The sequence below is a fragment of the Vulpes vulpes genome, chromosome 6, assembly GCF_048418805.1.
Source record: "Vulpes vulpes isolate BD-2025 chromosome 6, VulVul3, whole genome shotgun sequence".
In the NCBI taxonomy this organism is placed as follows: Eukaryota; Metazoa; Chordata; class Mammalia; order Carnivora; family Canidae; genus Vulpes; species Vulpes vulpes.
In genome coordinates, this window is record NC_132785.1 from 55,624,809 (window position 1) to 56,687,015 (window position 1,062,207).

A 1,062,207-nucleotide genomic window follows, 5' to 3' on the forward strand; every position below is an offset into this window, starting at 1 on the left:
CTAGGGTTCGAAAAGATTTTAGAAACCTTTTAGGTTGGCTCATGTTTGTTTGCGATTGTCTATTCTTGCATCCTGCATAAGAATCCCATAAGATCTTATGATTTTGATAGAGTTGTGACATCAAGTGAACTAAACAGCACCGATTCAGAGTAATAGACTCATTCTCTCATCCGTCCATCCATCCATCCAGCAAATAGGCATTGAATGACCACTATCTGTCAGTTTCTGTACCACTGGTTTCCAGAGGCAGAAGGGTAAATAAGTCAAGGGCTTTGTGTATGGGATACTTACAGTCTAGCTGTGGAATTCCACATGTAAATTTTTAATTCAGATACCACAGGATATTTGTTAAAAGATGCGTGCTTATAAAATGCTATGGAAATGCAGAGGAGAGGATAATTTCTTCTGCTTGACATAGTTGAGGAAAACCAGAAGAGGTGGCATTGGAGTTAAGAAAGCTAAGAGGATGGGTAGGCGTTCATGAGTTAGAGCAAGGAGAAAAGGGAATGGTATTTCAGACAAAAGGAAGAGGTAAAAATACACCGTGAATTCACAGAATAATCATGCTGTGTAAAGGTACGTGGGAAGGTAGAAATGAGATCTCTCCTTAACCTGAGGGTTTGCTGATCATCCCTGTTGCTGTGATTTTGTGTGTCCGAATACTACATGCCCCATTGCAGCTTTTTGGGTTTGAGCAGGAAGCAGTACTCATTCTTAGAATTGAGAGGTATGTTATGTAAACAGCTACAGGCAGCCTTCACAACAACCTTGTTTTCTTTGACTTAGGTAAACAGGAATCAAATCCTGACACACTATCAAAAACCAAAAAAGCCAGCCGGCAATAATCACACTCATCACATACAGAGCATTTTTATCATTTTACCTTTAAAAAGAATAAAGAATAAAAAGTGACACAATTCCTAAGTAGATACTCTTGACAGTGAGATATGTTACATGTCCCATCTTCCCTTTATAACCCACCAGAAACCCTATCTTTAGTTAGTGTTTGAATTCCGATTTTCACAAATCCTGTAGAAAGTGTTCATCTATCCCACTCGACATTGAGCTTAAAAGTTTAAGTCAACGGTAAAGTCATGAGAATTTTTTTTTTAGAAAATGCATTTAGCAAAATGTAGACAGCCCCTCATAGAGCGAAAGAAGTTTCAAGTGCTTGACCTTAAGAGAAGTTGTGAAACACAGGATGGCTTTTAAAGACAAGTAGCAAATTTCAAAACATGAATAAGGTCTCAGAACATTTCTGGAAGACATACTAGTACACTTGAGAGCCATTTGCATCCTTTTTTTTTTTTTTTAAGATTTTATTTATTTATTCATGAGAGACACACACACACACAGAGAAAGTTACAGGCACAGGCAGAGGGAGAAGCAGGCTCCATGCAGGGAGCCCAATGTGGGACTCGATCCCTGGTCCCCAGGATCACGCCAAGCCCCCCGGGCTGCCCTATTTGCATCTTATTTTTGTGTTTGCATTTTCTCTATGAAAATATACTTGGCAAAGTGCCTGCAGAATGGTACGTGGGGAGAATAATTAAAACCATTTCCTGTCAGCCTTTCCTTCACTTAACTTAGATGCTCATTCAAAGTAGACCCAGTCCTTTTGCTGTGGGACTTTTGCAAAGGTCAGGGTTCTGCTCCACCATACTTTTTATTTAAATTGAGCCACATGTTTATTGCTATATCTTCCTTCCAACTTTTAAAAGCCCCAAGGATTCCCAACGTTCTTTAAAGGGTCAGTTTCTTGGGGCATGTGGGTGGATCAGTGGATGAAGCCTCTGCCTTCTGCTCAGGTGCCGATCCCTGCCGATCCCTGCCGGGGGTGGGGGGTGGGGGGTGGGGAGGTGTTCCTGGGATCCAGCCCTGCATGGAGCTCCCTGCTCAGCGGGGAGTCTGCTTCTCCCTCTCCCACTCCCTTTTCCCCCTGCTTGTACTATCTCTGTCAAATTGATAGATAAAATTGCAAACAAACAGAAAGAAAGAAAGAAAGAAAGAAAGAAAGAAAGAAAGAAAGAAAAAGGCTTAATCTTTTGGTTCCTCCACTGGCATAAAAACTTTACATTTGTAAGACAATCATAGGGCTTTACCAAAAATCACATGTGCCAGTTTGTTATTCCTTCTTTTAAATGCCATTTTCAAGGAGTGCAATAAAAGTGGCAAGGGAAATAGGGTAGCCGGGAGATTTTCAAAAGAAACAAAAAATTAAGAGATGTGCAAGCACCACCCTAACCACAGAGGCCCAGGCTAGAATGCTTCCCCCACAAAGCAGTCTTACGTAGGAAGAATCTGTAGGATTACCTCAGTTCTCTGCTTTCTTCAAATAGGACCTTCTTTTTGTCCTGCCTGTTGTTAGCTGTGGTCTTTTCCTAAATCCCTCTTTTTCATTTTCTTGTGAAAGCAACTGTGTGTAACTTCACATCTGTCCCCCAGATATGTCCATCATCGCTCCCCAGATTGCAGTGGGCCAGTCTTATAGCACAAGGTGGGAATTGCGCTCACAGCCTTCTTCAGTGTAAACATTTTTGCTAGTTTGCTAGAAAAGGGCCTGCGGTGTTTCCATCAGTCTTCCCTGATCCTATGTTCTGATAAAAAATGGGGGCTTGGGGCAGCTGGGTGGCTCAGTGATTGAGCGTCTGTCTTCAGCTCAGGTCATGATCCTGGGGTCCTGGCATCGAGTCCCACATGGGACTCCCCACAGGGATCTTGCTTCTCCCTCTGCCTATGTCTCTGCCTCTCTCTGTGTCTCTCACGAATAAATACATAAAATCTTTGAAAAAAATGGAAGCTTTCTCTCTGTCCATTTGTTTATATCAGAAGGTTCTTATGGGCTGATATCCTCTTGGTTAGTTTTATATAGAGGCTAACTACTTAGGCACTTCCAGGATAGCAATTATTTTGTTTTAATTTTACTGGTGAACAAGACTTGCTGTGCTTAATCCAAGCTTAACATTTTTCTTGGGTTGCTCTAAGTGAATTTTAAGACACGCATTTATTAGCTCCTTGCAGTAAGCTGGAAAACAACCTTTGCGTAAAATCACCTTTTCCCCACTTACACATAATTGTTTGCCCTTCGGATTTTCACAGAAATACAACAGTTTTCAACTCCGGTGCTGGTGCTTTTTGATCTAATTTGTACTTGATTTGAAAACAGCGAATGACAAAGGAGGATTTGACAAACCAACATCATTACTGCCTCCCATCAGAAATCTCATTTAGGAAAGATTTCAAATGTTTAAAAGACATTCATTCTGTCATAATGGAAAAGATCTGATACCAAAGTAGGCATTTAAACAAAAGAGGTTAGAAAGTTTTAAAAGTGAGAAAGTCTGAGAAATAGGCCTAAAAAGTATCATTCTGGGAAGAGTACTTCGCGAGAGACCGCCAATGAGCTTCTATTGACGTTTCTTTGATATTCAGTTTCATTCCAAGAAAAGGAACTCTCACACTAGCTTGTCATGGGCTGGCTACCATTTTGCTTGTCATTACCATTTTGTCACCCACAATTTGTTCTTCACTGTCACCTCTTTTTTTTTTTTTTTTTTGTCACCACAGCTGAGTTTATTTTCCTTATTGACTTCTTAGGTTATTCTTTCTCCAAAGTATTATTTTTCATTCATCTGGGATGGATTTCATTTTCTTAGATTGACTTGGTCATCTTACACTGGAGACCAACAGGAGGAGCTTTGAACTATCTGAGGTGAGCTACATTGTTCTATTCTCATGTACAACTTTTCTCCATGTTCCATAACTATTATTTTTGTCTTATTGCCCTTGAGGTCCATTTTATTCTCTTAGTTGATCTGTGGGTGAACAACTCTACTACTTTTCTAGTACAAGCATTGCCTACAGCTCTTATGTCATTTCTTGAATGTCACCTAGCAATAACATGGTGTAAGATGGTGTGACGTGAGAGTCACACTAATGAATGTTGAGTAGCTGGGAAGGAAAATAGGTCATCAAGTTAGCTCAACTTTCCTGAAACCTAGGAATCATAAATCCTCCAGAGAGAAACTCAAGAGTAGAAAAATTTCAGGCATCCCACGCTTTATGGCAAAGAGGTTGAAAACTGAAGAGATGTTTGTCTGGGGGCAGTTTTACTGAAGTTACTCAAGCACCAGAGCTGGACCTTGATTGGCAGACTTTGGAAATCTCCTTTTACCTGACTTAAGTCACCATGTACTTAGACATAAAGACTGATGATTACTCATTGGTATTCCAATGTGTTGGCCAGAAGGGCAATTTTAACTTCTGAAATCCCAGTGACCATTTTTCTTATGTCCTTTAATATATGTAACTAATGATCAAGTATACCAACATTTGGAAGCAAAAGTGACATTTGAGGGGAAAAAAGGCAGATGACCTAAAAGAAAGAGGTAAATGTAGATAATACATAAATGTCTCATTTCCCTGTAGACTTGTAAGTGGTTGTAGTACACTTGTACTGGAAAGGTGGATGGCTGCACACTCCTGCAAAAACTCAGCTCCCAGGGAGCATGCCATGTATACCAGCTTCTTTGTTTTAAAAAGTTGTACTAAGGTTGGACCAATGAAGGCATTGCTTCTTCTTCATTACTTTCAATCTGAATATAATTTGGCTTCAGTTCATCTTTCTAATCTTTACTAAACAAATGGGCAATAACTATTTTATTCCGTAGTTGTAAGCCTTCACAACAAAGATAGAGGTATGTACAATGTAAGATAATGCCACAAAAAGACTATTTGAGTAAGTTATCAATGTGACTAGGTATATTGTGACCTGTTCCTTCACAAGATAGGGGTTGCAGTTAAAAAAAATTAAAATCCTGCAACAAATCTGGTGATAATTAAAAATAAGTAATTTTTTAATCATTTCTTTTTACTCATATTTTACAATTTTTTGAAAAATTTGAGGCATATTAAATGTTAAAGCATATCTAAAACAGTGCAATTAAAATACAAAGAGAGCAAAGTTAAAGTAACAAAGAGAAATGAATTATACCTTAATACTACTTTTCAACAGCAAACTTACGTTTAATTTCTAGAAAGTACATATATATATATATATATATATATATATATTTTAAAGATTTCCTTTATTTACTCATGAGAGACACAGAGAGAGAAAGGCAGAGACATAGGCAGAGGGAGAAGCAGGCTCCATGTAGGGAGCCCGATGTGGGACTTGATCCCGGATCCCAAGATCACGCTCTGAGTCAAAGGCAGATGTTCAACTGCTGAGCCACCCAGGCGTCCCTAGAAAGTATATTTTAAAGACAGGAATAGACTGTGTTAGATTACATCAGAGTTTGTCTTTGTCAGATGAAAGGCCAAAAAAGAAAAAAGAAAAGAAAAGAAAAGGAGGGAAACAACCAAAAAAAAAAAAAAATACACACAACCAAGTAGTGAAACAAATTTTTTAAAACATTTTAATTTACCTAATTTTACAAAGAATGCTTCGTATATGAATCCTAACAAAAACAGATAGTTTATATTTTGCAGTATCATTTCTATCGTTTTGCAGGCTAATCTCTCGCCTAGGTCAAACCCCATTAATGATCCACTCTTTAAGTATCATGTTTCTCTCCTTCAAAGTACTTAGCAGAGTTATAATTTGTTCATGATCATTTTCTGTATCTTGCATACACTAAATGTAAATTTGATGAGAGTAGAGGCCAAATACACTTTTGTTCAACATTGTGTTTTGGACACAAGGCTGGCATAAGGCAGTACTCAGTAAAGATTTGTTGAATGAGTGAATTTTTCTGATGGAAGTTTTTCTATACCATCTCTTCAAATCTCAGGACATTATACTAAATTTCAACTTGTGTAAAGAACTTTCTCTAAGAGAGAGAAGATAATATAATCTAGTTTTGGTTCTGATGGTATCATTATTCAGGAATATGGCTTAGAAAATCAGGAGGAACCGGTAAATCACATGCCCCTTAGATTGTCTCTTCAATTACTGGGTATCTCTGGCAAATTCTCGCAGATACTGGCCTATAGGAATTTAGGAATTTATAGTTACATTTTCTGAAAACAAAATGCTTGAACTGTAACTCATTAAAGAAAAATCAATGCCGACATTAAAATGGAACAGTGCACATTTTTTTCTGTAAGGATTCCAAGATCGGGACTGCCTGCTTGCCTAGATGGAGAGCTATGTACAGTGCGGTGTACAGATTGGGGATAGGGCCTCAGAGGCAGTAGATGGTAAATTCGAGCATCATCCTGCCTCTTAATCTGTGAGACGTTGGGCAGAATTTCCTGCTTAAGACACAGGTTCATTAATTATAGGTGAAACAGTGACACCCAAAACTTCTCAGAATCATAGAGATATGTGACAATGCATGAAAAGTGTCCAGCACATAGTAAGGTAATAAATAGAGTTTTGTTGTTGTTTTGTTGTTTTCTAAAGTCAGTGTCTTTTGGAGGTCATCTAGGTAATCAAGCTGACTGATGTCATTCAGCTTCACCAAAGGTACAACTAATGCATCTGGAACAGGATGACTTCTGGGGTCAATAATATATGAATGACAGTTTCCAGAAGTTTCCACAAGACTGTGACATACTAGAGCTCAATCAATAGTTGCTAAATTAAGAATGAATGAATAAATCAATAAATTTGGATCTGAAATCTCCTGATTTTCTTTTACCCTGGCTGGCCTAAAACTCTGAAGCTGACAAATGGAATTCAGTTTACCTTTTACAGCATTTGTCTCCATCTATGGGCTTAAATTTTGAAGTCTGGGTTTTTGAGTAGCCTTGAAGATTAGTGAATTTACAAGTATTTTAAAAGCCAAATGTATCTTGTCTTTTTGCTATTGTATAGCACTTCTTAAAACAGTCTCTCTATGTGACCAGGCTACAGTAACATACCATAAGGTTTATTTGCCCCCAAATTAAGTATTTAATGGAAAGAAAAATATTATTTATTTTCACAGCAAATTTTCTGGTAAATCTTTCTATTCCTGGAAGCTAGCAGGTATTCAGTGAATTTGGGGAATAAATGAATGAGTGCCTTCTATTTAACTTCATTTAGAGTCAACCTTAATTTTATTAGAGTCTAGGTGTCCCTAACTGTATAATTGCTTCAGTTACTAAAACTGGAATATCCAAAATTTCTTTTATGAAAAATCTATGTTTCATTGAGAGGTAAACAATTCTCTTTTTGTTTGGGAAACAGATTTAGATTTTAATAACCAGCACTCTCCCATCTGCTCCGACTATGAATTGTACATACAATTTATCATCATGACAGGATGATGCCAGGTTAGAATCACTGAGTAGGAACAGTGTCTGGGGTCTACTCTCTTCTGAAAAAAATCACTGGGCCTTTTGTCACTCAGTGCAGATCATGTAGGGAGTTTGGAGAACCACATCATGATAAAAAGAAGAGCAGGTACTCCAGATACATCTCAGAAGCACTATGCCTATTTTAGAAAAAGATACAGCTAAATGTTAAATAATGCAATTATTCCAGTATATCAATTCTTAAATCTTTAAGAAATGTTCCTCGTAATGTATAAATAGCTCAAACAAATGAAAAATAATCCAAGCTGAAGATATTAAAGTCTTTGTATAAAAAGATATCTAGGGGGAAACAAAAGAGCGTCTGCACCATGATTTCCAAATCTTTGAAAAGAGACACAGATTGTTGGAAATAGTTTTGAGTTTTAGATACTGTTCAACAGCAAACTTACGTTTAATTTCTAGAAAGTATATATATATATATATATATATATATATATATATATATATATATTTTCATGACATGAAAAAAATAGGAGAGCCTGAGTAGGCCTTTCTTAAAGTTGATGACTTTGTACCTTTAAGAAAAATAGACTGGAATCATCCCAGGAACATTAGGTGTTTTGAAAATCTCCTCAGGACTTGGGAGTATAGGAAACCATCCTGCTGTGCTCACACCTGCAATTGTTACCATTTGCTTACTAATGCTGATAAAATACGAGCTGCATTGTTGTTATATATATTTTTAAAATCTACTTTGTTTAAATCTTGTAAAAGACTGTGAGCACCAGCACAGAGACAAAGAAAATTTGAACAGCTCCTTCATAGATGACTACAGGGGCTCTGGGGTTTATGCAACAATTCCCCTGTCAGTCTCCTAAGCGTGAAATCTGCTCTTATAAGTATGATCACCTCTAGGCATAATTTTGATTTTTAAGTCCAGTTTCTGCAACTTAAAGGCTCAGGATAAGATGGCAGAGTCTGGTCACTCAACCCTTGCACCGCTCCTGAAAGTACATCTGTACACCTCAGCCTCCGGATAGGATGGCAAGCCCAAATCCAGATGCTGGCTGCTGTAAGGTGAGATGAGCGTGTCAGCAGTTACAGAGTAGTCGCCCTGGTTTGTGAACATGGCTCATGGGCCTGTCTTGCCAACCATGTCTTTCCTTACTCCCTTCCAAATGAGAGCCAGAGCCCCAGATCAGAAGGTAGTGTAGTGCAGTGGTCAGCAGGTCACTCCTAGAGTTGTTCTGGGTTTCAACTGGAGCTCTGCCTCTCTGGGCCGAAATGACCTCATCCAACAGTGGGTGCCTCGTGGGGTTTGGGCTTATTGATGGAGTGCATGTTTGAAAAGCTGCTGGAATGCGCTGAGTGTGCAGGGTGAGTGTTACCTTGGGCTCTGGGCCTTGTGTATTCTGGAGGAGATTCACAGAGGGGCATCCTGAGACTCAAAGAAGGGGAGTGGTTTGTTGCCATCATGCTGGCCTAGTCTGGGTGGGGGCCCAGGGCTCTCAGCTACTGTCCTCAGTTAGCCCTCTACTCTCACTATTTTTCTTTCTTTCTTAAGTTTTAACCTTCCATGGCTCCTGGGTGGCTCAGCGGTTGAGCAGACTCTGCCTTCAGCTTGGGTCTTGATCCCAAGGTTCTGGGATTGAGTCCTACATGGGGCTCCCCGCAGGGAGCCTGCTTTCCCTCTGCCTCTCTCTCTGTGTCTCTCATGAATAAATAAATAAAATCTTTTTAAAAAAAGTTTTAACCTTCCTTACTATTAGTGCAGAAAACAGAAACTAATTTTCAAGGAGAATTTGCTTTTTAATTCCAGGACACATCCACACGAGCAAGATATTATTTATTTTAAAGATAAAGGTTAGCAGACAGGTCACAGTATATATTTTATTTTCCAGCCACAGGTTTTTATTAGCATAAAGTCATTATCAAGGCTTTTTATACTCAGGCCTAGAATGTGTGCGAGTCATTACCTGATGCACGATGCCGTAAGCACCAGACCTGAGCCTTCCTGGTAGAGGTGTTGCAGGAGAAAGCTTACTTACGCCCATAGACCTAAATGAGGACACCTCCTCATAAGCTTTTTTTTTTTTTTTTTAAGATTTATTTATTTATTCGTGAGAGACACAGAGAGAGGCAGAGACACAGGCAGAGGGAGAAGCAGGCTCCCTGCAGGGAGCCCGACGCGGGGCTCGATCCCGGGACTCCAGGGTCACGCCCCGGGCCGAAGCAGACGCCCCCCGGCTGGGCCCCCGGGCGCCCGTCAGACGTTTCGGACGCGTTCCCTGTGGTTTTCTACAGAACAGCAGCAATGCAGGCGTCATCCGGGCAGCTGCAGGTTAGCAGGAAGCACGTTGGTCCGCATTTGCCGTGTCCAAGTCTGTCCGCGCCCCGGACACGAAGGGAATCGCAATAAATCTGCCCGCGTCTCCTCACTCCTCCGTCCGTCCGTCGGCCGCGCCGCGGTTCCTCTTCCTACCCGCGGGCAAGCGCCGCCGAAAGCGTCCAGGGCGGTCTCCGCCGAGCAAGCGATCCCCGCGGACGGAGTGTGCCTGGACTTCGACGGAGTCCAGGGGGGATCAGACGTGCGGGACGCTGGGTGGATTCTTGGCCGCGCTCCCCAACTGAAGCTCCGTTGTTTTCCCGGCAGTATCTGTTTCTGGGGGGCGGGGTGGGGCCGACGGCGATGATGCGGAGGCGCGGGCCGGGGCGCCGGGCCCCCCCAGGCTGCGGCCTCGGAAGCCCAGGGCTGTGGGGCCGCGGGCCTCGGAAGACCTCGGGACGTGCGGGACCCGGCGACGTGCTGGACCAGGCGACGTGCGGGACCCTGCGACGTGAGGGACGCCGTGACGTGCGGGACCCTGGACGTGAGGGACCCTGCGATGTGAGGGGCCTCGCGACATGAGGGACCCGGCGACGTGAGGGACCCGGCGACATGAGGGACCCGGCGACGTGAGGGACCCCGTGACGTGAGGGACCCCGCGACATGAGGGACCCGGCGACGTGAGGGACCCGGCGACGTGAGGGACCCCATGACGTGCAGGACCCCGTGACGTGCGGGACCCGGCGACGTGCTGGACCAGGCGACGTACGGGACCCGGAGACGTGAGGGACCCCATGACGTGCAGGACCCCGTGACGTGCGGGACCCGGCGACGTGCTGGACCAGGCGACGTGCAGGACCCTGCGACGTGAGGGACGCCGTGACGTGCGGGACCCTGGACGTGAGGGACCCTGCGATGTGAGGGGCCTCGCGACATGAGGGACCCGGCGACGTGAGGGACCCGGCGACATGAGGGACCCGGCGACGTGAGGGACCCGGCGACGTGAGAGACGCCGTGACGTGCGGGACCCTGGACGTGAGGGACCCTGCGATGTGAGGGGCCTCGCGACATGAGGGACCCGGCGACGTGAGGGACCCGGCGACATGAGGGACCCGGCGACGTGAGGGACCCGGTGACGTGAGGGACCCCGCGACATGAGGGACCCCGTGACGTGAGGGACCCGGCGACGTGAGGGACCCGGCGACGTGAGGGACCCCGTGACGTGAGGGACCCGGCGACGTGAGGGACCCGGCGACGTGCGGGACCCGGCGACGTGAGGGACCCCGTGACGTGAGGGACCCGGCGACGTGAGGGACCCGGCGACGTGAGGGACCCGGCGATGTGAGGGACCCAGCGACGTGAGGGACCCCGTGACGTGAGGGACCCGGCGACATGAGGGACCCGGCGACATGAGGGACCCGGCGACGTGAGGGACCCGGCGACGTGAGGGACCCGGCGATGTGAGGGACCCAGCGACATGAGGGACCCCGTGACGTGAGGGACCCGGCGACATGAGGGACCCGGCGACGTGCGGGACCCGGCGACGTGAGGGACCCCGTGACGTGAGGGACCCTGGACGTGAGGGACCCTGCGATGTGAGGGGCCTCGCGACATGAGGGACCCGGCGACGTGCGGGCCCCGGCGAGGTGCTGGCGGTTGTGGCGACGGGGCGAGTGTGTCAGGACACGGCGCTGCCAGAAAAGCCAAGGGCTGGGCTCGCGGCTCCCAGGCAGGAGGAGGGCCCGAACACTGGCCGCTCGCTCTCTCCCGGGAAGGGAAGCCAGCACCCTCCCGCGTTCACCCCGGAACAGGCTTCGTTTCATTCCCGGGGACAAGGACTGAAATTCCAGCAGGGGCAAGACGACTTTGTGATGCGGAGCCGGAGGAGCTCCCCACAGAGTGGCTCTCAGCCGGGTGGTTCACCCACGCGGGAGCCCCCAGGGCAGGCCGTTCGCCTGGTGCCGCTGGGTCTGCTCTGACGCCTCTGTGGACCGGAAGTCCTTAAGATTAAAGATTGTATTTTTATGGGCTCACGCTTGCCTACTCCAAGCTTTTAACCGAATAGAATGCAACCAGAAGCCAAATTCTAGAAGGCCCGGTAACAACCATTTATGTGCGTGTCAGGATGAAAAATAGGAGGAAGTCAAGGTGCAGTCACAGAGGCAAGAAGCACTAAGGAGCACCAGCGAATGGATCGGGATGTTGGGAATAAAAGTATTCCTGTCTTGACGTAGAATTTTCCCGACTGGGGTTGCTGTTGCGTGCATAATTAAAACAAACTTGACCAAGAACTGTTGGATGGGTCTCTCACTAGGCCATGAACTAGTGAGAGATTTCATCTTACTCTCCCTCCGCCTGTCCCAAGGGACCTTTAATTCCCACCCCCACCCCCCCTCCAAACAATATCTTGGCAAGCGCACACAACTAAATATTTGAAGAAAATAAAACCTCACGTGAGTGCAGGAGTGAGAGGCCCTTTGTACTGGCTCCACGGGCTTGAGGTTGTGGCTGATTCTGCAAGTGTTTCAATGGAACACATTTTGAAAATCCAGTTGCTCCGTACAAATTTGATGAGTGGCTTCTAGTTCTCCTTTTCATGTGCACACCCCTTGGGCTCATATTTTCACACATACTGGTGAAGGTAAATTCAAAATAGCCGACAAGGTGCCATGTATGACCAAATTGTATTTGAAAAATGCTTTTTTAGATTTTCAGAAGAAATAGTGTTAATACAACAGGAAACTGGTGTTTATTGCCCGTGCCTATTGGGGTTTTGTTTTGTTTTTGTTTTTAAAAGTTTTATTTATTTATTCATGAGAGATACAGAGAGAGGCAGAGACACAGGCAGAGGGAGAAGCAGGCTCCCTGCGGGGAACCTGATGCAGGACTCAATCCCAGGACCACGGGATCACAACCTGAGCCAAAGGCAGATGCTCAAACACTGAGCCACTCAGGCATCCCCATGCCTATTGTTTTTATACTGGTTTTAAAACTCATAACCTTGCATAGACGTTTTTAGAAATGACTGGAGTTTTTGGCATTTTGGGTGCATGTGGGTGCATGCGTATGCAGAGATGTTCACTTCAACAAAAGGTGACACTGTATCAACATGGTACATGAAGAACGTTCTGAAACAAGTGATTTCTTCCTAATTCTTTGTTAAACTTTGATGAACTCAATACCCACTTAATCCCTTCTCTTCAGATCGAGTCACAAAAAATAGTAAAATAGTCCTTCATGTGGTAAATAATTTACGTGACCAATTTCTTGATTATCAATAAAGCAACTGCTTATTAATACCGGAGAGTAATCATGGAATTTAATGTTCATCTGAAAACTACGAGGCGAAAAGTTTGGCGTGATTTTAAAAAAAATGATTTCTAAGAGGAATAGCAACAACAGCTTTGCATGCTGGGAGGACCAAAACACCTAGAAATTAAGAAAAAAATTAGTTGGCATGTATTCAACATAGAACATTTTTTTCAAAAAGGCAGAGAAAAATGCAAAGAAGAAAAGCACAGTTGGCCGTGGCCTCATCTGTTGCTAGGCACTGTTGACATTTCAGTTTGCCTGATTTCAGCCCCTTTTCTGTGTGTCTGTCTTTGGGTAGCTCTGTATTAACCTCCCAAGGCCGGTATTCTGCAAGAAGGGATCCTGTTGTGTCATTTGCTTTTACACACTATCACTGGAATCTTGTCCGATCTCATTGTTTTTTTCACAACTGACATTATACTTTATTTAACTGACCCTCAGCTGTTGGCCATAGGGTTAGGTTTCTCCGCAGCAGGTACTGTGGATGGGGGGGTTGCCGTAATGCTGACCCTGGGCTCCCCCCGTGGCTGTGGCTTGGGCAGGGAGGCAGGCATTGAGGGCAATGCATCTGTGGGCCTCTCCTCAGAGGGAACTCCCTCACGCTCCCCACCCAGTATTTCTGCCTGGAGCTCTTCTTTATAGACCCCTCTCCTCTGCTCTCCTATTAGAGGGCATCACATTGCTCAAGGGATTTGGGACCGCACATTATTGTAAAAAAAAAAAAACCCACAAAACTGAACAGTTGTCTTGGAGGTTCCCTTTGGATCATGTGTATTTTTTCAGACACAGGAGATTACTTGTATCCATTTTAGGTGCATGGCTTCAATTCTGGAATACGAAAATAGATCGTCCTTGTGCAGATTTCCTCGGACACCCTGAAGGCAGCTTCCTTCCAGCTCGTAAAAGCCAATTCTGCACTTATCTGACAGGGCTAAGAATGCTTGCTTTCCTGTTATTTTCCTCCTTTTTGTCTTTATATAGATAATATTTTGTAAACAAAAGGTGGACATTTTATTGCCAGGGTCTGAGAAATCCAGTTGGTCAGAACAGGAGACATGATCACGTGACGGTGTGATGGGACAGGGCACTTGCTCCCTGGAGACACACTTTGCAGGTGGATGCTCTCTCTGGGTTCTGGAGGGGGGTGCTTTCTCTGAGCTCTCTCTGGCTCTGCAGCGGGGTGCACTCTCTGGATCCACCTTTGTCTTGATAACGTTGAAAGGGAAGGTTCTTACAGTTCACACACATAACTAAGGAAATGTGAACAGTGTCCACGGCAAGCCACGGCAAGCTACGAACCCTGGAGATTTTTGGAGCCTCATGCATAGACGTTTGCCTGATTGTCCTCTGTGTCAACTGAAGAAGAAGAACAGGGAAGCGATGTTGAAGGAATCATTCTCCTAATGTATACTTTCTATTCTTCTTCACACCTCCTGGTATATACTTTCTATTCTTTACATCATGTTTTATTTTGTGTTTTGCTTTGAGAAGGACAGAACGAGCGATCACTTGTTACTTTTAGTTACTTCCCCATGATTCTTCTTCAAAGCCTTGCTCATGAGCAGACTGGTGACAGACGCAGGAAGAAAGCAAAGCTCCTGGCAGCCTAGGCTCTGAAGACCACTCCTGTGATATCTGTCGCCACACCAATTGAGTTCTCACAGGTATTAATATGTACATGTGCTCAGTGCCAGAAACCTGCATATCTACACCCAGGATCTGAGACTGTTGCCAGGGCCTAGAAAGAAAGAAAGAAAGAAAGAAAGAAAGAAAGAAAGAAAGAAAGAAAGAAAGAAAAAGAAGCAAGCCTGTTGATAAAAGGCATGCAGAATTCTGTTCACCTAAATGTAGTAAATTAAAATAAACTAGAGTGATCACAAACAAACAAACAAACTATGCAAACTGATTAAACTTGTAACACCCACCCTCCCAGCAGCTTTGATTGACCCTTAATAGCTAAGCTCGTCCATTTGCTTTTAAGGCCCACGTTGCCACCACAGGAGAATCACCCAAGAGCCCCGGCGTGGCAGCTTTCGCAGATAAGTGCAGGGAGCATGCGGAAGCCTGAGGAATCTAATGACCAAGCAGCTGTTTACACACCCCCACTTCTGAGCTGCCGACCACCCCGGTAGGCTCTGCTCAAAGCCCCTCTCCTTCTCCCCTTCACCCTGCTTGCTGTCCACAGAATAGAAGCCAGGAGTGTACTCGTTTCTGGGACTTCCAGAAGCAGATGCTGCATTTGCCTCCTGGAGCAGGAGCCAGATGGGTGCTGAACGCTGCTGGCTTTCAGGAGGGTGTCCATTCAGGGACTGTCATTGCTGCTACGCCTTTTATATCTCCAGCCACCAGGTAGTCCTCTTTACTTCCAGCCACTGTCAGCACAGACAAGTGTTGTGCTTGGAATGCAGAGGCTGACAAATCCTACTTGCATCCATACATTTATATCCATACAAAGAGACTTAAATAGGGTAACCAAAAAAGTTTAATTGGATTTTATCTGCTCATGGTTAAAACTAACCAGGACATCCACACAGACTCAGAGAGAGACTAATGGTAAAGATTTGTTTTGTTTGGTAAAGATTTTATATGTGTACAATACACAAATGTGTATGAATAGGGTATCCATGCATACCTATGTATGTACATAGCATATCCATGAAAGAGAAGATTTAAAACTTAGACTTGTTTTTGTAACAAATTGCTAACCTCTTTTTAAAAAAAGATTTATTGTATTTATTTGAAAGAGAGAGAGCATGAGTACGGGGAAGGGGCAGAGGGAGAGAGAGAAGCAGACTCCCCACTGAGCAGGGAGCCCGACATCAGGACTCAATCCCAGGACCCCGGGATCATGACTTGAGCTGAAGGCAGACGCTTCACCAACTGAGCTACCCAGGCGCCCCTTGCTAACCTCTTTATATGGTAGTTACATTGCCCATAGGAAGAGTTAGAAATCATTTCTTTATTGCAAACAATGAAAAGTGTTCGTGAAAAGTGTGCAACAGAATGTTAGAGCACTACACTGACACTATATAACACTAACATTCTGTAGCACTAACATTATATAACATTCTGTTAGAGCAACAGGTGTCAATGCTGTGCCTATGGACTCACAGGACAGGTCTGTGGGGGACACGGTTGCCCTCAGACACGCTGACCTTGCCTGCCCCTCCTCCCTGTGTACTCATCTTGGGGATCCCCCCTGAGCATGGCTGCAGGACTGTGGCTGCCCTTGGAGGAGCCCGGGTGCAGAAGCCCATGAGCCACTCTTTGCAAGTTCCTTCCTCGCTCCAGCCTTTGAGGTTTGCGTCCAGACTCACTACTCAGACCTGCTGTCTCATCTTCCAGATTTTTCGCTCCTCACCTGGCCAACTCTTTCCTGGGACTCAGTCAGAGGTCCTTTCCTCTCCCTGCCCCTTGGGCCACATTCCTCCTTTGATTTAGGTGAGGCAACTTCCTGATGTCCCCACCAAAGAGCTTTGAGGCTTTTCGACAGGTCTTACTGGTCTGCCATTCTGTGAGCCAGCGGATGGCAGCTGCTGCTCCCTCCATTGCTAGTGTGCCCACAGCAACGGCTGGGCCTCCACACAGCTGTGCAATCTGGAAGGGAGATACTGGTGGGGATGTCACAAAGACAGAATCTAGAGGAGGAAGTGTGCACCCTTCTGGAGGAAGCCAGCACTGGTTGTGTGGTGGGTGCTGAAGTACACTTCTCAGGTCCTTCCTTTTGAAACCAAGATGCTGCTCCATCCACCCCCCAACCCTGCCTCTGCTTCCCAAACTCTCCCTTTCCAAGGGTGGCCTTCTCCTGTCATGGTGACAAACATTTATGACAGAAAAATGAACAATTGAAGAGCATCCCTCATGGTGTTGGAGGACAGAAGTCCGGGATCCCCTGAAGGCACTGGAGTAGATGCCTTCTTTGTGTCATCCAGCTTCTGGTGGCCCCAGGAGCTCCTTGGTTTGTGGCTACACTGCTCCAATCTCTCTTCATCCTCCCATGGCCTTCTTTTCTTCCCATATCTTCCTCTGTGTGTCTCTTGTAAGCACACTTCTTATTGGACTTAGGGCACACTCACATAATTCAGAATGATCTCATCTCCAGATCCATCACTTGATTGCATCTGAAAAGACTCTTTTTCCAAATAAGTTCATCGTTTTCAGGGTTTAGGATATGGTCGTATCTCTAGGAGGTGCACACAAGCTTGTGTGCTAAGGCTAAGGTCACTGCATGGGGTCTTCCCCCCAACACTAGGGAATTGCGTTGACTGAGACTGTACCCCGATGGCAGGCAGGCCCAACCTAGTGACTGGTCCAGGGTGGGGGATAGAAAGGCCAGTTTCCTTGCGTCAGTTGGTGACAAGTCTGAAGGATCTGCTCAGCTCCGGAGCTCTCCATGGCCCAGGCTGGGGTCTCCACTGTAACTGCCCCCAGCACCCCATCCCTCCATTAACGCCTCCCTCCAGCACTTGTACCAGCCGTGGTCCAGAGGGCATACTCCTGGGAAGCCACTGCCTCCATTTCAACTGTCTGCTTTCTGCTGAACCCAATCCATGACATGGAGAAATTTATCAAGGCTAAAAATTTGTTGAAAATCTCATTTATTCTGTTCAATCATCTTCTTGGATTCAGCAAATATATGCTTCATGCACATTGGTGATATTGTTAAATAAAAATTAATATGAAAACAGTTTCTACCTCTTTAGAGATTTTATTTCATTCTTTTCCACGTGGGGGTTCCCAAAACTGTCACATGAGCACTATCTATAAAGCAGTGTGAATGGTAGTAATGGACTACCATGGTAGTAATGTTGTTTCATACAGATTTTTTTTTTTTTAATGTGGCTACTATTGGCTTATTTCTGGAGTGGTGTGGTGTGTAGGGTAGAAGGATACAGTCCACTGGCATATATCATTCTTTCATCCATAGATTTAAAAAAAAGTGCTTCCCAAACTAAATTTATTTTATTGATGAACAACCCAGGTTCTTGGGGGCCGTGTGACTTGGGTTCCAATCCTGGCTCATATGTCGACTTGGTCATTTGTAGCTTTCCTGGGCTTTGACCTCTTCTCTGTAACATGAAGGTAATGAGAGTTGACACGGGGCTGCCTGAGATAGAAGGGGCCACACAGGGGACCCTTTAGCTGGGTGCTGGCATGCAGGCGGTGCTACTACAGAGCAGCTACTGTTACCCCTAGGTCCCCGCCCTCCTCCCCGGGTGCTTGTGATGCTGACCTGTTGAGGATAGTCCTCACTGAGGTTCCCCAGGAGGAAATGAGTCAGCTTCAAATCCCAGTGTAGCTCTAGTGTAGGGTGGATTATAGAAGGTGGTGAACTTGCTATTCTATCCTTTAGTCTCCGGGGATCATTAGGACTGGTCTTTGGCCCAAGAAAAGAGTTTCAATTGGTGTGCTGTTCAGTACACAAAGGTGAAGCTCCCTGTGGACTGCCCAGGTCCCTCAGGTTATAAAACCAAAGCTGCCTGATTGGAAAGAAGTTGGCTTGGCCCCCAGGTCCCCTCTCCTGTGGTGGGTTGTGTGGCTGCTAGGAAAGCAGATGGCCAAGCCCACAGGGTTGAGGTGACAACATTTGTGTGGGATGCCAGGGAGCAAAAGGGCTGCTGGTTAACCTGCCTCCCTGGGCAGAGGGTGTATCTCCAACATCAAGCTTCTGGGTACTATGTTTGATCCACAACAGGTCAGTCTTCTAAATCTTATCTCTTTTCTGCTCAAGTCTATCTTAATTTAAACAAATAATTACCAAATCTCCTCTTTCCTGTGTGTAATTGTGGGATAGTTTAAGCTTCTGATATAAAACTAATCCATATTCAATAGAATGAGAACTATGAACACATGTAACTGTATGCCCTGGATAATTTTCTCAGATACTTTGTTGACTTTTTGAGCTCTCTTTTTGAAAAATAATGATAAAGTAAAGGGTACAAGTTTTAAACATTCAGCATGATGGACTTTTATAAATATCCACATTCATGTCACCAACACACAGATGAAGATACACCAGGATGATCATATTCAGCTTAGGAGCCTCCATCTGACCCTCCTACTCAACACCTCTCCATCAGGGCATTCATGATTCTGACCCTTCCCATCTTTCATGCTGATCCTTGAGGGCTAATTACATGTTATCACTGAACTCTTTAATATACACTATCTATTACAATTAATTATAATTTATTTTTTAAGGTTTATTTATTTTAGGGAGAGATTATGAGCTTGCACAGGTGGGAGAGGGGCAGAGGGAGAGAGGGAAGAGAGAGATTCTCAAGCAGAGTCCACACTGAGCATGGAGCCTGATACAGGGCTCTGTCTCAGACCCTAAGATCATGACCTGAGCCGAATCAAGGTTGATGATTAACCCACTGAGGTACCCAGGTGCTACTACAATTAATTATAATAATTTTAAAACAAACCTCTATGAAATGGTCAAGAGAAAGAGCATATAAGGCCCATCTTCAACTGCAGATTTGCTACTTGCTCTGTGGATTTGGGTAAGTAACTGATATTAAATAAAAAAGCTAATAGAAAGTGAAAGCTAGACAGCAAATTCATTGAAGGTAGTCAGAAGGATTATTTTCTGGATATGATCTTCCTTGTATATATGGGGTCTTGAATGCCATGATGAGTCAGAAGGTATTTAGGGCCTATAATAAGATTATGATTGTGGTACCTAATACCAGCACTGTGCCAGATGTTAACCCTCACGTGTTACCTTCCTGACTCAACACAACACTCTTCCAGAGGGCACTTCCTCACTATCTTACAGGGGAAGAAGTAGAAACACAGAATCACTAAATAATTTGTCCACGATTGCAGAGCTAGTACCTGAGGCATCCTGGATTCTAACCCATAGCTTGTACTCCTGAGCACGGCACTACTTTCTTTTCTTTTCTATGTCATTTCAAAATAGATAAACATATCAGATGATTGAAGAAAAATACAGATACTCAATGAAAGTTGAAATACATATTCTTTAGCCTAAATTGATTTTTCATTTCGTCCTATCCATTGACATCTGGATTCAAAGAAGCTATTTATTAGCTGATTCATAAGCATACCTTTTAGCCTTCCTGATAAATGTCAAGCAGGTAAGAATCCTAGAAATAGAAGATGTAAGTTAACATCTCAGGATTAAGGCTACAGTTACCATCAAGCAGGCCCACAGAACTTAGGGAATCTCGGTGGGCTGTATCCCCAAGAGATCATCCCAGAAATCTGAGAGGCAGCTGATACAAAGATGATCTGACAGGGGTATAGATGGAGGCTCATGAAAGATGGTGTTTCCTGGCCAGTGCCTTGGGTAATGCCAAGATGTAGTGCTAAGTCAACTCCATCACTTTTCTATATGGCAGGGTCTAACCATTGTCACCCGTGTCCTTTTGTTTTGTTTTGTCACCCATGTCCTTTTGACTTATGACTTTGTCTTTGTTTCCCATGGAACTGGATCTCTCTCTGGACCTGGATATCTTACCATCTAAACACAAACACCGTGGCTTCTAAGTAGCCATTCATGTATCTTCTCAATTTTCAGGACCAGATATGAACGTTTCACAAGTGTAGACCTTGCCCCTCAAATGATTCTCCTCAAATGAAACTTTTCTCAACAAATGATTCAAGTGTGTTGGGGATGAGGATGAGGGCCCCTCATCCTTCTCCAAGAATGTCGAAGCAAATCAGAAATAGTAGGAAGCCAAATCTCCACTGAGTTATCCATTTATACGTAATGCCCATTTCAACTAAAGCTTCTGAAATCATGCTGGCCACTTACTGAGGATCAATTACCCAACTTGCTGTGTGTTAATTACTCCTGTGGCTCTGATTTATGCTGCAAAGGTTCAGATTTAGAGGAGAGCACGCCAGAGTCAGAGCAATAAACACAGCTCCAGCTGCTTCTTTTATTTTATTTTTCTAATCAATGGAATACTTCTGCTGCTCCAAACTGAATGCATCCTCCACCCCCAAATTCATATGCTAACGTTCTCAACCTCCAACGGTGATAGATGGTGTTAGTACATGGGAACTTTGAGACATGCTTAAGTCATGAGGGTAGAGCTTCCTAAAGAATATCAGTACCTTTTAAAGACCCCACAGTGCTACCCAGACCCTTTCCTCCCACCATATGAGGTCACAGTGAGAGGTCCATATGAGACCCAGGAGTGAGCCATCACCCTCCATGCTGACCCTGATCCTGGACTTCCAGCCTTCAGAACCCTGGGAAGTAAATTTCTGTTGTTTATGAGCTACTCAGTCTGTGGTATTTTTTTGTAGTGGTCCTGACCAGGACATGAATCATACTTAGGAAGTGATAAAGCACGGTATGTGCGTTACAGGCATATAATACCAGAATTCAGGGAGGGTCAAGATCAAGGACAATGTAGAATTTGAGTTTGTCTTTGGAGAATGAGCAGGATCTGTTGAAGAATAAAAGAAGCGGTCATCTATTTTGGTGTGAAGACACATGAACACAGGTGGGGGCCTGGTTTTTGTTCAGAAGAACGAGGCTAACTCAAAAGAGAGAGAGAGAGAGAGAGAAAGAGAGAGAGAGAGGGAGGGAGGGAGGGAGAGGGAGGAAGCTTTACTATGGGGATTTACTTTGGATGAAGTTGGATTTGTAGTTTGAGGGTAAATTATAAAAGGACTGAGATTTTTAATGTCAGATAAACACAGAAATGTTGAGGTTCAGGATGAAGGACTGGCTTTATGAAGGAGACCTTGCAGTATAGTTTGTGTGGATCAGCCACATGGCAAAGGCTTTAGGCAGAGGTCTCTTTGAAAACTGAAATACCAAGGAATAATAAATGTTAAGGAAGCAATCAAATAGAAGGATGAGTGAGACGGAGCCCAAGATGCTAAGTCTCTGAATTGAGAATGTTAGTGACAAAAGGAAGAAATAAGAACAGGAAGCTGAATGGCTTGAAAGGTGGTGAATTTATGCATTAATTTTGACATCCATGTTGGCACATGCTGTCTGCATGTCCTCTGGGATGAGAAAATTGGCAGCAAAGTTACAGATGCCATGGCATTTTGAAGAGGACAGTTAGCTGGGGGAAGGGGCATAGGCTCCAAACTTCTGCAAGAAAGCAAAGAAAGGCCTCCCTTAATTCAATGATTGCCTTGGGTTCCAATCATCATGAACCACAAGGTGAGGACCACAGATTCCTTCTCTCAAATGATCACGAGGGGAAATGACACTGTCAGAGTTGTAATGAGGTGGTGAGTGCTTTCACAGCAAGCTCTGGAGGGAGAAGAGATGAGGGGAGCCTGGCAGTGCCTGAGTAAGTGTTGGCAAAGGAGACTGCTAGAGGGACAGGCTCGCAGGGAGGCAACCCACAAGTTGGGTTGTAGTGGTTCTAGGACACATTTTAAGAGGAGAGGATGACAGACGCAATGATTAAAGTTAAAAAAAAAAAAAACAGCTTCTTGATCTTCCAAACAAATTAATTCCTAAGAATTAGTGGCTAGGTAATGGGGATGTGAAGCTAAAGAATTAGTAGGGGTTTGTATGCTATACAAACAATTTTAGATTTCTTTTTTAAAAGATTTTATTTATTTATTTATTTATTCATGAGGGACACAGAGAGGCAGAGACACAGGCAGAGGGAGAAGCAGACTCCCCATGGGGAAGCCCGATGTGGGACTCCATCCCAGGGCCCTGGGATCATGCCCTGAGCCAAAGGCAGATGCTCAACCGCTGAGCCAACCAGGTGCTCCAGGATTTTAGATTCAATCTGTAGGTGATGAGGAAGCATGGAAAAATCTCAGCCCAGGGGGTGATTTAATCCTCCCTAGGTTCTAGAACGATCAACGTGGTATTGGCATAGGTGATGCATTGGATGAGGCATTACGTCAGGAATCTCATGTAGTTAACTCCCAGAAACAAATGAGATGATTTGAGCTAAAAAGTTGAGGAAGGACAGGAGGGGTGGAATTGTAAGTATACTCATGGCGTAGGATGGAGAGAATTGACGTCTGCTTGATGTGAGGGTTCAGAGAGAGCTCGCGGGTCTAGCATCACTCAGCGCATGGGTCATCGGGCTCTGTGATGCGGTGAGACAAGGCACAGAGAAACCGCAAGTTGAAGGGACTAAAGTCAATGTGGGGACTTCATGAGTTCAGTGGGGGGGCATGTTGACTTTGAGGTGGGCTATGGGCAATGTTCATGGTCCCCCCAGATTCATAGGCTGAAATCTAATGTGATTGTATGTGCAGTCAGGGCCTCTGGTCGGTGATCAGGTCATGAATGGGATTAGTGCCCTTGTAAAACAGACCCCAGAGAGTGCCCCCCTCCCTTCTGCCGTGTGAACCGGAAAGGGGCTCTCACCAGACACCGAATCCCTCACTCCAGACCTGAGGGAAACAGATGCTTGTCCTTAAGCCACTCAGTCTACGGTAGCCTTTGGACACAAGGTGTCAAGCCGGAGGTGTCTGGAAGGCAAGTCTTTCTGTTGGTCTGGAGCTCAGAAGACACGTCCGACTGGAGATGACATCTGCAAAGTCATCAGCACAGAGGTGATTGGCAGGACCTGCGGGAATCTCCTTGTGCGACACGGAGCCTGAGAGGCCAGGAGGGCTGAGTGGAGTTGTGGGGGTGGGGGGGGGGGGCGGCAGTTCTGCTGCTGGCACAGGACCATCCTCCTTGATTATAGCCCCTAGCCCCGCGGCCCTAGAGGGACACACTCACGTTAGATGTATGCATTATTTCCTGTTTGCTTCTTTTGTTTGTTTCTAATAGAACCGCCAATTTATATAATTGGAACCAGAGTAACGTCGGGAGGAATGTATCCTCATGAGTCCATGTCAGCCTTTTCACTGCATCCTCTTTGGGTACCGGCCAGTCTCACAGATTTGGTGAAAGCTGGTCTCATCCCTTCGGGGGCTGATGGTGTCACCAGGTGGGAGTTTTGCTGCGAAGTGAAGGGAGAGCCCTCTGGGAGCGAGAAAGGAGAGAGCTATTTGAGTGCTCATCATGCCAGATACTTTACATTCCTTGTCACTCAGCACCTACAGCTCCACGTGAAGTGGGTGTTGCTCTCCCAGCTTTCAGACGAGAACAACCGGCTCGCTGTGTCATTGGACATCACACAGTTGGTAAAGATGGGAGCTGGATCGTCTTCCAGAATTGCCCCTTGCCCTTTCAGACTACATTTCCTATCTTCTCCCTTTCTTCAAACCTTCACCCTATGAGTCTTACCCGAACTCAAGTGTGTCCCATAACCCTTTTCCAGGTCAGAGAGTTTGGGCACATCCAGGGTGGGATTTAGAGTGAGCACAGGCACTGGTGTCCACACCCAAGGTTATGACGTAGGATGGGACCTAGGGTCCTTGGGGAGGACTGCTGGGTGTTCTTCTAGACACTGGCCACCCTGCAAGGTCAGGCCTGATCCTCAAGCCTTTCCTTCCTGACGTGTGGGTTCATGTTCTAGATGCAGAATCAGAACCTTTTAGATCTGGAAGGAATCACTCACTTTTATTTTTTATTTTTCTAAAGATTTTATCTATTAACTTATCATGAGGGACACAGAGAGAAAGGCAGAAACATAAACAGAGGGAAAAGCAGGCTCCTTACAGGGAGCCCGATGCAGGACTCGATCCCTGGACCTTGGGATCATGCCCTGAGCCAAAGGTGGACGCTCAACCACTGAGCCACCCAGGCGTCCCAGGAAAAAAGATGTATTTACTTGGGGCACCTGGGTGGCTCAATTGGTTAAGCATCCAGCTCTTGATTTCACTCAGGTCATGTTCTCTAGGGTTGTGAGATCAAGACCTGTCTTGAGATTCTCTCCCTCTGCTCCTCCCTCCCACCCAGACTGCATGCACTCGCTCTCTCTCTCTCTCTCTCTCTCTCTCTCTCTCTCTCCTCCCCCACCAAAAAAGTATTCATTGAAAAAGATAATACATATCAACATACCCATGGAGCAACATCTAAATGTACAAAAGGAAATATGGTGAGAAGTAATTGTTGGCTTTATCCCTGCTAAGTTAGGTGTCCATATATTTCAGGCTAATAAATCAGTTTGGACTTTCTTTTTCCTTTTCTGGCTGTGACTTAGATCCTTACCTCATTTATTTTTACTCTTTATCGTGGTGAATATAAATAATGCAGTATCTTCTCTCTGGCTTTAGGCTTTACAGCATTTTAGCTATATAATATTAAATTATATTATATATTATATAAAATATTAAATACTTAAATTTAGTATTTTATTTTCTATTTACGATATAACATCAACAATTAACTATTAAGCTATCTTAGCTCTATGATATTTTCTAGAGCCTATGGTTTTTTACCTCTTTTGTTATCAATAGTCATTTAAGGTTGGAAACCTTTAAAATCTTAAGTGGATAGATTTTATAAATGTCATCCTTTAAAAACACTTTATGTTATATTATGATAAGAAAATACTGTTTTATGGCACTGACCCTGCTGCTGAGGCACCTTGGAATTCCAGATATTTTGGACACAACAGGATTAGTGATAAGCAGTGGGTGCCAGCCCTGCACTCAGTTGGGATGGGCTGGTACTTTTCTCTACCATGAAGCAAGGGATTAAGAGGTAACTGCTTAATGACACTTAAGACTTGCTTAATTCAGGAAATGGCAAATTTTGTAACATTGTAAGTTTACTACCTTTGTAACAGACCAAAAGATAAATATTGTTTTTCATTGACCTTACAGTGACAATGTGTCACCCACATTATTGAGAACACCCACATGTGTTCTCAAATTTGTTATTTAGGCTTTCAATTTCCTTCCTTTGCTGATTTGTGAAGTCCAGCAACATCACTGGGGTATGTCCTGTTGTTGACTGTTGTCTTTTGTTTCTGTTACTGTTTCGTTCTAAGACATATGCCATTTCAGTAAGTCTTTTTGAACTACGGAAGGTTCATGGAGTCTCCTTTCTTCGGAGTTGGGCACTAATTATTCATATGTTGGATTTCCTTTGTCTTGCGTTACCCATGATTAATTACCATTTTCTCTCTAATTCTTTTGATACTTAGTTCATTTGCATTTCACCTTCCTGGCCTTTGTTAGGTTTCTATAAGATGTCTGTTTTCTCTTTTGCTACCTCCACTATGCTCTTTGTCTCTGAGATAGTGTTTTATTAATTTCCCACTTATTTCCTGAACCCTGCTAGCTCAAGTTTCAACTTTTCCTGTCTTCCTGGCAGATCTTCCCTGAATTTTTATATTACCACATGGAACTTTTGCTTTAGAGAAGCAATTTCCTGATCTGGTTTTATGTGATTGATTTTTTTTTTTTTTTTTTGAGCGTGTATATGGCTAGATATTGGGTCATACTTTTATATCTGCTTGTGTCATTGTCCTCTGATAAGCGTTATTTTGCTTTCTTCTTTTTTTCTTAAAGCTGTGTGGTTGTGTACCATCTCCTCCTCCACCCCTTCTCCTCTCTTCTCTTCTTAGCTGTTTTTGCCTTTGGATGTGATGAGTTCCAGGCTAGCAAGAATCCTTCTTATAAAATAGGATTGTGTGAGTGTTCTTGTTCCTTCACCAGAGTCAGGGGCTGAAGGTCTGCCCACAGTGCAGACTCTTTCCTATGCTCTGCCTCAACTGCACAGGGCTTCCTAAAAATGTGGCATGTGTGATACCCCCTTGGCCTGGGCTAGCTCCCCCACATATCCACAAATCCCAGCAACTCTGACCACAAGCCCCTTCCTATGCTCTATATCAGGGTGTGAATGTGGTGGTTTCTGGGAAAAATGAGTATTTTCTTGACTGAGTCTGAGATCTGTAACTACAGAGATTGTCTCTTTATATTTACTCCCCCTCACCCTCACCCTAATTTGACCTTCACTGGGTTTAGCAGCTTTTTCTCACATATGACTGATTTTTCAGGTGTTTTATTTTTCTATAAAAATGGAATGTGCGTTTTTTCCATAATCCTTCTAGTTACTCTGTGTGGTTATGGCAAGAGAATGGGAAAATATTGTCTTGTTGTTTGTCTTGCAAATTGGAAGTGAAAACGGGCCTTAAATCAATTAATTAACAAGCCTTATGTTACATATTAAGAGATAAGAAGTATGAATTGGACATTCTTCTTAATAATCACTCAATTTATTAATGTGGCCGAGAAGCACACTATGAATACAAGAATAACCCAATAAAAGACAACAGGAGATGGCTTCCTAAAGAGATAATGAGATTTTGGGAATTTGGACAAAGGGAAAATCGTGGGGGTTGTAGTGGTCATGTTAAAAAGTGACTCCCAGTTTTCAAGCTTCTCTGCTCCAGAACGGCTTCCAGCAGCCAGACTCTTGCCAGGCTCTTCCCCACCTCTGATCCCGGCTCTCCCTCCATGGCTTCCCTGCAGATGGTGAAAGACAATCCCCCTTTGAGGGAAAGGGGTAGAGCAATGCATTGTCATGAAGGGTTTCCCAAACAGCACCAGCCCCCAACAATCACCTGGGAAGGTCATTACAGTGGAGTCAGGATCCGCAAAGACCGGGACCTGTGCTTTCCACCAGGGCCCTTCAGAATGTGAGCACGCAGGCAATTTTGGAAATCTCTAGAGTGGTGCACACAGCACTCTGCTGGATGGTGAAGGGGGGCTGTGCTCGGCTCCTGCAGTGGCCACTAACTAGGTGTAGGGTTTGGATGCGTTTCAATGTATCTGAGCCTCAGATTTCCTGTCCATAAAAGGAGAGAACCGGGCCTGATGGCCTCAAGCTCTTCCAAATTTAATATTCCACGATTCTCTAAAATGCACAGAGCTGATATAAAACTCTATAAGTCTCTTATAAAATGGCCAGAGAAAGAGGAGAAGTGGGAGCAGGAGACTAAGGGAGGAAATAAGAGGGTGTCCCCCTCACACACAAAAGGTTTGGAAATGAAGCCTTTTCTCCTGCTATGTTTGAAACAGGAGCAGAGCTTAAATTGGACCAAAGTTCAGCAAGTTTCCAGTTTTTTGTGATGGCTTTGGCCTAGGAGTGGAAGAGGCACCTACGATTTGTCTGATTTGTATTGACTATTCATTTCTAGAACATTAACTTTCTCAAAAGAAACCCTAAAGCAGCAGCCAGATATTTTCTCTTTTCCTGGAGCATGTGAAAACATTGGTTTCCACCTAAGTGAGAGCCTGAGCCCCCTGTGGGTTGCTTTTTGGTAAGAATGGCCATTTTCTTACTTTAGATGTTTGATTGACAGGTCCCTGCTAAGGAGGGAAAATGAATCTCAGAGACAGGCTTAAGAAAAACTGGTTTTCCTGCTCTCTCTGGACTTTGGTTGCTCCAGGTGCTACAGGGAAAACAAATTTCTCCACTGGTCTCATCCCAAATAATGGTATTATTAAGATCCCCAAGCACATCCGATATTACTCTTCTTGCGCCCGGGGAGTGCCATTCATTTACTGATGCAGCCACCGCAGAGGGACCACATCTTGCTTTGTTGGAGGGACCCGAGTGCCCCTAATATTTTTATTTGTAGAGACACAGAGTATACTTGAAAGCGGGGAAGGCAGGGAGACGTGGAGAAGCAAACAGCCCAGGGTCTGGCTGCCGATAGCCTCTCTTCTTCACTTGGAAAGTCGGTGGGTTGATCGACTTGTGATCCGGATGCTTGTTCCCACTCCTCTCCGCCCAGGACTGTGAGGCCCGCGCCCGCCAGGCGCTGCTGACTTTCCGAGACACACTCAGACACACTCGGAAGGTGGTGATTAGGATGTGGATGCTAATTGGCCTGTTGCACCACATTTTCCTTGGAAATGTAACCGACTTGCAATTTTCAATGCCCATGGGGGACCGGAGGAGCTTGCATAAAACTTCCTGCTTTTCTGAATGGTTTCCAAGTTTTTCTGCATCAAAAGTGGACTAATCCTGAAAGCAGGGGCTGGCGGGAGGTGGGTGAGATCTCAGTGGGTGCAGGTGAGGCACATGTAAGAGCTCATGGAGAGGCTGGAGAGGGCCCAGCTGCTCAGCCTCCGTGGTGTCGTGCGAGATGTTTGAGGACTCAGGTCAGGACAGACTGGAAGAGGCCCTACTTGCAAGGAAATCTCACTTCTGGAAAACTCAGTCTTCTGCAAGGGCTATGAGCCTTCTCCAGATGAGTGCAGGGAGCAGACACAATCACTGCCACCAAACCAGTTGTGTTTTATCACAAGCGGAGAGTCCTCTGCCTCCCTGGACCCTGGCTTTCAAAGAGATGGATAGCCAGCCACGGGGGCAAACTGGAAGCAGGGAGAAAAACCAGGTGCCTGAGAAAAGCATTCGGAGCCTGACATTGGTTACGGTAGGAGAAAGAGTCGTAAGTTGGAAAACCTTGTGGGGGAAGACAACATCCCAGCACAGAGAGGTCACTGGGCATGCACAGCCTGAGAGAAACGACCTCCAGGTTGTCCAGATTGACTCCATCACTTCATGATTGCTCTCCCAGACCAGGGGGTCCTGGAGCCCCATCCAGGGAGGCCTGGCTCTGGGGCAGGGCCTTTGGCACTCTTGGGGTTCTGCATGTTGTTATGCTGGTGCCCCAACACTGTCTGGCTTCCGTGACTCCTGCTCCCCTACCAGCATCCGTGAGAGTGTCCACTTCAACCCAGCCCCTTTGATTGCTTCTTTGACATTGTTTACACTGTCTCCATGATTGCTAGCTCTTGCCTCTGGATGCCTTCCTCTGTCTTCCCTTCCTCCTGGCCTGTCCCTACGGGCAGCCCTGACCCCACCCCAGGGGCCTCCGCTCACCAGGATGTTTGAACAAGCAGACCCCAACATGAGCAGGCGGTAAAATGTGGAAGGATGGGTATTAATGACACTGCTTTTACCAGCAGTTACAGACTCAGAGCTTCAAATAAAGTGCAAAAGCAGAGATCTCCTTTCCTCCTATCCTGCCACCGGGCGCTGGGCCTTCACTGGCCTCTGCAGGTTTACTAGAGGGAGCCTAAGATGGTGGGAATGAGTCAGAGTGGTGAGGTGGACCTGAGTTCGAGTCCCAGTTCTGCCCCTGAGCTGCTGTCTATTCTGGCAAATGCTATTACCTCTCTGGGCCCAGTATTCCCATCCGTTGATGGTAAGCATGGGAAGTAACATGCTAATAATAATGCCATTTGGGGAGTTTGTCTTGAGGGAAGGTTGTGCTTAGTGCGTTGTAGGCTCTTGAAAATGTAATTTATCATTAATTCAGTCTTCAAATATCTGAGCTCCTCCCTTGTGCCGGGAGCTCTTATAGTCACCAAGGATGCAAGAATGAACAGCAAGATTTCCTTGCTACCACCTTCCTTTTTTCCCAAATACCTGCCCCCTTCTGCTGTCCTCATGTGGAAGCAGTGGTGGTAATGCCATCCTCTCTCTAAGAATCCCTCCTGCCCTTACGTTTTGGCCATTCCAGCTGTAGTAAACTGTGTGCTGAAGGAAGCCCTCACTTGGCACCCCTTAGCATGTCCTTTTTCAGGATTACACAATGCTGTCAGGGAGCCTCTCTGTCTCTATCTCTTTCTGTACACCTGCTCTTCATCTAATTCTCTCTTTCTTACACACACACACACACACACACACACACACACACACACCACCTCCCTACTGACTGGGTCAAACCCATGCTCCCCAGTGGAGCTTAAACCCTTCTGGGGCCTCTCCTGAGGTCCCTACATGCATTCCCTCCAACAGCTGGGAAACACATTTCCCACAGCCAAGCCCCAGTCTGGACTTCCTTCCACTCAGCAGACGACCCTACTCCTTGGGTTTCTAATAAAATTTTCTCACCGAATGATCCAGGGTCTCAATTTAATCAGGATCCTATAAAGACCCCTGTGCTGCTAAAATCTATGATTAGATGCATTTCATTTGTTATAAAGTTCCCAAACTCCCTTTCTGCCATATCTCTAATCTCAAGATTTGCGTTGCAGGTGCACTCCAACCATTTCTTCCTCTAAGGTGCCTGGCAAGGGCGGTTGCCTGTTGAGGGGAATCCTGCTCCCTGAGCTCCCCACCTTGGTCCTCTTGAGCTTTCCCTCCGCCCTGCTCCATCCATCGTTCTCCCCCCTAGTTTGTCTACATTTTTCCTGTCTTTGTTGACACAATCAAACATTATCATAAGCCTCCCTTTATTTTACCTTGCTACACGAATATACTCCTATTCTAATTTTTTTCCTTTAAGGATGTACACAAACTTCTTGAAATGTGTTTTCCAGCAAATATATTTTATCAATGAATACATAATTAGTAAAAATACATATTTGTATACAAAATATATAAGGTAACAGATATATTTGATTAAGCAAATGACAAAATATTTTGCTAATATCAATTTCCTTAGTATTTTCTTAATCCCTGTTTTCTACCTTCATCATCTTAATAAAATATCTTTACCCCAGACTGTAAACTCTAAACTGTAAAACCCAATGGCATTTTTAAGGATTTCTTTGGTAGGTTTTTCTCCCACTGACCTTCTTATCCACATGTGACCACTGATCGATGGTAAATGAAAACATCTCCCTAGGATGGTTTTGTCACATTCTTGGTCCAACCCAGAGACTGGCAAACTTTTTCTGTAAAGGGCCGGATAGTAAATATTTTCAGCTTTGAGGACCATATGGTTATTGTCGAAACTACTCAACTCTGCCCTGTAGCAGGAAAGCAGCCAGAGACGGTATGTAAACAAGTTGGCATGGCTGTGCTCTCATAAAACTGTTTGCACACACAGACAAGGGCCTCCAGCCTTGTGGTCTGCAGACCCTGCTTCTTTCCGGATTCTAGCTCATTCCTGGGGACCCTTCTGTACATCTACTTTACCATTTGTGATAAACTGAACAAAGGCACTGCAAAAGATAGCCACATCCTAATCTCTGGGTCCTGCAAATGCTTCTTTATTCGGTTAAGAGAAAGAGAGAAAGACAGGTCTATGCAGATGTGATTAAAGATCGTGAGGTGGGGAGGTTTTTCTGAATTCTCTAGGTAGATCCTAAGTGCAGGCACAGTTATCCTTATGAGAGAGAGGCTGAGGGACGTTTGATGACAAGTGCACACAGAGGAGGGGGCAATGTGGCCCCGGAGGTAAAGTCTCCATTTATTTTTTTTATTTTTTAAAGATTTTTATTTATTTATCCATGAGAGACACAGAGAGAGAGGGAGGCAGAGACACAGGCAGAGGGAGAAGCAGGCTCCCTGCAGGGAGCCCCATGCCGGTAAAGTCTCCATTTATGTGCCTTCAAAACAAGGAGGCCAGTGGCCACCAGAAGCCAGAGGGGGCGAGAGGCAGAGTCTGCTGCTCCTTGCTCGTAGGCCCAGAAGGCTCGGATTGAACGTCTGGCCTCCAGAACTGTAACAGAATGCATTTCTGTTGTTTGAAGCCACTAGGTCTGTGGTGGTTTTTATAGCATCGCTAGGGAATGAACAGGCTCTGGCCGCTGATTGACCCTTACCTCAGGTTCAGAGCATCTTCCTCCTTTGCACCTCCTGCCCTGCGGTCATACCCTCCCATACCTTTCTTCTTCATTTTCAATGACCGAACTCCCAAACATGCCCTCACATTATTGCAGACTTCAGTTTCTGACTCATACTTTTCTATCCTGCGTCCAGGCATTTGTCCTGCTCCTTTAATACCCATGAGGGGGACGCCTGGGTGGCTCAGGGGTTGAGTGTCTGCCTTCAGCTCAGGACGTGATCCCGGGGTCCTGGGATCGAGTTCCGCGTCGGGGTCCCCACAGGGAGTGTGCTTCTCCCTCTGCCTATGTCTCTGCCTCTCTCTGTGTCTCTCATGAATAAATAAATACAATCTTTAAATAAAGAAACAAACAAAAAATACCCATGAGGGTATCCAGTCTAAGACCTAGCGTCCAACCTCCCTGATCAGTGTGGCTCCAAGGAAGGTTTGCCCCACCTCACCAATCCCATATCCCCAGCTTAATTGTCTGTTATGGACTGAATATTTGTGTCCTGCCCCTCCACGGATTTATATATAGAAATACTAACCCCAATGTATTGGAGAAATCCTAACCCCAGGATTAGGAGGTGAGGCCTTTGGGGGTGATTAGGTCATGAGGGGGAACCCTCCTGAATGGGATAAGTACCTTGTCCCTCTTGTCCTTTCTATCCTTTGAGGACATACCAGAACTGTGAGAAATAAAGTTCTGTTGTCTGTAAGCCTCCCAGTCTATGGGCTATCTGTTATAGCAGCTGAAAGGACTAAGAAACAGGATTACCCCACATGGGGACTATGCAATACAGAGAAATCATTCTCAACACACACTTCCTGAGATCAACTCACGTGTCGGCCTTTTCATTCCTCTTTCAGGGAAGTGCTTTCCCTTCTTGGACCTACATCTGTTGTATGCTTCTGAAAGGCAACACAGGACACCTGGGTGGCTCAGTGGTTGAGTGTCTGCTTTTGGCTCAGGTCGTGATCCTGGGGTTCTGGGCTGGAGTTCCGCATGGGGCTCCCAGAGGGAATCTGCTTATCCCTCTGCCTATGTGTCTGCCTCTCTCTAAATAAATAAATCTTTAAAAAAAAAAGAAAGGCAACATAAATGAGATGTCCTGGTATTAAACTCTTACTCATTGTGGGAACTAGGGCAAATTACCTAATGTCTCTGCACCTCCATTTCCTTGTCTTTAATCCTGCAAGGGTGTAATAACAGTTGTGACAATGAAATGAGGTAACACATATAAAAAGCTCAGGACAGGACGTGGCCTGTGGTTAATGCTGCATATGTCTTAGCTGTTATTATGATATAATCAAAGAATCTTGGGTGTGAAAAGTGCTAGATCCAGCCTTGCTGCATCTGAGATCTCCTATAACATTCCTGTTAAATATTCATACAACTTCTTCGATGCTCCGAGTGAAAGGAGACTCGGCACCTTCACAGGTAATTCATTCTCTCATTGGAGAGTTCTGGATATTATAATGCTCGCCTTCATCTTAAGGAAACCTCCCATCTTCCTGAAATAGTTCTTCATTATTCCTAGAAAGGCTTCTTGGGGCCATTTGAATAAGTCTATTTCCCCTTCCAACAGAGAGCCTTTTTAATATTTGAAGATAACCAGGATGCCTGTTTCCCCTTCATATTATATTCTCCTATGAGCTAAACAACCGCATATCTCTAACTGGTCCCCCTATGATGTGGCTTAGGTCCCCTGACTACACTTGTGGACCTGGAAGGTCATATAAGCTGTCTTTTCTCTAGCAAGATCCCATTATCCTTACAACAAATGGATTAGAAACAACTGCTTATGTTGCATAACAGCAGGGAACAGGGAAATTCTTTTTTTAGCTCTTTGGAAATCCTAGTTCATGTGCAAGAACAATAATTTTCTCTTTATCCAATGTCATTCAGGAGGAAACCATTCTACATTTGAGATTTTTCCAAATAATTTAATATTAACCTTCTAAGTAGCAACTTTTTTTTTTTTTTTTTAGTAACCATTCATCATGCTAGTGTGATTTGAATACCTCCTAAATTCTAAAATCTTATGGTAGGTGCTATCAGTGCCTCAGAATTATAGAAGACATAGTCCTTACCTCCTGGCAGCTAAAAAAAACTGAATCGGCATTCTGTTTCTTTATGAATCATCATAGAGCTTGGCAGGAGTGATCCATGTCAGTTGGAGAAACCAGAAAATACACCCCAGGTTTAGAAGAGGGGAGACCATTTCCCCATCAAAGGGGCAGAGAGAACGGCCCTCCAAAATATTCTGATAGGTGGAAATGTAAAATATAATGGGAAAGGAAAAATGGCATTGGAGTGGTCGAGGACAGATGTGTCCAAGAAATGAAGGAGAGTAAAGTCAAGTCGAGAAATTGAGAAATAGCATGTGTCCATTGAATAGTAAAAGTTAAAGTGCACCTGTTATGATCCAGGTCTTCCTTGTATTGGGGGTGCAATGTTGGGTGAGTGCAACCTGGCTTTAGGTCTGACAGTGCTTATAGACTATTGGGACAAGGAGGAAGAACACAAATATTGCACAAATAAATTCGTCATACTTCTGCTGATACAGTGAAGGAGAAATACAAGCTGCTTTGAGAATGGATAGCAGCAAGTCCTTCAGAGTCAGGGAAGGCTTCCTGAGGTCACCATCTAATCTGGGAGGTAGTAGGAATAAGCTGGGTGCTAGAGGAAGGCGAGGATGGAGAAACATGGCAAACACCAGGAATCTCATGAATAACATCCCGGAGGCAGGAAAGAGCACATCTTATTGGAGGAACATGACTCCAGAAGAGCATTCAGAGGGTAAAGAGGCAAAAAGCAGGCTAAGGGTGGGGCATCAGATTTTGGATGTTCATCCTAAAGGCAGTAGAATTGACACACTCTAAGCAGGAGCTGTCAGAATCAGATTTGCATTAAAAAAAATGTTGTATGGTCAAAAAGTTGGAGGGGTAGTATAGATTTGCCATCAGAGTAGATGAGCTTGCCTAGGGAATGAGTGTTGTACCAGGAGTGGAGAAAAATAAACTTAAAACTCTAATGTTTGAAAGTCAGAGGATGGAAGAGCAGCTAAATATGGAGCTCTTGGGAGACCTGGGACCATAGAGCACCATGAACCTAATCAAGATCAAGATGTAATTTGGGCATTTCTTTCCAACCCATATATATCCTTCCCAACAAAGGTATTTGAGACCCATGAAACTAAAAATCACCTCTCCATGTCCTAAAACCCTTGATATTTCTTTTTGCTTTCCTTCCTAAGGAAATAAGACTCTTATTACTAGTACCAGAAATATGTTGTTTTTTTTCTTTACGAACCTGTCATTTCTATAGACTACAAGATCCTAATATCAGAATCTATTTCTTATTCCTTCTTGAATCACCAAAGCACCTAACAGAGAGATTTGCACACAATGAGTACTTTTTTTTACATAATAAAAGAATGATCTAATTTGTGCAAAATGAAGATAAATTGAAGTTATGATCAAGAAGGATGGCTGAGGAGACAGACCACACATGAGGTACGGAAGTACTGCAGTGGGGCTTTGGGAAGCAAAGATTAATGGCAGGACAAGTAAGAGGAAGAGATGGCTTTCTAAGAGAAATTAATAGGGTTAGTTGATCTCATCCCATTGTATGGTTTAAACACTTTTGTATACTGATGATTCCTTTATTTACATATCCAGATTTTGCCTCTCCTTTGAGCTCCAAATTCATATTTTCAACTATGGTGAAATATAGTTTCACCCTATTGTGGACTTGGTGCATCCACATGATTCTCCCATCCTGGGCTCCATTCTCCCTCTAGTCTTCCTCAGACTTCCTCTACTGGCATCACAACCATCACTTGCTTGGGAATCATATTTGGTTTTGGACTTTCTCTCATCTCGACTTCCCTGGCCCATCCCTTCCTACCTGGCCCCATGTAGAGCCCATAAGCGAATCTGGCTCTATATTAAATTATATTCTAAAGTGAACTTTTGTCATCACCTCCCACACCAGCTGTCTTTGTCTTGTCATCTTTCATCTGGAACAACTCAGAAGCCTCTTGATGGAGTGCCTTTTCTTTTGTGGCTCTTGTCTTTCTGTAACCCATTTTACAAACAGCAGCCAGTGCTTTTCTACAAATGTAAGAGTATAGCACCCCACTGCTGTTTGCCACCTTACGTAGACAAAACCTACCTTGCCTACTTCATCCAACTGGGTTTTGATATCCCTCTCTCTGGCTGGCCCTTCTCAGTTGTGGTTCTTTGAGAAAACTAGCCATAGCACCCTAAGTATGCATTATGCATGATGGCCTTTCTCTGGGGCATCCAGGATGGTACCAAACTTGAGAGAGAGCTGAGAAAGGGATGCCTGGGTGGCTCAGCAGTTGGGCACCTGCCTCTGGCTCAGATTATGGTCCTGGCATCCAGGATCGAGTCCCGCATTGGGCTCCCTGAGAGGAGCCTGCTTTTCCCTCTGCCTATGTTTCTGCGCCACCGCCGCCCCCCCCCCCCCCCCCGTGTGTGTGTCTCTCATGAATAAATAAATAGGTCTTTAAATTTTTTTTTTAAAAGAGAGCTGAGAAAATGCTCACTCAGGTCATTTCCCACAGGGCTTAATTCTCTTGGCAATTCTGGTGGAGAAAGCCTTCTGGACTTGCAGACACAGAGATGTTCTTGTCGCTTCAACACCAATACCCGCCTCTAGGCCTTTGTACTTGCTCTTCCCTTTGCCAGGATTTTGCTTTTCCTAGAACCTTCAAGGGCTGGCTCCTTGCCATCATCGAGACTCAGCTCAGAAGTTTCATAAGTGAAAATGTTGTTTCCCAAAAAGGCCACCCAGACCTTTAGATGGTAGCTCCATCTGCCTAGTCTTCTCCATCCATAGCCCTCACGAATTAGTCTGTGAACATAATCATTTTTTGTTTCTGTAACTAGAAGATTTAAAAATTATAGCATAGATCAGATGTGCACAAATGTAGCCTTCTACATTTCTCTCTAATAGAATGCTGTGCCTTAATTCTGCATCTGTCATAGATGCCACCACCACCCATAAGTCCAATTACATGTAATGAAGTTACAGTTCACCTCCATCAATTCTGATCTTGATGTCAATGTCAGTCTTTCCTTTTGCCTCTGTTTGTCCCTCTTGATTCCTCCGTCTGAAATGGCCTTTGGAGCTCATACCTTTAGGACAAACTGTCAGAAGGCCTCTTATCTATGTCTTGCTGAGGGAGACCACTGCACGTGGTCTTTGAGCCTCACCTCTGTGTATTAGCTGCAGTTACCTGTTGTCCTTGTTGTAACCCATGGTCATCAGAAACACATTTCTTGAAATCTTCTCTGAATGTACAATTTGTCTCTTCCAGTTTGCTAGTCTTCTCTGGTTTCCATCCTTCCTTTCTTGGGAAGCCCAGGGGTGCTCTAATGCTACTTTGGCAGGGAAAGTGCCTGGGATGGATGTAGCTGTGCTGGTGGGCTGGTCGACCAGCCCCACGGTCCTTGGATCTCTTATACCCATCGGGATAGGCTAGCTTATGATGTAGTAACAGGTGACTCCCAAAGATCAGTGGCTGAAAGAAGTACTGGTTCGTTTTTGCTCATGTAACATATTCTACAAGCACCAACTGGACTTTGCTTCTGATACCTCCAGGACCAAGGAGATGTAGCAACTGGCATCTCCCACATGACACGACGCATTGCCATTCACATTTGATCAACCATGGCAAACCACATGGCCATTCTTATCTTTTAGGGTGGGGCAAATACAATCCCACTGCAGGCCCAGGAAGAAACCTGAGGAGGAGTGCTAATTACTAATGACCTACTCAGCTGTCTTGCTTGACGCTTCCCTTGTCGTACCTTCACAGCAGTGGCTCATAAGCTGAAGTGTGCATCGGGTTCACTGGAGGACTCCATAGACACAGTGCTGAGCCACACCACAGAGTTTCTCATTCGGTAGGTCTGAGGTGGGGCCTCCATCTGCATTTCACAGGTGCAGGTGATGGTCTTGGTAGGGGAGCATCTTGGTTAGAGCCTCTACTCTAGCATTCAGAAGCTCTGTTGGTTGAGGCCTCTTTAAGGGGATGCAGCTGCCCAGAACTCCATCCTGAAAGTAAATACATCCCTGCGATGCCTTTAAGAAACCCAGGATTTCCCTTAGAGCTCCCATGATCCTGGCACCTCCCACCACATGCTGGCATTCAGGGGACAAAGTGCTGGTCTACTTTCCATGTCCAGGCAGTAGACCTTAGTCACATCCAATTTTCTCTCCAATACACTTTAAAAAAAATTAAATATTGACAATTAGTTTCTATTCTACAAAGTACACATACCGAGGCTTGATTCTCTTTGCTGGTGATCTTGAAGAGATTTAGACAGCAACTGACATCTCTTTCAACCCTTTCCACAGTCCTGCCCTGATTTTAATGTGAAGGTTTTATGTAAGTTAATGACTATTTTTAAAAGTACACTATATTTCAAGGAGAAAACACAGTTTATTACTGCGAAGTACATACAACTCAAGTTAGGGTGGGAAAAAATTCTATAAGGAACTTATGTTAATCATTTTTTTTAAAAAAAGTGATGATGTTTGAAAGGGTTTTTGTGAATTATCAACATAGGCACCATAATTCATTTGTAGCACAGAGAAAGGTTTTGCTAAGGTGAACATTTGCCCAAGCTTTCCTGAATGCCACGTGATTGGAATGTGCTTCGGTGAGCTGCGGCTCTATCACAAGTACCATTGGACACATTCGAGTTGGGATGTGGAAGCACAGTGTTTGTGAGGGTAGCTCTATTTCATCAGAGTAGGATCCCCCTCCCATGAATCATAATACCCCGAAATGCCAGGCTATTTCTGCAACATTTGGTGAAGCCAGTTGATATTTTTAAATAGATGTTTATCACCTCTCAGCTCAATCCCATAAACACGCTTTGCCTCCATTCAGGCTGGGGTGCAGAGACTCACCTGAGGATTCCATGACAAAATTTTCCTTTTAAGAATGTTAATCTATTCTTCACCATTAAGACACAATGTTCTTTATTTTTATAATAGCTTTTGTTTCTCATTATGCAATGATACATATTCATCATGGAAAGTTCAGAAAACATAAGAAAGGCAAAAATCCACCTTTAAATCTATCACTGAGCAATACTGCTAATATATTAGTTTATATTCTTTTGTTTTCTTTCTACTAAACATGTTTCTAGAAAAGGCAAAATGGTAATTTATATAGTTAGGTAACCTACTTTATTTTAAGACCAATACATTGGCAACTTATCCCCCTGAATCATTAAATACTATTCTATACAAATAATCACTGCACTGAATTCTATTTCAATAAATATTTTGAATTTTATTGAAAAGACAATGCATGAGACTTATTTAAGTCACTAACTGGGAAAGCACTTTCTGGGTGACTCATGATTTGAAGTGCAGGCCATGTGATAAATTAATGGTCATATCAGGATTTTTAAATCCTTTTGCTCTCACTAGTCGTCATATCCACCAAAATATTTTGTAGTAGTAACTTCCTGTAACAAGTAGCTACAAGAATTTAATGCAGAATCACATACCTAAGATATGCAGAAAGTTTGAGATAGGTCTAAGCACCAAATGACTTTCTCAATACTTGCATTCTTAAAAGTGTTACAGTACTATGGGACAAAAGACATCTCAAAGAGCACTCCATTTACTCTAACCCGTTCGCTTTAATCCATATTCCTTAATTTGAAGCATCAGTGTCCATGTATCTTCACAGATTTTGTCTCTGTTTTTTTAATATCTTTAAAGAAGATCTTACAGTTCTGTTGGTATGGTTTAGTACCCTCTACTATCTACTGAGTGTGTTGTATCTCATATGTCACTGAAATCCCTCCTGCTGTATGTTAACTATCTTTCCCCTTCCTTCTTAATGTGGAGGAAGAACAGCTGGTCACTAATTCTCTCTTTCAAAAGGCTTCTCACTTGTCCAAGAGTATAACTTGCAGAGTAGAACAGACATCCAGTTGGGTTTCCATGCATTCCAGCTGAGATGACTGTCAACTTGTCAGACACATGACACCTTAGGTATCGGGATCATTTCCATTGAATATTTATTTTCCTCACTGGGTGTATGGCACTCTAAACAAAGTGTTTGCTGTGAAAGTGATCTTTAGATTCAGTGAGACCAGTGTCACTTAACATGCTATCTAAGTCTTAATTGTAGTCCATTTGACACCACTGAAAGTGACAAAATGAAACCATTTAGAAGTGCCGACTTGCCCTTCTGTGTTTACTCAGCACAGGAGGACTAATTGTGGTGTTGACAACCCATGGTTTTTACTTCACTGACTCATCCTGTGTTCATTCGAAAGGTTCATTAGAGTTTTCATGATGCCATTGTTTATCCTTCCATGTTTTTAGGTGGAATGAGTACCTTAACTTTATCTTGTTTGAATGCTTTAACCTTACTGAAAGAATTGGTGTTGGCTTACTTACCTGTCACCTTTTTACCTCCAAGGGAGGAAAATCCTTTGTCTAGGACACATGCAAGCACTTCCCCTCATACTCTCAGAATACCATTAGCTGCCATATTAGAGTGAATAGAGCATAAATCACATTTCTGTTCTTGGCATCTCACTACAGTTCATTTCCACCATCCTGTTATTGGATTTAGAGTGACTTTTATAAGTTTAGGAAATAACTATCTGTTCTAATTTGCAAAGTGAATCTTTTTCCTCCTATTATTTTGTATCCCACTCCTATTTAAGCTGTTAATAAATACATGAATTAATAACAATTGACATTATAGAGTCTCTCTATGTGCCAGACATAATTAAAAATGTTTCCACAGATAAACTCAACTAATTCAATTCCCTTTTCTTAAAAAAAAAAAAAAATTCATTGAGGTGGAGACTGTTCTTATCCCTTCTTTATAGATAAGGAAAGTCTTTACTTAGAATAAATAACTTGTCCAAAGGTACACAATCATTGAACACAACATTATGTTCATTTCTTAAAATAGGGATATACTTGAAAAATGAAAATCTTTAGGGGGACTTGGAAAAGTCAAGGCCTAGATGAGATAGTTGAGAAAATGATCAAGACAAAGGGCTCCCCTCTCTGCCCTGGAGAGAAAAAGATTTCCCTGGGCTGGTGGAATGGCCATGGGGAAGGTCATGAGGTAAGAGCAGGATGTTCTGCAACCTGTTTCCCCTTCCCTGGGGAGTTTTGGGGAAGGGCAAAGCTCAAGGCAGACAGGAACAAAGAAATGGACTCAAAGATCCCAGTCTCACATAGCATAGAAATAAAAGGAAGATTCTCAGGAAATTCAGGATTCACAGGAGACAGAGCTGAGAGCTGAGCTGTTTCGTGGCCCAACATGGACTAACAGTCCACAATCAGAGCCACGGACATCTCAGCAGATACTTGCAGAGACAGGTGACCCAGAGATCCTTAAACCTTCCCCAGGGCTCTCCACCACATAGCTCCCCAGAACTTAGACCCAATCCAGGAAACATGACATCAACAGTGGTTAAGTTCTATTGTCCTAGTGGAGTGCTGGCTTAAAATGAGAAATCAGGGGAGGTGCATTTCTTGCACACCTGATACTACAAATGTTGGAGAGCTGACCTGAATATATCTGATGCATTCATGTATAATGTTGCCACTATTGAAGAACCATTGTTTACAAACAAACTTACTTTGCTTTCTTCTGTAGAGGAGAAAAACTTTTCCTCTACCCTCTTAGTCTGAAATTAGTCCTAACCAGGACAGATGCACAGGACAAAAGCACACACACATATTTAATATTTAATATGTGACGTGGGAGGCTTCATAAGGAAGTGAAGACACGAAGAAAGAGTTAAACATGTTTCTATACTAAGTTTGAGGAAGAGTGGGAAGTCCTGGAAAGGTATGATAGATTAAGGAATATTAGGTAAAGGTGATAAACTGGGGGAAACTTGACAGGTTCTGTTGGCTCAGATTTTTTGTGGCATCCCTCCATCTTGAAGATAGGATGCTCTTTCCTCTGGGTATGATGAGGGCACCTCTCACACAAGGGTCCTATGACCTGTACTAGAGAAGGGGCAGACAGAGTCCATTTCTCAAAGTCCTTCAGCTCAGAATATTCAATATTCCAAGGTGCCATATTTTGGGGTAACGTGTTCTAAACCCCCTCACTTCTCTTCCATAATAATGGCATGATGATTTTATGATTGGCTAACTGATTTGTAATACTATGTGCTGTTTGTGTAATTAATTGCTAATCAGGAGTATTAGCTGTGAAGCCAGTTCAGAGAATCTGCATGACTAGTAACATTTGGGAAGCCACCCTTAAAAATCCTATCATAGCACATAGAGTTGGCATACTCAAATAAAGCTCAAATGATAAACTGTGCTGTCAGAAATTATGTCAGTGGTTGTCCTGAGTTGTGGGGAGGAGAGAGACTGGAAAGGTGGGTGTGAGAGTGTCTACAAACTGATTGTTATGGGCTGAATTGTGTCCCTCCAAAAGATATGTTGAAGCCCTAAGCCCCAGTACCTGGGAGTGTGACCTGATTTGGAAATAAGAGTTTTTGCCAATGTAATCAGGTTTAGACTCATCATTGGAGTGACCTCATAAGAAGAGAAGAGGACACACAGGGAGGACGCCATGGGAAGATAGAAGCAAAGACCAGAGGGATGCATTGACAAGCCAAGGAACCCCAAGGATTGCCAGCTGTCCCTCCAGCTAAGGGGCAGGCCCAGAACAGACAGCTTCCAGAAGGAACCAACTCTGCTAACAGGTTGATTTGGGACATCTAGCTTCTAGAACTGCAAGACAACAAACTTGCTGGCACTTGTTTCCACAGCTGGCCACATTCTGTTCTTACTCTGAGCGCTGCTTAGATGAGAATTTTCCATTTGCAAAAGCTCAGACAGTTTTAGGAGCTGTGTGCTCTTCTCTCATGTACACTACTCCAGCAAAAAAAGCAAAAATATATATCCCAAAGCATGTGCTTGGATGGTATGGAGGGAAAGGCTCTTTTTGTGTTCAGTTGAAGGAAAGAATTTCTTTTCTTTTCTTTTTTTTTTTAAGGAAAGAATTTCATGGCTCTGTTGCCCCTTCCTGGATGTGCTTTGGAGGAAACCACATGGGAAAATGATAAATTGATAAAAGAAGATGATAAAATAGAAGCTCACAGAGGAACCTGGTGTAACCAAGAGGGCTCACATCACCACCAAGGAGGGCCCCTCTTTAGAAGATGAATACAAGAAAACAATAGTTTGCAAATTTAAAGGAAATTTGATTTCTCTTTTAAGAGCTTATCTGTTCACGTGACCAACACTTTAAGGTCAGCTCTAATTACAGCTAGTTCTTTGCCAGATCCTTCCTTAATGAGGCTCTTCACACTCCTATTAGCTGCTGGCTTTGTTTCCTGAGACGTGCCCCTGGTTTGTCATGGAAGCTTCCACACATACAAGACAAGGGGAATGGAGAAGCCAGAGCTGCAGGGAGCCTCTCCAGGCCCTGGAAACACTTGGTAACTTTCCTTAGAACTGTCACTGTATTAACTTCTAACCCATTAAACTCGCTTACAGGATAGCTCTAGTCAATGAAGCAGGAGATGGCCTTTTCTTGGCCTCTCCACTTCCAATTCCAGCAAAATGAATGAAACACAAAAAGTTCACAGGGGAAGCGGCTGGGGAGGCAGTGTTGGGAGCTGGTGTGGGGAAGAGCTTTTAACTTGTCTTAACATTACTGTCCCTTCCCATTTCAACTTTTAACTGCTCATTAGCTCCTTAAAGTTTGCTCATCCATCCATCAAAAAGAAGAAGAAAAAAAGCAAATGATGTGTGAAGAGATCTTCTAGGTGTTGCTAGGTCTAGAATGTCATCTCCTAAATTTGTCTAAATATGATTACATTCTTATCGGGATAGAAGGGCTCTTTTCCATGAACAGTTAATAGTCATTTGTGGTTTTTAAAAGCACTTATGTATGAAATTGCTTTAGAAGTGTTTGAAATCATTTCTGTTTCTGAACAAAAGGAAGGGGTAACTACCCCAACATGTTGCAGGGTCGGCCTTTACAAATGACAAAGTGTGCTTAGGATTAGTTTTTAATGATTGCACAAAGTAAAGATGTCACAGATCATGAGATACCGCCCACCCAGTCTCACAGAACTTTTCCCTGGAATGTGTCGTGTTAATTCTGTGTATGGCCCAAGAGCCAAGTACTGAATAAAGGAACCAGAGCTTTGATTACAAATAATACAAGTTTATTGGTCACAAGAATTTGTGTCTGTTTACTAAATTTATACATAGGACCCTGCTCAGATCTTTGCAAACTCATTTCTAGTAACTTCCAAAAAAAGAATCTGATTCTTTAGAGGGAAATGGGTGATACTGATTAGAAAGATTTCCTTCAACTGACTTAATAGACTCAAAGTGAAGAAAAGTGTCAGTACTGCAGGATCCAAATGGAACTAGCATTCAGTCTACATCAAAAGTGCCATTCATTCATTCATTCATTCATTCATTCATTATTTCTTTCAGATAACCATCAACAAGGACAGTAGTATAAAAAATGTGAAAGATTAAGTTTTCACATCAAAATATCAATAGTCCTGTAGGAGATATAAACATAAGTTTAAAGCAATTTGAATATTTACTTATACACACTTCAAAACAGAACATGAAGCTATTGTAGCTTATTAATAATTGTTGAGATAGTGGAGGTATAAATAAAATCTTCAAAAGCCCCAGGTGGATGCATTTACTCATCATTGTAGAGACAAGGACATTCTCCAATGTTTCAATCTGAGCACTATCTGGACTCAGTGTTACCAGCCACAGAAAAAGAAGGTTGGACTGCTAGATAATCTCTTTACACCATTTTCCCCACTGACATGACTTCTATCCTGATTATTTTGTGGAGAATGAGAACAGATCTAGTATTGACACTGAAGCAGCACTGCTTGCTCACGTATCTTTAGGACAGCATCATTTTTTAGAACAATAACCATCTTTCACATAGATCATCTATTTTCAGAAATAGTCAACTGACAGGTGAGGGCCAGGGCCACTTATTACCGGACTAGCAAGACTCCAAATCTAAGTTGGACTTAGATTTTATTTTATTCTTTTAAAGATTTTATTTATTTATTTGAGAGAGAGAGTGAGCATGAACAGGGGGAGGGGCAGATGGAGAGGGAGAAACAGACTCCCCACTGAGCAAGGAGCCCAATGTGGGCCTCAATCCCAGGATCCTGGTATCATGACCTGAGCTGAAGGCAGATGCTTAACCGACTAAGCCACCTGGGTGCCCCAATATCAAAGTGTAGATACAACCACAAGCTTAATTCAGCAGGGCAAACATGGTTCGAACTATGTGCCAAGTACCATGCTGAGTGCTGGGACTTTAAAGCCAAAGGACCCAGTTGCTTGATCTCAATGAGATCTAATATCCTGTGCAAGCAGTTCTCCCTCCCCACATTAGCATTGTTGCATGTATCTAGCTAGCTACTTACCTGCAGTCCTCCCTGGAGCAGAGCGATGATATTGCTTGAATGTGTGAGTGAATATAGGACGGAAACCTGGCCCCTGTTTCAGAGCCATTCAGAATCTACCAGAAGAGACAAGCACATGTGCAACAATGACAGTGCCAAACCCAGTACGTCAGTGGCCATACAACATGTGACAACAACATGTCACTCGAGTCCAGAGATGGATTAATTAATTCTGACTCCAGGAGCAGACTGGACATGGAGAGGAAGGGTGTTTAGTGCAAATGGGGAAAAGAAAACCTTTTATGTAGAAAATTATGGTAAGCAGATGCCTCCCTGCCTAAATAATTACTCTAGAAACTTTTGAAAGTGTGTAGTCCTCCACCCCCTCTCAGCTGCCACATGGTCGTGGCCACCCTTTCGAGCAAGCAGAGTAACTTTGTGTGCACATTGTGTTCCTGAGTTTACAGAAGGTCTAATTCGTTCACGTGCTCCAAATGTCTCTTCTGTTGGTTCGCTACAGCAGCTTCCTTTCCTAAGGAGAGGCACGACATTCCCTCTGTGAAAGTCCCATCTCCAGGCTGCCCACTCAGAGCATGGTCCCTACAGAGCTCCAGAAGGATTTTCCATATGTAGCCTACAAGTGCTCAGGTATTGAGCTCACCTTGAGAGCACCTGCAGCCTGAGCTTGAGAGGAAAAAAGGAGGGAGATTCAGTATCAGATACAAACACTTGAGGATGCTAAGGTAGGAAGAAAGGTCCCGGTGGAGGAGGACGTTCCGGGGAGATGAAAGCAGAGCAAACCTCCCCTCTTTTAAAATGTCTGCAGTAACTCTGATCCCAACCCTAGTGGCATTTGAAGATCCTCATTGGAAGCTGTAAACTCTGTTTAAATCCCAGCCCAGTATGTTCTTTGTCTTTCTTTTCTCTCTACCGAAATTGTTCAGCCTTCTTTTCCCCCTAATTTACTAATTCTTGAGAAATTGAGGTTTCCAGAGAGATCCATCTCAGGACAGCTGATGACACTATTTACACTAGACAACTTTTCTTTGCAAGAAAAGAAAAAGAAAGAAAGAGAAGAAAGAAAGAAAGAAAGAAAGAAAGAAAGAAAGAAGAAAGAAAGAAAGAAAGAAAAGAAAGAAAAAAAGAAAAGAAAAGAAAGAAAGAAGAAAGAAAGAAAGAAGAAAGAAAGAAAGAAAGAAAGAAAGAAAGAAAGAAAGAAAGAAAGAAAGAAAGAAAGAAAGAAAGTTTAAATATTGTTTTGTGTCTTCTCTTTCCTCTGTATTTTCCTCTGCAAGATATCAGCAGGTAGCTGTTGCTTTGGGAAAGTTTGCGGGAGGAATTTCTGCAGAGCTAGAAAGTAAAGATGTGCTCTCCTGGAGCCTGGGTTTCTCTCTTGCAGAAAGAAAGCACATGCAGGGATTGTACCTGAGGGGCTTTTGCATGGACTGAGTGCCCAAGTAGAGAAAGAGCTGGTTCTGGGTTTAGAAAGGGGAAGGGGTCCTGGGTCTCCCCATCCCACCCAAACAGGAACCTGCCAGTGCAGATGCATCAGAGCCTCAGAACCTGCAAGGCCCATGTGGGAACTTCTGGAATCATCTCCACAGCTCTGGAGATGGAGGGTGATGCCGTCATATTTGAGATTACATTTCCCATAAGTCTGGAAACATGGGGCACAGAGAGCCAGAGAGGCTGACTTCCAGAAAATAAGGAACATTTCCTGCACACTTCATCCTGTTGGCCAAAAGGCATTCTTTCTACAATTATGTTATACTTACTGTTTTATGTAAAACACCCTGAGTTGATGTAAAACACGCTGAGGACTGCAGCTACGTAGCTAGCCAGCTCTATGCAGCCATGATAAGTCAATTTCCAATTTACCAGTTTATAAAAATTATAAACATGATCATCAACTGATTTTTAACTGAAGCCCTATTGTTGTGGGAAGTAGAATTTTATATAGATGCCAATACATGTCTATCTCTCCTTATTATTTAATGTATTTTGTATCTAACAATGTTAATTTATAGTTTTTTAAAAAGATTTTATTTATTCATTCATGAGAGACACAGAGAAAGAGAGAGAGAGAGAGAGGCAGAGACATAGGCAGAGGGAGAAGCAGGCTCAGGCTCCGTGCAGGGAGCCCCATGTGGGACTCGGTCTGGGGACTCAGGATCACGCCCTGAGCTGAAGGCAGATGCTCAATTGCTGAGCCACCCACACGTCCCTAATTTGTAGTTTTTAATAGAGCAACAAGGGAAATAACCCAAAATCTTTTTAATTTTATAGAATGTTATAATAGAGTGTTTTGTAGAATGTTATAATTTTAAAATGTAAGAATTTCATTTGAAATTTTTCTTTAGTCTATTTTATATTTGGACAATAGGGCATTTTATAACAAGAGCATGGTACCTACAAGTGCTTCTCAAACTTTTTTTCTGCCAAACGACTGATCTAATTAATGAAGGGACATGCCAGATGCTCTCCAACGTGGCTTATTAGAATGTACAGTGGCGCTAATTTTGGGAGTGATTTGGCAACATTTATAGACATCCTAGAATTATTCATAGCTTTTGACTCAGAAATCCCATTTCTAGGTATTTTTGCTAAGGAAATAATTACAGAAATATGCCACAATGAATAGAAAGAGTGCTTCGCTGAGTGAAGTTTTAAAAAAAACAACATTTAAGATTGTGAAGAATGTTAATGTCCAAAGTAAGGTACTGGCCAAATAAGAATAATCTGTCATATAATGCAGGGCTCTGCAGCCATTAAAAGTCATATGCATATAAATTGCATATCCTTTGTATATTTTCAGGATACACCCAGGTACTCAAACACACAAAGTATTCTTTCACTACCAGATCTATCTCACTTGTATATGGCTATATATTTAGATTTTCTTTTTGGGATGACCAATCACTACTCTTAAATGAAGAAAACTACTACCAGTAAAATTAATCAGGACCACAAATTTAAAAAGAAGAAAGATATGAATATAGATCACTACATTTTTTTTTGTTCAATAGAAAGAAAAATATCTTAAAAGAATAGTGATTACCATGTATCAGCCAAAGTTGTCTCTCTTGCTTACGGTTTAGTAACAGACTTTACTCTCAATATGTATACTTTTATTTTAGTCTTAAGTAGACTATGTTTTAGAGCAGTTTTAGATATACTAAAAAATTAGGGAGACAGTACAGAGAGCTTTTATAGATCTTCCACAGCTTTCTGCTATTGCTAACACCCTAAATTTGTTATGATTAATTATTTCTATTGGAAGTCCTCAGCTTCTCTAGAGTTCCTGAGCATTGGCCTGGCATCCTTTTTTTTTTTTTTTTTTTTTTTTTTCAGAATCTCACATAGTAGCCAGGGTAGGATGTTATCAACCGATGGTGCAGTGGGCTTGGGGAGGGCTCAGCATCCTACAGGGCAATAAAGTGAATTCCAGATTGCTGACTTCTTGTTTTTATTTCAGATATTTTCCCTGGTTTGTTATTTTCATGATATGTTGACTTGTAAGTATAATAATTTGAATTAATATCATCTTATAATCTTTTTAAATTTCTTTTACTGAACCTATGCATTTAGAAAGTTCTATTCTACCAGCGTATCAGACAATTCTTCATTTATAGTTTGTATTTGTTTTTTGTTTGTTTGTTCATTGTTTTACATTTAAGATGCCTAAGATTTTGTTTTAACGGGTGGTGCAAGGTGAGGATCGAGATGTATCCTCCTTCCTTAAGGGGTTGGCCAATTTCCTCAGCATCAACCACTGAAGAAAGACCTTAGGATCCCAAGACATGGCCTTACCTAACTTGGCATCACAAACATCTACACCTACTGTGACATCTGGTCCATAGTAGCTGCTCAATGAATTCTCTGTTGGGTAAACGGATACTTCCTGAACCTGTCCCTGTCCCCTCTCCATGCTGTTTGGTCACATCTTACAGACAACATATGTGCTTTTAATAAGGAGTTCTTTTGGACATGCATCTCCTGGTTGGTGGTGCATAATGACAATGATTAGTAAGGAAAGAATTGATATTCTGTAAAGCGGCCAGATGCTGGGAATGAATACCTCTCATCAGAGCCTCACTCAGGCCCCTTCCAGTGGGAATGGCTTCTCAGGCAAAGACGTCGGGAGTACTTGTGACTCGCCGGTGTCTGTCCTCCACAGCAGCTCTTGTGTGTCCCTTGGGGGCTGTCCTAGTGGGGGTACTACTTCTACCACTCATCCCGCCTAACAACACTTGTCCATCACCTATTGTTGTTCTCTGTTCTGGGAAGAAAATGTTTTTATATCTTATAATTTAGGGCATCTTCGCAGAGCATTTAAGAGTCAGATCCATCCACTCCGTGCCTGGCACTGTTCCAAGTGCCTGATACTCACTGATTATTTGGTGCTCCTAGGAGGTATGCACTGTCTGAATCCTCTCTTTACAGAGGACGAATTGGAGGCATACAGAGGTAACTGACTTTCCTAAGTCCAACAGCAAATGGTGACAGAAACCAGGACTACAACGCAGGCCCCTCTGGCTCCAAAGGCCGAAATCTGAGTGAGCTGCTATGCCCTGTTGGGCACCACAAATACTGCTACTTAGCTGTCTTGAAGGTGTAGTGGGGCTCCCTGTGCAAGATCCCTGGTGAGCATGGGGGAGACATTGGCTCTGTAATAGAAAGTGATCCCCCCTTGCTCATTGAGCTCACTTCTGTAGAGATGCAGATATTCAGATGGTCACTTCCTACCCAGGGGCACAAGTAACAGGTAAGCAAGAATTACAGGAGGTGGGGACCACATAGCAGAGCCTCAGTCAGATCTGGAAGGTAAGGAAAGGCATCCGAGGGGCGGGGAGGGGGGGACATTATTTGTATCCACTATTAATTGAGGGGGAAAATGCCCCAATAAAAAACTCTCTCTTCTCCCCATTCCAATCTCAGAGATTATTTTCTCCCAACAACCTCTGTGGGTTTTCTTCCTCTTTCTCCATCCATTTCAGCTCCCCTGCCTGTCATCTTTTCTGGAATTCTTTCTGGGGAACAGAATGTACACAAAGACACGATCATAGATATCTATCCATCCATCTCACAAACTGGTGGGTGAGGAAGCACCCAGATGAGGGTTGGTTTGCTCACACCCTGTGCTCTAAGGAGTGGTAATGAGGCAGGAAGAAGGGTCAACATTTCAGAAGCATTGAGACTCTTTATGTCTTAGATGATGATAACCTTGAATCAGTTTCTCTAGAGTCAGTTTGGATGGGTCTCATCACGATTTTCCAAAGGCAGCCCCAAATGGGCTTTGCTCTGTTTTCCACAGAAGTCCCAGGTAAACATATGTCCACACACCTGATGTGATAGCCTCCTGACTCTCTGTGATGTTTGCAGAATGTAACACATTACACTGAGACAGACTTTATGGGCTCTTTAGTTCCACCACCTGACCATAAAGACTTCCTTTTATAGAAAGGTGTTTTTTCTTGTTTTCTTATTTTCTCTTAAATAAATATCCTGTGATATGAAGCCTACCACAAATCAAAGCAGCCATTTTGACTGTTGAGCACCTAAAATTTTCTAAATGTCTCGGCTTATATTGACCTGAAGTCTACTTGTAATTGCAATTTCCAACATCTGTCCTTGTTCTGTCCTTGGGGGGAAGTGGGGGAAGCATTTGTTTTTTCTGCAAATTCAGACAATATCATGGTTTCTCTTTATTCTTTGGATGAAATAATGCCCATTGTTGAGGGTCTCCTTTATATGTTCCAGGAGGCAAGTTGTGCTAACTACAATAACTAAGGATTCAGTTTTATCTTTTAATCTATTTGGTTTATTTTAGTCATGTTGTTACCTAGAAACTTTTGAGTGATCTTGACAAAGTTAAGCATATAACATTATAAATTATTTTTAAAAAGAGGATTACACAAAACAGTTAAGAATTAAACAAAACATGTGCATGAGAAATGCATTTTTACTGTTGCTTTATATAAGTTGTGTTCATTTATATTTAACCAATATAAAAATAATATCCTGGAAAATGAAAAAGGTTTGAATAATGAGATCAAATATAACCTCACTAATGCAATTCAAAAAGAATCTCTTATAAACATATTTATTTTTCTGATGCATTTATAAATGTAAAAAATGATACATCCTTGAGAGATGAAGATATCTTATTTGCTTTGAAGCTCATTTTATTAAACAATAAGAAATAACAATGGTAAATACATTTTCAAGTAGCACTTACACTTCAGCATGATTTTTATATTACCCCTCTAGGTTAAGATATACTTTTTAAAACTGTGTAAATTTAAGAATCTTTTGTAAGAAAATTGTTTTATAGTTTGATATAAAACATTTCACTGTAACATATGTTTCCATGATAACATTTCAAATTAGGAAAGTGAACAGAAAATTGCCATTAAGATAAAACCTCTTACACAACTGTGGAAACATTCACTTGGATTTAGGGAAAGGCCAATTTAATGCTCTGACAGTAACATACCCCCATGTCCATCTACCCATTCTCCAAAAAGGCTGTGATATTGCTTTTATTTGGTTCTTATTACTCTGTTTTCAGATTTTCCCATTCATTCAAATGTGGAGTGTGGTGTAATTGTGGACAGTTTATGTGTTGTAGTCTCTGCTCTAATCTCTGGGGATTTTCATGTGAGTGTTTAATGATATGCTGAAGATATGCTATTGAATTCAAAGAACATGGCTAGTTCTCAGAAATATTAATTTGACTCAAATAACCCCCCACCTCCAGGTTATGGTTGGTTTTTTACTTAGGAAAATCCTAAGTGAGTTTAATTCACTCATAGTTTGAAAGTTCAGCTTTTTAAGCCAGAGCTTTTCCACTCATGTGCAAAGCAGAGCCGTACTCTTAAATTTAACCCTTTTGTCAGCTAAAATAATGTAGACTATGCAGTTTGAAATAAATGATTATTTCAAAGCACTTTAAGTGATCATTCATCAAACGTGTACATTTTATCTTTTCAACTTGGTACATTAAATAAAATGACATTTTATCCTCATTTTACAAAATAATATTATTGTAGCATCTGTTGGATACATGGTTTGGCTCTCAGAGACTTTTTGGTCTTGAGTCAAACTCTGTGTCTTCTTAAGTATCTGTATTGTCACGGTCCTTTTGTTTTGCTGTTCAAGAAGAAAATTAAGATGTTTGACATCATTTATTCGGGAAATAAGTACCCAAATGTGTTTCACAAGACAAATGAAGGATGTAACTTCTGCCCCACTGGTTTGAAAATCCAAAATCTTCTTTGCAAATAGAGTCATTCATTGGGTACAACTGGATCAAAAAGTAGCAAGTTTTGTCTAAGTCTTTAGCCCTACACCTCCCCGGGCGTCTCCCAGATTAACTCTGTTGTGCCTGGATTAACCTCTCAGAATCCTGGTATTGTTTCTCTTCATTACATTCATCCCCATGTCTCCTGTTGTTCTTGCTTTTCATTAGAGGGAATAAACAGTAGCAGGTTTAGCCATGATAAGCTTCTCCAGCTTGGAGTATCTATTTGAGCTTCATATTTGACGCTTGTTTCCCCTTTCAGTGTAAACATTTCACTTTGAATCCAATAACCTTGTCAATAGAAATCGTTAACGTTGAAGTGCAGAAGACTGTGTGAGCAAATACCAGTGAAGTCTCATTAGTTGTACAAAACCTAAAGCGAGAGATGACAGTTTTGCAACTGAATTAATGGTCTGTTGACCCATTTTGCTGTAAACAAATTGGAAAGGGTATTGGCATAGGAGAACCATATCTGTTTTAATATGATGAATTTAAAACGAGTACAGTGTGTCCCTGAAGCCTCTCAACAGACAGTTATTCATAATACACTCTATTCTTTCATTTTCTACCAAATCTTTTAAACAGATTGGAATATTACATGCATTTAATATAAATTTGTTGGCAGCGCACTGGATTAAAAGAGACACAGTAAACATAACTTCATGCTGGCTATGGATAGAAATAATTCCATTGTGATCTCTAGTTATTGTTTCAGCTAAAACGGCTATTCCTGACCTTGCCCCAAAGGAAATTTGACATTGATTAGAAAGGCCATGAGCATAGGCCTCTCAACTAAATCCTGGGGAAGGATGAGAGTGATGTTATTTTTCTTAGAGATGGCACGACAAAGAATCAATACTGGGAACATTCTATGATGTCATAATTTGATTTACTAGCTGACCTGCCCGCCAGCCAATGACTGATTAAGATCCAAGAGAGCCTCACTGGGCTCATCAGACAAGGCTTGCTCTTCTATTTACATATGAATTTAATCTCAACATAAGCTTAGAACCCCCCAAAGATTAGTAAGCCTGTCATGATTAAGTGAAAATACTTACAAAGCTGAAATCTTGAGGTCACAGATTATCTATGATTTTCCATAGTTTAGTGACCTTTCCTGTCCATTCTTCCGATAACAGTGCAGAAAGCCCAGGGTTTTTACTTCAGCTCTGAAAGTAATTCTCAAATGCAAATCTACAGTTAGGTGCAAAAAAAAGAAGGGCTCAGAAGGCTTGCTGGGAAAGAGAGACAGTTCTTACAGTTCTTTGTATTGACGGGCAATCCAAAAGAAAAGAGGTGCTCCTATGTTCTTTTCCCCAGTACACGAAGCAAATTTATCTATTTGTGAATTTTGACTTCGCCACATATCTTATCAAAAAGAACTTTCAGTGCTTGAGGCTAGGGTATAACCAGCTACACAATTTGGCAGTCCGGGTACCTTTTGTTGAAATATCCCTCAACAATTCAAGATGGCAGCAGCAGAGCATTAAACCAAGCTCAGGGCCATTCGAGGAGCAGAGCCTACAGGACAACCCAGATCAAAGGCCCCTGATGCGAGGCCTGGATGGGGCAAGAATCTTTAAATTAATGAGTGGTGTTTGCTTAGGGGACTGAGGAATGCCTGATTCTCACTTCAAATCCTAGTGTCCCTGGCTTAGGAGGCTCCCAGGGAGTTTCAGGCATAAGTAAGAACAGGAGAAAAATAAGACTGGACGCACAACCTTGTGTTGGAGGGACTTGTGCAGGAAATCTGCAGAGTGCTTTGGCAAACAAGACTGGAGTAGGCAGCCGAACTTCAAGTCTCAGTGTCCTCCTCATTGCGGGGAGCCCAAATCCAGTTTTTTTTTTAATTTTTTTTAAATTTTTATTTATTTATGATAGTCACACACAGAGAGAGAGAGGCAGAGACATAGGCAGAGGGAGAAGCAGGCTCCATGCACTGGGAGCCTGATGTGGGATTCGATCCCGGGTCTCCAGGATCGCACCCTGGGCCAAAGGCAAGCGCCAAACCACTGCGCCACCCAGGGATCCCCCAAATCCAGTTTTGGACTCTCACTCTTCTCCTTAAAGCTGACTTATTCTGGGGGAGGGGAGAAGCTGTGGAAAGAATCCAAACCCAAACAACTGAATGTAAAGACAGAGAGAGACAGCAAAACAGCCTTTGGCTTGGGAGGGACCCTCAGTTCAGTGAGCCATTTTGGCCAAAGAGAAGCAAGAAAAAGCCAAAAAAGATACCCCATTTATGAGTGTGGTGTTTGGATGTGCAGCAGCCTCACTCATGATGCAAAGGGTCATGGGCTGTGACCCAGCGGATCCACTAACACCTCTGGACAGGGAGGGCGGGTAGAGGTGACATGGATGGGAGGGCCTCCTCTGGCCTCTTTTAAACACAATAAAGAAAAAATAGAAAGAAAATGTCATTTCTATTAAGCATTGTTCCAATCAAAGGCTACTTAACTCTCTTCATTCTATGAAAATAGCCAATGTTCTCTGAAGAAACTATAAAAATAAATAAAAACAAAAGGCAACAATAATAATAAAAAAGACAAACCAAATTAAATCTCCCATTGTCTCACAAGTCAAATATAAGTGATGCTAACATTTTGGGATATATCTAATCTTATCTTTGTTCTCTGCATTTAAGATACTACATGCAAGTTAGTAAAAATTGGCATTATGCTATAGGTAGCCTACTCCTTTGGTTAGTGGTATATCGTGAGTGTGTTTCCATGCTACCAAATACTTCTATCTTTACTTTAAATGGCTACCAGTGTCTTTTTATGAGTACTTCCTTAAATATTTTGTCTAAATATTTAAGTTGTTTATTACCTTTATCTACTATAAATGAGGGGGCAGGAATGTCCTCGTACATATAGCTTTCCAACATTTCTGGTTATCTCCATAGATTAGATTCCTAAAAGTAAAACTACTGTATTAGAGGGTATGCATATTTTAAAGACTTTTCCTACAGTAGTGAGTGACATGGCAGTTTACAATTCCACCAGCCAGGTTATAGACTGCTGCCCTGGCCGGTGCTAGGCATGGGCTTCTGTTTCAATTTTTGCCAGTCTGTTACGTGAAACTGTTACCTTTTAATTTCCATTTCATTAAAAAAAAATTCTTGGTGAGGTTGTTCCCCTTCAGCAATTCTAGGGCAATATGCATAAAAAACAAATTCTCTTTTGATTTTTAAAATCATCTTTATTATAAGGATGCCTACATTTAAGGAAAAAAATTGAACCCACTGAGTTTCTGAAATAACAAAATGTTTTCATTTCAAGAAGTTCAGTCACATGTCAAATTACAGATTTTTTTAAAGAATACATCTGGGCTTTGATTGCAAAATGTATTTAGAGAGCATAAGATATAGAATAAAAGTATGGTTGTAGGCTGAATTGAAACTGGGAGTTCATTTGGCATGAAAGTGTAGATGAAAATCTGGAAATTAAGCCCAGCATGATCAATGTCGAAAATATACATTGAACACGTATTCAAGTAAATTAGGTTAGGAAATATATAAAAACGTTAATCACATTAGCAGCCCTGAATATCTATAAACATTCAATTAAACCTAAATTAAAAGTGATGAACTAGTTCAAATATGTTACCCACAAATAAATATGTTTAATGCAAATGCACCTGTCACCTCATTATTTAAATTGAAGAAAAGAGAGATTTAGTAGACACCTGGTAGAGCTCCTCCCTGACTCTTGACATTAGTCTTCTCCTGGTCACGACCCTGAAAAACGAATTCTTTCTCTTTCCTCTTGAAGTTGCCTAAATAGCATTTTTTCAACCAGTCTTTCAAATTTTAGCATCTCTTGGAAGACTGATGCATAGGAAAATTGATGCATATTCCAGCTTGAGCACCTTCCTTTTTTAGCACACAGAGTGCCATGAAGAGGTGACATCCAATGGCAGAGGTGTTGACCATCTCACCTGTGCGTCTCACTCAGAGGGTCGCCAAGACACCACATGCAGCACGCACCAACTTTTGAGCAGTGTCCACTATGCTTTCCTTTTTCTTTGAGTGGATGCTTCGAAGAGTCCGGGAGATGTGAGGGGTTCGGGATTTTCTGCTCTCATTGTTATGATCTAAGGTTTCTATCTACAGGGACTGACATGTGAGGTAAGGGAGGGTGTTCCTAAGTGAGTCATGAAGATAAACACTTGTGAAACGTAAGGGTCAACCACTGGAAGGAAAGTCAGCTATCATCACTACTTAGATTTTTTATTGACCAGGGGCACTGTTCAACAGCATAGGTCTTATGAAGGGACCTGAGATCCAAACAGGAGGGATTTTCTTTTTCTTTTGGTACTCAAATAGGATAAACAAAATATTTTAAGCACTGTCTTGGAAATGCTCTTTGTAACAGTCTTCTCTGTGTGTGCCTGTGGCCATAAAAATATTTGCACGTTGTATCACATTGGCAGAGATAAAATATGTTGAATGGCTACTTTTAGGAAGGCCTACTTCTCTTTGCAAGACAGTTGGAGACCAGGGAGGATGTAGGTGTGAAGGGTCTGCACAGTGTTGGCTTCCTAGTGACCACAGGACAATCTGAGTGGAATTGGGGATGTTTGTGCATAGAACAAAGGCTCAAGTCATGCTGCTAAGAGTTGGAGTTGTGAAGAGGAGACACAGTGAAACACTATTATTGAGAACACTTTGGCCACCAGCTAGCCCATCATTTCTTTCCTCATTGTGATATTCAGACCAAGTTGCAAATGTGTGCGGCTACATATTGCTTTCCTTTCCTCCAGCTGACCATTGCTTCCTAGAAGAAAATCTTGAAGGAATCAAGGCTGGGAAGACAACATAATCATGTCTGACATAAACATTTAGACATAAACATAATGTCTAATTTCAGGCTGATGATCCCTAGTCCTTCTTCAAACCCTGCAACTGTTTCCATTTCTCTTTGGAAACGTTAATATCCTTGCTTGGCATGTCAAGAAGTTGTAGAAAGAACAGTTCTAATTAATTAGTAGCATTTTGCACTATAAAGAAATCTCCAAGGAGAATGTTTAACTTATTACCTTTGTGAAAAACAAAGCTATGAATTATAGATTATAATTATTTTCATGTGATTTATTTCTGAAGATTTTAAAGATCTATTTGCTTTGGGCCTCTTTATCCACAAAAAAATAAAGATAAAATTAAGATATTTTTATTAAGTTACTAAATATAGAACTTTATGATTTAACTATATAGATAAATATATAGTTATATATAACATATATTATATATATAGTTCTAGTGCAGAGTTTTAAAAATCATATGTTACTTCTTATTTTTGTACATAGGTACACACAATGCTTTTGAGTTAGAATTATGAAGAAGTATGGTCCAGTTTTCCTAATGCAAGAATGCTACTCAAAAGCACCCTTGGGTGGTGGGTTTAAAGGTCATTAAAAGTTGAAGTTTGGGGGCACCTGGGTGCTTAGTTGGTTAAGCTCCTGTCTTCAGCTCAGGTCATGATCTCAAGGTCCTAGAGTCGAGCCTCACATCAGGCACCCTGCTCAGTAGGAAAATCTGCTTGTCCCTCTGTCTGTACCTCCAACTCGTGCTCTCTCTCTCTCTTTCATATAAAAAGTAAAATCTAAAAGACAAAAAAAAAAAAAAAGACTTGAGATTTGGCTTATACCACTCACTTGGAGAAGCCTCCTTTTGGAATAAACAGAGCAAGATGGCCACCCAGAAGACAGCCCATAGCTTGTGACCATGAAGGAGGTTCCCCCAAGTTTGAAACTACCTAAGCCAAACAAGCAATGAATACATTTCTACACTACTAAAGGCTAAGATAAAAAGCAGTTAATTTAAAAGAAAAAATGGTTCATTATAGGAAGTGAGCATTCAACTACCCCTACTCACTCTTGAAAATACCTGTATCATCTACTTATTAGCTATCATCTATCTGTCTATCTATCTATCTATCCACCTAAACACATGCACATGTATGTAGATAGGTACATAGACATATGTTTACACATCTTTTCTATATGTATGCATAGTATGTCTCAGTGCATAGGTATATAGCTATATATTTATATACCTCGGTATATAGGGATGTCTAGGAGATTTTAATTGCTATTGTCAAGGATAAAACACCCATTGTATACATTGTTCCATCTCAAAAACTTGTCGCTTTTGAATGTCTGCAACTGAGGCCAACCTCCCACAGTGAATCTTCCAGACAGGAAAAGAGCAAGGATATGTTTGGCGCATGGAGATACGTAGATATGTAGATACAGACAGAGATGCAGACAATATAGAGACATACCCTTCTTTCTTCCATTTCATTCAGAACCCTGAAGAAGGGAGAGGTAAATAATCACTGTAGAAATACAGACCTGGGAGACTTTAGAATGGAAAATGAAGTCAGAGCTGGTTAATAGGTATATCACGCTGGAAAATTCTGCCCCCACACAGAGGAATTGGCAAGGTTGAAAGTGCATACTGTGCATTTTGGGGACAAGGCAGTGCATCTGAGTCAACAGGAATGTGACTGGTCTCCGTGATAGTATTGGGGTGTGAACCCAACTCTGTCAGTGGAATGACCTTGAGCGATTCCCCTATGTACTTACGCCCCAGGTTCCTTAACTCTACAATGTGGAGTGTTACCCGATACATATAAGGGCTACAACAGTGCCTGGTACACAGTAAGCACTCAGTGAAAGCTAATTGTTATTTATATGGAGGGGAGAATATGGGTAATGCTTGGGGATCCTCCCTCACCCTCCTGCCTGATTTCTAAATTAAATGTGAGCCAGCTTGCTGGAAAAAGTTTAGTTTAGTTTTTTTTTTTTAATTTAATTTAATTTAATTTAATTTAATTTTATTTTATTTTATTTTATTTATTTTCTTTTATTTAAGATTTCATTTATTTATTTGACAGAGAGACAGAGAGAGAGAGAAAACACAAGCAGAGGGAGCAGCAGAGGGAGAGGGAGAAGCAGGCTCTCTGCTGGTCAGGGAGCCCGATGTGGGGCTCCATCCCAGGACTCCGGGATCATGACCTGAGAAGAAGGCAGTCGCTTCACAGACTGAGCCACCCAGGTACACCTAGTTTACATTTTTTAAAGATTCTCCAAAATACTTTTGTTCTCAGTTTTTCTTATACATCACAAGAGCTAAAATTCTTTGATTCTAGTTTAAATGACTCAGTCTTAGAGACATTATAGAACACACAATATCTGGAAAAATGAATTATTTAACCCAATCCTGACCTAAAGACTCATTTCTGCACCAGGTATGGCTCATTCCAGGGGAACAGAAGGGCTCAGCCCACAGAGCAGGGAGCCACATATCCACCAGTGCCACCCTCTCTCTTATTAGTCACGTTATATTTGGGCAGTTGACCTAATCCGTACCTCTCAGTTTTCTTATCAGTGTAATATGGGGAAAAGAGCATCTACTTCATAAAATTATGAGAATTTCTCTACTACTACTAGAAAAGTAACAGACTACCTTAAAACATATTCCATAAATGTTAGCCATTATTGTGCATAAGATTAGAAAATATTTGTTCATTTTCCTTTCTCTAAATTCAATATTAAGGTACTACACTGAAGTTATTGATCTTTATTTTTATTTTTTAAAATATTTTATTTATTTATTCATGAGAGACACAGAGAGGCAGAGATAGGAAGAAGGAGAGGCAGGCTCCCTGTGGATGCCCCAGCACCCTGGGATCACGACCTGAGCTGAAGGCAGATGCTCAACCATTGAGCCACCAGGTGCTCTAAAGTTACTGATTTTTAAAGTATTCATTAACAATCTGAAATTGTTTTTGTAGCTTACATTTGGCCTCCTGAGGGAGAGATACTTTAGACTACTTCATCTTTATATGTCTTTGCATTGCCCCTCAGCAAGGCAGAGAGTTCCTAAGAGCAGGGCCTTCATTTCCCTCTATTTGTATGACTTCCTTAACTGTCATTGATAGAAAACCCTCCAAGGTTAAGGGCTTTGTCTATGCCTCTATAACTTCCCAGAGAGGCTATTGGTGCCCTATAGGCTGTAGATGATTGCTTTATTTTATTTACTGGTTGAATTAGATAATTAGGCTATATATTTGAATGGCCCACACCAAATGGTTTACTATCCCATCTGTGCAGAGGTAATGTTAAATTGAAGAGAAACATATATTTTGGGTGTTTAGTTAACTGGAGTCACAGCAATGTATAATCACCCTCACTAGGAAATCTTTGATTACTTGGACAACTCTAAGGAAATATATAACATATTATAGATTGATTATTCCTATCTCCTATATTTCTGTTGCTTTTACATACAGATCATTAGGCAGAAATAGCTCTTGTTTCAGACCTATGTAAATCTTTCAATGGGAAGCCAAGGCAGTCTGGTTTAAAATGTTACACTACTATATTTAATGGGATTACCTTCTAGTGTATGAAGTGAGAAATAAATTATTTGGGGAAATCTAATCAATGATGCTATAAAAATTAATTGCAAAAGACTGGGCTCATTTAACTTTTGTTCTATAAAAATGGTCAATTAAAAATATGGTTAGAGCTAGTGTGGGTAAATTTGTCAATAATTGTCAGGCAGTATATATAATACGGACTTTCAAAGAACTAAAGGAAACTTGTTTGGGTTTATTTTCACAGGAAACAGACAAGTGTGAAATCTTTTTACCTAAAGATAATCTAAATTAGTATTTTTTTGCCAGATAGCTTTTGTATTTTTTTTCCTCAAGATTTATTGTGAAAATGTTACAATACAGCAAAATGGAAGGCTTTTCTACACAAACATCCATATATTTGCCACCTGGATTCTAGCATTAACAATGAACTAAAGTTTCTTTATCACGTGTCCTACCCATTTTTCCATTCCTGTATCCAGCAATTAATCATCATATGTTCCTGGTGTATTTCAAAGTACCTTACAGATAATATAATTCTTCCTAAATACCTATGCAGTGCATCATGATTTTGAATACTTACTTATATTCTTTTGGTGTAAGATTTACACCTAATGAAAAGTGTACATTCTCTGAATTTTGGCAAATGCTTACAACCCAATGCTCTCTCAAGACACAGAGCAAATTAAGAGTCAGACCCTGAACCCACTGTTGCCAGCCAGGTGCCCTGTCCTCTTAACTTTCTCAAAACACAATTTATAAGGTGAGTACAATTATTATCATCATTTTGCAAATGAAACAATCACGAAAATGCTGTGGACACACAGGCAGTAAGTGATAAAGCCAAAGTCTGACCCCAGTAATTTCATTCCAAAATTCACACTTCTAGTACATGATAGAGTAGTGGCAAAACAAGTCTGCAGAAATGTCTAGGGGGTAGATCCCAGGTGCCCTGTAAACCAGTTTAAGGGATTTAAGATCTATCTTATGTGAGGAGCCTTCTAAATTATTCATTTCTCTGTTTGCTATGCAAAGTTTGAAAATAAGGAAGTGACAACAGTCAGATCTGTGCTCTAAAGCCATGGCCACTTTCCCAGTTGTGTGGAGAGGGGCAGAAAACTCTAAGTTCAGTGGAACTTTAACCATGATAGCTTCATGCAATTATTCAGCCAATATTTATTGAGCACCTACTATGTGCAAGAGGGTATTCCAGGAACTGGAAACTCAGCACTGAAGAGAAAGGCATCCCTCATGGAGCTTACATTTTAGTGGTTAGAGAAACATGATAAACAAATGAACAAATACATAGTCTGCCAGGTGGAAAAAAATATCTGAAGAATAATAAAATGATAACAGAGAAATGGGTTTTGGGGGGGCATGAGGAACAGTTAAGATTGTATTGAAGGAGTATTGGATGAGGATTGTATTGAGTAAGCAAGATGTTTGGAGAGTCTTCCATCTAGAGTAATAGCGCGTGCAAAGGTCCTGAGTGGGGACTGTGTGTGGCATGTCGGAAGAACAGATCAGGAAGAGAGGGTAGGAGAGGTTGCTCTCAATATGTGGCCTTGAAAACACGTATGTATCCATTCTAGAGTAGTTGCTGCTAACACCAGAGGACGGTTTATGGCCTGATCCTGTCTGGGGGCTACTGTCAGGGAGATGAAGAAAAGATGCCTGGATATTTCTGCTTGTGTAAATTGGGCTTTTCCCCCTCTCTTGGTGTTGTTAAGATTAAATGATGTGTGGTAGAGGTGCCTGGGGGCTCAGTCTGTTAAATGGCCCACTCTCAATTTTGACTCAGGCTCATGAGATCGAGCCCAGAGTCTAGAGTTGGACTTAGTGCTTAGTGCTCAGTGAGAGAGTCTGCTTGGGATTCTCTCTCTCCTCTCCCTCTGCCTCTCCCCTTCCCTCTCTTAAACAAACAGAACAAACAAACATAAATAATGAGCAGTAGGATTAGGAGACTTTATCACTCTTGTCAACTATGTATTTATGATCCTCCTATTCGTTTTTAGCACTACGTTATACCCTTGTTTCTTTGCTCTTTTTGAGAACACGTTGCACGTCAGGAATGAATCTATTGAAATAAAGCCACCTCTGTGTCCCACCATGGTATCTTTTTTTTTTTACAGTGTTGACTTATATTTGCAAACGTGCATTTGCCAGTTCCTGGTTGCTTTAGTGCTTTGCCTTCTTCGTTTCTGGTTACAAACAGGGCTACATGAGCTTCTCCAACAAATGGAAGAAAGACCCTCACCAGGAACTGCTCTTTTCAGGGACTCTGCTGTCCTTATCAAATAGCTCTTAGACTTTGCATGGACTTTGTCTTGTACTGATAATCCTAGAAAGAACTTTCTGGTTGATATTTCTGGAGATTTGAATTTCAGCAATTGATTACAAAATTCACTTTAGGACCTGCAGTCCATCCTGGGATCTAACTTCTGGAATACTTTTAAGGGGAAGATTTTGCAGCCAATGGAGCTGTCCATCAAAGGGAACACACCTGCCATGTCCCTGGAAAGCATGTGGATGAGTTTGAGTGCTTGGGTAGATGCCCCCAAGCACAAGAATAGCGTTAAACATGTCCTTATATATTCAAAGTGAGTATTTGGTTATATCACACGGTATTGCAGTTTTTGTGGGTAATATATTCAAATCACTTCATTTCCCTCCCTCTTCCTCAGATTCTGCTTTTTCTATTGAAGTAAACATTAGGCACTATTTCTGGTTTTTCTCTAAGCTAATTTTTAAATAAAAGAAAAATACTCCGTGGCCAGTCTTCACAGCTAAGGCATGAGGATACCACCTCCCATTTGGTTTACCCATGTCATTATCAGATAGGTTTGTATGCCTTGTACTGTGCTGCCAGGTGGTGCAAAGAACTTTCTGGGAGAGATGATAGCCTCCAGATTTAGTAGTTGAATCTCTCTGGTCTTCCATGTGATGACCCTGATACCTAGTGGCTTTAAAGGGGACACAGCTCAGAGAGAAAACAGGTAGTTATCCTTTTGGGCCGAAAAGATGGCAAAGTATCTTCTCTAATTATGGTCTTTTCCTCTGAGCTGACCCACAGAAAACTTCCAGTGTGAGCCTGCTCTCTCATATTCCATTTGGAGCACAAATGGCCCCTCTCCCACCCTGCCGCTTCCCTCTGGGCTCTCTTCCTCGCTTGCACATCTACCTTCTGCTGGAAGCGACGGCTTGAAACCCCACCATCTGTTTCTGTCAGGGAGCTCACATCCTGGGCCTGCGGAGGCAAGGCGCCTGGGCTCAGGTGTGGGCTGGGTCTGGGGCCCGCAGCCTGGACATGTTCTGGAACGGAGTGCCACAGAGCGGGCTGCACTTGAGCCGGCTTAGAGCAGTGCACAGACAGAGCTCAGCAGCTGGTCAGTGCTTTTCTTCTGGAACTTATGGATTAACCCAGAAGAAATTAGTTAAATGCTCCACTGGCCTCCTGGGGCCCCTTGTCTTGAGACAGAACATAGGGCTTCTAAGGGGCCTAACTCTGAGCACAGTACCTCAATGTCCCTATGCTCCTGGGGAGCCTCCCTGGGGGCTTTCTGATAAGTGAGGAGGTCCCCACAGCGACAGCTCTGGCAGGGACTGGGAAAGAGGCCCAAAAGGGACAAGAGCTCCCATTGCTCAGGCCCTGTGTCTCTTCATTAAAATCCACTGGGAGAGGAAGAAAGGATCCTGTATTTTTAAAGGTCCCTGTTGCTCCAGCTTTCAACATGGAGCAGAGGCCCAGGAAAACATGAGCTTTCATACTCCTTCCTTTTCTTGGCCTGTTTTCTCCTCTTTTTTTCAGATCCTTTCTCAGCAGACTTCCGTCACCCGGCTCCAGGAGGACAAAGTGGACTCCATGTAGCCTCCCACATGCTGTTTTTCCTTCCACAGAACTTAACCCACACTTATGGGTGGGACACAAAAAGACAGATTTGCTTAGCAGCAGAGGAACTGATTCCAAAACCCAGATGTCCGTCTTTCTAGAGATTTTAAGGTTTGAGTTTAATGCGCTGTAATTTATTTCAATTAAATATGTATTCTAAAAAATCTTTTTTTAATAGATTTTATTTATTTATTCATGAAAGACACACAGAGAAAGAGGCGCAGAGAGATAGGCAGAGGGAGAAGCAGGGACCTACTGTGGGACTTGATCCTAGGACCCAGGGATCCTACTCTGAGCCAAAGGCAGCTACCCAACCACTGAGCCACCCAGGTGTGCCCCTAAAAAATCTTATTTTTGTATCCGCAATTGACTAAAACTTGATGTCATGAATGCAGAGAAGACTTTCTTTTTCATTTCTTATTAAACACCACGTTTGTATATAATTTCAATTAAAAAAACAGATGGCAATGTTTAGAAATAAGGGTAATTTATTATTATGCTTTTCCTCCTTCTATTTCTAGAATCTACATTTTATTTCCCAATCCACATTTCGATCAGAGTGTGTTGAAACAGCAATTAAAAAAATAGGTAATTCTCCCATTGTACATCTTATTTGTAGTCTGGATAAGTTATGTCATATCCTGTGTTTGACGATGTTCCTTACACTAGTATTTTTTTTCTCTTAAAAAAATGCTTTTTTCCAGAACAGTAGCCTGCTTTCCAGCATGATCTGATCCTGACCTCTTCCTCCATCTGCTTTTCTTAGGCACATTGCCCTTCATCTCAGTGCACCTCTGTACAGCTTTCCCACACCCAGCCATTCATCACTCAACAACAAATATCTTGGGAACACCAATTGAAAAAAAAGAGTTAGATCCTGGAGCTTTCTGCCTCATGTTGTTGTTGTTGTTTTTTAATAAAGGTATTATTTATTTATTTAGTATATAAAGGGAGCACGAGCAGGGGAAGCAGCAAGCAGAGGGAGAGGGAGAAGCAGGCTTCCTGATGAGCAGGGAGCCCCATGTAGGGCTCTATCCTGGAACCACAGGATCATGACCTGAGCTGAAAGCAGATGCTTCACTGGCTGAGTCACCCAGATGCCCCTTGTATTTTAATTGAGTTCCAATAAAAACTATTTAGAGACCACTTTGATAATTCTGCTTAAACAAAAAAGTAAGCCCCATCACAAAAATAAATTAAAAAGAACAGCATTTGAGGAAAGAAGTTATTTGCCTACCTTTACTGGGCTCCATCATCTCAGAATCTCAGAAAGCACCTGTCTGCTCTCAGAGTGGCCCTGGGGTTCACTCCAACCCACACTGGCCATGAGCCTGGTGTACCATGTTGGAAGCTTTAGGAAACTGCTCTGTGCACACGACTGCTCTGGAAGCATCCTGGTCCAGGAGAAAAATGAGCATCACAGGGGAAAAGGAGGAAAATTTATTTTTGTGCTTCGGACATATTTTTGTTCAATAAGGTATGTTAATACCTCGTGAAGAAGGATAGCAACTCTAAAGAGAGAGTCCTGAAAATATCTTCTCAAAAAAAAATCTATCCTGCTATTGTCTTGGAATGTAAAGACAAGATTAGTTTCTTCTTTTCATACTATATGTGGATTACAGAATGAGCCTTTGCTGTTGTTTTTATTGTTATTACAATTAAGTGGAAGGATTTAGAGAATCCTCTCACTTGTGAGCATTTCCAAATACTTTTCTGCATTATGTTTTGGCCAAAGCTATTCCAGCCCTTTGCTTAAGCATTAATTCTCACATATTAATATACTAAATTCTCACAGCAAGTCCAGGAGATGCTAATTTGCTTCTAAGATCAATAAAAGTACACACATAGAATTAAAGTGGAGAAATGATGATGAACAAGGTTCCTCAAATGAAGACCTGATTGTCTCATTTCCCGCAGGACTCTGCCCTCGTTCCCCTCTGCCTTCAACAGAGCACAGGTCAGTCGGTTAGTTGGGGATTCAGACCTCCACCTGTGACCTCTGCCCTGAATCTGGTCCCTGCAGCTTCATTCCGTCATGAAGATTGACTTTCTTTCTCTTCATCTCTTGAAAGGAAATTTTATTCATCATCCAAGATTAAGGTTTCTGAGAACTATCCTGATAGTGTCAAAATGAATATTTCCGTTCATCAGGCTTTCAGAGCCATTATTAGTTCCTCTGCTATGAATATGATGACAATTAGTCTTGTATTACAGAACACCACAAGTACTGCCACCTTCTCCAAGAAACTCCTGATTCCTTGAAGACCACACTCCCTGTGTATAGAATTGAAATAGCTAGTATTTCTCAAATGTGTATGCATGCTGCCCTATTCATAGATGTTTTCCAATGTTAATCTGTATCATGACCGTGTCATAAAATATTAATGAGCTCTAACTTTCTTTCCGACACGTACAAATAAACACCTACCCAAATATCAAGTTACCCAGAGTTTTTGGCATCAAAAGAAATGTTGCATATTAACTTAAAATACATATAAAACTACCCTGGAAATTATAAAGCGCAATGCTTAAACTATGCTCAAGCTAACTAGTATTAAACAGAGAGCTTAAAGTATTGACCTACCCTCCCACCCCCATCACAGCTACTTCTCTCTCTTCTCCAGCCATAGAAATCATTTTATTTTATGAACTTTTACAAACAGTTCTCCTTTACTTCATGGGTTAGCGTTCTTTCTGAGGTCCTGAGAGGCCAGCCTCCTGGAGGGGCAGACAAACACTGTAGACTCTCCTGGGATAAGACACCTGCTCTGGTCAGTCTGCTTCGAGGCTGTGAAGCAAAGCCAGCTCTTGTGTCCAAATCTTCAGGCTGGCTCTGCAAGGGCCTGGCTCCTGGCTCGCCCTTCAGATTAACCTGAGACCAAGGAAGACCTAATGCCTTCCTTTTTCCTAAGGATGCTGGTCTTCTTCATCCTGAAGACGTGGAGGATTACTGGACAGTTCTGGATGTATCCCAGGATTGTGAATACTTGCAGTTTCAAGGCATACTGTGGTACTTTAAAAACATGTCCACAAAACCTTTGGCACTCTTCATACAAAAGGACCACTCTTCTTCTACTTGGATATGGGTCTGACTTAGAACTTTGATTTTATGGGTCTGACTTAGAACTTTTGATCCACGCAGGATGTAGCAGAAATGGTGGCGAGTAACTTCTAAGGCTGGGTCATATAAGTATCACTTCTGCCTTGATCCATCTTTTGGGTCAATAGCCAGCTCTCAAGGGTAACCTCTCAGCTCTTGGAGAAGCTATTACAGCATGGAACTGAGATTTCTTGCCAACAGCCAGCACCTGTGTGCCAGGCACGTGAGAATGCCATCGCGGGGGGCAGACCCACCAGCCCCAGTCAAGCACTGTCTGTCATCTTGAGTCTGATCATGGGAGAGACTCTGGCTGAGCTGAACCAGAACTTCTGAGCCACAGAGAATATATGGTAAGAGACAATCCTTTTTATTGTTAGCCCACTAAGTTTTGGGGCAGTTTGTCATCTAGTTGTGTTTAACTAATACGGAATGTGTTATCTGGAGGTGGGGTACTGCCATAACGAAACACTTAAATGTAGGCTTGGATCTGGAATCGCTCAGGCAGTGGGGAGGATCGCCTGGACTCTACTTGCTGCTTGTAGAAAAGATGCACTAGAGGAAGTTCTGGAATCATCAAGGAGACAGGAATTGCTGTTTAGAAAACCCCAGACTCTCTATCAAATGATGCCAATGTTAAAAATGGCTCTAGGGCAAAAATGAAATCCAGAGCATAGCCAAGGAAGCATGATGTGAAGAAGTAGCCAAGGGTGTGGCTATAAACTCCTTTGCTAAGACTGCAGAAATACTTAATCCATACCTGAGTGGACCATTCAGAAAATGAAGTTTCCAGAAATCTTAAAAAAGGTTGTCTCTTACCAGTCTCAGAGAAAGTCCAGGGTAGAGAAAGGTTTATCTCGAAGATATTTGTGGTTATGGCTTTTGTCTAAAGGAGTGAATGCTTGCAGGGATCATAGGAAGCCCATAACATTTTTGAAGAATTTTATTGGCACAAACATTGCTTACTTGAACTATGAGGAACAGAAAGAGTAGCATCAAAAAAAGACCTCTAGAACCACGAAATTTCTGAGAAAACTATTCAGCTGAAAACATGAACTACTTTTTGTGGAGAAGAAAGAATAATTCAGAGGAAAAGCAAGTGGTTGTTGGGCAGAGCCACAAACTGTGAGTGGAGATTATTCCCAGACCTTGACTATTCATCGAGGAACTGTCAACATGTGCCCTGCTAGATTTCAAAATCGCCATGGACTAGTGTCTCCTGTGTGTTCTCTGTTCTACCATTTTTAAAAGGGGTGGGGTGTACCCTGGGTGCCTAAGTTTTTCTCATCATCACGTATTGGTATGTGGCACAGAGGAATTGTCTCTTCAGTTGGCAGGTCTTCAGATAGGGAGGAGCTGTAGTCAAGCAAGCACATTTAAAGAGGTTTGTGGCAGAGCTTTACTTGGGTGCCGAGATCTCTAACATGAGTCTCAGTTGCTGCCGTAATAATGAGATTTGGGGAGTATAGGAGAAAGTGTCTATGTTTTGCCTGTGGGGTAAAAGTTAATAATTAGTCGTTAAAGTTCATACTCTGGTGGTTTTAAATATTTATTTATTTTTAAGAGAGAGAGAGAGAGAGAGAGAGAGAGCGCACATGTATAGAAGTAGGGGGAGCTGCAGAGGGAGAAAAGGAGAAGGAATCTCCCTGCTGAGCGCAGAGCCTCTCACGGGGCTCTCACCACCCCGAGATCATGACCTGAGCCACAATCAAGAGTCTTATGCTTAACTGACTGAGCCACCGAAGCACCCCTCTGGTGATTCCGTAATACATTCCTGAGATGGGGATCCCTGTGGACCAACTTGGGAGCGGACTATTACAGTGAGATGATAAGTGGTTGTTCCTTATTCTACTAAGTTTAGCCATAATTTATCATGCAACAATAGATAGCTCATATACAAACTGACATGAATATTTTTGCTTATTGCTGATGATTCTGAATTAGAGGTGCTGTTGCTTCCTGCCTCCTCTGTCCATGGAGAACCGGGAGCTGGCATAGACCAGAAGACCACACACTGGCTCCCGTTTAAGTAAAACGTGCTAGTTGGAGAGGTGTACCAGGCACTTCAGAATCTCTGAATTGGTTTGACATCCTTGCAACTGGTGCTGGGGCATAAATCATGTCAGTTTGTTGGCCAGTTTATCTGTTTTCTAATTTTGTAAACTTCAGATTTTTCGGTTTAACCCACATTTCAATCTTGGGTTCCGAAGCCCTTGTATCCCTTTTGGTAAACAAATGTCATATGCTTTCAGAATAAGCCTTTCACACCATGTCTTTTTAGATATAAAAGTTACTGACTGTGCTTCCTACCCAAGCTTTTTTCAGAACATTGTAATGTTTATCAGCCTCCCCAGACACAAGTGTAGAAAGGAGAAGATCAGAGCAATACAGCAAGTTGTTTCCAACAAGGTGGAAAATTCATCTGAAATGACAGAAATCCTGTGTAATGACAAATCTCTGAGGATTCATGTGTCACAGCAAACTAGCTGATCGGTATGTGCAATTGAGCTATAGCTTAATATCAATACTTACACTCCTGTTTGAATTGAAAATGAGGCAATTAAAAGTTCCTAAATTCCTTGTTTTGAATTGCTTCTGGTCCCCTTGGGTTTACCATAGCCCAGTTTAGTGCCGCTTATTTTGAGAAGCCCTGTCTTGCAAATTTGAAAGTTCATAGACTCTATTTTGAAACAGGCTTCATTCCCGAAATAGATTTTACTTTATTATTTTCCACTCCCTCTGGGATGTCTTGATAAAAATGGCAAAACCCAAAGACTTCCTGAAGGCTAATCTTTTTTCTGGGTCATATGATTCTCTTCAGTTTTCATCTGGAGAGGGTTTGCTGATAACAGGTTCGGCTGTCAGTGAACTGGAGAAAATCCTGTTGCTTTAGCATTAACAATGAGTAGGATGCCAGCCCGGTGTGGTTGGTTATTTGCTTAACACAATAGATGTTGGGACAGAGTGGACTTGCAGGAGTCAAAGAGACCATGTGGGAAAATCCGTATTACTGCCACTGAGTCTAAAAGCACCTTTGAATGCAGAAATGCTGACGAGACTGTAGCAAACAGTTTGGTCAACTTTAATTCATGTCCCAAGATTAGATTGGATTAGAAAGATCCTATGAAGAAATGGTTAAATATTGCTATCAGCAGGGATCTGCAGACCAAAAGGGGGAGAAAAAGAGAGGAGTCAGTGAAATGAAACCCGAGAAACACAAAACAATATGCAATTAATAATAGCTGTCTCAGAGGCAGGTTCGTTACAAGGGGGAAGCCACCAAAGAACAAGCAATAAAAGAAGTTGCTGAAGTCCTCAAACTCATTACTCACATGCATCATGAAGTGTAAAACAGACAGTGATTAGGTGACAGAGATAGTCTATCTTCTGATATTTTAGGCTTTTGGCTCTGTTGGCTAAACAGTTTCCAAGTGGATATGAATGGAGTTGAACCTGGTGTGTCTGAGTTACCGGCCAGACATAACCCCTCAGATATGGCTGGAACTGATCACAGCCTTCTAGCATGCAGGCTTGCTGCCCATGAAGGCTTATGAGGTTGTGGGGTCAACAGCAAGACCTGGGCTAGGAGACAGGAAGCTGAGATTCTGGGCTGCCTGACCAACTGGGGATGAGTGGATTTAATGCTGTGGGCCCCAATTTCCTGTAGACGAAATGCAAGGCTCAGCTCATCACCTGTCTGCTTCACAAGGATGTTGAGAAGGAATCAAAGGTAATTGCACACACATGTGCACACACTGTCACGCTCACATACAAATACACACATACATACACGGGAGAGCACAGTGGAATCCTCCCCCCCCCAGCTTTTATGTTACCACTCCAGTCAACGAAGGGGAATTTGATGGAGGCCCCGCAGCCACAGGGCTCAGGCAGAAAGCCACTCCTCAGGAGGAGGGGTGGGTGGGTGGGTGGAGAGGATGGCACACTAGAGTTGATCCAAATGAAAACAAGCATCATAAATTCTAATACTTAAGGGAAATAACTATTATCGCCTTCATTATTCAAATGATACCATGATGTCATCATGTCCCACAACATCCCTTGCCTTCAGGTGGGTGGATAGAAAGGATGTCTCCTGACTCTGAGTTAGGTGTTAGGACTCCAAACCACGTGGGAGTAGTTATCATCCTAAAACCTGGGGGAAAGAGGAGGAGAGTAGAAGTGGGGCCTGGTGACCCCTGCAATCCATGCATGACTTTCCTTGGAATATAATTCCTGGGGGACACTTGGGATTGAGCAACGAGAAGACTGGCCCACTGCACGCAGGGCTCCGATCACTTAGCATCATGATCATTGCACAGCCCATGTGCTTGCATTCTTGCCTACAGTGAAAACCAGTTAATTCATGGTGGAAATGAAGCGTAAGTTCTAGGTACAATAATCTGGAGGCAACTGATCCTTTGTTTTCTAACCAGGGAACTCAGTCATAGATGTCTCTGGTTACGCCAGGAATGAAGAGTATGCTGGAACAGCATGAATCTTTCTGTGTGGTTCTTTTTTAAAAATTTTTTTTTATTATTATTTATTTATGATAGTTACAGAGAGAGAGAGAGAGAGGCAGAGACACAGGCAGAGGGAGAAGCAGGCTCCATGCACCGGGAGCCCGATGTGGGATTCGATCCCGGGTCTCCAGGATCGCGCCCTGGGCCAAAGGCAGACGCCGAACCGCTGCACCACCCAGGGATCCCTTTCTGTGTGGTTCTAAAACAGGTTTCTCAACCTTGGACCTACTGACAGTTGGGTCAGGTAGAGGTTTGCAGTGGGCTGTGCCGTGTATGGCAGGGTGATTAGCAGCACCCCTGGCCTCTACCTGCTAGATGCCAGTGGCACACAGCTTTCTCCCCCAGGAGAAGGACAACACACATAGTCCAATGTCCCTGGCCTATGTGATGACTCCTATTGGAGAACCATTGCTGTAAAAACATCTCACCAAACCAACCCATGGATGGCTGATCACTTCGGGTATATTTGTTTAGCACTTGGAAGAGCCCAAGTCTTGTATGCAGATTCTATATTAGTAAAAGGTCAATAGCATATTAGACTATTTTTAAAGCAATTTTAAATGTGTATATGCTTCAAATACTAATGTGTTTTTGAAATTGAAAAGACTGTTGCTTTCTTATTAATAGACTCTTTTATATTTTAATCAATAAGCAGGGCCATCCACTTATTGTATTACTCTCTTTTTAATTCTGCTTGCTTTATTCCAAATAAGATTCTGAAAATAGAGTATCAAGAAATACAATAATACAATATAAAATCAAATGTGTTAAAATGTAACAGCTGCAGTTTTTCCTTCAAACTTTATGTATCTGAGGGGTTTTGTTTTTTATCACCATGCTAGCCAGATGCCTTTTTTAAAGAAACAAATAAAAAAAATAGGTTTCCAGTCTCCGTACACCTTCAACAATAGGAATGTATCTAACACATGTATGCACCTGTAATGGTTGATTTTATATGTCAACATAACAAGGCCAACGGAGGCCCAGATAGCTGGGTGAATATTATTTCTGAGTGTGTCTGGGAGGGTATTTCCAGGAGAACTTAGCATTTGAACTGGTGCACTGAGTAAAGCAGACTGTCCTCATCAAGTGGGTAGGAATCATGATCCCATCCACTGAGAGACCCAACAGAACAAAAGGATGGAGGGAGGTTAGATTCACTCTGCCTCACTGCTTAGCTGGGGCATCAGTCTTGCCCTGCCCTCAGCACTCCTGCTTCTCAGGCTGGAATGTATACCATCTCAAAGCTCTCAGGCCCTAGGACTGAGCACTGTCTTTCCCATGTCACCAGCTAGCAGGCACCAGATGGTGGGATTTCTCAGCTTCTGTAATGGCATAAGCCAACGCCATATAATAAATATACAAATATAAATATGTGAATATACATATAGATGGATGTGTGCAATCTCTCTCTCTTTCCGTATATCTGTGTCTATGTCTCTATATCTCATTGGCTCTGTTTCTGGGATAGTGCTAGTATGGCATGAGTATGTACATGTGTTTAGTGGGTTGAATATTGTCCCCTCAAAATTCATGTCCACTTTTAACTTCAGAATGAGACTTTACTTGAAAAGAGAGTTTTTGCAGATGTAATGAAGTCAAGGATCTGAAAGTGAGATCATCCTGGATTTAGGTGGATCCTAAATTCAATGACTCCTTATAAAAAGAGGAGAGGTCACAGAGAAGCCATGTGAAGAGGGAGGCAAAGACAGGAGGGATGTGTCTATAGGCCAACGCATGCCGAGGATTGACTGCAACCCCTAGAAGCTGGAGAGAGACATGGGATAAACCCTCCTTCAGAGCCTCCAGAAGGAACCATCCCTTTGGCACCCTAATTTCAGACTTCTGACTTCTGAATTGGAGAGAATAGCTTTCTGTTCTTTTCAGCTATCCGATGTGTGGCAATTTGTTACAACAGCTCTAGGAAACGAAGTCATTGTGTATGTTGGCATGGGTCATCGTCTTAGTCAAGGCTGCTGAGACAGAATACCGTTGACTGAGGGACTTACGAACAACACACGTTCATTTCGCACAGTTCTGGAGGCTGCATGGTCATAGATCGAGGGGTCTGCACATTGGGTGTCTGGTGAGTCTCTGTTGTTTGCAGATGGCTGCCTTCTCATTGTATCCTCACATGGCAGAGAAAGAGATCACCTCTCTTGTCTCTTCTTATAAAGGCACTGCTCCCATTCATGATGGCCCCCCTGTCATGATCTAATCACCCCCAGAGACCTTACCTCCTAATATCATCACATTGGGAATTTTGAGTTCAATCATACAAATCTTGAGGGGACATAACCATTGAGTCTATTGCAGTCATATTACCATGAATTCCTGAGAAATTCACTGATTCCCCACATCCTTGCTCAGGCCTGGGTGGATTTCTATTTTGGCTAACCCATCGGTAAGCAGAGTGTAATGGAATATTCTACACAGAGAAGGGATAGAGTACTTTGCTAAACATTAGGAAACATGGAAATGTCTTCTAACTGCATAGATGTCTGGTTATTTTTGAAGATACTATAGGAAAACCACATTGGGAAGGTCATTGTCTCTCACTTCAAAGGGTTCAGTAGATTCAATTAACACAGATGACAAGCAAGGATTTAATCATCAAGACTTGCATGATGTATTCTGCTCCAGAAATGCAATAATTGGTGAGGGAAATCCAGTTCGCTGAGTTACAAGGCCTCCAGAAGCTTTGTCCCAAAAGGAAGACAGATATGCTTTTGAAGTTCTATAATTGTGGGATATACGGAAGACTGACCAACAAAAGTAACCCACGCCTAATGGTGAAGACCTGAAAATAAAGAAGGAAGATTATAAAAGCAACTCAGAGCAGTTGGACCTGGAGTTGATGAAGAGGCAGCAATGTCTAGCACAAAACTCGGGATCTTTGGGGTCAGATAGAGCTGCCCTGGATATTTTCTGCTTTGTCTTCGCTCTGGGCTACTGACATGAAATCATTAAACTGCGGGTTTCAAGTCTACAGGAAAGCATGCTCTGTGGGCTGCTTGTCAGACTTGGCCCATAATGGGCACTCATTTTGGAAGAGCCAAGGACATTTGGGGTGGTTCCTGCTGAATAACCCTCTTCACCCATTTTGCAAGTGAGGAAAATAAATCAGGAAAAATCATGAAATTCTGCTCAGCCACCATCTTTAAATTGATTGCTTACAAGGCTCAGATGTGCAAAGTGAGATGCGCTCTCCTCCAGTAATCCCAAGCTGACTCTGCATTAGAAAGAGCATTTATGAAAATCCCAGCTGGCTGTCTGCCTTTTGAGGGACTCATTTTTGGTTAAGAGAATTTGGAGAAAAAGTCACAGATTTCTAATTTGTAAAGTAATACCCTCCCTTTTAAAGCATTTGTGATTTTCAGAAAATGGAATTTAATGTTTCTATGTTTATCTTTTCAACAACTAGATATTTAAGCATTAGTTACAATGATGAAATGTGAAATTATAACTTACTGCCATATTAAAATGTTCAAGCATTGAAAGAAAGTTCCAAGAGGATAAATAGAAAGTGAAATAAATGAAAGGTCTTTGACTGCCCTATGCTCTATTGCTATTGAAGAGAACCCAGCTTCAAAGCAGAATCACCTTAACATTTTTGAGGGACGTATATTTGTTTTTAAAGCTTAGACTTCAATGGATCTACAGAAAACCCAGCCAACATTTTAAAACATGACAGCCATAGTACAAATATCAACATACCGTGAGTCAAATTAGATTAAATTGTATTATCTGACTCTTTTGTCAATAAAAATACATTGCAATATCTGTGCTAGCTGGTACATGTAAGATCAAGCAATGTCAACGTAATTGTGATAAAACAAAATTTTTCAAATAAGATGCCCTGGGTGTCTTTGAAAAAAATGTTTTAAGAACCAAATTGCTTATATTTAGTGCAAAGTTTATTTTTGATGAGTACACGCATCTTGAATACGAAAGGAAGGTCCGTCAAGGAAACAGACGTGCTGCTGAAATTCACAGGGGGAAAATCTGAGTTCATTTCTCTTCTCTTTCCCCCTATTAAAAAAAGAATAACGTTTTCTTAACTAGCTTATTTTTGGCACACAAAGAATACTCAGTTTCTTTTCTTTTCATTCTGTTCATTGACAGGACCTCCAGGTAAAAGAAATGTTTTTAATAAAATATATTCCCTCACCCAGTATGGAGTGGAGGTAGCTGAGCAGGGATAAAGATGTTAGTGCTGGCTCCTCTGAGACATATAAGATGTTCACTTTAATCTATTTGATTGTCCCTGAATTGCTGATTGCTGTTCTTTTCTCTCCAAGGCACAAAAGGGAAGCTTAATATATTTATATATGTACACACGCAGAATATACAGCCTGTATTAGGCATGCTCATTTGCTTTCTTTTTTATCTCTCTCTGGTTCTGCCTTTCTTCTCACTGTGAGCTGAAAAATGGAAGCAATTTGCTGGAGCATTCCTAAAGTTCTCCTACCCAGCATCCTGAATTTGATAATTACTGTGATATTTCACCCACGCCAGCAGAGATGAGTGAAAACTCTTAGTGGCCTGCGTGGGGGTGCTGATATGCTGACGTGCCACGGGCAGCAACCCACAAACATTTGTGTCCCGTTTCTCCTCGTGCACAGAGGAGCTGTTCCTGCAGCCATGCAGGGGTCCGTGGGTCTGGTCACGCGATTCCCCATTTCCTCTGAGCCTGGGACGCTAGCGGTCATTGCTGCAATGGCTCTTCAGCTGAAGTGAGTATCTTGGGCAATAACCCTCCCCTGCTCTGTATAGAAGTCCACACTGCGTATAAAGACGCCTGGTTCCTGTTATAAAAATTAAGTATTTAAATAAACCATCAGTTTTAGAATAACAAGTTTTTCTGTGGATTTTTTTACCCCAATATTACAGTTAAAGCTTTGTATTTCTTTGAGCAGGATCTGAACTGATGGTTGCGTGGGAATTCCACAGTGTTTCTCACGCTTGCCCAGACCTAGGGCCATTCAATAGCTCTCATTACATGCCTTTCCCCAGGACAGATTTATTTCCTTCCACCTTCCGGATGGATGATTCCCTTTGCTGTTTAATTATGACATTGACAACTTCCCCCAATTGTATTTTACTTTGTGGATCAATCACTGTCCCATTGTCCTGCGATTGCACATAAATATATTTAATCAAAAAAGATTGGATTACCTCTCCATTATTTGTAGTGTTGATTACATGAAAGGTAGACTCAAAGGCAGCAGAGCAAGGCGATGTGTGTTTGTCAGCAACCCCCAACTTAAGTCACTCTCCAAATCTGCTTTTCTGGCTCCTGGCATTTTGATATGCTTTGTGTTTCTAGGACTCAAGACAGTTCTGGATGCATTCATCCGTGATTGCATGTTGCATATTCTTTGGTCACATAACAATGACCTGACAGTACTATATTTATATATATATATATATATATATATATATATATATATATGCAGATTATATATATATATACTTTATATAGTGTATATATAATATATATATAAACTTTTTTTCTTCTTGACAGAAATTATAAAAACATGAAGCCCTAGGCTCGCCTGCGCTTTCAAGTCATTTGCACCAGTTTGATGTCTGATAGTTTCATTCATTGATCTGGTCCATGACAGGCACCTTGGTGGGATAAAGAAGACAATGATGAGATGAATAAGGCATTGCTTCAAGGAGTTCCAAGTCTGATAGCGGACAAGCAGATATAACCCTGCACCACCCGCTTGTTTGGTAGGAAGCTTCTTGTCCTGCTCGGAGCTCATCAGGCCCCAGTAGGCTTGAGGGAATACTCAAGTGGCCCCTTTCTGCATGTGCTCTCACAGCATCTTCCCTTCCTGTTCTGATCTGCAGACTGGATGCATTGGGCTCAGGTGTTGGAGGAAGCCCTGAGATGACAGACCTAACACAATGAGGACATTTATTTCCACTTCCACGTGTGGGGGCCTCCTGGTGTTGGCCTGGTGGCCATTTGCAACGAGCAGAAGATAGAAAGAGCAGCTCAAGTGTGCAAACGCCCCACTGGGGACACCTATGTATTACTGCACTTCAGACCTTGCTCAGATTGGGAATATCGCGTTAAAAGTATCAGTCAGAGGGGTACCTGGGGAACTCAGTCAGTTAAGCGTCTGCCTTCAGCTCAGGTCATGATCCCAGGGTCCTAGGATCGAGCCCCACATGGAGCCCCACATTGGGGTGGGAGCCTGCTTCTCCCTCTCCCTCTGCCTGCCACTCCCCCTACTAATGCTCTCTATCTTTCTCTGTCAAATAAAAAAAAATACCAATAAGAGATTTAAGAGACTACATAAACACATATATACACATGTTTTTATAATGTGAATGGGATAAAAACGATGTGATTCGCAAAGAATATTTTATGTGTCTCTTTTATAATTTACTAGCATTATAGGCAGCATCAGCTTGTGTACATAAAGTTAGGTATCATGTACGGCATATAGTATTTAATTCACTAAGTTTCGTTCTTTAAATTGATTTAAACTAGGTTTTATTGACATTAGGTTTCTACAATTTTATTTTCTCTTTATCTGTCTTTAATTTCATTTTTACAAATGAACTTCAGCTTTAGGGTAAACTTCCATTCTTACTCTTGTCTTTCTCAGACTCCAGTTAATAAAGCAGAGAACATTGCCAAAACAAGGGGTTCCGTGCCCCAGGCAAAGAAGTGGGACACACACGTGGACATATATTAGATGTAATGGGATACCAGAGATCGTGCGTGGGCTTGTGGTAAAGCACATACGATGCCAAACTTACTTTGTCCATTTCCTGGCTGTGTGGTCTGAGGGGTTCACTGACCATGCTGGTGGTGAATTCCTTCATCTCTACAGAAGTATAGCCAAGCCTCCTTCAATATTCACTGTGAGGCTTAAACCACATTCATAGACAAAATGCACGCAGTACATCAGAGTAATATACACACTCACCTGTTCATGGCTACAAATGCAACTGATAACTAGCAGTGGTGAACGTTTTCAAGGCTTGTGGTACTTATTAGCAGATTTTTCTCCAGCAACACTACATTCCCAAAGAGCCATGTGCCGGGTTTTTCCATACGCCTGTCAACGTTGGGTAGTGTTCTGTTCGATAAGCGATTGGATTGAAAAGACACGTGTATGTAAATGTTGTATTTTGAATTCTCTTGATTAGTAAGTTGAGCATTATAACTGAACAAAACCGATTCCATGGTCCTTTGAATGCTTTTACAACTTACCATTGGTTCTTCCCCATTATTCCATTATGGCATTCATCTCTTTCTTAAAGATGGTTTTTTTAAGAAATACTTATTATACATTAAAATCATTGAACCTTGGGATCCCTGGATGGCTTAGTGGTTTGGTGCCTGCCTTTGGCCCAGAGCGTGATCCTGGAATCCCGGGATCAAGTCCCACATTGGACTCCTTGCATGGAGCCTCCTTCTCCCTCTGCCTGTGTCTCTGCCTCTTTCTCTCTGTCTCTCATGAATAAACAAATAAAAATCTTAAAATAAAATAAAATAAAATAAAATCATTAAACTTTTATCTGTCTTCCACATTGCAAAATATTTCCTGTTTGTTGCTATTGTTGTTCGTATTCAGAGTTTTAATAACTTGGTTTTTCCCTCACAGAAGCTTTTATTTTTTATGAAGTCAAGTATGTTGGACTTTATTTCATGGCCCTCTTTCCCTAAAATTATGAGACCTTCCCTCACCACAAGATTTTAGAGGAGATTTTTCTGGTGTTTTGTTGTCAAAACATCCAGTTACTTTCAGGCTCTGCTTTCTCTGCCTTGTTTTAACTTCTGGAATATTCATGCTGACCAAGCCTTCCTCTTTTGAATTCCAGATGTCGTGTATCTCTTAGAAATTCTTCAAAATTTCTAGTCCAATGATAGGCCTATGCTCTGCTTTGAGAGTGCTGCAAATTTTTTTCTTTTGTATTTTTCTATGCCTTCTATCATTGCCATGGGATTTGAAGAAAGATTTGAGCCTTACCATAGGCTCAGTTTGCCATCTGATTAACAGAGGTCAGGACTCCTTAAATAATAGATATTTCAAAATGCTGGTTGAGTAGGAAAATGGACACATGTAGGAGTTGTGGATTTTATGAGTGCTCCAAAGGAATTAAATAAATTCATTTCTTTCCATTTGTAGCTTTGGAATGGCTTAATGGAGCCTTACAAATCTGGATTCTTCTTTAAAAATAAAACAAACTTAATAAATACTTAGAAGATGAAGGCAATATTACAGGTTTTCAGTTGGGAAATATAAACTTTCATTTAGTACTTAAAATAATAGTTGGTTTTTTTTGTTGTTGTTTTGTTTTTTACAAAGTATGTTAGTTCTCTACTTCAGCCCCTACTGAAAGTAGTTAACCGCCTACCAAAATGCTTCTGTCATGTGCTTTCAATATTAACTGGCTTAATCACTCTACAGCTCATAGTCAGAGGGTTTATAGACCAAGCTGAGCAATTTCTTCTTTTACTCTTACTGCAGATCCAATGGTGTCACACCCTGCCTCGCCCTTTGCTGGCCTCCTTTTGCTCTTACTGTAACTATAATCCCTGAACTTGGCCTGTGGGAGCCCTTGGGAGGCAATCTTTGCCTATTTCTTCTGGCTTTCAAAGCACCCTACACATGAGGCTTCTCTATGTTCTTCTGACTCCTTCTGCCTTAAAACCTTCAAGCACGTGGGTCTCTACACCTGCCATGTTTTCTCCCCAATGTTGAGCTTCATCTAGATAACACCATCTAGACACCGTCCTTCGCATCTCATGAGTCTTTCCCGGGGAGCTCCTCGGGGCAACCTTACCATATGCTGCTGGGTCATGCTAGACAGCTCTGTACTCCCCACCATGCATTTCCCCCTCTGCCTCCACAGCAATTATCAAGAACATACCCCCTGGCAGCAGAAAACATTCAATACTGTATTTTCAGCCTCTCAAGAACCATGCCTAGCAGGTCATTAAATACTGTTGGGATGAGTCAGATAACTTAGTGGTTGGGGAGTTGTCTGTAAGTGACCATGTGTGCACTGCGTTTGAGAGTACAGGAGGTGAGTATGGTAATAACCAAATAAATGTGTGTTTGTCCACCAGAAGCACCCAACCAGGCCTCCTGTCTGGTTCAGTAGTCGTCAGGAAATCCTCTCGTCCCCGTATGCAAAGCGCTCCTCTTCCTCTCCAGGAAGACTTTCCCTGGAATGTTCCATATGTCCCAACACATGAACATGAAAGTGAACAATGTAAAGTTGGTTTTTTCCTGCTGAATTTGTGCCCATGTTAACATCTTCACTTTGGTAGTAACATATTTAAGTAACATATTTAAGACACTTGCTTTTTTTTTTTTTCTTTCTTTCTTTCTTTTCTTATCATGTAACTTCTTTAGAAAATCTTCAAACTCACAGATGGCATGTCTGGTCAATCCTCCTGACTGCCCTGTGACATGGTGACACGACCTCTCTTTTTTCTTTCTGTGTAATGTGAACAGCTCACAAGGTAAGCCGGAGAAAAACAGATTTCTAAACTGTTATGAGTGACTTAGTCTTCTATGGGGAATTGACTCGTAATGTGGGTCAGCCCTCTAAAGAGGAGCTGTCTTTATACATTTTCTTCCCCATGTTTGCCCAAGTATTACATGCATCAATGTGAGGCATGTCATGAAATCTCCTACCTTGTTCTCCTTCTCTCTTTTAAAAAATAGGATGCTACAGTCATTGTAATGATAATCCAGTGGTGTGCTAGAGTCCACGTAGACCTGCTCCAAGAGCTAATTGTTATCTTTTTAGGTACTTGAGGGCCTGTGGATGCTATGTTGGTAGTTCCACATCACCCATGGCAGGAATCTCACCACAAAAATAAGCAAATGTTGCAAACTCTGGCTCGGCTAACCCCCTCTGGAGAGCCAGTTGTGAGGCCTTTACCAGCACAACATGAAGGATGCATGAAACACTGGGCCTGCCCTCTGCAGGCCTCTGTGCTTCCATCTCATGTTCCCAAGAAGCCATGCGAGGATGCGCCTAGTTCTTTGCCCAAATGTATGCTATTCCAGCTAAGTTTGCACTTCAGCTGTGTCTCTCAATTTCTGGTGACCTGGGAACCGAAATTCTTTCTTGAATGTGTATTTGTAATACCCTGAAGAATCATAACAAACCTGATTTTTATTAAAAATGAGCAAAGAAACCCAAGGGAAGCTTCAGAAGGTCTTTGGAACTATGTGGCTTTGGTCCCAAGTCTGGTTCTGGCGTTTCCCAAGTGTGAGTGTGGCCTGGAGCTAGTGACCTAAATTCTTTGTGCCTTAGTTATCTCATCTGTTAAATGAGCTTAAGATGGCTTATCTTTTTGGACTTTGCAAGGATTAAATGAAATTATAGTTATGTTATATGTATGAATATAGATATAATTACATGCATGGGAGTTAGAACAGTGTCCAGCACAGAGTGATCAGTAAAAATTAATGAGTATTATTCTTTTTCTATCAAAATTATTTTAGACTCACAGAAGAGTCACAAAGAGAGTATAGAGAATACCTAGGTGCCTGTTAGTTTTTCTCATGCTCAATATTTTTGGAACTGAGAAACAAACACTGCTATGAACTGATTGGCAAGACCTTCTGGCAGTTTCCCCACTCAGGTCCTTCTGACTCCAGAGGGGCACCTGTGGGCACATCTACCCTGCCTGCTCTGGTGTGTTCCATGCTCGGGCTTGGCTAGGAGGAAGGTAACTGGCTGGCTTCACCAAGACCAGGACGGAGTGCGAGGCTTGGGATGAAACACAAGTGAGGAGGGGTGTAGAAGATGCCTCCCATGCGTGGAAAAGTGGTTTCCTCTGGCCTACAAACATATATTAGTGTACCAGGCCCTGATCAGAGATGAGGTGGCAAGAAGTTGTGCTAGGAAACCTCAGTGAGCAGTTCCATCCTTCAGAAATAGCCACAAAAGAGTGCTTTGCAGACCACGGTTGTCAGCAACAATGTCATGAGCGTCAGCATCTGGGAGTGAAGGGAAGGCTTGCAACCTTTCTTCCCTGGGGAGGCGAGTTTGGTGAGTTGCCACCACACAAGTGGGCAAGTTGGCCTTCTCCAGTGTTCCATGGCTATGCAAACCTGCTCAGTAAGTAAGCCCTTTGATTGCTCAGGCACAAGGGACAGAAGTCATGTTACCAGGGAAATCTTTAGCAAATGTGTTATAGAATCTATGTGCAACTGCAAAGGACAATAATGTGCGTATTTTGGGCAATAACGTGTCATATACATTATTGAGAAGAAAAACATAATTATCTTTGTATCGATTTTTTGGTTCATAATTTGCTCTCAACACAATCTAAATCCATCTGGCTGTACTTTAACTTTCTAGTTACTTGAAAATACACCAAGATGGCACCAGCTCAGTCAGTGGCCCTGAGATTGGCTATTCCAGTGGTTTGCTGAGTTCCATTGTCTTTCCCCCCTGCAATTAGGTAAGTAAAAAACACTCCCATTTAAATGCTGGTGGACAGATTCATACATATTAGCTTCTGGACACCACGATAATTAAGATGCCATCTGCGTGTTTGTGCGATTTGCACACAGAAAAGCCTGGAATTATCTGCTCTTCAAGCTAACAAAAAGAGCAGGTTAGACACACTGAACCCAAAACTCAACATCGATGTTTAAAATGAACAAAACATTTTGGTAAATGTGAGCTGTCCTATGTCCAGTTCAGTCTGAACTCACACCTACTACATGCTTTCAAGGAGGAGGAAAGGGGTCTATTTTGGTCTGGATGGAATTTCTTTAATGTCCTGGAAGAAGGGGTGTAAGTGAATTATTTAGAGGAGGAATAAAAATACCAGGAGAGGGACACCTGGGTGGCTCAGTGGTTGGACATTCGCCTTTGGCTTAGGTCACGATCCCAGGGTACTGGAATCGAGTCTCACATTGGGCTCCCTGCAGAGAGGGAGCCTGCTTCTCCTTCGGCCTATGTCTCTCTGCCTCCCTCTTTATGTCTTTCATGAATAAATCAATAATATCTTCAAAAAAAAAATACCAAGAGAAAGGCTTCCACAGTCATTGTGGGAGCGTGAGGTCCATGCTAGTGCTGCATGGGAAAGTTTTACAGCCTGTAAAGTGTTCAGCACAAAATCAAACGGAATAACGTTCATTTTCTTGGCTCCACACATACACAGACACTTGTACACACACACATGTGTACACATTGCCCACGAGTTTGGGCGCATGGAAGCCCAGAGGGAGGGTCAAACAGGTAAAACAAGAATTTCATAGCTTCAGTACGTTCTCAGGTACAAGATTTCTGGCCACATTCTGTAGCTCTTGCAAGGGTGAGAATGCCTGCAGAAGATTCCAAGAAACACATGAACATGAGAACTTTGACTCCTTCTCTATCTCCAAATGTCCCATCCTGTCCAGGATTCCCTCCATCACTATTCAGAACAAGGATCCCTTTTGTCCTGCCTGCCATCATCCCCTTACAAGCTCCCCAATTAAAAGTGAAAAATCGGACTTCAGTTGTGGAAAGTTCCAGCTTCTAAAGAAGATAAACTGGAACGAAAGGCCCTTTTGTTCATTTTTCTTTTCTCTGGGAAAGCTACCTTTAAGGTTGCAAGAATATAGCATGCAATTATTCTAAAAGGATAGGCTTTGAGTTTTTAATTCATTTTCATCTTCCTTGTATTATGAAAGCTATACTTCTTTTTAAGGCTTTCAGGCTACCAGCTTAATTTTCATATTGATTCATTCGGGGACAAAACAAAACTTTGTATAAACTGAATGGAAAATGACTCTTTTGTGGTGAAGAATCCGTGCTTGCATTTAATTATAATGCATGGAAGTGTTCCTTCCTAATTAAACATTTAAATGAAGAGGGAATATAAATAGAAATTTTAAAAAGCGGGTGAGCACGACATAGTTCATCCATCCCAAGATGAAGGTCCTCATCAGATCTTATTTTTTTCCCATACTCAAAACTGATGTGATTGTCCGGGTTTTTAAAAGTGTGTCTGCACATTATGGGGGGAGGGGGAATTTGTCAGTGCATACGATAATTATTACATTAGCGATATTCTTCACTTACACAGGCTGATGAGGGAGGAGCCTCAAAGTGCTTTATTATCTAATTAAACCTCACAACATGCTGCAATGTTATTAATGCATAAAGTGAAAGCCAGTACAGTTGAGAGTCTGCCTTTATTGTATAAGATGGGAGAAGGGATGAGAATATAAATTTGAGTTTGGAAAGAGAGCACAGTTCAGCCCTGGACCACCCAGTTGCCTCCTATCTCAGGAATCACACATTTCCGTTTATTAGAAGATTTGGGCAAAACGTAAAAGTCTGTTTATGTACAGATTTTTCACATCTATAAAATGAAAGGTAACAGCCTTATCTTATTGAGTCATTTTGCAGATTGTTACTACGAGATTTTATTTCTCTCTTTGGTTGCATTCTACTTTTATTCCCAACCACTCTTGGCCAGAGGGTGATTCTCTGCCTCTGGTTATCAGCGCAATATATGCTTTGCTGTCCACATATTTTTATTTTCTAGCAAAGTCACTCAGTATGGAAGATCTGAGAGTTTGTACGATCTCAGCATGTGGTTTCACGCCCATCCTCCGATCTGTTGTAGAACCTCATATTATGTATGTAGTAGGTATCGCACAGATATTTACTTAAAGAAGCGAAAAGCCTTCTCCAGAAGCATTTACACTCTCCATAGCTAAGAATTTGGCAGAAAATCATCAATAGAATAGCAATATGGAAATATAATCTGCAGAAACATACCCAGAACCCACAGAACACGATAAAGTCCAGAAAATTCATATGCACATATAAGAATTGAGTGTCTGTAACAGTTAACCTCTCTTGTTTAATAAAATCTCAGATGCTTATAATAATAAGTGATGTAGGAAAGATGTTGGAGTTGGAAGCTGATGGCCAAGAGAGAATTCTTGAGACATCTTTGGTGCAAAAGGATGGTTTTATTACAGCAGGGGGACAGGACCCGTGGGCAGAAAATGCTGCACGGGAATCATGAGGGGTGGACAGTAAAATACTTTCAAGTTGGGAGGGGGTTATGGAAAGTGTAAGTCTTTCTCTCTTTTTTAAAGATTTTTTTTTTTTTTAATTTGACAGAGCATAAGAGCATAAGCAGGGGAAGCAGGAGAGGGAGGGGGAGAAAGCAGGCTCCCTGCTGAGCAGGGAGTTGATGGATGCAGAGCTCAATCCTAGGACCCTGGGATCATGGGATCATGACCTGAGCCAAAGGCAGATGCTTCAGTGACTGAGCCACCCAGGTCCCCCCCAATAAGCATTTCTTACTGCTCATGAATCTACAAGCCAACCTTGTTGAAGTTTGGCTGGTTGTAAACTGGTTCAAAACAACCTAGGCTGAGGACCGTGGCTCTTCTCTACATGGTCTCTTGGACCAGCTGATCCAGGTGTGTTTAGAGAGAGAGCAGAAGCCCGCATGGCCACTTGAGATAGGCACATCATCACTACAGCCACCTTCTTCTGGCCAAAGTGACAAGGCCAGCCCAGACGAATGATGGAGAACCTGCAGTTGCTGATGCAGGTGCAGGACAAAGTTGTAGGGAGACCACTAATTCGAAGATCCTAGGTAATCAGTCCACCACTGCCTGTGACTGTCCCATTGGCATTTCAAGTCACTGCGGAGAGAGGCATTTGTCCAGTGGAAACAAGTAAACATTAGACCCAAAGAAATAAAATTCTCTGGGTAATGGAAAAGAGAGAACGTATCTTTATAAACTTGAGATGGAGAAGGCCTTTCTTAAGTCAGATACCAATGTTGGGATTTACACTGGAAAAGATAAAGAGTTGTGACATAGAAAGTTAAAGCTTCTGTAAAAAATAGATGATCCTATAAAATTAGTAGCTTTACTATTTAACAATACATAACAGCATAAAAAGGTGTTAAAAGACAAACTTTAAAATTGGCAAAAATATATGCAAAATATATCATAAAATAATACCTTTCACCCCTTCAATCAATTTCTTAATCAAAAAAAATTTTTTGAAAAGACTACCAACAGGGCTCCTGGGTGGCTCAGCTGGTTGAGTGCTTGCCTTTGGCTCAGGTCCTGGGATCCTGGGATGGAGTCCCACGTCGGGGGTGGGGGTGGGGGGGCTCTTTGCTCAGCAGGGTGTCTGCTTCTCCCTCTCCCTCTGCCCCCACACTTGCTTGTGAGAGTGCATGGACTCTCTCTCTCTCTCTCTCTCAAAAATAAATAAATCTTTTTTTTAAAAAAAACAACCATCCTCAGAGACAAAAATATTTTGGTTATGAGGAGGAAATATGAAAGAAGAAACATCAATTGGCAATTAACAGGTGAAAAGAGAAATGATCATAATAACAAGACTTAAAGTTTTAACCACTGCATTGCTAGAATGTGAATAGTCACTCTTAGGCACTGACCCTTTGGGAATGTGAATTAAAACAGACTTTTCATCTATAAATCATACAGATACAGGGATATTACTTCATTAATGCCTGGAATATTATAATGAGTTAAACTTTATTTTTGTATTAGCTTTATCCTTTGTTTGCTTAACCATTACACTATTTCTATACTCTGCTTTACAAATGGCAAAGCAAAAGTAAATTAAACTTTTTCCGAAATGGTGATTCTAAGTTGTATCTGTAACTAATGTGCCTGCTCTTGGAGATTTTCAGTGCCTTGTAAAATGCACTTGAACTTTTCAGCCTGTTTCATCTGCAAAATTAAAAAAATTAAAAATCTTGCAAAATTAAGATTAAATTAAAATCTTTTCAAAATTAAATCTGCAAAATTAAAAAAAAAAATCTTGCTTTCTCCTCTGAAAGTTGAAAGTGAGTTAATTTGCCCAAATTAGTGAAATCTGATAATCTTCTGAGCTAGGTGGTTATATATGAGTAGCAGTTGGCCATGTATTGATCCAGACATAGATGGATAAAAATTAATACATCCCTCTAATAATGGTTCTTTTTTTTTGAGAGCTGCATTTCAGACACAGTGTCTGATAATTAGCAATTACTCAGTAACTTTTGATAGACTACTTGTTTTATTCATTGATCACCTAACTTAATTCTGACTCCTTAGGTTTCATAACCCTCCCTTTTATAGGAGACAACTAAAACTCAGAAATCCAACATCTGCCAGTTGTCACCCACACAGGAAAGGGAGGACTTCACCCAGAGTGTGCTCCTCTATGGTTTATGTTTGCAGCCTGGTGCAGAGACTGAACTGAAACACCCTCAACCGAGGTTGCCCCTGTTTCCACGTGCTCCTTGTGATAGACATAGGAACTCAGAAGTTGCAAACTGACACATAACACATTTTTAATACAATGAAATGTAATAAAATGTTTGCACTCTCTTTTCAGAAGTCAGTGACTAGCTTGATGTTTTTTACAAAGCCATCATCTATTTAGGTTACAAGGTTACTAGGGGGCATGTTCAAATTGTTAAATGAAAGAAATTTTTGTACAAGTGTCAAGTACAGCTTTCCCTAGGCTTTCCCGAAGCAACCTATTGAAATGAAAAAGCAGGAATAAAGTGACTTTTCCCATCATGCAGACATATTTAAGTGGTTATCTGAGCTGTTGTGAAATACCCAGACCCTCACATGATGGCACAGCTGCTTGTGACACTCTGTCAAATCAGAAAGCATAGTTGCTGCATGCTTGCGAGGATGCCTGAAGTCACTGGGTTGTTTATTGTTTCTTTGATTTCCTTCCTAATACATCTGAGGATGGTTCTCCAGGTCTGCTTTCTGTGTTGGGTGGTTTCTTTATCGTCCGCACCAAACTGGTGGCAGGACCCTTTGATGATGGTGAGAGAGATCTCAAGGTGCAGCAATCTTTTCTCTGAGTAGAAATCATTGCAGGGCTTTCTCTGTGAGCATTTCTCCAAGTAAATGAATGACAGCTGCATGAGCCTTTTCTTATTTCTTTTTTTTTTTTTTTTCCTTTCTTTGCATTGAGAGGTCCCTGTTTACTCTGGAGAGATCTTCTTCGGAAGAGACATCGGGGGACGTTTCATTGTTAAATCCACCGAGTAGTACTGTGTTTAGGTACATGTAGTGATTTTTAAAATACCGATTTCACTTTGCTTCTTTGTTTAAGTGGAAATGTGATTACTCAAAGGCTCGGTCATGCGGCAGTCACAAATAATATAGTTATTTATTTTCCAAAGCTCAGTGTAGTAGGGTATCAAAGTAGTTTATAATCACCCAAATATCCTTTCTGAGACTTCCCTGCTAGGAGGGCTGAAATGTTTTCATTAAGAGGAAGGGATTTATTCATCCGTAAATCTGTTTCTAGGTAGTGAAACATCTGATCATTTGCATAAATAACCACTAAAGAAATGTAAACGACAAAGGAGGATTTCATTATCATAAACCTCTCAGGCTACCTGAAGGGTTTGGAATGAAGGCGGATCTGGTTTCGAGCACCCTCTCACCTTCACAAGACAATTATCTGAGGCACTTCTGGGGAGAGAAAGAACCCTACCATGCTTCTTGGCCCTGGTCCTCACATACTAACTAGCTGGGTCCTCACAATGCCATCGAACGGCTCCTCTTGACTATTTGTATATTAAATATCCATCTGCAAAATCCTCCTGTGTCTCCTCGTGCATGCGGGCGGGCATGAGGTTGCTCTGAGCACATTTCCTGAATTACTCCTGGAAAACCAGTGATTACAACAGGACCAGACTAATCAGAAAGCTCTCCCTGCAGCACGCTACATTTTGCAAATCACTAGCGCACAGATTTCAATTTGCTCACATCATGAAAAAGGAAACTCGTGTGGATTTAAAAGGGAGGATGTCGGATCGAGGATGGCCGCGCCGCCTGATGCGGAACATTAGCCCCCGAGGGCTGAAACGGAGAAGGCATCCCCTTTCAGCGCGGGGTACCCAGGCGCAAGGTGTTTAGCAAACACAGAATTTTCCAAGGGTAGGGTCCTGCGGCCGATTAGCGTGCTAGGATTTCACCCTCGGGCTCTGCCACTAGGTCCGCTCGGGTTTCAAGGGCTGGGGCCGACCTGCTTCTGGAGATTAGTTCATTTAGCAGGGACCCTGGCCCTTCTCAGCCCCTGTGCTGAGCGTGTGCGCGCGCGGAGGTGCATGCACGCCCGGGGAGCTGGCACCGCGCACCCGAGCCCAGCCCCGCTCTCGCATCGAATTTCCAAGAATCCCCCCTCCCAGCCTCTTATTCTGGCTTGGGCGGGGGCGGGGGGGGGCTTGCCCCGCGCCGCAGTGGTCTCCGACTGCTCCCCCCCCCCCCCCCCCCCCCCCCCCGGCCCCCTTCATCTCAGCCTCAGCAGCGGTACTGCGACATCTAAGAAAAACCAATGGGAGAAAGAAGGCGCTTCCATCCTGGCTAAAGCAGAGAAAGCACACAGCCGTGCTAGGTCTCCCACTGGAAGGGAGGCTGAAACAAACTGAAACGCTCAAAAAGCCGTGTGTTTTTAGCCAGAAAATTAGATCTGGTTTTCGGCAAAATTCTCATTTAATTCCGTTGTTTCTGGTCGTTCATAAGTGTTCGTTTCCGGGGTTTTTTTCACTGTGTGCAGTGACCAGTGTGGGGAGGTTTTATGGTTTTATGTGGGACATCTGGTACATTCATAAGAAAAAAAAATGTATCATGGAAAATGGTCACAACCTCTTACTTAACCTTCTGTTCTCTAACTCTCTTGAAAATAAGAAGTGGGGGGATCCCTGGGTGGCGCAGCGGTTTAGCGCCTGCCTTTGGCCCAAGGCACGATCCTGGAGACCCGGGATCGAATCCCACGTCGGGCTCCTGGTGCATGGAGCCTGCTTCTCCCTCTGCCTGTGTCTCTGCCTCTCTCTCTCTCTGTGACTATCATAAATAAATAAAAAATTAAAAAAAGAAAAAAAGAAAAGAAGAAGTGATATTTAATAACATTTTGAGATTTATGGCATTTTAACAATGTTCATTATTTATTTGACTCAAAATACTAGCACTAATAGAAAACATTTCCTGGGTCTAAATATGAGACCTCGCATAAGTTTCTTATGCATATTATCTCATTAAATTCTTCCATCAACTGTATGATGTAGGTTGGATTATTGTCCATATCTTGTCAAAAAATATGAAGCCTAATGTTTTCTTTCTTTCTTTTTTTTTTTTTTTAAATTCTTACTTGTTGGTCCTTTTATTTCTGAAAATGGGTTGCTGGATCACAAAGTGTGTAGAGTTTTCCCTTTATTAGATTACAGATGTTCACACTCTCACAAGTCATGTAGAAAGATGTCTATTTCCCACATCCTGTGTTTTTTATTTTATTTTTTATTATTTTAAATTTTAATTCCGGTTTATTAACATTCAGTATCGTATTCATTTCAGGTGTACAATGTAGTGATTTAATACTTCCATACATCAGCCGGTACTCCTCATGACAGGTGCCCTCCTTCATCCCCATCACCTATCTCACCCATCCCCCTCCTGCCTCCCCTCTGGTGACCAGCAGTGTGTTCTCCATGGTTAAGAGTCTGTTTCTTGGTTTGCCTTCTTCTGTCTTTTTTCCCCCTTTGCTTGTTTGTTTTGTTTCTTAAATTCCACACATTAGTGAAATCATATGGTATTTGTCTTTCTCAGATTTATTTCACTTAGCATTATACTCTCTAGCTCCATCCATGTCATCACAAATGGCAAGATCTCATTCCTTTTTATGGTTGAGTAATACTGCACTATATATACAAAATATTCCCACATACATAATATTCCATTATATTTTGAGTAATATTTATATACTACATACTCTTTATCCATTCATCTACAGTGGACACGTGGGTTGCTTCCATATCTTGGCTACTATAAATAATTCTATAATGAACATAGGAGTGCATGTGTCCCTTTGAATTAGTGTTTTTGTATTTTGGGTAAATACCAAACGGGGTGATTATTGGGTAGTTCCATTTTTAGCATTTTGAGGACCCTCCATACTGTCTTCCACAGTGGCTGCCCCACTATGAATTCCCACCAACAGTGCACAAGGGTTCTTTCTTCTCCGCATGCTCATCAAAACTTGTTTCTTGTATTGTCAATTTTAGCCATTCTGACAGGTATGAGATGATATGTCATTATAGAGGCCTAAAGAGTTTGAACAACTTCTCCAGTCTTCCAGCCAGCAGTGCTGGAGCTGGGCAGCATCAGTGTGGCACCAGTCCACATGTGATGGTACAATGCTGCCCAATAGTTGCAAAAGTAAAATAGTAGTAGAAAAAGGGTGTGTGCCTAGCAAGTTGTCTAGCCACCTAAAATTCCGTATGGTGTGGTTTGGTGTTATGGGGTAGGGTGTAGTAATGGTTAGAAATCATGTTATTAGCAAACATAACATATGTTATGTATTTTTATGGTCATCAGGTAGTACAGTGCTGTTCAGTAGAACTTTCCATGGGAACATTCTGCACCTGCCCTGTCCACACTTGGCTAGTAGCAATGGGATTGAGCAGTGTGGGGACCGATTTTACAGAAGTGTAGAATTTTAATTACCTTTCTGTTTTATAACTCTTTAGAGTGGAAGTTGCAGAAAACTGATAACGGAAATGATTCTTGTCCAGAGCAAAGCAAATGAATTTTATCCAGTGCATTAACTGATTTTTGTACCTTGCTGAAAAAATGACCCCAAACACTGCATTTTATCTCCCCATTGGATATTAGTCAGTTTATTGTTTGCTTATAAATTAATTTCAGCACTCCTGACTGGCTCTGTCGATGTCTATTCTTTAAATTCATTTTTGAACTGATTTTAACATCTGGCTGGTTCCCATTGTTATAAATGAGATAAATAAAACCTTTACGTGTATTCATTTTATGTTTACATGAAAATGATGATTTTACCTTGAAAAATCAAGGGTTTTCACCTGCTTGTGTCCTAATAATGCTTTTATTCCAGCTCATTTGTCAGGGGAAAGGGGACATTTTTTCAATGTAACCTGTGTTTGTGGTTTCTTCTGTTACCATACCTGTTTTTCACTTGGGGGGAGGTGTAGTAGGAAATTACTTGATGTGGTTATTGCAGGGTTGAGGAATAGTATCAGGGAACAACATAAAGCAAAGAAATAAATTCTAAGCTTGGTGTATGAGCCAGGCATTTCTCCTCATTCTAAAAACCTGCCTTCGTGGATTAGAGATTACGAGACTTTAACTACAATGTTGCTGCTCATTTTGTTGGTTAATATTTCACTGCCATAAGAATAGAACAACGTGCGTCTTGAGTTTGTTCATGATATCCAGCTAGAACTTGAGAGTATTACTGGATGGTGTGGCATGACACATGGAAGCACAGGGAATGTGGGTCCATGGTCAGAGGAGAAAATGCTGATCACAAAGCTCATATTTTCCTTTGGCCTCCCATTTCTAGGCAGGTTGGACACATAAATATAAATAGAGTTGCACCTTAGGAAAATTGCTTGAGAATTGGAAACAGGGATATTGTGCCTATCTAGAAAAAACTAGAGTTGAATTATGCCTTAAGAATTCCAAGAGTGGAGTGAAAGTGTGAGAAATGGCAAAAGCTTTAAAATAATTGACACAACAGGTATCCAACCCATGTTCCACATAGCTGACAAGGTATCATGAACCATAACCCTTATCAGTCTCTGCCTGGAATGGTTTTGGGAACTGGAACTAGTAACCTGATGTGAGCTTAACAACAGCAGTTAAGGTGGAAGAAGTACTGGCTTTATGTGTACCACACACTGCTGATACTCATTAACATGCCCCCAAAGTCTGTGCATAGAAATGAATGAATTCCAGGTTAGCTAAAATCAGCTATATGAAAGTTTTACTAGAATTTTCCACCACCTGTTGCTATGAGAAACCTAATGCCCGCTCAAACAGACATCATTAAAACAGAGATACCCGAGTATGTTAAAAGGAAGAAGGAGAGAAAAAGAAGAGGCATCTTGACAAAACAGATTATCACCTAATTATTAAAATAGGCACTATACTAACATTATAGGGAAGGAAGAAGTGTTCACCAAAGAGTGTTGAGTGAAAAACTAGAACACAATTCTTGTGGATACGGTGACCACTAAAGATATGAAACTAATATATTTCTATGGGTTAAAAGTCACAAGAAAACACAAAAGGCTTATTTCTTTTAACTTATTTTTTTTCTCTATTATCATCCTTTAAACGTGATTTAACAACACATTATTTATCTTTGAAAACAAAGTGGAAAGAGAAAAAAAAGCGGGAGAGAAAAGATGAAAAGGAGGCACTGAAAGAATCAAGGGAGACAAAGGGATGGGCAGAAAGCTTCGATTAGAAATGAAAAGTCAGAGTCCACAGAGCCTCTGCTCCTTTGAAGGCACAGCAGCAAGTGTGCAGGGCCCAGTGCCTGGGACCCGGGGAGGTCTGCCCGGCCAAACCCAAGGGGTCTGACAGATGTTCTGGGGTTTGTTCTCCCCTCATACCAGCGGTGACACAAAATTCTTTTTGCCTCATGCAGGGAAAGGGAATTTGTGCTTCTTAGGTCATCTCTGTCTTAAGAAATTAGATTGTCAGAGCAGACAACTCTGTTGGCGCGCTATTCACGGGCCAAATCATCGTAGGCGAAGGAGGGCAAGGCGGGCTGAGGGCAAGAGCTGAGACTCCTTCCTATTGAAGAAGTTTCAGCAAACTTAACTCTATCGGCAGTGAGATAGCAAAGTTCTCCCTTGTGATGTTTCTGAACACAATCAGAAAAAGGTGTTAGACAAACATAGGCCAACAGGGAGACGCTTACTGCGTTTTTGATGCAGGAGACGACAGCCAGAGAAGAATACACCCCGAAGATTGTCGATGAGGGTGACTTAAGCAGACAGATACGCACATGTGCAGCTCCCTCCAGAACACTTGGGAAGAACTACAGATTATTTATATGACAGTTTACAATGCAATATTTATGGTTCTTAAATACAACTCTCTTATTACTGATTTGGATTCCAGCTTGGCAGAGCTAGTAATTTTTTTATGCTTCCTTAGGGCAGTAGTCAAAACTCTAATCCACATAACCCTTGCAGTTTGCATGACAGTGTTTTGCAAGTTGTAGATGTTCAATCGGGGAGCCATGTAGTGGAAAGATGACTTTGCAGTCAGAAGTTCAGCGCTAAGCTCAGCCCCCACCCATTTATGACTTTGGGTGCGTTCCTTACTCACTCTAACACTCACCTGAGTGTCTCCAACATTCACCTGAGTGTCCAACACACAGCAGGACCATAGCAGGACTTATCCTATGGAGGCGTTTTGATAGTGGGGTATTTGAGTGGGACTCTCGCTTAACATTTGGCAGTCCAATTTGAATGATCATGTATTAGACACATGTATCTAGAACCTGGTATCAATAAACTGAATGGAACAAAATATGACTAGACATTATTAGAAGAAATAGGAATTCCTTTTTTGCCTCTATAGATAAACAGAAAAATAATATTCAGCAAGAATATGGGGAGCCCACACTTAAGAAATTGGGCTACGAAATTAACATGAGTTATCTCATTTAACCCCCATACCAGCTTTGGGGGAAAAGTGCTACTGTCATCTCCTTTTGCCAGGATCTGAACTGATGAGATAAAGTGCCCAAAGAGACACATCAGTAAGAAAGTGGAAGGATTCTAGAATTAAGACTCCAACTATCTTAGTGTAGATGCCAAGATTTAACAACAACAACAAAAAAGACTCTGGAATTATACAGGGAAGAGATATTACGTGCCTGCATTAATCACACACAACCCTATACTTGAAAATGGAGAAATGATGTTGTTCTAGAAGAATGCATCTATGCAGCACACTGATAGTGGGTTAGATCACGTAAGGAGAGCACTCTAGAGTACAAATAAAGGGGTTGGCAAGAGGCGGGGAAAGAAGATGATTCAACATTGGAAACAAAAGAGAGTGACCAGGAGGCCAACTTGGCAGTGAGTCTCCAGCAATGCAGTAGGATACCGGGTTCCACAATTTGATCAAGGTGCTATGTTCAGAGCTGTGCCAAGCGTCTAGGAAACCACAAAAATAGTGCTGACCCATGAGGAAGGCAGTGCTACTGCCCGTAGGCATGAAAAGCCTCCAGACTCTGGACAGAGAGTGCTCTGTGGAGGAGGCACCCTGACAAGAGGACCTGTCTTCTGTTGAGGAAGATGAGGTGAGAATGTAGGGAGGTAGCTGGAGCGGAGGTAGTCTGACGCCATTCCCTTCCTTTCCGCCAGTCTGGCTGTACTCCCTATTGGCTGAGCCCAGCTGGGAATATGGAGTCTGAGGAAATAATGCACACAGATCAACCAGATGGGACAAAGGGAAGATATCCATAGACAGGTCATGAAAAGTTTCATTGGGATGTGAAAGAATTGGGTTCTTCTTTAAGTGATTGAAAGTCATTAGAAGTTTTAGGAGAGATGGCTCATTAGCACCGTATCCCAATGGGCACATCCAGCTAGTATGCTTTGTGGCCAGCTAACTAGCTTCCCTTGTTCTGATTCAATGGACTGTGATTTTGAAAATGATGGAATTAAGGTGTGCAAAACTGGAAGGAGTGTGCATGAAGGATGCTAATGCAGTGATTAGCAAGATGGGAGCCTGAACAAGAGTAGTGTTGATGGGAATGTGAAGGAGAGAAAGAGCTTGACTAACATTTTGGAAATAGGATATGGATGTTGAGGTGGATAGGTCAAGGATGGGTCTATTGCTTGAAAGTATGAGTAGATAGCTCTATCAACAAATGCGATAGAGAAGACAGGCTTAGGAGGAGGTTTAGTGATAAATATGAACAATTTGATAAATTGAAATTTGTAAAGTATGATTAGAGTCTTATATAAATTTAAAGTCGTCTTGATCTTAATCAACATCAAGACTCATGATTCTACTTCAAATCCATTCGTGATCTGGTCTTTATCTTTGCCATTACAATGGCACCTAAAATCACAGACTTTGAAGAATATTATAGGTATCATAAAATTTTTGTCTCATCCCCTCCCCCACATTCAATCCATATACCATAGTTTTTGGTTGAAGAGTAGTTCAAATTTGATTGCAAAGGCTTGACTACAGATCATCTTAACTAAATCACAAAATAATATATTTAAATTTATTTTATCCAAATAAACTTAAAACATTAATAGTCTGACACTCCTGAATTTTTCTCCTTTTTGGAACTGTTATTATGAGTGGCCTTAGGCAAGCTACTTCTTACTCAGTTTCAATAATACATAGCCACTTACAGTGTTACAAACGAGTTTTCACAAAACACTCCCCTATAGGCAAAATGAAAAAATAATACTTTGCAAAATTGAGGTCATAGGTATTAATTATTTCAGGTTCTAAGCAGAGATGCAGCAGACATTTTGTTTCTAGGACAGGATGTTTGCTGCAATGCTTTGTTCTCCCATGTAATTATAGATCACTTAAAAAGTGTATTTAAAAATATGACTTTATGCTTAAATCTTCTAAATAACATGTTCAAAGGATAACAATTTAATTATGGAAACATAATTTTCTTTATTATTATATTCTCTTATATAAATACTGGATTATGAGTGCCTTAGATTCACACATGAAGATAACTATTCAACATTCATTCTTGCATTGCTCTACTGATTTCTTGTGATTCTATCAGTTAATAAAATAATATTTCATTTGCAAGGCATACTCTTTAGAGTTTCTTTCTTTCTTGGCACCAGGTTGGTCATTTCAATGGCTGTCATATCTATTAAATCACCCAGTGTTTACAGTTAAGATGACTTTCCAGTCTTGGGTATTTTAGGACATTATTAGCTGACTCATATAATGTTGCTTAAAAAAATATTTAAAATCCTCACTAATTAGTACCATTTGTGCAGAATCAATTTCTTAACAGAGTGATTTTCTTTCTTTCTTTCTTTTTTTTTTAACTATACAGAAGCAAATGCATTACCAAATAAACAGACAAAACCTAGATAAATGGAAGGACCTTCTTGCCTTAAATTCAGCCATTATTGCAACGATTTGAGGACCTGGTACTTATTTTGTGTTTGTGGGCTCACAGTCCCCTTCTCCTAGGATTGCCTTTTTTGATACCAGTGCTGCTTTGGTGGTATAGTGGGACTCAGAGAAAAGCTCTGAAATGTGTTGACTCCAAACTTCTGGCGAGAAATCCCTTAATTGGATGTTTACCGCAATTACCCCAAATAGAACTTAACATATTCTTGTGAGTTTTAGGGGCTTTAAGCCCTTCCTAGGGCCTGGCAAAATCCTTCCAAAAGCTCTTGCTTCCTGTCCTGTCTTATCTTGTCACTCAGTAACACGGTGTGGGGGAACAACATGGATCACAGCACATGATGATCCTGAGAAATGGACTTTTTCCCTAATTAGTGAGATTTTATGTAGTTGCTCTGCTAATATCCACTCTCCAGTTTTTTTCTGCAGGTAGTTGAAGAGTAGGATTTTTGCCCAATTGCTTTAGAGTATGGCCATCAGAAAAGGAAAGACTACAGTGCCTTGAATTATTCACATACAATTCAGATATTTTTCTGGCAAACGATGTAGTACATAGGAAAGTATAGAAGACAGTCATTTCCTTATCGCCATGATTCAGAAGCCACAGCCTGGTCATTGATGGCATATTCTGGCCAGTTTGTTTGCCTGGAAAAATATAGCTCTTTTCCTCTTGTGAAGCTACACTTTGTGATCACGAAACATAAGGAGTTCCAGCTTCTAGACAATTCTACCTTTTGTATAGGGGAATGAGCTTCAAAGGTATAATCAAGCTTACCTTTAAGTCTACTGTTAAAGAACTTTACTAGAAAAGAACAAAACAAAAAGAAATGAAACACACATCCTACCAAAACAGCCATAAGCTTTAAACATGCTGTCTTTAGGGTTTAGAAGGAGACGGGGTTAGGAGGCTCATTTACTTCCAACATAGTTGGAAGACTGTCAGGTGCAAACCAAGAAGTGGGTCCTCACTGACAACCAAATCTGCTGGGACCTTGATCCTGGGCTTCCAGCCTCCAGAACCATTAGAGATAATTGTCTGTCACTGAAGCCCCCAGTCTATGGTATTTTGTTACAGCAGCCTGAGCTGACTGCATAACAATCCACTCGAAAAATTTTATCTACTTGAAAAGAAACTTAAGCATGGTTTTTAAGCTAGACCTGCTGGATTAAGGTGGCTGGGACTTGTCCTCCATTTACTTCTGTTGTGATATAGTTTATTCTCACCCTGGATTAGCATGAAGAACTACAATAATTGAAAAGTCAATTATGTATCTTTTAATGAAAAGTTTAGACAGTTTGAGGAGGGAGATACTCCTGCTACAGCAGCTCAACAGCTGCCATTGGCAGTGACTTTGCCATCCTCTGGATTTGAAGGAAGTGAGAGCCAGAGACAGAAGGTGAAATCTGATATGCACATCCTCCAAACTACTCAGGGCAATTGATTTTTGCAGAAGTACTCTGTGCTTCTTTGCATTTTGATTTTACTGTCAACTAATTAATCTAAGAAGGGAATGGAAGGTCAGAAGAAGCAAAGTTAAGAGTCTTTGAGTTCAAGGAACTGTGATGGACCACCCAGATCCTGTCCATGCCCAAAGGAAAGAATACTTGGACTGTGACCTCTGGGATCCCTCCCTGCCCAACCCTCAAGGCGTGAGAAAGACAAAGTTAATTGGCTGAAGTTTCTATATCCTCCTGGCACTCGCTTTCACCTCCCTCTATGCTCCCTGTCCCCACCTCCCCCGCTCCAAATTAGAACAAGTCAGTTTGTGGACTTCCATTCAAGAGATGCCAAAATTCCTGATCAAGCTTAGTCTGCACTATTTTTTTTTAAAGCACTGCAATTTTAAGGCCGACTTTATTGGTGACTCTCTTTAAAGGGCCAGAAAACAGTAGAAGAGCAGTTGAACTTGAAGAAGAATTCTTGAGCTTCCAGGTTCATGACATTCTTGGGACTAAGGAGATCCTTAGTTGGAAGAAGGGGGGAGGAAGGGCTATTGCTGTGCTCTATTTTCAGAATCGGCTCTTTGCCGACTTCAAAAGCCAATTAGAAAAAAACCGGAGTAGACTTCCAGTCATGCCGCTTTAATTTCAGGCTGTTTTTAATTCCAGGAGAATGAAAAATCTCTATTTGGTAATTTCCTTTCTTGCTCAAGGTTTGTACTTTTAAAAGGTTTTTCCTTCTTATCAGCTTGGCTACTGTCACAGCTATTGTAACCCAAATGTTGACAAAAAGTAAAAAAAAAAAACAAAACAAAAAACCCCCCCAAAAAACAAAAAACAAAACAAAACAAAACAAACAAAAAAAAAACTCCCCCAAACCCACCGCAACAAAACACCAAAACCTCTCCAAAACAAAACCACCAAAACAAATAAAAAAAGGTTTCTGTTTGGCATGTTGCCTTGGAAAGGGTGTAGTCCTGGTGACAAAGAGTGCAGCAGGTCCCAGGAGTCTCAAGGGAGGTTGGAATGGATAGAACCCACGGCAATCTTCGTGCAAAATAAATCACCTGCAGATAATCCAAAATGTTTTCAAAGGACCTGCTATACCCGTAGGTCCTTATGGGCCAGGAAGATTGAATTATTTACTCACGACTGTTGAAAACTTTTACTTCAAACATTTTTAAGGTATTCTTCAGGCATCCACCAATACGTGACCGGGTGACATCAGCCAGCACGGGCTTACATCATCCACGACCTCGAGGACCATCCCTCGTAGTCTCATGGTGTATCTTACAGAACTGGAAATAGAGTCAAGAAAAAGCTTAGTCAGATATCCAGCTTGCTTTTCCTGTGACACAAAATTTATTCTGGGGACTCATGACCTTTGCCTACTGTTACTATAGCATTCCTGCGTGCGTCGGGAACCATGCTGGGCTCTGACAGTATGGACCAACAGGTTACCCCCCCCTTCTTGCAGGGTCTACAAGAGCAGAGACAGGTAAGAAGGTGACCAGGTAGGGAGGACCCACACAGAAAGGCAGGGACCACAGAGCGAGCCCTGTGTGCAGGCACAGCTGGGTGAGAACAGGGGGCAGAGCTGGTCCCGACTGTCAAGTTGCTCAGAGAAGATGTGAAGGGACCCATGTTTTCCCTGAAATAATCTGAATGGCAGTGAGGAGTGAAAGCAAACTCCCAAAGTTTTCCCATCGCCGCAACTGCAACCATTCAGACTCACCAAAGAATATGTGAATTCTCGGGGCATCTGGATGGTGCAGTGGGTTGAACATTTGACTCTTGATTTTGGCTCAGGTCATGATCTGCTCTGGTCAGGCTCTGCACTCAGCAGGGAGTCTGCTTGAGATTCTCTCCCCTGTTCCTCTGTCCCATACCCCCCAGGGCTTTCTCTCTCTCTCTCTCTCAAATAAATAAATAAAATCTAAAAAAAAAAGCATATGTCAATTCTTATATTTCAACTTGAAAGTAGAGGGGGAATTTGTATTCTCTTCTATATATTACACAAGACCACACAGAATTGTTAGCTTGACAGCTCAAACACACATACGGAGTGGTACTTTCAGAGTGCAGGCATCTGGGTAGAAGGCTTTGCGGGATTTGCCCCCTGTATCTTGTTCTGCTGTTTCCTATGACTGTGGCACTGCCGTGCTGGGCGGTGGGCATGGGTGGTGGCACCAGAGACCCACAGGCTGTGTGGGAGATGAGACTGGGGTGTCCCCGCAGGGAGCTGAGCTGGGCTGCAGTGGGGACAGAGCAGGGGTGCGGCATCTCTCTGGGCTGGCAGCTCTAACGATGCTGGAAGTGAGAGGATGGAAGGCCTGGAGGGGTGGGAGCAGGAATATACCCTCCTTACACCTGAGAATCTTGTTCCAGGGCAAGTCTGCAGATGGCCCGCAGAGCTAGAAGCCGGGGTCCCAGGCTCCATCAGGAGATGAAAGACAAAAGGTGAGAGGTAGCATAAGGAAGAGGGGAGCTATTCGAGACTTTTTTAAGGGTTGGAAGCAAAAAGACTTGCTAAATAATTAGAAATGGGAGCTCAGGAGAGGAGTCCAGGACCACAGCAGCAATCGCTTACCTTTACTTGGAGCTGGCTGGCGTCCAGGTCCTGCCCTAAGCACCCCCTCGAGTTGTTTCACTAAGTGCATATTAGAAATCTCTGTCAAGGGCAGCCCAGGTGGCTCAGTGGTTTAGCGCTGTCTTCAGCCCAGGGCGTGATCCTAGCAGACCCTGGATCGAGTCCCACGTCGGGCTCCCTGCATGGACCCTGCTTCTCCCTCTGCCTGTGTCTCTCATGAATGAATAAGTAAATAAGCAAAATATTTTTTTTTAAAGAAATCTCTGTCAAGCCGATTTCCCAAGATGAAGAATGAGGCTCTCAAAGAGGTTGTGTCACTTGCCAAAGGTCACCGAGTCTGTCAGTGATTGGTCCCAGAGATGGACCCAGGTTTAAAAGGCCGGGAACTCCTGGAGCCATTCATTGAAACTGAAGAAGAATCACAAGAGAATCTGGCAGTTATTGAGTGTTTACTATAGTGTCAGGCAGTACTGAAGGCCCTTTCAGAAACTAACTAACTTAATTCTCCCAATAACTCTGTGACAGTGTATTATTATTATTTTCCCCATTTTATAGATGAAGAAACTAAGGCACAGAGAGACTAGGTACTTTGGCCAAGATCACACAGCTTGTAAAGTAGAAGAGTCAAAATTTGAATGGGGGCAATCTGGCTCTAGAGCATATGCTTTTTTTTTTTAAGATTTATTTATTTATTTTAGAGAGAGAGAACATGAGAGAGAGAGTATGCAGTAGGGAGGTGCAGAGGGAAAGGGACAAAGAGATTCCTTAAGCTGACTCTCCACTGAGCATAGAGACTAATGTAGGTCTAAGTCTCACAAACCATGAGATCATGACCTGAGCCAAAACCTAGAGCCAAGTGCTTGACTGACAGCGCCACCCAGGCGCCCCTAGAGCCCCTGCTTTTAAAGACTTCATGGTATCAGAAGCTTAGAAATGTGGAAGGGACTTGCCCATATCCCAAGAGCGAGGTCCTCTAGAGAGTTGGATTTAACTGGTTGGAACTTAGAATAGTGATCTGGTCTAGGGATGTGCATTTGGGAGTCATTGCCTTACAGCTGAATTCAGGATCTGGGAGGAATGTGGGACCACCCACACATTACAGCTGCACATACTTCAGTGACTGAACAATCATACCCACGACTTTGGGGCTCCGTAAAGCTCCTCCAGCTGGCAGAGCACCACCTGAGTGCCCGCCCGTCCACAGCATGACGCCCTCCTGGCCCTGCTCTCTCTCAGAGAGGTTGTCTCTGTCGCCATTGATGTATTAATCTCATAAACAGGAATATTTGTTTACATGCAGAAACGTAGCATACTTGAGTCTTGGGAATACATTTATTTTTGTCACAATTTTTTTTGTCTACCCCCCAGTTTTGTTTATTTGTTTGTTTGTAGATGGAAAATCATAATATCTTGCTCTCCGAGGCTGGGTGTTTCACGGGTTTTCCATCAGAGTGAAATGAAGAACTGAGGCAATTAATTACATAATTAAGGGGAAAATATCATTTGAGATAGTGCAATAGTGGTGGGAAGAGTAATTATTTTCAATATTAAATTATCTCTCAAGTTGTCTCAATTCTCCAGGCGGTGACTACACTCATAGCAGGGATGTGATCACTGCGAACAAAATGTAGCCTTCTGCTGAGATGGGTGTACAGCGATGACAATGGGATCCACAGAAATTCTTTCCAGAAGCCAGCTTTTTTTCTCAGGAGGGAGGATTCCAGAATAAGTTGAAAATAACAAAAATACCATCAGGGGATGCTTCTGAAGTTTAAAGGTCAACCTTTGCTACTCTTTGGGTCCTCGGTGAATGCTTCTAAACAATTCCAGAATCATTAGTTAGGAAGTTACAAATTCAGTGAAACAGTTATTTAGTTTATGAGAAACTGAATCTGGTAAATCAACGGAATCTCATTCAGTTTTCTTTCTCTCATGGCATCATTTAAATTGTTTTTTAGAATGTAGAAGCATTCTGAACGGAAGTGAGAAACTCAGAATTGGATGTCGTATTTTAAAGCAGCCCCTCAAGCCTTTGTCTTACTTGTTTTTGCTCCCTTAATGTTTAGGATAGATGTTATTATGCTCACAGTGAAGAAGAGACACTGAGTTTCTGACCGTTGAGGGGACTTTCTCAAGGTCCTTCAGCCTTCAGGGACACAGACAAGATTTCAAGCAAAGTCTTCAATGAGAAATCCAACTTTCTTTACTGTCTCACAGATTCTGTCTAGATAAACACTCCCTAAATCACAGCCCACACTTGATAATACGTTTTCTACTTTTAGTTGTTGGTGATTTAGTAGCACAAGAGGGAAATTGTTAACATGATGGCAATTTGTTAACTGCTAAGACAAATGCCTTGTGTTCGTACCCACGGAGCTCACAGTACTTCTAAAAATAAGCACCATCTTAACTCTGAGGATTTACCCTGTGCTCAGGCTTTGGGGGAAGCCAGTCAACAGTGACAGAAGAGAAAGGACCATTTTTATTTCGGTCTGTCATTTCAATCAGAGAGCTCACTAACCTTTCCTGGAGGACGCTACTGCTATTAAGGAAAAATAGGTTTCCGGGATGGCAACAACACACCCCAAGTGACATGCCACGCCCGTGACCAGGCAAGGACCAACCTTCCAGACTCCGGATGCTCTTCTTGGCAGATGAGCTTATACCAGAAGGGCTCAGCCCTTTATGTCTGTTTTGCTGTCATCCTTAATAGGTGTCCACATTTGATTTTTTCTTTTCTTTTTCCCCGTGAGAGAGTACATAACAAAACACAGAAATCCAAAAGAAAGATGCATCTCTGCTAAGCCAACTCAGCCTTCAACCAACATCCATTGAAGAGTAGAATTAGTATTGCCAGACATGTCAGTGAATGCATCACTAAGGAAGTGCAATGCGACTCATAACATGTGACGATATTCACTGTGTCCTTTCCACGGCACAAAGCCATGTGCTGAAAAATCATGGAGGGAAACATAGAAGTGTATCTGGTGATGATGTCCATGTGATAGTTGAAGACTTTGTTGTGATTGAGAAAAACAGGTGGCCTTCCCGATTCATTTAGCTAATTGAAAACTCTTCTATTTTCTGCTTAACAAACTCTTCATTGCCTGAACCATGACTCTTGTCTGCTCTTATTTTTAAATTCCTTTCACGGCGGATTCTTTCTCCAAGATGAGAGCTCGTTGGCTCTTCTGTCATAGATTTGTGCACATGTCATCACAATTGTGACAGACATTCATGAATGTCTCTTCTGTGGTGGGAAAATGTAAAATGAATCAGCATTCAGGAAATTTTTTTCAGAAAGTCTGATTTTCCTGAATCTGTGATAATGATGTGTTTGCATAGCAGATTGGGAATAGACGATGTAGATTTTATTGCAGACAGGGCCAGGGAAATGAGCCGAACACGACTCTCATGCACTGATTTGTATGAGGTAAAGCATGATGTGGATGGTAACAGACTCAAAGATTCATTGTCACTTTTCTGAAAAGTTTGGGTAGGTGTTTTATGTACACACACACACACACATACACACAGTTGTGTAACTGAATCCACATTTGCTCAAATGTGAGCAGACAGGTTATTTCATACATTCATTATGTTTTCCCTACTAAAGTCATATTATAAAATCTGCCAGAAAAAACATGATTGTTATGTTGGTTCCCAAATCAAAAATGTTCTGGCTTTGCCATATCTCAAGACTGTTAAAAATATTTTAAAATCATGTAAACAATCCCAAGTTCCCTGGGAATGACCACTGGGAAATACTCAGCACACTTGGCTATTTTAGATCTTGCCCATCTACACTGTGTCTATTTCTACTTCCAAAAGCATGCTCCTTGTTTCTCTTTTATTAAAGAGAGCTAGGATTACTTTTGAGGAGACTCCCATAGAAAAAAGTGCTGTGCCTTTTATTTTAAAAAGTTCATCACTTCTTAAGTGAAGAAAATCACATGACTGCTGCTGGCCATACTAATTTGGGCTGCATTGAAGTGTAAGCTAAAACCTAAAACCTTGTCTCCAACCCTGAAGACCATTAGCAGACACAAACAAGTGGTGGCTTATGTGTATTTGTGTTCAATCCAGTGCTAGTTGTCTGTTTACAAAATATTCTTGGTTCCTTAAAACGACTTCCTGGAGCCTTCACACTGGGGTCGGGTTTCGGGTTTCGTAGCCAGCACACACAATGCCCTGGAATTTCAAAAGTCCTGGATTACCCACTCAGCCAAGCAAAGGGTGTGAGCGAAAACAAAGTAGAAAGAAAAAGGATTTCAACAAGAATCCTTTTGAGTTGTCTGTGCCTAGAACTTCCCTGAAGGACTGCTAGATGGACTTCATTCTTCAGGGAGGCCAAAGGTCACATTCTTCGTGTGTGTGTGTGTGTGTGTGTGTGTGTGTGTGTGTGTGTGTGTGTAAATTGGTTACTGAAGGCTTGACCTCCTCACTAGTTTCAGAACTGACTTTTATTTTCCATGGGTTTGTGGAAGACAGGCTGTCCACGGACAGGGTTTGGCTGGGATATGACTTGGAGTCTTCAATGGCCTGCCTTTGCCTTCCCTTGCCAACTGCAGGTGGAAATCACTGGATCATGCTCACATCTCATGCATCAAGGCAGCAATATGGCCATTTTCCTTAGTGATACAAAAATAACCAGCAGCAAAACTAAAGCCTAAGTATGTAAAAGTGGTCTTGTCTCTGGGAAACAGAGTTACGGGAGGAGGGTGGATCAGGGAAAGACTGTGTCTCTTTGTTTGTTTGTTTTTGTTTTTTTTTTTTGACTGTGTCTTTTTGGAAGCCCTGAAAGTAACTGCTTTTTGTGTTTATTATTGAAGACATTATATGTGTGACATCCATTAAAAATGAATCTATTTGAAATGTAAAAATTTGGATTTGTTTCTTTCAAAAGTTCTCACATGTCTTGTTCCTTTTTATCAAATATAATATCATTTTCACCTGTAATTTTTATGCCCCGATTAAGGTATTTTCCCCATGAATAAATGTTTGTATCTGGGCCCCCAGGGATTAGAAAAAAGGTCAAAAGCACTTTGTTATGATATGTTTTGTAGCAACACAGTAGTTGAATGAAGGGGAAAAGGGAGTCTGTGATAAGAAACAATGGAAAATGCTGAGCTTTTTTCATGAGTTTTTTTCAACTACTATAGAAAGAATTCACAACAGCCTAATAAAATTATTGCAATGTATTTTCTCCCAGTTTTATTTTCTCTTTAAAGCACTGTATCATTCTTTGGCCATATCTATGATATGTCATAAACCTGATTAAAGAGCATGCACTTGGATTCATACAGACCCTCCACTTGGTTCTATAAGTTCTTTCCACCTACACCTTTCCTAAAGGGCATTTCACACTAGCACCTGCCCCAACGGGGTGGGCATAAGAATTACATGGATGATTTATTTAAAGGGCTTCACACAGAATAAGCACGCAATACATTTTTTATTATTGATACGAAAAGCAAGTAATTCAGGATGCCTGTGTGGCTTAGTAGTTGAGGGTCTGCATTTGGCTCAGGTTGTGATCCCGGGGTCCTGGAATTGAGCCCTGCATTGGGCTTCCCTCAGAGAGCCTGCTCCCTCTGCATGTGTCTCTGACTCTCTCTCCATGTCTCTCATGAATAAATAAGTGAACTTTAAAAAAAAAAGAAAGTAATTTAATAATGAAGTTGGACAGACAAGAACTACACAAAACACATGGAATTACCATTATGTGGAGCAGGTACATTTTGCCAGATTGCCTGGTGTCACTGGGCATAACACCCTATGGGTGCCCAATGGAGAAAGCATCCCCATCCGTGGGTGAAACCTACCAAAGCACAAAAAGGTTCAGCATGAATCCAAATAACTTCATAAAACAATTGTGGCCTGCTTTCTAGTCTTACAGCCATAATTTTATCTGCTTACAAAATGGGGCCTACATAGCACTTGCCCAAATCCATATTTACCAAACCATTGAAAAATTATGTCCCTAAAGACAAGACCTTCCAGTAACTAGGACTCAAGGGAAGATTACTTTCTCTCTAACTTCTTTTTTCCTTCTGGTTTCGCAGATCAGCCCTGTGTTCTCTGGGGTTAGAAGACAGCAAGGAAAGGAAAATTGCCTCCTGTGGATCTGCTGTGCCTTCTGTTGAACCGGTTCACCACTTGGCTGTCCTCTCTTCCACCTCGGGCAAAACCACATGATGCTTCCCCATGTGTTCTCTGACAGGCTTCAGAGGACTGGGGCTCAGGGTGAGGTGCACAGCGGCAGTGACTGTCTCTGTGTCACACAAGCACACACTCATGCACATGTAGGCACACTCGTGCACATAAGCATGTTTGCTTTTAACAATAAGATGCATGTGTGTTGGTACTCCACCTGGAAATGCAAAGTCTAATTTTAGCCTTTTTTGACTTTGCCTTTAGGTTTTCCAGTAATAGAAGTCCCGTGTATCTGTTTATTAGAAGAAAACAAGTGCAAATAGAAAGTCGGAGGACAGGCCAGTGGGCCGTGGTTCAGGGAAGTGTAGGTCACTCACATATTTCTTGGGGCTTCTTTAATTGCAGAAACATTTGGTCCGAATAAGTCTGTGGTCGAAAATCGATTGCATCTTTACCTGATTACTTCTCTATGGTGCTTTAAGAATCTGAGTATCTAATCAGTAACAGAAACACTTCACATGTAAAAACAAAGTATTCCTACTACTTCACAAGAGCTGATTTCCAGTCAGGTTGTGTCCAAGTGGGGGGGTTGGTGCTGCCACCTGTCACCTTGCCCCTGTCCTGCCCTCGGCTGTCATTGTCTTTTCCTGCTCTCTTCCCAAGTTTTCAGGCTTTCTTGAGCTCTCACCACACCAGTCCTTAAGCCAGGAGTTCTCATTAGCCACTGCCTAATACCTTGGATGTACAGAGAGGAGACAAGAAGCTTTAATTTCATTCTCAATGTGACCAACTGCATTATTTGCAAGGGTTCAATGCAACGTGAAAATCTGAGGTCCCAGGATGGGTAGAGAAGTCACTCTCTCCTTTCTCAGGACTTCTGAAGGTCCCAGAGAATGACTTGGTACTCCTCGGTTGTCCTCATCCGACATACGCCTGTGTCCGGCATCCATGTGCGAGGAGCGTCAACTCTAATACTCTTCCCTCCAAAGCCAACAGAGGCTACCAGGTGCAGCAGAATTAAGTGCAAATCATAGGATAGTAGCAAAGAATGAAGATATAGAGCAGCTAGCCTCTCATAAGTCCAGTATCACTGTACTTGATATCAATTGATCATATCCATGTGAAGGGACCATGAAACAGGCCAATATTTTCCTGGCTATGAATTAGTAGTCTCTTTCCAGAGACACACTTTCTTCTGAGGAGAGTCCCTTATTTCCAATTTCTTTTCAATCCTGTTTAGCTTATCAAGTGTTTGACTTGAATATTTGATTAAGTAATCCTACACCCCATGTGGGACTCGAACTCAAGACTCCAAGATCAAGAGTCACATGCTCTTCCAACTGAGCCAGCCAAGGTCTCCTTGACTTGAATATTTGAGTCATATGGTGCCCCACGGTGTAAAGAAGGTTCCAAATAAATAAATAAATAAATAAATAAATAAGGTTCCTCTTCAATCCAGGACAGACAAGCTCATAAGACATTAAGCTGTGCTGTGGGAGGATAGTCATGACACAGAGGGAGGCAGGAAGGCTGTCCCTCTGAGACCAGGGATTGGTGGGGAAAGAGAAATTGGAGAGGATAGTGAAGCGGTCAATACTCTGCTCTGGTTTTCTCTTTCAAGATGTCAGCTCGGGACTTAGTTTAGCTGGGTAAGGAAAGGCTTAGAAGAAAAGGGGCTTCTGCTGCCTTCCTGACTTAGGGCTTGGGAATTGCTTCGACATCTTGGCCCCAGCGTAGATACCATCCAGGTCAAAGTAGACAACACCACAGAAGTAGGTTGCATGAGTTGTTCAGGGCTGCCATGACAAAGTACCACAGATTGTGTGGCTTAAAATAACACACACTTATTGTCTCATGGTCTAGAAGTCTGAAATAAAAGTATTTGTAGGAACATACTGTCTTGAGAACCTCTAGGAGTTAACTTTTCCTTGCCTCTTCTAGCTTCTAGTATTTTCTGACAATCCTCAGAGTTCCTTGACTTGTAGGTGTGTCACTCCGATCTCTGCCTCCATTGTCACCAGAGCCTTCTCTTTTATCATAAGGACATCAGTCATATTTGATTAAGGCCTATCCTACTCTAGCATAACTTCATCTTAGCCTAATTCTATCTGCAACAACCTTATTTACAAATAAGGTCCCATTCTGAGGTACTAGGGGTTAGGACTTCAACATATTGTTTTTGGAAAGGATACAATTCACAGAAATTAAGATTTGCTGTGTCAGTTTTGATTCCTATGTGGTAGACAGGGGGTAAAGGAAGTCCCAAAATTCCTTAATATAAGACTCAGGAGATAGCTGAACCTTGCCAAAGACCATTTACATTAAGAGATGAGTTCACCCTTCCGAAAAGACTATGGGAAGGCTTCTTGACAAGGCATGGTCTATGCGAGGCATCTGTGACGGGTGAGAACTATGGTAAGATTCAGGTGCTCAGAGAAGGTATAGGTTCTGGTGGTGAGGGAGACCAGACTTCATGCTAAACTACTGTAGCTTTCAATGCCAGATAGATAGGGACATCCCTCTGGAGACTAGAGGAGGCAAAGAACACCAATCCCAAGGATCTTGGCTCTTACCCTGCACCAAGAGATCCTATTAGTGCTCCAGCCTACCCAAAACTAAAGGGCTTAAAAGTAGATAAGGGACTGTTTCAACCATTGGATTGGATTGGATTCAAGGTCACTTCATAGACTTCAGGTTTACAATTACAAAATGGTACCGTGTCTATGTAGCTATCAGTCATCTGGTCAACTTATACTACCCTATGTGAGACAGTGAAGGGCACTTGCAGGTGGGTTAGGGCATGTCTTATACCTCCTGGGTGTATGCATTCACTCTTCTCTGCCTTTATAGGTCCATGAATTGAAAGGCTGAGAAACACAATTACAGTGTCTCCCGGAAACCAGGATTGATGAGAAGGCATCCAGAGCTCTGGCACAACCAAGACTGATGTTCTTACAGGAATTTCTTCTATGTAATATGTAGACTTACGGGTGTGAAAGTAGAATATAGCCAAGAGGGAAAGAAAGGAATGGTGATCAGAGAAGGTTGATCTGTGTGGACTTGAAGAAGGAAGGCTGAGCTGAAATGCTAACCAGGCAGCAGAGTGGTGGTCAGTAAAGTTGAGAGAAGGATCAGCAAACATATTGTTATGGGGCTAAATATTCCTACTGTGTAGACCCTGTGCTTAGGGAAGGTTAGGTCCTGTGCAACTGAACTGGACCATGCTCCATGATGATCCACATTCTCTGCACCAAGAACCAAGAACTGAAAATGTCCCAAAGGAGTTAAGATAGAAGCTCTAATAACTTTGATCCTCCATTAGTGGGAAAACCCAGCTTAATTGGCTGAGTCACAACTCATTAATATTCTTTAAATTTATCATATTTATTTTATTAGAATTTTAAAAATATCACAAATGTACTGCAATGTAATTATAGGCTGAATTTAAAAGTTTTAAATCCGACATTTCAGCTCCTCTTTCTTTTTCGTTTGTGAATACGTGCTTTATACACATCACCCACTATCTGTTAAGAAGCAGATAAAGAAGCATTTCCTGGTGATCTATTTCCCCAACATTCTTAGGAATAACCTCAGAAATTTTAACCTTGAAGAAAAATTGCGAAAACCTACAAGTGTCTTTAAATTGCAACTTGAAACAGAAAGCGTTTTGTATCCTTAAATACAGCATTTTCTGCCATGTGTGCCTCCTGGGTAGGGTTAGTCTCTGCACACATTGTTATGGAAATATTTCCTTTCCCTCACATTTTATTCTTAGTTATGTTCTTTTTGTTCAAACGTTTAAATTTGAGCTAGATTGGGGAAGAAGAGAATTATTATTTCTGACAAATGTTATTTAGAAAGAATGATTTCTTTTTTCCCAAGTATATGTAGGAAGTAAATTTATTTTTAAAAAAGGCACAAAGGCACCTCAGGCTTAGCAAATAAAAATATTTAAATATTTAAACATCTATTTATAGTTTATTATTTAAATGTACTTATTCCCCTGAATATCCTAGAGAGATAAGGAATGTTTATTTGCCCAGGAGGAGATATCCACAGGCGATATGTACATTCAGAACCGGGTTTAAAAATGCTTTTTTCAGAGTGATCCGAGGATCTTTTGCTACAGTATCACCTGAGATGCTTATTAAATATGCAGATTCCTGGTCTTCTATACAAGCTGCACAATTAGAACCTTGGGAATAGAACCAGAAAACACACGTTAAAAATAAACCCAAACAACCCAAACCTCCTCTCTTTCTGCCTCCAGTACATTCTAATGCAGGAGTTAGCCATAATTTTATGGAAAGGACTAAAGAGTAAATATTTTGGGGTTTAGTGGACCACACTCTCTCTGCTGCAACTCCTAACTCCATTATTGTAGCACAGAAATGGATAGAGACATTCTATAAACCATTGAGATGGCTGAGTTCCTATAAAACTTTGCTCATGTCCATTTCCTTTTGATTTCATAAATGTCCAGTGTCATGAAATATCATTCTTCTTTTGACTTTTAAAAAACAATTTAAAAAAAGCAACAACCATTCTTAGCTCTGGTGCTCCACACTGCAGTTTGCTAACCCTTAAAGTTTGAGGGTGGTTTTACCCAAAATGATGGTGAATGATGTAAATGATATATAAGTATTTGTCCCGAGCGCAAGATAGTTATGGTATCTTCTACTTCAGAGAGAAGAGCACCTTGGTTCTTTCTGTGTAGTCACACTACATTTTTAGCAAAAGGCTAATAACTTCAACTAATCATTTGTATGTGTTCAGTTCTAACAGCTCTTATGAATGAATAGCAATATTTTCTTAACCTATATACCAAACACATTAAAATAAGTGACTACTGTCTCATGTCTTATGCCTTTTTAAGCAGAGGGTAAAAGAAAGTAATACCATGATTGTGGGCTGATGATCTGGACCAATCCATTCTTGTGTTGTCACAGGAGTAGTGAAGGGGCACTATTCCACACTAACACTTTTTGCTCTTTTCTGCTACTATCACTTCAAAAGACTATAACAAACCATTGTCCTCTGGATTCGTGTGTAACAAGATGGCTTATTGAGAAGCGCCTGCGTGGCTCAGTTGGTTAAGCATCTGCCTTCGGCTCAGGTCATGATCCCAGGGTCCTGGGATCCAGTCCCGTGTTGGGCTTACTGCTCAGTGGGGAGTCTGCTTCTTCCTCTCCTTCTGCCTCTCCCTTCATTAGTGCTTTCTCTCTCTCTCTCTTATAAGTGGATAAAATATTAAAAAAAAAGATGACTCAATGAGATACTAATTTTCCCCGTTTCTTTCTTTTTCCCACCTGCAAAGAGAAAAACCTCATTGATGTTTCTATTATGAAACCTGAAGCAAAAGTTACCTGTAGACACCCAATCCTGGTCTTATATTCTAAAACCTTTGTTTACTAAGAGGATGATGTTGGTTTGTTCTAGACAGAAGGGGAAAGGAGATACTGTTCTTGCACGGAGAAGAAACCAAAGCAAAGTGGGATGAGAGATTTGCAGAAATGGAAAGGTGAGTTCATTTGGACCACCATCTCTTCTCCCTTGTAGGATGCAGGGAAAGGGGATAATCTGGAAGAGAATGGATATACTGAGCATCTCAAGAGGATGACCTTACCACCAACCCTGACCCAAATCCCAGAACCTAAGCTTGACCCCAAAGAGATGGCCAAAGAATCCTGCTGCATTAGACAATGAGCGTATCACTGGTGACCAGACTGAACAGATGGCCAGAAGAATGCTTGGACTGTACAAACCTTCATCTTCATACAAATCTGGAAGCAGATAGTGATAGAGCATCACCACCTTGGTGAAATCTAGGAGTTAGATTTAATAATATTGGAATAAAATTCATCTTAACAAGTATTTATCAGTTGAGTAGAATTTAGATTTTGTTTATCTACTTGTGACAATTTTTTTGACATAAATCATATCTGCATCATTAATTCCATATCGGCAATCTCAGAAATTTCAGCAATAATAATCAATTTGAGTAGGGGGATTTATTTCAGTTACTGTGAGAAAAGACAACATTTATGCAACAAGGCTTAATAATATGAACAACCCAGAATAAGAAAATAGATTCTGATCTGATTCTAATATTTCTATGATATTAAGTGCCACTATGAGGTACAACTGGGAAAAGGAAGAGTAGATAGTTGACAGTTCAGTAGGGATAATGATCTCTTAGCAATGAAGGTACTATACAAGATTCCTGCATAGGTGAAGCACAGGTGAAGTTGAATGAATGGTAAATTATTTAAGAAATAGTTGGACCACCGGACTTTTCATCCATTTCGGTTTATTAAATTAGCAATTGCTAATGTTTGACTGAGGAGATTAAATTTTCTCACAGAGATCAGCTAAGGCAAGGATGAGGTTGCTGGTGTAATAGGTAAATGATACTCATGCTGTTACTCTTTAGTCTTCTCTACAGAGCACACCTTCCAAACTTCCTTTGCCACTTTGTAATTACAATGTCATAAAGAATTCATCAATACTTTTGCATGTGAACAGGTTTATAGATACATGGGAAAGGCATTGTTCCATCAGCAGACAATGCGTGAGTAATATGGGAGAGGGTGTCCAATGGTGACCCATGTCCTCTGTAGCTCAGTCAAGCTGCCAAGCTCTAGACTTATTTCCTCTCTTATTGTCTGTGTGATCATTGCCACATAAACAAACCATTTAATTTCTTGGGTCTTCAGATTTTGTCATTTGTACATGCAATATTAACCATATCACCGGTTTCTGAATCTAGCTTATCAGGATCACCTAGGTCTTAAAAAACAGTTTCTCCTGTCTCATTTCCCAAAATTCTTGTTCAGTGTGCAGTGATGAATGATCCTTACCTAAGGAGTGGTCTGGGAGGTAAGCATGTGACTCTTGATTTCTGCTCAGTCATGATATGGAGCCCCAAGTCAGGCTCCACTAAGATTCTCTCTCTCCATCCCCCTCTGGCCCTCCCCCTAGCTCATGCTTTCTCTCTCTCTCTCTCTCTCTCTCTCTCTCTCTCTTTAAGATTTTGTTTATTTATTCATCAGAGGCAGAGAGAGAGGCAGAGACGTAGGCAGAGGGAAAAGCAGACTCAATCCTAGGACCCCAAGAACACAACCTGAGCCAAAGGCAGATGCTCAACCACTGAGTCACCCAGGTGCCCTGCCCTCGTAGTTTCTTTAAAAAAAAAGAAAAAAGAAAAGAAAGAAAAGAAAAAGTGGCCTGGCCTTTGCTCTCTGATACTGAGATGTGATTTCTAGGCACCTGGAGTATCCTGCCTGATAGGCACATCCTTGTCTGCCTGGGACATTGGCCACTGGACAGTCTGACAATGTGCTTATGATGGGTACCTTGGTGGGCAAGCAATATTAATTTTGACTTTTGGAGGAGCTGGAGAAAAAAGGCATTAGCCCAAACCTCCAGGAGGGGCAAGCAGTGTGTGATGGGGTCCTCACAAAAACCCGGGACCCTAGAAGTCTGGGTGAGCTTCCCCAGTAGACTTATAATGAAGGGGCAGTGATGTGTCCTGATTCCATCCTCTAGCCTTCTTCCTCTGACTGTTCTAGTTCACATCCTTTGCCTGCAAAAAAAAAAAAAAAAAAAAAAAAGTGACCATGAGTGTAGCCTCAGTGAGTTCTATGAGTCTTTTTAGTGAGTTATTGAACCCAGGGGTGAGTGTGGAGATCCTTGAATTTGTAGTCAGCTGATGACAACAAAGGTGGTTCCTGCACTTGCTGCTGATGCCTGAGGTAGTGGCAGTTGCGTGGGGACTGTTTTCTCAGACGTTGAGGTCATCCTCTCATTGCATTTAGTACATTTGAAAGGAGTTAGAAACTGTTAAAAAGAATTTGAAGGACACTACTAGACTATATTATATTGAGGCCTTTGCAGATCTAGACTTTATTTCTAGACTTTGGCTTATGCACTTGCATAGTATTTGATCTCAAGGGCAGAAAGTCGAGTGATCCCGATGCTCCTTACTTCATGGATCACTACTATTCTTGGGTTTGTTGTAATTCTCCATTTCACTGATTTACCCTCCTATGTATTTTCTTTGTTTCCACCTCTTTCCTTTGAATTATCCTCTTGTTCTTTTTTTTCAACTTCTTAAATTGCTTAGCTTATTTATTTTCCAACTTTCTTGCTCGCCAAGTAATTCATCACAAGCTACATGCTGTTTTGAATGCATTGCACACATTTTGACATGTAGAATTCTACTGTTCAGCTTAAATATTCCACAATTTCTCATGTAATTTATTCTTTAACTCCAAACTCCTCTAGTAATAATCTCTTGTATTCATGTATGTGGAACTTTGTTTAGTCTTTTTGTTGTTGTTGCTATTGATTTCCAATTTTGCTAAACTTAAAATCAGAGATCTTGGGTCCTTGTTGCCTAAATGTATTATGTCATTAAAAATAGCAAAATGGTGATTTTGTGATTCTCATTCCTTCTGCATTTATTAGCTGGAAATCTTCCGTAGGAAAGACATGTCCCTCAGTAGCCATTTTCTTACCCTGAAATAGAACTAGCAAAAATAATTCAGAATGGATATTTGATTTTCTTACCTTTATCAGTTTTCAGAATCATGGGCTAGCATCCTAGCAACCTCCAGTGGTGACCAACCTGTGTATTTTAATACCAAGATCTTGTGCACATAAATATGCTGGAAGCATCTCCATTTGTTATCAGGACTCTTTTTCATGTTCCAGTTTCTCCCTTTATGGCCAACAGAAGCATCTTAGGTGAGTTCCTGTGTCCTTTTAGTAGATTTGTTAGTCCTTGATAACTTCCTTACTTTTTGGCATAACAAAAATTTATGCCAGAAAGATACAAATGTATGAACTTTCCACCACAGACCTGGCATCAGCTGTAGGTCTATGTGCCCAGGCTCCTTTCATGGGAATTATTTTGGGAGAGCACAGGTGAGGGCCAGCAGGGCTCGTAGGTTCCTGGCTCCTAGTCTGGAACATATATACGGTTTGTAAAACCAGGCATATCATAAAACTGTGGTGATATTTCCAATTTAAATGCAATATTACTATTTTATGTTATTTGCTCAGAAATTTACTTCTTTCCTTCTCCCAGAGATAACCAGCTTATTATTTATCCTTACATTGTTTCTTTTTTTTTTTTATGATAGTCACACACAGAGAGAAAGAGGCAGAGACACAGGCAGAAGGAGAAGCAGGCTCCATGCACCGGGAGCCTGATGTGGGATTCGATCCCGGGTCTCCAGGATCACGCCCTGGGCCAAAGGCAGGCGCTAAACCGCTGCGCCACCCAGGGATCCCCCTTACATTGTTTCTTTTGAAAAAGTATATATTGCCTTCCCTCTTACTTACTGAAGAGTTTGTAAAAAGTAATCACTGTCAGAGCACCTGGATGGCTCAGTTGGTTAAGTGTCTGCCTTGAGCTCAGGGTCCTGAGATCCAGCCCCGGGTCAGGCAGGAGTCTGCTTTGCCCTCTCCCTCTGCCCTTCCCCCTGCTCATGCATACCTATTCTCTCTCTCCCTCTCTCAAATAAATAAAATTAAAAAAAAAATGTTACCCCTGTCTCTACTTTGCCTCTTTCATTAACAATATAGCCTAGAGATCTTTCACTCTCTAGAGCTCCTCTGTAGTGCTTGTTATACTCGGTCACATGCTTCCCATCTTGGGGATGTGTTAAGTTTTTCAACGTTCTGTTAGTGGTCACCTGGGTTGTCTCCAGTATGTTGCTATGAGACATAAATGCTGAAAAGGTACCCTGTGTGAATTTCATTTTGTATTTTTGTCACTGTGTCTTTGAGATAGATTTTTAAGGAGTAGGACTGCTGGGTCAGAGTTAATTCATCTAGAGCTTTTCTATAAAGAGACAAATCCTTTTCCAAAGCGTTGAATGATTTTGCATTGCCACCCACAGCATACAAGCAAGCACATTTCCCTGTGGTCTCACTAATAAAATACATTGCCAAATATTCAGATTTTTACGGGGCTTATAAATAATGTACAGTATCTCAGTGAAGTGTAATATACTTTCTTTTCCCTACGAGCAAGACTAATTAACTTTTTTGAGTTATCTCTTTCTTCTTAAATTTTGTTAGTTGTTTCTTTATATTATGTGAGGCAATGTTTTCAGGCCAATAAATGTTTATAAAATAATATCCTAAGATATGTTATTTTATTATTCAATGTCAGCTATGACATTTTTGCTTTGAGTTTTATTTTTCATGATATTAAAGTCGCTGTCTTGGCTTTCTTATGGCTTACCTCTGTCTGGTTATATCTTTCTTGATCCCTTGATTTACAATCCTCCTGGATCCTTTGGTTTTTAACTGTGTCTCTTCTAGACAACAAATTGTTCAATCTGTTATATTGGAGGATCCCGAGTCTGAGAATGTCTTGATCACAGAATGAAAGTATTCCTGTAAGTCTTATAGCCAGATTTACTATGGCATTTTTTGTGTTTTTTTTTAACCATATATTTAATTTTTTCTCCTTTTCTGTTCTTTAATAGATCAATCTTTTCTTCTTTTGGTTTAAAAATTATGTTTTATTTTTGTGCTATGGCAAGCACTCCTTGATTTTTAAGGGCCCATAGTTATTTACATTTTTTTCATGAATTTTTAGACTGTTCATTATCTGTGTCTGTATCCTTAAACAAAACAGAACCAAGCAATTAAAACTGAACTCTAGCCTGGTCTTTTACTTCCAAACTCATCCTTTCTCCTTACCTGCTTTTCTGCCTTTTTCCCTAAATAGCACACAATAGTAAGTTATTTATTCATCTGTAACTACATACATATGAAATATATATATATATCACAGAACCTAAATTTATTTTCCCTTATTTATATTTTTGAAATATTTATTTATTTGAGAGAGAGAGAGAGAGAGAGAGAGAACTTGCACATGAGAAAGAGAGAGAGCACAAGTGGGGAAGAGAGACAGAGGGAGAAGAACAGGCTCCCCACTCAGCAGGGAGCCCAATATGGGACTTGATCCCAGGAACCTGACTGAGATCATGACCTGAGCTGAAAGCAGATGCCTAATGGACTGAGCCACCCAGGCTCCCCCTATTTTCCTTATGTCTGAGTTGTTTCTTTCAGGAAAGTTTTGTCTACTGAAACTTCTGTGGATGCATATGATTGATAAAATAATTCAATGGAAAAATTCTAGTTTCAGTGTTACCAAAACTACTTGCTCCATTGTCTTCTAGCATCTTGTGTTGCTGATGAGAAGTCTGATTGCAGCCTGATTCTAACTTCCTGGTAGGTGATCTGCCTTCTTCTTCTGGAAGCTTTTAACCTGACAGGCAGCAATTACCTGCCCTGGGTTCTGACTGAGGAAGAAAGCCTCACCAAGAAAATGCTCTCCCTCAACATATCCCTGTCACACTCCTTGACCACTTCTGTCTGGGCCACCATTTCCTGCACTCCCCAGAAACAACCACCTTCTCTCTTCTCAGGGCTGTCTCATGGCTTTCATGTCAGTGTCTCACACCACCTGACTTTGCCTCATGTATGTGGATCTCCAAGCTGAGCCTGGGGGAGAGGGCTGGTAGCCCCCCATTTGCTTGACATCGTGACAGGAGCTGAAGCAGCCCCAATTTCTAAGTGAGATTTTTTTATTTGAAACATTTAGCCAGTAGTCCAGTGTGTGCACATGGTTCTAAACTCAACATATATCACTTTATACAACTTCCAAGCTATTTTTATTGTTGTTCCTAATGCTATTACTTGATTCTTTCAATATTCCAAAAATCTACATCTATTTCCTTGACACATGATAATTGCATATTTATAGCATAGACAATCAAGCTTTTGTTGTTACTAAAAATATTTTTTAATCAGTTTGGTTGTTTTCTTTATCATTGTGCCAGATAACAAGCTACATTTTTTAAAAAAGATTTTATTTATTTGTTTGTTTGTTTATTTATTTATTTATTTATTTATTTATTTATTTATTTATTTATTTTGGAGGGGAAGGAGCAAAGGAAGAAGGGAGGGGAAAGAAGCTCAAACAGACTCCCAGTCAAGCATGGAGCCCCATGCAGGGCTCGGTCCTACCACCCTGAGATCATGACCTGAGCTGTAACCAAGAGTCCTGAGCTTAACCACCCAAGCCACTCAGGTACCCCACAAGCTACATTTAATACATTGAATCTGATTTTGAAAAAATTAGAACTTTGGCCATCTGATCTGGGTGTATATTCTTGATTTATTATCAATAAGCAAAGGAAAACCTCTCAGTGGTTTTGGTGAAAGGAGAATTTATTTCCACTTCATCCAGATCACACTGATTCCCCACAGAGCTGTTCATACATTCCCAATCATTTTCTCCAGGCAAGCCTTTGGGCTGGAACATTATGCCCTAAAATTTTTTTAAGTGATGACAGAGATGTCTTGCAAACTGCAAGTCAAAAGAAAGAGTCTGCTGTGACATCCAGCATAGATCCAGAATAGAAAATGTTTGAAGTCACTGATCTTCTACACTCCTTTCCATATGTAGGGAACACAGATGTGAGAGCAAAAGCAGGGAGATTATTACCTATAAATTATCAGGAAGAATTACTAGTTTTTGAAAATTTGATTTAAATATCCCATGTTTTGGACTCCTTTCTTATACTTTCTGTCCATCTGGCTGTCTCAAATCTGAAAAATAATTTTAACAAAAGAGAGCCTAACATGGGAAGGAGAAGCTCCCTGGCAGAGGGAACCATGATCCCTGAGGGAGAAAAGTAGTAAATGGAGTAAGAATACTGGAATCAAAACATCTGTTTGAGAAAACACAGATAATTCAACCATAAGAACAGGGGTATATGTGAAGCAGCCTGGCCACAATGATGAATTTTAACTAGGTCTCTGCAAAAGTAAAACAAATTCTTTGATGAACTTCAAAGTTCTCAACTTTGTATCTATGTGTGTAAGTGTGTGTGCTTATATATATATATATATATATATATATATATATATATATATATACATGCACTACCAAGGCTTTAGTGTACTTTTGACTTCTCTTACTAAATCAGGTTGTGTTGATCACATGCTGACTGAAGGCAGGAAGCTGATCCAGAAGCATCGTGCATGGCCAGCACAGAGTCTAGACTCAGAGATCTGCCAGGACCACTGATACATGGCACACGAAGAGCTCATTACAGAATGTGTGCAGTTCCTACCTTAAATGCAGTGGATGCTCCAGGAGGAATGCTTCATGCTTTGGTATCAAAATTTTGCCGTTATTTAATAGACAGTAATTAATTAAAATTATTGGTTTCATTTTTTGGGTATGTGCTGCCAAAGTGAGCATTTGATTTCATTTTTTGCAAATAGCTTTAGGTGTACAAGTAATACATAATAGCTGTAGAAATCTGGGGGGAAATCCCTGAGAACTCCACAACCAAGAGATAAATGCTGTTTAGGTTTTGTGGACATCATCCCCAATATTTTTTTCTGTATGTTTTATAAATCAGATTATATATATGGAATTCTCTATCCTACTTTTGTTGATTATATATCCGTTTTCCAACTGTACCAATTACTTCATAATATAATTTCCTATGGCTGTGTAATATTCCATTTTATGAATGTGTTGTATTTTACTTTCCCTGATGCCTTTTAATTTTGAGACATTATTGTTTAGGGAGTTTTCACCAAGCATGGGGTTTTAACCAAGAGGGAATAATTAATTTAACCCTTTTTGATATGTCATTTAAATTATTTTGGCTTTTTTGCTTCTTAAAAGGGGGTCAATTATACATGTATGACATCTACTAAGATAGCAAAACCTGCCCAGGAGAAAAGGTTGAAGATGATTATTACAACCAGATGAAATTACTTCAATTACCTTGTTTAACTTTTAACTTAGAGTTCAATTTATTTAAAATTTTTTCAGTATTCCTAGGGCTTGTCTAGAAATGGCCCCACTGTTACATTTTGTTTTACTCTGCTAGAGTGTGTATTTATGTTCATGTGATCATGTATGATTGCCAGGTTTTAAAACTTTGCTTTAAGCTGAAATATTGAAGCTTTTATTTTGAGGACCCAATGATTTATTATCCTTAGAATTTCATTTGAAATACAATTAAGAAATATTGGAAAAGATCATCTATCTTGAGTCATGATGTCCTTCAACATCAATGGCAGATTTTCACTTATAACAGTAACAAAATTAAACAACTATTTTCCCTAATATGTTATGTATACAAAATAAGACCACATTTCTTAGAACACATTCTTTTACTCATGAAAATCTAATCATCCATATACATGTTTTCTGGAAAATACATTGTATCGATCAGGATTCAATCAGAGAAAAGAACCAAAGGGGGGTGGGAGAGAAAGTAGAGAGACACAGATACAGATAAAGGGACAGGTGGAGAGAAAATAGATATTTTTCTTTATTGAAAATACATTTATTGCATTTATTTAATTTATTTCAATGGCTTACACCATTGTGGGAATTATCTAAGTAAGTCTGAGGTCCATAGGATGAAAGTCAGGAAGGGAAGATGATGAGCAGACTGTTATCCATGAGTTTGAGCTAAAGCATGGAGTCATCAGGCTCAGTGAAGCCCTAAACCCTCTTTATTTTTTAGGGGCTTACCTGATAAGGTCAGACCCATCTAGGATAACTTCCCTTTTGATTAACTTAAAGTCAAATCATTGGGGATTCTAATCATATCCACAAAATCCCTAGATTCGTGTTTGTTTGAATGACTGAGGACTGTATTTTAGCCTACCCAATTTGCCATATCAAAAAGCCATCACATATGAGGATAAAATATAGTTGAGTTTTAAAGTCCAATTTTCAATGCTTATTGAAAAAGGTTTGACAGTCTTGTTTTTTTGTTTGTTTTGTAATTTGTTTTGAGCTGAAAGAGTTAACAAAGATGGACAGCGTGACTTTTAACAATTCATTATTTGTCTTCAGTGTGTTGGGTTTGCATGATATGTATAGTTAGAAATACACGAATTTTGTATACTTTTGCTCCATTAGTTATTGACTACAACAGTTCTTCTTTAAGCTTTCAGCCACCATTTGCATTAATATTAATATTTAATACAATTATGGCTAATATTATCCTCTGAATGCTTTTATATAATAATAGCTTTGCATTTATACAATGCTGCTCTTCCAAAGAGCTGTGAGTGCTTTGTCGACAGTGAGCCAAATTTCTTCCCCTGAGTAAGCTATTCTCCATCTACCCCTAGAGAAATATTAACACTTGAGAACAGGACCTTGATTTGTGCTTATAGCAGAAATAAAGTAATCAGTGTTCTTAAAGGATAAGATACTTCTCCAATAGGTCCTGGGAGGATTATTTAGTGTTTTAAGCACTTCACAAAATATCGTATGGAATCGTTCTTTGTTACACTTGTGAAACTGAACACAGAACATTGGACATTGTGAAAGTCAGTATTTTTGAATGATGGATAAGCTGTAGCCAGAACAATCCACTGTTCAGTTCAGTGGGATTTTCCAATGGTTTTAGAAACGAAGTGGGTGTAGTTTGGTTAGGATATCAGCTTTCTTATTATGTACACAAAAGATAATTTTTATAACCAGGAGGAGGAAAGTTCTTGGTTGTAAAGATTGGGATAGCCTAAGTACTTTCTTTTGGCTAGAAAAATAAGGACCATCTATTGTGTTTGGACTAAGATACAATCAGTGAAATGTCCCAGGGGACAATATCATTCTATTAAACAATAAGCCAAGCAGATGATACCATACAGAAAATACTCTGATGAGGGGTCATGAAATCTCCTGTTGGCTTTGTCCCTAAATAACTCTGTAGTATGAGCAAATCACTTAACTTCTGTTAAGTTGTCTGTTTCTTCATTTACATGGTTAGGAATTGATCTAATGACATTGTTCAACCTGTTTGTGTCTAAAACTCCAGGAAAGAGGAGATCAGACATCTTGAGGGTTGCAAAAATTACCTTGTAAAAGGGTACAGGCATTTTTATTTGATATTAGAAACGCTTCAATTTTTTTGTCCTTAAATGCTAAATAATTTCTATACTTTATCAGAGCAAAGACATAGCATCCAATGGACAAATTTACTGTTTATTCTAGACAACATGGTGATTTCAGCTGGTTTTATATATTCTAGTATAATTTAAAAACTTAGTCAAATTATCTTATAGCTTTCAACTTAAAATGATAAGTTTAAAGCAATTGCTTAGCTACATTTAAAAGATTGCAATCTCAGGCTAATCTTGTGGATTCTCTTGGACGCTAAGTCTCTTGAACATTGATTGCAACTACTCTAAATATCAAATACATGGGTTGTTATTCCTAAACTTAACACAAAATCCTCACACTGTGAATTTGATTTATGTCATCAATATACTTAATTCTAAACCTTCCTGGGTTATTTATAGTACCTATTAATCTTTTATGGAAGTGATTTCCTATCCCAAGTAAATTGGGTTATATCATTGACAGGCTGAATTTGTGTATTCAGAGATTCTGGCTGGAGTAGGAGATCTGCAGGGGTAGTCATCCAGGATGACTTTTCTCCCAATTGTGAGAGACAGACAGACAGACAGACAGAGCTTTTCTGGAATGGTTTTGAAGTGGAACTGGGCTGTCAGGGGCAGGGACTACACTTCGACTTGAATCTGCAACATCTCCAAGTCCCAGCCTATGTGAGTCTGCAACATGTCTAGGCTACTTCATCCTGCATGTGGAAGCAACTAATGATGAATGCTAAACAGCATTTACTGTTTGGTGTTATTCTGAATTTCCGACCTACTCACCGCTATTTAGAAGTTACTGAATTTGACTTTGCTCAGCTCATGTGTTTGTATCCATCGATGGCATAGACATAGCTTCTTCATTCATTGTGATGACAGAACAGATTTTTACTATGAAACATACGGTGCCATTTGAACCCAACCCCTTCAGGTAAGGGGGACAAATGTATTAACATGATAGTATTTCCTTCATTATTATTTCTAACCTGGTTTGTTGAGTTTATTATTTTTTGAAGGTTTTATTTATTTATTCATGAGAGACACAGAGAGGCAGAGACACAGGCAGAGGGAGAAGCAGGCTCCCTGTGGGGACTCAGATGTGGGACTCGATCCCATGATACTGGGATCATGCCCTGAGCCAAAGGCAGATGCTCAACCACTGATCTATTCAGGTGCCTCTAGTTTGTTGAGGTTAAAGGATATTCCTAGGAACAAATATAGTAGCTATGAGATACATGGCAGGTCTTGTTTAACTTTCATTAAAGGAAAAACTATTCATTCTGACTTTTATTTCACACTATCGGAGTTGTACGATAAATAGTGATATTTCTTTATTTCTATACCTCAAAGCGTTTGCTCCAGGATCCCTCGGAGCTAACAGAAAGAAGCATTCTAGTGACAATGAAGTGAAATGTGGGCTTTGAAATGGTAAGTTCTGTTGCTTGCAGAGGCCAGCTGGGCAGGCACCTGAGGTAGCTCTCTGGGCTCACTCCCCTGGCTCATCCTATAGATCTGGCCACTTGCTTAAGGGACTGAGTCTTGGGGTCATGAGAGCTGCCCCTGGGCAGTCAGAGGTCCACTGGGAAGGGATCGCTTTACCAAGTTGCCTTCCCTGCAAGCCCAACCCTCTTCTTCCTGCATCTGGGCACTACAAGTCTTCCCTCCTCTTGTGCTAAGGAAGCTGGTATGAGCCTCTTAGCTCCTGGCCTCCAGCTCCCCGAGGAGTCTAGGCTTTTCCAAAAAGTCCGGGCTGGGGAGGCTTCTGAGTTCCTGGAAGCTTCTGTCTTGTCCCTAAAAATCACACACACACACACACACACACACACACACGCACATATACACTCAAGGCAAGGCAACGTAAAGTCCTTACTAACATTTTGGGAGGGAAAGAAAAATAACAATAAGATAAAGAATAAATAGAAATCAGTAAGTCAACAAATTTTCTCGTAACATGTATTTAGAACTATTATCATAAAATATATATTTTATATATTTATGTAACTATAAATATATTTTATATATTTATGTTTCATATATGTTATGAAACATATATTTATGTAACTATGAAATATATTAAATATTTTATGTGCCTTTATTTAAAAAAATTTTTTTTTAAATTTATTTATGATAGTCATATATATAGAGAGAGGCAGAGACAAGGCAGAGATAAAGGCAGAGGGAGAAGCAGGCTCCATGCACCGGGAGCCCGACATGGGATTCGATCCCGGGTCCCCAGGATCACGCCCTGGGCCAAAGGCAGGCGCCAAACCACTGCGCCACCCAGGGATCCCCTATGTGCCTTTATATACACACCATATTTAATCTTTGTTGTGCCTTGTCAAGTAAGGGAAGAAGTTAATAATCCCTGTTCTGCCGATGATAAACCTGGGATGCGAGGAAGTTAAGTTCTTGTCTTATTCTCACAACTTGAAGTATGTATGTCCATGTGCATGTGTTCTCAATGGTGGTCGCACATGAGAACAACAGGGAAGCCAAGATATGACTCCCATGCTCAGGACTTGCCTTAGGTGAATTAAATCCAAGTCTCTGGAAATGGTTTTGCCTTGCTGTCTGCTTTTAGGTTTCCAGATGATCCTTACATGCAAGCAGGGATGAGTATAAGAATTGAACTTAAAACATAGGTTTTTCTCCTTTCAAATGCCCTGTTTTTAATGTCATAGCACAGTAATTGTTTGAATCTGGCTACTGAGGATGTTAATTCTTTCTGGCTCCATGAAGTGGAGGGAAATGTCTTCATCAGGCATTTCTCAGAGCACTCGGCCATCCAAGGAAGGACCAAAGAGGAACTGCCTGGCATCGAGAAGTAGGCAGGGGAAGGGCAGATGTCCGTGCTCCTGGGGGTCCTGCAGATCCACTTCCTTCAGGCTGGCTGCACAAAGTAAGTGCCCCTAAGTGGTGTGGTGTCATGAAGCCTAGGGAATTTCAAGTCTGCAGGCATGAACCCTGCTCGCTGAGCTCCACAGTGTTACCCTGCATCCTGGGTAAGAGGTAAAAGGTCTAAGAAGATGACAACAGAGTTCTCCAAGGACAGAATGGATTATCTAGGGAGGTGGTGAATATCTATTTACAGAAGGTTTATGTATGAGTTGGATGACAACGGGGTATGAACTGACTGATTAATTAATTAAGCAAGTATTGACTAAGTGTTTTCTGCAGGCCAGACACTGTATTTTGCACCGGGGATTCAGTAGAACTATAGCGTGTATCCTGGGCACTAAATTCTAGTTGAGAAAAACAAATTCTGGTGGGGAGAAACTAGTAAATAACAAAATAGTAATATATTTTGTTATATTTAATATAATATTGGTATCCACTTCAACAGAGGGAATTGGCAAGTGCACTTCACTAGGATGATGAATACTGTTCTTTTCAGGACAGCGAGGATTCCAAGTTTCTCTCTGCTATTAGGCTTCTTTGTCATCACCATCATTATTTATATCACCTTTGTCTCACCAGCATCTATGTAGTACATGCGGAGGGATCACAGAGGGAAGAAAAGCAAAGCGATGATTTCTTGCTCTGTGCTTGCTGCATTATTTACAATGCAGGTTTTTAGGGAGGACGGAGATCTATCGTTGCGTGATGAGCGAGCAGCATTCTGTTGTCTGCAAGGCTAGTTTCCTGGCTTCAGGGCTCTAGGCTTTCCATTTGGGTGACTTGATTTCCCTCCTCAGTCAGCTGGGAAAATATATTTAGCAATTCAGTTTGAACTCCTTTAAAATGTACCTGCTTTATCGAGTGAAAGATGAGAATCTTATTTACCCAGGAGAAAGGTCAGATGATTAAGGGAAAAACTATGTAAAATATGAGCTTTCAATCCTTTTGAGGCTTGGTTTTTAAAACTTACGATCTATGCATAATGGTAGAGCCACTTTCACAGAGTATGCGGAAGTTGATGGCTGTAAGGGAGTTCATAACAAAAGTCTTTGTTTATAAAATAGAGATTTGATCAGGAAAGAGGGAAGACTTGGAGGGAATGGTCTCAAAATGAAAAAGAAAGAACCACCAAAAAAGGCAGCGAGTAAAGAAAATCCCTTGAGGCAGTCAGGTGTGAAGGGGTCTTCTAGACTCAGAGATAAAAAGCAGACTGGTTTCTTATTACTTTAATTGCTTCCTGCCTGCTTGGGTCCCTAGTTGAGAGTAGAGTCAGGGGATGGGAAGGAGAGAAAGCACATTCTGGAATGATAAGGACAGGCACACTGAGAGAACTGCCATCTAATTAGCGTGAGTGGCCTTAATTGGAGAGTGGATCTAGGGTGCCCAATGGAGAGAAAATCTTTGGTGGGTGTAAGAAGCCCAGAGTGCCCCGAGAAGACAGGGCGGTCTAATGTCCCTTGAAGGCTGAGGGTCCCTGGAAGCGCTGCAATCCTAATATCCAACTTCACACCTGGTTAGGGGGATACTTTGCAAAGACAGACAGGGATGATGGCTACGTGAAGCTCTATGCTAGAGTGAGCAAAGCCTGGAAAATGGACATCTCACTTGAGCATTTAAAGAAATCAGAGTCTGTAAATGCACTTAATGTAGTTTTCTTTGATTTCTAGCCTATTTAATAATTAGACCATATATATAAGATCAGTGAATAAAGATCTCCACTAGTTGATTTCTTTATCACTCTCTGGTTAAAAGCTTGGTGGTCAGGCCAGTCCAAGGAAGGAAGAAGCATCCCCTGTGCTCATCTAGGGGAGGCCTGTCCTTTGATGAGGGACATTAACTCTCAGAGTTAAAACCACTACCTAAGCTGTAATGTGGCCCTTACCAATGTTGTTTTACAGTGCTAAAAAGCAATTCGGGGAAGAATCTTTTATTCATTCAGCCAATAATTGGGTCTACTGGGGGCCAAGCATTTGCAGAGAACTGAGGGTCGAGAAATGTGGGACACTCTGCCCTTCCGAAGCTCAAGTGTGCAGGAGAAGCCTGTGCAAAGGGCTCAACTCAAGATAGTATTTCAGAAAGAAATGGTTTGGGGTCCAGCCTGAGACACCCGATGGAAGTTATGGGAAGAGGTGTGAGCTGCTTTCCTCACCAAAGTGAATTTATTTACAGATTTTCAGATTTATTTAGTTTTAACGATTTTTAGGGAAAAACTTTTCTCAAGCACATGTGGTAGAAAGAGGGTGAGTTTTACAGCCTCTCCGGGACTCAGATGCGCATTTGACAGGTTGTTTACCTCTTCTGAGCTTCAGGGAGAAGTCCACATCTGGAACACAGAGACAGCTGGCTGCTCTCAGGAGTAGCGGAGGTTAACGCAGGTAAGGCGCACACAGGGCTCGGTTAATAGTTCGCAGCTATGATTATAATGTTGGGGGAGGAGCTCCAGACACACCTCTTGTCCAGCACTTCCCCGTCCCCATCCGGTGATGTGGCTCACTGCTTCGGACCTTGCCACCAGAATGATCCAGCAGAAAGCCTGGATCTCTCGATGGTGCTTCCTGATTTAAACCCTTTCCTGACTGCATCGCCTGAAGACAAAATCTTTCTTCCCCACTTGAAACACAAGGTCGCCCGTGATCCACACTGAGCCACACTTTTCCCGTCTTATCTCCATTTCTTTTCTGCCTGCTTAAAATCTTCTCCTCTACCAAGACCAGACAGTGTGCAGGCCCTGATCACAGGGTGCCATCCCACCACACTTTGCTTCTGTTGGGATGCCCCTTTACCTCCTCTTGCCATAAACAGAGTTTTTATTTACTTTTTTTTTTTTTAACTGCCAAGCATTATGGAAAATCTTCCTGGCCATGACCCTTCCGTGACAACATGTCAATGCCCTGCCTCTAACACATGGAATACCGAGATGTTCCCATGGTCCCTCTCTCTGTCTATACTGCAAACTCCTCACTGACTCATATCTCCAAATCCTAGCCCAGTGCCTGACATGTAGTTGACATTCAGTAATGTCTACTGAAAGGGACCCCACTGCGGGTACCCCCACACACCACACATAACGTTTTGGGGGGTCAGTTTAGCTTAAGGTATATTGTTTCCTTTAAGATAAAGTCCTAAAAATTGCTACCATGTGTTGTTAGCATCGTCGATAATTATAAATCTTGTTTTCAGGCAGTTTATCTCCATTACTGTGTAAGTCAGAATTGATCTGCTCTGTGACATCTTGTGCACCTCAGTCTCCTCTGTGTCCTTCTACTGTCTGCAGTGGCCTGTGTGCTTAGCCAAAGCCACGTTGCCCTCACCTCTTTCCTGGTCCTGTTGAACAACTCTGTGCCTTCTGACACCTTTGACCATTTGCCTTAATTATACTGCATCTATCTTGCGCTTTGCTCTATATTGCTTTGAGGTCCCCTATCTCCAATGTCATCGGTGTCCCCTAATGATATATTCTGGAACCAGTTCAGCGTGTCTGGAATATGCATCTATTCGTCAGAATAACCTGCGCTCATCACCTACACTGTCAGACTAATGGCACTTGGAGATATTTATGGGTCTTTGCAAAGACCACAATGGCTCCTGCTGCATCTGCTGATTGCTCTTCTGATACTAATGTTTGGATGTTGGCTAATTTTCTTAAGCATAATTCTGATAAAATAGTGCTCTTACAGAAAAGTCCTCTCCACAGAGATATCTATTAGCTCCTTCATTCTGCATGATTTCTGGAACCATTTTTCAGACTTTCTAATCTTTGAATCACCTTTGACTTTGAGTTTCCTTGTAGGACATATTTGAAACAAATCATTGTTTGCATGATTATCTTTATGTCGCTGTCTTAAATTTAAATCCCTGACACATGTGATAAGAATTGAAATGACATATGAACAGCATGGGCATGCAATATCACCTCTCACACCCAGATGTAAATGTGAATTGATGCACTGATCATCACCTCCAACCCTCCCATTCGTGTCTGTCACCATTTAGTGAGATGACACACTTTCTGCTCCCGGGTTAATAGGAGGTCCCATCCTTCTCTTGAATACTAGCATTTTCCTGTCATTCCTTTCCTTGTCCTAGGAAAATCTGCATCACTGACACCCCCATTCCCCTCAGGCTTTCTGTTTTATTCATCTGAGCCTTTTCTCATGACCCTTTTTTTCCACGAATATTTTACTTTATCTTGGATCATCACAAAATCTTAGAAAGAAACACTCCACACATTCAGAAGTTGTGCTTATCCAGGGCACTGTAGGTAGAAGTGAGTCTTTTTTGTCTGTGACTTAAAAATACACCAAACCCAGAATCCATCCAGATCGGTCTGCTGGGATCCAAGCTCACCACACTTCTCTTCCTTGTCTTCATCGCTACTTCCCTGTGCCTGGCCTCACCTTCACCCACCTCCCACAGCCCCCTGTGATGCAGACACCTTGTGTCCTCCAACTCTTCTTACCTGGCTATTGTCTGGGGTGATGCTCTGCCCTGCAGACCTCCTCCCCATAGCTGTTGTGTATTGTCGTGCATTTCACATCCCTTGGGGATAGAGCAAGGCATGGCTCTCTCCTCCCTCTTTTGTATGCTGCCTTCAGATCACTGCTCCTCCTTCCCCTGTAAGTAGAAAACGAAGCCACAGCAACAGCAGACCCTGGCTTTTTGAGGCTCAAGACACTTCACATGAATCTCCATCTCTTTCTCCCCATTGCTATCACCTACTTTCTTTCTTCTTCTTCTTCTTTTTTTAATAATTTATTTATTCATGAGAGGCACAGAGAGAGAGAGGCAGAGACACAGGCAGAGGGAGAAGCAGGCTCCATGCAGGGAGCCCGATGTGGGACTCAATCTGGGGTCTCCGGGGTCATGCCCTGGGCTGAAGGTGGCGCTAAACCGCTGGGCCACCGGGGCTGCCCTCTACCTTCTAACCTCAAGAAATGGCATGGCTTCGGCACATGACTTGGAGTCCATTTCTTTCCACAAGGCCTGTCAGCAGCATGCCTGACTCCTGTACCTGAGGGCCCCTGGCTAGCCCTGCTTTTCTTGCCTCATTATTAGTTTGTGTCCTAATCGGACAACAATTTGTTTCCAGTATTTGCTTGCCTGGAAGTTTATAGTTATGTGCCTTTTCCTGAGTAGTCCGAGCTGGACCTTTTGCTTCTGGATCTGCTCCACACTTGTGCCGCTCTCATCCTGGGATTGACTTTACCTGCTTTTGGTCTGGATCCATCGTTGCCTGAATCCCACGGTTTATCCTTTTGTATTTTTTCCTGCCTGCTTTTGGTGGCTCATATTTGTACGGATTTTCAGAAAAGGGTCTATGAGGAGTAAAATTTAGGATCTCTGAATGGTTAGCAAGGTGGCTAGCATCTCACATTTGATTTCTAATTGGAGTCTAAATCATTTTCCGTTAGATTTTAGAGGCATTTCTCCATTTTCTCCTTCTGCCAGTGTTGCTGGCAAGGGATCTGACAGCCATGACATGTTTGTTCATTGATAGGACACCTCTTCCACCCCTTACAGGAGCCCGTGAGACTTTTATCTCTGCTCTTGTGAGAATGCATGACGCTGCATCTCAGCATAGGACTTTTGCATCTATTTTCCTTTATCCTCATTAGATTATTTTGATCTGAAAACAGGTGACCTTTTTTTCAGGTTTGGGGAATTCATTCTCCATTATATCTTGATAATTCCCACTTTTTTTTTCTTTCCCCCATTTGTCATATGCATTATTTGCCTATTAGGCCTCCTGGATTTGTCCTCTATGTTGTGTATGTGCTTTTAGACTTTCCACCTCTGCTATGTCATTCTACATTCTGGTGGATTGCCTGGCTTTTATTTTCTGTCTCTTCCACTGATGAATTTGTTTTCAATTTCACCAATCGTATATAGTTTCCCACCTGTCTTCACTGTGATTTTTTTCATAACATTCTGTTTGAAACAGATTTTTTTCCTCAAATCTAATTTTATCAATAAGAGATTTATTTCTCCTCCTTCTCCTTTTATTCTTTCTTTTTAAAGTTTTCTGTCTTCTCTGTTTTCTTCTTCATCCAGATGAAGTTCCTCCTTGACACCTGCCCTTTTAAGACCAAAAGACTGAAGCCATTAGAAAGGACGAATACCCACCATTTGCTTCAATGTGGATGGACCTGGAGGGCATTATGCTGAGTGAAGTAAGTCAATTGGAGAAGGACAAACATTATATGGTCTCATTCATTTGGGGAATATAAAAAATAGTGAAAGGGAATAAAAGGGAAAGGAGAGAAAATGAGTGGGAAATATCAATGAGGGTGACAGAGCATGAAAGACTCCTAACTCGGGGAAACAAACAAAGGGTAGTGGAAGGGAAGTGGGTGGGGGGATGGGGTGACTGGGTGACGGGCACTGAGGGGGGCACTTGATGGGATGAGCACTGGGTGTTATGCTATATGTTGGCAAATCCAACTCCAATAAAAAAATATACAAAAAAAAAAAAAAAAAAAGACCAAAAGACTGAGTTGCTGGTTGAGGTTTCCTCCACCGTGCTGCCACAAACTCCACCCCCAAGTGCACCCTTCAGTTTCTCCCTGCTGTGGGGACACTGACGGGAGCCCCAGAGAAGTTGGGGTCAGCCTGCCTCCCAACTGGCTTCCCTCCAGCCTGCCGTTGGCTGCAAGCGCACCCTCTCCCAAAAGGAAATGTCACAACTTGGGACTGTCACACCCACATCGTCCCTCCTATTGTTGTGTCAGTGCCCATAAACCCCTGGCTACCTATGCATAGAAGAGCATCAGTGAAAAGAAATATTCACATGGTTCCACCATTTTTAGCCATATTGTCTTTCCCATCCTCCCCATACCTGCTGTCATTCCCTTGTATCGGTACCTCTGGGTGCAGAGGCACAGAAGGGCTTCACTTTCCCTGGGCCCCCTTCACGGGAGAGTGGACTCTGGGCCGTGCCACCTGAGTTCTGTTCCACTTGCCCAGGGACTTGGCTTGGCTTTCCATCTTCCTATAATTCATTGATAATGTACATCTGATAATGACTTCCTTTCCTTTTCTCTTCTTTTTCTTTATAGCCATGGATTTATTTCTTTTTATACTTCTTCTGGACTTTATATACTTCTGATGGACTTTAAGAGAAATGGGAAATGATCCATGCGCTTGGTCCTGCCAACTTGAACTTGCAGCTCTCATATCTAGTTAAAAAATTCATGAATGAAGAATTATTTTTGAGGAATTATGAATTATTAAGCACAACGCTTGAAATTTTCCTCTGCGTCAGCTCACTAACTTCTCATAATGACAGCAGCCTTCCCATTTTCACAAGTGAGGGAATCAAGTTTCAGAGAGGTCTACTCATGGCTCAAGGTTGCACAGCTTTTAAATGGCAGAGCCAATATTTCAACTCAAGCCGTCTGATTCTAAAGTGTGTGTGCTTTTATTTATACTACAGCTGAAAAGAAACTAGCCATCACAGACTTTGGGGAAGGTTGGCAATAATGGAGAAAAATGAACATTTTGTATGCAATCACTTCTGTGAGCTTCAGGGCCTGGATCTCTTTTTACAGCTGGTGTGCAAACATCAACTCTGCACCTGTCCCTGGAAGTTTACATAAACAGGGATTGTAACTTGATGGTCAGAAGTAGAAGCAGTATTTTTGAGAAGCAAAAAACATTTGAGGGCAGAATTAGGATCTCAAATGGTCACAACAAGCATGACTAGAAAAAAAAATCCTATTTAGTCAGAATATGTTACCCAGGGATAGGATTATCAGATTTAGCAAATAAAAATATAGGAGTTAAATCTGAATTTCAGGTAGATTATGAATAATGTCTTAGTATAGATTCATACCACTAAGAAAAATGATTTATTGTTTATCTGAAATTCAAATTTTACTGTGTTTCCTGTGTTTTATCTGGCAGCACTACATAGAAATAAATGCATTTTCATGAATTTCAGCCTTAAAACTTGGTTATACAATTGTAGGATGGGGAACTATGATAGAGGTTCCTGTAAGAAGACTTATTGTTTCGGTGGATTGTAATATCACTGTGAGTCCATAAGGTGGTTAAAAAACAAAACAAAACAAAACAAAACAAAAAAACCCCCAGTAAGATCTGAGGCCAGATTGTTAAAAAAATAGACCCCCTCAGGAAATGTATCTGAAATACGGGCTGAGGGGATCCTGTCCATGAAATCTGGGTTATTTTGTTTAAAATGTAGCTTTCAGGGCCCCTAGAAACCTGAATGTCTAGAAAGAGAGCTTAGAAATGTCCATTTTTAACAACTTCCCTAGGTAATTCTTGGACACAAAAAAGTTTGAGAATGACTTGATCAAGAAAAATGAGATGTCTCATCAGGAGCTGGCCAGGCCACCCCCAGGGGACTCTGTTCTGGGCCCAGTGCTTCATGTCTGGAACACACACCCTGAGAAATGAGGCTGGGTCTGCCCTGATTCTCCACCCGTTTAACAACAGAAGAGCCAGGCCTGTGTAGCCCAGAGGATTCTCAAGAAGACAGGAGAGCTTTGTTCTTTTTTTGTTGTTGTTGTTTGTTTTTGAGAGCTTTGTTCAATCTGATTATAGAAGAACGTTTTGATTTCTGCCCAGTGGGTGCCCAGGAGTTAGAATTAGGATCAGTTCAGAGAAATTATGAGCAAAGCTGGGGTTCCTATAAGGATGGATTATCTGGCCCTTATATTAGGTAAACATAGAGGGGACCTCCTTTTGAGATAGTGACTTCTCCATCATGGGGTATTTTGAAAATGAAGGCTGAGAGTTCGCGAGCATTTCTATTGATGAGCTTTACTTAGAGGCCAGCCAGGGGGTTAACTCTGAGCGAGGGCCAGACACAGCCCTGCCCCTAAATCTCAGGCTCAGTATCGAGAACCCTCATGTTTACGCTGAGTTGTATGAACATAATTAAAATGTTGAAATTGTGTACAAGGTTAAATAACCAGGCTTCTGAATTTTGACCAGAGTGGAAAATGTTGCTGGTGATATGATGGTTTTCAAAATCATGCAGGCCAAGGGAGCCTTGGGCTCTTCCTTTTGGCTATGAGGAGAAATGCGACTGTCTCTAGTGACTGACTGTCGACTGTCGACAGAAGGCTTTCTTTCAAAGGTAGGCCTGTTGGGTCAAACTGTGGAATCTTTTTTTTTTTTTTTCCAGAGTGATATCTTTTTGAAAAGATCAAGTTCAGCTGAGGTGTGAGGAGGGTAGCCAGTCGCAGGGAAGCATGAGGATTTTGCATGACCCTTGGAAATCCCATGACCCTTACCGAATAGTTAAAAATACCTTTTCCTTTAAAATCAAACATGCATAGTCTGGATGGTGACATAGATTTCTTTTACAAGTGTGAATTCTGACATTTGTCCTGAAGTATCTGAGAGTGGTAGCCAAGTTCTACCTTTCAAGTAAAACCCGTGGCCATCCAGCATGCGGGGCGCCCGATGTGAAGTGAATGGAGCTGCGCTGTCTGTCTGCAGAGGGGAAGGACTCAGTGCTACACCTGCTATGTACCTTGAATTCACTGGACATGGCTGCTGCTTAGGAATGAAGTGGTTTTGTTTGTTTTTTTCCTCTGCATAATACAACGAATTTTAAAAAGTAAGCCCACTCAGTCAGATGACTCAAGGTCTTACTCACCAAGGGACAGTGGATTCACGGGAGTCCTGGGCTCTTAGACCCCAGGGAGCCTGTCTTTTTTCTTATTGTGATTATTATAATAGTCTGTGTTGGCCTTTGTCCCTTACTTTGCTTTCCTGAGGAAGAGATTGGAACAAAAATAGTGAGCAATAAGAAATGAAGCCCAGGAGCCCAGGAGCAGGCAGCTGGGGGAGCTCAGGGGGTGACAGGTCACAGAAGAAGGGATGAGAGGTCAGGGCCCAACAGGCCAGCCCAGGATGCATCCAGGCCCCAGTGGAGGCCTGCAGAGGGGAACAGGGAGTGAGAGCTGCTGGGGGTGGCTGTGCTGGGGGTGGAGAGACGCTGAAGGAAGGGTGGGCGGGAGGGGACGAACATCTGGCCTTGGCTCCATAGAGGGAGGACACAGGAGGACCAACGCCTGAGCTCTAAATGAAAGCATTCTATTTTTAATTTCAATGACTCTATTAAAAGATTGGAAGACCCAGAGGGCCAATCTGGAGGTACAGCCTCTTGGGAGGATTGGGGCTCTCTCTGCAATCTTTTGCTGGCCCTCAGAATGTTCTGGTGACTCTGGGCACAGGAAAGGGGATATGAGACCTGTCCCATGGAGCAGGGGAAGGGCAGAGGGGGACAGGACAAGCTCTGTGGGCCCAGCAGGCCCAGCCCTGCCCCAGGCCCCGGGCAGCTAGCCCCCCGCCAGTGCTGAAGGCTCCTGCGCAGAGCAGCCCTGGGCGTGTCTGCTGCCTTGTGGCATCCGGTCGAAATGAAACACGAAGCTGAGGTGAAGAAGCCCATTGCTAGTTTTTTGGTGAGAGACAAAATGGAGTCAGGGTGTGGAGGTGGCTCCCTAGGGGAACGTCACTAAACCCAGCAGTGTTTCTGGGAAGCCTCAGAGTTCTCCTTCCACATTTTGATTCATATTTTGATGCCAGCATTTTGGTTTCTTTGCTCAGAGATTGCTTCACATAAAACTATAGATTTTTTTTTTTTTTTTTTTTGGTCTTGGAGAAGGAATAGGGTTTACCTTTCAGATAAACAGACGGTTTCTGCTGTGATCTATTGCCCTCTGCTGGCCACTTCCATTGTGTTTTCCCAGAGGCTGAGTAAGGTTGGATTAATTTAAACAAATAAATAAATTTGACTTAAAAAGAAACCCAAAAACTCTTTTTAAGCAAACCTAACAAAAAAATCTAGGCTGTTACCACATTTAAAATAATAAATAGAACAAAGGGTGTTATTTCTTAGCCGTGCTATATTCTTCTAAAAGTATAGTGGACATTTTATTTTAGAATAAAACCAGAGTTTGGCTCCCGGGTATTATCTTTCTGTTCTAAAGTACTGAAGACTATTATGTGACTAGTAATTCTCGGGCTAATTTTTATTTACAAAGACTAAGTCATATAAGTTTCCACATATTAGGGCCTGTCAATAATCCACAATGTAGAAAGAGACCGTCTCAGTCCAAAATAAAAGAGTACAATGAATAAGGCAGAGAAATGTCTTTGAAGCCCACACAAAGCTTTGCAAGGCGCATTTGAGAGACAGCTTCTAAATACTAGGTTATGTGGAATCGCTCACGAGCAACAATCACCAAACCACTTCATGCTTTGTAATAATTTAAAACAAATGTTCATAAACTACATAGTAGATTCATGCTTCCCTGTCAAGCAGCCGTGATTGAGTGAGAGTTAGTGGCAAAGTCTGGATTGCAATTAATTGTTTCAAAATCCTCAGCGTATTGCTTTGTCTACTGAGCAACGTTCTGCCCTTAATAGAAATTAGGAGAAAGAATTTGGTGTGTTACACACTTCATTGCCAAACCAAGGTTCAGTGGTGAATTCTAATTAAAGTCGTTTTCTTATTTAAAAAAAAAAAAATCCTAAACTTTAGAGCATCTTTAGAAAGGGAAGCTACGATGGCATAGAAATGAGTTGATCATTGTTTATTTAGCTGAAGTCTGTTTTAGAGCTCGTTATGTTCTGTTGTTTATAATTATTTGGAGTTTTGAAGGATCTCATGTGGCTTTTCCTTGGGTTCTTTAAAAAGAGCTGAGTTGCACACATTTCCATTTGGTTCTGGTTGAGTAAACTTCTTCAGTGTATTGGGGTGTCACATCACTTCCTGGATGAACAGTTGGTTGCTGAGAGCAGGTTTATTTAAAGCAAGAAACTCGTTTAAATAAGTCTTTGGTCACGCTGTCGAGGGGGTTGTTAATGCACCATGAGCAACGACTATACATGCATGGGGACGTTTGTAAAAGACTCTCTGGTTTTCTGATGATGTAGGTCTTAACGAAGTCTTTTTTGTACATCTAAGACTTTATGTTCATTTTATTATACACAGGCTTAATTTGAGTCTGAAAAGGGGAGCTCCGGGGCAGACATAAAATTAACTTCTCTTTCAATGTCCTAACCTTTTGGTTTTAATTTATTCACTTGTCAATCTTATGAATGCCTCATGAACTCCAGCCATTGAGTTCCGTGGCCAATGCTATCTTTCCTGTTTATTATAATATATTGTCCCATTGTTGCTGGCCGTTTGCACTCCGTTAAATTTCCCACACAGCGGACAGGAAACCGTTCCATGGCATCAGACTTCCTTGGATTGATTTTCAGCGAGTCAGGGAGGGACCTGCCCACTTCTGGCCCCAGTAAACGGCCTGTAGGGACACTTCCTTCCAGGCACCCAGAGCAGACGGCCGCCTGGGCAGGCCTCCCCTGCAGTCCCACGCAGCTCCTGGGAAAAGCCTCTTATCAGCACCGAAGATTATGTCATTTCTTTTTACATATGATGTTTATTGTCTTTAGAGCCCGCTCTGTGGGAATGTTCTTTTCAAGGGCGACAATGGGGAACCACAGAACAAACCTGGTGAAATCACTCAGGCCTGGAGCAGCAGGCCTTCCAGGCGCTTTATAATTAGAAAACAAGACGCTCAGCCACAGTACAAATGATGTTTTTACACTCTCTGGCTACTGAATTATTTATTAATAAAAAGCTTTATCACCAGTGCATTATCTGCCATCCTAAAAGTAGTTATAAAAAACACTGAGAACCCATTTGGGATGAACCAGAAGACCTAAAGGGCTCTTTTTTTTTTTAAGTCAATATTTATGTTACTATTTTGAGTTTCACTAAACACTCTAAAGCTTTTCTGGGCAAATGTCAGTGTGTATCCCAGTGAGTTGGGATTTAAGAGACACCTGCCATACATATATTCAGCTCTCAGTTTGAAATACTTTGAAATTCAGCAAGTTGTCTTAGACAACACACATATGGATGTTTGGTATCTTAAAGAAGTAGGTTGTCACAATGGCTGATTTGCTGATGGGTGTACCATCAAATTCCAAGATTTAAATATTTTTCTGTAACTTTGCCTTTTTAGCAACTCATTTGCCTTTCAGGACTAGTTCATTGCAGAAGATAACATACAACATAGTAGACAACTTTCTAAAAATCAGATGTCATCTTTTGAAAATGATGATGTGAATTCATACTCTGAGATCCTGTTCCCTCAGGAGCTCATTCTTACTATTCCCCCCAAGTAGATAAAAAGCTCACCCATGAAGCCAGTTCCACAACAATAGCTGCAATCCCTTGGAGGCACCTACATGTAAAACACACTTTGGGTTTCTTTCATTCTTGCTGCCCATCCCCTCCCCGCCCTCCACCCCACCCCAAAACTGTAGAAGATTTCAGAGGTCAGAGTGGGAAAGAGGTAAAATTTACATGGACTTTACCAAGGGAGCTCCAAAACAGACCAATCTATTGTGGGGGGAGGGGGAGCTCAATTTCAATTTCAGAGTTGTAATTGTTTGGGATGAATCACTTGCCTCTGTGAAAATTGATGGCCAGTTTATAGATGTATTGAATGAATTAATGGTTTTGATCAATTGAAATTTAAATCTTGTTCATTTGCATCAGCAATGGGCTGATGGACACACCAAACATGGTACTTCTAGGATTTGACTGAGTTTCATTAAATCATTTCCAAGGTTTAGATTTAGCTGAATGGGCCAAGTGACAACTGGGTTTTCAGACAAAATAAGTTATAAACATACACATTTGGAAACATACACATACTGATTTGGAAACTGAAAGTCACAGGTATCTTGTGCACAATTGAATCCCATTTACATCTCTGGAACGAGTCATCTGGAAGGAAGGCAAGCTCTTCTTTTTACCACCCTGTTTGTTCAATTGTACTGCTCTCCTTTTTTGGGGGGAAAGCTCTTTTATAGTTAATACATATGAGGAATCAAAACGAGATGACCAGATAATTTAATTTGACATGAATAGCTATAGGGAAATGACCCAAACAGATAGGTTCTGCTTTAGGGTGACATATTGGCAAGTGGAATACATATTGGGGAAATTTTTTATCCCTTTAGTAAAGTGGCTGGTATTATAGTTTAAGGTTTGATCAAATTAATAGTAGAGACAGGAAAGCCATGCAGAAGGTGAGCTACCAGTTTAATTATGGATTTATATTCCTTCTCTAATGGATATACCTGGTGTCATATTTCTTGTGTGTTTTCTTCTTAAACCATAGTTTCAATCTCTTATGGGTCTTGGCTAATATCATGTGTATTAGATCAAAATATTTTTGCTCACAAATTTCCCTACACAGCGATTGAAAAAAAAACCCTCAGGTATAAAGGTACAAACATTATGTCAAACTACTTTTAAGAAAGTGCTCTCATTCTCCTGAGGGCATGCATAGACTAGTGGTTCTCCTTGTGCTCTGACTTGAGAGTCAGAAGTTGATCCAGGGAAGAGTGGGAAACATATTTGTGAGGAAAAACCAGGGTAAGGGAGATAAGCATAGTTAACAAAGTGTTCATTTTGGGGGAGTGATCTAGGAATACTCTAAAATTTCTGGTATGAGTGGTTGGCTTCTTGATAGTACTGATATTTGAGATTGGGAGAATATTAAGAGGCATCAATTTTGGTTAGGAAGTTGAAGAGATCACAGGCCCAGTTTAGGATGTGTTGGATAACACCAATGGCTATCCTGTGGCACATCCAGAAATCTGAACCCCGAGAGTGATGGCTCTGAGCACAGGTAGGGAGAAAGGGACAAGGCAGGGTTGTGAATGTCAGTCTGTACACATCATCAAAATCTTGAGAATACTAAGATCATCCAGAGCAATGAGAGAAAGGAGGCCCGTAGGCCAAGGAAAGAGCCTAGGGAACAACAGTTTTGAGGGTAAGGAGAGAAGGACCTCCACATGAGGTAGAAAAACATTATGTAGAAGAAGGATCATAAGGGAATAGTGTCATAGTCTAACTGTGTCCGTTAATCCTACAATCTTTACACAGGGAGCATTTGTCATGGAATAGTGTCTGTTTATCTGGACACTTCATTAGGAGCTGATAAACTCTGGCAAGGGGAGTGTGGGATTATGAGGCTTGATCCATATACTCTCTACAGATAATTTATATAAATTATATGGTGAGTAGGACTTATCATGGTAGGAATGTTTTTATTTTATATCTATTGGATGGGCTTTGAGATTTTTTTTAATCTAATTGGTTTTGTTAAATGATTCATGAATAAGGCAGCACCCCACAGAGCAAGTAGAGGGGAACTCCCCCTGAGAAAGGTTTTTATGCTTTTTATTTCATACTATTTTTGTTATAGAGGGAACACCCTTCTCAGGGTCCCAGAGGACACAAGAAGGATTGCCACACCATAGCATCATTGTGAATCCTCTCAAAAATGAAAGAAGGAGGCAGGTTACCCCATAAGGGGAGAACATTCATTAGGCGATGTCCACTGAGACTGTGGATGAATTTAGTTTCTTAGGTAGGTTTTTCTCTACCTAAATTGTGAAATGGCTTAAGAATATTTCCAGCAAGGGGCAGAGAAAGCTGTATTTCTAGGAAATAGAGTTTGTTAAAAGTCAAACAGACAAAAAAAAAAAAATCTTCTGATTGAAATCTATCTCTGAAGTTTAAAAAATCCACCATCAGTGCCATAATTAAAAAGAAATACTACTTAATACATTTGTAATTTGGAAAGGAGGCTAAAATTTGGCCAAGGAAAGATCTGAAATACTGAGTGATCGTGGAGACTCAGGGTGATAAGGACTGGAGAGTGCCTAGGAGTTCTAATGAGAAAGATGACTTTGCCACCCTTTGCCAGAGTCATTTCTGTGGAGTTGTGGAGGCAGAGCACAGATGGTAGTTGGTGGAAACATGAACAGGAGATGAGGAAGGGAAGGAAGAGGAGGAAGATGTCACTTTTATCACTTTCAAGCAACTTGGCTGAGAAGGGAACAAAAGCAAAAGGTGGGAGCTCTGAAGCCACAAGGAGTCAGAGTGACTTTATTTTATTTTGTGAAATAAAGAGAGTTGTTTGGAAGCAAGTGGAAGGGTTGGGGGAGGGAGGAAGGGGAGAGATACCAGGAGAGTGTAAGGACACGTGAGCAAGAGAATGGGGACAAGATGAACTTTTTCCCTTCTCAGTCCTCACTACGGGATCTTAATCAGCACAATCCCCACCCTCTGTGACTCTTTTATTGTACTTGTCTCATCTGAGTCCCAAAGGACACCACCACCAGGAGGTCTCCTTCTAATCTATGACTCTTTGGTCTTCACTAACTCCATGAAGGAGATACCTGGGCTTCATGAGTTATAGGGGACTTTCCTGGACCTGTGTCCCCTGACTTTTTCTTGTAATTGCCCTGTAAACCTCCCCCATTCCCTGCCCCACTTCCTTTGGTCCAACCCACTAGGCTGCCAGAACCATTTTTCTAGAACACATTTCATTCTCTTGGTTTAAAATTCTGTAATGATTCTCCATCAACTCCATTTGGATAAACTCCAAACTCCTTAGCTTGCAAGGTGAGACAAGGCACACCACACAGGTGTCCTTGTGAATCTGGTCATCCTTTTCTTTCTATGTATCTAATGTCTGGTCATGCCAACTCGTAGCTCCTTAAACATCTATATGGGTCCTGGAGGGTGTCTGCCTGGGTCCAGCCTCTCATTCACCACTTACAAGTTTTGTAAGCTTGGACAGGTTACTGTCCATGTTTCCAGGCTTTCTTATCTATAAAGTGGGGGCAAGTAGCATTTACTTTATTGGATTGTTAGAAGGACTAAAAAAGCCAATAATTAAAGTCCTTAGAACAGGCTGGGGCTCAGAAGACATGTTCCAGGGCTAGCTGTCATCATCAGTACATTTCTTCACTCCTTTCTCTCTGCCTACACTGTCCTCCCACGGTCCTTCCAATGCAAAATTCCCATCTTTTCAAGATTCAGTTTAAATGCCAACTCTTCTGCCAAGGTTTCCCAAATGTCCTCAAGCATTAGCCTGGTCCCACTTGCTTCCATGTTCTGCTTTTCTGCCTGGTTTTCTGTGAACGTATCAGGAGCCCCCAATAGCCTTGTGCCCAATGGAATGAATCACACGCCTGTCTCCACCAGGGAATGATACAGCTCTTGCAAGAGCAAAGGTCACATTGTATCTGCTGTTGTACTTCCAGAAATTTATAAAAATGTTGTCTTCTCATTAATCTTAATTAAATACAAATATTATCCTTCGATGGCTAATGTGTCTGTGTTTCAGATAGTATTATACAGACAAATCCGAGATCAGACTCAAGATAGAGTTTTCATTTTGCGGGGCCTCTATCCCCATGTTGAAAGAAGAGTTGACAGAGCCACAACAAAACAAACAACACAGTTAATCCTGAAGACTAATAGCACTGTTGTTAAGAGAAAAAAAATGTCGAAATCAGAGAGGTCCATGTCTGAGCCTTCTTAACTTTGATAAAGTGAAAAATGGCACTGTGTCTGGTGTGTACAGGGAATTTAAGAACTGAGCTCATAACTAGGAGTATCTAACTCTAAATGTTCAACTTGGAGAGGTTGAGATGGCCTCCTAAACTGACTTATGGTCACTTATACTTTGGTGATTTCATCTACCTGTCACCTTTTTAACAACCCAACAAATAGACTCTGCTCACCCCAAATATTTCCCTCACCCCAAAACATTAAGGTTTCATATTCACTCTTCGGTGTTCGAAAGAGATATTATGAGCTTGAGTGATAATGCACAGCCACAAAGGGAGCCTTTAAGGGAGTGTGTTAGACCCATGAGGATATCTGCAGCTTTAGGGGTGTTTTCTGTACCATACTTTATAAGGTGGAAAATCATCAGCACAGTGCTTTAAACCTGAAAATACTTACAGAAGTAGACAAAATTGAAACTTCAGAAAGTCACAATTCTCAATAAATATAACAAAAACTTTCAGCACTTATAATTTGTTTGATATTAAGCTGTGAGGGCAGAGTTATCAGGCTGTGGTAAGACCCCCTTGCGGAAGTGTGGTGAACTTGTCAAGTTTGTTGCTAAGTTTCCCTTTAGTTTTATCTGGAATCAGAGTCATCCTGTCTCTTTTCCCACCAGGAGACGTAGCTGGCCTCTCCTGTGGTCACCAGAGCCAACTGTCCCTTCCTGGCTAGACAATTTGCTGGGATTGGCCCCATATATATTTCTAGAAATTACTCTTTGGGTGTCCAACTCTGGTCCCATAAAAATTGTGCAACATTTTATATTCTTACAAGTTTTCCTTGGTTATGACCACTAGTGGTGCTATTAGTAATCTTTATTAATATTTTTACCATTGTTGGGGCACCTAGATGGCTTGGTTAAGCATCTGCCGTTGGCTCAGGTCATGATCTCAGGGTCTTGGGACCGGGCCCCAAGTTGGACTTCCTACTCACAGGGAGTCTGTTTTTCCCTCTGGCCCTCCCTCTGCTTGTGCTCTCTCTCTCTCTCTCTTTCTCTTTCTCTCTCCCTCCCTCCCTCAAATAAATAAATAAAATCTTTAAAAAATATTTCTTATTGTTATTTTATCTAAGGACTATGTTTTGAAAAAAGACAGATCGCTCCAATGAGAAACCCAAACCTTGAGCCTGCTGACCAATTGTTTTTGCAGTTAACTGGATTATGTGTCACACTGTTACCATCAATGCATTAGCAATATTTCCTTACATAACGATAATATTTCCTCTGTCAAATAGAATTCTTTCCAATATAAGTAGCAGGTAAAAACTTGGATTCTGTCATAAGCGATACACTAGGAACAATCATAAACAGTCATAAGTGTAACTGTTTACTTATCACTGGTTAGGTCCATTCAAATAAATGAAAATAAATGTGATTCTGTAAGTGTGTATTTTACCTAGTGGATTATATATCCAGTTAGAGTGACATCACCAAGGTGGCCATGTAGATGGTTCCTAACTTTGCCTCCCCTTCACAGGAACAACTTGAGCAGAATAAAACATGACTGAGAGAATTCTAGAACATAGGGGTGAGCCTGAAGCACCCTAGAGCCCCAGGGACCAAGGCAGATTGTGCTGGAGGGGTTAGAGAGGAGGCTGCTTGTTGATCACATTGCCCCTTCTCCAGGACAGCCCTGCACCACATGGAGTTCTCCCTGAGCTTCTGGTTCCTCCAGCAGCAAAAGAGAGCCAGTGGGGAAAACCAGCCCCTCTCCAGCATTGTGGGGCACACTAGGGGAGCCTGGACTCTGGTCCCCCAGCATGGAGATTACAGGAATCTCAGGGCCCAGCCAGTGGGAATGCACATGGCACTTGGACAGAGAGCCTGTGCTTCCCCTGTCTGCAGACCAAAACTGGCCCTCACCTAACCAGGGAATTCAGTACACACTCAGGCCTGATTCAGGTCCCCAAACAGTGAGCTGTACAGGCTTTGAGTTCTGGCCTGCTATCCTGCCAAGGCATGTGAGCTAATGCATAGGTCTTTGTACTCCTGAGTATAATACCCAGTCCCGACCATCTTGAAAGCCTGACCAGAGAATTCATGCAATCATGGAGCCCATCCTGCAGTCTCACTTGGGTAGAGAACTAAACCAATAGTTCTATCCAACTGTCTTCAACCTGCAGTACACGCTTCCATTCCCATCCTCAGAATTCAAACAGTTGCCTTGCCTCAAATAGACTGTAACAGCAGGCCCCCCTGCCCAAAGACATTACCACCAGAAACACCCAAAACCCCAAAGTGAGCTTATGGGTGAAGAATCTTCTCTGCCAAAGCAAACTTATAAAGTCTGAAAGAAGAGACTCATTACTCAGATGCACAGATACCAATGTAGGAATCAAAGATCATGAAAAGTCAGGTGAATATGACACCACCAAAGGAAACTAATCAAGCTCTAATAACTGACCTTGAGAAAATGATTCATCAATCATCAGACAAAGAAGACAAAGACAAAGACAACCGTCAGACAAAGAATTCAGAAGAAATCTTTTAAGGAAGTTCGGCAAATTACAAAAAAAACAGAGGACTAAATGAAATAGGAAAATAATGCATGAACAAAATAAGAAGCTCAACAAGGAAATAACAACCATTAAACACAACTGTCCTGAGCAACCACTCAAACAGCTGGAAACACTCCTAAACTCATTTTATAAGGCCAGCATTATCATGATATCAAAACCAGAAAAGGGTACTAGAGAATAATAGGCCAATATCCTTGATTAATAGAGAAAAAAAATCCTTAATAAAATACAAGCACACCAAATTTATAGCACATTTAAAGAATCATTCACCATGATCAAGTAGGATTTATCCCTGGGGTAAAATGATGGTCCAACACAAATCAATACACAAATCAATGTGATACATCCCACTAATAGAACAAAATAAAAGAATCTTATAGTCATCTCAATAGATTAAAAAAAAAGCATTTGACAAAATTCATCAGTGATTTATGGTAAAAAGTCTTAACAAATTAGACATGGGAGGAATATTTCTCAACATGATAGAGGCCGTATATGACAAGCCTACAGTTAGCATCATGCTTGATGATGAAAGATTGAAAGCTTTTTCCCTAAGATCAGGAACAAGATAAGGGTGCCTGTTCCCACCACTCATATTCAGTGTAGAATGGGAAGTCGCAGCCAGAGCAATTAGGAAAGAAAAAGAAATAAGAGGTATCATAATTAGAAAGGATGAAGTAAAATTGTCTTTGTTTGCAGGTGACATAATTTATGTAGAGAAAATCCTAAAGACTATTAGGCCAAGCCAACTATCAGATCTAATCCGCAAATTCAGCAAAGTTGCAGGATACAAAAATAATATACAAGAATCAGTAATGTTTCTATGTACTAGTAATAAAATTTCTGAAGAAGAAATAAAGAAATTGATCCCATTTACCATAGTATCAAAAACAACAAAATACTTAGAAGTAAATTTAACTGGAGGTGAAAGATCTCTACACTGAAAATCACAAGATATTAGTGAAAGAAACTGAAGAATATACAAGTAAATGGGAAGGCATTCTGTGTTCATGGACCAGAAGAATTAATATCATTAAAATGCCAATACTACCAAAAGCCATCTATAGATTCAATACACTTCCTATCAAGATTCCAAGGCATATTTTACAAGAGTAGAAAAACACTCCTAAATTCTCTGTGGAATCACAAAAGGCCCCAAATATCCAAAGAAACCTAAAAAGGAAAAAAAATGTGTAGGAGGTAAGACATTTCCTAATTTCAAGCTATAGTATAAAGCTATTGTCATCAAAACAGTATGGTACTGTTATGAAACCAAATATACCAATGGAACAGAATTGGAACTCAAACATATATGGTCAACTGATACTTGACATGGGAGCCAAGAATATTCATTGGAAAAAGGACAATCTCTTCAATAAATGGTGCTGAGACAATTGGCTATTCACATGTAAAAGACTTAAACTGGACCTATATCTTATACCACTCATAAAAATTCAAAATTGACTGAAAATTTAAATGTAAGACCAGAGACCATGAAATTCCTAGAAGAAAACAAAGGAACAAAGATCCTTGTCATGGGTCTTACTAATTTTTTTGATACAACACTTGAAGCACAGCAACAAAATAAAAAATAAATAAGCAGGACTAAATCAAACTAAAAAGCTTCATAGAAAAAGACACCATCAAAAGTGAAAAGACCAACTATGGAATGGGAAAAAAATATTTGTAAACCATGTATCTGATAAAGGGTTAATATTAAAAACTTATAAAGAACTTACACAACTCAATAGAAATAATAATGATAATGATAATCATAATCATAATCATAATTAAAAGGGATACCTGGGTGGCTCAGTCAATTAAGCCTCTGACTTTGGCTCAGGTCATGATCTCAGGGTCCTGGGATTGAGCCTCACATTGGGCTCACCTCTCAAAGGGGAGTCTGCTTCTCCCTCTGCCCCTCCCCCAACTTGTGCATTCTTTCTGTCAAATAAAGAAAATCTTTAAAAAAATAAAAAAATTAATAATAATAATCTAATTAAAAATGGGCAAAGGTCATCAATAGGTATTTCTCTGAAGAAAATATATGAAAGGCCAACAAGTACGCCATTTTAGTGCTCAACATCATTCGTCATTAGGGACATGCAAATTAAAACCTTACTGAGATACCACCTCTCTCCTGTCAGGATGGCTATTATAAAAAAGACAAGAGATAAATATTGCCATGGATGTGGAGAAAAGATAACCCTTGTACATTGCTGGTAGTAATATTAATTGGTGGCATGTAACTTGGTGGAAAACAGTATGGTGGTATCTTAAAAAATTAAAAATAGAGCTACCATATGATCTAGCAATTCCAGTTCTGGACATATATCCACAGGAAAAGAAAACACTAACTCGGGGATCCCTGGATGGCTTAGCGGTTTGACGCCTGCCTTTGGCCCAGGGTGCAATCCTAGAGTCCCGGGATCAAGTTCCGCTTCAGGCTCCCAGCATGGAGCCTACTTTTCCCTCTGCCTGTGTCTCTGCCTCTCTCTCTCTCTCTCTCTCTTTGTGTCTATCATAAATAAATAAATAAATAAATCTTTTTTTTAAAAAAAGAAAACACTAACTCAAAAAGATATATGGGCCCCATGTTCATAGCAGTATTATTTATGATAGCCAGGACATGGAAACCACCTAAGCACCCATCAATGAATGAGTGGGTAAAGGAGTTGTGGTATGTAAATAATGGGATATTATTCAACCATGAAAAATTAGGAAATCCTACCATCTACAACAACATGGATGAAACTTGAGGACACTATGCTAAGTGAAATGTCAAGCAGGGAAAGATAAATACTGTAAGATCTCACTTATACATGGAATCAAAAAAAAAAAAAAAAGCCAAACTCATAAAAAAAGAAAAGAGAGAGAATGATCAGACATTTGGTCACCAAAGGGGGAGAGGAGGCAGGGGCTTTGGGGATGGGGAATTGGAGGAAAGTGACCCAAAGCTACCAACTTCTAGTTATAAAATAAATGAGTGCCAGAGATATAACATTCAACATGATGGCCGTAGCTAACACAGTGTCTTTGCTTTTCTCACAGTAAGTCATGTGGATCAGAGTGCAAATAGGACCCTGGCAACTTTTTCATGGGTAATTCATACCAGAAGCCTTTCTACACCAACCCCTTTGCCTGTGAGTAACTGTATGTCTGTATGTAGGATGTACTCATATAATTACCTCTTCCCAGATCCTGATCAGGGTTAAAATGTAGTTCTTTGAAATAACAGAATGCATCAGTTTCCCCTTCGAGTTATTTTGAAACTTTTTGGGTCATTTGAAAATCTGATGAAACATTTTGGTAGAAAATGTCCATGATTTAGCAGATTTTACCTTCCATATTAGGGATTCCAGGGATCTTGATGTCATCCAGGGGCCCAGGTATCTTCTGTTTTAGAGATGGTATTCGTGTAAATACTTTGTCTCCTGTTAACAGAAAATTGAGGGTTTTTTTTCCTTCTGTCTCTCTTCTGAATTTTGCTCGGAATTCTTCACAATGAACTTTATCTTTGTGTCCAAGGAAATTAATGTAGTTCTCATATTTAATTCCATTTGTGATAAGGAGAAGTATACTTCTCTGAAATGAACAAAGGATAGCTTCTTTCTTTTCTGCCCTTTTTAGGAACATCGGTACAGTTAAGCAATGGCAATATGTGACTGTATCCATACACAGAACAACATGAAAAGGAAGCATTAGTATGACATCATTATAATAGGGTAGATCCAAATTACACGCAATGGGTAGAAGGCTGCATCTTACCAAGGGATAGTCCGACAGCATCATATAAAAGTGTGATCTTTGAGGAGGGTGACAAGATGGAGAATATGGATGGCCTAAGGTGAAGTGCTTTGTCACAGCACTTTGATGGTGGTGGCTTCTCCAGATTTCTCACATACGTTCGTATGGTTCTTTGTACAAATTGGCCACTGTATGGGGAAATGAATAGAGAAGGGACATCATATTAGAAAAGTAGGAGGGATAAACCATAAGGAGGCATGCTCTATATGACGACAACTTGCATTTACACCTGCAAGAACACCAAGGAAGAAAAATGGAATAGAAAAAGTCAGTGAATAGTAGCAACTAATTTCTAGCTAAATAAGTAAGTTCAGCCAATTTCACATGTATAATGGGCCTAATTTGTCTTAGAAGACAGTACTTTGTTCAGCTTCAATTCAAAAGAATGCTGCCTAGCTTCAGTCTAGAAGCTTCACTTTCCCCCAAAAGGGTTAGGTTTTCCATTCAGAAGAATAAATTTCTTATAAAAGTGTCAGACCGAAAAGCATCTCCTATTTGCCGTGAGGCTGCCGAGTCGGAGCTGGCATCCCAGGCTGACCCCATTTCACGCTGCACGCCTGGGGGAGCTTTGGGGAAGGGAAGTTCTTTTGAGATGCTATTGTTCAATCTCATCACACAATCATTTATTCCCCCTCGCACATAGTGAAGCACAGACCTGCACTTAACTATTTAACCAGCCAAGGCTAAAGCAATTAGGCTCATCTTTTTTTGATGTCCTAGAAGAGATGGTTGGATGAATCTCAGCTGCCCTGTGGTGATGGAAATGTAGTTCCAGCTGCCTGCAGATGTTTTTACAGTTGTTCCTTCTTAGTGAAACTCTTCAAACAAATAAAGGTTGGCCTTGCAGCATTTTTTGTTTTGTTTTGTTTTTGTTTTTTAACATTTATCCTCAGACTAGAAATCATGTTAGTTGATTCCACTTAATACTCTCTACTGATTAGCCCATTTCCTTAACTGAGACACTCTAAAACAACGTTACAGATGCAATATCTATTTCTAAAGATTTCTTCTTCTTTTTTTTAAATTACTTTCCAAGTCTTTAAATTTGCTTTTAAATCTCTTCCCTATCTAACCGATTAGTTTCCTTAAAGAATACTCTCCTTCTTAAAATAATTCCTTTTTCTTTCAGGAAGCAACGGAGGGAGTGAAGAGTCCTTGAAATAGTGTGAAGATATTAGCTACATAAAATTAGAAAACAGGAGCTGAGCTATGATTTTAGAAAAGAATTTGTGATATGTGGATATGTGCCAAAAAGGGACCATCACAGGAAGTCAGGTAATTGCAACACTAAGTTACGATTTCCCCTTTGGTATTCGTTTAAGAGAACAATCCCTCTCAATGAAGGACATTGGCTTTCCATTGCCATTTACTAGCTAGTAGTCATTTCTTTCATGCTTAGGGTCAAAGGCTGAGCCAAGTACTCACTCAGAAACATGAGTGAGGTGAGGGTGAGGGAGAGACAGAGAGACACGGGTGGGGAAAGAATCTATTGCTTCGATCTGATCATTAGCAGGGAAAGATCTATCGAAGTTTGCAAAAATGATTTCTTCATCACCTTATGTCACTTTCTGCCTGGAGGATTGGGTGCTACTTTTGATGCAATGGAGAGAAGCTCCTTTTCCTTTAGTTAAATGGAAATAAATGAAGATAAAGATGATGTAGTGAGTAATCCCAGCCCATCCATGAAAAAAATCCACAGAATAAATGCATGGGGAGCTATGGAGAAACAGCCCTGGGGCTCTTCCAAACATGCCCCATGTCTATACATTGGTCGTCTTTGCAACGCTGGGGACAAATCTAGCCAAAGGCAAGTTATCATTCACGGTCATACATTTTTAAAATTTCCTTACCTGAGGATGATTTGATATTGGTTTTGCAATTATCATGGGGCCAGATGTCACGATTTTTGTGAATTTAGCAAAAATGTCCTGAATCTCAGTAATTTTTATATAATTCCCTTTAAAGGAGCCAAGCTAAAATATAAGAAGATACCAAAAGTAGGAACACTGGAACAGGTTATATTCCCTTAATTCTTTTTTAAATTAAAACTCCAGGAATTTGATGGCAATTTCTTGGCACTTTTTCTCAGCAGATAGATATATTTATTCACATTCTGTGGTAGCGCTGCTTTCCAGAAAAATGGAGGAGGGATGAAGAACAATTCAGCCATCAACTCACCTTTCATCTATTCTTAAGAGGTCTATTTAAAAAAAAACCTTTTCGAAACGTTTCCTTATAGTCAAGGAATCTGGAAAATTATTATATTGAATAAGAAAAATCATTTTCCCCTAAAGTCTCCAAGAGAAGCTGGAAGAATGCCCTTGTCATCAGTCAGAAAAGATGTTAAGTAACGGAAGCCGTCTTGTCCTTCATCGTCCGAGGGTTATCTGTCTTCTCACAGGGCTTTTTTCTCAAACCATTGTGAAAAATCCCTTTATACTGTTGTAATTTTACTTTCATCTCCCTCACTAATTGACTATCACATAGTCTCGTATCCAGGAAAGATGATGTCTGCTCCTGAGTTCACAAAAGCCCAGCAAGGTAAGGACACTGCGCCCGTTGCCCCTTGTGAAGGTTGGATATTGTCCTCATCAAGATGATAAGTGTGGGCTGCCTGGGCGGTAGACTGTGCCCTCACCTCACTTCTTATCTTAAATCACTTCCTGTTCCAGAAGATTCTTTTACCTCCCACAGGTGCTGCTCTGAGACCTCCCATCCTGCAGCCTGCCAATCTGGGCAGGGGGATTTTCCTCCCAAAGCAAGTAGTCTTCCAGTTTTGTCTTGAAAAGTCTCCACATGGCTTGGCTGACTCCCTGGGGGTGTGGGTGGTGGCTCTCTCAGTTCTCTCCTTGCTTCCAGGGAGGCCCTGGAATACGGAAGCCACAAAACTAAGGTCTGAACTTTTCTCCTCCTTGCAAGAGCTTGAGTTCTTACGGGTCAGACAACCTGATGTGAAGAAAGGAGGCTGGCTTTAGATGGGAGCTTGCTCACTGCCTCCGAGAGCCGGGGAAGAAAGCTTTAGACACAACAGACTCTGACAGGGAGGTATTACCTGAAGTGGAAAGTAAGTGAGAGGGGATGAAGTGGGAAATTGAGCATAAAAATAAAGGAATGGATGATCAAATTTTTATATCCTGAGAAGCTCTAAATATAGTTTCAAAGTGTTTTAAAGCCACATGGGCCATGCCAGTATATGACAGGGTACTAGAGCGGGGCCTGGCAGGATGTCATAGCCACACACTTCTCATGGCAGTTTTTATGATCCATTAAGGTAGCAAAAATCAGCTGATTTTTGCATGGACATAACGTAGAAAGCATGGATGTTCTGATTAGCCACGCCAAAAGTATCTCTCTACATGCTATGGAAAGGTAGTCTAGCAATAGTACATTTCTGCAGAATCCACAGGGAATCAAGGAGGGGTATGTTTACTTTTATATCGATCTTTAGTCTAACTTAAAACCTAAAATAATAGTATGCTTCTTTTTTATGCATTGCCTATTTTAGGAAATGAATCATGCTTCACGTATGAAGCATATTGGACCCGGTCCATGCTCAGCAACAGGACACAGCTTCTACCACACACAGATGCATTCCCTACTCCTCTCTATCCTTCGTTTTACCTTCCCTGCTTGGGAAGGCTAATTTTATGTGTCATGTTGGCTGGCCATAGTGCCCAGCTATTTAGTTGAGCAGTATTTTGGATGTGTCTCGGAGGGTGTTTTTGGGTGAGATCATCATTTAAACCAATGAACTTGGAGGAAAACAGATTGCCTTTCACAATGTGGATAGGTACTTTGTAATGTTGGTGGGCCTCATCCGATCAGTTGAAGGCCTGAATATAGCAAAAGATTGACCTTCCAGCAAGAAGAAATTTTCCACCCTGATCGCCTTTCAACTTGAACTGCAATATTGGTTCTGCCTTGGGACTCCAGCCTGGTAGCCTACCCTCGAGACTTTGGACTTATCAGCCCTCTTAATAGAGTGAACCAGGTCCTTAAAATAAAATGTAAATATTATATTTTAGAACATAAATAAATAAATATTATAAAGTAAATAAATAAATATTCCATTAGTTCCATTTCTCTGAAGAAACCTGTCTAATATACTCCTCCTCTCTCTGCTTCCCTCTTTTTCCTAACTCCTGTTGCACCCATAAAATACTTTCCATTGACCACAGGTTACAGTGAGAAGAGACTGTCAGACCAAACATTACCTAACCCTACAAGAAAGAATGAAAACCTAAAGTTGAACATGGGACACATCTTTGATTGACACTAAAATCTGTTAAATCTTGTAATACATTGATAGGATACTTTCATATCAATTAATTTCCAAAGGATATTTAAACAATAGAATGTACATTCCATTTCATTTTGTCCTGTTTTAATAATTTTTAAAAGGTAGTTCTCTGAACAGTATATCACTAAAAGGATAATGGAATCACAAAAATATCAAGGTCAATTGTCAGAATTGTATGGTCTAGGGGAAGGGCAGCAGAGCCTCACGGGACCTCTGGTATGTTAGGACAATGTTGTCACTTGCTGGTGGTGTCCCCTCCAGAGTGGTCCTCATCATTCTTCGCTATTTAAGCATTCCTCATCAGCTCCCCTTGTCAGATGGATTAAACTCTAGGATGTGTGGCTGAGCTCACAAAGCTTTTCACCCTCTGAATAAGAGGCCAGTTCCGTCTACCCCTTCTTTCCTGACTCCACCCTGTTTTAACTACCACCAGGTCACTGAACTTCACCAAAGGGTCATGTCAGTCCATGGCTCTGCCTTTGCATTTATTCCTCCATAGGCCTGGTGAAACTTTTCTAGCCCCAGAGACTCTTACCTGCCTTAGCAATCTCAGCACAGCCGTTTCATCCGATCACAGACTTTACCTGAAAGCTGTCATCTACACACATGCCTATCTTGGCACCAGCAGACTCTGAACCCCTTCGAGAAGGTGACCATTGCTTGTAGGTCCTTGTACACAGCAATACCTGGCAATCAGTACATGTTCTCTCCGAGGGTAAAAAAAGAGTATATGTACAACAGGGTTAGCTTGATAATGGTATGAGAAGGAGCTCCTTTAGTACCTTCAAATGTCTCCCACTACATGAGGATAATGGAAAACTTCTCAGCAGAAAAAAGAAGTTACACACAAATAACTGCACTCTTTATTGTGTAGAAAATTTGAAAGCCTTTTTTTTTTTAAAAAGGAATTAGAAGTAGCACCAGAAGAGAGATTAAGAAAACAGAACTGAAAGTATCACTAAGAATGGAGAAACCTGGAGACCTGATCTTACTTCTTATCTTAAAAAGAAGGAAAGAAAGCCCCAGAGTGGAAGGGAACAAGAGAATGTCAGGGAAGCAGGAAGTCTCGAATCTGAAGTCTTGTAAATTCTCTCTTTTAGACAAGGTTTGGAATGACAGGCTTCAAGGCCATTTCAGTGCTAGTATTCCAGGGTAGTTCTCTTTATTTTTTTCACTTCTATTTTATGTTGGGGGGTGGTTAGTTGTCTTTTAGTATCCAAATGCATTTTCTCAATTATGTTTAACTTTAATTTATTACATGGAATACAATAGCTGGATGCTTTTTGAAAAATACTGTGTTGTTAATATAAAGAGTCCTTGATATAGCATAAGAGTTAAAATAGGTTAAGGTAGAATGTTCTTTTTCATGTGACAGTAAATACTTTCTTCTGAGGTGGGAGCAAAATTTTGTTTTGGGGTCCTCACCATTTGTGATAGGTGAAGGCACGCTGTGAGCTGCAGAATGTCACAGATACAACACATGGATCTACCCAGAGCTGCTGGAGAAGCTCGTTTTAGACCAATAGCCTAGAGGTCCTCTTAAAAATATAAATTGGCTGGCGTAGCGGTTCTCATTTCCTTTAGTTAGGGGAATGCTATTTTTTTAATCTTTAAAAAGATTTTATTTATTTATTCATGAGAGAGAGAGAGAGAGAGACAGAGAGAGAGAGAAGCAGAGAAAGAAGCAGGCTCCATGCAGGGAGCCGGATGTAGGACTCAATCCCAGGACTCCAGGATCATGCCCTGGGCCAAAGGCAGGTGCTCAACCACTGAGCCACCCAGGCATCCCCTATTTTTCTTACAAATGGAGTTGGACCCCACTGTCTTTGAAAAAGTATTCTTTGTCCCAGGGAGGTGTGTATGTGAATGTCTGCTCACTCATGAAGGTGCAAAGTGCACAGGTACTTGTGTGTGTGTGTGTGTGTGTGTGTGCTGTGTTTGCACTTACACAGATGCAATGTACACAGATACTTAGGTATATGTGTGCATATGTATGCACTCAAGCAGGTGCAACGCGCACAGGTACTTAGGTGTGTGTGTGTGTGTGTGTGCACACTCATGCAGATGCAAGGCGCACAGGTACTTGGGTGTGTGTGTGTGTACGTGCTTGTGTTTGCACTTACACAGATGCAATGTACACAGGTACTTAGGTATGTGTGTGCATGTGTGTGCACTCAAGCAGGTGCAATGCTCACGGGTGCTTGGGTGTGTGAGTGTGTGCATGTGTGCGTACTCATGCAGGTGCAAGGTGCACAGGTACTTTCTGTTCAGGGGATAATCACGAGATACAGGAGCATCTCTGAGCAACAGCAAGAAAGGATAAAGAGCCCATTCTTTACCCCTGGCCACAGAAGAGACAGACAGTGCTGTAGGCAGCCCTAGACCTATGTGGAATCCAGCGGAAGACCTATGGGCTTTGCTCTGAACTACAAACCACACTAGGGAAATAGTCCCCAGGACACCAGAATTGGATGAATAGTCACCTACTCCCATTCGCCTCGGGGTCTAATCTCCAACGTAAACTCTTCATTGCCTTCAAAGCCATTCCCTCTGCATTCTCCTGTGTCAGTAAAAAACACATTTATCCTCTCAGGCTGTTCAGGCCACAAAAAACTTTAATTTTCCTCTTTCACTTGTAGTTTGCATGCAATTGATCTAGCCTCAAAATACTGCTGCTCTGTTGCTAATTTCAAAGGCTAATTTACCATCATCTTTTCCATGCACGGTTTCAAAGGCGTTTTAATAGGTCCCCCTGCTTCTGTCCTTGTCCACACAGTATGTTCACAACACAGCAACCTGAGCATATCATTCTAATCAAATCCTCCAGCGTCTTCCCATTTCACTCTGAGTAAAAGGCAAAATCTTTACTCTGGCTTTAATGACCGTGTGTGCAGCTCTGCACTCACCCTCTAACAATGTCTTCATCACGATTCTCCTTCATTCTCCTGGCATCATTCACTCAATTTCTAGTTCAATCAGCCTCATTGCTATTCCTTCGACACAGTAAGAAGCCCTACCTCAGGGCCTTTGCATGTGCTCTGCTTTCTGCATGGACACTCATCTCCTAATTAGCTGCTTGTAATATCTCTTACATCTCAGAGGTCTTTGCTCAACTGTATGTTCTGATTATATGTTACATGAATCCTTCCTTGGCAAACTCTATTTAAATCTGTAAACTCTCCTGAATACCTACCTATTCTCTTCTCTTACTTTAGTTTAGTGATGTACTTGATAGTTTACTCCAAAAATATAAACTCTGTAAGGATACAGATTTTTATTTTTTAAAGATTTATTACTATACTTCAGTGTCTGGATTTTTGCCTGGAACTAATACTTATTGAATAAATAATTGTGGGCCAAAATAATGTTTCCATATGCCTTTCTTTATGAGTCATACCTTAAGATGAGGGAAGTTTAAGCTAGAATGGTAGGAAAAATGATAAATTCCCTTTTTTATAGAGATGTTCTGGACATTCCTGGCAAAGAACAAGCAGGTCACAAGGCAACTGAAATTCTGCAGATTGGAATGCTCTATCTTAGATCCAGAGAATTGGTGAATATGGCTGTTTGGTGAGGCTAAAGCAGGCTGGGCTGTGTAGACGAATGGTTAGGCTCAGCATCCTTAGACTCAGGAGGAGGCACACTTGGTGGTGATGATATGGAAACACTTAGGGAAGTTTCAGTTCATCTTGAAAGGGCAATAAGCCCCAGAAAAAGGATCTGCCAACACAACACCCTCAAAGAAGCAAAACTAACTGCAGTATGTCATTTCATGCTGTATATAGTACATTTTAAAGTAGGGAATTTAAGTAAGTTCAATTTGCTTTTTATAAAAAAACGATAAGGACTCTTGAACTCTTATGAAATAGCCAATATTAAAAATATATTTATATATTTAGTCATACAGGGGAGAAAGGGGCCTGGAGGAAGAAGAAAGGAAATATATGGAGGGGGGTGGAAACCAAGGGAAAGAACTTTGAGGGGAGCGCCCCTCTTCCCACCGCCTTATTGTGGTTGACCTTCCTCTGTGCTGGGGAACTGGCATCTCCAGCTTCCTATGGGAGACAACATATACACGACCCATTAACAACCCAAGTTCCAGGTCACTCTAGTGACATTTGATCACTTAGAAAACCATTTTGGTGAGCCTGGGTGGCTCAGTCTGTTAAGTGTCTGACTTCAGCTCAGATCATGATCTCAGGGTCCTGGGATAGAGCCCAGTGTTGGGCTCAACACTCAGCGGGTAGTCTGCTTCTGCTTCTGCCCCTCCCCTTGCTCCTGCTCTCTCTGTTTCTCTCTCTCTCTCTCTCTCTCTCCCAAATAAATAAATAAAACCTTTAAAAAAGAAAAGAAAAGGAAAGGAAAGCATTTTGTACTTTGAAGTAACTCACAAGAAATCCAGCATGTCTGAAACAGGACCTGCCGTCCCTCCATTTAAAAGTGCTACGTCTCCTTTACCTTAATATTGCTTCCTTTGAGGCATAAAATCTCAGCTGTCTTACACATCGCTTTATACTGACTTAATTGTGAAATCTTGTTGAATTTGCTATTAAAAAATATTTTTTTAAATCTCTAATTTTGTACTCCCCCTGCTAGGACTTCATAACTTTGCTGGGTTATTACTACTATAACTTATTACTACAACTGACCTCTGCTTCTAGTCTCTTTCTTTTCCATCCTGGATGTTGCTCTCTGACTTACCTTTCTATGCTAAAAGCTTTCATTCTTTTATGAGCTCTGACTTCCACGTAAGCAGCATACTCACATGCACAAGAATGAATATTCACTCTCCCTTCCCACAATTGTATGCAGAAATAAAGCAAATATTGCCACTTTTTTTTTTTGGTGTGATCATCATTAAAATATTTTAAAAGCATGTGAGTAATGAAATCAACCATTTGGAGATATAAAAAAATGCCATTTAACTGGAAAAATAAATAAATTGACAATTTTGATTTTAAGCATTTTTATTTTTATACGAAATAATTCAAACATACCAAAAAGCAATGAAAATAATATAACAGTTAACCATGTGTCGACCACCCAGAGTTAACAGATGTTAACAGTTTGCTACGTTGGCTTCAGAGTTCTTTTCTTTGTTTTAAAGAAAAAAAAAGTTAGAGATACAGTAACACTGGTGTCCTGTCCATTCTCCTTCTCTTTCTCCCTGGAGGCTGAAATTTTGTATATCATTGCTGTGCAGATGTTTGTATTCCTGGATATTTGTTTATGTTCATAAGCAACGTATATTATTGTCCTGCTTATATTTTTACTTAAAGTATATCACCCTGTATTTGCCCTTATGCACCTTATTTTTTGTCGTCAACATACGTTGATACATGCTGGTATAGTTCATTCAATCGGTTGTCTTACAGAATTCCCATATCTGAATAAACCCGCTTATTTACATATTCCTATTCTGAGGGATAGTGATTTTGTTCCAGCCCTCTCATTATTTCGCTGTTACAAATACTGCTGCAAAAATCCTCCTGAACATCCTTGTGCACATATGGCAGACATTCTAGTGCGAGAATAGAAAGGTTCCTGTCTAGAAGCAGAACCCCTAAACCCCACGTTTAGCTTTACTGGGTCTTACTGGATTGCTCACCCAGTTCTCTGCCAGTTCCGTCCTCCTCACTGCCACACACTGAGCCATTAATAGTTTTTCCAGTCTGATGAATTGAAATAGAATTCATCATTGGTTTAATTTGCATTTCTGAGATTCCTAATGACGTTGCAGGACTATACTCATATGTTTATTGGCTAATCTCATTTTCTTTTCTGTGAATGGCAAAATATTCACAATTTTTGCTCATTTCTTTATTGAGTTGTCCTTTTTTTTTTTAAATTAGCTTGTACCATATTCCATTTTCTAATTTAATTAAGCCGACTTTGTCAATCTTTAGCATTTCATTTATATGTGTATGAGCTTTACTTAAAAGCTATTTAACAACAGTGCCATTATTTTATATTTGCTTTAAAATTTTTTTAGTTTATCTAAAAAACTTTTAAAAAATCCAATGAATTGTGAGTGTATGTGTGTGTGTGTGTGTGTGCGTGCACATGTATTTAAGTGTGTAATTTCATTAGTTTGTGTATGGTCTTTGATCTTAGAATTTATGTTTCTATTGATTTGTAATGCCACATCTATCACATATCCTGTTTCCAGGTCTGGGGGCCTGCCTTTTGATCAAATATATACTAAAATAGTTTTATATATAAATAATTTTAAAATATTCATTTTATATGTGTTTATATCATATTTTATAAGAGAAAAGATTTAAAATGTAATTTCGGGTTTTTCCAGGTCTTAATCTCATGCATTACATAAATTTAAAAAAATATTTATTTATTTATTCATGAGAGACAGAGAGAGAGAGGCAGAGACACAGGTAGAGGGAGAAGTAGGCTCCACGCAGGGAGCCCGATATGGGACTTGATCCCTGGTCTCCAGGATCAGGCCCTGGGCTGAAGGCAGGTGCTAAACCACTGAGCCACACGGGCTGCCCAGCAATATACAAATTTTTAAAAAGCAAGCATATACTACTAAACAGTAACTATACAAATTCTTATTTTATCTAAAAACACACATAATAGAATTTACATTTTTTAACATATTATTTGGAATATAATATTGGCAATTTCACACAAATAATGACTTTATCTACCTCTGACTTTGTTATAGGAAATGATATATTTATAGAATTAATCTAATCCAGGTACAATACCGAAACAAATGCCTTTTGTTGTCTTTTTTTAAGATTTTATTTATTTATTCATGAGAGACACACAGAGAAGGGCAGAGACACATGGTCAGAGGGAGAAGCAGGCTTCTTGTAGGGAGCCAATGCAGGACTCGATCCCAGGACCCCGGGATCATGACTTCAGCCAAAGGCAGAAGCCACTGAGCCACCCAGGTGTCCCACAAATGTCCTTTGAATAGATTTTAAAAAGCCCTTTCTGTCTTCCCAAATTATATGTAGTTTAAAATTGGGAGATAACATAAGTATGATAAATTAATATTAGTGTGAGGACTATTTGCATAATTGTGCAAATGTTTTATTACAGCTGTGTCATAGACAAGCTGGCTAATAGACCAATTCTGGGAAGGCTCCTGGTGCTTTCTGCTCCTTCTTTCACATCAAATATTTTGAAGGAAGTGGTTGAGAGAGACATTACTATAGATGAACATTTGGGCAGAGATATTTACTGCTCCCCAAATATCCATGAGCGCTCCCAAATTTCCGACCCTCTTGGAGTGACATGGGGCCAGGTGACCAGTTCTGGAAACCAGACAATGAGTAGAAGGGCAATGTGTTCACTTCGGAGCCATGCACCCAGGAGCTGGTGAGCAGCACTCCCGCCAGGGCTCCCTGTGGCCACAAACTTTGGGCCACACATTGCAGAGATCCCTTAGGATATTTTACCAGCCTGAATGCCAGAGCCTGGGAAGCTGCTGTTGGAGAGATGCCATTGGATGCACATTACTTCACAGGCCAGGGGGCTTGTCCTGTAAAAGAAATACATTGTTGTGTGTGAAGCACTGATATTCCTGGGGTGCTTGCCAGCACAGCTTTCTGTGCCCATCTCAACCAATAGGAGTGTGCCTCAGACTGACCTTTCTGTTGGGGTGGGTGTGTGGGTTCCATCCACTCACTAAAGGCTTTCAAAAGATTTCTATCAAGAGATGAAGAAATGTAAAATAAGCACATTTCCTTTATGTATTTATTTTTTAACTTTAATTTTTTAATATTTTATTTAAATGCAATTTGCTAACATACAGAATAACACCCAGTGCTCATCTCATCAAGCGCCCTCCTTCATGCTCATCACCAAATGACCCCATCCCACCACCCACCTCCCCTTCTGCAACCCTTTGTTTCCCATAGTCAGAAGTCTCTCATGGTTTGCCTTCCTCTCTGAGTTTTCTTCACTCAGTTTCTCTCCCTTCCCTCTGGTCCCTTTCACTATTTCTTATATTCCATATATGAGTGAGACCATATGATAATTGTCTTTCTTCGATTGACTTATTTCACTCAGCATAATACTCTCCAGTTCCATATCTTCTTTATCCATTCATCTGAAGAAGGAAAATAAACACATTTCTGATGGGCTATTTACATCTTCTGTTCTCAAACTGTGATCCAGCAACACTGACATCACCTGAGTGGGGACTTTAAGAGATTCTCAGGCAGTGCCCAGAGGATGCTCAGAGGGTCTGTGGCTGCACACCAAAAAGTTTAAGAAGCACAGCTTTAGGGGCCCACCTGTAAACATTACTGACTCCCACCGGTGTCTGTGTTCACTCTTTCCTTGCCACCAGTTAGTTCTCATTGAATTGCAAAGGCTAATGAGAAAAGGACAGAGACAGCCTGTGTATGTGAACATTAAATATTTAGCGTGGTGGGCTTCCCTGAGGTCTTGCAGTAGTTCAATCAGGGCAAAGTGGTGGGAGATTTAGGTCCTCATCTGGCCCCTGGTACAATTTAGGTAGAAGTTAGGAGAGGTACATTTAGGAGAACTTGGACCATGGCATTCAGGGTTATATTCCTGGTGCTAAGGGTGACAAATTTTGCAATCTTTGTGCATGTTATGTTACTTTTATTGACTCATTTCCTTTTTATTTATCAATTAGCTGGCAATTTTGACAGGTGTGTTATAGAATTAAGAATAAGGAGTTTATCCATTCTTTGATGTTTATACAGCAACTTTATCCTAGAAATAATTGGTAGCTGTATTTGTTTTCCTAAGGCTGCTGCAATAAATTTCCACAAACTTGGTGACTTAAGATGAAAGAAATGTATTCTCTCACAGTTCTGGGGACTGGAAGCCCCAAGTCACTAACACTGGGCCAATATTGTGGTCTGAGCAGGGCTATGCTCTTTCCAGAAACTCCAAGGAAGAATCTGTTCCTTGCCTCTTCCAGCTTTTGATGGTGACCAGTATTCCTTGGCTTGTGGCTGCATCTTCAAACTTTTCTCTCCTCTGCCTTCATACTACCTTCTTCCCATGCCTCATTTCTATTGGGGTGACACGTGACTGCAACCAAGATAATCCAAGATAACCTCCTTGTTTCAAATTCTCTCTTTAATCATTTCTCCAAACTACCTTCTCCCTTTTTTGTTCTATAAAGTAGTATTTATAGGTTCTGGAAAATAGGACCTGAATATCTTTGAGAGAGGAGGGTGCATGTTCAGCCTGCCATAATAACTTAATAATGAAAATGAGGGGTCACCATTAAAAGTTTGTTTTCTCTCTCTCTCTCTTTAGTATACATACTACTCAAGTTTGAGAAACTCCATTATTATGGGAATAATATTGATTGCACTCTAATTTATATGGCAAATAAGTCATTTACAAAATTTGGCACTTGTGATATTCAGATATAAAAGTGATGGCCCACATGAGTGTTAGGAGCATTTGGAATATGAACAATTGTTTTCAGAGAAGGATCTGATCATATTGTTCCTTCTCTGCTGGCATCCAAAGCCTTTCCCAGCCCATCCCTCACCTACTTTCCTACTTTCACTTTTTCACTGCACTTCTTATCTTCCCCCTCACCTCTCAACCCCTGCGAATGGTAGGGGGCACTTTGCAGGTAAAAACAGGATAATTGTCTGATCTCCAGTTTTAACCAAGGCTCACCACACCCACGGAGGCTCTCAGGGAAGGCTGGGGCAGAGGAGGCGATCAAAACCCAAATCTCCATGGGGATTAGGGGCATGAGCATGACTGGCATGCTTGTCCACATAAGGTTAGGTTGAAAGTCCCCCAGTTATTAAGTGTGGCTGATGTTCTTGATGTGTCCAGAGGAAGAGGAGAATTCTGGTATGAATACCTCAAAGAGAGCTCAGGGGTAGGTCCATGGTTGGGGCAGGACCTGACTTTTATTTATTTTTAGATTTAGTGACATGTTTATCTCTTCTATTTGTATAATTGGTGAATTATTAATTGGTGAACTTTGATAAAATAAGGCATCATATTCATTTTTTGCTTTTTTATCTAGAACCATGGAGGCTAAAATAATTGGTATACAGAAGGAGCACCTTAAATACATCATGAATACCTTTGTTTAGGTCAAAGGCCATTTCACATCAAGCACTTTTCATCAGGAGACTGAGATTTTTCTAGAAAGAGAAACTTCAAACAAAACAAAAAAATTAAACCTGAAAATCAACTAATTATAGGTCCCAGAGGTCCAGCTGAGATTTTTGTTGACAGGAAATTAGGAAGTTTTTGTTCTGTTTTGGTTAAGTTCAAAGACAGCTATTGTAACAACTTTTGGATGCTTCTAGGTCAGTTGTGTGGGAGTCCCTACTGCACGTGAAGTTAACCTCACAGTTTCTCCTCTTAAGTGTGTGATTTTATTCTCGGTGATAAATTGGAATAGAATATAGTCTAATTCTAGAAATTTATTACAGTGGAAAAATAATGCTGCCTAAGAATTATATGGACATTTTAAAATCAAAAGTAATCTAATGCACTTTATGAGGATTAACTCCAGATCCCTGTTATGTGTGTAATTTTGAAAGCTCTTTCCAAATTAATGATTTTCTCATGTCAAATATTCATGGTTCAATTCCACTTCTTTACTGACAGTTGATGGGAAATATAATCAATAATGCACTATTGATTCAGTTGGATCTTAAATAAAGCAATATGATGACTCTAATTCCATCTGTTGGAATATTATTATGTTCCAATTGTTATATTATCATACATCACATAGCTCAAAACCAGACATAAAAATTATTAAATCCTTGAGTGTAACTCCTTCTTGAATTTGAATCCAGGGGCCACTGAATACAAATTCCATTTACTGTGTCTTGTTTATAGGGTCTGACAACTGTTCAGCATGTGGGCAGGACGGGCAGCCATGTGGGAAATGGTGAAGCTAGAAAGATATGCTTTACTGAGAAGGTAGTCTTGTGTATTCCTTTTCTAGGGTTGCTGTGACAAAGTATCACACAACTGGATAGCAGGGATTTATTTTCCTACAATTCTGGAGCCTGGAAGTCTGGATGGGGTGTTGATGGGGTTGGTTCATTATGAGGGCTTTGAGTAGAATCCTCACTTGCCTCTTCCCAGCCTCAGGTGGTGCCATCTCCTTGGTGTTGCAAAGCTGGTTGTCACATCACTCCCATCTCTGCTCTGTCTTTATGTGGCCCTCTCCTGTATCTCTGGGTCTTTGCATGGATGCTTCTCTTTTGTCTCTCTCCTTTTCTTGTAAGGACACTGGTCATCCTGGCTTTGGGATCCACCCTATTCCAGTGGTAAGATCTTATGCTACGTATGTATGTATAAATGGAGTGATACTAAATATACTCCTGTGCGATTTGCCTTTTTTATTTTATAATAAATCTTACAGCCTGGAGGAATAGCATAGCAGTTCTTGAAATGAGCCCTGTGCCACCCTGGATGACATAAGGTGTTTCTGAGGCTATGAAAATTAAACATTTATTTCTGCCAAACAATTGAAGTGGATACTGCCTTTTATCGCTTTCATCTATTTTTAATGTTGAGGATTTCTTAATAAGACTTCACTCAAAAATAAGAGTTTTTTTTTGGAGTGCCTGGGTGGTTCAGTTAGTTGACTGTCTGACTTTTGGTTTTGGTTCAGGTCAAAATCTCAGGGTCATGGGATTGAGCCCCACATTGGTCTGTGCTTACCATGGAGTCTGCTTGCAGATTCTCTCCCTCTCCCTCTGTTTCTCCCCACTGCTCATGCAGGCAAGCTAGTTCTCAGTCTCTCTAAATAAATAAATAAACAGAATCTTTAAGAAATCTAAGAGTTTTATTGCAAAAATGGAAAGTGGAGAAAAATAGAAAGAATTCATTAAAAGGGATTCACCTCAGATTTAACTAGAGTTCCAGAAGAGGCACTGGAGGACTAATGGAAAGCAGTCATGTGCTCTGTGTGCCCAGCACTCTGCCCAGCAGGCAGCTCACACACCTTGGTGGACATTAAATATTGGTGGGACCATCTTACCTCTTAGTTTTGCTCCTCAAAGCCTGGGTCACTTGGCTCTAGGCTCTTTGGAGATGAGCTAGGGTTGGGATTTTGTCAGAGGGATGTGTGGACATGGGGGTGCAGGAAACCAAGGCTTCCAGTGAGACCACTGTTCAGGTGATCACACAGAGAGACTGAACCATGAGGAGAAGGAGGGAAAGCTGAGAGGGTCCAATCCAAGAGGAGAAATGGAGGAATGGGGAGTGTGGAGATTTAGCAGAGAAAGTGGGTAGGAAGGGAGAGAAAACTGACAGAGTAGGAGGTGGTTGGTCAGATGGAGGGTATGATGGAGAAAGGCAGTTCTGGGTGATGAGACAGTGCAGACTCTGGCTGTGGGTGATGGAGAATGAAGCAGAAAGGACATGGAATGGAGGAAGAGGACACAGGCAATATTAGGCAAAAGATGTACTGAAGAGGACTGAGAGGAACAGAATTTCCAGGCGGGGCCAGGGAGAGGAAGAAGATGTAGGGAAGTTCCAGAGCAGCATCTGTGACAGGATGCCACCAAAGTGAAAGCACAGAGAATTGCAGAATGACAGTTTAAATGACTCCTCAGGAGAAAACTAATGAGCAGTGACACCTACATTCTGGGTATCAGGGAGGGATGATAAGGACACAGGACATGGAGTAGCTAGTTGGTTCCTCACGGATTCCCATATAGAGGTTGGCTATTCTATTGGATGTGTCAAGGCCCAGAAAGTAAGGAGTTATGCTCAGACAGCATGCTCATCAGTGCATGTCAGGTACCATGAAGACTAAGATAAGGGACAAGGGAGGCTGCTCTAGGCTGTGAAGGAGCTGTCAGTTGTGGGGTCATGGAGAGGAAGAACCATGTAAGCATCATGTTATAGGCACACATATAGGGGGCTTGGCCCTGACCAGGAAGGCTGCATAGAAGATGTGAGGCTAGTGAGCCCTGACAGATGGATACAATGCAGCTAGAGGAAGGTTGGTGATGGTGCAAGAGTGGAAGGCATTCCAGAAATTTGTAGGGCACAGCAGACTGGAGGCATCTGGGTGGGTGAGAGCAGGAGGCCTGGATATCATAGCTGTGCAGTGGTGGCATCCCTAAATGCTGGGCTGCAGAGTATGGGTAAGTCTTTTGGGCTTGAGCCTTTAAGGTAGAGCTGAATGGGTCCCCCTGAAGTAGTTAAGCAGGAGTCAAATACTGATGAGGCCCTGGCTTCTTGACAAGGACAATGTGCTGTTCTTCAGATAGGCCCTATGATTGCTCTTTGGGGGTCACTGAGAAATTAAAGACTAGTCCTAACAGAGAAGAAGGGACCCATATTGACAGAGCCTATAACACAGTGTTTCAAACAGGGTCTTACAGGCCAATGCCTGGCCATCCACGTGGTTCATTTAGGTTGGTACATGTATATTTCAGTTAGCAACACCAGTGTAATTTGTATGGGAACTCACCATTGTTCTTCCCTGGGGGTGTCAAAGGACAGAGTGTTAGGAAAATCGTAGATGGAAAAGATGAGATAAACTTTTGCCCATCAGGCTATTAACCTGTGGGTGTTTTCATATAGTTTTTCTCATTATCTTTACATTTGGAAGACCCTCCATTATGAATTACTGTCAAGTGACATGTTGAAGGTGTGAGTGTGGATGGAACTTGCCCCCCCCTCATAGATAAAAGAGGATGCCAAGCAGGCCTGAGCCTAGAGAAATAAGGTGTGAAGGATCGTCCCAGTTCCTCCACTCTCACTGAGTTCTGTGGGGAGTGATCGGAACATAGATAAGAAGAAACAGATAGACAATCCGTGTGGACTTCAGGCTTTTGATCATGGATAGCACCTAGCAACTGATTCTGCAATGACTCTAGACATAAACAATGACAGGACCAGGACTGCTTGATAGTTTAAGAAATAATCCATTAAAATGAAGAATTTGAAGACCATTACTAGCATGACCACTGATACTAAAATAAACATGTTTGCCTGAAGTGTTCTGGAGGAGAGAAAGACACTTAAAAATGACCCTGAAGAACTAGAAAGATGATATCACAAAACAGAAAGACCTTTAAAGGAATTGTCTTATGTCCATAGATTGAGAATACATTGATTGGTCTTACATCTTATTTGGGAATCATATTCATAACTCTGAATCTTTTTGATATTTTTTTGCATATTGCAATCTGTTTTCTGGAAATAGTCTCCAAACTGGTGTTAACATAATGAATGAATTTAATTTTTTTTCACTTTTCTATGTGCTCCACATCAATTTTTCTCAAACTATCTGTCATGAGAAGCTGGGTTTTCAAATTTCCAGCTCATTGCAAAACCATGTATTTGTAAACTACAAAAGAAATGAAATACTAGGAAAATGAAAAGAAAAGGTATATAAAATATAAGCCAACTTTTAGATTACTGGATTCAACAGGTGTACAGTCACCCTGTCAAAATGTTCTAGATGTTTCCAAAAGTTTGCTCTTAATTCCAAAGACAGGTAGAAGTTTTGGAGTAGTATCAAAGCACAGAGGCATATATTTAGACACTCTGAGCAAGGGGGTGTCCAGTTCAACCCTGGCATGCCCACCAGGTATCTTCTGGGGAGAGGGGAGAACAGCCCGCTGTCCCCGTTGTGTGAGACCCGCATCCCACCCACTACGTTTCAGGCAAATTATGTGCTAGTCCACTCAACTCTACATTAATTTTGTTGGAATCCTCCTTTTAAAAGCAGTTATAATTAACTGTAAAATAATGAATCTGATCATTTTATTTATTTTTTTGAAATTGATCATTTAAAAATGCCTTTTTATTTCCAAATTTCCATTTTTAAACTGATTTCTTTTTTATTGAACAACTGTTCAAAGTCCAGTTGAAACCCTAGGTCCTTTTTTTCCCCTTCTAATTTATACTTGAAAATTCCTTGATGATCCTTTCTTCATAGATTTCTTGTTGTTCAAGAAGAAAAATATCCTATATCTTTCCCTTTGCTGCTAAATCCCACTGTTTATTACTTCAGTGTTTTTTTGAATTCGAATTCTTTGCCTAGAGGTGATAATTACACCTTTTAGACTATCATTGGTTCACGTAACAAGTGCACAGTCTATTTTGTATGTGGGTCAAATTGAAAATATTAAATAGGACTAGGTCCCAACTGGACCTCTTACAAAATCCCACTTTATTAAGCTATAAAGTTGAAATGGAATTATTCATTGATTAATATTTCAGTGAAATGCCATGATTATGTCTGTGACCGTGTAACTTTATCATGACCTCCAGCCCTAGTTCATATTTACTCAGATTATATGGGAATAAAAGACAATAAACTTTATTAAGGAAGAAATACGAGGCCATTTCTGTCCTCTAATTCACCAGGCTATCAGTATCATAGGAAGAAATTATAAAACTTTGACAACCTTTTGCTTCACGATGGCCTGTGAATTATTATCTAGCACTCTGTGCTCTCCTCGGAGCTTGCAAATTGATTTTTGGATGATTTGTTCTGGTTTTTCCAGGTAAGGAAAATAAGCTGACGCGTATAGTTCCAGGGTCATTGTTCATCCCATTTTTAAATATAGACACTACATTTGCCCTTACATGTCCTCTATTGCTTCACAAGTGTCCTCCACGAGTTCTTACAAATAATAGCTGGTCACCTGATAAATAGTTCAGCTGAGTCCTCTGACATATTAAGCTGTTAGTTCTGTGGATTTGAAAAACTCGATGCTTTTAAAATGTTGGTTTTTTCTTTTTTTAAGTAGAAGGGAGTTAAGATGACACGTCTAACAAGACAAAGGTAAAAAAACTCTTGTTGATGGGAGCCTACTTGTTCTGGTGAAGGAACACTGTCAAGCTTCCATAGGAAAGTATCGTTAAGTGCGATTTCTAATTTTTTCTCATATAAACACAGCATTGTGTTCACAGAGTGACGTGCTAATTTTATGCCCCTTCCCCAATGATGCAAGAAGTGAATGAATAGCACTTGTTCCTCTTACCAAGATTGTAATAGAATTGTAAATCCATATGGCTTATGGAGAAGTCTAGGCCCTTGGCAAGAGTTGACTCAGCCCATCAGACCTAGAACCAATACTTAGGTGCTAGGGAAAGGGACTGTAAGCTCCCTGTGGGCAGACACCATGTTTCTACAGGAGGCTCAGGGCACTTAGTGAATGCTACGTGAGTGCATGGCTGCACAGTGCTGGCCATGAGCTCTGCCAGGGTTGGGCCAGGTGACTCTGATCTTATCTCCTAGAAGGTGCAGGTTCTTTCTAACTTGTGTTAGGATGCTCTCAGACACTTTCCCCCAAATCAACTCTATGTCCTCATTCACTGCGGGGATGGGATTTAGTCCAGAACTCTGCTTAGATTTCCATTAACCTCTCTTCATCACCCTGATGACGGACTTAGACCTTCAGGAAAGCTGTTGCACTGACATGTCATTTCAAGGTGGTTTTCAATCTCTGCAGTGACAAGAACCTAAAGCCCCAGGGGCTTCAGACTTAGTTTTATGCCTCTGTGTCTTCTGGTACCTATTCCTGAGAAATAGATGTCAAATTAGTCATCTGGCAAGCTTGGTGTGCGGGTTAATTTGCTTATAAAATATTTAAGAAAAGAATATCTGTTTCCTGAAGCATCTAGACATTTACATACATAAATCTGGCTTCTTGGAGCAGAGGATTTTACAAGATTCCTCCTAACTCTGCACTTCTGGGAGAAATAGAATGCATGTTTTCTAGGCTTTCCAAACCATCTGGAGTTGTGGGGGCTGGGAAGCAGTATTTACTGAATGAAGCTCTAAATCTCTCTGCTCTAGCCAGCTTTCTTTCCCCTTTCTCACAGCAAAAAGTGAGAGGTGGAGTAGAGGTGAGATATTCATCTTTAATTTAAATACTGAAGATCATTTCTATAATGCCTCTGCCACCCACGTGAGCACATCATTGATAATCTGTTCTTAATTGAATCCCAAAGAGGGACACTTAACACATAGGGATGCATCAGTTATACTGAGGTTCCTAATGATCAGTGGACAGACAGTCCTATATCTAGTATACTTTGACCCCAGCTCTATGTTAGTAGTTGGAGAAAGTTAAGATAACTGTGGTTAATATGCTTTTGTCTTCATGTTCAGAGGCATAAACTCCCTTTCATCAGAGGGAATGAGGAAGTGCATTTGGTCACCATGGGTATTTTAAACTTCATTTGGCCCCACGTGAAAAACAACTGTATTTATTTTGTTACAATGGATGGTCATTCTTGTGCTTAACACTTGGTATCACTGGTTACAATACTTTATATGCATTTTTGATAAAACCATACATAACCATATGCATGGAAATCATGTAATGGTGACTTGGTAGCCTTTTTTACAAAGAATTTCATTGTGGCTATTGGGGAACATACAGACATTGGTTTGTGTCACCAAGGAAATTCAGCTTCAATAAAAAAAAAAAAGAGGAAATGGAAAGGTAGACATTAAGGTAATACCACAGAGAGAGAGAGAGAGAGAGATTGAGAGAGAGAGAAGAGACTTGTTTCATCTTTTACCTAATTGCAAGGGGAAAAAAGGGACACTGGGCATGTCTTGAACTGAAGGTGACCTGGCAGAGACAATTGTTCTATAATTTAATGACCCTCGCATACTTCTATCAAGGTGTCTGAGGCAGTTTTCCTCTTTCATACAAATCTCATGGTAACCTTTGCTCCTCAGTGGTTTAAATCACATTCTTAAGGGATTAAACTGTTATGACAAAAGAGGAATGTTTAGATACTGTGCTTTGCAGCTCAAAATTTGTCAGATTAGAAACGGTGTATTTTATAATCTTCAGATCAAAGAAGTTCTCCATCAAAGCTTTATGTCTACTACAATATTTTCCCAACCTTTGTTGAACCTGAATTGTTTTGGATTATCTCACATCGGGTTCACTGAGTATGCCTAGACTAATGTGGAGGGAAAAGCTTTCTTCCACCTATTTTAAACATTTCACATGCACAGGGCTGGGGAGCTAAGCTCCAGATATTCGTTTACGGAGTAGTATAGCTCGCCTTGACAGTCTTTTTAACTCTAGTTTTATATGAGACGCTTTTTGAGATTAGTATGACAGATAAAACCCTATAGGGCAACCGTTTATCTTCCATTAAGAACACCGCTCACTTTCTTTAACCAGCTGACCGAGTGCTCTGTAAAGAGGCCTTTTTATAGAGTTTTTACATCTCGATGGATTAGGTATCATTACCCCGTTGGAAAAAGAACAGTTCAATTTTCTCAGAAGAATGATTTGTCAGGGCAGAGTGGTTTGTCTTTATCCGACTCTAAATCCAGCAATCATGTTTCCCAAACAGGCACAAAGCAATGATCATTCAAAGTTCAAATTGCCGATTAATTTAGAATCTGCTCCTTGAATTCCTTCATTATTGTACTGCCATGAATCCAGTAAGGCAAGCAGGAGATCAACTTGATAGGATCTGTTATAAATATTTTTGTATGTTAAAGGGAAAAAAAATCGATGCCATCTTTTCCAGAGGAAGTTGTTTTCAAAATCAAATCCATAGACGGATAAAATGTTTTTAAGGAAAACTATAATTAAGATGAAGTGCTATAAAAATTACTTTTTTGATATACGAATCAAAGACACCTTAGTTGCAGAAATAAATGCAGTTGCAGTTTAGTTTTCACATGCTACATCTTTGCTTTCCTTTTCTCATTATATCAAAAAACGAGAATGCAAGGATGTAGCATGTGGAAACTATGCTTCGATTGTATTTATTTCTGCAAGTAACATGTCTCTCTTTCATATATCACAAGGTGTGATGTTCATTGTCAAAGAGGAGCATGACTGATCACTGTATTCCAGGAAAGCAGGACACTATAAATGTGGATGCTGTTTTTGTTTTAGACCATCACCTTTATTGTACAATGTGAGTGTATTTCTCAAATGAGTTAATGAAAAGCAGTTTGGAAGGATGCTGTCCTTAAAATCATTGTTACTCATGGAATTATGTACATCACATGAAATCCACAGGAGAAATTTCTTCTGTTTTTAATATTAGAAAGAGTTGTGGTCCTTTCGAGGAACTGCTTTGTTCATAAATTCAGAGCACGGTAACTCCTGCATCTGCTCATTCTAGAACACTTTGGTCTGGGTTTGTGGTCCGTTTTCAGTGAGGTGCGGGAAATTTATGGCAAGCATTTTGCAGTCTGACTTCACTCCAGATTCCATTGCACTGTTCAATCTTTTATGTCACATTTAGATTTTCATTACCTATATTAATTAATTTTGTTTTGTACATTGCATGCATCTTTGTACTTAACATGGTCTCAGAAACAAGGAAAGGATAACATGTTTTAAATAGAGCTTTTTTGGGGTGTGTGAATAATCCTGTGAAGTCAAAGGCAAAAGTTGAAAATGTCCAGATACATCAGTATGAGTAAAGCATGGAGCTGTGTTGATCTAGAGTGTAATCCAGGAGTCTTCTTTTTGCAAGAGCCGTACATCAACTCATGCCTGGCTGGAGTCCTGGAACAGCCTTGGGGACCTGGCTTTGTCCCTCAAACCAGCTATGCAGGCAGCAATAAGCCTTCCCATACCATGGTCTGTAGTATGAATAGGAGAAGTTTCATGGCATCAGAAAATATCCTTCTTGCTCTTGAGGATCCAGTGCATCACTCACTGAGAGAGAGACTGAGTATGCAAGAACAGAATTTCTATCAACACAATTAATGTTTATGTCAATATAGCATAACTAATTGTAGTTTTACAGAAGTATCTATACCAACATGAGAAGGAGCAGCTGGGATGGTTGAGGACAAAGGAATTGAGGAGCTCTAGGGGAAGTTCTTGGAATCTTAATTTAGGGGTGAAGGACAATAGGGAAACCCTTCATAGGATACTTTTCAGGCCTGGGTGACAAAGCTAGATTTGGTATGTCTGTTTTTTTCTCCAAGTTAGGATCTTTAGAAGGTTCAGTCTATTCAATATGGGAACCTGTTTGTTTGTTTTTAATAACACATGGAAGAGATGTTTAAAATTACAAAATTTAGGAAATAGCAACTTACTAATTTAAAAACTAATGTCCGTAACAACTACTATTTATTGAATAGTATTTTGTTGTTTCTTTCCATTTTATAATCACTGTTACAAGGAAAGGGCAGGGCCCCAGGGTGGGTGCCAGGATACAGGAAGGGGTGGGGCCTCAGGGTAGGTGCCAAGCTGCAGGAAGAGGAGGGGCCCCAGGGTGGGTGCTAGTGTGCAGGAAGGGCAGGCCCCTGCGGTGGGTGCTATCCAGCAGTAGGAGGCCAGGACCCAGGATGGGTGCCATGGTGAGGGAAGAGGGCACTGGCTGAGAGGCAGAGAGAGGACAGAGAGTTTAGGAAACCCAAAATTTAATGGGCAAATGTGAGGAGAAGGACAATGAAGGACCCTGGCAGGCACTTGCTGAGATGAGCAGCAGCGTTAGGGGACTCTGTGGAGGTGGCCAGGACCCTACTCCCAGAAGGAAGACTGAAGCAGTGGGACTTGAACAGAGACAGTGGAATCCACCAAGGGAGTGGTCCTGAGCGATTCAGTGGAGTTTTGAGCTTAAGGGAGAGGGTCAGGTGTTTAGAGAGCTGAGATACTAAGGGTACAGATGGCACAGGACAGTGTCCCTGGGATTGGCTATGTAGGAGGGATGACAGGGTGGGAGAGGAGGGGGAGCAAGGAGGCTAAACTCTGGGAGGGTAAAGCTGAGCTATGCTAGCTGCTGAGATGCACCCCGCCCCCCATGACTGTTTCTAGCCTGGCCCTGAGTGCCCCGCTACCCCCAGCCTCCTTGGCTCCCTGGGGGTGCTCAGCCTGGGGACCACCCTGCAAGCTCCTGCCCCCGCAGCACCACATCAGAAATCTGAACTCATTCCCTCAGATGCTGGTTAGATGGGCTAGTATGCAGAGGGCTCTAATCCAGTTCGATTTGTTAACTGAGTGGACTTCTAGGGTTCCATCATGAGTAAAACAATCCTAAGGAAAATGTGTTTTGGCTTCCAGATAACTTTTTTTGGAACAGAATTATTCATGTCCTGCCTAGTATCCATTCCCCTGTGTACTCCTTATTGAAGATTTTCATTTGTCTGTTCTGGATAAATTACCACCTCAGTTAATTCTCTTTTTTTATTTTTTAATATTTATTCATGAGACACACACACACACACACACACACACACACACACACACACACACACACCACACAGAGGCAGAGACACAGGCAGAGGGAGAAGCAGGCTCCATGCAGGGAGCCTGATGTGGGACTCGATTCTGGGTCTCCAGGATCAGGCCCTGGACTGAAGGTGGTGCTAAACTGCTGAGCCACCCAGGCTGCCCTCACGTCAGTTAATTCGTAATCTTTTTCTGGGGTGGGGTGGGGGGAGCATGTCCTGACTTGAATATTTAACTACAGTTTGCATATACATATAAGAAATGGGGAAGCTAAACCCTAGGAACTGGAAAAATGAAAGAATACAACACATGGGTCGATATATTTACAAAACATGCAAAATCCTTACCGTCTTGGCCTGCATTGATTCTTTTGAGTGTTTTGTTATTGTTCACGGTAGCCTGTTTGCCATTCACTGATAGTGGAGGTAGACTATTCATTCATACATTTTGGGTCCCTTTCTTTTTCCCAGTTTACAAGCATCAGGAGTGAGCTGGAGGACCTTTATGTCCGGTCTGCTGCCTGCAGGTCACAGGGCCGGAGGGGTGTATTTTCCAGCAGAAATGAGAAAACGATGCTCTGCCAGCAGTCACCTGCAGGTCTGGGGAAGAGGCAAAAGGAAGACCCATGGGATCTCAATTGTGAGCTCTTCCCATGTTCCCCGGCATGCTGACGTATCCGCATTTTTACAACTTAGTAATTTTCAAGGTCCCTTGTTCACATTAAAAAAAAATCACATAATATTTAAACTGTTTTTTTTTGCTATTCTTTGGAACATCAGGAAGGCATGGAGCTATGACCCCAGACAAGTGCATGGCATCAGCAATTTCTTCAATTACAAGCCAGGCAGGTAACAGTTTATCTACTTGCCTTGGACACATTTTACACAAACCCAAGAAATTCTGGACAGAAGTGTTCTCTATCATATTTACGTAAGTTCAAAATGATATCACAGCATCTTCTATATTTTGACCCAAGAGTTTTTTTTTTTTTAATGCATTTCAATTTCAGAACATGGCCACATCGATAGAAGGTTGACCCAACCATAGTTGGGTGGATACCTGAGAATGGAAGAGCTTAGGAAATCAAGAGAAATCGAAAGGGTTCTTCCACTAGTTCATGAACTTGGTGCAGTGGGACCTCTACGTTGACATATTTGTGACAGGGAGACAGATCCACCTAACTGGTTCTTGTGCCTTCCATTTTTTTGCTGAGCCTGCTTCTGCTCCATTTTTCTATTTTCCATTGAATCTTTATAGTAGAGTTAGAATTGGCCCAATCAGAGAAAGGAGGATGTCAAAACGTACATTTATGGTCTTTTAATTAATCAAAGGTGAGTATCTATGCTCTGGGAATCCCATTTACTATGGTCAGAGAAGGGAGGAAGCAGATGAAACTTGGAATAGCTGAGAAGCCCTCATCACCAGGATCCCAGCACAGCTATAAGCATGCCCCAGGCACCAGAGAAGCATTCTGACCTTGCAAAGTCTGCATGGCTGGCCCTCCATTCTGCGTACCCCGTGCTGCCCAAATTTCACGGAGTAAGTGGCAGTAGTTAAAGATAGGGATTTATCATGCTTTCTTTTGGGAAAAAGGATTTGGACCGTTGGCCTTTATTTATGCTTCCTCATTTCTTAGACTTGACTTTTTCAAAAAAATTTTTAAATAATGCAATGCATGTTGAATTCTCTTGTTGGTCAGTTGGACTCTATGTATTTCTTGATCCATCTTACAGGAGATCAATCTGGTGTACAATTATAAAGGAAACTCCCAATTCTCTTCTGCAGTACTTTGTTATCTGGATGTGACTCTTAGAAAAATCTGTATGGAAATAACTGATGTAAATGCTCTGAGGGGGAAAAAATTCTTAAATGGCAATTTCTATTCTTGCAACCTACTTTTCCTTGCTATGAAATACGCCCATGGAAAAATCCACATAATTTGGTGGATATACATAGGCAAAAGGCTTTGAATTCACATCTTTTTGTTGGAATTCTGATTTTAAGGTGACATGGAAACTGGGGATGCAATGCTATTTACTTTCTGTATAATGCAGAAGGTCCTAAAATTTTTCACTATTGCTAGTCATCTCTTTAAAGTGTTCGTCATCATTGGGACGCCTGGGTGGCTCAGCGGTTGAGCATTTGCCTTTGGCTCAGCACTTTGATCCCAGCGTCCTGGGATCAAGTCCAGGATTGGGCTCCCCGTGGGGAGTCTGCTTCTCCCTCTGCCTATGTCTCTGCCTCTCTTTCTGTATCTCTCATGAATAGATAAATAAAATCTTTACAAAATAAATAAATAAAAAATTTTAAGGAAAATGAATATATAAATTATCTCAATTTTATACACACGTTAGATGATAGTAGTTGAATATATAGGTCATTTGGATAGTGGCACATGAGCTAATGTGATAAAAGAACTTTGTATATTATAACACACTAAATAAATGTGAGGCACTATTATTATCATTACTGTTTTTAATGATGATCCTACTATTATACATAGTGGATCTATTTCTGCCCACCTTTCAACCACTTTCCCTGTCATACATGATGCAAAAATGAGGCATTTTAATACTTTGTTCGGTACTCAAGATGTGGTTGGTGGACCATCAGTATCGTCAATCCCTGGGTTAGATGTAGTCTCATCCTGGCCCCAGGTGGAGCACCTTTTTACAGCATCTTCAGGTGATTCTTACTCTTAAGAAGCATGGCTTTGACTATAGAGGCTCCTAACAATACTTCAGGTGGCAGTACAGTGGTGCGGGGGGAATCAGTTTTACTTCATCACTTGATCTGTAGCTTTCCCCTGTGAAAAATGAGTTCTTGTTAAAATTCTACTTATAATTTGTAAAGATATCTCCCTGTATAGATAAACGGCAGTTGGCTATTGACCAAATGCCCAAATTGTCATTCTTTAAGCTCCTTATAGCAAGGAGAGAAAGTTGGAGGAGTTTGGGGCTTGGTACTTATGGATGAATCAGATGTCACTGATCTTTTTCCTAATTCACTCCACTGTCTCCCACATCCTGTTTTTCCACCAGCTCCTCCCCCTGGTTGACAGACTAACTCTCACCATGTATCCACTCCAGTGAGATACCTCCTGGCCATCTTCCGTGACCAGCAAAGGAAACAAATACAAATTCCTTGCAATGGCTTTTTATCACTAACCATACTAAGACTTAAAGTAACTATATCTTGTTTCTCTCCTCTTTGTCTACCCACATATGACCCTTCAGAGGCTGCAAAATACAAGAGTGTTTTCCTCTTCTTTGTAATCCTTGCCATGCCCAGACCTTGGCCTGTTGGGAGTGACTGTTTAGAAGCACGTTTGGTGCACTGAATGGAACTTGAGTTCTCAGAAATGTGAACTTGGTTTGGTCCAGAGAACTGAGCATCTGAAAATGCTCAGGCCCACTGTCCTTCCCCCCCACCCCCCGCCCCACCTCCAGCCTGTCTCAAACTTTGCTGTCTCTCCTGGGCACACATCTCTCATATGCAACACACTACAATTCAGTAGTCCAGTTAAGAAGAGATTTCAGTCCAGTGAAACATTTTTACTTTTTATTTCTTTGAAAGCCTCCTTTGGCAGCATTTTACATCTTAATTTCATAGCATTTCATGCCACATTTTACAACTCAAGATTAAATTTTCTGCTCAGCCTTCATAGTCAAACTATTCTCTCTGAACAAAAATAAAATGACTCACTATCCAGAATGTATTTAGCCATGTAAAATAGAAGAATTTAGTCATGTGAGCATTTTAAATCAAAGTGCCTCAGAGGTCTGTGAACACTAGTTACAGAAATTGGGCTATGAGAAAATCTGTAGAAACCCTATATCATTAAAGAAATGCACTGTATTCCTTTCACTTTGGTTTAGCAAGAAGGCCATTTACATCATTGGAACATTTCAACTGAAGTACCTTTTACATCCAAATCAAACATTAGGACTAGTACTGGAATTGTTCCTTTTTTAATGATTTTTTTTCTCTAGTTTTGCTGTAGTTTTATTTGCTCAGTGGAAGAACTTTTAGGTCTAATAATTTTTTGCAAATATTAGTGTTTGATAAAACACAAAAAATCTTTGCTTTGATGTTACCTATAAAAGCATGTCTTGACTTGTTGGACCATAAAAATATTAATGAATTTGTGATTTGCCATATGGATGAAATTCTTTTCACAAAGAAATGAGTTGTAGGAAACAAATGTGACTTGAACATTCTAGAATACTTTCTCCTCTGCTTTAGAAGAGAAGCATACTCATAATCAAGGGAATTTAGAGGACTCTCCTTGAAGTTAGCTGGAGTAAGTTTTCAAAACAATGTTGGGCTCTTCATGCTTGAGTGGCACAAAGATAATTATTTGTCATAGCTGTTTCTGCCTCGGGGAATGATAGAATTAGGGAATTGTATTTTCAAACAGATGCAGTTTATTACTGTTCACATTACTTTCAGCTAAAGTCAGTGTATAACTGAAGGGGAATATTTTGTTTTCTTTCTTTCTTTCTTTCTTTCTTTCTTTCTTTCTTTCTTTCTTTCTTTCTTTTTTTTTCTTTCTTCTTTCTTTCTTTGAAGTTAACAGGTTTACACGCAGTAAATTGTTACACACAACTATACCTTTTTTTTTTTTTAATTTGTCAAATTTCACAATAAGATTAACTCAAACACTTCTTGCTGCAAATGCATGAGCACCTGGTTGGCTCACTCTAGGCCTCTGTGATTGACTGTCATCGTCTCGTCATTTGTGCCACTAACCAAATTTCATTGTATGCCACACTCTTGAGGATACCAGGCCAGTGAAGATTTGCATAATTTTGGTTAGGACCAGTTTCGTCCTAGAGAAATTAACAAATCCTGGGAGAACTGATCATTTTCTAATTCTTGCATGGACCCATTATTCAAGGATGAATGTCTTACCCTTCAAGTTTTAGTTCAAGAGTTCAGATTAGAAATTGGCTATTCACTGCAATTGTGATGGGTAATTTTCTGCCATCTTAAGCTTGAGGAAAAGTCTTCATGTGAGTGAGTTCCTCATCCTCTAGTTATAATGAGGATCAGGTAAGGCACTTTGTCTGACATCATAGTCCTTATCCCTTTTTCTTGAGACTTTCTGGGTTGGCAGCCCATATATTTACTGAGAAGTTCTATGTAGCCATGGTATATACTTAGTATAGGAAATCACAACATCATATAGATGATTATAATCTTGTGCAAATGTTGACAGATGTGATAGCTATGTAATATATGTATTTATGCACCTATTATAAATACAGTTATACACATCTGCATTTGTCTTTATACATATTATGACTTTAACATTATAAATATTTAATGAAACATTTAATCAGACATCTTTGAAGGAAGATATAATGTTATATTGGAAAGGGTGACATTACATCATATATAAACAGTAGTTATTTCCTACACTTAGAACCTAAGAGAGAAAACTCAAAAAAGAATGTGACAAAGAGGTTCATAACATCAAAGCTAATTTATGTTTACTCCTTTATCTAAAAACCAAACAAAACATGCACTTGCTTAATCAAAAACCTTAGACCATGCCAAAATCTAAGGTAAACAAACAGATATAAAAGATCGTTGATCCCAGCTAAGTGATAGCTTTTTGTCATCACGTGATACAATTCTAATTTAATATAATTAGGATACATGAAATATGTACTTTGAGCCCATGGGTATTTAATTCACTGTTAACGTAATTAAGATAATATGTTACCCAACCAAACTCTACCAAAGTGAAAATGTGCTTAAGCCTAGGACTGTGGTTCACAGATCATCCAATGCTTTAGACGTTCTTTGTTTCATTTCCTTATTTACATCTTGGATCCAGACTACGGTGTGAAAAGCAAAAGCCTTATATCTAGCATTTTACCCGGCAGCTTCAGAATGTTCATTACCTGCTATTACTTAAGAACCATTATAAAGCATTGTTTAGATAAGGTGGCCCTGCTATCTGCAAAGCTGACCTTACAATGGAGCTCATTTGATTAAATGACTTTAAGTTGTAGTCAATAAATAATCTTGCTGCTTAGGAAACTATCTCAGGGAGCCCTTGGATGAAAAGCTGTACAAAACAAGTTGTCAAACCTTACTCTCTCTTTGCCTCTCCTCTCTCTCCAGAGCCATATCCTCCTTGTAAAAGGCAAGATTCAAGTTCTCTGCATCTATAATAAAAAAACAAAAACCAGAAAACAACCACAACAACAACCAAAACTTAGGTTTTTAAGTTTGTAAGTGTCTTCCGGTTGGTTTGAGATGTTAATGCAAGGAAAACAATTTGCTAGTCAGTGGAGGTCAAACTTGGACACATATCAGAATTACTGGGCCCCACTCCCTAAAATCTCTGATTCTTTAGGTATGGGTGAGACTTGAGTTTGCACGTCTAGCAGTGTCTAGGTGACACTAATGTGTGGACATTTGGGAATCACTGCTCTTAACTGTTACTTCTGAATTCAGCTTAGAAAGAGTTTTGTATCATGTTTTTAAAACAGTACCGCTATCTTAAAGGAAAGTGTTTTCCTTTTGCCATTCCAGAAAAGAATCACATAAATGCTATTCATGTTTATGATGAATTTTGTTTTGTGATGCTGTTCTGGGTTGCCAGATAGAATATGGAATACCCAGTTAAATTTGACTATAAGAGAAACAGCTAGTGGTTCTTTAGTGTAAGTATATCCCATGGATAATTTTGTTAAATTTGGAAACCCTACATTGAACCATGAAAAGTAAATTCATAGCCTATTTAGTTTGTTCCTTTTTAATTAAGCAAATTACCATTCTAATGGAAAAACAGGTATAGCTTATGACTGCACTAAAGTTTCCATAATTTCTGAAAGTGTAAATAAAATTTTAAGTAATTTTGTATCCTCAATAATAATGCTGTAAGTTTGGGATGCTCATGGTTAGTTAATTATGGGATCTAATTATATTCCTTAAATGCCCTTTTAAAATAGTTACCCCCAAATTAAGGCAAGTGCCACCGTGTTAGATCAGCAAACTGATTTAACTTTGCTGAAAGAGGTTTGGAACGGGATACAGTTTTGTGGAATGAGAATCACAATGGCAATTGTGTAGACTTGGAGCTGTGTACCAGTTATAATCACAAGTCACTGGGGGGCTTCGAGGAAGCTAGGGGTCTCCATTTTCTGACTTGTAAAGAGGATTGCATAGGATCAAGGCTGCACATTTGGTAAATATTAGACTTCAGGAACTCAATGCTGAACTGGGGCTCCTTGATCACAGGCGAGCTGATGGATGACAACCCACGTTACAAAGGTGTTGCCCATGTGGATATCAAATGATGATTGAATAGAGGACCTTGTTTCCTCTTTATGCAGAACTTCTAATAACATTGGTTGGCATTTCAGGAGTTAACCAGCATCAGATCTATGATTTTTTAAATGTATCAAAATTCTGCTTCAAAGCTCATGTTTTTATCTCTCCTCTCATGCAAAAGGACCTTTCTAGTAGTCAGAAATTGATTACAGGGCACTTTGGCAGGCACCCCTGTGCTTCTTATTCATTGAAAAGGGAGTGAGTTATTATTAGAAAGCCAAATGGTGGCTATCATTAGTGAGATTTTGTTAGTACTTTTTACTGCAATATAATCCGTTTAATTGTCTAACACAGCAAAGATGAGAGTTTCCTTGTACTTCCACCTTTCTAGGTAGAGAAAACACACTGTTACTTTTCTTTTGGCACAGAAGCTAGTAATTGAGCCCAGAATCTACTACTGGAAGATATAACTTCTGACTTTTTTCTCTACAATACTTGAGGTTGATGTTGCTCTTATTTTTCCAGAGTGCAAATCTGAGTTGCTCCCAGGTTGAGAAATATTTTCCATGAAGGGCTATGGAAACGAAAGGAAAATGATGTTGACTTTGGTATTTTGGTACTCATACATGAGAAAAAGCTTTTAGGAGATTATTCCTAAAAAAAGAAAATGCCAGCTTTCCAGGATTTTTTAGTAATTCTACTCCAGCCTACCATTTTTACCAGGGGAAAAAAATGCCTCAAGCTTTTTGGATTGAAAGCTAACTTGAGTGTTGTTTTGGAACATCCTTATTGAAGGAATTTTGTCACTGGTTATTGCTGGATATAGGACTGTGTTTGCCAAGCTGCTCAAGTAACACCTTAGCTAAACAAGTGTCCTTGTGTCTTTCAAATATTTTTTAAGAAAACAACCCATCTATTTCTTTGGTTGAAAAAATGGAAATAATTCTTATTGCCAATCCACTCAATAAAGAAAGGTTTGGAGGAAAACGCTTGATGCTTAAGAAGCCAAATTCTCTCTTCCCTTTCTGCCTGAGTACCCTGCGATTTAGTTTCCTAAAGCCACCATCCACCTCAGTCATCACTGGCCTCCAAGTTGCAAATCCAGTGGCCATTTCTGAGTCCCTGTGTCCCTTTCCCCTCAGTAGCATTTGATAGACATGATGTTCTGCCTTCAGATGTTTTCTCTCCTTGGTTTTCATGATGTCACACTGTCAGGGTTTCCTCTTGGCTTTCCAGCTCCTCTGCAGATTTCTCCACCTCCCTGACCTTTACAGCGCTTAAACCTCCCACTTGTCTCCTACCTTTGTGCACCCTGGGGGATGTCAGCCAGATATATGACCTTGACCAGCATCTGGAGGTTGTTTCCCAGATTGATATCTTGAATCCAGACATCTCCCTCTATACCCAACTGCCCAAATATCTTGTTGACATTCCCACTTGACTCTCATACTTGAAAATAGGTAATGGGTCTAAAACCTGACATTTCCTGATATTTGAACCCGCTCTGAACTCATCTCCTTCCAAGCAATGGACTCTATTCTTCTAGTCACTCAGACCAAATGCCATGGCGTCATCCTTGACATTTATTTCCCTCTTTCTCTCTTTTCTCATTCCTTGGGCCATCTCATCTGAAATGTCATCTCAACTCCCATCCTGATATTTCCTATGCATTTTTATTTGTTTGCATTTAGGAGTATCTTTCATCCTATTGCTTGCCTCCCTTCAGGCAAATGAAGTTTTTTCAGAGCAAAGATATTTGTCTGTTTTGTTCACCACTATATCCCTAGACTAGGGGCAATGCCTGATGCAGAGTAGTTGCCAACTAAGTTTATTTGAAAAGTGAATGAATGGACAATAATTATACTGAAGATAGTCTTTACCAAATTTAAGTGAGATTAACACAGTTAAATAGATCCTACTGAAGCAGTAGAGTTATTTCTTTTAGACCCTGATCCTGCAGTGAGAACAAGGGATTGCCAAAGGTGGCAGAATGCAGAAAACAATCATAACAATCAGAGACTGAAAGACTTTACTTCAGGCATCCTTCTCCTTTGTACTCCACCTAGAAATTATTCTGTCTCTTCCCAAACCAGAGAATTCTCTAACATTTCCCACCTACTTGGTGGTCACCATCTTTTTATAACAGGTGGGTTTTTTTTTTTTCAAGAGGACATTAATATTAGGAGAGGTTAGTTTTTCTGGCACTTCAAGGATACATGGAACAGCAATTGGGAGGAAAGAGTGCTGAGATGACAGAAATTCAGTAGGTGAAATTATATAATTTGAAGACAACTTTGAGACAGAAGGCAGACTGAGTACCCTCTGCAATTAACACATCCACCCTTATTAAGGAATTTGGCCAAGTCACAAGACTACTGAGAAATAATAGTCGAACTAAAACAAAAGGAAAGACATTCTAAAGACTGAGGATTTCATGAGTGGCTGATCATTTCTTATGGCTCATTTCACACCTATTTTATTCTTTAGTACTCTGATAACCACACTTCATCATAGTGTTCCAGTATTTTAACTTTCTTGCCATATATGATACTCAGCTCAAAGTCGTACTTCAGGTATAGAGAGAGGCTCTGGAAGTGGATATGTAATTACTATCCTACACACATTCACGAAGAATAACCAAATAAGACTCATTGTTTGGAAGTACTGCCCCCTTTCCTATGCATAGATCACAACAGTTTCAAAAGTTCAGAAAAGATGCATAGAAAAGCTGGGTTGTGAATAGGACCAAAAAGACTTATTGCTAAATTCTGATCTTCACTGACAGCTAGTTAAGTACAGGGCTCATGGCAAGAGCCATATGTGTACAATCTCATTTATCATTCACAATGACCCTTACGACATTGTAAAAATTGGCATGAGTGAAAATATGAAGATAGAGACATTCACAGTGAGTTTGGCAAATAGTGATTAGCTTTAGTTAGCACTAAGAATTTGTTTTTCAAAGTAAGGAAGACCTAGTTTGGAAAGGAAGGTGGATTTACCATGGTATCAGATGCCCTCCACAGCTCATAGTTCTCGGCTGCCCTAGATGTTATTTGGGTCTCTCTTCTGCTAATATTCACAGGGTCTTCTACAGTATAAGGTTTATTTCCAGAGGCACTGTTCTTGGGTAGCACAGCAAATTGTCCCTGGGTTTTAGTAGTAGAGAAAGAGAAGCTACCCAACAAATCTCAAGGGAGGGAGCATTATACTGGTGAAGGGAGGAAATTAACAGTTGATCTATCATTCTTTGTCATAAACCTCAAATCCAACAGTATAATAAAAAATAATATAATCTGGTCTGATGACCTACATATACATGTATGAGAAAAATATATCTTAGGACTAAGTAACTCAACTTTTGGAAGAGTTTTTTGGAAATCCGTGACTTTTTTCTCATCTCTAAAATAAGTCCTATTTCTTCCAATCTTTTCATATATTTATTAGCCATGAGGAACACCTGGGTAGCTCAGTGGTTGAGCGTCTGCTTTTGGCTCAGGGCGTGATCCTGGAGTTCCGGGATCGAGTCCCACATTGGGCTCCCTTCATGGAACCTGCTTCTCCCTCTGCCTATGTCTCTGACTCTCTCTCTGTGTCTCTCATGAATAAATAAATAAAAATCCTAAAAAATATATTAACCATGAGGCATAACAGACATAACTTGTTTCTATCCATCTTTCTATCTCCTTTACTCTTCTTCATCTAAGCCTATCTGCTTTGAAAAACTTAGTGGGGGTTACCCCCCTCTCTCCTTGCCCCCAGGAAATCCAATCAATAGTTTCTTTAGCACTGAAAGAATGTAGCTCACTAGGATCATCAGCACAAAGTCTACTCCTTAAAATAGACTTTTCCTTCCCTGTCTTCTTCCTTCCCCTACCATCCCTACCCTGCCATATTGCCTCATACAGCACTCCACACACAGGAGGTGCTTAACATATGCATTTTGTTGAGTCTTTAGTAACATTTGTGAGGTAGGTTGCTATTATTGCTGCCTGCAGAAGGGAAAAAAATGAGAAGGTGTTTTACAATAATGTGGTGACATCACAAAGTTCACCGATAAATTCTCCCATTGAGACATTTTTAAATTAATGTGTGACCCTTTGCTGGGTATCATTTAGAACACAGCTATAACTTTTGAAGAAAATAAATCACTGAATTGGACAGTGTTTATTGGTCAATGTTCTGTTACTTCCTAAAGTGCTGCTTCTATTTGTGATAAAATTGGCAGCCAGGAGAGATAAAAAGGGTGTTTGAAAGTGCTTTATCCACTTGTCCTAGATGAATTGCAGAAATATAGCATAGATTGCATGAGAAATCCTGTTCTTTAATTTCACCTCGCTGTATTAAAAAACACTATTTACAAATAAGAGTTATCGTTCCTCCAACTCTGTTTATGAAAATATTTCACGATTATGTATTAATGGAAGTCAGCAGTCATTCATGTATTCTTCCCCTGCTTCTCCACAACTGGTCTCTGATGTCTGTAAATTATAAATTTGTCTTTTATTGGTTTTATGTTCCATGTTCTATAATAATCATACCACTGGTTACCCTGCCTTCTCCCAGGTCATGGGTAGCACATCTAAGTTTTATGATAGCTTTCGTTGCACTTGGGGAAAGCTAGGGGGGTGCATCAAATCTCAAGAGATGGAGGGCCAATGAATCCCAACGTAGTTATGAGGCAGGTCAGAGAGATAGTGTCCTGTTGGAACCCCACAAGGTTCTCTGGGATGGTGGGCCTTGACTCATTGCCTTCCACTGTGTTAGATGAACTTGGTCTTGACCACTGATTTTTAGATTCTATTATGCGTATTGGGTTTGGGAGTCCACATGGTATACTCTAAGCAAGGAATTCTAGGAAGCCAACATGTGGGTTGCTTGGTGGTCTGTGCCTTTCTGGCAGGTAGAACCTCTGCATGTTCTTTCTGTTTTCTCCTTTAGTTTTGCCCAGAGGTCAAGATGTTGGCTCATCTTTTTTTTTTTTTTTTATGTTGGCTTATCTATAGGCCTCGGCAGCATCTTGGGTGGTGCGAATCACCTCAGAGAATCTTGCAGGCATCCCATTTCCCAGTAAATCATTCTTCACCCTTTTCATCCCCACCTCACAGAGCTGCTAGGACCAACGAGGCACAAGGAACAAATGCTCTGTGAGGAAATGTTTGGGGATAGAGTGGGAGATGGTATCGGATGGGTTTCTGGAGGCACCAGGGAGGGACTAGAGTTTTCTCTTCCAGTATACATTCAGGGTTTGATACCAAAACACTCTTAAAAAGTATAAATTCAAATACATACAAAATAAATGACGAACTTAATGAATTCCTCCTCTTGGGGGAAAATACAACATGCACATTTCTAAAAGGCGATGTGACCCTCATGCTTTCTAAGTGAAATGGTCTGCGGGCTTCCCTGGACTCTCAGGTCACATAACTTTCCCCTGCACCTCCAGTCTTGCAGATAGGATTTGCTCTTCAGTCTTTGAAAGGTGTAGACTCCTTTCTCCATTTCATTTCAAATCCAGAGCTCTTTTTTCTAAAGTATTAACTGTAAATACTGTTTGATGCCTCTTCTGCTAGAAACAAGTTATTGAGCAAGGTGATGTCCACGTGTGGGGTTCTTGGGTGTGCTGGGAGACGCGTCTCCTGGCCGCCTGTCTAAGTGGCCTGCATTGGGGCTGGTGGCGGGTAGCCCCTGGGGACACCCCACACACCCCTCCTGCTGGACTGAGAGTCCTCCCTTCATGCACTACTCACAACTCACTGCATGGAGTGCTTTCACCGTTTCCTAACCTTATCCAAATGTAATTCCATTCAGCGGCGCGCATAAAGTGGGCGAAGCGCTCTGTGTGGCAAGAAGTAGCCATCGGGGGAAACGTTATTTTGTTGGGCTCAAGCTCAAGCTAAAATGGCTTAGAAGGAAAATTGGTGAGCAACAACAGTTCTCTCCTGTCTTTTGCATAACAGCTGGGAGGAATCAGCTCCTTCTCCGAGCTCAGGCTGCTGCCGGCCAGCTGGCATAGAGCACCACAGAGCAAGAGTGCCAGATCCTTAACAGCTGTATTACTCCGTATCCATCTGTAGCACACACCATCTGCCAAACCCCAGAGTAGGTGGGGAGGGGATCCCTTGCAAAAGATTTTCAAAGCCACAGAGAAAAAGCGTTTTCTCCTATCGTGTACATGCTTTGATCTCATATTCTCAGGCTCTTTTTTACCCCTCCCTCACCCAAGTTGGACACCCCACATCCTTTGGAATTGATGCAAAATGGTAATGGAGCCGTTTACTTGGTCAGCTTCAGGAAATCATTTTTCAGGTAACTTGTAAAGAAACCGAACACCTGTATCCATTTTTTTTTTAAAGGAATCGTGTAATCATTTAATTTGGAAAAACCTCTTATGATGTTTAAAAATCATTATTTATGTCTTAACGTTTCATCATCATGCCACATTCTGAACTTTGAAAAGCATAGACTAAGTACCTTCAGGAAAGATTCCAAGCTTTTCTCCATCTTCGTAATTTTAGAAGTTCATAATCGACAGTTAAGGAACACCATATCCCAGCAAACCCCTCTAGGCCTGTTCTTTCCTTTCCAAGGTCATAGGAGACCGTGAGAATTGAACTGTGGGATGGTCTGAACAGATACTCCATTTTATAAAAGGAGATGCTCATCTAAGTAAATGCGGATTCTAGAATGAAGACTGTTTAGAGTAGTCAATCACTCGCAGAAATTATTTCCTGCTGGAAAAGAGAGGAAAATATTTTCCCACTCTTTTGTGGACATCTCAAAATGCAGATGGCCAGGGGCCAGCAGACATGGGAATGTGGAAAGGCTGCCAGTGTCACTCAGAGATGGCGGAGCCACCCTCTGACCCAGAGCCCAGCCGTGCTGGGCTGGCAGCGGCTTTCACGGGCACGTTTGCGCTGCTGTGACTATCCTTGGTATAGGCCTCATTGCAGTCCTGGGGGAGACAATGGCAAGAGCTAGACCTTCATCGTGCTTTTCTCCCTTATCCACATTTTACTTTGATTCCCGAGTTTTTCCTCCGTTATTGCTAAGAACACTATTCCACATTTACACACCACTGTACTGTGTAACAAGTGCTTATTCATAAAACATTTCATTTAAAGAGACAGATGTTCAGTGCAGAAAATGATGAAGCCCTTTGGAAAGTGACACATGCTGGAACAGACTGGACCTTGTCATTACCATTTGGTGGCATACCTTATTATATTATCCTAAATATAAGCAAGGAGCTGCATGACGTAGTCTTTGCATGGAGTGGTATTCAGAGAGGAGTCCAGTTGTCGAGCAGTAAATAAAAAGGAATTCTGATTTTTACTCTCATTTTTTCAAAGAACAGTAAGGGGAACTCATTTTCTAATTTTCAGCAACAATTTCCATGAACTCTTTTTTCCTCACTTTCCAGTTTTGCTCATTCTCTAGATTCCAGACCACAGAGAATCCTGTGCTAATATCAGAGGTGCGGTGTGTGTGTGTAGGGATATGTAAGACACACATGCAGATGTATCAGAGTGTACACACACATATACAGACATATCTGCTGGACCTGCAGTGATACACGTGAATATACAAGGATGATGCACGCATGAGCATATACACAGCAAGCTTGCATATATGTGCTTCAGTTTAAGCATAGATAAGCATATTATAAAGACTGGAAATAATCTTAGTAATTTATACTTGTTATTTATCTTAGGATGGTGGGATTATAGATCATTTGATGTCCACCTATTCTCCAAAAAGTCTGTAATGAATACATTAAAAACATGCCCCAAATAGCATCATTGCATATGGCAGAGGCAAAGTCTTTGCCTTAGACATGAGTTACCAGACTTCAGGGAATCCAGAAGAATATATTGATCAGTATGGTCAATAGGGGCAGTAGAGCCCCAAATGCCGGAAGTGAGGCTACCACATCTCTCGAGGACATTATGGAATACACAGAGAGTCCACAGTGACAATCTCTGCAACCAGGCTGCTTTTGTCTGCTAGGGCTGCCACAACAAAATATATACTGGATGGCTTCTACAACCATGGTGTAACAATTGTGATTTTAGTTAAGCAACTGTGATTTTTGTCTCCAGTTCTGGAGAATGAAAGTAGAAGGTCAAGGTGTGAGCAAGGTCAGGTTCTGGCATGAGCTCTCCTCCTGGCTTACACACTGCCACTTCCCTGCTGTGTCCTCACAAGGGCAGAGACAGAGATCTCAGGAGAGCTCTCTGGTGTCTCTTTTTGTAAAGGTACTAATCTCATCACGAGGGCTCCACCCTGTGACCTTTCACCTCATCTAACTTTTATTGCCTCCCTAAGACGCCATCTCCAAATACCAACCCATTAGGGGTTAAGGCTTCAGAGTAAGATTTTGGGGATGATACAAGTATTCAGTCCAGAACAGGGGCCATCCATCTTTCTATTTCAGAGGTTTTTCAGGCTTATGAAATACTCAGTAGGAGACATTTAGGGACACACACCTTCATTTCAGTCCCCTAACACGGAGGGGGTTGCATTGCACTGGCCACGTGATCTATGTATAGGTAGCACCAAATGCCCCGCTGGAGTCCCCTGAGGTGAAAGGTAGTATTATTTTGGAAATGGCAGGAAACTCTTCAACCCCATATGTTATTTTCAATTTGGGGCAGATGATAGGAAAAAGAGGCATACACAGAAATTAAAAGAGAAACAAATTCAAAACAGATGTCAGGAAATACTTTGCTCCCCCGAGGAGGAAAAAAATAGATGAGAGGAATATTTAAACGAGGAAGTTTACTGAGCTGAGAAACTGAGATCATCATTTAAAAGCCGGGACCTGGTGAGGCAGGCAGTCGCTGACTTTGCAAGAAGTGTGACCTTCCGTGGATGAAGACAAGCCCAGTGTGCACTGGTCCCATCCCTCAGGCCCCGCTGCCCGAAGACTCTGTCTCTCTTGGGGGCTGTGAAAAGGTGTGCTCAAGTTGTGTTTAGAAGACAAGAAAGACACGTGTTAGCAGGAAACAAATCTGTCCTACAGACGTAGATGGCGGTGCAATTTATTAGGTCAGGAGCCAGTTGTGTCCCTTTGCACCTGCATTTCCACTTTTGATTCCACCACACTGACAGAGTTTTCCAGATGAAGCTCTCGGAGCTGGGTTTCTGAATGACTCTGGGTCAGGTTTGCAGATCCGAATTTCTTGACTGATTATTCTGGGTGAAGCCCTCCTTCAGCTGAGTGTTTCACACGCTGCCATTTCAAGGGTGAGAGAAGTGGCTTGAGAAGCTAAGGGGAAGTGTTGAACCAAGAACATTTGATTATTTTAGACATTCTGGTCCAAGAACGCCAAAAAATTTTAAGCTCCTCAGACACATCATTGTGGGTCCCTTCATCTCTATATCGAGTCACTCCTCAAAATGGCTCAAGACATCACACTGCCTACTAAAGTATATCTACTTATAAGAAACGAGAAATGGGAGATTTTTGATAAAATATGCATGAAAAAGAAAAAAAAAATTCAAGAAAATGTAGTCCCTGATGTGAAGATGTTCACAGTGTAGTGTCAGAGAAGTCATTGGAAAGTCTGAGAAGCACTTGGGACATAGAACAATGGGTCCTGACAAGATGTCCTACAAAATGCTGTCTTCTTTACTGACACGGTCCAAGTTCCTAGTGGGAAACTTGGTGTGTAGTAAATGTTCTTATAACTCATGTTGAAAGAATAGATATTCCATGATATTAGCCTTTGTTCAGATTACTGAAGCAGATTACTTCTGCTTTTCCTTTGTTTTTCCTACAGCCCATTATATTTTGATATAGCTAGCATTGATTTAAATACCTTCCTGGAAGCATTCTAGAACAGATTCCCTGCTTCCACTGCTCCCACCCCACAAAAAATTTGTTGTTCCCTCTCTTGAGCGACCAAGCTCATTTTTTGTACATGCTGTTCTTAACGCAATTATAGTACTGCATTGTGGTGATGTATCTCCTGTGGCACCCTGCCAGAGAAAGTCCCTAACTCTTTGAGATGAGAATGCTCTATAGCACTGCTTATCTTCAAACCTGAGCACATTTTCTAGCATAGAGTTAATAGCCAAACAAAGTTTATTGAACTGAAGTGATTTGGGAAATGCTTTAGCTTGAGCTCACTCAAAAAGAGAGCTTGAGATAAGATCTTGAGTGCAGGTGGTCTGTTTGGGAGATGATTCTAGGAGTGAGGGCATGGGGAAGGAAATAACCAATAAAGGGTGTGTCACTAAAAAGCCAATAAAGAGTTGGTTATCACTGTGAGCAATGGGGCTCCCATCCTCTGGAGACCCTGCTGAAAAATGGCATCACATGGAACCCAGAACTCTCCTCCAAAGGAAGATGGATTGGGGCATTTATCTGCCCATCTCTCCACCCACCAGTAATGGTTATCATGGGGATCCACTCTCCCAACTTCTTTGATGCCCAGACTGGGTGAGCTCTTAAGACTTTAGAGAAATTGCAGAGACAAACAAGCTGAGAGTCACACAGGGCCGACTGTGGAGGGAAACTGTCGGAAAGCAGACATCTGTCCATCCGGCCACAGCTGAAGCCAGAGGTGGGCAGAGGAGGTGTGACATGGAGTATGCCAGTGTCTGTTTAGTCCCCCGTAAGAGCTTGTTGGATGGACAGACTGAGGGATAAGTGAGACAGAAGCTGGGAGGATGTCGTGAGTGGATGGGCAGGTTGTATCTAGCTATCATGCTGTGATGAACATGGAGAGATAGAATTTCCGGATGTGTCTAGTGGTCTTCCTCCCTCCAGGCTGACAGGAACCTCTCTCTGTAGAGGGCCATAGCTTCAGACAAGGCAGATCCACAAGCAGATTTATAACTGCATGTGTGAACTCTACAGGGACAGGAGGAAAAGAGGGCACCTTCCCTCAAAGAACATACAAGGGCATGCTTGCATGTTTTACATTTTCACAGGCTTTATCAGTTCCTGAATTCATAACTATCAGACCCCTAGGACCTCGTGGTAAGTTGTAGAACTAATATAAAAATCTGTGTCATAATGTGTCTAGTATCTTTGAAAACCCTTGGATATTTATTTATTAATCCTAATCACATCCTCACCTTGGACCAGAGTTCACCTTACAGGTAGGAAATGTCTGACACAGAAATGAAGAGATTCATGATTAGTGATGATGAGAAAAATCAATTTCCTGACTTTTAACTTCAACACCATCTACTGAACTCAACAACAGTACTGAGCCAAGCAAGCAAATCTGTGTATATGAGACAAAGTGAGGACACTTGCTGAAGAGGACCAGTGAAAATTTTGACAATAATGGAAACATCTTACAAATTGATGGGTCCTTTGTGGTAGACTCTTATCAGATGATTTCATTTGTAGAATACTTTTGCCCTCAGATTATGTTTGACTTTGGAGTGAGAGGAAACTTGATATTTTACTTGGTAGGGAATTATTAACCTGATTGAGAATTTAAAGATTGGGATTACACAAAAGAGAATGAGTGATATTTGAACAAGAGAGGATTTCAAAGATTTGGAATGCTTTCTAACTAGAGATATAACGCTATGTTTTAAAAAATAAAAGAGGTATGTGTTTTCTGTAAGGAATTTTAAGACCAGGGCATGTCAGCCATCTTCAGGTTAAACTGAAAACAAACAAAAGTTACATTTTTTAAGTAAGAACACATCATATTCTGGAAGTATACTCTACAACAGGGACCCAAGAACGCTATGGCATCGAATCACTTTGTGCTCACAAGTGACACCAACCTAATACTTGAGACATAAGTGAATAAGAAGAATCTATTTATGAACAGGTCGACCAAGAAATAAGGAATCCTAGAGCTAGCAGGTAATTCTGGAAGTTTCTCTATGAGGACATCTTCACAAGCCAGTTGAATGAGAACAGCTTTATTGGCGGGATCCTTCAGCTACATCTGATTAGAACCTCAGTGGTGACCTTCTCATGGCTAAACCCAAGCTGTGCAAATAATGATGCACTAGGTAACTAAGATAAAAGCTATTTAGAAAAGATAAATTCTGTTGTATTAGAATAGAATAGTCAATAATTTATTTGGTCTGAAACACTTTCTGCATATCTGCAGAAGCCAAGTAGCGCTCACCAGGGGCTTGCTATTTATCCTGTTCTTAAGAGAACAACGCCAAGAGAAGAAGATGGTTGTAAAGGAGTATTGAGCTATGCATATGCATATGAAATCAAAATATGAAGTGCAGTGAGGATTCGCTTCCCCACTAAAGGGATGACCCATCCCAGCACCCTTCTGGTTCCAATCTTATATGGGCCAGAGAGGAAAAAAATGAATGATCATTTTAAGGAATGCTGTTTAATTGGGATTAGAAGGCGCACCAGTACTCAAGTTTAATTGCTCATGTGGAATTTAAGACCCTTTCTGTAACATCTTATCAATGGTCTTCAGGTGTGTGCTTGAGTTTCAATAATATTAAAGCATATCATACCTCCTAAAACCATTTATTCTGTTTTGAGATGAGGGATTTCTCTGATAGTTTACAATTCCTTGAGTATTTCTCAGTATACCCCCAGATATTCTTAAAATGTGGTCTCAGGACATTCCAGAAATTAAAGTACAGAGTATTAACTTCTCCATTTAATAAATTGTGCAAGTCTTTTTTAAAATTTTTTTTTAAATTTATTTATGATAGTCACACAAAGAGAGAGAGAGAGAGAGGCAGAGACACAAGCAGGCTCCATGCACCGGGAGCCCGATGTGGGACTCGATCCCGAGACTCCAGGATCGCGCCCTGGGCCAAAGGCAGGCGCCAAACCACTGCGCCACCCAGGGATCCCAAATTGTGCAAGTCTTAATGCAGCTGAAGATCAAACTGCAATCGACCTGGCAGCCAGTTACATTGCCCTGTGGCTTTAGAAAGAGTTTAATCTACCTAGGACCCCACATGGCTCTTTGATGCTACCACTAGGGCACGGATTCTCAATTGTCTCCTTATACAGAGTTTTAAAAATAGAATGCTGTCTCCCAATTTTGAATCCAGTGGGTAATTTAATCAGATTCTAGGTAGAATCCGTGGCCTGCCTATACCTCTTTCTGCCCTCACTAGCCGGTGCATTAAGATCATCCAACTGTAGTTGCCTTTAGGACAGGATATGGTGCCTGCACATCTTCAGAGTGGTGGTCCTCAACTGGGGGGTGATCTTGCCCCCCTGTTGACATTTGGCAATGTCTGAAGACATTTTTGGTTGGCATAAGAGGGGAGGGGGGATAACTGGCATCTAGAGGGTGGAAGCCAGGGTTGTTGCCGACATCCCGCAATGCAAGGCTGGTGTCCACCACAGCGCATCACACAGTCCACAGCCTCAATAGTGCCAAGTTAAAAACCCCTGATGCTAATCATTCTTATTATCAACAGTGTGTGCATTGCTGTATGTGCAAATTCGATTTAGTTCTTGTCCTCAGGGTATTTGTACTCTAAAACAGCTGATTCTGATCAGTGAAGTAGAGAATGTATTGAGAAAGGGCATAAGAATAGACACAAATATATTTGTCCCTGTATTTCACGATGACATTTTTACAAAGAAGAGCTGTGGCCATGTCCTCTGAGAGATTCGGTGTCTGATGTTCTTTAGGTTAGATTCACAGTTAAACCCATATGAGTAAAAATTGTGAATGCAAATGTGAATCTGAAGTGCTGGTTTCTATAATGTGGACTCTAAGGATTATAATTTATATTACTCAAGGGGGTACAGCTCTGATCCTTTTATTAGGTAACATTAATTGTGGCTTTGGAGAGACAAAGCGTTCTGTAAGTCTCTGCCACCCTTTTTTGTCCCCCCTTTAATATAAATTTACCAAATGCAATCTCAAATTTCAGATTGTCTGGCTTTTCTCTCAGCTGCAGTGTGATTTACACCTTAGGTAGTTCCTATAAAAATGAATGCTTTCTGTGTGAACCTTAATTAAATAATTATTCAATGTAATAGATTATCCTGATGGGTTTGTGAAGTAACTTGATGTTCTCTGTCTTTGCCGGTGATACCTATTTTTATCATAGTGTTATTCCTTCAAATTAAAAAATTTCAAGTAAGCTCTTAGATGCATTCATCAATATCTGGCCTACCTCCTCCTCCTCCTCCTCCTCCTCCTCCTCCTCCTCTTCTTCTTCTTCTTCTTCTTCTTCTTTCTTCTTCTTCTTTTCTTTTAAAAAATTATTTGTTTAGTTGAGAGAGAAAGAGCACAAACAGGGGAAGAGGTAGGAGAGGGAGAAGCAGGTTCCCTGCTAAGCAGGGAACCCGATGTGGGGCTTGATTCTAGGACCCTAGGATCATGACCTGAGCTGAAGGCAGACGCTTCCCCGAATGAGCCCCCCAGGTGCCCCTCTTCTAACGCTCTCCTTCCTGCAAGTGTCCACTCCAGCCCCATCACTTACCTCAGACTTGGCTCTCCCTCCATCGTATTAGAGCCGGTGGTTGAGATGCTGAGGTCTAGGACGCTGTGCACTCATCCTGCACCCTGCACCTCGCATAGGGTATTTTGTCCCCATACAGATTAGTTGAGTTCAACACACTCACACTCACTATTTGCAGATCTTTGCTCGTATGGGGAGTATCGAGCCAAACAGACCCAGGGAAGGAGTTCCTTTAATCGGAGCACATACTTGCCTTTTCATGAAATCTCAACCGCTAACATTTATTGAGCATCTACTATGGGCCAGGTGCTACTTCAAGTGCTTTACAGGCAAGAGTTCACCCAGTGCTCCCGACAACGAGGAGGCCATGGCTATCAGCATCCCCACTTTAGAGTTCAGGCACAGGGAGATCTAACAACCTGCCCATCTGCTGGAGGATGGACGCCAGGACTGCAAATTACCCAATGTCTTTGGTCCTGTCCTCAACGTGTTACAGCCTACAAATAAGTCAATAGCAAACCCAGCACATGGTGATAATGAAGAACAGAGGGTGCAAGGACACTCTGGAAGCATAACTCACACTGTGCAGTGCATCAGCCCGGCTAGTGGGAGGCCTGGGGATAAAGATGAGCTCATGAAGAGGTGCAGTGCTCCCGAGGGAATGCCCCCATGTGTCTCAGGTGTGTAAGGATGACAGCATTCTGCACATCATAGTGTGAAGGGGGGATGGAGGAGGATGGAGCTGGCTAGATGACAAGGGCCAGGGTTTACTCCTGAGACATAAAAGTGCTTTGCATTTGACTTGAAGAGCAGAGTGGTGTCATTGTAAGGTGGTGGTTTGTGTCTGGTTTTCCCCTGGTAAGGTTTCAGGCAGAAAAAGGGCATGATCAGGCAGCTGATGACCATGCTTCAGGTCCTGTCTCTTGTATGACACCGATTCAAGACCCTGGAGGAGCCCTATGGATGTATTAAGCATTTTGTTTTCTTTTTGTTAAACAAGATCCAAAAAACTGTTAAGCTTCAGGCTCTGCAGAACCTAGACCAGCTCCTGATCATTATCACTACTCCTGAAAAGAGACTGATAGGCATAATGTTTGTATTTAAGAAAATCATTAAGCTTAACTTTGCATAATACACCATAAATTTCTTTCTGTTCAACCAATTGTTTTCTCAGCTTTTAAAAAACATTCAGTTAAAGAAACCAGCATATGTCTTAGGTATTAAGAGGCGCCAGATATGTCCCGCTGTGCCACATGGTGTCACTCTCATGGTGTCAAGACTGCACAGGTGAGGTAGGAACTTTCCCTCAATTTATCACCAAGAGGCACGGGTCTCTCAGTTAGCCTCACACAAGCAACATGTTTGGGTTGTTACTAGTGTAAAATGTAAACTTCTAAAAGTAGAGCTGCCCAGGTTGGCAGCAGAATATTGGAGGATAAAGATGTGAACTACTTCTCTTACGAATGCACTTGGAAGTTAATCCTTAGAGTTACAGGCTCCCAGATAGGAGCACATGGTGGGAAGAGGCAAGTTTCGTTTGTCAAAAACAAAGTGCCACATATTCCAAGCAGCAGCGCGGACTGTGAAGAATGTTCGTTTGTTGGTTTATTTCAGGCGACGTCTCTGAAGATTGGTTAAACCTACAGCCTATTGTTTGACATTTGCAAGAAGGACGTTGGGTGAAATAGCTCTTTTTGGCCTTTTTGAGCTTCATCAGGCTTTCCTTGAGCTAACTGGTCTGCAAATGAGCAGATGCACCAGCAAAAAAGGAAATAAAAGTCGCTCCCCACGGTGTCTGGGTCTAGTGCTCTGAGGTCGGGGTACAGCCTGCTCCCCTCCACGCGGGCCGGTGGGGTGGCAGGTGTACCGCGGAGGGGCAGCCGGAGACCACCACCTAGATGCCGACCTGCCGGCGAGCTGCCATCACGGAACATCATAGAGCAGACATGCATTTCTCACAGTTCTGGAAGCCGGGGAGTCTGACATGAGGACAGCAGCACGGTGGGGTTCTGGGGGTCCTCTTCCAGGCTCCTACAAGGCGGTCCTCTCAGCTTGTGCTTGGCGGGGGAGGCAGAGCGCTGGTCTCTCCTCCTTACAGGGGCACCGTTTCCTCCGCCTCCCAAGGGTCCCAGCTCCTAATGCCATCCCAAGTTGGGTCGGGCTTCAAATGTGGATCTGGGGGAGACGCAAACTCGCGCCCCATAACAAGAAGCAAGACCTAAAGTAAGACACAAAGCGCCACTGACGTTGGCACTACTTGTTCATCCATAGCATCGCTCCATTTTAATTTACAAGCAATTCTATTGTTTTGATTTCTATTTTTTCTTCTCTAGTTTTCTTTTTCTCCCTCCCTTTCTCCCTCCCTCCCCACTTTTCTCCTCTCCCTCCCTCTTTTTTCCTTTCTCTTCCTTCCTCTCTCTCCCTCCCTCCCTCTCTCCTTCCTTCCTTCCTTCCTTCCTTCCTTCCTTCCCTCCCTCCTTCCTTCTTTCCTTCCTCTTTCATGAAACAGCGTCGTACCACTCAGTTCAGCTGCTGCTGGCATCAACCATGTGTGATGAATGAACTAAAAGTTGCTTTGCTTTTGCTTTTCCTGAGGTTAAACCCATTGATGGCAAATGGGCTGTAGGCAGCCCGTTATCCAACTCTACCCTAGCTTGTAATTTTCTATTTTTAATTTAGAAAAAAAGCCCTCTATGCAGAAAATTAAATATGAATTAGACAATTATTTCCTATTAAAAAGATGAAAGTTTAAGGAATAAAAGAATACCAGCATGTCAAATTAGAAACGAGAGGATATAATGTTTTTAACAAGTGTTGTTTCAGATGTTTAATAGAACAAACCTGGGGATGCATGAGACATAGGGGAGAATAGTCACTGTAGTGCTCATAATTAAACTCTCCAAACAAAAGTTTTTGTTGCATCTTTAAAAACGTGGCCATCAAATATTGTAAAGATTTCTCCTAGAAAACACACATGCATGTTTCTTTATGTAAGGCTGAAATTGGCCAAATACATGCCAAAAAATCTATGAAACTGAAAAAGGGCATTTAAAATCATTTAGTGTACATTAGCACAGGAAGAATGGTAAGACGTCTTGCTCTTTCGATTCCTATATATTTGACAGATTTCTGCACATGTTCTCAGTTATTGATATTGATGGGACAGCTCTTCATTGTAATATGGCAGGTTATTAAATCTCAGGGCCACCCATCATAATTTATGTTGCTATAGTTTGAAATATTGGAATCGAAATTGGTACTTAGGATATTCTTGGACGTGGGGAGGAGAGGAATGGATAGTCCCTTGTTCTCATTGAAAGGATCCCTCTTTCTCTTTCTCCAGTTTAGGGTAGCTTTGGATATACAGGAGCCTGATGGGGCATTTTTGTTTCTTTCGGTCTCCTTCTGTAGACCCCTGGGAAGCTCCTCCTATGCCTTGGCATTATGGAATTTCCAAAGCCTGCTTCACAGAAACAGTTTGTCTTCATGCACTCACCCATCTCTGCTGGCCAACTATTTTATTCACTTCTATGTCATGCTAAAAACAAAACAACCAAAATAAAATAGATCATTAACACTGGCAATACTGCCTTCTTTAAAGAGGTAAAGCTCTTAACTATCCATTGATAAAGCAGCCTTATTTTGTAGGTTTGTGTGACTTTATCTCAGTATAAAAGTATAATTAATAAGCATAATTAACAAATAATGGATGAATAATGAATGACTAAATTGAACAAACTGGCACCAAAATAGCCATTCTCCTGACCACTCTCCATCCCAGATTGCTCCTCCCACTTTTTCCTTTCCAGGTAAGGACAAATCCTTCTTTTCAAAGGCTTAGGGCTAAAACTTTGGAGTTATCTTAGGTCTGCTATTCCTTGCACACCTCAACAGCAAGTCCTGTCAACCTTACCTTCAATGTATGCAGGGCCTGATCACTTTCCACCACTCTGCTCATCCCACACTGGTCCCAGCTGTCATGACCATTGTGGACAATCCACCTCCTCACAGTTTTTCCCTTGGCTTCTACTCCTGACCTCTAGAAAACAGGCTTGGTAGACGATCCTTTCATTATCTAGGAAGATCGAGTCACTCTCTGAGACTTCCTATACCAATTCAAGTGAGAGCCAGAGCCTCTTAAAGTAGCCTACTTCTTCAAGTTCTGCTTCCAGTACCCTATGTCACCTCCCTCACCACTTTCCCCCACCCCCCCACCCCGCCCTCAGCTCTTGCTTATTCCTCTCCTGCTACACCAGCCCCTCCCTATTCTTCTGACACATCAGGCATGTACCCAGCTCTGGGCCTTTCCACTGGCTGCTTTGCACCTGGAATGTTCTTCCCTCGTATACCATTAGGGCTTGCTACTTCACTTCTTCCTGGCTGGTTGATACTCAAATGTCACTTCACTGGGCATATCCTTGACACCCTACTTAAAATGTTCAGCCCTAATATAATACACTACACACACACACACACACACACACACACACAACATATATTGTGTATTTATCTCGTTGTCTGTCTCCCCTGCCCCATCCCGCATTACCCTAGAATGTAAATTCGATGAAAAGGCAAGGATTGGCATGTGTTTTATTGCACTGAGAATGAAGGAAAAAGGTGCCTGGCACCTATATAGAATCTCCCAAAATACAGGTGGAATTTATGATTGACAACAAATAGTTCTAAAATCTGCTCTCAAAATCTTGCATAATCCTATTTTCAATTCCCCACAGATTGGTCCTCTTTACATGACTTACCTTCTCCTGCATCTAGAATGTCCTGTCACCCATCGCTACCTGTCCCTGCTCAGTCCAGCTGCTACTTCTCCCTCAAGCTTTCTAAATGACTCCTGCTGCAAGTGCTTTACTCTCTTCCTGTTTCTGGATATTTGTGTGTCTTGACTTACATGTACATTATATTCCTTCAAAGCAAGGACATATCTTACCCAGTCCTGGTGCATATTATTACTATTTGCTGAAGTAATTCTTGTTGACGGACTAAATGAAGACACTAATGAAAGGAAAAAATGAATGAATGAAACATATTTTGCTTTTTAGCAAATGAGAAGAGTATACAAAATCTGGAAAAAATTATTTATGGGTGTATTAGCAATACCCTGAATACACATTGATGAATTAAGTTGCTGATACTTTTAATCATACACACTTGGGTGCTTTTTCATTTGATTGAACTTCTTTTGGAAGGGATTTTATTGAAAACTTCTATTATCAAAGCTAAGAGTCACATTTTAAAGACGAAACTGCCCTTTTCTTCCTGCCCAAATGATGATTCTTTTTTTTTTTTTTATCGGAAGTTAAATTTTGTATGACTTTTTGTTTTATTATCTTTAATTATCTTCAGATTAAGTAAATTAAACCCAAAGACATTTTCTAAGGAAAGTTAAAACCATCATCACATTGTCCTAAAAGGAAACATTTTCTTACATACTAAGTCAGCTGCTTATTACAAATTTAATTTTTGATAATAATTTAATGACAGGAACTTATGTAACCCATTAGACTATTCCAAAAAAAAATGGAATAGTATTTAAGCTCTTACAATAGCAAAGTTTTTTTTTAAAGATTTCATTTATTTATGACAGAGGAGAGAGAGAGAGAGAGAGAGAGGGGCAGAGACACAGGCAGAGAGAGAAGCGGGCTCCATGCAGGGAGCCTGACATGGGACTCGATCCAGGGTCTCCAGGATCAGGTCCTGGGCCGAAGGCAGTGCTAAACCGCTGGGCTACCCAGGCTGTCCCAATCGCAAAGTTTTTGATGTTCAGTAAAGATTACTATGCAAATTCCAGGCTGGGCAAATTCTCACAGATTTTACAAAGTTAGGTGTATGTGAGTTTGGTGTATGTGTACCAGTGTGCGTTTTACATGTAAAATACTATAAAAATGATACAGCTAAATGGAATCCATCCATTTAAAAAATAAGTAGCTCATATATCAAAATGAGTTCTCACCTCAAAGACAGAAGACATTAGTTCTTCATTTTTACATAACTGCAACTATTTATTGTATGTCAATTTTGTACTAAGTGTTTTGCATGTGTATTTTCTTAATCCTCCCAACATACATGTGAAAAAAGTACTATTATCTTACTTTGCAGTTTAGGAAACAGGCACAAAGAATAAAGGACGATGATGCTGGTAAATATCAGGACCAAGACTACCCAGCTGGGAAAGGCTCACTCACATGGTTCTAATGCTCACATTCTGAAGCTTTGCCAATGAGATCCAGCTCTGTCATTAACTATCTTTGGTACTTGATGAAAGTCACTGGATAGTTATAATGTGAATAGTGCCCAGTGGAATCTTGCAATACAGCTACCATGATCCTCAGTATCTTTACCTATAAACCATGAACAGTAATAATTTTTCTGTTATCTCAGGGTTGATTTGTGATATAGAACTTTTACACAGTTCAATAATTGAAACCAATTTAAATGGCAGTACTATGGTTGCATTTTATTTTTTTTTTTAAGATTTATTTATTTATTTGTGAGGGGACAAGTAGGAAGGGCAGAGGGAGAGGGAGAGAGAGAATCTCAAGCAGATTCCCCATTGAGCTGAGAGCCTGACATCTGACTCAGGGCTTGATCCCATGACCCTGAGATCACGACCTGAGATGAAAACAAGAGTCATTTATTTAACTGACTGAGCCATCCAGGCACCCAGTATAGCTGCCTTTTAAAGACACAAATATAGGAATTCTAGTATTCCAATTTGGATTAACTATTCATTATTATTTTATACAGTTATTCACTATTAGCAATGCAGATACTATTAAACTCAGCTCAAACAACCCTTTCTTGACTGATAATTCCTCTCTTTCCATTGTATTACTTACACACATTGGTTTTTTTCCCACCCTGGACTGTTTGCTTTTTTGAGGGAAGAAAGTGCCTATTTTTCACCATTCTGAGTCTTTCTGGGTTGCTTAGTTCCCACATGCATCTATGTCATCTACTTGGATCTACTTGATCTCAAACTTTTCCTTGATTTATGTTTTCAGAATTTACTTAATTCCTTTAATTTCCAAGTTGACCAACAATAAAGAAACGTCACCCAGCAGCCTGATTTCTACTCCACGCTGTAGCTCTGGTACTTCAGGTTCTTTAAAATTTCTTGGCTACATGCATACAGGTTGATAAATGAATGTTTTACTTGTCTGCTCTTATTGTTCCAGCTTTTACCAACTGTGATTAAAATGGTTATTTGAAATATAGGACTTAACTGTTTGCATTTCAAATGATGGGGATTATTAATAAGATTTCACTTTTATAAATCGATAAGTTTTAACTGCTTTAAGTACATTCACAATATATGGAATTTTTTTTTAGTATTTGGAAGTAACATTACATACCATGGCTTTGAAGAATTCCTGTTGACAAATGGATCCTTTAGATCTGCATAGGATGGTATTTGTTACGTAGCCACCTGGAGTGGAGAGAAGATTTCAACTTCTGAACTCTGTTCCCAGCCCTCGTCTCCACCTCACTGGTGAGGAAGGGCAGGAGGCTCCAGAGCGGCGTGCGGGCTCAGCCCTAGATGGTGGGAAGCCAGGTGCTTTCCCAGCTGTGGCACAGCTGCATGGGCTCTCAACCTCAGCTAATGGGGGAGCATAAGCCATCTTGAAGTAATCATAATTTTACCTTCTTGGAGGAACCTCTGCAGCTGAATTTATACTTGACCTTGGACCAAGTCCTTCTTAATAGCTCTCATGCATGGACAGAGATGGGGTATGCTACAACAAAATTGCAGTGATGATGCTAATCCTCCTCTGCAGCACACCATGTGAAAGGATGTGACTTGTTAAGGTCTATATGAAACCAGGAATGAAAAGCAGAAACTATGTCTAACATTTTTTTGGTCTATTTCTCCATTTTCAACTTAGAAATGATCATTGACTCTTAGACACTTCAACTCATGAGTTGTTAACAGTATATCGCCATTTTCTTCCTTCCTTCCTTCCTTCCTTCCTTCCTTTCTTTCTTTCTTTCTTTCCTTCTTTCTTTCTTTCTTTCTTTCTTTCTTTCTTTCTTTCTTCTTCTTTCTTTCTTCTTTCTTTCTTTTTCTTCTTCTTCTTCTTCTTCTTCTTCTTCTTCTTCTTCTTCTTTTCTTCTTCTTTTCTTCTTCTTCTTTCTTCTTTCTCCTTCTCTTTCTCCTTCTTCTCCTTCTCCTTCTTCTTCTTCTTCTTCTTCTTCTTCTTCTTCTTTTCTTCTTCTTTTCTTCTTCTTCTTTCTTCTTTCTCCTTCTCTTTCTCCTTCTCCTTCTCCTTCTCCTTCTCCTTCTCCTTCTCCTTCTTCTTCTTCTTCTTCTTCTTCTTCTTCTTCTTCTTCTTCTTCTTCTTCTTCTCTTTTTGTTATGTTTTGTTGTAGGAGCTATGGTATCATTGTTTTGGGTAGCATCGTCCTGAGAACCATTCAGCAGTGCCTGCCTACCACGTGTATGGCATTAAAGTGACAGTTCCGGATCTTGTACAGGATAAAGGCGATCCAACACCTGTTTTTCACTTCATAGTCTCTGAGGTCTGTGTTAGTTTAATTGGGAAGCAGTTAATAAATTATTGGAAAGAATTTACCCCTGCTTAGTATTAATAGTCTTTTATCATAGCCCCACAAACTACAAAACAATAAAACAATAATGTCACTCTAATATTTTAAATATAATTTTCAAAATGATAGAATTCACTGACCAACTATATCTGAACATTTTTATCAAGAGACAAAGTGTGGTACTCTTCTCTTGGCTTCTTCTCAATTCATTTTCTGGAGCTTACATCCTTTATAAATGTACATTGAATTGTAACTTGCCTAAGGAATTCCACTGTAGTTAGAGCATGGACTTCAGTGAATGTCCACATAAATAAACGGTAGTGAAGACATACTTTTCATTCTAAATCATGGAATGTTACATACAGAAGTAACTCTATTTAGAACACTAATTCTTGTGTCCAATATAAACTTACGTCCTTTCTACAAAGCACTAAAAAGTAAATGTTAACAGATCAGACAAACACAGCCAGTGAAGTTCATTCATTTAAATACAAAATTTAAAGCCTGTTTAATGTGCTTGATGCATTTGCTTTGGAAAAATGTGTACTGTACTCTATCAAAAAGCTAGGGAAATGGATTTCTCAATACAAATACCAAGTAGAATTCTATAATAAGCAATGCATGAAAGCAAATATAGTTTAACCAGACATAAAAATTAAGAAGGAGATTTTTTTGCTCTAGAGTTTGGAAAAGACACCAATCTGAATTATACATAATTTAGAAAATATATGCTTTCAGCAAACATGGAACACACACATATACAACAAATATGCATATGCATACATGCGCAAACTCGCATGCACACACACAAACACACACATACACACAGCATACACTGACATATCAAAACATGTTAGCACTAAATCAACTCTTGGTCAATAATAAATTGCAAACTATTTTTTCTTTCTCCTGAATTCTGGTATTTTCTATTCCATAAGACCAAGCATATGTTCAGCACATATTAGGGACACTCAATAAATATTTGTTAACTCTGACTTACTTGAATTGAAAGAGTTCAGTTATGTATAGACTCCTGGCTTATGGAAAGCCACTTATATTGGACAGTAGTGGACTGGACTGAGTAAACATTTTTTTTACGGTCAAATTCTCTTACTGTCTTTCCTAGTATGTTTAACACTGACATCAATGCAGGGACAGTGGACAGAATATTCTCAAGTTGTGAAAATGTGCCAGGGTTGGCTCTTAAAATTACACATTTAAGAAACAGAAGCATGTGACTGTTTTGAAATCCTTCGTCTGTTCATATTTGCAGCTATTCTGACATAGTATAGATTTTTCTAGTAAGTCTCTGGTATGGAAAGGAAACAATGCCTAGCTTTCTGAAGTCAGAGGAATTGTTACCTTAGCGGAGAGTGCATCACAGTGCCCAACTTGGGAAAAATTAACCTGAAAAGAGGATAAGCTAAAACAATTCTTAGGATTTTGTTGTGTCAGTTCCCCAATTTGGCCCACATTTCCACAACAGGACGTTTGTAGAACCACCTTTCTCTTTCAAAGCTTTTCTTTTTTATTTTTTTCTCATAGAGGAATACACTACAAAGCGGGCTTCTATTTTTGCTTTTGGGGTTAAACTGGCAGAAGCAAAAGGTCACCAGTTTCCTTAAGTGCAACTCTGTCTGCATGGAAACAAGTCACATGCAGCCTGCCATATCTAAAGTGATCTTTTCCGGGCAGGATGTGGAAGCATGAGGTGTCTCCTCAAGAAAGACCTTCCAAAGTGCCTAATCTAAGGTAAATAATGTTTCAATATTCTCAGGTAGAAGACCCACATTTTTGAAAGCTTTCTTGAGCAAGGAAAAGGTCAGCAAAAATAACCAAAATAAAATGGCAGACCAGATAAGATTATCACTTCACAGACCTAAGAACTGCTTGGGGGTGATGGGAATGTTTGGTCAACAAGCAAGCCATAAAAGGAATCAGGGGTGCACATAGTTTATTGGTGTCATGGAAAGAAAATATTGATCAGACAGGTAATTCCACCTGATAATCTTCAAACACTAGTCAAATAATTGGTGACTGATTTGAAGAGTACAATAGATAATTTTTTAATAATTGCCTTGGTGTGAAAAGAACTCCCTATTTCATTCAGTAGATAGTACTCTGAAGAATGTGAGGAATTATGAGGTCTGATACTCTCTCAAGACAGAATAGGGAGATGTTCAATGGTAGATCTTTCTTTACCTTATTAAACTAACAAACAGATGGAAGAGAAGGGCAAATGTTCAGCCCTTTGCCCATACGCAGATCCCCGCATACACATATGTTACTGTGGACTCATAGACTCTTTCCTCAACTTTGCATTGAGCTTAAAAGAATGGAGAATCTTGATTTGAATCAGAGAGTAGGTATGACTCTACTTGGATTCCAGGTATGGATACTTGGTTTTGTGCAGATGTAGCCCTTTCTGGAACAGAAGTCTTTTCTAAGTCTAGGAAACAAGGAGAGATCAGGGCTTGTGCCTTTCTCTGGGGATGGATCTTACCATCTGGCTCACTGGTTACTATGGACCAGCAAAAGCCTTTTCACAAAAGCTGGGATCAGTATGATTTTAAGCTTGTTTTTTAAAATGAAGCAAATCAATGGTATTGTTTCCCGACTTACAAAGACAGTCCCTTTTCCCTACCATTACATGATTTGCCTGATTTCAGATTCTATTCTGTATTTCCCAGGCACCAAAATACCTTCAGAAAGTCTCCTCTACACAATGTGTCTCTAACCCACTTGCAGTTTATTTTGTGTCCAGAATTTGAGGCAGAGCTGCCAATTCTGTGATAAAAAAAGAAAAAGTGAAAAGAGTTTGTTTTTGCTTCTTTGGTTTAAATTAACATCTGCCATCTTCCTGACCTGAATTCTGACAACACAATTGCTATGAAATATTGGTTTGAACTTAAAACCAGAAATCCTGAATGTAGCTTTCTGCCAAGTAGGTGCTAGTTAGAACCAGCTGCCTGAAACGGAACTGCTGACTGCTTCAAGGTTGCCTGTGATCTGAGCTGGTCGCAGGCAGCGCCTTTTCAAAGGAGAAACTGCCAGTTCAGATACTTCTTCTGGATGGATTAAGATTTATCTATAGCCCAATCAATGTGTTACTTCTCCTCTTGTTTAATTTATCATTGTGTAGATCCCAAACCTAAGCAGAAATAATACACTGTAGCTATATTTAGGAACTTTAAGCAATTATCTTAGGATGTAAGTGGGGGTGGGAAAGTATGTATGTGTGAAAGATGTCAAGGGGAAGAAATGGCATGCCAATAAGTCTGCAGTGGATCATCATGGAACACAGATTTTGGAAAGAGGCTTTAAATTGTGGGTGTCTAATGGAAAGTACAAATCAAAACCAGGCTCAACTCGAACCTCGTATCTTTTTATGCAACAGGTGACCCTAGATCATCAAAGACAATCAAAAGTTTAACTAATAGAAAAAATTCCCTGTGGGTAGAATTGGCCGTGGTCATCTCATTAAGCACACGGTTCTGTTTTCAACATAATTAGTCATCTAATTACTCATCCAAAATTAGTTAGTGCATTCAGATGCCTAATTAATTATAATTTCATTCAAAGTACTCTGTTGGTAATGCTTTTGTTCTCTGTTCCGACAAATCAAATTATTAAGGGACAGATTTGATTTGGAAATTGGTTTGGGTTGAGTCTTATCATAAACATATTAAAATATTAATGAATAAAACAGTGAGAGTATTAATTTCCATAATATAAATAACCCCACAAATGTTAACTATTTCCAAGGAACACTACAAACATCAGAGCCATGAACCTCCTAGAATCTTGGATTGAGTGTGAAGGTGGAAAGATCAAGACTTGAGTTCAAGCACCCCACAGCAGGCCTGCCTGGGAGTGTGTGGGGGCTGTCTGGTCTCTTATGACCCATGGACAATGAACAAACAAACTAGTGAACAGTCCATGGCTAACCAGGTATGATTATTCTAAAAGATAATTTACTCTAGAATGTGGTAGTTCATCCACAACTTTAGTATTTTTCCAGGGATAAATTGTAAACAGCTGTTATTTGGGTCTGATCATGCACCCGTCATTCCTCTAAGGGCTTTGAATTTTAGCTCGCTCATTTAATCCTCACAGCCGGCCTTTGAGGTACAGACTGTTGTTAGCCTCACTTCACAGAGGAGGAAAGGAGGCACAGAGAGGTGGGATCCGTGGCCTGAAGCCACCAGAGGGAAGTAATAAAGAACTGCTCTCTTAGGCAATCAACTCTAATGCAACGTATCCTGAGTTTTGTCTGAGATATGTCATAAAAATAAAACATCTCTGAAAATGAAGATTGATTATGAAAATATTCATGAGGATCTGCTCTCCTCTCTTGTTGGAGCCTATGGTGATGTGCGTGCATGTTCAGGAATGTCAGTGATAAAGGAGCATGCAGATGCCCACTGCCTGCCTCAATGTCATGTGCACTTTCAGGACAGTGCCGCAGAATGCTCTCTTGTTTTTTTCAGAAAATAGCAAGGAGAACGAACGAGGCTTTGAAGGAAAGCGGACTTGGAATGGGGAGTGAAAGCAGAGATCAAGAGAGCTCCAGCTGCATTCAGCAATTGCGAAGAGCAAGACAGGAACGAGGGGGCTGCCTTGGAGATTTCTTACCCGGGATCTGTTCCTCATTGTGGTCCTGGCAAATGTTCCAGTTCCTGGCATATTGGGGGTGCTTTAAAAGTGTGACCTAAGGCTGCCCTTGAATTACCATCTCTGTCTTCTACTCTTCTGCTGGCCAGCGCATCCTAACTGGTTTGTTTGCAGGAGTTCTCTGCTTCATGATCTAGTCAAAAAGAATGCAAACACATGTAAAATATGCTTGTTTCCATGCTGGTAGGTCACTGTGAGGCCAAATAAAAGGTAGCTTGATCTAGTGGCCAGTGCTGGCTAGGAGGCCGGACCTTCTAGCTCCAAGCCTGCTCCCAATTGGCAGGGTAACCCAGGCGAGGCCTCAGATTTTTCTACAACGTCTATTCCTGTCTGCAAGATGAAGGGATTGGTCTTTTTCAGTCTAAAAATGTATGACACGAATGGCCCCACCCAACTTATTTAACTTCATTTGCCTTCTATACATCACAGAAGTAAAAATACAAATAATAATGAATGTACCATAATAATAATAATTATGAATAGTAATAATGGACAGCAGGGGCAAACGTGGGGCAGTAAGTGCAAAGGTGGCTTTGATGATATAAAATGACTCAATGAATATTGCTTTGATGTGGAATATAATATTATCGCATCTAGTTTCCTTTTTCTTCTCATTCAAAATGAGCTTCATGGATGCTTTATGCATAAGAGAAGACCCTCTTGTGAATTGGGGCCATTTCTTTTCTTTTCTTAAAGATTTTATTTATTTATTCATGAGACACACAGAGAGAAAGGCAGAGACACAGGCAGAGGGAGAAGCAGGCTCCCTGTGGGGAGCCCGATGTGGGACTGGATCCCAGGACCCTGGGGTCATGACCTGAGCCAAAGGCAGATGCTCAACCCTGAGCCACTCAGGTGTCCCAGGGGCCATGTCTTTTCTAACTACACTGTAAACTACGTTAAAAAACATCTACTTTTTAAAAAATTGGGCCACTGACTCATCTTTCTATTATGGTTCTGAAAGGAAAAATTTAAACTCCTCAAGGGAAAGAGACAAAGCCAGAGAACCCAATTACCCAGCTGAAACTGTACAAATATCAGCTCGCACACCCAGCCTCAGAACAATAGGTATTGTAATGAATTACCTTCTTCCCCTACAGCCCTCTGTTCCAAAGCCCCCGGTTTGCGATTTTCTCAGAAGGTGGCCCTCCCGTCTGAGCTATAAAGAGGTGATGCATCGCTGCCTTTCCTCATTTGCACCTCCTGACTTTGGTACAAAAATTAAACCATTCATTTTCATTTTTCTCAAGAGTTTCCTGGCCTTAATGGATGTTTTTATGAGAAGAAAGGGAAGAGAGGAGTGAAGGTGGACTATAGGAAGAGACTAGAGGAAATCTGGAAGGGACAAAGTGTCAAAGGATGCTGGCGAGGGGAGAGTCCAAGCAGAAAGCGGGGAGCTGCGAGCCAGAGGAGGGCTGAGCCCCCGTGCTTTGTGCTCATCTTTCTTCATTTGTTACTTTTCTGCATCCCCCCACTCCTCCCTTTCATCTCCGGTCCTCCTCTGTTTCTGATTGTGCCCTTCAGAACTCACCCGAACTAGAAAGACTCCGTGTCTTTCTTCCCAGATCCTCTTTGAACGATGAAATAATATAAGGTCTATGCATAATTGCTGTGTGCTGTTCAAAAAGCATTTTCTTGAAGGGAGCTTTACACTTTATCCGTTTCAGCTATTAATGTGTGTCTAATATGCCTTCATTCCTAATGATTTTGTCACCATGTTGTTAAGTGTCCAGGATCTACATTTGAACTAAGACACTTTAATTATCAAATTAACACAATTTCATGGTTGATATGTTCAATTTCTCACCATTGGACTTTTTAATTTTTTTATTAACTGGCTCCTTTCTGGTCCTTTCCCCCAATCATACAAAGAAGCGAATAATGCCCTTGTTCTATGTTCATGAATACTTTCCATAAATATCCAGAAATTAAGGGTTGCTTAAGAGCACCCATTCTTGCAACAAAGCCTTCCTTGTAGCTTTTCTTTATTGATTTCTAGCCCATCAATGACATTTATTTATTCCCAGGTTAGGAGCTCCAGTTCACTTGGAAATATAAAATTTTCATAGCTTTTTCTACAACTAATTGCTTGAACTCGGTAGTCTCATGTACACAAAGAAAGGAACTTTGCATTAATGAAAAGGGGCATCTAAAACTCTAGCTGACATTTAACTATGAAAAGAAGAAAGATAAGGGGTTATTTTTTTAAAGTTGTCAAACAGAAATGATAGAAGTGAAGGGGTAATGGCTGAATAAAACTGAAAGTAATTACAAGATCCAGAATAATTAATTTCTGAAGCTCTCGGTAGAGCGGATTCATTGTAAAGTACTTTGCAGTTTCTATCATGTATTAAGCAGCCTGAACACATTTGTTCCTACACACTAGGATTGCAATTTGCCCCCTGTGAAATTCAGAGCAGATTCACAGGCAAAGTAACTATAATAACTTTCAAGTTTAGAAATTCATCTTGGTGAGGTCAAACTGGCTGAGTTATTCGCCTGCACTGCCATCTTGTCAAGCATCATTTTTAAATTACTGAGGTGTAACTTATTGAGGTAAAATTCACATACTACAAAATGTACCCTTTTAAGTGTGCAATTCAATGAATTTTAATAAATTTGCATAATTATGCAAACATTACCATAATCCAGATTGAGAACTTTTCCATCACCCCAGGAAGGGAGGTATTCATTTTAGGTCAATCCATCTCCACCCCTTGACCCGGGCGCATCACTGGTCTTTATATATTTTTCTTTATATATTTGCCTTTACAGATATTTTGTGTAAACGGAGTCCAGCAATACATGGTCTTTGCATCTGATTTCTTCCATTTACCATAGTGTTTCTGGAGTTTACCCCTGTTCTGGAAACACCATTTCATTAATCTCAATACAGTTGCAACAGTTCTTTTGACAGATTTTGGCCCAAACTGCAGTTCTTCCTACAAATAGTTTTATGGGAGTTTGCCATATTGTGTGGTGCGTTTCCGTGGTTATAAAGATGAACGAATACCAAGTGATGTTGCGGCACAAAGATAATTTTTTTGCATGATCTAAAGAACCTCACACAGAGTGAGATGTGAGAATAAGTACAACTGCAAGAATGGGTCAGATAGAGGTAGCGAGGTATTATTTAGTGACAAAATGTTTGTTAAAGAAAGCTACTTTGAATGGAGGCATAAAGGCAATGTCTGTGAGAGATACTTAGGATGAAATATTTGCATACTTCAATGTGAAAAAATCAGAAATGGGAATATCTTCATTTGGAGAGTGAAGAGTTAAGATGCATCGGACAAGATTGATCAATAGAAACAAGATGAATACAAATGTTTTCTTAGGTATTCATCAAATTAGATAGTAAGAAAATGTACAAAGGGATTTTTTTCCTAAAGTATTCACAAAATATAGAAGTTTCTATATGAAGAATACCTAGCAAGTGAGTGCCCTCACACTGATTATGAATCTTTAAAATTAAGAGTAAATTCAGTAGAAGTAATTTGTAAAGGGAGAAAAACAGCAAAGATATTAAACATTGATGCACGGCACTGATATTTTTCTGAAGACTTTTCTCAATAAGGTACTATTGTTTTTAATTTTTAAAGTGTAGTTTTTTTAAGATAAGCAATATTTTTCAAAGCATAATTTTCTAGCTACTGAACTCAAATTTAGATATTGATTTCTTTATACAAAATATCTATTTACTAAAAAAGTTTTTTAAAAATCTATTTACTAAGGGTTTTGACTGCCTCAAATCATAGCATACTATAGTATTTTTACACTTGGGATTGTTTCTTGAAAGAAATTCTGGCTCAAATTCAGCAGAAATACATTGACAATCTTAAAATGAATATAAGAAATATTGGGATCTTCCAGCTGACCGAGTTGGGGATACAGTCAGTGTCAGTTGAGCCATATTGGAGCTCAAGCTAAAAGGGAAATGTGAGTCCTTGTATATATGCTTTTATTATTTTTTTAAAATAGATTGTATTTTTAATACTGTTTTAGAATTGCAGAATAATTAAAAACATAGTGCAGCCAGTTCCCATGTACCTCCTTACCCAGTTTCCTGCTATTAATATGTTACATTAGTATGATACATTTGTTATAATTACTGAATCAATATTGGTACATTATTATGAACCAAAGTCCACAGCTTATTCAGATTGTCTTTTTTTTAATATAACACTCTTTTACTGTTCCAGACTTCTATTCAGAATACTATAGAGCATATAACCATCATGTCCCCTTAGATTCCTCTTGGCTGTGATAGTTTCTTAAACTTGTTTTTGATGCCCTTGACAGTTTTGAGGAGTGCTGGCCAGATATTTTTCAGGATGCCCTTTTATTGGAATTTGTCTAATTTTTTGTTTGTTTTTTTTGTTGTTGTTGTTGTTTTTCAAGATCAGACTGGGCTAATGTGTTCTGATGAGGAAGATCACAGAAGTAAAGTCCAACTCTTGTATCATAGCAACGTGATGATATATCAAGCATTAATGATCATGATGATGGCATGTAATGTGATCCGTGTTGATGCCAATATGGATCACATGACTGAGGTAGTGTTTGCCAGGTGTCTTCACCAGAAAGTTACTCCCCTTAACTTTCCATACTGTCCCTTTAGGGAGAAAGTCACTATTTACAGTCCATACTTAAGCAGAAGGGGTTTATGCTCTACCTCCTTAAGGGAAGAATATCTACATAAATTATTTCAAATTATTCTGCATGAGACGTTTATATAGTCTCTCTTTTATTTTATTTATTTATTTATTTATTTATTTATATTAGTAAGATCTCATGGATATTTAGACATTCATTTTATAATTTGAGTTATATTTCAACACTACTGTATATTGTTGCTCAACATGTTCCAGTTTTGGCCATTGAGAGTTCCTTTAGTTGGCTCCTATGTCCCACTGACAGAATGCTTTCAACGTAGATACTTATTTTTGTTAGCCTACCTTGTTTTCCGGCACTGCCAGATCTTATAAGCTCCATCAAATATATCTGCTGCACAGTCCTCAATTCAACTAATTTTCTCTGGAGCCCTGACTTCCTTTCTTGGAGAATGGTATTAGAAACCAAGATCTGGCCATTAGTGTACTTATTGTTACTGGAATGTCCATTGCCTCCAGTCACTGAGCTGAAAGAGCAAAGAAATATATGTATGACCATAATATTTTTAAATGAGAAAGAAAAACTTTTTATGGGAGCTAAGGTAGCTAGTAATCTGAAAATTAATTATTCTATACATATAATATTGTCATTTGTTTTCATGTTAAATTGTGTAAATATTTCAGATTAGCTATTTTCCCCAATACTTCCATTTTGGATACTTTTATTCAGCAGATATTTTTACAATATTTTTTTAATGCATTTTAGGAGAATTCAATTTAGATGCTGCACATTTAGAGCTCTTCTCGGTTCACTTTAATTTGCTATAAATTACTGATTTACCCAATTAAAAATAGGAGTCCATCGAATGATATTTATGCTGAATCAATTTATTTCAAAATACAATGATAAAAGATCACATTTAAGTCTTGAATACCTTTTGAATTCTCACCACTTAATCTGGTTCATCCCTTGCTTTTTAGGAGCAATTTATAATATCTTCCAACTCAGAAGCTTTGTTTTGAATTTTTGAAATTTGCTAAAACTTTCTTAAGTTGACTTTCTTTGGATATTCAACATATTAAATATGAGTAGAGATTTTCAAATGACTTTGAACAAAATTGCAACTAAAGTTCAATATTTCTTTAGGTATGAAATCAATTCTTCAAAGGATCAAACATTTCAAAACCTAACTGATGTTGGGTGGCAGAGTTAACTGCCATGCCAAAAGATTTTTTCTTATCAACATCCTTCAAAAATTTGGAGTTGAGTTTTTGTAAATGTAAAAATACTAAAATATTTGTGATCATTCTATATTTGACAGAATATTGAAATTTATTTGGATGCAATTATGAATTATGTATACACCATAACCAAGCTCTTAGGTATCTTAATTTAGTGAAAGAATTGCTTTACCACAATGCTGTGACCAAAATATATATTATGTGTTGTCATTAAAAGCAAACAAATAAAACAACAACAGAACATATTGTCTTATCTTCAATGTTAAACTTTTCATTTGACTTTATAATAACATTTGTAATCATGTTTCACCTTCAACAGAAACTCCAAGAACCTTCCCCTGATTCTGCGTACTGAGTGAAAACTTAGAAGTCTTATTAGGATTAACTTCTTTCCCCTTTGAAGCACCTGATGGCACTGGTATAAAACTGGTGCTGTTTATTTAACTCCTTGACATATTCTTCCTCCAATGGAGCCAACATATGAAAAGATTTCACTTTTTGCGGATGCACATGAAAATCTGGAATCAAAAAAACATAGTGTGGAGTACCTGGCTGGCTTGGAGAGTGGAACATGTGACTCTTGATCTTGAGTTTGTGAGTTCAAGGTCCATGTTAGGTGTAGAGATTACTAAAAAAAAAATAAAAAATAAAAAATAAAAAATAAAAAATTAAAGAAGTCAGTGAAATTAATTGAAAGAGTCATTGATCTAAATGAAACATCATGCTTTACTGAATAATATGTAAATAAGCAGCTTTCCTAAAGCCGTCAAATAATATTTGGGTCAAGTCTCAAAAATAAAAACTAACTTTAAAAGTAGATACTGGGGCTCTTTCAGAAGCAGTTGGTGACATCATTAGGACCCTCCTCCTCTCCCTCTGTGGATGGTGAACTTTGAAAAACAAGCTAATCCATGCAATTGCATCATCAACATTCTTAGAAAATGGAAACTCAGTGCCATATTTTCATTGAAAATAAATATTTTTTTAGTTTTTAGTTGTCCAAAGTATTTATTGGAAAATAAGGAAAAGCATCATAAAACAATAATAAACAGTTGCATTTTTTTTACTGTAGGCTAAAGAGAGGACAGAGTCCTCTCTATCTGCTCTGTATTATGATGGCTCAGTCCCTATTTCCTACTCATTTTTTCACATCTATACAGGCTAGAGTTTCTCACATTTCCCCTGGAGACAGTTCTCTTGGAGCTCAGTGGCTTCGTGACTCTCACAGCAGAAGGCAATGGCCACTCACAACTGGCTATTGTTTGCATTTGACAAGCTGAAACAGTAGTGCAAGGTACTTCTCTTTTACTCTGGAGACTGGAAGAGTTAGCTGGCCCAATTACCTGAGTTTGAATCCACTTTGTTTTAGCTATCCTGCACTCTCCTTGAAAGGAAAATCAAAGATACATGGTCAGTCTGGTTGTGACCAAATATCTCCTGGCTTATGCACAAGCTTCAGCTATGCGGAATAAGGACCAGGAGCTTCCACTCTTGAGTTTATGGACCATGGGGAACCTGTGGTTGGGCTTCATGGAGATCCCAAAACTGATTCATGGCTTTCATCAATTCTCAAAGAGGCTAACAGCTATTAAGAAAAATTATTTGAAACTTGGAAATTAGGCAAAAAATGGAATTGTATGTATGCTCTTTCCATATCATATTGGGTTATTGTTCATCAAGTTTACCCAATATATATTCAACATGTTTGACTTGGTTGTTTGCTTTATTACTATAGGGTAGGCTCCATGAAGTTACATGTTAATTGTGGATTTTTGTTCAGTAGGAAAAAAATAATCCCAAAAGACTTCATTAGGTTTTTTGCTGTTGTTGTTCTATAGGATTTTAATCAGTTTTCTATTTAACTTATCCCATCTCATTCGAATATCCAACTTTTTAAATGCATCTCCGGAGGATATATCCAAACCTCTCTTCTTCAGATGTTCTTAGATCCAGATTTGTCATCTTCCTGGTTCCCCCACTAATTAAGGAGGTGAATAAAACCCTTGAACACCTTCATTCTATTTGGGTACACAGAAAATATTCTTTTTTTTAATTTTTAAAATTTATTTATGATAGTCATACAGAGAGAGAGAGAGAGAGAGAGGCAGAGACATAGGCAGAGGGAGAAGCAGGCTCCAGGCACCGGGAGCCTGACGTGGGATTCGATCCCGGGTCTCCAGGATCGCGCCCTGGGCCAAAGGCAGGCGCCAAACCGCTGCGCCACCCAGGGATCCCCACAGAAAATATTCTTAACTTTTTGGAAATTATACATTGACAGTCCAAAATATTAAGAACTTCTGGTGTAGAGGGCTATCTGAAAGACACGAGGGGATACATTTCTCATTCATCTCCCTACCCCCATCATGGAGTCTATAAAGCAAGGACAAGGATGTGTCCTAAACATAATTGTTATTTTGTAAAAAAGCAAAGGAAATTGGCTTTTATTCAGGAATCAATGAAAACAGGGATCTCCCTGTATGGTTGGGGCAGTTCTGTAAAACATAACTCCTGAGATCCTCTGATCTCTCAGTCTGTATACTCTTCTGTGGTTATACCAAATTCACAGCTGCAAGTGCCTGTTCTCAAGAAGGAGGTTTTTCAGAATGGGGATCAACAAACAACCCTTCTTTCCATATCCAAAACACGTCTACACACAGAAGAACCGTATCAGGAGTGGAAAGATCAATCATAGGGAAAAATGCATTATCTATGGTGGGCTCAGAGAAACATTCATTGATAATTTTATCCATCCACACATGCACTGATTTATTATTTCATTCAAAAAACTGCTTGTGAGTACTTTCTTCATGTCAGGTGTCAATTGAGGTTCTGGGGTTTCAAGGCAGATGTGGGTAGGGATTAAGCAATTAGTATACAGCTAACATACAGTAAAGTTTCAGGGAATATAATGGGGGCTAGGTGGAGATGATCCTTACCTACACTGTGGAGGAGATGACAATTTGGTGTCTCCTATGGTTGAGTGACAAAAGATGGAAGCATATTGGAGAGACATGGGGAGTACAAATGGAAAGAACATAGCACCTCATCTCATGACTCTGGAAGGATTTGAGTATGAGGGAGGCACAACATTCCAGAGACACGGTGTTGTGAAAGGAAGCATAAGAAGAGTTAGCAGAGGCCAACTCAAAAAGGATTTTGAAGACCATCTTAAATAGTTTTGTTTTGATATTTTCTAAATAGCACTTATAACTAGACTTCAAGTATTACCAAATGGTCAGGCTCTAGGGAAGAACTTTGGGGTATATTTATCCAAAAGAGAAACCTTCCTCAACCTTTATCTTCTGTTTTTTCTTTCTTGAACTTCAAACTTTGATTGGAAACATAGGCACTGATTCAAACTGAAAGCTGGGCAATCTTCCTTCACTCCTAAAATCACTACGTACTGATAGAAATAAAAGTTGGGGCACCTGGGGGGCTCAGTAAGTCAAGCGTCCCACTCTTTATCTCAATTCAGGTCTTAGTGTCTGGATCATGAGTTCAAGCCCCATGTTGGGCTCCATACTGGGTGTGGAGCCTACTTTAAAAAAAGAAAAAGAAAGAAAGAAACAGATGTTAGCTAAATCATGAACTGTTCTGTATGGGAAGTAAAGCAGTAAGTGAGGTAATAGGTTGAGAGAGGGAGGTATTTGGTCTGGACAGAGCAACAGTCTGTACATCTGTACAGCTGAAGGGAAGAGGAGGGTGCCTCCAGGGAAGGATTTTTAGAACACACATTTCAAAAGTTTAAAATGCAATTAAAAAATAATTTAAATAATTTAATTAAAAAAAATAAAAGTTCTTCATTTGTTTCTAAGCAGCAGGAAACAAGTGACCACAGACTTGTTAGGCCACATATAGTAAGGTGCACTCTATAAAGAGCCAAAAAGCACTTTACTTTAGGATAACCCTCCCCCCACCAAAACAACCTTGCAGTAGTGCCTTTGTGCATGTAAAAATATATTTCAATCTATAAATATTTGCCATGTAACCTTTCTTGGTAATAAATCTACTTCCAAGAAATTTATGAAAAGACCAGAGGGTAATTTATTTCATATGAAATTGTGGATTTGTAACTCCAAATGTGTTAGTTTTATGAATCATTTTCTCAGACTATACATTAGTGCAGTTCCCTATTTTTTAATTTTTAATTTTTTAAAAAAAATTTAGTACATATTTGTTTATCAATTGGAAGATTAACTGTGATCGATTTCTTTGGATAGTCTTGTTACCTCATAAGTGAGCCTTTTCTCACTATAAACCCCTTCAGGGGGGATCCCTGGGTGGCGCAGCGGTTTGGCGCCTGCCCTTGGCCCAGGGCGTGATCCTGGAGACCCGGGATCGAATCCCACATCGGGCTCCCGGTGCATGGAGCCTGCTTCTCCCTCTGCCTGTATCTCTGCCTTGTCCCTCTCTCTCTCTCTGTATGACTATCATAAAAATATAATAATAAATTGAAAAGATTCCTTTAAAAAAAAAAATAATAAAACAAAAAAAAAAAAAACCCTTCAGCCTGTCAATGAAAACATTTGCTGTTTTCTGAGCACCCTAAGGAGTGATAACCCGCTTACCAGGGCTGGGTCCACCTGCCCAGCAGGCACTGGTGCAGAGTGGAGAGAAGGAGAAACATTGTGATTTCCCTTAGTTAATTCTCTGATCTACCGGTGTTTCTGTTTAGAACAATCAATCACAACCTAGCTACAGAAAAGAAACTCCAGTGAATTTAAGAACTGAAGTCACCACTGCAAAGACCTAAGGCCATTTTTGTCAAGATTACTTTAGAGTCCCCTGTGTTGGATGCATATCTCAGCTATTTTGGTGGTAAATGGTGGAAGGCTGTGGAGGCCAATCATTTTTACTTAGATTTTACAAGTAATTATTTACATGCAAACATAATGATATGAAATTTCCAAACTGTATTGTGTTTTTCATATAAGCAGGACGAGGCTCCAAATTTTATTGTTTTCTCAATATATATAAATGTAGACATATAAATGTGTTTTATATATAGGTATATATAAATATAAATAAATATGTACATATATAAATATATATATATATATATATATATATATAGAGAGAGAGAGAGAGAGAGAGAGAGAGAGATGAACAGTAGGAACATTGTATAGTCTCGTCAAAAACCTGCAGAGAAAGTAAGGAAAATAAATGTACCTTTTTTTCACTTGTCAGGAAAATATTTTTTCAAGATTACAAAAAAATTGTTGTAAGCTTATTTCTTCTGACATCTTTCAAACATTTAACATAACTTCTTCAGAAACTCCACAACTGAAAAACAAACATGCAAACTCTCCAGAACTATTTTACATTCTTTGAAAAAGAATATAAATTGGAGACAGAAGTATACATGTAATCAAAGAAGAGTCACAGCTCAAGTCTGAACTTAGCCAACAAAGGCAGGTGATCTGGAGAGTTATTCTCATTTGGGAGTCCATTAACAGTCCATAAGTCTTATTCTGGAAGCAGTGACGGTCTGACTAGAAGTTTCAAGCCACAAGCCATAGCAACTTCAGCTCCTGGCAATAAATGTACTTTCAACTTTAAAACATGCTAATTGATAAGCATGAAAATTCTGAGATATTCTTCTCATAAAATAAAGCATAGATCAGCATGAAGGAGTGTTATCAGCTTCTGGCTAGGAATGCTCTGTAAAGTCTTTAGGGAAAAAAAGTTGATAGAAGATCAGCAAAGTTTTCAGGAGTGAAGGCAAAATCTTCCATGTTTTAGGAGTCGAGAGGAGATATTTCAGCCAAAGCAAAGGAATAAAGAGCTCCCATTGTGTTCTAGGAACAAGAGAGCTACAACGATCTGTGCTGGAGAAGACAGGAAAGGTGATTTCATCCCATTGACGAGAAGAAGTGTGTGCTGCCTGCCAGAGGCAGGAGGAATAGTTGCAGTCCTGTTAGGATGTGGTACCCACAGAGCAGCCTGGCAAGGGGTAGGGACCACACCTACAGATGGGAAGGCAGGTCTAACTGCTACTCCAGTTGAGGGCTTGAGTCAAGGGGATGGCAGAAGGGGGTAACAGGCAAGTTGGGCTGACTGGGCCAAAGCAGAGGAAGAGAATAAAGAAGATTGGGTTTGAATGGTCTGAATGTCCTGGTTGCTCATCACTCTGTGGATGCTAAGTGCTAAGGCAGTGCCTGACACAGTGCAGACAATAACTAGGGGTGGGATTAATGAATGGAAGGACAGAGTTGAAGATGACACCAGTATTTTGACCTTACACAACTGATCTCGATAATTCTACCATTTAGAGGGAAAGAGGCTGGGACATGAAGCTGGTTTGAAGATGAATACGATAACTTAACATGCTGAGTTGGAAGTGAAAGTGATTTACCCAAGAGAACGCATGCAGCAAGCAATGCAACTCAGGCAGAAAGGATTTGGTCATCTTCTGTATAAAGACAATAGGGGAATCTTGGGACTGGATGGTACATTCAAAAAAAAGAGAATGGAAGAACAAATTTGGGTTCAAATTTAAAGCCACCACCATTTCAGTTCATACTACACACCAAGCCTTCCTGTAATTATCAGCATAATCTGGTGAGGTGGGCACGAAAATGTCACTCATGGTGGAAGAGCAGCCTGGGCATGAGAAAGATAGCACGGCCTGTTGAGGAGCATGGGGTTTGGGAACTGTAGAACCAAGGGCAGCTATTTGTACTCCAGGGCACAGCAGCCTCAGAATGAGGCCCAAGGGATAGATATTGGAAACTGAGCAGAGTCCACAGTTGTCACTGAGACCCTCCAATGTACTTTGGTTTGGCTGGCTTTGACTTCCAAAGCAAATACAAACCAGACCTTGTCTTATACCTAATCTCACTGCTTGTTCCTTTCCCTACCAAATTATTCTGTTCTGGTTGGAACTCTCTGTGTATTTATAGTCACTAGTTTAGCTATCACATTTCAGTTCAAACATAAGCCATTAAAATGACTTATAAGGTAAAATGTAAATCTTTTCCCAGCAAGCAGTCTATTTATACATTTTTTTTTCTTGAAAATAATTAAGGGCTTATTCATGCTTTTGGATTTCTTTCTCCTGACATGCATTTTTATATCACTATTAGCAAATGGTATCAGACGCAAGATAATCTCCTCTAGCTATCCACAGGAGGAAAGCAAATATGTACCGAATCACACCTAGAGTTACCTACACCTCGGCTTTCTGAAGCTTTTTCTGCCTTACACTTATTTAACAATGAGGTGGATACTGGCCCTGGTGCAGAGCAGGATAGGTACTAAGATTAGCAGAATGGATTGATTAAAGCATTGCATGCCCCTCCCGCCCCCGCCCCACCCATGCAATGACCCATCACTGAAAAGAATCTCAAATGGTCCCTCCAGAGAGGGATGAGGGTCTGAAATCAAGAAGGAAAGAGTGGTTTAAAGGAAGCCTTGGCTAGTTCAGAGCTGGTTCATAAGCTCAAATCACTTCCCCACCCCAAAGATAGAGCCACTCCTGGGCCCAGAAGTGTATTTCTCCATCAACTGAAATTTAAATATCACGGCAACATGTCTTACAAGAGTTTATTGAACTGAGATATATTTCACTCAGATGGAGATGCTGCAGCCTTCCAGAACAGGTTGACTTTTCAAAATGACTTCCTAATTTTCCCCACATTGCTCTCCTTCCCAGATTAAGAACATATTTATGACAGAAAACTGTAATTCATCTTTGAATCCCCACAGCCTGGCACAGAACTTGACAGATACCAAGTACCACAAAATGGTGGATGCATGAAAGAGTCAAAAATCAAGGTGAAGATGTTAAGGTGTCATCCATGTTAGGATGGATGACACTAAAGTCCTGTTTACCTTTCAGGATTCCCAGAGTTTACCTTTTACCCCAAGACAAAGCTCACATGGTCTGGCATTCCTCTCTCTCTCTCTCATCACTAGCTCCCACCACAAACAAAACAAGATGACCAAACGCAACAAAAAGAAGTTAACAGATAAAATTAATCACAGAAAAGAAGAGTCTGACATTTGACTGAATTGATCAGCTGGGCTAAAGAGATTCGGGAAAAGGGCAGAAACAGAACAGTGGGACAGCAGAGGGTACTCTGTAGAGCATGGCTTCAATGTTCCTGCCATGTCATAGCACAAGGTAGTTATCAAAGCAGTGCTTCTCACTCCGTGATCAAGACCCCTGATGGCTGAGAAATCAGTGTATGTGTTGGCGTGGACTTCACAAAGCTTAACAGAAGAGCGATAGCATGAAGTGAGAGGTAAAAGAGGAAAATTCACCAAACTTCTGATATACTTGTGCATGTAGAAATAACTAGGTCGTAATCTCATGAGTTCATGTTAAAAAGGTTGGAAAAATAGTGTATAGAGGGATGCTAAAATAAATTATGCTCTGAGAGGTAGGGGGATTTCATCTTCTCTAGGCCTAAGATACTTTCTCCCTAATTACTCTGGCTGACCATCTCCGAGCTGTGACAAGTCACTACCAGACCTATTCCATAAAATCACCGACTTTGAGTGGCTACAGGCATAGCTTCACCATATAAAAGACACTGCCATCTGTGTGGCATTTTTCAAATACTATAAAGACATTGCTGGTTGCAGAGAAGGTCAGGCTGATTTGATTCTATAACAGAAAAGCCTGTTCGAGAATACGTGAAAAGAAAAGTCCTTTCATTATTTTCTTCCTCCCTTGGCTCTCAGCTGACAGAAGGCTTAGCGCATCTGTTAAGTGCTTCACAGAATAACTTGGAATCAATCACGAGGAGCACACTTATTGTTTGGATGCAAATTTTGACTAGAATGACTTAATAAAAATTTATTGACCTTTGCTGCAAAAAGTGTTCATTAATTATCTATCCTTCGTTTTCTTAGAAGACCCATTTTAACATAGCTTACTCTCTATATATGTTATGTTCATGTTCCATTTAGATTTTATTTTTTTTTAGATTTATTTATTTGAGAGAGAGAAAGAGAGAACGAGTGCTTACATGCATGTGCATGAGTGGGGGGAGGGGCAGAGAGAAAAATTTTCAAGCAGATTCCCCACTGACCCTAGAGCCTTATGGGGCTCGATCTCATGACCCATAAGATCACGACCTGAACCAAAATCAGCAGTTGGGCATTTAACAGACTGAGCCACCCAAGCACCCCACGATTTTGTTATTTATATCACTACTATTTAGTTAGCTTCTGTACATATGTATTTGTTTGTTGATTCACTCACCTTCATTCATCATCACTGAATTTTAACAATGTTCCAGGTTATATGCTAGATGCCAGGGAATGAGAAGACACGGTTCTGCCTTTAGGAAGGTTGTAGCTTAGTTGGGGAGAAAGACAAATAGAAAAGCCAGTGTGATGAGTTTCTTGATAGGGAAATTATTAAAAAATTTTTTAATAAAAATTATTAAGCTCTTATAAAACTATTATTGTGCTCTGGGAATATTGAGGATGGACATTAAGATTGGACCAAGTGTCAAGGAGAGGAATCCTGGAAAAGTGATTCTTGAGATTTTTACAGTTTATCCTGCCTCTATGAGGAATTTGAGATTCCAAATCTTTTGTGTTCATCTTATCATTTCCCTTAGTGGGAAGATAAATGTTATTCTAACAGCTAGGAGCTTTCCTGACTGGCCCCATGTTTTTTTCTAACCTCAACTTCCATTCTCATAAGTGAATTAAATGCCTTACTGAAACTGGTCCATTGATTGCCCCTACATATAGTCTTCCTTGATTTCTAATTAATTATTTCAAACCCCACACCAGAGAAAGTGGAGATCATTAAATATGTCAATTCTTTTCCTTCTTCCCAGCTAAAACTTTTGGTTTTATCCATACCCAATCCAAATTCCATCCCTCTTGCTTCAGGGAAAATACATACTTTCTCCTTCCTCTTACTGACCATCACTCTATGTTCCCTATGAATTTGCCCTCATCTCTCTTTCTGCCTCTTCTCTCTCCTGCTCTCTCTCTGTATTTTACCAGGTGGTTACATCCATTTTGTGGCTTTGATGGCTGCACAATGACTGATGACTCTGAAAGCAATGTCCAGCTAAGACTTTTCACTCCAGACCCCCACCTGCATTTCCAGCTGAGACTGGAACCAGTCCTGCTTTTCAACCTGAAGGAAACAGTATTAATTATATGGAAATAGATTAATCAACTATTATTTGTGCGAGAATAAATGGACCTCAGTGCTAGCTGAGAGGCGAGATCCAGTATATATGCTAAATGGCCTTTCCTATGTCATCTAATCCTCATGACAACTCGATGTGATAGGTATGATTGTTATCTTAATTTTATTTTTTATTTATTATTTTTTAAAAAGATTTTCATTATTTATTTGACAGAGAGAGAGATAGAGAGAGAGAATGCTTGCACAGGCAGGCTAGGAGCAAAAGGGTAGAAGGGGATCAAGTTCTCTGCTGAGCAGGGAGCCTGATGTGGGGCTTGATCCCAGGACCCCAGGATCATGACCTGAGCTGAAGGCAGACATTTAACAGACTGAGCCACCCAGGCAGCCCTGTTATCCTAATTTTAAAGATGACAAACTTTAGAGAGACAAATTAAAATTTTCTCCAGGCCACATACTTCATACTTAGCAGAATTCAGTCACAAACACAGGCCTAATCATAGTCCAAAATCCTTGTTTTTAAACACCTCACTATATTGCTCTCAAATATAAAGACTTTTTTTTTAAGCATTCTTCAGTGATCTGTGTTCATTTCACTAAAACTCCTACGAGTAAATATGCTGTTTATCCTCCAGCTTTGCCAACTAGAGACTAGAATACAAGGAACATGAGGAGGGGCTTAAAAATTAAGTGTGCTCACATAGTGAAGGGCATATCTGGGAATTAAATACAAATTTAACAATGCATATTATAGAGCATAATGAAACAGCACAAACCACAAAAGTAAACTTTAAAAATTTGACTCTAACACCGTTTACATTTTGAATTTCAGTAAATTTTGAAGACTGTCTGTAATATTGATATAAAAATATTTATTTCATAGAATACAGCTTTCCTAAGCTCATATAAAAGCAAGACCTAGTAATTCTTAAAATCGCTAATCAAGAGAGCTTGCTTTTCTTTTTTTTAGTATTATTTTAAAATGAGCATCCTTAGGAACTATTCTTTTTCAGTACATTATGAGCTGAACTCTTTTTTGATTTGTTATCTGTGATGACAAAATGAAATATTACTGCACAAATTCTTTTTTTCCCTAAAATAAGAGTTAACTGCTGAGACAGCTCCCATGAATAGGTAGATAAGACTGGCTTCAAATGACCAAAAGAGGAAAATCAACCTATCAAATGCCTTACAAAGTCAAGCAAAGAGAGATAATTTTGTTCCTGAATAATCATAAGGTCATGGAAAGAAACAATATTAAATTGCTTGCTTACGGACAATCTAGAGGACTGGGTTTTTGTTCTGGTGGATAGATATCTCTGTCCTGATTCCGTGCACTCTCTCACAGGGTCATAAGGAGTCTTATCCCGTGTTGTTGACAAATCAAAAAAAAAAAAAAAAAATCCCTAAAGAAGTAATTCTAAAGGACAAAAAAAAAAAAAAAAAAAAAAAAACAAAACAGGAAGAAGATAAAACGACAAACGTTAAATTTGAACAAACTATTTGGAGGATGGAAGGTAAAGTCAATTATGGAAAAATTTTGGTTATTTTCAAAAACCCAATGCAAAAAAGCATAATTTCTCACAGTTTTCCCCCAGAAGTGATGGGCTTAAACATAGGCAGTACCTAAATATAAGCTTTTGCTAGTATTTGTATTATTTTCATTACTGAAGAAAATGCTATGCAACTTCCCTGATTTAAACCTTCTCCCATTCATTGTTTTCAGAACACTCCAGACAAGTCCTGGCTCATCCTCAGTAGCTTACTGCTTGGAGTCCAGCAAACATCCTGTCTCTGATTGTTGCAGTTAATATTCTAGGTTTAAGCTGAGAGTCTCTGAGTAACTTCTACTCTTGTGTGATTATTCAGATGGCCACAGGCTATGGGCCAACCACTCACAACAAACAGCTTCTGCTGCTTACCGGATGGCACTTGGCACAGAACTAGACATCTAATAGGTTCTTACTAACAATTTTCATTACAGCTTAGTAGGTAACTCTCTGGCTATGTCTATACTGTGCAACCAAATTATCCTTAGGTAAGAGGTCTTGTGCTTTCTCTCTTATTTATTTTTTTTAATTTATTTATGATAGCCACACAGAGAGAGAGAGAGAGGCAGAGACATAGGCAGAGGGAGAAGCAGGCTCCATGCACCGGGAGCCCGACGTGGGATTCGACCCCGGGTCTCCAGGATCGCGAGTCGGGCTCCCGGTGCATGGAGCCTGCTTCTCCCTCTGCCTATGTCTCTGCCTCTCTCTCTCTCTCTCTCTCTCTCTGTGACTATCATAAATAAATAAAAAAATTTAAAAAATTATCTTTAATAATTTTTTATGAATTCATATCCAAAATGTCAGTCATAATACTGATATGCCCTTGAAATCACTACTACTCACCTTTAGAAAATAATACCCACACAGTGGTCATGGTCTGTAGAAAAAATATGAGTCCTCACATATAAAAAATATCCCATACCACCTATGCACGTTAGGCTACTGATTGATCACTTCTGAAAAATCTGATTTACTTGGGAATCTGATCAATGGTGATGAGCCTGTCCTTAAAAAGATTCTCCATTGTATTCCTACACTATTTGTTTTTAAAGCAAGTTCCATGGGGCCAATCAGCTCTTCAAACCATTGTCTTTCGATGCCTTGACTATCAGTTGTGGTTCCCCCAACTAGCTCTTGCTCTTACCGGCCAAGGAGAGCCATCTTCTGAGCAGTTTCTCCTTACTGTGTCAGAGAAAACAAAGTTGACTCTGTTCTGGAGGGATCTCTTTGTAGCCTGCATAGCAACATTGTAACAAAAGCCAATCTTAAAATATGCAGTACTCAGATAATTTCTAGCTAAGAAAGATGAATTCATTTGGAAGTTCAAACTAGCTATGCCATTAGGTGCTGGTACTGTCAATTAGCAGGATTTATTCACATTTAGTTTATCAAACCAAAAATGGTGACTACCATTTATCAAAGCATAACATCTGGAATTTCCAAGACATTCTGTCAGGATAGTTGGTATTATACCTGTTTCATAGATGAAGAGACAGGTTCAAAAAGGTCTAGGCAATTTCCTCAAAATCATAGGAACTTTGTTGAGGTGGGGTTCAATCTGAAGATTGTATTGTTACAGAGGTCAATCCTAGAAAAACACTCCTGATCACTGGACAATATTTGAGGTGTGGCTAGATGGTTATATTAGGTAGAGCTTTCCAGAGAAACAGACTATATATATATATATATATATATATATATACACATATAAATATTATATATACTACTGTCTCTATATAGTACTTATACATACATATATATTAATATTATATATACTACTATGTATATAATATTATATATATTATGAGTATTATGAGTAATATGAGATTATAGGGGTTGACAAGTTCAGAATCTACAGAGTAGGCTAGCAGGCTGAAGACCCAGGGAGGACCTGATGCTGTGATGTTACAGTCTTGCATCCAAAGGCCATCTGGATGCAGAATTCATTTTTCCTGGAGAAGCATAGTCTTTTCTCTTAAGGCCTTTTAACTGATGGGATGAAGCCTACCCACATCATGGAGAGAGTAATCCATTTTACTCAAAGTCTACTGATTTAAATGTTAATCTCATCCAAAAAAATACCTTCATAGTAACTTCTAGATTGGTGTATCACCAAAAACCAGGTACCATAGCCTAGCCAGCCTGACATGGAAAACACCACTACAGTGCACTTCAGGCAGAAATATCAAGAATCTGGCTGGTGATTAACGGTTTCAGAACCTTTCTGAGGTTCTATGGTTTCATGGTGCTCCATAAGAAGCAACATGCAGGTGGTATGAATGTTTATAGCTGAGCCAGGAGACAGGTCCTCAAGGAGTTCACCATCAAATAAGAGAATCAACATGAACACAAAGAAGTCCCAATAAAGATGAAGTTCACAAAGTGACTTTCTTGATTTCTTATAAATAGCTCATGGACATTTGCCAGTGCTTTTTGGTCTTGACCTCTTTCCTGAACCGTGGTGACTGGCCATATTTCAGAATGAGGAAGCCGAGATCAGCAAGGTCAAGATTGTAAGTCAACAAGACTTAGGCTGAACGGAGATGCCCACCCCTTTCCTGCTGTCTTGCTTGCTGCCTTTGCTTTATCAATCCAGTGTGGTGGGGGCAACAGAGTGATTTTGGGCAGGAAATCAGCATTTGCATGTAAGTTGGCCTGGACTTCTAGTGGAATTGCAGAACTGCTTAAATATTCTTGACCAAATAGTAACCCTCTTGTTTCAGATCATGTGCCTTCACATTTCAGGAGGAGAGCATGGGCAGCAGTGCATGAGGAAGGCAGGCCTGGCTATGCCAAGGTCAATTGCACAGGCTACAGGCACAGACATCGCAGCCAGATGACCCTGATGTCCCCGATCTAACCTTGGCCTGGGAGGCTCCCCCAGGAGGACGTTTTCTCCTTGTCTGAGGCCCCTTGTCCGAAACCTACACCTGAGAGTAACACTCACCAGATTTCAAGTGTAAAGTTGCTCACCACAAATACGATCAAATATGCCTCTCTATCCCTGCCTACTACAAAATTATTCTTCCAGGAAATCTCAGTAATGGCTGGAAAATAAATGATCCTCTCTTATTCCTACCCAAATTTATTGTGCCTCCTGGTTTACGGTCTCTTTATCTTGCGAAGTGTCCCAAATCATGATGTGAAGAATGACAACAAAATTTTATTAGTATGACTTTTAATAAACATTCTGAATTTACTTTTAAAGTGAATAAGCCATTAAAAACCAAGCCTATCTTCTGAAAACCAAATCAGCCTCCAGCACCTTAGAGTTTCTCATGTAAAGATAAGATTTTAAAAATCAAGTTACTTAAAAATCTGAACAGAAACTTCACACCTGCAGATCATCTTAGAAATGTGCAAAATGCAGACACATTTTTAACAAATATAGAAATAACATCCACACTTTGGAAATAGAAACTGAGAAACATGAAATCTTACAAACTTGCAATAAACTTTTGAGATGAAGAAATTAAATGGCCCCCAAAAGAACAGATCGGTGACTTTTAATCATTCTAATGCTGAGATGGGAAGACATTTACTATCTTTTCTAACACATTAATTTTTATATGAAGGGCAGCCGGGTGGCCCAGCAGTTTATCTCTGCCTTCGGCCCAGTTGTGATCCTGGAGACCCGGGATCGAGTCCCATGTCAGGCTCCCTGCAGGGAGCCTGCTTTTCCCTCTGCCTGTGTCTCTGCCTCTCTCTCTCTCTGTCTCTCATGAATAAATAAAGAAAATCTTTGAAAAAAAATTTTATATGAAGATATTCAAAAATTACTTGACTGAAAGAACACATTTAAAACAAAGATTTTTTTTTTTTTGCAAGAGGGAGGCTTTGCTTTTGCAAAACTTGAAAGATGAAATTAATGACATTAATTTCATTATTTTACCCCACCATACATTAAGCCACCTCTAACCTACAAAGAGGAGCTTGCCCTCATGGTGACTTTAGAGTAGCAAGCAAGAAATATTTAGAGAGCCATATATGATCAAGCATTAGAAATGTGCTAAAGTGTTTCAACACAGCAGATGTCTAGACAAAGGGCGGACAGTGGGAGCGGCCAGGGGGATATCATGGTAGATTCAAAAGTTTCATAAAGGGAACTAAGTGTGCGTTAAATTTAACATATACAGTTATAGCAACAGATTTCATGTTCATTAGCCTTTTGGCGAATAACAGGTGAAAAAAAAATCACTTTTTCAATTTTTTAGAATTGTTACCTGTAGTCTATGGTTTGCTAATGTTAAGCTAAGAATGGATGCTATGGTCACACAAATAACATTTAAGGAAAGCTATCTGTAATTTTCAGTACTTCCGTCATTATCCATAAACTGAATTTAAATTTAAAAATCCAACCAGTCATCAAGTCCATCTGTTTTTATTCCCCAAGTATGTTTTTGTCTTGCTCGCACATTTCATTCCCACTGCCCTTGCTGTCGTCCACCCAAAGGCTGGCCCCCTGCACAACTCCAGTGGCAGTGTGTGCACCTGCACAGTGAGCGGTTCCATGATGTCCCTCCAGCTACTCGGGCTGGTGACTTGCAAGCCTCTGATTCTCATCCTGGGGCTCTTGCTGCATTTTTATCTGGTCTCCATTCTGGTTGCCCACTCTCCCATTCAAATCTTTCTAAAATGATGCAGTAATTATCTTTTGAAAATGCAAATCTTTTATTTTTTTAAGATTTTATTTATTTATTCATTAAAGACACAGAGAGAGGCAGAGGGAGAAGCAGGCTCCCTGTGGGGAGCCCAATGGGGAGACTTGATCCCAGGACCCTGGAATCACACCCTGAGCCAAAGGTAGAGGCTCAATCACTGAGCCACCAAGGCGCCCCCGAAAATGCAAATCTGGCGCTGTTCCCTTTCCTTAGGCCACTCATTCCTCCCTTCGTTTATTCAGTCATCAAAAACTACCCATCAATTAGTTTTTATAAGAACTACTGTGCTTCTCAAAATAAAATTTAAACTGCATGTCCTAGCTTTTTTACTCCATTTCAACAAATATTGGGTTATTACAAGTAGGAACTTGGGCAGACCCAGCAACACTCAGAGCCTCCTTGATGGGGCCATCCTGTCTATCCAGGCTCCTGGCTGCTCTTCACCTTGGACATTACGTTCTTGCATTCTTGAAGAATCTGCAGAGATTTCTGATAAAATATCAGGCTGTTCTGTGGTTCTCAGCTTTAGTACGTGCTGGTTTTTTTTTTTTTCCCCCTCTTTGAGGTTTCTTTTCTCTTCTTGTCCTTTGAGATCCACAAGAATGCCTACAATGTCAAGCTGCAGGAGGGCAGGGGGTTCTGACTTTTGTTTCCAGGGGTATTCTGGACACCCAGAACAGTGCCTGTCACATGTGATAGGCACTCAATAAGTTATTAGTTGAATGAATGAATGAATGAATGAATGAAGGAGCAAATGAAGGAAGGCCCAGTTCCTATTGCTTCTTCTGGGAAGCCTGGGGAGTTTCTTAAAACAGGCATTCTGTGGCCAGAAGGGGTGAAGCTGGAGAGCCGTTTCAGGGGACACTAGGGGCTTTCCATCCCTGAGTGTTGGGGCTGCTGCCAGGAACTTTCCCAGGAAGACTCTCCTGAGGAATGACCTCTGAAGGAGAAGGGAGTGGGAAACAATAGGAATTAGGGCTCTGGCACGTTGTGCGTGCTCGTCTTCAGATGTGCCAGTCCTGAAAGTATGTTTGCCTCCTATATTCACTTGATTTTCTTCATCCCTGACTCCTGATGAATCTCATGAAACATGCTGTAATGCAAAACTAAATGGAAACACGAGGAAAGCATAAAACCAACCTGTGAGAACCGTGTCAGGAAAAGCTCAAACCTGTGACCAATGAAATTCATGAAAAATGCTGGAGAAAAAAAAAATAGAGTTTTTTTTTTTGTTTGAAACAACAAGAACAAAAAAGGCATAGGCATTTGGGAAGTAATGAGGCAGTGCTGACCAAGGCAAAACTGCAATTTCGATCTGGCTTTAGAGCCGTCCACTCAGAGCATGGTTCCAGACTGCCAAGGGTAGGGCAATTCCCATGGGCAGAGCTCAAAACTCCAGTCTGCTTCACAGAACAAAGATGACAAATCCTATCAGTTTAAAGAAATTCAAATTTTGATGTACATGAGAATTACATTTGAACGCATCAAGTAAATTTGCATCATCTCAGAAAAACTTTACAATTTTTAAAAACATATGGATTATAGAAAGAGGTATTTTTGGTTTTGTTTTTTGACTGGAGAATGGCAAATATTGCAAATCTTCTGGAATTTCCAGAAGCCACACAATTGTAAATTTTGCCCAAAATATGTAATAAATTCTTTTTAGTGGGTTGTCTGTATTTAGAAAAGAATCTTGTGGGCTTACTAAAAACGTGTCATGGCAGACCAGAGCGATTTAAAAAATTTTGTTTGTAGTACCAGGTACATATTTCCCACATGCCCGATGCGGTTGACAGTTACTCTCATATATACCAAAATGTTGAAGGAACAGAAGATACTGGGACTAGCACAGAATGATAACATCAGGATTCCATCTGCTGTCTAATTATTTGAGGACATGGTGGCATTCAGAAGTTCAAAACGCTCCTCTCCTTGGATTCACCTATCTCAAAATGTTTACCAATATCTAAAAATCAAGCCATAAAAGACAAACAAATCTATTTTATGTTGACAAATATATCTGAGAAACATTAAATATACTGTACTGTGTGCACCGTGATGCTTAGAATTTATTTTGGAGTACCTGGGACACGGAATAAAAGCATGTGTTGGGGATTATATCCAACCAACCCTGCTGTGTGACAGAGGATATTTAAGATTTCTGGAAATGGGATCCCTGGGTGGCGCAGCGGTTTAGCGCCTGCCTTTGGCCCAGGACACGATCCTGGAGACCCGGGATCGAATCCCACGTTGGGCTCCCGGTGCATGAAGCCTGCTTCTCCCTCTGCCTGTGTCTCTGCCTCTCTCTCTCTCTCTCTCTCTCTCTCTCTCTCTCTCTGTGTGTGTGTGTGTGACTATCATAAATAAATTAAAAAAAAAGATTTCTGCAAATTTAAAATACTTCCATTACTATATGCTAGGTGAGTATTAGAAAGATTTTTCTTTATCCTATTACATGTTACAAACCGGACTGAGATGTACAGATGAGACCATCTTCATGGCTGTTATGACCAGGATTAGCATTGCCAAACCTTCAAATACCTCTCTCTCTAGGTGGAGCTCAAGTAGATCCTTATGTAAAAATAGGTTTGTCCAGTCCTGTTTTCTGGGTCCATGTCACATGCCACTGCAAACTTTGGTAGGAATGTCATAGAGAGGAAGCTGATGTCTGTAGAAACCACATTCAGATGTACGAATGAGACCCAGTTCTGGAATCGCCTCCTGGGTGAGTATTCACAAATCAATCTGCAACCCCAGCTTCAGACTTCTCATCAGGTTCACTGAGGGGATTGTGTGATATCATAATAAAAAGACTCACATAGTTAGTATCCTCTTTTTATAGGTTTAGAAAGCACTTCCACATGTATTACTGATGTGATACTCACAATGAATACCCGACGGATTATCATAAATCCCTCTTTTTTTTCTTCATAAATCCCTCTTTTACAGGTGAGGTGATGGGCACTCTGGGAATGTGAGGCCTTGCCATGAACCGTGATCCAGCCACTCCCATGTTGTGGCCCCAGGACTGAGGCATGACCACCTGGCAGCCCAAGCCACACTCCAGTCCCTGCTAGACCACTAGTAAACCTGGGTCTTGACAAGGCATGTCACTTCCCAAACCAGCAAGCTCCTTTTTCCGAAAAGAAAGACTCAAGGTGCCTAACATTCCCACCACCAAGTCATGGGATAATTTTATGTCAAAAACCATGTTTTCTTAAAGAATTTCTTTTATTCATCTTGGTACTGGGTGTAATTCTGAAATATCATAGAAGCTACAGAATATCAATACTGACTCACATGTCTTCATTTTTTCCTACCTGAACCCAATTCGAGGGCAGTTTTCTAAGAATGTTTTAAAAAGAATCCCTGGCAGCAGGTTGACTTTCCTGCCCATTTTTACATGACCCTGCTCTTCGAAGTTCTGACCCACATCTTAATTTCCAACTCAAAAAATGTGGTTGTTTCAACAGATGATGGATCTCTCATGTATTTTTTTTCTTTTCAAAAATCTAGTACAATTCTAGAAAAAAAAAAAACAGTGCAGGCTTTTCAGTATGATCTAAAGCAGCAAATCCATCCCTAGGAAGTTCAAATAGCGGCTAGCATCTATAGATACAACTTTAAAATAAACTTAGAAACAGTACTATTTAGACTTTCCATTCTTGGTACATAATACTTTTATTTTAGCAGAGAGAAGGACTGTGAGAACTTTTGAAACAGGTCAGAAGCTTGACTAGCCCCAACTGGAGGGCATTCCCAACACCATATGAGCAGTTTTCAGCAAACACATCTTACAGTTCTTTTTGACTCTCTGGTTTCCACATATGGCGGGTGAGTGGACACGCGTTAAGGAGGCATGTTTACTACCAAAGCCGATGCTGATATAAAGCTACTGACTGGCTTTCCATGTTCATTTTACCTCTGCTACTGGCACAGCCAGAATGACATTCCTTTTCAGCTCTGATATTTTCTTTCCCCTCACCCTCTCTTCTACCCCCAAGGAGGCAGTTCACAGGGATTTTGCACCACTTGCTCGGCTCCCCTCCATCACCCAGAGTGCCCCCCACACTCCAAATTGCACGTCATGCTGTAGAAAAGTTTTTCCCTATGACTCACTCCTTCAGTTTCTGATTTCCAGATTTCATATTTGGTTAGCTGATACCCCAAGACAAACTGCATATGAAGATTCAGTTGGGGCTCTGAAAGAAGCAGCTGGCACAATCACAGGGTTTACTGAGGTTTGTTCAGTAAAGGGACTCTTTGCAGATGGATGGAGAGGCAGGGTTGAGACAGTGTTTGCAGAATGAGAAAGAGTGAAGTGTCCAGGAGCTGGCTATGATGGGAAGCTGTTACCACCCTGGGCCTGAAGAGGTAAAGATATGGAACCATCTTTCTGAAGCCTGGAGAAAGGATCTGAGAGTGGAAACACTAACAAATGAGCCTCTGTGAGAACTAAAATCATGGAAGAGCCTCTAGTCGAGCCCATAAGAAGCCAGAGGACCAAGGAACCCAGGCAATTTAGAGGTCAGGCTCCTGAGACGTGGTGCAGGGCAGAAAGAGGTAAAAGATGATCTTGGCATGGTGGCACATGGAGAATAACAGCTCATTCCAAAAGAAATAATACTGGAGACTGGGAATTGCAATCCAAAGAAAAAATGTTTCTCCTGAAAAAGGAGTTTCAAGCACGGAAAGGACAGTTCACTTTATGACAACACTCATTGGAGCAGGCTGAGGTGATCCCAAAGTTTGCAAAATGCTCCATGGGATGTGTTCAAATCGAAATGTCCTGGCTGATTTCCTGAATTCCTCAATTCATATAGTACTGTGAATTCCCACTGGAAATCCTGGGAAGATAAAGTGATTCACAGGTGATACTGAGATGTGGCCATCATGAATTGTGAGAAACAGCAACTTGTCCTTGAAAACAGACAAGGGAGATCACCAAACATTCTTCCCAAGAGCAATGCCATCTCACTTGAAGAGCTACATAAGATCAAGCTCTGAAGTGTTTGGGTTTCCTCTCACTCAGACCAAATTCTCTTGATTGTCAGGGATTAGGCTGAGCTGGAAGAGACAACGTCATAAATGTGATTTCACTTTGATAACTTTTTTTTAATTTTTAATTTTTAACTTTGATATAATCATTTCCTATAAATAAGTTGCAAGGACAGTGTATGGAAATAGTTTTTCCCTTGAGCTATTTGAGGATATGTTGCCAATGAGCGTCTCATTCTTCCTCAACGCTTTGGCTTGTAGTTCCTGTAAACAAAGACACTCTTCCATGTACAGACCTCAAATGAGGGAAACACCATTCATTATGTATCACCATCCAATCCTCAGACCTCTTTCCAGTTCTTTCTAGCTATCCCCAATATGTCCTTGTACAGCAAAATCTTTTGTCTCAGAACCACACATGCATTTCTTGTTATAATCCTTAGCTCATTGAACCTGGAAGAGTTTCCAATCAATTCCTTGGCTTTTATGATCTTGAATGTTTTGAGGATTACAGACCATTTGTTTTGTAGCACCTCCCTCGACTGGGGTTTGTCTGAAGTTTCTTCATAAATGAATGCAAGTTATATACATTTGTCAGGAATGCCTCAGAAGCAGCTGTGTTCTTCACATTACATCCTTCCTGGTGGAACACATGTTCAATTTGTTGCATTGTTGATGAAGTTAATTTTGATCATTAATTAGATGGTATATGTTGACCTTTCTCCCTCTAAAATGTAATTTTTCCCTTGGTAATTGACAGTTTTTGCTTTGCTTGGAGAGGGGAGTATGGAGTTTTTGAGATCATATGAAAATCTTATTCCTCATCAAACTGTCAATTTATTCATGTAAACACAATATCAGAAGGTACTCAAAGATACTTCCGGGTACAATCTGTTATTGCCATTATTTATTTTAATGCTCAAACTGTCCCAGATTTGACCAGTGGGAGCCTCTTTAGGAAGGCTTCCATGTGTTTTAACATGTTACCACAATTTTTTCTTTAGCACATTTTTTTGCTATCTGGCATAAGATGATCAAAGGTCATTGTGTACTCTCCTTGCCCCTGTCTTGGAATCAACCATTTCTTCCAGAAGGCCTGGCTCCTTGGAGAGGAAAATAATGTTAGAAGCCAAGGTCCAGATACCAGATGTGCTTTTGTGGTGTCACTAACCATGGGTCTTCTTAGTGGACGGAGGTAAGAACTATAGCAAATAAAGACATAAAGTAAGGAATATGTGAGATGAATTTTTTTCACTGTTGGGAGAAGGGAATTATAAAGATACAAACATTTACATCTAAATTATTTCTGTATCTATTTATTCTTACTGAAAGCGATGAGTTCACTCTGATACCTCATTTCTAAAGCAAACACAAAGGATTCTAGTTTTCTTTCTTTTTGTATTTGCGATTCTTCCAACAGTGAGAAATCTGCCTCAGACAACCTTTAAACTATTTCCTTAGATGATCAATTCCCCTTCCTGCAGCCAATCATCCCTTGCTACTACCCTGAGCTATTATTTGAGATTAGCCTCTCTCAAACTATGGCATCCCAGCATGACGAGCCACCACAGGCTGTCCCCTCACATTGCTTAAGCTATAACATTCACCCTGGGCTGGAGCATTTCTTCGTGTGAATGCCATCCCAACTCTGCGTGGACTCAAGCTCCCTACACTGGGCTGCCCTCTTACCAGCTATCCTTCTCACCTCTTTTGGGTCATGACTTTCTGTGCTGGGCTGGGCAGGAGAACTTATAAAAAGCAAAGGTTAAAAGTCAATATTGCAATCAAATTATTAGGCAGGTAAAGGACCACAGCATGCAAATTGTTCTAGATTTTTTTAATTATTATTTTGTTAAATAACCTCTACACCCAGTGTGGGACTTGAACTCACTACCTGGAGATCAAGAGTCACATGTCTGCTCACTGAGCCAGGTGTTTCTAGAACTTTTGCTTTATGCCAGATGATAATCAAATTAAAAATAATTCATGTCACTGTGAACCAAAAGATTCATCACAAAAATCTTCACTTTAGTAAGGGTGGTAGAAACTGTGTCTTCTACATCATTAAGTATTTTGTTGAAAAGTGCATTTTTATCTTCCAGTTTTTACATTTGCCCTATAGCAGCATTGTTACAAAGCAGTGGAAACATCCTACAGTCATGGGGCCATTCCTATTATTGATCTACAAAAACCAACCTTTTGTGAAATGCAAATATTTAAAGTAAAGTTTACATTCAAAGGACTCTTTATAGTTTTATTTCAACAAAATTATTTTTCTCTTTTCAAAATTTCTACCCATAATTAAATGGTGTGCGTTCATTTATCATCCACTTTTATAGTGTGATGTTGAATGCTACATCTAATAATTCATCCTCAAACCCCTGAACTTTAGAAATGTTTCCATCCAAAAGTCTTCCCCCGCCACCCTGTTTTATCTGCCTCTGATCCCAGTCAAATGCTGCTTGAATAATATTAGCAGCAATTAAAAAAAATAGCATCTTTTATTTTCTTTCTCTACTCATTATTCTAAAATAGCCTGCTTCTAAGGATAAAACCTTTAGGGAAAACCCTTTTGCCCCAGTCAGAGAACATATTTTTCAATTTTATCTACTGTGGAGGAAGGGGAGGGGCTCTCACCCCACCCACCATTTGGTCTGCAGCCATAACTCCCAAGTCAGTTCAGCAAGAGGACTGAATAGATCACATTTAGCAACATTTCACAGCATGCTCCATTGTGAACAAAATCCTTGGGAGAAAAAAAAATATTTTTAACAGAAAATTAGATTGATTGTAAGTGTGGTTATAGTATTCTTAAAACATGGAACAGATTTGCTTATATTTTATGGCTGATACACCTGACCAAAAACCCTTCTCCAGCCAGTCTATTTCTATGGATGGTGATGGAGAAGGAGCTGTAGCAGGATGCTGGTGAAAACCAGGGTTCTTCTTCAGTGTGCAGGAAGAACACCTGAACTTTCAGCTTTATTGTTCAGGCAGGAAATCACTCAATTTCCCTGCATTTTATGTTTTCTTTCTTTCCGAATATATAAAGTTATTATTTTATAAAAGGCTATCATACAATCTCACTTTCACAGATGACAAAGGCCTTGGGGGAAGTTAATGTTTTGCTATTATTAACTTATCAAGCAACTGCAGTCCCAAGGCATTCTTTCAGGCAATAAACCATATTCCTTTTGTTATTGGCTCACCCTTTATTTTTATGGCCCATTAACCAGTGCTGAATTAAAATCAAATTTGTATAAATGATATAATGCCGATATAAATAGTATTGCAACCTAGTTAGTCATCTGAATATCCAGTACATTGCAGTGCCAGAATGAGGTTATGAATCAAATACAAGCATAGATCTTACATGATTGATAGTCAAAAATATTCTTTTTTTAAAAATTGGGGGCCAAAAATGGGAGAGAAAATGTTAGATGCCAAACAAGAGAAATTTGGCATAAACTGTAGAACACGTTTAATTTGCACAGCAGAGCAGGAACTTGTGGCTGAATGAAGCCCATGTTCGTGTTGGCGAAAGTACAGTTTCTTGTTTCTTCATGACACCTCACGTTGGCATTTGGATGAACTGAAGTTTTCTGCATGAATTTTTCTACTTTGCAATATGAATGCCATCAAAATATACTAAAGCTTTTCTTTGTAAATCCATTCACCATCCTAGAAAAAATGAAGACTAAACAGAATTTTTAAATGGGAAATTTCTGTGATTCTAATGAGAGGTTTGGAGCTCACTGAACCACGAATTATAATGATTTGATTCTAATTCTCTTCCTCAAATAATAAGCAGCTCTTATTTTTGAGAGAATTTAACTAATTGATTTTCTCCTAAATTAAAGAGGGTGAGTTTCTCAGCTTCTATGTGGCTTTCCACAGAGGTCCCCTCTGGCTGGCCCAACGGTGGCCACTTGACTCTTGGGAGAAGTGGAGAGTATCACTGGAGGCTCACGTAGCCATGCAACAATGTCATTACTAAGCAGGGGACTTTCTCCAGAGTGAGGGGTGGGGTGTTATAAAACCATAGTGCTTCATGCTCCCTGATATTTCTCTCTGAGTGCATAAAAGATGTCATTTCACTGGGTGCTTTTTTTTATTTAAATTCAATTAGCCAACATATAGTACATCATTAGTTCAGATGTAGTGTTCAATAATTTATCAGTTGCATATGACATTTGGTCCTCATCACATCACTTGCCCTCCTCAAAGCCCAACACCCAGTTACCCCATCCCCCGTCCCCCTCCCCTTCCATGACCCTCAGTTTGTTTCCCAGAGTTAAGAGTCTCTGATGGTTTGTCTCCCTCTCTGATTTTTTTTCCCATTCAGTTTTCACGATGTGCTTCTGCAGGAAATTTTACCTAGCACACATTCATTTGGAATGAGATGCTACACCTTGCAAAAGAGGGGAGGTTGTGTGGCAGAAAGAGAGGATCCTTTATTTTTTAAAATATTTTATTTATATATTTGACAGAGAGAGAGCACCAGCAGGGGAGTGGCAGAAGCAGGCTCCTCACTGAGCAGGGAGCTTGACATGTGGCTTGATGCCAGGAACCTGAGATCATGACCTGAGCCCCAGGCAGATGCTTACCCGACTCAGCCACCCAGGTGCCCCAGAAAGAGAGAACAGAGGACTCTTTGAGTCAGAGGAACTCTGCCCCAGTCCTGACTTCACCATTTAATGTACAGGCTCACTGACCTTTTCTGTAAAATGCAGGGGATGCTACGTACCACTGGATTTGATGAGATAGGACAGGGAATGCTGTTTGATGCCTGGACATTATAAACGCTTGAGATAGAGATTACAATTTATTGAATAAAGCAGATATGAAAGCCTCAGATATTTGAATCAGTTGATAGAAAAACCAAACAGTTTATCCAGATTATGTGTTCAGTTTTGCTCAAAATCTAAAACATTGGTTCTCTTTATCCATAATGTGTGTCTTAATCCATCTTCACTTCCCAGTAGTACAGTTACTAGAAGTTCTGCCCTGACCAGCCTATGCTCTCTTATCCACACGGTATCATATTGTGGCCCATTTATCCACATTTCTGTGTGTCTTTGTGTTCTCTGGGACTCTAGAGGACATACATCAGGTACCTGTAATCCACATGCTTTGTTCTGTTCTTAAGGGCAGGGAGCTTGGCTTGTTCATCCTTGTATTCACAGCACCTAGAATAGTTCCAGAAATGGATTAAGCACCTATAAATAGTTGTTAACTAAACAAATGACAGGAATCAATTTTCTAAATGTATATATTTTTTTGCTCAGCCTTCCAAGCCCACCCATTTATATTTTTTAATGTGACAGCTTAGATGAGATATAAATCCTCATACTACACAATCCATCCTTTTAAAGTGTACAATCCAGTTATTTGTGGTATATTCAGAGTTATGCAACCATTGTAATCAATTTAAAAATTTTTCATCACACCCCAGAAGAAACTCGGTACCCACTAGTGGTCCTTTCCCATTTCCCCATACATCCTAACTCTACACAACCACTGACATACATTCTGTTTCTATAAAGGTATCTCTACTGGACAATTCATACAAACCAAATTGTGTTTGAAGAATCTGGCCTCTTTCACTTAGCATCATATTTTCAAGGTTCATCTATATTGTAGCAGATCAACACTTCACTCCTTTTGATGACTGAATAATATTTGATTGTATGGAGTATTACACATTTTGTATATTCATTTACCATTTCATGAAAACTTTGGTTCTTTCTACTTTCTGAATATTTTGAATAATGCTGCTAAAAACATTCATATACATATTTTTGTGTGAATACATATTTTTAATTCTCTCAGTATATACATGGAAGTAGAATTCTTAGGTTGGATAATAACCTTCAGTTTCACATTTTGAGTAATTGCCAAAATGTTTTCCGAGTGGCTGTACCATGTTAAACTTATATAAGCAATGCATGAAGGATTCAATTTCTCCACATCCTCACTGATACTTGGTATTGTCCATCTTTTAGGTTATAACCATCCTAGTAGGTTGATATGATACCTTACTGCAGTTTTGGTTTGCATTTCCCTAAAAACTAATGATTTTGAGTCTTTTCATGTACTTATTGGTCATTTGTATTACCTTTTTTGAAGAAATGTTTATTCAAATACTTGGATTATTTTGTAGTTGTATTGTCGACTTATAAGAATTGTTTGTTTTAGCTGTTGGACCCTTATCAGATTCATGCAAATACTTTCTCCTCTTCTGTGAGTATCTTTTGATATCTTTGATAGTGCCCTTTGGAGCACAAAGGTTTTTATTTTGATGTATCTCTGTATTCCAATTTATCTCTTTTGTCTTTGGTCGCTTGTGCTTTGGTGTCACATTAAAAAAACCATTGCCTAATCCAAGGACACAGAGACTTATACCTGTTTTGTTTCCACTCGATTTTGAGTTAAGTTTTGATATGATGAGAGGTAGGGTCCAACTTCACTCTTTTACATGTGGATATCTAGTTGCTACAGCACCATCTGTGGAAGAGATTTTTCTGTCCCCATTAAAATTTCTGAACACTTTTGTCAAAATCTGATTAATCACAATGTTTAAGGTTATTTTTGGTGTCTCAGTTATATTCCATTGATCTGCAAGCTTACTGGTATGCCAGCACCATGCTGTCTTATTTACTATACTTTGTTAAAATTTTTGAAATTGGGAAGAGTGAGTCTTCTAACTTTTTTTTTTCCTGCTCTCAAGATTCTTTGATATTCTGGGTCCTCCACATTTTCATATGAATTTTAGAATCAGCTTGTCAGTTTCTGCAAAAGTGGTAGTTGGGATTTTGATCCCAGTGTTTTGTTGGACCTACAAATCAATATGAAGAGTATTGTTATCTTAACAATATTGTTTCCCCATCTTCAATTTCTTTCAGTGATATTTTATAGTTTTTAGTGTGTAAGTCTTGCAATTCATTTGATAAATTAACTCCAAGGTTTTATTCTTTGATGCAGTTGACAGTGAATGGAATTGATTTCTTAACTCCATTTTTGGATTGTTCATTTCCAGTGTATAGAAACATAACTGATTTTGCATACTGGTCTTGTATCCTGCAATGTTGATGAACTTTTTTGTTGTCTCTAATAGTTTCTTATGTGGATTCCTTAGAATTTTCTACATCCAGTAGTATGTCATTTAAAAATAGAGATTGTTTTACTTTCTCCTTTGTAATCTAGATATTTTTCTTTTCTTGCCTAACTTCCCTTGCTAGAACCTCCAGTTGATGTTGAATGGAAATAGTAGTTATCTTTGTTTTATTTTTTATTTCATATGGAAAGCTTTTAAGCTTTTACTAGTAAGTATGATTGATATTAGCTATTGGGGTTCCATAGATATAATGTATCAGGCTGAGAAAGTTCTCATCTATTCCCAGTTTGTTGAGTTTTTTTTTTTTTAATCATTAAAGAATGTTGAATTTTGTCCAACACATTTTCTTAATCTACTAAGATCATGTTTTTGGTTTTTTTTTGTTATTTTAGAGAGAGGAAGAGAAAGAAAGTACCTGCACGTGTGTGCATGAGTGTGGAAGAGGGGCAGAGGAAGAGAGAGAGAATTCCAAACAGAACACATTGAGCGTGGAGCAGGGAGGTAGGGGTGGGGTGAGGGGGCTCAATCAGAGGACCCTGAGTTCATGACCTGGCCAAAATTAAGAGCTGACCACTTAACTATATGAGCCACTGAGGTGCCTCTATTCACTCCTCTTCTATTTTTTGGAAAAGTTTGTTGAGAGCTGGTTTTAAATTTTCTTTGAATATTTGATACAACTCAACAGTAAAGCCATCTGAATGAACCTCTGAACCTGAGGTTTTCTTTGTGGGCTGTTTTTTGATTACTTATTTAATCTCTTGTTATTGTTCTTTTCAGATTTTTTTTTAATTTCTTTTTGAGTCAAGTTTGTTAGTTCATTTCTCTCTAGAAATTTATCAAATTCATCTAAGTTATCAAATTTTTGACATAAAATTGTCTGTAGTATCCCCTAGTGGTTCTCATTGTTTCCATAAGATCAGTACCAATTCTTTCTCTTATATTACTGATTCTAGTAGTTTGAGCCTTTTCTCTCTTTTCTTTCTTTTTCTTGAACAGTAGAACTAACGATTGTACACTTTGTTGAACTTTAAAAAAATAACTTCTGGTTTTGTTGACTTTTTTATTGATTTTCTATTTCATTTATTTCTATCCTTATATTTTTTATTTCCTTCCCTTTGCTCACTTTGTGTGTAGTTTGCTCCTCTTTTCCTGATTTCTTCAGTAATGGTTAGGTTATTGATTTATCATCTTTCTTACTTTTTTATATACATCTTTACATACATCTACATTTTTCCCTCTAAGTTCTTTAGCTACATTTCATAAATTTTGGCATTTTGTATTTTTGTTTTAATTCACCTCAAAACAATTTCTAATTTCTTTGACCCACTGGTTATTTAAGACAGTGTCACTTAATTATTACATGTTTGAATTTTTTTTCAGATTTCCTTGTATGATTAATTTCTAATTTGATTCTGTTGTGTTTGGAGATCATAATTTGTCTTGCTTCAATATTTCTTAATTCATTGAGATTTATCTGATGGCCTAACATATGGTGTACCCTGCAACACACACACACACACACACACAGTAATACCAGCCTATGATTTATAAATCCTCACTAAAAATTCAGTTTTAGGGGCAGGCCCAGTGACTCAGTGGTTTAGCGCTGCCTTCGGCCCAGGGTGTGATCCTGGAGATCCTGGATCGAGTCCTGCATCAGGCCCCCTCTGTGGAGCCTGCTTCTCCCTCTGCCTGTGTCTCTGCCTCTCCCTCTCCCTCTCCCTCTCCCTCTCTCTCTCTCTCTCTCTCTCTCTCTCTCTCTGTGTGTCTTTCATGAATAAATAAATAAAATATATTTTTAAAAAGTCAGTTTTAATCAACAACTCTAGAATACATATTCAAGCATTGATGATGATCATTATGGAGAACAGAGTGAAGAATGGAACTTATCTCCAATGAGACTATCTGAAGACAAATAAAAAGAAAGGGTAATGTAAATCAGACCCAGAATTGTGAGATAAGTAGAAACTGTATACTTTCAGAAATAACTGAAGTCTCTGGGTATTAACCAAAGAACTGGGGAACACATAAGAGTTTGTCTTAAACATGTAAGGGACCATCATTTTGTGGTTATGGTTTCCATCCCGAGTATAGTTAGAACCATGAGAGTAAAGTAACTGAGGAGGAGATTACTGGTAGTTAAATATTTACAAAGACAGAAGGGGTAGTAAGCCCCATGTCACTGGAAAGTTCAAATATGGCCTAGGTATACACTTGATTGGGATTTGTGGAGGAGGCTCATACATCACACTAGGTTGGTATTTAAACAAGTTGGTTTCCAGTATTCCCCCCAAACCTGGGAACTTTTGATTCTGTGAGACAGAGTATCAAGAATTATTAAGCTATCGAATGAATTGTGATACTGGCTTTAAGAAGTAAGTTTCAAGGAAGATGAGAGGATCTAAAGCAGCTCTGGGCTGAATAAGGGAGGGAAATATTTGTGGAAGACATGAGAGGATATACAGGATGGAGAGAATGTTTTAAGAAAATCTTCAGAGGAGGAAAAAATTACCAAACACACTCAGAGATCAATTTGACTAAGATGAAGATTCATGTAGTATTGTATAAAAACTGGACTCAGTGAGGAACAGTGTGATACAGCCTATGGGAAGAGAGCAGATTTTGTCAACTCAGAAATGCTTTACAAGTGCCAAGTTTACTCTATTTTCACCTAGAGACTTGAACTGACAGGATGAATGTCAAGAAGCCTGGCAGCAGGTAATGCTCAGGTCTAAGGGGGGCCAAAAGAGTGTGTCCCAGCAGAAGTGGAAAGCTATGAAACCTATTTAAGTTTCCAGAAAATAGGTAACATAAGCAGTAGGCATTAGGGAAAGGACTCTGGCCTTCTAGAGAGACTATTAAGAATAAGAAATGATGTATCCTTGGCAGGTAACCAAGACGTCAACTCAGATCTGACACTATATACCAACAATTTCAAGGAATAAGTCAAAGCCCAGTGACTAGAACTAAGGTACAAGATCAATATCTTGTGGCAACAATAAAGAAGGTGACTTCTTTCTGAGTCTCTGGAATTCTGACTTATGGTTCCTTAAACTTTTTCCCTAATGGGAAAGGCTGGCCTCAGAGCCTGTGTTAGAGCTGAACTGGAAGATGGATGTTCAGGGTGCTTAACCGCAAGCACCAGGAAATAAGGGGAGAAGTAACAGATCTTTCTGACGTAGCATGCCTGCTCTGATCAGTTGATAGCTACTGCCTGGAACACGATGCTGAGAAAGCTTGAGAGCCTGTCATTACTTGGTGTGAAGGAACACCACAGTCCAGTGATGGTGACTTCCCTGGGCATGGTACAGAGATCACCACATGCATCACATGTTCTTTGCTCCTGCACCAGAACATTTCAAATCACACTCAGGAATGAGAGTCAGTATGGCAGATTTTGATTACCAGATGAAAGGATCACAATTTTCTATGAGCACTAAAGGTCCCCACTGGAAGATCATGGCCAGTAGGGATGTGCACTCCTGATGTTGAATTGGATCAACCAAATAGGTTTGTAGAGAAGACACATTGATCAGCATAGCAGTGGTTCTTCAACATCTGTGTGTGTGGCTCTCAGCTTTCACTCTAGTGTGAGAAATGGGATTCCGTGCCTTCATGTTAAATTTTCTGTGCAGTGAATTGTAAAAGCAATTGCCAATAAGAATTATTTCATGTACGCATAATCCCCTGTGCAGCATGCTGCAAATTTATTCATGATCTTCTCCAGCTAATATGAGGAAACTCAGCTGCAGTGCCAAAATGACAGGATGATTTATATATAAAACTGAAATCCACATTAAAATTCCTCTACTTGATCTCCTGCTCTGGAATTTGAAGGGAAGTGCAAGGGACGCTTAAAAACTAACCTTCCTAAGGTGAGATATATAGGTAGGGGATTAGCATCATTACCCATATAGGATGGAATTTGTGTATTTCTTATGAATATATGGGACAAAGGTACTGAAGAAATAACACCAAAAATACTGTGCAAACTTAGTACAAATTATAGAATTTTAATCTGAAGATTAATATATATTAGTATATATATAATATTATACATATATATCCTCTGCAATACGTTTTATAGATGAAGGAAATGAGGCCCAGAAACTATAGAGACTCATCAAAGTTTCCATAACAGAGGGAGAAACATGATTTGATTTAGACCTACCATGTGCAAGGAATTTGTGCTTTTTCCTTTATCATAACATATTTTGTTTTCTCTTTTTTTAGAATACCTTCATTATCCCCAGTAACTAAAACGGAAAATCTCCATTTCTGTTGACCACACTCACTCTTGTTTCTTCCCTTAATCCCTGCTGCTTTCTTTCAGGTATGGGTATCTGCCTACTTTCTGTTGACTTAACATTTTGTATTTGCCTCTGGCTTTTTTTTTTTTTTCATTTTTCTTGAGTTTCTCATATGGACTTCTGTAAAAGTATCCTCATTAGCTTGGTGGTTCTTCTGATTTTTATTCTTTGCTGAGTACCATAAACCATAATCAGATTTAAGTTTATAAGGCACATTTTGTATCACCTTTCCCGGATCAGAAGCTTTCAAAAGCATTCAGTTTCCTACCGATTCAGGTCCAGTGGCTCTATACTCACATTAAAGAATAATACCCCACCACCTAGCCTCAATTCATGATGCACTTACAGGAAAAAAAAATCACTCCTTTTATGTCCTATGACATATTTTATATATATTTAATTTTAATTCTATATATATTTAACATACTGTGTATATATATGTATACACACACACACACACATATACACACGTAACTGTGTGTCAGCTTATAAATTTGGACATATTTACTACATTTTATTTACTCCACTGAATTTCCCAGAGGCTTTACACTCAAAGAGCATAGCTAACCTGTTGACTCTGCACTGGGTTTGTTGACTGCTTCATCATAGGTGCTCAGGCATTTTGTGAGGAAATGAAATTTCCTTCCAAACTTATACATCCCACCAGTTTCTCACACAAGTGTTTTTGTTCCACTCGAAGAACATGTACTGTATGGCCCGTCTTCTCACTCTTCCCCACCAATCTCTTTCTCTTCCTCCCTTTGTGGCTATCCAAACTGGGTTCTTTTCCACCATTTCAGTTCCTACTCATTCTACTCAAGTGCTGTTTTTCTTTACACAGCCTTTCTTAATTATCACAACTGAAAAAGATTTTTCTTGCATCAGACATCCTGTCACTTAAGAATTCCAATACAAGATGCTTAATGATAAGTGACCTAAACGCTTTGTACTATAATTAATTTTTTTTGTGTTTTACTTCCTTGTGGATGACAAGAGTGGTCCTCTCAATATTTGTTTTCCTAGAACAGTTAGTGCCAAATGAAAGAATAAGTACGCAATGCTAGTTCAGGATGGAACACTGACCATATTACTTAATAACAAAAAAGGATCTGAACAACTGTGAAAAGGTAGGGGATCATTAGCAAATCAAAACTCTGAGGAATTTCTGAAAAGCATGAAAACAACTCACATATAGACATAGCATGGTGAGGGATTTCAGACATCCACAGACAGAGAAAAATTCTAAACTTTGTTTTAAAAAGAAATAACAGTGAGTATTAAACGAACACCGGACTTCTTATTAGCAAAATCCAATGTTTGACAACAATGGAGCAACAACCATAATGAAGGAAACCACATTAGCATTCAATCTTGAGGGCAAAATTAGGTGCTTTCCAACATGAAGAGATTCAGGAAGTTTATTTGTCCATGCACATTTTCTTTGACTATAAACAATTTTTAAAAATCTAAGAAGCAAATTCAAATAGAAATATGAAGAAGTAAAGGATAAAAGTTTAAAGAAAAATGGGACTAACTCTCGACTGGGAATAACAGATACATTTTAGAGTGACTTTTTTACTGCTGGTAAAGAAATAATCATTCCAAATTAGAACATGAAGTCTGAGGACTGCAAGAAAATGTCTTGAAGAAGAAAATAGATAGTGTCATCCAAAATGAGTGATTATCTTTTCTGTCGAGAAAAAAAAAAAAGGCAATTACGAAGGTTAAAAAAAAATGAAAATAAATCATGGTTCCCAAAATGAAAGCTTGACATAATTTTTTAACAATTGATGGAGTTTAAAAAGCAGTGCCTTTGAAATATTAAAGTCAAACAAACAATATTCAGGTAATTCCTAAAAAGAGTGAATGCTGACTGATATTCTTAGTTGAGGGATATAATCATGGTAGATTTATGATAGCCATAAGCCATAATTACTTCACCATCGGAAAATGATTTATCACTTTTTGGATAATGACCAACTTTGTAAAGTTTTTGGAAAATTTTATGCTTTATTGTAACCTTTAAGAATTTATACATATTGTTGAGAGGAATTTTTTATTTTACATTTAGCAAGTTCTTCAGTTTTATTTCTTTTTCCAATAAATCTGAGTAAAATCAAACAGTTTGATTAAAATATTAACAGTTTTCTTTTCGTGATTATTCCTTTTTCTATTTTTCCAAGTTTTATAGCATGAGTATATATTATTTTTTAAAATAAAACAATATGTCATTTAAGCAAATAAATGTATTAAAAGTACCAAAGAAATGTTTTAAATGTTATTTACAGTATTGTAACCCAATTCCAGAAAGACCTCAGAACTCTTTTGGTTGGATGAAGAGATGAAGTAGATTTTCAGTCTATTTTGCTGTTTATTTCCTTTACTTATTAAAAATTCAGTAAATCAAATTGTCCTACTTACTTTGTAGAGTTCCATTACTTCCGAGTAAATGTAATTAATATTACTATTAATGTTTAATCCAAAATTATTTTTCCTTTCATTTTAAGAAAAACAGATCTCAGAAGTTTTAATGAAATTCATCAATATTAAATACAAAAAAAAGAAAGAAAAAAGAAAGAAAGAAAGAAAAGAAAGAAAGAAAGAAAGAAAAGAAAGAAGAAAGAAAGAAAGAAAGAAAGAAAGAAAGAGAAAGAAAGAAAGAAAGAAAGAAAGAAAGAAATAAAAAGAAGAAAGAAAGAAAGAAAGAAAGAAAGAAAGAAAGAAAGAAAGAAAGAAAGAAATCTTCCTCCAAAAGTAAGGGAAAGGAGAATCCATTTATCAGGCTATTTTCATTTTATTGATCAAATATCAAGCATTTAAACATAAACCAAGCTACAGAGAAAATGTTCTTATAATAATGAGAAGGAGAAGTCTAGATGTATAAAGGTCAGAGGAGCCTTTATTGGTCAGTGGTAAATGAGAAAGAGAAGATGGTGTGTATATTTGACCCTCTTGTAATTCAGCTGGTGATAGGACCAGACCCAGATATATCCTCCAGTGAGAAGGAGGAGGCTGATGGAACTGGCTAGAGATGAATGGGCCAGAGCTACAGAAATGACTCCTCTCTAGAAAAGTTAGATCCACATTTGAGGGAGGGGAGCAGTAGATCCATGCTCCTGGCTAAAACAGGCAAATGCCAGCTTTGGAGTCAGAGAGGCCTGGGACGAAATCTAGCACTACAATTACACAGCCAAATTTTTTTGACCTCTTCAAGCTTTATTTCTCCCTGTCTTCAAAATGGTGGTAATAATTCTGACTTCCTATTGGCCATGAGGCTGGTCAAGTCTGCACGGTTGACATTTTTGGGATATTAGAGAATCTGTTTTGTACAGCAAGGGAATTGAAGATAGACGGGGGTTCAGAGACAAGTGTTGGTCTGCATAGAACTAGAGTACTGCCAGGATATTCAAGTAGAAAACAATTTGCATGAAATGGATGCACACAGAAAAGGCTGGAAAAAGACTGGACCTTGAACACCAAGGTCCCTGGTTCACTGTAGGCGCACTGACTACTAAATGTGTGGCAAAACTAAGTTGTTTCAGCCTTCAGTTTTCCTGAGGTGAGTCTAGGTCTTGTATTCTCAAAATTCAGTTGAACTAAATTTACAAATAATTCCTCTCAATTGTATATTTGAATGATAGATAACATCTTAAAAATACATTCATATCTGGGTCTCAATTCCTACAATTTTTATTTAATTGGTTTAATGTGTAGCTAGGAATGAGAACCACTAAGCACAATAATTAGTGCCCACAACTAAATGGAGTTGAAAAATTTGGGATTGCAAATTAATTCCCTGATTATAAAAAGATGCTGCCATCCACTTGCTCTTACTCTAGTTCTAGAAATGACTACTCCCTTGGGCTCAATATCAAGTTTTAATTTAATTTGATATAATTTTGATTTTAATATGAATGCATTCTACAGCTTAAAGGCTATGGGATAACTCTTTAAGTTACTCACCATGATAAACTCATGAACAAATCTTGGAATAACCAAGAATACTGGACTACACAAGGCTTCTGGGAAAGTATAATGTGTGACATGACATTAAGATGCAGCCTCATTTGCCAAGTAGTTAAGTGTACTTTATATATGTTTAGACCAAAACATTCTCCCTGGGTGATTCACTTGTCACATGAGGCTCCCCAAAACAGAGTGAGATGATATTAGAGCCTTGTTCATGGATGTTTCACCTTAGTTTTCAAACTAATCAATCAAGATCATTTTTTTCCTACTGACAGTACTCCTGAGGCTAGTGTCTGTGACATTAGCCTATTGCTGTGTATAGATTTATTCTAGTTCCACCTTAACAAATATATACTGATTGATCAATTGACATTGATAGGATATATAAATATTTTTTTTTACTTATTTGTTCTATTCCACTTTCCAGTAAAAAGTGAAGACAAGAGGGCATCTAATGCATAGCCATGGCCCCGTTTCCCTCACCTTCTCTTGCGGGGCTCCAATCTAAGTGGAAGTGGCTCGGGAGTGGCATGTTGGTTCGCCTGTTTAAACACTCCCAAGTCTGTGTGATGTGGTTGCAATCTGTTCGTTACTCATCCTTCCATATGGCCCATTGACAGCTGATAGCAACTTTGCTCATCATTACAGTTGGGGGGTTGACAGATGACACATGTCAGTTGGAAATGGCTCTCTCACACATGATGGACCAATCACCAGGTGAGGTGGGGACAAGATCTCAGCCAACAGATGGCTTGGCCTATCTTGATTAGGCAGTAATTAAACATTTTGGCTAGAAACCTCCTTTTTAAGGTTTTCCTTAAGAAGTTGTCACTCAATCCCATATGCACTGATGTTTTTCATCCCCAAACATTCTTTCACACTGTCATTCAGGCACTTGACAGAAGTTCATGCAAGTACATTTTTAGAGATTCTGATCAAATACCTCCAGCAAATCCAAAGAGAAAACCACTACTGTTTAATACATCACAAAGAAACAATTGAATTATAAATAGCAGCTTTATGTATGTCAGAGATGTCTTTAGCAGAAGACTCATTGCTTCCTTCTAAAAAATGATATTCTAAAAGGCATTTATTTGTCTTACAGCTTTCTTCATGTTCTCACTAATGTTTATATTTTAAAAAGATTGTTCTTTTTCCCAACTGAGTTTCTCCATCTGATTATTTGTGTAGAGAAGTCCCATGTATTTTGGCCAAAGGCATGCTATTTCAGATCAGGTCCTATGAGCTCACTGCAGAACCCCCGCTGATGAGTGAAAGGAACAATTTCATTCCTAATGAAAAGAAGAAGCTTTATCTGGGGTACTCCTCATCTGACTCTTCATCCAGACCCACTTATGGGGACTCTGCTTTATAGTTCTTTTTTTTTTCTCCATTTTATGGAATTTTTCTTGTGATTGATTCCTCTGTTTCACAAAAATAAAAAAGGGTTTTAAAAATACCACATATGGGGATCCCTGGGTGGCGCAGCGGTTTGGCGCCTGCCTTTGGCCCAGGGCGCAATCCTGGAGACCCAGGATCGAATCCCACATCAGGCTCCTGGTGCATGGAGCCTGCTTATGTCTCTGCCTCTCTCTCTCTCTCTCTCTGTGATGATCATAAATAAATAATAAAAAAATTTTTTAAAATAAAAATACCACATATGGGCCAAATGGAGGAATGCAATCATAATTTTAAAAGGTTATAACGTATTTTGATATCAAAATATCAAAAGTGCTCGAAAAGGTAAAGTTCTCTTTATTTCGTTTTCTCTACTAGGAAGGGAACTAACTTTCCCTAAGACCAATGGTAATGTTTTATAAAAATCATGCTGAGTATAGGTTTTCCTAAGGGAATGAAAAAATATCTCTTTGTCTCAGTGAGCAGGCTAGAGAAAAATATGTATTTAAAATAAATTCATATCCATGATTTATTGAAGGAAAAACCTGCCACATATTAAATTATGGTGATCAACATGCTTGCTTTAATCAAACCCTGTGTCTTAGAGGACTCAATTAAATTCAATTCTTTTCTCCCTTGCAGAAAAATTAAGCATATAGGACCATGATCCATAGAAATGTTCTCCTGGAATTATGTTGTATATGTGCTGCTTCTTCACATTCTTACCACCAGTAGCCACACCTCTCACATCTGTGGTGGCTCACAGTTTGTTGATCCCACACACAATGGGATTTTGTGGCTTCCACAGTCATTACCCTGTGCAGCTAAGATATGTAGTATGCGGCTCTCCATCCATGGATCAGGGACAGGACCAGGAAAGATACACCTTCAAAAATCTACATCAGGACCAAGCCAAAAACTACTACTGGAGCCTATTAACTCTGCATTACTGGTACAATTTCTTATCATATTTCTTTTAGAGTTGCCCTCATTCATAATATTGAAGTTCACTCAAGAGTTCTCACCTTTAGTTTGGTTTTAGAAGCCTTTGGGAGTTCATGCATCATGTGTAATCTACATATTTATAATCCACACATTTGAAAATTAAATCATTAGAAGTTATATTAAAAATAATTTATGCTCTGTTAATTTTATCTTCAAATGTTTTTATTTAACAAAATCTCCATTTGTAAGAGTCCCTAGAGTTGGTTTGTCCAAATGATGCTACAAATAAATAATCTAGAAAGATGCTGATTCTTTATGATTCTGTAGCTATTGGCTTTTGTGATGTAATGAAGCCAGTAAAAGCAGATCAAATACAGGTCTAGTACTCTTTTAGTCTTATTGCTGGTATGACTATCTGAATTTGGGTTCTTCCAGGAACAGTGCCTGAGCCAAAGATCTGAGTGCAAGCAATTGATTAGGAAGTGCTCCAGGGTGCCAGGGAAAGCAGAACAGAGGAAAGGACATACAAAAAAAGGGTGGGATTTCAGATGAAGACTCAGACTTCCCAGGATTCTGCGGGAGCTCTGAGAGTGTGTCTAGATTCAAGGCCAAGTACAGGGTGTTTGTATGTCCATTCCAGTCGTTGACCTTGAGCTGCTGGTGGTGGTGGTGGTGGTGAAGAGGACTTCTGACTCTCTTTACCAGTTGGGCAGTAACTGGGTGGCCAAGACCAGTCTGCAGGGGGCTGAACTGAGCCATTAGGGGTCAGTTCACAGAGGCTGGGAGACAGATGCACAGAGCTGGTGCAAGACACGGATTCTGTGTTACCTGGGGAGGGGAGAGTAGACACAAACTCTGCCTGCTTCCTCCGACCTTGGGGAAAATGCTCACACTTTCAGAACACTGGGTTCCTTACCTGTTTGTGTGGATGTGGGGGGTGGGAGAGGAGTTACCTACAGAGATGGCGCTAGTGGAGGATGAAGGGATATAAAATACTGTGTCAAAGTGCTTGGCACATCACCTCCAGTGCACTCATCACTGGTCTGTTGTAACTTTCTCTCCATACTTCCTACATTAACCTGCTTTTTTGCATCATTCCCAGTTGAGGAATATTATTCCATGTTTCTTCTTTTGACAGAAAACACCTCATTTGGCATTTTTATCAACTATCCTACAGGTCAAAACTGCTGAATCCTGCAGTCCTGGAAACAAAGTCCATAGACCCACTAAAATTGTGTGGGAAATGCAGATTGCTTTCTTTTTTTCCTGGGAAAAAAGGCCTGTCTTGTAGTGGCAGGTCAGTGCTGAGCTCAAATTCCAGTGGCCCACTTCTCGCTGAGGGACTTTTACACTATGTGTACCTGTCTTGTTGCCTGGTACAAAGGGAAATGATGTGGTTGGAAGGATTAAATTAGGAGAAAGGACTTGTATGAAACACAGCACACAGCTCATTGAAATTGTGCGTGTGCTACTGTTACCGCTGTTCTTCTTATTGTTACTGTTAACCTCCTCACACCAGTATGTATGTGAAGGGGTCTGTGGCCCCAAAATGTTGGGGAACTACAACGCCAAGGCATCTGTGGCAGCAGGAGAGTTGGTTTGCTGGGCTGTTCTCTAAAAGCCCGGTCTGTATTCCTGCATCTGTACCTCTGCTTCTATGCTCCCTTCCCTGAAGTTTGCTCTCCAAATAACACACTTGCACCCATCCCAGGATCAATTCTCCACCCACCCCCCAGCCCTGGCTCTTCCTCCTCTGCTGTGAGTCCCAATCTCCCAGTTCACTCAGCCAGTCCGTGGTGATCCAGTGCTTCCCAGGCTCCCATCAAGATTCTCAATTCTGTATGTCTCATGCCGCTTAAAAATTAAGCCCTGGAGGAGGAGAGGCCTTCTTTTTAAGACCCAATTCTCTATTCAACAGGATCTCGTCGAACCAGCAAATCCCAAGCATGGGGTAGCGTGGAGTAGACCCTCACGTACTGCGTGTTTAATGCATCATTTTAAGGTAGCTCATCCCTGTTGCCAAAGGAAATATCAAACAAAGAGTGAGTTACTTCCTCACTAACAATGTCCAAGGACATTGAGGTTATGGGTGCCTCCGTGAATGCCTGGCATACAGTAGGTGATCAATCAATATTATTGAGTGGATAAAATAAGTAGTAGAAAAGTTATACTTAAATTACTGTGAGGGGTACCTGGGTGACTCTTGATTTTGGCTCTGGTTATGATCTCAGGGTGGTGAGATGGGGCCCCTCATTGGGCTCTGCACCAGCAGGGAGTCTGTTTGGGTTTCTCTCTCTCTCTCTCTGCCTCTACCCTCCACACCACACGCTCTCTGTCTTTCTCTCTCTCTCTCATTTTTTTCCTCTCTCTCTCTCTCTCTCTCAAATAGATAAGTAGATCTTTAAAAAAAATATTACAAGGGTTTGCATGGGTACTGGCACTGATGAATTTTATGGTATCTTTCCAGTTAAAATGTATTAAGTAAGGGAGGGAGAATATTATTTCCATATAGTCATGGAGAACTTAAAGTATTAAAACAGAGCTGGAAGTAAGAGAACAGACTTTTTCACATGCTACTGTTTTTGAAGCAGCCAAGTGTCACCAGCTACAGCAAGCTTCTGCACGACACTAAAATAACTGTTGCTTTGGGGCTGGTTAATGATACCTCATTACTGATAGAAGATAATGAGATGATAAGGGCAAGATTCATTGACCTTTCAAAGGCTTTTGATTTAGTAAATGACACTGTTGGATAAGCTAATTAATTTTGGCTTTTCTCCTGTAGTGATGGAGGAGTTCTGATCTCATTTGATTAGTAGGAAAAATCAGGGGCTGTTTTAAGGCTATCAGCCTGATTTATTACTCTTCCTATCTGATGGTGCCCAAGGGCTCAATAACTGATTGACTTTATTTTATTTATTTTAAAATTATCTTTCTGATGTTAGCGATAAGTCAAGAATTCACTTACAGAACAATGATAATACCACTTCAAATGATGTTTCCCTTAGTGTCCCAGGACTCGATATGTTTTTGCTTCTGAGTCCTTACCCATGCCAACAAAGAAGATTCTGGAAGATAAGTCTGCTAATGGTGAAAACATTGCTTGGTGACAAACTGCCCCTATACAGGTGAGAGCAAACAAATCGGAATCTAAGGAAAACAGAAAGGCAAGCAGTTTGGTTGAGTTTAGTTGGTAAAAAATTCTACTTAGTTCTCAGTTTTGAGGTAATTTGAGGAATGTTTCTGCAGCTCTATTTCAAAGGCAAAAGCTTGGTGGGTTGTTTTTTTTTTTTTGTTTTTGTTTTTTTTCAGTAAATACTGGTCTGACCTGCTAAACCAAGTCCCACACTGTACTACAGACTACTCCATAATGGGAAAAGATGACTACATATTTTTTAGACTGAGGCATGTATTTAACATTTTTGACACCTACAAAAGCCTGTAATTCTATTCTTCATTGAGTTTGATTTTATTCTTCACTGACTGAAGTTAAATGGAAAGAATGTAAAGCAATCCTCTTTTTAATTGAAACGAGTGTTATTTTTTAGAACTTGTGAGTTTAGATTTATTTCCCTTCAACTTCAAAGACATACCTGTAAATAGTCATTCAAAAAGTGGAACTGCACTCTAATGAGGAAATAAATCATAATTCATAGCTAGAATTTATAGGAGAATGGTACATTGGGCTTCTGATCTCTCTATTATATAATAGAGAACAGCAGAATTAAAAGCCTATTAGCCCTATACATATACCTCATGACCCCAAGCCATCCTTCTAGTCATTGACCCAAATGAGCCAAAAGCATATTTCCATACACAAATGTTCATAGAAAATTATTAGTAATAGCGCAAAACTGGAAACTACACTAACGTCCAGTAACGAATGAATGGATAAAAAAATTGCAGCATATCCATACTACACTATATGACTCAGCCATAAAAAGTCAAATTATCAATAAAAAGTCAAATTATCGATGCATACAACATTGATGGATCTTCAACTAATGGTGATGAATGAAAGAAGCCAGACAATAAAGGAGTATATACTGTATTGTTTCATTTGGATTAAGTTCTTAAAAGTCCAAATTAATCTATAGTGACTGAGAACAGATTAATGATGCCTGATGTCCTGGGGTAGAGAGTGGGCTGGGGATAGTGGGGCAATGGGGAAATGTATGAGTCATAATCGTCCAGAGAAACAGGACCAACAGGATGTGGAGAAAGGGAGTTTTATCTTAAGGACAGATTCCTCTAATTGTGCAGGTGCAAGTCCAAAATCTGGAAGGAAGAGTAGTTGTACAGCTAAAGTCCAAAGGCCTTCTGAAGGCAAAATTCCTTCTCACTTAGGGAGCTCATCTTTTATTTTAAGTTCTTCAAATGATTGGGTGAGTCCCACCCACATAATAGGGGGCAATCTCTTTTACTCTGCATCTACCAATTTAAATGCTACTCATCCAAAAAACACCTTCACAGAAATATCCAGAATAAATTTTACCAAATATCTGGGTACCATTGGACCAGACACGTTAACACAAAATTAAACCATCACAGGGATGGACAAGAGTGAGGATTACCAAGGCCATGAGGGAATGTGGATGGGTTATATATATGTTGATTATCTGAATTACAGTGATAGTTTTTGTGTATATGTAAGTTGAAGTTTGTAAATCTGTATACTTTATATACGTAAAGTCTATTGTATGTCAACCAAATTTCAATAAAGTTCTTAAAAAACAGAATCAAGCTTACTCAAAAGACAGTCACTAAGCAAGCTGGTTCCCACTGGAGAGGGAGAGAGCTCTAAGGTCTCATCTATGTGTCCCTTAAATAACTTCTTTAAAAAATGCTCATCAGCAGAGAAATGAAATGTTGCCTGATGAAGATAATCTGTGCACAATAATAATGGTCCACAGGTTCTACTATTAAAAAATCACATGCTAAAAAATATAAAACAAATAGGGGATACCATACTTTTGACACTCCTCTGGGCATCATGGCAGAATTCACACTTCTTGTATTAACTATTTTCTTTCAATACTGTAGTTTTTAAAAAGAGTCCATTCTTTGGTATGTAGTTGTCTGGTGCTGTGAGATGGATTAGGGCGCATCATACCCTGGCATACAAATCCATGTTGACAGGGGCACTGCGTGCCAATAGAGGGTGACTTCTGGTAAGATAATTAACTTCTAAATGGAATGCACCACTTGTCTTTTCCCACTCCCACCCTCCACCAGTAATTGGCAGATAATTATTTTAGTAGCAAAACAAACCTTCAAATTATACACTCTTTCTTATGGAAAAAAATGAATTAAGTTCATTTCATGGTTGTAAATGCTAATGAGAATTTGAGAAATGTGTTAAATGAAAGTCCAAGAGTAGGTTAATATTATTTAGGTCCAGTAGCCTCAAGGCTTTCTAAAAAGAATGAGCTATTCTTAAGTAAGTAAAGAGAAGCTTTAAAAAAATAACTAAGTTGAATGTTTTAAAGACTTTGTTTTTAAGAGTCTTCTAGTCTTTTCAACATTTAGAGTTGCTATGACTCTATCTTTAGGACCACTAAAATGTGTCTTCTTATGGCTGCTTTTCCTATTGATCATCCTCTCTTATAACCAATGCACTGTGTTGATGCAGGTGAAAATACCCCCGGATTTGCCTCACACAACAGAATAGAGATAGGGAGTCTTTTGGAGGTCACAGGGACTCAGAATCCTCCTTGACACAGCGTTCCGGGAAGCACAATCTCACAGTGACAAGGCAATTGAAACAAATTCATTATCATCAGTGCAAACGGCACAGTAAGTATAGAAAGATCAACTCTAAAGACGCACAGTAGAAACACAGGTAGAAATTTTGTAATCCTACTAAACACCTCATCCCTCTTCCAGCGACACCCCTTTTCTTAGAGGACACATATAGAAAGGCCGTACTCTGTCCAGGTATAGAAAGCTCCTGGTGGAGGCAGGAGGTTGGATTACAGCAAAATATTCTCCTTTTTGGGGCACCTGGGTAACTCAGTGGTTGAGTGTCTGCCTTTGGCTCAGGTCATGATCCTGGGGTCCTGGGATCGAGTCCCATGTCAGGCACCCTACAGGGAACCTGCTTCTCCCTCTACCTATGTGTCTGCCTCTTTGTCTGTCTCTCATGAATAAATAAATCTTTAATAAAATAAATTTTAAAATAAATAAATAAATACCAACAGCAGTCGAATAAGAAATTTGGTAAGTTTACGTTCTGACATGAGGAGGTCTGAAGAATATGGCTTCATTCTTTAACACTGTGAATTTGTCTGTCTTTCCCACCTCATGCCCAGCGTAATTAAGAGTAGATTCTCAGAGAAGACATCATATAGACAAAAACAAACAAAAAGTATTGAAAGCCCTCGAGGAAGAAAACAAAGAGAAATATGAAATTATCCTTTTTAAAATCTTTTAACCTCACTGGGACTCAGCCCCGTGTTTTATCCTAGAAGAGGGAATTAAATTAGATGTTCTCCACAGTCCCTTTCAAGTCTACAATCCTTGGATTTCTGTGATCTTGTGGTTTCATTATTTTTATTTCCAGTTTCAATAAGCAATCTCATCCTTAGCCCGCTGAGAAATTCTTCGCCCACGTCCCCTGCCACAACCCCATGGTCCCTGCACTGAGAAGACCCCTGAGGGACCCCTCACTCCCCGCTGGCTGGGGACCATCCGTGGGTGAGTTGTACCAACAGAGTCTGCAAACAAACATACACACACACGAAGAAGCTTCCTTGTGACATAGCCAAGTGGCTGCAGGTGTTCACTCCCGCCCCCCCACCCCACATACACCGTCAAGGTGGCTGAAACCAGCGGGAGTGGAGAGTGGGAATTAACACAGTGACTGGGAAATGAAAGGCATGTGTGGTGCCATTCTTGGGAATAATGTGATTCTGGAGCAACCAAGACTCGTGGAACAACCTGACATGATAAGACACGTAAGTGCTGCCTGGAGATCCATGCTTGCCAATTAAGTCAGCAATTACAGAAGTTGTTTTCTCCTGTCTGGATGCGAAGTGATCACAGGAGACACATATGGGGCAAAAGCGAAAAAGCTTGTTCAGAAACACAGGCTTTAATTTGAGGGAATCAAACAAGCATTTTTTAAAGTATCCCTGTGCCTGTAGAGATGCAGAGGAAAGGGATGGGAAGCGAATGCCCACCCCCACCACCCTGCCCTTGTTGGCCCTTCCCTCAGAACACACAGAAAACTGAGGTCTCCATCCTACTGTTCTATGTGGGGCAGGAGAAGCAGTGGTCCATACAGGGGTGGTCTCAAGGAACAACCTGAGTGGCCGAGTTCCGTTTCCTTAAGTCCTAGTTATGGTGTTCCCGGAGGAGAGACAAATCTTTCTGGGAGAAATACTGGCTTCTCTGTGTGATCAGGAACTAGAAAGTGGAGGATGGGAGAGCAGGAGAGAACGAGACTCCCCCAGAGAAAGAAACATATTTGCAACCATCAGAGGCCAAGCTCTGCTTTCCCTCCCTCAGCCTGAACCTGTCCCCAAGCACCCCCATCACTTAACCTCCTTCCAGCTCTGCTCTGGCACATGGAAAATAGAAGCAATGGGGTTGATCACTTCTTTTTCTTCTACAAAAGTGTTATGAGGAAATATAAATTATTCATCAAGTACAGAGGTCTTTAAGATTCACAAGTGACTATCGCCTTTGGGGTATGAATGACAGTGCCTCCAGCACCCCCCGGAGAATACTAAAAAAGGATCACAGCCCAGCCTCATAGAACTTTCAGGGGAATCTGACAAAGATACAGTCCCTCGATCCAGAAAAATAACATATCCACATGCACCGAATTCTGTTTATAACTTATAGGAAATATAAAGATCTTGGGTCAAGAATCCTTATCATGGATTATCAGTAAGAAAGTTGGTCTATTTTTCAGAGTTATTTAATAGCTGAACTTGTGTTTAGAGTCAGGCTGAACAAATGGTAGGTTAATCCATGATAAGAACTGACATTTTTAGCGAGGACTGATGGCTGAATCTAGTGAAAAAGCCACTAGCCAGAACAAAGATGCTTGAAATAATCAAAACTTCTTGCAAATTGGCATAATGAAGACTCATCAATGAAGAATTTGGGAAAACTTAATGATAATTACCTTAATGGTAAATATATATAAAAATACACATGAGATGAAAAGTTGTTAATGAAATGTTTTTGTAAATTTTATTATTTCCATAGAACCAAAAGTATGGGGTGCAGATGTGGTTAAAATAAAAGGTTTTTTAAACCACTCTCCCACTGAAGGTGAGCCAAAGGTCAAAATAATATAATCCATGTAAAATGTATGTATTCCAAGAAAAGCAGATTATGTGATGAAGTTGCAATGTGCACAAAGTTAAAGAAAACAAATGTAGAGCATTGGACCTTGAAAATTCCTAAGTTTATTCTTTGATGAAATTCCAGAAACAGTAAAGAGATGGGATCTGGAAGAGGAGAATCCATCAGTTGGGTGGATTTTAGGAATTGTAGAAATACCTTTTAGGAATTGTAGAAAATAGAGAGGAGCTACATTTCTTTGAAAAATACACACACTTTGGTAATTATACAACACAGGATGTACTGCAAGTTATGAATTTTAAAAGCCATAACTTAATGTGATTATTTATTTGGTTTTAATATTATTGTATATTATTTATTAAATTATACATATAATTATAATATATTATATATATAAATTATATATATTATTATATAATATATATACTATAAATTATATAATCAAACTTATGTTTGCTCGTTTTGTATATAAATTATATAATTTATATTATATATATATATATATAATATAAAAACTTTTTTGGGCATGGGCCCAGACAAGATAAGTAGAGGGAGGCCGTAAACCCAGTTAAATATAAATCGCAAGTTCTACAATCAACAAGATGTACATAAAACTGTTAAATAACAACACAAGGCGGCATTTGAGTATTGGCACATCGATTGATTTTAAAAATAGAACAAGAAATGTGAGGGAAGAAAGGGATCAGTGAAGACATATGTGAGGGAAATCACTCTGTAGGAGCTAGGAGTTAAGATAGATTTGAGGTCTGGAGAGGATCTGGACAAGAGTCGGGTTGCTGTCTTTAGTTTTACTGTCGTTAGGGCAAGCTGCAGGAGACTTCACAGCCCAACTCCCAAAATGAGAACTTCAAAGGGAGACCAGGCTGCCCATCCCCCACCCCAAGGCTGCATGGGGAGGTGAGTTGCAAAATGAGGGTGTGCCTGAGACTTTGTCCAATTAATTCCTCAGAAATATTGGCCACCAGGATTGCTTGGTGTCAGGTAGACAAAAAGACAATGCAGTGGCCAAATCTGTCATTTTTATCAAGCTATTATTTTGAAGACGTGCAATTAGAGATCTGCCTCCTTACTGTAGGCTTTGAGGATCCTAATGAGAGCATGGGAGTAGGGTGTTCTGGGGGCAGGAGGGGGAATTATATTTTTCCTCAAGGGAAAAGAATGGTCTTCTCCAGTGGAAATTCTTACACAGTAATTTCCAAGGAAGAAGTGAGGAAAGGAAAAGTTTGTTATTTATTTCTAGAGGTGGGGCTTGCAAGGGAGTGGTTTATGGGATGCATCCCAGAGTACACTCTGGACTTGCCCAAACAATGGCAAACACATAAATGCCATCGGTTATTGAGATGATTTATCTGAACTGAATTCTTTCAAGTGTCAAAATGTTTATTGTTGTTTTTTTTTAAACATAATTTGGATTTGAAACACTGTGTAACATTGGTTTGGATCTTTAATGGCATAAAGTCCCTGCCAACATGGCTGCCAGGGCAGAGACTTATGTTTGCTTGTTTTGTACTTTTTAAAAACCTCTTCTACCTTCTGGTAGACAAAGAAAATCTTTCTTTAGTGTCACTTGCAATTTGAACATTTATAAAAGCAGCCAAAGAAACCAATTATAGCACTGAGGGTGCCTTTCCAACTATGCAATCCCTTGGAGATCCAGAAATGCACTATCGGGCAGCTGGACCCTCCACAGCCTTATGTGTCACTCCTTGAAGAAAGTCGAAGAGATTTCAGTGGCTACAATCTTGGGAATTTATTCTTACTCTTATTTTCCAACCTCTTTTAAGAACACGCTTTCAGATAGGTCTTCATAAGTTCAAAAATACCACTTACCACTTTGAAACAGGAATAAGCAAATAGTAAAAAGAAAGTAACAGAAAGAGCACTTACCTAAGCAAACAGAATAGTCGATGGCAAGCATTTCCATGCTCACTTTCCTCCCCCCTCAAGAATTGGTCAAAAGGAGTTTTTGCATGGGAAGCTAAGCTCTGTCTGCAATGTGGATTCAGACATATCCATTTCAGTACGAAGAGCTAGAACCCATCCACAACTATCTATGTTATGTGAAGCTACTCAACAAAGTGGAGAGAGTCAAGGGGCTCCCTGGACCTCAAGCTGTGGGTGAGGGGTAGAAGGAAAGGTGGAAAGAGAGGTGGTTGTGAGGACCTGTCAGCTGACTGACCTCCAGTCTGGAACGTATGGAGCCTCACCTGGGTCCGGGGTGAGAAAGCTTTCCAGAGAGTGAATCAAGAGAATAGATGTGCTCATGAGATCCCTGAAAGGTACCACAACACACAGAAGCACTGCCTTGTGCCCCGTGGGCAGAATGAAACCAAGCAGGAGGACAGCACCCCATGACCCTCACTGTGCATGCGGGGGGCCAGCCACACATGGGAATGTGGAGCGGAGCATGGGGTGCAGTGCACAGGGTGTAACCCCTAGCCTATTTCTGGAGCGAAGGCACACCAATGGAGGTAGACCTCAAAGATCCAGATAATTTTCACCGGGAAGAGAAAACCCACCACAGTGGCCAGGGGACATCTGATGTGACATCACATTCAATCTCAAATCTCTGCCCAATGCAAAAGTCCTCCAGGCATTGAGACAGTCTCTCAATTCTCCAACTGGGGCTGAGCCAGACATGCTGTTATTGTTTCTCCAGGAGAACATGGGACACTCACATCCTCGATCCAGGCCAAGATTCTGAAGGGGAGGAATGTTTCTCATGTCTCTGATTTCCACTGGATAATAAACCGTTTCAGTTTCATCAAGTTCTGCCAGGAGTAGACTCCCAGGGTTTGAATTCTCCAGCCATCTGGCTTTGGTCAGGTTTTTTAATTTTCCTGAAATTGAGTTTTGTTTGTTTGTTTGTTTGTTTGATCATAGAGCATGGATAAAGTCACTACCTTATCAAATTGCGGGTCATATGATATGTATGTAAAATGCTTCCAACGATGTGGTTGGTGGCACTGGCTGTTAAATTGGAGCCCTCAGCTTGCCCAGGACCTCTGTGCTAATCTTGCTTACACCTCCTGGCCCAACCTCAACCATAACCTAGGCTTGTTTACCCAGACATCTACACCACCAGCCAAGAGATGGCAGCTTAAGAGAAGGGTTAGGATTGCTTAGACTCTGCCCCTTCCAATGCTGTGTTACTGCAAAAGGTAATTTGGGCCTCAGCTGCTTCACTAGTGCACTGGGTAATAACAGTCCCCTTTTTTTTACATGTTATGAAGATTAAATTGGTTACTATAGATAAAATGCTTAAAGCTCCCTTGGTCCATGGTAAGTTCTCAGTGCATTCTGGACCATATTACCTCCACTGAATTTCTGATAGGCATCTTGGTTCTTGCCATGTGCAACCTCTTTCACTGATTCAGTAATTCAACAGTTACAGAGCACCTGTTTGATGCAACTGAGGACATGGTGGTTAAGTAAACAGGTTTTCTTTGGTCGTAGAGCTGACAGAGGCATACAGGAACTAAGTGAAGACACAATGACATCTCAGTTTCCTCATTTCCACCAGGAGACCCCCGGTAGGCTTTGCGGCATAGCTGCATCTCCAGCCTTGTCTCACTCTCAGCCTCTTTCCAGAACTGCTGCAGCCATGCTATTTGTCTCTGTTTCTCAAGTGTCCTGGGCTTGTTCCAGACCCTGAACACACTGCTCTCTCTGCTAGGAGCATCTTTTCCCTTAATTTTCCCGTAATTGTCTCCATCTTGGCATCCAAAGCTCAATCTCAATACCATCTCCTCCAGGAGTCTCCTATAGCTTGATATTGCCCAGTGCCCAACCTCAGTGACCTAGTGCTGCATCTTCCTTCTGTTTTTTTTTTTTCTCTTTCTTGTACTTGCTTACTCTGAAATCATTAATGTTTGCTCCTTTTAAAATTTATTTTAAGGATTTATTTATTTGAGAGAGAGAGAGAGAAAGAGAGAGAGAGAGAGATTAAGAGAGGCAGAGGGGGAAGCAGCCTGTCTGCTGAGTGGGGAGCCTGACACGGGGTTCAATCCCAGGACCCTGGAATCATAACCTGAGCCAAAATCAAGAGTCAGAAGCTCAACCAGCTGAAGCACTCAGGTTCCCCATTTGCTTCTTTCTTGCCTTCTTTCCACCAGAATGAACATTCCATGAAGATAAGGATCTCCATCTGGTATATTTCTTTGTCACCTGCCTGCATAGTAACTGGCGTTGAGAAAATCTCAGGAATATTTACACATAGAGAATAAATTATTTCTCCCATTCCAACTGCCTCCCCCCAGCAAGGCCTAATCAACATGTCTACTTTGTCCAAGTTCCAACTTAAAAGAGAGCTTCACATGGTCACAACTTAGTAGAGGTGACAAAGCTGGCACCTGACACAGTTGGAGCTCCTAGGAGATCTTACTAGTGACACTAATCAGGAAACAAACCAACCAAAGGATAAGAACCAATTTGCCTAAAGCCACCTGGCAAGTCAGCAGCAGAACCAGGATGGGCCGAGTAGGTCTGTCGACCCCCAGTCCAGAGCATACCACTATAAGTGGCCTTGTTAGACCCAGTCCTGAGCAGACACTTGACACCTCCTCAACAATCCACCCAGTCTGCGGCCCCACTGATGGGAACATGGTGGATAACAGCCATGGGTGAGGCCCTGCATTGTCTATGGTCAGTGATGACTGGGGGTAGGGGCTGACCCCAGCTTCTGTGGGGCTGTCATTGTGGACACCAAAATGGCAAACTGAGTTAAGGTGATTAAATGACAAATAAAGCCAAATTTTTACAAACAAACAAATAAACAAAAAGAGAGGCCCTCAAATTCAGACCCTAAATGAGACAACACATTAATTGTGTGTGTTAAGATATTATTAATGAGATAAAATGAAGCTTTGAAGCATAATCTTGTTTGAGCATTTTCTCATTGTAAAATGTAGGTAGCCCCTGCCTTGCCGAATCTCTGAGGGGTCTGCCAATCAGCACTGGTCATGTCTCAAGTACTTTTGAACTCTTTCTTTCTCTAACTGCTGTAAACCCTAGCTCTGCTGTCTATTTTTGAGGATACAGAGATATACTCCTTGTTAGTGGTCATTCCTGAACCATATATTCATACAACAATATAGTCAGATGTCACACATTTAGGTACAAGTAGTGAAGTTTGATTCAGTGCACACAACACAAATTTTTAAATTGTTGCATATGTATATATTATATGTAAATTATATGTGCTATATATAATGTCTATTATATTTTTTACTATTTTAGCTATCTGGTCATTTATCAAATACTACTGAGGTTTTTGTTCTGTGATAAGTGTTATATTAACTGTTAGAGATGGAAAGAAAATGTGAAATGATCTTCAGGAATGTGAAATACAACAGAAGGGATATGTATGAGAAACATGAGATCATATCATATGAGCGTAATGAATAGATAAATATACACAATGATACAGAAATACAGAGAAAACGCAAGTTTCTGCCTGCAGAGTCAGGGAAGGCTCTGTGGGGAGGGTGTAATTTGAACTGAGCCCATGGTAGGAGTTTTCCCAGCAAAGAAGGGAATGGGAGGGTATAAATGGAAATCGTGAGGCATGCATGGCTTGGATGGTGAAGAAGAAATCAACAAGTCTAGGGAACATGGCAGAGACATAGTATGCAATGATGAGCAGAAGCAGATGCCAGAAAAAGAGTAGACTATTGCTGAGTTGAAGGTCCTTGTTGCACTGAGTTTACATTTTTATTCTGGAAAGCCAACACAATATTATAAGCATTGGAGTTGCTTGATCACTCTTTTTTTGAAAGATTATTTTGACAGTGATATGATAAAGCAATTGAACCATGCTTGTTTGGAAGCTGGGACTAAACTATTGTCAGTAAATCCTGATGGAAACTGTTTTAATACTTTAAGGGAAAAATACCAGGGTCACGTAGTGTTAGGGTAAGTGGAATATAGTGCCAAAAATTTAGAACCCATAGGAGAATGCATACCATTTGTTGTTATTTAGAAGTCAGAGATTGAAAATTTTCTAGTTTAGAAGGCTAAGTGACAATGAGATTATTAATTAAGATCCAGAATATAGAAGGAAGACCATGATTTAGGAGGAAGGGAATACATTCCATTCTGTAGTTCTGAGATCCACAAGTAGCTCTGCATATTACAGTTAAATATCAAGATCTAAAAGCAGAAGGGAGTAGGGAAAGTAATTTGTTATTCACGTAGATGATATTTACCAGTATAAATAGAGAGACACTATGCTGGATGGAAAAGAGTCAGATCCAAAATGTGTCAAGATATGCCTAAGTTGTTTTTGTTTTTGTTTTTAGTAAAGATTTTATTTATTTATTTATTTATTTATTTGGGAGTGAGAGAGAGCATGAGTGGGGGGAGAAGCAGACTCCCCACTGAGCAGGGAGCCCAAACAGGTGCAGGCTCAATCCCAGGACCCTGGGATCATGACCTGAGCTCAAGGTAGATGCTTAACCAATTGAACCACCCAGGCACCCCAAGATATGCCTAAGTTTTAAAGAAGGAAGAACTACAAGGGGGTGGGGCATAGAGAAATCAACAGATAAAATGAAATCACTAAACAACCAGCAGCAGAGAAAATATAAAGTGGGAATATCTACAAAAGAGAATGCAAGTCAGTGATGTAATAAAGCAAAGCAATATTAGAATTATTGGGGACCCCAAGGGAGAAGAAAACGAGGGGGGTTCAGCAGGGATATTTGAGCAAATCATAGCTGAGAACTTCTCTAGTCTGGGGAAGGAAACAGGCATTGAAGTACAAAAGGAAGAGAGGACCCCTCCCCAAATCAATAAAAATAGATCAACACCCCGATATATAATGGCGAGGCTTGCAAATTTTAGAGATAAAGAGAAAATCCTGAAAGTAGTTTGACACAAGAACTCCTTAACCTATAGTGGTAGGAACATTAGACTGGCAGTAGACCTATCCACAGAGACCTGGCAGGCCAGAGAGGACTGGCATGATGTATTCAGGGTACTAAATGAGAAAAACATGCTGCCAGGAATATTTTATCCAGCAAGGCTGTCATTCAGAATGGAAGGAGAGATAAAGAGCTTCCAGGATAGACAAAAACTAAATGACTCTGTGACCAATAAACCAACCCTGCAAGAAATATTAAGAGGGATCCTATAAGTGAAGAGAGAGGGAGTCCAAAAGTGACATAGACCAGAAAGAAACAATCATCTACAGAAACAGGGACAATACAATGGCACGAAATGCATATCTTTCATTAGTTACTCTGAGTGTAAATGGGCTAACTGCTCTAAGCAAAAGGCACAGGGTGTCAGATTGGATAAAAGAGCAAGATCCATCCATATGCTGTCTACAAGAGACTCATTTTAGACCTAAAGACACTTCCAGATTGAAAGTGAGGGAATGGAGAACAATTTATCATGTTAATGGACCTTAAAAGAAAGCTGGGGTAATAATCCTCATATCAGACAAGTTAGATTTTAAACCAAAGATTGTAGTAAGGGATGAAGAGGGACACTATATCATACTTAAAAGGCCTATCCAACAAGAAGACTTAACAATTATAAATATTCATGCTCCTAAATTGGGAGCAGCTAATTATATAAATTAATTAATAAGCAAATTAAAGAAGTACATTGATAATAATATAATAATAGTAGGGGATGTCAACATCCCACTCACAGCAATGGGCAGATCTTCTAAGCAGAAGATCAACAAGAAAACAAGGGCTTTGAATAACCTGTGGATCAGATGGACTTCATAGGTATATGCAAAACATTCCACCCTAAAGCAACAGAATACACATTCTTTTTGAATGCACATGGAACATTCTCCGAATAGATCACATGCTAGGTCACGAATCAGGTCTCAACCAATAGCAAATGACTGGGATTATTTCCTGCTTAGTTACAGACCACAATGCTTTGAAACTTGAACTCTATCACAAAAGGAAATTTCTGGGAACTCAAACAGTTGGAGGTTAAAGAGCATCCCACTAAAGATTGAATGGGTCAACCAGGAAATTAAAGAAGAATTTTAAAAATTCATGGAAACAAATGAAAATGAAAATATAATGTTCAAAACCTTTGGGATACACCAAAGGCAGTCCTAAGAGAGAAGTACATAGCAATATAAGTCTCTCTCAAAAAAATTAGAAAACTTTCAAATATGCAAACTAACCTTACACTTGAAGGGGCTGGAGAAAGAACAGCAAATATAACTTAAACCAAGGCCAAGAAGAGAAATATAAACATTAGAGCAGAACTCAATGAAATGGAAACCAGGAGAAGAGTAGAAAAGATCAATGAAACTAGAAGCTGGTTCTTTGAAAAAGTTAATAAGATTGATAAACACCTAGCCAGACTTACCAAAAAGAGAAGGAAAGGACCCAAAATAAAAAATCATCAATGACACCAATAAAATTCAAACAATTTTAAGAATATATTATGAGCAACTATATGCCAACAAAGTAGACAATCTGGAAGAAATGGATGCATTCCTAGAAATTTATAAACAATCAAAACCGAAACAAGAAGAAATAGAAAACCTGAACAGACCAGTAACCAGCAAGGGAATTGAAGCAGTAATCAAAAACTTTCCAAAAAACAAGAGTCCAGGGCCAGATAGCTTCCCAGGGAAATTCTACCAAACATTTAAAGAAGAAATAATATTTCTTCTACTGAAGCTGTTTCAAAAAATAGAAGTAGAAGGAAAACTTTCAAACTCCTTCTATGAGGCCAGAATTACCTTGATCCCAAAACCAGACAAAGACCTCATCAAAAAGGAGAATTAGAGACTAATACCTCTGATGAACATGGATGTCCAAATACTCACCAAGATACTAGTCAATAGTATCCAAGAGTATGTTAAAAGAAATATTCACCATGACCAAGTGGGATTTATTCCTGAGAGGCAAGGGTGGTTCAACATTCATAAATCAATCAATGTGATAGATCACATTAATAAAAGAAAAAACAAGAACCACATGATCCTCGTAATTGATGCAGAAAAAGAATTTGACCAAATACAGCATCCTTTCTTGATTAAAACTCTTCAAAGTGTAGGGATAGAGGGATCATACTTCAATATCATAAAAAGCCATCTGTGAAAAGCCCACATTGAATATCATTCTCAATGGGGGAAAAACTGAGGGCTTTTCCCTAAGGTGAGGAACATGACAGGGATGCCCACTCTCACCGTTTTGTTCAACATAGTACCAGAAGTCCTAGCCTCAGCAATAGACAACAAAAAGAAATAAAAGGCATTCAAATTGGCAAAGAAGAAGTCAAACTCACTCTTTGCAGATGACATGATACTATATGTGGAAACTCAAAAGACTCCATCTCAAAATTGTTAGAACTCATACAGGAATTCAGCAACATGTCAGGATACAGAATCAATACACAGGAATCAGCTGCATTCCTATACACTAACAATGAAACTGAAGAAAGAGAAATTAAGGGATCAATCCCATTTATAATTGCACCAAAACCCATAAGATACTTAGGAATAAACCTAACCAAAGAGGTAAAGGATCTGTACTCTAAAAACTCCAGAACACTTATGAAAGAAATTGAGGAAGACACAAGGGTTAGAAAAACATTCCATGCTCATGAATTAGAAGAATATTGTTAAAATATCTATGATACCCAGAGCAATATACACATTCAATGCAATCCCTACCATCGACATTTTTCACAGAGGTGGAACAAATAATCCTGAAATTTGTATGGAACCAGAAAAGACCCCGAATAGCCAGTGGAATGATGAATAAAAAAAAAAAAAACAAAGTTGATGTCATCACAATGCCTGATGCAAGTGATATTATAGAGGTGTAATCATTACTGGCACAAAAACAGACACATAGACCAATGGAACAGAATAGAGAACCCAGAAATGGACCCTCAACTTTATGGTCAATTAATACTTGACAAAGCAGGAGGAATATGCAATGGGATAAAAGCAGTCTCTTCAATAAACGGTTCTGGGGAAATTGGACAGCCACATGCAGAAAAATGAAACTGGAACATTCTCTTACACCAGACACAAAGATAAATTCAAAATGGATGAAAGACCTCAATGTGAGATAGGAATCCATCAAAAATCCAGGTGAGAACACAGGCAGCAACCTCTTTGACCTAGCTGCAGCAACTTCTTGCAAGACATGTCTCTAAAGGCAAGGGAAACAAAAGCAAAAATGAACTACTGGGACTTCATTAAGATAAAAACTTCTGCAAAACAAAGGAAACAGTCAACAGAACTAAAAGACAACCTACAGAATGGGAGAACATATTTGCAAATGACGTATCAGAGAAAGGGCTAGTATCCAAGATCTATAAAGAACATATCAAACTCAACACCCAAAAAACAAATAATCCAGAATACATGAACAGACATTTCTCCAAAGAAGACATGCAAATGGCCAACAGACACATGAAAAAATGCTCCACATCATTTGTCATCAGGGAAATACAAATCAAAACTGCAATGAGATACCACCTCACACCTGTCAGAAAGGCTAAAATTAACAAGACAGGAAACAACAAATGTTGGAGAGGATGTGGAGAAAGGGGAATACTCTTGCACTGTTAGTGGGAATGCAAGCTGGTGCAGCCACTCTGGAAAACAGTATGGAGGTTCCTCAAGAAGTTAAGAATAGAGCTACCCTCTGACCCAGCAATTGTACTACTGGGTCTTTACCCCAAAAATACAAATGTAGTGATCCAAAGGGGCACCTGAACCCCACTGTTTATAGCAGCAATGTCCACAATGGCCAAACTGTGGAAAGAGCCAATATGTCCATCAACAGATGAATGGATAAAGAAGATGTGGTCTATATACACAGTGGAATATTAGCCATCAGAAAGGATGAATAACTACCATTTATATCAATGTGGATGGAACTGGAGGGTATTTTTTTTTTAACTGGAGGGTATTATGCTGAGTGAAATAAGTCAATCAGAGAAAGACAATTATCATATCATCTCACTTATATGTGAAATATAAGAAATAGTGAAAGGGACCATAAGGGAAGGTGGGGAAACTGAGAGGGGGAAAAATTAAAGAGTAAAACAAACCATGAGAGACTCCTAACTCTGGAAAACAAACTGAGGGTTGAGAAGGGGAGGTGGGTGGGGGGATGGGGCAACTGGGTGATGGGCATGAGGTAGGGCACGTGATGTGATGAGCACTGGGTGTTATACACTACTGATGAATTATTGAACACTATATCTGAAACTAATGATGTACTGTATGTTGGCTAATTGAATTTAAATAAAAAAAGAAAGAAGATTTAGTTAAAAAAAAGAGAATGCAGAAAATAACAAGATCATAGTCATGAACTCGGGGAAACGAACTAGGGGTGGTGGAAGGGGAGGAGGGCGGGTGTTGGAGGGGAATGGGTGACGGGCACTGAGGTGGACACTTGACGGGATGAGCACTGGGTGTTTTTCTGTATGTTGGTAAATTGAACACCAATAAAAATTAATTAAAAAAAAAAGATCATAGTCATGGCGGAGATGTATAATGAAAATACAGAAGCATGTACAAACTTGTGATTTCAATTTTTTTTTTTTTTTTTTTTTTTTTTTTTTTTTATTTTTTTGTGATTTCAATTTTTAAGGTCATTGAGAATGATTTTTTTTCCAGGTCCTGGTTCTTTTTGTTCTCTGATAATTTGGCTTTCTCCAGACTCCCTTCCTGTGCGTCTTCATATTACTTCCACCCCCTTGATAGTACTTAAGAAATATGAATGAGTCATTGTTCCTTTCAATTAAAAAAGAGGCTAGCCTTTAAACTGCATCCGGGAGAGTAAATTGGTAAAAATAATCTTTGCATAAATATTTAGCTATATAAGTTATTATAACAGTATATACATATGGATTCAGGAATTCCAAAGGAAACTATCAGAGATGTACAAAAGATTTGCATATTAGTATAGATATTCACAAGAGGATTGTTTCCATTAACACAAGTCTGCGAAATATCTAACTATAGGCAATAAGGCTAAATAATATAAAATGCATATGCCATGTATGAAGGAAAATTGAATTATGACATAATATGGCAATAGGCAAAATTAAAAAGATTTCAAAACTCCGTGTGTTGTATGATTCAATTAAAAATACTGACCTAGGACACCTGGGTGGCTCACTCAGTTAGGCATCTGCCTTCTACTCAGGTGGTGATACCAGGGTCCTGGGATTGAGCCCCACATGGGACTCTTTGCTTAGCGACAGCCTGCTTCTCCCACTCCCTCTGCCTGCCACTCCCTTGCTTGTGTTCTCTCTCTCTCCCACACTCTGTCAAATAAATAAATAAATAAATAAATAAATAAATAAATAAATAAATAAATAAAATATTTTTTTAAAAAGTGATCTATTCCTAGAATCAAGGTGACACACCACATGTAAAAAACACATAAGTTATCCTATGAGGTTGGGACCTTTCCTTATCTAAAATAAAGATTATGCATCAAGGTTTTAGTGAGAGAATCATGAAGCAAAATCACAGGATGAAATGCAGAAAGGTGAAGGTAGAGAGAATGAATGCCATGGCTGAGAGGGCACAGAAGGGGAGGGGATCTCGCTGTCTGATTAAAAATTGTAGCTTAGTTGTAGGGCTGGATTGGTATCATTGTATCCTGTCTTTAAGCCCATCACTCTGCACTGTAGCTTTCTTTCCCTAAGTCTGTCTTTTACAAGCAGCTGTAAGGTGCCTGGGTGCAGAAGTGTTTTGTATGGAGAGTTCCTGAGACAGTGTAGGGCATAAACCAGAAAATCACCAGATACTCTATGGAAAGATGAATGAAGAGAGGTTAATCTAGGAAAGGAGCAGTGGTACTTCTTCCTGGCAAGAGGGAAAGAGAGAGGAGTCATACTGAAATCAACTTATTCAAGCAGAAAGAGTGGCAACTGAGGGCATTTCTCCAGGGAGGACTCTACATTCCTGTGGGTGGGCGGAAAGGTCATGTACGGGGATCAGGGCACTGGAGGATAGAGACAGAAGTGAAAGATGATCAGCGTGTGTTGGGCTCCAGGATGCTAGTGACTTTAAGGGACAGGAAGATGTCCTCCTGACCTACGTGACTGCTTGGGAAGATGGGTCTGTGAAACAGCAGGGGGTTGATTTTGGCTTTGCTCTGATGAGAATACATCTGCAAAGCTAATGTATTCTAGGGGAGTCTGTGCTATGACCACCCTGAGATGGAAAAATCCTTGAGCAAAGCGTGTTTCCTGGGAAGTGTCTAAGAGGGATATAGTTTTGTGGAATAGTTGTCTCCTACCACTCATATTCACTCACATCATTTGCATGGCTACAGTCTTCTTCTCCTGACATTGACATTCACCTTTATGTGTGTGCTCAGTTACTCGGAATATGGAGTCCTTAGGTGTGTACATCTTCCCTTTTCAAAACAGGATCATGTTAATTGTGACAGCTGGTTTGTTAATGAATGTGGCTGTATTCATTTTTTGGGGGCTGCTATAATAAAATGCCACAAACTGAGTGGCTTCAAGCAACAGAAATTTATTGCCTCACAGTTCTGGAGGTTAAAAGTGTGAAATGGAGGTGCCAGCAGGGTCACGATCCCTTAAGACTCTGGGCAGAATTCTTCCTGCCTCTTCCTAGCTTCTGGGGGGTTTGCTCGCAATCTTTGGTGTTTCTTAGCTTATAGAAGCCTCACCACCACCCCGTCTTCATCTTCACACGGCATTCTCCTTGTGTGCTTATCAGCCTCTGTTTCTAAACTCCCCTTGGCCTACCCTAACAAACTCATTTTAACGGGATCACTTCCATAAAAATCTTATCTCCAAATAAAATTATAATGTGAGGTTCTGGGAGTTAGGACTCCAACATAACTTTTCTGAGGTACACATTTCAAGCCATAGCACTGTTATTCAGGACTCATGGGTTGGCTCAGATATTTTTGAGTTACTCCCAGTCTCGCATGAGAGGCTCTATGAATCTAGCAGAACCTTCACCTTCTAACCTTGGGAGGGACATCTCAGGCAGTAAGCCCTGCATGGTGCTCTGTGCTGTCACTGGTCAGAAGGTTTGTGATCACCTGACACTAGGTGATCGTGTGAAGCTTACTCCAACCTGATTCTGGTTGGTCACGGTGAACCCTGCCACTGTAACAATGCACTGCTTGTCCAAGAAGAAACTTCAGTGGAACATTTCTCAGATTACCAGAAGTAAAGAGCTGGAATCTCACTGCTCATGTAACAGGTTGCTGACCATTTTGTTTGCCATCAAATGTCTGCAAGTGTGGCTGAATTTTGCTGAGATCAATGACCCTCAGAACAAAGGTGACCATAAGACCTGATTTGCCTGCAGTGCCCTGGTTTATACCTGTTCTCCAGGTATAATTACAAATAGCCCTCCACTTCCAATCCCTAAGGGAGCCTGATTTGGTAGCAAGGCTGGGGAAACATCTCTAATCCCAATCTACATCTACAGCATTGGCCGAACATGATGCTGGTGCATTATCCAGTTGTCTTAAATGAAGGCATAACAGGATATCACAAGGATTCTAGTGGATAGAACCCTAAACAGGCATACTGGAGCCATAGCAGAACAATCCTACATCCTCGTTAGCTATGGACATAGAGGAGTTGCCAGCCTGGAAGGGAAACTGGTGTTTGGAGGTGTAGCTGGATGATCAATGCTGCCTTGAAGCCTAGAGGACCCTTCTTCAAGGTAACAGAACTTAACAGCTGCTCTTTTCTCTACCCACGGGGTCGTTGTAATGACAGTTTTCTGACAGCATGGCAAGGCTTCAAGCCCAATTCAATGTAGCACAGTAAACTTTCGATGATTCTGATTCCCATATTTGTCAGTGTCATTTATGTTCATTATAGTGGTTTTAAGAGAAAGTCATTTGAATTATCCTAAGTAGATGATGTACAATGATGCTCAATCAAAATGGAAAGACTGTTATCTTTGGCCTACTTTCAGGTTAACCGACACAGATATCAGTTTAAGCCAATGCAGGTTCCCCAACTGATGAGATGCCCCCCCCCCCACTCGCCCTACCTCTCATGGTATATTTTAACCACATCTGTACTAACTTAGTTCTAATTAATAGTTACGTGGTCTCTGATACTTCATAGGGTAAACAACTACCCTACCCCATTTCTTTTTTTGGTACTGAAGCTTCAACATCATTTATAGTCAATAAACCTATTGACTGACGTGTAGTTGACATCAAATATTTTCCAGGATGAATGTAGGCCTGAGCTTCTGCTCATTCACCTTGAAGTTAAATGCTGGTACCCATTAGCAACCAATACTTGCATGAATTGAACATCGGGCTACTATAGGTTATCCCCCTTGTAGGCAGGCAATAGATGACTTCATGTGTTTTCTTGTGGATGGTCTGTTGTGTGTGACCTTCATGTGCATGACCTCTGAGCTGGCCAGAGGCCTAACATAATAGCTCCCACAGTCTCCACACTTAAAATATGTCTGTCTTCTTCTAGTTTTCATGGGTCTAAAGTACAAACTTGGTAACTTAGGTTCTCATTCCCTGGTTCTCATCAAAGTGTGAATCTGGGTCCAGCTGACCCTGGGGTCCCATCCAATGCTCGTCTCCTTGCCTCAGTTCACTGGTTGTCAGCAGAATGCTGCTCTCCATGGTTGTGGGTCTACAATCTCAGCTCCCGGAGGCTCCCTGCCTCTCTTTGCTGTGTGGTCCTCTCCATACCATTGCAATTTCCTTCTTCACATAGGGCATTTGCTGCTGTTCAGACATTCTCTGGCCTCTGGGTCTCTTTTCAAGTGCTTATCTGATTGGCCAGACACATTCAGATTACTCCATCCTTTGATTAAGTTCAAGTTAACTGATTAGAGACCTTAATGACATCTGCAAATCTCTTTCCCTTTGCCATGTATTCCAAGGTCTTACCCACGGACAAAGAGTTCAGTAATAGACACTGTGTATGTAGATGAGGGGGCAGGAATCTCAGAGGCCATCCAGAGTAAGGGTGACACCCCATGTTCCACTGAAAAGAGTCAAAACTCTTGTACTCAGCCATAAAATGTGCACTGTAATACCTCCACCCATGTACATATCATGAGGATTAAGTGACATAAAACATGCATCAAAGCACCTAGCAACATAGTCAGCCTCAGAGCAGCACAGAACCTACCAGGGACTTAGGGTTTCATATTCTTGCTACGCCAGAATGTAATATATTTTAAGGCCACAACAGTGCCCTGCCTTCTATTCTTCCTCCCAAGGCTATCCAGGTAGATGGATGCCTACATGGAAGATGAAAAGGTACTAGTCATTCCTGTAGACTCAAATAGCATTCCACTCTGTATTGTTGTGCAAAACTTAAGAATGTAAGATTTGGTGGAGCCCTGAGTGGTTCAGGTGGTTAAGCGCCTGCCTTTGGCTCAGGTCATGATCCCGGGGTCCTAGGATGGAGCCCTTCGTTGGGCTCTCTACTCAGTGGGGAATCTGCTTCTCTCCCTCCCTCTACCCCTCCCCCTAGCTCATGCTTTCCCTCTCTCTCAAATAAATAAATAAAATCTTTGAAAAATAAAAGAATGTAAGATTTGGGGGTTGAGAAGGCCACCCAGACATCAAACTCCAAATATATCACAACCAGTAAGGCAGAAGAAATTTCCAATAAGGACAGGCCAGACTGATATCGGGAGCTGGACCTAAAGACTTCTTGTGGGGCCAGACTTTATCTCTACTGTTACCGGATAATGATGAGGTTCTGCAATCTAAGGTGGGGCCTAAAGCTTATGAGCAGTTTATTTAGCAAAAGGTATAGAGATGTTTGGCTATTTTATCAGGCGGTATGCAACATGTGCACACTGGCTATAGATTGGCTTTGTTTGTAGTTTACGAATATTTACTTCCCAAGAGAATTCCCAGGAGAGGTCCTGTCAAACATCATCAGGGCTAGCGATGAAACTATCCAAGTGTCTTATGCAAATGCCTTGATATGGTCCAGGTCCTTGTGGTAAGGAAGGGAGAAAAGATATTCAGAGAATAAAAGAGCATTGTTTCAGAGTCCAGCCAGCTTGCCTCCCCTGGGCCTTGTTCTGTCTCCAGGAATACCTCTAACATCTGTTACACACATCAGCTACATTGCCACAGAGCCCTGGTACTGCTCTTGCATACGTGAGACCACAGGAAACTGGCTTTATTAATTAGGGTGCTTGCCCAATGGAACTATTTGCTTCCATTCATAATTCATTGACATCCTTGCTAAACAAATATTGGGGCATTCACTCATCCCAACCAATTATCTAAAAGAAGCTCATCTATCAGAAAGGTTCATAAACTGAGAGACTAGAGTATAAAAAATTCTAATTAAAGGAAACCTACTTTTAATGGCAAATGTGCCCATTCTCATGCATATGCATTTACTACTTACCAGTATTAGAAATGAGGTGCCAGCTGGGATGACACATTAGAACACAGCAGGCCCTGCCTGGTGGGGCGTGGCTGTTAGGGTGGCATATTCAAAGGCTCGTGTCACCTGTGGACAGTGAACGGCAAAGGTTCTGGGTGTCCACCTGGAGGCATCTTCATTCCTCCTTCTGCACTGGGATTGGGACAGAACCAGCCCGGGGCCCCAGCAGTGTGCCTGCAGGGACTCAACCCCCTGGTCAGTGTCACAGTTGGAAACAAGGGTTCCATGATCTGCTCCCACACCTTGGACACCCAAGCGGCCATGCCGGGTGGCTTTTAACCTTCAGTGACAGTCAGGCAAGGTTGAAAATGACCCGACACACATCCCGGGGCATCAGAGACCAGAGGGTCTCTGCAGATTTCTGCCTTCTCCAGCTCTGAAGGTCTTAAGGGATATCTTTGCAACAGCAAGCCCCTTTTCCTTCTTGCTGCTTTGAATGGCAAATCAGTCGGGCTTCCTCTAGGGCTTGAGTCACCCCCAAGTTACACAAATGATGCATGGAAACAGGCAGTTTCTTGCTCCACTTTCCTTCTCACAGGTTTACGGCAGCCCTCCCACCTGAGGTTGGTGCCTTTGTGGGAATGGAAACAAGATCGTCCTGTTGACCCGATGTAGAGTCTTGGGCAGCCTTCCAAACAGGTTTTCTTTGCCCCATCTCTTTCCTGCTTTTATCCCTACAAAAACACCCTCTTTATCATTATCCTCAAAAATATTATTGAGTCTGGTATAGGGGCATGCACAAATACCTATGCCATAGCCCATGCTGGAAAATGTTTTTAAAAACTTAATTTCCCACCTCACCAAGGCCACCTCTGGCTCCATTGTTTCTTCCCTGGTTGATAAAACATAGTGGCGAAGTCCTGAGAATCTAGAGGGTGTGTTGTTCCTCCCCACTGCCGTATATTTTACCAAACCCGGATGGTGATGGGGAGGATGATGAAATTAAACATCCCATTTTCTAAAAAATGGAATAAAATATCAATGCACGAGTTTTTTGTTTGTTTGTTTGTTTGTTTTAACATTTAACAGGATCCAATAAAACTAACAGCAAGTTACCTTCCGTTTCCTGTTTTGAACAAAGTGTTTTTGAGGCTCTGCAGCCAAATTTTGGGAGGCGGGGGACGATTGCAGCTTTAGAAGTCTGTGAAAATAAATATTGATAGCAATGATTTGAAAAGGCAGCACCATTTTAATGAACTTGTGCAGAGGGTTTTCAGAATAGAGGCTGACATGCAAGCACCAGGTGATTGCCATGATTAGTCTCTTAACTGCTCCATATTGGAAGGTCCCTTTCTTTTTTGCTTCCCATCTCGAACAGCGAAATATGGTCTGCCTGCCACCCACTTGTAACGATGAATGGAAGAACATTTGTTTGGCCCTTGGAAATTTTGTGTAAGATTCATTCTGAATAATGAGTGGTTTTATGTATTTTATTTGTTTAAAAGAATGTAGAATTGAAACCTCACTTTGGGGATTCTTTTCAAGAGTCATACACTGCTGTCCATTGCCAGTCACAATTAACATTAGTGAAGGGATGATTATTGAATCTTTTCTGATGCTCTGTGCTGCTTGGCACAGCAACATTGCATGTCTAAATGACAGAACAGCAGTTCCCTGTTGTAAACTCAAGTGTGCACTGTTACTCTTCATTCTGAGAGCAGCTCTCACATCCTCAGGAGGCTTTTCCTACAGAAAATAACAAATCAAGCCTGTGTGAAGTTGTCAGTCTTCAGAATTTCAAACAGCATCTTCCAAAGAAAGGAATACAACATTAATATTAAGAAGAGGGATTTTTTTTGAGAAATGTATATTTTTGAGAAAATGTCTCTTTCAGATTTAAAAAAGAGATGGCTTACTGCCTCATGATGAGTCATTGCGAGGTGTCCATTGCCTACATAGCATGATTCAAAGTAATGTCGGCAAAATAAAATTATTATAATGATAACATCTTTAACTCATACAACATTCGTTCTGAAGAATATAGAGAGTCACATAATCACATTTACTAGTAAAGCCTCTGAAAGTTAGTGGTATGGTATATTCTAAAAGACAATAATTATAAGAAATGCTATGCAGTGATAAGTTGGCAATAAGCTGAAGGTATATTCATACTTCTCAACTACAAAATGATTTTTCACCAATAATTTATAAGATTTTGGTTTGGAAAGAAGTGATTAGTTTTTCTCTTGTGTCGTCTTCTTTCTTTCCTTCATTCTTTCTTTCTCTTCTTCCATGAACGTTCACTGCGCTTATTTATTCATTCAACAAGCATTTATGGAGCACCACATTTATGCATGTTCCACATTGTACTAGGTCCTGGGATGTAGCAGTCAAAGAGGAAAAATTCTTCTTTTTCTTCTGGCCAGGCACCCTGGGAGCCACTGGCTTTGATGCAGACACAGTCAAGTCCAAGAACCACACCACTCACAACTAGTTATGAAAATAGTACAGAAATGGCATCAAGAAGCCTCCATCACAAAGGAAGTTTGGAACCAAGTTCCTGAGGAACAGTGCTTTGCCAAGAAACACAAGAAGATCCTAAAGGAGATATAAGCCAACACTGCCAAGGCCATGATACATGTGCCAAGGCCATCAGGGCCCTCATCAAGTTCAATGAGGTCAACCCAAGGTCCCAAAGGGTGGCAGCCGCAAGCTCAATTGACTTGCCTATGTCATTCACCCCAAGCTCTGGAAACATGCTCATGCCCATCTTGCCAAGGATCTCAGGCTCTACAGGCCAAAAACCAAGGCCAAGTTTCAAACTAAGGCCCTGGCTGTAGCTGCAAGACCAGCTCAGTCTCCTGAAGATCTCCAGGGCCCCACAAAGGTTCCTGTGTAGGGGCCTCTCTCAGCCAATGTGAGGATGGAAAGACTAGTACAACCCCTGAGCTTCTGTCTGCACGGGGCTGGTGTCCTTCTGTGCTATTTGCACAAATAAACCTGAGACCTTAGCATCTGTTAAAAAAAGGCAAAACTCATATATCTCTGAGCTGGTATTAGAGTTGGTATATATATATATATATATATATATATATATATATAGAGAGAGAGAGAGAGAGAGAGAGAGAGAGAGAGAAGGAGTATTAGATTTTAACAATTGCCCTTGAAGAAAAAATAATCAGGAAAAGGGGTAAGGAGGGCCAATGTGGGAATAATTAACAATGTTATAACTTTAAAATAGAGTGTTCGTAGAGGAAGCCCCTCAGACCATGGAGCCAGGTGCTGGGATAGACACAGGGATGAAGATGGAATGTTAGGCAGGTCTTGGCTGTGGAGAGGCATAGTGGCGAGTGGGAGAGGTGTGACAGAGAATGACTGGCAGATGCACATGGCAGATGCCATGGGTTTGCTCTCTGAAAGCCATTACAACCCCTCTCCCTCCACCTTCCGCTGCCCCGATAGCTGGGAAGGTAAAAATCCTTACCATCCCAGCCTTCTTGCAACTGGTGTAGTCGCATGACCCAGTTCTGGCCAGCAAGGGACAAGCAGAAGCCCCTGAAGAAGGCTTCCCTTTACAAAGAAGAAGACAATCTGCTAGGAGAACATCCATCTCCTTTCCCCTCCTGCCCCCAGGAATGCTGATGTGATGCCTAGAAGCTCCACAGGGAACCTGCGATCCTGAAAATAAGAAATGGAGGCCTTGGGAGAATGAAAAGGCAAGATACCGTGTCCCCATAACATCCCGTGCAGTGACCCACTCTGAACCACAGAGTCCATACTTCTTTTTTGGAAGGAAAAACAACTCATTATTAGCATAATAATAATAATAATAATAATGGTGTTAATTTCAAGGCCTCTCATTAACAATGGCCTAAACAAACGGGAGTCTGTTCTATCGCAGTGAAGCCTTAACAAGGATCTGGGCAAGAAGAAATCAGGAGAAGCTCCTCTTCAGAGAGGACGGCCTGAGGGCTGGGTCCTGGAAATAGCAAAGACTCTGGTAGGTGCAGAACCAGGGAGCACAGCGGGTCATGTCTCCATCCTGTGACCGATGCCATCAATGTACTTCTTTGACAGGGGAGCACTTACTTCTCAGGGGAAGGTGAAATTTATTAGGGATGCCAAGAACTTCTGTTTGTGTGAGTTATAACTATGGACACTTGTGATATAAAGGCTGTACAATTTTAATGTATTTATTTATTAATTATTCTTTAAAAAACAATAATAAAACCATCCTATGTTAAGATAAACAACACCTCTGTATGAAAATAACCATGTTTTCCAATGTGTAAAAAAGTGAGAAGCCTGACATCGTTTTGCATTTTGCAAATCTATTAATGTCTGACTTAACAGAAGACAGCTGTGCTCTCAGATCTGCTTTTGCGTTCAATCTGCTGTAAGCCATTGTTTTGGCTTAGGTATAGGAGAAAAAAATCTAGCCTCACACAAAAATGAAATGTAAGAAGAAAGGAGTACTCTGGCGCCCTTTCAGGTAATTCTGGGTGTTCTTTGATACTTCAGCAAAACTCAACAAGTACTTGTTTTGGAAAGGTCAGGTGAAACATGGAACCCAAAATTCTACCATTGAACTTCCCATGTGTTCTTACTTTAGAAACCTTTGTTCTGGCTTGCACTTTGGGTGGCTATTCTACTGTACACAATTTGATAAATTATGCAGCTAACATATTCATATATGTTATTTTAAAAATCACATTTGTAATTATCCTAACTGATTTCATTAAAGAGTAAAGCGCAGGAAAACCATTAAGCCTACAGTGACAAACACCAGGTGTCCAAAATATTAATTTTTGTTCTAAACTCAACATTTGGCAACAAATCCTGTCAATTGTTTTTCCTTGTGATGATGAATTCACTTTATGCATTTTGGAGAAAATGTCTGCCAGATACTCACATCTGAATAACCAGTCTGTCAGTTTTCTATCAAGTAAAAATATTGTTCCACGAATAAAGGCTGCTAATTCAGCTTACAACTCAAGTGATATCAGGATTCTCGCGGCGAGCCTGCTTCTCCCTCTGCCTATGTCTCTGCCTCTCTCTCTGTGTGTCTCTTATGAATAAATAAAATATTTTTTTAAAATAAATAATGTATTTAAGTGAAATTAGCATTTCTTTGTAAAATTGTATGCTTGTGCTGGTAAAAAAAAATACGTATCTATTAATATAGTTCGGTGCCACTGCCTTGTTTGGTGTTAAGGAATCAGCAGGGTCATTCATCCTTGCTTTTATAGCAGAAGGGCAAATGCTAACACAGTATAAAAGGCAAATAGAATCTTAGTATTATTATAAAAAGTAGTTTTCCTTGCAGCTCAAAAGGTCTTGGGGATTCGCCAAAGCATACAGCATGCTTTGAGAACCACTGCTACAAAACTGTGGCTCTCAGATCAGTGTGCATCAGATTCTTTTTGTTAAAATGCTTGTTAAAATGCAGACTTCTGGGCCCCACCACAAGAGATCCTGACTCAGTGGGTCTGGATGAGCTCAAGAATCTTCATTTCTCTTTTTTCTTCTTCTTCTTCTTTTAAATTTAAATTCAATTAATTAACGTATAATGTATTATTGGTTTCAGAGGTAGAGACCAGTGATTCATTAGTCTCATATGATATCCACGGCTCATTACATCATGTACCTTCCTTAATGTCCATCACCCAGTTACCCCAGAATCTTGATTTCTAACAATTTCTCAGGTGGTGCTGCTGATCTGGAGACCACAACTTGAGAACCAGTTCTGCAGAAGGGAAATTCAGTCCTTTAATACATAATTCCTAAATACACATCTCTTACTTGAATGCTAAGATCCGTATCTGTGCAGGTATAAACATGTCCTACATCCATGTATCATCTGGCATTGCATTTTATACAAAATTAACATTATGTTCATAATTTGGGAATAAAAAGCACCTGGGTTGTATTATTGCTATCAAAATGTCTCTTCAGACTGGCAACTTGGAAGAAGGTAGGATATTATAAATGTACCATGGACATGTTATCAGGGTACCTGATGCACCACTTCTAAAATCAAGAAACTATAATAATCTACGATCATGTTCAAGAACAACATAGCTCCCCCCGCCCCATTGTTTGCTGCAATGTTTCTTGAACCAGAAAGAGGTGACTGCTTGGTTGTGTCTATGTGATCCATAAAAGCATTGTCTTTGAGGAGAAGCTCGTTCAGTGCGACGCTTGGATTTTGCTTCTGGCCTCAGTTTCCAGTGAAAATGAAGGAACCCTTGATCTTATTGTCCCTGTCAAAGAAATCTTACTAAAATAAAGAAGGGCTGCTTATCAAAGTTTAAGAACTGGTCTTCAAGGTTATTGTGTCTAAATAACTTTAAGGTCACTTGAAGCTAAAAAAAAAAAAAGGTTGATGGATGAGGAGCAGTAAGGTAGACAAGTTCTCATTTCAAATATCAAAATAACTCAAAACGTCCACACTTTAATTACTTTTGTCCAACCACATATTTTAGATTCATTGAGTTCAGGAAAGGATGGTTAAACGTCATGAAAAATTGAAAATGTATTTTTATTTCTGCAATGATAAAGTGACATTGCATTTCTCAGTACTCTGCTGTTAGCTGATTTTTCAAAATTTATTGGCATGATATTCCAGTCAGCCCCAATGTCAATCAAACTTATTAAATATTTGTTTTCTGCTAAGGAAAAACAACACGAATGTGAGACATACGAATAATCAAAGTGCGCGAATGAATATTGAAAGAAGCAATTTTTAAGTGGTATCAAGAATGTCACTTTTCATTTCACTTATAAACAATATTCCTTGATCTTTAACACATTTTCTTTTCTCATAGAAGCAATTTTATATTAGAATAGTACAAATGCATTTTTATGTATTGTGGGTAGGCTTTAAGACAGTCATTACACATTTCTGAATTACAGAAAAATTTAAGTATAAAAGTTAATAGTATGCCATCAAAGAAGGAGGATGAATGCTGGGAAGAGAAGATGTTAAATCACACATTTTGGCTGTAATGGGTGAATAATTCTCAGGAAAGAATAATGTCCAAGTTCTTAGGACCAATGAAGGTTTTATTTATCTAAAATTATCACCACCAACATTGACTTTCAGAAAGTCATGGAACTGGAATAGGTCATTCTGGGTACTCTTGCCTGTTGTCAAAGCAAAGGACTAATGTACTTCACATAATCATGACCTGTTACACCACCACACTGGATGTGAAGCTCACTAGGTGGCTAACACCATTCACCCTCAACAGATGTTGGTGTGTATTGCTTTTCACGTGAAATTTTGTGCTAACCCATATATGCTCCCTTATTTTTCCTCTGGAGCATACAGAGGTCGTCCAAGCTGGTAAAATTCTGGTTTTCCCTGAAACGGGGCTTTTATATGGAGAAGCAATCAGAAGGTGTCAGACCCCTTGGTACCATTTTGATGCAGCATCGCCATGTAGACTTAGCCGATGCCCACAAAGTCTCTGTTCATCGGAAAGGCAGACATGTGGGAGACTTCTAATGAAGTGAAAAAAACATATTGAAATATCCCCAAATAACTGCTTGATGGCAGCACCATGAAACAGAATGAATGGACCTAGTTTGCCCCGTTGTCAGTCTCCCATTTCTCTACCTGCTGCTGTTCCTTCTGAGGCTTGAGGGCTTTTGGAGGAGGCAGCATGCAGAGGACACGGAATAACTGCTTGGTGGTAATGGTTTCTCTGGATTAGCTTTGTACTTAACTATCTTTGGAGGATTGCTTTAAAAGCATATGGCTGTGGAGAGGAAAACAAAACAAAACAAAGAATGTCTTCAGGAGGAAAATGTTTGAGAACCGTTGGGTGCATAGAGTGCTGTGTGAAGAGAAGCTCCAGGACTGTACGTGGCTGATCCCCGGCTTCCCAGAAGTTTACACTCCACGTTTATCGCAGCATTTCAGGGGAAAGATTACCCAATAATTTTAAAAATCAATTTCACAAAAAACTTTTAAGTACTTATTTCATACATAAGTGACAGGAAAGGGTTTTTGAGAAATACTCCATTTGTATGTGATTTGGAAAATGTAGCCAAAGTAATTAATTCTGTGAGGAAAGAAGGAGTCAGAGTCGATGCTTAGCATTGAGTAGACCAAAAATACGTCTATGAATTTCACTCTATTTTTTAAAGATTTTATTTATTTATTCATGAGAGACACAGAGAAAATCTATACAAAGCACAGAAAAATGGGAGTCAGAAAACACAAAATTATAGTATTCATTCAACATTTAACAGAGAGAGAGAGATAGGCAAAGACACAGGCAGAGGGAGAAGCAGGCTCCACCCGGGGAGTCCGATGTGGGACTCAATCCCGGGACTCCAGGATCACGCCCTGGGCCAAAGGCAGGTGCTAAACCCCTGAAATTAGGGAGTCCCTAATTTCACTCTATTTGATTAATAGCCATCCATCATATGGTCCAGGGCATAGTACTGAGCTAGAGGTTATGGAGAGCGTGAACCAGCTGAAACAATGGTCTTTTTTTTTTTTTTTAAGATTTTATTTATTTATTTCAGAGAGAGAGAGAGAGTGAGCAAGCATGATGGGGTGAAGGGGCAGAGAGAGAAGACGGCTTTTGTGGGGCTCCATCCCAGGACCCCGGGATCATGACCTGAGTTGAAGGCAGATGTTTAACCAACTGAGCCACTCAGGCGCCCCTGAAACAATAATCTTATCTGATTCGAGTTCAATGAATATTGATCTATAGAAATATGACCCTAGAAACTACAATTAAGGTAAATCCTTAGGAAATAATCTAATGAAAGTTAGCTCGCCTGAGTGACAGTTAACTGCAAATGCTGTATCTCCATCCAAATTGGAAGAGCCGAGGATGGAAATCTTCAGCCTGGAAAGATTAATTGTGATGATCTGTGATAGAATTAGTATATTGGTTGTATGAGAAAAGGTCAGTATCAACCAAAGAGGGAAAATCTATACAAAGCATAGAAAAATGGGAGTCAGAAAACACAAAATTATAGTATCCATTCAACATTTAACAGAAAGAAATCATACATCTCCCATATCTGAATATTCAATCAGTGAAATAACTAGTGTGCTCAGTTTCAAGAACTGCAGAGTCCACTAGGTTTATATATTATCTAGGACAATAATTATTAATACTATTGTACATTTGCTCTGGTGTCCACCTATCCTCAGGTTCCTGAAAACTGCAGAGTGACCCTTATAAATTCTGCACAGTAAGCTCAAGTATTTTTATCTCACTCGTTTAGTCTTATAATGTGAAATACTAGCTTGATCTCTTCTAAGTTTTATCACAGTAAGCTGGTCCACATTTAATCCTTTCTAAGCATACTGACAGAAGCCAAATTTCTAGACATAGACTCAGGCAACCCAAACCTTTTACATGGGGACCCCATTGAACCCTTTACAACCAGTGAAGGCCTAATTTAACAGACAGCTGATCACTATCCTCTTTATCTTAACCATATCAGTAAATTAAATTTTGCTCTGAAGTCACCATTACCAACATCTAATTATGTAACTCCACCCTATAATCTCTGGAACCTAGAATTCATCATGAAGGTGAGCGTGCAGCGCATGGCTACCTGAGATTTGAGTGTTCTTTGTGTGCTCCCACTTCTTGGGCTAGGGTTTGGCATTTTGCCACATTTCCTAGAAACCTGTGTCATTTCAAGTCTCCTCTGTAGTCCTGCTTCAAGGAGAGCAGAGGAAAATATGCACTGAAGGTGATGCCTTGAAGTGTGACTCAGCTGGCGCTCAGGCATGCAGGCTCCGGACAAGTCTTGTGCCGGAGCTCTTTGGTCTCACAACCATCATGTGGCGTCCTGCCCTCATCTGTCCTGTGCAGGTTGAGGTGAGAGGTCACCCCTGACAGCTTGGGTCCTACAGATCTATAGAAGTCATGGCTGAATACGTTGCCTCCACTGTCCTGGCAGGAATAACTTGTTCTGTTCTGTTGCTGGAAGCAGCTGTTGACAACCCACCAACCATGCACTCTTGATGCTCCTTTTGGAGTTGGGGTATTGTATGGGGTAGGTGGTATGCCAGGTTAAGGTGAAATATCTGCTCAGAGAGCTTGGAGATACATCATTTAAGAAGCACAGACTTAATGTATATCAGGGTAGCACAAAACAGATCTCTGCTCCCTGGTCATAGTTGCCAAACCAGTGCCTGTTGCTCTATGCTACATCTGAAGCTCTATCCAGACTCAGTGGTAAAAATGCCCCACTGATTCATCATGTTGGTCATGTGTGTAAAAGGCATTTCTTGAAATATCTTCCAAAGGTAAGCTATTCCTCAGCTTGTTCAAGCCACCACTTTACAACTGGGGAAACAGATTTTTTTTTTAGAGATTTTATTTATTTATTCATGAGAGACCCACACAGAGAGAGAGACAGGCAGAGACACAGGTAGAGAGAGAAGCAAGCTCCCTTCAAGGAGCCTGATGTGGGACTTGATCCCAGACGCCAGGATCATGCCCTGAGCCGAAAGCAGAAGCTCAACTGCTGGGCTCTCCAGGTGTCCCCCTGGAAACAGATTTAAAAAGAAGTGTCTGCAGTCTCCTTTATCTCCCTATAATGAGTCAGAGGGAAAGAACTATTGACTTCCTAACCTTGGGGATGACTGCTATGAAGAATTAAAAAAAAATCACTTCTTACAGGGACTTCTGCAGATCCAGAAGTTCAGCATCTCTGGTGAAGATATGCCATTGTTGTAAAGCCATTAAGCTGTAGTCTGCACCTGAGTCTTAGTGAATGTTTAGGAGAAGAAAGTTTTATGTCTAATTAACTGCTATAATGTTTAATTCAGTTCCTACAGTTTATTAAAAATTACATTGGCAAGACATAAAATGTCAGGGACATTTTTGAAGAACTCCAGTGGTGGGTGGGTAAGTTTCTAATAAAGGGCTTGAATGCTGGGCAGGATGTTGGAATAACTTTCTCACACATCAGATCAGTGTTTCTTAGCTTGGCACTGTTGACATTTTGGACTGGATAGTTCTTTATAGTGAAGGGCTGTCCTGGACATTGTAGGATGTTTAGCAGCATCCCTGGTCTCTACTCACTAGATGCAAGAAGTGTCCATCTCCCCAAGTTGTCAGAACCAAAAATGTTTCCAGACATTGCGACATATCCCTTGGCGGGAAGGGGAGGGGTGATCCCAGTGGAGAGTCACTGATCTAACTACATCAGTAGCTAGAAGCTTATGGGAATTATTAGGGAAGGAAGTACAAGATGAAGGCTTTAAGTGGGATTAATCTGTCATCTCCAGCAGGATAGATTCCTTAGTTAAAGTGTATATTCTATCTGTGCGATATTTTATCACACAGATGGATGCTTTTATTTTTTATTTTATATTATGTTTTAAAGATTTGTTTCAAAATATTTGACTACCCAATATGCATCAGACACCATGAATAGCAGGGCATTGGGAAGTGTGTTGCTGCATATGTGGAGCTGACCATCTATAGGCCATAAGTGAACAATGGCAACAAAGCAGTGATTTAATCTTATAAATCAGCAGAATCCAAATCGCCCGGAAGGCTGGCTCAACCACAGATTGCTGGGTCCCCCTCCAAGGTCTACTGATTCTTCAGCTCTGGATGAGGCCAGAGAGTTTGCATTCTAAGCAGTCCCTGGTGATGCTGCTGCCCAAGGAGCTGTACTCTGAGAACCATGGCTATGGAGCTAGCTGAGATGAGGTCATGACCAGTTGCAATGGAAGTTGGCCTAAAGGGTGAGTGGGATATAGCTAGATGAAAGGGGGGAGGGCACCTCATGGGGAGGAGGGTTTCAGGCACAGGCCTAGAATCCAGAGTCAACATGGCACATAAAAACGTATGTTTTTCACATTTTTAACAGAGAGCTATTATGAAAGCTAGTGACATTATGTCAGTATTATTCATAGATGGACTTTAAGCTCAGCAAACATAAAGCTGTGTTTTATGGACATGAAAATACACACAGGATATTAGGAAGAAACCTGTGTCATAATATTGATCACACTGTAGTTTGTCTTTTTATTTGTATGGTTTCCCAACTGCACTGAGTGTGGACATTGGGTTAGGTTCATTATATCCCAGCCCCCAGCCCAATGCCTGGTACAGGAAAGAGTTTTTATATTCAGGTTGTAACTTGAAAATACTAACACAATCACAATTTCCCAAAATATATCAATATACACCTCTCCTCATTTCCACTTTCCCAACATCGTGGGGATTTTGTCCACAGATGATGTTATAAATTGAAAAGCATGCCAGAAGAGCTTGGATGTATTGAGATGGATGTTAGCTATATTGACTTTCAAACATGTAATGTTAGAAGTGACTTCAGTGATTATCTCGTCCAGAGTCCTCCATGTGACAACTGATAAGCAGGCTCATCAGGTTCAGTGATTTGACACAGAGCACATAAGTAGGTGTAGGAATCCCTGGGATACAAGTCCAGGGCTCCTGAAGGGCAATCACATATTCTTTGTCAACCGGGTCATGTCAGGTGATACAATTAACTGTGTATAATTTGATAAGATATATCAATTACCCCTGGCCTCGAACTCTTAAAAATGTTCTGCAAGGTTAAGCCTGGGTGGCTCTATGGTTGAGCGACTGCCTTTGGCTCAGGTCGTGATCCCAGGGTCCTGGGATCGAGTCCTGCATCGGGCTCCCTTCAGGGAGCCTGCCTCTCCCTCTGCCTGTGTCTCTCCCTCTCTTTCTGTGTCTCTCTCATGAATAAATAAATAAAACCTTTAAAAAAATTCTGCAATTTCTAAGCCAGGCGAAGAAGACAAATCACAGCCTCCATTCTCTGAAAGGCCTCTCCCTGCAGAGCGTTTTCAGGACGGTGGGAGTCAGTATTCTGTTCCTACACTGGACACAATCTTCATCAACCTCATTCTCGTTAGACTGTGGAGTTTCTGATGGCTCCCTTAAATTGTCCTTGCTTCCAAATATTTGATAACTGCCCCGCAACTCCCCAAAAGGTTAATTTTGTAATATTTTGGTTGTGAAAGCCTTCTTTTAAGTGATTGCCATTAAGGGTGTCTCAAACTGTCAGGATAATAATAACACTTTGTACTCATTGAGAGCTTTTCGTCACCAGGGACCACGGTGATTTCCAATGCGCCCTGCAGGACCCTCAGAGTCTCCGGATGCATGGGAAATTCAGCTTCTGTGTCTGAAAGGGAAGCCTTTACACAGACCCTGACCACATTTCGCTTCTTTACTTTCTTAATTTCTAAGTGCAGCGTTTCTGTTAAATCTATCGTGGCATTTTTGCATGTGAATATTAAAACCTGGTACTTTTGAAAATTGGGGAAGTTGTTTTTAACATCCAATCGTATGCTCTGCCTTTAAAATGCAATCATCCTCACATTTCCCATTCCATCTTTGATTATCTTGCTCTTCCAAGCATTATGTGAATTTCTTAAAATGCACTTACGTGAGGCAAATCTTATAAAAGCTCTCTATCAGTGTGTTGTAAAACAATATGGTCCCAAGCGGTGGAAAGGGCCCCGAGAGAACAAAGTCCTTTGCCAGCTCTTCGCTTCATTAAACAGTCTGAAGGGCCCATCTAAAGGGCAAAGCCTTGAATGGTTAGGTTATCACAACGAAAACCTCAGCCCCGAGGAACCTACTTCAGCCAAGAGACCCCTTGGTGCCTGTGTGTAGATGATAAAAAAGAACAAAGCCTCAGCCCATTCAAAGAGGAAGCATTCACCCAGCCGGGCTTCACTGGGAAAGCAGAGTTTAGAATGTGCTTCAAGCACAACAGAATCGAGGAAATGATTTACTCCAGTGTTATTCCAAACCTAGAAATAAAAAAAAATTACTTCCAACATGGGGACTCTGGTTTTGAGAGTAGATGCAGCAAGGTAGTGGTAGGCACAAATGTCACAATCGTGAAGGTGACCTGTTTGATCCAGGTCCGAGGTAGGGATGCGGATAACAGCGTGGGCCTTTGAATAGCAGACTGCATTTCATCCTTGTCTATATCCCTGTGCTTAACAAAATAAATGCTAAGGTGAACAAATGACAGAATCATATACATTAATAATAAATCCTCCTCAGAAAATACATTTCGATAAATATTATAAGCTTTTAGAATTCTACTGATCCAAGAATGCAGTAAAAGAGATAAGCAACCTTTACGGCTCACCCGTGAGGTAGACATTTGACTAGTTCTTTGCCGAGTTAACATAAATCATAAAACCTTTTGATCTTCCCTTGGTAAGATAGAAAGAAAATAAATTACAAATATTTACGCAGTGTCTAATATCACAGGCAGAACGGTTGTAAAACACGGAGACCTACTTAATAAGTAGCAAAATACTAGGAATTTTTTGAACAGAAGGCTTGATACCCATCTCAGCATTGTCCAGTTTCTACAGCAAACAAAACTGATGCTAGACAAGTGGTTTGAATATATAAACAACGAGTTTCTTACTCCTGGGGAAGTTACCCTATTCTTGATACTTATTGTTAACTTAATTAGTAATTTTAATTCTTTAATAATTTTTAAGAACTTTTGTTTATATACAATAATCAGAGTAAGACTGTACGAGTTTCATTAATAAATCCTTCTGATTATTAAGTGTTCTGTAAGTATAGACAGGAGTCAGTCCGTTGCTAGGCATGAAGTCTTTTCTCAATGATGTTTGCTGTCTGGATATAGAATACTGCATTTGAGGGGGAGAAAAGAGTTGTTTCTGAGTCTTGCTCCCACATTAAATCTTCAAAAAGTAAAATTTCTCTATTTTATTTTTTTTGTGGTGGACAGAAGTATTACAAATATAGGTGATACATAAATTGAAATACAAGAAAATAAACAAGTGTTATTTGCTTGCTGTTACACACACCCCCACAATTACCTGGTAAAAGCATTCTACTTAGTGCTAAAACTTCAGTGTACCCACTCTGCACACTTAATTCTCTCCTTTTATTCTTAAAGCTCTCCTGATCCTTTTATATTGTTCCCATTTCAGATGCTCCATATAGCTGAGAGTAAATTGAACTGAAATGGAATTCTTAGTAGGCATAATTTTCTCTACCTTTATAAAGAATTCTAGGCCAAAATCTGATGAGCTGATCTTTTGCTTCTGCCACAGTTAGATAAGCTTAGAATGGATTCATTCATTGTTAGAATAGACAGAGTCTGAGAAAATCAAGCTTCAGCCCCTATTTACATAGATTTCTGTTTCCTTCAAGTCAAAACCCAATTTATAGAAAATATTGTTTGCAAAGTCATAAATTGCAATAATCATTAGAAAGTTTTGTCTGTGATACTTGTTTAAAATCCTGACATTGCCCCTTGTGTCTGTCTTGGGTTTTTGGCTCACCTTTCCTGCACCTTTATGTGCTTTTTTATTGACTCAGAGGTTTCGTGGGATGCTCGCGGGAGCAGGGACACAGCCTTTGGAGTCATCTCATTCAGTAGGTTAGCCAGGCAGAGACTGGCATTCTGCTGTAAGTATATCTAACGCCCCAGAAGCTCAGAAATCCAGCTGGGCTGGGGCTCTTTCTGGTTATGTCTATTTCTCCCAGAGTCTTCCATAGGGGCACCCTCTTTTTATCATCCATTCTGTATAGAGTGGGTTGGGAAAATGTAGAAATGATGTTGAAAACCTGAGCACAAATATCATGAGGTTGTGACAAAGCAATTTACAAGCACAGGGCCTGGCATACACTTGGACACAAATTAATGCTCGCTGAAGGCAATTGGCCGGCTACGCTGCCATTTGGGGTTGCATATTGTTTGCAATTTCATATAACTTATACAATAGGGATCTATTATTTGACCCCTTTTGTTCATCAGAGTGCTATCATAAAATTAATTAAACAAAGGATTAGTTTTGGTTTGGTCAATCAGTCAGTCAATCAATCCTAGCTCATAGAGAATGACCTATGACTTACCTAAACACAGATTCCCAAGCAGACTAAATTTGAAGTGAGGAAAGGTAGAGAACATCCATCAGATTACTTTTATAGACTTTCACTCTTTTTTTCACCACTGGGCTCAATACCTGATTATCACTATTCCACTCTATTTTCCTTAAAGCCAAAGGCATGTGGAATATGACTTATTTCACGGTTTCATTGCAATACATTTAATTCTTATATTTCATTAACAAAATGGCAATAAAATTGACATGAAATTTATGTAGCCAGGCAGAGACAGTGTCTGAGATGTTTGATAGTTTTGTGTCAGCAGATGAAATATGATATTTGACAAAATTCTCCTTATGATATATGACACTTAGATTTGCTGTCACACATTTCATCATCACTAAAACGTGATTTATATTGTATTCTCCTTCATTGAAATAAAGCCTTGAGAAAAATCCCCCTTGCTGTATATCTAGGTCTTTCACCTTATTAATGATCTTTTTATGGCTGAGAAGAGTGACTGCTAATAACTGCTCTATGTAGATTATAATATAGTGATAAATAATTATCTTCTAAGGTTATGTACATGGTGATTTCCTCCCCACTTGAACTTACATGAGGATAAATGTTAGAGTACACAGAGGCAGGATTTCCAGGGCTTTCATGTAGACAATTGGATGATTCCAATCAGATGAAACCCTGCAAAGTCTGCAAAGCCTTTCACTGCCCACTCGACTACCTTCGAGTATCAAAGAACAAATGTTTCTTCCCCATCTTCATGGGGCCATCTCCCTGCTGTTGCCAAAATTCCTTTGTTCAGACACATTACTTGCTGTTTCCAAAATACTGTTACTATTATCCTAGCTGCCTCTGTGCCTGGGAAAGCTTTTTTCAGTTCTTCATCGCATAATGAAATTCTGCTTAATTCCAGTGAAACATTTTTCTCAGAAGCCCTCCTCCACCTTATGCCCAGCACACAAAATTGAGCACTCCTTCATGTGAATTCCTATAGAGATATCTATCTATCTATCTATCTATCTATCTATCTATCTATCTACACATTCAGTAATGTGGTTCACATACATTATTCCTCAGAGCAGACACTTGTCAAGTTTGTAGTCATATCAGCTTACAAAGTGCCTGGCATTAGGCACTCTATAAGTAGTTTGATGAATGTATGAATGACATGGAATGGAAGAATTGTAAAACATATTTTAAAGAAGGAGCTAGTAATATTAGAATTTATTTATAAGACTGGTGCTGGGTTTTAACACGCTTAAATATGCTAGCTGTTTGTTTGCTTCTGGCCACCTAGTACAGCTATACCCATGAACCAGAGAGAGTGCTCTTTTGTGATCTCTTGGTTGTTTTTGGTGTTTCCCATAAAAGTGGGAGTATCATGGGGTTAGAGTCTTTGACTTAACCTTCCCTGTATTCCTGATCTGCACTGTGTGGCACGGAGAAGGTAGGTGCTCTATAAAAATCTGTTGAATGAATGAACACTCAGTCCTGATTAACTGGTGATTCAATGTGTAAATCTAAAACTCCCTTCATCCATCTAAGTATTCCAAACATTTCAGTTATGGTAGGAGGATAGGCATTTTCTTTCCCTGGGAGATCTTCTAGATCAGTTTTCCAGGATATCAGTTTCCCAGTGGCCATCCTGGTGGCCCTTCTCCAGCAGGGTATAACACAAGAATCACTATACAGATCTTCCTCAACTTGCCATAGGTCTACATCCTGAAAAACCTATTGTACGGGTGCCTGTGTGGCTTGGTTCATTAAGTGTCTGACTCCTTTGGTTCAGGTGATGATCTCAGGTTTGTGAGATCCAGTCCTGCATCGGGCTCTGCACTGGGCATGGAGCCTGCTTATGATTCTCTCTTTCCTTCTCCCTCTGCCCCTCTTCCCCTCTAAAAAACATCCACTGTAAGTTGAAAATATCATACATTAAAAATGAATTTAATATACCTAATATGCCAAATACCATAGCTTAGCCTAGCCTGCCTTAAACATGCTCAGAACACTTACATTAGCCTATGGTTGGGCAAAGTCATCTAACACAAAGCCTATGTGATAATAAGAGGTGGAATATCTCATGTAATATATAGAATACTGAAAGTGATGCACAGGTACACAAGGGTTGTCAGCATATCAGTTGTTGACCCTGGTGACCATGTGGCTGAGTGGGCGATGTGCTGCCACTTCCCAGGACTGGGATAGAGGATTGAACCGCATATCGTTGCACTGAGACAAGACCCAAATTCCAAATTTGAATTCAGTTTCTCCTGAATATGTATTACTCTTCGTTGTTGTGAAATCTTGTTGGTTTTGGCAACCTTGATGGATTGTTGTCAAACCATCCTGTTTGGACCTGTCAAACCATCCTGGGGACCATCTGTATACCCAATAGGTAAAAATATTGAATCAGCTCGTCATATTTACATGAAGTACAAATCAAATAATTTTTTAGCAATTGCTAACATTCCCAGGAGACTTTCAGGTACTTGGGGTACAAGAAAACTAAAAACATAATCTTTGCCAGCAACTCCTGGCAGGAAATGCTCTTTATATAATGTCTTAAAAATGTGGATTGCTTTATTTAATAGTATAAAAAACATGAGAATTAGAAAAATCTGGAAATACTTAGAAAATAGTATTATTCCAATATTCAACCTAAAATTTCAACTGATGAACTATTTTGCCACATATCAGAAAATAGTTAGAAAGAATTCACTTTAAATCTCCAGGATGTTTGATTTACTTGACCACATGTTTGAGTATCATATAGACAAGGCAAAATTCTAATTTCAGGATCGCCAAAGCTGGACAGATTTTAATCCCTCTTTTACATCTGAGGGGATAAGACCATGGATATTTATTGAGTGATATGAATATACTAAAAATAACAAATTCACTGTTTCACTTTGTTAGAAGTTATAATCAACTTGGATCTTTTATAACATTCATGGTAATCTAAATTTTGGACTGAGAGAAAATGTGAAAATTTCAGAGATAGAAGTTAACTTTAAAAATACACACCAAAATTGACTATTTAGGAGACACCATGTGATGACTGTTGTCTAAAGGCTAAGTCTCAGTTCCTCTTGGTTAAGTCCCTTTCAGCTACAGACACTCTTTAGCTAGTGGTCCATTCTTCATTGGATGAAGTCTAAAGTTAGTCTCAGCTCATGAGTGTCCTTCCTGGAGTCTCTGCAGAGCCCCTGCACAGTCCCTGTGCATCAAGTTATAATTCTGCCCCAATATTCCCCTGTGTTTGTTTAGTCTGCAGCTGAGTGTCTGTCTTGGTTTCCTGTCTTGTACCATTATTCTCTTCTGAGAATGGAATTCTGCCCTGGATTCCAGCTGACTTGCTTTGGCCCGCCAAGCCCTTCTCCTCAGGGACTGGATTGTTGCCCATCTCCCCAGCCACTCACTGCTTCAAATCCCAAGGTCGTGTCTGGAGGAAAGATCCTGGAGGGGACTCGTAGTATCTTGTTCATCATCTTCTCCATGCCTCCTGTTCATCTACTATCGAGGAGATGACAATTATCTGGTCAATGGATGAAAGAGTGTGTTCAGTCCTTTCCCCCTTTCTCCCTCCATCATATACTCTTTGTCTTACAGTCAGCTTTCTGGAAGGTTCATCCTCATTAACTGTCTCCACTTCTCTGTTGCAAAAGTACTAAGTCTCCTAGAAGTCTTATGCTTAAGATTCCTCTTAAGTGTCCACCTGCCAGATCAGGTTTCTCATATAGAGGGAGAAATGCAGATTGAAATTTATTTTGTGCCGTAACTTAGGAAATTGTGATTTAGACTGCTGGTCACCCTTCTTGGGTCTGGGCTCTTTACCTGTGCCCCCTAATGCCACTTGGCTTATTCATATTTTCCAACTACTTTAGGCTCTCACTCTTGGGATGATAGACAATTATTTTAGGATCTGGATTTGAGGGTGAAGATACAAACCAGTTTTCACAGTGGTTTTTGGGCCTTTTAGGGATCTCTGAAGAAGTAGATACTTCTCCGATCCAAGGACAAACATTAGAGATGAAACAAGGTGGTAAAAAGTTGAGTCGTTTTGTGATAATCTTTGTAGGATCAATATCCTCATTTTAAATATAGGTATTATATAGTTCATCTTAAAAGTTTGGGGATTGACATTTAATAAAATACTAACCCAAATAACTATAAAGTATTATTTAAATTAAGCTATTAAGGGGCACCTAGATGGCTTAGTTGATTAAGCGTCTGCCTTCAGCTCAGGTCATGACCTCAGGGTCCTGGGATCAAGCCCTGCATCTGACTACCTGCCTAGCAGGGAGTCTGCTTCTCCCTCTCCCTCTCCTTCTGCTCCTCCCTCCACTCATGCACATGTTCTCTCTCTCTCTCTCTCTCTCTCTACTAAATAAAATTCTAAAAAAAATAAATTAGGTTAATAATATCAAAAGAGTGTCAGACCTACACATGACACTTAGGAAATTCATTAATTTCATTACAGTTTATAGTTGACCCTTGAACAATGTGGGGGTTAAGGTGTGCAACCCCCATGCAGCCAAAAATCCATGTATTACTTTTGACTCCCCAAACACTTAGCAATTAATAGCTTACTGTTAACCAGAAGCCTTACTGATAATATAGTCGATTAACACATGGGATGTTTTATGTTATGTTTATTTTATACTATCATACACTAAAGTAAACCAAAGAAAATGTTATTAAGAAAATCATTAAAAAGAGAAAGTATATTTATAGTATGAACTGTAAAAAGCCCACCTGTAAGTGAACCCATGCAGTTCAAACTTGTGTGGTTCAAGAGTCACCTATATATTAAGTATGGAATCCAAAATATTCTTATTTAAAAATCTCTAAAAATTTAGTCTGTAGTATGAAATGCTCTTAGAGCAATTGAACTAATGTTAACCATTAATTTTCTGAGACTTTACAACTTTAATTCATGGGCTTGACAATTAGGAAAAAAGAGTTCAAAATTGCCTTATGTTCATTTTGACTTAATCATAGGGTAGAATCCTTTTCCCTTATGTTATTAATTTTAAAATAAAAGTCCTTTTTCTTCAAACGGTAGTAAAGGAAGTTATTTAACATTTTAAAAAATCTTGCTGTCTTCTCCTTTAGCATAAAAGCACCTAGAGTGCAAAAAAAAACAACAACATTGCATTGAATCATAACTAGTTGAGCAGACATATGAGCAAGCTCTGGTTCTTGCTGGTATGTTCTCTCACATTAAGAAATGGACTATCCCATGGCTTCAACTTGACCCTTTATTTTTTCACGTGGACAAGAACTTGAGGTTGATTTATGCCAGGTTATAACTGGGTGTTGACCACCATACCTTTTAAAACAGAGATATATATATTCCAAGAAAATTGGGAAGTGAGAGGCCAGGGAGGCAAATGTTGAGAGGCTGATACATGCCAGGCACCACGGTAGGATGTGCGTGAATCTGTCTCACTTCCAGTTCTATCACAATCCTGAGCAAGAATATTAATTCCCTCATTTTAAATATAATAGAACTGTATCTCAAAGAAATTAAATTAACTGTAACGAGATTAAGTTATAAGTAGCTAATAACAATCTGAGCAGAGGGCTGAACCCAGACCTGTCTGTTCCTACATCAAATGTTCTGCCTACAAGGTTGGTCTCCTACTCATGTCTTATCCTCACAATGTAACCTAAAATCCTAAGATTCCACTCACACTTCTCCACTGAGACAACCTCTCCAAGGACATCAACACCTCTTGCACTCTAAACCAATGGGTCTCCTATCAGTTTATGTTCTCTGGGACTGCTAGGCAGTACAGCATCCTGTTGACCTGACTGCTCCTTCTTCAAACTCTTCCATCTTCAGCTCTTCAGGAAATAGTTTCCCCTCTTTGAAACTCTTATTTCTTGGGCTACACTTTTTGTGACTAACACATTTTTCTGTTTCTAAAGTGGGCATATTCCAGGACTTAACAATGAAATTCACTTTTTTCCCCCTAATTTTTCTCTAGGCAGATCAAGCTCCTAGAATCAGTCATTACATTTGTATAGGTAACTCCATAATATCAACCTGTGATTTATCCACCCAGGTTATCTTTGCCTGGATGCCCTATTCACATAACTGCCACTTGTTTTGACTAGCTAATACAACACTTATTTTTTTTTTTTTTTAATGATAGTTACACAAAGAGAGAGAGAGAGGCAGAGACACAGGCAGAAGGAGAAGCAGGCTCCATGCACCGGGAGCCCGACGTGGGACTCGATCCCGGGTCTCCAGGATCGCGCCCTGGGCCAAAGGCAGGCGCTAAACCGCTGCGCCACCCAGGGATCCCCAACACTTATTTTTTAATGCTTTGAATTTTAATTTCATCATACATAATGCATGATTTCTTGCTGCATACCCCATTATTCTTTATTACTTACATTTGAACCAATTCACACATTTGCAGTACCTACTCAACATTATAAGCATTTAAGTTTGTGATTTCTCAAAAATCAACATTTCAAATGTCTACTCATCTAGCATAGGGGTCAGCAAATTACGGTCCATGGGCCAAATCTGGCCTACCATCTGTTTTTATAAATAAAGTTTTATTTATAAAGTTATGACCACTTGTTTACATGTTGTTTACAGCTACCATTGTGCTATCACAGCAGAATTAAGCAGTGCTGACTGAGACAATATGGCCACAAAAATTTTTACTATCTGGCCTTTTACAGAAAGTGTTTGTCATCCCCAGGTCTTGTTCTGATTCTAATTCCTTAATTTTGAGTTATGGTACTATCATTCTTGCTCTAACTCAGTTAAAATCTCTATGTCATTATGACTTCCTCTTCCATTTCAAATTACAAAAACATTCTGTAAATTTCCTTCTTTTTAAAGTCTCTCACATTCTATTATGTTTGCTTATACTCACCACACTAGTCCATATCATAATTATAAAGATTCTTTGGCTAATTTCCCTACTGCTGCATTTTGCCCCCTTGCTCATCATGTGATATACTCCTTATTAATTTTTCTAACTCCATAAAATATCTTTCCTTCAGAACTCTTATGGAGTCACTCCTAATATGTCTCAGAGTCATCTTATTACATAGTGGTTCATCACAAAAAATGTTACTGATCACTTCTACACACGCCTTAATACCTAAGGTCAGTGGGAGAATAAATAACTTGTCTAAAACTATACATCCTGGCCCAGGCAGACCTGGAATTATAATCCAATTCTCTATGCTGTTCATGGAAACCTCTTTTTACTACTTAGCCTGGTATATGCCCCTGTTTGACTTCAGTGACATCTCCGAAGATTTGTCATGACCTCCTAAATGAAACCTATAGTTCTGCAAAAATGTTTCCACTTCTCACCTTTGCTGGTCAATCTTCATCCTTATTCCTACAGACTATGCCCTATCTCTACTATGTATTCATTGTTAGGCCGCCACACAACACTTGCACCTCTGAGTCTACTACAAGCTTCCTACTTTCTCATGGCTTCTGCTTCCCATGTTGTGAGATCTCTTACTTGCAGCAATGATATAAATATAACCGACTCATTGTTATTTTTGGTCTGCCAAATATAAGTCCTTCTAACCATATTATGAGCCTATTTCTTCATGGAGTTATAAGTGGGGTAGAAGGAGTTGTGAGAGACAATGAAGCCTGAAACCCAAAGCAGGTGTTGGGGTGAAGAAGCTGGGCCTGGAAAGGCTGTGTGTGGGGAAAAGCAAAGCTGACCACTATTAAGTAGGGTGACCAGAAGTCCGCTCCAGTTTCCATCCAGTGAGTGTTCCTATGCACATGGTTTCCAACTTGGTTGACAGGCACACTGGCAGACATGTGTGTGCAGAATGTAGGGTCAGGTGGGACCAGGAGACCCATCCCAGCACCTGGCCTCAGGATGCAATTTCAGGTCAAGTATAGAAGATGGAGCTGATAAGACACAGGTATGGTGGCAAGACACTAGCTCCCAGGGCTTAGAGTCAGGTTAAGATGTTAATTCCAGCAAGGGAAAAGAGAGCTGAATTGAAAATCATTATAAAGGCTGATCCAGGGACACATGGGTGGCTCAGTGGTTGAGTTTCTGCCTTTGGCTCAGGATGTGATCCCGGGGTCCCGGGATGGAGTCCTGCATCGCGCTCCCCACAGGGAGCCTGCTTCTCCCTCTGTCTATGTCTCTGCCTCTCTCTCTCTCTCTGTGTCTCTCATGAATTAATTAAAATCTTTAAATGTCGGTCCAGTGTTCTGGGGAGATGAAGGTGCTAAGGCTATCTGCACAAGGGCGTTTCTCAGGCTCAATGCATAGTGAGACCCGTGGGCACATGGTCCATGAAGACTGACACACAAGCTCTTTGGTCACCTCAGGCTTGTGGATCAGTGGGGCTAAATGTTTTTGCCAAAGCTGAGAGTGTTCCCTGATGAAAGGCTCTGGAGAACACAGGGACTGGTGTCCTCCTGTGAGGCCTCTTTTGATCCCAAGCACTTAGCTCTGTGCTTGACTCACCTCAGCCTCTCAACACATTTGCAGCTGCTACTGAAGAGAATTGCATCTTGAGTTTACTTACCACCTTACAGGAGAGCAATGCATGGAGGACAGGGGCACAGAGATGGAGCAAGAGGGGGGACCAGTGAACAGAGACAGAGAGACAGAGAGGGGACAGTGGGAGACAGAGATGGAGTGACAAATGGCAAATACAGGCAGGAGATGAATTGTCCATGCTCTGGAATTGCCTATGTTGGGGTAAGCCGTGGATGGGAATGCAAATATTTTAACTGTGACAATGAGAGAAAGAGCGAGAAGGGCCACAGAAGAAGATGGTGAAGGACCCCCGAGACCACAGCTACTACAAGTCATCTCCAGCCTGTGGCTCATGTGTGGAGGATGCCTGGGAATGTGGTCACTCACCAATGGAAAAAGAAAGCATTTCTGAGAGGGAAAAAGGATATTCAGGAGGGAGTGGTGGGGTGGAAATCGACCGTCCTTTGAGGGAAGGTGCTAAAGAAATGTTCGCTCAGTGTGCCCGCCCCATCTAATTCCCGGCCCCTTAAAGATGGAACAAGGATGCTGTGGGTAGAAAGTGTGATGTCCTCGTCCATCTGATGCCTTCGATTTAAACAGGCAAATGGCAACACCGAGAGGCTTCCTGTCCTGACTATGGCCACCCACCAGGCACTAGGTGGAGCCAAGAACATGTTTCATCTTATCTTGGCTCCTACACACCTGTTACTTAGCACTCTTCCCTGAGAGAGAAGGGGATGGAACATATGGTCAGACAGGAAAGCAATATCTTTCACCTAAAGAAATGCGCAGCCTTCACGATGCTTCTGCTTAACCAAATAACGGATTGACATTTAAGGTGAGGAAGGTAAAGTCCTGCATGGTTTAAAGTCCTATTTTTAAGGCCACTTTAAGGTCTGTGAATATTTAAATTCCACTGACATTTTCTGAACAAAATGGAACCCAAATTCAGCCCCCATGGAGTCCCTGCCAGCCCTCCCACCCTGCAACCCACTCTGCATAGAGCTCACAAGAGTGTTTATTTGAACTATATTCTTTTATAACAACTGGGATTTATTCCTAGGCCAGCTGATTGAATGCTTTAATTTACAAACGGGTTTCCCAAAGCTCGGCAAAGCTACCAGATGCAAAGAGTGGCCGCATGGCCGTGCTCCGCCTGTTTAATGCAGGCAATATTGTAAACAGCACTCTGGGGGCAGGTTTCAGAAGTGCATTTAATTGCATTTTCCACTTCTCGTGGCAGCAAGGGATTAAGCCGAGATGGAACGTAATGGAACCTGCTCCATCCTGTCACCTTAAAGCAGGAAGAGGAGAGGAATGCACAATGGGGAGCTTGTCAGGAAGAAATGCCATCATCTTATTCGAATAAGTTCATGAATGAGCAAGAGCAAATGCACCAGTTTATAGCTCACGTGTTCTGATGGGCAGTTCACAGTGACGAACATCCAAAGGTAGCTCATGTTTATTAAAAATACCTCCCAAGTCTCAAGACAGAATCTTGATTCCAGAAGTAGATTCTGATATGTATTTTATATGCAGCAGTATTTAAATTATTTACACCATACGGATCCATATAACATAGAACAGGAATGTGGGACCTGGAGAAGCTGATGGGTCCTATTTGCTGACCCCTCCAGGTAATGGGCCCATTGGAACGCTGTTTGGCCTAAGAAGAAACTCTGCCAGGTGAACAAAGGTGAGTCGGGTATTCGTTTGCCTCGCTCCCTCTGGGACCACATCCCCTCAGGACTGCTCTTCTGTCCTGTCCTGAGATTCTGCCTACTGAGTCCTTCTTCATGTGTGCTGAGCGATGCTGTTTTCTTCCATTGTTAATCTCAGAAAGTTTGGATCCCATCTGTAGATTAGACCTCAGGCAGCTTTTTCCAAAATGGGATTCACCATTAACCCTCTGTGTCAGAATCACTTGGATGATTGTTAGGAGTAAAAACTATCAGGTCTCAAACCTTGTGAGTTAGAATCTGAATTTGTCCCCAGGTGCTTATTGCACACAGTAAATTTGAGAGCTGGTGTTACACCAGCATACTAAAGGTCCTATTTAGTCGATTTGTAGGTTGTTATTGGGCCAGTTAGAAATTGTTTCAACAAGAATTGGCAAGTAGTCCCCAAATGGCATAAACTAATGTTTGCGACTTGAATTGGAAGAACATCAGAACTTTCCTGTTTTTCCCCCACAATTTGTCACGAGCATCAGTTCTTGCCAAATACCAGACACTTCAGATTCATCTTCAAAACACATACCGTCTCCCTGTCTAAAACCAAACCAACATCCAAGATACTTAGGGTAAGCTCAAGGCTCTAACAAGCTCCAACCCCCAGCAGCTTAATGCCATGTAGGATGATTTGTCCCTCCCTCAATTTTTCAGAGACACAGCCTTCTTCATATGGTGGCTCTATTGTGCCCTGTGGCTTAGAGTTGGCACGGGATGCTCTGCTTCCAGCAGGCTGATGAGGAACATGAGAAGGGGCAGGTGAACCTTGCAGGGGTCAAGTCCAGAAATGATGAGTATCCTTTAGGCTCACATCCCACTGGACAGAAATCAGAGGAGCCTACTTCACTCAGGGAAGGTTGGGAGATGGGTCTGGATGTGTGCCCACCTGGAGAAAGTCCTGGGGCTTGATGAATCCAGAGGAGACTTTGCCATGTGGAGGATATATTTAGTGTCCATTCCATTCGGTGAGAGGCCTGTCCATTCTGTTCCCTGGCCATCCCCAACCATGGCTCCTGACGTTCATTGTCCTCTGCATTTCTAGATGGGCCAACACTAGCTTCCTTAGAAGTTTAATTTGATCATTAAATGGCATAGCATCTGCAAGGTGCCCAGAAGAGTAGGTGGCACACAATAGGAACTTAATCTCAGTGAATCTCCCTCCCATAATATTTAGTAAATAATAGTACTTTGAAACCAATCATATTATAATTATTTTCTTTGTTTATATGTCATCTTCTAACTTTTTCTACCTAGTAGGAGATTTCTTTGGTTTTTTTTTTTTTAATTTTATTTATTTTTTTTTTACATTTCTAGTGTCTGAGCAAAATGCTTAGCGAAAATTCAGAGATGAAGGCTCTGGGCTAAAATCTAATACCTGCCATGTAGCAGCTGTTCAATATCTCTTAGTCTCAAATCTTCCAACTTTTATACTGGAGATAAGAGCACTTCTTACTTTATGGGGCTATACGAGAAGCAACAAACACAAATGCTTAGCAGAATATCTGGCAAATAATTAACAATAATTTTTTGTTAACATAAATCTTAACTGTACAGTGTGTGGCTGAAAGTTACAAGGGGATGTGTGAGACAGAAAAAGCTGTTGAAAGCAGCACAAGTCAGCACAGCCATTCTGTTCTGAGAAAGCCTCGTGAAATAACTTATAGATGCTAGTGGTAAGTGCAACAACTTACTGGAAGATTTGGAAGTGTGCAAAGGGATGCACACAAATGATATTTTAATTTTATTGGCAAGCCTGGAAATGCTCCTGGTAAGACCATATATGCTCTCGATTTAATTTTTTAAATAGAGAGATGTTACATCCACTTTCTTCTACTGCAAAATTTAACTTCTAGTTAGGAATGAACAAATCTGAACTCTTACATGTTGAAGTGGGGGTGGGAATGATGGGGAAGCTCCCAAAATATGCATGAGTCAGCCATAAACAAAAAGCATCCAATCAGTTCTGTGGGAAACTATATTCCTGATTCATCATCTGGAGCTAAAGTCTAAACACTGGTTAATATTTCATTTAAAACATCAGAAAAAGTATGTAGCAGAGTTGTCAACAAATTAATACACCTTAGTATCAGTTATTTATTAATACTTCAAAGTATATTTGAACTTGCTTAAGCCCGGTTAATAAGAAAACCATCTTTCTTTTTGCTCTTTACAAAATCAAGCATTAACCAGGCATTTCTCATAATAGTATTATGGTACATACTATGTACTTTCATCCTGACACACACAATTCTCTCAATCCTATGTATGCATGACCCCAGCCATACAAGAAGAATAAATTGCTATACGATTCAGTGAGATGTGTGGAGGCTAAGCTCCGGTAACATCTATTTGCTTGCTCTATCAACTCCCCACCCCATTCCACCCAGGGATGATCTGAAATACTGAGAAAAAAAACCTCATGTTAATAGTTAAGATAAGGATGGATGGATGGCTCAGCGGTTGAGCATCTGCCTTCGGCTCAGGGCGTGATCCTGGAGCCTAGGGATGGGTCCCACATTGGGCTCCCTGCATGGAGCTTGCTTCTCCTTCTGCCTCTCTCTTTCTCTCATTCTCTCTCTCTCTCTCTCTCTCTCTCTCTCTCTCTCTCTCTCTCTCTGTGCCTCATGAATAAATAAATAAAATCTTCCCCTAGGAAAGTCAACACCATGGGCCCAGGATGCTCCTTTGTCCTTGCTCTGATAGAGACAGAAGTCTCCAAGGATAAATAGTGCACTGAAAAAGAGACAAGAGGTGCCTAAGAAGATAAAAATTTGTCAAATCTTAAATTGCCAGTCAGGTCAGAAGACTGGGCTTCTGGTCTACTGGATACTCAATATGCATGGTATGAATTAGCAGAGGATGCTAACTAAGCTTCTTCTAGGCCCAGGAGAATATTATAACGAAGAGGTCTGGTCTAAGACATGGGACTAGATAAGCAGTCATAGACTTACAAGGATGACCCACACATCATCTTAGCCTAGTGGGAACAACAATTCTTGAAGCTATGGGATCTCCACACTGCTTCAGGTAGGACCCTACAGCTCCCTCTCAAAACTCTCCCTCTCTCAGCCCCTGGGTGGTTCAGTCAGTTAAGCCTCTGACTCTTGACTTTGGCTCAGGTCATGATCTCAGAGTTGTCATGAGATCGAGCCCTGTATTGGACTCCACACTCAGTGAGGAGTCTGCTTGAAGGTTCTCTCTTCCTCTCCCTCTGCCCCTCCCCCCCCCAAATAAATAAATCTTTTTAAAAAACCTCCCTCTCTCGTTGTCTCATTCTGAACTTCAGCATGCTTCTTCTGAAACTATTCTTCATGTTTAAATATTATGCCTTGGGGCCTGCTTCTGATGTTGCCTACCCGTATGCATTTACAGTGACATCTTGATGACTCCTCAGATACACTGCTGGCCCAAATGTGTCTCAGACCAGCAGCCCAGTTGTTTGGTCAGAGTGTTGATGAATGCCAGAAAGCTGCCTTCATAAGCAAAAAGATTTGTGCAAGTATATGCATGTTGAGTATTTTCAGGATAATTCATACCAACTATCACTTATATCATATACCAGTTGTGTGAGTATACTGTATTTATTTTATTTAATTTTATTATTTTTTAAAAAGATTTTGTTTATTTATTCATGATAGACACAGAGAGAAAGAGAGAGGCAGAGACACAGGCAGAGGGAGAAGCGGGCTCCATGCCAGGAGCCTGACCTGGGACTCGATCCAGGGTCATCAGGATCACACTCTGGGCTGAAGGCAGTGCTAAATCGCTGGGCCACCGGGGCTGCCCTGTATTTATTTTAAAACAACCTACCCAGGACCATGTATAAAGGAGCTAATGCTGAAGAACGTGGTCACTAAAATGAGGCACACCTTGCTTCAAAACCTGGAGCTATGACCACAGAGCTTTAGAAATTGACCTTAGAAAACTTATATAACTCTTATGCTTTGACTTTCTCATTTGTAACAGCTCACAAGTAAGTATAAGCATTGGTGTATTGGAAGGACTAAATACTGTACCCGAAATTTTAATTTCTTACACTACAAGACAGTATAGCAACTGTTAATAGTTATTGCCACTTAGTAAATATTCCAAGGGCTTTTCTAAGTATTTTATGAGCATTTCCCACTTAACCCTCACAATAAACCTATGGGATGAGTATTAACATTACCTTCACTTATCAATGAAGAAGTAAAGGGAGATTGAGTAGTATCTGTACAGCGGAGTGGGCACGTTGCTGTCTGAACAGTTTTGTGTCATGGCCCAGGCTCTATTCACTATGCCAGACACCATTCAACAGTCATGTCTTTCTTTTTTTTTTAAGATTTTATTTATTTATTCATGAGAGACAGAGAGACAGAGAGAGAGAGAGAGGGGGGCACACAGACACAGGCAGAGAGAGAAGCAGGCTCCATGCCGGGAGCCCGATGCGGGACTCGATCCCAGGTCTCCAGGATCATGCCCTGGGCCAAAGGCAGCGCTAAACCACTGACCCACCAGGGCTGCCCCTCAACAGTCATTTCTTGAGTGTGTATGATATTCCAGGTTCTGTTTTAGGTGCCAAAACATAGGAATGAACAAATGGGACACAAATTCTTGCTTTAGGAATGACATTCTGGTAATATTGCAAATCATAAAAATAGCTGACGTTTACTGAACATTTACTATGTATTGGTGCTTTGATAATCTAACGTAGTTTCAAAGTTATTCCTATGATGTAGGTAATATTATTATTCCAGTGTATAAATAAGGAATTTTATTTCGCAATTGCAAGTGTTTTATGAAAGTGAATAGAAGAACAGTAGTAAGAACAGTAAGAAAAAAAAGCACTATGCCTCTGCTTAATTTTTAAACTAAATTGGAGCACTAGAATTAATTGAAATATTGGTTTGGATCAGTTTGGGTTTTGATGACTTTTTATGACTCCTCCAGTAGTTTAGTAAATTAAACGTATTTAACCTAGTCTACTCACTAGCTATTGTTCATTTTGGCTGCAAAACACATTAATATATATTTTCCATTCATGGTTCAATCAAACTGGTATAGGATGTGGCAGGCTTCATTGCCAGGTCACTTTTACTGGATGGGCTTCCTGACATCTATCACTAATTAATTCTCATAATTAATTTTGTTAATTTGTGTTACTTTAAATATTAAATGAAGTAATTCATTTAAAGCCCGGCTTACCTGATGCCTGGTATATATGGTGCTCCATATGTAGTGGTCAGGAAATATCCACTGGGAGAATCTCTAAAAGGCCATTTGGAGAGTGCTTTAGGGGGTCTGGCTTATACAATGAAGGATGGGCACAGGGATCAAAAGAGAATTACTGAAGACCCTCAAAGGCAGTGGGATTTCATGATCCCATGGGGCACTGATGGACAAAGAGAAGTGATTTGGATAACCAACCCAGTGCAGGGGATGAGATGGGGCGGAAGAGGGGTGAAGAGCAGCTCAGCCCCTGTGCCCAAACAAGAGGCAGGTGCAATGGACAAAGTCTGACTCTTCTCACTCACAGGGAAGGATTTGGATATCCTCAGAACGTCAGGGTGCACATTTTTGGGAAAGGACATTTGAGAAGGAGTGGGGCATTTTGATGGCACAGAACAGGAGGCTCTAATTGCAGTTTAGCATCTGAACCCAGTGTCTACTGCCACTGACTCACCGGTAGAACCAGAGAAAGTGAAACAAAGATGAACCTATTCTACGCTTTCCTTCTTTATAGATTGTACCTATTTGTGAGATTCAGAAGCTGGTAGAGTCTTTGGTCTATGGGCCAGTTAAAGTTTCAAAGCAAAGGGAAACCCACTGAGTATCTCTTCAAACACTGGCTCTTGGATGGTACCAAAGTAGGATTTAGAGAGTGATAACAGCATGAAGATCCATGGAGACAGTAGCTTGCACGTAATAGACAAGTATGTAGTGCCTTTACAACATTCTAGATTTGTCAACTGACTTAAAGATAACCTCCTTGAACTTCAGTAGCTACTTTGGTCCTTGGTCACTAATTCATTTCTCACAGGAACCATTCTTTCATTCCCTGGCCCTGATTGTTACAGAGCTCTGTCTGAGCTGACCTGAAATCTGCTTCATTGTAGTTTCCATCCATTGTTCTCGGTTCTGCTAAATTTGACTTGAATTCGGGAGTATCAGTGCCCAAATGGATGAGAGTGCCCCAGATAGTTGCTTACTTGAGAATTTTGCCTTGGGCTCTTCAGGGTCACTTAGAATGTTATTCCTTCTGCATGAATGTGCTCCTCTTGCTGATACATCTTATGTTCAAATTAACCACACATCATTTCCAAGACTTGGGGAGAGTCATGATTCAAATGCACACACAGCCACATTCACCCCTTCAACCAGGTCAGAGCCCAAGCCAACTCCACTATTTTTAGTTTTCCTGAGTACAGGAAACTGTAGGGAAAGTATCTGGTTTACAAAAAACTAAATTTACTTCTTGTTTGGTTTCATTTCACTCAAGTAAGTTTAAGTATCCTTGCTGAGAAATTCAGGAGCTACAAAAACATAGTAATTGCATTTGAAGCGATCTACGTTTTAGAGATAATAAATCAAATATTTGAAATAGACTACAATGCATAGGATTTAATCCATGAAGGATATTGGGAGCTACTCTTTGTCTCTCTAATGATATTTCCATTTAAGAGGAAGAGTAAACCCAACAAGAAACAAGCAGTTCCAGAGCATACAATACTAATTTTACATGTAATTAGAACTAACAATTTCTTTTCATTTATAGAACATACTCTGATGACCTTTGAGGCTGGTGGCAGAATAGGACATTAGCTTATAATTATGCTTTGATTTGCAATGAAAAATTGAAATGACTATTCCTGTCCAAGCTAAAGAGCAGAATGTAGAAGTATGAAGCATGACTGCCCTCTCCTGGTTATATTTGGTCTAACATTTCTAAAAAGGATTTAACAAGAAACCAAATTCTAAAAATCATTTTGCACCCTAGAAACATTCTCCTTTGTGAATTTACATATAATCTATTTTAAAATTATTATTTCATGTGGCTTTTTAAAGTTAAAATGGTGCATAAATCTTTTCAAATCTGGATATAAATTAATGAGCCAGAAAATATAGGAAAAATAATGATTGTTAATATCATGCATTGAGACGTTTTCAAAGAGCACTTCATACATGTTTTCTTATTTAGTCTCACATTATCCCCAGGAGGAGGCAAATTATTACATTTTATTTGTTCAACTTCTTAGGTCTGTTGTGGCAGCTCATAATTGATTTTTCAAATGCAAGTTGTAGATCTCTAATTGCTTTTGTGATTCAATTGCGTTTTTCCATTCTACAAGAGCAGCCAAAGACAGTGCCCAAACACACGTACACAAATGATGATGTCTCATGTAATAACACCAGTCTCCACCCAGAACCAAAGGGACAAATCCACATTCCAAAGAAACATAACTGGTCTAAGGATTTCTACCATTTCACTTTGTCTTGAAAAGGAAAAACTTAGATCAAAAGATGAGATAAGGCACCATTTATTTAATTATGATTTATGATCCACTTAAGCGTTGACACCTGCTCCAAATCAGCGTTGACTTTTAATTTTCTTATCCAGAAGGGAAAATTGCATTTATCCTTTGCTTAAGGACTTGAGAGATTATGGAATGGTTGCTGTACTCTGGTTTATGTCCACCGTTGCACAAAGGAAAACCCAGATGGGGATTTTTGCTTTAGATTTGTGCAAGAAATTTCCAGAGCTTTGTTTATGTTTGTCTTCTGTTCTGTCTTCTGGAAAAGTCCCATTTTTAGGGTCTGCAACCATGCTTGCAGGACATTTCCTGACTATACATTTGGTCATTTCATTAATAAGGTTCACCTGGGGAATGCAGTGACCAAATCTTAAAGCTTTATCCTAATTGTACTGCTAAATAAAAACCAATGGCCTTTTATATGTCTTATTTTATAAAGCCCTAGAGTGTTCTCATGTTAAAGTGTTTTTACAGCAAGTTTGTTTTAGTACTTAAGGACAGAAGTCTAGGGTAAAAATCAAAGTCGATGGTCTTTTACTTCATTGTAGCCTATAGCAACTAACATTTCATTACTGACATGCAGTGAGCTTCCCAAAGGAGGCTTGCACCCACTGATTAAGAAAACCCACAAACACGAAGTGAAAGTCCATTATGAACCAGTTGCTCTGTTGGCAGCATGTATATTGGGTGAACCAAACAGGTATGGCTTTGCTTTCAAAGACCTTAGTTCCAGAGATAGTTACACAGCAGATACAGAGACAAACAAATTTAGGATTGGGATAAGCACTTGAAGGAGAACAGAAGAGCGTTCCAGTGGGGGGAGACGAGCACGGTATTACTGGTGATCAGTGAAGGTGTCTGTACATCTGTGGTAAGTTTCCCATCACAACTCAGATGCCGCTGATTATAGGACACATTGATATTCTATGTTCCACTGGGAAAAAATGTGGCTAATTAAACTATAACCCAAAGCTGTCCTTTAATTAGAATCCCTCTTTATACTTATCAGCAGATATTGTTCTTGACATATTCAGGCATAGATTTTTCAAATCATATGTCACCTTTAAGTGAACATGAAAAAGAGATGTGAGCAAAATAAATTGAAGTAATTTTAAAACTTGCACCTGTTCAGAGTTCAGTTGGGCGTAGTTGGAATGAGAAGCAGGAAGCCCTGGTATTGAAAGTGTCAAGAAACCTGGGTGTCAGCAGAGACATCAGCCCATGGTTATAGAAGGACAGGTGGACAAGAATACATGTGTGGGGGTGATCTGAGCCTTTCTGGCTCTTCCTTCACATCTAAATGCTGGTGGGCCCTAGGGCTCTGGCCTCTTTTAATCTACATTCTGCTCTCTTCTCAGATGATCTTGCTTAGGCCCTTGGCTTTTTTTTTTTTTTTTTTTTTTTTTTTTTTTAATTTCTAACCTGGCCTCTCATTAGGTTACAGACTGGGTGAAATATCCAGAATGTTGGTGAGAGGAATCAGCAGAGGGCAAAGTGGACAGAGACAGTGGGGCGGACAGCCAAGGGAGCCACATCCCCGGGAAAGGTTTAAGGGGCTGGGACCCTGGATGAAGTCTCGCCCCTTTCTTTGGAAAGACAGAGAGAAGTAGGAAATGACTCAGGTGGGGATTTAGATTTGAGATGAGATGATCACAGGCTTTCAGTCTGAAATTTCCTGGTCTCTTGATTGAACATAAGGCAAATTAATAAGCTGAAAATGAGGATTTGTGGGAAGGAGGCTACAGGAGGTTTGAGAATTGAGAAAAGTCATCAAAACATCTTTGTATTATGACTAGAAAACCTGGCATTTTGTTGGACAGTATTGCAAGCCCACTGGAGCCCATGGGTTATATAATCAGTCTGCTTGTGTGGTGGAAAGATCCGGCAACTACTTTCTGTATGGGACAAGCCAGAGATTGTGTAAATTTGTATTTTTCCTGTGTTAGAGTTTGTCTAATTAACATCTTAGGAGAACCATCAAGAGAGTCTGAGCAATTGCAAGGAAATAATTGTGAAAAAATAGTGGACCACACCTTCAGAGCACTTGGTACATGCCAATCTCTTTTTTAACCACTGTGCTTGAATTACCTATTTAGCCCTTAAAATAGTACTGTGAGCCAGAAATGATTATCACTAGCAACGCCATTTTATTGTTGAGGAAACTAAGTTATGAATAGGTTAAATACCTTGCCCGAGGTCATAGCCAGTAATTGGGAAACCCCAGACCAAAACATGGCTGTGTTTGGAAACGCTTGTGTAATGGTTTTTCTAATTGGAATGCTTGCTTAATCCTGTGATTTCAATGAAATGCAATCAAAAATGAGAAAAAGAGGACATTGGTGGATGGAAAGAAAATTATAGGGCTGACAAAGAAGAGGATTTGATAAGATCCTTATTAGCCATTTTAATGATGATTTTTGCCAATGTATGACCAAAAAAATATGACAATAATGTTATACAAAAGGAAAGGATAATCAGATTTAGGTCTTTTACAAAAAGTCATGCTACCACTGTGGATAAGGGACTGAGAACAATCAAGACTGGAGTACAAGTTCCTTAGAAAGTTCTTCCAACAATTCACTAGAAAAGTCAGCATCATCCTAAGGGATTGATTGTTGGAATGAAACACAGTGAACATATAAGAGAAACATTTAAGAGGTAGAATCAATAGGACTTTAGGTTTGTTTGAAGGAGGGACAATGAAGAGTCTCAACTTTCTGGGTTATTTAACTCGGTATTTGAACCATCCACCAAGGTAGAAACAGAAGTTGGAGGACTATAAGTGAGAAGGTTTTTAATTTTGGATATTTTGGGGTTGAGATGCCAAAGGATATCTCAATGGAGAGCTTTTGTTGGGGTTTGTTGGGATTTTGTTGGCACTATGAAGCACATCTGAAATCCAGGTTGGATTTGTTGGTTGTAACTGTCATGGAGAGGATGAATTCATCAAGGGGCACTGTGACAAGGGGGAGGGATTAGGACAGAAACCGGAGATGCACTGGGAAGATGGAGGCAGTAGGAAAGAAAGCAAAAGAGGACAGGCTAAAAGAGGCAGGAGAGCAATCAGAAGAGTTTGCAGTCATGAAAGTGATGAGAGGGAACAGTTCGAGAAGTAGGCAGTGGCCAAGATCTGCAGAAAGGTCAAGGAATATAAAGCTAGAAGTGTCTACTGGATTTATTGACAAGGAAATCATGGTGATCTCATGAGAACCATTATATTGAAGTAAAAGGGGAGATAGTGGATTTTAGGGTAGGGCAGAGTAGGGCAGGAAGGGAAGAGCTAGAGACAGCAAGTATAAACAAGTATTTGAAAAAGTTAGTTGAAGTGGAAGAAAGAGATACAGCTGTTGCTAGTGGGGTCAAGTGTCTATTTTAAGATGGAGGATGAAGAATGCTTAAGTACTGATTAGAAGAATCCAATATAGAAAAAAAAAATCATCAAGTGAGAAAAATCCCTGAAGATATCAGGAGGAGACAGTGTCCTGAGGCAGAAGAAGGGATTGATCTAGGCCGGGACAGACATGTTACCCATTGCAGGCAGAAGACTCCACATGTGGGGGGTGTGTGTGTGTGTGTTTGGGTACAAATGGATAGTCATCACTAGGGACAGAAAGTGAAAATGTCTCCTGTGATGGCTTGTCATTTCTTTGAGAAGGGGAAGGTGAGGTCATTTGCTTAAGCTGAGTAATAAGAAGTCAATGATCTGAGAAGGGAAAAGATAGTTTGAAATAACCAGAGAAGAGCACAGGAGAGAGAAAGCAAAGTTAGCACAGCATGAATGTCTGTTGTCACTGTTAGACCTTCTGTATTTGTAATGGCAGCATCAAACAGCATCACGGTATAGTTGTTTTTCTTCTGGTGCTCTTAGCATCTTGGGTAAAACCATGGAGAAACATGGATCAAGAATGGGATTTTTGACTGGCAAGAGTAATAGAGAATATCTGACTTAAGGGTGTGGGACTAACCAAAAAGAGTGAAACAGGAGACATGGATCATATGTGGCAAATTTAAGACTTTCTGCCACACTTTCCTTTTTTTGAAAGGTCTTTTGTTTCTCTCTGGCCGCAGTCTATTAATTACCTCACCTATGGGGAAATGGTTAGGGTTATTTATATTCCATAGGCCAGATTGTAGGGTTTCCATTTTCTGTATCTGGTCCCTTCAGGGAAGAATACAGCTACATGTTACACCATCGAAGCCAATACAGTAGACTAGGTTTTGTTTTGTTTTGTTTTTTTAAGATTTTTTATTTTTTATTTATTCAGAGAAAGAGGCAGAGACACAGACAGAGGGAGAAGTAGGCTCCATGCAGGGAGCCAGATGTGGGACTCGATCCCGGGTCTCCAGGACCACACCCCAGGCTGCATGTGGCGCTGAACCGCTGCGCCACCGGGGCTGCCCTGTTTTTGTTTTTGTTTTTGTTTTTGCTAAGTCTTACTTACTCTACTGTCAAGAAAGTTCCTGCATCAGCTCCAGATGTATAAAGGTCCTAGGAAGCAATGAGAATCAGGACTAGTCAAGAATTAGGACATGGAGCTGTCATGGGGAGATTTGGTCACATTAAAGTTTGTAGCACTTAGCAAAAGGAATCTCCAAAGGAATGGGAAGACTTTGCTTTGTAGCCAAGCTGGTGCCCTCTCCATGTGGCAAATATTGACAGCTGCCAATATTCTACCATTTAAACAACATTTCCGGGAATTATCCACTTTGCTATAATAGCAAGTTTTTAAATTCAAGAGCAGCTTCTCTCAAGCTGTTTCTGAGTGACTTTTCCCTGCTATCATCTGTTAGTGCCTAGGAAATAGAATTTTTAATATTAATCAAATGTAATTGTTAAGGTGAGCCAGGTGCTGAAAACACATAGAATGCATACCAAAGCCAGACAAAAATGACTTGGGGTTATTCATACTTTTGTAATGTCTCTACTTCCTTTCTCCCCCATTAGCATGGATAATTAACAGTTGATTGAAATTCCAAAGCAGCATTTGTATAAAAACCTGCCCAACTCCTAGAACATGGTAGTGATCACTGTGGTCCCTACTTTGAAAATATCCTCTTAACTAATTTTCTTTATAATCTTTCCAAGATGTGTCCCTTCTGATTTGAGTAACCTGGAATAGAGTGGCCCATTTGGCTCAATCAAATGTATTTTTGGCTCATCATCTCATAACGTAGCACTACAATTGACTTTACTTTCAAAGCAGAAAAATTGCTCTGCCAGCAGTGGCTAATAAGACTATCTCTCTCCACCACTGGGCAGCTAATTATCCTCTAGGTACAACCAAGAACATAAAGGGATGCTCATCATTTTTTATAAACTTGTTTATAAACCGGAGCTTATATATAAATCAGAACTATTTTTTAAATAAAGGAGTTCTTGAACTTACAGAAAAAGAATTGATTATGATCCAAAGTTGATATTAAATGTGTTTGGCTGGAATATTGAAATGTGTTTTCCTGTAGATGCAGTGATATAAATTGTGATTAAGTGTCTCGCATAATAACAACAACAATCATTTATCAACAACCTATTGTTTGTTAAATACCGCCTATGATTTGTGTCCTGCCTACCTCATCAGGGTTTCATTTTTCCACTCTTCCCTGAGTTTTTGTGTTTTATCTATGTCAGAGGTTGGCAAACGTTTTCTGCAGAGATGTGGATAGTACATACTTCAGCCTTTGTGGGCCATTGATTTCTGGCACAACCACTCAAAGCCACCATCATAATGTGGAAGCAGTCACAGAAGTAAGTAAGTGGATAGGACCATGTTCTAATAAAACTTTATGGAAACTGAAATTTGAATTTCCTATCTTCATCTTCACAAAATATTATCTTTTTAAAATATTTTATTTTATGTTATTGTATTGTGGTAAGAAAAAACATGAGATCTAAACATTTTTAACTGTTCAACAAGATAAGAGTGTTCTTAGCTCACTGGCTGTACAGAAAGGGCAGCAGGATTTGGCTCACAGGCCATCACTTGCTTATCTACATGAGTTTTCTTCCAGTTCCTGGAAACTACCAAATTCCTCCACACCATCTCCCCATGTCCAGGTCTTTCCCTCTACCTGGTAGGCTCCATAGTTTTCCACTTTTCCCTTTGTTTTCTCTTCATTGCATCAGACTGCTACATCTTTGGTCCCACACCCTTAAGAGCCCATCTTGATTGCTGTGAAGGAAGTCTACATGAACACCAACATCAGTTCTGCCTTCATTCCCACCCACGGCTTGCCGTCACAGTCCATCCTGTGCTTCAATCTGGAAGAGTTACAACTCTAAAAAAATTACAAACAATAAGGTTAGCCATGTAGTATCTGTCTATACTGCGATAGTCTACATCTCTAAGCTTCTTGAGAAGGTGATTATATTTGTGTTGTTCACAGCTGGATGCCCTGGGCCTGGCATGATGATGTTCACAGAGTAAGTATCTCTATACATGTTTGTGAAATTAGCCACTTAACGCCTCCCGCAACTCTGTGACATAAATATCCCCACTTTACAGACAAATACACTGGGGCTTCAGTAAAATAGATTCTTTTCTGGAGGCCATAAGATTAAAAAGGTCATGTCTGTCTAACTCTGAAGTTCTTGCTATTTCCACCATGCTACTACTACATTAAAATATTATATTTGTACTAAAACACCATACATTTTCATTAAATGATGAAGTCCATCAATTTCATGTAAAAGAGTAGAAATGTCATTGTGCAAAAAGTAAAAATAAGAATTTATTGTTCTATTTCTGTATACTTTAATAAGGATTTTTGTTTATCCTTGAGGCTTGGAGATTTTGGACCAAGTCTGTGCTTAGATATTTGTTTCTTCTCACCAATCCCATATGAAATTCAATGATCTCTCTCAATTTCCAGACAAAATTTTTCCTCTGAGGGAAATTTCTTCTATTATTTGATTAATTGGCTATCTTCTACTCATTACATCTTTTCATAAATTTTTTGAATCTCTCCTTAAAGTCCCCTAGCTTTGCCTTCATGATTTCTATCTTTTCATATATTTTCCTACGATTTGAAAGAATTTTCCCACTTGACCTACTAGATCTCCACAACATTCAGTTTAGTACCTGACTCTTTATTTCAATAATCAGATTTTTAAAAACATCCTCCAAAACATGAGTTGTCTTATGTGCTTTAATATCCTTGAATACTCTCATTTCCTTTTTAAAAAGTCATCATTGAACACTTCCATTTACTCGAATTCACCAAGGAGCTGGTTCTTCCTATGCCCCAGCTGCCAAGGCCTCTTAGACCAACAGTTCTTTGGTACATTAAGTGGCAGAGGTGAACTGCCTCAGCATCTTATGGGTTGGCATGTGATGGAAAGGACAGAATTTTCTGCTCTTGGAGCCTGTAGAGTGGCAGAATGAAAGTGATAAGTGTCCTGTTGAGACTCCAGAAAAATGCTCTTTCCGTTCCCATATATCTTTGCTCTTTCTCCACCCAGATGTTGAGTTCCCCTCATTTCCACAGGGCCAAGGGACAGGCACACTCACATAGCCCACGTGCCCTTTTCCCTGGAGGGAGGAAGGATCACTGAAGTCTAAGGTCCTGCATGGATCTCTGCCCCTCCTCACCCAGCACCCAACACAGGTTCCAGTCTCCCTTCTGCCCCTCAGAGGAAAAATTACCTTCATCATATGAATGTCTTCCTGAAATGTAGAAGAAGCACCTTTATTAAGGCACTTCCTCTTAAGTAGCTCAGTGTTGGAATCTAAGTCACTGATGGTCCTTTATATTATTTTGGATGGAATAATTCTGTACCCAGTGCTGTGAATTTTCTTCTTAGTAAACTGAGTGGTAGATGAAAAATTCAAAACTATATTTTGATAAACTCTGAAAGCACCAATCTGTTAACTCCTAGATTATATCAAGCAATAGGCTGCCCCAGCCCTGCTGCACAACCCTGGTTAGGAGGCAGTCCCCAGTATTGGAGTGCTGGCATAGGAACTAAGGGGCTGCCCTTGTTAAGAAGATTCCAGGCACACTTTTTACCACAGAGCATAGTAAAGTCATCCTATGTCCTTTCTATGGAGAGTCATTCAATTATAAACACTTGTTCAAAAGATTACCATAATTTTATTATTTAAAATCAATCTTTAGAAAAAAGTTAGTTTTTATTAAGAACCAAAACCTTAGTTTCCAGTATTTCTGACCTTATAGATTAGGTGAAGCATTTTTTATATAATGGAGACAATGCACACAATAGCTTGAGCACTTTGCTTTTCAGCTTATAATTTATCTATATGCTTCAGATTCACAGAGAAGTCTTTATAATTTCATAATAACCTTACACTTTTTTGTTTTGTATTCTACTTTCCTGAAATTATTATTTTTATTCAGGTATGATTGACATACAGCATCATATCAGTTTCAGATGAACAACATGGTGACTTGATATTTATATACAAAATGAAATGATCACTAGAATAAATCTGGTTATATTTGCTACATTACTTGTTCTATACATTATATCCCTGTGTATTATTTATTTTATGACTAGAAGACTTTATTTCTCAATCCTCTACACTTATTCATCCCTGAAATTCTTTTTTTTTCTTTATCATAAATTGCTCTGGTAATGCTTCAGTTTTGGTATTGTTTCTGTTTGTTGTTTGAGACTGCTAGCAGCAATATCTACTTGTGTTTACTAGGATTACAACTTCCTTTTGTAAAATAATGCTTTATTACTTAATTATTTATGTAACTCAGAAGATATGCGCTTCAAGGGTAGTCAAATATTTATGACTACAAATATTTATCAACATAAATATGAATTTCAGGGGATAGTCCTTGTGAGTGGCCCATGATATGAGGTAATATTCTCTTAGGTTTTGGTTGCTAAGATTGATTATTTATGTAGAAAACAGTCACCCCATCACTCAGAATGGTATTGACTTATCTGTTTAATGAATATGGACACCAATACATTGTATGACATAACTATCCTGAGTATTTCAGAGTTTTGTGAATATATTGTCATCAATATCTGAAGAAGTAAATTGTCTTTCTATGTATAAAAACAAAACAATAAAAAATGAGCTGTCACACCTAGGTCAATTATTTTATTCCTTCCGAATTAGTTTCCTTACCTGAGAGAAAATAAAAGAGAGCAAAACAATTTTTAAAAACATTTGGAAGCACCTGCCATCCAAAAGTTCATTCCTTTCCTCCTTGTGTTTGTTTATTTCACTTGTAGCTGTTGAGCAAATTATTTTAATTAGGGCACAAGTATGGCTTCTTAAATTGAATTTCAAACGGGTGTAACAGAATTAGAAGTTTGGATTTTAATTACAAAACATCGCCAAACAAAACTCCTTCAGAATGACTCCAAATAAAATGTTTATCGATAGATAATGCCAAATTGGAACGCCTGGGTGGCTCAGCTGGTTAAGCATCCCACTCTTGATTTCTGCTCAGGTTGTGGGATGGAGCCCTGCATTGAGCTCCGAGCTCAGTGGAGAGTCAGCTTTGGATCCTCTCTCACCCTCTCTCCCCTCAGCCCTTCTCCTATGCTTTCTAAATAGATAAATGAAATATTTATAAATAAATAAATAATGCTGTGTTATCAATATTATCCTACCAGTATCAATAAATAATGACAACACTTAACTGCATGCATTTTTAAAGATTCTGTCTTGGAAAAACAAAGACATTAAGAGCTATAAGATTTTTTTCCAGCATTTTTGGCATTTTTGTATAAGTGAGAGCCCATCCAGTTTCCTTCAAGGGGTCATAATTCAGTCAAGGGCAAGGATACTCAAGAAATGGATGGCAATGTATGAAGATGTTTTGATTGTCACAATAATAGGGATGGGGGCACTTCTGGCATCTAGTGGTAGAGACCACGGATACAGATGAACATCCTCCAATGCACAGGACAGCCCTGTGACAAAAAATTATCGATCCCAGAATGTCAGTAGTGCAAAGATTGGAAGTACCTAGAGACATCATTGATGAAGAGGGGCCATAGGGATGCTTTCCTTTGTTACATGAAGTGTTGTTAAGACCACTGATATATCCTCAGGATGGATCTGCAATATAAATTTGTAAAGAAAAAAATCAGGAATCTTGATATCCAGGAAGAAAAACTTACTTTCAGAGTTAACTTGAGCATGGAGAAAAGAACTAGGACTCAAATGATTTTCATAAAGTCAATTTATATTATATGATGATCAGAACAAGGGACTGAGGTTCTAGAATGAACCATCCTCATGTGTAATCCAGTCAGGCAAGTCACTACAGATGATCCAGTTTGATGAAACAAATATGTGTGAGGGAATTATGATTACTCCTTGGACATAAATCTCATTGATGTTGAATATTTGAATAATTAACTGTATCAGTATAAAATGACATTGTTAATGAGAGCTAGTTTGTAGATATTGTTCCTATATATGAACAAGTGATTCTTGTTGAATTCAACAAAATTATAGTTAAGCCTACTGATTAGGTCTTACAGACCAATCAAACAATGCTAATATGCACAGGCGAATGAGAGGGAAAGGGCTGCCAATTCAAATTCTTTTATTAGAAAATTAACACAAAGTGCTTGATCCACTTAGTAATAATGATCAGCATTGATCCTTCAGGCAAATAATATTATTTGTTATGGGTTGAATCATACCCCACAAAAGATTGTTGAAATCCTAACCCCCAGTACCTGTGAATATGACCATTTTTGGCAAGTGGATCTTGGCAAATATAATCAAGTTAGATGAGGTCATTAGGATGGACCCTAATCCATTGTGAGTGATGTCTTTACAAATAGAGACTCAGAAAAAAGAACACCATGTGAAGCCAAAGACACAAATGAGGAAGATGGCCATGTGAAGACAGTGGCAGAGGTTGAAATGAAGCTGTCACAAACCAAGAAACACCTGAGAGGACCAGGAGGCAGGAAGAATTCTCATCTAGAGTTTTCAGAGGCAGCATGGTTCTGCCAACACCTTGATATGCATATTGTGTCCATAATTAGTGCCACTATTTGCCAAAGAAACAACACAGATCAATGTTTATAGCTAAAAAATCTTTCTTATAATCATATGAAATTGTATAGGAGATGAAAAGGCAATGCATATAAATATTTAAATGCCCTTTATAATATTTAATCAGGCTACTTTACTCATTGAACATAAAAGTACACAGGTATCCACATCTATATACACATATATGAAAAACTATTGTGCATAATTTTTTTGGGCTTATTTGGTCTTTTTGGGGAATGCCCTTATAAGGAAATACTGAGCAATATTGACCCATCCAGCCATTATTCAGCAAAGTTTAAAAATATATATGTATTTGGAGATTATTTCCCTCTAATTTTTACATATTTGTAACTTTTGTGTAATTATAATATTTATTAATATAGTAAAAAATGTGAAAATTTTTATTTCATTTTGTTATTTCAACATGCACAAAATCCTATAGGCATGTAACTAAATTGTGCACGCATATTGACATAGTCAATAAAACTTCAAGTTTGATTGAAAACCATTCTGACAGACAAGACCCATGGATTTTTCAGCCATATTCAAGAAGAATATAGTTTTTGTAGCTTTTTTTTTTATAAAAGCAAATGGTTTTGATAGGGTAATGCAGACCAATAACATAAGTTGGTTAATGTTCCCTCCTATTATATTTTCTAAAAGACTTTGTATGGAATGGTATTACTATTTTCTGAAATGTTTGAAAGTTTCTCTAATGAAGCCACCTTGTACTGGAGTTTCTTTTTGAAAGGTTTGGACTGTGAATTCCATTTTCTTTACTAAATACAAGGCTATTTGAGTTATTATTTTCTTCTTGAGTGAGCTTTTGTAGTTTGTGAAACCTTTCAGGGGATTTTTATATTCCTTTTTTTTTTTTTTGAAATTATTGGCAAAAGTTGTTTGTAATATTATCATAGTATCCTTTTAATGTCTGTAGGATCTGTAGTAATAACCCTTTAGTTACTTGTTATATTGATAATTTGCATCCTTTAATTTTTAGATTAGTTTAGCTAGGGTGTTGTAAATGTCAATAACTTCAAAAAGCAAGGTTTTGGATTGGTTACTTTTCTCTATTTTATTTTGCAATCTTGATGATTCCTGTCTTAATCAGTTTGGTTTGCTGTAACAAACTATTATAGCATGAGTGGCTTAAACAACAGAACTTTATTACTCATGGTTCTGGAGGCTACAAAGTCAAGAATTAAGTTACCAGAAGATTTCAATGTCTAGTGAGAGCCTTCTTTCTTATTTGTAATGGCAACCTTCTTGCTGTGTCTTCACATGGCTGGAAGGCATCATTTCTCTAATGTGTCTTCTATAAGGGTAATACTTTCATCACTAAAACTCTACTTTTATGACCTAATTGCATTTTGAAGGTTCCATCTTCAAATACCATAACATTGGGGATTAGGGTTTCAACACATGAATTTTGAGGAGATACAAACATTAAGCGCATAGCAAAAACTCATCTCTCACTCTTAGTATTTTTTTCCTTTCTACATGCTTTGAGTGTACTTTGCCCTTCCTTTTCTACTATCTTGCAGAACTTTAGAATATTTTATTATTTTTTATTTTTTTAAAAAAATTTTAAAAGATTTTATTTATTTATTCATGAGAAACACACAGAGAGAGGCAGAGACACAGGCAGAGGGAGAAGCAGGCTCCATGCAGGGAGCCTGACAGGGACTCGATCCCGGGTGTCCAGGATCATGCCCTGGGCTGAAGGCAGCACTAAACAGTTGAGCCACCCGGGCTGCCCAGAACTTTAGAATATTGATGTTAAATTTTCCTTATTGTCTAATATAAGCATTTGAATTTATGTATATTTGTCTGAAAACTACTTTAGCTATTCCTTACAAATTTTGATATATTGCATTTTTATTACAAATATTTTCTAATTTCCTATGTGATTTCTTTGAATGTGTTTAATTTGTAAATATTTTTAAAAATAAGGGTGCCTGGGTGGCTCAGTTGGTTAAGCATCTGCCTTTGGTTCATGTCATGATCTCTGGTCCTAATACTGAGCCTTGAGTCAGGCTCTCTGCTCAATGGAGAATTTGCCTCTCCCTCTACTCCTTCCCCTGCTCATGCTCTCTCTCTCTCAAATAAATAAATGAATAAAATCTTAAAAAATAAATAAATACATTAATATTAAAAATGATTTCTAAGTATATTAGCCTTTTTTAAAGATATCTTACTATCATTGGCTTTTTATTTAATTCACTTGTGATCATGTAACACATTCTGTATTACTTTAATCCTTGAAAAAATTTAAAGACATGTTTTATAGCCCTGTATATATACTTTTGTTTATACTATTGTTAACTCTATTGTTTGCATTATACTATCAGCACTTGAAAAGAACATATCCTCTACCATAGTAAGTATCAAGAGCATGTACTCTACCACTGTAAGTATCAAGTACAACTAGGTGATTGTTAGTGCTCTGATCTTCTATATCTTTGCTGTTTTTTTGTTCAGTTCTGTCAGTTGCTGAAGGAGAAGTATGAAAGTCTCCTACTATCATAGAATTTCTCACTTTAATTCTATCATTATGGAAACCCCCTTATTTACTTTGGTAATACTGGATTCTCAAAGTCTGTTTTAACTAATATAGCCATTTCAGCTTTCTTACACTTACTGTTTACATAGCATATATTTTTTACAGCTATTTGCTTTCAACCTGGTTGTGGTTTTATATTTAAAAGGTCTCTCTTATAGACAGTTGGGTCTTGTTAGAACCTAGACAGTTGGGTCTGATTAGAACCACTGATTGAATAATCTCTGCCTTTTAATTGGAATATTTAATGTAATTAGTGACATAGTTGGATTTAGGTCTAATATTTTACTATTTACTTTCAGTTTGTCCCTATGTGTTTCATTCCTTTGTTCTCTCTTTTTTGTCTTCTTTGAATATTTTCAGAATTTTAATTTAATTTATATTATCTCCTTAGCTATAACTCTCTGTACTTGTTTATTTATTTATTTTTGTAAATGGGATTACAATATGCATCTTTATCTTTTCACAATACATCTAATAACATTATAAACCCCCTGATGCAATCTTACACTTTATATTTTCAACAGTGACCTTTTAAAAGAAATTAAGAAAAAAATTATTTTTATATTTAGCTCTATATTTACCTTTTCCAATGCTCCCCATTCATTCTGGACAATCCTGATTTCCCACTGCTACCATTTTCCTTAGTCTCAAAAACTTCTCTTAACATTTTTTAGAGTACAGGTCTAGTTTTGATAAATTCTCTGTTTGACTTTAGCTGAAAATGCTCTTGTTTCATCTTAATTATTGAAGGATATTTTCACTAGTTATAGAATTTTTGAGGAAGAAAGTTTACTTTTTCCTTTCAGAATTTTAAAAATGTTGTTCTGGTCCCATAAGTTCTGATGAGGTGCTGACATTCTTTGCTTGATGGTTCTCTGTATATAAAGTGTCGTTTTGCTCTGTCTACTTTCATGATTTTCCTCTTTACTTGAATTTATTTTGCTTTTTCTATTTCTGTTGTTTTTTTATGGTGATGTCCCCAGGCATGGGGCTGGCAACCACTTTTATAATGTAGTCAAAATGAAGATCATCATTAATGGGACAGGCCAAAATCATGTTTTACATGATAGGAAAAATATTTCTGATATTCCTTCAATATAATACTATAAAATGATCAGAAAACACAAATTATGAGACTTTCTAAAAAATAAGTAGCGTATAACTTTTAAAATCATAAAAGTAAGAGACATACTAAGGAACTGTTTCACACTGAAGGCGACAAAAGAAGCATGACAGCTTAATGTAACATGTGATTCTAAATTGGACTATTTTACCCTATAGGTCACTTTTGAGACAATAGGTGAAATTTTGAATAAGATCCAAGAATTAGACAGTGGCAAGTTTCATTATTAGCTTTCTGATTTTGAAGATTGTATTGTAGTTATGAAGAAGAGTGGTTTTTTTTTCATAGGATATACACTTAAAATTTATCAGAGAAGGTAGGACTTCAGGTTGGCAATTTATTCTCAAATGGTTTGGGAAAGGGGGAAAAGTTGATTGGACTGTTCTTGCAACTATACTGCGAGTTTGTGATTGTTTCAGTATAACAAAACATACCACAAAGTTTTTCATAATTAGAAATAAATTGTATTAAAATAATAGAAACCTTAAAAGGGCTAAGTTAGCTAAGAACACCCTCAAATTATTTTAGAAATATCACACCACAAATTATGTAAAACTAGGATATTTGGATTAGTGAACAAGTGACCTGGCTTTCTACTTTTTATTTGATGAAAAAAAGAATTTTAATTCATATATTCAGTAGAGGACAAAAATTTACAATTTTGACTTTGCTATCTAAAATATCAGGCAATGTTTCATTTTCATTAAAATTCTAATATGTCTATATTGTATTATAATAGTTTTATTACATAGTTATGTTTTATAGTGGGCCAGTGAGATTTTGGCATCTCCTTTGGGTATGTACAAGTGATAAGTATCTAAATATTGTGTTCATGGTATTAAGTAACTGATATGTTAGCTATCTGTTAGTTACTGATGTGCTAGGTGGGTAAGGTTACTTTAAATGATTAATTTTATAATGCTAAGGAATATTAAAATACATTGCCATTAACTCTTTTCTAAATCTTACCATACATAATCAAATTACTATTAGCAAAGTCACTGTTCCAAGAAATAGAGATATTCCCATTAAGCAGAAATGAATTAATATTAATCTGGAAATTGAGTTTTGACAGATAATCCCAGATAATCTAAATACAGGTTTATTAGTTTAACCTTTCCAAATGCATTGTTCCTCAACCAGATTTATATTGAACAACTTCCCTATAAGAACAACAAAATATAGATTCTTTAATTTCTAGTGAGTTCTTATTCAGTGTGTTAGCTCACAAATCAGCTTGGGATTTTCATAATAGTCCCATTACCATATTGAATAATGCAAACAACTTGTAATTTCTGCACATAAAACCTGACAGATATTATGAAGATATTTAATTTGGGCTTATCATCAGGAAATAGACTAAAACCCAGCATAGTCTATTATACCCAGAATCTCCATTTTGCTCACACAGACAAATGTATTCATTTTTTAAAAAGATTTTATTTATTTATCTGAGAAAGAGAGAAAGAGAAAAGGAAAGAGCACGAGCAGGGGGGAGGGGGAGAGGGAGAGGGAAAAGCAGATTCCCTGCTGAGCAGGAAGCCTGATATGGGGCTCAATCCCTGGACTCTGAGATCATGACCTGAGCTGAAGGCAGACACTTAACCGACTGAGCCACCCAGGGACCCCAAGACAATTGTACTCATTAATTTTATCTAACCAAAAGTCAGTACAATGCATATTTCTCTTGCCAATTAGTAAAATCAACTACCCAGTGCTTTCCAAAACTGCTTATTATATATTATTTTGGAATATAGAGGCAGGTTTTAAAGATTTCAGAAGTTAGAAGGACCAAGCCTAAGACAATAAAATCCAGAACGTATCTTTTTAAAAAGTGTATATATCATGCTATCTTTGATTCTGAAAATCAAGTAAAAAAAAAATAGATTAAAGAGTCATTTAGAAAAATTAAATACTCTCTTAAAAATAGATTTTTATGACATTATAGGAATTTTTCTGGCCACCCCAACATGTGGAGACTTCAAGAAGAATTTCCAACTTTGTCCACAAATGACCATTGTTGTCATTGAGCTGGATATAGCATTGGGTTTATAATGTGTCAACTTTCAGTTTTATATGTCCTTAGTAATAACATTTATGTTCTCTCTTTTAATATATTTCCCTATGGAGAACAGTGATTTTCACTCTCAGCTTTGAAAGAATGAATCCCAACCACTAAATCATTGGATACAAAGATTATTTGATCACTTGCCAACAATAGGCCAAGAATATAAAGTGAAAAGTATGGCTGCCAGTTCTGTATGCCTGTAGCCTTCACTAAGCTGTAAAGCTGTCAAAATTGAAGATAATGTCTATTACTCATCTTGACCATTGACCTGAACCCTATGGTAGCCTATTTCAATTAATATTGACTAATTTTCTTTGGAATTCCACAGCCTTGTGATATGATCATATTTAATCAACACTGAAAAGCCAGATCTTCATTATAAGACCAGAGATTTGGCAAGTATAAATCTGTGAATAGAAAGTTCTATAAATTCACTGACCTTGAGGACCAAAAGGCATGAATGGAAAAATGGGGATGCTTTCACCAAACAATTTCATTGCAATTCTCCTTTATTTTTGACAATTAAAAATGCAATTTGTTTATATTATTTAAGACTAAAATTGAACTTTAAATAGTCTCATTTACTCTGGACTCTTCCCAGATGAAGGAGAGCAGGGTTATACTAAGTGTTTTGTGAGGGAAGCAGAAAAGCCTGACATTAGAAAAATCACACTTGAGTCCAAACACAGGTGTTCAGTACTTATATGACCTTGACCTGTTTCTGTGGCTCTCTGAGACTTGTACCTCCTCCAAAAATCTAGGATGGAAAACAACTTTTTTGAGATTTGTTGTGAGAACCAAAAATGAATTATGAAAAATGCCTGATCTTGACAGATGATTAAGAAAAGTTATGTCTCCTCTAAGCGTTCTTTGTCTTTTTAACCACTATGCCCGACGTCATTCAATTCCCTCAGAGCTCTAGTCTCCAAAGCTTCAGTCACTGTCATGTTTGGAAAGTGGTTGCAGCTTTCCCACACTGTCCCTTTCATCTGGGTTGCTATGGGCCCAGATGAGGCCTCGGGTTGGGTGGGAGGTCAAGACAAGAAGCCTGGGAATTGGAAGTAGCCACAGGAGAGGTACTCACTAGCTGTTCAAGGAAGCAAAAGGCAAACTCTTAAGCTGAGCTATTGAAATTTTGTAGAACAGGCAGTGTTATCCTAAGTAACATGTATTATGCTGCTGTGAGGCAGTCTCCTAGACCCCTGAAACATTCCTAAATGTGCACAGGTTGTCCATGGTCCCAAATATATTCTTCTTCCAGGATTCTTTATATGATGAATGGCCACACTGGAAAACTGAGATTCCTTTTCATGCATGTCTTTTTTTTTTTTTTTTTTTACTTATCTTTATCACTCGTATTCAGAAAATCATCAAGCCCCACTATTCTACATCATACTATTTCTCAGATCCATTCCTTTTCTTGGTCTCATTCACTGATGCATTTGCTCAGACTCTCATTATTTCCCACCAATGTTATAGTCCCTTACGGCTTTACTTCCCTCGATCTATGCTGTATGCTTTTGCCAAGGGAAAAAATTTAAATGCATGAAGGTCCTTATGCAGTATAATTTTTAAAATAGTCTCTCATGGTTTTTTCTTTGGGGGTCAAATCCAAACTTCTGAGCTGGGTGGCCCCTTGTTTCTCCAACCATGAGACTCTCCCAGTGTGTCTCTCTGAACTGCACACAGTGGTCTCTTCTGCTTTAGTCTTCTGCATGAGACCACATACTCTGTCATTTGCTTGCTAACCTCTTCTTTGGTTATGAGGCCACTTTATCTGTGAAATTTTAACTTTTGCCAGTCAGAGTTGAATGTTCCCATAGTGCTCTAAGTTTACCATCCTATTGGCCTACTCTTCGCATCATCACCCTATGCCCTTCTCCCATACTGGTCCCAGAACTCCCAGAAGACCAAAATTACTTCTTTTATATCAGTTTCTCCAAAGCCTAGCTTAGTCCCAGTGACTGGAGACTTCTCACAAAGTTTTTTTTTTCCAATAAATGATTGAAAGTCATGAATGTGGGCAGTTCATATGTCTGTTTAAAATAAGTTAATAAATGGAAATGTAAGGTATACTTACTCTTCTGAAAATGAAAGGCATTAGAACTTGATTTTAACTTCCAGGGTTTTTTCCACTCTTTGGAAACTTTTTTTTAAGATTTTATTTATTTATTTATTTATTTATTTATTTATTTATTTAGCTAGTTAGTTAGTTAGTTATTTGAGAAAGAGAGCATGAGCAGGGGGAGGAACAGCAGAGGGAGAGGGAGAAGCAGAGATACCTCACTGAGCAGAGAGCCTGATGCAGGGCCAGATCCCTAGACTCTGGGATCACAACCTGAGCCCAAAGCAGAGCTTAAATAACCCAGGTGCTCCACTTTCTGGAAACTTTGATAAAATAAAACAGAAGAAAAGAAATTTATATAATGCTCCTTTGAATACCTCAAGACGTATTTTTATTGCCCAGAAATTTTATTTGTGTTCATCGCATGATTTAAAAAAGGAATGTATTCTCTTCCCCCACATCTTGTTCTTATATGAGCTTGACTGCTGTTTCAGGACAGGTTCCCAATCCTCTTCAGTAGAAAAGCTTAGTCATCAGAAGCTGCTGTCTGGGAGATGCAGTGCCCCCTGCTCTGATGATGAGAGCTGAGTGTACCAGAGACTTTTTGACAGGGGTACAAAAAATATTGTCCCTGAGCTTCATCGTTCCTCCTCTAATGACACAAGAAATAAATTTTCACTTTACACTTACCTCTGAGAAAAACCTGAGGGAGAAATAGATGAATTGATTGGCTGGGTTCACGGGGAAAAGAAAGAAGAAATCTGGTGTTTATCTGTATCTATGAATAAAATTCCATGCTGATTTGATACATTAAATATTCCTGTTCCATTCTGCAGGATTTGGCTGTTATTTGTCATTGTACAGGGTTATAAAATTTGAGATGGATTACTCTTAAAAGAAAGAATCCCTTCACGTATTTTCTTTAGCCCTAGATCTTTCAAAATCGATCCACCCATTTGAAGGTGTAGTGTTACTTACCACTGTATAGTTTGCAGATTATTCAGATAAATACAAAATCAGTGGTGTTGTGGGATGTTGTGGGTGTTGATAAAGAGGGCCAAGCTCTTGTTAAGATGCTACTTCTCCATAAAAAATATAAAAATGGATTTCTCAAGAGTTTAAAAATGTATGCAATACAATTGGATTTCTGTGGAGGTTAAATTTCCATTTCAGTTGAAATACATTTTTTCCAAAATCGAGTTTTGAAAGTAAATTTTCTCTTTTATTATAATATATGTAAATCCAAATGCCTAACCCTGAAAAAGTCAAAGTCACTGTTTGCATCTTTAAATGCGTTCTTGTAAAGGTATTATATTAGTGCTTTTCATATGCTCTCACAGCTTTCCTCTTTTGGAACAGACTATCTCTTTGTAATTGTAATAAAATTAGAGCATCAGAGTTTTCACAAGAAAATTAAAAGGTCTTGGTTGCACAACCAAACATATTCTAAGGATGCTGCATTTAATATATTTCACATCTTTTAATATCATTTAATCCTCTTTCCAATTTTAACAATCAGAGGACAGCCCACATGGTTCAATAATGACATTGACACTAAGAGATCTCATTTCAAAATCCTGAAGTTGAGACAGAGACAAAGAGGCTGAGACAGAGACAGAGAGGAGAGAGGAGAGGGAGGTAGAGATTGGGAAGGAGGAGGAAAGGGCAAAGAAGATCAGAATCAAAGCAGGTACTTAAATCTCTTATAACAACTCGTAACAACATGAGTACTTTGATACACATTGGGGTGAACAGATGAGTAGAGATATTAATTCCAAGCTTTTTACTGAAAGGAGTCTGACTCTGCAAGGTTCCATATGAAATTTGAAGAGATCCAGAAAGCTACAGAAAGACAGCTTCTAAAAAACCACATCAATGAAATAAAAGGTTACATTGTTTTAAAGGGAGAGGCAAACTGCAATACAAAGAAGAGTACCAAATTTTAGACTAATTATGGCAGAATTACGTGAAAATATTTGAAATATAGTTGATTACTTATTTATCACGGTGTACACTTTAGGTACCCCAAACCTTATTTCATTGTATCATATTTCAGAAAAAGATAATCACATTAAATCGAAATGCTTTGGCTCAACTTGATTTTTGTGTAGGGGGTGTAGCAAATGTTTTATGGAGTTTTTCATCAAAATTCAATCATTGTTTAAAGGCTTAGAAACAAATTTTGTTGCTGTTAGATTTCATTTACTGATAACTTTTGTGTGCCCTTTAAATGAAGGGGAAGGAAAATATAGATAGACATATCATTTTTGGTGTTATAATATAATGACATTCTTAACAAGGGCCTCAGTAGGATCCCTGGTTTTATGGCCACATCAGCACCTGGCTTATCCAGAAACATCATGCCTGTGGCTGTTGAGGTTGGGAACAAGACTGTAGCTGGACTGACCATTTTGGGCAACTTCAATCCATATGCTTGGTTCCCTCATCTTCTCCATGGATCGACAAAGTCAGCAGAAATTATTACCTTAGCTGGGCTGCTCCATTTTTTCAAACCATATATAGAAATAGCCAGGAATAAAAAATAAAATAAAAATAAGATACAAAAGAAAGAAGCTAAATAAAGCACTGAAAGCTTCATATTTAACTAGATAATTTTTAAAATCTCAATCAATAGACAATCAAGCCTAACAACATATCTACATAGAGAAATTTGGCCAATTCTATTTAAAGAGGAGTTACTTGGATCAATAACACAATGGTAGTGAGAAGAAAAGCAGAGGCACAATCTAGCTGACCAAAGAAACAAGGCATAAACAAACCTTACCACTGACTTTTATAACTTTTGAAAAATCAGTATTTAATATTTAATATTTTAAGGATCTTAGAATTTGAAATTTGAGAAATAAAGCATTCTTCTAGCTGCTTCTGTACTACATAACAGCTTAGTGAAATTTGCTCATTTTTACATCACTCTTAACCCTTCAGAATTGCCAGCTATTAGTACTTGTTTCTGTTTCTATTTACTTAAAAGTGTATTTGAAGGAACTTAGAAAAAAATGAAAATAACATGTTTGTAAGTCATCCCTATTTTTAATAAATCATATATCATTGATAAATCTATTAAAAATGGAAATATGGCCCATTAAGCTCCAGTGCAAACATTCAGATGCTTATCATGACATAGAAATGAAAAATCGTATCAAGTAAAAGGAAGAAAATAAGGAGAAAAAGTAACAGGGATGTAGTCTTCATTTCAGGCTTTTCCCAATGTCCACATCGAACTTTAACTTTTGCTTGGATGTTCACTTTCTGTTAGGTGTGATGGTCAATAAGAAATGGACATATGTTGAAATTTACTTTTCAAAACAAATGCCCTTCTAGTTAGCTAGCATTTGAACAGCTGGCAGCTTGAGGCAGTCAGTGTGGGAGGGGCTGGAAGTTTTCAGAGAAAGGGTCACCATTTCTATACCCGCTGATCAGCAGCCAATATCCATAGATCAATAGCAATAGTCTGGCTTTCCAGTGAAATTGTAAATGGGAAAACATTTGAATATGTTAGTTTTAGAAATAGGGAGTGGGTCAAATATATGCAAATACATTAAAATATCTAGTAGATACAGAGAAGTGGCAAGATGGGGTAGAAAGACTAGAATTGGGGAAATGAGAAAAGGTCACCCAAGAAACAGAATAAATTATAGAGAACAAACTGATGGGTACCAGAAAAGAGGTGGAGTGGATGCATTAAATAGGTGCCGGGATTAAGAAGTGCACTTGTGATGAGCACAGAATGATATATGGATGTTGAAACACTATGTCATACACTTGAAACTAATAGAACACCATGTTAACCAAGTGGAATTAAAACTAAAACTTAAAAAAAAATTAAATTTTATATCCACAATATTTGCTTCTCTCAAATGTAGGCTGTTCAGATTATAATCATACTTCAGGTCTTTCCATTTAAACTGAGTGCTGGGAATAAATGGTTCTACCAAAAAAAAAAAAAAAAAAAGAATGAAAGAAAATAAAAGAACTCTACATAATCCATTTCTGTAGACTTTATCAAAAACTTTTCAGGCTTCCTGATTTTTTCAGTGTGATTTCTTTCCATGGGAATTATAATATTCTTTTAAGACAAAGAGATAGCAATTCAGTTTAGAACTATATTCATGCAGAATACGTTTAAATTTACTTGTAGTGTTTTTGTTTATGGAATCCAGCGGTGTCAAAGATTTGTACTTAGAAAAAATAAATCCACAAGCAGCTTAAAAACCACTCTGAGCCTGCATCATTATTTCCAGGACCATCTTAGATCAATTCACACTTGCCCATGGGGCCACCTCTCAATTCTTATGTATTTCTTTTACTATTCCTTGTAGAATTGGTGTGGGGGGAGGGGCAGACAATAAGAAACAGAAGCTGTGTACATTAAGTCATTAGAGTTCACTTTAATTCTATAATATATATATATATATATTTTTTTTTAAACTGTCGAAAAGTCATCCATGGTCAGTTTACTAGATTAAAAATGTGAAGTGTGCCTTAAAATATGTTAAGAGAAAAACCAGTCTAATCCCGTGACCCCGAAAGACTGCAGGAGCAGTTCCCGCAAGAAAGCAGTAAATTTCCTTCAAGAACATGTAATCATCACAACTGTAACCAAGGACCCCATTGTGTCTAGGCACATTTATATTATTTGTCTCACTTAAGTGGTCCCCGAGGTGTTTGCACATTATGTGATCTCATGTTCAAATATGTCCTGGCTGCCTTGTGCAGACCATGGCTTTGCCCCTAAGATCCTGTGCTTCTTTTCAGCTGTAAACAAAGAGTTTTAAAAGCACACTGTACTACCACTCTTAGCTGGGGATTTCATCAACATGTTCCCACCGACCTCCTTCTTCTTTATTTCACTGCATTGACCGGAGGAGCAGCTGGGGGTGTAGCAAGACGAAACTTGGCCAGATGTGGCTTAAGGCATTGGAAACCTTTTGTGTTCTTTTAATCATTTTTACCTTTTTAAGTTAAAACCTACACATCTTATATTTATCTTAGAATTTGGAGAAAATAAATTATACTTCCATAGCAGGGGTGAGACCTATGACTCTCACTACGCTACAGAGCCCATGTTTGGAATTCACCCTCAGATGTGGTAGGAGCTCCAGCTTCTGGCTACCAGCCTGTGTGGCTTCAGATGACACAGCAGGCAATTTACGATTTGTAACTTTAAACTGAATGTCTTGTGTCAGGTAAACACAGCCCTGAAGTATGTCAGAATATCTTTCATATTTGGTTTCGTGCCTTGAGTTTTATTCCAAGGCCAAGAGGATTATCTATCTCATTTTATCATTGTACAGAGAATTTCTAGGCTCTGAAGCAGTTTCAAATTTCTTATAAATGTTGTGGAGATACTGCTTTATGCTCCACTTGTTTTTTTCCCCCTTCCCATTTAAAGACTGGTTGTTCACCATCGCTCAGTACCTGCATGAAATATTCATTTTTTTCTAAACATCATTAATGCTTGGGAGATAGAGAAGATTCTGATTACTTAAAAATTATTATTCCTTCACTAATAGAGACAATCTGAGAGTCTGTTTTCTGCATCAAAGTAGGTAGAGTGTTTAAATGAGCATGCTGCTCAAACTTTAGCAAAACAAAAATAGAATTCATTCATTATAATGTTATGTGTGTATTGTCATGGATGGAATAATTTTGTGGTTAAAGTTTTACTTGTAAATGATGTATATACATATACGTTATATGCCTACATATCACTATGAAGGCGTGCTATAGCATTATAGCTTTCCTCCTTATATGTATATTTGCATGTGTATATAATCAAATACCTGTCTGCAATTCTAGTAAAAACAAGATGCACCTTTCATATCTCTGACTGAATACTTCCAGTAGCAAATATAGTTGTTACCTAAAAAAGAACACAAATGGTGTCTCAGACTGATCAATGTTTTAATGCTGTCTGGGTATCAAATGCAATCTCTTGGGCACATGGATCTTTCATTTATTCTTTTTTCCTGGCAAAAATTATGTTCTTATTCATTCATATAAAAATCCATTTTTGTTTTTCTTCCTACCTTCCTTCCTTCTCTCTCTTTCTTGTTTTCCTTTCTTTCCTTGCTGCCTGACTTAAATCTTTTATTTTAATGACTACAGGTTCTAGTACTTAATGGGAACAATTCATTGGTAAGGAACTACATTCCTTTGTCTCTAAAGATGCCATTTAAATGAACAACTTTCACTTACTATATAGTGAGAGAGGGGAACAACATGATCTTTTTTTTTTAAGATTTTATTTATTTATTCATGAGAGACAGAGAGAGAGAGAGAGAGAGAGAGAGGGAGGGAGAGGCAGAGACACAGGCAGAGGGAAAAGCAGGCTCCATGCAGGGAGCCTGACGGGGACTTGATCCCAGGTCTCCTGGATCAGGCCCTGGGCTGAAGGCGGCGCTAAACCGCTGAGCCACCTGGGCTGCCCACAACATGATCTTTTAAATGAAAGAACATTCAGTTTGAAGTCTCACTGAATGTAAACGCTGTAAGGCATGACCTCCAACTCCACTATGTTACTTGACATTTGGTTTTCCAGAATCAAAATCTTCCACAAGCTGGAATTTCTCTATTGCAGAAAAAAAAAAGACAATTTTAAACATGAGGAAGACTGTTCTACACATTTGTGGATGAAATATTATTTTCTTGATTTTCAATTTGCTTTCAGAAATAAAAGTTTCAATATTGTCATTCATTATCTGCTATGCCATGGATATCCACTATGAGAAAAATAAAATGGGATGACAATTACAAAGGTGCAGTGTTGGGGATCCCTGGGTGGCTCAGTGGTTTAGTGCCTGCCTTCAGCCTAGGGTGTGATCCTGGAGTCTCACGATTGAGTCCCCGTCAGGCTCCCTGCATGGAGCTTGCTTCTCCCTTTGCCTGTGTCTCTGCCTCTCTCTCTCTCTCTCTTTCTGTGTGTCTCTCATGAATAAATAAATAAAATCTTAAAAAAAAACCAAAGGTGCAGTGTCTTAATTTTTTTTGTGTGTAGAATTAACATATGTATGTTGATCAAGTGGAAAAACTAAATGACCTGTGGGTGTAGTGAGATTTGCATCTTCAATGGCTGCTTTTTGACTCTGACTAGGAGTCATTGCCTGTTCAGTTCCTTTGGCTGACCCCAGGAAAAGCTGCTTTAGTTCCCTGTGTCAGTGGAAATGTCATAGGGAAGTACTTACACATTTACAGTATTAAATACCAGGCACTGAGATTATTTTCACATAATAAGAATAAACGTATATGGCAAGAAAAGAATCCTACTAGATAGAAGGAGCGACAATCTAATGGTTGACGTGTGGGGTGTAACTCATCCCTGCCCTCTCCCTTCCAGCCCTTCCTCACCTAAATTATAGGTTCACAGCACAATTAAATACTGTGTGCTGTTTCTCCCAACCCTTGAAATTGTTTTCTGGAGGACTTACCTGTCTGGTAAAGTAGTGGTGGTTTTTGGTCTCCTTCTTTTGGCTGCCATCTTCCCCAAACTAAAGCTGAAACATGGCCCAGTGGTATCTTCCAATCCCTCTATATTTGAAAAAAAATTTAACCAGATGCAAAAGATACTAAGAGAAAATGGAACCCTGATTGTCATGGGATACTGTTTTTTTTTTTTTTCAATCATGTTGCCCAGTGCCTAGAAATAATAACTTCTTCCCATGGGAGTGGGTGGAATTTGCATCTGTGTTGATTTGTCATCATCCCAAAGAATGGAAATTCCCATGGCACAAACAAAAGCATGAGGAGCACTGGATAAATGCACTGTGGTGTGGCCTTTGCATGGCAGAGGTAGGGGAAATTCAGAACAAACTTCTTCCTAGCCATATGTCTTAAAGCCCTTAAAGAGGACAATTGAAAAAGAGCTCACCCTAAATCTTTTTTTTATGAGTCAGCACCCATTCACCCTCTAACCACTGCTTCCCTACTTCTGTCATCCCCCAATTCCACAGAAATCTGTGGCCTATCAGTAGATGCCCTTTAAACACATTCATTTCTACGAGTGTTTAACACTCACCACAACTCAGTGCCCCCAGCCCTCTTTCCACCCACTGTGGCCCCAGAAATAGCACTGTATTTCTGTAAATTAAAAATACTGTGACTGTTATATGTGTGTGTGTGCGTGTGTGTGCACATGCACTTGTGAATGTGTGTTAACATTTCCAGGAAAAAAAACATTTTTAAAAAAGGAACAAAAACTGGAGAATTTTGGATTTTTGGTGTTTTTTTTTTTGTATTTGCGCAGACCATTTTAGGATTTTCAGTCTCAACAAAACACTATTAAAATGAAGAATCTAGTAAAATATTTGTGCATGTACTGCTAAACAATTCTAGCAATTTTATTAAGCAATACCTTTATTATTTTTTGAATATTCTTAACAGACTGGAACAAAACATTTTTTTATTCAAAACAAAATATGCATACTGTACGCATGTCGCAGGGTTAAGTATGATGCAGAGATTAAAGTTTGTTTGAACAAAAACAAATGCCAGGGGGAATTTCATAGCTATAAAGTTAATAACTAAATTTTGTTCGCTACGAGGACCTTTTCTATGGTTTTCCTTCATCTCCCAGCTACACAGCAAACATATCTGAAGTGCACTTCCCAAATGTAGTTAGAGTATAGGAAGGAATGTGAAGTGTTTTTTTTTTTTAATCATTTGTTTTGTTTGTTTGTTTGTTTTTTTAAAAACAGCCCTTATGAACTCTTCCTTCCACTGATTCTACTGTAAACTCATAAAAGCCTTTTTTTTTAGAAAGCAAATTCATATACACTCAGCAGGTGAAATGTTCCCACAAAAAGAAAAATACAAACAGAGCGATCTGACTTCTCCTTTTCTCATCAACTATCTAGAGCGTGTTCGAGTGACAAAGTTTTTGCACTTGAATGAAAATGGCTAATCTATTTCTTTTAACAAGTTCTTTTGTGATAATGCAGAATTGCATACACTTTATACCTGGAAAATTTTAAATTATGGGTTGGGGAGATACTGGGGTAAAATTGTACATATTCTGTATACTGCAGGTGTTGGAGCATCTCTACGGCCTCCTCCACAACCACAGAGAGGAGAAAGAAACCCAGATTTGTGTCCTCAGACCCTCTGTTGTCGTTCAAAGGCCCCCACACACCGAGATGTGCACGAAAGCCCGTCTGCAGTCCTGCAGGAGGGGCTTCCAGCCTCGTGCATCCCGACTGGGGTGGGGGCAGCGGGCGGGGGGGCTCGGAGAAGGGGAACGGGAGCAACATAGTTCATGGTGGTTTTCTTTGCTTTTATTTTGTTGTCAACATAAAAATGTGTTGAGTGTCTGATTCCGCCTACCATGGAGAGCACTTGTTTGTTCGGCTAAAAAGGAACCCCTTGTTCTGCTCCCGGTGGGGTGGACCACTGCGGCCCGAGGCCCCGGAGCGCGCGCGCCCGCACTGCGGCTGCACAAACAGAAGCAAGCCACGTTGTCTGCTGGGGGCGGGGGAGGAGGAGGGGGAGGGGGAGGGGGAGGTGGAGGGGAGGTGCTGGGAGGGGAGGGGAGGGGGAGGGGAGGTGCTGGGAGGGGAGGGGAGGGGGAGGGGAGGTGCTGGGAGGGCCGAGGGAGGGGGAGGTGCTGGGAGGGCGGGGGGGGGGGGGGGGGCTGGAGGCAGGAGGGAAGAGTTAGGGGGTTTTTTTTATTTGTATTTTTTGTTGTTTTCTTTTTTTTGTCTTTTTTTATCTTTTATGATTTTTTTTTGTTGTTGTTGTTGTTGTTGTATTTTGCTATACCGTGAGGTCATAGCGATCATTCCTCTAATAGAAACTGACAGGACATAGAGACAGAACTATCTGATGAACACACACAATGACTAGAAATATATATATAGATAGAGAGAAAGAGACAGTGAAGACTCAGTTTACCTCTGAGAAACCATCCCCGAAAATAAATCCTGTAGTAACAAGTGCAAAAAAAATAAAAAATAAAAATAAAAAATTAAAACGAAAGAAAACAAATAAACCCAAACCGAAGGAAAGCAAATAAAACCTCCAAACATTAAAACACAGTGTATAAAATGGTGTGAGAAATTTAAGTCACTTTACAGCCTTTTAGTCAATAAAAAGCTGTGTTTGTGTCCTCGTTTGGATCCAGGCCCATCTTCAGTTTTTCCCTAACGGCCTCCCGGGCAGCGGCGAGAGGGTAAAAACGCCCGGAGGGTGGGCCCGAGCGGGGGCGGGGCGGGGCGGGGCGGGGCGGGGCGGGGCCGAGCTGGGGCCGAGCTGGGGCCGAGCTGGGGCCGAGCTGGGGCCGGAGCTGCGGGCGCCCCGGCGGCCCCGCCCCCGCCCCGCCCCCGCCCCGCCCCCGCCCCCGCCCCCGCGCCCCCGCGCCCCCGCGCCCCCGGGCTACTCGTCGCGCGGCGAGCTCTCGTCCAGCGCCTGCACGCCCCCGAGGCCCAGCGCCGTGCCGTTCTGCGCCGCGGAGGCCGTGAGCACGGTGTGCAGCAGGATCAGCACGAGCACGCACAGCTTGAGTCTGCCGTGGCACAGTCTGCTTGCGGATGACACTGTGGGCGACGTCCTGTGACAGGCGCTGCTGGGCCCCAGCGTCCCCCTGGAGGGCTTGCTCGGGCGCTCTTCTCTCCTGACATCACAGCATTCGGGTTCATCGTTGCTTAGAAAGGTTTCGTAGAGCCCTGGGGACGGGAGGAAGACAGGGTGCGGTTAAGGGGAGGGCCGAGCCGCCGGGAGGAGCTCCCAGCGGGCAGAAGCTGTCACCTCTCTCAGTTCTGAGCCACAACACCTGGCGGGCCGGAGCCCTTCGTAAAGGAGAGGCCGGCGGAGACCATGTGGGCGCATGGTCGGTCGACTGTGCGCAGGCCCGTCTTTGCAAATGCCTCACTGTGCTGCTTCTATTCCTGGAGCTCATACCAGGGGGAAGTTCTGGGTCCTGATGAATGCGGAATCACCCGCTTGGTGCCCAGGGTCGTACCCCCCCCCCCACCCCTTCTGTTCACCAGGAATATGATTAACTGGTGCATCGCCCAAAGCCACAGCTAGTAACTGGTTGTGCTAAGCCAGGCAACCCCCCAAGCACAGCATCACAGCTTCGGGGACCGCCTTCACTGGTCTTCCCACCCTCAGGGGTCCTCGCTCTCCTTCTTGGTGAGTGGGAAGAGCCGCCCAAGCATCCAAGGGGGGGACCCTTTCCTTTGGATTTATTTGGTAAATTATGCTCTGACTCTTCCATTTGCTGTTCTGCTGAAGGATGCCTATCCTGTGCCTGGACACTGCCAGAAGGGTCTCCCCGTCCTTCTAGGAGTTCTGTTTCCAGCCTCCCCGCCTCCAGCACCTGCCTCCCCATGAAAGACTGTCTCCTTTGCTCCCTCTCTCTTTTCTTCCCTCTCCCCCCAATCTCTTCTTTCTCCCCCCTCCTTTCCCCTCTTCCTCTATAATAAGACATTGTTCTCATTTTTAAATTGATTGATGGATATTCTAGAAACTTTCAAAGTGGTAAAAAGAATAAAACGCATGACTACCTCCATCTTTCCAATCTTGTCCCTTGCCCTATTATGTGTAATGTTGTTAAGTAGCTACTTAAACCATTCTGTGTCTTTTTTTTTTTCTTTTCACTGGACAGCCACATTTTCTCAAGAATGGTAGAATAAAGTTTCTACACAAATTGTATTGTGCTATCCTCAAGCCTGAAACTTTCAAAGTGAGGATAGAGTAGTTTTAAATAAGATTTGGTATGTGAAGACCTGGGCTTAGTGCCTAGCATAGAGAAGTCATTTGAAAATGTTCGCTCTTAATAATAATAGCTATTAATAGTGTCTCATTGCCTCCACCTACATAATACAATCTAAAATGTCTTTTCCCATCTCTTCAGACTCCTTGACCTGTGCTTCAGGACATCCTGAGCTACTGGCTCTTCCCAGAACACATGATACTTTCACCACTGCCCAAGACTGCTTTTTGTTCCTGGATTCTTTCCCATCAGTCCACGGACTTTACTCTCATTTATGCTTCAACTCCCCTGAAATTCCCTGTGTGAAGTCTACACTGTGTCCTGGGCTGCAAGTCCATTCTACGTTAGCTCTTCACTGGAGCCACTGTTATCTGTCCTTTTTAGCACACTTGCTAGTTTTATGTCAATTTCCTTATTCATCTGTCACCTTAAAAGGAAGAACTATGTATTTTGGCTTTGTGTTCCCAATACGTAGTAGAATGCCTGAACAAAATAGATCCTCAACAAGCATTTATTACATGAATACACTCGATATATATTTGTTAAAAAAAGAGACTCTATTAAATACAATATTATATACTACAATCTTCAGTTTCTTTTAAAGAAATGACCAAGATATCCTTATAATGATGCTTACAATATTCATTTCTTCTTAGGCATTCAAAGGTAAACTTCACCTTCTCCTAGATAGAATATGGAAAAAAAACTGAATTAATGAGGTCTGCAGCTACGACATTTTTAATGTATGATATTTTCTTTTTTCATATACGATACCTCACTAGTAGGCTAATCATTTATTGAAGTATACGTTTTCCAAAATTATATTCTACAAAGAAGAGAGTTTATAGTTAAGATCATAAGAATAGAAATCTAAAGGTCATTTAGATCAACATTTTAGAATATAACAAGAATATATTTAATGATTTCATCCAAGTAAGAAGCTCTCCCAAACTCAGAAGCTAGTTTGCTGACTAGCAAACTCCATGACTAAAGTCATTTCATAGAGAATAAAGCAGTTCATTCAGGCCAATAAATGTACTCTTCTTCTCGACTGATAAAATTCATACAGTTCCTTTTCCCCTTGTGCATCCTTTTAGTAAGAATTTTTTTCAGGGTTATACATGCATATATATGAATAATCAAACAATTCCACAAGAAATTTTTTTAAATGCCTCCACCTCCCCCATCCCCAATTCTTCCTTCTCAGAGGCAAGTACTTGAACCTCTTTTCGCTGTTTCTGTGTTTAGCTACATTTCTGCAAATAACCTGTTTTATGCTTTTCTTGATTTTTCACTTGTTGTCTTCATAGATTTCCCCCTGGGACACATGACAGCAACATCATCAATACTCATTTTTCAGCTCCTATGCACCCCCGTCCCTGCATGGTAGTCATTCAACAAAATTCTCTTTATTAGGATACGACAAAAAACAGTTCTTAACTCAGACACACAGTCAACTTGAGTTTTCTGTAACTTACAGCTTTGGTTTTCCTAAGATAATAATTATCTTACAGCTTCCTAAGTACTTACTACTTCAACCTCAAGTACTTCCCAGCTGTTCCAGCAAAATAGGGTGTTCTATCTTTTCTCCTGGAGTCTTCTACCATTGGGACCTGTTGTTTTATGCCTGGCGCCCAACCTCCAGCCCGAGTGTCTCAGTGAACGCCCTCGCGGGGGACGCTTGCATCCCCGTTCTCTGGGTTTCCTATTCAGGAATAGCCTACGTGTCCTTTCTCGATTTGGGGGACTGTGGCATCTAGCATCTTCCTAAGGAAAGTCCATTGGAGCAAATATCCAAGACGCTGCATGTCGAAAAATGTGTTTATTCTACCTTGTCTTTAACTGCTTGTTTGGCTAAGCATGGAATTCCAGTTCAGAAATTCTTATCCTTCAGATTTCTGAGCATGACTCCTGCCTTCCTTCATCAGGCCTCTGGGAACTGTCCTGTAATTCTCTGATCTCAACTCTCCTACTTTTATGCCACTTCATCTCTTTGCTCTACTTTCTGGAGGATTCAGGGAGCTTTATCGTATAATGATTTTATTGTGGTTTTTTTCTATCACATTTTAATTTCCGAGAGCTCTTTTATGAACTCTGAATGTTGGATTTCTCTTTGTTTCTTTCTTTGTTTCTTTCTTTCTTTGTTTCTTTCTTTATTCCTTTTTTTTTCTTTCTTTCTCTTTCTTTTTTTGAACTGTTTTCATTTCACAGTTGCAACATATCCTTTTATTGCTGAGATATTTGCAGGGCTTGTATTTTTCATGTTTTATTTCCTCCCTGGATGGGCTCTGTTTTCTCTGAGCCACGTTTTTCTTCTTTGTTTCTTATTTTTTATGTGGGAAGCCTATGCATTCTTGATTGAATGCCCACAGTGAAAAGCATTGCAAATCAGGACACCTAAGGCGGGGTGTGAGTGGCCTGGTGAGGGAACCTGCCTGAACTGTTTAAATGGAAAAACTTGTTCATTTCTTCCCTTTACATTGGTGAGATTTCCTAAAAAATAGCCAGTGTTATCTGTCCAGGAGAACAGAGGCAGTGCTGAGAATCAAATGGGAGAAGATAGCTGGGGTTGGGAGGGTCTCCACCCAGTGTGTATACATTCATTTAACCCACATTTTGGGTCCCTCCCCAAACCTCCCCACCCTAGTGGCACCCAACCCAACAACTCTCTCCAACCATCTCCTAAAAATAGTCCTCCCTGCATAAAGAAATGGGTAAATGCCTTTCTCTGGGGTTGGGGAGAGCAAGTGCTGGGTTGGAGAGGTGGACATGGGCTGTGCAGATCTGATGGCTTCTAAACAGATTTCTACCTTCCACCCTATCCTCACTCTGCTGCTGCCTTCACAGTATGGGCTGCCCTCTGTCCCTGTGTCTGGAGAGTTTGGGATGTGAATCCTGCTTCCTGGTTCCCCTCTGCTGTGTCAGCAAAGGTTTCAACAAACCCTTTACTGGGCACCAGTTTTCGTTCTAGTTTCTAAGAGGTTCTGGTTGTTGTCTCCATTCTTCCATTCTTTCAGATTTATGCCTAAAAATAATTTCTTTCCTGTTGAGTCTGCATAGAAAACATGACTGCACTCTTCTCTGCCCCATTCTACTCTGTTCCATCTCAGATCCACTCCCCTAGCTAGGAATGCTGCTGGCAGGTGGATCCTGCCTCAGTGTTTCCCCAGAAACTATCTCCCAGCCTCTGGGCAGCCACTTCCAGTCATCAGAGCATCTGTGAAAGGCCATCTCAGCTTCGGATACTGACCCCCTGCCCAACCTTCCTTTCCTGACTCTCTCACAGATACACTTTCCCGATGAACCACCTGCATACAGATGCATTTCCTGGGAAGTCTACCCAAAGCATCTAACTCTTCCACATCATTTCAAGGGACCACGAGAACTTATTTCCAAATGAAAATCATTTCTCAAGCAATCATTTCATTGCACAGGTATATAACTGATTGGGATTTCGAAAGGAAAAGAGGAAATTTTCAGTGAATGAAATGTTCTGATACATTTTGCTTACAAAATGCTCTATTTGCAGTCTCTGATGAATCATTAGTTGCTATTTGACATTGAATAATAATAATAGCAATTATTATGCTAGCTTAGAGTACCAACCTCATGAGATTTCTTTGAAAATTAAATAATATACATACATTGCTGAGAAGAGTGCCTGGCAGATAGTAAAATCTCACATAATAATTATTATTCCTATTCTAAGTTGGGATAAATAGTGGAATCAGAATCTATTATGAAAAAAGACTTTAAGGAACATCCAATTCAAATTATTTTACTGTTTCCCATTCATCTGAGCCACTCAATGGGAAAAACCTTATTTTTCATAGCTCAAAACAATTACTCTAGTATGGTCATTATAAATATCGTCTAAGTACAGGAAAGCCAAATATTCTAAGGAAATCCTTAAAATAACCACATATATTCCTTTGTTATCTCAGTAATTTACCTTTTACCATCATATATGAGACTAATTTTTTCAGATATCTGAACAAGTGATATACTTAAAATTTTTCTGAATGCAAAAGTCTCAAAAAAACAGTAAAGTAAAAAGAAGAGAGGAAATCACTCCAAATCTGACTTTGATAGGAGGAAAAAAGAAACAAAAAGAAACTGCTGGAATTGGTTTCCCCAACTTTTTTTTTTGTTTCCCCAACTTTTTAATTAATACAGACACATATATACACACAGAGTGTGCATGTAATTTCTATATTTCACATGGAAAAGTCTATTCAGCATGTGTGACTATACTTTACCATGTTATTCTTTATTTGATTGGGTAGTATTGATTTTAAATGCTGTGTTTGTATTACTAAGTGAGATTGTATATGTAATATGCATATACTATAAATGTGTATTCTATACACATTACTATTGAGTTTTAGTAACTCTAGAGTAATTTATATGGCATGGAATCTATAAAACTTTCTAGCTATAAGGTCTTTCTTTAAGGTAATTTTCATAATTTTAAAATTTCTTTCATGGCTATTAATCTGTCAAGGTTGTTTTGTGACAAGTTTGATCATTCATATTTCTCTAAAAATAGCTTTTTTTATTGAGACTTTTATATTTATCCATGTAGAACTATACATATTTTAAAACTAGTTTTCTAATCCTCTCCTTCATCATTAAACTTTGTTTCATCTTTTTTTGACCCTGGTAAGATTTTCAAGATTTTTTTTGCCCACTTTGTTTTGCATTATCAGGGATATAGCTCTTGAACATTGATATATTCTGTTCGTTAATACATCGATTTCTTAATTATTTTTATCTTTTGGTTGATTTTCATTTATTATTTCCCCTTCTAACTATATTGAATTGAGTGCCACTTTATTCATTTAAATTCATGTTTTTCCTTAATAACTTAGTTACTGATCTAAATTTCCATCTGAGAATAGCTTCAGCCAATTTTCTTATGTTTTAATATGTAGTGATTTTCCATATTCTGTAATTGCAATACCCATTTCCTTTTATATCTAAATGACTTAAAAGAGTGTTTTATGGCTTTTAAATAATGTCACTGATACATTTTCAAAACTATTTTTGTCACTAATTTCAGGTTTTATTTACCTTAATTTCAAGAATGTGGCCTTTAAAAAGTTTTTCCCTAATTGCTTTCTTTGTGGATTTTCTTCATGTTATGTAAAATTATCATCTTTATTATTTTTTACAAATATTAACATTGGTAACAATGCTTAATCTTTATGTTTATATATTTTTTTCTTATTCAGAATGTCATCAACTGAGAAATGTGTCTTCTTCAACCATTTCTGATGATTCTGCTTTATACATTTGGCTATTAAGTCAGTAGGTAAAGAAAATTAATAACTTCATATTTTTCACTTGACATTTACTATTAATCAAGAAAACATGATACTCTTTGTTCTTACAAAGTACATACATATACTTTTTTTTTTTGGTGAAGTTTTGTTGGTTTTGTTCTGTTGTTGTTTTGAACATATGTTGTCCAGTATTAATGTAAACTTCATGCATATTAGCACAGTCATCTGATATATCTTTGTCCATTATTTTAATTTTTCTTGATCTCTATATTTTCTCTGTACTGTGTTCTACCTATAAGAATTTCACAATGATTGAAAAAGGAGAGTTTAATCCACTTACATTTACTGTCAGACTTGTAGTGCTTGATCTTGCTTTTATCATCATATAATAGCATTTCCAAACATTTAAAAATGTTTCTTTACTTTTTTCTATCTTTTTCTATGTAAGCATATTTAAATGCTGTTTTTTCATAATGTGCTAAATGCTTGCTATTGTCAATTCTACTAGACCTTGGCTTTTAGAAAACATACATAGTTGAACCTATTTTTTTTGTAATTCAGGATCACTGATAAATTAACAAAATTTTGTTTCCTTCAACACCTCATTCTGTATGATTTTTGGCTACCATCAGATGTTTTAAACTCAATTATTGTCACATTACTCATTTTATAGCCTGTCTCCTCTTAATTATTAGTAATACCTGCATATTGCTTTATATCGATCTTATTCAGAGATTATGTGGTTGCAATTAACAGAAACTCACAGGAGCTGATTTAGGTGAAAAATTAAAAGGATAAGAACAGATGGTAGGAGTAATAGTGGAAAAATTCAAGCCCTTTTCATGAAATACAAGGTACACCAGGTGACATGAATCACGGGATTGGTCATCAGAAAGGGACATGTCCTCATGTGGTGGAGATGAGCACTGTAATCTCAACTCCCCGCTGCACACCTCGCAGGGGAAGGAAGGCTTGGCTGTCTTTTTATGCATATGCACACACAGGACTTCCTCATCTGGTTCTCTCAGTTCAATGCCATCAGGTTGTGACACAATCCTGGACTTGTTCTGATCATCCTTGCCGGTCCCACCAGCCACGTACTGAAATGAGAGAGAGATGCCTGCAGAGCAGACATGTCCATGGATGCCATCCACTCTTTTTGAGGGACATGAAACGTCAGTGGTCAAATATGGTAGTTTCTCCCTGGAGCTTGTAGGATACCTTCTTCACTCTCAAAATTCAGAAATGTTTTGAATTTAATCTCATTTTAAAAATTTTTCCAGAATGGGAGGAATCACTTTAACCTGCCAATGAGTGTCCTGAAGCTCAGGAAAGATATTTCTCATCGTTTCTTTTATTGTTTCTTTCCTCGGTTTTATGTTTTGTATGTTTTCAACTTATCACATTCCCTGTCACCTTTTCTACATTGTTGGTTTCTGCCTTGGGCCTTGCCCCTACATGCTCATCCCTCCCCTTGGCTTATTCCAATTTCTAGATGGTTGATACTACACATCTATAATGTATTTGCAAATTTTCTTTGTTGCCCTGCAATATTGTCTTTTTTTAACTTAAACCTAGTGTTATGGTTGCCTGCTTCTCAGCCAAATTCCCTTTTTACTCTTCTCCCTTTGTTTTAAAGGTCCTATATGTTCTTGAATTTTATTGAGTAGATGCAGTCTAAAATTACCCTTATAGTAACTTTTCTCAAATATGTGCTCTATCATTCTTCTTCTCAAACTCTGTCTTCCTCCTCCCATGTAAAGTATATTCTAATTAGATTCCATATTTCATTTTCTGTGTGTTAAAGGTTGAATCAAGTCCCCCAAAGAGATATGTTGAAGACCTAGAACCTAGTACTACAGAATGTGACCTGATTTGGAAAGAAGGTCTTAAGAGACTTAATCAAGATGAGGCCACTATGTGATATCTAGTCCAATGTGATCTGTGTCCATAAATTTAAAATAATAAAAAAAAAAAAAGAAATTGGACCCAGAGACAGGCATGGATAGAGGGAAGACTGGAACAGATCAGGGAGAAGGTCATGTGAAGGGGTGAGGCATCTACAAGTCAAGGAAAACAAGAGATTGCTGGCAAACCCAGCAATCTGCTAGGAGTCAAGAGTGGAACAGACAGTCCCTCTCATCCCTCAAAAGGAACCAACCGTATGACACATTCATCTTGGACTTCTAGCCTCCAGAATTGTGAGACATTTTTCTTACAATAGCCCTAGGAAATAATATTCTGTATATTTATCTTTGAACAAAGATATGTTTCCATTTGCCTCCAGAACAGCTGGAGTAGCTTTGTTGTTTATTTAGTTTGACATCTCACTCCCCTGAGGATGCTGTTAGAAGTACAGGAAGGGATTCAGGGCTCTGGCTAACCTTTCCCCAGTTAGTTCTTTTCACCTGCATCTTTTCTGAATCTGCTTTCCTGTGACTACCCACACCTCCTCGGGGCTGCATTTCAGAAGAAGCCCATGTCCTGTCCTGAGGCCCCCTGCACAGCTGTGGAGAATGCCTAGGGTCAGCACTGGCTTCAGAAAATCCAGTGGAACATTGACCAGCTCTCTCTCAACTCTGTAAAGCATTTTCCTCCAAATAAGGACTTGTGGATCACAGATCTCCATGTTTTCCCTCCAACAGCGCTCACACTTTCTCCCTCGAGGGAGAATTGCAAGCAAGTCCCCAGTGTGCTCGAATCTGATCTGATTTCTATTCCTCTTAAAGAAATGGCTCTGTTTTGGGGTGGCTAGGAGGCCCCTTTCTAATGGCCTACAGTTCTCATGTTCCCTTGGTTATTTCACTGGAGTCAGAAGTGGGGAAGTCAGATGCTTCTGTTTACTTTGCCACTTACTGTCTGCTCCTTTTTTTTTTTTTTTTTCCTGAAGAGGAATTGTTAAAGGTCCTAAGGATAAGACTGCATGATAACCTTTTACTTATGCCCACCCAGGAGACTTTAACTGGAATGCATTTTCATCATAAAAAAAATAATGTTTTTGAAATAAATGAGCAATAATGGCAATGAGAAAATTATTACATGAGTATGGAAATAAAAACCCTGGAACAACATAAGGCAATAAAATGGAAAGCAAACAAATACCTTTCTCTTCAATCCTAATCCTGTTCTCCAAGGATAAACACTTCTGATGGATTGTATCTGCTTTTGGTTTGCTTTTGTGTTGGGAATGATTATCTCTGTAACTCTATACAACAAATTCCTTCAGCTATTTCTTAATCCAGTGATTTTTAGACCCACTAAAGAACTCACTACAGTTCTTTCCTCCTCCCCTGATCCCGAAAGGTGGCCAATAATTGTTTTTTTTCTCTAAAACTAGTTTCCTGTGTGTATGTGTTATGTACATTAATTTTGAATATTGAAAGTTAGAAAAAAAAGTGCATCCTGAGAATTCATTTAATCCTATTTCATTACAATACTCTTACTCAACATCATTTACATATTAGGAAAAACAGATTCTCACTTTTTATGCTTCATCAATTCATAAAAATCATGAAAATTTTAGATTCCTTGATATATGACTCATGATTCTCTTGCACATTTTTCCTGAGGTTCTAGCTGCCTTGCATTTTTTCATAGAATCAGAAAAAAATGTTTTAACTTCTTCCCTGTACCACTGACCCATCCAGCCTCATAATCATACCAGTTTCAATGTTCTAATATGAGCAGGATATTTTTGTTGCACATATTATCTCATGAGTGATTTCCACTATACCACCACAAGATCCTACAGTATCCTCTTTCTCAGGCTACTCTTTTGTTTGACTAGAGTAAAACTTTAAATTATGTTCCAGATGGGATGTGTGGAAAGTAAACTTTCAAGAGTATTCATATTTAATTTAAACAAAAAAAACTTCACTCTCACAATGGAAAGACAGTTTGTCAGGTATAGATCCTAGTTCACAATCTTTTTGGTTCTAATAACTTTTGAGGCATCTGTTGGCTGTATCTCAGCATCTAGTGGTGAAGGTTCTAGTTGTATGTGTTTCCTGTTGATGAGTAAAAGCTCACCACACATTCGGCGGTGAAACCAGCACTCATTCATCTACTCACACTCCTGTGGGAAGTCTAGCAAGGCTGATTGGTTTCTCTGGCCTGTGTTCACAAACTAAAATCAAAATGTTGGCAAGGCTGAATTCCTTTCTGGAGATTCTGAGGAGGATTTACTTCTGAGGCCATTAAGTGTATTGGCAGAATTTGGTTTTCTTTACTTGTAGGACTGGGGTCCTGCAGTCCTCACACACTGTTGACAGGGTAACTCTCAGCATCCAGGAGGTGTCTATCCCTGCTTCTTGGCTGGTGGTCCCTTTCTCCACCTTCCAAGCCAGCAATGATCTGTGGGTCCTACTCATTCTCTCTAATCCTCCTTTAGTGTCAACTCTCCTGCCTCTCATACTGTGTCTCTGACTGTCTGTCTTCCTCTGTGGTTTTCAGGGCTCATGTGATCAGAATGGGCCCACCCAGATTATCTAGGATAATCTTCTACTTCAAAGTCCATAACCTCAATCCTATCTGCAAAATCTTTTTTGCCATGCAGTGTGTTCATAGGTTCCAAGGATTGGTCACAGGCATCTTTTTCATTGAGGAAGGCATTACTCAGTCTATCACTCTGCCCTCTGGCTTCCAAAGTTTCACATCCATGCCACATGCAAACCACATCCAAAGATTCCAAATGTCTCCACCCAAAACAGCAGCAACTCAAAGTATGGAAACCTCTAGATCTTAGTTCAAAATCCTCGAATTTCCTGACCCAAATCACCTACATTAGGTATGGATGTGATTCTAAATGTAATCCATCCTGGGGCACAATTTCTCTCCATCTGTGGAGATTGTAGAAAGCAAGTTATCTGCTCCCAGCATCCAATGTTGAGACGCTGAGACAAGCACAGGCTAGGACTTACAGACACTCAGCGTCATAAATGAAGACAATGGCAGGAAAAAACGTCATCGTCCAATTCAGTTTTAAAGGCCAGCACCACAAACTCCATTTGGTTTCCAGGCTTGGGAATAATCCTGTGTGGTTCTCAGCTTCCCCTCTGGGCTCAGAGCTCTGCCCTCTGACCATCCTTCCTCTTTTATGACAAACGGCACGTGTTTACTGCTGAGTAGTTTCATTAGTGTGGCTGGGGGTGTCTGACTCCCTTTCTTCCTTCCATCCTGCCTGTCCCTTCCAGTCCAAGCTGGCAGTGTTTTTGCTGATATCAATTCTTGATAACTATGTGAGACTCTTGTCTGTGTCACAAGGATTCACTCTCTCGACAAGAAGCGCCTCCGCAGATCTTTCCTAGATAATCCCTTTGCTGTTTTTGGCCCCTGCTCAGATGGCTGAGAGGATCTCTGAGTCACACCTGTCACCTCTTCAAAGAGCCTCTGTATAACTGCGTACGTGGAACATTCAGACTTTCTGAGGTGTTGGCATTGGTTGTGCTGCCACACCCTCTGTTCTGTTCTGTTTTGTTTTCTCCAGAGCATGCTTTCCTGACAGGACATTTTTTTATCTCTTGCCATCTTGGAAGACAGAGATTTTCCCAAATTATCAAATCCTGGATTTGTATTGTTTAATGGTTCCCTCAATTTATCTGTCTCTTTTTGCGTTTTATTCTAGACAGCAAGAAAACACCAGGCTACAGATGTAGCCTGAAACACTTTGCTGGGAAATCTTTTCCACCATAGAGCCAACTCCATTGCTTACAATCTCTGCCTTCCATGCTTCTGCAGGATCCCATTCTGATAGGCTTCCTAATACTACATAACATGTTTCCAGTTACCATTAACACCCTCCTCCTCATCTCCCTCTGAGCCCTGGCCAGTGGTCTTTCATGCCACACTTCTACCAACATCCAGTTCAAGGCAATCTGGGATTTTCGTTATCATGCTATTCAAACTTCTCCCAACATCCCCCATGGTCTGGTTCCAAAGCCACTTCCACATTTCCTGGTATTTGTTATGCAGACCCAGACTTCCAGTACCAAGATGTGTGTTGGCTTTCTATTGCTACTGTAAAAACCTGTCACAGACACAGTGGCTTAAAATGGCATCTGTTTCTCACCTCCCAGTTCTGTAGGTCAGAAGCCAGGGCAAGTTTGACTGGCTTCCCCACTTGGGGTTCTGTGAGGCTGAAATATAGGAATTGGCCTTGACTATCCAGGCTGATTCAGGACATTTGCAAAATTTACTCTCTTGTGGTTGTAGATCCCTATTTTCTTGCAGCAGTTGACTAGAGATCTGCTTCTAGAAGCCACCTCATCCCCCTGGCTGGTGGCCTCTTTCCCCATTATGAAATCTAGTAACAGTGGAGTTGAGTCTTTCCCACCTCCCATTTCTCTGATCCTCATGACTCATCCTTCTGGCCCTGCACTTCTCTCTTCTGTGATGACGTTGGGCCCACCTGGTTGACCCAAGACAATCTTCCTGTTTTTTTTCTTTTTAAGATTTATTTATTTATTTATGATAGACATGCATAGAGAGACAGAATGAGGCAGAGACACAGGCAGAGGGAGAAGCAGGCTTCATGCCGGGACCCCACCGCGGGACTCAATCCCGGGACTCCAGGATCGCGCCCTGGGCCAAAGGCAGGCGCTAAACCGCTGAGCCACCCAGGACAATCTTCCTATTTTTAGGAAGATTTAATATGAGCTGGTTAGCAACCTTAATTCCACATGCAGAGTGCTTTCTGTCATGTAATGTCATGTGCCCACGGGCATATTATTGGGGGAGAAGACCAAGGAGTCCCACACCCTGCCTCCACACTAAGTCAGCATCCCTCTCGTTTCACAGGGAGCTTGCTATCTTCAGTGAAACCTTTTTGGATGTTGCATGTATCTGTTGTATTATAAAATCTCAAGAAGATATGTTTGCATATGGTTTCTCTATAGCTTCTTCTGCTGAGCTCCTTGCAACTAAAACCGTATTTTTCTTTCACTCTGGAAAAAGTCCTTCACACATTGCTTTGATAGCCAATCCCGTGTCTGCTTTCACTCTGTGTCCTTTTGTTTTGTTATGTTTTCTCCAAAAAGATTATATTGGGTGGGTCCCAGCCCTTCCATATAACGTTTCCTTCAGGCTGCAGGTCTCTCTGCAGGGCAGCATTCTCCTTGGGTGAGTGAATGGGGATGAAAAGGACAAGCTGAGGTTCCCTTCCCACCACTTCCAGAGGCATTGCTAAGAAGGCTTCCTTGCACCCCTCTCAGGAGCTCATTCAATGTCATTAGAAGGTAGATCCTTGGGTTTTGTGGGCAAACACTGCTGCTGTGTGAGGACGAATCAGTTGGCTCAGTGTCTGCTGAGAGCTTCACTTCATCAGAACGTTTCCGTGTCCTCCTGATCCTGCTATATCCTCAGAACAAGCCACAATCAGTAGAAGGTCCTGATGGAAGAACGATACCCTTCCCCGCTGTGGGGTCTCTTAGAGCCTGCTCCCCAATTCTGGCTGTGTTCTAAAATCTTACAACTGCCTTTGCTCTTCCACAGAAAAAAAAAAATTGTAAGCCTGCATTTTAATAGTGTCCCACTTTGTAAAACAAAACAAAACAAAATGGTTCTGTTGCTTCTACAAATATGTTTCATTTTATAGTTCTTATTTCAATTTTGATAAGATTTAGAGACACATGGGACATAAAATTTTGGCTCCAGCTTGCCAGCTTGGACCATTAGTTACACCCATGGTTTGCAATGCAATGGTTTACCCATTACCAAGATAATTTTTGCCATCATGTAAATCCTTAGTGTTGCAGAACTTAGTGTTTCAATTTTAGTATCTCTTCATTTTATATTGGCTGGAAGAGTAATTTCACGTGAACACAATAGGATTTATTTGGAAATACAAAAAATACAAAATCAATACCAGTATCCAAATTGTGTCCACCTTTTTTTTTTTTTAAGATTTTATTTATTTATTCATGAGAGACACACAGAGAGAGAGGCAGAGACACAGGCAGAGGGAGAAGCAGGCTCCATGCAGGAAGCCTGATGTGGGACTCTATCCTGAGACTCCAGAATCACACCCTGGGCCGAAGGCAGGCTCCAAACCGCTGAGCCACCTGGGGATCCCAGTGTCCACCCTTTTTAAGGTAAAAATAATAGAAATAAGTTATCTCTTGAGAATTTGCTAGTTTTCTAGGGTTCTTTTATAATTGGGCTGGTAAGACAATATTAAATGAGAAGTCAAGCTAAGAAATTTAGAAATCATAATGACCAAATTATAATGACCATCTACGGAAATAAATAGAATCAAATTTGTGAGTATTTGTATATTTATAATTTTTATAGTATCTTTTTTTAAGCAAGGGTAAATTTTAGGTATTTAAGGTATATGTTTGAGTAGTTTTTTGAGGAGAGCAGTGGAGGTGTCTCAGATCACTATGATGAACAAATGCTAGCATGGTCTGGCATCTAATATTAACAACATTATATTACTTTTCTTCTAGTTGACATTTGAGAATAAGGATCACTCCTTCATGCCGTCTTGGTGATCTAAATACCTAGCAGGCTGTTTATCCCCCAAAGAATAATAAGTATTTGTTTGATGAGGGGAAAGACGCAAAGAATAATGTATCTGGAGTTGTAAGAGAGCGTTTCAGTAAGTTGAGTATATTAGATGACAAAGCACAAATACCTGGTTATATAAAGGCCATTCAACATTGAAAGCTAACTCTGCATTAACTAGACTATAAATTGCTCTAAAAACTGAAAATGATGCTAAATGAAATGAAAATCAAAAGCCCACATTAAAATGGCAGAGATATTCTACAGAGAATTCACTCATTCATTAAGGCCATAAACTGAGTCGAGAAATAAATTGGGCATTTGAAAATGTCTTGATAATGGGTCCTAAAGTTTTCCAGGACTGTGCTAGAAAAACAAAGACTGTCTGCAGCCGGAGGGAATATAATCTAAACAGAAATCTGACACACACTGTTAAATATCACATTGCACATTGTTATTTGCCAGAAAATAGTTTAAGTGAGTTCTTAATTTTTAAAAATGTATTATAAGAAAATAGAAAAGCAAAAAAAAAAATGGACAAAGAAGATACATTCTCACCAATTGTATCATTTTAATTTTCTACTCCCTCCCCAATGAATCCCTTGCTGGCGTCCTTGAAGGAGGCTTTATTGGACGGTGTGGAGGAGAGCCATATGGATTCCAGGCTACAGTGCAACTATTTGGGTCTGCACAAAGTCTCAAAACAAGGCAGGGTTCAGGGCCATGGGTACTGTTGGGATAGAAAGACTCATGTTCCTCTTCTTGTTTCTCATAAGTTACCAAGTACCTGGGACTCAAGTGGTGCCTACAAGAGTCATCAGAGAAAGGAATAAAAATCTTAATTCTTTCTCTTTCTTCACTATGAACCAACATTGCTGCGAGATGCTTTCACTTCTCTGGTCACACTGCTGTCACAGATGGGAAGAGTGTTGGAGGAATTTCATGAAGTACATTTCAGAGATTCAGAAAAATTTGTGTAAGTGTGTCATAGGAATTCACATCACAGGAGGATGTGAAAACGTTGGCTCTCTCTCATAGATGTTTCTGTGACTTCGTGCTTAGCACTAGCCAGCTCAGCAGCATTGCCCAAGAAGCCCCATGAAGAAAACTGTATGGTCCTTGTTAAGAACATTACCTATTACTCTCTGTTTCTATTTATTTTTGTTATTTTCCTCTGGGAAATGGCACAGTGGGCCCACTGGTTATAAATCAGTGTCATTGTTTAGTGTATATCCCACAGTCCTTTTTCTAATTTGGAAATCCTTGGTACCTATGAGTCTGTAAAGGAAATATCCTTGCAAACAGGAAACTATATAAATAATTCTAGGGCTGCAGTGTCTCAAACCATGAGTTGTAATTGAAGAGACAGTTTTGCTAATGCTTTGATCCGTCAGTGTTTTTAGAGTACGAACAACATTTCCTGCTTTTCTTTCTAAAAAGAAAACCAGACTTTCTCTGTAATAGAGCCCATATAGAACTAGCCCAACGTCTGTGTACACTCATGCGTGCGCAGACACACGTTAATGGCTTCAAGGCAGGGAAACACCTCATAAGTAGATCCTGACTTCAAAAATAGGCTTTCTTTTCAATGAGCTAGGGGGAAATTATTTTCCCAATTTGATGTACCAGTTTTTGAAACATTAAATGTGAACAAAAACAGTTGTGACTTCAGTCAAAATGTCTTTACTCAAAACAAATGCCAAAACTTAAGTTGGCAATAGTCTGACTCCAAAGAAAAGTCAATATACAAGACAGTTTGTGGACCAGGTAAGAACATTGGTCTCTGTATTTGAGAGTTAATATTAAATTTAACAGGGGCGCCTGGGTGGCTCAGTGGTTGAGTGTCTGCCTTTGGCTTGGGGTGTGGTCCCAGATCCAGGATCAGTCCTGCATCGGGTTCCCTGCAGGGAGCCTGCTTCTCCCTCTGACTGTGTCTCTGCCTCACTGTTGTCTCTCATGAGTAAATAAATAAAATCTTTAAAAAAAATAAAGTAGGGCATTCAAAGGAAAATAAAACAATTTAAGATAACTATTTTCAGAAAGGAATTACAGAAACATTGGAAGCAGGGACATTGGTGGTGGGCAGGTGGGGATTTGGCAGATGGGGGATAGATCCATTTGAAGAAGCTATCACTCATTGATAGAAGGCACGCTTCCATTAAAAATAAGGTTATATCTTATATTCACACATATTTTCCATTAAGTGAAATTCCAGCACGTTGATTGCCAAAGGGAACGTCTCAGGCAGCAACACATTAATTGTTTATTTCCTTAGTTACAATGCCAGGTGGAGCGATGTAATTATGATTCATTTCATCCAATGACATCTTGAATTATTTCTGTTTTGCTTTCTGATTGTCGCCCTCTGGGGTCATTGGTTTACATCTGCCATTGAAGAAACAAGACTCAAGTTTTAACAAAATGCAAAGGAGACTGACAATGGTTGCTAATTAGCCAAAGGAAGCGTTTAAAGTGATAGAGATAAAACATCAGGAAATTCTCCTCCTCCTCCTCCTCCTTTTTTCTTCTTTTTTTGAAAAATAACAGGATTTAACATTTAGTTACAACACTTATTTGAGCGATGGAGAATATCAGTTTGGTAGGAGACCTGTTAACTGAGAAGGTATGAAAAATAATAGTAAGAATGTGTTGCGAAGTAACGCCTCTCAGAGGCAGTACTAATATAAACTAATGTGTGGAGAAATGAGGCTCAGTGGGTCCCCTCTGCTTGACATCTGCACTGTTTGATTAGTGCCGTCTTACCCCATGTGGGTGAAACGGCATCCTTAAAAATTCTGTGTTTCCCACAAGAAACAGGAAAGGAGAAGGTGCATGGCTGATGACAGAAAGAAAGGAAGGAAAAAAGAAAAGATTGTGTATTAAATTAAAAGGAGATGTTATTAGGCAACATAGAAGAGAACTAAAAAGAGCCAATGTAAAAAAGTCCAAATACTATCTAAAGAATTGAAAAGTAATGAAGCATAATTATTTCACTTAGAACAAGGGGGCATATTCCTTATGACAAACTATGCTCACAAACAAGAAGTATAACGCACTGCTGGGGAAATCTATGTTGTCATGAACTTTCTGAGTTTTCAGCAATAAATATCAAAGGTTAAACTTTTGTGTGCCCTTTTACCCACCAAGCCCACTTCAGTGCATTTAGGGAACTAAATCTGAAGTGTGTGGAAATGTGTGCATACATGTTCATAGCAGCATGTCTTCTATAGTCCTGCATTCAGTAAAACACTTAAGTAAGTTACATTATGCTCATATACTGTATTATCACTCAAACATTAAATTATGCTATGGAAGAGTATTTAATAATTCGAAGCCCTATTCATGGTATAAAATGGTATTTTCCTCTTGGTGATAGATGGTGGTTTTTCTTTTCTTACCTCCTTTTTGCTCATGTGGACTCACCAAAACATTTTAAAATGATTAAGCGTATTTTTTTTTCTAGTTAGATTTGTCAAGGAAATGCCTAGTTTCTGTAGTGTAGTTGGCACACCGCTGTGAGCACAGTGTCTGGGATGAGGCTGCCCTGGGTTCTACAGCTCCCTCAGAGAGTCACGCATGCTTCCTTGATCTCCTTGTGGCAGGGGCATGTCTCCAGGTACACCCGCAGTTTAGTTTAGGGAACGTGCCTTTCTCCCCTGAGCAGAGCATAGGGATTTTATTTTAGGAAACAGTCCTCCTCCACTGGATGGATGCAGTGCAGGTGAGGCTGGTAGGCCTCTTTCCCACGCAGGAGGGCCCAGGGGCCACCTGACTGGCCCACACCACTGTGACTGCTCAAGTGTGGTCATGGGACCCTAAGTTAGGGCTATCTACTCCAATGCAGGACTTCTGCAGAAATACTGGGAATGGGGTGGTCTCTTCCAGCTGTGGTTTCTAAACCAAGAGGTTATAAATCTGTCGCTGTTGGTAAACTCAATTAGCAGAGATAAAAGCAGAGCTCAGAGCTGGGGAGAAAAAGCAAAATGAGTGTTGGAGCTAGAAATAGTGATTGATCCACATAAATACTTAATCTCTCCATGTGTACCTATATATAGATCATATATCTATATATCTCACTGTATCTATGTTTGTCTATTACCTATCTATTATCTATCTATCTATCTATCTATCTATCTATCTCTCTATCATCCACCTAATGAATGATATATAAGATGCTCTGAAGTTTATCTCAGGATTTTTCAATTATATAAACAATGAATTCTCATTTTGCTTAAGTAAGTTTCAGTTAAGTTTCTGCCACTTGCAAGAGTCACCAACACATAATGTCCTCATAGAGACATTGTGAGGATTTAATGAGATGGTGTATCTTAAGTGCTCAGCTGAATGTCTTGCCCAGGTCCCCACTCAAGTTTAGTGGCCAGTAGGAGTCCTAGTGGTAGTTGCAATAGTAGTGATAGTGACACAGGAAGGTAGGCTGGAAGCAATGAATTAAATTTTCTTGGATTTTATCTTTGCTTAGGAAATAACCTGTTTAAACTGGGAAAAACTAGTTTGTATCCCCTTCTCATGTCTGTGCATTTGTGATAATAACTTTCTCCATACTTACAAGAAAAATTATGGAGAACTAGTGAATATGCCCTTCCTCCTCTGTACTTTCTTCATACTTTACATATAATAGCACCAGTCCAGCCTTCATTTAATTTATTCACTTCTACAAATGAACATGTGTTTCTTAGGTTATGAACCACATCTATTAATCTTTCTATCACCAGCATCTGGCATAATGCTCGATAGTATGTGTATGCAAAGTGATGTCCCCCAGAGGTATCCACATCTGAATCCCAGAACATGAATATCTGGTTACATGGCAAAAAGGAATTAGGGATGCAGATGGAATTAAGATTGCTCATTAGCCAACCTTAAAACAGGGAGATTATCCAAATGAGACTAATCTAATCACACGAGCTCTTAAAATGGAAAGGGATTCATAGCTTAATTTTTATCACTGCTGTATCCATCCAAATTGTGGGTAAGAGAGATGTGATGGGTGAGCCTTCTCCAGCGTTGCTGACTTTGAGCATGGAGAAGGGGCACCACAAGCCAAGGAATGTGAGTAACTTCTAGAAGCTGGGAGTTATCCTAGCAGACATCCAGCAAGAAAGAGGGACTTGGTCTGACAACAGCAAGGAAATTAATTCTGCCAACATTCAGAATGAACAGGAATTGAATCTTCTTCTCAGGCCTCTAGAAAGAACAAAGCTTTTGGACATCTTGATTTTAGCCTGATGATATCTGTGTCCACATTGTGACCTACAGAACTGTGAGATAATATATTTGCTTTGTTTTAAGCCTCTAAACACTACATTTGTGACAGTTTGTCAGAGCAGTAATAGAAAATTAATGCAATGGGTTTTTAGGAAATTTTTGTTGAATGCATGAAAATGCAAAAAAAAATACCATACTTAGGAAGAAAGGACATAGAACATGCTTTTCAGGAGGTAAAATATGGAGAAGAAAGAATATGATTTTTTAAAAAGATTTATTTATTTGAAAGAGAGAGAGAGAGGCAGAGGGAGAGAGAGAATCTTAAGCAGACTCCATGCCCAGGGTGGTCTCAGGACCCTGAGATCATGACCTGAGCAGAAACCAAGAGTCAGACACCTAACCAACTGAGCCACCCAGCACCCCCAAGAATATAATTTTACATACATTCACCACATTTATCCTTGGACAAATCTCTCTAGCATAGCAAGCATTTTACAATAAAAACCAGAAGAGCTCATGACCCTCTGGAGTCCAGTGTGTGGTAAGAAACTCATAGTAAGAGAAGATCAGCTATGGAAGTTACAAAGTAAAGTCCTGGTGAAAAGGACCAGTGAGTGAGAGCCAATGCTGTGCTAGGCAGGAAGTCAGATGCCGTGGCTTCTTCTGTGGCTTCTCTTATGGCTTCTCCTGTGGCTACCATGGAAACTTGGGAAAGCTTCCTAATTTCCCTACTCTTCAGTGTTCTTATCTCCCAGGTTTAATCATTGAGCTACTGTGTTGGACAAATATGAGTCAAGCAAGGCATTACCTGCTTCTTCACCCTGCAGACACTTCTGAGTGATTACTGAACCAGTTCCCAGTGACACTTCAGCTTTCCCTCAGTCCAAGGGACGGTCCTTGGAGGCAGCGTGAGACCCACCAAGGTGCTGGGTGATAGACGGGGTCTTTTCATCCAGGAGACTTCATGATTTCACACAGGGGGTCCCCTAGTTCCATGATTAGGTTTGCTTCTGTTTGTGCTAATTGATGGAGCTCGTAATTTTTCAATAAATGTAATTTTTCCTAGATGGAAATTTCTTCAAGCTTTTCAAAAGTTATCTCTTTTTGGAAAGAATAACAGCAATGAACATAGATGTAAACCATTCTTTTTCAAAGGATTAAGATTTAGAATTTGAAAGCTGTCCACCAATTTAATAAAACTGTTATATATTTCCTTCCAACGCAAGAGTAGGTTAGAAGTGATTAGAACAATCACATTTTCAAATAGAAGACAATTTATCTAGAGATGGAAAGTTTATTTGGCTCGAGCTTTTCCCTCTCCCCTTTTACAATTGACTTTATTTTTTAGAACAGTTTTAGGTTCACAGCAATATTGAACAGAAAGTACAGAGAGTGGCTAGATTTCTCTAAAACAAAAAGTCTCTAACAGCAGTTATCTGAGATAAAGGGTTTTTGGATCCAGGCTTAAAAATCTGCTAATGGTTGGACCATGAAAATGTGGACACAGCACACACGACGACATTGCAAGCTGTGGTTCTAAACTCCTTCAGAAGATGATCCATGAAATTTACCAAAATAATTTTATTTTACAATTAAAAATGATCTGTAATGGTTAGTGCTCTCTCTTCTTCATTATTACTCTCCCTACATAAGTATTATCCTTTAAATCCTCTCTGCTGAGCTACCTCATTGCCTTTATAATTCCTTTTTATTGCTTCCTCTCCTCTAATCCTCCAGAACTTTTGAAGTACGCAAAATTTGTCTTCATATAAGACTTACACATTATTCTATTCTTGAACAAACAATACTGAATTTGTCTGCTTTACTCCAAAATTGCTAGGCATTGCTTGGGGGCTGCCATGACACCATGCCACAGAGGGAGAGTTTAACAACAGGAATGTCTGTTTTTATGGTTCTGGGCACCAGAAGTCTGAGGTCAGGGTGTTGGTCAGTTGGTTTGAAGACCATCATCTTCCCTGTGCCTCTCCACAGCATCTTCTCTCTATTGTCCAACTTTTCCTATTTTATGAGCCTGTTCTTATGGGACAAACTGTATGCCCTAAAATTGTTATGTTGAAGCCCTAAGCTCCAGTAACTCAAAATGTGGTCCTATTTAGAGATGGATCCTTTAAAGAGGGGTTAATTTTAAAATGAGGTCTTGGAGGGGGAAGGGTTCTAATCTGATGTCCTAATAGAAGGACATTTGGACACATAGAAAGATGCCAGGAGTACATACAAAGGGAAGAAAATGTGAAGACACCACAAAAAGTGGCACAAGCAGTGGCTTTGGTGAAGCCAAACCCACCAGCTCGTTGATTTTGGACTTTCAGCCTCCGGAACTATGAGGAAATTAATATCTGTTGCTTAAACCACCCAGTCGGTGGCATTTTGTTATGGCAGGCCCAGCAAAATCTTATGTACATTAGCCAATATTGGATGAGGGCCCAGGTGAATGACCTTACTTTAACGTGATTATCTCCATAAAGACCCCACTTTCAAATAAGATCACATTTTGAGGACCTGGGGGCTAGGACGTTAACCCATGAATTTAGGGGGCTGAGGACAGAATTATGACATTCAGTTTGGTGGCAAGTGGGGGGCATTTAATATGTAAATCCCATAAGGTGAGATGTCACATCATTTATTACTAGGCTTTTGTAAAATCCCAGTGCTTCCGGCTGCACTGAGTAAGCAAGCTGCAGGAGGATGGTGTGAACTCCATTCAACACGAATTTTCATAATGCATGCGGTGGGGGATGGAACAAGAGGGAACAGATGGCTTTAAAGTGAAATGCTGACTTTCTTTTGTCTCCACAGGGGAAGTGTCTCCACTCCTCAAAGTGCATCTAACTGTCAGCCCCCTTTTGTGTGAGTCCTCATGATGTCGGGAAGAGGAATACAGGCAGAAGGCACCTGCCGGCTCTCAGGACTTCCCGAGGTGAGGGAAGCACCCTCTTTGCTTACAATGGGGACCACCATTGAGCCCTTTGGGCTGTCACCCATTAATTCATCCATTACGTAGTTGCTTACTAAACACTCTATGTCAGGCACTTTTGTTAGCCTTTGGAGACACTTCCAGAAGCAGTGTTAAGTTCTGGCCCCCATTTGGTTCACTGTCAGGTGGGAAGGATGGGCCTGGCCTGTCCCGCATGATGAAGTGCCCTGAAGCACAGCAGGGTTACAAGATGGGGGCACGGGTGCTGTGGGCACAAATACATTCAGCCCCAACGTGGAGTGTCAGGAGCCTCCTAAGAGAATGACAAATACCCAAGGGTTAGCCAAGTGAAAGCATGAAGAAGGGTGTGCCCGGCATGGGGAACACTCATGCTATGCTGGATGGCATTGGGAGGGCTGGACTCCACAGGAGAAGGGATGGCAAGTGAGGCTGGCAGGGCACCATGGGTTACAGGGTCAAATCTAACCCTGTGCAGGAGTTTAGGGACCACCTAAAGGCATGAGGACTTTGAGAAAGGGATGATCCTTGCTCTGAATGGGCCACATGATGAGTTTCTTCCAAATGCTAATCGCCTAGAACCCTCTGATCCAACAAGCCCACCTCCACCTCTTGCTACAGCATCTACCCTACAGATAACCTCACAAGTGGAGGAATGACAAGGCAACAAAAATAGCCCTTGCCAAACTGGATTTAATAACAAATTAGAAATCACCTAAATGCCATCCATTTGGAACGGGTTGGAATTTGATAAATTTCTAGCCAACAACTGTGTTGTCGGTTGGAGTGGGGATAGACTTGGCTTCATTTCCACTCCTCAGTATCTTTCAAACATTGTGCCATGTATGTGCATGTATTACAAATTCACAAATAAGTAAATACAATGTATTTATTTCAAGCCTACGTCATAGCTTCCTTAGTCTCAGTGACATCAGCACAGTCATATGGTTTTACTCCTATTCATGGATACAATGGGCAGCAACTCTATTGTCAAACCAAGAGATGGAATAGCGGTGGGGTGAGTGGGACATGATGCAGTGCACAGGTCTACCCACCGTGCTGGCACAGAGAATGATCACTGTAGGAGAAATGACAGCTAGCGAAAACTAGTGTGGCTTTGTAACCAAATCCTGAAAACTGGCCTTTATTTTTATTTTTTTTTAAAGATTTTATTTATTCATGAGAGACAGACAGAGAGAGAGAGAGAGAGACTGAGAGGCAGAGACACAGGCAGAGGGAGAAGCAGGGTCCATGCAGGGAGCTTGATTCGGGACTCGAACCTGGGACCCCAGGATCAGGCCCTGGGCTGAAGGTGGTGCTAAACCGCTGAGCCACCTGGGCTGCCCAAAACTGGCCTTTACAATGTGGTATATTGGGCAAAGATATTGACTTTATCTACTCATGTGCACGTAATATGAGACCTTGGAAGAGATCAGACTCAACAATCTTTGGCTTTGCACGTTCAAAATAGGACTCTACATTTAATGAGTAAATGATGTCTGTAAGAATTCATGCTGCAGTATGAAATAGACACTATCTCGGGACCATTATTTCTCTTGTGGTTGAAATTATTTTAATTTCCCTTGCAATGTTTGTCTTCAAAGGTGAAAGAGGAAGCTGGACTTTCTGGGGCTTTCTGAGGCCAAATACACAAAGAAAGACTGAATCATGGCAAATGTTCCAACTCAACCCAACAAAGCTTTCTTTCCCCTCTGATGATGAAATGTTCAGTCAGGAGGGAATGCTAATGGAGAGTACCCAGAACCCTACACTCACCAGAGGGAGCAAGTGTCATGGTGAAGCCAGTGTTATCAGACTCCCTGCTTGACTTTGGATGGCATCGACTGGTTAATAAAGAGACAATATGGCACCTTTGGGACTGGAAAGTAGTAGCACCAATAGGGTAATAAAGGCAATAAAATCATTGTCTTAGTATGCCTGGGTGGCTCAGGAGGTTGAACATCTGCCTTCGGCTCAGGGTGTGATTCCGGGGTCCTGGGATCGAGTCCCACATCGGGCTCCCTGCGAGGAGCCTGCTTCTTTGCCTCTGTGTCTCTCTCTCTGTCTCCAATGAATAAATAAATAAAATCTTTTTAAAAATCGTCTTAAATAGCATCCTAGAAGTTTTATTCTCGACTGGGCTCTGTATTTTCAAGCTTTCCTTTAGGGAGGTTAAACATTAATTCCATCAGTTCTGTCTTCCTTAAATTGGATTCACTCCTGTTTTTGGAATTGGCTTTAAAGCTAATTTTAAAGCCATGTTTAAAAACTGATTTTCAATTTTAAAACATATTTCCTTTTATAATTATCTGCATTACTTGTGAAATTTAGCTCTTTTCATTATATGCATATTTAAATTGTATATGTGACTTGTATAAACAAATTACTTATACATATATGGCTATATGTCTGTATACATGTGCATGTGTATACACACATTCAGATAAATCTCCTAAAGCCTAAAAAGGATGCTGTAGACTGTGAAAATTATTTTCTTTTTAAAGTTTTTTTTTTTTTAGGAGTTCTCTTTTTTTTTTTTTTAATTTTTATTTATTTATGATAGTCACAGAGAGAGAGAGAGGCAGAGACATAGGCAGAGGGAGAAGCAGGCTCCATGCACCGGGAGCCTGATGTGGGATTCTATCCCGGGTCTCCAGGATCGCGCCCTGGGCCAAAGGCAAGCGCCAAACCGCTGCGCCACCCAGGGATCCCCTTTTTAAAGATTTTATTTATGTATTTGAGAGACAGAGAGAGCATGAGTCAGGAGAAGGGGCAGAGGGAAAAGGAGAAGCAGACTCCTGGCTGAGCAGGGAGCCCAACACGGGGCTCTAGCCCAGGACCCCAGGATCACGACCTGAGCTGAAGGCAGACATCTACCCTCTGACTGAGCCACTAAGGCACCCCTATGAAAATTATTTTCAAAGAAAATTTTAAAAATTATTTTGAATGATGACTGCATCATGCGTGTGAAAACTGAGTTTCTAAATTCTACTAATTTGAAAAACATGCACATTGACAACATGTTCTAATATTCTTTTTTTAAAAGAGTATTCATTATGACTACCTGATACATCTCATCTGGTAATTCCAAGCCAAACCATCAAAAAAAGAAAAAAGAAAAAAGAAAGAAAAAGAAAAAGAAAAAAAAAAAAAAGACAAACCCCACAAGAGTTTAAAATTGAGAAAAATTGATTCATTTTCCTTTCTAAAGTTTATGCAATGCATTACTTCTTTAGGGGACCCAAACATATGAACAAACACAAAGTAGAGGAAGGTCATTTAGATTGACAATATTATTTACACCAACATTTTAGAGACTTCGGATCTTTGTCGTGACCCTTTGCACTAACACGTGTGCATCTCTGTACGTACGCAACCTAAAAACCTTGCTAACTCATCCAAGTGCATTTCCCAGAGAACAGAGCTTGACAGGTCTCTTTCCTTCAACCAGAAAAAAATGGGCTGGGCAGAGAATACTTATCATACTAATTTTTAATGCAACACGTGGTGTCGTGAAAGAGAACGTGTGTGCTGAAGTGCTGAACACGTGTTACCCAGGCCCCAGCTGTGGTTGGTCCTCTCACCCACAGACCCGTGTCCTCCAGCTGCTATATGGGAAGGAAACAACTGCCTACAGGCTCATCTCAGGATGGATTGACTGGTCATTTCCCCTCGTGCTAGTAAGACAAACACTGATCTACCAGCCAGGGAATGTGGGTCTATTCCTTTTTTCTGGAATAACAGCATTCGTTAAGAGGGTGTATGTGTTGGGGGGGAGGCTCTGTATCATCCTCTGTTAAAGCAACATCAGACCACATGGCTTCTGTAATTCAAGCTGGTTCTAAAACTGGCTGACTCTATAATCTTGTCAGATACCTGCAATGTCTAAAGCAGTTCAGGATTCAGAGCAGCTACAAGGAGGATGTAGATGATTCAGAGACACTGAATTGCAGGCAAACCAGGCACACTACTTCATTAAGTAAGATTTCACCTGTTCTGGGAGATCCGTCTTTGCCCGCCCTTCTTAATGGAAATTCCAGAATTAGCATCGTTCCCTTGCCTTACTGCCTTCACCACTACCATGCCAGTTGTAAGCACTTTTGAATTTAATGCGTCACACAAAGTTCTGGGGAACTTGCATGATGAGGACGTGTATGTCATCCCCCTTCTCACTCTAGAGAAAATCACTGACGTTTTCATTCAACTTCCACCTCGGTTCAGACTAACCATCTCGCCATCCCGGTCCCTGGCACTGCCCCTGGGTGACGGTAGCATTCAGCAGTTCTGGCTTGAGCAAAGGGTGGTTGTCCATCCTGGGTGGTTCAGAGAAGACCAGACATAGCTGGCAGATACAGGAAAGGTCACCTGCCCTGCAAGGTAATGGGCAACTGTGAGCCAATGTCACTCATATCCTCCCTAGGTGGCATCAAAGAGGCCAGCTTTCTGCTTGGTCCATCTGCAGGGCTCACTTACCTGATGAGGCTCAGCCCTTGATGTTCCTCTGGAGTGGCAAGCTCCAAGCTCAACGCGATCCAGGTTGCACCCTTCTTGGGGCTGGTTCCAGGCCTGGTTGCCTCAACTTCCCTTGGTCTAACCCCTTCCAGTTCTCCTGTTCCATCAGGTGGATCATGAAGGACAACTTGAGTTCTCTTAGAATTCCCCCAAACTTTGTCTCAGGGAGCAGGCTTATGAAGGGTTTGATCACTGTTATCGGCAAAGCCAGAACTAGATGAATTTCTCCACATTTCTTCTTGGGATCATTCAGGTATCAAGTATCTTGCTGCCCAAACATGAATGAGCCTGGACTCTTCCTTCTGCTCTGGAATGATGATGGCACTTTGACCTTCTGCAAGTACCATGATGGACCAGAGATGGTCCCCGTTAAACTCCAGATTCTGTGAGCCTCTTGGAGGGACAAGGGCATAGAAACCTTCTAGAGGGTGTGGCTCTCCAAAATTCACATTTGGGGGCATAATCCAGACTCCTAACTGCCATTCGGCGCCTATTCCCTGCATTATCCTTCTGTTCAAGGCAAACCTGAGCTGTTGGGAATATGTTGGAGGGGAATTTGGGAAAGGCAGTCTTGAGGATGAAGACCTGAACTCAGATCTGGATATATGAAGTCAAATAAACTTCAGAAAGCACAATGTTTTAATGGAAGAAGATGTCCCCAATACACAAAGATACTCCATTCTACTTTTTTTTAAAATAACCCAATTTCATATTTCCTTATTCTATTCTAGTCATGCCATCTCCTCTCAAATTTCTCTTGGCCTTATTTTTTATGTATTTATTAGAAGGTAGTTGACAATAAATGTCACTATAAAAAAGTGTCCCTTGGTCATTCTATTCTCAGAACTCCTCTTCCACCACGTTCTAGAAAACAGTGAAATATATTCACACACTGAGGAAAATGCAGAAATTTAAAACAGCATAGGTGTACAAAAGAAAATCTATGGGCAGCTGGTTTTTCCACTAAAACTGTCCTTTAATGGGAAAATCTTTTATATCATTCAAAAAAAAAAAAAGTCTTTATCAGTTCTAGTCATGTCAGAACTGGATTTTGGAGATAATACTTCCCAGTTATGAATGCTTTCATGTGAATTATGAGACATGAGACATTAAGAAAAATTCCTCTCTGATTTGAACAATATGCGTATCAGAGTATTTCCTCCCATCTTCTTCTCCCAGGGGACGTTTCCCCCTCTCGCCAGCAGGGACCACGTCCTGCTGCAGTGGCGCACCGGCGCCACCAGGGGGCGGCCGTCCTCCATCACTTCTAATCAGGCCTGTCACCGTCACCACCAACAGCAGCCCACTGCGTTCCCCCAGAGACAGAAACATAACCCTATTCTTGTCACAGCCCTGGAAAATGAAATGCAGAATTTACACAGATTTCTCAAAATATGTTTTATCTCCGTTGTCAGTAACCCCCAGCAGACCAACTTTACTTTTTTTCTTCCAATAATTTATGAAAAATAGAGCAGCAAATCTTGTCGGCTCTATTTTATCTATCAATCAAATGGCAATTTTCATAATGTTTGTTACCATAGCACCCACAGCCTGTGATCCTCTGCTACTGCTGTTTTCTTAATGTTGGTTCACTGTTACAGGTAAGCAATCAGGGATTCCTCCCGGGGAATCTAGAACAAGGCGGGGGAGGGTGCAGGGGGAAATCCACATAATTACCACAGTGATGGGTTGACATCTAGAATCTACCAGCGACTCCACCCCTGCGCTTTGAAGATGAAAAAACGGAGTTTCTAAAATAGCAGTGCATTATGCAAACTGAGCTCAAGAACAGAACCCACCTTGGAAAGTTTTAGCTCGATAATGCCTAACATCAAAGACAGGTTTCACCCTGACAGCACATCAGAATTTCTGCCCAATTAATTTTTCAAATACTCCTTCAGTAATGTGTCCATTTTATTCTTTAGCAGGAAAACAAACAAACAAACAAACAAACCCAAGAGTGATCTCAGGCAAAGTGTCTTTCCTTTATCTCCTAAAACAGAATCAAAATTAAACATATACGGAGGCCCTCTTCCTGTCATCTACATTTGTGGTTAGAGCATTTGGCCAAGACCTTCTGTAACATCCTTAGTCAAAGACACTGAGTAGCAGTAGACATGTGTTCTCGGATGTTTTGGGTTTTTTTCGTAACTGATGGGCTTACTAAGGATCATAGACACATGAAGTAGCAGGTGATCAAAACATAAAAATTTAAAACATTCAAATTTAGGAGGTGGTTAAGCAATGCAAATGTCATAAACAACGATGCCCTAAACACTAATAACTGTCATCAAAACGGAACCCAAGAGCTGAGATGCCCTTTGTGGGCAGATGACAGGAATCCTGAGTGTCTATAATAGTTAGTAATAATAACACCTATGAGAGGAAGAACTGGGTGTCCTAGAACCCCACCTCCCAAAAAGGCAGGATGCAGATGACTCTAAGGAAAAGCCATCATCACACCACTTGTTTGTTACCATGCAGAAGAACCTTGAACAAAATTGATGCTCCCTCGGACAGCATCTGGCAACAAGCCATATGTAGGAATGTGCTTTTTGAACACTTTTTCTGAGGTTGAATCTAGAGGATATCTCTATTCTTCTGGAATATGTGAATTGGATATATTTCCAATAGTAGGGAAACCTCCATAATTAAGTATGTGGAATTTAAGGACACTCCATCTACTCATTCAATTCTTGATGATAAATGATTATATTTTTCACAATATAGAATGGAAAAAAACTTATTAAATTAAAACAAAAATTACTGAGGCAAGATTAAGACCAACCTATTAGTTAATTTCTTTTCATAAAACTGTGTTTAGTGATTGTCATCCTACCTATTTCAATAAGGAAGAAGTCCAACACCACTCATGAACATGAAAAGTTACTGTGGGCCAGCCTTCCAAGGTGGCCTTAGGTTAACTGAAGCCAAGTGGTAAACTAGCAAAAAAAAATTCCTATTTCTTTCCTATATTTAGTCCAATCCTGCCTGAGTACTGAAGACATTTCGTTCAAAATGAATAAGGCATCTGACATGAGTCACATTCACTCCATCTAAAAGGTGAGTTATTTGGATCTTCATGTCCGTCTGTAAGAGATGAGCTGCCAAAACTTGTGTGACAATGTTGGAGAATAAATACTATACCTACAAAAGTCTTACTCTTGGCTCCATAGCTTTGACCAAGTGGTTCTTGGGAGCTATTCTCTGGGCCAACATCATCCCAGAAGGATGCTGTTCTGGGGTCTTGTTTGGAACCATCCTTAGTGGAGAAAAGCCAGCAAGTGATTGGCATCAGTAGAAACATCTCTCTCATTCAGGTCTAGCAGCAAAATTCAAGGGACCTCTGAAGGGGGAATGATGACTGCTAGTTATCAAGAGAGAGAATTCTTCAAGAAGACCTGGGTCACATCTTAGAAAAGAAGCTCAATCTGAGGATCAGTATTGTTTCTGTCAGAAAATTTTGTAGAACTTCAAGATAAGATGCCTTCAGATTTTATTCTGCACATTTTTAGAAGTTGAGTAATGTTTTATTTTTTTAAGGTTTTATTTATTTATTCATGAGAGACAGAGAGAGAGACAGAGAGAGAGAGAGAGAGAGAGAGATGCAGAGACACAGGCAGAGGGAGAGGCAGGCTCCATGCAGGGAATCTGATGTGGGACTTGATCCTGGGACTCCCAGGACTCCTGGGCCAAAGGCAGGTGCTAAACCGCTGAGCCACCCAGGGATCCTGAGAAGTTCAGTAATGAAAAGAACAGGAGCCGAAGTGAGAGTGGTGAATGAAGAGTTAGGTTCTGGGTATTCAGGGATGGGATTCTCCCGAAAATCTAGGCTCCATGGCATTTTCTCTGGACCCACCCAGTGACACACCTCCCTTTTTCCTGTTTTCTGTAATGATGTAGCCATGGCTATAAAAAAGCTGAATTTTCAAAACTCAAAGACAATTAAGACTATAAGGTAGGAGATAAATACCATTTGACTTCACTTAGATGTGGAATCTGCAAAACCAACCAACCAACCAACCAACCAACCAAAGAAACGAACAAAACCAGAAACAGACCCATAAATACAGAGAATAAACTGATGGTTGCCAGAGGGAAAAGGTGTGAGGGATGAACAAAATGGGTAAAGGGGAGTGGGAGGTACAGACTTCCAATTATAAAATTAATAAGTCACAGGAACAAGGGGTAGAAATATAGCCAGTGATATTGTAATAGGGTTTAGGGTGACAGATGACAGCTACTCTTGTGGTGAGCAGAGCATAACTTATAAACTTGTCAAATCACTGTACTGTACACCTGAAACTAATGTAATGCTAATCAACTATACCCCAGTTAAAAAACATATATGGTGGACTTTCTGCCCATGTTATGTGGAAAAGAGACTGCATCTTATCTTCAGCTTTCTGATGGCCTTGAAAGTGTACAAGGAAGAGGGGTGAATATTCAAACCTATATCAGATCCACACATGCAGATCAAAGACCAGGAACAGGAGAAGAGAAAGACAACCATCCATCCTTCATTTGATGAGAAGGTTTTTGAGGTTGTTGTCTACTTTGAGAACCTGATGAAAACTACTGACCTTCTCTAGGAAAAAAAAAAAAATCGATATGCATGTGAATGAAAAGACAACCTTTACATAAAATCCCACAAGGTTCTCTGAAGTCCTAACATCACAGACAACCTGATTGCCCACAGAGTCAAGAACTGAAGACTTTATCTTGATGACAACTTACGGAAAGTTTTATGTGAATGTCAAGTAAATTAATAGCCTGTGTCTGATTAATTTTGGCTCAAATTCAAAGGGAGATGATACTAATTTATTTCCTTCCTTCTCTCCTCCTTCCTCCCCTCTTTCCTTCCTTCCTCCTTCCCCTTTCATTTTCTCTCCCTCTCTGTCTCTCTCTCTCTCATTCTTGCTCTGTCTTCCCACAAGAGAGGAGCTGAAGAAATGGTTTCTGCATTCAATCAGTGAATAACAAAAATGATTAGTAAATCCATTTACATTCTACAAATCACTTTCTTACATACAATCACTATTGCCTATTGCTGATGTATCTTGTGCTTCTCCCTTATCCAAAATCCTCATAGCAAACGTGCTTAAGGGGTATCTGTTACTACTAATTTACTAATGAGGAGCTACCTGATGGCTGGGAAAGAATGTATTTAATAGCAATAAGACAAAAGCCCATGTCTCGTAGCCTTCACTGAGATGTTCTTCTCACAAGGCTGGGCAGCACAGGAAATAATCATCCAGTTCTTAAAGCATCCAGTTCTTAGGGGAGTAATTTGTTCAACTGTCTCTTGATATCCTATCACTTAGAACAGTATGGCTAACACATAGTTATATGAATACATGAGCTAGAACTAATTTGATAAACTCTCATTTTGAGCATCTCAACATGGTACCCTGTTTTGGGGGTGGTTCATAAAATCTAATACATGAAGGAGCCTTTCATATTTCTTGATGTTTATGGTAGCATTTTATCCTTAAACCTTGAAAATTAACCCTGCCCCAACTGAAGTCATCTAGTGACAAGGACACACATAACACTTTTTGTACTGAGATAATGTAGAGCAACAACTCTGATTATCACATCATCATGGCAAAGTGTCTTATTCTCACTTGTCTACTCACCATTTATTTTTTTAAAAAACAATTTGCTCTTATTCTTTACATATTATTTTTGTCTAAATTATGTAATGCTTGTAAATATCCAGAAATTGAAGGCTGATATTAGTGTTTGGCCCAGTCTGAGTCATTTGCTGAAAGAAGCAAACATTGTTAAGGAGAACTATAAGATAAAATTGTATTGAACCTTTATTGTGCATCTCTAATGCACACATGAATACCTTAGGTAGACAGTTCTTTATGATCTTGATTATTTAAGATAAAGTGATGTAAAACTTCTCAGGAAAATAGTCTAATGTGAAGAAGATGCATAATTTTACTGGCCTTGTCACATCATCTGTTCTTAGGTAATACAAAGATGCACGCAGCATTCTCTAAGTCAGATTTAAGCATATCTCATGATTGCTATAACATTTTCCCCTCAGAATTATTCCTTTGCAAAATTAATGCTTATGGGTCACAGGCACTCTAGACATAATGTGATCTTTCCTAACCAAGTTCTTTCAGGGCATCTCTGAGGAAAGCATGGAAACCTGCCAGGCACATCTTCAAGGTTACATCCATAGAAGGAAACAACAAAGCAAAGCAACGTCACCTAGGGAAGCAAACCACCAGGAGAGGCTGTGTGGCAGACCCTGCCCTGCACTGTACCTGTACAGATGAAACTTGAGAGTCCCCCGTAGATGACTTCATCATTGTCGGGCAATATAAACGGACACCTCGTCTGAACCTCCAAACAGTATTGCTTGCAAGGAATTGTCTTTCTGCAGTTAAACTGAGCGACTTCAAAGTACTGGGAACAGAGCCAGGCTTTGTAGACAATCTGAAAAAGAGAAGAATCAAAAATCGGGAGGGATGACAAGAGTTCTGTCTCTAATACCGGACATGCTGTACTGTGAGAAGCATGCTGTGGTGCCAAGTGGATCATAAGGAAACTCTCATTTCCAGAAAGCTCTTTTACACAATGCCAGCTGCAAGTGATAACAACGTAGCAACGAAAGTCTGCAATAGGGCAAAACGTTATCGAGTGAGCTTCTCGGAGAATGCAAAAGGTAACGTGGCTTTGGAGTTGATGGAACTCGCTTGAAAAACAGTGGAGTTCTTCAGAACCGGAAGCTTCAAAATCCAGTGATACAGAAAGCAAATAACCAGTGTGTGGTCTGTAGGCACTGACTGCAGGGTGCCGGGCGGCGACTCAGTCCTGAATAGGAAATCCCTCTAGCTGGGCTTCCAGGGGACACTAGATGGCGCTGAGTCCTCTGCGAACGGGGCCAACAGGCGGTGCAGACAAAGCCTGCCAGCACCAGCTTCAGCTCCAGAGCCCTAGAACAAGCAGCAGTGGGCATTTACATTTATGACTCACATCAAGTGCATTAAAAACCTCATCGTCCCAAAGCCCGGAAACAACCAGCCTGGTGCAGACCTAACATACCTCGATGTGTTTCGGAGTGAAATCTCATCAAAACCACAATTTGGACCTTTGAGATAGTGTAAGATCCACATGAATATGGGTTAAGAATTTAGTTAATTTGATAAAATGTGAAATGCTTATGACTTCATTTATCTCTTTGTTTTTAATAGATATTTAGGAAAATAAATATGGAACCAATACCTTTTTCTACCATAAGGAATCAAGCTGCACCTAAATCCAAATAAAACAAGGACAAAAATACCCATGTACAGTATAGATCACTATGACTCAGGTCATTCCCAGATTCCAGGCACCGATGGTGGCTGTTTGTCTATTTCCCAGGTTAATAACATTCAGGGAAGATTTTGTGAACTCAGTTTTATCTAGAAACGTGACTGGTTTACAGTTAAACGTACACTACGAGGTCATCAACTTTTGACAGTAAGAGCGAGAACAGCACTTAGTATTTACTAACTTCATACCCTGTTCTAAGCACGTTCTGTACTTTTTCCTCCAGGTAATTCTCTGCACACACTTGGAAGGTAACTATGAGTTGTGCTTTGCATACAAATAATAATTAGGAATGGGAGTAAATGAAAAATCCAGAATTCAAACCCACTCTCCATAGGATTCCAAATCCTGCATTTTCAGAATTATGCTATGTTTAATCTGGAAATATTTTTTAAGAAGAATTTATAAAATCACAAGGGAGTTGAATCAATCTGACATCAGCACCAAATTGCATTTGCCTGGCCAATGTCTGTTTGATGTTGCAATTTTATTCATAACTTTGCATTAGTTTGATCAACATGAAACTAAGCACCTTTGATCAAAGGTGCTTTGGTGGGGGTATAATGGGATGCATGTGAAATTCAGATATAGGCTAAGAGTAATTTATTTTATTTGCTGTCCTCAGTTATTTATTTATGTATTTATGTATCTAATTATTTATTTTAGGTAGGCTCCACGCCCAATGTGGAGCCAAACGGAGGGGCCTGAACTCACGACCCTGAGATCAAGACCTTAACTGCAATCAGGAGTTGGATGTCCAACCGACAGAGCCACCCAAGCACCCCCACCTTGAAAGTAATTTATTTATAAGTGCTTATAACTCTTTAAAACTTGATAGGAAAATATACAAATAATTTGTACTCCCATAGGTCTTTTGAATAGGTCTTTTTTAAAATATTTTTTTTAATTTTTATTTTTTTATTTGTGATAGACATAGAGAGAGAGAGAGAGAGAGGCAGAGATACAGGCAAAGGGAGAAGCAGGCTCCATGCCGGGAGCCCGACTCGGGACTCGATCCCGGGACTCCAGGATGGCGCCCTGAGCCAAAGGCAGGCGCCAAACCTCTGAGCCACCCAGGGATCCCCCGAATAGGTCTTAAGATAATAGCATACATTAGGAAATAATACAATAGCTGAGGGAACCCCTAAGATTTCTTAAATTTCAATGTGGAAACAACAGGCTTAAGTGTGTGAATGTGGGTCATCAGGACAGAAGTGGCAGGTGGGGGGCAGTGCCACCATGCTAGAAGTATGCATTTCAGAAGAAAGAAAAGTGATTGGTTCTTCAGCTGTACTTAGGGGCAGTTGCAGATTGTTTTTCAAAATACCATTGGTACTCGTGCAATCCGACATAATATATAATACGATAGAGGACATTTATGATATAATCTAAGAATGGGATTTCTGTCTTGCAATTCCTGGTTCTTTTTTTTTTTTTAATTTTTATTTATTTATGATAGTCACAGAGAGATAGAGAGAGAGGCAGAGACACAGGCAGAGGGAGAAGCAGGCTCCATGCACCGGGAGCCCGATGTGGGATTCGATCCCAGGTCTCCAGGATCGCGCCCTGGGCCAAAGGCAGGCGCCAAACCGCTGCACCACCCAGGGATCCCTCAATTCCTGGTTCTAATTTCCTTTTGTCGGTTCTATGGGTAGGAGTATGTATACAGTTCCAACAGTAAAGTTCTGTTTTGAGGAATGCTCACATTCTGTGTACTTCTGGGTTGTAAAAAGTAGAGTTACGTCTTTGCTTTTGGGGAATACTGCTCTGTAATTCCAGAAAGTTGCATGTAATGCATGGGCCAGACTGTGCACTGCCTATTCTGCCTCCTACTTTGCTTTTGCACCAATTTTTCAAATGAAAGTGGTTTTTGAACAGCAAGTCGCATCCTGGTCCTGGTAACCCCATCATGGGCAGGACTCTGTCCCCTCTTGTAGACAATGAGGTATCACAGATTGGAGACTGTCCTGAAATATCCACATTCTCTTTGCAATCGGCATCATGCAACTGGAATGGATCCATTTTTATTCTGGTTCCTTAAATGCTATTTCAGCTATATTTCCTTCTCAGATTTTTCACTTAAAGGCCTAGTAAGTAATAAAAGCAGTTTTTATAAATATCAGGTAGTAACTCTGGATGAAAGTGCTCAGGACTCTGGACCTTCCACGGCATAATAACAACCTCTCCGGCCAGGTTTCAACACATCGTCAGTTCTTATGCACTAACTCCAAGACTTTTAAAATGCAATGGAAGATTCCTCATCTGCACCTTAAACATCTTCTAAAATTTTAGTGCTGAGGATTTGATATGTCAGAAAGCAATTAGGGAAAGCTTTTTTTTTTCTTAAAAATTTTATTTATTTATTCATGACAGACACACAGAGAGAGGCAGAGACATAGGCAGAGAGAGAAGCAGGCTCCCTGCAGGAGCCTGATGCAGGACTTGATCCCAGGACCCTGAGATCAGGACCTGAGCCAAAGGGAGATGTTCAACTACTGAGCCACCCAAGTGTCCTAATCAGGGAAAGATTTCTGAGCAGAAAAAGAAAGGTGAGGCCTTTACTGTTGACTTGGAGGGAATGACTGCCATGTACTGAAGCCAAGAGCTTTTTAAATGTGAACTCAGAGGCTAAAGACAAAAGGGAGAGGAGACAGGTACATGATGGTGTGGCATGAAGAGCTTTCTTGCCGGAAGAGATGTACCAGAATAAAACAGGCTATCCTGGGAGATCCTGAGAGCTTGTGCCAATGCACTGTGAGGAGGCTTCTCAGTAGGACAGTGTCAGAAGTGAATGGCTCTGAGATACTTTCTAACACCCTTTTAGACTGTTCTGAGGAAGGGAGTCTGAGAAAGTTGGATGGTTTTCAGTGGCACAAAGCTAAAGAAACCAGATGATTAATTTTTAAAAGTACTAACAGATTTTCAAACAAAAGCACACAATGACAATAAATACAGCTGTCTTTTTTTCATGAAAATTCTACCGTATGAAGAAGGTCAGGAGTCTTATGATGGCTTCACCTTCTCCTCTCAAGAGAAATATTAGGTAATTGCTTTGCTAGGTGTTGCTCAATGGTACAAATGGTTATACGATGCTGAACAATAAATTGAGAAGGAAACAATGCAATGTGTAAGTCCATAAACTCATGGATGAACTACGTTCACCCACACCCCTCCCCGAGGGCAGGGACTCTTGTGTCTGGACAGCAATGTTTGCCAGGTGACCCTGCTCACGAAGGACTTCTCAAAGGATCCCTCCACCTGCGTGCTCACCTCCACTCTGCAAATGACCACTGACTGTACAGAATGTTTGCTTGACAGCTGCCCATCATACAGCTAATAGGGAATATTCTCAAGTTATAGTCTACAAAAGCAACAGACTAAGGGATAAAAATGGCCTAAAGAAGAATGTCATTTTTACCGAATATCAGGATCACGATATTCTCTCTTTTCCCCAAACCATCTTCTCACTTGCTATTTGTTTCCCGGGGAAAACTTCAAGATGTGTTTGGGAAATATTTTACAAATAAAATAACAAGTACAGAGAATTTATAGTAGCAAGCAAATGGAGTTCAGGTCTCCACAGCCAGACTAGCACTGTTCTCACTGGGAACTCTGGCAGCTGGAGCTCCCCTGGGGGATGCGGGAAGTGGTCACCACCTGAACAGGTGTGCATCTCTGGAGTCACTGAGGCAGGGTGTTCCAGATGGAGAGGTCCTGGCAGTGGTCCTGCTGAGCCTTTCATTTTAAAGTGGACATCAGGGCCTCGAATGATCGCAGTTGATGGCAACCTGGCTTCCAGGCTGTTGTTTTAATAATGTGCCATGTTATTTGGAAGGCATCATTCACTCCTAACATCCTTCCCGCCACCCCTCCCGCCCCCAAATCATCTCATTTCAGGACTGCACTTTGGAAGTTTTCCCTTGTAATTGCACACAGTGGGCTGTCATGAGCCACCCCACCTGCCTCCAGGCTGACTTCTGGGTCTTCTCTGCATGCCTATCCCTGGGACACACAGGACTATTTGAAGCTGTGAATAAGGACAGCAAAGAGAGAGGAGAGGAGGGGCAATCCAAGGGAGCCTGGTCTACAGAACTCATCTTGTAACTCACAATGAAGAATGATGTGTCTTAAAGATAATTTTCAGTATTCAGCAGTGTTTGGGGTGTAATGGCACAAGCATGGTTGAGCTGAGAATCCCAAGAGATACAATGGGCGGTCAGGGGATGTTAAGCTATAGGGCTCCAGAAGGGAATGCTTTATGTGGATAGAAGGGTGACCCTAAAACAGTCACAATTTTGTTCCTTAGAAGTTATACATGGTATCCTAAATAATCATGGTCAACAGGATTGCGGTTATAAATGACCATTAGCATCTACCATGTCTGGTTCTTATTACTTCTTTTGGCTCTGGACATTCCATTTGGATATGACTAATCTTGTGAGGAGCCTTCAAAAACATAAGAGTAATATGATTCTAATAGAAACTGGGATTCTCATTTCTTTTAAATATGCTTGCCTTCCTCCCCCAAATCTGTATCAATGATTCAGAGTTAGATAGAGATTTATATTGCAACTATACATTGGCCTGCTGAAAAAAAATATCACGTTGGTTACAATATTTTATCATTTAAGAAAAATGTCAGGTATCGGAAATGGCTGTCATCTTCTACTAGGAGGTTGCTTCCCTATTTCTCCAAGTATTAGCAAGGACGGATTCTTTCTACATTTATAACATGTGTTGATACATTTTATTAGATCCTTCCCTGTTAGCTCTAATGCATTAGTGGCCAAGTTTTGAGTGTGTGAGGGTGAAATAACTGGTTATGTAAGCAATAGTCTGCTATAGCCAGTGCCTCGGGCTAGTGCACTTTGATGCATGCCGCATGCTGTTGCAATTGTAAATGCAGGTAGAAGCAAAATGAATGCTCACGTTCCTGTGTCTGAATGTCGGCTTTCTTTTTTATTTGTGTCTGTGTCTCGTTAAAGCACACTGCACCCAGAAATCAGAAATGCTGATGTATTCTAAGAGGGAAACAAGAAAACAAACCTCTGCCTAATGATGAGCTAAGGCTTCTGCAGAATACATTAAGAGATGGGCAGTGTACTGAGCGCCAGGCTCCTTGATCCTCCAATGTCAGCTCACCTTGTCTTCAGGGCTATGTCTTGGCTCTGTTTCCTAAATAAGATGCAGATGTCTTCGTTTCTGTCTGTGACCCACTTCGGGATCTTGTTATTCACTTGGTCTATTCCCCTGAACTTCAGAACTCCCCTAGCTTCCTGGCGCTGCCCTACATTTTGAAGTCCATCCGAAGCATGCTCACTACCATGCTAGCACTGGGCTCGCTCCACACAGGAAGAGAGGCCGGTCAGTAAAGGGGGTGAGGCCAGCTGGGCCAGTCTGCCAACTGGGGTGCTATTGCGAAGGTCTGTGGATATACATGAGATGCTGCAGATGACAAAAAAAAAAAAAAAAGCCCACTTTATGGAACTTTCATAAATAGAGAACGCTCCATCCTAAACAAGCAGAGAATTTGTCCCTGTCTTCAGAGCTATCCAAGGGATACAAAGCCAGCCTGGTTTCTCTTTCCCCTTTCTTCCTCATTTACACCTGCCTGGCTTTGCCCCCAGTTTGCTTGCCTCAACTTCTTTTCCTTGACTTGGCATCAGCCCCAACCACTCCACAGAGGCTGTTCTTTTTAAGCAACTTGGCCTCTCTGATGATAAACCCAGCTGCTAAAATCGGTTGTTTTCTTATGTGACCTCTTGGCAGTATTGAACGCTACTGATTGAGCTCCTTCTTGCCACATCCGTGGGACTCCAGCTATTCACTCCCTGTTGCATCCCCCGTCTGTGCCAGTGTCTCTGCTGTCACTGCTGTCCCTGGCCATTCCCCCAAAATGTTGGTGTTACTCAGGCTTCTGTTCTAAACTTTCAGGGCAATTATCCAGTCCCATGGTGATTCAGTGGTCATCTGTAAAACAGTGAAGCTAAAATCTTGGTTTGCAAAGTACCTTTCTCTCTCTCTCTCAAGCATCTGGTTGCTCTTGAAATGGTCCCTGACATGTTTCTGTGTCAGTCCTCAATCCTCTTAATCGTTGTGGGTCCCACAGTGGAATTTGGCGTCTTCCCTTCAGGGAGAGTCAAGAGTGAGAAAGCTGGGAGTCACACCTGATGCCTCCTCTTGCTCCCTCCCACAGCTGTTTGACCTCCAAGTCCACCTCCTAAACATCTCTGAGATCTACTCACACCTTCTGATTCCTATCACCACCATCACTCCCCCACCACCCCAGCTGTCACCATCACTAGACTGACACATGGACACATCCACAGACTTCACTGGGTGACTTCAGGCATGGACTCCTCCTCCATGCTGCTCTCCACACTGAGCTTGAGTAATCTTTCCACAATTGATGCGATTATCTCATTGTGCCACTTGAAATCACTCCAGGCCTCTGTACAGTACTCAGGAAGAAGGTGGAACTCCTTAATGGGCCCAGAGTATCGTGACTTTTGCTTGCCTGGCACTGGTGCTCATTTCTCTCTGTGCCCTTCATCACTCTACTCTCTAGCCATGGAGGGAGACCTGTGGGCTCACTAAACCTGCCATGCCTTCGTGGTCCTGCAGCCATGCTCTTCAACCCATTCGACTTGCAGATCCCTTAGCCCAGCTGGTTCCTACCACCCTGTGTGGCCCCATCTGTAAGCCTAATGCACCTCTTCTCAGGAACTGAAATGGACTGTCTCTATAGGTTTGCCCTGAACCCGAAGTTCCTTTCTTGTCTGCCTTCCCTGCTAGGGACACTTGTGCGTTTTTGTGTCTCAGAGCCCTGGGTTGTCCCTTCCTCAGATTTTCATTGGGAATTTATCCCATGGCCCTCAGGTCTTCACAGCTCTGTCTTGTGATGTGGTTAATATGAGCCAGTCCCCCTGGCTCTGGCCCCCTGTACAGAATAGAGGCTCAAACCAGAACCTTGATGAGCTTCCAAGACAGTGAATCCTATGGATCCCTTTGAACTGATTAACTAACTCTTCTATTGGAGGCCAAGGAAATCCTTTAAAAATAAGATTTGGAAAGACTACTTCATGGATTGAACCTCACTCTCCAAACAGCTGGCCGTGTTTAGGTCCTGAGACACAATGGGGATTGGGATACAAGCAGCCAGGGCTCCCACACAAAGGGGTGGCCGGGTGTGGTGGAATGAGCAGGGTTCAGGAAGGCCTGCAGAGCCTCAGAGGGCAGAGCTTATTCTTTACTTGTTTTTAAAAATGGACTTGCTGCTTTGGCCGAGAGTTTGGCTAAAAAGCTCTGGCAGACAGATTACGCTAATGCATGCGTTTCCTGAACTGCTCTATTGTATGCTCAGAAATGAATATAAAGATGCTAGTAGTAGATGAATTAAGCTTACAGTGAACAGCCATCTCAGTGTCAAGAAATATCTCTTTTAAGGATCCACGTTCAGATTTTCATGTTAGTGACAAAGACGCCAGGAGCTCTGCTATGGAAGTTGGAAAGAAAAGCATTTCTTTCATGGAGACTACTTCTCAGTCTCAGCCATGGGTGGGCATGGCTGTAGGAATAGGAAAAAATGAAATTCCTTTTATAGACCATCAACCAGTTAATACCTGGGAATGCGGCAGTATTTCATGTCTCATCATGCTCTAAACACACCATGTATTTAAACTTGGTCTCTACGAACTGCAGTAAAAGTACCAAGGACCTTATTAGAAATTTACAGCTTTAAAAAAGCAGTGAGCAAACACTTCAATATAAATTCAGTTTTGTGTTCCATGCCTTAGGCCAGTTTAGAATGTTGAAAAAGGTTTAAAAGGTGGGAAATCAGCCTTTTGAAGAAAGAGAAGTGAGTCTATAGATAGAAAATCTAAAACCAGTCCTAGGCATATAAAAGGATAATGTATTTACCAAATAAAGAAGGAAAGTGAATGTGGCAATGTGGCAAATTTCCCCTATTCTGTAGGACTCGTGTAGGACTACAGGAGCACTTGATGATTACTTAAAGTAATGAGTGTCATAATCCGGAATCTAGAACATATTTAGAAAATACTAATGTATTTAGTAGAACTATAAGTCATCAGTAAATTCACCAAAAAAATTCAGATGTATTCATTTCTTCATAAGACTAAATAGAATGGAACATACTTTTAATTGTCTCATTTAAACACACACATAAAAAAGGTCTGAAGAAAGTTAATGCATGACTTTGTCATAGTACCCAAAGTAAGATATGGAAAATCTGAAAGAATAAAGTTAGTTATCTATTTTCTAGTTGTTTCTGATACTATTTATAACATTCTATCCTAATAATTTTACATAGTTGTATACATTACAGAACCATAATATAAAATGCTGTGGGTATATATCCAAATTTCCTATCTCCTTGCTGTATTGTCCGGATGTTTCTGAACCAACAATGCACAAGGGCAGCCCTGCTTTACCAGTAGCAGATTCACAAGAGATATCAATTAAAACAATAATCTACCTTTGCTCAAAGAAGGTGCCCTGTCCCTTGGTTGAGTGAGATCTTTCCAGTCTTTATGTTTTCCACAGATGTGAGCACTTCTGATTTTGACATCAGAGTTGATGCACAACAACTAGTGCCAACATCATGTTATCAGTATGGTTTTCTGCTTTATCCGAGAATGTTTGCTAGCAGTGAGGAGCAGGCATGGGGAAAGACGACCACTGCCCTTGTAGACTATGAGCAAACCAGTGCCTTGGGAGAGCAGTAGCCCTTGAAACATGCTATTTATTTAAACCTGATCTGTACTGATTGCCAGCAAAAAGTGCCCATGATCCAATTAGAATTTATAGCTTTAAAAAGTCACAGAGTGAGCACAAAAATACACAAAATTCCAATTAGGATACAGACTTACAGCCTGTTATCATGAAACAGAAGAAGCTAACTGGAGCTTCAAAGGTATCGTTCAATCTATCTGTTAATCCAAAATTATTTCTTGAGAGCTGGCTATGGACCCGACACGAGATAAGTACTCTTGAGAGCAGGGGTGGAAGGCAGGTTAAAAATTTCATTAGAGGACATTTTTCCTGGCATCAAAAATAATGTCATCAAATGAAAGGAGACGAGGCAAGACATGCCAGGTGGCGTGTTCTGATCAGGGCTCTTGCCTTTGGAGAAAGCAGAAGTCACTGATGACCGAAAGAGGGGAGGGTTCTGGACCAGAGGAGGGATAAGTCCTTGAAAGGGAGTGACATGGCTCATCAGAGAGAGGAAGACAGTAGAGGCCGGCATGCCTGTGAAAGAAGCAGAGCAGAGGGCAGGAGGAAGATAGTGGTGAAAGCCGATAACTATTTACTAGGATTGGTTTTCCTGCTGTGTCTTCAATGCATTAGCTATGTGAGAAGAGTGCGATTATTCCAACTTTACAAGTATGAAAAACGAGGCTCAGGAATCACAGCAACTTGGCCAGAGCCGCACAGCAGAAATGAGCAGAGTCGGGCTGAGAATTGGTCACTTTCCCCTGCTCCCATTCATCATCTGACTCTGTTTTATTGCACACCACCCACATCAGGTATAAACAAACACCAACCCCTAGGAGTTTCTGTGAGTTGTTCCTGGGCTGGGAGAAACCCCTCTTCTGGGGGTAAGTTCTGGAGATTCAAACTTTCTCTACACTTCATAATCCACGGCCTATTTCAATAAGACATTTTTCCAACTGCTTTGCAGTTTATCCAAGAGTGAAATATTTTAAGGGCTGCAAAGGATCATGTTTGTGGTCTTATTGACACATGCTTGAAAATCTACCATTGATGACACAAGTAATACTATTGTTAATGAGGAAGGAACCAGAACTATGTCTGGAAAAAAAAAATGCCTCTTGCTAGAACTAACGGCTACCACCAGTCAGGAAGCTTATTTTTCTGGTCCTGGTCCTAAATCCACCCCTTTACCCTACACTGGTCATTTCTCCCATAAACATTTATTCAACTATTATTATACAGAAGTGACATTAAACTGTATACATTTTAAACAATACTTGCTAAAGTTGGTATTATTCACTTGTTCAAAAATTTTTAGCATATTCTGTTACATAAATACTGATTTATAAAGTATACACAAGAACTGTTGTTCTTGTGTACACACACTATAAAACAGACACAAAACATAAGCTATTGCAAAGAATAGTATAGATGATAACTCTGAATAGAATTCTACTATTTTCCGGTCACATTCCAATGGATCATCTTGTGAATGCCCTGAGTGTGTATAGCCCACTTATAAGAAACCTGAAATAGTTAAAAAAGCAATGATAAACTTATTAAGTACTGGAAAAAGTCATGTCAATTGTGAAATTGTGTTGACCAGACATTTAAACTGAGCATTTGCTTGAATTGCACTAGCATATTTTAATGGATTTTATCTAACTGACTACACAAAAAATAAAATCATAATGAGGGCAAGAACCTGCTCTGTCCTTACTCATCAATGAATAATCCACTAGTGGGGGGCTTGGTCTGGGGCAGGACTGGGTTATTTCCTGAATGATAAATGAATTCGTGCATACATAAGAGAGAGGTGAGTCCAAGTGGCATAGGCCAATGAGGTGGTCCTGCTCTATTTAGTAGAATTTATTTTCTTTTTTTCTTTATAATTTTTTTTTTATTTATTTATGATAGTCATACAGAGAGAGAGAGAGAGAGAGGCAGAGACACAGGCAGAGGGAGAAGCAGGCTCCACGCACCGGGAGCTCAATGTGGGATTCGATCCCGGGTCTCCAGGATCGCGCCCTGGGCCAAAGGCAGGCGCCAAACCGCTGCGCCACCCAGGGATCCCAGAATTTATTTTTTTAACCAACACTTAGTTATCACTATTACTAACCCAGAAACTCGATGACATCCGATACTCCTGATGCACTTTTTTGAGGCTAAGCCATAGAAACTGGGCAAATAAATACAATTTTGGATAAGCCATCAGGGTGCTAAATTTAACGAGCACTAATAGTGGTAAAATCTACTATTTCTTTGTTATGATTGGTATTACCTAGCTGACTTAGTTGCTAAGCCTTAAATCTGTGACTGCTAATACTACATTTATTGGCATCTTGTGAAAAGTAAATACTTTGTTGAGTCCAAAGAATATTATAAATAACTCCTCCTTTTGATTCTTAAACGTTTTGAACAATTTTAGAGGGATAACAGAAGATGGAAATATTTCCTTCCTGAATTTGTCTGTTTCTCTAATTCCTCATTAAACACTGAGATTAAGCAAGATGTAGTCCCTTAACATTTTAGGTCATGTAGTTGTTGAAGAAGTCCAAAAATACATGTCTTCGAATGGTGAAGTTGATATAGCTCAAGTAACAGAAATATTCACTCAAGCACAATGGCTTCATAATTCAAAATAAGGCAAACAGTCAAGATAAAAGATAGGGTTTTTTAATTCCTCCCTAAAACATTTCCTAAGACAATTTTTAATTGAGTGTTCTTTTGTCCCATACTTTCCATGATCTGATCCTGTAGGTTAGTGAAATATAAGGCATTTACTCTTCTCCGTGTTGTGTATGTCACAGAGAAAAATCAACCACACTATTCATAGAGTTGAGAATACGAATATAGGTTAATGGACCCTTTCTACTCACCCTGAAAATGTTGTGCTTCAGAACGTAGGAATCTGGGACAAGAAGACATCTTGTTCTCACTTCCACAGATACAGACACAGTACAGTAGTTTTGAGGCAGGTGGACCACTCTTAGTACATATGTCTTGTCTTATCCAGGGATTAGCATCATATTGGAAACATGTTTTTAATACAGAATAATGCCTTGCTTAAGGTAATACAATATTCACTATTACTGAAAACTATAATTAATGGAATTCATTGGAATAATAAAATTGCTAGTAACCATGGGGGGTGCAGCCTCAGAGCAGAGGGTTGATTATTACATATTGTTCCGAATGAAGAGGGCAGCACCATTCAGAGTAAAGCCTGGCAGAAAGTCTATAACTGTATCGGAATATGTCTAAATTAAATTAAGAAAGTACTTTTTCAAACCATTATGTAGACTTCTATCAGAAGATCTGGATATTTAAATTGAAGAATTTTTTGTATTGAGAATGAATGTCCATATGCATCAATAAAACATAAATCATTGCACATACAAATGACATTTCTATATTTGAATATTAGTTGTATATTAGTAGTCCAAAGCAAGGCTGGTTGATAAAAAGCTCACGAAGTTTGTGTCCTGACAATGCCTTAAAACTTAAAACTAGCAGTTAGCTTCCTTAGAGTGTTTTGCTGTGCTGATGACGATAGCCCCTAAAACAATGATTAATCATCTAATAAATTGGTTTTATTTGGTTTCAAATAATAAGGCTTAAAGATCATTTTAAATCAAGAGTAATGATAAAGCTTTGTAGCTTATTGCTGATAGTGATTTTTAATGTGATTTTAATTAATAAATTAATTTTGTAGCTTATTGCTGATAGTGATTTTTAATGTGATTTTAATTAATAAATTAATTTTTAAAAATATTTTATTTATTTATTTGAGAGAGAGAGAAGATGAAGATAGAAGAAGAAGAAGAAGAAGAAGAAGAAGAAGAAGAAGAAGAAGAAGAAAAAGAAGAAGAAGAAGTAGTAGTAGTAGTAGTAGTAGTAGTACAGGGAGGGGCAGGGGCAAAGGGAGAAGCAGACGCCCTGCTTAGCAGGGAGCCCAATGTGGGGCTCAGTCCCAGGACCCTGGGATCATGATCTGAGCCAAAGGTGGATGTTTAAGTGACTAAGCCACCCAGGCGCCCCTAAAATGTGATTTTTAATACACAAACCCCACTTGTTTGACTTGTTTGGTTTTTAGTTATTCACAGTTTATCACTATGTAAGTGAGAGAATCTGTTAACTGATGAATCCACATTCTTTATGTTCTCAGTGGGGGGAAAAAAGCAACAAGAACAAATGGAGATAAAATATAACAACATGGCAAGATCAAAATGGGGAGTTTCAGGTGACAAATAAAACTTAAATGCCGCCAACAATGGAGATGGGGGTGGGGAGAGGACAGTCACGTGTGTAAATGGAATACTTGGAGCCCAACAATGGGCTTGAACTCAGTGACCCTGAGATCGAGATGGGAGCTGAGATCAAGAGTCAGACACTTAACTGACTGAGCCACCCAGGAGCCCCTAGAATACATTTTAAAATACCTATTCTGAAACCCCAACAACGAAGTTAACTTCTCATTCAACTCCATTACACAGAGATACTAAAAAATAAAATAAAATCAAAGGGACATCCTCATCTTATACTTTCACTACATGCACACACACACACACACACACACATTTTCTTTACATTTGGCCAAATATCATTACCACATCAAGGGGAAAAAAACACCACCTGCCTGCTCCCCTTACACTGCAACTAGAGCTGAGCTATTCCTTCCACATTAAAACAAAAGCCAACCAAACAAGAAAACCCAAAACTTTACTTTCCACATCCATGAACACTCCTTACATTTTTTTCCCCTGAGTAGAACTAGGATTCTAATAGTCTTTACGTAATTTAGTACCCTTTGTAAAAGTTTCTCACTTGAAGGTCAGTGAGCTGGGAGGAAAGTGATTTATTGCAGTGAGTGCCTGGGATTTAAACCCATACTACATGCCACTACTGATGTCACCCAGCACCCAGAGGAGAGACCGGAGGGAAGACTCTGAGTAAGTTGTATATTATCAGATGAAGAAATCAGAAAACTCTTGCAAAAATCTAGTTTGGTTTCAGTCATGGGGATAAAAGGTCTGACACAGAGGATGTAGTCAACTATTGGTGACACATGGTAAATGTACTTGTGAGCACAGCATAAGGTTTAGATTTGTCCAATCACTAAGTTGTACATCTGAAACTCAGATAACATTGTGTGTCCACTGTAGTTCAACTAAAAAATAAATAAATAATAAAGAGTTCATAATGTGGGAGACATTGTGCCAGGCAGCTAAAATATATATTTTCTCATTAAATATATATATATATACATATATATGTATATATATATATATATATATATAGAGAGAGAGAGAGAGAGAGTTTGATTTTATTGGTTAAAATTTGTGGTCCTCCCCATTATTTAAAACTAGATTCAGCTAGAAAATGTCTTTTCCATTGTCTATTACATGAGCAAAATAATGTTAATTACATACTTATTGGAATGCATAAAACATTTAGATGGAAATTGCTTCTTTCACAGTGAGAATTAGCCAGTAGCCTGTTTCTTTCACATAGTACTCATGTAAGAAGCCACTCAGCAAGGTTTCTCATTCACTGTGTGTGGAGTAAAGTGAGTGAGTAACAAAATACGAGACCTGAGGCTTGCATTTTGTAGATCTACCATCTAAAAAATGTTAACATCCATTTCATGATTTTTCTTAATCACTATCAATCTGAAACAACAGAATGAAGTTGACAGGTTGAGGAAATCAAAGATGATAGGCAAGAACACATAGCATCTATTATGTGCCAGAAAATGTTGGGAGAAGTATCATATGTAGTAGTTCATTTGATCCTCACAGCAAACCTCTGCAGTAAATAACAATATCTACCTCTTTTCTTGTGGGTATGAAAAATGAGGCCCAGAAAGTTCACATTCCTGCTCGAAGCAACCAAGCTAAGCCAGAAATTAGAACCCAGACTATTTTCAGACCCCAGGGACCCAGGCACTTGGCTGGCTATGTGGCCTCTGCCATTTGGCTACATGGCATCTGTGAAGACTAGATATTTTCTGTTCACTAAGTAGGTGGTTCATTTGTCACTATATATATATATATATATATATATATATATATATATATATGGTATGTAGACATTTCTGTGTTCTGTGTTCTATTATTTCAGGAGATTTCTCTTTGGCAAAATAAAAAGTATAGACTGAACACCTCAACACATCATCAGAGCTGCGTGGGAAATTCCTTGAGGCCTGACACTGTGCATCTGCAATCATTCTCTTCCTGTTTAAGTCAAAGTCCTAATCCTTTTCTACATATCTCCCATCTTGCAATACAGATATTGTGTACTTACATAGACCTTCACTTTTGTGTGCAATTTGCCCCAATATTCTTTGTAGGAAAAAAGCATGGCCATCCTTAGTTACCCCTCAGATGACCACTACAGATACCTCTCAATCCTGCAGTTCTCACTGTTGTGAATCACATGATACCGGCTTTGTGGTTGCCTTAATTTCTCCTTTGACAATGGTAAAGCAGTTTGTCATCTACTGGACTCGTCATTGGGGCAATATTTTTTCTGACACATGTAGAAAGCCCTCCATGTCTAGCACTGTGCCTTGATCATCTATGAAGATTTATTGAATGGGTTTGATTATTGCAAGCTGCTAAAGATTTTCAAGACACAAAATGTGTAAAACTCCTAAGGAAAGTATTTGGTAAACACCATGTCTGTAGAGGGCTTTTAAACATCAAAATGGTGATTACGAATGAATTCAGACCTTCTGATCAACTATTCTCAGTAATTACTTAAAGTTAAAATTCTAGCAAACTGCCTTTCTGAAACATCTTCATTACATCATTCAAGACTGCATAGTACTAGTGATTTTCATGTCTTGATAAACAAGAAAGTAGGTATGGTTAAAACAATCACACACTCCCCCATATATTCCAGTTTTAAAAGATGAGATTGACAATATAGTGAAGAAGAAAACATAATGGAGAAATAGATTCCTTCCCATGAGACAGAGCCACGGGAAGCTGTGAGCCATGGCTTTTATTACTTGGTATACATTGAAGAAGTGCATTTATTTGCACTTAGCTTATTTACTTGAGCTTCCATGGGTAATACCAACCTCATAGGATTGTAGGAAAGATAAAATAATCATATATACGTAAGGAAAGTCAAATCCAATAGGACTTTGCCAATAGTATGTGCTGGCAAAATCCCATATTTCAAAATGTGAGTGCTACACATGCTGGTAGAATAGTGAGTTGTCTATGGACTTTCTCCTTCCACCAACACGTGCTAAGTATGTGAGAAGCATAGACCAGATACACTGGTAAGAGGAATGGTACCATAATCGAACAGTTTGTATTTTGGGCTAATTTAGATGAACAGTGATATCCATGAAGGTGAATCTTAAGCCTAATGGCAGCCCAACCTATCCTAGCCTGTTTGAAAATATGCAATATAGGTAATGAGGCAGCATGGAATTATGAACATAGCTCTTATAATTATATTGAAATGATCTCTTTGTTGCCAGATTGGGAGTCTAATTCAGAGAAATCAGATCATCAAACATCACTTGTGTGATCTTATGCATCTCAAAGGGGGTAGAACGGAGGGAAGAATTCAGTGTCAGGAGAGTAGGGAGAGAAGGGAAAGCAGGCGAGAAAAAGACCATTGAGTCACCGCGGGGAAAAGAGGCCTAGAGGTTAAATGTATACTTCTGTTGGAAAGGCAAAGCAATGGCCTAAGCCATGCAATATGCTCTGTGGTCAAGTTCATCTCAAACATATGCCACCAAGAATTTGGTCCTTTGGAGTCATTTGTATTGTTATTTGGAACAACATCAACACACACAGTAATATAAGGGTAATACACAAGTTGAAGGATTTTGAAGACTCTTGGCTGATGATGTTTCTGCTTGATTCCCTAAAAAAAAAAAAAAAAAAAAAAAAAAAAAAACCTCCATTTTAATTATGATGATTCTCTTCTGAAAAATTGATTATCTTCTGTGGTTCAAGCCAACCCTCTTCTTAGAAGCTATGTCATGTGAATGTTTTATAGTATTTCCTAATGTTGTCTTGCTTTTAGCTTCCAGTATAAAACTATTGGAAGAGCCAGAGATGTGTCAGATGAAATATAAGCCGTCTTTTAGACACAGGTACTCAACTATTTGGAAGTAATAGTAAACCTAGGTGGGCAAATTCATTTTGGATTTCACTTTAAAAAACATTTAATGAGGATATACATCATGGGAAATACATGCTAATCTAACATCAGTACCAATTATGATGATGGGGATGACAGGCTGCTGGAGAAAGACATTCTCTCTCTGAGGAGAGGGAGTTTTCATTCTGTCAGCCCTTGATAAAGACAGAGTGAGGATCATTTCTCATGTTGGGGACTGAGCAACACCTGCAGCATAACTAGGTATTCAAAATCTGTTTGTATTTTAAAAATGCTTTATATAACTGTTATTATGCATCAAAGAATGCCTTTGGCTCAGCTACTAACCTTTGCACGGCATTGTTCAAGAGAGCGGGACGAGGGGTCAACAGGAGATTCAGAGTGCCTGAGAAATCTGGAGGAAAGCCTGTTTACCAAGAGAAAGCAAAGCTTCGACAGAAAAAGCAGCACGACAGACCCACGAACATTTATATTTTTGTTCTTGGTGTTAAATCAATTCCCCTCTCTACACCCTGACTCAGGGAGCAGAGATCATTAAGAACACATTTAAGTGCTTAATTGGGTTTTGAAGGAGGTTTCTCCATTAACATTAATTAAAGTCTCCCTGGGCTCGAGAAAGCTCATTTGCCAGGTAGGGGTTTTCCACGTTCACTTATGTTCTCATTGCTGTCTCAGCGAAACTATTTTTCTTGCCTCGGATTCCAAACTAAGCTTCAAGTGTGTGCAAGAAAAAAGGAAAGGCAGAGGAGCCCTGTGCCATGCTGTGACAGAAGATTTGCCACGTTATAGAGAAGTCTTTTCTCCTAGGATTTTGCCCTTGAGAAGAAAGACCATTTGAATTATTACAAAATAATGTGTGTGAGTTGCTGCTGACTGAGTGCAGTTAACTTGACAAAGAGATGCCACCGTTATCTTTATCAACAGAAGCACTTCTGAATTAAAATTATTATTTCAAGTATATGTTCATCTTAGTAAGTGAAGCCAAAAGAAACTCTTAATATTCAAGCATTTTGATCTGCAAAAATGACACGTTCATATGGTTCAATCTAATAAACTCCAGATTTTGTACTTGGAGAGAAACTATACTTACAAAATGTTCTCACCTTCATCTCTATATGCCCTTGAATTTCAAAAGCATTTCCATATCTATGCACATGGACCAAAAGCACAAAATAAGGTCAGCAACTTTATCTTTGATTGTCTGTTGGGGTGGAAAAGACTTTAAGTATTTTTGTGTGTGAATATATCGGCATTATTGTATTTACTTCCATACCCCATGTCTTCTCTTTGGGTTATTTCCCCCCTTGAATATGTAAGAAACAGTAGAATTAAGTAGGAAAATTATAAACTCCAAGATAATAAATATTTATTGCCTGTCTAGTAGGTATTGTTAGGAACACAAAGAAGACAAGATGTGGAAAAGTGGAAGAAAACCCAAAAAGAGAAGGTAAAAGAGAAAGGCAGCCACCCAGCCAGCCAGGCTGGGCGGTGGAGAACAGGACCCCTGGGGGTGCCTTAGATGTCCACAAGCCAGGGATGGCTGTGGGCTGTTCTAGATTCAAGGGTTTTCAACTTACCAAATGGAAGCTCAGTAGCATGTATCTTGAAATGGAAAATTGGCAAATAGAGGTTTTTTTTTTAAGATTTTATTTATTTATTCATGAGAAAGAGAGACACACACACACACAGAGACAGAGAGACAGAGAGGCAGAAGACACAGGCAGAGGGAGAAGCAGGCTCCATGCAGGGAGCCTGACTTGGGACTCAATCTCGGGTCTCCAGGATCAGGCCCTGGGCCGAAGGCGGCACTAAACCGCTGAGCCACCCGGGCTGCCCGCAAATAGAGTTTTTATAGAAAATGTTTGCCCAGGACAAGGTAAGAAAGGGAAAAGAAGGAATATGAGATCCAAGACCATACACATACCAATGACATACAAACCTTTACACAAAAAGGTTCACATCTCCTCATTTAGTTGCATATTTTTGTCCATGTTATCTCAAATGTCTTCTACAGTAGTAATGATTTTAAATGTTACGTAAGTACAATTCATTAGACAGTAATGTCTTCCAGATGGTGGCTCTTTTAACGGTTCATATAATCCGTGTTTTCCCCCCTATGTTGAGAAGAATTTTGCATATTGGCAGTTGCCTTAATTTCAGACTAGAATTTCCTTTACACAGAAAAGTGCCACATTAAAAAAAAAAAAAATGAACCGTATTTTTCACCTTTTTTTTTTCTCAGCATTGCTATCAATCAACTACAATTTGGCCTTAATGGTAGCTCTTCATTAAAGCCTTTGGACTATAATATACAAAAAAGCAGTTTTTGAGCTGTGCAAAAATTTCTTTGCCCTCAAGAGAAAGCTGTTAATTTTTGTAATTTTGAGTCCCAAACTGATTTGTGCTTTTTTTTTTTTTTTAAGATTTTTATTTATTTATTCATGAGAGACACAGAGGAGAAAGAGAGAGGCAGAGACACAGGCAGAGGGAGGAGTAGGCTCCATGCAGGGAGCCAGACATGGGACTCGATCCCCCGTCTCCAGGATCACGCCCTGGACTGAAGGCAGCGCTAAACCGCTGGGCCACTGGGACTGCCCTGATTTGTGCATTTAAAGAACAACCCCAAACCATATGATAATGGTTTCAAGGTCAAAGAGAAGAACTGAAAATATTAGCTACCCTTCAAAAATCTTTTAAATCTTCTGCTTCACTGGTGACTACACACAGCATCCTTTGCAGCAGAGAAGTTTTGATGTTTCATCTCATGTGAAAGTAGTCCAACATTTTTAAGTAATTTTAATCTATTTCCTTTTATTTTCCAATAATAGAGTTCAAAATGGTTGGGTGTAAAGAAGTATGTCAGGACAACTATGAAAGTTAGGGCACTTAGAATGAGCAAGCTTGATCAAGCACTTTGATCTAAATTTAAACATTTACAATTAAGGCCTGGGAAGAATGGAGAGACAAGGACGTCAGTCCTACAAATCATGGTCATTTCCTTTTTCATAGTCACCATTTACGTAAGCCCTTGGAGATAAAGCCAGGGTAATTAGGTGGGGAAGGGCATGCCCTATTATTCCTGCCTGACATCCACATCAGAGATGAACAAATGAAGAGTTCCAAATAAGGGAAACAATAGAGCTCATCAAGGAGGCTGTCCAATACTGGAAAGACCATCCCCGAGTGTAGTCATCTTGATTATCTAAATCATCTTCGACATCATAGAGAGTAGAAGAGATCTCAACTATGGGAGAACAGGGAAACATAGATGGGATCTCACAGAGGCCTTCCAGCTCTAAGCTTCTATGCTCTTTCACTCAGCACAGACAACAGAGCTAGAAATCAACTGAATGCATCGCCCTAATCACAATCCTTTGAGAAGAGACACAAAGGGGCTCTTCTTCACAATACCGACCAAATTGATAAGCTCAAATTGCTAGATATGTACTTAAAATTTAGGAAATTTCATCATTTTAATAATATTTCTCACTTCACTAGTGACATCGGTGGAAATGATGAGGCTAGATGGAGCACTCAGAGAGAGAGAGTGAGAGAGAGAGAGAGAGCTAAAACCCCATGCAAAAAGACTGTGCATAGCTCCTGGAAAAACTAACAAAAGAGACAATATAAAGAGCCTACATTTTTTTGAGCACTTGCTCCTTTTAAGTTATTGTTCTAGATACTTGGTATGATGAGACTGTCATCATCCAAATAATTCCAGGCATGAGGTACTGTCACAGCTCCATCTTTACAGGTGAAAGAATTGAGACACAGAGAAGTAACCTGCTTAAGATCACATACACAGGTGATTGGAGTTGGAGTAAGACTCAGAGCTCTAACAGACTAGCTTCAGAATCTGCGTTCTTCTTTGCTCAACACACTGCTTCTCTTCTGGAGATTGTTTTAAGTTCAAAGGAAAGCTTTTTGGTTCTATGCCCCTGAGAATTGATATAAAACAATAAACATGGTTAAGCTGAAAAGGGATGTACTGTAATGCTGAAAATTGAGTAATGCAAATGTAAAGACAGAGATTCCTCTCCATGTCTTAGTTTGAAACCTCATCTCAGGAAGATCGAGTGGAGCAGGAAGAGACATAGAAGTAAGTGCCCCCCAGCAAAAGACCACAGCAAGAGGGATGAGAGTCACCTCCAACTAGCAGTAGTAGCTTTTTCTAGGGAGAAAGGATTACAAGTTAGAACAAGAAGCATCTGGAGTTCGCTATAGCAGAAAACAACTTACCACGTAGGAGAAGGCACAGGGGTACAGCATTCACAGCCTAGAGTGTGGGCCCACTAATCCTCAACCCATTTTAATCCTCAGGAGATCTTGAGTGAAAAGACCTTTTTGGGCATTGAAATAGATATCTGAGGGGAAAACATCCCCAACAGACAATCGCAGCCAAAATTTGGGAACAGTAAAAAGGACAAAAATACATGTAAGTGGTTTGCTTACAGACTTACGAAGGCGTATTTCTGTCTGGCTCTGCTGCGTATTACATAAGCAGGTCTTAGGCAGGAAGAGCAGAACAACAATCAATACCAGCTAAATTGAATTCAGTGCCTGAACAACTACATTTACCACACAAGGCCAGAAAAAGAGAGAGAGAGGAAGAGAGAGAGATTTAAATAACACACACACAAAGTGCTGTTTATTCCTAATATAAGTTATCAAATAATGAGGTGAACAATAATTTTCTCCCCTGACATTTAAAAATATTTTATTAATGAAATGTAATTATAGCAACATAGCCTTCATTTTAGAAACAACTTTTGCATCCCACCATGTGCCCAAGGAAAGCAGAATTTCTTCTGTTCCTTTTTCTTGAAAGCTTTTGTCTAAAAATTATTTGCCATTTAAAAGGCATGCTTTTTTAAAAGTCAACAGAAAATTGACTGTGAAGGTATTTCATATGCAAAAATGAGTCAAATAATCATAATTGGAGAGAGTATCATTCATAAAATATGCACAAGGCAGCTAACAAGTCACTTTTAAAAGTTATTCATTCTCAAGCTAAACAAAAAATCATACCCTGATTAAGAATATGTACAGTATATTTGTAAAATGACAAAGAATAAGAGTTTTAGATGTATTATTCTCATATCACATGAATGTATTCTGTTATACATTCCTTTTATTATATTGCTATTCAAATTCCTGCATTACTGTAAAAATTATATGAGAAATAGAACGGCAATAGAAATAAAGAAGTGTGCTGCTGAAAAATCTTTACTTTTGCAATAGTACAAACTGACTATGGTTTCCAGTAATCCGAGTGTCAAACAAGAAATTAACTATTAGGGCCAATGTTCTATTTTAAATAAATCCAGCACCATTCGGTGGAGATTTTTGAATCAACATCTTATTCCAAACACTCTCTACCTTTCTTCCTTATATCTTTAAACAAAGAAAATTTGTATCTGGTGGAACTCAACTGGCAAGGAGGACTTTCCCCAAAGCTTCGGTGAGCCCCATCTTGCTAGGGAAACCGGGTGACTGGCTGTGCCTGCATCTTCAGACATAAGACAACACCACCTGTGTGGCGGAGTCTGTGCCAACTGTGACCTGATTACCCTTTCACAAGAGGGAACGTGTCCTTGAGGTGGCAGGATTTTGTGTTCTCTGCTTTAATGAGGATGCCATTTTTATAAACATCAAAGACAGGCCGGACAGCCAGCCTGGGAGGCCTGAGAGGTTCTGTGAGCCGAACCTGTGCTCAGCAGCGTCCTGGGTCACATGGAAAAGTAGCAGAACAGGCTCCTCCAAGATCATCTGTTCTCCTTCACCGAAGGCTATTTGGCCTTGCCAAGAGCAATCTCAGGTGACTTCGCCCGAGTCTCTACTACTGTTTCCAGGTATAAGCTCAGCTTAAAAAAAAAAGCACAAAAGCTCTGCTACTGCTTTACTTTATAATTTTTAAATGCCTTCCAACATGGTTATTCTTAAAAACTGGTTTATGACTTCTCTATTTTGGGTAATTAGTTTGATTGACACCCAGTATCCCCTCCTTAGACATCAGACAGACTTGATGACATGACAACCCCAATGCTCTGCTTTCTTGAATGCTAACAAGCTATGGTGCTGCTCCCATACCCCACACCTCCTTCCTTTCTGCTTCCTTCATCCTGATGAGCCTCAGAGCCAATTAATCCCATGCAGCTTTCCTCTGAAACAGAGGCTCAAAACTCTCCATAAATAGTCACCTTTTCTTTTTCACATTCTCTTCCTGTAGGGTTTTGTGTTTAACTCCTTTAAGGGATTAACATACCACTATATCATTCATTATTTTATAACTTAGTAGAAATCTTATTACAAATCAATAAAACAGTTAATATTTACTAACAAAGTATACCACCTTCCTACTATTTGAATGATCCCTGAAAGTAGTTTATATATATATGTATATATATAAACTATATAAATATATATAGTTTATATATATATGTATATATATAAACTATATAAATATATATAGTTTATATATATATATATTTTAAAACTATATATATAGTTTTATATATATATACTATATATATATATATAGTTTTATATATATATACTATATATATATATATATAAAGATTTTATTTATTTATTCATGAGAGACACAGAGGGAGAGGCAAAAACATAGGCAGAGGGAGAAGCAGACTCCCTGCAGGGATACTGATGCAGAACTCGATCCCAGGACCCTGGGACCACAACCTGAGTGGAAGGCAGACACTCAACCACTGAGCCCTCCAGGTGCCCCTAGTTGTTACATATTGACTAATAATTCCATCTATTAACATTTTTTGGCTGCCTGAAGAGTAACATAAAAAGAATCCAAGTTTTGGAACACATACTTTTTTAAAAAGTCATTGCATCCAGTAAAATGCAATTTGTTTTTATGACCCAAAGGAACATCATTTTCTTTTTTTTTTTTTTAATTTTTATTTATTTATGATAGTCACACAGAGAGAGAGAGAGGCAGAGACACAGGCAGAGGGAGAAGCAGGCTCCATGCACCAGGAGCCTGACGTGGGATTCGATCCCGGGTCTCCAGGATCGCGCCCTGGGCCAAAGGCAGGCGCCAAACCGCTGCGCCACCCAGGGATCCCAGGAACATCATTTTCAAGAACACTTCTAATCCAATGGTTTTCAAAGAATTATGATAGAATCATATAAACTATAGAGATTGATATTATTCTACTCTGTTCAATTACTGCTTAGTGTGGGTCTACATTTCAAAAGGCATTGGTTATTATTACTGTCTCCCACATTTTGAAGACACGTGAAGGAGTTTTCTGCACTTGTAAATATTATCATGGAGAATGATGTCATTTTACAAAGAGAAAATATTCCAAAAGAGAAAGCATATGACTCATACATGAATTCCTTCAATCACTATCTGCAAACAGTGCTTGGGAGCACTGTGCGGCGGGTACCCATGTCTGCTACCTCCTTTCTCCTCCTCCGAGCTCTGCCCCCATCCCATCTGCTTGGGATAATGGAGAAGACTGGGGATGACGAGGACTGGAGTCCCCAGGGCTTGTTATTGTTCAGTGTTCTCGGTTTCGGGCTGCAGTTTGTACCAGGTCACAGCATTTTGGTCTAGTGTCAGACATGCCATCTGCAAAAGGACACAGAGAAAGGAACGAGACAGGGATAAAGTCCAGTGAAGTATCACCATCTCTCAGGTTGGCAAGGCAGAAAGCCTCCACTTTTTCTGTGGAGAAGTCCGTTTCAAATGTTCCAGGGGAGCTGCATTTGACCAGAGGTCAGTCTCTTTCAATAACGTGCAAGGCTCTTGTCAGGATACAAAAGAAAATGTGGCACAGCCCAGAGATACCAGAACTGCAAACACCAGGGCTAGGCGAATAATATTTTCACTTTGAACACCGGAACACAAACATGAAGCCATGTGTTTCTCAATGTTACCCATCAAATTAGTGAACATACATTGCAAATCTCCTGTCCAATGGTTTAATTAAATTTGACCAATATAATTGGCCAATTACATTCCCGGGACATATTATATAATACTTCTCCCTCTGTTATTTTTCTGTCCTTGATTATTTTATGAGAAATTATTATAAACCCACACAAAATATAGAATTTGTGCATTATAAGTAATTTCAACTAGCAACCGAATTTGAAATCACAGAACTAGAAATATTTAATAATAAGAGGTGGAAATAGGTATAGGGAAAGTTAAACTCTGTAGATTGTGAGTTCTAGAACACACATTTAGACCATAAGTATGCAGAATGTTGAAGTTTTAAGTATGAAGAAAAGTATAAAAATATTTAGAAATATTCCGTGTCCTAACTTTGCTGCAGTCGTCTCAAGTAGATTCCCGGAAGACATACATATGATTAAGAAATAATGACATGCATGATACACACAGACACACACACTCAAACACACACACGTGACAGTAAAATCTCCCATAGGAGACGCACAGGATGAGCAAGTATATTATCTCCAATCGGGAGGATTATAAAACGTCGAGTAATAGTGTAAATAAGTGTACTAATAGTGTAAAATAAGATTTCTTTTCCAGGATAGAGTTGAACTTTGTATAAGAGGAATACTGTCTATTAAGTAAATGTAATTTGTTGCAAGCGTCAAGATTATAAAATAGAGAGCCGGCGTGGTACAATGTGACCTGTCTATGCTTTGAAATCACCACTTACTAACTGTGTGGCCTTAGACGAGTCATTTAGATCCTAAAAACTTATCTTCCTACCAGAATTAAGTGATGGGCACTTTCCATCATGTCCACTCAGTAAATGCCGTTTGAAGGATGAGAAGGACATGGGAGTCATGGCTTTTCTCTAAAATGGACAGCTGGTCGATGTGCCAGTGAGCAGACTGTCCAGGTTGAACACGATGGCCCTGTAGGCACCCTCTTGGTAGGGAATGGCTCCTGCCCCCAAGAAGCGCCAATAACTACCTACTTAGAACTGTAGGAACACATAAGGCCAGATGTGGGCAAGGGCAAGGTGCCTTCATGCCAGGAACTGATTCTGAGCTGAATCTGGGATGATGAGTAGATCTTAGCTCAGGGAATCAAGAAGGAAAGGGCTCTCCAGACAGATGGCACAGGAGCAACAATAAAGAGTCCTAGAACGATGTGCTTTTGCGTGGACAGAATATCAGCAATTTGCTGTCCTTGTAAATTGCAGGGCAGGCAGTGGCAGTGCAACCCAACAATCAGACGGAGAGGCTGAGCTTCTAAGTCCTTGTGAGAAACTTGGACTTGATCATATACCGGAAGATCGGATTTTAAGAAAGGGGGAGCTTTATGAAGAGATGTTTTACTTAGATTATGGCAGCAGCAGTATGGAGGATAGATTTAAGTGGGGCAAGATGCTAGCAAGAGAAACAAGTGACATGCAATATTCACAAGAAGTGATAAAAACCTGAGCTAGGGCAGTGGCATTGCAACGGAAAGGAGGAGATGCATTTGAGAATTTGTGGGATAAATAACACAGGACAAAGTGACTGATAGAACATAGAAGGCAAAAGGAACAACACAACTATTTAAAATTGAGCATTGTGTCAGTTCCCTGGGGTGACTGTAACAAAGGACCACAATCTGGGGGGCTTAACACAACAGAAATTCATTCTTTCACACCTCAGGAGACCGAAGCCCAAGACTCTGTGGAGGTGTTGGCAGAGTCATGGTTTCTGGAAGGCTCTATGGAGACTTCTCCATGTCTCTCTCCCAGCAGCTGGTGTCACTGGCAGCTGTACCCTCCACATTCTGCCTGTCATCACATGGCTTCCAGGGTATGTCTGTGTCCTCCCAAGGCAGCTTCCTCTTCTTCCAAGGCTGCTGGCCATATTGGATTAGGGCCCACCCGAATGACCTTGTCTTAGCTTGAGTATATCTACGAAGACCCAGTTTCCACATACAGCTGCATTCACAAGTGCTTAGGACTTCAACATATATTTTGGGGAGAGGGGACACAGTTCAACCTATAACAAGTACCAAATTCCTAGTTTAGCTAAGTTAGTGCCATTTATTCTAGGAGAGTATTAAAAGCTGGTTTGGGGAGGAAGACTATGAGTTTACACTATTCTAGAACTCAGGAGAGAGACTGGGGTTTAAGATACAAATCTAGGAGCTGTTGACACATGCAGTTATACACATTTTCCCAGGAAGAATGAAGGGAAAGAAGAATAGTAGCACAGGTCTTTGGGAGCAAATTCGTTGTGAAACAAGAGGAAAGCACCCTGGGGGGAATGGTTGGTGGTGAGCAGACAGCCTGGAGGGAGGCATTGTGGAGGCCAAAGGAGTCAGGTGATTTCTAAGTTTCTGAATTCAAGAGCTCTGTTAAGGTAGATCTGGTGAGGAGGTTAATTTTTTTTTCTTTTTTTTTCTTTTTTCTTTTTTTTTGAGGAGGTTAATTTTTGTTACTAGAAATGGAACTTAGGAGTCACTCTAAATCGAAATGGTTTCACAGGCTGAACTGTGTCTCCCCCAAATCCATATGCTGAAGCCATAACTCCCAGCACCTCAGAATGTGACTACGTTTGAAGAGCTCCCTTTAAAGTGGTAATGAAGTTAAAATGAGGTCAACAGGGTAGACCCTAATCCATTAGACAGCTGTCCTTATGAGACAAGGAAATGAGGACACAGAAACACACAGAGGGGAGACCATGTGAAGACATAGGCTAAAGATGGTCAACTAGCATTTGAGAGGAGAGGCCTGACCTTGAGGCCTCACTAACCCTGCCAATACCTTGATCTTGTACTTCAAGTTCTCAGAATTGTGAGAAAATAATTTCTGTTGTTTCAGCCACCGAGTCTGTGGTACGTTGTTATGGCAGCCTTAGCCATACAACCAATACAAATGCTTTCTACAAAAACATTTAATAGAAATAGTGCCTGCAGTAGGTGGAAATTAAGTAATATACTAAAATATCAACCTCAAGATAATGAGATTTCCATTCATTCACACAGTAATTGTTTCTGGGGTTCCAACTGTGCTACATAGTAGGAGAATTGTGCTCTACCTTGATGAAGTCAACAGTATCATAGGAAAACAGGCATTTAACAAGTTATTGACAAGTGTCACACTTATTTTTCAATATTGGGATGAACAATATGGAAACAGGAACGTGGCTGGGTGTTTTCATGCAGTTTCAGTTCTTCCTCCCAACCTTTAGGGGCTGATGGGTTGTGCTTCTGAGCACCTGACCTCCCGGGTTCCCAGGTCAGTGGTGCCATTTACTGTGTCCATGACTTTGGACAGGCTACTTTATTTCTCTCTCAGTCTGCTAAACTATGAAACAGAGATAACAATAATAATGGTGGGACTGTTATTAGATGAAAGGACTTCACCCCTACAGAGAATGTATTTAGTAAGTGCTCATCTATTACCATCTGTGTTAGGACAGGAGAAGGCTGAAATCCACAAAGATGAGGGCTCTTTCCTGAGACACCACGGGGTCTTAACAATCCCAGGTTCTTTCGAAAATACATGACAAGAACAACCTTAGCTGAGGTGGGAATCTGTACTCCATTTCTGTGTCAGAGCACATTTTTAAGAATTCGTGAGGCTATAAATCAGATTTTTTGGGTTAGGGCACAGTTTCAGAATTTAAGGTGTTTATGCTTTATCCAAAGAAGAAATTATTTGTCTAAAGATATCCTTTGCTTCACCTATTTTTTTAGGCTGAATTCAAAAGGAAAGGGAGTGTCAGAAGGCATCATAACATAGGAAATATGTTTCAGAATGGTTAATAGAAAATTGTCTTTCCCAAATCTTCTTCTGCTGGTGAACCACCAGGAGACCATGCCCACCCATGAGGGCAATTCCTGCTCCTCCGGGTGCCGTGGCCAGGGTGCATGGGGCTCCCCGCTGACCCCATCTTGCTTGAATTCATCTCCTTACGCACCATGACTTGTGCTCAACACAGAAATTCTTCATAGACGGCCCTTTATTTCACTAGCTATAAAAACATCAATCTCAATTGATTCAATTAGTGATGAATACATAATCTATGACTCATTAAGTGTGAAACTATAGGTTTTGATCCTCTCAGTAAGAGAGAAAATTTGTTTGTATACATAAACTGAATATTTATTCACAAACAATGGCAGCTTTGTTATGAACCCTTGCAGGGAAGGCACAAACTACAAAAATGCGTGCTTATGATGGCAATAAAGGAGAGCTGATCTACCTTTTACCTTGAAGCTTAAAAATCAACAGAAATGGGGGGCCCTGGGTGGCTCAGTGGTTGAGTGTTTGCCTTTGGCTCAGGTCGTGATCCTGGGGTCCTGGGATCAAGTGCCGCATCAGGCTCTCTGCAGGGATCCTGCTTCTTCCTCTGCCATTGTCTCTGCCTCTCTCTGTGTGTCTCATGAATAAATAAAGTCTTTTAAAATATATATCAACAGAAATGGTAGGAAAAGAAATTTTCAGAGTAACTTTCTGGGGCCAACCTGATTCCCTCAGAGTTTAATTAGAGTATAATGTTGCTCCAATACCATTCCTCCTCTATAGGATCATGTTATATTACCAAACACTCCTGATTTCACTTTTGTTTTTTCCTACTATAGCACAGGAGTAGAGCGCTGTCAGCACAACCAGAAACATAGGCATCATAACCTAACACCCCATGTGAAGACCACCCTCCCAGAAAAGCACCATTGGCGTCCTGGCTGATCATCATCCAGCGACAGTGTCTCCCACACATTGGGATGCGATCATAGAGAACCCCGGAACACTTTAATATTGGTTAGAAATAAACACCTGCCATTTTAGTAAGTGTAGTGAAGCCTACTTGATAAGAACATGAATTCTCTTCATGTAAGCTAGTAAGTAGCTAGTAAGTAGCTCTGCATCCAAGAGCACATTACTGAGCCTGTGCATGCCTCAGTTTCTCCCCAAGCAGTACGTTATGAATGAGACTGAGCTCATTGATTGGCCTTTGGGAGGATTTAATGATTAACATAAGAAAAGTCCTTCACACTGTTTGGCATCCAGTAGGCAACTTATTGTCATGTGGAAAGCCGACACATGTCCCTACTATTACTGAATGTCAGGCCCTATAAAAGTCATGCAATTATTCCAACACTCTGGTTTCTTTGCCTGTAAAATGGGACCATCTACGTCACAGGCATTACTGCCATCAGCAATGTGGAATCCCTAAAAGTGAAGTGCTGTGGAGCCAAGGTGAGCAGGGTTGGCCGGGAGCGGATCCCTCCTTTGTCACTTCTCTGCACACGACTTTCCCTGAGGCCACTGCAGTGAATCCAAACAGGTCCCTTGGCGGGCACACATGGGAGAGCCTGCTGACTCCGGTGGGTCTTGGGGCAACTCTCATCTTCCAATTAGCACTGCTCTTGAAAACCCTCTGAATTCTTAAACCCTTGGACAAACCAGACCATGGAGCCACTCATCCCTTTTTTAAAATTAGTTCAAATTGGCCTTGAGAGTCCATTTCCTGGCTGACACTCCCAGCTCAGAAAAGTAGATAAACACATCTTCAAAGAGGGTCTGGTAGGACCAGTGAATAATCCTCTCGATCAAAGACTTGCCGGCTCTGAGTGAGGAGCTGGCCTTCCTCTGCCCTGCCTCCTCTGCGCACTCCAGCCTGCAGCCCACTGTCCTCACTGTGTCCGCCTTGGAAGCTGCAGAGGACGAGAAGGACCCTTGCTGGGAACGTCCTTCGGTCTCCCTCCTCCCTGCCCTGCTCCAGGGGAGCACGCGGCAGGAGCTGTCAGCCTCTGACGGCCAGATGGAACGGAAAGGAAACATAGACCAATGGTGAGATGTGTTTGGTACTATGACTTCTCTTCTACTTATTCTACAGAATACAGTGGCATCGTGGTTTTGTGGGTTTTTTTTGTTTTTGCCAGTGGCACGTTCCTTTTCTTTCATAATATTTGAACAAGCTATGAATGATATGTTTTGAATTCATTTACATTTATTTTAATTAATGGATTAACGCAGAACTCATAGATGATTCAAAGTTATGGCCACGTGCATGTGATTGGTGTCTCTGTTTACCTGAAGGTCCATTTTGCAGAGTGGCGTTGTTGGAAAAAGACCACAGCAAGAAGATTTGGTTTATAGACTCTGTCACTCTCTAGATGCGAGAGGTAAGCATGTTATAGAGACTCCCTGAATCATCTCCTAAATAAATTGAATGTGTTGGACAGACCACTCTCAGCCATATTCCAGCTTCGGCTCTGTTAGCAAACAGACTGATAATCGCACCTGCCATCAATCACACCTGCAAGGAGCATCTGGAATACCTCCAAGCTGTCCCTTCACTCCATCACCACTGCCAGCCTCAAACAAGCCAGCCTCCCCTTGGCCACCACTTATGTGCTGGCCCCAGGGCAATCCATCCTCACACAGCGGGCAAGGCACCTGACCCAAACCTCATCACTCCCTGCTTTCAAGCCTTTGCTGACCTCTCCCTTCTCACTGCCCTAGCAATCGCTGCTGAGGTCTCGCCTCCAAGACCGCGCTGTGATCTGACCACTGTGTAGCTCTGTGCCATGCTCTTGGTTCCCTCCCTTGAGTCTGCCACTTAGCTCTGTCTCTTCAAGCAAGCTAAGCTCTTTCCGCATTTTCTGTGTTTTTTGTGCTGGAATGCCACCTGCCTTACCCTCCACCTCTCCTTTCTCCCTCTTCAGATCTCTGCTTAAACTCCATTTCCTTAGAGAGACTCCCCCAGACCACTTGACTAGCTTCAGCCCAGCCCCACTCCTCACTCCTATCAGTCCTGGTCACAGCCCGGGTGGTTTCCTGCAGGGCCCTTGTGACAATATGTGCTGGTATGTCTTCCTGTACTTGACTACATTTCCTCATCCAAATCCTGACCCTATATGACTTAGGTATAAGTCTAGGACCACTATCTGTCTTCGTTTATTGCCTGGCATCAAACATAATGCTTAGAACATGCTAGACACTCATTAAATATTTTTTAAAGAAATGAAAATAAATGAATGCGCACATCTGTATGGATAGAGCTAGAGAAAGGCCTTCAGATGTTAAATGCTACCTTCCCTTCCACTCTCTTTATTTCTTATAAAGCTGAATTTTTATTTCTTTTTCCTACAGCATGAGATGAACAGCCAGTGCTGTACGTATAAACAGGGCTGACCGTCAGGGATCAGTAAGCTGAAGGGTATTCTCTGCTGAGGATCCGGAAGGCAGCTGGAAGGGAGAGAAAGAGATGTGATATCTCCATTCGATTCCCACACTGTGGGTTCTGTGAGTCATTCAATTCTGCCAAAGAAAAGCTGTGCGGTTGAAGGTACTTCTCATTTATCCTCTCTTCTCCTCTCCCTCACTATTCCAATCACTGAGGAAAAATACTGGACAGAGCAGTGCCAAAAGCTTCTGAAGTCACAGAAATCAGTCTAGCCTTGTGGACTACAAGAAAGCTGCCCCATGTACTGAACTCATCAATAAAAGGCATATCGAGGACTTCACAACAGTCTGTGTCATCATTCTGTGTCAGGATTTGCAATAGAATTTTCCCTCAACAGGATGCCATTTCAAATCCTGCAATAAATTCCTCCATTGTTCGTCTTGACTCTAGATAATGACATGGCAAAAAGTTGAGCCAGAACAATGTTATGATGTTGATAAAATAAATACCAATTGCTATAGTGATCTTGCTTGGGAAAATATGCTTCTTGTAATTTTCTGATGACCATATATTCAAAGAAACACACCATCTATAGAGTGTGGACTGTCACTCTCAAGAGGTATGTATTGATGCCAAATCCACAATTTATTTATTTAAGTGCTGCACAAGCTTTATGATAATGACCTCACATCTTACCAGAATAGACTCATTTTTCGTCTGAAAGACAAAAAAAAAAAATGTGAAATAAATTTTAGCCTTACTATGACTAATTTGCTTTTCTTCATGGGTGGGTGTGTTCTTTCCTTTGACATAGATTCTCCTTGTCAATGATTAAATGCTGCCAGTGTTTGGGAAGCTTGCCTGATCTAGTTCTTGTATATATTTTGAAGCTTGTCTCTCATTTCTCCCTTCCTTGAATCTGAATGGTCCTGTTTGCACAGCTGACCCAAAGTCCTCAGGGAGGAACTGTTTGTGCCTCATACTGTTCTTATAATGAAAATACTAAAGACAGAAAGACAGTACTTGGGTAGTAGATGGGAAACCAATTACTGAATTATAAAACTATTTCCAAATATAAGCTATTGTAGAAAGTCAAAGAAAGATATATTCAATCTTTGCTCACCAAGGAATAACTGGCTTTCAAATCAGTATTGTTTAATAATAATTTTCTCTAGGAATATATCCTTCCTGTAAAATAAATCCAAAGAGGATCATTTTAGTCATTTTACACACTGATCTACTCATTTTGCTGATTTTCTTCTTCACATCTTTTCTCCTAGAAACGTTTTCAGAAAGAGACTGAAATCATATCAAATAGAAAAAACATTCTGTTTGCCTAACAACCATGCAGACAAAAGTCATATTTTCAATTTTTCCCAAAATAATCCCTTCTCAAACATTTTATTTTTATTTTTAAGGATTTTATTTATTTATTCATGAGAGACACACACACAGAGGCAGAGACACAGAAGGAGAAGCAGGCTCCCTTCAGGGAGCCCGACGTGGGACTCAGTCCCAGGACCCTGGGATCATGATTTGCGCCAAAGGCAAACGCTCAACCACTGAGCCACCCAGGCACCCCTCAACATTTTAAAATAAAGGAATTCTTTCTTGGACATTCAACCTGAATTAAGTCCCTCCCCCAACCTGGATTTCTCTTTTTTAAGTGTGGCTGGTTCCTAAAACCAAATGTCTACACCACTGCTCCTTTTCTCCTGAGGCTTGACTCCACATCCTGAATGGAGCTCCAGCATTTCCTTCTGGAGGAACAAGTATCATGGACATTGCTGCTATAAACATCAGGGTGCAGGTGTCCCGGCGTTTCACTGCATCTGTATCTTTGGGGTAAATCCCCAGCAGTGCAATAGCTGGGTGGGGGTGACTGGGTGATGGGCACTGAGGGAGGCACTTGATGGAATGGGCACTGGGTGTTATTCTATATGTTGGCAAATTGAACACCCAATAAAAAATAAATTAAAAAAAGAAAAATTAATACAAAAAATTTTAAATACAGCAATCTTATATGAAAAAAAAATAAACTGTTAAGAATGTTGTTGTCCCATGTACTTGAATAAGACCCTAGGAAATGCATTACAATAAAATGAACTGTTGACATCTTGCTGTCAGAACCATAAAAAAACAAACAAAAAAACAAACAAACAAACAAAAAAACAAGTATCACCTCACACTCGAACTCAGCTCATATGAATCAGAAGCCATCACCTTCCCCTCACGCTGGCATCTCCTCCCTCTTGCTGCTCCTGAGAATATCCCTCCCTCCACCACGGACTTGTATCTCATTCTGCTCCAAGATCATCTTACTGCTCTGAAACCCTCAGCATTTGCACACTCTACATCTGTGCATTTTTAAAAATTCATGTGAAGACATGCTTCAAATAGTATGGGATATTTTTCTCGCAGATTTTCAGGTATAAGAAGTCCTTATACAAAAACAAAGATAAAAATCATTGTCTTCACTTTTTGAGATCTAGCTTCCCCTGGCTTATCTTCAGTCCCTATCAGAGGGCTACTTTTTTTTTTTTTTTTGTACAGTATACAGTAAATTCTAGTTTATGATATTTAACAACCTATTTTTTAAAAGAAGCAAAACTGGGAGAGTTATAATCCTGCTTGAATATCAAATACTAATGCTTGAAATCCTGTTAGAGGATGTAGAATTTTTTTATTCTTTCATCTTCTTTGCTCTCTTTCAGAGATCAAGTTTGTTGTTTTTTTTTTTAATACCTGTTTTGTTTTTCAGAGCAGGGCGAGATGTCACACAAAATTCTCATGAGGTAAAGGTATATCTTTCAAAAAGACGGTTCAACCATATTTACATATTTTGATGTCTCATGAGTATCTGTTGAAGATTGTAAAATCTGTTAAAAAAACATTTCCCTATTCAGATGGTTTTGCTGGAGTCTTTGACACTAAAAATATGAAAACCAAAGGCTATTTAAACATAAGAAAATTATGGTTTACATTTGCTCTGGGAGAAAACACTACTTTGGAGATTATTCTTTACGATAAATTACCAAACATCATACTTATGTTAGGATGTAGGAAAGAAAAAAGGAGAGCATCTCATCTTTCAAAAGTATTTCCCCAAATCATGATAAACAACTAATTAAATGGTAATTTTCTGGATGACAAAGTACATTTCCAGTACAGTCATTGCACACATTTATGACAATTTCCACTGGAGTCCTTTTTATTGGAGAATTCTAGTTTTCCCATTATGAGACCTATTCATAAGGATTTACTTCTCATCTGTAAAAATTTACTCAGAGTTGCAACTGAACATTTCTTAGCCAGGAAATAAATTCTTCTCATCCAATTTAATTTTTAATTAGTTTGGCCTTTTTATCTCCTTGGATTAACGTGAAGGAGGAAAAGGAAACAGTTGGAAGTGCTAAAGTGAATCCAGATTAATGCCACCCATAATCTACTGGTTGAGACACATAATGGCAAAATATTATGTAAGTCACTCCTAAGCATATGACTCCTTTTTCTTCCTTGATATTGACAGGGGAAATTTTTAAGAGTTAAGAATGAGCAGTCCATTTATCTTGCACTTTTATCTAATGTTATCCATTGAAATAAAGCTCTTGAGAAGATGGTGGCAGACATAATCTGTTGACTTGCATTATCTTGACAGACATGGATAGTCAGTGTTCTTCATGATACGTATACCCCAGAATGAATTTGATTTGCATAAGCCATCAAAGCAATTGAGGAAAAGACAATACCATTTGATTATTTTAAAATAAATTATAATATAAAAGCAACTTTTAAAAATCCTTGGTGAAAAGATGTTTAATATTAAGGCAGGAACAAAAGAGCTGCCTCATATAGTAGGAAAGAAAAGAATATCATTCGCCAAGACCATAAGATACGTGTCCATTAAATCGCACGTACTTGAAAGAACTCTCTACTTCTCCAGGGAGACATGGGGATATTTGTTATTTTGACTGAAAGGAATTTACTAAATTCAATGTAGCAAACAAAAGGTAACGATGATGGAATGAGATCAGAATAGAGGAAGTACAGGGATCTCAAATAACTGAGGGATTTTGAAATCACAGAGGAGGAAACAGATAACAAAGTCCCTCCCTGGGCTCATTCTGGCTGACTTCCAAAACAGAAATGTGCTGAATATCAATCAGTGTATTATTATGCAGCATCTGAAGAGGTCACACCTGGACATTTTGCTCAAGTCTAACACAAGACTGGCTCAGTGAGGAGGTGGGGAAGGATGGAGAAATCGCTAGCCATTATCAAGCATCACGGAGGATACTCGCATTGACAGGAGAACCTTAAGCATCTCAGATGAAAAGGTACCCTGCCAAGTATCTTAACATTATTATTAATATTCCCACCACTTTGCTGAAACAATGAATGGGTGAGGAAAATTATTTAGAAAGTTAAAGGTAAAAAGAGAGCAAGAAAGCAGAAAAATATGGCCCTTCACAAGGGAAGGGGAAAGGCGATTGTCACAAAACAAAAGAACATGCATTAAAAGGAAGAAAGACCCAAGTATTCTGCAGAATCTGGAAAGAAATTCTATGCAGAACTTTTACTGTACAATACCCAGGTGCTCTCTCTTCCAAGAATGTCACACTTAACATTCAGGCTACAACCTATCATTTCCTGCTGAGATCTTGAGAGTTTGGTTATCCAACTGATTATGGCCTACTCTCAGGTATTATGGACAACCACTGAAAGTAATCTATTCAGAAGCTTAAATTCTCACAAAACTTACCCATTCAAAACATTCAAAATCCTCTGTAGCCTAAGGAAAAGCTAACAGTGAAACTTAATAAAGTCTAACTTTTCTAATTTTTTTTCTGTATGTTAATCATCCACTTTGGTAGCCACATACAGCATTTTAAATTTAAATTAATTACAATTAAATAAAATTTAAAATATAGTTGTTGGTGGTGGTGGTTTTTCAGTTGCACTAGCCACATTTCAAGTTCCTGTGATGTGTGGTCATATTGGACGGCAGAGACATAAACATTTTCATCTTTGCAGAACGTTCTAATGGACAAGAATTGTTCTACTAGAGTTCAGTGGGACACTTTGACAAATGGAAACTTTGAATGTACGGGGTGATGGATAGACTTTGATACACAGAATGCCAAAACGATTTCTAAGTGAATGGTGTTCACATGAAGGAATGTGGATGGAGACATTGCAACAAATACAAAGATTAAAAATAAAATTCTGGAAGGTTGATCTAAGATGATAAATAGAAAACACAGATGTGTACCTTGTTTACATGAATGTGCAAACATATTTTTAAAGCAAAATGTGTATCTTTAAAATGGCAGTGACATGTCATGAGTTGGAGCATCTTACTCCCAGAAAAATTTCCTGATTCCAGAATTTGTATCCTTCTCCTTAGCCTGCAGTCTATTCAGAGTAAGAGCACTACTATTATTTAATATCACCTGTACGAAATGACAGAAAATGACCCAGATTGCTATCAAAGCAAAATTTATCTTCTGGGATTTTATTGACAAAGATATAATAGGAAGATAATTGTATTTTCAGTTACAAGCTTACATTTCTGTTTTGTGATGATTTATGGCAAGGAAATTTAGATTAAATACAGTTTGTTGGGAAACTTATCTTCTCACTGGGGAATAAATATAGAGGAATAAAAAAAAAAAAGATTCTGAAAAAAAAAATCACATCCCAAAAGGTCTTTACAATTCAGACAAGTAAAACTGCACAGGAGAATGCTAGGGATGGAGTCTATTCTGATTAATGCTCTTTGTTGAAAGATTTTATTTAGTTATTTGAGAGTTAGTGAGTGAGCGAGTGAGCAAGTGAGAGAGAATGCCTGCACACAAGGGGAGAAGAGGCAGGGGGAGAGGGAGAAGCAGACTATCTGCTGAGCAGGGAGCCCAATGAGGGACTTGATCCCAGAACCCTGGGATCATGACCTGAGCTGAAGACAGACACTTCGCTGGCTGAGCCCCTCAGGAGCCTGACACATCCTGAAGGGTAGTGACTCCTTCGTATGTACTTGTACATACTTGTCATGCACAAATGTTTGCTTTCACTTTTAGATTCAAAAGAGGCAAACAATTTAAGTTTTGAATACAGATGTAAGGATATGGCTGAAACGGTCATTTTTATTAAGCCAGGGATGCACGACACTCTCACTGTATCCCAAGTATCTTCTTGCTCTCCCTTCCTTTTCTGTCCTTTTGTCCTCTCCTTCCCTCCTTCTTAGGATCTATCTTTAAAACAAAACAAAACAAAAAAACATATTGTTGGGATGCCTGGGTAGCTGAGTGGTTGAGCATCTGCCTTCAGCTCAGGTTGTGATCCTGGGGTCCTGGGATCTAGTCCCGCATTGGGCTCCCCACAGGGAGCCTGCTTCTCCCTCTGCCTGTGTCTCTGCCTCTCTCTCTGTGTCTCCTGTGAATAAATAAATAAAATCTTAAAAAAAATAAAATAAATAAAAAACCATATTGTTAATAAGTCATGTTGTCTTGAGCTTCTGTCTAAAAGTTTTTGTTTCATAAAAGTTTTGGTTTGTAAATTATATTTGTTGATTTAATTATAACACTTGATTTTCCTATGGACCCACTACATGTGTGTCAGGTGATCACTTTATAAGTATGCACCTGCTGTAAGGGGCATTCTGGCAGTTATAAATTACTGGTTCTCAACTCCAGATGCTAACTAGTATCCCTTGGGGGAGTTCCAAAATAGAATAATGCTTTGTCCCCTAATCAGAACAACTATAACAGATTCTCTGGGGGTTAGCTGCGGTGCTGGCATTCTCTTCCAAGCTCCCAAGTTAATTCGACTGTGCAGCCAGGGTTCAGAAGTAAGGATGAGACCAATTCTTTACTACCACTGGGAATCTAAATTTGAGTCACGTGTAATGCTGGTTCTACATCAGAAAAAGAAATCATCTATTTATTTAAGGACATATTACCAAGAGAAAATACCACAGAGAAAGTATATGTACATCATTGAAATTAGCTAAAAACTGTTTTCTGATGTTAACCAAATAAAAAGGTATTTGTGTATTCATATCAGAAAAAAAGAGTTCAAAATATGACCCTCTGCAATAGTAACGGGAATTTTCAAATACTTTATTTTTAAAAAAGATTTTATTTATTCATTTGAGATTGAGAGAGAGAGAACATGAGTGTGGGGGGGGGGGAAGAGGGAGAAGCAGATTCCCCACATAGCAACATAGCAGGAAGTCAAATGAGGGGCTTGATCCCAGGACCCTGAGATCATGACCTGAGCTGAAGACAGACGCTTAACTGACTGAGCCACACAGGATCTCCAAGATTTTTCAAATATTTTAAAAACAAAAACAAACAAGGGAGCAGGATAAGAGAATGTCAGAAGGAGGAGGATGTTCAAATCTTCTCTCCCCTGTAACTGCAAGGGCACTGTGGACAGTAGTAACATTCGATGTGGGAGACATGAGATTGGAATGCTACCCATGTTTATTTTCAATAACATCTTGGACTACAGTTTCCGGAGGAGAGAAACAGGCAAAATGCTGCCATTCATTAGTCTGGGCCCATCATCCAGCTGAATTTGTTCTCCAATAAATGCCTCCATTTCGACCTCATTGGAAGGAGCATGTTCAGAAAGCAGCAAACCCAGGAAGTCCTAGAAAGTTCTATTTCTGGCCGATCAAAAAAAAAAAAAAAAAGAAGAAGTCATGGAATTAGAAAGTAATGTAAGACACAGGGCTCATCTTATCTCAATTAAAAAGACACGAATCTGGTAAAAGTGGAAGAGCAAATTGTGCTCCACAGACAGGCCGATGGGACATGCAGCCGGCCCCAATGCAGACTAAGTGTCGCCAGCGACAAGGTGAGTAACTACTGGCAGCCACAGCCAATGGGCGGCGGCCTGGGGATCCGCTGCATCAGAAGAGGTAACAGTACTCTGCTTCAAAGAGATCAGTGATGCTGAGTGAAATGAGTCGATCGGAGAAGGACAAACATTATATGTTCTCATTCATTTGGGGAATATAAATAATAGTGAAAGGGAATAGAAGGGAAGGGAGAAGAAATGGGTAGGAAATATCAGAAAGGGAGACAGGACATGAAGACTCCTAACTCTGGGAAACGAACTAGGGGTGGTGGAAGGGGAGGAGGGCGGGGGGGGGGGGTGAATGGGTGATGGGAACTGAGGGGGGCACTTGATGGGATGAGCACTGGGTGTTATTCTGTATGTTGGCAAATTGAACACCAATAAAAAATGTATTATTAAAAAATAAATAAATAAAAAATAAAATAATTTAAAATGCAAAACGAAAAAAAAAAAAAAAAAACAGATCAGTGACTTGCAGGTAGGAGAGCCCTGGAATTTAATTATGGAAAAGCCAAAGAAGGCAGGGTGTTAACACAATATAAGCTAAAGTGTGTTGGGAGGCTATGTTGACTTATCTGTGGTCCGCTACCAAGAGGGACTTTTTCTTGTCAAGTTTAATTGGGAGTTACATGGTTGGATTTTGAGAGAAAAATGAGACTGTGAATGTCTCTTCAAGAATGGTGTTTAGAATGCGTCGGTTTTCATTTCCTTGAAATCTCTTAATTCTACTATTGTATGGCTTTTCAGAGCCACTACATAGAATTTTTAAAGGCCAGTTTGAACCCATTCATATTTGCTAAGACTTTGAAATGATGTCTTCTATTTTCTTGTTGTACCATTCCCTTCTCCGCTGCTTTTTTCTGTCTCAGATGCTTTCCAAATTATTACCTCCATTTATCAAGTGACCACTTTGTTTTTGGAGCAGTGAAGCACATCTTTTTAGCAACAACGTAGACACCTAGCAGGTTCTTCCTAAATTCATTGGCCCATAAATCAAGAGAGACACCAAGTGATTGATAGCTAGAGCTTCTCCAGATGCAGACCCACTTGGGACTGGCTTGCAGATGTTCCCATCCTCTCTGCAGGAGACCACCCACAACAGCAAACAGACACAAGTTAGTCTCTTTGTGGGGTTCCTAAATTCCACACTGGGGTGGGGGAAGCTGCCTCATCCTACCCCTTTGCAACTCAGAGCTTGTGTTCCCAACATCTCTGATGCTTGTTTGCATGCTGCAATCAGATTGTATCATTCTAACATATGAATTCCACAGCATGGTTTATAAAACGACTTATGGAACACTTCCTCCTTAGCATGGCTCCTGCCAATTTGTATAACCGAATTAGTCACTATCGGGATTATTTCTCTCCAGCCACCCAAGGCTTTGTGCATCTTTCTGAGCATATCTGCGCATTCTTGACTGGGTACCTTTGTGCATGCAATCCTCACTCCTCATCATTGCCTCTCCAGGACCTTCAAATGTCATCCAGTATTCTATTCAAATGACATGTCTCCAGAGGAGCCTTCCCTCTCAATGCCCCACATTGTCTCTGTATTCTTCATCGCTTCTCTCATGCATCATCTTATCGTGTATTCATGTCTTCACTTGTTTACTGTATGGATCTCCCACCAGAATATAAACTTTATGATGGCAAGGGCTCCATCTTGCACAAACCACTGTCTCTATGCCCCAGTGCATCCAGTACTATCTGCAAATGACGGATGTTTAGTCCAGAAGCATTAAATGTGCTTATCTAAACCATAACCACATAGGAGCTTGGCAAGAGTAAGATGAGTAATAATCATTAAATGCCAAGCTCACACAGGCAAAGTGTGGAGCACTTGACATGTTCCAACAATTTGAATAACACATGGTCCTGTGAGGGAGATGTTCTCATTCTTACTTTGTAGAACAGAGAGCAGGAGAATTAACCTGTCAAGGTGACATGGTGACAGAGGAAGAGCCAGGAATTTGAAGTCAGATTTTTCCATCAGAAGCTCACACCATTAACCTTACATGACCCTGAAAAGCATCCTGTGAGAAAAAAAGACTTACACTGGGTATTGGATAGTAAGGAGAAATTACACTGATGAGCTGGAGGGGAGCCATCCACATTACAAGATGGAGATGGGCAAAGTCGTAGAAAAGCCTTAGTAGAAGTTTCTAACACTGCAACCAAAAGGTTGTCAGTGGAGTGAGGGACTGTGATCTCTATAGCCACTACTCCCATTTGTCAGTCACTTGACTTACACTAAGTATGCCACCTCCGGTAAGCAATATGACGCAGCCTACATCACAAGACCTGTCCTTTTACCTCTTAGTTGTCACTGACAGAAATTTTAAAAATTCTTATTGCTGATGTCACCTCCCTAATATGCCTAGAGTTTCTGAAAAATTACACTTCAATCCTGTACAATTCAATCAAGCAAACACTTTCTGGTTGTTATTAACCTATTGGCTTATAGCCCTAAAATATCCAACCCAACAAAAACACACAATAGGAGTTAATACATATCATCTGACCTATGGTAATCTATATTTACTTAATCTTTTCTTTTCCAAATTAGTTTTCTAGTTTATCTGTATTAGCGTATTGCTTTAGAAGTCTAAGATTGCTCAACTGAGGACACATTCAGTTTCTCTTCAGTTTCTCATTTATAGGCATTTCACAAATACTCTGCAATCTTCTACCCCTCAAGGAAGAGGATTATAGGCACCCGGAAAACATCTATTTCACTCATAGACATACAATTCCTATTTTAAAGCAGAAAAAATTGACGATTTTTTAAAAGATTGCTCATCCTCTCCCTGAATGGTGGCATATTGGCAGAAAACACAGTGAACTCTTTTAGCCTTTCCTTCTTGTATTGGCAGAAAGCTTTTGTCTATATTCATTCTTATCAAGAAAGATCTTTCTTTTTCTGTTCATCCCTTTATGTTTTAGTATCCCCTAATAGTGAAATAAGTCCTATCACATTAGAGGATAGGTCAGAATTCAACTTCTCTGCATCAGCAGTGGGTACTGGGCAAGGGAAGACTCACTGGTGGATGAGCCCTTCACTCTCTGAGCGACAGAGTGCTACTCAGCCTTACTGGGTCATTGGCTGACACCTTTGCAAGGTTTGAGAAAGGCAAAGATGACCAACTCTGGATTACAGACATAGAAATCCAACTGCTAAATTAACATTTGGAAGGACAAATCCAAAATTGACAAGAATTCACATTTTCCAAGTTTTTGCCATGTGCCAAGCTCATATAGGATAAATAGCCTCTGATTTAATGCTTACGACAACCTGTAAAGTGGTTCTTACTATTATCACCACGTTATAATGTGAAGCATCCTGAGTCAGTTCCTTAGTTATGCCCATCCAGTAGGTGGCAGAACCAAGATTTATACTCAATATGTCTGCCTTTTAGTCACTTTTCTTTTGTGCCTTCAAATAAAAAGTGGAATCTTACCAACTGATCAACATGTTTGTTGGCCTCTTAATACAGGCAGATATCATCAATATGTTAAGAAATTTGAGAAATAAGTTATTGGCACAGGCAATGTTAACAACATTATTTGACACTGTATGTTCAGTATGAAAATATGCTTATCGGACAAGAATGATATTCCATGGTTTGTGAATCCAGTTCATACTGACTTGGGAAATCCTATTGTTAAATTTCTAAGGATTTTGCAAACTAGTTGTCAAGAACAGACATTATTAAAAGTGAAATTATATAAATTTACAGTTAAATAAATCATATTAGGAAGAGACAAAATATACTCAAAATGTATCACTTCTTACTGTACTGCATTTTACTGTGATCTGTGCTTGAGATTGCTTACATCTAGTCTGTTTGGGTGGTGGAGACACTGCATACTGCATAGTGGTGTGCTACAGTAAATCTTTTTTCAGCTCTGCCTTCAGTGATGTCACATTGTACCTTGAGACCAGCCCTGATGGAAGTTTATAGCACAGAAATAGGTAAACCATGTAAACCCAGCTTGATTTATTGTTGTATTGATTGTCGAATCCTAAGAAATTGATGAAGAAAATGTTTTAATCAAATTAAATTTAAAAGTGCTTCATGGAAGTAGTTGTCACATTTTAAGAGTTGAGGAAATATTCTTCCAGGGTTCAAAAGATATCCACTCAGAAAGGAAATTGCTTTCTTCATAAGATTGACAAATAAGGGAGTTTTAATATACTTTTTGCCCGATCACTTTCTTCTCGTGGTTAATGTAAATAACTAAAAATATCAACCATCATTCAATCTGGGATTACACACTCTTGTCAGTTGCAACCATAGTTTGGCTACTTAGAGAAGAGTTTGCAAAAATAAGCAAAAACATTCTGTGAGAATCAATTGGCTACAAAGAATTTACAAGAGTATTGCATATTTGTGTTTATATAAACTGTGTGCTATGCATCCTTTATATCAGCAAAATGTATAATAAACTTAGATGCATATACTCATGCATATCCTTTGACTCAGTTGTTGACCATTTACCAGTCTGCCCCTAGGGTATGGCAGTAAATAAGACAGTCAAGATCTCACCTCTCATGGAGCACAGAATTGTTTCACTAATGATAGGAAATTCAGAATACTTGATGCATCTAACATATGCTTAATGTCTGGAGAAAATGCCTGTGTGTAAAGAGCTACCATGAATACTCATGAGACTTCAAAATCATCCTTCCCACATTTTTTTTTTTTTTTTTTGGATTTAGATTTAATCGCATATGCTCTGGTAAAAACCACTGGAATGGTTATAAAGAACCTCAGAGCATTACTGAGATGGGTTTTTCTCTTTTGATCTTGAGAAACTGCTCCAGGGAGCTCTCCCATCTGTGAAGAGGCCAGTGACCTATTTCCCACCACTTGATGCCCTGTGGTGGCCAGAGGCGCAGGCAGCCATCTCTGCAGACAAACGTAGCTGAGTGACATGACTATGCAGAAAGCCTGCCCTTGGGGTGATGGCAAGGGTGGGTGATGAAACATTGTAAAGACCCTTCCCTATCGGCTCTGAAAGTCTTTCTTCTATCAGGATTGGAGTAAGAGAAAATTTTAGCTCTAAACAACTTGGGCTTTGCTGGATGCATTTAGCAAGTTACAGAGCTCCTTTTCAGAAGGAAATGTAATTTAGTAGTAATCAGTGGTAAAGGCCACAGCTTCTATACGATATGTATATAATATATACACACATATGCAGTAATATTTAAGTGAATCTAATCTAGTGCATATTGAACTGGAGAAGTTTTTAAGTAAGATGATTTGCTTCCTGCTAGAATATACTTTTGTGAAACAACCTGGCATATCATTTTGGGCAATGGCAAATGACTGCAAAGATGATCTGGTTCGGATCTTAGGCAAAATATATTAAATGATATTAATTATCTATTAAATGATAATAGTTTCTAATGAATTAAAATTGAGTATTACTTTTTATTCTAGGTTTGTATTTTTTAACTTGAGGACACTAAATCAGTGTGTCAGGCAAGATAGACATTGTTTCTGTTTGTTTTGGTTTTACATTGCAAAATCCCACTCCCAATGCCTCCTCAAGCATTTGAAATTCAAGGTAAAACAAAACGTTTCATGTTTCCGTGTGTCATTCTTCCAGCTAAAGAGAGAGCTAATAGCCTCTGAGTTGAAGATCATTATTAGCTTGAAAGACTGGTAAAATCTACCATGGTGAAATTTAATTAGGATACATACAAAGTCCTTTCATAAGTCTAAAACCCAGCTGTGTAAGTACCTGAGGTGTGATTTATCTGCAGCTAATTATGTAAGCTTGACGTGATGTTAGGATGATATGGACACCAAGATGCCAGCTGATTTTGGAGTTCTTGGAGAAGAGGATGTTACCAGGATGAGATATAATACTATAGATTTATTCTTCACTGATGACACCACACAAAGAGTATTGTGTTAAATTCTTGCCCTATATTGACAAAGTGAAAAGCATCCAAAAACAAGGGAACCAGAATAATGAATGACCTATAAAAGGAAATATATTTATGAATAGTTTATGGAATCAAGGCACAGACAGTGAAAGATCTCTAAGTTGCTTTTCAATATTGAAGGATGTTCAAGTTGAAACAGGATTGTGGTTGTCTAATACTAAATTAAAATTTCCAGGTTGCTACTTTCAGGGAGTTAACTTTCAGTTTAAAGGTGAAAGAAGGTGCTCACAGGAAAGCTCTCAGACAGAAAGTACCCTGAGCTCCCTATCTTTAAAAGGATTTAGGCAGAAACTACATGATCATTTCTTTTTATTAGTTTCATCGGTAGAATTCAGTGATTCATCAGTTGCATACAACACCGAGTGCTCATCACATCAAGTGCCTTTCTTAGCAGTCAGGAAAACTAAAAGGCAACCTGTGGAATGGGAGGAGATATTTATACATGTCTTATTATATAAATGGCTAGTATTCAAAATCTATAGAAGATCATTTAATAGAGAAACTTAGGGCCTCAAGATTTGTGATAGAAATAATTTAGTCCCTATCCAAATACCAAGCCTGTAATTCTGTAAAACCCCACTCTCCTGTCAAGACCCAGAGATCATCAGAGCAAGAGAATTGGGTTCTAACCCACATTATGCTAAAAGTTTCCATCAGGAAGCCACAAAAGGAAGTTTGCAAAACAAACACCCATAGAGACTGGGAGAAAGGAACAAAGCAACAGTGAAGCATATGCGGTCAGGTAGTAAAAGTCAATGTTGAGAACCAGGGCTAAAAGGTCGAAGGGAATAAAAAAAAAGGGAACCCAGAATTAAGGGAAAGCAACGAGACGTCCCTGAGTCAACACATACAGAGGTCACAGCTGAGAAAATGACAAAATACAGAGAATAGGGCAGGAACCACTGGATTAAGTTGAGCTCAGAGACTGAACTGTTTCTAGATATACAATTACTTGAGCAAATAAATCCCTTATCATTTAACAAAAAGTAATAAATATACCAGAGGACAAATAGCTTGACCATTGCAGCTTCAAAGTGGAAATTTCAGGGCATAGCTTTATAGGCATAGGGCTTTCCTATTTTTCTCTCCATTTCAACAAAGTATCTGGGCATGAAAATCTATCTAGGTCATATGTATCTTTGCAAAGCATTTCTGGGATCATTTGTCGATAGCTAGATCATTAACTTCTGAAACCCAGATTAATGCTCCCCAGTGTTCAACGTTACATTGCACTTAACTCATTTTGTACTCGCTGTGTCAGATCTAACTTTACATTTTATAAATGAATTTTAAAATGAAACAAAAATGGTGCTTATTTCAATGCACTAATAATGTGACCTAACAATAAATCGCATTTATTAATTTATTTCCTTGTTTACTTACATGCTTAGCACATTAAGGAATAAATAAGATTGAGCAAGCTTCTGCTTATTATAACAAATAAAGCAAGAACATGTGAAAACTGCATATTTCTTTTCAGATAATGCTTATTCTGTACATCAAACCAAAACAGCAGTCCCTTCCATGGGATCTATTTCCCCAGATGAATACATTCATTTCTTTTTTTTTTAATTAAGATTGTATTTATTTATTTGACAGAAAGAGAGAGAGAGAGAGAGAGCGAAATAGAGAGAGAGAGAGAGAGCACAAGCAGGGGGAGCAGCAGGGAGAGGGGGAGGGAGAAGCAGACTCCCTGCTGAGCAGGGAGCTGGATGTAGGGCTCCATCCCAGGACCCTGGGATCACAATCTGAGCCGAAGGCAGATGCTTAGCCAGCTGAGCCACCCAGGTGCCCATATACATTCACTTCTAAAAGTCATTTGATATAGGCACAGAAAACAACTGTTTACCCCAGCAAACCAGAAATTTTAAGTTACGCTAAAATTTTACATTGTGATAGGAATAAGTACTGTTTATAAAACTATATCACTTAGGCTACCTGACTGGGTTGATGCTCTTGACTCACATATATTTCTGATATTATCAGGGCAAAAATACATGACTGTACTGTACTGAGTGGCATAGCCCTGGGCTTACTCCCTCATTCTTGGGCAAGATCATGACATTGTACATAAGTGACTTCAGTATATCACGAAACTCAAAGTGACAAATCACTTTACAATATCTATTACAATTGTACCATTTGCATGTGGTGCTCAGTGTAGAAGTATTGGGCAAAATGAAGAGCATTACAGAGTTGATGCTCATAATGAGATGACACAAAGGTCTTCTGCCAAATGTTTAAGAGCAGGAAAAATGACCTTAAGTGGGTAGCAAAGGAAAAAAAAAAGCCAGGAAGGGCTAGGGTGTCTACCAGGGATTTTAGGAAAGTCCCACATCCTAGAAATCATTATTGGCAGATCAGGATGGCTAGTCACCCTTGGAGGGTTCTTAGTCTAGCAGCTAAACTATATTCTATGCATAAATGTATAGTCTCCCAACAGCCCATAAAAAGACAATAAGGGCACACACACACACACATATACCTACACATATGCAAGTGTATATGTGTGCGTGTGTGTGTGTATATATATATATATATATATATACTTACACACTATACACATATACCAATGTATATATGTTTGTGTACTTACACTTATACACACACCTGCTTCAGTGGACTCACAGCAACCATTCTGTGAATCTTTGCTGGGTTTTTATAGAAAACACATTGGGTCACTCAAGTTCCTGAACATGAAGACTACCACATATTTTTATGGCCTCTATACTCCATTTATTCCCTAATGGTCCATAGGTACCATCCTATTATATCACTTTACTATAAAAATTATTCTAGGTCTTTCCATAGATTGGAACCATGTGGGCAAGGTTTAAGGCCTCCCTTCATGCCTAACTGGTACTCACAGACACCTCACAGCAATAACCAATGTAAATCCATTGAATTAGAAACATAGATGACCATTCCTTATGAAATTCTGGCCAGATTTAACTTGATAATGAAGAGTACATTTGGCAGATTCAGATGCAAAATAAGTTGAAAATAAAATGTGTTTAATTTTTTTCTCCATTCATGATATTGGAACCCCCCAAATGTGAGAAACATACCATTGCTTTTAATGTATTTTAATCCTTATTTTACATAATAACTTAAAAGACTTTTTCAGTTGTGGTGAATTACTGATTTTTTTCATTAACTCTGTTGTCAATTTCTTAATAATTGTTGAGGTCATTTCAGATAAATAATTTAAATGTTGGTTTATAATCATTAGTTTATATACACAAATAATTTGCTTCTCATCACATTTTATTTTTTTAAAGATTGATTTATTTACTCATGAGAGACACACACAGAGAGAGAGAGAGCAAATCAGAATAATAGAGGGAGAAGTAGGCTCCCTACAGAGAGCGCGATGCGGGACTCTATCCCAGGATCTGTGACCACACCCTGAGCGGAAGGCAGATGCTCAACCACTGAGCCATCCAGGCGTCCCTCATTTTAAAGATTAAATTCGTTTAACTGGTTTCTATTAGAAACTCATTGGGGAAGCATATGTTTCTTTGACTAAATTGAAGCAACTACCCCAATTCTGTTTCTAAACCAGTAAGCAAATTCAGATGCAACTAAGGCCTGATCTCACACAAGGGAGGCAACTTACCAGATCGAGTGATGGGAAATATTTGCTTGGTTTGTTTTGCTTTATATCATCACTACTGCTATTGCAAACTTTATACACTCTATCATCAACTAGACTAATGCCGCTTTCTTTTTATTGTTGTTGTTAACACATTAGTCCACGATGCCACTTGCATTTAAAAATATTTTTTACAAAAAAATTTTTTTTTTACAAATACAATTGTAATGTGATTTTAAAAAGGACAAACATGCTGTTTGCAACCACATCTACCTTGACCCAATGTCATGTCCCACTTCCTTCTCTAGAAGGAGCAGCGGTGACTAGTTTGGTGTTCCGGTGACCAGTTATTCAAACTGTTTCTCGATGCATTTGCATTTATATGCACCTGTGTGGCCACTCAGGTGATGTTTGTGCAATAGTCATTTTTAATACATAACTAGAATCACATTGTGTGTTACAATTCTATTGTTGAATTCCATTTTTTGGTTAATGCTGACTTAGAGATTAATGTGATCCTACAATACTCATCTTAATGCCATACGTATATGTCATAATCTAATCTATCATTTCCTCTTTGCTGGGCATTTGGGTAATTTCTGATCTTTCACTCCTTCAAACCCTGTTGCACTTCATAGACTTGCACTTAGGTTTGTGTGCAGTTCACGAAGTATCTTTACAGGAGAAATTCCTTAAAGATTACCTACCAGGTTGGAAAGCATTTTATCTTTAGAGAAATGCTACCAGCATGCCTTTATGAAAACTAGTGTCATCCAGCTTTTTTTTTCTTTCTTTTTTTTTTTTTTTTTTGCCAACTGCTTGATTAAAAAAGTGATTTAATTTTGGTTATATTACCTATTTCTTTGATTATGATGAGATTAAATATATTTTCTGGTGTTGTCCAGTTATTTTTCTTTCATGAACTGCCTGTGCTTTTTCTAACATGCTGTTGAGTTGTTTATCTTTTCCTCAATGATTTGTTGAATTTCTTTATTATTCTCCATCTAGCATTACTGAATTTGGTTATTACTTAACATATCCCTTGATACTCTGTAGTTCACTGCATTTTATTTTAATTCAACTGTTAAATGTCAAAATTCACTTTAAACATCAATCTGAAGGCATGCCATAGACCTGACATTTTCTAAAATGAAACATATTTAGAAAAATTATAACAATTCCTTTGGTCTCTGAATACAAAGTTATTTTTCCCATGATATCTTGGAACTCTTGTCATTTTTTTCCACAAGGGAGAGGTTTAAATATAAGCTAAATAATTTAAGAATTTCTGAAGTATTATTTAAGAAAGAAATCAGCAATTTAGTTTCACTGTAGGGAATTACAAAAATATGAGATGGATAGTATTTGGATTTTCTTTAAAGTGTTGAAAGATCAGTATTTCAGATTCTTTCTGATTTATCCTCTCATACTTCCCGGAAGTAGTGTCAAATGCTATCAACTCTAATCCTAAAAATAGCAAATGAGACAAAGAAAGGTTAAATGTTCTTGCAAAACAATCCAGCAAAAGAGAGAGTGCCAGTGACCCAGGCAAGATAACATACACATCCTATAAGCAAGCTGAAGATACCATATAAATCTACTCTCTTCCCGTGCAAAGTTCTTTTTTGCATGACTCATAGATTTTAAGCAACCTCATGATTTTGTCATGGGTACAAAATACTCATACATATTTTGTGTTTATATTTTATTTAAAATTTAAAAAATTCCCTATTTATCCTCGTGAAATTAAAGAAATCACATTTTTAGTGTGCAAAAGGATACAAGGTTCTTCATTATAAGTTAACATGGCACTTTGCCCACACCAATCCTGGCAAATAGATGCCTACCAAGACAGCTGATAAAAAGGAGTTCACACTGCTGTCCAAACACCTGCTTTCCCTATTGGCATTGATTCCTTCTTACTCAGTTTTTTCCCGTTGCTCTAAGTTTTCCACCCTCTTATGTTTGGACTTCACCTGTTGAAGAGTTTCATAATATGACTCTATAGATCATCTATTTTTGAACTATGAACACAGAAGTGTAGTGTCATGGGAAAAACACATGCCAGAAGTTGACCAACCTCACAGCACACCACACTGCAATTTCTAACTATCCAAAAGGGGGAGAAAAAAGACAGAACATGAGCCATAATTATGCACAAAATCAGCTATATGAATTGTTAACAAAATTCCCCTCTATTGCTCAATGAGAAGCCAGTTTTTCTTCAGGCTAGATTCTAGCACCACGTTAAAGTCTGAACACGGTCCCCTCAGAGAGAGGCATGGCCACGGCATCAGGCTTCTTCCCTTCTGACACGGTGGCTACAGCCTGAGAGCCCAACCGGTTCAACTTTATACACACCTCATTACCTGAACAAGCACTGCTTCAAGGTCTGTTCTGCCTTATTTTATACAAGGGTTATCTGAGCTCCACAAATCAATCATTTCACTGCAGGGCTAATCACTTGTCTCCTCGGCAAGGCTCCATCCACGACACCTTGTTTCTTTCATTTTCCCTCAGAATCCATCAGTGAGTCAATAAATGCTAATTGACCACCTACTTTGCCTCATGCCACATGGAAGGTGCTGGAAATACAGGGTCAACATGGAATTTACAGTCTAGCTGGGACCGCAGATAAATAAGGATTGACAATGAAGGTACAGTTGCGCAAAGCGATGACAAAAGTACAGACGAATAAAGGAGGGAATCAAAGGGATCTGCTTGAATGCTTGCTATGGATTAAAGGGGGGTGGGGCTGGCTTATAAATAGGCCTGTGATGGAACTGTGCTTCTGTGCTTTTTCTAGGGTGGTGGATACACAAACCCACACATACAATGAAATTGTATACAAATAAACACACACACACACACACACACCAATGAGCACAAGTAAACTAGAGAAACATCATAGGATGGATAGATAGCATTATCATCATATTCTTGTTGCGATGTTTTAACTTGGCAAGATAATACCACTGGGGAAGCGAATAAGGGGCACATGGGATCTCTTTGTATTATTTTTACACATAAACAATTACATATTTTTACACGGGAATAGATCAGCATGAAATATTTAGAAAGGGAACACTGTTACTGAGAATGGCATTGAGCATCCCCTCTGCCAGCAGGACTTCTACCCAGAAATTTAAAAATGGTACTAGATTTTTACAACACAACACACAACACAGAATTGTTCTAAGCTGTCCCAATTCCTACAGGTGGCAGTCTTGGAGGGCTAACTCTACAAACACACAACAGTGCTTTTAAAACAACCACCCATGCACATTGCGATGTCCAAGAATGAGTGAGCCACAAGGAGAGCCATGATTTAGTAAGGATGAGACTTTTCACAGAGGTTCTTCATGTCTTCTGTTCATTCACCTATCGGCAGATAACAAGAATGGAACTTTCTACCTCATCAGGCTTTAAAAATCATAGTCATCTTTTAATTCTTCTAAACAAGTTACATGCAGAGTTTTGACCAAATTTTCAATGTGCTGCATACTAAGGATCAAACCAAAGATTAGAAAGGACTGGCTTATTTGGCTGGTGATTATTTTTCTCAAAAACAGGAAATATATCTTGATTTTACATTGATTTAGAATTAAATTTCATTATGATCAATTCAGCATTGGGTTCAAACATTGCCTAGTCACTTGCAGCCAGAGAGATTTTATTTCTGAGTAAGCTCCTGAGTGCACTGTGTCACTTTTATTTTACCAAATCATTTATTGGCTAGGTTGTGTTTCTAAACTTTTCCTTCTGCAAAATATTTACAAAATTGTCAAATACATGCACATACATCCACACAAACACCCATACAGACACACACACACAAACACACATATTCAGACACAGACACAATTATACACACACACACACACACGTATCAGGAATATCTCTTTTAGCAGCTCATTGCTTCAGCTGCATTCCTTTTCCTCAGTCATAAAATATTTTTAAAAGTCTATACTGAGATTGACTTTAAGATAAAGACATTAAAATAAACCATCATTACTCTCATACACATATGTGCATGATATCATCAAATTTTAACTGGGTGAATTCTCTTCCATCTAAAGGGTCACATTCCCTGTCTTTCCTTGTAACTAGATATATATCATGGGATCTAAGTTTTTTCCTCATGAGAAACCAGGCAGGAAATTTGAAATGTCCCTACAGAAACAAGTATGCCTTCTTTGCCTTCATCTTCTTCCAGCTGCTTCGCAGGTGGATGTAATAGCTGGAACCACTAGAGCATCTTTGAACATGAACATCCTGGCAATCATGTGTGGCACAACCACAGGGGCAGCTGAGGTCCCTGCCACCATAAAGCTACCTTCCAGTTCTAATTGCCTATGCCCACTTAATCTGAGAGAGTGATAAATTCCTATTTTGCTTACAGCACTAAGATTAAGGTCTTTGAAACTTGCAGCCCAGCCTAATTGCAAAATGAAACATAAGGACCTGCTAACACCAATGACAGGGGAAAAAAACATTAATTAATGAGTGAAAATAACTTTGTAAATAAATATAATATTTTTCTTTTCAATAGATATAAAGTGCCTTTTTATTTATGCAACTCTGGTTACTAAATTTACTGTAAAGTTTCCACCATTGGACCAGTAAACCAGTCCTACCATACTATTTGATAATAAAAATTATATTGAACAGTTATCCTTTGCCTCTGTATTTTTACTCAATAGACAAGAAAAAAGAAGCCACTGTCACATTTATCTGCCCAAATAGAAAGTGATTATTTCCACATTATATAAAGTTTTTGTTTTCCATCTGAAGGATTGACATATCATGTCATTAAGACAAACATTCAACTTGATTACAAAGGAGAATTGCAAATGTTCAGTTGGGACACCTAACATCTTTATTGTCTTTTGGCTGCAAAGTGATAGTGCCCAGAAGAAAGAAAAATGACATAAGAAAGAAGAATTATGAAAAAGAAGAATGTAAACCAATTTCTAGGGAATTAATCTCCTTTAGCTGGAATCCATAGTGAAAAGCAGGGTCAATCACTGAGAGTGGACAAGGCACTTTCCAAACAGAGGTGCTGAACAGACATCCTGCTGAGTCCCAGGATCACAGATCTCACAGCATAAAGTGAGATTATGCTTCTTAATCCACATAGGTTGAAGTGTCCTATGAATACCTTCAACTGCTTACAAATTTCTGTGGGAGCACTTCCCTGCGTTTTGCTAGGGATAGGAATCATGCTTACTAGCTTCTCAATAGAGTCTGCAATACCAATAAAGTTAATAACTATCACTCTAGTGAGCTCTCCAAAGAAAAAGACCTGAATCTCCAGGGGTCTGACAACCTATTTTATTTTATTTTATTTTTTAATTTTAACCAATCTTTAATTTTCATACAAAATTTTGTACTGATGGAGGCACTTGGATGGCTTAGTCGGTTAAGCATCTGCCTTCCACTCAGGTCATGATCCCAGAGTCCTGGGATCGAGCCCCACATGGGGTTCCCTGCTCAGTGGAGAGCCTGCTTGTCCCTCTCCCTTTGCCTGCCACTCCTCCTTTTTTGTGCCCTCTTTCTCTCTCTCTTTCTCGCTGTCAAATAAATAAATAAAATCTTAAGAAAACAAAATTTTGTACTGGTGAATTTGCGTATTTTTTAAAATAAATATCCACAAAGCTTGTATTGGCCCTTGCTACTGCATGTCATGAATATACCACATCGGGAGTGACAGACTGCATTTCACATACTTAGATAACAACAGAGCCATTCTTTATGGAACTCCTATCACAATGGGTGTATGGTGAATGATTTGGTGACTCTTACACCAGGAAATAAGACAACCCGGCAGAACAAAACCAACAAAAGTTTAGACTAGCCATATTTTTAGGATGCATTACTTCTGGTCCAAATATTATCCTGCCCAATCTCTGGGTTGTGGAAAACAAGTATGATGACTGTGTATTTAGGAAGATGGACCCTGACATCGTAGAGAATCCCTAGGCAAGTAGAAGCATCCTGGCAGGGAGAGTCATTAGAAGGCCACAGCAGTGGATCAGGTGAATTGATAGGGTTTGCTTTATCTGGTTGGCAGGAGAAAAAGCAAGAAGAGAAAAGAGGGGAAGGGTTTGAGAAATATTACGGTGAATAGCATGACAGTGTTCAGTCAGTAGTACTTAAATGCAAGTAATGTGTCTCTCCCATTCCCACAGTAATAATTGTGTTCTATCCTACTGAGATAGGCAAAATTAAGGCATAATCATTAGTTGCCATTTGTGAGACCAATTAAAACACATGTCAATCAGTTTGGTCCACCTCGCAGGCCTGTATGACCCTTTATCTAATTATAAGATAATGCATTAGTACATTTGCTGTATAACAGATAACCCCAAAACTTCATGGCTTCAAATAGTAAATATTTCTTATCTTGCAGTATCTAGGGATCAGGAATCTGAATGGTGCCTAGTTATGCCTCCAGTTCACCACAGCTCAGGTCTAGTGCTGCCTGACAAAAAACAGATTAAATTTGAACATCAGATAAACAATAAGTATGTGTGTGTCAAACTTTGCATGGGACATTCTTATACTGAAAAATCTTATCTTTGATTATGTGAATTTCCAGTTCATCAGGCTTTCCTGTATTTTTTTTTTTGTCCTGTATTTTTATTTGCTAAACCTGAACACATTACTCATTTGGCTGTAGTTAAGATGTGGGTTAGGCCTTCAGTATATTAAGACCAGGCTGAGGCTGAAAGACTGACTTCCAAGCTCACTCATATCGTTTTTGCAGGCTTCAATTTCTAAAGGGCTGTTAATCCAAGGTCCTCAGTTCCTTGACAGCTGTTGGACTAGGGCCTCAGTTCTTTGCTACACCACAGGGACCACTCCACTGGGCTGCTCATAACATGGCATCTGGCTCCCCTTAGCACCAGAGAGTCAAGAGAGAGCCCCAAAGGAAGCTACTGTCTGTTTCTATTCCAATCTCCTAACTATCATCCCATCCTTTCCTCTATGTTCTACTTATTATAGAGAAGACATAAGTCCAGTTCACACTCAAAGGAGGGAATATACAGGGGTATGAGTATCAGGAAACAGAGGTCATGGGGTCTCCTTAGAGGTGATCTACCATGAACATATCCCAAATAAATTAAATTTTCTAAGAAACATGCTCAGAGCATCTTTTAAACATATTTCTCATTTTTTTCCCTTGGGTTATTCCTCTGTCCCCTTAGATCATGTGCAAAGTAAGAAATAATAGGCTAACATGGCCATAATGGATTTAGCACACAACCAGTTAAATGTAAAATCAATGTTGAAGAATTAGAAAAAAAAATGACCTTGAAACTCATACACATAAAATCATAAATTCTGGGTCTAATAAAAGCTATTTTAAGGTCACCTTTCTGCAAGTCTAGTTCAATAAAGAAAAATATTTATATGTCTCCTCTTTTGACAATTATAAAGAAAACCAACATATTCCATTCCAGCTTTCTATAGATTATGACATAAAATTAGGCTTTTTCCCAAACTACATCAAGAGATAAATACATCATTCATAAATTTAAGAAATCTAAATTTATGTGTTGGTGTTTAAAGTTTAAAACATTGTATAATCTGAAAGCTATCTTTAAACTTAGCTAGCCAATTCTTTTTTACTAAAAATATTGATGTCTTTTTTTGAACTTAATGAGTATATTTTAAAGAAATAAATGAAGAAAGAAATGAAGAGAAAAATATAAAAGAATATTCTTCAAGAAACATTTCAAAATTAAATTATCTTTCTTCTAAATAAGTTATAGGAGATACAGAACACTGCATTCACATTATAGGTTTTTTTTCAGTTCTACAAAATTATTTGAGCTTCCTGTAATTTAAAATAACTTTTTTTTTCTACTGTGACTTAGAAATAAGGTATGGTGGATATCAACTAGAAAATTTCCAACTAATTACTTTAAAATTACAAAGTCATTTGTAATGACTAAGAAGCATTATTGAATGCTACAGTTTAAAAAAAATGGCTTAATTATTTATGCAAGTCTCTTCTTTTCTAAACAATTATCCTAGTTATGAATAAAGTCACAATTTCTAGTGTCCACCATACAATGTTAAGAGTTAGATAATAAATATTCTTCTTAATTCTTCTCAATTGTCTTCTCTCAGAAAAGGAAGAATGACATATTCATGTCTACTTTAGGCAATTTCCTTTTAAAACTCAACTACCCAGAAGGGAAGCTTTCTATTTCTTCCCTTGGTCAAGATTTAGCGGTTTTAAGTTGTCTGTGGGCCAAGAAGAGTCATTATCAGTTTCTAAATTTGGATTTTGGCTGTCAGGTTCTCATTAGTGTTGCACTGGAAAATGGCTACTAGAAGTCACTCATTCTACTACTGAAACTGGCTTTTAGAACCAATGCCTACAGGATGTAACTAGGTTTCTTATTTCTGGCTCTCTCCATCTCCCTAACTTTTACTTTGGTCCACACCCACGTCCTATCAACTAATGCCAGGCATTTTTTCTACTGACCTGTAATTTCAAAAGTATCAATGAGAGAGCTTCTGGAAATGATATACTAAACTATATTCTAAATTATAAGCATCAAATCAAAATGACCCTAAGAGAACAAGCAAGTTGGTAAGAGTTTCACAAATGAAATAAATATGATGGTAAGTGTTTTACATAATTTGCCCTTCACCATCATCAGGTAATCCTCCCATGAATCTTTTTAAGTAAATGTTGTTTTTCCCATTTACAGTGTATAATATTTTTGCCATATCATAACTATATTTATGCCTTTAACTTTGGTGATTTAGTAATTGAAGAGAAAATTTGGTCAAAGGCATCTGATGTGTTTCCTTTTATACAATGATTAATGGTGAGTTTCTATAAGATGTTAAAAAATGTGTCACAAAATATCAGTTACCCATTTAATAATAGGTCACATCAATGATCAACTTGTCATTCACGTAAATTTGTGGTTTTGAGTGTATTTAGTAAAGGAAAGAGTCAGTTACGAGGTAGGTTGTTTTATATGTCTTTTATACACCCATTCATTCTCAAAATAGATCTGTACTCAATGTTGAATTTTGCCTTTCCTAAACTCCTGATCTAATGTTAGCCTTACCATTTATCTGCCCAAGCATAGTGCTTGGTCTGTTTGTTTTTTTAATTAGAAACACTCTTAATAAGTCCGTGTTATTTGATAGTTGTTCATGCAGCAAATACATGAAGAAGATGATATAAGACATCAGATAGTAAACTCCCTGGAATTAGGGATTGTGCAGGGCTTTTTTCCTCCTCCTTCTCTCTGACACTGCTTTCATGTTTCCTGACACTCAGTAGCTCCAATAACATGATGAATAAGTGAATGAATAAGTGAACGAGTGGGTGAGTCTATCATGTTTCTCATAATCTAAAATAGAGCAAAAAAAGAATGCCAGATATTCTGAATATATTCGTTTATTTTGGATGCCCAATAAAATAGTTTGTTTATATGAAATAAAACCACTTAACAGTTAATTACTATTGATTTGTTATTGTTCTTTTAAATCTCACAATGATAATACTTTTACCTGATCCTATTAAGCTACAAATGACTGGCTAAGAAGAAGCAGAAGAGTTAACAAAAACCATTAGCTTTTGAATATTTTGAATAATGTTTTCCAGAGCATATAGGAATTTTTTTTTATCTGCTTTACATATTTAGCTAAACTTCCCATGTTATATTAAATTCCCCTTTCAACATTGCAGCAAGGTTACCAGAAAAAGTCCGCAAAAATTGGTGACTGGATTCAAGGTAAATGAAGGTCATCTGTTCTCAAGCGTTCATCTGCCTATTTGTTTTTTTAGGACTTTTTTTTTTTTAAACAAATTATCTGCACTTTCTTAACCTCTCAATTTCTACATCAGCCTCTAACTGGACTGAGATCAAGGCCATCTTGATTTAAGCTGTCAATTTTCTTCTTTTACTCAAAACATTCATCTGCTTTCTACTTCCTACAGACACAATGGGAGAAATGGCTGCCCCATTCCTCACCCATTCCTCAACCCTTTCTTTTTTTTTTCTCAACCCTTTCTAATGTAAATTTTTCCGGAGATGCTCTTGAAATCTCCTCTTCCCAGACCTTGCACCATCAATTATCCTGTTATCACTGTCTTTATTTTTTTTTTATCCCTCTGTCTTTAATCTGTCCATCTCTACCCACTCACCTCTGCCTACAAAATGCTTCCTTGTTCTAAAAAATCCCACCCAATCTTGCTTCTTTGCAACCTGCAGTTTTATCTTTCTTCTGTTTTATCATTAATCCCCACAATCTCCATTTTGTATCTGTTTTTTGTATCACTTGTCCCTGGAAACTATGAGAACTTACATCTCAAACTGAAAAGTCTCACAGCTAGATACCATGTCCTTAGTTTTCCTAATTGGCTTTAAAAAAGCATGTGATCAGAAATAGAATATTGCAGTGTTTTGCATTGATAGTTTGCCACAGCAGAGCTATATATTTGCTTAATTTCACTTAATATTCTCTATGAACTGTTCTATGATGCATGTCCATCTTTTGTATCTCTATACACATGCAAACATAAAGGTCTATGTCTATGTTAGTGTTGTACCCTGACATATATTCATTGGCAAAAATGTTAATTTATTCCAAAAATATCTATTGAGTGCCTGCTGCATGCAAATACTGCTAGGTGCTTTGGGGATATAAGGATGTTTTAGAAAAAAAATTCTGCTCTTAAGGGATTCCCAAAATAACAGGGAACATAAGAAACATACACAAATACCTCTGGTACAAGGTTGACAGTGATATATCCCATAAGAGCTTTACAGAAGAAATGCCATGGGAGTTCTTGAAATAATGAGGTTCTTCCTGTAGCAAGAAGGAGCAGGAAAGGCATCACAGAAAATGTGGAACGTGAGTTGATCCTTTACCATTTGGCATAATTTGAACATGAGGGGAAAAGATTTTAATTACAGGAAATAAAATGAGAAGAGGCAAAGAGAATATTTTAGAGTAACCATGGTCCTGCTATAAGCCCGAGGATACAGAATGAAATAGAATAGAGTGATACAACAAGAAATGATAAAAATGACAGTAGTTAGACCCTTGAGTGATGATGAGGTATCTCTCTTGGTCCAAGTATATGAAGGCAAGGAGTCTAAAACCCTGACTTCCTTAAACCTGACACAGAAGGCTTTCACTCTGTACTGACTGAATTGTCAGCTGAACTGTTGCACCTTAGTTGAAGAAGAGGAAGGGCCCAGGGAAGGGTAGACTCTATCTAGGTGTAACTTTACATACCTAACACTGCTAATTTGACCAGCCCCATCTGAACTCCAAGTTTTCATCATTAACATAGTTTTGTTTTGTTTTGTTTTTTTTTTCTGGCAGGAAGAGGGACAGAGGGAGAGGAAAAGAGAATCTTAAGCAGACTCCATGCCGAGTGTGGAGCCCAATGCGGAGCTCGTTCTCACAATCCTGAGATCATGACTTGAGCTGAAATCAAGAGTCTCATGCTTAACTGACTGAGCCACCCAGGTGCTCCAACACCAATATTCTATCCCAGACAAGACTTTTGAGGTCAGGCTTAACTTATATGGCAAACAATGGAGTAAATAATCATAGCAGTAACTGAGTGTTTGCTACCAATATCATTGGGTTCAGCACTAAGTACTTTAAGAAAATATATAATGCTTTCATTTAAAGACTAGATTAGGGTTACAGCAGAGAGAATGGTCTGGAGAAGATAAATGATAGAGGTAAAATTGGTGAACTTGTTAGCTAATCAGATACTTGATGTGGAGCCTGTTTTCAACCTGGTCCCTAGTGATTCTGGCTTCTCAATGGGATTAATGGGATAAGAAGAGACACCAGATAGTTCTCTCTGTTTCTCTTCATGAAATCACAAAGAGGAGTTCTTATGTACCTTCAGAGAGAGAAAATGCCACCTAGAAGCCAAGAGAAGATACTGCATAATGAAACATACCTAGCTGGCATCTTCATCTTGGACTCACTAGTCTCCAGAACTGAGAAACAAATTTCTGTTGTTTAAGCCACTCAGTATATGGTATTTTGTTATGGCAGCTTGTTAACTAATACAGTAATGGAATAGAAATTTGGGAGCAGAAAGTACAAAAACTGAAATGCAAAATTCCTTAGAGAGGTTCAACAACATATTTGAGCAGACAGAAAAAATAATTGGCTCATTTGAGGATGAGACAATTGAAAGCATCCAGCCCAAGGAGTCAAAAATAAAAGGAATGAAGAAACATGATCAGAGCCTAAAGGATTTATGGGAAATTTTAAAGTTAATCAATATATGCATTATGGGAGTCCCAGAAGGCAAGAAGAGAGAAAAATGACACAGAGAATATTTGAAGACATAATGGCCAAAAATCCCCAAAGTTGTTGACATAAATCAAGCTATACTTCTAAGAAGTTCTAAAAATTCCAAGTAGAATAAACTCAAAGAGATCCACACCAACTTTATAATCAAACTGTGGAAAATCAAAGAAAAATAGAGAATCTCATTCATTGCTGGTGGGAATGTAAAATAGTTCAGCTCTTGTGGAAAAAGTTTGGCAGTTTCCTCTAAAAGTTAATCACAGAATTATCATATATCTCCTAATAAAAGAATTGGAGACAGATAACCAAATTCATGTACACACACATTCGTAGCAGTACTACTGACATTAGCCAAAAGACAGAAAGAGCTCAAATGCCCATGAATTGCTGAATAAACAAATTGGGACACACACACACACACACACACACACACACACACATACATCACACACATATACATACACAATGGAATACTATTTGGTCATAAAAAAGAATGAAATTACTGACACATGTTAAAACATGGATGAACTTTGAAAACATTATTCTAAGGAAAACAAGCCAGACATAAAAGATTACATGTTGTATGATTCATTCTATATAAAATATTCAGAACAGGTATATCTATAGAGACAACACATAGATTGGTAGTTTCCAGGGACAAGGAAAGGAGAGAAACTGATTAATGTATGCAGGGCGTTGCTTTGGAGCAATGATAAGATTTTAGAAGTAGATAGAGGTAGTAGTTGTACAACCTTGTGAATGCAGTAAAATGCTACTGAATTGCTCATTTTAAAATGGTTAATTCTATGTTATATAAATTTCACTTCAATGAATTATTTTAAAAATAGACATACATAGATGATTCATACTCTTAGGAAGGTGTGAAATGATTACCTTGCTGTAGAATTGATAAGAACTGTTAGTAACTAAAAATATATGATAACTATAGTCTTCACTCCATCTCTGCTACAATCCATCAACATATGCTGTTTGGAAAACCATTCTGGTACAAACAGATTCAGACTTTGTCAGTGGAATATTACAGCAAATATAACACTATCGAGTAATCAATCTGGCCCCTTCTATGAGTGTGCATTATAAACACTTTCTAGTTTAGACTTTTCCCTTTCTGCAATAATGTACACAAATCATACATAATACAAGCTAGTATATCATTATGCTTCTCAATTGCTGTCTTAGAAGTTTGGGTTTTTGTTTTGTTAGGGCCCCTCTGATACTCTGAATAGGTCAAACAAAGAGCAAGCAATTCAGATTTCTTCCAGAATTCACAGAGCTTTTCTCAGAGACAGGTTTGTTACATCACATGGAATTCTGATTACCTAACATGAGATTTGTATCCTAACCTAAATGACCTTCTGATGTTTGTTAAAATTGTACAGCTGATTATTAATAAATTTAAGCTTCTGTGTGTTTCTGGTTCTAATAATTTCACCGTGACATACAGACACTTCCAAAGACTTGATCCTTATCTTCTAAGTCTTTCTGTATTAATATTGAATAGTGAAATAACAAATGTAAAATTTTAACAACTAACTCTATGCTTTTATCATAAAATAATCTTATCTAATCAAAATTCATAACTGTTATTAAAAGACTTGATGTCATACCTCAATTGACCAATATAAATCATATTTAATAGCAGACTACTGTTATGTCTTGGTAGGAAAATATATGATCTGAAAATATTTTATGTGTAGATAAAAGAAAACAGTGACACAGTGATACTCTCTTACTCCTGGTATGAGTTCTCTGTTAGCTATTTTTTGAAGTTAGAAAAAATGATAAGTCCATTAGACAAAACAAGCAGTTCGCTCAAAAAGATTCAAAGTATTAAAAGACCATGTGAAATATATGTATGCCCTCATTCTCCTTACAGCAGCTCATTAACTATTAATATGTAAATTATGTTTATCTTCATTCCATCCCCCATTCTCAAGTCTTCCTACTTTCAATTCCCTCTGCTTCAAATACTATTCTTCCCTCCCTCTGCTTCTTAGAGACTTTACTCAAGTGTTCCTGATCACCCTAGCTAAAATAATACCCTCTCATCATACTCTGAAAAACACCATGTGTTTTTCAAAATACTTATCACTAGCATTATGTCATATATTTATGTATTTTTTGTTTATCTACCCATTAAAATACATGCTCCATGAAGTATCAAAGTTTGTCCTATTCACTGCTGAATCCTTACCACTTAGAATAGCATCTGGCACAAAACAGGTGCTTCTTAAATACTCAATGAAAGAGTTGATAAATTCACTGAAACATTGAATTTTCTGTTCTTTTTGTTTTATAATGTAGGTATACATTATAGAGGCGTATCATGGTATACCTTTATAACATATGAATACTATGATATGGCATGCTATGTATGAATACATACACAGACCTATTGGAGGGATGTGTTCAAAACTGTTTACTGATAGTTTAAAGACCAGTGAACTAGAAGATAATCAGATCCAAATTTACTAATCCTTTCAGGGAGTGTAGACATCTGAGTATACACACGCAAATCCATCAGTCTCCATCTGCAGTCATCCAGCTGAGAGCCATTTGGGGATAAAACAGGCTATTTCCTGGATGAATTCGTCACCAGCACTCTACCAGAATAGCTTGGAATATAGATGCTTCAATGACTAAAAGAACATTAAAGAAATATGGCCATCCCATGAGTCACAAAGTGTGAACGAATAGGTATGAAGAATAAATGCATTTAAAACTCAAGCCATTTCTTAGGACTAGCAGTCGCAATAATGAGGTTGTTCAGATGTGGGAGAGTTTGGACCATGATCTTACCCAGGGATGCTCAGAAGAAAAGGGTGGCAGGTAACAGCATATTGGCATTTCCGTGTTCTGACAAGATAATGACAGAATTGTCATATAGTCAGGATGCTTGGACTTCAATAGACTTCATCAATAGAATTCTTTTATTAAGCTTTTGAAACTGCTAAGTAGCACCTTTCTCAGAAACTTCCTCACCACCTCACTTCCTCGTAGCAACAGGAAATTGAAATACATCTGGTTACAAATTATGGTGGTTAATTTCATATCATGAAACCTGTTCTAGTGATTTAAGTAAGCAAGGTATTTCCCTCTTCTCTTAAAAAAAGGATTAATTAAGAAACAAAGTATTTCTGTATCAATATTTTATCTTAAAATGAACCTGCTATAGTTTAAGTAAAGAAATTGATATCAAGGCATGTGCTACTTAAATATATTTACGTACATATCATCTGTAGTTTTTATAGACTGGCATAGATTTCTGAGTTTATCTTCAAATTTGCGCATTATTCAATAGAAGGAAAAATAGACACACTTAACTGACACAATTGGAAGTAGTTACTAATCGAAGGTGTGAGTGTCCTGGAGTCCTCAGTTCAGACTGTGAGGCAAATTTCAGGAACAAGGCTTTTGCTTGTTCCTGGTTGGCTGAGATTTACCCTGAATCAGCTATACTATACTTCTATCATTGCATCACGGTGTCTACTGTGCCATATTTTGTAGCTTAATTATGCTTACTGACTAGTTCAAGTATATAATCAAATATGTAAAATCCTCTCCCCAAATGTATATCTTTATTCTGGAGGCTGATTATCCATTAGCTATACTGATGTGAACAACAAATGACAAACTATATCTGATTTAACATTTTCTAAAACTAAGTTGGGGCACCAGGTGGCTCACTAGTTGAGCGTCTGCCTTTAGCTCAGGTCGTGATCCCAGGCTCCTGGGATCGAGTCCCACATCGGGGCTCCCTGCAGGCAGCCTGCTTTACTCTGTGTCTCTGTCTCTCTCTCTGGATATCTCATTAATAAATAAATTAAATCTTAAAAATAAAATAAAATAAAAGCACTAAGTAATAAGAAATAAAAGTCTGATGTGATTTTTATTGATAAAGGATAACCTGAAGTTACCTTTAAAACCAAAGATTTGGGATCCCTGGGTGGCGCAGCGGTTTGGCGCCTGCCTTTGGCCCAGGGCACGATCCTGGGGACCCGGGATCGAATCCCACGTCGGGCTCCCGGTGCATGGAGCCTGCTTCTCCCTCTACCTGTGTCTCTGCCTGTCTCTCTCTCTCTCTCTGTGTGTGACTATCATAAATTAAAAATAAAAAAAATAAAACCAAAGATTTTCAGTTACTCATCTCTTGGAGATATCTAGAAATTAGGTATCTAGAAAAGTAAGGAAAATATTTTTTCAAAGAAATGCTCTGTTAATCTCAACTAAATATCTCAGATATTTTACTTTCACAATTAATACATTTTCTAAATTGATTTAATTTCCAAATAGAACACAGTCCTGAAACATTTTAACTTCTTACGCAATTCAATACAGAAGGATACTGAAATTTATCAATAAAGCAGTATCTCACTATAGCTACCTTCTCCCTATTGGAGTCTGATTCTTTGAAAAGCATGCATTGATTTTGCTATTTCATGATATTCTATCATAGACTGAAGGCAACCAAACACTTTCCTGGCAGCCTCTAATTCTTATTTTCCTGCTTCCCACTCACTGGCATTGGATTGAGCTTTATCACAATAGCCAGCAAAAAGCTTCTGGAAGAAAAAATTTGACTTATTGCAACCAGTGGCAATTAATAGAGTCATCCCCATTTCGGGCCTGTTTAGTATTCCCATATGCCCTTGTTTAAAAAAAAAAAAAAAAGTGAATTCCTGGGGCTGGCCCATGGAAATTTTGGAGTGGAGCCTGGGAATATGCATTTGTAAGAAGCTCCTGTTTAGAGAAACGTGGCTTTAGTGGGCACAAACCCAAGCAAACCAAAAAATACAAAGCATCTTGCTGGAAAAGCAATTTTGTTTAAAGACTTAGAGGAAAGACCTTTTGATTTTATATAAAAATAAACACAGATATTTTCTGGCACAGGGTGCAAGTTTAGCAGAGAAATTGAGAGGGTGTAAGCTCATCTTAGACTGCCTGACCTACTACCCAGGAAACAGGGTTTCTTCTACCTTCTTTTACTACGAGGTAAGCCAGTGTCTGCCAGGCACTGTCACCAGGTCTGCCGGTGGCTGCTCAGTTGTCCGTCTAGTTAACCCGAGGGATTTCCACTGCCAGTCTCAGCCCACTGGGGGCCTGGCCAGTCTCAGAACATGGGGATGGAGGAAGTGAAGGCGGAAGGTGACACTCCTACCATCAGAGCTCAGATACTGTTTCTTCCTTTTGACTTGCATTATTTTATTTAATCCTGATACTCTTTGTGGGCAATGTTTTCCCATTCATTATAGCTACATTGAGCCTCATGTTACATAACTTGTCCATGGTCACATGGTCATGAGATATCAGATCCAAACTTCAAACTCAGACCTATATCCCATACCAGCTGTAGAACTTTGTAGAAGCTAGGTAATGGTGGTAGCAACAAGCACAATAATAACTAAAATTTGTTGAAAATTTTCTTCATTCCACAGGTATTTATTTAGTGTGTAACATGTGCTGGGTACTCTTCTGAACATTTGCCACGTTCTAACTCATAGAATCCGCACCAATGCTATCTCCCGGACAGGACTACTGGCATCCTCATCTTAAAGATGTGGAAACAGAAACAAGAGTTCGAGAAACATGTCTGAGGTCAGAAAGTTGTCATCCCTGCCCTGTGTCTCTTCAGGCACATCTTTTCAAAGTCTCCCATCCTTGCAAGTGAGTGTCTCGGGCACTGCCCCTGGAAGAGTCCTCACTCAACAATACAACACACCATCTTTTCACCCTCAGTAAGAGACACTGGAGATCCTTCTCACTGCTGTTCTGGCTCTCTTGCTCTGTTGCTTCAAACCTCTCCCAGATTTTTGAAACAGGAGGGGTAGGAGGGAGCAGAGGAGGAGGAGGGAGCAGAGGAGGGGATGGGGAAGAGCAGGAGGGATGGATGCTCAGCAGCAAAACAGACATATGTATTGAATTACTTTGATTTTGAACTACATTATTGTTTTTTTTTTTAAATCAAATGTTATAGTTTTCTTTTAGAACCAAACCCTATGGACATGAAATTCACCCTCATCTGTCAAAATCTGATTATTTAAAGAAGCACTGTTTTAAAAGTTTCTCAAAAGTTCTTACAAAAGTACTGGTTATTTCAGTTCCACTTTGGAAGTAGGTATTTTGAACTCTCAGTGCAAATTCTGAGACAAACTTTGAATTCCTTTAAAATGCAAGAGCTTAAAGAACCAAAGAAAATAGCTTGCCAAAATATATTCTGAAAATTATTAAGCAAAATACCAGGAACACTCAAAACATTTTTTTAAAACATTGCCAATTTGGCTCTATTTCCATTTTTATGTACATTTTCTTATCTAATTTAATAAGACACGAATTAATGAAAGAAACAAAAAATTGCACAATATCATCAAATTAATAACAGTCCCCCAAAACTGTATTTTCTCTGCCAAGAAACACTGCCAATAGAGTCCTTGTAATGCATCCAACTGCATTTTCAGTTGTAATCTATTATAGTGTGGTTTTTTTTTTTTTTCATTTTCTTTGAACATGTCAGAAGAACAACTGGAAGATACCTAGACTTAATGCTATTAAAAAGGAATTACAGTTAGGGGGCACCTGGGTAGCTCAGTTGGTTGGGTACCCAACTTGGTTTCGGCTCAGGTTGTGATCTCAGGGTCATCAGGTTAGGCTCCACGCTGGGTGTGAAGACTGCTTAAAAATCTCTCTCTGCTCCTCCCCACCCTCCTTTCTCTCTTTCTCTAAAAAAAAAAAAAAAAAAAAAAAAAAAAAAAGTTACAGCTAAATTTGTTCATAGTTTAATTTTGTGAGGCTGGCTACCTTTTAGAAGGCTATCTGGTGAATATTCATCAGTGAGACCAGAACTCTGAAAGTAAAATAATATGTTCCTCGAGAGCGATTAAGAGAGGAACCAGACCTAAGATGGAGATGCTTTAGTTGCTAACTTTGTCACTAACATTGCTCCAGAAAAAATCATTTCTGTAAAGCTCTTCAAGTTGGTTTCACCTACACTGAGGAACATCTTAAGAGAAAGCATTTCACTTTAAAGTGATGAGCAAGGCTATCCACTGATACCTGGATTTCACTCTCTTAAGGAATAGGTAGTAAGGATTGGCTTGTCACACAATCTTCTGGATCACAGCATGAGTATAAATGTTAAGGTCTTTACAGGGGGAGATAGGCAATTACCAGGTAAAAAGTAAATAAAGATAGAATCTTAAAGAATGGCAGGAACTGATCAAAACAAGGTGAAGTGATTGGAAGTGTTTGCAGATTAGATTTCAAAGGAGGGTGGAGGTCCTTAGTTCAAGGGCTCTCCTCCAATGTCAAGGACAAGCCACCTCTGCAAATGAGCAGCGGCAGGTGTTAACTCCAGTTCACACTCAGGCAACAGGTGTCTGGGGGAAAGTTAGAAAATTCATGCAGCTTTATTAGCCACCCTTAGACCCACATTCAGCCAGAGTATTATTTTTTCATGGATTATTAGACCTCTAATAGAAAATACAAATGAAATTCATGTTGTGTATCCTCAACCTTCTCAGTCTGTATAATGGGGCTCTTTCCTGTGATTTTATTGTGAATCTCCTCTGGGCTTTATTATAACTGTTGGTTTTCCTTTGTCATTAAATTGGAGGCTCTGTGGGAAAAAGGATCATGTCTTTTCACTGTTCCTACCTCTAGTGTTGAGGACCTGGAAACACAAGATGAATGTTTGTTAATGAATCAATGAACAGGAATGAATGAATGAAAGAATGAATGACTTAATGGCTGCCTTGATAATGAAAAGAAACAGTGTTTTTCTCAATTTCCAGTAAAATCATTGAGGTCTTGTACAGTTCATCTACCCGAGTCTTATTGCCTTGTCCCTAAAATAAAGTATATTGCTGAAATTAATTCTGTGTCTGAAACTTACAGAGGAGGGTATCTGACCTCAGGATATTAAAAGGAGCAGGTAACTTTATCTTTACATTTTACCCAGGGACATAGCCAGAAATCCTCCAAAGGCTAGATTTTGGAAAGTGTAACTCACAAGGAGAAAGGGGGAAAGAAATCAAGGGGTCTCAGAACTTCTATAGAAAGGCAATGGCCACCAGCACAACTGAGGAACACTCTGAAAGCAGTCCAGCCTGGGAGATAAAATCCAAACTGGAATTAAACTTGTTTAGTGCATAATTTCCTACTTTAATAATCAGACTTATTTTTATATTTTGGTAATGACTTTTGAAGTTATGTAACAGATGGCAACATGGAACAGACTTAATGAATTATTGCCGAACGGATTATAGCCACATGGATATGAACTGTGCATACATTAGCAGAAAAACGAGAAACAGGGCACATTTATAAATATCTCCATGGATACACACAGGTCAGACAATGTTATCCAATTCTCTGAGGAATTATTGAACAATTAAAGGGAGCCCTTATTACAGTAAAAGCCATCTGTTATCCACCCAAACATGTCCCCAACTGTAGTCAAAACTTCTATATTTATGCACTGGAGCTTGGGCAAATCTAACAGTTCAGGTTGTGAGTCAAGAAACATATATTTATACACACACACACACACACACACACAGACATATATTTATTTTTTTTCTACTGAAAGAACCTGAAGCTTACAGAGAAATTACAAAAAGAGTATAGAGATTTTTCATATACTATTCACCCAGATTTTCCTAATGATAATGATGCACATAACTGTAGCACAATTCTCAAAAACAGGTAATTCACTTTGGAATAATATTTTTAAATAAATATAATAGCTTATTGACACCTACTAGTTCCCCACCCACCCCTCATCATCCATTTTTTTCTGCCCTAGGATCCAAGCCAGGGCCCCACCCTGGATATTGTTATTATCTGTTCATCCTCTCCTTCTATTGGGGAGGGTTCATTCTTCCCTCATCTTCCATGATCTTGACACTCTGGAGGAGGACCAAGCAGGTTTTCGTAGACTGTCTCTCATTTTGGCTTTGCCTGTTATTTTCTCATGCTGTAGCACAGAAGTGATCTTTTGCCCACCTTTGTCTCAGGCTCCGCTGGGATGTTCCCTGTCCCGCCTGAGAATCAGCTATTTCTCAACAAAACCCTGGTTCTTGTTCTTAGAGAACAGCATCAAGAAAAAGATTACAGCTAAGAACTGGAAATGGAGGAATGTGAGCTGAAAGGGATATATTTACCAAAACACTGTAAAACAAACTTTTTTTTCTCAAAGTCGATACTAACTGTGCTTTCGATTAATAGTGATTAATTCAATAGCAATGAGTACGTTATTAGCTTGTCTGCAGTTTTTACATCTGGATAATTATATAATAGTAGTCTCAGCCCGAGCCTGAAAGATTTAGACCTACAGGTCATGTCAGACAAAGGAACCTGAGCCTCAGCTTCACATGAACCCTAATTTTATTGAGACGGAAAAGATGTGAGGGGAGTATTATTTTCTTACACAGCACAGCAGTGCAGATAGAATGGGGCATGCATGGGTGAGTGCGTGTGCACCTGTGTGCCTCTGTGGTGGAGGGGCAGGGTGGGGGGCAGACCCTGGGATCTCCTATGATGGATAGGAGGCAAGATGATTTCAGCCTAATTTAAAAATATTTGTTATTGGAGGTGATCATTCTCATTCCAGAATAGAAACAGTAACATGAATGTATTCCTGCCAAGTTCTTTGTGAGAGAAAGAAGAGCTGCAAGGTTTGTTATTGTTAACTTTTAAAAAAAATTATTTATTCATGAGACAGAGAGAGGCAGAGACATAGGCAGAGGGAGAAGCAGGCTCCATGCAGGGAGCCTGATGTGAGACCTGATCCCAGGACCCCAGGATCACGATCTGAGCCAAAGGCAGATGCTCAACCACTGAGCCATTCAGGTGCCCCTGCAAGTTTTGTAAAACTAATTCTTGCATTTTTTCACTCTGGAAGTGCCAGGCAGGCCCAGTTGGGCTCAAGGACTCAGAGGATCCTCAGTCAGGCAGCATCCATGTTGCCTATAGCAAGAAAAAGGTATTTCTTAGCTTACATAAGATCCCACCCCTCACAGGAACTTCCAAAATGTTTGCAGGAACTGAAGGTCAGTATGGGGTAATGAGTTCCCCAAATCTAGACAGATACCAACTGAGTCTACTCTTACACTGCCCAGCAAGGATTGGGGATCTGAGCGTTACACTATTAAACACTAGCACTCTAAATAATTAGAAATACTGGTTACCCAAGGTTCCTGCTCTGATCATTATTCATGCCATAGCTCTGCCATGTATCTCCACTTAGTTAGAAAACCAGTAAACATTGATCTAGAAAATTCCAATCCAAGATAATGACATGATAGGAATATATTCCTTACATTTACACCCATGGGCCCAAATTTTAATCATATGTGCTTGTAGTTTCATTAAACAAGGTGAGTTATTTACACTGTTGCTTTAATTAAGTTCATTTGGACAACTAGAATGATTCATATTAATATCTGCATTATTCCTAAGTGACAGGAAATGAATGTACACATATACTTTCTTTATTTTTTACCATATTCAAAGTATTTATACTCGGTTATGATAAAAGATAGAACAATATTATTTTCATCTTAAGTTTTAACTGTAAGCTAAAACTTCATGCTGTTTGAATATTTTAGCAGTTGCCACTTCCTTATTGACACATCATGGAATAAAATATGAAAATATTGCTTCCAAATATCAATGAAAAACAATGCAATTAACTGAATAAATTGACTATTTAAGTGCCTAATATTCATGCTGGTTTACCCTCCACAGGCAGTTTTAAAACATATTAGCTAAAATACGGTTTTAGCAAGAGGAACAGATTAACTTTTTTTTTCTTTCAGATTAACTTTTCAAGTGTTTGTTTGTTTGTTTGTTTGTTTCAATATATCCCCCAAAGCTAGAAGGATAAATATCCAGAGCAGTCAAAATTCAGGTGCAGATTAAAAACCTTAATTCTTAGGCCACAACCTTTCTTACATATTCTTACATCTTTAAGATTAAACTATTACAAAACAGGATGCCAGCATTCAAGGTTTGAGATTTCCCTGAATTCTTCTCCCTTTTAAATACAGTCTGTGGTGTAAATTATTTTCCCCTTGTATACAGACTACCTATGAAATTTAGCAGAGGCTGGTGGGTTTAATGCCTCATCCTGATCCCTACACACATTTTGGTGGTTCTTGGACTTGCATTGCTGTTTCCAGCCTGCAATGTGCGACATTCATCCATGTGTCCCGTCATTTGTGTACTCACTAATTCAAACCTGAGGACCACCAAACACCATGATGTGAAGAATTAAAAAGTGAAAAGGTAAAAACCATACAAGGCGATAAAATGTAAAGCAAATATAAAAATTACTGAAACAAGACACAGCCAGTAACATGAGGCAGTACCTTTGAAATATTGCCCTCCCCCAAAAGTGCTCTAAAGGCAGAGAGCCATACTTCTGCTGTAGATTCGCCTCTGATATGACTTACTGTGTGAATGTGGAAGGGTCACTTAACCACTCGCCTGCATCTGTCCCCACCAAAAGTGAGAACATTATATGGGATTACATTTTTATGAACTTACTGATATATATATAGATATATAGATATACATATATATAAATATATATACCAAGATATATATAGATATCTTGGTACACTTACATAAATATACACAAATATATACATAGTTACTATGTGTATGTATATACATATATATATACACACTTATAGGTATGTACATATATATATACACACACATATACACACTTATATAACTACATCTTGGAATGAAATTATTCCCTACAAGTTATGGTATGACATGATTGTTCTATTGCTCATTTCTGAACTTCTTCGGACCACTATTCTTATAGTTTATACTTAACAGTAGTTATTCTCACATATTTTGTTAAAATAAAATTTACATATAATAACAACAAGCAACACCCTGAGACTGTCATCCTGCCAGTAGTGGCAGACAAGCTTCTAAGAGACCAATGCTATGGCCACAGCCAACCAGAAAAGTTAGGTGGAAAATCTACTCTTGTTTACACCACCAGAGAGTAAGCATGGATGTGAGGATGTGAGGATCCCAGAGCTTAGAAACATGAGCCGCACAGAGGTCGGCCCTTCATTTAAAACGCTTGCTTTCTTGTCTGTTTTTGCCTTGAAGCATTTGCTGAATTATAAACTATGGAATAATGAGCAGAACTGAGCAATAATTGCCAAAAATGGTGCTGCTGGCCAGGTTTGGGCCACAGGCCATGGTTTGCCTCCTTCTGGTCCAGAGCCTCAAAGGATCTTCTCTTTCTTACTGAACCTAATTTATAGAACATACTCCACATCCTCGATAACACTCATGATTTTCCTTTTTTTAAAATTGTTGTTCCTTATTTTATTGCAGGCATCATGGTAGATATGAATTGGGACTTCATGATGGTTTTGATTCACATTTCCCTAATGACTGACAATGTTTTTCATATGCATATAGACCATCTATAAATCTTCAAAGAACTATTTATGTCCCCTGTCCATTTTTGTTTGTCTTTTTGTTGTTGAGTTGTGGGAGATTTTTGTATTCTGGATATTGAATGGTTATCATAAAATTCAAACAAAAACAGCTTGACAAGTTCAAATGACCCAAACCAAGAGAGAAAATTTAACAAACTGTACATGTATGTGTTATGCACTTTTCTGTAGGTATATGATAGAGGTGTGTATATATGTATATACATATATATAAAATAAATCAACTACAGGTGTATAAGTGACAAATAAAAACATTAGGATGTTTGTACCACAAGTGGAATTACCCTGATTTCCTCTTTTCTCCTAATTTGAGACACTTGTTATTAACGATATAGAATCAACATAGCCTGACCCATTTTCAATCTATTTTCTGAAGTTCCCGAAAGCAGTGATACTGCTGGACTCAATATCATTTTCTATCTGTTATTACAAACTCCAAAGTAATGAAGTTTCCTTTTCCAACATGGCCTTTCTGCTACCCAATTACATAACACATTATCGAGCTAATCTTTTCTTGATGTTCCAGATTCATGAGGGATTAGCTGTTCTCTTCAATAAACATTTTCCCTTGTGAGCAACTGAATTTCAAAAAGAGGAACTCAAAATTATGGCAGATAGTATCTTTTAAAAGACTGAGGTTTTTTTTCTTTTTTGGGGGGTAGATCTTCAGGTAGTTAAATTGTCTAAATAGTACTGTATTTTAAGTAACCATATATTAATTTACTTTCTTATTTTATTTTTCACTATCAAGATCCTTTTGAAAATAAGTCAAAACACAGCTTGTTCTTTATAGTTCAGTTTCCCATTCAAGCTTTAGAAATAATTTAGAGATATACCCACAGTTTCTTATGGCCATACACTTTTTTCACCATGTCATTTTATCCTATATAACTCGAGAGATAGTAATAGTGATTGCAACTTTAAAAATCAAATTTGGTTACAGTAACATCTTTAATAATGCAGATATTACACACAGGGGAGCATCCCCCTTCTCTAGTTAGATGTGTTATGCTCATATCTAGCTTCCCTTTTATGTTTCAACTATAACAATTGGTTCCTCAACTTTGAATTTGAGGTACTAATGAACATTAAGATATGAATTTTGAAAATTAAAAATTGAAATTTAGGCCAGAAGTAGAAAAATATATTTTTACATTTAGGAGTCATAAATACAGATGGAGCTGTGAAAAAAAGAAAAAAGACGCATTTGCTGAGACCATGCAGAGAGCAGAGTAATTGCGGTGCCATAAATTTGCACTGCACTTTAAGGAACTTTGAGTGTTCAGAGTGTTGGACACATGTTACCTCAATTGATAGTGACAACAAACCATAGAATTAATTTTAAAAATATGAAGATGCCCATTTTATAGTGAAACAAACTACAGCTTGAGAGATTTAATGGAATCCACTATAAATGCTTAAAATGCAGATCCAAGACTAGAATTCTAATGTTCTCATTCTTGGTCTACCTCCTTAAGAACCTTGAATGATAATTACACTTAGAGGCAGGAGGAAAATCCAATTAAAGAAGACAGAGTGAAACGAGAAAGGAGATCCATAACACGTTAGTAAGCCAAGGGAACCCAGTGTCAATGAGATGGCAGTGATAAGAATGTCAATTGCCAGAGTGAAGTCAGGGCTTTGTCAACTTTGTAGCCTTATGCAAATTTCGTCTCATATTTATCACTATTGTTATTATTCCACGAACATACTAAACACCATTAGGTAATTATGAGTACAGGCTAACTCCTGGAAAATAAATGTAGAAGTCTTCCAAGGTCTTATTGGAGGTCTTTTGTGAATATAAAATGGTAAGAACTCAGATGAAGTCCTTCAGCATGCAGGTGATAACAAGCTATTAAAAGGAATGTGACCAGTGGTTTCCGAACTACAGTTGGTTGAACAAAATTAACCCTCCAATTCAACCCTATGCCACTCCTCCAAGTCATAGCCTTACACTCATCAGCTGGGTGGTCATAAGTCAGCAAACCATCTCCTATAGGTGGGTCTCTACAATGTGTCCAGCACATTGTTTAGGGACCAAACACGCTTTAAAAAAAAAAAAAAAAAAAAAGGCATTTTTTTTTTCCTTTACCATCTTTAGGTGAATTACATTAAGAAAAGCAACATAATAAATCATAAAATCTCATATTCCTCTGTTCCATATCTAGGCAGAATTTCAGAGTAACAATTGTTTGGAGATAAAAATGAAATTAAAAAGCTGGTTGCCTATAGGTTAGTGAGATTTTTAAAACAAATGGCATCATTATATCCATATCTTTCACTTATTTATCCAAATGTTAATTTTATTTATTCCAGACTAAGCTTAAAAATTTCCAGGTTTTTCTAATTTATCCCCTTCTCCTGCTTTAGATATTGATACAAAAGGATATAACTTGTATCCATGAAAATTGGCAACTCTGACACACAGAAGTTGGTAGAAAGAAGGTGCCTGTATCCTTAATGGCATCATTGAGTTGCTGACCAACCCATATTTTCTCCCTGGATACTAAATAGCAATGGAAAAGAACAAGACACTCCTACAAAGAGCAACATAGATGAATCTTACATACTTTACATTGAGCACAAGAAGCCAGGTACAAAAGAAATATATACTGCATATTTCCATACATCTGAAATTTTAGAAAATACTAAAAATAATACAATGTGAAAAATATAAACAGTAGTTGCCTCTGGAGGTTCAGGGCTGACCAGGTGTAATAAGAAAGAAACATTCTAGTAGAGAAAAGATTCAATGCTATGAAAAAGTATAGATGACATTGGTATACACATTTGTCAAAATTGCATCTCTAGGATGTATGCATTTTGAAGTTTGTAATTTTTATCTTAAAAATCATAAAAACAGTAACAAATTAACCAAACAGGAGTGTGGGAAGTGTGAAATAAAAGTGGCAAGATGTTAATAACTGTTGAAGTTGGGTGATGGATGTCTGGGGATTCATTATTCTTATTCCTTCCTATATGTTTAAGATTTTTTCAAAATTACAAATTAAAAAAATTAAAAATGATTACATATTAAATAATTGAAAATTAAATAAAATTTAAAAATTAACAACAATGATTAAAATATTATCTCAAATTAATTATTCATTATACCCAAAAAAGTTTTTGTTCTTTTTCTCAGATTAACTTCCTTGAAAATAAAGAGAAACACTGGATGGGCCAAACATTAAGAACAAACCAAAGAACCCATGCTGAGACCTCTCACATTGACATAAGACGGATATTGGAAGGTGGTTATAGAAATGAATCTCCACTTCCCATCTGTTGCAGACATACCATATAGCAACCGTGGAATCATAGTAACAGTGGAATCATACAGCAACAGTGGAATCATATAGCAACAGCAGAACCTTACAGCAACCCTGAAACTCTATAGCAACAGCAGAATCCAAGTCAAAGCTCACTACCATGGTCCACAGTTGTGTGTATGTGTGAATAATGACAATGGTTTTGGTATCATTTAGTATCAGTGGTGATTTAGTATAAAGGATGAAATCTGGTATTTCAATGATTGGTAAATGCTCAATGTTGCATGGATTATCATTTATAAGTTTTGGAGCTCAGGGAAAAGACTCTGATCATGATCTGTCAACAAGAGTAACCACCACCACCACAAAAGTGAATAACATCTTATTTTCAACCAGTAACTGATTGGAAACACCATCTTACCTGATATTTTTACCATGAGAATTAAGAATTTAAAGAATACTGTGTCTTTGCCATGTTCAACCTCACCTGAAAGCCCTGAGTTGACATTTTTTTCTTAATGACATAATATTGTGTTCATATGTGTGTGTGTTTCCTTGGAAAGCATACACTCCCACCCCTTACCGAAGCCATGCTACATCTGACCTCTTAGTCACTTTAATTATTAACGGCACACCTGGGAGGAGGGGTGGCACCACAGACCACTTGTTCTCAGCCTTTACTGCCTTAAGACTCCTCCTGGGGAGTTTAGAAATGCCAATGCCTTGGCTGAACCCCATTAAATCAGACCCTCTGGGGTGAGCCCCCCAGAGTTGTCAAAGAGCCCCAGATTATACCACCATGTAGCCAAGTTGGAGAAGCAGTAGCTTGGAGCTTTTGTCCTGTTTTGTGCCCATTTGTCCTCACTAATCAGAGAGAATGTTTTGTTTTCTCTTGTTTGCCGTGACAACGAAAATTATTACCTACATTAAGAAAAGGTGTTATTTCTGGAGACAGAGATGGGAGGACAGGACAAAGTGGAAGGCTGTGGTTTAACTGATTCCATTTGGGCACCAACCTCAGGGTAGCAGCCCTGAGGCAGGTAGAATATATTCACTTCAAGAGAGGATCATTTTTGCTAATTAGTTTGATTCATTTGGATTATATTTACATGATTCCTTTTTTTTAATTTAAAGAAAAATCTGCTGGAGTTATGATGGCAAACATTCAATCTGATGACAGAAGATAAGCAGGTAGATGGCTTCAGTCTTAGACGCTCCCACCCCCGACCTCCTCATTCTCTGCAGCACCACAGAGTCCACTCACTCTTGAACCACTGGGAGAATAGATACTCTTTAACGCAAATAGTATGGCTTTATGTCTAATGGCCAAAAAGAAATCTTCCTTCGCTTTATACTAATATTTTCAGTGGACATATAAACTTGCTGTGATTAATGACAATTACTTAGAAGTGATATATTACACTGTAACCTATGATGAAATTTCTAACTATCATTAATGATATTGTGATTGTCTTCTGAGGCACAGCTGGTATTATGAAATATGTCATCTTACATCCTTGGTATAACACTAATGTGGGGGATGTAGTAAATACGGTAATTGTGCTGCTTTAATGCCATTGTTTTTTCTACATGGTATCTTGCTCAGGGAAGCAATGGGAATATCATTAGATTTCTACAACCCACTTCCTCTATTTTTCCCCTACCTTGTATCTGTGCTCTCCTTTGCCATATTTCTTTAAGAGCCATAACCACCATAACCAAAACTGTAAAGAGGAACTGAGAAATATTTGTAACCATATGAAATATCACCACCAATTTCCCATGGATTATCAATAAAGAGACAAGAAGTTTCCAAAAATTACTGAGTGCAAGACATGAAATGATGATTCAGAACAAAGGAAATACCAGCACCCAGTCATTTGATGACTGAGAAAAAATATTCAACATTAGTTGCTTTTATTATATCTATCTATATCTATATCTATATCTATATCTATATCTATATTTTAAAGATTTTATGTATTTATTCATGAGAGACACACAGAGGCAGAGACATAGGCAGAGGGAGAAGCAGACTCCCCATGGGGAGCCCGATGCAGGACTCGATCCCAGGACCCCGGGATCACACCCTGAGCCAAAAGCAGATGCTCAACTACTAAGCCACCCAGGTGCCCCAACATTGATTGATTTTAAATCAAAACCAAAGGTTCTCCATTTTCCAATAGACAGTTACAAAAATAAATAAACAAATCCTACCACAGTTTTGGGGAAACCAGCACTCTCAGATATCATGGGTGAGCGTCAATTGGCATACCTTTTGGGAAAGTGATTTGCAATATGTATTAGGGAATTTTTAATGCTCGTACCTCCAATCTACTACCTCTACTTTTGAAAGTCTCTACTAAAAAAAAAAAATCAATCCCAAATCTGAAAAGTATTTATTAACTAATAGATTTATTGCAAAATTGTTTACAATGGCAAAAATGTGGTGTGGGTGACCCACCAACCGTTTTCCTCAAGCCAATCCTCAATCAAGCATCCCCATACATTCCTTCTCCTCTTCTCTGGAGCCACCAGCCTCTTCAGACTTGAATCCTCCTGCCTTATCTGTCCATTTTTTTAATTCCTCCCCCACCCCAATTTTTTGAGGTGAGAAACTGGATTGACTTCTAATCCAATTTAAGGCATGTAGACTACAGACCAAATGTCTTGTCTACTTATATATGTATCTTTTACAACAGCATTGTTTCAGTAGAAATGGGTCCATCACTTAAATCTCCTCTTTGCTAACCAAGGAGTTCACTATAGTGAGTCATCATCTCATTCAGTTTTGTATCTGCCTAGCCCTTACTGCTTTACCAAACTGTTGATGAGTGAATGAACAGTACAAGCCGGAGCAAAAGGAGCTCTTTGTTCAGAGAAAGGCTTTCTCTGAGTACAGAAGGGGTTAGGAATCATAGACTACAATAAGGTCTCCAGGATGACCAGTTTCCTCACATCCATTGGCTTCTGGAATTCTTGACCACTTAGATGAAAGCCAGAAATACTCCTGCTTCTAAATGCCAAAGAACATGATCACTTTCGCTGGACATTTCTCAAAACTCTGAGAGAAATCCTGAGGCAAGGAAGACTCAGACTTCTCAAGAGAAGGCAGAGTTGATCTGAGTCAGGAAAGCCTGAACTGACGTGTAATGAGATGGTGTCACCCTGATAAGAGGCTAGTACACATGTCTGTAGTAAGAACAGGAAAGACCTGGAAAGATCCTCCTTGCCTAGAAAGGCAAGGAAAGATCTAGAAAATCTATTCGGTTAGGGGGTAATGTTGCTGGAGCTTAGCATGGAGGTTGGTGCTTGGTGTGCAGAAGAATCTGTCCACTTTCTGTGACTACTCCCAGTTCTGGAGCTCAGTTAGCATGTTCTTCACCAGGGCACTGGCCAGAATACAGTCAGAACATACAGTATATTCCTCTTAAAAAGCACACTGCTTCTGTGATGGATGAGGTTATCATATGGCTCACATTCCAGCCTCGTGTTCTTTGTGTTGAAGTGGTTTGCTTTTACAATCTTATCCATTCTCTGAGTTTTACAGTCAACAAGATTCCTCTTAGGTAAGCATAAAGAGCCATTTTATTTCTTCACATTAGAAGCAGAATACCCCGAGAGATTACCTCCAAAACCCCAGATGTCAATCCCTATGGCACTCTGTGTCAGGGGCTCCCAGCTGTGGGGGGGGGGGGGGGGGGGATGTATTTGCAGGGCCAGCTGGTTTTGTGTTTCTGTGAATGTGTTGTGTTTTTGTTTTTGTCTTGCTTTTAATATCTTAATGCTTCAGGTAGTAAGATCTGATTTCCCCTATAATAGTGACAAATAACCAAAACGGATTTTCTTTTCTTCTCACCAGTGATGTTTCTTTATATCGAGGTATCATCATTCATTTCATTTCATCAAATATAAAGGAAAAAGGTAGCTCTTCTGCCAGGAAAAAAAAAATGATGATAACAAAAAAGATCTGGTTTTCTCTTTATGTGAAATATGGAAATATATCCACCCCTCATCATAAGACATGGTGGATAAAACAACACAAATGGATAAAATAACACAAAGGATTAAAAAAAAAGTCTCAATCTGATAAGAAAACTACTCAGTCAGAGCCAGCCAAATATCCTGAATGACGTTATAACACATTTTTCTTTCTACCAAATGAGATCGTTCTTCAGCTGTTCTCATCTCCACTATCCATACTGCTTGTATTATTTTTGCTTGAAGGTACTTCATCTACAATCTAAGTGAAAAAACGAGCTATAAAAGAGGCTCCACACACGCAGATAATTCCTGTTACCTCCCAGCCAGCTTCTGTAAAAGATAAACATGTTTACCACCCAAGCTTAAGCTGTGATTGAAACTGTATGTCAATTTTCAAAGAAGCCTCTGAAAAGTGAAATGGTTGATGTTGCTTCTTTAATCTGAAAACTGTCAGATCTTAAAACACATATCTCAGAACGTATAAGCTTTCTAATTAATAAAACATCTTTATGTGGGATTCCTTGGGTTTGCTGGCCTAGAAGTGAACCCTGAAGCACATTAGCCAAAGAAGAGTTTTTTCGAAATTGAACTCTATTTTATTGTTCATTAAATTAACATGATACTCTTTGAGCAAATCCACCACAATTCAGTTTCCCCAAAAGTGATCCATTAAAAAAAAAGAGTTGGGGGGGGGGGGGGGAGGGCAGGCTCCTGATGGTAAGGTGGTAAAATTCAGATTTTTTAAAAATATTTTATTTATTTATTCATGAGAGACACAGAGAGAGGCAGAGACACAGGCAGAGGGAGAGGCCGGCTCTCCCTGCAGGGAGCCCAATGCAGGACTCTCAATCCCTGGACCCCGGTCACATCTTGAGCCACAGACAGCCATCAACCACTGAGCCACCCAGGTGCCCCAATTCAAACATTTCTAAAAGTGCTCTCTGAATTTAGAAATCATTAAAATAAAATCAAGGAGAATCGGAACAGAAATAAGAACTTCAGCTTCTATGCAACTCAGAGAGAGAAGCCTAAAAGCCACAATTGTAATCCATACAAGACAAAATGCAGAAGTGACAACTGACCTGGCAGAGAAAGAACCGTCCAGGGCCCGCGCTGGAGCTTTCACACAGAGAATTCCGCAATCACGCCAATATTCCCACCCACCATTAAGAGATTACCCAGTTAGCTTTTTAAGTGTCTCACTCCTAATCATTAAAAAAGAAAGAAAGAAAGAAAAAAAAAAAGTGTCACAAGGTATTTGATAAAAACTCCTGACTTAAAAAGACTAGAACCAAAACAAATGAGAAGGGAGAACTTGGGAAAACGGCCATAATACCAACAGCAGAAGAAAATGACTCTACTACAAAAATTATGTTCTCATTGAAATGAAAGGGAAAAAAAAAACTGCATTCATGACAAATGGACTAGAGAAGAAAGACCTCTTCGAAGTTTATAATGTAAAATATAAAGAAATTTAAAATATTCAGCTGATAGTTGAAATAACAAAAAATTTTTCTGATATGTGAAGGATAAAATTAGGAAATCTCCAGGAAGTAACAAAGAAAAAAATAGGGGAGAGAGAGAGAAATGGCCAAGAGCAAGATCAAGAACAGGCATTAAGAAATTGATAAATGAAAGAAATAAAGCTCTCTCCGAAAGAGAGCATAGACAAGAAGGGAAAAGATTTTCTTTTTTCCCTTTTTAAAGATTTTTTTTTATTTATTCAAGAGAGATTCAGAGAGAGAGGCAGAGGGAGAAGCAGGCTTCCTGCGGGGAGCCTGATGCAGGACTCCATTCCAGGATGCCAGGATCACAACCTGAGCTGAAGGCTGATGCTCAGCCACTGAGCCACCCAGGTGTCCCAGGACAAGATTTTCTTAAAAAGTAATGTAAATGTATTTCTCAGCACTTTAAAGGCATGAGTTTCCAGATGGAAAAGACTAATCATAACCACAACCTAAATTAACTCTAAAACAAAATTAGAGCAATGAAAGAAGAAAGTGAAACACCTGCGAGTCACCTGCGAGTATTTATAATTTACGGAGTCTGGCCATCTTCGAAATAACTCTCAGGTCTGCTCCCCTTCTCTCGAGCCCTGCCACCATCACCCCAGTAAGGGCCCTCATCCTTGCTGTCCTAGAACACTTTGATTGCTTTCTAATTAGGCTTTTGGCCTCCAGCTGGCCTAGAATCCACTTTCCTCAGGACCGTCTGCATAATCTGGAAATGCAAATCCTTTCATCTCCTCATTGCCCCAGGTTAATGAACTAGTTCCTTAATGAGACTCTGCATGATGTGCCCGGACTTAGTGCTTTATTTCGCACCCTCTCTGAAGTCTGTCTAGTTACACCCTCTATTAATTCTATAGCAAGACTGGATTTCCACTAGGTCCTGCATGAAGTGATCTTCTTTTCCCTCCCACCTTTATTTCTTTGCACAGGATCTCCCCCTCTTCCCCTTCACCAGGATTTACCCTAATTATCTAGCTTTAATAACATTTTTTTCCTGTGCACCTCCTCCCTGCTCAGTCTAGGTTAGGTATATACTTGATCGGACATTGAGCTTACCCCCTTGGGTTCTTACCGTCTTTTCCTTTGTGTATATTTTCCAATAAACTGCCTACCCCAGAACGGAATCTCTTCATTTTCTATTAGCATCTCCAGTATATAAGCACCATGCAAAATACTTAGTAGTCTCTCAAAAGTATTTGTGGAACAAATGAGAAAAAGCTCATGCAATGGAATGGAATCAAAGCCATACAATGCCGCAAGGTGGAGTGGGGGCAGGTGCAGACCCTGAAAATACTTTTCAATGTTCCTTCATTTTTCCCCATTGCCACGTCACCGCCAATTTTCTCGATGTGGTCATTCCCCTAGATTGCCATACACTCCCCAACAATTAACCGGGCCCTCCCATGACGATTCCTTGCCCTCACCTTAAATGCAGCTTGACCAAAACTAAAAATATGACCCTTCCCTTCAGATTGGCTCCTTGCTTGATGCCCTTTTTGTGTGTCAAAATAGAAAATGTGAAAGACTTCAGGATTTCTCTGCTTTTCATTGGCAAAGTTCCTCATCATAAATCCTTCATGCATTCTGAAAAATGTCTCTTGGGTTTAACCTGCTTCATGGCTCCCCTGGAAGACAAGCTCTTGGCACTGCTTGCTACCCCTCCTGACACCTTCTTCCCATGCCTCTGAGGAACCATACAGACCAACTCTTTTCTTTAGGACACTGGTTTGCACTGAACAGTTTTTTTTTTTTTAATATTTTATTTATTTATTCATGAGAGGCACACACAGAGAGAGGCAGAGACATAGGCAGAGGAAGAAGCAGGCTTCCTGCAGGGAGCCCGATGCGGAACTCCATCCTGGGGTCCCGGGATCATGACCTGAGCCAAAGGCAGATGCTCAACCACTGAGCCACCCAGGTACCCCTGAGCGGTTTTTTACTTAGGAGTTTATGATGCTTTGTGGCATATGTGCCGCTTCCTCCCTGTGACTTGAAAAGCCTTCCATACTCTTACCTCGACTGCCTTCTCTTGGTTACTTTGTCCTGTAACATAAAGTAAAACATACACAGGCAACTTCATGCTGGCATTGAGCAAGTGCAATTTCCAATGTACTTTGTCAGATTTACTTTTGAATAAGTGTTTTCTATTTTAGACACTGAAATTCAGTTCCTCCAGGTCTTCCAAACTTATCAGAACTTAAGGATGAAAAATGTGGCAACTCTTTCCTACGTTCAGCTTAAGTCTCTATTTCTGTTCAGTGTTTTTATTTTTTTATTATTTTTTTATTTTTTTGAGTCTACAGCATCTCTCTTGGCTTAAAATTATTTTTGCTTTTGGTTTCTCCTTCCCAAAGTAGTAGAAATGAGCATAGTCTTTTCCCAATAAAAATGACAAATGAAATGGAAGTTAAAAAGTCTTAAAATCTTATGATTTAAGTTGTAGTTCTCTTTTTTAAAAAAAAATGTACTTGCTTTGCATTTTGCTGATTTATTTGCAACCCGTGACCGCATTTTACATTCTCTGTTGCCAAAGAATAGCGCCTAAATCTTTAATTAAGTCATCACTGCAATTATAACAGAAAGCAAGAAGTGGGAAGTACTGAACATTTTCTAAAGTAAACACCTAAGTTTTTATTTTATTTTTAGAAATGTAAATGAAAACTACTTTCTAGAAAGAGAAAAAAGATTGTGTGATAGATATGGAACTTACCTAACATTATACCTGAAACAGCTAGTGACTAAGACTCTAATTCTGATTTTGCAATCAGAATAATACTTTGTCTTACATTTAGTTTTTTATCACCTATGACAAAACTTTTCAGTAAAACAGAAGATTATTTGAAAGACAAGTGTGATTGTCAATAAGCTAAGAGTCAAGATGATAATGTAACTATTTTCTGGAGTTAGCCAGTCCATGCAAAAAATCCATCACTGAGACAGGAACACTTGCCTAGCTAAGTATATATCTTAATGCATTTCTAACAAATATTCAAGAATGTAGGCACTTGAATAACAGTCATTGGCTTTTAACAAAGCCATTTTTAGGTCCCAGTAAGAAAAAGATTGAGTTTTTATCCATTTTTTTCTATGACTTTGATAACAATTTTATATATTTGCAATGTCAGCAAATTAGAGATCTGAAAACAACAATTCCTGGGAATCATCATTAGGTTCAAAATCAAGATAGCTCCTAAACCCTCTACTCAAAAGCATAAACTTTAATCTTAGTTTGGATAAGATAAGTTACATCATGAACAGAATGGATGGCATTTCTAGTCTGGTTTAAATCTTATCAGTTTTAAGAGTATATTATAAAGTATTTGTTATATGAAATAGTATATAACAGATGCATATTGACAATATGCACAAAATAGCCTAAAAACAGGAAATAATGAATTTATTTTTGAACTCTTAACCAGCAATTACATTAAACCACAATCTCCATGCCTTAAAGAAGATCTGGGATAATTGAGATAAAATAAAGACACCAAAATAAAGCAGATAAATAATATTTTATTTCAGATAAAATAAAGCAGCCAAATATTAATTTTAGAATTTTTTAAATAAAAATGTCACAGAAATTATTTAAGGTAGTCATGGAAAAGAAGCAAAGACTAACAAAAGAGTTGAATAAATAAAAATAAAAGCTGAATTTCTGGAATGAAAAGGTGTTTCACAAGCATGCAAAATCCTATACCACAAGTTAAGAGAACTAACACAAGAAATAATCACTAAAGATTCTAGTACTTTCCTGCTACTGCATAAGAAGCATGCAGATATGTTGTGATAATACTGTGCATAAGAATTCCGCCAGAAAAAAAGTAAAAGAAGCAAATAACTTCTATTAACTTTCATTTCATTTGGAAAATATTTACGTACTAAAGATTTGTTTAGGAGTGACAGTTTTCCAAGGACATATGTGAACTACATCAATGTCGATTAGCACACAATAAACACATCTTTTCGAAGTTTTTCTCCCTCTTATTATCAACAGCAAAACTCATCCTTTAACGAAATAAAAGCTATAATTCACATTTGTATTCTTTTTGCATAGAATCTGTCACTGCTTTCAGAAGGTTCTCCAAGTTACTGAGCTGCTGAATGCATGCAAATTGCAAAAACCCAGATTTATTCTATAGTGAACCATAGCGGGACTATCACTTTTTTAAACCCCAAAAACCTCGGAGGAGAAAGGAAGTATTTATAAAGTATAGCTGTTGAATGGGAATTCAGATTCACATAGGCAAAAATGTCTGTATGCTCTGAGGCAGAGGACGGTAATGGGATCTCACGTGTACTGTCGTGGGAGTAAAAATCGGGCTCCTTCTTGAAGCATAACTTGGAAATATTTATAAACATTTTAAGTGTTCTCACCCTTAGACTTAACAATTCTACTTCTGGTAATTTTCTCACTCAGTGTTCTTACATTTGTAGGCAAAGACTATGTAAAAGGATGCTCATGGCCACACTGTTTATGCAAGCAAAAATATGGGGACAGAGTAAAGGTTCATTACTGGAGAATGCCTTACACAAAATTCATGAAACAGCGACTCAAAGGATTCGATCTGTACAGACTCCTTATGAAGCCATGTCCTCTAGGTACTGCTAAATTACAGAAGCAAGGTGAAGCACCTGTATGTATAGTTGCCCCCATATGTAGGCACATCTCTAAAGAAAATGAATGTATATTTCTAAGACACATTCACCCATACATCTTCATACAGAGACTTACATTTGTCTGGGAGAAGATTAAGCAGCATAGCTCAGGAGCTCAGTTTGCTAATACACCCCGAACCTAATAGCTTCACAAGATGCTAGATGCCAGAGACAGAGGACTGAACAGTGTTGGTCAGAAGATATGAAAGAGAAAGTGCCAAGATACAAGGCTGGACCAACTGTTAAGTAGGCTATTCGTGAATGGTCTCATCAAAAATACCAAAGGGTTTAGATGTTAAAATGATGAGTCACAGGATGCCTGGGTGGCTCAGTGGTTGAGCATCCGCCTTTGGCTCAGGTCGTGATCCTGGGATCCCGGGACCTAGTCCCACATCGTGTTCCCCGCAAGGAGCCTGCTTCTCCCTCTGCCTATGTCTCTGCCTCTCTCTTTGTCTCTCATGAATAAATAAGTAAAATCTTTAAAAACAAATGATGAGTCACAAAGGAATATTGAACTGATGAACATTAAACAGAATGCTATGATGATTCGATTTATATGGTGGAAGATCACTCTGCCAGGAGCATAAAGAATGGATTTAAAGTAAGACCAACATAGGGACGATGAATAAATAATCTGGCAACTGCAGTATCTCACGGAGAGGTGACAAGGACCAGAATTCAAGTACTGGCAGCCAGGATAGAAAGGATAGAACGGATGAAGAAAAAAATTAAAGGGGTAACTAGGTGAAAATCAGTGGTTGGCTACATGTGAGGAGAAAGTGTGATATGCTATGCATTGTTCTTAAAGGTGCATAAATAATATAAATATAGAATAACAAATATTAATTTTAAACCCTCAAAACATCTATGTAAGGTAGGTTCTAAGACAATCGTCCTCCTTGTACAGATGATTAAATAGTAGAATCGTGAGATTCAAATAACTTGTCCAAGGCATGCAGTCAGTGTATGGTGGTCCCAGAATTAGCAACTAAGGCAGCCTCTTGCCACTGTGCGTGCCTTTCCCACCGCACTCTGCCCTCACGCTCACCTGAGGACTCTGAGCTGCTCAGATGATGATGATTCCAGGGTGGTTGAATGGTGAGAAGAGCCACCACCAATCTGAGGCTGGAAATGGAGAAGCTGGATTGAATGGACAGCCCAGGAGGCCAATTTAAAGAGTTTAAATTTAAAGTGTCTGTGACGCATCCAAGTGGAGACATTTAACAGCAGCTCAGAGAAGAGAACAGGGCTCCAGATCTAAATTTCAAACCTCATTGGCAAACATATGGTATATGAAGACATGGGCATAGAAGCACTTTGCCAGGAAAGCAAATCCCAGGACTTTTGGCTTGTTGTGTGTAATGCTATGCAGATACTTCTCTAGGATAAGCCTCTTAAATATGCGCATATAAAATAAACAGACACTGACTGGCAGCAGGAAGACATGGCCGTTTTCAGTCCTTGAAAGTAAATCTGAAAATTCACCGTGAAGGAGAAAAACATCCCAACAGCAACCTTTCCTTTGGAAGTTTTCCCCTGAGTTCTTCTCACCCACCAAACACAAAACCACAAAGAAAACAAACTAATCAAATGAAACTACCTTTTCCTGACCCACCCTGCTGCGGTCAGTGAAACCACAACTCCAAGTGGGCATTTTCCAAATCAATCTTCCCCATTGACTTCACTGTTACTGAGAATCAAGTCCAGGGACCACTGGACCGAAACAGAATTCAATTGTTAATCACACAGGGTCTGGGATGGATAATAAATCATCAGGACTACAAAACAGATCTTGCAACAATCAAGAATTATTTCTACAAGCCTCTCATCACTAATAAATAAATGTTTAATGTTGCAAGAACCATAGGTCCTTTGAGTAAGGAGCCATGGCTTAAATGAACATTTACTAAGCTCTATGTCCTGGGCACGTTGATCTGTGACAGGACAAGCTTACCCGTGTCATCATTATTGATTGCAAAATTTCATCTTACAACGAAAAAGGTTATATCGCACGACCGCTAATGCTCCTTCTGTCTATGAACCTCTGTAAACTTTTATTGATGACATTGTCTCAAGAGAAACTATCTTTCAGAATATTATTTCCTGTGAGTATTTATAAAAAAGATTTCATGTGACTTCATAGGCTATGGATATGGATGTTTAAAACTTGGAGAAATTTACAATATTATTACACACCGGATCTTAAGATAAATAGCGAGGGTTACAGTAGATGAAGCAAGTCTACCGGACATTTATTCAAAAGGTTGGCAAATGTTTTTATTTTTGTTGGTAATGTATTCATTTTAATTTTTCCATCAATATTAAACATTCTAATTATGAGCCTTTAAATTTGAAAAGTGGAGTTTCCAAGATAAATTAATGAGTTGAAGGGAACAGGCTGCCTAAAAGAACAGAACAAGCAATTTTATTTTTCTGAATATTGAGACAAAAATATGAGAACATTGCAAGTGATTGATAATGAGTATTAATCATTTTCCCTGTAGTTTGGGCAATTTTCACTGCTAGAAGAACATCTCGAACTCCACTGGAAACATTAAATCTGCTTTGTGAGTTGAAGAAAAAGCTACACTTAGCAAGTTTGTTCCAAGTGTTTAAATGCTGATTTCAGGAATAATTAGCGAGATGACTTTCTGAGGATCAGGACGTTGGCCAACTTTTTTTCTCTCTGGAAAAGCAGCCCTTTCCATTTTCAGATAACTCTAGATGGTACAAAACTTGTCCTCATCTGGAACTGAACTCTGGTTTCCAGTAATTTCTGTGAATTGCTCCTGGTCCTACATTTGGAATGACACAGGTTTTGTCCACAATTTCTTTAAAACACACCATTTTGGGGGGTTTCCACAGACTTTCCACCTGTTAACACTTTTTAAATTGTACTTCATTGATATCCCTGTTTACAGTATGACTTCCAAAACTTAACGAAAACTCTAACATATTCAACCAATTCAGGTAGCGTGAGAGTTTTCGTCTTTTTTCTCTATTAATAGAGCCTAATGCCCTATTATTATTATTGTTGTTATTATTATAGCCATACCATCTACCCTATTGTTTTACATTGAACTCAGGGTTTTTGTTAAACCAGGTTTCCTTGTCTTGTATTTGTGGAGATTATCCAAAATGTTGTGGAACATTCGCACAATCTCTAAATTTGCTTTGTTATTTCAGTTGGTGGGTCACGCTGATCCAGTCGGTCCTTGTAAGTCCTGTAGTACACTGCACCCTTCAGACTGGTATTTTTCTTCAACAACATTCTCTAGAAGAACACTTGAAACAGCTATAAACTCACCTATGTGCAATGTGAACAAACCTACATATCTATATCTTCACCTAAAAGGTTGTCACAAGGCTTTAATTTGTTGAGTGCCTCTTTGACAACAATAAAGACGTCCCAGAAGATAAATAATCTCTGGCACCAGCTTGGATAAACTAATGGTGGATTCTTGGGATGACTCTTGTTTCTTAAGTAACCACAAACCAATCACTGAATATCAGAAACCAATCTTGGATCATTATTACACTACCTTTCCCCTTCTCTTCCTTGTGTATTTCAGAAAAATATTCCATCTGTAATTTCCTGGAAACTGCATGCTAATCCCTGGCTTCAGGGTAAATACCAAGGAAGATTTTACTAGCACTGACTTCACTTGCTCTTTTCATCTAACGCTGCAATTAGAGCTGGTTCTGTTTTTAAGACACTCATCTTTTCATGAAGAAATTTTTATCACTTCCTCAATACAGCAGATGAGAGGTGGCCAGTGAAGTCCCATCAAGCGATTGCTGGCCCATTGACCCTCACTATCCACAATTGTGGCAGGGTTCAGCTCTGCCTCCCCACAAAGCTGCAAATGCCCTTCGTGCCACACAGCTTCTGAGTCACTTTAAGAGAGCTAGCTCAGTGAGAGAGTATTATGTCCTTAAACCCCAGTGTCTAGTGAACAGCTTTAAAAGCTCTACTCTGATTTCAGGGCACTTAAATGATCTTGCTTCAATTGGGCTTTAATCTTCAGGTTGTCATTTTAGAATTTTTGAGAAAATCCATCCTGCTTCCACATTTCTAGTCTTGCACAGCTCTATTGCTTTTGGGGGATTTGGAGGAAAGGTTATATTATTAGCCTCTGAGTTAGTTTCTGATTTTGCCTTTCCAATAATTTGTTTACTTTGTCCTTGGAGAACTCTTTTAAAAATGTAAGTTTAACTATAGCTTCCTCTGCTTAAAAATCTACCAGTGGCTCCTCGTTGTTCATTGCTCTGCACATCAGATTATAAGAGATGATTACCTATTCCTCCAGTTCATGAGCCTACTAGAGTACTTGTACTATGGTAGGCCTACAGCAAATATTTGTAGAATAAAATACCTAAATTATGAATACATACTCATTATATGTTTCTTTGGTCCTTTGTTTATACTTTTTCCCTAAATTTTTGTTTTAAATTTGAATATATCAGACAGACTGTTAGAATGTATCTCTCCTTTATTTCCTGTATGGATTTTTGTTTGTTTGTTTTCCACCAGTAGGAAAGCTATAGGTGGCTTTAGACAAGATGCGTTTTTATAATTGTCTCAACACTTAGACAAATATTTTCCAGTACTTCTTATTTTTTATGTCATAGGTATCTTTATTTTTTTAAAAGATTTTATTTATTTATTCATGAGAGACACATAGAGAGAGAGAGACAGAGACACAGGCAGAGGGAGAAGCAGGCTCCATGCAGGGAGCCTGATGTGGAACTCAATTCCAGGACTCCAGGATCACGCCCTGGGCCAAAGGCAGGCACTAAACCGCTGAGCCACCCAGGGATCCCTATCTTGTATTTTTAATCAAACATTTATTTCAAAATGTTTATCATTTTAAGACATTTTGCTTTTTGTCCACGACAAGCTTTAAACCCATTCTAACTCTTCCTCCTTCTGGTCAGTATGCTTACCTAAACGCACTAGAGGCAATTTCAAATTTGCATACCTGAGGTCAAATTTGCATATTTAACCTTGTAGTTAGCTTTCTGGTTAGCAGATTAAAGTAGTACAGTTCTATAAAAAAACCAAATAAACAAACAAAAGCTGTTTTAAAACAGTATCAAGATGTCTCTACATATTCAAAAACAAGATTCTGGAAAATCTCTAAATTCGAAGAATGTATCCTTATGTCAGGTAAAACATGGCATAAAGACTTAACTGTCAGTTAATCAAAGTTTTGCATTTCTTCACCACACCATTACATTAACTCATGGTATTTTGTGTATGAGTTTGATGTGCATGTGTGGGTGCATGTACATGTGCGTGTGTGTGTGTGTGTGTGTGTGTGTAAAAGATATATCTGTAATCTCATGAAGCAATGGCCAGATTTCCCTGAAAATTATTTCCACTTTTCAGTAGTTTATGCAACTTCTAAAGAAATCATTATTCATTGCAGATGAGCTAAAACAAAATATATTGATCCAGGACAGTTATGCCAAAGTATGTCCTGTCAATAGCTCAAGGTACATTCTTCAATACCACATAGACCATTTCTACACTTGATATTAACAAAACCTGGATGAATAGAAGTTCTTACTTTAATCCTCTTAAATGATTTATGTTTATTGATGCAAAATGGATTTGCTGAAACAACAGAATCAATTATAAAGATGGCTATCGCAATCCACTCCAACCTGCCAAAGATCCTCTGTTCAATCAAATGTTGAAATTGTCAGTGGAAATGTGGAAGTACTCTGTTAACATGTGACTTATTTTTCATGTTCTCAAATTATTCATGACCCTTAACAAGTACCATATAATTTGAAAAGCATAGTGTGCATATTGTCCTAAAAATGGGATAATAGAATACACTGTAAATAAAAAATAAAAATCAAATATACAAATTACATAATGTAATATAAAGACCTGATTATTGAATGCATCCTGAGTTACCTCTTCAAAATTTTTATATTTTCCAATTTCACATCTATGTCTTAACTCAGTTTCCAGACAATCATGTGAGGCTCATGTCCTGATTTGACCAAAGAAAAGGAATAAATGAAAAATAATGACTGGTCCCAAATCTGCTGGCTAGTTTCAGAGCCGAGAGGAGAAAAAATTCCATTTCTGTCCTTTGACTTCTAATACTTTATCCTATAGTACCTGCTAGTTCTTAAGAAAATATTCTTATTTCTTATCAAATCATTTGATGAGCAGCAAGTCATCAGAAAAGGAAAATATGAAAATTTGAAACAAAGTTTTTAAAAATTTGTGGCAGTAGAGAAAATATGGAAGGCAGAAAAGCTAGGAAGCAGGAAGCAGGAGGTTGGGATTTATTTGAACCCTATCTAAGTAATCCATCATCTGGCAAAATTAGCAAACGGCATTTCTTAACGGCATGTCTGAAGTGAAGTTTAACATAGGTTGGGCTCTGCTACCCAACAAAAACACTTTTGTCCATCCTCCATCAGATAAACAAGATTGTCCAAGCATGGCTGACAGAAAAATGCATTCCTGGACTGCGAGAATATTGCCAACCATAGGCATGAGAGCCTTTACTAATTATTAACGTTTCCTATGTGCAAGGCACTGTGTTATTTACATGCATTATTTCAATTAATTCTTAGAACAGCTCTCTCTTTTGCCTATTTTATAAAAATAAAAATTGAGACTTGGCTAAGTAATTAGCTTATTCTTAGCTAGTGAAGAAGTCTGGATTAGGACTCAGGTTCTCTGTCTCAGACCATATCCAAAGGACCGAGCAATGTAATGGGTATTGTAATGATCATCCTATTACAAGGGGTGTTGAAGATTGTACACTGTCTATAAATGCTGCACAGGAGCTTCAGACCCTGCAGGACTGGGATATGGGGAAGTAGCCAGCATGGAATCTGTGCTCATTCACATGGAGCCCCCTCCTGCCTAGAGCCCTGATCCGGTCTGAATGCAGCCTTAGAGGATTCACCGGCAGGATCCCATCAGGTTAGGCAGATCTTGCCAATGGCACACCTGCTCTGTGGGAAGCCTGCACTGACAGTTTTCGCCACCAAAGAGGGCCAGTCCGGAGAGAATGGGGCTTGAGGGAGCTGGAAGCACAGATAGAATGACTGTCTTAGTGTCACATTGCTAATAAATATTTGCTTTAGAGAGAAATTTGATTCCACTGTACTAGTAGTCTACCGGACAACAAAGTTGCAGGAAAGGAGATCTACAGCTCTTGCCTGTCTCTAAACACCAGAAGCTACAAAACGATCAAGGGAGTCCAACAACTGTCTTAGGCTCATTGGCTGCAGCTCTGCTGGCCACTTGCTTCCCATACCTTATGAAGCTAACTGGAAGAGGGGAGGCAGGAAATGCTGCCTTCTCCTCATCCTGAAGCTGTCCTGCTGTACTCATTTGGAGAGAGATCATTTTATTAAACAAATGCAATATGAATGAGACTGCCATGTCCAAACTATTCTATAATGGGTAATATTCTAATAGGTTGTCATTCACATATTTTAATGCATTTTTTCCTATTATCAGGCTTTTGGTGTAATTACCACTTAATCAAATGTCACTGGGTGTCCTAGATATGGTAATATATCAGGCTTGTGAATAATTTCAGGGTGATGAAACGTGATGATGGCAATACTTTTAAAACTTTCACTGACATTAGCCACCAGACCTCAAACAGATCTCACTGTAGGTGATCATTTCAATTTCTCTTCATTTTGAGTATTTGGGATTGCAAGGCCAGCATTCAAATGGCTAATAATCTCTTCTTAAGTTCCTTGTAGTTGGCCTCAACAGCTATCAGGTTTCTAGGGTGTGGTTATCAGTTGTATGTGACTGGTGACTGTACAGGTTGGGTGGGGACACACCTAGGTCTCTGCCATTCCCTCTTGAGAGTGTGGCTCCCTCCATCCAGCACAGCTCACCCTTCAGAGGTGAGCCTAAGTGACTTTCTCTTTCCTAAATCCCTTGTCAGTCTTTCTTTCTTTCTTAAGGTTTTATTTATTTATTTGACAGAAAGAGAGAGAGCACAAGCAGAGGGAGCAGCAGGCAGAGGGAAAGGGAGAAGCAGGCTCCCCACTGAGCAGGGAGCTCGATGTGGGGCTCGATCCCAGGACCCCGGGATCATGACTTGAGCTGAAGGCAGAGGCTTAACCGACTGAGCCACCCAGGCACCTATCCCTTGTCTTTCTAAACCCCCTTCCCCTCTGACATGCACACACACATGCATCCATACACACATGCACATGCACATGCACTCAGATTTCACTGCTCTATTTTCTTGTATTTTCCTCTTTAGAGTTTCACACTCTACCTCCATTGCTTGGAACACTTCTGGTGCTTAAAACAAACTTTTCTTGAGGTTTATTCAATTGTTTTTTTTTTTTAATAATTATCTAATTTAGATCAACCTAAACTCTAAACCTGATATCAGAAGCCTTCACAGAATGCAGTTTCCTCTGTCAATTAGTTATAATGATCACTTTGACAGGATGGCTTTGCCTCAACCTTTGTTTGCTCTGCTCTCTTCTCCTGTCTCAGGGATGCACCAGTGTTTGGAAGAATAAAATACATTTCTCAATGAAATTCATTTCTAAACGAGGCATAGTGCCTCATAAATATTTTTGCCCAGGTTCTAAGAACACAATTTTCTCATCTCCTTTTTTGTAAAAGATATTACTTGTTTGAGTGAGGAGCCAATGCGGGGCTCAATTCCAGGACTGAAGATGACCTGAGCCAAAGGCAGACACTTAACCAACCAACTGAGCTACTCAGGTGTCCCTCTCAGCTCATTTTTTTAAAGGAGGAAATAGAGGGATAAACTTGTAATCCAAAGTCTAAGCCCTTACATTCACAGGAAGAAATAAATGAGACAGCACACATGGTTTCTGGGCGCATCCACACTGGTTATCTAAGCCATCAGGAATTTACTTCTTTTGCTGAATCTCAAGCAAACGCAATTCCACTGAAGATCAAAAAGAATTTCAGGACAGATACTCTGAGCTAATATGTCTACAAAAATATTGTTAATTAGGTTTTAAATCAGAGACATAACTTAGAGTTTGACACTATAACATCTATATATGAGGCAGAGCTTCTCAGTCGACCTATATTATCAGGATCATGAGATACTTAATATTCAAGACCATAAACATAAAAAGTCTACATTTCTCTAAAATATTGTTTTAAGTATAAAACTGAAAATTAGCCTTATGGAATTTACAAAAGTACATTATAAGAATAAAATCTCAGTAGACATTAAAGTTTTCTCTGGCACAAAAGATTGAATTTTCAATGCAAATAACTCTGCAACATTTTTCTGGAAATCCATGTAGAGATTTAATAGTCAAGTGGTGTGGAAATAATCACACTAGCATTGCTCCTTAGTAAATGCAATCTGATGTCGAGTATCCAGGAAACATCATGTCCTGACCTAGGTAACTGTTTTTCAACAAACCTAATTTTCATCTGCTTAGTAGCTCTCTCCTAAGAAAATCTGACTTGACTCTTTAATTCACTTTTTGAGAGAAAGAAATTGTCCCCATGGGGTTTGTTGCCTAACCCCACCTTTTGAAATTTTAGATCACTTCTTTCCTTTCCCCTTCCATTTCAGGCCTATCATGGACTGGATGTGTCTCCCCCAAATTCATATGTGGAAGACCTCACTCCTATCATAATAGTGTTAAGGGATGGGGCTTTGGAGGGGTGCATGGAGTCATGAGGGTGGGGGCCTCGTGAATGGGAGTAGTGTTTTTATAAGAAGAGACCAGGGTGCATGTCCCCCCCCACTTTCTTCCAATGTGAAGCACAGAAAAAAGGCAGCCATCTGTAAACTCCCCAGGACCTGCCCAGGTGGCACCCTAATCTTGGGCTTCTCACCTCCAGAGCTGTGGGAAATAACTGTCTGTTGTTTAATCCCCCTGGTCTAAAGTATTTTATTAAAGCAACCTCAACTGACCAAGGCAAGGTCCTAAGACTTGGATAAGTGAGGTTGAGGAATGACACATGTGACTTTTGCTTGCAAGGCCTCTTTGGTTCTGGAGAACTCAAGAGGAGCAGCTCTCTGGGAAGTGTCCCAGTACCCACTCCCAGCGCAGCCTCCAGACTCATGCTTCCCACAGGAAGGATGAAGAGAGCTGGAGGATGGGTGCATTGATTAGCTACACTGACCAGAATCAAAAGCAGTCATTTCAAGGCAGTGTGCCCTTGTCAAAATTCTAGTATCTCTGGCTGGAATATGCATTATGGCACCAACCCAGGAGATTTTCAGCCCTTAGAAGAGGAGCTGATCTCTTTATTCTCACTCCAAAGAGGACTAATTTGAGACTCTGTTTACTAGATGACAAAAGGGAAAAGACATTGACAAATATGTGGGTATTTGATATTTAGTATCTATGATATCAACATAATATTTCCATTTTTATCTACATCCTTGATATTCTGATAAAATAGATGAAATTGTAGGGAATAAAATCCTGAATCACACTAATACTCACTTGACTCTCAATTGGGGTGAAAAATACATCAAGGTAACTATGAAAGGAATTGTTTATGTATATGTAAGCCCAAATGAGAAAGTGTCAAATAAAAGGCAATGCATATTTTGGGCTTTAAGTATATTGTGTTTCCACCCTCTTCTCTTGGTTGATCCAGAATTATAGCATGAGGTCTTTTTCATAGATGCAAGTGCTATGCAATTTTTTTCAAGCTGTGGGGCTGTATCACCATGGTTACACAGGGATACTGGAATAAATGTGCTTCCAGCAATAATTGTTTCATATTTGTGTACAAACAGCTGAACTGGATCTTTCAATTTCAAATGTGATAAGTCCAAATTCAAATTCTGTCATGAAGAACATCATAGAATGGCCAAAACAAGAATAAAAATAAGCATTTATGCTCACAAAATCCTTTCAAATACATGAACATGTTTTTTACCAACTTGTCCTTTTGCACCACATCTTTTTCTACTTCCACATCTATCCTTTCTCTAAATTACATAGTGAATCGTTTTAATGGCTGACTAGGGTTGCTATCATATAAATACAGAAATGTAGCATGGCCCCAAACTTACATAAAATATGTAATAATTGCAACAATAGAGAATAGGATGGTAAGAGAACTAAAGAAGAAAATAAAACACTAGTAGTTTCAAATATTCACTTTTTCTAAAGTGTTTCAAATCAAGTTTACATAACAGCAGTAAAACTTCAGTTTTACAAAATTGAACCAGAGTGTCCTACATATTGATTTCAAGTTTTGTTATCATTTAGAGAAAATTCAAACCTAACTTATTTTTCTGATACCTTTCTTAGTAATATATTCTGAAGACTGTAGAACAATTGTTCAATTGCTTGCAGAACTGAGAAACAATTTGTTTGTAAATAACAAAAATGATACAACCATAAAGGCAAAGTTCCTTTGGCATGTGTACATTACCATATTTTCCTCTAGATGACATGAATCAGAGGTGAAACACTATGTCAGCACCTCAATTCACAATTAGAGTTACCAAGTCTCAGAAAAATCAAGTATCTTGTAGTGGTTCACATGCTGAACTAGTAACAGAATCACTACTAAACTCCTGTTCTCCTGATGGATATCCTGGGCTCTTTCTCTAAACTTACATAATTATTCATTAGAAAAAGAAGCAATTTTTTGTAATAGATACAATCTTCTTTCAACTAATTATTAGAAGAAATTATTATGCGTATTTTAAAGAATCATAAAGGGTCAGATATTTAGAAAGAAAATCCAAATGCTCACAAATGTTTTCTCAAAGTATTTCAGTTTCATTTGTCCTTGAATACTAACCCTTAGGAGGAAAAATACATTTCAAAGGACATCAAAATAGTCTATTAAAAAAAAAGGCAAAAATCAGTAAGTATCCTGTCTCTATTGTCAATTTCAAAAGAAAATTATGTGTAAAATATTTCCTTTTCAAAGAAAATTGCCAGTAAATTTAAATTAGATACTAATAAAGGAGCCATTTTAAATTGCATATTAATGGGGATCCCTGGGTGGCTCAGTGGTTTGGTGCCTGCCTTTGATCCAGGGCATGATCCTGGAGTCCTGGGATCAAGTCCCACATCGGGTTCCCTGCACGAAGCCTGCTTCTCCCTCTGTCTGTGTCTGTGTCTGTGTCTCTGTCTCTGTCTCTCTCTCTCTGTGTCTCTCATGAATAAATAAATTAATTTAAAAAATAAATTGCATATTAATGCTTAGTTCCTGGAATTGTCTCTTTGTATATAATCATATTGTGTATGTAAGATGATCTGCTTTTGAATACATAGATTTTGTTAAAATGGCAATAAACAACCTACTTTCAAAAACATTCACTTATTGGTTCCATAACAATTCTGGAATGAGTCTTTCCACCCCATACTGATTGCCCACTTTGCAGAAGAGACAAAACCACTTACATTTAACCACAGTGCCACCTGGCATATAGAGAGAGAATTTAAACATGGAAGGGGGTTAAATCAAAACTGTTTAAATAGTGACAAAAATTCCATAGAGAAGCAGAAGTGGAGAAACATAACTAGAGGGTATCCTTTTCACCTACTGTGACAGATGGCCTCCCTCAGGGCTTAACAGAGGAGCAAAGCTCTTTCATCACCAGAGCTGCAGCTCCAGATCGATGGAATATAGACAGTAACTCTTCCACTCATGGTTACACTGAAGAACAGTAAAGATGGGAGCATATTTCTGCAGAAACTCGTTGCTGAAACAGAATTCCTATCAGCATTTAAAACAATAAAAGAATAATGCAATTCTACACCTAATAACGATTTTAAATAAATTGTGGAAAATGTGAAGTAGTTTAATTACTCATGCTAATATATGTCAAGATCCCACAAATACTAAATTAACAAATACTGAACCATTGCTCCTAGGGGACATAAAGGGTTGGGTTCCTGAGAGCTCCCACTCCCAACATTTTCATCAACTAATCAGTACCCCAACCTTGTTTATGAGTGTTTTTGTTTAAAGAGACCTTATTTGATATATAACAGTGATTTGTCAACATTGAACTCTAACGAACAGCACTGTAGCTTGTGTCAGAATACAGCTTATCTGACAGATGTATTTTCTCTGTAAGGTACATCACAGCTTTCTTGCACTGAGGAACACTAGACAACACTACAGCACTACTCTCAGTGGCTGTTTAAATGGTGAAACCACCAACAAAAAGCATTAAAAAAAGCCCCAAAACATGGCACTACCCAGACTACGAAAACAGTACTTGTTTTTGGTATTAGAGTTAAAGTAAGATGCAGAGTGTTTCCTTGTGTGACCTCAGCTGGGGATGTGCCCACAGGGTAACACAAACTGCTTGCTGCTCTGTGTGTGTGTTCCTGAATAACCATGAAAACATGCAAGTATTGATTTGGGGGTTACAAATAAATTTGTAGGTAAATTCCCAAATACACAATCAATGAACAGTTGAGATTAATAGAATCTGAAAAAACACATAAAATATTCAATACCTGAGATATTTTAAAAGGTCTGCTCCATAAAATGCTTATTAATACACAATATGCTTAAATGCAGAAGAAGGGAAAGTTACAATGGGGGTGATCGGCTCTCCTCCTTTCTTTTCCTGAGAGGACAGTAAATGCTTCCAATCTGTAGGAGGGATTGCTTCTGTTGGTTGGTTTGGGCTGTATTTTCCCTGCTATTCAAGAACCTATTTTGATTTGCAAGTTTCAGAATTCCTCACTGATGAATAATTCAGGGAAAGGATGTATCTTTATTTTTGTATATTTATTTTCTTTTGAGATTCCCTTAAATAAAGGGAATGTATTCTGTTCATTCATGTCACTGTTTCATTCATGAAGTTATGTTTAGAAGTTAAGAAATGCCTCAGCAAATTTCAAAATCTTCATTGTAAAGGAAACTGAACACTATTTAAATATTCTTGTTATATTTTAATTAATGCGATGCCAGATCAAATTCAAGGAAATCAATTTTCAGCAAACCTTTAGGTAATATAGCATTAATATTCTAAGATTTGCATACAGAGATGTCATTATTACCTGGGTAATCTTCTCAAAACAGAAACTCCAGAATGTGTGTCTTTTGAAAAATGCTTCCTTGGTGAATCTGATCATCTGATTTGATCATGCAATTAAGAACATGTGGCCCATAGAACCAACGACCAAGGCTCAACTCCTCAACTGGACCTTCACTTTCCTATTCAGAATCTTTTCCAATGCCTCCTTCATAAGCATCCTGTCAAATGAGCTCTGATTTTCTAGAATGTTCCTTTACATTTCCTTTGATTTACACATTCTTCAGAAGGCTCTGTCCATTCCCTTAGGGGAAGACTTTGAGAGTTCACCAGAGGTAAGATTATGCTTTTAACCTTGAAAAGTGAAAGCAGAGATAAAATGTATTGAAACTACAATTCTTACTAGAAATGGAGTCTTCATTTAACTTTAGGGATATGTGGGGTTTTTTTGTTTGGTTGGTTTTTGTTTGTTGTTGTTTTTTTTCACTTTCTAGAATGGTTCTTTATACAAATTGAAAACAATCACCTCCTTCTTTTGGCAGGGCTGGGTGTAAATAATGAAGCCACCTGAATACACGGCCGGCCTGGGAACAAACTGCTGGGGATGTTTACTAAGTTGTTGAGGCTGTCAGTTTTGTGGTCTTTTGTTTTGCTGGGTGTAATGGAAGGGAATCTTCTTAGCTTCAGGCAGAATTCATGATGAAGAGTTATATTACTGTTTATTATTAATGGTGGTGTTTTGTGGTTTAGGTTTTGAGATGTTGAGAGCTGCTGTCAGAGATGAGGAGCTGAGGAAATCTAAAGAGGTCACTTCCCTGAGTCCTGGTATGTCTCTCCAGTGGCAGAGTCAGCACGAAGTCTGGGGACACCGATTTGGAGAGAACGTTTGCCCAAGTCAGGCGCAAAGGCAGCATCAATGTACTCTCACACAGAGACTGTCTTCTGCTAATGAGAGAGAATAAGATGAGACTCAGTAATTAATATCCATAATCTCATTGTTAATCCCTTGGAAGTTAAAATTGGTGGCTTGCCTATATGAGAATATTAAATTCCTCAAGATTGTATTAAATGACACCTGACAACTTCTGTTGGGCACTGTGACCAAAACAGAAGCTCTCTGATCTCCTGTATTATATGTACTACAGATAAAACTCATGAAGTGTTTTGAAGCTATCACCAATCTTCACCAGTCTTCAGAAAGTCTGGAGGAAGCACATATGAGATCCCTATCAAATCCCACAGAGCAATGACCTTTTCCTTACTTTCATCTACAATTGACTGTCTCCATTTAATTTTCCATCACTTGAAAAATTTAAAATCCCAGCCGTGGGGGCATGTCTGTGACTTCTTCATGGCCATCTCAAAATCTATAGCCATTTACAAATATAATTGATGGCATTTCTTTTCATCTTAAGGAAGTTATACTCATTTTTTTATTCTCCCAATCAACTGTACTACACTTGTGTTTAACCTCATTAATAAAGATGTAACTTCCAGATTTTCACTAGTTCCTTTTTTTTAGTTTTATAAATTGAGACTTTCCAAATTTTAATGAATTAATTCTTTCAGCTGTAGGAAATGCATCTTTCAAAATTAAAGAATCTTTCAAAATTAAACCGCTAAACAAGTGTCCTAGAGAACCACAGGATGGTGAAGAAAAGAATAGGGGAGGGGATGGATCTTTTTGGTAGTCTTCCTTTTTCTTGCATAATTAGTATCTTTTTAGTATCTAAAATCTAGTGGTAAATTCATGAGTGGCAAAATTATGTTCCAGAACCTTCACAGGGCAAATATTAAAATAATGGAATTCTGCATATATTTAATCTGATGGTTGCTACCAGTGTAACAGCCACCAAGGTTGTAAAGTCACTTGTTGAAACCACACAGAGCACAATATAGCTGCTATTTTCTACCTTGTCAGCAAGAAGGGCTGGGGGGTCACATGCTATCAACTAACCAGACCTTAACTTCCTCTTCTGTATTAATATGCTTGAACCTTAATTTCATGTAGCACAAAACTGGGAGGAAAGCCCATTATCAGTAGTAGAAGTAACTGGTTTTGTTTTGTTTTTTAATGAAACTACCCTGAAAGTCATTTGTTATAGAACAAGTTTACATTTTGTTTTCCAACTGCCTGCTTCAAGCAAAACTCCTGAATGGGGGAAAAATAAATTTAAATTTATGATTGGGCTTGGTTTGAAGTGTCTTCAAGTCATTTCATTTCTCGTTAATTTACAGTGACAAGGAGATAAAGATAGAAAAGTAAGAACAACTTTGAAGTGACCTTTCTAATCATTATTAATTAATATGCATAATGATCAATCAAAAGAAAAGAAACCAGCATTATTGTTCTTTTGTCCCAAGTATTAGCTTGTCCTGAAAATAAAATGCTTACTGCTGTTAACTATGAAAGCACATTAGAAGAACAGGGCTTATTCTGGGCATGACACCTATCACGGTGTGGCCTATACCTTGGAAAATGTGTTTTGTTCGATCAGAAAGCCTATATTGGGTCCTTTAGAATGCCAGGTGCTGATGTGTCTATCTCAGACCATAATGCAGTATCAAAGTCAATAATTCTATTATTTCTTTATATTTAATGATAGGGAAATTACTTTGCAGCAGAATAAAATCTACTGCATAAATACTTCGAAGAACTAGAGCCCAGTGGCCCTACCTGCATTGCTTTCAAATGTTCCACTTTCTTTTTAATTTATTGTGTGTCTAATTCTTGAGGGAGTTGAGGTGTATTTGGGGACTTCTCACTTAATTGCTAAAGTTCATTGATGTGTAATATATTTATTTCCTGAGTGCAATTAATACTAATAAAGAGCTGAACTCTTGCTTTTGAATTGGGCTGGATACACCATCCCTCAATGGTCTTGCCTTCTCTACCTTGATCTCATGAAGCCCTTTGATGCAATTGTTATGGCTCTTTCCTCTGTGAAGAGTCAGGGTCTCAGAGCTGAAAGACTTGCACAGAAGAAAGATTGAAGAAAAGTATCCAGGGATTGGGACCATTGATGCACCACAGCTTAGTACAAAGGCTGGGATCAGAGGGTCCAAATATCTATTGTGACTCTGGAGCTCACTGGTTTGATTTTGAAAGAGCTGTTTAATTTCTCTAAGTCCCAATTGTCTTAAGTCCCAATTGTCTTATCTGCGCAGTGAAATATTAAAAATACCTTAGCAGATTTCTGGGGGAAAAATAAATATATATTCCTGCCACCTGTCATGCACATAATAACAACTTAACAAACTGGCTGCAGGTATGGTTATGCTGGGACAATCCAATATTCCACACTGATTTAAAATCCAACATGTAGAGAAGGCCATATTTTATTCATTTTAATATGCATGTATTTACTCATTTTAACATCTCTGAGATGGAGATGTTTCTTAGCTAAAACAACTTCCTAAACTCTATGAAATCAGTATCATCTTTGTCTACTTAATACAGTAATGAATAATCTTTGCTAAAGTTGAGTTTTTACTATGTGCAAAGCACTAAACTCTTTGCATGGGTTATTTGGACTAATTCTTTTAACAGTCCCAATGGGACACAATCCCTTTATACAAGAGGCCAAGGCCATTTTATGTGGTTAGTATTTAGAGACAGAGCTGGAATAGGAAACAGTCAAGTTTGGAGAGAGAGGTAAAACTGGGTTGCCAAGTACCAACTGTGTCACCTTAACAAAGTGTTGAACTTTCCACTTTTCTCACTAGTGAAATAACACAAATAAAGTCACATAGTTGGTGATTAAGGTATGACATCTGGAGCTAGGCTGCATGCCATGGATTACGGGCTTTGTTACTTATTACGTGTGTGACCTTAGCCACTGACTCAACCCCTCAGAGTCTTGATTTTCCCATTTGTAAGATGGAGCTAATAACCAAACAACACATCATGGGTATGTTGTAAGGATTCAGTCAATTCATTTTTGCAAAGCTTCTAGGAAAAGGCCTGTCACTATGCACTAGGTAAGAGTGGTACTACTATTATTATCTAATACAGATGTGAGATTTATGGGAGGGTTTGTTTAGAAATAGCTATTTTATGCAATATTGGGCCTATTTGCCTGTGTCTTTCTTGAAACTTTATGTATAAAACAGACTAACAGGGTCACCTGGGTGGCTCAGCGGTTGAGCATCTGCCTTCGGCTCAGGGTGTGATCCTGGGGTCTGGGGATTGAGTCCTACAACAAGCTCCACATAGGGAGCCTACTTTTCCCTCTGCCTATGTCTCTGCCTCCCTCTCTGTATCTCTCATGGATAAATAAATAAAAATCTTTAAAAAAATAAAATAAAACAGATTAACAAATGGAGTCATATCCTAAGTTCACAAAGTATCGACAAGTGCCCATAATTTAAAATTTCATAATCTATTTCATTTAAAAAACTTCATTTAAAAAACTTATTATTTGTGGTATTGTTATTGTTGTTCTTGGCTTAGAGATTCATGTACTGGGTTTATTTAAAATGTAGCAAATTTCTATTAAGGGCACAGGAGGAAGGCAAAGATGTTAGGTTGTCAAATAATCATGTCTATGTACTTTGATGATGCTTCTCAAATTTAAATGAGCATACAAGTCACCTTGGAGGGGTGGCTGAAATAGAGATTCCTGCCCCGGCCCCATTCTAATTTAGTAAGTCTGAGGTGGGGTCTAAGAAATCTGCATTTTTAACAAGCTGCTGGTGATACTTATGCTGTTGGTCCAACAGAGCACTCTTTGAGAAGCAAAGGCCCAGGATGCCCCAAAAATGTCATTCAAAAATCATATCCCCCCCAGAAAAAATAAAGGGATATATGACTTCTTTAGTGACATCATAGAGTCACTCATGTAAATTTTGGGGAACTAGAGGGTTTAGTGGCATTGGACAAGCCATACCACTTACATTTTTTAACATGAGAAATTCCATACTTTCCTTGCTAATAATGACAGAATATTTCCCAGTTCCAATAAACATCAATTTTAAAGAAGTCATTACTTTCTCCTTCATCTCTCATCAGATCTTGACACTAGCCAGAATGTATTATGCTTTTACAAATAACATAATCAATAGAAATGCGGTTGTACAGATGTGGTTCTTTGAGTGTATGTACACAAACACGTGTATGCATGCACACAAATATGCACACATTTCCTAATTGTGTTCCACTCTTATCTTTTCTCTTAAGAAAAACACCTTCCTCTTCAATTTCTTTATTATATTTCCTATTCATGGTTAATTTTACCTGCCTCTTGAGTCTCGACAATAATAAAAACACAGTTCTTGATTTACCATGTAAAACTGCAGAGAGGAAAATCCCTCCTGCCTAATGTATTTCAAAGACGGCAGGACTTCCTCACCAATCTGTCTTCAGGTATGGCCATTACCACGCCAACATGGTACTCCCTCTTACATTTGTATGTTGTCATATGCACTCTTTTAAGTGCTTCCTGTATATTTTTTCTTTCCTTTTTATTTTATTAAGGTAGAAACTAAAGTGGGAAAGGGTGAAAGCATTTGAGGGAAAAGAGGAATTATTGTATATTTCACTGACAGCAGAATACAGATCTATCGTGTTTGAAGGGTGCCAGCGGCCACGAGGCTGCACACAACTCAGGTGTCTCCTTTATATTCCCACTGTGGCCTTTGGAAGTCTATGTTTTGTGCATTTTCAGTTTTGGTGTTTTAATATTCTCTTTACATCCTGGTTTATTTCCTCATAAATTCAATTTTCATAAAGTCCTTTTTTTAAAAAAAACAAATAGTCTCTATCTCATCACAGACTGCAAAGGGCAGCTCCTGAACCATCACGTCTGTGAGATTTGGACAAGTCACTCAATCACAGCCCTGCAGCCCAGGGAAAGAACTTTAGTGACAGATTTTGGCTCTGCAGAACTCTAGTTGATTTATAGAATGAAAGCTGAAAAGATTTAGGAAAAGTTCTGTTACTGCCCAATTTTTCTTTCTCCTAATATCTTTTTTTCCTGGAACACCCACACATATCCTCCTTTCTGCCAACATGCTAGCGATGGCAGTGATTTCTAACAGACACTTGGTGCTAAGGACAAGAAGGCCTAGACTATATCGATGGTGGAAAAAAAAATGTCTTCAGACCTGGCAAAGACACCTCCAAGGAGGTTACTTTTGCATAAATTCTGAAATATTTAGAACAGGGTTCTTATGTAGAGAGCTGCTTTTCATTTTCAGTGTACTTGAAAAGATATAATACAATAAACACAGTTTATGCCAACTGACCTAAACCCACCAAGTGTGTGTGTGTGTGTGTGTGTGTGTGTGTGTGTGTGCATACGGGGTGTGCGGGGGGAATACGCCAACTTCTTAAATGTATATAATGCATATTAGCTTTATAATCCTCACCACAAACCATGGTTACTATAATCACTATTATTTTATATAGTAAATATAAAATAATATATATATAGTAAAAATAAAATTATATATATATATATATCCTTCATATTGTAAATATACATGTATTTACACAGAGACAAAGACACACAGAGGGAAGGCACCTATACAGCTATAGAGGAAGAGATTAGAGTGATGTGGTTACAAACCATTAATTGCCCAGGATTATGGACAGCGCCCAGAATTTGGGACAGAGCCATGGAATAGGTTCTTCCTCTTAGCACCCAAGAAGGAACAACCCTGATTTCAGACTCTTGGCCTCCCACACTCTGAGAGAATAGATTTCTGTTATTTTAAGCCCCAGTTGTGGTACTTTGTCATGGCAGCCCTAAAAACTCATAGACCACCCATGAGGGAGGGACTGTTATCACCTCCCTCTACAGGGAAGAAAGTGAGGCACTAAGAGAGATAGCCAGCCCAAAGCCCATCTGGAGAGCAGATGAACTGGAATCCAATTGCTTCTGAGTACAAGCTTTTAACCACTCTACTTTACTGCCCACATGAATGATATATGGTGAAGTGTTTTTCACTAAGACTGGGAACTTAGTTGTGTTTCAAGTAAAGTTTTGCTTGCTTGTTAAGATCTGGCTGAAGGCCATCTTCAGACATTGCTATGGATCGATAGTTGTAAGATCCTATCTTCACAGTTCATTTTTTCCCCCTTTTTTGCTTAGAATGCACCATCCAGAAAAATAGTCCCTCTTACAGCAGGCTGGGTTGACAAGGCATGAATCTGCAGAAGAGTCTGTTCAAAGAAGTTAATTGCTCACTTGGGAAAGAAAGTCCATCCCCTAGCCCTGCTCTTGCTGTTTCAATTTCATGGCAGATATTGTAGCCCAATTTTTATGAAGTCTTTCTTTGGGATGCGACATGCTGTATTTTTCAAAACCTTTTTTGTGTTGTTTAACTATAATGGAATAATTTAAATTGTTCTCTTGACTATGGGTAATAGATCCTTTTCTTTAATTTTTAGTTACAACGTATATAAGGATTATATTTTATTGTGGTAAACACACACACACACACACACACGCACACACATAACATAGCCTCTTACAATAAGGACACCAGCCACACTGGACTTAGGGCCCACACTCCTCCAGGATGACTTTACCTTAATTTGATTATGTCTGCAAAGAGCTTCTTTTCGATTAAGGCCACATCCACAGATTCTGGGGGTTGAGACTTCAACACAGCTTTTGGGGTGATTCAACTTAACCCATAATGAATGGTTGTGGAGATTAAATGAGGATTGATATTTTAAAATTCTTAGAGATGTCATCACGTAAACACAGTATGTGCTTGCTAAATAAAATAAAGTATAAATGGCACAAGGTAGATATGTACTTTGGTCTTACAATTGAAAGTAGACAGGGCTATTCCCATTTTTGTAGTCATCTTTAAATGCTTGAGCACAAGCCACACAGAAAGGGAGTTGACAAAAAATTGGTATATTAGGGCATAATTAAAATGTCTAATGATGATGGTTTTTCTCTGAAATTGTTAGTTTTAAGGAGCAAATTTTACACTGTCACAAATTTAGGATTCTGACAAAATTTGAGAAACAATGAAGCCAATTCTGTATTGTAGATTATGTAATTTGGACAACTGCCTATTTTTCTTCCTCCTTGGAATTTGAGGAGGAGGCTCACAATTTTACTAATGAGGTCTTTCAAATTATACTTATATTCAGGAGTTCAGGACTAATCCTGAATTGTCTTAAATCCTTTCCAACTAGGGACCTATAAATTTTTTTTTTTTAATCAGAAAAGAAAATAAAAGGTGAATACAATCCAGCCTGAATCCCACTCACCTTTACGCTAATGAAGTGATCAAGCATAATTTTTCATATTTTTTCATGGAGGAAAGGGCTATAAAAGCCATAATGAGGTCTTGAAAGTGAGTAAATTTCTTTGGTCTTACCAGATTCCTCTCCAAGGAGCTTCTACTGATGGTTGGGCTGTGATACTGCCCGCAGATGTGGGGGCTGCTCACTGTCTTGACTTCTGGGTTCAGCCTGTTTCATTTGCCTGTGGAGTCACCTCATTATTCTATTTTTGACATCAGGGATGCCAGCTCACCCAGGGGACCACCAAACATCTGATACTCTTACCTCAGTACACTTCTTTCTACCTGTTAAATTGAGCATTCTTTGGCACTTGAAATTTCAATTGGACATATCTAAACTCTGTGCCTTCCTAGAAAAGCAAACAATGTCCTGAGTTATGAAACAAGGTGCACAAAATAGTCTGTGTAATTATGACAAGCCCTACAACACGATCTACTTTAAAATTCCATCATCTTTTTCATGGGCAGACTATCCAGCCAAGTCAACTAATGATGAGCATGAAATGCCCGACCCTGAGTCCACGGGCCTGTCCTCATTTCTGAGTTCTTGTTTAATAATACAGAGTGCAAATAGAAAAGTCTGTGTTTGCGTCAAATGAAAATAAAAAGACTTTCTAATTACTAACCATACCTCTAGGAGTGGCTGCAAATATTGTACTTATGCTAATAATAACGTATAAACTTAAACTCCAGCAATGTCTGCTGAGCGTGTTACAGTGATGAGAGCTAATTGTTGGTTGTCCATGAAATGTTCCAAGCTTTTAAGACACACAGGCTTATGACGCAAATGCTATAGCAAGAACACTCCTCACACCGGCAGCTACTCTGCACCAGGCTGGACGTGGTCTGGTCTATCCTTCTTCCTAACAGAGGAATAGCCTGAACATACCTTTTGATTCTAAGTAAGACATGTCAAACACCACTGACATTCTTCCCTAGATACCCATTTCAAAATACTCCAGTTTTTCTTTTGGCTGCATTTATTATTTTTTAAAGGTTTTCATTTATTTATTTGCAGAGAGAGAGCACAAGCAGGGGGAGTAGCAGGCAGAGGGAGAAGAAGAAGCAGGCTCCCCACTGAGCAGGGAGCCCAAAGTGGGGCTCGATCTCAGGACCCCGGGATCTTGACCTAAGCCAAAGGCAGACCCTTAACTAACTGAGCCACCCAGGTGCCCCCTTTTGGCTACATTAAATTATCTCAAAACACTTCTCAGTTGTTGTAACAATTGTGAAACTAGCTTTGAATGTTATTTGTTTTATTAGACTTCTGTAGAAAACAAAAGAGCTTCTCAATATTTGATTGGTTGATTGATTTGCCAGGGGCATTTTCAAAGGAAAATTAATAGTAATGTCATTCGTGCATATTATTGAATCAAATAATTTAATTCTTATAAGTTTGAAATATCAGACTTAAAAAAACCATTTCACTGGCATTAAAAAGGTAAGTTTACTCAAAAGTAACTTTAATACTTCAACAGATATCAATAAATGTCTGCAATCAATAGGGTGAATTTAAAATGCATATAATAAACATGCTTTTCTTAATCATTAATGAGGAATGTTCACTTATTTCATTTGGCGACAAGTCATTTATTTTCAGAAGAAGCAAAGGGAATATGTGTAGGATGATATTTTTAGGTCATTAAAATTATAAGGATAAAAATCAATGAAATCTGATACAATACATTCTTCATATGTTGCTCATTTCCATTCTGCACTTATTACGTCTCCATTTTATTTCAAATGCTAACTCTTCCCGTGTAAGGATTGGAGAGCAAAGATGTTCTGAAGGACTCCTCACCTTTGCAGATAGAAGTATGATGGCACTGGAAACAGGGAGATTGTTTTAGATGATCTGATTGGTCCCAATCTAATCACATGCATCCTTAAAAGTGGAGAACAGTTTTTCATCGGAAACAGAAAAATACAGAGGAAGGAAAAGTCAGAGGAACCCCAGGTGTGAACACAATTGGAGGTGCTATTTCTGGCTCTGAGATGTAGGGCCCACATGTAAGGATTGGAGAGAATCTTCTAGGAAGTAAGGGCAGCCCTCCGCCCACCAGCTGACAGCTAGAGAGGAAATGGGGATCTCTGTCCTACAACTCTGAGGACCTGGATTCTGCTATGCCCTGAGCATGCTTGGTGGGGTATGTGTCCCAGAGCCTCCTGGTAAGAGCCCGTACAAACCTGCATCTCAGGCTCTGAAATCCCACAGCTGAGCCAATGAGGACTTTGGACCCACAGAACCCTTAATGAGATATTTGTGTTCTTTTCTTTTTCTTTTTTAAACATATTTGGGTTTTTTTTTTTTTTAAGTTTTATTTGTGTATTTGAGAGAGAGAGCAAGAGCAAGGAAGAGAGGGAGAAGTAGGCTCCTCGCTGAGCAGGAAACCTCACTTGGGGCAAGATCCCTGGACCCTGAGACCTGAGCTGAAGGCAGACACCTAATGGGCTGAGCCACCCCGGTGCCCCACTTATTTGTATTCTTTTAAGTTGTAAACTTTATGGTGATTTGTTATGATGGCAATAGCCTATCCCGACGTTGGCATGCTCACATACACCAGTAACGGTGCAAGACATACTGATGAGTGCTTGTTGACAATCAGGGATATCATCTATCATCTGTAAACTTTATGGGCATTTATAGTTATACTTTAAACAAGGGAAACAAGTGAAAGTATCTGTTGAGCATCTAGTCTGTGTCAGGCCTCACCCTAAATGCTCAACGTGTGTTGACACTTTTACTTCTCACAACGACCTCATATTAGGGCCCCATTTCCAGCTGAGAGAACCTAGGATCTGAAAATACAAATAGCTTGTTCAAAATTACACAGAAATTGGAACCAGGCTCCCCTTGACATCCAAGCCATCATTCTTTTACTGTCACCTAAAATAAATGTTTAGAACTGTGAAAAATGCGAACTGCATTTGTATTTTATTCACTTGCTGAGCTACCTACTTGCACTCTACCTTCTCCAGATGCAGGAATGAACGGACTGGGTTGCAGGCCTGCGAGGGCTTGGGCAGGGCCGGGAGCAGAGCCGTAGACCGTCCTGCCTGACGTAAGGCAGGTGTCAGGGAGTCCGTGGACTCTGAGGGAGAAGCTGAAAAGGCTCTGTGGAGGAGGGGAAGACAAAGCTGAGAAATCTAGGAGCCACTTGTAGGTGAGGGTCTATTTCCAGAGGTGAGGTGGTTCAGAAAGATTTTGGACACTGAAAATTTGACTGTTTTTTTTTTCCCCCTTGTGGCCCCTTTCTGATGCCCTTGGCTCCTTAGTAATGTCTCCTGGATTTAGAAGTGTCTATGAGAATTGAGTATTGGCATCACATTTGCAAAGACACGGGGACACAACAGAAACTGTGCTGGAGAAAGAAGTTTCCAGAAAGAGAAGATAGGTGAACACAATCACCTACCCTGCTGAGAGCTGCAATCCCAGGATTTCATGGAGGGTTGAGAGGATGAAGGATTTCAGAAGGTTGTAGAATGGAGAACCTCAAACCCATCTTCCTAGCAGGCAAGCCCCAGCAGGCATCTGGGCAATGCTAGCCTTTGCCCTTAGTTTTCCATGCTCCTGCTTAGGGAAGGTGCCACTGTCCTTCTGGGGACAGCAGTGCACAGTGAGGTGACAGGGCTCATAGAAAACAGTGCCTGCCTAATAGGATTGTAAACTCAAGTGTACTGACATATCATCACGGGGATAAACAACTAATTGGATGCCAAAAGGCAGTTCTTGAGGCAGAAGGAGAAAAAAAAAAGAACAGGGAAAGGGGGATAAACTAAGTCACAAGGCGTTCCAAGCAAGGCTATGTATGAGGATCAGTCTCTAATTTCAGTTTGACAAATCCTGGTCTTGGCAACCATTCATTTTGGCATAGCGATGACAGGTTCTAGAATATACTTATTTTACATTTTTTTTTCTAAGGAAGACTCCTGTGCAGAAAATACTGACTAGATATTGGGAAAAGAAAAGATGAAAGATTTTTCACATTGTAGGATATCTGTTTCTCAAGCAAGGTGCATCGGTGCATTTAATCATTAAGATTCCTGGCACCTAAGAATTTCAATGAAAATCTAGGATCAGTGGTATCTCGCCTCTATCTACATAAAGGCCCTCTCTTCTGTAACAAATTACTGTCTCTCGGAAAGCCCGTTCCATGAAGTCCTGGTGGCCCCTGCTTCAGCAGACACACAGCAGATGCAACGCTTCTGAGCAGTCAGCAGGGATGAAAATCTCAGGAACTTCACAGATCTTCTGTGAGGCTGCACAGATGTGCCCACTGCCCCGAAACATGTACTACTGGTTCCTGTCTATAGTTTAGTTTTCAAAGAAAATCTATGTCAGATATTTTAGGCAGGGGGAGTTTAATGAAAATATAGACTCCACTACACCCCAGAGATGCTCAGTTAATTAAGTTTTCAAAATGTCAAGGATCTTTCACAAAATAGGAACTTAGGTCTCTAGGGAGATGAGGGCCACAGTGATTTCCTAAAACTTAGATTCTTTCATATTGCTGTTTATCTACCAAGGAATCTTAAATTGCTTGGAAAAAAATTATGGTTTGGTTAGTCTTTATTGATCCAAAATTAACCCAATAATTTTGCCCTATTCTTCTAGAATGCATCTGTTCTGTCACTGACTTCTTGACTCATCTACCTTCACTGGTTGCCTAGAACTCATGGTCAGGAGAGGTGATACAAACCCACAGATCATGCAATTTACCCCACCAGGGCAAAGATTTAGAATTAAATCACTTTGAGTAGTAACTGGCATCTGCACTTTTAAAAGTTCAAAAAGTTCATGATCACACAAAAGCTGAAAGTAAATAGAACTCTTGCTGAAATAAAATTTAGCTTATTAGCGAGGACCTAAGTCTTGTTACAATTAATTAACTCTTTTTAAAAGTTCTCTGGAGGGACGCCTGGATGGCTCAGGGGTTGAGCATCTGCCTTTGGCTCAGGTCAGGATCTTGGGGTCCTGGGATAGAGTCCTGCATTGGGCTTCCTATGCGGAGCCTGCTTCTCCCTCTGTGTGTGTCTCTGCCTCTCTCTCTGTGTCTCTCATGAATTAATAAATAAAATCTTTAAAAATAAAATAAAATTTCTCTTGTTAGCCACACTGGACAGGGATATGTTCTGTGGTCAAATTCAGCAAGGACCAAAATGAATTTCAATCAGATTGTCGAATTCATTATTATGAGAAATCTTTGTTCACATTTTGAACATCAATGTGAAAAAGAGAGGCCATCCACATAGAATTCACTGATTCTGTTCCTACTCAGGACTTTCCTATGTTACGATCCTATTGTTTAGACAAATTTTTGATGACTACCATATGTCCTACTCAGGTACGCACAGTGAGAGATAAGAAGATGAATCAAAGGTAAAGTGGCCTGAGATCTGATAAAAGAGAAAGGAGATGAATAAGAATACATATAATACAATACAGAAAGCAGAAAATGTTGCGGAATGATGTTGTGGCAGTTCTTCAGAGAGACGGCTTCTGGGATACGTCACAGAGGAAGTAGCTTTGACATGTTTGCACACAGAGATGGAGAGGAAGGGCATCGCCAGTGGATGATTCTTTTCTTTTCTCCCCTGTACTCATTCGATCCTCCAAAAAAATAAATGTTGCCACCCAATTGCTGAGACATAATCTGCAGATGATAATGGGAAGTAATTCTACATTTTTCTTGCAGAGAGCCATGAAATAACATATGGGCATGAATTAGAGCACTTAGTTTAACGGATCATTTCTTGAAGTGTTTTCAAATAAACAGCTCGGCACAGCTCCCTGCTACTTCAGGGGTCACTGTGGCCTGTTATTTGCAGGGATAGTATTAGGGTTAGATAATTGTCCCAGCAGGACATTGGCCTATGCATTTATTATGTTTGCAATAAGTAAAAAAAAAAAAAAAAAAAAAAAGCAAAGGAGGGGCACCTGGGTGGCTCAGTGGTTGAGCATCTGCCTTTGGCTCAGGTCATGATCGCAGGGTCATGGGATTGAGTCCTGCATCAGGCTCCCCGCAGTGATCCTGCTTCCCCTTCTGCCTATGTCTCTGCCTCTCTCTGTGTGTCTCTCATGAATATGAATAAATAAATACACTCTTTAAACAAACAAATAAATAACCTGTTAAGTGGATACACAGTCCCTTCATATACCTCAACTATATAATTCAATCAAATTTATTACCAACTTAATGAAATTATTATTAATTTAATATTATTAATATGATTTTTCCATGGCTTCATCATTTGCTTGCTGTGTTACCTTCAGAAAATGACCTAACTCTTCACTGAACATGAAGGATGGTAACTACCACACAAAGTACGAGAGCTTCAGTGAGGTAAAGATGAGAATTGCTTCCCAGTGCATGGCTCTTTGCAAATGCTGGGAACCAGACTCCCCCCATATGCTGAAACCCCATTATTGTCTGTGCGGTCATGCCAACCACAGTACAAGAGATATGGAAAGCTTATTAAACTACTGGAACAGTAGGCCTCCTTAGAAAGGAGGTTTGGAGAAGAAACTCCCAGAAACATGGCTTTCTAAAGTATCCAAATAATCACAGTGTTGCAAATTAAAAATACAATGTCCTCTGCCAATCCCAGAGAATGAACCATTTGTGTGGCCCCTGCATCATTGAACACACTATATTATGCAAGCAAATTTAGCCCACACCCCTGAACCGAGATCTACGCTAATGTACAAGCTGGAAAACCATGACAATATGCATAATTGAGATGTTGATCTTGATGGGTAACATGTAGGCTTTCTATTCACATACAGGTTCCTCCGGGGTCCGGTGAAAGACAGAATGGCAGAGAGAGAAAGCTTACTTTTGCAGCTTTTTACCAGCATTTCAACCACAAGAGCACGTTCTTAAAGTGTCACTTTGCGTGTTAATTCCTGGTTTTAAAAGATGCTTAAAGTCCTGGATATTCCTGGAGATCCTGAACAACTTCACTGAATTAGCCTATAATCTTACCTTCTGCACTGCTGTCGGGCTGGTCCACTAAGTTCCCCCAAAGAGGCTCTGAATGTTCCCTTCCTGGAATTGTGTGCACTGCTCTCTCATGCTTTCCTCTTCTCCCAGATCAAAGGATTCCCATTTGTCTCTTTCAGTCTCCTTCCTCTTGTGGGGATTGCTTCCTGGACACTGAAACCCACAGTGAACATCTCCCACCTTCCCAGTTGTCCCACTGTCTGGCTGTGTATTGTTCATTGATGTATTTTGCGATTATCCCGACTCTTCTCCTTGACTTCAAAGGTCTGAGTTTGAAAGGGCTTTGCCTTCCCATCCCTCTGTGTTTAGAATGGAATAAATGGGTGATCTAGTTAGATTTAGAGCTAAAAGAGTTGTTGAATAGCTGCTGTGATGTCACTTCATAAAAGACACAAACAGAATATTCCTTTACAAGTGGCCGATTTCATCAATATGGAGAAAGTACTAAGTGGCATATCATAAAAATTACGAAGTTCTACTTGCTAAGAGTTCTTTCCCCTTTTTCTTCCTTCCTCTTTCCATTCCTTCTTGTTTGGTTAATGGCAATATCTCTCCACTTTAGGAATTAAGGAAAAAATTTTGCCACTTCTAGAGTGTCACATTTTATTTATTTTTTAAATTTTGTGTCTCTCTGCCAGTGCAGCCTCCTCACTGTCACCCTGGACTCGCAGGAACCTACCTATTTATTTGACAGAGAGAAAGAGAGCACAAGCAGGGGGAAAGGGAGAAGCCGACACCCGACTGAGCAGGGAGCCTGACTTGGGGCTGGATCCTAGGACCCTGGGATCACGACCTGAGCTGAAGCAGACACTTTACGGACTGAGCCACCCAGGAGCCTCTAGAGTATAACATTTTAATCACTTTCTAAGTGAAGTTGAAATCAAAGTGCCCCTAAGAGCTTCAGAGATTCTATATCCCATCAGAAGAGAGGGTGCTCTCCTGCAACAGTGCAACTGTGGCAGAAAAAAATAAATAAATAAAACTCTGCAGACAACTTAATTTTTTGTGTACACTTTAATGACTAAATTAGTATGCCGCATCAGTTCTGCTCCACTGTCATGATAAAACTTGCTTTTATATAACCTGTAATCATTTTCACTATGGGCACAAGGGAGAAATTGATTTTTAAAGTTGATGACCACGACCATGAATGTGGTTATGCTCTTGCATAGACATGAGAATTTGCAAATGACTTGTAGCAACATGCAAGAGACAAGTTAAAATTAAATGCATGGCAATAGAAATAATTACTTTGATGAAGGCTGCTATGACACTAATAAAGAGAAAATAAAAGTAGATACTTGTATGCATTCACAAGTCAACAGATTGCATTGGAAATGAAATGAATTGGAGCAAAAGGAAGTTTGTGTAAAGTTGTTAGTTATTTGTGATTTGACAGTATATTAGAGTTTAAACTTGATTTAAATTATAATGCAAACCACTGAACTATGATCCTCAGATCCCAAAAGAATTCAGGCACCAAATTGTCTTTCCTCTGTACTTCCATATCAAAAACCCATAGGAATCATCAAATCCATTTGGAACTGAACTGCTAATGAGATATCTCACCCTTTCACATCAGGAACATTGGTGGAGACTTTGTTGTTGTTTACCAAGTTCAGCTGATCTTTTTTTAATTATGAAAAATTTTGTACATTCAGAAAGAAAAGAGAATAACATGAACCCTCAATATTATTATCCAGCTTCAACTTGCACCAAATTATACTTGATCTATATCCCCACCCACACTTTCACACTCTGGATTATTTTGAATACCAGACATTATATTAATGTATTTTATTTAAAAATACTTAAATATACTTTCAGGACATAACTAAATAACATTATCATACCTGAAAACTAAAATAATACCTTCAAAGAATCAAATTTCTCTTACTTCATAATTTTTAATGGGTTGTTCAAATCAGGATGCAACAATTGTAACAGGTTGATATGTCTTTTCTGATCTACAGCTATCTCTCGCCCCCAGCCCCCACCGCTCTTCTCTTCCTATCTCTTCCTCCTCTTTTTCTCTGTCTTTTTTCTTATATATGCTTGGCTAACAACATTTTCTCTTCTTGTAGTTTCCTATAGTCTCAGGTCATGGACTGCATAGCGGTGGTGTTGTGTAATTTTTTCCCCCATGCTTCCTCTAAGTCTATAGGCTTGATCAGTTTCAGGTTCCATTCTTTTCAGCCAAGTCTTTCTTACACACATGGAAATATTTTTGTCTTATGCCAGCAACCAAGAACTTGCTGTCCTTACTTGCCAAATCATGGCCTAGCCTCTTTTCATGAATCCATACTTAGGTAGGTACATAAAAAGTACTTAAACATTAGGTCTAAGTAGGCTGGAGGAATTCAGGCAACATCTGTGAAAGGAAATGACGTTTGGTGTATGCTTCAAAGCCTCTGGTGGAGTCTGCTGCAGAAAGTCTCTGGAAGAACAAGGAAACACGGCTAGCTCGGGAAATTGTAAATAGCAGGTAGTTGGCAATTTGGTTCTGTTGTTCGAGGAGAGTTAAAGACCAGAGATATCTACACAAAGATATGAGGTGCAGTAATAGACATGGAGACCATTGAAAGAGGAGGTGCAAATGGAAAAGATGACATTGCAGAGAGCCTAGATTTCAGAGCCTGGAGGAGGAAGAAGAGTCAAGAGAAGACATAAGGGCTGAGAATGGGAGGTGGTAGAGGGATCACTGAATGGGCCAGAGAGAAACTCTCAAGTCAGAGGAAGTGCAACAGAAGGAAAGGTTTTATAAAGATGCAGAAACAAAGTGGAAAGAGAAAGAATTAATATTTGTTGTGGTCTACACACCTTTATTGGAATCTCACAACAACCAAAGAAGGTAAGTATTGAGATTCCAATTTATAAGTGAGAAAATAAAGTGAAGCAATTAGCAAATGTAGGGGATACCTGGGTGGCTCAGTGGTTGTACATCGCCTTTGGCTCAGGGTGTGATCCCAGGGTTCTGGGATCGAGTCCCGCATCAGACTCCCACAGAAAGTCTACTTCCCCCTCTGCCTATGTCTCTGCCTCTCTCTCTCTCTGTGTCTCTCATGAATAAATAGATACAATCTTTTTTTTTTTTTTAAAGTAGCAAATGTGGTAACATGACCAGGGGTCCTCATTACGTTTTGCTCATCTCTGCTTCCCGGCACACTCTCTCATCTCCTAGGAATGAGACAAGGCCAAATAACTTACTTTGGGGCAACAAAGTGTGAGTAAAAGATGAGATGCCCCTCTGCCTTGAATCATTTAGAAGCCAGTGCAGGATTTTTCATGACCTCTTCTCCTGTCTAAGAAAATCCTGAATGCTTGTTTCAAGATGGCACAGTCATAGGCTGGGGACTGAAAAACAGTGATAAACAGAATTCCCACTGCTGAGCTGCATTACATGAGTACAGAAGGGAGAGTTAAACTCCTGTTTTCTTAAGCTGCCAAATTTTGGAGATGCTCATTACTAGAGCATCATCTATCTTATATTGGTCGATTCAACAAATGACAAAGCTACCCTGAGGGTATGAAAACACTGGGTCAGGTCATGACTTTGGCCATGATATTCGCAAAAATGGGAAAGAGTAGTCCTATTGGTTTTCTAGGGCCTCTGTAACAAAGTACCACCAACAGGGGTAGGGGTGTTAAAACAACAGATATTTATTGCCTTACAGTTCCAGAGGCTGAAAGTCTGAAATTAGGATGTCATCTGAGTCTTTCCCCATCTGAAACCTTGAGGGGAGACTCCTCCTTGGCCTCTTCCAGCTGTTGGTGGTGGAACTTCTCGTGTGCAGCTGCATCACTGTGGTCTCAGCCTCTGCGGGCATGTGATGTCACCTCTGGGAGTGCCTGTGTTCTCATAGTAGTTCCTTCTTACGGTAAGTAGGGGGCCCTACTTACCTCAGAGGAAGATCCACTCTAATGAGTTCATCTGAACTTGATTACACGTGCAAAACCTTTCCAAATAAGATCACTTTCCCAGGTGTTGAGAGTCAGAACTTCAAAATATCTGGTTTGGAGGACAGAAGTCAACCCATAAGAACAGATTTTGGAGGGCTGTGGAGCTCTGATGCACCTGCAAAGCCCCACGCATTTGTCCTGCTTTGTTTTTTTTTTTTTAATAATAAATTTATTTTTTATTGGTGTTCAATTTGCCAACATACAGAATAACACCCAGTGCTCATCCCGTCAAGTGCCCCCCTCAGTGCCCGTCACCCATTCACCCCCACCCCCGCCCTCCTCCCCTTCCACCACACCTAGTTCGTTTCCCAGAGTTAGGAGTCTTCATGTTCTGTCTCCCTTTCTGATATTTCCTACCCATTTCTTCTCCCTTCCCTTCCATTCCCTTTCACTATTATTTACATTCTCCAAATGAATGGACCATATAATGTTTGTCCTTCTCCGATTGATTTATTGCACTCAGCATAATACCTTCAAGTTCCATCCACATTGAAGCAAATGGTGGGTATTTGTCATTTCTAATGGCTGAGTAATATTCCATTGTATACATGAAGTCAGTGGCATTTCTATACACTAACAATGAGACTGAAGAAAGAGAAATTAAGGAGTCAATCCCATTTACAATTGCACCCAAAAGCATAAGATACCTAGGAATAAACCTAACCAAAGAGGTAAAGGATCTATACCCTAAAAACTATAGAACACTTCTGAAAGAAATTGAGGAAGACACAAAGAGATGGAAAAATATTCCATGCTCATGGATTGGCAGAATTAATATTGTGAAAATTTGTCCTGCTTTGAACAACTCTCAAGGGTCCTGACGTGCAATGATGTAATATCATACTGAAGTAAGGACAGAGCACTTGTCACCACTCAGCTCTATGTCTGAACTGTGTAATGCTGTTTTCTTTTCTTCATAAAAAAAAAAAAAACCCTGCTCATCAAAACATACAATGATGGATGCGGTTTTATTGTGGAAGTGATCAGACCAAGTTTGAAAAAGGAGCAGAAATATCTGTAGCTAAAAAAAAAAATTTTTTTTTTTGCTCAAAACAAAACAACCCCCACCCCCCACAACAACAACAACAACAACAACAACAACAACAAAAAACTCCATTGCAAGCCAGAAGTACTTTCCAGGTGTGAAGGCAAACACAAGTTGTTGGCCTTCTGTTTCCCTCTTGCCAAAGAACCCTAAGTATTCCCCAAACTTCAAAATTATTCACTCATAGCTCTTTTTGCTCTAAACTTTTTCTCGGCTCCCTGTACAAAGGATATTCACACCATGAATGTGTAACTCTCAGTTCAATCTTCCTCTGCTTTAGAGAGTTCTCTCGAGAGGTTTTGAGCTGAGGCAACATGGCCAAAGTGGAGAAGCAAAAAATAATAATGGAAGCATCGATACCTCCAGTAGTTCTGGCCTTTTGCTGTTCTGACGGTGCTTCCTAATGTGCTGTGCTACACTCAGGCTGCTGGAAAGGTAGACCTTCTCCTGCAGAGACTTTCTGATTCCTCAAGAGAGTGACCTCTTGTAGCTTCACTGGTGGACTGAGTCCGACAGGCAACTGGACATTTAAATCCAAGCAGAAAGATCCTCCTCTAAAAACAGCACGAACTTTAATAGAGCCTTCTAGCTACGACCTCACTGGCTGGTCAAATAACCCTCACAACCATGCACTAGCATATACTTTTCCCTATTCTCACTTGTCATTCATCATGCTGTCCCCACACACCAAGCACCTGGCTATTTGGCTACAGTGTAACAGGGTCGGAAGTTTTATGAACCCAATTGTGGATATGTTTTGTATTTCCCTGTGTGCTGAATACAACAAAATAAGTTACACAAGGAATGCAGAGGCCATCCTGAAGCACCCAGAGACACATAGAGTGATAATCACTATTTTGATAGAAACAACAAAGTCATTCTTAGCATGTGCTGTGGCTCAATACCAGGAAGCCAGTTGTTGTGAGAGCCTCATACATGAACTTTCCTCGTACTAATGGTTTCTATGAAATCTGGATTTGTAGCTACAGATGTGTGGAGCAGAAAGTGTTCACTGTGCTATGGTTCTAAGACCCCAAAATATCAGGTCATATGCAGAGATTCATTACTCCTAATGATGAGACATAGATTTCAAACATCTAAACTTAAAGGGAGAATTATAACCATTTTGATTTTTATAACATTCTCCATTCTTTCCCTTTTATTCTGTGTCTGCTACTAAGTTCTCTAATGCAAAGCCTGCTCTAAGCTTGCAACCAAAAAGAAGGGGGCATACTGAGATGAGTAAGTTCATTATGAGTAAGTATATCATCAAAAGTTCACAGGCCAGTTTATTTTGGGGGACAAGAAATTCTCATAGTGGTTATAATTTCCCCTTTATTTTATTCCTTCAATGACGCATTGTCAGTATGGCCAATTCCGACCACACACCTTGAACTCTGCCATCTGGCTTTTGCTTTGAGAGATCAAGCTATGGGATAGAAAATCCAAAATAACAGTGGTTTATGCAGTGTAGAAGTTTATAGCTCTGTCAATTAATTATAAGCCATCATGTCTGGTCTGAGGTTTCCACATCAGCTGGGATCCCACCTCTTTTTCCTCTGTTGATCCACTGCCATCAATATACTTTCCACGTCAAGGTATCACCTAAGTGTTGGACCATGCAGACAAAGAAGTAATGGAAGAAATGAAGACATCCCTTTAAGACACTTCCTGAATATTCCATGTCATTCCCATATAAATCCCACTGGCCCAAACTTTGTTATGTGGGGAATGGAGTCTTTATTCTGAGTGTCCCTGGGCATGGACAACCTCTGTGGAAGACAAGAAGGGATGCTGGGAACAACTCAAGGATGACAATGGGGTAGTATAAGTTAGGAAAAGGAAAGAAAAACTACATTTAAGTGGTACATGCTTAAATTTGGTAATTAATTTAAAGAAATCAGTGAAGGATAAGAACAGGTTTACTACATTAATTCCATACTGAGTATGCAATTCAGGAAAGAATTGCAGTGATCAAAGATTGAGTTTAAAGCAAAGCTCTTGGTGAGAGCCATGGCTCGTTCTCTGCCAGAGCACAGGCCTGTGCCTCATCAGCCAGTGCTCCTTAGGTGTGCACAGGTGGCTCAGTCCTGAATGAGACTGGCCTGAATACTGTTCCAGGATTCACATTGTCCTGACTGATTTCAGGCCAAGAAGCTAGAGGACAAAGTCTCAGCCTCAGCTCTGGTGTAGATCATGTTTCCTATTTGTTCAGCATCTCTCCTGGCTTTTGATTTACAAAAGTAAATCAAAGCTGGGGAGAATAAATTGGGAAGGTGGCCTGAATTTTGGTCCACCTAGAGGATATGCACACACAAATCCCGTGGCTTCATTAGGAGCTTCGTGGGCTCACAGGACAAGCTATCTAGGACGTTTCCATAATACCACATCATAATTACGTGCAGAAGTGTACCCAGAGTCACACATGTTCTCACATCCAGTTTTGCACCCCTTTGTGCAAAATCATATGGGATTTCATTTTGATATTCATAACTACCCTAGAGGCAAAGAGGCAAAATATCCTTTGACAAACTACCAAATGTTCGGACAGGCTAAGAAAATTGCTCAAATCAGAATGGGGCTTGGGGCACCTGGTTGGCTCAGCAGTTGAGCATCTGTCTTCTGCTCAGGGTATGATCCTGGGGTCCTGGTATCGAGTCCCACATTGGGATCCCTGTAGGGAGCCCGCTTCTTCCTCTGCCTATGTTTCTGCCTCTCTCTCTGTGTCTCTCATGAATAAATCAATAAAATCTTTTTTAAAAATCAAGATAGGGCTTAAGGAACTCAGGTAAACTATTTCATTCTGCAAAAAAAATACATTCATATCAATAATATTTATTTTAAAAGGATGTCTTTCTGAAGACACTATCTTTGATTTCAGTGCAGCCATTATACTGAGCACCTAGATTCCCTATGAAAGTGCTAATGATGGAGTATTTTCACCCTATGTATATAAAATATGTAGTTCTGTGCAATTATTTTGAGATAAACAGACCCAAATTGGCTTTTCTAACTCATTATAATTATTATAAAAACCTATGAGCTCTTGCATCTAAGCTAAAGGATTATTTTCCTCCATGGAAAGTTGTTAACACAAATATGATGGATTTATTCCCAACCGAAGCCCATGTAAAGGTCTTCATTAGATGGCATGCAATGCCCTTTGTATTAGTTTCTTATGGCAGCCACAGCCAGTCACCACAGACACAGACCTGGTGGCTTAAACCCACAGAAATATATTCTATTATGATTCTGGAGGCCACAAGTCCAAAACCTAGGTGTCAGCAGTGCTGGGCTTCCTCCAGAGGCTCTTAGAGAGATTTTGTTCCTTGCCTTTCCTAGCTTCTGGTGGCAGCAGACAATCCTTGGCATTCCTTGTAGCCACTGTACTCCGATATCTGCCTCTCTTTTTAGGGCATCTCCTCCAGGGCTTCTCTTCTAAGTGTCTCCTATAAGGTCACTTATGAATGGATTTAGGGCTCATCCAGATAATCTAGCATAATCTTTTCATCTCAAGATCTTTAGCTTAATTATATTTATAAAGGTCCTTTTCCCAATATACCCTTTGGGGAGCCCCAGTTCAGCCTAGGGTTGAACTTTTATGGTGAAGTTCCTTTGCACATTTTAATCTCATCTCCTGCCACACCCCCAATGCATTATATTTTGACCTATTTACTCATCACTATCAAATATGCCAACTGTTCACACAGTTTTGTGCATTTGTACCCTCCATTTCTTCTGCATGAAATGTAGCTCCCTTTTTGCTCTACTTGTGGTCTACTCATTATCTGCTCCCAAACTCCCAGTTTTTGCCTCTATGACCCATTGCTCTAAGGGCAGTTCAGGGCTCTTCCTCTGAATTTCCATAGCATGGAATGCATGACCACAGCAGGTCACTCAGGATGTGTTCTGACGCGTTTCCCAAATGTCCTCAACCAGGTGTGGTTCCTCCTCCAGAGAATGTCAAGAGTCATCTTTGGACTTATGTTTCACTATCTGGAATATAATAGTTTTTCCTAGGTACTCTATAATGTTTTTCAAAACCTTTTTCTTATTACAGGTAAATTTAGATTAGTTAAGTAGCATACAAGAAGAAAATTGTAATTGCCTGTTTAAAATTAAGAGGTAAAAACAGGAAATATTTAATGGATGTATATCTTTGCAATATATTTTTTAAAGATTTTATTTATTTATTCATAAGAGACACACACACACACACAGAGAGAGAGAGAGAGAGAGAGAGAGAGAGAGAGGCAGAGACACAGGCAGAGGGAAAAGCAGGCTCCATGCAGGGAGCCCGATGTGGGACTCAATCCCAAAACTCCCAGATCAGACCCTGGGCTGAAGATGGTGCTGAACTGCTGAGCCACCCGGACTGCCCTATCTTTGCAATATTTATACCTTTTGAAGATTTATTTATTCATTTTAGAGAGAGAGAGAGAGCATGCAAGGGCATGATTGTGGGGAGGGGCAGAAGGACAGAACTCCAAGCAGATTCCCCACTAAGCGCAGAGCCAGAGCAGGGCTCTATCTCAGGTTGCTGAGATCATGATCTGAGCCAAAATCAAGAATCAGATGCTTTAACTGGCTGAGCCACTCAGGTGCCCCTATATCTTTTTCATTGTGTGTGTACAAATTTGCATGTATATAAAAAGCCACAGTACATGTTTTGTCCTCCTAAAAGAGTATATTTAATAAATATATGTTGAGTAAATTAATACACTGATGTATTAAAAATTAAGAGCTACCACATACAGAAAGCTAACATAGTCATGAAATAAAAGGTTTGGAGAAATCATTACTTTGGCCCAAACATGATCCTCTGCTTGAGTTACTAAAGATTTGTTTAGAAGATCCTATCAAATGCAGTTTAATTATTATCCAAGCTGTTTATAGTTTTAAAGAATAGGAAGAGATGAAATTCTTCTGGATAGTGGATACTATAAAAGTAGTTTATTCTTAAAAATACCTCTTATTTATGATGTTCTACAATATAATAAAAGACAGGATGTTTTCTCCACGCTTTGAGTTTTAATGCCTTTTCAAAGATGGTCTTAGGGCAAATGTGAGAAGATAGTAATTAAGGCCTTATACATGTCTGGTCCATTCATTTACCAACCCAAAGGAGGAACAGAAAATAAACAAGACAAGCTATCACGAACTTTTATTTTTTATGAATTCATATTAACACGAATTGCCCTGCAGGGGGAAGAGCGATCATGGGAAGCTTGTGGATAGAATGCCATTCTTCAGAAACCTGTAAATTTTATTTTCAAAAAGTCAAATGTCTATTAGCCGGAGGCACAGAAATTTCAAGTCGATGAACTTGACAAAGAATAAAAACCCCAGATTCACTTTCTGCCTTCTAAATTATAGTTTGGGGGAAAGTTAGCTTTGCTGCAAATACTTGTCAGCAATCACCGAGTAATCCCTACCCAGGGCATCCAACCACAGTGAGATGAATGGGCAATGGCCGGGGTGGGGGGGCATCCTTCCTCTACCCCAAATGGTCTGTGTCTGACCCCACTCTGAAAGAAACCGGAGTTTCCTGATTTCTAGAGAGAATTCAAACATGCTTTTGCAAAGGTCTGTGTACTACCTACCCTACATTCTCAAAATGAGGAATCTCGAAGACTTGCGAAGGCTAAGTCAGCGGTGGTGTAAAGCCAATGTCTATCCTTGGTGGTCATAATGAACTCAGATTAATGCTGGCTTCAATGAATCAGATGAGGGCTGTTCTGCATGTAGATCTAAAAGTGACTTCATATGAAAGGGAAAAAATCAAAGCTTTATAATTTTTAATCCATTAAAAGATTTACTTCCTCCTCACTCACCATATTATTTGACTTTAACCAAAACTGTGGCAAAGCATATTGGAAGGTCAAACAGCAAACTTTGAGTTAAGAGATCCAGATTTTAGTTCTTTTTCTGTGAGCCCACATTTTTCCACTGCAGGTGTGTGTAGGGGGGTGCGGGGGGGGGGTTGGAAGCAAGAGTTTTGAGACATCATCACAGGAGAGACCCAAAATATAAACCAGCAATGGTGGTAGTTCATTAGAATAAGCATATTTCATGAGACTGTCCTTAGACCTTTGATTATGAGAAAATCCATTACCCAGAAGTGGTGATTTTGACAAAGACAGCAGTTTGAAGTTAGAAACAGCATAGGGTTGGGATTTTATGAAGGTCTTAATATCCGATTTTAAGTTCTTGTGATTGTACTGACCCTGAGGAATCACAATAAAAAAAAAAAGTAGTAATTGACCCTCCAATCCAGGACATTTTTTGATTGGGTAGAAACAGCAAAAGATAAGAACTTGCAGTGCCAGTCAAAGGAAAAGTGGTGCCTGATGCGTTACCATTTTATTAAGTTTTAGGAGTATTTAAACATATGTCATGAAATAAAAATTGAATCACTTTCCAGACTTCCCTCATCCCAAGACCCTACATGGTTTGAAAATAACCTGTCAAGATGGCCTCTAAGAGCTCGTTCAACCCAAGGATGCTGTGACTGCATCTCTGCTGTTGGATCTGAATAGGGCTCAGGGAGGTGGGGTGGACTCTTGCTCCAGAGCCCTACAAGCTCAGGGGAGCCTCATGTAGCCACAGAGGACAAGTGCTGGGAGAATAAATCCTCACAGATGAACTAAGTGTCTCCTTCTGTCATCTTTCAAATTCCTATAAGCCCTACTGATGCTAAGTTTCTAACAATGGGCTTGTGATTTCAAGGGCCCTGAAACCTCCTTTCGATCAGATCCATCTGGCCGTGTCACGATGCCTGCAATTTCTATTTTAGACACCCTTCCGGGTAAGACAGGCAATGCCTCTGTTGAAACAATAATAACTTGTCAGGGACATCTGACATGCCAGCCATGAACATCCCAGGCAAGCTTAAATATGAATTGTAATTTGCCTGAGCGCAGCCTTTTATTCTCACATTCCACAACTCTTTATTGAGTGCCTATTCCTTGAAAGGCACTATACTTAACCTCTAGACTAATGTCGGCCCTCTAGGAATTTAAAATTTAAGCAAAGAAGAAATACTTGAAATCACCACACTAAAATAAATCATATGATAAGCATTGTGAGACAGTCATAGAAAGAAACACGAATCAGGACAAATGCTTTCAGAGGTGGAGGAAATAATCAAGGAAGATCCTTGATTCTGTGAGACAATGGAAAACAATGTGTGGACATCCATCTATTGATGCTTTCCAAACGAGCCTGGAAGAGCACTAATCTGTGGTCAAAGGGCATTCACACATGGCTGTGGACATTTAATATCAGAGGCCAAGAGGAGCACTGGAGAAAATCTACCTGACATTGTTCAGCTCAGCATTTCTCAAAACTAAGCACCTACTAATGGAACTCACCCACTCTCAGTAACACTCGTGACTAGACTATGAAAGATGTCTGGATTGGACCCTAATTCCTCCACTACTAGTCTCTATTAACTCAATGAAGTCACTTAACCTTTCTGAGTCTTGATTTCCTACTTGTAAACCAGGGATAATAACGCATACTCTGTTTGATTCCTTTAGGATCATCAGTTCCTATAATTATCTGAGTGACATAATCATCGTATGAATAATGACACCTTCATATAAGGTATACAGAACACCTAGGAGAAAACAAGATTCTTGGTAGGGGTTCAAGAAGTGTGGGTTTTCCTGCTCTCTTCCTTGTATTCTTTATTATAGAAGAATAAGGCAGAGGAGGAAAGTAACTTAGTAATGACTGTAAGTGAGCAGCAAATCCAAGACCAGCACCTGGTATTCGGGACAGCCAGCCCAGGGTTCTTGGGAAGGAGAACAGAGGATAATCGGTGATGTGGATTTCCAGCAGGGAAGCAGACCCCAGACCAGGCTGAAGGTCCAGAACCGATTGGATATGAGAAAAAGAATTTGAATCCCGATGTGTAAGAGTCTCAACTTGAGAGTCTCTTTAGGGACTTAATCAAGATTCCAGTGAGAGCTGGCATCCTGACCAAACCTGAATCACTTTGCACTTTGCACTCAATGCAACTCCTACAGCTGCTGAAAGATGGGACCTCTACTGGGTCAGAACTCACTGGTCCAGTGACATTCCTAAACAGGACCAAATAAAAGAGGCTGTCCATATTTCCAGGGCTAACTCCTCTCCCTGTAACAGATATTCCTCATATCCGACCTTTCTAAGCATCAACCTGGTCTTTGAAACAGCCACAAGAGGGCAACACTATCATCTTTTTTTCCTTTCTTTTTCTTTTCTTTTCTCTCTCTCTCTCTCTCTCTTTTTTTTTTTTTTTTTTTTTGAACATGAAGATTTAGTCTGATTCACCACACAGAAGCACAGTTTCGATTCATAAAGGCCAAGGAAATCTGACTGAGCATGGTAAAAGGTTATCAGTCCAAACAACCTATTTAAGGCAGTTTCTATTCATTTAAAAATATTTATGAAAAATAGCACTCGAGGACTAAAGTTTTATTTTTATTATTTTTTAAGGTTGTATTTATTTATTCATGAGAGACACAGAGAAAGAGAGGCAGAGACACAGGCAGAGGGAAAAGCAGGCTCCCTGCAGGGAGCCCAATGTGGGATTCGATCCCGGGACTCCAGAATCATGCCCTTAGCCGCTCAACCACTGAGCCACCCAGGCGTCCCGAGGATCAAAGTTTTAAACATCATACTTATTCTTGAAGATGGAGCATTGTTTTTCCTCTTATCACCTAAAAAACACAGTTAGGATGTTTTCCTCCCAATGGAAATTATTGTTATATTAAAATACTCACTTTTCCAACCTTTCCACTGTTTCTCTAACTAGCATGTTTCCCATGTTATTTTATAACAACTCACGTTCTTTTTTTCAGATTTTATTTATTTATTCATGAGAGACACAGAGAGAGAGAGGCAGAGACACAGGCAGAGGGAGAAGCAGGCCCAATGTGGGACTTGATCCCAGGACCCCGGGATCATGACCTGAGCAGATGCTCAAGCACTGAGGCCCCAGGTGCTCCTCCACATTCTTAATAGTAAATTCTTCCCCACAGAATGTGCAGGTTCCACGGGGGGACAATCCAAGCAAAGGTGCATCCCTGGGAAGAGAACGGCTTCAGGTTGAGTGAAGCGGAAGGGTTTGCATAGGAAAACCGGAAGAACAGAGGACATTGGTGGGTTTTGTAATATATGTTCTTTACAATGATAAAATAACAGTAATTAAGCAGTTTACACTTGAGAAAAGCACTCGGTAATCATCACGGAGTGGCTCACAGAAATACTGAATGAAACGCTAAGAGTTACCCTGATCATTTGGACACAGAAGCTGCTGGGCTTTACCCTAATCTCAGAAGATCAACAAAGAGAATTTGTTGTTTGTGTTTTTTTTCTAATTTATTCTCTCAGATAATTTGACTAACAATCTATTTTGATGAAATGAAAAGGGTCGCCTGATTATTTTTACGTAGGCTTGGCAAAGAGGTACACTTTTGTAACTGAAATGGCACTGTTCACTGAAGGGTAGAATATTTTTTAAAAATCACCTCTGGTAGTCTTTAACTATATACATGATTCAGTTCTGTTTTGTTTAGTTTTACAGGAAAAAAAGTGCAAAAAATATAATTGCATTAACTGATAGAATAAATGTAGTACATTTAATGTTTTAGCAATTATGATTCAAGAAATAAAAATGAGTTAACTATATAAGTGGGATAGACTATAATATCTCATATGTGTGTGTTTAGCTTTCAAGTATGTGGTTTTAAAAATACAATCTTCTTGCCTAATCATATCCATTAAATATGCACAAGCTGCACTTGACATTTCTGTTCGACGAAGCCAATGAAGATAAATTGGAAATTCTTTTTGTATTTTTCATGTTGTCAAAGAGTAAATCTGGAACGTGCTTGGTCACATTCCACAAAAATATTATTATGTATGAAAATTTATATTAAAGAATAAAAAAAAAAAAAACAGGGGCACCTGGGTGGCTCAGTTGGTTAAGCATCTGCCTTTGGCTTAGGTCGTGATCTCAGGATCCTGGGATCAGGCTCCTTGTTCAGTGAAGAGTCTGCTTCTCCCTCTCCCACTGCGTCTCCCCCACCTGCTCATGTTCTCTCTCTCTCTCAAGTAAATAAATAAATAAATAAAATCTTTAAAAAATCTAATTTAAAAAAAGAAAAAAAAACACTCCAGAAAATACCTACCATGTAGGTAATTAGGAAATATCTCATCTTTGTGCTTTCTCCAATTTCAGGGATTGACTGCTTCATGTTGCATATTTCCCATCATCAATTGAGGAAAGGAATAGAACAATAGGAATAGAGCAAATTGATTTTGGCTTCAATTTTCAATTCTTAATAGTTTAATATTCTAATTTCTTAAATCAATATAAGAACTCTATAAAGAAAAGAAAGAACAAAAAAAGTAGCTCCAAGTTGAGGAAAGGATAAACACAAAACATGATTCCCTTATCCTGATAAACATTCACAGCACACAGAAAAGAATGTTCTAGAGACAGCTTGGAAAGGATATATCAAACTGGGATAGGGAATGGACTAGTGGAGCCTGGGAGGAGAGCCAGGCTCTAGGATGATATCAATGATCCTCCCCTAATGTTCACACACTCATGGACATCTCCACCTCTCATAGAAGAACTTTCACTTTCTCTTCTCAATATTTTCTTGTTTTTTTTAAAGACAATTAGCATATATTCATATAAGCATCACAAAAGCAGCAACTTTGCCTACCTTGTCTATCTCTGTATTTCCATGCCTAGAAAAGTAGCTGGCACATAACAGGTTCTAAATAAATGTTTGTTGAATAAACTAAATGAGTAGTTGTTTCAGTTACAGTTGGACCCGTATGAAAACCAGAAGACCTTGCAAATAAAATCAGCCACGTTCCGTCTTCAGGGAGTTGCTGAAGACTGTAATGTAACAGAGTCCACAAATTACATCCAATATTTTAAAAATACCTTAGCTCCTACCTACAATAAATACATCAAATGGTTCAAAACCCCTAGGAAAGAGAGTCCTCTTACCAATGATAGGTCTATAACCCACACCTGCCACATTAGAAAGGAGGATAAAAAGTCACCCATTTTATCATATATGTTCTAGACACAAATGGAGAGAATTGCACAACCAGGAGGATTGATTGCACTGTAAACCCATGGTCACTGACCTCAGCCAGTGTTAAACACCTGGCCATTGTTCTGTGTTTCTCTTGTCAACTCCCTCCTGTTCAGCACAGTGAGAGCCTCCTTCCTCTCCCAGACACTTAATATCAACCAGTGTCTCTGTTTCCCTCCCAGACAATTAAATCATTTTGCCTCCTATTCAGCAAAGAAGACAAAAACTGTAGAAAGCAATTCACACCTGGGCAGTAGCCCATGCATTGTCTTTCCCCAATCTGATGGGAGAGGAGCCTTGCCTTAGGGCCTCCTTAGGACCAGGGGCTTATCAGAAACCAGAGCTGGGACTTTTACCGGTGGTCAGATATGTCCCTCCTCCTGAGGAAGGCTTAGAGGAACCCAGGAGCCTTGGCGGATGCGCAAGTGACAGGTACAAGGGCGAAAAAGAAACACCTCCACGTCTGGCACTTGAAAGCTGCACAGTAACCAGGTCTCCTCCTGAGTCAAAACATCACCCAGCCCTGTGCCTGCATCCCCAAAAGGGATGGTGGAGACTGAACACATGCACTTTGCTTCTTCACTCGACAGGGATCTTCTCGGGGGTCATAGAAACAAAAGGAATTCCAGGGGTTCATGCAGACAAGGAGGAGCCAAGAAAGATGGCAGGGTCTCTCCCCTGACTCAGGGCCCTGGTATAAAATGCCCTGAGAGATAGGTTTCTGTTTATTTTCAAAATAGTCCAGCATATTGGACTAATTTTTTAACAGCAATACATAAATCACTTGTAACTCCAACTCTGAGGACTGGGGGCAGCAAATGGAGACAATGTATGCATGTTCACATTCCTTCCCCAAAACAGCTTTTCTTCTCTCTAGCTGTTCTAGTTTTTATCAGATGTGATTTCTTCACTTAAAATCTGTCTCCTCACTCTTCCTGCTTGTCTTTTGTGGCCACCTCCAAATTTAACCGGAGTGGGAATTCAGAACACAATTACGCTCTAAATTCTGGGCTGCCAGGCACAGGAGTTGCCTGCAAGATCAAAGGTACACCAGTTTTTGTTTTACCTTCTCTGTGATGCTGGAGACAATGACAAAGACAACTTTTTCCCCAAGAGTAAACCAAAAGGTTCTCACAGATTTGTATTGGATTTGTATACTTGAGATATAGAAGGATGAATGGTAATTATTATTATGTATCTGCTCCTTAGCAGGTTAAAAAGCTGCAGATACATTATGTATATATAATGTATATATGCATATATACATATATATTTATTTGTGACAGGGCCAATTTTTATATGTTCAGATTAAACATGTGTGGACACATCTCACCAAGTGCTTTTGAACACTGTGAAATAAAATCCATTTCTAAACTTATCCTGAGAATAAAATTTCTGTGAGGATTGTGACACTTTTTCTAGCCATAAGCGTTATGAGAAATTAGCACAAATTCTGGTTCAGAGTGATAAAACATTGAGTTGAGAATTTAGAAAGCTGGAAATTCACTTGAATTATTGTCAGTGCTATTGTTGAAAAATATAGGTAAGAACAGAACAAAAAATTCATAATTAACCTTATAAGAAATCTTAGGTAACAAGATTTTTCCCCCGATTTTTAATATTGCTGAAAAATAAGATAGAGAGGGATTGAGTCTTTTATTATTATTTTTTTTTAAATTCAGGTTCTTTGAAGAAAAACAAATGATATATTGATTATCTTGAAACATGGGGAAATGAAATCAGGACTTATTATTTTAAATGAAAAATGAAATTAAGATCACATTAATTTAGGATGCTTTTATTCTTTGTAGTTTTTGGCCAAAGTAATGATCACCACTGTGGGTTGATAAGTCACAGCTAATACAACTTGGTATTGTATCATGAAAGAGTAATTGCTTTGCTAGGTAACTCACAGGGCCTCTTCTAAAGAGAAATTATTTTATCTCTATAGACCACCTTGTCTGTTAAAAATTACTTTAAATAGAGTTGGAAGGTACACAGCTCAAAAAAATCACTTTATGTTCTGTTCAGTGATAACCCAGAAATAACCATAGTAGTAGGCTGTTAATTAATTATAGCTTCTCTTATCACCAAGGAAACGGACAAAAACAAATCACAATGACTTCAAAAGTCCTAGTCCCAACCCAGACCTGATTTGGTTATTGCTATAGTAACTCTCCATTAGTTGCTCAAAACAGTCTAGGATTTCTATGTTTGTACAAACCAGAAAGGATAATTTGCTGATATAATGTTTTCCCACACGGAATAGGTTTTCGGAGTGCCTGGAGCGCTCTATGAACGGCAGGTGAAGGGGAGATGCAGCAGAGGCAGTGATGCTCTGTACCCACACGGGGACCATGGGGAGTGCCCGCCTCCTTAGAGGGTGTCCCCACTGTCAGTGCAGCCTCGGCACTGTCACCCTGGACTCGCAGGAACCTCCTCCTCTGATGAACTGCGCCCCAGCCTGAGCACTTTATTTGACACCTGCTCAGAACTAATTAGACCTTCAGACCAATGATAGGCCCTAAGATAACCTATCACCCGTGAGAGAGGAATGATGGACTGAAGAGAACATATGTGCTTTATACTCAACGCTGAAATGTAGTCTTTATGTTTAATCAGTAGGACATGCAGATGCCCCAAATGCCAAGCCAGAGGTGAATAAATGCTCTATTCTAAAAACCACACTTACCTCTGCATTTAATATAGACTCCTTTTAAGTTTCAAGAAAACAAAATTACACATGTGCCAAGAATTTGTGTGTGTGTGTGTGTGTGTGTGTGTGTGCGGCAGATATGGCCCTCTCTCCCCTTTATGATACTGAGAAAGGAACAGATTATTTTATAATTACTATATCAATACATCCAGTACTAATTTGTTATTTCTTTATATGTGGCATTTCTGGGTTGTTCATTGAATATATCTACTGAAATACATGTTTTAAAAAAGCATTAGTATTTTTAATATTCCAGTTCTGCAATTTAAATCAACATAGGCTGAAAAATTCTAACTTTCCCAGCCTTTAGTAGATTTTTGCATACTGGAAAACTATGTTTCTTTTATAGTTGTATTATCTTAACTCTGTTTATTTACTTATATAATAGTGATTACAAAAACCAAAACAACATAAAGCTTCACAAACAAATCATCTTAAAAAAAGAATCTTAGGAAGTTTGACTTGATAGCCTTAACCAATGAAACTTAAAACTTGAGTGGATATTTACATGGAAGAGAGACATGTAAGTATTAATTCAAGGCAGTTCTGGAACATCAAATAGGATGTGAAGTTCCTCCCACATCCTTTTCAGTACAAGAACATGGGTTGTTATTTTGTTGAGGGAGTATTTTCCAGAAACAAAGAAAACAGAGAATATTCCATCTCTGAGGAAAATAGAAAAGTTTGTCAAAAGATGGAGATTAGAAAGTGGATACATGTTAGTAGTACTGGTTTAATCCTATTTCATTATACACATATTTTAATATTTTTTGAGAGAAAGAGAGTGTGTGAGAGAGAGAGCATGAGCAGGAGGAAAGGCAGAGGAAGAGGGAGAGAGAGTAGACTCCCCGCTGAGCAGGAATCCCTACACAGGGCAAGATCTCAGGACCCTGGGATCATAACCTGAGCCAAAGGCAGATGCTTAACTGACTGAGTCACCGAAGAGCCCCAATTATACACATATTTTAAGAAGGTTTTATTATACATGGAAATGAGGCTTGAAGAAGAAAAAGAAGAAGGAGAAAGGGAATCTCAGCCCCTTCTGCCTCTCCATGACCAAGTTCTGAGCAGAAAGGCTGGAGTGAGAGATGCTGAGGACTCCTGAATAGTTTAGGGGGATCTGAGAGTAGGAGATTTTCATAGGTTGTTTCTCAACCAAGTTCCTGCTGATGCACGGGATCCAGCAGGCACAGGACAGCAGGAGGGGTCTTGCCTCTGTTCCTAAAGCTTAGTTCTCTCTGGTCCCTATGCTTCCAGCCTGCAGGAATATCCATCAGCCATCTCTGAAGCATGAGTGCCACTTCGATCCCCATCCTTGAACTCTGCCCCAAATCCATTGCTGCTATTTGAACTGTACCCTCAACTTTACCTCCACTCCCCACCACTGGCTACCGTTCCTCCCCTAGCACTTCCTCTCTCAGAAAATGGCATCACCACTCACAGTATGACACAGGTGAGAAACCACAGGGCTCATCCATGATTTTTCCCTTCTACTTCGCACTGACTCCATTAACAAATTCTTCTGACTCCTCACAGTGGTACCAGCCTAACTCATGCCACCATCCTCCCTTGCTGAGCTTCTGCAATTGCCTCCTCATCCACTTCCTTGTATCTACCCTTCCCATCTAGAGTGTCTTCTGCCCGAAGCAGTCCCAATGACCCATCCAAAATTTTCCTTAATCAGATCATGTTACACTTCATCCCAATACCCTCTAAAGGTTTACCCTGCATTCAGAATGAGGTGCAACCTCCTTCTCAAAGATTGCAAGCCTCTAATAATCTAGACCCTGATTCCTCAACAACCAATTTATCTCTGCCTTGCTGAGTCCCCAGTAGTCACATTGGTCTTCCTGTTGGATTTCAAACATTCCAAATGATTCCATCCTTTCTCAAGGCTATTGCCCATTCTTCTTATCACCTAAAGTTATCTCTACATTTAGATCTTTAAGCAAATGCCAGTTCCTCAAAGAGCTCATCTTTGACCACTGTTCTTAGAATGGCCTCTCCCTCTTCAAATTCAACTTCTTATTTACTTACCCATTTCTTTATATCATAGTGCTCATCAATCTTGAAATTACATTGAATATTTATAGTCTACCTCTCCTATGGAGATATACCTTCTCTAAGGCAGAAATTTTCCTTTTCTTTTTTTTCCAAGTTAAATACTTAGCATTTAAAACAGTGCCTAGAACAAAGCAGAGTACCATAAATAGCTGTTGGGCAAATGAACGAAAACAAAATAATGGTATGCTGCCTCTAGGCATGTGCAGAGCCTCCAATCCTCCCCCCAACAAAGGAAACATTTTCCATCTGGCCAGTCACTGCTTATGATGGAAAAATAAATCAGAAGACTATGCAAATAGTTCATCTAATTCAGAGCCTATCTGAACTCTTATAAATTTTAAAAATGGAACTGTCAAATGAATTACACAAGTGGAATTTTATAACAATTTGAAAAAATAATTTAATGAATAGAACTATAATTTATCAATTGCATTTATATGTTTTGCTAAAAGATGAGTAAATTCATGAGAGTTATGAAGTAGTAATGCCCAATACTACTTCATGTCACTAAAAGACATGCATTTAATAATTTTAATATTGTCAATTTCTATAATTTGCAATGTATGGGTTATAATCTTGTGTTCTTGAGAAAATTAGCTAAGGACATAGGAAGTGAGATATCCATTAGATATGCTGGGTAAACTCAGAACTATTGGTCTATTCGGTTGACCGTTGCTTTAAAAGGTTTTTAGGCTATGTGTTCCTAGAAAAAGGAAGGGGACCATGAATTTGAAATATGATGTTCACTAAAAATGTTCAAATTTATAACATTTTATGTATGAAAGTATGAAACCATTATAAAATGATGACCTAGTTGATATAGACATGGTAGTATACACACGATATGTACACAGCTTATGCATGGTACATGTATATAGTGATATATAAATGATGACTTAAAAGTAAAAATCATATTTTCATAGTTGTATTAACAACCCAGCACAATAAGAGGAGTTTGGCCAAATATTCTTATTGTCTTAGTCCGTTTAGGCTATTCTAACACAATACTATAATGTTCTAAAAGCTGGAGAGTCCAAGACCAAGGCACAGGGAGATTTGGGGTCTGTTTCTCTTCCTGGTTCATAGTTCTTCCTTGTTGTCCTCACATGGTGGAAGGAGTGAGGGAGCTCTGTGGGGTCTCTTTCATGAGAACTAATCCCATTTGTGAGGTCCCCACCTTCATGACCTAAGTACCTCCCAAAGGCCCCACCTCCTGATATCATCGCTTTGGGGTTTAGATGTCAACATATAAATTTTTAGGAGTCATAATGTATGATTTGGAATCCTACAACCCTATCTTTCTTCGTGTGTTTTACTTCTTAACTTTTTATAGTTCTAATTTTGAAATAATTTTAGCCTTACAGAGAGTTGCCAAAACAGTTCCAAGAATTCCAATATAGCCTTCACCCGGCTTCTCCTAATATCATTGTCTTACATAATCATGGTTTAATTATCAGACCTAAGAAATTAACATCAGTGCAATGCTATTAACTAAACAATAACCCTTCTTCTACCACTAGCGTCTTTGTTATGTCACGAAGGGATTCAAGACCTCACAACGCTTTCATTGTTCCACCTCCCAAGTATCCTATGATCTGAGACCATTCTTCTGCCCTTCCTTGTCTTCAGGACCCTGACACTTTTGAGCATACCGGTCAGTGGTTTAGTAGAGCGTCCCTCAGTTTGCCGATGGACACTAAGCACAGTATCAGCTGATTTTGAGTTCAGTGTCTTCTCTCCGACCTGTTTTCCGACATGGTTCATCAGCTTGTGGCTACATGGCTTGTGTTAGCTCTATATTAGGGAATAAACATGGATGTGGAGCAGGTGGCACAGAGCAGGTACATGAAGAAATGATTGCCAGATTCTCAGAGGCAGCAGCCCTAGCTCTCCCAGCTTCAGCTGCCAGTGACAGATGAAAGGCGACACCAGGATTGACACATGGCACATCTCAACTCTTTGCAGGGCTTCCTCAGTCTCTAAATCATGAAGCTCCATCGCTGGGTTCATTTTGAACATTTTGTGACTTCATTAAACGATAAAGATTTCTTGCAGCACAAGTCTGCAAGATGTCTACAGCTTCAAAATAATAACAGCAATTGTTGAGGGTATTATGTGATCCCTGCTACTTAACACACAGCTTTAGGAATAAAATGGCAAAAATCATTTGGTGACCCTCTTCTCCATCTGGTGGTGTTCTACTAACCTGGTTAGGATTTGACATGCTTACTCAATTTACATAAGCCTCCATAGCTGTGTATATAGTCATTCTGCATATTGGACGTTTCAGATTCATTTACATTTGATCTCCTTTTCTCTTAATTCTAAAACTATCAAATTTTGAAGTTCAACATGTTCCAAGATCTACACTTTTCAGAAAAAACGTTTTCAATTTCTTTGTGCATAATAATCAATGTTTATCTCCTTATCATGTTTAAAAATATTTTGTGGGGATAACAATCAGATTTTGGGAATAAAATTTCTATTCCCATGCACTAAAGAAACAGTTTGCCTGACCACATTTGCTCTTTTTTTTCCTGAGGCAATAATAAATCCATGGTATTTAAGTGTAGTCAAGTTTAAGAAATGGGGAAAAAAAGCTTGTGAAAAATGAGTAACTTGTAAAATCAGGAACTAATTCTAAAAGTTACAAATACAGGGGCTGGCTGGCTAGTCAGTGGAGCATAAGACTCTTGATCTTAAAGTTGTGAGTTTGAGCCCGACTTTTGGGTGTAGAGATTTCTTAAAAAATATAAAATCTTTAAAAAATAAGTAAAATAAAAATAAAAATTACAAATAAATTATTTATCTATGTGAAAGATAATTTGGTTGGTTCATTTTTAATGCACACTCAGTGCAGTTAGGTTAGGTATTATTTGCCTTATAAATTCAAGTTAACCACAATTTAACAATTAAAAGCTCTGGGCTTTATAATTTGTTTTTAAAAGCACTGTTTTAAACCAAATGCATCTATAACTCAAATGTTGATGTGCCTCTAGAGAAGACTAGATTTGGCCTCTTGTCTTACTTTTTAGGAAATCTAGGCATTTAGTGCCAGAGCCACTAAACAATTATATTTTTTAAGAAGCAGGGTACTCTTCTGAAATTTTATTTGGAGTGGGAGCAATATGTTATTTCTTTCTCTCCCCTATAATTTATATCCCTTTATAGTGACTGATTTGGACTAATAATTCTTCCCAAATTAGAGGTAAATCCATTATAATTTAAATAAGTGAAATCAAGCAAGGCTTCTTTTTCAATCAGATGTAAGATACTATATGAACCTTTATTTATGAGTATCCTCTATTGATTATTTCCAATCAACTTCCCTCCTTATGAGTTTGATTTTATGAACAACACAACCCGCTGAATCAGAGCCATGAAATAAAAGGTTAAGAAACATGTCTTTATCTACATGATTAAAAAATGAAAATAAGCCACACAAGTACAGAATTTCATATGGAAGCTTTGTTACTGTTTCTTTGTAAGGCATGATGCAACACCTAGTTTACTTCCCAATGGTTCTGCCTTTAGGATTGGGATTCAGGCTGCCTGGGTCTGAATCTCAGCCCCACACATCCCTGTGGGACTTCAGGCAAGAAAAGTATTCCCTGTAAATCTGCTTCTCCATCTGTAGAAAGCAGATGATAATATCCATACCTACCTTATATGGTTATAAAAATTAAATTATATAATCAGAGTAAAGTGGTTAACATAGTTCTGGCACATAGTAAGAAGTAATTAAATGTTAGCTATTATTCCCAACCTTGTTATTTCAGAAATCTCTGAAGTTAACACAAAGAATCGCTCATTTTTTGTATGCTTAGTCGAAAAAAAAGATAAGTCTCTCCCCTTCCCTTGTTTTCTTTTTCTTTTCTAAATCAAGAGTTCCTTTATTTAACTCAAAATATGTCAATGATGAGGAGAGGTGAAACAAACGTTTTTAAGTTCTTGGAAATTAATTGCACTGATAGTATCTTAAAATAACAGGTTTCCTGCTACTTGGAGGACAAGATTCCATTTTGTTCAATAGTTTGCAATCTGTGTATGGCAATTCTTAGAAAACAATGTTAAAGGAGAAAATTCCATATTTCCACATTCTAGTTTCATTGACAGAAAATGCTATTTCATCAAGCAGTTTTAAATTTTGTTCTCAATCATTAATGATATGATATTTAGGTTGAACAGAAATGACCTTTCTTTTAAAAAAAAAAGATTCTATTTATTTATTCATGAGACACACACACACACAGAGAGAGAGAGAGAGAGAGAGAGAGGCAGAGACACAGGCAGAGGGAGAAGAAGGCTCCATGCAGGGAGCCCGACACAGAACTAGATCCCTGGTCTCCAGGATCACACCCTAGGCCAGAGGCAGGCACCAAACCACTGAGCCACCAGGTGTCCCCCCACTTTTTTTTCCTTTTTTTTTCTTTTTAAGATTTTATTTATTCTGAGAGACACAGAGGGAGACAGGCAGAGACTCAGGCAGAGGCAGAAGCAGGCTCTATGTAGGGAGCCCGACGTGGGACTCAATCCCAGGTCTCCAGGATCACGCCCCAGGCCAAAGGTGGCTCTAAACCACTGAGCCACCCAGGCTGCCCCAAATGACCTTTCTTAAATCAATCCAGATACGATATGAAAAAATAATACCTCTTGGAATAGGAACAGTCCATCAGCTCAAAACTGCAGATTAAAACATGGGTCCCACACATAGATACAAATGCCTTTGGTTTTGTCAAAACCAGATAGATACTTTCCTTTTTTTTTTTTTTTTTAGTTTTGAAATAGGGAAAAACTTTCACCTTTAAAGGACATAAAATCACACTTCTCATAAACACTATTGGACAAGAGATTGTTATTCCTTTGCATGTCTTCTCAGGAAGAACATGCTTAGTAAGCTTGGCATTGAGGCTGGCTGGTAAATAGCAGGTCAAAATAGGTATCTTCACTCAAAATATATTTTCTTCAAAACTGAGTTAATGTGATGTTTGGAATTTTCACAAAACAAAGTGTTTAAAAGTGCTATTTATAGACAAAGTCTCCTTGATTGGTTTTCTATAAAGTCAAATTGATACCCTGATTCATGTGGAGCCACTTCTCCATTCTGGGATATGATTGTGTGTGTGATATCTCCTCCTCAGTTTGTGAGCAATTTGCTCTCTACCATCTGGGCTTTTGCACAATTCCTTACACTACTTGAAAAGTCCTTCTGTAATCCTCTCCCGTAGTCCATCCACGCTTCTGTAACCAAGGACCACAGACTGGCTTAGGAGCAACAAAAATTATTTCTCACAGTTGTGGAGGCTGCAAGTCCTGGCTAGTCTGTGGGCACTGAGGGTCTCCTGAGAGCCCTCTTCCTGGTTGAGGATGACAACATCACAGGGTGACCCTCTGCAGGCAGAAGGGTGAGGGAGCTCTCCAAGGTACCCTTTGTGAGGTACCTAATCCTTTTCACAGGGGCTCCACCCTCAAGATCAAACCTCTTTTCCTCCTAAGGCCTTCATGTTGGGGGCTAGGGTTTCACATCTGGATATGGACGACACACACATTTGGTCCGTGGCATTCTCCGAGCTCTTCCTTTCCTACGATGCCACCGAACTGTCACCTGCTCTGAAAAGATTTTCCTGAATCTAATTTTCTCTTGATTTTAAGACCTATACTTAGTCTCTGACCTGGTTTCATGGTAGCTAACTGAGATGGGATCTTTGACAATCATGTGGATTCTGTAAAGGAAGGGAAATGGCTTGATGACCTCAGATTTTTAATATTCTCTCTTTTTTTTAAAAGATTTTATTAACTTATGAGAGAGAGAGACAGAGAGACAGAGAATGAGGGGGGAGTGGCAGAGGGAGATGCTGACTCTCCACTGAGCAGGGAGCCAGAAATGGGACTTGATCTGGGGATGGGAGATCATGAACTGAGCCAAAGGCAGACTCTTAACTGACTGAGCCACCCAGCCGCCCAGAGTTTTAATATTCTAAGGACATCCTGGTGACTCTTGCAGATAAGTGCACAAATTTTTCACAGGCTACTCCCTAGAGGAACCTGAGATTATTCTACTCAAGTGCTGTCACTTGCACCTTGGAAAGCACTTAGTTTCCACACAGCAAGCGTAGAGGTCAAAGGGAAGTAGTGTAAGGTGACAGATGTCCCAGGGAAGGGATAAGAACAAAGTTATCTTTTAAGTCAAAGTGACACATTAAACAGAGAATTGCAAATAGTCTCTTCATGTAGTAGCTGGCACCACGGACCAGTTGGTGATACGTTGATCTGCTCAGTCCATGCATTAGATAAGCCCCCTCCCCGCCCCCATGAGAAAACCACTTGGCCCCCAGCATCTGTAGCTGCTGCACACAAGGGCTACAACGACGGAGGGATGCATCCCTGGGTAGGGCAAATAAAATGCTTCTTTTATATGCCATTCTGGCCATTTCAAATGTCTTCGAGACTTGGGAGAAATATAACAGAAATTAAGTGATTTTTCTGGAAGTGATCCAAATGTAACTTTGAAAACTCAGACATTTCAGAAACCTGTATTACTCCTTGTATGAATTGATTTGTCTCGTTCTGTGACCGCAGGCAGGATGATGTTTGACACAGTTTCCCTCCCAGGTTCAGCCCCCCTCCCCCACTCCAGACACAAGTGAGCAGCAGGTTCTTCCCTGCCTCCAAGAGCTCCAGTTTCCCGAACAAGACATGATTTATCTTCACACCTTTAATGGGCTACAACCTCGACTGATTGGGGTTTGCCACTCGCCTGTCTACTGCTGCCTTGTTCCATCAAAAGCACACCACCAGATTAAAAGGGAGTTTTCTGGGACTCTACAGACAATCTGCTCAGTGTCAGGAAAATGAGCCCCACATCCCCCCTTCCCCCACTCCACGGGCGATACAATTTCCAAGATCAATTCTGATCTGAGGTGAGATTTATGTAATCATGGTGTCAGAGGAGGCCAAACCTTCCCCCCAAACTCACAGAAGTGGAGACTCAGAATGTGTGCAGGAGGGAAGGTGCCAAATTTGCAAGTCTGTGATGGTAACAATTGGTTAGGCAACAGCCCAAATTTTGCATAAAGTTGGCTGAAGTTCATAGGTATTTGCATTTTTAAGCTAAGTCATTCCTCAGCATGATTAAAACAGAAGTCTTGGTGCCCTTCACATGCCGTGGAAGTACCATCACTGACCCTCTCCCCCGGCCATTCTCTCTTTCTCTGCTTGCTTCATCGGAACCCATTTGGAAAGCATTTGGTGCACAAGAACTGAACAGCACCCCCAGCCCTGCCCCACCACACACCTCCTTTCTATATCCTCTCTCTTCTGTTAATGATGATAATACAGAAGCAGCACCAAACCCCATTCTCACCCACTGACTCTGAGAAATAAACAGGTTGCTATCTTTGGTCTAGTTATTAAAGGATCAGAGGTATAATGTAATGCTCCCTATATTCCTCTTACAGCACTTAATCATTCATAACTATAGATCATCTGAAATCCACTCAACACAGATATTTTTTAGCTATGATCTGAAGCAAGAGAAAAACTGTCATATATATTTTATTACCCTGGATGTGTCCACTGAACAGGTACCAAGATACAAAAGCTTAAATACCTTTATTTCTCAAAAATTCTCTGCTAAAAGCTCTATTCCCAAGTACTTTGCAAACTGTAAAGCTTCAGGGGGGAACAAGTAGCTATGCTCACGCATAATTCTGTTATGTTCTCATCCATATGTCTGTCCTAACATCACCTCTTTTTGAATACTTAAGAAATTGGAAAAAAATGCTGTATAATCTGAGAAAGTAAGCATCTCCTAATAAACAAGACCTCGGTACCATGCAAAACAAAGCAGGTATCATTTGACACAAGATTTTACAACCTAAGGGGGAAAGTCTTGCCCTGGATAGAGACACTGCAGGCTGGACATTTAACTCATTTTTTAAAATAAAATGCACTCCATCAAGTAAAATATATTAAGAAGGAATGGTGCCTGCTTCTCCACACCTTCATCTCAGCACACACAGAATGTGAGGAAAAGAAAGAGGCATAGCATCAGAGCCTGTGAGCTGCTGTAATCCAGGAGGCCCCCATGCAAGGGGAGCAAGGTCATTACAATCTATAAGAAAAGATCTCCAGGGGCACCTGGGTGGCTCAGTACGTTAAACATCTGCCTTCAACTCAGATCATGATCCTAGGATCTTGGGATTGAGCCCTGCATCGGGCTCCATACTCAGCAGTAAGCCTGCTTCTCTCTCTACCTCCACCCTTATGCTCTCTCTCTGTCTCTGTCTCTCTCAAATAAATAAATAAAATCCAAAAAAGAAGAAGACATCTCCAGAACAGTCATGCAACAAGAAATGAAAGAATATACCACATATTATATTAAACATTTCTTGTTAATTTTTCTTTAAACTCCTTACAACCATAAATATCTTTAAAACACTGCAGCTCTTATGACACAAGAACATGTCAGCATAATGTAATTCTCTAGCTTCAAGGGACTGATCTGGTCCTAGAGCTGTGTCTTTGCCCAATGGGCCACCCTCTCCCCTCCCGTGGCTATTCAGGCTTCCCCTGATCCTTGACTTTCAGAAGTCAATGAAGCTGCTGGGAGGTGTGACAATGTTTGTAACTTACCACATCACAAGGTTGCTCCCTCTGCAGACAGCCACACTCCAGGTCCCTGTCCAAAATATCTATCACCTTCTCATACTGTTATGGGTTGAGGTCTGTTGCTACATCAAGAAAGATAATGGTAGAGTGCCAACCCCTAGACCTCAGAACGTAACCTTATTTAAAGACAAAGTCTTTACAGAGGTAATCAAGTTAAAACGAGGTGTTTTGGTGGGTCCCAACATGATATGGTTGGTGTCCTTATTTGTTAAAACAGGGAAATTTGGACACAGGCATAGAAGGAAGACAAAGGAGAGATCTAGGGAGAAGATCGTCATGTACAAGCCTAGGAGAGAAGCCTGGAACAGATTCTCTCGTGGCCACAGACAGAACCAATCCTGCTGATACCTCGATTTCAGACTTTACCCTTCAAGACGGAGACTAAATTTCTACTCTTAGAGCCATCCTGATTGTCGTAATTTCTTGCGGTAGCACTAGAAAATGAGCACACACTATCTAATTTATATAGCTATTTATGACTTCATGATTTATGGCGTGCCTGTTCTGCAAATACGCTAACATGTAAGTTCATGACGGCAAGATTTTGCCTGATTTGTTCATTGATCATTTGATGTTTGTAGCTGCTGAGTGCAGTGCCTGGCAGTCAGCTCTGTTCAATTAACACTTACTGAATAAGTGAATTATTTCAAGGGTCAGAATTTATATTTACTTATTTATTTTAAAAGATTTTATTTATTTATTTGACAGAGAGTGCACAAGCAGTGGGAGCGGCAGAAGGAGAAGGAGAAGCAGACTCCTCCTCGCTGAGCAGGGACCCCGATGTGGGGCTGGATCCCAGAACCCTGGGATTATGACTTGAGCCCAAGGGATGTGTTTCACACACTGAGCTACCCAGGCACCTCCAAGGGTCAGAATTTATAATATTCATATGTAATTTGCTGTGACAGTTGGAGCTAGAACCTAAAGAAGGTAGATTTAATGGCCCAATTATTAGTTAATATTGTCCCTCAATGTAACTTGTCAGATGCTGAAACACGAAAATAAGACTCGTGGGTTTGAATTTTTTTTTTTTTTTATGATAGTCAGAGAGAGAGAGGCAGAGACATAGGCAGAGGGAGAAGCAGGCTCCATGCACCGGGAGCCTGACGTGGGATTCGATCCCGGGTCTCCAGGATCGCGCCCTGGGCCAAAGGCAGGCGCCAAACCGCTGCGCCACCCAGGGATCCCAAGGGTTTGAATTTTTTTAAATTATATCTCGACATCTCACAATTTCTAGGTGAAATTCATGGTTGGCTATTGGCTTTTGAACAGAAACTTAATTTGACATTGGACTCTTAAAACTTCTAAATCCTGAATGAATTCAGCATCTTGAAACATAACTAAGATGCAAAACAAACAAAAAGAAAACCACCAGAACAGAAACCAATAAGCAACAGTACTGAAAAACTGATGTTATTAGAATTAGCTTGAGACAAGGCTGACTCGTGGGCATCATTAACTCTCTGAGACCAACCCTAGACAATGCTGTCATTTTACTGACGAGAGAGGGAAAGCACGGGGAAGTTAACTCAATTGTCAGATTTCAGACAAGGCTCTCTTTTAAAGAATGGAAGGAAGGTTGAGATTGCTCACTACGACAATGTATTTTTAGAAAAATGTTAACCATCTATTATGTGCCAGGCACAATAATTAGCCCTGGGGATGAAATGCGGAGGAAGGAACATTGAAGCTGATATAAGCACTCCCTGAGCAGGTAAGATATTTGGGGAGTGTCATCCTAAAGCAACTCTTTCCTTCCCTTTACCACCCGTTGAAATCTATGTGGTAGTTTCTTCCCAGCTCTGCTGGTAGAATCCAGGACAGGTTCCAAGAAGTGTCTCCTTCCCAGATGATAAAACAGTGCTGTAAACACTTAAAGTCAAGTCATGTTCTCAGATCAGGAATTCAAGTGCCCAGTCCAGTGTAATAATAAAGAAATGTCAAATTTTATTTGAAATTCTGATTGCTCCCCTACCTTTTGTCTTGGCTTCTCTCTTTTCTGTGCTCCCTTCTTGCTTAACCCCTGACATCGCACTCTTCAGTTACAGCTGATAGAAGGTGAGTCTTTGTTTCCTGGGCTACTTCTATGGAATCTTTGGGACTCCTCCCCCTCAGTCCCCTGGAGGCCCAGCCCAGAAGAGGCCCACACCACACCCAGGCTAGAGCATCACTGCTCTAGCTGGCTGCCTGTGGTTCTTGTTCTGTCCCCAGGCATCTGCCAACACTTCTAGCTTCTTTGCACTATGTCCTTTGCCCCTTCAGCTGCTCTATTTGACAATATCTAAAGCAATCCTTTGCTTGCTGCCTCCCATACAGGCAGCATGCTAAATACTCATGCATCTTTTGCCCTGTCAAATTCTGATATTCGACAAGTATCAGATAGAGACAGCCCCCTCAAACAATAATTTTTCACGCCTCTGTTTTCAGAAGTGGCTGGCCAGGCTTTTGATGGTCAGATTTTCCAGGGGTGGGGGACACATCACTGTTTCTCTATCTCCTTAAGAATGTGTCTACCGTCTCATTTTGGAAGGTGATATCTATTGTTTTGGGCCTTGGTAGAATCTGGGTGACACAGTTCCATTTAACATCCTGTTTTATCAAGATTGCAAGAAGGATCTCACCAGCATGGAGAGATGAAGATTCCAGGGAGGAGTTATACCCCAGGAGCAGTGGGGGTGGAGAGGGCAAATCATGGCTTGTGTCAGGAGCTTAAAGGATGTCAATGTGTGGCAGAGTGTAACAAAGGCCAGAGGAGGAGAGGAAGGAAGAAATGGAGTGAAGGAGGGAGGGGGAAGGAAGCATGTTGTGAAACCTTGTTATCTGTGTTAACCTGGTAATTCTTTAAAGACATTTAAGATTTGCCCTGATGTTTTACTTACTATAAAGAGTTATATGGGAAAGAATATGCATTAACTTTGGATTTATGTCTTATTCAACTTTCGAAAACTCTAGAATTCCTTTTCAATGTGAGTAATTCTGTTAAGAAGAAGGAGGAAAAAGAAGAGGAAGGAGAAGGGGAAAATAAGTGAAGGAGGTCAACTTCTTACTATTCCACGTCACTGCATTAGTCATTTGGCTTCACGGCAATTCACCCAGATTTTATACATTTTTCAAATTTATCACTACTTGATGTAAGCAGTGATGCTGTAAAAGTCTTTGCCATGAAGCTGGAATGATTAGCTTGGGAGGTGACCCAAAGCCAATGTCTACACTCACTAGGATTGCCTTTCTTCCTGCAAGGGAGATGTTATTTAATTTTCAGTAACTCCATGGATCAATAGGCCCATGGGTTCAATCCCCATTGGGAGAGAAAGAACAGAGATGACAAAGATAAAATAGCTCAAAAAAAAAAAAAAAAACCCTAGGAATTATGTTTATGCTAACCAGCAAACGTTATTGATGATTAAATAAACCACAATATGAGAAAATAATACTGACAGTCGTCTCAGAAATGTCGATGATGGATTCAGCCAAAATGACTTGGCGAGTTTTGGGGTTTTTTGTTATTGTTTTTTTTATTATTGTAAAATCTTACCTGTACTAACGTTGTATATTTTAATTCAAAACTGATAGAAAAAATGATCTGCAAAATATATCTCTATCCAGAATTTTGGGTTTCAGAACTGACAAAGAAATGAAAAGCAGACACTTTCCAAGATACTTGACTAAACCAATAAAAAGGAAAATGCTGCATAATAAATGCCCAGATTGACAGTTGGGAAGATAGTATCAAGGTGGCTAAGATGCATGCAGCTGAAGCCTGGATCAGAGGAACCTGTGGGATAATGTAATAGAAAAATAATGTCACACCAAAGATAACAGACAAATAATGTCATACCAAATATACTTCTCAGATTTTTACTAAGTACTTTAGTAACTTGTGTTACTCCTGTCCCTTAAGCAGTGCACTTACATTATTATTTTAAGGGATGCTCACATGAAGTTATCAATTAAAAATAGTAATCTCTATTTTATTAGACATCATTGGTTCAGTAACTTATTAAAATGATACTGGGAAATATTTCTACAGGTTTCAGACTGAGTCTGGTAGTAAATAACATCTACTGGAGAAGATCTCGGCAACTTAAAATAAATGAAACCTTAAAATAATGGTTTTTGGGAGTCAAAACTGCCCTTGTAAATGTGTAGACTATGTGATATGGCCACATAATACATCATTCAAGATGGAACACTTGAGAGTGAAGTAAGAACCATTAAAGATTATTTAATTAATTTATTTAGAGAGAGAGAGCAGGGGGAGGGGCAGAGGAAGAGGGAGAGAGAGCATCTCATGCCGACTACATGCTGAGCGAGGAGCCTGACACAGGGCCTCATCTCAGAACCCTGAGATCATGACTTGAGCCAAATAAAGAGTTGGACACTTAACTGACTGAGCCACCCAAGTGCTTCAAGGAAGAGCTACTAATATTTAAGCTAAGATAAAGATATAAACTGGCATCATCTGAAGCCCAGGTATACACAAATCTGTCTGATGATCAGGTGGTAAGATTGGTGACACTGAAGAGACTAATATTATGAAAGTGTTTCTTTAAGTCTTTATTTCTGAAATAAAAAAGTTATCTGCAGAGATATTATATATTCTTAGCATTACTGAAACTTCAGGGCAAATTCTGTTATTAGAGGCTTTTATCTATGAAAATATCTAAGATAAATGAGATTTTTATAGGAGAAAAAAACAAAACCGACCGCAGATTAACTGTGGAGCTGAGGGCATCTTCCAGAAATGTGTGGGCCATACTCATGTGGATGTCAGAAAGGGGATCTGGAAGGGACAGTGGGGGCAGAAGGAAAGCAAGAATCAGGGAAGGAGGAAGGAAAGCAAAACACACTCTACCAACATCTCCACCCATTTGCTTATGGCCAGCAAAGTATCAGGGATGATACAAGTAGAGCATACTAATGGGGAGAACCAATTATGTCCTGCTTCATTAAATTGAACGACATATTTTTGAGTTCCTGTTTGTGCTAAGTGCTAAGAGAGAACACAAAAATATAGGGCATAATTTCCCTCGGCCCCAAAGAAATTAATAGACCATCAAGGAGCTACTTCAGAAATGAGAATGTTAATGTTTTCCAAGAAGACCAGCTTTTATAAGACAAGAAGAATTAATTAGTCTAGTTGGTTACCTCTGTGTTTGTGGCAGCCAGTAGTTGGAATGTTATTTTCAGAAACTAAGATAATCTTCTTGATTACACCAAGTGAGTTGATCCCACTGGTCACACTTTAACCTATGGAGGTGGTTGCTGAGTTGACTGATGACTATGCTCACTTGGTCAGCCATGGGGTGACACTAGGAAAGGTCAGGATCTTCCCCACACTGAAGTTTATAACAGCCACGCTGAAGATCTTCAACTGAAGACCACGGTAAACCTCCCGGTAACTATTCAGAGCCTCCCAGGAGATGCAGACAAATCAGAACCCACTCCTGATTCCTTTTGAGGATCCAAGAACTATAGGGCTAAGCCTTTGACATTGTCACCATGAACTCATGGGCATATCTTTCTGAGGTTTACCTCTATGTTATTCCTGCTTCTGCTAGACAGAAAATTTGTAATTTTCTCTGAAACTATACTAGTTTGTTTGCTAGGCTGTCATAACAAAATCCTATAGACAAGTGGCTTAAACCACAGAAATTTATTGTCTCACTCTTCTGGAACCTGGAAATCTGATATCAAGATATTGGCAGGTGTGGTTTCTTCTGAAGCCTCTCTTTAGAGGTGACCATCTATATGGTCTTCACGTGGTCTCTCCTCTGTCTATTTCCAAATTTACTCTTATTATAAGGATGCTTTCATACTGGATTAAGGCCCACTTTAATATCCTCATTTTCACTCAATGAAATTTACAGACCCTACCTCCAAATACAATCACATTCTGAAGTATGGGGTTAAGACTGTCTTAGTCAAATCAGATGATGTAACAAAATACCTTAGACTGAATGGTTTAAACCACAGACATTAATTTTTTCAAAGTTCTGAAGACTGGAAGTTCAAGATCAAGGTGCCAGCAGGTTTGGTGTCTGATGGGATCTCTCTCCTTAGGTTGTTGACGGCAACCTCATTCAGTATATATAGAGAGAACTGGTGCCTCTTCCTCTCCTTATAAGGACACCAGCCCTATCAGATTAGGGCTCCGTCTTTATGACTTCCCTTAACCTTTGTCACCTCCTTGGAGTCTCTATTTCCAAATAGAATCACATGGAAGATTAGGCCTTCAACATATGAATGTGGGAGGACACCATGCAATCTGCAGAACATTTCAAAGTACAAATGGGGAGGGTGGCACAATTCAACCATAATGGAAACATCCTGTTATCAAATAAACTCTCCTATGGTCTCTTCCACATTTAGTTCTGGAAGCACGTGAGGCAGGACATTCAGGGAAGCTTCTCAATATTACTTCTCCAGGAGGCACAGCTGTGCTACCAAGGAGACCATATACAAGGCTCTTTTCAATCAAAAGAACATCTCGATATCCCATTGCAATGCTGAAAGCACTCAAGGAGCTAGACTGATTGTCAGGAGAGCAATGATGGAAAATGATCATTACAGCAAGGACGGCACTGCAAGCTATCATGGAGACAGGTGTCTCAGGTGAGGCCATCGGAATAAAGACATCAGGCACACAGAAAGTATTGTGAAAAGCCCCACCGTGAGCACTGAATGAAAGAACTGAAAAAGAATGCTCCAGTGCCGTTCTTGTTAATTTAAGCTGCATCACATAAAAAAATGTAATGCAGTTATTGTAGTTCCCTCATGGTGTCCTGGGGCTGGTTTCTCAGGATTCTTCCTTGCTCACACCCTCACTTCAGGTCTTCCACAGCGTGTGTGTGTGTGTGTGTGTGTGTGTGAGAGAGAGAGAGAGAGAGAGAGAGAGAGAGAGAGAGAGAGATTACTTCTGGGTGAAAATTATAAAGTAAGAATTATCGATATTAATTGTTTGAATGATATTAATCAGACTGTGAGTTCATATAAATATATATAAAATCAGTTAAGATAAAGGCAGAGACTAAATGAATCAAGGTGGCCCTGGGAAAATATTTGGACAAAAGAACTCTACCCTTTGTGGAAAGGAACACCTGTTACTACAAGTCTGGTTTGTATTGCCCTCAATACCACAAACAGCAGTTGAGGGTATCTAAGCACCCAGCTAGCCATCAGAGTAGGGAAACCACTTAAGAACCACCATTCCTGAAGTCTGCCATTCCAGAGTCCATTCACAAGTGTCTGCTTTTCTTTCTAGCTCCATGCAGTGCCCGTAGTGATTGCCTTCTCCCTATCCTTTATATGTCCCTTCTCTTCTCTAGGCCTAGAGATGCCAAAAAGAGGAAGAATCACTTAGAGATGCTCCAGGATTCAACCTATCATCTGTGTGTTTCTGACATGAAGATAAAACTTCCATGGAATGTCAAGGAACATTGATGAGATCTTGGAGGTGATTTTCCAATTCACTGCACCCACCCAAGCACACTCACTTAGACTGGTATGTCTGCTATTAATTGCATGTATGTGTCAGCCAAAAGAGATGATTCCTAGTCACTCCTATGTAATTGGAGGCAAACCCCCCAGGATTCTACTCTCATCGTGTGCGAGCTGTTCCCCAGTCTGGCAGAGTCTCTGTATGCAAACATTACTTGATATTAACTTTGGCTTCCAACACTTTGATTTTTAGAGCTCCCCAAAGACACAACCTTGGGTTCATCCCTTTGCTCTATATTTGTCAAATAGAATAACCTATTACAGTTTCCAATTTGAGGCCCTAAGGACCTAATCCCTGGCTCTTGTCTATTTAATTAGTGGTCATAGACAGGAGGTGAATCAAAAACTTACTTTGATGTTTAATATTAATATGTCTTCCTAAATATAGAAAATTCCAACATCCTAAAAATGACCCAAGGATTGGCATATAAGGCTAATGATATAAATGATGGCCATTCTGAAAAGTGGTTAAAATTGCGGTGGCTAATATGCTACTACATAATTGATCCTCATATAGATGAACTTGACTGATATTTATTAATTCTCCCTCCACCAGCCTGACAATGTTCCAGAAGCAGAAAAATAATGGGCAATTCATTTTTCACCCTGGTTGTCCTTTTCAAAAAATGAATTTGGTATTTTTTCTCTAAACTTCATGGTAAAGGTTATAATTTCCAACTTTAGAAATCATTTTGAAATAAGTGTGGAATGCTTCTCCTTGCAAAATGATCTTTTCTGCATATTTTCTTGTTATTTTGGCTATCCACAGCAATAACTACAAAAGCTTAACACTGTTAAGATTCAGATTTTTCCCAGTTATCCCATGGATTCAGGAGAGAGAGATTTTACCCTCAACCTTCCCAAAAGAGGGATGGAATCATAAATGTTCGAAGTTGTAACTAATTCATTCATAAAGAAATAAAAAAAAAATCTCAAACAATATAGAAAAAATGGAAAATGTGAATAGTAATGTTTAAGAACATATATGCCCTCTCATGGGTACTTCTCAAAAATGAGTGGAAGTATTTTAAAATGATGGCTTTTTGGGGTAATTCTTCTTTTGTGGAATAAATTAATAGAAGAGTATATTTTGCTAAATTGTAAATTCATTTATTTTTCTTTACTTATTCCTGTCTCAAGTACAAATAATGTCCACACATTATTTATGATAAGCAGACTTGGTCTTTTGATATTGAGTAATTTAATACTCATAAGGATCTGGATGACTGGCTAATCTCTCAACACAAAAGACAATGGTCAGCATATAATTAATACTTAACATATATTTGTTATAAGAAGAAGAGAATGAATTGATAGTTAGGAACACATAAGCAATATTCTTCCAACTTGAAGAGATAAGAGAAACAAATCATTCTCTTTGAATTTTCACCAGTTAGAAAATTGATTCCCTCACTCTTAAATCTGAGCGTTTCTATAAGTGAAGAAGCCTGAATTCAGGGAATGGTAGAAAAGCTTCCATTTTAGAGCAGAATGTCTTGGTGGCAGTGAAAAATGTCTATCTTAATGAGTAGCATAGTAGTAGATTAAAGAAATATAAGTCTTGCAACCAAAATCCCCATGAAAGCCAATACAGCTACGGGTTGCACGTCTGGCATTACCATAAAAGCCTCAGACTCAGTGCCATGGCTAGACATAGGGACCTGCAACAAAAGTTTCAGAATCAGCTCTCTTACTGTCTTATTATTTGTTTAATAGAAGAAAAAATGGAGGTGGGGAGCTATACATAAAATATATATACCTAAGATAGATATGTGTTATGTCATACTCTGAGGAAAGAAATGTTATTCAACCTTTCATATAAACATACATGTATATGTAATTACATGTTACGTGTATATATGCTCTTTTTTATGGAGATACACACATATAAAATAGAAAAATGTACCTGTGTTCGAATGTGCCTGAGAGTGTGTACGTGTGTTTGTGTGCACTTTTGTGTGTATGCACACAGATGTGTGTGCGACTCCATATAAATGAACACTTACTTTGAGATACACAATAAAACACCCACAATATAGTGAGATGCTCAACATTCATGGCTCATATAACCTGCACTGTACCTTCCTAAAACTAAGCCTTCAAAACTAATAGAAAACAAGAGACACACACAAGCGCAAGCACAGACACACATACACACTGACAAAATGCCTGAGGAAGAAAACAGCTTAGGTGATGAAAAAGACAGGTCCCTTCCCCTGTCTGCTCTGTCACAGTGCTCCTCAAAACTCCATGGTCTGGCCGCATCATTACCGTGATACATCCGCCCCGAGTCCCTTGCCTGCAGAACCCTGATTAATTCAAGTTCCCTGGCTTTCCACTCCCTGGAAGAGTTCAGACCCTCCTCAGACCCCACCAACAATCTCAGAGTTTAAAGTACTAGGGAAATTCTGACACATATTACCAAGAGGAAAGGAAGTAGTAGCAGGATGCCCCAAAGCTCAGTTTTGATTTCTATTAAAATGACTTTGATTCTTCCTTTATAGACATGTCATTAAAAAGACCATACAAAAACAACCATTGAAAGCAGGAAAAAACAAGAAGGTATGCAATAATTACATAATTCTGTGTGCCCTACTGTTGCAAAATTAAGTTATTTATATAAAATGATGTTAACTAGAGTCAATGCATAATGATGCTCCTTTTAAAAGACCATAATGTTTTATTTAAACCATTTTACAAGACCATAATGTACAATAAAAATGAGACTAGACTTAAAATTTTGCTAATTGTCTCCATGACATTTGCTTAACACCATATTTATGCCTCTACCTTAGAATTGTGTACTATGTCTTACGCGTGTAATTGTTTAATAAATGATTCACAAATCATCTAATTTCTAGCTTTTCAAACATAATTAGGCATATTAACATATATGAACTTAGCCTATTATCAATTAGTTATGTAAATTGAGGCATGGATTACTCAATGGAGTAGCTAAGTTTTTTTTAATAGTAAACAATTTACTCGGTGGTTATATTTTTTTCTTTATAAGTATGCTTACCTTAGGTAAACCTTAAAAAATTGCATTCACAGAATAAATATCAAAAGGGAGAAGATGGCCTTCAACTATGCTCTTTGGCAGTAGTTCTTGAACTTCAAGCATCAAAGACATCTGGGGACTTGTAATAACATTGATTGCTAACCTCTTAGGAGGTCTGGGTTGGAGCCTGAGAAACTGTTTTTCTAATGAATTTCTGGTTAACAGTGATGCTGCTGGTTTGGGATCCACACTTTGAAAACTGCTTTAGGACAAGGTTAACTTCAAGGATTTTCCAACGCTGAGATTTCAAGGTACAGATCACCAGCAGTTAACGTTTATGAATGGAGAGTAACAATGGCAGGATCGTCAGATGTTCCAAATTAAAAATCAGTTCGTTTCAGTAAGTTTGATTTTTTCCAACCAATTCATGAAATCAAAGTAAAGCTTTAGGAAATTTGTTCTGTTCATAGTGAAACGTGTTATTCTTGTTCTTTTAGATTAAGTTCGCCCATTTTCAATTACAGTGTTTAGGTACAATGTAAAGTTAGCTATAGATCAGATTTTAGAAATGTTTGAACGATTAAAGAACTTTGCAAATTATTCCAAGCATACTATTAGATGTCATTGAACTGAAAGCCTGTAAGTTTTTGCTCTATTTGGTCAAAATAAAGTTGAAATTTGTAATCAAAATATTTGATAAAGCACCAAAACAATTAGCTTTTGATTTTTTATAGTGCTTTTTTCAGCAATTGAAAATAAAGTGTGTAAAAAGGAAAAATAAAACGATAGTTTTATAAAAGCAAGGAAGGAACAGATTAATCTGAACAAAATAATGTGATATGAGTTCAAAGGTATTCAAGATTTAATTTTGATATTCTACCTACAGCCTTGAAATACCTCAACTCATAGGAAGAATTTTTGAAGGAACTCTTAATTTTAACTGGATAAATTATGCTCTGTACCAGAATTACGTGTTATTTGGGACACCTACAGTTTTGAAGAACCAATCCATAAAGCATCTAGTATAATAATAATAAATACACATTGTTAAGTTTGTCACAAACGTATTTTCAAGCAAAGATGGAACGACTTGAAACAAAAAAATTTGATAATATTTGTGCACAAATATTTATCCAATTAAATACAAAGTTATATTGAGAATAAGCTCCAATTAGTAAAATTTCCTCTGAATTTCTCAGATAAAGACTTTTTTCCTAAATTAAAAATAGTATAGCATGATCAGAGTTAATTGGACATGTTGATATTTTCAAATATTGTGAACATAAAACAAGTAAAACAATGCAAAATTCATATTTAATGAAGATTGAAGGCAATAATATTCTTCAAAACTTAAGACCACATTTTAAAAAGCATCCCACTGGAAAATGCCAAAGATATAGTGTTTAGGAGAGATGTAGCCAATGCACCCATTAAAAGTATGTGAAAACCTATCAAGAATAATTATTGTTAGTGGTACTATTTAATGTCTAAATAATTAATATGAGGTTATTAAGGACTATTTTGTTTTAATATAATGGATTTTTTATTTTTAAAGGGAATTTCATTAAAATGATCTTTGTATCTAACTCTTTAATGTCAGCCAATGTAATAAATCAATTTGTTGGTCAATACATACATTTTTTTTAAAGTACGTATTTCAAATATCCTTTTTCACATTCAAAATTGTCTCCAAATGGGCAACAAATCATATGATTGATCTGATTTCACTATACTGCTCTTGTGTTTTTCTAAAACATGTCTTATATCTTTTCTGAATTATCCTATCTTTGAACTTTCATTAAAAAACCCACAAATTTAAATTTGCTTTTCTTAACTTGCCTTAACACAACCAGTTTTACTTTTTATCTTTAGAAGTCTCTTACTATCTTTTGTAATGGCACAGTTTATAAAACAAACCCTTATATATCACTGTGCTCAAAAGTAACTGACTGGGCCAGTTTAGATAAGACCCCACGTAGGTACTTCTTCCCCTCTGAAATTATTTAGCTACCTGATTATTGCAACCCCACGAGATGGGCTCAAGAATGTTGCAGAATAAATGAGGTCTTGATTATGTGTATATTCTGATTTGGTCAACATGTTGAACCCAAGGAACTTTGTATCAACTCTGGGATATTAAAAGGATTTCATTTTCTTGTCCAGCAGTCCACTGATGATTATGGTGTCTCTTTAAAATAAAATCTGAAATATCTTTATCACAACAAATACTGGAGATAAATTAAAGCAAATTATTATTTTGTCAACTGGTTTTTGTATGACAGGCTTTTCTCTGGAGCTGCTCATTTCCATGTCAAAGGAAAAAATATTATGCATCTCTAAAACAAACAGACCACTTTTAAATTATCCTCACCCAACTGAAAGAATTGTCACTTTAAAAGACGATGTTGAGCTTCTTTTTTTGCTGTAATAATTACCAATCAACTCCAATGCCATGTGACTGGAGATACATGATTGCATAATGCGTATAGAAGAGACTAAAGGCAACAAGGATTTTTTTACACAAGCAATTTGACTTTCAATGTAGTGCTTTCTACACTCGATAGGTCTTCTAAACACAACATCTCCAAAGAAACAAGAGCGTTAAATGATACACTGGACCAGATGGATTTCACAGATATCGACAGAACTTTACATCCAAACACAACTGAATACACATTCTTCTCAAGTGCACATGGAATTTTCTCCAGAATAGACCACATACTGGGTCACAAATCAGGTCTTGACCAATACCAAAATATTGGAATTGTCCCCTGCATATTCTCAGACCATAATGCCTTGAAATCAGAGCTAAATCACAAGAAGAAGTTTGGAAGGATTTCAAACACGTGGAGGTTAAGGGCCATCCTGCTAAAAGATGAAAGGGTCAACCAGGAAATTAAGGAAGAATTAAAAAGATTCATGGAAACTAATGAGAATGAAGATACAACCATTCAAAATCTTTGGGATACAGCAAAAGCAGTCCTGAGGGGGAAATACATTGCAATACAAGCAGCCATCCAAAAACTGGAAAGAACTCAAATACACAAGCTAACCTTACACCTAAAGGAGCTAGAGAAAAAAACAGGAAATAGATCCTACACCCAGCAGAAGAAGAGAGTTAATAAAGATTTGAGCAGAACTCAATGAAATCAAGACCAGAAGAACTGTGGAACAGATCAACAAAACCAGGAGTTGGTTCTTTGAAAGAATTAGTAAGATAGATAAACCATTAGCCAGCCTTATTTAAAAAAAAAGAGAGAGAGAGAAGACTCAAATTAATAAAATCATGAATGAGAAAGGAGAGATCACTACCAACACCAAGGAAATACAAACGATTTTAAAAACATATTATGAGCAGCTATAAGCCAATAAATTAGGCAATCTAGAAGAAATGGACTCATTTCTGGAAAACCACAAACTACCAAAACTGGAACTGAAAGAAATAGAAAACCTGAACAGGCCAATAACCAGGGAGGAAATTGAAGCAGTCATCAAAAACCTCCCAAGACACAAAAGTCCAGGGCCAGATGGCTTCCCTGGGGAATTCTATCAAACGTTTAAAGAAGAAACCATACCTATTCTACTAAAGCTGTTTGGAAAGATAGAAAGAGATGGAGTACTTCCAAACTCGTTCTATGAGGCCAGCATCACTTTAATTCCAAAACCGGACATTTTAATTATTCTTGAATTAATTAATTGATTTATTTTAGCATTAAGCTGAATTGTGAGATTACATCCTTATCATTTCTTATAAAATGGTATTTTAATCTCCATTCCTATTGAGGGCAGACATTCACATGGCCCCCAGGGATTCTTACCTTCGTGCCCATGTATACTCCCCTCCTCCTTCAGCCCTTTGCTAGGGCTGGCCTAGCAAAACTGATGGGATGCCCTTTCCATGCTAAGGCCTCATAAGGCAGATATTTCACCCTTACTGACTGACTCTCCCCTTTGCTGGCCTTGATGAAACAAGCAGCAACACTGGAGAGGCCCATGTAGTCAGGAATGGAGCAAAGCCTCCAACCAATAGTTCTTAGTTCAAAATCCCTCAGAACTGGAGTTCTAGGGTACCTGGGTGGCTCAGCAGTTGAGTGTCTGCCTTTGGCTCAAGTCGTGATTTCAGGGTCCTGGGATCGAGTCCCATGTCAGGCTCCCTACAGGGAACCTGCTTCTCCCTCTTCCTATGTCCTTGCCTCTCTCTGTGTATCTCTTGTGAATAAACAAATAAAATCTTAAAAAAAAAAAAAAAAAGAACCAGAGTTCTGCCAACAACCACATGAACTTAGAAATGGATCCTTCCACAGTCGAGGCTTCAGATGAGGCTTTGTCCCTGCCCAAGAGCTTGAATGCAGTCTGGAGGAGCAGAGGAGACAGTTAAGCTGTGCCTGGATTCCTGAGCCATAGACACTGAGATAAGCCAGTGTCGTTGTAAACTGCTATTGCCACAAACATAAAGGCAATTCACTATGCAGCCATAGGTAACTAACACAATACTTGACACTTTATCTAGGTTTTGAGTTACATAAGTCATTAGTGGCTTTTGCTGATAAATACATCAACTAGAGGTATGCTGCAACTACAAGTTCACTAAGGGACACAGAAAAGAATGGGCTTCAAAGCAGGAGCTGAATATGAAATCTGTGTGTTTATGCAAAGTATTTAAATTCCCAAGGCTTCAGTTCCTTGCCTCTAGAAGGGGTTATATCCTTCTTACCTAAGAGGGCTGGCTTGTTGAAGTATATGAGGGGACTGTGTATCAACTTAAACACGTTATTTATTTATTTAAAGATTTTATTTATTTATTCATGAGAGACACAGAGAGAGGCAGAGACACAGGCAGAGGGAGAAGCAGGCTCCCCAAGGGAGCCCAGTGTGGGACTTGATCCCAGGACCCCAGGATCACAACCTGAGCCAAAGGCAGATGCTTGACCACTGAGCCACCCAGGCATCCCCGGGTTATTTAGAATTACCACTATTAGTAGTTCTAAAGATAACACCGTAATCCATGACTTTTAGGATCTTTTCCTTGTTTCTGGCCATTCTGCCACCCCAACTCATCACCATTTCAGCACTATCTATTGCTCCAAGTATCAGACCTCAGCAAAAACTGTATAAGAATTGTCCTGCTAGAGGCCAGAGTTTTGTCAATATCAAGGTGTCTGGTATGGGTACTTCCAGGCCTGATGATTTAGACTTTGAGTTGACTAATTGCAGCTTCTTGGCAAATATAGGGCTAGCACTCCCTATCTGACCCCAACTTCTTCCCACCTTTTCTTTTTCTCTTCTGCCTTTTCCTTCTGTTTCCACAATCCCTTCTGATTTGGATGCATAGAAGGGTGATCATGGAAACAGTTCAATGTTTCTTATTCTTGTACTTAAAGATTATATCAAGCTATTTTTTTATTTTTTCAAGCTATTTTTTTAATCCTCAGTATCTTGCTTTCCCATGTAATGAATGCACTTGCTCTAACAGAGCACATATGCAACCGGTAGAAATCCCACTGAGTAAAGAGCCACTCTGCAGGTGAATCTGGTCTGGAGAAAAAAGCAGCATGTCTGAACTGATTAGACATCCAGGCTACTCAATAACTCTGTTTATTTGGTCTTTAAAATGCATAATTCAACATTTTAAATGTTCTCTGAAGATGAAAAAGAATGCATTTTTCATAGCTTATATGACATGCTGGATGTAATGCTTAAGCAAGTTGCTAAATCAGTCCTGCAAAGCAGGGGGGAAAGTGGTCAGCAGTTTTAATAAATGCTAAACACTGAAGGCAAATTCTTCCACAAGGAAATCCAATACCTTTTCTCCCCTCAAAGATCAAAGAAAAGCAATGATTCACCTCATTCAGGAACGTTATATATATGATTGAAATTATATGCCTCTTCAGTGTTTTTTCCTTTTTATATCTTAAGAGAATCTTATTTTTACTTCCTATTTCCATGATCTTACATTACTTTTTAAAAAATGGTCCTAAGATTGTTTTAGTTTGTGGAAAAGAATAAATGGGTAAAGTACTATTGGATAACATAAAAGTAAGGCTGAAGATTTATCAGTGTTAACTGATGATTTTATCATGCATCAGAGTGCAATCAGTGAAAGTTTTGAAAAGATAAAAGTTTATTTACAGATCTTCTGTAAGACACACACATGAAAATACATCATTATCATGATAAAGATGACCTTAAATCCCATCCTGAAGTATACCTTTTCGGAAGAGATATGAATCCAAAATCATCCTTCCACTCCTGCCCAGGGTGGAATATTTTTCTCCTAATGACAATGTAATTCTGAAAATTTTTCTGACTGAGATTCTGTCAGTGTGCAACTTGCAACTTGGAGGTTAAAACAATTCCTGAAACCTGCATGAACCATTACAGAATGGAGGCACTTCGAGAGTAAATGGCCTTTCAGGTGTCTCAGCAGTCCCATGACAGCTCCCCTGAATTAATGGTAGCTTCAAAAGATTTTCCCAGTGAGACAATATGGCTTAGGTTTGAAAAATAAAAATAAATATGTTTCCAATTAATGGTCATGTAGAGTTTTTTTAAAAAAATTAAGGTTAAATTGACCCAGAGAAAACATATTCTGAAGAATAAACAGTTGCTTCCTAAGAAGGCAGTCATCAAAAGAGCATGCAGTATATGCTCATGAAAACTTAGGGAACGAATTTCATTACTAAATAATACACAGGGATGTCACAGATGAAGCTAGACAGTCAACAAATATTCCAATGCTGCCATATGTACTTTAATAGGAATATAAATTTTCTATGGAACGAATCTTGTGGATTATATATAGCATAGCAAAATAATATTGAGCTGGATAATTACAAGGAGTTTAAAAAGATAATAAAGAAAACCAAAGTGAGTAGACTATCATCTTTATGTTGAAAGAAGTTATCAGGAACAGGAGGGGTGGCTACCAGCTGGGCCCCAAGTGGTAGATATCATATCTTAACTCAATTGAAGAGGTTCTTGAAAAAAGACCTACCACCTAATCACCATTGCAGTGAAATAATGATGATACTAGTCATTGAACATTCTGTCAACAAGTATTGATGGAAAAGATGAGACTCTGGGATAGATGTTGGAGACACAATGATGCTCAAAAGAGAAATGACCCTTCATTGACCTTCTTATGGTCTTAGGAAGAAATTAATCAAGTCACTATATGAATAATGCAAAAAGTGTGAGAAGGAAAGGCCAGGTAGAGGGAAACCTGGGAAAGAGTCTGGGCAATTAGGGAAAATTTTCCTAGAGAACTGCTGCCTGGGCTCCACCATGATTGATGAGCAGAGGTTAATCAGTGAAAAACAATGAGGCTTAGAAGAACAGTGTGTGCCCCATTTCAGGGTGAATGATGACTCGAACACATTCAGGAACTCAAAGAACATCAATGCTAGTGAATTAGACAATGCACGTACTCTATGAGCGTTGCATGCTATCACACATATCCATCACAACAACCAATGAAATCAGTTTTAATACGGTTCTCAGTATGCACATGTGGAAGCCAATGCTTACAGAAAGTTTACACAACTTATCTATAGTTATCCAGAAATTAAATTGCAGATCTTGATCTAATAACATCCATTAGTGTGAATTACATAAAGATACCATACAGCCAGACTGGAGATTTCTACCCACACCCTCATCTGTCCAACACATTGCCTCTTGTAGTGCCCCATTCCTACACATTCTTTCTTCAGAGCAAACCCAACCACTGCCAACAGGCCACCTTTCCCTGTCTATTGATTACCCAGAGTGTAACAGCTTTTTAATTTGGATCATCAGATGCTGGAAATGGGACACACCATAACAGCAGAGAGGAGAAGGGATTTAATAGATGTATATGTGATAATGAAACATATAGATACATTAATTCCTATAAATTCCAAAATACCGGAATTGGAAAGTATACCATCAGCTTTCAAGGGTTCAGTTTTATGAAAATCTATGAAAATACTAGTGTGTGTGTGTGTGTGTGTGTGTGTGTGTGTGTGTGTATTAATGATCTTTGGAGCTTCTTAAGAAGTGGAAAATATTTAAAATATAAGTGGGTTTGAAAGATATGTTTTTTAAGTTGGGGTAGTGGGACCATGAAGATCAACTGTCTTTGGTTCAACACATTAAAATATCTGCAGCATGTGATTCCCATCAATTAAACCCCCTTTTCACTTGGCTTCCAGGATGTCATGTGCTGCTGGTTTCCCCTTATTTCCTTGGACTTTCTGTGGGTCTCCTTTTCTTCCTGGTGATGTGTTCAATATCTCTGAAAATCTTGGGCCTTTGATTTTTCCCATCTTCACTTGCTCACGTTATGATCTCACCCAGGCCAATGGCTTTTGGCTAGAGCCCTTAAAATGTTATCTATGGTCTCATCCTCCTCCCTAATTTGTGCCTCTAGAAGTCTATTTGATATTGCTACTTGGAAGTCTAAGGGAACTTGAAACTGAACATGTCCCAAACTGGACTACTGATTCTCTGCTCCAAATATTTTCCTCCTTCAGTCCTCTGTGTCTTCTTGAACAATCCCAGCCTTTAGATTACTCGGGGGGAAAATAGAAATAAAAATTCACACACCCTTGTTTCTCTCACACTAAACATCCAGTCCACCAGCAAACCTCCACACCTTCCCATATCCACCTTAGTTAGAGCCACCACTGTCTCTCACCTAAAATTCTACTCCTACTTCCTGATAAGTATCCTTGCTCTTTATTTTTGATGTCCTAGAGTAGTACATTTCAGAACTGGGTGGGAGAATGTACTTAGTATATTGCAGTCACTTGGCAAAACAGGAGTAAAGGAATAACTGTAGTGGAATTGGCGATATAAAGTGTGTTGCACGTTGTGAAGGATTATTTCATGAAACTATTATTCATGATATAAACACACATAATATATATATGTATATTTATACTGGGACACAGTGAAAAATGGATTTATAGCAGTGGTTAATGATCTAAACATTTGAAAGATGCTACCCTATAATCTGTTACCCAGAGAATGGCCAGCCTTTCATGAAGCAAGTGTTAACACACCATGGTCCTGTTCAACTCTCCATGCATGGCTTGCACCACTGCAATTCAGAACATGTGTCCTGGTATCCCAAATCGGCACCTTACCTCTCTCCACACTTAACCACTTATATCATTGCCATTCTGCTCCAGGCACACTGACTGCTTGCAGTTCTTGTTAGTTCATGTCAAGCACTCCCCCACCTTTTCACACTTGCTCTTTCTCTTCCGGGAATGTTCTCTCCATATACCATCACGATTTGTCCTCAATCATCAGAGAGATCTCTCCTGTCCACACTACCTAATTAACAGCATACTCCCAACCTTCCTGCCTTCTATCCTTTTGGGTTTTCCTCCTTCATATTCATATCTATACCTGATATTATGATATGCATTTGTTTAGTTGTTTACATTGTGTCACACCCACTAGAATGTCAACCATTAGAGAACAGGAATTTTGTATGTTTTATTCACTGTTGCATCTCAGTGTCTAGAACAAAACATGTTCTTGGCACATAAGGAGAGGTCAACCAGTATTTATGGAATGGATGGATACATTTCAATTCAACCTACCTGACTGCATACCCTGAACTCTTAACTTATGTCAGCTTTCTCACGCATTAGGAAGATTGGAAACAAATTGAAACTGGTTCAAAGAATGATGAGAAGCAATTTATGATTAAAGGTGAAAAGTTGAATTCAAAGTTCAAAAAAAATGATACAGGAAAATGACATATTCAGTGTTGTTTTCATAAAGGAAAGGAACTGAAGTAAACCCTCAATGATGGGAAAGTCAAGATACACAGAGATTACAGTGTTCAGGGAGTGGGTAATGATAAAAATTTAATGATTACCATTTCTAACCTAGCAGCCAATACAATATTCAAAGAGTCTTATTTGTAATGACATATTTTCAGCATTGGCATTGCTAAATATGCAGATTTCCTGTCGTTATATTCTGATTTGCACTATGGGAACTCTCCTTCCCCAAAGTATAAGAATGAAGATGGAAAAGCAAATCTGTATATGATCTACTAAAAGAAATCAACTGACAAATATGATCCACATTGAGACTGAAACATAGCTCTGTCAAGCCAGGGTCACATGAACTCCATTGGGAAGATGTGGGCTCTGCCCAACGGCCCTGGACAATCATTTATGAGGACCTGGCCCTTATGAATTGGAATAGTTGCATTTGGAAAGGCTTGAAGAATCAAACAGACACATGCAAATAACAGCTAAAGCTCTTAAAACACTTGAAAGTTTTTCTGGGTATGGACTAGGGAAACTCTAAATGTCTCAGAAAAAAAAAGTAGAAATACTAAACCAGTCTACATGGCACTTAGGTGAAAACAGCCTGGGATTCTGGGATTTGTGTCAATCAGTTTCAGAATATTTACTTCAGCTGTGCCCCATATTTCTTATTCAAAATCTTAAAGGAGGAGTGGGTGGTGGTGTAAAAGACACAGGGAAAATCATGGCGATTCTGCATCTGTTCTGAAAAAGATCTATGCAGAGCTATAACTTCCACCTCTATTGAATTCATTTGTCCTGTAAGAGATTTTATGTTTTTAAAGATTTTATTTATTTATTTGACATAAAGAGAGAGAGAGCACAAACAGGGGGAGAAGCAGACAGAGAGAGAGGCAGAAGCAGGCTTCCCCCTGAGCAGGGAGCCCAATGTGAGGTTCGATACCAGGACCCTGGGATCATGACCTGAGACAAAGGCAGATGCCCAACTGACTGAGCCACCCAGGGTCCCCTGGAAGAGACTTTAAAACTCAGTTCTGAGATGTTCCAAAGTCACCCAATTTTCAATAACAGTAAGATTTGCAGGTGGGAGGTAGTATAGCAAATTGAGAGTCACAACACTGCCAATAAAAGTGTCGGAAACCAGGCATCCCATTTGTTTGGGTGACATTTTTAGAATGTGAAAGAAATATATATATATTTTTACAACAAAATTACATCTAAGCTTTTAAGACCCTCAGGGTGGTTTGAGAAGTCTCATGAACAAAAGGGGGGAATGTGAAATTCAAGGAAATGTGAGGAGATTCTGGGTTTTCCTATGTGGCAGGGCCCATGATCCATTTCTTCTGGGAATGGTTCATTGTAGTCCTGCCCACAGGGTGAAGATAAACATAAAATCTGAAGTTGACTTGAAATCACTGATTCATTCCTCATTCCTCATTCAGACATTCAGGTGTCCAAGTCTTCCTGTAGGCTACAAGCTGTGCTAGGTGCTGCAGATGAAGTGTGCCAACAGACCATGGTGTTCCCTCCATCACTGCACTTCACTGCAATGAGGACAAGTGATCATAGGATGATGGCAGTCACCAGGAAGAGCAGAGTATTAGGAGCTATAATAAAGGAAGACTAGCTATATTTACTGACCACTTACAGTGAGCTACGGGTGCCCTTCCTCACTCATCCCGCACACAGGTCTACCTTAAGCACTCACTGCTGCATTGACATGGGGTGGGCTTAGGGTTAACTTCCTAGAAGATGTCACTTTGAAATAATGAGAACAGCTAACTAGATAAACGGGACTGGAAAGAAGGGGTCTTTTCAGGCCAAAGGACACCCTGGGAGAAGTCCAGAAAGACAACCACAGAATGCCCACAGGAATTTCCTTTGAAGCACCTCTGCAGATTTGAGGGTGCAGGAGTAGTGGTGTAGAGAAGGGAGAAGCTGGAGCTGAGGCCAGTGAGGTTGGCAAAAGTCTATCTCTCTTTACTATTTTATCCTAAGAACCATGGGAAGCCACGGACACAATCTGATTTGCACTTTTAAAAACCTGACAATCCACAAATTATTAAAATCTGTCCAACGCACACTTTCACAGCTAACTGAGCTGTGACTCCAAGGGACAGAGACTGAAACGCCATAAGGTCCAGATTTCCACACTGGAATGAGTTTCCCAGATGAACCTCAGCTTTCTCTGGAATAACAGCAACAAAAATGGCTCACACTTACTGAAGATTTATTTATACCAAGCACCATGCTGAACATGTCACAAAAATCACCTCATTTAATCTTTAGCATAAGGCTATGGATCAGGTACTATTATTATTTTCATTTAGTGGATAAAAACTTGAATATTAGTGATATTTAAAGATAAGCTCACATTAAATTAAAAAATATATTAGTAAATGATCACTGTTATTGGGTATGAATTACATCTGCTGCCTGCAAGGCAATAGTTTTCCATGTCACCAGAATATCGACCTGATGCTGCCATTGCAGTATTATTAGAGTCCCAGATTGCCAGATATGCTATCTTCACCAGCACAGTAGATTTTCATAAAGGACAGTAGTAGGTTACCACCCGCTCTGTTTCTGTTTTCTGCAGCAAGTCACAATTGCAGAGTGGGTATTGCATTTAATGCACTCTGCATGTCACCATCACATAATGTGATGGCTGCAGCACAGGATAAGACAATTATTCAGTCGAATCTTGCCTCAAGAATATTTATAAAGTGTAATATCAAAAAAAGGCAGACTAGCCCATTAATACATTAATGCAGCACACTGCAAGTGCTCCAGTTCTAGCTGTACCACATGAGAGCATCTGGCCTCAGGAAATTGTCTCAGACAGGAAGGAAGTAATGGACATCATGCTATATTTGAACTTGTAGAATCTTCCTTTGTAATAATAAAAGAAATATGCTTTTGTAGCAGTGTACAGTGTCTACCTATCAAAGTCTAAATTGTCGCTTTGCTTTCCAGCAAAACACCCATTTTTCTCATTAGGGAAATATTATGAGAAGAACTTCCCATTGTGTGTGGTCTATGAAAGCCATGTGAGCTTTTAAAAAACCTAACCTGGGTTTGTTGAATACGTTAACCGCAGTTTTCTTGCCAAAAGGAGGAACATCTTTTCCAGAACCCAGTCAGAAGAGAACGCAAAGAAAAGAGAATAATCCCATTTCCATCTGCCAGAGTGAAAAGAAGTTTTTGGTTTTTATGGGAAATATTTAATGTGTGTTATTGTATAATTTATGTTTATGTATTAATATCATATTTTAGCAAGTGGTTCTGAATACATAAGCTTGAAAAAATAATTAATTACCACCTAATTCTAAGTGCATGCTATTTGCAATGATAAAAAGGTTAAATGACAATAGATTTAAGTCATATTTCCAGTATAAGAAACATAATTTCTATGTCTAAGTATCATCCATTAATAAGGCCTACTTGCATATTACAGGCAAATGAGAGAAAAATGTCAAAACCAAAGTTATCAATCTTCTTAAATTGTCTCTGTACAAATTTTAGAATATATATGTTTAAAAAACAGAAATGATATAATTATGGATACGAGTTCATTGAATTACAGGATAACTGAAAAGGTGAATATCTCATGTTTACTGACAGTTTATTTTTCTCCCTTTGTGAATCAACTCTGTGTATTTTTTAGATAATTTTATTTATTTATTCGTGAGAGACACAGAAAGAGAGGCAGAGACATAGGCAGAGGGAGAAGCAGGCTCCCTGCAGGGACCCCAATGCGGGACTCAATCACAGAACCCTAAGATCATGACCTGAGCCAAAGACAGATGCTCAACCACTGAGCCACCCAAGCATCCCAACTCTGTGTATTTTACTGTTTTTTTCTACTGTGAGGTTTTCCTCGTCATGTTGATCTTATATTAGGAATATATATTATAGATGGAAGGGGGGGATCCCTGGGTGGCCCAGTGGTTTAGTGCCTGCCTTTGGCCCAAGGCGTGATCCTGGAGACCCGGGATCCAGTCCCGCGTCGGGCTCCCGGCGTGGAGCCCGCTTCTCCCTCTGCCTGTGTCTCTGCCTCTCTCTGTCTATCATGAATAAATAAATAAAATCTTAAAAAAAAAAAAAAAGATGGAAGGACTCTCATAGATATTGAAAAAACTTTTTCTCAGGTTTTCGTTTAACTTTCATTTAAATGGGAATTTTGTTATATGGACACATTAAAATGTGTCCAATGCTTTGTTTTAAATGCTTTGTTTATGTAGTTGAAATTATATGTTAAAATAATTTCTTGTAATAATCACATGCTTTAAAAAGTTTCCCCATACTGAACGTTATTTTTAAAGAATCCTCTATGTATATTTATTGTAGTTTCATGATGTCACTTTTTAATATTCAATATTGATAATAATTTGATAAAAGTTATGAAGCCTTCTTCCTCCATGCTTCCTTCATTCCTTTTTTTCTGCCTCTGTCTTTGAATTTTTACTTCAAATGGCTACCCCACCATCCTACCTGCATTTATTAAACAATATTTCTTCATTCATTTGCATTCCATTTATATATATGGTTGTTTTTATGGGGTGTCCATTCTGTCCCTGACTTGCTGCTCATTCCCGTGCCAATTTCATTGTCACTCTAGACTACTTGCTGAAGACATCATGGTCGAAAGTCAACTCCCTGAAGGTTAAACCTGCCAAAGGACTGACTCATTTATTTTTTTTTTCTTTTTTTTTTTTAAATTTTTATTTATTTATGATAGTCACAGAGAGAGAGAGAGAGAGAGGCAGAGACACAGGCAGAGGGAGAAGCAGGCTCCATGCACCGGGAGCCCGACGTGGGATTCGATCCCGGGTCTCCAGGATCGCGCCCTGGGTCAAAGGCAGGCGCCAAACCGCTGCGCCACCCAGGGATCCCAGGACTGACTCATTTAGTACACCAATGCCCCAAACTCTGCTTTGTGGAGAGGGTCCCAGGAGGGTTCTATGGAAGCAGGCCCAGGCACTCTATCTTCAGAAGGGTCTCCACATCCTTCTTTCTCAGACCGGCCCCCTGCATCCCCCAGTCTCCTGACTTTCTAGTTTAATGCTCATTCAGTGCTATGAGTGCTTACTCTTCCATCTTTGTGGAGAGGTTTTCTGGGAGGAGAGATGGTTTTGTTTCTAATTCTATTTCCTCAACAAATGCCAGTGAACCAATTCCTTCCTCATATCTCCTTCTTCTGCCTCTTTGCTCCTGTTCATTCCTCCTTATACAAATCAGAATTATTTTCTGGAGTTGAAAACCAAAAGGGTTTGTAGGATTTAGGCTGAGCATAAATTCAATATAAGTATGAGATTTTAAATTAATCAATGTTTTGTAGCACTGAGCTTCACAGCAAGAAATGTTTCTGCATTGATTCTTTTTCTTTTGTTTGCTCCAAAAGCTATACAGCATTTCTTTTATAGATTCTGGGTATTCCTTGTTAAGTTTCTACCTATGCATTTTATGAGTAATTGTTATTTTTTCAAAATTAAATTTGTAGTCAATTTCTTCCATTATATTCAATAATATGTATATAATTTATTCTATGTATTAATTGCATAGTCTGTTGTCTCGCTGACCTCTATTTTTTTCAACCAGATTTTCATTAAATTACCTTACATTTTCCAAGGTTAAAAATCATATCATCCTTAAATAATAATTTTTTTCTCTCCACTTAAGATGGAAATGTCTTGCTCCCAGTAAACAAGGTTTTTATTATTATTTTTTTTAACATACAGATTAATTTAAATTTTACTTCTCTATCTTGATAACAGATGTTTCTATAAAATTATGTTTATATATGTAAGTGGGTTTGTTTTTGGAAGGAGGCAAGTCTTAAAGTGGAAATCATAAACAGTCAGGCTATTAAAATAATATTTTAAAAATAGACTTATTCTAAAATTTCCTTTTTATCAATAGCTACAGATGATTTTACCCTTGCTCAACATTCTAGACGCAAGTGTTTGATAACTTCAACATATATAAAGATAAAACCAAAATTGTCATTGCAAGATAAAAATTCAAGTGATGAATTAGGATGTTTCACTGCAAATAAAATCCATATGAGCAACATAACAGTCTAGTAATATTTGCATTTTCAGAACAAACTTTGTGGGACATTTTAGTAAGTATAACCCAACATAATTCTTTAAATTTACTTTTGCAAAAAAAAAAATAAATTTACTTTTGCAAACTTATTTTTAAAACATATCATAGATTGATGAACCAAGATATACAAAGTTAACTGATTGTATTACAATTTGTATATAGGAAATACATTTATGAATTTCTCTCTGCCTTGTATATATCCTGTCTTCATAAATAACAAGTGCTAACTTTCTTTTCTTTTTTATCATGAAGATGAGGGACCAGTGAGTTAAAAGTTAAATGATTAACCAAAGAATATATTAACTCTGAGATAGTAAAATTTTATTTGATTTTATTTCCACTTCCAAATGCCCAGCATCCTAAGGAAAAAAAAAATGAGGACCAAAATGAGATATTCTTTTTCTGTGCACAACAGTCTCCTCTGCTTGGAAACAACAGTACATACTGTACTACCTAGATTGAAACAGATTTAGGATTAGCGGTGGGCGAAAACTGGCAAGCTTTCCTTCCCATGAATCTTACTGACAACATAGCAGATTTCATCATTATGAAAGAAAAAAAAAGCCTCAAACTTCCAAAATCAATAGAAAAATAATATATTTGTGACATTCCACCCAAATTAATTACTGTTGCCATAAAAGGACTTCGCTCTGAAATGAGTAAAATTAAATTGTATAATCATGTATGTGGCATCATGGCTTACCTTTCCTCTCGCTGAAAATGCAACCAAATTAGGTCATCCAATTCTGCATTGTACTTCCCATTTAAAATAATCTCTAATATATTCTGAAAGTCATACCAAAATGATGTGTTCCACTAAGACCTGGCAGCTCTTTAAGATTTCCTGGTTCCTCACTACAGCATTGAGAAATGCTCGCTGCACACATGAACTTCTGTGTGGGTGACACACAGAGTCTGACATCTGAGACCCACTTGAGCTTAAAGCTGTCTTCCCAGCCTTTGCAAATACTTCCCACTGACCTCTTCCCATACTCTTCCCTTCTTCCTGCCAGTCTTTACACATTTACGTGTACTATTTCTTATGCTTTCATTGTCTCATCTCAATTTGACTTTATCAACATTCCCTTGAAAGAAGAATCAGTCCTCACTCTTTGCCATGAAGACCTGTTATTGAGCTGTCCTGCCTCTCCAGAACTCTGGTGCCCATCTCACGGTGTTCATGGCTACAGCTGGCTTCCAACATTCACCTGGCCAAGCTGGGGCCCTTTCCTCCCATCCCAGGGGCCATCTATTACAACAACTACCTCATTCACTTGCTTTCTTACGATGGACCTGTGACACAATGCTTTACTTAACTTTTTTTCAAAACACCATTCTTTCTCTCAATTATCCCCCTTCATAATGTAGAATTTATTTTCTGGGACTGGCTGGAAGACATTCCGAATAACCAGTCCCATGATTTCCTCAGTCATCCTGTGTTGGACCACTACCCATTGCCTGTGCTATGGTTCTAATTTCCCAGGGTAAGTTCTTTTCCTATCAGGTATTCCTCCCACTTACATGGAATATCCTTCCCCATCCCTTCCCTTTCAGTCTCTTATGTGTATTTTTTTTAAATTAACAGACACTGTTCTATTAGCTTTAGGTGCATAACATACTGGATTCTATAGTTCTACATGTTACTCACTGCTCACTACGATCAGTGTAGACGTTATCGGTCACCATACAACTTTATTACAACGCTATTGACTACATTCCCCATGCTGTACATTTCATCTCCATGACTTATTTACTCTATAGGTGACAAAAAAGACCACTGCTAATGGCTTAGGTTCTCCCTCTCTCCCTCTCCCTTAGATCACTTACTTCGAAGAAAACCTAGGAGGGAGCTGTATGTTAAGGCCCATGTGAACCTGGAAGCACATCTTTTCCTGGTGGCCCCTTGTGATGACCACAAATCCACAATTCCTGCCTCCAGGGACACCCCAAGCAAGAACCACTCAGCTACACTGGTCCTGAATTCCTGACCCACAGACACTGTGAGATAAAACCTGTTTCTTTTATTCAATTGTTTATTTGTATGCAGCAAGAGATAACAAACAATCTAGTTCTCATACATGTACACCCACTACCACAAAAATAAAGACCATTTATATACACTCTAAAAATGAAACATAAGTGATCTAGAATCGGAATTCTTAACTTTTCCTCAAAGAACTAAAGATTCATTGAACTGCATTATGTTCTGAGTAGATATTTTTTTCTTCACAAGAGTTTATGGTTCTTTCTAATTTTGGTTTGTAGATTTACATATGATTGGTTTAAACATAATTTTCTAATTAAAAAATAATGAAATAGAAGTAGCTACATTAGTTCTAAAAATTTCTAGAATTATAAAACTACATTTGAGAAGTTCTCTAACATAATATCAGCTATTGGGTATATCATCTGTGCCTATATCTAAAATCAGGCAGTTTTCCTGCAGATAGGACATGACTCATGTAATATTGCTATAAAGCTAATCCTGGAATGTACAGAAAAAGATATATAAGTTTTGGATAAGAAGGAATAGCATTAAATACAAACAGAACTGTCTCTTGTAGGAGGCAGCAGACTTCACATCCTAGAGAAGTTTCCAGCATAGATTGAATAACCAGTGGGCAAAGGTATAAGGCATAGGTGGAAGCCCCAAGTGGGTGGTTCACCTTTGAGATCTTCTCCTAGTGAAATAATTAAATGGTGCAAAAATTTTAAGTTCTTTGTTTAGCCCTTTTAAAGCCATTTCTTTCAAAATGTTTAATCAACATGATTTATGAACTATTTCCTTAAAAAAGAGGCAAAATTATAAAATATTGTGAAGATATCAATCATGCTGGCAACTGAAAATAAGCAAATTAATTACTAAAGTATTTCCCTGATTTTCATGTTTTTAAAAATACATAGCTTTTAGGGGCGCCTGGGTGACTTAGTTGGTTAAGTGTCTGCCTTCGGCTCAAGTCATGATCTCAGGGTCCTAGGATTGAGCCCCATGTCCAGCTCCCTGCTCAGCAAGGTGTCTGCTTCTCCCTCCCTCTGCCCCTCACCCCCACTCAGGGTCTCCTCTGCTCTCTCAAATAAATAAATAATCGTGTGTGTGTGTGTGTGTGTGTGTGTGTGTATCTTTCATTGTTATCTGAAAGTTCAATTGTTCTTCAGTGAATTGTAAAAATATTTGAAAAAATCAGACGTCAATTTGCTATGGACTGCCAGGAAGACAATTTACTTACATTTACGTGTCTGGTATTCGTGGGGACCAGCCTCAATTATACTTGCAAAATTGAAAAAATTGAAAAAAACAGTAAAGAAATGAAGTGAGTCTGAATTTATACTCTAGAAAGGCATTTGGCTTCTTACTTTCTATATCCTATTGCTCCTAGGGCACTATAGTTATAAAATTTGATTCAGACATACCACAAAGAGAATTAAAAGAAGAATCCTGGTTCAAATGGATACTGCTTTGAATTACATGCATGCTTTTATAACCAGCAAAGGTAATATTTTTTTCAATTTTAGAAAAAAGCTAAAAAATAACAAATGAATACAATCATTGGACTGTTTTAGAGGCACACTTGTTTTATTTAGCTGGATTCCTTAATATAAATTTCTCAAAAATTGTTAACTTGACACTGTTAATAATGTATTCCTTCTATCCTTGAGAAAAGTTAATTAATAAAGTAATAATGATGTACAAGCGAAAACAAAAAATACATGCTCGAGGTTATTTTTATTACGATGCCAGATACTGTCCAAGTCTAGCTGATAAAACTGAATTCCATCGATGCTCATACACCTGACATGATTCCAAGAGAAGTTATAGCTGATGCATGAGGGCACAGTGGTGATCACCTAAAAGTGATGAGAACTACATAGATGGCTTTCAGTTCAGAAATGATAATGTCTCTTGTGGATTTATAGTGGAACCCATTCCATACTTTATCTAGGGAGAGTCAGCCACATGCATGGGCCTATAGAGCCACGTTTTCATTTCTATGTGCCTTATTTATCATTGGCTAGGGAATATTTTATAACTCCCTACTTTTTGTGTTTTTGTGCATTTCTCCAGGCATGCCATCGAATATTCACCTGATGTTGCGCTATTATTTTTATTTTAGGGGCTGCCTTGACTACATTTACTGAACAATGCAAATAAAAGGTTATAAAGGAGATCTGTGATTGGTTTTTATCTCACCAACATACAGTGCTCAAGTGGCTTGACATGTGGGGGTAAATACCATTCTTTCTCCAAACTGTGCCCCTCTCAGCAGTGCATACTCTCTACTTCAAGAGTGGAAAAAGGAAACCATTTCATATAACCTCATGACAGGTGTTGAAATCTTAAACAGTAGTCTTCTCTGAGCTCTGGTGATTTATAATCTTCCCAAGACAGATTTGTTCTGCAGTTTCTTTGGTGTTTGCTCCACATTTATATCCTGATTCTCCTTGAAAAAACAGAGTTTTTAACTGCTCCAGTGTGAGTTACTTGTCAGCCAGTCATGGTTTTATTTGTTTACTGGGGGTATGTTGTGCTATATAGGTGTATAAAATAACTCCTTAGTAAAATGGCATGATAACTCTGATTCAGAAAACAGCACATTACAAATGAGAGAACAAATTGCTCCAAGAAAATTTTATATTATTCCATAAATATAAAAGAGAAGGATAGACACAATGGTTGTTATGCCCAATGCTATAACGACTCTTCCTTGTGCTCAATTACCCTGATAGATCTCGCACGTGTGGCCCTCAGGAGACTGGCAGAGAGGCTTGGGGAGCAATGTCAGTACCCTTCACTGCAAGCTTGCCCTGTTGATTGAGCAGATCTTCCCCTCTCCTGCAGACACTGGAAGAATGGTCCTGAGCGGTGTAAAAGGTCAGAGGGTTGCTGGTTTTCAGCCCAATCTTCACCAAAGCCCTGACTCACACACATCTTTGGAAAAGGCTAACTGACAATATTGGCTATATAGAAGCAAAGCAACTGGAGCTGTGTTTTCTGAAGGTGACATCAATGAGGCATGGGATTCTGCTTTGGTTTTCTTTTCCCTAAGAAGTAATGGTTCTTTCCATGTCACCATTAGATTCTTACTTGTGAAACATTCCATATTTGCTTTATGGAACTTGATCTCCTTTTAAGGGAAGGGCCACTGTTCCCATTCATCATTGTGGTTGCAATCATTCTTATGAAAATATTTACTAAATTCTTCTCTACACATGACTATGCCCAGCATCATATTAAAAAATTAAACTTGGGGCACCTGGATAGCTCAATGGTTCAGCGTCTGCCTTTAGCTCAGGTCATGATCCTGGGGTCCTGGGATCAAGTCCCACATCGGGCTCCCTACATGGAGCCTGCTTATCCCTCTGCCTCTCATTCTGTGTCTTTCATGAATAAATAAACAAAATCTTTTTAAAAAATTAAGCTAATTTTCCTCCCCATTAGGATTTTACTCTTCAGTACTGGTAACATTGATGTGAAATTATAACTGTCTCTGAGTTTTAGGATATCAACTGTTGTCATGTGTTTTACCTTAGTACATGCTGATGATGAAGAAGAGTGTTAATTAACAAACCAGTCCCCAACAAGACTTTATTTTAAATTAGCCAGAGAGATATTCTACGCACCTGAGTGTCTCATGAAAAAAAGTTTAAAAACCACTGCATGAATATTAATAATTACATTCAATACATCAATGAATGCTAGCAGTGTAGATGGTTCTCCACGTCTTTAAAATCCTGCTTTTTCAACACATCCTTACTGCATATAGATGGCAGGTTGAATATTATAGGCAGAATAATGGCCCCCAAAATGCTCACAACCTAATCCCCCAAACCTGCAAATATATTGTCTTACATGGCAAAAGGAACTTTGCCGATCCATGTAAGTACAGGCTTCTGAGACAGAGAGATGGTTCTGGACTATCTGGATGAACCCAGTGTAACCAAAAGGGTCCTCCACAAGAGAAATATGTGGCTGGGGGAGTTAAGGTCAGATTGGTGTGATAGTTGCCTAGAGACCAGGAACCAAGGAATGCAGGCAGTCCCTGGGACTGCCTACGTGGGAAGGGGAAAGAATGCAACACTTCCAAGAGCCTCCAGAAGTCATGCCATCCTATCAACATCTTGACATTGCCCTAGTGAAGCTTATTTTGGTCTTCTGACCTCCAAGACTGTAAGATAATAAAGTTGTGTTGTTTCAGACCACCATATTAGTGATGATTTGTCACAGCAGTGACAGGAAATTAACACAGTGATTATATACTGACTCTGAAGTATATCAGTTTGTTCACATACACAACACATGTAGATGTGGACACATGGACTCTTGCCTTTGGAGGCATCAACATACTGATGCATTTCTTTTCACTCTCGACTTCACAAGGAAAACCCAATCTGGTACTAGTAACATACTTATTTAAGAGTGGACTCCAACCAGCTGAGTTCAGAAAAATAAGAAAAGATGAGAAGGAACAGATAATTTGGAGCAAAAGTTTCTAAGTCTAGGAAGTCCAAGACATAGTCAGTCCAAGAGCCAGAATCAGTAAAGGAAGCTATTTTTCTGCTGTCTTCTGCAACCCAAGCTGTTGTCACTGGTAGTTAAGGAATATTCCACCTCTGCTGATGGGGGAAACCAGTGCTCCAAACGAGTAGCCTCTCTCAAACAGCAAATATTATTTCAAAAAGAGGACAGCAACTTGAAGAAAATACATTTTTCTTTATTTTATTCTCAAATGACAGAAGGGGAAAACACAAGAGAAAGAAAATGTGCAAATAAATCCTGTATTAAGCTTTCCTGGTATACTCACTATAATTGCTTTTGACGGAAAATCCTATAATATTTTCATATTAAATATTTTCAGCTCAGGTAAAAAATAAAATAAATTTTGGATCCCTAATAACATGTCTAACTTTGAAATTGCTCTGGAAAAGCAATACGTTATTATTATGAATTTAGTTAAGACATATGGATAATTCTGTATATATGCCAAAAGCTTCAGAAGAATTCCATATGCTGAATACAGATCTTCTAATTATTTATTTACAAGTTTTTTTTTTTACTGCAAAGCAAGACTGTATTATATGCTCAGGATGATTTGTTTAATGAATCTCCAGAAAATAATTATTTTTCCTTTTAGAATGTCCCTCAATTTGGGTTTGTCTAATGTTTCATAGAGATTAAATTCAGAGTATGCTTTTGGAAAACCACACTACAATAGTGGTGCTGTGTCCTGCTCTCTACATCATATTAGAGAATGTGTGATATTGACACATCTCATTACTGGTGATGTTCACTTTGATTACTTGGTTAGTGTGAGGTCTTCCAGGTTTCTCCACTGTAAAGTTATTTTTCTCCTTTGCAATTAACAAATATCTCATGGAAAGATACTTTCAGAATATGCAAATGTCTTCTTTTTCATCATACTCTAGGCTACTAGATTTAGCATCCATAGATGCCAATTGTCTGAAATCATTACTACTGGGATGTTTTATAAATAGTGCTATTTCCATCACCCCTTTTGTATGTATTAACTGCAATTCTACTATAATGAAGAAAACACAGCTATTAATACCTTTTATGATTCCTGAGTGATGTCATGGGGCAGGGCTGGAGATACTGGCATTTCTACTTCCAAACATAGTAGTCAAATGTAAAACTCCTTCCACTGCTACAAATCATGAGAGAGGTGCACAAAAGAACAAGAGAAGAGGATAATCCATGTGGAGGAGGATAAGAAAGGGAAGAAAAAGAAAAGGAGGAGTCAGAAGGGGAGTGATGTACTTCCAAGTGATGCCACTTGGAAGATGTACACATTCCAATTTCCCAGTTTAGAATCCTGGGCAGCTTCAAACAAGTCCTAGAGACACATGGGGAGTTATCATCTACTACTCAGACGCAGCTAGCATCCCTGTTCCTATACCTGCTTCTCTCCTCCAAAACATCCTATCCATCTCCTAATTTCAAACTCTTATAATACCTTCTTAATACTTAATATTAGTGTTTATGAAACCCCCTCCATCGCGCACTACAGATAAACCAAAGAAAAATTTTCCTTTAAAGGGAAAAACAAATTTGAAATCACTTCCACTGGACTGAGACCTGCACACGTGTATGCTGCTGGGTTGACAGTACTCACTCATCTCCACCCACTCGATAGGTGGCAATAGGTCTAGTGGCCTTTTCTCTTTTGTCTGGCAGATGCTTTGCCTTGCAGGTAATAGGAGCTCACCTTTACTGGGTGCCCACTACATACCACGGACACATTGTAAAAGACACACTAACCAAAAGACAAATGATGAAGCAAAACTGTTTCAGTCAACCACATGTTGAATCTCCTAGGTAGTAAGAGTCAGAGCAACCTGCCTCCAGGATCCACCACTTCCCAAGGAGAGTGTCTACCAGGGAGAGGCACTCCCTGCAGTATTGTCATCAATTATATAAGAACTCTTTACTACCTATTCACCTACCACATATCCAGAATATCCTAAAAGGGCTAAAAATATCCTTCTCCTATCTTTTTCACTCATAAGAGAGGCAAGTAACAGTTTATGGAGCAGTTATTCATAATCAGCCTGCACTGAACACTCATATCCACCCATTGAGAAGTGTCCCAAGATTATTCCCTCTTTGCAAATAGGCAGTGGCTGAAAGCACTAAAATAATTTCCCAAAGTAACTGATATATTTAGTAGTCAAGCCAGGACTCTATGCCAGACTATCTTATTCCAAAATCTGCTTATAATCATTTTGTTACACTAACTAATAATCATTTTTCCTTGAAGATTTATCAGACATAAAGGATTAATAAACTAGAGACAGAAACCTTCAATCTTCATTGACTCTAGAACCAGAGTCAGACTACCTCAGTAACCCCAATGTAAACACAAACATGTAAACTCACCATAAACTTCTGTTTGCCAGTTTCCTGGGGCTACAGCCTCAGACAAGTAAGTATATGCAGATAATTTATCAAGTTATTTTTAAAGAACACTAAATTATTAATTGAACAGAACCATTTATCTCTGTCAGCATTCATCTAGATTTTAAGAAATACTGTTTCTTTTTTTTTTAATAAATTAATTTTTATTGGTGTTCAATTTACCAACATACAGAAAAACACCCAGTGCTCATCCCGTCAAGTGTCCCCCTCAGTGCCCGTCACCCATTCCCCCCCACCCCCCGCCCTCCTCCCCTTCCACCACCCCTCATTCATTTCCCAGAGTTAGGAGTCTTATGTTCTGTCTCCCTTCCTGATATTTCCCACACATTTCTTCTCCCTTCCCTTATATTCCCTTTCAATATTATTTATATTCCCCAAATGAATGAGAACATATACTGTTTGTCCTTCTTCTTCTTCTACTGCACTCAGCATAATACCCTCCAGTTCCATCCACCTCGAAGCAAATGGTGGGTATTTGTTGTTTCTAATGGCTGAGTAATATTCCATTGTATACATAAACCACATCTTCTTTATCCAAGGAAATACTGTTTCTAACAGAATTGTTTCCCTGCTTCAGATTTCAATTTTTTAAATGCAAGCTTCTATTATAAGATCTCATAAAATAAGAGACACAACAAATGAACTGGTGTAGCTAACTCCTAGATAACTTTCCAAAGTGTATGGAGCTTGTTCAGTCTGTCTGGACAAGCTGCTTTCTCAAACACACGTAGGCAGTCTGACATACCACATGCTTGCAGATTGCTTTTGCACATGATTAACAGAATAGTATTTTAATTTAAGTGATTATTGATGACCTTACAAAGGCCAATTTATCACCTCAACCCACATAAAAAAAATAATGAAGTTGTGTAAAGTAATTGATGTCATTGTTGGAGAGAAGCAGTTAGCATTTCAGATTTTCCTTAGACGTGTGCCATCGATAATACGCCATCTTCCTGTTCAAGCCCCTATTGATCTCAACTTTTGTGATTTCTGTGAAAGCTCACTTGATTTGCAGAACTTCTCCAGGGATTTGTAAAATTTCCCATGTAGCGAGTTATTGACATGTCTCTAAAATGTTCATTTTTAGTGCTTTGTTATTCCACATGAAGAGATGACACCTTGATAGGTCTATATCTCTCTGTTCCTTAGCATTTCCCCTATAAATTGGACACACAAAATATACACCCTTTCACTTGTCAGTTGCAAAGTTCCTCAATCTCCCTGTTGGGTGAGAAAGGGGTATCTATTCTAGAACCTTGCTCTGTTAAGCAGATCAAAACTTCTATGGCAAATAAAAAGTAGTATTGTGCTCCTAATTTTTGCCTCCTGGAAACATTAAGAGAATTGGTTGGAATAAAATGCAAACTAGCCCTTTGAGACAAGAATGCTTTATATCAAAGACAGAGAACTTCAGAGCTATACTAGTGGAAGCAATATGAACAACCACAAATCAAACATGGGTAAACATGTAGATATATTCTTCCTGTTAATGGGTCATTCGTCTTAGACCTGGTGCATTTCCTAAGAGAAAAATGTCATCAGTGAATCTGGCCTAATGTACTGTAAAACCAGTGGCACAATAGCACAGAGAGCATATATTTCTATACAAAGTATAGAAGGAGAAAAAAGAGAATGACTAAGTTAGGACTAACCTATTAGGAAAAGTTTAACCTCCTACTCACTCTGATTTTTACTTACTTATTTTTTAAGAGAACATCTCAGATATCTCTGTACTGGAGACTGCAAGACATTTTCCACTCTTATCTCTTCCTCCATCCTGTCAACCACACATCCTTCTCTTCTTCCTGGAGGGAGTGTGCAAGCCCTCACTCCCAGAAATGAGTATTTCTTTCTTCTGTAGGAGATGTTCCCCCAATGGGTTCTTTCCATCTCATATCTCCTAGCTGTACTCCAATATCCCCTCATATTTCAAGATCACTCCCTCAGAGAAGGCTTCCTTGACATGTCACACCAGGTAAGGACTTCTGTTACATGCTGTTAAAGAATGGGATTTTTTTTCTTGCACCCTCCAAGGTGTCAGTGCTTGGTTACTATCTGTCACCTGTGTTCAGTGGTAAGCTCCAAAAGAACAGGAATTGTTGAATAAATGAATAAATGTGGCATGACATTTTAGAGAGTTTTAGAAACCTACAGACAGAACAGATATTGAAACTTCACCTAAGAGTCACATGAGATTCACATGAGATTTCACCACATCTGAACCTTCATGCTACTCCACCAGTTTTGAAATGCAGGAGAGTGTCTGGGAGGATTTTTTTTTCTTCATATTTTCACAAGGAGTCATTTAATATACAGAAAAAAGAGTAACTTGTAAAGGTCCAATTAGATGTGCTTTTGAGAGAGGTCAGAGTTGTGGTCTCCACACCTGCTTCTATGTAACCAGGCTCTATCCTCAAAATGGCACTGCAGCTTCAGAATTTCTAGATTTTTCCAACCAAGTAAGCACTATCTTCAAAGACACAGACTAAGGATTTTCATCAGATTGCTTCCAAGATTTATTTCTCTTCCTTTACCCCACAACAGCTTGCTTTTTGGAAACACTGGCTCAATGACATCATGCTACCTTGAGTCATAAAATAATTCAGATTTCAGGCTTCTGATATAAGAGAATGAAGTATAATACAGTTATTAAAACTGATCTTTGTAAAGCCTATAAAACTAAGATGATATAGCTAATCTTATTTATATGAAATAATTACTAAGCCCATTATATAACTTAAACAAGTTAGCTGATTACCTCACTTCTTATTATATATTCCAAACGCATACGTAGAGAAAATTAATATGCAAATCTAAAATCATGCAATGATGTATGTTAATGGATAATTTCATTATTTTTAAAATAAGTATGTTGGCTTTTCAAATAGATAAATATACACAGAGGAGGTAGTTAAAATTTCTTTTTTTACTACAAATAATTATTTTATTCCATTTAACATACATGATTATACTATTTGTCTGCTGTTTTTCAGAACAACGTAGATATTTGTGTTTTCTGTTCACTTTTTTATACTTTTACTACACTGCTTCCAAAATTTTTTTTAGTTCCAGAATGTAACATGCAGAGCATTTTGTTTTAAATTTTAAAAAGCACTATGGTATAAGTTGTTAAGAGGTTATCACAGTCATTTTGACTGGGGAATTTTATTTTATTTTTTCAAGAGGCATACTACCTGAAGTATAAACATGCACATTTCTTTGAATTTCACTTCTTAAAAGTTGAAATTCTTAAGAAACGGAAGGAATATCCAGAGAACCAGAGCAGAGTTGTCAGTCCTAGATAATATGTTCTTAAATAGTACTTCAAATCAATCAACTTTGAACAGGAAGAAAGAAAAGAGAGAGAGACAGAGATGAAGTTAGCAAAAATGGAAGAAAAAGAGATTTGAAGAAAGGTCTCTGACATCTTTGTCATCTTTAATTAATATATATATTAATTATATATATAGAGAGAGAGAGAGAGAGAAGAGAGAGATTCAGAAAGAGAGAGGGTGCACTTGTGATTTCTCTTGGGCTTGCTCAAAGCTAGGGTGATTAGGCTTAGGGAACAGGGCTTCCTTTTCAGATCCAATTATGAACTTCCTCTTTCAAGAGGCCTAACAGGAATTGTTCATAAGCTGGCTGAGAGCTCTGTTCCAGGAATAAAAATTCCCCATTAAAGACTATTAAGAATGTGGAAAAAAAAGATAAAGCTATCTCCAAAATTCAGTACACTAAAGGAAAATGTTCTTCCATTCAACAAGCATGTATTTGATTTGAAATATTCCACTGGGTCTATAGGGCAGGCCACCTTACCCAGAGAGAAAGACATTGAGTTATCTAAGGCAGAACGAACTAATTGGCAAAACAGAATTACTGAAGAAACTGGTGAAATGGCTGGAAAGATTTCCTGGAAGAGGGGTGCGTGAACTGACTCCTGAAGAAGTGGGGAGGGTAGTATTGACAAGAGTGGAATCTAACTTGTACATGGTGCCCCCTCTTCTCAGGCTTTTACATCTCTCAGCTCCAGCTGATCCAGCCAAATGAGGTCAGGAATGTGATTATTCCATTTTAGAGATGAAGAAATTGAGGTTCAGAAGTTAGGAGAGTCATTTGGCTGAGATCACACAGCTTCTGCAAATAACCTAACCAGGACCAGAATTTTGGCAATCTGGACCCAGAACCTGGGATCTTCCCCTAGATCTCTGCTTCTCTCCACACTGGAAGTCAGCAGTTGAGAGCTACTGAAGGCTGAATGTCAAAAACCATTTTCTGGATCTCATTCTAATCACTGATTATTTGAGAGGTATTGAAAACGGTATTATTGTTTGGTCTTTTCCAGCTCTGACATTCCGAGGACAGAACCTCTCAGGATGAGAAACAGCCCAAGAAAAGGCACTGAGCCACAAAATAACAGGGACGTTACAAAAGAGAGCAACATGGTGGCATAGTGTTAAATTCTGGATGCTCAAATGTCTGATTAAGTATTTTGGGAAAAAAAATTCAGTGCTTTTGAGGAGGTTCTAAGCTAAATATTTAATTGTTAACTTTTTATGGTGCCCTTTGGTCTCCTATTTTAACAAACTAGGAATATTCTGGTACAACATAACATCTATCTGGCTAATAACAAACCTACATCCTTTTCACTATTTTTAAATAGTGAAATCCTCCCATCTAAGCCCTTAAATAAAATCATCAGACATTTAAAGATCAATTATTCAGCATGAATAAAATACATGCTACAGACCAGGCACTATATTGGGTCCTAATCATATAGCCATAACTTTAAAATGCTTGCAGTATGTATTGTTCAAATCTTTTAAAGAAAGAAATCATAAAGTAGGCAAAATATTTTCCATGTATTTATTATGCTTACTTGCCAAATGTGAATTAGGGTGATTAGTAGAATACCAATTGCTAAAGCAATTGAGGGGGAGTGCAGAGGGCACCTAAAACACCTCCTGAAGATTCTGTTTAGATAATATGACAAAATCAGTGTGGGCTCATAGCACTGTTGGGTTGATTTGCTATTGACAGGAGAACTGTACTCACTAATGTTCATGAATGAAATGATGTCAATGGAGAGAAGAACCTATAGTGGAGGGCACTGTGTTCTCTCCTTCTACCCTTCTTAATGAATATTGTTATTCAATATTTTCAGCACCGCCAAACTGCTAAGAAACATGAGGATAAAGAAAGAATAAAATTTAAAGAAATCAAATGTAAGGAAAATACAGAACAAAAAACCTGAGATAAATTTAACAGAGATAAATGTAAAAACCCTAAATTCAATCTATATCACACATGCATGTACACTTTGGAGACAATTAAAGCAGTTTGATGTACAAAGACTTGGGGATCTTAATGTACCGCAGTTTCATAAGGGCAACATTTGATAAAGCTATTAAAACATATGAAATATCAGGCTGCTTACAGGACGCCTGGGTGGCTCAGCAGTTGAGTATCTGCCTTCAGTTCAGGGCAGGATCCCAGGGTCTGAGATTGAGTCCTACATTGAACACCCTGCGGGGAGCCTGCCTCTCTCTCTGCCTGTGTCTCTGCCTCTCTCTCTCTGTCTCTCTCATGAATAACTAAATAAAATCTTAAAAATATATATATTAGGCTGCTTAACTTCCCTCTAGAAGGGCTGAGAGATTAGATTTGGATTTCCGAATAATAAGACAGATCAATTTCTACAGAATACATTCACAGCAGGCCAAATCAAATGGAGAGAGATTCTGGAATATATTTATTCATTCATTTGTCCATATAGTCAAACAAACTTATTGAAAAGCTATTCCATAACAGTCAGGCAGGTGGAATACAACATTGAGCAAAAAAGCTAATCCAAATACCTAGCATTGGACATACCAAGGCCAGCAGATTTAACAGATGCTGAGTTTCGTATCTAAACCCAGTTCCATCTGACTCCAGGGCGCATACTACTTTTCTCTTCATAATGTGGCCCTCTCTGTGCTGTCCAAGTAACTTTCCCTTCTAGTAGCACTCCTTACTGTCCAGCAACAGGTCCAAGTCTGCCTCTTGGTATGCTTGAAGAGGTCCCAATTGACTCCTGATGTTTCAGTTTACCCATCAGGGTACTCCCTGAACACACAAATGCACACACTGTTCCAGTTTGCATGATGAAGAATTTGGTCACCTTGCTTAGCGCCATGATGCCAATAGTTTCAATGCACAGCATAACCTCAATTGATTAGGTGTTGGTTGATAATAGGAGCCATGTTAAGGAGGTTTGTGTGACAGAGGCTTGTCCCAACTTTGAATAGCACCACCATTCCTTAGCTATGTCCTTAATGGACACAGAAGTGACTGCCTCAAGGCTCTGAAATGCACTCCCAAATATTTATGCCGCCCTGTGTGTGGTTCTCACTCTTTGTGTAATGCCCCCTTCTTCTATCTACCAGATATCCCTAAACAGGGGTTCTGTAAGAAAATTAAGCCCTGACTGCCCCAAGGCAGCCATTGTATGTAATGAATTCACTTCCTTCACATGCATCTAGATGGCAGTGGTTGTATGAATCCTTGAAGGAACTAAGAAAAAGTAATGATTTAAAATACTTTTGGATTTTAATTAGTGGAAAATGTGATTCACTGAGGAACCTCACTTGAGAAAGTGGACCATTCCAAATTCCTTGTTTGAATGACATTTTCAGCATTATATTCCCTATTCTCACAAAGTTCAAGGCTCCTTCATCTTGGCTGCAGGTTAGAATTCTTTGGGAAGCTTTAAAATAATGGTGATGATCAGATGCCATCCCTCTCTATTCCTCTCAAAAAATCAGACTCTCTGGGTTGGGGCTCAGGCATTAGAAGGTGTTAAAAGCTAGCCAAGCATAATCCAAAATGCGTTCAAGGTTAAGGATAACTTCTGTGAATAAATGAAAGTGTGAGGAAGCCAATTGTCAGCTATACCTTAAACATTGACCTCTAGATAGGGTGACATAGATCCAAAATTGCTTGTCTATGTAAATTCACAACTCCCAACAAGACACTTCAACTTCCTTGGGGCCTTTATTCTTCAACTTCCTTGGGGCCTTTATTTTCAAACACCTCTGACCTTAAGCTGTCACTACCTACATTATCCGTTTTCATTTCTTTTTTGGGATTTTAATAATTTGCCCAGCCAAATAATTTCAGATTATGATCAATTTCATTTACTACTTTGGACAACAATAAAGGAATTTATATTCATGAAGGCAAAAATGATATAAATGAGACATTCATTTCTTGCTGTATTCTTAAGTTGCCCATCACAAAGATGCTGCACTTCCTCCCATTGAGCCCAAAAGCCTACTCCCAATCACTGACCCTTCTCTCCAGCCCCCACTCATGTCATCACAATCTTTTCTTTCATCCCCACCTCAAGGTTAGTTTTTATGTTTGATCTTACAGAGAAGTCTGACCAGCCCCTTGTGTTAGCCATGAATAGACATCCACTCCCCACTGTTCTAACTTCACTTCTCAGCAAGTTACGTGTGCATATTCTCAAAAACACTCTGAACCTAAAAATTCTGGCATTAGTAGTTACACCACGAAAAAATGCTCATTTTGTTACAGCTGCCAGGTAAACAAAAAAAGAAAACTGGATTAATTTTATTGTTGTACATTATTGTACATAATTTATAATTTTACAATGCATTTTACATATTGTAATAACTTTAGGCTAGAAAAGAGACTAGTTGCTATATAATGATGACTGATAACTTTCTGAGGTTAGACTACATTTTTCTTCTACAAATAAGATGATCTTAATTTGTCTGATCTACATCTTAACTGGTCACAGATTTGGCTTTTATGGTAATTTGCCCAGCCAATCCCAAATTAATCTGCTGCTAGATTATGGAGGGCAGATTAAGGAGATAATTCTCTTTTTTCTTGGAAGAACACTTTCCATTTATTCAGTTAAAAGATGGTTCATTTTGGGTCATGAAAGAAAGACGATGATCATGGATCACATCCTATCAAAAATTCTTGGAGAAGTGAAAGGGAAATATTTCCCTAGAGATCATTTTCCATTAAGTGTGTAAGGTTACACTCCACGATGTTCTGCTGAAATAGAGAGATACATCTTAAGAAACACAGAAGCAGCCAATTTGCCAGCTGATGTGTGGATGAGCACCAGGAGTGAGCAGATCTCTGTGCTTGGATCTCAAGGCCAACCAGTCTTGTTCACTGAAGACACTATGCCACCAGGGAATGTGAGCAAATTAGCTGTCCATTGAACAAGGAGGGGGTGTTAGAACATCAAGAAAATATCAAGTACCAACGTGTGACATCCCTGCCCTATGAAAATATTAAAATATGAAGTGAATTGGCCAATTGCATATCCAATTTTAGAATTTCAAAATTATGTTACCTTTTGAAGAAGTCTGATTTCAGTGCGGTATAATTCCACTCTCTATTGAGTTGAAAATTATTTTGCCAACATGTAAAGACATCTTGGATCAGTCAATGGACTCTACTGTTTCAATTACCATATTTACAAAATTAGGAATTTTATACCAATTTACTGTAGGTTGATTTTCACTGATACTTAAACTTAACATTCATTTTACTTCTCTCTTAGGAGGTGAAGAGACATGGGATCTTCTCTTCATCTGTGCATAAAGATCCATCATCACAAAGATAATGAAATTCACACTAGCTCTATAGTTGTAAAAGGAGTCCATACAATTCATACAAGGCTGTTTGGTTAGATTTTTCTCTCTGTTCATTTTGCCAGCCTAGCCCTTCTGCACCTTTCTTCCAGTTGGCTCTAGAATCCCAAAATGATTCATGCTTTTCCAAATATGAACAATAATAAGAGCTCACAAACACAAGACCACTTAAGTCATTGGACCTACATCATAGAAGGATAGCAGCATTCAACACTTGAGAACACAGAGCTGGGAAGTGAGACAAATCTTGCTCTGTATTCAAGCTCTGCACTTATTAGCTCTGACTTCGAGGACCTGAAATATCCTTTCCAAGATACATTTTCCCCATTTTCCAAATGAAGAGAGTATTTCATCTCACAGAATTCTTGTTTACTTTCAATAGGATGGTGAATATAAAGGGCTTAGCAGAGGGCCCCAAATATTGAGTGTTCAGTAAATGTGGTTACCATTACCAGTCTTTACAGAAAAGTGAAGACACAGAAATACAACCAACTGCCTGGCGTGCCCTTTCTTCTGGGATATCTTATCTCCATGTTGGCTTCCAGATGATGACGATCATCAAATAGTAGATTTGTGGAAGGATTGGCTGTGTTGACAAGATATTTTCCTTCATGGGGCCCTTACATCAGTTTTATTTCTGGAGGCAGATTTGACACATATCACCATTTATAATTTGTTCTCTGCAAGAAATACATGGATGGGGTGCCTGGGTGTCTCAGTCCGTTAAGCATCTAACACTTGGTTTTGGCTCAGGTCATGATCTCAGGGTTGTAAGATCAAGTACTGCATCAGGCTCATCACTGGATGTGGAGCCTGCTTAAGATTCTCTCTCTCCCTTTCCCTCTGCTCTTCCCCTGCTTGTGCACACTCTCCTTCTTTAAAAAGAAGGAAAGAAAAAGAAAAAAGAAAAAGAGAGACCGAAGAAAAGAAATATGTGGACAAAAAGCCCAAGGTGTCAGAAATTCCAGTCACTTGAAAATAACAAAGCAGACATGTTCTCCTAGTTCTGGCCCTGAAACGGATCATAGAGCTGCTTCATGGGCTTCTGAAAATCTTTCCCAGCTGTGGAGCTAAGATGACATTAAAAATAATAGCATCTGGAGGTTGATTAGAAAAAAAAAAAAATCAAAAGCCAAGTTAGCTCAAAATGATGTTAGTGGATCCATTTGAGATGTTTTCCTTCATTATATTAATAAGTGCATGCAGCAGTTTACCTGCTTTTCTGAGTGACGAATCTATTTGTTTCTTAAATGACTTTTGTGTGATTATATAGGGACATAAAGGTCTATTTCCCATTCAAGAAATGATTACATTTTGTGCTAACTTGCTGACAAATCAAGCAGTTTCAACATAGCTATTAACCTAGCCATTTGCTTCCTGAAGGAAACTGCAATAGTACTGGAGTTTTTCCCCTGCTCAAACAGGCTGATGGTATAATGTGCCCTTAAAGATGGAAAGGAAGGCCATGGTAAGGGGTAACAATCTGATGCCTGAGATGTGGAGGCCTTTACTAAATATTAACATCCTCACTATGTAACTGAAGATAGACGGTGAGATAGAGTGGGGGTGGGGGGTAACATTACATAATCGGAACAATGGTCTGACCAGAACAGCTGCTTCCTTTCTGAGAGCATTGCTTTCAGTGAGCAGGGCCCCAAGGGTCCCAGAAGACCTCCTGCAGCCTCCCCAGCCCCTGGAATCCCTGGTTCCTCCTCGCTATACTCACAGCAGTGTGCTGGTGCTGCAGAACCCCACCGATGCTGTGGAGCCAGGGAGTTTGTGTCACGTACAAACGAAACTGAGTCAGTGGTTCACCTTAAGAGAGCCACCTTTCTAAAACTGCAAGATGAAAACTTCATCTTAGAAGGCAAGAAGTCCCAACAAGAACAGGAAACAAGCAATCCTGCCCAATGAACGTTGTGCATTTATTAACATATTTGTTCTGCCTTTTAGAGTGTCTTCTGGATACATTTTTAAATACTGCTTACATATGTTCTCAGAAATAATACTTGAAGTTACAATTAGGAACTCAGTGTTTTCCAAAGAGAAAATTCGTTTTGTTGAAAAAAAATATTAGGCAAACAATTAAAAAACACCTCCCAAATCTAGAAAAGTTTAAAAAGAGGTAGAATTCACCAGCACATATAAAAGGATAATTAATAGATTGTGACCAAGTGTGGATTATCTTAAACAGTGGGACTGGTTTAGTATTTGGGAATAAATTAATGACATTTACCATATTAGCAAAATAACAAAATCAAACTTGGGATCATTTTAATCAATGCGGAAAAGGCATTTGAAAAAATTCAACACCCATCCATGATAAAAACTGCCAGCAAAGCATAAAAGGGAATTTGCTCTGTCTCCTAAAGAGCACCTATGAAAAGCTACCATCAGAGTTCATGGTGAAATGGTGGATGTCTCCCCTTAAGTGGAGGAGCAAAGAAAAGAACGTGCGCTCTCACTTCTATGCCTATGTTTGCTTTTTAAGACTCTTAACATTGTGCACAAGCAATATGATCTTATACATGCTGTGGCCATTCATTTTTAAAGCATACTGCTATGTTTTTGGTATTTAAGCTCAAAGATGTCAACTATTATTAATGGGTTGAGGAATGAAGAGTTCACATAACCCAAAAGCTAAAATTGCAAATGTCTTTTTTTTAAATTTTACAAATATCTAAACGCTTTTTTCATCTTTAATTATTTATCTATTTATCTTTAAAGATTTTAGTTATTTATTTGTGAGAGAGAGTGCTCACACAAGCAGGAGGGAGGGGCAGAGGGAGAGAGACAAGCAGACTTCCCACCGAATGAAGAACCCAACACAGGGTTCAATCCCAGGACCCTGGGATCATGACCTGAGCCAAAGTCAGACATGTAACCAACTGAGCCACTCAGGTACCCCCAAAATATCTAAATTTATATTAGTTATATTTATTTTTTTATTTTTTTTATATTAGTTATATTTAATGCTCAGTAACCACAGTGCTGGGTGGTTGCTGCCTTAATTCCAACACAGCGTTATGTATTAATTTAGTATCAAGAGCACAAAGACAGAGATCATATTTTTGCCGTATTCTGTTATTCTCATACTGAGCATTTAGAGTAATATTATGCCCATGTGGCTGCCAGAGGAGTGATAACATTTAAAGGAAAATAAATACTGACTCCTTAGACAGAGGACAGTGAGAACATTCCATGTTAACAGGACTCACACTAACAAATCCTCTCTAGTTGTTCCCCTTGTGGCTGGTTTTCATCAGGATTCTGTTCTTGGCTGCCTTCTCATTCCATTGGCCCGAGTCTTTATAGTAGGGAATGACAATATTTCTGAGATATCTAAGGGAAACTTCACTTGCCCTTGGATTGTGATTTTAGAAGAAAAGACAACTAGCATGTCTTCCTTCCCCATTGCAATGCTGCACCACATCTTCTCCAGCTTCTTTTGTTCCTGTGCTGTCTTCCCCTGATCGTCCTGTTCTCTATGTTCATTAATTTCCACATCACTCCAAGTTGGTGGGGAACTCCGCTTTTAGCTGGATGTGGTGAAACCAGTTACTCCACTTCTGGACTATCCTTCCTGGTTTCAGTATTTGTCTCTTGAATCTCTTCTTGAACTTTCATCATGAGACCAGATTTTGCAGCCAAAGTAAATGAGTTTCCCTGGAAAGAGTCTCAGATGCTACTGGGCAGGAAGGAGTGTGGGAGCAAGGGAGAGCGGGGAGAAAGAAAAACAATTTACCTTGGGCACCTGGGCAGTTCAGTGATTGAACATCTGACTTTGCCTCAGGTCATGATCCCGGGGTCCTGAGACTGAATGAATCCCTGCATCAGGCTCCCTGTGGGGAGCCTGCTTCTCCCTCTGTCTATATCTCTTCCTTTCTCTGTATCTCTCATGAATAAATAAATATAATCTAAAACAAACAAACAAACAAACAAACCAATTTACCCTTGACTGTATTATCCTTCCACTGTGCTTGAAATTGCAAAGCAAATTACAGATTGCTGACAATTTAAAAGGAAATTACATGCTCTAATTATATGTATACTTTAATATCTGAACTTTTAAAAACAAATGCTTCCATTTAATATTTCAAAATATCTACTTTATCCATTATCACTGCATTTTATGCAGGATCAGAGAATCATAGAAAGAAGAGATATAAGAGGTTTTCTAGTCCAGTATCCTTTGGTTACAAAGGAGGCTACAGAAATACATTTTGAAGCCCTGAGAGATGCTAACTTCCGTCTCTTCATATATTTGCATTAACACTCTACCTTTGATCAACAACAGTGGAGTATCCTAGCTACCCCAGTTGAGGAAAAGGTTCTGTGGAATATATACATAGGTGAGGACAGTGGACTAGTAAAACATAAATAACATATCAAAATATCAACTGAAAAGAGTTGCTTTAACTAGAGTGTGTTAAAGTTTAGTAGGAGGCATAACTAAGTGAGCTAACAGAAGCTAAAGAATGTGTCACATTACTACATTAAGTCAGCAAGTGTTTATTTAGCACCTACTACATACACCATCCCAAGTGCTGGAGAAGCAGGGGAACACATTTTTGCAAAAGTCAGTGATAGTGTTTGTACTGAGCACTGGAAGGAAGAGCAGAAGGTGGTGTGTTTGATGAGCTACTAGTAAGTCTGGTGTTGAAGTATAAAGTATAAAGGAGAAGTAAACACTCAGAAATCAAGCACTTGTTGACTGTGCATATTTATTGAAATCTATTCTTATTTGTGAGGAAGTTAACGTGGCATCTTGCTTGAAACTGGATTTTAGTCAACTAATGAAATTCCATAAATTTAAAATCTAAAAGTTTAAGCCAATTTCTGTCACCGGACTGAACTTGTTTCATAATTCTTGTACTGTGTTGTTGTTCAAGGAGCTCCTTTAGACACAGTCTTATCTCAATCTCAATCTTTGCAGTTATAATTTTCATTTGGCTGCTATTGCATAAAATTTTAAAAATGTCCCTGTCTTCAACCAAGGTGAGCAGGTCACCAATTGTGATGAGTCATCTGACCTTAGGTAATATTATCTAAAAGGTCCCTTTCCAACTCACCAATTAGTGCTTTTAAAAATTGTGTTGGGGAGTTTGTTGGGACTCTCTTCAAGTATCTGGTTCCATATAATTTGCCATATTGACCAAATTCTGGGAAATTTTGGATAATCAGAGAATCATGGAAGAAGGTCTTCCAGACCATTCTCCATTGAATACCCTTAGTACAAGAGAAGCTCAGAAATAGATCTGAAACTGTATGAAATGTTGACTAATTTCTATCTTTATATATTTTTGCATTAAAATTCTACTACCCTTAGTCAACATCAGTGGAGTGCCCTAGTTACTTCAGATTTAGCTGGAAGTAAACTGAGTGAATCTGTGTTGTAAGCTTCATTCTAAAATATTTATAGAATAAGCAAGACAGTCAAAGCTTTTCCTGGCCATGCCTTTGATCCTATTTACAAGTTACTCATTTTTCTTCAACATGTGCATATCTTTTCTTCCTAAGAGGATTCTTTGGGGGTAGTTTGGAGAAATTGATTTATTTTGCTTAGGGTAATAAAAACATATCTAATACTTGCAAATCATAAATGACTTGCAATTTTCAAAAATAAATGTTTAAGTCATTTCTTTTAGAATATAAGACTAAGACAATCCATCACTTTAAAAAATGTATAGCACTGGTATTAATAAGTTTTTTTTTTCTCTCAATGCACGAGTTAAATTTGTTATAATGTTACAGGAAGGAAGTCTAACACTGGAATGAGCAAAACCACTATCAATTTATTAGGGTCCGTAATTTAATTCTGAAATCTAAACAAACATAACGATAGAAGAGTTCCATTACGTCCAGTGTCTAGGTTCCAAAGGCTAAAAAATCTCTTCCTCTTCTCACTCTCTTACTGCATTTCTTACATGCAAACACAGTCTTACTTTACTTAAGCAGGAGCCTAGGGGCCAGGAGTCTACAAAATGGAGCAAAATAGTGGGTGTACAGTGTTAGATGGTGATGCACTTGCCTGAAGGCACCCACCCATCTAAGTCAACTACCCAGACCCTGTTAACTTTGCTGTGTCAGAATTCATGCCAGGTGCTGCCAGAGTTTCAACTTTTTCCAAAGAAGCTAGAAATTTGGAGTCTTAGATAAAATTTTTGGATTTCTAAAAATATTGTCCACCAATTCAACTTTTTAAAGCACTATGCCAGGCTGTGTGATGGCAGTTAATGTAACCTTGCCATGGTCCTGTTTTCTCATCTATGAAGTGAAATTTTTAATGAGACTTGCTTTAGAGAGGTGTTAGAAATGTTAAGTAAATTTTTAAAAGATTTTATTTATTTATTCATGAGAGGCACAGAAAAAGGCAGAGACATAGGCAAAGGGAGAAGCAGACTCCCTGTGGGCAGCCCAAAGTGGGACTCAATCCCAGGACTCCAGGATCACAACCTGAACTGAAGGCAAGGCAGATGCTCAATGTCTGAGCCACCCAGGTGTCCCTGTTAAGTGAATTTTAACTGCTTAGGATATCTGTTAATATCTAGTAACAGTCACTGTTAACTACTGAATCGGTACTCTTGTATTATTATCATTATCATTAGTATTAGTATTATTACATATGAGACAAAGAGCATGGTTGGAATTGGGCAGTGGCTCTACTTAGTTTGGGGTCAGAAAAGTGAGCAGTATCTTGGGAAGGAATAGATCGTTTTAAAAACTATTAGTCTTTAGACACATTCTATAATTTCATTATTTATTCCTCATGACATTAGTAGATGAGGTAGATATTATTTTCATTTTACCAAAGAGGAACTTGAAGCTTACATAATGCTTCTTATAATCAGGCTTGCATGAATACCGATTCCCTGCTCCACCTGGTGCACATTAATGTCTTCCTCAAAAAAGTTGGAATTTAAGTGAATAAAAGGACCTGATGAACTGGCCATAAACCAGAGATCATGTCTTGGAGATTGGAAATTACAGACTGGTTAAAAGAGCAGCGAATTGAGGCCATAGAGATTGAAGCCAGGCCAGGAGCCTCAGAACCAGGTGCTGGATCTGGACGAGGTGCCAAAAGCTCAAAGGCCACCAGTTTGACAAAATCAGATTTATTTGACTAGCTGCAAGGAGGGAGGTGACTCAAGAACCGTGGACTGCCATTCCATGAGAGTGAAACAGGAAGCATTTTATCTTTTGGTGACGGGGAAGAAGGACTCAAAGGATGATCTAAGGGAAGTGGGATCAATTTTAGATTGGTTGCTGCTTCTGAGTCAGAAAATCAGGAAGCAGTAAAGATTGGGACTGGGTGCCACCATGGAGCTAGAGTAGTTCAACATTTGTATATACCAGTATAGAGGAGAACAGCAAAGTGGGCATGGGGCATTACTGGTAAGAAAGAGGGCATCATTAGGGCAATCCTCAGCTGCTGCAGGACCTTGGGAGACATGGCATTTCCTGTTCACTTTGCAGCTGGATCTAAGTCTGCTATCAACTGGATGCCCTACAGGGCTCTTTGCTTTCCTTTCCAGTCCCTGGGCTTATTTCCATGAGCCTTAGACAGGATTTTACCTTTTCAGGGCTAATAGGAGTGCCGCTGGTGTTAATTACTCACCTGAAGGCTGGTAGAGCCAGAAAGGCCTTACATTCTAGAAGTGGTCTCATAACAGGAACAAACAGAAGCAAGAAGGCAAGTAGCAAGGTGATAGTATGGCCTTTCCACACAATGCGCCGATGATGGTGCATTGGACCATGGCTTGGGTTAGGCCTTCAGCTCTATAGGTCCACATATAGCACTTTTCAGCACATTAAGAGGGAAAGTTTTAGAGTGATTTCATTAAATAAGACAGATGATTAAAACCAAAATGCTGATTTAATATTTTACCCTTGGAAGTAAAACTATCAGATAGCATGATTTCTGCAGGTAGAACCACATGTTGAAACCTCTCATCACTAAAAGGTTGCCTTTAAAACATCAAAGAAGTCAAGTTAGCCTATGAGTACTGGACTATTTATGGTGTCAAGTGAGATCGTCTGGTCAGTTCATCTAGAGCCCAGGCAGGGCACAGACTGTAGACCAGCTTACCTGTTTTGAAGCTCTGGCTCTACTCCCCTGTGACGTTGAATAACTTATTTAAGTTCTCTGTGTCTGGGTTTTCTTATGGGAAGTAGAGATAATAATTTATTTTATAGGGTGGTCAGGGCGATTAAGGGAGTTAATATACGTCAAGTACCTCGTACAAAATCTAGCACACAGTAATAAAAGCAAGCTAGTTGTTCTCCTATTCTAATTATCTGTACTACAATTACAGATTCCTAATTCTGGTCAGCTTCTGTTTCCATCATGTTCTCGTGGATACTGCCAATGTGTTCTCTGCAATTCTCATCTTACTAAGTTTCCTGGCTGACCAAACTTCCTTCTAGTTAACACATTCATTTTTAAAATATGCTGATAATTCCATTTGGTAAAAATAAAGTCTTTTTGGCCTGGATGGCATTTTTGAGAGGCAATTTTGAGACTCTGTGCTCTAATTACATGCTGATGTTATCTGTAATTTAACTATGAATGGGGACCTATGTCTCCAGGTTTCCAGGTTGAAGTGATGATGGGCTGGCCTGAGTAATTTGGGGATGGTTCTGGGTTCAGGCCTGCTTTAAGGAAACCCACCTTCCCATCTACCTGATTTTTTTTTTTCTAGTGGAAATTACCATTGTTTGTTCTGTTTCATTTACATCGAGATGTCAGCTCAGGTCTTTGCATGTTTTTCGACTACTGGGCTTCATTTTGAAGGAAAGAATCACTTACTAAAAGAGGTCCGAAAACCACTGATCAAAAATATATTCCTATGATGTTACATGTAGGTGTATCAAAATGATCTAGTATGTGTGGTCCTGCCTAGATAAAGCTGGGTAAGTGTCCTCTTTTTCCCTAATTATTCTCCATTTCTCTGGTTAGAGAAAGCTACACATGTACAAGGCAATCCCAGAATATGCAGGACAAAAACATTGGTCATCAAATAAGTTTTTGTTTGTTTGTTTTGTTTCATTTTTAAAGATTTTATTTATTTATTCATGAGAGACACAGAGAGAGAGCGAGAGAGGCAGAGGCAGAGGGAGAAGCAGGCTCCCTGCAGGGAGCCTGATGTAGGACTTGATCCCAGTACCCTGGGATCATACCCTGAGCTGAAAGCAGACGCTCAACCACTGAGCCTCTCAGCCATCCCTCAAATATAATTTTAAGGTACGCTTGCTGCTTGGCATTCATGATGTCATTTACAAGAATGTAAAGGTGCACAGTGATGGTGACTGAGCAGATGGGGAAACCAGCATGGGGTGGGGCTCAATGCTTAGGATGGACAGACCCTTCCTCTGAGCTGCTCTAAGCCACCCCAGGCACCTCCTGCAGTCGGCAAAACCACCAGGAGCCCACTGCAGTGCCCAGCACATTGGGCTTGAAAAATCAGGAAACCAAAATGAAGAGATCAGAAACTAGATGTGAAGTCGTTTTCCCACTTGTCTCAGCACTAAAGAGCCCTCATCCACGATATGCAATTCTATTTTCTATTTTTTGGAGGACTAGAAGGAATCAGGTGGCAAATCCTATTGATACCGCAGCCCTAGAAACCTTCCCATCCACACCTCATCCCCTTCCTCCTCCTGCCCCTTGGCCATTTAACTAATCCTTGTCCTCTCTTCACCTGAAGATCTCTCAGGCCTCTTAATAAGTTTCTTTCCACTTTTTAATTTAAAAATTAAGGCATCAAGACACGATCATCTAAGTAGCAATCTCTCCCAATTCCACTGGAGCTCATGATAGTCAGCTGTGGATCGGTATGAAATAATCTCAGGCTCGTTCAGCCGTAAGTCTCTATCCCTGCCTCTTACCACTGTGGGCACTTCTAAACCTGTTTCTCACCTTTTCAGGGAGGGGGTCAGACCTGATTCTCAGGTTGTTGTGAGGACAAGATGATACAGTAAATGCATGTACCACACAGATATTTTAATAAACTCCAAAGAAACTTCATTTATTGCTATATACATTTTAGGAAGATGGCAGGGGGAAAAAAAACAATCATTTTGGTCAAGAGAATGCCAAACAACATGACATCTTGTGAAAATGTTTTAGTGGCTGTCAACTGAGAGGCTGTTCTATGGCAAAAGGCAATTTGGCGTCCTGTCATCATTCTGACTAGCAATGAAGAACCAAGAACACCAGCTAACAGGGTAGCTAACATGCACAGTAATGTAAGTGAGCTTTCCAAAAGTTTGTATATTTGAAACCAGTAAAGCCTCAGGACCAGTATCCCGTATACAAATAAAAAAGTTCAGGGATCCCTGGGTGGCGCAGCGGTTTGGTGCCTGCCTTTGGCCCAGGGCGCGATCCTGGAGACCCAGGATCGAATCCCACGTCGGGCTCCCAGTGCATGGAGCCTGCTTCTCCCTCTGCCTGTGTCTCTGCCTCTCTCTCTCTCTCTCTATCATAAATAAATAAAAATTAAAAAAAATAAAGGTAATATCTAAAAGTTTGAAAAAAAAAACAAATAAAAAAGTTCAGAAACTATAAAATGGACATGAATGAGTCATGATCCAGGGAGAGCTGTTGGTCTCTGGTATGAAGTGAAAAGAGAAGGGTAGAGCCATGACTACATAACCAACCCAAATGATTCCAACTAGGGAAAGTGTCCTCAGTCATGAAAGTAAATAATCCAGGCTTCCAGTTACGGAATTAATAAGTCATGTAAATAAAAGGCACAGCATTGGGACTATAGTCAATGGTACTGTGACAGCCTTGTCCGGTGGATGGTAGTTACCCCCGTGGTGAGCACAGCATGATGAGACATGTAGAGAGGCTGAAATGCTATGTCATACACCTGAAACTAATGTAACATTGCGCCAACTACGCTTCAATTGAAAAAAAAAAAAGTTTAAAAAAATCCTGAATTGAAGCATTCATACTTCTTTTTGAAGCACCTATAATTTTTATTTGGTTGTATTTTATTATGCATGTGCAGACAGAACTGATGAAATTAGTTTTCAGAAATGGGCATTACATTCAAGTGAGCAATATCCTTAAGCTTTTATTCCTTTCCCTTGGCAAGATGCTGCTTGAATGTTTCTTTGAGATCTTTCAAATTTTAATAGCATTATTTCTAATTACTGATAAGCTTTTAAAATCTTAAATTGGGGATGCCTGGATGGCTCAGTGTTTGAGCATCTGTCTTTGGCTCAGGGCGTGATCCCAGAGTCCTGGGATCGAGTCCTACATCAGGCTCCCACAGGGAGCCTGCTTCTCCCTCTGCCTATGTCTCTGCCTCTCTCTCTGTGTCTCTCATCAATAGATAAATAAAATCTTTTTAAAAAAAATCTTAAATTGCTCCATGTGTCAAACAGATGCTCCTTAAATGTTTTCTTTATTTTTTTCTAAAAGTTCTGTAGGGCTCTCATGTTTATCTAGGGTGTCTCCGTGCTGGATGAGCATAGGTAAGATGGCAAACCAAGGGTGTCAACAACAAAGAAAGGCTTATTTTGTAATTATGGCAAGGTAAAATCATAGAAAAATGTGACAATTTCTGTTTTAAGTTTGTTTTCTCATTGAGATGATTTTTAGTTTGGTATCTGCTCTCAGATACCTTACATTGCAGTGCAGAGTGTGTGATGGGAGGGAGCCCTAGGGCTTAAGGTGGAAACCCATTACTGTCATACAAGAGAATGAATATAAGGGTCTAAGCTATCCAGTTGATTTCCCTCACAGTGTTGGGTAGGGTAGTTAAAAGGAAGCAAAGAAATTTAACTATGTATATTAAACTTTTGAGTCATATTAAAATGCTTTAGGGTCACAATTTTTAAAATAACCCAAACATGAAAAACCAAAACAAAATGACAAATCAATGTTGAAACAGTGGCCAAAATTGAACTGAAACAGCAAGCTCACAAGTGCAGATTCCTATGATGCTAAGGACGATATTTTTAAATCCTGTGTTTAAGACTAAAGCATAGGAATGCCTGAGTGGCTCAGCGGTTGAGTGTCTGCCTTTGGCTCAGGGTGTGATCCTGGAGCCCCGGGATCAAGTCCCATGTTGGGCTCCCTGTAGGGAGCCTGCTTCCCCCTCAGCCTAAGTCTCAGCCTCTCTCTGTGTATCTCTCAAAAATGAATAAAGTCTTTTAAAAAAATAAGACTAAAGCATAAAGGCATAATTTATCTGAGTAGTCCCTAAACACAGGCAAGACAGTAAAATAAAGAAGCTTAAAAATAAATTTTTCTGATGTGTAGAATAATTTATAGAAAAAAAATTAGCCTTCCTAATGGTTAAAAGTGTGAGAGAATATGCAGTCAATTTGTTTCAAGAAAGAAAAATTCATTACAACACTGGAAATACCACATATATGAACAGAAGTATTAATGCCTATTTTTAGAAAAATTCTCAGTTATAAATATGTCCAAATATAAAGAACACCTTCTCTTTAAACTAATTTTATGTAGTTGCAATTATATTTAGCTCCCCTTAAAGGTTTTCTAGTCTCGTATTTGCAAGTGGGCATGTCTATAAAATGCCATCTCAGCATATTGTGGTTTGCACAATGGCAGTCAGGGCATAGTAGGTGCACAGAGACTATATTTTAAATAAATACTTGTTAGGAAGTTTATATTAAGTAATTCACTAAAAAAGGACCTAGAGAAATCGTTAGTGACACTTAATTTGTTTTCAAATGTGGTTATTAAAATGTGTTTTGCATAATCCAGTCCTTCTGGTAATATATTTAAATTTGCATCATCCAATTTTATTAGCAACATGAAGCATTTCATCTTTAGTATTCATATTAACCATCCTAACTAATTTTCTTTTTAGTTTTGGTTTCCCTGGAATTATCTTTTCCCATTTTTCCTTGCATATACTTGACTACTTTAATAATGTCTACGATAAAAATTGATTATAAAATCAGGATTCACTTTAGGCATAGAATATCCACCAAAATCTTTTTTTTTTTTTTTAGATCTTATTTATTTATCTGAGAGAGAGAGAGAGTGCATGAGCAAAGAAAGAGTGGCAGAGGGAGAGAGAGAGAAGCAGAGTCCCTGCTGACAGGGATACCTGATACGGGGCTCAATCCCAGGACCCTGAAATCATTCCAGGACCCTGAGATTGTGACCTGAGCAGAAGGCAGATGCTTAATTGACTGAGCCACCCAGGTGCCCCCCACCCCACCGAAATCTTTTGCTAAGAATATTACTGAAAATTTCCTGCTTATCATACTAAGATAAAGATGTTTACTTGGTGCCTTCCTTTAACTGAGCATTTTAACCTAGTCATCTTATGGTATGCAATGCTAACATGGATTTTCATCAATTTGGATTATTTAAAGAGAAAAAAAAATCTAGGTAGAACAGTCTGTGATTTGGTGTCTTCACCCTTTAGTAATTTGATGTGGCCAATTCTATTGCCCACAGATTTCTGGAGACTATTAGCTTTTTGGCGGGGGGGTGGGGGGGGGTGGGAGGGTGGAGTAGCACTATGAACCCAGCAAATCAGAAACCACCTTAACATCCTTATATCTTAGTATACCTACATTCTCCAAATGAAAGAAGAATGTTGGAATGGTGCAGAAAAAAATTACATTAATGAAAAATAAAAGGGAAAAACTAAGGCTTAGAATAAACCTTGACTAAATGCACACGATCATTAAACCTCTTATTTGTTTTCACGGGCCATCCTAGAGCTATGTCTTGATGTTAAAATATATTTATATGGATAGTTCCATTTTGCACAAGACATTGTTCTTCTTAATTATTTACTAAGAAAGAGTAACAGTTTCTATACACGTCTTTTTTTTAAATAAAAGAATTCATTTAAAAAAAAGAATTCATTTTTTAAAGATTTTGTTTATTTTAAAGAGAGAGAAAGGAGAAACAAAGGAAGAGAGACAAACAGACTCTGTGCTGAGTGTGGAGCCCAATACCGGACTAGGTATCAGGACCCTGAGATTATGACTTGAGCTGAAATCAAGAGTCAGATCCCTTGGGGAAGCCCGAGTGGCTCAGCGGTTTAGCACTGCCTTTAGCCTGGGGCGTGATTCAGGAGTCCAGGGATCGAGTCCTGCGTCAGGCTCCCTGCATGGGATCTGCTTCTCCCTCTGCCTGTGTCTCTGTCTCTCTCTGTCTCTCTTTCTGTCTCTCATGAATAAATAAATAAAATCTTAAAAAAAATAAGAGTCAGATGTCTAACCGACTGTACTACCCAGGTGCCCCACAAATATTCATTATGTTTTTCTTTACTGTTTCATTAAGGAAATTTTCAAAAATATGAAAAATAAAATAATAAGATAATTAACCTGCAGCTACCCATTAGCTTCAAAGATTATTAACACTTTGCTGATCTTATTTCATCTATTCCTACACACATGCCTTTTAAACTTTTTATCTGGAAATAATTGTAGATTCACAAGAAGGTGGCAAACAAAAACAAAAAAAAATATACAAAGAAGTTTCATGAACTGTTCATCAAGCTTCCTGCCTAGTACATCTTGCATAATTATAGTTTACTATGAAAACAGAAAACTGACCCACTGATAGGGTTGATCAGTTTTCAGATTTCAACAGTTTTACAAACACATGTGTGTGCATTTGTGTATGTGTGTGCATGCATGCGCATGCTTGTTCTGTGCAATTTTATCACTTGTGTATTTTCATGTAACCACTGCTACATTCAAGTTACAGAACTATTCCAAACTCCATTCTACTAGCTCATTATAGGCATACCAGCACCCTCTGTCTACAATCCCTAATTCCTAGAAACCACAAATCCGTTCTTTGTCTCTATAATTTTGTTATTTCAGCAAATGTTATACAAATGGAATCATACAATATGCAGCCTGTTAAGATTGGTTTTCCCAACTCACTAGACTTCCTTTGAGATCCATCCAAGTAGTTACTTGTATCTACGGTTTGTTATTTTTTATTCCACTCCATGGATAGACCACTTGTGTGTTTAACTATTTACTCACCGAAGGGCATTTGGGTTGTTTTCAGTTTGGGCTGCTTACAAATAGAGGTTTTATTACCACTCATGTAAGTTGTTTGTGTGAACATAAATTTTTCATCTCTCTGAACAATTACTGGGTTTAGTTTTGAAAGAGACCAGCAAACTATTTTCCAGAATAGCTGTGACTTTCTCCAGGTTCACTAGCAGGGTATGAATGATCCCATTTCTCTGCATCCTCACCAGCATTTGGAGTTATCTCTATGTTTTCATTTTAGTCATTCTGATAGATGCATTGGGGTATATCGTGGTGGTTTTGGCTCCATTTCCCCTGGAGCTAATGGTGCTGAGCAGAAAAACTCATCTTTAATTTGAATGACCCCATGTAATTCATCTGTGATTTATTTCTTCAATGGAATCTATCATAATGTTTTAAAAAAATATATGTCATATTTTTATTTGGGACATATTGCTTTTCGTAGCTAAGAGGAATTCCAGTATGTTCTTTTATCTAAATCCATTTAGTACTTTTTATGTTCTTATTTCCCTAAACTTTTGGTGTGTTTACACATTTCTGATTTTAAAGTAAATTCCATTCAATAGAGAAATGTGGAAAAAAAACCGAAGGGAGATAAAGGAATAAGAAAAACACATGCCTAAAATCTCATCCCTCAGAAATAATCCCATATACCCACAGACACACACACATACACACACACACACACACACACATACACAGTTAGAAAATTGGAATTGTACCCTCTATATTTTGCTTCCTACCTTTTTAAAATCTAGTGTATCATGACTTTTTCTCCATCATGGTTATTCTACATCATTATTTTTCTTGGCAGCATAGTATTTCATTTCATAGACATTATTTATGGAAGGAATTCCCATTTTCTCCATATTATAACTACTGTACGGATGGTACTTTTATTCACTTGTCTTTGTAATATTGTATACTTTTTCTAAGGCTAATTTCCCAGAAGAGATATTGTTTCCTCAAGGACTATCTATAATTTATGCTGGTTACTCCCCTCCCACACTATTTGTGTCCTGGTTTGCTTATTCTTACATTGAAATAAAGAGATGGTCAAGAGGATACGCTGACTCTATGGCAAAATCCTCTTCTACATTGTTCTGCAAGCTTATTATTTATGTCCTCCAGATGACAAAAATATAGAACGCCACTAAACAATTGCAAAGTACATTGGTTGTGCAGAGGCATTTATGCATTAAGAAGTCTGGCAATGTCTGCAGTAATCACATGGTCCATTCTGAGCCAGTAGACATATGTTTGCCTTGTGAGAGCAGAAGCAGCGACCTTTTTCCTCACCACTGTACACTTAGCACCTGACATTGCTCGACAAATAGTAGATATAAAATAAATATTTGTCTCATGAACAGAGGAGGCTCTGCATAGGTGTTTGCATTTCATAAATGTGTGTTCAGCCCTTTTGTGAGCCCTTTCATGAACAAGAATGTTTCCCGTAGTCACTTTTCCTGGTTTGCCAAGCTGGTTAAATCAGGAGTGGCCGGGAGCTAAGTCATAAAATAGCAACATTTTGCTTTCCAAGTTTTATTATTACTATTGCTATTATTAGTTACTACTACTATTATTATTATTTCCCTAGAAAGATCGCTGTAAACGCTGGCTGCCCTCTTGCTTCCTTGGTCCTTCCCCTTTAGAATTCACCCAAACTAGACCTGACCACACTTAACTCCCTCTCTCCTCTCTCCACAAAACTTAGCAGTCTCAGTCCAGTCACTCTGGAAAGCTTATTTCTACTGAGTGGCACAATCTCCTAGATATGTTCAAATCTCTGCATTACTAATAAATAGAAAAATCGAGAGCTAACTTTTATGGAGCTTTGGCAAGACACACCATACTGAGCACTTTATAGGTATTGTTTATCCATTGTCTTTCTGAGCTCTCTCAGAGGGTTGTTTCTATTAGTCCCATTTCACAGAGGAAGAAATGAGTCATGGCAGGTAGAAGTAAGTGGCTAAGGGTCACTTACCCATCAAGGCACAGATTTGCGCTGTGTGCGTGTTGAATTCAAGCCCAGGGGTAGCATCCACCATCAACACCACTGCATTTGAAGCCAGCCATCTGGTGTCAGGGCTCCCAGTGATTAAGCTCCACAATAGCCATAGACACTGGAGCACAAGACCCTACCTGACAATTGCAGCCACTGCTGAAGTACAGGGCTGTCTGCACTTGAACTTTCTGGGCTTCACTTGGGAGGGTGTTGGTATGATCTTACTGCAGTCCAGAGCATCTAAAAGGCTTCTGATCCAGCTCTGATTCCTGGGGAACTGATGGCTGTTATTTCAAATACAGGGTCATTTTAACCCTTTGTCTTCTGTTTACCTCCTGCCAACCCCCACCCCCCCGCCCCAGGCTTGAATTTGCTCCCTTTCTTTGACATATAGTGTTCATTAGCTTCTGACTAATGACCCTCAGGCAGCCTTCCTGCTCTGTCCTGAGCTCCATGTCACCCTGTGTCTTGGCCCCACACGACAGGTACCTTGCTCAAACCTGACACCAAGCCGTGTCTTTCAACCAGTGCCCAATCACTATGCGACAATGACTGAAGTGAATTTGACCAAAAAAGGGGAAAAGAAGCATGCAGATATATTAAAGCGATAATTTGATTTTTTAACATTGTTCTTCTCTTTCTGATACTTTATCCTAAGGAGAAATTCCTGTATTTGGAATTTTAGTCACATGGTGTGGTCATCGAAGAGACAATTTCTCATAGTCTGGTAACTTGGACCACTTCATCCTACCCTAGCATAGAGTTGGCTTTGTCCACTAAAGTGGGGAGATAGAGTATTTATATAATAATTACAGGGAAGAATGGGAGGGATAGTGTCCAGGATGTGTCATGGCCCAGATTGGTGGTCATATGCACATGTCCACATTTGTGTTTAGGTACTTTTGTATGCATTACTTTTTTTAAAGAATTTTATTTATTTATTTTAAAGAGAGAGAGAGAGAGAGAGCACAAGCAGGGGAGCAGCAGGGAGAGAGGGAGAAGCAGACTCCCAGAGGAGCAGGGAGCCCAATGCAAAGCTGGATCCCAGGACCCTGGGATCATGATCTGAGCTGGAGCTGTAGGCAGATGCTTAACCAACTGAGTCACCCAGGCTCCCCTTGTATGCATTACTGATTCATTCAATCATTTGAGAAACAACTAATGAGCACCTATAAGTTGCCAGGAGATTTTTTTAGGTGACAAGGGTCCAAAAAACCCCCACACTTGTGTATACAAACAACCCTGGGATTGTTTTTGAAAGTTAAACATCTAAAAGTAGCACAATACACATATACGTTAGGGATTCAAAGGAATAAGGATGCTATGCCCAAATAGGGTTCACACAGGCACTGTCTTTTTCAAGCTAATGTGATAGGAGCCGAAGGGCTCTTCCTGGCCTCTGAATGCCTGCAGAGCCCAGCTGTGCTGTCTGAACATCGCATGGGCTGTGGGCAGGCAGGACCAGAGGATGGGTTGGGTGACATGTGAAAATGGAAGAATTGGTTGGGAAACCTTCATTGTCCCAACTAGCGAAGAAAGACTGACCTAGATCATTGACAATGGAACCATAAGAATGAAATGGATAAAAAGGGAAGAGGTAACATTGCAGAGGGTATATTTGGAGGGTAAAAGAGATAAAGAAATTAAAGTGACTGAGGAGATTTAAGCAAGAATGCCGGTAGGATATAATGAGTTTTCTTTAAAAGTCTGGGAAGATAATGCTCAAGCAGGCTGGTAGAAGTAGGTAAAGAGCAATTGATCCTGTCGTCAAGAGCTTGGGGAGCATGGAGGTCAAGACACCACTCTGCCCCTAGAGCTTAGGAGAGAGATTGGTGCTAGAAATGTAGGTTAGCGAACAAAACTGTGTTTAATAATAATAGCGAACATCCACACAGCTCTTAATATGTGTCAGATGCTATTCTCAGTCTTTTAAATATAGTAACATGGGCCCCCTGGGTAGCTCAGGGGTTGAGCGTCTGCCTTTGGCTCAGCTTGTGATCCTGGGGTCCTGGGATCAAGTCCCACATCGGGCTCTCTGCAGGGAGCCTGCTTCTCCCTCGGCCTGTGTCTCTGCCTCTCTCTGTGAGGCATTATTTATCATGAATAAATAAATAAAATCTTAAAAAAATAAAAAGTAAATATAGCAACTTATTTTATCATCATAACAACCCAAGCGAGAGGTCTCATCAACATTCCACATGTTGCAAACAGGGAAACAGAGGCACACAGAGCTTGGATGCCTTGCTAGGATTCCACAACTAATAAGGGGACAGCGTGGACTGCCTCCGATGACCTCTCTCCTTCACCACCAGGCATCGGCCGATTTGGCCACCTCCCAGGTGTCTGTCCAAGGGAAGCTGGGGATTGAGACATGATGAGGAAAATGACAGGAAGAAGGCACAGGCACTGAGAGTGTGACAGAAATAGTGACACACCTTCCACCATAGGGCCCCCTGGAAGCCAATCCCAGTGCCCTGAACAGGAGACAGAACTTAGAATCGCTCTAAGAGTTACAGTTAAGGTCCAAAGGGCTAGACGACACCATAAAGGCGACCATGTAGCCAGAAGATCTTCAAAACACCGACATCTAAAGGGCTGGGGGAAGTCAACGTGGGAATGAGAACCCCAGAAGAGGAATCATCCCAAGGGAGGTGGGGAAACACGACAGTGCCCATCCCAGAATGGCAGGGACAGGCAGGCCCCAGGTGGAGAAGGTGGCTTCTGGCCAGCGTTGGGGAGGGCAGGAAGACCAAGTGGTGAGGACCAGGAAGAGAATGGGATGCAGGCATCTGAAAGACTTGATGCACCTGAGGATTTTCCCAGAGCTGTTTCTGCAGTGATTTGGGCAGCCAGCTATGAGGGGCTGGAGTACAGGAGCGAGATGACCATACAAGCATGTCACTGAGGCTGCTGCCCAGAGTGATTGGGGGTGTGGGAGCAACGAAGCACCAGACGTGTGCTTAACGTGGGGACAGAGGAACAGGAGGCAGATGGGCCATGTGGAAGGTGTCTTACGGATGCCACGGGCGGATCCCCCAGCCTCTGTGGCCTGCAGCAGCTTCAAATCTGGCATGGAGTAAGGCTCTGCCAACCTCATTAGGCCTCCCTCGTCGTTATAAAGCAATAATTTGCAAGACGACGAAAGAATCCAAATTCATGTTGCCAATACTAAATATTTAACCAATGGAAAATATAGGCTTGGAATGGGCTGTGCAAACCTCAAACGATGAGCTAAATTTTAAACACTTTGTGCCCTGGAGACGATGTTTCAATCCCTGACTGTGCCAGATGGGGCGTGAGTCACAGAACAGGAAATAACACTGGATTTCATATTATTTTGCTTACACAAAGGATGTGGACCTTTGGAAACCAGCTCCCCTGTAGATGAAATGAAAACCCAAAGGGAGGCAATTAGGATGACCGGGCTCTGCTGAGCAGACCGTGCACGGACCGCAGGCTGGCTCAGAGCTCTGACACCAGGGCTGGCAGGAGCCTGCCAGCACGTCAGCAGGCGGAAATGTCTGCTTCTCTTGTGCCAGGATGCAGATGCAGATATAAGGACTCATCCCTGAGATTTATATAACCGTGTAGACTTGTCAGTCGGGGGAGGAAGGCCTGGGATGAGTTAATTAGGTTTTCCTGATCTCCCCTCCTAGTTATTATATTGTGGGTGTCTCAAGATATCTTCTTGAAGCACATTGGCTAGATTAGATGAATTTAAAGCTTTATAATAACATACTGTGTCCAGATCACTTAGGGGTTATAATGCCCAGAACAAACAGCACTTAATAAGCCATGAGTGTGTGAAATAATAGGAGCTTCCGGAATGACAGGGCACAGTGTCTTTTTAAAAATAGGTGCAACAAGAAGCATATTTAAATAAACGCTTGAGAGATCTCGGCCTCATTTTCTCTTTTCCACCAGCACTTTTATTCACTGTCCTCCTCGCTGGTTCTCACTTCTACTTTACACTTGAACAGATCTCTTCCCTTAACCAGGAAAATTAGTCCTCTCTTGACTTCACCTACTCTCCATCGTCGCTGATCAGTTCCTTTCTTTTAACTATCAGACTTCTCAAATAAAGAAATTGTGCATGATTCTTTCCAACCTCCCACCATCTTTGACTTTTGCCAACTCCTAAATGACATTTATCCCCCCAAGGTTCAACAGTTGTACGAGTGGCAAAGGTCAAAAGTCACCTCACTGGCCCAACAGAGTGGACTGCCTTCAGCCTTATCTATTGGATGTGAATTCCAGGGACAGGGCACGGCTCTCACCTTGTCCTGCTTGCTTGCCCTCTGCTTTATCGCTCCCGTGATTTCACACTATTTTCTTCCTTCCTTGATCCCTCTCTCTGTCTGCTCCATCTCCATCCTTCTATCATGCCCTGATACACCTTTTTCCTCTGACCTTCTTGCTGCCCACACCTCGTCCTGCTTCTCCACCCCTCTTCACAGCCCAACTTCACCTTAGTGCCTTAGCTCAGCACACCTCAAGAGTCTCATTCTCAAACCAGCACTGTCGCTCTAGCAGGTGAGACAATGCTGACCCACAGGCCCCACTGGTCTTGCCAATATGCTTGTTTTCACCAGCCAAGACACGCTTAACATTGAAGCGTGGTTTTGAAATGGGGAGGTTTTTACAGTCTGGTTTCTATAGAAAATGTGAACAATCTGGAAATATTTCTGTGTCACAACCAGCTGAATGACATCATTCTGGACAGAACATAATCCCTACACTCACCCCAGAGGTCCCTCCAGGGACTGCCCACCATTCACATGATTTTCCTGGGCCCATAGATCCTTTCTCGAGATCGTGTTGTTACGGTGGTTGTTTGCTAGGAGTTAAATCTTCTTGCCATTAGGCAGATGAAAGAGACTTATGTGTTATTACCAGTATATTAGGGGCTGGCTAGTGAACAATTTTATCACGTTAAATTAAAGTGCAATGGGAGTGTTTTTAATAATCCAGTTTTTGCTTTACTTGGCAATAGAACACATTGTCTCCCAGTTAAATTAAGTACTTAAATGCTAATGTTTAATGAAATTCCAAGTTACAGTGAACACCTCAACAATTCTATGATTGAACATAAATACTACCTTATTTTAAAAAAAGACTTAAAGCACTTCGAGGTTCACAGCAAAGTTGACTAGAAGATAGAGATTTCCCATATAGCTCGTCCCCACACATGTATAGCTTCCCCCACTCTCCACATCTCCTGATCGAATGGCATATTTATTATAACTGATACACTCTGGTGTCACATCATCATCACCCACAGTCCAGAGTTTACATTAGGGCTCACTCTTAGTGTTGTATATTTTATTAGGTGTTGATAGATGTACAATGACACATATCCAATGTTTTGGTATCATGCATAGCACTTTCACTGCCCTAAAAATCCCCTGTGGTTCACCTATTCATCCCTTCTTCCTTCCTAACTCTTAGCAACCACTGATCCTTTTGCTGTCTCCATAGTTATACTTTCTTCTAAATGTCACAGAGTTTGAACCTTCCAGTAGGCAGCCTTTTCAGACTGACTTCTTTCATTTTGTGATATGTATTTAAGGTTTCTCCATGTCTTTTCATGGCTTCATTGCCTTTTTTTTTTTTTTTAGCTCTGAATAATAGTGCATTGTCTGGATATTTATTTAGCACTCACCTACCTGACATCCTGGTTGCTTTCACATTTTGGCAATTCTGAATAAAGCTCCTATAAACATCCATGTCAAGTTTTTGGGTGGACATGAGTTTTTCCAGCTCACCAGATAAATATCCTGGATTGTCTTACCTTATTTTGCAGTGCTCCTTTAAAAAAAAAAAATCTTTCGTTTTCTTTCTTTTTTCTTTCTTTCTTTCTTTCTTTCTTTCTTTCTTTCTTTCTTTCTTTCTTTCTTTCTTTCTTTCTTTCTTCTTTCTTTCACACACACACAGAGAGAGAGAGAGAGAGAGAGAGAGAGAGGCAGAGACAGGCAGAGGGAGAAGCACGCTCCCTACAAGGATCCCAAATCAGGACTCGATCTCAGGACCCCGGGGTTAATGACCTGAGTCAAAGGCAGATGCTTAACCACTGAGCCCCGCAGGTGCCCTTTGCAGTGTTCCCTTTTTTATTGTAGGATTATCAAAATACTAGGTAGTTGGGGAAGGGAGCTGTGAGGATCTTCTTCATTGCTACAGACTATTAACAATCCACATCAGAGGGTAGAAGAATAGCCTAGAATTGGAATTTGTCAAGAGTTAGGACTTTCTTTCTCCTGACACCACTGTGCCTATTTCATTCAGAACTTGAGCACAAGATACTATTTTTCGCTCAAGTGCATTGCATAAAAGTGAAAGCAATGGTCAACACCTACACCACACTATCACTGAGATTTATGTTGCCCATGTCATTTATCATTAACTTTTCAGAATTTGTTTATTATCTGAGTAATCTAACAACTTCAGAATTCTTTGGTTGAGACCAGTTGGAATCACGCAAATAAATCATACCACATCTAAATGAAACTCTCTACTTGGCCTATTCAGTTTAATAAAACATTTAAAGATTCTAAACAGTATTTCCTGTCTCTGCATCAGGCTTTTTTACTCCCTGGTGCACAAATGGGGAAACTCTTCCCACTATGAGGGTTTCCAGAAAGAGTCTTATTTTCAGCGACGGTACAGGTCCTATGACCCTCCGTGTGCACTCCTAGATTTCTTATGGCCTTTATTTCAGAAAAATGAAACAGAACTCATCTATGCTCAGGAGTGGTTTATATGGATGGCACGTGAGAAGTATACGTGAGAAGTCATGTTCATATTTTTTTTTAAAAAAACCTGGTATTTAAAATCAAACAATATCATCTCATTAAAGAAATGAGATTTGATCGATGTGAACTTTCCACAACAGTTGCCATAATATGTTCTCTGTCACCACTAAGCAGCTCTAGAAGTTACTGTCTTCATTTAGTTCAGGACTTTAAAATGATGACATTTATATGGTATCTACTGACTTGAGAGCAAAAGGCAGAAGAACATCAGGTATAAAATAACATACAAAAAGATTCAATGGTCACATCACTGGAAAGAGCCTTTCCTTAATTTTTACAAGAAAGCTGAATAGAACGCTTTAACGGTGAAGAAGTTTATATCCCAACAGTGAATGGTCTGGTTTGAAGTAAAACCTCTACACATTATTGACACAATAATGTGTCCATGGAAGATGAGCACTGGAGGAGACAGTCGAGGATTTGCTCTGAATCCCTCATGTTGCTGGTGAGGAATCTAAGACCTGCCATGGTGAGGTGGCATGCCCATGGTCACCCTGTTAACCAGCCAGAGGCCAGGAAGCATGAGCATTCTCGCTGGACCTGTGAGAAGCACAGCAGGTGAAATCAGGAGACCATAGAAGATCACTGAGATTTTCAGACATGCAGAACTAACACTGGCATTGATATAATTGATGAAATAATATGTTAAGCAAATTTGCTTCTACAAACAATGTGCTGAGGCCCCAGAATTTGTGGTAGGCAGGAGAGAAGCAGGAAGGGATTCTATTCCCTAATTTGAGTACTTACTAGCATAAAACCTCATTAGGAGGATGCTTAATATTTCATTTGCTGAACTGGTAACTCTATCTTTCTAGGCTAAGATAAAACAAAAGCAATATATGTGGTTTTGAACATACTACAATTTACTTATTGTTCAAAGCTTAATGGCCCAATTGAAGATAACATGAACAGATGTAAATAGAAATCTAAGATCATCTTTTAAACAAATGTTCTAATATTTGTTTTGGTTAAGAAAGCCCAACAACAACAACAAAAAAACACTTCCCAAGCATGTTTCCATTGATTTATTTATTTATCTTTGGCAACCTCATTCAAGGTTATTTTCTTTACTTGTGCAAGTGCAGAATCTGATAGTCTTCAGAGATATTTCCAAATGCAAATACAGACGTTGCCTCTCTCTCGCCTGCTCATTTCTGTAGGGTGAATTCTTCCTTACGTCATTCAGGCCACATGGTTTAACTGATAGGCACTCCACAGCACTATCCTTGAGTAATCTCTCATGTGCTATGCTTATCATTTTACTGCTCTCAAAAAACAAAGCGACAGGAAGAAAATAATACAGAGGGAAACATTTTGCATTTATACATTTGTTCATTTGTTTTTTGGTTCAAAAAAAACCCCCATCTACTTAATGCTGATTTCATTCTAGACACAGTATAGACAAAGGAAAGGCATATCCTATGACAGAAGAACAGTTCAGTTTGGTGAGGGAGAGGGAAGATAAATAAGCAACCAGCCCTCACATATGGCACAATGAGCAGTGGAGAATCACTGTGACAAGAGAGATAAGGGGCACTTTATTAGATGGAGGAGACCAGCAAGACCTCTGGGGGAAACAGTACCTGAGCTGGTCTTTACCTAGTAAGAATGAGCACAAAGAAGCAATATATCATTGTGGTTTTGATTTGCATTTCCCTGATGATTTGTGATGTTTATCACCTTTATATACCTGTTGGCCATTTGTAACTGTTAGGATGGCTTTGTCAAAAACAAACAGTAAAATAAAAAGCCAAGACAACAAATGTCAGAGAAGATGTGGGGAAAAAAATGGAACCCTTGTGCACTGTTGTGGTGGAAATGTAAATTAGTGCAACCACTGTGGAAAAACAGCATGCAGATTCCTCAAAAAACTAAAATGGAACTAGCATTGATCCAGAAATTCTACTTTGAGTAGAAGTTCAAAGGAACTGAAATCAGGATCTCAAAGAGATACCTGCACTCCCATATTCATTGTAGTATGATTCGCAATGGCCAAGACATAGAAGCAAACTAAATGTCCACTGACAGATGAATGGATAAAGAAAATATGGTATGGTATCGACATGCAATGGAACATTATTCAGCCTTAAAAAGGAAAGAAATCTTGCCATTTGTGACAACATAGATGAATCTGGAGGTCATTATGCTAAATAAAATAAGTCATTCACAGGACAAATACTGCATGATCCCATTTACAAGATGAATCAAAAATTACCAAAGTTGGGACATCTGGGTGGCTCAGGGGCTGAGTGTCTGCCTTTGGCTCAAGGCGTGATCCTGGGGTCCTGGGATCAATTCCCATATAGGGCTTCCCAAAGTGAGCCTGCTTCTCCCTCTGCTTATGTCTCTGCCTCTCTCTGTGTGTCTCTCATGAATAAATAATAAAATCTTTTTTAAAAAATTACCAAAGTCTTGGAAGTAGAAAGTAGAATGACTGGTACCAGGGGCTGGGGGAAGGACAATACAGAGAGGTGATGGTCAAAGGCTACAAAGTTTTGGCTATACAGGATGAATGAATCCGAGAAATCTACTGTAAAACATAGTGTCTATCATTAACAATACTGTATTGCAATCTTAACATTTTGCTAAGAGTGTAGGTCTTATGTTAGGTGTTCTTACTAGATGGATAGATGATAATTATAGATAGATAGATAGATAGATAGATAGATAGATAGATAGAGATAGATATAAAGGTAGAAGGAAACTTTTGGATGGAAAGGTGTACAGCATAGATCATTCTGATTAATTCACGAATGAACACTTACCTCCAAACTCATCAAAGTGTATATATTAATTATATACAGTTCTTGTATGTCATATATATGTGTTTATACATGTGTATGTGTGCAGACAGGCAGATGACAGCAAGAGAAGAAAAAAAGAAGTTAAAAGAAGCAGTGGGAAAGGCACTCCAGGCAGAAAGAACAGGGTGTGCAAACCCCAAGAGCCTTGGGCTGCCTCACTCTCAGGAGTTGCCAGAGGCACACAGGAAGCACCATCAGAACCTGGACTGACAGAAGGAGAGAAGAAACTATCAAAGAAGGAGCATGCTGTTCGGGGCAGGAAATGCCTGCCAGGTAAAGTCAAATGCCACTATTCCCCAGGGTTGTGATAGAAAAAGGAGCATGTGATAGATCAAGTACAAAGTGAAGTTCAACAGGGAGGCATTTAAAGTTTAAAAAGAACTTCCTTGACCTTCAACATGTTTTTGGAACTAAGGAAAACTGCTTTGATTTATGTACTCTTTTTTTTTAAATAATAAATTTATTTTGTATTGGTGTTCAATTTGCCAACATACAGAATAACACTCAGTGCTCATCCCGTCAGGTGCCCTCCTCAGTGCCCGTTGCCCATTCCCCCCATCCCCTGCCCTCCTCCTCTTCCACCACCCCTAGTTCGTTTCCCAGAGTTAGGAGTCTTCATGTTCTGTCTCCCTTTCTGATATTTCCTACCCATTTCTTCTCCCTTCCCTTCTATTCCCGTTCACTATTATTTATATTCCCCAAATGAATGAGTCCATATAATGTTTGTCCTTCTCCGATTGATTTATGTACTCTTGAAAGGTTTAAATTAAAATTTTCTGAAGAGAATACCAATGGGGCAAAATGGACATATAAAGACAAAGAATAGAAGGTCTAGGACGAAATTTTCATTTTCCACCTATGACAAGTGTTATTTCAATAAAACGAAAGGAGTTACTTAATATTTGTCACCAGCCTAATGATTTTCTTTCACTATCAGACTATTTTTAGAAGCAGTTTAGATACAGCACCAAAACCATAATCCAGGGAAAAAATTGATGTCAGACTACATTAAATTAAAAACTTGTGCTCTGTAAAGACGTGGTCAGAAAACCAGCCACAGACTGGGGAGAATGTATTTCCAAAACACAGGTCTGAAAAGGACTTGTCTCCAAAATATACAAAGAAAACTTAACAATGAAAAAAGAAAGAACCCAATTTAAAAATGGGCAGAAGACCTGAATGGACACTTCACCAGATATGCAGATGGAAAATAAGCATCGGTTACTTTTAAAATAGATCTTTTCACTTTACACCATAGAGCTAATAAATTACACATTGATAAAAACCTTTAAAGTACAATATAAACATAAATAAACAGATGCATTTTGTAAACATGCTATGAAAAAACTTCCTCAGCCATAACATGACACAATAGAGCCAAATACTGACAAATTTTCATACATAATATATTTAAAAGAGATAGTATTTTTTTTTATCAGAGACCACAGTAATATTGTAGTCTTGTACTTCTATGGTGCGTGGCACTTAGTCGCACTAACAGAGTTCAAGAAATAGCCTCATTCCAAGGGTGCAATATGTGAAAGCCATTTGGATCTGTAAGCAGAGTTTTCTTCCTGCTAAAGCAAAAGTAAGTAAAAGTCCCCTATGTAAGAAAATCCTTTCTAGGCTTAACTTTTTTTTTTTTTTTTTTTCACTTTTCTGACATCTTTTCTGTGCATGTGAACTGAAGTCTTGTATTTTGGAACCAAACCAAATGTTTAATTAAAAAGTGAAATGAATATTCCTTTATACCTCGTTTCTTTCATCTCACCCCCAAAGAGGCAAGAGTGGGAGGTGACAAGATGATAAATTAAAAAGCCAGAAGCCCAGGACATCTCCAGGGATTCACAACCTCCACATTTATCCCCAAGAGGCACTGCTATGCATCCCTCAAACCAGGCTCTTCACCTAGAGGGATTATAGATGGGAGCTCAGCAACTGGGGTTAGCAACTCTTTACATAACATCCAATTATTTTTCTAATTTAACACATATCCCCAAAATTCTCAGATTTAGCAGCTACCTCTAATATTATGAACTAACAACTGACATGCAGGGTATTATTCTGTGCTAGGAGTGGGTGTGCTCTATCCCAATATGCTTATTTGTTTCAAGGCCTTTTGTTCGATAAAAGATGTTTCTGGGCATCAAATTCAATTTCTGCAAAAGGCACACAGAATTCTGGGGTTAAGTAAAGCATTGATCTGTTTTGCACCTGGTAAATCTCATGATAGATTTCGACATGGTGCTATCTTTTGCAAGGTGGCAAAAAACTTCATAGTTATTATAGTTGTACTTAGTATATGTACCAGACTGTGTATAATGATAATAAAAAGTTACTGTAGTTTTTTTATTTAAGATTTTATTTATTTATTTATTTATTTATTTATTTATTTATTTATTTAAGACGGGGAGCGGCAGAAGGAGAGGACAAGTAGACTGTGTTGAGTACAAAGCCCAACATGAGATTAAGACCTAAAGTGAAATCAAGAGTCAGCTGCTTAACCTACTGAGCCACTCAGGTGCCCCTTTACCACAGGTTTTTTAAAAGTGATTTTACTTTCTCTCAACTCATATTTCTCAAGGGAAAGTTATTCTAAAATTACTTTTCTTCTAGAGATTCTTCTAGAGGCATCAAAGTTTAGCCTTTAAATGAAAGAACACCTCTGACTAGTGGCAGTATAATCTAATCATGGCTATTAGAAGGAAATATATGACATTAGGGTTGTTTTCAACATAATCCTATTCTCTACAAAGGAATCAATTGGCACATGAGGACACATCTTTTAATATTTAATGTGGGACTTAAAACCACCTTATAAAATATAGAGTATATAAAAATTAGATCTAGTAAAATTAACTTTGAGAAATTATAGTATCATTGAATGGAAAAAATATATTAATGATAAATGTCTTTGTATCAATGAAAACTATCATTACCATAAAGTAGGTAAAACCAGGTGAAATCACACAATGGCTTGTATAAATATTCACATGTAATGTCATTTATGAACTAAAGAGCTACAAAGAAAATTAGACCTGGCCAGCTGAAGAATGTGAGGTTTTAATAAATGCATTAAAAACATTCCTTCACCTCTGTGTCAAACTTCCAAAACCCTGTGTTCTACATGAAAGCACTCTACCTCCTGCCTGAAGGTGAGGTAGACAGAATAAAAAACATGTCATTTTCCTGCATGCATATTTTGTCTTCAACTAGGTCAGAAGCATTTTTTTTTAAATTATACCTGCTTTTTTCTTTCCTTTTATGTACCCATTGCAGTAAGGCTATGCTCCATAAGTTTTCAAAACATGGTTTTTGATGATTCTCTAAAGATGCAGTGAAATACTACATTGAACTGAATGGGAGAAGCAAAGACACGTTCTTCATCCTACTTTTTGCCCTCGGTCTCAGATCCCAGATCCTGCCAATCATCACAAAGACGGCATTTCGAAAAGGCAGCAGGCTAGTCCCATTCATATCTTTAGGAAGTCACTTATCTAACATTAGCTTTGCAAACATTAGCTTTGACTCTTCTCTTTTTAGAGTTTTCATAGAGTTCAAAGGCTTCCAAGGAAGGTGTTTCTCTGTTCACCTAAAAATCATGCATTTTGCCATCATGTGTTCTTGGAGTTAAAGATCCATGCTGAGTTCTTGTGCTTTCTACTGTAACCGTAAATTGGTAAGAATCTTTGAAAGGCTCTCGGAGAATCCAAAAAAATACAAGTACAAAGTTTGGGGGGCACCTGGGTGGCTCAGGGGTGAGCGTCTGCCTTGAGCTCAGGTCGTGATCCCAGGGTCCTGGGATCGAGTCCCACATCAGGCTGCTTGTGGGGAGAGCCTGCTTCTCCCTTTGCCTATGTCTCTGCTTTTCTCTCTGTGTCTCTCATGAATAAATAAAATCTTAAAAACAAAACCAAACAATAGTGTGCAGCAAAGGGTCACTTCAGCAGGCTCATGTGTTCCAAGCCCTGAGCATTCCAGAAAAAAAGACCTGCTTGGGGAGGGCTGGTCTTGGGTGGGCTCTTGGGGCCTAACTTCTCAGTCCTTGGAAGGTCCTGCCTGACCACGGTGACTAGGTGTGTCTGCAGCCCTGGGCCATGCTGTATCAGTTTAACCAGATAGTTTATGATGACAGACAGTGTAACTTACAGTAAAGGCCTTTTTAAATTATCCTCGAGGCCTTTGGGCCCATGATCCCAGTGGTTTGACCTATTCAGAGCTGGAGAGTGAGGAGCAGGAGTCAGTGTCACATGCCTATGAGACAGGCCCTTAATGAAACCCTGCACCCCGAGGCTTGGTGAGCATCCCCGGTTGGCACCCTTCATACATGCTGTCTCTTCACTGCAGAGGGAATGAAGACAATTGGTAAGACTTCACTGGGAGAAGACATCTGGAAACTGGCCCCTGGTTTCTCCTGGTCTTCACCTTATGTACCTTTTCCCTTTGCTGATTATAATTCTGCATCCTTTTGCTGTAAGAAACCATGATCATGAGCACAACTGCTTTTCTGAGTCCTGTGAGACCTACTAGTGAACCCCCAACATGGGTATACACACCATGACAGAAGCACAGATGGAAAGATGGTTCTCCACAGTCAGGAGTGACCTGAGATCGAAGGACATGTGGGGTCTTGAATAAGAAAAAGAAAGGGACTCTCATTTCTGAGTAACTACTCATACTAGAAACAGGGCTTCATGATGTTACATTTATTATTTCATTGGGGCTTCATGGTGCCCTCTGATGTAGAAATTATTGTCTTCATTTTACGAGTGAGGAAAATATATAGATGGAAGGAAAAGATGCAATATTTCACGGTAGGTGGTTTAGACCCCAAAGTCCATGCCTCACCATCCTCAGGGCACTGAAGCATCATCCCATATGATCTGCTAAGGAAATTGTAAATACCTGCGAGATGGTATATGATAGAGTGAGGGGAAAGGAGAGCTAGGCAGGAAAAACATGCACCTCAGAATTTGACTTCACTCTATTGGCAATATGGGTATACTGAGTAAGGTGAGAGAGAGAGAGAGAGATTTGAGGTTTTGTCTTCGAAAAGTTTATGAACTGAGAAGCGTGGACATAAATGCAAAGTACAAAATAAGACAGACATAAAGGTCCCCTAATATCATGCACCCGAAAATAAGGTTTATTTATCATACATGATAGAAATAGTGTCACAAAGGCTCAAAATGGAGGCAGGGTAGCTGTGGAGATCAGAGAGCTCTTATAGGGTAAGGAACACACCATAGAGAAAGTAAAAAGCATGGATCGTATTTTTTTTTTATTTTTTTATTTTTATCTATGATAGTCATCAGAGAGAGAGAGAGAGGCAGAGACACAGGCAGAGGGAGAAGCAGGCTCCATGCACCGGGAGCCCGACGTGGGATTCGATCCCGGGTCTCCAGGATCACGCCCTGGGCCAAAGGCAGGCGCCAAACCGCTGCGCCACCCAGGGATCCCAGCATGGATTGTATTGACACAAGACAAGGGGAAAAAAAAAATACTCCAAAGAGGCAGGAAGAGCAGTTAGTGAACCCTTGCCAAGAACCAGAAACTGTGCTTGTCGCTGGCATAATGAGAAGGAAGGCTTGCTTTCTTCCCTTCGGATGCTAGGAAGCCTGTTGTGGAGAACTTTGGGGTAAACAAATCTCTTCAGTCATAGATCAGTATAAAACAACAGCTAGGGGCAGCCTGGGAGGCTCAGTGGTTTAGTGCCTGCCTTCAGCCCAGAGCCTGATCCTGGAGACCCGGGATCCAGTCCCACGTCGGGCTCCCTGCATGGAGCCTGCTTCTCTCTCTGCCTGTATCTCTGCCTCTCTCTCTCTCTGTCTCTCTCTCTCTCTTTCTCTGTCTCTCAAGAATAAATAAATAAAATCTTAAAAAAAAAAACAAGAGCTAGGACCAAAGGGCTATAAACCTGAGAAACAGGACCACCAGTTGGGCTTAGAAAGACGCAATCCTCCAAGTCTCCAACCCACCTGTCAGACACCCATTCAGGCAGGTGGCTGACTCCGACTCCTCAACTTCCTAAACCATGCTACCTTGGACACATTACCAAATCCCATACTGGCAACTTTGCCCAATTGTAAAATTAGAGATAATTTATTCACCTACTCACATAAGAAACTGGCATATCAAAGGACAATTGCTAAGTGACCAGCTGTTACTCTTATTACTCAGGAAAAGGAAGGAAATTTAAATGTGAAGGACAGTGTATGTTGCTGGGAGGGGGAAGAGTCAAAATGACACTTTGGTGACAAAACAAGGGGGCTGAGAGAAGTATCCCACTGTGAGCTCCAAATGCTTATAAGACTTACTTTGAATCTTTACTTTATGGGAAAACATGCCACAGTTTAAATGTATGCAATATGAAATTTTAAATGAGTGAAATAACTCATTTATGAACGGATCTTCACTTTTCTATAAGGTAGGCCTGTGTTTTATTTTTCACAGAGGATTGACCCTACAGGTCACACTTTGTCCTTTTTATTAAATTTACATTTTGGCATATAAGCTTTACTTTTACCTTTTTTAATTTATGGCACAAAAATCAGAAAGTCTGATTTATTTTTACTTATTATTTTACTGATTTATTATTTACTTATTCCTTCTATCATTAAAATTATCAGGATTTTGGTAATATCATAGAAGTTTTTAACTTGGATTTTTTTAATATAAAAGGAAATGACATGTAGCATCCTGGTTTACTAAATATCTCTTGGTTTAGGGTTTATTAAATATTTGCATATTATTAATATATACCATTAATCAAATGGTATAGTTATTTAGATACCTTTCTGTTTACTCTTTTGGTTCAGCAAAAACCTTAAGGTTTTCCCTTTTTCCTTTGAATCTTTCTGCATCCCTAGCCTGCCCTGTTCAAACTCTTGTTACTCCTATCTTAGCACCTGCCTGGTCCTCTGTGCTCTGTGGAAACCTCTATCACAGAAGACTGAACAAAACAACTCCTAGGCAATCTGTTGGTTCACCAATTGCTTACACTGGCACATCTTCTGTGCTAATGCTCTCCTATATAATGAGTTTTGGCCATTTTCACTAAGTAGAACCAGGAAAGGAATCCTACTCACACCCAAAATAGTGCTGTAGCTATTGATTAGATGGAGCACTGGGGATAAGTTCAGGAATGTGATGTATCCAATAATAAGGGCAAGGTCAGTTGTGGGGAGAGCTAGGGGTAGAAGAGGTTAATGGGGGGGGGGGTGGTCACCAAGAGTCTCAGCATGGGATGAGTGAATAGAGCATGAAACTTCCTGCTTCCTGGAGCCCAACCATCACCTGCCCTTTGTGGCCTAGAGCACATGGACATCTTCTAAAATCTAATTTTGGATCATCTGATCTATTCGACTTTAGGCAGAATCAGGGATGGAGAGAGCTTATTTAATGGTTCAAACGCCTCTTCCTCAAGATAAGAGAGAGAAACAACAACAACAACAAAACAAAACAAAACAAAAAAAAAAAAACACTGAATTAAGCTGGAAATGGGTTTTGAACTGGGAAAAATCTCTTTGTATCATATGGTTTTTTGAAACTTCTTGTAAAGTTGTGTGTATGCGTGTGTTTTTCTTTTCAGGGTGTTTTCTCAGTTTTTCCTCTATTTGGGGGTTGTTTAGGCAATGTGCAGATGGGGTGATGGTGTTGCAATCTGCTCTTGCCTCTTTCAAATTGCTCCACCGACTTCATTCATTCCAAGTTTCTCATGTACTTATGTCCCTGTGATGCTGCACTCAACTGGTGGTGCCTGGCAATCACTTACAGACTTGACTCCATCTCTCACCAAACTTCACATGACAGCTTTGACCACCTTCTCTCTTTTGGCAGTTTTTATTATTCTTTTTATCTATTACTTCAATATGTCCTTTAAACACATGTGTAAGTTTTTTATATATTGTGTAGCATGTGTTCCTGGCCACTTGAATTTACAGAGCAAGCTACATCATTCCACCCTGACATGGAAGTAGATGAGTCCTGGTAACATTTCTATTATGAATAGAAATGAAAAATATCAAGTTAAAATCTGTATAATTTTGGCACCCCTGCATAGATATATACTTTCTTTAGTGAAAGGCTAAGGTCAAAAATATGCCTCTGGTTCTCTAGCAAAACTATTTCTATTCCATATTCTCCCATTTTCTCTGTAAAATAAATTTTAAAATTCCACAATCCACCTACAAAAGGATAGCAGTGTATTCAAGTCCCACTGATTCTTTAATTTCAGTAGCTTGATTTCACAACCAAAGTGAAATCCACAATAAGAATTCCATTACCTTCTTCTAACTCTTATGGTACAATTTTTTTATGGTACAATTTTTTATGATTAATGAAAATAAGAACCAGTTAAAAAGTTTGATGTTCATATTGCATTGAGCAGAGGAATAGCTACATGAGAGCAAATAAGATAATTGAAAAGTCAACTACTTTATCAGTAAAATTTTTAGACAAATTAGCAATCAATATTTTGGAACTATTAAAATCAGTAACTATCAGGCTAAGAGAAGTCATATGATTGTTCCTTATCTCTATCTTGAGTCATGGCGATGCACTGAATTAATGAAAATAAAAAACAAATTGCTGATGTGTTTTACAACTCAAAGAAGAAAAGTGCTAAACATTCTGGTGAGCTGTATAGTGATTTTTGTTTCAATTTAGTACAATCCTAACTTATTAAAATGTAATAATTTTACAGGGAAATGGAGACCACTATCTGAAAAGCTAAATTCCATTCAGCAAATGTTTGCAGGTACCAACAAGAATAGCTGTTCATGTTTCTACACTCATAAACCTTAATATCTGGAGAAGAAGGAGCCAGCAACCCTTGATGCTAGTCCACAGCAGGATGAAATCAGTGCTGAGCATGTGCTGCTCTAAGTCTTCAGAGCCACAACTGTCATGCCAGTTACCAGAGCTTCCTCCACTTGAAATTCTGTGCCTGTTTCCTCACTTTAACACGAGTCATTATAAGAAAAATATGAGAATGAAATGAAACAAGATGTGAACAGGTGTCTATTTTCAGCAGTTGGTTAACTAGATATATATTTTTAAACTGCAGATACAAAACCCCTACAACTTCTGGGGAAAATAAGCACCTAATGAACATCTTTTAATGAGTGAGTGAGCTTATGGAATAGTAAGAGAGGAATCCAATATGTAGACACATAGCTATAATAATGGCTATTATCAAAAATAGAAGAATAACAAGTGTTGACTGAAGAGGTGAAGAAAAGAGAACTCTTGTGCATTATTGGTAGGAATGTAAACTGGTGCAGCTACTGTGAAAATAGTATGGAGATTCCTCAAAAATTTTTAAATAGCCATGCTATATGATCTAGCAATTCCACTACTGAGTATTTACCCACAGAAAATAAAACTCTAATCTGAAAAGATACTTGCATCCCTATGTTCATTATAGCCTTATTTACAATAGCCAAGATATGAAAGCAACCTAAGTGCCCTTCACTAGCTGAATGGATAAGGAAGATGTAACACACACACACACACACACACACACACACACACACACACTGGAATGCCAGTCAGCCACAAAAAAAGAATGGTATTTTGCCATTTTTGACAATGTGGATGGACCAAGAGGGTATTATGCTAAGTGAAACAAGTCAGAGGAAAACAAATACCATGTGATTTCATTCTGTATATGATCTAAAGAGCAAAACTAATGCACGAACGAACAAATAGAAACAGAATCATAAATACAGAAAACAAACTGGTGGTTGCTAGAAGAGAGAGGGTTGGGGTGTGGATGAAATAGACAGGATTAAGAAGGATATGCTTCTAGTTATAAAATAAATAAGGCAAGGAGAAGAAAAGTACAGCATGGGGAATATAGTCCATATTGTAATAATGTTGTATGGTGATGAATGGCAACTATACTTACCGTGGTAGTACACAGCTTTCTGTGTAGAATTGTGGAATCACTATTGTACTCCTGAAACTAATATAGCATTGTATATTGAGGCGCCTGGGTGGCTCAGTTGGTTAAGCATCTGCCTTTTGCTCAGGTCATGATCCTGGGGTCCTGGGATGAGCCCTAGTTGGGAATTCCTGCTCAGTGGGGAGTCTTCTCCTCCCTTTGCCTCTGCCCCTTCCTCTGTTTGTTCTCTCTTTCTCTCTCTCTCTCTCTCTCTCTCTCTCTGTCAAATCAATACAGAAAATCCTTTAAAAATTTTCATGTCAACTACACTTCAGTAAAAAGAAAGAAAGCACTGAGGAATGTATAGCAGTGTTGAATAATTATATTGCACATCTGAAACCAAAATAGCACTGTATGTTTACTTAAATTTAAAAAAAAACAAGAAAGAAAGGGAGAGAGGGAAGGAAGGAGGGAAGAATGAAGGAGGGATGAGATAGGAGCAAAGCACTTTGGAAATAAAGAAGAGGGAAAATACAGAGAGAGAAAATCATTATTTTAGAGGTATATTTGCATGGCATAAGGTCAAAATGCACCTAGTAACATACACAATTAGCAACTGAAGTTAATCTTTGATGATTCTTTAATAAATACACAGAAGTATGATTATAGCTAATAGTACATAAAAGATGGTATGTTTTGTTGAATTTTGAGCACAGTTCCTCAGTACAATTTTTACCAAAAAATATGACCTTGATTTCTCCCAAAGCTCTAAGTTCTTACTTTCACAGATATACTGATTTTTTTAATGTGATTTAAAAATCTCAGTATTTGAAAAACACAGTGATAACAAAGTGTTAATAAGTTCTACTTTAGAATATATATTATCTTACAACCCAGCTACATTTAGTCTTTAAATATATCCTTGGACCGAGAGATAAAAGATTGTATTGTTTATAGATGATCAGGCTCACAGATCATGTTTCAAGCTATATATTTTAAACTTACAAAACAGGCACATGATTTCTGTAAGTCTAACCATAGTAACAAGAAATTCAAAATTACATACTACAGATGTAAAGTGCATTCTTATAGTCAAGATATATTTATGGCATATTTCTTAGAGCATATAAATCAATATCTATGGCTATTTTGGATCTCATAGTAATTATCTTGTAGTAATTATTAAAAAACAAATTATTTTAAAACATGCTGGAATGATTAATTCTTAGCTGGAAGGGTCTAATGAACCCTATCTCAACTTATTTCTATTTTTTTTGCATATACTTATTATTTTGCATATACTTTATTGTTAAGGTACTTATTAAAATACTAAGTATTTTGCATATACTTATTACAGCTATTTCTTTTTTATTGAGGTATAATTGACATAATTTAATATTAGTTTCAGGCATATTGCAAAGTGATCACTAGAGTATATATAGCTAACATTCATCACCATAGTCACAAAATTAGTTTCTTGTGATGAGAACTTTTAAGATCTACTCAGCAAATTTCATGTGTGCAATACCATATTATTAACAATAGTTAATTATTTCTTAACTTACTTCTTTACTGATTGACAGTTCAGGTAAGTAGTATAGGAAAGTTTTGAGTTTTCTTTCTTTTTTTAAAGATTTTATCTATTTATTTGAGACAGAGACAGACAGAGAGAGAGAGAGAGAGATTGAGAGAGAGAGAGAGGCAGAGACACAGGCAGAGGGAGAAGCAGGCTCCATGCAGCGGGAGCCCGACGTGGGACTGGATCCCGGGTCTCCAGGATCACTTTAGGTGAAGGTGGCGCTAAACCGCTAAGCCACTGGGGCTGCCCAAGTTTTGAGTTTTCAATGCTTTAGGTCAATTATTTAAACATACTCATTTTCAAAAGGAAAATGAAACTCTCAAGCAGATAGAAAAGCAAAAAGGCTTTACTGGGATGGAGAAGGTCATAAATATTTGTTAGTAGTAATATGCTATAATATATAATAGTAATATGCTCAGGGAAGTCAGGACATTTTCTTACACTGCTCAGTCATAACCTGTTATGAATAAAACAGAAGTTTATTATACCAAAAATTTCTTTTCTAGAAGCTATCCTTTAGTAATATTTTTATATATGCACATGTATATACATATGCTATATATTCAACTGTGTCCCCCTCAAAAATCTATATGTTGAAGCCCTAACCCCTAATGTGATGGTATACAGAGATGGGGCCTCTGGAAGGCAATTAGGTTTGGATGAGGCCATAGGGTGGTGTCCTCATGTGAGATTAGTGTCCTTAGAAGAACAGACAAGAGTGCTCCCCCTCTCTTTCTCTCTCTCTGTTTCTGCCTCTGCTCTCTCTCTCTCCCTCATCATAGGAAGACACAGCAAGAAGCAGCAGTCTGTAAGCCAGGAAGATGATCTTCAGAATCAAATCTGTCAGCACCTTTATCTCCCAGCCTCCAGAACTGTGAGAGATAAATGTCTCTTGTCTAAGTCCTCCAGTCTATGATATTTCAATATAGCAGCCTAGGCTGACTAAGACAATGTACAAAAACGTTTATTGAAGACTTAGTTCTAAAACTGAGGAAACTGGAAAAACCTAAAAGCCCCTTAACGATCCATTGTGAAATGAATTATTTTACGTACATATCACAGAATATAATGTGGCCATGAAAAATAGAAAGATGAATCTATATGAACATGAAATACTGTTTTTAAAGATTTACTTGAAAGAAAGAGAGAGAGTGAGTGGGGGGAGGAGCAGAGGGAGAGTATCTTTAAGTGAACTGCCCACTGAGCATGGAGTCCCACTTGGGGCTCAGTCATACAACACATAAGATCACGACCTGAGCCGAAACCAAGATTCGGACACTCAACTGACTGAGCCACCCAGGTGCTCCACCCTGCCCATGAAATATTTTTATTAAAAATATTTTATATAATTAGGTTACTTATAAGGCATATATATGTACACAGATATTTATACATCACAAAAGATAACATTAAATTATTAATAACAGTTATTCTGAGTAATCTGAGGGACAACTTTGACTCTATATTTTCTACGTTTTTATATCAACTGAGTGTTTGCAGAGTACATATCGCTTTTGCAATTTGAAATGAAGATGAAAATAAACAGTTTATGACTGAGAAGGAACAATGATTCACAGAGCCAGGAAATGAAGCATGGTAGATGATGGCATTTTGACATTAAGCCACTCTTATGCAAATCTTGCTGATAAAGCTATCCATCCTACCTGGAGATACTGAGAGACAAACCCATGGCTCTCTGGAACTGGTTCTATCCAGAAAGATGGAAGAAAAAATTCTCCTCAGAAAGCCAGGAGGCTCTAGATTGTTCAAGAGGAGAGCAGAAAAGCTGAAGCCCAGGAGACAGACATGGTGATGGATTGCAGCTCTGCACTCTACATACAAATGCAGCTCCTCTACTGAATACAGGAGAAAGATACCACTCTTCTGGTTTGCATACGGCATTTTGATTCCATACATATGTGTTCATTACCACAAAAAAGATCAAATGCCTGATCTTCTCGACAACGGGTTTATTGGGGATTCTTTAGATAAATAAGAATTTACTCTTCAAATCAGTGTTTTTATTTTTTTAATTTTTATTTATTTATGATAGTCACAGAGAGAGAGAGAGAGAGAGAGAGAGAGAGAGGCAGAGACATAGGCAGAGGGAGAAGCAGGCTCCATGCACCGGGAGCCTGACGTGGGATTCGATCCCGGGTCTCCAGGATCGCGCCCTGGGCCAAAGGCAGGCGCCAAACCGCTGCACCACCCAGGGATCCCCAAATCAGTGTTTTTAAAGGTGTCCTTGAAAAGGCAAGTGATAAAGTAATGAAAACAAGTATAATTACAACTTTGTTTTATTTTGGAAACTGCTAAAGAAATTCTCAGGAAATTTATTGTCTCTTTCAGTTCAATTTAGTGGACACAATAAAATTAGAAAATAACAGACTTTGAGGGAGAAATTATTTCCTCACAGGAGCTCTTTACTGAGGATGAACAATGTTCTGTAGAAGCTCACAGAGAAGCACCCATAGCCTTCATCCAGTGCAAAAATACAGTTCTCCCCTTTATTCTTTTTAATAGACAAAGAAGTAGAAATGCATGTAGGACTAACAGGGAAAGCGGCCCAAAACCCTATAAATTGCTGGTCCAGGACTCCTCTGGGGACATGCACATTGGAAAGAGGAGATTCTAGGTCTACAGGCAACCCCATTCTTTTCGGAGACAAATTAGCACTCAGCCCACACATTGATTTTGTGAAAGAAATACCTATTTCAAAAAGGAAGTCTTTTAGGATTAATACAATTACTTTTGGGAGTGGCATCCTCAAGTGACAAAGGAAGTCCTGTCCTTGTAGGCAACAAGCCTCTTGATAACTGAGTTGACATTTTATGGACACAAATGATCTATCCTGAGCTCTGAATTTTGAAATAAGGACCGCTCATCAAAGAGTGATTATAAAAGGTCAGCTATTCTGACCTATTCAGTTATGTGATAGAGAATAAAAAGCTGTAACACAAGTTGAAAATATCTGACATCCCCCACCACCTATTTGACCACATCCCTCATGCATAAAATTATGTAAGAGAAAAATAAGACAAAATAAACTAAATTAAATTTTGGCTGCAAAAGTATATTACTGTCTTTAAAAATATTGATACTAGGCATCCCTGGTGGCTCAGCAGTTTGGCACCTGCCTTTGGCCCAGGGTGCGATCCTGGAGTCCCGGGATCGAGTCCCACGTCGGGCTCCCAGCATGGAGCCTGCTTCTCCCTCCTCCTGTGTCTCTGCCTCTCTCTCTCTCTCTCTCTCTCTCTCTCTCTCTCTCTATGTCTATCATAAATAAATAAATAAATAAATAAATAAATAAATAAATAAATCTTTAAAAAATATTGATACTATTGAATTAATTTTTAGTATATTGTAAGAAAATTGATGATCATTCTGAGTAAGAACTTGAAATTATTTCTTTGATATTTGGACAGAATAATCCCATCCAAAACATTTAATCCTTCATATGGCAGTGACTAAAGTTATCTATAAACTTTTGGTCATTTGGTTAATTCGGTTTAAAACTACATTTCACTTCAGGCACATGGAGTTGGGATTTTTGCATCCAGTCTCATCCGGGTATGATCACAGATTTATGTTAGAATCCCTAAATGGACTCACCTGGTAAAAATTATCTGGCAGCAGAGACAACCACAGAGATCCTCTGCTGAGTCAATTAATACAAGTGTTCCTGTAATGAGCCAAGAGGTATTTAGAAACTCAGGGATCAATTAATTTGTAAGTCAACAAACAATTTAGGAGAGTAACTAGAGTGTTTAAATGGACATTAATTCCTTTAAAAACACAAATCATATTGATGTGACCTTATAAAGTGTTTTCATGTGATACCTGAAGCTCTCAGGAATGGCATTTGTAGTTAGGGAAACTGAGTTAATAAGCAAATCCAAGTCAAATGAAAACCATCTGTGTCTTCTATTTCAATTTCTAACACACACACACGCACGCACACACACATACACACATGAATGCACACGCACAGTTAAATCTTCAATTAACTACCAAGAATTGAGACCTCAAGTCATCCCATAGTTTAATGACCAGGACCAAGATGAAGGCCTTCTACATCAACTGCCTTTATTATTTGTTCCAGCAAATTCTTTCTCAAGGAGATAAAGCTATATATATATAAACCTGTAAATAACTTCATTGTATGCTTCAAGAACTTTCCCCAAACCACCAAACTGCCCAAATAGAATCCTTCTCTATTTAAACCACTGTTCATTTGTAAATCCTGGCTTCAAGACACTTGCCTTTTTGGGTCTACCAGTCCTAAATTACAGTATCATGGCCTTGACTCAATCTCAATCAGATCCCTGCAATGAAAGACTCATTTTAAATCCTTTGAGTCCAGATCTCAAAAGCTCATCAATACCTGTCCATGGGTCTCTCTTCTGAAGCCACTAAAAGACTCTGTCATGCCTTGTCCTACAGTGAAGGTAATGAAAGAAACTTGGCTTGGTCAACATGTTAGTCCAGTGGTTAACCATGATGGTCCCAATGTTCTCCTCCATGAGATGAAGACACAAACACAAGCTTCCTCCTGGTTCTAGGCCTCTGAACTTCTGTTTCCTAGAGCACTCTTTTTTTAAACTTGTAAATATTACAAGTTTTATCCTTTTGAGCTGTAAATCATTGTAAAGCCTCTTGCCACTTCTACAAACCAGGAGTGTCTTCCTGAGAACCTGGGAGCCATCCCCTTGAAATGTAGACTTCAGAGGAGATAGTGTGCCATCTCCTGGTCTCTGTGGTGGGAGAGGGACCTCTCTTCTGCAGGTGCATAACTAGAAGTGGTAACAGTACCTCCTATCATGAAAAATTGACTTTTTTAGGGAAAAGGAGTAAAAACAATCAGCACACTCAGACAGTCAACAATCCCATTCCATACTTAGTTTTGACATAGTGGATTTAGATGGGATGCTGGCTTCTCTTCTTATTACAGCAGCCTTGAATAAATTCATGCTGGCTTTTTTAACCTTAACAGGTACGATTTTTGTTTTGGCATAGTCTTTCAAGTATTTGGTGGTCAAAGCTAATTTTCTCACATGAAAATATACATTTTTAATGCACGACTCAAACATGGTTGGGTTTAATGCAAATGCTTTTTATTTCTAGTTGGACCTCATTTTCTTTTCTTCAGGGAATTCAACAAAATCTAATCAATTCTGCAATTTCATAAATGCATACTTAGAACTTATATAAAACACACATACTTCCAATGAAATTATTTTACAAATGTAATATAAAGCATCACAGTAAAGCACACATATGTGGGCTTATAGGTAATAATATATGCCATTATTTGTTGAATATTTAATAAGTAATGGGCATCACAAAAATCTCCCTGTTATATAAGTATCCTATACAGCTGCATTAAATAGTAAAAATATGCATTTGATTAATCTATAGGATCTTTAGAAACAAATGTGCTTGTTCCAAATGCTAAGATGAAATAATTTCTAACTTTTCATAAAAGTTGCATTTCAAACTTTTCTCTAGAGTTTCATCATGCAGAGTACTTGGCAAACCAGGAGAATTAAAAATTCTTCACATCAAAGTTACTTTTTTATTCAAATGGGTTTCTGAGTGCCAAAGGAATTGTTCACACTGTCAGTTCCAGCCTTCCTTCCATAGAAGATGCTATTCATGTGGGTCCCTTAAACCAAGTAAGGACCAGCCACCCCACTTTGGGTCCATTTCTTCCTTCCCTGCCCAGGCATCTTAAACATTTGACTGTGAAAAGTGGCAATGCAAAATCCTCGAGATGCCCAATGTATAATCAGGATCTGCCTTTGGGAATTTCAAAACTCCTGACATCAGAACAACTGGCTTCTTATGAATAATTTTTCATCCTAATATCCCTGCCTTGTTTTAGTTTTATACTCACATTAAAGAAATACGAAGAGTATATTCATCTCCTGTATCACAAAGAACTTTGATTATTTTAACATATCTGTCAAAGGAGACTCATCCTAATTCTGCCCTCCTCCACACCAGCTTCTTAAATAGTTACATTTGTCCCTGACATATATTCTACACGTATCCATTTTCACCATTGTGGCGTTTTGCTCTTTGGTGACTAGAATTATTAAATAATTAATTTCTAAACTGAATTTGAGTGCTAGATGAGGTTTTTTTGTGAGATCTGCTCTAGGGGAAAGAATTGGAAAGAGGGGTAGAGAACACTTACTAATTAAATAATATCAAGGAGGATATGATGCTCATACCAGTGTCAATCTGTTGTAAAATGATTATTTCAGACATGTGAAGTGAGACCATCATGTATTTGAAAATTGCCAGTAACTTTATTTAAATCAAAGTGGATTTTTTAAGAAAATAAATATTGTGGAAGAACTTAAATCATTTCTGGAAAGTTATACACAATTATTTCCACTCAATTTCTGCCCCCTCCCAGCCTCCTGACCCACCTTTTGTCACTCTGTTTTACTTTCCTGAGAAGTGCTGTGACACCGAGTATGAGATTAAAGCTCTAGAAGATGAGCCATTTACAGAATTTCTGGCTTGAAGGACAGCAGGAAGAGTGTGTGTGTGTGTGTGTGTGTGTGTGTGTGTGTGTGTGTGTGTGCGTGTATGTGTATGTGTTTCAAAAAGTCAATTTTCAGGATCCCTGGGTGGCTCAGCGGTTTGGCGCCTGCCTTCAGCCCAAGGCGTGATCCTGGAGTCCCAGGATCGAGTCCCACATCGGGCTCCCTGCGGGGAGCCTGCCTCTGTCTCTGCCTCTCTCTCTCTCTCTCTCTCTGTATCTCTCATGAATAAATAAATAAAAAATTTTTAAAAAGGATCAATTTTCATAAAGAACCCAAAACAGTAGTGGATGGAGGGGATTACTTTACTCATAATGTAGAGGTGAAAAAGACAAATCAGGTCATTGAGAGCTAACTTCTTTTACCACTCTTAATGTTGGTATCATTTCACTTCACAGCAAGGCTGGCAAAGCTTGGGGCGTGGGGGTTGAGGTGGTAGGGGGGTGCAGTGGAGGGGTCAAGGACAAGGGGCTAGTGAGGCGGAGCTGGAGTTCAAACTGTCAGCTAGGGATGGATACCCGGGTGGCTTAGCGGTTGAGCATGTGCCTTCGGCTCAGATCGTGATCCGGGGACCGGGATCAAGGCCCGCATCGGGCTCCCTGCATGCACCCTGCTTCTCCCTCTGCCTGTGTCTCTGTCTCTTTCTCTCTCTCTGTCTCTCATGAATAAATAAATAAAATATATTTTTTAAAAAATTGGCTGCTGACCTCAGAGACACTCTCTTCGTAACACTAAGTTTGCCTCTCTAGAGGTTAAGCTTACTTATTTACTAGGTAATTCATTAGCTAAGTTGTTCATTAGCTAAATCATCCTAGCATATCTGCCTTGCAGATATTCTGACTCAAATCTGTTCTTCAGAAAGATTCTAAATTGTGCCATGTCGTGGTTCTTTGGGGAGTCTGTAAAACAGTAACACCTGTTTATACTGCAGCCCTACTGTATTTTTTTTGTTCTGGCCTGAAATGAAGTATGTTAGAAGCTGATCAGCAGCAGTTATACAAGTTAAGGTAAACCCCAGGGCAGCCGGGGTGGTTCAGGGGTTTAACGCCGCCTTCAGCCCAGGGGATGATCCCGGAGATCCAGGATCGAGTCCCACATCGGGCCCCCTGCATGGAGCCTACTTCTGTCTTTGCCTCTGTCTTTGCCTGTGTCTCTGCCTCTCTCTCTCTGTGTCTCTCATGAATAAATAAATAAAATTAAAAAAAAAAAAAGAGGTGAACTCCAGAGCTGTAAGTATTCACTAAATATAGGATTGCCATTGAACCTCTAATTTTATTTTTTTTAAAAGATTTTATTTATTTATTCATGAGAGACACAGAGACAGGCAGAGACACAGGCAGAGAGAGAAGCAGGCCCCATGTCGGGAGCCCGATGCGGGACTCGGTCCTGGGACTCCAGGCTCATGCCCTGGGCCGAAGGGAGGTGCTCAACCGCTGAGCCACCCAGGCATCCCAAATCTCTAATTTTAAACAAAATGTACTGATGAAGGTCTTCCAATATCCTTTGGTTAATATATCTACTAATTGTTCTGTTTTATTCAAAATATTCTAAACAGAGAGTGAAAACATTTTGATCCTTTGGTACTGAAGTAACCCTTTTGATGTTCCTTTGACCAAGACCTGAACATGTCGATTCTTCTGAGCAACCAAGGAGGTTCTGCGGCAGCATTTGCTTCTTTGAGCCTGAAGATCTTCTCCTCTATTAACTACATTTAAGCTGATCTGACAAACATATAACCGCTGGATTGATTGCTAAGAGTTTGATTAGCACAATTAGACAGCAATTGCATTATAATGCTTAGGGATTACGAGAAAGTCACTGAAGGAAAGTGTTCATTTCACACAGTTAAATGGATTTCCTATCATGACATTTCTCTCCAGGAGTGGAAATTGCCCATACATAAAATTTCTAATAAATAAAATGCTATCTTTGTCACAATGGTATATCTGAAATGATTTCACAGCACATAAATCTTTCTCGCTTTCCTTTCAAACACTCGTGGAAAAAGAAAACCTAGTGATATTTTCTTTTCTATTAGAAAGAGCTTATTATGTGAAAGCAATCATACTGAACTAACAATTGTTTATTTTACTTCTCCTGGAAGCATGTAAACAGATACACTAAGCTTGACTTTTTTGTTTGTAGTTCACCTAAAAACTGTCTGTTAAGGGCCTGTTATGAAAGATACTGCTTGGGTGGGCAATGCATGAAAAAGAATCCTGTCTCCAGTGGAAGGGTTGTGGGTGAGGAAATGCTAGTGAATACCTGAGGGGGAGAATGTGCAAGGTTCTATGGGACTCAGTGGAAGGATTGTGTGGGTCTAATTAGCAGCATAAGCAATGCTTGTCAAAGATGACGTTTGACGGTGCCAAGAGGATCAGAAGTGTTGACAGGAGTCCTCTGCTCTGTGACACTAATTTTTAAGTGGTGCTAGCTGATCAATAATAGAAATACCAGGAGCTTTAGTGAAAAAAAAAGACCGTTGACTTAGGCCATATAGAAAGTGTTCTATTAGTGTTCTATTATCTGTATTTCTACCATCTGCCTGAAACTGATGATTTCAGCATGGTGGTTAATTTTATATGTCAGTTTGGCTAGGTTCAGGTGTCCAGATAGTTGAGTTCAACACAAGCCTACATGTTGCTGTGAACGTATTTCTTATATGACATTAACACTGGAACCCACAGATATTAGAAAAAGCAGGTGACCCTCCATAATATGGGTGGGCCTTGTTCAATCAATTGAAGGTCTTAAGAAAAAAAAGACTGGGGTACCCCAAAGGAGAGGGAATTATGCTAGCAGAATTTTACCCACAGAGTCAAGATGGCAATATCAACTCTTCCTTGGTTTCCAGCCTGCCTCCTGCCCTGCAGATTTTGGACTTGCAGGGCAAACAATTTTGTGAGCCAATTCCATATATACATAGTGACAGACACACATACTTTACTGGTTCTTCCTCTAGAGAACCCTAAAACAGTCAGGGACTCCAATGAAGACATCACTTTTCAACAAAAGAAGGCCTGTAATATCCTTCTACATCTACAGCAGAGCACAGAACTTAAGAATAGGACAGACAGCATCCAAATAAGGAGAAGGGGATGGAAAAAAAGGGGAGAGACTGCAGCAAGTTTCACTTTAAGTGGGGGGGGGCACATTTTTGCAGCACATAGGAGAAATAAACAGAGCTTTTAAGCAGAATAATTAAGAAAACTTTACACAAGATCAATTTGCAGCAAGAGTGTAGGAATCGGCCTGGAATAATTGTCTTGGGAAAGCAAAGATGCATTGGAACCGCTCCACACGGCAGATGGAGAGTGGTCTACCTGGGAGAGAAACTTCCGGCCTCAGACAGGCAGGGAGAAAACAGACATGAACAAGACCAACCCCACAGCAGTTCCCTGGCCATGGTGCCAAAGTTCAGTACTGAGAGTAATTGAAAAATAGAAGTCACCATGTCCTGCTGCTCCCTCCCCCGACAATTAATACCCTGCCATCCTCCTGGCTGCAGCTTCATGCAACTCTCTGCCCTGCCAGGACCACATGACCCAGCAGTGCTTAGTGTGGGGGTTTTACATCTATTGGTGGGATATTCGGTTTAGTGTCTGCCTCCCAAACGGCACGTGGGCTCCATACAGAAATATGCCACACTGATTCCGTGTTTTTGTTCACCAAGTGTCATGGCAGCACAAGCAAACATTCTCAGGACCTACCAGTGAATGAGGGCATGAATGCACATGTTTCTGTATATGTTATGTATATTACTGAATGCTTTGGCTAACAGATAAAATATAAATCCCATCCCATGTCCCAAATTACTTTGATTCTGAGACAACTTTACCCATTTCTAGAATCTGGTTGTGTAATAAAGTCAATAGCTTATCATATTTTAATTGCCTGTTTTTTTTCATGGTCAGCTACTGGACAGCATATTTGATTTGATGATATGCAGTGTACATTTAAGTCTTCTTCTAATCAGATTTCCACCTGTGACATAGAGAAATCTGATTTATTAAAGCAACTAAGGCAGCAATAAGTAAAGGATATTTTTTTAAAGATTTTATTTATTTATTCATGAGAGACAGAGAGAGAGAGGCAGAGACACAGGCAAGGGAGAAGCAGGCTCCATGCAGGGAGCCCAACATGGGACTCGATCCCAGGTCCCCAGGATCACACCCTGGGCTGAAGGTGGTGCTAAACCGCTGAGCCACCTGGGGCTGCCCTGTAAAGGATATTTCTTACCCAGACACAAATATAGGCCTTTCCAAGGAGAAAACCATAAGACAAAGTAGACTTCAGATTACTTCAGGACTTGCATGATTTTTTAAACCATGCAAATTTTATTCAGAGAGCTTTGAACCAATCATTATTATGATATTAGATAAGAATTAGATTACACGGAAAGGGATTAGAGCATCAACTTGGAACCCAATTTTTTAGAAGATTTTATTTATTTGAGAAAGAGAGAGAGCAGGAGTGAGGGGAGGGGCAGAGGAAAAGAGAGGGGACCGAGAAGCAGACTCTGTACTAAGTGAGGAGCCCAATTCGGGGCTTGATCTCATGACCCTGAGATCATGACCTGAGCCAAAATCAAGAGCCTGACACTTAACCTCCTCAGCCACCAAGGCACCCCTGGAACCTAATTTTTAAACTCTTAAGCTAGTTACATCACAACACTGTAGCACTCACAAGGACTGCAGTTTTATAAATATAAATATATTACACAAACATACAGTTAAAACATCTTTGGAGTTTAGAAAAATATTTTTAAATTATATATATGTATATATAATATATGTTTAAAGTACATATATAAAATCTTGTAAGAGTCTCAAAAAAATCAAAGGAATAGCTATTGGTTTATTATTATTATTATTACTAGTCCCTCTGTTCACAATTTTAAAGGTTAAATGTTTTACCCATAGTCCCCTAGCAAGTAAATGGAAAAGCCAATATTCAATGCAAATTTCCTAAGTCCAAAAATCTCATTTTTTCCCTCAAATCACTATAACACAATGCAGAAAGCCAAAAAAAGAATGAGAAATTCATCATTCATTACAGCTCGCTGACAGTAAAAAGGTAATTGAAATAAAGAAATATGTGTCCAATATCCCTATATATTACAGTACTTCTAGAAAAAGAGAATTATTCATTTTTCCTGAATATTATATATTCAAAATCGAATTGAACTAGTTTTGTGTCCAATTATGACTCTCTTGCTTTATAAACACTTTCTGGAAAATTACTTTGGGGAATGGTCATATTTTCAATCACAAGAACACATTAGATGTCTGAACTTTAAATTATTCTTCAGTATTTTGAAATCCCCACAAGACCTTGGCAAGGAGAACTAGGTTAGCAGGGGCAGAGCGTTCAGTCTGGACTTGGAGGGACCTTCTTCTTGCTCCTTCTCTTTCCTTCTCCCTCATCGAGGTTAAATGAAGAACAAGCAAGGCTCTAACAGGGCTTCTTACTACTCATCTATGGATTCTCTGTGCCAGCCAATCAATACTTGTGAAATGAATGCCCAAAGGAATAAATGTTTCCAGTCTATTCGCAGCTGTGGTTAACGTCCTGCATGCAGGCAATGCGGCCTGCCTAGGAGGCGTTGGGCAAAGGTGAGTAGAGAAGAAATACATGAGGCATTCTGATATCTGCACATGTTTATATATATGATATGTATATAATCAGCATACTGAATGCTTTGGCTAACAGATAATATAAATAATATATAATATAACATAAATATAAATATAAATAATATAAATAATATAATATAAATCCCATCCCATGTCCCAAATTTCTTTGATTCTGAAACAACTTTACAGAATGTGTGAGGCATTCTGGTATCTGCACTGACTTCTAAACAGAAGAAGGTACCATGAGTCCTGCTCTCCTAGGAGCAGCAGGCAGTCCTTATTTTTTGAATCAGAACTCTGCGGATGTGTAAGCAGAGACAGTCCGCAAAGAACCTGGAGTTCATAGCCATGATGATACATTTCTCCTTTGAAGCTTCTTGGAGGGATCACGGTTGTGGAGTGTTTGTCTCTAGAGTTTTCCCAGCGATCAAAGTACTTGACCAGTGGAACGTGATAGTATATCAATTTCTGCTCCAGTTTCTACCCACCCAGGACTCACCAGCCTCATAAATGCTAGTTAACATGCACAGGACTTGAAATGGATCTTCCTTCTCAGCACATCTCAATGGGCAGCTATGATAGTCACAATAAGGAAGTAGGGCTTCAAGGGTAATAATGACATATTATGAAGACTTCACAAGTTGTGTCTGTGCTCCTCTTGGAGATGACGGCGGTGCCTTTCAACGTTGCCTCTCTCAGTGATTGCTAATTAGTAAAAATTAATTAGACCCTTTACTGGCACTTGTGTTAGAGCTGCGGCAGGCTTAGTACTTGGACCCCATTAGTCCCTTCCACATTTCCCAACATTCTAAAGCTCCAGACATCTGCAGTGACAGCAGTCCTCAGGTTCCGTAAACTCAATCCACCAGCGCGAAGCAGCTCATTGCAGGGCAGACTTCTGAGTGAATATCATTACCTTGTAAACAAGTGCTCTACCTTCCTCCCTATTAAGGCAGTGCATTTCCCACATCTCATTTCCTTCACACATTCAGTGATGACGCTGTGAATACTTCAGGGACCGAGCTGCTAGGGGGGCAGGCAGAGGTTGGTTCTCAGTGGCTTCTAAACGGCGGGTATGCAGCAGAGAGTCAAGTCTGAGAGAATTTCCAGTAACTATTTACTGAATGCACAAACGAACAATTGCTTGGAGAGAAAAATAGATGCATCCTCTCACAGCTCCTGGAAACTGTCTTGTGTGATGTTTACCTAAAATTTGATGGAAGTCCAAAACCTTTACTGTACTTTCAGGGTCTTTGGTTGTGGCTCCTCTTCTCAGATCCCAAAACAGTGTGCTCCTCTCCAGGGTAGGATGGGGGGATCCTTGCATGTGCACATGGCCTAACCCAGCCCCCCATCACCTCTTATTGTTCCCTCCAATATACCTACATCCTTGAGGACACACTCCTGAATCCCTAGACCACAACAGGTTTCCCTGTTATCTATGCTCAAAGCACTGAAGATGGTTATGATTCTCTATGAATCTGTGAAATCACTTGTCTAACCTATGTATACCCTCTTTTACCTCCCACACTGCCAAATGCTGCAGCTCCCATGGTTTCATTCCCCAGTGTGTCTCTAGAAGGTCACTCAGTGTCAGGCAAAGGTTTCAATATCCAGAACATGTATTCATTGTTTATCTTGACCAAAATTGCACATGTGCAGGATGACTCTCTCTCTGCTCCATGGGTATTAAGGGGAGCTGAGCTCAGTGGACAGGTGGACCTTTCCACTAGGCCTTGATCTTATACGCACCAGTTAACTAGATGCATCTCGTGATGAGAAACTGCTGAAGAGAAAAAAAGCAAAGCTGGGTCTGGAGTTGTTAAGCCACAGATGAAAGGTAATAGGAGCAGACAGCAATTATGAGGTGAAAGATTATGAGAGGAATTTCCAGTAGATGTACAGTCTCCCTCCATCCTCATGTCTCTAAGAGCAGAGGACAGGCCCAAGGGAGAGAAAAGTTGTTCCTATGTTTGAGATGCTTCCCAGTCTTGTGTGGGCAAGTGGCCTCACTAGCTGGTGACCCACGGAGAGCTGCCCAAAGGTGGCAGGGAAGGTATGCACAGAGGAGTGTTCCTTTCAAATCTCTCATGCCCTCTTTCCAATTTGAATTTTCCTAGGGAGGGAACAAGAAAATGAATGTAGTATTTCCTTCTTCCCTCTCATTCCCTCCTTTTCTCATAAAATATTTCCACTAGTCTTTGGAGACCCCAAGGGGTCAGCTTTTTTTGATCATGTTTTCATAGAGGTAATACTTTTGAGAAATACTATAACTGTCTGAAGAGTAAAATCGACACTAAGGGTGTAAAAAAATATATATCCATAAAGATACTAAATCCTCATTTTATAAAGCCATTTAGCAATGTACAAGGAGAGCTAGCTCTTCTTATATATAAAACAGAAAGTGATGTGGATGCAGAACAGTAACTCCTTGGATGTAGTTAAGCCTGTTGTGTCTGGAAAATGGTCTGAGGTAACAGGTGTTGACGGACCACTGGTTATTTTCACACACAATGTCATAGGAAGTGAGTTAGGACTTAGGAAGTGAGTTTCCAAGTATGTGGATACGTCTTATCCTTTCGGACACTGACTTTATTGTTGATGAGGTGCTTAAAAATAAACAGGGGGCCTTTGTGAAAACATCAGTTGTTTATGATCAGCAGTATGAAACCTTCAGCATGCGCTGATTCGGCACACATTTACACCATGTGGCAGATCCACAGGGTTGGAAATGTATATCCATTTGCTGGTAAGCTCCATGTAACATTTTATGATTTTTCCACAAACTGTCACATTTTTAAAAAGAGTACCATTATTTATATGGGCATCACTCTCTTGGGGTTTACTTTTCAGGTTTATTATGTAAGAACTCATTGCAGCCTGTCAAAATGGTAAATGGTAATATAATGTACCTGAGACACTAATAAAAAAGCTAATTAATCCAAATCATCTCCTGCATATTCTGCAGAGAAACCTTGCAGAATTGCCTACACCCCTAATTTTCCAGGAATAAGGACACCTGTGCACCTACCCCTACTTACTGTTTTACCTCAATAAAATTAAACCACGCATCTTAACATACTCAACTTAAAAAGGCATAAGAGTGAAGGCCTTATGAGTCTAGCAAGACAGTGGATTATAGTTGAAGACATTTGTTTTAAAAATAAAGGCAAAAAGAAATTGTGGCAGAGACCATGTCCTGATTCACTTCATAGCAAAGTGGAACGCCTAACAAATACAGAACCAAATGACAGGATATTTTGTACAGTGCAGGTGGTAAACCAGGACTTGGGACTGCAAGCACTTACAAAGCCTTGAAGAACCCCTTTAGGGTCACATGCGAGTGATTTTGTTGGTCATAAACGATGACAGACATGGCACTAGGTGATTGATTCCAGGTCTGAAACAGAAAGGGAAAAGTGAATGATACCTACAAGAAGACAAGGTTTCCAGAAGAGTCTAGAATCTGCATTTGTAGTTGAATAGATAGCTTTGGAGGGTCAGGGTGCCCTGCCATGTGAGTAAGGGGGAGTGGAAGACCAGCCACCTGGACTGTGCCCACCAGAAGCGCATCCTCGATCCACAGTCCAAAAGGTGCCATGGGAACTAGGGCAGCCCTAGCTTTCTACCCTTGCAAAGACTAAATTAAGGATGCAAGAGGAGAAGGCAGAAATGATCACTGGAATGTGAAAGCCATAAAAATAACCACATCAGAAATGCTGCTAACAAAACTTGCCTGGCTCCCATTCACCCCGTATGTGATTCCTGGTTACCTGATACACACTCCCACTCACTCCTGCCCCCCCAAACACACGTGCTCTCCTTATAACACCCCACAAGTTTGGAGTAAACATGAATGGAGACTTACAGAGCACATTTAATTCATTCTTACAAAGATTGCATAGAAAGGGGAAAAAAAAGAGGAAAAAACCTGAAGATAACAGATAAAATGAGCCAAAGTGAAAACATGGTAGGATCCGTCATTGTAAATGATAAAATAATTATAATATGGAATATGTAATTATTTTATAATCATAATTCTATTATCGCCAGTGTTATCATCCTGATAAACGATGTCTGCGTGCATGTACCCATCAGGGCACTCTGCCCGGCTCCAAATGTATTTTGGCCTCATTTCTACAGGCCTGGCTTAAACGTACCCTGACTTGGAGGATTGATGCATCAGAAATAGTCCCAGATTGATGGTCTAAAAACTGAAATACCTACTCTTGCTTTCACAGGTCTTCTTGTGCTCTTCTCTGAGCCATGGCCTCCCTATATTTCTCATTCTGTAAAACCTCATTTTGTGAAGTGTCCGTCACAGAAGCCTCTGCTGCCTTCCTCCAGGCTGGCTACAATCTCACCACCCCCCACCCTTCCCATATTTCTAGGCCTACAATTCCACAGTATTTTTATAACTGGCTGTTTCTTTGTCCTCTCTCCTGGTTTCCTATCACTCCCTGCTGTCTACCAGGAGGATGTTTTCTTAGATACCAAAGGAAGAAAGCATGACGGAAAAGATTAACTTTGAGGTTCTGCTAATAGATGCACTTCATGGATAGGCAACAATAGATCTTTTGTAGTTTGTTGAGATTCCAAGCTGGTTCAGTCAAAACTCCAGAAAAATCAAGTACACAATTCCATTTTCTTTGAGGGTAAACATCTGCAGCCAAAAGAGACAGCTGTTGATATGACTTCACAGTGATATTAATATGTAGAATAATTATGACAAATGGAGCAATTTGTTATTAAGAACAAGTCTGGCTGAATTAGAATTTATTGCTGGTATTTTAAAAAAAGATGATCCACTATTTTATAATTTTTAGCATTGTTCCAAGGGTTTTCGTGATCAGGATTTTGTTTATGGTTTTATCCTCTCATGATAGCCCTGAGATGCAGGAAAAGATATTATCATTTCCATTTTATGTACAAGGAAAATAGCATTCACAGTGGTAAAGAGATTTCCCTGAGCCGAGGCTCAGGACTGTCACACAAACCAAAAATGGTGATGAATGGACAAACAGGCATTCCCTGGGAACATCTGCACCCAGAAAATGAGCGCAAAAAGAAGTGATGCAAAAGAGTACTTACACTGAGCCTTTTATTTATATTGTGTAAAATTTAAGAAATGGGCAAGTTAGGCTCTCAGGTTGGCCGCCATGTTGTAACCTTTGATTTGGTGTCCCAATGGGTAAATGTAAGAGGTATTGGTGCCTTTAGTCACCCTGCACAAATAATGACTTCAGTGAAATGTAGGGTCAGGAACATTAACAAATAAAGTCATGTAAGTGTTCTGAGGGCTTAGGGGAAGCAAGCAGAGAAAAATAAGACAAAAAACTGTAGAAGAAACTATGGATGAGGCAAAAGACTTATCAGTTGGTTTCATCAGCACTAAACTATTTTGCTTGCTTATAAATAGGTCTAACGATTCATTCTGAAAATGGATATGATTTGAGATCAGTAATAGAAATACTGATAAAAAAGAAGTGTATGTGTTGCCAGGTCAAAAGCATATTCATAGCAGGCCAGCATTTACCCCTTGCCATAGTTGAACTGATGGGGGAAGATAGTGACCACAAGAATCTGGATAGACAGAGTATCTATCTGCTTTGGACAGTTAGAAAGGACAGGTTGTTATCATGCCTAGGGCAGCTAGCATCCACAGGCAGGTAGACAGAATGGTTAGTGGGGGTTATTACTCACTCAGCTCCAAACAGAAATGGCTGGATGTAAAAAGATACTTTCTTAAAAAAAAGGAAACAAGAAACAGAAGAAAAGACATACCCACGATTTCAACTCAGCACCTTGCCTCTGTTTGCATCGTGCTCCACTTCCTCTATCACTAAAAAAGACACTGGTCTTCTTTCAGTTCCTCAAAATCAATATACTGCTTTTCACCACAGGGCCTTTGCACATGCTGTTCTCCTGACCTATTCTGCAGCCTTTGGCCATAGGGACTCCTAACCTTTCCTCAGATATCAGCTCAATACTCCTTCTTCCCAGATAAGTCTTCTCTTAATCAGTGCAATTGCCCTTTATCACACATTCACAAAACCATGCGCTTCCCCTCTGTAACACTTACTGTGGCTGAAATTTTAAATGGTCTGTGAGGACAAAAGCTGAATCTTAATTTTGGATTTTGTCTGTACTAATCATCCCTGACTGGTACAGTAGCTGCAATTTATGTTCTAGTAGAGATGACTTTAAACAACTTCATCCACATTCCCAAGGCCAATTGCTCTTTTGCTGGAGATTCCATATTCCCTTCTTTACACTAAAATTCCCCTCAAAAAGAAAGAAAGAACCTGAATGCATCAGGGTTCCTTAGAAGAGAAGGAACCGTAAGCAACATTTTGAGGTGGGGAGGTTTGTCTATTACACTCCCAGATCCCCCTTCTATAGTTACAGATGATTTGCTCAATCTATCCCATAAAACAGTCCACTTCAAGGGGTTCTGCTAGTTCATGCTTCATTCTCTGGCAAACTGATTCACAATAAGTATAGATAAATCATCATCTTCATCTCTCCTATCTCTTTGCAATATTGGTATTTTAGCACAGACCAAAGACTTAAGCTAAAAGAATGTTTATTCGTGGGATTAGAAACCATTGGTGCACCTTTCCGTACCAAGCAATCAAGATGCATAAACTGCTGGGCTGACCAAGCATTCTGCTCTGACTGAGGGGTCCCCTATCCCAGGAAATGCCTCCTGAGAAGTACACACCTCCAATGTCAGCCCAAAAATCAGCGCTGAGAACAGCACTGTTTTCAACTTTGAGTGGCTATGGTGTAGATGGTTTGCCTTCTGCGGTCACCTCTGCTGGTTTTCCCTGACCATGGATGTTGACGACCGTGACTTGGCTCATGGATTGACCCACCTGCTGCCGTATGAGTCACAGTATTGCAGCTTATGGGCATTGATCATGCATTTTAACAGTCTGTCTGTTTGCCTGTTGCTTAACTATCATACTCCATATCAAGATACTCTGTATCATGTTCTGGATCAAGAACTATCATACTCTAGTTTAATTGTTCAAGGTAATGGATATTGTGGACATGTTTCCTAAGAGTTCACATGAGGTAAAAAATGATTATACAAGCCAGCCTGACCCAGACATCACAGAAAAATAAGGTAAAATGAAGGTGTTATTTTAATGGCAGATGGAAGGACACATGTGACCAGATCAGGGTGGCAAACAATCAGAAGAAAGCATATTTCACAGAATGAGGAAAAGAATTTGGGTTTAGGCATGTGAAAGGGATGTGAAAGTGCATCGGGGGACTGACTCTCCTCATCAGCATGTTTCTAAATCAATCAATCAATCAATATGGGCCAGTTTCTAAATCAATCAAAATATTTTACCGCCCCCAAAGACACTGATACTCAGTCAAACATAGCAGCCACTGCACAAATAGGCACACATATCATATCATTCTCTTGTTGGCCTAATGAGACTAGTGAAGTTACATTTCCTAAATCAGAAGCTACAATCTGCTTTATGGGTGAACAAAAAGAATTTTGACAACACAAATGTTGGCCTTTAGGCTGTAGAGCTGATCTTCCCAGATCCTACTAACAATCATGTTTTGTGTAATGTATCAAATGATATATCCAATGACAGCAATGAAAACGTCAAAAATGGTCTTCCCTAGCTCATGGGTACTTTGATCTGAAAAATGGAGTTTGAAGATGTCATCTTGATTTCTATGAAGATTTAATGAAAGTAAACATAAAACAGACATTGCTGACTATTGCTATATTGTCCCAATGCAAACTAGACATTGCTCACATTGCTCACCTATCTGCACATGTGCAGAAAGCACAAATATAAATTCTGACACACTGCACTCAGCCTATAATCTGTATACTCACTTCCACCCCAAAATTACTTCCGAATGTGATGTATACCTCATATACAACACCGCTAAATGGGGGTGTGGTTTACTACCCTGTGGCATTAAGGCTTTCACATTGAAAGTTCTGGCCACTGTTCAGTTGCCTCAAAATATGTGGAAACACTTAATGAGATTTTTTTGAATTCACAGCTGTGGAAGGAGATCGCACCCATAGACCAGATGGTTATTCATGTTGTCAGCCACAGAAGATGTTAAAATGTCGACCTGCTTGAAAGGTTATACTTTCAAAGTGTGACAATGAAGGATGCCTTTCACTAATTTGAAAGTTCACTGAGAATGAGAAGAGAGAACAAGATGATAGTTCTACAGAAATGTCTATACTGCTCCTCCAAAACAACCTTTGAAGAGTCCAGAGGAAGACTCAAAAGGAATAAACTGACCACACCTGAGTTGTGCAGAGGTCTGCGTAGGCCATGTCAAAAACTCACCAAGACTGCATAAGAATTTTTAAAAAAAAAGGGCAGCCCCGGTGGTGCAGCGGTTTGGCACTGCCTGCAGGCTGGGGTGTGATCCTGGGGACCTGGATCGAGTCCCACGTCGGGCTCCCTGCATGGAGCCTGCTTCTCCCTCTGCCTCTCTCGTCTATGAATAAATAAATAAAATTTTTTAAAAAGTTATCATAAAAGGGAAAACGAATTAAATAGTCCTTTCTCAATTTCTTCACTAAAATTATAACTTATTTGGAAACCAACTTTGATTTCACAAGCTCAAATTATGTTTGTGCTTTGACAGCATGTTTCCTGAGAAAGAGGATGTTTAACTTATGATGACAACCAGTGTGCTTTAGAGTGTTGAAAAATGTCAACCCTTTGGGGACACAGAGAGCCAGTGTGATGAATTTTTAGATGCAGAGGACCTAACTGACAAACAGCTGGATTCCCAAAACAAGCCCATAGGTACAGTGTGGAGGGCCATTTTTGCAAAACTGGAAATGAATTCCTAAAAGTCTAAAACCTGCTGTTGCTAATAGGGAAAACCCTAAGTTGCTCCTGCTCTGAACCCTTTGTTGAGAGGATCGTTAGGTTGAAGTCATCACATGGGATGGACACCAGAAATCAGCCTCATGTGGGTCTGACAAGAACAGAGCTACAACTCAAAGTGAAATTCATGTTTGACTGTATTCAGTTTTACTACCATGCACAAGGAAAGAGGGCTTCAGACACTCCAGAGAAGTATTACTGCACATGGAAACAAACGGTAAAGATACCCTACTGTGCCAGAGAGCAGACAGCAACAGTCAGCATTTTTTATTAAATATAGGTAATATGTGGTTAATTAGTCCTGTTTTTATGTATTTCCTTTCTAAAATGATCACATTTATGAATGTTAGGAATATATAATAATACAGCCTATGAATTTTAAACATCCACTAGGGGGTTTAAGAAAAGTCAGAATAAGTTGCTATACCCAAGAACAAAAATAAATGTTATAAAAATATTGATAATTTCTATTATATATATTTGACTTATCGGTCCTATTTAATTACTATTAATTGACACTGTTAATTCATTCTATTTTATTTATTTATTTATTTGAGAGACGGAGAGAAAGAAGGAGTGCAAGTGGGGAGGGGCAGGGAGAAAGAAGAATTCAAAGCAAACTCCACACTGAGTGCAGAGCCCTTTGAGGGGCTTGATCCCACGACCAGGAGATCATGATCTGAGTCGGACATTTAATACACCGAGCCACCCAGGCACTCTCCCAACCTATTATTTAAATAGCATTTATCTAATAGAAAAGTAAATAACAGAATGTCATTTCAAATAAACACCAATATTTCATAATTTTGTAAAGCAATAACACACAGGCATACCATTGCTGATCATATATAATGTTGTGGTGTTTCTGTATTACCTGCTATGGCTGTATCCTGAGTTGTCTCCCTAGAAAGGTGGGCATTCTGATCACCAAGGTTATATCAGGAAAGTCAGTCTCTCCTCGTAACGTATTTTCCTTCAGTTATATTTTTCCAGATGATTTCATATCCACATCCAATGCTACTCCATCAATAATGGCTTTTATAATCAAAGCACTGAAAATTAATAACCCTCAGCATTCCCCACAGAGCTTTGGATATAACTTCCCTGTAATTTGATTGGTATCATAGACATCTATGGCATGAAAATCTTCTTCATCAAATACAGACAGTCCAGAGTCAGAAGCCAGGTCTCAGGTACCTTCACATGCTTCTAGGGCTTCTCGGTATAGGCCATTAATGATAATGACTGAATTTGTCTCTGTTGCATCTGACAATTGAATAGAACAAAACAACTGGAACTCAATTCAGCAGATCTACCACATGCACGCAGGTAAAGTCAGCAGTTGTAAACCTTACCTGTTCCCTGTTTATCAGAATCTTTGTCCCTGTAAGATCAGATACTGGTTTATAAAATACAACCATGTGGTTTGACTGCTTCCCCCAGGCTCCAACTGCTGTCCAAAAGAACTAAGATGAAGCCAAGCAGATTTAATCTTTTATTTTATTAATTTAGTATTATAGTAGATGGGATATTGATGATCCAAATAAAGGGATGCCACATAAAACCAATCCTGTACACAGAATATGTGTGTAAACAGCCAGAAAGAATGAAAAAGTTGTATTTGGTGATGGTCTTATTCCCACATCAAAACAAAGAAAGCTGGGAAAATATTAGTCACATAGCAAAGAAGTCATGCCGATAAAATGTGTCCGACAGGAGAAAGCCCAAGGAAAGGCTCCTATTGTTGGATGCATGACAGAATAAGTACAGGAGATGAATTCAAGGGCTTGGGAAAGAATTCTGGGAGAATAGGAACAATTGATGTTGGGGAAAATAAGAAAGCCCTGGAGATGTCTCTTTCTGATCATCATTAAAAATGGTTTCAGGTTTCTAAAAGTCAATTGAATTGGGGCAGTGATTTCAGAGGGTAAGCAGATTTTGTGCAGAAAGGGATATGGGAAGATGATGACTAATGATCAAAGGGTAAGATTTATCACTGCAATTTCAAGGAGAGAAAATGTGGGGAAGGAGACCCTAGGAAAACGGTGTGGAGCTGGGTAGTAATTGCAGACCGAAGAGACGCCTTGCAAATGAGACTCTCTCAATCACCAGGGGAAGGAAAATGAAAGGAAATGTACAGATTCTGAGAAAATTAAACAGGAGTTTGATTTTTTATTCATGTTGCTGTCATTATTTTAGCAAGGAAGTCCAAGTTTCTTCAACAAGAGAAATAAAAACTGCAATCCCTGACAATTGCCTACATTAAGATTTAGAAAGGATTTTTTTCAGGTTAAGAAAAAAAATCTTCAGTAGAACACTTAGAAGCAGTTTTCGTGCAGAAACTGAACGAGAATGGACATGTGTAGGAAGAATAATAGTAATGAATTTTTAAATGTTTTTAGGGTTTTGTCATCTATGTCTGTCTGCAGGTACCTATCTATCACGCACACATGTGTACACACACTCCTTCATGGTGCAGTCCTAAGGATGCCTATACTTCAGCAAAGAAAACAGATCAACACACTGACAGGTAAAATGAGATGATGCCTGATTTCTTACTGTCTCAGTTATTTTAGTAAGTAAATTAATGCCAGAAGGGGAAAAAAACTCATATATGGTCACTTTATAAAATTTTATTAATATAGTTCACTTCAAAGACACTTCTTCAAACACTGAAATTATTGTTTCTCAAACATTTTGAGATTTAGAGATCCATAGTATTCACAAACAATTAGACTTAAATCACTGTCTTATAACCAGAGGTCATAATTCAGGTGGAAATTTCTAGGTTACGTGCCTCATGCATAATCTTGATTAAGTCACTGTTTCACACTATTGTAATAATGTGTGATTTTTACAGTATCATTCTAATACTTGAGAACGCTGTAAAAAAAAAAGACCAATATTTACAGACCAAAGGAAAAATATAATCAATTATTTCCTTGTGCCTTGGTTTATTTTTCTTGCTATTCTTAATTTGACATATTCTTCTCTAATTATTCTAAATTTCTTTATGTGTGTGTATTTTCCCTTTTCCTGGAATATAAGTGACTTTGGGACTTTTCTTTCCCTTCATTCTACATATAGTACAATTTTTATTCATTATTTCCAAGTAATATGCTGATAGACAACTCTATTGTTTCTCTGAAGCAACTCATTATCTTTAAAACTCATCCTAACATTTCGTTTAAAAGGTCAGATATAAAAGTAGCATCAAAATTATCTATACCATCAAAACAGATCACACACAGTTTATAGGTCAACCGTATCAATTATTATGTATGAGGTTCGAAGATTATAATGGAGCCTGTCAGCAAGAATATGAGAAGGCTTAACAGTCCAACATACATTAATTCTAAAGTGGACAGAGATAAAAAAAACTGCCCTACTATTTTGTTACTAGTGATTGTAAAAACTTACATCTTAAAACATAATTGTATGTCTAACATCACTTTGCTGCAACTCTCACTTTTCTCATGTGTTCATATATCTATCTATCTATCTATCTATCTATCTATCTATCTATATGTTTATTTATTTATATTTATTTATATATAAATATGTATACTTATATATATTTACATATATATTTTTGTGTATATATATTTACACATTACATATATTTATACATATTTACACATTACATATATACATGTATATACACATGTATATTTTGTCATTTCCATTGTGTCCTCTGCCTTGATGTGAAGATGTCCACTGGGAAGCTGCTGAAATAACAAATATTTTGCACAGTGACTTAATAAACTGAAGTACTTAAGGAGAAACTCCATTTTCAGAATGTCAAACATATCACGTGAACGTGACTGCATGCATTTACCAAGTCAATTTCCTCAGACAATGTTAAGTGTGGGCGTGTGAATTATTTACACTGCACAAGGATGGGAGGAGAGTTCTACTTTTTGTTGAATGTGGTGATTTAAGGAGGATAAATGATATAATGATTTGCCAGAAAATAAGAAAAGGGAATTACTTTTCTTTGCATTCTTCCATCTTATGAAATATATACATTCAGGCATTCCTTTTAATGTGAGTAACTCTGTTTGATGTATAATAGGAACAACTAACAATTTATCTCCAACTGGAAAAAATGGAACTTCTGGAAGGGCATTTCACTGCTCTTCTCATGAACAAATGCAAAAGGATTACGATTTGAGGCTCTCTTCTGAGGAAGCAGTGAGAATCCCTCAAATTTAAAAGGACTGGATAAATTTTTTTGTCATTTGCAGACTGTTAAACCTAGAACAAGATAGATTCTTTCTGGGCCCAAACTATGGGCAAAGCAATCCATTTCTATGATGGAGTCCCTGCCTGATAAGGTCAAGAGTGCAAAGGACACATAATTTTGGATGATGGGTATATTAAGGCTTCCTTCTTATTTAATGTTTTGGAGAGTCTGATGAAGATATGAACATGATAAAAACACTTTGAGAATGTTTTATGTTGATGGTGTGACAATGGGAAAAATACAGTTAATACCACTCTTTGGTTTTCAAGAAAGGCCTTTAAGAGATATTTGAGCACACCAGGCTCCCTTTCATCCCTCCAACACCCACCCCCTTATAGTACATAGTCTAAATCATCCTTATACTTCTCTGAGTTATACCCCTTGGTAGATTTTTATTTAAAGATATATGTTATGGTACAGGTCAGTGGTTATTCATCTAGACAAGTGAGATGCATCAAAGGTATCATCTGAGATCATAAAACAGATGAGAAAAGTGATGACCTTGATGAGATCCCTCCCTTGAGAGACCCCCACCTGCACCATCTGATCACCATCTCTGCAGGTCACCACCCGTGGCTCCAGAGCACCTGATCATAAGCCCATGGCACTCTGGATGCATCTTTACTTAAAAATAAACAAACAAGAACAACTACAAAAAACCCTCCATAAGGTACTACCTGCTTCTTATAACCAAACAATAAATTCTAGAATGTCAGATGATGTCAGATGTTTTTCTAGACAATGAGATGAAAGTGTGAAAGCAGCCACAGGATTACATTGAGATTTCTCTCCTGCATTGGCATTTTTTGTGAAATTTGACTTCCTAAATGCTTTGGGAAAACATAGCTGGACGAATAATGATATTGTCATTTGATGAGTATTTTTTTCCTTTCAAAGAAAGACCTATAAACACGGGATGCAGCTTGCTCGTTTCTCTATTTGTGGAAATAACCACTTCAGGGCCGGCGGGGAGCATGGCCCAGTACATAGCTCGTTCTGAGCCGAGTCTGGCTCCAACTGCGGCTGGCACTTCAGCTGATTGGAGCCTGCAGAAAACTCTAGCAGGGTCAGAGTCCTCGGCTGACTCCTAGCAGCACACTAGTGCTCTCTGACTCCCAAATGCAAACAAGTAAAACCGAACACGGATGCCTCAGGTGGACGCCAACCCGCCAGCTCATCCGTTCAGGTTCCCTGCTGCCCCATCAACCCCGGGAGACATTCACACCTGTGGCCTTAACACTGGCTTTTAACAGAAGACAGATGGGATAAGACAGGACAGGCCTATTTTTTAGCAGACCCTCCAGTGGCTATTCTTGCTCTTTGTAAGTTTTAAAGACAACTGATGTCTTATCAATAAGGCCTAATTAAAAAAAAAAGTCTAATCACATCATTATTCAGTTATGCATTCTCTAATATAAATGTATATATTGCAAAAAAAAATGTATATATTGCTTATAACCTGAAGGTCAAAGTTCTTGATACTGACATTGAAGATTTTTCCAAACACTACCTTTTTTTTTTTTTTTTTCAATTTTATGCTAGGCACTAACCTAACCACAAAACTAATATTTTTATTGTGGACAAATATCTTTTCACTCAGGCCTTTCTCTCTATTTTGCCTTCAAGTCCCATCATAGCATTTGGTGTCATTCTAACTGTCCCTTTCCTGTCATTCCTCTTGTCATCCTGGGCAAAGTTGCTTTGAGCCCTGGAGTCTAGATACCATACCCTCCACATGCGTTTATCCAACAAATAGCAATGCCCACCTACGCCAGGCCCTGCTTTTAGCCCAGGGATCCAGTGTTGAACAAAACAGACAAAAGTCCCTGCCTGTGGAGAGGTTATGCTCCAGCCGGGGAAGCAGACGATCATAGGTACACCACTACGTCTGAGGCAAAACTGCCAGCAGCTGTAAGGACTAAGGAGAATTACCTGCAGAGGGAACAGAGAGGGATTGCAACTCAGAAGAAGCTCAGAGCAGGTGACAGTGAGGGAGCAGAGGCATGCAGGTGAGGGAAGAATGTTCCAGAGAGACAGCACAGCAAGTTGGAAGGCAGTGCAGGGAGAACAGGGTACTTGTGAGGAATGTCGAGGCCGTGGGAGAGGTTAATGTGCAATAAGTGAAGGCAGGAGGCCCCCTCCGAGTATGGCTCGAGGAGTGGATTTCCTCCTCAGTGTGTGCAGAGCTGAATGATATGATTTGATGTCCTGCTGGAAAGGCAGGAGGCTCGCAGTGTAGGCAGGGAGCCGGGGGAGGTGACCCTGGCAGGGGTCCAGAGGGTTCACTAGTACCAGGAAGAAGGTCAAAGCTGGTTAAGGTCTGATTTACAGGGAAGTAGGACAGCAGGTGCACGGATGTTGGACTGGATGTGGGAGTGAAAGAGAAAGCCAGGCATGACTTCCATGTGTGAGACCTGACAACGGGGGCGTGGGGAAGAATCAGAGAATGGTGATAGAAGAGCCAGCTTGTGGGCAGCAGAGGCTAAGAGGTCCTCTGGATCCATATGGAACTTGAGGTGTCTCTGATGTGTCCAGATGGTGACTGCCAAGAGAGATTTTTAGTATGCCTTTGCACGAGTGAGTCTTGGATTTCCAGAGCTAGGCATATAAATTTGGAAAGTTTGACATATCCATGGTATTGGGAGGTTTTTTTTTTTTCAAGTTTAACATCTCACTTGTATATGGAAAACAAATCCCTCACAACATAATGCCTACAGTTAACATACTGCATACTTCATACTTAAAATTCGCTAAGAGGGTAGATATTAATGCTAAGTGTACTTTGGAAGATGATGACTATAACCTATGACGTTGATGGTGGAGATGGTTTCACAGGTGTATATTCACCCCTAACTAATTGAATTGTGTATGTTAAATACGTACAGCTTCTTACATATCAATCATATCTCAATGAAGTGTTTCATAAATATACTAAAATTAAAAATAAAATAGTATATTTTTAAAACTGAGTAGCTTTATGGAGATATAATTCACATAAAATAGAGTTCACCCATTTAAAGTGTACAATTCAACGATTTTTAGTAGGGAGGAAAAGAATACTTAGTTTCTGGGATATTGCTAATTTCTAATTGAATTGGGAGCTCTTTGACAGAGCTACCATGTCCAAAATATATGGCACATTAAGAGGATGCATATGAGAATTCTAAGCTATTTCTCAGGGAAGGAATCATTACTTATATTGTAAATAGAACTTCATAAATAGAATTTTATGTTAAGCTGATACAGTTTAAGCATTTTGTTAGGGATTTCCCAGTTAGCGAGTTTGGGGTATTTGCAGATTTTTAAGCTATAAAAATGGCAGCAAAATGTAGGAGGAAGGTAGACTTTCCTTCAAACTTACTTGCCTTTATTGACTTAGAATGCAGAGCATTTGTTTATAATGGCCACAGAACAGATGCATGCATTTCATGTGCTGGAATTTTTTTTTTTTTTAATGGCTGATGAAAGAAAGTTACATGAGAAACAAGCAATTGAGGTAACCAGAGGTTAACAAAGCTGCTCATACATGTTTAAAAGTACAAGTCACGTCCTTTGGGGGGAAAAATGTCTCCTCAGTATGTATTCATTTTCCAGCCTCTACACAGACAGCTAAGGCAGAAATATTCAAGATAGCGAAGTTTACAGTAGCTGTAAAGTACCCACTTTTTCTGGTGTGGTGAACTGGCTTTGAAATCAGGACTTTGGGTTTGAGGTATCTTAAATTATCTTAGCTTCTTGCTGCTGGGATTCCTTCAAACCATACCTGCTATGTTTATGAAAATATTAGAGAGTATTAGGGAATAATTAGCACTTGTTGCATAGATGATTGCAAAGCCAAATGAAAAGCCTAAGGAAAAGGAAAAAAAAAAAGTGACCTGAGCCGAAATCAAGAGTCCGATGCTCAATTGACCACAGCCACCCAGGCGCCCCTTGGATTTGGGAAACTTTTACATGTCTCTTGTTAGAGCTTGCTATAAACATTTGTCATGAAAATAAGTCTAACATCAGAATAAATCATTATTTGCAAATTACATTTTAACAAAGCTCCAGTAGTTAGCAAACACAGTTAAATATTTGAGATACACGTTTTATTTTTTAATCAGTTTCTCTGTGTCAAACAGAAATTAGTTGAGAATATGCAAAATAAACAAATTCAGCCTACTATTTATGCAGAACTGATTTCTCCTATTTACCATTAGTGTCTGTATTTTGTGGTATTATATCTACATATTACATACTGCATTGTAACCTTGTACACAGATGCATACATACCCACACATAAACATACCAGTCATTCTTGGGGCTCTTATTTCATATTTATCTGACGCAATTGACAACTTTTCACTATTTTAGTGGTTTAACTCCAAGAAATTTAAATAACAATTGAAAGGTAAATTAATAATTAGGGAACCGTTGATTAAATTTACTGGAACCAAATCTTCACTACAAAGATTTTAGGAAAGGACTTTGTGAGAAACAATTTGAAATTGATATACTCGGATTACAACGTGGGGTATTCCTTCAGTTTTGAAATATTCACGCTTCCAAGACCCAATACTGGTGAGGCTTCCTTAAGCCTGGGGCACTTTTCCACAATCACTATTACAAGGTCTGTTCCATTTTTTTTTTTTTCAAAATTTCAACATCTCTTATTAGATGCAGATTCATCTAATCATTTTAGCCACACACACAAAAACAACAACAAAAAAACAGCAGGATAGTAAATACATTAATAAGGAAATTGGAAACAAGTAATCACTAACCAGTTCAAAACATTTCCTTATGACGATCATGAGAAAATAACTTTGAAATAACTTTCCTTTGAAATTCTTAAAAGAACAATTAGTTTAACTAAAACTTAAGCTGGCTATTGCTTTTCCTGGACAAAGTGTGTATCCTTGCATGCTACCTACCCAAAGTTCAAATGCTCTCCCATGTAAGCTGACAACAGAGGGTTTAATCTCATTGCTTTCAGTGGAAAACCAAGATCAGAATCACCACAGAGGTGGATGTGGCTTGGGATCCTGGTATTTTCTAAGCTAACAAAGAAATAATACTAAATTTTATCAAGCACTTAATATTTTTCAGATGCTATGTTACATACTTTCATACCTATTTAATGCAGTTCTTGGGACACCTAGAAGTCTCGGCGGTTGAGCATGTCTGCCTTCGGCTCAGGGAGTGGTCCTGGAGGCCTGGGATCCAGTCCCACATCGGGGTCCCTGCATGGAACCTGCTTCTACCTCTGCCTATGTCTCTGTCTCTCTCTTTCTGTGTCTCTCATGAATAAATAAATAATAAAATATTTTTTAAAAATGTAGTTCTTAACTACCATCCTGTGACATCAATATTGTCATACCCAATTTATAGATGACAAAATGGTTGAGAAAGGGCAGAGTTGCTTCTGGCATCTAGAGACTGTGGTCACTCACAGCCATGCCTTGGCATTCTGCTATTGAACACAAACTATTCCACAGAACCTCAACATGAGCCAAGGCCACTCTGTGACCATGACAGGTCAACAGCACTCTGTAATCACATCTGAACACAGACAAAATGTGGATATTGTTCAGATCAGAGACAGCCTCACACCCCTCCATCTGGGCTCATGAGTAACTCCTACTTTCATACACAGTCCAGTGGAGTTGTCACTCCCGTCTTCCCTTCTAGATAATATTGATTGAGATCTTCTATTATGGAATCCCCACCCTGTCCTGCTTCTGGACAGCCTCCAGAGCAAAGCCCCACTTAAGCCCTTCCGGAATCACCTACCACAAACCTCAATGCCATATGATCGGTCCTTTCTAACATCCACCTGCCAAGATACCCTTGATTCTCCATGGTGCACTCTCCCTTGCTATGCAACAGGTGAGAACCCCCTTCACATTCCCAGCAACAACTTTGACTCTCTTTGATCAATCTCCTGAAAATCAAATGCCAGACCACAAAAAGCATCTGGATAAAGCCAGTGTTTGTGGTTGTTTTCATTTCCTTGTGGAGTTATAGATATCTAAAGGTCATTGCCACTGTAGGCTCCTAACCCCGAGGAGTAAATTTACCTGTAGTAAATTTCTATGACTTAAATATCATTAAGGGAGCTCTTATAAGAGGTATCAAAACAGCACTACTTGAATATACTTCAAACTGGTATGCCTTCCCAAAACAGTATTTGCAAAATCAGCATTTAAAAGAATGCATCACAGTTGGAAGGACTTTGTGAGGACTCAAATGTAAGACAATGCCATCTTGTTTGAAGGATAACTTTAGGGGAAAAAAAATACTCTCCTTGATATTTGGACATTTGAGGTGGTTACTGATTACTGCATGCTTAACATGTATCATTCTTCTATGTGCTCTGTGGCAAAATAACTCCCTTAGCTATTAATCTAGAAAGAAAAAAATATTTTTCAACCTTTTTTATTTTTTATTTTTATTTTATTAAAGATTTTATTTATTCATGAGAGACACACAAACACACACACAGAGAGGCAGAGACACAGGGAGAAGGAGAAGCAGGCTCCATGCAGGGAGCTCGATGTGGGACTTGATCCCAGGTCTCCAGGATCACACCCTGGGCTGCAGGCGGCGCTAAACCGCTGCTCCACCGGGGCTGCCCTGAACCCTTTAAAAAAAAAATCGAACCTACAGAAAAGTTGCCAGAACAATATGTTGTGTGCTACTGTCATGCCATGAATTGTTCTCACTCTCCATCTCCAAGCCCTTTCTGAGACTTCTGTATTTCCCTGCCTCAGAGGAGGTTTGTATTGTAGGGAAAAGCAGTTGTTTAAGACCAGAGCATCCTGGCTCTTTTCCTGTCTGAAATCCGAACTAATTAAGGGTGTATTGCTATTGTAAGGGAGAAGAGAAGTGCCTTTGAAGTATGGTGGTAGAAGTAAGAATAGAAAGCAAAATGATTGCCTCGAGCCTAGGGAAATGGTGAAGATGCACAAGCAGATAAGATCCCAGGTTCTCTTCCTCACACTGGACCCCTGTTCCCGATAGGTAGCAGGTCATCTGGAGGAATGGTCAAAGGTCCAACAAGGCATGCTAAACCAGAAAAAGAATTAGACCAAGCCATTTGGAAGACCCAGGTCATCAGACATAATGAGATGCACTTCAATGGACAGTGGGTGTCTTGCTGGCTCATAGTTTATGATTTGAGGAGCCTCTTCTAATTTTTCCTTCGGCATAAGAATCCTGAGACATGTGAGTGACCACTGGGCCAGTTATAAATGTGGACATCAAACTAACTTCTCTGACTGGATTTAGATAAATGTAAGATGTGTTTTCTTGCATATGTGAATTGATTGAGAGAGATTTACACGTTTCACATGGCAGTGTGAAACCAAGTCATACACATTGTGTTTGTTTGCCAAAGCCTGCCTTTCTTTTCTTGGAGACTTTAAGGAATTTGCTGAAGTTCAAGGAGCAAATAGTTGAGCCCATATTCAAACTCTGGTCTGTCTGATCTAAAGCCTAGAATGTGCCCACTTAATTGTTCACTCCTGTTGTTGAATCACTGGACAGACAACAGGATATAGAGGTTAAAAAAAAAAATAGCAGGCTAAGGAATTACAGAGGTAATTGGTAGGCACTGGACAATGTGATCAGATCTGATCTTTGCTTACCTAACAGGTATTAATCCTGTGCTTCCCATGATAAATAAGAATACAACCTGTCCTCAAATAGCTCCAAGAAGATTCAATAGGCTATGTGACCCACCAGCTATGTGGTTGTAAGCAGGTCACTTAACTCCTCTGAGCAACTCACTCTGAGTTAACTCACTCACAGAATATGAGAAATCATGGACACTCCAAATGGAAGCTTTGTGGACAAAACACACTGCTTCTGTAAAAGTGCACTATTGTTACAAAACCACGCCCAAATGAGAAAATATGACCTGTGCCAACAGTTGAGTGGTGCCTGGTGCCAAAACCTCTGCCCTGACAGCAAAGATGGAAAGGTCAGGCATGGGGCATTGTTTGACAGAAAAGTTAAAGATTCCTGGAATTTTTTTTCTTTGGAGATTCATGCTTAGATAATACTGAGTATCAAATATCAGTATACTGAGCACTTACCATGTGTCATTCACCACGTGAAGCCCTTTACATCAATAAACCCACTTCATCCTTATAGCCAGCTCCACTGGTAGGTACTACCATGATCCCCATGGGCCAGGAGAGGAAACAGAAAAGATTTATGATGAAATCAGTGACATTTGCCCCAAATTAGAGTTTTATAACAACAGATGTTGGGTTTGAAACAACTCTCAGTCACAAAACAATTATGCTCATCTGTTACTATTATTGCTAACAATAAGCAGGTACTATTACACAGAGTGCTGTAACACACCATGGTAACCATGAGTTAGAGATATTTATTCCACTTTTCCCTCAATACCTTCTTCACAGACAGTGAGCCATGCCTCTCGCGTCCCAGGCACTGGGATAGCTGCCCTACCAGGCTCATTTCTGGAGTTGGACTGGAGTGGAAATGGTCTTACTGTACCCATGGCATGAAAACAGATTTCAGGGGAAAAAGAAATAATTCAAAGTGATGGGACAAAGATGGGAGAAAAGGTAACATCACTGTAGAAGGAAACTATCTCAGGCGTTGAGTTGGGTGTGAAAGGGACCAAGGAACCCTCCCAAAGAAGTGAACTGGCTCCTTCAGGCTATGCCCTGTGCGGGAGAGCCACCTTTCCAGGAGGGCCTCCCTCGGCCATTCTGGAAACAAAATGAAAACATTCATTCTGCAGCTAAGTGACTGACATGACCTGCAGTGTTTTCAGGAGAGAAAGGCTGATGTTTGATCCACAAGCAATAAAGAGTTCCCATCCAGCTTTCTAAAATGACAGAAGACAAAGACAACCATGAACAGAGTCTGGGTCTGAGGACACAGAAGGGAAGAAAGAAAGGGCAGACCCCAGAATAAAGACAAGGTGAACCAGCCCACTAACATGGCAGACAAAAGGGTCAAAAAACTGTGCATCCTGTTTGCTGGCTGTTCTATCCACATAAAACATACTGTAGTGAAAAGTAACTGCTATTATGTCAAGAACAGAGGAACTGTCTTTATACAAGCACTGGCCATTGTGTTTTGGGAGCCTGCTTCTCTCTCTGCCTGTGTCTCTGCCTCTCTGTGTGTGTCTCTCATGAATAAATAAATTTTTAAGAATATTAAAAAAAAGCTGTGCTATTTAGTACATACTTTTCAATGCATTGAAAGTAGAATTGAAGAGCTCAGAATGTTTAATAACATAGAGAAAATATAATTAAAAAATCAAAAGAAAAGAAATAAAAAGCAGTAAAACACTGGCAATGTTGGCAAAAGCAACCCTGAATTAACTTCTTCCTCCATAACAATGGGAAATTCTTTCTTAAAGTAGAAAACGAAAGGAAATTACAAGTTAATGTAAGAGAAGTAGTTTGCAGTAAGGCCAGATCATAGCACACACAGAAACAACCCACGAAGCCTGCACGGAATGCAGCTGAGAAGATGAGTTGCCTTGGATCACAAGTCTTAAAAGTTGTGAAGAACTGAGGTATAAAATGACTCTGTCATCTATGAGAAAAAACAGTTGTTTTATTTTGTGTCTCCTGCATAGCCCTGTTATTTTTTATTGTTTAATTTCAATTTCAAGAATTAAATGCTGGCAAAGAAAGGACAGAAGAGAAACAGATTAGATGAGGTCAAAAGTTGCTCCCAAATGATTAAATATAAAGTAGATCATTTTTATGGGGGCCACACATGGATTTGGTTTATTTAGTCGTTTATGCACACTCTATGAGTAAATTCAAACATGGGGATTTGGGGTACCAGGGAGTTGGAGGAGTAAGTGTAGTTTTTGTGGAATTGATGAAATGCAATTTGAGGTGCTCATATATGTATCTGGAAAGAAAGGTGCTCTCTACATTTCTAGGAAATGACGTTAAGGTCTGTGAATCTATCGCAGCTGACAGGTAACAGGAGAATGACAAGCCCCAGGAAGGCCTAAGTGAAATGAATGGTGAATTTAAAATATATATCCTATATTTCAGCAACGCAGAGATACACTTCAGTGGGACATGTCTATGAAAACAGAACAGTAATTCTGTTTCCCAATTAGAGAAAATACTAGACCATTTTCTCAATTTTAAGTTTCTTTCTTCTCCACGTATATATTTTGTTTCACTCACTTATTCATTTAACAGATATTTACTGGTTGCACTGTGTGTCACTTTGCTCATTACTCAGGATACTTCTGGTTACAAAACAAGGTTACCTGTTCTCCTGGAGCTTCCATCCTAGTGGGGATAGACAGAAGATCAATGAAAACATGATAAACGAGGAAATGTATGACATCTGAGAAGTGGTAACTGTTTTAGGGGAAAAAATAAGAAGCAGACCCAGGTAAGGAGCTGGTGAGTGCTGGGGCAGGGGGGCCAGAGAGCAAGTTTCCATAAGTGAATCACAGCCTTGACAGGCTTCAGCTATTACTTTATCCTGAAGGTGAGTGAAAGAGGGTATCTGAGTCAGCCTGAAATTGCACATTTGCTTCTGGGTGCTTTTCAACAGGCATGATGATTTTCAGGTGGAGCATCCTAAATAATAAAGGAGACCATTTCAACATCATGATGATTTATTCAGGAAAGTGAATTTGAAATGGAATTATACCAGACTACAAGGCCAGAGTGATTCATGGGAAACACATAAGTAAAATGGGACTACCACGTGAAGATAAGACCACACTGACCCTTGTGGGGAAACCAAGTGAGATGAGATTGAAAGTCAGACAACAAAGCAAACATACAAATAGACCAGCACCCAGATGATGTGCACTCAAAGCACGGCTTCTGCTGGAAACTGTAATGTGCAGAGCTTACAAAGCATCTCCCAGGGAGCTTTGGTTAATATCGGGTAAAAATCATTAGGCAATGGCTTGTGAACTGTGTTTATAATCAGTCACAGGTACAAATAAAACTTAATTATTGTTCACATGATCTCCAACCAGAATGATAGTATATTTCAGATTCTCAAAAAGAGATGCAAACGTCTTTAGGGCACTGAATTCCAGTTGTGGTGGGTTATTCAACAAATGAAGTCATAGTATGTGGATGATAAAAGAGGACTTTTATATAACACCGTATTAGAGGATGTAGGGAAAGAAAAGAGAACTCCTCATAGAACCCTCATTAAAGTGTGTAACTGTAAGTTATAACTTACAAACACTTTGTGCTATAAGAATTAAGTGGAGTGATGGTTTAGAGGATCATTTTAGGAGGAAACAACATCCAGTGCATGGCTTACCAAGGGATGGCCATTTGCCCATTATTAGAAGGTGATTTAAGTCATTAAAGAGCTGCTGCTTTTTGCTGGAACACAGAAAGTCGCTGAAGGATCCTATTTTAACTCTTTCTTAGTCACAGAAACTGAAGTGTCAAAATATGAATATCTAACACCAAAATATTAAATGAAACTGAATCTACATGAATTAATAAAATGAACTATACTTTCCAGCCCAAGTAATGTTTTCTTCCACTGCAGTTGTCTCCTGACATTACCAAGAGACAGAAGTAGAGAGGAAAGAATTAGCTTGGGGCACGATGTCCAGGCATTATTCAGTTAAAATTAACCACCAGCTAATTCTGGAGATAGCAATCATCTCTAACTAAAGTTAGAGAATGGACATTTTTATAAACGAAGCACTCTGGTTAGATTAAAGTTGCCAATAATATCATGCATTAATTCATATGGAAAGCAGTTTAAAAATTAGAATTCAATGGCCAACAGATATATGAAAAGATGCTCAACATCACTCATCATCAGGGAAATGCAAATTGAACCTACAATGAGATGTCATCTTACACCTGTCAGAATGGTTAAAATCAACAACTCAGGAAGTAACAAGTGTTGGTGAAAATGGAGAAAGGGAACCCTTGTGCACTGTTGCTGGGAATGTAAATTAGCGTAGGTACCATGGAAAACAGTATGGAGGCGTCTCAAAAGATTAAAAATAGAACTATTATGTGATCCAGCAATTCCACTTCTGGGCATTTATCCCCCTCCCCCCCGAATGAAAACACAAATTCAAAAAGATATATGCACCCCTGTGTTCATTACAGCATTATTTACAACAGCTAAGCTATGGAAGCAAATAAAGTGTTTACCAGTAAATGAATGGATAAAGAAGATATATGCACACCACAAAGCGGAATATTACTCAGCCATAAACAGAATGAAATCTTGCCATTTGTGACAACATGGATAAGCCTAGAGAGTAGTAGCTGAGTGAAATGAGTCAGACAGAGGAAGACAAATACCATGTGATGTCACTCATATATAGAATCTAAAAAACAAACAAATAAGACACTCAGGTACAGAGGACAAACTTACGGTTGCCAGACAGGAAGGGAGTGGAGGAATGGGTAAAATAAGTGAGGGGGATTATAAGGTACCAACTTCCAGTTGTAAAATAAATAAGTCATAAGGATGTAAAGTACGGCATGAGGAAAATAGACAAGCATATGGTAATCACTTTGTATGGTGACAGGTGGCAATTAGAACCATTGTGATGACTGTGTGATGTATATATGTGTCAAACCACTACGTTGTACACCAAAACTAATATAATATTGTTTGCCAACTGTGCTTCGATGAGAAAAATAAAATTCAAGAAGTAGAATGAATACTCCAATGATTAGACTTTATTTTTTGATGACTCAGGAAGGTCTTTGGTATAGTCACTAGGAACAGCATCATAAAGGTTTGTACAGGAAGAAAATTATAGGTAATTGAAGTTTATTTGTACCAGCCCAAGTCATACCTTTGAAATTGCTTTTGCAGATCCAGTGAATATAACTGTTTTCAGGCATGTACAGAAGGAAATGTGCATGAAAATAAAAACAATCTGTTGTTAAAGCTGTCAGCTTCATCAGTTTTCACTTAGATAAGGATTCTGTACTCTAAAACCACAATTAAAAGAATGTAAATGAGTTTCAGAACTCCCATGTAATTTACATTTCTTCATTCAACATATTTTCTTCACATTGAATATCCAGAAATAAAATGTTGAAGAGCAAAGATTGTTGCAATAAGAAAGAGGCAGAGATCTGAGACATACCTGGAGAAAACGAGCTCCAAGACTGGGAAAGGTCTTTTGACCTAAATCTGAAATCAGAGAAACAGCTCCCCAAACTGTGTCTTTAGTAACTGCAATAGCTAATAAGCTCCAACATTTATTAGAGCTACCCAGTGCTTGGCACCTGAGTAAGCATTTTACATTCAGTTCATCGTGAATGAACTTTATTCCCTCAATCCTTAATAACTTATCAAACCTTTATTATATGCAAGCCACTGTACACTGTGATTCTCAACAGGGCTACTTCTGTCATTTGCTGAAGCAGCTCTTCACTGTGTGTGACTGCCCCGTGCACTGCAGAGCAATTGGCATCCGTAGCCATAGCTACTGGTAGGGTTCCCCAGTCCTGCCTGACAACCAAATGTGCCTCCCTACACATTTCTAAACACATAGGGTGGGGCAGTACCAACATCCACTGTAAACTCTCACCTGCTGGAGCTAGATGGACAGATCCCTGCCCTCTAGGAGCTGGGCTTGTGACTGCCTGGCCTTGCATATTTAGAAATATGGAGAGGTGTATTAATTCAGCCGGCAATAAGCCCTCCTTATTCCTCCTCCTAGCTAACGCTGGTATGTTGTCCAAGCCACTAATATAAGGACCTTAGATATATTACTCTCTCCCCAAACCCATAGGAGAGTTCCTACTCTAAGCCCCATTTAGGGGGGAGGGCACTGAAGCATAAAGAGGTTGAGTAACTGCTATGAATCTCACAAAAGTCCTATAGGAGGTTCCAAGAGGCAAGCAGTTGCAGAGTCCACTTGTAAGCCATACGGAGCTGATGTTTGAAAAATCTCTCCCAGGACGGCATTTCCCAACACACTAGATCATTTTAATTTACAAGAATTTAAATGCATGTGTGATATTGTGATTCAAAATAAGAAATATATCTTTGGCCTTTGCCCCTGTTTCTGGGACAGAGTTCCTAAAACCCTTGGGATTTCCAAAGTGATGAGAGGGACAAAGGTGTTTTTTGTTATATAATGAAGTGACTTTGGCTCACACATACGGATGGTTATTCATAAAATTAGGAATGGAATTCAGAGCTGTGGTCCTCACCATGGTGTTTGCCCTGGATCACCCACGATGGGATGACTCTGTTGTCGGTGATAGACTTCAATGAAAAGAATGATTCTCAAAGTGGTACAGGTGAGCAGTTCACAGGAGTCTCCATTGCAAAAGCACCCCTGCACACCATTCCACAATAGCAATTTTTATCTATACCACCCCATACCCAGACTCTCTGGAAGAACAGAGTTCTTGCAGAGTTCCAAGGGCCAAGACTGTCTGAGATATGAAAGCTGGAGAAGGAGAGATTGCCTTCTTATGCTTCACATGTGTGTGTTAGGAGGACTAGGGGTTCCTACCAGTGGAAATACGGCAAATCAGAATGATAAATACATTTAAGATGAGAGCAAAATTATTTTTTGTTTAAATTGTATCCCCAGCTTGTTTACAATTTTATCCATTTTTTTCCTGATGATAAAAATAATATCTGATGAAGCCAAGGAAAATCAAAATTAGAAGCAATTATATACTATGCTATGTTATATAGTATAATGTAGGTATATTTTATATTAATAAATGTAAACCTGCAATGGCTATACAGAAGTGCATTCCACAGAATTATCTTCATTTTGACAATTACCAAGCTACAGATGTTGAAGGTTTTTTTTTTTTTCAAATTTTCAGCTATAAAATGAGGCCTTGATTATACATTTTGTTTTGCATTGCTTTTTATTCCAAAAGGTGATACTCCTGGCTCAAAGGGCATGCCATGGAAACCCTGGGTACCATTTGATAACTTGAATTCCATAATTGCATCTAGCTTTAATTTCTATCAATAATGCAAGAGAATTTCTATTCCAACTCTGGGCAGCACTGGGATTTTTTCAAATACAGAAAGTGCCAGGTGTTGTCAGAAAAGTCAGGTACAGAACAACCAACTGACTGGAAACGGATGTCTGTAGTTCATTGAAGAGGCCACAGCAGATTTGCTAAGAAGTCAGAACAGTTAATGCCATTTTTCAAAGAAAAAACTGAGTAAGGGAAGAGAACCAATAGATCCAACTTTCTAGCTCAACAAAATGTCAACATTTGGAGGGTGAGAGAAAGTAGACCTACAGAAAAAAGTCAGACTAAAATAATCAGTAAGTGGTGGAAAATAGGAAGGAAGCAGTAGAACAGTAGGCAAGATAGGTGAGATTTCTTTTTTAGGATACCACATAATAATAATTAGCATTCTATATCCCAAAGCCTCAAAGCACACTGCAGTGTAATGATCAAAATTTTAGAATACCCTTGGTACAGAGAGAGTAAGTCAATAGGAAAACTTGAATAAAAAGGGGTTAGGTCAATGGATGACTCAAAAGTTTACTCAACCTCAGGGATGTCAGGGACTCCAAACCTGAGTTAAGAAAGGGAACGTAGACTCCCTTCCAGGTTACTGTATATGTAATATTTACACATTCCCAGTTTCACATGATTTCCAAAGCCACAGTTCAACAGCTGCAGATTAAAAGCTGTGAATTGAAACATTTCGGTAGCAGACTTAATTTCTGGCAGAAAACAAAGATCTCAGAGACGGAGTGAACTTCTAAGCTTTTAACTTCACCCCACATCTCTGACTTTGTTTTGCGCATGGGGCTTGGGGGAGATTAACCTACAGATGAGTCAGTGAATCCTGAACATTTGAAGAGCCTATGTGAACCCTCTTTTTAAAAGTTTCCACTTAAGTTAGCATATAGCTAAACAGATCTTTTTGTGTGTAAAGTTCCATGAATTTTGACTCGTGTCCATTCATGTAATAACCACCACAATCAGGAGACAGGACGGTCCTTCTACCCCTTAAACTTCCTTCATACTGTTCCTTGAAAGTCACACAGTCCCCTCACCCGTGGCCCCTAGCAAAACACTACTATATTTTCCATCTCTACAGAGCTTTGGCTTTTCCAAAATATAAACAAAACAGAACTGAAATCTTACAGTTTGCAACCTTTCAGGACTAACTTCTCTCTTTCAGCTATGCACCAGAGATGCATCTATGTTGTTGTATCAATATTTCATTGTTTTTAATTGCTGAGTACCATTCCATGGCATGGAAGTACCACAGTTTATTTATTCATCCACTGGAAGGTATTTGAGTCGATTCCAGTTTTTGGTCATTATGAATAGTCTTTATAAACTTATATACAAACTTGTATAAACATATATTTATATTTTTGCCTGGGTAAAATATACATTTGCAGGATGCCTGGTTGGCTCGGTGATTGAGCAACTGCTCTCAGCACAGGGCGTGATCCCGGGGTCCTGGGATGGAGTCCCACACTGGGCTTCCTATGAGGAGACCACTTCTCCCTCTGCCTATGTCTCTGCCTCTCTGTGTGTGTGTCTCATGAATAAATAAATAAAAATATTTAATATATATGTATATATATATTTGCCTGGGTAAAAAAATCAAAGGGTTCCTTTTTTTAAAAAGATTATTTATTTACTTATTTATTTATTTGTTTGAGAGAGAGAGCATAAGACAGACAGAGATCATGAGCAGGGGCGAGGGGTAGAGGAAGCAGCAGATTCTCCGCTGAGTAGTGAGCCTGAAGTGGGACTTGACCTAGGACACTGGGATCATGACCTGAGATGAAAGCAGATGCTTAACCAACTGAGCCACCCAGTCATCCAGATTCTTTTATTTTTATTTTTTTAAGATTTATTTATTGGAGAGAGAGCATTGCGTGCATGTGCATGCAAGGGCACAAGTGGAGGAGCAGCAGAGGGAGAGGGAGAGGATCTTGAGCAGACTCCCTGCCAAGCATAGAGCCAGACTTGAGGTTCGATCCCAGATCCCTAAGATTATGACCTGAGCTGACATCAAGAGTCAGATACTTAACCAACTGAGCCACCCAGGTGCTTTCTTTTGAAAGCATTAGGGTTTCTAGGGCATATGATAAGTGCATAATTAATTTTAAAAGAAACTGACAAGCTTTTCCTGGATGCATCTACTATTTTGTACTTTTTTTTGCTCTATTTTACTTCAACAATATAGGAGAGATCCAGCTGTCTGCATATGCACCAGCACGTGATATTGTGTGTGTGCGTGCATACATACATATGTGCATGCAAGTACATATATACTTAATATTAGTCATTCTGATATGTTGTGCTATCTTATAGTGGGCTTTAATTTGCAATTCCATACGGCTAATAATGTGGAACATCTTGTCATGTGCTATCCATAGATCCTCCTTGCTAGAGTGCCCATACACGTTTTCTTCCCATGTTTTGATGGGGTTTTTGCTTTTCTTACTACTGGTTTTCAGTGTTGTCTACTCTTAATGCAAGATCAGCTTTGCAAATATCGCTCCCCTACCCATTTTTAGTTTCCTTTTACTCTTTAACTGTCATTCATAGGGCAAAAGTTTCAAATGTCTTTTCTTTTTACCTTGTTGCTTTCATTTAGCTTTCTTTCTAGAGATACTTACCCTCTGCCTATACTTTTTTCTTGAGCGTCTGTGTGCTGAGACAAAGTACGTTATTAGCATAATTTGACTGTTTAGCTATACCTAAAACAGTGACTTAGAGCTCATCTCTACTGAGAGTATGACTGAAAGCTTTTGCTGGCAGCAGCTGATGTACCACTTTCTGATGACTTTATCTCTTAACTTTGTTTCAATTGATTGTTTGATGCCATCCATGTATCCCCTAGCAGAGAAAACCAGAGTCCTTGTACAGTGTGGTTATTTGTGCAAATAATTTAATATTCATTATTCATCTCATGCAAGATTTTCCAAGGCAGTACGGTAAGCCTGACAATTTTTGAGGATTGAGTTACATTGCAACTACAAATAAGATTACCGTAGTAGGATAAACAGTGAGAAATTGTTTAGCAAGGGGATCCTAAGAGAGTGATATGAATTGCTATGTTATGGATGTAACTGATATGATTTAGAAGTCAAAACAAAAGAAGACAATCTAAAATTACAGGCCTGGGATTAGTCCTACCAAGAAGTACAGCTCATACCTCTTTTTTAGAGAACATTCAGTGTAAGACCTTCCAAATCAATGGAAATCTATTCAATTTTAGAGATCCTTAATGATTAAGAAATAGCATCTGCTGCTCAGATAAAAATTAGTCAAACACGAGACAGCTTTGAAAGTGTTTGTCTATCAAATGACAATAGGAAATGAAACTGAGGAGTATAGTCTAACCTAGTTATGATCCACCCAATTGATCTGCTGAAGATCCACTGAGGCTCTCAGATACGAGAAAATGAGGACGTTCATGATTCTTCTGAGCCACGTTACTTGCAATGCGCCTTTTGGAGCTTTCTAATTAACCCCAGAGAAATTTCAAACATGATTTTCTGTTGCCATGAGTGTTAAGGAAAAGAAAGTGTCCAGTAGGGCTATGATGTGTTGACGCTTACTTGGAAAATCACAGCTCTTGACCTGCTGTCATGGGGGATCATTTTGATGTGGAGAAGGATGAACAGATTTGTGCTTGATACACTTCCATGTTTAACTTGGCTCCTCTGTGATAAATTGTTAACATTTGCAAGAGGTTCAGAGGACATCTGTGGGAACATGAACAGAGGAACTCTGATGGTCCAGAAAAAAAAATGTTTTGAGAGCTTGCATAGATATGATCCATTTGGGAAGCATAAACCTTTCATTTTTGAACACAAGTATTATTTTTATTTTTATTTTTTATTTTTTATTTATTTTTTTAAATTTATGATAGTCACAGAGAGAGAGAGGCAGAGACACAGGCAGAGGGAGAAGCAGGCTCCATGTACTGGGAGCCCAATGTGGGATTCGATCCCGGGTCTCCAGGATCGCACCCTGGGCCAAAGGCAGGCGCTGAACCGCTGCGCCACCCAGGGATCCCCAAGTATTATTTTTAATAACATTAATGTATGAGCATGAGTGTGCACATGTGTGCATGCATATACACACACGTGTGTTTTACATGGTTGAACATTAACTACCTAAGTTTTGGCCTCAATTGAAAAAATTCTGCACAGCCTAAGCCGGCCTGGATTTTTCCTCTTTAAAAAATAGTATTTCTTATATTTCAGAAGTATTTTGTTTATTACAAATGAATATAAACATAATATACTTTAAAATGAATGAGGTTATTACTAATATAATTGAAAGAACATTGACTAATTAAAAAATGTAAGTGTATATAAAGATAAATATTCTTAAATTACCAGCAAATTATGTGATAAAGATAGCTCAAAATTATTCTCTGCAATTAATCTAGACAATAATACAATAATTTGCATGTTGGTAATAGCAATTAAAAAACATCAACATGTTTTACTGATTAGAAAAGAAGTGTTCACAATGGGCCTAATTTGTTCATTGACATAATGAGGTAAATAGAAACTACATTTATGCTGTAATAAAAATGAGTTTAAGCCACATATTCTGGTTAAGAAAAAGTATAAAAATATATCCTAACAATGTGGCATATCAGTTACTTACAATCTGTATGAAAGCATATGCGTTTTTAATTAAAATCTGTCCAATTAATCAGGGATTCACTACCTGAGTCCCTGGAACATTTGTTTCTTTTTTATCCTATGAAATTATCTGAGGCTTCAAAATCTGCTTTTGACAAACCTCCAGCCTAAGTGTCCAGTTTCAAAGATGCCAGCATCCTGGAGGCATCTGAGGGCATTGTCCTGCTTTCAGGTGTGTGAGCATGAGCTGAGGATGAGCTGGGGTGAAAACGAGAATCCATTCAGCCCTGAGGTATTATTACCCCATAGGATAAGGACAACAGATGACATTCCTTAATGACAAAAGCTGCTGTCAGCAGTTGTTGATGCATCTAGGAAAATCATTTATAGCACTCCTAAAATACAGATTGGATTTTTCAGGGTGTACAGAAAAGAACCCGGCGTTGATCACTTGCAATCAAACTTCTACTTCTGTGTTGTTCAAAATTTGAGGATATAGCGTATTCAAGAAACCAGAGAACAGCTTAATATTTTAATGAATAAAAATGGCATAATACCTTGTATTGTGAACTTCTGTAGACCGGTTGTGTGTGGCCCTTGCCTATACTAACCTTTTCCTCTTCCTGGCTAAGCACTAATTATTTTTCAGATAGACAGTGAATTCTACAGTCCTTTCATCCTAGGTTACCCAGCTCCACCTCTGTTACCCCACAGCGCCCCATCCATTCATTTACATCCCATCATCCCATTCCACTTGTTCAACCAGGGCTACCCAAGAGAGATGGTGGGCAGCCTAAAGTCAGGGACATGGTCTGAATCACGTTCCTCTTCTCAGTGCTTACAGCTCAGCAAGCAGACCACTCCCAATGCTCACATTTGAAAACAGAAATGAATAACAGAAGATGAGACTATAGTTCTGTCATTAACAAGTTGCGTCGCTTTGAGAAGTCACTTAACTCCTTGGCCTTAAAAAGGGTGAGGAGAGGAACACCTCACCTAGGGCTCAGTATGTGAGCATCTGCTTTGGCTCAGTTCGTGATCCGAGAGTCCTGGAATCAAGTACCGCATCAGTCTCCTGCAAGCCTGATGTCTCTGCATCTCTCTCTTTGTCTCTCATGAATAAATAAATAAAATATTTTTTTTAAAAGGTGAGTAGGAATTGAGGAGAGAGTCAGGAAAAGAGAACATTCCAGATAGGGAAAAGGGGATTTGGAAATAGAGAGATAGAAGGGAGTGAGGGATTTCCATGGAATAGTTAAAGATCTAGCAAGTTTGGATGGCCCTCAAGTTTCATGATTTTGACTCTTCATACAATCCCATATTCTCATAGTATAAACACTGAAATCCCTAAAGTAGTGTTCTGTTGCTCTTAATTTGGACTCTCAGATAAAAGGTGCAGAGTGCTGGCTTCCAGATCTTCCAGGATGGCCCCAGGTACTACCAGCCAAACACCTACTAGCTCTGCCCACATTGCATTGATTGCAAGATTCATTTTGTTCAGATCTAGAATCCAGCGCACACAGCCACACGAGAGATGACCAGGCACCACCTGATGGAGAGGATGGGCTCTCACTAGATTCTGACAGTGACAGAACTTGAGAAACCATCTATGGTGCGAGTGTAACAGGCTGGTCTCGGCTTGATATCCCTTCATCTAGTGGCCATGGATTTCAAGGTAGCTTTCATAAAGAAGAAAGAAGCCAAAATCACAAGTGGCCTAACCCAGAAGTCTCACCTATCAAAGAGAAGGAATGACCAATAGCCACGGGTAAAAAGCAAGGGTTCTATTGCCACCCTACAGGCACTTTCCCCCACGGTTCACTCTCCTTCAGCTGCATGGGCACCCTTAGAGCCAGTCCTCCGACATCTGTGACTCCCAGGCTCAGGCCTTTGCCCTGTTCTCTCTAGAGAGCTAGCTCAGTCCCATAGGTACATTCCAGTCACTTGCTCAGAGTGCCTGCTGAGTCTGTGCACAGCAAATTCTCTGCCACTGTAAGACATTCTCCCTTTGTTCTATTCATAGTATATATTCCAATCATTAATTATCCCTGCATGTTTTCCTATGTTCTGCCTGCTGCCCCCACCAGCACAGGAACCATGTAGAACCTGGTGCATAGTGGTGGGTAAGGAATGTTTTTGTGAATGACATAGATGCACATGGGAAGAAGCAGAATCTGACAAATTTCTCTTTTTCAATATTTCTAAAGTTGAAAGAATTGGCTTAAGCTTAAGTGTACTCAACGTGATTATTTTAATATGTCCATAGCATGCACATGTGCATAATATATGCACATGCACACATTAAACACTCCTTCCATTCAAAAATGCCAGGCAGAAATTCTCCCTGTTGGGACAACCGAACAGCTCTGACATGACAAACAGGAGGCAAAACAATATTGCAAATCGCCAAAGCTATTGGGAAAACATAATACCAATTACATTATAATTATATGAACTGGAATCCATCCAGAACACTGAGGCTAATCGTCTATGAAAAGCAGCTGACACCATACAAAGAAAAACAAGCTTTACTAAGTAACAGATGAACTATGAACTGTTTTCCCCCATTCTGTCAGGAAAATTTCAGAAATAATATAGAAGTAGTGTAAATGTCAGGGATGTATCTGGGCCCTGTGCAAAGAATACTCCCTATGTTTATTGCAATTTTTAGTGGCAAAATTCTAATTGTGTGAAAACTCTTAAAGAGACAGAACTCTGTCCCCTGCAGTCTTATGTAAATACCCCCTGCTGAACACTTAAAAATATTTATCCCTTGGCACCTGAGATGTTATCTTAAGGGACATTCCTATGAGAGGAAGTACTGAACCAGAAAGTATGGAGTTTCATATATAGTTTTTATATATTTTTAATGTGCTCCTCTAAAAAGAGGAGCATCAATTTTATCATCAATGTTCCTCATTTATTCTAATTCCAAATTTAGAATGGTACTTTTTAGTTAAATTTACATTGAACATTTGGGGGTTTTATGGTTTGTCTGTTCATATGTATTTTTTTCCATTTTTCTGTCAGTATGCTCATCTTGGTTTGACTTTGACAGCCAGATATTTTGCAAATAATTTTTCCAGTTCTCACTTGCATTTTAATTTAAAGGGGCTTATCTAAAAATAACATTTTAGGAACTGGATTGATTTGCCTAGATGCAGTTGTGCCTGTCCTTTGAATTAAAAAGACATGCCGAACTTTTGGATTTTCTAAAGACTGTTTGTGGACATTTTCCTTTGAGTTTTTCATTCCTTTTATGCTCATGAAGTTCTTCATCATTTTGTCAATGGATATTCTTGTATTTGTTTTCCATGTGATTACGGCATCGTATTTTATAAGTCAACCTTTAATATAGCTGATTTAGTGCACTGATTTAACTTAAAATTTTTTACCTCACATAGTTAGCTAGTAACCCAAAAAGCATTAGCTGAAAAATGTTTTATTTCTTAACTGATTTACAAGTAACTTTATTGTGCACTAAATCATTTTTAAGTGTGCAGGTCTGAATACAGTAGTCAACCAAGAATAAAATGAAAGAGAAACAGGAGAAATTGAACAGAAGTAGAATCTCAAAAACTATAGATGTTCAAGGGCAAATTTTTAAAGTAAAACTGCATCAGAGCCTTTGAAATATTGTGAATTCTCCCAATGTGTAATGTGTTCCTATGCAAGAGTTAGTCTTGAAGAATTCATTAAGAATGTTCAGTGATTTTTATTTTCTTTGAATGAACTGTCATCATGGATTACTTTGCTACTTACCTTTTTAAAAGATTTTATTTATTTGACAGAGAATGAGAGAGACAGTACAAGCAGGGGACCAGCAGAGGGAGAGGAAGAAGCCGACTCCCCGCTGAGCAAGGAGCCTGATGTGGAGCTGGGTCCCAGGACCCTGAGATCATGACCTGAGCTGAAAGCAGATGCTTAACCCCTTGAGCCACCCAGACACTCCACTACTTACTTTCTTAATGAGTCACAAACATTGATAGTATTTCTTTTTTATTACCATGTTTTTCAAAGAAGTGTTTTATCTAGTGGCCTGAATGTGTACATCCTCATCAATAAATTTGGAACTTCTCTTATTAAATATTAAGAGTTCAGTTTCCGTGAAACATCAGATTTTTGGTCTAATCTAGTCGAAACTCACATTTCATAAACTACTGGAAAATTAATCAAAATGCACTTCATGAAGTTACTATATACCTGTATATTCTGACATGAGTTATTCAAAATGTCTGATTATTTCTCATAGATACCATTCGACTTTGATTATTCCCATGTCATATGCCTAGTCCATTTATATGATGAGCCTTGGATGTTAATGAAACTCTCAAGAATTTCAATTTAAAGAAAACATAAATCCCTAAAAAGATAGCAATTTAGAAATTAATTTAGGAATATAATCATATTTTCATGCTGGTTTTTAAGATAAAATTGCAATTATGTTGACCAAAGACAAGAGGTTTGCCCCCTAGATAGGCTCCAAAAATTACATTAATGTTAGAAGAGCTACTAGAAAAACTACATAAAAATGATAGCTACACCATATTTTAAATGATAAGAAAACAAATTAAGTATAAATACTAAGCTGAAACTTAAAATAACATTTAAGAAACTGGATTGCTTTGCCTTGATCCGACTGCTATCTGTCCTTTCAATTAAAACTTTCAATAAAAAAATAATAAAATAAAATAAAACTTTCAGTCATTTTATACATTTGAACTGCATAATGGTAAATTTATGGTTCTAGCACCATTTTTTTTCTTTTTCTTTTTTTAAGGATTTTTTTTTACTTATTTGAAAGCGAGAGAGAGCACAAGCAGGATGAGAAGCAAATGGAGAAACAGACTCCCCATTGGGCAGGGAGCCTGATGCAGGAATCAATCCCAGGACTCTGGGATCACGACCTGGGCCCAAGACAGACACTACACCAACTGAGCCACTTAGATGCTCCTAGCATCGTTTCTTTAATGTGTGTCCAGGAATCTTTTGAACTGGAATTTAGGGAGTATTAGAAAGGTTTTCCTTTGGAAAACAAAACAAAACAAAACAAAACAAGCTCACTGAATACAACGACCTCCCCACTCCTGTGTTGCACGCAGGGGGCTGTAAGGGCATCATCAAAGATCATGGCTTTGGTTAAGGACTTCTTAAAAGTTTAATACCTGTAAAGGAGTGTCTTCATCTGTCACAAGATGGCATGAGGTGAAAGCAGTTCTTCAGATTGTTTGATGACATAAGGATCTGATTTATTGGACAGTAGTGAGGAGAAGGGATAGAGGGATCTACTGTTGCCTGGGGAGAACCAGGGAAGTAAGTATCTGGGAGGCAAAAGGATACAGGAAAAAATTCACAGGAAGGATGGTGGAGATGATGGAATGTGAGAGGGAAGCTAGAGTCGTGGTTTCCAAAGTATGGTCCTTGGACCGGCAATATCAGCATTACTTGGAAACTTGTGATAAACACAAGTGCTCACCTTCCACCAGTCTTACAGACTCAAAAACTCTGTAGTGGGTCCCACCAGGGGATCTTCATGCACTCTTAAGTTGGAAAACCACTGATATGTTTTCCCTCCTCTTCTGATTACTTACCTCGGGGCATTTAGACCTCCAAATGAGCCTTTTTATAGGAGGGCTTTGTATGTAATAGTCACCACAATTTGGAAACTAACTTGAACATGTATTCCCTCTAACATGTGCTCTGTTTTATAACTGAGATGTAACATTTTATTATTCTTTGGCTTCATTATTCTAGCTTGTTTACTTAGGGATTGGGGTACATTTTCAACATTCCACTTGAGAATTTTAGTAGAACTAGAATTCCCTTAACATCTGATTTCTATAATCCAAGGGATGGTTTTACACTTTGCCATCTCAACAGTAGTTTATAGACACATGTCAAAGGTGATATTATTGGGATCCAACATGGAGAGAACCAGCTCAAAAGCTGCAGGACCATCTGTTTTCTACACTGATTGACTTACATTCTAATTAAGTCATTTAATAAATATATCCTTCACTTTTTCTTTTATAGACTATTCCTTTATTTGGCCTTTGAAATGGTCCAAGTCACATGAATATGTGTTTATTACTACAGCTGTTATGACTTTGTGTCTACATTAAAACTGTTGAAGTTGAGATTCAAACCCAGTTCTTCTTCCTGACTCCAAAGCAGGTATTCTTAACTAGCATGATGTATGGGTCTTACTCTACATTACTGAGATGTATACATTTACAAAGTCTTTTTTTTCAAGTTCTTAATGATGGCAATTTTAAGAGTTGTTCTAGTTAATAAGTAGTTTCTTAAAATATCATTAAAAACTAAGAAAACACAAAGAAACAGATAGCGACTAGGTATTGTTAGCCTAATCAGAATTTAAAGTGTTCCTAAGCTATATAATAATTACTGGAGGACAATTTCTAAAAGAATTATTATTCTGTTAGAAATTCCCAGCAGAATGTCACTAAGTCATTCTCTGTCGTGGTTGAGGAATACCCCTTAGACCATTATGCCATTCTCCTTGGGTACAGAATAGACTGGGCTTTACATTGACTCCTGCTCCTTACAGTATGGCTCTAAGATACTGGAAAGGAGTGTAACTCCATGTTCTTCAGCCTCTGTTAAGGCTGGAAATACCCAATATATAAAAAGTATTGTTAAATTTGAAGAAACTGCCTCTCAGTTTTGATTTAAACACTTATCAGTCTACTGCTACATAAGTAACATTTGAAATTCTAATTTCCCTATCATGATCAAAAGATAGTATCCTATAACCTAAAGTTGCATTCTTGATTTTCTAAAATGGATATTTTATTTGTGTAAATATATGCTGACTGGGAGGTAGAAAACACAGATCTTCTAGAGAGGTGAACAATTTGCTTTTGTAAAGAGTAATTGATTGAATGTTCTGGTGTCAATTTCCACAGTGACTGCTGGTCACTGAATTTTAAGAGACTGAATTCATTACAAATAAAAATCATTTAATCTTCTTTCATACTCAGAACACTTTATATAATCTAGTTATCTAGTTTCCAAATTCCTGACAACATAGCAAACATTCATTTCTGGGAGATAGACCTACTCCATGCATATACAATATACACTAAAAATGTTTTGAGATATGCTCAAACTAAAAATCTGAAAATGTACAAGTTTGCACACATGAACTAATTTAGATGATAGGGGATTCTGATTAAGAATCCATGAAAGCCCGTGGCATTCTTTTTATAAAGACAATTCCAATAACACTCCATTAGGATTTCCCCCTGTTAAATTAACTTTACAGACTTCTAATGGATTTCTTAATTAGACTTGTTATTAACAAGAATATTAAATGAATTAAAAACAGTCCTGACAGCCACTTGTAATAAACAAAAAATGAAAAGCAAGATTTATGCTCTTTACTTCCCCCACCCAATCCAAAGCTTTTAATAATCTTACAAATTTATTGCAATTAATTATTCAACTGTCAAGAATATAAAGCTAGTATCATTATATGCATGTTTGAAGAAGGCCTTCTTGTTATTTCAAAATGGAAGCTGATTACTGGAGCTGCTATTCTAGCCTTGCTCTTAAAGGAGCTGCTTACAGTTTGAATGGTCCATTGTCCTGTTATAGCTTCAATATATTAATTTGGTATGTCTATACCTGCAAAAGTATCTTTTCTCCTTCATTTTCTAGATCAAAAGGAGCTTGTAAGCAGAAGAAAGGTATAACTTTTATTCCAGACTCAAGACACCTGAGTGACCAATCTCTTGACATTTAGAGAAAGAGAAAGAGAAATTTATGCCCCCTATTGACCACAATCAAGTCCTGAGCTTCCATTATATATAGCTTTAAACCTCCACTCTGCACTTCATATATATAATTTGAAGCAATAGATGTGTTACAGACAAAAACTAGGTAGAACAAAGATGATCTTATTAAAATGAATGACTCTCCAGCAGAGTCCTTTAGATGGAAAGTATCTTAAAATTTCCACCAATAGCCTATAATAGCAATGACATGACAGCTTTCTGATACAAACATAGAACCGCAGATAAAGGGGAAAATGTTAAGTATTTTCCCAGGATGAAGAAAACCAGTAGACTCTACTTATTTATCAAATCTCTATCCTTGGATGATGGCTTAGCCTCAGTGAGATTTTAAGGCATTGTAGCTGAAAGAACTGTGGTCCACCACTGCACTGTTCCTTTTACCTTAGTACGAAATCAGAAGGATCCCTTGATAACTAAGAATAGGGACAAAACAAAACAAAATAAAATATGATGGCAGAGTTCAGGGATGGCCTTGTATTACCAAGCCTATGTCATTCATCAAGCTTTTAGAGCCAGGCAGCATACATGACCATGAACTCAGTTTCTCTTCCCAGAAGAAGGAAGCCTTACCTGTTCTTTTTATGGCTGCAGTATATAGAATTTTGCTGCCAAAGAAATGAATTAGGAACCCTGCTGCATTAGCAACTAGTATATTATTCAAGACCCAAAGAGCCTGATTTTTCAGTTAATATTTTACATTGGTTTATTAATTCTACACAGCTAAATTACAAATATTTACTTGAATGCAATTACAGATATTAGTGGATACACAGCCATGACTGAGATAGATACAGTGCAGACAAGTCTATGCAACGATTCAACAAACATTCTGTGGGATATACTATGGGTACAATGAGTTTACTCCTCTCTCTGCTCCCAAGAAACTCATAGTTTACTGGGAGAGTCAGAAAAAACAAGAGTTAAAATATAGCATGATAAATGCTCTGCTTTAGGAAAGCACATGTGCTTTCTTCAATACTCACTTGGAGGGTCCGCTTCTAGAAATGATTGGATCTGATCTGTGTTTTGAAAGATGAACAAGGGTTAGCAGAGCAAAGACAGCAGAGGCTGCAGGGAATTCTGCAGCTGAGAGAGAAGGCATAAGCAGCATTTCCTGTAATGAGTGTTGGGGATCCTGTGGTGAGTAGATATCCGGTGTCAGCCTTGGAAATCACCCGGGTCAAGGGCTACAGTAAGCCAATTACTTACCAGAACTAAATATGGTAAAAATGAGCAAAATGAACCAATGTAGATTAAGAAGATGAGCTCTGGAATCAGGTATCAAGGCTTGAATCCCAGGTCATCCACGTTATAGATCTGAGTTCTTGGGTAAGTTACTTAAGCCCTCAGTCATGTAAAGGTTAGTAAGAAAGGCATGCAGAGGGGCGCCTAGGTGGCTCAGTGGGTTGGGCATCTGCCTTTGGCTCAGGTCATGATCCTAGGATCCTGGAGTTGAGCCCCACATTGGGCTCCCCGCTCGGGGAGAGCCTGCTACTGCCTCTCCCTCCGTCTTTCCCCCTGCTTGTGTATTCTCTCTGTCATGTAAACAAATTAAATCTTAAAAAGAGAGAGAGAGAGAGAGATAAATGCAAGCAGAGACTTTGGAGTCATGTTCACCATACTCTGTTGAATAAATGTCATCAACTCAAATGTCTCCATCATCTGCAGAGCCAAACACAGCCTTCCATGGAGGCATTCATAGGGCCACCCCCCACCCCACCCTACCCCCAAACCAGTCCAGAGGAATCAGGGAAAGTTTCTCTGTGCGGGTGACCTAGGAACCTAAATGTGATAGATGTGAATGAGATGCATGCATGTGGAGGCTGCACAGGGCAAGAGAGAATGCAAGACAAAGGAGAGCCTGCTTAGCTTTCTTTGATAGAAACAGCCTTACTATGGAGATGCAAAGTTATGGGAAAGAATTAAAATCACCAAAATTACAAAGCAGGTTGGATTAACCCAATTAATAAATGTGGAAAGGAGATGAAGAGATATTTCTCCAAGGAATATATACACATGGGCAAAGAGCACATACAAAGATGCTTTCCCTTGTTAGTCATCAGGAAAATGCAACCGGAACCCACTGTGAGACACCACCTCGAGTCTGTGAGATGCTAGTATTGAAAAGTCAGATGAAAACCAGCTAAGGACCAGAATGCAGAGAAACCAGGCCCCCAGGTGATGCTGGCAGATGGGAAAATGGCACAGCTTCTTTGAAAAACAGGTCTGCAGTTTTTAGTTGTCCAAACACAGAGTCACCATAGAAGCTGGCAAGTCATCCCCTAGGTATATATGCCAAGGAATTTAGAACAGGTGTGCTAACAAAACTTCATTTATGAATGTTCACAGCCACAGTATTGGCAACTGCCGAGGGGTGAGAGCCACCCAAATAAATGCCCATGGAAAGACGAATGGGAAAACAAGTTACCCTCTATCCATGTGGTAGAATACTATTCATGCATGAAAATGAAGTGCTGACCACTTGTACCAACCATATGGGTGGATCCTGAAATGCCAGCCACAGGAGACTATATGGTTTAGGATTCCTTGTACATAAAATGTCTAGAATAGGATCAATCTATAGACCCAGAAAATAACCCAGTCACAATTACAGCTGACGGGGTGGGTGTGGAAACTGAGGGATAAAGGGGTAAAAACTAAAGGCTACAGGTTTCTCTGTGGTGATGAAACGTTCTAAAGCTAACTGTGCCAAAGCTTGCATACATCTGTGAGTACATTCTAGCCCATTCAACTGTACACTTTAAACAGCTAAATTGTATTGAACTGTCTCTATAAAGCTGAGGTTTTTTTTTTAATAGTTTAATTAGATTTGGTCCAAATGTGTTTTTATCACTTACAAGACCATCAATATCAATATTTCTACCCAAACAAAATCTACTGATTTGTTTGTTTAATGTGTTGGTTTGGTATGAAGCCATAGATATTCATCAGTATACACATGGACTGGAAATAAAATTAAAGCAAAACTGAAGTTATTCCACACGTTTTTGCTAGAATAGGTACTGATGGTTCTACGTTTTTCAAATTTATTAAGAACAAAAGTTGAATTAGGAACTTTAAGCTCTTGTTAGAAAATATACTAAAATATTATAAATTCAGACTTTTAAAATTATGCTATAATTTATCATTCTAATTCAGGTTTTGAAAACATGGGACACCTGGGTGGCTCAGCGGTTAAGTGCCTGCCTTCAGCTCAGGGTGTGATCTTGGAGTCCTGGGATCGAGTCCCACATTGGGTTCCCTGCATGGAGCCTGTTTCTCCCTCTGCCTATGTCTCTGCCTCTCTCTCTCCCTCTGTGTCTCTCATGAATAAACAAATAAACTTAAAAAAAAAAAAAAAGGAAGAAAACATTGGAAGCCATGGCATTCAGATAGCCTATAGTCCCTGATGATTTACATAAGTTGTCTTAATGCCTTTATCTGTCATAGCCAATAATAACCTTGGCAACATCATTGTTATTAAGTTTCTAATCTTTGTGTTCTGGAAATCCCTGGTAATTTACTCAGTTATAGAGATCATTTAAATCATCCACATTCATTCTGATCAAAAACTATTTAACAGACTTCCTGAATATTAGAAGTCAAATTGTCTTTTGAAAAAGCAAAATGCACATTAGAAATATATTTAATTATTGTAAAGCTATAAGATCTATATGGAACAGGGCTATCACTAAGTTCGTATCCTCTGAAATGAGTAACAAACACTATTATTTCTCAGGGTAAATTCTGTTCTTAGATTCAGAATAAATAGTTCCCATACCAGATACCAAACCTGAATAAATATAGCTCAAGGTATGTGTAGCATTGAAACCTGAAATTAATGCTACATCATATGTTATGATTCAATTGCAGCTCACTTTATTTAAAATAGTAACAACCATCAAACAACAACCTCATATTATGAATTCAAGTGCCATAACTCTGCAACGTTATGCAAGCCTACCCCTGGGGAAAATGATCCAAGTAGGCACTGAAACTGGGTATCTGAAAAAGCAGGTATCATTAGATACCATTCAATCATTAGAGAATTTCTGCCTACTAGATATCTTCCTAAAGAAAAATAAAAGTTTCATCGATAAGAAAAGTTTTAGAGCTCTGAACATTTCAGAGGTGCAGAGAAAACTAGAAGTGAAATAGTAAAATATAGAAAAGTTTACAGTGTTAAAATATCTATAGCTGATAAAATATTTTTATTATCTATATATATAGCTGAAATTTTTTTAATCAAGCAGTGAGTGATGTTTCTGGTCTGCGAACAGCAATTAAAAACAATCCAAAAGGCAAAATAAAAAAAAAAGTATCTTGATACTCAAATGTAATACATGCACCCTTTCTGCTAGAATTAGATAGATAATCCAAGTGTGCACACCTGATAACAAGCCACACGCAGAGCAAGTTAAATTATGAAAAATTCTAAACAAACTGTGTAATAGCAATTTGCAAGCATAAAGGAGGTGGGCTGACACATGCTTTCAGATAAGTGGCCTTGAATCTTCAAACACACTCTCTGGGGCATCCAAATAGAATAACATTTTTATTTTCCCAAATCCTTAGTTAGAAAGGCTTGGCATTTAGGATGTTATTTTAATATGCTTTATATTCCCAGTTCAGAGACTTCTTTACTTCAAATGGGCCTACCATAATTGAGAATAGATGCCTTAACTATCCAAAATGAAGAAAAACAGCAATTTTCCTCAAAATTTTCCACTACAATAAACAAAAATGTCTCAAAGGCAAAATAGAAGCATGAGCAATTTCCAAAGTCAGAAATCCACTTTCTTTTAAGCCGTCTTGCTGCTAAACTTAGATTAGCCTAGAGTCTGACAATACATATTTCGACCGAACAGGCCAGAATGACAACATGGGCATTCACCGGCACCAACCACTACACTATCTCTGCTTCTGTCATTGTCCCTGTCTATGTCCCTTTTTCAAGCTCAGATCTAAGGAGGTCACCATTATTAACATCTGCCTTTGGAAGGAGAAGGGGATGGGGAATAGTTCACACAGGAGGGAAGGAAAAGTAAGACATCCATTCATAAACATTTTTGAGCCACTGTGTGCCGTGCCCTGTGTAGGGATCTGGCATAGCTGGAGGTGGACACATGTGGCTCACAATCCACCAGAGGGGACCGGCTTGACACAATTCACTACCACACAGCAAACATGCAATGGCAGACTGTCCTGGGTACTCTGGAGGACAAATACAGTTTGCTATATGTTAGGGGTTAATTGTATCTCCCCAAAAGATAGGTCAAGGTCCTATTCAGTATTTATAAATGTAGCCTTATTTGGAAATAAGATCTTTGCAGACATAGTCAAGTTCAGATGAGGCCATTAGGGTAGAGACACTGCTGGTCTCTGTAAGAAGAGAAAGACACAGAGAGAGGTTCTCAGGAAGGGAAGAAGATACGAAGAAACACAGGGAGAATGTCCTGTGATGACAGACTGGAGTGGTGCATCTAGAAGCCAAGGAATGCCAGGGACCACCAGCAGCACCAGAAGCCAAGAGCAAGGCAAGGAACAGATTCTCCTCTGGAGGCTCCAGAGAGAACTGGGCCCTGCCGAAACCATGATGTCAAGCTTCAGGCCTCCCAGACTGAGAGAAATTTCTGCTGTTTTAAGTGACCCGGCTTGTGGGATTTTGTTCCTGCAGTCTCAGGAAACTAACGGGCTATGGGAGTGTATGGCAGGAAAGCCTGAGCTTACTGCCAGATGGAAGGGGGCCGGGTGTGGGGTCTGGGAAAACATCCCTCCCAAACCAAACTTAAAGCTTGAAGTAGGGTCAGAGTAGCTAATGGGGTGGGGTGGGGTGTAAGGGTGTTTGCAGGCAGCGGCCAGTGTGTCCAGAGGGCTGAGAAGGCAGGATGTCTGATGCATTCTAGTTGAGAGGGGGTGGGTGTGAAGATGCCCCAGACACCCAGGCAGTGTGGGTCGTGGGGCAGGCAGGCAGGGCAAGGTCCTGAAGGCCCTTTGAACTGAGAAAGGAATCTCTGCTCCTTTCAGCTCTAACACCCAGGAATAGATCTAAGGAGGGGCCACAGGTCTTCCCCACTGTCCCAAAGTAGAGTAGAGTTCCTATGAAGCCTTCCCAAGCCGAAATGGTGTAAAGCAAAGAAGCAATCGTCACTAATTTATATGTAAAATATTTTTTTAGAATTCCTAGGCCCCAAAAAGCACCTCCTTTAGGCTTTTCTGATATCTTCGGATACATTTTGCTTAGGGATACACAAAATACACAGTGGTAAAGCCCAGATGCTCAGGGACACGGTGCGGAGTGCCGGCCCTTGCTGCGGGGATGCTGCGCGCTGTGGCCAGGGAAGGCGCTGGAGGGCGCTGCGGTCCCCGCGTGGGCTCTCTGCAAAACTAACCTCAAACACGCTCTGCGTGCACTGAGAATCCTATCTGGGTTTCTTCCCATTAGGGAAAAGAGACTCCTGTAGATCTTGCCTAAAGGTAAAGCGTGGCAAAGAGAACTTCCCGAAAGCAGGAGGTACTTGTATGTCTCATAACTAGTTTGCCTCTGTAGTGTAACTTCTCCCCAGTAGCAAATACCTTTCCAGAAAGAATGATGCTGCATTTTTGTAGGCTTCTGTTCAGCAAATACAAACAAGAGCTTCCTTAACATTGAAGTGATCACGGTCTCTAGGTCAGGCATCTGAGGACACTTTGCTAGCTTTCAGGTGCCTGCCCACAAACAGCCTGAAGCCTCTGGGGCTTCCTTCTTCCAGGGATGCTTGCAAACTCCCACTTGGCCTCTGGCATCCCAGGCGCTGCTGTGCTGGGGAAGGCGGTTCAGATTCACCCTGTCCTACTGCTCCCTTCAGGCCTCAGGTCAGAGGGAAAGTTGCCACTTGAACTTCATGCTCTTAACAGACACCTACTGTGTTTGCCCTGCAGGCAAGAGAAATCAATAGGAAGCACACGCAAGGTGCTGAGTTTTTCAGCCTTCTTCAGAGAGCAGGTTTGCCTACAAAATCTCTTACGTGTTTCCCCTTAGTTGACCTCATGGGTGTTCAGTGTCCAGTATAATGGTCTGAGCTATTTCATTTTAAATTAGGATCAATCCCCCTAAATACGACATTCATTTGTAGATTCATGTTCTATATTGACCTTTTTATCTGCACTTCCAGGGGGCAGAGAGCTCTAGCTGCAACCTCAAGCACTGCAAATACAAATCAAAAATACTTCACTATGAGGCCAGTTTCATTATTTGGTTTCTTTCTTTCTTTCTCTTGGCTAGCTTTCTTCAACCTAACCGTCCAGCCTCTCTATGCCTACAAAAAAAAAAAACCCAAAGTCCATTACCAAATTTTAAAAAATAGACCAACAAAATCCTACTGATAAAGCATATAAATGACCTTCTGTTTTTGTAAAGAATAGAAATGGTGTCATCTATATTAATACAGCTGTAAACAAAGAATAGAAATGTTGTGATAGATGATACCCAAGATGTATGTATATATTTATAAACATATATAAAATATGTCTACAAAAAGGACAGATATATATGTATATCTAGCTACAAGATGTGTGTGTGTACAAACACACACACACACATATATTGCTCTCTTGATATGTGTATGTGCATTGTTTGATGTATCCAAGTAACACTTCCCACAGCACTCAGTATAATCGAGTCCCTAATATATTTGCCCTTTTATTGAATAGTGAAGAACCATGATAGAGGATTTGCAGAAAGACATCCACAGGCCTGATATTCTAAATCCAAGTCAAATGTGAGCTGTGTGATAGTCACTAAGTCACCTCTTCTTTCTTATCATCTTAAGCTCCTCTAATTTGTAAGTCAGGACAATAAATACTTGCTTCATAGTTTTGTTAAGAGAAGTAAATGCAAGTATTTGTGAAGCTCTTTGCTCAGTGCCCAATACTTGGAGAGTATCCAATAAATGGTCATTAATAATAATCATACCTCATAAATAGAATGTATATCATTTATTGCACTTTTGTGGCATTAGAGAGTAATTCACATGTAGAATCATATAGCTTATGTTCATGTGACTGGGAGGGGTGAGGTGGTGAAGTGAGTGTTCCAGTGTTTTCCTCAAAGAGAAATGCTCCACTGAATTGAAATCCAGAAAAGCTGAATTCTGTTATGGAATCCCAGATCCTTTCATTTTATAATATTTATTAAAATAATATAGGGATCCCTGGGTGGCGAAGCGGTTTGGCGCCTGCCTTTGGCCCAGGGCGCGATCCTGGAGACCCGGGATCGAATCCCACGTCGAGCTCCCGGTGCATGGAGCCTGCTTCTCCCTCTGCCTGTGTCTCTGCCTCTCTCTCTATCTCTCTGTGACTATCATAAATAAATAAAAATTTAAAAAAAATTTTTTTAAAAAATAAAATAATATAAATTTCAATTATTTGAAATTTAAGAGAGTCTACAGTAGATACCACCCATGGATTACCAAATTAATTTTTAACAGTAGTTGAGTAATAACACAACTAATGACTCTTCTGTGTTTCCTATTGGTTAGGTACTATGCAAAGTACTTTATGTGCATTTGCTTAATTAATCCTCACTATAACTCTGTGAGGTAGCCTGCTATCATTATCCCTGATTTACAGATGAGGTCATCAAGGCATGATTTGCCAGTGCGACACAAGGTAGCAAATGGCGGGGCCAGTTTTAAATGCAGGCCAGCAGCTCCAGAGCCCCTGCTCCTGACACCTACACCTATGGCCCCTCCCCATAAACGATTCTCAGCATTCAATACTAGGGCCATGTTAGAGCAATTTCATGTAAGGCTAACACAGATTTTAACAAAGTGGTGAATACACACTTGTATTAAATTGGAATGTATTGATCTAGCCTAAAATCCATGAGACCACTAGTAAAACAACAATTGTTTTTAAAAATTGAGATAGAAGAGCTATGTCTGCACGACCACCTACAGTAGGACAAGTGATTACAGAAAAGAAAAGCTCCATTAGGAAAGAAGAAATGAGGCTCCTGTCCTTGCCACTGTTACCATTGTCTAGAAATCCTTGCCCCATCTTGGTGCCAACCTAGTCCTTCCTCCTCCTACACCATCCATCAAGTACTGCACTCCCTTCGAGATATCTCCTAATATCCCTCCGGAAAGTTCTGCAACCCTTCCCTGTCTCTCTTTTAATTCCATGACACACTACATGTAGCACTAATTGTGCTGTGTTGAAACCACTGATGCTCTTCTTGACCATCTGCCTGCAACCTACGAACTAGGTTATTTTCTTATTTTGCATATATTTATAACATATATATTATGTGTTATACATAATATATATAACAAATAATGCATATACTATGCATATATGTGTGTAAATTATGACGTGCAATATGTAATAAATATATCATATGCTTGTTTTCAAGACTCAAAATATGCCTATAGAGTTATTTAATTAAATTAATGCATTGAGCAAATTATGCATTAGCAAATTAAATTATATCAGGAAAACAGATCATTTAATCGAGATACAGATCATTTAATAGAATTTCCTTCTTTACAGAGGAGAATTTAGTGATTTTAAATGCTTCTCTGAAAGATAAGTGAACCATGAGGCTGCAGGCTTATTAACTGGGCTCATGTGTGCATACTGCCTTCTCATAAACAGAGTATCTAGGAAGTGCCTTAGTTCAAAGATAATTTTCTACTCTTGCAGGTACCACAAAAACACTCCTGACATCAGTCTTTCTGAGTTTCAGCCTTACTGCATTGTAGAACATTCTGGGAACTATAGCATATTTATTCATAATGAGTAGTTGTCTCACAAAAGGAAAGAACATATGAAAATGATGGATAATTATCTTATGGTTCTGCATTAGGCATTTCTAGTCTTCAGACGATACTTTAATCTTATAGTTTTTAAAATATGTTTATGGAGATACAGCACATTTTTTGGAATTAAAAAATGTATGTTTTACCAGTGATTTATATATATTCATATATCCAAATATGGTGTGTATTCATATTAAATAAAGTATAAAGGGTATATAACACATTACATCAATTTCCACTCTGAACTTTTCTCTAGCAAACCAGTGAATTAAAACTAGATATTCAATGACCCTCATTTAATTTTGTAAGGTTTAGAAGCTCTATCTCATAAATACATATAGATGAGTTGTCCATAGCATCTATATTCAGTAAGTGAAAATCAACACAGGCAAAGTGAAAGGACGGAAATTTTCTGAGAGAAAAATTCTACCTAGCGGTTAAAAATAAGGTGTGCTTGCTGACCTGCAAAAGCTAGGAACACACTACACAATTTTTTCATAAAACTATTTTATATCATGTAAGAAATCCCACTGTACCTAATGCACTTCATTAAAAAAAAGAAACATTTTTTGTTATCATGCTTTGGGCAATCATCAATAAACATATCCCATGCCAGCCCATAGCTCCATACCCCCTACCTATTACCCATCACTCTTGACAACAGATATGTGGGGAGTTGCAGTATATTAAAAATGTAACTACATTTTTAAGCTAATATTTATAGAGTTTTTATTATTGTAAGTAATTGTAAGAAACCTTTTACAAACATCATCTAATCTTTCAATGAACCTAGCAATTACTTCTGAAGTTAACATTACGGTTTACTACACATTATTTTAATTTTATTTTTACAATGTATGGATAAATTATGATAATTTTCTATTTGTAAGGTCTTAGCTGAACTTTCCTGTCAATAAAACCTCACCACTCAAAATATCCATCAATTTACCTGATGTTTAATAGAAATAGGAGTTAATTAAGCCTCATTAATTTTTTTAAGATTTTATTTATTTATTCATGAGAGACACAGAGAGAGAGGCAGAGACACAGGCAGAGGGAGAAGCAGGCTTCATGCAGGAAGCCCAATGTGGGACTCGATCCCAGGACTCCAGGATCACATCCTGAGCCAAAGGCAGACGCTAAACCACCAAGCCATCCAGGTGTCCCCCTAAGCCTCATTAATTCATGGAAACTTACTGATACACTTAGAACAATAGTAAGTTATGCCAAATAGAGGGTCTTTTGACTCAGATTTAATTATAAGAAGGCCAGCCCTGAATGTCCCAGCCTTGAAGAGTCAACACACTTCCCCCAACCCTGCTCTGTTACTCAAGGTCACATGAATCTTTATCCTAGACTTGATTCGGCCTCAGGTAAAGCAGGTGCACAGAGGAGCCCATGCCTACTTAAAAAGCAGGTTCATGAAGCAACAGAGCCAGGAAGTCACCTGTTCCAGTCTCAGCATCCCCACTCACTTCAGAAGGTCTGCCAAGTACAATGCCTGTTGATCGGCCCCTGCGGGCCTCAGTTTCCCCCTCTGCAGTTGATGATACTCCTGTGGCCTTATGCAGTTGGGCAGATGGGTGCTCCCACTGTGGAAAGCCCCAGGTTCCCTGTAGGGTCTCCTGATGTAAGACGGACAGTCTGCGCTGAGCCCAGAACAAAGTTCAGAGCCAGAGCCAGGCTGTGACATGGTGTAGCTGGAGGTGCCTGAGCTGCTCTTTGCACAAAACTTTGTTTTTAGCTTTCTGTAGATTAACAGTGTCTGTCCTTCTGTCCAGTTGCAGGATGTACGCCAGAAATCTCCGAGAAAAGGCAACAAGGACAAGTTAAAAATACAGATACGTTAAGGTCTGAGTCAGAGGGTCCATTGCTTCAGAGAGTGGGCAAGGAAGGTTCCAGCAGAGCCACCATGTCCTGCACTTAACACAGAGCATCTCTTGCCAAGGGAGGGCTGAGGGAAAGCAGTGCAATTAGTCACTGTGAGACTTTGCAGCTTGGGTACATGGGACAGCCGCCTGCATGGCATGCCCTCATGCCTTGCCTGGGTGGCAGCAGCAGGCCTAAAGATGCTGAGAGAATAAGTTAACATATGGGAGCTGGAGACGAGTTGTCACAGCGAGCCATGGTGCCCGTCAAATTGGATACATTATTTTCACAGGTTTGACTTCAGAATTTGAAATGCACTCTTCCTTTCTAATAGGCTCTGAGCGTGGCTCGCCATCCACATTTGCTGCCCACACTTTCATATTGTCTCTCTCGCTCTCCAGCTGCCACTAAGGCATGATAATAAATATTGCTATTTCTTCGGTGGAGGGAAGGTCTTCCCCTCTGCAGAATGCACAATCAGGCTGGCTCGCAGGGCTGGAGCTCGGCATGTTTGCTGAGAGCATAGAGAATGCTTAGGCAGGGAGAGGGCAGTGCAGGCAGGCAGGAGAACCTGCAAGCTACCTGTGGCCCTCTACTCTGCAGGGAGCATCACAAGGACCCGCCTACCCGGGGCCCTAAAAACAGCGCAGGAGAGCCCGTGAGCCCCGGCTGCCCAGGCAGGCTGGCACTGGAAGCAATTCTCTTTTTCCTAAATATTACAGGTAAAGAAGACAAGGTGAAGTGTAAAACAATCTCTTTAATTTGAGTGATTATTGCAAATCTCTAATTATTCCAGTCAGCAGCAACCAAAATAACGGAATCGATCATTCAGCAGGCTGTTTAATTATATTGTGGTTCACAACCCCTAACCATTAGAATAGGGCTCTGGAACAGGATAATACAAATTTCTTCATGCAAATTATCACTCAAAGTTTATTTTGTGAGTGGAGAAAATGTTTGATTGTAGTAAAACAAATTTGGGAAGCTCTCTAGAAACCCAAATTCACTCTAGATAACAGTCATTAACTTTTCTCTGCTTATTCAAATTGCCTTTATTGTTAATTAGTGTATCATTCACCAGGTAGCCTCCTTAAGAATAATAAAAAAATAATTGTGAATAATTGGGGAGGGTTCTATTTAAATTAGGAAAGAATAGGTTTTATCAAATAATTTTAGAAGAAATTTAGTTCTACCGTCTGTAAGCCGATATGGTTAGATAAAAAATTAGCTAGCAAAATATAACACTAGTCCATCCATGTGGACCTTTTGGATTGTTTTTCTTGTGGCAAAAACCACCTAGTGCAAGATCCAACCTCTTTTTTTTTTTTTTTTTTTTTTTTTTTTTTTTTTTTTTTTTTTTAAGATCCAACCTCTTAACAAAGTTTTAAGTGTATTGTCACTCCAGGCATTATTCAGTACAGCAGATGTCTAGAACCTTTTCATCATGCAGGGCTGAAACTTTATATCTCTTTAACAACAACTCATCTTCCCCAACCACCATTACTCCTCATCCTCCCCCAACCACCATTCTACTTTAGATCTAACTCATGGAAATGGCAGAACCATGCAGTGTTTGTCTTCTTGTGACTGGTTTATTTCCCTTCAATTATCCTTAAACTCTACTCATGTTGTAGCATGTGGTAGGATTTCCTTCTTTTTTAAGGCTAATATTCTATTGTATGGATACACTAATTTTCTATCTCCAGTCACCTCTTGGCAGAGATTCGGGTTGTTTCCAAATCTTGGCTATTGTGAATAATACAGACTTGGCACGGGGGTGCAGATATCCCTTCACAATCCTGATTTTAATCCCTTTGAAAATATATCCACAAGTGGGATTGCTAGATCATATGATAGAGTTAGTTTTGATATTTTTGAGGAATTTACATGTTGTTTTCCACTGTCTACAGCAGCTTACATTCACACCAACAGTTATGAAGGTCTATTTTAATGACTGGGCATGAAAATATGTGTTTAGAATATTGTTTAAATCAAAACAAGTGCCCCAATGTCACCTAAAATAATGTGGTTTAGGAATACTGTTAAATGACCTCTTTACTCAAATTATTACTGAATATTCTCAAACCCTAAATCAATAAAATTCTATCTAAGTCTAGTCTAAGATTGTATTCGATTTTCAAAAAAACAGTAGGATATATTCTTCTCTTGAAAGTTATTCTGGTTTTATAGTTAAACTAAACTTATTTTAGCTGAAGAAAATTCAGTCAAATTCTTACACAAATGAGGTCCTTGGAGACATAAAATAAAAGAGAAAGGGATAGCGGAAGGGAGGTTTGCACTGGCCACAGATGTGGACCGATAATAGTTCTTTTTGCTTATCTTAGAAAATATGCCAAAAATATATTTCTTGTATGTATGTGGAGAAGCCTTAGGAAATATTTGGGTTAAAACATTTTTCTCATTTTTTTTCTTTAACATTAGGACTCAGAGACCTTATAGATACATACTGAATTCTTACCTGTTTTATTGTTCAACCCTTCCTTCTTATTAAGCTCTACTTATCTGCCAGGATTTGACAGAGGGAGGAAGGAGAGCTGGAGGAGGTGAGGAAGGAACTGAGGAGGGGAGGGGAGAAAGAGGAGCAGGGAAGGGCCAGAGGATGTGGGAGGGAGGAGGGGGAAAGAATACTTCAGTAATACACATAAGAGAAGCAAGTACACCCGTGCTACATTATTTGCATAATGCAAATTTCCAGCCTTGGACCTGCACGTATGTGTTGGGTTATGGATTAGTGTACAGCAGTTTATCTTCCCAAAATAGTGATATGGTTTAATTAGATTTTTAAATATTAAAAAAAAAAAAAAAGAAACACCTAAAAAGTTCTTAGATCAAATCTTATGGTCAGGGCCTTGCTTCCTAGTAAGAATAGGTTGGTTTAGTTAGTTGTTTTTTTTGTTTTTGTTTTTTGTTTTTGTTTTTTTCAGATTCTATTTATTTGAGAGAGAGAGAGAGAGAGAGCATGATTTGGGGAGGAGCAGAAGAAGAGGACCCTGAGATCAACAACCTGAGCCAAAATCAAGACGGTTTAGCAACTGAGCCACCCAGGAGCCCTTTGTTAGTATTTTTAAAAGATTGTTCATTTATCCATTTTTTCATTCACCTAAACTGAGTATTGACCACACCAAATTCTTGTAAGCTTGAGGACTACTACCACAAACACAACAAACATGTGAACAAGCACGGTCTGTACAGAGTTCTTATTTAGCTCTTCTAGAAGCATATGGGAGGGTGTAGTGATAATTCCACATACATTCAGCAAAACATGGAAACTTTGGGAAGGCTTGTGGGGGAAGGGTGTTAAATGTCTCCATGCAGCTGGCAGAAGAGGACCAGCCTGGTCTTTACTAGTTATATCTTGTCCTAACTAGTCCTAACCTTCCTGGGGTGTGCAATAAATAAAGCCCCAATTCACACCTCCTCCCCACTTCAAGTTCAACTTGGAATATTTTATTTTTCTTTGCCCCTGTATTCTTTAATTCAGAAAAAGGAACTTGATAGGTTGTTAGTACTTATTTTGATAAAAGTTTTATTTGACTTATGTCTTTGAGTACTTTCATATACATTATTTTTACTGGTTTTCCTAATTTATTAAAAGCAAGCTATTTTTTGTTTAACACCAAGAGAACTTGCTGAAATTGTGCTGGTTATCCAACTACTCTGTACCAAACAGTGACCACGGATGCCTTTCCTCCCTGTGGGGAAGCCCACAAAAATCACACCGGTGTGTTTTGGCTGAGGTACCATACCTGTTCAAATGGTCCTTTCAGCCTAAACATCAACCCAATGGTAGATATTAACAGCTTCACAAATAAATTCATTAGGATTCTAAAACTGAATGCTTACCACTAAGTTGAGGCTAATTCCAGGAGATGTAGAGGTTATCACTATAAGCAATAGTTGCATAAGTCTTATCTTTCCTTCTGAGCATGAAGGTGATTTATCAGAGTTGGGGTCCATTAGAGCCTGGGACTTGAGACACTTCAAACAAGCTCTGTTATATAGGCGGTTGACCCTAACTGTGATTCTCCACATTCCAGATGTTGTCATCATCATCATTGTCAACATCACTGTCATCATCATAATCATCATTATTGTCATTGTCATCATCATTGTCATTGCCATCATTATCATCATTACCAACATCATTGTCATCATAATCTTCATCATTGTCATCGTCATCATCCTCCTCCTCCTCCACTAGATTATAGGCCATGTTTTTTCATCTGGCTTATTTTCATCAGATTTGAGTTCCTATATCTTCCTTGAATTACAGGAAATAATGCATATAAAGGCTTTTTTTTTCATATAAAGGCTTAATACAGATCATGACATACAGTAGTTTCTCAATAAAGCTATCTTTTATTAGCAGTAGTAACATTAATATTATTGTCTAAAAAAACTCCAAGATTTTCTGCAGTTTGAAACATGAATGTTCAATCAATCTTGGTCTAATTTTACTCTAAATTTTTGCTATAGATGATTGCTTACCATGTAAGTTGACTAGATCACTTCTAAGTTCCAGAGCAAAAGAAATGGGTTTGGGCTGATTATAGCAGAAAATAAATACAAAATTGCCTAAAAACTTGGAGGACCAGACTTGGAGAATGAGAAGTAATATGGCCCAAATCATTGCTAAACACTGTGCAAAATGCCCTTCAGAACCAACTGAGGACACTGCTGCCACCATAAGGGACTCTAGATGCTTTGTTCGTGCTGTTGACACGAAATGATGGGGCTGCTCCTGCTCCACTGTTGCCACTATCCCAGGAAATGGATGATGGTGATTCTTCCTTTAATTATTTTGGTTTCTCAGAAGGATGGCCTTTTCAAGATGAAAGAAATCACATTTTGTAGAACAGAACACTCAGGCACAGAAAATTTAAGGCTTTTCCTAAGGCACAAAATCTGTGGTTCCCAAATCCCATTTCAATATACTTTCTACCATACCACACTGTGTAAGAAAATACAAACAACTGAAACATGTGTCTGATGAAGAGAAAAGAGGTTCCACAGTGACTCCAATTTTCTTTATTGTTAAACAGAAACATTTATAATTTCATCAAAAGTGCCTATTCTCAGTGTTACGTTTATGCACTATAGTTGTGGGTTTGTGTATTTGTGGGATGGGTTGTAGTCACAGTGGTTGCTCATATTGGAGAGGTTTGGTATTCAGAAAGAGGAAACACAGCTCAAACCCAAAACACATCCCTACAGAGACACAGAGGTTACTGGCTCCATATCATTGAGAGCCTCCCCTGAGAATCTTCTAAGAAAAAAAAAAAGTTATTTAAGTGTTGATGATGAGTTCAGAGGTAGAAATTAATGGCCCCCAAATACTGCAGAGAATAAGTGGTAAATCTGTGAATAAACAGATGTCCCTTCTTTCCTTTATAGAATTCCAATAAGCTAAATTTGTGTCCAAATACAATATCCCAGATTTCTTAAAAGACATACCAGGGCAGCCCCGGTGGTGCAGCGGTTTAGTGCCGCCTGCAGCCCAGGGTGTGGTCCTGGCGACCCAGCGTCGAGTCCCGCGTCGGGCTCCCTGCACAGAGCCTTCTTCTGCCTGTGCCTCTGCCTCTCTCTCTCTCTGTGTGTCTCTCATGAATAAATAAATAAATCTTTAAGACATACCAATGTGACCACATAAATAAAATAGCAAGAACAACTGTGGTTGCTTATAATTATTTTCATGAGGAGAGCATAACTAAATCACTCCCTATGCTTGCTGCTGGCCTCAACGGTGGTCTGAACTGAAATTTGGTTTGGAGAGGTGGATGTGGTAAGTCAAGCTGCATGCATGGATAGATCTCATGGGGAAGAAGCAAATGCAGGCAACCAGAGAGGATGAATTGTGTCCAAAGTACAGCCTGTGTGTTCAAAAACAAGAAGTAGAGAAGACTTTAGTCAGTGATCCCCAACACCTTGCATAGTATGGATGTGACTGGACAGAGAAAATAGCCCAGGTAAGGAATAATTATTTAATTGCTTAAGGATTGTGATTCATAAAGAGAAAACAAGTTAAAAGTAGCTGACAAAGATACAAAGAGTATCATAAAATGTAAGAATAATTGAAAACAAACCTTTGTGAACAAGAAAAATACATTCAAGAGAAATAAGATGAAATCAAAAGAAAAGTAAATATCCAATACTATATTAATGGTTGTTATCTGAGCTTCCTAGATCCAAAGTAAGGGAACAAACACGTTCAGCTTAGGCAGTCATCATATCCGAAGAGGTGATACACATGGTCCACATGCATTATTAGATAAGTTGCTCGGGCGAGGAAAGCTACTCATCAAAATGGAGATTCTCCTCCTTCTCAGGGACACGAAGGTCATGCAATGCACTATACACTCAGCATAAGATCTATGCAAAAACAAGTAATAAAATCTGTGGGGCTGTAACTTGTATCACTTTTCAGTGTTCACTCATGATAAATTTTAAATTAAAACTAAAATATTGTATAAAAGGGAAAGGACAATAATGATTTAAAATAGAACAATACTAGTGTGAGAAAAGCAGGGGAAGACGAACAATATTGCAGAGAGATAGAATCTGTGGTGATGAGGCTGAAACTGGCTGAGGAGAGCAGGAAGTCACAGTGCTCCAGGGTCTCGTCCAATCACAATAGAGAGTGAAAGCCCATTAAGCAAGGTAAGGAGCATCAGGGAAATGACCACATTACTTGGGATCAGGGGCAGGTAGAGAATGCAGAAACGTAGGTTTGCACGTGTTGTGTTTGAAAGCCAGTAAAAGCTTAGAGCAGTGTTGATCGAATCCACAGGCTTCCTGGAACATGCATTTGGAAGCTCCAAGGGAAAGCTTGAATGAGATAAGGTCAAAAGCGGACGTGGTTATTCAACCCTATGAGAGGAATGAGATTGTGCCATTTATGGCAACATGAATGGACCTCAATGGTGTTATGCCAAGTGAAATAATTCAGACAGAGAAAGATAAATATCATAGGATCTCTCTTGTATGTGGAATCTAAAGCAAAGCAAAACAGAACAAAACATAAGCTCATACATGCAGAGAATAAATTGGTGGCAGGATATGGGGAGAAATGCATGAAGGGGGTTTTGAAGTAAAAGGAAAGAAACAGTAGACTCCAGACATGACAGGAAAGGAGAAAGGTCCTTTGAGGAGACACAGGGTGGGGCTGGGAATGGGAGATGTGGGGATCCAGAGAGCCAGGACAGAGAAATCTCTGAAGAGAAGAAATATTTAAGAATTTGTCTGTTGATTTTCTTTCAAGGATCCTGCAAATAAAAAAGCAAAATAGCTACTGGCATTACAATCTGTATTACTCAGAAGTCCCTCTGCAGCCCAAGATTTAAAATATTTTATGTTTCTTTTAGTACTTTTTTTACTCATTATGTTTTAGTCTTTTAAAGGGTCTGGAGTATAACTGTAATATGGTATGAAGTAGGGTTAGACTTTATATTATTTTAAATGGAGAGCAATTGCCCATGACTATGTGTTTATTAGTGCATTCTTTCTAGTCATGTCTTCATAATAATAAATCCACACACATATACCCCTCTCACACACAGAGATGTCTGCACTCTATGCTCCCCAGTGATAGCGATCTACTGGTGCTCTGCCAAGACCAGTATATTTTTAAATGTTCATATGTTTATATTTGCTAAGGCACAGAAACAACTTTTTAAAAAACATACCGTGAAAGTCCTCACTGGGAACATTTTAAACCCAGGATAAACTCCTCAACATGGTTGAGAAGAAAGTTAATTACTTGTTCTCAACATACCTTTCCCTAACCTGATTTCCTGCCACCTGCTACCAATCCCATGTTTCTATGAGACTATTTCTATTTTTAAAAATACTTCATGCCAATTCCTTATTCTGTGTCATTACATGTGTGTTCTGAATGTTGTACGACTTTGCCAGTTGTTTTGTTTTGTTTTTGCTGAACCACGTGGCAGAAGGTTATTTTTTGATTCAGGTCCATTTACCCCTTAATACACATTTAGGTTCCTATTTCTCAAGAACAAAGATATCCTCTTATGTAACAGTTCAGGTATCACAGTTAGCAGGTACAGCACAGATATCACAGTTTCATCGAATATACATTCCATATTGCAATTGTGACAAACCCAGTGATGACCTAGATGTCCTCTGTGATGTTTCCCCTGCTCTGATAGAAATTCAGTTTGAGATCACATAGTATACTTAGCTGCCATGTCTCTTCAGTCTCCTTTTAACCTGGAACATCTCAATTTTACTCAGTCCTTCATGACATTGATATTTTGAAGACCAAAAGCCAGTTATATGGTGGTGTTTCTCACTTTGGGCAGACGTGAGGCACCCCTCTGAAAAACATGTATCTGTTTCTCAGGGCACTGTATTTGAGGGCAGCCAGTGTCTCTCCGCTCTCTCTGGTGATGCTAATTTTGTATTCCTGGTCAAGGGGTGTGCAGTTGCCATTTTATCCTTTACCCAACATGCCATATGGAGGGAGAAACTCTGAGCACAAGCAAATTCTCTACTCCTTGTCAGATTTTTGGTTTGTGGATTCCTACCTATGATTTTTGAAGATTGCCATCTCTTTGTATGAAACTTTCACAGGTCCCAAAGCACAGCTGATGCTATGCCCTGTGCGTGCCCCTGCTGAAGGACACAGCGCAAGTGTGCACTTACATAATGGTCTCCTCCCTCTACTGACTTTTCAAAGGCAGAGACAACATATTGCCAGCACTTACTTCTCAGGCTTGCAAATTAGTTACATTAGTATTAAGAGACTTGATTTTATTGAAAGAAATCATCCAACGTTTGCCATTTTAATATCTCTAACAGGATACAAAAGGGAGGAGCCCATCTTGTAATCCCTTGGATTTAGACATCTTTAATGAAACCTTATTTGTAGAATCTAACAGTAACTGTTTAATAGACTATCAGAAAATTCAAAACATAGGTTTTGCTATTTGACTTTGCTTTGAGATCTTAGAAATTAAAAAATATTGCCTTTTATTCCTGGGCCCACTGTACCATACAGCTTGAAGACATGTGTGCACTTTCTCAGAATGGTAGAAAACCTATGGAATTAGCGTATTCTGGTATAGACTTAACTTCCATTTCATTCTGTAACACATGCTACTTTGAAGGAGTCTTTAAGCTAGCATCTGTGCAGTTTCATTTCTCGCAGAAATAACGGTCAGAGACGTGTTTGTAATGCGTGTATTCTATCCTTATCTGCCACTCAATTTCTAGCCGCATGACTGTTCTAGAAGATAGGAGGTTGTAAACTTTGCAGTCACTGTACTTGCACAGATTCCTCCCCTGCTGTGCCTCTTCTGCTCTGTATGCATCCGCCACAGCTGCAGCACCCGGCTTGCTGCAGATATCTGATATCACTACAAAAGTTTCCATTTTATTTTCCTCTGAAAAATCAGTTGATAAATGCTAAGGAACTAGTGGGTCTTTCAAACCATAATCTTCTTTGTACAGTCTCCGGGTTTCAGCCTCCAGATGTAAACTTCAGAACCATAATGCCCTTTGTTTCCCAGGCCGTATGAACTCACTCTTCAGATGTTTTTTGACTGCCCTCCGAGCTCCAGGCTGAGGAGGCTACAAGGATAAATTAAATCGGTCCCTGACCTAAAGGATTGCGCAATAATCTGATGGAGCAGCACTGGGTGCTATGAGTTCTTTCTTTTTAAAGAAAATGTTACCTCCCAGCCAACTAGAGTCTTCCTAGTTTCAACATCCAATTCCCGCTCTCTTCCACCTCAGAATTGCCAATGCTGACTTCTGGAATTCTGGAGCTGGGGCCCTACTAAGAGGTCTGATGGGAAGGCTTTCTCAACTCACAATTCAGAGGACTTTTTCTACCGCATACGTTAATGTGAGTGAAAATATGTCTAATGAAGTTTTAACAACATTTATTCAAATTTGATTTTTTTTTAATTTATTGAGCACAAAGTTAGTTTAAGGTCATCACTTGAAGGAGTGAAACCATGAAAGGTGACATGGTCCTTGCCTCAAGGTGACTCTCATGTAAGTATGGAGATGGCAACTTTATGTGAATGCCAGCTGCTGATTAAAATCACAAGCTGTCATCCCAAAATACTCAGTCCTCGCAGATCTGTGCTCTTAAGAGTCAGGCCAGACCATTGCCATCAGTGTTGACAAACATGATCAGTAGTATAGACTTCTGCCCCTGAGAATTCAAGGTTCAAGGACCATAGTCATTTGAAATCTCCATAGAAAAGCAGAATCTCTGGCTCCAGCCAGAACTTGGAAATAAAACCTGCATGATGACAAACTTCTGAGATGTCTCGGATGCACATGAAGATCTGAGAAGCACTAGTGTGGAGGTGTTATTCTTTTATTTACATTTGAAATGGTGACATAAGTTTGCAAAGTCGATTTCATATGAGGAGAGGAGACTGCAGTGGATATTGCAACATATAACTTACCTAGTCCTGTAAAGCCCTCGTGTCCCTTAGCTCGGCCTCTCTTTTCCAAAAGTCTTTGAAGATAGTGCAGTTGCAAGGGAATCAAAAGAAAACACTACCATTCTGGTCACTGGTGACAGCGCCAGCTGTTATGTAATTTTGTTATAAAGCTATTTCCTGCTACTGGAGGGTTTGAAATAACATTTACTTGTGTAATTCTAATTCTATTTGGTTTATCCATCTAGGGCCAAATAAAAAGCATAAATTAATCCACTATGAACATGTCAGGCAGATAACCATTTTAGAATATGAGAGAGAATTAAATGCTATTTACAAATCCTTTATAACCTTATCAAAAAACCCTTCCAAAGATCTCTCAACATCTGTCAGATGGCTCACATTTGACCTGCTGTTGTTCACCAGAGCAGGATTTTGGGACTCTTGCTATCCTGAGCTCACTCTAGAACATGTGGGCCATATTGGGAAAAACGTCCTGCCTGGAAAGCAGCTGTGGTAGGGAAGGAGATGCTGTCCATTCTGACAGAGCTCAGGGTAATGAGACTTCCTCTATTCCTACAACTCAGAGGCTCATCTCTCAAATGTAGAGCTGTAACTAACCAATGGTAAGGTCTTGTCAGCTCTAGAGTCTCATGATTCTAATTTGTTTTTTGTTCAATTTCAAAGGTTTTAGAAATGCACAATGTAACATAAAGTGGTTATGAATGGGGGGAAGACAGGCAGAGAGAGAGACTGATTCTTCAAAACAGTCTTACTTCCTTAATTTGGGAATCTCCATGGAAGAGAAGGCATTGCCAATCACCCTTCAAGTGTGTCCTGGAGGGAATAAGCCATATCCTCTCATCAGTGAGGTTGTTGTACCTGGCCAGGCCTTTCCGAGCTCACCCTGGCTGCTCTTTCTCATCCCCAGGGAAATAGAGTCTAATCCTAGGGTCCAAGCCCCTAGATCTTGGACCTTGATTCTTAGGGAGGCAGAATTCTGTTTCTCTTCAGACTAGCTCAGACAAATATCCCACATGAGAAGCCACCTGAACACCACAAGTTGCTCCTAACAGAGCCTCTAACATCTAACAGAGCCTAACAGAGCCTCTGCACATCTTTCCTCCCTCTCTTCTAGAAAGAATCACTGGCTCTGAATCAGCCTCTACCTTATTGGGCTCTAGGTTTGAAGGGGTGAGCAAAAGGGAACAAGGATTCTCTTTTGGTCAGTTTTTCTCATCCACAGTCCAGCTAGTGGCAGCAGAGTCCCTTTATCCTTCAGATCTAAGACAGTCATTACAATTCTTAGCCCAAACCCCCATACAGGTAAAACTGTTGCAGGGTGTGAAAGAAAAGGATTTGATTTGCTTTTATTGGGAACATTCATGACGACTCACCACAAGAATTTCCACATGTTCCCAAATCTGAGAGAACATTGTAGATATATTTTGGGAACAGGATTATATATAAAAGCATATATATATATATATATATATATATATATATATATATGATTTTAATTTTTATATTGACCAATGCAATGAAACATCAATGCCTACCAAAAAAGATATTTTCCTTGGTTTTCACCTTACATACACAATCATGTTTACATCAGAGAAGAACAGGAAGGTGAAACTGGTTATAGTGAGAGAAAAAAAAAATATCAGGGAATGTGTCATTTAATGAAGTAAGAAAGCAAATGGAAGAGGAAGAGGCAGAAATAAAAAGAAACAGAATAAAGACAACGATACAGATGAATGGTAACTCAAAATACAGGTAGGAAGTAGAGAAAGGTGGGAACAAAGGAAGGTGCAAGAATGTGGGAATGTAGGAAAAGCAGGCATAAAAGTAGTCTATGTCAGAGGGAAAGACAAAAGAGCAGAATCAAAGACAAGCAACCAACATAAAATGAAAATAAATAGTGTCACACTAGAAGAAACAGAAGTCTTAGAGTTTGCCAGAGGAAACCAAAAAAAAAAAAAAAAGGCCCAAAAGAAGAAATTATTGAAATGAAGAGGAATAATACAATAGGAACTCTAGGAATGTGATAAAGAAAATCTGCCAAGAAGGAAGCCATGTTCAAATCAAACAAAAACCGAAACACAAAACAGAATCCCCATTTACAATGCACTAGAGAAGATGTACAAAGATATTTTGGAAAGAAAGCAATCCTGAGAGTTGGCAAATCTCCTCTCTAGGCCTGAAACTGCCACAAATGCATTCTTGAGCACGCTATTATTCTCAGTAGGCATGATATCCTCATCCGTAGCGGGAGACAGTTGTCATGGTGCTACATGATGTGCATGCCTGTGGGTCTCTATCATATCAGGGTGTGGCCTGTGTTTGCTCTCTCTCCTTTCTGTTTTTGTTTTCTGTATTTACATTTTCTTGGGCCTCTGTTTCTTCCAGCCTGAGAGGAGTTGGACTTTTCTCCTTAATCTGATTGTTCTCAAAATTCTCGAGCCTACAGTATCTGTCTAGGTACAATTTTGAATCTCCCTATGAAACTTTGCAGTGTTTTCACTTGTGACCTCCAGCAGCTTCTAACATTTAAATTTTTCTTTAAAACAGAAACAAATGTTTCTCAATCTTAAAAGTCACCTATCATGACTAGTAGGGCTTAACTTTTCAGGTAAAAGATAGTCTCTGTTTCCAAATAGAATCAAAGAATATGCCGGTATGCTAACATATATGAATGGCAACTTACTTCGAAGTAAGCCAAAAGACTCTTTCCTAGCGAGAAACAGTTGTTAAAAGAAAACTTCCAACTGATAGGGAAATTTTTCTCGGCAACATTAAGCTGAGAAATTATTCATTTCCCACCTGAAGTCAAGAATTTCTATAAAAACATTCATCCTATTCATGGCAATGGGGAGGATTTCATGAGAGGCACTTCACAGAAGATATTCGCAATTTTCCTGGCCAGGAGGGATTTTACAGAAGGGTGGAGCAGAGCACATTCTATTGGAAATGAGGCCCACCGGCAGTGTGTCACACACTGCGTATTTGTGCACTAATAAATATGAACCTAAATTGCCTCTATCCCAAAAATAGAGGCGAGGAAGTCTCTGTAGTCACAGCCATGCCTCTCTGCATTTCAATGACAATACGAGGCACAATTGCAGAGGAGCAAGAATGTTTGGAGTTTGAGCTGAGATCACCAGAGGTAATCCAGAGCTGCCTGGTCCAGGGGCAGGGTACCCATCAGCCCACCACAGGTGCTGGGGGAGCCCACCCTCAGAGGCCTCCTGTTTCCTCCCAAGTGGGTGGCTGCCAACGGCAGCCCATAAGGAGTGGATCTCTGGAAGCCTCCAGAGCTTGCTTCCTGCAGAAGTTGTTTCCTTCATTTGTATACACTTGTAACATCTCACAGTCTCATTTGTATATGGTTTCTTCCATTCTTATTTCATGATTGCTCTTGGTCCCTTTTATAACAAATTATTTTGTCATATTTTTTATGATGTCCAATTTTATAGGTCACCATTAGGGAATCTAAAAGAGAGCTGTGTGAACCGAGGGAATTTGACATTTGCCATCAAGATCCATTTACTAAGGGCTGGGAGCCTCAGAGGCTGTGCCCCTGAACGGCTGAGGGCTGGGCAGCTGACCTCAGTGCCGTTATAGTAGTGCATCTTGAATCTTTTTATTTAATGAAATGCAGCAATGTTTTGGTGTATAGCCAGATGCCAAACTTCATTTTCTTTTCTCCTGATTTTTACTTTTTTTTCAACTAAAAGAAAATGACTAAGATATACAAATGTCAAATATTAATGAAATATGTGATGGAGAAAGTAAAAAAGAAAAAAACTCTATACCTCCAAATTAACTATCTTCTACAGTATAATGTAAGTCTCCCAATTTTGTCCATACGTATTTTTAGAATTATTTTTTATAAAACTAGATTATTCGTATATCTATATGTACATATATAAATGTTTGCTTTAAAAATTAAAATGGTCTATGTATTTTGTACATGTATATGCCCACGACAAGTACAGGTTTTCTAATACTTACCAAGATACCTTAGATATTTGATAATAAACTTTAAATTCTGTCAAATTTAGCATGAAAATCCCAGCTAACATTAATATTAAATTCAGCCTTTAAAAAAATAATAGTTATTTGGGGTGCCTGGTTGGCCCAATCAGTTAAGCAGCTTGCCTTTGGCTCAGGTCATGACCTCAGGGTCCTGGAATTAAGCCCTGGGTAGGGTTCCCTGTTCAGCAGAGAGTCTGCTTCTCCCTCTTTTTCTGTCCCTTCCCTCACCCCACTAGTCCTCCCACCCCTACTTATGCTCTCTTGCTCTCTCTCAGATGAATAAACAAAATCTTTAAAAGAATAGTTATAAGGACTCAAAGTCAGAAAATAATTAGAATTTAGTCAAATACACTTTTTTTTTTTTTTTTAAATTAGGCTCCATGCCAAGCATGAAGCCCAATGCAGGGCTTGAACTCACAACCCTGAGATCAAGACCTGAACTGAGATCAAGAGTCTAATGCTTAACCGACTGAGCCCCTTGGTTGCCTCAAGTGTAACACACTTGATTGACTTGACAGTCTACTTGAAATGACACCCACTTTTTCAAAGTTTTCATTCTGAAATAATTACAGATATGCATTAGATTATACAGAACTATGCAGAGAAACTCTTAATATCCTTCTCCCAGCTAACCCCAACTTTAACATCTTACACAAGTAGGGTAAAAACATCAAAAACAAAAAATTGACATTGCTACAATCCATAAACTTACCAAGATTTCACCATTATAGATGCACTTATCTGTGTGTGTGTTTGTGTGTCTATGTGTGTGGTTCTATACAATGTTATTACATATGTAGCTTTGTGTAACCACCACTGCAATCAACATATTCAACTGAAGCATCACCATACACCTCCCTGAAGCTACCACTTCATATCTACATCCACCCCATCCCCTAGTCCTAACTCCTGGTGACCACTAACATATTCTCCATCCCTGCAGCTATGTCAGTTCAGGAACATTGTGTACATGGAATCAGGCAATAACCTGATGGGAGACTGGCTTTTTAACCCACAAAATCTCCTTGAGGTTCATCCAAATTGTGTGTTATCAGTACTTTATTCTTTTTTATTGCTGAGTAATATTTCATTCCATAGGTATATAGCAGGCTGCTTAACCATATACCTATTGAAGGACATTTGGGTAGTCTCCAGTTTTTGGCAGCAGTGAACATTCATGTACAAATTCTTGGCTGAAAATAAATGTTCATTATGTGGGATAAGTGCCCAAGAGTACAATTATTAGATCCTTTGTAAGTCCATTTGTAGCTTTGAGAGGAAGTAGCAAACCACTTCTAGAGTGGCTGTGCCACTTTATACACCTATGAGCAAGGGATGAGCAATGCAGTTCTCCACCCCCTCACCAGCATCTGACGTTGTCAACTGCTTGCTGTTTGGGTGATTCTGAGAAGTACGTAGTGACCTCTCACTGTAACACTAATGCACACATCTCCAGTGGATAATGATGTTGAACATCTTCTCATGGGCTTGTTTACCATCTGTATGTCCTCTTCAGTGAAATAACTGGGAATGTATTTTGCACATTTTTTTAAAAGATTTTATTTATTTATTCATGAGAGACACAGAGAGAGAGGCAGAGACATATGCAGAGAGAGAAGCTGGGTCCTGTGGGCAGCTTGATGTGGGAACCAATTCCAGGACCCCGGGGTCACGACCTGAGCCAAAGGCAGACACTCAATCACTGAGCTGCCCAGGTGCCCTATGTTGCACATTTTTAATTGTTTTCTAATTCTGAGTTTTGAGAGTTCTTTCTATATTCTTAACACAATGCTAATGCACTAAGCATTTTTATCACAAACAGATACGGTATTTTGTCAAATGCCTTTTCTGTGTAAATTAATTGATCATTAGATTTTCCTTCTTAACCTGTTGATATGGAGGATTTACATAGATTGTGTTTCAACTACTGAACTGAACATCATATGTTAATTATACTTCGATAATTTAAAAAATTAAAAGAGAAAAATAAAATTATCTTTATGTATAAAACATGAGAATATCATTGTGGAACCTATTTGACACATTACAAAAAATTCTCAATGCTTCTAAGTAACTTCACATTCCAGCTGTCAATATAAATAGCATTTCAGATTTACCCTAAGATGCTGTGTGAAAATTTATAATTCACTAAAATGATCATTCATATATAATGGGATTTTATATCTTGCACAAATACTTTCAAATGATACTACTAGAATTGTATTTCAAGAAATAATTCTCTAAGTGTCTCCTGCATGTCTGCATATCCTATAAAAAGGTACTGATTCCCTTTTGTCTGGTCTACTTCTCCAAGGAACTTTGTATAGAGAACGGCCTTGGGCGATAGAGATCTGTCTCTATCATGTATCACATTATCTTTCTTGGTCTTTCCAGAGAGCAAAGGGAAGGGATACCTACAACCCATTATAAATGACGTGGTGTCTCTAAGCTCAGGGTTCCCCTCCTGTAATGCAACCCACCAAGTGGGTCAGTGGTACTGGACTCTGTGTTGCCCTATGGGGACAGGGGCTCAGTAACAGGTATAAAGTGACAACAGTCTGCATGTTGCTATTTGGTAATAAATTGCCCTTTGTTCTGACTCAGTATTCCTATGATTTCCAACATATCCATGAAACTGTCAGGCTTTTATAAGCTTGTAGGTAGGGTAAAGTCTTAGGCCCTTCATAGTTCTTGAGCGACATATATCATTAGCTTTACACTGAGTAAACTAATTAGCAAGTAAACATTTTATTCATGAAAGACAGAAGTTATTTTTTAAATCTCTAGGAAAAGATAACTTACAAAATGGCACATTTCTGTCCAGGAATAAAATTCATCATTCATTTTGGTTTTAATGTTATCTTTTTAAAAAAAAAAAATGTTTCCTCTAAAACATGTCAAATTTATCACTCTCCTCAAAGCATATCAGTGATCTCTCCAACCCACTTAAAGAAAAATCCAAAGTGCTACCCATAGCCTAAAAGAGCCTATAGAATCTGGTGTCCTGTTACTTCTCTGAAATCGTCATGAGCTCGCTATGCTTCCCTTTGCTAATTCTGCAGCCACACAATATACATTTCCTTTAGAAAGCCCTTTTCATTTTTCTGCTTGTGCCTCTAGAATTATTCTTGACCTGACAACCACATCAAGAAATAGCCCATGGACCTCCTGTTGAAACAGAATTGTGTCGTGATAATTAGACCAAATAGTTTTACTGTCTTCTCAATGTGGTTCTGCTCAGTTATCTAATTTTTCTTATTTTACTTTTTTTGTGTAGATGTCTCTTTTGCTGTGACCCAAATTTGGCTTTCTTTAGAACTCTTAGCTCGCCAGGGTACAGGGTAGGAGAAATAATTGACTTGGGTAATCAGAACACCCACAGTACTTAGCACATAATTGGTGTCTGAGAAAGGAACTTTCTGCCCCAAATATACCTCTTCTTTTTTTGTCAATGTCTTCTGCTAAAAACTGCAGTTCCCAGTCACTCTTGCATCCAGGTGTGGAAACTAAATTCTGGTCCATGAGGTGTAAATAGAACTTGTAGGTGATGTCCAAGAATGCTGCTTAGAGAGCATTTAGACACACTTCCTTCCTGTTGCCTAGAATGTGGACAGGATGCTTGAGCTTCCACATCAATAAAATGACTTTGAGAACAAAAGTCACTTGTCAGGATGATAGGCCAGATAGATAGAAGACCATAAATGTATGTCACTCAGGTCTTTGATATAACAGCTCTAGATCACTTGCCTCTGAACTTCTATCACATGAGAAACAAATTTCAGTCCTGGTTAAACTAGTGTTATTGTGGAGTTTCCATTTTATGCATCAAGACATGATCCTAAAAGATACAGTGCTCAGAGATTTGACCAAATAGACTAACTCAAATGGCAAACTGGTTACTTTCCATTTTGTCCCCTCATCCTGCACCATTTTCTTCTATCACTTATCATCACGTGACATGGCGAATATGTCATTTGTCATATGTCATATGTCTGTGCCTGGTCTGTTGCTTCCTTCTTCATCCCAACTAGAATGAGAAACTCCAGGAGAACAGAGGCTCTTTCTTGACCTCGGGTCTATTCCTAGTACCAACAAAAACAAGCACTCAAGAAGTTATTTGTTGAATGTATCACTGAATGAATCAATCATTGAATTTTTATACCTGGCCTGGTACTATGGACAAACCAAGAAAAGACGCATTTGATGCTAAAACCATACTTATGTTTTAGAATCACTTACTGGAGATCATGCTTTGCTTTTTCATGTTATAAAGCATACAGATGAAACTTGGTTTACTCCTTGGTAGTAGATCAGTTTCACCAAGTAAAAGGCTCTGTGGCCCTATTATTCTGCAGGCCAGTGGTTGATTCCGCAGCTTGAAACTCCTAAAAGACACACCCAATGCTTCAATCTGCCTATCAATGAACAGCTCCTCTTTAGCCTCTTTAGCTGAGACATTATCTTTGAATTACAAACAGAAGCTTGCCCTCCTAGTACAACAGGGCTGGCAAAGAAAGTGAAACCATCTAGGGCAGGCAGAGAAGTTCTTGCTAACTTGGAAATAGTACAATGACCAATAAATATTCTTACATTAAAGTATCTTGCACTTATATATGTTATATTATAATGCTCTCAGCTACTAAAATTCCTTGATATATGCTATAAAGTTCTTGAGATTTATAAAGGAAGGTTTAACCCTTTTTACTGTACTAAAAGTAAAGAAAATTTGAAACTTACACAGATAAGGCCTACTGTGAAATTCTATGTTCTACTAGCAAAAAAAAAAATTATTTGGATATAGAATAAAAAATTATATATAATAGATTGGAGCCGTAGGGCTTTAATGAGTCTTTGACATCAACAAAATTAGTAAGCAGAGTCCAGGGGTAAAAAGAAAAACATCTTAAACTCAGAGGGACTCCAAGGCCAACACCAGTTGGAATGCACTCATTTTGCATTTGAGAAGATCTAGGAGGAAGAGATGGAGGGAGTAGCCCCAGGCCAATGAAGTCAGGGCAGAGTCAGAACCAGCAAGCCAACCAGGACTCCTACCTGTACATGGCTCCACCCTAGGAACTCCATTAAACAATGTAAATTAGTTCACCAAACACTCTAATGCTCTACCTGGTTCTTTTATACATGCAGGAGAGCAAAATTACATCAAAGCACTAAGGCCAACAGCATAGTGGGAGTCCATAAGGACAGATAATAGTGTTGGGAAATGGCAAGCCATGTTTGTTTCTCCACAGAAATGACTTGTGGCTGTCACCCACAATATGACATTTTCTCTCATGAATGTGGTCTATTTCCTTCACCCTCTCTGCATGCCTCATGGTCCCTTTTCTCTTTCCTTTGGTTAAAGATGGACACCTGACTGCCACTTTCTGCCACCAGCTTGTGTTTGGGGAGAGTTTGTGAAAATGTCAGATTTTTTGTAGTATGAACCAAATCATTGCATATTAAGGTGATAATTTTTTCTCTATCTATAACACAAGCCTTGGACTCTGAATTCTAGTCTGAAAATATGAAGTCACATTTGGAAAGTGGTTACTGACTCCTGATCATTTGATACATTTGATTTCTGACTCCTGATCAAGAGCAAAGGCATAAAACAGCAACAAGCTCAGATGCGATTAGTTCTCTGTCCTGCTCAAATCAGGAAAGTAGAATACAATCTACCGTCTTCATCAACTTTTCATGTAAGAGTGAAAGGTCCACAGGTCTTATCATTGCAGATAATGATTCAGCTCTTGCTGGACCAAAGTTAAATGTACTATGTAGCCACTGAATTAGTAATCTGTACCAATTCACTGACAACCTTCCTTCCTGGTCTAAAATTCCTGATAGTGAAACAGTAATTACCTCAAAGGAGAGAACATTTTTCTTTCTCTATTCTCCTGAGAATTCTTTGCTTCAAAGTTTTAAAGACTTCTACGTATCAGAAACTCTAAAGGGTGAACCAGGTGGGAAAACAATGATGAAAAAATTCATCCTATCTACTCAACCAGGAGACCATAGCCTGGTAGAGGAGGCTAATGTAAAAAGATGATTACCACACAATGTGATACTCTAGGGTAAGACTATGTAAGAAGTCCTGCATGTGGGTCACCTCTATATAGGTCAAAGAAGGGAATGACTCATTGCCCAGTTAATTCAGGGAAGGTTTCACGATCTAGGTCTCACAAAATGGGGTAGGATAAACCAGGCAAAGAATGTGAAAGACCGTTCTAGGAAGAGAAGACAACTGCACGAAAGCAAGGACGGGTGAAATGGCATGCAGTGTGTGACAAATGGCAAAAGATCAGGAGTCTAGAAGGACAGAAGTATAGGAACAAAATATTTTCTAGTTTCAGATGGAGATGGACTTAACAATTGCTCAAAATCTTCAGAATCTTCTGTGGAAAAGAGTTCTCATAAGGGGGGTAAATCATAGCCAACCTTACAGAGACTAGAGGTACACGAACTCTAGCCTGTATCCCTTCTTTATAAGTTTTTATTTAAAATCCTGCATAGTTGACATATAGTGTTATATTAGTTTCAGGTATACAATATAATGATTCACTCTTCCATACATCACCTGGTGCTAATCACGACAGGTGCACTCCTTCATCCCTGTTACCTATGTAACCCAATCCCCCATCCACCTCCCCTCTGGAAACCATCAGTGTGTTCTCTGGTAAGAGTCTTTTCTTGGCTTGTCTCTCTTCCATTTCCCCCCTTTGCTCATTTGTTTTGTCTCTTAAATTCCACATATGAGTGAGATCATAGGGTATTTGTCTTCCTGGACTGATTTATTTCCCTTAACATCATATTCCCTAGCTCTATTCATGTTGTTGCAAATGGTAAGATGTAATTCTTTTTCATAGCTAGATAATATTCCAGGACTGTATCCCTTTTATAAATTACAAGTTAGGCAAAGCTTTCAGAAGAAAAAAGTGCTTAGTATTCTATGTCCTAAGTAATATAAAAGTTTGTTTCTCCCTCACGTGAGAGGCAGGGAGTGGGCAAATCAGGCTGGCATGATGGCTTTGCTTTATGAAGATATTTTAGATTCCAATTTATTTCCATCTTCTAACTCTGTCCTCATCTTGGACATTCTCGTCATTCTCATCTACATTATAGAAGTTGGTCTACCAGCAAACCTAGGTTCCATTTGGGAATGGGAGAGAGTGAACAAGGAGCAATTTAATGAACATATGCAAATCCCACATATCTCTTTTTCACCTCCCATTGGCTAGAACTTGGTCATGTGGCCACACCTAGCTGCAAGGAGAGTGGTATGTGTGTGCTCGTTAACCTCTACTGGCCCAGGATGAAAGGATCAATGAATCTGGGGGGAAAAGCTAACAGTCTGCAATACCCCAAGCTAGTAAAGTGATAATACTTCCAAACAAAGTAATCTGTAATCTGGGAAATATATGTTCATAATTACTTTGCAAAGTCAAGGGGTGTACCATATTGCTTCTCACTCAATTTATTACCTCTCTGATTTAAAGGATTTACTTAAATCTTCTTGCCTCTGTTGTGAAGATCTCCTTATTAGATGATTGGGTGGATTTGTTTGTTTGTTTGTTTGTTTGTTTTTGGCATATTTTCTCTCCCTCAAATTTTTTGTAGCCTCCAATGCTGTATGAACCACAGTGTTCTTAAGACTCTCCCAATTCCATCCCACCAACTTCTTGTTATTCCAGATCTCTTCAAGATCCCCTTCTACTCTCTGCCTTTTCTGGTTCTTCCTCTTCCTTCCTGCCTTGAGCTCAGCTTTTGTCTTTGTCCATTTTGTGAGAAGATATTTGCCTTTTCATCAGTAACATCCCTCTTTTCACTCTCAAGTTTCACTTCTACTACTCTGTCTTTAGATCTAAAATCCCAGACTAAAACTCTCTGATTCTCCATTCATTTAAAATATCTCCTGATAGATTTCACTTTCAGACCTAAATTCCATGGGTCCAAGGCTGATACTATATCTCCTTTCATCCTCCAATTATTGTCTCCTCTTTTACTCCTTTGAGAGTCCATTGTGAGTGGCTAGAACTTAAAATCTGAATCCTTGACCCCTCCACTTATTTGTTTTTATGATCCAATTTGTTCCAATTTGTTAACTGTCTGTTAACAGCCCCTGATTCTTAGCTGAATTTTACTTTCTTAAATAGTCTCTGATCTTTGTACACATTAGAGCCTCAAGCCAAAAACTGGTCTCATCTGGGAGTTTTCCTTTCCCCCATATTCTACATTAATCTATCAGCAAGTCCTGTTCTTTCTACAAGTCCCATACCCCTTTCTTAACTATTATCCCTTTGATACAAGCCATCTTTATATCCTGTCTGAATGACTATAATAACTTACTAATTGGGCATCAAGCTTCCTTGCTGAGACCCCTAGAATCCATATCTTGTCTCCTTTCTATTTCAAAATCAGTATTCATTCAGTATTTACTTTTCTTTTCAAGTACTATGTTCCAGTCTGTCTTCCCTTTGCTCCCTAACACTTTTGCCTGGTTCCTATCCAAGAGTTTTGGACCTGTTTTTCCTCTCCCTTGGAATGCCCTGCCTCCATTCTGGATACAATGGGTCCAGTTTTCATCATTCATGTCCCAACTTCAATGGCACCCCGAGAGGTCTGTCTTGGCTGATGGCTCAAAAGTAGCGTTTCCCCACCCCACATGTTCTTCATGACATGACCCTCTTTCCTTTTCACTCTCTGAAATTATACTATTGTGTATTTGTTCAGTTTTTCTGTGTCTTCTCTTAAAAATATGATTCATGAAAGACGGGGCTTTTTCTTGTTTGTTGCTCTATTTGTTTGGCCTGGAAGCGTGCCTAGCACATAGAAGACAGTCAATTGATATATTTGCCTAATAAATAAAGCTATTTATTAAAACAAACAAGTATTCTTTCTGAGTTTGGAGGTAGAAGCTGAAAACTTTGGGGGATAATGTTTAATGCATAGATTTTTTTCTCCTCTTTCTGAATCATAACTGAACAGTTTAAGAACTGGAGGAAGGAATGCCAGGTTTTGACCAGCAAGGTCTAGCAGCTTGATGGCAACTTAAGAATCAAAGAAAAAGGAGCTGAAGAATAAAAGGAAAGAGAGAGCCACTGTAACAATAGAAGAAAAACTGTCCTTCACTGTGGCTGTCTGAACAGGAGCCAAGAGAGGCTTTTAATGAGCTGGAGACCAGAGAAAAAATGCCCACAACACGGTAAACCCAGATAAGAGCTAAGTAAAAGGCTCTGGCAGGGAAAACCAAGACCTGGAAACGATTTTTTGAAGAAAAATAGAGTTGTTTCTCCTGTTTCGTTTGCACTGTTTGTTCCTTGGAGGCATTTTGATTAGGCCACGGTAAGCTAACCACTGATTCAGGACATTTGTCAGAGGCTGGGTAATGGCTGTGTTATTGTTTCTTTATGATATTACTTGAATGTGAACATGTGGTATTTTTCCATATAGGAAAAAAGTAACCCCATTAAAGGCCAAAAAAAAAGGGGAGCAGGACGAACAGAGCAAAGCTCTGTAACCTGTACCATAACTCATTTCTTATTCAAACCTTTTGAGTTCCCTACTTAGCACTCACCTTAGTTGTTATATACGCCTCAGAAGTTTAATGTAGTATGTGTTTATTGTTTAGAGAGAAGCAATACCAAGATATCAATGAGTTTTCAAACTCAGCTGTCTTGATGATTTAAATAAAAACTAACACCAAAAGCTTGTTTAGTACAAGAAAATTGTGTAATGAGAGAGGGAACTGAACTCTGAGAAAAGTAAGTAGATCATTGTAGTACTAATTAATAAAGCAAAATGAACATATATTCTATGAAGTGTCCAGATAATAGGTGTAACCTTGCAAATAAGTGCTTGAGTCCTGTGGCCTGTTCCCTCATGAGTGATGTGTCACTCTATGTCCAGTCCATACCCATTCAGACCCTCATCAGTTCACATCAAACACATTCCCACTCTGTGTGACTCTCTTCTCACCCATCGTCTTATGTTCGTGATATTGGCCACTGGTCTGGTTCCCACAGATTCCATCTTATGATGATCATTCTCTCATAAGATCTCTTTGGGCACTTACTTCTCCTATGCTATAGGCTTATGGGCTTTCTCCTAGCAGTATTTGTATTTTGGTCTACACTGTCAATAAAGTCTCCTATGCCATACGTTGCTCAGTGCAAAGCCCATCTATGCTACTTACAGATTTTTTTTTAAAGAAATAAGAAAGGTAATTTTGTTGACTGGACAGTGTCCCAAAATTAATATAATGACATGAACACCAAGACATAGGTTTGTTTTTCTTTTTTTTTTTTTAATTTTTATTTATTTATGATGGTCACAGAGAGAGAGAGAGAGAGGCAGAGGAAGAAGCAGGCTCCATACACCGGGAGCCCGACGTGGGATTCGATCTCGGGTCTCCAAGATTGCGCCCTGGGCCAAAGGCAGGCGCCAAACCGCTGCGCCACCCAGGGATCCCCATAGGTTTGTTTTTCAAAGAGTGATTAAGAACAAACTCTGAATAAGCACTAAGAAAGAAACTTAGCACATAAGCGTGGAGAACACGGATTCTGCTCTGCTGATGGGAAAAGAGTGACGCGGAAACACTCAAATTCTGTCCAGAATGGCAAACACAATAATGATGGAAATACAATTGTTCCAGAAGCACTGATAAAGAAGTTCCTCTGTATTTTCAGAGAAGCAGGAAAGGTGTCACAGGCAGCTAACTATTGAATCTGTCCTTAAACTCTGAAAACAAAAAGAGAGGCCTTGTCAAACAGTTCCGGACCAAGAAAAAAATAGAGAAATGTCAGATGTTCAGTATGGTGACCTGTAAGTTGAATAAGCAGGAAGCATAACTGGTTATTGGGTCAAAATGTATAGATTGTTTTAAACATAAACTATAGTTATAAATTATTTCTTAAATTTTAATTTAGGGAAGGATTTAAGGTAAATTTGAAGTTAAACGTATAAAGTTTTTTTGGGGGGTAACCAAACCTATATACCTGTAAACATGGAAAAGTTTATGCTTAAGAACAAATAATTCTAAGAACAATAATTTAATAATGATTTTTCTCCTCTAATGAAAAATCAAAGTTTATGTATGATCCAGACAGTTTCAAATCTTTTATTTGCAATATATATGCAGCCTGACATCTGTCTGCACCTGTTCTCTCACTTTGGTTTTGCTATTGAGAAATCCAGAGCTGTTCTGATTCCTTTTTTTTTTTTTTAAGGTTTATTTTATTTATTTATGATAGACATAGAGAGAGAGAAAGAGAGAGGCAGAGAAGCAGGCTCCATGCCAGGAGCCTGACGCAGGACTCGATCCCCGGACTCCAAGATTGCGCCCTGGGACAAAGGCAGGCGCCAAACCGCTGAGCCACCCAGGGATCCCCCCTGTTCTGATTCCTGATTCTTCATATGTCCCTTCATTTCTCACTCTGGAAGATTTCAGAGCTTTCCTTTCTTCACAATGATCTGAAATTTCCCCATAATACACCTAGGGTGGGAGTATTGCCACCACTTCTTAAACTATTTCATTATGATTTCCTTCTTCTTTCTTTGTCTCTTTTTCTGAGTCATACAGTATTTTGATAAAGAAAGAAATACAGATTCTGATTTTGACAGGTAAAACATTTATATATAGATAGATACATATATATATAATATTTATAAAATATAATATATAGTTCTAAAATATACAACTTATAAAATATAATATTTATAATATAGATGTATTTTTGCAAAACCATTTTAGTGATGTGCATCTTAAATTTTAGGATCTATGGATACATTTTATCAGATGAAAAAGTTTTCAGATAATTTATCAGTATGTTTTATAATACCACAAATGTTTTATTTCAGATCAATTATAAACCATGAAGTATGATTGGTAAGACATACACGATCTCAGTTTCTGAATAATCAATACTTGCTGCCTATTTTTATGTGGCTGGTGATGGTAAAATGCAGTGAGTATCCACTCCTATGATCAGTCTGAGAAGACTACTGCGGCTCTAAGTCTAGCTTCCTATAACAAATACCTCTGAAATCACAAGCTCTTTGCACCCTCAGTTTCTTTGATATTGGAAGTACACTAGGTTAGCACATATGATTTCCAGTCTCTGACCTAAAGGGACTAAGGCTTCTTAATCTAACATCACTAATGAATATTTTAGGGGTAATTAAACTTTCAGAAACTATACACAGAATTTTGTGTGTATATACGTTCTGCAGGGATGCAACTACCTGGCTTTCCTCGAAATTTTGAAGAGTGTGTCCCTAGGTGTTCCTACCCACTGAAATACACCTGATCACTCATGTGGCCCTTTCTCTGCCCATTTCTCTCCTCTCCTCATCACCTTTTCCTTTGACTTCCAGTAAAGAAGATTCCCAGCACATTCCAGCACATTCCAAGCACATTCCTAACTTTCCCTTATTTGTTCAATATCTGTCATAAGGAAGTGTACAGCAACGAGGCCTAAGGGCATATAGGATTTAGGTTATGTTTTCTAAGAGGTCGCTGGTACCTGGCCATCTAGAACCTCTGGTTTTAACTCACAAGATGTTTTTAATTTTTTTTTTAAATTTATTTATGATAGTCACAGAGAAAGAGAGAGAGAGAGAGAGAGAGGCAGAGACATAGGCAGAGGAAGAAGCAGGCTCCATGCACTGGGAGCCTGATGTGGAATTTGATCCCGGGTCTCCAGGATCACGCCCTGGGCCAAAGGCAGGCGCCAAACCGCTGCGCCACCCAGGGACCCCCATCACGAGATGTTTTTAAAGATGAGTAACAACCTATGTCTCTCCAATAAACAATTTTCCTTTTTTGTTCCTGAAAGGAATACTGTATTTGCTTGAATGAATCACACCTAAGGACAAGGGAGTCAGCAAACGAACACAAGATTAATATCACAAACATAAGAAAATTAGACATAAACCAGAGTGATTTAAGAGATTTAACAGAAATTGTGCTTTGGAATGTCAGAGAGTCTATAAAGCTACCACTCATAAGCAAGACACTTACAAAGTACACTCACTTAGCATATTTTAATGCATGGCTGTTTAACGAAATGAGCTATTTGCTTTCAAATCTTGGATTTGAAGAGCTCATTTTTTTGCATTCATTTATCAGTTCATACCTGTATTTAACATCATAAATTAAACCCCAGAGAATCAGTGATCAGTGTGTCAAATACAGGCAATAGTTGGAAGAGGCTTTTAAATTATTGCTTCTTGTGTGAATGTCAAATATCAAAACGGTTCTCATTCTTTATCACTGCAATAAATAATATTAAACCAAATATCAATGAACCACCACATGTTTTCAGCTTGTTTTTACTCCTAACTTGGGATAAAGGGAAAGATTCATTTCTGATAGTAGGTAGGTCTCTCTATTACTTTTTAGCTGCTCAGATGTAACTTCTCTGTATCATGCACCATTTCATCTGAAGCCCACAGGCTGGGTGGCTTTCACATTTCTCCTGACTCCATGCCTGTTTCTTCCACTACACTGTATTCTTGAGATTACTACTACTACTACTACTACTACTACTACTACTACTACTAACTATTACTGCTACTAATACTAGAGCTGTCACTACCATGGCATGTCAGGCTACCATAGTAGCCCATGAGCTACTTACTACGTAGTATAGCAGCTGGCTTCCTTAAATAATTAAAAATAATTTATCCTTACATTTGCCTTGGGAGAGATTTTTTTTCCCATTTTTCAGATGATTAAGAGAGGCTCAGAAAGATAAAGTGAGTGACTATGGACACACAGGTAGAATGTGATAAAATTGCAATTCGGACTTATTCTGGTTTCGGAGACTTAACTTTTCTATTAAGTTAGGCATCAATCTCCTTTCAAAATGGATCCTTCATAATCAGTTGTTGAAACAAATCAAATAAGGCATTTCTTATGTTCCTTCATCTGAAAATGGATACAAATAAATCTGGGAATTGAATTACGAGATCAAACCTTTAACCAAAGGGCAAAACCCATCAGGACCGGCATGGCCAAGGTGAGCAAACAAGATGTCTTTGGTAAAGCCAAGTGCTTACAGACAGAAAGAAATATGCAACTCATCTTGCAAGAAACCTGCAGTTTTACCTTTCAGATAAGGCTGATATTTTTTTTCCCCAGGGGCAAATAAATTGTCAGTTTTCTGAAGAAAATTTCACAAAGGCAAAGGAGAAGACTTCTGCATTTTCTTTTCTTGGAGGAAAAAATGAACTATTGGACAAGATCCTGTGGATGATGTCTTAGCCCAGCATGTAGTTATTTCAGCAGAGCCTTCTGCATATTTGCTCCACTATGGGAAATTACCCATCATTTATCATCACCTACTTCCTGCTTGCTGGGGCCTCACCACCCAGCTGACAGCCTCTGCCATCTGTTCTTGGATCACAGTCAAGGACACTAAATACCTCAGAACAACAAAGCAACGCTCTTTGTGTTTATTTTCTGCCATTGCCACATACCAACCTCATAAACACACTGTATGGGATTTCATTGATTTGATCACTCCTTTCACAAAATCCTTTCTGTTGGGGACAAATATCAATTCTCTGAAATCTCAAGCAAAGTACGTATTTAATTACTTTTGACCATATGTTTGGCACTGGAACATTCACATATGATAGGATTTAAAGGTAATACTCCAAAACATCTAACTTGGAAGCTTAAGCTCTGGAAGAATGCCTGTCACCTCGGCAGGTAACAAAATGTAGTCAAGCAATAGCATTCATCTTACACTTGCTGAGTATAGAAGACTGTGTGTGAAGGAAAGGGAGAAGGGACAGGTAACAAAATGTAGTCAAGCAATAGCATTCATCTTACACTTGCTGAGTATAGAAGACTGTGTGTGAAGGAAAGGGAGAAGGGACAAGGCTCCTGGTGATGATATGGTGTTCTGGAAAGGCGCTAAAGGGAAGAGTAGGTCTGAATTTGCAATCCCAAGGAATCTTAACCTCACTTCCCCCATTTATAAAGTGAGGTGGATAACTATCCAACCAACTTGGAGTTGTTATTAGGAAAGTAAAGCACTAAAACTGTAGTCCTGCCATCCTTTATCCTAATGAGCATCCCAGCAGTCAACGTGGCTTATAGACATGCATTGAGGGGCGTGTGGGTGGCTCAGTGGGTTGAGCATCAGACTCTTCATTTCAGCTCAGGTCATGATCACAGGGTCTTGAGATTCAACTCTGTGTCAGGCTTCACACTCGGTGGGGAATCTGCTTGAGGTTCTCTCTCTCCCTCTCCCTCTGCCTGTCCCCCTGCTTGTACGTGTGCTCTCTCCCTCTCTCTCTCTCTCTCAAATCAATCAGGTCAATCAATCTTTAAAAAAAGACATATGCACCAAAAGTTTGAGTGTCACAGGGACTTTCGGTTCCACACAGCTCTAGTGCTGAATGCAATGGCCCCAACATGCTGCTGGAACATTAATATGTGGGGTCTGTTTCTAACTATTTTGTTAGTTATTTAAATAAATAACTGTATTTAGTTATTTATGGGGGTAGGTTATATAACTGCATTTTAGAAATATAGTTTCAGAGAGCTATCACTCAGAGATGATGCTGTTACTCAGAGCTCTCCTAAGTAGATTTATGCGACAAACAGGTTTACAAAATGTGTTAGAGCAAAGAACATGGACACAGGTAAGGAATATTGTCTGGGGGACCACTCCCAAATCACCAAAACCCTACCATGTTTACCTTCTCCTATTGTCAACATTATGCTTTGGTACCCTTTGGATAAGATCTATGGACAGAGAAGAGAAATGGATGAGATTCAGAGAGAAAGAACAAAAGGCATCACAGTAGAAGGTGAAACAGTAAGGGCCTCACTTTTCCTGTGATTCTTCCGTCATCCTCAGATACTTCCGTGAAGCCATAAATGGGCACAGTTATGGGGGTGTGCATGATAAAAGCTGCTGATGGTTCAAATGCGTCCCCATGGCTCTGAGTTTCAAGAGGGTGGGAGAGGTGTGAAGGAGACCCAGAAATTCCACAGGACTGATGAACCTTTCTACCTGAACTACGACAGAAAAGCATGTTTTTCTCAGCCAGGCATGGATCCTTGAGAAGCAAAAGACTTAAAAACTATGTGGTGCAAAAGCCCAAACTGACCTTTTAGGAAGGTCAGTTACCAACCTACAAGAATCTACAAAATAGACATACTTCTGAGCTATATTTTTCAGCATAATCCTTCCCTATTTCAATGATGCTTTGCTTTTAAATCCCAGGTTCTCTATAAAGAAAGTAAGTTTTCAAATATAAATGTTGCTTTTTCTGATGGCAATTGTTGCCAAAAGCTCAATTCAATCTGCTGCTCCTGGGCAGAGTGGGGTGAGAAGAAAGGAGAGAGGAAGAATGGATAAGGAATAGACATATTATTATAAGGGGATCTGAGACTGTGATGCACATGCACCTGACGTGAGGAGAAGAAGCCAGCCAACAGGCCAGGAAGTTAATGAAACACACCTTGTCTCAGGATGAATGAGGCAAGTGTATGGCTCCTGATCAACCTTCAAGTCGTTAACTTTTATCATTATTGTTTTTTGCATGATTGCTGTCTGTCTTTTTACTTTTACCTGGATTTAGGGGGTGAGTCATGTAGACATGAGTGCAGCCCTGCTAGACCACAAAGCACACAAGTATTCAGACAATCTTTATCCCTTTCTTCCACATCCTCAGACCACACCACCATGCAGTGTGGTAAAGGAATGAATGAACAGGGGTGCCTGAGTGGTGCAGTCTGTTAAGCCTCCAATTCTTGGTGTCGGCTCAGGTTGTGATCTCAGATTTGTAATCTCACGGTCCTGAGACGGAGCCCCACATCCGGCTAGACACTCAGGGCGGAGTCTGCTTCTCTCTCCCTTTCCCTCTGCCCTTCCCCCTACTCTAAAATAGATAAATAAATCTTTTTTTTTTTTTTTTAGAAATAAATGAATGAATGGATGAATGATTGAATGACTTGTAAAAATTTTCCTGCTGACTTTAATAAGACTTTATTCCCAGCAACTTATTTAATTACGCTACAAGGGCTATTTCCACAGTGCCCACATCAAGTGGGCATGTCTTAAATATCCTTCTTTGTTCTCTCACAATGATACTGTCCAAGAGCCTCCAAATGTAGAGTCACAGTGGTAGGCCACTATCAACATACACACATTTAGGCTGAGGTTTAAAGTACAGAGAACCTTAGGAGAAGTGAGCGTCTCAGCTAAGTTCATGGTCCATATCACTTTAGACAATTTTTGTCTCTTGCTTGATACAGTATGACAATGTACAAGGGTATGTTGTAGGTCCTGGGAAGGGTGAGTTGACAAACATGACCATAAGAGCCTAAGATGTCTGGAGACTGTGAGGAAAGTCCTTGATAGCTGGGCCTTGATGCGGGGAAAAAAAGAAAAAAGACAACCCCAAAATAAGTAGGAGTGAAAAAGGAATCTGAGATATGATGGTTTGAGCATAATTGGAGGAGAGAAAGTAGTCATCACAGAACCACTCTGCCTATTACGCTGTTTTGGTATTGATGAATCTTGTTATTTGGGATTGGAAAAGGAATAACATAAATTTCCCTTGAACAATTTCTGTTGTGTACTCTGAGGATTTTTAATTTCTACATCTGCATAATTTTGGCTGCTGCAGAAAAAGTAATGTCTTTTTAATTTTTGTTTTTTTCTGAATGGGGTATACTTGGCACCATGTTGATGGCATTCTGCATGTGTATAAAACTGAATCAATCATATTTTCCAGGAGTCATGAAAAAAGAGAAAGAGAGCCAAATCTTTAAATGCACCAAGAGCAAGTGAACTTCCATAAGTGGCAATATCACAACGTGATGTTATTTTAACAGATTAAGCATTTAAAACTGCTGAAATGATCAACTTAATCAAAGGCTAGGGCACATTTCTGCCCAAAATAATTTAATTATAATCCATTTTAATTGAAAATTTGCTTAAAATATTCAGGACAGAAAATAGCAACCGGTTGGTTACTGCCAAGATATGCTGGACCACAAATTTTTGTTCATGGTTTCTCTGTCTCTTTCTCTCTGTCTCTCTCTTTCTTTTTTTGTGGTAGTGTGTATGATGAATTGCTAAGTCAAGAATCAAATGTCAGTCAGTGAATTACCCAAATTGTTGTTTATCTTGTTGTCTTACCTTTTTCTGCCTTTTAACATTTTAAGAATACTGGCTCCCTAGGAGTAGTTGGAAAATCAAGGTGAGGATAAATTTACACATACTAGCCTTACCACCATTTAATTTTTGGTTACTTTTTCAGGTTGTAAGAGAAGCCAAAAGCAGATTCCAACTGTCTAAATTCTGGTAGCTTTTTACTAAATAGTAGCTGAAATGTTTTTTACTATAAAAAATTCATTTAGAAAAATAATTCCTGATATCTTTTGTGATTTTACAAGTGCACTGAAGCTGGCCGATTTAACTAAGTTTTTGGAAATTTCAAAATTTTATTTTATGAGTTTGCTGTCATATACAAAAATTATCAATGGCCTGAGGATAGATGATCTCTTCAACATTTTCTTTTCCAGGATAGTGAGAGCTAGGGGTTTTGCGCCTAAACATTAAGGTTATTAGAGTACATCTGCTATTACTTAGTTTTTGTGATGTTTAACAAAATACCTCTAAATTCTGTGTAATTAAACTGCAATTGTGAAATGAAACATTAAAGTAAAATATTTATAAAACACAACAATTCATGTATAATTAGATACTGATTAAGGAGGTAGATTATCTAGTAAACTAGTTTCTTCATTGATTGTCTGATTTTGGGCAATTCCCTTGAGGCAGTGATTATCTTACTGTGATTGAACATGCAATATTTGCTTAAATTTATAACATCTAGCAGGATGACCAAACAGATCACATATTTAGAGCAGCTGGATTACCGACACCTCTGCTAAAAGAAGGTCGAGGTCAGCTCTTAGCCACTTCTATTTTTATCAGTTAACAGGCTAATATTCTTTATCTTTTACTTGAACAGAATTAGATCTTTCTACTCCTGTGCTTTGCTGGCAAAAAAGACACTAGAGATACATCAAGATAATAATTATAATAGTCACAAATACTGTATTGACAAATATTCTTATCATGAAAAATACCACCATCATATATTTAGAAAATATTTAATCTTATTTGTCATGTAAAGGTAAATAAAAGGATTTAATATCTTTAATGAACAGTAATAATTTCATGAAAATTACAACATTCGACATCTACTTTATAAAGTGAGAATTTTATTTGCATGATTTTTTTCTTATAGGAAACAGAAATGAGTTTGTTAACCTCTGGATTTCTAAAATATCTTAGACTTGTTTAGGAAAAAAACAGTGGAACATATATTCACAATTAAGACTGTACTGTGTGGTATTTTATTGTCTTAAATATCATGTACTGAACAAATCTGTTCATTGTTTCAAAGAAAATAAAGTTGCTTATATTATAGATTAGTAATTATATAATCTTCATAACTATTATTCATAAGTCTACAAAATCTTTCTGAGGTACAACAGCATACAGTAAAATGGAACCACTTTGTATATTTGGCAATGCCAAGAAATATTTTGAACACAGAAAAAATTGTTATTTAAACTAGGTAGAGTCCTTCTCGGAAGTTAGGAACAAGCTTCAAGCATTGCCAACTAACCTCTTTATCTCTTGATCTGGCTCTCACTTGTGAATTTCTCTAAGCTGTCCTTTGGTAGCAGTAAATGGGTATCATTTTAATTGTCTTATTAAGTAAGAAGTTCAGGCTATGTTTGTCTCGTCATAGCAAGAACTCCCATTGGCCCAGTTACTTTCTTCATGTGTGGTTTTGATAACTCCCTTGCTCATCAGCTACCAATTTTCCACTGCCTCTATCTGCAATATGGCCTTATCTTACAGACACCTGGAAACCCCTGTAGGTTACCTATAGTTGATTGATAACTCTGAAGTCATGCGGTTTGTGTGACTTTTTACAAAGCCTACAATTATAAACTCTGTAACAGAGTTTATAAGAACTGTTATAAAACTTGTTGATAGAGAGAACTTGTAAATGTGAAATGGATAGGTAGGAAAGAAAGAGACCAATCAGTGGACCAAATACCTAATAGGGTGAATAATAATGAGAAATGTAACAGAATTCACATCAGGGGAATTCTATATTTCAAAAGTTCTCAAGTATTTTTTATATAACCAAAATATCTTTCCATAGGCATTCTGGTAGTTATGCTTACCATTGAAAACAGAAAGAAAACTGTCAAGTGAGTGCAAGGAGGGCATGAGTGAGACACAGAGTATAGAAGGAATATTCCAGAAACCTCTTCCTTCCCAAGGCTTAGGTAAATGCAGTGACAAACAAATAAGGATTCTCATTTGAGTGACAAAGTTTAACATCTACTCTGCGATATAATAGGCTTAGGACAGTCAGCATTGTTTCAGACTTTTTCAAAGACTGACAGAAATATTTGAGTACATTGAGAAACTACCTCCCAGACGAATGACTGTATACAAATGTAAAAATTAATTAGAACATTTTTACTTACTTCCACCACATATGTCAGTTAAATGCCAGATGCAACATAAGAAGGAATTCATATTCATTTTATTTTACCTTTTATTACAAGGGAGACTTTACTTCCAAATGACTAAAGTGTAACTAGATTAAGGTTTGATTGATTTTATATCTCTTCCTATTGAGGAAAGAAGAAAGCCACTTTCTTTTCTTCAACCATTTGTGGTTTTAGAATTGCAAATTAACACTTCATTCTGAGAGAAATAAAATAAAATTGTAATAATAAAGCTTCTTGATTGACTCTCGGTATCATTTCAAATATGTAAATTAAACAAATTAAAATATTTGATAAAATAGTTTCTAAAAATTAAACTTAGTCTGTACATTTTCCCCCAACAACGAACCTATATGAAAGAACTATTATTTCTGATGTATTAAAGATAGAGAGGATTCTATAGCTTGTGGAATGGGCAAGTAGAAAATTGACATTTGCCCTATCCTATAATTTCAAGTATTTGCCTAACCAAATGCAGAGATGTCACTTTCTAGTTCTTCTAATCAATGTCTCTTGCAAATCTGCTATACTGTGACCCCATTGTTTTTTGTGCCTCCCCAAAAAGAATATTTTGTATTTGTATGGATATATCCAAACAACAAAAACTTTTTTATTTTTTAGAAAAGGCCAAATGAAAGCATTTTAGCTATTTCTAACCTTTTTAATCTCTCTCTCTCTCTATATATATATAGCTAAAAATAGCTAGAATCTTCCTTAAAGAAGGAATTTAAATTACATTTTGTCTACTCAAACTGTTACATTTACTATCATGCCTATGAATGAAAAGATGCAAGAATGGGAACACTAGTTATCTACAGATATATAAAAATTTCTACTAATAAGCTTGTAATTATCATCATGAAGCTTATATTTTTTCTAGCAAGAAGAATCCATTTAAAAATACTTTAATATATTATCCTATTTTTAATATGTTGTACCACAGTTTCATAAAAAGTATGACTTGTCCTTTGACATTATTTACATCACTACTATTTAAAAATTATTAACATTTAATTCTAAGAAGAAATGGAATAAAATTACCATGACATCTAAAACCAGTAAGATCTACTAACAGAGGAACAACTATAGAGGTGACTGTATTTCATGGCAGAGATAATAGGATGCCTTGCTTTGGTTTGACCAAGGTTTGTCTTGATGTATTTGAAATAAAATTCTATTTAAAAATATATGCAAATGTTTAAGTTAGCATCCTCAGGCTCTGAAAATCAGTAGGTATACAGGCCTAGACAGATATTTCACATATTTCTAAAGAATCTTCTCTGCATAACTTTTGACAGTGTTTGTAGTTACTAGTAAATTCGAAAAAATGTACATAAGAAATGAAAACCTCCAGGATGAAAGCCATCTGTCCTTACATGACATTCATATGTTTTTTTGTGTACTTTTGCCCAAAGCAAAATTTTTAATATTGGCATTTAGAAATACAAGCCCAAAGAAATACAAGCAAGCATTTGTCATTTATAGATATGTAAAAATAGTATTTAGTTAACACTATTGAGGTCTACAGCAAATGTGATTTTTTAATATGCATATAATTCTAAATGTATGAGGCTCACATTAAGAACTAAGCATTAATACCTCCCTAAAAGAATATATATTTGGCTATTTTTCATTAATTATCTAAATAATAGGTTTCAAATAGATACTCTTATCACAGTTAGGATCATTAATTTAATCTAGAAAGTTAAATTTTAAGAACATGTAAAGTTATATACCATATTCTAAAACATCTTATCTTGTGTTTCTTGGCATTTATTATGTTTATGTTACTTTTTAATCCTGAAATTTGTTATAATGCTTAGGACAATATGTATTGAAAACTGTTTACTGATTTCACATAGAATTGGGTCATTATCCTACTATCACTACAACTTCCCATAGACATAAAACAGCTTTTAATAAATTCAACTAGTACATGATGACCCTAAGTGAGAGGTTACAAATGCATAACAACTTTAGAGCTCTGAGGGACCTAAGGCCAAGTTGTCCTTTACAACACTCAATGCCAACTCTGAGATCCAGTGAGAATAAGTGATAGGTTTGGGGAACACACTTCATTTGCTTGAGATCACACATGACACGAATACCCTGAATGACAGTAAAATAACTGTTTAATGTCATCACTATAGATCACAGAAAAAAATCATTTTTGACCAAGGACCAATTTGGATTGTCGCTGGTACATTTCTACCAAAGAAAAAGCAGAAATGAAGAGAAATGGGAAATTGCTTTTGTTTAGAACCTATCATGGCCCAGGTACTCTATCAGGTCTTTTAAAATATATTTAAACTCTACAACAATATATAGGAGGAGTGTGCTGCCAGCTATAGAAGCTCAAGAATACGGAGCTTCAGGCCCCCAGATAGAAAGACAAATTTACATCTAAATAAAACTTTCTTATTCTACAAAATGATGAATGGGGTCTGAATGTTTATGTGTACCCCAAATCCATATATTGAAATCTTAGCCCCCAAAGGTGATGGTATTTGGAGGTAGGAACTTTGGAAGGTTTTAAATCATGAGAGGGGAACCTTCATGAATGAGATTAGTGCCTTCCACCAGATAAGACACAACAAGAAATCTATGAAAGACACCTCTCAACCAACCATGCTGGGACCTTGATCCTGGACTTCCAACCTCCAAGACTGTGAGAAATATATCTGTTTCTAAGCCACCCAGTCTGGGGTATATTGTCACAGCAGCCTGACCAGACCAAAACACTGCATCTCAATCTTGTAGATGATGATCCATTTATCCATCTGTCTTCATAACCAATTTTCTCAAAACTTCCCACCTAACCTTGAAATTGGGCTGAAAATGTGAGTGCAGGCTCTTGGGCCCACTAGCCTACTGAAACAGAAACACTGAATGGATACTCCAGTTTTGATTTTAAGTAATCTCCCTTCTATTTTCCATACTGTTGACCTTGAAACTCACTATGTGGCTTTCCTGACAACACAAAATTTCACTAATTATATTATGCTTTCTTTCCCCCTCCATAGTTCATTCTTTTACCCTTACAAATCCAAGTCCCCTTTTTTGATTCTTCCCTGGTTAGAAGCATGCCAGAAGTAAGATAGGTCTGGCCTTTGCTCACCATCGACTTTTCTCCCTGGAGTGCCAGTGCTGACTCTTCCTCTGAATTCCTCCTAAATGCTGGTTTTCTGTAGGGTTCCATTCTTCCCTTACTCTGCTTTCTCTCTCCTTTCATCTGTGACCCCATACACTCTCTTTATTTTAACTCTCACCTGCACATTGATACTCCCCATGTCACGATCTTCAGACCAGCCCTCTGAGGCTCTGAAATTTGATGTCATATCTATCTGCAAAGCACACACCACATGCGCAATATGTCAATCAGGGATGCAGTAGCCATTCTTTTTTAACTTTCCTTGGGATCATTACAAAGTCAACTGTTCTAGAAATATGAGTCAACTTTGACTCTTTTCCAATCTACCCCTAGTATCCAACTAATTGTCAATTTCTAAATATTTCTACAAGCCAACCCTCCCTTACCATCAAACCCCCGAATCTGGTTCTGTGCTGCCTTCCAGAGAATGTCAGTTCTCCTCTAAACACTCTATCCCCTACTTTACTGCTTGGGAATTAGACATTTAGTAAATATTTGATGGGATAATTTATGACTAGTGAATAAATGAATTATCTGTATGAATTTGAGCAATGAAATACATAGTCATTTTGTGACTTTAAGATTACCAATCTCTATCTTTTTCCTTCTCCTCATTTTTCATACTCTGTAGAAATTGATCAATTGGCATGTTACCTAAATATCCTACATTTATTGCTGTTAAGATGATCTTAAAAATATTTTTTATCCACTAGAGTTTAATTTATGAGAGCCAGAAATAGTGAGAACTACAACAGCCAAAATAATTTCGTATAGCAAATTTTAAAGCAAATTTTTCTATGTAAAAACACGATAGTATTTTAATTACCCAAAATTCAACTATGACAATTATCCTTAAAGTTGGAAAATAAAAGCAAACTAATGTTATTGTTTTTCCTTAAAAAAAATAAGTATTAAAATGGTGCTTCCCCAATGACAACTCTGTTAAAAGTTAGAAAATCTTGGCACAAAATTAGAATGCACTGAATCTTCTGTAAACTCTCAGGCTGGGGGGTTTATTATCTCTTAAAATGCTATGATTTCCAGTGTAAGATGTTCCAGAAGCTTACGAGCCTGGTATCATTTTTACACACATCTGCATGCATGCATGTGCACACACAAACACACATATATACACACACCCACATGCAGGCACATGCATGCACACAGATGCACATATATGCACTCATGCTCACACATACATGCATGTGCCTGTATATATACATATAAACATATATATACAGGCATGTGCACACACATATAGAGGCACACACATGTACACACACATACATACACATTCACACATTCTGTTAGCAAACATTCCAGAACATGAGCTACTCAGGCAGGTACCCGGGTACCTGAAGTGTTCTAGTGTCAACGTAAAGCGAAATGGAAATCTTTCAGCCTTTTTAAAATTAAAACTGCAACTTCATTGTTTTAAAATTGTCATATTGCTCGTAACCAGGGAAAATTTTTCCTTTTAATTAGAGTCCATCAAATCTAGGACAGAATGAGAACATAATATGCCTCTAAGAAAGATTATTCTTATACAGAACATTCTAAACAATGAGAACAAATTCAGGGATCTCCTCCTTGCTTGTCCAGAAATTTTAGTAGATTAAAATTGTTAGAAGGAGGTTTCTCATATTTCCTATTGATCATACTAAAAATAGCCATGGGTGTAGATCACTGCGGGAAGCTTTTCTATTACTGCCTAGCTATTTATGCTTTCCATGGCACACCAATATTACAGACTCTACTTTCCTGACAATCCAAAATAGTTGATACTGAGTTAAGTGCAGTACCACGGCTGATTATATTTCTCTATAAGAAATCACGGATATGTTTCTAATGCATGCTTTCTAATTGCCATTATTTCCAGATAAACACTTTTAAAAGGATAAATGCAAAGCTCTGATTAACATGTCTAGTCTGAGGTGGTCATCAGTTGCATCATCTGTGACCATTAGAAGTGAGTGAGAGAAAATGCAGAACAATTCCACATAACTGGAAAATTAAGACTCAAAGTACTAGACACATTTTCACACAAGGAGGAGGGAAGTCCTACCTTACAGACGCTTGTAGGATCTGCCACCATTGTCTAAAAGTCTGCCCTGAAGGGGCAGTGTACCATTTGGCTTTCTCACTTATTTTTTAGATATTTCTGTGGGCTTCGTTTAGATAGTCAGCCATCAGCCACTGGGGCATCTGGGTGGCTCAGTGGTTGAGCATCTACCTTTGGCTCAGGGCATGATCCTGGGGTCCTGGGATGGAGTTCCGCATCAGGCTCCCCTCAGAGAGCCTGTTTCTCCCTCTGCCTATGTCTCTACCTCTCTCTCTCTGTCTCTCATGAATAAGTAAATAAAATCTTGAAAAAAAATTAAATAAAATAAAACAATAAAATAAAATAAAATAAAATAAAATAAAATAAAATAGTTCAGATAGTCACCACTAGCTACTGAGATGCTAAACAAAATGAATAACATTAAAGACTTTTTGGATGGAGCCTGCTAAATTTCAGCCTGCAAGTGAAAGCCTGTGTTGCTGTGTGTATGTGTGTGTGTGTGTCTGCATGTGTGAGTGTGAGTACACATTTATGTGTGTAAGGAATCAGGCTCTGAGAGCAACAAGAGGAGGAATCTTCATGGAAGAGCTGTAATCGAAGGGAGGGAGCATCTCTGTGAATACAGGGTTGCAGCTGTCCCATGACATTAAGATCTCCCCGAATCTCACCAGGAAAATAACCACGCTATGTCAGATGCTCTAAAGAAGTTTAAGTGCCTTCTCATACAAAAAAGCAATTTTCTTTCCTGTTTCTTGTTTTTTCTCTTTTCCAAATTGGCAGTGGACTCAGTGTTATACTCATCTTAGGAAGGACACCGTGCCTGTTCTTTTAAAAAGCTGAACTTCTGGAAATTATGTCACATCACTTAAAGTAACAGCGATCATTTGCTCTTCTAGGCATGTGACTCTATCGGTCCTGCTTTAATTTGGTATTCATTTGAGATATTTTGATCTATTTCAAAATTGAGATAAACCTTGCACAATATTTTGCACATTTGAAAGGGTTAATTTTCATATTTGCCCTCCTAGAATATGAGACGTGTTCTTGCAGATAAACTGTCCAAGTCAATCTTTGAAAAAACACTACTTATTATTGAAGATACTAGCAGAAAGCAGCATGTTGCTGCCTTAATGCCTCGTGATCTGTGTAACCAACGCACCCTCCGTGTGTGCGCGTGCGCACACACACACACACAGTCGCATGCACACATGGCACTCCTGCAGGTATAGTACAAGGTGAATTAAGGTAAAACTGGTTTAAGTTGGGATGCCTGGGTGGCTCAGTGGTTGAGCATCTGCCTTTGGCTCAGGGTCATGATCCCGGGGTCCTGGGATCGAGTCCTACATTAGGCTCCCCACAGAGAGCCTGCTTCTCCCTCTACCTATGTCTCTGCCTCTCTCTGTGTGTCTCCCCTAAATAGATGAACAAAGTCTTAAAAAAAAAAAGGCAAAACAAAACAAAAACTGGCTTAAGTTATGCTTTTGAGGCAAGATTTAGATAATGTCTACAGAAGATTCTCATCTTCCACATCATTCGTTCCAAAGCCTTTTTTCATATAATAAAGATAGTAAAAATGAATGAATTTTAGTGTGGACATTAAAGTCCAGGGGAGACTATCAATCTCATGCTCATGAAAATTCTTTCTTCCCAGGGCTTTTGTTCTTATAAATAATAGAGGTAACATAAAGGGTATTGAACTGTGCAAATGACTGGCTTCTAGGGGAAAAACATAAAAGCTACAAAGAAAAATAATCAATGTTAGATAGTTCGATAGAATGGTAAAGGGAAGGAGAAACTTATCCTGAGACTAAGCTTATGCACAGTCTGCCTGTGTTTTTTGTTTTTGTTTTGTTTTGTTTTGTTTTTTGATGCAAAAAGCTTTTGCTGCTAATTGGAAAAATAATATATAATTACTTTAAAAAAGCCAATCAGTACAGTAATGAATAAAAGTCAACATAATACATATCCTAATCCCTATTCCTATCACTTAGAATGATAGCTGCCAGTAACATTGTGCTGTCTGTCCACATTATGCTTTATGGACACCTGCGCACACCCCTAATTTTTCATAGATACATAATTTCTATTTTATTTAATTTTTATATCATGGAACCAAGCACTCCTGGTTCTGTGCCTTCATCTTTGGAACAGTTTTGTGTTCTCTTTTCACTGGATTCTCTTATTTTCCAATCTCTAGATATTTAAATAACCCAAGGCTCAGTCTTTAATGTCTATACTCAGCTGTTAGATGATCACAGCCAATCTCCGAGGTTTAAATCAATTTATAGATGGAAGTTGCCAATATATACCTCCAGTCCTGAACTTTCTCCTTGAACACCAGTTTCATTTATTCAGTTGCCAAGACAACATCATTGAATGGAAGCCTGATGTGCATAACAAATTTAATATTTCCAAAACCAAATGTTTTATTCTTCCCCTCCTCAGAATGCTCCCTCCTTAATCTTGTCCATAGGAACAAAAAGGAAAGTCCATTATTCCACTTTCGCTAGCCAGAAATTACAATCTAGGACTCCTCTGACGTCCATGCTTAGGTATTCACTGGCCCTTTCTGCATAAGAACTTCTTCCTCCGCATAATGACAGGGTTTGCTCCCTGACTTAAATCAGGTTCCTGGCCAAATATCACCTTATAAGTGAGCACCCTATCTGACATAGCAGCTTTTTTGCTTCCTACATCACTACTTAGTTACATAGCATATTTTTCTTATTTATCATGATCTGACATAATCTGTCTTCCCTGTTTGCAAAGCCGAATGGTATTTGGGACTTTTTGTTGTTATTACTGTTGACTTGTTTGCTGATTTTTCCTCAAAGACTAGGAGAGTACATGATGTACAATAAATATTTTCTGAATTAAGGAATCAAATAATTTGATTTGTTTTATGGAATCCCATGGTAGAAGTTTGTCACAAATTATCTTATTGATGACCATTTGGATTTTTATAGATTTTCATGATGAAACAACACAAATAGATTGTTAGACATTATTCTCAGAATTTGTGAGAGTATCTCTGAGATATATCTAGAAATAACATTAAGTTGTAGCATATCTAGTATCATCTTTCAAAAATATTGCCAAATTGCTTCTCAAAATAGATATTTCATTTTCACCCCTTCTGGAAGTCTGGTTTCTCATTTTTTTCCATATTCCAGCCAATACTTGTCATTGACATATATTGAAAGTTTTGTAAATCCAATGAAAATGCCATTTTATTATTTTTTACTTTAAATTCATTTCAAAATTATTGTTGAGATTGAACATCATTTTATGTACTCTTGTTTGTTTGTTTTTTGCCACTCCAGTCTTACTTTCATGTCAATTTTAACTAGTATAGTGGAATCAGGAGCTGACAAATTCTAATTATTATAGAGAAATCCAATGAAGAAATATTACTTAGTTTCTTTATTTAAATAAGTTGTGGGCAGCCTGGGTGGCTCAGCAGTTTAGCACTGACTTCAGCCCAGGGCCTGATCCTGGAGACCTGGGATCGAGTCCCATGTCGGGCACCCGGCATGGAGCCTGCTTCTCCCTCTGCCTGTGTCTCTGCTTCTCTCTCTCTCTCTGTGTCTCTCATGAATAAATAAATAAATAAAATATTTATAAATAGATAGATAGATAAATAAATAAATAAATTTTTAAAATGGGGCAGATTAGAGGAATTATACCTGAATACCTACAGGCAGTTGGTTAAGTCCCTGGCTAATTAAATAGATCATAAATATAAATAAATATATATATATATATATATATATACACACACATATATACACATATACCTATATATTTATATATATAATTCTGTACAAATAAGCAAATTTTAAAAACTTTAAACACTTTCCCATTATACAGCCTAACTCCATATGATGTTATTACAGAAGCAAAATTATCACATTGTATAAAATAAAATCACAAAAACTCGAGACCAGTGTTTCAGTAGCTTATCACCTGGTGGTTAATTACAGCAATCAGATTCTTACCTCCAGTTAAGAAGCTGTAGGAAATGCATCTCTCTAGGAAATATTATAGATAAGAGAATCACTATGATATTTGAAGTTGAAGTTTGAAGATTATATGTTACAATGACAATTAAGACAGGCATCCAACAACCAACTTAATTAAGTTTTTTTAGCTAATGTGATAGTCTCTCTTATAATACTTATGAATATGCAACCAGTAGTAAGCAAAGACAGAATAATGTTAACTTGTCAATGCCTCTGTCACATTATTAATTATTTTAGAGGTAGAATGACTTTTTTAAAAAACATTATTTTATTTTTTGAGAGAGAGAGTGCATACACATGGGCAGAGGGAGAGGGAGAGAGAATCCTCAAGCAGCTTCCCCACTGAGCCCAGAGTCCGACATGCGGCTTGATCCCCATGTACTGGTTGCATCTGTGAGGAATTGACAGGGCCAAGAAAATGCAACTTTGGGAGCTTAATTGGTAAGGAATTCTAAACAGAGTTTGGGCTGGGGTAGGGAAAGAGTAAAAAGTAACAAGCGTTGTTTGTATAGTCTTCTTGGTGATACCTCTAGAGATTAGGATGACTCCTTACCTCCTGGGAGAAGGAGGGAATATTTCACCTAGAAGGTTCATTTCCTCCTTTCAGGAGAACAGAAGAGGGCCTTAGTGTCCTTCCACAGTCTGTCTCTTAAGTATTTTTTTATTTAAAATAATCAATATGCTAAAGTAGCACATTTTGGGCAGTCTTTCCTTGGCCTCTAAAATCGATCACCAGTACTTTGAAGAATTCCTGACTGTGAACTCAGTATTTCTTGAATAAAAGGGCAACAGTATGTGTATGCAGGGACTTGAGACATGATTGGAAGTGATGTTAGCTGAGTGCAGAGTGAGAGAAATGTCTGTGCCATTGGGAAATGCTCTGGGCAAAGGCCTTGGAAGACACACTGTGGATGAAAAAACACATATTAAAGATTTTATTTATTTATTCATAGACACAGAGAGAAAGGCAGAGACACAGACAGAGGGAGAAGCAGGCTCCATGCAGGGAGCCTGACATGGGACTCGATCCCAGGTCTCCAGGATCACACCCAGAGCTGCAGGCAGCGCTAAACCGCTGCGCCACAGGGCTGCCCTCCAATATACCTTCTAACACTGTGTCCTTGTGCCTTTCTGGAAAGAATTATTTTAGATCCCCTTGGGCTCTCTTCCTTGATTAACTCCAGTTCAGTTAGCATTCACTTTTTTTACTAATAGGGTTTGAGGGCTGTTAACTAAATTATTATACTGCCTCCTGACTATAATCTCACAAGGTTGTATGAATACCCTAAAAAAAGGCAATGTCTTCATTACACTTTCAAAAGGACTAATGCAGTCCTTCACAACTTCACAACTAGTTTATAGCATTTTCTTTTCCTTAGGCACTATTTTGAAGCTATCAATGAAAAAATAAGACAAAACACACGCGCACACATATATCTACACACAAAAAAATACAACAAAGACAAAGGATAGTCTTTGCCTAGGAAAGGTAGAACCAAAGTTGTTTCTTCACATAGACAGCTCCTTAGCTATGAATCAATCATGCTGTGACTTAAAACCAATGGCCACTTCACCCTATTAGAGTGAAAATACTGAAGCTTTCTTTTCTCTCTTTCTCCCTCCTTTTTTTGATAGCATAAGTTTCTCCTTGTTTCCTTAAACATTTTTTCCTTATAGATCAATAGTATGATCTGGACAATCGCATCAAAGAAAGGTTCAGATGGTTTGATTATTTATTGTAGAAAGGCTTCGGACCTGAATGAGATACACCTGGTTGTGATTCCCAGCTCTGTGACGCAGAAGCTCGAGCAAATCATTTAAACTCCTTTGGTCTTAATGAGCATATGTATTCAATAACAAGATTGGACAAAAAGATCCACAGATCACTCAGTATAATATTCTACAAAACCGTGAGATTTGAATCTGCCACACATTCAAGTCATAAGAGAGAAGGCTTCTTACGAATTATAATTGGAAAAGGTTTGAGAAAGGATTAACTTTTTGGAGAGAGGGTTGAGAAAGGATTTACTTTTTGGAGAGAAAGTATAGCCTGTTACAATGTAAGGTGCATCAGAATAGAGTCATATCAGAGATCTATCTAGATGTGCCTCTGCCATTACTAGCTTAGGGTCTGTGGCCCGGTTACTCAACCTCCCTGAAGTGAAATGGTATTTTCTTAAAAGAATAATGATAAACCTGTTTGTTTATCTCAAATATTTTTTAGGTCGATCAGTTGAGAAATTATAACAACCTAGAATGCAAGTATTTCTATCATTGGTGACACGGCTTATTAATACTTTCTTACTTTCCTTAAATATTATACAACAGATTTCCAATTGTATTCTAGTTTACGTCTAAACATTTGAGAAATATTTAAAGGCTTAACTTAATATTTAGTTTGATTCTGTAAAAGATTGAATTCATTAAATTTTTCCTTGGTATCTGGACTTGCAATTCATATGCTCATATCTGCAAGTTTTCACATCGATCCAGGCATCTCACCCATACCATTCATAGGCTGGCTGGACCAAAAAGGATAAACACACAAAAACACATGATTTCCTATATTTATATTTCATTATAGATTTAACAATATATGCTTATTTCACAACTTGTCTAGGAATTGCACAGCGAATCTTTTCATTCTATAGAATGAGTTAGACCAGAGGTTTTTTCAGAGATATAAAGGGTAGGATAGTATAAGCTGTTGTCCCAATACAGATTCTCTGGTCACAGAACTGTCAGTGAGGAGAAATTTTGGTAAATTCAAAATTCTTCTTGAGATTAAAAAAAAATTACTCCTTAATTGTTTCAAAAAGCAATGTTAAGATTAATCCAAATGATCATTTTTCTTTTTTCTTGAACATGTCTGCAATTTAATAATTAGTTGTGAAATTTCAATGCTATTGAAATGGTATTCTCAAAGCTTTTCTAATTAAAATGCACTTTCTATTCACATTTTCCAGGTGACTTATGGACTCAGGACTCCATTTCCTGTTTGTTCAAAAATCCGTAGAGGCATAAGCTCATATCTCAAGAAGAAAGATTGCCATGTTCTACCCAAAACTGCTCAAATGTAAGAACTTACTCTCAGGTTAATCAGAAACATTAGCCAAATATGAGGGGCTCTTTTTATAATTTTGAAGCAGTAATGAATCACTACTGCTGTTTTTAAAAGACTGAAGTCATAAACCATGTAAATAACACAGTCTGAAATCAATGATAAGGGGTTATTTTTTTCAACATGCCAATGTGTATAGAATATGAAAGAGGAAAATAAATTAAAGAATATCATATAAAAAGTGCACTCCTCTCCTTTTAATAACAGATCCATAATGGCACGTGAACAAAGAGCCAATTTAAAATCTGATCATATGAACTAAATTGAAGAAGAAAGCAATGATTAAAATGAGAATCCTTTGACTATCATGGGGCTGCCCAGTGAACCATGGTCCCTGCATATAGCTGTGCCATATTCCATGTTTCTATCTGCTACTCCAAATGCCAACAGGATTTTGGTGAATACAGTTACCTATTTTGAAAATGTCATGTTTTTTGTACCTTTTGACACTCCGATGACTTACATGTAATTCACTGAACACTGGGACATTTTTCCCTTATGCTGCCCTGGAGCTGGAGGGCTGTCTCACAGGGACACACAGGAGTCACATGCAGGAGACCATGTATTACCTCAAATATTTTATTTTTAATTGAGGAATAAGTCATTTTCAATCTAAATCTTCCAGAAGTAATTTGTCCTCTAATCATACTTGAAGACAAAAATGAACCATGTAGCTTAATGTCTAAGTCATCACAAAAGCATCCAAGCAGAAGTTAAAATACAAATGTCACTCCTCCTCCAAACAGTTTTTAAACTGTGACCTTTAGGTCAGAAATGATCATACTCCTGATAATTGCATTCTTGCCAATCATCATCATTGTCACCACCATCATCACCATCCCCCAAATGCAAGCCTGCAAAAATTGCTTTTTTGCTGTTTAGGGGAATTGAGAAGTGGCTTTCAAAATTGCTAGTCCTTTATCTAAACAATTATTTGCTCATTTTTTTCCACCTACATTTAGATTTCAGTAGTTTTTTTTCTTATTTCTAAGGAACTGAGAAACAATTTTTCTTATTCGTATAATTAGGCATTTCAGAAGAGTCAGAATCAAAATGAAAATACTCAAGGCAATGTAATTCTAACCTGAATTAGTGGATTTTTCATTTCTGAGGAAATGTATCTGGAAAAAAACATTGCTTATTTCAGAAAAGTCTAGAATGCATGCTAGTTTACATGTTTGATATTCTTTTGGAAGACTTTAGTGAAAACACAAATAGAAAAATTATCCTAACTAAGGCTAGGGGGTAAAACATAGGTTGAGAAACACAAGCAGAATATGGCAGTTTGCCTCATTAATATTCCATATTTTGATTTGAAAAATTTAAGTCCTCTGGATACCTGGGTGGCTTAGTTGGTAAAGTGTCCTACTCTTGATTTTGGCTCAAGTCATTATTTTAGGGTAGTGAGATCCAGCCCTGTGTCCAGGGCTCTGTGCTCAGCTCAGAGTCCACTTGATACTCTCTCCTTCTTCCTCTGCCTCTCCCCCCACTCACGCACATGCTCTGTCCTTCTAAAATAAATAAATAAATAGATAGATAGATAGATAAATAAATAAATAAATAAATAAATAAATAAATAAATAAATAAATCTGTTTAAAAAATTTAAGTCCTCAGGATGAAATTTATCTAAGGAAAATTTTTGTGCTACTTCCAAGTTACCTGATGACAATGAACATTTCGTCTTGAACCTCTGCTTTGTGCTTAAAACATGGCTGAACTCTGTTATGAAGCAGATATTGGTGTTTTCCTTTTCAATCACCCTGTTAGCCACAAAATAGTAATAATGCTATGCATAATACTGATAACTTTCACTCTCTGAGTGCTTTCCATGTGACAAATCTCATGCTAAATACTTTATATGTATATTTTTATTTTTAAAATATACTCTAAAGTAGATGCAATATAGTTTCTTTTTTACAGATGAGACAAAACCAAGAATTAGAAATTTCATAATCTGCCCAAGGTCATGGGACAACTAACTTGGTTGCACACATTAGCTCCAGAGACGGGCTCTAAACTGTTTTGCCCTACAACTTCAAAAAGATGATTTATACAAAGTGTTGGGCAAAGCATGACTCCCATTTGTGACAAGGACATCGTTTCATATAATCACATCTAATAATATCCTGTGTTGCTCTTAAATCAAAATTCTGAGAACTTGATGTGCTTCTCTTCCGTGAAATAGTTTAAGCTATTACTGTTCATGGTATCAAATGTGTAACACATCCTCCTGCTCTCTTTCCAGCTTAACAGGCGTCATAGCCAACTGTTCCTGAAACTAGTAAAGACATTTTTTGACCACCCCATTAACTGATTCAGGATTTGGCTGTGCAGATTGATAACAGACTCAATGATAAATTCACTATTAGGCCTATTTACTTGATTTTATGTTATCATAATTTTGTTTTTAATATTTCTACCTGTTTGCTTTTTCTATGGGTATTACTTATGAGTCTCATTTAAAAAAATAAGACTTGATAAAGAAAATAAGGCTGTACCCCTAGGAAGGGAAAACTCCTAACTTGAGTCTTCTAAATTTCCATCCGTCTGCATATGACTCCACAAATGTTCTATAGGCTGAAAATATGGTGTATTTTCCCATATGGTGTGTCTCTAGAGAGCTAGACGAGGGTGTCTCCCATTAAGCAGAGCAGAATGGAGGTATTGCTTCGGGGAAACATCCCCTCCACACAGTGAAACACATTAGTTGAAAAAAAAAAAACATTTGTTGAAACATTTTCTAGCAGACAACCTGTTCCCATGCTGAGAAGCTAATGCCTTACCTCTTATGCACCAGTTAATTCCTTCCAAAAACACATGTAGACTCAGCCAGGGTATGTCATTCAAATCATAATCCATCATGGGACACAAACCTAGAGATGTTTGAATTTTAGTATTCAGTAGTTAAATATCCAGCAGATTTCCTGACATACCCTAAAGAACATAATTCTTCACTCATATCTACATTGCAGGCAAAATGTACAATTTGAGACAAATGTGTTTTCTACTAGTTAAACTCACATGTACATTAAAAGCCCCCAAATGAGCACTTTTCAAGCCTTGCTATGACTGTGTGACAGTGGCACTAGTGTTTACAATGACCAAATTAAACACTAGGCTGTGGACTGACTACTCCCTGAGGAAACATTCTTGTATCTTCCTATTGGTTTTCTATTTCTTAACGCCTTTCGAGAAGAAACATTTGAAGTATATTTAGAGATAAATAAAAACAAAATCCAACTTAAAACTTAATTTCTCAACACAAATCTTGTTTCCAAGTTGAATATTTAGTCAGTTGGTGGGCTGGTTCCATACTTTCTCTGCTCTAATGTTTCTCTGAGGCACTCGTGATTTGGATTTCTTTAAAATAAATTTTAACCGTCCTGAAAACTGAAACAATTTATTAGGCTTAATTTGTTTTCATTTCTAAGCAATCAAATTTCCTCAATTAACAAGAGCACTATTTGAACTTTACCCCAGCCCTTTTGTAACTGGAGGTAATTCCCTCTGTGGTACTATGAAGGCTAATTGTTACTGTAGTTAGTTTACAGTTCCTGGGGAGTGTCTAGAAAATACTCTCAGAGGGGCTATATTGTGTAAGTCCTCATTCCAATGTGGCTAGAGATTTTCAAGGTGTAGCAACAAAAAAAGTGAACAAAGAGGAAACAGTAATGAACTTGTAAAGTATTTAGACCTTAACAGCAAAAAGAGGACTGCATACAGAAATATTAGAAAGTCAACTACACTGGTCTTGCACATGTGTAAACTTGAATGAATTTTTAGTATAAATATAAAGAAAGGTTATAAATAAATAACCTAAGAATTACATTCTAAATGCTGTAAAATAAGCTTATGGAAAACCCAAAGAAGGAAGTGAATAATGAAAAGAAAGTAGAATTAAATAATTAGCAAAAGCAGATGAGATTTTCAATAAATGAGACTCTAGTTCTTTGAAGCTAGTAGTAAAATGGAAAAATTTCGGGCCAGCATAATTTGTATCTTTTTAAAGAAATAAGTATAAAATAAAAATAAACAGAGGTAGTTCATTTCATTCCATTGGCTCACTTAAGGACAACCACTTCGCCCCTGTGTCCCCTCCCTGCCTCTCATGTGCCCCAACCTGTCTCTACTGCAGAGAAGAAATCAGGATGTAATAAAACCTAGGTTCTGGAAATACACCATATGGGTCTGAGCCCTGCTTCTCTGCTACTACCTGTGCAACCCTGAACAGCTTACTTAACCAACTCTGACTCATTCTCTGCATCTTGAAAATGGGATAATCAGAGAACCTAACACATAGGGTTTTATAAGGACTTGATGAACAAAATTTGTAAAGAAATTAGAACCATACCTGGACAAAGAAAATATATTTACCTAATAAATAAAATCCCCTGATTTTTCTTTACAGGAGGATGGGACTTTTTCCTTGGACCACACTGAAATATTGGATGCTGCTCTTTGAGAAAATTTGTCCCTTTCTTGATATCCATTTCATCTTGTGTTAAAACATGTTTTCAAATTCTTTGACAGTTCTACCAAGCAAAAGTGATATAACTTCTCCCTCTTTAAATATGGACCAAACTTAGTGTCTTTTTTGAAGAACAGAGTGTGTTGGAAGTGAGGCTACATGGCTTCTGAGATTAAGTCATTAAATTTCCCATAGCTTCCATGGGCTCTTTCTTAGGATTGTTGCACTTAGGACCCAGCCACCATATTGTGAGGACACATAATAGTCTTCTGGCCAGCAGCTCTAGCTAAGAGTTTTACCAACAGCCAGTATCAATCACCGGATATTCTAGTGAGACAATATCCAGATGATTCTAGGCCTCCTTCAAGCCACTTAAGCTGGAGCCAAGTGGAGCCCATCCAGTTTGTAGATTTAAGATAAAATAATTATTGCTGTAAATTAAGCTCTGGGTGGCTTGGTACACAGCAATACATTTACACTACAGATTGTGTTGCTAAAAGCGGGGTGGTACCATATCAAAAAACCTGACACATGTGAGTAGCCTTGTGACTGGCTGGGAGTTGGAAGCTGTACTTGGTGATATACAACTAATTCTAGAAATGCAAGCATGGATTATACTGTGTTTGATATATATCAAATATAATTAACCACATTTTAAAATTATAGCATAAAATCACATGACCATATCATTTAATTCAGAAAAAAAGGCATTCAATAAAATTCCCATCCCTGTAAAAGAATCTTAACAATTATTGCCATGGATTACCACAGATTTAAAAGACAAGCAACACACTTGGAGAAAACAATTTCATTTGCATAACAGACAATTATCCCAAACATATCTGTATTTATCTAATATATGTGTATGTATGTGTCTCAACTTGGATGAATATATCTATGTAATGTGTGTGTGTGTTTGTAAGCATTCTTAAAAATCAATTTTTGAGAAAGGGAAAAATTTTTTTTTAATTTTTTGTTTATGATAGTCAGAGAGAGAGAGAGAGAGAGAGAGAGAGGCAGAGACACAGGCAGAAGGAGAAGCAGGCTCCATGCACCGGGAGCCCGATGTGGGATTCGATCCTGGGTCTCCAGGACCACGCCCTGGGCCAAAGGCAGACGCCAAACTGCTGTGCCACCCAGGGATCGAAGGGGAAAAAAATTAAAAATTAGAGAACAGCAGAAGAAAAAGAATAGCCAATTTATAGGTTTAAGATAAAATAATTATTGTTGTACATTAAACTCTGGGTGTCCTGGCACACAGCATACAACAGCAAAGAAAAAGCAAATAACAAAACGAAGATGGATACATAATGGTACTGATAGAGAGGACACAGAAATTATCCACTTACTTCATAAGTAATGAAGAACACACAAATTAAAGCTACAATGAAATTCCCTTTCTGCTCTCAGATTCGCACAAACGTAAGTTCAGAAACATCAAACATTTGTGAAGCTATGTGGAAAAGGAACTCGCAGTCTGTGTTAGGGGACAGCAAATTGGGACAGCTACTTTGACGAGCAACTTGGCAGTACCTAGCATAACTGGATATATGTGTTCTCACTTACAGCCTATTGGTTCTCCTTGCAAGAGTATATACTAGAGAAGCACTCATATTTTACAATAAAGTAGAGGATTTATGGAAGAGTGTCCAATGTGTCACTATTTATAAAAAGAAAGAATTCAAAAACAGATTAAATATCCATTTGTCTATGTAGATGAACAAGATTTTTTATTTATTTATTGGACAGTGAGTGAGAGAGAGAGAGAGAGAGAGAGAAAGAGAGTGTGTACAAGAAGGGGTAGGGGCAGAGGGAGAGGGAAAAGTAGGCACCCTGCTGAACAGGGAAACCAATGCGGGTCTCCATACAAAGACCCTGGAATCAGGACCTGAGCTGAAGGCAGATGCTTAATCAACTGATCCACCCAGGTGCCCAGATGAGATGACACATAAAAGGAATATTGTCTGTATCAACAAAAAGCTCTCATACACATAATTTTAAGGGCAAAAACACAGAGCAATGCATACAGTATTTTGTCATTTATAAACTTTAAATAGGCATGAAACAATGACATACTTTTTTTTCTGAATATAATACATGTTCAAATTTTTAAAAATTGTACTGGATGATAACGTGTCAAATCCGTAACAGTGATTGTCTCTGAGTTGTCAATGGTGGTTTAAGAGGTTATGAAGTGTATTTGTACTAAAAAAGTTAGGTTATATTAAGATGCTTGGAAACAAATACTTTTCTAAGTAGAAATGGAAAGTAAGAAAGGTGTAAGTGAGCTTATGTGTGGGTGATGTCAACCTGATGTCCAGCCATCAGTGTCCCCTAAGTCTATTTCCAGTATTTGAAGAAGAAAGGAATCACCATGGAGAATGGTTTTCATCGGTCCAGGAGCAGGCACACAGCAAGATGACACCAGGGAGCCTCAAGAATGAAGTTGGCACTGTCTGCGAAGGAGTGAGGTGTCAGGGAAAGCTCTCCCTTCTGTCTGCAGCACAGGGCTGCCTGCCATGTGTAGATGTTACAGGAAGGTGGAGTGAGAGAAACAGAGCAGAGTGCAAGAAACACTCCTCCCTCTTTGGGCCTGGAATGTGGGTATCTTCAGAGTAGCAACTGCCCTTTTAGATTTAACTGTTTTTATGTTGCACCTTGTGTGATTTTTTTCATTTTTTCTTCTCCCACAGTACTCGATAGATTTTTGTGTCTGTCTGTCTCGGCTGTGCTAAGAGAAAACAAGAAAAGGTGTTTTAGTTGGAGTTTTAAGAAGAGTAGAGCTTCTGTTAGGGTTTGTAAATGGTGCTGTCACAATGGAAAACACTATAGAGTTTCCTCAGAAAGGTTTAAAAATAGAACTGCCATAGAATCTAGCAATCCGACTTCTGGGGGTATATCCACAAGAACTGAAAACGAGATGCTAAAGACCCATGGTTGTTACAGGATCATTTATAGGAGTAAGATACGGAAACAACCTAAGTGTCCATGAATGCATAAATTTTTAAAATGTGGTGCATACATACAATGGAATATATTCAGCCTTAGAAAAGAAGGAAATTCTATGTGACAACATGGATGAACCTCAAAGACATTATGCTCAGTGAAATAAGCCAGTAAGAAAAAGACAAAGACTACCTATTTCCCCGTTTATGAGATACAGTCAAACTCATAGAAACAGAATATACAATGGTGGATGGCAGAGGCCGGGCCTGGGGCAGAGGCAGAAAGATAGGGAGTTCCTGTTCAATGCATACAGATTTAGCAAGACGGAAAAGCTGCAGAGATCCATGGCACAGCAAAGAGCATATGGTTAACAATACCGTAATGTACACTTAATAACTGTTAAGAGTCTGTAATAGTAAATCTTATGTGTCAATCTGACTGGGCCACAGGATGCCCAGAGATTTGGCAAGCATGAGTCTGGATGTGTCTGTGAGAGTGTATGGATGGCATTAACATTTGAATCAGTAAAGGGAGTAAAGCACTTTGGCCTCCCTTAATGGTGGGCTTTCATCCAATCCACTGGAAACCTGGATAGAACAAAAAACCTGATTAAGAGGAAACTCCTATTGATGGAGCTGGGGAACTGGTCTTTTCTGTCCTTTGTCTGGCTGAAATATCAGTTCTCCCTCGGTCTCTGGCCAGCTTTTGGACTGGATCTTATCCCATTGGCTTTCCAGGCTCTGAGGTCTTCGACCTCCATCCATTGCTTCTCCTAGGTCTCCACCTAGCCAGCTGCAGATCTTGTGATATGACAGCCTCCATTTGTGTGAGCCAATTCCTTATATTGACTCTATTAGATCTATAGATACATAGATGATATAAATATAGATATAGATATACAGATATTCCAAATGACCTATTGGTTCTGCATCTCTGGAGACCCCAACTAATACAAAGAGTGAATTTACGTCTTTTTTACCACAATAAATGAAAAGAAAGAAGTGCAGTCTCTCCTGAAGGAAGTTAAGAGGATTTGATGAATGGATATTGATAAAGCACTTAAAAACACACCACAAAAATAGAAAGCTAGTATTTAAATGTTCATTAAATAAGCAAATTTACTCTGTGTTCTCTGGAGAAAGATGGGAGTTCGTCCATCAACCACATACATTCTTTTTCTACTCTGACAATGAAGAACAAGTTCCTTAATTTCAATCCTATATATCTTTTTGTTTCTAACCACCAATATCTAAATATGAAGCCATGATTTTAAAATTCAATCTGTGTAAGTTTGACCTCCACTCTTCCTCCTTCGATTCAACCAATACTCTGTACATTTATTTTTTTTCCTATCAAGGAAAAATCATGTCTGTCAATGTAAGTATTCTCTCTGTGATAGCACAGTGCTTTGTCTATAGTAAATATTCAGTGAAGCCTACCCTGCCTTTCCTGGTCTTTACACCCGGGTTCCGCTGTTTTCAGGTTTACCTACTGATGCTTGCTCTTACTATTCCCCCAGCCTAATTCTTCTCCCACAACTGCCCTCTTGTCAAAATCCCAGGATTATTTCATAACCCCTCCATCTGTACCATAAAAAGACCTGCTCCTTGCAGCCTTCCTTCTCCAATTTCTAAGCACTGATGGTCTATAAAGTTGCCAGCCATTAGTCAGGAAATAGCTCAGAATGGTACTAATTTATCAATCCACTCCACCTCCAGGGCAATGGGACATAGCCAGGAGGTGCTAGAGCCCATGGACCAGTTACCTCCTTGCGAACCAGCCTCATCAATCTGTGTGCACCTAATATGAAAAGGCTGACTAGCACTGGTCCATCTAAACTTAGTAGCCATTGGGACACCTGGGTGGCTCAGCGGTTAAGCGTCTGCCTTCAGCTCAGGGCATGATCCTGGGGGTCCCGAGATTAAGTCCCACACTGGGCTTCCTGCATGGAGCCTGCTTGTCCCTCTGCCTATGTCTCTGCCTCTCTCTCTCTCTCTCTCTCTGTATCTCTCATGAATAAATAAATAAAATCTTAAAAAAATAAACTTAGTAGTCATCTAAACTTAGCAATGATTATCTTGAATTGTTTTTTCTTTTAATGCAGATGTGCATTCTGCTCAGTTAAATTATAAGCCCTTCCAAGACTGATGAACACTATCACATCTCAGTCTAACAGAAAGCCAAACATATGGTAACTGCTCAGAAGAATGTACTCCTCAAAGCAAGTCTCCCACGCCTGGGTTTATAATGCCAGCCTTGCCATTTTAAAGTTCCAGGGTCCCTTGGAATTTCATAATGCCCAGTCTGTGAAGTCCTAATCAGTAAATTGGCTGTACTGATATAATTTACACAGGGCTGTAGTGAGGACCAAATGAGCAAATGCATCAGAAGTGCCATGCCTGTCACACCGCTGATGCTCATTAAGTGACCGTTGCTTTCTTACATGATATTAACACGGCTGATGAGGGTAAAGGAGCAGATGTGAAAGGTCATGCCTGCATCAACAAGATAGGAACTTCCTGGAAAAGAAATATCTATTTTTAAGATAAAAGTTTATAAGAAGAGAAAATGCAAATTTGAATATTAAGATTAAAATTCCAGAACACAGACACACACGTGTGCTCAGGTTTAAAGTGAGCACCTGATCTCCAGTGACTGATTCTGTCAACCTGCCTGATGAACACCCTGTTCTTTGTGAGATGCCTCCTGGTCATGCTGAGGCCATCATACTTAGCAATAATCCAAGAGCTTTGGCCAGTTTTAGTTCAATATAATCTAAGCATTTTGTCACCATATATGTTGTGACCAGATTTTTTAAGTGTCTCTTTCCAAGCCATTGATCACCACTTTTTTGATGGAAAAATGTCAAAACTGAAAACAAAATACAAATTTGGTTTTGCAAGAGAATTCAGGGAAGCCTTCTGAAATACAGGGAAGCCTACCTGTGACTCAGATAACAAGATGTTTACTCTCCCTTCCTTTAGTCCAAAGCAGATGTCAGCAGCTGCCAGTTCATCATCCTCCAGAGAACAAATGCAAGACAAGCTGACACAGGAGGAGACATATAGTACTCTGGGGTCACCAGTAATAGTGAGAGAAGGAAAGGACAAGCCAGTGGCCATGCTGCCGAGTCCTCTCCCACTACAGTGAGGGAACATGACCAACAGACACAGTTCCAAAAGTGCTGTCCCAGACTGCAACCAAACAGGATTGGCAGCCACATGCCACTGAAGCATAAAAATACACAAGTGAAACATCTAGGAATGGCAAAGGAAAAGCTGTTACAGAACAATTACTGTTGTTTTTTTCTATATAGAGCATCACATGTAATCATTCTGAAGAATTATTTCTAATATAAAGATGTTAGGGTATATTAGTATATACCCTATACAAATCTGGGATCTCTCCAGTATATATAAATAGGTTTATAGAAAAGAAGCTAAATTCATGGTAGATATATTCAGTTTGTCATGGGATTTAATAATCCAAATACGAGAAATTAGGCATTTTACATTTCAAACTTTGTTTTCTTAAATTTGAACACATTTATGTCCTTCTAAATTTAACCATGAAAAATTTTTGAAAACCTGAATTCATTTGAGGAAGCAATCCAAGTGTACTTCAGGATATGGAAGCCCCTTTTTAAAATGACAAAAAGAGGGATCCCTGGGTGGCGCAGCGGTTTGGTGCCTGCCTTTGGCCCAGGGGGCGATCCTGGAGACCCGGGATCGAGTCCCACATCGGGCTCCCGGTGCATGGAGCCTGCTTCTCCCTCTGCCTGTGTCTCTGCCTCTCTCTCTCTCTGTGACTATCATAAATAAATAAAAATTTAAAAAAAATTAAAATGACAAAAAGAATCACTTAATCACTTATTGATTACACTGAACTGTCTTACCAGAATACCTTCAGTTACTATCATTCTGTGAAAGGATGTAATAAGTTTCTATTTCACATCTCTGAGGAGGAACATAATGCCCCCCATATAACAAGTTGTTTGAATATCAACTTATCAGAGGCTGAATGAATATTTTGGTTTTATTACCTGTATATGAGGTGAGACAAAACAATTCTTAAGAACAATAGTCTATCACCACAGAGGGTGGTCAATGGCTAGTCAAAAAAAAAGCTCCAGTAAGGATGAGTCACAAAGAAGGCACCTGGCGATATCACTGGGTTAGAGAAGGCAAAAAGTAAGGAAAAGGCCACAAAATGAATGCCAAAGTAAGTCAAGGCAGGCAAATCTGGCAGACAAAGCAGCACAGGAATGACAAATTGGAAGAAGGAGCTCCCTGGAAAAGCAAGTCCAAAGAGGAGGGGTACTGGTTTTAGGTGTCCTGATATGGTCTCCATCTTCCCCTTTGATTTTCTCTTTAACATCCCACAGCACCTTGCCTGGCAGAGTTCCCATGCTGTTCCAGATTGCCCTTGACTTGCCATTCTGAGTAACTTCCGAGCTTCTGAATTTTTATGATCCCCTTTTCTTCCTGAAATTTTCCTGTATCTCATTCTTAGAACTGATTAATGCAGGTAACTGGACTGATAAATGCATTTTGTTCATTTATTTATTCATTCATTCAACACATGTTTATTAGAATATTTCACAATGAATAAGACAAGCATGATCCTTGCTCTCACCAAGCAGATCATAAAAAAAAAAACACAAACACATAAAAAGCTACTCAGTTTGTGGTAAGTGCTCTGGAACACATAAATATGGTGCTGAGATAGAAAATACAGGAGGGACCAAAGTAAGACAATCAGGAAAAGCCTCTTCAGAGAAAGATTTCAGCTGAGATGGGAAGAAACCAGCTATTTGCAGTGTGGGCATAACTTTCTTAGAGATGGCAAAGGAAAGTAGGGGTTCGAGCACTGTGAGCCCTCAGGTCATAGGGCCATAGCATCATGTAGTGTCTTAAGTGTAAAGGAAAAACCCTTGAGTTTTATTTTTTTAATTTTTTTAAAGATTTATTTATTTATTTGAGAGAGAGAGAGAGAGAGAGAATGAGCAGAAGAAGCAGAGGGAGAAAGAGAGAGAGAATCCCAAGCAGACTCACCATTGAGTATGGAGCCTGACAAAGGGCTGGATCCCACCACCCTGAGATCATGACCTAAGCCAAAAACCAGAGTCAGATGCTGCGCTGTGTCACCCAGGCACCCCAACCATTGAGTTTTAAATTGAAGTGTGACATATTCCAACTTATGCTTTTATTTTTTAAATATTTTAAATATTTTATTTTTATTTATTTGAGAGAGAGAGAGAGAGAGCAGGGAGAGGAGCAGATGGAGTGGGATAGAGAGTATCTCCAGCAGACTCCTTGCTAAGCATGGAGCCCGACATGCAAATTGATCCCATAACCCTGAGATCATGAGACCATAATCTAAGAGCAGATACCCAACTGACTGAGCTACCCAGGTGCCCCTCTACCTTATAAAAGAGCTCTTGGCCACTGGGTGAAAAATGGGGTGGAGTGAGGACAAGAGCTGAAAACAGGAGATTTCTCTGAATGGTTCTGCAGCCATGCAGGCAGGAGAGCTGGTGCTGGCTATGGAGATGAGGAGAGTTGATTCGACTGGCTGGTGGATTTCACTTGTGTCAGGGTCTTGGGGGAGAAGTTTGAAGATCAGGGTATACAGAGTGGGATGGGAACAGGACTGCCAGTCTGAGGATGGGCTAAGATGTGGCAACAATGACCAAAGCTTGCTGATGTATTTCTAAGTATTTCTGGTATCTATCCCTTGCTCCATAGTCCTAGTCATGCTTCTCTGAAAGATCCTCCTCTTCTGATGCCTGGAACAACGCTGGGAGCAGTACTCTGTCATAAAGTACCTTATCGCCTCACAGCAATGCCAACATCCTCCTGAGCCTTCCTAATTAAGTGGGATTTTGGAAGGAATGCAGCTCAATGACAAAAAATTCAGAGGGGGTCACCTCAGAACATAAAATGACTCTTTTATGCACTGTCCTTTTCTTTCTTAGATCATGGCCAAACATACAATCTTTTCTTACAGCCAAATTTGTAAAGATTAGAAAAAATATTAGTCATGTAATGAATTCCAATTTTAGAGAAAATTGCAGACTTTGAACTTGAAGGTACTCAGAGATCATGGAGTCCTGCCACCTGGCTTATATGATGAATGGCTTGCTGGGTGACATACGTCAAAGTCCACAACTAGCTAATGGCAGGACTGGGACAAGAAGGCAAGTCTCCTTATCCATAGTCTATCATTTAGACTTCTAATGTAACCATGTTGTATGACAAGATTTAACCAAAACAACAGCAGCCAAAGCTTTCCCCCAACCCCCATCCCCTACCAGAGGAGGCCAATATAGAAATTTCCAAGGCTCTAGTGCCTGGACATTCTGTTTTCTTGTAAAATTTCCCATATCATTAATAGATTAGGGGGGTTGGAAAGAAACAGGTGTCCTTTTTGTGTGTGCATTATTAAGTAATCTGGCACACATCAATTGAACATTTTTTTCTTGGCATTTTCCAATTGGCTTTTATAGGGCCTTTAAAACTGAATAATCCTTAATTGTGATGTTTGAAACCTATTCCAGAAAAGCCTCCTCTAGGACAGAGAAAGAGAGAGAGAGACAGAGAGAGAGAGAGTAAAGCTGCCAATCCTTAGCCAGGAAGCTTATCATTGAAGTCCAAAGTATACATTGGAACCACAATTTGATAATGAGCCAGAGAAAGGATTTCAAAACAATGGTGGTGATTTGGTCAAGTGGGAAATGCCCTTGGTATTTAAACCTATCAATACCTGAGCCACAAAGAGCCATAATACACTAATAGAGATAATCTCTGTGAGGAATGATGTGCTAATGTTTGAATGAGACAGGGTAATCTCTAATTGTATGTGTCATCTGGAAATTCTAGGAGGAACTGAAAAGTCTCCAGCCTTGCAATTCTAAAACTGAATGTTCACAAATCTCTAACAAGATTCTTTACCAGCTAGACCCTTTATTTACCACATTTCTCACCTCATCATCTCACCAAAGGATGTTTTTTTTCATCCATGCGTTTCCTGGTGGATGGGCAATGGTTTTTGATACCATTGCACAAAATCACTTTGTCACAGCATTAACAACCTGGTGCATATGTGTTGTTTTCCACCGTATCTCTTTTCTTCTGCCCACTCTTGGGACATTTAGGGTATAAAAGACAATCAATGTATGCACTTAGTACACAGTGACATCCAACCAACAAATCATGCCAGATATAGGCTCCTAAATATGAAGTATATTTCCAACTCAACCATTTTTCCTTTGATATTCCACTCCCATAAACCATGTGGTAGAGGAATCTAGAACTATCTTTGCAGGGAAGGAATGATGGAAATGTGCCCATCACATGAATTTAAAGCTTTCCCTCATCTAAATTAATAACCCTTCCTGTGTGTTTCTAAGTTTTCCAAAATGTATTTGATTTTTTTTGAAAAGAAACTTTAGTTCCCAGTGCCAGAAGCAATCCTTTCTCATACTCCAGGTCATGCTTTCTCTCTCTCCCTTTCTCTCTCTTTTCACTAAGTTCATTAGGAAGGACTCATGCCATTCCCCTCTTGGTAGCTTTCATGACACTTAGCTAAGTAGAGGCTCAAACATAGGGTACACTTGACTCATAGTCTCAGGGAGCATCCATCTGCCAAGCAGAACATATGATTAAGACCAGACCAATGCACGATCTTGTAAATTTTGCTGCTGACCCATCCCATCACGGAAGGTATGTGATGCTCTGATTGATCGAGTCAGTAATTACATCTGACTGCCTTAACTCTCCTTGCAATTTCACCAAATTCTTCCTGTCCTAAATTACTGTGTTAACACATCAGTCCACTATGAGGTAGCTTGCATATTTCCTGGTCAGTAAGACTATATTCTTAATATATTTTGATGTAATCAATATTTCCTGATATTATTAAGGTTGCTTGAGGTTAAAAGAATTATAGAAACATGATGGCACATATCTTTTATTAATGACAATGTTAAGCTTTCTAATCTCTATGAAGAAAATCAAGAAACTTTGAACTTTGAGAAACAGGACAGTAAGAGTCATGTTTGGTGAACTTTTAAGCTAAATTAGACAGATGTAAAAATATAGAGGGGTGGTCTTTGAGTCATCGAAAGCCTTTTGTCCTAGCAAAAGGCAACCATGTTTTTCATGCCCACTGTCCCCATTCTAGTATTGTGCTGCTTACTACTAACAAGCTCTCACTTTCAGATGGTTGTATTGTATTTTTCCTCTATTATGGTTGTTAGGATATTACCTTTTTTTTAAGATTTTATTTATTTATTCATAGAGACATACAGAGAGAGAGAGAGAGAGAGAGGCAGAGACACAGGCAGAGGGAGAAGCAGGCTCCATGGAGGGAGCCTGACGTGGGACTCGATCCAGGGTCTCCAGGATCACACCCTGGGCTGCAGGCGGCGCTAAACCGCTGCACCACCGGGGCTGCCCAGGATATTACCTTTTGTATCTAGGTATTCTCCTTCCTCTGGGACAATACACATTTACTTCAGATGTGCCTGAAGGCCATGTTTTGGCTATCTGACCTACCATCTCTACTCAAATACTGAACACTCGAAACCCATGACAAAAATTGAGACACACTCCACTCCACTGAGACTATAATGAAGGCTTAGACCAAGCTCTGACCTCCTGAGCAGAAATCATATTGGAGTCAAATTTCTGGGGTTCTGATCCAAGTGTCATCATGAATAACTGGATAATCGAGACTTCATCTCCCTCTTTGCTCTAAGACTCAGTTCTGCCACATGTAACCAGGAATGAAATTGTTGCTGCTGTGATTCATGGAATAATATTGAAAAACGCCCATGACAGAGTTTTTCCAAGAATGAATATTCTATCGAGCCTGTCACTGATGAATTTTACCTGCTTACCTCAAAAGTAAGCTACCGAAAAGAGAAAAATACAGTGTACAAAATCTCGGAGTTGCTTTCACCCCAAGGATTTACAAATCAATCTGCCCAGGTGGAATGCCAATGATTAGTCAGTGAAAAAAATCACTGGTCACCAGCCAAACTCACTCCATTTCAGATCTAATTTACGTGAAGGGCTGATATTGTTAAATATTTATTTATTTATCTCTCTATTTATTTATTCATTTATTTATTTAAACAGTGTTCCCATAGGAAATGATCTTCAGAAACTATTATAGAAATTTATCATAGAAGTGGAATCGGGAGTGATTGACAGCATCTTCATTGGTTTTCTGTCAAAGTGAGAAAAATACATTAATATGAAACCATGTATATCTGGGAAACAGATTCACTGCACCTTGCAAACTTGGTGAGATCATTGAACAAACCTGATCTGACCAACAAAATCTACAATATGCCAGTATATGAAAGGTCATATCACTTAAGGTCAAATCACTTAAATGTGGAACATAAAAAAAAAAATTGAACTCATAGAAACAGAGTAGTTTGGTGGTTGTCAGCATGAGGGAAAAGTGAAGATGTTGGTCCAGGGCTGCAGACTTCCAATAATAAGATGAATACAGTCTGGGGATCTAATGAACATCATGGTGATTAAGTTATTAATATTTTATTATATACTTGAAAGTTGCTAGGAGAGTAGATCTTAAATATTCTCAGTACAAAAAAGAAATGGTGATTCTGTGATGTGATGAAAGCATTAGCTAGCACTACAGTGGTAATCATTTTGCAATATTTAAGCATATCAAATCAACATGTTGTATACTTTAAACTTCCACAATATGTCAATTATATCTCAATAATGCTGGAAAGATAAAAAATAAATTACTTTTATTTATTTATTTTTAAGATTTTATTTATTTATTTGGCAGACAGAGCACAAGCAAGTAGAGAGAGAGGGGAAAGCAGGCTTCCCACTGAGCAGGGAGCCCAATGCAGGGCTTGATTCCAGGACTCTGAGATCATGACCTGAGTCTGGCAGACACTTAACTGACTGAGCCACCCAGGAGCCCCTAAAAATAAATTATTAAAAAAAACCTTCTGTAATAGGTTGCCACTATTGCCAAAGACATGCTCTTAAGAATGCAGTGGGTCCTGCCCCAAGCTTGATCACAAGAGAGGGCTGGCATCACCTGGGCCTATGACTGCCTCATAAGAATGCTCGGATAACATTAATATAAAACATACTTTGTCAACTCTGTATTATTTATGATTAGTCTTTCTTTCAAGTTCCCATTAATATAATTTAGAAGGTATATAAATCTTCCACTGCTTCAATATCTCTTATCATGACTTATTTATTTAATCTATATTCAAAAAAGCAAACCATATAGCAATTTTTCTCTATATGCATTTTTTTCCAAGAAAATAATGTTTTTCAAGCAAGATCACATTGTTTAGGTTGAAAGTGTACATCATTCAGAAAGGAAATATTTCTGAGCTTCAGAACAGGCTAATTATATTAGAAAATAATTTAACTGCCGTTGAGCCATATATCTAAAGTTATTCTGCGATAAGTTCTGAATGTTTAAGAATTTTAAATTCAAAAATATTCCAATGTCTGGCGTGAAATATAGGCAAATGTACTATCTGCACCATTGTTTCTTCCTGTTGTATTGCCCTCCTACATATACAATATGGCAAATTTTGCTCTCCTACATAAATTTGCCACTCCAAAATGTATCTCTTTGTCCTATGTATTATTTTAGGCTGATTATTTTTAAGAAACAGAAGGCTCAGGAAAAACCTCGGACCTTCACCCAACTGCCCAAAAGAATATGGCTAGAGGACCTCCTCCAGGAAGGAAGCAATCATGATAGATAACTATAGTATAATATGAGCTAGGTGGGTTAGACGTCTAGCAAAGCCTCTTCCTTAAAATTCCTCTCTATGTTCTATTGTTTCTGTAGGGCCCAGCACCCAACAAACACAGATTTACCAAACATTTACTTTTTTTCATATTCCTGTGAGTTGCTTTCCTTCTTTTTGAAGTCTCAGACCACTACAGGCTTCTCCTTAGCTCTAGCTGGCATGTAAGCCTTAATTGCCTGACTGCCAGTGGGTCTCCTATTCTTATAGAGACTCTCTGTATGTATGTAATTAAATTTGATTTTCTTTTGTTAATCTGTTTCATGTCAATTTAATTCTTAGAAGAGCCAAAATAATCTTGAAAGGCAGAGAAAATTTCTCCTCTCCCCAACATATGTGCAGTTTGAGTCAACTGCACAAAATTCCCGCAGAAATGCACAGAAATTTGCAAGCATGCTTGCTGTGAAGTAAGGCAGATGAGGTGAGGTTGATTCCTTGTGCTCCCCACATCTCTTGAGAATTCTAGAACATAGGAAATAGTCATAAATGTCTATTCATTAATTAAGCAAATTAAAGGGTCCCATATAGAAGACAATATTAATTAGGAAAGACTTTAGGGATTAGATGATATTTAATCAGGGGATAGAAGGTGTTGGGCTGGCGAGACTGGGGACCTGAAAACGGCCGACTCCAGGCCAGCATCTTCCCGCCAAGGGCGCCCTAACTTCTTCCCGCCGAAAACTCTTTACACCCCCCACCCACCCACCCACAGGTTTCCCTGGGCGCGACTTCCCCCACAAGAGTCACGAACCTCGCCCACCCGGGAGCCTCCCCATTAAAGCACGCTCGGACCTACCTCCTGGCTCTGCTGTCTTTAATTTTCTCCGCCCATCATTAAAGGAAAACCTAACATTTGGTGCCGAAACCCGGGAGGAGAGGGAGGCCCCACGCTGGCGGGGAGCCCCTCTCCTCTCACCACCAGGACCTTAACTGAACCCAGCGCTGGAAACGCCGGGCAGGTTCCCCATCCCGGAGCCTCCCTCTGGGGGGTCCTGCCTGAGGCCGAGGCCACCAGCAGGTGGCTCCGCGGTCCCAACCCCTACACTATTCTTTCCAATGTCCCACCCAACACCACTCATTTTTCCATCCTCGTGACATCAAGGACGCCTTCTTCACTGTCCCCTTACACCCCGATTCCTACTTTGCCTTTACCTGGGAGGACCCAGACACACACATCTCAGGGCAGTTTATGTGGATGGTCCTCCCTCTGGGTTTTCGAGATAGCCCCCACCTCTTCGGGCAGGCCCTGGCCAAGGACCTCCAACAATGTTCTCTGAAAACTAGTACCCTCCTTCAGTATGCAGACGGCCTCCTTCTCTGCAGCCCTTCCCTCTCTTCTTCAGAGGACGATACCACCACTCTACTGAACTTTTGGGGGTCCAGGAGATACAGGGTCATGCCAGCCAAGGCTCAACTTTGCACTCCATCTGTCACTTACTTGGATATTCCCTAACTCCCACCTCCAAGTCCTTAACAGAGGACCGCATCCAGCTGCTCTGGGACCTCCAACCCCCTCAAAGCGCCGCCAAAATCCTTTCCTTCCTGTGATTGGTGGGTTTTTTCCAACATTGGATACCTAACTTCACCCTTCTGGCTCAACCCATATATCAAGCAGCCAAGGAAACCCCCCACGGCCCCCTGACTGACACCACTGCAGTGCAAAACCTGTTTTCCAAACTTAGGGACTGACGAATCTCAGGACCCACTTTAACCCTCCCAGACCCTTCTAGACCATTTCATCTTTTTACCGACAAATGATCTGGGTCTGCTACTGGCCTCCTTGCCCAACCAGCTGGGCCAACGTACCAGGCGGTAGCCTTTCTATCCAAACAGCTGGACCCCACAACTAAAGGCTGGCAACCCTGTCTCAGAGCCCTGGCGGCAGCTGCCTCCCTCACTAAGGAGGCTCTAAAACTCACTTCGGGCAGCTCCTCACTGTTTTTTCCCCACACCGATTAATAGACCTGGTTGGCCATAGATCCCTGGCCCATTTGACCCCCTCACGCCTCCAACTCTATTATCTACTGTTTATTGAAAATCCTCAAGTCTCTTTATCTACTTCTCCACATCTCAACTCCGCTACTCTTCTACCCACACCTTCTCTTGTTTCTGAACCAACCCACTCTTGCCCACAACTCCTGGATGATCTTACCCCTTCTCATTCAGATCTCTCTGATCAGCCTCTTCCAGATCCCGAAGGAGTACTGTTTGTAGATGGGAGTTCCGTCATGGCTCCAGATGGCCTGTGGCATACTGGATACGCAGTGGTCATTCTGGAGACCATTATTGAGGCAGCTCCCCTTCCTCTGGGAACTACCTCCCAGAAGGCTGAGTTAGCTGCCCCCAAAAAACGCCTTTTTTTTTTTTTTTTTTTTTTTAGGCCGCTAACAGGCCGACCCTGGGGCCTCAGGACGAGCTATTTCTTCCACCTGGAGTGCCCCTCCCCCCCTCATCTTTGTCCTTTCGGCTCAGGTCTCAGAGCTTAGATGCACCTCCCCAGAGGTCCTCCTTGACCACGGGATCTAACGTAACTGATTATCACTTTCCGTGGCAGCAGCTTGTCTTAATCCCCTACGCGGCACTTCTTAGAGCCTCGTGGTGCTCTGTTACCCGCCCTCTCCTCCTCCCTACAGAGTGCAACGCGGCCCCAGGGGGCAGTGACCTCCGCGGGCGCGCCCTGCCGTGCCCCCCGGTGGCCTGGAGCCAAGCTGGTGTAGAGAAGGTGCCGGGGCCGCGGTCGTCCAGCGAGGGGTTGAGTGGCTGCAAATGGGGACCTCAGCGGCTGCGGGGCCCTCATCAGGGCACTCCATCTCTCCAAGAATTTACAGGTTAATATCTATACAGATTCTAAATACGCCTACCTAATTACACACACACATTCTGTACTTTGGCAGGAATGGGGGGGTTCCTGACCACCAAGGGTATGCCCATAGTTAATGGACCCCTTATTACCAAGTTGTTGGAGGCCCTCAACCTCCCCACCAAAATGGCCATTATACATTGCTGAGGCCATTAGACATCCCAGGACCTCGTTTCTCGAGGGAACAACAAAGCCGACACTGTGGCCAAACAAATGGCTAAAAAGGCTTCCCCAGCCACTCTTCTGTTTCTGAACACATCCCATACCCCGTCTTACTCAGATGAGGAGCTCAACAAACAAATGGAGGGCAAACCTGGTGATAAGGGATGGATTTTTCTCCAAGAGAAAATCACCCTCCCAAACAAACTCCTCCACACCCTGCTTACTGAAATCCATCAGTCTCTACACATAGGACCTAAGGCGTTGTATCACTTTCTGTCGCCCCTTTTTATCACCCTCATCTGCATAGGGCTATCAAAACTGTCCACCACGCCTGTAAAACATGCTCCTCCATTAACTCACAAGGAAGGATCTGTCGACTGGGGTCCAACCACCAACTGAGGGGACACCAACTGGGCGAGGACTGGCAACTTGACTTTACCCATATACCCCGTCATAAAGCTTTCTGATATATCTTAACTTTAGTGGATACCTTTACTGGTTGGATCAAACCTTTTCCCACCGCCTGAGAGACTGCTGATGTTGTTGCTGAAATACTTATCGAGCACATCATCCCCAGATTCGGCCTCCTTCAAACCTTACAGTCAGATAACGGGCCAGCTTTCACATCCAGCATCACCTAGCAGGTCTCTGAAAGTCTCAACATCGCCTGGAAACTGCATGTACCCTACCATCCCCAGTCGTCGGGTAAGGTAGAGAGGGCCAACAGCCTTCTCAAGGAACAGCTTATCAAATTAACCCTTGAAACATGCTTGTCATGGCCTTTCCTCCTCCCCCATGCCCTAACCATGCCTAGTGCAGCCCCAAGGGGACCCTCGGGACTTAGCTCTTTCGAATTACTGTACGGGCAACCCTTTCTACTTATTCATAACCTTCCTTCATCACCCCCTCTTCTCCCCTATCTACCTTACCTGACTCTCTTGAGAGCCCTTCTCCGGGCCCACGCTGATTCTGTCATTCCTGCCCCAGGGCCACTGACTCCTGACATGTTGCGAGATCTGTCACCTGGAGATAGTATTTTACTAAAAGAATTACACCCTAAGACTCTACAATCTAAGTGGACAGGCCCTATACTGTTTTCCTAACCACTCCTACAGCCGCAAAACTCCTAGGTCACCCCCCGTGGGTACATATATCCAAACTAAAAAGACCCCCTTACAAAATGATTGGACTATCCAAAACTCGGGGCCCACCAAACTTCGGCTGGTCCGTGTCCCTTCTCCTGGTTCTGACACTCCCTCAGGGAACCATGACTAACTCCTGTGATCCATGCATGCAGAGCTCAGGACGCAATCAATATTTCCAGTCCTTCACCTTCATGCCTTCCCAAGGCTATGCAGGAAAAACCCCCCAGACCAATATCACTACTCAAGCCCAGGGCAAGATATTTTGGATTTCTGAACTAACCCAAACCAGTTGCTCCCCCTGTACTGCTTACCCCAAATCCAGATGAGTATGTTGGTCCTACCTGGCCCAAATAGGGGTCTTGGACAGAGGCGGGGTACAGGACCAGGCCTTAAAATATCAGTCTAAAACAATACTGCAGAATCTGACCAAACTCTCAACCCCACCTCAATATAGGAGAATCAACCTAATGGCACTCCAACAACTAACCAAAATCCCTAACACCCAACACATCACAAGGGAAATCATTAACACTAGCTATCAACTGTGACTTAATACTTCTACCACTAACACCTGCTGGGTTTGTCTTCCCCTGGTCCGATCTGCTATTGTTGGGGTACCTGTCCCACCCTCCTGGAACCTGCCCATTACAGCCACTAACCTAACGGATCATACCCTTCACTCTGGACTTATTGGGTGACCCATTTCCCTCACCAGCGCCCCAAACTTCACATGCCTCCTGCCCTCTAATAGTACAGCCTCACCCGATCCACGCTGCATAAATATAACCATATCCTCTCCTTACTGCACTGTACCTGGAGTCGTTCTTTCCTGCGAGGGTGGGTTACTCTTCAGGTGCCGTGACAGCAACGACTCATCCACATTTGGGTGTATTCTGGTATTCCTCTCCCCCTCTGTGTCCCTGTACTCAGATGCTGAATTTGAGTCTGCCTTACTCCCCTCCCACTGGAAAAAAAAAAGAGCGGTCTTTCTCCCCTTCCTGGTAGGTACTGGAGTGTTGACAGGGGTGGCGGCTGGGGCTGGAGGCATTGGGGCCTCAGTCATCTTTTATTATAAGCTTTCCCAGGAGCTTAACGATGACATGGAAGGGGATCGCGGACTTCCTAACGGCCCTACAGACCCAACTCTCTAGCCTGGCAGCAGTGGCCCTCCAAAACAGGTGGGCTTTAGACCTCCTCACAGCTGAAAAAGGAGGAACATGCCTATTCCTCAATGAAGAGTGCTGCTACTATATCAATCAATCGGGTATCATCACCACCAAAATCCAGGAACTCCGGAAGCACATCCAGTCACAACGGCAGGGTGCCGCTGTTTGGGACCTCTTCCTCCATACATGGATGACTTGGTTTCTCCCGTTGGCTGGCCCCCTGTGTGCCATAATCATCCTAATTTCTTTTGCCCCTTGTGTCATCCGATTTTTGTAGGGAAAGCTCCAAGAAATCGCCCAGGTGTCGGTCAACCAACTCCTCTTACACCCCTACACTCGCCTGCCCACCTCCAATAAGCCCCACGACGCCCCTATTATCGGCAGGAAGCAGCCAGATCTGAATCATTGCCCCATTATAACAAAACAAAAAGATCAGAATGGTGGGCTGGCGAGACTGGGGACCTGAAAATGGCCAACCCCAAGCCAGCATCTTCCCGCCAGCGCAGATTGCCACCCCATCCCCATCTTCCCCCAAAAAACTCTTTATAAAACCCCCCTGAGGTTTGCCTGGGTGTGACTTCTCTGACTCGAACCTCTCCAAGTCAGGGAACCTTGCCCAGGAGCGCTCCCCATCAAAGCACGTTCGAACTTACCTCCTGGCTCTGCTGTCTTTAATTTTCTCTGCCGATCATTAAAAGAAAACCTAACAGAAGGAAAGAAATTGATTTGGCCCAAAGGATGAGGAAATAATTTCCAGAAGTAGGGAAAATAACATGCAGAAGTATTTTAAAGCAAGACAATGGATGAGAACATTTACCGGGGATGTGGATAGTATGTCAACATGTAGACTTTGTTTAATGAAGCGTAAATGCCATTCAATAGTATCACAAAATAACCATAATACCATCAATGCCATTTGCATCGTACTTTAATATTTGTAAAAGGTTTCTGAATATTATACCATTAAGTCTTTGATGGAGAATAACTCTGTGATGGAGGAATAATCATCTTCATTTTGCAAACAAAGGAATGAAGGCTCAGATACGTTAGTCAATTATCTAAAGATACAAAAAAGGGATCCCTGGGTGGCGCAGTGGTTTGGCGCCTGCCTTTGGCCCAGGGCGCGATCCTGGAGATCCGGGATCGAATCCCACATCAGGCTCCCGGTGCATGGAGCCTGCTTCTCCCTCTGCCTGTGTCTCTGCCTCTCTCTCTCTCTGTATGACTATCATAAATAAATAATAAAAAAAAATTTAAAAAAAGATACAAAAAAAAAGGAAGAGGTTATATGCAGATTACTTCTGATTTACTATCTAATGCTCCTCTACTAAGCTACTGTGTGGTTTATATCCATATAAGTACAAATTATATGTGACCAGTGGGAAGGAAGGATGGGGAAATACATAGTAGACAATTACTGAAGCTCTTTAAATTCAAATTATTTATTATACCTCATACCCTCCATAGTATACTGGAATTTTCTGGTAAAAATTCTTCAGAAATCAGAGATTCCTCCACCTGTAGTTCTGGGGAAAACCACAGGATGTCATCTTGTGTAATACTTTTTTTCAAGCAAGTTATTTGTTTTGAGGTGGAAAATAAATTTTTTTAAATGGTATAAAGTTTTTCTTTTTCAAAGTGAACTTTATCATTTAGAATAGTCATTCATTCATATGGCTTGGAAATCAAAATGATTTAATAAATTACAGATTAAAAGTCTTGCTCTTACTCTGATTTCTATTGTCCTCAATCTTCACCTCCACCAGCTCATTCTAATCTCATAGTGTGTACCCCCTGGACTGTATATACACACAGACACATAAGCACACATGCATCCATACATACACACATGCATCCAAACTCACTTTTCCCTACGTATTGCATTAATTGTAGTATGAGAGGCACCTTACTCTGCACTGTTTTAAAATTTAACCTATCCTGAGATACTTTATAGTTAATACCATAGAATCAGTTTCCTTTTTTTTCCCCTAATATTTATGGATGAGCGCTTGGCTTCTTTCCAATTTTTGGTGTAAAACTTCTGAATAGTGAATCCTAGATCAGACATAGTTAAGTTGTAAGTTTGGATTTACCCATAACTATGGACTTTGACTTTTTTTTAAAAAAGATTTTATTTATTTATTCATGACAGACACAGAGAAAGAGAGAGAGGCAGAGACACAGGCAGATGGAGAAGCAGGGTCCATGAAGGGAGCCTGATGTGGGACTCGATCTGGGGTCTCCAGGATCACACCCTGGGCCAAAGGTGGCGCCAAACCGCTGGGCCATCAGGGCTGCCTGACTTTGACTTTATGTCTTCCCAGAATCCCTTTTCTGATCCTCTAGCTCTTCAGCTGCCTGACTACCCTCACCAATTCTACCCTCACCAGTCTTCTCAGTAAAGGAGGTGAGACCACAGCAGGATGAGAGTAAGATGCTCAAGCTCCAAATTTTCAAGGTAAATGCTAAGTTGCATTTCAGGCCAAAGTTAAAAGTAACACATTCAAATGTGCTAAACCTTGGACATTTACAAATCTCTATTTTTAACATATGAATTTCTTCTGCATAACCTCTGCTTTTATATGCACATGGCTCCTTCCAGCCATTTATGGTAAGGAATTACCAAAGATGATGGCACAACACACAACTCCCACATAGACTGAACACTTTTTCTTGCTTTTAGAGATTAAATTTCCACAAGCACCTGATAATTTGATCCTAATCTACTCTACTTGCAGCTTTATGTAGATGCAGAATTAGATTCATCTCCACCCAGAGGCAATGTAACTTGAAAAATAAAAAATAAAAAAATAGAAAAACATATATGGTTCAATGTTTTTGATAAAAAGAACTAACTGGAGAACATCCAAAAGACTCAGGAAAGATGTTGACTCTTGCATCTAGCAGATAATGGCACATATAAATGAATCATCAGCTTCAAATAATCAGCTATATCGTAAGCAATTAAGCAACATCAGAACAAATTTCAGAGTACCTTGGGTATATTGTAAAAAAACTTAATTTCCCATCTTTCATTTCTACTATGTTAGTGCTACATTTAATGTGAGGCATTGCTTATCTTACAAAATGCTTCTGGAAAATGAAAGTTTATAAATGACACTCTGAAAAAAAAATAACCCGGTCTCTTTTGCTCCATTTAATCCCAATGTTCAGTTCCTCTTCATCATTTCCTAATATGGCCTTTCCATCTGTCTTCCAAGCCATGGGAATGTGATTGTTTCCCAGGAAGGACAATGTTTCTGGAATAAATGTGCTTTCTAAGTCTGAGCTACACGAATCCAGCAAAACCCGTTATAAAGAGAAAATTCATTCCTACCTGACACCAAATAACTGTTTTGACTGATTATTTTCTCTGAACTGACAGGTTGTTTTGGCAATGTCGACACCAGCTTAGTCAATTTAGTGTATGAATGATACATGAGGGGTTCCATATTCAAAGCAGAGGAATTGTACAGTTGTTCACTCAACACTCGGAGTGTTTATTTGGTTCCCTAACACCTATTTTAAAAGTATTGACTATACAGATTACAAAGGGCTTTTTTTTTTTGACTTGTTGATCTTATGCACAACATAAAATAATGGCATGGATGTTTAATAGATTCTGTTAATAACCGATCAGGTGATTGATGTTTTGAAATCTTCTAAAAGTATATGGAGCTCCCGCTTTTATAAATCTATCACAATCACAGATGCTGTGAAAGAGTTATATGCAAAAGTGATCCTTGCATTATTATTTTAACTAGACAGTGGAAACAAGCCAGAAGATCTATAGTAAGAACGTGGTTGAATAAATGAAGGCATCGTCTGGTTCTCGTTGCTCTCTGCCACACCCTGCCAGCGTGAACACCAAAAGTGGAGTCCACCTCAAGGTGCCATCACACATTGGACCTGGAATCGAAACGTACAGAAGGTGATTTCTTTTCCCAAAAAATATTTCTAATTGGGGTACCCGTGTGGCTTAGTTGGTTGGGCATCTGCCTTGGGCTCAGGTCATGATCCAAGGGTCCTCGGATCAAGCCTCACACCTCAGGCTCCCTGCTCAGCAGGGAGTCTGCTTCTCCCACTGCCCCTTCCCCTGCTTGTGCTCTCTCTCTCTCAAGTAAATAAATAAAATTTTTTAAAAAATATTTCTATTTTAACTGCCTTAGCCAGTGCTCTATACACCAGTAACCTCAGAAAAGTTTTAACTACCTAGAGAAATATTATTATTTCTCCTGAGATGTGGGAATTGGATAGTGATTTTCAAACAACTTAGGAAAGGAAATGGGTACCTTGTGTGGTTAAGTGCTGCACCAGCTTGGTTTCATGATACTAATTTATCAGCCCCTGTATTATTAAAATGACCAGGCTTCATGAAGTTTTCTCCTCCTTATGATTATTATCGGAAAAGCCCATAATGGAGTCCATGTTTTAGCAGAAAGTCATATTCCTTTCAGTGTTCTTTACCACGGGGGGACAGGGAGGCTGTCTTTTAACATGTGCCAGGGGAACTGTAATGCAAGAGTCTCTTTGCACCTATATTTTCTCTACATGAAAGCTGCCTGAATGTCAGTAACCAAGGAACATTCTTCCCTGTAAGCCCAGGAGTGCAATTTCTTCTAAAACTTATATTTTAAAGCCTACACATAATGCCACTCAGAAAGCAATTTGGAACAAAGAATCAAATGAAATATACCATTATGCAGAAAGAACTGTAACTGTGGATTCTATGTTTTCTCCCCCTGCCTCCATTATTATTGATTCTCAGCTTAGTTCTGAAAACATCCCACTTTTCATAGAGAAAGTACAAATTTGCTATATTCAATATGAATACCATCCATAAGTTTGGCTTCATTTGCCTTAAATGGGAGGGTGGTTACCCCCTTGGAGTTATTCTGAAACTAAGCTCATTTGAAAAATAGGAATGCAATTTGAAAGGTTTTTTTTTCTTTTTCCTGCCTTGAATCTAGAAAAATAAAATATATAGAACAATGAAAGTAATTACTTTCATTTCTCAGTAATGTCTATATGGAATCTATAAATGTCATGAAGAAGAAGTTCTATCTCTAATTTCATCTTCACAACATTTATAGATTCCATATAAAATCTGAAAATGTGCAAGTTATCACACAAAGCTATCTTCAGTGGCATGGACAGCCTCCTTGTCCATGTGATTGATCTCTTATGTCTGTTTGTTGGTTTGCTTTTTAATAAACCATCATGAAGGCCTACTACCCTTGTAACAGACACTTGACATCTTCCCAAAGCAAGGCATTTCATTTAAAAAGACAGCCAAGGGGATCCCTGGGTGGCGCAGCGGTTTGGCGCCTGCCTTTGGCCCAGGGCGCAATCCTGGAGCCTCGGGATCGAATCCCACGTCGGGCTCCTGGTGCATGGAGCCTGCTTCTCCCTCTGCCTATGTCTCTGCCTCTCTCTCTCTCTCTCTCGCTCTCTGTGTGTGTGTGACTAACATAAATAAATAAAAATTAAAAAATAAATAAATAAATAAAAAGACAGCCAAGATTCATGCTCTGGTCATTTGCTGTTAGGAATCAACAGACAGTTCTGACTGTTCCACTTTGCATTTTTTACAGTGCATTTGAGCTGCTTTAAGGCAAAATCCAAAGCCCTTTCCGTGTGATGAACATTATACATCCCCAATCTCCACTTTCCTTTCATTAGGCTATCCCTTTATGTCACTGTTTTTTTCAAGAAGAATGTCAAGTGAGTATACTAATTGATCTCTTGCTGTTTTGTGAGCCTCAGTCAGAAACTGAGGCCACTGGCAAAACTGTTAGAGTTAACATGCTTTCACTCAAAAGCTTACCCTTTGCTTCATCTGCTTTTGTGTCACAGAAATGTCTGAAAAGCACTTTACCTCTTTTACTTTTCATAAGATGTGTTTCACATTATTAAGCGGTGTATTGATTTAATGTGCTCACAACTATACAGCAAATGGGAAAAGTAATTAGCTAAAATAAATTTGCTAAAGAATTTTGCATATCAAAAGGTAACATGGATTTTCAGTTGCTTGAGGTGATTCTCAATGCTCTTTTAAAATGAGATGATCAGAGTTTTAAGGAATAGCTTGAACATTCTCCCAGTCACACATTTTTTCCCCTTATTCAGGGAAGAAGCCATTGTCTTTTATCTTTTTCCTAAGATTAAAAAAAAATTAAGTAATATCTACACCCAACCTGGGCTTGAACTTTGAGATCTAGAGTCATATGTTCCTCTGACTGAGCCAGCCAGGAACCCCAAGAAGCCATTGTCTAATGTTGTCCAGCCAACCTGTAAATGTTACCTAAAACCATCTAAACAAACAAAACCCTGATTAGCTTGCACATGGAATGCCAAATGTGATACATATTTTTTAGTAATTATTGATGTTTTTACTTCAAAATAATTCATTAAAAACTTGGGCAATTTTTAATAACTGGGGCACTGCAACATCAAATGCTTCTTAGACAAACATTTAACCTTGGATTAAGAAGTGATGTTACTTGGTCGCCTGGGCAGCTCAGTCATTTGAGCATCACTCTTGATTTCTGCTCTCGTCATGGTCTCAGGGTTGTGAGATGGAGCCCCTCATTGTGCTCTGCGCTGGACATGGAGGAGACTGCTTGGGGTTCTCTGTCCCCCTTCCTCTGCCCCTCCTCTTTCTCTCTCTCTCTCTTAAAAAAAAACTGATGTTACTATGTTCTTTCTCTGTGAATTTTTTTTTTCTCCTTTACCTGTTTCCCAATTAAATTTCCTATTCTAGGACATTTGTTTTACTTTTGTCTGATATTGCAAGTACGAGTATTTATAGACTGCACTCTATTTCAAGAAGATTTAATTGAGACAAATTGTATTTTCCACTGTCTTATCCCTCTCTCATACACCAAGAACCAGGCAGAGGGAGAAGCAGGCTCCACACAGGGAGCCCAGGTGTGGGACTCCATCCCGGGACTCCAGGATCACACCCTGGGCTGCAGGTGGTGCTAAACCGCTGCACCACCAGGGCTGCAGGACTCCTAAAAGTTGCTTGGCTGGTGGATTCTAAGGTCTTTAGTCATGCAGACCTGCCAGGACCTTAGGTAGCAGATGATTTGTTTTCTTTATGATAAGCTCCCACAAATCCTTGCTGACATCAAACTGAGGGACAACTCAGCTTGTCTGATACAGATTATATACAGCTGGATATAGTAATATTTACCATGAGCTCTTTTTTATTTTTCAAAGGCAATTCAGCCACATTATAATATTCTTTCCTCTCTCTCTCTCACCAATCCCCCCACCTCTCCCTCTCTCTCTCTCTTTCTCTCTTTTTCTTTCTCCTCTTGGATTTCTTCATCAAAGTTTTGGCATATGGGCCTCAGAAATGACAAAATCCCAATATCTTAGTCCTCCACATTTCATATTTGGGGTATAAAATTTTAAATTTATATATTAATATATTAATATATTAATAACAATACAGAGAGCTATCACACGACATATGTAATTGACAGAAATCTTTGCATATGGTATTTAATTTACACTGATGCATTACATCCAAGTATTTTAAGTGTCTGTAATAGGATATACCTATTTTCAATGCTCTGGTGGCAACTGCTATGTCTACCTCTCTATCTCTGTATCTATGTATCTTTCTCTATGTATGTATGTATTTCTCTACCTCCATCTAGTCATTCACCATCCCTCACCCCCCCCCCCCCAACACACACACACTCACACATCCCTTTGATTGCTTTATCTGTCTTTCTCTCCTTGGGTTATTCACACCTCTGTGTGGCCCTTCTGGATTCCCATCCCTGGGGAAGGAAGCACACGGGGGTGAGCTTGGTAAGCCTAACCTTGGCTGACACTGACACCTCTTTATGTGTCTCCTTGGCTTTCCCTTAACTGCTCTTCCCTTCCCTTCTCTAGGGACTCACCTTCCGAATAATATTTGCAACTTTTGTGATTTCCACACATGGGCATGTTCCAAGGTCACTGATCCTCTCTTAATTTCTCTCCCGTCTTTTTTCAAAGTAAGTTCTATGCCCAACACAGGGCTCAAACTCATGACCCCAAGATCAAGAGTTACATGCTCTACTGATTGAGCCATCCAAGTGGCCTTCTCTTCCATCTCTTAATGACTTCTTCTTCACCATGTTTTCAACTGCCTCCCCAGGATGATGCCATGTGCCCTTAATTCCCTCACCAAACCCAATAATTGAAGGTGAAAAAATAAATTCCACTTTTAGCTGCTTCTATCCAGAAGTATTGAAGGTTAAATTTGATAGCAGTTTATATTTAAATAGATTATAATGCAAGTATATTTGCATCAATGACTTTATGACAAAATGAGCATAAATGCTATATTCAAAATGAATGAGGACCCTACGACCCAGCAATTGCACTACTGGCTATTTACCCCAAATATACAAACGTAGTGATCTGAAGGGGCACTTGCACCCCAATGTTTATAGCAGCAATGTTCACAACAGCCAAACTATGGAAAGAGCCCAGATGTCTCTTGACAGATAAATGGATAAAGAAGATGTGGTATATATATTCAATGAATACTGCTCAGCATCAAAAAAAAAAAAAAAAATGAAATCTTGCCACTTGAAATGATGTGGATGGAACTAGAGCATATTATGCTAAGTGAAATAAGTCAATCAGAGAAAGACAATTGTCACATGATCTCACTTGTAGTGGAATTTAAGAAACAAAACAGAGAATCTTAGGGAAGAGAGAGAAAAATAAAACAAGACAAAATCAGTGAGGAAGATAAACTTAAGAGACTCTTAATCATAGGAAACAAACTGAGGGTGAGTGAGGGATAGGGTAATGAGGTGATGAATATTAAAGAGGGCAAGTGATGTAATGAACACTGGGTATTATATAAGACTCATGAATCACTGACCTCTACCTCTGAAACTATGCACTGTATGTTAATCAACTGAATTTAATTAAAAACGTATAATCAAATTATTTAAAAAATGAATGAGAGAATAAACTGAATACGATTATTGTATTATGTGTTTTCTAGAGAAAGAAAGCCCAGAAAAACAAAAATAGAAGCAGAAACTTTTATGACAGGTCTCACAAAAAACCATGGAAGTGCAGGTGTGTAGATTCACTGATGAATTTCAATTAATGCAGCTCTTTTTTAAAAAATTAGCACCTGTCTTCAGTGAGAATTGACATGCTAAATAAGGCATGCATGTATTTTTAGAAGAGGGGAATAATCAATCTGTTGATTTTACAATTATACTCTATTTTGAAATTTTTTGGGGGGGAGGAAATAAGCTTTGCTTACAAGCAAAAGAATGGCTGAGCAGCACATTCAGATACACAAGAGTATATAGTTTGATATAAAGGCAGACAATTGCTGAAGTTAGTGACATTTCAAAAATAATTGTTTAAAGCTCTCCATGTATATAAAGCACACATACAAAATACAGATATAAGAAATTCTCAAAACAATGATGTAGAATGTAAAGAAAGTCAGGTCAGGACACAAAGGCACTTGTAAGAGCTATGCTGCCACGGAGCAAATCATATATCCCTTTGCTTTTCAGACATCACACCTGGAATGTAAGTAGCTGGGAAAATGTAGTTACTCTACCTGGAAAAATGTAGTTAATATATGTGAGCAAATTAGAGAACAAATTAGTGTCTAAAACATGTGGTGTTGCTGCAGAAGTTTAGAGAAAGGAGAAAACTCCACAGCTTGGAGCAAAGGAAAAGACAGATTTCTGGAGGTGGGATTTCGGTTAATGTGGGGAAGATGTAGATAAGCAGAGAGAAGGAACACAGAGGTGGGAAAAGGATATGAAAAGAGACCCAGAGGCAGTTATTTCCTCTCTCCTTTCCTTGCTCCCTCCCTCCCTCCCTCTTACCTTCCCTCCCTCCTTTTCCTCCTGGCTCCCCAACCCCTCTTTCTCTCTCTGCCTCTCTTTTTTTTTCCAGGGAGGGAAGAACAGTAGAGGCAGAATCAATGGCAAGAATGTTGAGATAATCAAAAAAGTCGATGATTCTCATGATGGCCGAAGAGAGCCAGATGAAAGGCAGAACCTACAGTATCAGCATGGAATGCTACAGCATGTGGCTGAGGGAGAAGTTAAGGATGGGTGTGAAGTTGAGCCAGAGTTCCAGTTAACTCTGAAGAGAGCCCTTTCTGGAAAGTGCTGGGAACAAGCCCAGGAATGGGTATGATATTATGGTTAGACCAAAAAAGGAGTTTCTGGTATATTTGTACATTATCTTCTGTTTTCCACTTCATAGTTATCCAAATCACAAATTAGTAGTACATATAAACTATAATCGGCAATAATTAAAATATTTAGACCAAATATGAATATCTGAACATCTTAACAACAAGAGTTCCTTCTACAAACATTGGGGCTGTTGCCACACACTCAAGTTCCTTCATGTCTTGAAGACTACCATTGAAGGCTACTGCATGTTCCCAACATGATCTCTGTCTGAAGTTCATTACTTACCAGCTACTTCTTCTTGGAGCATGCACTTAGCCTTCCAAAATTTCAATCTCCCATCCATAAAATGGTGGTGGAATGATGGTAAGGACCTTGTAATTTTGAGGAATTTATCAGTGTATGGAGAACACCTAACCCCATGAACAGCACATAGCTGCTGTTTAATGCTCACAGTTGATTATGAACAGCAGCACCCCAAAAGCAAAACTATTAGTTGCACAGTTAAATGATTGGCTTGAATAGGAAGCAAAAGCCTTTTTCAAATTTATAATATAATTTGGTCTCTCCACTCTAGTTTACTCAGTTATTAAATGTGTAGCCCCAAATCAGATTGAGAGATATTGGAAGAAAGCCATCTACATGAGATGTAAACAAAAACATTTTTTGAAGGTATGGAAGGAAAGATAAGTAGGAAACTCTACTAATTCAAAGAATGAGTGCTCTAATTAGTGCAGTTTGAATCTGTACCAAAGGAAGCATAAAGCAGAAGGTCAGTTGAGTTCCTCCTAAATGGCTGAGAAGCACAAACTGTCACTATACCAGTTGAATTATTGAATCCATTAACCAGCATAATTTGATCCAAAAATCGAAGTTGCCAAACAAGAAGTAAACTAGAATGAAATATTGATAGGTTTGCTCATGCATCCATCCATTGAAAGCTTTTAAACAAACATAATTGTTTGGAATTGTCTTGTGCCAATTCCGTAGAACTTGCAAGATGAACCAAAATATTTCTTCTTTGCATATTATTTAAAAGATTGACTTGCGATTGCTGAAAATAGAGATTGATTGAGAAGACTATACAATTATTTATTTTCAGACGAAAATGCTAAAGGACAAACCCTTTTCTTTATTTCTCACTGTAACAGAATCAGATGCCTTTAGAGATACATTTATTTTTATTTTTCTATTTATTTTTACTGAGCTTTCTTTTGTTTTGCTTTTTGATTGCTCCTGGAAGCAATGGTGGCCTTTTTTTTTTTTTTAACTCTTCTTACACAAATTTGCATGGAAAGGAGAGATATGCTTCAAAATATGAAATTATAGTAGGCTTTAAGTCGGTCTTAATCCTATAATTTACTTAATTATTAGTCTTTCTGTGTGTTTTCTTCAGTATACCAAACTCATTTTCTTTTTTTTTCTTAATACTTGCTAGTCTTCATAAGTCTCACTTGCTCACATACTAATAAATACATAATATATGAAATAAGCCTGATCCATAGATTTGATTTTGTTGTGCTCTCAAGAGAATTTTCTCATTGTCATTCATTCAACAAATATTTATTGAAAGCTTGATGTGTGCCAGCCTCTGCTCAAAGTGCTGGGGGGTGGGGGTGCTGGGTAGCGGTGAATAAGGCAGGAGAAGTCCCTGCTTTAATGAGTTTTCTAACTGGGACAAGGCATAGGGAAAAGAGATAACCAGGTAACAACAAACTTAGGTCATTGTTGAATAAAGCAATTTCAGAGAGCGAGGTACCCTTTAAAGGAGAAAACAGACAGGAGAGTAATGAAATAAGGGGGCAGCTGAGGGCATTTTTATGGTATAATCAGGAAAGACCTCTGCAGAGTTGGAACCTGTATGAGTCAGAAGGCAGCCATTTGAAGATTTTGGAGAAAAGCTCCCTGGGTGGAGGGAGGGAGCAGTGGCCCTGGGCCAGATGGAGAGAGTGTACTGGAAGCACTGAGAGGGATGGGGAGTCTGAAGCGAAAGCTGCAGGGAGGGGGGTGGGTAATGAACTCACAGGTTGTGGTGGGGGGGTCAGGCTTCCTCCTAAAGACTGCAGAACCAGGGGCATTCATGTGGCTTCCATGTACACACATACCATGTAAAATGCTTTTCATTAACTGAGGCTCAATAAGCAGTTGCTGATTGATTATTGTTGGAACAGCCGATTGATTACAGTACACTCCCAGTAAAAGCAAATTGTTCTCCTGAGAGAAATAATGAAAAAGATAGCTGTCCCATGGAAGAGATAATTTACCTAATATAGCCATTTATTTTGCCGGAGGACAAATGGATTACTCCTAATCCATCCTCTATGGCAGCCAGACTGACTTGCAAGGCAAACTCTTATGCCACCCCCCTCTGCTTTCCACAGAATACAGGCCTTAACCTGGAATGCAAGACCTTCCATGATCTGACACTTCCCTGCTTTTTCAAAAGTATCTGTCAACAAAGTCACCTTCTCTTCTCTCCCAGCTGTCCAGCCAAACAATGTTACAGTTCTGCAGACACACCACGTCATCTCTGCATTTGCCCATACTTATTTACACTACTTGGAGTGTCCTTACCCTATGCCTCCAACTAGGTGACATTTCAGCTAAGTGACCTCCCTTACTGCCCTTCCTGTACTGACTGTCCTCTTCCCTTCATCCTCCCCAACATGTCTTCACTGTAGCCCTCACATATTTTTTATACCATCGTTTGTTTAGGAATGCACGTTATCTTCACCAGGGCACAGGCTTCCTTGGGACACAGGGTTTGAGCATATAAATCTTGGTATCCTTAATACCTAGGAGCAATCTTGATATAAATAGATATTCAATAAATAGTGAAAGGTAAATGGATTTTCTTGACCCCTGTCAAAAGTATCTATGCTTCGGTGTCATGCCTCATACCCTAAGTGGAAATGAGCATGCTTGGCTTCATGTCCTCATAATACTCATGTATTGTTTCATTTTTATATTTGTAGCGACCTATAAATATTTATTATGAGTGGGACTGTGTTCTACTTATGTTGGTATTCCCAGTACCTGAGAAAGACAGTGGGCATGTAATAAGTATTTGTTGAATTTATAAATACTTGAGAAGTATCACTGAACTTACTTTATATTATGATTATTTTAAGCCAATATTTAAAATCAAACATCATCCAAGAAAATGCATGAGAAGATCATAGAAAATCTTATATTCAGAAAGATTAGAATCATTTAACTCTTTAAATATGTATAGTTTACCTTGCCTTCTTATGATGGAATTGCTTTGGTGAGTGCAAAGGAAATCATTTAAAATTATAATTAGAAGAGTCTTCTGCCAAAGAAGAAGAAAACAAGTTTACACAGTGTTGAAGGTTATAAACAAATTCCATGTCTCAACTGCGAAGTACCAAGGCATTAGGGGAACAAAATAAAAATTATGACCTGCCCTAGATGATCTAGCCTACAGCCAAACTGATGAGAATGTGCCTTGTTACACAGCAGTGCAAGTATTTTTAGGATTTAAAAAGACAAGGAATTTTAGAATATGAGTTAAAATGAAATACTCCTGGATGTATCAGCTTTAGTTGGTTTTATTTCATTGTAATATAATGCTTTTGTGATAAAGTAGGAATGTGTTCAAACTATTTGAGTAACATTCTTATAATCTCTCATTAATCCCAAATCAGTTTGAATTCCTGAAATTTGACATTAATAAATATGAGGCTGAAACAATAATCCATAGATAAAGGATTATTCAGAGTGGACTTTGATCCATCACTTTATGGAAATATTTATAAGCAAAGGAACAGTATTTGTGAAAATACTCCTCTAAGAATTTTTTTCCCAAAGACTTCATTTGCATGAATATTTTTCTAAAAATAATGCTTCAGTGAAAGAAAGAAATTTGAACTGCGTGTCGCATCATTCCCGAGAGCAGAAATAATAAGAGTCCCAAATGCAAAGGAGTTAACATTCACTGCATTATCCCTGGACCTTCCTACTCAGTAAGTACAATAAATAGGCCCCAGGACCAGATGTGAAAGGTTCAAAGGCATAAGAGGTCAGCATTTCTAGTTGGAGAAGAGAAATACAAATTTGAGGATAAAAATCATCATGAGAGCAAGAATAGAATAGTAATAATGTCTAGAAAACAAAACCACCACTGGCATGGACCATCCTCTTCCAAGCCCTTGATCAGAAATAATTTAATCATGTCAATATCCACCAGAGGTGGACACCTTCATCACTCCATCTCACAGATGAAGAAATGGAAGTCCAGGGTTACACAACAGAAAGTGGCAGAGCTGTAATTTGAATGTGCATGACGAGGTTCTAAATCCTGAATGTCTGTCTCTCATATCAGCACCTATAAAACGATGTACAAATAAAAGAAACTGTATAGGAGACTCCTCAAAAGTAGGGACCATGAATATAAAACACTTTTGCCTCTGCAAATTATGTACCAAAGTGCTAAGAAATAAGATCAGAGCACCAAATCTCATGCATCAGTTTTAATTTTCCAGGTATCTCCAGCAACTTTGGCATGAACATACTTCCTTAGGGAAATCTGTTCATGCATTTCCACCCCCACCCCACCCCCGCCGCAGGAGAACAAAGCAAAGAGGACCAAATGAAGAGGACCAAACCCGTTAAGATACAGGTTTATTAACTCCAATATGGAGCAGAGTTTTATGCACCCTATATAACTTTTACCTACACTTTCAATCTCTCTTTGGTGAGGTGTTCACAAAAGCTGAGAATATAAATGGTCCAATGTCATCAGGAAAGAATGGTTGCCCCTGTTCTTGGCATCCTTCCTCTCTCTTGCATTCACCTTCCTATTTTTTTTCACCAAAGCCCATTTGCCATTTTGACAATATATTTCTATGCAGATTATGTCAGCATAGGTAGTCATTTATAATTTAATAATCAGTAGGACTTTCAAACCTTGTTGCTTAAACTGATCACTTATTATCATGGCAAGAATCATTTGCTAGTAGCTAGCTACCCTCCAGAGGGCTGTTTCTTTCAAAGATGTAGAAATATTTTGTAAAGGCTAAAGCATTTAAGTGTAGTTGGACCTCAAAAGAGAGGAATGAACACCCGGGCCCCAAGATCTCCATTCTTATTTGTTTGTTTCATTCTTCAATCACCACACAGACCACTGCTTCTACTTCTCAAGTGGCAGATAGCAGCCAGCTACCCAGATTTACCTCACCTTTCAGTCTGCATTAGGCAATGCCAGGTTCACACAGCCTCAGCTTATGAGCTCATGAACTACATCAGCCTCACATATTGGACTTGGGTGGCAGCGGCGACTCAGCAGGGTTGAGAACAGTCTAGGAGAGGTTTAAGAGCTGTTTCTCTATACACAGTGCTCTCAAATTCCTGTATATTGGAAGTACATAAAAAGCTAAAAGGGCTTCGGTGTTAAACTCAGGGGAACTTCAACAACCTCAATACCCAGTTCTGACACCACACCAATTAAATCCCAATATCTCAGGAGTCAGATTCAGCATCAGCAGCTTTTCTAGCTCCCTATGGGATTCCAATTGCAGTCAAGCATGACAAACAGTGCTGAGACCAAGTGAGGTCCTTGGACCAAAACTACCAAACTCTCTGGGAACTTGTTAGAAATATAGAATCCCCCAGAACTACTGGATGACAATCCCCTGGAGATTTCTATGCACAGTAAAAGCTGAGAGGCATTGCTCTAGATGCATACCAGAGCCAGTAGGAAGTGACTGCCATAACTCATGGAGTTGTATTTTACTAAAAGGAAAGGCTGAGTTTCACTTTTTCTTTGTCTATGATTCAGTTAGCCAAACTAAAAATATTGGCTTATGTTTGCACAATAAGCAAATATCTGAAGTGAAATAAACATTTCTGCATTTATCCATTGAGTATTTATTAAGTATGTCTGGTACTGTATCAAACACTGTAGAGTTTCAGTTTCCAAGAAATGAAAAAAAAAATAGACGTTTTATCTGCCTAGGGTGTAAGATGGTAATCATCATGCACCTTGCATGTTGTGGAGCCGAAATTCATCTACTTTGATCTTTCTGAAGAATAAATTCCTAACATGTCCCCACAACTATCAACAAAAATTCTTGAAAATATGAATGAAATTTGTCCCAGATGAATCCCCTATTTACTTTTTTATTTATTTCTGAAATGTGTACAGTTTCTGGGAAAGGACAGACCAGCACATTGATGTGTAGGCAGTCAGTGAAAAGGCAAAAGTCAGCAGAAGCTGCTGCAAAAGGGACGTGAGCAAGTGGAGGGAGAACCGGGAGTCAGTGTGTGGCCCCTAACACAGCCACACCATGCAGTTCGTCATTAACTGACACCTTGTTTCATCCTTCTCGTTGTGTTTCCTTAACTCAGAAGCCTGTTCAGCTGTACTTAAATAGAGCTGCTGTGCTCTCTCTTGTGTCATGGGTATCTGAGGAAAAGAAGCTCAATCAGAGACCTCGTGTTGGAGTATCTGCCTTGTCATAACGTTGCATGCATGAATGAGAGTCACAGCCTGTGGAGGCAAAAAGCAAATCTCAGCATTAGTCAGCAGATGGCATATATCACAGCAGACTGTTGGTTCAGTAGCCCTGTTATGCCATTAAGTTTTGCAGTTCATTCTCTGCTCAGTGCATCTAACCCAAGGGACGGAAGGGGCTGCATTCACCAATTCAACCATGGAGCCCTGGCATGGGGTGTGGCCTGATGGAAGGAGGGGGTCATTTGTTCCAATTCCCATTAAGATGATCTATGAGCTGGTGATGCTCTTCCTCAAAACCTGGTCCCTTAAATATGTTACAAAATCCAAATAAATGATTTGTGCTATAAATGAATAAATAAATGATTTGTGGGTATTTCCATGGGTGGTATGGGATATACTAGTTATAATATAATATAGTTTCAAAGAATATGTAAGTTATTTAGAAAAAAAACTCCCAGTAGAATGAGATTTAGAAAAATTCAGGATATAGAAACCCCTACATATAGTGAAGGGGTGGGAAAGGATGAAGGAAGTGAAGACAATTTAAAATACACTGACTATAGTTAGTAATAATATATAATATACTTGAAATTTGCTAAGAGAATAGATCTTAAGTGTTCTCAACACACACACAGAAAAGGTATCTACATCAGGTGATGGATGTGTCAGTTTAATCATGGTGTTCATTTCACAATATATACCTACATCAAAATATCATATTGCACACATGAAATATATATAATTTTATGTGTCAGTTATCCCTCAATAAATCTGGGAAGAAATAAAATATGGTTATTTGGAGAAAGGGAATAAAAAAAGGGGATGGTCAATTAGGACAATGAGTAATTTTATTTTCTCCCCATAATTTTATTTCCAGTTTTTAAATTTTAATACATTAACTTTTTATGAGAAAAAATACATTTTCAATTTCAAAAGAGGAGAGGGTTTTTTTGAACCACAAAGAAAGTTGTACAGTGCCTAATGCCACAAAACATTTGAATCATTTTTTAAAAATGTATTTATTTATTTATTCATGAGAGACAGAGAGAGAGAGAGGCAGAGACACAGGCAGAGGGAGAAGCAGGCTCCCTGCAGGGAGCCCAATGCTGGACTTGATCCCAGGACCACGGGATAGCGACCTGAGCTAAAGGCAGATGCTCAACCACTGAGCTACACAGGTGCCCCAAAACATTTGAATCTTACAACTAAATCTTTTTGTTGCGTTTCCTGCTCACTCAACAACCCTGGACCTTATGATAACTAACTTCTTCTAAAGTCCAGGGAGAGCAGGTATCAAAGCAGCAGGGACTGCCTGCCCTGCTTGGCAGCTGGATGTCATAATGAGAAAGAAGTTCATAGTCAGGAATCCGAAACTCCTTCTGCCACTGAAGTCCAATGAGTGCTTAATGACAGGTTTCCACAGCTGGGTGACAGCTTCTGCTAATTCCGGAACAGAACTAGGTGTTCAGAACCATGCTTCCACTGTTCCAATTTTCATACTAGCCTATCAGGTTTGGTGGTACTTCCCTCTGTTTACACAGAAACTGAGGTCAAGAACCATCCAGTGCTAAGTGGCCAATACATGTCAGAGATTGGATTGGAACCAAATTGTAATTAATTTTACAGCACGTGCCTCTTCTATTCCAACGCCCCTCCCTGAGCTTACTGAAAGAATTCTCCCTAACTCCAGCATTATGGACTGGGAAGAACAGTGTTTGGAAAGATACTTAGATGCTTTTACCTAAGTTACAAATGATGAAATGTCTCAGTAGTCTGAGGGCACAGTTCATAAGCCAACAGGTTGTCTTAAAAGTATTTTCATTTTTAAGTGTTTGTTTTTAAAGTAAACCTTTTTGAAAAATTTTGAACTTTATCATACATAAAATAAATATACTTCTGGAAACATTACACAGATCAGTACTACCTATCCCTAACCTATCCTGTTTTTCCAGAAAAAGTAACCACTATTCTGAGATTCTATTTTTTTTTTTTTTTATTCTGAGACTTTAACATCACACATCAGTTTTGCTTGATTTTGAACTTTATAGAACTGGAATCGTATATCCTGTGTTGTATTGTGTCTTTTGTCAAGAGATCACTCAATCTCATTGCTTTATTTGACTATATATCAATGACCACAATTTATTTGTCCTTTATGTCATTGATGAATATTTGAAGTTTCCAGTTTGGGGCTACCATGGATAGTGCTGCTATAAATATATATAAGCATTTCCATGTGTGTATATCTAGAAGTGAAATTGCTACTTATACATACACACATGTGCATATGTACATATTACATGTGTGTGTGTATATATATACACACACATGTATATATATATATATACACACATATATACATCTATACATATATATATATATATAGCTGTAATAGATACTACCAAACAAGTTTTCATTGATTATTCTAGTTTGCAATCCCATCAGCAAGTATGGCTAGTCCACATTCTCCCCAACTCTTGCTTTTGTGATTTTCAACTGAGCCAACCTGGCACATGGAGAGGTGCCAACTTATAGATTCAGTTTGAATTTCTTTGATGACTGTGGTGAACAGAATAACGGTCCCTCCAAAGATGTTCACTTCTTCATCCCCAAAACTTGGGAAGATGTTGTGTTACAAGGCAATTAAGTTTGCTAATCAGCCGATTTTGAGTAATTAAGTAACTTTCTAGAAATTTTCCAGTTTACTTATATTTTCAAACTTATTGCCATAGCTATTTTTGATAACTTCCTAGGAACTTTTAAATATCTGTAAAATTTGTCATGATGCTCCATTTTTTTCTTCCTCATATCGATAATTTGTTTTTTTTTTTCTATTCTAGATCTTGACCAGATTTTCCAAGCATCTGTTAATATCTTTAAGATTTTATTTATTTAGAGAGAGCAAGCGAGAGTGGGGAAAGGGGCAGAGGGAGAGACAGAATCTCAAGCAGACTCCATGCTGAATGCGGGGCTTGATCTCAACCCCAAGATCACAACTTGAGCTAAAATCAAGAGTTGAACTTTCAACCAACTGAGCCACCTGGGTGCCCCAAGCATCTGTCAATTTTATTAATCTATTCAAAAATCCAATTTAGAGAGACTTTGTTTACATTTAGTCACTTGATATTTATATTCAATTTAAGTAATATCAACTCATTTTTATTATTATCTACCTACTTTCTTTGAATGCAAAGTGCTCATGTTTTTCTGACTTTGGTGATGGTTATTCAGTTCACTGCCCTTTTATCTCTCTTTTTTAGTAATGTATCTATGGATAAAAATGCCCTTCTAAGTACAGGTTTAGCTACATTCTGTAACTTTTCATATATTATCTTTCCATTATCATTCAGTTTAAAATGTTTGTGCCCTGAAAGATATAAATCCTTTGCCTGTAGTTGAGACTTGCTTCATTTTGTGTACTGAGATTGCCTATGGTTAATTTTTGTACATGTTTCATATGAACTTGAAAAGAACAGGTACCCACAACTTATTGGTGGTAGTGGAAATTAGGTCAAGATTGCTAATTATGCTGTTCAAATTCCCAAATCCTACTTTTTTTTCAGCTTGTTCCAACAGTTTCTGAGGGTGGTAGGTTAAATTTTCTTCTAGATTGTGAAATTGGCTATTTTCCATTTTACTTCTATGATTATTTTAAAACTAGAATATTAGTTACCTACACATTATTACATCTTTCCATGAAATAATTTATCTGTATGAAATGTTATGATTTATTTACATAATATATCTTGATTGAGTTAGTATAGCTAAGCCAGTTTTCTGTTTAAAGTCATATGATAGGGCAGCCAGAAGAGGCTCAGTGGTTTAGTGCTGCCGTCAGCCCAGGGTGTGATCCTGGAGACCCAAGATCGAGTCCCACGTCAGGCTCCCTGCATGGAGTCTGCTTCTCCCTCTGCCTGTGTCTCTGCCTCTCTGTGTGTGTGTGTCTCATGAATAAATAAATAAATCTTTAAAATGAAATTTAAAAAAAATAAAGATAAAGTTGTATATTTTCTCCATTTCTCTATTTTCCATTGTTACCTTTAGGTAGAATCTTTTTGAATGTCCTACAGTCATATATTGTATCCAATTCACTATTGTCAAGGGGCATATTTTGACTGTTTATACATTTTGCTGATTTTACTTTGTTTTGCTGATATGTTTTGATTTATGTCTACCATATTACTATTTATAACCTACTTGACTTACCACTTAGTATTATTGTTTTTCTGTTCCCTTGCTTTCTTTTGACAATGGACAGCCTGGGTTTTCTACAGCTTGTCCTCTTTTGCAGCCTCCAAACTCTAGATTCTCTTTCCTTAGCATTATGAAAACAGTAGAAGAAAAAAAAAAAGCCTTACTTTTCAGCTGTATTATGCTTGGCTTCTTAGATTCTTGCCCTGAGTGGCTAAATCAGTAAATAACTCAAAATGAAATTGGTACTGAGTGCTGGGCTTATTTCTTTGTGCTTCTCTTCTCTCTGTGTTCCTTACTCCTGGGTCTCAGGACAAAGGTCATCTCCAACTTTTTTTTTTTCTTTCAAGCTCAAAGGGGATGCAAAGAGCCTGAGTGCTTTCTCTGCCTCCCATTGGCTGCTCTTAGCCTGAGGTCCTGATCTGCTGGCCCTCAGCAGTCCCCAGACACCACTATGAGAAGAGGGATGCAGCACAGCAAGTTCGGTTCATACCAGTGTCTTCCCTTCACTCTCAATCATGGTCTTTCCAGTTCTGACAGCTTCAGCAGCTGATACTTCTCAGAAACTTTTTTCACAAATTTTATAAAACTATTCTAGTTATTATCAGAAGGAGCACTGTCAACCACAGACTATTCCATCACAACTGAAGAGTAAGTGGTTTTATGTTATACACGGAAAACACTAACATTCCCTACCTTGTTCTTCACACATACTCCCTGGATTACTGGCGGCTATGTAGAGAGGGGAAAAAGTAACAAAAAAGGTATAGACAGGTGAGAACCTTTCCAAATTCTAAATAGTAGCACGAGTATTTTCTAATGACGTGGTGAAATAAAATGTCATGACATGGGATTCTAATTTTCCCAACTATTGCAAAGCTGTTCTCTCTCTTTTTTTTTTTAACATTTTTTAAATTTAAATTCAGTTTGCCAACATATAGTATAACACTCAGTGCTCATCTCATCGAGTGCCCTCCTCAGTGCCCATCACCCAGTCACCCCATCCACCATCCACCTCCCCTTCTGCAACTCTTCCTTTGTTTCTCAGAGTTAGGACTCTCTCATGGTTTGTCTCCCTCTCTAATTTTCCCCACTCAGTTCCCCTCCTTTTCCTTACAATCCCTTTCACTATTTCTTACATTCCACATATGAATGAAACCATATGATGATTGTCCTTTTCTGATCGACTTATATACTGGACTCTGTATGATCTACTCAGGTTTTCAGAAATCAAATACATTATTGTAAACATGACACAGAGTGTAATAATTCACCTAAAAAGAAGATATCACTCACTATTTAAGTATAGGGTAGTAATCTAAGTCATCAGGCATTTTAAATGTGGAGAATATAGTACAAGATGATAAGCAATAAAAAGGAAAGAATAAAGATCTCTCCTAATACTTCCTTTTTTTTTAAGAGAACAGCTTTGATTATGCTCAGTGAAATAAGGTGTGCAGAGGTATTTCACTATTATTCAAATTTGCAATGCCCAAATTACTTATGTTTTTGAGCATCTTGACATATGCTTATTTTCCATCTGAGTATCTTCTTTGCTAATGAATCTGTTCAGATCTTTTGCCCATTTTTTTAGTTGGGCTGTTTGTTTTCCTAGAGTTGAGTTTTTTGTATATTTTAGACATTAAGCTATTTATCTGATATGTGTTTTATAAACATTTTTCCAAGTCTATGCCTTGTTTTCATTCTCTTTAATATCATTGTTTTACTTTTACTTTTTAAAAAAGATTTTATTTATTCATGAGAAACACACAGAGAAAGGCAGAGACATAGGCAGAGGGAGAAACAGGCTCCCAGCGGGGACCCCAGGATCATGACCTGAGCCTAAGGCAGACACTCAACTACTGAGCCAACCAGGTACCCCAATGTCATTGTTTTAAAATGTTAAAAATGATATTACCAGCTATACTATGCATCAACATTGTTACTTTCTCTTTCACCTTACTGTGGGAACTTTCAATTTTATTTGTTTCCATAGATATTTAGATCCTCCTCTAGGGACTTTGATTTCTTGAATCTGGAGATTAAAATGTCAAGATATATACGAAGATACAGAGTTATGTTCTGTTTACACCAAACACATTCTTAAAGATTACTCTTTGGTTTTATATCTTGCACAATATAATTTACATATAGTTTTTTAAAAATGTACTGACTGTGTAGTTATTATTTTTCCCAAGTTATATTTTTGTATAAAATTATTAAATCAGATGTTTCCTTTGTCAAATATTTACATTTGAGTCATGGGATATAAAGTTAATTATCTCATTTCATTCCTTTTCCATGAGGCATATTTACCAGATACTGCATATGTTTACCTATATCTAATTTTTGTTAAGTAGTAATAAAACTTTTCACAAAAGTAAGAAATTGATCAGTCACAGGAGAAAGGTAACAATGAACATATCCTAAAGAATTATTTTAGAAAAGTCATGCTATGTTATAGAGTAGTTAGGAGAGATGTGATAATTGACTGTTTGAGATAGTACAGAAGATTTAACTTTTTTTTAGGAGATTTAACTTTATACAAAACAAACATTCTTTTGAGAAACCTTGTATTTTGTGATATGCTGAGTCTTGGAGTCCATACTACAAAGATAATCCTAAACACAATTTTATAGGCACAGGACAGGCTCTGGCTTCTAAAAGTCAGCTTGTCATTTAGAAATACAATTCTGCATAGACTGTTGCTGATAGTTATGAGTTACTTCAGCCTATAAACTGTGGAACTTAAAAGGAGAACTATAGGTTGAAAAGAACACTTGATGATACGCTCTAAATGTTTAAGAGATTAAATTTACTCTGCCCATATCTCCATTCTTAACATGAGTATTTTAAAGCTGCTGGTTATGGCCAGAATTGGAGGAGTTCGTGCCAATTAGGGCATATCCTACATGGTTATTAATAATCTACTGTTGATCTGCCTCATAAATAAAATGCAACAGACACAGATGCTTCCCAAGTTAATAACAGGGTTTGCAAAGGAAGGTCACTTTAGCTTCAGTGGAGCTGAAGTGTCCCCATCCAAAGTGACCAAGTGTTTGGCAGTCCAGCCCTGGTCAAGTGGAGAGTGCAAGCAGGCTGCAGCACCTAGTGGTAGTAATTTGGTCTCCTATAACAAAACCAAATAACTCATTCCTGGCAAACATTTGAACAGTAGTATCTGCTTATGGAAATAGTACAAATCCATTACTGCATTCAATCTTAAAAACTTATGAGAGAAGGGAAAAATGAGTTATTTTCCCTATTTTATATATGGAAAGAGGGGAGTAAAGGACTTGCCCAGGGTCATACCATCCACTAGCATTGACTTGAGGCATTTGGTTGAGCATCCTCTCATCCTCACTCTTCATTTGTGCAGAGCAATAATCAGGAATCATAGAGATAGGTCATGTCGGGGCTTCTTTAAAACATTTCACCATTCTAACTAGACAATGCCAAAATATTGAGTCACCCAGCTCTATTTTGTAGTCTATCATTTAAATGAACATCTGAGGGGCAGCCTGGGTGGCTCAGCAGTTTAGCGCAGCCTTCAGCCCAGGGCCTGATCCTGGAGACCTGGGATCGAGTTCCACGTCGGGCTCCCTGCATGGAGCCTGCTTCTCCTTCTGCCTGTGTCTCTGTATCTCTCATGAATAAATAATTAAAATCTTTAAAACAAACAAACAAATAAATAGCTGAGGCTTTCATCAGTATTTGGAATCTCAGAGACTTGATTTCTTTCGGGATGAGGTGGGGGGTGAGGGAGTGAGAGTAATTCCTGAAACAAACAAAACTTGCACATGAAAGTATGGAGACTGTCCATGCAGCTACCAGAATGAAAAATTTGATAGATCCAAGTATTAAACAGTGATTTCAAAACTAGCCTGCTCAATGGCATAGCCTATTATTTATCTCTGAAATGGACGGATGGTTCAGGTTGCTTATCTCTTTTCGGAAATGAAACAAAGCCCCACCCACACCCCCATCTTCCAGCACTTGCAACTGTCTCACAACACAGCTGAAGCTTCAGTCGATTACACGAGGTTCCTAATGAACTATTCCACAGTGCTGGGTTTTCAGTAATACACACTTGAAGATTATTAAATCTCAAGTACAAAGATCTAGTCTAATCAAAATAAGATTCAGAGTTGAGCAAGGAGAGAGGATGCATCTTTCCATCCTGATGTTCAAATGTTTAACTAGGGCTATGGAGAGCGCCCTCTGTGAATACATCAAAGCTAATTTCAAACATGGAAGTTTTCCATTTTAATGAATGGGAGATCATAAACAAGAAGAAATAATATGTGACTTTAAAAAATCTCTATGGATGTAGGTATGATCATCTCTATACATAGCTTTATCATGCTTTGCTGAAAAAAAAATAAACTTTCAATTATGATGAAGAATATTGCATTATTGGGCAGCCCGGGTGGCTCAGCAGTTTGGCGCCACCTTCAGCCCAGGGAGTGATCCTGGAGACCCGGGATGGAGTCCCACGTCGGGCTCCCTGCATGGAGCCTGCTTCTCCCTCTGCCTGTGTCTCTGCCTCTCTCTCTCTCTGTGTATCTCTCATGAATAAATAAATTTTAAAGATCTTAAAAAAAAAAAAGAAAGCATGAGCTGCTTATTAAAAAAAAAGAATATTGTATTATTTTTTACTTACTTCCTCTTCATATTGGGGAATCTACTGGTCAAGAAAGCTGTTAACTTTGATTCAAAGTATTTTGCAACCTAATGCCACACAGCAAGTAAGAGGAGGAAATATAAAAATAAATAAGACACAGGTATCAAATAGGAAAATAATGGTTACATGTGTTCATATCAAATTACTTAATGCACTTGGAATTTCTAAACTTTCTCTGAGAAAGTATGTGTGGGCACAGGGAACACAGTATTTAAAAAGACATTTTTTTCTCTTTTGTTGTTTTTTTAAATTGAAATGTTGAGCCATAGTGCTTTGAACATTCTAGGTGCATTAGTCCATTTTTATTTTTCTGCCTGCTTCTATCTTGATAAATTTTTCACCCTTACATTGTCAATACAGGACTTTATCCTTGGAAACACTATCAATTAATCCCTTTTCACAATATGGAAGCACCTATAATTAGAAGCACCATATCACTGGATGCTTCAGATTGTAGCATCCTGAATTTGTTCACAATTTGCTGTATGTCCACTGCATTCACTTTTTTCCTCCTTCATACATGTGCCAACTATGTGTAAACAGAGGCAAATGAAGGTCAAAGTAAACCTCATTGTCCAAGGATTCCAGATTGGGAATAACTATGACATCCCCTCTACTTGTCAGGAAATAAAAAATTTCAACACAAAAGCATTTTTTGGCCATGTGAACGTTCCAGAAACACTAGCAAAGTGTTCTTGGTTTGTTTCTTAGTAGCATTTTTAGCTTTGACCATTAACTTCACATTTACTGTGGGCTTCCATGAGACTATTTAATAGAATTGTGGTATTGTATTTCTTTGCTGCTATAGAAACTAAAAAAATAAATGAATAAGCAACTGAAAGAGGTAAAAAAAAACTTCTTAAGCCATGATTATGATTCTATCTTCCCATCTAAATCTTAGATACCACTGCTGTGGTTGAAATAATTAAATAAAAAGGAAGAAAAATGTTTCCAGTTAAGAGTATATTGGAGTGCCTGAGTGGCTCAGTTGGTTAAGCGTCTTGATTTTGGCTCAGGTCATGATCTTGTCAAGGTCATGAGATCAAGCCCCACATCAGGCTCCAAGCTCACTGAGGAGTCTGTTTGAGACTTTTGACTCTCCCTCCCCCTCAGCCCCTACCCTCCATCCTTGGGCATGAGCTCATGCATGCACATGCATTCTCTCTCTCTCCCAAGTAAATAAATAATTTTTTTAAAGACTATCTCATAGTGGGGAAGGGAATATTAAACTACAGCTATCAAGCCTGGTAACCTTCTAGTTTATTCTAAAAAATCCAATAAAAACTACACACTGACTAATAAAAACATTAAATTTTGCCAGGAAATCCCTAAAACCCAGTTTTTTATGCTGATGGAAACTTTTCCACAATATTTTTTTCTTCACACTCAAAGATTCTGGTATGGTGATTTGTCTGTATTGTTAATGATTATTTTGTGTAATTTCAAGAAGCAGATATGCTGGATGAAATCCAATCTCTTCAGAAAACAAAGCCCTTTCCTTGTGAAAGAATGGCATCAGAAAATTTCATTTATCTTTACTAATAATAAAAGGTTCTCTGTTATTGAGGAAAAAAAATAGATTGACATAAAACAATTCAGAGCTACTTGCATGGTAAATGTAGGCTTCACTGGCCTTAATTTCATTATTACCACCTAATCATCTGACACTCTCGCCCAATCTGATCATCTTCACCAGCCTACCAATCACAACAAACTGTACAAAATCAGGAGAAATCAGAATAATCTGTGATTTCTTAAATACTTTACCAGTTTTGCTTTTTGATTTTTTTTCCTGAAGCTAATATGAGACATTATAAAATGTTGTCTAGGCTCCTGACTTTGCAGAATAAGAAAAATAAAGAAAAAACAGTACTTTCTTGAGTTCAATACTAACACCACATAATCTTGGTCACCTTGTCTCCCTAAGTGTCAGTTGCCTTCTCTCTGAAAACTTGACTGATGAAATCAGTACGCTTTAGAATGTACAGAAAACTCTGCATATATTTCCAAGCCTTCTTGGCAGAGGCTAGGTATTCATTTATTCTGCCATTATTATGTATACATGTATGGGAGTCTGATACATGGTAGGGATCAGAGTAGCAAGAGAAAGGTGTAGGTTATGAAAATAAATACAATATTCATCTCTGTAAATATGTCAACATAAAGATGACATGTCAAATTACTGAGAGGGACTCTCTAACCTCAGATGCTATCAGAAGATATGCTGCCACAGAAGTTAAGTCAGAGGTAACAAAGTAGAAATAGGAATGAAGAAGACTGGTGAGAAATCAAATGGGCAACTTTTGGTGTGATTAAAATGTTGCTGTTTGGTCAAGACTAATTTTGTTGGGGCACCGGGGTGGCTCAGTGGTTGAGCGTCTGCCTTCGGCTCAGGTCATGATCTCAGAGTCCTGGGGTCGAATCCCACATCGAGCACCTTGTAGGGAGCCTGCTTCTCCCTCTGCCTATATCTCTGCCTCTTTTTGTGTCTCTCATGAATAAATAAATAAAATATTTTTAAAAAAGAATAATTCTAATTTTAATGCTAAAATGAAAAATAAGATTTTGATTCTGATTCCAACATAATTTGCAGAAAATATAGCATGAATTAAATATATAGGCATACTTAATAACGTCCAACTAAAGGATCCCTGAAACATTAGGTACAATATGTTCTTATTTCACTTAATTTGTTAAATTCCTCCACCAGAATGTCTTAATGCCAGTAACTAATTATTTTGAAACATAATCATTTGAAAAATCCAGGTAATTTTAAATGACACTCTTAAACAAATGAAGTTTATTTAGATATATTGTGCAATTTGAGTATCTACTCAGAAGACCCATGTTATTCCAAAATAGTATTTCATTTGCACAGTATCTCTTAGATTACACCAGCTAAATTCATCTAAATTGCAAAATTATTGCATATATATGGCAACATTATAGCTTTATATTTTCCTTTCCACTTTTACCACAAACATAAGAAGGAGCTAGTGGCAATGTAATATTTGAAGACACACAGATGTTGGAGTCAATACATTTTAAAAGCAATAAACATTGCTATTTATAAACAATTTTGATGATTATTTTATAAGTTTGTTCTATATATGTACACTGCTTTAAAGAAAATATTAAAAATTAAACAGGTAGACTTCAGCTAACAGAAATTAAGCTCTCCAAAGCTTCCTTTTTGGATTTTCTAATGTACCTAGCTTGCATTGTGCCACTTAAAATTTTTCAAACACTGTCACATTAAGGACAGGGATGCACACACATATACCCTCAGCATAGAGGAAAAGTAGATACTCAACAATGCTATAAGTTCTTCTATCATAATATATATTATTCTTTTATATTACTGCTTACTTAATGATTTACTTTGCCTGTAGACTAATCCTTGGCGAGGGGAAAACTATAACCACCTATTTGCTATTGTCTCCCCAACTCACAGAACATCAATTGCACACAGTCAAACCTCAATCAGATCCATTGAAATGATGCATAAATGGATAAAATAAATCAGGTACATGGGGGAAAATAATTTAAGGATCTTGCATTACAGAAAATTAGTTTTTGATTTGCAAACAAATTCACCATGGATTTCTTTAAGGAGCAAATGTCCTTTGTAAGGTTAAAATAGAACACTATAAACAAATACAGACATTTTGAAACATTTGTAAACACACTGTATTTCAAGAAAAATGATCTATTTTGTTTTATTTTACCACATTTGAGTTAAATGTATAAATTGTATATATTGAGTTGGTTTTACTGTTAGCCCAATAATTGATTAATAATACACTCTTATTTTTCATATATTTTTGTAGGGAGGATAAGGTAATTGTGAACCTTTCTCTGAAAGGTTCCTGACTGCTAAAAGAGAAAATGAAGTGTACTTGGTGATGAGAAGAACTACCTACTAATTATCCCTGCTATTTATATGTTGGGGCATTATTTATTTTAGTTGCTAGTCATCAAACGCTGATAAATATAATCAAGTCATTGTTATTCTTAGCATTAGCTAAATTTCTCTCCTTTTAAAAATTTTTAATTCCAGTATGGATAACACACAATGTTATCTTGGTTTCAATTGCATATAATAGTGATTCAACAGTTCTATACATTAATTACTCAGTGCTCATCATGAAAGAATACTCTTAATCCACATCACCTATTTCACCAATCCCTCAACCACCTCCCCTCTGGTAAACATCAGTTTGTTCTTTATAGGTAGGAATCATCCTTTGGGTTGTCTTTTTTTCTTTGTTCAATTGTTCTGTTTCTTAATTTCTACAAATCATAAGGCATTTGGCTTTCTCTGAGTGACTTACTTCACTATTATACTCTATATCCATTCTTGTTGCTGTAAATGGCAAGATTTCATTTATGACTGAATAATATTCCATTTTATATACATATATACCATGTCTTCTTTATCCACTAATTCACCAGTGGACACTTAGGCTGCTCCATAATTTGGCTAGAGTAGATAATGCTGCAATATACATAGGGGTACATATACTCATTTGAATTAGTATTTTGAGTTCCTCAGATAAATACTTAGTAGTGAAATCACTGGATCATAGGGTAGTTCTATTTTTAACCTTTTGAGTACACTCCATACAGTTTTCTGCAGTGGCTGTACCAGTTTCCATTCCCACCAACAGTGCGCAAGGCCTTCTTTCTTTCCGTATCCTCGCCAACACTTGTTTGTGTTTTTTATTTTAGTCATTCTGACAAGTGTGAGATGATAGCTCATTGTGGTTTTCATTTGCTTTTCCCTGATGATTAGTGACATTGAGCATTTTTTCATGAGTCTGTTGACCATCTGCATGTCACTGGAGAAATGTCTATTCATGTCTTCTGCTAATTTTTAATTGGATTGTTTGTTCTTTTGTATTCAGTTTACAAGGTCTTTATATGTTTTGGATACTAGCCCTTTATCAATATGTCACTTGCAAATGTCTTCTTCCATTCAGTAGGTTATCGCTTAGTTTTATTGATTGTTTCCTTTGCTATGCAGAAGCTTTTTTATATTGATGTTGTTCCAATAGTTTATCTTTGCCTTTGTTTCTCCTGCAACAAGAGACATATCTAGAAAAATGTTCATGCCGTCAATGTCAGAGAAATTACACCCTGTGCTCTCTTGTAGGATTTCAGTTTCAGATCTTACATTTAGATCTTTAATCAGTTTTGAATTTATTTTTGTGTATGTTGTAAGAAAATGGTCCAGTTTCATTCTTTTGCATGTAGCTGTCCAATTTTTCGAACACCATTTGTTGAAGAGATTGTCTTTTTTCTATTCCATATTTTTGCCTCCTTTGTGGAAGATCAATTGACCATATAATTGTCAATTTATTTCTGGGATCTCCATTCTGTTTCATTGACCTATGTGTCTATTTTTGTGCCATTACCATACTGTTTTGATAAATACAGCTTTTTAATACTCCTGAAAATCTGGAATTGTGATACCTTCAGCTTTGCTCAAGATTGATTTAGCTATTTGGGATCTTTTGCAGTTCTATACAGATTTTAGCATGGTTTATTCTAGTTCTGTAAAGAATGCTATCAGTATTTTGATAGGGATTGCATTAAATATAGATTGCTTGGGTAGTATGGACATTTTAACAATATCCCTTCTTCCAATGCATGGGTATGGAATATTTTTCCATTTGTTTCTGTCATCTTCAATTTCTTTCATCCATGTTTTATAGTCTTCAGAGTACAGGTCTTTCACCTTCTTAGTTAAGTTTATTCCTAGGTATTTTATTCCTTTGGTGCATTTGTAAATAGGATAGTTTTCTTAATTTCTCTTTCTGCTACTTCATTATTAATGTCTAGAAAATCCTGGGGTCCCTAGGTGGCTCAGTCAGTTAAGGGTCTGCTTTCAGCTCAGGTCATGATCTTTGGGTCCTGGGATCAAGCCTTGCATTGGGCTCCCTGCTCAGTCAGGAGTCTGCTTCTCCCTTTCCCTCTGCCCCTCACTCCACCACTGCTTGTGCTCTTTCAAATGAATAAATAAAATCTTTATAAAAATATATAGAAATTCATTTATCACTTCTAGTAGTTTTTTTGGGGGGGGTCCTTAGGGTTTTTTATATACAGTATCATGTCATCTGCAAATACTGAAAGTTATACTCTTCCTTAACAATTTAGGTGCCTTTCATTTCTTTTTTCTTATCTGACTGTTGTAGCTAGCGCTTCTGGTATTATGTTAAATAAAAGGAGTGAGAGTGAACATCCTTGCCTTGCTCTTGAGCTTAGGCAAAAGCTCTCATTTTTTCACCATTGACTGTGATGTATGTATGAGGTATATTCTAAGCTGACTTTGTTGGGAATTTTATCATGAACGGATGTTGTACTTTGTCAAATGCTTTTTTCGGCATCTATTGAAATGATCACATGGGTTTTATCCTTTCTCTTGTTGATGTAATGTATCATGTTGATTGATTTCTGAATATTGAACCACACTTGCACCTCAGGAATAAATCTCATTTGATTATGGTGAATGGTTTCTTTAATATATCATTGCATTTGGTTTGCTAATATTTTGTTAAGGATTTTTGCACTTATGTTCATCAGGGATGTTGGCCTGTAGTTCACTTTTTTTGTAGTGTCTTTATCTGGTTTTGATATCAAGGTATTGCTGGCCTCATAGAATGAATTTGGAAGACTTCCTTCCTGTTCTATTTCTTTTTTAATAGTTTGAGAAGAATAGGTGTTAACACTTCTTTAAATGTTTGGTAGAATTGTGTCCTGGACTTTGTTGGGAATTTCATTGTTGTTGTTGTTGTTGTTTTTACTGTCAAGTGTATTACTGGTAATCAGTCTGTTTAAATTTTCTTTCCTCTTGATTTAGTTTTGGGATGCTATATGTTTCTAGAAATTTATTCATTTCCACATTGTCCACTTTATTGGCATATAATTTCTCATAAAGTTCTCTTATAACTCTTTGTATTTTTGTGGTGTTCATTGTTGTTTCTCCTCTTTGATTTCTGATTCTGCTTGAGTCCTCTTTTTGTATTATTTTTTAAATGAGTCTTGCTAGAGGTTTATCAATTTTGCTGATCTTCTGAAGTAATCAGATCCTGGTTTCATTGATCTGTTGTATTGTGGGGTTTTTTTTGTTTGTTTGTTTATTTAAGTTTCTATTTCGCTCATTTCTGATCTTGTCCTTATTATTCCCTCTTCTATTGGTTTTGAGTTTTGTTTGTTCTTGTTTTTCTAGATACTTTAAGTGTAAGGTTAAATGTTTATTTGAGATGTTTCTTGCTTCTTGATGTAGGCCCGTATTGCTATAAACTTTCCTCTTAGAAGAGCTTTTGTTGCATCCCAAGATTTTGGATTATTGTGTGTGTATATGATGTCATACTTTACATTCTTTTATTTTGTCAATCTCTTGAATGATCTTTATAGATATGCTGAATTTTACTGCTTTTGTGTTTCCTACTTTTCTCCTACTTATGGTCTTACTTTTCCCCTCAAAGAGTCTCCTTTAATATTTCTTGTACAGCCAGTTTAGTGGCCATGAGTTTCTTTAACTTTTGTTCTTCTGGGAAACTCTTTATCTCTCCTTCTTGCTCTGAATGAGCATTTCTGGGTAGAATACTCTTGGCTGAAGGATTTTTTCCTTCAGCACTTTGAATATATTATGCCATTCTCTTCCGGCCTGCAAAGTTTCTGCTAAAAACTCAGCTGATAGCTTTACGGGGTTTCCCTAGTATGCAACTGTTTTCTGTTCTCTTGCTTCCTGTAAAATTCTCTCCTTATCACCAATTTTTGCCATTTAATTACTATGTGTCTTGGTGTGGACTTCCTTTGGTTGATTTTGCTGGGGGTTCTTCATGTCTTCTGGATCTAGATTTTAATTTCCTTCCTCAGCTCTTATTTCTTCAAATAAGTTTTCTGCCCTCTTTTCCCCCTCTTTTCTTCTGGGGCCCCTATACTGAAAATGTTATTATGCTTGATCATGTCACTGAGATTCCTAAGTTTGTTTTCACTTTTTATTATTTTTTTCTCTTTCTTGTCCAGCCTGACTGCTTTCCATTACTCTGCCCTCCAAATTGCCGATCTGTTCTTCTGCTTCCTCTAGTCTACTGTATGTTCCATCTAGCGTATTTTTAGTTTCTTCATCTCTGGTCATTTTTTAAAAATATTTTCTATTTCTTTGTTAAAGGTCTCACTGAAGTCTCCCACTCTTCTCTCATGTCCAGTGAGTATCCTTATGACCACTACTTCAAATCCTCTATGAGGTGTATTGCTTATCTCTGTTTTGTTTAGGTGTCTTGCTGTGATTTTGTCTTGTTCTTTCATTTTTCTCTGTCTCCTCGTTTTGTGTAACTCTCTGTGCCTGTTTCTATGTGTTAAGAAAGTCAGCTATGTCTCCTGCTGTTGAAATAGTGTTCTTATGAAAAAGAGGTCCTGCAGTGCCCTGCAGGGAAATATCTCTTATTTATCAGAACCTGGTGCTTCAGGGGCATCTCCTAGGTGTGTTGTGTGTGTCCTACTGTTATGGATGGGCCACTTCTTCCTTCAGTCCAGTTGCCTGCAATGGCTCCCTTGGCCTGTTGTAGGCAAAGTTTGGCCCCTGTGTTGCTAGTCTAGGGCTGCCTCGGGTGTAAGCTAAGTCAGACCAGGCATTTGCCAGAGGTGCAGTACAACTGAACTGCAGGGAAACATAGAGGTGGGGCAGATGGTGTCAGCAAGGCCTGTGCTGGTGAGAGGGGGACTGAAGCTGCCAGATCAAGGCAGGCCAGGTTAGAGATGTGGATCTGCAGAAAAGAGATGTAGGTGGGACACAAGGTGTTAGTGAGGTTTGCCCATATCTACTGTGGGAGGGATTCTGGGTGGGAAGTTTGGCTGGAGGGGGCATTCCCTCAGGAGAATATTTGGGTGGGGCATGCTGTAAGCAAGTTAAGTAGTGAGTGGTTAACACAGTACTGCTTCCTGCAGGTGATCCTGTGTATGTGCTGAGAGGTGGGATAAGGAAATGGTTTCCAGCAGCTCCTTTGTTCCTGGAGAAGTCTCCCAAGGATTCCTAGCCCTCCAGCACACACCTGAGATTAGTAAACAAATCTTCCTCCTTTTTATGCCAGGCAATTTTCAAACTGTTGCTTCTATGCTGTATCTCCCCAGAACTATTTGTCTCTTAAAGGGCAAGGACTTAGTTTCCTCTTGCCCTCTTGACTCTTCCAGAAGCCTGTTGATTTTTAAAGTTTCAGGTTTTAAACCTCACTGATTGTAAGAACTTGTGAAATTTGGCCCCCTCTGGTTTTCAAAGCCAAATATTATGGGGATTCACCTTTCCTGAGCAGGCTCCCTAGGGTGTGAGTCTGTTTCTCTCCTCTCTCTGCCACAACATCGCTCCCCCCCACTGATAGTTCTGTAGTCTATTTAGCCACTGACTGCATTTTTGCCCTTCCTATCCTCTTCAATGTGGCCTGTCCTCTACGTTCAGCTGTGGAGAGTCCGTTCTGCCAGTCTTAACGTTGTTTTCTGGGTTATTTACACTGATGTGGTTGTTATCTACTTGTTTCTGTGGGACAGAGTGAGCTTAGAGATCCTCCTACTACATCATCTTCCCAGGAAATCTCTTCTGCCTCCTCCTCCTCTCCTCCTCCTTCTCCTTCCTCTCCTCTCCTTCTCCTTTTTTATTACAAAGTAAAGTATAGAAATAGGGGTGCCTGGGTGGCTCAGTCCATTAAGTGTCTTCCTTCAGCTTAGGTCACGATCTTGTGGGATCAAACCCTGCATTGGGTTCTCTGTTCAGTGAGGAGTCTGCTTCTCCCTTTCCCTCTGTGCTCACTCTCTCTCTCTCTCAAATGAATAAATAAAATATTCAAAAAAATAAAGTGTAGAAATGTTGGAATCTGTCCACTAAGTCATTATCTCCATTTTTACTTTCAGTAAAAGCATCTGGAGTTTTTTGTATAGATAAATCATCCTTAAATAGAATATGTTCCTTCCACTTCTATCCTCAGGTCACAAAGAACGGGAGTCTGAGGAATGACCTCCACAGCTGAAGTTTCCAGGGAACACCACAACTGCTCCACTGGAAACAATCCTGGGAGTATTTTCAAGGTCAAGCTTACTTGCTTTTGACTATTTGCCCTTCACACATATGCACACATACATTGAGGGTGGGAAATTATAAATAAAAATTTAAAAATCAAGCAAGTGAAAATATAAATGCTCATTTTAAACACAGTGAGCCCATTTTGTCCTTGCTGTAGCATCTGAAAGTGAAGAAGACCTAAAAGGGAGAGTATCTTTCCACTTCAAACCATGGAGTACTGTGACTGGCTGCCTAGTTAGTCACCTGTCTGTGGCAGGTGGAGAGGGCAGTCTCTGCACAAAACATCAGGGAAAATAAGGTAATTCCACCTGCCAGGGGTTCCATAGCTCACACCATATGGGCATTGTGTGCCTTGACCCAGATCCTGTGCATACTGCATTTCAAAGTGTGCAAAGGGAATGAAAATCATTGGCTGGCAGCGACCAGGTTCTGTGATGTGAGCAGTTAATAGGTCTTTCAGACAAGGAGGATGTATTTTAAGATTCCAGATGAAAAAGAAAACTTTCTATGTAACAAAGATGAGAAAGGAAGAATATAGGAGCAAGATCCTCAAAAGTCTGCCTTTATTTGCAACTCAAAAGACTGCATTTTTATTGCTCCTGACTGCGAAGTAAAAGATTAAACTAAACATAAAACATTAGTCTGAAGACTAAATTGCACCCTTCTTTTCTCTTTCTCTCTAGATGTTTTGTAGAACTTGCATAGAACAACCATGGTGCTTGAAGGCTATGCAGCCCTTTCCTTAGAATGGGCTCAAACTCCAGATGCAGGGGTTACTTATTTCTGTGTTTGGCAAACTCCTATGAGGTAGAAGACGTCATCTTGTTGGGTGTTATTAAATGGCTGTGTCTACATGCTGCCTATACACAAATAAAAAGTTGAATGACCTCTCAGATTCTGTGTTTACATAACATTAACATTCTGATTTAGTGAAATATTTTTGTGATCTACATATTATAAACACAAAAAATATTGATCAAATCCTTTCATGAAATCTCTATAGTCAAAGCTTTCTTGCTCCCAACAGAGCAGCTCTTCAGATGCTCCTTTTTGTTGATAGTTCACTTTGTGCATATGTTGACAAAATATAGAGCAACCAGACCATTGTACTCATCTGTTAGAGTATATTTTTCCAACCAAATTCCCAGTTTTACAGAGATGGCATGGTTTATTTATAAAAGCAGTGTAAATTGAATACAATATATATTTTTTTCTATTTATGTTACCTCTTGAGGAGGAACTAGAATTGCTTGCTCAGCATTCTGTCCATCATAGCCTCCAGGAGCATGCCTTGCATGCGGCCGTAATCATAGACTACGTAGCAATTAAAAAACAGTTCATAGGCAAATTGAATTTAAATAAAATATTTAAAAATAAAAAGAAAACAGTTTATAATTAAAGAGGTGGAAAACAACTTTGGAAAGGGTACCAGTGAAATTTCACAGGTTGAGGGAGCACAGTAATTATTAATGGGATAGCAGGTAACTGAAAATCAACTGGCATTTTGCTTTGACATATGATATATTTCCAAAGACTAAAAAGAAGAAAAGAAGGATAAGGAGGAGCAAAAGAAGGAGGCAGAAGAAAGGCTGAACTTAATTATCCACACTTTGGGCCTTTGTAAATGTCAGAACACATGCTTATTTTTATTCTTAAACTTCAACCTATTCTTTTATTGTTTAATATTACAAGTGAATTTAGAAAATACCAAATAGTTGCCCACAAACTCAGTCCACTACTTCCTCTCAATCAGAAGCAAGTAGCATTGATTATTAGTTGGTTAATTATATATAGGATTCTATTGATGCATCATATTAATTTTTCTTGTGTTTAAATATCATAAATTAAGAAAAATGTCTTTATACATTTATATTTATATATCTTCAGTTTCAAACTTTGCCCTGAGCCTCAGACAAATGTAACCAATTCTTGTTTTTTTTTAAGAGTTTATTTATTTACTCATGAGAGATAGAGAGAGAGGCAGAGACATAGGCAGAGAGAGAAGCAAGCTCCCTGTGGGGAGCCTGATTCAAGACTCTATCCCAGGACCTCGGGATCATGCCCTGAGTTGAAGGCAGCCGCTTAACCACTGAGCCATGCCGATATCCCTGTATCCAATTCTTTTATGTGAGTATATATTGTGAAATTCTACAAGTACTACAAATATTCCTTCATTCTCCCAAACCAATCACTCCTTCCCCTCCTAATATAACCAGCAATACAATACACAGCAGCTCTTAAGAAGGTACTTCGGTTGACTATTTTTGGGGATGGTATTTTGTGTGAGTGTATGTGTTGTGTGAATGTGTCTCTGTGTGTGTGCACGTGTGTGTATGTGTGTGTGTGTGTTTGGGAGGCTAATGGACTGATCAATGACCTCAGTGAGAAGAGAAAGTTTGCCAAGAGAGTTGTGGAGAGAAGGCTCCATTTTATTGGCTACAATTTTAATGCTGTGGGTTCATGTTCCAAAGCTGTTTAGCTGTATTTTTCCTTCACTGCTGCCCAGTGACTATGACCAAATACTCTGTGTATCTGCTTTTAAAGAAGAACCTACCCCCCACTCCATGCTATCTAAGGATGGCTCACCATTTTATTGTTCTAAAGTAAGTGCTTAAACCTCATTCTCTGCCAATACCTGAAATATCGCCACCACACATAATTTTGCATAGATTTCCCGCCTGTAAACCAATTTCCTGGCTCACAATGCCATCTGACACTTCAGACCTGTAATCACCTCCTTACTAATATATACAATTTTTAGGTCATTTTGTATGTTCTGGAATTTTGTTCCTTTAGTGAGGGTTGTGGTGGTAAACTCTTTCCTTTATTTTGGACTGGAACTATCTTTATTGTGTCTACCCTCCTGAGAGAATTTGAGTCGGTACAGACTTTTAGGATGTGAATGATTTTTCCTGAGCACTTTATCTCCTGGTTTCCACAGATGCTTTAAGATGCCGGTTGCTAGTCTGACAGTGGTTCCCTTATATGTTACTCTCACCATCTTTCTCTTTGTTTTGCACTTTTGGTATGTTGTCACTAGGTATAAGTATTTTTATTTATCTTTGTTAAAATTTGGCAAGCCTCCTGAATATGAGGATTGGTGAGTTTTTCTGATTCTGCAAAACTCTCTTCTATCTTTGAACTTTGCCTCCTGCAAATTATTTCTCTCTCTAGCAACTTTCCTTAGCTTACACAAGGGCTTTCTGTGCCCATCATCTGTGCTTTTTGAACTGTTTTCATATTTTTCATCTCTTTGGTCTGCTTTTAAATATGCGTGGCCCTCTATCACTTCCTTACTAATATATACAATTTTTAGGTCATTTTATATCATGTATCCAAACTTTGTTCCTTAAACTATACTTCATGTTGAATATTGAATTTATACTTTAATTACAAAATGGACTCAGTCACTATGACTTTTGAAAAACGTAGCATCATTTTCAAACTCTGCTTCTTGTCATAATTCAGAATTGTTTTATTTCTGAAAAATCACACTCCAAATTCTTATTCTGCCCACAGCTTTATATTATTCTAAACTCAGATCCTTTACTTTGTACACATCCTTCAGCCTCACAGAAGCTGTCTTACCTTTGTCCACATTTAGCATTTCTCACCAGTATAATTAAAACAAGCCCCCGTCATGATTCACTCAATTCTGATCCTTCTCCCTTACTATAGCTAGAATATTTCTATAACAAAAATGTGATTGTCATTCCCTACTCAATTTTTTTATTTAATAGGTCCCCATTACTTCTTCATGAAATGCAAGAAAGCCCATAAGAATCTAAAACTGGACTGCATATCCAGCTAATCTTGTCCATGTGCTCCATAATGCTCCAAGTCTATACACACTGAATGATTTGTCATTACCCATATCCACCACTATTTTTCCATGTTGTTATGTCCTTTCATGTTAAATATTCTATGAAATACCCTCCCCAAATAGTCACAGCTCACCATACACATGCATACACATGTACACACATACTTTCCTTTCTTAATTCCTAGTTATCATTTTAAGAATCCACTGAAGTGTCTCTTCCAACTGGGAAGTCAACCACACCTCCCAGGGTGAATCAAGAGTCATTTCTTTGTGCTACACACCATTCCATTTATACTTCTAGCCTATAATTTGTACATAATCTTCTGTACTTATTTTTCTCCCACTAGATTGCTGGTGTCTTATCAGTACAGTGTCTTTTGATCTTCATATCTTTGGTACTGAGTGGAGTGTCTTCCATGTTGTTGGCATTAAAAGGAAAAAGTCAGATAGATATATAAAAAGGCTGTCCTTCTTACCCCTCAAACTGCCAACACCGTGCTTATTCCCGAGACCCTATCTCCCTCCTCTCCTCTATAGCATGTGGTTGGTATCTTTATTAACTAACTCTAGTTTGTCAGAAGGGAAAATGAAGCAAGTATATCTCAAATAAAGGTACTTGTTCAGTACCCTGAGCTTCTTAAGTCTAGGAACTTTTCAAAAAAGTTTGTGTCATTATCAGGAGATATATACTGAACATCTCTGTGTAAATTTGACTCTAGGATTCCTCATCCACTTGCAGTCCACCATACTCATTCTACACTCCAAAGCTTATCAGCATGTAAGCAGATTCCATTCCATTATCAGCAGTAGGTGTTAGCAAGTATATTCAATCAAGCTCCATCAGATACTTTTAATTTAACTGTAAAATATATGCTCTTCCTTAGCTTAAGAAAGCAGTTTGATTAGCTTGATTTTACTTTTGCATCTTCTGTTCATGACATGTTCAAGGAAGAAAGAATACTGACCCAATGATGCCAAACAAGTAACTGTAGCCATGTCTTTTGCAAGTGGCCATTTGAACTACAGACAACTAAATACGAAATGCATGACAGAAAAGCATCTTTCCAAATAAAAGCACTAGGCGTGTAATACCTTGAACAAGAAATGCCACAAGCCCAAGGATTAATTCAATTAGCATTACATAAATGTTCTGTGAAAACTGAATTACCTCCCATCTCACAGTTTGAGATAACATCCTGTCATCCATCATCGTGGGGAAAATCATGGGTTCCCCAGCCCAATTCACATTGAGGTAATTATGCTAGCTAATAAGAAATGTCAAGGAGTAAATATATTCCACAACACTAATTTTATACATATTTTAAGCCTGATACTTAAACCTGTTACAGCCTCATCCAGAAGGAAAGAAAAAAGACAATGAAGAAAAGACAAGCAAAAAATCTATGCAGATTCTTAAATTTTCTCAATTCTTAATCTATAATTTTATGATTCTGTGGATTTCTCCTATAGCTACAATCTTTGGGAAAATTGCAAGAAGGAGCTACTAGCATTCACTTGTTCTTTAGGAAAGATTAAATTCGAAAATCCCCATTAGCTGTAAAAGGGATGGTGATGGAGTCAAGGAACAAAAATCTTCTCTCATTCCATTAAAATTAAATTTCTTCTTTTGCTACTTTTGGTCATGGAAGTCTTTGACTTGTTTCTCTCCACTCCCACACTGGCTATCTCTCTTCTCATTCACTCTATGTCCCATGGCCTGATCATCATAGCCCAGCTAGCAAAGAGCACAATGGAGGTACCACCCACTGGTATACCAGAAAACACCTATGTGATGTCCTGGGCACTAGAGTCAGCCAAGTACCAGTGAAACGTATTATTTTCAAGATACGTCTCTGTGATGAGACAGAGCAGCAAATAAAGTATATTATCTACTAACCTTCTACATTTTATTTATTAGACTTTAAAAATTATTGAGAGCATTAACAGTATTTCCTTAAGAAAACTCTTGATAACAATCAGGAAAAAAAAAACAGTGAAAAAATACAGGAATAATCACAATTGGGATTGTTTTCAGCCACCATAGTATCATTTTCAGTGTGTTTCATGTTGTTCTCAAGTACCATGTCCATTAAAAATAATCTGAAAACAGAATTAATGTCACATAATTCACCTTTTCATGATGTTTTATAATTTCAAAGATTCTAAAAATTGAAATTAGCAAATCAGCAAAAAGCTTTTATGTAAGATGTTATTATGTAAGCTCTTATTTTTAAGAAATGAAAGAAATGGAAATCTGCATCCATGAACATATTCTAATTAAATGATAATAAATACTGTTATTAGTTGTAAAAATATACTTTCAGTTTTCAGGGGCTCGGTGAACAGGTACAAAATTGAAAGCATATTTAGCCCAACTAAAACAAGACTATGCTTTTCCAAGATAAGTATGTTTTACAGATTTTAGAAACTAAAATGAACTTAAATTAGTTATTTTTAATTAATTTAAATTCTGCACATTACTCGAATGGATATGTCTACTATGCAAGTTTAAATAAATTGATCTAAACAAAATAGATATCCCCCTCCCACTTACTATGACACTAAATACTGAGTTTGAATGATTCTTTTTAACTGAAAGAGAAATTACACTGGTGTCACATAGGTACTCAGAGTAATAAGCCCTGACATTAAAATGTACTGTGATTTTTCATACTGGAAGAAGGATGTTCTGTGTTTATAGGTGGCAAATTCTAGTGATTCTTCTCATAACTTAGCACACAAAATTCATTCATCAGTTCTTTAGGGAACAAATTTTCTCCTCTGTGTCCAAATGTAATAGCCCTGAATAGAAAACTGATGAAATAAAACTGTTTTATCCTACAGCCAATAGAGACTTCCAGTAGGTATGTAGCTGGTTCTGCTACTGTAGGAAAAAACACACAATTGAGGTATTTTCAGTAATTGGGAACCTAGTTCATTTTTAATGATCTTCAAAGTAGAAAACTCCAATGAAAACTACCAAGATATTAGTCCTTTTTTAAAATGTAGAACTTACTATGTCATTCCACAGTTTAACTACAGCCACACACGTTAAGTTCTCAGTATTACTAGCTCAAGAAGTACATTAAAATGTGTTTCAGGCATTTAGAAAACAATGCAATATTTTATTACAAAAAATCTAAAAGGTTTCATCATCACCATCATTATTTCACCTCCCATGAGACATTCCAGTCAGCTTTTTGTCCTCATCCTTCTATAAAGACTCCTCTCAATAAGGTCGCCAGTAGCTTCCTGGGCCCCCACGGTAATTAATGGTGGGCTCTCACCTGCCTGCCACACTCAACAGCATGAGTACACAGTATCCATCCTTCCTTTAATCACTTTCCAACTTGGCCTCCCATTATCCCAGATGCCACACTGTCCAGCTCTCCTGCTCATTCTCCATTTATGGTTTCTCTTCAACTCTTGTTTTTCTCATATTACTTCCAGGTGTACAACATAATGATTTAATATTTGTATATATGTGAAATGATCACCACAAGTCTACCTAACACTCATCACCCTACATAGTTACAGAGTAATTTTCCTTATGATGAGGACTTCTAAGCTTTACTCTCTTAGCAACTTTTAATATATAATATGGTATTATTATTATTAACTATAGTTGTCATGCTATACTTCACATTCCCATGGCTTATTTATTTTATAACTGGAAGTTTGTACCTTTTGACCCCCTCTCCTCCATTTTCCCACCCCTACATCCTGCCTCTGGCAAGCATCAATCTGTCCTATCTTTAAGCTTGTTTTCTTTATCATTGTTCTTGTTTTTTAATGTTCCACATATAAGTGAGATCATACCGTATTTATCTTTCTCTGTCTATTTCACTTAGCATAGCACCCTCAAGATTCATCCATGTTGCTGCAAATGCAAGATTTCATTCTTATTTATGGCTGAATAATATTCCATTTGTGTACATATATATATATGTTTGTTTGTGTGTGTGTGTGTGTGTTTAAAACATTTTCTTTATGTACTCATCTGTCAGTGGATGAAGCTTTTTCCAGTCTTGGCTACTGTAAGTAATGCTGCAAAGAACATGGGGGTGCATATATCTTTTCAAGTTAGTGTTTTTGTATTCTTTGGATGAATACCCAGGTGTAGAACTGCTGGATCATATGGTAGTTCTATTTTTATTATTTTGAGGAACCCCCATACTGTTTTTCATAATGGCTGTGCCAATTTACATTCCCACCAACAGCACAACATTTCCTTTTCTCCACATCCTTGCCAACACTTGTTTTTTATATAATAGCCATTCTAACAGGTATGAGGTAGTATCTCACTGTGGCTTTTTCTTTGATTTCCTTGATGACTACTGATGTTGAGCATCTTTTCATGTACCTGTTGACCATCTGTAAGTGTTCTTTGGAAAAATGTCTATTTGGATCTGCTGCCCATCGTTTTAAATGTGTTGTTTATTTTCTGCTATTGCGTTGTACAAGTTCTTTATAAATTATGGACATTAGCTCTTTATCAAATACATGATTTGCAAATATTTCCTTCAATTCAGTAGGTTACTTTTTCATTTTGTTGATGGTTTCCTTTGCTATGCAGATTTTTTTTGTTTGATGTAGTCCCACTTGATTTTTTTTATTTTTTTTTAAATATTTTATTTATTTATTCATGAGAAACACAGAGAGAGAGAGGCAGAGACAGAGGCAGAGGGAGAAGCAGGCTCCATGCAGGGAGCCCGATAAGGGACTCGATCCTGGGTCTCCAGGATCATGTCCTGAGCTGAAGGTGGCACTAAACCACTGAGCTACCCAGGCTGCCCACCACTTGTTTATTTTTGCTATTATTGCCTTTGTTTTTGGTGTTGAATCTAATATATATATATATTAGATTAGATTATATCTATATATACTATATAGATATATAATATATAATTATATTATATAATATATATATTGCCAATATTGCCTTTGTTTTTGGTATTGAATCTAATATATATATATTAGATTAGATTATATATATAATATATATAATATATAATTATTATATTATATAATATATATATATATTGCCAACACCAATACCAAGGAGCTTACCACCTATGTTTTCTTCCTACATTCAAGTCTTTAATCCATTTTGAGTTAATTTTTGTGTATGGTGTAAAGAAGTGGTCCAGTTTCATTCTTTTGCATGTGGCTGTCCAGTTTTCCAAACACCATTTATTGAAGAGGTCTCCTGAACTCTTTAACTTTTTGGTGTTGTAGTAGCTCATAGCTCTCTACTTGGACCTCTTTTTTCTCAACATTCACTCTTTTGTGATCCCACCTAATGCAATGGTTTTAAATGTCCTCTCTACGTTGAGAACTCCTAAATGTATATCTCTAGCTCAAAAATCTTTACTGAAGACTAAGCCCATGCCTGCACTACCTTCTTCATGTCTAACAGACATCTCAGAAAAGAGTGTCCTGAGACTGAGTCCTGACCCTCAGTCTTTTCTATTGCAGTTAGTGAGGATTCTATTCTTCTAGTTTTTAGGAGACACGTCCATTTTTCTTCTTCTCACTCACCTATCCCATCTGTCCACACATTTACTCTGTTGGTTCTACCTTCCAATTATACTCACAACCCAACTTCTTTTCACCCCCTTCTCCATCTTGTCCAAGTTCTCTCATGGTTCACTCAAGTCATCAGGTTAATTTCCAAACTGATGTCCACTTGTATTCTTGCCACCCTCTCTTAGCTCTGCTTTCAACACCACAGTCAACATACATTGGATCATGTCCCCTTTCCAAGCAAAACCTTCCATTTTTTCTCACTTCATTCACAGGAAAAGCCAACATCATTATGATGATCTGCAAATCATATCTGATCTGCATTTCTCACCACACCTCAACCCAAGTTATAAACATCTTTTCTATTACTTATCTCTGAACAGACTTCTATCCTACTCCAATCATCTCCAATCCACGGCTGATTTTAATATACTTTTGCTACAAGTACAAACACAAGAAAATGGTTCTTCTGAATGCATCTGATGGAGGAGAGGTACCCAAAGGTTCTTTAATTTTGCACAATGTTCTTTTAATCTGGAGTGATATTCTGTATTCGTCTTTACCTAATTTTACCCCAGCATGGTTTTCTGTAAGCACTGTGACAACTTCCCAAGGGCACCTTGAATTTGAGGTCTATCCACTCAGGTGATATCGTCTCCCTTTGGGGACTTCGGTACTTTGTTTTTACCAGCTGACCACACCAATAACTGAGGCCAAAGTACATCAAGAGCGGATGAGTGAAACAGAAAGTGAAAGGAGATGACAAAACCCCCAATGAACAACTGGGTGCTTAGAACCTGACATATGATATTTGTTGTATGAGATAATAAATTTAGCTCTGAACTCCTTGATATTTGTAAATTTGACTAAACAGTTCTCATTATTTGACTGTAGAAGACACATGCATACTTCAGCCCCCTTTTCTGATACTTAGCAACTGTTTTACATACAATATAAAATAACAATTATCGTAACAAGGATTGATGAGATTTATCGTTGTGTTTATTCCAAGACTATGGAGCATATTGCTAAACACAACTGGAGACAAATATCATTAGTATCACGACAGTACTTTTTCTTGAGCAAGAGTATTTTTTACAACATGGACTCTGTAAATATGATAACTGACAGGTTCTTGTATCAGCTTTGGTTGTAGTAAACCTTAAATACAAATGTGTGGATCATTTCCAATAAATATAATGTCACTCAGGCATGCTAACTCTTCAGAAAGTATTTTCTCTTCTCTGCCCTAGTGCAAAGTTCTAAGCATAACCTTCAGTTGAATGCCTTACTCACTGGTGGAAATCCTTGCTCTCCTACATTATTTTTTTTTAAGATTTTATTTAAAATCTTTTTATTTATCTCTATTTTATTTATCCATGAGAGACACACAGAGAGAGGCAGAGATATAGGAAGAGAGAGAAGCAGGATCCCTGCAGGGAAACCAGTGTGGGACTTGATCCCAGGACCCCGGGATCACGACCTGAGCCAAAGGCAGACACTCAACCACTGAGCCACCCAGGTACCACTCTCCTACATTATTTTTTATACTTACTTGTATTTACTTCGTCTTGTCATGTTGCTTATATTTTGTGAATTCCCTTAAAAGTTTTTGTAAAATATTAAAAACAAAGAAATATGTAGAGTCATGGGATAAGAGAAATGATTAAAACATTTTAAACAGGTATCAATTATACATAAGACCTTTTTTTTTCAGATTTCTATAGTATCATCTTGATCTCAACTCTTCCTTCATCAATGTTAATCACTCAATAAATGCAGTTTCAGCTAATAAAGAGATACCTAGCAATCTAATTTTATTTAATGTCACATTTAGTTGCTATAAAAGTTATTTTTCAAGATTATTTATTTATGTATTTATTTAGAGAGTTCATGAACATGTGAGGTGGGGTGGGCAGCAGAAGGCAAGAGAATTTCAAGCAGAGTCTGTTCTGGGCCAGGAGGCCTATGTGGGGCTCAATCCCACGATCCCAAGATCAAGACCTGAGCCAAAATCAAGAGGTGGATGCTTAACTGACTGAGCTGCCCAGGCTCCCCACCATAAAAGATATTTTAAATTTGAGAGTCAAAATAAGTTTTATGGGATACTGCTCCCCACACACTAAAAATTAAGTTTGGATAAGCCATATCCGTCTTCTTTAATTCACAAAATCATGCCACAGAATAGATCCTATCATCAAGGAAGTTTTATTTTGGGGGCACCTGGATGGCTCAGTCAGTTAAGTGTCTGCCTTCAGCTCAGATCATGACCTCAGAGTTCTGGGATCAAGCTCCATGTTGGGCTCCCTGCTCAGTGAGGAGTCTGCTTCTCCCTCTCCTTCCACTCCTGGCCACTGCTTGTGCTCCCACTCACTCTATCAAATAAATAAAATCTTTTTTTGTTTAAAAAAAAAGTTTTACTTCATCTAATTGAAAGGTTTTACCTCTCCAATTTTAAATGTGAGTCAAAGGGAAAAGAAGCTCCAATATCAATGCTAGTTATTGGTTATTAAGATGAGAGAAATCTGCTTTCCATTTCATTATTTATGTCAATTAACAATCTGGGCCTCAGTTTCCTTATTAATTATGCAAAGTTTTAAACTAGAAGATGTCTAAGATTTTTAAATCCTATCTGAAGTTAGAGAACCAATGCAAAGGAGAACAAAATATTAATATTCTTGCTTCAACATACGTTTTCAAGGAAATTTTAGTTTTCAAAGTCAATTATTAAAAGTTCCATTCTTAAATTTTCCTGTTAGAAAAAAGCCAAGTGTCTATTCATCAGGTATAAAATTAATTTGCATAACTTCTATGGATGTCAGAAATCAGTTCTTTACAGAAAAGGTGGGGTACTATAATTATTTATTTCATGTTTTAAGAGTCATCTCATTAAACCATTACAAAGTCATAGAAGAGACTTTGAATTTTTGAAAACTCTCCTCCCTCTATAATGGAAAACATTTTCTTATTTTTTGTGATGGCAGGATGAACAATTTTTATTACATATTTATTTTTATATCATGTATCTATACATCCAATTTAAATAACATCTTTAAAATTATAAAAATACATGGCTATGTGGAAGTCTGTATCATTGGTTATTTCTCACATAGAAATGATATTTATTTATCATATTTAACTGAAATACTTAACATATTTAAATTTAAATATTTAACATATTTAACTGAAAACCTATACTGGTAATTTAAGTAGTTTGCAATTTATTTTGAAATCGCCCTTTCTCCTGTTAACTGAAGGATGGTACAGCATATATCATTGAAACATCCACCAAATAGAACCAGATATTTCATTTCACCTCCCCAAATAAGAAGCATACTAGATTTAAAGAAAGGAGAATAGTATCTAGTCCTCTGTGCAGTCAGGCTTTCCATCTCAACGTACTAAGTCATCTCCTTTCTGGAATCTACGAAGTCCCTGAACCTTTTCTTCCTCTTGGACTTCTGTGAAGCCTGCCCCACAGACAGTTTCAGGGCTGCCATGGCACCTTGCGGCAGTGGCAGGTGGTGCTGCCAGGAGCCAGGGCTGCTGGGGTGGGGTCCCAACCTCCCTAGAGTAGCCCCCATTGGAAGCTAGTTGGGTCTGTGTATCTGATAACCTCATAACTCCATCTGCCTTTGTTGGTTTGTCTCCACTTGCATAGCAGAGTTGTGACAATCACGAGGTAGGAGTCCTGAGCAAATACTGGCCATTGAACTTCTGATCCCCCCACCCCAGGACCTACACAACTGAGGACACCAGAATCAGGAGTAGGTCAGCCCTGTGATTTCTAAGTTGTGCTCATGGAGAGTCCAGGCCTCTCTGCCCTTTGAGACTCCATGCATGAAATACTTTGTCATAAATCTAACAGCTTTTCATTTATAATTTAGCCATGGCTCATCATCTACCTCAGAGGAATGGTATGGATGTTAATGAGATTGGGTCCCAAGGATGCCGCAATCTTCTTGAGAGACAGTCCTTAACAGTGCACTAAATATTGGAATGGTCCCCTGAGTTTTCACTTTCAGATAACACACACACACACACAAAGTTCTAATAGCTTAAAAATTGGAAGGCACTAAACCATACTCTAAAAGTCTTTTATCCTTCTCTTTTCAAGTTAATACTCTACAGATACTTTTTGGAAAATTTAATTATGTGGCATTGATATTAACTTTGTATTTTTCTTATGTTTTTAGTTACATACTCATTTACACAATCTATAAATGCTTTGTGAGCCCCCACTCTATGTTAGCACCATCCTCCACCTGATATCCAGAAAGAAGGGGAGCGATCCAACTCTAGTATTTGGGAGATACTGTGTAAACGGTACATGCTAATGATACCTTTTCTCACGCATAACTCTTGCATTTTTATTTGCATTTGCTCATTACTTCCTTGAGCAAAATCAGTAATTCAGTCACTGTTTTAAAGGTTGTGCCGAAAAGGTTCTATCACAGAAAATGCTTGAAAGATGATGAAATGTCCAACTTTGAATGTTACTTTAAAACTGCTTTGTACACATTTACCCAAGTCCCAACTTTATTCCAAATAAATATAAACAGGAACATGTGAAGCAAACTCAGAGCATTAATGGAGCAAACAAACTCAATACCATAGAAATGAGTGGCTGAGGCCTGCTGGAAGTATTGGATTTCCTGAAGGAGCACAGAGCTGCTGCATGAACAATGGAACATCTGTTATTTACAACAGGTTTGCAAGCAGAGCTTATGTGAGCTCATCACATAGGTTTACCAACACAACCACGTTGTTCAGAGAGGAGCCACATAACAGCGTATTTGTCTCCCTCATTTCAAGTGTCTTCTGTTGGTGTGCGCGAGCTCAGGGTAGGAATCAAACACTAATAAAGCAACTGTTGGTTCTTTTTTTTTTTTTCTTTTCTCCTTTCTTTCTTTCTTTCTTTTTTTTTTTTTTTTTTTTTTTTTGAGAAAAGCTAGCAAGGAAAAGTGAAAGTGCTTTGGGATATAATGCAAGTCAGAACAAATGCAAGGACAGTTCCAATGTCCCATTTCCACATCCACCCTCCCACTCGCTGGTACCGCCAGTTTAATGATTCTGTCTAGGTCGGGAAATTGTACAGATAATGATGCTGCAAATTCTCAGTGATGAAAGCTTGACTCAACTTAAATGATGTTTGGAATTATTTGGTCTCACCCTATGATTTTTAATGATTCACAGAAAACGCAAAATAGCTGCTGTTAAATCCTCTTTTAGGAAATTAAGCCTTTGAACTTCACCAGATGTTCATGTATGGTGAAAAGTTTATGCCTCCAGTGTAGACTTACTTATGAAAATGGCTCATAAAGTTTGGTAAATCTAACACCATCTGAAGATAATTAGCTCATTTGCAAACAAGTAGGTCCATTATATAGAAGGATGGACTGAGACAGGCATTGGCAAGGTAAATTTAAATAACATTCTGAAAGGCTAGGAAAAAAAAAAAAACACAGACAACAATCTCTTTGACATGGGCCATGGAAACATTTTTCTAGATACATCTCCTTAGGCAAAGGAAACAAAAGCAAAAATAAAGTCTTGAGACTACACCAAAATAAAAAGCTTTTTGCACGTGAAGGAAATCATCAATGAAACGAAAAGGCAACCTACTGAATGGGAGAAGATATTTGTAAATGATGTGTCTAATAAGGGGTTAATTTCTAAATGTATAGATGTATGCACCTTAACACCAAAAAACCCCAAATTATCCAATTAAAATGGGGAGAGAACCTGAACAGACATTTTTAAAAGAAGACAAACAGATGGCCAGCAAGAACATGAAAAGATGGTCAACATCACTGATCATCAGGGAAGTGCAAATCAAAACCATAATGAGAGATCACCTCACCCCAGTCAGAATGGCTAAGATCCAGAAGACAAATGTTGGCAAGGAGGTGGAGAAAGGGGAACCCTTGTGCACTGCTGGTGGGAATGAAAACAGGTACAGTCATTATGGAAAACAGTAGGGAGGGTCCTCCAAGAATTAAAAGTAGAAAAGGGTATTTGCCAAATATAATGAAAATACTAATTGAGAAAGACACAGGTACTCCTACCTTTATTGCAGCATTATTCACAATAGCCAAGATTTGGAGGCAGCGTAAGTGTCCATCAACAGATAAATGGATAAAGAAGATGAATCATATATATGTAATATTCCATTATATAAGACAAAGACAAATACCAAATGGTTTCACTTATAAGTGGAATCTAAAAAACAAGACAAGAGACAAAGCAGAAACAGACCCATAAACACAGGGAACAAACTGGAATTTGCCAGATAGGGTGGGAAGATGAACAAAATGGGAGAAGGGGAGTGGGAACTTCAGGCTTCTGGTTCTGGAATTAGTCACAGGGATAAAAGGTACAGCACAGGGAATAGAGTCAGTGGTATTATAATAGCTTGTCTGGTGACTGGTGGTAGCTACACTTGTGGTGAGCAGAGCATAACATAGAGACTTGTTGAGTCACTAAGTTGTACACCTGAAACTACTAATATACCATTGTGCGTCAACGATACTTTGATTTAAAAACATCTGATTTAAAAAAATAAAAATAAAAAAAATAAAAACATCTGATTTGTTTCTTAATTTCCACAAATGCATGAGATCATATGATAACTGTCTTTCTCTGACTGACTTATTTCGCTTAGCATTATACCCTCTAGTTCCATCCACATCATTGCAAATGGCAAGATTTCACTTTGCCTCTGAAACTAATAACACATTATGTAAATTAATTGAATTTAAATTTTAAAAAATCTGAAATGCACCTAAAGAGAATGGTCACAGTGACTGGAAAAATAACCATACCCTTAGCAATATTCTCTGACACATACATTCATACATGCACTCATGCTCAAAGGAACATAGGAAGGATCAGAATCCCATTTTTTCTGTCATTCTCCAATCAGTGTGAGTGAACATGAGGTAAGGGATTTGAGTTCTCTAACAAAGACATCTCTTTGGATCTGCTTTCCCATGTAAAATAAGAGTGGTGATATCTTTCTTGTGAGGCTGTTACACGTGTTAAATGAGCTACTGTGTAAAAAATGCCCACCATCATTCTTGGCCCAGAGCAGGTACTTGCAACGGTGACGCTAACTTTCCCATTCTGCTGTTGTTGGGGGTAGTCCCTAAGACCATGCTCTCTAGGTACGTTTTAGAATCTTATGTACATTCATCTTTTGATGCTTGTCTCAGGCCATCCTTCTATACAATGAATTCACCTTTAGCAAACCTTCTGACTATCTTCAGATAGTCTTAGATTTACAAAGAAAAAAATCCATAAATGTCAAACAACTAATGACCAATAATTATATGAAAAATGTGCACAAACTCTTCAATAATCTAAAAAGAGAAGTTAGCAGGATATAATAGTTCCTGTCCAAGAGACAATCATATGCCTAAAAGGATATACACCAAAATATTAATGGTGTTCATTACGGTGTGCTGGGAAATATTTTGGATTGCTTTCCTATACTTTTCTGTGCTTTATCTTCTCAAAAGATATAAATGATTTTTATAATAAAAGGAAAAAAATACCCTATGTCTCCTTTTAGAGTAAAACTACACTGAAAATATTGACCTCCTAAGTTTGTAAAAGAATGAAAATCAAGACTGTGAAGCCCCAAACACAGGGCCCAGTGGACATTTGGACAACGTAAGCTCTCCCGCTTCTCATTCTTAAGACTCCAGGATCCCTGGCCATGCATTTATCATTGAACATGCTTGAGTCTCCTAACCAGCTGTGAGTCATCATTAAATAAGTCATCCAGTTCTTTCTCCAATATGTCCAGTGTCCTGAGACCTTCCCAAATAACTTGCTAACACCTAAGGTTTATTAATATATCTATTATACTTTCAATCTAATAATATCTTTCACATATTTGCACAGCCCTTTACCTTTCAGAAATAACATGACATGCATTTTCTTAGAAGGTAAGCTCTGGTTTAGGACTTACCCACAACATCTAGTGTAGGACACAGAATGGAGCAAAGGCTCAGTACAGAGACAGGGCGTGAAAACATCATTCTCATTCAACTACAGTTAGGTCGGCCTTACTCCTACTACAATTTTGTAGAAAAGTAAACAGATGGCCAGAGAGGACACTGGGACACTCGCTTATATTTCATGTAACCCTTAAGTGAAATGGAAATTATTGCCTTTTTAAAAACTATGGTTCTCTTATATTATTCTTTGTCTCATTACTTGAATAAGCTCTACTTTCTTATGTCCACTGGCAGTGAAATCAGAGCAGTAGCCCCACCAGTATATTCCCTCCGCCATGAGCTCACTGAAGTCTAGCAGTGGACGTTGTCATAACATTTTCTATGGAAAACCCTCTCCAACGTCACTGCTGACCTGCTCATCACGGACTGTCATCCCCACACTCCCTGACCAGTGTCTGACACCTTTCGCCCCACCCCACTCCCATCGGCCCCTTCCTGCCCCTGCCTTTCATACCTCCCTTCTCTTCCACTGGCACACCTTCCCATGGAGAGGCATCTGTCCCACAATGTCTAGACAGTCACTTCTAGCCCAGCAATGCTGACAGTAGCCACGCATCCACGTCTGACCTCAAAGACACCTAAAACCCTAGCCTCAAATGTTCCCTCCCCTTTTACTGTCATTGCTGCTGCCGCAAGGGCTATCCTGTCTGCGGGAGATGCCCACGGCCCATTAGGAGGCTTCCCTCTCCTGCTCCTCCTGTTTCTTCTTCTCCTGCTTCTCACTTGTTAGCTTAGTATAGTTCTCAGAGCAAATGTTTTAACAGATTTAGGGGAAAATATATGCAGAGAGCCCACACCATCCCCCATCTGGTAGCCCGCGGTGTGGCTTGCCCCCAGGACCCCAGCCTCCTCCACCCTGGGCAGGTGGAGACCACACAGGATGAGTGTGGTGACTCTGCCACTCCTCACCAGAGGTGCTGCTCCTGTTCTCTTAGGGTGGGGACTTAGAGTCCTTTGGCCACGCTGGGGAAAGGGACCTGTGAGCACAAGATCGCTGTGTTTGTTAACTAAACACCACCACTGAAGGAGAGCACGGGGCGGAACCTGGTCATGCAGGTGCACCTGTTGGGGCATCACGAAGGGTGTCAGAGGCAAGGACGCAGCACATGTCCCACATTGGTGCCAGCCCCTCAAGCTCTGAGCAGAGGCTAGTAACCATCATCCCAAGAGGGCCTATGTCCTCGTGATGGGAGATGATACCAACCTGCCATTTTATTTTCACTTCCAGTTTCGGCACATAGCTCAGGATCTAACCGGGCTTCCTGCCGCTGCTGGCTCCTTAGACCTGGCATGCACAGTGGGAAGATTCAGATGCAAAGAACAAAAGCCAAGAGCCTGAGAAGAGTCCTTGTCTCCATTCTCTGCCATCCCACTCCCCTGCCCTGCAGTCTGAATGTGACCCACAAAACAAGAGGGAGTGTCACTTTCCTTTTCTAAAATCTGCATTATAGCAAATTCTCTTCTCAGCAGCAGGAGTGTGCTATCGATCATCTCACGCATGTAATCATCCCACCTTCATTTTCTATCTCATCCCTGGGCACATCTGATTCTTCACAGTGTGCTTTCCTAACCAGAAGGAAAGGTTTTTCCATGCTGTGTCCTCTGAACTGTATGCCCTTCTTTCCACTTCATTTCTATTGAAATCGTCAGCATTTATGCACACATTTTTTTGTTTTGTTTTGTTTTTTCAAAGAGCCTTTACACAGTCCATTCTGCACATCATACAACATGACAGGCCCTGTGCCTGCCCTCAAGGGGCTCAACCCCAGATGGGGAGAGACTGCCAGTGAGAATGATCACATTCCTACAACTTGTGCTATAATGTACGCATGCATGAATAACACAGAGAACAAGCAAAAACTGCTTCCAATATGACTATAAAACAAGATGTTGAGAAATATGGAGAGTGAAGGGCTTTCCTGACTCAGACAGAGACCATGGATGAATTCAGGATGGCAAGACTGGAAGGCCAAGCAAGCAGTGGGAGAAAATGCTGTCAAAGTAGTTTCATCTTGCTGCCTCTTCTACCCCTCCAGCTACTTGGAAATAAGGTTCTGGTGGAAGCTTGGAGCTCAGCAGTGACTACCTCTCATGGGTGGAGAAGGAGGAAGACAACAGGGAACCAGGAGGTGTGATGGATTTTGCTACCAAGTGTGGAGGCCAGCCCGAGGGAGGCTGGTTAGAGGTCCTCTGCTGCGTGCATGCAAAGGAGCCTCCAAGGGCTAGGCAGCTGGGATGGAGAGACATTTCTACAGTTTGTTTTAAAGGTCCAATCCAAATATTACATTTCACATTAAACTTTTCCTTCCAGAAGAAAAATGGCATTCCGTGCACCATTTCCAAGGCAATGTGCTTCTGTGCTGTGGCGTGCCCAGCACACCACCAATAAACTGGTGTGAGCTCTCTGCACTGGTGTACAGACTCCTGCGTCTCCACAGCACTCATGGCACCTGCTCACAAACAGCACTATCACCCAGCAGACGCCTGCTGAATAAATGTGATTAGAGTTGTTCTAATGGCTTTTGGAGCAGGGGGATAAATCTTTAGGTATCTGCTAGAAATGCTAAAAGTGTCTTCATCATATTGCATTATAACTTCTTCATCCTTTGTCTCTATCTCAGGAATCTCTAGAAATGTGGAAATGCATCATTAATCACACTGAAGTCCTAAAATAAGTGTTGACCACAGCATTCTGCCCAAGCTGAAAAGGATTTTCAAAGTTAAAATACTACTAAGGGGACATTTCTCAAACTGAACAAAGGCTCCAACAATTTGAACAATCACATTGTATATGTACACAGAGTCCTTACCGTCCTTCTCCCTCAAGCGCTAACCTTCTATGACCTGTGGTCTAACCCAAACAATCTGTCTAGAGTGTCATATGTTTAACAAAAGCATCGTCCTAAACAGACGGTTCATGTACAAGCTGGAGACAGCCACATGGTCACTGAGAGATGATACACAGGTGCAGCAGCAGTGGCCAGCAAGAAAGTTCCATGTCCTAACTGGTTACATAAGCCAGAGACCACTGAAAAGACAAATCTCTGAAAGCAAGCAATGCCTCTGCCCTGGAAAATGACACTGACAGCTGCCAAGAGGGAGGCCAGACACCCTGAGGGAAGCAAACACGAGGAGCACAGGAGCAAGTACACATCTTTGAGGCTTCTTGTCTGGATGTGTATTCATAAATCCTTAAATATACTTTCCAAGAGGGCCCTGGTTGGCTTTTTGTCCACTATCACAATTTTTGCTGGTGAAAATATAACCACTCACTGTGCACTACACAGAAGGGGGCATTTCGGTCACCCCTCTGTCTTTAGCATCAATCTTTCTAGGCAAACCCCCCATAGTTTGGAAGGTAAAGTAGCATAATGTTGAATTTCACATTAGGAAATGTTCGTGAATGGAAAGCACGTGTACCAAGGAAATGCCCTTGTGGCCCTGGAATAAACAGTTGATTTTAGAAAAAATAAAGCACATGAACTGTTATTCTTTAGGCATTAATTGCTTTACCAAACTCATTTGGCCTCGTCTGAACAACACAAATATTTCTTAATTAACATTTTTGTCTCATGAAATAGTTTATCTAATACCAGGTGGGCATGAGATATGCTGAGTGCTCTGTGTCAGGAAAGAAATGATTTTACTGCCCTTTGTCTGATTTCTTGATCTTCTTGGCCACTGCCACTTAGTCTCCATCTCCAGCCTTTTAAAAAGGTGTATTTTCACAGGATCTCCCAGTTTCTATTTCCACTCATGTCATCCTTCCACTCCCCAACCCCACCTCCCAGATCATCACATCCATTTGCGTGGCTTTGAATGTCCTGTCATGTTGTCCTCTCCATGTTACTCACCCATGGGCTCTGCCTGTCCAGCCCCATCCCACCTGTCACCTGCCCTCCTGTGTCTCACCTGGCCTCACCTAACGCTGCTCTGGCTCCACATCCCAGGAGATGGAGATTCCCACACTCTCTGCCTTCTCCACCTGGATGTGCCCATACACCTTACTCCCCACACCAAATGACTCTTATTGATTAACAGGATGATGTACAACAGAGCCTCTGAGCCCTAGTTTTGGGACAAATGCAGTCACGATCTCATTTCATCCTCACCAATACCAAGAAGTAGTTTCCATTCCCTTCTTACAAAGAATATGAGGTTCGCGGAGACAAGTGGTTTCCAAGGTCACACAATAGTGAGTAGGGAGCAAGGACTGCACCTACCCCTGGGCCAGGCTCTGCACTGCCTACCTTCATGAACACCTCACTGACTCCAGCCGGGGTACTGCCCCAGAAAAGCCCTTCCTGGCCCCACTGGGAATGTCAGGGAAGGGCCCATTCTGTGCACTTCCATTCCACATCAGTTGTGAATTTCTGTCTGCCACCCTTGCATGCACCCGACTGCAGACAAATAGAATAAATAGCCCTTGTCTTTGATTGTCAAAAATTAACTAATTGTGCTGATATATCCTGGAAGTTGTTGCTATACATTTATTGTCAGAAGACTTGAATCTGGAGAATACCTCAGGCAATGTGGTCAGGACAAAGGACCTAACAGCTATTGCCAATGTTGCCCTAGGATGTGTGCCATAGTTCATGCCAACCTTCATCCTTGCAAGGTTTTGTGTTATGATTCCAAGGAAGCAAATAAGGCCAAAGGTCACTGTCATGGAGCAAATTCAGGTGAGGCCCAAGAATGTCAATCATATACAGGTATTTAAAAACAGATTCACACACACACACACACACACACACACACACACACACACACACTCACACATGGATTCTCTTCCTCCACCCTCTTCTTGCCACTAATGGCAGGGGGTCTGGTACATGAGAATGTCAAGACTTCCCTTCCAAGAATGTGGAGCCATCCACTATCAGATTTCTAAAAGGTTTAATTAGTAACTGCCAGCCTCGGGTAGAATGTCAGAGCCTCTGAAGGAACAAACGCACCACCCTCATCTTGTGACCCTACCTTCCCCCAAAGTCACTAAGTACTTCCTCAACTGTCACTTCCTTTCATGGAAGCACACCCACGCCTGATAAGAGGATACTAGGTTATTCATTCCTTCCATCCCTTGAAAGTATGAAATCAAATTAAACAAATCCACATGAAGATCAAATGACCATTCCAGACCTCATGGACTTGCCAGTATACATGCATTAAAACACTACTTTTTTGGAGCACCTGTGGTTCAGTTGGTTAAGTGTCTGACTCCTGATTTGGGCTCAGGTCATGGTCTCATGGACCTAGGATCAAGTCTCATATTGGGCTCTGCACTGAGCATGGAGCCTGTTTGAGATTCTCTCTCTGCCATTCCCCTCTCTCTCCCTTTCTATCAAAATAAATAAATAAATAAATAAATAAATAAATAAATAAATAAACAAACAAACTACTACTTTTTCAACCAACAGAGTCACAAAGACTGAGTAGGATCCTGTGTCTAAAGATGAGGTGGGCAGTCAGCATTCTCCTCATTTTTGCTTGAGGATTCGGCTTTTGGAGAGCCTCAGATATTCAAGTGTAGAAGAGTGGAAAGAAAAATCCAGTGCACACCTACTTTGGACATAGTGGGCAATACAAAAATATGTGGGTTATTTGTGAAATACAAAAGGATTCAAGGCTGACCAGATGGGATGAGGCTCACTCAGAGGGCTGCCCTGCCCTCTGAGTCACGTCACGTCAGCAAGACGTTGTTATGACAGAATTTTTACATGAGCAGATTTATATGATGTTTATCTTTTAGAAGCATAATTCTAGGTACAGTTTGGAGGAAGGATTCTAGGGAAAAATATTTATATTCAGAATATATACATATACCAAATATAAATAATATAAATATTATATAAATAAATATACATGCCATTTTAATATATGTGTCAAATATTTATATGTACACACATATATGTATATATTTCACATTCAAATGCACACATATATGCACATAAAATTTTTAAAAAACATAAAATCATGCTTATGTTTATTTTTGGTTATAAGACTATAAAACGATCTGATTAAAAATGTAAAATATTTTAATAAAGCAAAAGGAGGGGATACTAAAATATCAAAATGATTTTAAAAATTCCTATAGAGGAATGCCTGGGTCGGCTCAGCAGTTGAGCATCTGCCTTTGGCCCAGGGCGTGATTCTGGAGTCTCGGGATGAGTCCCGCATCGGGCCCCCTGCATGGAGCCTGCTTCTCCCTATGCCTGTGTCTCTACCTCTCTCTCTCTCTCTCTCTCTCTCTCTTTCTCATGAATAAATAAAGTCTTTAAAAAATACTTTTAAAAATTCGTATAGAATATGAACTATCTACCTGTTCAAACACCCTTCAGATGATGAGACACTGCCTCTAATTTGGGCAGATGTCTAGAGAGAGTAAATTGGACTCTGAACTCAGGCCCGTATAAATTGGTATAAACCAAACAGAGAAAATACAGCAATATTTATCAAAATTCTTTAAAAGGCCAAGCATTCTATTTTATTTTTTTAAAGATTTTATTTATTTATTCATGAGAAACAGAGAGGCAGAGACATAGGCAGAGGGAGAAGCAGGCTCCATGCAAAGCATTCTATTTTATAGTTCCTTTCCCTAAAATTGTATCATAGGCAGTAATCAGACTTGGGTCAGAATTGTGTCAACAATCATGATAGCAACATTATTATTTATAGAGTTTAAAAACCAAAAGTAAAATTAATTTTCAACAGGGGAACAGTAAAATACTTCATGGCAAATCTGATAATAGAATATTATATAGACAGTAAAACTATTTCATACAAGAATACATGAAGATATAATAATAAAATATTAAGTGAAAAAATCCGAAACAACATAAAATATCAAAATATTGCTTAAAAGGCTTTTAACCATGTTACTCACCTACCGCTTTTAATCATGTTGTTCAGTCAACCCAAGTCTGTGATTACAGGGTAAAGGAATAACCATGAAATCTAAGATAATGAAAGCAAAAACAATCAAGTAAACAAGACCTTTGCTTCAGATGCCTTAAGAAAGTTTGAACTTTCTAGAACACTTCCCACTTCCCATGTGGGTTTAGGGTGACCTCTTCTTATTTCATGACCTTTTATGTGTGTTTCTGCCACAGTAAATTGTGAAAAATGCCCATACACAGCTGCAGCCTATTTTCTCAGTGGAATCATGAATTTTTGAATTTCTTACTAACCAGGCCATGAACAATTACAGAAGCCACAAAGCCCATTTGTGTGTGTGTGTGTGTCAAAATGAAAAATAATCCTGGCTAGACTATTTTTGAAGCCAGTGACCTTCTTTGAAGCATTTACAGAGCCGTAGGGTTTACACATTCAGCTTGTGCTTCAAACAGCTTTCTCCTCCCCCAAGGAACCTGATACACTAGAGGATGTTTTTAACGTGGGGGGATTAATGATGCACCAGCATATCACTGCTGGGAAGGTGGGAAGGTGCAGAGTCCAAGGGACACAAGGTACAGGTGGGCAGCAAATCTCCAGGTTTCAAGTGCAAAAAGCATTCTAGAATAACCTATTCACTTCATCTAAATGTTTCCATAGCTCCTGAGTTGTGGGCAGAGAGATTTCCTACAACAGTGCCCTGTCCCACATGGTCGTGGGGTAAAAGCCAAATCTCACTCGGTAACTTCAAGCAGGTGACCAACCCCTCTGAACATCTGTTTCATTTATCATACCTCATGAGGCAATCCAAAAGCATTTGGCCAAGAACTGGAGTTTGATATGTATTTTCTTCTCCTTTCTGGGAGAAACTTAAGGCAGCTTAAATGATGATTTATCTGACTTTCATCTCTGGCTCTCTGGTCTGCACGTTTTATATATTCTGAGATCATTCAGCTTCCTAGAGATTTTTTAAAAACTCAAAATGATATTTTATTAGATCAAGAATTTAATATTTCATTTTTCACAAGCCTGTCAATCTTTTCACATAAATAAATTAATAGCAAAGACCTCCCAGCAGCCATAAGGGATGATGATGTTGCTAGGTTCTTCCAACAGTACCGGAGCTCCCAGGAGCTATGCAGCCTCAGCTCCTCCCACTCCAAGCTCAGCAGCAAGGCCAAGTGGAGCCACTGACACCAAGCTAACCTCTTCCTATAATTTGTTGTTGTACTTTCACAGAGAGGAAAACTTCTCTCTACAAAAGCTGACGACCGTGGTGGCAAGCAGCCAAGAAGTTTCAGCACTGAAGGCACAGGACAGCAACCTCCGAGTTTCTGGGAGTGGGGGGTGGGGCTTCAGGGCTCCTCCTCTGACCCCATCCCCTATGCTTGTGTGTGTGTGTTGGTCAGTTCTTTATGGTTTTGGCTTTTCTTTCTTCTTTCTTTCTTTCTTTCTTTCTTTCTTTCTTTTTTGGAAGTACATATTTTATTTTTTTTTTAATTTTATTTATTTATTTATGATAGTCACACACAGAGAGAGAGAGAGAGAGAGAGAGAGGCAGAGACACAGGCAGAGGGAGAAGCAGGCTCCATGCACCGGGAGCCCGACGTGGGATTCAATCCCGGGTCTCCAGGGTCGCGCCCTGGGCCAAAGGCAGGCGCTAAACCGCTGCGCCACCCAGGGATCCCGGAAGTACATATTTTAAATTTAGTTACAAATGAGTAAACATTTAAAGAATTGAGCTTTTAAACAGTCACTATCAATAATATTATTATCTTTGAATGATCTTTTCCTTAATATCAGCACATGACCCTATGTTACTTAGCAATATACCTGGAAGTACATGCACAGTATTCAAGAGATTAGCCTTTCTAATGCAGGCAATGTGCCTTTCTACTAGTAAAACAAAGAAGCTGACTGGGCTAGGGGCCCAAAACCTTATTTATTTATTTATTTATTTACTTATTTACTTTTCATTCATTCATTTGTTCATTCATTCACTCATTCAATTTATTCACATATGTGCATATACATGTGTATGTAAGACTGCTCATACTGACTTCAAATGACACATGTGAGCAATCTGTAATTAATGTGACTGAACAGGCTGCTGGTTCTAACCCCTCACTCCCTAAATGGCCCTGGGGTACATTCAGGAACCCATGGTTCCAAGGAGAAAATTTGGGGGAAAACATCACCATTTTACACAATCTCAATGTCTTATTCATCTCTAAACCTAAGTATCAAATAGGACCCTGTAGACATGAGGGAGAGCCAGGACAGCTCCTGGGGTGAGCAGGGTAGACCAAGCCAGAGGAAAAGCAGGAATAATTTGTCCCTACACCACAGGCGCTCCATCTTCTGACGCTTGATGTTGCCACCTGGATCCTGCACTATTCTGACCACTGTGGTGCCCAATGGGAGGCCATACTCTCCAGGGAGCCCAAAGTGCTGTAGAGCACACCCTCTTCTGTGTCTCCTATCATCAGCCTTGATGCTGCTTGTCCCAGAAGCATCACCTATTTATAGATGCAGAAGCCCAGGAAGCAGCAAAGGAGAGGAATGGAAATAATGCAGTGGCCTAATTGACTCACTCCTCTCCGGAACCACTGGAACCATCCTGAGGCTGCTTCTATGATAGTCTGTCCTGAGCCATGCAAACCCTAGACTCCCACTGGAACCTGAAATCAGAGCATCCAAAGGATCCCTAGCCACTTCACTGACAGACGTGACTAACTAGATAATGCACCCAAATCACAGAAAAACTATTCCGGATATGATATGTAGTTTGTAAATGTCAATCCCAACCTCTCATAAACTCCAAATAGACTCAGATTCAACTAACATCAAATGAGCTCCATCATGTCCTAACCTCACATAAATCCCTCTACATGGCATTAATTCTTCTAAACCCTAACAATTCCAGTTACACGGTAGAGACAGTGTATTAGTGTATCCGTTTTGAAGATAAAAGAAAAACAAAATGTAAAATGTGTTGTAAGAAGCCAAACAACAGCATGGCTAGCTCAGTCATGAAACTCTTGATCTCAAGAGTTGTCAGTTCGAGAATCTATGGCAACATGTGCTATTCCAAACTCCAAAATTAACTTAGTGCTGAACCTTCCCATTTCCCACACTCTGCCTGCAGAAGGGAAAGAGAACACAGCAGTGCTTTCACTCTACAGGACTGCGTGGTCTTACCCTCTCACAGTGCTGGGGTGTGCAGGTTGGGTGCCCAGAGAGGCATGAGTGTGAAGCTACCTCTTTTTACTGAGGATACTGCTGGCAAATCCTCTTTAGAGATTTCCTGCTGGCTCCTCTCTCTTTGGCTGTGTCTATCATCCCAGACAGGTGCAGTTCTATTCTAGGTGCTCACATGTGATTCTCCCTCAGTCTCTGGACTCCCAAAGATGTCCTTTGGCAGTCTGCTGGACTCCTGGGTGATGGGACCCACATCAACCCAACACAAGCCCTTGCCTCTATGGCCCACATCATTAAGCATGTAAAGTGCTCATGGATGCTTGCTCCAAAGACCTTGGCCAGGGGCTACCCTTGGTGCCACTCCAAGAGTATCCTCTCAGCCATCTGCTCTCCATCTGGGATACCCAGGGCACCTGAGTCCCAGGCCATAACCCCTTCAACACTCTCAGGAATGGGAGACCAACGGTTCTCTGAGCCTCCCAAGTGCAGGGAACATACCTCACAGCTCTCTGTGTGTTTTACCAAGTCCGCTACCCCAACCCCAATGTGTTTGTGATCAGAAGTAGTAATTCCCCATGCACAACTTCATTTCATATGGTGGGGGACACCTTGCACTTTTTTGAACTTTGTTTCTTATCCTTGACCATGCTGAGCATCTGAGTCTCAGAACCCATTTTCTGTGTGAATGTGCAGAGGGGAGGACAGGACGAGTCTTTATCACCTTCACTTTGGTGTGCAGTGCCTGTACGTGAATCTGGAATCTGGAGTTGGAAGACCCTTACTCCAAACTTTGTTACAATCCTTGAAGACAGGATGTAACACTAACAGTGTAGTCCTCAACAATTCTAAATACATAGTATTTGTCAGAGCAGGGGATAGTCCCAATTGGTAGCAGAGAAGATTTCAGAAGAAAGGAGTCAGTGTGGGGAAGTGTAGGGTGGGTCAGGAAATGACATCTCTCTGCCGGATATTCCTTCCATCCTAATTGTAATTTCAAGACACAGGTTTCTAAGATAGAACACTGTCAACAACATCTTAGATCTGTGTGATGCTTTCAGTTGGCAAGGCATGAAAACACATGTAATTTCAGCTCAGTTGTGTCTCCTGGATTCTTCTGTTACCAAGGAGGAGAGATTTCATGATACTCAATCAACAAGCACAAATGTGGGCAGATATCTCCAATCTGGTGCAAAGCTTCTAAATAAAATAACATCTCTGCCTCTTTTGGATTAGCTAGCATTAGTGGACCTTAATCTCAAAGATCTTTAAAGGCCCATGGATGCCTTTGCTGCCTCACTGAGCTCTTTCCTTCTCATCACTCAGCAGACATTCCCCGAGCTCATGGGGCCTGGGGTATATCGTGCCCTCTCCTATAGGTCCTTGTGTGCACATTTCATCTTCCTTCCTGGTGAAACAAAACAAAACAAAACCTCCTTAGAAACCCAAACTCTCACTTTATCATTTTTATTACTTCAATATTACTAAAGGTAGGGAAAGAGCACAATGAGTACATTGAATATTAAAGTATTTTAAAATGTATGAAAATTGATTACATAGAATAACAAGTTAAAAATTCAAGTGTAGAATGACAACAGCTTGAAATAAAGAATGACCTAATTTTTTTTATAAAGAACAACTTTGTTTATTAGCTTGGATTCTTGATGGATGTGTCTGAATGCAAACTTTAGGAGGAGGAAGAAGGAAAAGACATGACACTATATTATTTTCCGAAGGCACATTCATATTATAAGTGAGGATTAATGAAAAATTGTAGCAACTACTCTAGCCTTGTCTCTATTCCTTTATGATACAGAATATATTATATTTTAAAGGCAAAACTTAACTGAAACTAAATTTTATTCCAGCAACATCCCTCTAAATCTTTAATGGGTCAGTGGATTTCTCTACTCATACCATATTCAAAATAAATAAAAGACAACAGCACAGAGGAAAATGAGATGATACATGAATGCAAAGTGCAGAAACACAAGTGATTATATCATCCTGTTGATTCATGTAACCAGTCTAACTGGAGTACCTAGTCTTTGCCAGCTCTAGCTGTGTTCTGAGGTACTGGTATTCAATAGTGACTGTGAGAAAGAGTTCCTCTCTCACAGATTTACATTCTAGTTGAGGGAGCATTTAACAAACACATAAGCCACAAATATTATTACTAGAGGTGCTTGTAAAGACCATACAGCAGGTTGATTTGTAAAAATGTGATGGGGCAGGGGCACCTGTATGGCTTAGTCAGTTAAGTGTCCAACTCTTGATTTCATCTCAGGTCATGATCTCAGGGTCCTGGGATCAAGCCCTGCATTGGGTTCCAGGCTGGGTGTGCAGCCTGCTGGGAATCCTTTCTCTCCCTCTCCTCTGCCCTTCTTCTTCCTGCTGTCTGAAAGAAAAAGAAAGAAAGAAAGAAAGAAGAAGAAAGAAAGAAAGAAAGAAAGAAAGAAAGAAAGAGAAAGAAAGAAAGAAAGAAAGAAAGAAAGAAAGAAAGAAAGAAAGAAAGAAAGAAAAAGAAAGAAAGAAAGAAAGAAAGAGAAAAAAAAGAAAAAGAAAAAGAAAACCATGACTAGGCAAAGGTGACAAAGCTGGGCATGATGCAGTTGGTGGTGAGGGCTAGCCCCTTGGAAGGAATGGTGTTTGATCTAAAAATTTTATGTAAGGTTGTGGGAATATCTGGGGGTAGGACATTCCAGAACAGTCTGTTCTGAGGTTGCAGGGTAAGAGCAAGCCTGTTACATAGGAGAGAGAGCAAGAGGGCCAATGGGAGGGACTATGGGGTGGGGAGACGAGAGTAGATGGGGTGGGAGGGCTGGAAGGGCCCTCTGTGGAGGCCAGGTGAGTATTTTATCTTACTCATGATATGGCCACAGGAGTGGATCTAAGAAGGAATGTGTTTACAGAGTGTGCTGGGACTGTTGCATGTAAGATAGTAACAATGAAAACAGGGAATACACTGTGGCCTTGCATGTTATGTCCAATGGGTTACAGAGAAGGCTGGGACAAAAGTACAGGCAGAAAAAGGACAAGCCGCCTTGAGCTATGGTGGCTTGACTCCAAGTGAGGGACAAGGAACATGCCCTAGTTTCACAGATATGCATACTACACGTCATGAACACATCTTAAACTGTGTGAGGTCTGAACGTCTATAAAGTACATTCACTCCATCCCCATGCTCATCCCACCAGAAAAGTCTTGTTACTCCTATTTCTCTACCATTCCCTACATTTTGTCTGGTGATTATGCAAACATCCTCATCTTAACAATAGTTCTAATAATTTAATAAGAAAAAAAACATGTAACCAATTTTGAAGTCTCAGAATATGAAATACATCAGACTTCAAATAATTATGAATTTGACAATGATAAGGACAATCATTTGATAATTTCTCTTTAAAGTTTGAGAAATTATGAAAGATAGTTTACAGAGATGGGGGATCAAATAGTACCTCATTTGCTCCTAGTACCTCTCTTGAGAGCAGATGATGGCTGGTATTTCCTTATGCTCGGGACTTACATGTGCAGATAACTAAGGAACTAACGTTACTTATTTAAATCTGTAACCCTTGCCCATTTGGCATCTAACCCACGTTCCGGCGCTTCCCTGAGTCTTGTCTTCTACATTACCTGTGCACCACTTACCACCTGTACATTCTACTTGGCTCAAAGAAAGTAATTTCCTGAAGTTAGCCACTATTTCATTTATGTGGCTTCTCTTTCACAACAGATTACAAATTAGGTTTGGTTTAACATTATTTAAATCTCAGACTCTTCCCAGAATATCACCAAGAAACTATGCCTTTTGGTTTTAGATAATAAGCCATAAAATGAGATGGAGGAATTAAATATAGTGGTAAGTCTTCCATGTTCTTGTTAAATGAGTATGGCAATTTCATCTCCTTAAAAAAACGAGTAGCCTAGAGCCATGCTGCCCAATACTGTAAACACTAGTGACATGAGCTATTTTATATTTGCAGATAAAATACTTAGTAAAAGTATGTCTCAGGCAATTGTTGGTATACTTATACTAAAAATGTATTTGTTGTTTGTCTAAAGTTAAAGTTGAACTGGATAGCTGTATTTGTATTTGCTAAATATGGCTACCCTAGGCTATGAAAATAAAACTTGAAATTAAATAAAATTAGAGATTCAGACAGTCAATTGCACGAGGCATATGTCAAGTGTTGAACAGCCACATGGAGCATGTGGTTCTGCACACCTGGGCCAGCTCGATCACCACAGAGAGGGCTACTGGACAGCCCTCGGAAGAACACGTGGAATCTCCAAACCAAACATTAAGCAAGAAATAAATATAGTTCTAAAAAATAACAATCTTTATCTAAAGACCTCTTATGCAGCATTTTAACATTTTTGAAATAAAATATAATAGACTAATGTGATAATTCTCAACACTATAATAATGGCTGACAGTTTTGGATTGCTTTGTGGCCAACTCGGTGTTAAACAACTTTTTAAAAAAAGATTTTATTTATTTATTCATGAGAGACACAGGGGGGGAGAGAGAGAGAGAGAGAGAGAGAAAGAGATTGGCAGAGACCCAGGCAAAGGCAGCAGCAGGTTCCACCCAGGGAGCCCGATGTGGGACTCAATCCTGGACCCCGGGATCACACCCTGAGCTGAAGGCAAATGCTCAACCGCTGAGCCTTCCAGGCGTCCTGGTGCTAAACAACTTAACCACATTCTCAAATCACTGTCATTACTATCTGATGCTACAGGCTCTCTTATGCAAACCATGATCTTATGGCCATGAAAACAAAGGCCCTGGGGCCAGTCATTCACTCCCTCAGGGCTGTTGCAATGTGGAGCAGAGGCACCAAACATCACAGGTCAAACACTTTTTCTACAACCACTCCTCTCGGGTGACATTGCTGAGAATTTGAAAAACTTTTGCAAGAGGGTAAGATAGGATTTTACTTCAAGTACTGACAAGCTCAACATTAGTACATTTCAATTATGTGCCATCTCTGTTCACTTCGGTGAGCTGGAAAATAATCACAGAGAGACCAGCAACTGGAAAATATGTAACTATATCTTGAACAATATAAAATGTTTTACATATGCATGGCAAAGCTCCAGGAAATTGTTTTTAGAACTTAACGGGGGAAAAAATGAAAAAAAAAAAAAAAAGATGACAGTTCTAAGGTGTCTATTCAAATGAATGCAACCAGACCTCTTTTTTCCGCAAAAGAAGGATTTTTCGGGGGGAAAAAAAACAAGGACAGTGTCAAAGGCAGCATTCCTCAGTGTCATCCTACAGCTCCTCTGCAGGGTATGCTGGCCCCAAAGGCCAAGGACCCACTGGCTGAGAACTGAAGGAATCTTCTCAGGAAATTCAGAGGTCAGAGGCAGAGGCTAGCAGAACGTCTGGTGGCCTAACTGCATTATCTAATGAAAATGTCACCAAAGCCCCGCAAACAAGAATCTCCAAGTGGAGGTCGCTGGTGAGGGTGATGGTAATGAGGAGAAGCAGGAAGGCACTTTTAAATGGAGTGGAAGGACAAAATGACACAGAACAAAAAGATCCAGTCCGAAAAGCCCCAAATTGTGTTCTGTCATTGGACGGGGCAGGAAGGCTGATCAGACAGCTTGCTTCCCTGGGGATCCTGTCTCTCTAGTCCCCTTGAAACATCCAGAGAGAAGTGGCCCTGCCAACAATCACAGCCATGCCGGGTGTCTGCAAGTGCTCCCAGGGGGTCAGATCTTCAATTCCCCCTCCTCCATCCCAGCCAGTGCTGTCTCACCTTTTCTTCCACCTCTTACCCTTGGCCTGCCCTCCCCTGTCCACGTGTCTGGACTTCTCTTTCGCTTTTCTCTTTTTTCCTCTTACTAGGTCTTACTGCTTAATTCTTATAATGACAATTTCTTATAACTTATATAATTCATAATCTTTGTCTATTCTTTGTTTTAGGATCCCAGTAAATAAAGAATCACACCGGAGTTGAATTTTTGTGGCAGCATTCTGATGCATGCAATTAAAACTATCCTGGTGACAGTTTGGCAATTAAAAGAAATATACATACCTCAGTCCTATGGATGCTTGTAAAAAGGAATTCCAAGCGATGGTCATTTAAGCCTAGACTGGAACTCTAACAATAATAATGTTGAAAGATTTAATTAAAAAAAATACAGACACCAAAGAGTCAAGACAGATATTCTTTTTAATGACTTTATTTGGGGGATTCTTAAATTCCTCATGCAAATCTGGGAATATAATAGCAATGGAAAGAGACATATCATGTTATGGAAAGTCTTCAGATTCTTGTAATGGGTAACTGAGTAAGTTATGGTAAGTGTGAAAACATTCCATTCCTGTCTCTTAACTCAATTTGATCTATTTACCTCCATTCCCTCTTTCAAATTGAAGACATGGTCAAAGGTCACATCTTGAATGGCATATATGCTATCATTTAAGTAATTAAACAATATAGCTCCTTGTAGATAAAACTAATTTTAACTTGCAATCTTTTTGAAGAAATTATTTAATAAAGCATTTGAGTATGTAAAAGTAAGTGAAAAAAATACACAAAGGCAAGTTCAAGAAAGGAGCTGAACATTTTGCCGTGAAGTGTTAGAGATAATTAGTACTCCTAACAAACCTCAGAAGGTAATCTTCCTGTCTGGATTTTATAGATGAAGCATGTGAGCATAGGAGAGTTGAAGGAAGTGCTCCAGAGGTAAGAAGATGCTGAACTGAGAATCCAATTCAGTTCTTCTGTGCTCCCAAGTCCTTGCTTGGTGTACTCTATTATACTTTGAGGATTGATGTAATCAAAGCTTCCAGTGAGACTGCGTTCAGTGCAAGAAGAAGCAATACAGTGCTTCACCAAGAGGGAAAAGATGTAAATTGGGGAACAGCATATTCTTAATAAGCAGTTCACAGATTCAACAGCATCAAATAGTTTCCAGGGCTTGACTCCTCCTGGGAGAATTCAATGTAGGACATTCAGAATGACAGCTTTTAGGGGTATGTGTCCTGAGAAGCTAAAGTGGTTTTTGCATTATCTCCTGGGAGTTAGTGAGTGAATGATTTGAACTAAAGAAAGCATTCAAAATTAAAGATATTTTGATTAAGTGGAACAGATCAATTGTTTATGTTGAGAGTGCTCATGTTAAAATTTAGGAAATAAAAATTAAGCAGCATGCAATGGGACAGCTTCAAAAAAAAGTAGTAGTTGGGAAAACACCTTCTGGTCTAGTTTACCAAATCTGGTCAGAAAAATACTTGGAAGGCAACAGTGGAGGACAAGTAATGTATGGCACTCAGAGTGGCATCTTAACCGAAGGGCCAAAGCTAGAGTTGAAAGGATAAGGAAACAATGATAGGTAGAAATGTAATTATTCATATTATAAACACTTGTGGAGAATTTCTAACAGTCATGAAGAAGGTACACGACCAAACAAGAGGATGATAAGGATATAGGTCATGGGTGCCTTTTTGTAGAGTTTTGGAAAATCCATTTAGTTTTATGTAAATCCGAGCCAAGAATTCACGATCTGTTATGGGTTGAATGATATTCCCCCAGAATTCATATGCTGAAGTCCTAACGCCCAAAACCTTAGAATATACCCTAGATAGACAGAGGATCATTGTAAAAGCAATTAATCAAGGTAAGATGAGATCATTAGGATGGGCTCCTAATCCAATGTGACTGGCATCCTTATTATAAAAAGGGGAGATCTGATCACAGACACACACAGGAAGATGAAGACAGAGATTAGGGTGATGCTGGGGAAGCCAAGGAATGCCAAAGATTGCCAGCAAGCACTAAAAGCTGAGGGAGAGGCTTGGAACAGATTCTCCCTTTACCCATCTCAGAAGGAATCCACATCTTGATCTTGGACTCCTAGGCTCCAGACAGTTTGTATTATGTGAGTCTGTAGTATTTTGCCATGGCCACCCCAGCTGGCCAATAAAGTGTCCAAGGATGTCTTCCTCACCTGGTTTTCTATACGGACTGCATTGGATCATGAGAAGTCAACTCACACTCACTTTGCAGGTGACATTAGAGTCAAAGTAAAACAAAAAGCTTATTATCTGTCTCACATAAACCAGACTTTTGTTGTTCTTAATAAAATAATCTTTACAGAGGCATCTGGATGGCCAAGGTGGTTAAATGACCAACTCTTCATTTCAGCTCAGGTCACTATCGCAGAGTCGTGAGACTGAGCCCCAAGCCAGGCTCCACACTCAGCGTGGAGTCTGCTTGAGATTCTCTCTCCCTCTGTGTTTTCCCTTTTGCGCTCACGTGCTCTCTCTCTCTCCCTCTAAAATAAATAAATAAATAAACTTTTAAAAAGTCTTTTTTTAGGGATGCCTGAGTGGTTCAGCAGTTTGGTGCCTGCCTTTGGCTCAGGGCATGATCCTGGAGACCCAGGATCAAGTCGCACATCCGGCTCCCTGCATGGAGCCTGCTTCTCTCTCTCTGCATCTCTCTCTGCCTGTGTCTCTGCCTCTCTCCCTGTGTGTCTCATGAATAAATAAATAAAAATCTTAAAAAAAGGTATTTTTTTAAAAAATACAATTTTTACAAACTAAAATCTGCTCAGAACAAAATAAACAATTGAATATTGAAAAAGGCAAGCATCTGAAATCAATTTATATCATACAGCATATTCTTAAATATAACATTTGAATGTTATGCTTTGTTGGATGGTTTGTGATCTATTCCATAAATTGAAAATAACAAAAAAAGGTATATGAATAAAACAAACATATGCAGAATCTGAACAAGATTTGGTAAAAATGTTTGTTTCTTTTAAAAAAAGTTAAATCTCAATACTTCAAACCCTCCATTACAACGTAGATATAATGAGAACAAGCTGATGGCATATCTATCTTTTTTACCTTCACTTATAGCACAATTTTTAGCACACTGTACATGTTTAATAAGTATTTATCATGTCTGGAACAGAATAAATGAAGCAGAATAAAACCTTACGGACACATGAGCATACCACGATTTTAACCACAATTATTTATATAAAAAAGAGATAAGAAGAGATGTACTGAGACTCATAGATACTTAATACCACTCACCTGATGATTCTGACCTATGAGAAGGCCAAAAATAGATAAAAACTTTAATCATCTCTCCTTGAATTAGACTTTAGTGAGAATGAGTTGTCATCAATGCCAATTTTCTGCTATCTCCCTGTGATCCACATCCATATGGGATTCCTATATATTACATATAAGATATAATGATAAATTTTTCCAAATATTGATATTTTGTAAAAAAACAAGTTTGAAAATGTACTGGGCACTATACTTTGATATAAATATGAAATGTAGCCAAAAACAAACTTTTTTTTTCATTTAAAATCTCAATTTTCTTGAGAAATCAAATCTAAATTGGTTTGATATTATGCAAATCAGGCCCAGTTTGAAGTAATCTAGGAATTACTTTAATTTTGGCTATTTATGGATTTAAAGTGTTATACTTGCTGCTAAAGAAACCCAGACTAAGGGATTCTTAGTCCTTTTTCAGGGATCTCCAACAAATTCAAATAAAAAAGTGACAAGTCTAAAGACAAACTACCCATTATGAGTAAAAATTTTCTCACAAACCTCAACAAAAAGCCATGCAGATAACATATTTGAAAATAATCTTAATTTGACATATATTGACAGCTATGTCAAACTAGCGAGGTCTACTTCATATAGATGTATGGCTAGAAATCTACCAATTCACTATATACCCAAATAATTAAAAACAACAGCAGTCCTTACATGAACATTGATACAATTTCTGGATTTATATAGGAAAAAAAAACAGTACATATCTAAAATAAATAAGAGAAACGTTTTTCAGTGAGAGTTGCATGGGAAGCACCATTATTTTATATGTGAGCCAAATTTCTTTTAGAAACTCATTTTTCTTCCTTTTCTTTATAATAAGGGTTAAAGGGAGAACTTGCTGCACCCAGGCCCTCAGCTAAATAATTATTGATTACTGAGGACTTCCTGCCATATTGCCATTTTTAGTGCCACTGACTCTGACCAGAGGAAGGTAATAGAATGTGTTTCCCAGGGGAAAAAGAAAGATATCATAAATGTACACATTGCATATAAAATAATTTGATTTTGAAATGCTAAAGTGTGACTCTCAGACTTAAGACCCACAGTCTCTTCTAAGTGCTGGACTAGTTGTGTCATACACTTAACTTCATGGATCCTTACAAGACCTTATGTGGTACACACTGTCACCCTCATTTACAGGTAAGGAAACTAAGGAAGAGAATGAATGATCAAATCCCACACTTAAGGTCATGAAAGTAGAGGTGACATCGCAAACCATGTTATCACATCACCTGATTTCTCTGTGTTTCAGCATTACAAGACAGAACTAGACAGAGAAAAGCTTGTGCTGCAGGTAGAATTAATCTGTGCAACAGCCTGTAGCCAGGAGCAGTGCTTGTTACAAACACTGATGGGATTTTCAAACAGATGTTGAAGCAAGAAAGGATTGGGACATGCTGGAGATAATGTCTCAAATCCTAGGCACTCAGGAGTCAAACTTTTCAGCCTCAATCTTGATGGTAAAACCCATTGTCAATTGATGCTTCACTTCTGCTTCCTCCAATGCTCCTTACTCTTTCAACCTAATTTATGAATTCACTTTTTCCTGGCCCTCCATTTCATTTTTAATCTGATGATTTGATAAATTAAAGCAAAGCATACTGCATTTAATTCTAATCTCTCTCTCTCTCTCTCTCTCTCTCTCACACACACACACACACACACACACACACACTCTCATCTATCATCTATTTCACTGAAAAGTCAAAATTGACTGTGAAGCCCTGACTAGTTTGCCTGAGAATGCATTCCTAAGAATTCTGATACATTGGATTTTGTTTTAAGGGCCAGGAGAGGGGAGATCTACATGTAACAAACACTGAAACTCACCAACAAGCCAGGTAGGTACTACCCCAAATGACCAGCAATTTATCTGTTTGTGACCCATTTTATTCATTCTTGCAATTTTCTTGCTCACTCTTATTACATCAAAATATTCCTATACCATCAAATTTTATTTTAAAAATAGAGTCATTTTTCCTCTTCTGGAAATTCTCTGCTTCTGTGACATTAGTTTTCTGGAGTTGGTTCTGGTTACAGACCACAGCTCCCCAACTAACTTGAACTTAAAGCAACTCTTTACCTTCCAAGCCTGTGTCGTCATATCTCACATAGCACCAATAATATCTACCCTTTAGGATGAAGGGAAATAAAATACAAAAGCAACTCCCAGTGGCCAGTAAATCAGAGAAAAATAAGTATGTTCTTATAGAACTGGCAAGGGGGAGTCCGCATGAATCTGGATGTGTGAGTAAGGTTAGGACACTTTTTTACCATAACTTCAGTTACTTTGTAGACACCATAGGCAGCTACCTAGAACAAACAGATAAGGAAATCATAACTGGCCATGTACTATAATAATAAAGGCACACGCCGACCAATTCAACTGGCCAAATGTCTCTTTGAAAGCAAATCACACTGGTCTATTTACCAAAGCAGAGAGAGAGTAAGGGTATCCATACATATATGGAATTATTGGTTACACTCTGTTAATGAGGAAGTATGGAATTTTGGAATCGGACAGATTTGATTTAAATTATACTTCTTTCACTTACTATCTGAATGAGATTAGCAAACTTACTAAATTTTCTTGACTTTCAGTTCTGTTCTTTAAAAGCAATGGAGTAGCAACTACTATAATTAATACAGGCAACAGAAAGTTTAAAATATCAATTTCTATTACAAAGCTTATTATGACAAGTGTCTCCTATCCACCCTTCTGACTCACTAGTCTTCTCAGAAGCAATCGTTATTACCCATTTCAGCTGTTTCTTTTAGCATTTAAAGTAACATTTCTTTTAAAAAGGCCTCTTAAAAATTGATTCTTGAATTATATATTTTAGAAATGTTCTACTTGTTTTCGATTATGGTGGATGGATACTGTGTCCTCTAAAGCAATATCCTAGTTAAATTAATAATTAGCTTATGTATTTTATGAATATTTAATTGTCCCCTGCTGGACCCAAACATTGTGTTATGTACTTATTCTTTCCACAAATGTTTTCTTAAGGCTAAGAAATAATGTTATCTCTTTGCTCGTTTTTAACATATCTGTTGTAAAAATTTCTCAAGATCCCTCTAAAAACCCTACCAATTCAATCCACTTATTTTTAAATGTACCTGAAAGCCTAAACTTTTCATTTTCTTAATATTTTTTCTGGAGCCTTTCACAATAGAACTTGCCCCTACCTGCACCATAGAGAAGCCCTCTTTCCACTCTTCTCCATTAAATACCCTGTTTCTTGGAGCTCATGCTTTCTCTTTCATGGTTTACTCCATTGTTTTGGTGAAGCACAGCCTCCAAAGCTTCATGATAAATAACAAAAGGGAGTTAAAAATTTTGTTGAGAATTTTAAGTGTCCAAAACTGTCTTGATTTTTCTCTCACTCTTACTGATAATTGGCTGGTTGTATAATTCCAGTACAAAATAAATTGAAAAACATTGTTCTCTGTCTTCTAGTTTCTAGTGTTGCTCTTAAGACATTTAATTAAATCTGATGCATGTGCATGAAATGTTTTTCTTTTTTAGACATTGTTGGCTCTCAATAGTATGTGTGGCAGTTTTAAATTGTATGGTTGTGTACCTTACAGAGAGTTTTCCCCCACCCACTGTTCTGGTTGCATAGGGGTCTTTTTCATTGGAGGACTTGTATTTCACGATTCTGGATTATTGAATTCTTTCTTTCTTTGATACTATTCCATTCTTTTTCCTTTGTTTCCCCTTGCTGAAATTCCAAAGAGTTAGATCTAAGATTTCCTGGATTGTTTTATCTCATTTGCTAATCTCTTCTGTGCTACTATGTCTTTCCTTTTCATTGTACTTTTTGGGAAATCCCTTCATCTTTAGATAAAAATTCTTTATTTTTTTTCAGTGAATATATATTCCTAGTTTATAAGAGCTGTTCTCAGTTCTGACAATTATTTTACATACTATCCATTCTTATCCCATAATGTAGCAGCATTTAATTTTGATCCAGTTATATATATTTGTTGGGGGTTCCCAAACCCCAAACTTTCATGTCACCAGAGCTTTGGTTTGGGGTTACTGGTTTATCAGAAGAAACCATTTAAAACCTACAACTATGGGAAATATATGGATGGCCACAGGCATTTTCGAGTGAAAGGATGTTAGGACACAAAACCCCATCTTTCAGTATGTAGAATTCAATGCATTCATTGTGTTTTATTTCTAAACTGTAGTCTACAATTGAGGTGCCCTGAGTATCAATCTCTGTGGCTCACTTACTCCAGAGAACAAGCTGGGGAGGGGTCAGAGAAGGAGGGGAAGAGGAGGCATGCCCCTAGATGTCTAGGTCCCCACTTGTGTGTCTATTTAATGTGCAAATGGACTTGCCACCAGTCTTCCTATGATCAGTCTCACGCCTGGCCAATAAAAGTCATGAAAGTTGGTTCTCCCATGTTCAGACATTCTCTCATTTCAACTTTATATCAGCCATGTGAAAGAGATGCACATGTTAATCTCTTTTATAGATAAGAAAAGAGGTATTTCCAAGGTCAAGACTCTATAAAATGAGGGTGACAAGACCGAACCAAATTTCATCCCACTAGAAAGTTTATGCTATCATATGTGTACATAGTGTGTGTGTGTGTGTGTGTGTGTGTGTGTATTATAGTATACAGCATGTGGGGTTAATGTGTGTGTGTGTGTGTATATATATATATATTATATATATATATAATATATATATATATATTTACAGTCATAATCCAAATTGTGCTTGCACAGTGACATATTAAGTATAAAACAACATAGATATTGGCATTGGTCATAATAAGAGTCTTATCAAACACAACAAAACATCAGCTTAGAAAGAAATTGAGAAGACGCCTGGGTGGCTCAGCAGATGACTGTCTGCCTTCAGCTCAGGGTGTCATCCCAGGGTCCTGGGACAGAGTCCCATCTCCACCAGGAGCATGCTTCTCACTCAGCCTGTGTTTCTGCCTCTCTCTCTGTGTCTCTCATGAATAAACAAATAAAATCTTAAAAAAAAAAGGAAATTGAGAAAGTAATATAATTGTCTTTAAATTTTATTCCAAAACCAAGGCTCTAACATTAAAAAAAAATCTTGAATTAGCTACCTCCCTCTGCTGAGGACAAATGAAAACAATGATACCTTTCAGTATAAGAAAATATAAACAGATGCTTTAATGAAAAAGCTTACATAAAACTTGGGAGGTTTGCTTTCATTACTATTTTTTTCCACTGAGAACTTATATTTGGGAATAGATTTGCAGCAGTGAGCAAGGGGTTGGCTAGTGATTCTTCCCGCTGTACAGACTGCGGGTATGGAAGGGGTTGGTGGGGGGGGGGGGTGTTGTTCAGTGCTGCAGTGGCTCCAGCTCTGGAGGAGCCGCAGAAAGCTTAACTTAACAGGGAGCCTGAGGTTTAACTCCAGCGACACCAGGGACTATGTAACACAGGCATCTGGAATAATGACAAGTCGTTCAGTTTAAGGACACATTCCCAGCATCGCATTAAACAGCAGAGAAAGAGAAAGCTGGAGGTCGGGGTGTTCTGAAACATTAAGATTCAATCTTCAGTGGCAATAAAATGCCTAAAAAATGCTTCCTCTGGACTCTCTATGTGGGAAGGGAAGTCAAATTATTAATCAGAAATGTAGCCAGAACTCTGCTTCCTTCCAGACATTATGAATTTCTTCTTTCATCCTGTATCTCTTTTTGCTGGGAATACGTGATGTGTGGAGGGTAAGGACAAGCAGCTCTGCAAGACAGATCATATTGGCAGTGACTTCATTAAATCTGATAAGGATTCATGTTATACTGAGATTTCTCACATGCATTCCTTTAAGTAGATGAATTTTATCCTGAGGAGATTTCATTTATGCCTATTTGCCCCTTCCCTCAAGATCTTTTCTCCATGCTAATTTAAATTTAGCATTTGATGTAATCTATTTCATTTGGTTACCTAAAAGAAGGATTACTCCTGGGCAACAGTGTCATCCAAAAGAAAAAAAAAATGATTTTTATAAATAGAAAGACTATTATAATCCCAGCCCCCACTCACACAAGGCTGTGCTAGAAGGAGTAGGATGTGTGTTTGTCCTCAAGCTGCTTCAATGATTGCATATACAGAGGGTCTCCAATTCTTTGACCTTACACTTCCTATCTTCCAACCCAAAATATCAGCAGGAAAATGTTTCTCTCTTAATAGTTTCAATCTCATTAGTAGTTTAATGCAATTGCTTGGCTGTCTCACGTACATGTAGAGAGAATTTTGTCCTCCAGCTTTTAGAATCAGTACATTCATACAAATGTTGTTTCCCTTGGCCATTCAGGTAGGCCAAAGTAAATCTAATAATCTGGCAAAATTTAATTTCCTTGCTTTCTTGAGTCATAAAAATGATGCATCTGATGTCAGTGATAAAGAGATTTAACCAGATTTTATGTAGAATAGTCTTTTTCATTACTTGTAGTTGCTTCATTTCAGAATCCCCTTCTAACATTTAAGAAATCCCCTACCTCATTTAGCAGAATCCAATTTTCATAAACAAATTGAAAATTTCAGACACTCCCTTTCCCCTCCAGCGTTCTGGCTAAAGCAGGTCAACCCAGCACTCATTTCCCCTACTTTGAAGAGGAAGCTAGGAAAGCCGAAAAATTAGAGCAAAGAGAAAACAGAATATCAGTTAGAGTTCTTATTTGCAAGATAAGATTCTTATTTTAGGAACTTCCTACTTTGCAAAGTAGGAAGGAATTGCAGAGAACAGGTTCTGGGAGGGTTTGCAGTGTGGCAGCACTGTCCACTGTCCCACAGATGGTTGTGGTGACATCCTCATATGACTAGGTGTTTATTTTATTTTTTTATTTTTATTTTATTTATTTTTATTTTATTTTATGACTAGGTGCTTAGAGGACAAATTGCATGGTCCCTAGCTGCATAGATCTCAAGCTGGGTTAGCTGGCTTTCCTAGAGTTTCCGTTAGCTACTTAATAGCCTTAAATGCAATTTACTTTTAGGCTTAAATTAGTCACCCAAGTGGCCAATGTCCATTGCTTGCAAATAAGAACTCTAACTGATATTCTGTTTTCTCTTCGCTCTAATTTTTCGGCTTTAGGACTTCTATCTAGGCCTAGAAGATATACAATAATCCTTGACTTGGAAACACATGTTATTCTAATACAATAATTACAATTTCCCTCAAATTGTTTGCATAGATAGGTGTGTTTTCTGGATGATGGCAAAGAAAAGATGAATGAAGTCAATTTGCAGCCACCTAGAAAATGCTTTTATAAATTTTTTATATCAAGATAATGATGGGACCATTGAAAGCCATGATAAAGTTTGCTTCCAGGGAATAGCCTACCCTAGGGTAAAATATATATTGCTTTCATTTTTTTTTTCTATTACATCGAGAATCAGGGTAATCTTGCTGTGGAAAAAGAGCAATTTTTATTTGAGACTACCACTATACAACAACTCCTTAACATTGCCGTCTTTTTGGCTGAAAGTCTATTTTGTGGATACTCCTTCGATTACTTTTATCTGATCTCCTGAAATAGTCTCACCCCTAACATACATACAGTCAAGGACAGACACTGGCTATAGCAGGCACCATATAAGTTTTTGAAGAGAAGAAAGAACAACTAAGTCAAACTCTTCATCCTCAAGAATCTTACAGTATAATCTTAAGATTAGTATGAAATAACAATAATTTAAAAAACAAGCTTTTATTATCTTAAGAGAGATATATGCCTAGTATCACTGTGGTTTAATGACCAAAGAAGTCCTCACTTTTTTGGGCACTCACAGAAGGAATCATGAAGTAATCCATCAAGAATTTGATACTTTTGGTACAATTTCAACCACAAACATAACCCAACAAGTTAACCACCAACCAATGATTTTAAAACCTTTTTTTGCCTTCCTTGTTTTAGAAGTTTTCATTTTAGAAATAAAATGTGTTTATTAATAACTAACATTTATATTTATCAGAGGTACATAATAAGCAGAGCTTTATGTGGGGCAACATAAAATCAACTGTATACAAAAATGAAAGAACAACATGATACTACTATCAATGACACTTTAGAAGGAAAAATGGCTAAACCAAAGTTCAAAAAGCCCTGTAATACTTGACATGATCTGTTTCAGCTTTACTGAATGACAGGTCTCCCAACATTTGTATTATGGAATATTAAAAATAAAGTAATGCGGAGTCTAAAAATACTACTTCCAAAGACTCAGTTTCTTATATTTGGATAAGGATGACAATAAATTCCATTAAGACATATACATACGTATATTACAATATAAAACAGGTTAGTGTGAGTGATGTTTATTTGGCAGGAGAAATGAAGCATGGGAATTCATTCATGTGTATCCAACACTGCCCCAGGAGCTGGGCAGATCTTCTGGTTACCAGGTGAGGTGTGCTCTGCAGTGAGTATGGGGATAATTCATTACATTCTCTCAGGCCTCTAGATCAAATGAGTCTGAAAGGCTTCAGCTCTGACTGCGTGTTAACCAAGCAGCTATCTGACCAAAAGTGTGCTTCATGGGGTAACTTACTCTGGAAAGGAGATAATTTAGATGGCAAATGTATCACTGTCATCCCTGAGAAGATGTCTCCTCTAAAGTAAAATCCTTGGAAAAACTCTGGTTGATCCATCAGTTCCTTGTGAAGTTGGTTTCCATTAGTAAGTAGCTAGAATTGGGTCAGAAGCCTTGGCATGTGAATGGTTCATAGAAACTCTTCTAAACCGTTTCACATTGTAAGACGCTTAGACTAAATATTCAACAACACCCTATCTACATCATTTAAAATAATTGCAGCATATGATAATCACAACCAGGCATTGACAGTAGACCATAGTGCCCCACCATAAATTCAAGGTCTATTCTACAGTTCTCAGCCGAAAATATAGAACATTTCTAATGGACGTTTTCACCAACCCTCACATCTGATGAAAAAGACTCTGTATACATAAATGGGCCTGTACACACATCACAGATGTAACAAACCACCCAATCGGAAGAGTTGGCAACAGTCGCTCATTAGATAACACATAAAAATTCAACTCCCTCAGGTTGACTCACTATTCATTCTTCTTTTTACTATCATTACCAAGAGCCCCATCATCATTATCTGTCCATCACCCTCAACATCACCACCATAATTACCCATAGTTATCATAGCTTAGTATTTATATTGAACCAAAGACAGGAATTTTCAAAGTCCAGAAAGAAACCCCAGGAGATCAAAAGCTCTAGATGAGTGCTATATTTCAATGAATTATTAAAAATATACAATTTTGTTTAATCTCCTAAGCAGCCAATCCTGAAAGGAACTTAAGTGCACTGCTGTTACACAGAACTTTCTACAAAAATGGAAATGCTCAGGGCACCTGGGTGGCTCAGATGGTTAAGTGTCTGCCTTTCAGCTCATGTCATGATCTCCAGGTGCTGGGATAGCACCTTTTTTGTAAAAAGAAGAAAGAGTCCCATTTCGGTCTTCTGCTCAGCAGGGAGTCTGCTTCCCTGTCTCTCTCTGCCTCTCCCACTGCTCATGTGCTCTCTCTCTCTCTCTCTCTCTCTCTCGATAATAATAATTTAAAAACCTTAAAAAAATGGAAATGTTCTGTATCTCTACTTTCCATTCGGAAGCCACTAGCCACATGTGGCATTTGAGCACCTGAACCATGGCTAGTTCAAGTGAGAAAATGAATTTTTCATTTAATTTAATTCTAATGAATTGAAATTGAAGTAGTCAAACATGCCCAGTAGCTGCTGTGAGGGACAGTACAGCTTTAGTGGACAATGCTAAGGAAGTAACTTTGGAGAGGCTCGCAAAATATTTCTCATTTTATTACTTTCCAGCCTTTCAACATTTGCTATTTAGGGTATAGACAATATGGCTATTTGATAAATTTCCTTTTCATGATGAAACAATTAAAATGTTAGAAAATGAACAAAGAGTAAGTTTTTCCCATTAATTAATTCTATTTGGTTTTATATATTAAAAAGCAGATGAACATTTATGAATGTATATGAAATCTTCCTTATTAATTTGATGTCTGTTCATGTGATGATAGTTTCATTGAGACTTGATAAATCGGTCAAATTTGCAGGTACAGGCATCCAATGTTAAGGAGATAGGTTGGATATCCTCAATCCCAAGATGCTTTATAGAAAAGTCTATGCTTGATGTTTTTGAGAGAAAGCTAAACTTCATGGCATTAATGTGGTTCTATAAAAATCAACATGACATCTTCCCTCTGGCATCTACCTTATGTGGAACAGCAAACTTTTCCTAGTTTTCTTTTTTTAACTTTTCCTAGTTTTTATATCTTAGTAGGTCTTATCTGGTTGGGAATGATTGAATCTAGGTGTTAGTAATTATTTTATGAAAAACCAGCTCAAATCCTATTACTTTATACTTTCTGTATCATCCAAATAATGTGACTCTTCCTTCTTCTGAAATGCTTGGAAACTGACTGCTCCCAGACATATGTTTTAGCAGTTGTATATCGACCTTATCTCCCGACAACATTGTAAGCAACTTGAAAGAAGAGGCTGTATCTTGCACATCATACTGTTATCCGCATGAACTAAATGATTACCATTTCTTTGTAGATATTCCAGAAATGTCTATGGACTTGTAGTGTGTGTTGTAGTGCGATACTGTATCACACTCATAATCTTTCTTTTATTGTTCCCTAAAGAACCTAGTGTGAAATATATACATTTAAAAGGAAAAGCAAACTGTTATATAGGTACTAGAGAAAGTATCCATGATTATGATATCATGTGCTTTCTTTATCATCATGGGTATATCTACATTCCACGAGGGTTTCTATGGCACCGTTTGTAAAAAGAAGAAATATCAAAAAAAAAAAAGAAGAAGAAGAAGAAATATCTTCTTAAAATATGACAAATCTCAAGGTGTTCAATGGGAATTTCAAACCGCATTCTCAAGAGTTCTTCTAAATACTACCTCCTAAAGAAACAGACTGGGAGACTGGCTAAGAAAGCATGTTTTTGCTGTAACTATTGATCTTACTTTTTAATTTCCAGTTAATAGGAAACATGTGGTTGCAATAGTAGAATATTGCTAATGAAAACAATATTTTAGCTCTGCTGCTTGAAATAAAAATGTATTGATAGTAAACAATTTTCATTTATTTTCAGAGAAGAGAAATAGGTTTTTATATGGATTACCTAAAATCACACACAAAATAATCTCCAGCCACTATACATAAATAAGGCCTTAATTACATTAATCCTTTCCATACCAAAAGTATAAGCCCTCTGAATTTTTACCTTAATTAAATTACCGTAATGCATACAAACTTCAATTAGGTTATCTTTTAATCCTATAATAAACACACAAGCTATAAATTCTACCTTGATTTGATAACAAGGATCTAAATAAAAAATATCCAAGTGGGCCAGTGACTCCACTAAACTGAGATGTGAACATTTGGATTTGGAGAATTTTCAATGCCTGTATTCCATCTTTTCCTGTTCTCCCCTGGAAGAGGTACTAATCAGCAGTGACATCCCCAAACAGGATTCAAAAACCAGAAGGAACCCTAAACAAACACACAGATGGTAAACAGCAACAAGGAAGGGACCAGGGCAATACACAGCCTAAAACATGTGACATGTGCGCCATCAACACAAACTAAGTTCTGAGGTCCTGAATAAAGCCAAGATCCAGGAGGATGTACTGACGCCTTGAGAGCCACAGAAATTAATTTTGAAGGTTCTTTTTCAAAATTTAATTAGCCAATACAAGAAACAACACAGAGCGATGCAGATGTAGGAGAACAGGAACGTAACATGGAGAGCATCCTCCACAGCCCCACCTTCGTTTCAGGGAGAATGAGTCTCACCAGATGGTGGACTGCTATACTTGTAATTTTACTGTGGCATGTGCTAGAAGGATAAAAAAAAATGAAAGCAGTGAAAATGTCACACAGTGTGAAAGGCTTGTATGAAAAGGTACAGAGCTGTCTTTCAGCAGACAGTCTACAAAAGCTTTTCAAACTGTTGCCTCATAACAGCTGCAGTGGTTTGATTCCTTAAATTCAAAAGACTTTCTCTTGTATGCTATCAAAGACAGAAGCTGACTCGTTAACCCACAAACCAAACAGACCCTGGACCAGGCTTCATTTCCATGTGGGCCGTGCACCACGTCCAGCCTGATAACCTGGCGCTGAGATGGAAACCCCTGCCCTCTGCTTCCGAGCAGGGCATTAAGAGCTGCAGCATCCCTGCGGTGGTGGGGATGCTTTCCTGACCCAAATCTGCAGGTCAGATCACTGCCACTGCAAGGCAGCATCTAATGTTCCCTAGAAATGGCACTCTTAAATGTATTTTTAATTTAATTATATTCTTCTAATTTGCTTGCTCCTTCAGAAAGCAGAGCATTTCAAATATTGATTATCCTTTGAGGGAAATAAAAGCAGACAAATGGTTTTACTCTCTCAGAGCACAACAATATAATTGGTCATTGTTCCTTTCTTAATTCATCACATAGTATTTCCCTTCTCTGTTCTCTTTTAAGGACTCGGATTTTTTTTTTCCTCTGTAGAACAGAATGATAAAAACTTATAATGACAAGGGTGCCATTTATTGCTTGTGTACTGCAAGGTAGGCACTGTGCCACGTGCCTCAGTGAATGATCCCGTATCATCCCCGCAGTGGGACTGCACGATGGATGCCTGTCCACATTCTACAGATGAGGCAACTGAAGATTACAGAAATTAAATATGCCATCTGAGATTCAACTCCCAGATTTAAGAGCAGATTGTATGAGATGGGGTTCTTACTTCACTATTACAACCTTAGCTCAATCGGTCAGCTGGGCCCCTGTTCACTTCGTGATCAGCACAGCGTGGACATGAGAGCCTGATCAAATGGAGAGTTCGAGTTCAGCAGCAGATCCAGTATACGTATGATACACTTATCATTTTTCTGTGTCTGTGTTTTTAAAGGGGGGGGGGGAGGTGAATGACAGCCCTTATTGCATCATCAGAGAAAAGATCGTTGACACTGAAAAAGAATTGCATAATGGACAGTGCTCTGCAGAGATTAAAGGAGAGAAGTTTTTTTAAACAACTAAGAGAAAAAGAATAAAAATCAAGGTGGAGAGAGAGAGAGACAGAAGAGGACATAGGGAAAGATATCAAAGATGGAGTCAGAAGCTCTGGGTAAGGGTCCAAATTTAGCGTTTACTACCAGTGGGGTCTTCACTCTAGACTTAAGTTAATTTCACAAAACAATGAACAAAGAATCATCAAAGCCTCTTGCAGGTTTCAACACTATGATTTAAAAAATTTTATTAAAGATTTTATTTATTTATTCATGAGAGACATACAGAGAGAGAGAGAGGCAGAGACACAGGCAGAGGGAGAAGCAGGCTCCATGAAGGGAGCCCAATGTGGGACTCGATCCTGGGACTCCAAGATCACAACCTGAGTCGAAGGCAGACGCTTAACGGCTGAGCCACCCAGGAGTCCCTGATTAAAAATTTTTATATCAGAAATCCATTTTGTGGCCAACATTCCATCCATCATTGATCATGAGATAGGGTAATGAGTCCATTTGTGAAACATTTTGAGCCAACATGCCCAAAGCTGTCCTTCAGCGCTTTCTGGATGCCTCTTTCCTAGCTTCTTCCCACCATGAAGGGCAGGGATCTCTCCAAAGAAAAGGAAACAAATGCAAGTAAAGGATATGGCATGCCAGCCATTTTTTCTAACTTCACTCGATCTAAGTTTGCTAAGTTCAATGCAATGAAAGACAGTTAACTTTGGGAAGCTAAAAGATGGATGCTACCTATAAAAACGAGGGTGTCCATCCCAGATGGTAATTCAAACCCATTCATGTCACTCTTCAAGGCAACATTAATATCCAGGCTCGCCCTTATCAATGCTTCCATCAAGACCATTCAAGACTTGTCAAAGGCATCAGACTTCATTTGCACTTCTTAGCAGCGGTTATTACCGTAAGAGAGTGCTGAAAGGTTCAAGATTCATCAGAGTCTGTGCATTTGGAAAAGAGAACTTTCAATCACTCCAGAACACCGCTCCATGATTTAAGCCAGGTGTGAAACTCACCAGGGGAAAGAGTGAGTGTGTTACATTTCACTGCACACCTTTCTCCTCAGTCCTCACTGAGGACTTATCAGCATTCAGGAGAGGACAGTTTGATTAGCTTTCCCTCCTGATCTCGCTCTCAGTCCACCCAGGGTCGTGGCTTGATTGAGAGAAACTCTACACTTGTCACAGACAAGTTGTTTGGGCAACTCACTTTCTCTTCACTTCCCATACAGGCTGGCGGCACATTTTAAAATCTTTACTGGACATCATGCTGAAAACACCTCCTTCCCCAAAGTGGATAATGCAGTGGCAGCTTAACTAGAGGTGGGAGACACATGTATATTTCAACACAGACTTATTTCAGAGGAAATTTCTGGAATGTCTGGTTCCAAGGGCCACATGCCTGATCCGAGGGTCTGGTGAGAGCAGCAATTGGTATAAGTTGTTTAGATGGCAGCTCCATGACCAAGAGTGGTGAGAGGAAGGCTGGTGTTATGAAGAGGAACTCATTTATACACATTTTTTATTGTTTTAATGTTGGGACGCATTTCTGGGAAGAAAAGGGTGGCCCAGGCCACTTGATAAAAATGCTGAACATGACAGAATCAAAATCACTACATGGCAGAGTCTGGAGGCAGTTTAAAGATTCCCTGCTCCACTGGCCCCATCCACTCTGGAATCTTCGATGGCACCTGGCAGTGTCCTCCTGGCTCCCCAACGTTGTCTACAGCTGTCTACATCAACGCATCCTTAGAATTCAGTTCTTTCTTTCCTGTACACTCTGCACATGGGTTCTTTTCCATCCACTGGGACCAAACATCAGCAAAATCCCTCTTCTTTCTGACAACCACATAGATCCTGAAGTTGTCTCCATCCTCCCAAAAGTCCATCAATATTCTTAAACTGCAAAACTCCCCATGTGTGGTGCCCTGACCAGCACAATAAACATCATCTCAGAACTTACTAGAAACGCAGAAGCTCAGGTCTCATCATAAATCTGAGTCAGAAGCACTGGTGCTGGAGTCCAGCGAGTGCTGGTTCGACAAACCCTCCAGGTTACTGGAAAATTCTTGAAGGGGAGGAAAGGAAGCACCAGGGAACAGTGAACGGCAGAGCTGGGAGGGAGCAGACAGTATTCACCAGGGCAGCTAGGGGATGCTGATTAAGAAGCGAGGTCCGGTAGGCATGGCACCGCATTGGGAACCAGGATGGGTCAAGGCTGGGTGGGGCTCCATCCAGATAGGAATGGGCTGATTCTCAGAATTGAAACAAAGTCCTAAACTCTGCTTCAATCATCTTTTCTACTGAAGAAGGCAGTATGGTGACGTGTGGTCCTCCATGCCTTCATCTCCTTCCATCCACCTGAATCCTAGTTATGACTATGCGTTCAAATTAAATGAGGCAAGTTATCTGCAGTGCCTGGTCTCTAGCAGACACTAGTGAAAGGTATCATCATAAACACTTTTCAGGGTACCAAGCTTGCTTTTTTCTTGCATTTTTTTCTTTTTAGCAAACCACTATCATTTTGAAAGAGTGATCTCTTCCTATTTCGTCAAACCTAAGCTCTGCAGCTACCTGAAATCTAGTAGCTGTCTGCGGACCTTACCAAGAACCTCTCGGTTTGCAAGTTCACAGACAGAGTTCCTCGAAGTCTGTATTGTGTGATGGTTTGAGTTCTTGCATTTCTGAGATGTTCCAAAAGGGCCTGTCCTGTCTGCCCACAGCTCCTATGACTGTCTCTGGATCTCTGGATCATCTGGATCTCTTTCGTCCTTCTCCCTGAGTGCAAGCATGCATTTTCCTTCCCATTCACCTTCTCTTTTGGTAATATGATCATGCTTTCTAAGTGGACCATGCCTTCTTAAAGAGATTACCAAAGTCTATTTATCCCATCCTGGTCTTTTTCTCAGCTCCAGATCCACATTTCTACCTGCCTGTCAGAAGTCTGTTCTAGATGCTCCAGCAACACAAACTAACATAAGTCCAATCCAGTCCCTGATCTTCTCCTTTCACCTCCAACTACATTCCCTCTTTCAGACAGTTTTTGCTGCTGGTAATAGAATGTTTGCAGGGATCTGGCTTCTGATGCCCACTGCTGGGGCACCTGGGTTAGACAATTGGTTAAGTGTCCGACTCTTGATTTCGGCTCAGGGTCATGAGATTGAGATGCATGTTGGCTCTGAGCTCAGTGGGGAGTCTGCTTGAGAGTCTCTCTTTTTTTCTGCCTCTGCCCCCACCTCCTCTCTAAAATAAATAAATAAATAAATAAATAAATAAATAAATAAATAAATAAATAAATAAGCAAATAAATAAATAAATATTTTTTAAAGAAAAGAAAGCCCACTGTCATAGTATACTCTTTTTTTCTTCCTTTCCGAACCTATACTCATGTGCTTCTGCCCGCCCCCCCACCAGCCCTTCATCATTTCTAATTCAGACTCCACTAAAATGCCTTTTCATGGGCATGTTCTCAGGCATCCCACACCCATATTCATTGCAAATGTGGCTGCATGACTGATTTCTCTAAATATAATGGCATCGTGTTGCTCTCCTGCTTCCCTCCAATGATCATTATCTACTCTCTCCCTTCTTTGCTCATGTCTCTCTCTTTGTTTGGAACACCCTCCCCATCTCCACCTACTATGCCTCCACCCCCAAATAATCCCACATTTGTCATTTGTCACCACCTCCTTGGAGCCCCTCCAGTTCCCCTCTAACTAGGGACATAATTTTTACCCTATGACACTGTGGTGCCCTCCACCCTGTTAGCTTGCCCCTCATTAGATCTGTACATGTCTTTTGTGCAATATTACATCTCCTTGAAGACAATCATATGCTCTGTTCAATTTCATAGCAGCCACAGCTCCAAGTATCATACCTGAGTACTGAGCTCAGTGATGCCTGTTGGATGTGAATTTTTAGGTTATCCATTTGACCACCTATAAGATTGCAGCAGCAAATTAGCCAAATCAAATGATGGAAGGAACTTGGCTGGGGATGCAGACAGAGTTTGTTATTTGCCAAGCATTACCCATCTGTCTGCACTGCAGTTCTAACCCATGTCCTTTTAATGACTGATCACGCTGGAGCAAAATCCTGCTGGGCTGAGGGTAGTGATTCCTCCCACCTTCCAGGTAAACACAGGTTGAAACACATCTGTCGACACCAAAGGTTGCATACATGCTTTTGTCTTCCATACTGGGAGAATAACCCAGCACAATTTCATCCGTGCAGTCAGATAGGAACTGAACCCCGAGATAACAGGAGAAATTGTTTCCTGAATCCATTTGGATCCAGGAGAACATCAGTGCTGCTTGTAGGCACTTCATTGTGTCTATCATGGGAATGGCACTTTGGGATTTGAGAATTGCATTATTTACTCAGAAGCAGATGAGTTTAAGCCTAGTTTGACACTGGATCTCAACAGATATAAAGCAACATAGCATAAAATAACCATAACTTTCATTTCTAGAATAGATACCAAGGGCAGGATTGTGAATGCTCTGGATAACACCCACCCAAAATGCATGAAATAAAGTTAATATGTGAAAATGGTGTCGTTTTTTAGGGGATAATACTGCATATGAGGAAAGTGGCTTCACTGCCACTTGTCTCTGCTTGCCCTTTCCACAAGTGAGCTGGTCCCTCATCATCTTCCACCAGCACCCAGGATTAAGTATCAGGAAAATACAGTCCCATCCAGTCCAGCTCAGAGCCCTGACAGGCCTCCAGGAGGGAAGCGAAAACAAACTGCTCGCATATAGAGAAGCAAGCAGTGCATGCAGCCTGAGTCCATATAGACGTCTTCATTTTCCATGCTAGACTGCATTTCAAATATAGCAGGTTTAATACTTCAAGTCTTAAGTGTTCCTGAAAAAATATGCAGAATACAGCTCTGAGCCTGGTCCGTGCGTGGCCCCGTGCTGCAGGAAATTGCAGGCAGTCTCATCCAGCCCTTGAGAAGGGATTTCCCATTTCTGGGCTCTGCCCACAATGTCTTCAGACTGCTTCTTTGGCAGAACCCAAACACCTGACTCCTGGGGAGTGATGGATGCCTGGGATAGCCTCGATCTACATTTCAGCTTCTCGTTATAGTGATCTTACTGCTAAGCTGTGGCAAGCAAAATATTTAAAATGTTTCCTGCTCTCTCCTGTGAGACAGAGGAACCGCAGTGTGCAGAGAAGCATGCTGGTGACTGTGAATATCTCAGATACATTCCTACTCTCTTTTCATGATTATTTTTAAACTTTCTTGAATGACCTATGCATTCATAAGGCTTTCTGGCATTCTCTGGTTATCCATACATTCTGGCCAATGATAAATTGAAGAAGTCATCTTTGAGGGTTTTATTCAACCTTTGAGATTTAATGCCATTATAAATTCAAAATGAAACATTTAGTAAGTTAAGAAATGGAGACATTCCAGTAGAATTATATGTAGACCATGACCTAAGTAGAGAGACAGAGAGGAAGGGAAAGAACATTTAGGAATTCATTATGTGATCCTATTATAAAGAAAAGTGGGATGTCCATAGCCTTTTTCTATTCAGAGAACCCAAACTGAAGGAAACAGGAGAAACAGTCTATGAAACTCAATGATTTGATGGTTCATGTAACAGGAATTTGAGAAGAAGCTCAGTCACATGCTTTCTTGCTCTGGCTGCCTTCACTTCGTTATTCCAGAACCAGGGGGTATAAGTAGTGCCATCTGACTCAGGCGTGAAGCTGTGAGTCTGTTCCTCAATGGAGTGTTTTCTGTGAAGCCTTCCTGCCATCCTCTTACAACACCAATATTTCCCTCCTTAAAATGTCTGCCTATGGCTCTAGCAGCTGAGTATTGGAGAAAGGCTTTGCATTCAGACAGACTTGCAATCAAATCTGGTATATCTAGCACATGCACCAGGCAGCTCACTAAACGTCCCTAACCCTAACCTTGATTTTCATCTATAATATGGAAGCAATAAAATGCTACTTCAAGGGTTGCTGTAATGATCCCAAATACTGCGTTTAAAGCATTCAGCCCTAGTCCGGTCAGATCATTACAATAGGGGATGGAAGTCAGTGGACACACACCTGAGTTGTGATTAAACAGCACTACGATATATGTTGGCATTGAGTAGACCTTAAAGGGTGGTTGTTACAATGATTACACAATTTAGGATTTTCAATGCATGTGTTTGTCATAGATGTTCAATATTTAAGAAAACCTTACTAGCCATCGTTAAAATTTACATCCAAAGCTAGAATTCCTTGTGCAATGAATTCTAATTAATTATTGCATCCATTTATAATATTGAATCAGTTACACTGGATAGTCAAGAAGATGATAAATGTGAAATAAAGCATGTGATTCCTAGGGTGTACCATTATGGATGCATCCATACCAGAAGGCCTGACTGCTCTGTGGTCCCTGGTGGATTCTTTGTATCTTTTGTACTGCAATTCCCATCCCAACATGTGTAGGTATCCTCCAGACCCTGGAAACTCATAGTCTAGCACACTAGTTCGAAAAAATCCATTTGGCAAGCCCTTAAAATATGCTAAAAATTAAATTCTTTGAACAAAGCTGAAAAGAATGCAGCTGAGAAATTCTGAAAGACTGAAACAAGAAACTTAAGAGACTTTGTGTGTCTCCAGTGTGCAAGGCATTTTGCTGGCAGTTGTGGGGGCATACAGACAAGAAGAACATCCTCCCTGCTTACATAACTAAGACCCAATGACCTGCTTTGAAACTTTCCTGAATGTGAAGCATGTATAAATCAAAACAAGTCACATACGACTGGAAGCAAGATAAATGTTAAAAGATAAACTTTTTTTTTTAAGATTTTACTTATTTACTTAAGAGAGAGAGAGAGCGCGTGCACAAGCCAGAGGAGGAGCAGAGTGAGAGGCAGGCCCCCACACAACAGAGAGCCTGATGTGGGACTCAGTCCTAGGACCAGGGCATCATGATCTGAGCCAAAGGCAGATGCTTAACCGACTGAGCCACCAGGTGCTCCAAGAAAAATTTTTTAAGATTAACATGAGATAACTTATTCCTGTATCATATCCTTTATTATCCTTAGCGACTTCCACTACTTGTTCATCGTATACTATGTTCATTGTAGGCTCTGCCCTACCATGATGCTCTCTCTTCATGCGTTTCCTCCTTGCTTTCTTTTCCTTCCTCTTTAGCCCCCAATTTCAGTCTGGCAATTTCTAACACTTGGTTTTAAACACTCTTTAAATATCATATGCATGCATTCATTCATTCAACCAGTTATTGAATCTCTATCCTCATTGAATTACACATACATACAAATGTGTACATACATATGAATATACACATAAACTCTGTCATAAGAATAAGAGGTTTAATAAAAAAATTATGAGTACAAGTTAGACTGGGTTAGTCAACATTCAAATCTGCTGGATCTAAACTGCATGATAAAAAACAGACCATGGGGCACCTGAGTGGCTCAGTGGTTGAGTGCCTGCCTTTGGCTCAGGTCGTGATCCCAGGGTCCTGGGATCGAGTCCCACATCGGGCTCCCTGATGGAGCCTGCTTCTCCCTCTGCCTGTGTCTCTGTCTCTCTCTCTCTGTGTCCCTCATGAATAAATAAATAAAATCTTAAAAAGAAAAGAACAGACCAAATATGTAAACCTCCAAGACAGGAAATGCATTTCCTTGAGTGAATGAACAAAGGAAACAGCAGACTTTTGAGGTTTTCCAAATGGAAAAGTCCAGAATATATATTATTTAAATAGGGATTATATATAACAGCATTACATATTGTCCATTAAACACAGAAAGAGACTGGCAATGATGTGAAAGTTACGTTGCATCTCTCTTCCAACCACACCTATCCCCACATCCTAAAAATTTATTTTGAATTATGTGATATCAATATATTTCTGGTATGTTTCTGTTTCTTGGTCATTACAGAAAGGAACAGCTAGTTCAAGATTTTTAACATACACATGTATTAAATTTTGATGTTAGGTATCCAAAAGGAGCAAAATCTCTCTCCCAATGCCAGTCAGACCAGTATGTACATAGTCAAGATGTAGTTAACTTTACACTTAATACATTGATTCAATTCCCATAGCTACATGCTACCAGCAACCTGTGTGAATATTTTATTTGGTTTCATTTTACTTTTATAGAAACAGAATGGCATGCACACAGTTATGTATATATTTTTTAAATTAAGTCATGGAAAAATTATGTCTAATTTGCATTGTATCAAATTAAACTCACCTCCATAAAATTGACTTATATTAACAAGTTTCTTTGTTATTAAGACATATGAAGTTAACTGAGCTCAATTAATTAGAGTCTTACTTCCTGTACAAATAAGATGAAAATACATCTCTTGAAGTCCTCTATCTCTGATTGTAAGGACATGTAAGCTGGAGTCAAGAACTACATCAATCTAAGCATAACATGTTGGAGAACTGGACAGGTCTGTCTGCCCAGAAGAGCCACAGTCTTACTATACTATCTGTTTGATTAGTATGGATGTCAAGAGTTCTCCAATGGTGTAGAAATACTCTAGATTTAACCCTTTCCAGCTAATGCTTAGAAAATAACATTTGGTTAATAGTAAAAAAAAAAAAAAAAAAATTGGATGAGACAGTAGACAAGCAAGAAAAGGAAACCACCAAAGATATACAATGCTGACTTTACAGGATTCTCTCTTTTTTTTCTTTAAGATTTTATTTATTTATTCATGAGACACACACACACACACACACATACACACAGGCACAGACACAGGCAGAGGGAGAAACAGGCTCCATGCAGGGAGCCTGACGTGGGACTCGATCCCTGGTCTCCAGGATCATACCTGGGCTGAAGGTGGCACTAAAACGCTGAGCCACCCGGGCTGCACCCAGAATTCTCTTTTGTAAGTCTAGAAATACACATTGACTTTTGCATTTATCAACTTTGAAGCTGCAGAGACACACTGGGCCACTGGAGTTAAGTGTATATTTTTTAATTTAAATTAAATAATCAGTACCTAACAAGTTATTTTAATTTAATGTACTATAGTTAAATATATGTTACATATAGTATATGTATAAAATAATGTATAAACATATGATATATACTATGTGATACATAGATGTAGTTTATATACACTAAATAATATACTATATGAATACATATTATCTGTATACAGATATATACAGATTATAATACAAAATAGTATTAATATTTATCATAAAAATACACATGCTATAATAAAGTTTCTCATTAATTTCTTTTGTATTTTCTGATGTTCAGTTTCACTACCTACCTGAAATGCATGTTTTTATTTTACATTGTCTACAAATGCAGAGAGGGTAAATTCAAAATCAATAGGGTCCAGTAATTTTTTTAATAAAATGGCCCCTTGCAGCTCACATGCAAACAGAATGGACTTGCAGAGAAGGAAAGAGAAAACTGGTCCAACATAAGTACAAGGCTGATTAATTAATGTGGGTTAAAATGACAAAAATGCCAGTCATGTAACTTAGAGTTAAAAATTCCACTTAAAGCAATCAGGCAAGCATTAATTTAGTGACTTGACTTATTGAATTGCCCATAAAACAATTCTAAATGTCCAACTGGGCTTCATAGTAGGTGCATCAAAATAAAGCAGACCTACACCTGGGCTGTGATTTTTTCCGTTGTTTCCCTCAGCACACTCCCATTTTTATTTGACTTTTTTCCAAAGCCTTTTTTTTATATTCCACCTTTGATACACGTTTCCTACTCACCACTTTTCCTCTTTATCTAAGAGGAAAAACGATCTAAAGAGTCAAAATGCTCTTATGTATAATTGCATTTATCAAAATTCCTTACCTATCTGTTAGAATTTTATATTGATAGATTCACAGTCAATTTTTAAGCTGAATAATTTAAGTTGAAAAATAAGGCATTCTTTTTTCATATGGGAACAGATGGTTGCAAATTAATTTGCAAAAACACACTATTGCTTACAAAGAAAACACAGAAAATTAAAGATGAGAATATGAGGTTTGTTTCATGTATATTTTTAAGGAGAAATTCAAGACTATTTTGCATCCCCCATTTCCAAAGAGTTCTTCCTCAGTTGGTTTTCTTTTCTAAGAGATGATATTTTCAAGGTTTGGCAGTTCTTCATTTTTATTTCTCCAAGTTTGGGATTCATGCTTCCTTTATGGTGTAAACTATATGACCCTAGGATTTCAACTTGGCAGAGCAGAAAATAGACCAAGAAAAAAAAAAATGTTTAAATGACATAAGGGGCTGAATGATGGCAAAGGAAGCACAGACTCGAGAGTAGTGTGTCTTTTGCACAAAGAAAGGACAGAAGCACAGCTTGCCATGAGGGAAAAGGTGACAATATATATAAAGAAACAAACTAAAATAATCTTGTAAAAATTCCATCTGAAAAGATTTAAATGGATAGATGCATTACTTCCTTATCTATATTTGACTTCCTATGGGTTGTTCCAAAAACTCTCCATGAAGAATATTCGGGGTCTTATGGCACTTCTCACGAGAGTTACACAGGCTGAGGTTTTCAGAACTTAGGAAGTGTTATCCTTTCCTTTAAAATCTGCACACTGTCACACCCTGGGACTCTATGGTCTCAGGAGCATCCCTGAGGAAAACAGGGAAAGAAAAAGCTTCCATAAGTCCAGCAGGAGGCATCTATTAGAATCCCTGCTCCTGGCACAAGTTCCTATAATTTCTTCAGTTTCTGATTCTGGAGAGGAAGAAGAATCTGGCTATGAGGAAATGGCAGACATGCTGTTAGTCTTTAAGATGCACAACCTGGGCAGAGAGTGTGAAACCAGCTTCCCTCAGAAGCAGGCATAGCAGTGACATTGGTTCCAAGGGCAAGGGAAAGGTTTAGAACCAACAGGCCAAAAGACATGCACTGAATAAGCTCCAAGAAGGGAAAAATTAGAGCATGCAGTAGTTGAAAGACATTCTGATTAACTTCTTGACATTAATAAATGGTGTATATATATATATATATATATATAGTCTACAATATATATATACAAATGTATATATATACATATATATATTGTCTACAATATATATATACAAATGTGTGTATATATATATATATATATATATATATATATATATATATATACACATTTTTCATCATGTCAGAGAGGGCCAATTGAAATGACTCCCCTTAAGGGATGCACCAGACAGACCTTGAAAAGAAGACACTTATTCTTTGGGCCACCAACTATGTACTGAATTTGGTTGAGCAGGCCAACTGCAGCGCCAGATCCAAATGCATCTGTTTTGTATTGCAATGGTCTAAGAATAATTTTACATTTTTAAATGGTTGTTTCAAAAATAAAACAAAGAAAAATATGTGACAGAAACTATACATTGACTGCAAAGCCTAAAGCCAAAAACATTTAGTATCTTGCCCTTTACAGAAAAGTTTACCCATCCCTAACCTAAGTCTTTATTTGGCCATCATAAATTCTTTTTCTGCCTCATCCCCATGGGATGCTATTTGTGATGCATTGCATTGCTCCTGAGAAAACATAAATGTGGAATCTAATGTATAAAGATGCTCTTTAAGATGTTAGGCATTAATGTATTTTTTATTTTGCAAACTGGTTTAAAATAAATCCAACTAACTAGAAACTGTGCAGCTCCCCTTGGCCATGTATAATTGAAAAGCAGATGGGTTTGGGGGGACACCCCAAGCATATACTGGATGTCTAATCTAGGCAATGTAGTCAAAACACATTAAATATCCTATATCTGTACAACTCTTTGTCTGTTAAACAAAAGCCATTCCTACTGATTATCAATAACATAATCTCTATGGCATGTTTTCTGAGTCTGCTATTAAAGCTTCTACAGGAAGGTCAAAGACCTGTTTCAGAAGAAAAGATAGAACACATTCATAAAATAGACCTGTACGTAATAGACCTATTATCAAAAAGCTTCTCATTATTATTATCATTTTAAGTAAAATGATTTCTCTTCACAGAAGTCAGCACAAATAAGTTATTGAAAATAAAAATATTGCTGATACCTGAATGCTTTTCACAGTTGACTTATCACTGTGGATTCCGGCTCCATCAACATTCTCCTATCTAATGACTGAGCCACATTCTTTATAACATGAATATTAAATAGACCATGGTTCCTGAATTTTTGTTTTTGTTGTGATTGACATTAGCTGCTGAGTTGTTTTTTGTTGTTGGTTTCATTCAGTTTTGGGTTTTGTGATTTATGTTGCAGTTGTTGTTGTTTTACCTTTAGCCATGACATAAATTCAATTTGGGACTTCACTTTGATCTAATGTTTCCCAGTTTTGCTGTGTTTGTTAATTTAGTTCATTGGCTGGAGTTGGAAATGAGTCTCTAAGAATCCCTGGTGTTCCAAACCAATACTTACTTTCCTTAAAAGACATTCAGCATTGTCTTGTATTAACCTATGATATCTCAGAAACAATTTTTTAAATGTCATACAGAAATCATACTCAATGTGTTTATCAATAAAAATGTCATATCTCTTTAATGTTTTGGAGTATCTGTTATTATTGCATAAAATCACGTAAGCATCTTGGAATGACTTGTCAACATGCATTTAACTTTTATTATGTCAGTAAATGAGTAATATAATCTAAAATAGTGATACTGCAGGAACCAAGCAACACTCCTCTCTGTAGGCTAACGTGCACTGAAATGCTTGATTTCAAACTCTGTGCACAATTATGGGCATCTAACATAGAAACCCTGCAAATTACCTCTGGGTTTTCAGCCTCAGAACGGTGATGAAGTGCTTAGCACCACATGCCATCTGTATGCTAATGAACAGAGTGGGATGGCACACCAAAAATGTCGGAAGAGCATAAGAGTTATTCCTACAGTATAAAGTACAGGAATCTGTGTTATTAGGATATTATGTGATGTTTAAAAAAAAAAGAATTTATTTATCTGAGAGAGAGTGAGAGTGCACCTGAATAGGGGGAGGGGAAGAAGGAGGAGATCGAGAATCTCAAGCAGACTGCACTGAGCACAGAACCCAACATGGGGCTCGATCCCAGGACCCTGAGATCGTAACCTGAGCCAAAATCAAGAGTTGGACACTTAACCAACTGAGCCACCCAGGCGCCCCTCATAATGTGATGTTTTTTGCCGTGGTCTTCCTTAGGAAGTCAGCATGCTGACTAACTTCCCAGAAAACAAACCGTGGAAGGAATCCTGTGCCATTACAAGGAAACAATTTAGATCATATTTCTGTATACTGTAAGGAAATGGTAATCGCTAAATTGATATAACAATGTCATGGTTCCCTGCCAGTAACTGCCTGTATATTATATGTAAATTATCAACAAAATGTTATGCCCTGGGGATAACAGTTGAGGAAAGTGTACTTGAGAATCCATGTATTAATTTATGCTATAGTAAATTTTAAAATCCCAAAAAACCTTTTTGCTCCTGCTGCCTATGCCCTATGGAATTCTCCATTAAGCGCCTAGATTTGGAACCAAAGGAATCATATGACAAGGAAAACCAGACAAATGAAAATTGGAATTAGGAATTACTGTTGCTGCAAACTGACTTATTTCTCATAGGTTAACTCCTCACATATTGTCTCCCTCATTTCTAGCAATTCTTGGCTCTTTATGAGCTCCCTGATGAGCAGCATCATTCATCCTTCTTCATGAAGAATTTCTGGATTCTTTCCACTTGATTTTGAACACTGTACAACATATACTATACTACATATCCCATAAATATGAGTATATACCTATATGTAACGTATATACACGCTATATATGTATAATAGCATACATAAGCCAAATATATACAAATACAAAGGTGATTTGAAACTGATATGGATTCATGTGATTGAATGTATTGTGCCCGGTAAACACAGTGACTTGTTCATTTGCCAGGGTGCTTTGAACACCACAGGCTCTTGAAAAAATGGATTAGCTACCTATGAGCCAAACCACTGTTCAGCAGCAGGGGCAGCCTCCCAGGAAGTCATGCTGCCTGGCTTTAGGGTTGGCCTTCCTCTCCTACTCACTGTGTGAGAGCAAGGGTAGTGTTCCAACTGCTATCAGAGAGGACGTCAAGCCCCTTTCCATGAAAGACTGCCATGTGATCATCTACCTGGTGTCTGGGACACATCCTCTCATTCCTCTCATTATGCCACAGAGGATGCATTTGGAACGCATCCTCTGTGGCATAAATGTCATAGATGACTAGAGGAGAGGGAGAATCTGTGTCTCCTGGAATTTATTCTCACTAACCTTTCTTTAAAATAAATAAATAACCCCAGCTTTATTGAGATATAATTCACATACTATAAAATTCGCCCATTTAAAGTGTACAACTCGGGGCACCTGGGTGGCTCAGTGGGTTAAGCATCTGCCTTTGGCTCAGGTCATGATCCCGGGGTCCTAGGATCAAACCCCACATGGGGCTCCCTGCTCAGCGGTGGGTCTGCTTTTCTGTCTCCCTATGTTTCTCCCCCACTCATGCTCTCTCTCTCTCTCTCTCTCTCTCTCTCTAATAAATAAATAAAATCTTAAAAAATAAAAATAAAGTGTAGAATTCAATGTCGTGTGTATTCACATAATTGTGCACCTACCACCACAATTTTAGAATGCTTTCATTACTAATGAAAGAGAAACCCTGCACTTCTTGGCCATCCTCTTTCTCAAACTCCTCCATTTCCCACAGCCCTCAACAACCACTCATCTGCTCTCTATTTTGACAGATGTCCAGAATGTAAATGGGACCATGCAATATGTGACCTTTGCATATGGCTTCTTTCACTTGGCATGTTTTCAAGGTTCGCCATGTTGTGCATGTACTGATATTTCATTTCTTCCTACAATGGCATGCTATTCATTCTATGGATATATCACATTTTATTCGCCCATCCATCAGCTGATGGGACTTCTGGGTTGTTTCCACTTTTTCATTGTGATGACTGAATAATTTCCATCCTTCTGTTAGTTTTTTTCTGCTGTCTCCTCTGCACTCCCTGCAGTTGGGATGTTGACTTTCCTGAATGGATCCTCCATTTGAGCAAGAGGATGTAAAAGATAGATAGCAGGCAGAAAGAAGGGGCAGCCTGCCCTCCTCCACTTGGAAAAGATGTGTGTTTACCAAGAGTGGACACAGGAGCCTTACCAAGCCTTCTATAGGCAAAGGGACCCCAATAACATGGAGGCATGGGTTTGGAAGGAGCCATACAAGAAAGAACCCCCCATCAGGAGCCAGACAGCAGGGACACCTGCAGCAACACCATGAAGAAAATTCATCTTCCCCAGGACACAGTAATGTCCACTGGGTCATCAGAGTCTTGGTGTACCATAACTGCACCCTTTGTGAGAAAAGACTTGTCCCTTCCCACTCATTCCCCCTTCCCAGATGTCCCATCCAAGTGATTTGGGGGAAGGTCACTTGCTGACCATTGAGCTGCCCCCTCCAGGGAATGGGACACCTGCTAGCTAACCTACTTTTCTTAACAGCAAGATCTGAGGCTTTGCCTTGTCTTCCGCCTACTTTTGGTGTCATGATAAATAAGTATACAAAGCAATATAAATATATTACATAGAACATGTAAGTACACAGAGTAACATAAGTGACAGGTTTTAACCACTGAATCTTTCCTCCAAGCCTCCTTCTTCATCCATAAAGATATGGATATGCAATTTCATATCTAGCTCACCTATTTGGTAGAAACTTGGTTTTCTCTGACTTATTTTTCGAGTTCAGAGAAACCTAAGGGGCCAGGAGGGAGGATACCACCGCTTGAAAAAAAAAGTGTTAAATCAATGAATTAAAATGAAAATTCTTGAATTAAATAAAGGCAGCTCCCTGGGGAAGAGAAAGAACTCTTGTATCAAAGCCCCTTCATTCACATTCTCTAGAAATAGTGGGCATTTCTTAGGGTTAATACATTCTTCTATTAGAATAAAAAAATGCCTAGAGCACTAATACATTAGTCACTCATTCCTTATGTCAGTTTCTTAAATTAGACAAATGTCTAGTCTCTCTCAGCCTAAGCAACCCTGGGGTTCTGGGCTGCAGAAGTTAAAGCAACTTGAGAACCACTTTCCTACAATCAGCTTCCAGAACGTCCCCACGGTTTACTAGAACGTCCCCATGATTTACTGCAGATGCTCCTAGATCCCTATGCTCAAGAGTGTAAACTCATACAATAACAATTTTGAGGGCTTCTATTTATTCTGAGTGGCTCAAATCTTAGTTATTTGTCTTCTTGTTGAGTTTTGACAGCAGTGATAGAATTTTGGTCACATGGGAGATTTCAACACCTTACAATTTTCGTTTATCTGGATGTGCCTTTACAAAGCAAAATAACATCAATACTAATACATCTTAAATCTATTACTTTTTTGAAAAGCAAAGGCATATGTTATAATTAGTCTAATAGAGAGATACATTTGTATTACCTTGAAACTAAGGAAAGATGTTTTACTTGTTACTAATCTTCACAGTGAAGATAAATCAATGACTTTTTTTAAAACCTGGTAGAAAAATTATGACATTAAAAGCCACTAGGGTCATCAGTAAAGCTTAATTTATATAGTTACCTTGAGATGCCACGTGGCATCAAAGTTGCTCCTAGGATATAATTCATTTGTACTTTCCAGAATAAGGAGACAAAATGACAGAAGACATGAAGAAGAACCTAGTCTTGCTACCACGTCACCTCCTTATGCTCGTATATAGAATAGCGTCAGCCACTGATGACTCCTAGAACTGAACGTTGGGGATTGTCATCACTAGGGAGCATCTGGGGCAAGAGAAAACCCAAGGATTTTTTTCATGCCTTAAACAACATCAACATAATGAACTTAAAGAAAGAGCCAAGAGCTGGCTGCAGAATAATGAAAATATATTTACTTTGTGGCTGCAACACCAGCCATCTTATAAAAAAAAAATCCTTATAAATTTTGGATCCAGAAAGAGGCAGTTTAGCTCTTCCTGCCAGTACATGGGTGACTTGGATAAGACGCTGATCTTTTTGAGCCTAGTTTTCTCTGATATATAATGTGGATAACAATGTTTATCTTATAGAAAAAAAAAATGTTTGGGGCAGCCCAGGTGGCTCAACGGTTTAGTGCCGCCTTCAGCCTGGGGCAGGATCCTAGAGACCCGGGATCGAGTCCCACGTTGGGCTCCCTGCGTGGAGCCTGCTTCTCCCTCTGCCTGTGTCTCTGCCTCTTTCTCTCTCTCTCTCTCTCTCTCTCTATGTCTATCATGAATAAATATATAAATAAATAAATAAACAAATAAATAAATAAATCTTTAAAAAAAGAAAAAAGAGAAATGTTTGGATGAAATTAAAAAGGTATGGAATGTACTCACAAATAATGATGACGAGAACTACTACTGGCAGTACTCTCTGTATGTTAGCAATTTGTATACATAGTATTACCTTAGATCCTCCAAATGATGGTTTATTTCTGCTTCCACTGCCCCAGGATGCTCCAGGCACCATTATAGGACAAAGTGCAGACACTGCTCTAAATCCCTCTCTAGGAAAAGAAGTAAAACAGTAGCTAACTGGTGTCCATGGGATCAAAGGCCATGGGTCCTGGGAGTAGAAACTACAGGTGTGAACTGGAAAGCCTGTCTGCCTGCCCATGGCAAAAATGATTTTCCACCAGCCAACCTGGTTCAGGAAGACCAATGGCTCAGAAGCACCAAACAAGACTTCATCCAGTTGCATGGACCCTTGGTGGGAACAGCAACCTCAACCACTTACTCCTATCAGAGTCCCAGAGACAGAGGATTTTCATAACACAGTTTGGTTTTCATCAGCTTTTAACTCCACATATGAGAACTAGATCTATGTAGTAACGGCACACGGAAGCCAATATGCCTTTGTGGCTGATTAAGTAACGGGCATCTTGAGATTCCAAATGATCAGGAATATAACATGGTTGGATAAATTAAATAATTAATTTGCAGAGAGTGGCCAAATGTTTTCAGCCAATATTTGAGTTCTGGCAGCTTGCCTTTTTCTCCTGGCTTTAGAATGCTGACAAGCCCATTTTATCCAGGAAGATGCTATGAAACCACAGAAGCTCACTTCTCCAAATTCCCCCATCTGAAGGCACATATGTTTAATTTTTCTTTACCCTTAGATGGAGCTGGGAGGAGGATAAGTGGCAAAAGAGGAAAGAGCAAGAGGATTATCCTCACTGCCTCAAAGAGACTCCTGTGGAAACCATCAGCATAGAATCATATTTTTACTAAAATATCTTACCACGTTAGAAAAAAACAATAGCTTTTATACAGATAGCTGTACCTTGTAGGTCTGAATTCGCATTGTTAACAGATTATTATCAAAAGAAGACAGGCTTCTTCTTCAACATCCCCTCACCCACAAACTGTCCGTGCCATGAGGATAATGTGGATGCTCAACAAGCTGTGGAATCTGGAAGTCGCATCAACATAGCTAATCGATGAGTTACTGAACACAGTCTTACCTAAGAATGATAGCCGGACGCTTTTGAACTTCTAAGCTTTTGTCAGCAGTTTTTCTCTATTTTGACTTGTTTGCCTCTCTCTTGGCATTTTCTCATTTTACCTTGTATTGAAGTGATTTTTATGTTAATTTTTGGTTCCCTAGGAGACTATGAAGATCCTGAGGACAGGGACAGTCCCAGCATATTGACAATAACCATAAAATCAATAATTGATTGATTATATAATCTGATTTATATTCCAGTGGAAAGTAAGAGAATAAAGGTGGTGTCTTATGGCTTCTTTCCCAATTGCACTAAGACGTACATGCACACACACCTAATAAGCTGTACCCCACAGTTGCGCCCTTGTGTGTGAGAAATTTGGATGCCCTCTTGAGAGCGGTGGCAGTGGTGGCACCCACATGTCTCAGGCTGTACAATGTTTCCCTGCTGGAGTTTGCTTGTTGGATTGTTCCCACAGGGTGATTACACCCTTGCTACTGCTTCTGTCAGTAGGTTTCCCTGAAAATAAGATGCTGCAATTCACAGGCAGGAATAAATCCACACAACTAAGCAGCAAACCTACTCATTCCTTTGTGCTTAGTTATGAATCTCTTTAAAATGTACCTACTGTTAGTTCTTTCAGGAACCTGCAAGTATAAAGCACGGCCCCAAGTGACATTTTACATTCACATTGTTTAATTTGCATATTAGAGCACTGTTCAAATGTTAGGGGTTTTAAATGGTCCCTTTTGTCTGCTCAACCCTGCTGTCTAGAAATTCTGGTCATTTAAGTTAGTGCTTTTAGGTAACAAGTTATGAAAAAAGCCAGAGTGAATATCAAAGACTCAAAAACTAATTGTGAGTTTGAAGAGGCACTGATGGATCAATGACAAAATAAAGGCTAACAAAGAAGTGTCAGAGTAGAGGCAGGCAACACCCTTCTCTGAAATTTAAACAAGAAAAAACAAAATGAAAGCCACCCCACCATATTAACCTCATTTTTGTAGACTAACTTGGTGAGGGAGATCCAGAAAGTGAAGAGACCCTAATGGCCTGCCAACCACTGGAGCAGGTCTGCATTGTTAATTATGTGTATACCCATGAACTACGACTTCCAGGTTTGTTTGCCTGATTCAACCAGTTTGGAAGCCAGCTGAGGACCACCTCAACCTTTCCATGATATTCTTTTATTCTAAATATTAAAGTAGCATTATTAAATCTTTATAAACAGTTCCACAATAGCTGCATGACCATAGATCATACACAAGCACCAGTTACCTCCTTATCAGCCATTATATAGTTTCCAGTTGCCGTAATTATTATTAATAATTTCATGAGACCATTTCTTAACAGTCTGTTGTTGCTTCTATTCTATATCTAACAATAAATGTTCTTAGGTCAAAAGCGATGCATATTTATAAGCTTACTGAGCCAAATGACTTTTGAAATAAGTTTTATCAACATTTCAGGGCAATGCATAATTCCCATTCACTGAATCCTAAATAATATCCGATATGCTTATTTTAAAACTAATTGATTTTTAAACTATGGGAAAAGTGGAAGACCATTATTACTACAATCTGTAAACTCTGATAATGATATGTGATCCATGTTTGTTAACCACTTACATTTCCTATATTATAATCATTTTTTCCTTAACCCTAAAAGATTTGCTGGTTTCTGGAAAAAAGGAGAAATATAAAATGCTAAATTTTATTTAGTCTCACCATATTCTCTTGTATAAATAACTTCCAGAGGAACTAAAGAAACCAGGGTAGAAACACATTTCCTAATTACTTGTAAATTTCTTTTTCAAAAAAATTTTTATTTAAATTCAATTTGCCAACATATAGTATAACATCCAGTGGTTATACACCCATCACCCAGTCACCCCATCCCTCCCTCTCCTCCCCTTCTGCAACACTTTGTTTCCCAGAGTTAGGAGTATCTCATGGTTTGTCTTCCTCTCTAACATTTCCCCACTCAGTTTCTCTCTTTTCCCTTATATCCCCTTGTAGATTTCTTTTCACATTTTTGTATGAGGTATCAGTTAACTATAAAGCACTGCAAGTGGTCCATCATATCGTTTGTGTGCCTAGCAGAAACAATTTCTTTCTTCTTCTTTTAATGCAGAGGTCAGAATATTCTTTCTGAAGAATGCAAAATACATCTATGTGTGATTTGAGAGGACAGAGATTTAAAACACATGAAGTCACTTGGACAGCACAAAATTTCTACAGAGTCATAAATATGAGCACATAAGAATCAGTGAAAATGGTACTAGTTCAGTCAGTGTGCTATTAAAGTACAACATTAAAACATTTAAGAATATAAATCTCTGCACTCAGCACTATTGCACTGTGGAAAGTCAACAAAATAAAAAGTAAGTTAATATCACCTATTTATCGGGCTCATTCAAGTGTTTCTAGGAGAAACTTGGTGATATCTTTAAGAATTCTTTTTTATTGAGAATTCTTATTAAAATTGTTAATAGTGGGGCACCTGGGTGGTTCAGTCAAATAAATGTCCGACTCTTGATTTTGGCTCAGGTCATAATCTCAGAGTCCTGAGATCAAGTTCTGCATCAAGCTCCATGCTTAGTGTGGAGTCTGCTTGAGATTCTCTCTCTCTCTCTCTCTCTCTCTCTCTCTCCCTCTGCACCTCCTCCTTCTCATGCTCTCTAAATAAATAAAATCTTTTAAAAAATTGTTAATAGCATATACATTTTTTATGTCTAGTCACAAAAGAAAAGAATACTGTAATGCTTTTTTAAAATGTTTCCAATTAATATTTATTTCTATATATGAGAAGTTTGCTTTGGATCAAAGGTCACCATTTTCTACGCTGATGGACTTGTATACATTCTGTAGCCTCATGGCCTTGGTGGAGAGCTTCCATTGAACCAATGGCATAGAAACTATGAGTCTTACATGTGCCTGTACTTTGTCAAATTTCCCTGCTTCTCCTCATTCCCTGTCCCCAAACTGTCTCATCCTCCTAATGCCCAACTTGGTTCAGATAATCAGGAACCTGGGAATACACAAGGACACAATGGCAATACCACTCTGCTCAATAACAACAGATTATTGAGAGCTTTTCTTCTACAACGTTACAATGGGTAAATAAAAAGCAGTTGGAAATGGAGTCAATACCTCTTTGAAAAAGCTGTGTATGATTTGCAAAAAGAAAAGTGAAGTTTAAATTTTATTATCAAAGAGCATGTTTGCTCAAAAATATGACCCAGAGATTTTCTGGTCATACACTGGACACTCTCTCACCTGCTGATATTGACATCACTGAATCAGGAACATATGGTAACAAATATATATCCAACATATCACTGGACTAATGCCAGACAGATTGTACAAGGTAAATTGTGTTATTTATTAGGGCCTAGGGGAACTAAACTCCACAGTGTATTCAAATCAGTATGATTTTTACATGCTTTGCACAAATTGTATTCCAAAAATAATGTTTTCATATCTCTCAGGTAAAAAAAAAACCTATATCTATGAATATAGAAAACTATACATTTTTCCCATTGGAAATCATAGAAGCAGAATGAGAATATCCCATTAGGAATAGAAACAAAGCCTTAGAATAGAATCAGGATGGACACAATCCGTGAGGGATCTGTTGATAACATTTTATCTACTCTCTTTATCTCTGGAGATTAAAGACTGGAGATTTCAAATTATTACTCTTGGTTTGAGGGGGTATTACTAAAGAAATACTTAAAAATCAATGAAATGTCATTTACAAAGAATTTCTTGAAATTACATAGCATCAGCCATTGTATTATTAATCACTATTCATCTTTCAGATTCATGTGTGCAGTATTATAAAATTATTATCTGTAATTATAAAGTTAAAAATGTTTTTGCATATTAGTTTCACCTACTTTATCATAAATCAAATGATTAGCAACCTAGACGATTCTTAGATATTAGTGAATCTACTCACTTTGTCCACATGATCATTTTATCAACAGGCAACACTTTGCATGCATCACTAGTCCAAGAATGGTTTGCCAAATCGGTGGAATACGCTGCCACTTCTCGCCAGTTTTCTTCGGGATCAGAAAAATCAAATCATAGTGGACCCTTCACAGCAAGGGATGACATATATGCTTTAATATGCAAACAAAAAAAAGTAAACTATTTCTGTGGGTTAAAGGGTGGGAGTGGGGGTGGATGGATAGGACAGTAGCAGACAACATCTTCAGATGTTGTTAAATTTAAGAGCTAGAGTCACAGTGACCATGATATTTTTTCACTCATTCAATACACATTAATGTGTTCCTACTATATGCTGGCATAACACTGATCCCCACGAGTAGTATTTTGTTAGTTATAAAACAACAAAACCAAATCCATATTAAGATAGTTCAGTCATGGCAATATGTATAGATTCATCAGTGAAATATCTGACATACAATTCCCATACCTATTATTTACATTAGGTTATGGTGCTAATTGGATGTTGGAATTCCATCAAGTATTATGACTTTCTCTGAGTGCTGGTTTCCCAAATGACAAATGTGGTTAGAATATCTCTGCCCATTTCACAGGGAAACCTTACTGAACAGTAATTCTACATCGGAAAATAATTTAACCTCTCATAGGAGAAATATTTGCAGAAACATATATTGATCAAGGACATAATTTATTTTTAATTTAATTATTGTTTTGTGGATAAAGTGTGGTTATGAAAATGGATAAATGTTTTAATTATTAATAAGAAATAGCTATTGAACACCTACTTAGCTGCTTTTCTGTAGTCTTTCTGAAAGGCAGTCTTACGGACTTCATATACCTACAACCACTATATAATAATTGAAAAAAATGCTTTAAGTAAATAAGGTAGGAATTTTTTTTTAAGTGTAAAAAGACAGCCATCTAAAATCAGGCCCACTGATATGCATCTCAATCCTGAAGCCTTACTAGCTGGATTAAAAAAAAAAATCTTTTGACATAGTTTTTCTTCTTTAACTTAGCATAGGCAAACAAAAGTTTGCTTACAGGTGTCCCTCACTTAGTTGTACAGAAGTATCCCTTTGTTTGTTTCCTTCCTTCTTTACCGACCCCTTCTCATGGTGTGTAAGCTTCACATGAACAGCACTGATATCCATCTTGTTCAATGGCTGTAGCCACAATCTCTAGAGCGCTTGGCCTGGCATCTAATGGACACCAGATAAGATAGTTTTAAATGAAGGAGCAAATGAAATGAATGGAACCATGCTAAGAATTATGGACATCACTGAGAATATAGAGGTAAATCCACAGAATTCTGCCCTGACAATGCCAGTCTTACCCACACACGTTTCCCAGGCACACACATTTCCTGACATGCACCTTTACCAGGTTCACCATGGGGGTCCATCCCTGAGTGCTTCCTCTGGCTTGACCAGCTCAGACCGCACAGGCCAGGCTGGGAGGGCTAGGGAGTTAGGTCCACCTGGGTGTCGCCCTGAGCTAGTGCCAAAGGGAACTCAGCATATGCATAACCAAGCTTCTTTCTCCCTGGCAGGCACACACAAAATGTCTCACAGATTTCCAGAGGCCTGAATCTCAGTTTCTCAGAGCATCAGCCTACTCCTTAACACACATCCTCCCCTCCCCTCTTCACACGTCCCATTCCCCCTTAAGGGGACCAACTCTAAAATAAATAGCTTGCACTCAAATCCTTGTTTTGGTCTAAGCTTCTGGGACAAGACACTTATATTCTGGTAGGAAAAGGCACACTTAAATTACTCTGGTATAATACTAAAAGTAATAGAGGCCATAATGGAAGTGCAAATCACGTGCTAAGGAGGCTCACAGGAGGGGCTCTACCTGAAGCATCTCTTGAGAGGAGATGGCATTTAAAGAAGAGAGGAACCATGGATTATGTACCAAATCCATCACTGTAAGTTAAACTTCATTGGGTTAAGTCATGAGTGATGATCAGGATATAGACATGAAAAAATTGAAGATATGCCTAATCCAGTAAAAGGAACAAGAAACAAAAAATAGGGGTCACACGGCAGATTTATAAGGAGAACACAGTTAGTGTTTCTGTTTGTCTGGCTGTAGGCTGTGCAAAGGGGGGGTAGCAGGAAGATGGTTGGAAAGGGGACTTTGAAACTAGACACAGAGCATACTGTATATCTTACCAAGAATGGTGATTATTTTGTATAGGCGATGGGAAGCCTTCATGATTTTTTTAAAAAGGTATGTGACATGATCTGCATGTGCCTTAGGAAAATTGACCATTCAGTCATGTAAAAATAGATTGCTAGTGGGAAGAAGAGTTGTGAAATCCTTGTAGAAGGCTAGCACAATAGTCTAGGTAGCAAATAATGATGCCCAGAATTAAGGCTACAGCAGAGAGAATGGAAAAGACAGGGGTGTATATATTAGTAGCAGCCTGGTTGGCTGTAAGGCGAGGACATGACTATGAAAAGGAAGCTCAGAAAGTAAGCAGACAGAGAAGGCTTTAAGTCAGACGGACTTGGGTTTAATCCAATGCGAGATCTTGCAGGCTCTTTAAATCCTCTGAGATGTGAACATTCTCATTTGCAAGAAATGGAAGAAGACATGCCCCATAGGTTTGTGAGGCTTCAAAGCGATCATGCATTTAAAGTCCAGCACACGGCCTGGAGAATATTAAGCATATGATTAATTGATGGTAGCTACTGTCACTGTTGTTAAACCACAAATAACTATTCAAAGTCTTTAAAAAAATGATATCCCCAAGGCCAAAACCTAGTCAAAGATATTAACAGCTCAAAGAAATTCCAGTCAGAAGAAAGGTACAGTTTATCAGCCTGGAACTAATTATCAAAGCAAGGAGGACAGACATCAGGTGCGCGCCTCTAGCACCACCCAGGATATTAGTCCAGGTGAATCATGCAATTCACGCCTCTTCCTCTCCTTTCATGATCTCAGAACAACCTTGAGATTAGACTTCGGTTCCACTACTTGGTCTGCCTACAAGAACACAAAATGCTGGTCATGACAACCTGAGAAATCTGCTTTTTGTGAAACTGTTATTTTTATTGAAGTTCGAGAAATTTCCATTTGAGGTTCATGCATATTCTCCTATGGCATGGTTTAGCAATGATTATACTCTCAATTATCAAGACAAATTCAAGTTTCTAAGAGTCCAAACCTCAGGATGAAATCCTAAGCCAATAAGAACTTAGCAGAAAGGATCCATTTGTACATTTCATCTCTCTCACAGTGCTTGGCACTTGAAGACTCTCGACACTCCTGAATGAATGATTCAACTGTACAGCTTTTTCATTCTCCTTCATTAATATTTGTAATCACCTCACTGGCAACAAGTAAGTTGGAACCATTATGAACTTCAATAGAAATCTATTAATAGGGGTGCCTGGGTGACTCAGTTGGTTAAGAATCTGCCCTCAGCTCAGGTCATGATCTCAGGGTCTTGGGATTGGGCTCCCTGCTCAGCTGGTACTCTGCTTCTCCCTCTCCTTCTACTCTTCCTCCTGTTTGTGCTCTCTCTCTCGCTCTCGCTCTCTCTTCCTCAAATAAATAATTAAAATCTTAAAAAAAAATTCTTAACAAACATGACACTGGGTATTATTTTTTTTTAATTTTTTTTAAATTTTTTATTTATTTATGATAGTCACAGAGAGAGAGTGAGAGAGAGGCAGAGACACAGGCAGAGGGAGAAGCAGGCTCCATGCACCGGGAGCCCGACGTGGGATTCGATCCCGGGTCTCCAGGATCACGCCCTGGGCCAAAGGCAGGCGCTAAACCGCTGCGCCACCCAGGGATCCCGACACTGGGTATTATAATCTATCATGGGAAGTTCTGCAGTAGAAAGAGACAAAGCTGGCTTTTCACTGCAACCAGTACACAAGTAAAAACAAAACCAAGGTAACACTTGGTTTTGTTATTTTTTTATAACTACTGAAGCAAGGTTTTCTTTCTACCTATAGAAAGTTAGGCAGAGAAAGACTAAAGGCAAGGAGTATCCCAACACAGTGGGAAGAAGAAGCAAGGAGAGAAGTTGGCTCATACTTCTGTCATGGCGGAGCAGGGGAGTCAAACTGCAGATGCTCGCCAGCACCCACCTTCCATAAATGTTCATGAGACAGTTGCATGAGATTATGGAAGCCTCTTAAAGTTCTAACATCCGGGATCCCTGGGTGGCGCAGCGGTTTAGCGCCTGCCTTTGGCCCAGGGCGTGATCCTGGAGACCCAGGATCGAATCCCATGTTGGGCTCCTGGTGCATGGAGCCTGCTTCTCCTTCTGCCTATGTCTCTGCCTCTCTCTCTCTCTCTCTCTCTCTCTCTCTCTCTGTAACTATCATAAATAAATTAAAATTTAAAAAAAAAAAGTTCTAACATCCTCCCTGAAGCCCCCATTGCTCTTTAGCCAACAAAGGTCTGACCATATTTCTCATTCCTTACTTCATGATGGGGTTCACATAAACAAAAAAAAATTTTGTAAAATATTTATCATGACCTATGTTATTTTTCTGATTAAAAAACCCCTCAAATCAGAGTATTCTTATTCTTGAACGCAGTGCCAATATTTATTATTTATTGTAGCCAGTGAGGCAGTGCAGTAACTCAGATCCTAGGTTCACCTCAAGGTGTTTAATAAATATTGATGACTCAATCTATATGTAAAGGAAATAGATATTCTGTTGAGGGGAAAAATTAGGTTCCCTCTGAAGACATCATATGAAAACATTCCATTACAGCACTCAATTTTTCCCTGTTTAACACTTTGTTTTAGCATAGACTTTTGAGATCGATTGTACTTTAATTCATCCACAACGGCACTTAGAGTGGTTACTCTCTATTTACCTTGGGATGTTGCTGTCAGAAAATTTTGTGTCCTTACATAGTTATTTTCTACATCTTTGCTAGAGATGCATTAAAATCTTGGGGTTTCTTCTCAAGATTTAATTGGAAAGAGGCACGACGTAATAACTCTTTAAACAGGGCCTTCCTAGCAAGCATTCACATATTTTCCAAAAATCAGACTGAATGAAGAGTAAATGTTCTGTTCATGCAAGCATTTCTCTCATTCTAAGATAGATCAGGTTCCTACTGTCATCAATGCGTCCAAAAGACTACCCTGGCTTTTACTTTCTATCAGAACACTTGTGAACATGTATACCAAGATCAGAACTCAAAGGCACAGTATTTGGTCTTCAAAGAAAATTGGCAGTGAAATTATAAAATTGCCTAAAACCATATGACAGCAGGTTGCGATTGCTGACACAGCACAGAAGCTCCATGACTGGTACTCTGTCCCAGGTCCATGAGAACATCTAAAACTACAGAGTCAAGCCGGAACTCCCAACCTGTGACGTGCCTAAGATGATAAGGGGGGGGGGGGGTGCTATTGACACACCTGTGTCATTATTCCCCAAGGCACCACCACCCAGGATGTATAGAGACATTTCCACAGCTGCCAGGGACAGAACCAGGGCCAAAAATATGGTGTAGCCAGTTTTCCAATGCCATCACTGCCACCCAACACACTCAACAAAAAACAGACAGGATTTTGCTTTATTTCCATCCCCATTTTACTGATCCCCTCTCTGCCTCCCAGTTACTGGGCCCCCTTCTGCCCTTTTTCTTCCATGTACTCTTCTACCCCTATCCCCATTCTGGGTATCTATCCAAACGAAATCTTGCTTCACTCAATAAGTCTACTTTATTCCCTATTGCTCCCATCCTGCACAATAATAATAATAATAATAATTGATAATAGCAAGTTCTTAGATCATTTTACTATGATCCAGGCACTTTACCAAGTACTTCCCATATATAAAGTTATGGAATACTCCCAATAACTCTATAAAATCAGTACTATTATTAACTATTTGCAGTTGGGAAAAATAAGTAGCAAAAGGATATTCATCTTCCTGAAGTTTTCAGTAAGTGAAGAACATGGGATTTGAGGTCAGGCAGAGGGACTTAAGAGTCCATACTTCACTAAACACTATAACCTCACCATGTCTTTGTGTAATATGAATTCTTCAAAATGTATTAAGATTTGTTGAGATCTACTTTATGCATGGCTTAATAGATGATTTTTAAAAATAAAGACACAACATATAATTAAAAAGTGTTTATAATATAGGGGTACCTGGTGCCACAGTCTGATAGGCTTCCAACTCTTGGTTTTGGCTCAGGTCATGATCTCTGGGTCATGAGATGGAGTCCCTAAGTCAGGGCTCAGCAAGGAGTCTGCTTGAGATTCTCTCCTCCCTTTCCTTCTCCTTCTGCTCCTCCCACTCTCTCCCTCTCTAAAATAAATCTTTTTAAAAAATGCTTATATATAAACACTGTAGTCTGATGTAGTTTTTATTAAATCACATTTGTTGTTCAAATCTTTATTTTTGCTGATTTTTCATTTTCTTGATCTATCAGTAATTGAGAGACGTATCCTGAGATCTACCATTATGACAGTAAGGTTCTATATATAGTTCTATCAGTTTTGTTCTGTCACTACTTCAGGCATTTTTTTCTTGTTAATTGTACCCGATTCTACATTATTATATCTCTCTGGGGAATTATAGTGAACTCAACTGGGAAGGAAATCGATTATACTGATTTGTACTTGAGTGTGAGGGAATCCCCACTCAAATTTTCCAAAGCCCTTTACATTTGAATCAAATGATTAAATAAATAATCTTTTTAATTGAAACATCTAAATAAGCCTTTCACTTGTGAATGTTTCTAAAAGTTATCAGTGGAAATATTTTTACACAGACTAGTTTCCTGAACTGCTTGAATCTCATCAGGATTTTGATCTCAAAGAAAGCCAGCTTTAGTGTTCTCAAAACTTATCTCCATCCAAACCAATATTTCTCCGAATTCTATCGACTCTAATCCATTCTACTGACAGATCAACATTCCTACAGTTGAGTCATTAATTTTATTTTTTCATTGTCCATTGAATAAAACAGGTGTCATGATAGTCAAAACCTTTACAACTGGACTTCAGTTTCCATCTTGAGCCCTCATTGCTTACACTTTATGCCATAATCAAGCATTATTTTCTGCACTCTGATAATGATTTACACATGATTCTTACATATGATCCACATGGTTTTCTGTTTGTAAGACATTCTATTCCATCTCTACCTGTTAAAAATCTGCCATTGCTGTGCAACTAATTTCAAATGTTTATTTTGTGAAGATCAAGCCTTTCACCAGATGGGATCTTTCTCCTACTCTACTGAAACCAGGATTCTCTTCCAGCTGTTAGGAAATTAACATCTATCTTTTGGTTTTGTTAATTGTATGTTTGTTTTATCTCACTCTGTCCTTTTATACTCTAATTTTTTATTTTTATTACTAATGAGGAGCATCTTAAGTGAACCAGTTATCAACTGAAAGAGCCCAGGTTATTTCTGCAAGTGATACTTTCAATTCTAACAATTAAACATCTAGCAAATAAAGATCTAACATCTAATGACAAAGTTGGATCTCAGCTACAGTATTTTTTTAAAGGTTTTATTTATTTATTCATGAGACACACACACACACACAGAGGGGGGTGGGCAGAGACATGTGCAGAGGGAGAAGCAGGCTCCATGCAGGAAGTCTGATGTGGACTTGATCCCAGGACTCCTGAATCATGCCCTGAGCCAAAGGCAGACACTCAATTGCTGAGCCACCCAGGCATCCCTCAACCACAGTATTTTTTTTAAAGATTTATGTTTTTTCTTTTAGAGAGAGAAAGAAAGAGAGAGAGCACGTGTGCTCATGGGGGTTGAGGAAGAAGGGGAAGAGTGAGAAGGAGAGTCCCAAGCAGACTGTGCTGAGCATAGAGTCCAACACGGGGCTAGATCCCAGGAGTCTGAGATCATGACCTAAGCCAAGAGTTGGACATCCAACTGACTGAGTCACCCAGTCACCTCTCAACTATAGTAATTTAAGCATTCTTTCCCATGGCATGGTGAAACACATTCCCAGATTCCCCACTTCTTATCAGGGAGAATATGAGATGTTCTATGCTAATTCACTCTGAAAAGAGTAAAAGTACAAATAAATGAAAAGTAGGTAAATTCTATCAAGTAATAGGCCATCTATTTTCTCAGCAGGTAATTATATTCTTTACTAATTTAAAGTATGCAAAAATATTTCAATTGTAGTTTGTAGTTCATAAGACACAGTACTCAGCCTTATTTTACATGCAATATGTACAAATGGTTGCTTTGCAGTTGGACATAAGATATTTTGTTTAACATAAGCAGCAGAATGGAAATCTCAAAACAATAAAATGAACAAGTCTATACGCTATACCAGCATGGGCTATTTTTGCTAATTATACTGCATTCATTCACTAATTATTCTCCGTGAGTTCAGATTATTAAATTCCACGTATTTCTATTTCTGCTGAATCTCTAATGTTGACAACACAGTTCCTTGAAAACTGTAAACTCAATAAATATTTGTTAACTGACCTGAGGATTAATTAATACTCATTAGTCAGGAATAATTTTAGAATCAGAAGCATTGAATGCCCTCTGGTATTTAACTTAATGTCTTGAATATTTAACTGAAGCTAGTAATAAGAATTCGAAATGCCTAAAATGAAAATCTATGTGCTAAATACTGGGGTAGGGAATCTCACACACAGTCTTTGATTTACTTATGTTATATTTGTTCTTTTACCTGCCTAGTGCGAATCTGAAGATGAGGGAAAGAATGAGAGAAGTAAAGTGAGGAATCTAAAGTCAACCAGCTGGAATAGGCCATTTAGCTGCAAGGGAACGTGTCAATATAAAATATACATGCCACATCCATAGGCACTGTCATTTGTGACATTAGAAGATGAGTAACCAAATGAGGCATCACCATAACTATACTCCCCAATATATGATCATCTTTTTGTCTGTTTATTAAAGATTTACTTATTTGAGAGAAAGAGAGAGAGAGCGGGGGAAGGAACAGATGGAGAGGGAGAGAATCTCAAGCAGACTCTCTGCTGAGCAAGGAGCCTGATGTGGGGCTTGATTTCATGACCCTGAGATCATGACCCGAGTGGAAATCAAGAGTCGGATGGTTAACCAACTGAGCCACTCAGGCACCCCTGATCAGCTGATGCAGAGACTGTTATAGGTGGTGATTCTCCCTGGAAATCAACTGGGGAACTGCCTCTGGGTAGTTCAGTCGTTTAGGTATCTGCCTTTGGCTCAGGTCATAATCCTGAAGGTCTAGAATCAAGTTCTGCATCAGGCTCCTTGCTCAGCAGGAGTCTGCCTCTCCCTCTCTTCCCTACTCATGCTCTCTCTCTCTCACTCTCTCTGTCTCTCAAATAAAATCTTAAAAAAAAAAAACAAAGAAAAACAATAAGTGAATAAACAAAAACTCACAAATAGTGATGTTATAGTGATAAGGAATAATAGTTTGAAGCAGATATTAGATTTCCACTAAAATAATAATTATACTATAATACTTAGTTGGGTAATTCTAGTAGAGAATCATAGCTCTTAAATGGTATTTTCTTAAATGTTATCATGAAAGTCCTTTACGCTAAAATGCCATAAAATAAGATATTTAGGGCAGCCCAGGTGGCTCAGCAATTTAGCACCGCCTTCAGCCAAAGGCCTGATCCTGGAGACCCGGGATCAGTCCCACATCAGGCTCCCTGCATGGAGCCTGCTTCTCCCTCTGCCTGTGTCTGCCTTTCTCTCTCTCTCTCTCTCTCTCTCTCTCTCTGTGTCTCTCATGAATAAATAAATAAAATATTTTTTTAAATAAGATATTTAAAATTAGAAAATAAACTTCCTCAAAGAGTATTTATTTTGTTCAGAGGGCTAAAAAGTGCTAAATTTGAAATAACTGATCTTAAAATCTGTTCTATAAATAATGTAGGACAACCAAAAATAAAAACAAAAATAAAATAAAAAGACAGAGAAAGCCTACATTAAAGGCTGCATCCTAGAGTGCACAGGTGCAAGTCTGACGGGTGGCAACCTTAATTTGGAAGCCTCTTGACTGAGTGATAAAACAGAGCAAAAACTGATTAATCTCTGTGAGTTACGATGCTGAGTGGAAGGTGTTCTTGAGCGTTCTAAAGTGGCAACTTCATTTCCTCTAGGGCAAAGCACGCTTAGAAAGGAAAGCTGCTTTACCATAAAATAATCTATTTCGTAGGCTTAGGAGGTTTTAACTGGATGACATGCCTTAACCTTTCTGGAGTGGGTAAATTATTTTAAGACTCATAGCAAAACAGTAGAGTATGTTGCAATAATATTTCATATTGCTTTGCCCAAGGTAGAGGTAAAAGAGAAGTCACATTTGTATTCTTATGGAAGCCTTCTTTCAGGTTAAAGATAATGAGAAACTGACCTTGAAGAATATCCCTGTTTTGTAAAGAGTTGGAGAACATTACTTAGATTTAAAAATAGCTATACAGTGCCAAACAACTGATCTTTGGAGTAACCACAAAGAACTACCTGGCTTGCTTATTTTATTTTAAAAACATTTACTTATTTATCAATTGCAAGATTAGACCAGGTTATCTAATGTGTGCACAGTTTATTGATAAATAAATAATTGTGGGATGCCTGAGTGGCTCAGGGGTTAAGCGTCTGCCTTTGGCTCAGGGCGTGATCCTGGGGTCCTGGGGATCGAGTCCCATGTCGGGCTCCCTGATGGAGCCTGCTTCTCCCTCTCCCTGTGTCTCTGTCTCTCTCTCTCTCTGTGTCTCTCATGAATAAATAAATAAAATATTTTTTAAAATAAGTAAATAAATAATAGTTCTTTAAAATAGACCTATGTAATTTTAATAGAACTTTCTACTGTATATATCGCCTGCTCAGTGGTATTGAACATGCACAAACGCAAGTCCTATTAAGGCACTACCTTGTAAAATAGTTATGTCTCAAATGCTGAATTATGATGAGAAACATACAGCAGGAATTCACAGATATTATACCCTGTGAGAGGTTGCCCACCTTAAAATAATTTAAAAGAAACTCAAACTTAGTGCTTCATTATTACTTATAAACACATAAAACATATAAATATTTATATATATTTAAATTTATAATTTAAATTAATGTCAAGTGAAATTAATATAATCAAGGCACATAGAACTTGGATATATAATAAAATGTAAATTTTAAATTTTGTAAAATATATTCACTTCTATCATTTTATCAGTGTCAGTTTTTGAAAAACAGTATTTTATGTAAGAAAATGTAATGTAATCATAATACACAATGAAACAAAAATATTAAATGACTTAAATTTGGTAACTAATGGCATGTCAAATGTTCTAGCTATGTATCCAATGTTATATTCGTTACAAAAATTATACAACACTTTTCTTTCTTCTACATTAGACTGTCAATCTATTAATCTTCTGATTATATTTCACTGTTGTATTAGCCAACACTTAGACTTTGGCTGTAACATAAGTCTGTGTTACATTATATATGTAACATTAAACTATGGTTTAATAAGATGAAAGCAGATTTTTATGAGATTCATAGTTGCTTTTTAAAGTCAATTCATTTATGTTCTAAATCTTTCCAAAGAGATTCAGACTCTTAAAAAATTTGTTCATAGTCAACTTATCACCTTTTAGACAAATGGTCCTCACAAGGACAAAACTGTTTTCTTCTGAAATCCTCTCTCTAGCCCTGAGTCTCTGTTTGGCCATCTGCCCTTTGGATGTTTGTCTTCTTATCTAAGGCCTTTCCTAGGATCCTGACACATTTCTAACTTCTTGAAGTCATTACTTTTCTAAGTGTTTATAGCCATTTTTCCTATTTATAACTGGCTTCTGCTTACGGGTTACCAATGAACTTCTGCCCTGATTCTTCCTGACCCCAAATTAGTTGTTGAGTTTCTTGGCAGCAAAATAATAAATCTTCTTTGTTATTGTTTTAATTTAAACATGTTTGATCATCACAAAAACAACGGAGACATTTCTTGAAAATGTAGAACAGATGATGAAGAAATACAAAGCTATGTTTGCCAAAACTTAAAAAATTCATGCATAAATGGTCAGTGGAACTTCAACGAAAGTGCCAAGAACACACAAAGGGGAAAGGATAGTCTCTTCAAGAGGTGGTGCTGAGAAAACTAGTTTCCCATATGCAGAGGAACAAGATTGGACCTTGAACTCACCCAAATCAACTCACGGTGGATTAAAGTCTTAAATATAAGACCTGAAACCATAAAACTTTTAGAAGAAAATATAGGGGGAAAGCCTCTGGAGATTGGTCAGGGCAATGAGTTTTTGGATGTGATCCCAAAAGCACAGTCAACAAAACAAAAACAGACAAATGTTATTACACCCAACTTAAAACCTTCTGCACAATAAAGGAAAAAACAGAATGAAGAGAAAATCTACAAAATGAGATAAAATACTTGCAAATCATATATCCGATAAGGGGTTAATATCCAAAATATGTAAGGAGTTCAAACAACTCAATAGTAAGAAAACAAATAACCTGATTAAGAAATGGTCAAAGAATCTGAATAGACATCTCTCAAAAGAAGACATACAAGTGGCCCCTAGATATGTGAAAAGGTGCTCAATATCAATGATTATCAGAAAAATGCAAATCAAAAACAAAATGAGATATTATCTCATATATCTTAGGATAGCTGTTATGAAAAAGACAAAAAATAACAACTGTTGGAGAGGAAGTGGTGCACTCTTGATGGGAACACAAACTGATATAGCCATTATGGAAAGTGTTATGGAGATTCCTCAAAAACTTAAAAATAGAACTAACATATGATACAAATTTTCCACTTCTGTGTATATATCCAAAGGAAACAAAATTAGTATCTCAAAGAAATATCTGCACTCCCATGTTCATTGCAGAATTATTCATAATAACCAGGATATGGAAACAATCTAAATGTCCATCCATAGATGAATGGATAAGAAAGATACAACACACACAATGTAATATTATTCATTCCTGAGAAAGAAGTAAATCTTGCCATTTGTGACATCATGATGAACCTGGAAGACACTATGCTAAGTGAAAGAAGTCAGAGAAAGACAAATACTGTATGATCTTACTTATATGTAGAATTAAAAAAAAAAAGTTGAACTCATAGAAGCAGAGTAGAATCGTGGTTACAAGGGGCTGGGGTTGGGGGAGAAGTGGGGAAATGTTGGTCAAAGGTTGCAAATTTTCAGCTATGTAGGATAAATAAGATACTTAAAGTATGGGTATGATGACTATACTTAATAATACTGTACACATTTTAGCACACCAAAATATGCTAACTATGAAGAAATGTTAGTTAGCTTAATGGTAGTAATCATTTTACCATGTATATTTATATCAAGTCATCACATTGTACACCTTAAATATACAGAATTTTTATTTTTAAAAACCTCCTTATAAAAAATGTTCAACAGATGATGGAGAGATATAAAGCTGTGTTTGCCAAAACTTCAAACTGGCAGAATTTTTTTTAATTACATAAAACTTATTTAATTTTTATTTATGCCAAGCAAAATTTTAAAAATCACATACTATTGATACACAGAATATGTTCTTTGAGGAATTTTATATAATTTTTCTGCTCATATTTTTTTGAAAGTCTGAAGACATTGTAAATAAACTTTATAGAGATATATCACCATTATTTATCAAAGTTCTCAACAGAATGAAACACTGGGGCAAACTAATAGGATATAGCTCAATAAAAATAAATACACAGTGTTGCCTTTAGGTTCAGAAACTTTCCTGCACAAATAAAGATGGGGGAGTAACAGCTCTGAGAGTCTAAGTGCAAGGTGAGCAAACAAGACTGCTGATGCCAAGGAGAGCTAAAGCTGTATGTGGCTGCACTTACACAGAGGTATATCCAAATAGGATGCTGCTGGAGAATATACTGTTCAATTCCTTTAAAAAAATAATATATATATATATTTATTTAAGAGAGAGAGAGAGAGAAAGAATGCTCATGAGCTGAGGCAGGGGCAGATGGGGAGGGAGAGAGAATCCACAAGCAGACTCCCCACTGAGCATGGACACAGGACTTAATCCCAGGACCCTGAGAGCAAGACTTGAGCTGAAATCAAGAGTCAGCTGCTTAACCGAACGAATCATCCAGGCACTGCAGGTGTTCCGTTCTGATAGGACATTTTACCCAGAGATAATTACAAAATAGAGGTCACATAGAAGCGTGCTTTTGAAATGTCTGTCTGCTGACGATAAAGCATTTTCCCATAATCCATGGAAAAATGTGAGAAAAAAAACTATATTGTGCATAGTTTTACTACATATGATAAAATTAAGTTATCAAATAGGGGATGTTTCATTCTGAGATTATTTTCTTCCTACTTCTCAAGTGAAATTTGTATTTTTATTTATGCAATAGAAAGTGAAATTAGATACACAATAGTGATTTTTTTTAATGCAATCCCTTGACAAACTTTTGATCTGATTTGAATTTGCTGGTCCATTATATTCAATCCAAAAATGAGATTCTAGAGTATTCAGAAATTTTATACACATGCATACACACACAATTCCCAATTTCTTAATTTGGGACTTAGGGATAGACAGATAAGTAGATCCCTGGATGGTTTTCCTCTGATTTCAAATCAACTTAAGAAAACAAGGACTTTCCCAAAGCTGTCCTAAAAATTTCAGTGAAGAAACCTGTCATTAAATGAACCTAAGCAAAACAGAAATGGAAACCAGGAAGGAGATATACAGGATTTCCATCCTTTGTATTAAAGTAGAAGATGCCTCTCAATGATGTTTTCATTCTGAGACTATGTGGTTTTGTAGCTAACTATTTTGAGAAATATCTTTACACATTTGTCTTCTAAATTCCTGGGATCCCTGGGTGGCGCAGCGGTTTGGCGCCTGCCTTTGGCCCAGGGTGTGATCCTGGAGACCCGGGATTGAATCCACGTCGGGCTCCCGGGGCATGGAGCCTGCTTCTCCCCCTGCCTGTGTCTCTGCCTCTCTCTCTCTCTGTGACTATCATAAATAAATAAAAATTTTTTAAAAATAATAAATAAATAAATAAATAAATAAATAAATAAATTCTTTGCAGTATTTAGGGGCATCAGGTGGCTCAGTCAGTCAAGTGTTGGCCTTCAGCCCAGGTCATGATCCCAGGATCCTGGGATAGAGCCCCATGTTGGTCTCCCTGCTCAGTGGGGATCCTGCTTCTCTACCCTCTGCCACTTCCCCTGGCCCCCTGCTTGTGCTCTCTTATTCACTCTCTCTCTATCATATACGGTTTTTTTTTTTTAATTATTTAAAAAACTAAAACGTTTTTTAAAAATAGTTTTTTTTTTGAAAAGTTTTTTAAAAATAAATTCACTGAGTATTTTCATCTGCCAGGATTAACAAGAATGCCTTCATATACCAGAGCTATGAGAAAGGCTAGAAGATGTACATATTATGGAATAGTGGCAAGCAGAGCACTCCGACTTCAATTTTTGGTATTTTTTAAAAACATCTTTCACTTTATTTTTCTGGGAATTTGTCATTTTCTCTCCGTGGCTCATCATTTTTGGTTTTCTTGTCTTGTCCATACTGTTGCTTCCAGTTAAAATGCTCTTGCTTTTTTCTACCTGTTGGAGTGCTACGTATCTTTCAAAGTTCAATTAAATACCAGTTTCTCAAAGAATGTCTTTTTGATTACCCTGCCCAAAAGTCATCAGGAGCTCTTTTGTTGCATTTCATACCAAAGTGATTTCTGTTCAATTTATTTTGCATACTAGATTATAAATGCCCAAAAAAGCAGGAACTGTTCTCTACTTATCTCTATAAATGCCACAGCTCCTATAATGAATTTAGGTTGATAGACACAACTATCAGAGCTGCTCAAAATTAACTCCAAATATGAGTTTGCACACATATGTATATACATGTAGGAAAAAAGTTACAGTCTACTGCAGACTTAGGACTAACTTAATATTGTAGCTGGTAGCATTCATCAGAATATAAAATTAGGCACAGTACAACCAGGAGCTCGGTTACTTAAGGAGCAATAAAAGTCAGATCCAGCAAATAAATTTGGCCACAATTTTTATTTATATACAATTCTATAGACTTCTACATAAAATATAGACAAGTGAAAATAGGTCACTATGGAGGAAAAAACCTACTTTCAATAATATTTAGTCCTCTTGAACACAGAGTATCTAATGAAATCGGGCTTTCCAGGTAACCAAAGACACTGTGTCTAAGGCTTCTTTATAATATTTCACCTGTGTGACCCCAAAGTAAAATCTCCTTCTGCCAGATGGACACTAGAAGATAGTTTTTGTGTATGAAAACTGTTAAATTATTTTTCTGGGGGGTCTAAACTCCCCAAAACAAGGGCATGTTTCAAAACCAAACACTAATCCACATCTGGGAAGAGTACACTTTATAGAGATGTAGAAGAGTGCTCAAACCTTAGTGTGCCCAGAAAACATTAAGATAGAGCTTCTTATGAATTGTAATTTTGATGTAGTAGTTCAAATCATCACTTGAGCTCTGCTTTTTAAATTTTTTATTTTTATTTTCTGAAGTAAAAATGTCCTAGACCAAAAAAAAAAAAAAATTCAACCAGTAAACCAAGAATTCTCACATGTCACCTGGAAACAGATAGAATTTCCCAAATCATATTTGTTACTTTAATAACATTAGAAATGCTTTTTAAACAAGTGTATCATGGCACTGCTCTTTTTAGGAGTTTCTGCTTAATGCCAAGTTTGAGGAGGAGAGAGTTAAAAGAAAAAAAGAAGAAGAAGATAAAGAGCTGATGAGAAAACATTGTTCAGTGAAAAGGAACTCTTAGAAAATACGAAACCAGTGTTTAAGATAAACCTTTAAGGTCCTGTGATTCACATGCCTTCAGCACTGAAATCCAAAGCAGATGATGCTCTTGACTTACACCAGTGGCATTGTGATGATTAATGTAGCGTTCTCTTTGATAAATTTTGCTGTAGTCATTTCAGTATGCACAGATTCTGGAAGATTCAGATGTAATCTGTACTTCTCAAAGACCTCAATCAATAAATCATCCTCAGAAACACTAAGGTCACGGAGACATACTGAATTATTACCAGGTGATTTAACTTCCATTTCAATTTTCAGAGGTTTCTCATTCTGATCAGCCACAATTTTTAATCATAGGCTGCTCTCTCTCTTTATCTCCACCTGGATCTCTGTACTGGAAAGCTCTTCCATCCGAACCTTGTTTTACTTGAAACCTGGTTTCTTGGCAATAAAAGTTGAGGAAAGTGACCTGGATTGCTCACAGTACTGCTTCTGATCTGTTCAAGGGTCAGTTTTTCTCTCATTTTCTCTCTTAAACCCATGGGGTCAGTTTGGATTCCAGTCAGATTTTCTTTCATCCTTTGAATGTTTCCTTTTATTCTAAATTCAGTAATACCGTCAGAATATGAGAGAGTAAATTGGAGTTGTCCTCAATGCACTTCATGGCCATCCATATTAATTGATGTTTTCTCGCAAGATGGTTTCCTCTGCCTAGAGAACACGAGGATGGCAGGCTACATCAGCAACTATGCTCACATCTGATGTCTCAGACATATCTTCTGGCTATCACCACTTACAGGTACTGGATGAGTGGCTGACTGCAGAGCTGGATGAGTAGTCAACTGTCCTATTCTGCTGACAAAGGTTGATAAAAAGTTTTTGGGGTTTTTTTCTTTCATTTGCAGGATCCTGGTGTGTAGACAGAGCTGTGGTTCTGGAACAACCCTGAGCTGTCTCTGTTCTTCCAGCTGCTGTTGAAGGAATGCCATACAGCTCTCAGGGCTGCTTTCAGCTAGAACATCTCAAAGGCTCCAGGACAGAGTAACCTGAGTGAGCAGCCCCTTTCAGGATCATGCCATAATTGAGGTAAAGATTCCTCTGAAGTCCCTTCTCTTGGTCTCTTGACCTGAATTCTGCATGTTTAACAAGCTTTTGCTATGATGCAATGTTGCTGGTCCAGAGACTGCCCTTCAAGGAGCAAAGATGCAGAGTGTGGACTTGCACTTGAATTGATCATAACCAAGTATTTTATTTGTTTAATGCCAATGCATAGAAATCATAAATACAAAAATGCATATAAAACAGAAGTATATAAACATGATGGAGATGCCACATTTTAACATGAAACAATGTTAGCCCAGAAAAGCCTGACATGGCTCTTGTAGCTTCACAACTGTCATCTTCAAACATGCATACTTAACTATACTAAACACCTCCAGGGATCTGTCATCATTTGAATTATTTCTTGGGGCCCATTAACCATGGATGTCAATTTTCACAGGAACGTCATAGGTCAGAGACAATCATACAGCGCACAAGGGAAGAAGGTGAGTGAGCCGTGAAAGCAACAATTAACCTCAGAGAGAAGACCTGCACTATCTCTTTGCATAGTAAACAAGGACAGAAGCCTAGGTGCACCGCAAAACTAATTGTTTGGTCACAATCAAAGGTTTATGGATCTGATTTTGCTGTAACAACATTAGATACGGTGGTCACACAAATCTTCACAATCAGTCTCATGAATTCTTTGTCACATTATTATTGTAAGTTTCACTTAGTAAGTTCATAGCAAAGGCTACAAACCGACAAATGTGTCTTCACTTCCAGCTGTCCCTCATTAGAAGTGTTCACTCAAAGTTATTTTGTAAAGGAAAACATTATTTGCAGACATGACTCTTGACTGGAGACTTCCGTGAACACAAAAGCCTTGCCCTACACAAGCTTTGAAGGAGATGCAGGAAGCGGTCCGTGCCTTTATGCCAGGGGCAGTGCCATCACGAGGCAGCCTGTGCTGGTGTGCAGCCCTTCCAGATAAACGCAGGAAGATAGGAAAGCAGCACAGGAATTAGCAGTAGGGAAGGAAGACGTTCCATGGATGTTGTCGCGGTGGGAGAAGGGGCCAGAGGTTTGCAGAGACAATGGACATCACTGTCAGGGAGGCTTCATTCGGGAGAAATAATAATTCAGAAGAGATGAAGGGCAACAGTGTATGGACAGCTTCACGTTCCGGCTAACAACGTGGATCACATTCCCTCAACAGATACTACTGTGGTCTATTTGAACAGGAAAAGGAGGAAGAGATCTGTAAAGATGCAGGCCCTAACTCTGAAAGACTCTGAATTTTGTCTGATACATAGTAAGGAGTTCTTGTAGATATAACACTTTATATCATTACTTCCAAAGCACCTCTTTCAATAATTTTGAAAACCTTAGGTCGATATGTGTTTAAGCATACATACACACTCTCTAGTCAGAGAGGATGGTGATGACAGGTAGGAATGAAGTCAGTTGCCTGGTGGAGAACCATGGAGGTCTCAGAGCAGAGGCATGAAAGATGCTTGTGGATTTTGAAACAGACTCTGTCTTATGCTGAAGAGTCAATAGGTTCAGAGGAAATAGCAAGACACAAGGGACACTTCTCTGTGACAGTCTTTTAAGGATACTCCTTTATCTTGGCAGAAGTGGGTAGAGGAAACAGGTACCTGCGTGCTTCTGCCGTCTTGCACGTGAATCTGGTTCTCGTGAGTCCAGACCCATATTCCAACTCATCCAGGGAACTGCTTGCCAGACTAGACGCTAATCCTAGCCCTTCCACTTTCACAGAAGCCATCAGCCAACACTCTACCTGCACTTTCTCTGCAACCATCCGTCCCCTCTGTTGGGTGTCTCAGCGAGCTACCTTCAATGGCATTTACTTTTGCCCCTTTCTTTGAGACTTCATTGCTTGAGATTGCTCATCTCTTCCCAGAGGATCTGTCACTCAGCCCAGTGTCTTTTGCTCAGCCACATTGCCACTTTTCCCTGGCTGTGTCCTGCATGGAACGTGGAAGCTATCCAGATACCACCATGCTCTTTAGTTTATGTAAAGCTAGAGCATGTTACAATAATAACTTCTTTGTCATTTTCAACATCTGGAGTGTGAACAATCTATAATTCTACTAAATATCAAATCCCATTCCAATCAGCAACTATTCATGACTAAGAAATATGGAATAAATAGTTATCAATAAAACATGAATATCATTGTTTAACTTTAAAAGGAAAATAATTTTCCTATCTTTTAAGCACAGCAGGTGAACACAATAATTTAAGCAAAACATTAATTTTGTAGTAACTGTTTGTAATTCCTGTTGATGAAATTGCAGCCTGTCACCATTTTCCAGTTAATGCATGGTGAGGGTCGCTAGGAGGTTATATCTTCAGTAGACACAATTAGTTCTTACATTTGCTTGCTTTCCTAAAACACAGATTATCACCAAAGAGAGATGGATACAGACTGTGCAACATTAGCAAATTCCTCCATAAACGACTGGGTTTGGTTGATCTTACTAATTGTTATGAGCTGAATTGTTCCCTGCCAAGAAAAACAACAACAACAACAACAAAAAGCATTGAATTTCTAACCCTGAGTACTTTAGAATGTGACCTGATTTGGAAGTAAGACCATTGCATACATAATGTCCAGATGAGGTCATGCTGGAGTACGGTGGGTCCCTAATTCAATCGGACTGTAGATGACCGTTGTAAAGACACAGACACACAGGAGATGACATGTGAAGATGAGGGGCTGCAGTGATGTCTCTTATCTGCAAGGCAAGGTAAACATGGGGGGCGACCAGAAGCTGGGACAGAGATTGAGCAGATTCTCCCTCAAAAGCCCGTGAAAGTACAAACCCCACAAACAACTTGATTTTGGACTTCTAGCTTTCAGAACTGTAAGACAATAAATGTCTGTGCTTTTAAGACACCTAGTTTATGGCACTTTGTGACAGCCATATAAGGAAACTAATTCATGATTAAATATAGCTGATAAAAGAAGTTTTAATAGGTCAAAAAGAAAGTTCAGTCATAGAAGCTAACCACTTCAGATAGGCTGACCCGTCAGCCTTTATCTCAAATACAAACACACATCCACACTTACACATGTGTGTATATAGTCATTGCATCAAGGTAAATTTCTCATTCTTTCCAAATAGATACGTTTGATTCCATAATGTGGAATGTTGTGCATATAGCAAATGGAAGGATGGACACCCTGATAAGGAGGACTCATTCTCTGCAGTTCAAGGATGAAGAATATTTTAAGTCAGTGTGATGCTCCCAACAAGAGAAAAGGTGAACAAGAGAAGGAAGAATCTGAGCAGAAGAAAGGGACCCCATACTTCCTCAGGTCCTCGACAGACTCAGGTTATGTCCAGTCTACTAACTTAATTATTATGTTTTCACCTCTGCTCTCAAAAATGTTCTAGTTTGAGGATGAATTTCATTTGTACATAACAATCTAGAAATACAATTTCGAGTTCCTCTCTGTACCCTAGCTTCTCTGTCTTCAGTAAGTTGCTGAAGATCTTTGTACAGTGGGAACTGTCATATTACGTCTCTTCTCCCAAGGTCAGCCATGAAACGAAAATGACATGAGAAATGTGAACATACTTTCAAAGTCAGGAATCTTATTCAAATGCCAGATGTTTGTATCACAATCCCAGCAAAGTATTAGCACTCAATTACAGGATGCTGTTTTCTTAAATATATGCTCTTCTTCTACAGCTTGTACCTATTATTTTCTTGGTGGCCACTGCAATATGCTCCAACCCAATTCCTTTGCATTAGTAGTCACCTCTGACTTTGTCTACGGAGAAAGAGAAGGGAGCTAACATTTATTGAAAGCCTACAGCCTTATAAGCATTGAGCAAGGCACTTGACATATATTATGGCCATAAATGCAGTTATTTATTAAACTCCCATTACAAATAGACACTGTGGGGATCCCTGGGTGGTGCAGGGGTTTGGCGCCTGCCTTTGGCCCAGGGCACGATCCTGGAGACACGGGATTGAATCCCACGTCAGGCTCCTGGTGCATGGAGCCTGCTTCTCCCTCTGCCTGTGTCTCTGCCTCTCTCTCTCAATCTCTCTGTGACTATCATAAATAAATAAAAATTAAAAAAAAAAACAAAACAAACAAACAAACAAAAAACAAATAGGCACTGTGCTAAGTGGCTTGCATAGATCAGAACATTTAATGCTCATTACCCATACTTGAAATAGTTACAATAACCCATACTATAAATAAAGAAATGGAGGTACGACATATAAAGCAGTGATATTTCTGAACATGAGTTCAGATTCAAAGTGTCTGATTTCAGGAACAGTTCTGTTCTTTTGAGCTAAGTGACCTTGAATAAATCACTCTGCATCCCTGTCCTCTTTACTCATCCAACAACAGGCACATTCATAGTACCTCATGACTAGGATTATTATGAAGAATAAATGAGTTAATACATGTAAAAGTTTAAAAAGTACTTTGTACATAGCAATTGCTCTGTAAGTGACAGCGATGGCTGCTTGCTACTACTGTCACTAACGTTGTAATTAATATTATCATCATCATCTTTATGTACCCAAGGGCATACAGCCAGTAGGTGACAAAATAAGATTCAAATTAGGTATTTTGAGCTTTCACTGTTAATCCAGTCAACAATTATTTATGTAGGGTGTGCTTCGGGGCCAAGAATAAAATGATAGGCTAAATTAGATGTTCTTATTTATATAGCCATTGGTTTTACTTTTGAAGGGCTCACATTCTACCAAGAAAAATTTTAAGCTAATTGTGATAGTTGGAAATGAAGGGTGCATACAGGAGCACACGGTAGGTGTACATCCCCCATTCTAAGAGAGTCTTGTAAGTCTGTAACTGAAAGTTGAGTCAGAAGTTAACTATACAATGACTGGGGAAAGAATGTGGATGAGAGTCTTGAAATTGGAACCTGAATGGGGTATGGACAGTTTGGTGTGCCTAAACAGTAGGTTTTAAGATGAGCTGGAGAAAAACCAAACAGTGCAGACAGGAGTCAGAGGAAGAAAGTCTCACAAAGTGGTGGCTGTCAGGGGCTGGAGAAAAAAGAAGTGGGGAGGTGTCTACTGGCTTCAGAGTTATGGTTTTGTAAGAGACTTTTGAAGAAGTTTTAGAGATAGGTTACTCAACAATGTGAATATACTTGTCGCTACAGAACTGTACACTTAAAATGGCTAGGAAGGTAAATTTTAGGTTATGTGTTTTTTTTTTACCACAATTAAAAATAAAATAATAAATTAAAAAGTCATATCGTTTCTTAAGGAATTAGATTTTATCTGTGTGGCAACAAGAACTGATTGATTATGAGATTTTCAGAGAGAGAACAAGCGAAATAATTGCAGGATTTCCAACCTCCCGATATCAGCCTCAGAGAATGCCACAAAGAATAGCAAGCAGCACATCTGTTTTGATAATTTTTTTTAAATTAAGAGGTGTCAATATTTAATCTAAACAAAGAAAAATGAATTAATCATTTTCTGGCATCCAACAAATCATTTGAAAGCATTTTATATATTTCATAAATCTCCTAAACATAATACAACAGAAAATTATTAAAATGAGAAAATCAACATCTACACAAATAAGAACTATCCAATTAAAGTGCTCTTAAACCTCCTCCTCCTCCTCCCCCCAGAATTAGTCACCACTCAGATTTCAGAGGGGTAAAAATAGCAACTCCAGTAAATTAAGTATCACTAGATGCCATCCTCCATATAATGTCCACTTCTAGCCTTAAAATAGTTATTTAGTCGTCCTATTATTATTTTCTTCAGACTAAATCACTGGCTCTCAAATTATGTACTTTCAGAACATCTGGGATCCTAAAATTTTCCGTATCGAAATTAAAAAAAAAAAATGAAAGGCCATCCTGGTTCACTGGGTAGAAAAATAGTCGATGAGATTGTTCCCATTTTAAGTTTGCTTCAAAACGATTTCTTAAGTTTATGGGGCCTATTTCTGCATTATGAAATAGACGTATATAAAGGAAAGCAGCAAATAGGTATTACTAGAAAACTTAGAGATACAGAATGATTTCTATCATTGACTTGTGTACTTAAATGCAGATATATACACATATTCCACTAGTACAATTCCTACTGTTTTGTGTCACTGTATTATTACTCTGAAATTACTTAAATCATATAAATACAGGACCAGCAGGTATCTAGCCAGCTGGATGAGTTTCCCAGCAGAGGCCAACAGGTCTACCTTACTTGATCACAAGCAGCCCCCCTCCACAGGCACCCTATCCTAAGTGTGTTACCTATGGCTTGCTTCCTCCTACCTTGCCTTGCACCTTTACATTGGTGTAATAGTCTCGGCAATTCTGTCTTCTTAGTTTGGTCTTTGAACCCTTCTGCTCCATGACCTCTGAGAAAGCTTGTCAGGCAACATACAGTCAGGTACCATAATATTAAAGAAGTGTCCCCACTGTGGTGACCTCTTTGTTTTCTGTTCCCACTTCTTTCAGCCAGGATAGAAATATTGTGAGCATATTAAGAGAGGAAATAGATGGCTAGATACTGCAACATCATTACATCAAACTTTATTGTATGTGTATATACACACAGAGAGACAATATCTATAAACATCTATAGTTGTTTATGTCTGTATCTATGTCTATATTGTATCTATGCACATAGAGCTAGAAAGAGAGACAGAGACATTGAGATCAATATATGGTAAAGTACCCTAATGAAGGGACTGTCTCATCTAAATGATAGTAATATAAGAAAAATCAAGAAAGGGAAGACCAAGTATATTTGACTTCTTAAAACCAGCACCTAAAAATTACTGTGATTATGTCAAAATGGCCATGCTGTGTTGTCAAACATAGGAAGCTTAACAGCTAATACTGAGAAGTCTCTTCAATCACAAAAATACTCATCAGATGACCAATATCGTAAAATCTGTGGAAATAGTGCAAAACAACCAGGGACAGGCTGGGATATATTCTAGTGGAGTTTACAATTTTTCCAGGAAAAATATTCTCTGTACTAAGGTAAACTATAGGTTATTAAGGCAAGCCCTTTGAAGAGCTATGATTGATTAGTAATTTCCCAGGTATTGGACTGAAAGAACTGGTACAAATTATGAAGGGTGGTAGCTCACAACTTGGGAGTAGCTTATACATGGAAGACATCTAGTCCCTGCTTCTCAAGACAATGCAAATTACTGGGTGTCCTTAGTAAGTGCTATCTGAAGCAAGCGCCGTTCCTCACCCACTGAAAGAGATGTGTAGCAGATATATCTGCCACTTCACTGAATGAGACTTACCACTGCATAGAAAGAAAATATGCAGCTAGGATTAGAATGCCACAGACACCCCACCACCACCACCACACGTGCAAGCAGCTCAGCAGAAGGATAGTAAAATGACAACTTTCTGCATTTTCCAGCTTTGTTGTGTTAATTGCAATGTATGGATTTTTCACTGCACCGCAAATGTTCAACAAGCCATAAATACCCATTTCCAAAATGCTGGGTATCATTAGAATGTGTGCTGAATAAATGCAGTCCAACAGGGTTTCTAAATTTCTCCCTAAAATATTTATTTATCTAACAACAAAAATCCAAGGTGAGTATCTGGTTGATGTGGATGGAACAGTATAGCTTGGTCATGTAAGTAATGGCATAGTGAAGTGCCATCTTTGTGTGTGTGTGTGTGTGTGTGTGTGTGTGAAGTGCCATCTTATCTTCATTAGTTACTAGAGCTTAGCACAGAAGCTTACAACCCTACTTACCTAATATTTACCTATTTATTTCCAATTATGTGTGTATGTATATAAATGTGTGTGTTTCTGCCTATATATACACATACAAATAGTTACACTACTTAAGAACAGATTTTAAAATGAGAATAGGCTTAAAAAATGAGGACAGATATAAAAATGAAATTGAATGGTCTCTCATGAGATCATTTGGTAGGTGGAATTCCTAACTATTTATATTCATAATAAATGAAAATAGATGCTCTGCTTGCATCATTTATAAAACCTGGTCTCACTGAGTAGTCCTGAAATATCACCTGAGTTTATTTAAGCCTACTAAATTAATAAATATTTAAACTAATAAATATTACCTAGATGGGGGGGGGTGAAAGGAATGAAATATTTAGAGCATATCTATTATTAAGCCTTAATAAATATTTGAGGAACATATTATGTCTATGACTAATCACATCCTTTAGGGTCCAATCAACTAGCTGTTTTAAATTCTTCTTTATCTAGGTCACATTAGCCTCTTTTTAAAAATAGCTATATATTAGCTGGGTTTTTTTCTTTGTTCATTGTAAAACTAAAAAAAAAAACTAAAAAAAGAACAATCATCCATAATAGCTCTACTAGAGGCTACCAGTAGTTACATATGATAATTATCCTTCATCTTCAGTTACGAAGTGAAGTGGATGTAATTGCATATAAGGTGTAGGTACAAGGAGTCTTTTTGCAGTCCCACCCTTTTTATGTAGGAGGGGATTGTGGCTAATGAGCACCTGAGATCCTTAGTCAGTGTCACTGAGGACAGTGTTAGTAAGTAAGATGAACCCATATCATCCCCAGCAATCAAGTAAAATAAAATGGACACCTTTCATAGTCGACAGCAAACTAATGAAAGCAATGGCTTAGCAGCTGTGTTAGGAATGCTGCTTTGAAAAAGATGAAGTTGTAGGCAACAATGTACTCACTCAAACATTATCTTTTTAAATCAAGTGAAAATCAGACATAAAGAAAATGTATGATCAGGTCACTAAAATAAATTTTCTTCCAAGTGAAATTGTATTACACAACAGACCAAAATGCAGATCTATTAGCTTTAACAATGACAGGAGAAGTACATATTGAAACCTGTAATCAATTCATTGTCTCAAGTATTGGCTGGGTAAATGTTATGTATAAGAATTAAGTAGATGGATTAAGTGTCAAGTAGAATATTTTAGAATTGTGATCAGCCTATGAAAAGATTTATATCTGTATATGTAAAACGTAAGAAAAATTTCCTATTACAAACTTATTGATACTTGGAGCAACAAAGAATGCTGATTCAATTTAAAACACAAGACAAACTCCATTAAAATAAACTGATGTAATCGAACTTCTAAACTGCTGATTGCCCTATATTGATTTCGTGGATTCAGTTCAAAACAGTCACTGTAAGGCACAGAATGTGCACTTCTGCCCCAGTCTTTGTTTTAATGAGCATCTGATCCATAAAAAGAATCAACGAAAAGCTACAGAAATAAAAGAAAATTAATTTTTGCTGTCATATCACAGGAAGAGCTCAAAAGCAATTCAGAGTTATTTTTTTACAATTTTATTTTATATTTTGGCTAAAGGAAGCACATGGCTAACAACAGCAAGAATTAGAAATTAGGGTGGTGGGGGCAAAAGCATAAAAGAGTCAGAGGGAAAATGCAACAGGAGAGGGAGAATCATAAAGAGAAATTCAGGTGCAGAAAATGATGCAGAAATACGCATGGTGTGCTCCTCTCATATGGAAACAAAATAAATGTCATGTGCCCAAACACAGAGAAAAAATTTAACACATGGAAATGCACACCACATGACCTTCTATGGTAGATTTTCATAAGTTAAAGTCACACTGTGCTTTGTACCCAGAGGTATAAATGGCTTGTGGCTTCCTGTTACTTACCTCCAAATGAAATGAATGAATTCAAGGGCCAGGACTCCCTGTCCCTGATTTATATCCAAGTGTGGTTGGGCAGCAGAGGCAGATTCTAGCCCTGCATTAGTGTTTTGTGGCAATAACTGGTTATTAAATTCTATTCTAGCATCCTAAAATGCTCTACAATGGTTTATAAGAGTTAGCTTCATAGTATACATCAGAATATTCTATGATCACATATCTATATATCAATTAGGGGACAAGGGCATTCCTTCTGAGAAGAAACCTAGAATCACATTAATACCTTAAAGTTAGGGAGAATTTATGAACTATCATATGCATTCTTGTAATAATGTAAGCATTATGTGGACGCCACTACATATATGTGTGAACAACATGGGATCCACTTATATGTGGATGTTTTGACACTACAACACTATAAAAGTATTTTCTCTTCTTTATGATTTTCTCAATAACACTGTTTTCCCTATCTTAGTTTATTGTAAGAATACAGTATATAATGCATATAACATACAAAATATGTGTTAATCAACTGTTCATGTTATGGATTAGACTTCCAGCCAACAGTAGGCTGCTAGTAGTTAAGTTTATAGGGTGGCAACAGTTATATGCAGATTTTTAACCACATGGGAGGTTGGCACTCCTAACCCCCTGTTGTCTGAGGGCCAACTGTAAATATATACATCCTTATAATGCCATTTACAATAGACATTTTCTGTACATTTGTTATCAGACCCTGCTCTAGATCATACTTTAAGACATTGCTAAATCTTTACAGAGTGTTTGTCTCTTTCCATGTTTCTATGTAAGAAGAGATCTGTTTAAAGAATGGGGAGACATTTATAAAGAAAGAGACATGGAGAAAGCAAGGACCCCCAGGAATCATCACTAGGAGGTCATTATAGGAAATACTCCTAGACACCTAGAGAGAGAGCAGGAGCAACAGAGAGGAAGACTGACCTGAATGCAAATCTCAGCACATCACCTGAGTCCCCAGTCTTTGAACAAGTCATTGCACTGTTTGAACCTCAGTTTCCATAACTGGAAATGAAGTCCATGAAGCTGCCTTCTGGGATTCATTTCCAGAATAAAATTAGACATTATAACTACCGTGCTTTGAACAGTATCTGGCTTATCTAGTAAGCACTCAATACGTGGATAATTAATTTCTAAAATTATGGCCCAGATATGCTAAATATTGCATGCTTGTGGCAAGTTATTCTACTACTCTGATTCTTAGCTTTTCTTCTGCAAAGTGAAAATAAACATACTTATCTATAACTGGCACTCCTCTGCAGGAGTAGGGATATTCTATGAAAATACCCTAGTTTAAAAAAAAGAAAGAAAAAGAAAGAAAGAAAGAAAGAAAGAAAGAAAGAAAGAAAGAAAGAAAGAAAGAAAGAAAGAAAATACCCTAGTGAAAGAGCACAACAAGTAATATTACATAGTAGTTTCAAAAACACTTAGGATATGAACAAAATCATTGAGACTTATTTTTTTTTCTACTAATTGAGATCTCCAGAAAACACTTATTAAGAACAGGGTTGGACAATTTAAACCATCCTCTGAGTAAGTAGTACTCTATCGTTAACACCTAATAAGCAAATAGAAGAAAATGAAATAAAATCTTCTTTGGATGTAGGAGCATCAATTCTTAAAATTCACACTACCAATTGAGAAATGAGTAGTTGATTGATAGATACAGCAAATTTTTCAGAATTCAGAAATAGAGTGCTTAATTGAAGAACTGTTCTATTAAGCTTAAGTAAACCAGCCAGTGCCCCTTAGATCCGTGGCTGCGTGTGGACACAGCTATGTTCTGCTTGTGAGCCTGAGCTGTAGTGGGCTATGGCCACTACTTTGAAAATTTGATCCGTGTAGCTCCTCCAAATATCTAAACTTCAAAATCTACTTCAGTTTGTCCTATAATTATGATAGTCTCCAACAGCAGCCAGTTACCTAAGACATCTTGATTATTTCTGTTGTTGGGACCTACCTAAAATTCAGGGGCCATTGTGTGAGGCCTGACATTATAAGTGTAGATGAGAGCCAAGTTCGACTGTGTATGTGGTAGTGCTGTTGTATGTTAAAGTTTTAAAGGTCAAAGAGTTATTTAACATTATTTATGCATAGTAAATTATTCACAGATAACACAGGATAGCAACTCTAGTTCACCAATCAAAAAAAAGCTCCACAGCTTCAGGAAAGATATTTTTCACAATTATTTATAACTGGGCTTTAACTTCTGAAATAGACTTCAAAGTACCATCTTCTTACAGGTAAATAATACAGAATCTCTTCCCCAATGATTCTTCTAATTGCTTTCAAGCCATTATCCAATTATTTTTCTCAAAAATGCAGGGTTTACCAGTAGCCTGTCTGAGAGTTGACTAGTGTAATTAGGAAGATATGTTAATGGCTGGGGTGAAGTCTCAATAGGACCATTGTAAAAGGTCTTCAGACTGCTTTGTTCTCTCTGACTTTGAGGAGTCAATTAAATCTCCAATGACCTAAACTGTCATCTTTTTCCTTCCCTATTTAAAGAATTTCCTTTTCTTTGTGTCTTCTTTGCTTCTGGCAATTCTTTTGTTGCATTCTTGGTTTTGGTTTAAATTTTCCTTGACCTTTCAAGGTCCTTCGAGACATTTGTCTTCCTTCTGAGGAAGAGTCTGAATTTAACACCTTATGTAAAATCACTTGACATGCATTTTTTTTCCCCAATGAGGCATAAAGTAACTTCATTTGAAAATGTCCTTAGAGGAGTGCATGGGCAGTGCAGTCTACTGAGAGTCCAACTCTTGGTTTCATCTCAGGTCCTGATTTCAGGGTCATGAAATTAAGTCAGGCTCCATGATCAGCAGGGACTCTGGTTGAGATTCTCCCTTTCTCTCTGCCCCCGTTGCTCATGCTTGCTATCTCTCTCTCTCAAATAAATAAATATTTTTTTAAAAAAAGAAAGAAAATGTACTTGTAATTCATATAATATTTTATCTTACAGTTTAGAATTGCATTGTTAGTGATTAAAGCTCAAAAAATCTAGGCAAATTACAAATATTATGCAACTTTTACCTTTATTTCTTGGATGTTTCCAAATCCCAAATTTCTAGACTGGTTTGATTATATTTTAATATAAAGTTTTTATTAGTATATGATAAGTATTTGAATTCTGATTTCTAAAATGTTTTGCAATTGAACATATAAACAGATTTTAGGTCTATAAATTATTATTGTAATTCATATATAACATTTAATGGCTATCAAATAGACTGGAGACCACCATATCTACCTATTTATCTATCTCCCTAAATACGTATTTATGTAAAATATGTATGTGTATATACATATTCAACCTAAAATATAAGTTCACTGAGGCATTTGAAGAGTTGTATGAAATGTTACATGAGGGATCCCTGGGTGGCGCAGCGGTTTGGCGCCTGCCTTTGGCCCAGGGCGCGATCCTGGAGACCCGGGATCGAATCCCACGTCGGGCTCCCGGTGCATGGAGCCTGCTTCTCCTTCTGCCTATGTCTCTGCCTCTGTGTGTGTGTGTGTGTGTGTGTGACTATCATAAAAAAAAAAAAGAAAGAAAGAAAAAAAAAGAAAAGAAAGAAATGTTACATGAAAAAAAGTCTCTTCCTTAAAAATAAAAAAGTCTCTTATTAACAAAATAGGAAACATATCAGCAAAGGATAAATTAACTAATTTGAAATTTGCAGCATCATTCACAGTGGCCTTTCCTAAAATTTACTCAATAAAAAGAGAAACTCTGCAGTGAAATGATGGTAGGAAACACAGTACTTAGATCTCTCCTTGGGTCATGGTCTTGTGTATTAGCCTATTATAATAAAACCTCCAAAAAGCTTGGACCCTATATAAGAGAAACATCTGTTAACAACCCTTGGAAGCAGCGTTCTATGGAACACAGTATTAAAAATGCAGTATTTGAAAATTACATGCAAACTCTCTACCATTTGTGATTGTTCCTAGTTAAAAATTAATGTTTAGATTTTATGGAATGGAAAATTTCAGGATGGATCTTTATTATCTCTTACATTAAAAAGAGGTTTCTTACATCTTATATTTGCTTTATTTAATGAACATTAAATGAGTATATAGAATATACTTTACTAAGTACAAGTAATTTAGGATGAATAATTCACAGTTCTCACTTTTAAATAGCTCAATTTCAGCAAAGAATAAGGCAAAAGTACTGGTTCTTAATTAAGGTAAACAGTACATTGACTATGTGTCTACAGAAGCTATTGACTTGTGATATGTATCTTATTTAGATCTTTGACACAGTCCACCTTGATAAATTATTTTCAATTTTCTTATCAAAAATATGAAGTGAAAACAAAAACAGCACTAGAATATGTGAACCTATCTTACGATATAAGATAAATCGATATACGATAAATCACAGTTCCAGATTATTGATCATATGCATGGAATAAGACAGGTTAAAAAATAATGTTGAGGGGTGCGTGAGCTCAGTTGGTTGAATGTTTGACTCTTGGTTTTGGCTCAGGTCGTGATCTCGGGTCATGAGATTCAGCCCCAATTCAGGCTCTACACAGCAGGGAGTCGATTAAGAGTCCCTCTCTCTCCTGGGATGCCTGGGTGGCTCAGTGGTTGAAAGTCTGCCTTTGGCTCAGGTCATGATCTCAGAGTCCCAGGATCCAGGATCGAGTCCCACATCGGGCTCCCTACGTGGAGCCTGTTTCTCCCTCTGCTATGTCTCTGCCTTTTTCTGTGTCTCTCATGAATAAATAAATAAAATATTTAAAAAAAAAAGATTCTCTCTCTCCCTCTCCTTCTGCTCCTCCCCACTCCCCTCTAAAAATAATATTAAATAATAATAATAAATAATAATGTTGAATACAGACTTCTATTTTTGTTTAAAGCTACTATATGTTTATACTTTGAAGTTATTAATAGATTATTTTGCCATGGAGTAAACAAAATAACAATTTTATAATCCCAGGGGATTGATATTTTCTTCTTATTCTAACCATATATCTTCGTTTCTGCATAAATTTTCTAAAACAAAACAAGACCAAAAATTATCTTACAAAAATCTTCTGTTGTATTTAATAAAGTCATATTTGTGTTTTAAGTTTGCTTTCCTTATTTAAAAATAACAATAAATATCACTATTTTGTATGGGTTTAAGATCAACTAGGTTATACAGGTCATTTTGTTTCAGTCCTGCTAAAGACAGTTTTTTCCCCTTAAATGACCAACTTTAAGTATTTTTAAGAGTTCATTATTAAATTAATTACTTAATTAAGTCAGCCTGTTATGCTTCTATTCATCAAACATTAATTGAGTGTCTACTATGCTACAGATACCAAGCTAGAATATTTACCCCTTAATGAATGCAAGAAGAGCAGCCACTTATTTCTATCACTTCTCTTGACATTTCCAATATATTGAAGAAGGTTCGTTGCAGTAGCGGTAATTCTGAGTCAGTCTAAATGCGTCTATTTTTCTTCACGTGCATACATGTGCTGCAGAGCTCCAATTTTATATGTCATGGTATACCTTTTGCAAATGATTTGCAAATCTTAGTGGCAGCTCTTTATTAGCAAGCTCTCAACAGATTCAGTGGACTTTTAAATCAGGTAGGAAAATCAAGACTGGATCCCAAGGCAGTTCAAAAGTTTGATTTTATTCTGGAATTTCTTCTGAAATTAGGGTGATAAAACCCTTAAAAAAAAGTAACAGATTTTACAGAAATTCTATGTTCAGCTCACTATTCCTGACTAAATAAACTATTTTGAACAAATTATGACCTTTCTGAGTCTAAATTTTTCAGCAGTAAAATAGAGTTAAAAATACCTCTGACCTAAAAACCGGTATATCCCATTGGTTGTGGCATCCCCTATCATTTATTAATTCATCCAACAGATATTTACTGAGTATCTGTTGTGTGTAAGGCTTTGCTGCTGGGCAGTGAGGATGGGAATGTTGGGAAAACAGTCCTGTCTCTGCACCCAGTCAGTTGAGGGAAACAGACTGCTATTAAATTAACCATGCTCCGAAGAAGCCAAAAATTTCTCCAAGGACCAGGCAGAAATCCTAATTTTTATGAACCCTCCTCCCTCTTTTCAGAGTGAGGAGGGATCTTTCCTCCCTGGTATCTCCATATTCTGCATGTGTCTAATACATGAAGTCTCAGAGACTACAGCATACTAGAGTTATCAATGTGAATTCCTAGTCTCCCCATTGGGTTATCAATGTCATTTGGGCAAGAAAATCAAGTTTTACTCTAAGCTAGACAACATTTTAGACGCTGGGATGTGTTATGTCACTTACTCTTTGTAACAACATGAGAAAATACGTCCACCATTTCAAAGACAAAGGAAGATGATTTGGGGAGGCTGAGTCTATCTCAGGTTAGTTAGGAAACGACTGGGCAGATTGGTGGTGATGTACCTGGCCTGGAACAGCCCAGTGGTGATATCTTAGGAACACTGACACAGTAAAACTGTCCTAAAGTGACAGCTAACCTTCTTTTTCTCACATGCACAACTCACTGGGCTTTACAGCCAGAGGGAAGAAGGAAGTGCCGGGGGCCCATCAACTGTAGCTTCTGAAAGCAGTCAGGAGAGAACAATACAAATGTACAAATCTACCTAAATCTGGGGCAAAGTCTTTTTTTTTTTATTTAAATCATTATTTTCAGGGCACCTGGGTGACTCAGTGGGTTGAACATCTGCCTTCAGGTCAGGTCATGACCCCGGGGTCCTGGAATCGAGTCCTGCAACAAGTTCCCCAGAGGGAGCCTGCTTCTCCTTCTGCCTATGTCTCTACCTCTCTCTGTGTGTCTCTCATGAATAAATAAATCAAATATTTAAAATATTATTATTATCAGTAGAAACCTAGAGCATGGGCAAATCAGCAGGGTGAGAGGCAATAAAGGGCCATGAGGAGTTCTCTCAGCTCAGAGCCTGATATGGTGGGTTCTTCTGTCACCCTCCCCTCCCCAGCTGAGCGAGTCTCTGTTCCTCCACTCCTCTTCTGTAAGAGGAGACTAGTGATCAAACCTATGTCAGAGGGTGGTAGTGAGCATTAATGAGAAAGTGCACATAAACTGTCCTGGCACATGGTAAGCTTTTAGAAATGATAGTAACATAGTGATTAACAGGTAAAGAACAGGTCACAGGTTTACAGGAGTATTACATCCTGATTAGCGCCATCACCAAGCAGTAGTCAAGTCAATACGTGTGCTCTTAGATTGCATCACATCTTCCTTTATTAATCCATTTATTACATGAACTTCACGAGCATTTTTTGAGGACCCACTATGTACCAGGAACCATGACAGATCTTAAGAATACAAAGTTGAGTAGGAAACAGTTTCTTTCAGATGTAGCAGATTTTAGAACAGACAAAAATGTGAATGCATACTTGCAAAATGCTTGAGATGTGCTTGGATGTAAGTGCTGAAATATAAAAAAAAAAATCTGAATTTTTTTTCAGTGGTAGTCCAATAAAAATAGCTAATATTTACTGATGCCTTTCTGTTTGAGGCAATTTATCTAATGCTTCATATCTTCATAAAGTATCTTGGATGATTGCCACAGCATCCTGACAAGAACAACATTATTATTGTGCCCATTTCCAAGGTAAGAAAAGCAAGGTTAAAAGACAATTTCAAATTTGCCCTAGCCACACAGCTAGTAACTGGTGCAGCTGCAAGTCTGCCTCTTCAGCTCTGGAGAAGAGCAGTGAAGAAAGGGAGACCAAGCCCCTGGTGCCTTTCAAGGACAGAACTTTAATTTTATGTGTGTTATAGGAAGGGAGGCAAAAGACACATTAAAGAAACTGGAGAAAATAAACCTCAAAAAAAAAAACTCATCACATTTCATACAGACTTTATATCACAGACTGCTAAAAACTGATAAACATATTTTCACATTTTCCCCAAAATGGTCTTCATGCCTATGAAGTGACATTGTCCTTATCTTTTGTCCAGTTCAAATTCTCTGCCAATTTTGCTGGTGAATTAAGAATGTAATTTTATAAAACAGATTTAAAAGGGCACATTTTAAGTTTTAAAGAACTGACTCCAGGGCAGCCCCGGTGGCTCAGCGGTTTAGCGCTGCCTTCAGCCCAGGGTGTGATCCTGGAGACCAGGGATCAAGTCCCACGTTGGGCTCCCTGCATGGAGCCTGCTTCTCTTCCTCTACCTGTGTCTCTGCCTCTCTGTCTCTCTCTCTGTGTGTCTCTCATGAATAAATAAATAAAATCTTTAAAAAGAAAGAAAGAACTGACTCCAGATCTCAAAATGAAGGAGACCTAAATAAATGAAAGAACTTGTTACCAACACCCAGAGCTTTGGGGTGGCTGCATATTTAACATTAAGTGGAGTGAATGGTACACCTGGCTGCCAAAGCCCCCCTGCAGACCTAGGCTGCAGGAACAGAAACCCAGGACTCAGAACAAAGAAAAACATCAGTCTCCCTCTATTCCTTGGTGTGTGGAATGTGTTTGGAGCATCATGTTTAAATCTGGCCACCACATTTTAGGAAGGAACTTACTTAGTGTGTGCCCAGAGGAAAAGAATCAGGGAAGTAGAAAGTGAAAACGATACCACGTGAGGAGCACTTGGAGGAAACAAGAACATAGGACTCGAGAGCCCCAACACCCAGAGGGGTTGTGACCACCCAGTGCACATCTCAGACCTAAAGGAAGCCATTGCCACCAATGGGATGACTTCTGAATGCAAGCCAAAGTCAACAGTTGGACGTTTGATAAAGGCAGACTTCAAGCCAGGACGGGGACAGGAGTGGGGCATCTTAGTGAGGGAGTGAACTCCCTATTTTTAGAAGGGACTAAGCACAAATGTTCTGTAGGGACATGAGATGAAGGCTATAAACCCAAAACTCCCCACCCAGCTGTTGCTCAATGCTCTTCTTCCTCCTGCCTCTCATTGTTCAGTATGTGCAACTCTGTGTGCAGCATCCTATTCTCAGAGACTCTTTTCCAACAGCCAATGGCTTTCAGCAGCTTCAGCTCTCACCCCTAACCCTCATCTCCTAAATCTGCATCTTTTAGCCACAAACTCTGATTTTTCCTCCAGTACCATTTTTTTTTTACTAAAAAGACTAAAAGTATTTCTATTTAACTGCTCCTAATCTTTCATTCCCTACAGTCATATGTCATCAAGTTCTTCTTTCCTTTTTAAGACAATAAGATTTGTATGAACATCATTATTTCATGTTTAGAATATTTTGATTGAATTATTATAAAGAGATGCAATATTTTCACAGCTCTATGCTTTTTCATACATAAATTTCACTGACCTTCTTACATGTCTCTGCTGTATATTCATTTCATTGTCTCACCATATTGATCTAAATGAGGATAAACATCTTCACACCACCATTGTTATAAAATTAATTCAAATATCTGAGTTTGGGAAGCCTGGGTGGCACAGCAGTTTAGCACTGCCTTCAGCCCAGGGTGTGATCCTGGAGACCCAGGATCAAGTCCCACGTCAAGCTCCCTGCATGGAGCCTGCTTCTCCCTCTGCCTGTCTCTGTCTGTCTCTCTCTCTCTCTATTCTCTGTGTCTCTCATGAATAAATAAAATCTTAAAAAAAAAAACACAAATATTTGAGTTTGTTCATGAGAGACTCCTAACTCTGGGAAATTAACAAAGGGTTGCAGAAGGGAAAGACGGTGGGTGACTGAGTGACAGGCACTAAGGAGGGCACTTGATGGGATGAGCACTGGGTATTATACCATATGTTGGCAAATTGAATTTAAATAAAAATTTAGAAAAACACACACACACAAATTAAAAAAAAAAAAAAAACCTGAGTTTGTGATTTCTTCTTAGGCTATTTCAATCCTGCCCATTGTTGCTCTGAAATAGAAAAGTCTATCTCTGATACCATTTTTGTAACTACATGAGAATGGCATATCTTCAATTAATTTTCTTTCTTTTAATTTTTTTAAAGATTTATTTATTTTAGGGAGAGAGAGAAAGAGAGAGAGAGACAGCACAAGCTGAAGGAGCAGAGGGAGAGGGAGAGAGATTCCCAAACAGACTCCGTGCTGAGCGGGAAACCCAGCGCAGGACTCGATCTCATGAACTAGAGATCATGATCTGAGCTGAAATCAAGAGCTGAGTGCTTAACCGACTGAACCAGCCAGGCAGCCCTCTTCAAGTAATTTTCATTTCCATATTTTATTGAGGGAATATACAGTTACAGACCAGAGTTCATAATCTCTGATTCACACATATAATAATGTTTCTAAATCAGATATAGTAGCTTTCATACACTGATATGTTTCCACATGCCTTTCTGATTATAATGAGCAGAGGGAAAGAGTCACAGACTCATTCTTCCCTTGACATGCTAGTCCCTTCTCACATTCTCTCAGCCAAACCATTCATAGCTGTGAAAGAACACCGCGTCTACACATGTCAAAAGCTAACTCTCTACTACTCTTAGACTAGGTTCTACATTGGCATTTTCACACAGCAAGCTGAGATCTCTGGTGATTTAATTAGTACTCTTAAGCTGTCTTTTAAATTTCTTCTTTTACTCTCTTTCCACCTTCTCCTAAGACCACAAGGAACTTCCTTTTACTAAGGAAGCAAATGCTAACAATTCAATTATTTCCTTTCCATGGCATGCTGAGACCTTGACGTTGGACACCCTCTGCTATAAAATGTAAAGATGATTCATGGCTGTAAGCCCTCTGGAAAACAATGTTGTATTTATTAAAAATGAATAGAGAATATTTTCTTAAATTTTCATACAAAATGTGCTAGTATTACTTTGGTCTCTGTATCCAAAAGATATATTTTTCCCCTAAATTCACAATTGTTGTTGCTGTTGTAGTTATTGGAGCAACATTCTCTCCTTTACACAAATTATTGTTCTTAAATTTGAAAATCTTCTGGAAGTTAGCCGATCTCAGGCTTTGTATACTACTCACAATCTTCTAGCTATTTGCACATTTCTTTCTTTCTTTCTTTCTTCATTTATTTCCTCTTACTTTCCATATCTTCTATCCCCCACCCACCTAAATACTTAAACTTTTTTTGAAGTGTTTTTTTTTTTATTATGCAAACTTTTGGTTTACTCCCACACTGCCATCTAGCACAAGTTTTCCCTGCCTTAGAGGAAAGTCCTAATCCCAGTTGCAACTTCCTGATCTACAATATGAGAGTGATAACTGATAGTCATTTCTCAGAAGTGTCCAAACTATCAAACGAGTTAACATATTTGAAAAGTGTATTAATTTTTGAAAAGCACTATGCAAGGGTGGCTCTTACTATGCAACCATTTCACAGGGGCCCCAAACTGAGATTAAAAACCTCCTGTGGAGGGGCACCTGAGTGCCCACTCAGAGGTTGAGTATCTGCCTTTGGCTCAGGTCATGATCCCAGGGTTCTGGAATCAAGTCCCACATCAGGCTCCCCGTAGGGAGTCTGCTTCTCCACTTATGCCTCTGCCTCTCTCTGTGTCTATCATAAGTAAATAAATAAAGTCTTAAAAAAAATAAAACCCTCATGTGGAAAGACATCCTTCCTCATGGATTGGAAGGGTTAATATTATTAAAATATCCACACTATTTCAAGCCATCTATAGATTCAAAGCAATCCCTATTAAAACTCCAATGGCATTCTACACAGAAATAGAACAATCTATTTTGTATGGAACTGCAAAAGACGTCAAATAGCTAAAGTACAAGCATATTTGGGAAAAAACAAGTTGATAACCCCATACGTCTTGATTTCAAACTATATTTACAAAGCCATGGTAATCAGAACTGTATGGCACTGCCATAAAAAATAAACTCATAGGTTAATAGAATAGAACTGAGAGCTCAGAAATAAACTCATGCATATACAGTCAACTAACATCTGAACAAAGAGCCAGGAACAATAATTGAAGAAAGGAAAGTCTCTTCAATATATGGTGTTGGGAAAACCAGATAGAAACATGCAAAAGAATGAAATTGGAGCCCTATCTTACATTAATCACAAAATGAGCTGAAATTGATTTAAGGATTCAAACATTAAGACATAAAACCATAAAACTTCTTTAACAAAACACAGAAAAAAATCTCCTTGACACTGGGTTTGGCAATGATTGGATATGGCACCAAAAGCATGAGTAACAAAAGCAAAAATCACTAAGTAGGACTACATCAAACTAAAAAGTTTCTGGACAGCAAAGAACAAAACAAAACAAAATAACAGACTAAAAGAATAAAAAGTTAACCTTGAAATGGAAGAAGTTATCTGCAGATCAGGTATCTGATAAGGGCTGATATCTAAATATATAAAGAATTCATACAACAAACAGCACAAAACAAAAACAAAAACAAAAACAAAAACAAAACAAAAACAAATCATCCAGTTGAAAAAAATAGGCAAAGGACATGAATAGACATTTTTCCAAAGAAGTCACAGAAATAGTGAACAAATACATGAAAAGGTGCTCAACATGACTCATCATTAAAGAAATGCAAATCAATACCATGAGGAGCTGTCACTTTGCATCTGTTAGGATGCCCATGTTCAAAAAAACAAGAGATAAATCCTGGTAATGATATGGGGAAAAGAGAACATCAGGCACCATCAGCAAGAACATAAACTGATACGATCACTAGGCTGAACAGTATGGAGGTTCCTCAAAAAATTAAAATAGAACTACCATATGATCCAGCAATCCCATCTCTGTGCATTTATCCAAAGGAAATAAAATTATCTCATTTAGATAGCTCCTGGTGTTCACTACAGCATTATTCACAATAGCCAAGACATGAAAACAATGTAAGTATCTACTGAAAGATAAATGGATACAGAAAAAAAATGTGGTATATATACATGATGGAATATTATTCAGTCACAAGAAAGAAGGAAATCCTACCATTGGCAGCTACATTGATGAACCTTGAGAGCACTCAAGGTGTTAGGTAAAATATATCAGACAAAGAAAGACAAATACTGTATGACCTCCCTTTAAGTGGAATCTGTAAAAGCCAAACTCGTAGACACAGATAGTAGGCTGGTGATTGCCAGGGGATGGAGGGAAGAGGAAATGAGAAGATGTTGGTCAAAGGATACAAGCTTCTAGTTGTAAGATGACTACATTCTGGAGATGTAATGTATAGCATGGTGACTACAGTTAGTACTTTATTGCATAATTGAAAATTATGAAGAGAACAGCTCTTATATATTCTCACCATAACAACAAAAAAAAAGTTGATTAAATGAAGTGAAGGATGTTAAATGACCTCATTGTGGTAATCACTTTGCAGTATATAAGTGTATCAAATCATCACAGTGTATACCTTAAACTTACACAATATTATATGCCAATTATATCTTGATAAAGCTGGGGTGGAAAACCTCAATGCCTTCAATGATAGGATGTAAGTTCCTGGATTATGAGGAACAAGTTTTTAACTCATCTTTATATTCCTACCATTCAGTATATTGCCCATCACAATTCAGATGTTCATTTACTGAATTACTCAATCAATACCTGCTATGTATTTTATCAGTTGCATATACTAGAGCTAGCAAAAATGTTAAATATTTATCAAATTTATGGTGGATTTGCAGCTTACATTTTACTTGTGCTAATCTTACAAATTTCTTCTTGTGCAAGGGGGAAAATAACCAGTATTGTCCATGCCAATATTATTATACAGAAGATCTAAACTTGTATACTTTTGGAACTAGAGATGTCTCTACAAAAAAACTCATTTTTAAGCCCATGAATCTTTCCCACATTAATCATTCTGATCTAGGTGCTTGCTATATGAGAGTATATCTACCTGAAGTGGAGGCTGTATGACCCCAGCCTTAAGAAATTTAAAAATCAACCTCCAGGTGAAGAAACAGCCAGGGAAATTATTTTTAATCTGATCTACATGTTGGATCTGCACAAAACTTTATTTCACTTTGCCCCTAGCCCCCACATGTAAACTCTGTCCCTTTCCAGGTGCTGCATGAGTCTGTCCATGTCTGTTCCCATCACTAATAAAATTACATGTTTGAATTGTGTTTTAAGAGTGTGATATTTGGCCTGATCACTTAAAATTTATCAACAACTTCTGCTAATTGACAGAGGCAGAAATTTTCCAGTTGACCAGACCGTGTCTGAAACCTACCCTACCCTTCAGCTCTTCCTTACAGCACTTCATCTGGAGTCTAATTTTTAGTTAGGTGCTTCTAAAAGCTCTGTCCTCTGATTTTAATTATTATTGAATTGAACACTGCTTGCATTAACTGTAACCATTATATGGACAATAAGAATATATGTTTTAACCGTTATAATAGTCTCACCATCTGGCTCAGTATAATTTGTTGAATGAATAAATAAACCAAGCAACTCATTAATCTATAGTCCTTTTTATGATTATTTTTCTGCATGATACTGACTCCTATGAACCAAACACTGGGATTTTTATTTGTTTGTTTACTTCCTAGCAGATGATGAAAATTATAGAGAAGGCCAAGTTACATTTCTGTGTACCAATTTTATGTGAAAATCTTATGACAACCCCTTAGCTGTTAGAAGTGTTCTGACTCCCTCCTCTCTAGGGCTCAATGACAGAGCTGCACTCTTAGGAGGCCAGCGGATCACAGAGAACCAATTCCATGCTACCGCTCCTCTCCATTAGGGTAAGGTATTAAGAGAACTCTCCCCCTGAGAGCCTAAAGCTGATCACAGCTGCAGATGGTATATGAGATGACAAACTACACACAACATCAGGAAAATCTGCACACATTAGGCTCTACACATTTCATCTGTTTTAGAAAAGAAGATTTTTCATGAAGACCTAGCATACACAACTATTACCCTGTTTTACTTAAGTGATGTATCTCAGACAAAAAGTGATTTTGGACAAACAGGAGGAGCAGATATGGAAACTGCATGCTTCTAGTGACCACTAAAACAGTAATTGTCTTACACTGCTATGCAAAAGCAGCACGAATGCCTGAAGACCAGTTTCTAGTGTCAGTTTATGAAGATTTTCCTCAGGAAATCATTGACTCTTGTTTTTATGTAGAATAGAAAATTCAGGTTGTATAAAAGTGTCACAGGTGAACCAGTTGAAGAGTTACTCTGATCAATATTGAAAATGAAATTGGTAAGAAGTGTTGCTCCATTGAGATGCAAAGAAGTGCTTAGAGTAACTGTTCTCCTGAACAAACTTACTAATGGTTTTATTCTGATGATGGTGGTTCTCAAAACCTACAGAAGCAAAGAATAACTTTCCTGGATGGAACTCTAGAAACTCTAGGATGTGATAGGATACAGATGGTACTCAAATTGGCCTATGTGGGGAGACTTACTGTACAAAGGGACAGTCATGGATAGGATGGAGGGACAGCATAAAGGGTAGTGTAGAAGCCAGGGGCTAGTGGATCCTAACTTTTCCCACAACCAATACCCAAAAAGACGGGGGTGGGGTGAGAAGGAAAGAAAGTTTCAGAGGGGTCTCCTTCGGAAGATCAAAGGTGAGTTCAGGACCCAGCCAGGACAAGGCAACATCCAGGAAGAGAATTAAAGGATGACCCCAAACACAGGCTCCTCCCTCTCTGTCATCTTCTCCTGAAGCAACTATTTTCCTGGACCAAATGGTGAAGGACCTCACTAAGATACAGCTTAGAATAGATGTGATGGGCCCATCCATCTCCCATAGCAGCAGGCAATGGCGGAGAGTAGATCTGGTTGGACAAATTAATGTCTGGTGAATCTGTCATCTTCCTTTTAAGAAAAAGAATACTGACTCCAGGAAGGCTAATAAAGCTACTGAGTAAAGAAATACCCTAGAGCCTTAATATAATCACTTCACACAATTAATCTGTCTCCTACTCTATGCTTACTACTGACCTACAATGAAAATCTCCCAGGCCTTAAACAATTACATACACCTACTATTATTTCTTTATTATATTAAGCTCTCATCACTATTTGTTATTGAGGAGTAAAATTTCTCTGAAGTGATCTTCTCATACAGCCATGACAAAAAATATTCTTATACTGAGCAATCCATACATATTCATACACAGCAATTATTTTGGCCAATCTGAAACTCTAGCCTTAAATTTTTCCAGGAATAGCCGCATATGGCAGAAAATCTTATCATCACAATTATATGAATGAGAATATCTAAGTAAGTGGGCTTATTCAAAGATACATACTTCATTAGATACTCAAAGGCTTTGCAAATTCACATGAGCTGTGTCCTGATTATGCTCTTTGTTTCCTCTCTGATTCACAGTTAATGTGTCTTTAATTTTACAAAAAAACAATACGAGACCTAATGTTATGTGGTCATGGTAAAGGATTTAAAGCTATTGTCAATGTTTGTATGTCTTCTTATGGGGTTTGGGAAATGGGATTCAGAGCTACTTGTGTGGCTACCTTCCCATAACTGGTCTATCATTTGTTATAATAAGTCTATATGTAAAATAATAGATTTTCAAAGTCGTTTCTTTAGACAAATATTCCTACCAGGGTGAACCTCTTGAAAACTAACATTTATAGATTATGGAGTAAGGAATAAAACCACTCTTCTCTGAACACTTATCGTATGTGCTTCAATTAATCAAATATTCCTAGGTAATAGGATTCATTTGTTTCATCAATGGCCATGATTCATGAAACCTTAATTCATACTTATATTCCTAATTTCCAGATTAGGTGTACATCTGCCAGAGCTGTGGTCACTAACTATGCCATAGCCCTCCTAAAGCCAGTATACCCATGACTCTAAATTTACATATTTAGTTTACCCAGTGGAACCACCATTGAAACATCTTGGTCCATCTGAACTTTGAGTACTACCCATAGTATTTAAATCACTTCCACCTTCCACATTGGAATCCTGCCGTTTCTGCCTCCTTATTTTTCTGTTTTCCACCACGCTGTCACCACCATTCCAGCTGATCCTCGTTGTTTCTCAACTGCAACAGTCTCCTAATTATTATCTCAGCTTCTACATTTGCCCCTATGGATATATTCTCCATAGGGGGGCCCAAATGCCCGTTCTTAAACGTCAGCCTGATCATGATGTTTCTCATTTTTAATCCTTTTATTTGAACCATTTATGTTTTGGCCTCGGCTCTCTCTGCTCTCCCTGCACTGGTAACTATAGGGTGAGTCTTGTGGAAAGGATGCTCTCTCTCCATGTGTAAACAATCGCTACCTTCCTGCCTGAAATATCCTCTTTCTTCACATGGCAACCCCTCCTTGAACTTCCACATCCACTCCCATCATTTCTATTGTTCCTCCCATGTGATTCCACAGCTCGACATGATACATTACTACTCAGTGCTGGTCCTCTTGTAATATCAACCACTACAAGGTGAGATCCAGAGGCCAAGGGCTTCTCTTGAGAGCATCGGCATCTAATGTGATGACTGGGACATATCTGCCCATCAATGATTACATGGTTTTATTCTGGTTTGTTTTTGTCCTCTAAGAGAAGCATTTGGTCAAGTTCTTGAAGGAAAGAGATAGTCAGAAAGTTGTTGAAGAAAAATTTGGAAATTTACGATAGTTATTAAAAATGCTGTCCTGCTGGGGGATCCCTGGGTGGCTCAGTGGTTTGGCGCCTGCCTTTGGCCCAGGGCGTGATCCTGGAGTCCCGGGGATCAGGTCCCACATCAGGCTTCCTGCATGGAGCCTGCTTCTCCTCTGTCTGTGTCACTGCCTCTCTCTCTCTCTCTCTCTCTCTCTCTCTTTCTCTCTCTCTCTCCCTCTCTCTGTGTATCTCATGAATAAATAAATAAAATCTTATAAAAAGAAAAAAAAATGCTGTCCTGCACATAGATGAATGTAACAGAATAGACAACCCAGAAGTGGACCCTCAACTTTATGGTCAACTAATATTCGACAAAGGAGGAAAGAATATCCACTGGAAAAAAGACAGTCTCTTCAATAAATGGTGCTGGGAAAATTGGACATCCAAGTGCAGAAGAATGAAACTAGACCACTCTCTTGCACCATACACAAAGATAAACTCAAAATGGATGAAAGATCTTAATGTGAGACAAGATTCCATCAAAATCCTAGAGAACACAGGCAACACCCTTTTTGAACTTGGCCACAGCAACTTCTTGCAAGATACATCCATGAAGGCAAGAGAAACAAAAGCAAAAATGAATTATTGGGACTTCATCAAGATAAAAAGCTTCTGCACAGCAAAATAAACAGTCAACAGAACTAAAAGACAACCACAGAATGGGAGAAGATATTTGCAAATGACGTATCAGATAAAGGGCTAGTATCCAAGATCTATAAAGAACTTATTAAACTCAACAGCAAAGAAACAAACAATCCAATCATGAAATGGGCAAAAGACATGAACAGAAATCTCACAGAAGAAGACATAGACATGGCAAACATGCACATGAGAAAATGCTCAGCATCACTGGCCATCAGGGAAATACAAATCAAAACCACCATGAGATACCACCTCACACCAGTGAGAATGGTGAAAATTAATAAGACAGGAAACAACAAATGTTGGAAAGGATGCGGAGAAAGGGGAACCCTCCTGCACTGTTGGTGGGAATGTGAACTGGTGCAGCCACTCTGGAAAAGTGTGTGGAGGTTCCTGAAAGAGTTAAAAATAGACCTGCCCTATGACCCAGCAACTGCACTGCTGGGGAATTACCCCAAAGATACAGATGCAGTGAAATGCCGGAACCCCTGCATCCCAATGTTTATAGCAGCAATGTCCTCAATAGCCAAACTGTGGAAGGAGCATCAGTGTCCATCGAAAGATGAATGGATAAAGAAGATGTGGTCTATGTATACAATGGAATATTACTCGGCCATTAGAAACGACAAATAACCACCATTTGCTTCGACGTGAATGGAACTGGAGGGTATTATGCTGAGTGAAATAATCAGAGAAGGACAAACATTATATGGTCTCATTCATTTGGGGAATATAAAGATTAATGAAAGAATAAAGGGAAAGGAGTGAAAGTATCAGTGAGGATGACAAAACATGAGAGACACCTAACTCTGGGAAACGAACAAGGGGTAGCGGAAAGGGAGGTGGGCGGGGGGTGGGGTGACTGGGTGATGGGCACCGAGGGGGGCACTTGGCGGGACGAGCACTGGGTGTTATGCTATATGTTGGCAAATTGAACTCCAATTAAAAAAAAAAAAGTAAAAAAAAAAAAATGCTGTCCTGGAGGTTGATTAGAACAGAAAACAAATGTGTTTAGCCTATTAAGTTGATGAGACCTTGATTGGATTGAAGAGAAACCCAAATGTCTGTCACAAATGGTAATGGGACTAGAGTGAAGAAATGGGAGTGGCCAAGGGGCTCTGATCCAACAGCACCAATCCCCCAGGTTCCAGGGGAGAGAATCAGAGCCTCACATGAATCAGACTAAGAGCAGAAGTTAGTAAATGTTGTGACACAAAAGGAAGAAATTGTATGTGTGAATTTAGAGTCAGTCAATGCCATCACAATATATTTATCAAATAAAATGCTCTACCCAGTACCATGCAAAATGCTATCAGGAATGTTTTACTTAGCCTATCTTTAGCATTTTCCCAAACTACATTGGTTGACGCCAAGCACAGAGCAAGCAATAACTTGATTCTGCTTCTATTAAGCAGTAGGTTTATGTCAAGATTTTAGTACTAGCACTTTTTAAATCTCATCGTTAAAAGTTTCTGCCCATTAAGAAGTCACAAGTTTGAATCAGACTTAGTTATTCTGAATCAATTTCTACAGTAATTTTAGGTTATAAAGTCTCTCCCACCTACATAGCCTATTATAAATTCTGGTATCCAGACATAAATAAACCCACCTCAGCTTATCTACTTTCTTTAGTCTCTAAATCGACAGTGAATCATTCCTTTTTTTTTTTTTTTTTTTAATTTTAGTCTTTAAAAGTTGCTTGAAATTTTCTGGAAAAAAATATGAGCCTGAATATGAATTTCATTAACTCATCCTCATTCCTCTTATTTCCAGGCATGGGAATTAAGACCTAAACCATTCCCAAAAGGAGAGAGACGCTTCACTAGTTTCAAATAATACCCAGAAAAAAAGAGTTAAATATCTTCTTTAAGTAAGTTATTCCCACAGTTGATATTTAACTTATGGCCAATATGTCTGAAGGAAACACATTGTAGAGCAGCATACCCCTTATTTCTTTGTGTGTGCCCATGGAAGTGAGGAAGAGCTGCCTGTCACCCTTTCACTGGGTCTGAAAGCTCTTGGTTATGTCACTTTTTGGGTTTTTTCTTTTAACCCAATCTAAACTGTGGTTGTTTTCCTGTGAGCTTTTCTCCCCTCTTGAATAGTTGCTACATCCTTCTTTCCCTCAAACTGTTTTAATTGTTATACTCCGGAACTGGACAGAGACACACAGATTATAATAGAAAAATTCTTTTGTTCTCTATTCAGAGTGCAATGCAATTTCTTTGGTCAATACTTAACACGAAATATACCAATATACTATAAGACCATTTTTTCAAAACTCCCCTCATGCACCAAAAACAAAAACAAAACAGAAAACCTACTAAAATCTGACACATATTGCCAGTTTCAACAAGTATTCTTGGAACCTACATCATTGGATTTAAAAAAATCATACTGTCCCTATTTTCTACCTATGGGATATTAAGAACCATGGCAAGTCCATCACAGGGTCATTGTAAGAATTTAATGTCCTGTAAGACAAACTCCTATCACAAGGAAGCACTGAATAATTACTGCACTTATACTTTTTGAGTTATATTTTGAATGCTTACACAATATATTCATGCCTAAAGCTATTATTTCAATTGATCCAAATAATTGGTGTAAGTTCTTAAACAGTAGGGAAAAAATCTGTCCAAACAGGTTCTTCTAACAGTGGAGAGACAATAATATCTCTGGATCCATCTATTCCGTCATCTCAACTCTGGAGAGGTTTAATAATGAAAGCAAAAAGAAAAATAAATAAATAAAATAAAAGAGGTGCGTGAATACTCACATTCACTTCACACAGTATTTATTTGCATACACAAATAATTGCAAGAACAGAGTGCATGCTAAGCAAAACAGGCAAAAATTAGCTAAGGTAATGTTAGAACCATACATCTGCAATTTTTACTCAGAATACAAGGGTAATTAGAAACCGTGCCTGTGTTTCTGATAAAATAAAATACAGTCTAGCAATATTTAGGTCAATCTAATTTGCTCATTCTCAGTCCCAAAAATAAACAAGTAATTCAGTAAATGTCTTGTGAAAGCAGGAAAAAAGCCATCCATCTAGGGAAGGAGTGATAAGGTGTCAGCAGGGCTCATCTTTCAAATGCAGTTTGTCCAGTTAGGCATCCTTCTGTAGAAGTCACACATCAGCAAAAAAAACAAAACAAAACAAAACAAAACAAAACAAAAAAACGGAAAGTCTCCCTGAACTGACCAGCCAGTCCCTCTCTGGGTTAGCTCTCTCTGCTTCTGTGGGGCTGCACATCCCTAGCCTTTTACCAAGTGGAGGTATACAAAGATGGAAGAAAGAGCCTTTCCGTTTTTCTGTACAGTCATTCTCCTCCAACAAACTCCACACTCAGAAGGCAGAAGGCTCTGTTTTTTTATAACTTCCACATATCCTTTTATCTTAGCATAATGCCAAACACACAGTGATTATCATGGTCATTATCCCTAAAAACCCCATAGTGCATTGAGCACTTTACATTTTGCAATTCATAAACCCCAATTACCACCAGCTAATAATGAGTGATGGCTTAACATACATTTATAGGATTCCACTAACTATATAACATTCTGGGGAAAAAAAAAAAAATTCTTCTCCAACTGTCTTCCTCAGGGTAGTCCTGTGCTGAGTCAGTACAAGTGAGGAAATTTCCCCATACTGTAAAACAGTCTTTGTTCTTTCTTTCCTCCTCCCTCTTCTGTAATCTTAAAATCAATCTTGGTTCTTACCAGATAGATTGCTGCCTAGAGTGACAAGTGTATCAGCATAGTATATTTGTGTCTTACTATATTTCTATGCAATCCTTTCTTAAAACATCAAATATTGAGAGTTAAATCTTTTTTTTTTTTTCATCAAATCATGTTCTGATGCTAAAGTAAGGTAATCTTTGTGTGTGGTAATTATAGACTAATAGTTCTCCTTCAATAGATTTCTCTTTGCAGATTAAAGTCATGATTATTGGATTTCCTTTTATTTGTCTCATGTTCTTTGTTTCTTTAAACTTTTTGAGTCCTATAATAAATCGAGTGTGGTTTTTAGTCACATCAAATAAGCATCCAGCTTGCTAACATTCATCTCTCTCCTTTATAGAACTGCTCAGCTATATGTCTTAAGTTGAATTTTTTCTAGCCTAATATAATATTTTGTGTAGTGTTTTGCTTGTATTTAATTTAAAAAAATATCTTTGACCTGGCTATTATCCAAATTTTCTCCTCCTATTTGATAATGAACAAGTGACTGAGATGTGTTTAATCTTAATTTCTGCTGGCCAAGATACATTACAATTCCAATGCCATTTAAATATTTTCCAAGGACTTGTATTTCTCCCAATAATTATAAATAATCTCTGAATGCATGAATCTCTATTTTTATTGATCTTTATTATTCCTTCACTTTCTCCAAATGCCAGTGTTGTTTTATGCTTTCAGCATGGTCCTTCCCCCTATACCAAACATAAACTATCCTCCCTGTTTCTACCTGATGGTCCCAAACTCAATTCATTCTCCAAGACGCTATTAGAGTTACCTTTTTAAAGTACCATTCTAACTTGACACTTACTTGAATAAAACTTCTCAAAGGCATCCCTCTAATGTCTGGCAGGAATGAAAACAGCCTAACCCATGCATACTCCTCCAGCATTAAAAAGTGCACCATACTTCTTATGTTACTTTCGTATTCTGCATATGAATGGATTTTCAACAGACTTCACAAAATGCGTTTGAAGAGAAATGGTTCAAGATGACTATTGTATTTTTTTCTGTATTTAAAAGTTTCGGGGATCCCTGGGTGGCTCAGCGGTTTAGCCGTTTAGCGTCTGCCTTCCGCCCAGGGCACGATCCTGGAGTCCTGGGATCGAGTCCCCCGTCAGGCTCCCGGCATGGGCCTGCTTCTCCCTCCTCCTGTGTCTCTGCCTCTCTCTCTCTCTATGTCTATCATAAATAATCTTTAAAAAAATTTTTTTTAAATGACTTAAAAAAAAGTTTGAAGGCGATTATTAGCACCAATTTATTTCTTTTTTAAGATTTTATTTTTATTTATTTATGAGAGACACAAAGAAGAGAGGCGGAGACACAGGCCAAGGGAGAAACAGACTCCCTGCAGGGAGCCTGATGCAGGACTTGATTCCAGGACCCCAGGATCACAACCTGAGTTGAAGGCAGATGATCAACCACTGAGCCACCCAGGTGGCCCCCCAATTAGCACCAATTTGAAAAGCGTCCCTGTTTTCCTCAGTTTGGGTTAAGTGGGTTCTGTGGAAGTCTTTCAAAAGCAAGGCATATTGCTAGGATTTGGAAGACAATATTCTTGGCCACAGAGATGTGTTGATATGTAAGGAAGGATACACAATTTTCCCCATAATTCATGCTTCCTGCTTTTATCCTCACGTAAACAGGACGCTTTGGCAGCTATCCACTCACTAACAATCACTACGGATCAGCTCTCCCTGATGGCAGGCAATTTTAGTTGCATGTATTTTCTTCTCCTCTGTGTGCAAAATTATTTTTCAGAGGGCACAATAAAATAAAATGCACATTAAGTCTATGTTGGCAGTTGAGTGTGCTAACTTCTTGTCTCTAGAGGTAAAGATATTTTTCATTCAGAACAAAAACACTACTATTAATTGTATTCATGTATCACTAGTAATGCAATTCTCCTCCTAGATGAGCAGAAACTCCTAAAACATAGATGCAAAGTTCCATGCTATGATAGTTCCTCATAGCATCCTTTTCATTGGATTAATCCTTTTTTCCTTCATGTGTGTTCTTTCTGTCCATTCTTCTGAATTCTGAAAGATGCTCAAAGAGCTGATTAGTCAACTGATGGTGTGATATAAATGATTAGAAATTGTACCCAGAGTGGAAATTCTTTCAGTTTGGAATAATTTTATGGTTTCATTTCAAGTATTTCTAAGTAGAGTTTGCCAGTGTGAGATAAAACAATGCCTCATTTCCAAAACTAAGTCTTTCTGGCTAGTCTGACTTTGAACGCATCCCACAGCACTTAAAGTCCTGGCAATAAGAAAAAACAATCTACCCAAAATATTGTGCAATGACATGCAATGTTTGCCAAATTAGTGAAAAGAGTAAAAACATAAATTCTGGCCTTTTGTGCATGTATAAATGCCAGGAACTTTATATTTTCTCTTTTAAGCTCACAACAACTCACTCATAATTAACCTCATCTTACAGAAAACCCAGCCTTCGAGAGAGCCTGATAAATTTCAAATCTCACAACCAGGAAATGGCAGACATTAGCATCCCCAAAGCCTGCCTGCCTGGCCACAGCACAGCCACATCCTCCACTTAGCACAGAATCCTCCCACACCACACCAGGGGAAACCTTGCAGAAATGTCTATGGCCTTAGACATTTACTGCAGTGAGTGAAACACCTTCTGTTGGGATATGAAAACATGCACGGCAAAATCAGGAACAAATTATTTCTGGAGCAGCCACCAGCCTCCTCTCATTATGCCCTATTTACAGCCTCGGCCTTGGGGCTGGAGCGGCCAGGATCTTCTGGAGCTGCTGTGGTAGGGGCCTGCCTCTGAAAGAGGTAACTTGCCATTCCCTACCCCCCACCCCCCACCCCCACTCAGTGAAGGGCCAGGGCCAGGACATGCATTTCCTAAACACTGGTTTTCCTGAACCTCCTTTTCACCTCCCTCCCCTTGGATATGTAAGCATGAGAATGATGAAAGCAGAAGAACTTTCATTTCATCAGTTTTCTCCAGCCCCCTCAGCCCCCACCCTGCCCCCAAGACCACAGGTTAGAGGCTAGAAATGTGGACTCATTACTTACTTACACAAGCAATGCTTACAATTGACAGGGCTTGTTTTGCTTATAATAAACTGTAGGAGGGAAGGAGACTCATAGACTGATTCTTAAGTGCTTTTAAAAATAGAATGAACATAGAAAACTGTTTTATGCAAAAAATCATCCAAAGGATGCTGAAAGTCTGCAAACTGTATGATGATTAGGTTTGTGGTTGAAAGCAAAAGGGCAAGGGTGAGGATCCCCATGTTGCTCAGCTGCCCTTTACTTTATGGAGGAAGAAGAAACACTGCAGGTAAAGAATCTCTGGGATTTTGGTTCATTACATCATTTTTGACTAATTATTAGAGACAGGAAAAAAAATCAATGTCAGCTGAAGAAAAACAGAAGGAGAGAGAGGGAATGAAAGAGAGAGGAAGAAAGGAAAAAGGGGGGAGAGAGGAGAGGGAGGTAAGAAGAAAGAGGGGGGCAGGAGGAGAGGGAGAAGATAAGGAGGGGAGAAGGGGACTGAGGAGAGGAAGGGAGGGGGGAGGAGGAGAAGAGGGACAGGGAAAGAGGAGGAGGGGAAGGAGAGAAAGAGAGAAAGCAAGAGGGAGGGAGGTGGGGAGGGAGGGGGAGAGGAAAAGGAGGTAGGGGGAGGATGGGGCTTAATAAATGTTAAGAACCAAACTATGTCTTAACACTTCCTTTGCAATCCTCATACTTAAAGGACATACCTTTGTTTGTTATTTGACTGAAATTTAGGACCAAGAAGGAGAGAAAGAAGAGAAGAAAAAGGCAGTAGAGTACTGCTAAAGCTTGGAGTTAGAAATTGCCTAACTCTTGTGAGTAAGATAACCAATGCTCAAGTGAAGTAGGAAGTTCAAGGCACTTTAACGTTCAGTTTCGATATTTTATAGAAAATCTTCTTTAATTAGCTTACTGTGCTATTCTTATTGTGATTCCTATGATTTTTCTAGAAGCTCCATCCTGGCTTGCATTCATGCAAGTAAACAAAATGTTTAAACTATTTAGAAACAGCCAAAGTAATTTCTAGTTTGCAAATGAAATAACACCCAAGTCCCCCTCTCAGTATCACTTGGACTGAGTTAGAGTATTGTGCTCTTCCTCCAAAATAATAACCTATAGATCTTTGGGGCAAAGCCTTGACGGTTGCTCTAGAATTATCTTTAATCCAACAGAAGAACATCAGCAAAATGAACAACCGATTCTATACTAACTAGCTCCTCAACACATTTGAAGGGAATTGGCTTGCACAAATTATTTTGCTACAGGTTCTACACAATTCATCAGTTCAACTGTTTAAATGCCCTTAAATACCACTGGCCCTCACTTACTTTGTCCTGTAGTCTTATTTACACATTAATAAAAAAATTAAAGGTACACTAAATAGCATAATATTAAGATATTTGTTAGAGAAGCATTTAAAACTACAAAGTCATTTGCTGTCACAGCAATCTGGAGATTTCAGATCACTGAATATAATTATTTCATTAAAATATTCTCCACTGCCTCCATACCTAATTTTCTTTCCTAGGTATCCATGCATAGAAAGCACAGTAGTAAGACATCTCCCAGATATCTCAGAAGAGCAGTTTAATTGTACCAAGATGATGTCAATTTGTTTTAAAATATTTGCATGGAAGATTCTGAATAGATGAGCAAACACTAAGGAAGGTACCCTCACAATGCAGTCATAGGTAACACTCAGGTACTGTTCTCTCATGTACAAGGAATTCCAAGAAAATCCAATGACAAGTAGTAAAAATAAGACAGATGGTTTCGGCAGGACCTTGGCAGCTGTCGATAGAAATTATAGATCAGTACATTCCCTTCCTTACAAATTTTTCTAGAAACTGACTGCAGAAATTAAAATCCTCTCAGGGCCAACTAAATATGTGCCCTATGTTGCTAACATAATATTCAGTTGGACGTGAACAGATTTTAATTTCATATCCTAATTAACACCGATAGAGAGCCATTCCAGAAATGTTTCACAAGGATGAACCGAATCTTCTCAGCTCTCTCAAATTGGCCGTGAATACACACATACACACCCAGCTCCTCGGCTGCCTTTCCCAACACACACCCTTTGCTGCGCTGGCTGAATGAAATCATTGTGAATTACTCTCTGTCTTTTGCACATTTCATTGCCTGAATTCTATAACTATCTGTGCATCGGTGGCTTAAGGAGCCATCTCGTTGGTTATGTGCTTAGGTGGGAATGTGTTTTAGAAATTTCCCAAAAAAAAAAAGGAAATTTGCATGAAGTGCATCTTACGCCATCGCCTCAATTATGAAAGCTCTTCAATGGAAATATCTTTAGCTCTATTATTAAGGAATTGTTTGCGAGATGGCTCCTCTCAGGGGTAAAAGATATTTTATCACAGATCAATATAGGCTACCAGTCTTTCCTGTCATAATTTTTATAAGTGTTTTGTTTCAATTTGTCAGACATTCCTTTTATTCCCCATTTGAGAAAATGTATTATTCACTTAGCATGTTATCCACTAGTATGCTGTGGAGATATCCCCAGAAAAATATTTTATTATCACAGGTGGAAGTGACAAAATTAGCCTTCCCAACACATGCCTTTGGGATATTTTTATTTTGAATTATATTAGCTGCATCTATTTTATCTGTATATAATACAGATTAAAATAAAAACTTTGACAAACAATACCGAAATCATACTATTTATAAAATATATCCTTACAAACGTCTTGCACATAGGTTTTCTAATAATTTGTAAATGATTCTATAAATTTTAGAATCAGTAAAAAATGGAACATCTTATATTTGTTTTTTCTTTAACCCTTTCCTCGTCTTCTTTTTTCTGTCATCACCCAAAATTTACTCAAGCACAGAACATATATAGATATACATTTCCTAGAACGGGGAAGAGTTGCCCAAAACATGGGCTCCTTGAGGCAAAGGACCATGTTTTCTGTTATATCAGTTGTAGTATGTAACACAATGCTTAACAGAAGGATATACACTTAATAAATTTTAGAATGTGGATCAATGAACGAATAAGACAAAGGCTCCTGGGTGGACTACCCGAATAAAAAGAGAAAAGTCAATTTTATACCATCTTCATTGCTAGAAGTGTTATCAGTTCAAATGCTTGGGTCTAAGATTGAGAGTGATCACCTGAGAGAGCCAGAGAAAAAATTCTTAGTGGGAAGTTGGGATCAAATGAACTAATCAACTCAATTGCTCTAGATATTTAAGGCTCCATCTGCACTCTTCAGGTAGAAATGAAAAGATCTCTTATGTGAGGTAAAAGGAAAAACTTTCAGGGAAATCTCAGTTTGGTGTCATTGAATCACGCATATAGTTATTCAAAAATATTTGCTAAGCCTTTTCTTAATAAGTGCTAGCATTGTGCTGCACGAGGGGTAACCCTCCCGGGACTGGAAGAAATGGGCCTCAACCTCTTGGGTTAGGATGTCTATGAGTTGTTCCTATTACTGAGATAAGCAAATGAACAGCCCAGAAAACCAGAGGAGATTGGATTCAATGTGTGAACTATGTTGGCATGAATTCAAGAGGAAATGACAATAATTTAATGACATCAATATTCTAAATTAAGCATTTCTAAAATTCACATAATTTGGTCAATATTTCTCTCAGAATCCCAGGTAATAATAATGAAAACTGTTCAGTCACAGGTAACCCACTTTATAAAATCAGATTATTATTCTAGAGCCTAGTCTGGATAAGAATTTTTTTAATAATGGTTTGTATTACTTAGCACAAAAACCATGCAGAAAGACTTGGATGAAACTTCCCATTGTCTGAATATATATTCTCGATATACTACATTTACACTTCACTGGGCTTTATCTGCACTTATCAGTGTAATGATCACCTGCTTGGAATGATGATCCTATGCAGACAAGTTTCTAAATTCTTTGAATGAAAAGTCCCCTTAGAAAAGTTTTATCAAAATATGGAGGCTTTATTTGTTTATTGTTTTGATTTCCTAAACTAATTAGAAATAAAATGACCCCAAAACAACAAATTTAGCATGCCTTTAATGAGCACCACTATACATTAGGCAAGTCAGCTCTTCAATTACCCTTGCAAATAACACAGGATGGACTCCAGGGGGCAGCACCCTACCCAAGGACAGATGAAGGTGGCTGCGCCTCATCCAAATCCTGGTTTCTGATGACCATCAAGGCTTCTTCCATACACAGCAGAGGGGCTGCTTCCGTGATTCATCTCAACTAATGGCTTCTGGGACATACAAGTAACTTCCTAAATCAAAAGTGAGAATGAGGCCCCTGGCTGGCTCAAAAGACCGTGTGACTCTTGATCTCGGGATTTTGAGTTTGAGCCCTATGTTGGGTATAGAGATTACTTTTTTAAAAATCTTAAAAATAATAATAATAAACTTCGAAGTGTTCACCCTATAATCAGTGCACTCTGATCATTCTGCTTTGGTCTTTGTCATCAAAGAGGCCTTCCTAGAAGTTGACGATTCTGATCCTAACAGCTGAGGCTTTCCAATGGCTGGTTGAGTGAGGGATGTTTTTGTATTTTTTGTATATTCCCTAAGGTATATAATTTTTTGCATATTCCCTAAGGAACATATAGTGTTGGGATTAATTTTGGCATGGAATCGACCACTTTAGATTTGTGTAGTATGCCGTGTAATAAGGATCTGAACCAAGGCTGAGGTAGTCTGGAGTACAGAAGAAGAGGATTTCACAGAAATAGCCAGGGAGGAGTGAACACTAGAAGTCTCTAGCATTGCTGATGTGGGAACGATGGTGAAGGATGGCATTAGTTCTGCTTCAGCTAAAAGTAAAAATTCACCAGAGAAAGACATTTCCAATACATGATGGCCATACCTCACTCTCAGAAAGTGCCTCTGAGCATTATGCCTTTGGTCCTGGCAGAGAGCAAGAGTGAGCTAGGGACGTAGATGAGTACCTGGAACGTGGTGGTCCGTGACAGTAGTGTAGACAAATGTTTGCTCAGTCTTTTCTTCACTGCCCCTAAATGTTCCTTCACCTTGTCACCCATTCTTTGAGTCCTGCAGGAGAACATCTTTTCTTTACTTCTCTCCTCATGCGTGCTATCAACCACACCACACTGCCACAAGCATCGACTAAACAGATCCAGTGGCCCTGTTTGTTTTCTTTAAAAAAAAAAAAAAAAAGATTTCATTTATTTATTCATGAGAGACACAGAGGCAGATACATGGGCAGAAGAAGAAGCAGGCTCCTCAGGGGGAGCCCGATGGGACTCGACCCCAGGACCCTAGGATCACGCCCTGAGCCAAAGGCAGACCCTAAACACTGAACCACCCAGGTGTTCCTCTGTTTCTGTTTTCTGAGTGGGAGTAGACACCCATGGACAATAAGGACATCGGCAGGAAGTTAAATGCTTTTCTTGAAGGAGGGTTCATCTCATTATCGGCCAACAGCTTACTATTAATGCGTAATGGTCTCTCTTGGCTTTCAGAGCTCACGTTTGAGGCTGTTTAGACTTTCTAGACCCAGATGCACTAAGTTTTCTAAGTTGATTGCATTTTGTACCCATACCTTAGTCCTTTGGTCTCCTTTACCAAAAAGAAGGTACTCTAAGTGCATGGCTAGAGCTGCAGATGCCAAGGAAAACCTCAAACTAAGACTTTGAGAGCCACCAACCTGAGCAAAGACATCTAAGGAATGGAATCTGCTTCAGTTTTCCACACCTGCTTTTCTGGACAAACTTAGCATGTCCTGCATGGTAAACATCTTCCTCCTGAAATCATTGATTCAGATTGAGGGTAAAATCTAACATTTTCTTTTTTTAAAGATTTTATTTATTCATGAGAGACACTGAGAGAAAGGAGAGACACAGGCAGAGGGAGAAGCAGGCTCCCTCTGGGGAACTTGATGCAGGACTCGATTCCAGGACCCCGGGATCACAACCTGAGTGGAAGGCAGATGCTCAACCACTGAGCCACCCAGGAGCCCCATATTTTCTTCTTCTTCCATTATTCTCAAGATGAGCTGGTCCCCATGCTTCTGATCTCAAAACATTGCCTAAATCACAAAACTGGTAGTTTCACTGAGTTTTCCCTTGTCGTGATGAATTGCCAAGTCCTGTCCACTCTCCACTCTACTTGTCACAGTTATTCTCTTCTGTAGTTTCCCAAGATTATCTTTCCTAAGCAGAGATGCAATCATGCAAATCCTCCTCTATAAGCCCTCTCACTAATATTAAACAGTACAGACTAAAGTCCAGCGCTGCCTTCCTGTCCCCCTCGCATGGCTCTTCATTGTCTTCACGACCTTGCACATAGCCACCTTTTGCCGGGCAAGCTCATCCATCATTCATTGATGAAATGTCCAAGGCTCTGCTCCAGTGCAGGAAGGCAGGAGCAAAAAGACTCACAGGCTCTATCCTCACTCCTTGCACTTCCTCCTTCTTTAATGGAGCCTAAGGGAGAAGCTGAGAAGCTTTCCCCAATCTTTGCACAGTATAAACTCATCTTTTGTAGTCCCTATGCAGACAGCCTTAGGCATCTACAATGGAATGATCAGCCACTAGCATGTGAGCATTTCCTTCCCAAATAAAGAGATGGGAAACCCCTCACAAATCCCTCACAAACCAGCCAGGCAGGGAGCACCAGTACACACGTGCTGATCTGAACAGATTCCTTTCTCACCATGGAGGAATATTTCTGCACTCTGATGTTCCGTGTATTACTCTTATATATGATATGCAATTTTCTTAAATGTGCACGTGTTACCATCGATTTCTGCCAAAATCTATCAGTGTCACTAGCACTAAAAATTCCAAACGAGCTTCTCTTTGTACTGTTTCACTTGCAGGCTCTTTAGCATAAGTACAGATAATATTTCAGGATGTCCCAGATACTTTTACTCCTTGATAATTTCAAAATAAACATGTTCACTGTCCTTCCTCCTAGGGGCTCTTTTATTCCTACCAAGATAAAGGACACGGGAGAAGCTATAATAGACTGCAGAGTCTATCCACCTTCTTCTGAATCTCTTCATTTCCAAGCACACACACACAAATGCATACTTTCGACATTTCTAAATTACATTCCATGAGTAAATACACATTTACTTGAGAAATGGTATACTTTATTTAATCCTATGTGCAATTAACCCTGAAGATTACAATCACAGGAGCAAATTATATGCAAATACAGCATTGTTTTATAGTTTCAGAAGTCTTGAATAAATATTTTGCAAGCATATTCTTAATGAATTGCTAACAGTTCTAACTCCTGTCAATGTTGGATTTTCAGTTTAACGGCCTGTGGCTTCTTCTGGCTCAGATCTCTCACGTGGACAGGGCTGCTGATCATAAAATCACAGGAGATGTTTCATGCACCAAATTACAATGAGCAGGCCCAACACCTTATGTTTAAAATATGGTTTAAACTGACAACAGATTGATTGCTTATAACATTTTTAATGTTATTCAATGTTCTACATAGATTTTGTAGACATATATAGAAATAAACAGAGAAACATTCAGAAAGCTCACCCTTTTGTAACAGTTTCAGATTGCGAGTATTTTGAACTGAGCATATAAACCTCAAAGTGACCTGGAGAAAAAAGGAAGGGGCATGCATCTGTGCAGGGATGACCTAGTTTCTAATACTAAATATTCTGCTGTGTTTCAGGTTCTGTTACTGACAGCTTTAAAATTCTCTATGCCTTTAGGTGTTTCCTTAATGTAGCCACTTGATGATGTGGCGTCATGCTGACCTTTTAATTTGGGAGAAGATGAAATAGAATTTATTGTGCTTTACTACTTGTAAAAATGTTAAAACACTGAAATGTTAAAACATTATGCTTGAAATTAAAGAAATTATATCAGAGGAGAACCAAAAAAAAGTAATGACTCTTGGGGCAAGCCATTTCTTTTAAAAAGTCAATTATGGATTGTGTCCATCTCTTAATATGATTCCATAAATCTTTTAAATGATAGTAATATATAATTTCATGAGGTTTATAAAGCAATGGATTGTTCATTTATCGTTAAAGTATGATGTCAAAATATGACATCTTGTAGGAAAAGCAAAAATGCTTTTACATGGGGTTGATTCAGTATACCAAGTAGATGAGAAAATCTGAAACTTACTCTGAGAATATTTATTACAAAAGTCATTTCTTAATCTTTGACCTGCCATTAAAGTAATTTCCCAAGAAACTGAAATGGCTACATTTTACTTTCTGTATGTGTCTCCAACCAACTACAAGTAACTGAAAACAAAAAGGGGCTACTTTTAATAGTCCTTTTTTAACCCCATGAATTTAAATGCAAGAAATTAGTAACACATGCTTAAAAACTCCTGACTCATAGGTACTACGTTTTATTTATTTTCTTTGAAAATTATCCCTATAAATCATATTACTTTGCTAGTAGACACCCTATAATTCTTTTTCAAAGTTAAAACAATTTTTGGCAGTTTCCTCTTATTTCTATTTTGGTTCTTTCTAATGTATATTTAAAACTTTAAATATCGAGCCAGTAGACACTTATCAAAATACCTAATAGTGACACATACTTGCAAAAAACATAATAATGTATTTAGTTTCTTCTAGTATTAATCTCCTCATGACTTCTTTGTAAGTAAGTCCAGTTATAAAATATTCAATATATAAGTATGATTTCATTGATCTGAGAAGTTTGCTTATTCAGCTTCATAAAACACTTTGCATTATGGCAAAATGTCATTCTCAAAATCTAACACATGCTATGTGCATCCAGAATACAAATTATCACCAGGCATAAATATACATTGTGGTAAGTTATTGAATAATATTTCTGTACTTGGCTTATTCTGCAAAAATCAAATATCAAGTAAAAACAAAGGGTTTAACACTTCATTATTTAAAAAATATTTTATTTATTTATTCAGGAGAGACACAGAGAGAGAGAGAGAGGCAGAGACATAGGCAGAGGGAGAAGCAGGCTCCACGCAGGGAGCCCGATGTGGGACTCGATCCCGGACTCCAGGATCACGCCCCAGGCTGAGGGCAGGCGCTCAACCACTGAGCCACTCAGGCATCCCAAGGGTTTAACACTTCAGATAAATGATCCACAAACATCTAAAAATGCCAACAAAGAAATGAACATTTTCAAAACAGATGAGCATTAATTTTCACCAAAAAGACAAATCAGAGCTAATAGATGGTAGCCACCAAAGCAGCACTAGTAGATGTTATATTATACTTCCCACACTGCATTACCTACCAACATAGAGTGATAAAATAGCAAATGCATCGCTGATACATGAACGCAGAGATTTTAATGTGTCTCCTTCTACAAACAGCAATATATGTAGTAAGCAAACGTTATCTGCTGAGTTCTAGGCTTTCCTCACCAAGGCTGATTTAGGAAAATTGCTTTTTTTTCTTTTCAGTCCTCACATAGTTTACTTATCTACAGGTCCATAATGATAACCTAATCTGTGAAGGTACTGGGGGACTCCAGAGCTTTTGCAGCCAAGATACATACCCCACAGGGAATACTTTGTAAGACTATCATGTCCATGATTGTAGCAAACAATGTTTACAATGAAATGCTTATGATACCTATTTAGTTTTTTCAATACTGAAGGAATCTCTCCCTATCTTTCCTTTTTTTCCCCAAAAACTATAAATTTCACTTAGGTTTTTGAACATTTCCTCCAAGCTCATCCCTTCCTTTGTCTTGTTCCAATCTCTCTGTTTCTCCTGACTTCTAGACAATGACATTGTTTTAGCTTCAAAGGAGCCTCTTGCTACGCACATCAACCGTGAACAGAGGCTCTCAGAGAAACACAGGACTCATAAGAAAGCTTAGCTGATAGAGTGGTCTTGCCTATTTCCATGTTCACTTCTAGTTTTGTCAGAATCCTCATTATAGGGATAAAAGTACTCCTTGGAAAGATCAGAACAATGTAGTAAGAGAAGAGGCATATGGCAGATAACACCTTCAAATCTCTTAAAATTTATCTCCCTGCTTCTGCTCACAACATTAGACAGAGTTGGGAATAGGGTCAAGCCACCTCCAAAAGCAGGTCCAAATCAAAGTGCTTTGTGACCAGACTGTCCCATTCAGGACCCACTCTTGGGGCAGGAAACCTGTGACTTTTATTTACTAATATCAAGACCAGGGCTAAGAACCTTGTTTTCTGACATCAAAGACCATGCAATGTCTGCACTGAAAATCATACCAGTGAGAAAGAAACAATTTACTCTGGGAATCTGAGCCCACACAACAGCAAGCAGCCTCAATGTCAACATATGGTACAGAGCTTCAGATTGGGAGATTTTGGATTCAATATTCCACATTTCTCTTAATTGTGTAGTTTGCAAAGAAATAAAACCTCAAATCCACTTCTTTTTTTTTATTATTATTTACATTCAATTAATTGGGGCATCTGGGTGGCTAAGTGGTTGAGCATCTGCCTTCGGCTCAGGTCATGATCCCGAAGTCCTGGAATCAAGTCCTACATCGGGCTTCCCGCAGGGAGCCTGCTTCTCCCTCTGCCTATGTCTCTGCCTCTCTCTCTGTATCTCTCACGAATAAATAAATAAAAATCTTTAAAAAATAAAAATAAATTCAATTCAATTTATTAACATATAATGTAGTATTAATTTCAGAGGTAGAGTTCAGTGATTCTTTATCATTCTTCTGTAACACCCGGTGCTCATCCCATCATGTGTCCTCCTTCATGCCCATCACCCAGTTATCCTCTCCTCTCTCCCCTCCAGCAACCCTCAGTTTGTTTCCTATGATCAACAGTCTCTAATAATCTGTCTCCCTCTTTGATTTCATCTTGTTTTACTTTTCCCTCTCTTTTTCTCTCCCCAAATCCACTTCTTAACACCACTGTGAATCAGACCATGAATTTCCTAACTAAACCCAAAGGCTGTCAACTAGACAAGGACTGTGTACACAAGTTTTCTTCCCAAGCCACATGAGCCCTCTGCCAATCACCACTTCCTTTCCAAAGACATGCCTCTCAGGGCCCCAACACCTCCTGCAGTTATTGAGATAAGCCACCTCATGACTATGTGCCATTCGAAGTCATTCTCCAATACCGTGGATCTGCTTACAACATTCTTACAGTCACTCAGCAAAACTCCAAACCCTGAAAGGTCCTTCTCCACTGCCTCTGCCCATGTGAACAATGGCCATGCTCCCCTTTCTGCAGCAGATGGAAAGAGCTAACAGGACCACTGGAAAATTAATCACCATTGAAACGTGGGGTACAAGTGCATATTTGCTTTACTCATGCTGTTTCCACGGGAGGAATGCTAGTCTCTTTTTGTCCACTTAAGAAATTATACCAACCCATCACACTCCAACTTATTTGTTCTAAAGATTTTATTTATTTATTCATGAGACACAGAAAAAGAGGCAGAGACATAGGCAGAGGGAGAAACAGGCTCCCTTGTGGGGAGCCTGATGCAGTACTTGATCCCAGGACCTCGAGATCATGCCCTGAGCCAAAGGCATTCAACCACTGAGCCACCCAGGTGCCCTCAAACCGCAAACTTAAAGGCCACAGTTCTGTAACTGTCCCTGATTCCTCAATCAGAAATAATTGTTGCTTTCATTTTGATTATGTGCCTTTTAGTGTCTATGTTACACTTTTTACATTTTATGTTGATTGACATCATTTCCATAAGACATATGCATCCACTCTAATGAGTTCACAGAAGACAGAAAATGCATTTTATTGATGTTTACAGGCCCCCCTACGGTCTAAAATTTGCTTTTTGGTTAGGTGAAACTTAAATCTCTTTACCTCTTTGCACATTTACACCTTGTGTTGCTTCCACTGGCATCTAGAAAAATTAATTATAGCAGTCGAAATTTTCTCAATATTTTTACAAAGCGTGAGAAATGAAATCTAAGAAATAGAAATTAGTTCAATGTTGGATATCATAGAGAGTCAAACACTTCAACATGATTACTAATAAGCAATGAAATATTAAGTCCCACAAAAAATAAATCTTCACGAGTTTTATTGAAATAAATGCTACATTAACGAAATATATGGATATAGAATAAATGCTATAATACCAAGTATAAATGCAGTTTTACTTGCATTAAGTAGACATAACTCCTGACCACATTTTGCCAGCATAAACACTGCGGGCCTGCTTTAATGAATTGTTTTATTACAATACTATCTCTTGACTGTTCACCTCTAAGATATTTGAAGATCATTTTTTCACTTACATTAGTGAAAAAAAAAAAAACACTCGAAATGGGTTCATTTAATTCAGGTGTGGAGACTATGCAACCCTGACATCTCAGTCTAGCTCTACCAAGCATTATGATGTTTTTGACACATTGACGAAATAATATTCCTGATAATGACTAGAAAGTTTTTGTTAAAATATTAAAGCTCAAACTCCTCCTTACTGATATATATGCATATTACCCATGGATCCATCTAGAACTTTATACAGCTTATTTAATATTTGGCATGTAAAACTTCTCATAGCTATAACTAGTATTTATTTTTATTTTTCTTAAGCCAAAGCTTCTGTTTCCAAGGAGTATAATATGGTAATTTCTAAGTAATGCTACATTATTTCCATCCACAATATTATGAGATTTTAGAAAGCTTATTCTACTTTGGCCTCATAAGGATATGATGAACCACTTTCTTAATATATAATCATTGTGGCACAGGCTTGGTCAAATTTTCATAAATTGTGAGTTGCAAGCTTTGAATAAATATGTTTATTTGTATGTGTCATTTGCCCACAGCAAGTTTTCACAATGAACAGAGAAACCAAAACTATAATTAAGTTCATAAAAATGACTATTATATTCTGCAGCAGCATTACAGGTCTTGGAGGTGGCTGATTTAGAAACAGATTATCACCTAAATAAACAACACATGAATCACAGAAATCTACCTGGAGAAGACCAAAGTATTTCATTCCTCCTATAACATTTCCATTTTGGAAAGCTCAAACTTGTTTTACTATTTGCTTCTTTCTGTAATTTTACATCTTCCTCTAAGATTGGCTATATATTAGGCATTGCTTATTATATTTTATTATTACATATGATACGTATTACATATTTTTTTTAATTCCCCCCCCCCGTATTACATATTTTTTTAATTTTTGTTGTTGTGCAAATGGCCCATATGTCTATCAGGTGGAGAATGGATAAAAATACATGGCAGAGCCAGTCTGTGGAATATTATTCGGCAATAAAAATGAATGCAGTGCTAATACAAACATGTTAGTGTTCTACCCATCTAAAATCTATTTTATAAACTGTGGCCAAACCAATCTCTCTAAAGTGCACATCCATTTATGTTCCTTTACTACTTATACATATTAATCATTTCCCACTGACCACTTAGTAATATCAAGACATAAATCCCTTTGGAAGTGTATCCCTAGGGCAGTCCAGGTGGCTCAGCAGCTTAGCGCTGCCTTCAGCCCAGGGCGTGATCCTGGAGACCCGGGATCAAGTCCCGCGTCGGGCTCCCTGCATGGAGCCTGCTTGTTCCTCTGCCTGTGTCTCTGCCTCTCTCCCTCTCTCTCTCTCTATGTCTCAAACAAATAAATAAATAAAATCTTAAAAAAAAAAAAAAGAAGTGTATCACTAGTTCTGGAACTCTAAAGTCCATGAAATGAAGCCAAAGCCTCCACATGGAAACTCTCTCTCTCCCTCCCTGTGTCCTTTCCTTTCTCTCCCTTTACGTCCTTTCCTTCTTTCTTCTATCCTTCCCTGATGTCTCTCAAACAGATTTCATTAGCTATACCTTCCTGTGGCCCTTGCCATTTGCTATTTTGCAGGGTCTCTGATTTGCAGTTATTTATATACTAGTTGAAACTGGTTCAATCCTACTCTGAACAACAGATTTATTCACAGGGAACCCAGAAGCTAAATCCTTGACATACACATTACGGATTTCCTGCCCAGATCTCAAAGTCATGCTTTTCCTTCTGCCACCTACCCCTGTTTCATGTAACCCAGCTTGGCCAAACTCTATGCCCCATTCTTGGTCCAAAAAGTCATTCAGACACCTATGCTCTTACACACTTCTTCAGAGTAGACTTGTTCTCTCATAGAGACATCTTATGTCGTCTGCAGTGCCATACACAGTGTTTTGAGGAAGACAAGGTCTCAATAAATCCATGTTTCATGATGATGCACTGTGTGATGTTTTGTGAATGCAAGGTTTTCTTATTCTTCCAAAGAAATGTTAAAGTCACTAGACTTGTTGATAACCATATATTTTCATGAGTATGACTGACTCCAATGTCCTGAATCACATTCATAGTTTTTAAAAATTGAATGTGCATACCATCTGACATTTACTTTGAATGGGTTATTCGAGACTTTCCCTAATGCATCACACAAGCTGGCTAAAATTGCCCTCAGTCTAGTTACCTGAAGCTCGCTATCTACCTTGTAAAGGTGCTGACATGCAAACTTCTTCTTTCAAAACCTGTGAGGCAGAAGCTTATAGTATTTAGGGAGTGCAAAATTCTAAATGACAATTTCCAAATGAATATTGGGAGAGTTAATCTGTTTCTCTTTATCTCCTATATAAATCTTTCTCTTTGTGCTCAAGGGCTTCACATTATAATAGGAAATACATGTTTCCCAGTCCTCACTACATTGATATTTCTGTCACAGTGCCTGCTGCTTACAGAGATTTTCCAATTCCTACTCTGTAGCTTAATAACCACAGGAGACACTGATTTAGCAAAATATGATATTATTTCATGATGTTGTTCATAATCAATGTTAGAAATCCGGCAGCAACCATCCCCACACTACTGCTCCTGTGGGTTGCTCTAAGGCGGGCACAGTGACCACACTGGGGCACAGAGGGCGGGGGACATGCCACAACCCCACATGGGAGCCCTTGACTATCTAGCAAATGTTTATTTGTACCTCAAGAGAGGGATCATCAACACTGTGTGGGCACGCTGGCTGAACTGACACAGTGATTTCATCAAGGATCCTGTAAAGAACCATCAAGGATGCTTTTTATCATTCCAACCATTGGTTTAACATCACTGCGGTGACATGACATAATGTGAAGGGTGCAGACAAGTCAGAACTCCACCTCAGTCAGGAATATGTCCTACATTCCCTTAGAAGGCCTGTGCTGGGCGACGGAGCCTCGCACAAGGAACCTGAGAACTGTTGGGAAGAGCAGACTTTGAATTGACTCAAGGCTCCTGATGCACAGAGGGACCATTTATCCATGGAGATGGCAATAAGGCAGATCACCTAGCAGATCATCAGGGTGTTTCTCTCGTCTTTACCTTTCACTCAGTTTCCCCACAACTCCTCCAAAGGAACAGAACTTTGGGTATTGCTTTATCAAAAACGTATAACTGCAGTGCAAAAACCATTGCACTCTTTAGGGTCAGTTTACTAGAACTCATCATACCACAAAGAGTCACAGTTCAAGGCCATCTATTGTGTGTACAATGTAGTAAACAAGACCTTGCCCAGAGCTCCCCCATCCAGCCACTCCTAAGGGTGGGCTGGGAATACCTCCACACTCAGCAGACCAGAATATACAATTTCAGTAAGTCCATTCACAAGCTTTTCACCACCAGCTCCACTCCCTCCCGCGCGCCCCCCCCCCCCCCCCACCACCACCACCACAAGGACTCAATCTACAGCAAAAGGTGCTTGGAAGACAGATGTCACTGGAAATTACAAAAGGGGCAACATTTTCCATACAATTAAAAGCAAAAGGAGAAAGAAAAAGAAAAAGAAAGAAAGACAGAAAAAAAAGAAAGAAGAAAAGAAAGAAAGAAAGAAAGAAAGAAAGAAAGAAAGAAAGAAAGAAAGAAAGAAAGAAAGAAAGAAATTTGGCGTCAAAAGGCCCTGCCACAAACTGACTTCAGGTATTGGTAAAAATCACCCTGCATTCCGTGCACTCTGCAGTACATAGGTAAAATGCAAAGCTACCTATTTTGCATACTCTCTCCCTTAGCATTTTATCAAAAAATAGGAATAAGCACAAACTAGTCTTATACCTGTGCATCACTGCCTACATTCTTTACTCTAAAATGTGTCTCTAGCGCAGAAAACAAATGTTCTTTTAAAAACTAAAAAGATTTCTGTGCTTAAGTGTGATTTTTACTTATTTGTAGTTTTATCAACACATTCATCAAATTTTGGTTTATTATATCAATATTTATAAGAAAGAAAATTTTCTACCTGATTTCCTCATGGCTTATACACCCTGATACCCTTCAACCACCGAAATAGGGCTTGGCTCAGTTGTTTACTATTACATGTTTACTACCACATGGCATCAGGAATTCTATCTGTAGTTATATAAACACTGGCAGCAGTCTAAAAGTAGATGATGCTGTGATGTCCTGTGGCTGTCATGTCTCCTCTTACACGATGTGATGAGGTCATTTTTTTCTCTGTGGTATTCTTTCCAAAAACTTACAACCCCAGTCAAATCTTGAGAAAAATGTAGACAAATCTAGCTTGAAGACATTCTACAGGATGCTTAGCCAGTATACTTCAAACCGTCATAGTCATGAAAAGAAAAGAAATAACACAAACCATCACGGGCCAGAAGAGACTGGAGAGGCATGACAACAAAATGCAGTGTGGTAGCTTGGATTGGATTGGATCCTGAACAATCAGAGGACCTTCATGGGGTAACTGGTGATATCCAAATAAAGTTGAATCATGAACCATGTTAACAAAAATGGAAATTAGAGTTTAAACCAATCATCGAATTTAATTCGTTTGTGAAAAGATTGTGTCATTCTCCTTTTCCTTCCTTAAACTTTTAAACAACTTCTCTTAATTATATCGTAATTCATCTTTATTTTCAAGTATATTTTCTAAGGGCTATAGGAATCAGCTGGCCATGACACACCTTCAGAGTGATTTTGACTCTATTTAGGCTGTCTAGTGTACATACTAAATTAATTGCAAGCATGGCTCTTTTAGAAAGTGTGCATGAGGGGAACCTGGGTGGCTCAGTTGGTTAAGCGTCTGCCTTCAGCTCAGGTCATGATCTCAGGGTACTGGTATTAAGTTCTGCATCAGGATGCCTGCTCAGTTGTGAGTCTGCTTCTCCCTCCCCCTCTGCCCCTCCCCTGCCTGTGCAATCTCTCATCTCTCTCTCTCTCTCTCTCTCTCTCTCTCTCTCAAATAAATAAAGTCAATATTAATTTAAAAAATGACTTGTGTGGTTGAGCTCTGCTCTCTCTCTAAGCCTGTGGTGGCTCAGCATCATGGAAAAGTAGTTTAAGACCACCCTTCCTTCCCACCAGCCATTTTCAAAGTGTGCTTTCTACACTAGCAGCATCAGCATCAGCATCAATTAGAACTCCTTCCAGATGCAAGTATAAGACCTAGTGAACCTCTCTAGGATAGGCACAGTAATCTGTGTTCTTACTAGCCCTCCAGGTGATCCCATAACACAACTGTGAGAGCCACTGCTTCACCACTAAGATGTGGAAGCGATTTTACACCATTAACGTAGACACTGATACAAGTCTCAGCACTGCAGTTGACAAATCATGCATACTGTTAGAACTTGGGCTCCTTCTATTTACAGCCTTTTTCACTTTTTCCTTTATGCTTTAGCACTAAGGTGATTGAAAATGTTCCAAATTTCGGCACTACAGTTAAAGGGAGAGATAGCATCTGCCTTCTGGAAAGATAGTTAAGACCTAAAGAAGTGAAATGTAAAAAGAACAATGGAAAATTCTAGTGTAAAAGTATTACCCCAAAGATTGAAATGGGCAGTTTAACTGCTCTAGTTAAACCGGAAATTGATGGTGTGTGAATTTTAGTTCACCCTTCTGAGGAAGTCTGGTCTCTCTTCAAATTGGGTTTTAATAAACTGTTTGCCAGTGGCCATAACAAATAAGCAAGCACCACCGCAGTATGCTGAGGACAAGAATCTGTGTAAATGTGCTGGACACAGCTGACCAAGGGAAATGCTCCTGTTGGGAGCATTTGTTTGGTTTTACTGTGACAGTCCAATTACCCAAAGTTCTTCTGTCAGTATCTCTCTCTTTCCTCTTGTAGAACAGCTGGTCACCCTCCTTGTCAATTCGGCAAACCCCTGCCTTTCATACCCAGAATGGCTGTTACTGCTCTGTTGGGTCTTTCCTTAACAGAGACTTGAATACAATTAAAACTCCTTTCTAGGTGGTCAGTTTGTTAACCCCCCATTATCAATCTTGTGAGCAACTCTCACTGGGTAAGTCCAACAGCCACCCAGCCTACTCTCCACGAGCCCCTCCACCTTGCATCCAAACGTTCTTCATATATAATCATGCCGATGCACTGGCTTCCTCACTGTAGCCAAGAAGCCCATGCCTCTCGCCTCACCTTCCACTATGTCCTGGTCCCACGGACTTTCACAGACATTTCCTATTGCCTGCCTACCCTCTCCAAAGGCCTTCGTTCATCCCCCTGCCTGCGATCATCTCCCCTTCTCCACCAAGTGGAGTACACCAGCTTCTGTCCTACACCACCTTTCAAAGCTTACATCTTCAGAGAAGCCTCCCATGACCTTCCAGAGACCTTCTGTAATCTTCCTTTGATGCAGTTTTACATAAGTTTGTGTGATAGGCATAAGATTTTAGAGCCAGAAAGTTTGAGTTTGAATATTGTCCATGCTACTGATTAGCTGTGTGATTCTGTGTGGGTTATTTAACCTACTGGTATTCAGCCATCTTATCTCTAAGACAGAAATAGTGGTAGTGATTCCTTCATAAAGCTGCTGTGAGGAGTCAATGAGTTAGGCACGTCAAGCGTTTCTTGGACTGCTAGCATCTAGAAAATGCTCAGTGTGATTACTGTGCTTACTGCTCTGATTATCATCCCCTATCAGACTCCACATGCCTTAAAGAAAAGGATGTTTTCTTAGTCTTGTGTCACACATTAATGGTACATGGCTGGCTTTCAACATCTGTCTGTTGAACAAACAAATGGCTATTTCTACTGTCATCTTTAGCCCACTTTACAATAATTATTATAGGTATATAATTCTGTTTTTCCACGAGATAGTCTGACTGTTAATAGCAGGAGCCATATCAAAGTCTTCTGCTTTGACTCCAGTACCTAATGGTGCCAGACATAGAGTAAAGCCTTATTGAATGAGCAACCAAATCAGAAAATAAATGAAAATACAGTGTGAATAGACTGACTTAAAGCCATTTTCTTCTATAATTTCCTTAACTACCTAACTACTTAAAACCAGTTTCTTCTATGATTTCCTTTTAGCTGATGCTTCACTGAAATGAGAAGTCTATGATGGAATTCTTCTCCATTAATGTTTCCAGGGAAGCATTCCTCAGATTTGAGAACACAAGACAGAAGAATAGAAGCCAGGGATCTGATACTCCTGGGGGGAAACTCTGGCCTAAGCTGATCCAGGTTAAAGGATTATAAGAAGTGATTCCCACCAAAATTGCTTGTATTGCAACCCCACTGTGCATGTGTGGGCTCCTCCATCTTTCATACACAAATATGGGTAATCACAGAGCTCTAGGAAAAGAAGCCACCACCACAACTGTGGTCCACCTGTGTAAGTACATACATACTTTCCATCATTAAGTAGTCATGGGCCATGCCTGCTTTGCGCCACTGCTCTTATGAATTTTGTTTTTCACTTCAGTGGCTGATGCTGGCAATGTGAAAGTAAAAGATAAAGGAAGAAATTGCTTTCCACCTCTCCTGAATTCGAGGACATAATCCACAACCATGAATCTAGTGGTTACCTTGCTGCTGTTGTTTATTTTCTTATTCATTTAGATTCCAACAGTATCTTGGATGTTTAGAAAGGAAAGGCAATGTTGTGAATAGTAAACTCATCATTCACAAAAGTAAAATGCAATTGTCAGTTCCCAGGGTAAAACTGGTATATTCCCAGCCTGGGAAAGAGTTAGAATTTCTGGCCTATGCTACTAACTAGCCCTTTTATTTTGTGATAAGTAACCTAAAATCTACTTTCTAGACAACCCTTCACTGGTAAGATGAGGAAATAGGTTTACATTGGATGATCTCCAATGATTAAAAGGCTTTATAACTATAATTTCTTGTCTTTTTTCAAATATAATTTATTGTGGCTAACCAAACCTGAAAGAAACATGCTATTTAATTGGTGAAATGATATTTTTCAATATCAAATGCCTCACGATATAAAGAAAATGTTGATTCTCCTTAATTATTTTTTTAAAAAAAATTTATAATCTTTCATGAGGACCTTTATTCCTTTCTCTGAACTCTTCACTCCAATCTATTCTTAGGCCACAGTCCTACGCACCATGTTAAAAACATGGAGAGCGTGGAGTTCATGGAGAGCATTAATTAACTTCTGAAAATATTATTTAATAATCAAAGCTGGGAGATAATTAAAAATAAATAAATCCACACACTTGTAGAAAATAATCAACTTCCCTTATCATTCATATAAGCAGTACTTCCCCTCCCCCAGAAAACCATGAAAAAAAAAAGAGTCTTCATAAACCTTTTAAATAAGCAGTTACCATTCCAAACAAAGTTCAATAATGTATCTGTGTTTTTACTACAACCAGTGTAACTCATTAAAGACTAGAGGTATTCAGCCGGTAGTCTTTTAAATGCAGACACTTTGCTGGAGGCTGCAACAGACTATTTCAGGCTGAGAAAATGAGAGAGACAGACAGACAATCAAGCAGAAAGACAGAGGGGGTAGGGATGGAGAGAGCATGTGCACTCATCTGAGATCCTGGAAGTGGTCTTTCTGGACTAGTCCATTTCTATACAGGTACCAGCCAGATTCCTCCTGCATGTGTATGTGCACATGCATATGCGTGTGTATGAATATGTGTGCATGCATATGTACATATGCATGTGTGTATGCCTACGCGAGTGTACGTATGCATGTGTTATGCATATGTGTGCATGTGTGCAGCCCCCATCATAGTGCAAAGTCACTCAACCAACAACACAACCTGAGAGAGTATGCCTCGGGGAATGCCAGCAGTTGAAAAGCTGTCAAACACAGCATGAGGACCATGCACAATAGAAAAAGCAGGAATAAAATCTGTATTCTTAAAACAGGTGAGCATCCCCTAGAAATAGCAGGAAAGAAGGATCATCCGTAATGGTCCAGCATGAACAGGAAGATGCCAGGGGGGCTCCAGGATGAAAGTGTGAAACAGAAAAAGAAAAATATTTCATATAAAGAGAAGAGAGCTTATAAACACTTTTCAATGAGGGTCGCATTTGTCTCTGTCAGAATCATCCCCCTGGCAATTAGCCTGCAGAAGCACCACAACTGGAAATACTGAAGTGACTGCCTGCAGAAAACATATACGAGACCATGGAAGACCATAGTCAACTCAGAGTAAAGGACACCTCCAACTGGACACCTGTTTTAACCAATCAAATCTAGTATTATTTGAGTCAACCTGTAAAATAAATTATTTTTTATATTTCATAAATTGTGCAAATAAATAGTTGTGAAGTATGCATTCAAGAAATAAGGTTTTTTCCTAATAAATAAAAGGCTACTCCAAGTAGTCTTAACTACATTTGTAAGCTCACTTTGCATTTTCTTCTTCTGTTCTCCTCTGCCTTTCAGCCAGCTGAGAGTTTGCCTTAGCTAAAGGAACAAAACGACTCCTTCTTAATGAGTTATATCTTTCCTTTAGAATGATTCCACCCAGACACCTCAGAATAATGTCTGTCAGAGTCAGAGTATGCCACAGAATCATTGAGAACAGATCTATTCTCAGGAACTAAACCCAGTGTCTTGCCACAAGGATCCCAGATCATGAAAAAGCATAACAATCTATAGCCGAAACTCACCTTCCCAGACCAGCAATATTGTGCCACCTTTTGGCCAATTCATTCCAAGTGGAGGGAGGAACTCTGGAGTCTCCTTGACAAGGGCACTAATCCTGTTCGAGGGGGCTTCACCCTTATGACCTAATTCCCTCCCATAGGCTCCACCTCCAAACACCACCACCCTAGGGCGTAGGTTTCAACATATGAATTTTGGAGAAATGCATTTAGTCTATGGCATCCTGCAAATCCATAAGTCTAGTTTTATTCAACATGTTTAAGGCAACATTCTACTTGTAAACATACTGCTTTATTTGCCACAGACATAAAAAAGGGGACAGATCACATCTTTGTTGGTATACTAGAGAGCTGGGGGGAAAACACAATATCATTATTACTGGCTACGGTTTTAAGAAAATTGAACTTGTGTAAATTTTAGAAAGGGCAGTTAAAAATATCTCAGCACAGAAAAGATCAGTTCTCCTGGGAATACCCACGCTCACATATTTCTTTGAACAAAACATCAGCAGAGCCACAAGCAAGCTTCCCACGTTTGTGTGTGTGTGCATGTTGTCGGGCATGTGGCAGCTGAGAGAGGTCTTAGAGTGTCCGAGCAAACCGAAGCCATCTGTGAATTAGACTTCACATTATTTTGCATTTGGGCAATTTTTCTCCCTAGTCTTAAAATGCTTGTAGCACCTTTATTAAACTGCATAATCTGTTTCTTTCTGCAAAGGTTTTCATGAGTAATTACCATGGAGATCCCCCTTATTAGACCTGCATTCCCAACTTTGTTAGCATTATAGAGTCAGCATTCATGTCATTGTGTGTGGCTCTAATCTGCAGTCACCACAGTGAACACAGGAAGTGAGAAGGCCTCAGGTCAGGCTCTTGGTAGAATAGCACCTGCATATACTAGTGTGTGCTCACTGCTTTTCTGTAACCATCTAATTTCATTTGATTAAATCATATCACTCAGAAAGTAGTGTTTTTTGAAAGTGGAACCACAGAGATCTTTCTTTTTTCCCCAAAGAGAATACTATGAGGAAATTCAGAGTATCTAATGATGCACAACACATTCAATCAGAACACACACACACACACACACACACACACACACACACACAATCTCCCATACCAAAAAACATGATTTCCATTTCTAGTGCATCCAATTCAATATCTCTTTTCAGAGAAGATTTATTTCTGCTTAGAGAAGCAGATAAAAGAATAATAGCTTAACAATTGCTCACCTATTCAAAAACTGTACAAAACAGACGTGAATTCAAAATTTCACTTGAAAAACTAGCAACTCAATCTAGGTGAATAGGGCTGGGGTTTCGGATCAGCATGGAGGAATAGTTTGGGTTATAGATGTATCATTACCAGGACAAAGACATTTCTCTAAGCATTAGATTATGTACACTGTTGTTTTGTTTTGTTTTGCTATGTTTTGTTTTGTTTTGTTTTGTTTTGTTTTGTTTTGTTTTGTTTTCCTGGCCGGGGTTCAATACAACTTGTATTCACTGTCTCAACTTAGAACTGAGTTTTCAAAGCCAGCTGCAGCAAGAACAAGCCCACTCCTTTTCTGCAGGTAAGACTGTGGCTGGCCAAATGAACAAAAGTGAAGATGCAAATCTGGGAACATAAGGCACATACCCCATAGAGATTCTCCATTATTATGTATTCAGAGCAGAGAGAAAAAGGATCTTTGGCAGGTGTCAGAATGACAAGGAGATGGACTAAAAGTCCCTACCTCTACGTCCTGCTGCCATATTTGCCCCATGCTCTGGCCAAAGAGCACACTATTAGGCAGTGACTGATGTGTTTCTAATCGTGTTGGTCAACCGAAGCCTGACTCTGATGGAGTGTATTCCCTGTGCCATGAAAGTCCCATGCGTAGTTCAGAAATTTACTAGACAAAAATCACAAGGATAAACTCGACATTTCAATGTTGACACTCTGTGCCCACAACAGAAAGGAAAAAACTTTTAAAACCTAAGCCGTTTGTTTTCTTAGCAGTGGTTGCATAACGCCAGATCTTCAAATACTTTCAGACAAAACCATTGACACTGAAGGAATCATATTACCGACGGAACTTCTTTTTGCATTTTGGTGTTATAACAATTATAATAAAATTTAGGACAACTGTATTAATTCTGCAACAAAGTATTATCGGTGCATCAGCATAAATTATGAGAAAAAGATCCTGAGCTTCCTCACATCTGAACGTTTTCTAACATATTAGTAAGCTTACCTGTTTTTCTCCAGTAAAGTTTACATGCATATTCTTTTTGAAATCACTATTCACTAGATAAAGCTTGTATTGTAACAGAAGGCTATACTGCATTAAACATATAAATCATTTTTCTATATGCAACTCTCATCTATAAGAGAGGTGGTATATAGTTTTCAATTTATTCATAGAGTCACAGTGTTGAAGACACTGAAGTCACAGGGAGGCTTAGCAAAGAGTAACTTGGTAATTTCACAACCTATGCCGACCCTAATCTACATAAGTCTCTATTTACATGACCCCCAAAAGTGCTGCCATTACCCAATATTCTCATCAAATAAGCAAGAAACATACTTGGACACCACTTCGACCCACTTGTCTGTGGCCCTGTGCCCTTCCTACCTCCTGTTGTAATATGTTCAAAGCAGTCCTACTCAGTGTATGGTCTGCAACTTGATAAGATGGATAGTTTACATTGTGCAGACCAAAATGTATGTTTTCCCAAACTGAAACTCCATTCCCAATAAACAAGAAGTCCCCATTTCTACCTCACTCCAGCCCCTGGCAACCACCATTCTACTTTTCTATCTCTATGAATCTGAAATACTTATCCTCAGAAGACAGATATGTCTTTTGAGTACAAATATGAATGTTTTGGTATCATTTTATACCAGGTTCAAAATAACTTTTCTCTGTATTATGTGCTAGTAGGATTAACAGTCACCTCCTTTTCACCCCCTACTTAGAGAATTTTTCTTAAAAAAAAAAAAAACACTATTCTTGTTAGTTCTCTTATTACATTGGTTACTTCTATCTGCTAAAATTCATACTGTACATTTCAATCTCCTGATCATGATTTGAACTATATAGAATTTATTTAGCTTTCTTGTATGCCATGTTTAACTTTTTCACTCATGTTCAACCATCACCATTCAGCTTTAAAATTGTCTCTGATAAAAAGATGGTAAAAATAAGTTGTTTTATGTAGCAAAGCAATGGCAGCCCACAAGATTAAACAATAGGTCAAAAATTTCTCAACCAATTAATGAAAGTGGCGAAACAAAAGCCAAGATTTCTGTAACCTATGTGTCCACTGCTAGATGAGCAGATAAAGAAAATGTAGTATACATACACAATGGAATATATCCAGTCTTAAAAAAGAAGGCAGTTCTACCATATGCGACAATATGCATGCACCCAGAGGACACTACACTAAGTGAAATAAACCAGATACAAAAGGACAAATACTGCAAGACTGCACTTCCCGAGGCATCTAAAATAATCTAAATAAATAAATAATAAAATAGCCAAACTCCTACAAACAGAGTAGAAGGGCAGTTACCAGAGGCTCGGGGTGGTGGGGGGGTGGGGGTGGGAGTAGGAGAGAGGCGAAAATTGAGACTTGTTATTCAAGGGTTAGTGTAAAGGTTCAGTTATACAAGATAAATGAGTGCTGGAGACTAACTGTATAATACAGTGCTCGTATTTAACAACACGGTACTGTGCACTTTAAATTTTATTAAGAAGGTAGATTCCCCAGTTAAGTGTTCTTATCACAATACAAAAAATGAAAAAAAGAAAACTGAGGTTTCTGACCACCTCATTATCTATGTCATCATAAATGCTTTCCGTGAAAAGGTATTGCTTCCTGACACCATTTTCATTTCTTCTCATAGTAATATTTAAATTTCAATATTACATTATTAAGATAAGATGCTTCTTATTTTTAATAATGCCATTCAGTAATGTATGTATGAACTTTGGCAACTTTAAGGGAGAAATTTCAAACATAGGATAAAATGAGACCATTTAGGTCTTATATTTGAGTCAGGGAACATGAAACTGAATTGTTATATATATTTTTAATAACCATAAACCTCTAAGAATTGATGTCAAGAGAGTGGAGGAAAATGCAATGAATCATCCCCTACTTATCAGCAAAGCTTGTGAGATGGTAGTCATCTGGGTACTGGCCCAACAAGGGTGGCAATTAATGATGTAATAACTGGGTAAACAATTAATGAGTGTAATTAAAAAGATTCTGAATTTCATGTCTAAATGTTACCCCAGACAGCTGGATCATTTGCCTGGAGAAAAGCTCTACTCTCCAATTTTTGATACGAAAAACAGAATTGTTTTTCATTCTCATATCCTCTATTTGGATGATAAAGATAACTCTCTCAGGAGCATATACATTAAGATATTTCAACTCTGCTAAGGTATGATATGCAATTTAATTTTGAAAATTCTGTCAAAACATCATTCACCTATAATGTTACTTTCTTCACTGAGGGATAATAATTTCCTATATAACGAATCACTCAGGAAAGTTCCTAAGGAAACAAGACAAGAGCACCAGACTAATTTCAGCAAATGGCATGGAGGAGTAAAAGAAGATAACATAGAGGAGAACTGCTATCAGTGACAACTGGCTTTGGAACAACACAGCAGACACAGATTGCCTTAGTATCTTCCTTTTTCTTCTGCTTCCTTCTTTCATGAAAGTATAGGATCATGCATCATCCATGGAGTCTGATATAGGGTTAATGACCAGTTAATTATTGATTTTTTTCCTTTGATGTAGCACGGTGTTTATTCACAAGATGACTGTCAAGATATAGTGTCACAGGACACAGAAGCAGACAAGTGCACATGTAATGGCTCCTTAAACTATTTTTTTTTCTATTCTTACATACACAGAGAAATAAAACCCTGGGATGCCTGAATGGCTCAGTCAGTTAAGCATCTGGTTCTTGACTTCGGCCCAGGTCACGATCTGGGGGTCATGGGATGGAGCCCAGTGTTGTGTTCCTGCTCAGCAGGTGCTCTTTTCCTATTAAATATGTCAATAAGGACATCATCAAGAATGAGAAATTAATCTCTGAAAAATGGGTGAGCCCATTTACTTATGAAATGGAATTAAAAATTTTTTTTATCAAATTACAGTTTTAATTAAGAAAAGACTCAAAATATAGCATAACATAAAAAGGAAGAAAATCAGGATTGCATAATACTTGTAAATAAATACCAGTGTATGCTTGAAGACTCTGTATGTGACAGCATTTACCAGCACTGACAAGCTCTGACCCGGCTTCAGAACAACCTTCAAAAGCCACCCCAGCCAACTGACCTCAGGCAAGTGGCCCAACATCCGCTGTTGAGACAATTTATGTAAAAAAGCTTTGTAAATGGTAAAGCACTCTATGAATGTTGCTAACAGTACATGTGATTCACAACCCTTTTTGTAAGCTCACCAATCTTGAAGAGTGTCCACCATGTAGAAGAGACACATGGGCTGGTGCCCAGAGAAGAGGAGATAAAGAGCAGCAGACACTCTCACAGGTTCAAGTTCTGATCTACTAAATGAAGAACTCTGTGGGCTTATTAGAACTCTTCCTAGCAATGAAGGGCCCTCCCCTCCCACTGTCAACACACCTCCATGCATTTCCTGGGGCACTCACCTTTTAGAGGAATGTTTAGGTGAGTCTGTAAGTACAGGAGATGCTGCGTAGAATGGATCCTGAAAAAATAGAAGGAGGTTCCGGGAACACAGAAAAATAATACAGCCTGAGCCATACAAAGACCCAGCACAGTCTGGGGAGAGTCTTGGGACCCTGGATGCCCTGCCAGCTACACAGACTCTCCCAGGAACCTCATGACATCTGCTCCGCTTACTCAACAGAGCACTTCATAGCCCCAACCGGGTTTCAGAGAAGACATTTGAGGAGGAGGATGAATGGAAATGATATTTTACCAGTTTTTTCTCTTTTTTTAAGATTTTTATTTATTTATTTATGAGAGAGAGAGAGGCAGAGACACAGGCAGAGGGAGAAGCAGGCTCTTCGCAGGGAGCCTGATGTGGGACTCGATCCCATGACTGAGATTACGCCCTGAGCCAAAGGCAGATACTCAACCGCTGAGCCACCCAGGTGTCCCCAGTTTTTTCTATTAAAAAAAAAAAGCCTGAAAACCTCCAAGGTCACTTCACTGAGACATCTCTTTGAGAAAGCAGTCATAAGTGACTTACGAGAGAGCCTCCATCATTAGATGATCTAGATGTTTTGAAAACATCGGTCCTAAACTCACATTTGACTCATGTGCTATACAAATACTTGTTTGGTATTTATATCCGGTGCTCAGAATATGAGTAGCAGCACCTGAGACTTCTGTTTTCAGTTGACTTTTCAAATGCTGAAAGACCAGTAAACCAAGCTCAAGAACCACTCATGACAAAGTAGAGTTCCTTTCTCACATCTATTAGAAGGCATCTCCTTATGCCACAGATGCAGTGCAAACACTAGCACCATCAGCGTCACCTGGGATCTGTTAGAAATGCCCTCTCACACCCTGTCTCATTTATGGAATCAGAATCTGCATTTTAAGCTCCCAGCTAATGCACATGCATAATACCAGAAGCCCCACCATGGATTACCTTTTCCTTAAGCAAGAAGATGTAATGACATTGAATGTGTTTTCAGCTTCCACGTTGTTTTTCAGTAAGTGCTTACACTGCACATCCCACTTGGAAATCTGGAAATTATTTTGTTTTTCCTATTCAAAGGGGGATCAGGGACATGTTCTTAGAGGCACTTCAGACTGCATTGCATATAACAGCTAATTGGTGGGATGTGTGTTATATGAATATGCATCCAGGCTATACCATTGATTAAAGAGATCTCAGCAGAAACAATGAAGACAGCAAGAGTGTAAAAAGTGCCTTGGAGATAGATCTGTTTTATTCAAGCTATCATTTAAATTAATGTCAAACACACCACCTCCACGGTAGTCTTCCCCCCATTGTGATCTCATTTGGCTTAAAAAAAAATGCTGTTAGAGGTTCCAGTTACTCCTGAGCAGGTGGGAGAGTAAGGGAGCTCTTCAATCATTCATCTGCAAGGAGTTTGGGGATGTTTTTAGTACAGAAGTCATTATTCAAAAACAAATCTTCTATCACATTTTATTGGTGAATAATTATTATGTTCTGGCAAGAGAAGAATTAACAGTACTGCCTTTCAGAGAGACGGCATACCAAATGCTTCTCCCACACAAACCTCAGGTGCCTTATCTTTGGCTGCAAAATTCAGATTCCTATTCTGATTCTGGGTCTTGCCCCCTCAGAGAGCAAGGATTGATGATGACCTCTGCCACCATGAAATAGGTTAAAAGTGCCATCTTTGTGGGAAAAATATACCTGATTTGTAAAAAAAAAAAAAAAAATGGGGTTAAAGGTTGATATTTAGTTGGTCTAACTAGGTTAGGGCTTAAAACAATCCCTATGCCAGACGAAGGTAGGCAGGCTGGCTCCTCTGATTCTGGTCACCTGTGTAAGTGCCCAGTTCTTATTTAAACGATGTTTTAACATCTGTACTTTATCCTTGTTTTGGTCCCTCTTCCAAAGTTCAATCTTTTCAACCTACCTAAAACTCCAGTTTCCTCATCCAACATGCTTCTGTTCCCAATTTAAATTGTTTGCTATTTTAAATGTGGATCAATCAAGTCTAAACTCTATGGCTTTTCATGAAAGGATTCCCACTACAATAATTGTTCATCCTTTGATAGTGTTCATTGGTGCCAAGTGCCAAATTTTAATTCAATCTCTGGGGTAAGTTCTATTCTTCCCCATTTTACCTGTGATGAAATTAAAGGAAAGAAAATTTCAGAAACTTGCCTAAGGTTACCCAGCTAGAAAGTGGCAGAGTTGAATTACCAAGTCTGGGTCCATAGTATAAAAATCTGTGCACATTTAAGACAAAAGTATCTCTTAAATATTATTTACATATTAAATGAGGAATGTTCACAAACCATAAAAAAATTTGGAAGCCAAAGAATAAATGGAAAAAATAATGGAGATGGTGAAAGGCCATTATTTTTAGTGTCTTAGATATAACTTCAAGACTATTCTATGCATAATTTAGGATGGCAAAATGGTATTGTGTATTATACTCTTTCCATTTAAACTTGCAACCCCCTCCCCTTCATGCACAAAGACACGAACACAAGTACTCTACAGATACACACATACTATGGACTTCCTATATTCCTGTGTAGATCAACGAGATCTACAAAGTGATCCTATTAAATATCACAAGATATAAATATAAATATAAAGAAACTAAAAGAAATGAGCATGGCCCATATACCTCTTCAGCAACGTCACTGCCATATGCATATTTTCAATCACTTATTCACGCAAGCTACATGTAACAGTAAAATCCCAAAATAATAGTGGCTTCAAGAAGGTGATTTATTTCTCTGGTAAAAAAGGGAAAAATCAGGCTCAAAGTAGTCGATGTTGGGTTAGTGTCTCCAAACACTCCTCAGGTCTGCTACACCATCCGTAGAATGACAACCTTCCTTATGAGGGCTCGAGATGCCTGCTGGTGCTGGAGAACATCACACTAGCCTTCAGGTAGCCAAGTGGAGCCATTGAAGGGAAAGGAATGCCCTTCCCCCTTCAGATGACCCCACCGAGGGGCCACCCTGAATTTCTGTCTGCATTTTATTGGCCAGTACTTGGCTTGATCACATGGTCCCTTTTACCTGCAACTAACCTCAGGATATTGCGGCTCTATTAGAAAACAGGAAAGAGAGGATGACTATTTATCTGTAATGTAAGATCCCACTCATCCTGACCATTCAATTTAAAAACCACTTCCTAAATAAAATCTTTCCTAATCCTTCCTTGTTGAACTTGATACAACTTGACACAACTTGACCGTTTTCTAGTGATACACAGCATTCTGGCCTGGAATACAAATGTTTTTAAGCAACTCTGTGTCTCCCCTTAAATTATGTGCCATCGGAGGACAGGGGTCACCAGCACTTTTATTCATACGTGCATTCAACAAGCACAAATACAGTGACTATTATAGGCACCTCCCCCATGATCTGTATATAGAACATGTTCAAAACATATTTGTTAATTTATGCAATTATACCTAAGCAGATTTCAAGTAATAAAATTTTAACAGTGCTTTAGGTTTTCCAATCCGATGATGGTCAAGGCAATCTGGGAATGCTGATGCCTCCATCTGCCACTGCCAAAATTACTGCCAAAGGATCTTGCCATGGAGTGAGAGCCCTGGCTATGTAGGCTCTCAGGGTACCATACTAAAGGGAAACGGGGCTGGTCAAAGATAAAGATTACCACTTAGCAAGAGGATGACATTAGGAAGTATTCCTCGGGAGTATTTTCACTTAAAAAGGAAAATAATATTATTAATGAATTCATTATAATAAAACAATTGATATTAATAAATAATATTAAAATGCTTGAGGGTAAGACATGGGAAAATGCCAATGCTGAAATTCACTATGTTAAGTATCATCAGTTGCAAATGTTCTATTTTTTATTAGTTCTTGGTTCTTCTCTATGAAAATGACTCAGGGCTTTTATGGCCCATACAATATAGAATGCAAAAGAAAACCTGAAATCTCAATTAAAAATTTTAAAAAGCCCAAACTGGATGGGCATCTGGGTGGTTCAGTCAGTTGAGCACCTGACTCTTGATTTTGGTTCAGTCATGATCTCAGAGTCCTGAGATGGAGGATGCCTGGGGCTCCATGCTGGGCGTAGAGTCTGCTTGAGATTCTTTCTCCCTCTCCTTTTGCCCCTCCCTCTCCACTCATGTGCTCACTTGCATGCTCTTTCTCTCTCAAATAATAAATATTTTAAGAAGCCCAAACTCGGGACACCTGCGTGGCTCAGCAGTTGAGCGTCTGCCTTCAGCTCAGGGCATGATCTTGGGGTCTTGGCATCAAGTCCCAAATCGGGCTCCCTGCAGGGAGTCTGCTTCTCCCTCTGCCTATGTCTCTGCCTCTCTCTGTGTGTCTCTCATGAATAAGTAAATAAATCTTTTTTTTTAAAAAAAAAAAAAGGGGGATCCCTGGGTGGCGCAGCGGTTTGGCGCCTGCCTTTGGCCCGGGGCGCGATCCTGGAGACCCGGGATCGAATCCCACGTCGGGCTCCCGGTGCATGGAGCCTGCTTCTCCCTCTGCCTGTGTCTCTGCCTCTCTCTCTCTCTCACTGTGTGCCTATCATAAAAAAAAAAAAAAAAAAAAAAAAAAAAAAGCAGTTAAAAAAAAAATAAAAATAAAAAAATAAAAAAAAAAAAGGAAGCCCAAACTGGAAAAAATTAAAATGTCTTCAATTTTTTGTTTAACTTTGTTTTGCTTTGTTTTGTTTTTACACACCACATTTCACAAAGACTGTTTTCACACTGCCACAGGGGAAGCATACTGTTTGAGTAAGTTCTGGGAAAGACGTTGATTGCATTCCTGTTTCACTATTTGTGATAGTTACTGGATGCTTGAAGTATCACTGAAACCTCAAACATTCTTAGAAAAGAATGTGTCTCACAAATCATATGTAGAAATATACATCTATATTTAAATTTTCATCTTTTGACAGAAAATATTAGTGAACAGGGGTTTCCTGGGTGGCTCAGTCTGTTGAGCACTCAATTCCTGATTTCAGCTCAGATTATGATCTCAGAGTCATGAGACTGAGTCCCTTGTCAGGCTCCATGCTGGGTGTGGAGCCTGCTTAAGAGTCTTGCTCTCCCTCTCCCTCTGCTCCACCCCCTCCTGCTCCACACACTCTCTCTAAAATAAATAAATATATATATATATTATATATACACACACACACACACACACACACAAATGAATAGTTATATATGAAGAATCAAAACACACTGCTTTCTGCTTGTATTTATGAAATCTTTCTTATTTATAGCTTGGTGAAATATTTTCTTTTCATATATACATTGTGATTTTTTTAAATGTTTATTTTATTTTGGAACATTTTAGACAATATTACTTCTAAGTACAGCAAGGTCAGACAAGGAATTTATTTTTTCCTTAAAATACCAAATATATCATTAAAGTAAATGTGGTCCAAAATTCATGTATTCAAAGATACCAGAACTGAAACATAAAAACAGATGTTTCATCATCTACTTGTATGTAAACAAAACCTAGTTTATAGATAAGATCAAAAACCAAGAGAGATCAAATTACTTGTATTAGATCACAAAGAAATAATGTGTCTACTACAAATATTTGGTATACTGCCTTTTTAAAATTCACTAAGTGGTGGCAATCATTAGGATGCAAACTTAGAATTGCTTTCAAAATCAAATATGTAGATAAAAAGTATATCCCATATAAAGACTAACAGCAGAAGTTTGTACATTTACCAATGAATAGTAGCATGTGTTCAAATTCTCTCTACTATAGTTTGATTTATTTATTTTTTTTAAAGATTTTATTTATTTATTCATTCATGGTAGACATAGAGAGAGAGAGAGAGAGGAGGCAGAGACACAGGCAGAGGGAGAAGCAGGCTCCATCCCAGGAGCCCGATGTGGGACTCGATCCCAGGACTCCAGGATCACACCCTGGGCCAAAGGCAGGCGCTGAACGGCTGAGCCACCCAGGGATCCCCTAGTTTGATTTATTTTACAGTGACTTGAGTTATACTGGGCATGAGTTCCTCACAATGCCTTTCAAAAAGAGTCTCATGCTTAAACAAGTTTGGAGATTCACAAGGCACAGTGATACATGGAAGACTATGAGTAGACCTGCCATAAAGAAATATAATTAACTTTTCTTTTTAAAGCTACTAATTCTCAGACATTTTTGAGCATGACATATTTTGTCTTTCAGCATCTTGTAACCTCCTGTATAATTAATCATTCGCATCACATCCTTCAGGAAGACTTGACAGTGATTTAATCTAACCTTGACAAGTGTCTGGGAGGAGACATCTGCCAGTGTGATGTTTATGTCCAGCTTGTTATTTAAGTATCACTAAGACACTCCCCTGTGTACTCCCTGGTACCCCAATCAGATTTCACATGTTCTCTTCAACAAGAGTATCACCCAGATATTCTTGGACAAGGCAAAGAAGGGCCCAGGGTCCAAGAACCAAGCACATGGGGGATCCCTGGGTGGCGCAGCGGTTTGGCGCCTGCCTTTGGCCCAGGGCGCGATCCTGGAGACCAGGATCGAATCCCACGTTGGGCTCCCAGTGCATTGAGCCTGCTTCTCCCTCTGCCTATGTCTCTGCTTCTCTCTCTCTCTGTGTGACTATCATTAAAAAAAAAGAACCAAGTACATGTTATCCATGCAGCAGAAGTACATGTAACATTCAATTAATGACATTTAGCAGATCATCAATAGTGAATGATGGCTGACAGCTATGTTTTATATGCCAAGTATATTCTTTTATTTAACAAATACTTCTGTGGCACTAACAATGTGCCAGTCATTATTCTAAGTGCTTTAGTAATCTGGATTTATTTAATCTTTATAACAACCCTGGGAGTTAGGTGCTTTTTCTCCTCCTATTAGAGATAAAGAAACTAAGTCAGAAAAATTAAGTAAATGGCTCAAAAATGGCTCACGCCGATTTTAAACTGCAGAGATAGACATCCTGGCCCTGAAGCTCAGGTATCACTTACAGAATCATCCCTATGACACGTTCCCCCACCAAAGGAGATAACCGTCATAAGACAGCAGTTCCTCAAAGCTCACCTTACTGACAGCCAAGTCTGCCTATTCATGCCACATGGCACAATCACACAATTGTGGGTCTTATAATATTGATCTTACAACTATCGGAGCAAACTCATTTGACTTTACCAAAAAACTGACAATCACCTGAGAGCTTCTTATTAAGGGTCTTACATTCTTTCATGTGGATAAAAATGACTTATGAATAAGGATTGGTATATGGTGAATTTTAATTACACCTCACCTTATTCATCATTAACTGAGTACAGGGTGTATGCAAGTCACCCCGACACTGTCACAGAGCTACAAAAAGCCATGCAGTCAACAACATTTATGAAATCGCTGCCATTCTCTACAACTGTGCTGCTCAAGATGGTAGCCGCTAGCCACATGTGGATCTTTAAATTTTAAACTAATTAAACTTAGAAAAAAAACTAAAGATTTATAGTTTTTAAAACAGGTAGTCTCTGTTTTACTCATCACATTTCAAGTGCTCAACTGCCACAGGTGGCTAGTGACTACCATCTTGTATTGGATGGTAAAGATACAAAACATTTCTATTATTGTGAAAATTCTGTGGAGCAACACTGCTCTCCAGTACCCTCAGCTAAAATATGGTTAAGCATCTGTAACTTCCTTGCAAAATAAAGGGCAAGGGAACTTCACTGTAACTAATGAATCCTTAGTCTCTTTTATATAATTTCTGAAGGACTATTTTACATTTAAGACAAAAAAGAATAATATCACTTTGAGATTATAAAGATGGTAGTTTTGTGAAATTATTTAAATTCTGAAACTTGATCTAAAAAAAATGAAAGCTTTTACTTGGTGTTTTTTAAAGATGCCTGAATAATTGCCCATTCGTATGTAACTTTCTATTTTTTAAATGTTTTTCTGAGCCTCATTTGACTGATCTCACCCTCCTTTTCTCCCATAAGGGCTCTGAATTCTATCAGTAATCTCCGTGATATATGAAATTAATACTATATTAGCAGTAGGTTGTGGCCAGGACTGAGCATGGGAAGTCCCAAAGAGAGAGAGAGAGAAATATAGAACTAAGCCCGAGTAGGAAAGGAGGGGGATCTCCTGCTTGCATGAGATACACTTAAAAACCCAGAATGTCCTACCTATATGAGAGTTTAGACAAGTATAAATGATTTCTATGCTGATATAGCTGGAGGTAGAAAACAAACTCAGAGTGAGTAGATGTGTCTCCACACAACTTTTTCTTATCCATGAAGGTGTCTTGAACACTCCCACCCGTGTCTCCACCTTATTTATATTTTCAAATTGCTCCTTTCCTGATACCCAAGAGTAAAAGCTACCTTGATGCAAGTCCAAATCAGAAGTTCCGGGAGACATCATGGTCTGGGCCAGTACCATATCAGACCCATGATTAAGCATCTGATTCAGAGTTTGACATTGAAAGTGAAATACATTATACTGAATGAGCCTAAAATACTCCAAGCCATCATAGAAAGTCCTAAGTTAAGACCATGCGTGCCATGGTCATAACAAATGAGCAATCTCTCAGTCTAAATATGGCTGTTTTTAGGAGATTCCCCATCTAAAATGGACAGAGCTTGACAACTTTTATAAATTATGGATGACTCTTCAAACAAATTAGGCTTCTCACATTGAGATATTTCAAAGTTATGGTAATAACATTTCAGGTCACAGAGAAGGAAAGTAGAATAAGATATATTTCTTAAATAACATCAGAAGAAAGAAGAAAGAAAAATGAAAAAAAGAAAGAAAGAAAAAAGAGGAGAGAGAAAGAAGAGAAAAAAAGAAGAAAAGAGAAGAGAAAAGAGAAGAGAAAGAAGAGAAGAGAAGAGAAGAGAAGAGAAGAGAAGAGAAGAGAAGAGAAGAGAAGAGACCGATAGGAAGAGGGAGGGAGGGAGAGATGGAGGGAGGAAATGTTAACCATCACATAGGCTAAATGTATAGAACATTTTTAAAATAAAGTAATTGAAAATAAAATGCCCAGGGTGCTAAAACTGATAAGTAAAAACTCAGTTATTTTTAATTTTTTACTTATATTGCAGAGGAGGGCAGAGGGAGAGAGACAATCCTAAGCAGGCTCCACACCCAGTGTGGAGTCCAAGGTAGGGCTCGATCTCACAACCCTGAGATCATGACGTAAGCTGAAATCAAGAGTCAGATGCTGTAACCCTTTTAGCCATCCAGGTGCCCCAAACCTCAGTTCCTTTTAAAACAAATTCTTAACTATGGACCTCACAGCATATGAAATTTACTTCCTTCATTATTATGTGCAAGTTTCTATCCTCTTCATTTTATTTACTTTTATAGATCATGCATTAAATACAAACTGTCTAATGAGTCTAATGAAAAAATAATATTCTTGAATATATCAGCTGTGATCCAAGGATACTAGAAGGATGGATGGATGGATGGATGGATGGATGGATGGATGGAATATAAAGTGGATTTGTAAAAAACAACTTTTTACCAAAAGTTAACTGGACAGATTTATGAAAGTTACAATGTATATACCAATCTTTGCAGTAGGCATCCAATAAGTATGGCTGAATTTAGAAAGACTATGTCAGTTTTATGCTCTTACATTTCTGAGATCTTAGACTATTTTGTTTGAAAGCTGAAATTAAATAGGGAGCATCTGTTAGGAAGAACCAAAGCATCACCTCCGTCGCTGGAAATAAATGCCCACATGAAGTTTAACATGTTAAATATGAGTGACGGTCTATAAGAAACACGCCTTTCTTGGAGTAGATTGCCATAATCAATATTCCTCATGTCTGTCAATAATAATTAAACGTTTTTCAAACAGAGATTGTTCCCTGAATGACAATAGAGACTTTAGTCAAGTACTTGAAGCCAGAGGAGTCCACTCCTGATAACTTTAGCCCCAATTCAGACAGTGGTAGAGCTTCCAGCTAACAATGGACTTTGCACTCAGCACTTCCAGACGTTTTTAGCAGTTAATTAAAAATTAACACAAAGCATTACACTTTATGATAAACTAACAAAGAAACTCAGGAATAATCTCTGTTCACCAACTGGTCTTCAAGGAACCATTTTCAAGATACTGCTAGCAGTCTCCTCCAATGAAATAAATTTCCTAGAGTCTCCTGCACATCCCCACTCTCTCCCCTACAGTCAGTGTTCCCTTGACTGAGTTACCTGAGGATCTTGTTAAAATGCAGATTCTGATTCTGGGACGCAGGAAGCCTGGGGAGAGGCCCACAACTCTATTCCTAATAAGCCCTGCAGTCAGGTCTCTGATGTTGATCTATGGAGCGCACTCTGGGAGGCAGGACATCTGGAATGTTTCTCTATGCCGTGTCCCACATATACCCTTGCTGCCTTCAGGTTTCAGCCTGCACATGAGTTCCTCGGAGCAGGCTTTCCAAAGCCTCACATAGTACCTGGACATTCCTTAAGTAGCAATAATCACATCGTATTACCGTTATCTATTTACTTATCTGAGTCTTGTTACCCAGCACCTAAGAGAATGCCTAGCACACAGTAAGGCATCAGTACAAATTTGTTTAATTGATGAATGACTTATTCTTATAATGGGCAATTCAAAATTGAACCTCAGTGGTAGTATGAAGTAAATCTACAAGTCTGTCAAACTCTGGATGTTACATCATAAATGTCAAGGGTCTGCTAAAACAAAGGAGGGTAGGATGGAAGCATTCTCATTGGTATTATCATCTCAAATCCCACACAATGCAGCACAGAATATGGTCGATTCCATGCATGTGCATCACAGCAATGAGCAGGAAACTTGGAAATGCAGAAGCTCAGGCCCCACCTCAAGGCCACTAATCAAGCCTGACATTTTAATAAGCTCCCCAAGTGGTTCACCCGGTAAAGGTAAGTGAAATCCACAAGTGAATAAGCCTAATCAGCCCAATTTTTTGTTTCAGTTTTATTTCCCATCAGATACATCCTTAAACCTCCAAATTACATATGGAAGATGTCTGTGCTGCCTTCCTGGGGTAGAGCCTGATTGACTCAAAACTCACTAAGGACAGCTAGTAGAAACTGAAGGCATCTATGAATGGAATCAAGTGAAAAGTAAAGAAAAAGCTTAATAGCACTTTATAGATGTTTGAAGAGAAACTATTTACTGATGATCAAAATCTTATTTCATGAAACAGACACTGTTCCTTAACATCAAATACTATGGTTTCCAGAGAAACAAAGTTACTGCAAAAGTACTTCCTTATTTTCCATTCAAGTACTGAAGCTCGGTCTTTACCTTCTGCATAATTAAACCTGATGTAAATTAGTAAATAATGGATATTAATACTATCCTCTTACCAAATTTCTAAAGGAATGTCCTTTTTGAAGGGTTCTAAAAATTGTCAATTAGAATAACTTAACATTCCCTCCTCTAATATTTATTACAGGAAAAAAGTGCAGTCTGTTGAGCAAGTTGTAAGTAGCTATAAATAAAATATAGATTTTTTTTTAAATCTGGGAAATCAATAACTTTACAACATACTCTTATGAAATGACTGAAAGAAAACATAATAAAAGCATGAATTGAAACTGAAAAGCCAGGTCATTATGCCAGAGTACTTTTTTTCTTTTTTGCAGGATGCTAATAAGAATTTGAAAATTCATCATTATGTAGGTCATTCTTAAAATATACTTCAGTGGGATTTTAAGGAACAAAATGTCTTGCCTGTGGATTCAATCTTATTAAGAGAACATTCAACAATAACTATAACTAAATTCAATATTCAGCAGGTCTCACTCAGACAAGTTCTTCGTATTTCATCTTCTCTTCATTCGTCACAAACCATTAAAATACCTTCCGCCCTTTAATAAAGCGAATCATAATACAGTAATTATATGAATCATGCTTTGATTTGAAGAAATCCAACAAGTGCCGATAGTTTGACAATGAAATGAATATACTTTGAAATGAAGAGATGGTTTGTTTAATTTCTTTCTCCTTAATTCAAACAAGATTTTGACATTGTAATCCCGCATGACTTCATCTAAAAACCACACAGCAAAGGACCATAACTGAACTGTACATAATTTCCTTGAGAAGATAGCATATGGATAGGATTTCTGGGAATCACAACAGGTTTGGCTACCCAACTTTTTTATACGTTTATGGAATCAAAACTCAACTTTTCTCCAAATGAATAATATCAATTCAGTGAATATTTTGTAAACAGTACCTAGTGTAACAAGTGTGGTGCAAGGATAAATCATAGAGTTCTGGACCTGATGTTACATAGCACATATTTCTAAGTGAGCAATTATACATAGGAAAAAAAAGAACAATATACATATACTGTAACAGTCACTTCAGAATGTCCAGGAGACAGTTCCATTACAGCCAGAGAAACATTGAAACAATGAAACATTGCAGTAATCCATCTCAACTTCCTTAAATACTAGAAGATCAGTGTATGCTGTGGAACAGAGCGAGCTGATGTCATAGAATAGCTGAAGTTGAGGTGCACAGAGCAGCAGTATACTTGACTCTTACTTACCCTGTCTGCCCAATTATCCTATCTAATTTACTCTCCCTCCATACTGAAATGTACCAGTTCCTCAATGAGTATGAACCCAGAAATCAGAACATTATTTCCAAAACTGTGATTTCCATTTTCTATGTGCTAAGCAACTACTTTAATGAAGTTCAAGGTCTAAAGACAAAAATGCAGCCCCCATAAGAATATCCAGCACTCTAGAATCCATCACAAAAAGAATTCTAATACAGTCAGAAGAGTTGAAAAAGGAGTGTTTCCTGGTCTCTAGTCATAAAGGAAGTTGCCCTTATGTGCCTTCATGTTTATTTTAAATCCCACTGCCGAAACCTTTAATATGAATCTAGCATTATGGGCAGCATTCCAGAAAAATGAGATTTATATGGATGAATAAACTGGCATGTGTGATTTCTGTATTGGTCTAAATAAAGTCGATCTTTTTATGGGATTTATAAGTCATCACTTAGAAACTACAGTTGTACAGATTCATTAATTTACCCTAAAATACATTTTAGGAAACAGATTATATTCCTCTAAAGCAATTACGTGACACTTATTATTCCATAAGCATAGCAAGTTTCTTATATTTTAAGGAAATATTTCAAGGCAAATTTAGAATTTAGTTTTATACAGAAACAATTGTAGAAGAAATAAAAAGGCTTGGAAATTACTGTTTTCGATTTCTTTAGTTAGAATTCCATTTTCCCCATGCAGATCATGCCTAATAAGTTTTATTTACCTATTCCTACAGTAAAACATATATGTACTTAATAATGCTGATGGTTTCCTACAATTACTGTTAAATATTTATCAAATATTTCTTGATTTGGTAGCAACATAAAACAAAAACATTTATCTGTCTGAGATATGTGAAATTGTCTTTGAATATCTAAAGAATGATGTATTTGAGGGACCTTTAAAAGTAACATATGTGCAAATAGTCTCTTGGGTGGCCCCATGATCCCCCTTATGGTCTTTATGTTCTTGTGTAGCCTCCATTGGACTTCCTTCCAAAGAACAGAATAGAGCAAAGAAGGATGTCATTTCATGATGGCATTATGTACAATTATAACATCCATCTTGCCATGAACCCTTCCCTCTTGTGGCTTTAAAAAAGCAAGCTGCTCCACAGAGGGACACATGGCAATGAATCAAGGGCAGAATCCAGCCAACGGGCTGCAAGTATCTGAAGTCCTCAGTTCCTCGGTCAGCAAGGCACATGCTCTGCCAACAACCACAAGGGCTTTATCTGATGTTCTCAGATGAAGAGTAGAGTTGAGTCTCAGATGAGGCCCCAGCCTGGAGCACACCTTAACTGTGTGCTCGCTGAGGACATACTTAAGCCATGTCCAGACTTCTGACCCACAGATGTTGTGAGATAATAATAAATGTGCGCAGTTTTAAATCTCTATGTTTGTGGTAATTTGGTACACAGTAATAGATAACTAATACAACAGAAATCCCTCCTTTTTTTTTTTCTTTTGCAAATCAAGAAAAATAAACTCAAGCTGTTTCACTTCAACTTACACTTCAAAAAGAAATCTAATGCATGACTTCATTTTTGGAATAATCCACGGAAAACGGCAACCACTCCATTGAATAAAAAGTCTAGTAAGTCATTCTGAAAACTAGTTGGTGCTTTCATGACAATTGCTCACCACTTCATATTCTACCTCATGGTTAAATGATGCCACTTGCTACTGACTGTACCATACCTAGTTTTCTTTTGTGATTTCTATGAATATTATTAGCCTTTAATGCTTCCCAAAAATTTTCAGATAAATTGAATGTGCAAATTTGTGCAAATGCTGTTTACAATATTCCAAAGTTATGGAGAAGGTGCAAGAACAAAAAGGTGATATTATAACATGTTCATGAAACTGCAACTACTTTCTCCTACAGAATAGTAGAAACTCAGTGGATGAGAGAGTATCAGTATAATCTAACGCTTAAATGCTTTAAATGCACAGTAAATAATTCAGTTTCAAGAGGACCCATTCATTATGGTTTCTTAGCTTTAAAAAAAATTTAAAATACAAAGATTTCAACAGAATATTCCAAATAATGCAGCCTTTAAAATTGCTTCTTTCAAAAATTTCAGCAGATATATTTTGATTGAACAGTTAATTTACATTTTATTTGCCACATAAGGATGCAACAGTGAAAGATGTTAGTAAAAAGCCAGTGAAAGAAGTAAGAAGTTGGTCTATCTGAATTCCCAGAGGAGTGTGCTATATCCCTTCAGGGCACTGTTCATATATTCAGTGTCAAACTGTATCTTTTCACTTACATTGTACACAACCTGCTCACAGGTATTGTATCTTTTCATATGTCTCCTAATTCCTCAGATGATGAATTGTGCACAAGAGTCAATGCATGAGTATATACTGCTAAATGAATTTAAAAATTCAATAAAAAAATGAGGCCACATCAGTTGTTTGTTGGTTTTTTTTTTTTCACTTTCATTAGTTTTATTCAATGGAATCTCTCACACAATGGAGAATCATTCAACAATTACTGAACAACATTTAGTTCGTTGCTGCCTAACATACCACCCAAAAATGTAGTTTAAAACAACAACCCTTTTATTACAGTCTAAGATGCTGTGGATCAGGAAGTTAAACTACATAAAGGAGGTAGCTTTTCTTCCCTCTAAAGAGTCTGCTGCTTGGAGAAGATCCGAGGGGTTCTGTGTGACTTAGAGTGGCTGGCATCTGCCTCATCTGGAGGTTTCACCCAGAAGTCTGAACCTGGCCTGGGACAACACAAAGTCTGGCTTTAACTGAGGCTGTCTACAAGAAAGCCCACCCTGACCTCTCTATATGCCTTGGGCTTCCTTATAGTGGGTTGGTCTGGGGGTACTTGAACGTCTTATATGATAGCTCAAACCCTCCAGAATATGTGTCGTAGAAAACAGGACTAAGAATGCATGGCCATCTATCAGCTACCATGGAAGTTCCAGAGCATCACTTATGCCCCAGTCTTTTGTATGAAGCAGCCACAAGCATGCCTAGATCCAAAGGGAGGGCATGCCTGCACCCTCTTAGTTGGGGGAGTATCAAAAAAATACACAGAATAGACTTTCCACCAAAGCCCATGATTGGCCATTAGGGGTTGAGCCTCTTCCTTATTTTATTTCTAACACTCTAGATCATTTCATAATGTGAAGTAATAAGAACAATGTTTGGAAAGTATTATTTTAAAACATTTGCCTATGAACAATTTGAATTTTTGGAACTGTTTGAACTGTCTGGATGATTTCTCAGGTAATATAATAATTTTGCTGCTCTGAACATCCTAGTTAAATATCTGAATAAGATCTTGTAATAAAGAAAAAAATCGTCATTTTTATGGGAGGATTGATGAAAAAGTTTCCATTATGCTGTCAAATAGTCTCTCTTGCTTTTTTCTATCAAGTGGAATATTTTCTCTTTCAATCTCTTCCTGACTTTGATGCACTTCGATCAAGCTGCAGTATCCTTCCAGTTTCCTAAAATTCATAAATTCACCAGCAGAACCAAAAAGTGATATACTTTTCTGAAGTTTTCTAAATTTGGGAAGCAGCCTCGGATTTTAAAAATTGCTTCTCTGGAAAGGTTCAGAGATGAATAGCTGTTTCTTTCTTTACGTGGCCAGATTAAGGACTCACACAGCCCCACTGCGAGCTATGGAGTAATCACACTGCTGTTTCTGACTTTTCAAACCCATAATTACCCATAAAGAAGCATGTACAAATAAAATACTCTGTTTATAGTTCCCATATAAATACCTCTGTTGTTCAGTGACAAAGATATCAAACACCATATTTTATAATTATCTTACAGTCTACTGTATTTGAACAGAAAAACCATGAAGTTTTTGTAAGCGAGTTGCGGCATGGTCCAAATTTCAAGACTCTGAGGAAAATCTAATGTTCACTTATACGTTGAAAGTGGGACCATATGAAAAAGAAAATTTGTTGCCAAGGTTGTTTTCTTTCAGGAACACATTATGAGCACAACAGCTTTTGGATTAAGATATTTACATGGCTTTAATCTTGCTCTCATTCCTGTGCATGGGGGCAGGGGGAGTGGAAAGCAACTGTTGTCCTGCATTTTCTCTCGTATTCCTTCCTTCCCTTGCTTTAATAATTACCCTGTTTATATATAAATTTCTTACTTTTTTTGCATGTCCACTTATGAGTCACACATGATGAAATGTCTGATTATTTATTCTTTTTTTAACTAGGTGCACTGTGGGATATCTTTTATCTCGGTGTCTAAATTACTGTTGCCATATAATAATAGTGCTCAGACTATCCAACAACAGTCTCCACTAAAGATCCACTTTTAGAAAGTAATATTCATTTGTCTCTATACAGTTTTTTTCCTATATAGTACATAAAATTTGTATAACAAAATGCAGTCACAGAGACAATGATTACAAATTAAATTATTAAAATGTTCTTTATGCAATATCCTTTAATGCATCTGGATGACAATTATCATATCCACTGCAAATAATTGTTGTGATCATTCTGAGAAAATGCACGCGTTCTCTTCAGTGCCGATGCTTCTTTGGCCCCACTGATTCACCTGCTTATTCCACAACAAGGAACAGCAACCCTAGAGGACAACCCTTAATCATTTATTGGAGAAGTCAGAGGAACTTGGCTGGACAGCTGCTTGGGAAACTACCCTTAATAACTTATCATATTAAATGCATTATATATTATCATGGTATTTTTTAAAATGTAGGATGGGAATTGATTAAAATAGCCCAGAATGGAGACAGCGCTACACAGACAAGAGTAAACTGTAGTAACTGGTCAAAGGTAGAAAATGGGAACTCTCAAATATAATTGCATGTTTTCCTTGGTCTGTTGGTAGCATGAATTTAGCTACTTCATCTGAACCCATGTATTTCAAAGATCAGGCCATTAAGACAAATAAATATATTTGGATGATGATACGATTTTTTCCCCTGAACTGTATGTATCATAAGTTAACTCTTCTACAATTCCTCATCTACCCTAGTCTTGACTTGGAAAAAAGGAAATTGTTGAGTGCCGTATAATGCCTTTAGCTGTACTGTTTTAGTATTATTAATATAATCAAGTCATTAAAGAAACACACATTTGCACTGCTTAGCTTTTGCACTTTTCTGTTTAAAGCAGATGCCATGAGAAAATTAAACATCCGTCCAATTAATGTGCAACACTGGAGAAGTAAGCATCATTTCCTCAGTAGGGATGCATCATATTTTTGACAAAGATGATTAGCCCAAAAAGTTGAGTAACAAAACAGCATTTCAAATCTTTGGGAATCTGTATTTGTCTTAATTGTAGTTATTTATTGATCTTATTTTCCTTTTCCTGTGTGGACACAGCCAAGTGGAAGCAAGGAAAAGCTGACAGCCCCAATACTCAAGCAGTGGAACGAAAGGACAGTGAACTCTCCAGCTAACACATCTGCAGTGCTGCCCATCTGGACCACGCAACAGCGACAAAGACAGATGGCCTCGTCAGTGTTAAAACTTGCTCTTGTGACTAAGACCTTTAAAAAAAAATCTCTGCCTTTATGAAATTGAGAAACATCAAAAAATTTTTAATTCTCAAAGCTTTAAGGAAACATTTTAGATTTCTATTATGAAAAAGTTCAAGTTCTTAATATGAATGTAAGATTAGGGCAGCCCAGGTAGCTCAGTGGTTTAGCGCTGCCTTCAGTCCAGGTGTGATCGCAGAGACCCAGGATCGAGTCCCACATCGGGCTCCCTCGCTGTGTGGAGCCTGCTTCTCCCTCTGCCTGTGTCTCTGCCTCTCTCTCTCTCTCTCTGTGTCTCTCATGAAAAATAAATAAATAAATAAATAAATAAATAAATAAATAAATAATCTTTAAAGAAAAAAAAAAGAAATGTAAGATTAAAGACGGGACTATAAATACCAAGAGATTTTGTTAACTTCCCTCAGATTTTGAAGTATTTGAATTTAAGAAAATTATTTGTCAAAGACCAAATCAACAAACAAGAAAGTTCATGTACTCTTATAGTAAGTATGCTTGTTTTTGAAAAAAAAAATGATAGATAGATAGATAGACAGATAGATAGCCTCCTTTGACTCTTGGGAGGTAAAATAGTGTATCATACATGATTGACCTATTTCATCCATTAAGTTATAAGAACAAAAAATGTCAAAATACCTAAAGAGTGGATTTATTATCTTAATAATCTTAACCAATAAACTGAAGAAGGCAATCAAGTCCATGGTTAAGCAGGTGAAAACACAATGTATATTTATCATTGAAATCAAACTATGCCCACAAGGATTTTGTTTACTCAGATTTGAATTCCTTCCTCTTCATTGGAATTTTTCAGACACATTGAATAAAAATGAAAAGTTAAAAAATTCTAAACCAAAGTGAAATGGAAGGATTCATTTTTCCAAAGTGAATTTTAAAATTCCAATATATAGTGAGACACTTCATGAGACAAACAGAACGTATCTGAAACTTGTCATAATTGGCCAACCCTCCACAAAGCAGATTGGTTGCAGAGACTCAGAGCTCCAGTGACCAGCAAGATCATTCACATTTGCATGTGGTCTCTTTCCCCACGACTTCCCTTGGACTTGGGCTGAGGCCATGGTGTCAGGAAAGCACAGGTGCCCCACACTGTCTTGCCCAATGGCTCCTGGCTGTCAGCCCAGTTTTCACTACGGGGAAGGAGAAATCCTGTTTCTAAGTGGTTTAAGATTCAGATCGCCCTTCTTAAAAACATTTGTTTCTCTTCATACAGACGATCACAGGTTTTATCTAAGTAGGGTCTCTATGATTCCCAAGGTTAAACATAAAACAGTGCTTTTAAAAATGCCCCTATGGAAACTAAATTCAAGATCTCTATCAGGCAGCTGATCTGAACTAGAAGGACAGTTTTGATTAGAAGCTAATTACTAGATTAGAAGGACAAACTTGTCAATGTTTTCTACGAGCTCAGTGTCTAAATAGTAGGACAAGTGGCGCTGCTGTGCGGTAAGAAGCAATCATCTCCTTTCAGAGTGGCTTCAGCTGAGAAGACGACTGGCCAGCTACATTTTACTATCCTGTAAAATGCTCTGCTCCTCCTCTCAGTGTTCCCTCAAATTAGATAGAAGTGCCCCTATCTCAAAGGATCCGAGGGAACAGCAATTTGTATCTTGGCCATTCTAACTTTTAGGCCCCTGTTTATTCCCCACACAAAGCTGCTGCAGCAACAAGAAATCTGGATGAAGTGTGTTGTGTTTCTTTTTATGTGCCAAAGAACTTTACATTCCATCTATTCCCGCTACTTCCCACCCATAATCCCAACCCTTAAAAAAAAAACAAAAACAAAAAAACAACTAGACATGAACAACAATTTATGGCAGAGTGGACAACGTAATATAATAACTAAATTAAACCTCTGAGATTAAGCTACTAGGTGTAAACTCTGGCTACACCACATCTACTGTGAGAACTTCAGCATCATATTCTTTAACCTCTCTAACTCTTAGTCACTGTCACCCTATTTGCTGAGAATGCTAGTTTTGTCCATGATGTTGGACTGTTGTGGGAAATAAGATGCTTGCATCACCAGAATAGGGCTTATTTAAGGTAAAAACCTAATAAATATTGAGTACCATTCTACAAGAGTGGGGAATTTTATACAGCGATTTTGCTTCTGGTAATAATGTCCCCAAAGAACCAGATACGGGGTGAGTTAATGCATGAAAAGAAGCACTGCAAAACCAATAGAGAAAGCAACTTTTAAATTTTCAATATATATGGAGACACTTCATGGGACAAACAGAACGTATCTGAAACCTTTTAATTGGCCAACCCTCCACAGAGCAGATTGGTTGCAGAGACTCACAGCTCCAGTGGCCAGCAAGACCATTCACATTTGCATGTGGTCTCTTTCCCCACGACTTCCCTTGGACTTGGGCTGAGGCCATGGTGTGAGAAAGCACAGGTGCCCCACACTGTCTTGCCCAATGTCTTGCCCACCTTCTTCTACCCAGTCTGACCATGTGCTGAGTCATGTGTGACAGTCTATTACAGGGAAGGATATGCTTGTAATCAGAAGATAACGAGTGTTTCTGCAAATCAGCAAAAACAACAAAAAAATTCCTCTATCGTCTAACTCCATTCCTATACATCTTCAGGGTAAGCATATGTAGTTGATTCATTCTTTTTTAAAGTTATTCAGACCAATAACAATATAAACAGGAACCAGAGAAATAATTTAACATTGATATTGTCAGGACTTTCATTTTTTTTAAAGCAAAGTATTACTATGAGTGAGGTGCTAGGCTAGGAAAACAGTTATATTTTCTGTGTAAGAAATTTTTTCTTTGACAGAGATTAGCAATAAGCACAAGCTCACTGTGTAAACCTATCACTTCTGGGTGCCTCATCTTATGCCAAAGGCTGTTGGATGGGATATTTACAATCATCTGGTCAACCTGCAACACACAGGCAGGATGTCCTGTAGGGTCATGGCAGATAACTCCCATCCCATTTGTACATCTTCTGTAGCAATGTGCTCTGATTTCCTCAGGCAAGTTCTTCCATTGTACCCTTTAATAGAACACTCTTCCCTATAGGGAGTAGAGATATTCCTGCATAAAACACCTATGTATAGAGCCTCATTCTCACCCTAGAGCCACATAAAGTACTGGATAATAAGAGCCCCCTCTCCCACACGCTGATTTTTATCTAGTTAAAGAATCTTGCTGTGTCACCCCGTGTCTTCTCTTTCTCAGGGTAATCATGTTCCCACATACGGAGCATAGCCTAGTCTTCTCCTCATTCAGTCTTCTATGTCGTGGCACCTGCCATGTTTGCCTTGTCTACTAGCTCTGGTTCAATATCAAAAAAATCTTTTACCTAAACTTCCTCTCACTCCCCAATCAATAAAAATATTAAGTGTGGCTGAGTGGGTAAATGTGGGTCAGAGCAGAAAATAACAGGGACACAAAAAACAAAAACAGAGCCAAATATTTAGAGGGCAGGGCAAAGGGCCTTATCTTTTAAAATAGATTTTGAAGGCATGACTTTGCAATGCCTTACAAACTACCTAACACAGAACCTTCCCCAAGATTTATCTTTTTAACCAAGAGACGGAAGATCATTATAATGGTTTCTCCAAATGTCCTCTCAAAAAATTGCATAAGATGGCTCAAATCCTTCTGGGGTAACCTAAGGGAATCCACATAGTCCAAAACCCAGCACATTAATTAAATTAATTTTTAATCTAAAATAGAGAAAAACTTCAAGCTTTAAGAATGGAATGTTTTCACTCCAGCTGAACTTATGTTTTCCGATAGCATTGTTCAATAATTTATTCACCTTTCTAGAGAAGCATGTAGAAGTAATAAAACTGAGAATTTTATCAACCAAGATGCAAAGTCTGCTTATAAAACTCTTGTAAATGGGTATTGTTTCCCAGACAATTTCGATGCGATCTCAAGTGAAGACTATGTTAATTTTATAGATTTTTTCATGTTTTTCCCCCTGTGGTTTTTAATGAATTGTTACCCATTTATTGGGCATCATCAAGCCTTAGGTTGGATATAATAATATGTATGGAGTCTCCTGATTTCTTCCTTGTAACCATGTTATAGAAGAGATACTAAAATCCCAATTTTAAGTAACTAGGGTGATGTCACTAACTAATAAATGGTGAATCTGAGGGCTGAATCCAGGCTATCTTCAATTGTCCTTTTAATAATTTTATGACATTCTCTATTAGGTTTAAAATTACTTTTTATTTCTATTTCAATATTTTTAAAAGAAATTCTATAAAGAGATAGCTATATTTAATTTGGTGGGTTAATACACGATTAAATATACAATTAAACCTCAGCCCAACACATTCCTAAAGAAAGTATTTATAGTAACATGTATTATATAATTGTTGCTATTTACAGTCATTATTTTGTATTATTTGAAAATGAATTTCCTACTTCATTTAAGCATATTCAAGGCACTTGACGGGATGAGCACTGGGTGTTATACTTTATGTTGGCAAATCGAACTCCAATAAAAAAAAAATACCAAAAAAAAAGCATATTCAAGATGACAAATTCTTTTTATTTTCTGAAATCCTGAAATTAAAGCATTTATCCTGTTTAAGATATAACAAAATAAAGGATCTGAGTTGTATAGCAGAATGCACAGATACAACCTCTCTTCCTCCCCAAGGCTAAGAATAGATGGGAGCCCATCACCTTTTCTTTGGGATCTGGTGCCTCCACTAATTTTTTTCTGAATCTGGTACTTTCTATCTCATATTCCCATCGGGGTCCTAGATCATAATCTACAAATATCCTCAAGTTTACTTCAACATAAAATATTTCTTTAAATTCACATCTCCCTTGGGTAGCCTGGGCGGCTCTGCAGTTTAGCACCACCTTCTGCCCAGGGCATGATCCTGGAGACCCAGGATCAAGTCCCACATCAGGCTCCCTGCATGGAGCCTGCCTCTCCCTCTGCCTGTGTCTCTCCGTCTCTCTGTCTCCTCTCTGTTTCTTCATGAATAAATAAATAAAATCATTTTATAAATAAATAAATAAATAAATTCACATCTCTCCACCTGTTCCTTTCTCTTTCTCTTTTCTCTCCTAAGGAAGAGTCATTAAGACTAGTCTTTATCTCAGCTCCAACTCATTCCTTAATCCATCACAATTTGACATCTCTCCCTGACAATCTATTGAAACTACTCTTGTAAGGTCGACAACAACTAATGGCCAAATCCAGTGACCTACGCCTAGGCTTCATCCCGCATGTCCTTTCTGCAAGATAAGACACTCCTGACTGATTCTGCATCTTTCTTAAACTCCTTCCCTTTACCCTTCAGATTATCACATTCCCATGATTCATTCTCCCTTCCCTCTGCCTATTCTTCTCCCTCTCCTTCTCTCTTGTATATTCATCTCCCACTCCCATTCTCATTCTCCCTCATATCTTCACTCTCATTCCTTGTGCTTCTCGGTCTCCTTTCCTGGTCCCTTTTCTGCCCAAAACTTTAGATGTTGTTCTTCTTTAGGATTCACCTTTAACCTTCTTTCTATATAATTTGTTTTTGTTAGGTCATCTAATCTCTGTCCACAGCTTCCCACATCAAACCTCCATGTGGAGAGTGAGCTTCACAACCAAACTTCCTCAACCAACTCACATGGCATGCTATCTGCTGGATATCTTCTGCTATCATTATCTACAAAAATGAACTCCTTGTTTCTTTCAATGATGTCAATCCCAACTTGTTCTTTCCTCTGTATTTCTTTCAATGGTATCAACATCTGTAATCTCACCCTTTATAAATCTTGAATCATATCCTTCCTCTACAGTTGGTAAGATTGGACTGAGAAAAGTCTCTGGAATTGGCCTTTCTTCTCCACTTCCATGGCCCCTGTCGTCATTTAGAATTTTCTGCCCAACATGGTAGCCACTAGATCCTGGGCTATTTAAATTTAGGATAATTAAATTTAAATAAAATTTAAAATTCAGATCTTCATTCATCCTAGCCACATTTCAGCTGCTCAGTAGCACGCATAGCTTGGGGCTACCATATTGGACAGGGTGGAGAATAAAAAACATTTCCTTTATCATAGAAAGTTCTGTTGGAGAGTACTGATTTGGAGCCATCCTATTACCCCTACAGAAGACAGCATATTCTGAATCGGTCTCTCTGGCATTACTTCACCCTCTCCCAACCTATTGTCACATTGCTGCCAGAGCTAATTTTTGAAAAAAAAAAAAAAAAGCTTCCCAAATGAATCCCATTTGATTAAAATTCCTCTCTGATATTTCTTCACACAGAAAATAAAATTCCTAGGCCTTAGCAGGGGATATACAGTCCTTCACAATGGAGCACAGACACCTCCCCAGAGCTATCTCCCACAGCAAGATCTTTAACAGTCGTTAAATTATGTGAAAGTATGTGCGGGCTAATCATACTAATCTTCCCATTCTTTGGTATGTTGATAAAGCTCATACTAAAAGAAAAAGAGAAAATGCATTAAAGTAACAAAGTGAACATGATCTTTTTTTTTTTTTTTTTTGTGAACTTGATCTTTAACACTCTGCTCAGCTGTTTGACCTTGGAATAGTTAACTTTCTGTCCTCGCTTTACTCATCGATAAAATCTGTGATAATATTACCTCATATAGAAATGATGTAAAGATTAAACGAATTAGACAAGTTTCTGACTTCTAATAAGCTCTAAAGGTTATTAAACTGCTACTGCTGAAGCTTGTTCCAAGCACTTAAATCTATGAGTGATTCAAATCATTTTCTGTGAGAGCTAATACATTGTCACGATCAACGATTTACATCTTAGTTCAATCTTCTTTTCAAATAAAGTCAGTGATGGTTTAGTAAGAAAGAGACTGATCATTTTTGATGACAGTAGAGATGCAAAGAGTCCTGAACTTTGGGCTTCCCATGAGACACAGGCCTTGGAAATGCCACTTCTAGATGCCAGGAGACTCTGCCAGGTAATAAGAAGAAGGTACACTGAGAGAAAAGTAAGAAAACCAAGGAATCTTTATACACAGTTTTGACTAGAGCCCATTTTCCCTCCTGTGCAGGATGGAGGAGCTGACATACAGAATCCCCATGCATTTCCATAGAACTAATTGTTGCATTCACCTATCACATATTATGTGTGAATATGCTACTGTCACTGCTAAACTCAGTAACAGTGTTTAAACAGATATTAAATTTATATTTTTGCAAGACTTTTTTTTTTTTACCATCTGTGGTAACTTATACATCATTTTGTTTATAAATGATTTAATGTAGAAACCGACTCCTGAGAGGTGATTGGAGGTGGGGGAGGGATCAACTATTACCTTTTAACACTTTCAACAGCCAAGAAGGAAATATTTTCATGTATTCCAATACAGTACATACTATAAATCAGTAACCAATTATTACAATAAAGGCAAATGTTAATCATCTTTTGTTTTCAGTTTTAAGGAAGCAGAGTAAATTTACATTTCATTAAAGAAATTCCATTATTTCATTGTAATATCATCTAATTTTTTCTTAGATTAAAACTTAGATTTAATGTTTCACAGTAACTTATTATCTAAAATGTTATAAAATAAAATATTATTGGTATTATAATCACTTCCAAACAAAATAATAAGATCCTCTTAAAACTAATTCCTAAACTAAGCTTTGTCATAATCTGTGACTACTTAGCTTTTGTACTTTAAAAAAAAAACTGTATGAATTTCATGTAGTTATCATACTAATATAGAAATAAGTTTTAAAAATATGTCTCATCATTACAATTAAAGGAAAGTAAAAAAAAAACAATTAGTGACTTCCTAGGATTAATAAAGTGAACAGATGAAGAATAGGACAAAATCATGCAAAATATTATGAAAAGCAAAAGATTTTCTCTTAAAACCAACCATGTACTTTTTAAAAAGTCTAAATTTTGGCCATTTATATAGACTAAAATTAGAGACAAAAATAAGGCTGGAGCTCCTCTAATCTAATACTTTATCAGTCAGGCTCAGAAAGACGATCATTCAGTTTCTGCAGTCATATTATCAGCCCGTTACCAAACAGAAGTATGATGACTCAGTTCTACCTAAAATAAAGAATAGTCACAGCCAAAGCGCCCTCCTTAAACATTCAAGACTCTGGTCTTCTGAATCCACCTCCTTCTCTCCGCGTTCTCTTTGGTCATATCCCTTAAAACTTTCATCCAGTTGGTTCACTTTTCATCTACTTCCTCATCCTAGTTACTATATATTTGCTCCCTGCCCTCTGGCTATGTTCTGTTGCTTCTACAACTTTTCAAAAATATCTGAGTTCCATTCTCATCAGTTGAGCAAATGAGATTATTATGTATTATAGAAGCACAGGAACTAGAAGGTCCTTGCATTGGAGCTGTCACTGTCAAATAGAACAGTGGTTCTCAACCTTTGCCACACACGAGAGTCACCAGGGAAACTGGAGATCCCAAGCCAATAACACAAGCCAAACCAATGAAATTCCTTAGAATCTCTTTTGGGACTAAGAGTTTCTTCAAAGAGTCGCCCAGGATATGCCAATGTGACCCCATGGACCATTGATCTAGACTAAATGTTTACTGATATTGAAGAAACATCTTGCAGTATAAATCAATATAAAATAAATGACAAAAAATGTTTGGGGCTGAATTAATGTGTTTTTGATATAGAAGATGAGATGAAGATTTAAACAGGCAACTAAGAATTGAAATTAAGCAATAGGTCAGATAATTCAAACCAAAATGTTTTCTTCTTTGAAATAGCTATCTGTATATTTGTTCTTGCATATTCAATCTAGCAAGAAAATATATCTTAATGTATTATGATCTATATATGGGGGAGCCTGAGAGTCAAAGTGTTGTTTGATCTCCTTTCCTTCATATTTTAATTCACCTTGCATATGCAGACATCATCTTCATCTAATTAAAGTGATTAAACGAGTGTAAAACAGCAATTATTGAAACTTTGTGGTTATGCCCTATATAGCTGTCAATTTGACCCAGTTATCAGTTCAAAGTAAAAATATTCATTCTTTAGTCTATAAAACAACATTAAGATAAAATTTGGGTTGTTTCCTTATAAAAATAAAACACACACACAAAAAAAAAAACACAGATCATAAATCAGTAGTTGTATGTGGAGCAAAAATATAATAAAAAATCTGGGTCATAAAAATGATTATGGTAGTGGCTTTGACCTTATAAATGGCCTTATTAATGGTTAAAGTGATCATCTGCATGGTTAGGCTATTTGATTTTACAGATTTGAAAATAATAAAGTGGTTAAATATAAAAGAGTTGTATTTGTAGATGTATTCTACACTTTTGAACAGTGTCATAATACATACAATAGCACTTAACAGCAAAATAATATTTTAGTGGAAAGAATTGTTAAATATTTGATTTTCTTTTTAAAAAACTATTTTTTAAGAATCTATAGTGCATGACACCAAAATAAATAAGAACTTAAGAAATGCCTTTTTTCCAAACTGCACATTATGTAACCTAAATTCCGTTACCAAACTGGTTACTGTTTGTGAGTGGTTCTTGCAAACAATGCAGAAAGCTTCAGGTATCACAACTGTCATATATGCTTAACCCTGGCAGGGTTACCTTTTTGGTCAGTGATTGTTAAATAAAAATAGGCAATAAAATCTGCTTTAATATGAGATTATAGAAATAAAAATATGAGAATGCTTATATTCGTGAGAGTATAAAGATTAGACTAAGTGCTGACAGAACTAAAATACAGAGGATTTAATGATTTATGTTAGAATCTAATCTCAAACCTGTTTTCACTGACCATCTGTATTAAGGTATACTAAGTAAATAAAGTTAGCAGTAACAAAAGTTCACCTGTTCACCCAAGAAACTTATATTTCCTAAGTATCACAAGTTTTTATAATATACATCTTCAAGAACACTTAGGGGCTAAAGAATGGCATATTTAACAGAAGATTTTTATTTAGATAAAAAATTTCAGCAAATTAAAAACATGCATATGTAATTTTGTAACTTAGAATATTGTATTTTTTAATACCACCACCCAACTTGAAGGTTTTTACAGATTTGTTAGGTTCTTCTTAAAGAAGAATATCAAAAACATTATTTTGAACAACACTACAAACTACAGAGAAAAATTACTGTCATAATTTTTGCTACCTGATTTATTTAGTACAGCAGTTTGAATGCTATAATATAAATGATATATGCAATGGGTTTTGTTCTTTATTTTTTTATAAATTACTTCCTAGACAAATGTGTGTATTTCCTTCAAAAAAAATAAACCAGTTATTTTTTAGAATATTAGGAAATATTCTTGGATACCAATTTTTTCTATTATATGCTGCAATACAAACGCTTGCTAATGTAAATGTAAGCTGTATTTTATCTTTAATTACTTTGGACTCAATCAAGACATTATGATTGTATTAGATCAACATTAAGGGTTTGTTTTTGTTTGGTTTTTTTGTTGTTGTTGTTTTGTTTTGTTTTGTTTTGTTTTTTGCATAATGGGCCAAAAAGCTTTTCAAGAAAGTTAAATAAAAATTAAATTTGATCTATTCTAATTTTATACATATACGCCATGTGTCATTTATCTTAATGAAGTGAAGATTATAAAACTATAAGGTAATAATACATGCCCTAAGTTTTAAAACTTAGAAATCACTGCTTTAGTCATTTGATTATATATGGGTATGATAAAGTTAATATATTTCTCCTAGAATATGAATTATAACAATTTGTATAGCTAATATGACTAAATATATTCTACCTTTAGTTCTAAAATATGTTTATAGAGTATCAAAATTGCATCTTTTTCATGAATATATTACCAATGCAAGAAATATAATGCATTTACTTTTAATGTAACCTAGGACTTTGCAGCTACCATAAAACATGGAAGATTTTGCGTAGAATGTATATTTTGACAAGGTCCCTGATGATAATCTTCTTTTAATAAATGTAAGTATGTTTGAAATAACTGTATTTAGAAAGAACTCAGACACATCCTTAAAATGTGTACAAGTAGCATTTTTAGCCATGTAGTATAATTTGTATGTGGATATGTTTGTGACTTTTGGAGAATCATAAAGACATCATACATTAAACTAAGGAACCAAATTCTCAACTTATGAGTTATTAGCCAAAAACACTGACACCTTAAATTTGAAACTGTAATTTTTGAAAACAGTTATTATGGAATAAATGTCAAATTGACAAATCAGCCAAAATCACACAACCAAGAAATGGCTTACAAGACATCATGGGTAATAAATTCTGTGTTATGGCAATGAAAAATTCAAATGTCTGTATTTATTTTTTTTAATGTCTGTATTTAATTTTCTATGTGAGGAAGAAATCTTGCTAAAAAGGATTTAATATTTTTATAATATGCCTTTGTGTGTACAGGTGATGATGATTCTTTTATAAAGAAACACAATACAGAAGTAGCTTATAATATGATAAATTAGTTTAACCTACACTCTACCTTACAGCTATGATAATATAAATATCAAGTTGAGATTTATTTCAGGTCAAGGTGAAAAGAAACATTAATATATATTTAAAATCTGGGCATTTGAACAAAGATATATTAGACATGTTTATTTGAAAATATGGTGCAGTCTATTGGCAATGGAGACTATCTTTTAAATACTGAATCTATACAAATTGGAATTACTAGAAATTTCTATAAAAGTTTGCATTCAGAGAAGCAAGCAAATTCATATTATTACAAGGTGCCATTTTTAAACATAACTATACTGAAGCCCTTGTATCCTTTTTTATTAGTAGTGGAATTAATGTCCTTATCTTTACAATTCTGATGCAACATATCTTGTCAACATAAACAACTATGCAATAAACATTAGTCATTAACTTCTGCCATTAAGAATAACTTTGATCTCCAGGCATGAGTTACTGTGGTATGGTTAAGAAAAATAGGTAGAAAGTTTAAGATCCATTTATCTAGTGAAGTAGCATTCCAAATTAATGTTGTAAACTCAATATTACTATGCGCAAAGAAGATATGTTTCTGGTCTTTTAAAGGATGTTGACAAAGCAAGTTTAGTTTGAGTTTAGCTTAATTGTCAAAAGCACAAGTGATCAAACCAAAGTAAAATACAGCTCTTGAACTATGTTCATTTTAAACAGGTATCTTTTAGCACAGTTCTCTCATCAAAGTATCTCAAACCTTTGATCCATATTGCCCTTCATTACATTTCCCCAATACAAAGTGAGGCAGAAGAGAGACAGTTGTCCTGTTCCTGTGTGGGGGAGTAGTGAAGAGAAAGGAAGAGAATGTGGTGTATTATTTCTTTTGAAAAGCAATACTATTTTATTGTGTTGTTTAAGAAATTACTCTTGGAATGAAACATAAAGGCTTACTGAGTCCCTGTCATCATTTCTTTCCTACTAAAAGGTCACTGCAGTATCTTCATCTTCAACAGATCTCAGGCAAATCTCATTTCAGCACCATGGACAGGAACACTCCTATTAGCACATGCACCCAGGATTACATTGACGTTTCTTGAGAAACTTGGATTCTCTTTTCCTTTGTCAATCAGCAAGGATTATACCCTTTATTGTATTCAGCAGGAAGAGGTTGAATATAATACACATTATTAAAGAGTTCGGTATATTTCATTCACAGCATCTAGCGCTTGCCATTCAGCCTTTCTGAAGAGCATCCTGAAAACTAAAGCTAATTACATAAGATGTCTGATAAATAAGCTAACACTCATCTTCGATCACCAGATACTTCATTAAAACTTTCTACTTGTAGTGAGTCTCCGATCAATTATTACACAAATGTCTAAGAGAACACCAGGAACTTCTGGTGAATAAATATGCTTAGGTAGGCCTCCACACTTTGCAAACAACCAGAACTGCCCCTGTAAAAACAGGTAAAACGCTTTTTCATCTTCCTGCATAAACAACTACAAACACTTTCTATTGTCCTTCTGGTCAACCAATTTAATAATGTCACTATCAGAGAAATCATGTGTACAGGTCCATAAGCCAAACCATACACGCCTGTCGCTGGGTCTGGTTTTATCTGGGGTCATCAGTATGCAGTCCCATGTCTGTCTTCCTAGCAAGCTGCATCCAAATTCCATTTTTTTTTTTTAAAGGGAACAGAGTTTGAACCAATTGCATAGCTGTAAGAGATAGTTAAGCAACAGCTTTATGAGCTCAGAACACCAGGGTCTTCCCTGAGCTTCCAAGGATTCCCAGAAGAAGGCACCAGTCCACAAGCGATCCTCGAGGCATTCCCAACTCAAGCAGCAAGTCAGGCCCTTATAACCACAAAAACAACTGAAGTAACAAAACCAGCGTCAAAAAAAAAAAAAAAAAAAAAAAAATTTTTTTTTTTTTTAAACTCCAGAAGACATCTTGGCCAAAACGCACACAAGACAGCAAGACAGAAAAACGCAAGATGGGAGAGGGGAGAGAATCCACTGTTCCTACCTTACAGTCCTCAGGACACGATTTCACCGAGTACTCCTCCGACTGTAAATATTTATGGAGCACACTCTCAAACTCTTCGTATTTCTCCTGAGCGTGGTGGTCGTAGTCTTGGTAAGCCTCGACGCACTGCCTGCAAGTGGTCATCTCGCCGCCCTCCTTGAGCACCACATCCAGACTACAGTTCAAAGTGTTGGGACTGGACAACCCCGAGAACAACTCCCAAAGTGTGTAGGAATTACAAAACGAAAGGTAAAAATCCGACAAGTTCCAGAGCGGAGTTGGATGCGTCCCCCTCACCTGCTGCTCCTCCCCCGCGGCCGCCACCCCCCGACTCCAGTTCCTGGCGCACACAGCGTCCGCGCTCTCCACCGTGAAGCACTGGCCGGAGGAGGCGCCCTGGGGGTAACAAGTCTCCAGGCGCCACACGGGCTTGGCAGAGTTTCCTAGAAAAAGAGCCTTGCTCCGGTTGTTTTTGCCTCGGTTGCCCTTGCCGCCGCCGCCGTCTCCCGGGGAGGGGGGCAGGGTGGGGGACGAGGAGGCGGAGAGGAGTCTGTGTGCCTGGGCGGCGGGCGAGGACTCCCCCATGCTCGCCAGGAGCGCGGGCCAGGAGGGCTCCTGCTGCCGCTGCCGCCGCTGCTGCTGTCGCTGCTGCTGTCGCTGCTGCTGCTGCTGCTGCTGCTGCTGCTGCTCCTTGTCCCGGGTCCGGGTCAGCTTGGCCTCGGCGCAGAACCACAAGTGATCAGAGAGCAGGACTGTGAAAAACAAGAGAGATGCCAGAGACAGTCGCCATTTCTGAGCCCTCTCTGAATCGATGAACGGTTTCTCGTTCTCCCGGGGTGCTGCCAACCAGATTTTTAAGCCGTCGTCATACTGCCGACACATCCAAGCACCCCTGGTCATATTTTGGGAACGCACAGCCCTGGCCGACTCCACCGTGAGGGCTCCTGTGCCGCTGTCACCACAATATGCATTGACTTAAAGGGTTTAATTTCCTTATCCCCTCCTCCCGGTTCGTGTTCTCTCTCTCTCTCTCTCTCTCTCTCTCTCTCTCTCTCTCTCCCTCTGGTCTCTCTCTTTTTGCCTACATAAATATTACCAGCTTTGGAGGAAGATCTGACTTGCTCCCGACCTAGTCATAAGCCGACCCCATCCTCTGTAGAGTAGAAAACAATAATGGAGAGAGAGAGAGAGAGAGAGAGAGAGAGAGAGGAGGAGGAGAGGCAGCCGGAGGAGGCTGGGGCTGGTGGCCGGTGGTGAGCTGAGTGCAGGAGGTGATGCTGGTGGAGGTGGCGGGGTGGCTGGCGCTGCTCCTCTCACCCAGGCATGGTCACAGCGCGGGTCCCCATGGCCCTGCTGAGCACAGCCCGCTCTCCCCTGCCAGGGGCATGCCGCGTCTCCGCTGCCCACTGACGGCGACCGGAGCGCCTCCCCAGCTCCTCTCCTCCTCCTCCTCCTCCTCTTCCTCCTCCTTCCTTTCCTTCTCCTTGCTCTCTCCTCCGCCTGCTCCTACTTCTCGCTTGCGCTCCCCGAGTCCGGAGCCTGGGCAGCCGCCGCCGGCAGGGCTCTCCCTCCCCCCCACCCCCCACCCCGCGCTCCAGCCGCCGCCGCCGCCGCCGCCGCCGCCGCCGCCGCTGCCGCAGGTCTGCCCGCGGGCGCCGCCGCCGCCGGGCTCCGACTGCTGACGCCGCCTCCCCCGGACCTCGGGGCCGAATCGCCTGGGCTGGGCCTCCCGAGAGCCACAGTCATCTTCAGTCCCCGGCTAAGTTGCCGCCATCTTCGTCCTGGAGAAACACTTTTTTGGGGGGAGCACTGGCTTTTGCGTCATCTCCTCCCGCGCCGAAACCTCTCCATCCTGGCGCAGTGGCACCGGGCTGGGCCCCGGCGCAGCGGGCGAGGACGCACGCGGGCCGCCGCGGAGGGGGCGGCTGTGCCCGCGGGCCCCGCCTGGGCTTCTGCGCGCCCGGCGCCCGCCCCACCTTTCGGTTTTCCTCTTTTCTGTTGCCACTGGTCAAAGTCAGCGTGCGGCCCGCACGGCCGAGGATGCTGGCTAATGCCTACAGCATCTCCGGCTCCCACTCTGCCTCCGGAGAAAGTCCGAGCTGCGGGAGGGCGGTTCGAGGTTTCCAGCGGGGCGAGGGGCTGTGCTGCCTTCTGGCAACTAGGCAATGATGGACTTCGCGGGAAAGGACGGGGGAGGGGGAGTAGACGCGAACTGGCTAGGGAGGTCCCTGCGTGTGCCTAGGGACCCCCAGAGAACTGCAGATCGACAGCTCCCAGTGTGTCCAATTATTTTGTCAAATGATTTCGGCGTTTGGAAGAGAGGGTGTGCGCGCAGTGTGCATCTCCATCTACAGTTGTGGCTGTATGTATTACAGCGACACAGTTCACATCCCAAAGTAATAGGAGATTGGGAGCAACCTCACATTCTTAGGGGAAAACCGTTAAGAAGACCTCGGCCGTGGGGCGGGGGGCAGGGGGGTGTCACAGCCTTGCTCTCTGCTCCGGGCTCGACGTCTTGACCGCGGAGTATTCTTCCTCCCATCTGGAGCATCCCAACCTCCCGTGACCCCCACTCCGACGGCCTGCACCCCAGCCCCCACTGAGTGGGGCTGTGCTGCCGCTAGGACTTCCGCAGAGCGGGCTACCGGGGTGCCCAGGAGGCAGCCGCTGCAGTCCGAGCCTCTGGTGCCCCTTAGCGTCGGCTCTCGGAGTTCCGAGAACGGAAAGCAGCAGACGCGCTGGGGAAATCGGGGGTCCCCTCGATCTCCTCGCGCAGAGCGATGCTGTGGGCAAAGGTCTCGTTTTACCCGAGGACCCTGCCCGCTGCCCCCCTCACTCCCACCCGAGCTGCGGGAGCAGGAGGCTGCGCCGAAGCCAGCTCCCCGGTGCGCGCACCCCGAGCACAGCGCTGTCGGGCTCTCTCTAGCTGTCGCTTTGGGCAGCGGTTTGCTCCACCCCGGCCACTCACTCTGTCAGTCTCCCTCCTCTGCTTTCTAATGACCCAAATACTCTGTCCGGTGCACATTCACGTGGGCAATACTAGGGTGCCATTGTTCTAAGTAAATATCCTAGGGAACCAAAAGGATGGATCATCATCATGCGTCTTCACTTTCCTTCCAGAGGCGCTGTGAGCGTTGAGACACGAGAACAGGGTAGGGTATCTCTTAAAATGGCAAGGCGAAAAACATAATGGGCAGGATTATAGACATAAAGGGCAGCCAGCCCTTCCCGCAGCATCATAAGGTATATACTAAATTTTACTCATATAAATACTAAGTTCCTAAAAACTGTATGCAGTGACCATCAAAGCTTGGTGAAGTTTGAAGGCTGGTTGATCCTTAGGTGTCATGTAATGTCTTTAAAAGACCATTCGTGTGAGTATATCATTCTGGCACTTGGATCTCAACATGCTAATTTTTTTAACTACATATAAGATCTAGAAACTGATATATGTCCTATGGCAAGTTTATCCTTACCTCAGAAGATCTTTTAATACGCAAAAATTGAAGTTCTGTTGAACATTAAACGTGAAATAAAACTTCTTTTTTTTTTTTTTTTCCTGAGCTCTGTATCTGAACCCAGCTTAAGCTGAGGGGATAGTCTTTTAATTCTTCTCTTTCAATAGTTTAAATATCTTGACATTGAATAAAATATTCTTTTGTCAACCAGTTATGTAGATAAGGATATCCTTTGGAAAAAATCCTTTAAAATTTTAGAGAGCATTCTTCTACCCTCTTATCATGATTACTCTTTTCTTAAATGTAAAGCTTCAACCCTTTTAAGCCCAATCAGATTTAAGTACAACATAAAGTCTGCTTTTGGACATGAGTTTAGGGTCTGGCATTTTCTACTGTATAAATAATATATGTGGAGATAATATCAGAGGTCTGCATTTCTGTTATTCAATAAAAGATTTTGCAGAACATGAAAGTGAACATATCTAAATCCTGAGATGATTCCCTCTCCTTTTTGTTTTGAACCAGTTGGCCCTTTGTGACAAAATACAGATGAAATGCAATCTGAGGCCTTTCTTTTTTTTTTTTTTTTTTTTATTTATGATAGTCACAGAGAGAGAGAGAGAGGCAGAGACACAGGCGGAGGGAGATGCAGGCTCCATGCACCGGGAGCCCGATGTGGGATTCGATCCCGGGTCTCCAGGATCGCGCCCTGGGCCAAAGGCAGGCGCCAAACCGCTGCGCCACCCAGGGATCCCAGGCCTTTCTTTTTGTAGACTCCAAGTGAGGAGTTTTTAAAAATTGTAGATAATGTTAAAAGGAATTTTTCTTGATTATCTCTGTTATCTATCTTTATCTCTAGCTCTACATTTAGCAATTTAAAACCTGGGTGGCAGGATTTAATTTCATTGCTGCCTCATATCTACCCTTTCATTTTTCTTCACTTTGTTTCTTCCTAATTTGACCGGTTTATATTTCTCTTGATCTCTCCTGTACAAGATAGAAAGCTCAGAAAATGCTTAGCTAGGGAAGCGCACAGGGTCCCTGAGCTAAAAAGCTCACACAGAAAGCTCACAGACAGACCAGACCGAGTTTCAAAACACAAATAGGATCTGAGGGCAACTGGCTTTTTCACATAAAAATGGAAAAATCTATCAGAGCCTTTCTGCTACCCTACAAAAAAAGGTGAGCAAAGTGGCTGTTGTAAGGGATCCAAGGCTGAAATTCCTAAACAGACAGCAACTCCCCAGCTGTGCAGCACCCCACCACTGCCCAACCCAGTGTCCTGCACACCCCATGTGCCTCCAATCCTGGCACTTTCAACTCAGGTCACACATACTCTTATTCACAGTGATTAAAAGCATGTTGGTTGACTATGAAAAGACCTTCTTAAGTTCCTCTTCCAAGAAAAAAAGGGCAAAAGTTGTGCTAAAATGAACTATCCTATTTATTCTTAAAATACATATTTTGTCTTTCTTCTCCCAAGTCCAGTAGGCTATAATTTTGTACTAACTTCCTTTCCCAACCCAACCACTCCATATTTATTTTCAGCTTCAAATTTCATGTATAAGCCTGGAGCTGGGCTCTGGTGAGTGCTCCTGTTATTGACAGACAGACTCATAACAACTCCTAAGGGAGGTATTTTAAAGCTAAGGACCAACACAGCTACTGAGATCAAACTATTTACAATTATTCCACACAGTGTGCCTCAGCCTCATTTCTACGGACATTTAGGGCAAAAATTCTTTGTTGGGGAGGGGGGGAACCTGTCCTATATTTTGTACAAGGTTCACCAGGCTCCATGGCCTCTACTCATGAAACACCAGTAGCACACCCATCTCTCCCCAGTTCTGGCAACTAAAAATGTCTGCAAGCATTGCCAAATGCTTGGGAGCAAAATCGCCCCTATCGAGAACCACTGCTCTAGAAACACACCAAAGTCATAGTTACTTAATTCATATCTATATGGGTGAAGCTCTGGCATCAGAGATAAAGCTGTAACTTTTACTTTATATTTAAGGAATTTATAATCTCAAAACTCCTCACCTAGAACCATCACCTCATCATACATCTCATTACAGAATTTTTTCAAGAGACTAGAAAACTCTCTAGAAACTCCCTTAACCTCGCTGCTCAATACAAAGTTAAGGGGTAATTGACAATTATCACTTAAATCTGATTAGTGTCAGAATTTCTCTTCATAATTCAGATGAAAATATTGTTTGTTAATCATATTATTTATTAATCAGGCAACTGTCTGTTCTTTATATGTGGATTCTCAGCCACAATATATCATAAACTAAATATATGTGTATTCATAGATATAGTTATTATTGTGCAGCTACTGTGTGCACATTATAAATAATTACAACAAACAACCAATTTTAGAGGTCATAAGTAATTCCAACACTCATATACAGTCATTATTTCTATTTTGTAGTATCTAACATTTACTTTATATTATAAATCCCATTTTAGGATATTTACTAAACCAGATTTTTGAAGAATGAAGTAGGAAGCATCATAGCATACATATCCACATTTATTAGATAATAACACAAATTTCCCTTCAGTATTGCATTGTTCATTTTAATCAGAGACACACAAATTCTAATGGTCTCAGAATATTAGCCTCACTCTCTTTTCTCTAAGTGTGTGATTGAATCAGAAAGAGGACTAAGAATGAGAAAATTCTAAAAATGTACAATATATAAAATTAAAGGACCATTACTCTCAAACAAGGGGAAGAAGCAAAACCAGGCACTGTTGTTTTTAGCTTGTTGTTATTCATATCTAGTCAAATTATGTCTCACAAAATATTTCAATGATGCTTAGTAAAAGTCTGATATATTGCATTAAAATAACAGAGGCTATGAAGCCTGCTCTTTTATCTGATTTTTTTTTTTATAATTCAGACAGTAATACTCTCTTTCTACAACAGATTATAGTCAATTCTTTGTAAGAACAAACAATTCTTTGTAATCTCGACCTTGCCTTCTTGTAATAGTTCCCACGAATTAAGATGCTTTAAAATAAGACAGCTTCAAGGGTGTATGCCCTCTGAAAGTAAAACATTCACAACCAATCCCACCTCTGTTTGCTGTACGTTGGTTCTCTGTGGGGGAACAAAGAGGATAGACCCTGTCTGACCCCATGAAGCTTAGTCAGGGAGTAGAGAAAATGACTAGTCCAGCAACCATAATACAATGGGGAACGCTCAAGGATTACCAACTAGGCAGACTTCACAGGAGGGGTGAACTCCAATCTGATTTCGAGAAGGATCAGGATAGGAAAGTATCAAGGGGGTTAAATGACATTAGGAAGGATACTTGAAGAAGATCCCCAATGTTCAAGAACTCTGGTGCTCGAAGGAGCGCAGGGGAGAATTTATGGGTGAGTGGGCTCTGCTAGAGTATGGAAGTATGTGGGGAAGTGGAAAGGAAGATATTAGAGAGAAGGGATGGAGCTCCATCATGAATGACACTGTACAATAAGCAAAGGAAATTGGCCTTTCTGAATGTGGTTGGAACTCATTGAGGAAAAGTAGATAATGATTTGAAAGTTTGCTATCATTAACATCACTGTTCACTAAAATCAAAATGAGAAATATGTTCGGAGAAGGTGTTAACCAGATTAGTAAATGTTGGTTCTTGTTACTTATCAGCCCAAATGTAGCACAGTAAAAAGGAAGAGCAAATAGCTTGGCTGGAATGTAGGCTTCATTTATCAGAAAAAGCAGGCTGTGGAGTCTAGAAACTCCTACGTGGGTTTCACCTAAGAGTGTGACTAATGGCACAGAGTAGTTTAATAGCACAGGCACATTTCAGAAGGTTGCTGAATAGTACACAGTTGCAAATACATTATATTGAGGGATCTGGCAACAGGATGTGCCTTTTACAAAAGAGCACTGCAGAAATGATCTACATATATATCACAGCTCCTTTTGCTCTGTTTAGAGTATCATCTATGCTTCTGTCTTTCGAAGAGTTCAGAGTTGTTACAATATTTGATTAGACTTATTTTCATGGAAATTTGTATTTTATTCCTATTTAAATGGCTAGATTTGTTATGCATTGGAAGGGAGACAGTTTTCTTACTCTGTTTTTATATTATAAAACATATAAAATAATACATTTGTCATCTTCTCAAACATTTGCCCCAATTCCTTAGAGTTAACATCTGCCAAATAATTTTATCATAGAGAGTAAAATCTAACATCTTCTTTTCTAGTGAGAACCACTACTTGAATATTCCCACTCCAAAAACCAAATATATAACAACCCTGAGATGCTTTCTCTTTTCATTTTGAATGTCTTCTGGATGCGCAGAAATAGGCTCATCCTCTTTGATTTTATTATACATTATTTATGTTCCACATATAAGTGAAAATAAATTACATCCTTAAATACCTATTGATCTAGAAAGGAATGTTGTGCTTTTGGAATTCATAGATAATGTGCAAATTCTTGACCAGCATATCTTTTTTTTTTAAAGCAAATTAAACTTAAACAACTAATAAAGAGTAGCCTGTTCATTTATAAAGAAAATATGATTAAACCTTAAACTTTTAGGCCAACTATAATTTACTAATACAACCTCTCTTTAAAGAAAAAGGCCGGTTCTGGTACCATCAGGTGTCTGAGGACTCTGGTTAATTAGCAACAATGGTAAATGTGCCAGAATCTTTTGATAACCTCAGATGACCTTGACTCGATTAGGTTGATTGCACAAAACTAGGACTTGCTCTCCATGTGTACACTTCAATGGGCTGCAGCTCAGTGGTTTCCAAATGCTAGTGGGCACAGCATCAAGTGAAGCCTTAGCAAACTTGGGCCCCTCCCCAGAGACCTGCTTCAGTAGCACCAGGATGAGGTCCAGGGAAACTGCATTTTTAAAAGGGTCCCTCTTGGTAACTTGGTACAGCCAATGAACTTTTCAGTCCAAGGTAAAGACCCCGTGAGATAGAGTGGCCAGTATTGGTCAAATTAGAATGCATACTCTAAACCAATATCAATATCCATCTGTTGGAGAATGTAGTGTTAAATAATATTATCTGTGATTAAGAATTAGCACATATAGAGTTACAGGCTTGCATGAGCACTTTCCATAGAATGCAAATACAGTACCTCACACTTAACATTAAAAATCTATATCATCATCATCATAGAAATTAAGCTTTTCCCAAATTCTATGCTGAGTATGTGTGTAATAAACACACACACACAGCTTTGCAAGTAAAAAAGTAACAAAGATAAAACATTTCAAGATTCACAGAGCAAGGTCCACACGGAGAAATAAACAGAAGTTACTGAGGAATATAAGATATTTGAACAGTAGGAAAAATCTGCCAGTGTCTAAATAGGAAGATGATCATTATAAAGATGGAAACTCTCTCCAAGTTAATTTACATATACCTTAAAACAAAGTAACATTATTTTTCCTGAAAGAAATCATCCCTCATAAAAGTAAAAGAAGGGGGATCCCTGGGTGGCTCAGCGGTTTAGCGCCTGTCTTTGGCCCAGGGCACAATCCTGAGGCCCCGGGATTGAGTCCCACATCGGGCTCCCAACATGGAGCCTGTCTCTCCCTCTGCCTGTGCCTCTGCCTCTCTCTCTCTATGCCTATCATAAATAAATAAAATATTTTTTAAAAAGTAAAAGAAAGAGCTACTTTATATCTGAATCCTTACAAAATCTCATATTATGGGGGACTCTCTTTTATTTCATACTTCTTTTTGGGAAGATACATTTCCCTAAAATAATATCCAGTAATGTTGGTTTTAGATGCTTATAAGATTACCCAATGAAGCTGTTAATGAAACAAAGGACATTTTTTTAAGGAAGGTAAATTTAATGATTATTTCTGGGGTAATGATTCCACAATAGCAAGTATGAGATGTCATTCTAAGTAATGATTTTTAAGATCATGGTAGAGAACAATATGATAAATGTTCATGTGGCAGCAGTTAAGAATACATTTTCAGGGATTTTTTTTTTTCTTTTAAAAGAAAAGAACAGTCTCACCATTACACAAATGGATTCTCTGGTTGGTACAAGATTTCCCAGTGACATTCCATAGAACCACCCAAGAGCTGCTTGACCATACCAGAGCTTGTTGTTCATAATCCATTTAACCAGTATATATTACGAGTCGTATCCTATTTACTTTTCTAGGAATATAAATGTGAACATGTCCTCAAGATGTCATAAATATAACTTATTGATTACTTTCCTTTTGGGTGTTTCCACAATAATGTACACAACAGTGACTCTTAACCATGTGGGAGGTGAAGGATCTCTTTGATACTCTAAGCTCTGCAGAGTCTCCCCAAAAGAGATTCTATATCCTCATGCACTAATAATCTGCCTGCAATTTTGCAGGGTTCGTATACCTCCTAAAATTCTATCATGAGTCATTCACATCAAGTGGGCAATATCTGTTGAAGACCCTCCCATCTTGATATGTACCTGTAAGCATTGCCTGTGTTTGCTTATACAATCGCACCTTCTAAAAACAAAACAACACAACAAAACCACTTTGTTGTAAGCTGCTCATGGACAGAATGTCTTTTTGCATTTACTGCAGCCCATAGAGTAGCAGCGCATACCAGTATTTTTTGAGTAAAAGTAGCTATGTGGAAAGAGTAATTCAACAGGATCTCACATATCTTCTCCTCTAAAACATGCTGCATGAAAGATGCTTATGCCTATGTGATACAACTGTACCAGAGACAGTGAGCCACATGCAGCATCAGTTAAGATTCCTTCTATAGAAAGTGATAGGGAAAAAAAAATTCCTAAACAGGCCCAAATAGAAATCACTTTATTGGCTCATGTAACTGAATAGTCCAGGGGTAAACCCTTTCTCAGGCATAGCTGTATTTTTGGGGTGAAAACTGACTTCTTTGCCAGTTTTATGGTCTAACACTCTGCTCTGACTTCTAATTTGTTGGCTCTTCTCACATGCATGGGGAAGGAGTGTGTCAGCATCTACCATCTCATTGCTTCAAAGTTCAAGACCATCAGGAATGACTGATCTTCTTCCAGTAGCTTCCACAAAAAGTCCTGACATTCCCTGTGATTGAAGAGGCTAAAGTGGTGTGATCATTCTTGATCCAATCACTGTGGCCTCACATGATCCACATCTAGAGCTGGGTGAGCTTCCACCCCAGCCATACACACTGAAGGGAAGAGTGGTTGACCTATAAGTGAACATCCAAGGCTGTTATCAGGACTAGGGTGAGTAGATGCACAAAACTCCAGGAAGGCCAAAAAGCCTGTAGTTTTGTTCCCTAACATCCACATACTCTTCTTCTCATCTATACTCCTTCAAAATACACAAATATACATAAGTTCCTCTTTCCCTTCTCCAAAAAGAGACAGCCTCCATCACTGAGGTCTGTTTTATTTGCATGTCATAAAAAGTCTACTTAGAACAAAAAGGAATATATTGGTTTGTATTACCAAAATGACCAGGGACAGAGCTGACTTCATACACATCTGTAGTCAGTCAACCATTATCAGTAAACCCAGACTCTGTTTTCTGGGCTCATCATTCCTTAGGGTCCACATTGTAACCTCTAGCTGCCCCACAGCTAAATAAAGTCCCTTTAAATTTCAAGTTTGAGATGTCTTGCTCCTGCTCATTGTGTCTTAGTCCTTGGCTCATTTTTGAGCCAATCACTGTGGTCAAGAGGATGGAATGTGTTGAAGGACTTACTACGAACCATGTGCCATATTCAGTGACTTATGGGGTGAAGTTCATTTTCAGAAATCATGTGGATCCCCCAAATAAAGTCAGAGTACATTGATGGAGAGAAAAAGTGGATACTGAGCAGAAAAAAATTATTCAAATAATATAACCTACACTCCCATCTACTTCTAATATCTGACTCTAAGCCCTGGATCTCTGACTGATATGCCATAATCTCAGGTACAGATGTGGTTTCTCAAGACCTGACAACTGCAGATGTATCAATAAATATGCCTGACCACTCACATGTAAGCAGTATTCTTGCTCACTCTCAAATATGCCCAATCAGTATGGTGGGAAGTGAACTATTTCTTGTAGTAAATGAAGATATATTTCCACTTCCATTTTTGGAAAACAAGTTCATTACAGGTAGTAAGGCTGAATATCTGTGTGGAGGCTATGATGAACGACAGTAAGTCCAACAGTCTATGTTTTTCTTTGGGAATATGTTGATTTAAAGCAAGAGTGGAGAGGCTTTAAAACTAAAATGAAAGGAGCAGCTGAGAGGCTGGAGAAGCTTTCAGGTCTCTTGTGGCTGGAAGTGAGGGTAGGGCAATGTCCACTAAAGAAGAGAGAACCTATAGGGTATCTCAAGATATCTATCAAGACAGATGGGGGCCTCAACCATCTACACACTGTATATAAAAAAAAAGACCAGTCCTCATAGGATATGAAGCCCAAATCTGAAGCAGCTCAATTCCTGATTAGACTGAGGGGCTCTGTGTCCTTTCTAATGAGCTAACATGGCACAAGAACAAATCTACTGTGAGGATCTAACATTACCCAGAGTCTCAAATTATGTCTATAATGGCTAATACCAATATTTGAAGTGTAATAAAAATAACCAATATCAGAAAATACCATGACAGAATTTCAGGAGAAAAAGCAAATTAATAAGATTAATATTAATAGTATCTAATGAAAAAGATCTGCAAGAGATACAGAAATTGGAGTACTGAGCACTGAATTTAAAGTTTGAATTTAAAGTTGTTGAAGAGATTAGGTAACATGATGAAAAATTTTATCAGAGAACTAGAAACTATGAAGTTGAATCAAACAAAAATTTTGTAACTATAATTATAAAAGTAGAAGTAATTGATGTAGATTGTAACATCTGGAACAACTACTAAATAAAAGTAAATGAATGTATTAAAAACGAGCTGGTGTTTTTTTGATCATCATGAAAATGATGGGATACTGACCATGGGATATAGACCAAAGCCAGAAATCTTGTTCAATTTATAATATTTGAATTTAGAATCTGACCCATGAATGTCCATTTCTTTACTCACAAGCATCCATGCTCAGATCTTTGAATTTCAGGTCTCTAATTTAGTCTATGCCTCAAGACAATTTGGATCACTGGCTTGAGGTCAGAAGGTGCAGATCTTCCTCTGGCCCCTGAGCTGCATTCCAGCACCATCTTGACAGGGAGGATAATGAGCTCCTTGTCTGGCAGAAATGAACAAGAGGTGCTGAGGCCAGGCCTTGGGAATCAGGATTCTCTCAGGTTCCAGGATACTTCTAAATGTCTGTCTTCTTTGCCTGTGTTTTCTCTAAATTAGCTTAGGACTGGGGATTGGCTTTTCTAACCGGGCAAGATCCCAACTATTAGACATCTATATCTTCAAGGCTAGATCCACAGGCTGAACGTAGAGTTGTCATTGTTGTCAGGCCAGTGTCAATGCTAGAGGTAATGTACAAAGAGAAGTCATTCTTAGTAAATTCGTTGTTAGTGAGAATATCAATTAAAACAACTGTTTTACAAAGCAACTTAATAGTATTGATTAAAAGTAAAAATCCTGGAGCAGCCCCAGTGGCTTAGTGGTTTAGCGCCGCCTTCAGCCCAGGGTGTGATCCTGGAGACCCTGGATCAAGTCCCATGTCAGGCTCCTTGCATGGAGCCTGCTTCTCCCTCTGCCTGTGTCTCTGCCTCTCTCTCTCTGTGTTTCTTATGAATAAGTAAATAAAAATTTTAAAAAGATAAATAAAAATAAAAATCCTCAAATTATCTAGTAATCTCTAAAATTCTATATTTAAAACTAGATTATTTCGTAAAAACAACAAAACATGTATGAGACTGAATAAAGTAAAAGTATAAATACACTGGTATATTTGTCAGCTTGGGCTATTGTAGCAAAATGCCATGGACTGGGGTCTTAAACAACAGAAATTTATTTCTCACGGTCTGGAAGTCCTAGACCAAGGTGTTGATTTGGTTTTCAGGTGAGGGCTCTCTTCTTGGCTTGCAAACAGTGGCTTTCTACTTTGTCCTCACTTGGGGAGACAGACAGGAAGCAAGTTTTCTAGTGTCTCTTGTAATCTCATCATGAGGATCCTGCCCTCAGGCCTCAATCGATCTTTAATTACTTTTCAAAGGCCCCATCTCCCAATAACTTCACATTCGGTGGTTGGGGCTTCAACATGCAAATGTTGGCATGACACATTTCAACCTATAGGAAACAATATATTGCTTTTAAGTTTATATAAAATATTTTTAAAATCACCTCAAAAAACCTTAAGAGTGGCTCTTTATGAGGCAAATGATTGATGATGGCATATTCCACAAAACTTGATGAGTAAGAATCTCAAGAGACCCCAGGAAATGTATGGATGAAATAAAACCAGCACAAATCAGTATCTGCAGGGTGGGAATAAAAGGACATGAAAGGGGGCAACCTTTGCTTGCCCCCAAAGAGGGAGTCAAGCCCTGAGTTTGGAAGCCTGGGAGGACAAAGAGCTATAGGTACAATGGGGAGCCCACCTGGCTTGCTGGCAAGTTGCTGGCAAGCACAAAAATCCAGGAGTCAGGGCTTTAAATACCGTCATGGCAGAAGGTAGCCCAAGAGCCTCAGAAGCACATGAAAGGCTCTAGATGAAAGGCTCCTCCTGGGGGATAAGTAGAAAGCTAAAGTCCAAACTGAGCAGAGAAAGAAGGCTGGGGAGAGAAGGTTCAGATGGCCCAAAGGGGAGATGTCCAGGAAAAGTAGGTCCCATAAGTACTGGGAAGCAAAATGAGAGTCTGTCCAGAGGCAGCAAAGCCCATGAGCCCTGGGGCTAGAGCATGGGGCAGGAGAGAAAAAACCATCCTGAAAAAGACCTCATTTGAGACACCAAAGTACAGCTACCTGAGACAGGTGAGGCCATATTGTGAACCCCTCAGGAAAGCAATAGAGCAGGGTGCCCACAAGCCAGCCAGGAAATGGAGAAAGTCTCCCTAGTCCAACACAGTCCCTTCATCTCTTGCAACAGAAGAACAAAAAGGAAATAGATTCTAATCCATATATAAGTTAAAAGAAGAATTACAAGGAGAGAGGTAAAAATAATCCTATTAACATTTGACAGCGAAAACACACTGAAAACATGTAGCCACAAAGTGGATGGAACTGTAGTCTAATAGTTCATAGTGATCTAGAAGAATTAATAAAACAATTAAAGCCTTGACATAACCAATCAGAAGTGGCAAGTCGCAAAGTTCAGAGATGGTGTGGCCAAATCAAACCAGTAATATATTACTGAATTATTTTGTAAACGAATTCTAAAAACGTGGTCCCCTTCTGTTCAAAATTGGCTAGAAATCTTTAATCCAAATATTCAGTGAATGGAATGCTAAGAAACTTCAACTTCTGAATAACTGGTGAACTTCAATTATTGAAAATAGACCTTGCAAGCAAGAAGACATTGAAAATCACACTGACAAAAGCAAGAGAGGAAGTGAGCATTTCAAAGAGTGAGCACTCAGATGGTGTACAGAATTTAATTCTGAACTTCTATAAGAGCGATTTGGAAGATTTTGGATTGTGAGAAGAATTTTTGATGAAATTCCTATTTTAATTAGGTAAATTTATGTTCTGACTGGGACAGAATGAAATAGAGAAGTCCTATGATTTCCGAGCATATAAATTTGGTAAAACACTCAAAAGAATCATAAATAGAATCAACTGATTTAAAGTGATTTTTTTTCCTAAAATTTTTTTTTTCAAAGAAAGATGATTTGCATAGAGACTAAAAAACAGTACCTGGAAAACATTGTGGTAAAATAATTACATATTCAATGCTTTTTAAAGACATAAGAAAATTATCCAGTTAACAGAATTTGCTGTGATCCTACCAATTAACTCAACACCTGAAAGGAGTATTTTCTCAAAAATATCTGGGTTTACACAGAAAAGTCAATCAAAGGTCTCAACAAACAAAATTATTAACCATAAATTAAAAGTTCCAAAATTTCAGCAAAATTTCCAACAAATTATACATAAGATCATGTTGGAAAAAAAACTCATTTCTGAAAAATACCAGTACAGGTTATTACAGATATAGGTAAGAAATGATTTTGTGAATATTAATCAATGCTGACAGTCAAACAAAGATTTTAAAGGTCTGTTTAATATGTATAATATTGCTGTAGACTGAAAGTTTGTGTTTTCCTCACCCCCAAATTCATATGTTGTAACCTAATCCCCGATGTGATAATACTTGGAAGTTGGGGCTCTGAAAAGGGATGAGATCAGGAGCACAGAGCCCACAGGAATGGTATGAGTGCCCTTACAAAGAGCTCAAGGGAGCTCCCTTGCCCCTCCAGTATTGGAGGACACAGTAAGAAAACAGTGGCCCATGAATCAGAAAGCCAACTCTCACCAGACTGCTGGTGCCCTGATCTTGGACAACCCAGACTTCAAAACTGTGAGAAATAAATTTCTGTTGTTTAAAAGCCAGTGAATGGTATTTCGTTATAGCAGCTGGAACAGACAAAGCGATATATACATATATATATATATATATATATATATATATATATATATATATAACATTATTTTATTTTTCAGAAATAATTTTATTTTTTAGATTTTTTAAATTTTATTTTTCATCATAAAAATTATTATTAACAATTTCCAACGCTTATTAGATCCATTCCCCACCCACAGAAATATTTTTATTTTAAAAAATCATTTTGAATAGAACTTTCTATAAGTTCACCAATATAATAAAATTGAGTTATACATAAACACTTTTAAAATTCACATAATTTTATTTTTTCATGCCTTATTTTATTCTCACAACTGTCCAGTTTGGAAAATAAATTATATCACTATCTTCATTATTAAGCTTTAATAAATAACACACTATAGTATTAGATGAATGATATCCATATAGACTAAAGGACAAAATGGAAGGTACAGAAGCAGAAAGATATCCTACATGGAAGCTTGGTGTATAAAATACTTCACCATGCAAGGCAGTGGGAAATTTTTCAATGACCATTTTGATAAATGATATCAATACACAGTTACAGGATAACTGTATTAACATGTGGTAAAAACAAAGGTTGACACTAAACTTAGCAAAATAATCAACTCCAAGTTGATTAGAATCAACTGTAAAAGGGAAAATGATAAAACTAAGAACACAGGGAAATAACTTCCTTACTTAATTAAAGACAGGAAGTAATCATTTAAGCAAGACACAAGAAATGCTATCCATAATTTATATCATTTAGGCATCAATGAATTAGTACCATAATACATAAAAACTACCTAGATCTGTTGAAAGAGAGAAACTGGCACATATACATGAAGACATAAAATCTAACACAATTGTGCAAAAGAATAAAGAAGAACTTCAGAAAAAAAGGACATTCACATGGTTAATAAACATATGATGACGTTGCTTAACTTCATCAATCAGAGAGCTACCAAGGACAATAACAATTTGAAACAATTATATATCAACAGATTGACAAATCTGTTAAAAAAAATCAATTTTTTTTTTAATCTGACAATACTGAGTCGTGAAGATTTAAAGCAACAAGAACTCTCATACATTTCTGGTAGCAGGTGTACACTGATGCACATATTTTGGATAACAGTTTGACCCCATTTTCTAAGTGTAAAAACATGCACACCCTGTGACCCAGAAGCTCTGTTCTAGGTATATGTTCTAGCGAAATGTACGCTCTTCATTTGAATATATGTATGTGATCGCCACATTGCTTTTGTAGTCTCCTCAGGCTGGAAACAACCCAGAAAAGGTTCCATCAACACTATAGTATGGGTAAGTAAAGTGTTATCTATTCATAAATTGGAATATAGGGCGGTCCGCGTGGCTCAGCGGTGTAGCGCCACCTTCAACCCAGGGCCTGATCCTGGAGACCCTGGATCGAGTCCCACGTCGGGCTCCCTGCATGGAGCCTGCTTCTCCCTCTGCCTGTGTGTCTGCCTCTCTCTCTCTCTCTCTCTCTCTCTCTCTGTGTGTATCTCTCATTAATAAATAAATAAAATCTTTTAAAATAAATAATTTGGAATATAATACATTAATGACGATGAATAAAACACAACTGCAGTCAATACTTTGCACAGGCAAAACCACAGTCCCAAGTATGTGTTCAGGGATGCACATAGGCAGTAAAACTCTTAAAAAATATATAACTAGATAGAGGTTATCTCCAATGGGGAAGGAAGAAGGAGGCTATTCATCTTTCATTTTCTGTCCAATATAAACTCTCTCACTTCCACGAAAGGTGAGCCTGGAATCCAGATCTGCTGCATCAATAATCACATCTGATTAAAGGGAGAGACTGTTTAACAGACAGGCCTGAATTCCAAAGAACCAAAGGAGGTTTAATGCTAGGATTTTTACATTTCCTGGGAAAACAGAACAGTACTCAAACATGGATCTGCCAGTAGCTGAACTGCCATAGCAAGAAGACAAGACTATACCATAGGAGACCAAGGACGGTGAAGCAGGACTAAACATGAAATATGCGAGACTGTGTGCTCAGGACATCCTCGCAATTTTTTCATCTAAACTGAACAAAATAAAACCTGTATCTGGAACTGACTGCTATTTGGGCCAACATGTTGACTCTTTGTTTAGGACAGTTTGATTTCACTGCCCCTCGCAGCTAAGAGATCTGAAGTCCCATATGTCATCAAAATGTGAGGCCCCACAATTTCACCTTCCAGTGTTCACATATGACTGCCTCTGGCACTGATATGTGGTACACAAGTAATTAAACAAAATCCAAATACATTATACTTGAAATGCAGGAAGCAAAGTGGGTCTTGGGCCCCTATGCCTTTGGTACTGGTTTCCAGTACAGTTAGCAACCATGCTAGTCCCATGGTACACTACCACCACCCTCTCTCACTTTACTGTCTTGAAGCAAAATGAACATAAGCCTTGCATGCTTACTAAAGTCTTTGATGTCACATTTAGGTTTAAATCTATCTTCACAGATTACTATGTTTGTGACTTGTTGCAAGTTAATTAACCCAACTTAATTAACTCAAGTTAATTGGAACACAATGCCCTCATCTGTAAAACTGGTATTGATAATAGTATCTGCTCATAAAGTTGTTGTGAGAATTAAATAAATTACATGCAGAACTTTGTAGTGAAGTGCTTCAAAATGCCTGTACTGGGCCAGAGTAGCAGCCATGAGACCTCCAGCAGACAGATGCTTCACTGTTCATATCTGGAAGGTCAGGATGATAATAGCAACAAATTCACAGTATTGCTGCAAGATTTAGAAAATAAGAGTGCCTACAACAGTGCTTAAGAGTTAATAATTGTCCAATAATTATTTACTTTAATATTAGAGAATAATACTATGAAAGTGCCTGGCACATAATAAATGTTTAACTACTAATATTAAACATTATTAATATCAAGAATGAAAGATTAGATGTTACCATGCTATAATCACTAGAGAATAATAAGACATATTACAAGCAATGCTATGACAATAAACCTGACAATTTAGATAAAACTAGAAAATTTCCTGGAACACAAAAGTTATCCAAACTAACACAATAAGAAAAGGAAAGTCTGAATAGCCTCATACCTGTAAAGGCATTTTAATTCACAATCAGAACATTTTCTACAAAGAAAATTCTGGCCCCAGGTGGTTTCACTGTTGAATTCTACCAAATATTTAAGGAAGGAATAATACTAATATACAAAATGTTTTTCAGATAATAAAGGAGGAACTCTGTGCCTTCATTTTATAAGGCTAGCATAACTGTTACCAAAACCTAACAAATGACAATACAAGTAAAACAAAGTAGAACTGCAGACCAAGAGCCTTCATGAACATTAACAAAATACTAGAAAATCAATTCAAGCAATATAACCAAAGTACAATCCATGACGACCATGTAGTTTTGACCCTGAAATGCAAGGTTCATTTAACAACGGAAAATCAAAAAAATATAATTCAACATATTAACAAAATGAAGGCTATAAAGAATAGAAATATCTCAATAAATTCAGAAAAAGCATTTGACAAAATTCAACAGTGATTCATGGTAAAAATTATCAACAGATTAAGACATAAGGGAACTTCCTCCATCTGATTCAGAGTATGTAGTAGATGAAAGATATAAAATTAAAAATATAAAGTTCAGAAAATAAAATTCAAAAACTCCATTTACAGTAGCATAAACATATAAACTATTCAGGAATAAATTTAACAAGCATAAAACTTTTGAACACTGAAAAAATACATTTAACATTGTTGAGAGAAATCAAAGAAGACTCAAAATTGTTAAGATGTCAAACGCCTTCAAATGTATCTATAGATTTGATGCAATCCCAGTTGAAAATTCTCTACAGGCTTTTAAGAAGATATTGACTATTTAATTCTAAACTAAAAAAGAAAAAGGATTTAGAATAGCCAATAATACAATGTAAATCTGAGGAATCTGCATGCCTTGCTATAAAGCTAATCAGAGAGAGCAGTATCAGGAAAAGGATAAAGTGGTGCATGGTCAGACAGCACAGAGATTTCAAAGTAGAAAAGAGACTCTTTTCAACAAATGGCACTGAAGCAACAAAACGGAGAATGCATAGATGGAAGGATGAATGGACAAAGGGTACCATATTCACACAACGAATGGGTTCTTGCCAATAGGAGGAAACCGCTGGCATGAGCACTGACCCAGATGAGTCTGAGAAAATGCTGTATTGACTCACACACAAAAGATTACATGCTAAATGATTCCATTTATGTGAAATTCAAGAAGAACAAAAACAATGAAGCTATACGATAGAAGAGGGGTTATCTACAGAGGGTGAAGGTTTACTAAAGGGACTTCCTACCATGATAGAAATGATTCATATCATGAATGGAGATACAAAGGCATATTATATATCAAAACTCATCATATTTTACATTTTAAAAAAACTTACATGGAAATAGTGAAATGGGAAAAACATGAAACAATAGTTAAACACTCAAGTGGAGCAGAAAGAAAATGAACCCATAAAATAACAGGACTGAGAAACTGGGCTTCCCACAATAATGAGGTAGATTTGGGATGCCTGGGTTGCTCAGTCAGTTAAGCATCTGCTTTCAGCTCAAGTCCATGGTATCAAGGTCCTAGGATCTGTCCCTGAGTAGGGATCCCTGCTCCATGGAGCCTGCTTCTCCCTCCCCCACTGCCGCTCCCTCTGCTTGTGCGCGTGCTCTCTCTCCCCCTCTCTCTCTCTAATAATTAAATAAAATCTTAAAAAAAAATAATGATTGGTAACCAATGGTAGATTGTAGATTGGTTTAGAATAGTCCTCTCGGATATATCCAAAAATATTTTTTTAAAAAAAGGAAAATCCAGAAAAGTGAGCTTGATGTTTGGTGTCATTTTCCCCATCAGCAAACTGCTAATTTAAATTCTGAAACCATGAGGCTTAACCCAAAATGACAGCTGAGAGGCTAAGAAATTGAGTAGAGCTATATAGGTCTTTGCACAGGATTGAAAAGATAAAAATTAGACACAGTATAGAACGAGGATCTCATAGGACCCCCTAGGGAGTTCTTTCTTTATTTCTAGGATGAATCCCACTGCTACTAAGTGTTTTAGGAGACTCAGGCAGTAAATTCAAATGAGCTCAAGCCTGCCCTTTTGTGACCAGCTCCTGCATCAGAAAGAAGTCACTGGGATGGGAAAGAAAAATAAAATATGAAGAAAATAGAGAGGGAGGCAAAGTATGAGAGATTCTTAACTCTAGGAAACAAACTAAGAGTTGCTGGAGGGGAGGTGGGGGGATGCAGTAATGGGGTGATGGGCATTAAGGAGGACATTTGAAGTAATGAGCACTGGGTGTTAAATGCAACTGATGAATCGCTAAATTCTACCCCTGAAACTAATAATGCAGTGTATGATAACTAAATTGAATTTAAATTTTAGAAGAAGAAGAAGAAGAAGAAGAAGAAGAAGAAGAAGAAGAAGAAGAAGAAGAAGAAGAAAGAAAGAAAGAAAGAAAGAAAGAAAAAGAAAGAAAGAAAGAAAGAAAGAAAGAAAGAAAGAAAGAAAGAAAGAAAACAAACGCTGGTCACCAGAGTCCTAAGCAGGGTGAACAGCAGTCTGGAGCCTTCCCTCACCCCAAGGATTTCCACTGGGGCTAAGTCACACCTGTACCAACCCCAGCTTCTGAATCCCAGGCTGACATCACTGCTGAATCTGCTTTCTGCCTATCATTCTACCTTCCTCTCTTCTCCTGATTTAGCTTCGATAATTACAAGGATCCAGCATATTCTTTAATCTCTCACAGATGTCTCTTCTGGTTTTGTTTTGTTTTGTTTTGTTTTGTTTAAATACTTTATCCAATATAGAGAGAGCTTGCTTTCACAGTAGGTGTATCGATAGGGCTGATTTTCTAAACTGTATTACAGCCGAAATTTTTGCTGTGTGAGAAAATGAACATCAAAATTCTGGGAACTCTGCACATCACTTCATACTAGTTCACATACTCTGTGCATCAGTTTAGAAATGGAGGAATTTGAGGGTATGCGACTAGATACAATTCTTAATGCCAGGCCCTGCAAACTTTCCATTTATATCTGTCACTTCCTGGATAGGCCTGTCATTCCTCTAAAATTTTAGTGACATATTGTAACGTCAACTCACAACTCTTCACTCCTGTTTCTGGCACTATCGTTCCTGTAAATGTTTCTAGGTTCTGGTGACACCAGTTCAGAACTAAACTTGAGAGATAATCCCACCACCGCTAACCAGCCTCGAGGGTCTCTTGAGTCAGGGAATGGGGCTTTGGTCACACCACATGTGCACAGTGTCCACAGACATCTTTCCCATGGCAAGACAAGTCCAATCTGATACAAGCTCTCACTCTCCAAGCCTGTTTACACTGCACTGTCTACATTTTTCTATCACCACATACTTTCTCAGACTTCCTCTCGTAAACCCATACACAGGGCTCCAGGGACTGTCTCTTCACCTTGAAACAACAAATCTTCAAATGTACAAATCAAGAACATTCCAATTAAGATCTCTGAGTTTTCACAACACTTAGCTTAGAGGTGGTATATGAAGGGTCATCACAGGCCAGGCTTATGTGTCTCACCTTCTGATCACCTCACATGCAAGTATGAAAGAGGCATGGTCAGAGTCCATTTTCAATTTGATCCTATGGGATGGTTTCACCTAGAGCATACCTAGTATTTCACTATAGTACCAAAATACTATGTGAAACGATACCTGCCACAGAAGACTCCTTAGATATTTCAGGAATGGAAAAATTTAGCTCCTCCATAGCTTTGAAAATTCAAGTTGTCTCTAGAGATCTTCTGAAAACCTTATTAATCTTGTTCATTTTGTTATGGTAAGAATATTTAATCTTAGGATGCCTGGGTGGCTCAGCAGTTGAGTGTCTGCCTTTGGCTCAGGGTGTGATCCCAGGATACGGCATCAAGTCCCGTATCAGGCTCCCCATGGGGAGCCTACTTCTCCCTCTGCCTATGTCTCTGCCTCTCTCTCTCTCTCTCTCTCTCTCTGTGTCTTTCATGAATAAATAAATAAATCTTTAAAAAAAGAAAATTTAATCTTATTTTTTATCTGTTCTGCTTCCATGTCTATGTCATGGTTCCATTTCTGCTCAGCTTACCAAGGTCTCTACAACTGTTGTGGAACCCTTTCCACAACCGTTCCTGGGGATATTGGACAAATTTCTGAATAAGTAAAAGTTTATGGAGATGGGCTCAATTAATGAAGCAGTGGCCAGCCTTCCACCTGACTCTTTGCTTCTGCTGCATCTTCATATGGAAATCTCCCACCTATACTTTGTTTGGGGTTAAAAACCCTGAGAAGTGAATGTGTCTCATTCAGGTGCCCGCCCCACCTCATTAGTCATCTTTCTAGATATCTTTAAAGGAAATACCGTTCACTGACAATTATGAAGCACTAAATAAATATGCAAGGCTGTCTTGGTGGGCATTATGTGGGGTTCAGGTAGGAATTTTCATTCTAGTAAGGAATGTATGCTCAATTCTTCACATTTCCCCAATGTCCCTCGCCCAATGGATACATCATTGACTGCCCTGGTGGCTCTCATAGATGCTGTGACCAATTATTTCAACGGTAACTTCTCTAGGATCCTAGGTGCCAAAATCTCCCCTAACCAGTTTTTTCCATGAGCTCAGAATACAGTGACCAACTCGAGACCTCACATTATTCTGCCACCTGCAATTCATTTCTCCTTGGTGTTTGTATTTCGTAAGGAAGAAGCATAATTGCGTTGGCTTGCTCTATTACAGATTTGTGCTTTTGAAATTTGTTTGCTTTTCTACCGTTTTGTAATCATTTTATTCATCCCGATTCACTTCCAATCACAATTCTCAAAGCAGTCATTTTATATTTTAATTTTTCTAATTAATCTTCTATTCTTTCAACTCCAACTTTTAATTGAGGGACCACACTTTATAGAGAACCCTAAAATAAACAGCCATAGTCCAAGCCACATACCACTTTCCCTTCTTGAATTTTCACTACTCTCATACCATCTTTGAATATTACCCTCTCTCGCCAGAGTGCTATTAACAGAGAGTACAAATGGTTTCTCTCAAGCACTATGGATGGTTATATAAACTTAACGAAACTTTCTGGAGACCAGTTTGGCAATGTATGTCAAAATGTAAAATGAGTACAACATGTGATTCAAAAATGGTCTTTTCCATGAAACAGTCTGAAAAAAAATTCTACAAAACAAAATTCTGTGTTTCTGGTCTCCAACCTGTTAACACCCTGGATACTTCTGGGAAATAATGGCTGCCTTCCTCTACAGAAACCAAAGGCATTTGATCCTCACCTTCCCAAAGACATAATCAAGAGGCACACATGAGAAGTCTTGGCCAGTTGAGTGCTGTCACACAGATTTTGGAATTTAAGCTAATAACAATGGATGGTTAGTGAGCACACTCATAATGGTTTAATGCAGACCATAACACTGTCCTTCACCTGACCATATATCCTGTTCCCTGATGTTCAACAGAATCCTTGTGTTCTATGCCTGGACATCTAGTTCCCATTAAACACATATTTTTAATAAATGCACAATGTGGATAATGAAATGTGTATATTTAATTAAAGAGAAACAATACGTCTGTTTTACTTCTGTCCATTTATTTCCTGTAAACTTTTTCTAGATGAGTCTAGTTAAATGTATTCTTCCTAACTCATTTGTTTATTGAAAACTGGGACCTGTCATCAATCATGCCCCATTACAATTTTCTCTATAAAATAGTAGTTTCTACACATTTTTTTTCCTGCTGCAGGCATAAATGAAGATTTTTCCCATGCGTGACACACTTCCATGATACATCCAGATTTTCTATTTCCAACCTGCTAATTTTGTTGGAAAAAAATCAATCTATTTTTTTTTTTTGCTACAAATCGTGAAGGAGCAGCAATATTTATCTAAAGTAACTGACTACATATTTCAATTATTTTTGGTTTGCACATATTTCTGTATCTTGTGTAGATGACTTCTTTCTCTTCAATTCAAAAAAGGCAATTCTGAAATGCTATATCCTAATGCGAGAGGTGAAAATTTTTTAAATATTTTATTTATTTATAAGAGACAGAGAGAGATAGGCAGAGGGAGAAGCAGGCTCAAGGAGCCTGATGCAGGACTCAATCCCTGGTCTACGGATCATGTCCTGAGCCAAAGGCAGATGTTCAACTGCTGAACCACCCAGGCATCCTGAGAGGTGGATATTTTAAGGGTACTGTGTTTTACAGAATAAAAGCTTTGAATTAAATGTTAAGTTGAACAATAGGAAATAGTTACACTTTTTGCACACATGAAATTATACACTGAGGTTTTCATCTTCTCCACACATTCCATAACTGATCATGAAATTGGCCCCCATCAATTTGGCAAAATTTAAAAGAATGAGATACAATAGTGGTGACAAGTTAGGAGTCTTGAGCAAGTAGCAGTCATAAAATTTTGAACCATTTATTAATAATATTTATCTGTAAATAGAATAAGGAAATATTTATAACCAGTTAAAATTCATGTTTTTTTAATAAATTTATTTTTTATTGGTGTTCAATTTACCAACATACAGAATAACACCCAGTGATCATCACATCAAGTGCCCCCCTCAGTGCCCATCACCATGTTGTTTTTGAGTCAACAATTCCAATCCTGGAAATTTACCAAAATGAAATAACCACACAAAGGTATGAGATAACCATATCACTGATATATGTCAAGGTTGCTCATCTCATGATTTTTTGAAATAGGAATGGCCATCAATAGGAGATTATTTGGATATATTTTGGTATTGCCGTAATATGATACATCATTCAGCCATTGGAGATAATGAATCAGAGTTATACGAACTAATTTAGAGATCTGTCCATTTCAGGAAGATAAGGGGAAACATATACTGTTAAAGATAAAAAAGCAAACTATGAAATAAAAGTTGTAACTGAGTTCAGGTGAAAGTCTCTTGCTCCCATTGAAACAAAAAACACACTAGGTAAAATAAAAGCATGCTTCTCTTTAATACCATTAAGAGCAATGTATGCAAACAAATCTAAATTAAATAAATTCTGGAGAGGATAAGCCCTTCTTTGGGTAGCAAAGAGACACAGTTGCCTAAACTAAATATGGTTAGGTAGAAGCACATGACTGCTGGAACTAGAGAGACATTTCTAGGAAAAGCAAAAAGCAGCCAAACTTTTATTAACACTGTGCTTGGAAAATCTTGTTAGTAACTGGAAAAATGTCAACCCCCCCCCCCGCCCCCCAAAAAAAGGTTATCTTGACTTGACAATTCTCCTTCACTGGAATTTGCTAAGTTAACTGAGGTAGAGCAAAACTAAAAGACAGGGTACCTCTGGCATTGAATTCAGAGCTAAGCTGATTTTTTAAAAATTTATTTATTCATGAGAGATACACAGAGAGAGGCAGAGACATAAGCAGAAGGAGAAGCAGGCTCCCTACAGGGAGCCTGAGCCACCCAGGTGCCCCAGAGCTAAGCTGAATATAACTAAAGCTACAGACAGACTCTGTCCCAGGTAACATAAGAGATTAAATACAACACTCCCTTTATCAACTCAAGAAGTTTAGAATTGGGAAGAAAAGCAAAGATACTTCCTCTTATCTCATTTAAAACCAGAGGTAAAGTGAACCTTATAAATTTGCAATTGCCCAAAAACTGCAAAGGAATTATAGGGCTCCTAACAAGGGGAAGTGTGTTTTTCAGAGAAGAAAAATAAATCAAAATAAAATGACCTCTTTTAGTGTCTGTTGAATCCTTATATAAAATGTCCATCATACCATAACAATTGGAGACATACAGATACACAGGAAAATGGCACCCACAATTTAAAAAATATTAGTCAATACGGCAAGAATAAAGGATGTCCTAGATGTTGGAATTAGGAAGTAAGAATTAAAAGCTAAGATAAAATTAACAACAATTAAATAACTAGGGGTGGCTGGGTGGCTCAGTCATTTAAGCATTTGCCTTCAGCTCAGGTCATGATCCTAGGGTCCTTGAGATTGAGCCCTGCTTAGGGCTCCCTGCTGAGCAGGGAGTCTGCTTCTCCCTCTCCTCCTCCTTTGTGCTCTCTCCTGCTATCTCTGTCACTATCTCTGTCTCTCTCTCAAATAGATAAATAAAATCTTTTAAAAAACATTCAACTCATAAAACATTAAAACGAAAAATAAATCTAATATAGTATCAGGGACCTGTAGAAAATCAAATAAACATAGCATATTTGAAGCTGGATTTCCAGAGAGGAAAGAGAATGAAGTAGAAAAGGAACAGAAGATAAACTGAGGTACCTTTATTAAAACCAATAAAAAGATCAACTCATAAATCTCAGAAGTTTTGCAAATCCCAAGAACGATAACCACTGAAAATCACATTCATGTATATCATAGTCCAAGGATAAGCACTAAAAATGAAGAATAAATCTTAAAAGCACGAGAGAAAAAAGACTTTTCACATTCATGGGACGTGTACTAAGAATGACAGCTGACATTTCATCAGAAACAATGGGAACACAAACTTAATGGATGACATCTTTAAAGTGTTGAAACTAAAAAGTACCAATGTGAAATCATATTTTCAGCAAAATAACTTTAAAATCAAAGACTATAAATTTTTTAGAGAGATCTGAGTTTTTTTCTGGCAGTTTTTCTTTTCATCCTGAAGAACCTCATTTAGCATTTCTTAAGATGTCTCAGGTATCCACAAATTTTCTCAGTATTAATTTATCTGAAAAGTTCTTTATTTCACCGTATCAGTTAATATTAACTTTATAGGGGCACCTGGGTGGCTCAGATGGTTAAGCGTCTGCCTTCAGTTCAGGTCATGATCTCAGGATCCTCGGATCACTCTGAGTCGGGGTCTCTGCCAGCGGAGAGTCTGCTTCTCCCTCTCCCTCTGCCACCTCTCCCCACTTCTGCTGCTCATGCTCATACTCTCTCTCTCAAATAAATAAACAAAATATTTTAAAAAATAAATAAAATTAACTTTATAAATTACACTTTACATAAAATGGGCAAATTCTTTTTTCTTTTTTTTAAATGGGCAAATTCTAAGTGCATAATCAGATGAATACTGGCAAAGACATATACCTATGTAGGTACCACATCATTCAAGGTATATAACATTTCCATCACTTCAGAAAGTGTCCTGCCTACTTTGAATGCAATCCCAGCCCACTTGTCACCCAAACAAATTATCTGGTTTGCATCACCATATACCATATTCTCTGTTTTGGTACCTCACAGAAATAGAATCACAAAGTACATATTCTTTTGTTTCTAGCCTGTTTCACATAGAATGATGTTTCTGAGTTTCATTGATGTGTAAATCAGCATTTCATTACTATTTATTGATGAGTAGTATTATATTTTATAAATATAAATTATGTATTCATTCACTTATGGATCAATATTTAGATTATTTCCATTTGAAGCTATTATGAATGAAGAGGTAGTTGTGTGTGATAGTCTTCCTAAACACATCTTTATTTCCTTTGGAAAAATATCTTGTGGGCCCCTGCATAACTCCGTGGTTGAGCATCTGTCTTTGGCTTGGGTCATGATTCCAGGGTCCTGGGATTGAGTCCCACATTAGGCTCCCCATGGGGAACCTGCTTCTCCCTCTGCCTATGTCTCTGCCTCTCTCTCTGTGTCTCTCATGAATAAATAAAATCTTTTTTTAAAAATCTTGTGTATATTTAAAGAAAATGCAATGAAATTTGCCAAAATACCGTTTTACTCTATTAACAAAATACGAGGGTTCTAGTTGTCTCATATTCTGGCCAATATTCTTTTTAATTGTATTCACTCTAGTAGTTGTGAAGTAACATGTCATTTTGGTTTTAATTTGCATTCCCCTAATCACCAATGCATTTGAGCACCTATTCTTCTGTTTATTGGCCATTCCTATGGGTTTTTTTTGTATAGTGTCTAAACTCAACTTATATCCAGAATATATAACCAATTCTTACAATTAATAGGAAGATAAAACCTCCACAAAAACAATGGGCAAAAGACTTGTTTGGCCTCCTGAATATAGTTATAGCTATAGAAGTCCACAAAGAACCATGCCATCTCACTAACTGTATAAAGAAAGGCAAGGAATAGGTTATCTGAAATAGTGAGAGAATTTTACTGACCAGCTAGAACTCTGTATTTATTGTATCAGGTGTTGTGATCAATATTACATGTTTCTGTGTGTGGTATTGCCATGCAATAACAGCAAAAATAAATGTTTATCTGGTTCTTAGCAATTTACTAGTCTTTTAGAAAACATTATATTATCTACTATCAAAATATTTCTATAAGGAACAAAGACTATACGTTTTCATTTTCTTTTCTTTTCTTTTTTTTTCTCTTTATAGGTGAACATACTGAGCTCTCGAAAATTTATGAAATTCCCTGGACCAAACAGAAGATGATAATTTTAAAAATTTTCTGTAGGACTGACTGAAACTAGTTCCTCTGTCCCTATAAAAATTATCTTCTCACTACAACCAAATTTTAAGTGTATTCTTGAAATAAAGTAAAATTCATAACTTAAGAATATACAAAACTGAATTTGCAAAGAGGAGAAAATAGGCAACCCCTACCCCCATCTTCACGAACCATTACATGTTTCCCGAGTGTCTGAGAGGAGGTGCTGACTCTCACACTTAACTTGACTGCATTAAAGAATGACGGCTGTTGGTTTACTTCATATTAGCATTCATTTTCTAGATTCTCCTTTCTGACTAGAAATATCGCTTCCACTCCACTCACCATGGCAACAAAACAGCTGAAGATTCTTACAGCTTGCCTAGTGAAGAAAAATACTTGAAAATATCTTTTGATGCTAAAATTGGTTTTGTTTTCACAGTACCACATGAAGCAACCGAGGATGAGGGATATCACCATATATTTCAGATGGATTTACCCAGCAGGAGCACTGAGGGGATACAGGAAAGGAGAGGAGAAGAAAGGAGAGGGAGAGGAGAGGGGAGGAGGCAATATCATGTTTATATACTTGAAGACACAATTATCTACACATGTGCTTCCACAAACCACCCTTCATTTATATCACTGCATTTACTTTGTTATTGGGTACTTCCTGTTTATCAGGTTGTCTCCACCAATTAGACTATGATATCCTTAAGGGCAGGGAACACTCCTTATTCATCCTTGAACCTCCATCATTATCTTAAATATGTGTTGGATAAAAGAATAAATTAAAGACTTTTATATAAGAATAAAAAAACACAGAAACTAAAGAATAGTTCATTTCAAACAACTTTAGGAACGTTGGCATGAAAGGAATTACAAGAATACTATTTTTCTTGAATGTATTATTTGTGACAAAACATGCTAATCAGACTATTTTCTTTTTTTCCAAGATAGGATGCAGAGCCCTTCAATGAAAGATATTTGCTCAGATGCTTAACACCTGATTGAGTTAAACTAAACACATCTGGAAAGGTAAATACGTTGCCAAATAAGGTAGATAATGAATTACAAAGCCACACTGAAACGATTATTTTTCTTCTCATAGTTCTTGCTGGTGTATATAACTGAGCTTTGATTATGTATCTTCAAGAATGGCTACACTGCAGTTCAGTATTGAACTGTGCTTCCTATGCAGGAGAAAGAGCTTCAAGAAGGCAAGCTGTGAGTCTGACAGCCATGTTGATAGCTCTCTGTTCTGGCTCCTAGCCAGGAACAAACAATGGTCTCCATTTGGCGAGAGGTTGATCAGTGATACGTTATCCAATGTTTAGCTCCAAGACAAAAAAACAAAAAAACAAAGCCTATGTTTGTAGTGTTTGCCTTTTTCTATAGGCTAAGTATTCCTATAATGACCAATTTCAAGGAGACAACACAATGCCACTGAATGCAGACTTGGGAAGTAATGTGAAGTAGTACATTGTGATGTAGTAGTTCCACCATAGAGATAAAATAAATGTCAATAATCCAAAGAGGACAGATGGTAATAAAATAGTTAAGTGATGCATCTTGAGTATATATTCTGTCTTGATATAATTCATTTAATTTTATATCATTTAACTTGCAACAAAGGCTATGTTGAAACTTTAACAGTCTTCTATCATAAGTGGGCAGGGGCAGCTCCAGCATACCACTGGATATTTGCTCTGTGTTTTGCCTTAGATTACAGTGAGCCAAGGGTATGTTGGTTGTGATCCCCTATGATGTGTTCCCCATGATTCCCTAAAATAGCTCCTCTTGGCCTGAGTACTGAGGTGTGCAATCTTCCTCACATTTTACAGGTATGGCACAGGCACATAGCAACAGGCATAACTGTGTTCTTTATCTATAAAACCAGGGATTTTTCAGAAAATCAGAGACAGTTAAGTAGTACAAGGACATGTTGCCATATTCTCTTGCCATTCTTACCCTCAGGTTGGGCAGGGCTGACCACACTAAGGAAGTGCACAATAAAAAGTTCCAATCCGGGATCCCTGGGTGGCGCAGCGGTTTAGCGCCTGCCTTTGGACCGGGGCGCAATCCTGGAGACCTGGGATCGAATCCCACGTCGGGCTCCCAGTGCATGGAGCCTGCTTCTCCCTCTGTCTATGTCTCTGCCTCTCTCTCTCTCTCACTGTGTGCCTATCATAAAAAAAAAAAAAAGTTCCAATCCTCCACATCAGCCTGTGTATTATGGAGAAAGGAGGGCAGAGAACATGAAGTCTACTGCATAACAATGGGATCTTCCTGCTAAGGAAGTAACATTGTTTGAGATTAAGAATTTCTAGGGCTGCCTCTGAATCAACTTATACATGCTGAGTCAGATTCTGGTGGACTCCTGGAAGGGAGAAGGAAATGAGCCTCTAGAGCATTTAGGGTGTGCTTTTTTTTATCCAACATCAACTTAGGAGAGTCTCAAAATAGAGTAACTTTGGCTAGATGATGTAATTATTTCTTCTCTCAGGCTAGTTATTAGCTTTCCCATTTTTCCCAAATGGTTTAGACAGATCCCAGAAATTCCTGGATCTCTTTATGAGGTAGGTAGTCAAGTTCAAGTCTACTTGTGAAGTCTGAACTGTTGAAGGGAGTGGAGACTTCACAGTCAATTCTGTGCCACTGATAGCCTGGCCAGAGGCAAAAAGCAGCAGTGGAGGTAACTAAGAGAGGGTCAGTAGAACCAGCAAGCATCTAAGGGTGTACAGTCAGCATGGCAAGATATCCAGGCTTTAATTAAACTAAAAGGAAATGGGCTACATGCTTTACCAGCTACCATTTTTAGCAAAATTCCAGCCAAAATGACCAGAGAGTAAACTTAACTACTCTATAGAGATGATTAGTAAGAAACCACAGAACAAAGGAGAATGGAAGACCCCCTACTCTGCTGCCATGTGATTCAGCAAGCCCCCCTTATATACACGGACATCATCTTGGGTGGAGGAATGAGGATGGAGTAATATTAGAGACTGAATATGTTTTTCTAAAAGCACTGAGTGATTCCTCAAAGGACTATTTGAATTATCCCATGGACTGAGTTTAATATATTGGAGTTAAATTTTATTTTCCCATTTACCAGTGGGAAGAGCGCTGTAAGAGAAAGAAATGCTTCAAAAAAGAGAGAAGAAAAAGACCTAAGTTTACTTTGCACATTTGAGTATGATAATGATAAACCCATACTTTTCCATAACATATTCTCAGCAATCAAGGCAAGTCTCCCATAGGGAGTGGTACCAATTTTACTCCATCTACTTAGGTAAGACATAAAATGTTCCTATTATTTTAATATTTCAACTTACTATTATTTAAGCATCCTTCAAAAAACTGGTGAGAAACCAATCTATACACAGTATTTTAAAAAGACAAGTATCAGGATGCCTGAGTGGCTCAGTGGTTGGGAGCCTGCCTCTGGCTCAGGGCATGATCCTGGAATCCCAGGACTGAGTACCGCATCGGGCTCCCTGTGTGGAGCCTGCTTCTCCCTCTGCCTGTGTCTCTGCCTCTCTCTCTGTGTCTCTCATGGATAATTTTTTTTTTAATGCAAGGATCTTCCATTTGTGCAAAGAAAATAAAATTCACAAAAACAGTTAAGGGACTTGCTCAAGGTCAGTCATTGGGTGATGGAACTAGTATGGAGCCCAACTCACCTGATGCCTACAGTGATGCTATATGCATTTAAATGTGTAATTCCATTTACTACAAACATTTACTGTGCTGTTATTCATTTGTTCCAGGCCCAGGAATCCTGTTCTTTTAAAGAATTCACAGGAGACTTCCTGCCTCTCACCAGCAACTCATTTATTTAATTGGTACTTTTTATAAGGCGCATTCTTTTCTTTTCTCTTTTCTTTTTTTTTTCTTATAGTTCAAGAAAAGTTATTTTCTTTGAGTTCAAGATTTAGAAGGACCAAAATCAGATGTCAGGGAAAAAAAAAAAAACGCTTTTTAAGCAAAGTCTCTTTCATTTCCACACAAGAAAATGTTAATAAGTAATCCAAACATTTTATCTGCATCAACTTCACAATTCTCTGTTCAGGAAAGCACCCAGACTAAAACATCCTTCAGGTTTTTTTTCTGTTTGACAATTTTCCCTAATTCTCTCAAACTAACAGGTCTGTTTAGGATTTCTATATCTTCACTGATTAGTTTTGATCATTTCTAGTTTTCTAGAAAATAATGCATTTCACCCATGTTTTCAAAATTATTTGCCTAGCACTGAACAAAAAAAAACCTCATGAGTTTAAATTCTGTCTGGTTAGCTCTCCTTATCATATCTGGCTTTCAATAGTTGCACTTTGCCTCTCCTCCCTTTTATTTTTTCCTTGGAAAGAGTTAGCTAACAATTTGTATCCTTTATTGTGTTTTTTTTCCCCCTTCAAAGATCAAACTATAATATTCTATTATAATTATTTTGGGGATGATCTGCAGTAACACTTTTTCCTTCCCCACCACCCTTAAGCTCCCAGTCTTAACCAAAAGCCTTTAAAGAAAGTGTTCAATTGCTGGTAATATAGCTTATTTCCTGGTTTTTCTTTATTTGTTGTTGTATTTTGATAATATCTTTATTTTTTCTTTTGAGGATGGATTGAGGTTTTCTTTGTCAATTTTTGTGACTATTTAAGGACAAATGGTCACTTGGTTAATAATCAATAGTAGGTAATGTACTAGTATATCAATCAATGTTTAATTATTTAAAGGATACAGATATATCAGCATACTACTGGCAGGTAGCAAAGAGATCGGCAAAGTTTTTACAGACAAGATGAACGTTCAGTCCTAAAGTTCCTCACTGGAGAAAAGAAGGCTGCAGACTACTAACAATTCGTGAGTGAATAAAAGTCACTCCAGAATTCCTCAAAGCTTGAGTGTCTCCTAGATCCAATTTAGTATGTTAGGCTTTAGAAATCCTAATAGTATTCAAATCTGAATCTATGCCAGGGAACATCTCACCTGGGCCAGGTGTGCTTCATCAATCTCTGAGATATCCTGTATAATTCATCACTGCGGGATAATAGTGCCCTCAGACATAAAGAAGTCCTCATCCATCACTCACGGACTGGGTTGTACAATCTGGCCCAAGTCAATTCATAATTTTAGTGTCTGAGAACCAGGACAGGGGACTATTTTCCGCACAGCTACAAGAATTAAAATGCTTAGTTGACTTATAGTTTCCGTGGGCTTGTGGCTGAGCATACGGTCACTTTCAAAAAAGGCATATTCTCGGTTTTCAAGGTACAGAATTCATTATATCAAGTACATCTTTTTATTCATCAAATTACCTGGGTCACCTTTATCATTATTTTTACACATACTGTGTCACAAGACAAGTACCCATGAAATCACCTCCTGCATTGTTTCTATTTCTCCTTGAATTGCCTGTTATTTTGTTTCATGAATGTTTATGATAGTTTATTACATGCATAATAACTATTGGCTTTTTGTTGTGGATTTCACACTTAATTGATACAAATTGCCCTTCTTTGTGTCCTATAGTATTTAATAACTCTAAATTTAACACTACCTGATATCAAGACTACTGCTTTCAATTTGTGCTCATGCGTTTTAAACATCTGATTATTATCAGTGTTTCTGAGGCACTTTGTCTTAGTGATTTACATACAATACACAGTCGCATTTTATTCTGTGATGCTATTTGGGAGTGTTTTTATTTTAATAGATTGGTTGGAACAAAGTTTTTTGATATGAAAAATATTATTGCTCTTGGTTTTGCACTAATATTTCATGAAATGCTTTGTTTTTATTGTTTCTTTTTTTTAACATATTGCCTGTATGCCTGTGTTGTGTGCATTAGTATTTTTCTTCTGACTGACTGGAAGTTTTGTAATTTTATTCTATTAGTCAACTTTGCAACTAAAACATTATCCATATGTACCTATTCTAGTTTACTTTTCTGACTTATATCAATTAAGTACAAAATGAGTATCAGAAATGTCCTATTAATAATGTAGAGTTAATAAATGACAATTAATAGTAGTGATGTAGAGATATTATTTTAGTTACAAGTATTTCTTCCTACATTCTCTATATTACAAATTTTGCTGGTATCCCCACACAATTGTGTTATCTGTAATCAGTTCTCAAGTTAGATAAAACTGGATCAGACTGAGAGACCTGGAAGTCATGAGTGATGCTCCACTGAATTTTGATACCATGAAACATGGTAAGTCTGCATGAAAATAACTTCTATGATGAGCATAATTTGGTTTTGTTTATTTGCTGCCTGCAGTCTTCTATCCACACTCATTTTTCCTTCTATTCCTCATTCCTCACTTTCTTCTCCCTCACATTCTTTACATGAGATAAATGTGGGGTTCATGTAGCCTGTTTTTGTCTCCGCTCCCTCACACTCTGTGTGAATTTATTGGGTCATGATGTCCATCACCCTACTGACTCCACCTTATAAAGATAACGAAATAAAAATTGTAGTAACTGAAGAGGAACTAGAGCATCATAAATAGCATCAAACAACCAATTAATGCTGCTCAGGCTTTCAAATCTGATGAACTACTAGAGGACCATCAGATTTTTTTAGAAGATTTTATTTATTTATTCATGAGAGATACGAAGAGAGAGGCAGAGACACAGGCAGAGGGAGAAGCAGGCTCCATGCAGGGAGCCCAATGTAGGACTCGATCCCAGAACTCCAGGATCATGTCCTGGTGGCATCCCTTAGCGTAGTCTTTACTTCGCAGAAAGTTCTGCTCTTCCACAACACATGACCACAGAGATTTTGGCTAAAGGCCTCAATGAACCATTGAGAATTCTCCAATTGATCCAGTACCTTGTGTGAGTTCTGGGGAGCTTTCAGCTTACCATCCCCCAGCAATTTTCATCTGGCATTTTGAAGGTCCACCCTTTGCAGGACATTTTGCATACATGGCCTTGTACTGAGGGAGCACTTTTTTTCTTGCACAATTTTTCTGTTTTTATCTTTAAATCTTGCTTAGATGCCATTTGCTTTTGTTTAGAAAAATTACCTGGTCAATTTCTTCAGAATGATACCAAAGATGGTACACCTACTGCCTTCTAGTTTCCAGGAATATACATGAGAATTCTGATGATGTGGGTCATGATAAATTTTTGAAGCACAGTCAATATTAAATACCTCAATGTAACTGCAGGATAGGTACGTGGCATGAGAGCTCTTGGGCAAAGTGGTCCTGACAATTCTGCTTAGTACTGAGTGATCTTGGGTGAAGGCCATAATACTTTTGTGCTATATTTTCCTATGCTGTAAAACAAAGGTGCGTGGTATTACCAACCAGGGGGTTATAGTGAAGATTAAATAAGTTTTTACCTATAAAGGGCTTAGGATGTTGCCTGTCACACACTCAATGTTAAGTGATCGCATTATGTGAAACACCATTGCAAAGTCTCTTTGCAATAACCTAGACCAACTTGCTACACCCTTCATCAATGATTTCCTTTACCTACTAACCACACTGAAAATAAGCATCAGCCACAGTCTGCTTCCCTCTGATAACTGAGATCTTTATAACGGAGCTTGATCTTGTTTTCTGTTATTTAAAAAAGCCACTTTTGGAGGTGCCTGGGTGGCTCAATTAGTTAAGTAGTCTGCTTTCAGCTCAGGTCATAATCCCAGGGTCCTGGGATCCACTCCCGAATCTGGCTCCCTCCTCAGCGGGGAGTCTGCTGCTCCCTCTCTCTCTCCCTCTGCCTCTCCCTCTGCTTGTGCGCGCGCGCTCTCTCTCTCTCTCTCTCAAATAAAATCTTGTTTTCTAAAAAAAAAGCAGCCACTTTTGGTAACTTAGTACATTCACTTAAAAATTTGATTAAAAACATTATATGAAGTATTGTATATAATAGATAAAATTAGGATGTGATTCTAAGGTCTAATTACTGGAAAATAGTTGAGATGATCTCTTAGAATAGCCTGAAGCCACTATAAAACATTTTTTCATTACAGAAAATATATGCTTGTGCTGGCAATATAATTTTAAATCATAAAGGTAGAATTATATGACTTATGTGCTAGTATCTTATGAATCCATACACGTATTAAAGAAAATCAACACACAATACATTATTGCTCAGTGACCATTCTAGGGTATCTTGTTGTTTTTTTTTCTAATTTTTAAAAATTAGACATGCATGCATGTTCTCTCTCTCTTTAAAATAAACAAATCTTTTTAAAAAAACACATTTTAAAATCAGACAAAAAATTGTTTGGACCAATAATTCTAGGAAGTTATTTCTTATTGTTTTCTGCCTTTGGCACTACTGGTCCTGTGAGTCCTCTAGTCATTTTGATATATCCTCTGTTCTATGTATGGACTCAAAGAATATTTTTGCAGTATTTTACACAATCATGTACATATGCACACATAGATAAATATTAAGGTAAAAGCACATTTTATATACATATATGCATTTACATTGTTTTTCATTCTTTATACATAATTCTATCACATTGCTTCTACATTACCCTGCTCTTTGTACTGCTTTCTTCTCCTGTTGTAAGGCTTAATAAACATCTTAATAAAGAAGTGGTAGAGATAATTTGTTTTTTTATTGTGTGAAAACACTGACAAATGAAACAAGACAGCTCAAAAACAATCTTGTCTCTCTGAAAAGTTTAAATTTGGTACATTTCATAACCAAGACCAATCTTATTTGCAAAGAAAGGACAGAATTCCCATGGTAATGACTCCTTGAATTCTGATTATCCACTTGATGCATGGCCAAAATGTCTTCACAATGTTTCTTCTTGTCAGAATCACCAAATTGCCCCATGATTCTCAATATTCACTTTGAGCCCTAAGTTTAGCATCAAGTCAGACCATCAAATCCCATATCCAGAATTTTTTGGCCACGAATTTTCCATGATGAAGAAAAGACAAGGTAACATGAATGGGGTATCAAAGTTTTTAACTGATCATTTATGAAATAATCATGGCTTTTTATTCTAACAATTTTCAGTGGAAAAGAAGTCCCAGGATGATTTGCCACAATTTCATAATTGCCATTCATTTTAATGAATCATGTTCTGTTGGGGGTACAAGTGATGAAGACTATGTGAGTGTTCTTTTCCCCTGTTTATTCTCATTGCTAACACTCAATGGCACATCTTTTTTACTCCCAGAATACAGTAATAAACAAAAGCCTGTATGCTTAATAGATACAGACAGCACTAGTAATTATTGGAAATATGCACTCAAATATTTTACAAATCTCATTGTTTTTTGCTTACATGAACTTCTGTGAAATAGCTGTCCTGTTTCCCTTTTTAGTTATTAGAAAATTAAGACTGAGACTAGCTATGAAACTTGGTTGGGTCACATAATTTACAAGTTGGGGAACTACTATATTTTTCCATATTCATACTAATGCTCACTTTGCTTTACAGTTAACTCAGCCTCTTACCTTCAGACATTTAAATTTTCCCCAAACCTTGATCATAGGTTGTGCTTCTGAAGTACAATTCTGAGAACATTAGTCCCTGGCTCAAAGTTACCATGCATCCCATATTACCTGCAAAGCTTACTAAAACACAGTCAGGCTAGTCTTGCAGACATACCTGCCAACCTTTTAAAACATATACCTTATTTTCCAATAAAATCAAAGTATTATCCATGGACGTATTCTATTTTGTATTTTATAATGCATTGGCTCTAGAAGATAAAGATGTTCTACTCTCCACAAATCTCAAGATTATTTCACACCTGAACTCCATCACAAATGTCCTATCAGTGGAGTTCATTTGATTACCTTTCATGTTGTAATGAACTCTTAGAGCACATTTAATTCCAAATTATATTATGAATATTTGCATACTCTTTGGGTTTCCAAATTTATACTCTATCTTGTAACAAAAAAGTCAAAGTTGCTCTCAAAGATACAAAATTAAATAAAAATGGATTCTTAATTCAGCCAAATCTGAATCATGAGGATAGGTATTCTCTCTCCCTTGTATCTTCATCTCCTCATATTCTTAAATCTGTTTTTTTAAGATTTATTTATTTGAGAGAGAGAGGGAGAGCATGAGTGGAGGAGAGATAATCTCCAGCAGACTCTCCACTAAGCACAGAGCCCACTGTGGGGCACAGGGTGCAATCCCACAATCCTGAAATCACAACCTAAGCTAACACCAAGAGTTGGATGCTCAACCCACTGAGCCACTCAGGCATCCCATCTCCTCATATTCCTAAACAGTTTTTTTTAAGATTTTATTTATTTATTCATGAGAAACAGAGAGAGGGGGCAGGGCAGAGATACAGGCAGAGGGCGAAGCAGGCTCCATGCATGGAGCCCGATGTGGGACTCAATCCTGGGTCTCCAGGATCAGGTCATGGGCCGAAGGCGGCGCTAAACCGCTGAGCCACCCAGGCTGCCCCTAAACAGTTTCTTATTAGATATATGAATTCAGGAAATGTCTGTTAATTTCATTGCAGCTATTTTTTTTAAAAATAAGCATACCCTTAAAAATTAAAATAGACCAAGTACACAGTTAACTGTATTTTTAATATTCATGTTTCTCTCTTTTACTCCATTTTTTTTCTTCTAGTCATAATGCTGTCCTCTGAAGTCCTATTTCAAAATAGTGAAGAATTTGACACTTACCTTGGCATTATTTGCTCAGATTCATTTTTACTCCTATGTGAAATTTCTACTTTAATGATTGTACTTTCATCTTTAATTGCATAATGGAAGAAATAAAATGTTCACTGCGTGGAGATGGGCATGATCATTTGGGGAGGAATAGAAGTCCATTCATTCCTGAAGTCATATGAGTAAGCATGTTTGTAAATCATTTTCTGATGGGGTCAGTATAGTCATTATGAGGTTTGGATACACCCTTCCATTACTTCTTTCCTTGCCTCCATGTTCATAACCCAGAGGCTTTCCTGGTTCCGGAGATATCCATGGGGTGTTCTTTCACCACACCTTTGTGCCCATCTTGCTATGGATCCAAATGCCTCCCTCCTGCAGCAACCTCACTGACTAGAGCCTCAACCCTATACCCACTGATCTCCCTGGAAGGAGGGAGGGGAAAGAGGGGGTAGCCTCTGGTCCAGGATGCCTGAGTTAGTCAGGACTCAGGATGGAAAAGTCCACTGGCTACAGCTAGCATACACCTTGCCTGAAGCCAGGCCTCTTCCACAGAGGCTCTTATCCAAAGACAGGCTGGCAAGAATACAAAGGTCTGGCTATCTTGGTCCTACTCAAGATGGTTATGAAAGACTATTCTGTTTCCAGAGCCTAATTTCCTATGTATTGTAGTTTTGGTTTCCTGAGAAGCACAATCTGTGAGAGAGTTTAGCATGAAGGATGGTTGTTAAGACATGCCCTAGGGCCAAAACTTGTGTAAGGAAAGAGGATAGACTCTAAGTACTTTGAGGGTCTATGTCTATCCCTGTATGTATGTGTGTGTGTGTGTGTATATATATTGTGTGTGTGTGTGTGTGTATATATATATATATATATATATATATATATATATATATATATACCTAAGTGCCTGATAATTAGTCTATCCAAAGTTACGATAAAGGAAAAAAGGGTAAAAAACAAAACAAGACTTGATTATGTAAAAGCCATAATATTTCCATTTCTACATAACATTCTGGGGTTGTTGAAAGTTTGGCTTATCTTCTCAGTCATCATGTTGTGTTTGGGGATTAGAGGTCACATCTCAGAGTGTCATTCAGTTAATTATAATCGAGTATGACTATTTGCACGCTTGCTTTCTGTCTGCCTCTGTCCCTAAGATGTGAGCTCTGTGAAGTCAGGGACATTTTCTGATGGTCCAGGAGCTAAAAGTTTATGTCACAGAAAATTATTGTTAACAATTGTTGAATGAATTACCAAATTGTTTTAATATGATGGTGTGAATAAGAGCTATATACACACAGTCTTTATTGTCTGGTGTTCGTTTTTCATGGCTGTCTGTTCACAACTTAAACAAATTAGGCAACACATTGCCCTGAGACATTTTGTTACATGATTATTGCCAGAATGGCATGGTGAATACTTAAAATTTAGGGTCACTTCTGCAGGAAAAGCTACTAAGCTGACTGTCAAAATCCAGTCTCTTGGCATTGCAGCACTGATAAAAGAAAAGATCAAAGACACGGACCATGTACAAGAAATGGCCTGGTGCGATGTTCTAATGTACCACATGGCCCTTTTACTGTGGTACACTTCCCCTCTGTCCGTCTTTCCTTTATTACAAATTAGCACAGACATTATCAATGCACTTCATTTTCAAAATTAGCCTTAATAAGAGAAAGAATATTAAATTCAGAGGAAATCATGGCAGGCTTTTTCTAGCAGCTTGTAGGAGGGCAGAAAGAATGATTATAGGCTAGTTTATATTCTACCCATTAATAATATTTTTCCAATAACAAGTGTTATAATTGCTCATTGTAAAAAACGCATAAAAGTATAAAGAAAATAACTGCTTCTTTTAATATCACTAGTACGAGAGAAGCGTTCTTTTTTTAAAAAACATCTTGGTATTTGGGGAATTTTTGCCTTATCAATTTCATGGGTTTGTGCGTGTGTCTGTCTGTGTGCATGTATACAGGATGCATATGCGTTAGGTCTGGATTTCTCTACAGCATTTAAAGAATGTGAAGTGCCACTTTTTAATTTATATAATCAAAGCAACTCTGCCAAGAGAGCTCTCTCCTCAATGTTGGAGTGTAGTTTTGGAGGTTCCTTATTAAGTTCTTTTATCAAAGGACCTTCCACGTTTCTATCAGTTCTGAAAGCCGGGAAGGCCACTGGCCACTGGTCATTGTGCTGGTCTCCCTGTCATTAGGTACCTGACCTAAGGGAGTGAAATCTGTGAGTGGGAAGGTCAACAGCTTCTCTACCAATGCAACATCCTTTGAGCCAGGTTTGGTCATCTGGGGATTTCGCCTCAGCTCTAGAATCTCTTTAATTAGTTCCTATACTTTGTCTTAATTAATTACATTTTATGTTTGTACCTAGTTTCCAAGCAAATCCACAATTTCTAAAAGGATAAATTTTGAACCATTTATATAAGCTTTTAGGACAATGTTATCTTTCTCTTCTTCAAAAATAATACATTTATAAATCTGTTGGAGTTATCTATTGATTATCCTTAGAAATAAAAATTTTCAATTACCAAATGCAAGCCAGTGGCTGTCCTGTTTTCGGCCAAATCCTCCTAGGTCTCTCACTGGATAGCACAACGTTGTGCAGCACTCCTAAATCATTTTCCTGTGTCTGGAGAGTTTTATCTAGTGCCACTTTGCTACTGGAAATGGGAGCTTCCCCTGCCTCAAGTGTCTGGGTGTCTAACATCCTGAATGAATGGCATACAGACATCTTATCACTTCTCTCATAGATAAAAATAACTACTGAAGAAGGGAGCATTTGAACATCACCAACCCAACTTCCCCTCTTCATCCATCAGTCACTGAGAAGGGAATGTCAAAGACACAAAGTCACTCATCTCAAGTTTATCAAGCAGTAGGCCTGATGTTTCTGAGTGCGACGAAGCAGCAGGGACTCCCACACCCATGCCAAATGCTGGAGGGAGATGGATGGATTTGCCAACTAACAAAAGGCCTGTTGGAGTGTATAAGGCCACAGAAACTGTCGGGGTGATAGAGGGAGGCAGGAAGTGCAGACCAGAATGAAGGAAGGCTCAGACCAGAGGGGGGGGGTACAGGGGAAGGGAGACACCACTGCTGTGGGAAGACCCCCAGCGTGCAACTCAGAGTGGAGAGAGGGGATCAATAGGTACAAATCAACCAGCTGACCTTTCAGCATCCGCTAGATCCTAAGTCTCTTTCCACACCAAAACACATGTAGGTGACTACAGCGGAGGAAGATCACCGTTGAAAAACAGCAGTGCTAGGTCAGGGGTGCAAATGGAGAATGCCAGAGAACCTCTGTCTCCAGAGACTTGCCCCTAGCCCCCTAAAATCATCGCAAGGAGCTAGAGACACGCACAGCATTTAGAAAACCCTTTGCAGCACTCACACCAGCGGAGATAACCTAGTGAGAACAGCTCTGGTGTTGAACCCAGGCCTCGAACCACGTGCTCCATGCCCCGCCCTGCGCTCTGCCCCCCCCCCCCCCCCCCCCCCCCCCGCCCCACCACGCTCTCCACCGCCTCAAGGCTCACCTGGCGCACTTGCTCTGGGTCTCCATCCTCCTCCCAGCGCCTCCATCCCTGCTCCCCTGAATGTCCACTGAGCGCAGTGTGGAGAACCTCAGTCCCAAGTCTCCTGGCCCCAGAGGGCTCCCCTGGGGGACCCAGGAAAGCGCAGGAAGCTGCTGGGCCTCATCTCCCCAGGGGCAGGCGGCGGGGCCTTGGTCAAGGTGGGCGGCACCTCCCGCGCTGAGCCCTTCGGAGGAGCATCCCGGCCTTTCCCGCCAGGTCCTTGGGCACGGAGCCGCATTGCACTGTGGGCGCCCTGTGACCCGAGGGGTGGGGGGGGCAGGGGTACGGGGCAGGGGTCTGGCTGGGGCCCGCCTTCCTCCAGGGCCCCTGGCTGAAGCTCTGTAAGACGAGTCCCGTTTCAGTAGAGGGCAGGGTGGGCCCTGCTGCCCCGGGCAGGCTCCAAACCCTGAGGCGAGTGAGCCGGGGGCGCTCCCGCCTCTGGGAGGGCGATGGAGGGACTCTTGACACCTGCAGCTAGGACAAGGCAGAGCATCTCTTTTTTTGACCTCATTTTATGGCTTTGAGACGATTCTGTAATTGTGCTGGTTGGTGCAGACCTGATGTTGATGCTGAGACGGTGGGGTTATTGGGCCCCAGGGGCCTGTGCCTCGTGGCACGGGCTCTGGGTTCTGTCACACCTCACCTCAGGGTTGCAGCGGAGAAAACCTGCAGGGTGAGACCGATGTTGCATTTGTTTCCCAGCAAGCAGGCCCAGAGATGGGAAATAAGGACTGCAAATGACCTCAAGACAAGCTCTGGAAAGACGTGGTGGTGACGGTGCCAAATATGAGGGAAAGCCCTGGCGGATCCCACCGGGGAGACCTTTTAGATGCACCTTTGTGTTGCAGACCACGGCCTTCCCAGGATACGGGTGTCAATTGGAAGGCGACTCGAGGAACCCTATCATTTTGGCCACCTGGTGAATCACACAAAGTCAGGTATAGCCAGGTGTTTTCTAACTGCAATAGCAATTTCGATGGAAGAGAAAATCGGTAGCATTTTCAAGTGTTTAAGTCAATAACTTTAAAATCGTACTTTTATATTCAACTCAATTACCACTAGATTATTTTACTTCTTAAAAGAGTTATCCTGGGGCGCCTGAGTAGCTCAGTTGGTGAAGCATCTGCCTTAGGCTGGGGTCATGATCCAAGGATCCTGGCGATCGGGGGGGGGGGGGGGGGCTCAAGCCCTACAGTGGGGTTCCCTGCTCAATGGGGAGCCTGCTTCTCCCTCTGGCACCCCCTCCTTCCGCTTTCTCACACGCTCTCGCTCTCTCAAAAATAAATAAATAAATAAAAATTAAAAAAACAGACTGGTCCAAAAAAAAAAAAAAAGACCTCCTCAAATCTAAACCTATGCCATTTATTAGAGACAACTAGAGTTCAAATAAAGAAATCTTCAGCTTTCCAAGACATCAGGTGGTTTACCATACCAACATCTACTTATAATCACTCTTGAGAAAATGCTTGAGTAAGAATATAGTATCATGGAGGCATGATAGGACCAGATGGAAGTAATGGTTTCACACAACTTAGTAAAATTTAATGTTTTCACATAAAACAAGGAGAAAAATAAAACATAAAAGCAAGCAACAGATGTATATCCTTAACAATTCAGTTGTGAAGTTCTAGATGTTTTATGCATTGGCTGAGGGGGGGGGGGTGGAGCATATGCAAAAATGGAGAAGGAAACAATGAATATGAGAACCGGCAAGCATGCCTATTTTCTTGGAGTGATGATATGGACAATGGTAGACTGCAGTTGGTGGGGGAAAATAACTTTACCATGTATTAAGGAGAGAAGAAAAAGGACTCCAGAGACCCAAAGTTTCAAGAATCACTATTTTTGAGCAGTGAAAATGTTGAAACAGGGTACACAAATAAATTTGGGTGAACCTAAAAACAATGCTGAGAAATAAAAAGCATGGTCAGAGAAGAATAAATGCAATGCAGTACCAGCCCATTTTTATAAAGCTAACAAACAAGCAAAATTAAAACATATACGTGTTTTTTAGGGATATCCAGTATTGTGGTAAATCTACAAAGAAAAAGGAAGAAAAAATATCTCCAAATTAAGAAAAACTGACACTGGTGTGGGAGAGCGATGGGAACAAGACTGGGGAGTGGCTCACAGATACTTCAGAGTACAAATATACTTACTTTAGTGAAGCATTGGTTTATTTTATCATTATTCTCTAACTTAACATACACGTTAATATGCACAATATATTTTCCAACATATTTTGAAAACCAAATATTTATTACAATTGCTGGATTTTTCTCTGCTTAATTGGTATTGACATACAAATTTTCATGAATAACAAATTACATGCTAGAGAAAAATTTTCATTATTGCCAATGACCAAAAAATTGCATGAGTGGAGGCACATTCTTATTTTATTCTGAGACATTATGCAATTCTTTAATCCATGAGGGGTTTAAAAAGTTTGCACCACACATTTTGATGTCTCAAATACAGTACCAAAATTATATAAAGCTGTCCATGCAGTGATATAATATGATGGTGCTTATTAGCTGAGGCACAAAATTATCTTGGAAACCAAAGATATAACAATGAAAAACTGTGAGTGATGGAAAAATTACAAACATTACTTGTTTGGTTTCTCTTTGAACTTATAAATGGGCCTATGCAATCTAATGTGTTCTTACCTAAAAAGATTGTTTCATATACCGAGAAAGTTGTTTTTTAACTTCAGAATAATTTTCATATTTGGTTAATGATATTCCATCCATCCATCCATTCAACAAATATGTTTCAAATACCCCACAATGTCTCATACGTTGTGCTAAGTACTTTGCATACGCTACCTTTAATATAATACTAAAAACTACTGAAAACTAAGGGACGGGATAGGTTTGGTAACATGAGATTCTAGTAGGTAAAGCCCTGGCTTACCTTAGGTTGTTTTAAATATTTATTGAATAATGATCTGTGCTTGAAAAATGAATGAATAAATTAGAAGTTGACCACAATTTATCCAATGAGTCAGCATCAAAAGTGGGATTTGAGCCCACTGTTTTGTATCTGAAGCCTTTATATCTGTGATGTCTTCATTTAGTACATACCTGAATTGTATCTTAATCTCCAGTTTGGGCTGCTATTTTCAGAACATACCACAGTTATCCAATTTTGTTTTTCTCTTATTTGCATTCAGACTGCCCTATGCCTTAAACGATTAGCTTAAATGAATCAACATATTATTGAGCTACTGTGAGTTTCCAAGTGGTAGTATATTCCTTGAGGTTAGACACATATATTCAGAGTCAGGGAAGTTTGTATCAACAAATACATGGAATATTTGGGGGTGATGGATAGGTTTCTGAGGAAAGAGGGTGTGACCAAATCTCATCATTGCATTTTAGAAATTACATTTGAGATTTAAATTTAACCAAGAGCCTAAATTTTTTACTGATGTATGAAGATTGTCTCACTAATATTCCGGCTTCCTCTACACACCACATTAGTGATTCACTGGGGAGATATTTTCATGACAAGAAATGTATTGAGGGAATATGAGGGCCTACCTTCATTTATGCCAGAGATACCAATGCTAAAAATGCAAATAGATACATTCCTTTCTCTGCATGCCTAACAATATGCAAATACAAACTTAGGGGAAGGCCCAATATAATACACAACAGAGAAGTAAATAAACAATCACACTCTCTTGACATATTTTGTGGTTCAGTAATGCAAGTCTTTCTGTTTACAAAGGAATTTCAAAATGCTAGTGTTCATGTTTATACTCAGCTGCAAGATGTCTGAGTTGGAACCTTTTTTATCTTATATGTTTTTACACAAAACTCACATGAGATTATTGATCTAAAATAAATGTAAATATTTTTATGAGAGCTTGCATGATAAGGGTAATCTTTCATTATGTAAAGAGCAGCAACCAGCACTGCCAGCTAATGTTTAATACACACTAAGGGAAGGAAAAGTAATCAAGAAATTAAATCTAATAAGTGATGTATGATATTAGCGCATATTGAGTTATAATAAATATTTACTGTAATTCTGGTTGATTTTACTATTTCCTAAACCATGTTATTTCAGGCTATTGCTTTTACTGTTCAAAATACCTTCTTTAGAATATATAATGCTTACATAAAGAGTGTGTATACCAGAATAGTACAGTTTTCATTATATATGCATAAACACATGGGTGTGTACAGGAAATAAAAATGTTCTAGAGATGTATTCAATTCAGAAGGAAGACATTAGCATTTTTCTAAAATGCAGCATCTCCAAAAGAACAAAACTAGTGTTATGTAATATTATAAACATGTAATATATATTTTATATATCATTTCACAATTGAATCATATTGGAATAGCTGACCTAAGCATGGCACATTGCCTCTAGCAGGTATCATTGCCTCAGAAGGATGTGAAAAATATTAGTAAAATGTACGGTATTCGGCAGGGGTCAGAATGTCTCAGTCACAGCCTCTTCAATGTGTCTTCCAAGTGGTTCTCAGAGTTATTTTTCAAACTTGAAAGTGTAATTTTGTCACTGTCCTTCCAATTTTATTCATTGCCTCTTTCTTTTCTAAATTTCTTCATTATAATATCATGGTCAGTTGAATGTAAAAGGATAGAAAAAGATATTCCATGGGAATAGTAACCAAAGAGAACTGAAGTAGCTTCATTCATATTATATAAAAAGACTCTAAGTCAAAAATTGATGTGAGTCAAAGAAGGACATAATGTGTTGATAAAAGTGTGAGAGCATCAAGAGAATATAACAATTGTGAATATATGTGCGCCAAACCACAGAGACCCAAAATATATGAAGCAAAAACTTGACAGAGTTGAATGTGCAAATAGACAGTTCAACAATAATAGGTGGATACGTCGTTACCCCATTTTCAATAGCAGATAGAACAGCTAGACAGGATATTAACAAGGAACTAGAGGACTTGGCCACACTATACATCAATTAGACCTAACAGATGTATGTAGAACACTCCACCTGACAGCAGCAGGGTATACATTTTCCTCTCAAGCACATAGAACATTCTCTAGGACTGAACATGTATCTTGGGCCACAAAACAAGTCTCAGTAAATGTAAAAATATCAAAGTCACACAAAGAATCTTCTCCAACCACAATGAAATGATATTAGAAATTAGTAACATAAGGAAATCTGGAAATTTCACAAATAAGTGGAAATTAAACAACTTAGTCTTAAGCAACCAATGAGCTAAAAAAGAAATCACAAGGGAAATTAGAAAATACTATGCTATTAATGAAAATGAAAACACAACATAACAAAACTTATGAGGATGGCAAAAATCAGTACTCCAATTTGAAAATGCCAATAAAATGACAATTCTTTAGGTTGATTGACCTAGAAAAAAAAGGAGAAGACTCAAGTCACTAAAATCAGGATTGAAAGTAGACATTACTATGGACTATTCAGAAATTTAAATTTTAAAATACCAGGACTCTCCAAAGGGGAATGAAGGGTCTTTTCAACAAATGATATTAGGACCACTCATAACCAAATGGGAAAGAATGAATTTGGATCCCTATTTGCATTATAATTAAAAATTCAAAATGGATCAGAGATATAAGAGTTAAAACTGTCAAGCCTTTAGAAGAAAATATAGCTGCAAATCTTTGTGACCTTTCAGTAAGTAATAATTTCTTAAATACGGCACCAAAAGCACAAGCAAGAAAAGAAAAATGAGTACATTTAATGTCATCAAGATTAAAAATTTTTGTGTTTCAGAGATTACTATCAGAGCACTCAAAAGACAAGCTGCAGAATGGGAGAAAATATTTGCAAATCATATATCTGATAAGAATCATGTATCCAGAATATATGAAGAATTTTGCAACTCAACAGCAGAAGACAAACAACCTCATTACAAAATTAACAAAAAGCTTTCATAGATATTTCTCCAAAGAATATATACACATGTCCAACAAACACATGAAAATATTCTCAACATCATTAGTCACTATGGAACACCAAATAAAAAAATAGAATAAGATAGCACTTCATACTCACTAGGATGGCTATAGTCAGAAAAATTTTCATTCAGTATTGGCAAAGATGTGGAGAAATTGGAACCCCTATACCTTGATAACACTCCTATTAGGAATGGTTTAACAGTGAACCTACCATGGAAAACAGTTTAGTGGTTCCTCAGAATGTTAAACAGAATAACCATATAACCGAGCAAATTTACTCTTTGATATATTATACCCAAAAGAGTTGAAAACAAGTACAAAAATTTGTACATAAATGTTCATAACAGCCTTATTCATAATAACTAAAGGTGAGAACAATTCATATTCATAATGTGATAGATGAATAGATACACAAAAAGTGGCATAGCCATACAACAAAATATTTGAACATAAAAATGAAATACTGATATATGCTCCAACATGAATGAATCTGGAAAACAATATGCTCAGTAAAAGAAGCTACACACATTTAGAGATTGCTAGAATAGGGAAATCCATAGAGACAGCAAACAGATTCATTGTTGCCAGGGGCTGAGGGCAAGGCAGGAAATGGGGAGTAGCTGCTTAATGAGTAAAACATTTCTTTGTATAGTGATGGAAATATTATAAAATTAGATAGTGCTGATAGTTACACAATATTTTTAATGTACAGAAGGTCATTCAGTTGTACTTCAAAATGGCTTGAGTGACAAATTTTATTATGTAAATTTCATCTCCAATTTGAAAAAAATTCAAGGTACAATGGAAGTAAACAATATAGGTTCTGACAAATTATGCTAATGATTGCTCAGTTAATTAAATAGTAATTTGAGCTGATTTCCGATATCATCTAAATCTGCATTTCCTTTCACTTAGCACAATTACTAATTTGGGGGATATTAATGTAAATGTAATGTAGATTAGTTTTAATATGTGTAATGACCTTGTCTTCTGGCTACTTAAAGTGGAGAATCACTCAAATATTGACAAATAACTTCAGTAATGAATAATATTTTTGTAATTTCAGTTGGTCATATTTTTTACCAAAATCTCTTAAACAGATACATTTTTTATAAAATTAATATATGACAAGAAGCCTACACTCTGAAAACAGTACTTTTTTTTTTCCTGTACTTTTGACAAGGGCAAAATATATAAGTGAATGGATTGATCTTAACTATTTAGATGACATTGTAGAGAGACTTTGAAAAATCACTAAGGAAGAAATGTGTGGAAGGAACACAATATGAGATTTTCCAAGGAGATTACCTAAGATGTAACCAGGATATGGCAGGATAAGTAAAATGAGAGTAAGAAAGCATTATAGGTTCTGGGTTCTGGAAGAATGTAGCATTTAGAGGAAACCAGTCATTCAAGATTTTGTTTGTCGTTTTGTTTCATTTTTAATTATATCTAGAAAGAAATGTTTGATTTTGCAATGGGAAAGTGTAATGAAGGAGATTTCTTGTGTGAAGTGAGTTCTAGAAAAATTTGGTAGTTGAGGTGCTTCTCATTTCCCATTCATCTCTCATATCTGGTAAACAGTTACAATGGAAGAAAAAAAGCAGAAAAAAACCAAAAACATGAAAGTTTTTGACATTCTGTTCCTCATATAAAACTTACTTGTAAAATCTTAGAAATAATTTGTTTTTATTTATTTTTCATAATGAGGGCAACATCACTAAAAAGCAATCATAATGTCTCTTGCAGTTGACAGTCACAGGCTGGCTGAATTTCACCACCCATGCTGCCTCACTGATCAGTCATATGCCAACATGAACACCATGAGTAGTCTTCCGCCAGTACTTAATTTCCTTAAAATAATATTCAACAATTAAACAAAGCCTGGGTGAAATATATATCATCTGGGAAAGAGAGTAGTTTGAAAATTTAGGGAAAAAAAGGATGTATTTGGGGATGCCTGGGTGGCTCAGCAGTTGAGCGCCTGCCCTTGCGGGGGGCGTGATCCTGGAGTCCCGGGATCGAGTCCCGCATCAGGCTCCCTGCATGGAGCCTGCTTCTCCCTCTGCCTGTGTCTCTGCCTCTCTCTCTCTCTCTCTCTCTCTCTGTGTGTGTCTCTCTGTGTCTCATGAATAAATAAACAAAATCTTTAAAAAAAGAATTAAAAAAAGGATCTATTTGATACAAGGCAAAATACGGATAAAATGAAATACAAATAATATTACCCTATTAATTTCCATTTCCATTGCTTAGGTAAATTTTAGAGTGCTGTCAGATCTCTTTTCAAAGTATATTAGCAGATTAAACATATGAGAGTAAACGTAGTGAGGTGTAGTCTTCTATTTAACACACAATTATCTATGAAATAATATGCACATATGTACCTTAAGATGAAGGACTTCTTCCCCTATATACAGACTTTCCTCTCTGTTTGGAAATGAGACAAATAAGACAGATTTTCTAAAACAATGTCTTACTATGAATGAACACTCTTCTTGTTTTAGCTCTTTTAAATCTGTTATTTCTATTATGTAACCTTTATCTAAAAATGGAAGGGATGATGTAGTGACAAACCAGCTAATAGTGCAGCTTTGTAACATTTAGAGGACTAATACCAACCCAAATCCTAAGTCTATTTTAGAATATGTGAAACTAGGTTTTGCACCTGGTCATCAGTTCCACAGCACGGCACTGCAGGAAAAAGATGCATCCCCACTTAACATAGTCAAGTATGATACGGAAATATTAATTATTAGAAGGACTCTTCATTGTTTATGACTGTAAATATAATATGCATTACAATCCAATCCTAATTGCATATAATGCTGCTCATGTAAGGAAAGCAAAAACATTCATTCTATAGCTAATATTAAAGCAGTTGACATCAAAATAAATCTAACGGGCAATTTAAATTAAGTGTATTGGGTTTCATTAGTGAATTAAAGCAAATCAATCCTTATGTACACTTGTGGATGCTAGGTTTTATCTTCTAAGCTACTCCTCTGGTAAGGGATATTTCTCTCTTTCTCTAAAGGTTGGCTATTTACTGGCAAGTGAACTCAGAGGGCCAGATGGCCAAAGCCATACGAGATCATTAGACAGTTCCTGTAAGGATTTTGGACAACAATTAACAGAAGCCCAGCAGGAGTTCCCCACTGTTGACCCCTAAAGGGTGGCTAATCAGCAGCATATGTGTTTATTTATACCAGCAGGCCCTTTTAATTAACAGCTCTGAGGTGTGTACTTTTTGGAATTTAGTACAGGATATTAGGAAACAGTTTTGACAAGACCCAGTTATAAAGCATAATTCATATTAAAATTGAAGACAGACAAGATAACAGAATGTCAGGAGGTCTAGTCACAGTACAGATGGATCAAATATTTATAGGATCCCCCTAAAAAAAGCCCTTTAGCCAGTTCCAAGGATTGTCAAGAGCTGGTCCTGTATTCACTCTCCTACCCCTATCTAGACAGGTTTACATCATCTATAACTATAGTACTGCCCTGATACTCCAAATGTTACTACATATACCGAGTCCCTAATATTCTCTTCCCTGCATCTTGCAAGTGAACCTTATATCAACATTAATGTAGATAACATTGCAACTATTAGTTGGGCCTCATGATACATGCACAATGTAGTCTAGGTGGTGGATCCCTGAGGATTTGACAGCAATGTTACTTCTTTATCCAAAAGACAAACTTAGTATAATTAATGCCTTTTTCCATGAGAGAGTATAGACTTTTCCCTTCTTGGTCTTAACCTAATACTTACTCTTTAAGTACATGAGATATTATGGTTGAAGACTGATATATAAAGAGCATCACCTTTACTCCTGTGTGTGTCATTGAATTATGATAATGTCAGAAACATTGTGGCCCTATGGCAAGAATTCCATCAGTCTTGCTCACATGGATTCCTGAAAAGCATTGGACTTAACTTCAAGGTCTTCAAAGATAAAATTAACCAGTAATAATGATGATACAAATATTAGTACTAATATTAATGATACTAGTGTTAATATAAGCCAATATTGGGATGCCCACTTTATTTTGGAATGATTTTCCTCAATAAAGCAATTTTTATTCTGAAAGTACCTCTGAAAATCATGTTGGTATCTTGTCTTTGTATGCCTATCTTTGATCTTTGAACATGAATTTCATTCTCACATTTTTCAAATTGGTTGGATATCTAATATTTCATTTAATTTTGGCCATAAGTGGGTAATGGCCAAAGTAGTTGTTATTCATTTTACAGGTGAGAGAGACTGAGTGCTACAAACCTCTCAGGTTGTAAAGGGATTCCAGCCCTGGATCCTGATTCTATGAGGGATGTTTTCCTCAGAGGAGAAGATGCAGTCCCTTGACAAACTCCTAGCCCCTCACCTCTTCAGGGTCCCTCACTTCTAGGATAAGTACACCTTTTCTTGAGGTACTAATTATTTCCAACTTCTTAAACATGTAGAGGTGATGCACAATAGTTGCTTTTAAAATGTTTTCACAATGTGAAGATGTTAAGATGTTAAGGTATATCCCACAGGTATATTGATGTATTGTTATTGTGTGAAATAAGAAGTTTTGCAAGACCGAGATGATATTGGCTGGATAACACCCCCTCCATATGGTAGCGCAAATGTGCCTTTTCTTACTCTTACATGAGTAAGAACCTCATGTTGGCTTTGCTTGAGATCAAACAACAGTTCATGTGTTTAGGGAATAATGCAATAGATGACTATATCACATCTGATAAATGGGACCCCTAGTATTTTTCCACAATGATAGCAAATTTTACTTGATATTACATGTGGGGGAAGGTGAAGTTTTAATTAACCATTAATATAAAACGAAGCAGTTTTGATCAATTTGAATGTTAATGGATATATGCTTTGGTGAGCTTCTTTAAAATTCATGCCAATTTTCTTTAAAAATAAAGCAGTTTTTGTTCATCTCCTTTCTAATGACCTCACCAAATCACCAAACAAGCTGTAATGATACTAATCAGTTATAAAATACTTCAGTTGAGAAAGAGTGTGGGGAAGAGAGCAGTTACACCCTAACTGTGATATATAAAGAAAAAGGCATTGTTACTTGCAATGTTAATGTAACTAATATGGATTTTAAATTGCATTTGAGCAAGGCACAATTCTCACTTAGAATGAATGCTAAGACAATGTCAAGATGTTCTGAACAGGTAACACCCTGTTCACAAGCCTGCTATAGGTACCTTGCATTCTACAGAGACTAAACAGTATTAGGTTACTCCACTTAAAGGGATAGGCATGAAAAGTGACACCATAACATGTGTATGGCAATCATGTCTCACATCACAGCAGACAGCTCTAAAATCCTACAATGTTCATTAAAATCATCCTTTCAAAGAATGATGATGAGACTTCATCTTACAATCTATGATTACAATTTAAAATCCATTGCCTTACATTTTTATATATTGGTTAATAATGGTTTTCTTTGATAATAAAGCAGTAAATCCCAGTCAAATGATAAACTAATTAAAGTGGAAATAGTATTTTATGTATTATAGTAGACCAGTTTATATCATAGAATCAGAGGCTTAAAATACTACTGGGAATTTTAGCAATAATTTATCAAAGTTGGTTAACAACATCTCTAGGACTTCAGATTCTTCATTTTAATTTAGTAACTTAACCAAACACAACTAATTTTAGTAGGGCAAAAATTGGAATCCAGGTCTTATGACTTGCTTGATACAATTTCAACCACTGTATAGTATGCTCTAAATATTGGGCGATCCATTAATTGTTTGGATCCTAGGGATTAGTAAGTCAAATAGTGTCATTTTATACTATAAACTTCATGGGAAAATGATTGGTATGCTAGTGATAGAATTCTTGAGATAATCTTATACAGAAAATACATAGCCAAAGACTATCAGTACATAAAAACAATGTATACATTTCAAAAACAAATAAAATTTTGATAAGGTATCATTTTTTAAGTGGAAGTAAAACTTTGTCAAATAGATTGTGAATAGATTATTTTCCTTATAATTAATTATGCATTTGTAATTACATTTATTTATAAATGGACATGTTCTTTTCAGAATGTAACTTTTCCAGCCATTTTTTAAAAATTTTATTACCACATTTGTTAGAACTTTTATTTTTTTATTTTTTTTTTTTGTTAGAACTTTTAAAGACAAACACTATAGCAGCAAAATAAATATAAACACAGAAAATAGAAAAGCACTTTCATGCTGGTTTCTTGCAATTCACTTCATATTCAAAAGAAATTTACTGTATCAATGTTAGTGATGGTAGTGAGATAATATAACTTCTTTAAATTGTACTATCATGTATGAATTTTAAAGATCAGAGACTTAATGAAGTGACTTCGCTGGATGGAGTCTATTTTCAAGGCAAATCAAGAATAAGTCAAGCATAAGAAACCACCTTAACAGTGGCACAGACAAGGCTCAATTGAATAGAATTGCTCTGGATGCGAAGCATATATGCCCATGATGGGGAAAGATGTCTCTCACCTCAGAAGCAATTGTCTTCTTCTTCCAGCACTAGCGCCCTGCCATAATGTTGAGCCTATTACTCTATCTGTTTTAATTAGCTCTCGTCTTCAGGCTGCTACCAAATATTTCATTTTCTCCCAACTGAAACTGTCTTTTGGGGATGAACCTTTGATTGGATCATCAGGTCTCCATCACGTATCTAGTACCTTACTGGGCACACCTCTTCTGTCTTAGCTTGTAGAACAATGATTAGCTTGTAGCTTCTGTGTTTGAGTAGGTAGTTCTCCTTTATCCAACCATCTGTGGCCAGATTCATTTGAAACAAAGCGTAGTAACATTCATTTAGGAAAAGGATTTGTTTGCATTCTGCAGCATTTGGAAAGGAAGAAAGAACACTTTCAGGTACTGGTCTTAAATTACTACCACAGAAACTCACCAAGTGTTAGCTATCATCACCATCACTGTAATTAAAATGTGACAATGATGATAGTTACAAACGTTTTCAATTCAAATCATGATGAACTCGAAGGCAGAATAACATCCTATTAATAAAAATACCTTATAAGCAAACTTTATCCACTGAATTGAAATGGATATTGATTGAAGTTTTTGAAATGGATGGCAATTCCTCTTAATTCATGCTTAAATTTGGGGCTTGGTTACACTTTCCATTCTGTTCCCTTGCTAATGAATATGGTAGCACAAGGGATGCACTCAGGTCTAAGAATGAAGTTATCAGTAGCCACATCTGCCTCCATCGTTAGAGCGGATTCTCTAGTCTTACATTGTAACTCACAGTTTTCCTACTTGAAGCTAACAGAATTCTATGGGCGCTTTAATGTATGGGATAGGTTGACGGTCATATTTTTCATTTTTGTCTTGGTCACAGAATGAATGGTACATTTTCATCACCCACTCTGCTGATTTTTATCTGAGTATCCGGGCTTCAGTGATTGCCAACATAGCTATTAATCACAGAATCACGCAATCTGAGATGACACTGCTATTTTGCTGATGACTGTTCTTTCAGTTTTAGCATTTCTTATGCTTAAAAGTCTTGCAAAAATGCAGAAATAATGCTAAAATATACCATTTTCTACTAGAATTTTGTTGGGCAAAAATGTACTATAACTATATGCAAAACATAACACAGAAAACTGAACTAATTATTTAAATAATAAAGGCAAAACAATACTATATCCAAATGATTGAAATACTACTATAGTTGCCCTTTGAATATCTCGGGGATTAGGAGTGCTGACCCTCTGCACAGTCAAAAATCAGTATAACTTCTGACTCCCCAGAAACCTAACTAATAGTCTAAAATGCTTAACTACTCATAGCCTACTGTCTACCGGAGGCCTTACCAATGACAAATGTAAACAGTCGATTAACATGTATTTTGTGTGTTATACATATCATGTACTATATTCTTACAAAAAAAATAAGCTGGAGAAAAGAAACTGATATTAAGAAAATCATAAGATAAAAGAAACTCATAAGGAAAAGAAAATACAAAAAAAAACAGTACTAAGCTCTTGAAAAAAAATCTGTGTTATCAGTGGATCCACACAGATCAAACCCATGTTGTTCAATGGTTGTCTGTATTTTAAACTATCAAAACATTCATTTTTATTTTATTAAAATTTTATGAAATATTCTTGGCATTCTTTGTCACATGATGCTTGAATGTTGCCCAAACTAAATCTGCTAGTGACATCAGCAAACCTGGGTTTATCTTATAAGGGACTTTACTCAGAAAGACTCAAAGACCATATGGTATCATTGAAAATATACACTTACTGAATTATTCTAATTTGTAAGCATGCACATTACATTTGTTAAATCTTAGTAAAGTCCAGCTATGTGTTAAAATCAAGAAGAGAGAAAAAGATAATTTCTATAATTCACTTATGATCAAGTTAGAGGCTTTAATATTTTAAAATCTTCAATTTGGAATTTAAGGCATTCTCACTCCTGCAAGCAGGAAGCATTTTAGAAATGTTATATATAGACTAAAATAAATTTAGTTATGGGCTAAATTGTGCCCCCTCCCCCCAAAAATTGTTGGAGTCCCAGACTCCACTACCTCAGAATACAACCTTGTTTGGAGATAGGGTCTTAGAAATATAATTAGTTAAACCAAGGTTTATAAGATGTGTTGCCAGCTGTGTGAAAAAGAGAATTGGAGTAATACATCTATAAGCCAAGAAATGTCAAAGAGGTCTGCAATCCTCCAGAGCAGAAGAGACAAGAAAGCATTTTCCCCTACAGATTTCAAAGGGAGCATGGCCCTGCAGACACCTTGATTTTAGACCTCCTGGGGCTGGAATTGTTAGACAATACATTTCTGTTGGGCTAAACTACTCAGTTTGTGGGACTTTGTCATACCCGTCCTAGGAAGGTAAGACAAGTTCTTTCATAAATGATTAGTAAACACTTACCAAATTGAAGACATTTTGTGATTTGGTGAAAGAGGTAAACTGAAAGAAATATCAATCTATCTTAATGTTTTGCTCAGTCTCAGCAACAGATCACTGATGATTTAACACTTTTTGCTCATGCCCTGTTATGTAAAATAAAATGCTTATATAGGCCTTTGGGATTCACATTGAGGGGGCCAAATGACAAGTCTTTCCCCAGCAAGTCTTTTGAAAAGTAAGTTTCCTTGAATCTTGCTTAGATCCTCAGTGAGGCTCTCCATTTAGAATTAGAAGCATAGAATCATTGACAGTGAAAAAAAGCAAAAATAAAAACAAAGGTAAGAATGTGGTGACTTGAGTTGGAAGAGGCAGGATAACTTACTGAGGAAGATGACTTCTGGGCTAGATTTAAGAATGAATGCATTTATTCTGTGAACAAGGGCATTCAAGAAGAAGAAAATGTGAACCAAGGTCCAGCAGCCTCAATGCTCACCCCATTGACTTGGTGCTTCCTTCAAGACCCCTGTGCTAATCAGGGTGTCTGCTAGGCTCCAGGCTGACCACATATTTTCACCCTCTATAATATCAAACATTCCCTTTGTAAATGAACATGAAATAGTGACACATTGATTAAGTCAGTGTTTCTTAAATGCAAGCTGCAAAAAAATGGAAAGGAATTGCAGATCTCAGGGCACTTGGCTGGTTGGTAGCAGTAGAACAGATCCCTCTCTAAGATCAGCAAATGTGTAATACACTTTCCTTTAACCTCCCTTCCCTGTGTGTCTCCACCATTAGCCTCCCTCCCCCAACTATGGTGAGACGTGGTGAATCCATCAACTCACTTCCTACTGCCAAGAGTGCAGTGAAGAGTCCTCAACTCAGCACCGAGGCAGCCACGGTTACTCGGGTGATGTGTGTGCGTGTGTGCATGTGTGGGTGTTAATGAAAAGGCAGTGTGGAGATCTCACAACCATAGGCCCCTGCCAAAAGAGTGGAGGACATGGAGTGGGTCAAAAAGACGAAAAAAGATAGGAAAAAAAAAAAGCATTGTTTCATATGAAGCTGAGAGAAATAAATTTTTACTTCCTAGAAAATATATGTTCTCTGGTACATGTTTTATTCATTTGTAAAAAGCTTTTGATAGCCTTCATGTAGGTCTACGGCAGCTAAACCTTCATTAGCAGATAACACCAGCTTGCTTTCACAAGTGTGTTTAACATAGCATAATTTATGGATTTTAGTTTCAGAATAAGTACCATTTATCCTGTCTGGCACCTCTTCCTCCTTCGTATTCTCTATCACCACGTGTCAACTGTGGGTGGAGTGGTCTCCAGCAATGAGATCCCTGGACAGCTGTTGTCCTCGTCTTGCTCAGCATACACACTGCTGGTGCGCAGTGGCCACAAGCCTGCTGGCAAACAAATACAGTGCTGGGTGAGCACCACAGGACAACCTTTCTAAGCTGTTCATAAGAACCGGTTACTATCTTGTGCTATCTGCCAAGAATTAAGTAAATTGAACAAAATGATGATTGTGAGTTAGAAGTTTGCACAAATTCCTTCAGCTGTTTGACTACACCCACCATAAGGCACATGTTGTCATCTCTTTACACACACAGAGAAGAAACGCTTCAATGGAGGACAATTAAAGCAGAACTACTATGGTAAAAGCCCACCTTTCTCCAGGTACTATTGTCTTCATGAAGTGCTGGCTACCTAACTCAATGAGTTACACTCAGTGCAAAATAAAACCGTGAGGGTCCTTGCTAAAAAATCATTAAGAATATCAAGATGACAGCAGCACCTGGGTGGCTCAATGGTTGATCATCTGCCTTTGGCTCAGGTCATGATACTGGGGTCCTGGGATCCAATCCCATATCGGGCTTTCCTCAGGGAACATGCTTCTCCCTCTGCCTATGTCTCTGCCTCTCTCTCTCACTCTATGTCTCTCATGAATAAATAAATAAAATCTTAGAAAAGAATATCAAAATGACAACAGCAGAGCATTAAACCCAGTGTAGACCCTTACTGTGTTGTGTGTTTATTTAATCACTGTTGGATCTAGTATTTCCATTTACAATGAGCCCTTTTCTTTTTACCTTGATTGATGAACTCTTCTTTCTTGAAAATGAGAAAATACAATTTTTAATATATTCACTATTGACAGATTATCAGCTTCTTCCTAGTACACAGGATTTCTAAAATAAATTCACAATCCCATGCTTAAAAAGTAGACATAAACTACTTGAAAATTATTATTTTTAGGTGTATTGGACATATACTAATAATATGTAAATAGTAATTCAGATGACCTCACACTGCATAATTCTTATGTTATTTTTCACTGATTTACCATTCTGATATCAGCCCTGCTGAATAGGGAAATGCTCTCCCTGATGACTAGAAATAATAAAAACAAGAGAAGTGAAATTTTATAAACCAGATGTGTTCCAATATGTCCCCTCTGGGCTGATCGATGTGTGGATATGGGCTGCTTTGTTATTTGCTCCTAAAAGTCCAATCACACTTATAATTTGTTGCATGCAGAACTTATTGAATTCTCTTTCTTCATTAAGACTGAACAATGAATATCCAAATTAGTTAATCTGGCATGCATATATTACTTTTACCAACTTCATGATAATAAGCCATCAAAAATTGGTTTTAGAATGCTTTCATCTCACTAATAGCATTCTTCATACTCCTTCATGGCAAACCCCCATTCCTACCCTCAGCCTCAGGCAGCCATTCATGCTTTTTCTGTCTTTATAAATTTATCTTTTCTGCACATTTTACATAAATCAAATCATATATATATATTATCTTGACTATGGCTTCTTTTTCTTAGCATAATGTTTTTAAGATCCATCTATGATGTGGCATATGTCAGTAGTTTATTGATGAATAATAATCTGTTGTATAAGTGTACCACATTTGTCTGTCCATTCCCAGTTGATGAACATTTAGGTTATTTCCAGTTTGGGCTATTAAAAATAATGCTGCTGTGAACATTCACATGTAAGTCTTAATGTGGACATATTTTTTTTTTCTCTTGGGTAAATATCCAACAGTGGAGATAATGGGTCATATGGTAGGTAGTCTTATGTTTATCTTCTTGAGAAATTGCTGAGGAAATTTTCCAAAGCAACTGCACCATTTTACATTCCGATAAGAAATGCATGTGGGTGTTCATTTTCTCCATATCCCTTGCCAACACTTGTTTTGGGCTGTCATTTAACATAGCCATTTTTTGTAGATGTGAAATAGTGTCTCATTGTGGTTTTAATTTACATTTCCCTAATAATTAATGACTCTGAACATCTTTTCATGTGCTTACTGGCCATTAGTATACCTTATTCTGTATATCTGCTCATATGTCTTACCTATTTCTTTTATTAGTTTGTTATCTTATTGAGTTGTGTTCTTTGTAAATTGTGGCTATAAGTCCTTTATCAGATAAATGTTCTACAAATATTCTCTCCCAATCTGTTGCTTATCTTCTCATTTTCTTAATAGTGATTTTCTTTACTGTGACTTTATTTTTTTAGAACAGTTTCAGGTTCACAGAAAAATTAAGAGGGAGGTAGAAAGATTTCCCATATACCCCCTGCTCCTGGACACTCACAGCCTCCCCATTATCAATAGTTGTTACAATGAATAAACCTATATCAACACATCATTACCACCCACAGTCCATAGTTTACATCACCGTTCACTTGGTGTTGTACATTATATAGCTTTGGACAAAGGTATAATGGGATACATTCACCAGTATAGTATGATATAGAGAGTTTTTACCGTCCAAAAAACCTTCTGTGCTCTGCTTACTCATCTCTCCCTTCCACCTAACCACCCTAGCAACCACTGATCTATTATTTACTAGCCCCATAATTTTGCCTTTTCCAGAACGGCATATGGTCAACATCACAGAGTGTATAGCCTATTCAGACTCGCTTCTTTCACTTAGTAATATGCATTTAAGATTATTCCAATGTCGGGAATCCCTGGGTGGCTCAGCGGTTTAGCACCTGCCTTTGGCCCAGGGCATGATCTTGGAGTCCCGGGATCGAGTCCCACGTCAGGCCCCCTGCATGGAGCCTGCTTCTCCCTCTGCCTGTGTCTCTGCCTCTCTCTCTCTGTGTCTCTCATGAATAAATAAATAAAATCTCTTTAAAAAATATTATTCCAATGTCTTTTCATGGTTTGATAGCCCATGTACTTTTAGGACTAAGTAATATTATCTTGTCTGTATATACCACTGTTCATCAATTCACCTACTGAAGGACATCTTGGTTGCTTCTAAATTTTTACAATTAGGAATAAAACTGCTATAAACATTCATGTACAGGTTTTTGTGTGGACCTAAGTTTTCAGATCTTTTGGGTAAATGGTAAGGAGTGTGATTCCAAGATCATATGGTAAGAGTATGTTTAGTTTTGTAAGAAATGACCAAACATCTTCCAAAATAGGTATACCATTTTCATCCCAGCAGCAGTGAATGAGAATTTCTGTTGCTCCACATCCTTTCCAGCATTTGGTGATATCGGTGTTAGGAATTTTGGGCATTCTACTGGGTGTGTACTAATAGTGATATTTGGTGAGTTCCAGTTGATCTTTTTTTTTCTTTTGTGGACTGTGTTTTTAATGTCACATCTAAGACATATTTGCCTAACTCAAGGTCTCAGTGTTTTTCTTCTATGCTTTCTCCTGCAAGTTTCATTGTTTTAGTTATTTCATTTAGCCCTGTGATCCATTTTGAATTAATTTTATGGGTGGTCTGAGGTATAGATCTAAGTTCATCTTTTTGCATATGGATATCCAATTGTCCCAGCACTCTTTGTTGAGCAAATTTTCCTTTTCCCAAATATTCTTGTCACCATTTCAGAAATAAATGAACTGTAAATACACTTATTTCTTTTCTACATTCTCAATTATGTTTCATTTGCCTATATGTCTATCTTTACTATCTTGATAAATAGGAGCCTTACACCAACTTTTGAAATTGGTAAGTGAAAGGTCCTCCAACTAAATGTTTTTTCCAAATTGTTTTGGCTATTCTATGTGTTTTGCATCTCCATGCACATTTTTTGATTTGCTTGTTATTTTACACACACACACACACAAATGCTTCAATTTTGATTGTGAGTAAATTGAAACTATACATCAATTTGGGGACAACTGCTGTCTTAACAATATGGAGGCCATCAATGTATGAGCATATGATGTATCTCCATTTATTTATATTTTCTTTAATTTCTCTTAGCAAAGTTTTGTAATTTTTAGTTTATACATCTTCACTTATTTTATTGAACTTATTCCTAAGTATTTTCAATGCTATTTTGAATGCAATTTTATTCTTAATTTTCTTTTTGGATTGATCATCATTGTAAGCACATTACTACTTACCTTTCATAATAAACCTGAGACAAGGCAGAGTGAAAGGTCTTGGCTGCATTTATAGAGGAAAGGAGGAAGAAAAATCAGAAAAATCCCAAGTTAATATCCAAATGAATTCATGTGCCATACATGTATGTTTTTAAAATAAAAGCCCTGTATTTCTTTATTCTTACTTTTTCGAGCAATAAATACTCACTGTAGAAAATATAAGACAGGAGTACATGGAAGCTGCAGTGGCAGGGAGCTTAGTTGCATTTGCCTCAGCCTGAGTTCTCTGGTCCCATCTCTCTTTATACCTATTCAGCCAAGACTATGGCCTTCACCAATTTCTAGATTCCTTGTTTGCCATTGTTTCTGCAAAGTATTTTCTTAACAAGCTGAAGAGCTCGGTGGGGAAGCATCACACACAGTTCTGAGACACTGAAGGTGCTGTTTATACTCTGAGTACCCTCATTTCCTCAGTCGTAAATGAGGATGACAGAACTCTTCCATTCCCTACCTCCCTGTCTTCCTTCTTTCCTTTTCACCGATTCCATCTCCCTCGAAAGTCCACACTAGGCTCCAACCCTCCCACGTGCCTCCCAATTCCCCTCTCCTGACCCTAGATTATGACCCAGGTGCAGTTTCAGTTTGGGACAGCCTACCCTTGTAGTGTTAAGTAAGTGCGCCATTCCTCAGCTTCCCTTTTTCCATCTGTGTGCAACATTTTATTGCAGCTCTGTGCCAACTGATATATAGATATTCACTCCTTTACTATTTTACCATGCTACAAGTCCAGCCACACTCCTGTCTTTGGGAGTTTTAAAACTTCTGTGAAGACACAGGGGCAGACATACAGGGAAAACTTGCATCATGCATGGATCACGGGTTGTCAGCAGTTTTGCTGCCCATTGAGCATTGTCATTCACCTAGAACAGCCTCTGTTCCCACATATCATCAATGCAGAGGGGGACCCCTGCTTACTCCCCACCCTGAAACTCTCTTGTGGGGAGAAGCTCTGCCAAGTACATCTGACTTCCTTAGCACCTGTGAACTTCCCAAAAATGATAGCAGGATACTTCAAAAAGACAGAAAAAGAACATAGAAGAAAAACACCTGTGTTTGTGTTACCTGGGATTCAGGATTATTATTTGTATAATTATTAACACTTTCCTTTCCCTATGGTTTTGAATTTTCAGATATAACAGAATATGTACAATGATTGAAACTCTAGTATGGTTAGAGCAATCTGATGATTAAAACATATTAGTGTAACCCCTAATACACACACACACACACACAAATAAGTCAAGTTTTTTTTTCTTTGCATTTTATCAAGGCTGCAGTATGTGATAGCACTAAATTAAAGACAGAAATCCTAATCTTTGCTGGGTCCTAACTGCATGCTCTAGAGAGGGTGCTTTACTTCAGGGGTTCCAATTTCTCTAATAAAAAGAAGTTGCTTTACTTAATCTCTAGGGTTCCACCACTCCAATAATCCACAGCTCATAAAATATACATGCGTGTACAAATTTCATACGGCCTACGCTGAAAATGTCCCCATTTTGGGAAAAAAAAAAGTTACCTCTATTATTTAGTTCAAGTGAAATTCTGTGATCATGGATAAAGATAATTTTATCATAGTGTTTTGTGATCATTATATTTTCAAAAGAGTTAAATACAATGTAATTTTAAAAGTTAGCTCAAAACCCAAACTGATACAGAAAATTAAAATATCACAGACAATTTCTACCTCAGATTACAAGAACTGTGTGGTACATGTAGTACTCTTGGTGCTTGACCAATGTGGAACATCAGTCCTTGACTTTGCATTTGGAGAGAGGATTTAATGGGTTTCTGCCACAATTTCTTCATCTTTTTCAAAGGAAGAGTAATTGCAAGTTGCTTCTTATAGTCAGCTTCATGTTTAGTGATTTAGTGATTTTTAGAACTCAAATGACAGTAACTTATCAAGGACAAAATGTCCTAACACCACTTAAAGTAAAAAAGAAGAGCTTAGTTCATTCAGAGGGCTAAAAATTGTTCAATGAAAAGGTTGAAAATAAATGGTCTTCAGTGACACAAATCTTGACTTTCAGTTCCCCGAGGTTAAACAGTGGACACTTATGCCATAGTTCTGCATAATAAACAGAAAACAGAATTTAGTTTAAAAAAAAAAAAATCCTTGCTCACTGGGACTGAACCTCTGCATTTTTTGCCTATTAGGGTCAGCCATTTTTGACGAAGCAAACAACCCAGTTTTGCCATTTTGGAGTGGCTTTCATTCTGTAGCTAATGAATTAAGACCTGTTATTAAATTTACCCTCAAAACCCTCACACCCTTTTTTTTTTTTATGTCCCCTGGCTTTAACTGTTGAGATGTGCCTGCCAAGAATTCAAAGAGGACAGAATTGGTGTTGTTATACTACATAGTTCTTAAGAACTGCTCTGTGGTCATTTTTAAAGAGATCACTAGTTCGGAAACTGAGTTCCATAAGATATGAAAACAACATAGTGACCAGTGGTATAAGCAATCCAAGTGGGAATAACAGAAACGCCTTCTAATTGAATGCAGCAGTAAGAAGTAGGTGTTGAATATTCCCCACATACAAGTTCAATCAGCGATCTGTTGCACACTGAAGAGAAGGACATATCCAACAAAATCAGAGTTAGTTATGGCAGAGTGAAACTCAGAATTTGGATCTAGTAGACTTAGGACTGCTGTCAACCATTCCTGACTCCAACCTTTCACCCCCACCTAATGCAACAAAGCAAGGCTTTTTGAAAGTATGCCTAAGACAACTGACTTATTTCAAGTTTCTATGAAATCAAAATATAATTTGCAAGTCCTTTCTGGCTTCATATCTGTAGTTTTGTGAACGAGATGTGGAGGGTCACCATTTCTAACTTATGGATGTGTGATGTGGGCAGTCAGAAGAGTCCCATGCTTAGTGTAATACTCTCTTGTGGTCATCTTAAAGTTTCTAGTAGTTTTTGAGCAAGAGGTCCACATTTTTACTTTGCATTTTGTTTTATAAATTTTGTAGCCAATATTGACATATTATTGGCATAAAAGTTTTAGATCAAATTCTATGACTGTGTGATCTGGAAAAATAACACTAACTTTCTTATGAATAAAAGAGATGAGGGTGAGCCTAAGGCAACCAAAGAATTTCAGTGAAGCATGGCTTAAAAGAGATGGACAGCACTATTCCAGATTATATAAGAGAACAAAAGCTGCTAACTTATTTAAAGAAAAATACCAAATAATAATAAATATATGAAAAGATGAGTCCAAAAAGATATTTTCAGGCCAATCCTTTTATAAATAGGAAAAAACAACCCTGTTACCACATAGAATTCGGCAAAAATTTCAAAGAATAATAGAACTTGACTAAATTCGAGTGAATCTGAACATGCAAGGTTTTTTAGAATTAAGATATGTGTTAATATTATTCATTATATTCCCAGATCTAAGGTGAAAAATAAAAGACCTTCATTAATATTGGAAGAGCATTTTAAGATTCAAAATCTGTTCTTTGGGGACTAGTGGGTGCTCAGCAGTTGAGCATCTGCCTTTGGCTCAGGGTTTGATCTCGTGGACCAAGATTAAGTCTCAAGTTGGGCTCTTGTGGGGAGCCTGCGTCTCCCTCTGCCTGTGTCTCTGCCTCTTTGTGTGTGTGTGTGTCTCTTATGAATGAAAAAAAAAAGAAGAAATGAAAAAAAATATGTTGGTAAAAATGCATATTGATAAAATAGAAGTAGACTGATGTGTTTTTAATACAATGTAAACAAAAGCAGCAGTACCAGATTCAGTTGCGAGCAGTACACAGTTCAGAAGAAGGCTCAATGTATACTTCTTTTTTTTTTTTTTTAAACTAGTATTTTTTTTTTATATTTTAATTTTTTTTTAATTTTTTTTTTATTTATGACAGTCACACAGAGAGAGAGAGAGAGGCAGAGACACAGGCAGAGGGAGAAGCAGGCTCCATGCACCGGGAGCCCGATGTGGGATTCGATCCCGAGTCTCCAGGATCGCGCCCTGGGCCAAAGGCAGGCGCCAAACCGCTGCGCCACCCAGGGATCCCTCAATGTATACTTCTTAACGTTGTGCATGGCACTACCCATGCTACATGATGCTTTGCATTGAAGTGTACAGTAAGTCTTTCTCTCATTTAGTTAATAAAAATTGGGATGTTTATATTTTTTATGATTCCTGGAATCATTATAGAAAATTATATTTCTCTAATAAAGTGTTTCACTCAGATTAAAATTTGTTAGTAACAGATTAAAATTTTTATTTTAGGAGTGCCTGGCTGGTTCAGTCAGGTAGAACCTGTAACTCTTGATCTTGGGGTTGGGAGTTTGAGTCCTATGTTGAATGCAGAGATTATTTAAAAGTAAAATCTTTAAAAAAAAAAAGTTACATAATTTTTTGTGTATGGCCCAAAATAATTTGCAGCAAATAAGGAGATCATGGGAAATAACTTTCAAAGCCATGACTCTTAGGATTCTTTTGAATTATTTTTTTCTTGCTATGTTTTTTTTACTTCATTCTCTTTCAAAATATGAGTTTTGTATTTTTTCCTCTTTTAAATTAGAAATTGATAACTTTTGTGTATTAATTTTTTTTTTTAAATCAGCTTTTGGGGGCACCTGGGTGACTCAGCCAATGAAGTGTCCGACTCTTGACTTTGGTTCAGATCATGATCTCAAGGTCATGAGATCAAGCCCCCTGTTCCCTGGCTCTGCACTGGGCATGGAACTTGCCTAAGATTTTCTCTTCCCCTCTGCCCCTCCTTGCTCCTCAGAAAAAAAACCAGCTTTTGGATTTATTAACTACTCTCCTCAATCTCTATCTTCTAACTCATTAAATTTTGTCTTTACACATTCATGTATTCTGATCTCCTTTGCTTTATTGTATTGTTCATTCTCTAATCAACATAGCAAATCAACATAGATCCTTTTGCTCTATCTTTGATGTGGAAAATACTGTTTTCTTTCTACCACTTGGCGAGAACCCTCTGGAGCTGCCATAATTTAATCTGTAAATATTTTCACTATGGAACATATCACAACACTGTTGATGATGTCATTCCAATTGAATCTAATGAGCAGGTAGTAGCAAAAAACTAAAATGTCTTACTAGCAGACATGTGAGCCAGAGTGTGTGGGATACACCCCATGAAAATTCAGAAGTCTATCCACTCTGAATGTCCAGGGATCTGGACTACGTTTATCTACCCTTACAAAGTGGAAGCTAAAATCTTGCACATTGCACCTCATATTACTCAAATGTGCCACATTATATATGTGGGTCTTTTTATCTTTATAGTCAATGTATAGTATATTTAGGGAGCTGATCCAATCTATCTGCTATGTATCCCATTCAGTAGCTGTTTTTTGCCTGAATAAGGCATAGAACAAGGGAAGGCTTTACATCAGGCCCAGGCTGGTGGAGCTTCTCTGATATTTGGGCCTTAAAACCCAGGATATCCAATGATAATTGAAGTTTCTGTGGAAGGTAAACCAGCTTCTTGCAGACTCCAGTAGGACCGTACCAACACAGACCTCTAGACATTTGGAGACAAGTTATCTCCTGTTGTACATATGCCTATGCTCCTTTAAGGAAACTGCTTCTAGCTTATCCTGAGACCTAGTATTGAATGACTGTGAGTCTCCTCAGATTTTACATAACCAATGCCCACCATGAACTGGTGATATCTGACCCCAACACCTATGACTGGATGTGCTCAACAGCAACCTATAATCATTTGGAAATGGTATTTAAGAGGGACACCTGGGTGGCCCAGTTGGTTAAGCATCTACCTTCGGCTCAGGTCATGATCTCAGGATCCTGGGATCGAGTCCTGCATTGGGCTCCCTGCTCAGCGAAAACCTGCTTCTCCCTCTCCTTCTGCCCCTCTTCCTGCTCATGCTCTCTCTCTGTCTCTGTCTCTCTGTCTCTGTCTCAAATTAATAAAAAAAAAAGATCTTTTAAAAAAGAGAAATATAAGGTATTTAATAGGTCAGGTTTGATCAGGTCTGGAGGGTCCAAATAAGTTTGCATGAACTAACAGCTTGAATACAGATCAGTGGCCTTATGAGGAAGTCCATAAGAACAATCAGCTGAGGAATAAAAACAGGGGCCTTTGCAGTCCATGCCCAATGGGAAGAAGACTGTGGTATGGTTACAGCCTTCTCAGGAATGTAGCTGAAAGGCAGCAATGAGGCAAACCTTCTTCGTGGCCAGAATGTCTGGCTGCATACACAGTTTTCTGTGTGGGTTGAGAGAGGCAAGAAGGCAGCTGCCTCATGAAATATCTGATGTGAGGTACTATAAAAGAGGTAAAGGAAGGGCGCCTGGGTGACTCAGTTGGTTGAGCATCTGACTCTTGGTTTCAGCTCAGGTCATGATCTGAGGGTCCTGGGATCAAGTTCAAGTCAGCTCCCTGCTGGGCATGGAGTCTGCTTCTCCCTCTCTCTCTGTTCCCCTTCCACTCATGCTCTCTCTAAAGTAAATAAATAAATAAAACCCTTTTTTAAAAAAGAGAAAAAGGAAAACATGAAAAGTCACAGAAATTATGAATAAAATCTATTTTATTGTAAAAGATTAGCAGTTTAGTATCCAGTGAGTCACAAAAACTTGTGTTTGTCCCACTTACATACTAATCCATGAAGAAATATTACCTCTAAATTCTGTAAACAAACAGAATCTAATTTTTAAAGTTTTGCTTTGGCAAAGGCTGTTCATCTATTGAATTTTCTTTCAAAAATTTAAAGAACAGTTTGCAGCAGACATATGCTGGAAATGTTAAAGAGTGCAGTCTTGATTTGACTTCTTGTAAGGTCTTAATTCAGGGACCAATGTAAGGCAAATTGCCCAAAACACTAAGTTTCCATCTAAGTGAAATCCCTTTCATGATAACAACAAGGCTTAAATTACTACAAAGGGGCAAGAGTTGATTACAAAGTCTTTAGGAGAACTGTTCTGGAAGTGCAGTCAGTATCTGCCTTGCAGAACCCACCTCTGACTGAGCTGTTCAGGGTTGCTCATAGAGTCCATGGCACCAGCGACCAACTGAACCCCTGCAGGACTCTTTATCTGCGCACTACCAAGTCTGGTGTTTTTCATGTTAAAAAAATTTTTTTAAGGAAACGAGAGTCTTACAAATGAAAAATGTTTCAGTTGACCATTTCCCTTTAAATTAAATATCTTTCCCATTGTAGAGAGTTGGAAAAAGTGGCTCACAGTGGTTAACAAGTGCTAAGGATCAGGGCCCCTGGGTGGCTCAGTCAGTTAAGCATCCAACTCTTGAATGTATATATATATACACACATACATCCAACTCTTGAATGTATATATATATATACACACACACACACTATTTAAAAAAAGAAAAAGCATTATGGGATGCCTAGATGGCTTAGATGGTTAAGTATCTGACGCTTGACTTCGGCTCAGGTCGTGATCTCAAGGTCCTAAAATGGAGCCCTGCATCAGGCTCCACGTTCAGCACCAAGTCTGCTTGAGCTTCTCTCTCTGCCTCTCCTTCTGCCCCTCCCATCTGCTCACTCTCTAAAATAAATAAATAAATATTTTTAAAAAATAGTGTTAGGTAATATATTTGTGCCTCCCATGTAGTTTAAGAAATTGAAAATGAGCAATGCTTTTGACGCCTCCTAATTCTTTTTTTTTTTTTGCATTACTCTTCCTTCACCCAGATGTAACCCTAAATCTCAGTTATATTTTTTAGTCATTTCTGTGTTTTCTTCTATATTTTGCTGTGTGTTTAATCCCTAAGGTGTATACTGTTCACTCTGATCTGTCTCCAAGCAATGGGAGTGCTGTGTCTGCTTTCATTGCTATACTGTACTCCATGGTCCAAGGATCTAACTTGTCCATTCTCCATCTGTGAACATTTGAGTTGTTTACCTTTTCTTTTCTTTTTTCTTTTACCATAAACCATGCTGCTGACCACATTGTAGCCCATGCTGCCTTGTATGCATGGGGCAGAGGGAGAGGGGGTGGTGGCAGAAGCAGGGTGCCTGCTTGCCCACATTGAATGCTTCAGCTTCCTTTCACACTCTGTTCCCAAGGTGGGTAGATGCTGGCCTGGGATGAAGCCACTATCTGGAACCCTAAAAGGAGGGATTTCAATGCTGCCTCAGTCAGTTGTTGAATATGTACTCCCCAATTTTGGGCATCAGGGTACTGGGCAGCCTCCACCTCCCTCCCTAATTCCTTTCCAAGTCCTGGCCACTTCCTTTTACTCCATCTTTGTATCTCCTACCTGTGCGCCTCTCAGGCAGAAGAACTTAGGTTTTCTACACTGTGGGAGAATCTCAAGGGCTCACAGCAGTGGGCATGGTTGTGGATGGATGCATAACACCCAGGAAAAGGGGAAGCAAAATGGTGTGTTTAGCCACACGGTAGATGGACTTCCACAATGAATTATTTTGCTGCAAAACTTCATTTTTCACCGCCTGGGGCAATGAGGCCTCCAGTCCCACATTAGTAAAGATGTTTTACAAAGACACACCGATGCTTCTCAGTTTTTTATTTTTCTGTTGCAAAACTTGCACTGAAAATGTGCCCTGAGTTGACGTTGGGGAAAGTTCATATTCAAGCTGAAAGGAAAATAGTAGTGGGATTTTAAAAAATAAACCCAGTTTGGGATAAAACACTAGAACACAGGTGCAGTGTCTGCACAGCTTAGGCGCTAAGATGAGTGCAACCAAAGACAGACAGCAGACCTCCCTAAAACAGATTTCATCAAAAACCAATAGAAATTATCACCTCACAGTCATGAGTTGAGCAGTATTTATTTATTTTTTAAAGATGTATTTATTTGAAAGAAAGAGAAGGAAAGCGTGAGGGGGTGATAAAGGAGTAAAGGGGCGAGCAGAGTAAGAGAAGCAGACTCCCTCTGAGCGTGGAGCCCCATCACTGGACTACATCTCAGGACCCTGAGATCATGATCTGAACCCAGACTCAGGTGGACGCTTAACTGATTGAGCCACCCAGGAACCCTGAGTTTGATTTTTTTAAAAAATCAAACCATGGACACTCAACCCACTGGGAATATCTTAAACCCACGAGTTTGGATTGGTGCAAGATTCTGCATTGTAAGAAATGACAGTTCTCCAGATGATTGGAATGAGTTGCTTAGTAAAGCAGAAAGTTCAGTCTACAAGAAGTGCACATGTGCGTGCACACACACTTCTCCCTTGCACCCGTGTCTAAAATTACCATTTGTGTGAGGGCAGTGTAGCTCTGCAGGCAAAATGGCCTCATGGATCCTCCTGAAAGAACAGTTTAACAGCATGATGACTACAGTTACCACTGTTATCTGGTGTGTTTGATGGTTGATAGAGTTAGATTTCAAGAGTTCTCATCACAAGGGAAAATTATATATTTTTAATTTTTTTTTCTTGTATCTATATGGTATGACAGAAGTTAACTAAACTCATTGTGGTCATTTCACAATATGTATTAAATTTCATCATTATTCTGTTTACCTTAAACTTACCCAGAGCTGCCTGTCAATTATATCACAGTAGAATTAGGGGGAAAAGGAAACCATTTGTGAAGCGTTGGGCAAAATTTTTAACCTGGAGACACTATTTACCACCTATATGCGGTATGCTAATGAACATAAAAAATCTGATAGTTCTAAATCACTCTATTTCATGACCGAATGTTTTATAACAGCAACTTTTTGTATTAGTACCTTCCTTTTTGTCAGCTGATAGTACAACTCTGTCTCATGCCCTGGCTACCAAGGAGGATGTGGTTGAGCAAACTACCAAGTGCTCAAAGTATAAAATCTGCATGAGGCTTCAAAGGCTTAGTAAAAAATAACAGTGTAGAATATTTCAGTAATTTGTATATTAACTGCTTATTAACATAAAGATGTTTTGGATATTTGAGGCTAAACATATTACTAAAATTATTAATTATGCAAATTATTCAAATTCACCTGTTTCCATTCACTTTTTAAATATGGCAGTCAGAAAACTTTAAATGACCCACGTGACTCTTACAACCTGTCTTGTATTAATTTCTGTTGGATGTACTGCTCTCGCATGTTAATTCTTCTGATCATGATTACTTAAATAAAATTATGCTTTTCCTTGGAAGTGTGAAATAAATCTTTATGTAAACAAGAGAAAGCATAAATTGAACCTAAATAAAGCAATTAAGCAATAACTGGCAAGAAAAATCTTATATGAGTGTTTTGAAGGAGAAATGTGCATTAAAATTCACTCTGGATAATTTAAATGTTCCCTGGCTTTAGAAAGCTTGAATCTACTTTTAAATTATTTTAATGTCTTTACACAGATACAGACATATATAATTGTATGTGAATGCATGAAAAATCAACCCTATGTCTTTTTCAGTGCCTCAATGCTTAACTGTTCCTTTTCCTAATCACATTCTCCAGCCCACTTCCACAACATATTAGCAAAGTGAATGGTCTAGCACATAGTCTTCATGTTTTTCCATGCTCACATATATGATACAAGCATATTCATATATTGATGTGTGTATATATATATGCATATATTATGTATGTATGTGCATAAATGTATTATTTATCACTTTTGCTTTGCTAAAAATGGGTTGATCTCATGTGCATTTTCCTAAATCTTTCATTTTTCACTCACAGCTCTGTGTGGGCATCATCCCAAGTCAACTTATGATGTTTTAACTTATTTTCAATGGCTGTGGAATATTCCAAGAAGTAATATGTAATACACAGCATAATATGTTCCTCTGCTTCTCTTTCATGGGCAATCTTTGTTTTTAACTTTTACTTTTGTTTGTGTCTTTTCCTTTCTTGTTTTGGGGGAGGGGACATTACAAGCAGGGGCTTTATAAACACCTGCATTTATGTGTTATGTGTACTTGAACTTTTATTTCTATGGGGCAGATCGCCAAGGTTGATAGTGCTATCAAGAGATTTATACATGGCATGTACATACACATATATATTATAAAGTATGTTATTAAATAAATATTGTTATTTTGCATTTGAAAATGATACACTGATTCATAGTTCTCTGGTAATGGTGAGAATAAATCAATATCAGGCAGAGAGAATATTCTTGTTCTTCTAAAGTTTTGCCAGTATGGTGTGTGCTCAGTAGTACTCTATGCCACTTAAATCACCATTGTGCACAGTACTTGAATATAGGCATTTTTTTGTTTGCTTGCTTGCCTTTTGTATTTGCTCTTCTGTAAACTTACAATTTAAAACACTTTTTTTTAAAGATTCTATTTATTTATTCATGAGAGACACAGAGAAAGAGAGAGGCAGAGACACAGGCAGAGGGAAAAGCAGGCTCCATGCAGGCAGCCCAACGTGGGACTTGATCCCAGGACCACGAGATCATGCCCTGAGCCAAAGGCAGATGCTCAACTGCTGAGTCACCCAGATGTCCCATAAAACAACACTTTTCAATAGGATTTTCAGACACTAGAAATATTCTTTTGAAATGTAGAATTATGACTGAGAAACTGAATTTTTAATTTTAATTAATTTAAATTTAAATGGCTACACATATCCAGTAGTTATCATAGTCGACCTTGCAAATCTTTATCCAACTTTCTTTTTTTTTTTTTTTTAATTTTTTATTTATTTATGATAGTCACAGAGAGAGAGAGAGAGAGAGGCAGAGACACAGGCGGAGGGAGAAGCAGGCTCCATGCACCGGGAGCCTGATGTGGGATTCGATCCCGGGTCTCCAGGATCGCGCCCTGGGCCAAAGGCAGGCGCCAAACCGCTGCGTCACCCAGGGATCCCTTTATCCAACTTTCTATCCATTCCTTTCTTTAATTTTTTATTATCAAAAAGCACTTTCCATATTATAGAATTTAACACTTAATCATCTACATTACATTTCATTACATTTAGCTTTTGATTATTTATTATATTTTACGTTTTGTAAAGAGTTGGAAGGATACTTCCATATTTTAAGTGTATATATGTCTTCTTTTTAAAATTTTCTCAATAAACTTTGATGTGCATAAGTTTCACAAATAAGGTAAGAAAAGAGTATCTTGAGCAGTGCTTTACTGTTCTCAGCCATATAAAGTATAGTCTAAAATGTTCTGTTTTTGTATTTTAATATTTACTGTTTAATACATGCCATGGTTTTCAGAAGATTCTTTTTATTATTATTTTTTATTATTTTTATTATTTAAAAAATCTTATATGCTCATTTTAATAACCTGTACCTGTGTCCTTTTACTAAAGATGTAAATAATGTGTTAGGATGTCAGATGAAGCAATATTACTATCATATAACTATGATATGGGTATTCAATGTTTATTAGCTCCCTCTAAAATCTTCTTGATATTAGATATTAGATATTCATTCATTAAAATATGTTGTATGTCAAAAACAACCTGTGGTTTTATTGTTCTGCAAATTAAGCCACTGCATAAGCTAGAAACACATATGAGCCAGATTGCTAAGTACTAAACTGAAGTTAAATGGTATAAAAAAAAAAAGATAATTTCAAACTTGCATCATCGACTAGAATCCTTTACTATGGGAACATGGCAAATAGCTAGGAGTATAAACAATAAAAGCACAATGGATTCTGATTTAATCTCTCTTTTTAAACATACAGTGAATTCATATGTGTCAGTCAGTTAAGGAAAAGTTATATTTTTATTGCTTCTATGCAATAAAAATAGGACAGTTGTAGTTTTTTTTTCACACCAGGAAAATTGTGAATGCTTGCACATATGTTACCAAGATTTTACTTGTGCAGAGACACAACATTGAAATTTTCTTTGAGGGGACAATGCACTGTTGATTCAACAGATATTCTACTTACACCATTTCATGAGAATAATTATTCCTTATTTATCTTGAGTTAAACGATTGACATTAAGCTCACATTTTACCGTTGTCTCAATGTTAAAACATTTTTATTTATAAAATAAATGATAATATTCTATTAATTAATAATAAAATAGTTATAATACTGCTTATTGAAGAAAGTTTAGAAAATCTGAAAAAATAACAAAGCACTAAAGACTTAAAAATATAGAAAAAACGTGAAGATACATTTTTTTATTTATTGAAAGGACACTGTGTAAACCATTTTGAAAAGGATTAACAAATAACTATGTAACATATCATTAGCAACATAGTTTTGTTTTACTACATGGTATTTCATCCTATGACAAACCAAAAATGTCAGATCTTCATTTGATGCCATCATCCACAGGTGGCAAATTAGAGGTTCTACTCCTGATAACAGGGCAGTGATTACTCGAGTTCCTTAAACCTGAATGCCAGGTATCCTAGGGCAAAATGAACTGCAAACCAATGAGGCAAAAGTGCCATTTACATAGAGAATCTGGTTGCTTCGAGGATTTTTACTACTAAATCTCCTATGAAATTTTTTAAAGTTTCCTTTTGGAATGAAACATTAATCTCTAAAATTTTTATGTGTATCTGAATCAGAGGCTAATTAATGTATTTAAGCCTCAAGTCCCCACATTTATACAAATTCCTTCTAAGTCTCTATACTTGTGTTTTTATTTTTAACTCTGTACATGAATTTTTTCCCTTCAAGTCAGCTGTCCAAATTATATAAACTCCAGGACCCATAAAAATTGGATGCATTCCTAGTATCAGTTAAATATGTTTTCATGCAACTTTTTATCTTAGAGAATAACATTATCAATCACAAGTATCTTGCAAAGTATGAATATGTCAATCTTCTCTGCTAAAAGCTGTGTAAAGCATGTCAAGTTGCTAACTTACAGTATTCTCTGTATTATATTTAATTTACTTCTCTCCTCCAGCTCACCCTGCCGTTTTTTCTCTCAATATTCTACTGATAACAAAACATTTGTCTCAGGCATCTGACTCCATGGCCTCTTTGCATATTTTTGAATTTAATAGACTTAGAGATCCATAGTTTTTAGATTTATATGTGACAGCAGTAGCAAGCAAAGATGTTTGCAAAGAAAATGGAACTTCACATTGAAAGAAAATCCTACCTTGGTTAAAAAGAGCTGCAAGTTGAGATCACTCTCTAATGCAATAGAATTGTTTCCTGACTAGCTGCAAGGCAAGGAGATTAAATCATTGCCTCCTGCAATAAAGGTTTGGGGATTGGGGCTGAGCCTGTTTCCGCACCCAGGAATGTAAACAAATGCTCTCCCACATAATGGAGGGAAGTTGTCTAAGGAATAAGTAGTTTGGCAGGCCATATTCAGCTCTGCTCATCCCAAAATGCAATATAAAGAATCTTGCAGCCCGTTTTAGTAAATTCATGCATACAATCTCAAATTCCTTTGGAAACCAGGTGGAATGTTGGTATTTCATTTGCTTCCTTGTGGAAGATCAAAATTTTCTAACCACATTTCTCTAATTACTGGTTTTATCGTTAGGGCCATCTCTAATTCTCCTGTGCAGTATTGATGGTTTCAGCAATCCTGATTCTTTGGAATTTTTTTTTAAATTTTTATTTATTTATGATAGTCACAGAGAGATAGAGAGAGAGGCAGAGGCACAGGCAGAGGGAGAAGCAGGCTCCATGCACCGGGAGCCAGACGTGGGATTCGATTCCGGGTCTCCAGGATCGCGCCCTGGGCCAAAGGCAGGCGCCAAACCGCTGCGCCACCCAGGGATCCCTGATTCTTTGGAATTTTATATTTACATTTGTTCTGTCAGATGTAATATAAATTATAAATTCTTACACAGTTACTTTCAGGGAGGAGAGGCAATAGGATGTCTATTAGTGACATAGATTTATAGTTGCCATAACCTTGGGGACTCTTAAAATGGAACTTATTAGCAAAATCGTATGCATAGAATTAATTCTTGGAGGTAGTTTGGTATGATAGGAAAAATCTACATTGTAAATAGATTAATCCTTGCTCTGCTACTTACTTCACCCTCAGCAAGTTACTTAACTTCCATAATTTCAATTTCTCATCTATAAAATGGGAATGATAATTTCAGCCTCCTTTGGCCCTTTCCTCTTTACTTCCTCCTTGACAACCAGGTAGTAAGTTACAAGATTGTTTTCAGCATCATTTCCCTGAATCTACTGCTCTATCTTCAAGGTGTTATGCCTTTGAATTATAGTGCACCACTCCCCAAAACTCTATTTTCCATGGACATTCCTACTTCCCCATGGAACTCCTACCCTCTCTAATGCACATGGAATCTCTTCCCTGTTTGTCCAGAATATTCAGGAAGACATACTCTTGATGACCTTGCTGAGTGTCTGACATTTAATAAATTGTCAAAAATAGTAACAATAATAATATTGTTTATGCTACCAATATTTCCCAGTCTCTCCATAGGTGTTTCCTCAAAATAGTTAGATTAAAAGCCACATAGTATGTCCAAATTTGAAGAGCAAATGTTTTAGAAATGTATTGAAATCACAAATTCTCTTTCCTTTCCAGAAATTATTATAGGTCTGGAAAGACATGAGAATAGTGGTTTCATCTGAAGCACTAAGACTTTGAGATGAGTCCCTCCACCCTCCACCATCCTCCCACACTTTGTTTTAGCAACTATAAAAATCAATTATACTGAGGGGAAAAAAGGCAAAAATAATTCCAACCTATCACTAATAGTCAAATATTAAGATAATTGTTCACTCTAAATGTCAGTTATTCTAAGAGAAAAATATTGATGTCTAGAAATTGCATAATAAATATAAATATGTTAAATATCCTTTTCTCAAGGGAAATTTTAAACAAAAAGGAGCAAAGTAGATGATAAAGCCAAATATTACATTTAAATGAATTTTTGGTTTTATATAATCTCCTACAAAGATTTATTTCCCCATGCCATTTGCAATAATCATAGAAGATCATAGATCACTTTTCATTCATTTATTAATTACAGTTACCTATGCTGTGTGATACACAGTGCTTGTCAGTTTATTTATTAAATTACATATCCCATTGGAGGGATCAGAATTTACAGGTTTTTAAATCTATACTGCATCTATATAGATTTACCAAATTTGTACTTGATTCTTATCTTTATTTAATTTTGCCCATATGGACTCATTTTTCCCCCAGTCCAGAGTTCATTCTCATGAGTGAAAAAATGATATTCAAGTTGCAACCACTTTTCTGTATTAATATGAGATGTGTTTGAAAAAGAATGTGAAAAGACTTCTGGGGAAGATGGCAAAATAGGAGTACCCTAAGCAGTCCTTCCACACACAGATTCACCAGATCACTATATATAACCCACTAAATGACCCAGAGGCTGATAAAACAGGCTCTCCATGTCTCACCATAGAGAGGAGGCCACACTGAAAATGTGAAGGATAAAAGAGAATGTGAAGTAAAAGTTAATTGTGGTGATGAGGAATGGCCATTTTATGGGTTCGTTCATCTATCCAACCAAAAGATAAACAAGATTCTGTGATCTTTAAGATTTGGGGCTTTAACTTTAGCTGGGGTCAAAATCCTGGTTTTCTCCATAACTTAAAATTTGACCCAGTGCAAGTTCACTTCTTTAATTTGCTTCATCTGAAGAATAACTCAGGATGTGGGTGGTGTCGTGAGAAAAGATATGGATATTTCCAACCAGTCAGGGCTTTCCGGGCAGACTTTACTACAACTTGGACCAAAACTGAAAACAAGCCTCAGAAGTGAATTTGGTGCTGTCTAGCCTGTAACAACTCCAGACACCCATCAACATTCCAAGTGGGGAGGCCCTGGACCATGGTGACATCTTTATGTCCTTCAATACTGGAGAAACCAGGCTTGTCACTTCTCCGGGGAGAATTATTTCCATCCCAAACGGTTGGAGTAAGACAGTTCAAAGCAGACTCATGTAAAGTAGAGAGAGCAGTGGTCTCCTTCTCATTCTATCTCCTTCTCATTTTATCAGGTCACGTGATTTTCCTCTGTTCCTTGCCTACAACACAGATCTTTGGAGTTGAACATTTGCCCTGGCTTTCTTTCTGATGGTCCAGGGAGAAGATCTAGGAGAAGTGACCACATTATCATATGCTCTGAGGTAAGTAATAAGAACTTTCTCTGATCCAAAACCCCTGTGGATACATTTAAGACAAATTAATAAAGAGAAATGTTAGAACTTAAGGGTTTATTGTGAATACTAAATATTTTGATACATGAAAATGCTCATCACAGTACCTGATACATACTAAGTACTCAGTTATTGTTAGCTCAATCATAACCTGCTTCTATGAGTGAAAAGCAATTTTCTAGGCACCAAATCATGTCATATCCATAGGAAATATAGAAAATGACAGAATTATTAAAAGTTATCTGCACACTTTATATAATTTTGGAACAAAACATTCATGAGAAAGCCCAGAAGAAAGTCTGGATTTCATCAGATTCTGTATGCTTGCTTTCACAAGTCTGACCACCTCTCCGGGAGGCTGTAGGATGGTTCATTTCATTGCTGATTTCAATATTTACATGTATGAGAAACTTGATACCAAATGAACTTAATTTCAAACTTTCATATTACAGTTGTTTCTATCAATAACATAACACAAAAATAATAGTACTGCCAGTTTCTTAGGATGTAGCTCAAGCCATTAAAATACAAAAGCACAATATGGCATGTTAGTGCACAGCTGTTGTTTAAACAGAGCAAGAAATCACATTAGCAATAAGAACATTTTAACATCTAAAAACGGTTCCAAGATAAATTTAAACACTTCTTTAAATACTCTATGCCTTTGAAAGTGATGAAAGATAAACAAAAGAAGAATTAAAAGAACAGGAGATCTGAATATAGACCGTCACGGGGACATACACACACACCAGCCTCCACTTTCATTTGTAAATAAAATATTCAGGGAAGTTTTAACTTAAGCATATAAAGTGCAATAAAACTCAGTCTGCAGTTCTATAACTAAACTTCCAAATGAAATCTTGGCCACTGAAAATTTAGTTTTTCCCCCCAAAAGGATGGAGTCTAAACTAGTGGTGAGGGAGTACCAAGGATGAGTACCAAAGGCAGGCAGAAGGGGGAGTGCCTTCTGAATCCTCCATGTCCTGTGAGCTATCTATTGTCCTATTCTAGTCTTTGGTCATTTATCAATCAAGATTTGTATGCAGGGTCCCTGGAGGACCTGTGGCTTTCTGCTTTTGAGGAGAGAGGGATGATTTAATACTTTCTGGCATGCTGTAACCCAGCAAATCTCGTCAGCCTGCCTTCACCCTTTACTTACTTTGTTTTAGTTTGGAACCATGGAAACTGTTGTGTTTCTCTTGTGCACTGATGGAATGAACAGGAATGCTGCAGGACTGTTTTACATCTGTCCTTCCAGCCATTCTTCTGTGTGTTTGCTGCCTTCCCTGGACTTGACCTAGAGCATAGAGTGCCCACACCCTCCACTCTCAGATCCCACAAATCCTACTGCTCATTCTTGCCTCCCCATCCCAAGGCTTCCTCTTAGCTCCACTGGGTCTACATGCTGCCCACTGGCCCCTGGTTCTTTTATTTTCATTAGCTCAGAAGACCATTAAGTGAGTTTGTGGAGGGTTGGTGAGGAAAATGTGCAATACTCTCTAAAAGCTACAGATAGGCACCTTTTTCTTGCTTTTTCCTGTTTCAAACTTTCCTCTAGGGAAAGAATATACTATTTTATTTGACTGAATGCTGAAAGGACCAAGAAGTAGAAATAAATTCCAGGGAGAATCATGACACCAGAGAAATTTGAGATGATCTAATAAACCTCAACATGCTGCTTGATGCAATGCAGCTTTCAGAATATAACATCGGAAAGATGGCTAACATATCCAGGGCTCAGTTTGTTAGACCACAGGAAAATCTCCCCTTATTTTAAAGAAGAGTTAAGTAAATATTTTAATGTGTTGGTTGTGTAAAATGCGTTTCAAAAATAACTATCTCAATCCACGTTAGTAGAATTAATAATTAATAACTAATCATTATTATGTATCATTATTGATTCATTAACCATGAAAAATATATAATACTAGTGAAAGACGTTAAAAGTGAACAAAACTGAGTATATAATACATGGGAAATCTTGGCACTCTCTTTGCAACTTTAAATTCAAAACAATTCTAATGAAAAGGATTTTTAAATAGATTTTGAACTATTTATTTCCAAGAAAAAGGTGACATTGCATTTAATGAGAATTGTTTATTTCACATTCAAAGCTTATCAATTGTGTACCAGACAGTACCCAAGCTAAAGCTCTTCCATAATTGAATCAGTAACTAGGAACAAGTCCAATAGCATTTCAGAGTTATGCTTTCAAGCACATTTAAGTGGCCATTTCAAATTAGAATTATAGATTGCTGACATGGGCAATGGGGATCCCCTTTAAAACGCAGTAGGCAGCTATCTCTATTTTATTTCTCACATATTAAAGGGAAAAGGAAAATCTCACTTGTTATTTTGTTTATATTAGTCTACACATGCTTGTTGCTCCTTTTTTCACACACATTAAAATATAAAATGCGTTGAAGTATGAACAACAGTTGAGAGAAATATCCCTCCTGTGAACACTGAGCCTCCCAAATGATGAGTCCCACATCAGATTCCTTCTATGACCCAGCACCTGTGATGTTCTTCCCTTGAAGTGTTTCTAGTTTTTTGGTGATGTCTTCCCAGAAAACATTCATTTATTTTGCTGGTCTCCTAAAATCACTAGAGATTTAGGTTTGTGAGTTACACAGACCTGATCTTTCTTTACAGAAGCCATAAAAGTATGCGAAAATATTCTATCTTGTTCTGTATGCTGGACTTGAACAGGGTGAAATCCGAGGGCAGCAAATGAATCATGAATTTGGCAAAATGTCACTTATTTCAGAGTCTCTAAGTGACTTCATCAATGGTAGATTTTCCCCCAAAATTTAAGGAACTAAAAGGAAACTAGATATTTTTAAAATTTATTTTACTTATTTATCTGAGAGTGAGCAAGAAAGAGCATGAACAGGGAGTTGTGTGGCTTTAGAGAAACTTTAAAATACAATAGATGCACTCACTTTTGGTTTTACTAAGAAAAATAAATCCAGGAAGCTGGATTCCTTTCCAGTTCTGAAAATTGTTGTTTGATTTCCCATTAATTCCCTTTATTAATAAAATAGTATGAAACTCAACTTTATTATTATCCTTAAGGATTTTCAAATATGAAGCAGAAATGTTAAAAATTTATATTACTTAAAAAGGTAGTATTGATATGACAAACAGAAAACTTGTCATCACAATTTTCCATTATTGTCAGCTTCACAGCATTTATGTTTTCCAGGTGGGTTGTTTTCAGGGAGCATTTTGTGATGAAGAATCTTTAGTTATTTAGAAATATTTGGCATGTCCAACATTAGCTGATATTAACTAAAGAAAGAAAAGCAGGAAGACAAGGGAGTGTGAATAAATAAATGGACTTTAAGAAACAGTGTGGCTGGAGATCTCCTGGTTCCTCTGCTATATACTCAAGAGTTTAAAAAAGAACTTAAGATTTCCGCTTCAGGTCAAGATAGAACAACTACCTACTATACTTTGGACAGCAGGCAAAAAAGGACATTAACCCTAAGAGACAGGAAACAAGCAAAAGGAGTCCTATGATTCCCTGAGAGCACTGTTTTGAGAGCGTTTCCAGGTTAGGTCTGGGGTTCAGGGAATACCAAATAAGAAAATGCTAAACGATAGAGAGAATTCCAGAGATTAGCAAAGGGACCCTCCAGCAGACAGCTGATCAGCAAATGCATGTGAGAAAATACATGTGGTCAGTGGAAAAACCATGAGAAAGGTTTAGCTGAAATAGAGCCCTGTTCCTGCAGAGGGCGGTGAGCAGTGCATGTTCACACCGACCTCCCTGGAGATCTCATGGTTCATGGTGCTTTGGGCAGAGGGTGCACAGGCTCCTGCCTTGGGAGTGGGCAATAATTGATCCTAGACTCATCACTTCTCTGGTCCTTCCTGACAGACTTGAAAACCAACGTCTGAAAGGATGAAATGGTTTCCAAATAATTGTGTCCTAGAACACAGAGCAGTAATACTTGGAGGGATATAATATTATTCACTACTGAGTAAGAAAGGTAAAATTAACAATGGCTGGGATCCCATGAGAAATTACCAAGGATGCAAAGAAGCAGGGACATGGGGCCCCAAATGGGGAGACAATCTTTCAATTGATCGACGTGAAAATTAACTAACACTAAAGCAATTGTTATAACTATATTTCCTAGTAACAAAAGTTAAGAAGAGACAGAAGAGATATGAAAAGAACCAAATCAAATTTCTACAAACTACAATGTCTGAGATACAAAATACATCATATTAAAGGCAGATTAGACATTGTAAATTAGAGAATTTAACAGCTAGTGATAAATACTAACCAAAATGACACATAAGGAGAAAAGAGGGTGGGTTTTATTGTGTGTGTGTTTTTTTTGTTTTTTTGTTTTTTTTTGCCATTTTCACCATTTTTTAAGTGTCAATTCAGTGGCATTTAGAACATTCACCTTGTTCATGTGGTTCGGCCATCACTACCATCCATCTGTATCACTCATAATCCCATACTGAACTCTGTACCCGCTAAATAACCCTGCATTTCCCACCCTCCCAGCCCCTGGGGCAATGACCATCCTACTTTCTTTCTCTATGCATTTGCCTGTTATATAAGTCATTGCGTACATGTAATCATGCAACATTTGCCCTGTTTGTGTTTGGCTTATTTCACTTGGTGTAGTGTCCTCAAGGTTTGCCCACACTACAGAATGTACCACAGTCTCTTCCATTTTTAAGGCTAAATAAGTTCCAGTATAGGTACATACAAACATTTTGTTTATCTACTCATCTGTTGGTGGACACTGGGATTGTTTCTACCTTCCTGGAGCTACAAATATCTGTTCTAGACCCAGTTGAAGTTCTTTTAGGCATATACCAGAAGTGGAATTGCTGGATCATGTGGTAATTCTATGTTGAATTTTTGGAGAACTATCCTATTGTTTTTTACAATGACTGCACCATTTTACGTTCCCAGTAGCAATGTGCAAGTTTTAGAATTTCTCTACATCCAAAATAAATCCTCTCCTTATCCATCCATTTGATGTCTTTTCAATAAATGATATTGGAACAATTTAGTATGCATATCTGAACAAACTTAATTATATCTATCATCTCTCTTTTCTTCAGGTGAACTTTAAAAAAAAAAACTTTTGTAATTTTCCAGGACTCTGGAAAATCTCAGAGATAGTTTCATATATGGAAGAAATATGAAAATTTTTTCCCTTCTCCTAAGTGTATGCTGTGATATTGGAAAGACATCTCACTTGGTTAAGGTAGGCTCATGTATCCCTGAGAAACAATACTTGAATACCTATTTCATCAGTGTGACAATAACATATTTTTTTAAGATTTTTTACTTTTAGAGAAAGAGAGAGAGAGAACACACAGGGGCTGGGGGCAGAGAGAGAGAGAGAGAATCCCACCAGACTCCCCACTGACCATAGAGACCTATGCAGGCTCTACTCAGACCCAAGCTGAAACCAAGAGTCCAAAGCTTAACCGAGTGAGCCATCCAGGTGCTCCATCAATAACATATGTTAAAACAAACATAGCAGGTACCTTAGCTCATTCAAAAGTGAAGGAGTTACATGATAATTTTTAAAAATTAATTATATAGTAAAGTTAGAACTGGCAGATAAATTATTCTAGTGAGATACAGAGTTTCTGCTACTTGGGAAGATTACCTGGAAGGTAATTAAGAATCTCTGTTATCCATTGTCAAGAGCTTATAGTTTTTTAACAGAGAGAAAGCTGATGTCTGGTTTTGCATTATTAAATATTTATAGTTTCACAAACATTTTATTCCTTATGAGTAAGAGTCAATTTTGGCAAAATTTTAACACATTTTATTTCTTCTTTTCAGAATCATTATTTACAGTTACTATAAATGAAAGAAAAATTAAAAAATTTCCTTCCTGCCTACCTTCTACAACATTTTCCATCCATATATTTGTGTCTATCACATTCTCTTTTATTCTGGAGAGAACACACATGACAAAGTACTCATTTTCTCTTGTGTACAACAAAAGCTCACCTTAACAGCTTGCATACACAGCTGAATGTCTGTCACTGTAACTCCCGGTATATTCTCAACAATCCATATTAATTATGACTTTTAGCCAAAGAAGCTCACTTCTATTCCACAGAGTAGAACTGGAAATTATATCTTGACAACTGTGCAGAATTTATCATCATTTTACAGATTAACAAAATGTCTGACACCTGTTGCACATTCTTCTACACCCTCAGATGTTACATTTACACTATATTTAGCAACATGACCCAAAGATAGAGCCACTCTATAGCATATCAAGATTTAAAAAGCAGCGGTATATGAATACCAAATAGCATTTAATAGTCAAAGGTTTAGTACTAACAGATACTTAGAAATTATTTAGGTATTCAAAGATTATTTATTATTATATATTATAAAACCAAGTTCATAAGTTAGCCAAGGACTTTTAAAATTACATTGAAGCTGACATACTAGGAAACATAATTATTGTTGATATAAAAAAATTTGCCACAGTAATGCTTCAATGTAGTTGAATGAAATAAATGAATGTTTATAATTGTATATATTATGTAGGGATAATGCTAGCTTATTTGATTAGTAAACACATAAGAAAGGTTTAGGAAGTTTAGATTATTAGGTGTTTTTTTTTTTTCACCAGAGCTTATTTTTAAAATCAAATGTATATGGGATGTCTGGGTTGCTCTGTTGGTTAAGCATCTGACTCTTAATCTCAGCTCAGTTTTCAATCTCAGGGTTGTGAGTTCAAGCTCTGTGTTGGGCTCCACAATGAGTGTTTAAAAAAAAAATCAAATGTATAGTTCCACTATACTTCACATGGGTAAATCAAAGAAGAGATGTTTTTATTTCTTAAACAAAAATTAAGCCAGTCTTATTTACTAAAAGATTCACCTTAATTATTTGTCTTGAATTCTTAAAATGTATCTGAACTAGCAAGGTGTTTTCCTTGAAAATCTAGCACATGTATAGAATCAGACATTTCTTATTTGGGGTGAATTTTGAAACTATTAGATTTTTAAGAGCTCTTAAAAATTTGTGTAAGTCAATCAAAGAGAACACTTTTAATTCAAAAGATGTTCCCTCATATTTATGTGTGTCCCCTGCAGTTAGGAAGAGTTCATACTCCTCTGGGAGCTATTTCCAAAACACAGACATACAGGCCCACAGACACATGGATAATGTATCATGTCAGTTCAAGCTCAGCCAACGCTGAAAAGAAAGACAGAAAGACAATTACACCAGGTCGAAAAAGCTATTTCCCTTCCCAGTGGACATAAGTATCTCAATGGACCCAAGTAAACTCACAATCAGACAAAACCCAAAAGCCTGACAAACTGAATTCTCTGCCTTCTCTCACCCAGCAGAGAATAGCTGTCCACATTTTATCCAGTAGAATTCACAGAATGCTCAGGCCATTAGGCCAAATTTACCACTAATGCTACCATCAAAGGAGAATGACTTACTGTCCATGCAGGAGGCAGAAACAAAACACAAGAAGAGAGGGAAGCGGGGAGTTTAATTGGATTGCGGCTTGGAATGCACTCCAGGTTGGGAGAAAAGGAATATAGCCCATGCTTTTCCTAAACTGCACAGTTGACTTGGCTCCTGTTGGGTTTCTTGGTTAAACTTCCAAAACTTTCAATGTGTCATTATCAAATGCACTCTTTTAAAATATCTATTTATTTGAGAGAGAGGGAGAAAGAGAGAGAGAGAGAGAGAGAGAGAGAGAGAGAAAACTGTGGCATGGGAAGCAGAGGAAGAGGGAGAAAATCCCGAGTAGACTCCCTGTTGAGCACAGAGCCCAATGCTGGGCTCGATCTCAGGACCCCAAGATCATGACCTGAGCTGAAATCAAGAGTCAAACACTTAATTGACTGAGCCACCCAAGCACCCCACAAATACACTTTTAAAACAGAGTTTATAAACGTAAGATGAATATATGCCAAATATTTGTTTAACCCATCAGTTAGAGGAGCTAGTAAGATATATGGCCAGTTCAAAAGACCCTTAAGACAGGTATAAATAAGCAGTCAGAGGGTAAGAATGTTGGGTTAAGATACAAACCTGATTAATGTCAAAAGAGCCATATACAAATAATCTTCTGGTTTATCTCTGGAAAAAATCGCTGCATCTCTACCAGACAAAAATCTACAAATTAACATGTAGCTTTACTTAGTCTAGAAGTATTAATCAACAATAAATAGTGGCTAATCTATGCATTTATCCTAGCTCTCAACTCCATGTGACATTAAAGGCATGTACCACACACATTTTTGATACATTTCCACACTAAGGATAATTCTTCTGCTCCCCAAATTCATTTTTTTGGAACCTCAAAAGAATTTCTGAATATTTAAATAGCGCAATCAACAGACTTAAATCTTTAAATTACCCCATCTCCTTCCCAGACCTCTCCACATTGTACACTCAACACAGCAAAGTCTACCCTCGGTTTCAGCTGCATGTTTCTTCTCTTCCTGGACATCATGTCCTACCACAGAGATTCATACACACTGAATTGGGAAGCAAAAGACCTGAGTTCAAGTCTTAGATTCACTACTGACTAAACTTTTGATCCTTGGCAAATTTTTTCCCTCTAAATTCCAATATCCTTCTTTAAAATATGAAGACAATAATCCCCACACATATTGGATAAGTAAAGTGGTAAAATCAACAATGTTTGTCTTTCTGGCATGGTGTGCTGCTCTCCCAGGCTCGGCATGGCCCATCTGCCATCACCATCCTCATCTCAGGTCATTTCTTGGAGAGGTGATATGTGGGTTACCCAATAGGATTTTCTGAGATCACAGGAATGCATTATATCTGCATCGTCCAGTACAATAGCCTGACCTTCAAGTGACTGTTGAGGAATGAAATGTGGGTAGTGCAACAGAGAAATTGATTTTTTTTTAAGTTATTTCATTTTAAGTGATGTAAATGTAAGTAGCATCCTGTGGTTAGTGGGTAGCATGTAGGTCAGTATGGTTAACAAGAGCAGTTTAGAGCAAGAGGTTGTGAGGTCATGGATGTCAGGCTACACAATGAATAGTTAATTCTTGCTGATCAGAGTTGAAGAACTGGCTACCTGAAATACCTGGTTTGACGATATTTTAAGCATTAGCTCAGGAAGGTTACTTTCACCTACCAAATAATTGTTTCAAAGACAATCCTTAAGGCAAGCTCTAAAGTTAGGGAGAGAGTACTGCTGGTTCCTGGAAATTTAATGAATGCAATCTCTTAAAACATGTGTTCATATTTATGATATTATCTGGGGACTTGTTTTAGCTCCGTTGCCTGATTGACTTTTTAAAAGTGTTTAGTCCTAAAATAACATATAAATTCTTCGGACGTTCTGTGTTTGGACATTCCTGCTGTGAGGCTGCCACATGCTGGATTGCCTCCGAGTGTAAATGGCATCGTATACACAGCATTACTTAGCTGCACTTCCTTGATCGCTCTGCTAAAACATCACAGCAGCATGCAGTCATAGCACAAATGCAAAAGAGAAGCCACTTACAAATATGGCAGAAAAAGCCTTGGTTTTCATAAGCAGGCTATATTTTAAATACTCTGATTCCGGGCAGCCCATCAGCCCAGGGTGTGATCCTTGAGTCCCGGGATCGAGTCCCACGTCGGGCTCCCTGCATGGAGCCTGCTTCTCCTTCTGCCTGTGTCTCTTCTACTCTCTCTGTGACTCTCATGAATAAATCAATAAAAATAAATAAATACATACATACATACATACATACTTGATTCCCCACAAAGAACATGTGAATGTCAGATCAGATATCTTAAATCTTGATTCTTGGCTTGGAAAAATAGAAACCTACTTACTTATCCATAGGTGTTAAATGTGTGTATGTTGATTTCTCCTATGAAATAGTAATTATAAGGTTTAAAAATTCACTGTACTCCTGTCATTCATCTATAAAAATGGAATATGGAAGCTCAAATGACCAAATCTGAATTCCAGGGAAACTGGTGGTCTTTTCATAAAGTTAAGAGCCTTAAAAAAAATAGAAAAGGTCAGTTTTAGATCCATCTGAGAAATTGTTGCATCATGTGGATACAGCCTAAACTGTGTTTCCTTAAAATGGTGCCGCATTCATCATCTACCTGCTGGGAGGCCACCAGGTAGCCAAGACCCCAAGCCCTCAGGATGCTGCAAAGGACACTACAATATTAATTCTTACTGCCACAGAATCCACTTTTTTATAGTATTAAAAAAAAAACATTAATACCTCGAGTTGGGTAGATGATCATGCTACGTTAGAAACCACCTACAGATCCTGTCTGTAAACTGTAGTTGATGAAACATGAGCCAGTTTGCAATCTAGAGGCAGTTAGACATTACTACATCACCACCCTCACTAACAATGCAGGCAAGAATTCAAATAATCACAAATATTTATTAAAATGTTCTCTGGGTGTATTTTTGAAACTCTGAGAGTCTATTAAACTCACAACAAAATTGTAATTTTTTCATTTTCTCAGATAATTCAAACACAAAACATTTTCAAATTTTCAAGATTTCAGTTTCTACCACTCTAAATAAAATTTGTTTCTCTCTCTCTCAAGAATTTTACTCTCTTATCTTCTGTGCAAGTAATAGGCATGTCTGCCAATCAAGTGTTTTAGCCTTTGAGGGAGCAACCAGTGACTGACTGGCTTTTTGTTTTGTATTTTACTGAAATGAAATGAGAAAAGAGACAAAAGAACTAATAAAACTTGAACAATAAAGGTTCAAAACATAGCAATCAGATAATGACTTTTCTGAAGACAAATGCTACAATCAATTTTGTGAATATACCATGTAGGAGAAAACCAAATAGCAATGAAAATGTGAGCTGCCTTTTATTTTATAAACATCACCACGTAAAACATGCACATTCATCACGCTGGTTGAATGCCAGGTGACACTAGTGATTATTTTTTCTTGGAGAATTAAAAATTATTATCTAAAACTCTAATCCAAATAATTAAAATATACACATTCTTTATTCTTCAACTAATTATATGATAAATCAGAAATCTTCATATTCTCCCCACTATTGTTAGATGTAGTCACATCCAAATCATAACTCTAAAACTCTTGGCAAAGAAGAAAGCTGGAACTTTTGTCATTAGATAAGGAGGCTGACATCCAGAAATCACTAGTATGCACCAAGGAAGCAGAAAAATGTTTCTGAGTCTATTCTAGGTTCCTGACAACTTTATAAAAATAGATTTAAATGTTTTGCTTCTGCATTAGGAATACATTCCTATTGTCTCAGTAGGGAAAACAAACATCTTTCTTATGTTACCATACTTGGGGAAATAACAAAAAGAATAAAGAAGAAATGAACATTCTGATTTCACTACCCAGAAAGAACAGCTTGTTACATTTTTCATGTCTGTCTAGGTTATGTGTGTGTGAGGTAGGGGGTGGGTGGAGGGATATGTTTGTCTTCCTAACTTATTTTTATAAACTAGAAACAGAGGTTATATACAGTTGAAAATATTAATTTTAGTTACATATTCTGGATTATTTTCCAAGTCCTTAAATATCCCTCAAAAAGATGATTAATGTCTTCGTAATATTCTATTGCATAACTGTGCATTGTTGAATTAATTAATCTCATTTTTTACAGATAGGTTGCTCATGAGGTTTTATTATTATAAACAATACTATCTTAAATATCTATTACTAAAAGTTCCTACAAATGAGCTTACTAGCTAAATAATGTGAACTTAAAACAATACCATTTCTTTGGTTAAAATTAACACTTAACATATCTCTTGTACAATATACATTAAATGCATAGAAAGCAAAATGAAAATAAGCAAAGTTATTCATAATTCTATCCTCTTCTCAGTTTTTAAGTTTATATACACTGTGCATTTTTTTTAAAGTGGCATCCACCTTTACCTACATTAGGAACCATCTTGGGAACTGGAGGGTATTATGCTGAGTGAAATAAGTCAATCGGAGAAGGACAAGCAGTGTATGTTCTCATTCATTTGGGGAATATAAATAATAGTGAAAGGGAATATAAAGGAAGGGAGAAGAAATGTTGGGAAATATCAGGAAGGGAGACAGAACATAAAGACTCCTAACTCGGGGAAACGAACTAGGGGTGGTGGAGGGGGAGGAGGGCGGGTGTTGGAGGGGAATGGGTGACGGGCACTGAGGTGGACACTTGACGGGATGAGCACTGGGTGTTTTTCTGTATGTTGGTAAATTGAACACCAATAAAAATTAATTAAAAAAAAAATGAACTAATGTAAAAAAAAAAAAAAAAAAAAAAAAAAAGGAACCATCTTGTTTTTGTTCCAGATGCTTACTGCCAAATTGTTTTTAAAAAGACTGTACCTGGGCAGTCCCGGTGGCGCAGCGGTTTAGCGCCGCCTGCAGCCCAGGGCGTGATCCTGGAGACCCTGGATGGAGTCCCACGTCCGGCTTCCAGCATGGAGCCTGCTTCTCCCTCTGCCTGTGCCTCTGCCTCTCTCTCTCTCTCTCTGTGTGTGTCTCTATGAATGAATAAATAAAATCTTTAAAAATAAATAAATAAAAAATAAATTAAAACTTTAAAAAATAAAAATAAAAAAATAAAAAGATTGTACCTATGTACAATTTTTCACAACCTATTGTTACAGTCTTAGCTAAAAATAAATGTTTGTATTACAATCTCAGAATATATTCATTTTTTGAATATATTCATTTTTTGAATATATTCAAAGGACCTAAAGGAAACCCTAGCAAATTTCTGGTGTCCCCTCTCTGTGTATCCCTCCTGTTGTGCTCCTCTTTCTCACTGACTATAGCTGCTGGGCCTCCCAAATAGTCTCCCCTCCTCAGCCCAGTGAGCCAACTGTACACTGCTTGGTTTCCAGTCTTGCACAGTTGAGAATGTTCCTTGCACCACAACATCAGGTGGGGCTACTGTGGGGTTCCCCGCATCTGTCCTGTCAGCCTCTTTTCTAATATCTGGGAAAATGTTTGTTTAACTTCTTGTCCAGTTCTGCAGGTGTTGACAGTGAGAGAGCAAATCTGCTACCACCATGGGATGAAATGGCAGTCTCACATGTGACTTTGTGTACTTAAAAAAATATCATTCGAGAATACATTATGAATAGCTTCTAACACTAATTTAAAAAAATGTTCATTGTATTATCATTTTTATGCCTAACTAATAGCCTGGTTCATGAGTGTTTAGGGTTTTATCTCTCTTGAAATACATATACAAATTTGGTAGATTAGCATAACATTAACTGTATTTATCACTGAGGCAATGTTAATTACTCCTCAAACTCAGTCATGGTCCCAACTGCATACTCTATAACTGAAAGGCTAAATTGTAGCTACCTATTATCTGCAACTCTTATGTAAGTTAATAAAGGAAAGAAAACAGGAAAATATTAGTATATAGATGACGGTTGGGTAGATAGATGGTGAGGATGATAATGATATATGATTGATAGATATATAGATAAATGATAGGTAGATGATAGATTGATAGAGAGAAGATAGATATAGATAAATAGATAATATATAGATGATAGATAGATAGATAGATAGATAGATAGATAGATAGATAGATAGTAGATAGGTAGATAGATGACAGGCACCCATACACATGCACACACACAGAGGAAGAGATATCAAGCAAGAATATGGTCCACCCACAAACACGGGTGCATCAAACACACTAGAGAGGAATGACGTCCGTAACTGCCACAGCTGCTCTTTCTCTGATACTTTCAGCTTCTCTCTTCCATTAGCCGTTCCATCTGGCCTTGCCCACTCCTGGAATCTCAGCTAGCAGGTGTCTAAGTAATGAAACTGCATCCTTCATCCTTTCCTAAGCACTCTGGGGCCCTGGTTTGCTTTGGTTGCTGTAGTCTTGCATTCACTGTCAGTCATGTACTGACTTCTCAGCAGGTGAGAGATGTCCCAGAAAATTCCTGGATCCTGGACAGACTCCCCCCGACCCACACTGTGCGGCAGCAACCAATACGTCGTGTGTCCTTCTCACATGACTGTTTGAGGGATACAGATTTCATAAAATTCTGTTTTGTTCTTTGTTCCCCTCTTGTTTTGGAGACAGGACAAGCAGTCTTCATCTGTATAAAGGACACTGGCGTCCCGTTATCACCGCCGTGCGGGGTTACACCTGTGCGTGGGGGCAGCTGCGCTTGGCCGCTGAGCATCCAGCGCGAAGGTTCGAAGGTTCGGAGGTTCATGCTGGCGACTGCGCTGTTCCTCCTCCCTCCGCCACCTCCCTCCGATGCTGGAGGGAGCTGCGCACCGCACTTCGGTGCCAGCTAGGCTTCTCTTAGCTCGCGCAGCTGGCAGGGGCTGCTCCGGGGAGAAGGGAGGGCGGGAGGAGGTAGTTCGGTTCGTTCTGCTTGTCCTGCCAGTTTCCCACCAATAATGGTCCCTCCGTTTGGCAGCGGTTGTGGGTTCCAGGAACAGCTGGTTCTATTTGCAGGCATCCTCCTCACTGCCAGAACCACTTCATCACATCTTTCAGGCAGGCACCTCCCACTCCTCAGATGTGTGGGTCCCAGTCTGGTGAGCCCTTGTCTGAGATCCTGAGGTCCCAGCAGCTGTCCACCAGCACCCTCGCCGTAGAGGTCTGCGTCCCAGCTTAGCGCGGGTTTCTCCAGGCTCATGAAGCTCTGGCACCAGGGAGGCCACCCCTGGCCAGGAGCCCAGGTCTGTGTCCACGATTGGATTACCCCCAAGTGCTGCTCCTTTTATCAGGGGCTCTTGAGATGTGCTACACTGGGCACCACATCACTGCCTCTTTGTTTTCCAGTCTTCCAATATCTATTTAACTAATATCCTGTATTAAATTATCTCAGGTAACAACAACAACAAAAACCAATAACAACAACAAGAAACTGTTAGGGTTTCTGTTTTCCCAACTTGATCCTGTCTGATATAGATGTCAAACCTCCTAATTTGAAAGCATATTAGTAAAAGCAATCTGTGAACATAAACATCACGATTATACTAAACTCTTTATTTTCACTAAAAAGGCATCATAGGTTTGAGGTTTTTTTTTTTTCCCCCTCCAGTAGTCTCTTTGGAAACAAAACTGGTCCTATGACACTCCCTGTTCACTGGGCAATTATGTTAGTAACAATTATAAAGATCAGCAGGCAGACTTTTCCTTAGATTTTAGACAGCAGATGACTAATTAACCTTTTCTTTTTCTTATACCAAATAAATTCTAACAATAATATAATCCTGATACTGGGTTTTTAAAAAGAAAAAGTAAGTGCCCTTGGGTGGCTCCATCAGTAAAGCATCTACCTTCAGCTCAGGTCATGATCCCAAGGTCCTGGAATTGAGCCCTGCATCAGGCTCCCTGCTCAGCGAGGAGTCTGCTTCTCCTTCTCCCTTTCCCTCTGTGCTCTCTTTCTCTCTCTGTCTCAGATAAATAAATAAAATCTTTAAGAAAGAATTAAAAAGAAAAAACCCTTGAGATTTACTTAAAACCAATGCCATCGGGTAATACCCTTACCTTAGGAAGAGTAAAAGCCAGTTTCTGACTCAGGACCTAGAGGAACAGTATCATGAGGTGTTTATTTTCCAGAAATAAATGAGTGTATTCTAAGGTAACAAACCATGGAAATGAGTGTTTGTGATCCCAGTGGGCAGCCCATCCATCGAAACCCCTTTCTAGGGAGACAGAACATAAAGACTCCTAACTCTGGGAAATGAACTAGGGGTGGTGGAAGGGGAGGAGGGCGGGGGGTGGGGGTGAATGGGTGACGGGCACTGATGGGAGCACTTGACAGGATGAGCACTGGGTGTTATTTTGTATGTTGGCAAATTGAACACCAATAAAAAATAAATTTATTATTTAAAAAAAAACTCCTTTCTATTAAGGAAAGACTTAGGCTTATATGAATTCATGTCCACGGTATATATGATTTTATGTTCTATCGTTCCAGTTAATTTTGGACTCCAGCTTCCATTGTCCCCTGTCTCTGTCCATAGGACTGTGAGGCAGCCTGAGGTCTTTGTCATGCCAAGACGGGTCGACCATGGGCCCTTCCTACCTCAGGTCACAGATGAACAAAGAGGTGTCCATAGGGGCTCTTGGCCAGCCAGTCATGCTGTCTGTGGTGTTCGTGGGCCACAGAGACCTTTGGTAAGGCAACACGGTCCTACCGCCACGTGGTCACTGCTTCCTGGTGTCTTGCTTCCTATCCAAGGCTCTGCGAGGATCAAGAGACCAGTTCCCTCTGCTGCGAGGATCAAGAGACCGGTTCCCTCTGCTCCTAGGGCAGGAAAAGATGCCTCTCCTGTCTCTTCTCTAGCCTGGGAGAATGCCTTTTTTGTATGTGTGGACTGTCCTCAAAATATTATTGTTTGTGTGAAAAGCCTCAAATGTATATCCATTTTCTGTGTCTTAAATTATCAGAGTTACAAGAGCCAATAAGAATTATTTAATTCCTTCATCCAGCATGCTCTGCAATCGTGTCTACTATACATACACAGACACTGAAAAAGAAACCTTTGATATGACTACCTTGGAGCATCTTTTAGGTGAATGTTTCTCTAAATGGATTCCAACAATATCAGACGTTTATGAAAATGTATTTTTTTTACTATGACTTGAGTAAACATTTAAAAATGTTCATCTGGATTTCTAATGTGTTTCTGAGAACCACATGAGATTTCAGGGCCTGAGCTTGCATTTGTTTTTATTATAGTATTTGTCATCATTGCTTCATTTTAATTTTAATAAGCAGGTGTTCGCTATTTAATGTCATTTAATTTTGAGGCACTTATAACAGAGAAAATTTATAAAGGAAGTGCATACAGGGAGAAAAATCCAGTGGTTATTTCTGATACTGAAATGAGGACAACATAGGTTAAGACAATTCACTTAACAATGCACAACTTATTCAACCAAACAATCCCCATTCCTTGTCAACTGAAACTTAGCTTTTACAGTGCTTGTGGTCTTGAAAACCCACCAGATGATTTCCCTCACACACTTCCAGAGGTTTGATTTATAAATCAGGACTCCTGTAACAAGTTGTAGCTACAAAAACAATCATTGGGAAATCCACAAGGGATCCTCAAGATTCTAAAAGACCCGTAGCCAATGGCCTTAGGGAAAGACCACCTCTGACTTCTTTGGGACTTACACATGTCTACGGGCTGTGGGTGAGCAGAAGTAAAACCAACAATTCCGTGAATTCATTCTCTATGTTTAGAACGCTTCCTGCCTCAGATTTTGTGGGAGCTGTCTGAAACCGCCTTGTGTCTCCTGGATGGATGGAGACAGCCTTAGAGCAAAGTCCCCTCCGCCAGCAGCCCAGTTGTAGAGTGCATACCCGGGAGGGTCACTAGCAGACAACCACCCCCACTCCCCACAGG

General features: G+C 39.0%; 1 protein-coding gene, 2 long non-coding RNA genes and 1 pseudogene across 5 annotated transcripts; 2 read left to right on the forward strand and 2 right to left on the reverse strand.

Annotated features, from left to right (window-relative positions):
- Positions 1-122,094: 122,094 nt before the first annotated feature.
- On the forward strand, positions 122,095-135,875 carry LOC112927475 (uncharacterized). Of its 2 annotated transcripts, none has more exons than XR_012002046.1 (6): positions 122,095-122,284; positions 126,395-126,472; positions 127,784-127,943; positions 130,246-130,317; positions 133,994-134,112; positions 134,998-135,875. It is a non-coding gene; the product is annotated as an uncharacterized lncRNA (long non-coding RNA). The 2 variants fall into 2 exon arrangements; XR_012002045.1 differs by having other exon boundaries at positions 122,198-122,284; positions 130,252-130,317.
- A 209,603-nt stretch (positions 135,876-345,478) lies between these two features.
- NALF1 (NALCN channel auxiliary factor 1) lies at positions 345,479-966,766 on the reverse strand. 2 transcript variants are annotated; one of them, XM_026008875.2, is made up of 4 exons: positions 963,880-966,766; positions 379,620-379,791; positions 347,495-347,540; positions 345,671-345,805 (listed from the first exon to the last, which is right to left on the reverse strand). In XM_026008875.2, exons 1-3 carry the CDS (start codon positions 964,777-964,779, stop codon positions 347,518-347,520), a joined length of 1,095 nt encoding a protein of 364 aa, XP_025864660.1. In that variant the 5' UTR covers positions 964,780-966,766; the 3' UTR covers positions 345,671-345,805; positions 347,495-347,517. The 2 variants fall into 2 exon arrangements, with proteins under 2 accessions (XP_025864659.1, XP_025864660.1); XM_026008874.2 differs by lacking the exon at positions 347,495-347,540 and having other exon boundaries at positions 345,479-345,805.
- On the forward strand, positions 404,463-413,382 carry LOC140599316 (uncharacterized). Its single transcript, XR_012002047.1, has 3 exons — positions 404,463-411,314; positions 411,564-411,649; positions 412,620-413,382. It is a non-coding gene; the product is annotated as an uncharacterized lncRNA (long non-coding RNA).
- LOC112927474 (PIH1 domain-containing protein 2 pseudogene) lies at positions 867,790-870,201 on the reverse strand (annotated as a pseudogene).
- Positions 966,767-1,062,207: the final 95,441 nt, after the last annotated feature.

Excerpts from the sequence above, each read along its gene's own strand:
- NALF1 (XM_026008874.2), bottom strand. The coding sequence starts at position 964,779 with ATGACCAGGGGTGCTTGGATGTGTCGGCAGTATGACGACGGCTTAAAA. Across the intron at positions 379,792-963,879 it reads CGTGTCCTGAGGACTGTAAG|ATTGTCTACAAAGCCTGGCT; the intron begins GTAGGAACAGTG and ends TCTCTTTTTCAG. Across the intron at positions 345,806-379,619 it reads CTCAAGTTTCATCTGTACAG|GGCTCTACGAAACCTTTCTA; the intron begins GTACAGTGCAGG and ends TCCCGTCCCCAG.